The sequence below is a fragment of the Eubalaena glacialis genome, chromosome 17 (genome assembly GCF_028564815.1).
Source record: "Eubalaena glacialis isolate mEubGla1 chromosome 17, mEubGla1.1.hap2.+ XY, whole genome shotgun sequence".
Classification (NCBI taxonomy): domain Eukaryota; kingdom Metazoa; phylum Chordata; class Mammalia; order Artiodactyla; family Balaenidae; genus Eubalaena; species Eubalaena glacialis.
In genome coordinates, this window is record NC_083732.1 from 27,974,982 (window position 1) to 29,128,414 (window position 1,153,433).

Consider the following 1,153,433-nt stretch of genomic DNA (forward strand, 5'->3'; position numbering starts at 1 on the left):
CTTTATTCTAGCTCTAAAACCAGATAAAAATTTAGTCCAATTCCACCTCTAATACTAACAATGGAATGCTTGACAAATTACTTAAATCCTCTGACTTTATTTTCCTAATCTGTAAAATGAGTATAATAGACTCAATGTCATACAGCAGTAACAAGAACTAAATGAGAGGCTATGCTCAGTAAATACTAGTTGCCTTGGTCTAATTTTGTTTACTCTTGGTTTTAATATGGTGATGCAACTTAAAAGATAAAAATGGCAAACTGGAAATAAAATAAATGGAATATTTTGAGCACCTTACTGTCATTACATAAGTAATGGGAAAAGCCAGGGAGGATATTGACGTCTCGCTTTTTCTTCAGCAGAACTGCATTTAACATAAAGGGGAGTCATTTTATTGAATAATAAAAGCCTGGCAATCACTGTGATTGGCTGACGGCCATTACTGCAGTGTAATTCTAAACAGCTTGTTTTTCAAAGTTTTTCTTGAATAACTCTTTAAAACCTAGGCATTGCCCAAGCTAGTTGAAGGGTTCAAAACTCATTTTTAAAGTGGAGTTTCTCAATACTGCTGTAAAAAAAATGCATTAAACAGTATTTTCTTATTAAATGATTAGAATCAGATATTTTTTGACATGGGAGGAAAATTTTGGAAAATTTAGCAAACAAAGGGTTTTATGGTAGGGAAGAATTAATTAATGATTAAGAGAAGAAAAAGACCACATTTGAAGAGATCTTTTTTTTTTTTTTTTAAAGAAGCCCCATGTATTTTACAAGTGAAAAGCACAATATTTGATCTATACTATCCAGCTTAAAATCCTGTCATTTCTGAATGGAACTCAACAAGGCTTCCCAAATTACCAGATCCACTTTGATGCATTCATCTTTCTCAGTCAGTATTTCTAATCAGCAAATCTCACTTTAAAGTAAGTATAATAAGTGGGTATAGAGTTGGCAATTCACCAAAATAAATATTTAATAATATTTTAATGGTTATTTTAAATCTCTTTTATTTAAATTGAGATTAATACTTTATTTGGTCAATGAATGCTGAACCGGAATGCTTGAGAAATATCTTTGCTGTTGAAGCTCCCTATAGTGGATGTGTACTTAATTTTCAGAATTGTCCAGGCTAGATCATGTCTGGTGGAGGCATTTTATCTTAAATGTCAACATTGGAAACATTGAGATAAAGATCAGGGGCAGAAACCTGTGAACTGCAGAACTGTGTCAATTGCTCATTCTCAAACATAGCGATGCCAATTAATGCCACACAACCCAGATTCAAAGCAGCACAGGGAAACGGTCCTGATATTAGTATTGCACAAAAATGAAGAAAAATAGATGTGTTCAAGCTCCCAGAAAACTGATTCTTTAACAGGAAGCAATAGAAGAATCCCACTGCATCCAGCGATTGGCTGATGGAATCTTTGTTCAAGCGATAGGCATCCTAACCAGATGCTAGGTGGAGTAATCCCTCTCTCACCCTCACCTTCACAATCCACAGCTCAGCCACCTGGGCTCTCGCGGGCTGCGCCGCCGCCTCACTCCCGGTGCACGTCTCCCCCTCTCGACCGCCAAGTGCTCACTCTCTCCCAGGGAGCATTTACACAATGGACTCACTTGTTTCCCTGGCACCTCTCCTTTGACTTCCAGCCCCAGCCCACAACTTGGGGAAGAGTCTGGCAGGAGCCTCTTGCCGTGGATCAGGGACCTTACAGAGGAGCTTGGAAGCACGCGCGCCCACGCAGACAAAACAAACAATGCCTGGTCCAAGAATGAATAAATTAAAGACACCCCCGCCCCCGCCCATCGCTTTGCAACCTGAAGAAAGAAACCCCGGACCAGGTTGCCTAAATGAGAGATTTTGTTTTGTCTTTCAAACTGCAAACATTCCTGTCTGACGACGGCAAAAGAGATGCTGTGGGTTCTGTTGGCAATAAAGATTGACGGTGGCTTTGCCCGTGACAACGCCCCCCGCAGCGCGCTGAGGCAGGTTCCCTGAGAACCGCGAGGGGGAAGCGCAGATCTAGGGGGAGGGAATGGCAGAGGCCAAGGCAGTTTAGCAGGGATGAGAAATGGGAAATCAGGGGGGAAAAGAAGACTGAGTTCAGTTGGGCTTTAATAGTGAAACTTCGGGAGAGAAAGGGATGGGATCTCTCCCCAGGTAACTACTTTGAGATGAAAAATAGATGAATACACAAGCAACAACAAGTTTGAGGTGAGCAGCAAGTTGTTCACTTCCTCCCAGGCGTTTGATCAGCATCCCCCGAGCTGCCCCAGAACACGCGCTCCCCATCGGAGGCGGCGGCCGCGGCAGCAGCCGCAGCAGCAGCAGCAGCCACAGCAGCAGTACCAGCGGCAGCTGCGCGCCTCCAGCCCAGCCCCGCTCGGCTCCCCCTCTCGCCGGCGCCCTGCCTGTCTTGCGTGTGCGTGTGCGTGTGCTCAGCCTCAGCGTGAGGGGCACCTGCTCGTCCGGGCTCACAGCGGAGGCATCCTCGCCGGGAGCTGCAGCTGCTGCCGCCCCTGGTGCTGCCGCTCGCAGGCGCCGGGCTCCCCGCCGCCGCCGCCGCCGCCGCCTCGTCTGCTGGAGTTGGGCTCCGTGGGGCTTCCCCCCTCGCAGCCTCGGTCCTTCCTGGCTGCCTGCAAGTCAGCCTGGCTGCGAGTCACGTGTCAGTGCCTGAGGCAGAGACTGAGAGAAAAAAACGCGCTTCATTCCTTCTTCCACCGCCATACTGTATTTTATCCTAAATCTCATTTTTATTCCAACATTTTACTCCCTCTCGGTGAGTACCTTCTCAGTGGCATTCGTGTCCTATTCTTTTTTTTTTTTTTTGTCCCTTTTTTGTTTTTGTTTTTTGTTTTTTTTCTTTTTTTTTTTTCCACTTCTTTGATTACTGTTTATATTTGGGAAAGCTGGAGGAGCATGGTTTTGAGCCTTTTCCTGAATCCAAGTTTTTCTAGCATGCGATGGTTCTGTAGACAAGGCGCTGTGTCTGGGAGTCCGCGGCGACTGTGCCCGCTGGGAGCGACTCCCAAGTCCAGCAAGATATGCAACTGGTTTGAAGGAAAAAGCGATGTGAAGTATGGTGCCTATTTTTTTTTCCTTTGTAAAAATAAAAAGCATGTTTCTCTTTTTTTGGCATACTCTTTTTCTGATAAGATTTTTGTATAGGTGGGATTTTACGGCAGTGTTTACAAGTTTGTGGTTTTGCAATACTGGTACAAACCACTGAGCAAAGACATGAATTTTCTATTTTTGTGCCCTTTTTGGAAGCCGGGGAGAACAAATTCGTTTTTTTCCCTCCTGTTTTTGATACCCATTGATAACATGAAACTTTTCTTGCAGCTGGTTACTGGGATTATTTTTAAGCGAATACTTTTTTCCTCCTTTAAATTAACTATGACTTTTGCACATCTGACTTTTTTTAAAAACCGAGATAATTTTATGAAAGATATCCTGATATCTATATCTATATTATCCTTTCTTCCTCCCCCTCCCCTCCCCGTAAATCAATTTTCAAATGATGGCAGTGGAAGGTTTTTCTGGAAAAAAAAAAAAAAAATGAAGTGCGGTTTGGTTTCCTTGTCAACGGAGGATGAAGTGAACAGCTGAGCAGCTCGCAGAGAGCAGGTACTTGGTCCCCTTGGAGGCGTTTCCCGGGTTTGTAATGGCAACACTGGTCCTGGCAAAGAAATCTCTGTGTGTGTATGTGCGTGTGTGTGTTTTGTGTGTTTGTGCGCGTGTGTGGGCGCTCGCGGCTCCGGGCAGTGTCCGAGCCCGGGGTGGGGAAAGCCGTGCCGGGAGCTAGGGGAAGCCAAAGTCAGTCCCCGGCCTCGGGCTGGTTTTTAGATGTGCGCAAAATACCGTCCCTCCCTCGGCTGCGCCCAGGTCGTCTCCGCAGCGGGCGGCGTCTTGCGCCCCGGGCGTCGCCGGCCGGGGACGCGGCAGCCGGCGGGCCCTGTAAGTTCTCCGAGGGCCACTTGCAAAGCAGCAGGGGCGAGGGGCGAGGATGTGGCTCGGGCCGGCCGGGGCGGCCCCTACGTGCGCCCGGGAGACTGGGGGAGAGAAGCGGCAGGGGCGTCATCTTCCGAAGGGGCTGGCTTCTAGCCACGGGGCCCGGGAGCTCGAGACCTTTCCAGATCCCTGAGGCTGGCAGCAGCCCCCGCAAGCTCAACTCCCGCTCTTCCTGTTTGCATTGAGTAAACAACGCAGTAGGTCTTTCCCAGCCTGTTTTGCTGGTTCCGAAGGGTTTGTCTTTTTAGCGGTGCCGTCTTTGGATTTTTTCTTTCCCTGTTGTGTTGCTTTGGTTTTAAGTGCCTGGCGCCTTCCAGGGTGGGGGGGAGATAGTTACTTTCTGTGATGGTCAGTTGGGTTTAATGTTGAGGACGAAACTGTTAGTTTGCATGAATGAGACTACACCCATAAGGTTGAGTGTTAAAGGGACAATGTGTTTTCCCTCTTTTTAACCACTTCATGGTGGTTACAAAGGTTTTTTCCCCTGAGAACCGGCCACAGGACAGGACTAGGTGTTGGTGATGGTGGTAATAGATTTTGGTGTGTTGATAGCATTGCACAGAACTCAGTGCTGAATGTAGTCTATGGAGTTTATGATATTTTATGATTGTCCTGTTACGTTTCCAGTGTAATCTGGTACTACTTTTTGGAGATGTACCACAGTTGGTAATAAAAAGCCTTTTCTGTATTTAACACAGTGATAGAATCTCCTGGAAAACTTGATGGCCAAATTAATTCTGTGTTGTCTAGAGGCCATTATTTAAAAGATTTGATTCTGAAGCTTTGTATAATTTGGATTCTGTTAAAATAAATATAAGGCAAGTGAAATAACTTTTACTTCTCAGGTTAAGTTTTCTTCTAGGTTATAAAACTAGGCATAAAAACTAAATCCAATATACAAAAGGGCCCATAACAAACATGTTAATAACATACACTATGGATTTTCAAGCAAATATTTAAGTCTGCAAGCTCAGTTGGTGGAATGAAGTTTTATGCCTGTATTTCTTTACTCTTTGTGGTGAAAGAAGAGTGCAAGTGATCATTTATCTGCAGAAGATTAAAATTTATTGTAATATTTAGAAAGCTATATATTTCTAAATTCACAATGCACTCTCTCATTTCAGAGGTCTTTGGAAGTAGCAGTGTGAGTTACTTTTGTACCCAGGGTAGCTTTTCTCTGTTTAGAAATTCCTGTTGCATGTATACACCAGACTTGACATCCTGAAGGGCATAGTTCAAAGATTTGACACAAATATTATGTAACATAGCTGTAAATTTTGATTTTATTGCTGTGGTGAGCACTCAACTAAAATGCAGTCTTTCGTATGGTTTAAACAGCCAGCAAAAACATTTAAAAAGCCCCTTGCAACATTCTGTGTTTTTTAAATCATTTTTATCATAATAATGTATGTAAGTAGATATGCTCATTTATTTAAAAATGCAAGACAATGCATGTGTGTAATATTTCTTTGCAGGGTGTATGCACTGTAAGTCATTTAGTTCTTTTAGAAGAGAGAGACAGTGAGTGAGAAAGGAAAACTTGAGTAATAATACCAGAATTTTCGTTAAGAGGAGCATTTGCTTCCCTAAGATGGAGGTAGTTGTGTCTTAAGATTGGTGCAGAATGTAGACGGTACTGTGTGATGTTTCCAAATGAGATTAAAACCATAATGGGGTGGAAGAAGATGTTCATAGGATTTCAAGTGGGAATAGATATTTAGTTGTGCAAATATTCTGTAAATAAAGATCACGCTAAGAACCTTTAGTCATATTAGGTTTTCATTAAATATTGATTGTCCATTATATTACATACTTATGTTAAATTTCTATTACATTGAAATTTTGAAATTTCCTCCTCCATGAATTATATTGGGAATTCCACAACTCTTTAAAAAACTGGTCACCTGGTCTGTGAGTGTTTTGGTTTAAATCTTTGAATGTGGTATCCTAGAGTTAGCACCGCCTACTGGTTTCTCATGGAAAAATAATATTGTTCTTAAATTCAGTAAGCAACCTACCCTGATTCTGATGAACTTAATCATGCAAATTACTTTTTACTGCTTACTGAGAGGAAATAAAAAATGTTTCGCTGGGAGAGAGGGTTTGGGGTGAAGGTAGAGGATGAGAGAAAGAAGACATATAAGATTAAATTGGCTTCTGGACGACTAACTGACCTTAAGTTATTTTATTATCTGCATGCAACAAAGAAATAGTCACAGATTTTAAACAACCTGCTGAATTTGCTAGAACTTTTCTAGGGGATGCCAAAATTTGGACATCTTGAAAAATCCTGTATTACTGAATTAACTTTACATTTTCTGTCCCAGTCTTGAACATTGTAGAGAAAAAAAACCCTACCTGGAGTTCTGTCTTGAGTGTTTGGTCTGTCCAAGAATTTTTAAATGAAGAAATTTTAATCATGAAAAGTAAACATTTAATTATTTCTTATTTTTATCCTTACATGATTATAAGCAAGCAGGTAGCACACTGATTTTTTTCTTAGTGTGCATCAAGCAGCCACACTGTGGTGGTGTTAGATATAAGGGGGAAAAGTTTCAAACACATATTTATAAAGGCACTCTTAATTACAAAAGATATATTGCCTTTTTAAAAAAAGATAGTCGGTTTATTTTCTAATTTTTATGAAAGGCTAGTGGTTAAAAGAGCTACCAAATTTGTGCAAACCAATGATGCTATCAGAATGTGAAAATAATGGAATAGAAAAAGAGTGCACATACATTTGATATACAAAAAAATTATATTTTCCTAGTTAGAAAAATCGCATGCTATACGGATAATTGTTTCTTAACTAAAACAGTCATGTTTTTAAAAGCAGCTAGCAAGAAGTGTGTGGAAAAGCTCCTATATCTGTTACATTCTTGAAAGCATTTGACTAGAGTAAATGCTTTGCCTACTGTTTACAGATATTGTAAGCACTAATTATACAGTGCATCAAATCGAACAAAACTCTACACTGGAAGTAGAAGAGAAGTGAAGTGGGTATTTAAAATTGTTTGCGTGCTAAAAAGGAAATTGAAAATATTTTACTTACAATTTAATTAATTTATTCTCCTCTCTGACTTTTCAAAATTTTATTTTTAAATGATGATTAGCTGTGACTTTAAAAAATACAGCTATTTTCTTCACTTCTTTTATCACATTGCCATTAAGAAAATTCTATTTTGTGTATGAAAAACTGAGGTAATGTTGAAATGTATTCTTCAAGTTGTTTATGGAGCTCCGGAAAGAAATTAAAAACTAATTTAAAAAATTCCTTACTGGTCTGAAGTTGTTGTTATTATTTTCTAATTGTTTCATTATTATTATCATTTGCTGCTTCTAGTGACATGCATAAATACCTTTAAAATCCTATTTTCTTAATTCGGTATGACTTTTTAATACATTTCGGTAATTGACAGTGGCAACAAACTTTCACATTAGTGACAATGAGAGCAATTAGTTTTACTATATCATGATTTTGAGAACAATAATTATTAAATAAAATTTAAGTAATAGTTTGATTTCTGAATGTACCAAAAACTAGTTACATATTTAGCAAGTCTTACATAAATGTCTGTCATCACTCTTCTTTTTATTATTAAGTTTTGACATCTAGAATACATATATATAACCCAGCTATTGCCAACTTTTAGTAGTTTTGCTTTTTCCTGTAGCTTTTTTAGATTTTCAAGAAAATATTGGGGAATTTTTTTGTTGTTTTGTTAGACTCTTGTTAAATAGCAAACTCACATTGTGGAAAATTGATTTTGTGCTTTTCTAATTCTCCCATAAAATTAAAGGTTTTTAATTTATGTATGATGCAGTTGTTCTGGGACTGCATTCTGGAAAATATAGAGGTGTTGATTTCCTTTTTCTTTCCATTCCTAGGCATAGAGAGGGCAGTGGGAGAACTTCAGTTAGTGTTTAGGATAAATGTCTTCTGGACTGTCCTTGGAGACTCCGCAGCTGGGGTCAGGACTGCAAGATTTATTTCTTGGGCCGTGTATAAATCTAAATGGAGAGGAGAATTATAGCGGAGATCATGGGAACGTTATCCTGCTTTTCTGAAAGATGCAATGGAATGCCTCAATATGCACCTTCATACTAAAGAAAAACTAGAGATTTTACTTGCATCAATATGTTTCATAAAATTACATATGACTCATCCATCTATCTATATTTTTTTTTTCTTGCTTAGAATAATGTAGTTGAATATTTTGTTTAAACTTCAGCAGTGGAAATTAATTGCATTTGTACCTAATCCATGTATTTAGAGAAAATATTTATACACATTTTGGTAGCCATATGCTAAATTATAACAGGAGCAACATATTTTTGAGTCAGTTTGGAAACTGTTAACAGGCTGGAGTAGGGAAAGGCTACTTTTTCATTAAATCAAGAAGAGAGGGAAAGAAAAGTAGGACTACATTTATTCATGTGTCAGATGAATGCACTTCGATGTGTCCTTCCCCTCCATGAGTGATACCATCATTTTTATATTTTTGGGGAAACTGAAAGTTGGAGAGATATGTAATTTGCTCAAGGCTCCATAGGTAGTAGAGGGACAAATGATAGGAATGTCTGAATTGACACCATGTGTCTCTCCTTCTGTACAGGGATGCTCCATTTGTAGAGATGAAATGTTTGTTTCCTTTTACCTAGCATAAAACAACTGCTATATATGTATTCTTGGTACATTATTTAAAATGACTGTATTTTGGTAAGTTTTTACTACTGAATGCTGCGGCCAGAAATAACAGAAAATGGCACCATTTACACAGAGACTCTTTACTGGTGCTGAAAGGGCCTTCAAGTGACCATGCCATCACACAGCTCTCCAGGACTGTAGGATTTTCTGAACAGACCCAATACGTGGACATTTGTGAGAAGCCACTCATGCTCTGTGGTCAGGACAGAATAGATGGTTCTGTGTCTACGGTGGCTTTGACGAGGTTGTGGGAAAAGCACTGCACAAATATTTAGTACAAAATGCAGTCTCTACTCTTGAAGCTTTTGCAGTGTGACGTGGAAAGTTATTCTTTTGTAAAGGAAAACTGAACAGCCAATTCTTTCATAGCACAGTAAATCTATAAATATGGGTGTCTCTTCTGTCTACCAACATCTCACTATCAACATCATCTCCACCTCAGAATTTCACTGTTACACATATTTGTATGTGACATTTTTCAAGCTCATTTTATCTGTTTGTTAAAAACGTAAAACACATATAACTGCAAGATGCTATTTTAGGATGCTGTTTTTAATTGCCTCTTCAGATGTGTGAAAAAGGATTTTATTATTAAATAGTTTCCTTGGAACTTGAAAATCATATTTTTCAGTAAAGAATGGGAAACATAAACTATAGTAGAGGCAGTGTGAATGAACGTGATGCAATGGATTTCAAAGACGATGGTCAATCTACAAGTCCATAAAATCAGTGAATTTGGAGGCCAAGGTGGAGGGACTATCAAATGCTGCTTTTGAGTTTTGGAATCTGGATATCTTGAAAACCAGGAGTATAAAACAAAACAGGAGAAGATAAAAATATCTAGAAGAGGGCCTGGTTTGGTTGGGGGTGGGAGAATGGTTCAGTTTTGGACATATCACTAACATGAAGTTCTAATATTAACCTGGATAAAATGACCGATACGTAATTGAAATTCAGATCTAGAGCTGGAAAGCACACTGAAAACTAGAGAAAGATGTTACAAATTTCCTACATTAAAACTTTAGGAGGCAGACATTTGGGAAACACCTGCATTTTTCTGAGTGGATGTAAAGGGATCTGGTTAAGGGCAGAGAAAGAGAAAAAGGAGGATAGCCACTGAAGCTTAGGAGGAGCATGTGTGTGTGTGTGTGTGTGTGTGTGTGTAGAGAGAGAGGAGTGTTGTTCAGTAAGGCTGATGCTGTATAGGCTTGAAGGAAGGTGAGACCTGAGAAAAAGGTCCTTGAATCTGTGATTAAAATCTATTAATTTTAAGAAGAAATTAAATGAATGAGACATATTAGACTTAAATAAGTGAAAAAACATTCCGTGATTCTGGATATGGTGTGACAGCATCATAAAGAGATCATTTCTCAAGATTGTATGTGTCACATTCTTGTGTGTGTGTGTGTGTGTGTGTGTGTACATGCATTTGAGCATGTAACATGACTAAATAGGAAGACCAGGAAGAAGTTTTTCTGGGACTAGGTATATTGATTTTAAATTAAATATAGAAGAAATAAAAAAAAGGAAGAATAGCTAGGGTAACTCAGAAAAAGAAGGGCAAAGGGGGCTAAGCTATCAGATATTAAAATATACTGTACATATTTTAAAAAGAGATTTACTAGCTCTGTCTCCTTACTTCCAAGCAATGTTTCTTCAGCAGCAATGAGCACATCTAGTGCACAAATCATGGTTTCTAAGTACCATTTCCCACTCAAGGGGACCAAACTTTCTGGAGAATTTGCTGATTCTAAGTCCGGGCAGAAAAAGTATAAGATGAGCCTGGGATCTCTCATTGTGCCAGGAAGTGAGGAAATGACCCCAGACAAATAAGGTTGTATAAGCCTTATTTGTAAACTGTAACTGTAAATAGGGACTAGCTTGAAGGGCCTCCCAGTTGCCAAATTCAGATAAATTTGAATATCAGTGGTTGTTGGTTCCCAATGTCAGGTGAAATTAGAAACTGGCCCCTGTACAGGGAGGGCAAAGAGAGACTGTAGAAAGAGGCAGACTACTCCAACTTGGTAGGTGGCAGTTTTAATAATCAGGACAACTTATGTACAAGGCTTATCTTAGGCGGCTGCAAGGCAAATCGATTTCTGCATCCACCCACCAGGATCTTAAAAGTTTATTCAGATTTCCCCCACTCTCTGAAAGTGGAGCGTTGCCGTGAAACCTTTTGTAAGCTGAAATGGTGTAAAGAGAAGAAGCAATTACCCTAGGACACATCTTGCTAACAGATGCACAAAATAAATCAAGAGAAAGCACAGATGCTCACAAACGCAATTAAAGGTATGGGGGCTTGCTGCTGAGATGCTGAGTGTAATTCCTGGGGAGGGAACTTGGCGGTGCCACTCTCAGTGCTCTGGTGTGTGCTGCCTCTATGAGGCTCGATGCAAAATCATGAATGCTATTTTCGCTTCTTGATATTATTCGTAAAACGAAAATCCTCTTTGGATTTCTTTCAGTTAGTGAAAATGGGTACTAATGCAGGTCTTTAGTAAAAGTGAAGTGGGAGATCCCTGTATAGAAGCCTTGATGGGGTTCAGTCACGTATCCAGTCCAGATGTTCTCAACAACACATTGCTTTCTCAAGACTGAGTCCTGGAAGTGCCTAAATATACATTCCAAGTGTTAGTGGAAGAGGGTCTGGAGACCCCTCCTCCCGTGGGCCTCGGTTGTTGGTAAGGACACAGAGAAGAATTTGAGGTCTTAACTGTTGCAAGAGAGTTTATTGAAGATACGGAGAAAACAGAGAGAACACCTCAAGAGAGAGGTGAGCCAGGCCAAGGAAGGCAGTGGCCCTGGAGGGCTGGGGGTACAGAGTTTTTAAGGCAAGGTTGTTGATTGACAATCTTGATTCACAGCTGCAGGTTATATAACATGAGGCTCTGCTGCGCATGTCCTTCCCATAATTCAGTCTGTTATAATCAGATGTATGCATTCGTAGAATATTTATGAACATTTAGTGAAACTAATGGCCGCCAAAGTTTATCTATGGACATGATAGCGTGAGGTGTGCACATGGGCCAGAGTGTAGAAGGTCCCTCCGGTCGGCCAGCGGGGGATTTTTCCGGTCCCCTGACTGTTTTGGAGTACTGATGGGGGCATGTTTGGGGCCGGGTTGGCAGATTGTTTGGCAGGATTAGGCGGCTATTGGACGTTCAGCCGACCGCGCCGCCTCTTGTTGCTCAGGGCTAACTTCCTGCTGAACACAAGGACAGGGGAGGGGATAGGAAGCCTCTGATTGTTCGGGTCCTACTCTAGGGTCAACCAGTGGTCACATCCTCTCAGTGACCTCCTCCGACAAGAGTGACTGTAACAGACTGTAAAACATTGAATAAAGCCCATGAGTCCATCCTGATCCTCTAAATAAAAAAATATTAATAAAAGAAATCGATTCTGAAAATAATATAAATTGAAATAAATGGTTGGCCTGCTTATTACGAGGAACTCTTGTTTAGTTGATGAAGGACAGCTCTTCTTTACAAAATATGTAAGTAAGTGTAAGAAATGCTAGAATTAACTGTAATTCGCATTGAAATAAATGATTCAAGCAAGAATCATCAACAGGTGCTAAAACCATTAGTTACAAATATTTGGGGGAATAACGTGTTCTCCTTGTGCTCAAGGATTACTTCTTAATTGCATCTGGCATTTACCTTAAAAAGCTGAGTGATCAAACCCCGTGTCACTAATAGCCTGAGGCCATGAGCCTCTTGATGGATGCAGTATGAAGTCTTCAGTGCCATTTGTGAAATATTGTTGCCAGAATGTTTTAAGCTGAATCTAAAACCTATTTAGGCTTAACTTCTAATTTACAGAAAAATACAGGGAAAGTGGAAGCTGTTAAACTGAACCATGAGGAAATAATCATACAAATTCACAGGGTTTAGTATTTTTCATGAAGATACCAGACATGTGGCCTAGTCTCTTCAAAAGACATTATCACTATGGGGAGACTTTTCTAGATTAAAAGAGACTAAAGACAACCAAATGCAGTGTTTGGAGCTTTATTTGATCTTAGTTTTTTTAAAAAAGGCTATAAAAGATCACATTTTGGTAGAATTGGGAAAATTTGCACATGGGCTAGCTTATAAGTGATATTAGGAGATGCATGCTGAATTAGTTAGGGATAAATGCCATGATGTTTGCAACCTAATTTCATATAAGACATGGTAAAATGTGTGTGTGTAAATCAAATCATTTGTTAATAATTTTTGAATTCAGGGAATGATTATTCAGATTTTATTGTATTATTCTTTCAAATTATCTGTTTGTTTGAATATTTTCAGTAAAGTGTTGAAAAGTCTGTTACTTGTCATTGAGAAAAACTGTGCATATTAGGGTTAAATAGAAGCAGAAATCCAGTTGTCCATGTTTAAGGTCACATGGGCTCTTTGAAGATATGAAGACAAGAAGTAAGTTCAGTTAAGTGTTAATTGTAGAAATGAAATATTATTCAAGGGAGTAATATTATTGGAGGAGGGATGTATTTTTAAGCCATAATAAAGGAACTATGGATGTGTATTTACTTTTTTCAGGATGGAACCCCCTTAGCAAGAAGAGATAGAAGTATCGTGGGAGGAAAGTAATTTTCAGGAGCAAGTTTCAGAATGTTCTAAGAAGGTTGGTATGATCAGTAGTAGCACAAGAAAAGGCTGGTCACATCTTAGAAGAGGAAGGGAATTGTATCAGTTCATTAGTTAACTAAATTCATTATTTATTCAGCCCTGTACTGGAGGATGGGGACTCAGTGGTAAGTAAGACTAGTTAAGGACACTGCCTGCGGGGAGTTTGCCATCTAATGATTAGTTTTCTCAGGTAAACTCAAGGTGGTAGGTTGAGATTAACTAGCATAGGGATAGGAATTTAGCAGAGAATATGCAAGAGGTCTATACAAAGAGTCTACAGCCATAAGGAGGAAGTTGGTAAAATTAACCATTTGTTTTCACTAGTTGACACAATTGCATCACTCTCTCTAGCAACGCAACATGTAATTTGAATGGGTCAACAAACAATTGAGTTTTCCTTGATTAGGAGATTAGCAAGGCACGCATAACGTAAAACAAAGAGCTGGGCTTTCTAGATGTAGTAGGTATTTTATTGCAGACTGACCATAAATCTGGGCGGGGGAAGGAGGCAAGGGCAGCTACAGAAGTTGAATAGACTAAGAACAGAGAAGATTTGGGAGCCTGAAGGTCAAAATGAAAAGTAATAGTAGGTTCACTGTTTTTAATAGGATGAGAGAGGTGCAAGGATGGATGGTTTTGATCAGAGAAGAATATTTTATTTCCAGATTTTGAAAGTGGAGCACAGTCAAATGATGACACATTTCAGAGTATGGGAAGGCATGCAGCTAACTGAGGCAGTTGCTGCTGATGTCGAGAAGTTGAAAGTGTTGTGAGGAGAAGCTGAGTGTTGAAGGGGTCATTTTTAACACCTTTTAAAAATTCATAAGGGGATGACAGGGAAAAAAGTGAAAAGGAAAACTTTGAAACGTGCTAAAAGTGTCAATGACATTCTTGGAAGTGTATGATCAACTGATGCCATAAAGGAATTTTTTTTTTTCTTTTGTGACTGCTGGGATTTTAGTCCTTTCTTTTGGAACATTATGAGAGCTGTAGATATATAGTGTGTGTGTGTGTGTGTGTGTGTTTATCTTGTTTGTGTTTGATTAGAATTATTAGGTAATACAGAAATAAATTCTGCAATGATACTACAACCCAAAGCTGAGTGTTATAAGAACATAACTGATCAAAACCAAAAATATAGGATACTGCAGTTCAGTACTTTCTAAATAGAGCAGTAAATGACTCATACTTAAAAGAACATTATAGAGTATCTGCTATATATTTTGGAGTTCAGTTCAAACTCCTTTTTTAAATCAGACGTCCAGTTGGCAGGTAGATAGACAGCAGCTCTTGCTACTGCCAGTTCTGTTGCTGCAACTGCTACTGCTTCATTCCATTTATAGATCATCCCTCCTGGATCAGACTGATTGCTGAATGCTTAGTCATGTTGTGCCGCATCTTTGTAACACCCTGAAGGAATTTATTATTATCCTAGATAGTAATATCAGGAGGAAATTGAGGATCAAACAAGTGACTTGTCAAATGTCCCACTGCTGTCAAATGGCTGAGTAAAGACTTGAACCCAAGACATTTTGGCTCCACACCTTGAGTTATACCACCGTGCCTTGTTTAAAAGGTGGAGAAAAAGGGGTACTTTGATCTGTACATCAATAAGTCAGTGACATTTGTGTAACAAAATAGACACACTCACAACAGCTCCCTCTGTACAGAAGATTTAAAAACACACAATGCTTTCAGTTGGAACTGTGCTGCTATATATGTTCCAGTTCTTGTTTTCTCAGAGTCTTCCTTAGTGTTTCTGCTCTGGGCATAACTGGTGAGATTTTGAACACTTGTTCATTCATTCAGCCAATATTTGTTGGGAATCTACCAAATCTAAGTCACTGTGTTTTAGGAGATTTAAAAAAGTTTAAAAACAAGACCAGGCATTGGGCCTACCCTCATGAACTGACCATCTACTTGGGGAAGGAAATGGTACATGTGAAAAGTGGCAATGCATGAAGTTCTCAGAACTAAACAAAGTAGCAGTGATTACTTATGGTTATTTAGGTCATTAAGACACTTGAAAATTTTGGAATGCAATGCTTCTCCTTCTTCTCCAGTGACTTGGCAAGGTCCTCAGGTTGGGAGATTTGACAGTACTCTCTTGACATTGTTATCCAAAGTCAGGAACATATGGGAGCGTACAGGGGAAATGTGTAGCAGGAAAAGTGTTATAAAAGGGCCAAGGAAGAGGACAAAAGCAACAAAAAGATTTAGAGAGGGCTATCTGGAAAGAAAATTGGGAGATGACAGGAATGATAGATTTTTGAGGAGAAAAAGAGGCCAGCAGAAAATTAATATGTGTGTGACTTTGTATTCATGCACATTTTATGCCCTAAAATAGAGTCCAGTGTTTGGCAAAATGAATTTTGTTTTGGAATATCTTGAGATTATTTAATATTTCAAAAAAAATATTGGAAACTTAAATATTATAAAAACTATAAAATGAGTTCAGAAATATCTATGATTTTTGCTCTTCCAGATGGACAATATAGTTTTATTAATAATTTAGATTAGTGAACCAATAAAATATGAGAATATTTTGTTGCATTTAATTTCTGAACCCATACCATCATGTTTGCAGTCTTTTTATTTCAGAATCACTAGATCTTCCTTCCCTGTTCCAGACCTCTCTCCTGACATTGTTGCAGTTCTAGAAAGGAAAAATGAAGAAGAAAAAAGAAAGAGTAGAAGAGGGAGGAGAGGAGATAGAGGAAGAGGCCAGCTAACAGCAGTGGCAAGACATTCTCCAGATCAGCACTGTCCAGGGAAAGTAAAATGCAGGCCATGAAAGCAGGCCACCGTACGTAATTCTACATTTTTTAAAAGACATTAAGAAAGTAAAAATGTACCGATGAAACTAATTTTCATAATATATTTTATGTAACTCAGCTGATCAAAAATTACCATTTCAACATGTAGTCAATATACAATTATTTTTTAAGTAGTCTACCTTTCTTTGTACTAAGTTTTTGAAATCCAGTTTGTGTTTTACACTTACAGCACAGAACTAGCCAAGGTTAAAGTGTGGAAGGGCCACACGTGTGAGGGGCTACCCCATAGGATAACGCAGATGTAGAGACATCAGAAGATCTCAGGACTATGTCATGTATTTAAATTTTTTTTGGCATCTTGCTCCTTACCAGAGATTAGTCAAGATATATTTTAAAATACTATCTGATTGTCTCAATTTTAGTTTTCACATTTTATTAAGAATCTGAACTGAAGTTCATTCAGGTTCATTTTTGCTAAAAAGTGATCCCAAAATATGGTCCGTCGGCAAAGAATATTAATATTTATCCAGTAAGTATTTCTTGAAAAATTGCTTTTTCATTATTTTGTGTGTCATGAGGTATGACATCATGTAGGAGAATGGAGCTTTCAGTTTAGAAGGGGTAGATGGTGACAAATTCCATAAGGGTAAAAATAAAAATCAGGGTTAAAACGGTGTCTTATTTTATATTAAATGAGAGGATTAATTTCCATATGTAATTCCACTTACAAAATAGAACTCATAATACAGTGAATAAAGTCAAACCAGTTTTTGTTGACTCTATGTAGAATGACTCATTAATTGAAACACCTCAAGTTTATAGACTGTTAAGCAATTTGTGTAGTCTCCAAGATTTAAAGTGACTTAGTATTTTGGGTTAAAATCACCACGAACTTGGTGGGGAAATATGAGCATTGGATTTTGATTTATTGTCTCTCATTATTTGCTTGTTTCAGAGTGAAGCATATATCCATATTACAGGTCTTTCAAGGTGTGTCCTTGTGTGAGTGAGGGGGGATATGACTGTGTGAATGTGTGTGAGAGGGTGGGGAAGAGATTATTTGATGATTATTAACATCTTTACAAAATGGTATTAGGTATATAGTTGCCATATGGAATCAAATTAGGGGAGTAGTTCTCATTATTTTTTGCCTATTTATTGGATACCATGTCTCTTTATCTCTAACAGATGCCTGACATTATTAAATTTATATAAATTTTACTATGAGATAGGTTTCCTGTTTTTGATAATCATAAAAGGAATTGGAAATACTCAAAGCATGTTAATGCCAGATTTTGGGTTCTGAGTTTTTGATTGAATGTGCCATGGCTTTGATTCAGATATATAACTACAAAATTAATTAATTTCAAAATATTAATGAATCAGTGATACTATTTTTCCCTTTATGTCAAAAATACTATTGTGAAACTTAGTATCTTTACTTATCTAGTGATCATTATTGGTCTATCTGTGAGATCTTCAATTAGGAGAGTATTCCTTAGTTCCTTTTGCACTTTGGTAAAGGAGAAGCAGTTTAATATATCTGGCAGGTACTGAAATTCCATAATCTCAGGTTAAGTTTATAACATACCTAAGAGAAAAGATAGTTTTGGATTTGTTACAAGAAAATAAGCTGTTTGGCCTTATAAGTTCCTTTAATATTAGGAGCAAGAAGTTTGATATAGAATATTATTCATTCTCAAAATTGAAATTTTTAATTTTATACTCTACTACATGATTTCCCTCCAAATAACTAAATTGATGTGCGTGTTCTAAGTGCATATCTTTTAAAAATGAAATGAAAATTAAAAATGCTCAAAAAATCTTAAAGGGAAGCACTGTTATTATAATAGTGTCAATACTGAAATTTTAATCATGTACTAGGGAGAAGTTTAAAAATTACATTTCCCACTCTATATTATTTGGGATATATCCTTTCAGTTTTTGTTTAAATAACTAATGATATAATTTATAATATACACTTGTAATTATGTAATACAGTATATAATCTATGTAGTTTATACATAATAATCACATAATTGTTTATTATGTATAACACATAAAATTATTTATAGTCAAAACATTTCTCCACTTAGCAATATACTTTAAACACACTGTCATTAACTATTATTTGAGCATAAGTTTAATGGTTATATAGTATGTCATTGTAGTGATGTACTTTGCCATACTGCACTGTGAATATTTTAGTTGATTCTTTTTGCTTTTTCTTTTGATTGTTATTTTAAGTAATGTGTATTCCCATACTTCCATCTTTTTGTGTTTGTTTTATTCCAGTGTTGTAGCACTGTATACTTTTGATTTACATGAATTCATATACTTTTGGTTATATTTTTGGTGAAAGCACAAGCCTAGTACTTCATCCGGTGTTCATCCAAGGAATTTGTCTCCTTATCCACCTTTGGTAGAAAAACTGACTGGGTTAGACTTATTTATAGATGAGATAAAAAACATAAATTCATGTATGAGTAGTATATGATCTATCAAAGGTATTTTCAGGAGCAATTTTTACAAACCTTTCATGATAGTTTTAGAACCTAACCACCAGGAAATAGGCTATTTAATTGCATTTTGTAGAATTTTTTTTTTTTTTTTTGCATAGGCAAAGACATTTTGAACATTTAAAAAAATTGCCAAACATTTAAAATTTTAAGTTTAAAATTTTATACTGATTTCTTAATATTTTCAACACATATAGGTGTATGTATTAACTTTTGAATACTGTGGTGTCTTACTAAGCACAAATAATAACACTTTTTAAGTAGTATTCATAGGTGAAAAGTACTTGAAACATATTAACATAAAAACAGTATTACATGGGAAAGGTGTAGAGACATCAGTACTTTTTGCAGTTGTAAATTAACTATTTCCAACAACATAACAAAGGAATGTTAGTTATTTTCAAAAGGAAACAAATGGAAATGGGAAGGATGCTTATGGCATTTACCATTTATCACTCAGGTAAATTGGTTTTTTTACCTGCCATAAGGGGAGCGCTTGGTGCTGTGAATTTTTTCTAGAGGAGAGAAGCTATACGTGCATATCCTCCTTTTGAATCCTGCAGAGTTGCCAAGATGAGTCGAGTTTGCTGAAAAGAACCAGGACCATTTGGTGTCCTGCTTTTTTTGTCTGTTGTGTGACTCAATAGAATTCTGGAAAGTACAGGAAGAAAATGATCATTTTCCCAGCAGATTATCTTAAACTAATTTTAATGGACGTTTTCAAATGCTTTTCTTTCATTTACTTATGGGTTAACTAGGGTTTTTTTCTATCACATTGTTGATGGCAATAGTAAAAAATGGTGCTACTCAAAATATATTCTGTAGCCTGTTGGTTGCTAGCTGGAGACAGGAAATTGAAACTTCCTAGCAATTTTACTGAATAATTTTATGTCTCATTGTATGTCTTTTTGTTTTTCCTTATTTTTCTAGTCATTTATTTTTATTGTATTTTATAAAATACTGCTTTTTGATTGGTTGGAAATAAAAAAATGGTCATTCACCACAAATTGCTTGAGAAGCACTGGTATAAAACATAGCACATTGTACTTATGCATTTTTAGTCCTTTCTAGATTATATGCTTCTTAAAAATAGGACTATAATTCAGTCATTCACTAATTCACATTCATTCATTCATTCATAAACACTTATCAGTTGACCCAGTGTTAGTTACTAATACACAGAATATAATACTAATATAAATAAAACTTTGTCCTATTCTCCATGGCTTCAAAATCTCCAACTACTCTCTCTGTGAGAGTAGCTGCCCCAGTCTTTAGAGATTCAATAAACAATCCTAGAATTAACTGTATGATTTAAGTGAATATATATTTGTGTGTATATCCACTTACAATGTTTTTGGTTTTTTAAACTTATAGCATTATATGTGAATTGACTAACATTTCATAAGTAATCATTGCAGGCAAATCATTTTGAATTATTCTTATAATTTAATAATTTTGAATAAAACAGAAAAAATATCATGTAGAGACTGATTCTCAGGAATTCCCCCAAAAGATCTGAGAAAATATCAGAATCATCTATTGATAGACACATCCCAGCTCAGAAAAATAAAGGAAAGAGGAGCACAAAGATATTGTTTTTGTCTTCAGTTTAAAATATCTGGAAGAATATTGATAAATTAAAATCTGTAAATAATATTATGTGATTGTCTTAAAAAATGGAATAAGATATTTTTTTCTTATTTACAAAGATTATACTTTGAAGCAGTTGGTTCATGTTGAATGCATATAAACTTTCATTATAACTCTGTGTGTTATTACTGCCTACAGGTTCTACCTGTATATTTTTACGTATCCCTGATCAATATCAATTTTACCTAAATCAAGTTACTCTGCTCTGTCTTCATCTATTTGTTATTTACTTTTACAAAAATGTCATCTTTACAAAAATGTCATCTCACCGTACTATGTTCCCCAAAGTACCACTGTGACATTTTGCTTTTTTATAATGTTTGGTGAATTCTTAAATGTATCTTTTTTGTGCATGCCATATGTTCAACTACTGTCACAAATTTCTTCACAAAGAAAGATTATGTGGGTATTTCCAAAATCATTTCCAAAAATAATTTACTCTGAAAACATAATTTTAGTAAGCAAAAAGAGTATTCACTATTATTAGGTTTAAAAAATAATATATAATTGCTATTTAAATTCTTACTATGGACTAGGCAAAAAAAACATACCTAGGTCTCTGAGGTTCCTTATTTCTGTTCCTATTTTATAGATAATAGACTGGGGAATGGGAAATCAATGAGATTAAGTTACTTGCCTAAGGTGACAGGGCTAGTAAGTAGCAGAGCCAAAACTTCAGCCCAGGTCAGTCTGATGAGAGACTCTGAATTCTAACCCACTAGGTTACTGTCATCTCATAATATATGCTGTGTTACCTAGGATTTGATTATTTACAAATATGACCCTTTGTCTTAGTCTGTTTGGGTTGCTATAATTATACCATAGACCAGGTGACTTACAAAGAACAGAAACTTTTTCTCACAGTGCTACAGGCTGGGAAGTCCAAGATCAAGATACTGGCAGATTCAGTGTCTGATGAGTCTTTCTGGTTCATAGACGGCTGTTTTCATGTTTCATCCTCACTTGACTGAAGAGGGGAGGGAGGAGCTCTCTGGGGTCCCTTTTATATTGGCACTGATGTCATTTATAAGGTCTCCACCCTGTGACATAATCACTTTCCAAAGGCCTCGCATCTTAATACTCTCATATTGGGGGTTAGGGTTTAAACATACGAATTTTGAGGGGACATAAACATTCAGTCCATAACACTCTTTCATCTGATGTTGATTTTTTTTTTTTGGCTAGCAAAACATGTGTTGACCCCTTAGCATGTCTTCAAAGCCATTGATCTCAGATAATGTTCTCAATATACAGTTATTGAACAGTTGCTACCTTGGTTCAAGCCAGCTAAAGTAACAGCAGTTTATAAGTTTCACTCCCATCTCTCCCTTATAGCTCTTGTCTCTAGTGTCTCAGGGTAAGATAAACAGATCAGGATGAGGAAGGCCATATGGCTGGAAGTCAACTGCATGAAGCCCTTTCCTGTTCAGGAATTAAGGACTGATCTGTTTAAGTTTGAATTGGAGAGGATTCTAAAAATATTATAACCTGAAAATATTGCACAATCCCCCTCCAACACATATGCAGGGTGTTTGGAAGAGAAACCCCTGCCGCTCTTTTACCTGGATGCTTTATCTTTTCAATATACCTTGATTCCACTACAGCACATTATTTGAAGGAACAAGTAACCTAAATTCAATGTATCTTTGGTGGGGGATGTGGGGACTAGAAATAGCAGGGCTTTTCTAAAACACTAAGTTAGCAATAAAAAGAACAAAGAGAAATCCATAATTTCAAGGCATTTATCTTTGTGCATCTGCCTTAAAAAGTGTGGTCTGAGCAGGAGAAAAATAGCAAATTACAAGTTTTAATCAACAGCAAATAAATGATGAATATTATGTTAGTTTGCTAGGGCTGCCATAACAAAATACTGCAGACTGGGGGCTTAAACAGCAGAAATTTATTTTCTCACAATTCCAGAAGCTAGAAGTCCAAGATCAAGGCGTCAGCAGGTTTGGTTGTTTTGGGACCTCTGTCCTTGACTTGCAGCCTTCTTGCTGTGTCCTCACATGACTTTTCCTCTGTATGCTCACATCCTTGGTGTCTCGATCTCCAGTAATACTTGTTTAGGTCTGACCCATATGATCTCATACTACCTTAATTACCTCTCAAAGTCCCCATCTTTATATACAGTCACATGCCCAGGTACTGGGGGTTAGAACCTTAACATGCAAATTTTAGGGAGACATGATTCAGTCCTTAACAAGTTTCAAGTATTCTAAACACTGTGGGAAATACTAGGAAACTAGATCACAGTTCTGGATTTCAAGGAGTTTTCATCCATGACATTAGTGTGTGGGCGATCTGGAGGTAATTCCAGCCTTTCTCATGGTACCTAAAATTAGGAGACCTCATTTGAGTAGCTGGGAAAGTGTTCTTTACTCAGTCACTCAAAAACTACTCATTTTAAGGGGCACTTTTCTTATTAGAAAATGTAATTATTTCATCAAGACTACATGCGACACTGGAAGAACAGTTCAGTGGGAGCATATGATTAGGGTTGAATCAATGTTATAAACATTCAAATTAGAGGACAATATGAATTTAGGTTGTCAAGTGAGTAGTTGAAGTTATCATTTGATAGAATAACTGACTGGTGCATTAGGAATAGGGAGCACAAGTTTGGAATTGTCTCTGTGGAGGTGATATGTAATAGTTGAAATGCAAATGCATGAATCTGAGAATAAGGAATAGTAGGCAGGAAAGAGCTTCTTGTAGAGCATTTATGTCCAATGTTAGTGGGTGAAAGCAAGGCAAACCAGTGAGGAAGTTGGAAAGATTGTGTAATTCTGTGGAAGCTGAGGGAGAAATTATTAAGGAAAATAGGTCTATCAAAATAGAGTCTATCAAAGTAGAGTCCACAATTTACTGTTTAAAAAGGTTATTAATACATTTAATTTGTTAAAGTATTATTAGGATCGAAGATTTTAGCTGCAAAATCCTGTTAGCAACTGTCAAGTATAGATCAAATTCACCATTTTTCAGTCAACAATTTGAGTTTCCCTTATGTATGGTGGCAAACATATCCCATGACTCTAAGGAACACTGAAGTTGATTGGCTACACAAAGTTCTTTTCTGTAAAGTATTAAATTGTGAAATCAGTAATGAGAGTATTTGCATTAGAAAGTTGTCATTACTACAGGAACCAAAATCTTTTAAAGTTATTTTTTTTGTTGTTTTTACAAAATAGTAGTTTAAAAAAAGTCAGAATTTTCTATATTTATATCTAAGTAAATCAGAATATACTAACAAATTTAGAAAAGTTATCATGAGTTATTCTTTCCTCCTCAAAATGTGATTAGTACATCAACCTTTTCAGACTTAGCTCTCTGAGCTGAAAGAGCTTAACTGTGCCTGGTAAATTTTTTAACTAGTCAGTTCTTAGCACTGTTGTACTTGTGATTGTTCTTAATACCTTCAGGAGGAGCATGGGCTTTCCAGAAGGAGAGTTCTCAGCACCTCAGGAAGGGAGAACCTTGGAAGGGCCTTACAAGTGCAGGCACAAGGACCTGTGTGTAATTCCTGCCCTGGCCTTTGCGCTCAGTCGCACTTTCTTTGAGCCTCAGTTTCCTCATCTGTAGAAAGTAGCATTATATTCCTTTACCCTGTCTGATTATTGGGATGATGGACAAAAATGAGCACTTAAATAGTGTTATTCAAATATATTATTTATTTAAATGTGTAATTTCAAAAAAAAATAAGGAAGTTTTAAATCAGGGGTCACAAACAAGGCTGAAATTGCTCCTTTTTGACATAAAAGGGTTCTCGAACATGGTTACCTGAGAGTAACAGCCCTGTCTAAATATGAACTCTTTTGTTTCTAACATTTTGTATCTAGCAATCTGGGGAGAAAGAGATAAATAAGAAAGAAGGAGATGGAAGATAGTATTGGCTACATGAAGTCACCATCCGTTTGGGAGTTATGCAATGCTCTGCTTTAATATTTATTTATTTATGGCTGCGTCGGTGCGGGGTCTTTCGTTGCTGTGCACAGGTTCTTCGTTGGGGCGCGCAGGCTTCTCTCTAGTTGTGGAGCACGGGTTCCAGAGTCCGTGGACTCTCTAGTTGCAGCGCGCAGGCTTAGTTGCCCCACGGTATTTGGGATCTTAGTTCCCGCTGGACCACCAGGGAAGTCCCATGCTCTGCTTTAATTTTGAATTAGAGAAGCTTGTTGCATACACACACACACCAATAATAGTAATAAATAAAAACGTTAAAAAAGAGTTAACTAACAAATATTGCAAATATAGTCCCTCCCCTCAAAAAGCTCTTCATGTCAGGTATTACAAGGAGACTGTTTTTTCAGGAGGTATTGTCTTTTGGATATTTGCTGACATCCAACAGATTCACATGCAGTTTTCAAAACACCACTGCTTACTGAACAAAATACACCACTGGCTCTTTGTGAGTTTCCTTTCACTGGTCACTTTGTGGCCCCAGTTATAAACTCCATGGAAGCTTTTTGGTTTAAGTCTGGTGTATTGTGGAAAGCCCTTTTGAATCAGAGAGATCTGCACTCAGATACTGATTGGCTTTGCATCCTAATCTGTGAAAGCTTCCTTTTGTCATCTGGAAAATGGGGATGATAATATCTAACTCTAATGGCTGATGTGAGCATCACCTTTCATAAACTGAACCACCACATGGCAATGTTTTTTATAAATGATGGCTTCTGTCTTTTAACTCAGTGGCCTTATATCGAGTTTAGAAGCATCTGAGAGCAGAAAAAAATCCTCTGTGCTCTGACTACAGCTTTGAGACTCAGATTTCTGGGGATTTAGGGTGGAGCTTGGAATTGTGCATATTAAAATTTCCCTGGTTTTATTTTAAGGTGCTATTGGGATGGCAACCAGTGTTATAATCCCATCAGGTAAATAAAAAACATTACAAAGTAGATTTAGCATTCTGTTGTAGTGTTCCTTTACCTTTCCACCCCCACCTGTGTGTGTGTGTGTGTGCGCGCGTGCACGCTTGTGTGTGTGTGTATGCACGTGTATATGTTCCAATACAAGGACTATTTCTGAATAGGCAACTATCATTATTTGTACAATATGCTGCTTCTCTGTACTCTCATCTCATTTGCTTTTGGTTGACAACTTAGGTAGTGTGATTATGAATTAATGCAGCTACTTTTCTCCTATGGCAATACCTACACAAAGGCAGTTATTAAAGAGGAGTATGACAACATCATTGGAATAAGTGTATATCTGTGAAGCTGATAACTTTGGATTGACAATATAGACATCAGGGTAGATATTCTGATATGTTTTAAAAATGAATCTCACTTCTTTATAGTTTTATAGTTTCTTCTTTATAGTTTCTTCTCTAGTTTTATAGCCTCAGAACTGTACAAGCTTAGTCATAAATATACATATGTGTGTATATATATGTCTTCTTATTTTTCAAAAATTTAAAATTACTTTTACAGGGTCTCTATATTGATAGCTGATAAGCCGTTAAGTCTTGATAACATTTTGATAACTGATATTCAATACATTATAGATTTCTCACAATGGATAGTTTTTAGCAAACTTCTTATATTACTATACCATACTATAGGCCTCTATAGAGCTAGTGGCAGCATGAACTGCTTCTCTTTCTCAATTAATGCATCGTCCATAAGAAACATTATTCCATTAGCCTCCAAAAAAACTCAAGGCTACTATGATGTAAACAAAATATGTACAAGTACCAATTGAAGAATGCAAATAGAAATGATGTGTACATCATCTGTTCTTCTGAGTCATTCCCTCTACCAGAGCAGAAAATGGAGAAATGCTCATAATATAGTACTGTGTTTTGTTTTACTCATTGGCAGAATCCAAGTTGTAAGGTCACGGGCCACTGAAAGTTTATTTTGTAGTTGGCTCAACATTTTTTATTACATTTTATTTTCACAATCTTAGTTCTTTAAAATGAGACTCTGTACTGATCATGCTTATATGAGAGACACATATACATAGATTATTCACTTCACTCTGTTTCCATAAATTGCATCATCATCAGCAGCATCATAACCAACTTTACCTTCCTAAGGTGTGCTTGGCACTGATATACAACGACTAGTGTAATCTCCATGTTGTTCATGTAATTCTAGTGAGTGATAATAGAGTTGTGTATGATGTTAAATGTTGGTTTCTTCCGTAATGTATTTTATAATTTCATGATGAGAAGTAAAAATCAGCACTACTACCTGAATATAACCATGTGCCAGGTATTCTGTAGTCATTGTCTCTAGTATTGACACGATCCCTGAAAGGTAGGTGTTTTATTATCCCCATTTTATAGATGATGGAACTGAAAATTTAGGTCACTTGCCCCATGGCAGTCAGCAGGTAGCAGAGCAGAGATCGAAGCTGAATCCAGCTTCTGTACCCCGACAGCAAAGTAAATCTCGGAGACAGAGTTTTGGGTGAAGTACAGAAGAACAGCTTTATTGCTTTGCCAGGCAAAGTGGGCCACAGCGGGCTAACGCCCTCAGAACTGTGTGTCCCAACCTGGAGGAGCTAGTGAGGAGTTTTATAGTAATGGTTCAAAGAGGGTGTGATCAGCTCGTGGTCATTCTTCTGATTGGTTGGTGGTGAGGTAAGTGGGAGTCAGCATCATCAACCTTCTGGTTCCAACCGGTCTGGGGTCTACGTCCTCTTTAACTGTTAACTTCTCCCACCTGGTGGGGGTTTCAGTATCTGCAAAATAACTCAAAGATATTGTTGTATTTATCCTTTGATGGGTAACCAGGATCTTGCCCCAAGGCTGCACTATTGTTTCTCTTTACTGTTTGTTTCCTCCCTTGTCTTGCATCCCCTCCCTTCCCTACTTAACAATTGTTTGAACCTGCCGGTTGGAACTCAGGGAAGGTCTTGGAGGCTGAATGAAACCTATTTCCTTTAATCAAAGAGATGCGGGACACCGGAAGGCTTTTGTGTGCAGGAGCCCCACAGGGTCCTGCTCGGTATCAAGATTGGAAAACATGTCTGTGTGACTCTATACCTGACCTCTTTCTTGTAAACGATACTGTTTTATTATCATAACCTCCACTTCCGGTTTTCTGTTACCCAAAGATCATAAGAATTGGAGTTCGCAGAGCCCCTTAGTTATTCTCTAACAACTCGTCTTGATTCGAAATGTACAGCTACTAGCTTCCTAGTCACAGCTTGGACTGGGGCCTAAAATGGTCTATTGAGTGTTTGGTTGTATAAATGACTGCAGCAACTTGCCCAGCTTCTCCATCAAGCCACTGAATAGTAATGTAATTAGATCCAGCACTTAGATTTTGCTTCCTCCCATGATGTTTTTATCATTTGGTGATTAGATTACAATGTCAGTGATTAGCATGCATAGTTTCCCGACTCTAAGCAATAAGAAACTCTGTATTCTATGTTTCAAGTTGGCTGCTGGGTTAATCCACTAACTGCCTGTACCTTGATCCAAAATGATATACTGATGAATGGTGATGAATTCCATGAAATTCAGGAAACTGTTCTGTTGGCTGACATCAAGATGTGTTATGATTTGATATGGCTGTGTATAAATGTTTACACTCAATCAGAACCCAGGAAAATATATTTAGAATATAGAAGAGTGAATTCATGGAGCTGGAGAACCATTCGTAAGGAAATCTATGGAGACAGTATAATAATAATAATAATAATAATAATAATATTAACATTCTCAAAAACTTATTCACTACTTGTCTATTTGTCTATTTGCCAAGCAATATTCTAAGCACATTGCATGCATTAATATATTTAGTTATCACAAAAGCATTGAGGAAATCGAAGTATAGGGAAGGTAAGCCCAGGTCACAGTGGCAAAGCCAGGATTGCAACTCAGGCAGTTTTATTAAAGACAGATTCTGTCTTTGTTTTTTAACAGTTTTATGGAGATATCATTGACCTATAAAAATCGTGTATATTTAAGGTATATAACTTGATGTTTTGATATACATACACACTGTGAAATGATCACCACACTCAAGCTAATTAACATATCCATCACCCTAAGATTCTGTGTTCTTAACCATTGTGAATTCTGTCTTTCAGAAAACCTCATGTGGATGTAAATGTAGTTCTGAATAAAAAAATGCAGATTTACATGAGGATTTCTAGCACAGAGATGAATAATTCTGAATATAAATTTTGAGTAAAAATATTTTTTGTGAATTACATAGTGTTGTTTCCTGACAAAAAAATGGAAGTTTCATATATTTCACATTTTATTTTTTTAACATGAAAAATGCTATCATAGCCTTCTGTCTTGCTGTAATGACAATACCATCTTTTGTTTCTTTATGTTTTATTTTTTGAAACCCATTTCCAATGAATAAATTGATGTGATCCTCATAGCTCCTTTGTGTTTGGGGGCAGGTGGTGTTTTCTAAATCTATTAATAAAGAAATTAATCACAGAGCTGTGTAATGAGTAGCACAAAATCACCAGCAAAATGAATCTGAGGCTTAGAATGAGAACACACATTTGATCTCTGAAGAAGCAAAGGCTATTGCATCATCCAAATTTTGATGAAATAGCTTCAGGCTTCAAGAAACAATGTTTTAGTAGCTATATGTGGAGCTATAGGTGGAGTACAGGTAGCATAATTGAGGTAAAGGAGATGTGAGAACTATACAACTAGAAATGTTCCCTTTGAAAAACAAGACATGATTTCAGTATCTCACTAAAAATATACTCTGTGAATATATGAGTATGTACTTAAAAAAATCATTATTCTCTTAAACATGCTTTTTTTTCAATTGCCTTTTCATCTTTTGAAACAAACTATTTTTTGGCAATTTTTATCATGAAGAGTTTCATAAGAAGATTTAGGTATGTAACAGAAATGACATTTCAGTAGTAATTAAGTAATAAAAAGTTCTCCATTTACTTCAGTCTACCAAAGTAGATTTCTTTTAACCTCTAGACATTGTTCTCTATAACATGCTTCAAGAATCATCTGTGTTTCCTTTTCCTTACTTTCTGGGTTATTCTCAAAATACAGATATAATTGGTAACTGTCTTATTGTGTGAAAATAGATTTCTGCATATAATGAAAAGTTATATTTAAAATGACTATTATTTTGAAACAATGCATCAAATTTTACTTAAGCGATTCCCATTTTTCTTAAATTTATTTTATTTGGAATAAGTAGGTTATGTTTGCCTCAAAAGGAATTTATATATGTGTGTGTGTGTGTGTGTGTGTGTGTGTGTATTTCTGGTTCAAGATAAAAGTAATCACTTATAACACTGACACAAAATGCAAATTAAAAATCAGCTTTCATAAATCCATACTTGTAATTTTCAAAATAAATCCATGACATGATTTTCATGTTTCCCATTATTATACTTTAAGGAATATAATAATTGCATATTTGTATTTAGATTCTATTCTCAGAATATGTATCTGAATATTCACAATTAACATACATACACTATGGAGTTATGTGTACAACAGCTGTCGATGTATGTACCATGAATGTCCTCAGTATATCTTGTTAGTGTAAGAAGGATTTCTTTATAAATAAAAGTATGGCTCTTTCACTGATATTATTGGAAGTTGAATGAAAAAAATGTTCAACAGAGTTTAATAAAAAAATTTGTTATTGTTAAAATTTCCTTTTTTTCCCTAAATTATTAACACTACCTCAATTTTCTTTGTCTTTAGGTAATTTAATTTTCTATGGCTGTGGTCCATTATTATTATCAATTGTCACAATCTATACCTAATACTTTAGGCCTATCATGTACAGAATATGCTAAATTAGGCCATTTTTTAAAAATTAATTAAGTAATTTATTTTTGGCTGTGCTGGGTCTTTGTTGCTGCGCACAGGCTTTCTCTAGTTGTGGTGAGCAGGGGCTACTTTTCTTTGCAGTGCGCGGGCTTCTCATTGTGGTGGCTTCTCTTGTTGCGGAGCATGGGCTCTGGGTATGCAGGCTTCAGTAGTTGTGGCACGCGGGCTCAGTAGTTGTGGCTTGCGGGCTCTAGAGCACAGGCTCAGTAGTTGTGGTGCACGGGCTTGGTTGCTCTGTGGCATGTGAGATCTTCCCGGACCAGGTCTCGAACCCGTGCCTCCTGCATTGGCAGGCGGATTCTTAACCACTGAACCACCAGGGAAGCCCTAAATTAGACCATATTACAGTTGTTACCCTTGGGTGGAAAAGATAAGGCAAGGTAATCAGGCAGCATGTAAATCAGCTTTGAATAATGAAAATTGATAAATTGCACATAAGAAATTTGTATTATTTCATATACATAAAATGGAAGTAGAATTTTGGTATGTTTTTATGTTCAAACTTTCATGTTTTTTGGCTGCGTTGGGTCTTCGTTGCTCTGCGTGGGCTTTTCTCTCTAGTTGCGGCAAGCGGGGGCTACTCTTCGTTGTGGGCTTCTCATTGCGGTGGCTTCTCTTGTTGTGGAGCATGGCCTCTAGGTTTCAGTACTTGCAGCACCTGGGCTCGGTAGCTGTGGCTTGCAGGCTCTAGAGCACAGGCTCAGTAGGTGTGGTGCACGGGCTTAGTTGCTCTGCTGCATGTGGGATCCTCCCGGGCCAGGTATTGAACCTGTGTCCCCTGCACTGGCAGGTGGACTCCCAACCACTGTGCCACCAGTGAAGTCCCCAAACTTTATTTTTATTTGGGGCATTTATATAGATTGAGATGGAATGTGTATTTGTGCTTTATTAAATTTATATAAACTAAGTAGAGGAGATACTGTATTTGTATACATCTTCATATGCGTGAACGCGATCACATATTTACCAAAAAAAGGCTAGTGAACTGAATATTTCTAAAATATGCAATAAAATTTAATTTTTTCAGCATTCTGTTAACATTTTCAAATATTGTGAAAGAAGTAATTTAACATATTTACTATAATAGCTACAATAACATATAAGTGGTGTGTGTATATATATATATTTGAGAGAAGAATTATTTGAGGCAAGAATCATTTGAAACATTTTTATTGAATTGTATGTTAGCCCTCCTTCCAGGAAAAAAAATGTGGTGTGATTAACTCAGGGCTACTCAGAAGGTGGTCTGTGGGACCATAGTTACTTCACCAGTGTTTGTTTTGGGTCTGCCAGGAGACAGAAACTGAGAGTTAACATTTAAGAAGCTGTATAGCAAAATGACAGAGTAATTTTTACCTATTGAGTCCGATAAACATTTTGGCTTGTCTTTTTGTATGTAGGTTTTATTTCATTTTCCTAGTAATTAATTTTTATTTTATCAGTCCACAGCAGATTAAGGGTGGGGAGAAGGGAAGACTGGTCCTTCATTACAGGGTTTCAAAAGCACTGATTTATCTGATTCATGATTCCAGCAGTTCAAAGTACAACCAAAATAAGATTTAAAGTTTAATATTATTGGCATTACAGTAAAATCTGTACTACTTGAATAAATGGCATGTCCTTAATGATTTTTTTGACATAAAATGCAAAAACTGGCATTACCATTTGACTAATAAACAACTTTTCATCAAAATGGTCAGCAGTACTAAAATGTATCCTTTCTATTTATAAAGAGAATATTTATACCTTATTATTTATTGATTCTGTATAATGTAAGTGATCTTACATTAAAAATACTACTCATTTAAGGGGGATACTATATTAAGTACAGATACATTAAAATTTTAATTATTTATAAAAAAATTCTGGATCATATTTCTTAACTTATCTATTCTGCCACTTGCATCTTCATTTTTCTCTGTAACTTTTCCCTGCTACTTAGGTAGGTTTTCTCAGTCTTTTAGACAGTGGCCTATTTATCTTTAATCCATAAGCCAACCAATACTTTATTCTCTAGGTCTGAGGATGTTTGGGTGACTTTTGTGATTTCTGGTCATCCAACCCACACTACCTCACCCATCCCCAAGGTCGAAGAGAAGAACACGGACAAAGGATCTTTAAAGAACATTTTAAAAATGATTCATTTGAGTAACTAATGTATGCACGTGGCACACACACAAAAATAAATGGTATAGAAAGTTATAAACCGAAATTTAGGTCTCCCTTCTCATCACTGTACACACTTCCTGGAATAAACTGTACCAGCTACTTGTATGAGAAAATGTAAATATTCTCCCATATAAAGATATACTCACAAGAAATTCTTTATGAAGTCAGAATTTACAGTCTCAGTGAAACATTTGAAAGTAAATGATTGCATCTGTAGATAACACCACACGTTTGCACTTACTGTTCATAAGGCACATAACAAACATCCTCATTATGCTATGACCCCATGTGCAATTATCCCAGTGGTACACATGAAAGTGGGCCTTACATGTTGAGTAGTTTGCAGGGATGCCAGATCCTGAATTTGATCCTAGTTTGTTCTTAGAGACTACAGACATTTTGGCTATGATACAGTATATTCATTTCTGAAAAATCAAACAATTTGCTAAATTATGCAGTAAAATTTATAAGGCTTATGGGGAAAATGGACCTAGGCTTTTATCACTGTAAGTCTGTGTAACCATATCATGAAGAAAAATCACACTATTTTAATAGAAATCTCAGCAGTGTTAAAAAGAAATGTAAAATTCCTAATAAAAAAAGAAGTAACAGAACAGATGTAAGAATTAACCTTAAAAAATTGGGGAGGTGGCAGGTGGAAGGAGGCATAAGGAAGGAATAACACTGTGATGTTATCGAGATGAGTGAAATGCACAAAGATCAGGAAGAAGCATGCAATAAGTACTTTTAGGACTGAGTATCTGAGTCAAGAGGATAACGGAGGCATACTACATTAAGGAATTCTTGTTGCTTGCAGCTCTGCTAATGAACTTTGTGTTCACCTGCTTCTACTTGGTGGCATAGATCCTTAACTTTTTGGGCAATAGTAAGTATAAACCAGTGCTATTGTCAACTTGAATAATAAAACAGCTAGTTATCTCACCCAGCAGAGTGAGTTTATTCAGGAATAGCCAGAGGAATTGCAATTGAGGATATTCGAACTGTGGTGGACCATCGGCAAATCCAGAGAACAGAAAGGGGAGCTTGCTATAAGGGAAAAGGGGGTATTTGGGAGGGGCTCTGATACCGAAAGAGTCCATTGGAGGAAGTATGGAGGCTTCTCATTGGTTGGGTTACTACAGTCCCTGGTTCACTGGGCTGTCATTGGCAGATAAAAATTTGTTCTTCCTGCTGGTTAGTAAAGTAGGCAACACCTTCCTGTGGGATATGTAGGCCTACTGTCTTTTCCTGTTTGGAGTAATGGAAGGATGTATGATGGGTCTTGAGAGCTCCCACTTTAGGCCTATCCCAACTCTAATTTTAGCTGAGGTTTCTTTAATTAATTCCACACTATCCAGTAGAACTTTCTGTGATGAGGGAAGTGTTGTATATCTACACTGTTCAGTAGGCTACATATGGCTAATGAACAGTTAAGATGTCATTACTGGGATTGAGAAACTGAATTTTTAATTTAATTTTAACTTATGTACATTCAATTACTACAAGTGACTGGTGGCTACCAAATAGGACATTGCAGGTAAAACCAACTGATTTTCACATTGTACTAGTATCTTTCTTCTATTCATTAATCCATATGAGCTAATTCACTCTCCAGATAGAGATGGTACATCAGATCAGATGGGTCTCATAATCAGTATTCTATGTTCTTGTCCTGAAATAAAATTGGACCTAGCTTAGATATTTATGTTGCTAGTAGATTAATGTCTGTAATAATAACACAAAAGGTTGTGGTGGGTTAGAGTCCTTTATAAATAGAAGCCTGCTGGTCACCGAACACAGCTTAGCCTCTGAGTTTGTGCAAACTTTCTGTCATTAATATGTAAATCTTACCTTCAGTAGGTAATCTCTTTCAGAACTGTGATCCACTTAGTGTGTCCTTGTTTCTCTGTGAATAATTGTTCCAGACAAGCACATTTTGCATTTTAATTTGCTGCATGAGTTTAGTTTTTAAAATCTACCATGATATTTAAGGTCAGTGTTTTCTATTACAAAAAAGACTATTATAATTTCCAAAATAAAAGTGGTTTAGGAAATGCATGTTAAAACCAATTTTGAAAACATCTTAAGGTATTTAAAATACACTAAATATTAAATATATTTGAAATAAATTATTTTTTAAGTTGTACGTGTACAATATTAAATAAAAATAATTATCAAAAGAGGATGACAAATTATGCAATATTAAAGAACTGGAGGCTGACACTTAAGCCTAGATCAGCAATACACTGAGAAGGAAATAATTATGAGTTAAAGATGAGAATATATGTGTTTTAAACCCCTCATATATTTTGATCATATAGATGTTTTTTCAGGCTTGTACAACTTGGTCCATGTATAATAGAAATTCTCAGATCTACTTGAAAAGCAGAATGCTTGGAAATATTTTATAGTAGATCATCCTTGGAAATAGTTCTCTTACTATTTGATGTTTCATAAACATGCCTGTTTTGATATGCCCTGCATAATCAGGCTGTAAAATAATGGTTGAGGATAAAACTAGTGGGATATTTTATAAGCTGGTTCTCTTTACTGGTCCTGTAGGTTAAGCATTGTATTAACATGTTTTCTGGAAAAAATTAGACTCTTTAGGAGAGAGATTTTGGAACATTTTATTTCACCATTTATGAAAAGTATGGGCAAGCTGAAGCCATTTCTCATAAGTGGATAGTCTTGTCATCGACAATTTATTCAAGCCTCTTTCCAAGTTGATAGCAGTGATGATGATAGTGTTTAAGTCTTTGTGGAGAGTCAGTGAGACATGTAACCCTTTATAACTGGAGAGAAGCTAATCGGGCTAGTTATGCTATCCCAAGAGAAATATTGCCCAAGCAGTGTTTTGCAGAATGATATCATCCTGTATATCATCAACTCTAAGATGCCTGTGACGGTCAGAAGCATCATTATTGTATGCACTGATAAGGGAGAAAGTGCTGTCAACTAAACTATGCCATGCTCTCAATTGTATAATATGGCTTGCTTTCAGAGATGTTAAAAAGTGAAGAATATGCACCTAAAATGTTATAAAATAGGGCAATAATTTTATGACAAAGAATCCTCAGATGACTATTTCTGGTGCAATAGTTTTTTGAAATACTGTGGATTGACAGATTGACAGCAGGGTAGACCTTCATGCCCCACAGGTTAGAATTCCAAAGACATTTTACTCCCTGCAGAGAATGTGCCCAGTACAAATTTGATTTAGGTGCCCCTCCTCTTGGCTCCCACAGCACCTGTGCACAGCTCTGTGGAAGCTTATCCCAACAATCAATTTATTGCTCTTCTGTGTCTACCACATGATTTCTGATCATCCAGGGCATATGATAAACTTAATGCAAATTTGTTGCTTTGGGCCCAGTGCATGGGCCCAGTTCGTGTTAAATGACTCTTTCACGAATGAATAAATGGATGAACAATAAACACAAGGGGTGTTGATGATGTAGTAGCCACAATGCCAAATGAAAGTGTTCTTTTTAAACTCTTCCAACAGGCTTGCAGTATGATTTTCCCACATCTGAATCACAGTTCAGTGACATTTTCAAGTTATCCTGGAACCTGGAAAATTTAGTGCATACGCTTAGATCATGTGATGTCAAACTGAGGCCTGGAGTTAGTTACAGTGAATATAAGTTAAAAACTATAGGCAAGAAAAGCTGAGACTGTGTACTTTGTAGATTTTATTTTATTTTATTTTATTTTTTAATGTAATGATCAGCTTGCTATTTTTCACTCACACTTTGTATTAAATGTAACTTAAAATGAATAGGACACCTCTGTGTTTTTTTCTTAACAAAGTAGGGAAAGTAAGCATATTTTCCTCAAGGGAAGTGGATGACGGTGCATGATGAAGCATAGAGTATGTGAACAAAAGGAAATAAAAAGAAATTCTAATATTGAAAATTATTAAGTAATAGTAACTTTAACTGGGTATAACACAGATAGTAGGCTCTACAAGGTAAGGAAATAAGGACACTGGCACCAGAAGATTACTGCTATCTCCATCCTCCTAAAAAGTAATGATAATAGAAGACATGTAGACTGGCAAAGAGGAATCTTGAGATTGGTCAAACATTCTTCCTGTGACTGGATGATGTGAAACTAAAGAAAATGGGGTCCTTTATTTTTCTGGCTATGACAACAATAACGATTCGATTTTTTAGTTACATTGATATTCCTAACCTAGTCATCTAAATGCATGTTTGACTAGGGTACTCTGGAAAGTTTGGATACTCTCAGGTGCATATTTTGATATAGTCATCCAGGTTTTCCTAACAAGGTAGATAAGTGTGACTAGAAAATCTATTACTCATCTCTTTAAAATATTGTATTACTACTTTGAGATTAATGCTGCTACTATTATAAACAGTTAGGCCATCATAAGTATTTTAAGACTGCAGAAACCTGTTTGTTCCATGTTTCTATATTCAGTCATTCAATTTGTCATTTATATAAGTATAATACATTTTGGAATGATTTGGCTTGGTATAATATGTATGGTTTCACTGTGAGTCAAAAGACGGTATTTCTGTATATGGAGAAATATGGTACATTTTTGTCCCTGATAAATCGACAACTGGAAAGCAGATATTCTTGTAACATTAACTTTTGGGAAATGTTTATCCCAGAAATGATTGATAGAGAGCTCCCTGTTTCATAATAAGTTTCTGGAAGATTACGGTAAATGATAACAAAAAGAAGAAAAACAACCCACTTCCAAATGTCTTCCTGATTTTTACATAAGAGCATAATTTTTATGCACACATAATAGCTATTTGAAACAATTTCCATATTAGCCAATATTTTATTTCCCACAGGTGATGAAACTAGCCACTCATTTTGAGTTTCTTTTGCAGTGAGTTTCATGCAATTAAACCAAACAAGAAGAACAATTTCTGTAAACCAGTCTGGAAAAATTAAATAGAATTTGTACATAAGTGATTAGAAGTACATTATTAATATGATTTTTTTATTTCCTATACTTCATAAAATTTATCTCTAATGCATTTATTAATCTAAGCTGTACTGTCTTAGTAAACCCCAATAAACTCTAAATCATTTAAAATATTCTATTAAATATTTATATCATGATATTAGCTTGTATTGTGCTGAACCCTTTACACAGCCATCATCTTCAACACTTTCAGGTGAGGTGAAATATATTTCTCTTGTATTTCCTCCTAATGATATGGTTGACTGTAAAAGAACAATAATCACTATTGCCTAGGGGTAAATAGGCTTTGAGATTCATTAACCGTCTTAGTTTTGCCACAGCCATTAATCTGAGAAGGCATTTATTACTTTGCATATTACAATGAATAGCGAATATTCATTAATCAATTCCATTGGGAGGTTTTGGTACCACCATAAACAACATTTAAAAATAAATTAATCTTACAGGAAAATAGAGAGTAGAATATATACATAATATGCACAAAGAGAAACAGAACTGCAAGTAATTATTTTCACATTTGTAGAGGGACAAGTAGTTATAACTCAGGAATTCTTTACAGGAATGGAGGTAACAAGGAATAGCATTTGATGGAGAGGAGTCAGTATAGCATGGTGGGTAAGTGGGTGAACCAGGGAAAGCTTGGGTTTAGATATTTGCTGTATTGATTCCTAGCAGTGAGATCTTATGCAAGTTACTTTTTTTCTCTAAACCTGGGCTTCATCCACATATAATGGAATAATGACAGTGCTCAAAAGAGAGTATTTAAAGAATTAAACAAAGTACCGTAAACAAGTACCTTGTATTAAACAAAGTGTTATAAAATGTTCAAAGTAATGCTAAATAAATCTTACCTGTTTTTATTAGATATCACAAGTCCAAGTAATAGAAATGTGTTTTTCCCAATCCTATCATGACACAAAAGGAAATCTAAAATTAAAGCGAGAAAAACATAATATTTCTTACGTTTCAGTATCCATATACTTGATATACTTGGATGTAGGTTAACTGGAGTGCATCTGGAGGGGAAATGTCTATACTCTTCGGCTTCTGGTGCAGCCCATCTTCCTAGAGCTTGCCAATCTTCTTTTCTTTTTTTTTTTTTTTTTTAAACACAAAGCAGAAAATTGCTGTGTTTTATTCATGACCTTAAGTATTTTTTTTTATATAACTATGATTTAACTATCCATTTTTGTGTTTAGATATAGTATAACTATTTTAAATATTTTGAGGTAAATGGATACTGTGCCTGTGTATTAGGCAAGTAAAATAAGCATTGCTTAATCATCTGTGTAATGGGTACATTAATATCGGTCCCCTCAGGAGTTTTTTGAGGGACATTTGAGATTATTTATTTTCTGAAATAGTACATTGTAAAATATAAATGACACGCAGAAGTAAGTAATTATTATGCTTGTAATAAGTAAAAAATCTCTTTCAAGTATAAGTTGAAATTCATCCATGTAAATCAGTAAAAGTCCAGATTATTTATTGAACACCTACCATGTTCTGTCCTGTATGTTAATCTGTGCTGTATTAACACACTAACTTTATTTATTCCAACAGTGCATATTTAACAATGCTTGTGTATTAGCTAGTTTACAGAAACAAATATATACCCTGGATCCTGAATCAAAGTGCAGTGTGTTGAGTGCCATCATAGAAGTAAACACAGTGAGGCACGGAAGCCCAGTCATAGGTCTGTTTTATTGATCAGAAGATCCTGTGAGGGTTTCCTTAAGATGGTGATACTTAAATCTGTGTGGAGAATGTGTAAAAATTCCTCTATCTCACTTTGGGAAATGATGAAGGGAGAGCACAAGTTCACCTGTACCATGGAAGTTTACGTATAAAATTATTTTATGGGCTTGTAAAACCTCACTGGAAGGATACAGTAAATCACTTTGGCCAGTAGTAATCTGGTCCCTGATGCACAAAAGGTCCTTCAGGGTTCATATGCCTCTGATAACCAAGTAACTTCTGATGTAACCAACAGGGCTAAAGGGATGGGGGAAAGAATGCTATAAAAAGACCAAATCTTCGGTTGTGAGCTGAGGATGTGTGATTGGCCTTGATTCTTCTCTTTGCCTTGCCCCTCTTTTCTAATCCTGGGCAAGTCTTACAGGTTCTCTTACAAAATGGATCTTGAATTTTTCCACCTTTTTATCCTATCTCCCATTGCCCTAGGCCAAGTTACATCATTTCTGGCCTAGATTTACTGAAGTAGTCTCTTAACCGGACTTTCATGTTTATACTTTCTAATCCATTCTCTACATAGTAGTTAGAGGTGACTTTTCAAAAATGTAAATCAGATCATGGCATGAGTTGACTTACCCTTTCAGCAGCTTTTCATTACACTTAGAACAAAATCCAGCTTCCTTGCAATGACTTACAAAGCCCTGCCTGATTTGGTTCCTGCTTATCTCTCCAATCTTGTCTTATTCCTTCTTGCTGATTATGTTTCAGCCATAGAGTCTTTCTCAGTTCCTCAAGGAAGCATTAGTTCTGCCCAGATTCTTGGCCATTTCTCTGCATGGGAATTCTGCCCTTAGCTTTTTGCAGGACTGATGTCTTCTCATTTTTGAGGTCTCAGGTTTTATTGCACCTACTCAAAGATGGGCTCTTTGGCCTCAACTTTGTATGGCTTCTCCCACTCAGGTTTTCCTCTCTCACAGCACCCTGTATATGTCCTTTGTAGCGCAATCCAGATTGTGTGTGCTGTTTACTTGGCTGCTATCAATTGGCTTCTTTAGAATGAATACTCCATGAAGACAGACACCACGTCTCTCTTTTTCTCCATTGTATCTTTATCACCCAGCCCTGTGCCTGACACATGTGCAGATCCAATATGCTTTGGAAAGAATGAATGACTGAGAAATAATGAGAAGTAGGTTTTTTAGTGAGTTTAACAGGAGTAGAGGAGCCAATCACTATAGGTAGCAACGTATCAAAAACATAATAATGTATCGAGGGGTAAGCATGACTACCTGTTTATTTAGATCAAGGAGGTGCTGTATTTCTTCAGGTAAGATCTCATATATCTTCACAAATTTCATACGCTTATTCAGATTAAAACAATATTTTATTTAGATGTTTGTTGAGTACCTAAACTTATCATTCACACCTCATTTATCTGTATTATTTCAATGTATTCTTATTACTCATTAAAAATAAAGCAACTATTACTCAACCCATCAGTCAAACTACAAAGAATATAACTAAGAAACATAAAATCCCTCTCCTTAAAGTTTTAAATTTGGGAGAAATTATTGTTCAGAAGTCTGTTAAGAAAGTATGATAAACTATGCATGTTTGCAGGGATTTTTTGGAAAATAGATTACATTGCCTGTAGTAGGTTAGGTATTGTTTCATGAAACTTGATTCAGTTATGTGTTTGTACATATTTATGTTACCTGTCTTTTTTGGAACTCAAGAAAAAATGTATTTCTTGAAAATACTGTGATTAAAAAAACATTTGAAAGCTGCTATTCTAGGTGCTATCATTCTTAAAAACTTTTTGTATAATTCTTGCTAGCTCAGTCTTATGCAAAGTTGCATTGAGAGGGAATTCAATACTTATTTGTAGGTATAACTAGAAAATGACAATTCGATCAGTACTTACGAAACAAAATTTATGTAATCTTCTCCATGATTACAATTTATAATTTTATTTAAAAATTTTGTTTTTTGGTATTTTCATCTGAGTATCCTCTTGTAGTATCAGAGTCACACTCTGTGATAATATTTTCCCCAGTCAGCTATCCCTCCTGACTCCTCTATTACTGTTAAGGAATGATGTAAAATTGATAAGGATTAATTATGATTACAGTAGTTATGGGCCATTAGGCACCATGCATCAAGTCTTAGAAATTATTTTCAGTATTGTAATCGTGATTTAGAAAACAATTTTTCTTCTTTGACTTTTTAAATTATTACTGTAATATGTCACAATTGTGTATCTGTTTATCAAATATTAATCAAGGAACTACTTTGTGCCTGTCACTGCAAGTTAAAAGACAACTTCCTGGTCCACAGGGAACATGTATTTAAGCAGAGAATACAGACTTGTAAGTAGATAACATTATACAGTGAGAGAAATGCTTCAGTAGGCACAGTATAGAACTGTAAGGGAGTGAATGGAAGAGATGCTCCCTCATTCTTGAGTGTTCAGTGAAAATTTTTTGTCTTGTGAGTGTTATTTAATCTGAGACATGAAGAATGAATATGTTAGCCCCCAAAATGTGATTGCGGTAGTTAATGTTCTAGTCAGAGAAAATAGTGTAGTATGGGGAATGAAGGTGGAGGAGGGCCATGAAATGGAGTGACAAGAGTAAGACAAGTTAAAGAACTTAAACTCTATCCTGGGTGTAGGGGAAGTTTTCAAGTGTATGAGGAAGCATGTACAAAATTACCAGCAAAGAAGGATTTTGATAGCACTGCTGATCCAAGTACACTTGACCATTAGATGGCTGAGTTAACACTAGACTCTTTTTTCTTTTTTTTATAAATTTATTTATTTTTGGCTGCGTTGGGTCTTCATTGTTGTGCATGGGCTTTCTCTAGTTGCAGCGAGCGGGGGCTACTCTTTGTTGAGGTGCGCAGGCTTCTCATCGCGGTGGGTTCTCTTGTTGCGGAGCATGGGCCCTAGGCATGCGGGCTTCAGTAGTTGTGGCACACGGGCTTAGCTGCTCCGCGGCATGTGGGATCTTCCCTGACCAGGGCTCGAACCCGTGTCCCTTGCACTGGCAGGCAGATTCTTAACCACTGCGCCACCAGGGAAGTCCTAACACTAGACTCTTGAGAATAAGACTAACACTGGACACAAAGAGTATGAACTGACAAAATCCTGCAACTTTTGTGTAGAGTTGGAAATGGTAAGAACATCAGTATTTTGAAAGGAATCTTTAAAATTTTGAAACAGAGGAAGCACCTGTATTTGCGTATCATTCACTGTATTAAATGTGAATGACTCATCAAAGTTTTATTTTGTAGGTGCTTGTGAGCACACACACACACACACACACAATATATGTAAGAACTTATACGCCATTCATTTCCATGCTGTGATTTAAACATCCTCCCAGTCTCTTCTTTAAATAGCCCTTAATACTCAGGTCCCAGATCTTCAGTTTCATCTCATGCTTCATTCATTTATTCAATTTGTATACATACATACACGTGTACATTCAGATAATCATGCAATCATTCAGCCATATTTTGGACAGAATTTATAAAACAAGGCATACTTCCAGTTTCTTTGGTACACAAAATAATCTGAAATGTACTTTTCTGTCCTTGAAGAGGAAATAGGATGTGTTCAGAGTCATAATGGAAGTGTGTATGAATTGCTCTGTGTCTTCATCAGGAAAACAAGGATGGTCTCATAGAGGTAGTGGGATTGGAATTGAGCCTTGAAGAATGAGCCTGTTGAATGCACAGTAGAGGACCAGCAGTCCTCAATGCACAGAGGGGAAAAGCACGTTAAGTGGGTAATAACCCAGTTCCCCTTGTATTGCTTCAACTAGGAGGGAATATGGAACTATTTATTCCATAATATTAGCATCTCATTTGGGGTCTTACTGATCTCAGGTGGCCTCGGCCTGCAGCGGCTTGAAGCAGGATTTCTGTTCCTGGCCAGAGACTGAAGTCAGGCTGAGGCAGTGAGAGTGCTGAATCCTAGCCACTAGAGCACAAGAAACCAGTGACCAGTGACAAGACCCTGGCCTGTCAGCTGTGTAGAAATGAATTTCCACATAGAGACGGAAAGTACTGAAACAAGTAACGTGTTTATTGGGAGGAAAAGAGTACGCGTGGATAGACACAAGGGCAGACTCAGAGAGAGAGTCGCGCCCTTGTGGTAGTGGTAGTTTGAATCACTTTTATGGGTGTTGGGGAAACTAGTAAAGGAGTCTTGTTCAGGCTTCAGAGGCAGAAGCAGGCCTCTGCCCGACCTGTGACCCTGCCTGGACTGCACGCCTGCTTGCACACCTAACAATTGCTGCTAGCAAGTCAAGCGGCGCTTACGATAAGAAAGGGAGTGGGTCTTGGAATTTCTTGAGCCCTGGGCACCTGGCCAGTCCCCCAGGGTCTGGAAAATCTTGTGACTCACATGGTGAAACCAACAGCATGGTTAAAGTGCATCCAGAGCTGCATTTTTGCACGTAAACTGATGATGTCAGTTTGCAGCCTGGAATTATAAACGGAAGCCCCCAGAACTCCAATCTGAAGTCTCATCCATGGGGTGGACGCACCACCTGGGACTCTTCCCAACTGGGGCTCCAGATTGCTGTCACTTCGGACTTCCCAGCTGCTGTTTGGATCTGGAAGTAGGTGTCGGCCCAATTCGGTGATGTATACCCTGTTGTGTTTCTGTAATATTCTTATTCCTTTCATTCTAACAATTGTATATTAAAATTAAGTTAAATCACCTTTCATTAAAGAATTGATGAAAGCTGTTTATTTGTGTGAAACAAGTGGTTATTTTGCCAGCGAATCCAACGAACCTTAAAACCGAAAACGGGCTTTTGGCAATACAATGGGGCATTTCCTCCAGGTTTCCTTTGACCAATCATCTTGCTTTGCCTTGATCTGAGTCTGTATCTGGTATATCTCAGGGTCCTCCCATGTGTGCTTGCGCATCTCTTAGCCAAGATGGATTCACTATGAGGTGACGCCCCCTCCCTTTTTGACCTTCAAGGAGCCTTTCTGCATGTGTGTAGTCAGTCAGGAAGGTCTCCTTGACTTTGAGAATGAGGAATATGTGGTCTTTTATCTCAGATCTGGGCAGGGCTCAGCTCTTCTCTCGCTCCTGCTATTGTGGAGCATCTGTCCACAGGGGGCAAACTCTGGCTCTTCAGTCTGGAGCCCATCTATCTCCTGCCTCATTACTGAGACTCAGTCACTCCAAGAACAGGCCACGCTAACCCAAACACCTTTTTTCACTCCTATCATAATCATTTATGTAGATGCTCGTATCTCTCACTTCATGTTAAGATGACTCAGGTTTAAAATCTGAGTAACTGGAGAATAATTAGGGACTTCAGAGTCAGAAAAGAGAATGGATCTTTTAGAAGAAAGAGAAATTATAGATAGAATAAACACTGAGGTAGTTCCTGTCCAACTTTCTCATGCTATAGATGAAAATGTAAGTTATGTGACACCTGAGGTCAAGTACTCTTGCAGTGGCAGAACCGGAACTAGAACCCATGGTTCCTGACCTGCAATGACTTTCTTCCCATGTTAAGAGAATCTGATTTTATAATACAGGGTAATAAAACTGTTTGCAGAATTAAAATAGGAGAACTTGAGTGTGATATAAAAAAATGGACAACTACTAAAATAATTTACATATCCCTTTTATTGTATGCCATTCCTAATTAGTTTGAGAAGTAGATAGGACATAAATGACAAATCAAAGAAATAATGTATATTTGACTAAATAAAATTTAACCTAATAGAGTCCACAGATACAGGGTTCATTGTTAATCTCTATTAGTGCTAACAGACTACATAACGATATAGAAATTTCTTCAAATTTCTGTTTAAAAAATATTTGTAACAATTCATAAAATTTTCTATGGTAGCTGATTTAATTAAGGAAATTTGCATTTTGTTCAATAAGATAATTAAATTCATAAAATTTATGAGATAATTTATACATGGAGAGTTATTACAACCCCATAACATTATTAAATATTACAGAACAGTTTGTGAAAATGACACAAATCTGTTTACTTAATTTGGATGAGGAAAATAATAAACAATAACTTGCATAAACAGAACTTGTGTTTCTTTAAATTTAATTATATTTGTGAATTTCATAAATTTTCTTATGAATAATGTAACAAAAGCAAATTGTAGTATTTAAAAACTTATGTATTTACATAAGTTTAAATATAAATTAGTTGTATAGTAAATTATTCTCTAGTTATTCTCCTTAAGAGAGATTTTTACAAATCCTGTAGAAATGGAGCTTTTTTTTTCAATTTTCATACTAGTATGGTCATTACTATGGACACAACTTAACATTACTTATTACTATTCACTACAAATAGCTACCATTATTGTGCACATATCAATATTTTATGCCTAACACTGTACTAAGTCCTTTACACAGAATCTTATGACGAAAAGGAAATTACTCAGAGTCAAACAACCATTAAATAGCAGAGGTTATATGTAAGTCCAAGCCTCTCTGATTCCAAAGCCTTGCTCTTAACTTCCATGTTAAACTGCCTTTATTCAGTCCACATATATTTAGCGAGCCTCATATAGTAGCACTCTTTCGGAATCAATGGAATCTTACAGATGCTGTGGGAGAAAAGCACTTACTATGAGGTGACACCCCTCCCTTTTTAACCTTCAAGGGAATAATATGCCTTATTTGATGTCCTCACTACATTCTGATGTCTTTATGCTTTTCTCCCACAGCATGTGTAAGATTCCATTGCAATTGTTTTTTTTAAAATACCCTCTCTTCCTGGAGAAGCCTGGAAGAGCTTCTCATGTATCTTGGCATCCCTAGCATCTGAAAGGTTGACATTTCAGACAATCATAGAAAAGGCAGATACTCCAAAAGAGGCCTTGATAAAACGTAGTCATTTGGGAAAAAAAGTCTGGTCAGTTCTTCACTCCTTATTCCAATATGAATTCCAAATGCATGAGAGATTTAATTATAAACATTGAAACAATAAAAGTACTCAAAATTTGGGTGACTTGGAATGTAAAGGGGTTTTTAGTAAGTGATACCAAGGGCAAAGATTCTAAGAGAAAAGATAACATTTGGCTACATAAGACATAAAATTTTTCTACTATAGAAATAACATGTACAACTTGAAAGAAAAATGTGAAAATTGTTTTCAACATGTGAGATATGAGTGACCAATAAAATATGCAGATATATTCAGATTTTCTAATAATCTAGTAAATGCAAAATGATAATGAGATGTAATTTTAGCCTATCCATTTGAAAACTATTTTTTTAAGTTAACAATATTCAGTATTTTTCTGAGTGTTTGGAAATGGGCATTTGAATATACTCTTTGCGGGCATATAAAATGGTGTACTCCTTCTGGATTGTATTTTGCTAATATGTATGAAAATGTTTTAAAAATGTATATATTTAGTCATATAATATATACACATCAAGGAATGTACCTTAAAGAGATAGTCATACAAGTTAATAAAAATGATGTTCAGCAAAGGCATTTTATACAGTTGTCAATTTATGTGTAAGATTAGAACACTTGAAACAACTTTAATTCCTATCTGGAAGGAACTAGTTAAAAGCTACGTATTGTAAAAATATAGCCATCGAAAGTGGTAAAGTAGATTAATATTTGTGGATATGGAAAATCCCTTGACATTTTGTTGATATCTTTTGGCAATTAGGTTATGGGTAATTTCTTTCTTTCTCATATTTGGATTTTTATTTATGACATATTTTAATAGAGAACAATAAAGGCTTCCATTTTATAGGAAAAAACCTGATGGATTTGGTGGAGACATGTTTATTACTGTGGCAGGTCCTGGGTCTGGGTATGTCTACGACGCTGTCACAGACTAATTCCAAACCTAGCAGCTAAGGGGCTCAAAGTGCCTAACTCACTCCAGCTTTTGTCTTCTATAGTTTAGGAACTGAGTAGAGTTAGAATTAATATTTTAGTTTTGCAATTTTGAGGCAGAAAGGAAGGACTGGCACTGCTTCCATGTTGCCATTATGCCACCTCCATTCTTCCAGTCCCTCCATTTCAAACACTGAAATTTTCTGTGCTATTTCCCTCTCTTTGTTGTGGTCACCCTCACTGCGTACCAAGTCCCATTCATTCTCCCATCCATTCTTTTTTATTCCACTTGGACCGTCATCATATTCTGGGCTCTTCGGTGTGTTGAATTGGTCTTGTTTCTCTCTCTCCTTGTCTTTAGTCTATTCTAACACCACTGCTAAAATGGTGTTGGGAATGTCATTATACATCTCAGACTCTTTAAGTCACTTCTCATCACCTACTTGAGAGTGGCTTCCTTTCTTTGTGTGCTTTTGATGTTGACTGTGAAACTTTCAGTTAGGTAGCCATTGTGCCATTGATGTACACTTGGCTTTCCTGTCTCATTTGTCTAGAATATCCTGCTGCAATTTTGATTACCTTGCCTTTCTTTCCAATTTTTTTTTGGCAGCTCTTTTACTTATTTATTTTTTTGTACCTCTCTCTAGTACAAATTACAAACAGAAATACAAAGGAAAGCTAGGTAACTCCCCTAATTTTCAGTGCATTAGGGATTTTTGGAAAAATTCCACGGTTAAAGTGCTCATATCCTCTGAAGAGTCTAGTCATTGCTAATTAGTCCTTTTTGCTTGGCCATTTCTTAGCTTCGGCATTTCTTAGATTTGTCCATTTGTCTTTTGATTCATCTGAAAAAAAAAGATTCTTGCTTTTAAGAGCACTATCACATATAACTTTTATCCTTTTTTTTTTGTTCAGTGTGATAAAGTGACATGTTTCTGTCTCATATCTCCAACAGAAATCACCTGATTCCTAGGCTTTTATACCTGATGACCAAGATACAATATGGCATGGAGAGTAAATATTTGATGTGTAAAGATAAGAGAGAGAGATTGGTTTAACATATTTAACAGATATAAATATCACTTATAACTGATCCAGTTGGATGACTTTGGGCAAGTTATTTAACCTCCTTAAGCTTTCCTTTTCTTATCTGGAAAGAGCTGCCACTTTTGAGTGATCTGCCTTCATTGGAGTGTCTTTTCCTTTCTGTCAACTTTTTTAAAATTTGCAACATATTTTTTTTTCAGTTTGTAAATTTTTTCTTTGTGCCCTTGCCCATTCATCCCATTAAAACATTCATCCCCCCTTATTATTGATTTGTAAGATGTCTTTTTATTTATTTTTTCCAGCTTTATTGAGATATAATTGAAATATAACATTGGGTAAGTTTATGTTGCTTTGATACACTGACATATTGCAAAATGTTTACAACCATAGCATTGGCTAACACCTGTATCACATCACAATTATCATTTTTTTTTTTTTTGTGGTGAGAATGTTTACGATCTCTTTAAGCAACTTTCAATTACATAATACAGTATTATTAATTATAATCACTCTGCCATACATATAAGAACTTATTCATCTTATAACTGGAAGTTTGTATACTTTGACCAACATATCTCCCTTTATACTCACCTCCCCAACCCCCAACAGTTCCTGGTAACTACCATTCCAGCCTGTTTCTAAGAGTTTGGCTCTTTTAGATTCCACATATAAGTGACGTCATACCGTATTTGTCTTTCTCTGTCTGACTTGTTTCATTTGGCATAATGGCCTCAAGGGTTATCCATGTTGTCATAAATGCCAGGATGTTCTTCTTTATGGTGGCTATACTATTCCATTATATATATATATATATATATATATATATATATATATATATATATATATATATATATGCACACACCACATCTTATTTATCCATTCATCCATTTTGGCTGTTGTGAATAATGCTGCAATGAACATGGGAATGCAGATATCTCTTTGAGATTCTGTTTTTATTTCCTTTGGATATGTACCCGGAAATGGGACTCCTGGATCATATTTTTAATTTTTTTGAGGAACCTTCATACTGTTTTCCATAATGGCTGCCCCAATGTACATTCTCACCAACAGTGCAGAAGGGTTCCCTTTTGTTCAAATCATCTCCAATACTTCGCTCTTGTCTTTTTGATGATAGCCGTTCTGACAGGTGTGAGGTGATATCTCCTTGTGGTTTGGATTTGCATTTCCCTGATGAGTAGTGAGGGAGAGCACTTTTTTTATGTACTTGTTGGTTGTTTCTATGTTATCTTTGGAAAAACACCTATTTAGTTCTTCTGCTCATGTTTTTAATTAGATTTTATTTTTTCTGTTGTGTGAGTTCTTTATATATTTTGGATATTAATTCCTTATCAGATGCACGATTTGCAGATATTTTCTCCCATTCTGTAGGTTGCATTTTCATTCTGTTGATGGTTTAATAAAACTTGCAACATCTTAAAATCAATTTTCTGGGAGGATATTTGACCTAATTTTGTTAAAGTATTTACTGAATTTGAAACATTTTAGAAACATTAGAAGTGTTTTGTTTCGCTCTAAGTGGCCCTTTCCATTTGTCTATTTTGAACATTTTAGGAAAATTTCATTCATTGTTTGCATTCTTCTTCAATATTTGTTTTCATTTAATTATAACAGAAATTTTACTTTTGGTTAACTTTAATGCAATTTCATTTTCAGTTTAAGGCATTAAAATTTTTTTTTATTAATTAATTTTTATTGGAGTATAGTTGCTTTACAATGTTGTCTTAGCTTCTACTGCACAGCAAAATGAATCAGCCATACATACACATGTATCCCCTCCCTTTTGGATTTCCCTCTCATTTAGGGTACCACAGTGCATTAAGTAGAGTTCCCTGTGCAATACAGTTTGTTCCCATCTGTTGTCTATTTTACACATAGTATCAATAGTGTATATGTGTCAATCCCAATCTCCCAATTCCTCCCACCCTAAGACATTTTTTAATACAAAATATTCAGAAGAGTTTGAAATACAGGTGAAGAAGTCAGTTAGGCAAACTGGTTTAGGGGAATATTCTATTATCTGTCACCCCACTCCTACAGTATATAACTTTGGAATCCGCCCTTTTTACTTTGTATGCCAGGACTAAGGTTGAAAAATTATCCTTTTTCTTCCCTCCTCCCTCCCTACTCCCTGTCCTCATCCTTCCTCTGCCTTTTAAATCTGATTCGTTGAACTGTTTTTCTCTTCTCTAAAGCTAACAGATGTAATTAGAGCATCACAAAATAATAACTTTGATATTTATAGTTTTGGTGTTTATACTTTAATGTTACCATACTTTTAGTGTTATAAACGTATTCAATCATTATTCCTTCTAGAATGTTCTATTTTCCCAAGCATACTTACAATATATTTCACTATTATTTACTGAAGTCCCCTCAAAAGTCGGGAAGAGCTTCTTAGTTACCTAGTTCATGGATCTATCTATGGACTTAATTCACATAAGAGGTATCATTTTGTCCTTTTGATTCTCTTTTCATGATCCTTATTTTATGTACCTTCTAAGGGATTGACTAAACAAAGTTTTTATGACCTTAGCTGGTTTACAGGTATACCTCAGATTGACAGTTATGTCTCCTGAACAACAGTCATAGACAGCTCTAGTTCTGAATTTTGGACTGTCCTCTTGGGTTTGTATTGAACTATTTGTGTTACCATAATTTAAGGACCACTTGAAATTGTGATGGTGAGAAGATAACTTCAGAATGTTTTGCAAGATTTTGATACATTAGGCCTGTAAATCATAGAGTGAAAACTCCAAAACTACCATTACCTTTCTAGGCTTATTTAACTGCAGAGGTGTCTCCTGGCCCTGGCAGCCTGATAATTACTGAGTAACCTTTCCATCTCCATAAGGAAGTGAGCTGCATGACTACTGAAACAGAATTCTGGGAATGAAAGACAAAAGATATGTGAGAGAAAAGTAATATATTTATGTTAAATATATGAAATGTGAGAAAATAGGTTTTTGGAAATTCTTATAATTTTTCAAGTTAATTATCTACCTTGCCATACACCTGCTTTAGCTTGAGGTCATGGAAATGAATAAAAAGTGTCCTTGTTTTTGAGGAGCTTATTTACCCTCTGACCCCGTGTAAAACAGACAGGCTTAACAATAAGTAGTATTTACTGTTCTCATTTTAAAAAATTAATTTCATGAAAATTGATAAAGGAGTATTTCTGCATGGGAGGTTAGAGATCTTGCATTGGAGATCATTGTATAATTCTAAATCCACTTATTTATATTATTATGAATAAAAAGGCTAATGCTTTGAAATTAAACATTTGATTTAAAAGAAACTGAAAAAATGATGTAAATTATGGGAAGTTACATTTTATTTTATTTTTGTGGGGAAAACTCAGGATTTAATCTTTTAATGACTTTTATATATATCACACCACATTGTTAATTATAGTCATCATGATTTACATTAGATCACTAGTTCATTTTTTTAAAATTTTTATTGGAGTATAGTTGATTTACCATGTTGTGTTAGTTTCAGGTGTACAGCAAAGTGAATCAGCTATACATATACAAATATCCACTCTTTTTTAGCTTCTTTTCCTATATAGGCCATTATAGAGTATTGAGTAGAGCTCTCTGTGCTATACAGTAGTCCTTATTAGTTATCTATTTTATATATAGTAGTGTGTATATGTCAACCCCAATCTTCCAATTTATCCCTCTCCCCAGAAGTTACGTTTCAGATGTCAGAAATTTCTTTTTTTAATTTTTATTTATTTAAACATTTTTTTAAATTAATTTTTCTTGGAGTATAGTTGATTTACAATGTTGTTTTAGTTTCTGCTGTACAACAAAGTAAATCAGTTATACATATACATATATCCACTCTTTTTTAGATTCTATTCCCATATAGGTCATTACAGAGTACTGAATAGAGTTCCCTGTGCTCTACAGTAGGTTTTTATTAGTTATCTGTTTTATATATGGTAGTGTGTATATGTCAATCCCAATCTCCCAATTTATCCCTCCCCCCCTTCCCCCTTGGTAACCATAAGTTTGTTTTCTACATCTGTGACTCTATTTCTGTTTTGTTTTCTGTTTTTCTGAGAGGGCGTAGAGAAAAGGAAACCCTCCAACACTGTTGGTGGGAATGTAAATTGGTAAAGACACTATGGAGAATAGTATGGAGGTTCCTTAAGAAACTAAATAAAGAGCTACCATATGATCCAGCAATCCCACTCCTGGGCATATATCTGGAGAAAACCATAATTCAAAAAGATACATGCACCCTATTGTTCATTGCAGCACTATTTACAATAGCCAGGACATGGAAGTAACCTAAATGTCCATCGATAGATGAATGGATAAAGAAGATGTGGTACATATATGAAATGGAATATTACTCAGCCATAAAATAGAACAAAATAATGCCATTTGCAGCAACATGGATGGACCTAGAGATTGTCATACTGAGTGAAGTAAGTCAGAGAATGACAAATATCATAGTAATTTCTTTATTTAACAAATAAAGGGTCCATTAAATTCATTTATGAAGGCTAAACAATTTAAGCAAAACAGTTTAATCTTCTGACTTGTTTACCATTCCTTAGTTTCTTGTGGATTTTCTATGCCAGAAATAGAGCCTAGAAACTTTGTATAGATATCAGGTTCCCTCAATAATACATTTACTTATCCTCTTCGCCTGTGGTCAATGCATACATTTAGTTGTTTGGGAGCCATCTGGTGGGGAAGATCTCTGAAACACTTTACCTGCCTTAATTGTAGCTGATTAACAGTTGCCAGTTGTGTCTCCTGGAAAGGTAGTCAGGCAACTTCAGTTCTGAATTTTAGTCTGTCCTAAATTTGTATTAAACTAATTTTTGTTGGCATAATTTGAAGACAGCTGGAAGTTGGGATGGTCAGAAAGTAAGCTCAGACTGTCCAGCAAGATGTTGATATAAAAGATATATAAATCATAGAAGGAGAACTCCAGGAATGGAATCTCCAAATTTAACAGCTTACCTCAGCAACGGTGCTGGTATCTCAACACAGCAGCTGATAATTCATAGTGCTTTTAGTAAGTACTGTATTAGCAGTTCAAATCAGTTGAAGCTAGATTGATATGAAATGCTAAATATTATCTGATGAATTTCTCATATATAACCAACGTGATTCCAGTTATTTAAACCTGTTTATATGGCTGTGTTTCACTGTTTATCCAGATAGTTTAATTGTACTACATGCATCCAATATAATCGACCTGAGTAATACATTTTGCAATGTGTATACACACACATACACAATGTATACATGGCATATTTGGGAGGATGTGAACTGCAATGCATTTTTAGTCACATATTTATGAACAAGTTTTTGATTTTGCATCCGTCCAATAATATAAAGTTACTCAGGATGAAAAAGAAACAATGCAAACAAATTACTTATAGTACTCAAAGTTGATAGTAATCAAAGTTTATGCTAAGCATATGCAAGGAATTGAGTGAGAATGATTTTTTTTTCCTGTCAAATGAAGTTGCCAAGAGTTTCTGATTTGTCTTTGCTGAATTACTCTCCCTGTAGGTCATTTCTGGTTCGTTTGTTGCCATTCAGGGGTGAGTGTTTGGGTAGAGTTGGGGCTTGCTCATAATGGATACCTGTTCTACTGTACAGTGAATCTGGGCTAATTCAGGTGATCAACTTGCCACTTCAATGTAAGGCACAGGTCTGTGCTGAAAGGAAAAGAGTTCTAGGGAGGGCCCACTGGAGAACTTTTCCACAAAAGACTGCCCTGTGTATGCCAGGTACAGATGTTGCAAGGACCCTGCCTTCTGATCACTCAGTATACTTTTCCAAACAATATCTTCATACAGTAACCGCAGCGATGACATTTTTACCATATCAAAAAACTAAGACAGACATAATAAAAATGCAAAAGAAAAAGTTGGAAACAAAAGGAAAATGGTTCCAGGCTTAAGACAAGGGTAGAGAATAACAAAATAATGGGAGATGACATGTACTTTACCAAAAGTTTATTAAACTGAAGGAAAGAGTATGATATAATGTAATTTATTTAACTAGTTCCTAATTAGTAAATAAACCTGTGTGGTTCTTAAATGGTAAATCATCTAGATTCCTACAGGATAATGATGGCTCTCTAAATTTAGCCTCTCCAAACATCCTGCCAAAAAAAAAAAAAAAGAAAGAAATCAATGAGGAGAACAAGTAAGACTGCTTACAACCCATGCCTACAGAGTAACTAAGAAACGAAGAATACAGCAGACTTCAATGTACTTCTAAATGGGAAATAAATTATATGACATCCGCACATCCAGTTCCAAAGCCCATGCTGGAATGGAGAATCAGGTGGAGACTGAGTAGTAGACAGGTGAGTTCATGAGGATCTTGCCGGTGTAAACACAGATAGGATGATTCCCAAGAAGGAGGGAGAAGTACTGAGAAGAGGTCAGACACCTGGTGGATCACAACCCTGGCTACTGGGGAATATAAGGAAGGTGGCAGCAGCCTAGGAAGGTGTTGCCTAAGGGAGAGATGAAAAGAGGAGGAATCCTTAGGGGCTGAGAGGTGAAGGAAAGGAGAGAAGCAGTTGGTAGAAATCACGGGTATTAAGGGAAAGAGTATCATGCAGTCATATGATGCATCATCCTCTTTCTGCTTAATAGTTAATTAGAAAAACACTTTTAAATTAAATAGTTAATTAAAAACACAATATAATAAAATGTATTATATTTTAGTATAATGAAATATACTTATTATACCAAAGAAGAAGGTACTCTTGAACAATAACACTAAAAAAATTCAAATCCTTCACTCCCGGATAGAACCATTTTCTTGTTGATGCACAAAATCCCAAGATCATTTAAAATGAATAGAAAACATCAAGCAATGTCCAAAGTACATTACTGTAAGAAGAAAACAAAAAGTAAGAATTAATATTTTTATCAGATGATTATACACTCCAAATACCATCCACAGAGTAAAAGAAAATGTAGTATGAAATAAATATCATTAAACCAATATTTGCATATGTGAAAGAGCATTGCAAAATTGGAAATTCTAAGACTCAGAATATGAATGGGCAAAAAAACTGGAGGATATGAAACGAGTTGATAAAACCAGGAAATATAAGAAAAAGAAACATCATCTCCAAAAAAAAATTAACATTCCTTCTAAAAATAAAAGTATTTGGAAAATAGCTGTTAAAATATGAACTTGTAAGAAGACATTAATTTCAGTCATAAAATTAATCTAAAATTGCTTGTATAGCATTTAGCAAAATTAAAATATTTTGAAGTATGATCCACCCTTTCTCCTTCAAAAAACTATAATTATCTATTATCAAAAGTGGGGTTACATATTTTTCTCAGACAGTCTGACATTCATTAGTGAATGAAAATTGGGAAATATTTATAAAATATCTCTGTGGTGATTCCCAGAGGTTGATCGTATGCATACCACCGGAGAAACTATTTTGTTGCCGATATTTTCACTGCATCACATTTATCTATATCTATATCTATATCATCTATATCTATTTCTTTCTTCAATGGCTACCAGTTTCTTGAAGGCAGACTTTGTCCTTCCTCATTTCTGTTTCTCTTTCCAGAACTTTTCATGATGCTTTGTGCATCCTAGGTGCACAGTTAATGTTTGCTCTGTGAACTAGAGCACATGTCAGCCAGCTGTTGTTTACCTTATAGCAGAAAGACTCACATTTTTAGTAGAGGATAACTTTCCTTTTTATATTGTCTTGAAATTCATATAAGTCCAGTGAATCAGATCAGAGAGGTGTGTTGACTGAGCTTAGCTGGGAGGCAGTGGGGAAGATGGGAGAGTGGTAAAGCCTTGGAGGCTGCAGTGACAGGGTGTGAGGAGGAGAGAGGGGAACCTGAGAGCTTCTTCCTCGGGGCTTAGTGGGGGATAACGCATTCACAGTGGACAAAGGGTAACAGCAACCTGAAAGCAGAAGGCACAGTGGCAGCTGCTGCCTCTCAGTGTGTTAATTCTGGCTTTCTAATAAAAAATACAATGAATTCCACATGGTCTAGATTTATGACAATCTATACCATGCATCCTGTTTCCTGTTAGAAGTTGTGGGTCAGAATTAGAAGCTATACTGTGAACCATGGACTTTAACTCAGCTGTCAGAGATGAAGGCATCTTATATCAGACACCAGACTGCCCTGTAATACGTAGCAGCTTCCTCTCTTATACGTACTGGGGATCAACATATAAAAACAGCATGAATCTACCCAATCACATTGTTGGTTTTCCCCCCTGTTTTTGGTTTGACACTTCCAAAGTTAATAGGAAATGTCTTTTTAAAGATTAAGATGTTTTCATGATAGGGGGCTGAACAAATTCTCACCAATTGAACATTTATATGGCTGATCATTCATTCATGATCAACTCAAATAAAAATATTCTGATATTTTGATAACTGTAATTGATCCCTTTCATGCATTGAACCATTGGGGCATTTTCTAATTCCATCAGAACAGTAAATACGTCGTAAATTAGAATATGCTTATCTGCAGAAAACTTTTTAAAAATAGCTACATTGTGTTTATAATGTTCCTGGCACTGCTCGAAGCCTTGATGTGTGTCAGCTCATTGAGTCCTCATGGCAGTGTGACATAGTAATTATTATACCCATTTTACAGATGAGGAAAGTGAGGTGCAGTGAGGTTAATAGGAAAGTGAGGTACAGTGAGGGTAATAACTTACTCAAGATCACTCAGCTAGTAGCTGCCAAGATTCAAACTAAGGCACTCTGTCTCTGGTGTATGTGCCAAAATACTGAATCATATTTGGTGCTTTTTCCTCAAAATGGATTTTACAGTGAAAAAGTGATAGATGAAAAATAGAAAGCCAGTATTTTAATTCATTTTTGAAGAATCACTAGCAGAAATGACTATTTTCTAAAATTATTTACCAGTGTTTGTCAATATTATTGTAGGCCGTAAAAATTATATATATTTCCTAAACCAGAATTGAGACAAATGAATAACAAAAAAATTTCCCCTAGCCTGTGAATTTAGCTGATTTATAAAAGTATAAAATTAAATAACAATTATATTCTTGATTAGTTATCTTTATTTAGAAGTTAAACAATGTGAAAATTTGGAGTTTTCCAGAAAATTATTCTATCTAGAATTCTCTTCAGCTCTGATCTGGTGTGTTAGACTGTCTTCCAAAATTCTAATTAGTGTCAGTTGAGGTGTTGCTGATTTTGACCTCCTGACTTCCTGAGATCTAGAATATTGAAAGTCTTGGCCTCTTTCCTATAATCAATTCCAATCAACAGATATTTATTGAGTGCCTACTAAGTGCAACACCGTTACAAAGAAATAAATATCTTCAAAGAACATGCATTGTTGTAGGGAAATTTAATGCTTTAAGATGATAGAAGAAATGTCACAAATAATAGCATGACTCATTGCCACTTGAATAAAACAGACAGCAAGTGCTATTGTGTTTCTGAGAGAAGAGAGAGTGCTTTGAACTCTGCTTCACCCTCATGGTTAACTATGTTCTCAAGGCAAGACTGGTGTGCATTAGCCATTTGTGGGAACCTTGAGTCAGTAACTTTTAAACTCTTTCCAGCTAAGCTATAGACTTTTCAGCTTAACCCGAAACAATGGAAAGGGTAAACTAAAGAGGATAAAATTTGAGAACCAGTTATATCCTAGGAGCAGCATTGTGCGTTTTTTTTTTTTTTTTTTTTATAAGTTTTTTTTTTTTTAAACTTTTCTCATCTTACATTCAGTGCTCTAATTTCTATCTATTTATTTATTTATTATTTTTGGCTGTGTTGGGTCTTCGTTTCTGTGCGAGGGCTTTCTCTAGTTGCGGCGAGTGGGGGCCCCTCTTCATCGCGGTGCGCGGGCCTCTCACTGTCGCGGCCTCTCCTGTTGTGGAGCACAGGCTCCAGACGCGCAGGCTCAGTAGTTGTGGCTCACAGGCCCAGTTGCTCCGCGGCATGTGGGATCTTCCCAGACCAGGGCTCGAACCCGTGTACCCCGCATTGGCAGGCAGATTCTCAACCACTGCGCCACCAGGGAAGCCCCATTGTGCGTTTTAAAAATATGTATTTTTAAGTTAAAGCAATAGATGCACATAGCTTAAAAATATAATAGTAGTAATAGGCTTGTAAAGAAAAACCCCACCCTCTACCTCCCTGTATTAAAAGGGAAAAGCACTTTTAGTTCTCTTAAATATTTCTTTTAATATTTGCCTGCATATATTAAAATAATACAGGCATTGATTTTTCTATTACACATACCTTTTCTCTTAAACAAACATGCACATACACACACAATCATGCACATGTGCGTGAGCACACACACCGAGATACTTCCCCTCCTCATATTTCCCCACAACTTTTAGTAAGTTAAGGTGCATTGTCAGTATGATTGCTCTTATTTGTAATTTTTTCTTTCCTTTCATGGTCTGTTTCCTTCTGGTTTTATTTTTCTGCTTGTTTTCGTTGGTCTCCCATTTTTGTGTGTGTTGGGAGCATCCTCAAATGTCTCATGGTCCCTAGTTATGTTGATATGTAACAGTAAGGCACTAAAGCTCTGTGTGCTTGGGGTGGGGTTGGACAATTAAGTGGGGACATGGTGGGCAGGACAGCTGCTGGGTTTCCTAGAGAAGGACCAGTGATCTGGGCTGAACTGTCTATCGATGAGCTCTTCCAAGCATCAGTATCCACAGAATTTTTCTTTGAAGTTCATCAGATTTTCTAGAGTGGAATACTTTAGTTTTCTATCTGGTAGGTGTGTACCTCTCTATCCAAGTTCTGGAAGCTCAGTGGGAGAAAAGAGCTAAGGGTCCCATAGTTAAATATATAGACTCAATTACAGCTCCCCCTCACAAATTTGCTTCATGACTTAATTTGCCTTATTCTTCGCTTTGCTATGCTGAAGGTCCTCCCCTCCAGGGTCTCTCAGATTTTGTTTCTTAGGAGATACCCCCTTTGCCCGATTGTGTAGTCATGGTGTAGTAGCCTGAGGGTGTCCCTATCGGGGTTCATGAGTTGGGGACCTGCATTCTGATTTAGGGGTTCTGGAGGACATGAATTAATGCCCCTCTCTTTGCTAGTTCTCTTTAAAGTCAGACTGGCTTGGCTCTGCTAGCTCCAGTTGTCATTCTTCTAAGTGCTTTCCCTCAACTTAAATGGGTATGCCTCTCTTTCTTGTTCTTTTCTTTCTTCTTCTCACTTTGTCCATGTAGTTTAGTAAAATTTTGTTCTCTGTTACCATCTTACTAATTTAGGGGGAAGGACATGAGATGGCCATACATGTTCAATCTGCCACAATGAAATAGAAGCAACTATATTATTATTGCTGTTTTTAAAATAAACTTCCCAGTAAGCCTGTGAAGTTATCCCATTTAACATATAAAGACATCGAGATTCAACTAAGGTTAAATGAGGCTTGTTTCAAAAGCTTATACTTTTCCCACTGTTTCTCAGGAAGAATAAAGGATCACGACAAGAGAGGATTGCAAACTTTTTAACATTAAGGACAACTGTTTAATATTCCCTTTATATTCTATGCTTCAAATAATTTTATCGGCCAAGCAAACTGTATATATGAAGTTGTGCACCATTGCATTATTTTCCCTTTTTATGTTTATCCAAGTACACAGGCAGATTTTTCTGAACAGCGTTAAGTAGCCAGAGTTGTCCCACAGAGTAAAGGTCTTCTTTCTTCCAGTTTTCAGTATCATGGTTTTACTTTCCTTTAAGTCATCCTGAAGGCCATCAGGCTTCCTCTAACAGATTTTTTTTCAAAACCCTCCCATCTTCTCCCCACCATATAGGCCCAAGTCCGCTGAAACATTTTTAGATTTTTGTTAGGGCAACACCTCACTCCCAGGTCTTAGTTGTCCTTTCTGCTAACCCAGTTTCCACACAACATATTGGCTTAAAACACAAATGATCATTCATAATCTCTCACTTTTGTGGGTCATGAATGCAGACAGCACAGTAGCTGTGGCTAGTCTCTGCTAGAATCTGGGGATTGGCTGGAAGAATCAGAAGTTGGGAGCCAGAATCATCAGAAGTCTCCTACACTCACAACTAAAGATGGATGCTGGCCATTACTTGGAATCCGTGAAGAATTGTGAAGCGTCTGAGGTTGTTCTTAACGTGTTCTCAGCATCTCAGATGCTGGCAGAAGATACAAGACCCCCAGGTTAGAGGCAAAAGACTGTTACTCAGGGCACGGCAGGCAGCATGATTTTCAAGTTCACATTGTCACTCTTCTCCTTAAGACCCATGGAGGGCAGGCGGGAGGGGTGGAGTAACTTAGGTGGGTGCTGCACATGTAGTAGGTGTACATGACAGCTGAGGAGGCTTAGGAAACCTCAATCTTTTCAAGGGGTTGCAAGCAAACTTGCTCCAACTTTGTACTGAAAGGCAGCATGATCTTTATTCTCATACTTGCCGTCAAAGAATTTACCCTTGTTCCAGAGGGAGACACTCTGTCTAACTCACCAGGTTGTTTGGTATACAAACAATTTTGGAAAGAGAATCTGGAACAAAGGACAGTAAGTTTCTCTGCTAGTTAAGATATGCAGAAACAAAAGACCCATTGAGAAGATTGTCTCAGTGAAAGGAAGAAGAGAATGGATATTGAAAAATAATTAGCAACTTCTGACACACTGTTTATTAGAACAAACTGAGTTATCAACAAATAATTTTACCAAAGTGTAATAAGTATAAGGGAATTTAGACTTCTTATTTGGTGTTCTAAAAGCAATCTGGCAAATTCTGCTTGGGGGCTCTGATTCAGAGAAGGCTTCAGATAGAAAACACGCAAAGGAAGTAAATTAGATACTGAGGAAATCTTCTATTGTTGTCTTATTGTTATTATTGTCATTAGCTGTTTGAAAATATGCATATGACTTACCACATCTAATATGCTTCACTAGTTTTAGATGACATATTTTCATAAGAACATTTATTACAATTAAAGTAAATATTTAGCCTGGAGAAAGGCAGACTCAGGGGTATGGATGAAATACGAGATTGCCAGGTAAAGAAAGAGGGAACTGTCATAGAAGACATGATGGGAAAGACCGTAGCGCATTTAGAAACTGACAGAAGGCTGCCAATGTGGCTAGAGCAATGTTGATGTGGGGAAGTGGTCTGAGGTGAGGTTGGAGAACTGGACAGGGTCCAAAAGCTGAACTTGGCTTCTGCTTGGAGACCTGTTTGGTGGTGAGGAGGTATACATGAGGATAGACCTGCAGGAGGCTGTGACCATAGTCCGGGTGAGATGTGTTGGTGGCATGGACTAAAGAGCTGGCTTTGGAGGAAAGACATGGATGGATGCTTTTCAACATCACTGAGTAGAAGAATTCACCAATTCTAGAAAAAAAGACTTTATCATCCACCAGTATTATTTTCTAAGTGTCATCAGTTGTATATGGCCCTTTGAAAGCATGAAGGTTGACAACACAGACTCTGGAGTGAGACCAGCTGTGTCCAAGTCTTAGTTCTACCACTTCCTAACTACATGAACTTAGGCAATGTGGCCTTCAGATCCCTCAACTGTAAAATAAGTTGCTTAGAAATATATTTTTATAGCATTTGTGAGATTGTCAAAATGGTGATGATAATTTGTGGAAAGACAGCACAGGCCAAATATACAAACTTGTTTAACTTAAGGAAGTTTACAAGAACCTAACTGGGTGGCGGGGGTTGGGCAAAGCAGGAGGCTTTCCACCTTATCCCCGTTAGAGGAGCAAATGTCCCAGACCTTCAAGTACATCAGGGGTGTCCCAGCATTCCCCTGACCGGAAGGCCGCCCATGTGGCTGGTCTTTCTTGGTGTTTACCTTGCCATTCTTACGTGATGCCTTAGCCGCTTTTGGCTTGTTGCAATATTTATGAATTGCTCATTAGGTGCATGTAACTAATACTAACACTCCCAACATCTTACTGCATTTTCCTCAAGGTTAGAACACCTGTGTCTTTTAGCAAGTCAAAGATTTAGGTCTGTTTGAAGTTTATTCCTGCAACTTTGTGCAATCATTTAATGATGTAATTGTATAAAAAACTTGGCCCAAACCTAGAAGACTGTAGTACATGATAGAATGCAGGTGTTAGTTATTAGTGAATTGTTAAGTAAATCTGTAGTTTAGTTATTCTAAATTCTATTATAAAGTTCTTTTCTAAAAATACTTTCTTTTATTATTTTCCAAGAACCTGTAATAAAGTATCCCTTCAAGTGTAATAATCCAGACATGTCTAAACTAAGTGAACCAGCTCAACATCTGCTCACAGGTCTGCTGTTTAGGCAGGGATAACAGTAAAAAGAGTCTGCCAGAGTTTCAGTTATGCAAATATAGTAAACGGCGGGACCCAGACTATCCTGGCTTTGCGTTAATTTATAACTCTTAAAAAAACACCCAAATGGAAAAAATCCCTCTATGTATTATTATGTCAGGTGAATATATTTTATAAAAACTCTTCGTTAAGTGAAAAGTTTCAAAATATTAACAATTTTTATGCTTAATATTACTGAACTAATAACAGCCATATTACAGCCATATTAATAATAACAATAATAATCAACAATAAGGTTCGTGTGGCTTTATTCCTTCCTTAATTTGCTTAAGGGATTCCTTTATGTACCTAAGAGGAAAAAAATAGGATCACTAATTAATATGCTAGGTAGTAAAATATCTGACTGGATCAAGTTTGGTTGGGTACATCAGGCTGTCACAAGACATCTCTTCGGAATCTTCATAAAGAAATTTACCAGGTCTAGTCTTACAGCTTGAGGATGATTCAGGGGCTCATGGGAGTAATAAAAAGTAAAGATTAAGTCAGTAGTGGTCCTACTCAGCAACTGTATCAAACCTGGGACAAATAATCTGCTGATAGGCAAACAATGCCATGCCTTTCCCAGGGGATAACCCCTGATCCGTCCCTCTTAATACACTTAGGAGCTCTTGGTTGTCAGAACTCAGACATCATTAATGATTATTCTAATATTGTTTCCCCAAAATAGCAGCAGTAATTTGATCCCCTCCTCTCTTGCTGTGAATACAGTCTGCCTCTGAATAGTCCTTAGTCATCCTGTGTTCATCTCCAAAACTTTCTCTCCTGATTGTAGATTTACATTGTGAAGCTGCAGATGGGGAAAAAATTCTTCCTCTCCACCCTCTCTTGTTATCTCTTATGATGTTATTGGAGATTTTGAGTTGAGAATCAATAAAGAGAGGGGACAGGAAAAAGAGAGAGAAAGAAAGAAACATCACTTTGTATTCATGCCTCTCTTCTTATATATTTATTTATTTCATAGTCATGGAGGAACTATTTCTTGAACAAAAGTAGTTATTCATTGTGATAAAAAGGACAACATCATGAACGTCAGTGATCTGAGCAGACAATATTGAAACAGATGAATATAAAAATAGAAGGAGATACTTTTTAAAAAACTGGTATTACCAAATTGAGGTAAGAAATTAAGAGTACCTGGAATTTGACTAATTAAATTATAAAGTTACTATGTTCTTCCTTTGCCCCAGTAGAATTTACTATAGTTGCCCAGATACAGTTACTTGACACTTATTAGGATTTCTCTAAATTTTTCAATTAAACAGATGCAGTGGAAGAGATCACATAAACGGTTATTCCTCATCTATCTGAGATCCACATCAATGAAGAGTAACCACAGTACAACTGTCATTTAAAATTTTCTCTTTAAGATTCTCCAGCAACTTAAATTTTATCAATAAGCTATTAAAATTTATAACTTTACCGACACATTTCTGAGATAGTAACTGAAACTTTTAACTTGATTTTTACAATTCTTTTTTTTTTTTTTAATGCAAAGACTTGAGGAAGTGATAAAAGATGAATGTGGAATCCTATAGTCTTAAAATTGAAAAAGAGTTGAGGATTCACTTTGCATTTTATAGTAAACTAAGCTGAGTTCTAGAAAATCAAAGAATGTTGTGAGATTGTTTCAAGTCCAGGACCAAACTCAGGTTTCTTGATGTCTTAGAGAATGTCTTCTTCACTATACTATACTACATTTAGAGAAGATTCTAAGTCTTGAAAAAAATTCTCAGAGAGAAAATAGGAAAAATAATACCTGATTAATTTGTTATCATTTTCAGTGCAATGTTTTTTTTTCTTTATACACACATAAGTGAGCTACTAATAACACAATAACAGGAAAAATATAAAAAGCTAAATTTCATACATTAAGGAAAATGTTTGGAAAACAAGTCCAAAATTTATAAAAATATTGGTACAGAATTTCTGGTTTTAGTTTTATTTTAAATTAGTTTATCACAAAGTCCAATATCTTAGTTCATTAAATAGCTAAGATAATATAGAAAGGAAACTGAAAATCTACTTACATACATATACTTTTTAATTTTAGGGGAACAGGTTTTATAACAATCAACAATTGATACCATGACAGTCAAACAGCAGTTAACATCTTGTTCTGGATTTTTAAAAAATTTTCTCCTTGAAATCAAATCCACATAAGCATCTGAGCAGTTGGTTGGTAGAAAGCAGAACTTCAGGTGTGTCCTAGCTTCATGTTTCATACATAATCTACTTAATTTCTATTCAAATTTAGTGTGGTGATGTTGTGTTCCAGTTTTAAATGTCTTTTTTTTCTATTAGCCCATGAAATAATGGCCATTTTTGATATTGTTATGTACAAAACTTTGCTTAGTACATTATAAGAAATTGCAAGATAGAAATACGGAACTATGTGGATTTTGTTTAAAAAAATGGAAACAAATAGTATAAACATACTGCTTAATTGCTTGAAAAAATCATACACAAAATTTAATACTATAGTCGATACTGATTTTCCTTAGTATGAAAGGTGATTTTTTTTAAAACAGAGTCTGCCATGTACTTTCTTAGAGACTTTTACTACAGATTTCTTAGCAAGTTAAAGGCAAAATAGGGTGTAATGAATAGAAAATAGAGTGCCAAGTATCCCAATTTCTGTTTCCAACCTTAGTATATTAGAAAGCAACCATTCTAAAGTCATACTTTGGAACAGTATCTCCCTTGTCTACCTCTACTCAGGTATGTCAGATGATTTTTATACCTTCTTTGCAAAGCTAATTGCTCCTAATTCACCGATATTAAACATTTTCTTAAAATTCTAAAAAGTAATGTTGAAAGAGTGTTCCCTGTACGCAATATGACAGATAAAGAAGCTCTAAGTGATGTTTACAAGTCATTTTTACCTAGTGTGCCTTCTTTATTTCACCATATTCTTGTAAAAACGTAGATGAGGAAGATATTATTCTCTTTATAGAATTGTTGAAACTGAAGCAGGTAACATTTAAATGATGGGTTTGTCCTTATACACTGTTAGTGGGAATGTAAATCGGTGCAGCCACTATGGAAAACAGTATGGAGGTTCCTCAAAAAAATTAAAAATAGAAGTGCCATTTGATGCCTCCAGCAATCCCACTTCTGTGTATATATACAAGCAAAGCCAAATCATGATCTTGAAGAGATATATGCATCCCCATGTTCATTGCAGCATTATTCACAATAGCCAAGATATGGAAATAACACGTGTCTGTCTACAGATGAATGGATAAACAAAATGTGGTATATATATGCAATGAAATGTTATTCAGCCATGAAAAAGAAGGAAATCCTGACATTGGTAACAACATGGGTGGACCTTGAGGGCATTGTGCTAAGTGAAATTTTAAGCCAGACAGAGAAGGACAAATACAGTATGAGCTCATTTACATGTGGAATCTAAAAAAGAAGAACTCATAGAAACAGAGAGAGTAGACTGGTCATTGCCAAGTGCTGGGAGTGGGGGAAATGGGTAAATATTGGTCAAAGGGTACAAACTTCCAGTTATAAGATGAATAGATTCTAAGGATTTAATGTACAGTGGAGTGACTACAGTTAACAGCACTGTATGATATACTTGAAAAGTTGCTAATAGAGATCTTAATGTTCTTACCATACACACACACACACACACTCACACACACAGGAAGGTGAGGTGATTGACATGTTAATTAGCCTTACTGTGATAGTCATTACCCCATCTATGCATAAATACATGTATCAAATCATCACGTATACCTTAAACTTACACAGTGTTATATGTTAATTATATCTAAATAAAGCTGAGGAAAAATAAACATCAACCACAAAATGTGATGGGTTTGCATCATCAGGTTCTGGAAAGCAGACGTCAGACTAGGTCTCAGAAGCTCTGCTTGTCAGATCAAATAACCTGACTGTTTTTGTGAGGATATTGTATCAAGATACAGAAATTTAAGATGCTTGTATATTTATATTGAATTTTGGTAGCAATTTACTTTCATTGTCTAATAGTAAAAAAGTCTCCTGGTACAAATTATAACTCTTACAATAGAAAAATTATTTACTTGACACGACTTTTGAATTATAGTCATCTTATAGCAGTGCACTGTGGTTACTAAGAGCTGTGACTCCAAGACTCCCTGAGTTGCATCTAGGCTCTGCCATTTATTAGTTGTGTGACATGGGCCACGTTATTTTATCCCTCTATGTCTTAACTGCCTCTTCTGTAAAATGGGAATGATAAATGGGACCTTCAACCTGGAGATATTGGAATAACAAATGAATTAATACGTGCATTAGCACTCTGCACAGAACTTGGCATATTGTGTTATGTGACTTAGTCATTCATTTCTGGTAACATTCATCATATTTTATATTACATTTATTGGTATTTTGCATTTCTGTAGGCTGTAGAATCTCCCTGTTGTAGGAAGCTGCACCCAGATACAAGGAAGTTCATTTAATAAACATGAGGGCTAGAAATACTGGTATATAATATGTAGTCACTGCTTTCAAGGAGCTTACAGACTAGTGGGAAAGAGAAAAAACAAGCTGATAACTGCAGTTGGTGAAAATGTTATGGGAAAGGTCTACGAAAGGTCCTATGGAAGCAGAGTGTGGGAAGTGTAACAGATGAAGGAAGAATTCCTTACCACTGGAGCCAGGCAGGGCGTTTGGGCCATGTTTCATTCATTTGCTCACCCTGCCCTTCATTCATCCATTCCCCCATCTGTTCAATATTTAATGAGTTCCCACAGTGATTTAGGTCAGAGTATTAAATTGTGATTTAAAAAATAAATAAACTTCTCTCCTTTTTTGGAGTCTAGAATTTAGTTAGGGAGACTGATACTAAAAAACAGTCTTTAAAAAAAAAATTCCACTTTGACTGAAATTAATAATCATGTGTGTATATTTAATCTTACCCTTATATGACATTTTCTTTTAAATAGTTCTTTATGAAAGTACATACAGTTGATTTTTATTTTCAGTCTTCAAATCTTTGTCTTTTAATAAGGGCATTAATTCATTTACTGTTGCTAATAACAACTAAAGCTGTTAGACTCTAAAATTTACTGTTTTCTGATTTGTTTGTTTGTTTGTTTATGATTTGTCTCCTTTTGATGTGTGAAATTTATTTTCATTCCTGTTATTTTTTTTCTCTAATGATTTGGAGAGAAGATTTACCTTCTGTTACAGATTCACCTATTAGTTCCATTATACTTTAAAAACTTTTACTTTACTTAAACCTAAGTTAATGTCAATGGGGAAATTATATCAACTATTAGAGGACAGAATGAAGGAATTAGCACTCTTTACTGCTCCTATGCCCCCACTCACCTATTTCACAGGTTTTGTTGATATAATATTAGATAAAGTTAACTGTTATGTTTTTATCTTTAAGACACAGATATTCACAATTATATTTTGTAGTGTAAGACAAACATTGAGAGAAACCTTTAATACTCTGTTGACACTGTTAGTAAACCATGTCTTGCCTATTCTTCTTATCTATTTTATTTCTAGACAACTGGTGCTTATTTGGGGATATAAGTTTTAAGAGTGCCATGAATATCAGAAGACAAGTTCTTTTGCCTCAGACATGAATTCCAATATTAATTAGTTTAAAAATTCTCTGTAGACTACAGGTTAAAGTAAACTCACAAATGTATACAGGGTCCAAGCTGGAAGTTAAATCATGAAGTGTATCAGATATAAGATATTTAGATAAAGTCTATGGCAAAAGGGAGAGGTGCAGACCTATTTTGAAGGCATTCATATTCAATTTGTTTTTAAGTAGGGAAGGAAAAAATGACTATAAGCCACATCTGGCTCATGGATAGCTACTGTTTCTGTAGACACTGCTTGAGTGATTTTTACAATTTAGTGGTGAAGAGGAGAAGTCTGAGGCAAACATGACTCTTGATGTACATGACCTGTTTTTTGTTTTGTTTTAATCTGGACTTTTCTCCCTTATCCTTAGAAATAAAGAGAAAAAAAAAATCTTTGCAATAATAAAGCAATTTTTAAAAATTAAGTTGAAATATAATTGGTAATCCCTTTCAGTTTTCAAACAGGTTTTGAATTAAAGTATTTTATTTTTGAATGTTATTTCTTTGCCGTGTGTTCTGGTCTTTTCTTTAAAAATATCTGTGTCTCATTTTTCACTTCCTTCCATATGTCTTTATTTCCCTTACAGTGTTGGAAAGTCCTCTCAAGTTTGTCACTTATATTATAGATTTAGCTTTCTGCATAAGCCCCTGTTGTTCTGCTTCAAATTCTAATTTCAATTTTGCCATTTTACCTACACTTAATAAAACTTCTTTCCTAATCGTCTGTGCCTCTTATTTGATGTATACTTACCTCACAACCAGTATCACTGTCCTTAAAAACATGTGTGCATATCCCCATGTTACTTTATTTACCATTGAATGAAAAGAGGTGTTACCTTGCCTGGCATTTGCAAAGTAATTGACTGGGTGAGGTAGATTCTGAGTGTCCTGTCATTGAGACCCCTTGGGTGCTGTTACGGTGCCCTTGCATCTTAAATTAGAAAAGTTGTTCATGTATAAATGTCCTAGCCATACTTTTGTGTGTTTTTTATGGGTTTTTTGAATTAGGTAATCTCTCACCCACTTTCTGGCTAGGGTAAAATAGAACTTATTCTTAGTTCATTTAAAGCAATATTTCTTCCTCTGACATCACTGATACAGAAAAGCAGTTCTCTCACAGTTTTTCATGGTTCTGTCCCTTCCTACTGCCATCTCCCTATTCCAAGATGCAGCACACCATTGCCCAGCCCACGTTGAGTTTTGGGGAATTAATATCCCTAAATGGATGAAAATATTATTGTTAATTCCTTTGTAAGAAAGTGACCAAAGTATCCCTATTGGCACAGGACTTTACTGGTTTTAGCACTGCAAGTCACATGTCCCGAGGACTTTCATGGTTCTGGGTAAACTGTAATGGTTGGTAGCTTTATCTGCAACCGATGCCATCTTTTAATAAACATAAAATTCCAAACTTTCCAGAGGTTCTGCTACTTCCATTGGACCATGTTCCTTTTACCCCCATTGAAAATTATTTATCTTTTTAGTATCAACAGTAGTCAAGGTGATTTTATCTTCTGTTGTTTATATTTTGAAAGCAATACATTTCTTGTTTTAAAGATATAAGATTAATTCATAATATTGAATATACTTCTTCAAATTATGGGTATCTTTACAACTCAGGTAATTCTGAGGCTTGCCTAGCCTGACCTCAAATGATTCAGACAGCATAGTGCAAATGGAAGGAATGGAAAGGTGAAATTTGGTCCCTCTGATGGTTAATTTTTTGTCAGCTTGACTGGACTAAGAGATGCCCAGATACCTGGTAAACATTGTTTCTGGGTGTGTCTGTGAGAGTGTTTCCAGATTAGCATTTGAACTGGTAAAGCAGACGGCCCTCCCCAGTGTGGGTGGGTGTCCTTTAACCTGTTGAGGGCACAAATAGAACAAAAAGGCAGAGGAAGGGCCAATTCACTCTCAGTTTGAGCCAGACATGCATCTCCTTCTGCCCTGGGATATCAGTGCTTCCTGGTTCTTAGATCTTCAAACTCAAAATGGGACTTATACCATCAGCTCCACTGGTTCTCAGGCCTTTGGATTCAGACTGAATTATACCACTAGCTTTCTTGGGTCTCCAGCTTACAGGTGGCAGATTGTGGGATTTTTCAGCCTCCATAATTATGTGAGCCAATTCCTATAGTAACATTATATATATTGCTTTGGAGAACCCTGACTAACACAGTCCCCATAACTGGCTGATCTAGAAAAGTCTGTAGAATCTTCAGGCCCTGTGATCAGGGAAGTCAATTGCGTTGGTGGGAGGAATGGGTAATTTCTCCTTTAACTGTGTCTAGCCTAAGTATTCTTCCTGAGGACTCCAATTGCCTTTGGCTTTTGAAAACATATTCTGAGTTCCAGAATATCAGTACTATGGGAATTCTACAGTGCGTGTATGTTAAATGAAATGAAAAAGTAAAGGTATGTCAGTTTTGTATCACAAAATGATGCATGCTTACGCTGAAAATCATAATTATTTTAAAAACTTAATTCAAAAAGTAGTTAATGAATAGCTTTTATGTGTAAGGTAATGTACCAGAATGTATAGGACATACAGCTTTAGATGCAAACTCTGCCTTCCAGAATTTCCCTTATAGTACTAAAGAGTTGCCAAACCTAGATTACTAGACTGCAAAGCCTGAGACGTCATGTAAAAGAGATGTAAAAGTGCTGGAAAAGGACTATTTCTGGTTGGTGGAGATCATGGAAGGATTATTTGAGATAAGGTTAAAAGTATGTTAAACTTAGACAGCATTGGAAGAAGCATATGAAAAAATATGTTTTAGAAAAAAATATGTGGAGTATGTAAGTTCAGGGTGTATTTGAAAATTCAAAAGAAGCTGGGTATAACTGATGCTCCAGGTCACTGATGGAGGTTAGTACCAGTTATTTTGGAGAGTTCTGTTAGGACTGTTGTGTGGAAGGCTTTGAGGTCCAGACTTAAGAGTTTAACTTTTTTATAGAGAAAATTTTCCTTATTTGTGTTTCTATCCATAAAATGTTGCCTAACAGTAGACACTCAATAAAATATTTGTGTAAAATGAAGTCATAAAAATTGTAACTGCACATCCAAAATGACTCTGTATGTGCTTAAATTCACTCATGTAGAGTTTGTTTTTTTTTCTTTCTGGAAGTTTGTTTAAATTTTTCAAAACCAATTTTATGGAAATAGATGAATGAATGAGATTTGCATATAATATCACTGTAGACTAAATTAGAAGATTTTTTTCCCCATTAGTAAACAGGAACATAAGTAAGGATACCACTTAACAAAATTATTATCATTATGAGTAAGGTTTCAATTAAAAATATGTTGAAAGACATGGATTGAATATCATGAAATACCCAGGGTCATGGCAAAAGAAGCAATTTGCCACAATTAACAGGTCCACCAAAGGCCAGAGCTGCAAAGGGTATGTCTGAATACTGGTGAAGGGTGTAATTATCTCTGAGGTGGAGAAGGTTTCTATGCATTGGCTTGTTTGCCGACATCTGTCAGCTGTTGCAGGGTGCCACATCTCTGTTCTAGTTTTCAGCCTTAATACGATATCCTCAAATGTGTAAGCTGAGTGGAGTTACATAAAAAAGTATATGCTGGTTTTTTTTCTCTGAACATATGTTCTTCCACAAAGAAGAACATTTCCCATTTCTGAAAAGCGTTTTTTATTTGCCAGCAGAAACTTGTATTTTTACACATCAGTTTTCACTAAGTCAGGGCGTTTTCTTAAATCAAACAGCAGGCAAAAGTTTTCCTGTGGAATAAGTGGGAGTGACTTACATTAAAAGATATTCTCTGACATAAAACAACTTCTAAAGGCTGTGCTTGCTGTTCTGAGAACCTTTAGAGTAATCTTGGCCCTAATTGATGTCCCCATCTTGTCTACATCTTAAAAAAAAATGGAATCTTCATGCAGCCGTGGTAGAGAAAGTGAACTGGAATCAGGTAACAGAAAGTTATCAGAATCAGGGAAGTACTACTTCTTGACTATATAACTTTCAACAAGTGATTTAACCTCTCTTTGTGTGTCCCAGTTTACTTTTCTTATTCTAAGGGCTTTACATGAATGTCTTAATTCTCAGACAACTCTAGGGAGTAGATACCATAACAGGAAATTCAACTACAAGTAATTTATCAAAGCAGATAACATGTAAGCCTAGGAAATGAACCAGGCTTCTGTCCCCTGAGTCATAACCTTACCCATTTTCTTCTGTACCTATCAAATACTATCTACTTTATAAGAATCTTATGAGGTGTAAATGTCTGAACACAGCAGGTGTTTATTAAACGGTTTTTGATTCTGAATATAAACTTTTGAGAAGTAGAGATTTTAAAAAGTTAAATTAAATTAATTAATTAATTTTGGGTGTGCCGGGTCTTAGTTGCAGCAGGCGGGATTTTTAGTTGCGACATGTGGACTCTTAGTTGTGGCATGCATGCGGGAACTATTTCCCCGACCAGGGATCAAACCCCGGCCCCCAGCATTAGGAGCATGGAATCTTACCCACTGGACCACCGGGGAAGTCCCCTAAAAAGTTTAATTTTTTGACAAAAATTTTTATTCTTGATAAAATAAAGAAACTTACTGGGAAAAATATTTGTGAACAATGTGGTCAGTAAAGGTAATTGGAACACATTCAGGTGGTTGGTAGAGCCCCACTTTCAGCCTGAATTACTTTATGGAGCATTAGGTCACAGATTATTGAATCTTCGAATTATAGTGGAAAATTTATGCAGGATTTCATTGTTTTTGCCTACTTAAATTCCAATTACCAAAGGCTATGCCTGGAGTTGAAGGGTCATACTTAGAACAGTGACACTTGGAAGAAATGAAGACCCACTTAATTATTTAATGGGACTGCAAAATGCCAAGTACAGCCATAAAATGCTAAAATTCATAGCAGACAAATCTTTTGGTATTATAAATTTGCATCAGCATCATCATGGTGATACTAACATATGCCTTCTAATACCAGGTCAGAAATTATATCATGCTTGGTTTGTGGTCAATTGTTGGCTGACTGGGAGTGACTCCAGGGCAGTAGGCAATAGACTCACATCATACCAAAAGCATGTTTTCTCTGATTCTATAAGCCTTCCTAACTAGATAAGTACATTTTCTGAAATTGCATTGGCTTGATTTTCTCAGTAAATATTTTAAGTGGGATGAAATGTTGGTTAATTATATGGGTTTGTGAGTATTTTAAACTAATTTATATTTTAAGGACCAAGCTCTTTCGTGAAAAAAAAAATTAATGAGTCATGGTTTCAGATGAGACCATTAGGATAAAGCTGTCTTTAAGCAAGTTGGATAGTAACAGGGGAAAAGCAGGTTTAGAGGACACATGGGAATAACCAGACGTTTTGGAACACTGGGTTTAGAGTCCTTGTGGGGTATCTGTGTGAAAATTCTGGAAGATAACTAGACATACAGTACTGGAACTTAGAGGAGAAACAATGACTTTAGACATCAATTTGAGAATCATTAGCTTATTTGGTGCTGGAAGAATGGGAGCTGAGGTAGCCACACACACAGAGTGTGGTTTATCAGATTTTTAGTAAAGTGGAGGATCATGGCAGTGGGATTTGCTTATTACTCTCTTCTGCTATTTATTTTTTTAATCAGTTATTTAGATTAGCACATAGAAAGTGGGTGGGCTTTTCAGGATTTCAGATATGAACTGAATGGCATGAGTGCCTGCTGCATTGAGTCAGATTCAGCTATTTTCATTTAACTGGAATCAGTGTCTGAAAACAAAATGATAATTTAGAGGAATAAATATGAAATGTTACATTTAGGTTGAAATATTAAATACAGCTCTACAGACAGGATAGCAAAGCCAGGCTTTAAAAGGCTTAGTTTGAAGATGGACTAGATATTTTTTGTACACAAGTGATAGTTTCTTTGTACCTCTCCTCCCCTCCCTCCTTTTTTTTTTTAAATTTTAATTTATTTATTTAATTTATTTTTGGCTGCGTTGGGTCTTTGTTGCTGTGCGCCGGCTTTCTCTAGTTGCAGAGAGTGGCTAGCGGGGGCTACTCTTCGTTGTGGCGTGTGGGCTTCTCATTGTGGTGGCTTCTCTTTGTTGCGGAGCATGGGCTCTAGGCACCCGGGCTTCAGTAGTTGTGACACGTGGGCTCAGTAGTTGTGGCGCACGGGCTTAGTTGCTCCGCGGCATGTGGGATCTTCCCAGACCAGGCCTCGAACCCGTGTCCCCTGCATTGGCAGGCGGATTCTTAACCACTGTGCCACCAGAGAAGTCCCTCCCCTCCCTTCCTTTTCCTACCCAAACAAATTAATTGCTGTCTTGGATGGTATCAATAAAAGACATTCTCTATTTCAAAATTTGTGTCTAAAACTTGGTATATTGTTTCTTTTCCTTCTCTTCCTTATTCTTCTTCAGATCTGTAACACATTCAGAAGATGATGCCAGTTTGACTGGGTGATGAGTAGATCTATAAATTATGTACCAAGAAGTTAATGTAAATACTGTTTAAGAAATTTTTAGCCAGGTGATATTGGGAGCATATTAACTACCTGCAAATGACTGAATGGTTGTTACTATTTATGCTTTTTCACAAATTCATTTTTTTATATTTCCCCACTAACTATTCTCATAATTACCCTTCAAGACTCAATTCTAGAGACACCTTCTCTGTGATAACCTGCCTGATGGTCCCAGGTGGATGGATCATTCCCTCTTTTGTGTTCTGTGTCCCTGCCCCATCCTTTTTGTTTCAGCACTTACCACATTGAAGCACATTAATTTATTGACACATGTGCCTCTCTCCACTAGCCTGCAATGGATGTGAGAGCACAGACCTCATCTTAGTATTGTGTGTTATTCATATCTGTAGCCCAAGTCCTAGTTCAATTTTTGATAGTATGCTTTTGTACTGAATTGAACCGGTGGTAGAATAGAAATGTTCTTCTTTGCTCTGGAGGAAAGAAATAGGGTCAAAGGACAGAAGTGACAAGGACGCAGATTAGTTAAATTCATTACTAACAATTAAAGCTGTCTGAAAATGAAATGACCTGCCTTTACAATGTAGGTTAAGCACAAGGTGAATGATAATGCGTAAGAGATGTTGCTTAGCCTGACTTCTAAATTCCCTTCCAACTCCTATATCCCATGCCTTACATTTTTCTCATGTGTCAGTAGCTACCTTCTTGGGTAGCCTTCAAAAGTACTTTCATATATATTATCTCACTTATTTGAACAAATTTCCTGTGATGTATGTAGGGATAATCATTCTAATTGTTCAGTAAAATGAGGCATAAAGAAATTAAGGGACTTGAACAGGGATACTCCATCAGCATGAAATTTGAGACCAGAATATCCTCTTCCTCATGGTAGTTTAGCATTCTTTTATAGATAAAAATATCTGAAATGGTCTGATTTGGACATTTGGAGTACATGCTCATTTAGATATTCATTAAGAAATATGTTTTTTTCCTGTTTATGCTTTTATGCATGGTTAATTTTTTAAATGATCAAACCACTGCCTGTCTTTTTCATGCTACTTTTAATTATTGTATTTTTTTGGATTGTTCTGAATAGCAAGGACAACAGAAAAGCATATATATAAAACAGTGCCTAAGAGGAAACAGTGATAACATACCACATATTTCAAAAGTCTGGCTGCGTGAAAGTCTCACTATGTGAGCATACCCCCTGCATTCCATGTCAGGACCCCCAAGAGTGGAGCCCGGGCTATTGCAGGTGAGTGGCCAGATTTGACAGCGATATCTGGCTTCAGCACATTCCCTGGAAAGGCTAGAAATAGAGAGGAGTCATTCTGGATTGCATTAAACACCTATTATGAATTTTATTTTATTATGTTCTACCTGTGTTCCTACTCTGAGAGCTGTACAGGAAGGATTGCACTTAAAGTTAGATATTTCCTGCAGTAAGGTTAAGATCATATGAGGAAGTAAACCAATCATTTCAGTTACCTATCCCTGTGTAACAAACCACACTAGAATTTAGTGGCTTAGGGCTTCCCTGGTGGCACAGTGGTTAAGAATCCACCTGCCAATGCAGGGGACATGGGTTCGAACCCTAGTCCAGGAAGATCCCACATGCTGCAGAGCAACTAAGCTCGTGCGCCACAACTACTGAGCCTGCGCTCTAGAGCCCGCAATCCACAACTACTGAGCCCACGTGCCACGACTGCTGAAGCCTGGGTGCCTAGAGCCTGTGGTCTGCAAAGAGGGAAGCCACCGCAATGAGAAGCCCACACACTGCAGTGAAGAGTAGCCCCACTCGCTGCAACTAGAGGAAGCCCGCACACAACAACAAAGACCCAAAGCAGCCAAAAATAAATAAATAAACAAACAAATAAATAAATAAAATAAATTTATATATAAAAAAGAACTTAGTGGCTTAATACAATAATTCTTTTTTTCCTCATGATTCTGTGTATTGACTGTTCCTCTGCTGGTCTTAGATGCCATCAGTCACGAAGCTACATTCAGCTGGTGGTAGGACTGGGATTTCAGCCAGAGCCCCAGTTTAGTTCTCCTCCATGTGGCCTGCCCAGATGGCTAGCTTGGTATCTCATGGCGTGGTGGTCTGAGGGTTCTAAGAGAGAAGTGGAAACTGCCAGTCCTATTCAGGCCTGACTCTAAAGTCCAGGGATGTCACCTCACATTTATTATCAGCCACATTGTGTTGATTAGAGCAACTCACAAGGCCAGCTCAGATAAAAGGGCAGGAGAAACTGACTGCACCTCTTAATGGTAGGAACACCTCTTAATGAGTAAAAGGGGTAAGGCAGGTTCTTAGTGGCCATTGTTGGTGGCCATAGGTATATGTACCTTATTACATTGGCCAACCAGGGAAATAGTAACATGAAGAGAAGGAAGATGTGAGCTCTGGAATCACATTGCTCCTTTGTCAAGATCATAGAAATAATCACCTAAAAATTATATGAATGATGTTTCTCTCCATATTGCTTAAAAGCCCTAACAATCCTGCCTTTCTTAGAGTAAATCAATTTGCCATTAATTCTGTTGTTATGATTATGCTTTTCCTGTCTGTTTAGTTATTTTTTTTGTAATTTTGAGGTGAGATAAACACTTTCTGAAATATAGCAGATGATAATTTTGGGCTTGCAAATTTCTGTCATCCATATATTGATTATTTAACTGTTTGTGCTGCCTTAATTATGGTTAAATATGATTAGTACCACCAACTTTTGTGTGACTATAATAAATTGTTTCCAAAGATTCATTTATTACTATTGTTATTAGTATTATTATTAGGTATTACTTAGTTTTTGAATTTTACTCAGGTAGAATTGAATTAATTTTTAAATAATTTTAAAATCAAATTCTTTAATACGTATCTGATTTATGTTATCTCAGCAAAATCCTGTCACATTTGCTTTTATTTACCACTTATTGATCAATATATAATAAAAGTTCTCTCTATATACTATTTTGAGATCAGAAAATATGGCTCTACAATATTAGTCCAAAATGTTTGGGCATGTCTTCATTAATTCTATCTAAATTTATTCATTTTCTAGGCATTGGTGTTTGAAAATTTCATTTTCAACATATGTTTACTGCTTTATGACCCAGCATTAAATTAGCCATCTTAGTGATTTTAAGAGGTATAGACTGCTTTTTTTTAAGTTCATTGCATCAGTTCAGATTTTTGTAAGTTTAAAAATAAAATCCGTTTATGTTTATAAATGAATTGCCTGGGAATAGACTTAACATAATACAACACTTGACAGAGGAAATTTTGTCTCATCATTTACTCAACTCAAAGCTATATTTTTAAAAATAGTTTTTTCATCAGTAACATACATAGAATATTTTCATGGCAATAAAGTCAGCTCTTCTCTGTTGATAGAAATCTGCGTGATACCAGTGACTGTAGGAGTCATGGTTCCAGATCAGAAGTTTTGGGTAAGGTTTTCTGTTTGTAGATGTTATTAATTTCAGTGTTTCAAGCCTAATCTTCTGATTTAACATTTCATTCTGGCAACTGTGTTCTTTCACTACTGGAAAAATATAGTGTACTTTTTGATTGCAGCTTGTATATGCATAAGAATATTTGTTTTGATTCACACTGGAGACTCAAAATAACATTTCCAGTTTACTTATGAGCTAAGAGTATTTACAGATCTAAACCGAAAACAGACCATCTTTCAATGTGTTTATCAAAATGTTTATAGTTTCTTTTTCTGGTGGTATCAAATAATAAATATGGAACAAAGTCCGAGTCTGTTTCTTGAGCATTTCTGTAAACAAAAAGTAAACAAACTATGATCCATTGGCTTCTATAACACTTTTTATAGTGAAAGATACAGCATTTAAGTGTAATTTAGCAAATTGTCTGTCTTATCCCGTTCTGTAAAATAACTACCATGAGTTATTTTCTATAGATTTTGAATTGATAAAGAGAAAAAAAGTTTCTAAGTTTTTAGATGAATTGTGTAGAATGTTCTGGAACAATAGTTTTCCAACCTATTGGTGATCTATTAGTGGCTGATGAAATCAATTTTAGGTTAAATTTAGCATTTTTAAAAGAGTGGAATAGAATTGAGTAAGCTAGATTAGAATAGAAAATAGCAGAGTACATAGGCATGTAGTAAAGAGTAGATGTTTTATGTAAGCTTTGTTTGAGTTTTATACATTTTTATGTAGTTGGTCACAGTGTAAAATAGGCCTCTAGCTAAGAGTCATGGTCAAATCAATTTTAAAACTATATGCAACTTTATATAGTTCTTCAGTAACAAGTTTACACCTCACCATTGAACTAAGTTTGGTGTCTCCAACTGTATTTTGATGAAACACAGATTACTTTAAAGGTGAGCTGTTATTAGTCAGAAAAAGTGTGAAATTTTGGTCTTCCACATTTTAATTAAATATTGGTCTCCTGTATTAAATGCTTATTTTTAATAATAAAATGCGTGTGACTCAAATCTATTGATTTATCTCAAAGTTTTCCGTTTATTCTTCATAACTGTAGTATAGTTGTCAGTCATTCTTGAAGTATTTTGACAGGAAACTTTCTATTGATAGGATTAAATCTGTTTATTTACAGGACAGAAAGAGCTGTAATATTAAGGAATATATGGTTCTATTAATCTTATGTAATTATGACCTGACAAGATACTTTCAAAATGAGATGATGGGACTTCCTTGGTAGCGCAGTGGTTAAGAATCTGCCTGCCAATGCAGGGGACATGGGTTCGAGCCCTGGTCCAGGAAGATCCCACATACCACGGAGCAACTAAGCCTGTGTGCCACAACTACTGAGTCTGCGCTCTGGAACCTGCAAGCCACAACTACTGAGCCCATGTGCCGCAACTACTGAAGCCCACATGCCTAGAGCCCATGTTCCGCAACAAGAGAAGCCACTGCAATGAGAAGCCTGTGCACCACAGCGAAGAGTAGCCTCCACTCACCGCAACTAGAGCAAGCCCACGGGCAGCAAAGAAGACCCAACAGAGCCAAAAATAAAATATAAATAAATAAATAAATTTAAAAAAATGAGATGATGGATAGTAAATAACGCCAATTTCTTCCATTTTAAATACAATTTAAATCACTAGTTTATGCTTAAATGTCTGTAGTTGTTGATCAAAGATTAATATATTACTTGAGTATTGAAGACTGATATTTTTTATTTTTAGTACTTGGTCATTCATATATTTAATGTTTGTGCCTTGGCTTAGCATTCTGCTAAAGCACCAAATGTGTGAATCTTCCTTCATGAAGCTAGTGTTTTAGTTGAAGAGACAAAATAGGATCCTAAAATACATGAGCTCCTTGAAGTCAGTAATGATGTATAGTTATACTTATGGTGGCTACACCTTCAGGATTTCCTTTAACAAAACTTAGTAAGTATTGTTGAATGAATGGATGATTGAATGAATTAATTTAAATAATGTAGGAAAAACCGAGGTATTGCTCATGAATTTATGAGTTTAACATGCTCATGGAAAAGCATGAAATAATATGAGCTCAAGTTGCTTTGAAAAGGGTTTTAAAGGAGATTGGACTACAGCTGAACTTTAAAGGATAGAAAGGGATGGGTTCTAGATGGGCATGAACAAAACTACTATCATGAACTAGAAGTGTTTGTAAAGCCTGCTCTTTCCTACCTCTTTTCTCTTTCCAAAGGAAAACAGCTTTCTCCTTAGGCTTCCATATCTAGGTGGTTGTGGTATGCAGAATGATGACACCTAAAAGTTGTCTACATGCTTATCTTTCGAACCTATGAATGTTGTTACCCTATAGATAAAAGGACTTTGTAGATATGATTAAGGGTACGGCCCTTGGGATTGGGAAGTAATTCTGGGCTATCCAGAGAGAAGGAATGCATGAAGAGGAGTAGTTCTCTCTCCTTTCTGTTCCACAGTGTCTTAGGTTTGAGGACCTCAGTGGTATATTGTTCAGTTCAGGCAGCAAGGTTCAGGGAGCTGCTAATAACTCTGTGATTGGTTTTAATAGGCACCACCTTTTTCCTAGTTAACCAGTCTTGAAATGTGCCACTTACAGCCTTCTCCCCACTAATGTATTATTTTTTATCAAGATCATATATTACAGTTTTTGATTAGTTTTAGTTCTCAAATTCATTCCCTTTTCCCCTTTCTTTTTCCCACGTTCCTCATCCTGGCCTGATCATATCTTGACTTGCCAACTACATAAGCCTCCTTTCTCTCACCCTTTCCATCTAGGCTCACCTAAATATAGCCCCACAATAATCTTTTAAAACTCCTTTTGATCATGTTGCTGCCTGAGTCAAAACCTTTAAATGGTTCCCTGACATTTATAGGCTCCTCTGTAGTATAGCTTTCAAACTACTCGGCAGCCTAGTTTCAACTCCCATTTATCACGCCTCATATCCCATTATATTTCTACAGAAATCATCCTCACTAGCCAAGTTGGCTCACTCTGAATCCCCTAAATATACCTCTTGGTTTTTTGCCATTGCGATTTTTGCCCATTTCATTCCTCTCACCTTCAGTGTACTCCCTGGCACACTACCTTTTCAAACCCTAGTCCTCTTTTGTTTTGTGTCTTTCCAACTAGGAAATGCTTTTCCTCTGGAATAGATTGTGGTCCTATTCTTTTAATAACAAGGAAACTTCAGAGCTCCAAGAAGGAAACTTCAGAGCTCCAAGAAAACTAGACCAATGATATATTTCCTTTCTTTCCTATCAAATGCAGTCTCAGATGATAGTAGGGTTTTTCCAATATCACTTTTATCTTTAGTTCTGAAGGTGGGAATCTGCAAATATGAAACTGTCCTAGACTTCAAAGCTGGGTCTGGTAGATCAGGCTAGCCCTCTGGCAAGAGGTGTTTTTACCCTTTGTTTTTCATTACTTTCCCTAAGACAGAGATTGAGAGCCCCTGGTGAAATCAAATTACTAACTCAGTAGGTAAATGTCAATCCTTTCAATTGGTGTGAGAAACAAAGGGATACCTCTCTCTCATCAGTATTCAGGGACTTATACTGAGAAAGAGTATAAACACAGGGACTTAAGCAGCAGATGTGCTCATTATTCACTCTGAGAGCAGATCTGCAGGAATCTTACAGGAAAGGGCAGAGTGATCTTGCTTGGCAGCCTTGATAAAGGAAAATGATCATAATCTATTCTTTACATCTTTCACATAAGAAAGAAAGATTGGTTTGTGGTAATCTATGAGTTTTAGGACTCATTTGATTATTTTCCTGAGGATCCCTCAAAATACCCAGTTCTAATTCTAAGCCCTTTTAGCTATATTGCCTAAAATGTCCTAAATTCTGCACCCCTACAGTACCTAAAGCATACATTGATGATTAATCCCAGAGTGGCTGATGTCTCTTATGCACTGCCTTTCACTCTGTTTTTGTCACACCTCCATAGCCAAATTATCAGGTCCTAGAAGGAAGCCACTGCTCCTTATTTATTGTGCCTCCAAAGGTGCCCCCAGAGCTTTCATTCAAATATTACTTACTGAGTGTTTACTATGAGTCAAGCACTGTTATGGATACCCACGTCTTGACTATGTGACGTTCTTTTTCTCATCTCTAGAATGTCACTTAAAAATATCTGTTAGCAGGAAAGCAGACTCAGAAATCTGCATCCAAAAACACAATTTGCTTGTTCCTTGAATGTTCACTGATATTTTTGCACTGGATACAGAATACCTTATAATATACCTGATTGGACCAAAATAATTCAGAGTTTAGGCTCAATAACTGAGAGCTGTTTTTCACCAAGGTTTGCATAAACTCCGTCACTGCAATTGAAATCAGAGTAGAGAGAATTCCAGGAACTTTTGACTATACAAGATTCAGTATCAGGTGGTAGGCTACTCTGTTGCTGATTTTATTTTCCCAAAGGCTTGTTGCCAGGACTATCAATGATTACCAGTGTCAAACTTGCTCCATTTTTCAGGTCATTAAAAAATTGGATAATAAGCAGAATGGTTTCAAGTGAGGACTGGAGGGCAAACGTCTGTGAGGATCCCTGAGAATAACTTAAACAATGTGTGGTAGCTGTGAACAGTAGGGCTAATCCTAGATGACATGAAGCTATCAGAAGTAGCGTACATCTTTATTTAGCAAATGCTTCAGGAGATCAGGACTCTAAGAGACAGTCTGATATAGTGAGGGGTTCTTCAGATAGCTGCAGTCATGAACTGATGACAACATTTCATTTATTTTATAGAGGCTATTTAGACGGCCGTTAGTCTTCTGCCTTTTTCAGCCATACCCATTCACTTACAAGCCATAATCACCTCCCTGAGAGGCATCACTCTTAAGAGAAATCTGAAATCCAACACATACTGTAGAAATACATAATACAAAACTAAGCGCCAAAGAAATAATAGGAAATCTCAAGGTGGAAGAAGTGATGTGGAAACCCACAGGTGGAACAGTAAGCAAGGGTGATACTTTTTCCCAGGGGATATCAGTCCAATGCCTGGAGGAGGATAGGAGATGTAGCCTGGGCTCACATGAGGTAGGGAACTAAAACTTAGACTCCTTCAAAAAGCTGGGACCCCCTCCTCCCCCAGTGAAAGGAGGATTAAAAAACTCTGACCAAGGAAGTTCTGAAGGTCACTTCTTCAGGCTGTGAGTAGAAAAACGGGATTCTGTGGGAGAATTCAATCCCCAGCTTGGCCGTTCGTGAATGTGGAGTGTGATTTAACACCGTGCAGGATGCGGAGATCCCAAAGTGAAACACCTGAAACCTCCTGGGACCAGCAGAAGCAAACATGAAACCTCCCTACAGGGATGTTTCCACAGCCCACGGTAGCAGATTGTCACCAGAAGATAGAGAAAAGATAAATGTGAAAAAAATGACATTTTCAAACATAGAAAGAGTCTACCATCCAAAAGATTTTGGCTGAAGGAGCCACTAGATTGTACTCTGGTGCAAAGGAAATTGAACCCAGAAAGAATTTCTTACAACTCCAAGTAAAAAGACAAAGAACCCAATTTAAAAATGAGTAAAGGATCAGAATAGACATTTCTCCAAAGAAGATAGACAAATGGACAATAGTCATGTGAAAAGTTGTTCAACATCATTAGCCATTAGAGAAATGCAAGCCAAAATCACAGTGAAATACCACTTCATACCCACTAAGATGGCTATAATCAAAGACTGAAAACAGTAAGTGTTGGTGAAGATATGGAGAAAATAGATCCCTCATATCTATTTTGCAGGTGGGAATGTAAAATGATGCAACCATTTTGGAAGACTGTTTGGCAGTTCCTCAAAATGTTAAACATGCTGAGTTAACCATATGACCTGCATTTCCACCCCTAGGTATGTACATATAGGAATTGAAAACATATGTTCACACAAAAACGTGTACATGAATGTTCATAGCAGTATTATTCATAATAGCTAAAGATGGCACAACTCAACTCAAATATCCATCAGCTGATGAATGGATAAATAAAATGTGGTAAAGCTATACAATGGAATAGCATTTAAGATAAAAAAGGAGTAAAGTACTGATACATGCTGCAGCATGGATGAACCTTGAAATCATTATGCTAAGTGAAAGAAGCCAGTTACAAAACCACACATGGTATGATCCCACTTATGTGAAATGTCCAGAATAGGCAAATCCATAGAGAAAGTAGATAAGTGGTCTCTGGGGGCTGGGTGTAAAGGGGAAGGGAGACTGACTGCTAAAATATACGGTTTCTTTTTGCGGGTGGATGATGAAAATATCTTAAATTTAGACACAACTCTGTTATGTTGAGTTGCAAAAAAAGAAAAAAAAAAGCAATCTGCAACCCAGTGTATAATGTATAGGTTCAAAAACTAGTGTTTATCAGGGAATTATTGGGGGTAAACTAGGCCTAAAGTAAAATAAAATCCAGTAAAATAAAACTATGAATAAGGGAAACAGTAATAATAAATGCATTTTCTGTAGTTCACTATATTACTTTGTAGTTTATTTCCTTTCTATATTTGTTTCAGTAAACCATAGGTATATCCACTTTACAAATTAAGAAAAACTATAATTATTATAGTATAGCCACAATTTTCAGTGTTAATTGGGAGTGAAAATGTAGAACAGAGGCTATCATAGCACTATTCCTTTCTTCTAATATGGTTGTTTTGTTCAGTCCATTCCATCCAAGCAATTTCTATAACAAAGTATTGCTGGCTGTCATGTGCTGTAGCATTCTCCAGTAAGAGGGAAGACTGGATGGGCCCTTTGCCGTCTCACATCTTAATGAACCATTCCCTGCTTTCTTTGGCATCTAAGTTCTTCTAAGGCAAGGCAAGCATACTGTTTAACAGGGAGGTGGGGGGGGGTGGGCGATGAGGAAAGGCTTGCATGTTATACAGTAATCTGTTAGTATATACAGTCAAAGACATTTAAAAAAGTCATTCTAACACCCTCCCTACTGCATATAATAAATCCAGAAGATGAAAAAGTACTAAGTAATTAGCACTGAGTGTAAACGGTGGAATCGCAAAGCATTTACACATGAAATAAACTGCTGGTGTTGCTGCTTTTCAGGTGATCACTGTGAGTTTATAATTCATTCTTTCTCTAAAGGTTTTAGTGCTTTCAAGAGCAAGATCTCTTATTTTACACTGTAAGGATTACATAATTAATATGGGAAAAAATGACTCTACTGCATAGTCAGAGTAGAAGTGTATTGGTGAATACAGATAAATTAAAAACTAATTAATTTGAAATTTATGGACTTGTGGCCACTTATGCCATGACACATTGAATGCTTTGGTAAGCAACTGCATTATTCAACAGAATTCTTAGTGGGAGTGATTGACATATGTGGGGATGTAGGTCTCCTGTCATGAATACAGATGGAGCCAGAGGTAGCTTTTTTCCTTAGTCATTATTTAATGATTTTATCTTGTAAAATATATTATTTAATTGTTCCCTGAATTAAGACTACTTACTTGGCTTTCTGTTCTTTTAGTTTCAATTCCAATATCTAATTTAAGTTCTTTAGGAATTAGAAACCACATGTTCCTATGACAGGAAAATATAGTCCATTAAATTTAATTAACAGTTAAGACTAACAATGGCTGAGTAATATCAAAATGATTTCTATAATAGAGTATTTAATGTGTGCCAACAATTCTAATTATTATTTTGAGAAAGATCAACTCTGAGTGTTTGTGATTCAATGCTATTTTTACGGTCAATATCTTTTCCTATTTTTATAAACACTAATTGGCAGAAATGGGCGTTAATACTTGTCAAATTGTAGAAATAACTATCCAAATATATCATTGGAAAATTAAATAAAATTATAATATAAACATTAATTGAAGTACTTTTTTGATCATTGGCATTTTAAAATTATAGTACAAATGTTTATCTTGATTATTTCCCGAAGTTTTTATGGTAAGAATGCAAATAAACTAGTTTTTAACTATATAATTTTAATGTGAGAATGCCTCAATCATAGAAAACACAGCTCATTATTATTCATAATAATGCTGTTGTGGAAAGAAGACCACAGACTCAGATATTACCATGTATATGAGTCGCATTACTTGAAGGCAGGGTTGAGGACTCACCAGTAAAAGACTGAACCATGACAGCAGAATTCTTAACAAGTCAAAAGAGCAAAGCATCTTTTATATCTGCAGATACCAAGAACTCTTCTAAGATTTGACTTGTAACCAAGTACAGGAGAGTAGAGAACTGGGTACTCTCTGAGAAGGAAGAAGTGGCACATTAATGGTCAGTAGGAATGGTGATGTTGGAACTCATTATAAAATAACAGATTTCAAAGATGCTATATGGAAAGTTTGATGATTCATGAAAGACAAAAGCAAATATAGATTTGAATAGAGGTTATGATTTGAAAATTTGAAAGTAGAGATTAACATTTGAAAACATAAGTCTTCAAAATAATTGTTTAGAGAAGGAAAGGGAGGATGCTGACATTGAAGAAATGTAAAAGGATTTTGGTTGCTCGAGGGAGTGCAACACCAGGAGCCTTTTGGCTTGATTTTTCAACTGACTACTTGATAAAGTTTATATATCCCTGTGTGTGTGTATCATTTTCACATATCTTTCTATAAAAATTGTTATTCAGTGTACTTGCCTAAGGATGACACTGTAACACTACAATGTTTATATAGAATGTCACATTCCGTATCTTTTATTCTTAATTATTATTTAAAATGGAGAAGTAGAAGAAATTCCTTCCACGTTTCTTAAAGTTTTGAAAATAGCAAATTAAACATGTTTAAAATTTAAAAGTAATTTTTATTGGCTGAGTCTGACAACAAATCACAGTGAATAAATTAACTTAGAGGTAGATCTCATGGGATGCCAGTGTGAACACAATCATATGGAGCTGAATTTTCAAACTCTGCCATAAATTCACAATGTGATTGGGGATATCAGCTCTTCTTTTTTCATTACAGCTTTCCATACTCAATTTTTAAAACATTACATATTTTTTGTAACGTTATAAGAAATCCATTTTTGCTCTCGACCGCACATGATTAAAGTTAAATGCCTTTAATATTTTTTTTGGTATGCTTGTATTTGTGTTGAAACAGTTGTATCTTTCTATTCAAAATTTTTATATCAACTAGGTCACGGAGTACACACATACACACACACACACACACACACAAGTGAAGCTAGAAACAATCCAGAAATAACATAAAAAATCGGTAAGAATCCCATTCATGATAGCATCTAAAAGATATAAATGTAAAAACTTCTAAAAGAAAAAATAAGAGTGAATCCTTGTAATCTAGGGATTAGGCAAAGATTTTTTAGTGTGACAAGTATAAAAACCAAAAAATGATAAATTGAACTTGTATCAAAATTAATAATGTCTGCTCTTCAAAAGGCAACATGAGAAAATAAGAAGACAATCTAGTGAGTGGAAGAAAATATTTGCAAAACAGTTATCTTATCTGATAAAGGACTTGTATTCCAAAATACATGAAAAGAACTTTTTTTAAAAAGACTTATTTTTTAGAACAGTTTTAGGCTTACAATAAAATTGAGAGGAAGGTGCAGAGATTTCCCATATACTTCCTGGCCCACACTTGCATAGCCTCTTCCATTATCAACACCACTCACCAAAATGGTATATTTTTATTAAGGATGAACTTATATTAACACATCATAATCACCCAAAGTCCATAGTTTAATGTAGGGTTCACTCTTAGAGTTGTACATCCAGTGGGTTTGGACAAGTGTATAATGACATATATCCACCATTATAATATCACATAGATTATGTCGCTGCCCTACAAAACTTCTGTGCTCTGCCTGTTCATCTCCCCGTCCCTTGTCAAAAATGATATTTTAATTGTCTCCATAGTTTTGCTTTTTCCAGAATGTCATATAGTCAGAATCATACAGTATGTAAACTTTTCAGATTGGCTTCTTTCACTTAGTGATATGCATTTAAGGTTCCTCCATGTCTTTTCATGGCTTGAGAGCTCATTTCTTTTTAGGGCTGAATAATATTCCATTGTCTGGATGAACCACAGTTTATTCACCTCCTGAAGGACATATAAGTTGCTTCTGAGTTTTGACAATTATAAATAAAGCTACTATAGACATTCCTGTGCAGGGTTTTGTGAGGTCCCCTATGGGGGACCCCAACTTAAGACCAAGGACTGGATATGTTTGATGCTTCTGACACCCCAGGCCAGGCCCCTTTGCTGAGAAGACTCCTTGGATTATTTCCCAAGAAACCCCCACATACACCCCTTCACAAGCCACCCCTCCCAAGAGGCAGGTGGCCCTCAGCCCCCTCCCCTATATACTCCCCACCTGTGTTCTGTTTGACCAGCACAGAAATATTAAACGTCCTCTATTCAAAAAAAAATTTTTTTTCAACTTTTTTGGGTAAATGGCATACTATCCAGCAATAAATAGAATGGACTACCTATACATGTGAAAACACAAATGAATCTCAAAAATATTTTGGTAAGTGAAAGAAGCCAGCCACAAGAGACTACTTGTTGTATTACTTCACTTATATTGAAGTTCTAGGAAAGGCAAAGCTGTAGAGACAGAAAGCAGATCTGTGGCTGCCTGAGGCTGAGTGGGAGTGGGGATTGACTGTAAATGAGCACAAAGCAATTGGGGGGTGATTTAAATCATTTAAAATGTATTGTGGTGATCGTTGAACAACTGTATAAATGTGCTAAAACTGAATTGGAGAATTAAAATAAGTGAATTTTATGATGCTAAATTAACTCAGTGGTGCTGTTAAAAATTATTAGGCTACCCTCAAAATAAGATTTTAAGATTATTTTCTATTATTAGTAGAAAAAGTATATATATATTTAATTAAAAGAAAGACATTGAGGGTAAAAGCATCCATCTGGGGAGAAGACTAGGAGGCCACTACCTGTGAGATTTCAGAGTGGCTTTCATTAACTCAGTAAATTTACTGTGATGGAACATGTGGCTGAGAAACCTGATTTTATCAGCAAAATGAGAAATACCATTGTCACATGGGCCAGAATTCTAGTGTCCATATAACTAGTTTATTTACTACTGTAGACAGAACTTTACAGCAGTGAAATGAAATTTCATTTATAAATCATTATGAAAACACATTGGAATATTTTGGAGAATAGCAGAGGCAAGGATTTCAGCCTGTATGAATGGCTCATAAGCTACATCATAATCAGAAAATTGCTTGATAAACACAGAGTCAGAATTAGTGCAGTTAATTAGATCAAGTTGATATTCACTGGTATCAGGATACAATAGCATGTTCATTCTGTTTTGCAGCCTTTTCTTTGGCCAATCAGCCCCCTCAGATAGATGACATAAATACAAATATAGATACAGATATGGATATAGAGATATAGAAATAGTTATATACATTTGCTAGATTGATGCCTTTCAGTCTAGCAATTATTCAACTTACCTAGGTGGATTTGTATTTTTCAGCACTGAAAATGAATTTGTTGATCATAATGTTTTATAGTTTGAGGGCAAATTTATTGTTTTTTGTATTAGTTATCTATTACTACCTAGTCAAAGTTAGCACCTTAAAACATCACACATTTATTATCTCAGTCTCTGTAGATCAGGAATCCAGGATCTGGGTGCCTCTGACTCAGGGCCACATGCAAGGCTGCAGTCAAATCATCTCAAGGCCCTTCTGAGGAAGCATCCACTTCCAGGGTCAGTCATGTGTGGCCCTTGGCAGGCCTCAGGTCTTCTCTGGCTGTTGGCCACATACTTGGCACGTGGGCCCCTCTGAAGGGCAGCTCATGGTATGGCAACTGGCTTCCCTCAGAGCAAGTAAGCAGGAGAGCATCCAAGTAGAAGCCACAGTTGTTTTGTTACTAATCTCAAGTAAATCCTATCACCTCTGCCACATTGTATCCAATAGAAACAAACCATTAAATATCTACTCAAGGGGATAAGATTACACAAGAGACTAAAAACTAGGAGATGGGGATGTTGGGGGTCATTGTAGAGGGTGCTAACCACATTTTTGTTTGTAGATTTTAGGAGAAACCTCACTTTAGCTGCCAGCATTGTTCGAGATGTCATCAAGGATGAAAATATATTTCTTGCAAAGAAAGACTGAACTGGAGACCAAAAAAATCAGACAATATAATAATAAGAAAGGAGAGAGGAAATATATTTTATCTTGTGGGGGAATGAGAGATACAGGATTACTTAAATACAGTAAGCATCATGCTTCCATGTAAATTGCTAATATTTATTTTTTTATTTAGAAAACTAGGAACATGTAAGCATGGAAGAGACATCTTTTGTGTCTCCCTTGTCCACTGCTTCTGTATCCCTGTCTCCTTTCTCATTCTGAAACCTATACTTGCTTTTTGATTAGTTAATTGGCAAGAAACACATTTTTCCCCTATCAAGCTGTTCTGAGGTCTCCAAAATCCAGGGTCATAATCAAATTCCAAGAATGACATTTTGCTTAAATATAAATACGACATTTAAAAAAATCTTAATACTTAAATGTGATGATAGTGGTGGTGGTGGTGATGGTGCACCTGTGTGCTTTAGTTTAGTAAAGTGTTAATAAATGTTACAAATCTGAGTAAAAGCCCTTTCCTTTTTTCTCCATAATAATATGTTTTTAATGATATTTTATTAACTATTATTATTTTGCTGTGCTATCTGAGTATTATTGATATCTAATAATTGAGAGAGAAGATACACTAATGTTTTCTCGGTTAAATTCGGAGTCCTACCTGTATATCCTGTATTTTGTACTCTGCATAATCTGTACACAGTATCATGAGACTAAGTTTACTCACTCTTAGGTAATATTTAGCTAAGTAGCTCAGAAGAAAGAATAGGATTTTCATTTTCAAAGTAAAACTAAAAGCACAGCTTTTTGTATCTAAGATTTCTTTTCTGAACATTAAAGCAAATTGAAAACTTTTTGTTTTTAATCTCACCACCGACATTCGTAAAACTTGCTGACACCCATGACACACTATTCCTTTGGTCTTCATGTTTTTGTATAATTCAGAAATTTTATGTCTAGGTCATAGAAATCCAATTCATATGAGCCCAGGAAAAACTGAGATTTTATTGAAAGATTCCTATATTACTGAAGAGAGGGTTAAAAAAACAAAGCTGCATGAAAGTCCAGAACTCTGCCCAGACTCTGTCCCATCTCTTCTCATGGTAGGTTTTCACCATATGGCATATGAGAGAGACAGTCTTCAAAGGTCCATAGCTGAGATCTTGACCACCAGAGTGAAGAATCCCAGAGATATTCTCTGATAGCCCAGGCTTAGGTCACTCTGGGGTCAGACACCTGTGTCCAGGGGATCAAGATCCTGTAATTAACACTACTTGGGTCTGGTGTTTCTCTTGTACTGATCAGCTACAACCCAGCAGGTGGCGTGATACACAAACATTATGTAAGTTATAAATCCACTCCTTTTGGCCTTTAGGCCTTATATATTTTGTACATTTTCAGACATTTTTATAGAGTTCTGGTAAAAGTATTAAGAAACACTGTCTCCGTGCTCCATGCTTATACTGGAAAACAAGATAGAGTAAAAGAAGGAACAGTTTTCAAAGGAAGAGAAGAAAGCTAGGAAAGTTTTAAAAAATGGCATTGCCATCTCTCAACCTCTCATGTTTTTGAAAACTTAGCCTATTTGTTGAGTATGTTGTGCAAATATATTCAATCCCCTTCACCTTGCTAATATGCTATCTTATAACTGTATTGGGGAGGGACAGATATACATGAGTTGGATACCAGTATTAAATTTGGAGTTCTTATACAAGCAACTTAAATTTCCAAAATCAGTACCACTTTTTCTCAACTGAACATTCATTTCTTTCTTAAAGACATCCTCTGGAAAGGTAAAATAGTCCATCTGATCCATTTTTTAAATTTCTTAGGGAGTTCTTTATGGATGTCATGCCTGACATGAGTTAACTAGGAGTCAGTGGCCTCGAGACAATCTTTGTATTTTGGTTCTTTAAGGAAAAAATTAAGTTTACTTCTGCAAACTCATTTTTAAAAGTATGGTATCTGGGGACTTCCCTGGAAGTCCAGTGGTTGGTTAAGACTTCGCCTTCTAATGCAGGAGGTGTGGGTCCGATATCTGGTCGGGGAGCTAAGATCCCACATGCCTTGTGGCCAAAAAAACAAAATATAAAACAGAAGCAATATTGTAAACAATTCAATAAAGACTTTAAAAATGGTCCCCATCAAAAAAAAATCTTTAAAAAAATATGGTGTCATTCAACTCCAAGCTCACTAGCCTACACTCAATGGCATGTAAGAAATCATGTTGCATTTGCTCTTAAAACATAACAACTTAACTGTGACATTTATATATATATGACTTATATATGGAGCATAATCTTTGAAGTAAAAAGAACCCGTTGATAATAAGCTGCTTTGTTTTTTTGTTTCTTGGTTAACAATGTGTAATGTTTTGGAAAGAAGATGAGCTCTGGAGACCAACTTTGAATCCCAGCTCTGCCACTTATTAGCCAATGTGAATATGGACATGATTCTCACCGTCTTTGTGTCCCAAATTGTCCTATACTCAGTCAGTTGTACTTGAGAAGGTTAAATGCTATGGAGTGTGTCAGGTGTCTTTGTGGACCATAACATGGCTCAGAAAATGTGATTTCCTTTCCCTCTCTTAATAGGTACTTGCTTCCCCAACTCTTTATTTATCATTCTTCAGTTTACAAAGCTCTTTCTTGTAATTTGTGCTTTTTGAATCTTGACAACTTCTTTTTATGGGAAGAAAGCTATTATCTCCATTTTTCAGTTAAGCAACCTGAGAAACAAAGTTGAAAGTAGTAGACATTAAGCATACTTTTTGAAAGTTATTAAAAGGCATCTGATCCAGGCCTGCTGTAAGCTATCCTTTTATTTATTTATTTTACTTTTTTAAAAATAAATGTTTATTTCAAGTATGAAAAGTAATGTTTAAACATCATCCAAAAATTATGTTCAGTTTAACAAGTATAAAACAAGACTCCGACAAAAAGTTTACAATTCAGTATAAAATACTTAAGAATATACTTTGACATTCACAGTGAGGATTTCTGAAAAATAAGTTTTGCTAGTAAGTTTTAGAAACAAAAATACAGTCCCAGAGGAAATAAACAAGTCCTTAAGTAAGGAACAGGTCTCCCTTAGGATGGATAGTTAGCATTTCAAAACAAGATTTGTATAATAATTCATTTTAAAATAATGGTAAACCTGGTCCTGTGTCCTAATAAGCAGACAACAGTGGGATGGAAAGGAATTTAAGGATAAATCACAAAGGATGAGGAAGACATGAGTGTTAAGTTAGGTATGATATTTAAAGTTTAAATTGGGCTAAATTTAAACATGCTGTACATATCCTTCAGGGACAGGGAAGAGTAGTATAGGGATTAGAGAATAAAATAAAACGATTTAATACTTGTACCCCAGTGAAGTTTGGACTTTTCAATAAAGCAGTTACACTTACTACATTAGAATTTTATACTAAAACACATCTACCCTCACCAATCTGTCCTCACCATTTTTTTTCCCGTAAGAGATAAAGGCATTCCTGACATAACAGTGAAGAAAGCACACAGCTGTCATGAGAACAAAGTTTAATGTTCACGTCCATATCTTTTGTATTTCTATTACCTATTCTACTTACTTCTTCAGTACTTATGTAGCACTTACTATGTTTGGCACGTTCTTTCTAGTGCTGGGGTTTCTGCAGCCAACAAGATAGACAAGTTCTGTGCCTACGTTAGAAAGTTTATATTCAAATATGGAAAGAAATTTAGTAAAAAAAATACAATTTAGAAATAAGGCAATTTTAGGTAGAGGCAAGTGCTATGAAGAAAATGAAAATTAAGTGTATTAATTTCCTTTTGCTATTAGTGACTTAAAGCAAGACACATTTATTCTCTTACAGTTCTGGAGGTCAGAAGTCTGAAGTCAGGGTGTCGTTGTCGGCAGGACTGTGTTATTTCTGTAGTCCTCGGGAGAGTATCTGTTCTCCTTGCCTTCTTCTTCTAGAGGTTCCCTTCGTTCCCTTGCTCATAGCACCTTCTGGCATCACTCCTCCGTCTTGTTTCCATTCTGATATCTTCTACCACTGATTTTGAACCTCTTGCTTCCCTCTTTTAAATTTTTTTTTTTTTTTTTTTGAATTTTTGGCTGTGTTGGGTCTTTGTTGCCGCGTGCGGGCGCCCTTTAGTTGCAGCAAGCAGGGGCTACTCTTCGTTGCGGTGCGTGGGCTTCTCATTGCCGTGTCTTCTCTTGTTGCGGAGCATGGGCTCTAGGGTGCGTGGGCTTCAGTAGTTGCAGTGCTTGCGGGCTCTAGAACACAGGCTCAGTAGTTGTGGCGCACAGGCTTAGTTGCTCCGCGGCATGTGGGATCTTCCCGGACCAGGGCTCGAACCCGTGTCTGCTGCATTGGCAGGCGGATTCTTAACCACTGTGCCACCAGGGAAGTCCTCTTGCTTCCCTCTTAAGAGACCCTTGTGATTATTATATTTGGGGCCCACCTGGATAATCCAGGTTAATCTCCTATTTCACAATCCTAACTTAATCTCATTTGCAAAATCCTCTTTGCCATGTAAAATAACATATTCCAGGTTCATGGGACTGGATCATGGACCTCTTGGGTAGGGGTCTTTTTTCAGCCTATTGGGTGAAGTTAAATAAGAGAATGATCTAGAATGGACTGGGCACCTTCATATAGTGTAATCACAGGTGATTTGTCTGAGGGGTAACAGTTGAGCTGAGATAAAAATGCTGAAAGAATATGCATATAAAGCTTCTGTGTGGTAAAGTACTCTTAATGTGAAAAAATATGTTCCTTCCACTTAGCCACCATTTTCTCAGTAGAATCAAGAAAGATTAAAATATATATATAATATATATATATATATATATATATATATATATACACATATATATATAGCAGTTACCTCATCACCAGGAACCAGTGTTGAGAGTCCTGAGGAGTGGGAGATAGAGACAAATCTTGAGTCCTAATAGCTGTGCTGGTGAAGTCGTCAGTTATGTCAGTTTAAGAACTTGCACTTTGGTGGTTCTCTCTGAAAAGAATTATTAGCACATAGGAGAGGATAGAGTCTACTGATTCTTCGTAACTCCAACATTAAATTTGTGTCTCAATCATGAGTATACAGTAATACTCTTGCATTTGCCTTTCAAAGCTTTCAAAAGCAAAGTATTTGCATTAAATCTCAATGACTAATGATATCTCTGAAGTCACTAGATAAGAATTGCTCATAGGCAAAGAACAATATGCCCAACTTTCCACATACAAAATATTAATTTAGAGATATTTTAAAAAATCACTGAAAGGCGGGATGTAGTATATTCACTTTCTTTCCTGAAACACCAAAATATACAATGCCATACCAATTTTGTTTGTCATTTCCCAAGTTTACCTAATACAATATGTCCTAATCTAAGGATTTGGAAATTTTCAAAGGGAAGTACCATAAGAAACTCAGTAATATCTTTCATTTCTGGATTTAACACCATACACATTAAATAAAGGTCCATGAGATTCACAGATACTGACTTCAGCTTTGCACTGATCATGTTTCCTTGAGTATGTCATATCTCAGCTTTGAATTCATAGTACCCAGAATTGTACTTGTGCATACTAGATCATACTAGGTGATTCATACAATTTCTTGAGGGACAATTTGAATTGAGATTATATATATATATATATATATATATATATATATATTTTTTTTTAAGTAGGAGAGGAATGGTGTGTTCCCTCTCATAAGTGGTTAATCTACATGAAAACAAATCTCTTTTGGGAGGAGATAACATATTTGTTGTGATCCCATGGCATACAAACATGGAGAGTAGTCAGACTGCTTTCTTCACTTGAGTTTATTTTCCAGCTTTAAAGCTCTATGCTGCTGTGAGCCTGTGTTTTCACACTTCCCTGCCTGGAGTGAATGAGAATCTGCACCGATAGCTATGCAGCTCTTTCATTAACACCAAAAAGGGTGTTAACATGCTCATAAGGAGATGTTTCTTAGGCCTGAGTCCTGGCTTGCTTTCTTTTTATTTATGTATGTATTTATTTATTTATTTTATTTGGTTTTTTATTTATTTTTATTTTTTTAAATTTTTATTGGGGTATAGTTGATTTACAATATTGTGTTAGTTTCAGGTGCACAGCAAAGTGAATCAGTTATACATATACATATATCAACTCTTTTTTAGATTTTTTTCCCATATAGGCCATTACAGAGTACTGAGTAGAGTTCCCTGTGCTATACAGTAGGTCCTTATTAGTTATCTATTTTGTATATAGTAGTGTGCATATGTCAATCCCAATCTTCCAGTTTATCCCTACCCCACCTTTTACCCCATGGTAGCCATAAGTTTATTTTCTACATCTGTAACTCTATTTCTGTTTTGTCTTAAGTTAATTGCACCTTTTTTTTTTTTTTGAGTTTCACATATAAGCAATATCATGATATATGTCTTTCTGTGTCTGACTTACTTCATTCAGTATGACAATCTCTAGGTCCATCCATGTTGCTGCAAATGGCATTATTTCATTCTTTTTTAGGCTGAGTAATATTCCATTACATATATATACCACATCTTCTTTATCCATTTCTCTGCTGATGGACATTTAGGTTGCTTCTATGTCCTGGCTATTGTAAATAGTTCTGCAGTGAACATTGGGGTGCATGTATCTTTTCGAATTATGGCTTGCTTTCTAAGTGTTATTCTGGATTGAAGACCCAAATTGTGATGGGAGGTCTAAGTGGAGCAGTTTCTTAAAATCAGTCAGGACACTGGAATGTCCTAAATACCCCTGGAGAATTTCTAGATACATGAACAACACAAGGTTATTTAAATTTTTTTCCAGTATGGATTAATCATATCAATTTTGCTCTGTCTCTCTTAAATTTTGTCTTCTCTTGGAGAGAAAAGTGGGGTGGGATATTTCATATCTCCACACTTGAGTATATGTTTTTTCTCAAAAATGGCTAAAAAATGTAGGCTTTTACAGATGAATGAAAAAATTAAATGCTGTAAGCCAAATATAACTCTACCCAGAGTGTTCTCTCTTGAGTATGTACCACTATTTAACTTCAACCCCCTGGAATATGCTATATTCTTTTTTCCAGTATTACCTTCTTCAAAGTCTAGTATATGGATTATCAAAGAGTTTTTAGAAAGCTCGGCAGGAACTAGTTTGTCCTAAAGCTCTACCCTAAACTTTCTTTCTTTAATCTATCCACCTGAAAGTAATAAGAGAAATTTCATATATATATATAAAATACATATGACAATATTATGTATTATATATTATGCAATTATATATAATAATAATATACACTTATTTTTATATAATAATTTTACCCTGTCCTCCCACCATTTGAAAGCCTCCAGTGACTTCCCATTTTACATGAACAAAACCCGAATTCTGAATTCTATCATGATGTATCCCCTGCAAACCTTTTCCATTTTGTCTTAATTCCACTCTTTTCTCTGTACCCTGTGCTTCAGCCTTGGAGGTATCCTTTCACTTCTCTGAGCATGCCAAGTTCTTTGCTGTCTTACGATGTTTCTTCTCCTTGGAAATTTCTTCCCCCCATGCTTTATGTGTCTGTCCTCCTCTTGTCCTTCAGTCCTTGTCTTAGGAAGTACCTTCTTGGAGAGACCTTCCTCTCCTAGGAATTTTATCTAAGTTGCTCCCCTCTGTTATCCTTTATTACTACATGTACTATATAGCATATACACACTATATAGCACTGAAAAAATGTTAATTATAGGTCTTTGTATTTGTTAAGTTGATTATAGACCCTCTTTCTCAGTAGTTTTAAAGTTCCACAAAGTCAGGGACCCTATCACTTTGTTCTGTAGTATATACCCAGTGCTTAGTAGTATAGCTGGCACACATAGTAATTGCAAAAGCATATTTGAATGAAACAGTATTGATTTTTTTTCTCTCTTGTTACTCTATATTATCATCCTTTTCAAACTGTGAACTTTTTGGCCTGCTGGGAACAGAAAGGCAGCAGTGGGTGGAAGGTGGGAATGGCTCCTAACTCAAAGGTTCATCCTTCAACTGCACAAAGACTCAAGCATGGTTTGCAAGGTCCTGTTTATATATTTGTTTTGCCATTTTTATTTAGGCATTGGTATTGATCAAAGGACAATGCTGTTTTAGTGGCTGAGGAGCAGACATCTAAGCAAGAGATTTAAATAAAATATGTGAGGCCACCAAAATCAAGTGACTGTGTATATGTCACCCAGACTTTATGGGCTAGACCAAACACAGAATGGGAAATTACAGAATGCTTTTATTTTTTTAAGTTTTGAAAAGTGAGGAGAGCCAAGAAAACCATTTGAACTTGAAAAAATGGAGCAAAGCATTCAACTAAGTGAATTACGTGCTTCACTCCTGGTTGGCGTAGAAGTTAGATACCTCTCCTCCCTGTTTTTTAGTGGTATTTAATAAAATAATCTACATAGAAATGTGGTAAATTTCTAGTAATTAGAAGTGTATCCAAATATAACTAGCTTCTTAAGAAAGTTTGGAGAAGGGATTTGGAAAGAATTTGTGCAACCAATTAGGATGATGTGTAAATTTTGAGTTAAGAATGAAGAGTTAACCTGAGCCTGCTGTTGGGTATTTTCCTTGGACATTGCTGACCTGTTGTTTTTTCTTTTGACTTTAGTCAAGTTGTTGTAAGCAAAAATCATGTTTTGACATCCATGTTATGCTCCTACTTTGCTTGTCAGCAGCACTGCCTAGAAAAAAGTCATTCCATTTTTCCCACTCCCTCTTTGTTTGTGGGATTACAGTATGAGGACATGTTCCTGGAAAGGTAGCATTTATCTTGTGATGACCATCATGTAATTAAACAGAGGAAGAAATTCCAACATGATGTTACAACTGTTTAAAAGAACCTAAGTCATTGTATAATCACTGAATGAAACTTGGATCATTTTAGTGAACAATTATTGATAATATTCTTATGATTTGGGCCTCAGTTAGTTGGATTTGCTATTATTTGTAGCCAAAAGCATCCCTTTTAGACTTGTTGCTCTTATTATCACCAAGGCTTTCTGGGCTTACCTAAGACAAGGGGGAGGAGGGTAGCATATCTAAAGGATTAGAAATTTCCTCAGAGGTGGAAACTTGGAGCATATGTGATGTCACATAGTTCTCATGGTTAATGAAATGACTGAAACTCAGAAGTGAATACATATTCTAGTGGAGTAATAAAAGGTATTGTTGTATTTATTAAATGGAGCATTTAATAAATAAAATTTAAAAATTAAAAAGAAATTTAATTTTTTCTAGACCAGGTAAAAAATTAAAAAGAAATTTCAGCACAGCAAATTAAAGAAATCAATTAAAATAGGATATCATTTGTAAAACCCACTGTAATTTTGTTTCAAAGGCAAAGAAAAGATAGAACAACAAATAGATGGAAATAGTTGCCAAAGTAGGCTTTAGAGAATTGTTCCTGTATTATAATAAAATGTGGCTAAAAAAAATATCGCATTGAGAAGCAATCTTATTCAATGATAGGCATAAAGTCTTTCCTTCCCCAGATTACCAGGTGTGAAAATATCTTATTTAATAATACTATTTTCTTCCAATTTTCCATTATGTAAAAGGTTAGTTATTCTCAGAAAGTCAGGCAGTAATGCAGAAAATTGCTGTTTGAATGATTGTTTTTTAGCTTCTTAAGTCATCTGTGGTTCAGCGTTAGAGAAATGTATAATGTTTGGCTATATAAAATTCATTTTTATTCTCTTATAACAGTGACATTGGTGTTTTGTTAAACAAGCCAGTGCATTTCCAGTAAAATAATGAAATGTTTAGATTCTTAAGTATATATCACTCAGTAATATTTAAGGCCCAGTTATGTAGCTTTCGATTTTTTCTTGTTTAGATATTTTTACTATTTTATAACAGGATTGTTCAAGGAGAGCTCTGTAGAAGTATAAAGAGATGTTCAATGCAAAGGTTTCATAGACGATTAACAGTATTCAGCCTTACCACAGTCAGGCTGGGCATTTCCTAGAGATTTTTGGATTAAAGGAGCCTATGAAGTCATTAGATGAAAGAGGCATGGGTTAAAACTCATTTGGGAGAGACTCTTCATACCCAGTAATGGCAAAAGATGATTAGGGCCAAGTTCTTTCTTTCTAACTAGAGATTTTTTCCCATTGTTTTAAAATATCCACTTTGAATTATATTAATTGCAGTGAAAGATATAATAATTTGGAGACCTAAAATTAGTGTCACTTCTAATGCTAGGAGTATATTCAACACAAGGCCTGCTTGGGTGTCTGTATTTAAGCTGAAATATTCAAGTGAATTCCCTTCCTGGAAAAAAAAAAGTGAAGTACAAAGGAGTAGAGAGTTAAAGAGGGGACAGGGAAGGAGAAATGAGGGGAGAAAAATATAATTGTATATGATGTTGAAAAGCAAAAACTTAATAAATTCATTTGTTTTTTTCATTTCAGCACATTAATTTAGCCTTAATGAGATTTTGGATATTATTTGAATTCCAGATATTGCTCTGTCTTATACCTCTGAGGAGCTGGGAACTTTGATCAAACCTATCATGCCTATGAAACTACAGTAATACATTTCAAAGCTACAGTTAAAAAATATTCTTACATGAGTCCCAAGATTTAAAAAGTCATTTAAGTATATTTATTCCAGGGACTAGATAATATGTCTTGTGATTTAAGAGTTATCATTAATAATACATAGAGGGCTAATTGTTAGATGACAAAAATTGTTACTAATATCTACACTTCACCCCATGTTTTTAAGATGTGGGGACTAAACCTAAGGACAAGCCTACTAGTGGGATACAGGTAAATGAATAAACAAAAATAAATCATATAGTGTGATAGACAGTTACAAATGCTGTGGCGCCTGGAAGGGGGATCAGGTGTGCAGGGATGGCGAGGTTACCATTTGAAATAAGGTAGTGACTGAGAAGATGACATTTGATAAAGCCCTGAAGGAGGTGAGAGAAAGAGTTATATGGATATCTAAGGAAGAGGAACAGGGAACAGCAAGTGCAAAGGCCCTGGGGTGAGAGCATGTCTAACATGTTAGAGGAATGGCAGGGAGGTCCGTGTGACTGATGAGGTGTACGTGAGAGAGAACAGTCATAGGAAATGGGGTCAGACAGAATAATAGAGGTAATTGTATGCAATGTTGAGGACCTTCTTTTTACTGAGTGAGAGTAGAAGTTATTGGAGAGTTTTGAGTAGAAGAGTAACACAATTTTAAAAGGATACCTATGCATGCTGAGTTGATGGAAGCAGGGGGACCACTGAGGAGGCTATCGCAATAATAAAAGTGAGAAATGATGGTGGTTTAGACCACAGAGGTAGAATTGAGGTGGTGGCAAACGATTGGATATCAGATATACTCTGAAGGTTTAACTGGCAGGATTTGCTAATAATTGAATTTATGGTATGAGAGAAAGAGTGAAGTCAAGGATGAGGTAAGTATTTTTGATGTGCGTAACTGAAAAGGTGGATGCGCCATTAGATGACACAGCTTTGTCTTTTTCTCTGTCCATGGTTGATTATGTGCCAGCAGAAACAAAGTATGATGAGAGTTAGATGTATCCAAGTTTGACCTTCTGCTGTGTGAGTACAGTCAGGCAAGAGAGATGTTAAGGAGTTGGATGTATATACAGAAAGTTACCACTTTATGATGGTAACAATCATAAAGCCAAGCAATCTAATCTGGATAAATAAAAAGGTGAAGATGTGATGAGGGTAGGAGTGGATGAGACAGAGTAGAGATTACATCATGGAAAAGAAGATATCAAGAAATTATGAGGCCAGTTTATTGGGAAGATCATTGAAATCACCAACAAATTTGAGTTAGAGCTAGAGAGAGTGACAGAAACCAGGAGCTGATATCCTCCAGGAAGGAGGGAAATTAACAAGGTGGTTGGTAGATTAATAAAATGATGAAGGGTCATGGGTGGTATCTGATTTTGTGACAGTTAGGAGATTTTAGGAAAAATGGAGGGAAATGAACTGATAGTGGCAAAGAGGAAAAGCTATTGTTTCAAGGACTGTGGGAGAGAAAAACAGCCACCTTAATTTGAAGGGATGTAGGAGAAGCATTATCCTGGAGAGACAGACAGGATTTAATTAGAGTAAGAGGATGATCGGAATAGTCAGAGGATGTGTGTGGGTAAAGAATTTTGCTGATAATTGAACATGACTTCTGGAAGATCTAATGATTTCAGGATTGGAGAGTGGTGGGTGATGGTATCAATCAGGGGAATGTAGAAAGCTGTAAAAGATTTTTGTTAGGTTTGAAACATGACCTTGGATCCTGGGCTTCTTGTGATGACAGACATGCAGGCAATCCTCACTTGGCCCAGTTCTGTGATTACTGAGATCAAATCAAGTTACCATCAAATCTCAGTTACCATAGAACTGTGCAAAGCGAAGACGGCTGGTATTCTGAAATAAAAGGAATAAAGAAATTAATCCAGCTCCATTGGACATAGAAAGCCCACAGGCTGAGTCTCAGGTTGGAAGTCAGGCCAGTGTACATGTGGATACAGTGAAGTGATATTGAGGGATATATGCAGGGCACCAAGCCTATTGGTTACAGTGGTGATTCTGTAATATTTCTGCATATTAGAAACATCTGGGACTTTTAAAAAAAATCGCAACACCCAGGCCAGCCCCCCAGAATCAGTATTTTTTAATATTCCCCAAGCTGACTCCAATGGGCAGCCACGTTTGAGGACCATGGTGCTGCAGTATCTCTTAATCCTATGATATTCAAATCATTGGAGGCATCTGTCATGTCATCATTGCTGATTTTCTCTTCTTCAGTTGTCATCTGTGCAAACTCTGACAGAACCTCATTTTTCAATGGCTTAAATTGCTACATAAATAGTTGCAGAATGTTGCATTCATCAATTACATGGAATTCTGCATATATGGAAGATTTCTAATGTCACCTTGTGCTCCTTTTGCATTTTAGTTGTGCATTATTGTTCTATTGCATTTTAATGCCCTGTTTGAAACCATAATTAGCCAACAAAGATACTGACCCAAAGAATGGGAATAAATGCATGATAGTTTCATTTTACAACTTGCTTCCCTACTTAAAAATCTGTGTGTGAAAATTTGTAAAAGGAAAAGTTTTTCTCTGATGTATTTTATTTGCTTCACAATACTTATAATTTAAGCAATTAGTATCATTGAACATTTAATATTTTTCTTTTTGCTATCATAAATCACACATTACTATAGTAATGCATACCTTTTTATGCTTCCAAACCAAAAATTGCACTGGATAAGGTTAAACAGGAAAGGTAGACTTTATTTAAAGCTATCACAGTAGTGGAGAGAGACAAGAACTGAATTCAACTCTAAGAAATGAAGGGCAAGAGAACTTTTAAATGCTGGGGTGAGAGGAAGACCAGAGGCCATCTGTGCTTGCTAATTGATTTTACTCAAAGGAAAAGTAAATTTTCTCTTACCTTTGTGTCAGGAGATAGTTTTATTATTTGGAGCAAGGCACAGGCAGAAGGTAGGCTCTCACCTCTCTCAGAAATTGAGAGATAGGGGAGCTGTCTCCTCTGATAGTTACATTTCTAAAGGATGGCTCCCAGGTCCTTGAGAAAGACCTTCCTGGGTTGTAAAGCTAGCAAGAGGCTTTTAAAACAGATTTCTATCTCAAAGGGCAGAGAGAGAATTTATAATTCCAACTTTTCTAAAGTAAACACTCCAAGAAAAGGGAAATTAGGACCTAGAGTCAGAACAATGGCTGTCTAAAATTTAGTCAAGGCATTTTCATCAATGCACACCTCATATTAATTCTTAAGGAAGAGTTGTGAATTGCTAGGTGAGTGCAAGAATGCTTTTAAAACATTTGATTCATAGTGGAAAATTGCTGTCAGACTTTTTTTTTTAATTTGTATTGTCACTAGTAGGGTATAAGGGAATCCATTTTCCTATATGTGTGCCAACATGGATTTGGTAAAAGAGACTATTCTCAGTTTTTATTTTTTTTTGACCAATATGTTTTCTTAAAATTCACTTTATTGAAGTATAGTTGATTTACAATGTTGTGTTAGCTTCTGGTGTACAGCAAACTGATTCAGTTATACATATATATAATAGTTTGCATTTGTTAATCCCAAACTCCCAGTCCATCCCTCTCCCACCCCTCCTCCCCCTTGGCAACCACAAGTCTGTTCTCTATGCCAGTGAGTCTGTTTCTGTTTCGTAGATAAGTTCACTCGGGTCATATTCTAGATTCCACATGTAGGTGATGTCATATGGTATTTGTATTTTAACCAATTTGTAAGTGAAGAATGGAATATCATACATTTAATTACCACTGAGATTGAACTTTAAAAATATATGTATCGTCCATTTGCAATTCCTCTGTTGGCAATTGCCGTTTCATGAAGTTTTTTTTTTTCTTTTATAGTGTTTATGTTGCTTTCAAAAGAAAACTGCAGTGTTAACCCTGATTAACAGTTCATAAATGGGAGAAAAATCAGTAAAATGAACCAAGAGTTAACTACAAATCTAGGTATTTGTTCTTTCCCTGTAAATTTCAAACCTCAGTATTGACTGAATTCCTTAGTTTTTTATAAGAACAGCTGCAGTAAGAGAATATGTCGAGCTTGAGGGTTTTTTCTTCATTTTGGCTTCAGGCAGAAGGAATTGCTATGTCTTAGCTTTAGCGAAATATTAGACACTGACATTTCTGTTTCATAGAAGTCAATCACTGCTTGTTGGAGGGAGAAAAGGAGAGGATAAATATTTTACAAGAAACATTAAATGACAATCAAACAATCTTTCCTCTCTCTGGCTGCCCACCCTCTTCCCCAGAAACAGCTACCCTTCCCCTCACCTCAGCAAACCCGGATGTGTATCTTGAATGTTTCAGCTTGTTATATTAAATATTCTTGGTTGTAACACATCCACTGTCACCTCTTGTTTACATACTTTGGCCTTTTTAAGAGTCCCCATCTTTAAATGTCATTAAATTCTGAAAGCTTCAATTTTTCTCAGAAGGAGCCATAAATCATTGGAGAAAAGTAGCACATTGAAATGTAATTCTGCTTTTGATATCTTCCAGATCTCTTTTCTTTGTCTATTAATTTTATCCTCCTGTCACCTTTCAAATAATTAATGAATTGATTGCCTTTCGGACATAGACACTGTGTATTCGTCAGGCTTGAAATAGTGAAATGAAACCCTGCAAGCTCATTCTAGAGGAAACAGTCATACAAGCATATAATTTCAATGCTGTGTGTTTAACTGTAGGCTTCAACAAAGGTAGAAACTGTGAAATGAGGGAAGGAGAGGGAGGGTAACATAAGTTCACTAAATGTCTTCTAACTGCCAAGCACTGAGAAAGGTCCAGTCTTACTTAAATAAGGGACATGATTGACTGAACAATCTGTGAGGAACACTGTTTATACTTAGTTTTCTCAGAGTTTACCATGGATCTGACACATAGTAGACATTAAATAAATTTGGGAAATAAGGGACATTTAAACTGGTCTTAAAGGTTATGTGGAATAAATGAGCAAGCATTAAAAAAATTTAATATAGTATATACATTTTCATAAATATTATGAATATCAAAAATATCAGTTATTTCTGTCTCTAATAAATATGAATTATAAAAAATTGATTTAAAATCATTGCCTAAGAATTAAAGCTGACATTTTATTGACCTGTTAATAACATGACCTTATTGCTGATTGAGAATACTAGTTAAAAGTAGTAAAATATTATGCGATGTATATTAGCTACAAAAATGTACTTACTGTAAATATAATTGGCATCCAGTTTCAGGAGGGATTATCATTTGAATGGGGAGGGCTTGCCTTTATAAAAATGACAAATTTTATCTCAATTGATAATCAATAAAATGACATTATATTTTTGTAGAATCTCAGTGAAGCTGCATAATAATCAATTATACTTTCTCTAATGAGCTGTTGGTTAGATGAGGGAGGATATTATCTCAAGCTCCTTATGGTTCAATTCCAAGAAAGTAATTAAAATAAAGGTATAATTATATATATAATCTACATATATAGGGATTATATATATTCTATAATGCATATATTAAGAATATATATTAGCTGTATATATGGAATATATATGTGGAAAATATACATATGGAATATGTATATATGTGAAATGTATATGTGAACATATTTATGTTAAATGCATGTATATATACGCACATAATTTACAATTCTATCTACACTAGAACCCCAAGTTACAAAGTTACAAATGGATACTATTCTATTCTCCACATAGTATTGATTTGAAATTTGAGTCTCACTGATTTTTCTTGCTAACATGGGATTGTTAACTGAGAAAACTCAGTTTAAAAACCTGGCCTTGAACCCCAGGGAAATAGCTCCTCATTCAGCCCTCCCCTTCCACATCACATTTGTATGCTTTGAATATTTGTAATGCTATTAAATTCTTTTTTAAAATTACTTCTATGTTACATTTTTGCTTAATATGATAATGGGAAAAGTGGAAAGAGGACAAAGAACTACTTCTAGATTTGAAATGCAAACCAGATAATTCATTATAAATACCAACAAAGTCACCAATAAGGGAAATTTTTAAAGAAATAAGGAGATAGAGAGAGAAACAAAGAAAGAACCAGCCCTAATTGTGTCTCTATTAATTAACACTTATATGGCTATCGTTACAGAATTGTATGTCACCTAAATGTCAGTTGCCTGGGGGTTCCCAAATCCTCTGGCCTTTATTCTTCTTTTAATATGTAAGTGAAATTTAGCTAAGTTTCCATCCCAATTATTACAGAAAAGTCAGCAACTCCCCCACACTATCTGTAAGAATACTTGGGATCTACATTTCTCCCAGTCACCTCTTGGCCTGATTTCACATTTCCCCTGAATTCTCAGTCTTCTGACATCTTTGTACATTCCAGGTTAGGCATCTTTTTTCTTTGGTTCTTCAAATCAATCATGATCACAGAACTCTTGAATTTAGCACAATTTTTTAAAACCAATTTCGGTTGTACAGTATAGAAAACAGTAACAAATTGATGCTTAGAATATTATTAACAGTCTCATAGTTATCCCCACTCTCGTAACTTCTCACAGGCTGTCATTTTTCATCGGACATCGATGTCCTCATCTCCTCACTGTTTGTGATCTTGCTGAGATTCATGATCCCCACTCTTGGAGAATTGAAACCTTCTTCACTATTTTCCTTCTTCTTTGTTTCTCCACATTTTATTATGTATGAAATTTAGTTCTCTATTTTTCCTGTTGCAGAAAGCTCTGACTATCCGAAAAACAACCTGTAATGCTATTTTTCTGAGTAGTCATCTGTGCTGGAGAAAAATTACGTGTCTCTCTCCGAAGGCACATTGTATGTTTTCTTTCCTCCGCATATGAAATTGCAGGATATGTTTTCCTTCTCCACTCTCTATAAGAAAAAAATAATAAAGTCCTCTATAGTCTTCTTTTTAATTTATTTTAGTTCCTTTTGAGAAAATAGGTACTTAGAAAATGCCATTGGCATTTAAGAAGGATTTAAAGATAATAAATTGACAATTTAGCATTATCATAAGTGGTGCTGAAGGAAATAAAAGTGAATTGTGATTAGTTAACCAGGTATGGAACTAAAGAATGAAAAATGAGAAATGTAGAAGATAGTTTTTTAAGTGGCAGGATTTGATGGTGAATTTTGTATGTGAACTAGATTATGTTATTCAAGAATGCTTGCTTTTGTTATCCTGAATTTCATATGAGAATATCAGTAGTATCCAGAGCTAAAGTAACTTTTAAACTCTTGGATGGTCAGGGAATTTGCTAATTTTTCTTAAAAGCTTGGCTGAAGGGCTTCCCTGGTGGCGCAGTGGTTGAGAATCTGCCTGCCAATGCAGGGGACACGGGTTCGAGCCCTGGTCTGGGAAGATCCCACATGCCGGGAGCAACTGGGCCCGTGGGCCACAATTACTGAGCCTGCGCGTCTGGATCCTGTGCTCCTCAACAAGAGAGGCCACGATAGTGAGAGGCCCGTGCACCGCGATGAAGAGAGGCCCCTGCTTGCCACAACTGGAGAAAGCCCTCGCACAGAAACGAAGACCCAACACAGCCATAAATAATAAATAAATAAATTAAAAAAAAAAAAAAGCTTGGCTGAAAAATTAGTAGTTCTGAAGAATATGCTGCCAATTCATTCTTCTAAAAGCTTCTCTTGTAGTTTTGAAATTCTGTTGTCAAAAACCAGCTCCTGTGGAACGCAAAGAGGACCACTGGAATGGGAAAAATAGAGGCCATTAAGTTGGAGCTTGTTGTAACAGTGAAGTCAGCCACCATCACCTGTATTTGGCAGAGACTCAAAGGCAAATGGGAGTGGGAAAGCTCAGAGTAACAAAAAACCTGGGAATGTGTTTGTTTTTCTCTGATTGTAGGTTGTTAACATGGGAAGCTGGAGGTGGGCTGTCTAGAATGTGGGACATCTTTTGTGATTTGTTGGAGAGAATATTTGACCCTTTCTGGTTAGTCCTGAGTTTGAAATGGGGCCAAAAATCAGGGAAATCTGGCAGTCATTGACCCAAGTCCTGACCTTTCCGAGCTGCTTGCTAGAGAGGTTGTGGGTTGGAGTTCTTTTGTCACATATGGTCTGTCATTCCCCAGACATTACTAACCAGAACCTGCTGATAAGACAAGGCTGAGTTTATTGCTTGTCTAGGTCAGGGAGAATACTACCTCACAAAGCTTTGACAGTGCTTTGGTATGGGAGAGTTAAAGGCAGAATCTGTTGAGAATTTTGTTAAAAAATACACCAAGGTGTGGTTTTAGTTCTCAATGTGCAGGATGAGTGTGGGAGTAGATAACCCTTTTTCTCTCTTTTCAATTGGACCATCTTCTCTTTGCCTCCCTTAGATGCCATTGTCCTGTGTTGAAGGTTGCATAACAGATGAAATAGTTATGTTAATTTCATGTTCTGTTTCCACAAAGCAGTTTTTCAGAATTGTACCCTACATTCCAATGTAGAGTTGTATTCTCTGCAAATGCTGTCTGTTCCACCCAGGGGTCTCCCGTATGGGTCTAAGAATCCTTGTGTCATTTGGCGCTTGATCCTGTTTGGTCCTGCTGATGATAGAAGGGAGACTTTCTCTGAACAAAATCAGTTAATGAAGTTTGTGTGTCTGAAACATGGTAACATAAACTATACTTTCTTCTGCTGGTACCAGGAGGCTCAGAGCTGATTGGGAGAAGCTACTGAGGTGGGGAAGCAGTGTTAGCTCTTGGTAAGTAGTTGCAATGTAGGTATTGTCCTCAGGAGGGGGAAGTGTGTGACTCCAGAATGTCTATGATGTAGATTTTTTTGTGCAGTTGTGTTTGCATGACAAGCATGCCCCCCCTTTTCTTCTTTTTTTTCTTACTGTATTTGTCTTTCAAGTAACTTGAAGGTATATTATTCTTAAAACTATAACGTAGCATCTACTACTGGCTGAATGGAGGTTTCCTACAGAGGTACTAATTATTCAAGGCATGGAAATTTTCCTAATAATAAACTCAGATCAGAGAGTTCAAAGCCAAAATGTTCCCAAGCAACCAGAATATTATCTTAGTGAACAATGCTTTTAATCCCACACATATATCCCAGGATACATCTTTCCTGGGGCTGCTGCATTCATTTTATCCTGTTCACTGTATTCATCTTCCCCTTCCCTTGAAAAGGCCCCAGGCTCCTTATATTAATTATTCCATCCAGTTTCCAGAGCTCTGCATGCAAAAATGTGGCACACTGAGTCAAAAAAATGTCCTGTTTTACCCTTTCCTTAGGGAAGGAGACATTCAGCTCTTGCATTTATTTGACCAAGAGGTATACCACTCAAAAAAAGGTAGGAAAAATTAAATCTGCTCCAAGCTTACTTGGTTCTTCATAAATCTAAAGTAATTAGTAGTTTCTCTTGCTTAAAAAAAAATCAATCAGAGGAGGATAATGAGGGTCTGGGAGGGACACCCACACACTACTGCATAACTAAACGGATATGTAATGTTCATCAGCTGTTTGTTATCCTTTAATCTGTTGCTTAAAGAGACTTAGAAATGTTGGCATTGTTGCTTTTATGGAGTAGATATACATGTAATGAGAGGGCTAAATAGGCAACAGTTGAATTGGTCATGGAAGAAATTGGATGACTGTGGATTGATGTGTTGTAAGATTAGAATTAAGAGAGTACAGGTATTTCTTACTTTGTGTGGGAGTGTGAGACCATAAAAATTACTGTGCAAGCTGAAACTATGCAAAGTAATTTTGATAATGCATGTGGGAAGATATGATTGCTCTGTGACCTTTCCATTTTTGTCAGCACATCAAAAACTCTCTTACTTGAAAGTGTAAATGTATAAGGAAATAAAAAATTATAAAACTAATATTTATTTAGTACACTGTAATTTAAATTATAATGTTAGTTATAGTAAAAATTATAGTATTAAAATTAGAAACAATGAAAATTAAAATGTTTTATTTCTTTTAAATAACTTATTAATTATAGTTTGAATAGTACTTGTCTGCATCTTCTCATCATATAGCTTATGATACTGAGTGAACATCTTTTCTTTGCCCTGGCAAATTGTCATATTCCTTCCTAAGGGTGGACCAGAGTCCAATATTTTATCCATTGCACTTGCCATACCATAAAATATATCTGAAAGTTTCTTTAATGAAAGCTGGAGTATCCTGTAAGGAGCCTGAAATATCTTGTGTTACTGAAACAAACCTGGGTCCCCTGGCCCGCACAAAGTAAAGCTAATCTATTGATACTAGGTTGTGGTGAAGGAAAATGCAGTGTTTATTGTAGGTGCCAAACAAGGAATGTGGGCAGCTGATGTTCAAAAACCCCAAACTCCCAAGTGGGTTTCAGGGAAGCATTTTTAAAGGCAAATTGAGAGAGGGGAATTGCAGGGTATTTGATCAGCTGGTGAGCAATCCTCTGCTTGGTTGATGGTGAAGTAACAGGGTGGTATCACAGGGGTTAACATTATCAATCCTCAGGTCCAGTAGGCTTGGGGCCATGTGCTCATGGTCATCACGTAGTTAACTTTTTCTATTTGGTGGGGGTTTTAGCATCTGTAAAACAATTCAGGAAGTGTGCTTTAGGCACTGTTATCTAGATTCTTCAGAGAGGGACTAAAGATTCTGTGACAGTCATATGGTTGATTTAAAGTTTATTGTTATTAGTTCTCCTGGCCCAACTGCAATTTTTGTCACTACATGCTGACATCCTTTCTATCATTAATTTTTGAGCCAGGCTTTTGTGACTCAGGGGAGGCCTGGGAGACACCAGCTGGAGGCAGGCAGAGGACATGGTGGATGGGGGGGAGAGTCTGTCCTAGGAAGGTCCTAGAGGGTCCTGCTTGGTTACATAAGGTCAGTGGAAAGCCATTTAAGAGTTATATGTAGCAGAGAAATGCGATAGACAGCTTCACATTGTTATAAAGATATCTGTGCAGAATTTTAGAAAATGAAATGATGTTGGGGAGTGGGTTTAGAGGGGGTTTAATATGAATCAAATGATGGAGATAGGAGAGAAAGAAGAAGAATTAATTAATGCAACATGTAAGGCTTAAACAGTGGAGTGTGTGGATATGCTGTGCATTGAGGCAGGAAACTCAGCAGGTTTGTATAGCAAAATTATTATAGGGTCTGGAGGGCCCCCAGGGAATTAATATGCATGAATTGAGTTTTACATGAATGGAGTGGGTTTGGGAATTCCGGAAGTAGAATATTTTTTGTCCAGATTCTCCTGGGGAGCGTCAGGGATGATGGAGAGCCATGGTATCAGTTTCTTGCCTCCACTCTAGTGACCAGTTCGGAGGCTTAGGAAAAAAAGGAGGGCTGTAAATAAAAGTAAAATGTGTTTTTACATGAGGAACTGGATAACACAAGTATCAATACTTCAGTACAAAGGTGACAATGTGTGGCCAGAGTTTGGGTTAGCAACATTCTCACCATCCCTGTACAAAATAAAATCTGGCTCTGGCACAATGAGAAGTGAAGTCAGCCTGTTTGGCTGCTTAAGGGTGAACAGCTTTTGGAAAACAAGGGACAGCACCAGAGGAAAGGGACACTGTTCTATAAAGAGCACTGGTGAGAGACACACTGCTGAAGGGAGTCCTCCAAATTCCTTTGAGGCAATGAGCACTCACAAGGATGCTGGAGCAGTGTAATGGGAAATGACTGGTCAGGAATTTATATTGGACACCTGAGGCACTCCCAGAAATAATTTGGGAGACTTTGAGATGGAGCATCTTAAGTCCTACAGCTATGTAGGTGGGAGTCTATAACCAGAGAAATTGAATATTACTACTAATATGATTTCATTTTTACCAATATTCTGTTGAGGTTAGAGAACATTCAGGGTACATTTTTACTTATAATAATAAATTAAATTATTCTCTATATGTGTCTGTCTCTTCCACTAAACTGCAATCTGACTGATGGTCAATAGAGTGACATATTGGTGTTTCTGTCTTTGTAATAACACAGCACCTGGCACATATTAAGAACATAATGAATAAATGTTAGCTCAGTGACTGTATAAATGAATGAATTATAGAAACGGTATGTAGTTGTTATTCAAATTATCTTATTTAAGTTGGGTAAAATGTGTTGTCTATTATTTACTGTGTTTAAAAATAGACTGAGATAAAATTTAGTAATGAAGAGCCACATTATAAACAGTACAGAAACCATTTTTAGATAACATTTAATAGCTTTGCAAGTGTGTTTTAATGAACTTTAAGGTATAGCTTCCCCTATAATTGCTAACAACTCTGTTGTTGTAGGTTGAAGATTACACATGCTTATCAAAGGTCCTATTGACTTATACTTGTTCTGTTTATTGATTACTTAATTAGTTTTCCAAGATAGCTAATCAGGGCGAGATGTAGGTATTTAGGAGTCTTTCATTAAACCATGCTAAGACATTTAAAACAGAAATGTGTGACCTGAAACTAAAGCTTAGTAATTGCAAAACTCCTGAGGACCACGGGTATAATGTAATACTCAATCATAAGTAAAATAGTTACATATTTCTATTTTCTTTTTGGTCCACTGGATGGGAAAAGATATCACATGTACACTTCTGTGGTTATATGGATATTACAATTTCCATCTGAATCAAAGGTTAGCAGAAGTAAATGCACATTTCTATGGCCTATATATGAAACACATTTCTGTTCTGACACTTTCTCTTTTTATTAGAAATATATGATAAAACATAAAATTCATCATATCTTTTTCATGTTTTAAAGTTGTATTTTTAAATCTGTATCAATTTTGTATTTCTGGTCACCTGTTAACTAATATAATGTGATATTAGTGAAATCTTTTACCTAGCAATTCTTTAACTTCAGTTACTTCTTTTGAAAATGAGTTCTCTTTTTCTAATCAGTTCAAAACCACTAGCACTTTAAAATCATATTCTTCAATGTTCTATGTGAAATGAATTCCTACAAATATTTACACTATCTTTTAAAAAGGAGTGACTTCTAATTTTCTACTTTTCTCACAATCACACAAGTTTTTAAAGAAATGTTATAGGATTATTTTGCTTCTTCAACACAATTGTACATTTTGTTAGATGTTTTGGTGCCTTATTTTTCGTAATATTAAAGTTTATCACAGTGAATCAGAATAGATAGGATCGTGCAACAGTGAGAGCAGAATGTTAATGGTGTGTGATTAGCTTGAGGTCTGAACTATGTACCTTGAGATAAGAACATTGATTCTAGAGAATTCTAGATGTTGACATGACTTATGGTAAACTCATTAAACAGTTTCTGTTCTTGGAATTTTTGTGTACTAGTGATGAAGGCTTTTATTGTCAAGTTACATTTTTTTTAAATTAAAACTATTTTTCATATGACTTTTGGGGAACAAATGATACAGAGCTGATTTGTGAAAAGTGCTTGAACCTAACAGAGTGAGAAATTGAGGTGATAAAACTAGAAGATAGCTTTAGTTTTTCTGTTTTAAGCTTAAAGCCTAAGAGATATATGAACTATTGAGTAAAAACACTCACTCATTTATTCATTCTTTCATCCAAGCATATAACTAACATTTATTAAGCATATAATATTTGCTCATGTGAAAATTGAATCAAGAGAGCTTTTTGTTTCAGGGTAAATTGTTTTCGTTTAAAAGTTCTTCATATGGAGTAATAAAAGACTTGGGTATAACTCCAGCTGTCACTGATCCTTCCTTTAATAATGCATCTAGTCATTCAGCTGATGTTTATTCAGCAACATATGCTCATTCACATAAAATAAAAAAACAATATGTTCAGGAAGTGGGGGAGATTAAAAGCATAGTTATTTAGAAAATATGAATAAGCTTTAATTTAGTGGAATATATATGGGGCAATTAGAAAAAATCTGTATAGTTTTAATTGTGTGAAATGTGAGGAAAGGGAAGAGAAATTGCATGACAAAGGAGCAAATGAAAAGAATGTACATGTTTTTCAACTTCCTTGAATTGTATTTGTTTATTTTCTGTTATTTATAGATAATTTAGGAGTATAAATTGGATTCATAATGTGTCATTTGTCATATTAGCTTATTGAAAAGCTTATATTCCACCTTCTAGTCCCATTCTTACTATTCCTCCATTTATGGTAAGGAAACCACACTGGTTGGTAATTGAGTGTAATAAGGATCATTCATCCTAGGAGGTGACATAGCCTCCGTTACTGAATAGTTCAACACCAGTAGGAAGATTTGGATTGGAAAACCGAAGGTAAAGTAGAATATTAATGTGAAATGAAGGAAGGCATTCTACAATCTGTAGGGGAAGAAAACAAGAGAAGAACATGTAGCTCCAGTGTCTTAAGGCAAAGAGATTTTCGGAAACTAGTAACCTTTATCAATGGCAAAAATTATTCCAACAACATTCAAAATAAAAGTTAGATGTCTATGACTATGTCCAAATAAAATTTCTTAAGCAAATATTTTGGCTGTGATGAGTTTTTAGGACATTTTAGAAATGATAAATAAAAAGAAAAATATTGTTTCCAAAGCTAGATTTTGGGTGGGTCTGCGAGGTAAGTTGATGCTGGAACCTGTCTACCAGGCTAAGTGTTTTCAGACTATCATCCTAACAAGCTTTGGTCAAGCTTCAGGGTTGCAGTGGGTTCAGTGGTGCTCCTCCTTGATCTCTCATCAGGGCCAATGCACCTATCCTCAGTTGCCTCAAGTACCGGTGGTACCTCTCTTCAACTTTAGGAAACTGCCTGGGCCAAGGTTAAACCTCTTCTCAGGGGACAGCCTAAGGCCACTGACCAGCTGATGCAGGGCTGGGCCCCCTTGCCTCAGTTCAGCTGAAGGAACTACCACAGCTTGAAAATGAAGAGCATTGGAAGTGGACAGAGGATTTGAGGATTAATGGTCTTGGACCAAGATGAAGCACAAAGCTTTCCCGTAACTCTAGGAGACTTGTTCTACAAAAGCAGAATCCTTATCCTCATGGGAGTAAGTCGAATTACCAGAGGTCTGTATTCTGGTGTTTCAGATCAGGATCAAGAAAACTGGGGAGAGACACCGGCAGTTACCCTGAGGGAACTTTTCCCAGTCTTAGAGTGTACATCATAGGTCATGGAAAGAGTTAGACAATTTGAAAGCCTTCGAGGTCCTTCTATCTTGAGTGGATGGGAGAAGAGTGACAAGTTCTGTTACAGTATCTACGTGAGTATAGCCAACTTACCTAACTCCTGAAGCAGCCAACTGAAGCTTGAGGCCACCGGTGAATGGGGGACTCATGTTGGCAGCTGCCATGATGATTTGCATTCATTACAGAGGGAGGAACAGTAACCTTTCCGTTAATTAGGAAGAACATAGAAACCGCTTTTCTGGAATTTCTCTGTGCATTTGTAGAGTAAACTTGCCTTTCTTCCTTCCCTTTTGATTCAGCCGATTATGGGTATACTTCACCCTGGCCTATAATGTGATAAATCAGTCTCTAAATCCACCTGGACATGGGTCTTTGCCTTAAAACCTAGGAAAACACAAACAATGGGTCTTTGATCAGAAAAGTAAGAAGAAAGTAGAAAGTATATCATCTTTCTTTCTAAATTCCAGTTTATATGTTTTCACAGACAAATTTTTAAAAATGCATAGCCATATATATTTTTAAAGTAAATTTTTTCATTGATTAAAGTAACACTAATTAAAAATGACATTCAGAACAAACATTTCCTCTTTCTCCTGAAAATTACTCAAGGCCAGAAGGAGAATAGAAAACAAACTTCTAATTATATTTGTGGAGACAGTAAATTAGAAGGGCTGCCAAACCCGTGGAGAGAGAGAAGAGAATAAAGAAGAAAGAGGAGTGGAGATGCCCACAGTGCACATCTCAGAAAGCTAGTCAAATTCACTTTTCAAAGGTGCAGGGCACATTCTGAGACACAAGACCAGGTTCTCTATCTGAAGTAGTTAGAATGGGGTGCGTTGGCTTGAGTCAGGAACTTCCCAGAATATAATTGGTTTCCCACAAACAGAGCATGGTGATAAATGAAAAATATTCACCTAAGCTGTACTTTTAGGAAGACGTCTGTCTCCATAGCAGGGGAAATAAGGAAGTCCTTGACTTGTGAAAAGAAATAATAGTTGTGTACTTCCACTAGCTGTTAATAAATAAAGGCTTATTGAACCTCAACCCAAAATTCTATTTAAGAAAAAGAAAACCCCATTCATCTTTTTTTTTTAATATATACATATATATATTTAAATTTATTTATTTATTTTTGGCTGTGTTGGGTCTTCGTTTCTGTGCGAGGGCTTTCTCTAGTTGTGGAAAGCGGGGGCCACTCTTCATCGCGGTGCGCGGGCCTCTCACTATTGTGGCCTCTCTTGTTGCGGAGCACAGGCTCCAGACTCACAGGCTCAGTAGTTGTGGCTCACAGGCCCAGTTGCTCTGCAGCATGTGGGATCTTCCCAGACCAGGGCTCGAACCCGTGTCCCCTGCATTGGCAGGCAGAATCTCAACCACTGCACCACCAGGGAAGCCCCCCACTCATCTTAAGAAATAGCTATAATCCCTCCTAAACACAAATCATATGTAAATAGATCAGCAAGGAAAAATTCAGAGACTTAAAGGATGAGTAATCAAAAAGGAACCAACAAAATGTCTGTACAAAGATTCTGTAAAAAAAAAAAAAAAAGAAAAAAGGAAATGAACATAAAAGGCAGAAAACAAAAAATACTTACAAAAAATCTGTGGCCACATAGCAGAGAAAAATTTTAACCATCTTGCCCCAAATTTAAAAATCTTATGCATCTATGACCAAGTACCAAACATAGAGAAATAAGAGCTCATGGAATACATGGAAAGACAAGAAACTTATTATTATGTGTTAAGTCTTTGAAAAATCTAAAACAGTCTTCCCTCCGTCCCAGGTTTTTTCATGCCTTTGATTTGGTGCAGGCTGGCACTTTCTAGGTCTCTTTCTAAAGTGGTCAACAGAAGGTTTCAGACAATGGTCAAACGGTCCTTAAATGGTTTGTTGACTGCAGGTGTCCAATCATGCCACCTAGAATGAGGAAGAAAGCAGTGTACTTTTCAGATAGTTTGTACATGCCAGTGAAGCTGTAACAACCCCTACCCAAAAGCAACTGCAAGAGGCTGAAGAGTGTATTACTTCATGGATTTTAATAATCCATCCCAATTTCAGAGATGCTAAAATGTGGAAAAATGTGCATATTAAAATTAATGGAATATATTAAAATGAACTGTCAGAAACAAGGCAAATATTTGTGATATAATAAATAAATATGGGTTAAGTATAACTATTAAAGAAAAAGAACGTTATATTTGATCACGAATCAAAGCTCAATTTTGTCCTTTAAACAACAGATACTTCTATAATAAGGTGATTCTTAATGATTGATAATATAAGCATGATAATAAAAATATGGGCAATGATAAACAAAAAAATGCCAATAAACAGCTGTCAAAGATTGTGACTGTTAATTTGCAGAATGTTGAATTAAGGCCAACTGCTAATTTATACACAATTATAATGTTAAAGTATACATAATACAATGAAAGTATAGCAATTACAATTATTTTGTATACAAACAACCAAAAAAAGCAAAAACATCCAGAAAAGCAAAAACATCCAGAAAAGCAAAAACCATATGAGATAGAATTAAATAGAACAGAATCACATTATCAGCAAACATTAATTTCCTGTCTCAGTCAGTGATAAATTAAACAAAAGTAAGGGAGATTTAAATAATATAATTAGGTACACTAAATTAATCTTTCTATAATAGTATAACCTAAAAAGATCAAATATACATTCTTAGCATCAATGGAAAATTAACAGGAATTGATAACATCTTAGGTTGTAAAGACAGTTTCAATCAATTAGTCAAAGTAGAAGTAGTGCAGAAAGCATTCTGTAATAAAACACATCCCATACAGAGTGAAGTAAGTCAGAAAGAGAAAAACAAATGTCATATATTAATGCATATATGTGGAATCTGAAAAAATTGGTATAGATGATCTTATTTACAAAGGAGAAATAGAGACACAGACGTAGAGAACAAACATATGGATACCAAGGGGGAGGGTGGGTGGGATGAATTGGGAGATTGGGATTGACATATATACACTACTGACACTATGTATAAAATAGATAACTAATGAGAAACTACTGTATAGCACAGGGAACTCTACTCAGTGCTCTATGGTGACCTAAATGGGAAGGAAATCCAAAAAAGAGGGGACATATGTATGTGTATAGCTGATTCACTTTGCTGTACAGTAGAAACTAACACAACATTGTAAAGCAACTATACTCCAATAAAAATTTAAAAAAAGAAAACAAGAAATTAATAACAACATTAAAAAGTTAAAGAGTCTGACCACTGTGGTATTAAAAATAAGAAAAAATAGTTGATAAAAATCTTCTATTTGAAAAAGTAATCCTAAAATAAAACCTTGTAGAAATTCTAGAAAATTTATAAAATAGAAATGGTTAATATCTAAGTAGTTGGAATGGAGGCAGGAAGCTTAGAGATATAGTCACACACCTAAACATTTATATTAGGAAAAAACAAAAAAGAAATTAAATATCTTAAGCATCTAAGTTATGAAAACAATGGACTTAAGAAAAGTAGGAAACATTAATAGAGGTAAAATGGGAAAATAATGGATTGAAAAAATAAAAAGAACAAGAAAACTTCTTAAAAAGAGAAAGCTACGTTTTTTTTAAATTTTATTTATTTATTTATTTATTTATTTATTTATGGCTGTGTTGGGTCTTCGTTTCTGTGCGAGGGCTTTCTCTAGTTGCGGCGAGTGGGGGCCACTCTTCATCGCGGTGAGCCGGCCTCTCACTATCGCGGCCTCTCTTGTTGCAGAGCACAGGCTCCAGATGCGCAGGCTCAGCAATTGTGGCTCACGGACCTAGTCGCTCCGCGGCATGTGGGATCTTCCCAGACCAGGGCTCGAACCCGTGTCCCCTGCATTGGCAGGCAGATTCTCAACCACTGCGCCACCAGGGAAGCCCCAGAGCTACTTTTTGAAAGAGAAAAAATTGGCTAACCTAATTAAGAAAAATGGAAGAACGCACTATGACGAAAAATAAATAAATAACAAGAGGGAAATAATCTACACAAAGATGAAAATGTTAATACATACAAATATTACTACATAGTATATATATTTATTTATTTAAATATGTATATAATAATGTTTTCCAGGTATACAGTCATTATCTTTGCAAATAATGATCAGTAAACTGAAAAATACATCAAGAAAATAAACAGAAAAGCTAATATAAACAATAAAAGAATTTAGCAAGGAAAATAAATCACTTTTTCTATCCATAAACAACATAGTTTAAACATAGAATGATTTTTTAAAAACTCCTTTTTACTCTACTAGCAAAGCAAAAATGCTACAAATAACCTTGTAGAAATGTGCAAGACTTATATGAAGATTATTCTATGTGCTTGGAAGATTGAATCTACAAGAGAGGACTGATCATCTAAAAATCTCTGAAATTCCCAAAATCCCAGTAAAATACCTTGGGGATTTTGTTTTAGTAACTGAAGGCATTATATCTAAGTAATAAAACCAGAATAAATAGTTAAAAGGAAAAAATCAGAAAGTGAAGAGTAATGACAGGAAACTAACCTTACTAGATACTGAGATTTATTATAAAGCTGCGATCATTTGACAGATGTGATTCTGTATATAAACTTAGAGAGACTGCTAGAAAAATAAAGCAGAAACAAAATAAAAACAGAAATAGATAACATACATACAGAAATTTAATATAAAATAAAAGTGACATTCAAATTGGGTGGATTATATAATAAATGATGTTGGACAATCTTGTATCTACCTGGAAAAAAGTAAATTTGGGACCATGTGTACTACCTTAAACCCACAACATTCCAAATTGAGCAAAAAATAGATGTATAATTAAAAGAAAAAAAAGGAAATTATTGGGAAAAAATAATTACGAATACATATACATGTGTATATAACATATGTGTGTGTATACATACATATGTGTACAAGACTTTTGTAAATATGATACAAAACTCAAACCCAATTAAAAAATAATATGTAAGCGCTTTAAAAAAATTCTGCAGACGCATTACCATAAGCAAAATACAATGACAAAAGTGACAGACTGTGATATATATTTTCCTAAGACACATATAAAGAGCTAATATTAGTTCGTAAGAAAAAGTTGAAAAATTCAATAGAAAAATAGGCTAAAGATATGAGCTAACAGTTCACAAAAATAAATAGCTCTTAAACATATCGAATTCCTTCAAAATCACTCTCTGGTGTGTGGCTTTAGAGAGGCAGTTGCTCTCATGCATAGCTGGAAAGCAAATTGGCAGTTGCTATTGAAATTACCATGCATGTCTATGAATTTCCCTGTAGGTACATTCCCATGTGTATAAGAGGATATAGACTAAAATTTATTCACTTAATATTGTTTGTGATAACAAAACACTGGAAACAAAATTAATGTCCTTCAGTAAGAAAATAAATTACATTTTATCCACACAATCCATCTAAGAATTTTTCTATACCTATATTTCCATATGTATAAGAAAATAGTGATTAAATGATTTATAGTCTACACTATAGAATAATAGCCACCTTTAAAAAGTATTGAGGAAGCCTTTATGAACTGATGTGTGATCATCTCCCAGTCATATTAAATGATATGCCAACAGTGTGCTTACTAATTTTATATTATCCTTATAAAACTATTTGTATAAAAGAGAGGCAAAGATTATTTATACGTATTTGTTGAATATGCAAAAATATATACCTAAATTCATATAGAAGACACTGATACAATTTGCAACTTGTGGGAGGAGGACTTGCAGGTCTGAGGGAGAATTGCACGTTAGGAGACTTTCAATGACTGTCTTTTTTGCACCTCCTGAATTTTGAACCATATAATTTTGCCTTACCTTAGGCAAAATAATGAAGATTATTAATTTCAGAGGAATCTACACATTGATCAAAGTTGGTTGAATTAGCTGCCCAATTTCTTGTTAATCTAAGCCTAGTTAAATAGACTTTGTATACAATGAGGATTCTTGTAACCTTTTTATGGAATATAACCTGAGTCTAAGATAGTCACTAGCTGCATAGTTTATAGCCAATTCTGAATATTTAATCTGAATGAGAAATTGCCAAATTCTGCTATTCCACTGCCTGGCCAATTTTTTTTTTTTTTTTTTTTTCTGAATCAGGTACACAAGTATTAAAATTGTATATAATATTTCCTTGAATTTTTAAATTTAATGAAAATTATAGGTTGCTTTGATAATAGTTCATTAAAAATTGGAGTAAGATTTAGTTTTTAGCATAACTGATCATGTTTAGTAAAATTACTTGACTAGAAAGCAAAGAATCTAATACTTTGTAAAAATTATTATTTTATATTTGGGAATTGCACATGCATATGATTATGGTTGTATGTAAAATCTGTGTCTTTCACTTGGCTAACTTTTAAGACCCAGATAATCAGACATTTAGAAAGTTCTTTAAATTCATGTTTCTATCAAAATTTTACCAAAGTCAATCTTTGATTTCCTAGGAATTACTAGAACTTCTCTTGTTAATCAATTTACTTTTCAGCATCTCTGTCCTAAGTCTGTCTAAATGCCTGGTTTGCAATTTACATTTGCAATTTACAGAAATTCTGGCTAAGAAAGATATGGAAAATTACTGGTGGTGTTCCATTCTATGACCATATTTCATGTACTCTAAATCATTCATTATTTTTTTCTCAGAAAGTATTTGTGTAATATCATGCTCAAAATTGAGAAAGATGAGAAAGATAAATTAACTTCCATAAGTTTTTTCAAGTTATTATTAATACTTGTGTTAACATGTTTTATTAGTTGATATAGAAAATTAGGTAGAAAATTAGGAAAGGTGGTTTTTATCCATTACATGTGCATTCTGGTAAGTATGGTTTGAGTAAAAGCTAAATCTTAAGTTATTTATTATTTTGTCTAATATCCTTTCTACCGTTTGCTTAAACATTGTTAAATTTAATTGTAGTTGTTTCCCTGGTGGATCTCTTTATTTTTTATTTCAGCATAAAATATGTTACATTGTTCAAATGTTTATTCTCATTCTGTACCCATAAATTCAACGATTTAAACTCAGCATCTCTCAAGAATTTGAAACTTAAGAGACTACGCTTCTTTACATTTGGAATCTTTATCAGTCTCTATTCTGACCACATTAAAAATAAGCCCATTTGTTGTTTGTGGATTTTCTGATGATGCCCATTCTAACTGGTGTGAGGTGATACCTCACTGCAGTTTTGATTTGCATTTCTCTAATAATTAGTGATGTTGAGCAGTTTTTCATGCGTTTCTTGGCCATCTGTATGTCTTTGGAGAAATGTCTATTTAGGTCTTCTGCCCATTTTTGGATTGGGTTGTTTGTTTCTTTAATATTGAGCTGCATGAGCTGTTTATATATTTTGGAGATTAATCCTTTGTTGATTCGTTTGCAAATATTTTCTCCCATTCTGAGGGTTGTCTTTTCGTCTTGTTTATGGTTTCCTTTGTTGTGCAAAAGCTTTGAAGTTTCATTAGGTCCCATTTGTTTATTGTTGTTTTTATTTCCATTACTCTAGGAGGTGGATCACAAAAGATCTTGCTGTGATTTATGTCAAAGAGTGCCCTTCCTATGTTTTCCTCTAAGGGTTTTATAGTGTCTGGTCTTACATTTAGGTCTCTAATCCATTTTGAGTTTATTTTTGTATATGGTGTTAGGGAGTGTTCTAATTTCATTCTTTTACCTGCAGCTGTCCAGTTTTCCCATCACCACTTATTGAAAAGGCTGTCTTTTCTCCATTGTATTTCCTTGCCTCCTTTGTCATAGATTAGTTGACCATAGGTGTGTGGGTTTATCTCTGGGCTTTCTATCTTGTTCCTTTGATCCATGTTTCTATTTTTGTGCCAGTACCATATTGTCATGATTACTGTAGCTTTATAGTATAGTCTGAAGTCAGGGAGTCTGATTCCTCCAGCTCCGTTTTTTTCCCTCAAGACTGCTTTGGCTATTCAGGGTCCTTTGTGTCTCCATACAAATTTTAAGATTTTTTGTTCTAGTTATGTAAAAAATACCACTGGTAATTTGATAGGGATTGCATTGAATCTGTAGATTGCTTTGGGTAGTATAGTCATTTTCACAATATTGATTCTTCCAATCCAAGAACATGGTATATCTCTCCATCTGTTGGTATCATCTTTAATTTCTTTCATCAGTATCTTATAGTTTTCTGCATACAGTTCTTTTGTCTCCCTAGGTAGGTTTATTCCTAGGTATTTTATTCGTTTTGTTGCAATGGTAAATGGGAGTGTTTCCTTAATTTCTTTTTCAGATTTTTCATCATTAGTGTATAGGAATGCAAGAGATTTCTGTGCATTAATTTTGTATCCTGCAAATTTACCAAATTCATTGATTAGCTCTAGTCATTTTCTGGTGGCATCTTGAGGATTCTCTATGAATAGTATCATGTCATCTGCAAACAGTGACAGTTTTACTTCTTCTTTTCCCATTTGTATTCTTTTTATTTCTTTTTCGTCTCTGATTGCTGTGGCTAGGACTTCCAAAACTATGTTGAATAATAGTGGTGAGAGTGGACATCCTTGTCTTGTTCCTGATCTTAGAGGAAATGTTTTCAGTTTTTCACCATTGAGAATGATGTTTGTTGTGGGTTTGTCATATATGGGAATGTAACTTGATACAGCCACTATGGAGAACAGTATGGAGGTCCCTCAAAAAACTAAAAATAGAATTACCATATGACCCAGCAACCCCACTACTGGGTATACACCCAGAGAAAACCATAATTCAAAAAGACACATGCACCCCAATGTTCATTGCAGCACTATTTACAATAGCCAGGTCATGGAAGCAACCTAAATGCCCATCGACAGGCGAATGGATAAAGAAGATGTGGTACATGTATACAATGGAATATTACTCAACCATAAAAAGGAATGAAACTAGGTCATTTGTTGAGACATGGATGGATCTAGAGACTGTCATACAGAGTGAAGTAAGTCAGAAAGAGAAAAAAACAAATATCGTGTATTAACACATATATGTGGAACCTGGAAAAATGGTACAGATGAACTGGTTTGCAGAGCAGAAATTGAGACACAGATGTAGAGAACAAATGTATGGACACCAAGGGGGGAAAGCGGCGGGGGGTAGAGGGGGTGGTGTGATGAATTGGGCGATTGGGATTGACATGTATACACTGATGTGTATAAAATTGATGACTAATAAGAACCTGCTGTATAAAAAAATAAAATAAAATAAAATTCAAAAATTAAAAAAAAAATGTGATACAGACACTAAGTAAGCAAATGCTGTTGGAAAAATGGTGCCAATAGACTAGCTCCATGCAGGGTTGCTACAAACCTTCCATTTGTAAAGAAAAATACAGTATCTGTGAAGTGCAATTAAGTGAAACAATAATTAAAAAAAAAAAAGCCCAGATAGGGGGTTCCCTATTTCAGCAGAGGAAATAGCATACTAAACCCTTTTTGAAATACAACATAATTTGAAATTACTAGAGAGCTTCATTTTGTGTGTGTGTGTGTGATCATTTGCTGAGCACGACTTTAGTTATGATCTGATTAATTTTGAATAGCACATGTTAATTAAAATTTAATAACACTTCATTTAACTAGGTTAGTATTCTCAAAAGCACTCCAAAACTCGATTTTATGATTCATGGAAGCAAAAATACCCACTTCTTATGCAATATAATGATTCCAAGTTAAATGGAATATAATGAGAAGAGCAGGGATGAAGTACATGTAAATCAGTACCAAATATTATTTTGTGATACTTTAGCTACATGTAATCCTTGGCTCCTAAATTAACTCACCTTTCATAATATAAGATATAGTTATGAGATTGAAAACACTGTGTTTGATGCTTGGCGCAAAGCAAAGATGAATAAAACAGCCTCTGACCTCAAGGATATTAAATCTAGTAGAAGATTAAACAAAAGGAATTTTATGATTGCACATTAGAATATCTGAAGTAGATGCTTAGAGGCTCTGTAATTCAGCAGCTGAGCGTGGGTTTTTAGCGTCTTGCTGCCCTGTTATTCTGAGCTTGTAGTCTCTTTCCTCATCATGTCAAGATGGCTGCACTGATTCTGGGTTATGTGGCAAGGTCAAGTGGAAGAGGGGAGGAGGAAATAGATGTGTTTCTTTAGCAATGAGAAAGTATGTTCAGAAACTCTCAAGCAGATTTCCCATCACATCACATTGGACAGAATTGTGCCACACCCTGTTTCTAAACTAATAACCACCAAAGGGAATGGGTTTGCCCTGACTGGCTTACTGAAGCACACGGCCTTGTAAAGAGGGGTTTCAACTGAACACAGTCAGGCCTCTGGTAGCAAGGAGGAAAGGGAGAAGGGATAGATTTTATTTAGGTAACTGTTAATACCTGCTGTATTATTAAATTTTTTTGAGGAGCGAAGTGTCTTGATCAAAGCTGTGCTTTTTATCTTGGCAAGTGAAATGTAATTTGGCACAGTTGGAAAAGCACATCCTAGGTTTCATGGAAACTGGCTATTTTATGCTTCTCTTTTTCTTCTTTCCTTCCTTCTCTTTCTTTCTTCCTCTTCTTTATTATTTTAATTAATTATTTCACTTACTAAATATCTATCACCCTTACTTTTTTTCCTGTTAAATATCATTTCCCACCTTAGTCTTACAATTATTTCTTTTATAGACAACTAAAATAGCCATAAAACCTATCTTAATCCATTGTTGACCCCCTACAATTAGATTGGCTACATCATTTGTGAGGCCTAGTGCAAAATGAAGATGCAAGGCTCTTTTTTCAAAATGTATTAAAACTTTAATATGGCAACAGCAGAACATTAAACTAAGCACGTGACCCTGTGGCATCTGCACAGGCTACATTCCTGTGAACCTGGGCCCTATTTTACAGTTTGTCCTCCATCCTATCCCCAAAGAGATCTTTTCTATTGTTCTTAGGATGAGGACCTACATCCTTAATATGAGCTAAATGTTACCATCCTAATTCAACATCTGCATCTACAACACACTAGTCCCTGCTCTTAACTCTCTGGTCTCTAGCCATAGTAGTTTTCTTTCACTGCCCCTCTTATACCAAGCCACTGGACACTTGCATATGTTGTATTTTCTGTCTGCCCCTCCTGTCCTGTTTATCTTTCAAATCATATCATTCATCACATCCTCTTAAAACCTCCGCTGACTTTGTAATTGTGGCAAACTTTTATCATGTGGCACTGCTTTTTTGTAGCAATTGTAACATTTATAGATGTTACATTTATAAATAAATTTATTCTTGTTTTGCATACTTTTTTTTTAAAACTGTCTTCCTGGCCATTTGGTCAGGAAGATCAAATGTCTTTACCTGTTGTTTAAAATCTTACTGGCCAGCACAGTGTCAGGCATACAGAAAGAAGTGTCTCAATAAATACTCAGCAATTCAATGGCAGAATGGGGGTAATAAGGATAGAGTGGAGAATAGGACAGATATGGTTACTGTTACAATAATGGTTATAATATAGACAAACTGGTAGTGAGATTCTATGAAGCTAATGCATTCGTTTCATTATCCGTAAAATTTTTAAATATTTACAATATTAATATTAAAATATTAAATATTTAAAAATAATATTAAATATTTTTTAACATCTTTATTGGAGTATAATTGCTTTACAATGGTGTGTTAGTTTCTGCTTTATAACAAAGTGAATCAGTTATACATATACATATGTTCCCATATCTCTTCCCTCTTGCGTCTCCCTCCCTCCCACCCTCCTTATCCCACCCCTCTAGGTGGTCACAAAACACCGAGCTGATCTCCCTGTGCTATGCGGCTGCTTCCCACTAGCTATCTATTTTACATTTGGTAGTGTATATATGTCCATGCCACTCTCTCACCCTGTCACATCTTACCCCTCCCCCTCCCCATATCCTCAAGTCCATTCTCTAGTAAGTCTGTTTCTTTATTTCCGTCTTGCCACTAGGTTCTTCATGACCTTTTTTTTTCCCCCTTAGATTCCATATATATGTGTTAGCATACTGTATTTGTTTTTCTCTTTCTGACTTACTTCACTCTGTATGACAGACTCTAACTCCATCCACCTCACTAAAAATACCTCCATTTCGTTTCTTTTTAAGGCTGAGTAATATTCCATTGTATATATGTGCCACATCTTCTTTATCCATTCATCCGATGATGGACATTTAAGTTGCTTCCATGTCCTGGCTATTGTACATAGAGCTGCAATGAACATTTTGGTACATGATTCTTTTTGAATTATGGTTTTCTCAGGGTATATGCCCAGTAGTGGGATTGCTGGGTCGTATGGTAGTTCTATTTTTAGTTTTTTAAGAAACCTCCATACTGTTCTCCATAGTGGCTGTATCAATTTACATTCCCACCAACAGTGCAGGAGTGTTCCCTTTTCTCCACACCCTCTCCAGCATTTATTGTTTCTAGATTTTTTGATGATGGCCATTCTGACCGGTGTGAGATGATATCTCATTGTAGTTTTGATTTGCATTTCTCTAATGATTAATGTTGAGCATTCTTTCATGTGTCTGTTGGCAATCTGTATATCTTCTTTGGAGAAATGTCTATTTAGGTCTTGTGCCCATTTTTGGATTGGGTTGTTTGTTTTTTTGTTATTGAGCTGCATGAGCTGCTTGTAAATCTTGGAGATTAATCCTTTGTCAGTTGCTTCATTTGCAAATATTTTCTCCCATTCTGAGGGTTGTCTTTTGGTCTTGTTTATGGTTTCCTTTGCTGTGCAAAAGCTTTTAAGTTTCATTAGGTCCCGTTTAGTTGTCTTTTTATTTCCATTTCTCTAGGCATTGGGTCATAAAGGATCTTGCTGTGATTTATGTCATAGAGTGTTCTGCCTACGTTTTCCTCTAAGAGTTTGATAGTGTCTGGCCTTACATTTAAGTCTTTAATCCATTTTGAGTTTATTTTTGTGTATGGTGTCAGGGAGTGTTCTAATTTCATACTTTTACATGTACCTGTTCAGTATTCCCAACACCACTTATTGAAGAGGCTGTCTTTTCTCCACTGTATATGCTTGCCTCCTTTATCAAAGATAAGGTGACCATATGTGCATGGGTTTATCTCTGGGCTTTCTATCCTGTTCCATTGATCTATGTTTCTGTTTTTGTGCCAGTACCAAACTGTCTTGATTACTGTACCTTTGTAATATAGTCTGAAGTCAGGGAGCCTGATTCCTCCAGGCTCCATTTTTCGTTCTCAAGATTGCTTTGGCTATTCGGGGTCTTTTGTGTTTCAACACAAATTGTGAAATTTTTTGTTCTAGTTCTGTGAAAAATGCCAGTGGTAGTTTGATAGGGATTGCATTGAATCTGTAGATTGCTTTGGGTAGTAGAATCATTTTCACCATTTTGATTCTTCCAATCCAAGAACATGGTATATCTCTCTATCTATTTGTATCATCTTTAATTTCTTTCATCAGTGTCTTATAATTTTCTGTATACAGGTCTTTTGTCTCCTTAAGTAGGTTTATTCCTAGATATTTTATTCTTTTTGTTGCAATGGTAAACGGGAGTGTTTTCTTAATTTCACTTTCAGATTTTTCATCGTTAGTGTGTAGGAATGCAAGAGATTTCTGTGCATTAATTTTGTATCCTGCTACTTTACCAAATTCATTGAGTAGCTCTAGTAGTTTTCTGATAGCATTTTTAGGATTCTCTATGTATAGTATCATGTCATCTGCAAACAGTGACAGCTTTACTTCTTCTTTTCCAATTTGGATTCCTTTTATTTCTTTTTCTTCTCTGATTGCTGTGGCTAACACTTCCAAAACTATGTTGAATAATAGTGGTGAGAGTGGGCAACCTTGTCTTGTTCCTGATCTTAGTGGAAATGGTTTCAATTTTTCACCATTGAGGACAATGTTGGCTGTGGGTTTGTCATATATGGCCTTTATTATGTTGAGGAAAGTTCCCTCTATGCCTACTTTCTGCAGGGCTTTTATCATAAGTGGGTGTTAAATTTTGTCGAAAGCTTTCTCTGCATCTATTGAGATGATCATATGGTTTTTCTCCTTCAATTTGTTAATATGATGTATCACGTTGATTGATTTGCATATATTGAAGAATCCTTGCATTCCTGGAATAAACTCCACTTGATCATGGTGTATGATCCTTTTAATGTGCTGTTGGGTTCTGTTTGCTAGTATTTTGTTGAGGATTTTTGCATCTATGTTCATCAGTGATATTGGCCTGTAGTTTTCTTTCTTTGTGACATCTTTGTCTGGTTTTTGTATCAGGGTGATGGTGGCCTCGTAGAATGAGTTGGGGAGTGTTCCTCCCTCTGTTATATTTTGGAAGAATTTAAGAAAGATAGGTGTTAGCTCTTCTCTAAATGTTTGGTAGAATTCGCCTGTGAAGCCATCCGGTCCTGGGCTTTTGTTTGTTGGAAGATATTTAATCACAGTTTCAATTTCAGTGCTTGTGATTGGTCTGTTCATATTTTCTATTTCTTCCTGGTTCAGTCTCGGCAGGTTGTGCATTTCTAAGAATTTGTCCATTTTTTCCAGGTTGTCCATTTTGTTGGCATAGAGTTGCTTGTAGTAATCTCTCATGATCGTTTGTATTTCTGCAGTGTCAGTGGTTACTTCTCCTTTTTCATTTCTAATTCTCTTGATTTGAGTCTTCTCCCTTTTTCTCTTGATGAGTCTGGGTAATGGTTTATCAATTTTGTTTATCTTCTCAAAGATCCAGCTTTTAGTTTCATTGATCTTTGCTATTGTCGCCTTCATTTCTTTTTCATTTATTTCTGATCTGATCTTTATGATTTCTTTCCTTCTGCTAGCTTTGGGGTTTTTTTGTTCTTCTTTCTCTAATTGCTTTAGGTGCAAGGTTAGGTTGTTTATTCGAGATGTTTCCTGTTTCTTGAGGTAGGCTTGTATTGCTATAAACTTCCCTCTTAGAACTGCTTTTGCTACATCCCATAGGTTTTGGGTCATCGTGTCTCCATTGTCATTTGTTTCTAGGTATTTTTTGATTTCCCCTTTGATTTCTTCAGTGATCACTTCGTTATTAAGTAGTGTATTGTGTAGCCTCCATGTGTTTGTATTTTTTACAGATCTTTTCCTGTAATTGATATCTAGTCTCATAGCGTTGTGGTCGGAAAGGATACTTGATATGACTTCAAATTTCTTAAATTTACCAAGGCTTGATTTGTGACCCAAGATATGATCTATCCTGGAGAATGTTCCATGAGCACTTGAGAAAAATATGGATTCTGTTGTTTTTGGGTGGAATGTCCTATAAATATCAATTAAGTCCATCTTGTTTAATGTATCATTTAAAGCTTGTGTTTCCTTATTTATTTTCATTTTGGATGATCTGTTCATTGGTGAAAGTGGGGTGTTAAAGTCCCCTACTATGATTGTGTTACTGTCAATTTCCCCTTTTATGGCTGTTAGTATTTGCCTTATGTATTGAGGTGCTCCTGTATTGGGTGCATAAATATTTACAATTGTTATACCTTCTTCTTGGATCGATCCATTGATCATTATATAGTGTCCTTCTTTGTCTCTTGTAATAGTCTTTATTTTAAAGTCTATTTTGTCTGATATGAGAATTGCTACTCCAGCTTTCTTTTATCTCCATTTGCATGGAATATCTTTTTCCATCCCCTCACTTTCAGTCTGTATGTGTCCCTAGGTCTGAAGTGGGTCTCTTGTAGATAGCAAATATATGGGTCTTGTTTTTGTATCCATTCAGCCAGTCTGTGTCTTTTGATGGGAGCATTTAATCCATTTACATTTAAGGTAATTATCGATATGTATGTTCCTATTCCCATTTTCTTAAATGTTTTGGGTTTGTTATTGTAGGTGTTTTCCTTCTCTTGTGTTTCTTGCCTACAGAAGTTCCTTTAGCATTTGTTGTAAAGCTGGTTTGGTGGTGCTGAACTCTCTCAGCTTTTGCTTGTCTGTAAAGGTTTTAATTTCTCCATCAAATCTGAATGAGATCCTTGCTGGGTAGAGTAATCTTGGTTGTAGGTTTTTCTCCTTCATCACTTTAAGTATATCCTGCCACTCCCTTCTGGCTTGCAGAGTTTCTGCTGAAAGATCAGCTGTTAACATTATGGGAATTCCCTTGTGTGTTGTTGTTTTTCCCTTGCTGCTTTTAATATGTTTTCTTAATATTTAATTTTTGATAGTTTGATTAATATGTGTCTTGGCGTGTTTCTCCTTGGATTTTTCCTGTATGGGACTCTCTGTGCTTCCAGGACTTGATTAACTATTTCCTTTCCCATATTAGGGAAGTTTTCAACTATAATCTCTTCAAATATTTTCTCAGTCCCTTTCTTTTTCTCTTCTTCTTCTGGGACCCCTATGATTCGAATGTTGGTGCATTTAATGTTGTCCCAGAGGTCTCTGAGACTGTCCTCAGTTCTTTTCATTCTTTTTTCTTTTTTCTGCTCTGCAGTAGTTATTTCCACTATTTTATCTTCAAGGTCACTTATCCGTTCTTCTGCCTCAGTTATTCTGCTATTGATCCCGTCTAGAGTATTTTTAATTTCATTTATTGTGTTTTTCATCATTGCTTGGTTCCTCTTTAGTTCTTCTACGTCCTTGTTAAATGTTTCTTGCATTTTGTCTATTCTATTTCCAAGATTTTGGATCATCTTTACTATCATTATTCTGAATTCTTTTTCAGGTAGACTGCCTATGTCCTCTTCATGTGTTAGGTCTGGTGTGTTTTGATCCTGCTCCTTCACCTGCTGTGTGTTTTTTTGTCTTCTCATTTTGCTTATCTTACTGTGTTTGGGGTCTCCTTTTCACAGGCTGCAGGTTCGTAGTTCCCATTGTTTTTGGTATCTGTCCCCAGTGGCTAAGTTTGGGTCAGTGGGTTGTGTAGGCTTCCTGGTGGAGGGGACTAGTGCCTGTGTTCTGGTGGATGAGGCTGGATCTTGTCTTTCTGGTGGGCAGGTCCACGTCTGGTGGTGTGTTTTGGGGTGTCTGTGGTCTTATTATGATTTTAGGCAGCCTCTCTGCTAATGGATGGGGCTGTGTTCCTGTCTTACTAGTTGTTTGGCATAGGGTGTCCAGCACTGTAGCTTGCTGGTCGTTGAGTGAAGCTGGGTCTTGATGTTGAGATGGAGATCTCTGAGAAATTTTCGCCATTTGGTATTACGTGGAGCTGGGACGTCTCTTGTGGACCAGTGTCCTGAAGTTGGCTCTCCCACCTCAGAGGCACAGCCCTGATGCTTGGCTGGAGCACCAAGAGCCTTTCATCCATATGGCTCAGAATAAAAGGGAGAAAAAATACAAAGAAAGACAGAACGTGGATAAAATAAAATAAAATAAAATAAAGCTATTATAATAAAAAATAAGAAAAAAATATTTAAAAAAATTTTTTTTAATTTTTAAAAATAAATTTATTAATGTTTTATAGTAAAAAAATAAGAAAGAATTATTAGAAAAAAATTTGTTAAGAAAAAAGAATTTTGAATTTTTTAAGATAAAAAATAAAAAAATTAAGAAAAAATTTATTAAGAAAAATTTTTTTTAATTTTTTAAAATAAAAAATAAGAAAAAAATTAAGAAAATTTTTTTTTATTTTTTTAATAGAAAATTTAAAAAATTATTAAGAAAACAATTATTAAGAAAATTTTTTTTAATTTTTTAAAATAAAAAATAAGGAAAAAATTATTAAGAAAAAATTTATTAAGAAAAAATTTTTTTAAGTTAAAAAAAAAGAAAAAACGGATGGACCGAACCCTAGGACAAATGGTGAAAGCAAAGCTATACAGACAAAATCTCACCCAGAAGCATACACATATAAACTCACAAAAAAAGAAAAAGGGGAAAAATTAATATATCCTGCTCCCAAAGTCCACCTCCTGAATTTGGGATGATTCGTTGTCTTTTCAGGTATTCAACAGATGCAGGTACATCAAGTTGGTTTCTGAGGCTGCTGGGAGAAATTTCCCTTTCTCTTCTTTGTTCATACAGCTTCCGGGGTTCAGCTTTGGATTTGGACCAGCCTCTGCGTATAGGTCGCCTGAGGGAGTCTGCTCTTCGCTCTCACAGGACGGGGTTAAAGGAGCAGCTGCTTTGGGGGCTCTGGCACACTCAGGCCGGGGGGAGGGAAGGGTACGGATGCGGGGCGAGCCTGCGGCGGCAGAGGCCGGCGTGACGTTGCAGCAGCCTGAGGCGCGCCGTGCGTTCTCCCTGGGAAGTTGTCCCTGGCTCACGGGACCCTGGCAGTGGCGGGTTGCACAGGCTCCCGGGAGGGGCGGTGTGGATAGTGACCTGTGCTCGCACACAGGCTTCTTGGTGGCGGCAGCAGCAGCCTTAGCATCTCATGCCTGTCTCTGTGGTCCGCACTGATAGCCGCGGCTCGCACCCGTCTCTGGAGCTCGTTTAAGCGGCGCTCTGAATCCCCTCTCCTTGCACACCGCGAAACAAAGAGGCAAGAAAAAGTCTCTTGCCTGTTCGGCAGCTGCAGACTTTTCCCGGACTCCCTCCCGGCTAGCTGTGGTGCGCTAACCCCTTCAGGCTGTGTTCACGCTGCCAACCCCAGTCCTCTCCCTGCGATCCGACCAAAGCCCGAGCCTCAGCTCCCAGCCCCCCGCCCGCCCCAGCGGGTGAGCAGACAAGCCTCTCGGGCTGGTGAGTGCTGCTCGGCACTGATCCTCTGTGGGGGAATCTCTCCGCTTTGCCCTCCGCACCCCTGTGGCTGCGCTCTCCTCCGTGGCTCCGAAGCTTCCCCCCTCTGCCACCCGCAGTCTCCGCCCGCGTAGGGGCTTCCTAGTGTGTGGAAACCTTTCCTCCTTCACAGCTCCCTCCCACTGGTGCAGGTCCCATCCCTATTCTTTTGTCTCTGTTATTTCTTTTTTCTTTTGCCCTACCCAAGTACGTGGGGAGTTTCTTGCCTTTTGGGAGGTCTGACGTCTTCTGCCAGCGTTCAGTGGGTGTTCGGTAGGAGCAGTTCCACGTGTAGATGTATTTCTAATGTATCTGTGGGAAGGAAGGTGATCTCCGCGTCTTACTCTTCCGCCATCTTGCCCAGACCCTCCCAATAATATTAAATATTGATATTTTAATATTTTAAATTAAATCAATGAAAGATGATTTATCTTTTTCCTCCTTATATAATTCTTACAAGTTTTATTTGTGCAGAATGTGGGTTGGTTTTGATATGGGTAAGACTGGTTTGCTTAGGAATGACCATTAAGTGAATTGAAGTACTTAACACACTCTTTGCATTGATTCTCAACCAAGAGCATTTTCTTAAGTGAATTTGAGATATACACATGCTTCCCTATGTGGCTGAATTTCAGCCAATTATACAATTGCATCAGGAGGTGGAACACAGTGTTCAAGTGGACATCTTGAAGAAGGTTTGTCTCCCTTCTATTGTACATTCATAGAATCAATAGATTTGTTCTACTTACATTTAAAATAGAGAAGTTGTTGTATTTATTCATGATGCTAAGACTGTTTTAAGTCAGCTGGAAATAATTTCTCAATATTTCTTCACAGTACTCTGTCTTCATGGTGAATATAGATGGTAAAGTTTTTCTAGGAAAGGTTTGACCTCTCCAAGGGGTCAGATTTTGCCCTTGGTCTGAAGTAGTTTTAATACCCATAATAGAAAGAACTGCGTTTATGTTGTGAATAGCTGACCAAATGCATAACTTTCTCTCCTGAGGAGAGGGACCAAAATTCCTTCTCATTGTCTGTGATAGCAAGAGAGAGGGAGGGCTTCCTTAAGTGCTTCTTAAGGTTGCTGCAGACACCAAGTGACATGCTCAGAGTGCTTTGCTGGTTGTCTTTTTAACTTCCTATTCCTTTAATCACAGCTAGGAGACAGGTCCCTTAGGAAGTTTTGATATTTTCAAAGGTAAGTAAAACTTTTATTACTAACAGTTTCTGAGTCATTTGTGCATAGAAAAAACTTAGGAAAGATGAAGCTATATTTGAGGTGAAGAAGCACATTTTTTTCATCCTTTCATCACTTAAATATATTAGAATGTGTTCCTGTTAAACTTCCAAAGGAAATGTATCTTTTGAATGGTGTTAGTCATAAAAGAATTGTTTTTCAAAAGGTACACATTCTCTCAGGAATTTTGTGAAAGTGGAATTCAAACATGTAACCAGTTTTATTCTGTTTCTTGTTCTCCAAATTATTTAAAAATATATATGTAAGATTCCTGCAATATACTTAAAATACATGAATGGTGTCAGTTGTACATAAATCCTTAAGTAAAATGTTTTCATTTAAAAATGTAAGCTGGGTAAACACTTTCTCCATATTCAAATTCCAATATTTATAGTTGAAATTCTGAATTTCTGTAGTAGAATTGATTTTATAGGAAAGAAAACACATCTGTCAAAGTCAGAATAATGATATCAGATTCAGATTCACTACATTTGCTTAGGTTTTTCATGAAGGGCATAATACCAACAAATAATGTGTGTTATCTAATGTAGAGTGATATGAACTATAGGTAGGTACATGGTGGGCATTCTAAGCTTGAAAATTTCCCTATCTATTCAGGTTGCCAATCCCCTTTCCACTCCTCTCTCTCTCTCTCTATGTATGTATGTGTACCATATATACCTACACATGAATATACATATATGGCCTATCTGTATATGTATATATATGTGTGTGTATATATGTATATATACACACATACATGTATATATATACACACATACACACAGGCAAAACAAACAAACTTGTGTCCCACTCCCAGTTTATTTCACTGTAATAAAGTTGCATTCCACATGTAATTACAGTTGACCCTTGAACAATGCGGGGCTTAGGGGCATCAACCTTACCTCCTGCAGTAGAAAATCCTCCTATAATTTTATAGTCATCCCTCTGAATTGGCTGGATTCAACCAACTGTGGATTGTGTTGTACTGTAATACATATTTATTGAAAACAATTCAGGTATAAGTGGACCCATGCAGTTCAAACAGTTGTTGTTCAATGGTCAACTTTATATACGTATATGTCCTGTGTGTTGGCTGCATAACACAATTAAATACAAATACAAAACATACAGAACTTAATTTATATTTGCAGTTGGCTTTAAAGTTAAAATGAAATGGAATCGTTTATTCATTCATTCAGCAAATGGTTACTTAATACCTGCTATGTACGGGAACACAATAACCTTGTTTCTATGTGTAGGTATAAAGGCTTCTTTTCTCCCAGTGCCTTTCTGTGTACTCCATTTTTTTTGTTGTTGTTGTTTGTTTGACTCAAATGAACTAGAGTAGAAAATTAAAATATGATTTTAGATTCTTCATGGTTCCAGCTAAGATTGTTAGGAAGTTTTTATCTCTTTTGGCAATGCCTCTGTTAATTGCCTAACTTTTGAGTTTCTAGGAGTAAAAGAATTCCATGCCTTGGAATTTTCCATGAAAGTAATTCTTACTTAGACTTGATGACCTATCATGGCACCATTCTTCAACTTGTTTTCATTTTTTGAGATGTCTCAAAATATCTAATTTTCCTAATGAAAAGTCATTGGTTAAGGAAGACTATCGTTTGTATGGTGGTAAAAAGCTTTTTCTTGGTCTAATACTAGAAAGAAGAGGGAAAGAAAGTCGATTGTCAGGAAAGTAAAGAGGAAAGGAAGAGGTTTAAAAGCAGGACTTGTGATTTGAGCTTCAACATGTAATGATCTTGGAAGTCATCAATCCTGTCCTTACAACAAGAAAAAGTTGAACAAACTGAAGGTCAATGGCTTTTCTTGGCAGCATCAGATAAATGAGGTCTCGTGGCAAACTGCCATGCTGAAATTTGGAGAGAGGCTAATCCAGAGGCACATCCAAGATCTGGAGCAGAAGCCCTGGAGTAGTACACTGGTTAAGGAATCTTTAAATGATAATTTTCATGAATTGCTAGAGGCTATGGACTAGTGTGATTGTGAAAAATTCCGAGTAGTACAGTCTTAGGGAATACACCCATACTTTCATGGGTTTTACCTCCTGAGGAACTAAGATCCTCTCTTGGTTCTGGAAAAGAGAAAAGAAGAGTAATCATTGTGAAATATGTTCAGGATGTTCCCCATCACAAAGACCTGCTCTTCAGGGAAAAATATCTTAAGGGGGTAGGGGGGATTTCTGCCACTACAGTACCTCTCGTCTTCCTTTGTCACCTGGCAGTTGCGGGGGGAGCTAAGAATCCCTTATTTGTGTAGGTCACAACCTTGGAACATGGGGCCACTAAAAGACTGAGACTTAGTCATAAGATTACGGAACTCTCCCTCTTCTCTGTACGCTACCACCATGCTAATAGGGCTCCAGTATAGGTATAAGGAGGTTATAGCTGAAAGGGTTTCAAGATACAGACTTAGATCTAAAGGGATGGAGAAAAATATATCACGCTCAAAAGAAAGCTGACATGCCTATTTTAATTTCAGAGAAAGCAGATATCAGAACAAGGAAAATCATCAGGGGAAAAGAGAGTACAAAGAATTTCAGTAGCTTGTCAGTGACAGTCAAGATTCAAAACCAGAGACCCTACCTTAACCAAGACTTGATTTTGTTTATTCTATTAATATGGGGTTAAGGTTACCTTTTATGAAGCTGAACTGGGTCCCTCAAATCTAGAATGGCTTCATTCATCAGTGACCATGTATGAGGTGACCAGCTCCTGTTTTTCCCATGTCCTTTCCCTAATCAGTCTCCAGTCTCTCTGACACCAGCCAACCCTCTTGGATCACAGACCTTCCTCCCCCTTTGCTGTAAACCTTGTTTTCCTCTGCAGATCAATTTAGAATGCGGGGATGCTTTCATCAAGTACCCCACATCCATCACTTCATATGATTTAAATTAGTGAAAAGGCTATTATTATAATAAAGTTAGTGACTTTGTCTGCAAATAGAATTTGGGAGTATCAACTATTTTTGGGTTATGGGACCAGGATTGGGGTAGAAGCTAAATAGAGGAGATGCTTAGAATAAGGAAGCCGTCTTTTTTTCCTTCTAAATTGTGATATAATATTCCTCCAAGCAAAGATGGACTGCAGTACTTTGCATGATTCTTAAGGGCAAGGACTATAACTTATTCATCTCTGTTTCCTCCAACTTGGGATTTGTAAATAGAAGTTGTTTCAATAAATGTTAGATGAGTTACAATCCCTCATAATCATTTAAAATAGTAAAACATGCCTCAAGTTTTAGGAAAAGCTCATAAATATATGATAAATATATTGCATACAAAATTAAATCTATTTTCTACAAAGGTATGCAGTGTGGCATTCATATAACACATAAATAACTCGATTGTATCATAAATTTCGCCTAAATCTAACAAGCTAGCTATAAAAAGCATTTTCATTTTCTTGTTCCTTTAAATTTAGAATCATTTGATAGAAGGTTTTAGATGACCTAGGTTTCTGAAAAAGGCTGTCCTTGGAACTTTGAATAATGCTTTCCTTTTACCTCCATATATGTCCCTTAACAAACAAAAAGTCATTCCACTTCTTGGCCTAAGGCTGAGCTCTTTAAAAAGGAAGTCTATTTTCCTCTTTGCAATTCAATGCACAATGTTCAATTGGTAGACCAGTACGATAGTAGGTAAAGGCACTTGAAATGTAGTTCTAAATTAAATATCTTCAAATAAACAGAATGAGGAAAATCATGGACTGCCTACATGACCACACATTGTAAATTCCAGGGATTTACCATGAAAGGAAATTTCTCTTGTATTCTGATTTCCATCATTCATCATCAAACAAGTGTGTTGTCTGTTAAAATTTTAAACATGCCATCTTACAACAGATGACAGTGCTACAGCATGACTCAGTGCAGCAATTATTCTGGTAATCACAGGGTTGGAATACTAGAATGTGTTAAAAGAGATTGGAATGTCACTACAGCACTTATGTAATCATCTTTTAAAATATTTTGTGAGTCTCTTGTGTTATATGGTTGAATCATGTAATATAGTTAGTTAATAGCATATTTAAAACCACAGAACTGTGCTCCAGTGAATTTTGTGTGTGTTTGTGATAGTGTGTGGGTTGTGAGTGATGACACTTTATCTACTAAACATGTATTTTGATGAATTAAAGGGTCTCTATTTCACTAATTGGTTTAAGATTAGTATATTGGTGATTTGCACTATTCAACTAAGTCTACTGGTTATTTGACTATTGAATATCTTGGTTGTTTTACTGTTGAATCAATCAAGTTTTTTAATTGATACGTGGCTAATTTTCCTCTTTCCCCCCCTTCCTCCCTTTGTTCCCCCCTTCCTCCCTCCCTTCCTTCCTTCCTTCCTGCCTTCCTTCCTTCCTATGACTGTGGGTAACATTATTCATAGTTTGTACTTCAAACAAGATGAACTTTTACTGGTAGTATAGTTTAGAGTCATTTACTAGTTACCTTTCTTAACCATTGCGTGACTCAGTTTCCTCATTTAAAGTTAACCTCATCAAGTTCTTTTGAAGAGTACCTGAAACATATTAAAATTCTCAACATATTAAGAACCCATTCAGTGGAATTTCATTGCAAGGATTGTATTCCTTTTGGAATTTTTCAAGTCCCTCTTTATGTTTTTTTCATTATTACACTTTTCAGTAAACACTTTACTTAAAATTAAGTTTTGGTGAGTGGTGTGATGCTCTTGTTTTTACACTATTTAGTATTACTATTATAGAACTATTCATGCTTCTCTGCAGCCTGCTTTCTTCCTACTTCACAAATGCATGAATGTCAATTTCTGCACAATTTCTCACTTGGGGAAACTGGTTGTAGCCTTCTACCTCCTACCTGGGATTCTGAAGGTGTTAAATTCATAATTCTGTCACTGACGTGTGCTTCCCACATAACCCATAACACCATGGTTTCGTTAGGAAATGGTCCTAAATATATCATGCAGGCTCTTTCTGCTCTTTACCTCCTGCACTGTTACTTCCTCTGGTACTCTTAATTCTAGGAAGCCTGGATCAAACTGTATACATGCTTTATCCATGCCCAGATTTCCAATAACCTTTCCCATTGTAGCATAAGGATCGTTGTGCTGGTGGGAAAGGAGAGTTATTTCCCTTTATATTTCCTATATAATATATAAAACACCCACATTTCTGTGGAATATTCAGTGGAGGTCACCAAGTCCACTTTTATAGATTCACTGTTATGGGGACAGAACACCTCACCACTCACTCTCGAATACTACCTTCATTATTTCATTATCATCAAACTACATATATTTTTAATGACCAAGTGATTCTCTTACATTACATTCTTGATGTCCTAGTCAATTTCATTCACTGAATTTTAGATTTCCCCTTTCCTGGATAAATTCTTGTAATTATACTGTTCTCTGACAGCTTCTGCCATGACTACAAAATCACTCTTCATAACTGATGAAATATACTAAACTCATAGTTCCCTGATTGCCTCAGCTTTTCTGGCATGTGACATGCCTTCATTTCAGCCACCAGTGGAAAAGCCAAGGCTTGAAAAGTGTCATCATTCAGAAGTACTTCACCTTCAAGTTGAAAACTAACAAACTCTGAACTGACAATTGACAAATCTGAACCTGAATTTAACCCTCTTGTATATTCTTCTTCATTTATCCGCCTCTATTCCTAAGCTGGAGATGCATAATTTGTTTTAATGTTGCCCAGTTAGTATCTCAAGATGGCCTGCTTCTTGGCCTGCAAAAGTTGCACTTTGCTGACCGTTCTGTATGGATAGCAGGTAACTTTTGGTCTGTGTCTCTTGGGGAAAAATCCAAACAATAAAAACATTTGTGTCATTTGTTTATTTAAAAATAATAAGTAGTTAACACATTATAAACTACTAGGTTAATTTCATATTAACAATTTAATATACATATATGATTGCTTACATTATAGTGCCATATATGATTGTATAAATTACGGCACCCGGATTTCAAGGAAAACTCTGTTTATAACTCTAATCCTTACTATGTTGTTTAAGATACTCTCATGGTCCATTTTAAACTGTATCAGATTCCAACCTTTCTGATTACTTCTCTGCTAATGACCACTTACTGTCCTAATTGGACTGTTCATTCCTTTTCTAGGAGATAAAGTTAGAGTGTTTTCTCTTTGCACTTAGCTAATTGCTTAACTTTTCCCAATTGAAATAATTGCTACAACAGGTAGACGGTTGAAAATTTTAATTCTTTAGTTTATGCCTTAAACATTAAGCTATTTTTATTTTAAAATACAGTTATAATAGCAAGGAGTATTTTTTAAAAATATATACCCACCTAATAAATAAATATTTTCATATTCTGTAGCAATACATTTTAAGATCAGAATACTAACATTAAGTATATTAATTATAATTATATTAAGTTTTTAGTATAATTAACGTGACAATGTAATCATGTATGATAGACACTGCAATGAGAGTAATTTAAAAACATAATTTTTTTCTCACATAAAAATCTATGTCCTTTCCCTTTAAGGGCATGACCCAGAATTTGCGTACATTACTTCTATGCTGATCCCATTGGACAGAACTTTTTTGCCAGGGAGGCTTTAAATATAGTCATTTTCAAATATCATATGATATCACTTATATGGGAAATCTAATAAAAACAATGATACAAATGAACTTATTTACAAAACAGAAACAGACTCAGAGGACAAATTTATGGTTATGGGGGGGGGAAGGGTGGGAGAGAGGGATAGATTGGGAGTTTGGGATTGACATGTACACACTGCTATATTTAAAGTAAAATGCCTTTCCATGAAAAAAAAAATGTCATTTTTTTAAGGCAGCCATGAGTTTGGCTTAAAATACAAACTCTACTACTAAGGATGTTAATGGCTATTGGGAGGCAACCAGCAGTCTCTACCTCCTATATTAATGACTTCTCCGGTCTTATTTCAGAAACAACCTTTTTTGAGCTCTCACCATAAGCCAGATCCAGTTGATTTAAAAATGAATGGAATATAATCTTTACCCTGGAGATTATAAGTTAGTCCTTGTGATAAGCAGGGGTGGAGGATAGGAGTATGATGCAATGTATTTTCCAGGGGAAGAATGGGCTAAGACATTCTAGGTAGTGAAATGTATCAGAACACGTCACTTCAAAATATGCCACTTTGGTATATTGATTATTTTGATCTGAAGACACTTGAAAAACAGCAAATGCAGATAGAGGCTTTCTCTGAACTCTGCTTATCTGCCTAAAGACTTATCCTTCAAAAGGAACTCAGCTGTCAACAGTCTGGTCCCATCCCTGGGATTTTCATCAACCAATACTGACTTTTATCACAGGAGAGGAGACTGGAAGTCCACACCACAACCAGACACACTGTAACAAGCAGTGATACCTCCCATCTATTCTTCTAAGGGCTCATTCATTTTTCCTAAAAATCAACTGACTTCTAAGAGGACTGCATCCCCACTCCCCCTGTTAAGATGGTATTTAATCCTGAATTCTAAGCCACTTCAGGGAAACTCATTTTTTCTTGAGTACCCACCATGCATACATGAGGTATACATGTTAATAAACTTCTGTTTGTTTTTCCTCTTGTTAATGTCTTTTATTACAGGAGTCTGAGCCAAGAACTCAGAAGTATAGAGGGAAATTTACTTTTCTTCCTGCACAGTAGTGAGATAGGCTGTGAAAACAAGCTGTGTCATGAAATGGCACAATTTACTTTTCTTCCTACACAGTAGTGAGTTAGGCTGTGAAAACAAGCTGTGTCATGAAATGGCACAATGTAGAGAACAGGAATAAGTTCAGTATGGCCATATGTAGAGAGTTTGTAGAGGGAAAGTAGTAGATGAGCCCATGGAGGTATCTTGTGATGTGATGTGAAGGGCTCTGTGTGTTTGAATTTTATCATGTAGACCAAGGATCCACAAACTAGGGCCCGTGGGCCAAATCCAGTTTCCCAGTTTTTGTAAATAAAGTTTTATTGTAACACAGTCACACCCACTTGTGTACCTCAAGTATCTATGGCTGCTTTGCTGCTACAATAGGAGAGTTGAATAGTTGTGACAGATGCAGTAAGGCCCACACAGCCTAAAATATTTCCATCTGTCCCTTCACAGAAAAAGACTGTCAACCTTCCAGATGTAGACAAGGATTGCTCTTTGGAAGTTTTAAAACAGTAGAAATCTCTAGACCTAGAAATCTGTCAGTTTTCCGAGTGACTTCTTTCAAAACCAAGTTATCCCAAGTTTTCTTAAACTCAAAGCTTTTAAAGAGCTCTTCATGAAGTTGTCATATGGTATTAATCCACAATGAGCATCATTCATTAAGTCTACATTAATCTGATAGACATTATACTTCAAATAATTACTGCCTACTGCATTACCTTTGTCCTTTGTGAGCTTAAATTTCACCTGTCAACAGCAATCGCTTTGGAGTGTGATATTTGTATATACACACAAAAAAGTCTTGCCTTGGCAAATGTGTACTTGAAAGGTAATGCCTTAAGCCATGAACTTTTGCACTTTTGTTCACTTCATATATTATCATATTTTTATAAGGTTTTAAGGTTTAGTGTTTCCTTGTGTAATTTTTTCTGTTCTATTGTTGTAAATAAAAGTATTTTTTTACTAATGCAATATAAATCACTGTGACTTGTTATTAAATAAGCAGATTCTGTTAGAACTCCTTTATTCCTCATAATTTAATTTACCATCAATTTCTTGCATTGTAAATGACAACTGTGCTATCGAGCTACCTTTTGTTTTGCATAGTGAGGATGTAGAGCAATCTGATGCCTTTAGATGCAGCCATGAGTCTTTGTTTTTTCAGAGTCTCTGCCTTACTGGAAAGCAGATAAATCCCTTCAAGACATTTTAAAAGCACAATTTCATGTTTAAAGCATGTAAAACAAACTGGTAAATCAGAAAAAAACTGTATTATCATGAATATGTAAAGAACTTAAAGATCATAAATAGGGACTTCCCTGGTGTCACAGTGGTTAAGAATCTGCCTGTCAATGCAGGGGACACGGGTTCGATCCCAGGTCCAGGAAGATCTCACATGCCGCGGAGCAACTAAGCTCATATCTCAACAGAAGTTAGAAAAATGTGGACATTAAGTTCACAATGTCAATAGAAATGGCTAATAAATATGTGAAGAGATGCATAACCTCAGTGAAATAAAAGAAATGCCAATTAAAAACATAATGAAATACTAATATTTCTACTTATCTGATTATAAAGGTGAATGAAAAGTATTAGCTCTGGTAGCTTGGGTCCATAAAAACATAAACACTCTAATCTTCTGTTGACAAGAGTATGGTTTTCAGTCTTTCTGGGAGACAATTTGGCTATATATACTACATTTTAAGTGTTATGCTATTTACAGCATCATTCTGATAATTTTATAGGAATTTATGCTAAGGAAATAGTAGAACAAGGGCATAAAGATGCATTCATAAGACGGCTCATGTGATAGCATTGTTGGTCCTGAGAACTATTGATAGAAATAACCAAAGTTATTATCCACTGCGAGCTGGCGGAATACCATATGGTGCATTCATCAAATGGCTGTTATTCAGCTACTATGTTGTAAGTGATGAGTAAAAATAATAGTTTCTTTCTTTTCCAAATACTCTTCCCTTTGCCTCCTTCACAGCATACCTGTATTTGCCTCTAAGTATCTGGGTTTCACCTCTCTTTGAAAGCTCATCCTCCCTAAACTAGCAGTTAAATTTTGGATTTCACAAAGTTCTACCTAAGACTCATTTCCTTTCTCATACTGTCTCCCTCAGTCATATTTTTTCAAAGTGTCATTGGTGACCAAGTCATGAGTCATGAAATCAATACAGTGCATATTATTGGTTACAGTTGGGTAATAACCAACATTTTAAACACTTATTGCAAGGAAAATAGCATGTGCAAAGGTACAGACATGGTGGTATGTTTGAGGAATTTCAAGAATTTCTATAAAACTAAACCATTATGTTCATTTGGACAAGATTTAAAAGTTGAGCCTGGTGAGAAAGGCCATGGAGGGCTTTGTATGCTATGCAAAATGGACAGTATTTTATCTTGAAAATGATAAAGAGACACTGATATTTTAAGCTGGATTTTGTTGAGGAATTTAATATACTTACTCTCTCTATAAACAGAAAGAATAGTGAATATTTATTCCATTTACTGAAAATGTACATTGTATCATCCTAATGCTTAGGATGCTATCCCCACTCATCAGAACATCTCCGCAGAGACTGAGCTTGTATCAATAATATTTTAAGAACTATTCAAACAGCTAGTCACCATAATATTCATCATTGTAACTTCAGGGTTGTTTCATTTATAACAACTGTCTGTGATCTTTACTATTAAAGCAGTATCCCAGAGCATGTGTGTCTGAATCACAGAAAGAAGAGTGTTCATCTTATCCTATACAGTTACAGTATGTGTAACTCTGGAGCCACAGCATCAAATTCTTATAATCATCCTCATATCATTTGGATGTAGTAAAACCCAAATTTACCTTTTAAAAGAGCTGCTATTTTGGATAGGTTATAGACTCTGTGAACTTGGACTCCACAGGTTTCTTCAAGCCATCCTCAGAAATCCCCAGGAAGCTCGTTGTTGTTTTTTTTTTTTTTAATTAATTAATTAATTAATTAAATTTTTTTTGGCTGTGTTGGGTCTTTGTTGCTGCGTAGGGGCTTTCTCTAGTTGCAGCAAGCGGGGGCTACTCTTTGTTGTGGTACACGGGCTTCTCATTGCAGTGGCTTCTCTTGTTGTGGAGCACGGGCTCTAAGCACGTGGGCTTCAGTAGTTGTGGCAGGCGGGCTCAGTAGTTGTGGTGCACAGTCTTAGTTGCTCCGCGGCATGTAGGAATCTTCTCGGACCAGGGGTTGAACCTGTATCCCCTGCACTGGCGGGTGGATTCTTAACCACTGCGCCACCAGGGAAGTCCTGAAAGCTCATTCTTCATTATACATCTTGAAGTCAGTAACTATGCTCACAGTCAGAGTCTATGAGAAAGACTTTCTGAATAAGAAAAACTTACCTGAAAAGCCTATGCAAATTAATTTTTTCCCGAAATGTTTGTCACCGAAGTAAATTTAGCTATTACTAAGTTATGCAGAAATAAAGTCAATCAGGGACTTCCCTGGTGGTGCAGTGGATAAGAATCCGCCTGCCAATGCAGGGGACACGGGTTCGAGCCCTGGTCCAGGAAGATCCCACATGTCGCGGAGCAACTAAGCCCAGTGTGCCATAACTACTGAGCCTGCACTCTAGAGCCCGTGAGCCACAACTACTGAAGCCTGCGCGCCTAGAGCCTGTGCTCCGCAACAAGAGAAGTTGCTGCAGTGAGAAGCATGCGCACCACAACGAAGAGTAGCCCCTTCTCGCTGCAACTAGAGAAAACCCGCGCGCAGCAATGAAGACCCAATGAAGCCAAAAATAAATAATAAATTAATTAATTAAAAAAAGAAAGTCAGTTTATCATTGACTTATTTTCTCATATTAATGACAATGTTCAAATAATATTACACATGCCTTGACTTGTTAAGCATAATATTCTGTAATCAAACACATAGCTTCCATCTTTTCTGAATGATTCAGTCACAATTATAGTCTTTTTAAAATATTTATTTATTTGTATATTTATTTGGTTGTGTCAGGTCTTAGTTGCAGCAGGCAGGCTCCTTAGTTGTGGCTCGCCAGCTCCTTAATTGTGGCTCACTGGCTCTTTAGTTGCGGTTCGCTGGCTCCTTAGTTGTGGCATGTGAACTCTTAGTTGAGGCATGCATGTTTTAGTTCCCGGACCAGGGATCGAACCCTGGCCCCCTGCATTGGGAGCACAGAGTCTTAACTAGTGCACCACCAGAGAAGTCCCTACAATTATAGTCTTGCAAATCCTAACGATTCCTTAAATTTGTACAATACATTTTAGTAAACAGGTATAGTCTATATTATTTGAATCGTGAAATTACGTTTGCGTTATGAAGTTCTTAAAATAATCAACGCTATTTAACTGTACATTTAATAACCCCTTCTCCAACATTTGGGAGTTCTTGAATCTACTTTTTATAGGTTTTCTTACTTCCATGTCTTACTGGATTGTAACTTTCTCTTGGTGCCGTAGGCAATGTGGCTTTCTCAAATAATATCTTTCCTTATAAGGAAAAGACAATGACTTTTGAGTGTAAAACAGAAGGGCATTTTGTTAAAGTGTCAGTTTGAAGTGTCATCTCACTTATTATTATTATTATTATTTTTTGAGCCTTATGGGTCTGGTTACCTATCACATACTTTTCTTTTAGTACTTTCAGGGTCAGACTCTCAAGAAAATACAGAAGGCACCTGGGAAGCGGAAGGGTCCACAGCTTGAGGAAGGGAAATGAAAGCATTACACAAGGTTTGTTCCAGTGCCCATTATTTGTTGATAGTCTGATTCAAAGGGAAAGGAGAAGTCACTCAGGAGCATGAGAAATGCAAATAAAAGGATTATACAAGATTTGATCCCATTAAAAAAAAATCGAAGAAACAAAAAACAAGTAACCAAATAATCAATGAAGGAACAGGTTAATAAAGAGCCATCTTAACTATTCACATTTTATGCAGAACCTTGATAATAATATTCAGGTTTCTAAGGATTTTCCTCTTTTGAATGTCTCCGAGTTTATTACTTTAAACTCCAACCTATTATTGCTGGCTGCTAGGGTCTGTCTTCCTAGTGACTCTCAGAAGCTGAGAAGGACTCTAATGGAAGTATGCCTGTATAATGGCAGCAAAGATGCATCCCCAGAGGCCATTCTTTGGATTCAGAGAAGAGCCAGAGGGGAGGAGGGGTGACCTGGAAACTAACCTAAGATCCAGACGTGAACCCAGACAGTTAAATCTTATTGAAGGTCCCTGGGTGCTTTCCCTAAAAATATATCAGTGGTCCTTTTATTTCACACCACTTAGGCATAAGAGCAGACTGTACTCTACTACCTTCCTGAACTAAGGAACAAAATTTCCAGAAGGGGAGAGGAAGACAGAAATACTCTTAAATATTTTACAGAAGATTAATCATAGCTTCTTTAGACTCCATTTACCTATGGTTACTTATGTATTATTTTTTTGTTTTTGATTTCTTTCCCCTACCAGGAGAATGATCTGAAGGCTAACTCTAAATTATCACCGTTTTAAAAATTGTGGTAAGAACACAATATGAGATCTATCCTTTCAACAGAGTTTAAGTGAACAATACATTATTGTTGACTATAGGTATAACGTTTTACAGCAGATCTCTGAGCTTATTTACCTCACCTTACTGAAACTTTATGCCCAGCAGTTAATAACTCCCCATTTTCCCTTCCCTCTGAATTTATGCTTTTAAATAACCAATTCATGGCCTCACCTTTGTATGCTAACATTGGACACCTAAATGCATTGTTTTAGTTGTTTGATCAGTCTTTCATGAATATCAGTGAGATGACATATAAAAGTGCCCAGTAAAGAGCCAGAGGTGTCCTTTCATGTTAGCGGTCTTCTTATAAATGAAATACCCTGTGTGAGGCACAATGGAAACTATTAACATGAATTGAAAGCAGAGTCTATCCTTAGAAAGTTCTCAGTCTAATAGGGAAAATCATACTTACATCTTAATAGTAGCTAAAATAGAAAAATATTAAGAACCATTAGAAGAACCATGAAGTCTTCTAACTTTTGACTTTGAGATGACCACTCATTGTCTACCCCCATTTCCCTAATAGTAGTCCATGGAGATTTTCCTTATCTTCCTTATCTGGCTGAGTCAGCAATGATCTCCTCCTTAATACAGGTGGATTGGTCTAGAAAGCTTTCAGACTCCTTCATTTTCAGAAAAAGTTCTGCCATGTTCCAGTTTAGGTCAGATGAACTTGGCTTTCTAGAATTAAGTCAAATGGCTTATGTGGGAATTGGAGTTGTGATAGCTATCTTTGGAAAAGTCAGTGGTTGCATACTTTCTAATGCAGATAATCCCGTAGAGTATTCACCTCAATAGTAAATATTTTTTTTTTAGAATTTGACCAGAGAGGCTAGCTCTAAGGAGACCATGTTTTATACTTTTTTAAAAAATAGATTTTAGCACATTTAGCTCACCATAGTCAATATTTAAAGTCATTTACATATTTGATCATCAAAAACAATATTGGCAGGTAGAAAGTTGACTTCTTCGGCTTTATTTTTGTCTACCTCAACGGAACTACTAATGAGCTCCCTGGTATTCATATGGGGGAAACCTCATTTCCTGATTGCATTTGATTCCTATCAAGCTGAATATGCTTTCATTTTGACACCTACATTCTGCTTTTTAAATTCCATACTATTTGCATGGATATTTGGGTGTATATGGGCAATCTTTGACTTATTCTATCCACACTCTTGCAGAATTAATTATCTCTACGTTGACTTTGAGTACAATGGGGACATTAGGATTTTGAGGCAAGAGAATTATTTTTTAGGTCATTCTTCTAGAGTTAAAGGCATTAATCACAGAAAATTTCTTTTTAGATTTATATTTAAGTAATCTGACATGGATTAATGGTAACATGTGGGATAAATGTAGAAGAAACTTTTACAGTGTTTTCAACCAGGATGCCAGCATCATAGAATACATTTTAATGATCTCTTCTGTACTTTCTATAGTCCTTCCAGTGATACCATTGTCCAGGTAAAAGATGTATTTTTCACTATCATTTTAACTTGGTGGAACTGTCCTTTCACTATCATTTTAACTTAGTGTGACTGGAATGAGAGAGTTCAACTTTCTCTATCCAAGGAACTTAGTAAAAAAACAAACAAATCAAACTCACTTGTCTTGAAGAAGTTCCCCTCTGGCCTCTTTTCAATGAATTGTTAAAAACAAAACAAAAGCAAAATGTTTTATCTATGTCCAGAAAATGTAGACTTAAGCCCTCTAGTTTCTGATTTGTTAAATATATTGAGTCAGGAACAAATGGCATAAAATAAGTCTTGGCCAGGTTAGAAAAATCATGTCTAAAAAAAAAATCAGAAGTGGTTACATTCAGAAGTGGGGTCATATTAAAAGAAAAGTTTACCATAAACATGACATTGTCTTGATACATTGAGACATAATACATCATTTTGGGAAGGTAGAGGTGAACCCATAGTTTTGGTAATGAGGTTCTGCCATAATCACCTGAGGTATGTATTTAGTGAGTGGGGCTATGGATTCTCAGATTCTGGTTGACTAAGGAAAAATGTTTTCCTCTAGTTTACATTCCAAAGTCAACTGCCTTGAAGTCTGTAGACTACAAGCTGGCATCTGATTGCCCTTCCATATAGCACAGATGATGATGATGCTAAATAAAGCATCCTATGAAAATGTCCTGTCTCTAGAGCACTCCAAGTGCCACTCAATCATGTAAATTCCTGTCCTTCCCAGTGTTTAACTTTATTAACTTTTCTAGTGTGGTCCTCTTTGGTTAGATTCAGATTGATTTTTTTTCACTTTTAAAAAGGAGTCAACAGTTCTTGCCCTCAAAATTATAGACTGAGCTTAAGAACATAGAAAATATATTATTTCTTAAAAGAAGATAGGCTCAAAACATGCTTTTTCTATCTCTAATCAAATTTATTTCACTTGTTGAGAAAGCCAAAAAGAACAACATTATTTATGATGCATTCCAAATTTTACTTGGCTCTGTTTCTTTGGACCAGGAATATGTTATCAGCTAAGGAGTACGAAATCAGTATAGAACTCAGATTATTCATGTTTTCTTAGAGTGAACCTCTTAGTTTTACTGCAAAATCCAATACTACAAATATGTAAAGGTGACTTGTCCTTTTTAGCCTCATCCTCCCACCTTTGCCTTTGATGTTAAGCTTTTGGTCACATGGGCCTTGTTTCAAACTCTCATACTCATTTGTCTCTTTAATCATGCACTCTGCTTCATGGCCTTTGTATTTATTCTTCCCTTTTTCTGGATGTCCCAGGTGTTTGAATAGCTGCTTCTTCATGTTATTCAGAATTAGGCTCAAATATAATCTCCTTGCCATATATCCCCCTTCACCATGTTTTCTTTTTTCATAGCACTTGGCGCTGTCTAGAACTGTGCTGGCAGTGTGGTAACCACTAGCCACGTACAACTTTTTAAATTTAAATTTGTTAAAACCAAAGGAAATTAAAAGTTCAGTTTCTCAGTCATACTAGCCATATTTCAAGTGTTCAAGGGCCAGCTGTAGTTAGTGGCTATCTTATTCTATAGCACAGATCTAGAACTATTAGGTTCAATTATTCCTTTACTCTTTTATTATCTATTTCCTCTCTATGTACACTTCTGCCACCTCTCTTTTTGCCCCCTCTCAACTAGAATAGAAACCACTGGAAAACTGAGGTCTTGTTTATCTTCTTTACTGGTGTTTCTCCAAGCCAGGCACAATTGGTCAAGTCGTGGATTCTCCTTGAACATTTGCTCAATAAATAAATTAATGAATATTAAAGACTAGAATGAATGGCATTCAGATGTGCTATTTCAGAATAGTGGTCAACATTCGAAGGATGTTTCTCAATATGGAATTGATTTAAACATGAAAAAACTATACTGTATTCATCTAAGTGACAGTGTAAGACCATCCTGGGAAACCTTCTGTATTTTTTAGAGGTTGTTTGGTTATACTACTCTATTATTAGCGACTTCTCTACATGGATTACAGGAGAATTTTCCCTCAGTCTTCAGTTCTAGGAACAGCTGTACTTCTCCTCAGTAGCTATTTTTTTTTAATGTTTTGGACACTACAGTTGAATATTTTTCACTTATGATGACTGCTATATCCACTGGAGCTAGTATGGTTGTTCACGTCTAGAAAATGTGCAAAACTCCAAGGTCCATATATTTTGTCTATAGATACAACCCTGGCTTTATTTTCCTTCCCTTCTTTTTTTCTTTCAGTGAATTTCCTCACTTTTTTCTTCAATTATAGCATGGCATTAGAAAAATCCTTTTTGCAACAAATAAAGTATGAATAAATTTATAGGAAGGATAGATAGTAATATTTTATTTCATATCAGGGAAGAGCTTCATTATAACTTTCTATATACTTTAGAGACAGGATAGGATATTTTTAAAGTATATAAAGAACTAAGTGTTCTAATAGATACTTTTAGAGTAGTTGGGGAATTATTTAAAAATAAGACAAATCTGTAATTATTAGGGAATTTTCAAATTTCTTTAGATGACAAACTCTAAAGAAACAGGCCTTATTTCTTTTTCATGGTTTTAAACAGCTTCTGATGACAGTTTAAATAGAGCCATAACCATAGCTTCAGCTGATACTGAAAGCAGAAAGTGAGGGCCACCCATTCAGAGTCCATAACACGACTGAGCCGATGACATGCAGTGCTGTGGAGCAGAAATGATGCTCACTGAGAGCCTAGGAGAGCAAGGCCCTCCGCAGACACTAGTCTGAACACTACACCATTTACATTGAATTAAATGCAAGACTGAAATCTACACATATCCATGTAGATTTTATTTGTGGATAATTATACTGTGTGTGTGTGTGTGTGTGTGTGTGTGTGAGTAAGTGTATATACGGTTGTTTTAGTCTGCTTATTCTTGGGCTTTTCAAGGTAGAGTTAGTAGGTCATAGCAGTTGGCTGTGTCTGATGATCTTTGCAAAGGGTTAATTTGATTATTACATTTTTACGTGAAGCCTACATGACAGAATTACACACAGTGGAAAGCTAGACTATTACTGTTTTATTTTCACAAGTGTTTGAGTGCATATTTGATTCATTTCAATATTGTTAGAAAATTAATACAGCATTGGTTTTCTGATGATGTTTCCCATTTTAGTCACTATAGAAATGGAGCTAATCATGTCAGCTCATTCAAGGAATATAGCTTCAGGAATGAATGTGGTTTTTTTTCTTTATATTGAAATGGTAGTTTTCTAATAGAGATACTGAGCGTTGTGTATTCAAATATCTTTAAAGGAATACTTAATTCAGAATTGAGTGCAAAGAAGCTGTAGAAGATTATTCACCCATGTAGATACAATTATATCGTGGTAGATAATGGATTTGTGTTATTCTTAATGTCTATACATGGCTACAGCGAGACTAAAGTTGTTTTTATAACTTTTCAGTACATTGAACGAAAGAAAAGTATGGCAGTAGAAAGCATCTGATAAATTAAATGTGACATGTTTTTTATCCATATAAAATGGTTTCTGAGCAGCTGGTAATTGTGAATATTTCAGCAGTCATTTTTGATGTGGAATACTTCTTCCGTGTTCCACACTAATGAGTTGTGAGCTGTACTTCATCAAATTGACAGTTTCCTTACTTTTGTAAATAGGCATGCAATACACCTTGTAAAAGCTGGGAAAAGATACTCAACTCACCTTTTAAGCAAGTAGAGTTTTTTTCTTTTCTCTCTCTTTCTCTGTTTAACCATCAACTTTTTCTCTAAGGGAAGATAATATAAAAAGGAGCTCACATTCACTAGGTGCTTGATAATTTCCAGCATCATGCTGTGTGCCATAGCATATTCTATCCATTGGACAATTTTTACAGCTCAAATCAACTCAAAGGAAAAAGTGAAACTATGCATTAGCCAATGTAGTAAATGAGTGCACCAAGAAATTAGAGATAGCTTAAAGTGTTTTGATATGAAATATTTGTCTTTGTTGTTGTTTTTAATATACTTTCTTTTTAGAGAATAAAAGATACCTTACATTCCTCCAACTTTTATAAAACTTTATAGAATATTTTTACAACACTCATATTCTTAATAATTCTGTTAAATGGGAAGTTTATGCACTATCCCACTTTAGAGGTGAGGGAAGTTACATAGAGGTTAGTGTTAGTCACAGAGTGGGACCACAGTGCTGACACTTGTGCTTTAGTATATAGTACTGATTTCCTAAGTGATAGAAAGAAATGAATCTAACTATACTAGGAACATGGAAGCATGTAGAATAGGAATTATCCAAAAAGAACTAAAAATGTTAAGATCAATTAATCAGGAGGTATATTTTAATAAATCTAAAAGGCTGAAATTAGCTGTGGTGCTGTAATGAATAAAACATCTTGGAACTGATTGAGTGTTATTAGCAATATTAACCCAGCTAATTCTCTGGGGAAACATATAAGATTTCTACTAAAACAAGCACATTAATGTAAACTTTGAGTGGAGATGAAACTTACTGTGCAGCTGCTGCCAGACTTTCAAATCAGCCAGCCCTCTCTGATCTGTTTTATACTCCGGGATTCTGTACAATATTACCCTGAAAAAAGAAGTCCAATGCTAACTAACATATTGTCTCACTGTTAGTCATCTATATCTTCAGGTAAACTTCCAGTGATAATAATTTAGAATCTCACTAATAGAAATAATGATGATACTTAGTGCTCTTATAGAACATTACGGTTTTCCAAGGAATGTCATTTTGATGCTTCTGGAAATATGTCAAAATTAGTAACCTGAAATCACAAAATAAGCGCCTAGGCATTCTAAATAAAATATATTTTATGCAGGCATAGATGAGCTCACAAATAATTAAGAGATATCCTCAAAGACCATAAGAGCCAAAGAGTGCCACATACCAAAAGAGCACCAAAACTCAGACTGGGTCAGACATGAACTGAAGGTGGGGTTAACCCAGGGCTGAGGGGGGACCTGGGGTCGGTCTCGGTACCAAGGCTTGTGATTTCCCATTTGCCCATGTGAACAAAGTTGCAACTTGCTCTACTCCATACATGAGAACCACTGAAAGACGGTAACCTAGATGGACTAGAAAACAGATCCTCCGTCAGCACAGGGCAATGACAACGAAACATTCAGTTAGCTGAAATTTACTTTTGGCTCTTCCTAGTCCTGCTAGCAGGAAGACCTAATGCAAATCTGATGCTTCTCCGTGAAATCACGCCTTCACTTTATGAGACAGGTACCATGTCTCTGTTAAGCCTTGCCTTTTCTGGACTAAATATTACCATTTTGTCAAGTATATTTATGTGGCATGATCTTCATTTTTACATAATCATGTTAACCTTCCTCTTAACTTGGTTAAACATGCAGGTTAGCATGTAGAAATTCTGAGTTCAAATTCTAGCTCTTTGAATGCCGTTTCCTTGACTCTAAATTTGAGATAATTGTTGCTTGAGGTATAAATGAGGTTAGTAGATGTGCAGTTCCTTTACACCTGGCACATAGTTAGTGCTTAATATTTCCTTTTTTAAACTGCTGCTTGTTTTGTAAACTGCATCACTTTGTTGTACACCTGAAACTAATACAACGTTGTTAATCAACTATACTCCAATCTAAGATAAACAGTTAAAAAAACGCTGCTTGTCTATAATAAAAATCAGTTTTGCATTTATATACCTATAATCATGTTATGTCAGTGTGGACCAGTAGTAAGGAAAACCATTGTTTAGATGTGCTTCACTCATCCTGAAATCACTATTCAATTCACTATTCAGTAATAATAAATATCAATCATTTGGAAGTTGTAGAAGGTAGAGTGTTTGGAATCAGACAGCCTTGGGTTATTGAGCTCCACCTCTTAACACTACCTTCAGTGGGAACCTGGAAAATTCACTTAACATCTTTTTCCTCAGTTTTCCCATGTGTAGATTATAGTAGGCAATAAGAGGTCATAACTTACAGAATTGTAATGAGGATTTAATTAGGTTACATATGTAAAGTGATTAACACAGAGCATGGCACATGGTAAAGAGTAAATGCTATTATTATCATTATCATTATAGAGATAAGAAAAAGTATTTTAATCAAACTGCACTGACAAGTTAAATGCAATATAAACACATGCACACAGACACACACACACACACACACACACTTACACTAAAATTGATCTACTTTACTTTAGAGGAGAACCAAACTGTTACTCAGGAAACCGTTGCTTAGAAAAATTTTAAAAGAAAAAAACCCATTATAAAGTCAGTTAAATTCACAGTAGCAAAAATTGTTAACAATACCTTGACAGTAAGTGAAGGTACAGAACAGTTTAAAAATACATATCTATAAAACTCAAAAAGCATAGTCATCCCAAGTCATTTAGAATGAGAGCAACCAGGCCTACACACATTAATCGCTGTGAAGGCATCAGCACAGAGGTAACAGAGAAATATCTAATACATTTCACAGAAGATGAAAATTAAACCAAAAGCTTTGGTGTTTAAGGTGTGAGTTTCCATTATCTAAAGAAATCGGTGAAGTAGGTGTTTATTTCCAAATGGTGATGGATAAGTCAAGGGTTTCCATAATTGCCTACTGAATAAATAAACATTTGACCTAAGCTTCATATGCCCATTAATCCTTGATGTGCTACAGTGGGACCCAGCTAGCCAAGGTAATGCAGATTCATCTCATGTCACTTCTGCATGCCTGAGTAGTATTTTGTTTATTCAAGTTGTGCTTTGCTTTGGCTTCCTTTGTTATATCAGTATATTACAGAAAAAAGATATGATCTGGATGGGAAAGTCTGTTGAAGCTGGTGTTTTGTCCTAGCTGTAATCACTATATATAATGTATATCAGATAAGCAGAATCCCAGCAAGGCCTCCAGCTTTTTCTACTGTTCCGAATTTGAAACAAGAGTCACAATGAAGTATGCAAATCTCTCAAATGCAAAGAAAATCTAAAAAGTGATATAAAATGCTTAACCATTGATCATTTGGTAGACATCATAGAAGTAAAGAATTAAATCATTCTACATTCAAAGTGGATCAGAAATTGACAGCTGTGTGTACTGGCATTAAAGAATAATTTCTATCAAAAGGGTGTATTTTAAAGATTTAGTTCTGTAGGTTACCTCTTAATGAAAATTCATGGGAAAATCCTCTCACAGAAAGGTACAAAGAATATTTACTGTTGATAGCTTTATACTGTTAGCAAGTTATATTCACAGTGGTATGAAATATTAGTTCTGTCAGTTTCTTACAATTTATGGGACTTTTGCAGACCTTCAGCAATGCAGATAAACATTGCTCTGCTCACTCGGAATATCGGATACATCCTCCTTGCACTTTGAAAAGCAAGTAAAGTACATACATTTATCAATCCTAACACTGATCCCTTTCTACCTAGCTCAGCAAAGAATCATGTAAATAATACAAAATTGAAAAACTGGAAGGCCAAACAGAATAAGCAGTCTTATATTTTATAATTGAAAGGAAGAAATGAGTTAAGTAATTCTACTCTGATTTAAAGTAATTCTTTTTCTTTTCTTAATTCTCTCTCTCTAAAAAAGCTGCATACGAACAGGTGATTAACCACAATTGGATATGTTTTCACAATTAAAAATAAGACAGAAAAAACTTATATAAAAATTTATGATATGGCCCTGAGGTACGGCAGTTGGTTTACTGATCACGCTTAGAAAAATTCCCAATGTGTCTAATTTCACATTAAAACAACTAGTACTTCTTAAAATGTTTAGCTATCATTAATAATGTGATCTTGTGTAACAAGAATTTCATTTTTATAATAAAGGCATTTGCCACAGTGGGAGGGAAATTTGAAAAGGAACTTACTTCTTCTTTGGTTTATATTTCATGGCAATTGCAACCCATGATCTCACAGAGGAGCATATGATTAAGTGTAATACAAATTAACCTATTAAGAAATACTTGTAATTCTGACAGTTAATCAAGAAAAAATGTGTCTTATTACATAAAAGAAAACTATATTGTTTTTCAAAAGAAATACTCTGTTACCATACTTTTAAATTCTACAATTTTCTCTTTCTATCTTGTTTTAAAAAAGAGTATTGTATGTTAATTAGGATAACACACTTAAATACTTTCAGGGACCGGGCAGTGACCTAAGCGAATAAATGACTAAAGTGGGGAATGTGTAAGATTATGGCACCAACCAGATTGTAGTTTGACCAGAATAACACTTGCCTTGTTATATTTACTATTAAAATTATTTGGGAGGCAAAGAGTATATAGTCTTGGTGTGTACTGGGCTAGGTACAGCTACCAACTAGAGCTTTCTGTTTAATGTTACTTAAGAAAATGCTCCCAGAGCCTGTTAGATCAATGGTACTCATGTGCTTTGCATTAGGAAATATTAGCCTCTTCTCAAAAAGGCAGTTTGGAAAAACATCATCATAGAAGTTAAACAAAATTCTGTTGTATTTACTAAAAGGTCTCTTCCCGTTCAATCCATAACACTTTATATTTACCCCAATAGTATCTTTTGGATACATGGGTCTTTTCATGTCTTCTCTAAGTAATTAATGAATTTAATTGGTTGAAATATCACCTTTGAAGTAAAGTCTACTCTTTTTCAATATGGCCAATACTATCTTTTAAAACACTCTCCAGTCTGTCCTCTCCAACCCCACTTGTTTCAGCCCTGTTCTTCTTTCTGCTTCCATATTCTAGAATATGGAAGCACATTCCTTCACTTATCCAGTAATGGAAATTGAGCACTGACAATAAGCCAGGCTCTGTGCTAGATGCCGGTGTTAAATATCAGTGAACCAGAAAGACCCCATCCTACTCTTGGGGATCTTCACAGAGGCTAATGGGGACATTACCTAGTAACTATAACTCCAAGGCATGCTATGGGACAGCTCAGGTACCATGCACTGGGTGGCAGTTTTCCAGATTGCCTGTTACTACTTTATACCTCTACCTGTTCTTCCCCTCTATGAAGCCTTCTTTCAACCCTCCAACTTGCATTAATTTCTCCTTTTTTGGGACCATCATTGTACCTTCTATGAATTTCTATTATTTCACTTATCCATAATTACTCTGAATGCAGTGGTTTGCCTGCTTGGATGCTTCCACCCTGAACTGAAATTCATTAAGCACAAGTGCTTGATTTTATCTTCCTCTGTGGTACTTATTCAGTGAGTAATAATAATAAATAAAATATTGCAATAATAATAAGGAATAAAATACTGCAATACCAGTAATAATGAGGAAAAAATACTGCATTGCTTAATTTTTTAAGTTATATAAATTAGTATTTAAGCAAGTTGACATCCAATATCTGACTAGATTTGCCAAATTCAGATGACTGTAAACCTCAGGTGCTTCTATTACTGGTGTTAATGACTGACTGACAAGCTAACTTTTCTTTAAACATAATTTTATTTCTACATGTTGATTTTTGTATTATAAATGGTTACTGTTTATCATGAGAGTGTATTTATATTTATAGTAGAGAGTTAATAAATATGTATTGCATGAATGAATGAATAATTATTCTAATTGTAGGGGAAATTGATAAATGAAAGTTTCTAATGTTTCTTTCAGGCCTGGAATTTTTATGCCAAAATATTGATTTTATTGGAGACTTGAAAATTAATATAGTCCAAAGCTCAAAAGTAAACATGTCGGAGTACATGAGTATACACAAATAGAAATTCTGATAATACAGAGTTGATATTTATGAAATATTTATAATAAGCATGTTTACTACTCTAGTATTTTTTAGCCCCTCCATCTTGTTATTATTAAGAACTCTAAGCTCTTGACCTCTTTGCTTTGCTGTCCTTCCCATTTCTTTTCCATTTTTGCATCTTTCTTGTGCAGATTCTGTTCTTGGCCCTTCGGTGCCACCCCGTCCATATCAAATCTCTGGTATCTCTAACCCTTACTGTGTTAAGGTCTCTCCTTCATCCCTTAACCACTGATGACCTTGTTTTCTATCTGTTACTGCTTCATCTGTGATTCCAGGCTTCAGAGGAGCCTGCCCAATCTATCCTCTCTAAGGTGAATACCCTGTCCCTTGTTGATTAGTTAGAATCTCTTCCTATTCAGTTTTTTTTTTTAACATCTTTATTGGAGTGTAATTGCTTTACAATGGTGTGTTAGTTTCTGCTGTATAACAAATTGAATCAGCTATACATATACATATATCCCCATATCTCCTCCCTCTCACGTCTTCCTCCCATCCTCCTTATCCCACCCCTCTAGGTGGTCACAAAGCACCGAGCTGATCTCCCTGTGCTATGTGGCTGCTTCCCACTAGCTATCTATTTTACATTTGGTAGTGTATATATGTCCATGCCACTCTCTCACTCCATCCCAGCTTACCCTTCCCCCTCCCCGTGTCCTCAAGTCCATTCTCTATGTGTGCGTCTTTATTCCTGTCCTGCCCCTAGGTTCTTCAGAACCATTTTTTTTTTTTTTTGTAGATTCCACATATATGTGTTAGCATACGGTATTTATTTTTCTCTTTCTGACTTACTTCACTCGGTATGACAGTCTCTAGGTCCATCCACCTCACCACAAATAACTCAATTTCGTTTATTTTTATGGCTGAGTAATATTCCATTGTATATATGTGCCACATCTTTATCTATTTATCTGTCCTATTTAGTTTTAATCTAACCCATCCTTCATATTTTCTCTAAAACTACTTTTTACCTATAGGTTGATCTTGGTTCTAATCCAGGCAAGGGCATAGGCTCCTATTGTCTATTTTCTGAGCAGAAAAAATAAAGTATGCATAAACTGCATCTGAATATTTTAGTCTTCTAATCATTTGTGTTGCTTAGCTTTGATTGGAATTGGCAACTCTAGCTTCTCTGCAGAGCGTTAGTGTCTGCAACTTTGCCTCTTAGGCTCTGTTGACAAAATCACTTTTTTAAAAAAATTTTATTGGAGTATAGTTCTTTACAATGTTGTGTTAGTTTCTACTGTACAACAAAATGAATCAACTATACATATACATGTATCCCCTCTTTTTTGGATTTCCTTCCCATTTAGGTCACCACAGAGCATTGAGTAGAGTTCCCTGTGCTATCCAGTAGTTTTTAATTAGTTATCTATTTTATACATAGTATCAATAGTGTATATATGTCAATCCCAATCTCCCAATTCATCCCATCCCCTTTGAGTAAAGATCTTACAATTTGGTATCTTTGTGCCAGGCCATCTTGTGAAATGCTGTGACTTTTCCTGAGATCAGGTTTGTTGTTTGAAGCTATGACTGAGCTTGAAATTGTCTTGCATGCATTTTTTCCTGCATCCTCTGTTTACCATTGCTTCATTTCAGTTCACCTTGCAAGAACTCATTGAATGTCCCACTGACATCCATTCCTCTCAGGCTGTTTTGCAGCTAGATTGCCATGAACATCACTTTATAAAGCTGGTTATTTTACCCAGTCAGTTGTCCATTTAATGTACAGAAGTGTCTGGATAGAACTGAGCAAATCATTGCACAATGCCAGACAATTAAACCACCAGGAACTGTTACTGCTTTATCGACCTTGAACATTTTTTCTGGAGTTCAGAATAACAAGAAAACTATGTTCCAGCAGCTTCTCAAAAGCGTTCAATTTATATGTTTAATCCAATCCTACAAATATTTATTGAGAGCCAACTTTCTTACAGGTTCCAGGTCTATGATAGAAGGTTTGTGGCGTGTGTGTATGTGTGTGTGTTTATGTGTGTGTGTGTATGTAAATTAACATGAGAGAAGTGGAGAGTTCTGACATTCGTGGTCCACTCACCTATGGTTAAAGTAGCCCTCACCTGCAGGCTGAGTTCGGCCCTGTTCTTCAGGCAACCCTTACACAGACTGGACAGGGAAGAGCAGCCGAACACCACTGGTTTAGATTTGCTGCTCTACACCTTGAGATCATTGTCTCTGAGATTAGTGTCTTGGCACCCCCAGGTCCAGGAAGCAACCATTCAGACACCATATTTGCTGACTTCTCCTGGGTTTGCCTTCTTACCTAAGTTTTGTCATATTTTCAGACCACACCTAGAACCAGGGCCTAAAACCCATTTTATTTGGTTAAGATCCCAGGTACCCAATTTAGCATTTACACCTGCCTCTATCTGGGGCTATGTCCACAGATTAGGTGATTCACCCAGAATACTCAGCTATTGTCCCTTTCTCGTCTGTATAACAACAACCTATACTGACAACTGTGCTAAGCACTTTACATAGATTATATCCAATTCTTACAATAATATTATGTATTACAGTTTAAAAAATTGAAAAAGTAGAAGAGCTGAGATCCAAACCCACATCAGTCTCTGACTTAATTTGGGGTACCATAAGCCCCCTAGAACTTCTGTTGCTGCATCCTTTGGAGCAGATTGGACACCTTTCCTCAGCAGGTCAATCATGTGTAGTTATCTGAGCTTTAGATTCTTGAGTCTGCCTTCATATTTTTTCTCCCCACCGCTCAATCTTGCATCCAATCAGTATCAGTCATTGCTCTTAACTGCAATCAATGGATACAGACTTTAAATAGCAAAGGTATTAATTATAAGGTATTTGGTAGCTCAGAGAATTGGTGGGCATCCTGGAGAACCAGGCTTGAGGCTAAGTCTTCAGGAGATAAGCTTACAAGCATGTCACAAGAGCATTAGCCCCGTAGCTACTTGTGCAGTAAGATGGAGGAATGCCTACCATCCCAATAAGGTTAAGTCTGGGCCAGGAATTGACCTTGCATCATTTGGGTCATTATTGTCCCTGATGCTGTTACCAGGAATAGTCATAGGCCACTGCAAAACCCCCAAACCTCCAACAGAATTAGGAGCTTCTTCCTCACATTATTCCCATCCAAATGCAAGTGTCTCAATTTCTGCAATTGATTTCTAGAACCTCAATCACACATCTCCATCTCAATTTAAGGGAATTTGGGAATATCAATTTGACCTTTTTTTTTTTTTTTTAAGGTTTTCAAAATAACATTTATTTCTTAAAAGTTAACATGTGCATAATAGGAAACCAAAGAACACAAGGAGCAAAAAACAAAGTCATCCATCATCACAAGCAGTTTACCATTTGATGTGTCCTTCTAGGTCTCGTTTGTGTATTTAAACACAACTAAGCATCCATTTTTATGTAATTAAGATCATACAGTTATGTATCATGCTTTTCACACATCATGAATATTTACCACTTCAAAGTCCCAAAGCTATGAGTATTTTGATAACCAAAAATACACTACACCAACTCAATCTGGAAGGAAAAAAAATGTAATCCTTTCTTGGCGACAAAAACTTCAGAAAAGACAAAAATGGCAACAGGCCTCTAGATAAAGATATTGGCAGAGTTATGCTTAAAATACTACATTCCCTTAACGTTCAATTAAAAATGAGACATAAAGCAACACAGTACCCAAAGTATAATGCTTTTAAGAGGATTCATTATCTGATCTAAACTATTAAAGTATTAGCAAGGAGGTATGTTTCCACTGAATTACTTAACAATGTATTCCTATAGTACAGCTAAGAGATGCACACACATCAATGGTTATCATCAAAATATAAAAAGGAACATATCCACATACTTCCCTCCCTTTTATACTTCCTTCTGCCCCTCTGCTGCCAACCTAATGAACAAGTCCTGGTGTACATTTCTCACATGGTTTAACAATTCCATGTCCAAGATGCTACTTTTTTATCAATGGTAACAAAGATATTTACAAATTGGTTAATTCACTAGCTCTACTTTTTATCATACATTGTCACCTCAGGACTCCTAAAAAGCCTAGATGTTGCAAAATAATGAATGAACCTTGTCCATAATAAGCATTGGTACTTTACAAAAATGCACATTTAGACCTATGGTTATAACCTAAAACTGTCTTCTAGATATGGAGATATTAGCCAAGAGCCCTTCCCTTCACCCTTCCTCTTACCCCTCCTCCAGCATATCAGCGACTAAGTACAGAACTATATCTAGCTCCAAGAGGTGGATTAACATAGATGCTCCCAGAAGACACAGCCCTTCCTAAAAACCAACAAAAGGGCATTTATTAAGGGGTTATTTTACTACCTCTACTTTTAATATACTTTGGGCATTAGGACTTGCTTATTCTTTAATACACAGCAAGTAACTAAAACATACAAATAGAACAATGGTTAGACAATCTGAACTTGTCTAAAGACTCATGGGCACAGATCCCTTCTCTGTACTTCCTTCCCTGTCCGCTCCCTGCCTCCCCATCACCCAGTGAATAGTCAGCTTACTCTCCAAGACTCAAGTTTAACAATTTCCACTCCCCCAATACAACCATTCTTATGAATTAACAGAAAAAAAATACTTAAAACGTGTTACTTTTAACTCTCTACTTTCAACATATGTTGTGCACTTTTACACATCTAGAAAGATTAGATGTTTCAAATACAGATTTAAGTTTGTCCACTATACATACATGTAGTAGCACTGAAGAAACTGCACACAAAGGCTATAGTCACAAAGTGTCTCCTAAACAGGAACACTCTGGCCTAGAATCTTCCCCTTCTCATCTCTATCAACCCAGCGGACAAGAATAATAAGCATCTGTAATGCTTAGAGGGGATTTTAACAATTTTACTTCCTCCAGTTGTTTTCAGAAGTCTTTCCTATGAATTTTAACACAAAGTGTACACAATATATTTATCGGCTATTTTTGTCATACACTGGCAACCTCTTTAACATCTAGGAAGACTAGATGTTGTAAATTTGGACCTCTGTCCTTTATGTACACTATGTACACAGCCAAGTAAAACAAAACGCAGAGACATACCGGACAATGGTTAGTCTTGGTATAAAGCCCTTTACACTTTCTTCTTTCTCCCTGAACCAGCACAAATAAAATAATGTGTACTGCTCAGAGAGGTGGTTTGATCATTTTGATCACTCCATTTCTAAAAGACAGTATTTCATATGGATTTTAACGAAAGGATATATCTACAAAACATGTTACTTCACTACCTCTACTTTTAACATACTTTGTGCACTTCTAAACATCTAGAAAGACTAGATGTTTCAAATAAGGACTTAAGTTTGTCCACTATATACACAGTAGTGTTGAATAAACTACACACATGTAACAATGGTTAGATCTGAAAGTGTCTTCTACATAGGAACATTCTAATCTAGAACACTTCATTTCTCCCAGTACCTCCTTTCGGCCATCCATCCAACATTGGGCAAGTACAGGCACAGGTGTCATTTAGATGTGATTTACAATTTCACTTCCAAAGATCCTTTTCAGAAGACAGCCTTTCAATGAATTTTAACACAAAGTGTACAAAATGTGTTAGTTTACTAACTCTACTTTTGTCATACATTGGCAACCTCTTTAATATCTAGAAACTAGATATTATAAAATTGGGACCCATTGGTCCAGTATATACAAAATATATATAGTAAAGTTAAACAAAATGCATGTAACATATAGAGCAATGGATAAGTTGCAATGTTCTAGTAACTGCTAACAAAACATCTTTTGCAATCTTCCCTCCCACCTCCTTAAACCCAATGAACAAGCACAGAGTATACTGTTCAAAGAGGAGGTTTAACAATTCCATTTCCAAAGACAGTATTTCCCATCAGTTTCTAAAAGCTATTTACAAGAAGCATTATTCTACTAAAACTACTTTTAAATACATCAAGCACTTCTAAACATCTAGAAAGAATAGATATTTCATATAAGAACTTACTTGTCCACTATGTACACAGCACTGTTAAATAAAATTGCACACATGTAACAACGGTTATAATCTGAGGTATCTTCTAAATATGACCATTTTGGCCCGAACCATTTCCTCCCTCACTTCCTTCTCTCCGCCACCAATCCAGTGGACAAGTACATGCATGTGTAATGCTTAGAGGTGGCTGAACAAATTCATATCCAAAAGTCATTTACAGAAGACAAGCTTTCCTATGAATTTCAATAAAGTGGACAAAATGTGCTAATTTTACTAACTACTTTGTCATACACTGGCAACCCCTTTAACATCTAGAGACTAGATGTTGCAAAATTAGGACTCAATTTGTCCATTATATACACTATATACACAGCAAAACAAAATGAACATACAAAAAATGGTTTTGTATGAAAACGTCCAGGTATGAACACACTAGCATATTACCTTTTGCAATTCTTTCCCTCCCTGCTCCAAACCACTGAACAAGTATAGACAATAGTATACTGTTCAGAGAGGTGGTTTAACATTTAACATTCCCAAAGACAGTGCTTCCTATGAATTTTAGCAAGAAGATATTTACAAAGTGATATTTTACTACCTCTACATTTAACATACGTTGGGCACTTCTAAACATCTAGATGGACTAGATGTTTCAAATAAGGACTTAATTTGTCCACTATATACAGAGCAGTATTGAACGAACTGCACACATGTAACAGTTATAATCTGAAAGTGTCTTCAAAATACCAGCATTCTAGCCATTCTAAGACCAACCCCCTTCTCTCTCTCCCCCCCCCCCCACCAACCCAGAGGGCTATAATGCTCAAATTTTCAGAAGACAATATTTCCTAGAAATTTTAACACAAAATGTACAAAATGTATTATTTACTAACTATTTTTGTCATACACTGGCAACCTCTTTAACATCTAGAAAGACTAGGTGTTGTAAATTAGGACTCACTTGTCCATTATATACACTATATACACAGCAAAGTGAAACAAAATGCAGGAACATAAAAAAAGACAATGGTTAATCTTGCCTCACTATAAACACACTGGCACAGAGCTCTTTGCACTTCCTTCTCCTCCCCCCGACCTTGAACCAGTGCACAAACAAACGCAGTGCATACTGCGTACTGTTCAAAAAGGTGGTTTGGCCACCCCTCCCCCGCAAAACAACATTTCATACGAATTTTAACAAAAATATATTTACAAAATGTCTTTTTACTACCTCTACTTTGAACATATATCAGGCACTTCAGAACATCTAGAAAGACTAGATATTTCAAAAAAGTACTTATTGTCAACTACATATACAGTAGTAAGGAATAAAATGCACACACAAAACAATGGTTCTAATATGCAAATGTCTTCTAACTGTGACCAGTCTGGCATAGAACCTTCTTTTCTTCCTCCTCAAAGTCTTCCATTCCATGTCCTCTAACCCACTGGGCAAACGTGGACCTCTGCGGCTCCTGATGTCGCCTCTAGAGGTGGTCAAACAACTCCATTTCGAAAAGTCATTTCCAGAAGACATTTCTTTTCTATGGTTTTTTTAAAGAAACAAATGGGCATTTACAAGACATGTGACTTTAACTCTATCATACGTCGGCAACCTCTTCACATCTAGAAGGCCTATGTGTAGCGAAAAGTTTTCTTTCGAAAGGTTGGGGGGAAAGTTGAGAGCAGCTTTTTCATATTATATACACAGGCCTTCTATAAACGGCCAGTAAATCTTCCCAAAGGGTGGCGGGCACTTCCTATTGGCCGCATGTGGTACGTTATTCTACCATTTCTATCTTCCGACATCGAGGTCTTGGTAGAACGACGACCAACCGCCCGATGACCCGCTAACGTTCCACCTGTCGTCGACCGGGGCTCCGCTCACCTTCCGGGCCATTCAGGCCTTTGTCCGTCGTTGTCCGGACGAGGTGAGGTCTCCTCCAACTGGAACAGAGAGGTCACCTCAGGTCCCGGATCCGCGCGGGCTCCAAGGCCTAAGGGTGGCTGAGCTGGCGTCCACGCAGGCCCCCCCCTTCCCGGGCCCTCGAGGCTCTAACGGCCCTCCGCGGCGTTCCAGTGGCCGCCATTCTTCTCGCCCTGCCACGCCCGACGCCCAAAAGCGCCACGTCCTCGGTGGCCTGCCGGAGGCTTCGCCTAACCCCTGCAGCGTGGGGTCAAGAGACCCGGCGGTGGGCGGGATCTGGGCTCCGAGGGGCCGCCGCCATAAGGTCGCGGAGATGGGGGTGGGGGAGAAGTTCGTTGCTGCTTCCAGGCTCGGGCCCTGCCAGTGGGCGGCTCCGGCGAGGGCTCTGGGGCTCGGCAAGACACAGCTTGAGCCTGTCCCGGGGGCCCCCCAGTTCACCTGCTGACCGGAGGCCGGAGGCCTGGAGGGCCCCCGGCTAGAAGGCCGCGATCCGCTTCTCACCGCGCTCTCTGCCGGAACTCCAATTTGACCTTTGAATGAGAATGGAGAAACTCACATTTTGAAAATTTGTTCAAGCACCAAAGGGCTTTTCAAAAGACAGTGTGCAGCCCTGTGTATGGCCAATGCCCACCACAGTTGGCTAGCCCTATAACTTAATTACCCCTGTATACTCTCCATTGCCAAATACCTCCTTCAGTCGACCAATTCACAGGCCCCAAATGCCAACTGTAATAACATTTGCTGTACAGAAGTAGAACTATGAAAAAGCAGTTGGAATTGAGTGCTATTTGCAAAGATTTTTCTAAAATGAAGAAATTGTTTCCTAGCATTTGCCCATGATTTCAAGTTTTACATTTATTTTCTTGGGTTTATAATATTCTTCTGAAATCTATATTGTCCCTGGTTTACCCAGTACTACACTGGTCTGCCTGGGGTCCCCAAGATGAAATAAGTAAGTCAGTAAGCAAGCAAGCAAGCAAATAAATAAGTAAAAACAAGTCATGGGTACATTGCTCCAGGATCAGGGCGCTATAGTACACTTCACAAAGGGACATTAATCAGAGTGCTGCACCATTTACAATGACAAGTGGCCCCTCCTCATTATCACTGCGACAATACTGCCAAATAACAAAACACAAATAAAACTCTCTAGAGGAAAATGGCTACAAATAATTAGGGGCAAGGAGTTTTGTGGTGACTGAAATGCTATAATTAGAAGGGAGGATTGGAGCACTATTTGACGGAGAGGGATCGATAGAAGAGTTATTTTCTCTGCTCACAAGAGCTTTTCCAGCTATCTTTGTTCAGTGGTAAAATGGAGTTATTTTGGAGTAGAAAATGACCCTGGGCTTTTAAGGACCTGGGACCGCCTTGGGATGGGGAGGGGGCCTGATGGGGCTGGGAGGTTGTGTTATAGCATGGATTTTTGCAATCATGTTGTTAATAGCAAAACAAGTTATCAAAAACAATAGTGATAAATAATTTATTCCCTTCTGTTTGTTCTGGGTTACTCTTCCTTTGAACATTAGATATCATACAATATTACTTTAAGTGAAATGCTTGTTTATGATACCCAATTAAAATCAGTTCAATACTGAATAATAATTTACTGTCACTTTGGATCTGATTACCTAGATATTTTGTTTAGAATGTTCTAAACTGATCAATAACTAAGAGGAAACTTAAACTCTGAATTCATTTTCCCATATTCCTTTTCTGAAAGTGATCACGATATTGCGTACTTATATTCACATGGTTTATTCCTCAGGCTATTTCTTACTATGGTTTCTTTTGAATGTGTATTTTGTATTTGGGTATCCATTTCAAAAGGTGGTTAACTCTATTATTTGTACTTAGCATTACAGAATCCCATGAACAGAGGGGCTTTTCCACCTCTCAGGGATGACTTGAATTTCTTTCTACTGCTTTGCTGGCCAGTGGGTAATTGACTTGCATCTACAATATCCTTAGAAAGTGGCCACCTTGCTGTTCTTGAATATAGCCCATCTTTGGACTGTGCTCTCTGATGAACTGTCCTGTTATTAATCTGAAATTTTTCTCTTGGCAGTGTCTTCTCATTTGTCCTAGTTAGTTCTCTTAAGATTAGTAATTTTTGTTTCTGTTTTTGCTGTTTATCTGTGGCATAATATGGGTGCTCCACAACTTTATTGGAGGGTATATAAAGTGCTTGTTATGCAGTAGATCTTGAAATGCACATTGTGCTTATATATTTGTAATAATAAATCTTTTGGCATTTTAACACATTGGTTATATTTTCAATTTACTTAAGAAAAAAAAAAGAATTTAAGTTTATAGAGACTGAATGGGATGGGAGTGAGAGTTGCAAAGTGACATAGAGAAGTTAATTTCACAGCATACAATAATTGTTAATTTTTCCATGGAGATATATACCTGTAAGCCTGACTTTTACCCTGCCGTGGAGAGGGAGCTGCAGAGACTTTAAGCAAGCTGATTAAGAATGCTCCTGATTTAAGAAAGTTTTATCCACCAATATCTCTTTAATTTAATTCTTGCTTTGTTAGTGGAGATATTGGAAAGTTTTCTTTTTCTTTTAATTTGCTATTCCAGTGCTAGTAATACAAATCCCCCTGTACTAAGTCCAGAGGAGAAGATCCCCCTTGTTTTTGCTTTTACCTGGTTCTTTCTCTGGTTATACTCTTCAGTAATTCAGAACCTTTGAAAAACTGAGACCCCTTCAACAAGTTGCTGGGTTTTTAAATTTTATTATATCCCCCTCATTTATATAAAGTGAACCAGAATTAATGAGGAATAATAAATGAAAAAGTAAAGCTAATCAATAGGAGATACAGAAATTATAAATACCGAGAAGAAATAAATCTTTAAAAATCACAATAGACAGAGTTCAAATAAAATTAAGATATTTGAAAGGCCAGTTGATATGTTTTTGTGATACCTGTGGGTAGGTACCGCTTTGATTCCCATTTTATAAAAGAGGAAACTGAGGATCAGACAGTTTAAATACTTTCCCCACAGCCGCAGGACTAGCAGGTGATTGAGACTAGACAATTGGATTAAATATGGAAATAGGCTGCGTTTAAAAACTGCTAGTGAAATGGATAGGGAACTAATACCCATTGAATGTAAACTATATGACAAGTAATCTGCTGTCATTTGATGCTCAATTATTTCTCATTACAACGATATGGATTAGATTTTATCATCTCCATTCTGAAGACAATGAAACACAAGCTTGGAGGGGTTAAGCTGTTTTCCTACACTGCCCATTTGGGCAGCTAGAATTTGACCATTGAGCTCTGACTGCAAAACCTATGACTTTTCTACTCTACAAAAGAATTGCAAACTCGTTTAAAGCCAGAAAATAACTTTATTTGAATATAAATACCAAATTCTGAGCCTTCATAGAGCTGTTGTTTTTACTGTCATCACTACTCCAATGAGTCATTTAACATACTGTCTTGATTATATGTGTACATGTTCCATCTAGATTTTATGCTCCTATGGGACAGGACTTGTGTTTTCATAATTTTTGTATCTCACACAGACACATACTGCAGCAGTATTCCCAATGCACCCCTTCTTTTACATTTTTTTCAATCATAAACATATAAACTTACAGTTTCATGAAATCTATCCCTCCACTTAAATAGATTCCAGCTGTGGCAATGTTTATAATTTCCCTGTAGCTTGAACTTTCATCAAATTTCTACTTTTAGAAATGCAAATTTGTGATTAATCAGTGAATCACTCAGAAAGTAAGATTCACTCTTTGGTCATAGGGCATACAGAGGTTTGTTATAAGGTATGAGACTGAACATTGAATGAATTTCTAACTTATGAAAAACATTTCAACCACCTAAAAAGAGATTTGTGAGAATTTGTTACAGGACTGGGAGTTGTTCTCTGAGTGGTGTTAACAGTGCTGAGTAAACTTTTTAATACAGTCTTCTAAAATGAAATATAAATATTTTCATTCATATTTGATAGTGCCATAAAATATCTTTGTTCCTCTTTGAAACCTATTATATTACAAAATAATTACTTTATGTAAGAGGTTTTCAGTTTTCAAACACAGATATATTTGTTATTAAATATTCTAGGATAGTTTTTGAGAGTCTGAAGTTATTGCCAATTACTAACCATGGAAAACTGCTTTTTGTGTAGGTCTTTGTTTGCATGCCTGAGGCAATTACCATTAAAACATTTTTTCATATGGCCCCTTTTTATCAGGATTTTGTTCAAGCTTTATTGAGGTATAATTGGCAAAATTGTGTGATATTTAAAGTGTACAATGGGATAATTTGATATATGTCTACATTGTGAAAGGATTTCCCCCCCATTGAGTTAATTAAGATATCCGTCACCTCACGTTTTTTTCCTTTTATTTGGTGAGAATATTCAAGTTCTACTATCTTAGCAAATTTCATTTATACAATACAGTGTTACCAACTATAGTCATCATGTTATATTGATACATTAGATCCTCAGATCTTATTCATCTTATAAGTGAAAGTTTGTACCCTTTTGCCACTGTCTCCTATTTCCTCCACCTCCATCCTCTGGCAACCACTTTTCTACAGTTTCTTAATGTTTCTATGAGTTCAGCATTTCTTTAATATTCCAAATGTAAGTGATACCACACAGTGTTTTTCTTTTTCATTTTGGCTTATTTTTTCACTTAGCATAATGCCTTTTAGATTCATCCATATTGTTGCAAATGACAGGATTTCCTTCTTTTTTAAGGCTGAATATCTATGTGTCTATATCTATATCTATTTACTTGCCTACCTACCTACCTACCTACCTACCTGTATCTTATATTTTCTTTATCTATTCATCTGTCAAGTGACACTTAGGTTGTTTCCATGCCTTGGATATTGTGAATAATGCTGCTGTGAACATGGGAGTATGTATATCTCTTCCAGGTAATGATTTCATTTCCTTTAGATATATACCAAGAAATGAGATTGTTGGATCATATGGCAGTGTTATTTTTCATTTCTTAAGGAACCTCCATACTGTTTTCTATAGTGACTGTATGCGTTTATGTTCCCACCAGCAATATACAAGGTTTTCCCTTTCTCCACGTTCTCGCTAGCATTTATCTTGTCTTTTTGATAATAGATGTCCTAACAGATGTGAGGTGCTATCTCATTGTGGTTTTGATTTGTAATTCCTTTATGATTAGTGATGTTGAGCACCTTGTCATGTGCCTGTTGGTCACTTGTTTGTCTTCTTTAGAAAAATGTCTATTTAGATCCTATTGGGTCTAACCAAATTGGGTTATTTGTTTTTTTTTGTTTGTTTGTTTTTTATTACTGAGATTTATGAGTTCCTTGTAAATTTTGGATATTAACCACTTAATGGATATGTGATTTACAAATATTTCCTCCCATCCCACTAGTTGTCTTTTCATTTGTCAAAGGTTTCTTTTGCTACGTAGAAGCTTTTTAGTTTGATGTAGTCCCACTTGTTTATTTTTGTTTTTTGTTGCTTTTGCTTCTGGTATCAAATCCAAAAAATCATTGCCAAGACCAGTGTCAAGGAGCTTACCCTCTATGTTTTCTTTTAGGAGTTTTATTATTTCAGGTCTTACGTTCAAGTCTTTAAACCACTTTAAGTTGATTTTTGTGTATGGTATAAGATGATGCCCATTTCCACTCTTTTTCATCCAACTATCTAGTTTTCCCATCATCATTTATTGAAGAGACAGTCCTTCCCCGTTGTGTATTCTTGGCTCCTTTGTCATAAATTAATTGACCATATATGTATGAGTTTAGTTCTGGGCTCTATATTCTGTTCCATTGATCTATGTTTGTTTTTATGCCAGTACCACAGTGTTTTGATTACTGTGGCATTGTAATATAGTTTGAAATCAGCAAGTTTGATGCCTCCAACTTTGTTATTTTTTCTCAAGATTACTTTGGCTTTCAGGATTTGTTGTTGTTGGTGGTGGTGGTTCCATACAAATTTTAGGATTGCTTTTCCTATTTCTGTGAAAATGATGTTGGAATTTGATGAAGATTGCCTTGAATCTGTAGATTGCTTTGGGTTATATGAACATTTTAACAGTATTAATTCCTCCCATCCATGAACATGGGATATCTTTCCATTTATTTGTGTCATCTTCTATTTAGTTCATTAATGTCTTATAGTTTTCAGGGTACAGATCCTTCTCCTCCTTGGTTAAATTTATTCCTAAGTGTTTTATTTATTTTGATGCTATTGTAAGTGGGATTATTTTCTTAATTTCTCTTTCTGATAGTTACTTGTTGGTGTATAGGAGCACAACTGATTTTTGTTGATTTTGTATCCTGCAAATTGACTTAAATCACTTGTTAGTTCTAACAGTTTTTTGATGGAGTCTTTAGTGTTTTCTGTATTTAAGATCATGTCATGTGCAAGCAGTGACCCAGTACTGGAAGTCCTAGTTGGACAAGAAAAAGAAACAAAAGGCATCAATTGGAAGTAAAGGAGAGTAAAAGTGGCAAGAGCAGGTATCATTGTCTTGTTCCTGATTTTAGAAGAAAAGTTTTCAGCTTCTCATCATTGAGTATGATGTTAACTGTGGCCTTGTCATACATGGCCTTTGTTATGTTGAAGTATGTTCCCTCTATAATCACTTTGTTGAAAGTGTTTATCATGAATTGGTGTTGAATTTTGTAAAATGCTTTTTTTTACATCTATTGAGATGACTGTATGATTTTTTGCCTTCATTTTGTTAATGTGGTGTATCACATTAATTGATTTGTGGATGTTGAACTTTCTTTGCATCCCTGGAATACATCCCACTTAATCATGGTGTATGATCCTTCTAATATATTGTTGCATTTGGTTTGACAATATTTCATTGAGGAATTTGTGTCTATGTTCATCAGGGATATTGGCCAAACTTTTATTTTCCTTGTAGTGTCCCTATCTAGCCTTGGTATCAGGATAATTTTGGTCTCATAAAATGAATTTGGAAGTGTTCCTTTCTCTTCTGATTTTTGGAAGAGGTTGAGAAGGATTGGTATTAATTCTTTAAATGTTTGGGAGAATTCACCAGTGAAACCATCTAATTATGGATTTTTTGTTGTTGGGAGATTTTTGATTACAGATTCAATGTCTTTATTAGTAATTGATCTATTTATATTTTCTATTTCTTGTTGATTCAGCCTTGTGAGGTTGTATGCTTCAAGGAATGTATCCATTTCTTCTAGGTTTTCAGTTTATTGGCAGATACTTGTTGGTTGTTCAGTTTTTTGGCAGATACTTGTTCACAGTAGTCTCTTATGATTCTTTGTATTTGTGTGGTATCAGTTGTAATGCCTCCTCTTTCATTTATAGTTTTATTTCTTTGCATTCTCCCTGTTTTTTTTTTTTTTTTTTTTTTTCTTGGTAGGTTTAGCTAAAGGTCTGTTGTTTACCTTAAAAAAAAAAAAAAAACTCTTAGTTTCATTAATCTTTTCTCTTGCCATTTTGGTCTCTATTTCATTTATTTCTGCTCTGATCTTTGTTATTTCACATGGCCCTTTAAAAGACACTTCCTTGTGGTTACATGAATAAATTATTAGAAGCTGTGTTAAGGATTATAATTTTATATATATAGTAATGACTTTTCTTTTGACCCAGCTTGGTGAAAGCCATGCTGACTGAAGACAGTTTGTTAGAGTTTTCAAGTTTTTAGAAGGCAATTTACTCAATGTATTTGACAAGCCTTGTAATCCTACATTCCTGCCCTAAGGCATGATCTCCCTTAAAATAAAATATAAAACAAACTCTGGACAGTTCTACTTAGAAGTTTTACTCAATGTTTTTAGTGCACAGTAGGGTCGGGATTATACACCATACTTCATGAAGCAAACTTCCTAAGAAATCGTTTTCTTCCTTCTCTTTCTCACAGGGTCAGATTCACCCAGACAGCTCTCCACAGCTCACTTCTCAGTTTCTTTTTCAGAATTCCAGCTCTAGCTCCAGGCCTTTCTCATTCCAGTTTGACTCTCTTCTCCCTCTTAACTTTACATTTTCTATGGCATGTAATTCATTCTTGTATAAATCGGTTTAGCCTCTCAAAAGGTCTTCTAATTTTTCTCTACATTGAATTCCTAAATCAGCACAAGAGTTTTTGGAGCCAAGCAGAGCAATGGAAGAGTCCTTCTTAGAAGGTGCAGATAGCAGAAAGCTTGTGTCTATTTATACTTTGGTATTTTTGTCCTATCACAGTGAGAATTTAAGATTTCAGTTTACTTCTGGGTAATAGTCCTTTGGGAAAGCCACACCAATAGGGCCTCACAAGTTGGCTTTACTTGGATTAATTTACCACCTTCCAAGGAAGACCCCTCAGCTTTGTAATGAATCTGATTTTTATGATCATCCAAGAGCACTTCTGTCTCACACTAATCACAATCATATGAGATCCATGTGTAAAATCAGAATGATTAATTTATATTGGCAAATGCAATTTTTAAGAGGACAGGTCTCTGTTTGACATGCCTAGTTCATTCCTCCCTGAGGACGACCTAGGGAGAGAGCCAAATTTTATCCTAGGAAAATTGTTTGTTATATCTAGAATCAGATCAGGGAGATTAAATAGTTCATTCTTCCATTCATTCTACCAGTATCATTTGATCACTTAGTCTAGGACAAGGGCTCTGCAGGGAAGCAGGACTACAATGATAAGTATGTCATATCAACTGCCCTCATGTTGCTTAGTGTTCATGAGAGTGAGTAACACCTGGATGACTGAATATATGGTTAGAAAAGGCTTTTCCAAGGAAGTGATGTTTTAAGCTGACTTCACCTGAAAGTGACTATGAGTTAACAATGAAAAGAGAGTTTGTGTGTGGAGTGGTGGGGTGGTGGAGACAGTGGGAAGAAAGGTTTTTCAGGCAAGGGGAATAGCCTGGCTAATGTGTAGATTGTGGGACTGATGTTATGTACCTAGTTAAGGCTTTGGGAATTTGTTCTGCAGCAAGAGGAGACTTCTTTTCCTGAGAGGACTAATACGATTAAATTTGTATGTTAAAAAGTTAAGTCTGTTATGGGTAGAGAATATGGTAGGGGGTGAGGGAGACCCAGTGAGGCCAATTAGAAGGCTATAGCAGAAAATGCAGTTAGAATGTGATGGTCATTTGGCTTAAGATGTTGAAAGGGGAAAATGAAAATGTAAATGACTTCCACATATTTATGAGGTCAGATCCATAGTATTTAAGACTGATTAAATGTGGGAGATGGACAGTGATAAAAGTGACTCTAAGGTTATTGGCATTAACAGCTGGGTAAATGGTGGCATAGAACAATGGGGAATAACCAGGTTTGAAGGTAAGGTATTATTCAATAAATTCAGTTGTGTACCAGGTGCAACTGATTTAGGCTGTGTAAAATCCAAATAACAGTCATTTAAACCATGTAAACCCCTCTACCCTGATATATCAAGAAGACTGAGAGAGTAGTTCCAAGGTGATCCATTGGTTCAGTGGCATTTGCCCCTTTGTTCCAAGTTTGTTGCTTCATTGTTACAATGCAATTGTGTTCTCATTGAAGGCACGAGGATGGAAGGGTAAAGACTTGACAAGATCTCCTCGTATTCTTTCCCCTTTTAGAATAAGCAGTAAGCAAATGTTTTCCTCTAAGACCACCAGAGGACTTATTTATAGTTTTCCCTGTCCTTGGCCTCCCCTTGCTGCAAAGAATGATGAGTGCTTGGTAAAAGAGAAAGGGATCATCGCAGTTGGCTTAGAACAGTGGTTCTCAACCCTGTTAGACACCAAAACCCCTTTTAGTAATCTGAAGTGAAATTCATAGACAATATAATTTACCTATATACCTCATACGAAAAATATATTTAATGATCTATTTGTCATAAAATAGAAAAATGAAACGATATGTAAATATTTAGGCAAGGTTCAAAATGAGATAATTGGATGTTTGCAACTGTATATATAGTGCAGTGGGGTACATCATGTTTGCAGCAATATGTAGAATCACCACAACATAGCAGTGGTGATCAGACTGACACATATGTGCTGTATTGGTGTCACAAACAGCATGAGTGGTGTTGCTATCAACCTTTTCTAAAATGTTGAACAAGTCTTGGTAACACAGTGAATAAAACAAACTATAACAACATGCTAGTTCCAATCCTGGAGGCACATTGAAGAGCGTTCTACGATATGCACTTTTGTCCCTCATATTGCAGGGACACATACCCGGGACCCCACCAACCTATGCCAGTACTGTCTCTGATCATTGTGACAAGCAAATTTCCAGGAAAAATAAAGTGTGATTGACACACTGTAGATCAGAGAAGAAATGTAAGAGCAGCTGAAGGCGAAGAAAGATTGATTTCCCTGATTTTGAGTGGCATCTCATAAATTCCCACGTACTGTCTACAACTATTACAGACATTTACCATAAAGTTAAATTAAAACTTACCCTGCACTAATTCTCGTTATGTGTCTAGCCCTAAGGACTCTGATTAATTCTGTCCAGCATAACACTAATTGAAGGTCAAGGTTTCCTTGCGAAATCTTGCTCAGTACCTTGGGCACTGGGGAAATGTATCTAGTGAAAACAACTTTTAATCCATGTTCTCAGGACTTTCAGTGAAATACCTAACTTATATTTTTGGATCTCTAGAAAAAAATTTTCATCATTTTAGGATGTTTTCTTTAAAATTATTGGCTTGTGTAGTTTATCATCCTATACTGAACTAGCTAGACTTCAACTTTTTCTTTCTTATTATTTACTATAGTCTAATTTGCCAAACATTTTTGCTGATGGCTATTTGCCCGTTAGAAATCAAAAGTTAAAAGCAGTCAATCTTGAAAATGATTAACTGAGAAACAAAAAGAAATTTAATTAGTATGATAAAGTTTCAAATGCTTGGCTTTTTTTCTTCTGCTACATGAAGGAAATAACCATTTTTCTTTGAAATCTGGTCCTCCATCTGCATGGACAGCCTAATAAGAAAATAATTTTGAAATAAAAAATAATTTTGAAAAACACATTAGTATTTCTAGAGCCATTAAAATTATATTTTGCATTTAAGTTAAATTAGAATTATTTCACCAAACAATTTCAAGTAGCAAATAGAAAGAGATGTCGAGGAATGAATTTAAATATGAATATTTTATTGTTTTTCATTTGGGATATTTTAGTGAAGTTGTTGGTCTTAAAATTTCTCAATCCCATTTAAAATATTTAGTTTAGGTAAGAAATAGTCATTTTATTAATTTATCAACCCAAAATGAAATATTTGGGGAATAGAACTTTACAGCGGAATTTGGAGAATACCCCAGAATCACAGCGTTTAGGCAGGAAGACAAAATTGTGTGTGTGTTTGAGGGTGCATGTGTGTTCTGTAAAATAATAAAGACTGTTACCTCTATGAATATGTGAAATTTTGTAGCTTATTGCTATGAGGTTTGAGATCAGGAAACTATAAAGCAGGACAGATCAGCAAAAGATTAGAGAAGAGATTAGTGAATGATAGATTAGCAAATGATGGGCATGGTTTTTAGCAGGGCCTTGAAGGAAATGATGAATATGTGACAGAATACTGATATGACATTGAGGGCTAAGAAAATATGGAGAAAATAAAGCCATCTTGAACTGGTCATGGAGGAAGAATGGCTTGGCTGCACTGATAAAGCTGTGTTAATGAGGAATTGAAAAATGCTTAGAAATATTAATGTTGAGAGAATGAGGAGGTGGTTGATTTAATGTCATAGATTCAGATGACAAAATGTCAAAATCTTCCAGAATTGCTTTAGGTAAGAGGGTGGTGTTACACGAGCAATATGTGAAATAGATTTATGGTATCTTATTGGATAAGGGCAAGGTTAGAGGGATCCAGAACGGTTATAAAATTGTTGAAGTAGTTCAATTATGAGGTGAACAAGGACTAGGTGATTAAACTGCTGGAAAAAAAAAATACAGATGCTAGAAATAGAACCTGGTAATGAAAAAATGAAAAGGTATGTTTGTGTGTGTATCTATCTATATATCTATCTATAGGTAGATAGATATATGCATATATATATATATATATATATATATATACACACATATGCTATCTAACCAATTTAATCAATTTTATTAAATATGAATGAAAGGAAATATTATTTTTCCTTATTATTTCACAGTATAAAACTGTAATTTTATTTCCTAGGGAATGGAGGTGGGGGTGAGAGACTGAATTATAAGGTAACAATCCTTAAATTATTTTGAGACAGGGTTTGAAAGTGCAAACAAACCCAGACAAAAATTTCCAAAATTTAATGCTATTATCTTGTAGGTTTCTACTGAATCAGCATAAACCACATTTGTTAAATTAACCACATATCCTTGTGAAGTGAATAGAATGAAGGATTGAATTAGCTGCTGGATTAGTAATGAATCACTTGTAGATTCAAAGATAAATTTATTGTAGTAAAGTAAGAAAACATTTATTCTGCTTACAATATACTTATTTTATATATGAGTTTAATATTTAAATATTTAATGTTCTTAACTATCTTCAGGAATCGTTTCTTTTATTTTAGTTTAAAATAGAAGCATTTTTAATGATAGCTAGTATTCCTACCTGTACATTTTCATATTTTGTCTAATCACTTTGAAAATACTAATTTCATAAAATAACTATATAATAAAATAAAGAACAGACTTTCCCAGTTTGTATATACAAAACGGATGCTTTTAGAATCTGACTTTTAGAACTCCTGCAGTAACAGGATATGCTCTGAGATGAAAAAACATAAACTCACTTTTCTAAAATTTAATAATTTCTAAATAAAATTTCTAATATACAATTTTATAGTTGTATTTACTCGACATGCCTTGTGCAATCCAGTAGTCATTAGCTACATATGGCTTATTAACCTTAAATTAATGAAAATGAAATACAATTAAAAATAATGTGTTCATCTCTTGCTGTGGAGCACAGGAGTGTTATTTGAATACTCTCTGATCTTTTTAGGGTTTACTTGTTTCAGTTAATGCTAGAGTTTGGAAACCCCATACTCCTGTAAACTATTAAGAAATATTTTCTGAGACCCTCCCAGGTAAGCACTTGTGCTAGATGATAAACGTGAACATTTTGTATTAATCCAATAATTGTTGTGAAGTTTGTAAGACATTGTATTAACATAAAAACTACTTACTTGTAAAAGACATTGAAATATTCAGGAACTTTCTAGTGAAAGAGACACTGAAATGTTCAAGAAAGTTAATGAGTTATTCATTCCAGTGAAGATTAAAGGCCAATAAATAAGACAATACAGAAAGCATCCATTTTTTTAAATTTAAGTACAGTTGATTTACAATATTGTGTTAGTTTCAGGTATACAGCAAAGTGATTCATATATATATATATTTTTAAGAAAGCATCCATTCCTAATCTTGACTACAAATAGGACAAGAGGAAGCAGAGGGCACAAAGATACTATAGAATAAGAGATTTTAGTTAGATATAAGGAAATGTTTCCTGGTGTGGAAAGTAATTGCACATTGGAAGGATTTATTGAGTGAGGTTATGGGATTTCTGGAAATCTTTAAAAATAGAATACATTTCGATCTCTCTAGAGAGGTATGTGATATGCCAGCAGGCATTGAGTGTGAGGATGAATTAGATTCATTGCCATGGTTTTTTCACAGCAACAGTTCTATGAATCTGTAGAGGACAATGACATTGGATAATTCTCACTGTGCTCTGCAGGGAGTCAGGTCTCCAGATTGCTTGTCCTAACAGTGAATCAGGGCCAAAATATTATCCTACATTCAACAACTTCTCAAAAACAGGAAATTAAAAAACCTGAAAACTACAAAATGCTAGGTTTTGTCATTTTAAGAAGCAGTGTTTCTTGAAGTGGATTAGCGTTTCCTTTCCTATGCATGCTTTAGAAGCTGTGCATAGTTCTAATTATGTCAGACTGTATATTCAAATTGTAATTTTGAGGTTTAAAAATTAGAAAAGTATGTAACGAAGTATAATTGCCACTATTTTAAAATAGTTCAATTAAATACTGCTACAATATTTGTGTTGTGCTTGAAAATATGTACAGTTTTTTCAATGGTAATACCTTTTCCTGTCCTTAAATATATCTATAGAGCGCCTTGATTTTAACATTACCTTTTTTCCAACATTATCTTTTACAAACATTAATAAGAGTTGTTGCTTTTAGAAACTCTAAAGGAAATAATAGCTGGAAAACCCTCTGTAGCTTAAAGTCAGTCATTAAAACTCACAATAGGGTAAGTAATTAGAACTACCTACTCTTAACTTGTAAATAAGCATAATTCGTTCCAAAGAGGAAATATCGAAACTTGGTTCATGTCTACTGTAATGCATTACTCAGATGCTACTGAGCATTTCACATTAAGAACTTATTTCAACAACTACAACAAAGACCAAATCTTAACTGCTGACATGGCTGTTCTGCAGTGAATGGGCTAATGTTGTATTTACTGTGATTTCAGAATACATATGAAATAACGATTTGTGCCTTTAATCTGAGTGACATGATAAGCCCCACTCCTCACTTTGTGTGAAAATATTCCATCAGACTTACACAGGTTTGATGTTCCAGCTACCTGGATTGGGTTCTAGCACTCCAATATTCAAGCCTGTGGCTGTGCTGGAAATGAGGCAGTGGGCACCCAGGTCAGAGCCACAGAGAACCAGGAAGTTGGGAAGTGGCCTGAGTACACCTACTAGGGAGGCATTGGAAGAAACTGGACAGTTAGGAAACTGGGACAGGAGGGCTAGGCTTGCTGCCATAGTTGATGGCATGGCTGCTTCAGAGCTGCAGTGAATCTCGTCACATATCCTGTACATCAAAGAAGAAATCCAAAGCCACAGCTCACCCGAAAAGCCAATGACTAATTTTTTTTATCCATTGATGTCATTCTTAGCTGGTTTTAAAATGGAAAGCAGAAGCAGGTCAGGCTGAGTCATACTCACAAGGCAGAATTTGAGAGAAGCAGGAATCAAAGGCTGGACCAGATGGCATTTTAAATCTGCAGAAAACTGTGTTTGAGAATAGCTGACCAAATAAACAATGAAAAATAAGAACTGACCCTGGAAGGAGAACATGCTCCTGCGAGATGGGTGGGTGAGGAAGTCAAGATAAAATTGTCTGTGTGAGGCTTCTCCAGAGAGAAGGTTCTTTTGATAGGCAGCCTGATGTAGCAGAACAAGCCCCTGCTTTGGGGTGAGACAAACACAAGTTTATTTTCATACACTGGCTGTGTGATTCTGAGCAAGATACTTACTTAATCTGTTTCTTCATCTGTAAAATTCCAATAATAATTCTAATCTTCCAGGTTATTCTATTTAAAATCGTACAAGTATTGTGCCTGATAATGTAGTAGAGAATCAGTGAACATTATTATGTTGAAGTTTCAGTGGATGGAAAATGCCTTTAGCATTCATTCATTCACTGCATCATTCCTTCCTTCATTCATTCAGTAAGTAATTCTTGAATAGACACAAAATGCCAGAGAGTGCTGGAGGCAGAGGATACAATCAGGAGATAGTTACACTCTCCTTAGAATATAGATCACTGGTAGCAAAGTATCAGCATAGTGCTTGCTACAGAGGGGAAGGCACCAAGATTTAAGTAAAGTACAGAGAGGAATTGCATGAGTTGGGTATTTGTTCTTATTGAGATCATAATGGTTTCAGACATCTCAACATTTCATGTGTCCCTAATTATTCTCTCTAGAGGGATTTCTTCCTCTCTGGGTAATAGCACTTTAGCCAGTCTCACAGGAATTGAGGCACTACTAAAGGCTTTCATATATATATATGAAATGTGTGTGTATATACATATATATAATATAAATTATATTAGAGTTTGAGTAAGAAAGCAGAACCACCATGAGTGGTTTAGACTAAGGGATTTTTTTTTTTATTGGGATTAAACATTTCACAATGGTAAGAAACACTGGGAAAATAAAGATCTGAAAAGGGGTGATTGAGGGATCCAAACAAAACTAATTAATGGTGAAGAAGTTCTGTGGAATGTCTGTGGAAAGCTGCTACCTATGCATGTGATGACAAGCATGACGTCCTTGTAAGTCAACTGGGCAGCTGGACGTAAAGCAGAGATAAAGCAAGGACAAGCTGGGAGCCATGAGGACACTCTGGAACCCACAAGGACAAACCAGAAGCCACGTCCATCTGTCACTACACCTAAACTCAGTGTTGTTGGCTATTTGCTGAAGAAACTGAGGGCCTTCATCAGGGACCTGCACATGCACCTCACTCAGGACACCAAGGAACTGGAAGAGGACGGGGAGAAGGGTGAGTTTGAATGAACTGCCAGTTTGGCTGCTTTCCTGTGCAGTATTGTGCCATCAAATTAGCCACAAAGTGAGTGAGATGCAGCGGCTCGTGGGGCCCTGCACAGACCTCTTGAGGATAATGAGTGATGCTTTATCGCCACCTTCCAAACATCGTGTGTATTCCTGTATGGCCAACCTAACCCAATACCACAAAGGAAAGGGAATTCTGGGAGATTCAGTTTTCAGCCTTTCTAGGTTGGCACAGTGCAAAACCACCCCTGAGAGAAGGAAGCCTTTTGGTATCATTATCCTTATAGACAAACTCCCTGCAGTGTGATTCCATTTAACCCTGTCTGCATCTGTGATTCTCAAAAAGAGGTGGAGGAGGAGTTGAGAAGGGTAGAGCTAGGTGAATAAGGGGAGGCATCCAAGAATCACTTCAGGAGCATTTTCTAACTGCTCACCTCTGCTTCTGTTTCTTCACCTCCCAACAACCGGAGATTTTAATTACGTATTTTGATTTAGAGCAAGAGAACTTACTCTGCTACTGCTGAAAAAATCACAGCACAGCAATTACCGATACTGGTGGAAATGTGCCCCTTCCATTGGATATGTCTGTGTGGAATATAGATGAGGACCGCTGTTTTGTATTCTATAGTAGTATTTGTTTGTTTTTACTGCTGAATTCTCTGCTCCTTAAAGGCAAGAGGAGAGTCTTTCTTCTGTCTTTCACACTCTGTTCCAATTTATGTTTAGTCTTGTTATGCAGTAACTCTCAACTCTTAAACTCAGGTGCCCTCAAGGGCCAAATACACAACACAAATGTGAGAGCAAAGAGGATGGTGGGGGCTGAGTGCTAGAAGCAGAGTACCAGTACCTAACCTAAAGCTATTCACATGGGATGGGGCAAGTGGGAGGCAGGGGAGGGAGAGAGAGGAGTGAGAGTGATTGATAGGGGAAGAGACCAAATAAAATGCATATACCATTACCACCTGCCCCACTCCCTGGGGACATCTACACACCACCTGCCATCACTTCTGAGAAAATGGTGGAGGTTGCCATTTTAATATATAAAGTTTACTTTTATTACTAGGATCCTAAGTTTCACCCAATGTGACTTACATTAAGGAATCAAGTATTATGGATTATACTGTGACCAGCAAATGATGTTCATAAGCAATACAGATCTCTAACAGCTTTGACAATAACCCTCTAATGGAAACTAAAATAAAAATATTTTAATATTTCAATGAAGTAGCATATGACTTACTTAAAAAGCCCTTTATTGCAACATATTGACAGCTGGAGGAAAATAAGAAGTGTATTAATATATAACATTGGCTTATTTTTTCCCCCAATTAGTAAAATATTAGGAGTTTAATAACATTAAAACTGTGAATGTGATTTTGTATTAAACAAAATGTCATTTGCTGTTATAATTAAATTAAGTTATTAAAAGAGTAAATGATCCTGAATTTACAAAAATAAATAATATTTATGTTAGTAAAAAGTCTGTATGTTGTGATAAATCTTAAGTTTCATAAATGCTAACTTATAAAACATGGCTTTGCATTTTAAAAATTTTACAAACAATACTTATTAGGAAAGTACATTCTACACCAGTTCTTCAGCTCATAATTTTTTCTAGTTGTTCAGTTTAAGCTTTTAAAATGTTGCTAAAATGTTACATCGGAAAATTAATTGACACATTTTAAGGTAAATTAACATATAATTTAGAAAAGTCTACCATATGTGGGATTAAGAAAGTTAGAGAAAATCTTATTTTCAGCTCCAATTTTCAATTTTTTTTTAACTTTCTATGCAATGCATGTACCCCCCCCCCCCCCCATGCATTTCAGGGCACAAACCTCCACTGGCAGTGAGAGGCACTATTAAACTTTCATAGGTAATAAACCAGAGATGACAACTGGGAAATGCTTGGTGCGTTTGGAACTGTTCGCTGATGAACAAATAACTGAATGAGTAAGTAAATAAATGAACGATTTCTATGCTTTGATTATTAACTACTCTTCCTTTTAATGGTAAACTATCCTCCAGTCAGTTGTTAAAATACATAGCTGTTTGGGAGTTTTGAGATATACCTGTCTGATACATTTTATACTTTACATAATGTTCCACCTGTCCTTTCTTACATATTGAAGGCACAAATATGTCTCTCATATATTCATCCACTACTTTTCTCATTTACATCTAGACACTACTTGTTTTTCTTTTCCAGAGTTTATTAATTACTTATAAATCACTCTTCATCTGTAGGATGAAACAGATTTACAGTGTTGCAAAACTAATGTTGTCCACAAAAGTCAATGCCTTGACTACACTCTATAAACTATTTATGTAAAAAATTGATGTTAGTCATTATAACCCAATTTATATCATAAATAAAGGGATAAAAATTGAACAGTTAAAAAGAAATTATTGGCAGCGGAAGGTACCACTGATAGGGCCTAGAAAATTAAAGTAAATTTATTTTATGAAAGCAGTGAGATACATATGATGGAAAAAGAATAAAGCTTTACAGGTCGGTGAGCCTGTGTGCTAACTCAATACTGACATTATATTAATCAGAGTTTTTGGTTGTAAACAACAGAGAGCAAATATGGGTTTTAACCATGAAAGGAATTTTTTTTGGAAGGAAGTGGTTAGCTCATAGAGTTAAATGGAATGCTGGAAACCACAGATTTAGAAATGGTTGGGAACCTAAGACAGCTACTTGGCAAAATCATGCCATTGGAATAGTGGCTAGGATCATTCTGTTGCTGATACTGGACCCCACACTGACCACACTGACACTATTGACACTGACACCACACGTGGGTGCTGCACTGTGGCTGTGGTTATAGTTGGTTTTTAACTGCCCTTAATTCTTTGGGTCACTTGCTTTAGATTCACAGTCCCAGATGATGTCTTCCTGAGTCACATGTTGATGCTCTGAGGCCTGGAACCAGAGAGAGAAAGCAAGTAACTGGAATGTTCTGGTTCTGCTGTGGGAGGGAAGACCCTACCTCTAACTAAAAGATAATAGGAAGACAGAGTCTCCAAAACTGGAAGCATGAATTGTATGTATGTTAAAGTGAAATTTGTATGTATCAAAATGACTAATAAGCACTAAAACCATTAAAAAGCTGTGTGATCTAAGAGGGCACATGATTCAACTTCTCTGGATATAATTTTCTTTTTTTTTTAATTAATCAGTTAATTTATTTGGCTGCATTGGGTCTTAGTTGTGGCCTGCGGGATCTTTCATTGTGGCGTGCGGGCTTCTCTAGTTGCGGCGCTCTTGCTTGTCTCTAGTTGTGGCGCACAGGCTCCAGAGTGCACAGTCTCAGTAGTTGCGGTGCATGGGCTTAGTTGCCCCGTGGCACGTGGGATCTTAATTCCCTGACCAGGGATCGAACCCGCATCCCCTGCATTGGAAGGTGGATTCTTAACCACTGGTCCACCAGGGAAGTCCTTGGATATAATTTTCAAACCTGCAAAATAAAGACGGGATATCCATAATGTCTACCTTAAAGCAGCATAGGTTTTAAGTTCACTTAGAAAGATAATGCAAGCACACTGTGCAAACAACAACAACAATCAGTGAGAATCTGGACCACTGGGGGTGAAATGATAAGAGTACTGGTAAAGAAAATGTTTACACTATTTGATAACTAGTGATATCAGAGATGAGTAACTTGGGGGCTAGTCAGCTCTTTACCTGCATGATGTATACAATTCACCACTTCCATGAACACCATAATGACAGCTAGATGTTATTATTTTTAAGGCAAATTTTCACAATAGTGGTGAAAAGGACAAGAGATTTGGGGAGGAGCAGGAAATAGAGTCTGTGACAAAATATAGCAATCTTTCAGGTTATTTACAACAGAAAGTGGGGTAAACTACATTGTGGAGTTTGGGGAAAAACACTACAGAAATTCTCTTGAAAACAAAGCCAGCTACATAGTGATTGGAGAGAAATGTACCTCATATAATATACCTTTATATATTTCATAATTTTTCATATCTTTCAATATAGTTTACATCTGTAAGAAAAAAAGTTACTACTTTTCAGATACCTTAACAAATCCAAAGGTTGGAATCATCATAGAAGTACTCAAGTATTTTTCAGAATATTTTTATTTTAGCAAATTTTGCCTTGAGACATAACAGGCTCTCCCATACTTCTTTTGATAATAAATAACACTTTTATAGCACCTTTTATCTAAGACCACTTCAGTATCACTATAATTTTTCCCTATCCTTTTGCTCATAATTTAGTTAAGGTATCTAAGCAAATATGTAATATTGAAAGGGCTTAAACCTCAGTGGACTAGAATTTTAAAAAAGCTGTGTTTCATTGATTAAAATAAAAAAAAAAAAAGATTGTAGAACCGCACTATCACCAACTCTTTGTGCTTAGGAAGTCACTTTTTCTCTCCCCTTTTCAAAGTTCTCATATGACAATGAGGGAGTGTCCTAAATGATTTCTAAGATTACTTTCATCTCTGAATCTATGTGATTCCATCATACCACTGCTTACTTCAGCAAGTTACAAATTCGCACTGTGTGCATAAGTAGTATTGAGTTGATGTTTCTTGACATATTTAACTTTCCTGTTAAGAATTTGTAGCTGAAAATGGAAAGTTAAATGTGTAAGAAACACAAATGTCCATGTATCTATTTGGATATGTGCTCTCTCACTCTCTCTCTCAAAAAGAATTATAGATATAGGTAGATAGATCTCTGTGTCTATTACATGTGGGTTCTTAAATTATGATAACATAATTTATTCTATGGATATTTATATTTGTACTATTATAATTCCTGATGTAAGTTTCTTATCTAAAAACCTTAGAGGCATGTTTTGGAATTTATAATCTGAAAAGTAATATAATGCATATACCATGTTTTATATAACACCCCCAGAAGGATTTGGACAGCAACCCATACTCAAATATTCTACAAATATTTCTACATTCAAATATTTCTATGTTGAAATGTACTTACTATTCACAAATAAACATTGCAGTTGAATTTTTACCATGTGCATGTATTATACTTAAATAAAATCAAAATACTATTTAAAAAAAGAAAAGCAGAATATTGTGTTCAGAAAATAAAACCTTGATGTTTAAAAAAAGAAAAAAACAAATTTCAACAGCTTCATGTCAAGTTCATGCCTAGTTTGCCAAATTAGTTCAGATCAGGTCAAGTTTTGCCATCAAATGAATTAGAAAACAAAACCTTTAGTTTTAAGAGATTTTTGGATTTTATTTATGTGCATAATGGATTTTGAACATGTTTATGAATGCTTTGTCTGACCAGAAAGGCCCTCTTTTTAGAAACAGTTTTTGGGTTTGCTTCTGTTCCAACTAGATGTTCTGCATTGAAGCTTAATGGCATCTACAGACCACATCCTTTGCTGGACACAGTTGCTTAGCCCACCTGGGGACATTTACCTCCAGCTATGACAATCATATTTTTCCTTGGGACTTTTAAATTACAGCAAAAAGACATGAGTGCATCTGTCACTTTCTCTCTGGTGGCAGAGGTTTGAGAACCATCAGGAGCCATGTTTCTTGGCTTGTGGGAAAAGTTTGGCTGCGCAGAGAGAAAATGAAGGGAGCCTATACGGAGATACAAGGGTGAGAATTGGAGAGTGTCATGTCAACCTTGCAGTCTCTGATTCTTGTTCCTGAAGCATCCCATTTGCAACCCTCCCCTTTCCAACAGTTTTGTAGTTCCCATGGCTTTAACAAACCAGTGTACGTTCATTTACCTTTAGTAGTTTGAGCTGGGTTTTAATTATTTTCATCTGAAAGACCCCTAACCAAGAATGGAAATATCTTTGTTGAGCTGCAGATGTTCATTTTGATATTTGAGCCTTTCCATTTGTCTTGAGTCCTGCAGGGTAACCCAGGTGCCCATTAATACCTCCATCTCTAAAGGGCAAGCCTGTTTAATCAGAGGCAATGCTGTGGCAGCAACTTAACCCAGAAATCTCCTTTGCTTAACACAACAGAAGTTTGTTTCATGTTTACTGCACCTCTAAGTCCGTTTGCAGAGAACTCTGCCTCACGTGGTCACCCATGGGCCAGGCTGACAGAGGTTCCACCATCTTTTACTTGCACCATCTGGGGAAGATGGCCTCCTGGTCACTGTGAAGAGGAGGAGAGGACTGAGGGATCAAGCACATGCTCTGAAATGCTTGTGTCAGGAGTGACACACACCACTTCTGTGCACAGCCTTTTGTCCAGAAAGAGTCAGTGACTCTACTGATGCACAGGAGGGCTCCTGGTACTGAGAAATGGAGAGCGGAGCGCACGGGTTATTCCATGAACCGCAGCCACACTGTCATCTTGGAATCCAATAAAATCTAGACTTAAGTTTAAGGGGTATCAAACTTAGTTGTGATGGACAAAATTTTTTTCTTGGAAAATAATTAATCGATGGAGGCCAAAGGAAAAGAGATTGTCTGAGAGCAGCCTCTGTAGGGGACTGTGTGCCAACTTTTTGTCAGTAAGGGCTTCTGATTGGAGTTCTGGGTTCTGCATGTTGTTTCTCTTCTCTGACTGTGAAGACACCTTTCTGTCCAGTTCAGTCATTTCCTACAGATCTTCTGATCAAGATTTAAGTGATAGATGAAGGGAACTGGGGAAGGTCAGCGGGAGAGTAGGTTATAGAAACATTTCCAGGAGAATTTGTTTCTCCTTTAATCACTAGTTTTACTTTCACTCAAGCACGTTAATTTAGATGTTCTTAAATCAGGAGTATATTTATTTTGAACATTTTAGCACTGCAAATCAGCTAGCTGAGTTTCATATTCTAAAAGAACAAGGTAAACAAATGACACTAGTGAATAGAAAGCATTAATCTCTCACATGCTTTAGTTTAAATAGTTATAGGAAAGTGCTCTCCTATTAAAATACATTAGCCTATAGCAAACCATTAAAAAATTCGAATGAATCCTTTTCTTCCCAAAGAAAACTATTTAAGCATTCAATCAGTTAATATAATGGATTAAAATAGAACATGATTTTGGTGGCACAATTTCAAAACAGAAGGAATTAGAGACATTCAGATACTGAACATTCAACACAAGCTATGATTTCAGCAGGGAGTCTTATTTGGCCTTTCTTCATTCTAATTCCATCAATTTCAAATTTCATTAACAGCAATGGGACACAAAAAATTCCAACTGTGATGCTTTACAAAACTCTGCAAGTTTTGAATAATATTGGTCTTTGTCATCATTTTATTTCCAAGTGTATGTGTTTATATTCTTTTGCTGAGGAATGACTCAGTATTTCTCCCAGTGGGCATTGAAGAATTAAGTTTTAAAAGACAATGAGTATTCAGTTTCACTGTGTATAGCTGAAATAATCTGATTTAACTTGGTTATGTGTAAAAATTTGGGTAAGACTAAGAGAATTACCTAATTACCTTTTGAGAAGACTAAGATGAATTACCTAACCTTCTGAATCATCTGCTGAAATAGTTAGATTTTCAAGAATAAGAAGTTATTATTTTCATGTAAATTAAAGGTGTTTTCAGAGTAGTTAGAACTAACACAGGAAGTTATACACACACACCCCCGCCCACCACACCCATCCATACATACATAAAACGATGTTTTGTGTTTCAGTGTATACTGTCCATGAATTGTGTAAATGGCAAGCCGTATGATTTGTTCAGTAAAATTAGTATTTTAGAGTGGTAAGGGACAGAAGTAGGAACGAAGGAAACCAGTGAAAGTTCCCAGCTTCAAAACAGTAGGTGTGCTACAAGTGATTAGCAGTGTAGACTCTTCAGTACTGCTAGATGGTGGTGGTTAGCTCCATGTATTAGGACTTGAATAATTACACAAACTACAGTTGAGTAAGTGGTCAGAAATATTTTCAACACTGTGAAGGAGCAAACTGGCAGAAGCCTGGCAGCAGGATGAGGGCAGTACCTTTTATTCACTTCGTGGGAATTAGGAGGTTAGGGTTGCTCTGTGGTCAGTAGGTTATCAGATTATCGGAGTTTATAAAACAAAGTCTCAGATTATCAGAGGTTGTGGAAATGCCTTGTTTCAGAGAAAGGAGAGAAAAAGAGTCTTACTAATAAGATTATTATTATTATTTCTGGGTAAAAAATCCTCAAAGAGTCCTACTACTGAAAAATTAAATTATTAGGCAAACACACCCTGGTCTGTGATGTTGAGAATAGAGATTGAATAGAATAGAGTGCTACTCCCTTTCCTCATAATCCATTTCTCTCATGCCTCCTCACAGAAACCCACTGATTTTGCATTATGTTTAACTTCTTAAAAGTCTCCCAGAATCTCTATTTCTACTGTCTTCTATTCCCCTGTTAAAGGAAACCTCTTCAATTCCCATTTATTCAGTTTATTACATGCCAGGAGCTGGGCTAAACACATTAATGTATTTAATATTATCTGGTTAAAAAAATTTGTGATAACAGGCATTGACACTATTTTTTTCTTCACCATGAAACATATCTGTGGGCAATATCCTAGGACGGAGATGTTTAGAGATTTTTAGTGGAAATATTTAGTGACATTTAATACCCCTCACTCTTTCTTTTCAGCAAACAAAAAACAACAAAACTGTTCAAAACTTATTACTTCCTTATTATATTTCTGTATTACATTTTTTGTGATTATAACTGCAACTGTCATAATCATAAAAGAGAGCAATGTAAGACCTCTGGAGCTCAAATTCAGGAAAAATGGAAAACAAATGTATAGTAATCATTCATATGTATATATGGGCAGCTTTTGACATCTTATTTAAGTGAACTTACTGGACACTAAAATCCAAAGTCCTTAGGAGGCTACATTCTGAAACACTGACTCATAACATTAAAAAATTCTTAGACTTTCTGGGATGATGACTTCCCCATGAGAAGATGCCTCTTGCAAAGGATCTCCTTCATCCCTCTACAAGATAGAAGAGTAAACACAAGAAGAAGTGCCTGGTGCAGAGCCCCAAATCCTACTTCATGAATGTGAAATGCCCAGGATGCTATAAAATCATGACTGTCTTTAGCCATGCACGAACAGCAGTTTTGTGTGTTGGCTGCTCTACTGTCCTCTGCCAGCCTGCAAGAGGAAAAGCAAGGCTTACAGGAGGATGCAGCATTACAAGACAGAAGCAGCATTAAAAGTACCCTGAATCAAGATGAATGGGAAACCATCCCATAAACACACTTTGAATACAAAAACATCATTAAAGATGAGAAAAACTTTAGATTCTTCAGCAATTTGGAGAACTGTTCATAAAGGTAAACCCTTTGAAGATGTCTGCCTTAATGTACAACGTTCTTGAAAAAAAAGTAAAGTTGGTAAATTTTAATTCTGATGAACTCAGGAAGCACAGTGAGAATTCAGTGTTGTGAAAGGTGATAATGACACTGCATGCAGCCAGCTTATAAGACACTTAACAGCTCTGATTAGCAGTAGAATAGCCTGGCCAGAGCATTAAGTCTTCTACATGAATTTTAAAAACATAAAAACCAAAAAGAAAATAAAAACCAAAAAGTATTTAAAGTGCTTGGCAGCAACTGAAGTAATTTATATGTAAACCATGCTAGAGATTTTCAAGATATAGAGGAAGAGAGATAACAGTGGAGACATGGTACCTCCTGGTTGCTAATGGATGACGTCCAGTATCCACAACAACAAAAACCGTCCCTGGGCACATTTTTGTGAACATTTCTTACTGTTATCTACCACTAGGGAAAAAGGAAGACCAGGTATTTGCCTTCTGAGAACTCTGGCAGATGAATGGCGGACATTGGGCTACACTCAGTCAATCATAAGCATCCTCCTGGTGTGTATTTAGTCTGGATATATCATTAAAAAAAAAGGATAGTTTAAAATCTGTTCTGCAAGTGGCAGCAGCAACAGCACCCTCTTGGCTCCTTGGATCCAATAGGTTAGTGAGCGTGGGAGCCAAGGAGCCAAGAGCAGTTTAAAAACACAGTCTTTGTGAGGTCATCGTGAGTGCGGTTCTAACCACCAGGCTTCCTTTGATTTCTGAACATTTTCAAGCCCAAATCACCCTCATGCCCATTGATTCTCTGAGCCACCCATCATCTATCCATTAAGGTTATTTTTGGCTCAGGATATACAGGGTCATTTTCTATTTTTTTCATCCAGAATCTTGACTGCAGCCCACGTACAATAGCCAGAAACCACAGTGGAAACAAATTGTCCAAGCTTCCACTGTGAGCCAGATCTGAACCATATGATTCTTTATCATTGTGAGATTCTTAAAGTTTATACCATAAATTTACTGTTTGCAGTCTGGAAGAGAGCACATAGTGATATTTAACAAATACCTCTTGTATGAAAGAGTGAAGTAGGCATTTTACGCATAATTCAGTGGAAGTTTGAGCCTCACAGATTCAAAGACCTAAAGCTATTTTATAGAATACACTAAAGCCGGTAACAGGAAGCTATAGAGAGAATTACTTGATCACATTTTTGTGAAAATTGAGCATAGGCAGGGGTGTTAAAGGTGCAATGGTGGTATGCAAATATATGACACATGCTTTACTAAAAACTCAATTCTAATGATTGTTTTTTAACATCTTTATTGGAGTATAATTGTTTTACATTGTTGTGTTAGTTGCTGCTGTATAACAAAGTGAATCAGCTATACGTATACATATATCCCCATATCCCCTCCCTCTTGCATCTCCCTCCCACCCTCCTTATCCCACCCCTCTAGGTGGTCACGAAGCACCGAGCTGATCTCCCTGTGCTATGCGGCTGCTTCCCACTAGCTATCTATTTTACATTTGGTAGTGTACATATGTCAATGCCACTCTTTGTAATAAACATTAAAGAACATTCAACTTAATTTGCTGAAGTAGATATAAATAATTTATAAAGATAATATCATTCAACAAAAGACTGAACATGTGTAAGAGTGAAATGTGAAGTCTTTGGCCAAAACATATCCACTACCTTGTAATGGTCAATGTACCAGAATCCTGGCTGATTAAGCAATGTGACTGCCATCCATCAAGGCTTCAAAAAGACTAGTGATTTTCATTTTCTAATCTTGCAACCTGGTGGACTAAAACAAGCTGTCAGTGTACACCCTTTGAAGAGAAAATAATAAAATGTGAGAATGGTGAGTGCATATTTTTCCATGATTTATTTAAAGAATTTAATAAAGCAATAAGATTATTAACTGAATGACGCTGCCTACGTGGTGCTTTTAAAATAATGTTTAATACAGTAGTCTCTTTTTAGAACACATTACTTTGAGAATTTCTTGCTTGGAGAGATAAACTGTGTGTTCTTAATTATCCTGAAACAAGTATAGTTAAAAATAGATGTTCACATAATAGTTTTACCTCCAAGGGAATGATATTTCATGTCTTTGTAGACATCTAAGAAGATATAATATATGTACATTTAAAATTCAATTGCATAGACACCAGCATCCTTCTAAGAACAATAGATGAGTTTGGGAGACTGGAGAATTGGCCTTCATAAAATCTCACTATGGTTGTGGCTGAGTTATTTATTTATAAAATGGGCAAAATGCATTAATCATAAATGATAGCTTTTTAGAATACAGAGCAGAGTCTAGAATTTTGATTATCGTGTGTTTCCCACAAGATCTAACTGATATGCCATGTTGAGATGGTAACTTCTGTCCTTGAGACAGTTCATTTGCCTCTTTTCACTGCTCTCTAGAAGAAAATAAAGCTCCTTACCCAGCTTTGAGTTTGCTGTAATATGACATGTGATAATTTGGCATCATAGTTTATTGCTTCAGGTAAACTCATAGCATGAAAATAGGAAACTATTTATTGAGTGCTCACCACATACGAGATCAGATGTACTAGTTCTGGATTTCTATTGTTTGCCCCTATACATTGAACAGCTGGTGGTCTGTGAACTTGCATTTCAAATTCAGTTTTGCCCTTGGAAGCTGCCTGTTCTCTCAGTACCTATTCTGCTATCAATTGTTGCCTGTTTTCTCAGACTTAGCTCCATGTTCTGTGGATATGTCCCAAATCACTTTCTCATTTAGATCAGGCTTCAGTCTGGAATATGGAAATTTACATTTGAACAGTACATTATAAAAGAAACAAAATTCTAATTGCCTCCCTGGGAAATCTCACTGAAGGAGGCATTGGGAAGATACTTAACAATTTTTGTAATCCTCTGATGGATTAGTTAATGATGATTTAATTGTAATAATTATCGATAATAACAGTGGTGAGAGAGGTGATCAAATTAGGACTAGATTAAAGTGTTTTTCACTGGTTTAAAAACAGTGCTTTATGTCACTTTGACTGATTGTACAACTTTCATTCACATACAGGGAGGTCAATAGTTGTTAGTGCATACATTCAAGTGCTTGTCAATAAAAGAGTAATACCTCCTAGCATTCATACTACTCTGACAGTGTGTTTATAAATATTCCTGATATCAGCTTTAGTAATGAATACAACTTGAAATAAATTTAATGACAATATAAATACTTCACAGGTGCCAGCTTATTAATTAAAAGATTTTCATCTACAGTGTACTCTCCTTCAAGATATATGAAAATATGCCTTTAATTTGCTGTAATACTGGTTGATTAATGCTAGAAGGTTTACATTGAGAATTGTCATGAATGACCTGATTTCACAGCATGTTTAGTGAGTTGTGTTTTATCCATTACTCCATCATATGATATGAAATTTTAGTGCTGGTAGTCTCTATGTTTCTTGAAAGATTAGATGATTTATTTTCTTTTTTTAATAGGAAGACGTTTATGTATGTATGTATGTATGTATTTGTTTATTTATTTTTGTTTTTGGGGGTTTTTTTTGGCCACACCTTGCAGCATGGGGGATCTTAGTTCCCTGACCAGGAACTAAGTCCCCTTCATTAGGAGTGCAGTCTTAACCACTGGACTGCCAGGGAAGTCCCAGATAATTTATTACTGTAGAAATAATATGCACTTAGGTTAGAATTCTGGCTTTGCTTCATTTGATGTTGTGAAGGTTACTTAATTCCTCTAAAGCTTTTGTTTATTTATCAGCAAAATGGGACGAATGATGTCTATTTCATAGACTTCCTCCCTCTTCACATCCAATCTGTTTTGAGCCCTGTAACTTCTTTCTGTAAAATATACTTAAGAAGCATAATATTTCTGAGATATAAACCAATGTATTTTCTTCCTTGGTAATCTCTAGTCCGTTGTTACCCATAGGTTTACATCAAGAACCACCCCTGGTGGACCTTCACTGGAGAGTTATTTTCATGCTATGGTGAAGATAATCTTTACACCTGAGTTCACAGGACCGTGAGGCTTCCTACCACTAAGAATGAGGACCAGATGATGTAAGATAAATTTAGATCACATGGGAAGAAAAATAGGAAAGCTTGTTCCTTTTGCTGCTTTAGAGTGCAAGTAAAGAGAAGCAAGCAGCCAAGTTACATGTATTTCCTGTTTAAAATCCTAGAAGTGGAGAGGGAAAGGCAGCAGGTGCTTGCGTCTCCCATCATAAACTTGGGAGAAGACTGCAGCTGCCTGGGGTAGACCAGCGTCAATGGTGGGGACCCAAGCAAAGTAGGAAAGTGGTATCACAAAATGCTTAAGAGAAGAGAGGGTCAAAAGTAGCCACCCCAGATTTGCCTGGCAGGATGAAGATGTTTCTACCTGCTTTGCGGTATATGGCATGATATATGCATTCATCAACAGTGTACTTGTATCAAGTTGCCCATGACTTTGCATGAGGTGTCCCCCTACAGAAGCTGAGGGCTGGTCAGCTTTGGAAGGAGCTGTTGGAGGACGTGGTTGATCTTAGAAGGTCCACCAATGCCACCAAGTGAAGGTTAGGCCAAATCAGCAAAAACAAACAAACAAACAAACAAAAATGCCCCCCCCCCCCGATTCTAACAGTCATATCAGGAACAGAGAAGCCAGGAAAACTCCCAGCGATCAGGTGGTACAGGGTAATCACCAAAAAGAAAGAGAAAACCCAATGTACAGCCGTGAGCATGCCCCCTCTACTCTCAATGAGAGTGTTTAAGCATCCTTCTTCACTAAAGTCACATTCTCCTATAATATCTTACATAATTTTAAAGCTTTACTATTTATTCCTAAGTCTTTAATCCACAATGATTTGTTATATATGTGTACCCATAGGAGGTGTAGTCAGGATCTAACTTTACCATTTTCCATAGAGATAACTTCTTGTTAAGGAGCCATTTATTAAAAAGGTGTTTCTCTCAACATTGAGTTGTAATACCACCACTTTCAAAGAGTATTTCTCTCTCTAAATATCTATTTATCTATCTTATCATCTATCTATCTATCTATCTATGGATTACAATCTATTCCAGTGTTCTATTTGTCCATCCCTATATAACTCAATACACCATGTTTATTTATTTATTGCCACAGTTTTAAAATTAATCTTGGTATCTCGTAGGGAATGAGCCTTAACTTTGTTCTTTTCTTCAAAATTGAAAAATGTTGCTTCTTGGCAGTTTTTTTTATAAATTTTAGGGTCAGTTTCTCTAATTCTGTGAGAAACTTTGCTAAGATTTTGATTGAAATTGATGTAAATTTATAGTTAAATTCAGAGACAAAGGGCATATTTGCAATGAGTGTCCTCCATCCAACAACAAACAATCTCATGCTGTTTTTTTTCTGGTCTGCTAAAGTCTCTCAGCAATATTTTGTGAATGTCCAAAGGACAACTCACACCTCTTTTGTTGGACATTTCTGGGTACCTTATTATTTTGTTGCTATTGTAAAAGGGTGTTTCATCTCCCCACTTATTCTTTCAAATCAGTTATTTCTGGTATAAAGGCATGTTATTGATTTTGTAGACTGCTTTAACACCCAGCATCTTTGCAGCAGTTTCCTTAGTCCTCAAACTTTACAAATACAGTTTTATCTTTTCCTTACCAGTTTTAAAATTAATAGAAGTTTATACAGATGGTTCTTTATTATATTCCTAATTTTATGTGAATATTTTAAAATGCTTCCATTAAGTATTGTGTTTACTTTTCATTTTTGATAGCTATTCTTTATCAAGTTAAGAGGTTTAACTTTTTTTCTAAGCATATTTTTATTTAATAGACTTTTTTTTTCAGTGTTTTTTTCCTTTTATTGAGATTGGTACATGGTTTTCCTTTTTCAACCTATTAAATTAAATGTTACTTTAGTAGATATTCTTGTGTTGAATCATACTCTGGTGACAATATTACTTTATCCTCTTTTTACATTCTCATTTCAACAATTACCAATGTATTTGTTGGTATGATTAGTTTTTTTTTACTTTGTTTCAGGTCCCCCCATTTCTCTGTCATTGTTGATATGATTTTTCTCTGTAATTGTTAGTATGATTTTTTACTTTGTTTCAGGTCCCCCCATTTCTCAGTGTTTGACCTTGTCCTCAACCCCTTCCCCACTTGGAAATTTACATGTGCATCTCTTCCTTCTCTCAACACTCCTTCTTATCTTAAAGTAAAAGGTGTCCTTAACACTCACTCTTCCCCATTCTCTCTGTTTCACCATCTTTCCATCTTCTTCAATTACTTATCCTATTTCATTTCTGATGTACAGCTTCTTCTTTTCTACTACTTCCATATTCTCTGCTTCCAAATGTGCTTATGCTCCTGTTCCCTGCAATTCCTTCGATCTGCATTTACACCCGAGGTGGTCCACCCTTTTCTTTATTTGACATCAGATTTTTTTGTTTGTTTGTTTGTTTGTTTTGCCCCAGTGTGTGGCTTGTGGGATCTTAGTTCCCTCATCAGAGATCGAACCTGGGCCCTCGGCAGTGAAAGCGCAGAGTCCCAACTGCTGGACTGCCGGGGAATTCCCTGACATCAGATACACTGGAGGGATAGAAAAGGTTTGGTGCTCAGGACCTCAGCTCCCCCACCCCGCACTGTTCTCAAACTGCACTAAGTTTATCTGTGACCTAATTACTAAGTCAATTAACCTGTTTTCATCCTTCATTCAATTGAATCTTCATGATGCGTATAACATGGCCTGCTGTCTTCTTGATATAGTTGTCTTCATTAGTTTCTGTGACACTGTTTTTCTTTGATTTTCTTTCTATATACCTGATCATTACTGCTGTAGCTTTTTTTCTTGCTGTCTCCCCTCTAAATATTAATCAATTTGTACATAGGAAAAAAACTAAAAGCATCTCTTGAAACATTAAAAGTCTGTTGATTACATAAGTTTCACTGATGATTGGAAATTCTGTCTAATGTGGTTTTTGAATGCCTCTAAATTATAAATAAATTATACGATCAAATTAATATAATCAAAAATTAATTTTTTTGCATTAGAGGTATTTTCTCTCTTTTGTCTCTGTAATGATTGGTCATATCATACATGAGAATGTCAAAAAGTGAACATCTGCTGGTTAAAATACTTACATTTGGGATGGGAATTAAATATATGTTCTTTTTCAACATTAAACCAGCTCTAGGATAAAAAATTACTGCAGTCAATTTTTTTTTTAATCAAAATATGACTAATATATCTCTTTTGAAATAGTTATTTTTAAGGTTGTCTTTAATTTTTTCCCATGGTTTAACATTGCTAATTAAGTCTACAAAAATCTGTACATAATACATACTGATGCATAAAGAAAATGCATCAGCTTACCAGATTGTTCTATGATGGCTTAGATTATCAAACATTTGCAAGTTAAATTCAATATTACTGTAAAAATTTAAAGAATTGGTGGAGATTAACATAATTTATCTGTTCTGTTAATGAATAACCAAAGTTTTAAAGTTCTTCAAGCTATTTTATATGCTTATTAGGATAGTTTTAATTATTCATTTTTATTTAAAAATTGAATGATGTTAAGCATACAGTGTTTGATGAATATAAAAATATATGCTATTGAATTATAAATCATTTTCCCTCTAGCTTCCAACTTGAAATGCCAAACATTTCACTGATCTTCATATTTCACATAATGTAGAACCATTTATGGTCCCTGTCCTGCCATATGGAAAATAGCAATACTCGTCAACCATTTAAGCTTCATAAAGCCAAAAGGTGTTATTTCATTTGTGAGCTTCTTTTGTAATAAATACTGATCAACTCTCCTCTCTTATTTTTCTTTGTGACTTTACATGATGTTAGGCAGTTAGCACTCACCATGGAGGGTGTTTATTGGGTTTCTCCATGGCAGGAGACCACAAGCTCAGTGAAGGTGGCAGCAGGTATTTCTTATTTGCCATTATATTCTCAGCACTTAACATAATGCATAGTTAGCATGAATGAATGCATTTATTTTCAAACTTTTGTTTCTATGCTTTTGAATATAGTTATTAATTAAAAATGAGCCAACCCTATGACTTTATCACTGCTTGGTCCCTAGGGCATCAGAAGAATATTAAAACATGTTGCCTCCTGTCAAAGGCCTTCAGCATAACTGGAGATACAGATTAATGAATATGGATCAGTATAAGACATTATATAATTAAGATCCTACTTGAATTTCAGAAAGTATAAATCATGTACGTATTCATTAATGAGGGCCTTCTACAGAGAACCAGATCATGGAAGTGATAGCAGAATGAAGCATAGAGAAGAAATCTGTCCAAGAAACAGGGGAACTTTGGTTTCTGCATGAATGGAGCAAGACATTGAAGGCTTGAGGAAGGAAAAATCATAAAGCATTGGAGGGGCAAGAGGACTCAGGTCTCATTAAAAAAAGAAAAGAGAGTGTTTGGAAATCGGGTAGTATTTGTATATTGATAATAAAGGATTCTGAAAGGCAGGTAAAGTACTTTTTACCTTAGAGAGAAAAAAATATAGGGATCTAATGAATATTTGTGAGGAAAAGAATAAGCTGATGGTATATTGCAGTACCTAAGGTAAAATCATAAATCAGATAAACTGAAGTACAGTGTGAAATTCAGTGAGTGAAGACCTGGGATTTAGGTAGAGACAGCAGGAATTAAAAGAAGAAAAAGATGGGGTGATTGACTTCAGATAGGTAAATGAAAAAGAGGTGAACCAAGCTGCCTAATTTGGGTAAAGACATGAACTGGGCTTCTGTAGCTAGAGATAGGAAAATTGAGAGATGAAGGTGAAATTTTGACACGTGAAATTTGAGATGGTAGCCAGATAGTTACATGGAAATGTCCCCCAAAATAAGGAAACTACTTAAACTATATTATACAAAATAATTTCCCAGGCCCACCTACCTGCATACATATTCACACTATTTTATTCTCTTTAATTTTGTCTGTTTCTTCTAGAACATTTCCATCTTATAAATTTTATTTAGTTTTCACTATCATTTTAAAAATTTATTTTATAAATGGGTAAGTGCTTTCAGTAGGCTAGTGCAGTTATCAAGATGAGTGAAATGTTGTACAATCATTCTAAATACAAAATTACTTATTTGAGAAAGATATAAAGTTTCCCTTCCTTTAAAATGGAGATGATAATTCTTGCCCTACCTAGCTCACAGGGTTGTTGTAAAGATCAGCAGAGATGATGGGTATGAAAGCACTTTGAAAACTAAAATCCTTTACAAATGCAAGCTCTCATCATTATGATTATACAGTGCCCTCTATATGAACCTGAAACAATTTTCAATTTTCATCTATCATGTCACTCTTCTAATTCCTGTAGAGTATGTCCCACAGATTTTTATCATAGGACTCTATTTTAATCAATGACAAATGCATTTTCATGAAAGCATAATATTGTTTCTATAATAGATATTCTTTGAACTCTGGATGAAGACTAATACACATTTCAAGGACCAATATACTTCTGAGAGTTTCTTCCGATCTCTTTCATTTTATAACTTCATCTTTTCCCACTCTGTGAGTTTTAATTCTAGGATAAGCACTACCCATGGGCTCTACCCGCTTGTACCAGTCTGTCCTAGGAATCAAACCAGACACTGAAGGTCTTGTAAGAACATGGCACCATCAGCCTCATCATTTAGAGCAGCTTGGAACTGGGGCTTGGTAACAACCAGACCCAAAAGCTGTGGTGTCAAAGAAAATTCTAATTTTTCTTAACTCTCCTCCAACCCTTCATCAAATTAGTACTGAGACAATGCTTATAGTGTTTGTTTTGGCCATTGACATAATGATGACAGCAAGAGTGGCATAATCCCTTGGGTAAACACAGGTTTTATGATTACCATCTCTTTCTGCCCCCCAAATCCAGGAAAGTAAAGCAAATAGTTCAAATTCTCTAGATGTAGAGTATATATTAGAGCATTTTACATGCATATGAGTAATCAAATCCTCCATTTACATATGTTAAAATTGCCATTTTTGGAAAAAATTGAGTAAATTTGATTGTTACAATGCTGGGCTAATTTTATGTTCCAAGCCTCTTAAAAGATAAAAAAAAAACATTGCTGATTGAAATACTAAATGCAAGAAGTTAAATTTAATCAACTTCTAAGAGGCATATAAATGGATTTTTGGATAAGCCAAATTTCAGATATGTACTGTTATTTTTAAAGAAATCCTTAAAAACCATCTAATCATGTGAGAAAAGTTACAATAAAAATGAACCTTCGGTATTATTCTTACTTCATCTAAAGATCATTTTAGAATGAAAAGGACTGGGACTGATTCCCCATCCATCTACTCTCAGTCCTCAGTTCTGAAGGGCTTCTTCCTAGGTCCTGGGAGGAATAGTCCCATTGTTCTGGATCATTGCATAACTTGTATTTTTATTCCTTGACACCTCTTCCCTAGAATCTTTTACATGCCCTCTTCTCAAGGCTGACTCTCTTTGTATCAGAACCTGATGCAACTGGTCCTAGGTTTATGAAGCCCCTTGGCCTCTGCACTGTGGCTTTCCCAGCTGCACCTAGGAAAGGTGCCAGAGGTGTCAGGGCCAGCCTTTGGTGGTGTTAGATCAATCTCAGACATCCCACACACTGCACTTGGTAAGCTGGTCTGTGGCTGGCCCTGAGCTTGACCATTCACCCTTCTGATCTAAGTCTGTTAGCCAGTTTCACCACGCTTCTAGGAGGCTGTAGTGAGGAGCTGATTCTAGGAAAAGATGCCATATTCTTCCCACTATATCGTTCTGCTGCCTCATAAGATGCCCTCATTATATTTCACCCTGATAACTTTAACTGTCTCTCCCTCTCTCTCTCTTTTCGTGGCACTTGTACAAAGAAATGCAAACATCCACTTAGGGAAGAGGGCATCCTGTCAGAGTTGGGTCTTTTTTGATACTTGGATTAGGTCACCAAGTCACTGCAGATTTATGGAAGAAAGAGAAGCACTGCACTTGAGAATTTGCTCTAATTGCCACAAGCTCCAAACCTGTAATTACTATTGCCACTCTGGGAACTTCAAGTGAAGCCTCCATAGTTAGCTTTTGCCCTTAGCTGTCCTGACTTTCCTGCCATATTTTTCTATGTTTGCCTTTGTTAGACTGTATAGTAGAAGCAGAAATTTAAAGAATCCAGCTGAATGTTTTTAGACTAGTACAAATAATGAGTTTTTAAAAATTTGTTTGATGCCTAACATGTATCAACATGCAGAGGAGAAATTTAATTACTGGTAATATAATTAACTGTTCATTTTAAGAAAAATTGGGGAGAGTTGACTGGTATTTTCAGTGTTTGAGCTCATAATATAAGACTTATGTAGCACTTTGTAATTCAGCATTTCAGTATGGTCCCATGAAGTAGGTGTTATCTTTACTCCATTTAAAGACAAGTACATTAACGGGCTTTACAGATGAGGGATACTAAGAGGTCAGAGAACTCACAGATTGGCCTGATTCAGCAACTAGGGGCTCTCAGATTGCAATACCATACTTCTGGGTTCTGTGTAGAGATCCCTACATGGCAGTGATCACTACCTTACTTAAATTCATCCCTTAGTTCCACACTATCTTCAGGGTAAACGACCAAGGAGGGTTACATGTATTTCATTATGTCACTCCATCCTGCAGCTCTGTTCTCCTCTTGCTACGCCCCTTCCTGTACCTCTTGTAGAGCCCATCATTTGGAAATTTTGTCCCTCTTTTTAACCTGGATAACTGACTCCTATTTTGGGAACCAGATCCTTTGGTAAAGCCTAAGTGTGGTCTGAGTTGGCCTCTGATGCCACCTTGTACAATCTCTATTTGAGCCATTAGCACCATCAATGTACTACTCTGCTTCCCTTAGATTTAGCTTCTCAGGGTAACGACTGCCTCTTTCACTTTTGTTTCTGCTTTCTTTTCATCTATAAAATAAATATAACAATAGCTACCTTGTAGATTTATTGGGAGGATTAGAGGTAATGTATGTAAGTAAAGTAACTAACAGTGCCAGACACATGGTAATAAAACTAACAGTAACTCATATTTATTAAACTCATTTTCTGTGTGTCAGGTACTATGGAAGGCATTTAACGTGTATTATCTATAATCCTTATGTAATGATTTTATTCAATTGTCTGAACTCAAAGCCGATATAAGCAGAAAGCACTTTTACTTTTTGTCTTCAACCGTGTTATCACATCTTTGACCCTGTGATTTGATACAGGTAAGGTGGAGGCCATAATTTTGCAGACCGTCGATTATAAACACAATTTAATTTCAACAACTGAAATTTATTTTCAGTTATTAAAATTTTCAATCTGTCCTAAATTCAGATAAAATTCAAAATGTCTTCCATCCCCTCAGTTCAGGCCTGCCACTAGCTCTAGCCCTGCATTTTAGAATAATTGTGAATTGACTGGGGTTTTTCTAGTCTCTCTCAGTAATAGATATCTCGGTTATTGGCAGGAGCTGTCTGCTTTGTGGGGTATACTGGTAGGCTCTTTAGAACCCTGCTATCTCCCCCATACCACCACAATTTTGGACCTCAGCTCTCTGACAATGGACATTTGCATTTTACCTATCACTCAGCTCCAGCACACGGTAACCAATCCAATAACCTCCTTCTCTTACTTGGGCAGGAAATACTTTTTTGTAGGATCCTATAAGGATAGCAAAATACTTTCTATGGGATGCACTGAGCTTATAGGAGATGCAGGCATTCTTGTCCTGACAAGTAATGGAATGTAGGTCTGCTTGTCTGCTGTCTTCCAGCCAGCATTCTGCTTTCTGAATTCTCTAGGAGGGAAAGGGTCAGTCACTTCGATGCTCAAATGCTTCCCCAAACTCCAGGGGCCACAAGCCAGCTGTTCCAAAATCTTCTCATCACAGTGGTCATGCAGAAATTTGCCTGCACACTTCTGCTCAGAAAGCCTGTGGTCAGAATTGAGATACTGGTCTGATCTGCCCCACCCACTACTTTTAGATCCCTTGGAGCTGGCCCCCTAGGATAAGTGTGTGGAGTGTGTGTGCAGGGCAGGAGATAAGCTGAAACCGCTCCTTTGGATAACATATCATTGCCTTGACAACTTTCTCTCACGATGCACTCCAAATTCTGCATTTGATGATCCAGATGAAGGGCTAGGTTTGTAGCCAGTTTTGCTGCCTGTTAGGAAACCCTAGGAGAGGTGCCTAGCACCTACTCTTTACAGTCCTTTCTCTTATCGTTCTCAATTGAGGATTTAGCTGAAATGTTTGAAGTAACAGGAAAAACCCTGCTTCACATCTTGTCATATATAAAGCACTCACTTACATCTGAAGAAACTGTCTCTAGGAGTTACGTTATTTTTCCTATGGCCACTAAACTTATTTAGTGACAGTCAAAACTCAATTTGCATCTAGGTTAGTGTGATCCCAAACAGACGGTTCTGTTCACTGTACTGTTTACCTCTGAATGCGATCGTTCAATTGTAAGTGGTTACCAAAGGGCATCTACAAGTTGAGACAGACATTAGTGGCACTCTTTGGGATTTATTTAGATACTTACCACGTAAAATGGAGCTTTGATGCTGTAGGCATATCAAGGCTTTTCCAACTTAATTGACTCCTGCATTTGTGCTGGTAACTATTAGTCATTTTCCCCCAGTAAGTGAAGAAACATTTGATATAGCAAATGTGGCACCCTGCTCATTGTGAGAATTGAGTAAATATTACTCCTAATACTGTAGAGTTTTGTGACTGCTTTCATTATGCAGGTCTCACTGTTGTTTATCCATCCATCACTTACATTCAAGGAAATGTCTTTAGCATTTTTATTAGATGACTGCATGTCTCTTTACTTGCAACTTGGAGAAAGACCAGGCATTCAAAAGCAGCCTGATTGTGTCAGTGTTGAAAATTTAATCAGCAAGAACAAATTTCACAGAGCCAAGTTGCAGCAAAATCCAGAGCATTCTAACTCTAAATGTAAAATCCTTTCCTGCTTTACTATAGCCTCAACCTTCTTTTAGCTGTTAAATAAAAAAATGCTTATAAATGGCCACTGCAGAATAGCTTAATACAGTACAACAGGTGTTCTCGTTTTTCTCTCAATGTTCAGAGGGAAAAATTCTGGATAAATTCTGGGGATCTTTGAGGAATTTTAGAAACTGTCCTCTTGGTCAGATCAATTTATTAAAGATCAGTTAGTAAAAATTCCATTGGAAATATTTAGTCTTTTTCTTATAGATAATATTATTTATTTGTAAAGAGAATCTATTGAAGAGATTTACATATAAAATTATGAATGAAAAACAGAAATATTAAATTCAGCTACAGCTGACTTATATGGTCTGGTATCTTTACACCTAGTGCATTTGAAATATACATCAAGCTTTTAAAAACATCTCTGTGTATGATATGCTAGAAAATGTAAAACTATAATGAGAGAAAGTTGATCAGTAAATAGTTGCCTGAAGGAGTCAGGAAAGAGGCTTGATTGCAAAGGCGCACATTAGTTGGAAATGCTTTGTATCTTGGTTGTGGTGGTAGTTACATGAATATTTCTAGCTTCGAAAATTTATCAAATGGCATACTTATAATGGGTGAATCTTTTGCATCTACATTTTATTTCAATAAACCTGGAGGAGTGGAGGAGAAAAAAAATCTTTGTTATTGAGTTTAGGCTATTTTACTTGTAATATCTTTTATTCTGATAAAGTGGATAGGACCATGGTGAAGAGTTTATTTTAATTATGTTTTACATGAAATAATAATAGAATCTCAAGTTTCAAATTATCTTAAAGATCAATTAGTTTAATCCTTTCTTCTTTCATTAGCTTTCCACTTAGTTGGTATCCATGGCTGCTTTCTGTGTTTTAGGAACTGTGTTAGTTGCTGGATACATGAAATCTAATAAGGTATAGTTCCTGCCTCAGGAACATGTATTAGTTATCTACTGCTGTGTAACAGATTAACTCCCAATATTTAGTGGCTTTAAACAATACACATTTATCATCTCACAGTTTCTGTGAATCAGAAATCTAGACCCTGCTTACCTGAGAGAGATTTCTATTTCAGGCTGGCTGACTTACAAGGCTGCAGTCAAGATGCCAGCCAGGCCTGGGACCTCTCATCTGAAAGCTCAGCTGGTAAAGGATTTGCTTTTAAACTCACTAATGTATATGTTGGCAGAGTTCAGTACATTGAGTGCCGTTGCACCCAGGGCCTCAGTTCCTTGCTGGCTGCTGACTGGAAGCTGCTCTCAGTTACTTGGCTAGTGACTTAGTCCAATATGACCCCTTCATTAAAGAGCACAGACAGAGAAGGCAATAGAGAGAATCAGCTAAGAAAATGAAGTCACAATTTTTATAACCCAATCACAGAATGACATCTCCTCAACACTGCTATATAATCTTGGTTAAAAACAAATACTCAAGAGAAAGGCATTAACAAAGGTATCAATACCAGGAAGCAGGGATCTTTGGAAGGCATCTTAAAAGCTGCTTACCACAGGAAGCCTACTTGATTCAGCTAACTACCCAGGCTTAATCCCTGAAGAAGCCATCTGACAAGTGCTTTAATTCTTTTCATATTAAGAATAGTGCGTAAGAGTGGGGGCTGTAAAATCAGACACTTTTTGTTTAACTTCTAGTTCTACCACTTACTAGCCATATGTCTGGGAATTTATTAGACTCTTTAAGCATCAGTTCCCTAATACCTGACAAAATTGCCTTGAAAATTAAACACAATAATGTATGTAAAGCTTTGAGCATGGTACTCGGCAAATAGTAAGCGTTCAATGAATATTAATTATTTTTTATTTTTATCTGTGTACAAATCTTATTCCTGACTTGAAATCTAGCTCTCTGAAACTTCTTCCTTTTGGACTAAGTTGAAAAACTTGGGACTTACTAATCAAGTCAGATTCAGTATCAAATGCTAGCCCTGCCTTTAATTTACATCAGAAGACAGTATCTGTGTTGCCTCCATTTTTTTCCCCTCCCCTGCACATTCCAGGCCTCTCTGTTTCTACAAATGATCCTGGTATAGCATGATTTCAAACCTGCAAGTCACTCTCTTCTTAACATTCCTGTTAGATTATAGTCGATCTGTAAGTTGTTACACAAAACTGAAAAAAAATTTCAGGTATATTATTTATTTATTCACTTATTTAATTTTTGGCTGTGTTGGCTCTTCGTTGTTGAGCGCAAGCTTTCTCTAGTTGTGGCGAGTGGGGGCTACTCTTCGTTGCAGTGCGCAGGCTTCTCATTGCGGTGGCTTCTTTTGTTGCAGAGCACGGGCTCTAGGCGCGCAGCCTTCAGTAGCTGTGGTGCACGGGCTTAGTTGCTTCGTGGCATGTGGGATCTTCCTGGACCAGGGCTCGAACCCGTGTCCCCTGCATTGGTTGTTTCTTTATTCCCGTCTTGCCACTAGGTTCTTTTTTTTTTTTTTTTTTTTTTTTTTGCCACTAGGTTCTTAACGACCCTTTTTTTTCCCCCATAGATTCCATATATATGTGTTAGCATACTGTATTTGTTTTTCTCTCTCTAACTTACTTCACTCTGTATGACAGACTCTAACTCCATCCACGTCACTACAAATAACTCCATTTTGTTTCCTTTAATGGCTGAGTAATATTCCATTGTATATATGTGCCACATCTTCTTTATCCATTCATCCGATGATGGACACTTAGGTTGCTTCCATGTCCTGGCTATTGTAAATAGACTCGCAATGAACATTTTGGTACATGACTCTTTTTGAATTATGGTTTTCTCAGGGTATATGCCCAGTAGTGGGATTGCTGGGTCATATGGTAGTTCTATTTTTAGTTTTTTAAGGAACCTCCATACGGTTCTCTATAGTGGCTGTATCAATTTACATTCCCACCAACAGTGCAAGAGTCTTCCCTTTTCTCCACACCCTTTCCAGCATTTATTGTTTCTACATTATTTGATGATGGCCATTCTGACCGGTGTGAGATGATATCTCATTGTAGTTTTGATTTGCATTTCTCTAATGATTAATGATGTTGAGCATTCTTTCATGTGTTTGTTGGCAATCTGTATATCTTCTTTGCAGAAATGTCTATTTAGGTCTTCTGCCCATTTTTGGATGGGGTTGTTTGTTTTTTTGATATTGAGCTGCATGAGCTGCTTGTAAATTTTGGAGATTAATCCTTTGTCAGTTGCTTCATTTGCAAATATTTTCTCCCATTCTAAGGGTTATCTTTTCATCTTGTTTATGGTTTTCGTTGCTGTGCAAAAGCTTTTAAGTTTCATTAGGTCCCATTTGTTTATTTTTGTTTTTATTTCCATTTCTCTAGGAGGTGGGTGACAAAGGATCTTGCTGTGATTTATGTCATAGAGTGTTCTGCCTATGTTTTCCTCTAAGAGTTTGATAGTGTCTGGCCTTACATTTAGGTCTTTAATCAATTTTGAGTTTATTTTTGTGTATGGTGTTAGGGAGTGTTCTACTTTCATGCTTTTACATTTCCCAGCACCACTTATTGAAGAGGCTGTCTTTTCTCCATTGTATATTCCTGCCTCCTTTACCAAAGATAAGGTGACCATAGGTGCGTGGGTTTATCTCTGGGCTTTCTATCCTGTTCCATTGATCTATATTTCTGTTTTTGTGCCAGTACCATACTGTATTGATTACTGTAGCTTGGTAATATCGTATGAAGTCAGGGAGCCTGATTCCTCCAGCTCTGTTTTTCTTCCTCAAGATTGCTTTGACTATTCAGGGTCTCTTGTGTTTCCATACAAATTGTGAACTTTTTTGTTCTAGTTCTCTGAAAAATGCCCATGGTAGTTGGATAGGGATTGCATTGAATCTGTAGATTGCTTTGGGTAGTAGAGTCATTTTCACAATGTTGATTCTTCCAATCCAAGAACATGCTATATCTCTCCATCTATTTGTATCATCTTTAATTTCTTTCATCAGTGTCTTATAATTTTCTGCATACAGGTATTTTGTCTCCTTAGGTATGTTTATTCCTAGGTATTTTATTCTCTTTGTTGCAATGTTAAATGGGAGTGTTTTCTTAATTTCACTTTCAGATTTTTCATCATTAGTGTATAGAAATGCAAGAGATTTCTGTGCATTGATTTTATATCCTGCCACTTTACCAAATTCATTGATTAGCTCTAGTACTTTTCTGGTAGCATCTTTAGGATTCTCTATGTATAGTATCATGTCATCTGCAAACAGTGACAGCTTTACTTCTTCTTTTCCAATTTGGATTCCTTTTATTTCTTTTTCTTCTCTGATTGCTGTGGCTAACACTTCCAAAACTATGTTGAATAGTAGTGGTGAGAGTGGACAACCTTGTCTTGTTCCTGATCTTAGTGGAAATGGTTTCAGTTTTTCACCATTGAGGACGATGTTGGCTGTGGGTTTGTCATATATGGCCTTTATTATGTTGAGGAAATTTCCCTCTATGCCTACTTTCTGCAGGGCTTTTATCATAAATGGGTGTTGAATTTTGTCAAAAACTTTTTCTGCATCTATTGAGATGATCATATGGTTTTTCTCCTTCAATTTGTTAATATGGTGTATCACATTGATTGATTTGCATATACTGAAGAATCTTTGTATTCCTGGAATAAACCCCACTTGATCATGGTGTATGATCCTTTTAATGTGCTGTTGGATTCTGTTTGCTAGTATTTTGTTGAGGATTTTTGCATCTATCTTCATCAATGATATTGGTCTGTAGTTTTCTTTTTTTGTGACATCTTTGTCTGGTTTTGGTATCAGGGTGATGGTGGCCTCGTAGAATGAGTTTGGGAGTGTTCCTCCTTCTGCTTTATTTTGGCAGAATTTGAGAAGGATAAGTGTTAGCTCTTCTCTAAATGTTTGATAGAATTCGCCTGTGAAGCCATCTGGTCCTGGGCTTTTGTTTATTGGAAGATTTTTAATCACAGTTTCAATTTCAGTGCTTGTGATTGGTCTGTTCATATTTTCTATTTCTTTCTGGTTCAGTCTTGGAAGGTTGTGCATTTCTAAGAATTTGTCTATGTCTTCCAGGTTGTCTATTCTATTGGCATATAGTTGCGTGTAGTAATCTCTCATGATCCTTTGTATTTCTGCAGTGTCAGTTGTTACTTCTTTTTCATTTCTAATTCAATTGATTTGAGTCTTCTCCCTTTTTTTCTTGATGAGTCTGGCTAATGGTTTATCAATTTTGTTTATCTTCTCAAAGAACCAGCTTTTAGTTTTATTGATTTTTGCTATCATTTCCTTCTTTTCTTTTTCATTTATTTCTGATCTGATCTTTATGATTTCTTTCCTTCTGTAACTTTGGGGATTTTTGTTCTTCTTTTCCTAATTGCTTTAGGTGTAAGGTTAGGTTGTTTATTTGAGATGTTTCCTGTTTCTTAAGGTAGGATTGTATTGCTATAAACTTCCCTCTTAGCACTGCTTTTGCTGCATCCCATAGGTTTTGGGTTGTCATGTTTTCATTGTCATTTGTTTCTAGGTATTTTTTGATTTCCCTTTGATTTATTCAGTGATCTCTTGGTTATTAAGTAGTGTATTGTTTAGCCTCCACGTGTTTGTATTTTTTACAGATTTTTTCCTGTAATTGATATCTAGTCTTATAGCAGTGTGGTTGGAAAAGATATTTGATATGATTTCAATTTTCTTAAATTTACCAAGGTTTGATTTGTGACCCAAGATATGATCTATCCTGGAGAATGTTCCCTGAGCACTTGAGAAGAAGGTATATTCTTTTGTTTTTTGGAGGGAATGTCCTATAAAAATCAATTAAGTGCATCTTGTTTAATGTATCATTTAAAGCTTGTGTTTTCTTATTTATTTTCATTTTGGAAGATCTGTCCATTGGTGAAAGTGGGGTGCTAAATTCCCTTACTATGATTGTGTTACTGTCGATTTCCCATTTTACTTCTGTTAGTATTTGCCTTATGTACAGAGGTGCTCCTATGTTGGGTGCAGAAATATTTACAATTGTTATATCTTCTTCTTGGGTTGATCCCTTGATCATTATGAAGTGTCCTTCTTTGTCTCTTGTAATAGTCTTTGTTTTAAAGTCTATTTTGTCTGATATGAGAATTGCTACTCCAGCTTTCTTTTGATTTCCATTTGCATGGAATATCTTTTTCCATCCCCTCACTTTCAGTCTGTATGTGTCCCTAGGTCTGAAGTGGGTCTCTTGTAGACAGCATATATACGGGTCTTGTTTTTGTATCCATTCAGCCAGTCTATGTCTTTTGTTTGGAGCATTTAATCCATTTACATTTAAGGTCATTATCGATATGTATGTTCCTATTACCATTTTCTTAATTGTTTTGGGTTTGTTTTTGTAGGTCTTTTCCTTCTCTTGTGTTTCCTGACTAGAGAAGTTCCTTTAGCATTTGTTGTAAAGCTGGTTTGGTGGTGCTGAATTCTCTTAGCTTTTGCTTGTCTATAAAGTTTCTAATTTCTCCATCAAATCTGAATAAGATCCTTGCTAGGTAGTGTAATCTTGGTTGTAGGTTTTTCCCTTTCATCACTTTAAATGTGTCCTGCCACTCCCTTCTGGCTTGCAGAGTTTCTGCTGAAAAATCAGCTGTTAACCTTATGGGGATTCCCTTGTACGTTATTTGTTGTTTTTTCCCTTGCTGCTTTTAATATTTGTTCTTTGTATTTAATTTTTGAGAATTTGATTAATATGTGTCTTGGTGTGTTTCTCCTTGGATTTATCCTGTATGGGACTCTCTGTGCTTCCTGGACTTTATTAACTATTTCCTTTCCCATATTAGGGAAGTTTTCAACTATAATATCTTCGAATATTTTCTCAGTCCCTTTCTTTTTCTCTTCTTCTTCTGGGACCCCTATAATTCGAATGTTGGTGCATTTAATATTGTCTCAGAGGTCTCTGAGACTGTCCTCAATTCATTTCATTCTTTTTTCTTTATTCTGCTGTGCAGTAGTTATTTCCACTATTTTATATTCCAGGTCACTTATCCGTTCTTCTGCCTCAGTTATTCTGCTATTGATCCCTAATATAGAATTTTTATTTTCATTTATTGTGTTGTTCATGATTGTTTGCTTGTTCTTTAGTTTTTCTAGGTCCTTGTTAAACGTTTCTTGTATTTTCTCCATTCTATTTCCAAGATTTTGAATCATCTTTACTAACATTATTCTGAATTCTTTTTCAGGTAGACTGCCTATTTCTTCTTCATTTGTTAGGTCTGGTCGGTTTTTACCTTGCTCCTTCATCTGCTGTGTGTTTCTTTGTCTTCTCATTTTGCTTAACTTACTGTGTTTGGGGTCTCTTTTTCACAGGCTGCAGGTTCATAGTTCCCATTGTTTTTCGTGTCTGCCCCCTGTGGCTAAGGTTGGTTCAGTGGGTTGTGTAGGCTTCCTGGTGGAGGGGACTAGTGTCTGTGGTCTGGTGGATGAGGCTGGATCTTGTCTTTCTGGTGGGCAGGTCCACGTCTGGTGGTGTGTTTTAAGGTGTCTGTAACCTTATTATGATTTTAGGCAGCCTCTGTGCTAATGGGTTGGGTTGTGTTCCTGTCTTGCTAGTTGTTTGGCATAGGGTGTCCAGCACTGGAGCTTGCTGGTCGTTGAGTGGAGCTGGGTGTTGGTGTTGAGATGGAAATATCTGCGAGGTTTTTGCCATTTGATATTACGTGGAGCTGGGAGGTCTCTGGTGGACCAATGTCCTGAACTTGTTTCTCCCACCTTGGAGGCACTGCCCTGACGCCTGGCTGGAGCACCAAGAGCCTGTCATCCACACGGCTCAGAATAAAAGGGTGAAAAAAAGAAAGAAAGAAAGAAATAGATAAAATAAAATAAATTAAATAAAAAGTTATTAAAATAGAAAACAAAATATAATTATTAAAAAATTTTGTAAGTATTTAAAAGAAAAGAAAGAGAAAGAAAGAACCACCAAACCAAAAACCAAATCCACCAAGGATAACAAATGCTGAAAACTATACTAAAAAACAAACAAACAAACAAAAAACCGGGCAGACAGAACCGTAGGACAAATGGTAAAAGCAAAGCTATACAGACAAAATCACACACAGAAGCATACGCATACACACTCACAAAAAGAGAAAAAGAGAAAAAAATATATATATCGTTGCTCCCAAAGTCCACCTCCTGAATTTTGGATGATTCGTTGTCTATTCAGGTATTCCACAGATGCAGGGTACATCAAATTGACTGTGGAGATTTAATCCGCTGCTCCTGAGGCTGCTGGGAGAGATTTCCCTTTCTCTTCTTTGTTCTCACAGCTCCTGGGATTCAGCTTTGGATTTGGCCGTGCCTCTGCATGTAGGTCGCCTCAGGGCGTCTGTTCTTCGCTCACACAGGACGGGGTTAAAGGAGTAGCTGCTTCGGGGGCTCTGACTCACTCAGGCCAGGGGGGAGGGAGGGGTACAGAGTACGGGGGGAGCCTGCGGCAGCAGAGGTCAGCATGACATTGCAGCAGCCTGAGGCGCGCCGTGCATTCTCCCGGGGAAGTTGTCCCTGGATCACCGGACCCTGGCAGTGGCGGGCTGCACAGGCTCCCGGGAGGACAGGTGTGGAGAGTGACCTGTGCTTGCACACAGGCTTCTTGGTGGCGGCAGCAGCAGCCTTAGCATCCCATGCCCGTCTCTGGGGTCCGCGCTGATAACCGCGGCTGGAACCCGTCTCTGGAGCTCCTTTAAGCGGCGCTGTTAATCTCCTGTCCTCATGCACCAGGAAACAAAGAGGCAAGAAAAAGTCTCTTGCCTCTTTGGCAGCTCCAGACTTTTTCCCGGACTCCCTCACGGCTAGCTGTGGCGCACTAGCCCCCTTCAGGCTATGTTCATGCAGCCAACACCAGTCCTCTCCCTGGGATCCGACTGAAGCCGAAACCTGAGCCTCAGCTCCCAGCCCCCGCCCGCCCCGGCGGGGGAGCAGATAAGCCTCTGGGGCTGGTGAGTGCTGGCCGGCACCGATCCTCTGTGCGGGAATCTCTCCGCTTTGCCCTCCACACCCCTGTTCCTGCGCTCTCCTCTGTGGCTCCAAAGCTTACCCTCTCCGCCACCCGCAGTCTCCTCCTGCCAAGGGGCTTCCTAGTGTGTGGAAACCTTTCCTCCTTCACTGCTCCCTCCCACTGGTGCAGGTCCCGTCCCTATTCTTTTGTCTCTGTTTTTTCATTTCTCTTTTGCCCTAGCCAGGTATATGGGGAGTTTCTTGCCTTTTGGGAAGTCTGAGGTCTTCTGCCAGCGTTCAGTAGGTGTTCTGTAGGAGTTGTTCCACATGTAGGTGTATTTCTGATGTATTTGTGGGGAGGAAGGTGATCTCTGGTCTTACTCTTCCGCCATCTTGAAGCTCCCCTCAAGTAATTAGATTTTGACTAGTACAATGATATCCATGAATATTCTTCTTGAAAATGATAGTAGTTTACAAATGATCTAATGGTGGCTATAATATTATTTAACCCCTTACTTTAATAGAGATTCATGAAAATAGGCATGAAACAAACTGAAAGTGAAGTGCAGCTATGCAATTTGATACCTCATGGTTCTTCTTTTATATATTTCATTTATCATGAGTAGATGATTTAGCAATAATATAATCAGGATACTTAGAGTAAAAAATCCTATTTCTGTCATTGCGCAATATTAATACAAGCCTAAAAGCAATTCCTGAGGTTGAATTGTAATTTATTCCCTTATACATAGAAAGTGGCATTTCTTCTTTTAAATAAAATATGTCACCTATTAAAATAATCATTTAACAGCTTGATCAGATTTTTTTCTTAGGGTTATAAATATACAATGTTTATCAATATGCTATGATGAAATCTTAACTGAATATAAATGTGATGTTATAAATGTGTTTGACTATGGATTTTCATGACTCAGTAAAATATACTTTCTTGGTAATCCACAATTTTGTGCAAAGGATTTCCAAAAAAAGATAAAAGTAGCTTTAAATATTTTTTTCCTAAGTGAACAATTCTTACAAGTTCACATATAAATAGAAAGTGCTATTTTAAAAAAGTCAGGCATAGTGTTTTCTATTTTTTCTCCTTAGAAAGTATAATGAATCTAAGATCATCTTTATTTTGGCTCATAGATTAAACACGAAATATATTTTTAACAGAAAGTTCAACATTGTTTAGTTTTGCTTGTTAAAGTAATACATGTTCCTGGCAAAACATTTGGAGACACCCAAGATATAAAGAAGAAAATAAAAAATCATCATAACCCATAGAAACCACTGTCCACATTTAATGCATATTCTTTTAGACATTTATCATAAGCCCACTTTTTATTGGGATATTCATATTTTATTTAATGGTTTTTAAAATGTCTTTGATTTATGTAAACATATTCATGCACGTAGTAGAGATTTAAGCTTTATGTATTCTTTGTTTCTATCTTTGTTGTCATGTTCTATTTCCATTGCATGTTCTTTTCCACTACAAAGACATTCTATTTCCACTGCACCTACTGCCCCAACACCCAATTCCCACTTCCCTATTTCCAATAAAAATAGAATAAAATATTTTAAAATATAATTTTCTATGTATTTTATTAATGAATTATGCAGTGAGGTTATTGTCAGTAACTTGGAATTTTGGGTTGAAAATATTTGAGGATTTCTTGTGATCAGAAATTTATGTTTATTTTCTTTTGTAAGAAGAAGTGCCAATACAATTAGTTTCAAAAATCTTCGATGTTATCTGTAAATGAAGTAATTTACCATCAGCATTTGCATTTTCCTTCAAATTACAATAGAAATTCAAATCAATGACATTATTTTTCTATGGAATAACATTTAACACATGATAAATATTCATATCATCACTGATATTTTTTAAAAACATCAACAAAATTTGATGTGCACATGGGATCCTGAGGTAGTGGAGAATATTTGTATGCGGATTAATTATTTTATTTAAATGAGTTCTCTTTCCTTTTCGAGACTGATAGTGAAATAAAAACCATGTCTTTGGTAAAATTTTCTAGAATGAGAAATATGAAGGGTGAAATATTTAGAAATTTAACATACCTGTGAGGAAGCTACTTCATATATCTTTTCCCAGGGATATAAGTTTAAGTAAACTAATTTTAATTTATAGATCATTTGTTAAAGTGTTCTTGCTTTTAGATAAGGGTGTAATTCTTGATATGATCATATATTAATTTGGAAGTTGATTTATTAAACAATTTTAAAGGAAATGTATTTTTTAAAAGTCTTAACTATATTCATTTTATTTAACTTTTTGTTTTGTTGCACATAGGTTAATTATTTATCAATTAAAATATTGCTCTTGTGCTTTGATAGTAATTTTTGCAAAAAAGTATAAAACTGTTCACAAATTCAGCACATTGTTAGAAATGTGTTTGAACTTGTCATGTGCATCTAGAGTAAGTCCTAGATCAGGAAGCTTTTAAATTAACTTGAAATAAGAATAATATTTATGGATCATTTTTATTTGAAAATGTTTCTATTGTAAGGTTGACTTATTAAGGACTTCTTTAAAAAGTACTAACATGTATTTGGAATAAGGCTTGTCTAAAAAAGCATTTATATAGTTCTCACAAGTTGATTGAACATCAGGTTTGCATTTAATATTTCAAACAGCAATGTTACTTTGCTTTAAAACGTGGAAAGATAAAAGTAGAGTTTTGTCTTTTAACATATAGCCATCTGAAATAGCTTCATTCACTCACTCATTCATTTTAATAATCATTAACAAAACCACTTACTTGTGTTTTAAGTTCTAGGCATCTAAGCACTTGCAGACCAGAAGGGGAAATGACAGACACATTAAAAAAAAAAAAAAAAAAAAGAAATAAAAAGAATTAATGAAAATTGCTTTGACATAGATATTTAAATCTTATCTATATTTGAAATGTTCAGTTATTCTTAATTAACAGAGAGTAGCAACTCAGAAATTTATATATTTAAAAGTTTGTCAGTAATCTTTATAAAGGTTTGTGAAATATGGTTTTAGAAAATATTACTTTGAAAAAAAAAGTCACATTACAATTATTGAGATTTTCTTTTGGTTTTGTTTATAATCAATACACATGGGGCCTAATATCTAATGTGTAAATACATTTCCATTAAACAATTAACTTAGTACAACCTTGCTGTAGACAGAATAATGGCCCCCCAAAGATGTCCACTTCCTAATCCCCAACACCTGTGAATAGCTTACCTTACATGGCAAAGAGACTTTGCTGATGAGATTAAATTAAGGATATTGAGATAGAAGGATAATCCTGGATTATCTATTTGGGGCTTGATGTAATCATAGGGTCTTTATAAGAGGGAAGCAAAAAGATCAAGGGCAGAAGAAGATGGGATGATGAAATAGAGGTTGGAGTGATATGCTTTGAAAACAGAGGAAGGGGCTCCAGCCAAGGAATGTGGGCAGCCTTCAGGGCAGGAAAAGGCAAGCAAATGAATTCTTGGGAGCTTCCAGAAGGAATGCAGCACCGCGTATATCTTAATTTTACCCCCATAAGTCTCATTTTGGACTTCCGACCTCCAGAACTGTAGAGAATAAATTTGCATTGTTTAAGTCACTAAGCTTGTGGTAATTTGTTACAGCAGCAATGGGAAACAAATACAAATTTACACAGTAATAACACTGTCAAAAGGCCTCTATTTTGGCAATTTAATTAGAATCCTAAATTCATTCACCAGAGAAATCACGGCAGAGACGCTTATCTAGTAGAGCAGAATATGAAACCTTTTTATTACTTCCAGGGAAACATAGGTAGGTAGCTGCTAACTCTACCCATCACGCTAACTAAGTCTTCACAGGAAACAAAGCAGCACAAAAGCAGGTGCTGGTGGAACCTAGGGTAGAGCCATTGCATTTATTGATTGTCATAGTTTCTTTTTAACTGAGTCTCCAGATACTATTGGAATTTTAGGGAACAGCATAAGAATAAAACATTTGAATGTGAATAATTTAGATGCCTCCTCAACTGTTACACATTCAAAAAAGAACCTTTCCTGGTAAATAATCTGAGTGGTGCTGTTTGTATATCGATCGCAGACAAGCAGAGCGCTGAACCCTGTACTGGTCCTCCTGTTTTCTGGGATTATTCAGTGTCAGAGAGACCGATACTCTTTTATACAAGGTGAGGGGAAAAACTGTAATAGCTTCTGTGCCATTATTTTTGAAATTCTAGAGTTCATTAAAACTCTCTCTGGCTTTCTTCACTGCCATCTTTCTCCCTTCTTATGACTTATTCAAGGTAGATTTCAGTTGAGGTAAATAGTTTGATTTGAAGGTTTTTGTATCTGGATTTAGATGCAACAAGAAGTGTTAAATGCTCAGAATTTTAAGTGTACAGAATGGCACAGACTCAGCTATTAAGATGGAAGACATTTGCCATTAACGTTCTGGGGCTGCTGTTGAGATTTCAGCTTGGTACCGTTTGTCATTCTGAAGTAGGTAGGCATTATGATGCCTGCAGTATAAATCAGACTTTACAGAGTGCTTGGTCCCCAAGCACTTTGAACATTCTAATCCACCTCTCAGTTAACAGAACGTTTTTTGATTTTTACAAGGTAAAGTTTCCCTTTTTTATTTAACCTTGCCAATGCATTATTAATCTCTATTAGTTTTCAGGTATTCTATACCAAACAACAAAACACTTTTAGCCTACGTGTTTTCTTGTGGATAAAATGAGGTTATAAGTTTTGACTTTTTCTTTGAACAAATAATGTGAAAGCTAAGAGGACCTAGGAGACATTTCATTTTTATAAAACTCAAGGTAAGCCTGAGTTTTCCTTTCATAGTAATCATCTCCTCCTTGGATTCTGTGTCTTAATTTTAATTTTTTAAACACTTAGCTCATAGAGTTACATACCTGAAAAAGTGATGTATGAAACACATGGGCTGAAAACTACATTTGCTTTGGAACTAATGGGCAGAATTGTTTCGGTGCAATGTAACACATTTAAAAACCAATCCAAGGAAATCTTATTATAGTTCTGTCATTTACTAAAGTTCACTTCCCTAATGTCAGTTTCCATTAAAGCAGTCTACATAAAATTATGTTTGTGAAATTATGCCCAGGTGGTACTGCTTTTAGGCAAAGCATTTTACTCATGTTCTCTGCTCTCACATGATGTCATTAGCAGCAGGGGTTTCATTTCCTAAAGAATAATGAGAACTAGCATTTATTAATTACTATATGCTAGAGCATATGATAAGTACTTTACATGCCTTATCCAAGTTAATGCTTACACTGACTGTATGATATAGTTTTGGCTAGTATCCCACCTTATAGCTAGAAAGTTGCTTGCAGAGCAATAGTCTTGAATCAACCTCTCTGACATCAAAGTCTATGCTCTTAAATACTCTGCCAGTAATTGCAAATTCAAACATGTATAAGAACATAGATTTATGAAGTTGCCCAGTATAATGTAATATGGGATGATGGAGACTGTAGCAAATTGATTACAATTTAAATGCATTTACATTTAAACTACACACTGGGCAACCAATGCATATTTGTGGATTGTATTCAGCTTTTGGCCTCTGTTTTAAGCTCTACACAAAGCCATGTTGCTTTCAAAAGCATCTACTTATATGCATAATTATTCCTTTATTAATTTCAGTTTTATTCAAGTTTTATCAGGGAATGTAAAAATTCCTGTGAATAGAGTATGAACAGAACTATGTTGTCCAATTACCCTTTCATGCCAAAGACCTGTGCTTATGCCTAGTCATGTGGCCTATCTGGTCTCAGGACAGAAGAGGGAGCTTCTTACCTGAGACTGGGGCAGATACTGAAATCAGAGGGATGTTCAGATTCAAAAGCCAAGGCAAAAGTTGAGTTCTGAGGAGGGCACATATATTGAAGGGACTAGAAGAACATATTAAGATCTAGCCTATAGCATTAATTGTCTTATGGCCACAGATATGAGACTGATAGCAGCTAGTAAAGGCAGCTGAGGTAATACTTCTAAACAAGCCCTGTAGGTGATTTACCCAGCCATGGTGTAGGGCAGACATGGGTCATTTTTTGAGGGATGAGGGGTGAACTGTTTGTAAATTTTGCACATAAAGATTTAAAGATAGACAAAGTGTTTAAATTATCTAAGAAAAAGCTGTAAAAAAACTCTCTAGGTAACATTAGTTTCTTTAGGTGTGGAAATCCACTTCAGGGATTTTCATTGCCCAGTTTTCAACTAACAAAGAAAGGTAGGAAAACATTTGCTATTTGTTTGATTATTTAAGGAGGAAATATATTTTTCTGACTTAACACAGTCTTTCTGGATAAATGTAATTGAATTGTCCCCTCTCAAATATCTCTAATAACTCCTCATTTTAGTTATAGCAGACATCCTTAATTTGGTAAGTTATTTTAGTTCTCTGGTCTTTAATTTCCATGAAGCTGGGTATATGACTTATAAGCTTTTTTCACTGGATATGCTAATAAAATATGAAACTTGAAAATCACTGAGACTGTGCTTGATCAGATCCCTGTCAGCTCTAAAATTCAACAGGTCAATAGTCAGTTATGACAAGACCCTTTGTTACTTGGTAACCCTTTCTACTATAATGCACTTAATGCACTTTTTCCCCTATTCTATTTCACTCTTTTAAAAAATAAATTTCATTTAATTCTTGACTCTGTGGTTGGTTGTGGGAACGACTTACTTACCATTAGGGGGCACTTGAAAACATATGAGGGAATTTTCTGTTTTCTCCATAACTAAAGGAATAGAGGGGACCTATTTAGTAGCCAGAAGTCAGGGATGCTGTTAAACATCCTACAATAGGTGGGAAAATACTCTCATGTAAAAGGTCATTATCACTTTTATGAGAAATATTGTAATGGGTCATGTCCTTGAAGTTTCAAGATCACTGCAGTAGAACTGCAGTTCCTTTTCTGATTAAGACTTCTTTGGTTTGCTCATGCTCTCTCTGCCTCTGAGCACTTCTCTTGGTTACACTGTCCAAAACCTGTTTGTTTTTTTAAGACTCAGCTCAGATCTCATCTTTTTTATGAAGTCACTTGTAAACCTCTCAATTTATGCTCAGAGATCTTTCTACTTTTTGATGGCCCTTGCGTAATCTCTCTCTTGAACGCAAGTTTGAATAACCTCCAAAGGCATAGGCAACTTGAAAAAAATGTCACTCCCTTACCCACTTCTGCTTTCCACATCAGGTTTAGCAAGGAGCCTTATAAATGGTCAAGAGATCTGGCTTTTGTTTTGTTTTGTTTTATTTATATTGATGCTCCTATAGAGAATTAGACAATAAATAATGAAATGATAATGACATTTTCACCAACAAAAACATCACTGTGTTAAACATGTTACCTAAGATGAAGAGCTTGAGAGCTCACCTTACGTTGTTCATTTGTATTAATTTATTGCAGGAATTAAATTAAATGAAATCTTTTTTTTTAATACCCTTTGCTGTTGGTTGTGTCTTGAATACATGACTTAAATTTCAATATATAGACTACATAATAGTAATAAAGTTTTTTTTTCCAGAAATAAAGGTAGCTTTCACAGCTTCTCTTAAAAAAATAAAAAAAGTATATAATCTACTAACTACCAGTTGACTAAAACAGGATCAAGTGCATTGGCCCAATGAACTCAACAAAGGAATCAACACTATCCTTCAGCCTGATGATCTTGACTTTAACAAGCAAGACATGCTGTTTCCTGCCACATGTTGATAGTGAAAGTAGCTACTGTTAACATCGTTTCCAGGACTTATGTCTGGAAACTACGTGCTCTTTCAGATTTTCAACTCATTTCAAAAAGATTAACATATCCTTTGAGTTTGTAGTTTGAAAGACGACTCTGACATTAAAGTTTTAATAAGAGAATAGAGTTGTTTCTTTGAATATACTAATTTATTTTTGAAGGATATTATTCAAACCATAAATAATGATGAGACTCTTCATTCTAAATTTTTAGTTTGATAATCTACATGTGTTCTTATTACTTCTTTATTGAGATAAAATTGGCATATAAAACATTATGTTAGTTTCAGGCATATATCCTAATGTTTTGATATTTGTGTATATTGGGAGATGACCGACACAGTAAGTCTAATTAACATCCATCACCATACATAGTTACCAAATTTTTTTCTTGTGATGAGAATTTTTAGACCTGCTCCCTTAGCATCTTTCAAATATAAAATATGGTATTATTAATTATAGTCATAATACTGTACATTACATACTTCATGAGTTATTTATTTTATACAAGGAAGTTTGTACTTTTTAACCCCTTTCACCTATTTTGCTCACCCCAGGCAACCACCAATCTGTTCTCTGTATCCATGAGCTTGGTTTTTGGTTTTTGTTTTTGTTTGTTTTTTTGTTTTGTTTTTGTTTTTTTAGATACCACATATAAGTGAGATCATACAGTATTTGTCTTTCTCTGTCTGACTTATTTCACTTAGGATAACGCCCTTAAGGTCCATCTATGTTGTATCAAATGGCAAGATTTCCTTCTTTTTTATAACTACATAAATTTCCCTTGTGTGTGTACATATGCATGTGTGTATGTGTGTGTGTGTGTGTGGGTGGGTGTGTGTACTGCATTTTATTTATCCATTTATCCATAGATGGACACTTAGGTTGCTTCCATATCTTAGCTATTGTAAATAGTGCTGCAATGAACATAGGAGTGCATATATATTTTAGAATTAATGTTTTTGTTTTCTTCAAATAAATACTCAGAAGTTGAATTGCTGGATCATATAGTAGTTCTGTCTTTAATTTTTTGAGGAACCTCCATACTGTTTTCCATAGTGGCTGCACCAATTTACACTCCTCCCAACAGCGAACGAGGGTTTCTTTTTCTTCACATCCTCACTAACACTTATTATTTCTAGTCTTTTTCATAATAGCCATTCTAACAGGTTTGAGGTGACATCTCATTGTGGTTTTGATTTGCATCTCCCTGATGATTAGTTGTACATGTTTTCATTCTTAATTAATAATGGCCATAAACTAGAAAAACAGTGCAAATGAATTATAGACTTTTTCTTGATATGAAGGAAGCAAGATGATTCTGTTCCATTTAGGACCTAAAAGAAAAGAAAAAAAGAGAAAAAAAGTTCAGTTAACTATACCATCACCTCTTTTATTCCAAATTTGGGTCACAGTGTTTTAAGTAAGAGACTGTTGTATATATGTTTACCTTTCTTAAGGCATTTTCATGGCATTGATTTTTTCACATTTTTAAGTGGCTACACAAATAGTTGAATAGCTGAATTAACACTTCTGGAATTCTGAGTGTATTAGTAAGTGTTATGTATTTATGTACATCTAGGTGCTTATTATTCCTTTTTTTCAGTTAGAGTGTGCATTTCCAGGATTTAGGGAATCTAGTTATATTTCTTCTTGAGACCCTAGGTTGTACACTCACTTTGAAAATCAGTTTGGCAATATGAAGTCACGTGGGGGTAGTGATGAAGGTGGGTCGGTGGTGAAAATAAATGGGGAAAAACCTCCCTTACCTTCTGCTTATTTTACTAAATAACATTTGAGAATATAATATTAGGTAAATATATTCAAATATATTCTGGATTAGGAAGTGCTGGATAAGTGGAAAGTAAGAGGTGGCACTTCTGGCCATTTTATTTTTATTTTTTTAAACATCTTTATTGAAGTATAATTGCTTTACAATGGTGTGTTACTTTCTGCTTTATAACAAAGTGAATCAGTTATACATATACATATGTTCCCATATCTCTTCCCTCTTGCATCTCCCTCCCTCCCACCCTCCCTATCCCACCCATCTAGGCGGTCACAAAGCACCAAGCTGATCTCCCTGTGCTATGCGGCTGCTTCCCACTAGCTATCTACTTTACATTTGGTAGTGTATATATGTCCATGACACTCTCTCACCCTGTCACATCTCACCCCTCCCCCTCCCCATATCCTCAAGTCCATTCTCTAATAGGTCTGTGTCTTTATTCCTGTCTTGCCACTAGGTTCTTCATGACCTTTTTTTTTTTTTCCTTAGATTCCATATATATGTGTTAGCATACTGTATTTGTTTTTCTCTTTCTGACTTACTTCACTCTGTATGACAGACTCTAACTCCATCCACCTCATTACAAATACCTCCATTGCATTTCTTTTTATGGCTGAGTAATATTCCATTGTATATATGTGCCACATCTTCTTTATCCATTCATCCGATGATGGACACCTAGGTTGCTTCCATGTCCTGGCTATTGTAAACAGAGCTGCAATAAATATTTTGGTACATGACTCTTTCTGAATTATGGTTTTCTCAGGGTATATGCCCAGTAGTGGGATTGCTGGGTCGTATGGTAGTTCTATTTTTAGTTTTTTAAGGAAACTCCATACTGTTCTCCATAGTGGCTGTATCAATTTACATTCCCACCAACAGTGCAAGAGTGTTCCCTTTTCTCCACACCCTCTCCAGCATTTATTGTTTCTAGATTTTTTGATGATGGCCATTCTGACTGGTGTGAGATGATATCTCATTGTAGTTTTGATTTGCATTTCTCTAATGATTAATGATGTTGAGCATTCTTTCATGTGTTTGTTGGCAATCTGTATATCTTCTTTGGAGAAATGTCTATTTAGGTCTTCTGCCCATTTTTGGATTGGGTTGTTTGTTTTTTTGTTATTGAGCTGCATGAGCTGCTTGTAAATCTTGGAGATTAATCCTTTGTCAGTTGCTTCATTTGCAAATATTTTCTCCCATTCTGAGGGTTGTCTTTTGGTCTTGTTTATGGTTTCCTTTGCTGTGCAAAAGCTTTTAAGTTTCATTAGGTCCCATTTGTTTATTTTTGTTTTTATTTCCATTTCTCTAGGAGCTGGGTCAAAAAGGATCTTGCTGTGATTTATGTCATAGAGTGTTCTGCCTATGTTTTCCTCTAAGAGTTTGATAGTGTCTGGCCTTACACTTAGGTCTTTAATCCATTTTGAGTTTATTTTTGTGTATGGTGTCAGGGAGTGTTCTAATTTCATACTTTTACATGTACCTGTCCAATTTTCCCAGCACCCCTTATTGAAGAGGCTGTCTATTCTCCACTGTATATGCTTGCCTCCTTTATCAAAGATAAGGTGACCATATGTTCGTGGGCTCATCTCTGGGCTTTCTATCCTGTTCCATTGATCTATATTTCTGTTTTTGTGCCAGTACCAAACTGTCTTGATTACTATAGCTTTGTAATGTAGTCTGAAGTCAGGGAGCCTGATTCCTCCAGCTCCATTTTTCATTCTCAAGATTGCTTTGGCTATTAGGGGTCTTTTGTGTTTCCATACAAATTGTGAAATTTTTTGTTCTACTTCTGTGAAAAATGCCAGTGGTAGTTTGATAGGGATTGCATTGAATCTGTAGATTGCTTTGGGTAGCAGAGTCATTTTCACAATGTTGATTCTTCCAATCCAAGAACATGGTATATCTCTCCATCTATTTGTATCATCTTTCATCAGTGTCCTATAATTTTCTGCATACAGGTCTTTTGTCTCCTTAGGTAGGTTTATTCCTAGATATTTTATTCTTTTTGTTGCAATGGTAAATGGGAGTGTTTTCTTAATTTCACTTTCAGATTTTTCATCATTAGTATATAGGAATGCAAGAGATTTCTGTGCATTAATTTTGTATCCTGCTACTTTCCCAAATTCTTTGAGTAGCTCTAGTAGTTTTCTGGTAGCATCTTTAGGATTCTCTATGTATAGTATCATGTCATCTGCAAACAGTGACAGCTTTACTTCTTCTTTTCCCATTTGGATTCCTTTTATTTCTTTTTCTTCTCTGATTGCTGTGGCTAACACTTCCAAAACTATGTTGAATAATAGTGGTGAGAGTGGGCAACCTTGTCTTGTTCCTGATCTTAGTGGAAATGGTTTCAGTTTTTCACCATTGAGGACGATGTTGGCTGTGGGTTTGTCATATATGGCCTTTATTATGTTGAGGAAAGTTCCCTCTATGCCTACTTTCTGCAGGGCTTTTATCATAAATGGGTGTTGAATTTTGTCGAAAGCTTTCTCTGCATATATTGGGATGATTATATCGTTTTTCTCCTTCAATTTGTTAATATGATGTATCACGTTGATTGATTTGCGTATATTGAAGAATCCTTGCATTCCTGGAATAAACCCCACTTGATCATGGTGTATAATCTTTTTAACGTGCTGTTGGATTCTGTTTGCTAGTATTTTGTTGAGGATTTTTGCATCTATGTTCATCAGTGATATTGGCCTGTAGTTTTCTTTCTTTGTGACATCTTTGTCTGGTTTTGGTATCAGGGTGATGGTGGCCTCATAAAATGAGTTGGGGAGTGTTCCTCCCTCTGCAATATTTTGGAAGAGTTTGAGAAGGATAGGTGTTAGCTCTTCTCTAAATGTTTGATAGAATTCGCCTGTGAAGCCATCTGGTCCTGGGTTTTTGCATGTTGGAAGATTTTAATCACAGTTTCAATTTCAGTGCTTGTGATTGGTCTGTTCATATTTTCTATTTCTTCCTGGTTCAGTCTCGGCAGGTTCTGCATTTCTAAGAATCTGTCCATTTCTTCCAGGTTGTCCATTTTATTGGCATAGAGTTGCTTGTAGTAATCTCTCATGATCGTTTGTATTTCTGCAGTGTCAGTGGTTACTTCTCCTTTTTCATTTCTAATTCTATTGATTTGAGTCTTCTCCCTTTTTCTCTTGATGAGTCTGGCTAATGGTTTATCAATTTTGTTTATCTTCTCAAAGAACCAGCTTTTAGTTTCATTGATTTTTGCTATTGTTTCCTTCATTTCTTTTTCATTTATTTCTGATCTGATCTTTATGATTTCTTTCCTTCTGCTAGCTTTGGGGTTTTTTTGTTCTTCTTTCTCTAATTGCTTTAGTTGCAAGGTTAGGTTGTTTATTCGAGCTGTTTCCTGTTTCTTGAGGTAGGCTTGTTTTGCTATAAACTTCCCTCTTAGAACTGCTTTTTTTGCATCCCATAGGTTTTGGGTCATCGTGTCTCCATTGTCATTTGTTTCTAGGTATTTTTTGATTTCCCCTTTGATTTCTTCAGTGATCACTTCGTTATTAAGTAGTGTATTGTGTAGCCTCCATGTGTTTGTATTTTTTACAGATCTTTTCCTGTAATTGATATCTAGTCTCATAGCGTTGTGGTCGGAAAAGATACTTGATACGATTTCGATTTTTTTAAATTTATCAAGGCTTGATTTGTGACACAAGATATGATCTATCCTGGAGAATGTTCCATGAGCACTTGAGAAAAATGTGTATTCTGTTGTTTTTGGGTGGAATGTCCTATAAATATCAATTAAGTCCATCTTGTTTAATGTATCATTTAAAGCTTGTGTTTCCTTATTTATTTTCATTTTGGATGATCTGTCCATTGGTGAAAGTGGGGTGTTAAAGTCCCCTACTATGATTGTGTTACTGTCGATTTCCCCTTTCATGGCTGTTAGTATTTGCCTTATGTATTGAGGTGCTCCTATGTTGGGTGCATAAATATTTACAATTGTTATACCTTCCTCTTGGATCGATCCCTTGATCATTATATAGTGTCCTTCTTTGTCTCTTGTAATAGTCTTTATTTTAAAGTCTATTTTGTCTGATATGAGAATTGTTACTCCAGCTTTCTTTTGATTTCCATTTGCATGGAATATCTTTTTCCATCCCCTCACTTTCAGTCTGTATGTGTCTCTAGGTCTGAAGTGGGTCTCTTGTAGACAGCATATATATGGGTCTTGTTTTTGTATCCATTCAGCCAGTCTGTGTCTTTTGGTGGGAGCATTTAATCCATTTACATTTAAGGTAATTATCGATATGTATGTTCCTATTCCCATTTTCTTAAATGTTTTGGGTTTGTTATTGTAGGTGTTTTCCTTCTCTTGTGTTTCTTGCCTAGAGGAGTTCCTTTAGCATTTGTTGTAAAGCTGGTTTGGTGGTGCTGAACTCTCTCAGCTTTTGCTTGTGTGTAAAGGTTTTAATTTCTCCATCAAATCTGAATGAGATCCTTGCTGGGTAGAGTAATCTTGGTTGTAGGTTTTTCTCCTTCATCACTTTAAGTATATCCTGCCACTCCTTTCTGGCTTGCAGAGTTTCTGCTGAAAGATCAGCTGTTAACCTTATGGGGATGCCCTTGTGTGTTATTTGTTGTTTTTCCCTTGCTGCTTTTAATATGTTTTCTTTATATTTAATTTTTGATAGTTTGATTAATATGTGTCTTGTCGTGTTTCTCCTTGGATTTATCCTGTATGGGACTCTCTGTGCTTCCAGGACTTGATTAACTATTTCCTTTCCCATATTAGGGAAGTTTTCAACTATAATCTCTTCAAATATTTTCTCAGTCCCTTTCTTTTTCTCTTCTTCTTCTGGGACCCCTATAATTCGAATGTTGGTGCGTTTAATGTTGTCCCAGAGGTCTCTGAGACTGTCCTCAGTTCTTTTCATTCTTTTTTCTTTATTCTGCTCTGCAGTAGTTATTTCCACCATTTCATCTTCCAGGTCACTTATCCATTCTTCTGCCTCAGTTATTCTGCTATTGATCCCATCTAGAGTATTTTTAATTTCATTTATTGTGCTTTTCATCGTTGCTTGGTTCCCCTTTAGTTCTTCTATGTCCTTGTTAAATGCTTCTTGCATTTTGTCTACTCTATTTCCACGATTTTGGATCATCCTTACTATCATTATTCTGAATTCTTTTTCAGGTAGACTACCTATTTCCTCTTCATGTCTGGTGTGTTTTGACCCTGCTCCTTCATCTGCTGTGTGTTTTTCTGTCTTCTCATTTTGCTTATCTTACTGTGTTTGGGGTCTCCTTTTCACAGGCTGCAGGTTCGTAGTTCCCGTTGTTTTTGGTATCTGTCCCCAGTGGCTAAGGTTGGGTCAGTGGGTTGTGTAGGTTTCCTGGTGGAGGGAACTAGTGCCTGTGTTCTGGTGGATGAGGCTGGATCTTGTCTTTCTGGTGGGCATGTCCACGTCTGGTGGTGTGTTTTGGGGTGTCTGTGGCCTTATTATGATTTTAGGCAGCCTCTCTGTTAATGGATGGGGCTGTGTTCCTGTCTTGCTAGTTGTTTGGCATAGGGTGTCAAGCAATGTAGTTTGCTGGTCGTTGAGTGAAGCTGTGTCTTGATGCTGAGATGGAGATCTCTGAGAGATTTCTGCCGTTTGGTATTACGTGGAGCTGGGAGGTCTCTTGTGGACCAGTGTCCTGAAGTTGGCTCTCCCACCTCAGAGGCACAGCCCTGATGCCTGGCTGGAGCACCAAGAGCCTTTCATCCACACGGCCTAGAATAAAAGGGAGAAAAAAATAGAAAGAAAGAAAGAGGATAAAATAAAATAAAATAAAGCTATTATAATAAAAAATAAGAAAAAAATTATTAAGAATTTATTAAGAAAAAAAATTTTTTTACTTTTTAAAAATAGATTTATTAATTTTTTATAATAAAAAGTAAGAAAAAAATTATTAAGAAAAAATTTATTAAGAAAAAATTTTAATATTTTAAAATAAAAAATATGAAAATACTTATTAAAAATTTTTTTAAAATTTTTTAAAAATAGAAAATAAGGAAAAAATTATTAAGAAAACATTTATTAGGGGAAAAAAAATTAAAAAAAAAAAACACGGACGGACCTAACCCTAGGACTAACGGTGAGAGCAAAGCTATACAGACAAAATCTCACCCAGAAGCATACACATATACACTCACAAAAAAAAGGAAAAGGGGAAAAATTAATATATCCTGCTCCCAAAGTCCACCTCCTAAATTTGGGATGATTCGTTGTCTATTCAGGTATTCAACAGATGCAGGCACATTAAGTTGTTTGTGGAGCTTTAATCCGCTGCTTCTGAGGCTGCTGGGAGACATTTCCCTTTCTCTTCTTTGTTCGTACAGCTCCTGGGGTTCAGCTTTGGATTTGGACCCGCCTCTGCATGTAGGTCGCCTGAGGGCGTCTGTTCCCCGCCCAGACTGAACGGGGTTAAAGGAGCAGCTGATTCGGGGGCTCTGGCTCAGTCAGGCCGGGGGGAGGGAGCGGTACGGAGGAGGCGGGGCGAGCCTGCGGCGGCAGAAGCCGGCGTGACGTTGCAGCAGCCTGAGGCGCGCTGTGCGCTCTCCTGGGGAAGTTGTCCCTGGATCACGGGAGCTTGGCCGTGGCGGGCTGCACTGGCTCCCAGGAGGGGCGGTGTGGAGAGTGACCTGTGCTCACACACAGGCTTTTTGGTGGCAGCAGCAGCAGCCTTAGCGTCTCATGCCCGTCTCTGGGGTCCGCGCTGATAGGCGCGGCTCGTCCCCGCCTCTGGGGTCCGCGCTGATAGCCGCGGCTTGCGCCCGTCTCTGGAGCTCGTTTAGGTGGCGCTCTGAATCCCCTCTCCTTGCGCGCCGCAAAACAAAGAGGCAAGAAAAAGTCTCTTGCCTCTTCTGCAGCTGCAGTCTTCTTCCCGGACTCCCTCCTGGCTAGCACCGAAGCCCGAGCCTCAGCTCCCAGCCCCCACCCGCCCCAGCGGCTGAGCAGACAAGCCTCTCGGGCTGGTGAGTGCTGCTCGGCGCCGAGCCTCTGTGTGGGAATCTCTCCGCTTTGCCCTCCGCACCCCTGTGGCTGCGCTCTCCTCCGTGGCTCCGAAGCTTCCCCCCTCTGCCACCCGCAGTCTCTGCCCACGAAGGGGCTTCCTAGTGTGTGGAAACCTTTCCTCCTTCACAGCTCCCTCCCACTGGTGCAGGTCTCGTCCCTATTCTTTTGTCTCTGTTTCTTTTTTCTTTTGCCCTACCCAAGTACGTGGGGATTTTCTTGCCTTTTGGGAGGTCTGACGTCTTCTGCCAGCGTTCAGTGGGTGTTCTGTAGGAGCAGTTCCACGTGTAGATGTATTTCTACTGTATCTGTGGGAAGGAAGGTGATCTCCGCATCTAGGCCATTTTCTTTTGATATAATATTGCCATTTAAAATAAATCTTTTGCACAAACATGTGCATATTACCTCTTACCCAGGAACGCCAAAACTGAACACTTAAGTTTATATAATCAGGAAAACATTTCAACTACCATGGGCCTAAGAGTCTAAGACATGTTGAAATAAATAAAATACCAGTGCTCTCTAAAAGCATTAAAGAACCTCATGCATTCAGTATTTGCTGGAATTTGTCCTTTGTGGCATGGAAAGGAGATTATGGGTGATTATACCATCAAAGCTTCTAGTTCTCAAATATAATCTTCAAAGGAGTGCTGGTGCAGACACAGAATAATTTTAACAGACTTTGAAACATCTGGAAGCAGGGAAGAAAACTTACATAGTAACAGGAATTTTGTGAGTATTTTTTGCTTTCCTCTGTCTCTCTCTAGGAGATATACACATGATGCTTCAATGTTTGAATAGAAAATAGAGAATTGTCCTCTTACACAACAATATTGGTAACATTTTTTTCTTAAATAATATTAAGATACATTTCAAACTTTATTTTATTCTCTATTTCAAATCCTGTAGGCTTCTGCCAACACATCCTTTTTTTTTAAACGGCTTTCTCGGGATATAATCACGTATCATTCAATTCACTTATTTAAAATGTACAATTCAGTGTTTTGTTAAGTATTTCACAGAGTTGTACATTTATCACTACAGTCAAATTTAGGACATTTTCATTACCCCAAAAAGAAACCCTGCACTCCTTAGTCTTCATCCCCAAACCATCCCCACCCTCCTATACTTTTTTGCCCCAGGCAACCACAGATCTATAATCTGTCTTTATAGAGTTGCCTTTTCTGGACTTTTCATGCAAATGGAATCATACAATATGTTGTCCTTTGTGACTGGCTTCTTTCACTTAGCATAAAATTTTTAAAGTTCATCCATGTTGTAGCCTGTATCAGTCCACTGTATGCTTTTATCACATTTTGTTTATCCATTCATCTGCTGATGACCATCTGGGTTACTTCCATTTCTCGGTTATTGTGAATAATGCTGCTGTGAATATGAGTGTTCAAATGTCTATTTGAGACCCTGTTTTCAATTCTTTTGGATATATACACAGAATTGGGATTTCCGGTCATATGGTAATTCTATTTTTAATTTTTGAGGACCACCACACTGCTTTCTAAAGCAGTTGTACCATTTTCAAATCCCACCAACAGTGCACAAGGGTTCCCTTTGATCATTTTTAAATTAGATTATTTATCTGTTTATTATTAAGTTGTGATATATTAAAAATATATTTCCAACACATTCCTAAATAAAACCACTACATGGATTAATATAGTATTTAGCTGTTGTTATAGCTAAGGGTATAAGCTCTAGTTCTAGAATCAGAGTACAAACTCTGGCCTTGGATGAGCTATGTCACCTCTCTATCCCCCCTTTTCCTGTTCTGTGAAATGGGGATAATAATAGCACATAATCACAGGTTTGATTTGAGGGTGAAATCAGGCACTTAATGGCACACAAAACAATGACAAATGATAAGTATTAATACTTGCTAGTTATTACAATTATAATAATGTTATTCTTTCAGACATGAGCATCAGATTGTTTTTACAACTTGATCTCTGTGGTGTATTTATACATCTTTGTGTACATTTTCAGTGAGTGGTAAATCCTTTAGTGGTTTCTGTTCTTGTTGTTGTGCATAGCTGGTGGTGGGAAGACGCACCCCTGCACAGCTTGCTGCCTTCCTCATCATGGCTAATAGTTCCAGAGTTTCAAAAGAATACAAAAGACAAGAACAGAGTTTTGTTTTTGTTTTTTTTTTTTTTTTGAATTTTGATTATGGTAAATTTCAAGCATGCAAAATTAGAGATAATGATTGAAGTAACCCTATATACCTATCACCCAGATTCAACAATGATCAACAGTGGCAAACAGTGTTAGAATAAATAATTTGCAGACATAATGAAAATATCCTGACTCAAGACTGAACAGGTTTAGTTTCCCATCTATTTTTTATGTACCTCTTGTTATAATAAAATTCCCTGTATCTCTATTGCAAAGAAATGTGTTTGCTGATATTGTTCTGTCTTTGGACAGAAGGTGGGAGAAAACAAACCTTCTGAATGCAGAGTCAATTTTTACTGGAAAATGAAAGTTTAAATGATAAGTTTTTTAAGTTGTTTCACTTTGAAAAGCTGATTCTCTTAATAAAACATGTTGATAGATCTTTCATCATCATAATAACAATAATAATATTACCTATAAATATTGATCACATACTATGAACCAGGCTCAACATCATCTCAATTCTCACAGCAACTCTATTAAAGACTACTATAATTATTATTATATAGATGAAGAAATTGAGGCTTATTCCTAGTTATAAATTGTCCAAGGCAAGTGACAAGACTAGAATATAAATAGAGGGCTGTCTCCAGAGATTACTTCTAAGCACTATAACGTATCTCAAAACATTTTACGATCTTCTAGCCTAATAATCTAGGAGTAGGAAGGCTATGAAATATTACTTTATTTAAAAATAAAGTTTTTTATGTATTTATCAATTTAATTATACCTGCAATGATATAAATCTAAAAACTATATATATATATAGGCTGGGCCAGCTGCTGCAGTAATAGATCCAAATATATGTAATGGCACAAAGTGATAGAAAGTTCTTTCTTTGTTCATTCTGTTAGCATGAGGTAGGTGAACAAGGGTCCATGGCAACCCTACTCCATTCAGTTACTTAGAACCCAGGCAGGTTGAGGATCTTGCATCTAACACCTGGCTTTTTGAAAGGAAAGAGTTTTCAATAGGTTTGTAATGCATGATCTGCCTCACTTGGGGGATCCCCCCCTAAAGAAAGAAAGGTGAACAAGTCAAATCTTTTGTAAGCAAGCTGATTAATGACAGGCCTCCTGTAAATCACTACACTGGTGATATTTACCATTGGGAGAGGTTTTTTTATTTTTATATTTTCATCTATTGGAATATTTCTGGTCCGACTAGGATTGCATGCAAATCTATGAATTTATGAAGCATAAATCCCTGAAAATGTCATATAAAGTACATAAAAATAAAGTATCAGATGGAAATGTTTCATGAAGAAAATCTCTTTTGTATCAGAGATTAATGTATTTATCTCTTAGACATTCATGTTAAATCTGGGCAAGAATGAGTCCTAAAGTGGTGCTAAACTTTGCTCCGCTTTGCCTTGCTTTCTGGTATTGTGGAAATTATTACTAAAGCTTGATATTGGATAAGATCTGTGTTTTTTGTGAGTCTGACTTGACAGTCCAAGGCTCACAGTGTTGACCTGGTGAGTGTAGGAGGGATTCTCCATTGCAGCTAGTGTAATAGGCAAAAAGCCCACAGGAGCACTTAAGACAGAATTTTATGGGACTGACTTGGAGACGGTGCACGATACTTCTTCCACATTTCATGTCTGGAACTCAGCCACACCTAACTGCAAGAGAACCCTGGGAAATATAATCTAGCTACAGACCCAGAAAGAAGAGGAGAATATGGATTTTAGTGAGTGCTATCAGTTTTTTAAAACTGATTCCAAAAAATGACTAAAATATTTTGTACATTTTTATTCAGAATAATAATAAAGGTGTAGCTCATATTGATCAATTGCTTACTGTGTACTAGGCTGATCACCTCATTTAATCTTCACGATAGCTCTATGAGTTAGATGACCAATATTGTCTCCTTATAGAGGTGGATTTTGAGTCTTAGGTTATATATCTTACCTAAGGGCACAAAGATAGGACGTGGCAGGACCAAGATATGGATGTGCTTCTGACTACCACGGTGCTTTTCAAAGCACTTGTAGCCATCTAAGAATAAGAATATCATATAGGTAGGGTTGCTAGATAAAATATTGGACACTCATGCTGTATTGGGGACATGTTTGTACTAAAAACGTATTTAGTGTTTATCTGGAATTTAAATCTAACTGGATGTCTTATATTTTCATTTGCTAATTCTAGCAACTCTACATACAGGATTATAATTTAAGAGAAATAGAGAAACTGTTGATCTTGCATTACACTTTCTTATTAATGTTTAGAATAACATTACCATTGAATACTTAGCACTGTGGTGTAATTAACTATACACATCCTCACATGGGGAAAGTAGTGGGATAAATCTGTCTTGATTATATTATGGGGGAAAAATGTGTGCTTAACTTCCCTGAAGGAGATGACTAGGGTTAGAAGCCAGGTGCACTCATCACTAGATCATCCATAATGTTGCATAAACTAACTTTAATATGAAATATCTTAATATTTAACATTAAATGTATATCAGGGCATATTTTTATATTGTTATTGAGTTCCCTTTACTCATGTGTGATATGCATTATTTTATTCATTATATATTAAAAATTATTTGAATATTACACTAGGTACTCTAGGATATGTAAGTGAAAATTAACATTATCTCTGATTCTTTACAATGTGAATAATTTATTATCCAAACTGGACACTATTGAGAAGTAAAGGGATGCCCTTAATAATTATTCCAGGACAACAGGTGAAAATTGGACAGTCCTGAGAAACTGGGACAAATAGTCACTTTGTTGTGCCAGCTTTTTTTAAGATTTGGGATCATAGAATCTTAGAGGAGGAAAACGATCACAGACTTCATTTACTGTAATGTTATATTAGAGTGAGAAATCTGAGGGCCAGAGAAAAAAACAATATTTTCTATAGATTAATGATTCTCATTCAAGTAGATGACATTTTTAAATGAGTGATTAATATGACAATTTTGCCATCATTCACTGCACTTGTATATGGGACATAGGATCATTATATTCTAAAACAATATTAACATCAGCTAAGACTCTAGAGGCCAGAATTAAATCTTGCACATTAATAACAGATATCTGTATTAATTCCTTTAGAACACAAATTCACTTCTTCTAAACCTATTATGTATTATGTGAAGTTTATTTTATATAAATATATTTTCATCTTATCGTCCAGACTATATTTTTTATATCCTAATGACTCTATGTTGTAGAACAAATGGCATGTCTCTCTTTGACAGACCATAGAGCTGAACCAAGAAATGGCCAAGCCGCAGAAGCTCCATTAATATGGTCTCTGGTAAACGTAAGGGCAGAACACATCTTTGGTGTTTCTAGAGATAGCTAAATGTTATTTTCACTTGAAATTACTGTATTATTCTTTGAGTGTCTACCATATGCCAAACACAAGTTATTAATTGGTAAACAAAAAAATACTCTTTGAAAATTTACCCCCCGATTAACATATACTTAAGCTTTCTCCTTTGTCTACAATAATGTAAAGGGAAAGACAGTATTAAGTGATGTTAAGAATCTGCACCCTAGAACAAGACTACCTGGTTTCGATTTCTGACCCTGTTAACCTACTACAGTGATATTATGTTAACTTTTTGAGCACTTTATAGATTAAGCAAAAAAAAATTGATTTAATAAGAGCCATTGCCTATGTTTGATTAAAGTGTGTTTGTTTTATCATTGTCCTCTTCTTAATGCTTAAAGAAAATATTACCCAAGTATTTAAGTTGGAATTTTAAAGTGTATATTAGAACAGAGCAGGAGAATACAGTTATTTTCTGCTTGAATTCCCAGCTTATGATATACATACAAAATGAGAAAGGAAATAAACTCTAGGATGAATCTTATTTCAGTAAGTTATAGCTTTTTTACTGAAAGTGGGAGATTTTTTTTTGAAAACAACACCCAGGATCAATAAATGCTCTTATTCTAGGTTTAGAAACTAAGATAATATTTTTTTTCAAAAATTTCTTGAAAATGAAATAAACGCCATATGGATGGGAATTTGGCAATAACCAGAACAGATTTTTTTTTAAAAAAAATGAATCTTGTTTTCAGAATGAGCAAGTCAAATATTTTTTGCTTGACTTTTTCCCATGCTCCTGTCATTGAGGATACTTACTCCAGCATCTGTGCTTTCCATTGCCATTCCTGAACTGCAGAACATTATTAGAAAAAAATAGAAGAGCTTGCTGATGGGGTCCACTACCTACGAAGCTTCAGATTAACTCTCAGCTGGTATTTCGCAGTCTCTTTTCTTTCTTTCTTTCTTTCCTTTTTTCATTTTCAACAACTTAATTTTGTTGTCCTTTCAGTGGCTTTTCCAATATTTCACTATTCCCATCAGTTTCACCACACTCTTTCTATTCCCTCTCCGTCTAAACCGGGTGATCTCAAGCTCCTTAACTTAAATGGGGATCGTTGAACTCTCTTCACTTTTTTCCTGGTTTTGTTCGTTAGAACAAGCAGTTCAGTTCAACAGTTTCCACCGTCTGTCTGCAAGTTACTGTGCCAAGCACAGTCCTCACCATTATGAGGATTAAATGAGATGATCCATGTAAAGCACTTAGCATAATGCCAGACACATAATAATGATAACTATTATTTCTCTTTTACCCTATTAAATAGTGGGCAAAGATTCAGCCACGGATTATTTGTTTAAAAACTTTTCCTTCAGTTGAAATACTTGCCTTTGAAAACAAAGTATTTTTCCAACTGTTGGAAATTGCCATATGTCATCTAATATCCAAAAATAACTGCATAAAATAGTGGTTAGGAGCAAGGGGGCAAGAGCCAGACTCCCTGGGCTCAAATCCCCCCTTTGTCACAAACTATGGGATGAATATCCAGATACTTAAATTTGCCTGTTTCCTCATTGGTTAAGATGGGTTATAAGAGAGTCTATAGCCAGTGTAATAAAGAGGAGGAAGAACATTAATATATGTAAAGTGCTTATAAGTATCTGCACATGCTAAACACTCAAAAATGTTAGCTATGACTAGTTTCATGGTATTCAACATTCATTATTTCCGCAAATATATTGAATCTTTAATCACTATGATTGATTTTAGAACACAAGGCAATTAAAAATATATTCCTTCTAAGGAGGAACAAATATTAACAAAATAAATACAAAAATACAAATAAAACTACGAACTATATTAAGAGCTAGGAAGGAAAACATCCAGTGGACTGAGGGAATCTGATTGACTGGAAAATGGAGCAAGTGTGAGATCCTAAGGATGAGTAGGTGTTCTATTTGAATTTTATTTCATTTTATTTTGTTTTGATAGAGGTAATGTTTTATTTTCTGAATATAATAAAATCCAAAGCATTATCTATGTTGTTTACCTGAATGTTCACTTAGAGTCTTCTCACATGGATCCTACATTGTCCTTTATTAAGGAAAGCAGGACATTTTTGGTCTAGAGAGATTTTACTGTGGGTTTTGTTTATATCACAAGTGAATTGCAGATCCCAAAGGCTTTTACATTGTAAGATGATATTAGTAGTTGGGATACTAAGGTCCCAGTTTTACTCTTTTAATAACCTTCTAATTATAGATTTCTTTTCCTTTAAGTTCAGCCTTTATATTAATGATAAAAGTAATCTGTAATCTCTCTGAAATAACTTTTAGGCTAAAAGCAATTAAGTAGATATCTTCTTGGCTCCTTAGAGAGAAAATAGACTAGATATGCAGGAAAAACTTTGTCATTAAAGGCCCAGGTAACTGCAGTCCTCTAATAGTACAAGGAATTGGACTCAAGTAGTGGCATATATTATAAGGTAAAAACATTTTGATCCAAAATTCCAAGTTGCGTTCATAATTGGTGAACTTACCAAGAGGTTATGAAAGCAAAACCCCACAGACTTTGGAGGATTAGGTGGCAAGTTCACTAAAAGGAAAGGCAGGAAGAGGAATCAAAAAGAAAGAATGAAACAGAGAAGAAGCAAAAGGGTTAACAAAGGTCTTGCTAAAGAAATATTTACTATAATTCCTTTCTCACTGCTATTTTATAATACTAATTATATGTATTACTAATTATATAAATAATAAATAAGTAATTATGTACTGAAATTTTTCTAGTTCTTCAAAATCCATTATCAAAATTAGAAGTCTCCAACAAAACTGTCATGTTAAGACCAAGAGCAAGTCCTGGGAATTTAAAAACATTTAGGTATTTTAAATATTTTCAGGTACTTTCAATATTTTTTAAGTTATCCATTTCTCGGTTATTGTTATACCTTGTGTAACATTTTCATTAATTTAAAGATTATAAATGAATATTATGTTTATTTATTTAGAAATATTACAGTCTTTGGGGGGAAAGTAGGTATTATTCTAACTGGACACTATATGTTTGCAGAAGAAGGAAAAAAATTCCCTCTTCTTATCAGACACACCTATATTGATACCCAAATAATATATGTTTAGAAATGTTTTTGGATGAGCAGCTTAATTTATTGGACATTCCAACATCTTTCACTGTAAGTTTTGCATATGAAAAAGGAGAATTTGTCTCACTTTGTCTCATTTTTTCATGATTCTCTGGAATGTATTCCTTGTAGAAAGCCTTATATTTAAAGTTGTCAAACACAGCTGATCTTCAATTAGAACATGCATAAAAGTGCAAATTGTTGTAATGTCTATCTTATGTTTTACTCAAAATGAAGGAGAAATGCATAAGGTTTTATATGAATTGAATAGATAGTCTTCATTTTACGAATGATTTGCATATAGAATGAGTGTTATTATAGGGAGTTACTAATGTAATCAAGAAGATCAGTTTCTTGTTCTCTGTTTTAAGTCATGATCCAAATCTTTCATCAAGTATGTAGCTTAGAGTTTCCTGATTGGAATGTATTATTATTTCTAATCTTATTTTTCTTTGTATGTCTTATATGTCAGTGGGGTTTTCTACCTATTGAAAATCTCATTTTGGTATGCTAGATTTTTTATTATATTTAATGTAGTCTCAAATCCTTTTAAGTAAAGAAATCTTAATATGAATTTATAAAAGAATGTAATTAAACATAGCTTCTGGTGTGTTAAAAATATGGTTTCACCATGTTCCTCCCTTTTGGTCCCCTATGAGATTTATTTTCTCATAATCTCATAATAACATTTTACCACTTTGTAAATTGTCTTGAAAATTATATTCAACTCTGTTGATATAAATTCTACATCAGTGGTTATTCTTTGTAGTAAAGAAACATTAACACTATTTTTGCTGTTTTTATTCACTTTTGGTCTATTCCTGATTGTCTTCCTTCTATTTTATTCGTAATACATTAATGTGAATTTCCCAGGAGAAAGTTTGCTGAAAATAGCCTATATGACTGTGGCTTAGAAAGTCTACTTATGTCTGTGTTTCAAATGGCTAAATGTCCTTGGTTTCTATAATGGCAGGAGAAGGGAAGCAAATGAAGAGGTAGACCAAATGTAACAAACTGATGCAAAACATAGTTAGATCTTGTATCAGTCTATTATTCCTATGTTTTTGTACTTTTCACTATGATTTTATAGCATCCAAGGTAAATGATTTTGAGTATAGTTGATGTACAGACTTTTTAATATTCAACTACCAACATTTACATTATCATTAAAAATGTAATAAAGTTCAGGTGCCATTTTATCACTACAAGTGAAGTGTCTGAATATCTGAAAAGAAGTAACTTTTGTTTCTTTGTTTGTTTGAATTTTTTATGGCTTGCTGGTGTTTATACTTTATTTTCCCTCAAAATAATAAAAAATGTTGTTCTGGGAGAGACCTTAGAGGTCCATACTGAAACTCAATTATGTGGCCTAGGAAATCTGGAATAAGAGAGGTGATTGTAGTGCTTCTGTGTTCTGGTTTCCATCCCAGTACTATACTGGTTCTCATCTCTGGATGTATATGGTAATCATCTGGAGCTCTTTAAACAAGATTAGACCTATACCCTAGAAACACTGAAATCCAAAATTCAGAGTGGGTCCTAGGCATTCCTAATTTTTAAATCTATAGGTGATTGTGATGGACTGTAAGACTGAAAACATTTATTTAATGCATTTAATTTTCCAGAAAGAATATAGGACTCAAGTGGTTTCTTACTAGCAGAACTGAAATTAGAATTAGGCTACTTGATACTACCTTCACTATAAAATACTGTATCTGTTTTTAAAGAATGGATGTATTCTATTTGAAGACACATTTTCAGTTTAACCACAAACTTGGTAAACAGTTTCCTTGCCTGGATCCACCAGCCCGCTCTGCAATTCTAACTGAATTGTTAAACTCCTCTGTGTCCTAGAGGCATTGTGTCCTTATGTGCAGACCATATCTAGAAATGAAAAACTGATATTCTTGTATAGTTAACAAAAATAAATTACTGAGTTGTCATGGCAATATTACTTAATCATTTAATTATGTGTATCTTTGTGTGTGAATATAGAATTTTTATGTGTAATTTTTATAGGAAATGCACTGATCCTCTGTTACCAACACACTTCTTTCTCAGTCATTCATTTATTCATTCACTCACGAAGTATTAAACCTTTAACACATCTGTTACTCTCGGATACCAACGTCAGTCATCAGACTTTTTCAATGTCAACAAAACTACATGATTAAGGGTCATTTAAAGATGAATTAAAGGTTATAGATATCTTTGTATCATACAAATGTACTGCTTATTTGGCACTTTGAGATTTCTTACATAGTAATCACCCTTTGGCAATGAAAGAGATTCTGTTCTTCATATATCCACTAACTTTTTATTCACTCAATATTTATTGAGCATTCATTATGTACCAAATACAACATAGGAGCTGGGAATACAAGATGAGCAGAATTATACCTCATTCTGGTCCTCTTATGTATACATAAGAGCTACTGGTTAAGACAGACATTAAATATAACAAATAAATGTAGAATTCAACCTGTGATAAGTGCAGTAGCCCAAGGAGCTAAGCTAGTCTGTGGTAGGAGTCGGGCTGGATGAAGGATCAAAGGAAGGTAAGGCTTCCCTGGGATGGTGGCACTTAAGTAATCTTCAGATGATAAGGAGGAATTAAACAGGCAAAGAGGGTGGAAACTGGCTCTCGTATGAAGAGAGAAGAGTAAATTCAAAGATTTGGTACTTTCAAGGATATGGAAGAAATAAATGGAAAGTGGGATTTTTACAGGTATTAATTTGAACCATTTTTTGTAGGTTTTATCACAAAATCACTCTTACTTTTGTTTAGGCAACATATTGAATTGGTGAGTTCAGTTTTGCAGAAGGTCATCAAAAACTAGGGTGACTGTTTTCCTTATTTGCCTTATTGTAACAGTACTAGGGTGCACTTTTCCAAACTTAATTACTAATAGTGACCTTTTACTCTCAAATGTGTTATAGCTCGGATGATACATTTTATGATCAGTCTATCTAAAATGAAAGCCAAAATTGTTTCTTTCTTTAAATAAATTTATTTATATATTTGTTTTTATTTTTGGTTGTGTTGGGTCTTCGTTGCTGTGCGCGGCTTTCTCTAGCTACAGCGAGCGGGAGCTACTCTTTTTTGCGGTGCGCCAGCTTCTCATTGTGGTGGCTTCTTTTGTTGTGGAGCACGGGCTTTAAGTGCACAGGCTTCAGTAGTTGTGGCTCGCTGGCTCTAGGGCGCAGGCTCAGTAGTTGTGGCGCGTGGTGCACAGGCTTAGTTGCTCCCTAGCATGTGGGATCTTCCCCAGACAGGGATTGAACCCGTGTTCCCTGCATTGGCAGGTGGATTCTTAACCACTGCGCCACCAGGGAAGCCCCCAATATTGTTTATTCTTGGACCAAGTTACAGAAAAATGAATTCTTGTGAATGCATACCCTAGGAAAACACTGCTTTCTTAGATGTTTTATATAATTTCTTGCTATAGAGCAATAAGCCACCAACCAACCAGTGTTTAATCTTTTTCCTTCCCTTTCTTCCTTTTCTTCTTTCAAAGAAATATTTGAATATTTATAGAATGTCTACACTGTGCCTGGCCAAATGCTAGGCAATGAGTACATAACAGTGAAAGAGGAAGAGGAAACAAAATGAATTTGAGGAGGCTTTTGAGACAGCATAGGAACAGCTGTAATATGTGCACCAATTAGGAAAGGAAAAAGAATATTTTTAGAAACATTCCTGGAGAGTAGTGTCCATTTCTTGGTGTTCCAAAAATATGAACTGAAAAATTCTATTCTTCCAGATTCTTTATGCCCAAAGCTCCAAGAACCATTTTGACAAGGTAGGGTAGAAATTAGAAAGTCCAAATTAGAATACACAGTATTCAGTAGAAGGAAGAAGAATGCTGGGAACAAACTCTTGTAAAGCCTGGACTATTTTCTTTTGATAGTGACACTACTTTTCTTTTGGGTTGCAACAAAATTCAAGGAGTAGAAATAGTATCACAAAATCAGAAGCATTTTGTGTCCTTTTTCTTCTGTGGCATGCTTTCCTAGGTGAATTGAGTTTGTCATGGTCCTCATTGCTGGGACCATAGCCATCTTTCTTTCTTACTCTCACTGCATGGTATGAGATTGCTACCTTCAGATACCAAGTTGGGAAGGGGGAATGGGTTCCCTCTATGCTAGATTCCCCACACATGTATCATGATATCTCAGGGGAAAGGAAATGGACAAGACAATAGGCCCAGCCCAGAAACACACTTCATGTTGATATGTATCTTGCTCAACTCTCCAATTCTCTCTTTTCACCATGAACTCCATTCTGCTTTAGCAAACTCACTCTTTGTCATCACTTCTGGTTTTGCTTCCATTGTTCTGCCTGGAACTCACTGTCTCTCCAGCCTTTTCAACTCCTTTATCCAGTTCTGCACCTGTAGCACCATCCTTCCTACCTTCCTTAATCTAATAGACTTACTTGTCTAGTCCTATACAGAGATGCCTATCAAAATTTATAATTCAAATTATGATCTTAACTTTTACATGTTCTTCAACAGCTTCTTGTCTGATTTTGCAAAACAGCAATTCAAAACTTTTCCCTCCAGCTAATTATCAGACTCGATGTCCTATCCTGACTCCAGTGGAAACTTAATCAGCCCAACGGTGGGATCCAATTGCAGGATCAGTTGTTAGGAAGCAAGATTTGTGTGTGTGTGTTGGTGGGGGAGGGAGGGTGCTTGGAGAGTAACATCAGCAATTGACAACTTGAGGTGAGAGGTAAATCTGGGTTTGGTTGCTACCATTGCAGCATGTGTGCAGTCTCACTTGGGGCAATGAAACTGGGAAATAAAGCCTATCTATCTATCTATCTATCTATCTATCTATCTATCTATCTATCTATCTATCTATCTTTCAAAGTATAAAGAAATTCAGGATAACAGTACATCTTTTTACTTATCTTTGGCTGAAAATCTCTCCAAATATCTTCCTGAACTGAGATCCAGGGCCATTTTACTAATTTTGAAGGCCCATTTACTAAGATAAAAAACAAAGAGGAATTTCACCTTGGTTATTCACAATGGAAAAGAGCAACTGTGTATGTGGGAGAAGGCTGAGTGTTAAAAGCATGTTGACAGGATGGTATGTACCACTGTTTGCCTCAACAGTTAGAATAGGCTGTCAACCAGAAGTCCAGACTTTGCCTCAGCCCTCCAGTCCTTTTTCCTCACTGTCTCCAGAGTTTGTTTTGTATAAAGAAGCTGATAGTGTGGTGTTCTTATTGTATTTTATTTAGGAGTGGCTCTCAAATTTAGACTTCCATAGAAGCACCTGGGGAACTGGGTGAAATGATGATTTCTGGACTGCATCCTACAGATTTAGATTCTGAGCTTGCCCAGTAGTCTATGTTTTAATTAAACATTCTGTGTTTCTCTATTGTTACTGCTCCAAAAATCACATTTTGAGAAAACATTGACCTACATAATGATGTCCAAACAAATTTACATGAAACAAAAGACCTTTCGAAGTTCATTCTTTATTATCATTTTCTGCTCTCTGCCCTTAAATATTTTGTGCTTATGTATTACTTGTCTTCTCATGTTCTCTCTCCACTCTGTATGTACGTATACATATGTGTATATATACATATATGTACATACGTAGAAAATCGTTCAATATACTTCACACATATTGAAATTATTTTAAAAATGAAGATTTCTGTAGAACATATAAACTCTTAAATTATTATTTATACTTTCCTTTAAAAAACATATTATTATTTCTCAAAGCTAATATTAGACTAAAAAGACATTCAGGTGGCCAGATGGTCATTGATCATAAGAGCTTTTGATTCCACATTCGTAAAATTTCCATCACTTCTAAGGAGTCCCGCATGTATTTTGGCTTCACTCTAACATGGGCTGTGAAAAATTGGTTTCAGTTCAGATTTAGAGTTTAAATGATTTACTTCCTTTTGTCTTATTTAGAATACAGCTATTCAGAAATGGCTCATGGTTAAACAAAATATTAAACACAGAGCTCTTGTTCTAAATGGATTTAGTCAGCCTTAATCCAATTAAAGATTTCTCTCTTTCTTTGACCCTTTGTCAATGTCTTTGCTTATTGCTTCCAGAAATTAAGTTAGAAATTTTGCTGTAATATCTCTATCAATTTCGATCCTTTTTTTATTTGCTCACAATACATGCTCACATGTGCACAGACATGCATAGAAACACACACAATGTATTCATGAGATGAATTCAGAAAGATAAAATATATAAGTGGGAAGTGACCTGCTATCATTACCATAGGACCTTCCACTTTAAATCTCCTAACTTATCTAAAAAACTAGAAGTTAAATATGAAGGAAATTAAGTGTTGGTTATGTCTACTAAAACGTTACAATTTATAATTCATAAACCACTTTTAAGATAGAACAAACACTATTTTAAGGGAGAAATTGCCTATTGATCAATTTTTCTTCTCATATATTTTCTTGTATTTATTTTCACATGAAAGATTTATGGGGGTTTCTTTTCTGTTCGTTGTAACAAAATTTATGGCCACTTTTTCTTATCCAAAGAAATCCAAGAAAAGCGAAACAAAACCAAAACCCCTTTTGATAAGAAACGCAGAGTGCCTGAGTGAGAGGTGTAAGGAAGGGGCAAGAAGAATCATATTCTATGGTTTAATGCTCTGGGCTTACAAAAGCGTGGTGTTGGAATGGTAATTGGATTTCTGAGCATTGCTTTTGAGAATAGACTGCTTAAATCACTGAAAAGGAAATCATTGCAGAAAAAAAGCAGTGAAGAATTGCACAGACTGTTTGAGTACTTACAAAATGAGAATAACATAAGGAACAATGAAGAACTGGTTTAGTGCTGTTGAGATTTGACATCTTTAAAAACCTGATATTGTAGCTGTAGTTTTGATCTTTATTCCATTGTTGAATAAAGTTCCAATGTATTTTGGACCAATATCTTAAATGAGAAATGAAATAAATGAGACCATTTAAATGTTTTTAAAGAAAAAAACAACATTTTTCCTCCAAAGCCTACCTTCTACTTCTGCATGAAAAATAGATGTGGACAAGTATACATCTCTATTTTTAGTTTGTTTCACATGTTTACCTCTGAGACAGTTTAATTGCTTTTCTTAAAATGTTAGGAGATTCCTAGGTCCCTGAACTTTCATGTTAATAGAGTGGCTGGCACAGAGGAAGCATTTCCCATTTATTTTGATGTGTGTCGGGGGTGGGGTGGGGCTTAGATGATGGAGGTGGAGGAAAATCTAGGTATCAGCCTCTTAAAATCTCCAATTAAATTTCCCATCAGCAATTTTAAGTAAAACATGGCATTTACTAGTCAAATCGAGTTTAAGACATGTCCCCTAGCCCCCTTTTCAACAATACTCACTATCCTTGTATGGATAGCATGGACATGGGCAAAACCCTTACCTTCAGGTAACTTAAATGTATGGCTTCCACCCCACATTTTAGCATTTTGCTGCAAAAGAAGCAGGAGGAAACGACAAAAGGCAAAGCACAGATTTCTACAGAGAGTCTGTTGTGCCATTTTTCATGGAGATTGTACAGTGCAGATTTTCACTTCTCCTTGTTAGATTTGCCACAGTAGGGACATTTGTTGAGTGCACACTCTGTGCTAGACGGTCTGCTAGTTACCTCAGTTCTATATTTAATGTGCTCTTCCCAACAACCTTTTCCTTCTTTTACAGTGAGAGAATGGAAAACCCAGATAGTGACGAAACTTTCTCAGGGATGCCATAGCTTAGATTTCAATCCACTTTTACCTGCCTCAAAAGCCCTTCTTTCCCTCTATCATGCTGTCATATATCTTAAGCATTAGGTATATCTGAAAACAGTTTTGTCTTTGGGGAACATTCACTGCTTTCTGGAGATCCTTTTTATTTCTATACTCTGTTGTGAAGTTCAAGTGCAGATGTACTCTTCTTTTTTGTTCAAAGTGAGGAAAGAAAGTCACTGACAAAGTGCTAATGCGCAGAGACTAGAAAAACGTTCTTATTCTCCACCTGAGACTCAGCTTTATAGAGACAGTAAGAACCACTGTGAGAAAACCAGTGAGCGTCAGTGGCTTCCTCTAGTGTAAAATTTGAAATTATTTCATGAAAGGATTTTCAGGGAGGAAATTTTAGAAATTAGGAGTTTCATGTTTTATCTGTGGACGATCAGTTCAGATCAGGGTTTAAGTGCATAAATAACCAGCATTAGAGAGTTACCCATTTGCAACAAACATTCAAATACACTTTCCTCTTTTTCCTAAGTAGTATGTTTGTGCTTTTTTATTTATCAAAAAATATTCTCAGGGTGTAAAATCAAGATAACTTTGTAAAAATTATGTAAAATTATCTAATTATGTAAAAAGCTATTTTATAAAATCATACGGCGTAAGACACAGATGTACTTTTTAAAATAAAATTATGAATAACAGTTTTGAATTTTTTAATATTGTAAGCATTATTTATTATAAAATTTCCTTACTGGATAGAGTCAGACTATGTAAATAAAACATATATAAATTACTTACTTTCAAAGCAGATTATAGTGATCAAGGAAATGTTCCTCTAGCATGTTTCTTTTAATTTATTTACTTTATTTATTTTTTATTTTTGGCTGCTTTGCGTCTTCGTTGCTGCACGCGACCTTTCTCTAGTTGCGGTGATCAGGGGCCACTCTTCATTGCGGTGCATGGGCTTCTCATTGTGGTGGCTTCTCTTGCTGTGGAACACAGGGTCTAGAGCGCAGGCTCAGTAGTTGTGGCGCATGGGCATAGTTGCTCCGCGGCATGTGGGATCTTCCTGGACCAGGGCTCGAACCCGTGTCCCCTGCATTGGCCCGCGGATTCCGAACATCTGCGCCACCAGGAAAGCCCTAGAATTTTTCTTTTATAACTGGGGTTAGTTTCATGTGTTTCTCACTGTGCCCTGAGATGGGACAGTGCCTGCCACAGCATCAAAGTAGCATGTAACTGGGTTTCATGATGTCACATTTACTTTCTGCGTGATATGAGGCTTGCCAGTTAACCTCCCTGAGCATGAGCTTCTCTTCTGTAAAGTAGGGCATTAATGTCTGTCTCATAACAATTGCAGGGGGAATTAACCTACCAATGTAGTAGTACAGTGATGGTAGCTGGCATACTAAGTACTTAGCACTGTGTCCACAATCTCCTCATCTTTACAGGTGTTAGTATATTTACCCTCAGAACAACCTTGTAAAGTATCTGTACAGTCCACCTCTCTTTACATATGAGGACACGGACGGGCGCAAGGGGAGTTTACACAGCAGAGTAGTGTCAGAACCAGCGTTGGAAGCCAGATGCTTTGACTCCATAAATCAAAGTACTGTGTACTTGATCAATTTAGTATGCTGACTCCCACCACCTACAACACACTAAATTTCTCTTAAAAATATCCCTATCTATCTATCTATCTATCTATCTAGTTATGTGTTGAGTTGTGTCCCCCAAAATGATATGTTACAATCCTAACCGCCAGTACCTCAGAATGTGACCTTGCTTGGGAAATGGGTCATTGCAGATGTAATTGGTTTAGATGAGGTCTTACTGGAGTAGAGTGGGCCCCTAATGCAACATGACTTGTGTCCTTATAAGAAGATGATGTGAACACACAAAGGAAAATGCCATGTGAAGATGGAGGCAGAGACAGAGGCATGCAGCTCCAAACAAAGGAACAGCAAGGATTGTGGGCCACCCCCAGAAGCCAGAAAGAGGCAAAAGAAGACTACCCAGAGTGTCAGAGGGAAGATGGCTCTGCTGACATATTGATTTTGGACCTCCAGTCTCCAGAACTGTGAGACAATAAATTTCTGTTGTGTTAAGCCACCTAGATTGTTAGTTTGTGGTCTTCCTTATAGGACTTCTAGGAAACTAATATATAATAGTTACGTAATATTTATATAATATTATATATGTGATTGTAAGCAATGTGTCAGGTATAATAATCACTCCATAAATGTTTATTACTATCTTTTTATAGGTTAGTGGTATGGGAATCTGTGCTATGGCAATCTTACAAGAAAAACCTCTTCCTATATATCATTTTCTAAAGTTAAAAATCTATAAAACCTTGGGATTCTTGTATACTCCATCAGGAGACAGATATATATCTCTGTGGACACAGGTGTTTCTTTTCCCTTCAGCCTAGTAGCAAATATACCCAGAACTTGCACTTATAATTTATGGCACCCAGATGGGCCTCTATATGGCTGTGCTGTATTTATTTTTATTCCATATATGTTATTTTTTTTTCTGTATTTAGATTGTAAATTCTTAGAGAGGAGGGATTATATTTTGTACTTTTGTAAAATACATAACACCTAAAACAGAATGATGTTTATACATGGGGTATTTTTTTTTTTTTTTTCAAATTTTGGACCATGACAAGAACTATTCTTTGAATCAGTGATGTTCACATTGGATGTTTGTAAGTGGGAACCACCATTGTTCAGCTCAATGGTATCTTTTGTTCTCAAGGAGAACATTGCACGAAGGTATATTAGTGTGCTAAGGCTGCCATAACAAAGTAACACAGACTGTGTTGCTTAAAACTGCAGAAATTTATTTCCTTACAGTTGAGGAGGGTACTCTGAGATCAACATGTTGGCAGGGTTGGTTTCTTCTGAGGTCTCTCTCCTTGGCTTATAGATTGGCCATCTTCTCCTGTGTTTCCACGTGCTCGTCCTCTGTACATGTCTGTGTCCTAATTTTGTCTTCTTACTACTAGGGACACCACCTTAATGACCTCATTTTAACTTAATTACCTCTTTTAAGACCTGATATCCAAATACAGTCACACTTTGAAGTCCTGGGGGTTAAGATTTTAACATATGAATTTTGGAGGGACACAATCAGCCCAAAACAGAAGGCATGAAATAGCTTGTGTCTGTATGGATTTTTAGCTGAGGACCTACCTAGCTTTCGAAAGCCCTAAGAAATATTTGAAAGTACAATTGATATGGGTAGCTGTTTCTTTAAAAGCAGATTTAGTACCATTTCAACAAAAGTCAATGTATATTAGTAATAGAATTGCTTCTCAAACTGGTAATTTTTTTTTTTTTAGGTAAGAAAAATATGTATATTTAAGTTGAGAGATTTGACATTTGAGATTTCATTTTTGTTGATATTTATTTTGTTGAAATACCTGATCAAACTGGCAATATATGTTTTGATTTCACTGTAGTATTGGGTTGGCCAAAAAGTTCGTTCAGTTTTAAGTAAAAATAAAAGACACATTTTCATATTCACCAAGAATTTTATTGAACAATGTATTCACTAACAGAACGAACTTTTTGGCCAGCCTAATACGTTTCTATTATTTCAAGTAATAATATCTCTAAAAAGAATGAATGGGAAGGATAAACTAATATTCTGAAGATACTAATACGACTATTCTAAAAAATATGACATGACCTCTTCTGTTGCCCTCATTGGATTTTAGATGAACTAAAAATGCATTAGTCTCGGGACTTCCCTGGTGATGCAGTAGTTAAGAATCCACCTGCCAATGCAGGGGACACGGGTTCAAGCCCTGGTCCGGGAGGATCTCACATGCTGTGGAGCAGCTAAGCCTGTGTGCCATAACTACTGAGCCTGCACTCTAGAGCCCACAAGCCACAACTACAGAGCCTGCGTGCCGCAACTACTGAAGCCCGCGTGCCTAGAGCCCATGCTCCACAACAAAGAGAATCCACCACAATGAGAAGCCCGCACACCGCAACGAAGAGTAGCCCCTGCTCACTGCAACTAAAGCCTGCCCGCAGCAATGAAGACCCAATGCAGCCAAAAATAAAAATAATTAAATGAAATAGAATTAAGAAAAATGCATTAGTCTCTTAAAGGATGCACTGTCTCAGTTTGAGAAACTTAGAAGTGTAAGAAAAACAGCTAATGTGGAAAAGAAGAAAGCCTTTACATTCTTTGATGTGTAGGATTATGTGATTCTAGGAATCTGTGATTATTTCTCTCTGTACCAGAGCTTAGTAGCCTACACGGATATTAGAATTCATAGCTTTATGTAACTCAAATTTATTTCTGTATGTGAGAAAGGATATGATTCTCTTTCCTAAAAAACATCTAGTGTAGACATGACATTATCACTCTGTTATTGGTGGAGATGTTGCAAATCTTGGATGAAAATTTCTTCTCAAAGTGGAGATTTATGGTGCTGAGTATATTGACTCACATCAGGCATTACCTGCAAAGAAGAATATTAAGTAATAATTTGTAGTTCTCAGAATATTTACAGAAGATAAGAGAAAATCCCTTACTAAGAGGGGACTTTTAAATTGACTCCAGATACATTACACACATACTAAATACATAATATACATAATATAACGAAATTAGACATGTGCTATAATTGCTTTATACCACCTGCAATATAACAAGATTGGGTCATGTGAGGTGCTTTCCTTAGATTTTGTCATTTTTAATCTCAACATGTCATAGACCCTATAATTTCCTTGTTCTCTAGGAATCAGATATTCAGAGCAATCACTACCATACTCACCACAGAGACTGAGGCCAGCCTGTCTTCCATGAAGCCTGGTAGCCCCTACTTACTTCTAGAACTGGCCTTTTCTTTCACTCCTCAAACTAGGCATCACACTGTGTTTTAAGGTCAGGAGCTAGTCTTCCCTACTCTTTCTTAGCACAGTATCCCCCAGACTCACTCCCTTAGAGCTGTCCTTCTAATGGAGATGCAGGATTGGATAGAGGATGCTTCCTTCTCTGGAAGCATTGCTGTGCTGGATTAATAATCTCCTTCCAGCAGCCATAGGAGTCATTTTTATTCCAGCTTTCTCCCTTTTCTCTAATGTGTTCTCCCTACTGTCCTTGTAGAGACACCCCTGTTTTATATGACATATGGTACTTGTCTAGAGGTTGCCAACTCAATTAAATGTTAATTTCAAGCCTAGGTATACATAATACAAGCAGTGGCAGAGTTTCTCATGTGTACTTTGATGTAAGCATTGTTTTAGTTTGTTTTCTTGTATCATTTTATTTTGAGGGGCTCTTGTTCCTATAAGCTACTTACATCATCCGTACTTCTGTTTTCAGGATTTTTCTTTCTGCATCATGGAGACTAGATTAATTGTGATTGATATTTTGTTCTTTATACATATGTGATTTTATTCTGATCATAGTTTTCATTTGATTTACATTCTTAATTTTAATAATTAAAACACAGATGACTATACAAGTATTTTCTTCAGCCAAAATTAATAACGTGTCAGATTCTTATGGTTACAGTAAGGACAAATGTTTTTGAAAATGTGTTAATACTTAATTGCAATTAAAAAAAATCAGCAGGGATTTCCCTGGTGGCCCAGTGGTTAAGAATTCCCTTGCCAATTCAGGGGACATGGGTTCGATCCCTGGTCCGGGAAGATCCCACATGCCGCGGAGCAACTAAGGCCGTGCGCCACAGCCACTGAGCCTGCGCTCTAGAGCCTGTGAGCCACAACTACCAAAGCCCGCGCGCCTAAAGCCCGTGCTCCGCAGCGAAGAGAAGCCACTGCGATGAGAAGTCCGCGCACCGCAACGAAGAGTAGCCCCCGCTTGCCGCAACTAGAGAAAGCCCGCGCAGAGCAACGAAGACCCAACGCAGCCAAAAATCATAAATAAATAAATTTATAAAAAAAAACATTTCAGATGTCATAAAAGAGATCACTTTTACCATTAACAAATACATACCTTTTTCAGTCCTTGAAGAATGTATGCGTTCCAAGTCCTGAAAATAAATATCACTAGTGTTTTGGTCAATAAATTCTCCAAATGATTTTTAACTCATTATAATTAATGCAGAAGGTAGGAATTTACTACGAAATTTTATGAGCGAGAAAAAGCTTAGAGCATTCTTAACCACTGTGGCACCAGGGAAGTCCCTGACATCTAAAATTTTGACATGGCCCTAACTCTGAGAGAAAAAAGAATAGAAAAGTGATTAAAAAAATTAAGAGCATGAGTTCAAATTCTGTTTTTTTTTTTTAAATCAGTGTCTTCTGAGAAGAAAGGATAAAAATAGTTTCTACTTCACATAAGATTATTTTGGAGGGATTGAATAAGATAATGGTACATGGCAAGCACGCAGGAATGCAGCTACTCTTAAAATTAATCTGCTGTATTCTCCTGTCCCTGGTGAAGACAAAGCAGTTTTCTGTCCCTATAGTTTTACCTTTGCAAGAATGTCATATGAACGTAAATATACTGTATGTAGTCTTTTTAAAGTCTTGCTTCTTTTTTCACTTAGCATTTGACATTCATCTACTTTGTTCCACGTATCAATAATCAGTTCCTTTTTATGCTGAGTAGTATTCCATTGTGTGGATATGTCACAGTTTGTTTATCCATCGCCGATTGAGGTTTTTGCATTCTCACCAGAAATAAAGGAGAGTTTTAATTGTTTGATATTTTTGCCATCATTTAGTGTTATCAGGATTTCGTCTAATAGTTATGTAGTGGTGATGTATTTATTTAAATAAGAAAAGTACATTTTCATCAAGCATATGAAAGTATAAAACAGTCTACAAACTAACTGGTGATTACAAATTTGTACATTTTCTTCTAAGAGAATTTCTCATTTCCTCCTTTACTTCAGACTTTTCAGGAGGAGAAGCTCTGTTGAATTTCACTTTTTTCTATGAGTTTTATAAGGCACTGTGAGATCTCTGAAAATTCAAAATTTTGTAAGAAATGGTCCCTGTCTTCAGACTGCTCATAATTTATTGGAGTTTGGAGCCCTGAATAGAAGCCTAGCACTATTTAGGAGAGAGACCACAGTTCAGCCCAGCAGATAAATGTGTGAATTTTGTTGATCGGCCAGTATGGATTTGGAAAGTGGTTGTGCTGTTTATGACCATAGGGCATAAGAGAGTTTTGAATGATCAGATTTGGACATTTAAAATTACCTTCATTTTTGAGCTAACTATAATAATACTTAATCTTTTTCAGTTTGCTTTTGAACCTTTAAATGTGGACGGTAGTGTATTCAAAATAACGGAGCAGGTAGAATGGTGAGCTGCAAGAGATAGAAGAACCGAGGAAAGAGAAAAAGGGAGGTAGAAAAAGGGAGGTGTTCTGAGTAAAACCTTATGTCTGTGCCATCTTAAATCAGCAAATTCTTTCATATTATGATTTACTTAAGTATCAGTAATATTAATAAAAATTTTAGTCGTTGTTCTGACCTCAAAAACTAAGGTCTTTCTGTCATTTTAAAACCTTCCAGGTCAGCTCCCCACCTCATGCCCATCACAATTCATATTCCATGATAAGCATCAGGGTTTTTTGGGGACAAATGGGCTTTCACTTGTAGCTGTAGTCCTTCAACTGTTGACTCTGTGCTTAGAATTGCACTGCAGTCATTTGTGTGGGTTCTTGATTAAAGCATAAACAGAAACTTCCAATTGGCTTTGAAAATTCTTCTCTGGGTCAAAGTATACTCAAATGTTTTACTCACAGATACAGGTATACGTTCCTCTGACCACCATTTAAGAATGAACTGAACATAAGCATTAAGTAGAAATACGAAAAAAAAAAAACGCTTTGTAAACAAATGTTATTTTAAACAAAAAGGAATATCACTGAACATTTGAATATTAGACAACAGCAAAAAAGGCAAAAAGAGAGAAAAGCAAGAAAAGCTATGGAAATGCATTTGAGATGTTTGTTACCCACTTATGTGGTTTTACTTTACAAACTCTTCTGAAATTTAAATTTTCTTGGCACACACATTTTTGTATAAATATGAGAAAAGACTATAAATATACATCATTGTGATGACACAGCTAAATTTAAGTGGTAACAAAATATATTATGTATGCTCCATTTTTAAATTAGGATCAGTCTATTTTAGCACTTGCAATTTGATTCTAATTAAATGCTTCAAATGTAAATGCTGCATATAGAATCTATTTTCCTCAGTATCAAAACCTGTATAGGGCTTTTATTATTTGTTCATTCCCTTAGTCCTCAGACAATGACCATTTTTGCTTACCTTCTACATATCAAGAACTACAAAAAGCTTTGAGGCACAAAACTGAATAATATCTCCTTCCTAACCCCAAGGTGCTTAACTCAAATGTGGGATAAAGTTTCCATAGGAACCCCTATGGAAGGAGAAGACATACGTTGACTCAGTAATGTCTGGGCTGCAATCAAGGATGAATAGAAAGACTTTCCTATCACAGAAGACAGTATTTAAGGAGAGGAGGAAGTGTTGAGCTGCATGTTTGGATGCAGGCTTGGGGAAGCAGATGTTCTATGCGGGTTTTAGTATTGTAAGGGTCAAGACAAGGAATAACAGAAAACAACTAGGGTTTGGTCATGAAAGAACTTACATATCACGCTACAGATATATCTGTTTATCTGCCACTTACTGAGAGGGAGTCAGCATACTATATTGGTCAAGTAGTGGATAATACTCTGGTTTGTGGAGTCAAAAAGCCTGGCTTCCAACACCGGTTCTGACACTCCTATGCTGTGTACCTCCTCATCTGTGAATGGAGGTGGACATAAACACATATCTTACAAGGGCTAATTATATAAATGCCCGTGAAGATGAGAAGATCATAGCCACATTGTTAAATACTTAGTATGCCAAGTACCATTATTACATTACTACATTGGTTGGTTAACTCTCCCCACAATTTTTATGAGATGGATGTTAATGACCTACTTTACAGAAGAGAAATTCATGCTCAGGGAGGTTAACTGACAAGCCTAACATCACATAGGTAGTGAATGGCACCACCTAACAAAGCACCATTGGAGGTTTTTCCTGCAATTAGAAAATAACTTCAGGGAGTTTTGCCTCTATGACTCTATGAATTGGGGAATCATTGACACTAGTTAGGTAAAAAGTCCAAAATGAAGACAAGGAGAATAACTAGTGTGTCCTGGATATTTTTATTTTCAGTTAATGTTTGGGAACTCAACTCTCACAGCCTGAAGCTTCTGTCTTATCCACCCGTGAGCAGTAGAGCTGGTTGGTTGCCTTGTGGTGAGATTGTGGACTGGGAATCTTATCCCACAGGAAGAGCTTGGACTATATGAGTTTCATGCATGTTCACTCAGTCTCTTCCTGTAAAACCCTTAGTTCCCACTGGTACAGAGTGGGTACTTGGGGCATGCCATGTGATCACAATCTCAGTGCCTCTGGGAACCAGGCAGACACTGAGGAAAGCAGCAGGTTTAATTCCATAATGGTTTCTTAAGTTAATTCTTTGGATGCAGAACATCTTTCTTTGAATTTTTCTTGAAGTGCACAGCCCCTTTGTTTAGCTTTAATTTTCCCATTTTTGATATTGACTTGGATAGAAAAAGTACTTCACTATCCTCTTAATTCTATCCTAATAAATAAAATAACACAAATTTGACAATGAATAGTGACCTCCAATGTTAGTGAAGTTATAAAGTATGGTGTGGATGCTGATGAATTGGGGAAAACATGCCACACCTAAGCAAACGTACCTTGTAGTTCTGCCTCACTGCTGATGGATGAGGCCCCAGTATTTTCATTTTTTTCTGTTTTTCAGTGGAAGCTAGAGTAGCGGAATCTTATGTTTTATCTTATTTTTATTTTTGTGGATACGTAATTAAAATAAAACATACAAAACAATACACTGTGTGGGCCAACAGTATGAGAGCCAGCCAAAACAGGCACTTTGTGTAACCTCCCAGTCAGCTGCCTCTTTCTGGGTAAGGAGAATATCAGGAGACTGCTCAGCAGAAAACAGAAATGGTTAGATCTGCATGCTAGATAGATCATTCTAGCAGACCCATTTGTCTACTGTGTCATTATCCTAGAGGTTGTAGTGAAACCATGAAAGAAGATAAAATTTCCAGAGAAATGGAAAAAGTGGAACAAAGAGTCCTGGTTGAACCCTAGGCATAACCAATAATGAGAGAGGCATATAGAAGAAACAGAAGGAATAATCAGAGAGGAGAAATAAGTTTATAAGAAGGACACATCATATGCTTCAGAAGGATCCAGTGAAATAAAGACAAAGTCCTTTGAATTTACTGGGAGATTAATAGGAGGAATTTTGGTAGATGAAAAATGGTAGTGGCCAGTGTATGCTACTCTTTTGAGAAGTTTAGATTAGGAAGGAAAGAATAGGTGTTGAAAGTCAGTAGAAGGGGAATTAGCTATTGGGAAAAAGTTTATTTTTATGAAAAAGACTTAAAAATATTTATTATCAGGGAAATTTCTATAATGCTTACCCAAAAGGTGGAAAGAAACTATTTTTTATTAACAATTACTAAATGCCAGTTCCAAATGTGTTTAGGTTATCTCATCAATTCTCATAACTCTGCCAAAAGCTTGCTGAACATCCTTCTTTTATAGATGTGGGAAATTTAGTTTCATAGAAGTTACATATCTTTCAGGAAGTTACGTGACTCTATAATCAATATTTGTCCTTCTGTTTGTTATCCACCCAATAGCTGTTCTAGAAAGATTTAAGATTATTTAGAAGAATAGTTAGTACATAATCATGAACCAGGAGAAAACGAGTCTGTACTTTTTTCTTTATAACACACTATCAGAGCGATATATTTTGAGTTTTAAATTTTTATATTAAAACTGTATTACATGTTTCATTTGCTTCTTGCATATCAGGAAGAACATATCATGTTCTAGTTTTGTTTGGGAAATAAAACATTAAAAAATGTTTTCTCTCATCTCTTCATGAAATGAAGGGGAGAGGTCTGCTGATATTTAATATTAATTTATATTTTGTTATCAATAATAAATTATGCTATAAAATTTAGAGCTTCATATTTAGTCAGGATCAAATTACCTTCATTTTATTTATTTGCAATGTGTTTGAATTAATTGAAAAAACATGGGCTCCCTCTTGTGACAAAATCAATGATTTTAAATGCATTTCTGTGCCAAACTAAATCACTCATCTATGCCCTTTTGTTGTCAAATAATATTATATATAAAATTATTTAATCATTTATAGTATTATTTTCTTTGATAATTAATTCTTTCAGTTTTTTTAAAAAGAGACCAATATTTGATTCTAATTTGTATTAAAAATGTGTATATATTTTAAAATATTAAATTTTATAGTTATGTTGAAAATACCAAGGAGAAGAGGAAAGAACAGATTTGTATTCTCTTCTTTTGCATTTTATATGTATTACTATACGTTTCTGAAAACTCTTTGGAGAAATTAGTCCTTGTAGTATTTTAACTGACTGGCACTCCAAGCTATGCATACATTTTTTTTATATTCTGAATGTTCCCCATGTTTGATAGATGTGCTTGTGTTTCTCAAAATGTGTGGTATTTCTCTCTGTTTTGCTCTGCAATCTATCTATGTGTATTGTTTCTACATTCCCCAAGGAAGCAGCACTCACACTGAACTATTAGGAATGCCCACAATGAGAAAGTCTAACAAGAAAAAATAAAATTTTCAGCTATTTTTTAAAGGAAAGGTTATATGCTATGTTTGCATGTGTGTGCATGAAAGAGTGTAGTGGGGGAAAAAAAATCACTTAATAGTTAAGTTCAGGGACCCAGCTCTGAAAGGGTCTTTTAAGGTCATCTCAGTACCAGGCTATGAAATACAAGAACTGGATTTAATCTTGGCCCTGTTATGGACTACCTACATATCCTTGGGCAAGTCATTTTCCTTCTTGGAATGTCTATTTTCTCACCTGTATAATAAGGTAATTAACCCACATAAGTGCTTTTCAACTTATTTTCTGTGTAAACACATCTGTGGGAAATAACATATTTCTATGACTCACTTGAGTATTAATTATTGAGACAATGTCTGTGGGGTGATAGAATAGGGACTTTGGCAGCCTGTGAATGAAGATATCAGGAGTGAGGGCTGTAAAACACAGCCCAAGGCAAACATATGTTCTGGAGCTGACAGGGGTGCCATGTAAGGGCCATTCCCCACTGGTTAACTGTAAACAAGCTAGATTCACAGTTATATATTTTATATTCTATAAGGCTAAACCATTTTGGCATTGCCATATTGGTAGGTAGTATGAGAACCAGGACTGGGATTTTACTCTCCTACCCGTGTTATTCTTGTTTTATTTCTGTAATTGATAAATGGTCCAGCATTTTGCTGGAGTCATAAACTATAGGTTGTATATTGCCCACCAATTTCAAAAACTTAAATGCAGGGCATGAGCTTTCTTTCCACTCCAAGTGCTGTCAGTCTGCTATGTTTTTGCACAGCCTACTTCAGTCATTTATGTTACTCCTGAGACTCCAGGAGGCCATTGAGTTTGTGGCCTGAAATGACATATCAGGAATTGCTGTCCATTACCTGCATCACTAGTGTTACATTTTGCCCAGAGAACTTCTATGTCACTAGCATCTCCTCAGGTTGAACGACAAGCTTCTCTAGGGATCAGCCACCAGGTTCTTCACCTGCTCAGGAATGCACCCCACTTCTGAATCATCTTGTCTGGATCCCTACACTCTTCTTAGTGTCATATTCCTGGGCTTCCCTCCTTTTGGAGTGACACCTGTGTGGACTACTTGCCTTGTCTTTGAGTTTCCTTTGATTCCTGGGCTCCATTTCTCAGATCATATGCTGGTCCACAGTCCGTGGCCCATAGACCAATCTTTCCTTTTACTCTGTACCTTGTCCAAGTGCTGATTCATCTGAGATCAGTCAAGTTAAAATGAGCCACAGCAATGGCTAGTGGGATATTTAACACTGTCATTTGTCCACTGCTAGTTTAGGCTAAAAACATTTATTGGATGAGTATAATGTAGTAATTAGATTCCTTTTGCATTAAGAAATTTGGTACAAGATGAAACCCTTTGTGGGAAGCTCAGGACAGAGAACTGTTTCTGATCCTTCAGAGAGATATGAAAAAATAAGATGGACATGGGTATCTTGGTGTGGACAGCCAGAGCTACAAATGCATGTGTGTTTTTGTTTATTCAAGGAAATCTATTGTTTGCCTTCTAATACTGTTTTAAGATTCCACTGAGAAAGACAGACATGAAGGAAGGGAATACATTGTAATGCACATTATATTGTGGGTGGTGGTAGAACATACAAAATTTTGTATATAAGCAACCACAGGAGCCCTTATTGCGCATGGTAGCTTTCATGCTGAGAGAAAGATTTTTGTATGGCTTAATATATAAATGAGATTATATATAAGTAACCAGAGTCAATGTCATTTTTTGTTGCAGTTATTAAAATAGATAAATTACTAGGAAGGGGCTCCATAGGTGAGAGGAGGAACCTTCCATTTAGTAGCAACTACTCTCCAGCCCAACCACCCTATGATACATACAAACCTAGTTTTTTTATCTTAAACCTTATATGGCTTGTGTTCCTGTGCATGTGTGTGAGAGTGTGTGTGTGTGTGTGTGGGGCGGAGGAACGGGGTAGGCAGAGAGTTTAGAGGTTTTTTGGTTTGGTTGTTGATATGTTTAAATTGATGAACAATTTCCATTTGATGACTTGTTATAAATAATGTTAATTCTGAAAAGTTTTTTTTTTTTGGTCTCAATTCAGTTTCTGGCTCCCTACATAGTGCACAAATAATTTATGAAGAGAGATGATGTACAATTTTCGTACAGGATTATTCACACTCTAGAATTTGTGCTACCATAACAAAGCACTGGTAGAGACTGTTTCTTTTTTTCTGCTGTAGGGAAATATCAGTAACTTCGGAGTATCACCTCTGTGACTCTGAATTGGGGAATCATTGACCCTAGGTAGGTAAAGAGCCCAAAATGAAGATAAAGAGAGCAGCTATCATGCCTTTCCTGAATCCTGGGGATTTGTACTTTTAGTTAATGCTTGGAACTCACCTCTCATAGCCAGAATATTCTGTCTAATCCATCAGTGAGCAGTAGAGCTGATGGGTGACTTGTGGTCCAAACAGGGATTGGGAATCTCATCACAGAAGAAAGTCTTAGGATATACAAGCTTCACGCATGTCTACTCACTCTCCACGTTTAAAACTCTTAGTGCCATGCTTGGTGCAGAGTGGATGCTGGGGTCATGAGAGTTCCTTTCTCTTTCTCTCTGCTTTGCATTCTTCCAAAAGAAATTCAGAATATGAACTGCTATAATAGGCTCTGTTTATCCTCACATGTAATGATAATATGCAAATATCCAGCAAACATGAGATCCAGTCCCTTCCAGATAATGGAACCAAAATAGTAAAGGTTTGTGAACTATCTGATTTTCTTCCTGATTTCACTGTTTCTATGCTAATTGCAGAATGATCCCCTCTCAGGAGATTAAAAAAAATAAATCCTTAAAGAACAGAATTTTGCCTCTCCTAAAATATGTCTATATTTATATTGATCTTTCTTTTTGTCTTTTTAAATTGCTGTTTTCATTCAGGACAGAGCAGGACTGCAGAAGGTGCATCCTCATCCCAAATGCAAAAGTGGCGGGCTTTGAAGCACTTAGCACCTTCACAGCAAGGAGAGAAGGGATATTATGTTCCTTGATGGATTCGGGAGAGAAAAAATGTCTTATGATCCTGTTTGAGTGCTGCTTGCAAAGCTCTTTCCCATTACTAAAAACCCTTTCCTTTATAGCTGTATTCTCTCTTCCACCATAAATGTCCCCACACGTTCTTTGGCTAAACCTAGTGGCTGAGTAAGGGATTTGCTTCTTTTAACTTTCAGTGCCTCCGTGCAGTGCTTCCTAACCCTGACTCCCCAAGAGAGTTTCTGAATCATAACTCAGAAGATTAGTCTTTTGAAGCTAAGGTTCAGAAGCAAGGCATTTTCATATCATGGGTGTTTAATAAATCTCAACTGAATAAAACAATGGACTTAATTAAATTTTTATTTTTTCTCAAAACTATACTCTCTCCCCTAATTGATTTGCATTATTAATTTTATTCTTCTATCCAATCTTTCTAATTTGCTCCTAATATGAGGAGGCAGTAAGGGGAAGGGGTGAATGGTAGTGTGTTGATACATCCATTTGCTCACGTAACTGCCTCATTATTGCTTTTACCACATTCTAGTGCAAAAATTTAAGTACCTGTCTCCCTAGAGTAGACTTTGTGATCCTTGATGGAGGGACCATATCTTCCTCATTTTCATGTCCCAGGACACAAGCTCATGTCTGAACTTGTAGAAGGTGTTCAGTAAAAAAAATGAATGAATGGATGAGTTATAGCACTGTTCAGATTTTTGTTTAAAAGATGTGTGAAAAGTTCTAGAAGTATTTTAATTTAAGCTTACATTAAAACTTTAGCTATTACTCCAAAAATATGGTTTAAAATGATACCACCTAAGTGACTGGGTCAGAATTCAGTAAAACTAATAAAGAAAATATATAATTTGGTTCTGATGCAGTTTACATAAACATTAAGGAATGATTACTAAGAAGATGACTGCTTTTAAAGGGCCTGGGAGAACTGGGAAACTTTTGACAGGGGAAATCAGAAATGTGCAGTCCAGTGAAGAATTGAAGTACTGGGAGTAATAATATGGGCTGATGCACTCAATGTAGCAGTAATGCTCTCTGAGAAGGATAGGAAATAATTCAGTTCCTCCAGCCTGCATGGAAGCTAAATACAGTATGACAAGAAATAGTAGCAGTGCTCATTATGTCTGATTGCTAATTACCCCTTTGAATGATTCAGTTATGCCTGCTACTAGATAATTAGTTTAGTAATTTATGGCTGCAGCACAAACTAGTATTTTAATTTTCGAAGCACAGTTTTCACAATACCTACAGTTCAGATAATATCTTTCCTTTTTATTCAATTCTAAATTGCTTTTTTGAAGGCCTATAAAAGAGCAAAAATCCTTGAATTTTTTCCACATTATTTCATGCAAAAGTTAGGCACTTTCTGGAATTTTATTTAACTTTAAACTGCAGGAAAATAACATCTTATTAAGTCCTGTTTCATTGTGCTTAATTTTTATAATTTTGTGAGCAAAAGGGGTGAAATTTTTAGAAGATTCTATCAAGTGACTCAATTTAACAAGCTGCCAAATGTCATGTTCCAGAAAGACATTGAACTTTTGATAATTCACCTTCCTATTTTATAAATTTCTACTTCAGACGTGGGTTCTGTTTATGCCTGGATATTGTTTCTCAACACCTAGGAGTAGCCAGTGGAGGACAGCTGTTCCCCACTCCTATCCAAGTTTGGTGTGGTACACAAACAGGTAAAGAAGTAGATTGTAGGAGGGTTCTAATATTATCCTCTATTCCTATGTGAGTAATGTGATTAATTCTAGCCAAAGAAAGTAGAATTGAGTCACCATGGGTACATATTGGTCTTGGATCATCTACTTCTTGAATCCACCTGCAGTCCGCCAATACTGCAGCTACCTTGATGGGTTTTGTAGTGGGGTAATGGTCATTGTCTTAAAATATTTTGTCACCGTTCATAAACACTTATTTTTAGTTCAACATTCCCATCAACTTTTAGGTTGTTTCCCAAATTCAGATAGTGTTAAGAAACTAAATCTGACGAAGTTCCCTGGTGGTCTAGTGGTGAGGAATCGGTGGAGATCCTGCAAGCCATGTGAGGTGGCCAAAAAAGAAAAAAAAACTAAATCTGAGAGAGAGAAAGAGAGAGTGAGAAGTTGATACTATGGTATGCTAAAAAAATTCTGATGATTCCAATATAATTTCAGGTCTTTGGCCCAAAGGCAACATTGATCAATTAAATTCACATGACAATTTCAAATTAATTATATATTTATTTTCTTTATTTGTGTAAATAGTGGACACATTTGCCTAACTGTTGAGTAATATTATGAACTAGGATCTGACTTAAAATATGCCTTATTTAGATTTTGGATTATGAGGGCTTGAATTCTGAGTAGCTGTTAGAAAAAATGTGACTTAAAATCAATGTAATTAAGACTAGATAATTTTCACAATGAGAGGGAGCAACATAATGCTTAGAATAACAAATTTTTTAAATCTCATAAGCATTTGGTTTTGCCATCCCTAATATATTAAAATGAGTGCTTTGAATATTAGTTGACAATACCACAGACACCTTTGCCTTATGGCCCAGAGTTTTTATCTAGCATCTCAAAATTAAGAATATTTGGCATTATTTGCAGCTCCCCTTTGCTTTCTACTTGGTATTTTTTGTTTTTTGTTTTTTGCTGTAATACGATTCAAAATGCCCATGGTTTGTACTTGCTATATTGTTCTTGTACCTGATATTTACCAGTGAGGGATCAATGTTCTAAAGGGCAGCCCTGACTGTGTTATTTCAGTGAACATCAGGCTGGTGTTTATTACAGACTGAATCTATGCCCTTTATTGCCAACAGTCTTACTTGAAATATGTGTTCCTTGACCCATTTAATAAATGGTTCCCCACAGATAGGGCAGTGTGCAACTCTTCCTTTTTTTTCTAGATGCTTTTAAAAAAAAATTTCTTACACATAAGGCAGTCTGTCTAACCATCAAAGCATCATATTGACTTTTCCAACTTTGTTCAGGGTGACAGTTGGCTGGTTGTTGATGCTTCTTTTTCTCCTAAGTTGCTAACTAGAGAGCTAACAGAATTGTGTGCTGCCAGAGTCTGAGGCCAGTCAGCTATCTTCAGATGTGTAGTTCATTCCTCTTTACTTATTTCAATTCTAATTGTTGATAACCTAAAATAGAATGCAGCTGTTATAAAGTGTATAAATGTATCAGTAATAAGTTAGACACAAAATTTACATGTAGATAGATTTTTGCCAATATTATAAAGCCCAATAACATATTACCTTTTAGTCTATATTATGAAATTATTTTGGTTCTCCTCCCACTAGTAAAAAAACTGGAGAAAACATTGCTTATCAAAATTGATATGGTATGTTATTAAATGAATTAATTGTTTATAGAACTCTTTAGAAGGAAAATACTATAAATCTTGTGTTGTAAGTCTCAGCCAGCTCAAATTTTTTTCAAGAGTTAAAGAAATGTTGTCATGGCTTTCAGAATTGCATTGTTCACAGAACATTATTGTAGTTGGTGTTGAACTTTTCATGTATTTTTCTACACTTCTTTCTTGACCTTTAATTTTCTAAACATAAAATGTAATAGATTATTAGATAAAAATATCTAAAAGAAAGGGAAAATGTTCTTTGCATTTCTGTATATGTATATTACCTATAGTTAAGATATTTTTGGACATTTTTCCTCAGAGGAAAAGTTAGCCTATTTCCTGATCTTATAAATTTGATTTACAGTGATCACATTTATCTTATTTGAGTACACTGCTTAAATAGTGTCAGTACAGTATCTCCTACTGTGTCTCATCAGTGCTTTTAAAGAATTAATTAGACTGACATAGAATTTGATAGTTCTAAGTGTTAAGAATTTTAGTCATAATTCTTTGATATATTATATTATATTGCATCATATAACTTTGTATAAATATGTAATTTTTTATACTCACACCCTCACATATACATGTGTGGATGTATGTGTGTACATATACATACAATATACAATTGGAGTTCTTGGCTGTTTACAAGTTCAACATCCAGAGGTGCTTAACAATCTCTAGAGACTCTTGTATTCAGACATGATATCTCTGAAAACAAGGGAATGAGGGAAGAGTGATTATGGACATCATGATTGGTGAAGAAGTAACATTTTAGCATACAAGTTATTTATTTGTTTTGTTAAGCTTATTGAGCTATATGCCAAGAATATAAATAGGAATATAAATAGGAGCAAGCCAGACTCCATGCCCACAAAGAGTTTAAAATCTAACAAGAGAGATGAATGAACACACATAATTTATAAACAGTCAAAACAAGAGACTGCAATCAGAGAAATAGACTCAAAGTGCTCATTTGACCCAGAGAAAGGAAAGGACAATTAATTTAGTCTTGAACAATTGTCTCAGACTGATGCTGATATTGTCCTCATTCAGGGTCATAGTATTAATGACATGAGCATTTCTTATTCAGAAATGAATTAAATGTGCCTGATAGTTTCAACATTATCTCAAAAAAGTTTCACTGGTTTTAAAAAAAAAAGGTATACTTTGGGAGCATATAGATATGAGCAGAGAAAAAGAGCATTTTAGATCCTTAAGTGGAAATGAAACTTTGACTGCCTTTCTGTTTGCAAAATTTTGTACCATTTTATGTTTGTATGTATGTATGTATGTATGTATGTATGTTGTTTGCCAAACCCAGGTGTAGGCTAACTCAGTCTCAAACATAAAAGGCTAGCAGAAGTTATGATTCTGGCATAAAAGCATGCTTAAGATTAGATATAATAGAGGACTTCATGCACTTCCAGAATTCCAGTGTCAGAAATAGCACAACTCTGGTCTCAAGGCAGACTGGATGCTTCCACAAAGAACAAAATGAGTATACTGTAATGTGAGGGTCCTGCAGGTGAGTACCAGTGAGAAGGAGGTAGGGCCTCTTCCAGGTAAGGCAGACATTATGGACAGAATACCTATCCAGACCAGAGTCATTCTAGAGATGCAAGATGGGGGCAGTGGTAGCCAGCATCACGTAGATGGACAATTAGACATCTACAAGTTCTGTGTTTGTTTGGGGCAGTGGGGCAAACCTTTTTTTGAAAATCTGATGTGAGCTTTTGAACTCTTCCTGGAAAATTGCACACATACATACAAACTGCTGTTATATAATTTCAAGGACTTCATAGACTAACTGAAACCTTTACCAAGTTAAGGACCAGTGATTAAATAGAGGCAGGGATAATGGAAGGAGGGTGTTTTCCTTCAGCTGATAAAGAGCCTTACATCTCAGATCAGCCTGACTGGTGTTCAAGATCGCATCCTTATCCTGGACACTGTAGTTAAAACCATGAGCTGGAGGTCTGGGGGCTGGAGGTCATTCGGCTGATCTAGCCACGTGCACTGGCGGAATCTTTGTTGTCAACTCTTTGTGCTCTCTCTCATTTGGTGTATTCTTCCTCATCTAGTTTAAGAACTAATTCATACATTTAATCCTTCAAGAAGCTGTTGTTTAACATTCATTGCTCAGTACCTTTTTTTAAATCTCATAATTATCTGCCATAATAAAGTCACAGCTTTTTGGGAGAACAGACGGTGTCATTCATTTCTGAATCTCTGTTCCCAGCACAGTGCCAGGCACGTAAGAGGAACTCAGGAAATCTTTATTTTATGAATGAATAAAAGCCAACTACTATATTGTGTACAGCAGGTTTTGCTCTGTGCTAGAAACTAGGATACTCTTCAGAACTTCAGAAAGACTAAATCAATGCATAAAAGATTCACGTAATCTGCAACAAGTTATTTTATATGGATTGAATTGGGATAAATATACGCAGTATAATATAAAATACACTGCCATGCAAAAGGGAACAAAAATGAGCCAAGCATAGCACAGAATTTGGGAACAATGACTGGGGAACAATTTTGAAGTAGAGACCTATTATGTGAGCAAATCTCTGGCTGTTAATCGGTCTCCACTGATTGTTCAGCTAATGTCACTTCAAAACAGCCTGTGCTTTCTTCATGTTAACTCTTTTTTTCATATTGAAATTCCTCAAGGCTTCAGGACTGGATAAGGGATACCTTGAGTCTGGTATAAAAGATAAGGCATTCACTGTGGAATACAAAACAGAAAAGTGGGATTATTTTCTTCCAACAGGGAAAAAAAAAAAAGTTTATTATGAGAAAAGAAGAGGCTTTTTAATTAGAGTAGGGAAAACAAGTTCAAATACAATAAACCTGTGATTTAGCCGTCTTCCAAAAGTACTGGCTTTTGCTCAAATAAGTACCCCAAATTACTCAGATGTTTGTATTTGTAGAGAAAATATAGTATTTTATAGGACTCTGGACCATTTTCTTTGTTTTAAAGAATTATGTCATTCAGGACTTAAATATCAAAAAACAGATTTAACCTAAACCTGATGGAACACAAAATCAATCACAAAAACTATGATAATCAAATATCAAGAGCTTCTTTATATTTACTTATTTTCATAAACATTAGGAAATTATTTCAGTTATTCAATCTCTTGCTTTTAGGAACTCTAAGTTAACTGGACTGAAATCATTGTTAAGTCAGTTTCCATATAAATTTTCACATCTGTTTTATCATTGTACTTGAGATCTTAGAAATATATTTGTTCCCCAAACAAGTTACATAAGACCTTACCCATGGTCATTTTGTCTAGTCTGATTTCCTAAATCTTTCTAGTAGCATCTCAGTTCCAGCCTGTCTTCATCCTTGTTATTTTCTCTACCTAGAACCCTAACTCCAACCTCAGTTTTATCTGATAACTCTCTAGGCCTTATTTATCCTTTAAAACTCAGCTCAACCTTTTCAGTGTATTTCAGCTGACTCATTTTGTTCTTTGAGCAAAATGTACACAACTCTAAAATACCCTTGTCTCTGCCCCACTTTGGCTTTTTGAGACAGAAACTGTGCGAAGGGTTACTCTCTAGTGCCCAGCACAGATGTTGGACCATGGCAAGTTCTCAAACATTTTCCAGTACATTAATGGATGACCTTTCAAGCTCCAATCTTACAGCTATTCTAAGCACTTTACATGTATTAACTCATTTAATACAACATCCATCTGAACTTGGTATCCCTCTTATACCAAAGAAAAAGGCAGAGGGTACTAAGGTTTAGAGAGGTTACTTTACTTTCCCCAGGTCAGGCAACTAGTAAGTGGCGCAGTACTTACTATAATATGATAATCGCGATACTGACCCTAGACATCTGCTGCAGAGCACACACACACTCTTCCTGGATTGTGCTCTGTTCCCTGACCTATCTTTGAAAGTACTGGATGATTGACCTTGTTCCGAAGAGAACAATGAATGATTTATTGCTCATATGCATGCTCAAAGTACTTATTAACCTCTGTCTAGTCATTAATTCAATAAATATTTATTGCATCCCTACTATGAGGCAGGCACTGGGAATATACAAATGAATAAATATACAATGACTACAGGTGACTGAGACTCATAAGGGCAAAATGTATTATTAACATTCTGTATTTTGTTAATGTGTCATAGGAACTTTCAGTCTACATTACTTCATTTTAGAGTAAGAACAATGACATTAGTCAGAGAAGTTTTAAAACTTTTATTCTCTACCATGTAGACATTTGACTCTGACAAAGATATTAAAGTACATTTTGTAATGAATTATCATAATTGCTCTCCATAGATGCTCAATTTTAGGAGTTGCTTTTGCATCCATTCATTTCTCTGCAATGCGTAGAGTTTATGAAACTATCAGAAAATAAAAGACTAATCTAAAATTAAGAATCTCTATTTTATTTTTGTACTGACAATGAAAAGCTTATCTAAAAAATTTTATTTTATTCCCTGTTCATAGCCAAGCCCAACTTTAACACTTCTAGAATCTTAGTTTACTTTCCAGTTGTCATTCTGAAGAATAAATGGAATATAGGGTTTGGATATTTGCTTTTCATGAATAAAAAGCAGTAAAAGCTGTTTCCCCCCATCCCTAAATTATGTAGCAATAACTCATAGAGCAGATAAGGGATATTGCAAGATATCATTTTCACAAGCACTTTTCTAAACCTGGCAATGGATAATATAAAAATTTGAGTATACTTTAAAAATTTTAAATGCTTTTTGCTGGCAGGAGTGGCTTTCATTTTTGTTTTTATTGATAGTGTTTTCCTTTATTGATTTAACCGTAGTCTAGTAGACCATTTAACTCTTTACCAAATGTCTTGAGGCATTCTAACTACATATAGCATGTTGTTTTGCAGTATTACAGAAAAGGGACATACTAACATTTCCATATTTAGAAACACTTCTTGAAAGGAATAGAATCATTTTATAATTGTGCTGTTGTATGACATCATTGTAGATTTAGAAGACTTTGTGACTTGTGTGTATTTAATGCATTCTGTTATATTCTTTGCCTTGTCTATTTCATTACCCTAGTTATGGGAATCAATCAGCTATTGCTTATTCCTAGTGTCTTTTTATCTCAACATTAATCCTGTTCTTTTATTTTTGTATTGATAACATAGTTTTATGCTAAAGTGCAATTATAATTCTTCAATAATTTACTAATTATGAAATCTGTTAAGAACAAAATATTTTTAAAGTAAATCCTCTAAATGAGAGCATTGAGTGTATCAGGATACTCTTTTAAAATATTGATGGAAATAATTATTAATGATGACCAAATGATTATATTTTGAAATTATGGGTGATAACTAGCAAGGAAAGATTTAATGTTTTGTTCAAATTTTTACTGGTGCAAATATGATTGATGGGTATATTTGTGCTGTTCCTCAGAAATTACTTAACTCTTTCAAGCTTCTGAGATATCTGTCTATTTATGGATCTCACCTTCTTGATGGGACGAGTAATATCATTAAGTTAGGTAAGGTTTGCATAACGGTGCCCGGATTTAGGAAACAATAAATAGTAGCAAAAGTAATTCTAGTTTAATTTGTCTTTTTAAAATACATATATATCATGGATCATGGTTGAATTACAATGCTTGTTTACCTAAATTTGTACTCTTTTTAAGCCTAAAATGTTTAAGCCTAAAAGCATATGTTTGCATATGCTTTTCTCCTCTCCATTGATCTTGAACGAATGAACTTGAATTACTCACCCTTCTGAAATGAATTTTAGGTCAGAAAAAGTTAGATTTCCTTTCCTTGGTGTATCTACAGCTCTTTTTGCTTTCTTATATTATTTCCAATTACCACCTTATAGTGAACTCGTTTAGGTAACAGTGTGTCTTCTGAATTATACGATGACATCCCCGAGATATCAAACTCTATCTTATTTATGCTTTTAGCCCCAGTGCCAAGAATACTGTCTGGCACAGAGTAGATCCTTAGTAAGTGTTTTTTAAACTGCTGAATAGTTTATAGTGTAAAAGACCTTAGGCATCTGCTCAACAATTAATTTTTACACCCAAATAAATCAATGTCTTGTTTAACTACAACTTAATTCTTTAATTTGTCAGGAAATACCATTGAAATTGTATGAAATAATCAACTTCAACTGTACTTTTCTCTAATAGTTCCTTGCATGTGACAGTTGATTCTTTGCTATTTAGATGATATGACAAATATGATTAGTGTGTAGTCTTGCATCTTCATATACTGGTTCAGTGTACATAGTTGTAGAAATTTCCATATAGGTAAAACCATGAGGTCACAAAAGTACAATTCTGTATTTCCAAACATGACTCAAAATTAAATCTTTCCACCACTCATTTTAAAAGATGTTGTTAAGGTTTAATACCGTATCTAAAATTGTTGTTATGTTTAATGTTAGTTATATCAAGTCTTGAGTCTTGGGACAGAAAGTCATTTTTTTTCCAGATTTTGTTTCATATGACACTATTATATGCTTTCTCCCCTAGTATAGAGCTACTCCATTATCTTTCCTCTTTTCTTAATTAAAAAAGTACATTGAAGCATTTGAGAAAAAAAAATTCAAACTTATAAAATATATTTCACAATCATATAAAAAGAAAAGGTACGTCAAGGTTGGAAACTACTAGTATTTATAATGCTACCTTAAGTTTATAACTGATAAGAAGAATGATGTAACACATAAAAAGAATTTAGGTTAGCTTGAAAAAAATTTCAAAAAATATTTTATTATATTTATTATGGCCTTAAAATATAAAATCAGAAAATATGTGTTGATAAATGGATATTTATAAAAATATCATAAGTGAATAATTTTTATTTGATCACTCTCCACCCCAAATGAAGTATATACTTATTTTTTCCTTAAAATGAAGTGAGAAAGCACAAGAATGAAGAATTCTCATGGGAGCAAAATCATAATGATCAATTAATTTGATTTTATTTTCAAATCAAAACATCTGGTATTAGAAACTCATGAGACATAGTAGTGAAACATAAAAAAAAAAAAAAACATAATAAGTTAAATAACAAGTCCATGCCAATTTATTTATAAATATTTTTATAACATATTTATTTAGCTTCTATTCTGTATGTAAATCTAATGGAATCAATGTCTACCTAACAGTGATTGTATATGATGTGATAAATGCTATGGTTAAAGTCTACAAAAGTGTTCATGAGACCACCTAGAAATGACATCTGACCAAGATGAGAGGTCTAGAAAATTCTTCTAGAAAATGTTGTATTTGGGTTGAGTCTTGAAAAAGTAGGAGGCATAATTAGGTGAATAGTAAGTAAAATGAAATGCATTTCTAACAGGTAAGAGATTAGGGCAAACATGGCAGATCAGGGAATTGTGCGGGAGTATAATCTGTACATGGAAGTGAAGAGACATAGAAATGAGAGGACAGCAAGGGTTCAAATCCTTAAGTACAGTGTAGGTCATGTTAAGGAGTTTATCCTAAAGGCATTGGGGAATTACTGAAAGGTTAAGCAGAAGTGCCAATGTCAGTCTTAACATCCTTTTCACTGGAGGCAAAGATATTGGTAGTTAAAGGGGAGAGGGAGCTGGGAGAGAAGGCAGAGAATTTCTCCTTTGATAGCTTCTATTTTCTCTATAAGTGATTTGCTGAAATCGTCCCCTGTGGGTGAGGAAGAGGAGAGTGGAGTAGTGTGTTTATGGAACATGATGAAGACTTATAGTAGCATCTGTGGGGAAATGGGGCAGAGAACTGACCGGGGAAGTTATGAGAAGTGATTGCTGTACACTGTCAAACTTCCTTTTCAGTTTGTCATGGTACTGGTTCACGTCCTTTTTCTCCTTGCTTGGAAGTCTATAAGAAAGGCCAGAAAACATTGCAGCTAAGTCCCTAAAGCACAGACATCTCAGTTTAGGTTGATGTGAAATTTAGGCTTTATCAAATATAGGAAACAGGAACAGAGTTAAGCGTGTTGGAAAGCAGCCAAAGTGATGAGCTGTGGAATCTTGACTAGATACAGAAGGGGGTGAAGACAAGTTGGAGCAGACAGATTATATATTGAAGCCTAGTAGTCTAGAATATGTGGAGAAGACATGAGGGTATGAGAATCTTGAAAGGATAGAAGGAGATGTTGAAAGTGTAGAATACTGGAGTTTACAGTTTTAAAGGTGGAGGCATTTTGGGAAAGTTCAAGAGATTCACCTAAAAGACTTTTAGAAACAATGATGTAGGGACTTCCCTGGTGGTCCAGTGTTCAAGACTCCGTACTCCCAATGAAGGGGGCCCGGGTTCTTTCCCTGGTCAGGGAACTAGATCCCGCATGCCACAACTAAGACCCAGTGCATCCAAATAAATAAATATTTTAAAAAGTATCAAAAAAAGAAACAATGATGTAGTTTTATAAGAGAGTGAAGTGAAAATGTAATTACAAAATCAATTGTCTTAAAGAATCTTATTATTTTTACTCCTATGATTATTCACCAGGAAATAATTTAGGGTGGCACAAATATTGTTAACAACTTAGGATGTTCATCAGAGCCTTGTAAATAATAGCAAATGATTGCAAAAACTTAGAAGTACAGTAACAGAGGAGGGTTTAAACGAGTTATGATAAATCAAAATATTTATGGAAGAATAAATTGGTAGAACCTTTATGGAAGCAATTTGGTCTTGTCCATCAATTTTAAATGCAAATGTCATTCAATCAGGAATTCCAATTCTACAAATTTACCCTACAAATATATTTATACACATGCAAAATGAACAAGGTAGTTTGTAGCTGCATAGTTTGTAAGAGTAAAATGCCCATCAGTAGAGAACTGCCTGGCACATTATGGTACATCCATTAAATGGGATATTATGAAGCTATAAAAACTTAATGTGAAAACTCTTTACTGATGTGAAATGTTCTCTAAGATACATTGTTATTTTGAAAAGTAAAACAACAGCGTTCAGAACAGAGCGTGTGGTATAATGCCATCTTATATTAAAAGGGGGAAGTTCATGCACATATTTAGTATATACGTACAAATTATTTTCAGATAAATTTATGAGAAAATAATAGCATTAGTCATTGGTGAGAAGAGAATTTGGAAGGTTAGGAGGACAGAAATGGAGAAAGAACTTTCATAACCATTTTATTGTACATCTTTTCATTCTTCATGAATTTTGAATCATAAGACTGTATAACTACTTGGAAATTTTAAAAACTCATACTATTGATAAAACAAATCTAAATATAAAAGTTATTGTAAAATTTTATTTTAGTGACTTGGAAAAATGTTCAAAATAATGAGTCTGGGGACAAGGGAGAGAAAATTCAAAAGATAAGGGTATATAATGCAGGCACTGTAAGATGATAAGAACGTACACCCCAAAATATCTGTGGATATAACAGGTGATAGGATTGCATTGCAAGCAATTTTTATTCTCTTCTTTTTGTTAAAGAACATTGTGAATATATCTCAGTGAATATGCATTATTTATATTTGGGTAAGTTGAAAAGTATTTTTAAAAAATACTTTTCAATAATTCCTAAAACTTCATTCTTTCTAACGTGGAAACCATGTTTTGGATAGTTTGCAAGAAAATTTAATGGAGATAAATGTGGATTCTTCTATAGTATCTTGCATTTGAATAAAAGACCAGTCTTGTGACAGATGTCCCTACCAAGAACTTTTATCTGTTATCATAAATAAATTATATTCACTTATATAAATTAAGAGAATATTGCAAGAATTTGTCTCCAAGAAAAATTTAATGAAGAATAATATAGATTGTTAGAAGGCACACATAACTCACAACTAAAATGAATGGCCATTTTGTTTTACATCTTCAGCATAACTGACAATAAAGAAGTAACTTATGTTAACATTCAGATGAGCATATCTTATAAGTACAATCTCTGCAAAATTTTGGTTTCAGGCAGAAGCTAGAAATTCTAGTGACCTAATGTCACTGAGATTTTCGACTATGTTATCTTATAGGTGTTTTATAGTTTTGCATTTTATGTTTAGGTCTATAATCCATTCTGAGTAATTTTTGTGAAAAACATAAGGTCTGTGTCTAGATTCATTTTCTTTTTATGTGGATGCTCAGTTGTTCCAACATCATTTGTTGAAAAGCTTTCATTAAAAATATTTTTTTTCTATTTTATCTATTGACTTTCTATTTCCACTCCCAAATTGCAGGTATTCAAACTCATTTCTACTCTGTACTGCAAGTTTTCTCCCCAGAATACTATGCTTTTAGAAGAAATCTTCCATGTTTTCCCCAACCCCTTGTCTAAAGGAGAAATCTCTTTCATAGCCTTCCTGCAGCTTATCATCAAATCCTTATTAAATGGCAGGTGACGACTTCATAAAGCAACTCATACCTTGGTTGAATAACCCAGTTATAATTCATTCATTCATTCAAAATATATTGCACACTCACTATATGTCAGATATTGGACTAAGAAGTTACACTGAGCCTAAAATTAGAAGATCTTGGTGCAATTCTCTTGAGCAATATACAAACATCAATTTCCTCTTCTATTGACTTTGTTAGATGTTAGAGTACCTCTCACTCCTTCTTTCCTCTTAACACTTTTCTGTTCTTTCAAACATTCCTAATGTGACATTGATGCACCTTAATCAGAATGAATTATTAAGTAAGCCTTAAATCATTGGTGTTTTTGCTGCCAAAATGGCATAATACACCATTATATTAAATTCATTATGAAGTTAACATTTGCCTGGTGGTCATATTCAATATTGTTTCTTAAATATGGAAAATGTCACTATGAGATGCCTTGAGTGAATGTAGGAGTAGGGGACTGATTTTAATTGAACTGAACATTATGCTAAAGTATCCAAAGTACTATAATAAGAAAAATGTTGGATATGGCATTGGAAGACCCAAATTTAGCTTGTATCTGATACATATTAGCTGTTGTCCACAAGTAAGTTATTTAACTTCTTTGAGCATCAAGTCCTCCTCTGTGAAATAATGAAGATAGCAATACTTGCCCCATCTATCTTCTAGTGAGTTTTGGAAAATTAATATGGAAACATATATGAAAATAATTTCTAAGTAAGGTTCACTGAGGAATAATTTACATACAGTAAAAATCATCCTTTTTAGTGCACAGTTCTATCAGTTTTAACAGATCATAGAGTTATGTACATACCACTGCAATCATGGTATAGAATGATTCTACCACCCATCATATTCCCACCAGCCTCTCTGTAGTCCACCCTTAGTAACCACTAATATACTATGTGTCTTTATAGTTTTGCCTTTTCCAGAATGTTATATAAATGGAATCATACTGGATGTGGCTTCCTTCACTTTTCATAATATTCTTTGATACTTATCCATGCTATTATATTTATCAGTAGTTTGTTCCTTTTTGTTGATATATGAAGAAAAGGTAGTTTTATATAATTGTATTGAAATCCAATTAATATATTTTGAGAAAAAAATAAAAAAATATTTCTTTTATAAAATTATTATGAAATTACTTGATTGAATAAAGATACGTAATACACCTATTACCATAAAATATAGACAATGGCATTTTAATAGTTCTCTTAAGCCCTGTACCATCATTTTGGAAATATTTATCTATTTCTTTCAGATGAAAACTGAATTCCCAAGGGCATAGTTTTCAGAAACTATAACTTTGTAATGTTTGTAGTCATATAGTTAGAGATGAAATTAAAAACAGGAGGTGGCTTTCTTGAAACATGGGATTGAAAGGCCAAGGTATGATTGATTGTGTAGGATTTTTTTTTTCCTGTTGCTAAAAAATGTCTTTTTGAGCTGAACAAGAGAGGTATAAAATTAAAGTAATTGCACACTTCAGATTTTAGTAGCAACATGAAATCTTGCTGGCAGTTTGCTGTTTTACAGACATTGTGGCCTGCTGGCCTGTTGCGAGGTACATCACATGTGAATGCTGTTATTATTCCCAATGATTTTCTGAATTATCTTGTGGAGTAGCTCTTATGATATAGCAGCAGTGTGCCGGCTGAAAGCCAGCTTGTGTTCCAGAGCCTGCTTCTTTAAATCTGAAAGTTATTCCATTTCCTTTTTTTTTGTTTGTTCCTAATTCACTGGTCATTGTGTATAATGATATGTTAGAGGGATGATTACACAAACGAATTGCAATCAAACTTGGCTTGTTAGTACATAAAGCCTTAGTTGTTAATCGCAGTTATTTAAGCAGGAGCTCACTCTCCCTGAAATGCAGATGACACGTTACTATCATTTAGAGTTCCTCAAATCAGACCCTGTTGATGTATCAGAAGGACCATTTTTGTGTCGTGTTCACCATGTCACTTTTGTGTAACATTGGACATTGCCTCTTGGCTTTAACATTGTTTGGTGAAACTGGAATCAATACACAGACATGGTGTCAGAAGTATGATTTCTCCTAAAAATTGTGATGATTTTCTAATTGTTTTTTACATAGAAAATCAAATTACACCACACCTGGTGGGGAATATATTGAACTATTGTATTTCAAAGTTACTGCTGTAAACAGAAATATGGATTTTTAAAATAACGTTTTTGATTTGAGGCTTTTTAAAATAAGACAGAAAACAACAAGGATTAGAAGTTTCCCAGTTTCCCAAATGTCACATTACCATAAATTAGGACATATAGGATTATTTTACAGCCAACATTCTACAAAAATAAACAAATAAGCATTTTGTAGAGCAAACCTCACTTGAAAGATGCAGCATAGACCATGTATCCTCACTGTGACCTTGGGTAAATCTCTTAACCTTGTGAGCATCAGTTCTGCGTCTATAAAATGGGGATACTAACCTTTCTCACAGGATTTTATGAGGAAAAAATGAATTATATTGATAAAGTTCTTGGGACATTTACTTGGCCCACAAAAAACACTATGGAGTGTTTGTTATTTAAAAGAAATAAATCTGGTAATCTTGGCAGTATATTGAATTACAATACTTTGGACAATGACTTACACATAGAGAAATTAGGGGCTCAGTGTTTGTCTACTACATGACAAACTTCTCAGTAAAAACACTTTTATGACTTTATTCATGATTGGTACTTTAATCTTTATCCTTTTATACAAAATATTCTAAAAATTTACCCTGGATTAGCTAATTTCTCATCTGCTGCTAATCTGGTAGCCATGCATTGATGTACAACTTGGTAAAAATATCTTTTGTCAATTCATTCTTTCATTTGACCGTTCATTTATTCATCATTTATTTATTCATTCAGAATCTACTGTGTCCTTGGCTATACATATCTGTATAAGGTGTTCTGCCTCTCCTTTCAAGGGAGATAAATATATGAATTTTTATAATACATGGGGATGAAATGTTACTGAACTCAAGTTTGTGTGTCCGATGCACAACAAAGAAACCAAAATGTCAGGGTTTGGAGCAGAGAAAGGTTTATTGCAGGGCCATGCAAGGAGATGGGTGGCTCGTTCCCCCCAAACCCCAAACTCCTTGAAGGGTTTCAGCAAAGCACTTTTAAAGGCAAGGTGAGGGAGGGGCATGGTTAGTTGTTGCAAACTTCTTGGTGTCAGAATCCTTTTTTTTTGGTAACTGTCCATGTAGGTCAGGTCACTATGCTCCTGTAAACCTCCAACAAGACAAATGTTATTCTCTGTTCTGCAAATTTTAATCTCTATATGAATGGACTCTTAAATGTCCGAGCCCTGAGAATAGGCTATCCTGTATATTTCAGGCTATAAGTAACATTCTTTTACAAAAAGTGCAGAGCCAGCATGACTAAGCACAGGAAAAGGAATAGATCTAATATGGAGTCAGATTTGTTCTTCCCTATTACAAAAAATTGTTTGGTGGCAGAAGAAAGATGAAGATAAAAGTCCCAAGGGAGTTCAGAAGAGAGGAGCTATTAATTCTCTCTGAGAGATTGGGAAAGGCTTTAAATTGAGCTGAAGAAATAGTCAGTTTGGGACATGCAAAGAGAGAATTCCAGGCAAAGAGAACTATAGAACCAGGGGGTCAAGCAAAGTATCTTTGTGTTGGGGACCTAGTCCATTTAACTGGAACACATCAAGTACATAAAGAGGGGCTGGGGGAATAAGATTGGAAATATAGTTGGACCAGATCATAGAGGGCTTTGAATGCAAATGAGGACTTTGTGCTTTTTTCAATGGGCAGAGAGTGTTCAGTCATACCTGGAAAAGAGTAGATGAGTTCACATCTTTTAATGAAATCAAGCTGGATATTACTTAGATCTCGAATGAGGATGAAAAATATTTTCTGACTTAATTAGTTTTACTTTTCTGAAATCTCTCCCTCATTATAACAGCTTCAAAATTATTATTTTCTTCCAAAAACTGTTCTATGTGGATCACCTACTAGCTTACTCCCTTATAAGGATTTATTTTAATGGAATTGTCTTTGAAACTCTGCCACAAAACTCTTTTTATGGCAGCTGTGAGACCAAAATCCTTGACTTTGGTGGCTCACAACTTTAGAATACTGTCAGCAAAAAAAAAAAAAAAGGAACAAATTAGGAAGCTTTAAATGAATTTCTTGTAGTAGTCCTTTACATTCCTGTACAAATCTGCGGGGAGAAGGGGTGCTTCCTTTAGAATGATCCATATACTAATAGTATGGTTTATTTTTGCCCCACTTTAGTCTTTTCAACTGACTTATTCAGATTTTTTTAAGAATTAAACTCTCATATGTAATATAATATTTGTGCTACAAATTCTTAAGAAGTCTCTAATTTAAATTATACACTTAAAAACAAAGGAATGCCAAAGAAAAGTTTTACATTGAGCAGATAATCCAGTTAGGTAAATAATGTTAGAATACACTTGACTCTGCTTAGATGGGATATGTTAGGCTCTTATTATCATCATTATCATCTTTAAAATGTTTAATAATCTTTAAAATACTTTTACCAAGAGATAAATGAAAAATTAAAAGTGAGCTTATGCAATTAACATTTAGTATAAAATACTCAAATTTACTTATTACTTTTACTAATAGATCTCCTTTTTTAAATTATTTTTCAAACTTTGGATGTTTTAAAGAATGAAATCTTCCTCTTTATTTGATCTTTTTGCTTTTAAAAAATAATCCTCATATGATAAAATATTTTTAATACAATATACAACATCCTATATATCTCACGCTTTTGTATGTGTTCATTTTGTGTACATTTCATAATTTAACAATGTACTTTGAGTTTCCATTAGTTACTAGAAATCATTTTAAGTTGGGAAAATCTTAACATTTCAACCTGTTAGATGAAGGCAGTATTAATTCAAGAAATGAAATTTCCATACATTTATAGGTGCCAAGCTGTATTACTTATGTTACATTTATTACCCTGGTCTGGCATATGAAACCTGCATAATATGCAAATAAATTCCTTCTATATAAAGTATTCTGTGTTATTGGTATTGTTATTATAAATACTATAATATTATCACTGGTATGCATAATAAGATTAATTTTTAAAAATCTCTGCCTCAAAGAATAAAATGGAATTTGGTTTATCAATATGAAATTCTTGTTTATATTAAAGTGCCTTCTAATTCAGGGAATTAATATTTCTGATGCATTAAGTAGCCTAACTATGAGATTCTTGTCATTATGAGGTATAGGATGAAATAAAAGTTGGGTTTATTTGCTGTTTCAATAACTGATTTATTGTCAGCTTCACCACTATTGGCACCAGCTTTGCTACAAAATTTAAAATGGGAAAGAAACAGAGACAATAGTGAAATGAAGTGTTGACTGAAGATTATTTCAAAGCAGAAAGGTTAAATTAGCTGAATACAAAATTTTAATGGCACATAATTTCCACTTCAACAGTTTCATGCTTGTGCCTGTAAAAGGTCTTATTGTTATTTGCCCAAAATTTTGGAAATCTTTGGAGTTGTTTTGAGTTTAAAAAAAATCTTTTTAGTAAAAGTAGTAAGAAACTGTTATGGAAAAGTAAATTTCTAATTATTTTTCCCTACTAGAAATGTGTGTTAATTAATTATAAACTATTGTTATAACCAGGAAATGGGATAAGTGCAACTTTATGAGCGAATTGCATGGAGCTATAATAAATTTTCTAGCTCTTTAAAGCATGTACATGTGGAATAAGTTCCTCCAATGGAGTTTCAGCTCTGTAGGTTATTACTTAGGAAATATATTTGCAATTATATTATGTAATAATCTCTCAGACTTTATCTTGACTTTGTACTGAAGGTGAAAAGTCCAGCTCCATTGCATTGTAAACAGCCATCCCTGCAAATGTATTTCCTGCAAGTGCTTTGGCTGAGGAAACTTCGATTTTTAGAAATATCTTAGACTAAGTTTTGTGTGGTGAGTGTACTCTGTACTCTGCTCTCTATTTCTTCGAAATAAAGAAACAGGGCTTCCCTGGTGGCACAGTGGTTAAGAATCCGCCTGCCAATGCAGGGGACACGGGTTCGAGTTCTGATCCAGGAAGATCCCACATGCCGCGGAGCAACTAAGCCCGTGCCCCACAACTACTGAGCCCGCGTGCCACAACTGCTGAAGCCTGCATGCCTAGAGCCCGTGCTTCACAACAAGAGAAGCCACCACAACGATAAGCCCGCACACCTCAACAAAGAGTAGCCCCCCGCAACTAGAGAAAGCTCGCACGCAACAACGAAGACCCAACGCAGTCAAAAATAAAATAAATTTATTTTTAAAAAAAGAGACAGAAAAATCACGGATATAAAGGCAACTGCTTTTTAAAGATATTTTAAAATGTATAAAACAAGTTTGGACAGATTGGAAAAGTCTCTACTATAAAATTTCCAAGGGCTTAGTGAAGGGCCAGAAAGATAGAAAAATGTGTTTAGATGTATACTAAAGAGAGGAGACTATAGTTTCTTTTATGAGGATTGTGAATTGTGATAAATTGTTAGCTGGTACGTTAGACAATAATGTTAAAAGAAGTTTCTAGTAGAGAAGATGTTTTTGGTACCTAGTGGCTAAAGAAATTATTGGAGGTATGGTCTCTAGGATTTTTTTTTTTTAACCTACTGCTGTTGCTACTGTCTCCTCACTTTGGAGTGGATCAAGTCTGTTGTATTAATGAACACTTTCAAGAAAACATATTAGGTTGGCGTATTTTGGTTGAATGCATGATACATAAAAGTATTAAGTATTTAGTCAAAGGAAGGACAGTAGAGAAGATTTTTCAATTTGGCTTTAAGGTTAGTAAATGATACGAGGTGAAATATGAATCAGTTTAAGAGGTCGGAAGGATTATACTAATAACAGACATTCATGCAATAAATATTTGAGTTATTACTACCTTGTGTCAGGGATAAAATGGTGACTGAAAATGGATACAGCTCCTGACTTTCTGTATCTTACAGTCTGAGATAGAGGTGGTTGTAGGGTCCATATGGAAAATCACCATTAAGAAGAGGAACGTGTCTGTGGTGGAGCTTTTTGACTAGTTGGGGAGGTCAGATGCTATACTCATTAAAATGTGAGATGAATGCAATCCTATTTCATATATCCAATTGATTATTTATATCAAAGGAAAGTTAGCATGGAATCACCTCTGTATAAAACTTTTATATTCCAAAAACAACCTAATAAATATCAAAACATGTCTCAAGCTTCTACTTATATACCCAATGCCTTGACTCTGTGGAAAATCTGCCTTGCTTTCTAAAAAGATCAAAATCAAGAAAGTTGAAGTATCCTTAATCTTTTTTTCAAATCTCATCAAAATGCTATTCCTTCAACTCTTATCATTATTCCCTTGAGGTTAACAGAGGTTTACTTGCTGATAATCTCTAAAGATTTGTCCTATTCCTCTTGACACCTGAAGGTTCTTGACTCACACTTACTATGTCTTCCAACCCATATCCATCAGAATAGTATCTTTATTCCTTCATTGCCACATTTCTCAAATACATTTACTCTATTTATAAAGATATCCATGGAACCAGAGCAAACACATTTCTCGTGCTCTCCCAGGCTTGTGATGTCTTACTAATTGGGGGAAAATGTTGGAGCTATAAAATGATGCAGAAAATGCAGAAGGGGTGCAACCTTAGAAAGAAGTTTTAATTCAGTTTTGAACATTTTCATTTTGAAGAGGCCCTGTAGGTAACTGCAGTAACTACACCTGGAGCTCAGTTGTAAATACACCTGTAGCAAAACAGATTTTGTAGCATTAGATTTTTATGTGGTAATTAAGGCACAGTTTTGGAAGGTGAGGTGATTCAGTGATATAATATAGCGCAAAAAGAACACAAGGAAGACCTCTGTGCTCCTCACACAGGGTAAAAACATTGTGATAGAAGATTTGGGATCATAATATACCATTTTCTTTGCTTCTGTTTGATTCACTTATCCTTTTGTAAAGTATTGATACAAATCTTACCCATACTTTATTTTCTAGATTAAATCTCAGATCTTTCTGTTCTTATTATCCCCACAATGGCTGTATTGGTCATTTTGACCTAGCTCACAGAAGGCTTTGTACTTCTTTACATCTTTCATGCATCTACATCTAATTTTTGTTAGGCAGATTGTAAGTGTTGGGTGTTAAGGTTTCTCCTTTAGAATCCAAACCTGTGTCTTTCTCACCACGAGCATTCTCTCTATTTGTCGAAATTCATTGACTCCTGGTTCCTTTTCATAATCACTTTATGCAAAGGTAAAAATACTAAACAGTTTTTGAAAGTTGCATTTCAGACAAAAGAATTGGATTACAGCTTCACAGAAAGTGATTTTTAGCATTTCATCTTGATTCTCAGAGCAGAGACAATAATATTTCTAGCATTATTTCTCAGAAAATGACTACCAGTGATATCTTTAACTCCCTTCAGGATTCAGAGGAAGATATGATACCTGTCAAATAGGCTTAAACAATAATTGCATGAGACCTAACAAGTAAAGTGTAAGAGTATCAGAATAGAAACTCCTTTTATTCCAGCGGTGAGGAATAGTTTTCATTGATTTTTGTAATGTCTCCAACTAAATACTTGTTGAATAAATGAAACAGTTTTTTTTAATATTTCACAGCTCAAATAACATTTTATTTTATTTTTTTTTTTACTTTAAAACTCCCTATTTCTTTCAAGCATGAATTCTCAGTCCGAAATTATCAGTAAAAGTCTTTGTGATAAAAAATATGTATTAATGTGGATTACTAATAGTTTTAAAACCCAAGAGTTTTATGTATGTTGATACAGGTGTCACTTATCTGTGATTTATTTATTATTTGTTTATTTATTTATTCCTTAACGAAGTCCATTCCTACCTCTGTTCAGAATATTACTGATTTATCACTACTAAGGCCATAAATGCATCCTGGTTAAAGAGGTGAAAAGATTGCCCCCTATGGTGAGAATTTATCACCAAATGGAGGAAAGACAAAAAGATAAATAAATAAATAAATAAATAAATAAATAAATAAAAAGCAGTATAACGTGTTCTGAAGATGGGAAGTGAGAAAAGGAAATCTGACCTAATGTCTAAATAAAAATAACTACAACGTCCAGATTTCTATGATAATCACTTTTTGCACAAGGAAAAATACTGAGCAGTCTATCAATATTGTCTATATGTCAAAATCATCTATTTTGGCCTTACAAATTACAGATGCCTGGCCCTACCCTAAATAAATTGAATCAGAATATCTGGGGATGGAAACTTTCTCTGTAATTTAAAAAGCTCTAGATATTATTTTAATGACCTCTCCAAATAAGATAATCATACATCTTGTTTGCCCAGGAGAGTCTTGGCTTCCATGTACTAATTTGCCAGCAGTCATTCTCTCTATCTCTTTCTCTCTCACTGTTTCTGCCCAGAAGTGTCTTCTTCACATAGTTTCTTCAGGCTGTGTCATCACCACCTCCCTTTTATCCACTCAGATGCTACGGACAGGGCTCTGCATGTCTCCTGTGCTTTCCCCTTAATCTCACACACTTTTGTAAACAATTCCTTTATTAAAGTCTCCAAAATACCCGAAATTAAATGTGCTTTCTTTTCCTGAAGATCATGGCTGTTCATCATCATTATACACAAATACTACATGACAATTGGATGCTTAAAATAAAGCTCCTGTTTTGAATGCAGAAATCGATCTTTCCTGCTTCCTTCCATAAACATTGTAATCGAAGATGGGCAGCATAGAATAAACACAAAGGAACATTTGGGCCAACCATTTTATTAACCACAAAAAATGGCACAAGATTTTTCCCCCAAATTACTGGAACCTGTGTTTAAGATTCAAATAGTGCCTGATGTTCCAAAACTAAGGATCAATTTCACCTTGGAAAGCAATGAATAGTTATTTGCAAATTATTTTAATTCATATCTTTAAAATAGTCAATCAGTTAACAGTTTGGAGGGCTTTATTCTTGAAACTCTAGTATATTGTTGGTATAATTAATGATTATTCTTATAGGAGAGGAAAATTGTAGTGTAGCAGGAAGTGCACTTTACAGATTACTTCGCTACTACTTATGCTGTTGCCTCTTCCTCCCGAGTCTGGTTTCTAGATATTAAAAACAACATGAATTGTAATTCTCAAGTATCCTCTTTCTTAATGTTGAAGTATAGTTGCTGTACGATATAAGTTACAGGTGTACAATATTGTGATTCACAATTTTAAAATGTTATACTCCAATTATAGTTATTATAAAGTACTGGCTATATTCATTCCCCATGTTGTGCAATATATCCTTGTAACTTATTTTATACCTAATACTTTGTACCTCTTACTTCCCTACCCCTATATTGCCCCTCCCCCCTTCCCTTTCCCCACTAGTAACTGCTCGTTTGTTCTCTATATCTGTGAGTCTGCTTCTTTTTTGTTATATTCACTAGTTTGTTGTATTTTTAGATTCCACATATAAGTGATATCACACAGTATTTTTTTCTCTGTCTGACTTATTTCGCTTAGCATAATACCCTCCGAGTCCATCCGTGTTACTACAAAATATTCTCTTAATTAAAATCCAGCTGTTTTCCATTTGAGCCAGTCTTCCCAGTGTAGATTACTTAGTCTGCTGAGAATTTGGAAACATTAACCACTTCAGATAATCAGAACATCTTTTAATGTCCAGCAGTTGTTGTAAACTGCTTTAACTGAAGTTGGAAATTACATCCTGAGATTTGGTATTCCAAGCCAATTTGGGCAAATGGATTCTGATCCACAGTAGTATCATAGACTAATCTTACTGAAAAGAGAGAGAGAGGTAATACTGGGACATGGTTTTGTTTCCAAAGGAATTGATATCAGTTAATTCCCAGATATTTACTGAGAGCTTAGGCTGTGTCCTGCTTGAAATCGTTAACAATTGTTTTTTTTTTTAATTTAATCCGCTAACACCTGTAAACCAGTAGACAAGTGGGGCCCTTGCTCTTATTGTTGTCAAATAAATAGGCTTTGGTTATTAATTAATGATGTTTAAAGCTGAATATAAGCAAAATATTATTCTGAACTCTTCAAGAGATATTCATCTAATATATATTCCAAATTTGGAACATTATGAAGAATAACTGGAAAATATAAAATAGAAAGGTGCACTTTGATTGTATTTCATGACTATGACTCATCATCATTATCAAAAGAAAACTAAAATGGGTTAATGATCTTGAGTTTGAGTGTACATTGGTGCTTGTAATGATCTTGCCTCAGTGAGGGAAAAAATGCTTACTTTAAGAGCTGTCTACAGGATTCCCTTAGGAAGACAACTGTCTTTCTTTAGCAAGGCACCTTAATGAATGCCTTTGGCTTTCTAATTAAGGACTTCTGTGCACATCCTAAATTGGATAGAGTAAGAAAAACAGATAGCTTAAAAGCTTGGTGGGAGAAACTACTCTTCAGAAAGGTATACAGAGAATTTTGGAGGAGGTAGGCAAGTAAGTCAAAGAGGATATGGGGAGAAGAAAGTCAAAAAATGTAGTGATAGGGTAGGGTTCAAAATAGAGTGTTGTAGTTCCTATTGGGCTGAAAAGAGAAGCCATTTTCTAGAGTTCCTGGTAGAAGGTAGAAGGACCAGTAATAGTGGAGAAATGACTTTTATATCCCTGCAGATTGCTGATTCTGAGCAATAAAGCACAGCTATGAATGTGTGCCAAAAGTAGATTTAATAATCTCGGTTGTAATTAGTTTCCGCTGCAACTGAGGGATGGTCTTCTAAAGTAAAGAGCTAGAAAAATAAAAGTACTCCATGAAAAAGGTTTAAAATAAATTAAATATTTTAATATTCCCTTAATGTTTTATATTAATATAATGCTTAGTATCATCTGAATTTACAGAGCACTGAGTATATTAACTACCCAATACATGCTTTGTTATCGTAGACAATTATTATTATTATTTAACATCTTTATTGGAGTGTAATTGCTTTACAATGGTGTGTTAGTTTCTGCTGTATAACAAAGTAAATAAGCTATACATATACATATATCCCCACATCCCCTCCCTCTTGCGTCTCCCTCCCACTCTCCCTATCCCACCCCTCTAGATGGACACAAAGCACTGATCTGATCTCCCTGTGCTATGCAGCTGCTTCCCACTAGCTATTTTACATTTGGTAGTGTACATATGTCCATGCCACTCTCTCACTTTGTTCCAGCTTACCCTTCCCCTTCCCCATGTCCTCAAGTCCATTCTCTATGTCTGCCTCTTTATTCCTGTCCTGCCCCTAGGTTCTTCAGAACCATTTTCTTTTTTAGATTCCATATATATGTGTTAACATACAGTATTTGTTTTTCTTTCTCTGACTTACTTCACTCTGTATGACAGTCTCTAGGTCCATCCATCTTACTACAAATAACTCAATCTCGTTTCTTTTTATGGCTGAGTAATATTCCATTTTATATATGTGCCACATCTTCTTTATCCATTCATCTGTTGATGGACACTTAGGTTGCTTTCATGATTGACAATTATTATAAAGAGCAGAAACGGGGTTCAGTGTGCCAGCAGAAGAATGTGTAGAAGTCTTGGCCAGGGCAGGATACAAACAACAGCTAGAATTTGAGAACAGTCTATTTTTAAGAGATTATTTGTACCATAAACATTCATCACCTCAAAGTTTCCTCCTACCCTCCTTATTTATTATTCTTATCTCCAAACTTATTAAGTTATATACATTAAATATGTACGGCTTTTTTGTCTATCTCAATGAAGTTGTTTAAAAAAGATTTATGGTTATTATAAATTGTATTTTTCTAAATCTCATTTTCCAACTGTTCACTAGATTATATAGAAATAAAATTACTTTTTTGTATGTTGACCTTGCATCCTACAGTGTTACAAAATTGAGGTATTGATCTTCTACATTTTTTTGTAACATTCATAAGGATATTTTCCATAAACAATGATGTTGTTTAAGAATAATGACCATTATACTTCTTCCTTTCCAATTTTTATGCCTCTTATTTCTTTTTCTTAGAGTATTGCACTGGCTAGATATTCCAGTGTTGAAATAAAATGGTAATATGAGACATCTTTTCCTGGTTCATTCCCTTAGGGGAACAAAGATTGATATTTCATGATTATGTATGATATTAACTGTAGAACTTTCGTAGATGCCCTTTTTCAGGCTGAGCAAGTTCCCTCCTCGTCCTATCTTGAATTTTATCAAAAAGTTATTTTCATTAGTGCTCACAGAAAACCTGTTTATAATAGGCAAACCTGGAAACAATCCAAATATTCATCTACAAGAGAATGAGTGAAATACTTGAATAGATTTTTAAAATATTCATACTCAGCAATAAGAAGGAAAGGAACTACAAACACACAGACCCACATGGACAAATCTTACAGACATTATGCAAAACATAAGAAGCTAGACAGGAAATAGCTCATATTGCATTCCATGTATGATAACATAGAAAAGTAAAACTAATTTATGGATTTAGAAGTTAAAAAGATGATTGCCTGAGGCTGGATAGTGTGGTTTGACTAGAAATTGACGAGATACTGGTGAACTATTTTGTTTTGATTTGTTTTTAGTTTAAATAAATTAAATAATAAAAAACTAAAGTCAGTGACCTCCAAAAAATTAAATTTAAATTAAAAAAATTTTTTTTAATAAATAAGAGCATACCTGAGCAGAACTTTTTTTTTTTCTTCCATTTTTCTGAGATATAATTGACATACATTTAAGTTAAGGTGTACAGCATACTGATTTGACATACAGATATCATGAAATGATTATTACGATCAGTTTAGTGAATATCCATCATTTCATATAAATACAAAATTAAAGAAAAAGAAAAAAAAATGTTTTCTTGTAATAAGAACTCTTAGGATTTACTCTCCCAACAAGTTTTATATATAACATACAGCAGTGTTAATTATATTTATCATGTTGTATATTACATCCCTAGTACTTGTTTATCTTATAACTGAAATTTTGTATCTTTTGACCATCTATATCCAATTGCCCCCTTGCCCACACTCCTCCTATGGTAACAGCAAATCTGATCTTTTTTTCTATAAGTTTACTTGTTTGTTTGTTTGTTTGTTTCTGAAGTATAACTGACAGACACAACTGTGTTAGTTCCTGTTACACAACATAGTGGTTCTATATCTCTATATATTTTGAAATGATAGAAATATGTTACTTAGGTATTGACTATATTCCTCACACTTTTCATACTTGTGACTCATTTATGTTGCCACTGGAAGTTTGTACCTCTTAATCTCCCTCACCTATTTTTTTCCTGTCTGACCCCTCTTCTCTCTGGCAACCACCTACATGTTCTGTGCATCTAACTCTGTTTTAGGTTCCACATATAAGTGGAATCATACAGTATCTCTCCTTCTGTATCTGACTTATTTCCCTTAGCATAATACCCTCTGGGTCCACCTGAGTTGTTGCAAATAACAAGATTTCCTTCTTTTTCATGGCTAATATTCCATTTATATATATATATATATATATATATATATATATATATATATATATATACACACACACACACACACGCACATACATACATACTATATATATATATATATATATACACATACAATATTCCATTATGTGTATATATATATATATGTGTGTGTGTATATATATACACACATCACATCTTCTTTATCCATTCACCTATTGATAGGCACTTAAATTTCTTCCATATCTTGTCTATTGTAAATAAATGATGCTGCAAGGGATATAGGGATGCATTAATCTTTTCTAATTAATGTCTTTGTCTTCCTCAGTTAATCACCCAGTAGTGGAATTGATTGATCAGTTTCTATTTATAATTTTTTTGATGAATCTCCTCTCGTTTTTTCATAATCTCTGAACCAAATTACATTCTCACCAAGAGCCGATGAGGGTTAATTTTTCTCCACATCTTCACCAGCACTTGTTATTTGTTTTTCTTTTTGATAATAGCCATTCTGGTAGGTGTGAGGTGATATCTCATTGTGGTTTTGATTTGCATTTCCCTGATGATTAGTGATGCTGAGCATCTTTTCATGTGCCTGTTAGCCATCTATATATTTTCTTTGGAAAAATGTCTATTCAGAGCTGCTATTTTTAAATCAGGTTGTTTCTTTTCTTCATACTGAGTTGTATGAGTTCTTTGTATATTTTGGATATTAACCCCTTATTGGGTATATTGTTTGCAAAAATCCTCTCTCGTTCAGTAGATGTTCATTTTGTTTTTTTGATAGTTTCCTTTCCTGAGCAAAAGCTTTTTAGTTTGATGTAGTCTCATAATTTTTGGTTAAGTTTCCCTTGCCTGAGGACACAGTTCCCCCCAAAATATTACTAAGTCTTATGTCAAACAGTGTACTGACTATGTTTTCTTCTAGAAGTTTTATGATTGTAGACCTTACATTTAAGTCTTTTATCCATTTTGAATTTATTTTTGTTCATGGAATGAAAAAGTATGCCAGTTTGATTCTTTTGCATGTAGCTGTCCTGTTTGCCCAACACCACTTATTGAAGAGGCTATATTTTACCCATTGTATATTCTTGCCCCCTTTGTCTTAGATTAATTGCCCATGTAAGTATGGGTTTATTTCTGGGCTCTATATTCTGTTTCATTGATCTATATATCTGTTTTTGTGACAGTACCCTACTGCTTTGATTACTGTAGCTTTGTAGTATGGATTGAAATCAGGAAGTGTGATGTTTTGTTCTTCTTTCTCAAGATTGTTTGGGGTATTTGGGAACTTTTGTGTGTTCATACAAACTTTAGAATTATTTGTTCTAGTTCTGTGAAAAATGCCATTGGTATTTTGATATGGATTTCATTGAATCTGTAAAATGCCTTGGGTAGTATGGTCATTTTATGTATATTAAATCTCCAATCAAAGAGCAGGTGTAACTTTCCATCTGTTTGTTTAATCTTCAATTTCTTTCATCAGTGTCTTATAGTTTTCCTAGTAAGGGTCTTTTACTTCCATAGATTTATTCCTATGCATTTAATTCTTTTTGATGCAGTTTGTAAATGGGATTGTTTTCCTAATTTCCCTTTCTAATAGTTGGTTGTTAGTGTAGAGAAATGCAATAGATTTCTGTACATAAATTTTGTATCCTGCAACTTCACCGAATTTATTTATGAATTCTATTAGTTTTTTGATGGTGTCTTTAGAATTTTCTGTTTAGTATCATGTCATCTGCAAAGAGTGACAGTTTTACTTCTTCCTTTCCAAGTTGTCTTCTTCAACTATATATTAAAAGGACGATTCATCATGATCAAGTAGGATTTATTCCAGGATGCATGGATGGTTCAATAACCACAAAAAATCATACAAGCAAAAGAAATAAAAAGAATAAATCTATGCATCCCATAGATTTTGCATCGCTGTGTTTTTATTTTTATTTGTCTCCAGGTATTTTTTTTTATTTTATCAGTAATCCATTGATAGTGTAGTAGCACATTGTTTAGCTTCCATGTGATTCTTGTGTGTGTGTTTTTTTTTGCAGCTTTTTTTGTTTGCTTGTTTATTGTAGTTGATTTCTAGACTCATAACATTGTGGTTGGAAAATAAGCTTGATATGATTTCAAACTTCTTAAATTTACTGGGACTTTTTTGTAGCCTAGCGTGTGATCTATTCTGGAGAATGTTCTGTGTGCACTTGAAAAGAATGTATATTCTGCTACTTTTGGGTGGAATGTTTTCCCTATCTATCTATCTACCTATCTATCTATCTATCTATCTGGTCCATTTGGTCTAATTTGTTGGTTAACTCTTTGTTAAAAACTTTTAACTTCTCAACTCTATTCATCCAATTTATCTGGAGTTCTTTGAACATCTTTATGATCATTACCTTGAACTCTTTATCAGGTAGACTGTTCATCTATACTTCACTTAGTTCTTCTTTTGTGATTTTATCATGTTCCATTGTTTGGAACATATTACTTTGTTGCCTCATTTTCTCTAATTTGCTGTTTTTACTTCTGTGTACTTGGTAGGTTGGTTTTGTTGCCGAACTTTGGGGAAGTGGCCTTTTGTAGGAAATGTCTTATGTGTCTCAGCAGTGCACTCCCCTCTGGTCACCAGAACTCTATGCTCCAGGGGTGCTCCATATGTGGGCTGCATGGGTCCTTCTATTTTGGCAAGCTAATGACTGTGAGCAGTCTGTTAGGAATGGCTGGCCCCTGGCCCAGTTCATTGCCAGGCCCTGTCTTGTATGAAGGCTGCTCGTGGCTGGTAGGCAAGGTCAGGTCACAAGGCAACTTTCTGCAGAGTGTTTGGTGGGGGGGTGGGGCACCTAGCCCACTGGTTGGTGGAGCTGGGATCTGGGGTGGGTGACTATGGGTCTGTGGGGCTATGGGACCTAGATCTATTGTTGGCCTGCTGGTAGGTGGGGCCAGTTCCTGACATTATTGCTGGAGGCAGGATCTGAGGTGTCCTAAAGCTGATGTTGGCCTGTTGGCAAGTGGGATTGGATCCTAGGGAAGCTGGATGAGGGGTTCAAGTTGTCTTAAAGCTGGTGTTGGCCTGCTGATGGTCAGAGACAGGGCACAGGAGTCCCAGGACTAGTTCCAGCTCAGTGTTATGCAGAATCTGGTCCCAGGGACTCTGGGTGAAGGACACTGGGGGTCCTAGAACTGGTGTTTGCCTGTTGGTGGGTGACATTGGTTTCTGACATAGTTTTTGTGGGATCCAGAGTGTCCCAAAGTAGGTGTTAGCTTGTTCTTGGGCAGGACCTGAGCCCATGGGTTCCTGGGGCTGGTGCCATCCTGCTGGTGGGTGAAGCTGGGTCTTGACATGGAAGACTGATGAACTATGGTGATCCTGGGGCTGGTGTCTGCCTGTTGGTGGGTGGGACCAGGGCCAAGGTGGGTGAGGATGGTCCTGGGGCTATTGCCAGTCCACTTGTAGACACAGCCTGGTCCTGGGGTTTCTGACTCCAGGGGTCTGGGAGTCTTGGGGGCTACTAGTTGGCACACTGGTGTGCAAGGCTGAGTCCTAAGACCTCTGGTAGATAGGGTCAGTTTCTAGGGCGGCTGTGTGGTCAGAGGGTCTTTTGGCAGCTGGCTTGCTGGTGCATTGGGCTGTGTCCCCTCCTGGCTAGTTGCTTGGCCTGATGTGACCCAGTGCTGGCTGTTGGGCATGGCTAGGTCCCAGGGTTAATAAGCTAGAAGGAGGATTCCAAAATGGTGCTTAACAACACCAGTGACCTCATGGTAAACAAGCTCGCAAAATCTGCTAATGCCAGTGTCTATGTCCCCAGGGTGAGCTCCAGTTGTTTCCCGCCTCTAGAAAAGGTTTTCAAAGATCAGTGTGTGGATCCTACCCAGGATCCTTTTAAATTACTGCTTCTACCCTGGTTCCCAGAGCATGTGAGATTTTGTGTGCGCCCTTTAAGAGTAGAGCCTATTTCCCAAAGCCTTCTGGCTTTCCCTTAAGTAAGTCCTGCTGACCTTCAAAGCCAAAAGTTCTGGGGGCTCATTTTCCCAGGCTAGGACCCCCAGGCTTGGGTGCTCAGACTCCTCACTCCTAGGGGAGAACCTCTGCAAGTTGCCCCTCCTGGGGTATGAGTCTTAACTATACTGCATCTCTGCCCCTCTTACCCATCTCATTTTGGTTCCTTCTTTCTATCTTTGGTTGTAGAAGATCTTTTCTACTAGTCTTCCAGTCTTTCTTATCAGTAGTTGCTCTGTAAATAGTTGTAATTTTGGTATGCCCTAGGGAGGTGAGCTCAGGATCTTTCTACTCTGCCATCTTGGCGTCTCCTTCCTAGCTTGATTGACCCAAATTTCCAGTGGTTCTCAAGTTAGGTCCTAACTGTCAGAGTTAGTATATTCTTAAAATTTCAGGTTCTAATTGTAAGTATGCTAAAATTTTTTAAAGAAGAATTTTAAGAACCTGAATTTGGCATTACTTTTTTAGTTCAATTTATTAATGTTTAAAATTTAAACTAATACAATTATATATCCTTAGGTAATTTCTAGTTTACATTTTTAAAATGTATAGTAATTCCTCAGCATTAGCCACCATGGTGAAGTTTGAATCTAGGACTTAAAATCTTTGCTTCAAGTATGTTTTCAACAAAATGGATCCATTAAATAAATTTGTTCCTTTGATTCAAAATGGCAATGACTGCTTTGTTATTCCCTATTCAGAGTAGACAAACATGTAATACTGGCTGGAAATATACACTTATCACAACAAAAGTAAGAGACCAGAATCTAGTTTTTCTTGGTTGTTTTAAGACACACCCTGGAAGAAGCACACACTTCTCTACTAAAAACCCAGATATTGGTTACAATCCAGCCCCTTGGTGGTTTCCATTTAAAAAAGAAAAGAACAAGAGAATATCATGGAGTGATAGAAATGTGCTATCGTTTGCTTGGGCAGTATTGTGTAAATGTGTACTGTTGTTAGCCTTCATAAAGTTGAATATTGTATTTAAGTGCTCATTTTTAATGTATATGAATAACACCTAAATTTAAAAAGGAACTGTGTTCTAATATTGTCTAGAAATATATTCAAAACTAGATAAGGAAAATTGATAAGTTTTTTCAATAGTGTGTTTTATTCAATTAATATATGCTTATGCTTTACAGTAGTACTTAACAAAACCAGAAAATTAAAAAAGAATAAATCGATTGGTAGAAACACATTATTGAGAACAGAAGAACAATATCTTATTTTTTCCTTTTTTAATTTTCCAAATATGGATAAAGATAGTATCCCATATTAGATAGCATTTTTGAAAAAATATCCTGTATAACAAAGTTATTTCCATTTTTAATCCTATGGTCTGTAATAAAAGTACTTTGCAGGTCTGGTGAGAATGAATATTTAGCACACTAATTTTATTTTGTTTTTGACTTTTCTGTGTGCTCTTTTATGCTCAAAGAATAATTTTGTGTTTTTCTATTAAATGATTGAACTATTTATCTGTATTCTTCTGCAAAAATTTAGCCAGTCTTAAATTCCATTCAACATTTAGCAACCTCAAAAATCTCCATCAGTCTGTAATTGCCTACACTCAAGTTGCTGAAAATGCTCATGAAAAAAGACCAACAGAACATAGACATGCACTACAAAGATCTGTGTGTGTCAGGGTATATGTTTTTTAACAGTGGTTCCCAGTAGCACTTGCTTTTATTTTAACAATTGCTATAGGGAGCTGTGCATATGTTTCATTTCCTGCTCTTATAGATATAAGATGATCTCCACTAATGCACCCATCATTAAAAGAATTACATTATAACCAAATAATTTGGTGTGTGATGGCATAAAGTGTAATGGTATTTGCACTTTCATGAGAAATAATGACACCCTTGTAGGTCACTGATTCACTATTGATAAATGAAAGTCCTAAACAGACAAACAGTGAAAATAGCACTTTTGATTTTATCCCTAGATTGGTAAGGCACTGTATATAATAACTATATTTGATATTATTTTTCTTATTGTGTCTCAATTAACCTCCTTATGGAAAAGATATACTTTTGAGATTATTTGCTGTACAGTATACTTTTAAAGGATCTTGACAATACACAAAGCAGAGAATTAGAATAAAATCTACATGAAATACAGTATTCATGGAGATTTAGCATTTAAAATAAAGATAAAATTATTTACTCCAATTTCTAATTGCAGATTTCAGTTTTATGTCTAAATGTGATGTTATTTTCCTCTAATTCACATACCTATATAACATGATACGGTGCTTTGCTAATACTTTAAAAAGGCGGCACTTAAAATTTTTCCTCTGGAGATTGGCATCTTATTTGCAAATACTAGCATTGGTACATCACTTTTTCCTATTCGTCTTCTCATTGAAATGGAGGGTATTAGTTGCTGCTATAACGTAGCAACTGTGAAGTCACTGAGGACCTCGGAGTGTTTGGGGTCAATCAGGTCACAATGTTGTGACTAATTAATAACTTTCTTAGGATGCTAATACTCTGAAAATTTTAACACCTTAGTAGTCCTCTGCTCTCTGTTTAATAATAACACAATGATTATAAATCACTTAAATAATATGCCTTTGTCCTTAAGCTTAATTCCACCTATGAGCAGCCAAGCAAGCACATCGTCAATTCAAGGGTGGTAAATGTAATAATTGATGAAAGGATGAGATGATTAACTGGGAGGGCAGTTATCATCAAGAAAGAACAGTGAGACAGAATTATCATATTTTTGCAAAGCTGTTAAGAGAAAAAACAGAATGGATTGGAACTGAAAGCCAGTTTTGAAAGAAAAAAAAAAAAAGCCTGCCATTTTTTTATGCAATGTCATTTTCTAAGAGAGAATATAGTTTTACTGTAAAATATTTCACATCTTCTTGCACTTATCCACTTTACATATTTTCTGTTCCTGTTATAATGTTCAGATCTCCTTTTAGATAGACATTACTGAATTACATCAATTCAGAGATGTAAGTAACTTTTCCATTTTAATATTTCTGAAATTAAGTTGCATTTTTAAACTGATATATGTTTAATGCAGCTTTCCTTTCTGGAAAAATGTTTATTAAGTCTACAGGTTTTCTTGACATAGATAGCACCTTAGAAGTCAAGAAAAAAGGGTCATTCAATAAACTCATTCATTTAACAAATATTGAGCACCTGCACTTCCAGGAATAAGGCTAGATACTGAGAAAACTGCAGCAAGGACAGACGAGATTTCAATTTTCTCAGAGTTTTAGAAGGTAAAATAAATATATAAACAATTAGATAGAATACAATCTAGTAAATTACCACTGCAGTGTAATGCAGATATATTTAAAATGCCATAGGATAACCAAAGAGGGAGTTAATAATTCTGGACATGCTATTCAGAGGAGAAAGAACTCATCAAGTGGTAGGATACCAAGCAGGGGAAGGAACATAAGCAAAGGCAGGGAGGTGTGAAATGTCAGGGTGTGTGCAAGGAATGTTGAGTAGTCTAGAAGAACTGTAGTATAGGGCAGTTTCTCTCAAACATGAATAACGAACAGAGCACTTTAAAAGGAAAGAAATATCTTGCCAATCTGTAGTGCTGACTCAAGTTATTTTTATTATGTTATTTTAAATATGTAATATTTATTTCATTCTACAACAATAAAAGTCCAAAAATGTATTTATTCATTAAATATGAACGAAATCGTAAAACCAATTAAAATATAATTATCAACATTAATTTAAAGTGATATGTGAGTTTTATTTTGGAGCACGATGAGCTTCAACTAAGCAATGAACTAGTTTTTTAACTAGTTTTTTTCACTGATCTGTGAATTAGATATAGACCAATCAATTTAAGTATATCACAAAATATACTTATTATACTTATGACTAACAATGGTTAGTTTTATTGAGTGCATATTATATGCCAAACACTGTACTAACTTTTTTTCAGGCAATATCTTATTCTTGCAAAGACTTTTTCAAGTGGCTTCACGTACACCATATAGATGTGTGCTCCCTCTCTGGTTACCCCTCTCAGACATCTTTGCTGATTTATCCTCTTCTTCTAAACTTCTAATGTTGGAGTGCTTAAGGATTCCATCTTTGGTTCTATGTACTCTGTTCTTTGGTAATCTCATTTAGTGCTATGGATTTCATATCCCTCTATATCCTAGCAACAATCACATTTCTATATCCAACCCAGACTCCTTGCCCATACTACAAACTCATATATTAAACTACCTACTTGACATCACCACTTGGGTGGCAAATAGACATTTCATACTCAACACATCCAAATTTGAATTCCTGATCTTCTCACCAAACCTGTTCCTTTTACAGCCATCATCATCTCAGTTGATGACAATTCTATTCTTACAATTATTCAGCACAAAAAACCTTGGAGGTGGGCTTCCCTGGTGGCGCAGTGGTTGAGAATCTGCCTGCCAATGCAGGGGACACGGGTTCGAGCCCTGGTCCAGGAAGATCCCACATGCCGCGGAGCAACTAGGCCCGTGAGCCACAACTACTGAGCCTGCGTGTCTGGAGCCTGTGCTCTGCAACAAGAGAGGCCGCGATAGTGAGACGCCCGCGCACCGCGATGAAGAGTGGCCCCCGCTTGCCGCAACTAGAGAAAGCCCTTGCACAGAAACGAAGACCCAACACAGCCAAAAATAAATTAATAAATTAATTTTTAAAAAAAATGAAGGACTGTATAAAAAAAAAAAAAAACCTTGGAGGTCTTCTTATGTTTTTTCTCTCATCTCATGTTCAAAGTTCTCCAGGAAACTAAATGGGTTTAACTTTCAAAATATATCCAGAATGAAGCCTGCTCTCACAGGCTTCACTGTTACCACTATTATCTATTATGTCATCCGTATTTTTGAAATAGCTCCTAATCAGTCTCCTTTCTTCTATGCTTAACTCTCCTATAATCCATTGTAATGTGTTCTTTTTCTTAAATTAATTTTTACTGGAGTATAGTTGCTTTACAATGTTGTGTTAGCTTCTACTGCACAGCAAAATGAATCAGACATACGTATACATATATTCCTTCTCTTTTGGATTTCCCTCCCATTGAGGACACCACAGAGCATTAAGTAGAGTTCCCTGTGCTCGACAGTATGTTCCCATCAGTTGTCTATTTTATACATAGTATCAATAGTGTATATGTGTCAATCCCAATCTGCCAATTGCTCCCAGCCCACTCCTTTCCCCCTTGGTATCCAAACATTTGTTCTCTCCATCTGTGTCTCTATTTCTGCTGGGCAAATAAGGTCATCTATACCAGGGATCCCCAATCCCCTGGTATAACAGCTGTGCTGTTAGGAACCGGCTGGCACAGCAGGAGCTGAGCTGCGGGCAAGCTTCATCTGCCACTCCCCATCACTCCCCATCGCTCGCAGTACTGCCTGAACCATCCCCACCCCAGTCCGTGGAAAACTTGTCTTCCATGAAAACGGTCTCTGGTGCCAAAAAGGTTGGGGACCACTGAAGTATACCATTTTTCTAGATTCCACATATATGAATTACTATATAGTATTTGTTTTTCTCTTTCTGACTTACTTCACTCTGTATGACACTCTCTAGGTCCATCCACGTCTCTTCAGATGACCCAATTTCGTTCCTTTTTGTTTTGTTTCGTTCTAGTGTGGTTATTTTACCATGTAAGTTATATTATGTCACTCTTTTAATTAAAAAAAAGACTTTTTTTTCTTTTTTTAAATTTAAATTTTATTTTATTTTGGAGCATAGTTTATTAACAATGTTATTGAGCAGAGTTCCCTGTGTTATACAGTAGGTCTTGTTGGTTATCTATTTTAAATATAGTAGTGTATACATGTAAATCCCAATCCCTCCCCCCAACCCTTCCCTCCTGGTAACCATAAGTTCTTTCTCTAAGTCTATGAGTCTGTTTCTGTTTTATAAATAAGTTCATTTGTATCAATTTTTTTTAGATTCCCCATATAAGCAATACCATATCATATTTGTCTTTCTCTGTCTGACTTACTTTATTTAGTATAATAATCTCCAGGTCCATCGACAGATGAATGGATAAAGAAGATGTGGTACATATATACAATGGAATATTAATCAGCCATTAAAAAGAATAAAATAACGCCTTTTGCAGCAATGTGGATGGACCTGGAAATTATTATTTTTTCTAAAAGTCAAAATTCTGACAATGGCTTCTAGGGCCCATGTAATCTGCCCCTTAACTCTCCATGTTATGGAGTGTGGCAGCAGTGTGCCTACTATACTTGACACTCGTTGGGGACTCTTGCTTAAGACTCCCTTCCTCTATACAATAAAATATATTTAGTAATAATCATGAAATGAAACAAGTAATCATAATAGCCAGAAAAGGATTCCAAGCAGTGAAATTTTTCTTTTATTGAACTTGTATATATATACCAATAAACATAAATAAATAAAGAATTAAAAAATAAAACAAGTGTCCAGTAATGGTGCTTAATACTTACAAATTATATTAATACATTTTTGGAAAAAAAGGAAAAACATACCTATGTTTTAGTTGATTGGAAAAATAAATACTAACATTTTGTTTTCCAGCTTTAACTTCTGCAAATTTTCAAAGACTTTGTCCAAATTAATCTTCTTTGTATATTCAGGTTCAATAGACAGTATAAATAGATTTGTTGATCTATCTATGCTCATATCTGGGAAACAAGAGATATACACAAACATAGAAAAATATTCTTAATATAAGACTAAATTAGAAAGGGATGCATAAAAATTCCACTTCACAATAAACTCCAGAAAATTTATAAATACATAAAAACAACGAGTAATTACATCAAATGACGGAGGTAAAGTAACTCACATTCAGTTTCCTCCTGTGGCTAATCACAGTATCATTCTTGTTTATATCTAGCCTACTGTTTAAGTGCAGGGATAGGGATATGTAGTAGCACAGGGTTTGGAGACTGAACTGTGCCTAAAGTGGGTTCAAATGATCCAAAACGTCACAAAAACTTCACTCTTAAAATACTCATGGATGTCTCAGAGACTGACTGTATAACAAAGTTGTCAGAATTAATGTCCATGTAGAATGTCTTTTTATTTATTTTTAAGGATAAATAATAAAAACAGGACAATTTGAAACTTACAAATAAAGCATTAAAATTCAAAAATAACCAAAGCAATTGTTTAGAATTTAGACCAATCAACAATTAATTTTCCTGGAAAGGATTTTTCACTGACACTGGTTAGAATCACCTGCACCCTGGTATACTGCTCCCACTGCCCCACCCTTTGTAGGTTACTGGATTATGGGATAATAATAAGAAAACTAAGATAAATATACTTTAAAAGAATTCTTTGGATACATTTGCAGAAGTCAAGTTCTGCTTCACTTTGGCTGAATCTTTGATATACAATAAGTACACTCTGGAACTGGTGGTTGGTTAATAGAAAAAGACTTTTAATGTGTGAAATTATTACCAGGTTTTTAATATAGAGCAGGGGTCAATAAACTATTGCCCAGAGGTCAAATCTAGTCTACCACCAGATTTTGTAAATAAAGTTTTATTGGAATATAGCCATGCTCATTCATTTACATATTGTCTATGGTGTTTTAAGCTACAATGGCAGAATTGAGTAGTTGAAATAGATATCAAATGGCCTGCAAAGCCTAAAATTTATACTCTCTGCCCCTTTATAAGAAGTCTGCAAATACCTTTTCTATTACATTTGTGTACAAATTGGGTGTTAAAGTTTACTTTATAATGAATTTATTTATTGAACTCTGTTAATGAGAAACAGAAAAGCAAATAAAATTGATCTAGTTTGGCAAAGATGTATTCAGTGAGGATTTACTATCAGAGAAAAATGTTATTGAGGCAAATGTTTGTACCAAGACTGTGAATTCAACAGAAGAAAGATGTTTGTTTCCATTGAGTGAGATTATGAAACATTAGCTCTGTGTTTGCATTAATATTGGAACCAAAATAGCATTATAGAGAAAGAATGATTGAAGTGTTAGCATCCGTGCAAGGTAGAATAACAGGAAATAATTTATCATGAGATAATTTATAACTTCACTTTATAGAGACACTTATTTTCATGGTGCACATACTTTATATCTGGAAAAGATTGTAACAAATGTGATTTTTTTTCCCCTTCAGCTTAAGTTGAATGGCCTGCTTCACAAGTTTGGTTGTACAAATATGATTGAATACAGTACTTGTCCAATTAATTGCATGAGTTATCACTTACAAGGTTTAGCAAAGAGCTTAATATTAACTTTTAGAGGCCTCGTCAATCCAGAATTGCAATGGGTTTGGAGGTTTCTTAGTCTAAAAAGTAGTTTGGACCCCAATACCCAGAGATTCCCATTTTCAAACGTCCCTGGTTTTTATTGTTGCCCCTGTTTCATTGCTATAAATTGCTCCTGAATATAAAATTTCTGTCTTCTCTGGGCCCTGGGCTGAACCTCTGTGTCTTGCTCATTTTCTTCCCAGGAGGCTCCTTGGACTCTTTTAATTGATCTATTTCCTCCTTTACCTTCATTTCTTATTATCAAAAGACATTGGCTGGGACAGTGTTAGTCAGACCATTGGAGGTGAAATTATCCCCTGCTCCCTGTTCTCTGAAGGATGATTACTCGCCATGCATTTGCATAGCTGAGAGGCCAGTTAGTAGAATACTATAGAGAAGATCATTTCCAGGGTAATACTGGGCCCACCTTGGAAATAAATGGACTATATATAGCTTTCTGTTTCTAAAATAATGTTTAACATCTGCCTTACAGTGTTGCCTGGAAAAATTCCTGGAGCCAAGCAGCTTTTAGTTATTGGTGTTTTAATGCTTCCTCTAGACACTGAAGGCTGGAACTGTCAAGTAAGAACACGAGTCAATGAGAATTGACAAATCTGTTGAGACATTTGACTGTAGGAGGAAGGAGAAACGGAAGGCAGGGTCTAGAAAAGAATTTGAGAAGAGAACACATATTTATTATGTGAAGGAAATGGATGTCTCCAAGAATACGTTTCAGGAAGAAAAAAATTTGAGTACAATTTAAGCTTAGGGTAAATTAGAGATGGAAAATTTCAATTTTAAGAATGGCAATTGGTGGTAGAAGATTTCTGTGAAGGAAGCAAGGATTTCTAGAGTACAGGTAGAAGAATCCTGGAGGGATCATTCAAAATTATTTAAATTTATATTTGTATATATTTCAAATATTCATTCATATTTTTAGAGATCCTTCATATAGAGAAAGGATTCCATTTATTTTGTGGTATTTTGCAAACAGATATGAAGACCTCTGGGAGGAGTTATGAGGAGTCAAAACTTGGAAGAACTCTTTTTCCCAAAATAAGAATAGATTTATTGTTTCCCCTGATTATATAAGTAATGCATGCTAATAATTTTTAAAAATGAAGACAAGTATAGGTAAGAAAACCAAAAAAATCTGAAGTCCCATTACAAAAAGTCTTTTTGCTAACTATTTTTCATACTACTTTCTCTATAAATACCCCTACATATACAGTTGAGGTAAATGGGATTATATGATACATGGTATTTTCATCAGGGGTAATTTTTAAAAATAGCGCTAAAAATATGGCTCTCTTTTCTTTTTCCCCTTTTTCTTATACTCTCTAACCTTACCTGTCTCCAACTCAGATAACCATAATTAATGATATTGTGTATTAATCTATATCTTAGAATCCTTTATAGTATTTTCTCTGTCATATTTCTAGTTTCCTAGGATATAAGTGAGGAAATCTTATACTATCTGACTATTTCCCTGTAAGTTATTATTATTACTATTGTTTTTTGTCTAGAGGTCATAAAATTTTCTCTGACACTTTACCTGGATATACCTATGTGTACTTAAAAAAAAATCCTGTTTGGAACTAGCCTTTTTGTGATGCAGAATTAAATCTTTCCTTAAACTAGGGAAATTCTGTATTATTATCTTTTGAATTTCTGCCCCTTCTATATGAGTTAATGTGTTTCCTTCTAGTATGACTTGTGTTTGCATTTTCTGTCTCCTGGTTTTGTCATAACCTCCGCATTACTATATTTCCCTGATTATTTTTATCTTTTTACATGTTTTCTCTATGCTTCGAAATACATTTTGCTTTTCAGGAGTGAATGACATTTTGTCTTTTAGTTCCTGAAGTCCTTAAGTCCTTAAGCTGGATTTCTCATTAGGGGGCTCTTTTTTCTTTCCTTCTTTTTCTCCTTTTGTCCTTTCTTTCTTCCATGAAAAGACAGGGAGGAAGATTAAATGCATGATACTAAGTTAAAGAAGCCAATCTGAGAAGGCTACATACTGTATGATCCCAACCATATGATATTCTGGAATGGCAAAATTATAGAGATGGTTTGTCCTTCCTTCTTTCTTTCCTCTTTTTCTCCCTTCCTTCCTCCCTTCTTCCTTTCCTTCATTTCCCTATTTGGGAAAATTGCTGTCTTTCTCCTCTAGCAGTGTTACTTTTCTGGGAGCCACCTATTCTAGTACTGTTTTTCCCCCTTTCCCTAGTTCTGAGGTCTGAGGTGCTTTGTTATTCTGTTTTATCTTCTCGTGTCTTTGGTGATGCTTGGAGCAGGTCAAGCTAGTGGGAAGTCTCAAGAGGAAACAAACCAGCAGATGGAGGAGCAGCAGTGTCTTCTGCTGGCTGGTTTTGTACCAGTTCTTAAACTCTCTGTCCTCCATTGAGCAGCCTCTAAGCTCCCAGGTCTTTATGGTCTCAAGACTTCAGCAAATCTCAGCTGAGGGATAGGACAGAAGTCAACCTACTTGGGCAGCTTTTAAAGCAGTTCTTACTAAGCTAGGGATACTCAGTAGGTGTTCCTTTCAAGGGTGGGCTGCAAGGTATGGCCATGCAGGGCATTCATAGCTCCACTTCAGGGGCTATCATGCCCATAGATTATCATAACAATGGCATCTGTAATGCTGCATCTCTGTCCTGTGGACCAGGGAGAGTTGAATCTTCACCTTACCACCATGCTGCTACCATCCTCAGTGTTCTTGTGTGATCCACAGGACAAGAAATTCACTCTCCCTGTGCATGGCAGAGTGCAAATCCTCCACACACGGACAGAGCCAGCCCATCTGTTAGTGTTGTACTAAGTCTCACAGGAGAGTTTGTTAGACACAATGTGTGGGTTGGGGGTGGGGGCTCTGGAAAGTGGCCCTACATTTTTTCAGCATTTTTTTATGCTTTAACAAGAATTAAAGATGAAAGCTCCAGGACAAAACTTTCTACTATCTAGGGATTTTTTTTTAAAAATGAAGTTGGATGTCTTATAAAATAAGTAGTTAACCTATGATCAAAACTAGTCTTACAGACTTTTTAATGACAATTTTTAGAGAGGTTTTAGATTCATAGTAGAATTGAGAGGAAGGTAGAGAAATTTTCCATATACCCTCTGCCCCCAAACATGCATAACCTTCTCCAATATCAATGTCCTCCACCAGAGTGGCGCACTTGTTACAATTGATGAACCTATATTTTTGCATTAGAATTACCCAAATCCACAACTTGGTTCACTCTTGATGTTTTACATTCTATGGGTTTGGAAAAATGAGTAATGACATTCATCTCTCATTTTAGTATCATAGAGAGTATTTTTGCTACCCTATAAATCCTCTGTGCTCAGCCTATTCACCACCCTCCCATCCCCTAACAACCACTGATCTTTTTATTGTCTCTATAATTTTGCCTTTTCCAGATTGTCATATAGTTGGATATATCAATGCCTTTTTAGATTGGCTTATTTCACTTAATAACATGCATTTATGGTTTCTCCATGTCTTTTCATAACTTGTAAGCTCATTTCTTTTTAGTATTGAGTAATATTTCATTATCTGGATGTACCAGAGTTTATTACCTACTAAAGGACGTCTTGGTTCCTTCCACGTTTGGCAGTGATGAGTGAAGCTGCTAAATATCCGTGTGAAGATTTTTGTGTTGCTGCGCGCAGGCTTTCTCTAGTTGCAGCGAGCGGGGGCTACTCTTCGTTGCAGTGCACGGGCCTCTCATTGAGGTGGCTTCTCTTGTTGCAGAGCACGGGATCTAGGTGCACAGGCTCAGTAGTTGTGGCAAACGGGCTCAGTTGCTCCGCGGCATGTGGTATCTTCCCAGACTAGGGCTTGAACCTGTGTCCCCTGCATTGGCAGGCAGATTCCCAACCACTGTGCCACCAGGGAAGCCAAAGCAGAGATTTTAAAAGAGATTTGCTTACAAAATATTTTTGCAAATATTTAGATACTGTATTATATCTCTGCTCCAAAAGCTAACAAATACTTCAGTAAATCCTCCTTGCTCTCTAAATTACATTCAAACTCCTTTGCTTAGCATTCAAAATCTCCACAATCTGACCTTAACTTGTCTTTTCAGCAGATCTCCAAACTGCTTCTTTATATGTATGTAGTACACTCATCAAATTGAATATTCTATGAAGCTGTTCATGTTTTTTTAATCTGTTGAAAACTTTTCTCTTTAACTAACCATTCAAATGCCTCAAGCTTCATTAAGTGTACTGGATACCATAGAAGATTGTGTTTTTCCCTACTATGATTACCCATAATACAAATGGGTACACATTATACAAATGAATGAATACATCTTTAATAAGGCATTACACATAACAGTTTCTTGTGTTATAGTTATATTTGTATTTATGGTTGTATTTGCCCTTTAATAGATTATAAACTCTGAGAGGGGTCCCATTATTATATATTTTCCACACCAGAGGACCTATTTAGAACAGACACAACATACATTCATCTTTGATATACACATTAAGGACTAAGATCTTCACTTTAGCTCTTCCTTGGGGAACAAATTTCTATTAAAAAAAAGTGACCTGCAAATAAGCAAATGGTGCATACTTTATATGCCTTTAGATGTGCCTAAAGCGGTACATGGATTCTCCCTCTTTCCAGGATAACTGGAACAGTGTCAGAGAGATGTAAAATATTTTGAGACATCAATTTAAAAGTGTCATTTTGAGTTTGTGATGGCTTATTTAAAGCTCTGTTTATTTAAATTTTTTTATTTTCTGTTTTTAGTACACATTATTCTTTGATGTTTTAAAAATATCCATCAATAGATGATATTTTAAAGAAACATAACTTGATATAAAAGCATGCAGTTTCATAGTTTTACATATTTACCTGGCATATGGAAGCTTTTAGGAACAGGTAACTAATTTATTTATATAAGGTGTATGGTATTTGGAAATTGTTTTGACTATCTTATTGATCTTTCATTTCCACTTATCTTCATTCTGAAAACTTTAGGTACTCACTTTTCTTACTTTTTACAACCTTAAAATTAAACAGTTTTATGTTTTCTCTTCTATCTGTGACTTTTGGCTCTTTTTCACAGTATGAATAGAAGTAAATGTATAAGGCATCTCTTCAGAAGGAGCAGGAATGAGGAAACCATTGAATTACCAGTTACTGGTTACTATTTACTATTTTGAAGTGGAAAGATAATAGATTTTTTGAGGATAGACAGACTGATTCAACACTCTCTAGCTGTATGCTTTTGAATAATTATGAAGTTCTCTGAGTTTCCATCTGCTTATTTATAAAATATTTAATATAGCTTGGTGACGTTTAAGTATAATAAGTGGAAGCACTGTGCCTGACACATGTAGGTACATATTTATTGAATACCATCTACTAGAAAAGTTGCTCTTTATGGTGCAATAAAGGATTTCAGTTAGTGAGACTATTAATAGCAGCAGAAATAAAAACTATATTGAATTTATTATTCTTTTTATTTTGTTATTTTAGGTTTAGTCATGGTGTTATGGGCCATTTAGACCCCAGTCTCTTTTCCATGTGAACAAGCAAGGTAGTGAAAGGACTGGTTATACACAGAATATCAAAGATAGTCACGGTCCAAAGTTTGCAAGCTAGTTAGTATATCACCAAGTGTTCAGTTTTGGATTAGATGAGTATGTTTGGAATGCTGTAGATTCCCTCAAGGGGAAGTTTGACAGGGTTGACATGATATTGTTCTTTCCAGTGTTGTTTAGATGTTTCCTTCTGTGGTAACAATCAACTCTTAACCATGCCTTTAGTAACTAAGCAAATTAAACTACTGAGTATATACTCAAATCATTTTGAGACATAACTATCATTCTCAGAATGAACCCTTTTAGTGAAGCAAACTTTAGCTTATCTATATCCATGAAAAAATATGCAATTATATTCTTATATATAAATAATCTGGGAATATATATCTAAATATATCTACATATGTATCTAAGTGCATGTGTGTGTGTGTGTGTGTGTGTGTGTGTATATTTCCAGCCCTGATTTTTAACTTTCCAAGAACATGTCAAACCACAGTCAATCAGATTCAAAGTAATGTAATTGCAGTTTTATCTTCAACCTTCTCCCATGTTTTAGTGTTTATTATAAGTAATCAGTATGATGTTAGGGCAGTTTTGATATTTTTTCCATGGTATTATGGCCCCCAAATCCAAAAAAAAAAGAAAGAAAAAAAACAGAAATCTTCCTCTCATTCTTACTGGAATTCCCAATGAGGCTAAACACATGAAGAATAACTGATAAGAACGAAAATGTACCTTAATAGCTGCTGGAGCACTTAACATTCTAATTCAAACTCTGGAAAAACTGGGTCATGACACCACTTAGGCTCATGATCTAGTAAGGGGCCTCTTACTACCCATTAAAACCTACATCCAGATCTTGGGATCCTACTACCATCTGGTAGTAGATAGAGAACCAGTAAGTACTGCAACATGGTATAGAAACGTGTCTCTGTGATCACCACTCAAATGTCTACATGGAGACAGAACAAGAGAGAGGAACCTATAGGGCCTCTTGTAAGGCCTGAATCAATCTACTGACTCAGGTCTACAAAACAGAGAGCAAAGTATGGGTTTATACCTTTCATAACATGGTGACTACATCTGCTAGTAACTGTAGTTTATTAGATGACTCAAAATCAATTCACCTATTTAACGGCTGCTTCCTGATTTGCACATATGTGTAGAATGGAAAGAATGAGCTTTGGGTAAAAAAGTTAACTTTCTACCCTTTCATAATATACTCAACTCTTAAGATTCTATATATAGGGATAGCATTGTGTAGATTATTAACAATATTTTCTTTCATCTATATCATAAGAAGAAAGAAGAAATGAATTTCAGAAAAAGAAATGATTTTTAAGTTTGCTTTTATTTTTGAGTAGTAAAGAAATCATCCCATTCCTATTTGCTAGAAGCCAACATAACTCTGTTGTAATTATTAATCACTGAGAGCCACATGCTTATCATGTGTCCTGTAGAAGCTAGTATAATACCCAGGTTTAAAAATTAGAAATTCATAACAGAATTTTATGCTCCAAATGAATAAGCTCTCTTGAGTTTGCATGTTGTAGACTGAGTATCATCACCCTAGGATATTATTTCCATTATATGATTAGCTCTTCAAAATTCTAACTACTTTATTGAACAGTATCAAATCCTTCTTTTTATATTCAATGTCATTTTCTGTGATTGAATTGAATAATAACCATTATTCATAATTCCATTAATTACTTATTTTTACTAAAAAGCCTCATTGCAACGACTAATGGATCCCTTTTAGGGCTTGTTAACATGACACCTCGAATAAAGCACTCAATGTCTGGTAGCAAGATGTACTTCTAACCTTCCTAGTGTTGAAGGTGCCCATTAATAGTACTTTTAACCTCTAGTGAGGGAAGTAGGAGATGCTGGAATTGATATGTATTTAAGTTTAATCATCAAAGCTTCCGTAGAACTCTATATATTTTGTTCTTATTCACATCTAAATGAAACTGCCTTTTTGTAATATATTCCTTTAGGAGGAACAAGGTAATGCTTACATACTTTTCAACATGCTAAGTTGAAATGTTATATTTCCTAAGACGATAGTAAAGACTTTCTATAATTCCATAAGAACAAGTCCAAATAATATCCAGCATTAAAATTATATTCATAGCATTTTTTTTCCTTTCACCTAGCGATGATTGATGAACTCCTGTTTATTCAGGGTATAAAAGATTTTTTGCTGATAGTTTTCTCTTTCTATGCTGCCTTAATGCATGTTTCATTAGGCAAACTTTATTAAGTATTTACTATGGGAACAGCCTTGTGAGTAAAAGGAAGAAATACAATATTGAGAATATGCAACCAGCTTTCTTCAGTAGCTTACATTGTGGTAGAGGAGCTTATAATGAATTCTTTAAATTGCTTTTTCAAGCTGAAGTTCTTCCTTGTTATCAATAAAATACCAGTTTGGGGAAAATAGGAGTAAATATTAAATTAGTGAATTGTGAGGTTTCTTGGCAAAACTTAAAGAAACAAATGATCACCACAATCAAGCATTAGCTTGACATATCCATCACCTCACAGAGTTAACATTCGCTACCACCAATATCCCACCCTCATAAGGATGCTTACCTAACCCCTTAGCAAATTTCAAGTATACACACTGTGTTGTTAACTATGGCACCACCTGTTCTTTGGATCTCTAGAGCTTACTCATCTTGCAGAGATGAAACTTTGTACTATTTGACTAACATCTCCCCATTTCCCCCTCCCTCCAGCGCTGACAACCACCCTTCTACTCTCTGCTTTTGTAAGTTTGACTATTTAAGATTCCATACATAAGTAAGATCATTTCACAATATATGCATATATTAAAACATCAAGTTGCACACGTTAAATATATACAATTTTTATTTGTCCATTTTACAAGCTGAAAAAAAAAGACTCAAAATGAGAGACATTGAAAATCATTAATAAGATCTGACAATTATTTTTTAAATTTTTAGTAAAATATAGTTGATTTAGAATGTTGTGTTTCAGGTGTAAAGTGATTCAGATATATATATATATATATATAATTTTTTTACGTTCTCTTCTATTATAGGTTATTACAAGATATTGAGTAGAGTTCCCTGTGCTATACAGTAAGTCCTTGTTGGTTACCTATTTTACGTATAGCACTGTGTATCTGTTAATCCCAAACTCCTAATTTATCTCTCTCTTCCCTCCCATTGGGTAACCATAAGTTTGTTTTCTGTCAGAGTTTATTTGTTTTGTAAATAAGTTTATTTGTATCCTTTTTTTTAGATTCCACATATAAGCGATATACTATATTTGTCTTTCTTTGTCTGACTTACGTCACTTAGTATGATAATCTCTAAGTCCATCCATGTTGCTGCAAATGGTATTATTTCATTCTTTTTTATGGTTGAGTAATATCCCACTGGGTATATATATATATATATATATATACCACATCTTCTTTATCCATTCATCTGTCAATGGGCAATCATTTTTATTTAAAGTTTGTTTACCCATATTACCACCTTTTAACCAGTTAAGCAGTGGCATTTTTTAAGCATTGAACACAGACAGTGGAGAACTGTTGTGTCTTATGCTCCTACAGTGTGATTTAGGGAACTCCCAGACAAGGCAAAGCCAATCAAGAAAAAATCATGGTGCTTCCTCACATTTCTAGGGAAAAGGTCTAACCTTGCACTTAATTGAGGGATCATTAAACTCATTGACATGTCTTGAGCAAAAACCTATTCTCTTTTTTGAGAGTTTATAGATAAGATGATTTGTAAATAATTTATTTTCTTCTACAACCAGGATAATCTGAAGTATAATTTAACATCATGTATGTAGTACTAACTATAAAACTGAAATACGATGATTTAAAAAAACCTAATTTTCAAAATGTTGAAAATGGTTGCTTTTCTGTGTCTTTTAGAGCTGCAGTGTTTATTTTGCAACCTTGTTCTGGCCTTTTACTTCATGACATCTGGTACACTTTACTGATAATCAAGGCTGAATAACTTATAACATCTACAATCAGAATGCAATCAAATCTGATGAAAAAACATTACACGGGCTTATTTCATTCCTATATATATATAGTTTTTTTTTAATGAACTATTTTTAAGTGCTGCTATTTAACATCTTATCCTGTAGCTCTAGAACTAGAAAAGTTCTTTTTGTTACTGATGTCCTGTCATGAATGGGAGTGTTCAAAATTAATGTGGTATTAATGATGGTAATTAAAATCCAGGTCTTTATGTTTTATTCTGCTTGTCCTTGTCTCCATTCTAATACTGATTTTGGGGTTAATACAGGTATTTGTAGGAAAACTGCATTCTGAGGAGTCACTTCTAAATACTTGGCAACCAAAATGTTACTAAATGAAAATTAATCGCTTTTCATAAAAAAAGGACATTTTACAACACTGTGCAATCATATTAAAATAATGACTGGCCTTACTAACGGAAATTAAATGTGATCTGGGTGTTCTGGCAGCATAGCCTGGGAGCTAGGTTTGCATGTAAAAGTGCAATTTCTATACCTGTTGAGCAGGTTTTTATTCTCAAAATAATTAGTTCTGTCAAATAATTAATGTTGTTGACAGGACTAAGTTGAGAATATGCAACCTCCCTAACATATAATTATTTGGAATGACAAAATGATATTAAACAATAATCTTCAATTCTGGCTGTCAAACTTGATCAGATCGTTTCTTTTAATACTGAGGTTCATGTTAATAACCTTGAATGTAACATATAAGTCATCATCTGTAGTGCCGTTTACATATGGAATATCCATTGTACTCGTCGAATTTACTGTGTGTGTGTGTAGGAAATGTTACTGTTTTTACAAAACACTGCAGTTCACAAGGAGATAAGTTCTAAGCCAACATTCCAATTTTATATACTATTTTCTAAAACTCCTTAAAATGATGCAGTTATATAAATTGTTGTGTTTCTTTTGCTCTTCAAAATCAGATAACATTTAAAAAATACATACTGTTACCCTTCAAGTGTCATTTACAAATCCAATTTAACTTTCTTCATAGACTTTTTAGAATGTTAGAAGTAATGAATCATGTCTTATATACACATTCACACACAATTGATTTACCAACGTAATTCTTTATAAAACTGTGAAACTTTGTGATATTCCAATTAAAGTCATCAAAATACTTCCTATTTAATATTATTCTGTTAAGTCCATGGTCAATGCAATAAGACATAAACATAATAATATATTTCAGAATGATGATTTCCCACAGACAAAATGAAAACCAATTATATAAACTGAAAAAAAATTATAATAAACATGTGTTCAAGAAAGTTAGATTATATTAATCTATTGATCTATGTCTATTTTTAAGTCTGCATTTCTGTCTTTCTCTCTCAGTCTCATAAAATCAAGATCTTTGGGGATGGATTCTAGCTGTCCTCTTTTTAGAAACTCTTTATGTGGTTCTTTTGTACCTCCAGGACTGGGACCTATTGATCTGTAATTCAAAAAATTAGAACTTTACTCAAGGATTTTAAAAGAAGCCTTAAGTAAATTAAAATATACCAGCCATGTTTCTAGGAGGCAAGATTGACTATTGTAAAGATATAGATTTGTTCAAATTAATTTATAGTTTGTATAGCAATCCAATCAAATACCAATTTCTTAAACAATTTGGGAAGTGACAAATTATTCCAAAGTTCTTATCTAAAAGTAGATAGTTACATTTCTATATACCATTTAAAAGAAACGTAGTAAGAGTAGCACTTTATATATTCATACAATACACATGTGTACATACAACAATTAGCATAATCCTCATGTGTATAAGAAATGTATTGCAACCATTGGCTAACCAAATTATTGTTCAGTGAATGGTGTCGGAATAATTGGCTGTTCTTAGGGGGGAAAATCAGATGAAGATACAGAAAAATCAGGTACATCCCTTGATCAAGTTATTTTTATTCTAGGAATCCATAACAAAGTTAAAAATTAAAGTGCACAAAGATGTAGACTTAATTACGATTAGTAATAAGGAAAAATAAGCAACTCTAAAAGTCCAGTAATTATTAAATTCCCATGACAGAAAAGTATAAAAATAGAATACCAAAATTTTATTTTTAAAAAACTGAAATAAGAAATAAATTGGAAAGAAATATGACAGAATTAATTATATACTTTGGGGGGTTATTTTTATTCTTGTGTGTTTTTAGTTTTCTTGGTTCCCATGTGCTTTTAAACAAACATGAACTTATCATGAGTTAAAAAAATTTATATCGAATACTATATATGGGAGTTTTCACTAAAACTTTTAAATTTCACTGAATATCATAAAATTACCTAAAAAATGGCTGAAAATTTTGCTGTATGGGAAGACTTAACATTAAAATGCCCTTTCTAAAAATTTAATCTGTATATTTAATTCAGATTCCATCAAAGACCCATTTTTTAAAAATTTAATTGGTTGGTACCTCCAGTGCCATGCTGAATAGAAGTAGTCATGGAGAACATACTTGGATTTTTCCCGATCATTGAGGGAAAAACTTCAAGCTCTCACCTTTAAAAATGATGTCTAGGACTTCCTTGGTGTCACAGTGGTTAAGAATCCGCTTTTCTATTTTGTGTATCTTCTTTATATTTGTTAGCATATTGTGGTATAGAACTTCATAATTACTATTTAAATGGTAGCAGTGACAAAGTTAACATTGATTAAATTGACCATGACATTAGAATGATACTATTCTCTGCAACTCCTGATTTGTTTCTATGCGTCATTGTTTTTTTTCCCTTTATGACCAACTCTGTTCCAACTAGATCACCATGCTGTCAGTAATATTTTAAGTGTTTACTATGTACCCAGGCATTATAATAATTGCCTTCATCTCCTTTCTGGGTTTCTGAGAAAAGTGACATCATTATCCTAAATTTACAAATAGGGTAAACAAAGGTGAAGGAAGTTACATATCTTTCTCAAAGACATGCAACTGCTGGGAAATTGTGTTGCCATTTGAACCAAGGTCATCTGATTCCAGATTCTATGATTTTAGTATTCTGTTATTGCCTCCAGGTCTGTAATTTAATTCATAGAAAATTGGATTTTTCTAAGTTTTATCTTTGTCATTAATTATTACAAACTTTATAATTCAAATTATCATTTTCTAAAACACTGGTAATCAAAATATTTTATGAAATATTAGGTTATTAGATTTTTTCAGATTTGGAAATATATTTATTTATGCTAAATGAAACAATGATTTTTCTTATGACAAGGAAGTTAAGTAGTTTTTCTAAATCCCATTAGGATTAAAAATGGTTTTGAAATTTTAGTCAAATAATACATTAGGTCGCAGTAGACTAACTTCCAATTACTTTGCATTTTGTCCAAAAATATGGTTTAAATTATTCAGCAGATAAAAAAAATAAATCTACATTCATAAGATACACATACTATTTGTGACCTTTAAATAGCTTAGTTGAGCTGGAATACAAGTAAAAATTTACCTGGTTGAAATATCATTTTTAGATTGAATCCTTTCAGCCTAAATCAATCTGTTCTTTAAACTTTCATGATACCTGATATTTTGCTCTCTTCTGAAGGTAACAAAGGCAATATAAGTTTCCACATCTGAAACCTGTCATAAGGCAGAGCTCAGTTTAACCAAAAACTGTATAGACTTATGTAATCAGAAAAAAGCTGTCATCTAGTTGGTATTTATCTAGAAACCACTATACTTTGACAAAAGTGTCTAGAACATACGATAGAACTGTTTTTTCTTTTTTCCCATCTACATGGTAAATTAATGATAGTGGAGTTTGTATTGTCCTCCACTATTTCTACTCTGCACTTTCCCTGCCCCATCTCCTTTTCTTAAAGAAAAACAAAAATGTTCTAGAATTACTAGGATACTATCTCCAAAGCCTGTTTATCCATCAGATCTAGAAACATAATTGTTTGAGTTAGAGATTCTGTTTTGATTGATTCTTATTAACCTCAGGTGCACAGAATTAAATGAATAATTCTTGGTTAACAAGACATAGGCATTATTGGTCCATATGTGACCCATTTTATATTAATTAATTATTTAATTATCAGATACTGAAATCTAATTATGAATTCTTCAAATGTGTCATTCTTAGTAAAGCAATATGCAGAGATTGTGGCTGGGTGGGATAAACTAAGAGTTTTCCAGTCTGAAATGCAGGCTGTGGCATCTGGTTAGTATTTTGCAATTAGGAGGAAATAAAAAGGTCCACCTAAGTACAAAGTATATTAATTTGCCATCAAGGATGGATTGTCAAGTCTCATTAAGCACATAGGGTTTTTGTTTGCTCCTTTGCTGCTCTGTGACACGGGAGATAAGCCCGAGTGACTTTACAGCTAACAAAGGTTTATTTTTCCCTCCAATGGCAGGGCACATGTTTGGCACAGAGGTCTTACCCTGTATTCACAGAGGTGAGCTCTAGCCAATGACTTTGGACATTGGCATAGACAATTACAAGCCATTTGCTTGGGTTTATATTTCACACAGTAATTATTAGGTCCTGATAACAGTATATTTCACAATTAGCTAAAAGGGAATTTTAAGTTTTTGCTCTGGAAGGCCTTGTATACAAAGCTAACCCTTTCTGAAGGCGGGAAATCAAGGACATATTTCACTAGTTGATACTTGGCAGTAGATTAATGACTGACATTTCCAAGACTGTGTTGAAGAATGTAAATAAATACTTAACTTGATGCATTAGAGTCAATGTGCTCTTGTCTCTATCATTGTAAAGGGAAATGATTTAGAGAAAAAATTAAAGGAAGGCATGTTAGGCACATGGAAAAGGTCTTACAGTACTTCAGAAACACTATTTTTTTTAAAGATTATTATCCCTCAGAATAGAATTCTCGTACAATGTAATGTTCAGGTTTGTACACCTTGAAAAGAAAGTAAGATCCTCTAATTTGTGAACAAGGTAAACACTTTTCCAAGTATTACTTTAGACCGTCACTAAAGTTACAATGAATGAGTTAATCCAGTGGTTTATACTAAAATGCATCACAAACAGAAAGAGTGTTGTATAATATAAATGCTGCTAAATTAGGTGTTAACTGATCCCCAGTACTCAGCTCTGTAGCTGTATGATCAATATCACTGGATATTTGAGCCTTAGTTGGTTTCTGTGTAAACAGCACCAGTGATACAAGTCCCATCTACTTCACAAGGTTATAAAAATCAATGAGATAATAGTAATTAAGCATTTCGTGAGCTTCAAATTACTATATAAATATAAACATAGGCTAAATAAAAATCTCAAAAGGAACGGTAGTGTGACAGATATGCTGATCATTAACATTTATTAAGCGAGTACTATTTGCTAAGTACTGCACAAATTATCTGTAATATTTTTTTAAAACTGAATTTTTCAAAGTTTGCCTTGTGATTGAGTTTTATCTTATAAAATGTATAACCCATTTTACTCAGATGAAATCAAAAATGCGAAGAAGTTAAGCATTTTGCCTTAGATCAGGGGTCCCCAACCCCCAGACCACGGACCGGTACCAGTCTGTGGCCTGTTAGGAACCAAACTTCACAGCAGAAGGTGAGCGGCGGGGGAGCAAGCAAAAATTCATCTGTATTTACAGCCACTCCTAGTCGCTCTCATTACCACCTGAGCTCCGCCTCCTGTCAGATCAGCAGGGCATTAGATTCTCATAGGAGCGTGAACCCTACTGTGAACTGTGCATGCAAGGGATCTAGGTTGCGCTCTCTTTACGGGAATCTAATGTTGGATGATCTTAGGTGGAGTTGAAGCGGTGATGCTAGCTAGCACTGGGGAGTGGCTCCAAGTACAGATTATCATTAGCAGAGAGGTTTGACTGCACAGAGACCATAATAAACCAATGTGCTTGAATCATCCCAAAACCATCCCCACCCCCGTCCTTGGAAAAATTGTCTCCACAAAACCCTGGTGCCAAAAAGGTTGGGGACCACTGCCTTAGATTATGATTCTTAAACTACCGCTACTTCTATTGTACCAGGCTGATGATGCATTGTAAAAATTCTAATAATAAAGGAGTTCAAACAAATCTTTTAAACTCAGACATATTTTATAAAATTTAAGAGTTAATTATAAGAAGGATAAATATACATAAACATGTTAGATGAACATGAATGTGACTATAGTTTGTAAATAAATAAATAAATTTTGGATTCCCAAAATATTGTTCTACTTACACATTTGCTTGCCAAAATACCTTTAGAAAAAATATATACATAGCGTGTTGATTTTATGTATATATATTACATTATAAAAGGTATCTGGTTGGAGAAAGAAACATTTCTAAAAACAACACAATGCATTATATGCTACAGTTTAAAGAATTGGGGGGTTATCTGCCTGGATGGACACATCTAGGGTTGATGTGTCCACTATGGTTCACTAGGGTTGATGCTAGTACTTCAGTAGGGTTCTTCAAAGGAGAGGATCTTCTCAGAATGAGAAGGAATTGCATGTTTTTGAGTTGCTCTGCTTCTTTGTCAAATCCTCCAATATTGAAATTTTGAAATGAGTTGTGGTACTGAATGAGGTATAATAGCATGATGGACTGGAATAAGGCCCACTTTGGTCTGAATCCGAACTCCACTATTTTGTAGTTGTGTCACTTCAGACAAGTTATCCTTTGTGTGCATCATTTGTTTGATCTGTGGAATGTGAGTAACACTGCTTACTTGCTGTTTGGTTTTTTTTTTTTTAATTTAGTGACAACTTATGAACTATCTAGGACAGTCTCTGACAAATGTTGGAGCCCACTGAAGGGCAGCTGTTAATAATCCAAGACATAACTGACAGGATGAAGTGTAGCTAAAACCTTGATAGTTCTCCTGGTTTTGTTTGTTTGTTTTGTTTTTCCCCTTGGTTGCTCTTTCTTTTCTTTTCCTCTTCTTAATTTTCAGACAATGAAAAGCTATTATTCTGGGTTTTCGTTGTTTGTTGTTGGTGGTGGTGGTTTTTTGTTGGTTTGTCTCATTTCCTTGCTTAGAGGTTATAACTTACGACTTACACGCCCAACTTAGATTGTGCCTCTTCTCTGTATACTGTCTGTGTGTACAATAGCGAAACATATGTAAGCCCGGATATTGTTGAAGTATTACTTTTTTAACTGTATTAACAGGTAATAAGGATTAGTTGTCCATTGACTGTCAGTCCTTACATTAATGCCTTAGTGAAGAAACTTACCAACCAGAAGACAGTATTTAAGAAATGATGGGTGTCCCTGGGGGTTGTGGCTGCTGATTCTCACTGAGGTTTGTACTCCACAGTGCACAAACTCATGATCTTGAGCCATTTCTTGAACATCCTTCTTTGAGGTTTGATATCAGGAAATGTAATACTTTGTTACATTTAGATAAAGTTTCAATGGTTTAGTTTTTTAAAATGATGCATATATTCTAAATTAACTTTCTTGTTGACAAAAACTATAATAGATATACATCAATTACCTCATAAAATATAAAATATGGAAGGAAATTAATATTAATGAAAATGTATCTAATATACACTCCTTCTCTGAAGATAAGAAACACCAATGTGTGACACCCACCTAGGTGTCCTGACTTACTTTACCTTTACAAAGTAAGGAAGTACGATGCTGCTTCTAAAAATAATAGCATACTTGGGAATTTACTATCACTGAAGAGTCATAAGAGCTAATAATGTGGTAAGATCTTCTTAATGTCAGATTTTGTTTGATCTCCAAGGGTTTTTAAAGTTTAACAATGGACATCAGTTTTATCTTACTCTAAGAATAGACATTATGAGCCTTCACCCAAATTCTAAGCAGTCTTTGTGTTGTGTGTGGATTGCACACAACGTGGGCTACCCCAGAAAAGACACAGGGTTTCACAGATGCTAGCATTATTACAGATGAGGAAGTCCTCTGGAGAGCCCTCGGAGTTCTAGCAGGTGGTCCTCTAGAAGTGGCTGTTATATGTAAAGTGTTTTATGGAAACTCAGAGATAATCAGATAACACTACAGATAATGCTTACTGAATATGCAATAGGTAAGAATGTATCAGCACTCTTTTAAAAATCATTTTGGCTTCTGGACTCTCAAGACTATAAAACCTACTTATATATTACAATATCTATGTTTTTCTGTATAAATCTTTGAAAAGTTGAGGACCTTACTGACTGTGTTTATGACCCTAAGTGACATTCAAGTTTATTTTACCAAATAAACTACACAGCTATCAACTAAACAATAGCTACAAAAGGATAGCTATTATTTCTAAATATACTTTAGTAAAATACAGGCTTTTTTTTAATACAATGGAGGGAACCACTCCCCATCCAATTTTCTTAATAGCTCTTCTTTCCTGTTTGAATCTATTGTGTATTGTGGGTATTAAAATGTTTTCATAGCGAGGAATGTGTTTTTACACCATTTTAAAATAATGAGATCCATTTCCAGTATGGAATTGCATGTCCCTTAATTCAGTACTGAGTACATATTCCTTTCAATGCTGTTCACAAAAATTGTGAAGATGTTTAAAAGCATACCATTAACAATAGTAGTCAAAAATATTTCTTACATATCTCTGATTCTCAAAATTGTGCTTTTTTCCTCCAGAAATATGATAATCCCTGACAGACTGTGTATTTCAATCTATTTAGTTTACATATGTATTTAATTTACATAGACTCTTCTATTTGATTTAGATGGTTTGCTCATGCCAAGAAGGACAGTAATCATTCTTTGCATGTATAGGATATGTATATATGGAATAAATTTTCAGTTGAAAATTATATATATGGAATATACAGTATGTGTGTGTGTATATATACACACACACACACACACACACACACATATACATGGAAAACTTTCAGTTGACACAACTGGGAAAAAAACATAGTTCTTGTCCATGAGATACGACAGAGCCTTTTACAAATGTTAACCTGTCAGAAGGATTTTTCTCCTCCAATGGAATGTCTTACTGCTTCTGTCAGGAATTTTGACTCTCAACACAATTCATCATACAATCATTGAAGGCAGTGAATTTACCAATGAATATTGTCTTATAAAATTATCTCAAAATTTAAAAATAATAATCTAATTGCTATTTATCTCGTTGGGGAGTTGGAGTGGTAGTGTTGATGTAGAAGTATATATTTAATTCAAACTAACAACATCAATAAGAACTAAAAAGAATTTTAGACATGTTTTCAATCATTCATTCATTTAAAAAAATTTTCATTTACAAATTTAAATGAACTCAGTGAGAGTTAAGCATCTGTGGTATTCAAAACCCTGAGCTAAATTATATCACAGAGTTAAAATGTACATTATATATATGTGTATCTATATATGTATATACACATATAATGGATAATATATTTCATTCCTGCGTTTAACTTAGTAAGAAAATAAGAGACGTGTGAAAGGATAGATATAGGCCATACGTAGTTCACTTTGATCTTACACATTTTCCCCTAAGTTGTCTATAAGGTCATATGTACAACCATTTTAAGCCTATTTGCAAAATTTTATATAATTCATTGACCAGAGAATTAAATATCTTAATTGAAACCATAACCTGAAGAAGGTATTTTGTCGCTTACATTTAGACCTGCATGAATTCTTCTAGGATTATAGTTTGAAATATTTTAAATAATAATATGTTCTGAGAAAAATTTATATATGAAGTTTTTTTGAAACCCTTCAGTGACAACTCTATTGAACCAAACTTTCATGTCAACCCAAGGTTAAGAGTCTCTTTAATGTCAAGAAAAGTTAGAATACCTTAACTGCAGGACAAAGACTGTATAAAGCAGGAGACTCTACACCATTCTCCACTTCTCAGGTATAAGCCTCCCTGGGTGCCCAGTCCCCAGGAGAATATCTCACTGCAGATTGTTTCCCTATCCAGGGTGGAGTTCCCTTTAGCTGCGATCCAGGTTTCATATGTGTGAGAGACACAGAGCTGTTCTGCCTGCAGCTTGTCATGTTGGCTTAGTACAGACATTTGTAAATTATAAACCATTTCTATCAGTGTGCATGTGTGTGCAACTTACCATATGAATATTAATTTCTATCTGTTTCATCACCTTGGAAGCTAATAGAAGCCCAATACAGCATATTTCTGAATACCTACAGCAGTCTGCATACGATTGGCCAATCTCTGAAATCTGACTTTCCCAGAATTTTACCCCCACAGACTATCTCATTATTTCTAGCAGAAATTATAGCATTATTTGTAGCAGCATCTCAAATTTATAGAAGAAATTTCTAATATAAATGTTCAAAAAGAGCCCTGACCAACACTATTACCTGAGTACATGAAATGTACACTCCAGATGAAGTTTAGATCCATATAATTCTTGTGGTCCCTCTATAGGCTATTGCAGACTTTGCTTGCAAAATCAAGGACTCAAAGAGAAGATGCATAAAACATGAAGGTTATTTCTGAAATTATATGTACAGACCAAAACACTAGAACTTCTATAGCATCAGGTCTTTATGTATGTGCCAATGATACTCAAGGGCTAGGTCATATTGCCAAAGGCAAGATACCTGTAGAATCACAACTGCTCATGAATACACAGCCTCAACCAAGGCTGTGATATGTCACTTGTTAATTAAAACCTCTCCAGTATGTTGATTCACAAGAACCCCTTTTGAGAACAACGTGCTGACTTTAAAGTTGCAATGATCTCAGATATAATATTATTTGAATCTGTGTCACTCTGTGTCTTTAGAGTGCCCTGTAAAAGCACTTTGGGAAACACCTGGTGTAAAGCACTAGAAATCAGAGTCCAAATCCAGCCTCAGAGAAGTTATCAGGTTAGCAGAACATTGCCTGAGAATCTGGAAGCAGTCAAAGGGGAGATGTAAATTATCCTTGGATCAACTCTATGTATCTGAAAATGGATAAATGTAATTTTCACTGAAGAAAAATAATCTAGGGAATGACTTTCTAACCTATCCATGTATTCTGAATAATAACTCAGCTAACATCTTTTAATGAATTCCTATGTGCCAAATACTGTATTTAGTGCTTTACTGCATCTCATTTAAGTCTCTTTTAAGAGTCGTATCAGTAGTTGCTATTGTTATTCCTAAATTTCGGATAAGAAATGAGTATCAGAGGTTAAATAACTGCTCAAAGTTACTCACCTAAAAGGAGGCAGAGCTGAGACTGGAATCGTTGTGTGTGTAACTCTAGTGACAGCATTCTTTAAAAGGTAGGTTTCCTTCTCAAGTCTGACAAGTTATACTACTTATGCTAATATTAAAATCTACTCTATGTGTGTTACCAATTCCAAGCTTGTACTGCTTGCTGCATGACAGGTCAATAAATCGAGAGACAAGTTGTTGGGGAGTAATAGCGACTTTATTCAGAAAGCCAGCAGACTGAGAAGATGGTGGACTAGTGTCCCAAAGAACCATCTTACCCGGGTTTGGATGTTAGTTTCTTTTATAGTACAAAGATTGGGGAGGTGAGGAGGTAAAGTAATAAAGGCGATAGTTGCTGCAAATATTTCCTGGTTTCAGCCAGGCTTAAAGGATGTTAATTTCTTCTTTCCTGCAGCCTTTCATAGGTGGGTCTGGTCGGAATGTTTTTTGTGAACTGAACGAATGTATTTTAGCTTAAAGTCCAGGCATGGAAGGCAGGGTTCCCAGAGATGGGCCAGTATATATGCTTTAAGTTATAGGTAACAGCAATTTAGTGATTAACTTGTAGCAAAAGCAATAGAATACAAAGGTTAAAGTAAAAGAAACAGATCTAATATGGAGTCGTATTTGTTCTTCCTTATTGCATGTGGAGACTGCAAACATCTAGAGAATTAAGACACTTAAGTGGCATAGTTATCTCTTACCTAGAGTCAACCCTCTTCTTACCTATTATTTCAGGAGTAAGGTCTTAACAAATGTTAACTTTTACTAAGCTTATGAGTGGGTGATCATTAATAATAATCCTATAGCTTTCATTCAGAAAAGGGAATCCATAATTTTTAATTTCTACATCACCTGGGATTTTCTCATGTTTTGTGGAGATTCTGCCTTAGATAGCTAAGGGGAGGGGAGAATTGGGAAGTCTTGATTGTCATCATAGAAAATTATATCAACAAGGCTGGGATTTATTCCACCAAGGAGAAATTATGTTCTGAATTAGTTTTTTGCAATATGTGGGTTGCTAGATGCTATCATGAATAACACTGCATCTGCCTTCATAGCTGTTGAGTTTAAGGAATTTGTAAACAAGAATTTTATCTGATCTAGACATACAGTAGGCATTTTCACTGTATCATTTTTATTGCTACTTAATACAACCCCAAACATTAAAGTTTGTGAAGGGAAATTCACTGTTGCACTTATTGTAGGGAGTTCATTTATATTTTAGGAGAGTACAGAAATTTCAGGGAATTGGTTGTGTGGTTTAAGACCTTTCACTCTAGGGCCAGTCTTCCAAAGCCACATCGATAATGATTGAAAATTGTTCATCTCTGCGGGCAGTTTAGTAGCCTACATGAAATCACTTAGTGGTCTGAATTTAACTCCTGAGGGAACAGTCGTGATTGACAGTTTGAACAAAGAGGACAAGAGTAGAATGGACCTGTTAAGTAGGAGTGAGTGAATTTCTCCTATGGGCATGACAATGTTTACCTCCTGCAATTTAGCTTTAAGTGACCTAAGAGTTTTAAAATGGAGAAGGATGCTTTGTTCAGTGGAGACATACAGGGGATAGAGCAGAGTTTTATTTTAGTGAATACACAAGAATAATCCTCTTACTACTTCTCCATTGCTGGCCTCATATTGTACATCAATTAGAAATGAATATTATGAGGCTTTTACTTTTAATCTCCATATTTTCTTTATTATACTTGATTAAGTGAACTACACCATACCATTTACTATTTTGTGAGTCACAGAAGAAGACAAATACAAAATTGTATGTTTTCTATTCTTTTATATTATTTCAGGGAAAATCTAGTTGGAGTTAGTAAATAGATGGATCTTATAAATTCTGAGAAAAAAATTATCAGAATAATCTCTGGGCATTCTCAAGATACTGTGTTACCTACCTCTCATTCTTAATATAATTTTAATATAAATCACAGACTAAGTCTTAGAAGTTGGTGGTTATTCCTGCTTCAGCATAATGTGAATAGTTTTGGTGGTGAAGAGGCTTCTCATTATAGAACCCTTGGGCACTATAGTGACGGGTGTCTTCTTTAAGTAACTTGGAACTCTTCTCTGGAAATACTCAAGATCCCAGAGGAAATTAGGGGAAAAGGTAGAACCCTCTCCTTACTACTGTATGTGAATGAACATTTTAATAAGCACTTAAACCAACAGCAGGTATATAATAAGTGCCCTGTGCTTGGTAAATATAAAGTAAGTGTTGTAGAACTGCTTTTGAGATAGTTTTAATAATTTATAGACCATGTTTTAAAATTCAAAATCTCCTAAATGGAACCTGTTTAGCAATGTTTATAACATGCATTAAAAAAGAAGACGGGTTATGTGACAAATAATGAAATGACACTGAATACTTGTTCCATACTTTATTTTGACTGCATGGTCCCAGCCCACAGAGGGATCTTTTCAAATAGGTCTTTGTCTCTACTTGGATGTGGTTGACTAGTCACAAACCAAGGTACTGGTGCCTCATGGTCCATGGCTCTCTGCCAACTAATGGTTCAAATAGCAGTCAGTGTCATAGGGCTGTATCTGTCCTTGTTGTATGATCCCTGATAATATAGATGTAGCACCGATCACAACATCTCCAGTGGTTCAGAGGGAGCTTGTTTCTTCATTGTTCCACTTCTCAAGACCCTTATATCACAAGTGGGTACTAACCCTGATTGACCCATTTCCCCCAGTCAAGTAGAAAGAGTCTAATTATTATTGATTTGACCTCCCTATATAACTCAAAACAATCTTCTGCCTAGGTCATGTTGACCAGTAGAAAGTTATCCTGGAAGCATAATTACAGTCATTATCTTGGACAATTTGTGTGACTAAAGGCTCTATTTCGCATAGAATGTCATATGCAGTAAATTTCCTAGAATTATATCAATTTGTTCATATTCTAGAGAATATAAGTATACCTAAGGACTTATAAGTGCATACTTTTGAGTTATACCATCATATAGTTTTATCTCTTTGAATCTTTTGGTTTTAATTTAAAGATGTTAGTTAATTTTTCTTATTTGTAAAAATTTCACTGGAATCTTTCACACTGAATGTAGTTATTGGATAAATAGACAATGTTTACATGATCCCTGATAGAATAGATACAACATCAGTCACAACATTTCTAGTGGCTCCGAGGAAGCTTGTTCCAATTGCTGAAAACTCCAAACACAAGTGGGTTCTTAACCTTGGGTGATGTGAGCTTTTATGGACTAAATTATGTCCCCTCAAAATTCATACACTGAAGCCTTAACCTCCAGTGTGATGTTATTTGGAAGAAGGGCCTTTGGGAAGTAATTAGGATTAGATGAGGTTGTGAGGGTAGGGCTCCCATGGTGGGATCAGTGTCTTATAAGAAGAGGAAGAGAGGCCAGAGTGCTCTCTCCACCATGTGAGGACACAGTGAGAAGGTGATGTCTGAAAGCCAGGAAGAGAGATGTTACCAGGAGATGAATCGGTTGGCACCTTGATCTTGGACTCCCAGCCTTCAGAACTGTGAGAAACAAATGTCTGCTGTTTCAGCCACCCAACCTATGGTAATTTGTTACAGCAGTCCAGATGACTAATGCATGAGCAAAGAAAGGAGTTACACTGATATATTCCCTAATTTACTCTTGATGCTTGGCCCTGCCCAGCCATGTTCTATCATATTGGCCATGATTTCCACATGGATATGTCTGATGCCTCACAAACCTAGGTGATGGTCTCTTAAAGACTGTAACCCTCTGTCCAGTAATGAATGGTTGGATCTGCAGCAACTCATTAAATGTTTCCCAATAGGTGGTTTAACACTTATTATTACTCTGTTTACAAAATTTACTAATTTTCATTTTCCAAAATAATTCTAACTCAGTTTAACACAAAAGTTGATTAATATCCCAAATTCTTAACTAAGTTTGAAATGTTGCCTTACCAATATTCATTGCTTTCCAATTTTATAGTTACAGTAACCAATAAAAAATCATTAACTTTTTATAACTATAATTATTACATTATCTATACTTAACATATTTATTTTTTTGCTCGCCAGTCAACTACTTGATATCAATCTCTAGATGAAAAATACTTATTTCTCTGTAGCTAATGATTCTTTTCAAATCTACTCACTGCTATGAAGATATTTTAGCTAACATAGTTTGCTTTACAAAATTAATGCCATTCTTATTTATTTAGTAATTTTTTCAATTGCTTACACAATTTTATTAAATTTTTATGTTCTGCCTTGAGTTATTGAATGAATTTGCCTCATTTTTTAAACGTTTCTACATCATACTGTCATTTTAAAACGTTTCTTACAAAAATATCTCATATTAATCAATTTCTATGAAATTTATCATATCACCTTTATTATTAGTGAGTCCTTATTAAAAGAAAACTATTTTATATTTTTAAATTTTTTACACATAGATTTGTAGTTAAAAAGGAAAATGAAAAATGGGTTTCTAGTTTCTTATATGGTGCTACTGCCACAATATTATACTCGGTTTCTGAGGCACATAGTTTTAAAAAGGTATAAAAAATAATTTCATGTGAATATAAATAATATGTTTTCAAAAACTGTGTAACTAGGAAATTTCACTTTTTTTTCTGAATATCATCATAATTGTAGCAACTCAATTGTAATACTAAGATAGAAGGGCTATCTATCTTATCAAATGTTTTAATATGTAGTGTTTTTAATTTCTATATTATCAACCATTAAATTTTTAATAAACATTGAACACATGCTATTCACCAATATCTTAAAATATAATATGTGGATTTAATAAAGTGTGCATTTAACAAATGAAATCAGAATAACTTTTACTACATTTTTAAATAATAATGACTTTGATGATATGCCTGGAAGCTCCAAACATTAATTCATTTTCCCTGAGTACAAGGGAATTATGCTGTTTCTATTATTTGCCTGCCTAGCTAAGCTCTTAAACAAACTTCACTTACTTACTTCATTGCAGAGATCAGATTATCTTTCTCTTATTTAACGTATGATCTGCCCATTCCTCCTTTTCAACGTATTGAGTCAGAAAATACTTTGAATACTTAGGGAAGAGCTGGCAGGCATCAAAACTACTTTGAGTATCCTAAAACAGCCACTGCTGGTGGGAGAGGAGAGGTGCTCAACCTTTCTGGAAAGTAGCTGAGTACTGATAATTAAATAACTAAAAAATATTTTTTCCATCTTATATTACCCGGAATTTGTCAAAGTATTCATCTGAGATTTTTTTGTGATCTAAAAAAATTGGAAACAAACTTAATATTCATTAAGAGAATGAAGATTATGGTACAGCTTTATTACTATGTAAATATTTGTTATATCCAGTAAGATTATTTAACAACTTGATAACATGGGTATTGCAGTAATAAGTAATGGCACTTGGATGTAAATTATGATGATTTTATTTTTTTTCTAATTTACAATTTTTTTCTAAGTACTGGAAAGAAATGATAAAGAAAATACATCAAAATTGTAACAATGAGTATTTTTTCAGGTTGCGGTTATATATTTTCCTTCATTGCACACATTCCCTAAAAGTCTTTACTTTTGAAAAACTACATTTGACTTATTTCAGGGAGTAATTTGAGGCTTAAGAATTTAATCTTAATTGTAATTGTGATATTTGTTTTTATGAATGGTAGAGGTATCACCAAATATGCTTGGTGATTGCCCCATGGCAAAAAAAAAAAAAAAAAAAAAAAAAAAAAACCAAAAGATTTTTCACAAAATAGTGTTTATGATGCTTAAGATCTGTTGAAGAATTGTCACTGCCCTGATGGATATGTTATATCTTTCTGAATTGGGGATGGTTTTCTCAAGAATAAATTCAGACTTTTCTTTTGGTTTATTTTGTCCAGAAGAGTTGCTTAAATACATTAGTTTATTTCAGTACAGTTTTTTTTTCTTTTTTCTAATTATAAGTCAAAGCAATTTTATACCAACTCGTTTAATGAAAAAATTATTCAAGTATGTGTATATGAGTTAAAGTATTTAAAAAACAACTATCTTGTTGTTAATGCTGAGAAATTAACTGTATGCCCAGTGAATTCTTAAAAATATCCTTTAATGATTAATTCATATATCATCTGCTTCAAAAAGTTTTCTTTGGTCTTCTTCTCAACTGGATATGATCTCTTTTTTTTCTGAAATTACAACTTTAGCTTGTATATCTTGCAGCATTTGCCAGGTTTTACCTTATTTTATAGGATTTTTTTGAGTACTAGCTTTAGATTTCAGCATGTGATGAATTTTAGGGTATGAGTTGGTTTTTTAAATTCATTTTTGGATCCCTTTAATCTCTTTCCAGGTTCTTGAATACAGTATGTGTTAATATTGTTGTTTGACTTTTTTGAATCCTGGGTATTTCTCATTGTTATTCTTATTTTGTTGTTTGTTTCTTTTTATGGCTGAGTAATATTCCATTGTATATATGTGCCACATCTTCTTTATCCATTCATATGTTGATGGACACTTTGGTTGCTTCCATATCCTGGCTATTGTAAGTAGAGCTGCAATGAATATTTTGGTACATATCTCTTTTTGAATTATGGTTTTCTCAGGGTATATGCCCAGTAGTGGGATTGCTGGGTCGTATGGTAGTTCTAGTTTTAGTTTTTTAAGGAAACTCTATACTGTTTTCCATAGCGGCTGTATCAATTTACATTCCCACCAACAGTGTAAGAGGGTTCCCTTTTCTCCACATCCTCTCCAGCATTTATTGTTTGTAGATTTTTTGATGATGGCCATTCTGACCGGTGTGAGATGATATCTCATTGCAATTTTCATTTGCATTTCTCTAATGATTAATGATGTTGAGAATTCTTTCATGTGTTTGATGGCAATCTGTATATTTTCTTTGGAGAAATGTCTGTTTAGGTCTTCTGCCTATTTTTGGATTGGGTTGTTTGTTTTTTTGATACTGAGCTGCATGTGTTGCTTGTATGTTTTGGAGATTAATCCTTTGTCAGTTGCTTCATTTGCAAATATTTTCTCCCATTCTGAGGGCTGTCTTTTTGTCTTGTTTATGGTTTCCTTTGCTGTGCAAAAGCTTTTAACTTTCATTAGGTCCCATTTGATTATTTTTGTTTTTATTTCCATTTCTCTAGGAGGTGGGTCAAAAAGGATCTTGCTGTGATTTATGCCATAGAGTGTTCTGCCTATGTTTTCGTCTAAGAGTTTGATAGTGTTTGGCCTTACATTTAGGTCTTTCACCCATTTTGAGTTTATTTTTGTGTATGGTGTTAGGTAGTGTTCTAATTTCATTCTGTTACATGTAGCTGTCCAGTTTTCCCAACACCACTTATTGAAGAGGCTGTCTTTTCTCCACTGTATATGCTTGCCTCCTTTATCAAAGATAAGGTGACCATATGTGCATGGGTTTATCTCTGGGCTTTTTATCCTGTTCCATTGATCTATATGTCTGTTTTTGTGCCAGTACCATACTGTCTTGATTACTGTAGCTTTGTAATATAGGCTGAAGTCAGGGAGCCTGATACCTCCAGCTCCGTTTTTCTTTCTCAAGATTGCTTTGGCTATTCGGGGTCTTTTGTGTTTCCATACAAATTGTAAAATTTTTGTTCTAGTTCTGTGAAAAATACCAGTGGTAGTTTGATAGGGATTGTATTGAATCTGTAGATTGCTTTGGGTAGTAAAGTCATTTTCACAAGGTTGATTCTTCCAATCCAAGAACATGCTATATCTCTCCATCTATTTGTATCATCTTTAATTTCTTTCATCAGTGTCTTATAATTTTCTGCATACAGGTCTTTTGTCTCCTTAGGTAGGTTTATTCCTAGATATTTTATTCTTTTTTTGCAATGCTAAATGGGAGTGTTTTCTTAATTCCACTTTCAGATTTTTCATCATTAGTGTATAGGAATGCTAGAGATTTCTGTGCATATATTTTGTATCTTGTTACTTTACCAAATTCATTGATTAGCTCTAGTAGTTTTCTGGTAGCATCTTTAGGATTCTCTATGGATAGTGTCATGTCATCTTCAAACAGTGACAGCTTTACTTCTTCTTTTCCAATTTGGATTCCTTTTATTTCTTTTTCTTCTCTGATTCCTGTGGCTACAACTTCCAAAACTATGTTGAATAGTAGTGGTGAGAGTGGGCACCCTTGTCTTTTTCCTGATGTTAGTGGAAATGGTTTCAGTTTTTCACCATTGAGGATGATGTTGGCTGTGGGTTTGTCATATATGGCCTTTATTATGTTGAGGAAAGTTCCCTCTATGCCTACTTTCTGCAGGGCTTTTATCATAAATGGGTGTTGAATTTTGTCAAAAGCTTTTTCTGCATCTATTGAGATGATCATATGGTTTTTCTCCTTCAATTTGTTAACATGGTGTATCACATTGATTGATTTGCGTATACTGAAGAATCTTTGTATTCCTGGAATAAACCCCACTTGATCATGGTGTATGATCCTTTTAATGTGCTGTTGGATTCTGTTTGCTAGTATTTTGTTGAGGATTTCTGCATCTATGTTCATCAGTGATATTGGCCTGTAGTTTTCTTTCATTGTGATGTCTTTGTCTGGTTTTGGTATGAGGGTGATGGTGGCCTCATAGAATGAGTTTGAGAGTGTTCCTCCCTCTGCTATATTTTGAAAGAGTTTGAGAAGGATAGGTGTTAGCTCTTCTCTAAATGTTTGGTAGAATTTGCCTGTGAAGCCATCTGGTCTTGGGCATTTGTTTGTTTGAAGATTTTTAATCACAGTTTCAATTTCAATGCTTGTGATTGGTCTGTTCATATTTTCTATTTCTTCCTGGTTCAGTCTGGGAAGGTTGTGCATTTCTAAGAATTGGTCCATTTCTTCCAGGTTGTACATTTTATTGGCATATAGTTGCTTGTAGTAATCTCTCATGATCCTTTGTATTTCTGAAGTGCCAGTTGTTACTTCTCCTTTTTAATTTCTAACTCTATTGATTTGAGTCTTCTCCATTGTTTTCTTGATGAGTCTGGCTAATGGTTTATCAATTTTGTTTATCTTCTCAAAGAACCAGCTTTTCATTTTATTGATCTTTGCTATCATTTCCTTCATTTCTTTTTCATTTATTTCTGATCTGATCTTTATGATTTCTTTCCTTCTGCTAGCTTTGGGGTTTTTTTGTTCTTCTTTCTCTAATTGCTTTAGGTGTAAGTTTTGGTTGTTTATTTGAGATGTGTCTTGTTTCTTAAGGTAGGTTTGTATTGCTATAAACTTCCCTCGTAGAACTGCTTTTGCTGTATCCCATAGGTTTTGGGTCGTCGTGTTTTGATTGTCATTTGTTTCCAGGTATTTTTTTATTTCCTCTTTGATTTATTCAGTGATCTCTTTGTTATTAAGTAGTGTATTGTTTAGCCTCCATGTGTTTGTATTTTTTACAAAATTTTTCCTGTAACTGATATCTAGTCTCATAGCATTGTGGTCGGAAAAGATACTTGATACAATTTCAATTTTCTTGAACTTACCAAGGCTTGATTTGTGACCCAAGATATGATCTATCCTGGAGAATGTTCCATGAGCACTTGAGAAAAATGTGTATTCTCTTGTTTATGGATGGAATGTACTATAAATATCAATTAAGTCCATCTTTTTTAATGTATCATTTAAAGCTTGTGTTTCCTTATTTATTTTCACTTTGGATGATCTGTCCATTGGTGAAAGTGGGGTGTTAAAGTCCCCTACTATGATTGTGTTACTGTCAATTTCCCCTTTTATGGCTGTTAGTATTTGCCTTATGAATTGAGGTGTTCCTATGTTGGGTGCATAAATATTTACAATTGTTATATCTTCTTCTTGGATCGATCTCTTGATCATTATGTAGTGTCCTTCTTTGTCTGTTGTAATACTCTTTGTTTTAAAGTCTATTTTGTCTGATATGAGAATTGCTACTCCAGCGTTCTTTTGATCTCCATTTGCATGGAATACCTTTTTCCATCCCCTCACTTTCAGTGTGTATGTGCCCCTTGGTCTGAAGTGGGTCTCTTTTAGACAGCATATATATGGGTCTTATTTTTTTATCCATTCAGCCATTCTATGTCTTTTGGTTGGAGCATTTAATCCATTTACATTTAAGGTAATTACCAATATGTATGTCCCTATTACCATTTTCTTAATTGTTTTGGGTTTGTTATTGTAGGTCTTTTCCTTCTCTTGTGTTTCCTGCCTAGAGAAGTTCCTTTAGCATTTGTTGTAAAGCTGGTTTGATGGTGCTGAATTCTCTTAGCTTTTGCTTGTCTGTAAAGCTTTGAATTTCTCCATCAAATCTGAATGACATCCTTGCTGGGTAGAGTAATCTTGGTTGTAGGTTTTTCTCCTTCATCACTTTAAATATGTCCTGCCACTCCCTTCTGGCTTGCAGAGTTTCTGCTGAAAGATCAGCTGTTAACTGTATGGGGATTCCCTTGTATGTTATTTGTTGTTTTTCCCTTGCTGTTTTTAATATATTTTCTTTGTATTTAATTTTTGATAGTTTGATTAATATGTGTCTTGGCATGTTTCTGCTTGGATTTATCCTGTATGGGACTCTCTGTGCTTCCTGGACTTTATTAACTATTTCCTTTCCCATATTAGGGAAGTTTTCAACTACAAACCCTTCAAATATTGTCTCAGTCCCTTTCTTTTCCTCTTCTTCTTCTGGGAACACTATAATTCGAATGTTGGTGCATTTAATGTTGTCCCAGAGGTCTCTGAGAGTGTCCTCAATTCTTTTCATTCTTTTTTCTTTATTCTGGTCTGCAGTATTTATTTCTACTATTTTATCTTCCAGGTCACTTATCCGTTCTTCTACCTCAGTTATTCTGCTATTGATCCCTTCTAGAGAATTTTAAATTTCATTTATTCTGTTGTTCATCACTGTTTGTTTGCTCTTTAGTTCTTCTAGGTCCTTGTTAAACGTTTCTTATATTTTCTCTATTCTATTTCCAAGATTTTGGATCATCTTTACTATCATTATTCTGAATTCTTTTTCAGGTAGACTGCCTATTTCATCTTCATTTGTTAGGTGTGGTGGGTTTTTGCCTTGCTCCTTCATATGCTGTGTGTTTTTCTGACTCCTCAGTTTGCTTAACTTACTGTGTTTGGGGTCTCCTTTTCACAGGCTACAGGTTCATAGTTCCCATTGTTTTTGGTCTCTGTCCCCAGTGGCTAAGGTTGGTTCAGTGGGTTGTGTAGGCTTCCTGGTGGAGGGGACTAGTGCCTGTGCTCTGGTGGATGAGGCTGGATCTTGTCTTTCTGGTGGGCAGGTCCCGTCTGGTGGTGTGTTTTGGGGTTTCTGTGGTCTTATTATGATTTTAGGCAGCCTCTCTGTTAATGGATGGGGTTGTGTTCCTGTCTTGCTAGTTGTTTGGCATAGGATGTCCAGCACTGTAGCTTGCTGGTTGTTGAGTGAAGCTGGGTCTTGGTGTTGAGATGGAGATCTCTGGGAGATTTTCACCATTTGATATTACATGGAGCTCGGAGCTCTTTTGTGGGCCAGTGTCCTGAACTTGGCTCTCCCACATCAGAGGCACAGCCCTGATGCCTGGCTGGAGGACGATGAGCCTTTCATCCACACGGCTCAGAATAAAAGGAAGAAAAAATAGAAAGAAAGAAAATAAAATAAAGTAAAATAAAGTAAAATAAAATAAAGTTATTAAAATTAAAAATTAAAAAATAATTGTTAAGAAAAAAAAATTTTAAGTAAAAAAAACCAAAAAAAAACCGGACAGACTGAACCCTAGGACAAATGGTAAAAGCAAAGCTATACAGACAAAATCACATATAGAAGCATACGCATACACACTCACAAAAAGAGAAAAAGGGAAAAAGTATATATATCTTTGCTCCCAAAGTCCACCTTCTCAATTTGGGATGATTTGTTGTCTATTCAGTTATTCCACAGGTGCAGGGTACATCAAGTTGATTGTGGAGATTTACTCCGCTGCTCCTGAGGCTGCTGGGAGAAATTTCCCTTTCTCTTCTTTGTTCACACAGCTCCCGGGGTTCAGCTTTGGATTTGGACCCGCCTCTGCGTGTAGGTCGCCTGAGGGCGTCTGTTCTTTGCTCAGACAGGACGGGGTTAAAGGAGCAGCTGATTCGGGGGCTCTGGCTCACTCAGGCTGGGGGGAGGAAGAGGTACGGATTCGGGGTGAGCCTGTGGCTGCAGAGGCCTTCTTGACGTTGCAGCAGCCTGAGGCGCGCCGTGCGTTCTCCCGGGGAAGTTGTCCCTGGATCACGGGACCCTGGCAGTGGCAGGCTGCACAGGCTCCCGGGAGGACAGGTGTGGAGAGTGACCTGTGCTTGCACACAGGCTTCTTGGTGGCGGCAGCAGCAGCCTTAGCATCCCATGCCCGTCTCTGGGGTCCGTGCTGATAGCTACGGCTCGCGCCAACTCGCGCCCATCTCTGGAGTTCCTTTAAGCGGCGCTGTTAATCTCCTGTCCTCGCGCACCAGGAAACAAAGAGGCAAGAAAAAGTCTCTTGCCTCTTCGGCTGCTCCAGACTTTTTCCCAGACTCCCTCCTGGTTAGCCATGGCACACTAGCCCCCTTCAGGCTGTGTTCACACCGCCAACCCCAGTCCTCTCCCTGCAATCCGCCGAAGCCAGAGCCTCAGCTCCCAGCCCCCGCCCATCCCGGCGGGTGAGCAGACAAGCCTCTCTGGCTGGTGAGTGCTGGTCGGCACCGATCCTCTGTGCGGGAATCTCTCTGCTTTGCCCTCCGCACCCCTGTGGCTGCGCTCTCCTACATGGCTCTGAAGCTTCCTCCCTCCGCCACCCACAATCTCCGCCCACGAAGGGCTTCCTAATGTGTAGAAACCTTTCCTCCTTCACAGCTCCCTCCCACTGGTGCAGGTCCCGTCCCTATTCTTTGTCTCTCTTTTTTCTTTTTTCTTTTGCCCTACCCAGGTATGTGGGGAGTTTCGTGCCTTTTGGGAGGTCTGAGGTCTTCTGCCAGCGTTCAGTGGGTGTTCTGTGGGAGCTGTTCCACATGTAGGTGTATTCCTGATGTATTTGTGGAGAGGAAGGTGATCTCCGCATCTTATGCTTCCACCATCTTGAAGCTCCTCCTCTACGCAGTAGAGTTTTTTTTTTTGTTTTATTTATTTATTTTTGGCTGTGTTGGGTCTTCGTTTCTGTGCGAGGGTTTTCTCTAGTTGCGGCAAGCGGGGGCCACTCTTCATCGCGGTGCGCGGGCCTCTCACTGTCGCGGCCTCTCCCGTTGCGGAGCACAGGCTCCAGACGCGCAGGCTCAGCAGTTGTGGCACATGGGCTCAGTTGCTCAGCGGCACGTGGGATCTTCCCAGACCAGGGCTCGAACCCGTGATTACCCCTTGCAGAAAGGGCAGGAGCAAACTCAAACTGCTTGGGTCTCTGCTGCATTTTAAGTCTTTACACTTCTTTTTTTTTCCTTTCCCTTTGTGCTTATTCTTTCACTCTCTCGTAGGATGCTGCACTTGGAAGCCTTTCACCCAGCACTTCAGATGGAGCTCCTAGTGAGAAAAAATCAATTTTTCATTTTAGATATTACAGTTTTCATCTTTAGATGTTCCACTTGATTCTTTTTTGTATCTTTAATTTCTCTCCTGATTATGGGTCATATTTTTTGATCTTGGGATCTCTAGGAGGTTTTAACTGGATTCTAAAGATTTTGTATTTTATATTGTTGAGTGTCTGAGTTCTACTTTTCATAAAGAAGTATTATGCTTTGCTCTTATAGACAGTTAAGTTGTTTTTTGGTTTAGTTTGATCATCCTGAGAGTTGTTTTTAAGTTTTGTTAGGGTGGTCCTTGAGTACTTTTTACTCTGGGGATTATTTATGCCCATTACTAAGGCCTGGTCCTTCTGATGTCTAAATTTAATGATTGAGGGATCCAATTTGGACTTTCTACTGTTGCTGGTAGGAATTGAATGATACATAGCCTTTTGTGGGTCTGGGAAGCATTCAGCTCACAGCTTTCCAATACCTTTTTAACCAGCCTCATAGAAGTTCATCCATTGCATGCATATCTTAGGAATCAGCATAGATTCAAGGGACCCCTAAGATGATTTCTGGAATTACTTCTCTGTATTGCTCTCTTCTCTCTAGAAATCTGCCTCACAAATTCCTGACTCTTTAGACGCCTTAAACTCTGATCTATCACATAAATTCAGTAAGGTCGCTGTCTCTGCTTTCAGTGATACACACACACATGCACACGTGCACGTGTGCACACACACACACACACACACACACACACACACACCAACTCTATGACATGAAATATGCTTCCCAGACAGAAAGCTGGGACAATCCTAGACCTTACTTTGTTTTTTTTTTTTTGGCTCAGCTGTCATAGATCCACACTGCCTGTGGCTTAACGTCAGAAAAACATTTGTTCCATGTATATCAGCCTGATTTTCTAGTTGTTTGAGTCAGAGAGGTAATTTAACCCTTGTTATTCCATCATGCCAGAAAGTGGAAGTCTTTCTTCAACTGATGAAGAGTCATGTAACAGAGAAGCACAAGCTAAATATTACATTATGAGTTAACACTTAATTTTTCAGGGAATATTGATAGTGTACAACACAGTGACAAAACTCTTTCATTATTAAAACCTGATAGAAACTGGCAAGTCAGTCTTTATGTGAGCAGTTAGATACACAGAGATTTTAAGGTGATCAAAAGTCATTAAGTAGAATTACACAAATGATAGTTTGGACTTACAGTTATGAGAGTCATCTACATAGAGTAAAAGGATGGAGTCACAGAAAGCATGTTGACACTTACAGTAAGAATTCAGACTGCAGTTGTGTCCTCATTTTAAATTTGACTCAGGGTCACTGTCAAAGAAAGACCACTGGGCTCTGTAAACCATGTTTATGACCTCTTCTAACAATTCTTGTGTTTCCATTTTAACCAATTTATTCCTGCCCAGGAAAGAAAATGTCAACCATAAGAATCATTCATTCTTAAAAGTAACTTTATGATATTTCTAAAAATATCTATCACATAAGAGCAAAAAGAAAATAATATTATTTCTATGGATTGCATTACTGATGTTGGACTAGAGTTGTAAGAAAGGTAGCCCTTAATACATTCTGGAGCCAAAAAGGGATATTTAGTTTATTTTTCCTCCTCAGTGTGGTTAAATACACTAGATTATATGAGGAAGCTAAATGTTTGTTTAAAATACATATGTACACCTTAATTTTTCTTATTTGAATTGATTCTCAGAGCATTAGCTTAAGGTATGCAATAGCTCAAATTGCAAAATTAAAAAAAAAAGAATCAACTTTCGTTTCCTTCAACCCTAACCTTGAATAATTCTTAAAGGAAGCCCTTAAATGTAGCTAAGCCAAAACAAACAAGGCAGCAATATAATCCCTGTTTTTAATGATGCCATACTCAATTTTTATGTGAATAACTGTTTATGAAGTCAACCTTCATTATAAGGAGATATGTATAATGTTGTGTCCAATATTTAGTAAAATTTTAATAATCCAAGAAGTAATCATTAACAGCCTAATTTGAAACATTTTTGTGTTATGTGGTTGCTCTTGATTTTAGAAGTAGCTGCTTTAAATGAATAGTGTGTAAATTTTCAAGTATATCTAATTTACATGTCTTTAAAATTTCCACCTCTTTAGTGCTCAATTTAGAAATGTCATTTTAAATTGTTTTTAAAAACAATATACACTTATTAATTATTTATATAGCTATAAGATTTTAAGAGATTATTTGTATAAAATATAATGTCACTGATAAAATGTATCAATTAGCTAGTGTTCAACAATTATCATCAATATTAGAGATTGTATCCTTGTTGAAATTTTAGTTTCACCATACTAGTTTCTTTAAATTGGTAGGCACTTTAGAAGATGATGTCTGGCAAAAGAAAAAAAAAAAAGATTGTGCTTAATAAATATTGTTGAATGAATGAATGAATTTTTAAAGGCTTAAAAAATAAACCTGTAAGTGCTGGAGTACTTAGAAATAAAAGCTTCATTGAGTTTAATTAAGCACAATTAAATACTCTGCCAAACTCACAAAACAGTTTTTAGAAATACTAGCAGTCTTTAGGCAACATAGGAGCCATTAGTTAAATGAATTAAAACTGCGGTTGAGAATGGAAATTTCAATACAGATGCCCAGTCTAATCTGCTGATCATTGATGAAAACTAGCTACACATGCTGTTTTTTCTTTCTTTTTTTTTTTAAACTGATATTTGGTATTGGTTATAGAGAATGTACAGAATTAATTCTGGTTAAATCCTTTATTTCAAAATATGTTTTTCTTACGTTAAATTTTCCAAAAAAATTTTTAATTTTTAATTCCTTTTTTTCTCTTCCACAGCATTTAACGAAATGAATTGTTAGTTTCTGATAGAAGGGTTTTGATAATGAAATAGCTAACATATCTACGTATTATAGAAAATGTAGAAATAAAAATGCATGTTCTCCACCATAAATGGAGGTTACAGTACTATATTCCACCATCAGACCTTAGCCATTCTGGATTTTCTTTTTCACTGATAGATTAAGGTGGCTTATTTCTCATACTTGCTTCTGAAATATTGATAGACTTAAAAATAAAAACTACAAAACATTTAATCACTGTGCAGGCCTGAATTTTAGATAAATTAATCAGGAATTTATTTATAACTGTATGCTAAATAATTATAATTATTTTTCTACTTCATTTTGCAATGCAATATTCACCTTTTATTAATATATTACTAAATTTTCTTCTCAAGAAAATCAGTAGTACTTGGGGATTTGAGTTTACCTGGTACACTATTGAAAAATTGTTAAAAGCCAATGGTATCCATTCAATCTAATTATTTTCCTTTTGATTTTTGTTTGTTTGTTTGTTTAAGGATTAAAACAAGGTGAGCCAACCATGACTGGCAAAACACAGACCAGCAATGTCACCAATAAGAATGACCCCAAGTCCATCAACTCACGTGTTTTCATTGGCAATCTAAATACAGCCATTGTCAAGAAAGTTGACATTGAAGCCATTTTCTCAAAGTATGGAAAAATAGTTGGCTGCTCAGTTCACAAAGGTTATGCATTTGTACAGTACATGAGTGAGCGGCACGCAAGAGCTGCAGTGGCTGGAGAAAACGCCAGGATCATCGCAGGCCAACCGCTTGGTAAGTCCCACTCCGGTACGGGTTTCACATTAGTGTTCTAGTCTCTGAGCATATCTGGACAAGCACTACTATAATATTTATCTCTTAACCGATTATAGTACTTATATATTTATAATTTATATTATTTTCTTGTTCTCATATTGGTTTACTTATAAGTGCCTTATTTTCTCTACAAATTTATAAGCGTGAGATCGTCTGCTTTGTAATACTTGTTACCTCCACCAGTCTTAACAGGTCCAGGCAAATAAAAGATATGCATCATGTTTAACTTTATTTGACTTGCAATGATGTCTTATCTTCTAGGAAACACTTTGTGGAGCAAAAAATAAAATAAAATAATTACTTTTTATACTTATAGCACTTGCTCTGAGGGGCTAATGTATTTTCCTCATTTACTGTTTTTATTTTGGGGGGAGAAGGGATAGAAAATAGCAAAGGGAAGTAAATCTTAATAACTGGAAAAGGAATATAAACTATTCTTTCTTATCTAGGCAGGAATCTTGTATGTCAGGCCTGTTCAGTCATGTGCAATAATCAGATTTATGTCTGATATCCAGGGAATAATATAGTTTTTTTTTTCAAAGAAATGAGAATATAGTCTGAAGTAAAAGGAAAATTCTTAGGAGAAAATACTTTGTAGTAAGTATGCAGATAAAAATAAAAATTAGACAGTTTTTTTCTACATAAGGAAAAAGTATAATTAAGACATCAGTGATTCCCTAATTTATATCTTTTGTGAGGTTCAGATTCTTATATTAAACTGATTATACCAGGTCTTCTTTTGGATATCCACATTGCAACTTCCTTCACCTGCATACTTCTCCATCACAATAAATGGAACCTTCATTTATCCAGTTTTTCAAACAAAATCCTAGGTATCAACCTTGATTCTTCTCTTCCCCCCACACTCCAAATGTAATCCATCATCAATATATCCCAAACCCAATCAACTTTTAAATCTATACCAATAGCCGTCTTATACAGGCCACCGTTATCTCAGGTGAACTACTGAAATAACCCCCTAACTGGTCTGTTTCTTTCCACTCCTGCCAGTGTCCCTTTAAAAACATAAATGAGATTATGCCATTAATTTGCTCTTAAGTCTGTAATGCCTTTCATTGCACCCAGAATAAAGTTTATATTCTATACCATGGCGATGATGCACCACATTACATCTTCAACTCCATCTCCTTCTCTCTGCCTTCTTGTACCACTTCAGTGTTGCTGGCCATCTTGATATGCCTCAAACATTCCAAGATTGTTCCTACCTCAGAGGCTTTGGACTTGCTATTCCCTATGCTCAGAAGACAGGTCCTTGCTAATCATTCTTTCCCTGCTTTACTGTATGCTGTGCTCAAATTTTACTCTCCCAGAGAGGCTTTTCTGACCAACTTATCTAAAATAAAATAGTCTTCTACCCTCTTGCCTGCACTGTCTATTCTATTATTGTACTTTATATTTTTTTCATAGCCCTCATCAGTATCTGGAATTACATATTTTTATAAAAATTTTTTTGGCCACACCGCGTGGCTTGCAGGATCTCAGTTCCCCAACCAAGGATTGAACCCGGGCCATAGTGAGGAAAGGCCAGAATCCTAACCACTAGGTCACCAGAGAACTCCCTGGAATTACATATTTTAATTTATGATGTTACTTCTATCATGTCCACAGACATAATAAAGATGAAGGAGCATATAAAAGAAAAAAGATATAAAAGCATAAACAAATCAAGTTAGAAGAGTGTTAAGAATATTGTATTACCAAGTTATATAATGTAATTACAAAAAATTGGGGGGAAGGTATGGAATTCAATAAAGTGAGAGTGAAGTCTGAGGTAATAGTCTTGAGGAAAAAAAAGATGTTTTACATAAGTGCTTGCAATAAAACCACAAATAATCATTACCATATAAGAATATAGTTTTATTTATATTTCTCCAATTCACTTTTCTGTATTTTAAAGAAAAAGTAATGCCATCCAAAAGACATTGGTAAGTTTTACATATGTCTTTTTTTTTTCAACATCCCCATTCTACTTGTTTACCTTGATATTGGAATCTTCTGACCAATTTTGCTTTAACTTCTGAGTTGAAATCTCTACTTAGGGCCACATCTGAGCCAAAATCAGAGAAATAGCCATTTATTGTCTCTATCCTGATTGTTATGAGATTGGTACATACTAGTAGAGATGCATTTAACTATTAATTTTTAAAAATTAATGACCAATGTAAAGTCCAGTTCATGTGTTAATGAACTATAGCTAATTTTCCAGAGTCCCTTTTCCTATATCAGGGAGGGGGAAATTTCCCCCTCTACCCCTCTTGAGTACTTGTGGGTGGACTAGTAATAAAATTGACAAAACATAGATTAACAGGAGAAAAGCGAACAAATTGTAATTTGTGCACATGGAGGTCTCGTAGAAATGGGGCCTGAGAAGTAGCCAGAGCAGGCAGCTTTTATACTTTTGAGACAAAGAAACAATAAAATTTTTTTTAAACATCTTTACTGGAGTAAAATTGCTTTACATTGTTGTGTTAGTTTCTGCTGTATAACAAAGTGAATCAGCTATATGTATACTTATATCCCCATATCCCCTCCCTCTTGCATCTCCCTCCCACCCTCCCTATCCCACCCCTGTAGATGGACACAAAGCACCGAGCTGATCTCCCTGTGCTGTGCAGCTGCTTCCCACTAGCTATTTTACATTTGGTAGTGTATATATGTCAGTGCCACTCTCTCACTTCATCCCAGCTTCCCCTTCCCCTTCCCCATGTCCTCAAGTCCATTCTCTACATCTGCATGTTTATTCCTGTCCTACCCCTAGGTTCTTCAGAACCATTTTTTTTTTTTTTTTTTTTTTTTTAGATTCCATATGTATCTGTGAGCATACGGTATTTGTTTTTCTCTTTCTGATTTACTTCACTCTGTATGACAGACTCTAGGTCCATCCACCTCACTACAAATAACTCAATTTCATTTCTTTTTATAGCTGAATAATATTCCACTGTATATATGTGCCACATCTTTTTATCCATTCAAAAGAAACAATAAATTTGAGAGGAATTGACAGGATGAAGAAACTTAGGTTTGGGAACTTAATTAGTAAGGAGTTTAAGCAAAGTGTGGGCTTGAGTAGCACATTAGTAAAGAAGTAAGGTTTATTTATAGAGGTTTCTCTGCCCAAATTCCCTATCTCTGGCAATAAGGGTGTCCTTCTACCTCCTGTTGTAGGGAGGGCACCTTTCACATGAGAGAGATTTATTTCCTGACTTTAGAGAGACAGAGAGGAGGGTTAGTTTCCCTCTTGCATTCAGCTCTTTCTTAAGTAACTTTAATTCAAAATAATCAATATGTCAATGAGGCATATTTTGGGGCAGCCTACCCTGGGCCTTAACACCTGTTAGGGTGCTCACTTATTCACCATCCTTTTGAGAAGAATGCAATGGGGAAGGAGCAATACCCACACTAAAAATTTAGTGCCTTACTTAGAAAAACCCAAGGAAAAAAATGATGACACCAAATCACTATGCTTTGAGAGCCACAGAATTAAATTGTGCTTCTAATAAGATACCATTTTTCATTCCCAGTCATTCTGGGATCCTCTCTCAGTTGTGTCCTCCAGTTAATCTCTGGAACACTTATTTAATCAGCCATAATCACCCTTTCTGCCTGAATCCAAGTCAAAGACTTTATTCTTTTAGTTGAAATCTAGTCTCTCACTCCTTGTGTCTAAGTTGAATGCCTTTTCATACAAAGCAAGTGCTTTATAACTTAATAACTTTGCTTTTCAGGGCAAATGTTTCAACATACCTTTTCTTTCTTTTCTTTTTTTTTTTAACATCTTTATTGGAGTATAATTGCTTTACAATGGTGTGTTAGTTTCTGCTTTATAACAAAGTGAATCAGTTATACATATACATATGTTCCCATATCTCTTCCCTCTTGCATCTCCCTCCCTCCCACCCTCCCTATCCCACCCCTCTAGGTGGTCACAAAGCATGAAGCTGATCTCCCTGTGCTATGCGGCTGCTTCCCACTAGCTATCTATTTTACATTTGGTAGTGTATATATGTCTATGCCATTCTCTCACCCTGTCACATCTTACCCCTCCCCGTCCCCATATCCTCAAGTCCATTCTCTAGTAGGTCTGTGTCTTTATTCCCGTCTTGCCACTAGGTTCTTCATGACCTTTATTTTCCCTTAGATTCCATATATATGTGTTAGCATACTGTATTTGTTTTTCTCTTTCTGACTTACTTCACTCTGTATGACAGACTCTAACTCCATCCACCTCACGACAAATACCTCCATTTCATTTCTTTTTATGGCTGAGTAATATTCCATTGTATATATGTGCCACATCTTCTTTATCCATTCATCCAATGATGGACACTTAGGTTGCTTCCATGTCCTGGCTATTGTAAATAGAGCTGCAATGAACATTTTGGTACATGACTCTTTTTGAATTATGGTTTTCTCAGGGTATATGCCCAGTAGTGGGATTGCTGGGTCATATGGTAGTTCTATTTTTAGTTTTTTAAGGAACCTCCATACTGTTCTCCATAGTGGCTGTATCAATTTACATTCCCACCAACAGTGCAAGAGTGTTCCCTTTTCTCCACACCCTCTCCAGCATTTATTGTTTCTAGATTTTTTGATGATGGCCATTCTGACCAGTGTGAGATGATATCTCATTGTAGTTTTGATTTGCATTTCTCTAATGATTAATGATGTTGAGCATTCTTTCATGTGTCTGTTGGCAATCTATATCTTCTTTGGAGAAATGTCTATTTAGGTCTTCTGCCCATTTTTGGATTGGGTTGCTTGTTTTTTTGTTATTGAGCTGCATGGGCTGCTTGTAAATCTTGGAGATTAATCCTTTGTCAGTTGCTTCATTTGCAAATATTTTCTCCCATTCTGAGGGTTGTCTTTTGGTCTTGTTTATGGTTTCCTTTGCTGTGCAAAAGCTTTTAAGTTTCATTAGGTCCCATTTGTTTATTTGTGTTTTTATTTTTATTTCTCTAGGAGCTGGGTCAAAAAGGATCTTGCTGTGATTTATGTCATAGAGTGTTCTGCCTATGTTTTCCTCTAAGAGTTTGATAGTGTCTGGCCTTACACTTAGGTCTTTAATCCATTTTGAGTTTATTTTTGTGTATGGTGTCAGGGAGTGTCCTAATTTCATACTTTTACATGTACCTGTCCAATTTTCCCAGCACCACTTATTGAAGAGGCTGTCTTTTCTCCACTGTATATACTTGCCTCCTTTATCAAAGATAAGGTGACCATATGTGCATGGGTTTATCTCTGGGCTTTCTATCCTGTTCCATTGATCTATGTTTCTGTTTTTGTGCCAGTACCAAACTGTCTTGATTACTGTAGCTTTGTAATATAGTCTGAAGTCAGGGAGCCTGATTCCTCCAGCTCCATTTTTCGTTCTCAAGATTGCTTTGGCTATTCGGACTCACCTTTTCTTAAACCATATTGCTAGAGACTCAGGAATATCTTGTCTTCCAGATGTTCCTTATAGGAAGCTGGTTCCTGAAGAAAACACTTAGTTTCCCGGGAGGTATATTCATTTCTGGCTTTAAGTATTTTGCTTTTGGTGACAAGGGAAACTTAGGTTTGGGTAAAATCACTTGCTTCTTGAAATTTTTGACTCTCAAATAAACATTTTATGATTTGCAACTCCCACTAAACCCTACAAGCCCTTGATTTGAAGTGGATTGATTATGGATCAAATAATAGACCACTGACATGTGAAATAGATATTACTTCATGTACCACAACCTATTTAAGCATTGTTCTTTCTCTTTAGAGTGGGAAGAAAATTAATATTAAGCCATGCATTGGGCTAGTACTTTACCTATATTATCTTATTTGATCTCAATGCATATTCAAGTAACTTCTTCTAAATAGAAACAATCTTCATATCACAATGTATTTAAAATTTTCATGTACAATTTAGAAATTAGAGTTAAACATCAATAGTTCCAGAAAAAATTAAGCATCCTAATGTGAGTTCTTATGGTACTATGGAATTATAGATTTATCCTTAAACTAAGAATCGGTTATGCATGGAATGAAACCTAGCATTTATTAAATGGAAAATATTAATAACCATTTTGTGTCTACAAGTAAGGGGAAACACTGAAATGTTTTAAGTTGGGGAGTAATATGTTGAAATTTTTTATTGAAAGAATAATCCATTAGCAGTTTGATGGATGGATTAGTGTGATATAAAACTAGAAACAAGGAAATGTGTTGGGAGCCTACTGAAAGAGTCCAGGTATCTAATTATGGAAATGAAGAAGGAAAAATTAGGAAAATGAGGTAGGATCAATAGGACTTAATAACTAGTTGGCACACTGGGTGAGGCAGAGAGAGAGAAGAATCAAGAATGATTCCCATATTTCTGGGTTGAGTTCTCTGTTGGATTGACTTGCAGATCACTAGGATGATGGAGAATGATTTCCAAAGGGAAAAAGATTTTTGTGTAAGACAATGAGTTCAGGATTGAATAGATGTATTAAGATTTATGTACATGCCTCAAGATATCCAGGTACCTGTATCTAGTAGAATCTTGAATATGTAGGTCCAAACTAAGAGGAGAGATTTGGACTAAGAGTAAAAAATGTGTGAGTCATCAACACAGATAGTGTTAAAACTATGGAGATGGATAAGCTCACTCTGGGAAAGTATATAGAGTGAGAAGAATATTGGCTGAAGATAGATCTGTGGAGAAATCTTTGGGTCCAAATAACTAGAAGAGGCTTTCTGATAAGCCTTCTGGAAATCTAAATCTGAACTACTTTATGCACAGCTCTTTGATCTCCCAATTCTAAGTTGTAGTTACCATGTCCTTCCTAAACTTCCTGTATTGGATGACTACTTTCTTAGTTATTGATTCTTGTATCAGTTCCTTTAAGCTACTAATGATTTCCAAACTTCCAAGGCCATATGTGCAAGTGTTCTTTTTGATTCTAATATTTAAAAAGCTCATTTAGGAGAGCTTAATCATAGGACCTTTAAAGCCTAAATTTCTTTCCATATCAGTGTCTTCTATACCCAAAGCCATCTGCCCAGCTGAGTAGCAGAGAAAACTTTATCCACTTTGCCAAATTTCCGTGTCTGCCTTTAATAAAACCATTGGCATAAATATCTTCACACCAATTGCAAGTCAACCATTGCAGACCCAGTCAAGATGATTTTACTCACTTGACTACATTAGTATACCTGAACATTTAAGAACAAGAACTCCATATACCTGTATTATAAAATAGTCTGTATCTTTCTGGAGAAAACATCTTAACCATGAAATTATCATCAAATTCTGATTTGAAGTTTTAAGTAAGTATATATTTTACATTCTTTTCAAATTCACATAAAATGAGAAATTATTTTAAAAATTGCTGGATTCTACCTAAAAATTATAGTGCATAGAGAAACTAAGGGAGATCAGAAATGAGAGCTCAAAATTTTGGAACTCTAATCTGGATTTTGAAAATAGGTCACAGTCTAATGTTTTGATTAACTTTTCTCCCTTGGATTTTTTATTTACACTATATTGACAAAGATTCCTAAATTTTATACCATAACACATGAAAAGGCACCTTGAAATAGTTCCATGGTCTGTCCATTTTACCAACATGATAATGAACACAAAGAATGTTTTATTGAATACATGGATTTTTCCTGAGGTTACTTCCCTTAAAGGCATATAGCATATAAACTAATAATTAAGGTGATATTTTTCCCTTGGGGTAAGACTCCTATATATTTATTACTCCAGAGCAATTAAACAAAAACAAAAAAAAGTACTTATTTCCCCAAACTGCAATGAATGTCCGCAGTTCTTTTTTTTAATCTACGATCAAGGCATGTCCCAAACTTGATTGTGAGTTTGACATATTTATTTTGGGTGCCCTGTCCCCTTTTCTGTACTATTCTTTAAAGTTTATGCCTTTTGTTTTTCAGTTCAAAGTTCACTCATTCAAACTTGTGTGGCATGTGACCTCATGCCAGCTGTGACCCCAGTCTGTGACACGTGTTTCAAAATCATTCTCTCTTCGTTTCCCGAGTGATATCTCCTCTTCTTATTCCCAGGTCAAGGTTGGCACTCTGAGGAAATTTACCCTTTGTCATGTGTTTTGAGATACGATAACTGAACACATTAAAGGATTTTAAATAAATAAACTGGGTGAAGACATAGATTTTTGGTATTGCTGCCCTTCCGGGTATCCATCACAACATACACTGTGGGTATTATAAAGAAAAGGAAACTTGGTCACAACTTAATTTTGTTGTATTATACGTTTTCTGTTCTTCAGCGCATCTTTTGCACCACAGTAGAAAAGGGGATATCCCTTTTTTAACCCTGGCTTCCTGCCTTTGATATGGAATGAAGGATTGCTAAACTGTGGAAAAGAACAATTGATTGCATTTTCATCCACAGTACTTGGGGATTCTTAAAAAATCAAAATCTAACTGTGAAATTATTCTGAAAAATTTTTGTAAAAAACACAATTTCTATAATGTAAAGTTCACTATAAAAATGTATTTCAATTTGGTTATTTAAAATAATTTAAATTTAAAAATTTAAAAGAGAATCCTCTTCTTAATAATTCATTGAAATTGGATTCTAAATTTTGTTAATATTAGAAATATTTATTATATTTTTAATACAAATTTAGCCATTGGAAATGTTTTTTCTCAAACACATTATGTGAAAGGTGAAATAAACATCTTAAATGTTTAATACTGACAATTTTTATATGAGAGGTCACATATAAAGTGTTCTTTTGTACCAAAATACCATGCAGAGGTTGGAGACTAAGTCTCGATCAGTGCCAATTTCTACTGATTACACTTGGTTTGATTACACACAGGCTATAAATAGACATTTGTAAGGTCTTTATTTTTAGATTCTTTCACTCTTAGGTTGGTTGCAAAAGCACAATTTATGAACTTAGGAAGTCAGTTATTAATAATAGGAAGAATCCAACACTAAAAATTCATTTATCTGTAGAAATCATTTTTTCTCTAAAGCCTGTATACAGGTTCCTTTTGTTGAGGACCAAAGTCTAGCTTAAAAAAAGAATACATAAAATAGAGAATTAAATTAATTTTATTACATTATAAAGGTCTTATAAATGCTTAAGGAATTCAAAGAAAGAACATGAATAGGGATTGCTAACTTTAAAGTAAATCTGGTGAATATTCTTAATTCTGATCATGAGGGAAGTAATGGAAAATGCATTGATAAGAAGGAATATATTGGAGAGCAATCCTGGGTGTGGACAAAGAAGAAGAAAACAAACAAATGCTGGTAACGATCTATCAAGCGTGTCCTAGGAGTAATGGATTTCAAAAGTGTTTTTATTCTCAGCTACCATTTTGCATCCAGAGTGATCTTTTCAAAATACAAATTTAACCATATCACCCTTTGATAAAAACTATGCATGATTTTTCATTGTTCTCAAAAAAGAGAGTGAAACCCTTGCTGTGGCCTACAACTTTCTATGTGATTTTTTTTTTCTGCTCATTTGCAGACTTACAGCATCATCCTCTGAGCCTTTCTTGGTGCTCCATCTAAATTGACTTATATCAGTTCTTTGAACAAGTCATCTTTCCCTCATCAGGACCTTTGCACAGGCTGTGTGAGTGTGTGGAATATCCTTGCCAAGCTTCCCACCATCTCACCTCACTTCCCCACTTCTTAACTCCCTTCAGTTGACTGTTCATCCTTCAGATCTCAGGTCAAATGTCATTACTTTAAGGAAACCTACTTTGATACCTCAAACCTACTGGTATCCCTTTCTAGCACATACCTTCCCTTCAATTATATTTTTATATTTACTGTTTTGTGATAGGTATCTTTTCCTTCTCCCCATAGGCTAAGTTCCTGGAGAACAATGACTATATATGTTTATATTAATCTTCTTGGCACCTTGAAGTGTGCTGACACTTCCATGGCAAATGCTCAGTAAGTATGTGCTGGGTGAATGGTTGGATGTTTAGAGGAATGGATGGATTTCACTAAAGGGCCTTTTATCCCCATTTCAAAGTGTAACACAAGAAGATGAAGAGAGAAAGAAAAAAGGAGAAGGAGGAGGAAGAGAAGGAGGAGAAAGAAGAAGAAGAGGTGGTTGCAAGTTCCCCGGGAAGCAAGTAATTCCAATGGGGTTGCTGTAAAGGGAAGTTAGTGTGGTCTCCTTGCAAGGGGATTCAGTCTCTCAAAAGTCAGAAACCTGAGAAGTAGTTATTCAATAGGCCTGATTTCTCTAATGATTAGTAATGATGAGCATCCCTTCATGTGTTTGTTGGCAATCTGTATATCTTCTTTGGAGAAATGTCTGTTTAGGTCTTCTGCCTATTATTGTTTTTTTGATATTGAGCTGCATGAGCTGCTTCTATATTTTGGAGATTAATCCTTTGTCAGTTGCTTCATTTGTAAATATTTTCTCCCATTTTGAGGGGTGTCTTTTTGTCTTGTTTATGGTTTCCTTTGCTGTGCAAAAGCTTTTAAGTTTCATTAGGTCCCATTTGTTTATTTTTGTTTTTATTTCCATTTCTCTAGGAGGTGGGTCAAAAGGATCTTGCTGTGATTTATGTTATAGAGTGTTGTGCCTATGTTTTCCTCTAAGTGTTTTATCGTGTCTGGCCTTACATTTTGGTCTTTAATCCATTTTGAGTTTATTTTTGTGTATGGTGTTAGGGAGTGTTCTAATTTCATTCTTTTACATGTAGCTGTCTAGTTTTCCCAGCACCACTTATTGAAGAGGCTGTCTTTTCTCCATTGTATATTCTTGCCTCCTTTATCAAAGATAAGATGACCATATGTGTGTGGGTTTATCTCTGGGCTTTCTATCCTGTTCCATTGATCTATATTTCTCTTTTTGTGCCAGTACCATACTGTCTTGATGTGGTATCACCTCACACTGGTCAGAATGGCCATCATCAAAAAATCTACAAACAATAAATGCTGGAGAGGGTGTGGAGAAAATGGAACCCTCTTGCACTGTTGGTGGGAATGTAAATTGATACAGCCACTATGGAGAACAGTATGGAGGTTCCTTAAAAAACTAAAAATAGAACTACCATACGACCCAGCAATCCCACTACTGGGCATATACACTGAGAAAACCATAATTCAAAAAGAGTCATATACCACAATGTTCATTGCAGCTCTATTTACAATAGCCAGGACATGGAAGCAACCTAAGTGTCCATCAACAGATGAATGGATGAAGAAGATGTGGCACATATATACAATGGAATATTACTCAGCCATAAAAAGAAACGAAATTGAGTTATTTGTAATGAGGTGGATGGACCTAGAGTCTATCATACAGAGTGAAGTAAGTCAGAAAGGGAAAAACAAATACCGTATGCTAACACATATATATGGAATCTAAAAAAAAAAAAGATTGACTCTGATGAACCTAGGGGCAGGACAGGAATAAAGATGCAGACGTAGAGAATGGACTTGAGGACACAGGAGGACAAGGGAAGGGTAAGCTGGGACAAAGTGAGAGAGTGGCATGGACTTAAATATACTGCCAAATTTAAAATAGATAACTAGTGGGAAGCAGCTGCATAGCACAGGGAGATCAGCTCGGTGCTTTGTGACCACCTACGGGGTGGGATAGGGAGGGTGGGAGGGAGAGGAAAGAGGGAGGAGATATGGGGATATATGTATACATATAGCTGATTCACTTTGTTATACAGCAGAGACTAACACAACATTGTAAAGCAATTATACTCCAATAAAGATATTAAAAAAAATAGGCCTGATTTAATTTTTCTAAATATAATCCTGTCTTTAATAAGCATCAAATGTTAACATATACATATTTTATTCAAAGGTTATAGTAAATGATATATGGGTTTAAAGAAAGGTTTTATTCATTGAATACTTCCTTTACATTCCTTAAAATGGCACCCTTTCATAGTTTCCTCTTATTAATGGCTAGATATTTGCACAGTACTTCATCATTGTCTAAGCTTTTCAAGCACAGATTATCTTTTTTGATGCCTATGCTGCTGGGTAAGAACTGAAGCTCTGAGAAATAAACTTGCCTTATAGCAGACAGATGCTTGTGCAGGATATCAAGCTCATGTAATCTCATCTTAATTATTTTCAATATTTATTCTCACCAGCAATTTTTTTTCATATCAGTATATTAGTAACGTGACTGTACATCTTATCATCCAAACCAGGATACTTCTGAGAGTGAGAAGGGATGCTATTAATGATTATTCTGTGATGTCAGGCTTAAACCAGACAACTTGAATGAATGGTCTTTATTATCTATTGCATTTTTACTTAAAGTAGAATTGTCAACTTACTTGATCTTTCTCATAAGACAACTATTGTATAATATTTAACTTAAAGTATACCAGCCTCAGTATCAGATAAACCCTGACATTTCAATAGTTAACATAATAGAAATTTATTTCTTTCTCACATAAAATACAATCAGTGTCCTAGGGAGGAGATGGGTAAGGATGGAAGCTCTGCCCCTCTTTCATCCAGGGACCAGGCTGTGGGATGTTCTGACATCTTTCAGTGAGTGGCTACTATAGGGGAGGTGAACATTTCCTTTCTTCTCTTCAAGGTTCTTTGGCTGATATAATTATTAAATTAACATAAGACAGATTAACAGGAGAAAAATTTAATTTGTACATACAGGACCTTATAGAAATATAAAGCTAAAAAATGTGACCAAAGCAAGCAGCTTTTATATCTTATAGACAATGAAACAATAAATTTGTAAAGAATTGACAAGACAAAGGGGTTTGTCCTTGGGGTAGTAAATTAGTAAAGAAGTAACAAAGTTTGTTTATACAGGCTTCTAGGCCTCAAATTCCCTATTTCTGGTGATAAGGATGTCTCTTTAACTCCTGGAACAGGAAGGGTACCTTTCCCATAGGAGATTTATTTCTTGCTTTCAGGGGGACAAAAGAGGGTTAGTGTGCCCTTCCTGCATTGGCTGTTTCTCAAGTATTAATAACTGTAATTCAAAAGAATCAATATGCCAAAGTGGCATATTTTGGGGTGGCCTCTCCTGAGCCCCAACGCTACCGTGGAACCCAGAAAGAAGTCAAACCAGCAGACTGGTGAAAAAAGAGGGAGGATTGTGCTCTGGAAGTTTTGCATTTCAAGCCTGGAAGTAGTCCTCATCCTAATGCTTACGTTTCATTGACCACACCTAGATGCAAATGGGACTAGGCAGCCATTCCCACCCATAACCAGTATATCTTTTGTGGGCAGATGATTCTTTGCCACAGTGGTAAAGTAACTTGAAGAAGTTATTCACTCAGAATCCATTTCCTAACCTGTAAAATGGAAATAGTAGTGTTTAGTTCAGTGTACAATGCAGAACTCACATGTTTGTGAAGTGCTTAGAACATTGCTTTTATATGGTCCAAACCTTGTGATAAAAATTTACACACGGTGATTTTAGCCTCTGAAATCATTCTAGTGCTATGAGAAATCCTCTGTATTTTTTTTTTTTTTTTTGGCTGCACAATTCTGAGCAGATTTTGAATAGATGGTATAGGCAGTCCATAATAGTAGAGTCAGTGATTGCTGAGAATAAGAAATTAATTCAGGTGATTACAAGTGTGATGGGAGATAACTCTAGAAGAGGAGAGATTTCAAATTAGTGTTATAAGGATGGGCGGATATGGAAAGGTCATTCTAGGTGGATGAAGCATTATACTTGGAGTCCTAATTCAGGCAGAAGTGAATAAAGCCCTGTGGATGAAGAATGGTCTCATAGAGAAGAGTGGAGAGAGATAAGATTGACACCAGGCTGTGCAGGGTCTTGCATGATATACTGATGAATCTAAGTGAGTAGAAATACTTATGAGATTGTATTCAGTCTAATGAAATTGGCTTCAAAAGAATACCTTATATTTGTTAACTATCATTTAAGTTGCTGTTATGCTTTAGTTATATAATATATTATTTAATATGCACATTGATTTCCTTGTAATGTTGAAATATTCATTCACTTCTTCACTCATGTGTAAAAGAATTATTAATGTTCTATTCCAGCCAGGACATCAAGTAGGGTGAGGTCCACTGGAAATGAAAATTACACTCAGATTTAGTGCAATTGTTACAAGCTATTTACTGAATATTTTATTTTTTATTCTTTGTTCTCCTAATTTAATTATCTGTCATTAAGTAACATGGTGCCTGTATTTTGCAATTTCTGGTGGACTGTATATAGCACTTCCTCTCTTTAGAGCAGTGTTTCCTAACCTTGGCAGTATTTAAATTTTAGGTGTTTGTTTTGAGGGCTTGTTCTATGCATTGTGGGATGTTTAGCAGCAACCCTGACTTCTACCTACTAGACACCAGTGACACCCACTCCTAGTAGTGACAACTGAAAATGTGTCCAGATATTACCAAAAGTCCTCTGAGGGGTAAAACCACCACTGGTTAAGAAGCACTACTTTAGAGTAATCATAACAAAACAAGCTCCATTAATTTAGAAATCTTACAATAGTTTTAAACAAGATAAACTATATGAAAACAATGCCTTGCATTATTTTGACAGTAACTCATAATTTATAATATGGATAGATCTTTTCCAGTTGTCCAGAAAACAAAACTCGGTATGTGCATTTCAGAGCAATTATTATAATGTGTTTATGGTCATAGCTTACCACTTGTATCACCAGTTGTTTTTTAATCCTTAAAAACACAAACACCAGAAACAAATTAAACATCTATACAGTTGACATGTTTATACATTTACCTATTTAAACAGTTTTTAAAGTTCTTTTTCTCTACACATCTTTAATATAATTCCTTTAAGAGATGTGATTTTTTTTCATTAAATCCTTCCATTCAAACATTTCAGATCACCACTAGAAATTATGAAGAACAAGAATTATAAAAATGTTCAGTGAAAAATACTGAGTTCTGAGACTACTCAGATGCTTTAGTGATGTTCAAATATATTTTATTCAACGGTACCAGTAAAAGCTTGTTAAAACAAAGAAATTAAGAATTGCAGCATCCCTAGTTGATGTTTTCTCTAGCAAATACATTAGTTCTCCCATTGTGTCTGTCCTACTCCATTTTGGTAAGAGTTATTCTCCTGCATATGCCTTCATGTACAAGTTAGATGCAATGTCTGAACATCCAGTAAGGACAGACTGACAGAGAGCCTGGGCTGAAATGATGAGTACGGTTGATCATTTCGGACATTGTAGTCTATTGCAGAACCCCTTGCGAAGTGCAGAACCCCTTGAGAAGTATACAACCCTTGTAGGGGCTTCTAAGTCATGAAAATCTTGTAGAAAACTTCCAAAGAATGCTGCCAGTAATAGAGAACATTTTTAGCAAGGCATCATTATATAAAATGATTACAATTTGTATTGATAAAAAAAAAAAAGTAGCTTTTGCCTGCCTCAGTGTCTAAAGAACATATTATCATCATACTTTCTCAACTTGATAGTTTGACAAAGTTTTCAATTCCCAGGATATGACTCATAAGCTAATCCTTCAGTTAATTTAAACGTTAGCTGCAGTGAGAATATGAAAATTGAATTAGTAAATCTTTGATTTTTTTTTCCTTTGGAACTATTTGCCATTCCAGCTTTTTTGTCCACTAAAGAAATGTCCAACACATCCCTATAGTTGAAACAACCAATTTTCCAGCAAATTTTATATTATCCAGATATACAAAGTGGTTACCAGTTGCAAAATGTTATATTTAGATGGCCATTATATTTGTTTTCAAATATCTATTCAAAAGGCTGTGAAAGCTCTTGAACGGTACACATGAGTGAAGGCATAAAGAATTACTTATTGGATGGTATTCAGTATAAGTCATTTTTATTTCATCTTTTCTGTAGTTGAGAGAAATATGTTACCATTCAAAAATAGTAGATTTTAGTAAGAACATTTTCAGCTATATGTTATTTTCACTCATCAAACTTCTCAAAGAAGTTCAAGATTCACTTCGTTACATTTAAAAAAATAACTTTTCAACATCCTTCATGGATGCTAAATAATTAATTTCATTAACCCCATTTTACAAATAAGGAAATCTTATACTGTACTAAATGTTATAGAGAGCATGTTTTCATGAAAACAAAAGCCTTGAAACTTCCTTTTAATATTTTTCAAAATTACTGTAGATTATTCTTCATTCTACTGTCCAAACTATACATATTTGGTAATTGCTTGAGAAGTCTTTGTCCTCTTCTTCCTCCTTCCATCTTCATCCTCGTAATCCACTGTTCTCAGATAATAAGTATTGAAAACAACACTCTGGACTGCAGAGCACAAAACACTTTTCAGGTTTTCAGTAATTAAACAGGGCTACTTTATGTGCTCTAAACAAATGCTAATTAGCAAAATTCCAAGATATGGTGAATTAAAGAACTAATGTTCGTCAGCCAGGGAGATACATGCCCCCATATATGATAGAAAGCCTGAGGTATTTTCTTTCTGTCTCTAAAATTGTTTATTTGACTCAATCACTGAACCTAAATTAGTGAAAGCAGTCATAGATACTGTTTATGAGCAATTTTTCACTAAGACTATCACTGGAAACTCCTGAGCAACAGTGAGAAGGACCTTATTAGCTCTAACTTGTTCTAACTTCTTCCCTAGAACAAAGCTGGACACAATGATAGATAAAATACAATGTCTCAAGTTATCCTTTAGTCTTGTTAGTAAAATGTCTGAAAATCACAGGTGAATTAACTTCAAAATGCCTTACTGATAAGAACATTTATTCTTTCAACAGTATTTGTATAATTGTGTTAGATGCTTGACAACACATATTAAGCTCTGGAAGGGAGTAGAAACACAATGCCACACCAAAATAAAATAAAATTAAAATAACATCGAGTAAATTATAATGTAAAATAATACAATAAAATAGAGGACTGCCCTTAGGAAATATTTTAATCATGTAGTAAAATATGTATACATAAAATAATATGCAACTGAAGACAGCAAATATAAAATAAAGCATGAAATAATGTAGATCAAGTACCACAAAAGGAAAAGTATTGTAAGTTTATTGGGGCAATTGTGGAGTGACATACACTGGTATTAAATCACATGCAATAGAAGGTGGAAAATGTAAGATAAAACATATTGTCATGCCAACATTAAGTGTTACAGGAATTTTTTTAAAGGGACGAAGTATTGTAAGACTGGAGAAGATCTTTTGGGAAATGTAGATTTGAATTTAAATAGCTCAGAAACAGTAGGTGGCAAAAATTAGAATATTAATCCTTGAAAAAAATTATAGATACTGCAGTTCTGAACTTAAATGAATTGAAACCAAAACAGAAATTGAAATTATACCTTGGAGTGTTTGTGAAATATGGTGGTTAAGAGTACAGGCTCTGGACTCAGGCTTCCTATGTTAGAATCCTAGCTTTCCACATACCAGTTGGGTAATTTGCGGCAAGTTACTAAAGATCTTGGTGTTGTTCCCTTGGTGTTGTCTGTAAAATAGAGATAATCATAAGAGAACCCACCTTACTGAGTTGTTTTGAAGATTAAATGCTTCAATATATGCAAAATGCTTAAAACACCACCTGGGACATATAAAGTGCTATAAAAAGCAAAGGAAAGTAAAAGGCTAGGCATCTTATTAAGTCCTATTGTTTAATGGTTCTCAAAACCTTCTAAAACTTAATTCAGAAAACTGGAGTCCTGATCTTTGATTTTGAGCTTCCTGGAGGTGTTGAGCCTATTCAAGAATGTATCCTGTCTGGGCTCTGGTTTCCTCATATGTGAGCAGAGCATGGGCTGTAAGTCCCCAAGAAGTCCTCATGTCCCTTATGGTTTGTGCACTTTTTGTCCTGTTGAATAACTGCTTACTCATTTGTCATGGATACATCCTCCAGGTTTCCTTCTAAGGGGATTTTTGAATTTTATTATTTACATTTATATTTTAATACAGCTGGAGTTGAAATTTTTTATGTTACCTGTTAGTGAACAAATTCACTTATCCTCATATGAATATCCAATTAATTCCATTTTTGAAAGATCTATTCTTTCCTCACTGCCCTGAAATGTCACTTTTGGACATAGAACAAATATGTAAATATTTATATATAATATAGAATATATTTTGTATGTAATTAGACATAGAATTTTATTTAGTATCAATTTGTGTATATAGTTAAATTTGTGCTATGGCTATTATACTGTAAATGATACTGATACTACTGTAAATGGCATCATTTTGGACATTTTGTTTCCTAATTGTTCATTACTGGCATATTTATTGATATACTCACATATCTTCTGAATTCACTTATTACCTTGTGGTCATAAAAGATACTTAATATGATTTTAGTCTTGTCAAATTTATTGAGACTTATTTTGTAGCCTAGCATGTGATCTTTCTTGGAGAATGTTCCATGTGAATTTGAACAGAATATTTATTCTGCTCTTTTTGGATAGAATGTTCTATATATATATATTAAGTTCGTTTGATCTAATGTTTTGTTTAAGGCCAATGTTTCCATATTGATTTTCTATCTGGATGATCTATCAATTGATGTAATCAGGGTGTTAAAATCCCCTACTACTATTGTAATTCTTTTAATTTCTCCTTTATGTTTGTTAATATTGGCTTTATGTATTAGGTACTCTCATGTTGGGTGCATATATATTTGCAAGTGTTGTGTTTTCTTTTTTTTTTAATTGCTGAATCATATGATAATTCTATTTTTAGTTTTTTAAGGAACTTCCATACTATTCTCCATAGTGGCTGTATCAATTTACATTCCCACCAACAGTGAAAGAGGGTTCCCTTTTCTCCACACCCTCTCCAGCATTTGTTGTTTGGATTTTCTGATGATGCCCATTCTAACTGGTGTGAGGTGATACCTCATTGTAGTTTTCATTTGCATTTCTCTATTAATTGGTGATGTTGAGCAGCTTTTCATGTGCTTCTTGGCCATCTTTATGTTTTCTTTGGAGAAATGTCTATTTAGGTCTTCTGCCCATTTTTGGATTAGGTTGTTTGTTTTTTTAATATTGAGCTGCATGAGCTGTTTATATATTTTGGAGATTAATCCTTTGTCCATTGGTTCATTTGCAAATATTTTCCCCCATTCTGAGGGCTGTCTTTTCATCTTGTTTATGGTTTCCTTTGCTGTGCAAAAGCTTTGAAGTTTCATTAGGTCCCATTTGTTTATTTTTATTTTTATTTCCATTACTCTAGGAGGTGGATCAAAAAAGATCTTGCTGTGATTTATGTCAAAAAGTGTTCTGCCTATGTTTTACTCTAAGAGCTTGATAGTGTCTGGTCTTATATTTAGGTCTCTAATCCATTTTGAGTTTATTTTTGTGTATGGTGTTAGGGAGTGTTCTAATTTCATTCTTTTCCATGTAGCTGTCCAGTTTTCTCAGCACCACTTATTAAAAACACTGTCTTTTCTCCATTGTATATCTTTGCCTCCTTTGTCATAGATTAGTTGACCATAGGTATGTGTGTTTATCTCTGGGCTTTCTATCTTGTTCCCTTGATCTATGTTTCTGTTTTTGTGCCAGTACCATATTGTCTTGATTACTGTAGCTTTGTAGTATAGTCTGATTTGCCCAGCTCCGTTTTTTTCCCTCAAGACTGCTTTGGCTATTTGGGGTCTTTTGTGTCTCCATACAAATTTTAAGATTTTTTGTTTTAGTTCCGTAAAAAATGCCATTGGTAATTTGATAGGGATTGCTTTGAATCTGTAGATTGCTTTGGGTAGTATAGCCATTGTCACAATATTGATTCTAACAATCCAAGAACATGGTATATCTCCCCATCTGTTGGTATCATCTTTAATTTTTTTCATCAGTGTCTTATAGTTTTCTGCATATAGGTCTTTTGTCTCCCTAGGTAGGTTTATTCCTAGGTATTTTATTCTTTTTCTTGCAATGGTAAATGGGAGTGTTTCCTTAATTTCTCTTTCAGATTTTTCATCATTAGTGTATAGGAATGCAAGAGATTTCTGTGCATTAATTTTGTATCCTGCAACTTTACCAAATTCATTGATTAGCTCTGGTGGCTTTGATTAGTTTTCTGGTGGCATTTTTGGATTCTCTATGTATAGTATCATGTCATCTGCAAAGAGTGACAGTTTTACTTCTTCTTTTCCAATTTGTATTCCTTTTATTTCTTTTTCTTCTCTGATTGACGTGGCTAGGACTTCCAAAACTATGTTGAATAATAGTGATGAGAGTGGACATCCTTGTCCTGTTCCTGATCTTGCAGGAAATGGTTTCAGTTTTTCACCACTGAGAATGATGTTTGCTGTGTGTTTGTCGTATATGGCCTTTATTATGTTGAGGTAGGTTCCCTCTATGCCCATTTTCTGGAGAGTTTTTATTATAAGTGGGTGTTGAATTTTGTCAAAAGCTTTTTCTGCATCTATTGAGATGATCATATGGTTTTTATTCTTCAATTTCTTAATATGGTTTATCACATTGATTGATTTACATATAGTGAAGAATCCTTGCATCCATGGGATAAATCCCACTTGACCATGGTGTATGATCCTTCTAATGTGTTGTTGGATTCTGTTTGCTAGTATCTTGTTGAGGATTTTTGTATCTATATTCATCAGTGATATTGGTCTTTAATTTTCTTTTTTTGTAGTACCTTTGTCTGGTTTTGGTATCAGGGTGATGGTAGCCTCATAGAATGAGTTTGGGAGTGTTCCTTCCTCTGCAATTTTTTGGAAGAGTTTGAGAAGAATGGGTGTTAACTCTTCTCTAAATGTTTGATAGAATTCACCTGTGAAGCCATCTGCTCCTGGACTTTTGTTGGTTGGTAGAGTTTTAATAACAGTTTCAATTTCATTACTTGTGATTAGTCTGTTCATATTTTCTATTTCTTCCTGGTTCAGTCTTGGAAGGTTATACCTTTCTAAGAATTTGTCCATTTCTTCCAGGTTGTCCATTTTATTGGCATAAAGTTGTTTCTTGTAGTCTTTTAAGATGCTTTGTATTTCTGTGGTGTCTGTTTTAACTTCTCCTTTTTCATTTCTAATTTTGATTTGAGTCCTCTCCCTCTTTTCTTGATGAGTCTGGCTAATGGATTATCATTTATTGTTTATCTTCTCAAAGAACCAGCTTTTAGTTTTATTGATCTTTGCTATTGTTTTCTTTGTTTCTATTTCATTTATTTCTGCTCTGATCTTTGTGATTTCTTTCCTTCTGCTAACTTTGGATTTTATTTTTTCTTCTTTCAGTAGTTCCTTTAGGTGTAAGGTTAGATTGTTTATTTGAGATTGTTCTTGTCTCTTGAAGTAGGCTTGTATAGCTATAAACTTCCCTCTTAGAACTGCTTTTGCTATGTCCCATAGGTTTTGGATTATCGTGTTTTCATTGTCATTTGTCTCCAGGTGTTTTTTGATTTCCTCTTTGATTTCTTCAGTGATCTCTCGGTTATTTAATAAAGTATTGTTTAACCTCCACGTGTTTGTGTTTTTTATGTTTTTTTCCCTGTAATTCATTTCTAATCTCATAGCTTAGTGGTCAGAAAAGATGCTTGATATGATTTCAATTTTCTTAAATTTACTGTGGCTTGATTTGTGACCCAAGATGTGATCTATCCTAGAGAATATTCCGTGCACACTTGAGAAGAAAGCGTAATCTGCTCTTTTTGGATGGAATGTCCTATAAATATCAATTAAATCTATCTGGTCTGTTGTGTCATTTAAAGCTTCTGTTCCCTTATTTATTTTCATTTTGGATGATCTGTCCATTGGTGAAAGTGAGGTGTTAAAGTCCCCCACTATTATTGTGTTACTGTCGATTTCCTCTTTTATAGTTGTTAGCAGTTGCCTTATGTATTGAGGTGCTCCTATGTTGGGTGCATATATATTTATAATTGTTATATCTTCTTCTTGGATTGATCCCTTGATCATTATGTAGTGTCCTTCCTTGTCTCTTGTAACATTCTTTATTTTAAAGTCTATTTTATCTGATATGAGTATTGCTACTCCAGCTTTCTTTTGATTTCCATTTGCATGGAATATCTTTTTCCATCCCCTCACTTTCAGTCTGTATGTGTCTCTCGGTCTGAAGTGGGTCTCTTGCAGACAGCATATAGATGGGTCTTGTTTTTGTATCTATTCAGCAAGCCTGTGTCTTTTGTTTGAAGCATTTAGTCCCTTCACGTTAAGGTAATTATTGATTTGTGTGTTCCTATGACCATTTTCTTAATTGGTTTGGGTTTGTTTTTGTAGGTCTTTTCTTCTCTTGTGTTTCCCACTTAGAGAAGTTCCTTTAACAATTTTTTGTAGCACTGGTTTGGTTGTGCTGATTTCTCTTAGCTTTTGCTTGTCTGCAAAGCTTTTGATTTCTCCATCAAATCTGAATGAGATCCTTGCCAGCTAGAGTAATCTTGGTTTAGGTTCTTCCCTTTCATCACTTTAAGTATATCATGCCACTCCCTTCTGGCTTGTAGAGTTTCTGCTGAGAAATCAGCTGTTAACCTTATGGGAGTTCCCTTGTATGTTATTTGTCATTTTTCCCTTGCTTCATTCAATAATTTTTCTTTGTCTTTAATTTTTGCCAATTTGATTACTATGTGTCTTGGTGTGTTTCTCCTTGGGTTTATCCTGTATGGGACTCTCTGCACTTCCTGGACTTAGGTAGCTATTTCCTTTCCCATGTTAGGGAAGTTTTTGACTATAATCTCTTCAAATATTTTCTCTGGTCCTTTCTCTCTTCTCCTTCTGGGACCCCTATAATGCGAATGTTGTTGTTTTGAATGTTGTCCCAGAGGTCTCTTAGGCTGTCTTCATTTCTTTTCATTCTTTTTTCTTTAGTCTGTTCTGCAGCAGTGAATTCCACCATTCTGTCTTCCAGGTCACTTATCCGTTCTTCTGCCTCAGTTATTCTGCTATTGATTCCTTCTAGTGTAGTTTTCATTTCAGTTATTGTATTGTTCATCTCTGTTTGTTTGTTCTTTAATTCTTCTAGTCTTTGTTAAACATTTCTTGCATCTTCTCTATCTTTGCCTCCATTCTTTTTCCGAAGTCCTGTATCATCTTCACTATCATTATTCTGAATTCTTTTTCTGGAAGGTTGCCTATCTCCACTTCATTTAGTTGTTTTTCTGGGGTTTTATTTTGTTCCTTCATCTGGTACATAGCCCTCTGCCTTTTCATTTTGTCTATCTTTCTGTGAATGTGGTTTTTGTTCCACATGCTGCAGGATTGTAGTTCTTCTTGCTTCTGCTGTCTGCCCTCTGGTGGATGAGGCTACCTCGTTTTGTGTTTTCTTATTGGATTGATCCCTTAATCATTATGTAATGTTCTTCTTTATCTCTTGTTACAGTCTTTGTTTTAAAGTCTAATTTGTCTGATACAAGTATTGCTACTTCAGCTTTCTTTTTGTTTCCATTTGCATGGAATATCTTTTTCCATCACTTCGCTTTCAGTCTGTGAGTGTCTTTAGAGCTCAACTGAGTCACTTGTATACAGCTTATACATGGGCCTTGCTTTTTTGTATTCAAGCAGCCACCCTATGTCTTTTGATTTGAGCCTCTTTTCTAGTTACATTTAAAGTAACTTTTGGTAGGTATATACTTATTGCCGTTTTGTTAATTGTTCTGTTGTTTTTGTAGTTCTTCTCTGTTCCTTTCTTCTTCTTTTGCTCACTTCCTGTATGATTTAATAACTATCTTTAGTGTTATGTTTGGATTTCTTTCTCTGTATTTTTTGTGTATCTATTATATGTTTTTAGTCATTGTTACTTTGAGGTTCATATATAATGATTTACATATGCAGCTGTCTATTTTAACTTGATGATCTCTTAAGGTTAAATGCATATAAAAGCCCTAAATTTTTACATTTCCCCCAATGTTTTATATTTTACGTCTTTTTATTTTGTGTATCCCTTAACTATTCATTTTAGATGTAGACAATTTTACTACTTTTGTCTTTTAACCTTATTACTAGCTTTATATGTTGTAGACCCACTAACTTCATTATATCTTTGCCTTTACCAGTGAGATTTTTTTCTTTCATCCATTTTTATTTCTAGTTGTGGCCTTTTCTTTTCTGCTTAAAGGAGTAACTTTAATATTCCTTGTAAGGCCAGTTTAGAGGTGACAAACTCTTTTAGCTTTTGCTTGTCTGTAAAGTTCTCTATCTCTCCTTCAGTTCTTTTTTTTTTCCTCCTTCAATTCTGAATAATAATTTTGCCATGTAGATTATTCTTGTTTTGTTTTGTTTTATTTCTTTTAGCACTTTTAATATATCATATAACTCCCTTCTTGCCTGTGAAGTTTCTGCTTAAAAGTCTGCTGATATCCTTATGGGAGTTCTGTTGTATATAACTAGTTGCTTTTCTCTTGCTGCTTTTAAGATTCTCTGTCTTTACTTTTAGCCATTTTAATTATAATGTGTCTTGGTGTGAACCTCTTGTGCTGCATCTTGTTTGGGACTCTCTGTCCTTCCTGGACCTGTATTTCTGTTTCCTTCCTCAGGTTAGGGAAGTTTTCAGCTATTATTTCTTCATATAAATTCTATGCCCCTTTCCCTCTCGCTTCTTCTTTTGGTACCCCTGTAATATGAATGTTAGTATGCTTGATGTTGTCCCAGAGGTTCCTTAAACTATCTTCACTTTCTTTAATTCTTCTCCCCCACCCCCACCTCCAGCCTGGGCTTGTGTGGTTTCCACTAGTCTGTCTTCCAGATCACTGGTCTATTCTTCTGTATCATCTAATCCACCATTGGTTCCCTCTAGTATATTTTTCATTTCAGTTACTGTATTCTTTAGCTCTAATCGGTTCTTTGTTATATTTTCTTAACTTCCTATTAATGTTCTCACTGTGTCCATCCATTCTTCTTCTAGTTCTTTGAGCATATTTACGATCATTACTTTGAACTTTTTTTCAGGAGGTTGCTTATCTCTTTTATATAGTTGTTTTTCTGAGTATTTTTCTTGTTCTTTTATTTATAATATACACCTTTGTCTTCTTATTTTGCCTAATTCTTTCTATATATTAGGTATGCCCATTATATTGCCCCATCTTGGAGAAGTGGCCTTATGTAGGAGATGTCTTATTGGGCCCAGCAGCATGCTTTGCTTTGACCACCAGACCCAGATGCTCCAGGGGTGTCCCCTGCATGGGGTGCATGCTGCCTTCTGTTGTGATGTAGTCAACTGTTGCTGGAATGCTGGTAGGAAAGTGAGGTATTTGGCCCAGTTGGCTTTGAAGCTCTGCCTTATATGGTATTTGTGGGCATACTGGTGGGTGGGTCAGGCCTCTTGGGACCTCAGCATGGCTGACTAAGAAGCCCAGCTGCATGCAACTGTTGTAGGCCCACTGGTGTAGGTGTGGTACCCCTGTGCGACAGACTGCAAAGCCTGGTGTTGTGTGAATGCTGCAGGCACTGGTTGGCAGGGCAGTCCCCCAGAGCTAATAGGCTAGAGAGAGAATTCCAAAATGTCTCCTGCCACACTGGTGTCAGGACTGTACAACAAGATAGCGAAAATGGCTGGCACCAGAGCCTTTGCTCCTGAAGAGAATACTAACTTCTTCCTGTCTCTCTGGGAGGTTTTCTAAGATCAGTAAATGGATCTGACCCAGGTTTTTTTTTAAACTAAGTGCATCTGTGCTGGGACTCTGAGCATGTGAACTTTTGTGCATGCCTCTCAAGAGTGGAGTTTGCAGCATTTATTGTTTTTAGATTTTTTTGATGATGGCCATTCTGACTGGTGTGAGTGATACCAAAGGGAACCTTCCTACACTATTGATGGGAATGTAAATTGATACAGCCACTATGGAGAACAGTATGGAGGTTCCTTATAAAACTAAAAATAGAACTACAGTATGACCAAGCAATCCCACTCCTGGGCATATACCTGGAGAAAACCATAATTTGAAAAGATACATGCACCCTAATGTTCATTGCAGCACTATTTACAATAGTCAGGACATAGAAGCAGCCTAAATGTCCTTCGACAGACGAATGGATAAAGAAGATGTGGTACATATATAAAATGGAATATTACTCAGCCATAAAAAAGAACAAAATAATGCCATTTGCGGATGGACCTAGAGATTGTCATAATGAGTGAAGTAAGTCGGACACAGAAAGAGAAATACATATGATATTGCTTATATGTGAATCTAAAAAAATAGGGTTCAAATGAACTTATTTACAAAACAGAAGTAGAGTTACGGATGTAGAAAACAAACTTATGGTTAACATGGGATAGTGGAGGGATAAATTGGGAGATTGGGATTGACATATGCACACTACTATTTATAAAATAGATAACTAATAAGAACCTGCTGTATAGCACAGGGAACTCTACTCAGTACTCTGTAATGACCTATATGGGAACAGAATCTAAACAAACAAACAAAAAATGTGGATATATGTATATGTATAACTGATTCACTTTGCTGTACACCTGAAGCTAACACAATATTGTAAATCAACTCTACTCCAGTAAAAATTAAAAAAAATAAATAAATAAAGAGTGGAGGTAGATTCCTACAGCTCTCTGGTTGTCCTAAATGTAAGCCTTGATGGTTTTCAATGCTTGATGTTTTGGGAGCTTGTCTTCCCAGTGCAGGACCCCCAGCTGGGGAGCTGAATATGAGGCTCAAACCCCTTGCATCTCATGGAGGACCTTCTATGTTGTGATGTGCTTCCTGCTTATTGGTTGCTGTGCCAGGGATGTGGGTCCTAATTATACTACATCAAAACTTCTGTTAGCTGTCTCACTGTGGCTCCTCCTTTATATTTTTAGTTGTGCAAAATCGTTTCTGCTAGTCTTCAGGTTATTCTCAGTAATAGTTGCTGTGTAAGTAGTTGTAATTTTGTGGTACCCATGAAACGAGGTGAACTCAGGAACTTCCTACTCCACCATCTTGATCCCAACTTCTCAGTAGTTTTATTTCTTATCTCCCAATGTTTATTTCTTTCCTTGCATTATTATATTGGCTATTATCTCCAGAAAAAATATGCAAGGGTAGTAGTTGTAGCAAATGTTTTTCTTATTACATGAGAAAGCTGTCAATATTTTGCAATTATCATTTACCATAGAATTTTATTTTTGTAGAAATTCCTTATCAAATTAAGAAAGTTCTCCTTATATTTCTATTTAGCTATTTGTTTTCATTAAATTGTATTCAATGTTTTCCTATATAGCAATAAATACTTGATTTTTCTCCTTTATTCTGTTGATATGAAGAGCTACAATTGATATTTGGATGTTGAATCAATTTCACACTCATGGAATCAATGTAACATTATAATAAAATAGTATCTTTCTTTTTAAACCTTTATGTTCATGATAGAGATTTAGAGATTGGCCTGCATTTTTTTTTTTTTTTTCCTGTTATGTCCTTACTAGTTTTGCTGTTGAGGAGATTCTGTCTTCATAAAATGAACTAAGATGTGCTCCTTTTATTCCTGTTCTCTGGAAGAGTTTGTACATGATTGGTATTATTTCTTTATATATATTTGGAGAGTTTACCAATTATGTGTTTTGGGGTGGGAATATTTTGTGGAAGCATTTTTAATGCAGATTAAATTACTTTAATAGGCATAGGACTATTCAGATTTTTAAAATTTTTCTTTTGCCAGTTTTGGAGAGAGACTTTTTTCCAAGGGATGTGCTAATTTGATATACATTTTCAAATGTATTGGCATAAATCTCTTCATGGTATTCTCATATTTTATAGTCATTAGGATCTTCAAGTGATGTCTTTCTATTTTCTAATCCTAATATTGGTAAGTTTTTCCTTAACTTTCTTTTTTAAATCACTTTAATCATTCATTCCAATAACCAAATTATGGCTTACTGTATGTTCTCTATTGCACATTTGTTTTTGTTTCGTTATTCTATAATCCTATTATTTGTTTTCTTCCATTCTGTTTGGTTTAGTTTGCTACTCTTTTTATATTTCATGAATGAAGACCTAGATAATTCACTTTCAGCTTCTCATGTTTTTAAAAAATGCATTTCGTCTTATAATTCTCTCTGAGCAGAGCTTTAGCTTTATCCCACAAGTCCTAATACATCATAATTTCAGAATCAATAGTTGATAAATATTTTGTAATTCACATTGAGATTTCTTCTTTGATCTACTGGATTATTTAGAAAGTTTTTTATTGAATTTATAATTTTTAAAATTGTTTTTAGCTCAATTTCACTGTAACCAGAGAATAAATTAGAATTCAAGGAGACCTTTTTCATAGCTCTGCGTATCATCAGTTTTCATAAGTGTTCTTTCATAAGTGTTCACATGTATTCTGCTGTTGTTCTGTGCAGCCTTCTTTATGTGTCAAAAAAGCAAAAATCACTAGCTGAATCTCTCTGATTTGCTGTATCATTATTGATTTTTGTCTTTTTCTATCAATTATTAAGAGAGATGAATTATGATTATTGATTCATGTGTTTATCTTTTGAGTTATTTTAATTCTTGCTTTATATATTTGAAGCAATAATATTTGGTAAATAAAACTTGAAATTATTATATCTTTCTAATGGATTCATCCTTTTATTGTATGATGTATCTCTAGCTTTAGCAATTATTTTTGTCTTAAAGAAAAAATGTCTAATCTCAATACAGCTGAACTCACTTCTTTTGATTAATGTTTGCATGGTATATCATTTTTCATCTATTTTAATTTCAGTGATTCTGTCTTAATATTTAATGTATGCTTGTAAGCAAAATATAATCTGTTCAAAAATAGTCTTGAAGCCTTGTCTTTTAATTGTAATAATCTATTCACATTTAATTACTGATATATTTGAATTTATATCTACAAGTCTGCTATTTATTTGTTTGGTCATGTGTTTCATGTTAAATTTTTTCTTTTCCTTTTAGATTAATTTTTCTTTTATTATTTTATATTTTCAATTATATTAGTATGTAAATTATATACACGTCTATATAATTACCCTAGAGATTGCAACAGATATGCTGTATTTATTTATTTATTTATTTATTTATTTTAAACATCTTTATTGAAGTATAATTGCTTTACAATGGTGTGCTAGCTTCTGCTTTACAACAAAGTGAATCAGTTACACATATACATATGTTGCCATATCTCTTCCCTCTTGCATCTCCCTCCCTCCCACCCTCCCTATCCCACCCCTCTAGGTGGTCACAAAGCACCAAGCTGATCTCCCTGTGCTATGCGGCTGCTTCCCACTAGTTATCTATTTTACATATGGTAGTGTATATATGTCCATGACACTCTCTCACCCTGTCACATCTCACCCCTCCCCCTCCCCATATCCTCAAGTCCATTCTCTAGTAGGTCTGTGTCTTTATTCCCATCTTGCCACTAGGTTCTTCATGACCTCTTTTTTTTTTTTTCCCTTAGATTCCATATATATGTGTTAGCATACTGTATTTGTTTTTCTCTTTCTGACTTACTTCACTCTGTATGACAGACTCTAACTCCATCCACCTTATTACAAACACCTCCATTTCATTTCTTTTTATGGCTGAGTAATATTCCATTGTATATATGTGCCACATCTTCTTTATCCATTCATCCGATGATGGACACCTAGGTTGCTTCCATGTCCTGGCTATTGTAAACAGAGCTGCAATGAATATTTTGGTACATGACTCTTTCTGAATTATGGTTTTCTCAGGGTATATGCCCAGTAGTGGGATTGCTGGGTCATATGGTAGTTCTATTTTTAGTTTTTTAAGGAACCTCCATACTGTTCTCCATAGTGGCTGTATCAATTTACATTCCCACCAACAGTGCAAGAGTGTTCCCTTTTCTCCACACCCTCTCCAGCATTTATTGTTTCTAGATTTTTTGATGATGGCCATTCTGACCGGTGTGAGATGATACCTCATTGTAGTTTTGATTTGCATTTCTCTGATGATTAATGATGTTGAGCATTCTTTCATGTGTCTGTTGGCAATCTGTATCTCTTCTTTGGAGAAATGTCTATTTAGGTCTTCTGCCCATTTTTGGATTGGGTTGTTTGTTTTTTTGTTATTGAGCTGCATGAGCTGCTTGTAAATCTTGGAGATTAATCCTTTGTCCGTTGCTTCATTTGCAAATATTTTCTCCCATTCTGAGGGTTGTCTTTTGGTCTTGTTTATGGTTTCCTTTGCTGTGCAAAAGCTTTTAAGTTTCATTAGGTCCCATTTGTTTATTTGTGTTTTTATTTCCATTTCTCTAGGACCTGGGTCAAAAAGGATCTTGCTGTGACTTATGTCATACAGTGTTCTGCCTATGTTTTCCTCTAAGAGTTTGATAGTGTCTGGCCTTACACTTAGGTCTTTAATCCATTTTGAGCTTATTTTTGTGTATGGTGTTAGGGAGTGTTCTAATTTCATACTTTTACATGTACCTGTCCAATTTTCCCAGCACCACTTATTGAAGAGGCTGTCTTTTCTCCACTGTATATGCTTGCCTCCTTTATCAAAGATAAGGTGACCATATGTGCGTGGGCTTATCTCTGGGCTTTTATCCTGTTCCATTGATCTATATTTCTGTTTTTGCGCCAGTACCAAACTGTCTTGATTACTGTAGCTTTGTAATATAGTCTGAAGTCAGGGAGTCTGATTCCTCCAGCTCCATTTTTCGTTCTCAAGATTGCTTTGGCTATTCGGGGTCTTTTGTGTTTCCATACAAATTGTGAAATTTTTTGTTCTAGTTCTGTGAAAAATGCCTGTGGTAGTTTGATAGGGATTGCATTGAATCTGTAGATTGCTTTGGGTAGCAGAGTCATTTTCACAATGTTTATTCTTCCAATCCAAGAACATGGTATATTTCTCCATCTATTTGTATCATCTTTAATTTCTTTCATCAGTGTCCTATAATTTTCTGCATACAGGTCTTTTGTCTCCTTAGGTAGGTTTATTCCTAGGTATTTTATTCTTTTTGTTGCAATGGTAAACGGGAGTGTTTTCTTAATTTCACTTTCAGATTTTTCATCATTAGTATACAGGAATGCAAGAGATTTCTGTGCATTAATTTTGTATCCTGCTACTTTACCAAATTCATTGATTAGCTCTAGTAGTTTTCTGGTAGCATCTTTTGGATTCTCTATGTATAGTATCATGTCATCTGCAAACAGTGACAGCTTTACTTCTTCTTTTCCGATTTGGATTCCTTTTATTTCTTTTTCGTCTCTGATTGCTGTGGCTAACACTTCCAAAACTATGTTGAATAATAGTGGTGAGAGTGGGCAACCTTGTCTTGTTCCTGATCTTAGTGGAAATGGTTTCAGTTTTTCACCATTGAGGACAATGTTGGCTGTGGGTTTGTCATATACGGCCTTTATTATGTTGAGGAAAGTTCCCTCTATGCCTACTTTCTGCAGGACTTTTATCATAAATGGGTGTTGAATTTTGTCGAAAGCTTTCTCTGCATCTATTGAGATGATCATATGGTTTTTCTCCTTCAATTTGTTAATATGATGTATCACGTTGATTGATTTGCGTATATTGAAGAATCCTTGCATTCCTGGAATAAACCCCACTTGATCATGGTGTATGATCCTTTTAATGTGCTGTTGGATTCTGTTTGCTAGTATTTTGTTGAGGATTTTTGCATCTATGTTCATCAGTGATATTGGCCTGTAGTTTTCTTTCTTTGTGACATCTTTGCCTGGTTTTGGTATCAGGGTGATGGTGGCCTCGTAGAATGAGTTGGGGAGTGTTCCTCCCTCTGCAATATTTTGGAAGAGTTTGAGAAGGATAGGTGTTAGCTCTTCTCTAAATGTTTGATAGAATTCGCCTGTGAAGCCATCTGGTCCTGGGCTTTTGTGTGTTGGAAGATTTTTAATCACAGTTTCAATTTCAGTGCTTGTGATTGGTCTGTTCATATTTTCTATTTCTTCCTGGTTCAGTCTCGGCAGGTTGTGCATTTCTAAGAATCTGTCCATTTCTTCCAGGTTGTCCATTTTATTAGCATAGAGTTGCTTGTAGTAATCTCTTATGATCGTTTGTATTTCTGCAGTGTCAGTGGTTACTTCTCCTTTTTCATTTCTAATTCTATTAATTTGAGTCTTCTCCTTTTTTCTCTTGATGAGTCTGGCTAATGGTTTATCAATTTGGTTTATCTTCTCAAAGAACCAGCTTTTAGTTTCATTGATTTTTGCTATTGTTTCCTTCATTTCTTTTTCATTTATTTCTGATCTGATCTTTATGATTTCTTTCCTTCTGCTAGCTTTGGGGTTTTTTTGTTCTTCTTTCTCTAATTGCTTTAGGTGCAAGGTTAGGTTGTTTATTCGAGCTGTTTCCTGTTTCTTGATGTAGGCTTGTATTGCTATAAACTTCCCTCTTAGAACTGCTTTTGCTGCATCCCATAGGTTTTGGATCGTCGTGTCTCCATTGTCATTTGTTTCTAGGTATTTTTTGATTTCCCCTTTGATTTCTTCAGTGATCACTTCGTTATTAAGTAGTGTATTGTGTAGCCTCCATGTGTTTGTATTTTTTACAGATCTTTTCCTGTAATTGATATCTAGTCTCATAGCGTTGTGGTCGGAAAAGATACTTGATACGATTTCAATTTTTTTAAATTTACCAAGGCTTGATTTGTGACCCAAGATATGATCTATCCTGGAGAATGTTCCATGAGCACTTGAGAAAAATGTGTATTCTGTTGTTTTTGGGTGGAATGTCCTATAAATATCAATTAAGTCCATCTTGTTTAATGTATCATTTAAAGCTTGTGTTTCCTTATTTATTTTCATTTTGGATGATCTGTCCATTGGTGAAAGTGGGGTGTTAAAGTCCCCTACTATGATTGTGTTACTGTCGATTTCCCCTTTTATGGCTGTTAGTATTTGCCTTATGTATTGAGGTGCTCCTATGTTGGGTGCATAAATATTTACAATTGTTATACCTTCCTCTTGGATCGATCCCTTGATCATTATATAGTGTCCTTCTTTGTCTCTTGTAATTGTCTTTATTTTAAAGTCTATTTTGTCTGATATGAGAATTGCTACTCCAGCTTTCTTTTGATTTCCATTTGCATGGAATATCTTTTTCCATCCCCTCACTTTCAGTCTGTATGTGTCTCTAGGTCTGAAGTGGGTCTCTTGTAGACAGCATATATATGGGTCTTGTTTTTGTATCCATTCAGCCAGTCTGTGTCTTTTGGTGGGAGCATTTAATCCATTTACATTTAAGGTAATTATCGATATGTATGTTCCTATTCCCATTTTCTTAAATGTTTTGGGTTTGTTATTGTAGGTGTTTTCCTTCTCTTGTGTTTCTTGCCTAGAGAAGTTCCTTTAGCATTTGTTGTAAAGCTGGTTTGGTGGTGCTGAACTCTCTCAGCTTTTGCTTGTGTGTAAAGGTTTTAATTTCTCCATCAAATCTGAATGAGATCCTTGCTGGGTAGAGTAATCTTGGTTGTAGGTTTTTCTCCTTCATCACTTTAAGTATATCCTGCCACTCCCTTCTGGCTTGCAGCGTTTCTGCTGAAAGATCAGCTGTTAACCTTATGGGGATGCCCTTGTGTGTTATCTGTTGTTTTTCCCTTGCTGCTTTTAATATGTTTTCTTTATATTTAATTTTTGATAGTTTGATTAATATGTGTCTTGGTGTGTTTCTCCTTGGATTTATCCTGTATGGGACTCTCTGTGCTTCCAGGACTTGATTAACTATTTCCTTTCCCATATTAGGGAAGTTTTCAACTATAATCTCTTCAAATATTTTCTCAGTCCCTTTCTTTTTCTCTTCTTCTTCTGGGACCCCTATAATTCGAATGTTGGTGCGTTTAATGTTGTCCCAGAGGTCTCTGAGACTGTCCTCAGTTCTTTTCATTCTTTTTTCTTTATTCTGGTCTGCAGTAGTTATTTCCACCATTTTATCTTCCAGGTCACTTATCCGTTCTTCTGCCTCAGTTATTCTGCTATTGATCCCATCTAGAGTATTTTTAATTTCATTTATTGTGCTTGTCATCGTTTCTTGGTTCCTCTTTAGTTCTTCTACGTCCTTGTTAAATGTTTCTTGCATTTTGTCTATTCTATTTCCAAGATTTTGGATCATCCTTACTATCATTATTCTGAATTCTTTTTCAGGTAGACTACCTATTTCCTCTTCATTTGTTAGGTCTGGTGTGTTTTGACCCTGCTCCTTCATCTGCTGTGTGTTTTTCTGTCTTCTCATTTTGCTTATCTTACTGTGTTTGGGGTCTCCTTTTCACAGGCTGCAGGTTTGTAGTTCCCGTTGTTTTTGGTATCTGTCCCCAGTGGCTAAGGTTGGTTCAGTGGGTTGTGTAGGTTTCCTGGTGGAGGGAACTAGTGCCTGTGTTCTGGTGGATGAGGCTGGATGTTGTCTTTCTGGTGGGTTCGTCCACGTCTGGTGGTGTGTTTTGGGGTGTCTGTGGCCTTATTATGATTTTAGGCAGCCTCTCTGTTAATGGATGGGCCTGTGTTCCTCTCTTGCTAGTTGTTTGGCATAGGGTGTCCAGCACTGTAGCTTGCTGGTCGTTGAGTGAAGCTGGGTCTTGATGTTGAGATGGAGATCTGTGAGAGATTTTTGCCGTTTGGTATTACTTGGAGCTGGGAGGTCTCTTGTGGACCAGTGTCCTGAAGTTGGCTCTCCCACCTCAGAGGCACAGCCCTGATGCCTGGCTGGAGCACCAAGAGCCTTTCATCCACACAGCTCAGAATAAAAGGGAGAAAAAATGGAAAGAAAGAAAAAAAGAGGATAAAATAAAATAAAATAAAGCAATTATAATAAAAAATAAGAGAAAAAATTATTAAGAGTAAATTTATTAAGAAAAAAATTTTTTTTAATTTTTAAAAATAGATTTATTAATTTTTTATACTAAAATTAAGAAAAAAATTATTTAGAAAAAATTTATTAAGAAAAAAATTTTTTTAATTTTTTAAAATAAAAAATATGAAAAAACTTATTAAAAATTTTTTTAAAAATAGAAAATAAGGAAAAAATTATTAAGAAAACATTTATTAGGGAAAAGAAAAAAAAAATTTTTAAGCCAAAAAAAAAAAAAAAAAAAAAAAAACGGACGGACCTAACCCTAGGACTAACGGTGAGAGCAAAGCTATACAGACAAAATCTCACCCAGAAGCATACACATCTACACTCACAAAAAAAAGGAAAAGGGGAAAAGTTAATATATCCTGCTCCCAAAGTCCATCTCCTAAATTTGGGATGATTCGTTGTCTATTCATGTATTCAACAGATGCAGGCACATCAAGTTGTTTGTGGAGCTTTAATCCGCTGCTTCTGAGGCTGCTGGGAGAGATTTCCCTTTCTCTTCTTTGTTCGTACAGCTCCCGGGGTTCAGCTTTGGATTTGGACCCGCCTCTGCATGTAGGTCCCCTGAGGGCGTCTGTTCCCCTCCCAGACAGAACGGGGTTAAAGGAGCAGCTGATTCGGGGGCTCCGGCTCAGTCAGGCCGGGGGGAGGGAGCGGTACAGAGGAGGCGGGGCGAGCCTGCGGCGGCAGAAGCCGGCGTGACGTTGCAGCAGCCTGAGGCGCGCCGTGCGCTCTCCCGGGGAAGTTGTCCCCGGATTACGGGAGCCTGGCCGTGGCGGGCTGCACAGGCTCCCGGGAGGGGCGGTGTGGAGAATGACCTGTGCTCGCCCACAGGCTGTTTGGTGGCGGCAGCAGCAGCCTTAGCGTCTCATGCCCGTCTCTGGGGTCCGCGCTGATAGCCGCGGCTCGCGCCCGTCTCTGGAGTTCGTTTAAGTGGCGCTCTGAATCCCCTCTCCTTGCACGCCGCGAAACAAAGAGGCAAGAAAAAGTCTCCTGCCTCTTCGGCAGCTGCAGACTTTTTCTCGTGCACCCTCCCGGCTAGTTGTGGTGCGCTAGACCCTTCAGGCTGTGTTCACGCAGCCAACCCCAGTCCTCTCCCTGGGATCCGACCGAAGCCCGCGCCTCAGCTCCCAGCCCCCGCCCGCCCCGGCGGGTGAGCAGACAAGCCTCTCGGGCTGGTGAGTGCTGCTCGGCGCCGAGCCTCTGTGCGGGAATCTCTCCGTTTTTCCCTCTGCGTCCCTGTTGCTGTGGGATCCGCGCTGATAGCCGCGGCTTGCGCCCGTCTCTGGAGCTCGTTTAGGCGGCGCTCTGAATCCCCTCTCCTTGCGCGCCGCGAAACAAAGAGGCAAGAAAAATTCTCTTGCCTCTTTGGCAGCTGCAGTCTTTTTCCCGGACTCCCTCCCGGCTAGCACAGAAGCCCGAGCCCCAGCTCCCAGGCCCCGCCCGCCCCGGCGGCTGAGCAGACAAGCCTCTCGGGCTGGTGAGTGCTGGTCGGCACCGCTCCTCTGTGCGGGAATCTCCGCTTTGCCCTCCGCACCAATGTGGCTGCGCTCTCCTCCGTGGCTCCGAAGCTTCCCCCCTCTGCTACCCGCAGTCTCTGCCCACGAAGGGGCTTCCTAGTGTGTGGAAACCTTTCCTCCTTCACAGCTCCCTCCCACTGGTGCAGGTCCCGTCCCTATTCTTTTGTCTCTGTTATTTCTTTTTTCTTTTGCCCTACCCAAGTACGTGGGGATTTTCTTGCCTTTTGGGAGGTCTGACGTCTTCTGCCAGCGTTCAGTGGGTGTTCTGTAGGAGCAGTTCCACGTGTAGATGTATTTCTACTGTATCTGTGGGGAGGAAGGTGATCTCCGCGTCTTACTCTTCCGCCATCTTGCCCCTCCCTCTGTATTTATTAATTTAATGTAATGTAATTTATTTATTACCTCCCAAATCATCCTAGGTTCATAGAATACTTTAAGTTCATTCTTCTTCTTCTCACCTTTTGTGTTATAATTGTCATGAACTTAAATTTTGCATATATTTTGCTTTATTTCTTAACTTTTTATTTTGGTGATTTTCAAGTATATTTTGAGTCAAGAGACCAGTTTAATGAACTAGATGTACACATGACCCTATCTTAAAATTATCAGTACACAACCATATTATTTTTTCTATACCTCAACCATTTCCTTCCTAGTCTCTAGATTGTTTTGAATCAAATCCCAGTCATCATTTAATCTGCAATTATACATATATATGTTTATATATAATATATATAATGATTTTTAAAGAAAACAAAAGCATGATCTCACCAAATAAAATTGCTACAATTCCTTAATATCAATCTAGTAATAATTTCTTGTTTTTATAACTTCCTGTCTTATACATTTTTATTAAATTATTTAATTGGAATCCAAATAAGATACAAAGATTAAGATTCACTGATATGTCCCCTTCAGTCTCTTAATTTATACATTCTCCTAATATATTGCTGTTGGAGGAGGTCATAGAGAAGATGTGACCACCACTTGCCACGTGAACTGGACCCAGGCAAATGGAGGCTCCTTACTCCCCACTGCCCACCCCCATTCTTGGAATGTGCATTCTGCTTGCGTTTCCCATTCCCAGAAACTGCCACAAGGATATAGCCTTGAGACAATATGTGGTGTTGAGACTATCTGGATGGTATATGTGACTGAATCCAATTGAAGCCTGTATATAAACTTAGCAGATGAGTGTGGAAAATTAGTCCTCTAAGGGCCACTTGAGACAAGCCTTGTAATTTCCCTAGCTTATTAAACTTGCCACCTACCAACCTGGAGGGGTCTGCTGCTTTCTTCAGTCTCCGTGGCCTCCTTGTATAGGCGTCAATTTCAGATTACAACCTGGAAGCTCCCAAAGAGGTTATGAACCAACAATTTCCCCAGCTCCCTTTGCACTTTATCTGAAAGAACTGGAACATCTGTCCTATAAAGTTTCACAAATTCTGCAATTTGGTGATTGCATTCCTGTGGTACCATTAAACATGCTTCTCTCTTGGTTGTATTTCCTGAAATTTTTAAATTATATCTAAAGGCTTGGTCAAATTCAGGTGGAAAATTTTAAAGATTTCTTCATAGGAAATTATGTGCACTTGTATCAAAAGATACATGTGTTTTTTCCTTTTCTGTTGTGATGTTAATAGCTACTGAATATAGTACTCTATTTCTATCATTTTTATTTGCTTATTAGCTGGAATTATTCTAAAAAGAAAAATTCTTTCATCATGTATTTGGTTACCCTCAGTTACTGTTTTTTAGGGGAAAAAAAGGATAACTTCTTTCCCTTTATACTATTATTCAGTATAGTAAAGTGATTGCTTAGCATCCTCTAAAGATTAAAGTGAATTTTAAGAAATTGTTAATAATTTTATGAGTTCAAGAATTAAACATATTTGTTATGTTTTAGTCCCTAAGGAATATTTGGTATGTTTTGCAGTTGTGATCTCAATTAATGATCAAATTATCCTTTTTCTTGTGATACCATATTCACATTGTTTCCTGGCTCATTTTGATATAACTCTAGTGTTTTTGATAGCTTCCTTTATTTTTGATATGACAAAATGTTCCAAGACGATAATTTCCTGCTTCATACTGGGAATCAGTCAGTTCTCCAAAGAGCTTTGAGCTTTGATACCATTTAATGGAAAATGTTATTTAGATCCAACATTCTTCTGGGTGTTAAGGAGGCTCATTGCTACTGAACTGTTTCTTGGTTCTCAGTTGCTCCAGCAGTCAGAGCTAGGCTACACACACACCCGCACACCCATACACCCACACACACACACATTAAAGATAAAGAAATCATTTCTGTTTATATATGTATACTTCCTATTAAAAATAAGGACTACAGGAATTTTAGTTAACCTCATCAATCTTATATCTATATCTCCTTTCAGCATTACCAGAAATCTTACTTCTCAACATCATTTTATAATTACTCATTTGATTTTTCCATAGCATACATTTAAATGTCTCACAAAATAAGTATCATCAGCACCAATATCATTATGATTTCTGAAACAGTTTAATATTTTCTTGTTTTTGGTGTGTTTTTTCATAAAGAATATTCTACTAGGTAATAACGACAAAACTATAAACTTTTAAAGTCCCTTGAGGTAGTTCCTTTCTGTGAGATTATATTATTAAGTATATACCCAATTAAAATGCTGGATTATTAGGGATTGCTTTTCTTTTTTGTTTTAACTTTATTGAGGTATAATTGATGTAAAAGATTTACACATATTTAATGCATACATCTTGCTGAGTTTGGACATACACATACATTCATGATAGCAACTCCACAATCAAGATGCTAAACATCCATCACCTCCACAAATTTTCTGTTCTTTTGTGTATTATTTTTGTGTGTGGTAAGAAAACTTAACATGAGATCTATCCTCTTAACATATTTTGAGGTGCACAATACCATATTGCTAACTATTGGTACTATTTTGTATAGCATATCTCTAGAACATTTTCCACACACCAGCTCCTGGAAACCACCGTTCTATTCTTTGCTTCTATGAGTCTGAGATACCTCATATAAGTGGAATCATGCAGTGTTTGACCTTCTGTGACTGGCTATTTCACTTAGAATAATAGCTTCAAGGTTCATCTACATCAAACTAAGAAGTTTCTATAGAAGAATAGAAGCAATCAACAGAGGTGAAAAGGCAATCTATGAAATTGGAGAAAATATTTGCAAACCATTTATCTAATAAGGGGTTAATATCCAAAACATATAAGAATCTCCTACAACTCATTAGCAAAAAATTAAAAAAATAAAAATAACCTAATTAAAATGGATTTGAATATACATTTCTCCAAAGAAAATAAACAAATGACCCCCAAGTATATGAAAAAGTATTCAACATCACTAATCATCAAGTAAATTCAGATAAAAACCACAATGAGATGTCACTTCACACCTGTTAAGATCGCTATTATCAAAAAAAAAAGAAAAGATAACAAATGTTGGAGAGCATGTGGAAACATTAGCCACCTTGTATATACTATTGTTGGAAATGTGAAAGGGTGCTGTAGATAAAAAGTATGGAGATTCCTCATAAAATTAAAAACAGAACTACCATTCAGTCCAGAATTCCCACTCCTGGATATTTATCTAAAATAATTTACATCAGGATTTCAAAGAGATATCTGCACTCCCATGTTCACTGCAGTGTTATTTACAATAGTCAAGATAACCCAGTGTCCATCAAAAGACAAATGGATAAAGAAATGTGTTATATACATACAATGGAATATTATTCAGTCTTGAAAAAGAAGGAAATTTTCCATTTGCTTTTCTTAAACTTATTTTGGTTTACACCTATGTGCAATACTTACATGATTCCAAAATCAAAGTGAAAATAAGATATATTCAAAGACAGGTTAGCTGTTATCCCTAGCTCCTCTAAAGTATGCTCTCACCCCTATTTATAATTTTTAAAATTAGCTGTCTTTGGTTGGTCTGTCTATCTCTTTACTTGTCTATTATCTAAGATCTAATCTATTTATCTATACACCCTCCATTTTAGATAAATAATGACATACTAAAAATACTTTATCCATATTTCCTTTTTTTTGTGTAGTCTCATTTGGTAACAATTCCATATCTCTGAGATATTTTCATTCTTCTTTACAGCTGCATAGTACTCTTTTGTGTAGATGTTCCATGTACCGTACCTTTTCCACCACACCTCTGAGATGGGTTTTTGAGTTTTCTCAATATTTTTCTATTACAAATAATGCTGCTATAAATAGCTTTTTGAAATGTTTTTTCATATTTTACTCAAGATTCTCTGGAATGGATTTCAAGAAGTGAGAGTGCTGGGTCAAATAGTAATAACATCTTACATTTTGCCAGATATTTCCAAATATATCATTTGTAGGTGTTATTCGATTTTACATTCTGTCTAGCAATGTATGGCCGTGCCTTTTCCCCACAAACTCCCTAAAAATGTATGTTGAAAGAATTCTGAATGTTTTTCCCACCTGATGTATGATACATGGAATCTTATATAGCTTGAGTTTGCATTTCCCTAATTATGAGTGATGTGAGTTAATATTTTTCATGTATGTTAGTTTTCCTCTGCTTGTGGAAATTTTAAAAATAATTATTTAATTAAACTCATTAACCTTTGCACTGTTGCTCTTGAATCATATTTATATTTATTTATTTTCCTTTTATTTTTGGCTGTGTTGCATCTTAGTTGCGGCACATGGGATCTTTCTTGAGGCATGCGAGAACTCTTCATTGCAGCACTCGGGTTTCTCTCTATCTGCGGCACTCAGGCTTCTCTCTAGTTGTGGCATGTGGGTTTTCTCTCTCTAGTTGTGGTGCGCAGGCTCCAGGGTGCATGGGGTCTGTAGTTTGCAGCATGTGGGCTCTCCGTCGAGGCATGCAAGCTCAATAGTTGTGGCAGACGGGCTTAGTTGCCGCTTGGCATGTGGGATCTTAGTTCCCCAACCAGGGATCGAACCCGCATCCCCTGCATTGGAAGGCAGATTCTTTACCACTGGACCACCAAGGAAGTCCCTTGAATCATATTTATAAAAATGTTTTTCTATTCCTAGGTTCTATAAGAACTCAACCATTTTTTAAATTCTGTTCCTCATGAATTTTTTTAATATTCATTGCTCTGATTCATTTGGAATTTATCCTGATATGTGAATATGGAATTTTCTAATTTTACTATATCCCATATGGCTATCTCATTATAACATCATCACTTATTTTAAAATCCATCTTTTCCTTTATGATTTTGAATCCTGCCTTTATGGTATACTAAATTTCCATAAGCAATTTGTTCTGTTTTTGAATTTTCTTCCCTGTTCCATTTGTATGTCTCACTTAAAACCGATCAATACTAAACTATTTTCATTAAAGAAGGGTATGTCTTGACATTTGGTAGGGTATATCCCTCCACAATGCTTTCCTTTTTTCAAAAATGTCCTGCATCTACTACCAGTTTACTCTTTCAAATCATTTTTTTATTCAAATTTTCTAGATACAGAAAAAATATTGTTTTTATTGGGTTTGCTTTAAATTTATAAATTAACATGGAAGATTGACATCTTTGTGATAGAGACTGTAACCAAGAACATGGTATGTATTTCTATTTGCCCAGATCTACTTTAGTATCTTTCAGCAATGTTTTATGGTTTATTTCATATGTTATCCATATATATTTCTTTTTCAATTTCCACTTTAGTATATTACTTTAATTTTGTTAGTGTAAATGGAGTCTTTTCTTACATTGTATCTTATAACTCATTTTTTATATATAGAAACTATTTTTGGTAGTACACTAATGATCTACTAAGATCATTAACTACTTAAACTGTCTATTAAGTGGTCATATTGATATTTTCTGGTTGTACTAGGATATATTCATATCTGCAAATAAACATATTTTATGGCTCCTTTTATAATTATCACTGCTTTTTCTTGTCAAATTATATTGAGCTCTAAATGAAACAAATATTAGTGGAAGTAGTGGGTGTTTTTCTGTTGCTCCTGATTTTGTAGGAAAGTATCCTGTGTTCCCACATTAGGTTTTTGGTTTTGGGGGACCGAGGTTATGTTTCTGTGTGTGTGTGTGTGTGTGTGTGTGTGTGTGTGTGTGTCTGTGTGTGTGTGTGAGAGAGAGAGAGAGAGAGGAATTTTAATGTAAATTTGTACTGAATTTTATCAAACATCATTTTAGCATCTATTGAGATCATATGACTTTTATCACAGCTCCATTAATGTGATATATTCATAGAAATTGATGAATGTCTTAAATATTGAACCATCCTTGCATTACTAGAATAAACCCCACTTGATCACAATATGTTTTTTATTGTGTTGCTGGATTCTGCTGGATAAATTTTAGAATTTAGTATTTTACCTAGATTTTTATGAGTGAATTTGATTGGTTGTTTACTTTTTTTGAGAAATCTTAGTCAGAATTTGACAATAATATTATACTGCATTCATTATATGAGTTAGTTTGGGAGTAGTCCTTTTTCTATGCTTGGTGTAGGCTAAGTAGGTTTGAGATTATCTGATTCCTTAAAGATTTGGCAGGATTCTCCTAGATAATCTGTGCTTAGGTGCTTGGGGGTGTTTGGAACACTTAAATTACTTTGTTTATATCTTCAATAATAATTGTGATATCTTACCTCTCCCCAACCATTTAATTTTTATTATGATAGTGGTCTATTTTGTTGAACTTTTCAAAGGAAAGCTCTTGAATTTATTATTTTTAGTTATTAGTTCTATTTTTACCTTCAATATTTTTACTATTTTTTCTTTTCCCGATTTTTGAGTGTGTCCTACTTTTTATTTTTAATTTTGATTTTAAAATTATATAGATTTTTATTGCTATTTGTAGCATTTGATATCTTATGCTCTTATTCTCTTTTTAATTCTGTAATTTTATTTTTATCTACCCTTTGATCCAAGTTACTTAATAATTTTTTTTCTCTTTTATCTTTAGGAATACCGTTTTTTGTTATTAGTTTTGTTTTTTAATTAATTAATTAATTTATTTATTTTTGGCTGTGTTGGGTCTTCATTTCTGTGCGAGGGCTTTCTCCAGTTGCAGCGAGCGGGGGCCACTCTTCATCACGGTGCATGGGCCTCTCACTGTCGCGGCCTCTCCCGTTGCAGAGCACAGGCTCCAGACGCGCAGGCTCAGTAGTTGTGGCTCAAAGGCTTAGTTGCTCCGTGCCATGTGGGATCTTCCCAGACCAGGGCTCAAACCCATGTCCCCTGCATTGGCAAGCAGACTCTTAACCACTGCACCACCAGGGAAGCCCCTGTTATTAGTTTTTTGTCTTACTGAAGTTTTCTTTGTAGCCTAATTTGTGGCCACATTTTAGTGAACATTGATATTTTCCATGTTAACTTCAAGAAGTGAAGTCTCCAGTATTATTTTTTTTAATTTAATAAAGTGCAATAATATCTATCTTACTGATCGTGTTGTTTAGGTTTTCTATACTCTTACTATATTTTAAATGCTCACCATTAGTACTTATCTATGTCTCCAGTGGTTTTCCTTGTCTTAAGCTTGACTTAAGCAGATTCCTCAGAAAGGCTTATGGGAATAATATTCCCTGAGTTTTTGCATTTTTCCTCAAAGCTGTGGACTTATTGTTGAAATTCAGTTTGAATTGATATGAAATCCACCTCTTATTTTGCTTTCCTGGATTCTTTCTTTTTTTTAACTGAAGTATAGTTGATTTACAATAGTTTCAGGTGTATAGCAAAGCAATTTGTGTGTGTGTGTGTCTGTGTGTGTCTGTATGTGTGTGTGTATATATATGTATATATATATTCTTTTTTTGATTATAGGTTATTACAAGATATTGAATATACTTGTTTTTTATCTGTTTTTTATATGGTTGTGTGTATCTGTTGCTTTCCTTGATTTTTAATTACATTTCTGCATGGTCTTCTGCTATAAAGATTAGCTGTAGCATTCTGATGACTAACTGACTTTCTTTCCATTATAAGTGACTCAGTGCTTTTGACCGAATGTCAAAAGGATTTTTAAACTATGTTTTAAAAGACACTATCTGTTGGTGTTGGCTGCTTGGGGTCAGTTTTCTCAGGTATGCAATGTTTTCTTTTATTATATATTTTCAAGTCATCTTTTCTTTCAGGAAAGTATTATTTAATTATAATTTATAATTGTTAATTTACATTGTTTGAAGTTTCTTTGCTATCTTCTATGTCTATCACTTTTTCTCAAATTCTTTTTATTATTTTTCTTCATTTATTTTTGATTTTTAAAATTTACCTCCTTTCCATCTCCTACTTCTCCTAAGACGTTATCTGATGTGTTTACTTGTTCATGTGTTCCTCATAGCTTAGATTTTCTTTAATAAATTATTTTTTCTATTAATTCCAAAGTTTCCTGAGTTCTGTTGCATATTTACAGATATCTTTTCCACTCACCTAATTTCACAGAGTTTCTTATTTTGATCTGTGTAGTTATTTCATAAACTTCTATAATTTCCTTAAAATAGTTAACTAATTTAGAAATTGTAAGGTATAATTTTGTTGTGTTTGTGGCCATGTATTTCTGGTATGCTTTTATTGCCTATATGAATGTTTTCATCTTCCTTATTATATTTTATTTTCTCTTAAAACCTATTTTGGGACTTGTGTGGCATCTATTTTTGTTTCTCATTCTAGAATTAAATTTATTATCTAATGTTTTTAGAAGAGAGACAGTAGGGCAAAAAAGGTTTTCTCGTTCACAACTTTAAAATTCTTATATTGTTTTCACAAATGATTTTAAAACATGTCATCTTACAATCTGAGATCTCTTTCCTGTGCTCACTTTTCAGTTTAAGCTGAACGATTCTTTTCTTTCCTTTACTTTTCTTTCTTTTGCCCTTATTGTTCTGTTCTGTTAAATTTAGATTTCTTTCCCTGCAATTTTTTTGTGGGATTTTGCTTGGAATAGCATTGCTGGTTGTTAGTTAAGAGCTTAAAAGGTCAAAGCTTCTCTGGAACAAAAATGGTTTCCTGAAAATTCAGACCCCTCTTTCCAACAAATTGGATAATAACAGCCATCTTAAGGTTTCAGCTGCTATTTCCATATGGGTCTATTACATTTGCAGGGAGTCACTGCTTGTAATGCTGACCAGTTATTGTTACTCCTCTTCATCCCACACAGATGCAATCATGCTGTATAGGTATTTTAGCAGGTGATGATTTTGTTCCATGTACTTACTCACCCTCAGAAGTCCATGGGCATATTTTGTCAGGAGCTCAGCTGAGCTGGAGAGAGCTGAGCTGCCAGATATCAGAATAGCTGATTAAAACAAGAAGCCAAAATGAAAGTAATGGTCAAGCTTTTCCTCACTTATCTTGATGGTATAAGCAAGAGCTTAAACTGAGGAAAGGGCCAACTCCTCCCTGTTCCATTTTTCCCCAAGGGCTGGCATACTGGTTGAGGGTCAGGTGAATTAGCAGAGATGTGGGAGTCATCGTCGTCTTCTCATTGCTTAAGGGGCCATGAAGAAAAGGTTCCTGCCTTTTTATGAACCTGAGGTTAAGGGAAGAGCAAAGGGGAAGGGTTCAGTGTTGAAAAGTATTGAGTATTGAGTCAGAGTGTAGAAGAGTATCTTCAAGGTTTCCTGCCTCCCCCAGCTAGTAGGTTTTGGCAGAGACTCTGAGGAAGATATCTTGGAAAGGCACCACACAAAGAAAGTTTTGAAGAGAGATGCCTGGGATAGGAATGCAGATACTCAGAAGAGCATGGCTGGCCAGGGGACCCTGAGTCCTTGACTGCAAGTCTACAACGCCATTCAGAGACTGCAGTACATTGTCTGTGCACCATATCTGGTGTAGGGGGACAGCTTTCCCCCATGAGGCCCTTCAGGTAAAGCCTTTGTAATTACATATGGTCAGACCTGAAAAATCCATAGGATTTCTGGCTGGGAGATGAACTCCTCAATCTCCTTACTGATATTTGTTGCATATGTTGTATTTGGATTTGTACTTTCACCATCTGAGTTGCTCTCTCTGTTAGAATCAATGCTGCCACCACCACCTACCCATAATATTCACTACATGTATTTTAAGCAGTGTGAGATTATATGTTTATTGTTCTGTACAGCCAATAACCATTAATATTTACCAAATATTTACCCTTCCTGCTACTCCTCATTCCTTCCCTTTTTTTTCTTGTTTCTCTCTAAAGAATCCTTTTAGCATTTCATTAATATCAGTCTGATTGTAAAACTTTCTCTCAATTTTTATTTATCTGGCAGTCACTCTCTCTCCCCCTACCTTCTTGTCTGGTTTCACTTTTGAAGGTTCTTTTCACCAGTTATAAAAACTAGGTTGGCAGTTATTTTGTTTCAGCTCTTTAAAGATTCCAGAGAAGTACTAGGGGATATAATATAGATATTTTCTAATAATTGAACAGTCTTGCTAACACAGCAATTAAAGTTTAATCAAAATACGTGAACAAAATTATTTACTTTATGTTTCCTCCATGATATTGAAAATATTAATAGGTTCTAGATTTCAGAGAGTATTATAGCATTCCTTGCTTAACCACTTAATCACTAAAAGTGAGCTGAAAAACCTGCCTATGTAGATTTAGTTAATATAATGTTTATCCAGTTCTAAAAAATATACTTTTTTATTATACAGCTTTCTACCTTACTTTGCAAAAGTAAAAGGGGGTTTATATTATAACAGAAATATTGTAGCCCTTTAGAAACTCATAAGACAGTCTCATTATTTCAGAATATAAAAGTTATAAACAGAACTTCTACAAATGCTATTATTCTGAAAGTTTTCTCCAACAATGAAAATAAAGATTTACAATAAAAAATAAAGACTCCAAATTTCTTAGTGAGTTTTAACCTTTTTTGTTTACTAGCTATAAAATATCATAAGAAACCTATAAACAAATTATTTTTCAAGGTAAGAAAATAATTACACCATTGCAGTTGAATCTTAGTTCTATAACTATCATTCATGGTAGAAATATAACCTAATATTTAAAAGAAAAACAAGGAAAATGAGGTACAATAAGAATTTTCAAAGCTACAGACATTTAGATGCAAACCAAGGAGACATTAGCAAGAGAATATGTCAATTTTTCCTAGTTTTAAAGTTAAATTTACTATATTTATTATAACTTCCTGTTTTATTTATTTTCTTACTGAAATTTAGATCTCTTCTAAATAAACTCTAGAGAAGAATGCAAATGGCACATGAAATTAACCTTTTTGAAATAATTATAACAGAAACATCCAAAGTTATATTTTTGACAATATAACTTTTTGTTTCAGTTAACAAGCTTTTACAAAAAAAAAAAAAAAAAAAGATTTGTGGATGAGCATAGTTGTTGCTGGTTTGAAAAATGGGAATAATGTAAGACACAATTTGGACCTCAGGATCATTTAAATCCAAATCTACCTATAGTTCATAGGATTAATAGATTATTTTATACATACTTGCTAGGTGAACATGGTATAAAAAAGAGAGGAAGTTGAAATGGGATTAATTAGGTAAAGTTTTTCTTCCCTAAAAAGTGACTTTTGAGTTAAAAAGTTGTCATTAATGAGTTGGTAGAGTTATACGTAAGCACATTGCAGTTAAGAGGAATAGTTTAAGCGAGAAAGAGCTATAAGGAAAGAATATTCTTAGGTGGATGATACATACAGGTACCTAATGGCAGTGATTGATTACACTGGAGAGCAAGGAAAGGTAATTACAAAAAAATAGTGGGGATATGTTGGGGACAGAGGTCCACATCTAAGTTGTTCAGGGTTGTATGCCCTTGTCCTAGGCTAGTGAGTGGTGCTGAATAAATATTTGTTGGAATAAATCCATGTCATTTCTTCCATGGTTGGACCAAAATAGTAACTGTAAATGAAAAGGATTCATTAAATCATTCATTTATCCTCAACTCTGCTTTGAATGCCTACCGCAAAGGGAATAAAACATTGCCCTGGTTCTACAGATCTTCACATTTTTCTGGAGGCTATAGGGTGACAGGAATATACATAATTACAGTACATTTTGGTAAGTTCAAAAGGAGAGTGATGAATAAAGTAGGAGTAACTCTGTCAGAAACTTTTAGGAGAGGAAGTTTTATGACTTGGTTATTGGATATCGAAAATGGAAAAAAACAAGTTGAGAGAAAATGAGTTTGAAAATCACTCCAAAGTTGAGCTGAACTGGGAGCAATGTGGTTTCAGAAAAGTTTTGGGAAAAAAACCAAAATGGCTATACTTCCAATTAAATTTAGAATATATTTTTTTGTTTTATCTGCCATGTGAACTACAGTGAGATGTGTGTTCATTTGGGAAATGGAAATTCAACAAGGTAGCTGTGTCAAGGTGGGGTCATTGTTGGTGAATCTGTCTCCCAATATGGCCTCATCCATACACACATCTTGTTCTTATAAGGTAAAGCAAATCAGCCCAGTTTTACAGATGACAAGGGTCCCACTTACAAGCTAAAGCAAACAATCCTGTTCAGATATCTATGGCTCCTTTCTTGATGTTACTTGATTTTATAATCTTGCTATTATTCAAACCTGGTACTCTGATTTTGGATCTTTGTTTTGACTTTGGCTTCCTAATTAGACCCACTTTTTTCTTCATATTCCAACTGCTGACATTTTTTATAGCTTCATGTAGTGGAGTGGTCATATTAATTCTATCCAATTTACCAGCCTCATGTTTAAAGTATTTCCATCAACTCATTATATATAAGAAGTAACTTTTGAAATAAGAAAGTTATTACATTTAAAGAGTCTTCAATGTAAGACAGAGTGATAACAGAGATGTGGCTATTCAATTAAGTAGTTTAAGATGCTGGGGTGGGACTCAAAAGGCATGAGAGAGAAAGTCCACACCCAGACACACACACACAGACACATACATAAATGAGCTCAATGAGGAAGAAAGAAAACTTATGCTATTATTCAAAAAAATTAAATGTCAAGACGTACAAATTTTAAACAATTTCAAATTCACATACAATAAAATCAATCAAATCTTATGTAATTTGCTAAGGAAAAAACACTACTCCTTGTTGCCAAGCATGGAGGAGAGGCCAATGACATATTCTGGGTCTGAGCAAGTTGTTTCTTGCAGATCTCACCTATGAACCTTACATCACCCCTCAAGCGAGGCATGTTTTCAGGACTGAGCTATGTACCTCAAACTGTTTCAAGGCAAAAATAGTAACACTGAACATTAGAAATGTTCCTATAAGAGTGTCTAATAAACTATTTAGTAACCTCTAAAAAGAACTAGAGTAATCTTTTCTTGAGGTATTTAGAACACCATGAAAATTAGTAGCTTCTGGGCCTCTGTGCCCGGAAAAAAATATGAATAAGAATTTAATGAAAATCAGGTCATAAACCCAAGTAAAATCAAGCTATAGGTGACAGTGGACCTTTAAGAAAATTAATGTTCTTGGCTTTTGCTGCCCATTTCCTTTTTAATATGTATATCTATGTTAGCAGATATTTATATACTATTAGCCTACTGATATGAAGTGGTGTATGTGGAAAAAGTAACTGTTGTACAAACATTTGCTGTGAGGTGAATCATCTTTCCACACACATAACTATTTTTAAATATTTAGAATACTAAATTAACCTCTAAAAAAGCCTTTAAGACAGAGTTAGTGTGACATAATCACATTCTTAATATAGTTTTATATTCTCATATTCTTTTAATTATCTTACAGAATTGAAACTTAATCGGTTTCTTTTAGAAACTTGGTTATCGTGATGTAATAGTAGTTTTATAATAACAAAATTCCTTGCAAAATTAAGCTATCACAGCTGAAAGACATTTATTCATGTTTGTGTAGGCAACAATGTTTTATCATTAGCTGAAATTATCTCAGTATTTTTCACTTTAAGTTAATTAGACTATCACATTTAAGAAACTGAAAATGTAACAGACATAATTTTTTGCAATTTCTGGGAATTCATTGTGTTTTGCTTTGCAGTCAGGATGAGTTCAGTTAAATGTGAGTGTGTATCTTTTGAAGAGAAAATATCAAAATGACTATTACTTGTCTAGTGTTTCTATTATACATAAATATAAATATTAAAAATCCAGTTAACAGGTTTCTCTGTCTTTGCAAGGGATATTTACAAATAAACACAGTTGAAAGAAGCAAAAATATAAAACTTACCAAATTGTATTCCAATCACTGTTGGTGGCACTCAACAAATGCCAAAGAGATTCTAGACACATAGTTCCAGTAATACTTACACCACTCTGACCTATCGTTTTCTCCAGCAACTGTTAGTTATTGGGAGTCTTGTTCTCTGCCTCAGAAAAATCCTTTTACCAAGAACAAATTCCATTTCCTTATCACAAACCAAATCTCAATCATTTTCACCCTCATTTCACTACCTCCTTTGCAATGTCCTCGTATACAACAGCATCTCATCCCCTAAGTTAAATAATCCTAGATAAATCCAAGTGAATAAAAGGCAAATGTCTAAAGCATTTTTTAGGCCCAACATACAATTTTTTATAAATTATTTCTTCCAAAAAATAAAGAATATGGCGAAGTATCAACCTTTATAATGTGAGTCATATATTTTTGGTCTATTTAAGGGATTTTTCAGGGATAATTTTGAGTCATTATTATTTTTTGTCTTTATGTGCTGTCTCTGGTTCCTAACTTTGTGTAACATGTTTACTCCCCTGTAATTATTTGTTTAACACTTCCTTCCTCATCTAAACAGTAATTTCCATGACTGTAGGGGCAAATCTCTTTTATACACAAGCGCATTCTTAATGGCTGAGAAATAGCCCGTTGACATACATGGTCATTCACTGGGCTTTTGATGGGCCCTGTTGAACCTCATTAGGCTGTTGCATGCCACAGACTCACTGGAGGAAATCACTCCCTTCTGTTTCCCTAAGTGGTATAACTCCATCCTAAGAACCATTTTCCTAACAAATGAACACTTGAATGAACAAAAGTAATGCTAAGGTTTTGGTTAGAAATTTTCATTTAATATGTTCCAACGTTTCTTTTAGGATTTTTTTTTTTGGAAATAGATTTAGCTTCTGAGAAGTGGCCTCTTCTGGAAACTACCCCATGCTCAACATGTAGATCATCTCTTAAGTATGTGAGGATCATTGTAGCCCATATAACATTTTCTTCATTTAGAAATACATAACAATCAAGCTACTGGCTAACAGTTTAGTGTGAAATAAATATAATAACATGTAGTTACTCACACTAGAAAGAACAGGGGGAGTGTATAAAATTTTCACTGTTTTGGATAACTTGCTTTCGTGAAAAGTCATGAACATTAGAAAGAATGTCAGAATGTAAAATGACCTGCTCACTTGAGCTTACTTCTACACAATGTTTTATTATGAAATTTTTCTACTCCCTTCCCAGATTAATTGCTTTCACATCATATACGTTTGCAGGAACAATGTGACAAATGATAAAAACAAAATAAGGTCATTTTATTTGATTAAGGACAAGAGTGATTCATGCAAAATAGTATTGAAAATGACTATTTAAATTGCACATTGCTTGAACTTTTCAGAATTAAAGTGGTATGAGGTGTAGAGATGATGGATGAGGGAGAGATGGAAAGCATATTAATGTACAAAATTCTAAGAGGATATTCAAGATTTTTACATTAAGTACCTCATTTAATACTTAGAATAAAGCTGTGAGACCTATATTATTAATTTTTTTTTCAGTTGAGAAAACTGAGACAGAGAGAGTTTGCTACAGATCAAACAGCTAGTGAGTGTCAAAGTTTGAGTCTCATCATGGCTGCCTGACTCCAAAGACTGAGCTCCTGGCCACCATGAGGGATTTGTAAAAGATGAGAAAATCAGCTATATTGTTTAATCACATCCCTAACACATTATTTACAGTGGTAATTTTTGTAACATTGGGCTCAGTTTTTGACTTCTTCCACACTCTTGCAACGAGTCCTTATAGGCCGAGTTTTTCTCTACCCAGTTGTCAGCGTTGCTCATGACACTCGTTTTGACTAACAGAACATGAGAGGACATGAAATATGCTACTTCTAAGAAGCAGCTTTAAATGTGCTCATATTGTTTAATTTTGCCACTTCTGTTTATGACCATTGTTAATGTAACAACATGTCTCAGGCAGGGCTGCTCCTTCAGCCTGAGTCTCTGAGAAGACAATACTGCAGATCTGAACACTGACCACACTGACCACAGCCCAATACAAAGGCATAACCACTATAATTTGAATGGGAAATAAGTATTAAAGCCACTGATATTTTGGACTTAGTTGATCCTCAGCCTAACTTAGAGAAATCTGAATAATTCATTTAGCAAGCATCTAGGAAATAGTCTTAGATCTAAATTGATAATTGGTAGCAATTTACAATAGAAAACCTAACTTGTTACAGTTCTTTTTTAGTATGTATGGAAAGCAGAAAGTTGTTCTAGAAAAATAAATTCATCCTATATAGATAGCATTGGTTAATTAAATTTAATTCTGTCAACATAGACAGAATACTATTTTTCAGCATAGTTTGGTTTACCTGATACCAAGAAAGGGCTTCTATGAAAATATATATCCTTACTATGGTAGGTGATAGAAATTCATTCATTTTGTATAAGCAGTGCTTTCTCTACCTAGGTAGTTTTTATAAATAATCCTGGGAGTGGAAACTCATTATGAAAGCAATGCTTTACTGTGCATGTGTTCATCAAAGTAATTTTCTCCATGATTGGACAGGTCTGGCATGGGCAAAGAGCAATCGGTAGTTACTGGATGGAAAGGAAAGGATAGAAGTCTAAAAGTAGAGGGAAAAGAGGCACAGGCTGAGGAATGAAAGGACTATTGTGACTTCCTTTATATCACTGTGATCCCTTTATAAAACAAGCTGGAATAAACATTCTCTTTAAACATTTTGATATATGCATTATGGTATGTGAATGAGAATGATACACCATAATCTGAATTGTATGAATGACCATCTTTTAAATGTGTATATTGCACAATTTCAGTGCTAGAAATTTACAAAAGTTTGTATTTACAATAGAGTTGGCCCCGAATATCACAGCTATAATTTCCTGGGCTAATGGGAAAAGAACAAATGCTGATGTAATAGGCCGTTGATTCATTTGAGTGAAGATAAAAGTTACAAGACTTCAAGTCACACTGCCCGAAGGAAGATTTTGCAATAGTTTAACAAGAAAAGCCATAAAATGTTGTCATTAGGGGCATAGCCCTGGGGTTTAACACAATGCAGAAGTGTAAAGAATCTGCACCACACAGCTAAGTTATGTGTTCATTCTGTAAGCTGCTATTTAGTTTATGATACAACTTTATCTATCACATTAAATTTATGTTGATAATTTGAATTTATTGATATTGTGGTTTTGTTTTCCATTTATGTCAGTTTAATTTTATATGTATAGGTTATGTGTTAATTCTATACCTAATTTATATATAAATAGTTTATACCTAGTTTCATGTTTATATACATTTTAAGTAGTATAAAAATATAATCTAACTCAACACTGAGGTTTGCAAGAATTTTGCTTTTTCTTTATAGAGTTCTACTCATTAAAGAAATCCTATTCTCAAAGTATGCATATATATATTAATTTGTATATTAACTTATATATGTAATATATATATATAATGTATCTCCATCCTTAAACTTACAAAGAGAGCAAACTCTGAAGTTTCCAGTTGAGATTCTCAAGTGATTTTACTTATAAAATTTTCCTACTCTAAGCAGGGCATGGGTTAGAAAATCTGTGTTGGATAAATGAATATTTAGAGAGAATGAGACTGGAAATCCTGAGTTCATAGTCTACCCTACTTCAAGGAAGTTTGGGAAGCAGTTGTGACAAAGCCTACTCTTGACAGAGCCCTATTTTAATTTTATGTGAATTATGATATCTATATTTGCAGCTAACCTAATGAGATATGAAAGAGTATTTTTTGTTTAAATCCAGTAATCTCTACTGATGAAATTTAGAATCCTTTAAAGGCAATCATTGTTTGATGTAACAACAGCAGTAAAAGGCTTTGTTCACAGACACTAGCATCTTTATGCCAGGTTTTGAGAATATTGACTTGCATTCAAGGTGCTTACACTGCTGAAGAAAGAATTATGTGTCCTAAGTTCCCATCCATCATTAACTGATGACTTCCTTGGCTTGTCATGCATCCAGCTGTTGCACCCTTCAACCCAGATTGGCTTTTCAGATGTTCTCCTACACAACTAGGTACCCATTAGATGCCCTGTAGTTCTCTGAACTATAACCCAACACCCTGGAGAACTCCGTGCATGAAAGTTCCTTGAAACATCCTCCTCTTCCTGGAATAGTGTAGGTTGTTCATTGGAATATCTGAGTATCTTGTGAGTAAAGCCACCCAGTTTATTGTTGTGATCATTTTAAACTGTTCTTCAAAATAATATTAGACCCATAAATTTCATGCAGAGAAATTTCTTCCTTGAAACTGATCCAGCCAATGCACCTGTGTTGCTGGCCAAATTCCCTGTGATTCCTAGTGATAAAAACTTTTTCCATTGAAAAAAATTCATCAAACCCTTCTTCTCTTCTTTTCAACTGACGTTTATGATTCATTTGAGGCTGTAGTTTACTTGTGAAAAGACATGACTCTGCAAAACTGATCATTAAGAGGTGAGAAGTCACTATTTGTGAACTGTCATTTATAGACTTTTAGTTGTAGAAGATTGGAGCATTTCTTGTATTATATTTAAGAATACTTTTTAAAAATTTGTTTTGAAATGATAGTTGCTATTTCTGTTAGCGGAACTCACTTCTGTACTATTTCTGTTAGCTGAAATCACTTCTCTGGGTTCATTTCCCAGTTTTGCAATTATCAGTTTTCTTTTTTTTTTCTTTCTGCGTTTATGTTGACCTATATTACTAAAATTTGAATTTGAAATTTCTGGTCGCTGGAGATGAAAGTTCTCCTACAGAGATAATTAGGCAGTATGGATGTAGTTTTTCAAATGTGCTATAAATTTCAGTGAGGATTGTCCTCTATAATTGGTTTTAGTACTTTCTAATTTTGTCCTTGGCACCATGCTTTGAGTTCAGTGGCACCTGAAACACATCATTCTCTTTCCTCTGAAGAATGTCACTAGCCTTTGCCCTATGCAACTACAACTGTCCTAAGACTGTGAAAGAACACAATGGCAACCAACAATAACATTAAGCTATAAATAATACCGTAATAGCACATTAAACATTAATCACATTTTCATGTAATTATCATATTTTTTCTGAAAAATAATTGAATGTTTGTTAACTGAAGCTCAAAATAGTACTTTCCATTCATTCATATGGTTCTTTCTCTAATATTTTTGTTTCAGTTACTGAGTGATATTTGCTATTTATTTGGGAAAAAAGTGATAAAATGTTTTTTTATCCTTATATTAGTAGTTTGATTAATGAAGTGTTTTTGTAGCAAGTTTATAAGTATTTAATATAAGACTTATTTTGTAATCATAAAAATGCACGGTGTGAAGACATACAGAAATAATTGTGCTTATGGATGTAAGAGTGGAATTTTCTTAGAAGCAAACAAGAATTTTGTTTAACCTCCTCTGGAACCACAAAATACATCTAAGGACACTCTCAAGAAACAGAAATGAGACTCCTTTTGTTCTTTAGTTGTTTTTGTTTTTGTTTTTTTTAATTTTGAAGCCATTAACACAGCCTTTGCTATAACCCATTTGGCAGTTTGAAAAATATTTATCTTTGATGGAATTAAATTTATATTTCATGCTGATACATTTTTCATGTAAAAGATCATGATTCTAGCTTATTATATTGGACTATTATTTTGAATAATCATGGGAGCATTGGAAGTGGTATAATAGAATGGGAAAAATTAGTATATGATTACTAAATAAGTAGTAACAAGGCAAAGATCTGGCTGATAAAAAATACTGTTAATGACAGTGAGAACTTATTTCAGAATATAAGGGGCTCAGGTGGAGAAAAGGTGGACATCTCAGGATGTGACCAATCTGTGGTCAAGTTTTCAAAGTAGATAAAATCAGGTCAAAACAGAGAACTAACACAGGTCAGCTATGAAGGGACCAGAGATGGGAGGAAAAGTAGGCTGCTCAGCGATAGTGAGGATTAGGTAATAAGTTCCAAGGGAACTGTGGAGGCATATTGAGAGCATGCCAAATCCCAATCACGTCAAATCAATGTATCCTATTTTTTTTTAAGTTTTTTAAGTTCCCAGAAATAGATACTAGGCTAACCTAAGCAAAAACAGAATTGATTGAAAGGCTGTGTGAGAGCTTACAGCATCCAGGAGAAGATTAGAGAAACAGACATGGAAAACAATAAATCCCAAGTAACTTTAGGGTCTAAAAAGTATGACTGCTTCCTAGACTCATGGGGGCACGTTTTCAGTTTTCATTATTATGCATGATTCAGATTATAAGGAGAGAGTCCACATGCTAAGCTCAGGTTACCCGAGCTACCTCTTGGCTAGAGAAAGGCAACACAACTTGATTAAGGCTCTCTCTGGGCTACAAACAATAGAAGAGGAGACAATTTCTCAGAAGAAGAAATTACCCAAAGAAGGTGAAATGGATACTAAACAACAGAAATTAATAATAATAATAGCAACAAAAGGTAGAAATTCTCTAATGCCATAAGTAATTCTACAGATACGTAACAACTTCTGAAGGACCAACACAACAACAGTGGAGACACCACAGCATAAGATATAATGATATTTTTATTAAAGAATCCATCATGATCACTATTTCAGTTTCATAATTGTGATTACTAGTTGTAGCAATGCTTTTCCTCCCTGAAGAGACCATGAAAAACTCTCATCAAAGATATCAAAGTTAAAGCATGTCAGTTAATCTAATTTTTAAATTGGAACTAAGTATATATGAATACATAAAGAATATCTAAAGAATAATATCTAGGTAATGGCTCTGGAAGAGGAAAGAAAACAAAATTGACGAACATGCAAATTGTACTTCATTCTGTGTTTCTCTTTGCAAAACTGATGATTAAAAGAATTACCTTGGTTTAGGTCATCCACGTACTTTGAAGTATGATTGAAGCCTGTATCTATGAACCGTTTTCAATGCAGCCTTTCAGATTTTCCCCAACAGTCATTCTCTGATTTCAGAATGTAGGGTGGTTTGGTTTACTGTCATTTCATCCACAGCCATGCCAAGCTTCAAGCTGTAGTTCAGTTTAACGTCCAAGTGTTTGCTCATCTGCTCTGCTTATATTAGTGACTAAATGTCCAAACTCAATAGCCAAACACTCTTGGATTTAAATCCTGACCATGCTACTTGCTAGTTGTGTGACTTTGTGAAATATATGCCTCTGTTTCCATATATCTGCAAAATGGTGAATCTAAAAAATACCTGCCATGCACATCTAAAACAGTTAACAAGGTACTGGTGCATAATAAACATTCAAAAGATATTAGCTGTTCCTATGTCATTGTTCAATTCACTTGGCTTCCCTTCTTAGAGAGTCATTCTGGAAGAGTTCCATTTGAGTGACCATTGTTTTGGTTTTGATCAATTGGGCAATTATAGAAAACTGATGTATTTTGTTATTTAATGTTCAATAGAAGCCCTCTAGAAGATTGGTTACAGTCATTTCCTTAGTTTTGTTTATATTTTGACCTAATAGTCCTACTTTTTAATTGTCTCCTATTGTTTGATTATCAAGAATCATATTATACAGTATAAAAGAACAACATTCCCCATAATTCCTAAAGTATGTTGGCTTTGCATATAGTTTTCCTGGCACAGGTTTATATGTATTCTTGCTATCCTTTAGAGCTAGGAATGACTCAAGTGTTTACAATACAGACTGTAAGCTCAACAATGGCATATACTAAGTATTCTTTAACTTACATATTAGGGCCCAACCACAAATGGGCTTGACCCTCAATGACAAAGGCTAGGGAAAGCAATAAAAAATTGCATCCTGGCACAATAGTCCATAATCACACCAACTCAGAAAATCTACCGAAGGAATGAGCTGCACCATCTCCTAGCAGCGGAGTTCAACAATGCAGCAGTGAAGAAAGTCAGAAGAACGGAGGCCATTCTGACATACTTGGTTTATGCCTTCACAGCCTCGCCTACAGAGGCATCTCAGGCACATATCAGGATGCTCTGCAGCTCCCAAGTCCTCTGCAGCACCTTCTGTTTACCCTCTAAGCCCTTCCCCTAGGACTCTTGTCAGATCCTCCACATTTGCTCAATTTCTTCCACCAGAGGAGAGCTTACCAGCTAGAATGTAAACCCATCCTTGATTGATATTATTTTACTGGCATAGGGTTTTGCTCATTACAATACGATTTGCCTATGGAGAGTGAACTGTAAGCCATCCATCATGGTTAAAGCCAGCACAGTCCTTTCTGTCTCCTTGTGGTTAACTTCTGCCATGACATTGTTGCCCTCTATTTTTAATGGTATCAAAAATCTAGAACAAAACTTATCCATGTCTTCATATACGATTGGGACCAACGCATATACTAAAGATTCACCACTTTAACACAAATACATTTATATCGATATAATCTACAAATCATTTCAAAGCAAGGAAAATTATGAGATTATTTCTTCTTTTTTGAATTTTATTTTATTTTTTTATACAGCAGGTTCTTATTAATTATCTATTTTATACATATTAGTGTATAAATGTCAATCCCAATCTCTCAATTCATCACACCACCACCACCTCCTCCCACCCCGTGCTTTCCCCCCTTGGTGTCCATACATTTTTTCTACATCTTTGTCTCTATTTCTGCCTTGCAAAACTGTTCATCTGTACCATTTTTCCAGATTCCACATATGTGTGTTAATATATGGTATTTGTTTTTCTCTTTCTGACTTACTTCACTCTGTATGACAGTGTCTAGGTCCATCCACATCTCTACAAATGACCCAATTTCATTCCTTTATATGGCTGAGTAATATTCCATTTTATATATGTACCACATCTTCGTTATCCATTCATCTATCAATGGACATTTAGGTTGCTTCCATGACCTGGCTATTGTAAATAGTGTTGCAATGAACATTGGGGTGCTTGTGTCTTTTTGAACTATGGTTTTCTCTGGGTATATGCCCAGTAGTGGGATTGTTGGGGCATATGGTAATTCTATTTTTAGGTTTTTAAGGAACCTCCATACTGTTCTTCATAGTGGCTGTATCAATTTAATTCCCACAAACAGTGCAAGAGGGTTCCCTCTTCACCACCCCCTCTCCAGCATTTATTGTTTGTAGATTTCCTCATGATGCCCATTCTAACTGGTGTGAGTTGACACCTCATTGTAGTTTTGATTTGCATTTCTCTAATAGTTAGTGATGTTGAGCAGCTTTTCATGTGCCTCTTGGCCATCTGTATGTCTTCATTGGAGAAATGTCTATTTAGGTCTTCTGCCCATTTTTTGATTGGTTTGTTTGTTTTTTTAATATTGAACTGCATGAATTGTTTATATATTTTGGAGATTAATCCTTTGTCTGTTGATTCGTTTGCAAATATTTTCTCCGATTCTGAGGGTTTTCTTTTCCTCTTGTTTATAGTTTCCTTTGCTATGCAAAACTTTTTACTTTCATTAGGTCCCATTTGTTTATTTTTGTTTTTATTTCCATTACTCTAGGAGGTGACTCAAAAAAGTCATGTTGTGATTTATGCTGAAGAGTGTTCTTCCTGTGTTTTCCTCTAAGAATTTTACAGTGTCCGGTCTTACATTTAGGTCTTTAACCCATTTCGAGTTTATTTTTGTGTATGGTGTTAGCGAGTGTTCTAATTTCATTCTTTTACATGTAGCTGTCCAGTTTTCCCAACACCACTTATTGAAGAGACTGTCTTTTCTCCATTGTATATCCTTGCCTCCTTTGTCATAGATTAGTTGACCATAGGTACGTGGGTTTATCTCTGGGCTTTCTCTCCTGTTCCATTGATCTATATTTCTGTTTTTGTACCAGTACCATATTGTCTTGTTTACTGTAGCTTTGTAGTACACTCTGAAGTCAGGGAGTCTGATTCCTCCAGCTCCGTTTTGTTCCCTCATGATTGCTTTGGCTGTTCGGGGTCTTTTGTGTCTCCATACAAATTTTAAGATTTTTTTCCTCTAGTTCTGTAAAAAATGCCATTGGTCATTTGATAGGGATTGCACTGAATCTGTAGACTGCTTTGGATAGTATAGTCTTTTTCAGAATATTGATTCTTCCAATCTAAGAACATGATATATCTCTCCATCTGTTTGTGTCATCTTTGATTTCTTTCATCATTGTCTTATAGATTTCTGAGTACAGTTCTGTTGCCTCCTTAGGTAGGTTTATTCCTAGGTATTTTATTCTTTTTGTTGCAAGGGAGAATGAGATTTTTTCCTTAATTTCTCTTTCTGCTTTTTCATTGTTAGTGTATAGGAATGCAAGAGATTTCTGTGCATTAATTTTTGTATCCTGCAACTTTACCAAATTCATTGATTAGGTCTAGGCGTATTCTGGCAGCATCTTTAGGATTATCTATGTATAGTATCATATCATCTGCAAACAGAGACAGTTACTTCTTCTTTTCCAATTTGGATTCATTTTATTTCTTTTTCTTCTCTGATTGACATAGTGAGGACTTCCAAAAGTCTGTTGAATAATAGTGGCAAGAGTGGACATCCTTGTCTTATTCCTGATCTTAGAGGAAATGCTTTCAGTTTTTCACCATTAAGAATGATGGTTGCTGTGGGTTTGTCGTATATGGCCTTTATAATGTTGAGTTAGGTTCCCTCTATGCCCACATTCTGGAGAGTTTTTATCATAAATGGGTGTTGAATTTTGTCAAAAGTTTTTCTGCATCTATTGAGATGTTCTTATGGTTTTTATTCTTCAATTTGTTAATATGGTGTACCACATTGATTGATTTGCGTGTATTGAAGAATCCTTGCATCCCTGGGATAAATCCCACTTGATCATGGTGTATGATACTTTTAATGTGTTGTTGGATTCCGTTTGCTAGTATTTTGTTGAGGAGTTTTGCATCTATATTCATCAGTAATATTGGTCTGTAATTTTCTGTTTTTGTAGTATGTTTGTCTGGTTTTGGTATCAGGGTGATGGTGGTCTCATAGAATGAGTTTGGGAGTGTTCCTTCCTCTGAAATTTTTGGAAGAGTTTGAGGAGGATGGGTGTTAGCTGTTCTCTAAATGTTTGATAGAATTCACCGGTGAAGCTATCTGGTCCTGGACTTTTGTTTGTTGGAAGATTTTTAATCTTAGTTTCTATTTCATTACTTGTGATTGGTCTGTTCGTATTTTCTATGTCTTCCTGGTTCAGTCTTGGAAGGTTATACCTTTCTAAGAATTTGTCCATTTTTTCTAGGTTGTCCATTTTATTGGCATAGAGTTGCTTGTAGTACTCTCTTGTGATGCTTTGTATTTCTGCGGTGTCTGTTGTAACTTCTCCTTTTTCGTTTCTAATTTTATTGATTTGAGTTTGCTTCCTCTTTTTCTTGATGAGTCTGGCTAAAGGTTTATCAATTTTGTTTATCTTCTCAAAGAACCAGCTTTTAGTTTTATTGATCTTTGCTATTGTTTTCTTTGTTTCTATTTCATTCATTCTTGCTCTGATCTTTATGATTTCTTTCCTTCTACTAACTTTGGGTTTTGTTTGTTCTTCTTTCTCTAGTTCCTTCAGGTGTAAGGTTAGATTGTTTATTTATTTATTTGAGATTTATTTATTTATTATTTGAGATTTTTCTTGTTTCTTGAGGTAAGATTGTATTGCTATAAACTTCCCTCTTAGAAATGCTTTCGCTGCATTCCATAGGTTTTGGACGATCGTGTTTTTGTTGTCATTTGTCTCTAGGTATTTTTTGATTTCCTCTTTGATTTCTTCAGTGATCTCTTGGTTATTTAATAAAGTATTGTTTAGCCTCCATGTGTTTGTGTTTTTTACCTTTCTTTCCCTGTACTTTATTTCTAATCTCATAGTGTTGTGGTCAGAAAAAATGCTTGATATGATTTCAATTTTCTTAAATTTACTGAGGCTTGAGTTGTGACTCAAGATGTGATCTATCCTGCAGAATGTTCTGTGTACACTTGAGAAGAAAGTGTAATCTGCTGTTTTTGGATAGAATGTCCTATAAATATCAATTAAATCTACCTGGTCTATTGTGTCATTTAAAGCTTGCGTTTCCTTATTAATTTTCTGTCTGGATCATCTGTCCATTGGTGTAAGTGAGGTGTTAAAGTCCCCCACTATTATTGTGTTACTGTCAGTTTCCTCTTTTATAGCTGTTAGCATTTGCCTTATGTATTGAGGTGCTCCTATGTTGGGTGCATATAGATTTATAATTGTTATATCTTCTTCTGGGATTGATCCCTTTATCATTATGTAGTGTCCTTCATTGTCTCTTGCAACATTCTTTATTTTTAAGTCTATTTTATCTGATATGAGTATTGCTACTCCAGATTTCTTTTGATTTCCATTTGCATAGAATATCTTTTTCCATCCCTCTACTTTCAGTCTATGTGTGTCCCTGGGTCTGAAGTGAGTCTCTGTAGACAGCATATATATGGGTCTTGTTTTTGTATCCATTCAGCCAGTCTGTGTCTTTTGGTGGGAGCATTTAATCCATTCACATTTAGGTAATTATTGATATGTATGTTTCTATTACCATTTTCTTAATAGTTTTAGGTTTGTTTTTGTAGGTTCTTTTCTTCTCTTGTGTTTCCCACTTAGAGAAGTTCCTTTAGCGTTTGTTGTAGAGCTGGTTTAGTGATGCTGAATTCTTTTAGCTTTTGCTTGTCTGTAAAGCTTTTAATTTCTCCCTTAAATCTGATTGAGATCCTTGCTGGGTAGAGTAATCTTGGTTGTAGGTTGCTCCCTTTCATCACTTTAAATATATCGTACCACTCTCTTCCGGCTTGTAGAATTTCTGCTGAGAAATCAGCTGTTTACCTTCTGGGAGCTCCCTTGTACATTATTTGTCTTTTTTCCCTTCTTGCTTTTAATAATTTTTCTTTGTCTTTAATTTTTGTCAGTTTGATTACTATGTGTGTTGGCGTGTTTCTCCTTGGGTTTATCCTGCGTGGGACTCTCTGTGTTTCCTGGACGTGGGTGGCTATGTCCGTCCCCTTGTTAGGGGGATTGTCAACTCTAATCTATTCTAATATTTTCTCAGGTCCTTTCTCTCTCTCTCCTCCTTCTGGCACCCCTATAATGCAAATGTTGTGTTTAATGCTGTCCCCGAGGTCTCTTAGGCTGTCTTCATTTCTTTTCCTTCTTCTTCCTTTATTCTGTTCTGTGGCAGTGAATTCCACCATTCTGTCTGCCAGGTGACTTATACATTCTTCTGCCTCAGTTATTCTGCTATTGATTACTTCCAGTGTATTTTTCATTTCAGTTATTGTAGTTTTCATCTCTATTTGTTTGTCCTTTAATCCTTTTCGTATTTTCTTCTTTAATTCTTCTAGGTCTTTGTTAAACATTTCTTTCATCTTCTCAATCTTTGCCTCCATTCTTTTTCCAAGTTCCTAGATCATCTTTACTATCATTATTCTGAAGTCTTTTTCTGGAAGATTGCCTATCTTCACTTAATTTAATTGTTTTTCTGGGGTTTTATCTTGTTCCTTCATCTGGTACATAGTCCTCTGCATTTTAATTTTGTCTATCTTTCTGTGAATGTGTTTTTTGTTCCACAGGCAGCAGGATTTTAGTTCTTCTTTCTTCTGCTCTCTGCCCTCTGGTGAATAAGGCTATCTAAGAGGCCTGTGCAAGCTTCCTGATGGGAGGGACTGGTGGTGGGTAGAGCTGGGTGTTGCTTGGTGAGCAGAGCTCAGTAAAACTTTAATGCACTTTTCTGCTGATGGATGGGGCTGAGTTCCCTCCCTGTTGGTTGTTTGGCCTGAGGCAGTCCAACACTGGAGCCTACAGGCTCTTTTATGGGGCTAATGGTGGACTCTGTGAGGGCTCACACCAAGGAGTACTTCCCAGGACTTCTGCTGCCAGTTTCCTTGTCCCCACTGTGAGCCACAGCCACCCCCCACCTCTGCAGGAGACCCTCCAACACTAGCAAGTAGGTCTGGTTAAGTCTCCTATGGCGTCACTGCTCTTTCCCCCTGGGTTCTGATGCACACACTACTTTGTGTGTGCCCTCCAAGAGTGGAGTCTCTTTTTCCCCCAGTCCTATCGAAGTCCTGCAGTCAAATCCCACTAGCCTTCAAAGTCTGATTCTCTGGGAATTCCTCTTCTCATTGCCTGACCTCCAGGTTGGGAAGCCTGACGTGGGGCTCAGAACCTTTACTCCAATGGGTGGACTTCTGTGGTATAATTGTTCTCCAGTTTGTGAGTCACCCACCCAGCGGTTATGGGGTTTGATTTTTTTGTGATTGCACCACTCCTACCATCTCACTGCAGCTTCTCTTTTGTCTTTGAATGTGGGATATCTTTTCTGGTGAGTTCCAGTGTCTTCCTGTCGATGACTGTTCAGCAGTTAGTTGTGATTCTGGTGCTCTCGAGATTATTTCTTTACATTCTCTTTAACCAAATTCAGTTTATATGCAGATTGTATAGTCTAATGATGTCCCTTAACTTGGTAAAGTACATTTCCGAATCTCTCTAATCAGTGATGACATTTAAGGATAACTAGCAATGCCTGCCTTGTTTACTGTTAAATCACAATCACTTTGCAGGGTGCTTGGCACATGATAGATTTTCAATATATGTTTGTTGGATGAATGAATCAAACAACTATTTGTTCTAGAATATGAGGATGCCTACAGGCTTTGGTATACAGAAATATTTAGACATAGATATTGATTACTTTATCAGCTAATTATTTAATTTTATAGCACTTCTTTTTTTAAAATAAATTTATTTATTTATTTATTTACTTTTGCCTGTGTTGGGTCTTCATTGCTGTGCACGGGCTTCTCATTACAGTGGCTTCTCTTGTTGCAGAGCACGGCTCTAGGTGTATGGGCTTCAGTAGTTGTGGCACACAGGCTCAGTAATTGTGGCTCATGGGCTCTAGAGTGCAGGCTCAGTAGTTGTGGCACATTGGCTTAGTTGCTCCACAGCATGTGGGGTCTTCCTTGACCAGGCCTCTAACCCTTATTCCCTACACTGGCAGGCAAATTCTTAACCACTGTGCCACCAGGGAAGTCCTTTTTAGTGCTTCTTATTTAAACAAACAAGCAAATATGTAAATAAACATTTGAGGCATCTATGCAAATTGTCTTACTTGAAGTGTCCACAGCATCATTACTCTACTATGTCTACTTATTGTTTTGTATTAGGCCATGCCCCAAACAATCAGAGCAGATTGTGCAAATTAGTTAAATGTCAGGACCTAAAACTGGAGTGGAGAATGGAGTCAAAGAAGCCAAGAATAATATCAAAATGTTATGAAAACAGTGAATTCCAGCCAGTTGTAATTAGCAGCTCCAGCAAGTGGGCAAATGATTGTAACAAGAAATTCATGGGGAAACGTTTTCAAAAATGAAACAAATGGACTTTTGGCTTTAGCATTGAGCATCATTCATCAACGAGCCAGACTTGTGACCCTGGGGCTTCTCTACTCCACATGGAGGGCACAAGCAGGCAGGTCACTTAAAGAGTTGGAGAAGGAAGTTTAGGAATATAGAAATATGAATAGACTTTCTTGCTACTTTTCTCTTTACAAATCATTACTAACTACATTAACTACTCTCTTGTTATACAAAGTATGTTCTGCAGATGAGAAACATCTACCTCACCTGGGACACACATGAGCCCAAATGGAGACCTACTGACTCAGAACTTGTATTTTATTAAAATCTCTAGATAATTTTTGTGCACATTAAAGTTAAGGAAGCATCATGTTAATCTCCTGAGGTTCTCAGAGACTGATCAGAGACCATGCAGAGAGGTCCTGAGCACAGGACTTAATCACCATAGGTACAGTATAGGAGCCTGTGGTTTTACGGCATAGAGTCCTTGGGATATGATGGTTAGAATACCTGGAACTAGCTTTGTCTACAGTGAAGTGCAGCTTTTGGAAATGAATTGCAGTAACTAGTACATGGGCAATCCTAGGAGTACTTACCTGATGATTCCTTTGTAACAGATGAGCAGCATTGGTGGTATAGTGGTGAGTATAGCTGCCTTCCTTTGTAACAGATGAACTACACAGTACTGGCCTTGACAGCAAGGAAACCTGGCAGCAGAGAAACTTTATGACGTCTTCAGTGGAGGACAGGTGGCTTGCCAGCTGGTGTATAACAAGCCCACAGAACAGAAAGTGCAGGTTGTTTCTACATAAGATTCTATAGAATCTTGTTCTGATTCTCATAAGAAAATAAGCTCATGAGAAAAAACCAAAACAAACAAACAAACAACAACAACAAAATGTCCCTGAGTGTACTGAGAAATTAAACAGAAGATCAAAGAAAGTAATCACCATGGACATCTGCTAGGGAGGAAGCACAAATTGAAGGAGGCAGACTGTTAGTTTCACCAAACAAAAATAATAACAAAAGCAACCAAAGGAATCTACTGCATAAAAATTTACACTGGAATGACAGAAACATTCAAATTTAGAAATTCAATAAATTAATTAAAGAAGAGGATTGTTACTGCTGAGAATTTGATTATTAGCCTAGAACATCTAGAATAAGAAATATTTAAAAACACAAAGCCAAAATGCAAAGAAATGAAACCATGAAGGAAAAGGTTGAAATGAGACAAAGCATTTCAAGGCAGTGCTTTATAGGAGATACAAAGAAAAAGTTAGAGATGGAGGAAAATCAATAAGTAAAACATACTAGAGAAACATTTCCCTGAGTATGCATGTTGAAAGGGCTACAGGAAAGCTTGAATAAAAAAGAAATTACTTGGACATATCTTTCTAAAATTCTCAAAATCCATGCCTAAAAAGAAAAAAAAATTCAAGCTTTCATGCAAAAATAAAAATAACTTAAAAAAAGAATAGTCTGTCATCAGACTTCTCATTTGCAACACGAAGCTAGAAGACAATAGAATAACATCTACAAACTACTACTGAAGGAAGACGTTTACCAGTGAAGAAATATATACTTAGCCAAAACACCATTCATCTGTCAAGAAAAAAAAAAAAAAAACTTTCAAGAAGACAAGGACTCAGAGACTATATCCATATTGTGTACCTTATTGTCAAAAATACTTTTAAAATTACTTTGTTAAAAGTACTCTTAATGAATCAGAACAGAGACCTAAAGAAGGGAGTAGAAAATGTGTTAAGGAAACAGTAATAAGCAGTGAAACTTGCACACTCCGTTTGTGTACATGTGTGAATATGTGTGCATGAATCTATGTGAATAATATTGGAATGACTGGGAATTTGTAATAAAATGGCTAAATAAAGATTTTCGTAATAGAGGAAATGTACTTAAAGAAAAACCTAGTAGTTGCTTGGAATTAAGTTTTTATACAATCTCAGTAGAGCCAAGGTGGTAGAGGAGGACAGAGTCAGTAGAGGGAAGGCATTCTACTGTGGGAAAGGTGGTGGGAAGCAGTGCAGAGTGAAGGCAATTTAAAGTCTCATCAACCCGGAAGAGAAGAGAAGGAGGAGGTGGCAGTTTTGCTTAGTAGGTGAGGGAAGATGGATATAGCTTATATTTTATTTTCATAAAATAGAGAAATATGCGTTTGATTATGATCGTGGAAGTAGACAGCAAACCTCTCCTGGAATGGAAAAGGAAACAGGGTATGAGATAGTTATCAGTCATCAGACTAGCCCCTCTGATACAGCCAACAGGTAAAAATTCAGTTATCCTGAGGAGGAATGCAGTAGAATATAGAAAGATTTAATGCTAAGAGTCAGAGCATTATTAGAGCTACTTAAATTTCTTCTAAGTTAACAGTGGTGGCTAATGTTTAACATCAATGTTACTGTCAATGCCATTTAATATTTAAAATCTAATAATCACTTTATATCTTCAGAATTGTAAAACTGTGAACTCATGATGGACACTGTTTTTATAGTATTTTTCCAGCAATGTCTGGTAATTTGAACTTTCTTATTGTTTGGATTCTGGAGTAGGAGCAAATATTTTCATCAGTCATCATTAATGTGAAAAAAAGTCAAAAATAGCCTTTTTTAGAAGTGAAAGTTGCCAGATGACTTATCTGCAAGAGATAATTTTTCATATTTATAGTTGGAATCTTTGAACACATATCTGAAAGTTCACTTTGAATATATCTGAAATGATCCCAAACTTTTCATGCACTTGTTCAAATTTTCAAATGGTTACCTGTTATTCTATGTGATTGTTAATCTTCCAAAGGTAAATCTTTTGAAGTTTAACTTGGCTAGTCAAGAGATTATATTTAACTCAAGTAAAATCTAATAAATATGTTTCAGGAAATAAAGAGTGAGCATGCCAATATGATATAACTCTATATGATCACAATTTCTTTATCTAAGCCTCAATTTCGTCATCTGTAAAATGAGAATAATGTTTTAACTGTGAACAGTCCTGGGCAATCTGAGTCAATCTGCATCCTCACTTCCGAGTCCCTTTGCCGCCTCCAGCTGCCCCACTTCTCCACGTCCCCAGAGGCCAGGATAGGCAATTTCTTCAGTAGGATTGTGTCAGGGTCACGTCATGTGTTAAATCCTGGCTCTAGCCCAGTCCAGGATATGTATATCTTCAAAAAGAGGAACAAGAGGAGATGACTCTGTTGGAGAAAACCTAAGAATGATGAATGCATCCATTTATCCACAAACTTACCTCAAATCACACAACGACAGCGCTGGGGCTGAGGACAAGGATGGGGTATGGTTGATAAAAAAAATGAAAATCTTATCCTTATTCCACAGTTACCATAATTATCACAGTAATTTCATTTTGCAAACCCACACAATTACTAACAAACTCAAGTCCCTAAAAATATAAAATACAGTTCTAATCTCATTGAAACTGATATTAGATATGGAAAATGGTTATATATAATATAATTTTGCGTTCTTTGATTTCATATCTTTTAAATAGTTGTTAAGCATATGGTTAGGTGTTCTCTTTCTATATGTAGTGTGACTCTCTTGGAATAATTTTCTGCAGAGATGTAATTTTGGGTACCAAGGGAACCTCAGGGAAAACTCTGTGCTTTATCTTAGAAACACCAGTAGTTTGGGACAGATTTAGAGCCTTTACTGTAAACAAAAGCTGAGCGATTAAATTGGGGAACTTTTTAAAATTTTATTTATTTATTTTTTGCTAATTCCCAGCAGTCAATATGTTACAGTGAACTTAGATCTTTTCTTTGTTGTTTTTATGTGCAGGAAATTGCTTCACTAGAAATAAACCTTCTTTTCCTTAAATTGTGGTTAAAGATAATGTCTTAAAGGGATGTCTCTTTGTTAACTTTTAAAGTTTATGATACTATGAATCTGTTGCTTATTTTAATAACAAGATTCTATATATATTTGGTAGGTATACTTTATTATAGATTTTACCAAATGTTACATTTAATTGTTGTTGTTTTTTTTTTTTATCTTTACACTTGAGGACCATAATTTTAACAGTTTAAAAATTTCAGTATTAATTCAGAAGTTCCTAGATTTTTACATTTATGTGAAAGCATATTTGATAATTTCCCTGGAAGAAATGAGGATATGTCTATACAAAAAAATGTATTTACATAAACTACACTCAGATGACTGGGTATTATCTTACAGTTTTCTTACCTCTCTCACATGTAATTCTTCTAACCATGTTTGTTCTGTCCATTCCAGCCTTAAGATCAATATAACTGATGAAAAAAATTGGTCCAAAAATATGTGTTAAATAGCCCTGCCTTCTCTATCATCTCTCCTTTTAGTAGGTGCTCATATGTACTTGGAATAATGAATCTTAGGAAGCAAGAGGACACTAGATATCCCTAGCCCAATCTCATACTCAGTGTAGAAATGCCTCTGTATAATATCTGTTACAAATGATAATTTGGCTTCTCTTGAATGCTTTCAAGAATTATTACTATTATTGCAAAATATATTCTTGGATTAAACCTAAATCTGTATTTTTCTAATGTTTACCGTTGTCCCAAGCTCTCCATCTGCATCTTTAGAGAAGCTTAACACTTTATCCATATAATATCCATTCAGATATTTAAAGACTGCCATCATTGTCCTATGAAAGTCTTATATTTTCTCTGTGCTAAACAGCCCAAATCCCTTCAATATTCTTCCAATGAATGGTTTCTAGACCTTTTGTTTTCCTGCTTGTCCTTGCCTGGTTTCTACTGAAATTGTTGGTAACTTTTGTGAACAGTGGGGATTTTAAATATATAAAGACTTTTTCAATTATTGCCTGAACACTGGAAAGGAAGGTTTTCCTGGGTCTGAATCTCTTAAGCTATACTTTACCATATTTATGTTAATGTTACCCAATTTTTTTTTAATTAATTAATTTATTTATTTATTTATTTTTGGCTGTGTTGGGTCTTCGTTTCTGTGCGAGGGCTTTCTCCAGTTGCGGCGAGCGTGGGCCACTCTTCTTTGCGGTGCGCGGGCCTCTCACTGTCGCGGCCTCTCCCGTTGCGGAGCACAGGCTCCAGACGCGCAGGCTCAGTAGTTGTGGCTCACGGGCTTTGTTGCTCCGTTGCATGTGGGATCTTCCCAGACCAGGGCTCGAACCCGTGTCCCCTGCATTGGCAGGCAGATTCTTAACCACTGCGCCACTAGGGAAGCCCCAATGTTACCCAAATTTAATGGATGAGTTAGCAATGCTTTATTTTACATTGTAATGATTTTTCAGTCAAAAAATATTAAAATCTTGTTCATATAAAATACTATTTAGGCAAGTTCCCTTTCATACTGTGTTCATGCAATTTATTTATCTGAATGTAAACCAAGGCATTATATTTACCACTGCTAACATTCATTTTGTTAATTTTGTTTCATAATTTCCCTTCAGGAAATTGTTTTAAATTTTTTATTTTATTTTCTAATATAATAGCAACCACTCCCAGACTTGTGTTACCTATCTTCTGGTGACTAATGAATGGGACAGTATAAAATTATATCCTAGAAAACCTCTCTTCAGAACTATATAAGTGACACATGTAGATGATGATAAATAAGATAATTATCTAATACTATTTGAATGCAGAATTTCAAAGACATAAAGCTACCAAAGTATATGGGTTTTTTTTTTGAATTTTTGAATTTTATTTTATTTATTTTTTATACAGCAGGTTCTTATTAGTTATCCATTTTATACACATCAGTGTATACATGTCAATCCCAATCTCCCAATTCATCCCACCCCCCCCACCCCCCCACCACTTCCCCCCTTGGTGTCTATATGTTTGTTCTCTGCATCTGTGTCTCTATTTCTGCCCTGCATATCGGTTCATCTGTACCATTTTTCTAGGTTCCACATATATGTGTTAATATACAATATTTGTTTTTCTATTTCTGGCTTACTTCACTCTGTATGACAGTCTCTAGATCTATCCACGTCTCTACAAATGACCCAATTTCATTCTTTTTTATGGTTGAGTAATATTCCATTGAATGTATATACCACATCTTCTTTATCCATTCATCTGTCGACGGGCATTTAGGTTGCTTCCATGACCTGGCTATTGTAAATGGTACTGCAATGAACATTGAGGTGCATGTGTCTTTCTGAATTATGGTTTTCTCTGAGTATATGCCCAGTAGCTGGATTGCTGGGTCATATGGTAATTCTATTTTTAGTTTAAACTATATGTTTATATAACCATATTTCTGTAATATTGCCTATTTGGCTAGCACAGGAAAATTTATGAAATATCTTGCCAAAATCAAGATTTTCAATTTCTATAGCTTTTAATTTATGTACTATTTCTAGTATTCAATGAGAAAATACTTATTTGAGTATCATTTAGTTTTACTAAACTCAAGCTAGTTTCTAAAGTGTGTAAATAACTACCTGAGAATCAGAGAGCTTCCATAGTAGCCCTAAACAAAGCTCTTTTTTCTGGTAGCTGCAGGGTTGATATAGCTGAAAATGAAACACAAAATGTAATTGTGTGTGTTGTTATATTACAATTCCAGTTTAATTCACGGTCTCAGTAAATGTCTCATATGAATCAATTAGAGCATTAACTGATAGAGAATGGGACCCTAAATCTTGGAAAGGGTACTTCTGTTGTTCAACATAGATGAAATTGACAATCTTGGGCCCCAGAGCACTTTGAGACTCCCATTCCAGTGGAAATAACTTTCCCTCCAGTATCTGAGAACGTTAGCTTTCTTTCTCTTGAAAACCCTGTGATAACCTCATTTGGGATGAACATCTGGAAAAGGATGCCAATTCGCAAGACCTACTACTTCCCCTTGCTACTATACTCATAATTAGGATAAAATGTCAGCATATTCCAAGAGCAACAGTTATATATTATTACCTAGGAGAAAACAGCTTACACATCAAAAGAATTGCAAGTCTTTGCAAATATATGTCAACAGAAATCTGAGGAATGAATGGGAATGGATTCTAAGGATGTTAGACCAAAGGAGAATGGAATAAAAACTGAAATCTGGCTGAGTTCATTGATATGGGTGGAGCTGCTGGAGATTCTGTTTTTATGAATTAGCTGTGCAGCTGGAGATGGCTCTGAAAGATTACTTGGTTCATCGACTGAACGTTGTTGGACCCCATGGTAGTAGCCTACAGTTAATGAGGTTGACACCCTACTGCTCCTCTAGCATGATGTGGAACAGGGAATCCAAGGACTTAGGGAGTTAGAAATGTTGGACTGGATTTATCATGTATAACTATGTTCCATGAGAAGGCCCAGAAAACATTGCCCTCAGTAAGACACTGAGAAAACACTTTAGTGAGGGAACACCTGCATTCTTGAAAAGCTTTGTGGTTACACTCTTTCATGGCCAGGTAGGGCAGAATTTTTTGCGGTAGGCACTATTGACATTTTGGATGGAATTATTCTTTGTGTGAGGGACTGTCCTGGGCATTGCAGGATGTTTAAGAGTATTCCTGGTCTTAACCCTCTAGATGCCAGAATTACCCTCCCCTGAGTCATGACCATCAAAAATATCTCCAGATATTGCCAACGTGCCCTGAGGGAAACAAAATTAATCCTGGTTGAGAACCACTTTTCTACGGAATGAAGCCCATATTAGTTGCCTATTGCTATTGTAACAAATTACCAGAAATTTTAGTAGTTTAAAACAACAAAGATTTATTCTCCTACACTTCTGGAAGTCAGAAGTCTGAAATAAGTCTTACAGGGCTAAAACAAGGTGTCCGCAGTGCCTCTTCCTTCTGGAGACTCCAGCAGAAAATCTGTATTTGTCTCTTTCAGCTTCTAGAAACAGCTCATGGCCCCGTTTCAATATTCAAAGCCAGTGTAGGATATCTTTCCTCTGACTGCCTGCCTGTCTCTCTCTCTCTTAAAAGGACCCTTGCAATTATATTGAACTCAGTCAGATAATCAAGAACAATGTCTCCATCTCAAGATCCTTAACTTAACCACATCTGCAAAGTCCATTTTACCATGTAATGTAATATATTCACAGGTTTCTGATATTAGGATGTGGGCATCTTTACAAAGAGGAAGGAAGGGCATTGTTCAGCCTAACACACTATCATTAAATGGGTTCCCTGATTTCAATGGGGATTATAGGATCCCAGAGTAGCAAAAGTCAATGCCAATATTTAATTGCCAAAGACAGATAGGAACATGTGTTCCAAAGGTAGCAGGGTCATATAGGTAATCAGAATGCCTTGGCCCTATAGATATCTTTGGAGGTAAGCAATCATGCTTTCTCTAGGAACAAAATATGTGGGCAGACTACTAGAGTATCACTTGATCTATGTAACTGGAAATGTTCTAGGTCTGGTGGCCATAGACCTGATCTGAGTCTCCACAATGAGGAGCCATGGCCCCTCACTCCATTTCCAGATCTATGTCAATTCACAGGTCCAGAGTCTCTTGATTTAGGGGGCGGCCAAGTCCTCTTGAAGAAGTACCCTGCACCGCTGGTAAAACTACACACCTTAAATCTCCCTCTAATTCTTCCCCAAATGGATGTGGACCATTTACCATGTTTGAATGTGCAATGTCAACCCATTTAAAAAGTGAGCCATCAGGCTGCTAGTTTTGAGTAGGGATCAGAAAATGAGAAGGCTCTGCACCAAGTTCAGGCTGCAGTGTAAGCTTTCTTACCACACAGGCCTCATGATCTAGCAGATCCAATAATGATACTTCAAGTGTCCTTGGCAAAGAGAATTTCTATATAGAGCCTCTAGCAAGTAGACCTCTAGGTTTTGGACCATATATATGTCTTCCTCTGCAGATAATTACCCTCCTTTAGAGAAACAGCTTCTGGTTTGCTGTGGGGCCTTGGTAGAGACAGAATATCTACCATGGGACACCAGATGGCCATGCGGCCTGAGCGCCCCAATGTGAGTGTTGTCTGACCCACTTAGCCAGAGGGCTGAGATCAGCTATACAAATGGTATAAAAAAGATCAAATTTGAGCAAGAATCCAGAAAGTTCTGGGAGGTAAATTAATTTGCATGAATAAGTATCTTCGGCTCCTTTGACATGAATCATATAGTGATTATAAGTAACCAGGTATTTTAAAGACTATCTGAAGCACAACTCTTTCTAAGGACAAATTAACTACTGAATTTTCCTAAAGCTCCTATTGGGTGTGCCATTATTTCTGGTTTGATGCAGTGAGGGGGATTTAGAGTCAGATTTTTGGGGGTTCAAATTTTAAGTTTGCTATTTACTCACACTGTGAATCTTGGACAATGTACATAACTTTTCTGAGCTGCCTCAATTTCTTCATCTATACAATGGAATAAGCCCAGTTAACATGGGCTTATTGTGGTGATCATTTTGCAATATATACAAATATTGAATCATTAAGTTGTACACCTGAAATGAATTTAATGATATTTCAATTATATCGCAATAAAAAAGTAAACAAAAAAAATTATACAGTAGATAGAACAGCACAAAGTTGTTAGTTTCCTTCATTTCTTCATCCCATGTCTCCCCCCAGTAACTAAAGATGAAAAGGATTAATTGGCTTGTTCCTTAGTACATTGAACACAAAACCAATTCATTTGAATTAGGTCAGGCAGAAGTTCAGTCATTTGGCTAGTAGTATCCATCCATAATGGAAGTATTATGGTGTGTGTTTTTTCATAGGGGTCATTAGACTGTAGGCCATTTGAATGTCTTTAGAAGAAAGAATGATGATCTTGAATTGCATAGAACATTTTGTGCTTTCTCATGCTATACCATTTACCCTTTGCCTTTTTAAGAGAAAGTCCTGCAACAAGAGAATTTAAAAACTATATCCTGGTGATATTGTGCTATATTGGAATAAAAATTACAAATACCCAAATAAATTCATGAGTTTTCATGAAAAAATTTGTGGGGCAGGGTTGGGGACTATGAAAAAAAAAATAATCAAAACAGTGGGGATATGTTCCTGAATTAGAAACAATTATATACCGAATGACTGAAGGTTTTAGAGAGCTATGACAAAACAAAGGATTTCTTTTTCCTTCTTTACATATGCTACAGCCACTTATTTTTCTGTTTGATTCATATTACACTTATTATATAACTGCGGGCACTTTTACTTTTGTTAGCTATTTTATTTTATTTTTATTTTATTCATGTACTACAAATGCATATTGACCTTCTGAATGTCTGTTCAGAAATAATATAACTAAATGAGACATCACACCCATGATTTTTTCAGATGGTTGCAGACATTATGGTTCAATTATCTAAGTTAATGAACGAATAGGGTCAGACAGCTAATCCTGAGAGTACATAATCCAAACTTTACTGGGTAATGTAGTATTTTTAAAAAGCTGAAATGAGGCAGGCAGCATACAGTTTTTCTAAAACCAGCTATTATTTTGGGGTAAGTTATTTAAATTATTGAAGTGCATTAGGCCTCAGTTTGTCAGGTTACACTGTTTTGTAGAACCAGTGTACTCTTGAGTCTGTGATTATATTAGGTTTTTCAGACTGACTGTGTTCATATATTTGAATATAATTTTCCTCATTAACAGTTTCTTTTTATACCTATCCTATATCATGGAACAACTTCTTCCTATTCATCATTTTCATTGAATGTGGACAGAATCACATCTTAGAGTTATTCAAATTATACCTAAGGAATGACTACATAATTACTTGTCCTCATTTTTCCTCATGACTTCCAGAGGACTAAGAGGGCTATTAATGGTTTAGATTCAAAGGCCTTCTGAGGTCTTTCTGGAATACAGAGTGTATAAGGAAAAAAAACCCAACATAGGCCACAAAGATCCCTCAAAAGACCTGCAGTAGTAAAGTGTGTTATTGTCTGCACAAAGAAGTGTAAATTGATGTTTTCTTTAAGTGTAATAATTGAAAGTGTATTGCAATCTAGAGGTTAGTGGTTCTCAAAATTTGGATTGTTTCAAATATGTTAAATTCTTAAAGGTCTGAATCCTGCCCCAGATTTATTGGGGTGGGGTAAAGGAAGTTGGGGAAGGGTAGACAGCTTTGTTTTTAATAGGATTCTAATGCATCAAAATTTACCCATTGCCATAACCAGTACTTACAGCCTGAATATTGGCACATCCTCTTACTGAACTAGAGTGATCATATAATCAATTCTGTAAACAGGGATTCATTTGAAAGAGGGCTCTCTTTAATAACTATGTCAGTACAAAAGATAGGACTTCTGGGGCAAACTAGAACCAATACTTAAAACTTTTTAAAGAGAATTGAGAAAATTTTTTCCTCTTGTGTAAAAAGGAAGTAACATCTTTTCGAATCAGTTTACATGCTGTTTCACACTGTAATATTTTCCTTAAACCTCCCCCTTTTAAAACTCATATTATTTGTCTACATGATACAAAGATAAATTGTTTTGAGGATAATAAAGGTTTCTGAAAACAGAATATGAATAGCAAGTCACAACCTGGCTTGTCTTTCCTTCCTTCCATTAAATCAACAATTTAACATATTATGGGAACAGATGTGGAAATTTCTTTTTTAGTAAATAAGGCTTTACAGGGAGATTTAAAAAGATTGATTATATGCATTTTCTCCTGCTCAGTTTACAATCAAATGAATGAAACTCAGTTCATACACATGAGCAAAAATAGATCATAAGCAGAAGGAAACCAACATTAAACACATACTGTATAAAGAAGGCATCTAAGGAAAAATCAGTATTGAATGGATTTACTTGTGAGAAGGGATGTTTTAGCAAACACTTAAAGAGAATGAGATGGGTTTTGGATTAAATAAGAGGGGAAGGATGGTTCAAAAAGAAACACAGTAAAAATGATTGTAATCAGACTCACAGGTGGGATCTAAGGTTTGCTAATTGTGATGGTTAAATTTTGAGTCTAGTCATATGATCAAACACTAGTTTAGATGTTGCTGTGAAGATGTGTGTAGATGTGATTAACATTTACACTTAGCTGCCTTTTATGTAAAGGATATTAACCTTGATAATACAGATGGGCCTCATCCAGTCATTTGAAGGCTTTAAGAGCATAAATTGAGCTTTCCCAGAGAAGAAGGAATTCTGCTTGAAGATTATAACATACAGATCCTTCCTGAATCTTCAGCTTGACCTACAAATTGTGGACTCAAGACTCAAACGTCAACTTTTGTCTGAGTTTGCAGCCTGATGTACTACCCTGTTGATTTCGGATGTGCCAGCTCCCACAATTGTGTGAGCCAGTTCCTTAAAATTACACACACACACACACACACACACACACATATACATCTACATAACATAAGTAGAAAATTTTGCAATGACATATAAGGAAACGATTTAGTCTTAAAACATGTGCATTTTAATTGGAGTGTTTAACCAATTTATATTTAATGTAATTATTAACATGGTTACATTAAAATCTACCATCTTGTTAATCTGTTTCATTCATCCCACCTTCTCTTTGTTCTTTTCCTCTTTTCCTATCTTCTTTTAGATTACTTGATTTATTTTTAGAATCCCATCTTATCTCTTACTATTGGATTATTAGCTATACCTCTTTTCCTTTTACTTTTCAGAGGTTGGTCTAGAGTTTACAATTTGCAAGTTTATATTATCACAGTCCACCTTCAAATCCTGTTATAATATAACTTCATATATAAAATAACATTACAACAGTATACTTCTATAAACTTCTATGGTCCTTTTCTGACCATTTTTTCACATTATATTTTATATATATTGCTAACACCTAATGCATTGTTATTATTTTTGCTTTTAACTCTCAATTATCTTTTTTTTTTCTCATTACCATTTTTTATTTAGGTTAATTTTTATTTTTATTTTTTTATTTTATTTTTTTTTAATTTTTATTAAACATCTTTATTGAAGTATAATTGCTTTACAACGGTGTGTTAGTTTCTGCTTTATAACAAAGTGAATCAGTTATACATATACATATGTTCCCATATCTCTTCCCTCTTGCATCTCCCTCCCTCCCACCCTCCCTATCCCACCCCTCTAGGTGGTCACAAAGCATGAAGCTGATCTCCCTGTGCTATGCGGCTGCTTCCCACTAGCTATCTATTTTACATTTGGTAGTGTATATATGTCCATGACACTCTCTCACCCTGTCACATCTCACCCCTCCCCGTCCCCATATCCTCAAGTCCATTCTCTAGTAGGTCTGTGTCTTTATTCCCGTCTTGCCACTAGGTTCTACATGACCTTTTTTTTTTTTTTTTCCTTAGATTCCATACATATGTGTAGGCATACTGTATTTGTTTTTCTCTTTCTGACTTACTTCACTCTGTATGACAGACTCTAACTCCATCCACCTCATTACAAATACCTCCATTTCATTTCTTTTTATGGCTGAGTAATATTCCATTGTATATATGTGCCACATCTTTTTATCCATTCATGCGATGATGGACACCTAGGTTGCTTCCATGTCCTGGCTATTGTAAACAGAGCTGCAATAAATATTTTGGTACATGACTCTTTCTGAATTATGGTTTTCTCAGGGTATATGCCCAGTAGTGGGATTGCTGGGTCATATGGTAGTATTATTTTTAGTTTTTTAAGGAAACTCCATACTGTTCTCCATAGTGGCTGTATCAATTTACATTCCCACCAACAGTGCAAGAGGGTCCCCTTTTCTCCACACCCTCTCCAGCATTTATTGTTTCTAAATTTTTTGATGATGGCCATTCTGACCGGTGTGAGATGATACCTCATTGTAGTTTTGATTTGCATTTCTCTAATGATTAATGATGTTGAGCATTCTTTCATGTGTCTGTTGGCAATCTGTATATCATCTGTGGAGAAATGTATATTTAGGTCTTCTGCCCATTTTTGGATTGGGTTGTTTGTTTTTTTGTTACTGAGCTGCATGAGCTGCTTGTAAATCTTGGAGATTAATTCTTTGTCAGTTGCTTCATTTGCAAATATTTTCTCCCATTCTGAGGGCTGTCTTTTGGTCTTGTTTATGGTTTCCTTTGCTGTGCAAAAGCTTTTAAGTTTCATTAGGTCCCATTTGTTTATTTGTGTTTTTATTTCCATTTCTCTAGGAGGTGGGTGACAAAGGATCTTGCTGTGATTTATGTCATAGAGTGTTCTGCCTATGTTTTCCTCTAAGAGTTTGATAGTGTCTGGCCTTACACTTAGGTCTTTAATCCATTTTGAGTTTATTTTTGTGTATGGTGTCAGGGAGTGTTCTAATTTCATACTTTTACATGTACCTGTCCAATTTTCCCAGCACCACTTATTGAAGAGGCTGTCTTTTCTCCACTGTATATGCTTGCCTCCTTTATCAAAGATAAGGTGACCATATGTGCGTGGGCTTATCTCTGGGCTTTTATCCTGTTCCATTGATCTATATTTCTGTTTTTGCGCCAGTACCAAACTGTCTTGATTACTGTAGCTTTGTAATATAGTCTGAAGTCAGGGAGTCTGATTCCTCCAGCTCCATTTTTCGTTCTCAAGATTGCTTTGGCTATTCGGGGTCTTTTGTGTTTCCATACAAATTGTGAAATTTTTTGTTCTAGTTCTGTGAAAAATGCCAGTGGTAGTTTGATAAGGATTGCATTGAATCTATAGATTGCTTTGGGTAGCAGAGTCATTTTCACAATGTTGATTCTTCCAATCCAAGAACATGGTATATCTCTCCATCTATTTGAATCATCTTTAATTTCTTTTATCAGTGTCCTATAATTTTCTGCATACAGGTCTTTTGTCTCCTTAGGTAGGTTTATTCCTAGATATTTTATTCTTTTTGTTGCAATGGTAAATGGGAGTGTTTTCTTAATTTCACTTTCAGATTTTTCATCATTAGTATATAGGAATGCAAGAGATTTCTGTGCATTAATTTTGTATCCTGCTACTTTCCCAAATTCATTGATTAGCTCTAGTAGTTTTCTGGTAACATCTTTAGGATTCTCTATGTATAGTATCATGTCATCTGCAAACAGTGACAGCTTTACTTCTTCTTTTCCGATTTGGATTCCTTTTATTTCTTTTTCTTCTCTGATTGCTGTGGCTAACACTTCCAAAACTATGTTGAATAATAGTGGTGAGAGTGGGCAACCTTGTCTTGTTCCTGATCTTAGTGGAAATGGTTTCAGTTTTTCACCATTGAGGACGATGTTGGCTGTGGGTTTGTCATATATGGACTTTATTATGTTGAGGAAAGTTCCCTCTATGCCTACATTCTGCAGGACTTTTATCATAAATGGGTGTTGAATTTTGTCGAAAGCTTTCTCTGCATCTATTGAGATGATCATATGGTTTTTCTCCTTCAATTTGTTAATACGGTGTATCATGTTGATTGATTTGCATATATTGAAGAATCCTTGCATTCCTGGAATAAACTCCACTTGATCATGGTGTATAATCCTTTTAATGTGCTGTTGGATTCTGTTTGCTAGTATTTTGTTGAGGATTTTTGCATCTATGTTCATCAGTGATATTGGCCTGTAGTTTTCTTTCTTTGTGACATCTTTGTTTGGTTTTGGTATCAGGGTGATGGTGGCCTCGTAGAATGAGTTGGGGAGTGTTCCTCCCTCTGCAATATTTTGGAAGAGTTTGAGAAGCATAGGTGTTAGCTCTTCTCTAAATGTTTGATAGAATTTGCCTGTGAAGCCATCTGGTCCTGGGCTTTTGTGTGTTGGAAGATTTTTAATCACAGTTTCAATTTCAGTGCTTGTGATTGGTCTGTTCATATTTTCTATTTCTTCCTGGTTCAGTCTCGGCAGGTTGTGCATTTCTAAGAATCTGTCCATTTCTTCCAGGTTGTCCATTTTATTGGCATAGAGTTGCTTGTAGTAATCTCTCATGATCGTTTGTATTTCTGCAGTGTCAGTGGTTACTTCTCCTTTTTCATTTCTAATTCTATTGATTTGAGTCTTCTCCCTTTTTCTCTTGATGAGTCTGGCTAATGGTTTATCAATTTTGTTTGTCTTCTCAAAGAACCAGCTTTTAGTTTCATTGATTTTTGCTATTGTTTCCTTCATTTCTTTTTCATTTATTTCTGATCTGATCTTTATGATTTCTTTCCTTCTGCTAGCTTTGGGGTTTTTTTGTTCTTCTTTCTCTAATTGCTTTAGGTGCAAGGTTAGGTTGTTTATTCGAGCTGTTTCCTGTTTCTTGATGTAGGCTTGTATTGCTATAAACTTTCCTCTTAGAACTGCTTTTGCTGCGTCCCATAGGTTTTGGGTCGTCGTGTCTCCATTGTCATTTGTTTCTAGGTATTTTTTGATTTCCCCTTTGATTTCTTCAGTGATCACTTCGTTATTAAGTAGTGTATTGTGAAGCCTCCATGTGTTTGTATTTTTTACAGATCTTTTCCTGTAATTGATATCTAGTCTCATAGCATTGTGGTCGGAAAAGATACTTGATAATATTTCAATTTTCTTAAATTTACCAAGGCTTGATGTGTGACCCAAGATATGATCTATCCTGGAGAATGTTCCATGAGCACTTGAGAAAAATGTGTAATCTGTTGTTTTTGGGTGGAATGTCGTATAAATATCAATTAAGTCCATCTTGTTTAATGTATCATTTAAAGCTTGTGTTTCCTTATTTGTTTTCATTTTCGATGATCTGTCCATTGGTGAAAGTGGGGTGTTAAAGTCCCCTACTATGATTGTGTTACTGTCGATTTCCCCTTTTATGGCTGTTAGTATTTGCCTTATGTATTGAGGTGCTCCTATGTTGGGTGCATAAATATTTACAATTGTTATACCTTCCTCTTGGATCGATCCCTTAATCATTATATAGTGTCCTTCTTTGTCTCTTGTAATAGTCTTTATTTTAAAGTCTATTTTGTCTGATATGAGAATTGCTACTCCAGCTTTCTTTTGATTTCCATTTGCATGGAATATATTTTTCCATCCCCTCACTTTCAGTCTGTATATGTCTCTAGGTCTGAAGTGGGTCTCTTGTAGACAGCATATATATGGGTCTTGTTTTTGTATCCATTCAGCCAGTCTGTGTCTTTTGGTGGGAGCATTTAATCCATTTACATTTAAGGTAATTATCGATATGTATGTTCCTATTCTCATTTTCTTAAATGTTTTGTGTTTGTTATTGTAGGTGTTTTCCTTCTCTTGTGTTTCTTGCCTAGAGAAGCTCCTTTAGCATTTGTTGTAAAGCTGGTTTGGTGGTGCTGAACTCTCTCAGCTTTTGCTTGTGTGTAAAGGTTTTAATTTCTCCATCAAATCTGAATGAGATCCTTGCTGGGTAGAGTAACCTTGGTTGTAGGTTTTTCTCCTTCATCACTTTAAGTATATCCTGCCACTCCCTTCTGGCTTGCAGAGTTTCTGCTGAAAGATCAGCTGTTAACCTTATGGGGATTCCCTTGTGTGTTATTTGTTGTTTTTCCCTTGCTGCTTTTAATATGTTTTCTTTATATTTAATTTTTGATAGTTTGTTTAATATGTGTCTTGGTGTGTTTCTCCTTGGATTTATCCTGTATGGGACTCTCTGTGCTTCCAGGACTTGATTAACTATTTCCTTTCCCATATTAGGGAAGTTTTCAACTATAATCTCTTCAAATATTTTCTCAGTCCCTTTCTTTTTCTCTTCTTCTTCTGGGACCCCTATGATTCAAATGTTGGTGCATTTAATGTTGTCCCAGAGGTCTCTGAGACTGTCCTCAGTTCTTTTCTGTCTTTTTTCTTTATTCTGCTCTGCAGTAGTTATTTCCACTATTTTATCTTCCAGGTCACTTACCCGTTCTTCTGCCTCAATTATTCTGCTATTGATCCCATCTAGAGTAATTTTAATTTCATTTATTGTGTTTTTCATCGTTGCTTGGTTCCTCTTTAGTTCTTCTATGTCCTTGTTAAATGTTTCTTGCATTTTGTCTATTCTATTTCCAAGATTTTGGATCATCTTTACTATCATTATTCTGAATTCTTTTTCAGGTAGACTGCCTACTTCCTCTTCATTTGTTAGGTCTGGTGTGTTTTGACCCTGCTCCTTCACCTGCTGTGTGTTTTTTTGTCTTCTCATTTTGCTTATCTTACTGTGTTTGGGGTCTCCTTTTCACAGGCTGCAGGTTCGTAGTTCCCGTTGTTTTTGGTATCTGTCCCCAGTGGCTAAGGTTGGTTCAGTGGGTTGTGTAGGCTTCCTGGTGGAGGGGACTAGTGCCTGTGTTTTGGTGGATGAGGTTGGATCTTTTGTTTCTGGTGGGCACGTCCACGTCTGGTGGTGTGTTTTGGGGTGTCTGTGGCCTTATTATGATTTTAGGCAGCCTCTCTGTTAATGGATGGGGCTGTGTTCCTGTCTTGCTAGTTGTTTGGCATAGGGTGTCCAGCACTGTAGCTTGCTGGTCGTTGAGTGAAGCTGGGTCTTGATGTTGAGATGGAGATCTCTGAGAGATTTTCGCCATTTGGTATTACGTGGAGCTGGGAGGTCTCTTGTGGACCAGTGTCCTGAAGCTGGCTCTCCCACCTCAGAGGCACAGCCCTGATGCCTGGCTGGAGCACCAAGAGCCTTTCATACACACAGCTCAGAATAAAAGGGAGAAAAAATAGAAAGAAAGAAAGAAAGAGGATAAAATAAAATAAAATAAAGCTATTATAATAAAAAATAAGAAAAAAATTATTAAGAATAAATTTATTAAGAAAAGAATTTTTTTAATTTTTTAAAATAAAAAATATGAAAAAACTTATTAAAAAATTTTTTTTAATTTTTAAAAATAGAAAATAAGGAAAAAATTATTAAGAAAACATTTATTAGGGGAAAAAAATTTTTTTAAGTTAAAAAAAAACCAAAAAAACAAAAAAACAAAAAAAAAAACCGGCAGACCTAACCCCAGGACTAACGGTGAGAGCAAAGCTATACAGACAAAATCTCACCCAGAAGCATACACATATACACTCACTAAAAAAGGAAAAGGGGAAAAATTAATATATCCTGCTCCCAAAGTCCACCTCCTAAATTTGGGATGATTCGTAGTCTATTCAGGTATTCAACAGATGCAGGCACATCAAGTTGTTTGTGGAGCTTTAATCCGCTGCTTCTGAGGCTGCTGGGAGAGATTTCCCTTTCTCTTCTTTGTTCGTACAGCTCCTGGGGTTCAGCTTTGGATTTGGACCCGTCTCTGCATGTAGGTCGCCTGAGGGCGTCTTTTGGGAGGTCTGACGTCTTCTGCCAGCGTTCAGTGGGTGTTCTGTAGGAGCAGTTCCACGTGTAGATGTATTTCTACTGTATTCACGTGGTTGTAGGTAAGAGGCCTCAGTTCCTTGTCACATGGATCTCTCCTTAGGGCTGCTTGAGTGTCCTCATGACATGGCAGCTGGCTTACCCCAGGATGAGTGTTCCGGCCCGCCGTCCCCACGACTGTCGCGGCTTCGGCCGCCGGGACCCCTCCAGAGCCGGCAGCCTCAGTGAGGCCGCCCTCCCCTCGGGCTCCGGGGCAGTTCCGTGACGGTGGAGGGAAGAGACCCCGAGCCGGGAGTTCTAGCTCTGCGGAAACGCGGGCTCCGTTCCTCAATTATCTTTTAAAGAAACTAAAAAATGGGGAAATATTTTATGTTTATCCATACTTACCATTTCCAGTGTTCTTTTTCCTTTAATGTAGACCCAGTTTTCCTTCTGGGGTCCTTTTCCTTTATCTGAAAAACATCATGCAGATCTACTGGCAACAAACTCTGTTAGCTTCTGATGGGCTGAATTCTTGGCCTTCAGTCTTGAAGGAAAATTTCTCTGGATATAGAATTTTAACTTGACAGTTTTTTCTGTCTATTCTTTCAAAATATCATTCCATTGATTTCTGATTTAGATAATTTCTGATAAGAAGACTGGTAATCTTTGCTGCTAAGCACAAAATATGTCTTTTTTTCCTCTGCTTTTACAATTTTCTTTTTCACTGGTTTTCAACAATTTGATTAAGATGTACTTGGATATGGTTGTCTTTTGGTTTACCCAGCTTAGAGTTTTGACAGGTCTTGTAACTGAATGTTTATTGGTTTTATTAAATTTGGAGTATTTTTCAAATATAGTTTCTGCTTTCCCTTCCTTCTTGAACTCCAATTCATGTACTTTAAGCATCTTAATATTTTTAAACATGTCACTGAATTACTATTTTTTTTCATTTATTTTTCTCTGTGCTTCAGTTTGGATATTTGATATTGATATGTCTTCACTGATCTTTTTAGAATAAGTGTCAAATCAGCTATTAATCCCATCTATTTAGTTCTTCACTTTGGATACTGTGTTTTTAATTCATAGAAGTTCAATTTGGCTCTTTTATATACCTTTCATTTTCTCTTCATTGTATTCATGTTTTCCTTTAATCTTGAGCCTATTTATAACATCTCTTTCAAAGTCCATGCTGAAAAAAAAAACAATCTGATTTAAAAAAGGCCGAAGACCTTAACAGATACTTCAGCAAAGAAGATACACAGATGGCAAATAAGGATATGAAAAGATGCTCCATATCATAAACCATCATCAGGAAAATTCAAATTAAAATAGCTGTTAGATACTGTTACACACCTATTAGAATGTCAGAAAGTCTCAGGCAAACCCTTATGCAGATTTCTGAATCTCTTTCTCCATTTTCTCATAGCTCCATTTTCTTTAGGCCTTTGCCCTAGATATTCCAGCTGCTTCAGTTTTACCAAACGTATATCTCTGCCTCTTCAACTCAGAAAGCCTACTGTTTCTACTTATCTGCACCCTCTTTCCACCTTTCCAGCACAGTGATCTGGAAACAGCCTCCTGGCAGAAAGCTGGGATGGTTATCATAGGACTCACTTCATACGTTTCCTTTTTCTCTGTTTTCTCAGTCCAGTGCTGTCTGCTGTTCAGTATCTGAGCATGTTTGTTTCATATATATTTTTCATGCTTTTAGTTGTTTATGGCAATAGGGCAAGATGATTTTAGTAATTCTGTCATGGTTGAAAGTGGGCATAAATAATGCTTTACTTTGCATTTTTAATCCAGCAATAAAGCTAAATATTTGGGTATGTCTCCATTCTTCTGTCATCAGACTAAAACTTGATTAAGAATTCTTATCATATTTTTTCTTTCGTGTCCATAATGGGGCAATATTTGTTTATGTGACATATAAGGTAAAAGTCCCTGGAATGCAGAAAATTCTGGCTAGTTTTCACCAAGTGTTGCAATAATCACAATAAGGTTTTGTTTTCATTTTACTTCCGTGATGATGTAGAAATCTTCAACCTCAGATTTGTAAAATAAAATGGAAAAACATTGACTATGATTTACAGTAATATTACATTTTTATTCTGCAGTAGAAATTAAAAGTCTTTTCTATTTATTTCAGTGCTACTGAATCTCCCATTTACTCTCCCATTAAAATCTCATGTATGTCTGTTGCTGGTCTATAAGTCAGAACTAAATATGTGTGTTTATTGTTTGCTTATAATCAAATATAAACACAAAATATTGTATTTAAAATATATACCTTTATATAAAATAAAGTTCATTTTTAGAAAAGTAAATTAACTAAAGATAGTTTGAAAGACTTGCTTCCTTCCACAGAATCCTAGAAGGGGAGCAATTGTTTTGTGTTAGTTTAGTTTAAGAACAATTTTTTTCCATGAAACCACTTGTTTTACATTTTTAGGCATTAGTGCTGGTCAATAATTGTCTAGTGCGGCATGGAAAGTGTTCTCCCTCACAAGATTGAGAAGGACAGCTCAGTCAATAAAGGATCATTCTTGTGGGGCGTATCTTGCTGACACAGCAAAAGCTCATTCTTTTTTTTTTTTAAACACCTTTATTAGAGTATAATTGCTTTACAATGGTGTGTCCGTTTCTGCTTTATAACAAAGTGAATCAGTTATACATATACATATGTCCCCATATCTCTTCCCTCTTGCATCTCCCTCCCCCCCACCTTCCCTATCCCACCCCTCTAGGTGGTCACAAAGCACAGAGCTGATCTCCCTGTGCTATACGGCTGCTTCCCACTAGCTATCTATTTTACATTTGGTAGTGTATATATGTCCATGTCACTCTCTCACTTTATCCCAGCTTAACCTTCCCCCTCCCTGTATCCTCAAGTCCATTCTCTAGTAGGTCTGCATCTTTATTCCTGTCTTACCCCTAAGTTCTTCTGACCATTTTCTTTTTTTTTCTTTTTTCTTTTTTTTTAGATTCCATATATATGTGTTAGCATACAGTATTTGTTTTTCTCTTTCTGACTTACTTCACTCTGTATGACAGTCTCTAAGTCCATCCACCTCACTACAAATAACTCAGTTTCATTCTTTTTTATGGCTGAGTAATATTCCATTGTATATATGTGCCACATCTTCTTTATCCATTCATCTGTAGATGGACACTTCGGTTGTTTCCATGTCCTGGCTATTGTAAACAGAGCTGCAATGAACATTTTGGTACATGATTCTTTTTGAGTTATGGTTTACTCAGGGTATATGCCCAGTAGTGGGATTGCTGGGTCGTATGGTAGTTCTATTTTTAGTTCTTTAATGAACCACCATACTGTTCTCCATGGTGGCTATATCAATTTACATTCCAGCCAACATTGAAAGAAGGCTCCCTTTTCTCCACACTCTCTCCAGCTTTTATTGTTTGTAGATATTTTGATGATGGCCATTCTGACTGGTGTGAGATGATATCTCATTGTAGTCTTGATTTGCATTTCTCTAATGATTAATGATGTTGAGCATTCTTTCATGTGTTTGTTGGCAATCTGTATATGTTCTTTGGAGAAATGTCTATTTAGATCTTCTGCCCATTTTTGGATTGGGTTGTTTGTTTTTTTGATATTGAGCTGCATGAGTTGCTTGTATGTTTTGGAGATTAATCTTTTGCCAGTTGCTTCATTTGCAAATATTTTCTCCCATTCTGAGTGTTGTCTTTTCATCTTGTTTATGGTTTCCTTTGCTGTGCAAAAGCTTTTAAGTTTCATCAGGTCCCATTTGTTTATTTTTGTTTTATTTCCATTTCTCTAGGAGGTGGATCAAAAAGGATCTTGCTGTGATTTATGTCATAGAGTTTTCTGCCTATGTTTTCCTCTAAGAGTTTGATGGTGTCTGGACTTACATTTAGGTCTTTAATCCATTCGGAGTTTATTTCTGTGTATGGTGTTAGGGAGTGTTCTAATTTCATTCTTTTACATGTAGCGGTCCAGTTTTCCCAGCACCACTTATTGAAGAGGCTGCCTTTTCTCCACTGTATAATCTTACCTCCTTTATAAAAGATAAGGTGGCCATATGTGCGTGTATTTATCTCTGTGCTTTCTATCCTGTTCCATTGATCTATATTTCTGTTTTTGTGCCAGTACCATACTGTCTTGATCACTGTAGCTTTGTATTATAGTCTGAAGTCAGGGAGCCTGATTCCTCCAGCTCCATTTTTCGTTCTCAAGATTTCTTTAGCTCTTTGGGGTCTTTTGTGTTTCCATACAAATTGTGAAATTTTTTGTTCTAGTTCTGTGAAAAATGCCAGTGGTAGTTTGATAGGGATTACATTGAATCTGTAGATTGCTTTGGGTAGTAGAGTCATTTTCACAAGGTTGATTCTTCCAATCCAAGAACATGGTATATCTCTCCATCTATTTGTATCATCTTTAATTTCTTTCATCAGTGTCTTATAATTTTCTGCATACAGGTCTGTTGTCTACTTAGGTGGGTTTATTCCTAGATACTTTATTCTTTTTGTTGCAATGGTAAATGGGAGTGTTTTATTAATTTCACTTTCAGATTTTTCATCATTAGTGTATAGGAATGCAAGAGATTTCTGTGCATTTATTTTGTAGCCTGCTACTTTACCAAATTCATTGATTAGCTCTAGTAGCTTTCTGGTAACATCTTTAGGATTCTCTATGTATAGTATCATGTCATCTGCAAACAGTGACAGCTTTACTTCTTCTTTTCCGATTTGGATTCCTTTTATTTCTTTTTCTTCTCTGATTGCTGTGGCTAACACTTCCAAAACTATGTTGAATAACAGTGGTGAGAGTGGGCAACCTTGTCTTGTTCCTGATCTTAGTGGAAATGGTTTCAGTTTTTCACCATTGAGGACGATGTTGGCTGTGGGTTTGTCATATATGGCCTTTATTATGTTGAGGAAAGTTCCCTCTATGCCTACATTCTGCAGGACTTTTATCATAAATGGGTGTTGAATTTTGTCGAAAGCTTTCTCCTCATCTATTGAGATGATCATATAGTTTTTCTCCTTCAATTTGTTAATATGGTGTATCACATTGATTGATTTGCATATATTGAAGAATCCTTGCATTCATGGGATAAACCCCACTTGATCATAATGTATGATCCTTTTAATGTGCTGTTGGATTCTGTTTGCTAGTATTTTGTTGAGGATTTTTGCATCTATATTCATCAGTGATGTTGGTCTTTAGTTTTCTTTCTCTGTGGCATCTTTGGTTTTGGTATCAGGGTGATGGTAGCCTCGTAGAATGAGTTTGGGTGTGTTCTTCCCTCTGCTATATTTTGGAAGAGTTTGAGAAGGATAGGTGTTAGCTCTTCTCTAAATGTTTGATAGAATTTGCCTGTGAAGCCATCTGGTCCTGGGCTTTTGTTTGTTGGAAGACTTTTAATCACAGTTTCAATTTCAGTGTTTGTGATTGGTCTGTTCATATTTTCTATTTCTTCCTGGTTCAGTCTCGGAAGGTTGTGCATTTCTAAGAATTTGTCCATTTCTTCCAGGTTGTCCATTTTATTGGCATATAGTTGCTTGTAGTAATGTCTCATGATCCTTTGTATTTCTGCAGTGTCAGTTGTTACTTCTCCTTTTGCATTTCTAATTCTATTGATTTGAGTCTTCTCCCTTTTTTTCTTGATAACTCTGGCTAATGGTTTATTAATTTTGTTTATCTTCTCAAAGAACCAGCTTTTAGTTTTATTGATCTTTGCTGTCGTTTCCTTCATTTCTTTTTCATTTATTTCTGATCTGATCTTTATGATTTCTTTCGTTCTGCTAACTTTGGGGTTTTTTTGTTCTTCTTTCTCTAATTGCTTTAGGTGTAAGGTTACGTTGTTTATTTGAGATGTTTCTTGTTTCTTAAGGTAGGCTTGTATAGCTATGAACTTCCCTCTTAGAACTGCTTTTGATGCATCCCATAGGTTTTGGTTCATTGTGTTTTCATTGTCATTTGTTTCTAGGTATTTTTTTGATTTCTTCAGTGATCTCTTCATTATTAAGTAGTGTGTTGTTTAGCCTCCATGTGTTTGTATTTCTTACAGATTTTTTCCTGTAATTCCTATCTAGTCTCATAGCATTGTGGTCGGAAAAGATACTTGATAATATTTCAATTTTCTTAAATTTACCAAGGCTTGATGTTTGACCCAAGATATGATCTATCTTGGAGAATGTTCCATGAGCACTTGAGAAGAATGTGTAATCTGTTGTTTTTGGATGGAATGTCGTATAAATTTCAATTAATTCCATCTTGTTTAATGTGTCATTTAAAGCTTGTGTTTCCTTATTTATTTTCATTTTGGATGATCTGTCCATTGGTGAAAGTGGGGTGTTAAAGTCCCCTTCTATGATTGTGTTACTGTTGATTTCCCCTTTTATGGCTGTTAGTATTTGCCTTATGTATTGAGATACTCCTATGTTCAGTGCAGAAATATTTACAATTGTTATATCTTTTTCTTGGATTGATCCCTTGATCATTATGTAGTGTCCTTCTTTGTCTGTTGTAATAGTCTTTGTTTTAAAGTCTATTTTGTCTGATATGAGAATTCCTACTCCAGCTTTTTTTTGATTTCCATTTGCATGGAATATCTTTTTCCATCACCTCACTTTCAGTCTGTATGTGTCCCTAGGTCTGAAGTGGGTCTCTTGTAGACAGCATATATACAGGTCTTGTTTTTATATCCATTCAGCCAGTCTATGTCTTTTGGTTGGAGCATTTAATCCATTTACATTTAAGGTAATTATCGATATGTATGTTCCTATTACCATTTTCTTAGTTGTTTTGGATTTATTATTGTAGGTCTTTTCCTTCTCTTGTGTTTCCTGCCTAGATAAGTTCCTTTAGCATTTGTTGTAAAGCTGGTTTGGTGGTGCTGAATTCTCTTAGCTTTTGCTTGTCTGTGAAGCTTTTAATTTCTCTGTGAAATCTGAATGAGATCCTGGCTGTGTAGAGTAATCTTGGCTGTAGGTTTTTTTTCTCTTTCTTCACTTTAAATATGTCCTGCCACTCCCTTCTGGCTTGCAGAGTTTCTTTGAAAAATCAGCTGTCAACCTTATGGGGATTCCCTTATGTGTTACATGTTGTTTTTCCCTTGCTGCTTTTAATATTTGTTCTTTGTATTTAATTTTTGATAGTTTGATTAATATGTGTCTTGGCATGTTTCTCCTTGGATTTATCCTGTATTGGTCTCTCTGTGCTTCCTGGACTTGATTAACTATTTCCTTTCCCATATTAGGGAAGTTTTCAACTATAATATCTTCAAATATTTTCTCAGTCCCTTTCTTCTTCTCTTCTTCCTCTGGGACCCCTATAATTCAAATGTTGGTGCATTTAATGTTGCCCCGGAGGTCTCTGAGACTATCCTCAATTCTTTTCATTCTTTTTTCTTTATTCTGCTCTGCAGTAGTTATTTACACAATTTTCTCTTCCAGGTCACTTCTCCGTTCTTCTCCCTCAATTATTGTGCTATTGATCCCTCTAGAGAATTTTTAATTTCATTTATTGTGTTGTTCATCTCTGTTTGTTTGCTCTTTACTTCTACTAGGTCCTTGTTAAACGTTTCTTGTATTTTCTCCATTCTATTTCCAAGATTCTGGATCATCTTTACTAATATTATTCCGAATTCTTTTTCAGGTAGACTGCCAATTTCCTCTTCATTTGTTAAGTGTGGTGGGTTTTTGCCTTGCTCCTTTATCTGCTGTGTGTTTCTGTCTTCTCATTTTGCTTAATTTACTGTGTTTGGGGTCTCCTTTTCACAGACTGCAGGCTTGTAGTTTCTGTTGTTTTTGGTGTCTGTCCCCGGCGGCTAAGGTTGGTTTAGTAGGTTGTGTAGGCTTCCTGCTGCAGGGGACTAGTGCCTGTGTTCTGGTGGATGAGGCTGGATCTTGTCTTCCCGGTGGACAGCTCCACGTCTTGTGGTGTGTTTTGGGGTGTCTGTGGCCTTATTATGATTTTAGGCAGCTCCTGTGCTAATACATGGGGTTGTGTTCCTGTCTTGCTAATTGTTTGGCATAGGGTATCCTGCACTGTAGCTTGCTCATCATTGAGTGGAGCTGGGTCTTGGCATTGAGCTCATGTTCTCTGGGAGATTTTCGCCATTTGATATTACATGGTGCTCGGAGGTCTCTTGTGGACCAGTGTCTTGAACTTGGCTCTCCCACTTCAGTGGCACAGCCCTGACCCCTGGCTGGAGCACCAAAAGCCTGTCCTCCACACAGCTCAGAATAAAAGGAAGAAAAGAAAGAAAGAAAAAAAGAAGAAGATAAAATAAAATAAAATAAAATAAAGTTATTAAAATAAAAACTAAAAAATAATTATTTTAAAAAAATTTTTTTTAAGTAATAAAAAAAAAAATGGACAGACAGAACCCTAGGACAAATGGTAAAAGCAAAGGTATACAGACAAAATCACACACAGAAGCATACACATACACACTCACAAAAAGAGAAAAAGGGGAAAAATATATATATATATTGTTTCTCCCAAAGTCCACCTCCTAAATTTGGGATGATTCGTTTTCTATTCAGGTATTCCACAGATGCAGGGTACATCAAGTTGACTGTGGAGATTTCATCTGCTGCTCCTGAGGGTGCTGGGAGAGATTTCCCTTTCTCTTCTTTGTTTGCACAGCTCCCGGGGTTCAGCTTTGGATTTGGACCCGCCTCTACGTGTGGGTCGCCTGAGGGCGTCTGTTCTTTGCTCAGACAGGACGGGGTTAAAGGAGCAGCTGATTCGAGGGCTCTGGCTCACTCAGGCTGGGGGGGAGGGACGGGTACGGATGCAGGGTGAGCCTGTGGCGGCAGAGGCCGGCGTGACGTTGCACCAGCCTGAGGTGCTCGTGTGTTCTCCCGGGGAAGTTGTTCCTGGATCACGGGACCCTGGCAGTGGCGGGCTGCACAGGCTCCCGGGAGGGCAGGTGTGGATAGTGACCTGTGCTTGCTCACAGGCTTCTTGGTGGCTGCAGCAGCAGCCTTAGCGTCCCATGCCCGTCTCTGGGGTCCGCACTGATAGCCGCGGCTTGCGCCCATCTCTGGAGCTCCTTTAAGAGGCGCTCTTAATCCCCTCTCCTCGCACACCAGGAAACAAAGAGGCAAGAAAAAGCCTCTTGCCTCTTCGGCAGCTCCAGAATTTTTCTGGACTCCCTCCCGGCTAGCTGTGGTGCGCTAACCCCTTCAGGCTGTGTTCACTCAGCCAACCCCAGTCCTCTCCCTGGGATCCGACTGAAGCCCGAGCCTCAGCTCCCAGCCCCTGCCCGTCCCAGCGGGTGAGCAGACAAGCCTCTCGGGCTGGTGAGTGCTGGTCGGCACTGATCCTCTGTGCGGGAATCTCCGAGCTTTGCCCTCTGCACCCCTGTGGCTGCACTCTCCTCCGTGGCTCTGAAGCTTCCCCCCCTCCACCACCCGCAGTCTCCGCCCGCGAAGGGGCTTCCTAGTGTGTGGAAACCTTTCCTCCTTCACAGCTGCCTCCCACTGGTGCAGGTCCCGTCCCTATTCTTTGTCTCTGTTTTTTCTTTTTTCTTTTGCCCTACCCAGGTACGTGGGGAGTTTCTTGCCTTTTGAGCGGTCTGAGGTCTTCTGCTAGCGTTCAGTAGGTGTTCTGTAGGAGTTGTTCCACATGTAAATGTATTTCTGATGTATTTGTGGGGAGGAAGGTGATACCTGCGTCTTACTCTTCCGCCATCTTGAAGTTCCTCCAAAAGCTCATTCTTAAAGCACAGGTCCATCAATGAGTACCTGTGTGCCATAATGAATAGAGACTTGCACATTCGCTCCATTTTATTAATCAGGTCAAGGTAATGGGAGAGAATCCTCTCATTGCATATCCAAGAGTCTATATTTGAAAATTAAAAGAAGTGATGTCAACCACCTAAATCTGATTACTTTTGAGACAGCAAGTGATTAAAGACAGCCCAGGCTTTGATTATCCTACAGTCTTTAGAAATGGGAATACTGGATATGAAACAGTTGATTATTCTATCACATCCTTCCTTAATTGCAAAACAAAAAAAAAACCTTATAATAGTTTATCCAATAGTTATTATCTACCATAAGGCACAATCAGTGTATATTTTCTTCAATCACTTACTTGTTAGGTTGAAAAAAAAGACTCATTAAATCTCTATATTTTAGACTTTCATTTATTTACACGGTGAGATTTTTATGTTAGTTTCTTCTTTACCCTAGAAATATAAATAAAACAAGCAGTGAACTTAAGTATTAAGGAATACAAGTATAGAAAAGGCTTTTTAAAACATGTGTTTTGATTACTATAAATAAAATTGTTTAACAGTTAGATATTTATATTTAATTTCAGATTGCATGAGAACACATGGCTGGAATTTAGAAAAATTGTGCCAACTTTTATTTTGCCTATGATGGTAGATAAATCTGTAGCTGAATTGATTGGCAGATGCATTGGTTTTTTTGCAACCAAAAGTGAATGACTTCAGGCAATACATTTGCTCTTCCGGTTGACACAGTTGCCGTCACTCCCTGTAGCAGTATAGCTTGAGGTTAAGACTGCAGTCTCCAGAGGTAGAAAGCTTGAAATTGAATCCCACATTTGCTTATGGCATGATCTTGGCCACATTACTCCAGGTCTTAGTTTACATATCTGAGAAATGAAGAGAATCACAGTACCTTATAGCACTTTTGTAAAAGTTAAATAAATGTATATAAATATTTCTTGAAACCATATGTGGCATATAATAAGCCAGCAACAATTGTGAAAGCACTAGTAGCAGTAATAATAATATCTGGTCTTTCCACAAATATTTTACCTGCTTGGCTCCAGAAGACATTTAAATTTGTAACAGAAGCTCTAAACGTTAGTTTACACTGTTCCAGAACAGAATGACATGGTTATTGGCAGAACTCCTGGCCTATCTGCTTTCCAGTCTACAGAATCTATTACTATTTTTGTAGTTCCACCACCTTGACTGTCTTCCTGTTCACTGAACTTTTGACTGTACATAGAAGCTGACAGGTGTTTTCCCAGAGGTGACACCAACTGCTTCACACAGCTGTTATCTGACAGTTTTCAGGTCCTTCTGAGGAGAGCACATGACAGAAAGGCCATCAGACAAGCAGGCCAACAGTTACATTTGGCATAATTACATGCTTCTTCGAGGAAGGAAACAGTCAATCTCACAGTTTTTAGTCAGGCTGACACTATCCACCTATTTTGCAAGGTACTTTCACAAAGTTCAAATAGTTGATTGACTGAAGCTGAGGAGGAAAGGCTAAATGTCAGGCTTTTAAGATGGAACTGGTGGCAGCTCTCTAGCAGCCTGGCAGGTAGAGTGAAAGTCTAGAATTAAGAGTGACAGAGGAATGGCCAGTGGTGAAGAGAAGACTGTGTTTTAGCTGGAAAAGAAGAGTCAGCCCGTGGTTAGAGTATGTATGGGTTTTGATTAGGGGTAGAAAAGCTAGAATGTATACTGATTTATGTTTGCACAATTATTTCAACATTCAAAAGAGAAACGTCCATGATTTTACTAAGATAAAGCTTTAAATCTCTTTACTTTTGAGATGTTAATATAAATTCCTCCTTTTCCAAATGATCCCAAGATATTGAGATTCTGCTTAAAGATCATTTTATATATTTATTACATTTTTATCATGCTGGTCTCTGCTTTAAGAGGTGTGAAAATCTAGGAAAATAATAAATATATTACATTGATAAGATGGCAGAGGGTAGATAAAATAAATTCAAAGTTAATGAGAAAATAAAATATGTGAAAAGTTTTGATTCATGGTATTTCAGTGTAAAAATAAAGTAAATATTTTAAATAGTACAACAAAATAGTAAATAAAGCATCTTTAATAAAACTCAGCATCTAATGTGACACCACTTGCTTTACTCTGTTTGTTTCCAACACTAACTCTTTTTTCCCCCTTATTGTGAAATGAGAGGCAATTAAATTCATGTATTAGTGACCTGGATTATAGAAGTCATTGCATAAATTAAAAGCAGTCTTCTTGCTCTTCAGAATTGGAGCAAATTGTGAGAAGATGAGAATTATTAATTAGATTCTGTCCTATTTTTTTCATTAGTTAAGTATCTAATAAGTTTTCAAGAAAGAATTATGGTTATCCAGTTCTGTCCAATAGACATACCATGTGAAACACAGTTAAATTTAAAATTTTATACAAATCAAAAAAAGAAACAGGGGAAATTAATTTGTAATATATTTTATTTAACCTACTATTTAAAATATTGTTTCAACATATAATCAATGTAGAAACTATTGTAATAATGTCTAAAATATTAAGTGGTTAACCAATATAAAATTATTAATGATATTTTTACATCATTTTTCATACTAAGTTTTCAAACCCTGGTGTGTATTTTACACTTACAACACTTCTCAATTTGATCAATAGCCACATGTGGCCAGTGGCTATCTACCACAACCAACCACACTATTTAGATACTTTACCTTCATTTCATTCATTCACTTATTCATTCATTCATTATGTGCTCGAAATCCATAAGTGAGATGGTAATTGATGTCAGACGTATTTTATTTTCTAAATTACATACTAAACTGTATTTTCAAGTTCTTTTTGGTAATATTTTGTTTTCAGCTAAAGAATATCCACTGTTAGAGGTTTTTCTCAGGCTTATCTTATCATTACAAATACTCTTAAAATTATTAAAAACATTGTTCCAGTTGCTATTGCTGCATAACAAGCTACCCCACATTTTATCAGGATAAGACAACCATTTTATCATGCTCACAGATTCTGTGGTCAGTATTTAAAAGGGCAGAGCAGGAGTGGCATGTCTATGATACCCAAGTTCCGGAGCCTTGAATGTGATTCAGGAAGTCTGAAGAATGTCGCAATGTCTGGGAGCTGGAATCATCTGGAATCTTTGTTCACTCCCTTATCTGGTGGCTCATCTGGGAGAACTGGGAGACAAGAACTGCCAACCACAGCACCTCCATCTGGGGTGTCCCTGTGGTCTGGTCTCCCGCTGTGGCCTGGCCTCCTTACAGCATGGAGCATCAGGGTGGTTGGGCTTTTCCCGCGGGGCTCAGGGCTCCATGTGTAAGTGATTCAACAAATAAGACCCAAGTTGCATTGGCTTAAAATTCCCACAGTGTCATTTCCACTCCTTTCTATTGGTTATGTGCTAGTCATTAAAGTTCAGTCCAAATTCAAAAAGAGGTGACTCACCTCTCCATTTGAGTGTCAAAGAATTTGAGAACATATTTTACAATCATCACATAATTTTGCTTTCTGAAAACTTTGCTCCCCTATGTCCACAGTTATGTGTGCTCTATGAACTTTCCTCAGTCTTTATCTATTGTAACTCCAGATAATCACTGTATTCAGAGATTCATCAGAGATCTCATTTCTGCATGCCCAGAGTCTGACATAATGCCACCTTACTGCACACATAATTTATGGACTTGTGAGGATTACATTAACTTATAACATGGTAAGTATTCTGCAGAGGCTTGGTACACTTTATATACTCCATAACTGTTAGCTTTAAGTGTCCTAGAGAGCTATTACCATAATGATAATCTTTAAGTTCCAGTTCTACTGCCTTAGACATGTTTTACCTTCATTAAGTTATTTCAATTCTCTAAGTCTCTGTTTCTCCTTTGTAAAAGGAAGATAATAATAGTCAATTTTATAGGATATTAGGAATAATCCATATAAATGATTATTATAGTGTCTGGTACATAGTAAGCAAAATATTTTATGAAAGTTTGTCCAGAAGTTTTAATTCCAACAAATTTCTCTATAGACTATTCCGTGGAGGAAGGACTTTTAATCAACAATGCAGAGGAAGAGGTAGTTACTTATTCTAATCAGTAGAGAGGGACAAACCTGGGGCAGTTTAATGATGATATATTTTATTACATAATATCATTTGTGTTCTTGAAATAGTCTAAGACTAATCAAATCAAATTTCCAGATTGATATTAAAAATGACTGAGCATTGAAAACATTTATAATTAATTAAATAAAATTAAGATAATTAGGTGTCTTCTTACATGTCTGATTCTTACCCTAGTGTAGAAGGTTAAGAAAAAAAAGAGTTCCACACAATGTTTCATTGTGATATTCCTTTCTATATATTTTAGTACATCCAATACTTCCTAAGTGGCTAAGAATTGCTCTTCATATATGTTCAACCATAATTACATACTCCAGTCAAGACTATCAGAGTTTAAAACTCTGGTTAATTTTACCAATAAACATTGAAGACTTTTTGAACTGCAATGATAACTACTGTTATAGAAAATGTAACTTGGATTTTTTGTTCAAATTTTACTTTTATTTCCTGAACAGTAAAAAGACATAAATGCATAAAGAATCACACTTTCTTGGAAATAGTATATCAGACTGGTGAGTTAGCTTCAGCTCTTACCCACTTCACAATGTAGCTGAAAAAAAGTTCCAGGCATCCCACTTAGCTTGTTAAAAGATCTGTCATTTTTCCACATGACCCATTTGATTGGTATTGCTACAAATATGTAATATTTTCTTGAACATTGCTGTTATCCTCCTATTTATATTTCACTTATGATGGTAAGAAAACTATTTTAAAATGTAGATGAAGCTGTTTAGTAAAAACATCACTGAGAGGAGAGTTAGGAGAGCTGGGTTGCAGTCCTGCTCAACTGCTAACAAAGTAACTGATTTTTGAGCATGCCCCTAACCCCTCCAGGCAGGTTTGGTATATAATGGTTGGTATGGTCTAGAAACTATAAGGGCCTTTACCTACAAATGTTCATTGATTTCATAAACTATGCATAGATTTGTGTCCCATTGTAATGATCAATATTAAATATACAATTTTTATAGACTAAAAGCTGTATATAGTTTGGGATGTTATGAAACACTAATTTAAATTTCCTTTATTCCTAAGTAATCAATGGCATTCTTAACAATGACATCCTTCCTGACTCCCATGTATCTGCATACTAAACGACAATGAGCTGCCTTAGTGACAGAAATCAATGACAGTTATTTGGTCTTTGATATCCTTGTTCCCTGTGTTTTATTTTTCTGGTAAAAACTGACCCAATATTTTCTTGATCTTCTGATAAACAACAGTGCTCTTTCCATGAAATGAAATAGCCTTATAGACTTTTCAATCTTTAGTTCACATGTGAACTTACTGAAATCAGCTTGTGGCTAGCTAGGGTAAGAATGCTTCCAGATTGTTGAGTTGGCAGGTTTTCTAAATTAATTGTTGAATTCCAGGATATGAGTAATAAAGTTAATTGATGAAAGCTATGTCTGTATATGGTAAACTTTCTTCCTATCTACTTTCAGACCATACAATGATCTTTAGATTGTTTTATATTTCTGGAAGAGTGAAGGAAACATCCCTGCATAATTATAAAGCTTCGTCCAAAAAAAAAAACCCAACGTCTTTGATGACATAGTATATGCCAAGCTTTGCTTGGTAGCTAAAATATCTTACATCATTAAATCCTTGCAACAAGGATGTAAGTTGTTATTGAAAAGTCAAGAAAACAGAGGCTTAGAAATAGTGAAATTATTAGCCACATTTATTCAGCTGGTAAAGTTTAGAGCCTGCATATAACCCATGATCACAAAGTTTAGGATACCCACACATTTGATGATATTTTTAATTGGAAAAAAATCAGATGATATCAGAACATATTATATGCAGAATATATACAGAATACTTATGGAAACAAATACGCCACATTCACATAACTTCTTATCTTTCTTAAATACCTTTAAAGACTTACTCTTTAATAAATACCTTTAGAGATAATATAGATTAAACTTAATAAGGATTTAATCATTTTGATTATTTTTTCTTATTCTCTTAAAAAAGTTATTAATATTTAAGTGTATTTTCTTTCAAGTTTCTTTTTCCATGCAGTAATATTATTTTGTAATCGCCTGAGATATGCAGAAGCAAAAGAAATTCGACTGATATTGTGTTAAAGAGCTGAGATTGTGAGTTGAGAAAAAAATAAAGTAACTATCACACAGAGGTAATGGATCCACTAAAACACATCTCTTTTCCATCTCCTAATATCTTCTTAGGATGATGAAGAAAATGCTAGACAGATGATTTTTCACTTCCACTAAAAGCTTTTTGTAAATGGCATTTCCTAGAGTGACTGTTCTCTATCATGTTACTCAGCATCTAGGGAAATGCAACCCTTTTTTCTGCCTCACTGGTTGTTCAATGAGTAATATATTCAGGGTCCTTCCTTGACTTGAGACATTTAAGTCAACCTTCACCCAGAATGTGTGCTTGAGTCTTTGTGGTTGTTATGGGTATTTTTGTTAATGGTGTTGAATTGTATTAAGCAATTTAGAATCTCTCACTTTCCTCTTAAGCATCAGGTATTGATGTATGTGCCATGATGTCACTCATTCTTTCCCTGAATGCATTAACCTTCATTCTCTGTGTTTGTGTCTGGTCTGCCTGTCTAATTTGGAATTAAAGCTGTCTGGGAAAAGCCTAATTTGGTGCTGTGTACATTCTAAAGTCACTGCATGAGCTCAGTAAACGTTTATTAATGAATATAATTGTCAACATTGTTAGTGGATATTATTGATTCATAGTAGTGATAATAATATGTATTGATTATTACTGGAAGGAGGTAACTAGACCTAACTTTTCTTAATGAGGGAAATACAGTTGCGTGTGTATACATATACATCTATATGTATTTTTTTGTGTATACACACACATACACAATTATATATATATGTGTGTGTGTATGTATATTTAACAATGATTGTTTTTCACATCCACATTTTAACAGAAAATGTTTCTTGGATGACAGTTTTATGCTTCATTTAAATATACTTTAATCTAAAATGACAAAGGAAATAGGAAGCATACATCTAAATGTTTGCATTGGCATTTTAATTAATTCAGAAAATACCTTTTATTTATACATTAACATATTTGTCAAATGTGCAAAATACTCTGCTACATATTGGAGACAAAGGAGAAACAAGAAATGGTCCCTGTTTTCAAGCTGCCCATCATGTAAGGTACATATGAGTAAGCAGACACTTGCAGTCCTGGGTGCTGAATGCTGAGACAGGGTCAGGTGTGCAAAGCTTATCTAAGATTCCCTTAGGAAATTTGCTTTTTAGGATTCCTTCTTGATTCCAGGAGAGGGCCTTATTGAGCACTACCATGTACTAGCCCAAGTTAAGCTTCAAAAGAACCAAAGGAGGTATTTGATTTCCATTTCCACGTGAGAAAACTTCAACTTAGCGTTATTTGTGATTGACTTGTCCAAGGTCACAGAGCAGAGATTTGAATTCAGGCTTGCCATACCCGAGTCCAAAACTCTTTCTACTTAATGACTCCCTAAATCAAGCCCTCAGATCCAAGCACTTAGAATATTAGGAAGCCATCTTTCATTTAATCTATTAATGGATGTATAATAAACCTATGATTTGACTTATTAAGAGTTATTATCCATAGAAGAATAGTAACTAATATTTATTTATTTATTTTTAAACATCTTTATTGAAGTATAATTGCTTTACAATGGTGTGTTAGTTTCTGCTTTATAACGAAGTGAATCAGCTATATATATACATATATCCCCATATCTCCTCCCTCTTGCGTCTCCCTCCCACCCTCCCTATCCCACCCCTCTAGGTGGTCACAAAGCACCGAGCTGATCTCCCTGTGCTATGCGGCTGCTTCCCACTGTAACTAATATTTAAATGCTTAGTCTCAAGCTAATATTGTAAAATTAAGCTGGAAAATAATACTAGTAATATTTTCTTTTAAAAAAACTACATTGCAGGTTTCTATATGCTCCTAGGGCTAAAGGTAAATCTAATATTCTTCTTAATATTTAAAAATATGTCTTATGACCTGATATACTCTGAACTTACTGGAGATGCATATTCTTTTCTTTTGCTTTGACTCGGTAATGTAAGAGTACCATATAAGGTATTTTGTGATGCCAACGTCACTGTACAAAAATTGTATGACTCATTTTCGTTCACTTTGTCTGAGTTAAAAAGCAACATTCGTGTCCAGGCCTGAAAAATGGATGGCTACAGCATGTATTATTAAATACAGTAGTCAGTGAAGTCAGCATAAGCTTCAAGTAGCAAGCAGTACTCACCCTTGAGGAGCAAAAAGTACAGATATAGCCCAGTCAAATGCAAATTTGTTTTCTTGATGTTGCCATTTATCTATTCATAGAACATAAGGTTATGGAATAAACATAAATTAAAAGTGGACATTTTCTTCACTCATTATGATGGGAACATTGAGATACAGTATTTTTGGCTAAATGTTATAGTATCAAATTATATTTTCTATTAATTTTTAAGTTTACTTGAGGTTACAAGTTCCTTGAGATGGAATCGCAAGACACTAAGTCCTAGAGAATCATTTACTTCTTAAGGCATTGATAATTGACTTTAACCTACAGTCCATTCCCACTTCAGAGCAATCACATTGAATTTCAGAAGGCTGTATGTTAGTTTTTAAATTTTATTTTTAAGTCCACAAATTGTGTTCCAGAGACACTTATTCCATAAGATATAATAGTATTGACAGTTTATGTAGAAAAAGTGTTGTGTTGTGTAAACAAAATTAAATAAGTATGTTTTTTCTGTAACACTTTTTAGAACTTTTCATCTGCCAGAAAAGAGTTACAGAATGCAGGGTTTCCAAACTTATTTGACTAAGAAATTTTTTTATCATTAGAAACTAAAATTACGGATTTTCCAGGCAAAATACCACAATAGTTATAATATGCTGTTTTCATTAGCTGAAATTTTAAATTATATATATATAAAACTTACATAATATATAAAACTTATATAATTTATATATCTATATAAAACTTAAGGACTTTCTAGATGTCTCAAGTTATTGCTGAAACTCCAAAACTGAGAACAGCAGCTGATGCTGGTCCACAACCTACTTAGAATGGCTAAACACATTCATAATAAGTGAGTAAAAACAGATGTGCTCAGCAGTTTTTAAGTCTCCTTCAACCCATATAAGAGAATGCCAGAAATTCAACAGGATGATGGCATAAAGCCATGGAGATAGAGTTGTCAGCCTCACTAGACACTAAAACGTCATTTCATATGCCCACTTCTATTCTGAGCCTGTACCACCCCTACACACACACACACACACACAGGAGTGCGGGGGACTGCTACTACCTCTCTAAGCCAAGGGAACCACTTCACAGCTTTGTGGTTTTCTGGAATGTCCAGGGTGGCATTGTTCTCCTCAGTTGGTGAAATGCTGAGCTGAAGAAACGGGTGGAACTCACATGTGCATTTGTGGGATGTTTAGCAAGATGATTCTTGAGAGAGCTTGATTTAGGTCACTAAATTAAGGAATGTACGTGAATATAGAGACTAGTACCTGATTCTCATGCCTAAGCTTTTTCAAGCTGTGGACAGTTACGGTTTAAAAAAAAAAAAAAAAAACGGGCAGAATGAGGAAAGAGGTTTCTGTTTCTTCATGTCCAGAGTATGTTGAATGTATGGGTTTAAAGTGGACTAAGTGGCTCAATCAATCATCAAGATGGCTTTTGCACAGCAGCCACCTGAGAAGGCAGAAAGAAGCTGTAAGGTGTGCCGCTGGGAATGGCTGCCGGAGGTGGGAGGAGCGTTAGAGCCACCTGACCCGCTTTAGGGAACTATGCAGAACTCTGCGTAGGGAGTATGGTATAGAGCAGTGTCTCGAGGATGTCTTTGAGGAAATCACATATGTGCCTCACAATAAAGCCAGTATTTGTAGATGGGCCATAGTGGAGAGCATGATGGTCAACCAGTATTAGCCAGATAAGAACTACTAAGGAACTAAGACTTTTGCATGTCTGCCTGAAATTCCTCCTCACTTGCACTGACCCTGGAAAATACAGGAGATAGAGGTGGCAGGAGAGCTGATGACTAAGTCACACTCCCTTCCCCACTGGGAGATCCAGAACCACAGTTCAGACCAAAATGAAGGGAAAAGAAGAGTATTTAACTAGTTGTAAATGTGAATTTTAGATTTATTTAGGACTGGAGTTATTAATAAATAGGAGTTGTTTTGTTTTTGTTCTTTCCCCCATCCCCTGATACAGGACTTGTTCTAATCAATGATAGTGACTGTAAAGCTATAACATCTCACGGAGATGTATTCTAGGGATCTGAAAAGGATTCCCCAAAGAACATATTGAACACATGGTCTTGAGAAAAATAAAGCTTCTTTTTTTAAATTTATTTTTATTTATTATTTATTTATTTATTTTGGCCATGCTGGGTCTTCGTTGCAGCGTGCAGTCTTCTCTAGTTGTGGTGCGTGGGCTCAAGAGATGTGGTGCACAGGCTTAGTTGTGGTATGTGGGATCTCAGTTCCCCAACCTGGGATCAAACCCAGGCCCCCTATATTGGAAGCACAAAGTCTTAACTGCTGGACCACCAGGGAAATCCCAAGCTTTTTTTCTTAATTGTATCCTATTAGATTCTGCCCCTCCGATATGCCAGTTACAGGCATTATGCTTAATTTTCTTGAAATTAATTTTATGTTGAATTATCAAGTATTCATTATTAAAATAATACAAATTTACTAACTTCAGATGAGGTTAATGATGCCACAATCTTGGAAGTAGCATATATTTCATATACAGGTGCATAATTTATATATAATAGCTTATGAAATATTAATGAACATAATTGTGGAAATACATATTTTAGAACATCAGATTATGTATCAGGAAAATACTTTTAAACAGCTAATATTGTATTTTGTTATCCTAATTCATAGCTTAAAGCCCAATTATTAATCATATTCAGCTGATCATATCTAGCACTGTCAGAACAAGAGGTCTAATGGCAACTTAAATTAACATCTGTGTCACATTTTAGGAGAAGAGCAATAAGAATGCCAAAAGGGGAAAAGAAGCATATGAGTATGAAATAAACTCAGACATTCTGTTTTGTAAAATTATTTAAAAAGGTATATATAATATTTCTATATCATGTAGCTTGTAGCAGAGACATAAGTCATCATATTACCTGTACCTCGAACATGATGAATTGATTGTGTTCCAATGAGAGGACCTAATTACTTAGAGAAATGAAGAGGACATATGAGAGGTCTTTAGCCCCAATGGCCATATATTATCATTAATAACACTGAACTCTGTGTGGTTTAATTCCTCTGTTCTGTACAGTTTGGAGCACAGAATCTTCCTAATTCATTTCTTTAGAGAGCGATCAGATAATTAATCATTCTCCTAAAAATAGCAAGGGAAAATATCACATGAAATTCAAGCAATAATGAACAGAAGTTTTGCACATCAATTTTTTTTTCGGTCCTTGTTAAACCTCCATAAGTAACAAACATTAAGTTTATGCATAATCATTGGTTCAGAATATAGTTGTTAAACTCATTCAGTAATTTCTGTAGCATATGTGATCATCAAATTATGTTGTCACCTTGCTACAGATATAAAACAGAATCAAGACTCAAAATTATTTCAACAGTCTGGAATTCAAGGTTGAAATCAATAAGATGAAATTTAACAGGAGAAATGAAAACTTGTGTGTTTGGGCATTAACGGTCATTTGTGCAAATATAGCATATGGAAACATATGTTGATAAATGGACTGATGAATAAGAACCCAGTTAAGAGTGAGAGCATTGCACAACAGTTGAAGGACACTCTTGTGGAAGGAGGATTAGAGCTGTAGGCAGGTGAAACTATGGAATTTATCTTTAGACGGTTTTAAATTCAAGAAATAACATGTTAGCTACCAGAACTATCAAATATGAAAATGACTACTTTGCAAGATAGTGAATGCTTTCTCCCTAGTGTCCTTGGATAATTCCAAGCAATGACTATATAACTATGACAGGAAGGCTGATTATATAAAAACATTTCTGCAATCAAATCGGGAAGAAATGATTATGTCACTAAGGTCCCTTCTGATTTTGAGATTCCTGGATTGTATTTTTTTTCACTTATGTAACCCATCAGCTCTCTCCTTGGCATTTATATTCTATCTTGCTAATCACAGCTGTTTATGTACATGTCTAGTTTCTTGCTAGATTCTTTTCTTATACAGTGAATTCCATAAGATTAGTAACTGCATTTTATTTATAGTCTTACCTCCTATAGGAGGTCTAGAAGCCTAGAACATAAAAGCACACCATAAATATTTGGGAATATTATAAAATTAATATGTAATAGTACTTTCTTAAACATATAACATTTTCATGAGAGAGGGCTCTCAAGAACTGTGAGAAGTCTGAGGTTTTACCCAGCTTGCATGTTAAGAGGTTAACCCTACCTCAGTTTTATGTATGCTGACTGAACACTCAAGATTCTTGGGTCAGAGAATGTTAACAGAGGACCCAGGATGCCTGGGTTAGAGACACAGGATTTATTACTCACAATACAGTGAAGACTATGAGCATTAGCATAAGTGAGTCAGTTCCCCTTACCACCAGGTATGGGCGGCGCGCGGTAATACATATGGGCCAAGATGGTGCATGCATGTAGCCAATGGGTTGCATTACAGAAGACAAACCTGAACTTGGAACCCCAAATCTTTTATAATGGAGAGTAACCATGTTTTTCCTCTGCTCCAGAGGGAGAAAATATATCTTCCTAGGCTGTTTGTTATACGAATATCTTTGGATGAAAAAATAGTTCAAAGAAAGTTTAGTTGGTGCCTCTCACAAGACATGCAAAAACACAAGAGACCCATAAAGAATTGTCTCCCACTCATAAAATGCTTCTGCATTGTGAACAAAGGGTGCAGAGTTTGAGCCACACTTTGATATAGCACTGTGTGAAAATGATGGGGAAAAAGAAAGAACATGGAACATGAAATTCATAAATACATTGTATTAGAAGTGACCTCAAGACTATGAATTACCTTTAGATAAATAATTTGTACAGGGTGCAAATAGCAGTGGCTAGCTATGGCCTCTCATGATATTGGTGACTTTTTTATTGTTAGAACACCTCTGATTCTATCTTCACAATAGTTTGTTTCTTCTTTGTTGTTCAGATGTTACTTTTATACCTTTGTTAATCTGTACTTTAGTTCTTATTTTACTGGCCACACATGTGAGCAGCTAACCTGTCATTTTGAAGGGATGATGTTCCTAACCAGGATGGGAAACTTAAAAAAAATGACCTATAAAACACAACTTCCAAAAAGCCAGGTCCTCTATAAACATTTCTGTAACTTGGTTGGTTTTCATACCTTAGAGACCACCAATTCTATTTAAAGGCATAGGAAGATGATAGTAGATATTATCATGAAAATATGCAGGGACAAGATCCTTTTTTAATTTAAAAGTTTCAGAGAGAGCAAGTTCCTTTTCAAAAATAACAGTATTCACTCTATTCAGAAATAACCAAGGCCTTCATTCTCTTTGCTTTCTTTTTTTTTTCCTCTGTAGATAGGCAAGGTTTGTAAATTATACAGATCTGTCTATTTAGGATACACAGAATGTATGGTTTAAATTTCTTTAAATTCTGTGGAACTTTTTGCTATAAATAGTTACTAATTTTAATTTCATGGAATGTGTTCTCATCATTAACATCAGGTTCTATTTTTGAAGTACTTAATTGAATGTGGGCCTTTGAATACTGTTGAACAATGATAATTAATGCATACAAAATCAAGTGGATGATTATAATGATATATTATCCCACAATAGTAACTGAAACAGAGGAAATATCCCATAACTTATATTTGAACTGAGCAGACTGGGTTTATGAGGACAAAGAATAAAAATCATAATTTTCATCAAATGTTTCAATAATTATGAAAAGAACTTAATATCATTTTCATTATTAAATTTTTCATTTCTGCCTTCATCACTCTCTGATTTTCATACAAGGATAAGGATATCATCCACTAATAGGTTAGCATTGTCTCATCTAATACATACATTTTTAGCCTGCGGGCTCTCTGAGAACCACTGAGACATGCTTCTTGGAGATCCAAACAAGTACATTTTAAAATGTACTGTAAGTAGATGAGGTGTAAAAGCACATGTGTAATGTTGATGCTCTTAATGTAGTTTTGGAATCTACCAATGCAGTATATTCATCCAAGAATTCTTTTACTTTAACATAAGAATAATGCAATGACTATCTTATTCGTTTCAGAAGAAAAGATGGTGTCTCTAAAGGCTACACTGAGGTTCCAGAGACCCTTATCCTTTCAATGTGACAAGGTGGTTCTGAGCACAGGCAGAAAAGAGAGATGGATGGAATCCTAACTCTACCCCTAACTCTTTGTGCAACATACAACACGTTCCTTAATCACACCAACTTAATCCTCAGTTTCCTCTTGTTTAATGGTGACAATTCCTACCAGATTAGGGTCATGCATATCACATGAGACAATATATACAAAGGACTAAGGATAATCCTTTGCACATATTCAACTATATGATTTCAGCTTCTCTGGGTCTTAATTTCTTTAACTCTAAAAATAAGATTAGACTCTATGATCTCTAAGGCATTTCCAGCTCTAAATTTATTGGAATTTTACCTGGGGTTCCTCATTTACTATTGCCTATGGTTCTCCTTACTTTTGTTATCTTTCTAGGGTAAAGTTTTTTGTTTGTTTGTTTCTTGTTTTTTATCCACTGAGTATGTAGGATCTAGAGACTAGAGTACAAATGTATGATCATAAATGTATTCGACACCATCATGACAGATATCTAATAGTCAGACAGGACAAGTGAGGATTTTTGATACATGTTCTTGCTACTCTCCCGGCTCTAGTTCACCTTTGATAACCAAATCACTGATGAGGACCAGAGAGAGAGGCAGAGAGACAGAGAGAGAGGGGAAAAGGAACTGAGGGAGGAAGGGGGGGGGAGGATGAGCATCCCATAGATGCCACAAACTGAGTGCTACCTAGATGTTGATTAAAAAGAACAAGGGATAGGGTATGACAGAAATCATAAGCATTCTACAGAATTAGAGTTCTGAATTTGGAGGCTGTTTTCACTGAGAACGGCTCTTGACATGCAGAAATGAGCCCTATATTTGTAAAGGCCAATTGACCAAATGTTGTTACACAGTAAGCTCAATTGTCTCTTAAATTCTAGATATTATCTGATACTACATTAGATACTTAAAGTAGTTTAGAAGCTTTTTCAGCATGAAAAATAGCAGTAAGCGGTGTCTCTAATATCTTTAATGAGAATTAGCAGATAGGTAATTTAGAATGTATATGGGAGGCATATGACTCAATAATTACCTACTTTCACTAATAAATTACGCATTTTCTTTGAAGTTGTAATTGTAGATGTTTTAGTTTTTAGAGGAGGCAATCATACACATACATATAAATAATTAATTAAAGACCTCATGGCCACTGTCCTATGCAGACGTCTAGATAGGTTTTCCCTTGCCCACGAATGTGCTTACAGATTTAGGACTTGTATTAGATCATTGTTGGTATATCTGATATAGCCCTCTTGTTTCCCTGGATTGTAAATAGCTAAAGGACTATGTCTTAGTCATTGATATAACATTAAGACACAGAAAACGCTACCATCTGTGTCACTGAGGAAATATGTGTTGAAACAATGTGAAGTTGAACACAATTTTTCTCTTTTGGTCTAAAAATTTCACAGACATAGAAAACAAACGTATGGTTATCAAAGGGGAGGAGGGGGGAGAGGGATAAATTAGGATTTGGGGATTAAAATTTACACACTATTATATATAAAATAGACAACCAACAAGGACCTACTGTATAGCACAGAGAACTATACTCAATATCTTATAATAACCTATAATAGAAGAGGGTGTAAAAAAAGAATATATATATTTTTATATATGCATATGTATAAACGAGTCACTTTACTACACACCTGGAACTAACACAACACTGTAAATCAACTATATTTCAATTTAAAAAAAAGTAAAAATAATTCAAAAGTCATTCTAATATACCTTAAAGGAATAGCTTAGTGTCTCAAGATATTTCTGTAAATCTTATATATTTTTTCCCATAGAAATGCTGGTTTGGCTTTTCCAAAGGGTCTTCAGTGGTCTTCCAAGTTGAAATGTATGGGGTTCATTTGAACAGCATCAGGGCTTTTCTCCTTGGCTACACTCAGAATTCTGAGAGTATCTTTTATCTCATCAGTTGAGTGTTATATGAGAAATAAGCTAGCCCACCTCTCTACTTCTATGATGTGGGGAATACACTTCGTCCTTCAAGAACCTTACAGAATGTTCCTTCCTCTATGAGGTTCTCCTGAAATCCCCTAGACATGTTTAGTTGAAATGTCCTCTATAAGCTAGCAATGCATTGTAAACACTCTTACTATAACAGTCATCGCTTTGTATTGTAGTGTGTTATCTTTGTCTTTATCTCCTTTGTTAAACTGTGAATTACCTCATTAAGCCAACAACCAACATCTCTTGGTTATGTCATCATGAGGGTGCCCTCCTTGAGTCCCATACATTGAGCATATTATTTCAAATACATGGCATGAACAGAATACAAGTTCTCTCATGCTCACTTTCATCCAGCCCAAATGAGAATGAACTGAACAGAATACTTTAAAAAGTATCTACAAAATGTTACTTTCAAGGAACCAGCTCCTGTGTTAACATTCCCTATATTATTCTCAAGGGAAAGAAATATTTTTGCTCTTCTCAGCATTAACTGATTGTTACCACTATGAGGTTGTAGAATATATCACCTTCTGAAAATACTTATCCTTTAACATGACACATAAATAAAATTTACCTCTTCATTTTAGATGATTTTTATACTAAGGACAGAGAAAACATACACTGAACTAACATTTGTTATTTTGTTACATTGTTACTTTCAAAATGTTGACATAAGTTGCAGTTATACAATAAAAAGACTTTTTCCTGTGATATATTTAGTACCATAGTTTAAAAAACTGTGATCCTATAAATCTCAGTGTTCCTGAGGTGAATAGGGTCTCTTGAAAGAAAGTGGAGGTCACAGTGGATTTACTTTATATGTCAGACGTGTCACCTTTGGGCACTGTATTAGTTTCTTAGGGCTGCAGTAACAAAGTACCAAACTGGGTGGCTTCAAACAAAAGAAATTTATTTTCCCACAGTTTTGGAGGTTAGAAGTCTGAAATTGAGGTATCAACATTGTTGGTTCCTTCTGAGCTTCTGGTGACGACCAGCAATCCTTGGCATTCCTGGGCGTGTAGATGCATCCTCCAGCCACTGTCTCTTTATCATTGGCATTCTCCTTGTGTGTCTCTGCCTCTTCTTCTTATAATTTCATCAGTTTTTTTAGATTAGGGCTCACCCTAATGACCTCATTTTAAACTGATTACATCTGCAAAGACCCTCTTTCCAAAAATGGTCACATTCACAAGTACTGGGGGTTAGGACTTCAACATACCTATTCATATCAAACACATATGTGTTCATTATATCAAACACACACTATTCATTCAAAATATATGTATTCAATTCAGCATCTGACAGGCACAGTTGAGTCAGGGTTTGTAATTCCAGCACTAGAAAAACAAAGACAGACACTGTTTGAAATTCTCAACTTCACCTATGCTAACAAGCACTATTGGGTGTTTTGGGGTCTTATGTCTGTGTGCATTAGTATATCAGTTCTATACCAGGAAAACAATTGGGCATAGCACACATTATAAACACAAAAAACTGTTTTAAATGAATTAATAGGTTTTAATAGGAAGATCATTGAACATGTGATCTAGACACTTGATTTTACAGTACAAGAGGCTGTTGACAGTATGAATGTTGAAACCTAGGCTAGTCTCTTAATCTCTTTTATGAATTTTCAAAGTTTAATTTGTGAAGAAAGAAGTCCAGGAAGATGCCTATAATACATATTGACACATTGATTTTTCTTCACAGGTAAAATTTTAAAATTGCCTAAGAATAAGAAAATCTCCACTTGAACCAAGTCATCCCCAGATAAACAGATGGGAGTTTTCTACAGGAAATCCACTGCTAAACACCCAAGGAAAGAATGGTTTCTGCTCATTAGATTTGGGGATTTTCCCTTTAATTCTTATTAAAGATCTTTCTGCATAATTCCATAGCTTCATAGCACACACTTAAGACAGTGTAGATCGTGGAATTGCAAACATCTTCATGTAAAATCTTCTGGTAGCATCTTCTGAATTCATATAATAGAGACAAACTTGTATTATGTTATGTAGTAACAAGGGTGATTCTTGTAATGGAAAATGTGGAAATGGGGCAGATAGGTATCTGTGACACACAGCCAAAGTTCAAGGGAATAGGAAAAGATATATCACTATAATCTATGGACCCTGAAAAGTTATTAATAAACTGATAGAATTCATTTTTTTTGAAAACAGCTTTTTGAGATATAATTCACATATAGTGTACCACTTTAAAATATACAATTCAATGATTTTTAGTATATTCACAGGATTGTACAACTATTACCATAATCAATTTTAGAACATTATCATCACCCAAAAAAGAGACCCCATGCCCTTTGACAGCACCCCCTCCCCATTTTCCATCCACCCCCAGTTCTAGCCAATGACTAAACTACTTTCAGTCTCTATGTATCTACCTATTCTGGACATTTCATATAAATGAAATCATACAAAAATGTGGTCTTTTGTGACTGGATGCTTTCCCTTAACATATTTTCAAGGTTCATCCATGATGTAGCATGTGGATATACCACATTTTATTTATCCATTTATCAGTTGATATAAATTTGGATTTTTCTACTCTTTGACTATTATGAATAATGTTGCTATGAGCATTGTGTACATGTTTTTGTGTGTACATTGGTTTTCTTTTCTCTTGGGTACACACTTAGGAATGGAATTGCTGAGTCATATGGTAGCTTTATGTTAAACCTTTGGAGGAAATGCAAGACTGTTTTCCAAAGTGTCACCATTTTACATTCCCACCAGCATTGTATAAGTGTTTCAATTTCTCCACTCCTCTGCCAACACTAGTGTCTGCCTGTGATTATAGCCATCCCTGTGGATGTGAAGTGGTATCTCATTATTATTTTAATTTGCATTTTCCTGATAGCTAGCTAATGATGTTGAACATCTTTTAATGCACTTAGCGGCCATTTGCATATCTTCTTTGGAGAAATGCTTAGGTTTATCAGATACATGATTTGCAAGAATTTCCCCCTATTCTGTGGGGTTTTGTTTTCACTTTCTTGACTGTGTCCTTCAAAGTACAAAGTTTTTTTTAATTTTGATGAAGTCCAATTTATATATTTTTTCTTTGGTTGCTTGTACTTTAGGTGTCATATCTAAGAAAACATTGACTAATCCAAGATCATGAAGGTTTACATCTATGTTTTCTTCTAAGAGTTTTATAATTTTAGCTCTTACATTTAGGCTTTTGCTCCATTTGAGTTAATTTTTGTATATGGTATGAGATAAGGGTTCAAATTCTTTTTTTTTTCTGCTTCTGTAGTTCTTACTTTACCTATAACCTGAATCAAACTCTCCCCTGTATATCTGATCTTCTCTACCTCATGAATTCTGCTCACTCATAACTTCTGATTACTCATAGTTTCTGCAACTCAAGCTTTCAGCTGTTTCACATTGTCTATGCTCTAACTTAAAGACTCTTGGCTTCTTTTCTATCAACTGATAAACTTTCTCCATGTATCTCCAATCTCCAGTTGAGTGTCCTGAAAAAGAAAATCTGGCTGACACTAGACTCCAGGATCTTAACTTGGACCGAGCTTTGGAAAAGCTCCCTAGCAGCTTATCACCTGGCTTTTATCCAGTATATGCACACACTTTTTAGCATCTACCCTTAAATAGGGGACTATATGAAACAGAATGTGGACACTTAGTATATTAAATAATATGTAGCCATATGTCTTCAAACAGAGAAGAAGTGATGGACATGTTAGAAGGTAAGCTTTAGGTACACAGGCATTTTTGGTTTTATGTATCCAGTGTAAATCTCTGTACATACAGACTGTTTGTAATTTCATGGATTGTATTTTTTTGTCTCCAAGCTGGTTCATTTAAAGCAAAGGCCAGAATAGCTTACACATTTTTCGTCTTAGGCCTAGGGGAATATTGCATATATTTCTTTGGTTTGAGATATAGCTTTTCCTTGGCAAAGTGAACATCTTTCTTCATAGCTGCCTAAGTTCAGGTCTAGTCTCTCTACCTTTTCCTAGATTGAACACACCCATAGAGGCACCAGTCTTTCTTAGACCCTCCCCATCTGCTTGTGTAAATTTATCTTCCATGTGACTATACCTCATGACCCACTATTCTTTTCCTCACTGTCTCATTCATGGTAGCATTTGTGCCCATTTTAATGGTCTTGTACCTTTCTACATCAGTTTCCACCATGTTTTCTTACAGATCTCAACATTTTCTACTTAGCTTCATTTACATTCATATCTCCACCCTAATCTTCATTCAGTTCCTATATCTGGCTTCTAATTTCCCAGCCCGATTTCAGTATCATCTATCAATCAACCCCAATACCTAAAAAACATTAACATCTCTGAAATATTTATTCTTATTTAATAACTTAACTTTTCTGTTAGAGATGGAAAGAGTCATAGTACAATCTACAATGAATTAGACAAAATAGGATACTTTGAGCAATATAAAAATGTTGCCTAGCATTTAGTGATATACTAAAAAATCTTCTGAATTATTAAATTAATCACCAAAAGACAAAAAAGTTCCTCCTTTTCTGGTCCTAAGTGGAAACGTTTTAAGTGTTTATTTTATTATCAAATTATATTCTACATATATATGTAAAAATGAGTGTAATTTGTTACAAACAAAATCAATATTCAGAATATTTATATTGTTATCAATAGCATTGGGGTAACAAATAATTGACGCATTATACTTTAACTTAAAAAACTGTGCAAACAACCATCAACCTGTCTCTTTTAATAGAGAATACATTTTATTATTATAGCACAAATAATTATTTCTCCTATCTCCACAATCATTACTTCAGTTAAAACCAATATGCTTTTGGCTAACATAGGAGAGGAGACATTTTCATGTTGACAGCCTTGAGGTGTGTGTTTTTTTTTTTTTAACCTAAATGATTCCAACCTATTGATCCTGATCCTCAATCCAAATTTTCAAATAAAACTGATTCATTTCATTAGTGGAATATTTAAAACAGAGAAGTCTATCAAGTTGGGGTTTCAGCTTGAATGAACCATCTCCATTTAGAAAATTGATAGTCCAGTCACACTTTTATTAACCTTGAATTTTTAGAGCATGGTTGCTTTTAAAGAGAGAGAGAGAGCAAGCGAAAAATTATCTCTAGTAACATTTTACATCATTGACAAGTTAGAGTCAGATATAAAATGGACATTAGAGGTAACGTTGTTTATAATAACCTCTCCCCACACAAGTTAAATGAATAATGCATATATTTAAATATGTAAGCTAGATAATGTGTAGAGCAGTAAGCAGGAAGTACTGTTGAATAGCTGCTAGGACACAATGCACACTAGTAATTCTAAAAAAGAAAAAAAAAACTCCAGTAAAAATAATAATTCCCCAGTGATAACTTTTATGCACCAAATTATGATAATAAGTTAATAAATTACTGAATCATATTTATGAACTGTTGAAAATGCCTCTTGACTCATTAAGAGAAAGGCATTGTTGGGATATGATTTGGTGCCCAGAATTAACTGGACACAAGGTGACTCAATCTAAGCAGTTCACAAAGTATTAGAATACTTACTGGAAAACTGATTTAGAAGGAGATCATTTGATGGAGTAGCTAGAATGCAGGTTTGGAGTCTAATACTACTAGATTCGAATCCTGGCAGCAGTGCTTGAAGTTATGAGTGTTTGGGTAAGTTTCTTAATTTTCCTTAGCCCTTTAAAGTTTGGATAACATGTACTTTCATAGATTTGAATGTTAGACAAAGTATTTGTAGTTGTGATTCCTAAAAAGGAGCCGCTCTAATAATGGTAGCAATAAAATATGAAACATAACTGCCAAGGGCCATAGAAAATCCCATCTTCTGGCAACAGCATTTTTCCCTCTGTAGAAAATCACAGGGAGTGTAATTAAAATCAGAAAAGTGTTTTTGGTGTCCAAGAAATCAGAGCAAGAAGGATTTGTACTATGAGCCTGATGTTTAAGACATGCATCTCCAAAATAGAAAAAATAAAATATCATGAAAACTGAGCAGGCATGATCTTCAGTGAGGTTAACCCTTCCAGGGAACAGGGTTAGAGAAACTCAGACACCTGCTTCCCAAACCTCCCATTCTTTCCATCTGGTTACCACATTTCAAGTGACCTACATGTTCCTTAGAGGGAATGTGAGAATTTGGGCCAGCACCATCAGTTTTCCAGGGTTAGAAGAAACAATCTTACTCAGCAAAGAACACCTTCTTTCCTCATATATTTTTGTTAAGCTATGCCTCTTGGCAATTTATGTAATGTCATTCTTAGGTTCCGCATGGGATTAGTTCCAGGACCCCCACAAATACCAAAATCCATGGATACTCAAGTTCCTTATATAAAATGGCATAGTATTTGCATACAACCTATGCACATCCTCCAGTATACTTTAAATAATCTATAGATTACTTATAATACTTAATACAGTAAATGCTATAAAATAGTTCCCAGCATGCAGCAAATTCAAGTTTCGCTTTTTGTAACTCTCTGAATTTTTTTTTTCAAATATTTTCTATCTGGATATTTTCTATATTAGTTTAATCTGAAGATGTAGACCCTGTGGGATGACTGTAACATTAAATTCATTGGCCTTAACTGCTTGATTGTCATTCTTCCTGTAGCAGACAGTCTGGTGGGAACAAGTTATGATGAAGCCAACCCAACCCAAATACAGAAACAAAAGTGAGTTCACTTTTTTCAAGTCTCCAGTTTCTGTCCAAGCTGCTTTTTGATACCTACAGACAAATTCTTCCTGGTCCCAACTCCCCTGAATAATTCTTAATTACCCAGTTGAGGGTATAGAGGAGAAAGGAATCCCTGGGTTTGCAAGCATTTTTTTTCTTTCATTGGTATTCTTTGATTTGCTGTTGCCTTAGCTTCCTTCCTCCAACTCTTCAGCGGGGACCAGAGTGCTCAGCAGGGCTCTGCTGGGAAGTTGGGAGGGTTCAGTAGCTGATACAGTGTAGACACACATCAATGTGTGAGACCTTTTGCAATGTTCAAGTTACTTTTGTTCTCCAGCAACAGAAATCCCAATTGGGAGTTTAAAAAATTAGTTGGTTACCATTCATGTATTTTTCTTTATTTCCAATTAAAACACTGTGTTCAGATAAGAACATTTTGTAAGTTTTTAGTTATCGATGTTCAGATGATAGTGTATAACTGACCATAAAAATCACTTACAGTTATTTTATTTTATTTTTTTTATAGTTTTCATGCATTGATCTCCAGGCAAGTCAGTAAAGAAGACTTGCACCTTATTTTAATAAAAGTGATCACTTTATTTATTTATTTATTTATCTATTATTTATTTATTTATCTTTATTAATTAATTAATTTATTTATCTATTTAGTCATCAATTTTATACACATCAGTGTATACATGTCAATCCCAATCCCCCAATTCATCACACCACCACCCCACCCACCGCCGCTTTCCCCCCTTGGTCACCATAAGTTTTTTCTCTACATCTGTGTCTCAATTTCTGCCCTGCAAACGAGTTCATCTGTACCATTTTTCTAGGTTCCACATATATGCATTAATATATGATATTTGTTTTTCTCTTTCGGACTTACTTCACTCTGTATGACAGTAACTAGGTCCATCCACGTCTCTACAAATGACCCAGTTTGATTCCTTTTTATGGCTGAGTAATATTCCATTGTATATATGTACCATATCTTCTTCATCCACTCGTCTGTCAATGGGCATTTAGGTTGCTTCCATGGCCTGGCTATTGTAAATAGTGCTGCAATGAACATTGGGGTGCATATGTCTTTTTGAATTATGGTTTTCTCGGGTATATGTCCAGTAGTGGGATTGCTGGGTCACATGGTAATTCTATTTTTAGTTTTTTAAGGAACCTCCATACTTTTGTCCATAGTGATTGCATCAATTTACATTCCCACCAACAGTGCAAGAGGGTTCCCTTTTCTCCACACCCTCTCCAGCATTTGTTGTTTGTAGATTTTCTGATGATGCCCATTCTAACTGGTGTGAGGTGATACCTCATTGTAGTTTTGATTTGCATTTCTCTAATAATTAGTGATGTTGAGCAGCTTTTCATGTGCTTCTTGGCCATCTTTATGTCTTCTTTGGAGAAATGTCTATTTAGGTCTTCTGCCCATTTTTTGATTGGGTTGTTTGTTTTTTTAATATTGAGCTGCATGAGCTGTTTATATATTTTAGAGATTAATCCTTTGTCCGTTGACTCATTTGCAAATACTTTCTCCCATTCTGAGGCTTGTCTTTTCGTCTTGTTTATGGTTTCCTTTGCTGTGCAAAAGCTTTGAAGTTTCGTTAGGTCCCATTTGTTTATTTTTATTTTTATTTCCATTACTCTAGGAGGTGGATCAAAAAATATCTTGCTGTGATTTTTGTCAAAGAGTGTTCTTCCTATGTTTTCCTCTAAGAGTTTTATAGTGTCTGGTCTTACATTTAGGTCTCTAATCCATTTTGAGTTTATTTTTGTGTATGGTGTTAGGGAGTGTTCTAATTTCATTCTTTACATGTAGCTGTCCAGTTTTCCCAGCACCACTTATTGAAGAGACTCTCTTTTCTCCATTGTATATCCTTGCCCCCTTTGTCATAGATTAGTTGACCATAAGTGTGTGGGTTTACCTCTGTGATTTGTATCTTGTTGCACTGATCTATATTTCTGTTTTTGTGCCAGTACCATATTGTCTTGATTACTATAGCTTTGTAGTATAGTCTTAAGTCAGGGAGTCTGATTCCTCCAGCTCCGTTTTTTTCCCTCAAGACTGCTTTGGCTATTCGGGGTCTTTTGTGTCTCCGTACAAATTTTAAGTTTTTTTTTTCTAGTTCTGTGAAAAATGCCATTGGTAATTTGATAGGCATTGCATTCAATATGTAGATTGCTTTGGTTAGTATAGTAATTTTCACAATATTGATTCTTCCAATCCAAGAACATGGTATATCTCTCCATCTGTTGGCATCATGTTTAATTTCTTTCATCAGTGTCTTATACTTTTCTGCATACAGGTCTTTTGTCTCCTTAGGTAGGTTTATTCCTAGGTATTTTATCTTTTTCTTGCAATGGTAAATGGGAGTGTTTCCTTAATTTCTCTTTCAGATTTTTCATCATTAGTGTACAGGAATGCAAGAGATTTCTGTGCATTAATTTTGTATCCTGCAACTTTACCAAATTCATTGATTAGCTCTATTAGTTTTCTGGTGGCATCTTTAGGATTCTCTATGTATAGTATCATGTCATCTGCAAACAGTGACAGTTTTACTTCTTCTTTTCCAATTTGTATTCCTTTTATTTCTTTTTCTTCTCTGATTGCTGTGGCTAAGACTTCCAGAACTATGTTGAATAGTAGTTGTGAGAGTGGACATCCTTGTCTTGTTCCTGATCTTAGAGGAAATGCTTTCAGTTTTTCACCATTGAGAATGATTTTTGCTGTGGGTTTGCCATATATGGCCATTATTATGTTGAGGTAGGTTCCCTCTATGCCCACTTTCTGGAGAGTTTTTATCATAAATTGGTGTTGAATTTTGTCAAAAGCTTTTTCTGCATCTATTGAGATGATCGTATGGGTTTTCTTCTTCAATTTGTTAATATGGTGTATCACATTGATTGATTTGCATATATTGAAGAATCCTTGCATCTCTGGGATAAATCCCACTTTATCATGGTGTATGATTCTTTTAATGTGCTGTTGGATTCTGTTTGCTACTATTTTGTTGAGGATTTTTACATCTATATTTATCAGTGATATTGGTCTGTAATTTTCTTTTTTTGTAGTCTTTGTCTGGTTTTGGTATCAGGGTGATGGTGGCCTAATAGAATGAGTTTGGGAGTGTTCCTTCCTCCACAGTTTTTTGGAAGAGCTTGAGAAGGATGGGTGTTGGCTCTTCTCTAAATGTTTGATAGAATTCACCTGTGAAGCCATGTGGTCCTGGACTTCTGTTTGTTGGAAGATTTTTTTTTTTTTAGTCATTTTATTTTTATTTATTTATTTATTTATTTATGGCTGTTTTGGTTCTTCGTTTCTGTGTGAGGGCTTTCTCTAGTTGTGGCAAGCGGGGACCACTCTTCATCGCGGTGCACGGGCCTCTCACTATCGTGGCCTCTCTTGTTGCGGAGCACAGGATCCAGACGCGCAAGTTCAGTAATTGTGGCTCATGGGCCCAGTTGCACCACGGCATGTGGGATCTTCCCAGACCAGGGCTCGAACCCATGTCCCCTGCATTGGCAGGCAAATTCTCAACCACTGTGCCACCAGGGAAGCCCTGTTAGAAGATTTTTAATCACAGTTTCAATTTCATTACTTGTGATTGGTCTGTTCATATTTTCTATTTCTTCCTGGTTCAGTCTTGGAAGGTTATACCTTTCTAGGAATTTGTCCATTTCTTCCAGATTGTCCAGTTTATTAGCATAGAGTTGCTTGTAGTAGTCTCTTAGGATTCTTTGTATTTCTGTGCTGTCTGTTGTAACTTCTCCTTTTTCATTTCTAATTTTCTTGATTTGAGTCCTCTCCTTCTTTTTCTTGATGAGTCTGGCTAATGGTTTTTGAATTTTGTTTATCTCTTCAAAGAAACAGCTTTTAGTTTTATTGATCTTTGCTATTGTTTTCTTTGTTTCTATTTCATTTATTTCTGCTCTGATCTTTATGATTTCTTTCCTTTTGCTAACTTTGGGTTTTGTTTGTTCTTCTTTCTCTAGTTCCTTTATTTGTAAGGTTAGATTATTTATTTGAGATTTTTCTTGTTTCTTGAGGTAGGCTGGTATTGCTATAAACTTCTCTCTTAGAACTACTTTTGCTGCATCCCATAGGTTTTGGATCACCGTGTTTTCATTGACATTTGTCTCTAGGTATTTTTTTATTTCCACTTTGATTTCTTCAGTGATCTTTTGGTTTTTTAGTAACATATTGTTTAGCCTCCATGTGTTTGTGTTTTTTACGTTTTTTTCCCTGTAATTGATTTCTACTCTCATAGCGTTGTGTTCAGAAAAGATGGTTGATGTGATTTCAGTTTTCTTAAATTTACTGAGGATTGATTTGTGACCCAAGATGTGATCTATCCTGGAGAATGTTCCATGTGCACTTGAGAAGAAACTGTAATCTGCTCTTTTTGGATGGAATGTCCTATAAATATCAATTAAATCTGTCTGGTCTATTGTGTCATCTAAAGCTTGTGTTTCCTTATTAATTTTCTGTTTAGATGATCTGTCCATTGGTGTAACTGAGGTGTTAAAGTCCCCCCCTATTATTGTGTCACTGCCAATTTCCTCTTTTACAGCTGTTAACAGTTGCCTTATGTATTGAATGGCTCCTATGTTGGGTGTGTATATATTTATAATTGTTATATCATCTTCTTGGACTGATCCCTTGATCATTATGTAGTGCCCTTCCTTGTCTCTTGTAACATTCTTTATTTTTAAGTCTATTTTATCTTATATGATTATTGCTACTCCAGCCTTCTTTTGATTTCCATTTGCATGGAATATCTTTTTTCATCCCCTCACTTTAAGTCTGTATGTGTCCCTTGGTCTGAAGTGGGTCTCTCGTAGACAGCATATATATGGGTCTTGTTTTTGTATCCATTCAACGAGCCTGTGTCTTTTGGTTGGAACATTTAATCCCTTCACGTTTAATGTAATTATTGATATGTATGTTCCTATGACCATTTTCTTAATTGTTTTGGGTTTGTTTTTGTAGGTCCTTTTATTCTCTTGTGTTTCCCACTTAGAGAAGTTCCTTTAGCATTTGTTGTAGAGCTGGCTTGGTGGTGCTGAATTCTCTTAGCTTTTGCTTGTCTGTAAAGCTTTTGATTTCTCCATCGAATCTGAATGAAATCCTTGCCAGTTAGACTAATCTTAGTTGTAGGTTCTTTCCTTTCATCACTTTAAGTATATCATGCCACTTCCTTCTGGCTTGTAGAATTTCTGCTGAGAAATCAGCTGTTAACCTTATGGGAGTTCCCTTTTATGTTATTTGTTGTTTTTCCCTTGTTGCTTTCAATAATTATTCTTGTCTTTAACTTTTGCCAATTTGATTACTGTGTGTCTCGGTGTGTTTCTCCTTGTGTTTAGCCTGTATGGGACTCTCTGTGCTTCCTGGACTTGGGTGACTATTTCTTTTCCCATGTTAGGGAAGTTTTTGACTCTAATCTCTTCAAATATTTTTTTGGGTCCTTTCTCTCTCTCTTCTCCTTCTGGGACCCCTATAATGCAAATATTGTTGCATTTAATGTTGTCCCAGAGGTCTCTTAGGCTGTCTTCATTTCTTTTCATTATTTTTTCTTTATTCTGTTCCACAGCAGTGAAATCCACCATTCTGTCTTCCAGGTTACTCATCCATTCTTCTACCTCAGTTATTCTGTTATTGATTCCTTCTAGTGATTTTTCATTTCAGTTATTATTTTGTTCATGTCTGTTTGTTTGTTCTTTAATTCTTCTAGTCTTTGTTAAACATTTCTTGCATTTTCTTGATCTTTGCCTCTATTCTTTTTATGAGGTCCTGGATCATCTTCACTATCATTATTCTGAATTATTTTTCTGGAATGTTGCCTATCTCCACTTCATTTAGGTGGCTTTCTGGGGTTTTATCTTGTTCCTTCATCTGGTACATAGTCCTCTGCCTTTTCGTCTTGTCTATCTTTCTGTGAATATGGTTTTTGTTCCACAGGCTGCAGGATTGTAGTTCTTCTTGCTTCTGCTGTCTGCCCTCTGGTGGATGAAGCTATCTAAGAGGCTTGTGCAAGTTTCCTGATCACAGTTTTTTTTATAAATCTATTTTCCAATTACCAAACTATTCCATCACAGGTGTAATTTTGTTTCATGACAGGACAAGTATGTTTTCTAACACTAACCTTCTCTATGTGCCAAGAACTTGCTTAAAGTTTCTACTAAGGCAGCCTCAGTGATCCTACTGAAAATCCAGTGATTTGTGTCTAGCAACTAGAGGAACTCATACCAATCAATGGAGCAGAAAAGGAGAGATTGATAGGGTCTCCCTGTTACTTAAAGAAGCAGGGTGCAAGCTTAAGGTAATATAAAATAAATAACAGAAAAAAACAAAACAAAACAACAAAAAAATAGGAGGTTCAATAAACTGAGTATAAGCTACAATAGGAAAATGAACCATTTTAAAAACTAGCTTCTCTGAAATAAGAAAATTTCAAATAACGCAAGGTATCCAGGGCAGTGAAATATGTTCATAAATATAAAAGCAGAAAGAACAGGCAAAAGTCTTTCTAAAGTAATGAAACATAGCTTTAGTTAGTCCAGTAGAATAAGCCCTTGGTCACCATGGCATTTAAATTTCTCAGAATTCTCTGAATCTATCATTGTTTGCCCTAAACTGAACCCTGTTCCCTTAACTTCTCTATCATATTTGGTGATACCGCCATCCACCTAGTTATTCACTCCAGAAACCTGTACGTATTTTGTGATTTCTCCCTTAGGTTAATCTCTTAATTACCTAATTCTGCTGATTTATTGCCCAAATATTCCAGATTTTTTCCCCTTCCTTTCAATCTCTACTACCAATATCCTTGTTCAGGCTCACATAATTCTTATACTCCAATATCCTTGTTCAGGCTCACATAATTCTTATACTGAGTGAATGAAATAGCCTCTTAATAGGTCCCTATGACTTCAGTCTTGTCTCATTCCAGCCCATGAGCCATAGATTTGGCCATAGTCATACATCTAAACAAGGATGAGCAAACTACAGCTTGTGAGCCAAATCTGACCTGCTGTCTACTTTTGTACAAACTGCAAACAAAAAATGATTTTTATGGTTTAAATGGTTTTGAAAAAAATCAAAGAAAAGTAATATTTTGTGACACATGAAAATTATATGAAGTTCAAATTTCAGTATCCATAAATAAAGTTTTATTGGAACGCGGCCATACTTTAACTTATTTTCTCTGGGTGTTTTTGCACTTTAACAGTAGACTTGAGTAGTTGCAATAGGGACCATAGGCTCCATGAAGTCTGAAATATTTACTATCATCTGGCCCTTTGCAGACAACGTTTGCCCAGCCCTGCTCTAAAGCATAAAGATGACCCCATCATTCCTCTGCTCAAAGTCTTTTGCTGATGCTTCATCACCTACAAGATAAACCAGTCTCCTGAGCATGACATACAGACCTCTGTTATCTGGGCCCTATGTCTGTTCAGCCTCAGACTCTTTGTATTACCTTCTGCTATGTGGTAGTACCTTGCCTGGGTTCCTATGTGTTTCTCCCTAGAATGCCTCCCTCCTCCGTTTTGTCAAGCTAAATGTTTCTCCTCCCTTTAGGAGTATGGAGGCCATCTCCTCCAGGGATTTCCCTAGACCTCCCCCTGCAATGATGTGTCCTCCCTGACTTCTCTTGTCCCACTTATGACATATTTTATGGACATTGATTTATGCATGTGTCTAAATAGCAAGCTCTGGATTTTAAGCCTGTTAGCTGGAAAAGAGTCTTATTTACTGTTCTACCCCCGGTGAATATCACAGTGTCTTTCACTTAATATTGCCTCAAGTAGTGTTTGTTGAATAATTTAAAAAACCTGACATATGAGTTAATTAAAAATAGCTTAGGTTTAAAAGAAGACTTTGTATATAATTATAAAAAATATCATTCTATAACAAAAATGTAAAATAAAATTATTTCCAAACATTTAATTTTTATAAATCATTAGAAAAAAAATATGTGATTTTCAGTTTGGGAATATTGCAGAAAGAAGTGTATAAACTTAAGTTAGTTTTTTACATGGAAAAATAAATTTCTATCATAGGGCTGGATAACACATTTAATAAATACTTAAACAACTAAGCTTGCCATTATCCCTTATTAACATGTATCACTGACCAGTAAAAATTTCATAAATGTATTATGATTATAAACGGAGAAAATTAAAACCTCATGTAGCTGAAATATTTTATATGCATTCTCTAGGCTAGAAGAAAAGATTTAGTATGGTGACATTAAATTTCTAGATGATACTTTGTATATATTTTGTGAGTCAACAAACTATATAACAAAATAAGCTGCTTCCTCCCACAGGAGCTAATAAAATAACCACAGTAAATATATCACTATTTAAATATTAGTGAAATGTTATTTTAAAAAATTTAAGATAGTCTATATCTATTGAACTTACTATGATTAAAATTTACTCTTGATTATTGAGATATAAAAAGGAATTACTTCCTTTGATATCTCTAAGGAAGAAAATCTAGTGTTTTAAGTGTTTTACCATTCATTTCTTTTATCACTTCCCTCCAAAAAAAGCATGTGGAATGATTCAATTGTATGTATTGGGTTGGCCAAAAAGTTCTTTCGGGTCTTTCCATAACATCGTATGGAAAAACCCAAACGAACTCTTTGGCCATCCCATAAATGTAAGTGTGTGTGTTTCAGACAAGGGAAGCTTTGCTTCCTATATGAAAAAAAAAAAGGTACTCTTGCTTCAAACTAATTGTTCCTAAGAAGGACACTCTGCTTTTTTTGTTATAGAGTGATGTGAGAAATCGGTCCAGGGTTTAAGAGGGTATATACATATATTCTTTCTTTTGTGATCAACCTATTCATTCTCTTGGCCTGATCTAATTTGACAATAGTATCATTTTCTGTTTTGAATATAATTTTTACATTGCCACTCTTTGCCAAATTGATGGGTAATATCCTAAGCACATACAATGGTGGGTTTTCAATCATTATTTGACTTATTCATTCCTGAAACTTTTAATTTAAAAACCTGCTGTTATTTTTTGCCTTAATATTGGTTTTATTATTTGCTTTTTTTCCCTGAAAGCAAAATAGCTGGTGTAATCTTTAATTACACTCTGTCCCCTAAGTGGGACTCATCCTTATTTCACCAAATGTAATTCATTTTTTTAAAGTTTTTATTTTGTATTGGAGTATAGTTGATTAACAATGTTATGTTAGTTTCAGGTGTACAACAAAGTGATTCAGTTATGCATATACACGTATCTATTCTTTTTCAAATTATTTTCCCATTTAGGTTGTTACATAATGTTGAGCAGAGTTCCCTGTGCTATACAGTAGGTCTTTGTTGGTTATCCATTTTAAATATAGCAGTGTGTACATGTCAATCCCAAACTCCCTACCTAATCCTTTTTTTTAACCATGTAATATAATAACACCAATCCAGCAGATGAGCTGAGGCATTTGGTTCTTTTTTGTACCGACAAATCATGGACTGATTGTAAGCTATTTTCCTACATTGTTGGTTTACGTTAGACTCCTTCTCTCAGCTTGATTTATTTAACCTTGTGACCATCCACTCTGTTATTTGCCTGCTGAGCGCACACTCTCACTTTTACACACTGCCTAGAAAGGTCTGCTCTTTAAGAAGTTAATAGATAAAGAGAGGTTGGTATTTGAGGCAAAATGTATTCCTAGGAGGATGTTCATCGCTGACATTTGCTTTCTTTGCAGATCTCCCAGTCTGAATTTGCAGGCCTTGGGGCTCCATGCACAGCCCATCTGGTGAAGCAGCTCTATGCTAAGATGATTTGGATATGACTGAAGGGAATGAGGAGGGAATTTGAAAAAAAATTACTTTTATGAAGATTTGTTTTTCTTTTAATGCAAAGCCCCATTGTTGGAATGAACATGATTCTGCCACCCTGAACAAACTGACAACACGATATTAGAAATAAACATCAAAGAGAGCCTGCTGAAATGTCCATTTATATTGGGAAAGGCATCAGATTTAATGTTTCATGTATTTCTACTTAACAGTTTGCATCATTGTGCTGTTAGTTACCATCAGGAATTAATTAGATTCAACAAGAGGTTTAGGAAATATTTACTGAGCTCCTATAATGCATAAAGCAAGGTTATAGAAAATCTTAGATGTGTGAAGGTATCTAAGATATGGTTCCTTCCTTCAAGAAGGTTCCAAAATGGCAAAGCTAAGATGTAGTCAGAGAATGCTATAAATACATTTGATATATATAAATAGGATACTATTACTATTGATAACACATATCTTAATATTATATATTATTACTTCACTAAAGTATGTTATAAATTATTTAATTTAATAATTTAATCTTATAACAAGTAATCCCCATTTTACAGGGGTGGAAACTGGGGCCACAGAGAAGTTGTGGTCTCATGTCCCATAGGAAGTCAGGAGTGGAGCGTGTCTGTCTTATTTCTTAACCTATGATATTTACCACTAAGTAACGATGCCTAGAGAAAGCAAAGACAGAGAAGAGGAAACCAAAAATGTGTTCAATGCTGTGGTAGATGAATACCTCTATTGGAGATGATATAAAAACGAAATACTCATTTTTACCAGCCTTCCTGAAGTAATGACATTGGGACAGCTTCTGCCCAAAAGTCTACTGATGAGATTTTAAGCAAGTCAGATGAGGCTGACTCTGCTTGGCTTCACCCTACTCTATCTTCCTGCCTTAAACACAGATGCAATGGCCAAAGCTGTTGCCACCATCTTGTAACATAAGAAAAAATGCAAGAGAATTCTACAGACCTGGCTCAGAGGAGTTTATGACCATCCCTAGCAGCTGTCCTCTACACTTATTGTATATTGAGAAAAATAATGCTCTGCTGGTTTAAGTCAGTGTAAAGCAGGTTTTCTGATATTTGAAGCTGAACAGTAACTTAAATAACAAAATCCACCTTTAACCTAAGCTAGTGATGATGTGATGATATTAGCATCTTCCTCCTTTTGGACATTTTTGCTTTCATTGATTTTCATGGCTCTATTTATTCTTGGTTTTGGGATAACTGTCTGGTTAGCCATACTACATTTCTTCTGTAGAATCTTTCACTTCCTGTCTCAATGCTATTCCCATTATTCCCCAAGGTCACATTTTTTTTTCTTTTTTCCAGTTTATTAAGATATAAATGACATATAACATTGTTTAAGTTTAAGGTGTAAAATTTTATACATTTATATATTGCAAAATGATTACATGACCTCACATAATTATCATTTCTTTTTTGTGGTGAGAACATTTAAGATTGACTGTCTTAGCAACTTGCAAGTATATAATACAGTATTGTTAACTATATTTATCACACTATCCATTAGATCTCAAGAACTTATTCATCTCGTAAGTGAAACTTTGTACCCTTTGACCAACATGGCCCCATTTCCCTCAGCCCCTGGCAACAACAACCAGTCTACTCTCTGTTTCTATGAGTTTTGCTTTTTAAGAACCTATATATAAGTGATATCATATAGTATTTGTCTTTCTCTGTCTGACTTATTTCATGTAGCATAACGTCCTTGAGATCCATCCCTGCCATTACAAATTGAGGAGTCCCTTATTTTTCATGGGTGAATAATATTCCACTGTGTGTGTGTGTGTGTGTGTGTGTGTGTGTGTATGCCACATTTTCTTTATCCATTTAACCATTGGTGGACACTGAGGTTGTTTTCCATATCTTGACTATTGTGTCTGATGCTGCAATAAACATGGAATAGCAAATATCTCTTCAAGGTAGTGATTTCATTTCTTTTGGATATATAACCAGAAGTGGGATTGCTGGATCATATGTTACTTCTTTTTTTTAATATTCAGGGGAACCTCCATGCTTTTTCCATAATGGTTGTACCAGCTTACATTCCCACCAACAGTACACAAATGTTCCTTTTGCCACATTCTCACCAACACTTGCTGTCTCTTGTTTTTTTGATAATAAGCATTCTGACAGGTGTGAGGTGATATCTCATTGTGGTTTTCATTTGCATTTCTCTGATGATTAAACGATGAGCATCTTTTCATGTACTTGTTGGCCTTTTCTATGTCTTCTTTGGAAAAAAAATGATTGTGTTTTTGCTATTGAGTTATGTGAGTTCTTTATATATTTTGAATATAAATCCCTTATTAGGTATATGATTTGCAGATATCTTCTCCCATTCTGTAGGTTGCTTTTTCATTTTGTTGATTTTTTTGTTGTTATGCAGAAGCGTTTTAGTTTGACGCAGTCCCACTTATGAAATTTTGCTTTGGTTGTTTTGTTCTTGTGCTTTTGATGTCATAACCAAAAAAATCATTCCCAAGACCAATGTTAAGGTGTTTTTTCCCTATGTTTTCTTCTAAGAGTTTTATAGTTTCAAGTCTAATGTTTAAGACTTTAATACATTTTGAGTTAATTTTATGAGTGGTGTAAGAAAGGGGTCCAAATTTATTCTTCTGCATATGATTATCCAGTGTTCTGAACACCATTTATTAAAGGGATTTCCAAATTCTCCCACATGTTTGGGAATTTCTCTAAATAAACATTCTGCCTACATCTACCACTGTTCTCCTTCTGGAAACTCCAATAATTTGCAAACTGGTTCTTTAGAAGGTATCCCATAGATCACATAAGCTTTCTTTAAACTTTTTCATTCTTTTCTTTTTTCTCCTGTCTATAACTTCAAAGGGCCATGTCTTCTAATTCACAGATTTTTTTTCTTCTGATTGATCTTTTCATATGTTGATGCTCTCTATTTCTTTTTTTATTTCATTCATTGAATTCTTCAGCTCCACAATTTCTGTTTGATTCCTTTTTTATAATTCCTATCTCTTTGTTAATATTCTCATTTTGTTCATGTATTGTTTTTCTAATCTCATTAAATTGCCTTTTAGTGTTGTCTTGTATTTCACTGTGTTTCCTTAAAACAAATATTTTGAATTCTTTATGAAGTGCATCATAAGTCTCCATGTCTTTTTTCTTTAACAAATTTACTGGAGTATAATTGCTAAACAATGTTGTGTTAGTTTCTGCTGTATAATAAAGTGAATCAGCTATATGTATACATACCTCCCCATATGCACTCCCACTTAAGCCTCCCTCCAACCCTCCATATCCCACCCCTCTAGGTAGTCACAAAGCACTGAGCTGACCTCCCTGTGCTACGCAGCTGCTTCCCAATGGCTAGCTGTTTTACATTTGGTAGTGTATATATGTCATATGATACTCTCTTACTTCGTCCCCTCTTAAACTTCCCCCTCCCTGTGTCCTCAAGTCCATCCTCTACATCTGTGCCTTTATTCCTGTCCTGCCTCTAGCTTCTTCAGAACCTTTATTTTTTTTAATTCCATGCATATGTGTTAGCATACGGTATTTGTTTTTCTCTTTCTGACTTACTTAACTCTGTATGACAGACTCTAGGTCCATCCACCTCACTACAAATAATTCAATTTCATTCCTTTTTAAGGCTGAGTAATATTCCATTGTAAATATCTGCCACATCTTCTTTATCCATTCATCTGTCGATGGACACTTAGGTTGCTTCCATGTCCTGGCTATTATAAATAGTGCTGCAATGAATATTATAGTACACATTTCTTTTTAAATTATGGTTTTCTCAGGGTATAGGACCAGTAGTGGTATTGCTGGGTCATATGGTAGGTTTTTTATAGTTTTTTTACGGAACCTCCATACGGTTCTCCATAGTGGCTGTATTAATTCACATTCCTACCAACAGTGCAAGAGGGTTCCCTTTTCTCCACACCCTCTCCAGCATTTATTGTTTGTAGATTTTTTTGATGATGGCCATTCTGACCAGTGTGAGGAGATAACTCATTATGGTTTTGATTTGCACTTCTCTAATGATTAGAGATGTTGAGCATCATTTCATGTGTTTGTTGGTAATCTGTATACCTTCTTTGGAGAAATGTCTATTGAGGTATTCTGGCCATTTTTGGATTGGGTTTTTTTTTTTTTTTTGATATTGAGCTGCATGAGCTGTTTATATATTTTGGAGATTAATCCTTTGTCTGTTGTCTCATTTGCAAATATTTTATCTCTTTCTGAGGATTGTCTTTTTGTCTTGTTTTTGGTTTCTTTTGCTGTGCAAAAGCTTTTAAGTTTAAGTCCCATTTGTTTATTTTTGCTTTTATTTCTGTTACTCTAGTGATGGGTCAAAAAAGATCTTGCTGTGGTTTATGTCAGAGTGTTCTTCCTATGTTTTCCTCTAAGAGTTTTATAGTGTCTGGCCTTATATTTAGGTCTTTAATCCATTTTGAGTTTATTTTTGTGTATGGTGTTAGGGAGTGTTCTAATTTCATTTTTTCACATGTAGCTGTCCAATTTTCCCAGCACCACTTATTGAAGAGGCTGTCTTTATCCATTGTATATTTTTGCCTCCTTTATCAAAGATAAGGTGACCATATGTGCATGGGTTTATCTCTGGGGTTTCTATCCTGTTCCATTGATCTATATTTCTGTTTTTGTGCCAGTACCATACTGTCTTGATTATTGCAGCTTTGTAGTATAGTCTGAAGTACAGGAGCCTGATTCCTCCAGCTCCGTTTTTCTTTCTCAAGATTGCTTTGGCTATTCAGGGTCTTTTGTGTTTCCATACAAATTGTGAAACGTTTTGTTCTAGTTCTGTAAAAAATGCCATTGGTAGTTTGATAGGGATTTCATTGAATCTGTACATTGCTTTGGTAGTATACTCTTTTTCACAATGTTGATTCTTCCAATCCAAGAACATGGTATATCTCTCCATCTGCTTGTATCACCTTTAATTTCTTTCATCAGTGTCTTATCGTTTTCTGTGTACAAGTCTTTTACCACCTTAGGTAGGTTTATTTCTGGGTATTTTATTCTTTGTGTTTCAGTGGTACATGGGAGTGTTTCCTTAATTTCTCTTTCAGATTTTCATTGTTAGTGTATAGGAATGCAAGCGATGTCTGTGCATTAATTTTGTAGCCTGCTACTTTACCAAATTCATTGATTAGCTCTAGTCATTTTCTGGTAGCATCTTTAGGATTCTCTATGTATAGTATCATGCCATCTGCAAACAGTGACAGTTTTATTCTTCTTTTCCAATTTAGATTCCTTTTATTTCTTTTTCTTCTCTGATTGCCATAGCTAAAACTTCCAAAACTAGGTTGAATAATAGTGGTGAGAGTGGGTGACCTTGTCTTGTCCCTGATATTAGAGGAAATGGTTTCAGTTTTCACCACTGAGAATGAAGTTAGCTGTGGGTTTGTCATATATGGCCTTTATTATGTTGAAGTAGGTTCCCTCTATGCCCACTTTCTGGAGAGTTTACTGTAGATGGGTGTTGAATTTTGTCAACAGCTTTTTCTGCATCTATTGAGATGATCATATGGTTTTTAGCCTTCGATTTGTTAATATGGTGTATCACATTGATTGATTCACATACATAGAAGAATCCTTGCATCCCTGAAATAAATCCCACTTGATCATGGTGTATGATCCTTTTAATGCACTGTTGGATTCTATTTGCTAGTATTTTGTTGAGGATTTTTGCATCTATGTTCATCAGTGATATTGGCTTTTAGTTTTCTTTTTTTGTGACATCTTTGTATGGTTTTGGTATCAGGGTGATGGTGGCCTCATAGAATGAGTTTGAGAGTGTTCCTCCCTCTGCTATATTTTGGAAGAGTTTGAGAAGGATAGGTGTTAGCTCTTCTCTAAATGTTTGAGGGAATTCACCTGTGAAGCCATCTTGTCCAGGGCTTTTGTTTGTTGGAATATTTTTAATCACAGTCTCAATTTCAGTGCTTGTGATTGGTCTGTTCATATTTTCTATTTCTTCCTGGTTCAGTCTCAGAAGGTTGTGCTTTTCTAAGAACTTGTCCATTTCTTCCATGTTGTCCATTTCATTGGCATATAGTTACTTGTAGTAATCTCTCATGATCCTTTGTATTTCTGCAATGTCAGTTGTTACTTCTCCTTTTTCATTTCTAATTCTGTTGATTTGATTCTTCTCCCTTTTTCTCTTGATGAGTCTGGCAAGTGGTTTATCAATTTTGTTTATTTTCTCAAAGACCCAGCTTTTAGTTTTATTGATCTTTGCTATTGTTTCCTTCATTTCTTTGTCATTTATTTCTGATCTGATCATTATGATTTCTATCCTTCTGCTAACTTTGGGGGGTTTTTTGTTATTCTTTCTCTAATTGCTTTAGGTGTAAGTTTAGAGTGTTTATTTGAGATGTTTCTTGTTTCCTGAGGTAGGACTGTACTGCTATAAACTTCCCTCTTATAACTGCTTTTACTGCATCCCATAGGTTTTGGGTAGTCATGTTTTCATTGTCATTTGTTTCTGGGTATTTTTTGATTTCACCTTTGATTTCTTCAGTGATCTCTTGGGTATTTAGTAAAGTATTGTTTAGTCTCCATGTGTTTGAATTTTTTTACAGTTTTTTTCCCTGTAATTGATAACTAGTCTCATAGCTTTGTGGTTGGAAAAGATACGATTTCAATTTTCTTAATATGATTTCAATTTTCTTAAATTTACCAAGGCTTGATTTGTGACCCAAGATATGATCTATCCTGGAGAATGTTCCATGAGCACTTGATAAAAATGTGTATTCTCTTATTTTTGGATGGAATGTCCTATAAATATCAGTTAAGTCCATCTTGTCTAATATGCCATTTAAAGCTTGTGTGTCCTTATTTATTTTCATTTTGGTTGATCTGTCCATTGGTGAAGGTGGGGTGTTAAAGTCCCCTACTATGATTGTGTTACTGTTGATTTCCCCTTTTATGGTTGTTAGCATTTGCCTTAGGTATTGAGGTGCTCCTATGTTGGGTGCATAAACATTTAGAATTGTTATATCTTCTTGTATTGATCCCCTGATCATTATGTAGTGTCCTTCTTTGTCTCTTGTAATAGACTTTAAGTCTATTTTGTCTGATATGAGAATTGCTACTCCAACTTTCTTTTGATTTCATTTGCATGGAATATCTTTTTCCATCCCCTCACTTTCAGTCTGTATGTGTCCCTAGGTCTGAAGTGGGTCTCTTGTAGACAGCATATATATGGGTCTTGTTTTTGTATCCATTCAGCCAGTCTGTGTCTTTTCTTTGGAGCATTTAATCCATTTACATTTAAGGTAATTATCAATATGTATGCCCCTATTACCATTTTCTTAACTGTTTTGGGTTTGTTTTGTAGGTCTTTTCTTTCTCTTGTGTTCTGCCTAGAGAAGTTCCTTTAACATTTGTTTTAAAACTGGTTCAGTGGTGCTGAATTTCTTAATCTCTGCTTGTCTTTAAAGGTTTTAGTTTCTCCATCGAATCTGAATGAGATCCTTGCTGATTAGAGTAATCTTGCTTGTATGTTTTTCCATTTCATCACTTTAAATATTTCCTGCCACTCCCTCTGGCTTGCAGAGTTTCTGCTGAAAGATCATCTATTAACCTTATATGTTGTATGTTATTTGTGGCTTTTCCCTTGCTGCTTTTAATATTCTTTTCTTTGTATTTAACTTCTAATAGTTTGATTAATATGTGTCTTGGCATGTTTCTCCTTGGATTTATCGTGTATGGGATTATCTGTGCTTCCTGCACCTCACTGATTATTTCCTTTCCCATGTTAGGGGAGTTTTCAACTATAATCTCTTCAAATATTTTCTCAGTCCCTTTCTATTTCTCTTCTTCTTCTGGGACCCCTGTAATTCGAATGTTGGGGTGTTTAATGTTGTCCCAGAGGTGTCTGTGACTGTCCTCAATTCTCTTCATTCTTTTTTCTTTATTCTGCTCTGTGGCATTTATTTCCACTATTTTCTCTTCCAAGTCACGTCTCCGTTCTTCTCCCTTAGTTATTCTGCTATTGATTCCTTCTAGAGAATTTTTAATTTCATTTATTGTGTTGTTCTTCATTGTTTGTTTGCTTTTTAATTCTTCTTGGTCCTTGTTAAACATTTCTTGTATTTTCTCCATTCTATTTCCAAGATTTTGGATCTTCTTTACTATCATTATTCTGAATTCTTTTTCAGGTAGACTGCCTAGTTCCTCTTCATTTGTTTGGTCTGCTGGGTTTTTACCTTGCTCCTTCATCTGCTGCATATTTCTCAGTCTTCTCATTTTGTTTAACTTACTGTGTTTGGGGTCTCCTTTTCACAGGCTGCAGGTTTGTAGTTCCCATTGTTTTTGGTGTCTGCCCACAGTGGGTGAGGTTGTTTCAGTGGCTTGTGTAGGCTTCGTGGTGGTGGGGACTGGTGCCTGGGTTTTGGTGAGTGGGGCTGGATCTTGTGTTTCTGGTGGGCAGGGCCACATCTGGTGGTGTGTTTTGGGGTGTCTGTGAACTTACTATGATTTTATGCATCCTCTCTGCTAATGGATGGGGTTCTGTTCCTGTCTTGCTAGTTGTTTGGCATGAGGCATCCAGCACTGGAGTTGCTGGTCATTGGGTGGAGCTGGGTCTTAGTGTTGAGACAGAGATCTCTGGGAGAGCTCTCGCCAATTGATATTACCTGGGGCTGGGAGGTCTCTGGTGGTCCAGTGTCCTGAACTTTGTTTTCTCACCTTGGAGGCTTAGGCCTGACAGCTAGCTGGAGCACAAAGACCCTGTCAGCCACACAGCACTCTTGTTTCCAACAGACCCTGCAAGCAGAGATCCAGGAGACTGACTGATGTGGTAGGAATTCTCATCTTCTGCTGGCTTCTGTCAGGTGTCTCAACATCTCTTACTGCAACAATTTTGTGGCAAGCAGTGTCCAGGCATTAAAGTTGCATCCCATTCTTATCCCAGCTGTTTGGTAGGAAGATTTGCCCTCTACCCTTCTAGGTTCTTCTAGGCTGGTCCTTCAATAGACAAAATAGGTAATCGGCAAGAACTTACTGTATGGCACATAGAACTTGACTCAACACACTGTAATAACCAGAAAAGAATATATAAGACTGGTAGAATCTCATGTCCACATCTCCTTGTGGTGGGGTTCCCCCCTTCCACCTCTTTACTTAGATTCTCCCCACATGGGGAAGACAGCACCCTCAAAAGCTGCTTTGCATGGCTAGGAATTTGCCCCGGGGATCTCCATGTATTCAGGATGGGTTACTGAAAGATTATAGTGATTTTTTTGCTGGTGTCATGTTTTCTGGATTTTTTCTTGTTCTTTGAAATTTTTCACTGCTGTCTTTGCATATGAGGTCTTTACCACCAGCCTGTTGTAGAAAAATGCCTTCCCACAGCCCTCTGACTGGGCTTCTGAGGCTTTTTTTGACCATCTATGGATACACCTGCTCTAGGCCTCTTGCTCCCTCTTGTGGCAGAATTCTTAAGCTTGTGTGTCTTTTCTCGATCCTTCAATGCACCAGGCTGGGTGATGACAGCCTTCCTTTTGTTTTTCTGAAAGGTTTTGTTTTTCTAAAGCTCAAGTTTGTGTTCTCTCTCTGGTTCACAGATTTGAGCCGGCTTTTTGTGTGTGCTCACTAGCCACCTGCCAAAGCTCTCTCTTGCCACCACTGTGGGAAGTGTGCACAGGGAGCTAGCCACAGGGTTGGGGGTTGTGTGGGTGAGATGCAAGGAGCACTGGGGGTGCCCATGGGCCGGCTGTGGGGCTCTGCAGGCTAGGTATTCCCAGTGGCACATGGGCGGGCTTCTTGACGGAGTCTGTGACACAGTTAGTTGGCTCCACATCCCTTTAATGCCCTCTGAGAGTCCTATCTGCCACTCTCCCAGCCTCTCCCTGCCCCCAGTCATGCAGCTCATGATTCAGTATTCTGGATGAGGTGGGAGAGAAATGAGCCTCTTTGGCAGCATCTCACACAGCTGAGGAAGCTGGGTGCTTGCTCACATGCTCTCACTTTCCACCTTGGGAGAAATCAAACCTGAGATTATCTCTCTTGGCCTTAAGCTGTGCCACCTGAGCGGGGTCAGGGGTAGGGGGCAGTGTGATGTGGATAAAGTCAAGCTATTCTCCTTACCCTATTCAATGCATCTAAACTCCTTGTTGTGGGTCCCGTGGTGTGCTGGAATTTCTCTGGGAATCGGGGCTTCTACAAAGCCTCTCTTGGCCATGAGTGATTGTCTAAGACATTGAGCCTCCCAGACTGCAGCCAGGAGTGGCTGGAACCCATTCATAGGCCACTGCAGGGTCCACAGCCAACACCGAGGATTATAAGGCTAGTGTCTGAGACATGGGTTGGCAAGACTCATCCTGTGTCTGCTGGCATTTGTTACTGTATCTCACAGCTCCCACATGGGCACTTTTGAATGTGGATGGATGCCAAAATATCGTTGTTGAGGTGGGGACCAAAACAAGAGATGTTTGACTCAGTCAGGATGCTGATGTCACTGCCATTTCCATTCTTCTCTTCTAATTTTCTCACTGCCTGCACTCGCCCTAAGTGAGCTCATCCAACCTTTGCTGTCAAATAGCCATGTATTGTTGCCATAAAAGTACCCTAATCGTGACATCATAGTCATTTGACTCCCCAGTCTGTATCCTAGACCTTTCCCCTGAGCTCCAGACCAAAATATACCCAACAATCACTTTAAGTTCAGAACACTCAATACCTGCTTCTCATCTTTACATACAAATTTTGTTTTCTTATCTACTCAGTCACCTAAGTCAGAAATCTAAGAAGTCCTTTTAGACTGCTCTGCATTCTCCCTTTATTTCTAGTCATACACCAAATTCTGTCCATTTGTGATAACACATGAATCTATTTATTCCATCCTTAGAGCCGCTCACTTAGCCTACCCTTTTGCAACATTTTCTCACCTGAATTACTGCAGCAGGGCCTTGATGGATCTCCCTAATTCAAGCCTGCCCTGATTCCAAGTGATTCCCCTACATTTTCACCAGAGTGATTTTCTATACTAAAAATGCATTGGTTCCATTTGTCCACTGAGATCCTTCCAGGATTTTCCAGCACTTTTAGGATTTAGTGCAAACTTACAGCATGGCGTTTCCTGACCTCTGTGTAGTTATCTAATCCATTTTCTAGCTCTCCTACCCCTTGTGCTCATGTCCATTTATCCACTAAAGAAATAGTTACTGAGCACATATGTGTGAGAACCAGGCTAACTGCTGGGGTTACAGACTTTTCCTGACCTTCATTGTGCTTAAAATGGAGTAAGGGAGACAGACAATTTAAAAAGTCATCAAAATGAGATCAACTTGTGATGAGTAAAATAACATAGATTTCTTTCACTGAGAACAATGATGGGGGAGAGTAGTTTGTATTGTATGATCCGACAAGGTCTCGCTGAAAAGACAGTCTTGAAGTCGAGACTTAAAGGATGAGAAGGACTCAACCACATGAAGTGTTGAGGGTAAGGATATCCTAAGCATAAGGATCAGAAATTATAAATGTCTCAAAGAGGTAGAGTCTGGAACGTTCTAGAAATTGTCAGAAGGCCTGTGAGGGAGACTAAGTAGTGGGAGAGATGTTAACATGAACTACTTGTAATTCCCCCCAAAAAGTGACACACTCTCTATTGCCTCTTCTTTATGTGTGCTTATAATAATAATAATAATTATTATTATTATTACTTTTACTATAATTATAACTGGTCTTTTTTTCAAATTCCTTTGGGGAACAGGACTTAGGTACCCCTTCCTAACTGCTCATCCAATACTGTGAATAACTCTGATAGTAATGATCACATTCCAGTGTAATTACATGCTTGTTTCTCCCCTTAGACTAAATTATTTATAGGCTTATGCTGGGATTTATTCATGTTTAAATCAACAGTATCTAGCAGAGAACCTAGTATTGATATGTAATTAGAACCTGATAAATGTTTATCGGATAAATGGATGCATGAGTAAAGAATTGTGCCATTGTACTACTGCTACTGTGTGATAGCTGAGAAAATATGAAAACAATCTGGGAGAAAAGGGGAGGGGAAGAAAGGACTCTGACGTAGGTATGTAATTTCACCAGATTTCACAGTTCAAGGCGAGGAGAGGACTATCATTCTATTCACTCTAGGGCAAAAGAAAACAGAGGTGAGAGAGTTCAAGTAACTCACCCAAATTGGCACCTGAGTAAGTGAAAGAGCTAGGATGCGACCCCTAACCTGGCTGGCCGAAAAGTAAGCGCTGCCCTTACTTTGAAAACTAGACTTAAATAATAAGTAACACTTTCTCTGACATACATGGACATTTGCACTATAGGCTACAGACATGTCCTTGTGGTTATGATTTGATTAAATCTAATATCTGTGTAACTCACTGTCAGTCACTTCATTCAAGTCTCTGCTAAAATATCACTTCTTGAAAAATGCTTACGCAAAGTCGACGTTAAGAAAAATCTCACCGTCCTTGTTCTAGACCTTCTTTCTCAGTTTTTTTCTTTCTTTCTTATTTTTTAAATAACACTTGTCCCTACCTGGAATTTTCTACTCATTTGCCTACATTTTATGAGAGGAGAACTTTTATGGAGCCAATGACTTGAGTGAGAAAGCTAATACATATTTTTTCCTTCTTCACAAAGTTTTCTCTGAGCAATGAGAAATATAAGATGGATATTTTTTTCCTCGTAAAATCAGTGCCCTTCCCCTAACAGCATGTCTTTAGACTAATCTGTTTGAACCTTTAATGATAAATAATGAATTTCCATGTCCTACTCACTCAAAATATTTTATTTTGAGTTGCTTGTACGCTGTGAAAGTTGGGAAAATATTCTAAATAACATGGGGCTTATTGTCTGTCAATACAGGATCTCCATTTTGGTTGCCTTTTTGTTGATCTCAACCACTTTTTTCTTAAACCTTTGCTGCCTACATAAAGGGCAGATGTTAACACATGCAATAAGGTGGATCTGAGTGCCCTCCACGCAAATGTGAGATTGATGAGAAATACACTGAAGGCTGTCTGTACTCCGAGTGCCAAAAATATAGTCCTGTGTTCTTTCTTGTGCCTGCAGGGTGTAACATGTTTCTTGCAAGAATTCCTACATACTCCTAACTCAAATTTCTGCAAACGGTTTAGAATATTTCTACAAATATGTTGAAAATACAGAGATCTGACACACACTCTTTAAGAGGTTATTGTTTCTGAAATTGTAGCACATTGTAATAGGGTTGTTTTCCATCTATTCTTATTCCTTAACCTTAACCTCATATCAGTTTGCAATCCATCGATGTGTCACATTCAGGATTTGCTACCAAGAGAAACTTAACTGTCAGGTTTTCTTTTCGCTTTTAGAGGATGAAGCATGCTCTGTAGTTTTTACTTGTTATGTGTGATAGATGAAGGAAAACAGCGAACGCAACAAATGTATAAAGGCAGGAAGGTAGATCTTTGAAAAGCCCTTTGGTGCCACCTTGTGGTAAAAATTTGGTATTTTTGAAACTATTTTGGGACATTGGGTTCTCAGTCTACTTGCATACACATTATCTTCCTAAAATCCAGCTGCCCCATTATCCTTGAAAAGGTGATTTTTTATTATAAAGTAAATCAACGAACTGTCTGAAATTGATTTGGAGAACATTTAACTTTTCAGCCAAAGTGCTTTCTTTCTATTTTTTTCTTTAAATGTGAAATAGGGGGAAAGTCTTAACTTACAAACGTCATTTAAGGAATTCCAAAAAAAAGAACATTATCTTTGAACAATATCTCTCATTTGGGTTTCCATCTTAGTACACAACCTCAGGCAGGTGTATATTTGTGTTCTAATCAAAAGAGCATCATCCCTCTGACTCTTTTTATTTCCAACGTTAATATGGCTTACTAGGACCCAGACACTATTGTAAGCAATCCACAAAAACTAACATTTAATCTTCTTGACAACGTTTTGCAGTAATTACCGTCACCACAACCATCATCATCATCATCTGCAGTTTCCATTCCTGCACCGGCTTCCGTAGCAGAGCCCCTTCTTCACTGCTCATGGCCATGGTAAACCTACTGCTCATTGCTATCAGCCTCTAACTTCTGCAGAGTCTCTCACTTACGAGTGTTCCCAGTCTACAGGCTCTGCACTGGATCCATTACTAGTCCTAGACTGTACTGTGCTGGGGACAAGCCCTGTAGATGCTCAGGTCCACTGGCAGTCATTCTTTCTCCCTACGCTGTTGGCCCAACCAGTGTGAACTCCTGCCACAATAACCTAGCGCACCACTTCCTCACTGGGGAAGAGCACAACCCTGCATTCTGACCTTCTTTAAGTGATTGAACTATGATGCCTGTGGCTAATTGATAGCAGTCTTTCTATTGAAATGCCCCCTCTAGCAGGTCAAACCTACCGGAGCCAAGCGGAGTTCGTTTGTCTGCAGGTACAAGCCTGTAGAAGCCAGCCTCACACTGGAGTTTGTTCCACTAGCTCCTGACCCCCTCCCAGCTGCTCCTCAGCATGTTATTAAGATCACAGTACGTTTTCCACCCAAAACGGCCGAGCTCGTCTGCGTTGCTCTTTGCTGCCTGATATCCCCACTTCCCTGTGTGCTTCCCTATTCCCATGAAGCTCCTCCACCCTCATACACACATCAAGCATCTTCCCTTTTTTAAAAACACTGCTGACATCCTTCATCTTTCAAGAAGTTTCCTCTAGTAAATTGACCTGAGGGGGAGAGCTTGCCAGTTTCTTCAATCATCAAATAGAATATATCATTGTCAGCAAACTATTTGTCCTTCAATTATTTGAGCAGGAACATGTCATTAAGCACTAGTGACCTTGATCTTGAGAATAACCCCTAAATTTAGGTTGCATTTGCGTCTGAAATCTTGGGATCGAGAAAGACTGAGGACATATTTTATGTTGTTTTAATTAAAAACACGAGAATATAGCCTTAGAGCCTGGTATCATTCTGTGTATACAGAAAATAACATGAAGTCCTGAATAATTTCCTTGAATATTATTTACTTTAATTCTCCCTTGAAGGTATCAGTATATTTTAAGTGTTTCTATAAAGAAGTGGAGGGTCTTTCTACTGCATGCACATAATTCAAATATGGCTGGTGTAAGCTTCCAAATGTTTATCCAACCTGATGTTGATGTTCTAGGGACCCTTATACATGGCCCTGAGGTCTTGCACAGTTAATAGATGTTGTCTTGTGATAATAGATATTTTTCTTACAAGAAGAATATAAAAAAGTCTAGTCATTAAAGAGTGAAGAGTGATATACTATAAATATGTATGTTTAAGGTGAGTATATGGGGGAAAACATCTCAGTGTGGTATAGTGGAAATATATGGAGTCACAGCATTGGGTCCTAATTCTGCTCCTGTATTAATGACTTATCAGCATTTCATTTCAGTGAAAACTTTTTATGTAAATTGAGAAAATAATGCTCTTCTACTGGAAGTGGTGTGTTTGTGTGTGTGTGTGTGAGTACGGTGTGATTAAAAATGATAAACCTAAATTGTTCCATGTGTGACTGCTATATTCTAGTTTTTGCCTGATCTTTTTAAAAATGTTTTCACTCAACTTAATAAAACTAAAACAGCATTTCTCTCTCTCTCTTTTTTCTCCTTCCTATGTCTCTCCCAATTTTTCTTCTTTCTTCTTCTCTCTTGCTTCTCTTTTCTTACTTCTCCTTTTTCCTGAAAAAGCAATAGAATGTGAAAAAGAAGCAATATGTATTAGATTTTTACAAGTCAACTGCTTAATTTCCTTTGACTCTCTCTGGCCAGAGTATAGATAGAATTTGTAGTAATTCAATACTAAATTCAGGAACATTTGTAAAAGTAATTTTAGTTGGAGAGTAATTAAATATGAATTCAGGCCCTGAAACTTATTTTAAATTTCAGAAATACATCTCATGTTCCAGGTTAGAGAAAATTAACAAAATATTAATTTAGCAAATGATGATCCAGTAGTGGAGAAAGGACATGGGCCAGATCAGCAGGCCTGGGCGTGGTGCTGGGTAAATCATTGGCTGGGCAGGTAGCTGCCTGACCATTTCTCTCATGTTTCTGAAATACATAAAACAGGGATATCAGCTTTTTGCTCTGCCTATCTGATACAGTTATTGTGAGAATAAAATGAGACAAACACAGATCTTTAGAAACTATGAAGTGCTGTAACAATATGATTATTTACGGAAGTGTGAAGGGTACAATTTAGAATATGTTTTTTTCTCAATATATTATAATCATTTTCTCAATATATATAATTATTTTCTTTCTTTTTTCCCTAACACATGTAACTTTGAGACCTTCATGTGATGCTATTTTATAATTAACACAGAAATTTATCTGTGGCTCCAGCAGTCCCTGCTCCTAAAATTTCATTTACCAGAGATTATGAAAATATGCCTGTTTTCAGGTTTGTTTTTTTTTTTAACAAAACCTATTTTACATCAAAGAGAAACAGCCCTCCTAAGACTGTTTAACTCCTGATTTAGTTTAAGTACATACCTAGTTAATGACTATTTGACTAAGTAATCACCTCGTAAAAACCATAAAAGAAATTTATGCTGCAAGATTGAAACATTGGTGATAGACCAGTTTTAAGGAAATATAATTTTATATGCATATATACACATAGACATAAATATAAGGATGAAAAAAAGTATTTATTACATAATTTCCAAATCAAAATTGAAGAATATTAAATTGGCAGACAGTTAAATATGGCATTAAGACTCCAAAATTTGAAAGCCAAAAACAGCCAGAATAAGAAACTCCAAATTGTTCTGAAATGATCTAGCAGAACTTTTTAAGAGACACAACGTTGTACAGATCTTCCACGACTTACAGTGGGGCACCATCCTGACAAAACCATCATTCATTGAAAACATCATAAATCGGAAATGCATTTAATACACCTAACCTACCAAACATCATAGCTTAGTCTAGCCTACTTGAAATATGCTCAGAACACTTACATTAGCCATCTAACACAAAGCCTATTTTATAATAAAGTGTTGAATATCTCATACAATTTGTTGAATACTGTGCTTGAAGTGAAGAACAGAACAGTTGTATGGGTCCAGAATGGTTGTAAGTGTAGCAGATGTTTAACTTCGTGATCACATGGCTGACTGGGAGCTGCAGCTCGATGCTACTGCCCAGTATCATGAGAGGGTATTGGACCACGTTATCACTAGCCTGAAGAAAGATCAAAATTCAAAATTCAAAGTACAGTTCCTACTGAATTTGTATTGCTTTCACACCATCTTAAAGTAAAAAATTATAAGTCAAACTATCATAAGTCAGGGACCATCTGTATAAAAGTTTGCTGGTGTATAATGTTGGGGCACTTACTAGATACAGAAGGAGTGTTTTGCTAGTGGGAAGCAGCCGCATAACACAGGGAGATCAGCTCGGTGCTTTGTGACCACCTAGAGGGGTGGGATAGGGAGGGTGGGAGGGAGACGCAAGAGGGAGGAGATATGGGGATATATGTATATGTATAGCTGATTCAATTTGTTATACAGCAGAACCTAACACACAATTTTAAAGCAATTATACTCTAATAAAGATGTTAAAAAATAAAAAAATTAAAATAAAGAGTAGCCCCCTCTCTCCGCAACTAGAGAAAGCCCGTGTGCAGCAACGAAGGCCCAACACAACCAAAATAAATAAATGTTTAAAAAAATAAATTAAAAAATAAAATATATACTAAATTAAGAAAAAAAAGGAGTGTTTTGGGGATATCATATTAAGACCTATAGTTTGAGACCTTTTTCCCTAGTGTGGTTGTGGATGAAGCCAATCATACACACACACTTGACCAATTAATATTCACTCACCATGTGAAGAAACATTCTGATTTACAAAGCCTATTTCAGTAAGCATGTTTTCCATTTAAAATTTGAAATCAGGTCAGATATCCAACAATTTTCTCAAGTGTGTTCCAACATGCCTAAGCCCATAGGTAGACAGAACCCTTGATCATTGTGCAAACTCTGCTCTCATCCATTGTGAAACTGCAGAAAGCAGGGTCGTTCAGTCAAATTGGGCAACTGTTTTGCTCAAACTGGACCCTGATCTTTAAAAGCCCCACTCTGTCCTCCACCTCTGTTTTTCTCCTCACCTGGTGAGGAATCTGTAGGTCCAAGGGTATGTGTGCATCCGAATTCGCATCCTTCTTCTCAACAGTGTTTCTCAAACTCTCTTGGATGAAGAACACATTTTTGTCCCCCACTCTGTTGAGGATCAATATTTTGATAAAAAAAAAATAAAAATAAATTCCTAGAAAGATAAATTTTATTTTAAAAGATATATAAATTCTAAGCCTCTAGGGTTTTTTTTTTTAATTTTTAGTTTCAACAGACATAAAATTACTCTATCAAGTTGCTGTAATGTTCTTTACAAAGAACTCTCAATTTTTGTAGATATTGCCTTGAGTTCCAGTAACTAAGAGTTTATAGACAGCAGGCTGTCTGTGAACACACATTGAGTAGCATTGCTCTAAACCGCAGTCTCGATACTTAAGACCCCCAAATTCCCTATCCAAAGGCCCTATACCACCTCCAAGGGCCTGGAGCCTCCCTTCCAGGTTTTTTCTCCCAAAGGTGGTAAGGAACCCCTAGGCCTGAGCGTGGCCCAGGGACAACTGTTGGCTTGGTGGAGGTTGTAGGATTGTGGCTGGAGCTTGAGCGCATGGGCCTAGGTGTCCTCAAGTGAGGACATGAGCCCCCGATGCAGGACCAGTTCTGGGATGAGAAGAGAGGGGCCCAGGCCCTCAGCAGTGCCTTCCTTTACTCTTTTGCCCTCCTTCCTGAAAATGTTGGATTTGGACTGGGGTAGCATTGCTGTTTTGTCAGTGCTTCTGTGCCTCTGAAGGTCTTACTGCTGCCCAGCCCTTGTGTCCCTTGAGTCCAATCTCCTTGGCACTGCTGGTCCAATCCTGCAGTTCCTGCCTGACTCCTGTGTGGCTCTTCTGCTGACCTTCCTTTTCCATGCAGTTGTTTCATATTCCCATCTTGTTATTCTTGTTCCTTTTTTTTTTTGTGAATGAATTTATAAACAATTAGCAGGTTCTTAAAGGGAAATAAAGTGTGCATATGCTAAATTCATAGATTCCCAAGATATATTTTTTTAGGAATGTCACTGATTTTTGAATTCTGCCTGCTTTAACAACACCTCTTTGCCAAGCTGCCTCTGAAAAGTCTATTGAGGACGCTGGTCCTGGCCCCAGCTCTGCCAGGATTCCATGGTTCAGTTTAATTCAGCAGAAATGTGGTGCACACCTGCTAGGGGTCAGGCACTGCACTGGGTGCTGGGAGAATCAGGCTGCAGAAACCCAAGCCCATCCACTCAAGGAGTGCACAGTCTCATCGGCCTTCTTTAAGCAGACATAGAATCAGAAGTCCAGAGCTTAGGCAGTTACCCCAAATCTCCCAGCCAGTGCATGGGCCAGTGGAGGAGCCTCACAGCAGGCCTTTGGTTCAGAGTCCAGTGACCTTTCTGCTTATCATTCTTCCTCAAATGTCTGAGAACCAAGCTAGCAGAAATTTCTGAATTATGTCAGTCTTTGCTGCATACTGTATACATCCAGATGATTTGTGTAAGCAGGAGTTTCTACTAGGTCTGTTAAGTCCCTTCCAATTTGTAGGAGGCATGGAATAGTGGAAGGAGTCGGGGGCTGGAAGTCAAATAACTCAGATCTAAACTGAGCATCTTAATTTAGTTTCTCCTTGATCAACTTCAACCCTGAACCTCAGTTCCTATCCATGAATGGGAATCTTGTCTACTTCATAGGGTTCCTATGAAAATTAAAGATAATGATATACATTTAAGTACCTATCCCCAGTGCTGTGTTATATTATGAACTCAGTAAATGAGAATTCCTTTCCCTTTCTAGTACATTTTTTTGAAATCCAAACACTTGGGCCTATTAGATGTAATTGTACATGTTAAAAATACTAAGTAGAAGGTGCAAATTCATTATAACTGTGCCTGGTTCAATACTGGATTTTTTATCAATATACTATTTTGGGGGAATAGATTTAGATTCATAGAAAAAAACTGAGCAGATACTGAAGAGGACATATAAATCCCAGCCCCCCCCCCCACACACACAGTTTCTCCTATTACTAACATCCGATATGTTTGCTCCAATTAATGAACCAATATTGACACATAATTATTAACCAAAGGTCATAGCTTTTTCATATTTCCTTAGTTTTCACCTGATGTCTTTTTCTCTGTTCCAGGATCTCATCCAAGATACCAGGTTCCATTTAATTGTCAAGTCTCCTTAGGATTCTCTTGGCTATGACATTTTCTTAGACTTTCCTTGTTTCTAATGACCTTGATAGTTTTGAGAAATACTGGTCGGGTATATTGTAAAATGCCCTACAGTTGGATTTTGTGTGATGCTTTTGTCATGATTAGACAGGGATTATAGATTTTTGGAAGGAAAACCACAGAGGTATAGTGTCATTTTCATCACATCATATTACGGGTACATACTCTCAACATATTTACAACAGCTGACACTGACCTTGATCACCTGGCTGTAGTAGTGTTTGTTAGGTTTCTCCACTGTCAGTTTCCTTCCTTTGCTCCCCTTTCTGTACGGTGCTCTTTGGAAAGAAGTCATTTCGTTCAACCCACACTTAAGGAGTGGAGAATTATGCCTCCCCTCCCTTAGGATGGAGTATTACATATTTATTTGGAATTCTTCTCATGTATTTATAAATTTACTCAACTATTTATATCAGTATGGAGCCATGGATGTATGTATACACACACACACATATATATTTGGAGTTATAATCCAATATGGCTTCATTTTCTTTGTTGCTTACATTGTTCCAGCTTTGGCCATCGGGAGTTCTTTCAGTTCGGCCCTGTGCTCTTTGATATAGCCCCATCAGTGTGTGTGTGTGTGTGTGTGTGTGTGTGTGTGTGTATGTTGTAGCACTTCCTTACTCTCTGATGCTTCAAGATGTTTCAGGCACATATTGTCTATTTCCTGTCCCACTCCCAGAATCAGCCATTTCTCCAGGGAGCTCATGTTTTTATTCAGTGGAGAATGACATTAGAGACTAAGATCACGACACTAGGTATCTTGTTACTCCTGGTGTGCCATTTCTTTCAGGCATTTGGATCTTAATGACCACATTCATGGTGTTATTTTATCATGGTTTATCCTATCTTGCAAAAATCTGAAAGTAGTATTCTATGAAGAAGCTACTGAGTGCCTTTTGTAAATATTTCATTCACATAGGGTTTTCAAGTAAGTGACTCGTGGTTTGATGTGTAGAAAGTGTCATTAACTTCCTATAAGTTATTATATACATGAGAGAGGTAAGGTAATTTTTTTTTTAAATTGGGGTATAGTTGTTTTACAATGTTGTGTTAGTTTCTACTGTACAGCAAAGTGAAGTAGAGTTCCCTGTGCTATACAGCAGGTTCTCATTAGTTATCTATTTTATACATATTAGTGTATATATGTCAATCCCAATCACCCAATTCATCCCACCACCCCCCTTCCCCCCTTGGTGTCCATATGTTTGTTCTCTACATCTGTGTCTCTATTTCTTCCTTGCAAACCAATTCATCTGTACCATTTTTCTAGATTCTGCATATATGTGTTAATATACAATATTTGTTTTTCTCTTTCTGACTTACTTCAGTCTCTATGACAGTCTCTAGGTCCATCTACGTCTCTATAAAAGACCCAATTTCGTTCCTTTTTATGGCTGAGTAATATTCCATTGTATATATGTACCACATCTTTAGCCATTCGTCTGTCAATGGACATTTAGGTTGCTTCCATGACCTGGCTATTGTAAATAGTGCTGCAATGAACACTGGGGTGCATGCGTCTTTTTGAATTATGGTTTTCTCAGGGTATATGCCCAGTAGTGGGATTGCTGGGTCATATGGTAATTCTATTTTTAGTTTTTTAAGGAACTTCCATACTGTTCTCCATAGTGGCTGTATCAATTTACATCCCACCAACAGTGCAAGAGGGTTCCCTTTTCTCCACACCCTCTCCAGCGTTTATTGTTTGTAGATTTTCTGATGATGCCCATTCTAACCGGTATGAGGTGATACCTCATGGTAGTTTTGATTTGCATTTCTCTAATAATTAGTGATGTTAAGCATCTTTTCATGTGCCTCTTGGCCATCTGTATATCTTCTTTGGAGAAATGTCTATTTTGGTCTTCTGCCCATTTTTTGATTAGGGTGTTTGTTTTTTGATATTGAGCTGCATGAGCTGTTTGTATATTTTGGAGATTAATCTATTTTTTAAAAATTAGCAGTGATATACACATATTTTCCATTTGCCAACACTTTTTCTTCCAAGGGTGACAACATCCCAGTTTTCCTGGGACTCAGGGAATTCCCAGAATGCGGTACTTTGATTTTTAAAACTGGGAAAGTCCTAGCAAGCATTGGCTAAATGTCCACCCTAACCAGAGCTCTTATAGCCATTGCAATTAGGTGTTAGGCATAGAGAGACTCAGGCAGAGATACATAGTTATGTGTATTTATATGTGTGTATGTGACACACACAGAAACACATATGAAATTTGGGATTTTATCTGAATATTTTTATCACGTATTCCCTTGCTTACTGCCTGACTCACAGTAGGCACTCAATAAATATTTGTAAGTTAAATGAATGATTCATTATATGAATCCATAACATGTTTGATTAATGCAATAATTATGTGGCCAAACCTCTTGTTAAATATTTGCATATTACATTTCTGTTTTTAGAACTATTTTCCATCTACTTTCTCTTTATCATAGTTCATTCATCCATATATTCTCTATACTGTAGGTATGTTGTGATGTTGAGAATAGTTTAGAAATTTTACTATTACAGCCACATCTGTAGTGGGTGTACATCCCCAAGAAGACAAAGCATTATCTTCCTGATGGACAAAATATAGGGTTTCTTTTTGTGAGCTTGAATTTTTTTCCTATGTTTTTGATAATTTGTCTCTCTTTGCTGTTTTTTATGAATTCATTATTCCTTTTTTGTAAACTTTTATTTGTATATTTGTCTTACTAATAAGAGTTCTTTCATAGTAATGCTACTAGCCTGTTTTCTAATATAGACTGAACTTTTTCTCTCAGATTGTGGTTTGTCTGCTTGCCATGTAGAAGATTTCAATTTGGGGGATTTTTGTTTGTTTCTAGTGGTCAAATATATTTATTATTTCTTATGGTTTCTGACTCTTGTGTCATTGTGACCTGAAAAAATGTTATTTATTACAAAAACAGCATCAAAAGTGGTTCATATGGCTGTCTGTGTGCAACCCAAATCATAAGTACCTGGCCATATCAGTTACCAGAATGGCAGATGTCACAAAAGCACAGCAGAAAAACATACTCCCTGTGACAAAATCTTGCATTTGTAGGCTTTGTTAGCAGTCCATACGCTGCTTATCTCTGAGCCAGAACAAGACCACTAATGCATTTTATAAAGCCAATAAACAGCCACTACCTGCTTTGGGAAGTAACTATGAGAAAGAAAATAGATCCAGCCTATTACTGTACTCCAGAAGGGAAAAGATAAAATAAAAATTAATAAGCTTCAATATTCCTTTTTTGAGAGAATATGATTCTTTTATTTGAGGCATCACATTTTCTTTCCTTTTTATTAGAACAGTGTAAAAAACTTTCGGAAGATGTACATCTCTGTATTACTTGGGGGTACTGCTTTGTGTGGTTTGGTGTAAAAGGGAAAACTGCAAAAATCATTTAAATGTACTCTCAGTAAACAAGGGATAAAAAGAGTAAGACAACTTTTGTTCAATATACTTGGAACAGCATAGCTAATGTAAGTTTAAAATGCACGCTTATGAATCCATAGTGACACAGTGACAAAGAAAAAGATTGTCACTGCATGTAAATTGCTTGTATTTTCCAGTAAATATAATTTAGTTATGGTAGTAAAATATACAGTGCAGAATGGATTATGTTCAATCTTTCTTTTGGAGGTGGTTGCACAGTGTGTTTACTTGTGATCCAAGTTCAGGGAGTGCAGAAGCTCTTGAGAAGATTAGGGGCAAAAAAAAAAAAAAAAAAAAAGAAAGAAAAGAAAAGATTAGAGTCTTATGAATTACTGTGGGTAAAGAACTTAAATGGTGGGAAATATAAAATATATAAGTAAACACAGAATTTCAATATAAAAGATTTAAAATGGAAAGAGTTATGCTTGTCTTATAGAATTACTGTCAGAAACCCTAAAGCCTTTATTTTCATAACACCTAAAAATGAATCCTTTAAACACAATAAATTTTAGCACAGTAAACTCTTAGTTGGAAACAGTAGAAACATAAAAGGTATGTTTACATCCTTAAATTTACATCTCTGAAATTTTTTGCTGTGTATTGATCCTTTGAAGAAATAATTGTTTCTAAATGTAATTACAAAATTTTGGCAGAAAGCTCATGTGATATTTTCCTGTCTTTTAATATTATAATAATCGTGATAACAATAGTTAGAATCTACTGAATACTTGCCAATTGCAAGACACTGACTCTTAAGTATCTTATATATAGTAACTAATTGAACCCTCATAGCAGTCATATGAAGGAGATTCTATTATTAACCATATTTTAGATGAGGAAATTTATTTATCTATTTATTTATTTATTGGTTTGTCTTCTTTTTTCTTTTTTTAAACCTTTATTGGAGTATAATTACTTTACAATGTTGTGTCAGTTTCTGCTGTATAACAAAGTGAATCAGCTATATGTATACAAATATCCCCATATCCTCTCCCTCTTGTGTCTCCCTCCTGCCCTCCCTATCCCACCCCTATAGGTGGACACACAGCACCGAGCTGATCTCCCTATGCTATGTGGCTGCTTCCCACTAGCTATCTATTTTACATTTGGTAGTGTATATATGTCAGTGCTACTCTCTCACTTCGTCCCAGCTTACCCTTCCGCCTCCCTGTGTCCTCAAGTCCATTTTCTACATCTGCACATTTATTCCTGTCCTGCCCCTAGCTTCTTCAGAACCTTTTTTTTTTTTTTAGATTCCATATGTATGTGTTAGCATACAGCATTTGTTTTTCTCTTTCTGATTAAATCACTCTGTATAACAGACTCTAGGTCCATCCACCTCACTACAGCAACTCAATTTTGTTTCTTTTTATGGTTGAGTAATATTCCATTGTATATATGTGCCACAGCTTCTTTATCCATTCATCTGTCTATGGACACTTAGGTTGCTTCCCTGTCCTGAATATTGTAAATAGTGCTGCAATGAAAATTGTGGTACATGACTCTTTTTGGGTTATAGTTTTCTCAGGGTATATGCCCAGCAGTGGTATTGCTGGGTCATATGGTAGTTCTATTTTTAGGTTTTTAAGGAACATCCAAACTGTTCTCCATAGTGGCTGTATCAATTTACATTCCCACCAACAGTGTAAGAGGGTTCCCTTTTCTCCACATACTCTCCAGCATTTACTGTTTGTAGATTTTTTGATGATGGCCATTCTTACTGGTGTGAGGTGGTACCTCACTGTAGATTTGACTTGCATTTCTCTATTAATTAGTGATGTTGAGCATCCTTTCATGTGTTTATTGGCAATCTGTATAACTTCTTTGGAGAAATGTCTGTTTAAGTCTTCTGCCCATTGTTGACTGGGTCTCTGTTTTTTTGATATTGAGCTGCATGAGCTGCTTGTATATTTTGGAGATTAATCCTTTGTCAGTTGCTTCATTTGTAAATATTTTCTCCCATTCTGAGGGTTGTCTTTTCATCTTCTTTATGGTTTCCTTTGCTGTGCTGAAGCTTTTAAGTTTCATAAGTCCCATTTGTTTGTTTTTGTTTTTATTTCCATTTCTCTAGGAGGTGGGTCAAAAAGGATCTTGCTGTGATTTATGTCGTAGAGTGTTGTGCCTATGTTTTCCTCTGAGAGTTTTATAGTGTCTGGCCTTAAATTTAGGTCTTTAATCCATTTTGAGTTTATTTTTGTGTATGGTGTTAGGAATTGTTCTATTTTCATTCTTTTACATGTAGCTGTCCAGTTTTCCCAGCACCAATTATTGAAGAGACTGTCTTTTCTCCATTGTATATTCTTGCCCCATTTATCAAGGATAATGTGACCGTATGTGGCATGCATTGGTTTATCTCTGGGCTTTCTATCTTGTTCCACTGATCTATATTTCTGTTTTTGTGCCAGTACCATACTGTTTTGATTACTGTAGCTTTGTAGTAATATCTGAAGTCAGGGAGCCTGATTCCTCCAGCTCAGTTTTTCTTTCTCAGGATTGCTTTGGTTATTCAGGGTCTTTTGTGTTTCCATACAAATTGTGAAATTTTTTGTTCTAGTTCTGTAAAAAATGCCATTGGTAGTTTGATAGGGATTGCATTGAATCTGTGCATTGCTTTGGTAATACTACATTTTCACAATGTTGATTCTGCCAATCCAAGAACATGGTATATCTCTCCATCTGTTTGTATCGTCTTTAATTTCTTTCATCAGTGTCTTACAGTTTTCTGAGTACAAGTCTTTTACCACCTTAGGTAAGTTTATTCCTAGGTATATTATTCTTTTTGTTACAGTGGTAAATGGGAGTGTTTCCATAATTTCTCTTTCTGATTTTTCATCATTAGTGTATAAGAATGCAAGAGATTTCTGTGCATTAATTTTGTATCCTGCTATTTTACCAAATTCATCAATTAGCTCTAGTAGTTTTCTAGTAGCATCTTTAGGATTCTCTATATATAGTATCATGTCATTTGCAAACAGTGACAGTTTTACTTCTTCTTTTCTGATTTGTATTCCTTTTATTTCTTTTTCTTCTCTGATTGCTGTGGCTAAAACTTCCAACACTATGTTGAACAATAGTGGTGAGAGTGGGCAACCATGTCTTGTTCCTATTCTTAAAGGAAATGGTTTCAGTTTTTCACAATTCAGAACGATGTTGGCTGTGGGTTTGTCATATATGGCCTTTATTATGTTGAGGTACGTTCACTCTATGCCTACTTTCTGGAGAATTTTTATCCTAAATGGGTGATGAATTTTCTCAAAAGTTTTTTCTGCATCTATTAAGATTATCATATGGTTTTTATCCTTCAATTTGTTAATATGGTGTATATATTGATTGATTAGCGTACATTGAAGAATCCTTGCATTCCTGCGATAAACCCCAATGATCATGGTGTATAACCCTTTTAATTTGCTGTTGGATTCTGTTTGCTACTATTTTATTGAGTATTTTTGCATCTATGTTCATCAGTGATATTGGCTTGTAGTTGTCTTTTTTATGACACCTTTGTCTGGTTTTGGTATCAGGGTGATGGTGACTTCATAGAATGAGTTTGGGAGTATTCCTCCCTCTGCTATATATTGGAAGAGAAGGACAAGTGTTAGCTCTTATCTAAATGTTTGATAGAATTTGCCTGTGAAGCCATCTGGTCCTGGGCTTTTGTTTTTTGGAAGATTTTTAATCACAGTTTCAATTTCAGTGCTTGTGATTGGAAGTTTATACTTTCTGTTTCTTCCTGGTTCAGTCTCAGAAGGTTGTGCTTTTGTAAATATTTGTCCATTTCTTCCAGGTTGTCCTTAGCATAGTGTTGCTTGTAGTAATCTCTCATGATCATTTGTATTTCTGCAATGTCAGTTGTTACTTCTCCATTTTTATTTCTAATTCTGTTGATTTGAGTCTTGTCCCTTTTTTTCTTGATGAGTCTGGCTAGTGGTTTATCAATTTTGTTGATCTTCTCAAAGAACCAGCTTTTAGTTTTATTGATGGTTGCTCTTGTTTCCTTCCTTTCTTTTTCATTTATTTCTGATCTTATCGTTATGATTTCTTTCCTTCTGCTAGCTTTGGGGTTGTTTTCTTCTTGTTTCTCTAACTGCTTTAGGTGTAAGGTTAGGTTGTTTAGTTGAGATGTTTCTTGTTTCTTGAGGTAGGATTGGATTGCTATAAACTTCCCTTTTAGAACTGCTTCTGCTGCATCCCATAGGTTTTGGATCTTCGTGTTTTCATTGTCATTTGTTTCTGGGTATTCTCTTATTTCCCCTTTGATTTATTCACTAATCTCTTGTTTATTTAGTAGTGTATTGTTTAGCTTCCATGTGTTTTTATTTTTTACAGGTTTTTTTCCTCTAATTGATATCTAGTCTCATAGGAAAAGATACTTGATAGGATTTCAATTTTCTTAAATAGTCCAAGGCTTGATTGTGATCCAAGATATGATCTATCTTGGAGAATGTTCCATGAGCACTTGAGAAGAAAGTGTATTCTGTTGTTTTTGGATAGAATGCCCTATAAATATCAGTTAAGTCCATCTTATTTAATGTGTCATTTAAAGCTTGTGTTTCGTTACTAATTTTCATTTTGGATGATCTATCCATTGGTGAAAGTGGGGTGTTAAAATCCCCCACTATTTTTGTATTACTGTCGATTTCCTCTTTTATGGCTGTTAGCATTTGCCTTATGGATTGAGGTGCTCCTATGTTGGGCACATAAATATTTACAATTTTTATATCTTCTTCTTGGATTGATCCCTTGATCATTATATAGTGTCCTTATTTGTCCCTTGTAATAATCTCTATTTTAGAGTCTATTTTATATGATATGAGAATTGCTACTCCAGCTTTCTTTTGATTTCCATTTGCATGGAATATCTTTTTCCATCCCCTCACTTTCAGTCTGTATGCATCCTTGTGTCTGAAGTGGGTCTCTTGTAGACAGCATATATACAGGTCTTGTTTTTGTATCCATTCAGCCAGTCTATGTCTTTTGGTTGGAGCATTTAATCCATTTACATTTAAGGTAATTATCAATATGTATGCCCCTATTACCATTTTCTTAACTGTTTTGGGTTTGTTTTGTTTTTGTAGGTCTTTTTCTTCTCTTGTGTTTCCTGCCTAGAGAAGTCCCTTTAGCATTTGTTGTAAAGCTGGTTTGGTGGTGCTGAATTCTCTTAACTTTTGGTTCTCTGTAAAGGTTTTAACTTCTCCGTTGAATCTGAATGAGGTCCTTGCTGGGTAGAGTAATCTTGGTTGTAGGATTTTCCCTTTCATCACTTTAAATATGTCCTTCCACTCTCTTCTGGCTTGCAGAGTTTCTGCTGAAAGATCAGCGGTTAACCTTATGGGGATTCCCTTGTATTTTACTTGTTGCTTTCCCCTTGCTGCTTTTAGTATATTTTCTTTGCATTTAATTTTTGATAGTTTGCTTAATATGTGTCTTGGTGTGTTTCTCTTTGGATTTATCCTGTATGGGACTCTCTGCTCTTCCTGGACTTGATTGACTATTCCCTCTCCCATGTTAGGGAAGTTTTCTACTGTAATCTCTTCAAATATTTTCTCAGACCCTTTCTTTTTCTCTTCTTCTTCTGGGAACCCTATAATTCACATGTTGGTGTGTTTAAAGTTGCCCCAGAGGTCTCTGAGACTGTCCTCAATTCTTTTCATTCTTTTTCTTTTTTCTGCTCTGCGGTAGTTATTTCCACTATTTTTATCTTCCAGATCTGTTCTTGTGCCTCAGTTATTCTGCTATTGGTTCCTTCTAGAGAATTTTTAATTTCATTTATTTTGTTGTTCTTCATTGTTTGTTTGCTCTTTAGTTCTTCTAGGTCCTTGTTAAGCATTTCTTGTGTTTTCTCCCTTCTATTTCCAAGACTTGGGATCATCTTTACTATCATTATTCTGAATTATTTTTCTGGTAAACTGCCTATTTCCTCTCCATTTGTTTGTTCTGGTGGGTTTTCACCTTGCTCCTTCATCTGATGCATATTTCTCTGTCTTCTCATTTTGCTTAACTTACTGTGTTTGGGGTCTCCTTTTCTCAGGCTGCAGATTCATAGTTCCTGTTGTTTTTGGTGTCTGCCCCCTGTTGGCAGGGTTGGTTCAGTGTTTTGTGTAGGCTTCCTGGTGGAGGGGACTGGTGTCTCTTTTCTGGTGGGTGGGGCTGTATCTTGTCTTTCTCATGGGCAGGACCACATCCAGTAGTGTGTTTTGAGGTGTCTGTGAACTTAGTGTGACTTTGTCAGCCTCTCTGCTAATGGGTCAGGTTGTGTTCCTGTCTTGTCAGTTGTTTGGCATGGGGTGTCCAGCACTGGAGCTTGCTGATCGTTGAGTGGAGCTGGCTCTTAGTGTTGAGACGGAGATCTCTGGGAGAGCTCTCGCCAATTAATATTATGTGGGGCTGGGTTGTCTCTGGTGGTCCAATGTCCTGAACTCAGCTCTCCTACCTCAGAGGCTCAGGCTGGAGCACCAAGACCCTGTCAGCCAAACGGCTCAGAAGAAAAGGGAGAAAAAAAGAATGAAAAAATATAATGAATTAAAAAATAAAGAATAAAATAAAATTATTAAAATAAAAAATTATTAAAATATAAAAATTTTTAAAGTAATAAAAATAAAAGAAATAAAAGAAGAGAGCAACCAAACCAACAAACAAATCCACCAATGATAACAAGCACTAAAAACTATACTAAGATAAACATAAACATCAGAAACAAGTCAGTCACAGACAGCAAACCCCAAGTCTACAATTGCTCCCAAAGTTCACCACCTCAATTTTGGAATGATTATTTGTCTATTCAGGTATTCCACAGGTGCAGGGTACATCAAGTTGATTGTGGGGATTTAATCCACTGCCCCTGAGGCTGCACAGAAAAATTTCACTTTCTCTTCTTTGTTTGCACAGGTCCTGGGGTTCAGCTTTGGTTTTGTCTCACCTCTGTGTGTAGGTCACCCTCAGGCATCTGTTCTCTGCCCAGACATTTTGGGGTTAAAGCAGCGACTGATTAGGGGGCTCTTGCTCACTCATCCCAGGGAGAGGGAGGGGTACAGTAGTTATAACTGGAATGTGGTGCAAGCCTGCAGTGGCAAAGTCTGGCGTGACGTTGCAACAGCCTGAGGCACACTGTGTGTTCTACCAGGGAACTTGTCCGTGGATCATGGGACCCTGTCAATGGCATGCAGCACAGGCTTCCAGGGTGGTGTGGATAGTGACCTGTGCTTGCACACAGGATTCGTGGTGGCTGCAGCAACAATGTTAACATTTCATGCCCGTCTCTGCAGTCTGAGCTGATAGCTGCGGCATGCACCCAACTCTGGAGCTCCTTCAGGCAGTGCTCTGCCCTCTGTGGGCAGACAGGGAAGGAATCCTCTCTCTTCGTGCACCCCGAGACAATGGTCTCTTGCCTCTTAGGCAGGTCCAGACATTTTCCCAGACTCCTTCCCAGCTAGCTGTGGCACACTAGCCCCTTTCAGGCTGTTCACACAGCCAACCCCAGTCCTCTCCCTGGGATCTGACCTCTGAAGCCCGAGCCACAGCTCCCAGCCCCCACCCACCCCAGCAGGTGAGCAGACAAGCGTCTCAGGTTGATGGTTGCTGATTGACACCAGTCCTCTGTGTGGGAATCTCTCTGCTTTGCCCTCTGCACCCCTGTTGCTGTGCTCTCCTCTGTGGCTCCGAAGCTTCCCACCTGCCCACCCCCTGTCTCTGCCAGTGAAGGGGCTTCTTAGTGTGCAGAAACTTTTCCTCCTTCACAGCTCCCTCCCAGAGTTGCAGGTCCCATCCCTATTCTTTTGTCTCTGTTTTTTCGTTTTTCTTTTGCCCTACCCAGGTACGTGGGGAGTTTCTTGCCTTTTGGGAAGTCTGGGGTCTTTTGCCAGCATTCAGTAGGTGTTCTGTAGGAGTTGTTTCATATGTAGATGTACTTTTGATGTATTTATGGGGAGGAAGGTGATCTCCATGTCTTACTCCTCTGCCATCTTGAAGGTCCCCCCAGATGAGGAAATTTAGACACAGAAAGGTTAGATGTCTGAGGTCACACAGTAATTGGAGTGAGTAGAAAGCAGTCCAGTATAGATTATTGGTAATTTGTCCCAATAAACTAAACTGCAGCTATATTTTCAAAAAGCTGGGAAAAGAATAAAAAAGAAAGAAATATAACCAAGCCACTGACTGGGGAAATTTAAAGAAAGTTATAAAATATACTTTTGTCAAATTTCACTGGACTGAGCACTTAAATCCTGTGCATATATAGATAATAAAATAAATTCAAAATTAAACAAAAACTTTAAGGAAGAAAAATTAATTAAAAAATAAAGTTATAAAAGTGTCTTCCTAGCTTGTCAGTTATTGTTATTTCTAAATCATTGAAACTGGCAATTTAATGACTAGAGATGCTTCCTAGAGAAATTGTTCCTTAACTATGTTATATAAAAGAATTGCTGGATGTGAAAATACTATTAAAATTAGGTTTCCAGTGCTGCACCCCTTGAGATTCTGAGTGAGTTGGCCTGAGCTGGGGACAGTTGTCTGCACTCTCACAAGGGTTTGTTGCAGGCTGGACTGGGCACGTGTGGCTTCCAGGTGCTTGCTAGCAGAGAGAACGAATGTCTGGTTGAGAAACACAGGGAAAGTGCTTACGCTATCTCTCCAAATGAAAGATGGATCTATCTTACTAAAAATGGCAAGAAGAAACTCATGTGTAGATAAGACTAGCATTAGGTAAACAATATCCATTAAAATAAAGTGGCCATGCATTTGAGAGCAAGTTAGGCAAGGCTTTAAGCCATGAATAACTTTGCCAGGAATTGCAGAAGCAGCAAAGCAGAAGTAGTGAGGCCATAATGTAATAATAATGGTAATAATAAGCTAACATTGACCAACTCTTCCCATGTGCATGTCACTGTGCTAAGTGTTATGCTGTACTATTTAATTTAGCAACTGTTATTTTCTCCATCTTGCAAGTGAAGATTCTGAGACTTAGAGAAGTTACGTGATCTCCCCAAACCCCCAAAGTAGTGGGCAAAACAAAGATGCAGAGCCAGTTCCAGTCTGCCTCTGAGCTCATAATCCACATTAGTGCTTGTCAAAGCTAGTGTGCATATCTGCCACCTTGGAATCTTGTTACAGTGCAGTTTCTGATTCAAAAGTTCTGAGTAGAGCCTAAGAGGTCGCATTTCTAAAAACCTCTCGGGTGATGCCAATGCTTCTGGTCAGAGCTGACTACATAATTGGTAGGGTCCAATGCAGAACGAAAATGTGGGTCCCCTGGTTAATCATTTCTGAACTGCAGAGCATTAAGTCAAGTTCAGGTGCTTCTTAGCAGGACCCTGTGCTGCTGTCCAGGTCGCAGGCCCATGGAACCATCCCTGCATACCATGAAGACTGTGGAAATCACCATGCACTAAAGTCTGTCTTGTCCACATAGAACTAGTGCTTTTTGTAAGTGCTGGGCAGTAGTGGGATATTAGTAAATATCTCTGATAATAAATTTTCCTTTAAGTTTAACTGTACATTATAAAAAACTGATTTCCATGCTTCTCCTCACATGAGAATTTCTCAAGTTCATGCACCTACTGTGCATGGCACATAGAAGTCAATTGATCTAATTTAGATTCTTCTTTCTTTTGAGAGCTTCAGAAGTTTTCTAACTTTTCTGAGCACCATTTTCTTCATTTTAACGTATTCATACTATTCATTCTTAACCACTTACAGAATTCTATGGATTCTGTACAATAATGTTCAGGAAAGAGAGGCTTTTGAAAAATTACATAGCCTTACACAATTAAAGGATTAATATTATTAGATTTTGCAGTCTCTCAAATATTTTCCTAATTTACACTGAATCATTTCTTAAAGTCAGAATTCTCTCTGCAGCTTTTACTCATAATAATTTGCTTCATAATGCTTGAGAAATTCCGTATAGAAACTTTGCCATTCCACTTCAATGGCTACAGAATTTGAGGCTTACAAGCCACCTTCTTTCCTTGGGCTACATAGTATAGTATTTTGATGCAAGGCATCTTCCCTTTCAAGTTACAGCTCTTCAATTTATAAGCTCTAGCAAGCTAATTAAGTTATTAAGCCTTGGTGTCCTCATCTGTGAAATGAAACCCATTAATAGTACCTATCACATAGAATTGATATAAACATTATTGTTTGTTAAGATTAATTTTCAAATATCAATAAATATAAAGCACTATTGCTGTGCCTGGCGCACAGTAAGGACTAAGTAAGTCTTCATTGTTGCTGTTGTTATTAATATTAGTATTAGTATTATGCTCAGTGCTGGTTTCAATGTTGGTGTCAGAACTGATCTTACAAGAACAGAAGAAAAATTATTCTCTCTACTCTGAGATTCTGTGCTGAAATTATAAGAATATGATCAGTTTACGTCTTCCCCATCTCTCCAAGTAGACTCTGGCCCTAGCTCTTCGAACTTGCTCAAGAATAGGTTGCTTAACTTACCTGTGGAATAGCTTACAGATTCTTAGATGTTTAAGGCTGGAAGGGACCTTGGATGTCACTGGATTCAACTCCTTGTTTCTGCAGAGGGCCGTACAAACAGTGTGCTTGCTAATAAAAGAGCTGGGACCACAGTCAAATTTTTCTTCCCTTCTTTCTTTTTTTCACTTTCTTCTTTTGAAAACATGCACATATTTTGGATGATAAGGAGGATCAGTGTATATGTTGCACATGGCATTTCCTGACCTCAGGAAAACATCACCCTGGTACCTGCCCTTGAGGAATGATAGCATAACTAACTGTAAAATCAAGCTATATAGGCAGAAGCCACTTATTGTATTTCCTTGTGTGCTATCATATTTTCAGTCATTTTTACAATGCCTAATGGCTAATAGGTATTTCGAAAATACTTAATAAGCAATCATAAGCACATTTCCTTTTAATTAGAACCATCTCATAAAGTTCCACTTTTAGATACTTTGTAATATTTTATGGAAATTTTTCTAAAATGGATTATCACTTTTTTGCTGTACTCTTTTTTATTAAACTGAGTTTAGTTTGCCTAATTTAACTAACAGAGAACTGTTATGGAATCTTTCTCTCCTATTAGATCTTGATTCCCAACTGTATCAGCTTTAAACAGCTACCCCTCCTTTTTCTGCTATCATGTTAAAAATTATGAAAAAGAAAAAGGGTAAACCAGACAGTGTCTTAGTGCTTAGTTTGGGCTTTTGCACATAATAGGATAATATAATAGTTATATTAATAGAACTGTGGAGGGAACAATTCAAGGCAAAAGTAGTAGTGAGTGAAAATTAGAGCTATGCTGCTATAAAAATGGGAAGGAAGATGTGTTTGATGACCCAAAGCAGAGAGAGCAGTGGATGGTAGTAACCTAGAGAGAAACAAGGGAAAAGCTTGTCCCAAGCTGTATTTCAGCATGAAGGGCTTGTTCAAAGTTTACTCTAGGAAGAATATAGAAGGGTTTACTTTATTGATAATGTCAAATAAATCCCAAGAGCAATTTTCTTCCAGCTCAGAATTCAGTCTCAGACATGAACATTCATTTTTTATTGGGCCAGACTATGTTGCAGGCATGGAAAAATTTTAGAATCTATTTGGGGCCATTAAACTCTGAGCAGGTTTTTACAGAGTTGCCTGAAATTTCCTAGAAAAATGGCAACCATAAATGTAGAAGAATTCCCTCAGGGCTAGTGTGGCCAAGGGGTCAGGTCATGTGCTCAACAGAGTCTCATGGGCATTAGTATAACTTTTTTAGAGAAGTCCCTTTAAAGGTCATAAAACAAATTCCTGTCTAATTTCCTTACTGTCTAATGAGAAGGATTCAAGCACCTATGTGGTGTATAAACCCTGCCAACATAAAGTCCTGTGGATCATGAAAAGCTCACATAGTATATAATGGGAAATAAAGGAACAAAAATACTTTTTAGTTTGAAAAATAGACATATCCGTGTTTCAACGTATAAGATTTGGAGTACATATCCCAAGGTGGTACCTGTATGGAAAGAAAAAAAAAAACTATTACAAGATTGATTTATTAGTGAAAGATCTGTAGTCTTGTAAAAAGTAAGAATTAGATAGACCCTATACCTTTATTAGATAAAATTTTAAGTGGATATCTCTTGAAGGCATTTTACACATCACATGCTCAAAAATTCAAGATATGTATGGCTAACTAAAAGTTAAATATGATTATAATATGTACAGTTCTCACAAAACAAATGATAATAATGATGATAAGCCTAATAGAAACTTAAATGTCACCTTAAATGAAGAACTAGCTCTTAGTTTTATTTCACCTTTAAATATTAGGTCAGTTCCATTCCTTGGTTATGACATGCTGTTGGATTTGTTCTTTTATTTTACTGCTTAAACCTTCAATAGGAACAGGTTTTCTATTAGGTAAGGAATTAGTGAGTCAAGTTACAATATTAGTCTAAAAGCATGAAACATTATTTTGATCTAGTTCACCACATGAAATAATTATTATTACCCATATTCTGTTTTAAAAAAGCATTCCTTGTTATGAATAGGAAATATAGTGGTTAGGATAGATGTGTTTGTGAAATTAATAAATCTCCTAATTAGTATCTTGAAAAACACTTTACCCCTTAAGTCTTACTTTTTCCAGTGGTAAGTCACCAACAGCAGCAGAATTCAATTTATATTCTCTTAATACTGAGATTATCACTGACCTTGATAAAAGTTCTCTTGGAGAAGTATGGGGAGGAAATTTTCAATTGGGTACATTTAGGAGAAAGTGCACTGTGGGAACATGTAATTGAGGATTACAAACAGTGTTTTGAGAGGCTTTTTGTCATTCACTAAGTTAGAGGATACTTGAGGGCAGAAAATAAGGTAATGTGAGCATATTGACATCGAGCTGCACGTGGGGATTCCAGGCTGTGCCAGCAGGCAGTTGCCTTCATGTGCCTGCACTGTGTTAATTCTGCCTGGCTTTACCCTCTAAATGATTTGTCAGTAAAATTCTGAATATCTAAATAAAGAACATAGAAAATCGACTCCCATTCTCTACTGTTGTTGTATTATTAGTTTTTGACCACACGATGGAGACCTTTCTTCACTTTTATTCATACTGATTTTTCTTTTAAGAAAATCCATCCAGGTAAATACTAGATGTAATAAAAGACATTTAAACTACCAGAATATTCCTCTGAAAAAACTGAAGCTCCACTTGACAAGGAAAATTAATTCAATGAGTATTCACAACCAGCCAGAGATTATTTCAGACGTAACTTGAGATTGCTGAAAAATATTAGTTAATTAAGGAATATCGATTTTAATGATTCTTAGAAGAGACACTGAAAAAACATAAATATATAACTGCTTGAGAAAAGAATGCTATTTCTTAGTGATTGATTTAATACAAACTGTCAGTCTGAATCAAGTTTTAAATTTATTAAAAATAGTTAAGTGATTGTACACAACATATTATCAAATTACATTCCATTGTATGCATATTTCTGCCAAATTTAATATATATTACCAAAGGTTATCGGTCTTTGACCTTTGATTAATAACGTTTTAGAATAGAGTAATAATGAGTAATAATAAGGTTTATTATTAATAATAAGTAATAAAAAGGTTGGAGAACCTTACAGTTTGCTGTGTGTTCACAGGCTTTATTTCATGTGATGCTGAAGGACCAATCAAATCCCTATTCCAGAGAAAATTTAAAGGCCTGACAGATTTGGACAAAGTAAAATTGGTACCATTACCTCCCTCCATCTTACATATTTATTCTACCCTTGGCATAGCCTTCTTCTTGAATGTATCTTTAATTAGATATCCTAAGTAGTTGCAGTGTTTTTAAATTAAATTGCAGCCATAGAAGGACTTGGTTCTTGTCATTTCTGGGCTGGACTGAACGAGCTAAAAAAAGTTGTAAAATATTAAAACTTAGCATTCCTCTCCCCAGTTCAGAATACCATTTTTCTTATTAGGCGGCACAATTCTTTTGGAATGATTCCCTTTTAAACCGTGATACTTTTCCATTTCTCTGTTCAGCATCTGGGTCCCTGAAATTCCTGTCCAAGGGTGACATCTTTGTGTTAAAGCATTGTTTGGAGGAAGCCTAAGTGGTAGTACATTCATTCTTTTTTTTTTAACTTTTTTTTTTTATTTTTTATTTTTGGCTGTGTTGGGTCTTTGTTGCTGTGTGCAGGCTTTTCTCTAGTTGCAGTGAACGGGGGCTACTCTTCCTTGTGGTGCGTGGGCTTCTCATTGCAGTGGCTTCTCTTGTTGCGGAGCAGGGGATCTAGGTGCACGGGCTTCAGTAGTTGTAGCACACGGGCTCAGTAGTTGTGGCTCGCGGGCTCTAGAGCGCAGGCTCAGTAGTTGTGGCACACTGGCTTAGTTGCTCCACGGCATGTGGGATCTTCCCGGACAAGGGCTCGAACCTGTGTCCTCTGCATTGGAAGGCAGATTCTTAGCCACTGCACCATGAGGGAAGCCCAATGCATTCATTCTTAACCTAATTTTCAGCTAAAGTCCTTCCCACTGCTCTCCAGAAAAAAGTCTTACTGAGCTCACCGACAGTAGCTAGGTTTATAAGTCAATGGATAATTTCTAGTATTGATATTTATCTCTTAGGGTCTCTCACTGATACACACAACATATCTTTCTTCCTGCAACAGCATTCTTCTAGGTTTCATCCTACATTTCTAGCCAGTCTTTCTCAGTTTCTTTTTCCCTATTTTCTTCACTTATGAATCTATATTCTGACAAATTCCAGATTTATTTCTCTAGCTCAGACCTCTTCTCTAAGTTCATACCTTGTATCTAACATTGAATTCTTGATGTTTTCCACTTTCCCATTGTAACAAATGGTACAATCATCCATTCTCTCACTTGTTTAAGCCAGAAACCTGATGCCCATCCCTGATTCCCCTTTCTCCTTTAAAACCCCCAATTCCAATACAGTCTTTACAAAATTTTTTTTCAAATTATGTACCCCCTCCCAAATTAAATTCTTTCTATCTCTATTGCCATCAGCTGATCCAGGCCATGATTTCCCACTCAGTCTACTGTATTAGCCTTCTAATTGGTGTGATATCTTTCTCTCTTGCCCCTCTTTCAATCCATTTTATGGAACCTCAATCAAAGTAATCTTATAAGAATATAAATAAACATGATGTTACTCATTGTGTAAAACCCTTCAGTGATTTATTATTGAATATAGAATATAATTCTTACTGTTAACCTACTTGATATGGTTGGACTGGTACTTACCTCTCCTCCTGTACCTAGAGTCACTTTCCCCTCTTCTCATTATTCTACAGCCACCAGCCTTTATGCAGCTTCTAAGCTCATTGGGTATTTCCTTCAGGCACAAGATGCATTAGGATGCATTTCTCATGTCTTTTCTCATCTTTCAGACTACAAATTAATAATGCCTCTTGAGAAAACCTTCCAGACTACCCTGTCCCATTATGATCTCCACTAAAAACTGTGTATTTTCTTTATGGTACTTCCTTATTTCTATACATTTGTTTGTCTTCATCCCTTGTTATAATATAAGCATCTTTGAAGACAGACCAACTTGTTTTTGCTCACTACAAAAACAAAATTTTTAAAAATAAAAAAGTAAATCCTAAATAGTAGGTGGTTTGTTAATATTCACTAAAAGAGTTAATGAATCTATTTTTATATCAGCCCACATGGCAGTTAAATTCTGAAGAAATCACCATGAAAAGTGACAAGCAGGATCATGAAATTTTATTGATGAATGTGTTGGGATAGAATGCTTATGGGGAGGATCATTGAGGTAGAGTGTTTCAAAAAAAAAAAAAAAACACAAGTGAAAATAGGGGTAGATAGGGAGACCTAACAGAAAAGATAGAAGCATTTTGCAAGAGAATTCACAATCTCAGATTGAAATATCAATGAAGGGAAATGACATGAGAACTTTCAGCATTAATATTTTGGTAAAAATAGGGAGAAAAACAAAAATATTAATGCTGAAAGATCCCATCTCAATGTTCCAATAGGTAAGAGAAATAGGAAAGATAATTTTCACAAACAGACCACATAACTGGCATTTGTATATACTATAATTAAAATTATAGACATTTCAGCTATCTGGATTCCTGAATGGATGAGCAAAAAGCAGAGCATTTGATCATGTCTACGACCTTGACTCAGAATTACAATACACTGAAGGTGACCACAGAAAGAATCTAGCCTGTTATTGAAATTGAATCTTCCCAACCCCTTCCCTGGATTTCTCTGTAACACATGTCACCTTCTAATACACTATGCAATTAATTGATTTTTTTAACTATTGTCTGTCTTGCTTGATTAGTGCATATGCACTTTGAAGGCAGGAATTTTTGTCTGTTTTGTTTACCTCTATATCTCCTGCACCTAGATAGTAGGTAAGTGCTCAATAAACTTTTATTCAATGGATAGAAATAAAAGTGAACTACATTATTTTACCTTCCATGTTGGAAAATATTTAAGGGAAAATAATTGAGAGATTTGGGAAAATTACCTCAAAATGTGCATATTCTTAGGCTTAGAAACTACTTATGGGCATCCATCCTAGGAAAATAAGTGAGTATGCAAATATATTTATACAAAGATGTGCATTGCAACTTTTTTATAATAATAATAATCAATGAGACCTAATACTCCATAATAATAGCAGATTCATTAAACAAATTCTGGATCATCCATGAATGCAAACCTAAGCAAACAATAAAAATAATGTCATTAGTTTATAAAAATGTTTTGCATGTATTTCTCAGAGAAAACTAAGCTCAAATGACAGAGCAGTGTGTATAATACATATAATATTATACAATATTATAGTACATAATGTGAGCATATATTTGTGTGTTTGTGCATGTGTGTGTGTATGCACACAGAACTTCATGGACTAAAGCTTGAAGGGCTATCTACAATTTTGAAAGTTTTTATCAAGTGGAATTATATGTGATAATTTCCTCTTTGTATGTCTTTTCTAATTGTTCTACAATGGATATGAATTTGGGAGTGAATAAAATAATAGGTTGTATACTTTTTAAAAAGAACCTTTAACCCAGAAATTTTATAAATGATTATGCTGAAGTCCAGGAAGGTTAAATGTCCTGTTAAAAGTCATACAGCATCTTAGCTTTCCTTTGTAAGAGCATTATCTCTGAGAACCTGGAAGAAGGAATAAGGACTCCAAGCATAATTCTAATTGCCAAAAGAGAATATCATTTAAGTGAAGGAAAATTTAGGAGAATCAGACAATGCCATTTAGAATTTGTTCCAGCTAAGACTAGCACAGAAAATTACAATAAAGAAAGAAAGTAAGAAAGGAAGGAAGGAAGGAAGAAAAGAAGGAAGGGAGGGAGGGAGGATCTAAATTGAAAATAATTCAGAATGGGTAGAAGATTCTGGAAACTGAAAATCTGACATCACAAAGGTTCTACTGATTAGGAACATGGGAGTCATCCTAAACACAGCTTGGCTACCCAGTGTGCTCTGCAATGAATTCTTTTTTTTTAATTTATTTTATATTGGAGCATAGTTGATTAACAATGTTGTGTTAGTTTCAGGTGTACAGCAAAATGATTCAGTTATACATACACATGCATCTCTTCTTTTTCAGGTTCTTTTCCATTTAAGTTATTACAAAATATTGAGCAGAGTTCCATGTGCTATACAGTATGTCTTGTTGGCTATCTATTTTAAATATAGCAGCATGTGTATATCAGTCCCAAACTCCCAATCTCTCCCTTCACCCACCCTTCCCCTCTGGTAATCATAAATTCTGGAGATTATCATACTAATTGAAGGAAGTCAGACAGAGAAAGACAAATGATATCACATGCAAAATCTAAAAAGGTGATACAAATGAACTTAATTACAAAACAGAAACAGACCCACATACTTAGAGATCAAACTTATGCAATGAATTCTTATTATAAATGGGACTGGACTTATGTGAAAGGAGGTTTGTAACACAGGTCAGATATATGCATATTGCCAGGGAGGCCAATGAGCTTTCAAAATTTTTATAACAGCCATTCTTACAGGTGTGAGGTGATAACTCATTGTAGTTTTGGTTTACACTTCCCTGATAATTAGTGATGTTGAGCATCTTTTCTTGTGCCTGTTGGCCATCTGTAAGCTTTCTTTGGAAAAATACCTGTCAGAACAGATACTGTCAAAAAGACAAGAACTAACAAGTGTTGGCAAGGAAGTGCAGAAAAGGGAACAATTGTACACTGATGGTGGGAATGTAAACTGGTGCAGCCACTATGGAAAACAGTATGGAGGTTCCTCAAAAAATTAAAAATAAAACCACAATTTAATCCAGCAATTTAACTCTTGGATATTAGCCTGAAGGAAACTAAAACATTAATTCAAAAATTGCAGAGAAAGGAACACTCCCAAGTTCGTTCTATGAAGCCACCATCATCTTGATACCAAAACCAGACAAAGATATCACAAAAAAATAATATTACAGACCAACATCACTGATGAACATAGATGCAAAACTCCTCAACAAAATACTAGCAAACACAATCCAACAACACATTAAAAGTATCATACACCATGATCAAGTGGGATTTATCCCAGGGATGCAAGGATTCTTCAAGATATGCAAATCAATCGATGTGATACACCATATTAACAAATTAAAGAATAAAAACCATATGATCATCTCAATAGAGGCAGAAAAAGTTTTGGACAAAATTCAACACTGATTTATGATAAATACTCTCCAGAAAATTGGCATAGAGGGAACATACCTCAACATAATATAGGCCATGTAGGACAAACCCACAGCAAACATCATTCTCAATGGTGAAAAACTGAAAGCATTTCCTCTAAGTAATAAGACAGGATGTCCACTCTCTCCACTATTATTCTATATAGTTTTGGAAATCCTAGCCATGGCAATCAGAGGAGAAAAAGGAATAAACGGAGTCCAAATTGGAAAAGAAGAAGTAAAACTGTCACTGTTTGCAGATGACATGATACTATACATAGAGAATCCTAAAGATGCCAACAGGACACTACTAGAGCTAATCAATGAATTTGGTAAAATGGCAGGATTCAAAATTAATGCACAAAAATTTCTTGAATTCCTATACACTAACAACAAAATATCAGAAAGAAAAATTATGAAGCACTCCCGTTTACCGTTGCAACAAAAAGAATAAAATACCTAGGAATAAACCTACCTAAGGAGGTAAGAGACCTGTACTCAGACAATTATAAGACACTGATGAAAGAAATAAAAAATGACACAAACAGATGGAGAGATATAACATGTTCTTGGATTGAAAGAATCAATATTGTCAAAATTACTGTACTAGCCAAAGCAATCTACAGATTCAATGCAATCTCTATCAAATTACCAATGGCCTTTGTCACAGAATTAGAACAAAAAATTTTACAATTTGTATGGAAACACAAAGGATCCTGAATAGGCAAAGCAATCTTGGGAAAGAAAAATGGAACTGGAGGAATCAGGCTCCCTGACTTTAGACTGTACTACAAAGCTACAGTAATCAAGACAGTGTGGTACTGGTACAAAAACAGAAATATAGATCAATGGAACAGGATAGAAAGCCAAGAGATAGACCCACACATCTATTGTCACTTAATCTATGACAAAGGAGGTAAAAATATACAATGGAGAAAAAACAGTCTCTTCAATATGTGGTGCTGGGAAAACTGGACAGGCAGCTATATGTAAAAGAATGAAATTAGAATGCTCCCTAACACCATACACAAAAACAAACTCAAAATGGATTAATGACCTAAATATAAGACCGAACACTATAAAACTCTTAGAGGAAAAAATAGGAAGAACACACTTTGACATAAATCACAGCAAGATCTTTTTTGACCCACTCCTAGGGTAATGAAAAGAAAAAACAAAAATAAACAAATGGGACCTAATTAAACTTGAAAGCTTTTGCACAGCAAAGAAAACCATAAATAAGGTGAAAAGACAACACTCAGCATGGGAGAAAATATTTACAAATGAAGCAACTGGCAAGGGATTAATCTCCAAAATACACAAGCAGCTCATACAGCTCAATATCAAAAAAACAAACAACCCAATCCAAAAATGGGTGGAAGACCTAAATAGACATTTTTCCAAAGAAGATATACAGATGGCCAAGAGGCACATGAAAAGATTCTCAACATCACTAATTATTAGAGAAATGCAGATCAAAACTACAATGAGATGCCAACTCATACTGGTCAGAATGGCCATCATTAAAAAGTCTACAAAAAACAAATGCTGGAGAGGGTGAGGAGAAAAGGGAACCCTCTTGCACTGTTGGTGGGAATGTAAATTGATACAGCCACTATGGAGAACAGTATGGAGGTTCCTTAAAAAACTAAAAATAGAACTACCATATGACCCAGCAATCCCACTACTGGGCATATACCCTGAGAAAACCATAATTCAAAAAGACACATGCACCCCAATGTTCATAGCAGCATTATTTACAATAGCCAGGACATGGAAGCAACCTAAATGTCCATCGACAGATGAATGAAAAAAGATGTGGCACATATATACAATGGAATATTACTCTGCCATAAAAAAGAATGAAATTTGGTCATTTGTAGAGACGTGGATGGGCCTAGAGTCTGTCATACAGAGTGAAGGAATAAAGATGCAGACATAGAGAATGGACTTGAGGGCATGGGGAGAGGGAAGGTTAAGCTGGAACAAAGTGAGAGAGTAGCATTGACATATATACACTACCAAATATAAAATAGCTAGCTATTGGGAAGCAGTTGCATAGCACAGGGAGATCAGCTCGGTGCTTTGTGACCACCTAGAGGGGTGGGATATGGAGGGTGGGAGGGAGATGCAAGAGGGAGGGGATATGGGGATATAAGTATATATATAGCTGATTCACTTTGTTATACAGCAGAAACTAATACAACATTGTAAAGCAATAATACTCCAATAAAGGTGTTTAAAAAAAAAAAGAATGGCAAGCCGGGCCTTTTAGTGGGAGAGCAACCAACTCCACCTATGTCAATAGACTCTGACGGGTTCCAGTTGAGTAGAAATAAAGTAAACATCACCAAGGATAAGCATGCCTTCAAGAAACAGTCCTTTGTAGCTATTAAATAATTCAGCATCAGCTAAGATGAATGCACTCATCATTAACAAACAGCTGTAGAAACCAAAAGAGGCCACAAACTTTAACAGTGAACCACAGGTCTTACAAAGGAACTGGTGATCATAGCAGTGCATCCAAGTTGGAAACACTCTAAAATGTTTGTAAGCTATCTTTACCAAAATAAGGATTCTGTAACTACTTAGGATTTTTCCGTTAGTGGATAAAACTTTACTGAATATTATTTTATAGATAATTAAAAGACGTATTCCATATATTGAAGAAATCCAGCTAGTCAAGACCCATTTTGATTGAAACATCAATTGAATTAATAATAGATTAACTCAGCTATGCATTCAACACGAACAACATGAAAATAGCAGTTCTAAGGCATAATAATTCCAAAATATCTTGTCTAATTTGAGATTGTATTCCTTGTTGAACTTGGAGTTGGTATTATGACATAAAATGGAAGAGGATTATCATATGTCTGGATTCCTGGAAGTGTTTAGCAGTATTTAGAGGGTATTAGCTTTAGATTAACAGTGGTCAAACTAAAATTGCAGTAGATCAATTTAATTGATAGCTGAATCGACAGTTGAGCTCACCATCTAGGAATAAACTTGTGATTCGGTTTTTGGAGTCATCAACATATAAATTATAGTTGAAACCATAGAATTAGATACAAACATCACCAGATAGAGTGAATAGAGTGTGAAGGCAGGGAATCTTCTAGGATTAAAGTTTAAACAATAGGGAAAGTTCAATAAAAAACAGAAGGAATGGTCAAAGAGGTAGGAGGGAAACCATTGTGCAGTGTGTCACAGAGAGAGAACACCTAGAAGTTGGGGGAGGTCAACATGTTAAACTGACAACCACTCCAATTTTCATGAACTCATTCTATTGATGCGCAAATGGTGGAAAAGTGGTAAACCACTATGCTCCTCTAGGTTGGTTCCACTGCATTTATTGAGTTGAAGCCTTTCACCCTGTAAGTCACACTCCCAATTCTGTTTGTGACTCTGGAAAGTCCACATCTATATATTCATCATGTGGTTAGGGATAACCTTCTGTTTGCCAGATTATGGTGGTATAAGGATATTACAAAGATAGTCATGATTCCTGATTGCTGCCATTATGAAGTGTACATCCTATTTACTAAGGATGGTGTTTGTTGAACATTTACATTAGGTTAATTAATATGTTAAGTACTCTCTAGTTGTCTTCTCATTTGATTCTCACAACAATTCTACAAGGAGGTATGTTATATTATAATCCAAACTTAATGAAGACAAAATCAAAAAGTGAAAGAATTTTTTAAAAATTTATTTACCTTATTTTTGGCTGTGTTGGGTCTTCTTTGCTGCGCACAGGCTTTTCTCTAGTTGCGGTGAGCGGGGTCTACTCTTCGTTGCAGTGAGCGGGCTTCTCATTGCGGTGGTCTCTCCTGTTGTGGAGCACAGGCTCCAGGCACGTGGGCTTCAGCAGTTGTTGCATGCGGGCTCAGTAGTTGTGGCTTACGGGCTCCAGAACACAGGCTCAGCAGTTGTGGTGCACAGGCTCAGTTGCTCTGTGTCATGTAGGATCTTCCTGGACCAGGGCTCAAACCCATGTCCCCTGCATTGGCAGGTGGATTGTCAACCACTGTGCCAGCAGGGAAGCCCCAAAAAAATGAAAGAATTTTTAATTGCTATGCTATGTTGGGAGAAGATAAAATAAGTCCAATTATCTTCTAGTTTACATCCCTTCCAATTTTTATAACAACTGTCGGGCTCTCTAAGTACTATCTTTTGCAGAAGAGCTACTCCTTTTATGACAAAATTTTCAGGCCTTTTGTTTTCCTGGATACATTTATCAGGATATTCTAAATGTGCACAATGACCTCTTCTAAACCATTTTTGGATATAGTCTTTCAAACACAGTGGAATAATCACCTCTTTTATTGTGGAAACTCCAAATCTCCTGACATTACTTTACAGTCAGCTTTTCAGCAATTATATACAGTGTTGAGGGATTTAAACAAAAGTCATAAAAACCTGTCTTTCTTTTCATATAAAGTGAAATTATGTCACCTTGTCCTTGGATACAAATAATTTGGGGGTCATTGTTTCTTTAGATCTAAGAGATAAGATGGCACTGAAAGTACAGATCTGGGAGGAACATTATTCCGCATAAGGCTCTTAATATGACACCTGGAATACGCATATTCAATAAATTTTAGACCTGTTACTATCCGTTTTCTGTTCTAGAGATGAGGAAATTGAATAATTCAGCTTTCTCACTCTCAACAATTAACTTTATGCCCTATAACCCAATCTCTGGATTTATGGCATCTTTGGTATTCCCACTCTTAGCATAATAAAGACTACCTTTGGCTTATGAACCTCTGCCTATTCCTGGCTTAAGATGCTGAGACACCATTTTTTCAGTCCTTCCACCCTAATTCACTCTGTTTATTTGATCTCTTTCTATAATGTGAAGTGTACTTTTCCAACAAAATCCATTTGAGAGTCTAGTAACACTACACACCTTCTTTAGAGCCTCTGATTTTTTCTTACTTATTAGGATTATCTGATTGTATTACCAGAATTTAATTTTACACACATTCAGAAAAAGCCACCTTCCTTTTTAACATCACTCTTTAAAGTTATTCTTCTTATATTTGCTCTAAAATTTCTACAATTCACTCTCCTAAAATTTGGAATTATGATCCTTATCAGTGATTCCTTTCTAAATGATACAAATTCAAAATTGGAAACAAATGTTTCTCTCTGTAGTTTGTTAAGCTGAAGCAACTTCCTTTATTATCAGGGAAGAACCCTTCTTGTGACACTTGTAAGTAGGACAAGTTAAGAGATATACACATTTCATTTATAAGAGTAAAGGTATCCAGAAGAAACCTCAAAGATGTCTCCCCTTGTGACATCTTGATTCTGTCAGTTGGATGACCTGCAGTAGGACAGACAGATCACCATATCCTGTGTCTAGCTGGCCAGCCAATGGAATACATTCCCACAAGAATAACACTTCACTTTTTTCCCTTTCATTGACACCCAAATGTTTCTCTCCTTTTTTCCACCCACTGATTCTTTTACTAGTGTTTATCTTGTTGACAAACAGGGCTATTCCACACTTATTTTTTAGACTGTTTTCTTTTTCACAAAGAAAATCCTTCCATGGCCATAAAAAATCTATCACACACAGTGACATGGATTTTTTTAGAATGTGAGGAGAAGAAAAAATATATAACAGTATTAAAGTACATCTTCAAATCTATTCAAAGTTAAGGTAATGTCTTGTGTTCCTTGCAGAAAAAAACACCTTCACAGCTTATTTCTCTCCATTTCACCCAAACGGAAGGGCTCTTTATCTGACTTTCTAACTACTGTGCTGTTGCTTGTCTTTATCTATGTGAAGCTTGAGTTTGTTGTCATATCTGAAAATTAAAAAGAATATAGTCAAACTACTTTACTTTTCAGAAAATATACGTAGAGCTATGTATACATAGAGCTCTATATACATAGAGCTATATTTAATTATGGTATTAAAGTTTTCTATACTTCATGTTCCAAAATTCTGTGAGTTTATGATTCTAAATGCCTGTGAGACTCACAAATTATTATTTCATTTGATATTATTATAGTTATGGCTAATTCACATTGCAAAGATTTCTAAATGTACACCTAAACACCCTAAAATGTTTTTCAATATTTATTTTTCCATAGACTTAAACACAATGAAAATGGGGAAATGGAAGAAAACAGAGGCTAAAAGAGAACCATATGTCTTAATATTGGCCACTCATATATTTTATGGTTGCTTACCACTTGTGTTTTCTTGCATGTTAATTCATTCAGTGAATTTATGGTGGGTGGAAATTGAAGGCAGGTATTGAAGTATGATGTGTACCATGGTAATTAAAATTCTATTGAGTAAAAATGTGTTTATTCCTTCCTTAAATTTTACTACTACTCAGTTGAACAATGTTTCTGTCAATGAAGAAGGGATGGGATAGAGAAAGCTGGAGCACCACTTGCAGACATTTCATCTAAATAGCAACAATTAGATAAGATTCCATCAATTCAGTTTTTGTCTCCTCTAGGATAGTTTGGGTCTGTCAAAACAATATTGCCAGGTATTTAAGGACACAAGGAGTTAGATTTGAAAATATTACGATTGTTATTGTTATTACTAAATGCATCCAGGGGTCAGGTGGGTCTTTGATAAAAGATTTTTATGCATTTTCTCTTGTTTTCTTATCACAGGTAAGAAAAACAGATTAAATTTATTTATTCATTCACTTAAGCAATTATTTATCGAGCTTTTTTTCTGACCCCAGAGAATTCTTTTTATTACCTCCAAACAGGGAAGGTGAGCTAGTGATGTCTCCTTCTGGCGATGGCCATGTTTCTGCACATACCCTCCCTCCCAGCCACCTCGGCCCTGAGCTCAGCCAGCCCGGAGGGTCCCTCCTGGACAACGGGGTGGGGGTGGTGGGGGCAGCAGGAAGGGAAACAGCTGTGGGCTCCGGGCCCCTATAAGGCATCCCCGGCCTCCCCCTTCCCGCCCACTGTGAACCACCAACAGCCAAGGGCCAGAAAAGGTCAGGAGACAGGAGGGGAAAACTGGGGAGTAATCTCTAAAAACAACCCACCCTGAAATTCTAGAAATTTGGTATACACCAATTAAAAAAACAGCTGAAATGTTTCCTGTCATTGGCTGACATTCTAATAATAAATTCACTCACTTACTATTAGACATAATAAATGAAGTAAAATATATATTAGAAGTGGATACATTCTTTAGAATAAAGAAAGAGTAGAGCAGTGTAAGGAAGATCTGGATTGCTGGAGTGATAGCAGGGGAGTTTTGGATTATAAAGTGTCATTCTTTCCTCAGTTAAAGTTTTTGGCTTAAATTCTACTTTATTTGACATCAGGATTATAATCTCTGCATTCTTAGGTTTCATCTTGTCCAGTAAACTTTGCCTGTTTTGTTGGTTTTTAACCTTTGAATCACTGTATTTCAGGTTTATCTCTTGTATATAGCATAGCATTTGATTTTGTTTTATGAGCCAAATTGAAAATCTATTTTTTCATTAAATGAGTATACCCTAATGACATTTATTAAATGACTAATATGTTGGGTCTCAGTTCTGTCCTAGTATCTTATGTTGTATTACCATGTGTATTATGTTATCTTATTTTTACAGTGTTTTTCCTCTGTTTTTTGTATGTCCTCTTTGTTTTTGATATTGTCTGTTTCTTTTCATTTTTCTACTATATTTTGGTACTTATAAAGTTTTCTATTTTTGTTCTGGTAGTTACCTTTGTTTTAATACTTTTACCATGATCTTAATTCTTATCTTTTAGTCTCTCTTTTAAATGTTTATATCTCTTCTGTCAGTTTTTAATTAGACTCCTACTTAATACAGATGCAGTAGTCAATGAACTAATCTTACTTCTTCTCTCCTCATTTTTTCTTTAAGTTTCATTATTTTATTTGTCAGAACATATTGTATTTACATACTCTTCTTCTATACTTCTTAATTCTATAATTAAAAATGTGAAATACTCACCATCAATCCTTTTGCCAGAGTTTCTCCAGTCAGCTTTCAACTAGAAGTTTCATCCTCTAATAGATTCCTTTAGAAAGGCACATGTGTTCTTTGAATTTTTGCACATTCAAAACTGAGTTTCTACCATATGACGTTATTTATAAGTGGAATCTAAAATATGACACAAATGAACTTATCTGTGAAACAGAAACAGACTCACAGGCATAGAGAACAGACGTGTTTGCCATGGAGTTGGGGGGAGGGATGGATTGGGAGTTGCGGTTAACAGATGCAAACTAGTATATACAGAATGGATAAATAACAATGTCCTACTGTATAGCACAGGGGACTATATTCAATATCCTGTACTAAATCATAATGGAAGACAATATAAAAAAGAATGTATATATAATGTACAACTGAATCACTTTGCTGTACAGCAGAAATTAACACAATATTGTAAATCAAGTATATTCCAATAAAAAATAAATAAATAAATAAATTTGTAAAAAGGAAAAAAAAAAAACCCTGATTTTCTATTACTTTGACACTTGAAGAACTCAGCTGGTGTCAGGATTTCTTTTATTTCTTGAAAATGCTGGTTCACATTGCCTTGCTTTATATTTCATTTTTGAGAAGTCTGGTTGCCTGTCTACTTCTCATGACTTTGGTCTTCATCATCTTTGGAGGCCTTGAGGATGTTTTAATTTTCTCTAAAGTCTAAAAGTTTTACTTAGATATATTTTGGAGTTGCTTGTTCCAGTTCAATTTTTTCTGATATCCATTTGGCCCTTTCAATATGCAGATTCAAGTCGTATTTTATGGAGAGTTTTCTTGGATTATAGTTGTAAATATTAGTTCTGTTACATTGTTTTAATTTGCTTAGTCAAGGACTCCAGATATACAAATGCTGGACATCCTTTGCTCATCTTCCATGTCCATCACTTTCAATCTGACCCATTCTGTTTTCCTTTTTTATGTCATTGTCATTCTTCTGGTGGCTTTTTTCTTTCATCAAGGCCCTTTTCATTCGAATCTGTTCTCACTTGGTTATCTTGTACCTTAGTCTTCATTTGCAATATTTAATTTTTTCTTCTGTTTCTTTCCTGGGTTCAATTAATTCTCATTTTATTTCTTTCTCTTTTATCTATTTATGCACTGAATGTTTAATTTCCAATTCAAAGTATTTTAAAGGTATTTCTTAATGCTTGTTTGAGGATATTGAATTCAGTTTGGCATATTGTATTATAGTTCTCATCAGCTTTTTGGTTGGTTTGTTGAGAAAATTTTCATAAGCTGAAATTCTTTAATTAACTTTTCTTGATTTTTTCATGATAGTTTTGTATGGATGTAGTCTGCTCTTTTCTGTTCCTCTATGCTTCATAGTTCGAGAGTGTCCACTTGTTTTAGTTCTGCCCTAATCTGTGCAACTTCTTTTATAAATGGCGTTTTGAGAGCAGTGTGGCGTGTGGAGAGATTGGTATGATTTTCCTTTTTGTGTCTTTGGTTTCTTTAGCTTTCCCCTCTTGTTTCATCCTTGTCCTTCACGGCCATATGTCCGAGTTGTACCTCCTCATCTTCATCTGACTCCTCCCCTCTCCCCGGAAGCAAAGACTCCTAGCAGTTGCCACTTCCAATGCCACTCACTATCCCCTAACACAGTGCTATGAACCACCAAGTCCTGACCTGTGCTCAGTATTTCGGCATTTAGTATTGAACTTTCTCTCTTTAGTTATGATTTCATTTGTGTTTTATCTAAGGCATCTTCATTCATCTATTCTTTTCAACTGAGTCTCCTAAGCCTCCTTTCTCTCTCCCTCTTGACACCCACAGGCTTACAGGGCGGGCATTGGAACTGCTATTGGAATTTTTTTCCTACTATTTACAGGTGATCTGAAGATTACTACATTTTCTGTTTCCTACTGTTGCTAAAGGTGTAGATCAGCTGTGGTTTTACCCGTGGATCATCTCTTATTGTTGGTTTTGTAGGTTTTGAGGGGAGGGTGAGTAAGGAGAATCAAACTCAGGCAGCCACCATTGGCTTCTAAACTAATCGATCTTCAAGATCTTAAATAAAGTCAACAGAGGAGATTTTTTTTTTAAATTATTTATTTATTTATTTATTTTTGGCTGTGTTGGGTCTTCATTTCTGTGCGAGGGCTTTCTCTAGTTGCAGCAAGCGGGGGCCACTCTTCATCGCAGTGCGCAGGCCTCTCACTATCGCGGCCTCTCTTGTTGCGGAGCACAGGCTCCAGACTCGCAGGCTCAGTAGTTGTGGCTCACGGGCCTAGTTGCTCCGCGGCATGTGGGATCTTCCCAGACCAGGGCTAGAATCCATGTCCCCTGCATTAGCAGGCAGATTCTCAACCACTGCGCCACGAAGGAAGCCCAACAGAGGAGATTTTAATGAGAAAGTTACATCAAACAAAGACCTGTAGGAGATTACGAAGTTACCCATGGGGATTTGGGGGCAGAAATATTCAGGCAGAGGAAACAGAGAAGGTCTAAGGTGTAAACACGTCTGACACGTTTGAGGAAATAAATGAGGGGGCTGGAGTAGCCTGTGGATGTGGATGTAGGTGGTGTGGGGAAAAGAGCAGTGTGAGAGGTCAGAGAAGTGAGGGGATGGGGAGCATTGTAAAGGCTGAGTTAACTTGTCTGAGGATTACAGTTGGTGGAGGTGATATTCAGGTCTAAATCTGTCTCCAGCTGTGTTCTTTGCACAATATAATGTTAAAGTTCATAAAAAGTTTTATGAAATTCATCCAAATTAAAACTATAACCCAGAATCTCCAATTTTGGATTAGTAAAATAATCTTGCAGTGTGGAAATATGGACCCAATTTATCTCTTGTGTTCGCCCTTCCCTTGAGCCTGTTATACATTTCCACTGACATCCCAGTACACATTTCTAGGGAAGAATTGAACCATTTTAACATGCAATTCAAAACAAATAGACAATCCTTTACTTTATACCTTTTAAATCTCTAAAAAATATATAGTAAATATAACTACCGAAACAATAAACCAAAGATTTATTAGAAGCAAAAGTGAAACAGTGAAAAAACTACAACTCCTAATAATAAAACTTATAATACTGACATTATGTAGTGCTTATTATGTGCTAGGAACCATTATAATTGCTTTCTATATGTTAAATCATTAATTCCTCAACAACCCTAACAACTAAGTATCCTCTCAATTCTACTTTAAAGGTGAAGAAATTGAGACACAGTTAAACATCTTCCCTGAGGCTGCTTATGAAATTTAGCTGATCTTGTTTATAGAATCATCTCTCTGCACAAGTTTAGATATATTATCTCCACAAAAACTTATTGGACTGTTAGAGGGAGATTAAGTTCTTTCTTCTAGCTGCCTTTTCACATCTGATTATTTCCCTCTTGCTTGCATTCCCTGATAATTGACACTAGGTTGGGATCTACTTTCTCATATGACTCCACTTCCTTAGCAAATTGATGTGTTCTTCCCTTTTATCCACAAATAAATAAATTCCATAGCATTCTTACTGTAAACACACTGGGGGTAAGTGTGTGTATTTCTTTAAAATAACCTAGTGGATGGGACTTCCCTGGTGGTCCAGTGGTTAAGACTCCATGTTTCCAATGCAGAGGTCATGGGTTGGATCCTGGTTGGGGAACTAAAATCCCACAGGCTGTGCAGCATGGCAAAAAAAAAAAAAAAAAAAAGGAGTGAACATTAAAAAATAAATAAATAACCTAGTGGAGATTATAAGACCTCTCTTCTGTGTTTTAAATTTCTTTCTAATATCTTTGTGTCTAGTTAGTCACTGAGTTTATTGAAAAAGATAGACAAGTTTGATCTCTCTTTTGTGTTGTCTTGCAATTCATTAAATACATGCTTTCTCATCAGGAGCACCTGGGAGCATCTGAAAAAGTTGAGGAAGGAACCTTTTAAATTAGTCTACTCCATTTAAGCTCTCACCATTAAACATTATATATTCAAGTAACTGAGTCACTTCTAAGGGCCAGGAAACAAACTCAAATAAATGAATGAATGCATTAGGTTACAAGGATGAGTAAAATTATAAGCTGATCATTAAAGCACAGGACAATGTATACTGTAAATAGACAGAGAAGAGCACAGAGGAGACCAACATTCTTTAAGTCAAACAAGATAAACCAGTGTGTCCTAATCCTCCCTCTCCCCATATTCTATTAGTGGAATGTTGATCTGTGGATCCTTTTCCTTGCATCCTGCAAGAAGGCTTTGTAGGGAACTGTCAAACATACAAGTATTTGCACAGTGACTCATACACATATATACTGCAGGCACAAATGAGAGAAAGAACATTTCCTGTATGTGTGCCTAGTACATACAACACACTCAGCAGAAATGTATTATATACTGGAGAAACGAGTGGTCACTTTAGATGCATCCTTTTTCTGGTTAATTCAGGAGACTTGAAAAGTAAATCTCTTGAATGACTTAAGTTAACATGAAACATTGGGGACATTTTTGTTGTGCACAGGATGAAAGTATCATAGCTTGTGACAGTAGAAAGAGCATGTGAAGAATCATGGATTCAAATCCTAGCTTTGCCATTGACTAGACATTCATTAATTTTCCCATTCATTTATTAACAAATGTTTACTGTGCATCTAATCTGTGCCAGGCACTGTTTTGGTGTTGAGATGGCAGTCATGAACAAAAACAGGTAAAATTCCTAGTATCATGCAGCTTACATTCCCATGGAGGGATACAGACAAGAAGCAAGATACATAAGTGAAATATGTGGTATAGTGATAAAAGGGGACAAGAAATGTGAGAGGTGTGGTGTTCAAAATTTCAGGCACACTAGCTAGTGAAGTACTTACTGAAAAAAGTGCTATTTGAATTAAATACCTGAAAGATATGAAGGGCTTAGTGCAAGATGTTTAATCTCTCTGTACTTAGTTTCCTCATCTGTAATCTGGGGAAGGATTAAATTGAATGGTCTACGTCAAAGTAACTAGCTAAGTAATGGCACCTAATTGATGCTTTTTACATAGTTGTCCTTTTGACACCCAGGTTCAAAGGCAGCACCACAGAGGATTGTCAGAGGTTCTCCAGCAGAGTTGAAATGCTTTAAAAGAAAAAAGACATACAACAGAGCCAGTTAATCATGGTAAAGATTATTTTGGCCTCTGATTATACATTTCGGCATGAATATCACCTGTGGAGGTAGACCCCAGCAGACAAATTAAGGCAAGTTTTCATTCATGATTAGAAGGCTACATCGGATTCCAAGGGTGCAGCATAAATTTACCGATATATCTGACGGCGTTAACTACTGTTAGTGTTGATGGCTCCAGCTACTGATCATCAACGAAAAATGAGAAAGAAGAGATTATGTTTTATTCATTCAGTACTAATTTGCATGTATCTTGATGCAGAAGTAAAGCGATGCAATCAATAGATGGTGCCAGAGAGTTGGTTCTCATTGCAAGGTCAAAATTAGTGTGTGCAAGGATTCTGACATTTTCTCAGACCATGTTAAACAGTCTCATATTTGATGAATTGTTAACATAAGAAAAATCTAAAACTTTATGTTAGATTCACATTATTGTACATCATAATTAAACATCTTCAACAATTTAGTAAAAATATTGCATACATTATTTGAACATATAGCCAATGTACTGAATTGAATTATGAATACATATGTGTGTGTGTATACACACACATTTTTTTAAAATTAATTAATTAATTTATTTATTTTTGGCTGCGTTGGGTCTTCATTGCAGTGCGCGGGCTTTCTCTAGTTGCGGCGAGCGGGGGCTACTCTTCGTTGTGGTGCGCGGGCTTCTCATTGCAGTGGCTTCTCTTGTGGAACACGGGCTCTAGGTGCGTGGGCTTCAGTAGTTGTGGCACGTGGGTTCAATAGTTAAGGCGCATGGGCTTAGTTGCTCCGCGGCATGTGGGATCTTCCCAGACCAGGGTTCGAACCCATGTCCCCTGCATTCACAGGCAGATTCTTAACCACTGTGCCACCAGGGAAGTCCCATACACACATTTTAATAATATTGGAACACCTTAACACAAATTATGCAGGGAATACATGGTGGTGCTAGCTACCTATTTGAGGAGGTTTTCCCAGCAAATCATTCCTCATTGGAGTGTCTTCTTCAGGATGGAAGGCACCATGTCTTATTCACCCATCAGCCTTTTGATCAAAATGACATTTCATAGTTTCATTCATTCAGGAAGTATTGTTTGAATTAAAATATCATACAGTGATACTGTTTTCAAGACCTCCCGCCGTTTGTATTATTTTAATAAAACAGTTTAGTAATTAATAATATTCAATCTTTTATATGCATACTGATTACACATGTTTTATCCAAAACTTTGTTACAACATGGAGTATATGAATTTTTTAAGAAATTTATTTTATTTGTTTATTTTGGCTGCTTTGGGTCTTCGTTGCTGTGCGTGGGCTTTCTCTAGTTACGATGAGTGGGGGCTGCTCTTTGTTGCGGTGTGTGGGCTTCTCATTGCAGTGGCTTCTCCTGTTGTGGAGCACAGCCTCTAGGAACACGGGCTTCAGTAGTTGTGGACACGGGCTTAGTTGCTCCACAGCATGTGGGATCTTCCCAGACCAGGGCTCGAACCCGTGTCCCCTGCATTGGCAGGTGGATTCTTAAACAGTGTGCCACCAGGGAAGCCCCAGGAGTATATGAATTTTTAAAACCATTAAATTCACTTAGAATAGTGCCAGGCAACATGGAGAACATAATATAAATGTTATTAATATTATTAATATATTATCATTGATATAGTTCATGGTTGTAGTACTATTAAATAATATGCATAGAACCACAATATTAGATTGCTTATTTCAAAGCACAAGGAATGATAAAAATATGTATTACATTAAGACAAATAGGAAAATTTAATGAATCACAGAGATGTACTTCAAACTCCAGGTTTTGGCAGAGTTAAGTTTACATATAGAAGCAAATGTTTTCTGTGTAATAAATATAGTGTTTGAAGTTATTTCATCTGAAAACGTTTGAGGTGTCGAAAATAAGCAGCAGAATCTGTAATTTTGTCATTTAAAATATACTACAGACTATGTAAATTGACAAAAGTTAACTATTGAAAATTATAACAATTTCATAAAACTTTACATATTATATGAAAAATTGTTTAAAATAGAAATAGACATTTTAGTAGAGGTGAGGAAATAAAGACAATTATTGAAGTAGATTTGGGGAGCAAAGTAGATAATGTATTAAGCCAACTGTAGTTGAGATGGAGCAGAACGTCAAATTCTGTGCATAAAGCCTGGGAAAGAAAAGCCGGTTAATTGGATTAAGGTAATTTAAAAGAGTAGAGAAAGGTCTGAATATCTTGAATTTCAGAAAATGAGACTATTTCAATGTCTTTGTATAGAAAGCATCTTAGAATCTTTTGCTAGTACACTCAGATTTGTGTTTGACATGAAAATTGATCATGTTATTAAATCTCAAGAGACTAGATTGTCCCATAAGGATTCCAGTATGAGGCAATTTGGTGTCAAATGTGTTTCTACAAGTAGATATGACATTGGACTATAATTTTAAGAGGAGGTGAAAATTTTAAATCTCTTCTACCAAAGAAACTTTTGTTAGCAAAACTTACAATTTTGAATAAATCAATATGATACCTAAAAACTTAAAAATTATTTCTCTATTATGAGGTTCATTGTTCTAATAACAAGACTATGGATACTATGTTTCATGATTCCATTACTTCCATTTTATTATGATTTTAGTTAAAGAAATAGGATTGCACTATTATTCATGCCAGAATATACTCATAACCACTGCTGCTTACTTTGTTACTCACTGAGTAACTATAGTTCTACCCTACGATGGCCTTAGAGCAACTTAACCCAGGAAAGCTTTATAATAATCCCCTTTCAATAACTTCTACAATAATTGAACATAAGTCTTTAAAACTTTCCCATTTTTTGCTGAGATCTAACTCCTTAAAATTGCTCTGTCCTGGACATGTATGTGTTTTCATCTGAATAAACTCTCCTAAGCAATGAAGTTAGGTTTCACAACTCCATATTATGGGTCTAAAACAGCCTGGATAAGCTTCCTTAACAGATAAGGCTGTTTTTCAATTCTAGACCTGCTTAACCCCAAAATTCTTGTTCAGTCTATCTCTGGGGCCCATATGGTCTGGTGTCTGGGACAGTTCTGATTTATGCCCTTCTAGTTTAGCATTTGTCCTCCACCAAAGTGCCCTACTTTAGATGATAAATTATATGGTCACTCTAGATCACACTAAGAAACAAGGATTATTTAATCAGGATTCAGATACTGCATCAATTCACTGGAAAGCTAGAAATGTGGTTTCTACTTAAGAGCTTCAAAAAAAATTAAAAAGAGAATCTGAACATTTAGTCAAGTTAGTGTCTACAAGACATTTGCATAAATATCATTGTGTACAACAGTTAGTCTAACACTAAAAACAAACATGGTATGAAACTTGGGGGTGGCTATCAGAGATAAATATTAGAAATTTTTGCATGCTGCAAACATGATTACTTTAGAAAGAATTTGTCCCTGAGTAAAATATTAATAAAGGATACTCTTCAAGTGTTTTTAATTCCCTGCCACTATTTTTTTTTAACTGACATACAACAAAATAGGTTATTTTTTCAGCCAAGGAAGTTCTAAGAATATTATCATCAAAATAATTATCTATACATAAATATAGACCAGCTGAGCATGAGGCCAAAGTCCTTAAATGGCCTATGGAGGCTTTGCAATTGCTGTTCCCTGTACTTTGGAATACTTTTCTTTCTGAGATCCCCATCACTTGCTTCCACTCCTTCAGGTCTTTGCTCAAATGTCATCTTCAAATGGAGCCCTTTTTAGTTGAATTAAAGCAGTAGTCCCCCATTCTCCACACACCTTATTTTTTTCCCTGCTTTACTCTTCTCAACAGAACTTGTGCTTTCTAACATACTGTGTAGTTTACATTTTTCTTATTCTTTATCTGCCCTTCTAAAATGTAAGCCTATTGAGAGTAGGGTTTTTATTTTGCTTTGTTTTGTTTTTTAGGTTTATTTCTTTCACTGGTATTCTTGTGATGTATAACACAATGTCCGGCATATTGTAGGTCTTCAATAAATATTTGTTGACAAAAAGAATGAAGAAATAGATTCTGAATATGCTGAATTTCAGCTTTGAGATGATGCTTTGACACTCTTGTTGGAAGTATGTTTCAGAGATTAGCATGGTGACCCACTGGAACAGCAGCCTTTTTTGATTACTCTTAGATATTAGCCATCTCTGAGAACCAGCAATGGTTAGCACCTTATGTGCATACATAGTACAAAAGCTCACAATAATGCTACAAGATGGATATGAAATTAAATAATATGACTCTTTCCTATAGTTATCAAAGGATAGAGGGTTCAGTTTATGACCAGTCAGTTGTTGTTTGTTTGTTTGTTTGTTTTGTTTACCCTGTTGCAATGGGACATATTTGCAATGTGACTGAGCACAAAGTGTAAGACTGATGTTCACTCCTGGATTGTGGATCCAGCCTCATTTCCTTTTATATACACCATGTTTGTTTGAAGATCTGCTTCCCAGGGGCCCAAGACAGCTTTCTTTCTGATATTATTGAGGTTCTCATTTGATAGGCAAATATTAATCAGTGATTCTATGGGCAGACTTGAAAAACAGTTGTTCCCTTGAAATAGCTTTTTCCGTTCATAGTAACATGACCAGTCTCATTTAGATTAACCCATGAAAATGGGACAATAAGTGAAAATGTTATCACTGACTGATTACTGACAATGTGCTAGGCATACCCAGTCATCGTTCAAAATTAACAAGATGAAACATACCTTTTAACTAAATTTTTATTGGAGTATAGTTGATTTACAATGTTGTGTTAGTTTCTGCTGTACAGCAAAGTGAGTGAGTTATACATGTACATATATCCACTCTTTTATAGACTCTATTCCCATATAGGTCATTACAGAGTATTGAGTAGAGTTTCCTGTGTTATACAGTAGGTTTTTATTAGTTATCTATTTTATATATAATAGTGTATATATGTCAATCCCAATCTCCCAATTTAGCTCCCCGCCCTCCTTCCCCCTTGGTAACCATAAGTTTGTTTTCTACGTTTATGACTCTATTTCTGTTTTGTAAATAGGTTCATTTGTACCATTTTTTTTTAGATTCCAAATATAAATGATATCATATATTTGTCTTTCTCTGTCTTACTTAGTTCACTCAGCATTACAGTCTGTATGTTCATCCATGTCACTGCAAATGGCGTTATTTTGTTCTTTTTTATGACTGAGTAATATTCCATTGTATCATATCTTCTTTTATCCATTCCTCCATCAGTGGACATTTAGGTTGCTACCATGTGTTGGCTATTGTAAATAGTGCTGCAATGAACATTGGGATGCATGTATCCTTTCAAATTATGGTTTTCTCCTGATATACACCCAGACTGGGATTCCTGGATCATATGGTAGTTCTATTTTTAGTTTATTAAGGAATCCCATACTGTTCTCCATAGTGGCTATACCAGTTTACATTCCCATCAAAGTGTAAATGCTCTCCAGCATTTATTGTTTGTAGATTTTTTGATGAGGGCCATTCAAACCAGTATGGGGTGATGCGCGGTTACAGTTTTGATTTGCATTTCTTTAATAATTAGTGATGTTGAGCATTTTTTCATGTGTTTGTTGGCCATCTGTATGTCTTTTTTGGAGAAATGTCTGTTTAGATCTTCCATCCATTTTTTGATTGGGTTGTTTGTTCTTTTGCTATTGAGCTGCATGAGTTGTTTGCATATTTTGGATATTTTTTTTTAAAACACCTTTATTGGAGTATAATTGCTTTACAATGGTGTGTTAGTTTCTGCTTTATAACAAAGTGAATCAGTTATACATATACATATGTTCCCATATCTCTACCCTCTTGTGTCTCCCTCGCTCCAACCCTCCCTATCCCACCCCTCTAGGTGGTCACAAAGCACTGAGCTGATCTCCCTGTGCTATATGGCTGCTTCCCACTAGCTATCTATTTTATGTTTGTTAGTGTATATATGTACAAGGCACTCTCTCACTTTGTCACAGCTTACCCTTCCCCCTCCCCATATCCTCAAGTCCATTCTCTAGTAAGTCTGTGTCTTTATTCCCATCTTGCCCCTAGGTTCTTCAGGTTCTTCATGACCTTTTTTTTTTTTTTCCTATAATCCATATATATGTGTTAACATACGGTATTTCTTTTTCTCTTTCTGACTTACTTCACTCTGTATGACAAACACTAGGTCCATCCACCTCACTACAAATAACTCAATTTTGTTTCTTTTTAAGGTTGAGTAATATTCCATTGTATATATGTGCCACATCTTCTTTATCCATTCATCTGTTGATGGACACTTAGGTTGCTTCCATGTCCTAGCTATTGTAAATAGAGCTGCTATGAACATTTTGGTACATGACTCTTTTTGAACTATGGTTTTCTCAGGGTATATACCCAGTAGTGGGGTTGCTGGGTCGTATGATAGTTCTATTTTTAGTTTTTTAAGGAACCTCCATACTGTTCTCCATATTAGCTGTATCAATTTACATTCCCACCAACAGTGCAAGAGGGTTCCCTTTTCTCCACACCCTCTCCAGAATTTATTGTTTGTAGATTTTTTGATGATGGCCATGCTGACCGGTGTGAGTTGATATCTCATTGTAGTTTTGATTAGCATTTTTCTAATGATTAATGATGTGGAGCATTCTTTCATGTGTCTGTTGGCAATCTGTATATCTTCTTTGGAGAAATGTCTATTTAGGTCTTCGGCCCATTTTTGGATTGGTTCCTTTGTTTTTTTGATATTGAGCTGCATGAGCTACTTGTAAATTTTGGAGCTTAATCCTTTCTCAGTTGCTTCATTTGTATATATTTTCTCCCATTCTGAGAGTTGTCTTTTGGTCTTCTTTATGGTTTCCTTTGCTGTGCAAAAGCTTTTAAGTTTCCTTAGGTCACTTGTTTATTTTTGTTTTTATTTCCATTTCTCTAGGAGGTGGGTCAAAAAGGATCTTGCTGTGATTTATGTCATAGAGTGTTCTGCCTATGCTTTCCTCTAAGAGTTTGATAGTGTCTGGGCTTACATTTAGGTCTTTACCCATTTTGAGTTTATTTTTGTGTATGATGTTAAGGAGTGTTCTAATTTAATACTTATACATGTACCTGTCCAGTTTTCCCAGCACCACTAATTGAAGAGGCTTCTTTTTTCCACTGTATATTCTTGCCTCCTTTATCAAAGATAAGGTGACCATATGTGCGTGGGTTTACCTCTGGGCTTTCTATCCTGTTCCATTGATCTATATTTCTGTTTTGTGCCAGTACCATACTGTCTTGATAACTGTAACTTTGTAGTATAGTCTGAAGTCAGGGAGCCTGATTCCTCCAGCTCCGTTTTTCTTTCTCAAGATTGCTTTGGCTATACAGGGTCTTTTGTGTTTCCATACAAATTCTGAAATTTTTTATTCTAGTGCTGTGAAAAATGCCAGTGGTAGTTGGGTAGGGATTGCATTGAATCTGTAGATTGCTTTGGGTAGTAGAGTCATTTTCACAATGTTAATTCTTCCAATCCAAGAACATGGTATATCTCTCCATCTATTTGTATCATCTTTAATTTCTTTCATCAGTGTCTTATAATTTTCTGCATACAGGTCTTTTGTCTCCTTAGGTAGGTTTATTCCTAGATATTTTATTCTTTTTGTTGCAATGGTAAATGGGAATGTTTTATTAATTTCACTTGCAGATTTTTCATCATTAGTGTATAGGAATGCTGGAGAGTTCTGTGTATTCATTTTGTGTCCTGTTACTTTACTAAATTCATTCATTAGCTCTAGTAGTTTTCTGGTAGCATCTTTAGGATTCTCTATGTATAGTATCATGTCATCTGCAAAAAGTGACAGCTTTACTTCTTCTTTTCCTATTTGGATTCCTTTTATTTCTTTTTCTTCTCTGATTGCTGTGGCTAACACTTCCAAAACTATGTTGAATAATAGTGGTGAGAGTGGGCAAACTTGTCTTTTTCCTGATCTTAGTGGAAATGGTTTCAGTTTTTCACCATTGAGGACGATGTTGGCTGTGGGTTTGTCATATATGTCCTTTATTATGCTGAGGAAAGTTCCCTCTATCCCTACTTTCTGGACGGTTTTTTATCATAAATGGGTGTTGAATTTTGTCAAAAGCTTTCTCTGCATCTATTGAGATGATCATATGGTTTTTCTCCTTCAATTTGTTAATATGGTGTATCAAGTTGACTGATTTGCGTATATTGAAGAAGCCTTACATTCCTGGAATAAACCCCACTTGAGCATGGTGTACGATCCTTTTAATGTGCTGTTGGATTCTGTTTGCTAGTATTTTGTTAAGGATTTTTGCATCTATGTTCATCAATGATATTGGCCTGTAGTTTTCTTTCTTTGTGATATCTTTTTCTGGTTTTGGTATCAGGGTGATGGTGGCCTCGTAGAATGAGTTTGGAAGTGTTCCTCCCTCTGCTATATTTTGGACGATTTTGAGAAGGATAGGTGTTAGCTCTTCTCTAAATGTTTGATAGAATTCGCCTGTGAAGCCATCTGGTCCTGGGCTTCTGTTTGTTGGAAGATTTTTAATCACATTTTCTATTTCAGTGCCTGTGATTGGTCTGTTCATATTTTCTATTTCTTCCTGCTTCAGTCTCGGATGGTTGTGCATTTCTAAGAATTTGTCCAGTTCTTCCAGGTTGTTCATTTTATTGGCATAGAGTTTCTTGTAGTAATCTCTCATGATCCTTTGTATTTCTGCAGTGTCAGTTGTTACTTCTCCTTTTTCATTTCTAATTCTATTGATTTGAGTCTTCTCCCTTTTTTTCTTGATGAGTCTGGCTAATGGTTTATCAATTTTGTTTATCTTCTCAAAGAACCAGCTTTTAGTTTTATTGATCTTTGCTTTTGTTTCCTTCATTTCTTTTTCATTTATCTCTGATCTGATCTTTATGATTTCTTTCCTTCTGCTAACTTTGGGGGATTTTGTTATTGTTTCTGTAATTGCTTTAGGTGTAAGGATAGGTTGTTTATTTGAGATGTTTCTTGTTTCTTAAGGTAAGATTTTATTGCTATAAACTTATGTCTTAGAACTGCTTTTGCTACATCCCATAGGTTTTGGGTCGTAGTGTTTTCATTGTCATTTGTTTCTAGGTAGTTTTTGATTTCCTCTTTGATTTCTTCAGTGATCTCTTGGTTATTAAGCAGTGTCTTGTTTAGCCTCCCTGTGCTTGTATTTTTTACAGATTTTTTCCTGTAATTGATACCTAGTCTCATAGCATTGTGGTCGGATAAGATACTTGATATGATTTTAATTTTTTAAATTTACCAAGGCTTGATTTATGACCCAAGATATGATCTATCTGGGAGAATATTCCATGAGCACTTGAGAAGAATGTGTATTCTGTTGTTTTTGGATGGACTATCCTATATATCTCAATTAAGTCCATCTTTTTTTAATGTATCATTTAAAGCTTATGTTTCTTTATTTATTTTCATTTTGGATGATCTGTCCATTGGTGAGGGTGGGGTGTCAAAAGTCCCCTACTATGACTGTGTTACTATCGATTTCCCCTTTTATGGCTGTTAGTATTTGCCTTATGTATTGTGGTGTTCCTATGTTGGGTGCATAAATATTTACAATTGTTATACCTTCCTCTAGGATCGATTCCTTGATCATTATATAGTGTTCTTCTTTGTCTCTTGTAATAGTCTTTGTTTTAAAGTCTATTTTGTCTGATATGAGAATTGCTGCTCCAGCTTTCTTTTGATTTTCATTTGCATGGAATATCTTTCTCAATCCCCTCACTTTCAGTCTATATGTGTCCCTAGGTCTGAAGTGAGTCTCTTGTAGATAGCTTATATATGGGTCTTGTTTTTGTATCCATTTAGCCAGTCTATATCTTTTGGTTGGAGCATTTAATCCATTTACATTTAAGGTAATTATCGATATGTACGTTCCTATTCCCATTTTCTTAATTGTTTTGGGTTTGTTATTGTAGGTCTTTTCCTTCTCTTGTGTTTCCTGCCTAGAGAAGTTCCTGTAACATTTGTTGTAAAGCAGGTTTGGTGGTGTTGAATTCTCTTAGCTTTTGCTAGTCTGTAAAGGCTTTAATTTCTCCATCAAATCTGAATGAGATCTTTGCTGGGTAGGTTAATCTTGTTTATAGGTTTTTCTCCTTCATCACTTTAAATCTGTCCTGCCACTCCCTTCTGGCTTACAGAGTTTCTGTTAAAAGATAAGCTGTTAACCTTATGGGGATTCCCTTGTGTGTTATTTGTTGTTTTTCCCTTGCTGCTTTTAATATTTTTTCTTTGCATTTAATTTTTGATAGTTTGATTAATATGTGTCTTGGCATGTTTCTCTTTGGATTTATCGTGTATGGGACTCCCTGTGCTTCCAGGACTTTATTAACTATTTCCTTTCCCATATTAGGGAAGTTTTCAACTATAATCTCTTCAAATATTTTTTCATCCCTTTCTTTTTCTCTTCTTCTTCTGGGACCCTTATAGTTCGAATGTTGGTGCATTTAATGTTGTCCCAGAGGTCTCTGAGACTGTCCTCAGTTTTTTTCATTCTTTTTTCTTTATTCTGCTCTGCAGTAGTTATTTCCACTATTTTATCTTCCAGGTCACTTATCCATTCTTCTGCCTCAGTTATTCTGCTATTGATTCCTTCTAGAGTATTTTTAATTTCATTTATTGTGTTGTTCATCATTGTTTTTTTGCTCTTTAGTTCCTGTAGGTCCTTGTTAAACGTTTGTTGTATATTCTCTATTCTATTTCCAAGATTTGGATCATCTTTACTCTCATTATTCTGAGTTCTTTTTCAGGTAGACTGCCTATTTCCTCTTCATTTGTTAGGTTTTGTGGGTTTTTACCTTGCTCCTTCATCTGCTGTTTGTTTTTCTGTATTCTCATTTTGCTTAATTTACTGTGTTTGGGGTCTCCTTTTTGCAGGCTGCAGGTTCGTAGTTCCTGATGTTTTTGATGTCTGTTCCCAGTGGCTAAGGTTGGTTCAGTGGGCTGTGTAGGCTTCCTGGTGGAAGGGACTAGTGCCTGTGCTCTGGTGGATGAGGCTGGATCTTGTCTTCTGGTGGGCAGGTGCACCTCTGGTGGTGTGTCTTGGGGTGTCTGTGGCCTTTTAATGATTTTAGGCAGCCTTTCTGCAGATAGATGGCATTGTGTTCCTGGTTTGCTAATTGTTTGGCGCAGGGTGTCCAACACTGTAGCTTGCTGGTCGTTGAGTGAAGCTGGGTCTTGGCTTTGAGATGGAGATCTCTGAGAGATTTTCACCATTTGATATTATGTGGAGCTGTGAGGTCTCTTGTGGACCAGTGTCCTGAAGTTGCCTCTCCCACCTCAGAGGCACAGCCATGACGCCTGACTAGAGCACCAAGAGCCTTTCATCCACACGGCTCAGAATAAAAGTAAGAAAAAATAGAAATAAAGAAAGAAGATAAGATAAAACAAAATAAAATAAAGTAAAATAAAATAAAGTTATTAAAATAAAGATAAAAAATAATTATTAAGAAAAATATTTTAAAAAGTAAAAAAAAACGGACACACAGAACCCTAGGACAAATGGTAAAAGCAAAGCTATACAGACCAAATCACACACAGAAGCATACACATACACACTCACAAAAAGAGAAAAAGGAAAAAATATATATATATATCTTTTCTCCCAACGTCCACCTCCTCAATTTGGGATGATTCGTTGTCTATTCAGGTATTCCACAGATACAGGGTACATCGAGTTGATTGTGGAGATTTAATCCGCTGCCCCTCAGGCTGCTGGGAGAAATTTTCCTTTCTCTTCTTTGTTCGCACAGCTCCCAGGGTTCAGCTTTGGATTTGGACCCGCCTCTGCATGTAGGTTGCCTGAGGGTGTTTGTTCTTCGCTCAGACAGGACGGGGTTAAAGGACCAGCTGATTTGGGGGCTCTGGCTCACTCAGGCCAGGGGGAGGGAGGGGTATGTATGCGGGGTGAGCCTGCAGCAGCAGAGGCTGGGGTGACGTTGCACCAGCCTGAGGCGCGCCTTGTGTTCTCCCGGAGAAGTTGTCCCTGGATCACGGGACCCTGGCAGTGGTGGGCTGCACAGGCTCCCAGGAGGGGAAGTGTGGAGAGTGACCTGTGCTCGCACAGAGACTTCTTGATGGTGGCAGCAGCAGCCTTAGCATCCCATGCCCTTTTCTCGGGTACACGCTGATAGCCGCGGCTCGCGCCCATCTCTGGAGCTCCTTTAAGCGGTGTTCTTTATCCCCTCTCCTTGCACACCGTGAAACAAAGAGACAAGAAAAAGTCTCTTGACTCTTCTGCAGGTCCAGACTTTTTCCCGGACTCCCTCCCCGCTAGCTGTGTTGCACTAGACCCTTCAGGCTGTGTTCACACAGCCAACCCCAGTCTTCTACCTGGGATTCGACCAAAGCCCGAGCCTCAGCTCCCAGCTCCCACCTGTCCTGGTGGATGAGCAGACAAGCCTCTCGAGTTGGTGAGTGCTGGTTTGCACCGTTCCTCTGTGCGGGAATCTCTCCGCTTTGCCCTCCACACCCCTGTTGCTGTGTTCTCCTCCGTGGCTCTGAAGCTCCCCCCCTCAGCCACCCGCAGTCTCCACCCGCCATGGGGCTTCCTAGTGTGTGGAAACCTTTCCTCCTTCACAGCTCCCTCCCAGTGGTGCAGGTCCCGTCCCTATTCTTTTGTCTGTGTTTTTTTCTTTTTTCTTTTGCCCTACCCAGGTACATGGGGAAGTTTCTTGCCTTTTGGGAGGTCTGAGGTCTTCTGCCAGCATTCAGTAGGTGTTCTATAGGAGCTGTTCCATGTGTAGATGTATTTCTGATGTATTTGTGGAGAGGATGGTGATCTCCGCGTCTTACTCTTCTTCCATCTTGAAGCTCCTCCCCTATTTTGGAGATTAATACCTTGTCGTTTCCTTCATTTGCACATATTTTCTCCCATTCTGTGGGGGGTCTTTTCATTTTGTTTATGGCTTCCTCTGCTGTGCAAAAGCTTTTAAGTTTCATTAAGTCCCATTTGTTTATTTTTTGTTTTCATTTTCATTACTCTCAGAGGTGGATCAAAAAAGATCTTGCTGCAATTTATGTCAGAGAGTGTTCTGCTTATGATTTCCTCTAAGAATTTTATAGTATTTAGTCTTACATTTATGTCTATAATCCATTTTTGTGTTTGGTGTTAGAAAGTGTTCTAATTTTCTTCTTTTACATATAGCTGTCCAGTTTCCGCAGCACCACTTATTGAAGAGAGTGTCTTTTCTCCATTGTATATTCTTGCCTCCTTTGTCATAGATTAGATGACCATATGTGCGTGGGTTTATCTCTGGGCCTTCTACCCTGTTCTATTGATCTAAATTTCAGTTTTTGTGCCAGTACCATACTCTTTTGATGACTGTAGCTCTGTAGTATATTCTGAAGTTAGGTAGCCTGATTCCTCAAGCTCCGTTTCTTTTTTTTTCTTTTCTCAAAATTGCCTTGGCTCTTCAGGGTCTTTGTGTCTCCATACAAATTATAGAAATTTTGGTTCTAATTCCATGAAAAATGCTATTAGTAATTTGATAGGAATTGCATTGAATCTGTAAATTACTTTGGGTAGTATAGTCATTTTGGCAATATTGATTCTTCCAATTCAAGAACATGTTATATCTCTCCATCAATTTACATCATCTTTGATTTCTTTCATCAGTATCTTATAGTTTTCTGAGTACAGGTCTTTTGCCTCCATAAGTAGGTTTATTCCTAGGTATTTTATGTTTTTTGATGTGATGGTAAATTGGACTGTTTCCTTAATTTCTCTTTCAGATATTTTGTTGTTGGTGTATAGGAATGCAAGAGACTTTTGTGTATTAATTTTGTATCCTGCAACTTTACCAAATTCATTGATGAGCTCTAATAGTTTTCTGGTAGCATCTGTAGGATTTCCTATGTAGTGTATCATGTCATCTGCAAAGAGTGACAGCTTTACTTCTTTTTCAATTTGGATTCCTTTATTTTTTTTCTTTCTTCTCTGATTGCTGTGTTTAGGACTCCAAAACTATGTTGAATAATAGTGGTGAGAGTGGACATCCTTGTCTTGTTTCTGATCTTAGAGGAAATGCTTTCAGTTTTTAACCATTGAGAATGATGTTTTCTGTGGTTTTGTCATATATGGCCATTATTATGTTGAGGTAATTTTCCTCTATGCCCATTTTCTGGAGAATGTTTTATCATAAATTGGTGTTGAATTTTGTCCAAAACTTTTTCTCCATCTATTGAGATGATCATATGGTTTTTATTCTTCACTTTGTTGATGTGGTGTATCACATTGATTGATTTATGTATGTTGAAGAATCCTTGCATCCCTGGGATAAATCTCACTTGATCATGGTGTATGATCCTTTTAATGTGTTGTTAGATTTGGTTTGCTAGTATTTTGTTGTGGATTTTTGCATCTATGTTTATCAGTGATGTTGGCCAGTAATTTTCTTTTTTTGTGATACCTTTGTCTGATTTTGGTATCAGGTGGTGGTGGCCTCTTAGGATGAGCTTGGGAGTGTTCCTTTCTCTGTAATTTTTTGGAATAGTTTCAGAAGGATAGGTGTTAACTCTTCTCTAAATGTTTGATAGAATTCACCTGTGAAGCCTTCTGGTCCTGGACTTTTGTTTGTTGGAAGTTTTTAAATCACAGTTTCAATTCCAGTATTTCTGATTGATCTGTTCATATTTTCTATATCTTCCTGTTCAGTCTTGGAAAGTTGTACCTTTCTAAGGATTTGTCCATTTCTTCTAGATTGTTCATTTTTTCAGCATATAATTGCTTTTAGTAGTCTCTTATGATCCTTTGTATTTCTGTGGTGTCAGTTGTAACTTCTTTTTCACTTCTAATTTTATTGATTTGAGTCCTCTCCCTTCTTTTCTTGATGAGTCTGGCTGAAGGTTTATCAATTTTGTTAATCTTCTTAAAGAACCAGCTTTTAATTTCATTTGTCTTTGTTATTGTTTTCTTCATCTCTATTTTATTTATTTCTGCACTGATCTTTATGATTTCTTTCCTTCTACTAACTTTAACCTTTGTTTGTTCTTCTTTCTCTAGTTGCTTTAGGTGTAAGGTTAAGTTGTTCATTTGAGATTTTTCTTTTTTCCTGAGGTAAGATTGTATTGCTATAAACTTCCGTTTCAGAACTGCTTTTGCTGTGTCCTATAGGTTTGGGATAGTCGTGTTTTGATTGTCATTTGTTTCTAGGTATTTTTGATTTCCTCTTTGATTTCTTCAGTGATCCATTGGTTGTGCATTAACATATTGTTTACTATCCATGTGTTTGTGTTTTTTACAGTTTTTTTTTTTCCTGTAGTTGATTTCTAATCTCATAGCATTGTGTTTGGAAAAGATGCTTGATATGATTTCAATGTTCTTAAATTTACCAAGGCTTGATTTGTGGCCCAAGATGTGATCTATCCTGGAGAATATTCCATTTGCACTTGGAAAGAAAGTGTATTCTGATGCTTTCAGATGGAATGTCCTATAAATATCAATTAAATCTATCTGGTCTAATGTGTCATTCAAGGCTTGTGTTTCCTTATTAATTTTCTGTCTGGATGATCTGTCCATTGGTGTAAGTGAGGTGTTAAAATCCCCCACTATTATAGTGTTGCTGTCAATTTACCCTTTTATGGTTGTTAGCATTTGCCTTATATATTGAGGTGCTCCTGTGTTGGGTGCATATATATTTATAATTTTTATATCTTCTTCCTGGATTGATCCCTTGATCATTATGTAGTGTCCTTTCTTGTCTCTTGTAACAGTCTTTATTTTAAAGTCTATTTTGTCTGATATGAGTATTGCTACTCCGGCTTTCTTTTGATTTCCATTTTCATGGAATATATTTTTCCATGCCCTTCACTTTCAGTCTGTATGTGACTCTAGGTCTGAAGTGGGTCTCTTGTAGACAGCATATATACGGGTCTTATTTTTGTATGCATTCAGCCAATCTGTTTCTTTTGGTTGTAGCATTTAATCCATTTACATTTAAGGTATTTATCAATATGTATGTTCTTATTGCCATTTTCTTAATTGTTTTGGGTTTGTTTTTGTAGGGTTTTTTTTCTTCCCCTAGTCTTTTGTTCTCTTCTCTTATGGTTTGATGACCATCTTATTGTTTTGTTTGGGTTGCTTTTTCTTTTTTATATGTTTATCTATTGTAGTTTTCGGGTTTGCTGTTCTCATGAAGTTTTGGTTTAGCAGTTTATATATGTACAAGGTTGTTTTAAGTTGCTGTTCTCTTTCCTGCCTAGATAAGTTCCTTTAGCATTTGTTGTAAAGCTGGTTTGGTGGCGCTGAATTCCCTTAGCTTTTGTTTGTCTGTAAAGCTTTTGATTTCTCCATCAAATCTGAATGAGAGCATTGCTGGGTACAGTATTCTTTGTTGTAGGTTTTTCCCTTTCATCACTTGAAATATTGATATATCATGTGACTCCCTTCTGTCCTGCAGAGTGTCTGCTGAAAAATCAGTTGATAACCTTATGGAGATTCCCTTGTATGTTATCTGTTGCTTTTCCCTTGTTGCTTTTAATAGTTTTTTCTTTGTCTTTAATTTTTGTCAGTTTGATTAATATGTGTCTCAGGGTGTTCCTCCTTGGGTTCATCCTGCATGGGATTCTCTGCACTTCCTGTACTTGAGTGAGTGTTTCCTTTCTCATGTTAGGGAAGTTTTTGGCTTTAATTCCTCAAATATTTTCTCAAGCCCTTTCCTTTCTCTTCTCCTCTGGAACCCCTATAATACAAATGTTGCATTTAATATTATCCCAGAGGTCAAGATGAAATATTAATATTCTGATATTGTAGTTAGAAAACCAGAGTTATAAATACTAGCTTCACAACACTTGGTAACAAGTAAGCATTCAAAAAGTGTTAGTGCCTTTATTTCCCTCACCACCCTAGAGCTCCCTTGTATTTGAAAAATGAATGTAAATATATAAACTTATCCAAAATTGAGTATGGATTTCCTATAAATTAGAGAAATTGCAAAAAATTATAAAAGCATTATCTATGTATTTTTAAATGTCATTTAAATGCATATAAAATGAGTAAAACTCTTTATGTCTTAAAATGCATTAGGTTTAAGGAACCATATGTGATAGATCAATTGAGTATTCTTCCATTCAATATCTAAAGTAGCTTGGAAGGTTTTCCCTTTCATTTTGCTTGACTTTGATTATAATTTTATAGCTGAAGTCATTCTCAAACACATAAGACAATGGAAAAATATTTTACATGGCAAAAAATAGCTCACTTTAAGCTGCTGATTCAGATTTTACATAATGCTAAAAATTGTTTCAGAGACCACATTATGAGAGTGAAAGGAATTTCAGCTGCTGACACTGTAAAGATTGCTTTCACTGTATTTTTATAAAGCATACTGAAAATCTATATGCTTCAACAGACCTAGCATATAGTGACAAATCCAGAAATTGATGTGCTGTTTCAATGGTAATTTCTCTTTTGAATTGTATAATTGATGTTGGATTTTCCTCAGTCTCTTGTACCCTCAAAAACTGTCTAGAGCAGTGTCTGGTACATAGCTGTTGCTTATTAAATGTTTGTCCATTTGTCAAAAAAAGTTGTATTTTATTGAAAAACAAAAGAATATGCTTTCACAGTAAAAATTTCCAACAGCTCAAAAGAACTGCAGTCAAAAAGGAGCCTCCCTCTTTTCCTAGAATCCCAGTCCTATTGCCAGATGAAACTCATCCAAGTTTCCTGGAAGACATCAAGTTGGCAGAGAGCTTTCATGCAGATATGTTTTCCTTCACGATACTACATTAATAAAATGGTTTAAAAGAGTGTACATTACTAAGTTTTAAAAGACCAGAAGGGTTTTCATCTGCAAATGAACACCTTCAACAATTTCAAGGAGACAAATTTGAATGGAAGAAAGTTGAATGAGGAAATAGAACAGAGAAAGAGGATGCCTTTCCAAAAAATGGGGGAACAAACCAAGAAAGAAGAAAGGAAATTCAGGAAACTGTGGATCCAATTCCAAACAAAGCTGTGCAACAGGACTAAAGAGTGGTCAGTCTTGGTTGAACTTGGCCCCACCAAGTGGAGGAGCAACTGGAGGAGGAGGATTCTAAGAGAATATCTCAGAAAGAAAGGGAGTCCTTCATTTAACATAGAGTGCTATTTTCTTTATTAAGTATATACCTATTTTTAAAGTATGCATAGCATTTCTCTGTGAAAGCACATATTTCTTTTTCACTCTTTCCCCTTCTCACACTTGGTTATTATGAAAATGTATACACAGGAAATTGTGGATAAGCTGTATGGTTTCAGAAACAGCAGGAAGTATGCCAAAGACAGAGTCATCAGTGCTAATGATCACATAGGAAGAGGTTCCGACAGTTTGTTACAAGATGATGAATTAGGCAACAGCCCAGGAGGAGAACTAACCACCCAGAGCTGATGTCCTGTCTGCTGGGAGATGAAGCTTTTCTGTTTGACCCTAATAGCTATTAAAAGACACAAATAAGGAAAAATGAAGTAGTGTTATGAACTGGAGGTTTGTTTCTCCTCAAAATTTATATGCTGAATCCTAACCACAATGAGTATTAGAAAGTGGGGCCTTTGGGAGATAATTAGATCATGAGGGCTCTATACTGATGAATGAGATTCATGCTCTTAAAAAAGGGACCCCTGGGACCTCTTTCACCCTCTTTCCACCATGTGAGGATACAATAAGAAGTCAGAAATCTGCAAACGAGAAGAGAGTTCTCACCAGAATACAACCATGTTGGCAAGCTGATCTCAGACTTCCAGCCTCCAGATCTGTAAGAAATATTGATAAATTTCTGTTGTTTATAAGGCACCCAGTGTATGGTATTTATATATATATATATATATATATATATATATGGCAGCTCAAACTCACTAAGACAAATAGAACACTGAAGATGATGGAAATTCTCTGTCTAGGCTTCTTCAGACAGAGTAGTGAAAAGGGGAGACTTTGGGAGACGAGTTGGAGAAAAAAAAGAGAGATAGAGAAGACTGCATCTTGGCTTTGTATTAAGCCAGATTCTCCTTCTGGCCTTATGTCTCAGTTAGCAGCTGGATATGGGTTCCCTCAAGAGATAAAGGCGCTCCGGTAGAAAAAGAGTGAAGAGAGGTCTTGCTAGATGGACTCTGACTTGCTCCCAGGGAGGAAGTTTACTACAAATGGAAGGACAGAGAAAAGACACCTAGTGATTTTTTCTTCAGTATTAGTGGTTTTAGGCTCTATCAGCATTCTGTTTATTGACTTATCTCCAGGTTACTGGCCAAGGTACTAGTCAGACTAGAACAGCATTGTTGCAAGTTGGGTTCTCCAGGAAGCAGACTCTGCAGATTGAAATTAGTACGAGGGACTACAATAGGGATCAACACCTTTATGAAAAGGTGAGAGGAAACAGGATTGGGAGGATGGAGAAGTGGAGCTGTGATACAGATTCAGTAGCCTCAGCCCTTCCCAGGGAAGCTCTGAAGTTGATACTGTCTGTCTGAGTTGTTCTCCATTGGACCCAAAATGTCTCTCCATTGGATCCATTGGACCCAAAAGGGAAGAGCGTTTATCCCACTGCTTGGATAAGTCATCTAATGAGAGTCACCCCTGAAGCGTGCTTCCTTGGTCAATGCAGCTCTCTGCATACGAGGCAATCTGACAAGGGCTGTGACCTGAGGAAAGGCAGCTTGCTGAGGCAGGTGATCTCTTAAAGGAGATTTAAGTGGTGTCACAGTATGCTTGAGACATCAGAAGAGCTTGACTATGACAGAGGCAGCAATGGAAAGGAAAAAAAAAAAGAAGGCCTATAAAATCTATGACAGTGGGCTAAGAGGAGGTGGATGGTCAAGGTAAATTTTGTCAGGAAGGAAATATAATAACCATTTGGCTTTATATAGGTGTAATAATATCAACATTATTTATTCTTTTTGCCTTTTATATTCAACTGCTGAAATTCAGAAGATGAATGGTTATAAAACAAAATGCAATTGTTCTTCACATTAATAATCAAAACATAAAATTATAGATAACTGATGTTTGGGAGGAGAAAGTGGAGACAGAGTAGGGTTACAAGATAAAGTGGGAAAGCAAATACCATCTCTATTAATGGCACAAGAAATGGAGGTTTAAGTAAATTATTCAATTTTACATGGTTACCAAAGAGAAATGAAAACAGCGACATGACTATATTGAAAAGAAGAGCGAATGAAAAGTAATGATGGTGTAAATGACCTATCTTATAATATGAGAGCAGGAAATCAAATGATATGGTAAAAACTAGATAAATCAAGAGAAACCATAGAATCATATTATTTAAAGAAATGTAAGGAGCTACATGGAGGACTTTTTTTTAAAGCTGTTAAGAAGTAGTTGACCTTAAGGATCAATACCAAAAGTAGCAAGGAGTGAGGCAGAAATGACTACTTTTACTTATAAGTTTTCACACTATTTGTATTCCTAAGCATTTATATATGCAAAATATTTTTAAATTTTAAAAGCTTCTTGTTATATGTTTCTAGAAATTTTCTATGGCCATAAAAGTATACTTTTGAAATACATACAGTCAGTCTTGTTGTTTTGCACCTTAAGCTGTTGAATCCATATCCATTCCCACAAATGGTTGATAAAAGTGCCTGTTTCATCTTCTGCCCTGTGTTAAAAATGTGTATTATAAAAATTTTTACCTTTATTAGTATGGTGATAAAATAAATATTCTTAGTGATTTATGTGCATTTCTTTATGAATGAAATTAGCTCATATTCGTATATTCATAAGTTTTTCCTGTGATGTGAATGCATATTCATATTTCCTTGATATATGTTTGAGTTATTAGTTATTTTCTTATATACATTTGTATATATATTATATATATATCTCCATATAAACACCAGCACCAACTAGTTTATATATCACAGCTTTATAATGTGTTTATATGTTTTAACATCTGATGGGGCTTTTCCCATTTAATATTCGTATTTCTATCCCCCTATACACATTCACCTCAAATCCTATCTGTTCTTACATGTTTATTCTTTCTCTAGATCACCTTTCAAGTGTCCGAAAATAATGTTTGAAGTTTTATTGTTTGTTTGCTTTTGGAGGGGAAGAGTCTTATGTTGGACTTAGAAATGAATATGGGAGAATTGCCATCTTTGCAATGTTGAGTTTGCCTATCCAAGAATAAAGTATTTGGGCCTTTTATTCATTTGGGGTTATAGTATAGAATTTTTGCATCAATAGTCATAAGCAGGATTGGCCCCTAGGTTTTAGTTTTTTGTTTTGTGGTTATATCTTTATCAGATTTCATTTCAACGATATGTTGAATATTTTAAAAAAGCTTAGAGTTTTAAAGTTTTGTCTAATCTTCATAAGTTCTGGATCAGTTTAAATAATAGTAGAAACATTTATTCCACAGAAGTTTGGTTGGTAGTACCTTTGAAATCATATAAGCATGACATTTTACAACTTTCTCAATTCCCTCTACTACAGTTGAGCTGTTTGTGTTTAATATTCCTTTTAAAGAAAATTGTCCTAAATTTTCAAATTTATGAACATAGAGTTGAAAATTGAGAATTATTTTAATTTTCTCTTTATTTCTCCTATTAATATTTCTAACTTTATGATTTCTCCTTTTGTTTCTTAACTAGTTTATTAAGTAGTTTATCTATTTTAACATTTCTTTTAAAGAACCACATGCTGGATTTATATATTAATTAGACTGTATTTGTACCTTCTAAATGTCATTAATTTCTGTCTTTATTAGTTTTTCCCATCTGTTTAATTAGATTTATTTCACTTATTTTATTTTTAGTTTTTTTAGTTCACAATTCATTTAATTTATATTTTCTTATTTTGATGTGTACTTAAGACTATAAATTTTCCTGTAGTGACAACTTTGACCTACATCATAGATTCTGTTTTTTTATTGTTTTTTAATCATTATATTTTAGACATTCTATATTTTTGTTTTTGCTTTTCCTTAGATTCCAGGTTTTTATTTGAAGATGTTTTTGAGGGGAATCTTATTTTTTATTTGATGTTGTCATCAGAAAACAAGGTATATATTAATTGTAAATTGTGGAATTCACTAAAGTTATAATTGGAGCCTACTATAGAGCAAATTTTGAATATATATCCAGAAGAATTTGAAAATATAGTATATATTCTATATTCAGAGTGTAGAGTTTAGTACATTCGTATACATCTAAAATGCCTTACCATATGAATTATATTTTATACATGTAACCCAGCCTATAAAGTCTTACCATTTTGGGCTTACTTGATGAGCCATAGATTAAAAAATATAAATAGAAGTCACCCACTTTTCTGATTAGTCTACTTTATTCTTCAAGTGTTTCTCTTCTATTTTTGATTTATTTGTTGGGTGACAAATCTTTTTGTGAATTATATATGTAGTCTTGTCTTGTTTATTGATTTGGCCTTCGAATCAAACATGACTTTTACTATTATAAAAATTTCCCTATTCTTCTTGTTTAAATGTACCAGATTTAATTTCTAGACTCTCTGAGTTATTTTGTTATAGGCATGGCTTTCTTTTATAGCAATAATTTTTTTGACATATTTATCTTTTATTACGTATATTTTTTGAGAAAACAAAAAAGGGAACTTCACCTAATTATATGCTCATTTACTCCTTGATTTTGCTCCTTTTCTTCCCAGATAAACTCGCCTTGCCAGCATAGAAGGCGAGTTGTGCAAAATGCTTTTTTCTCTTTCCTTTGAGCTGAAGCAGCTCTATTTAGTAATATTAAAGTTTCTGTTTTGTTCTCTCCTCATGGACCCACACTAGTGATAGTTATCCAAGTTTGAAAGTTGCTTTCCTCATGACCTTACAAGACCTCCAAGTTCAGTTCTCAAAGAAAATTTAAAAAGCCCAGAAGTTTGCAAACTCAGAAACCCATGATTCAATATGTGACTTCTTCTCCAGCTCCCTTAACATCGCTCAATTTCTTCTCCTCTTAAATATACTCACGCCTCTCAATCCTTAAAATATTTCAAAGGCTTCTCATTGCTTTCAGGATAATGCCCAAACTCCTTCACACAGCTTATCATGCCTTTCCTGATAGGAATGTGCTTTCATTTCTTACCTTGCCTCTGAAAACTTCTTGTATTCTATGCTACAGTCACACTAATATACATTTTAGCTCCATGATTAACTCATGAATCTTATTTGGATCTATATTTGAACAGTATATAAAGAAAAATATTTTTGAGAAATATGACTACTAACTGGATTTTTGATATTAAGAAATTATTCTTAAGGTTTGTAGATGTGATGACAGTATTATGGTTTTGTTTAAATAAAGAAATCCTATCCTTTAGTTATGCTGAGATACTTAATGGAAAAGATGATATGTCTGGATTTGGTTCAGAATAATCTGGAATGGGACAATAGATAAAACAAATTTGTTTTGAGTTGATGATTGTTTAAGTTGGATGATGTGTGCATGGTATTCATTACACTAATCTCTTGACTTCTGTATATGTTTGAAACTTTCCATAATAAGAAATAAAGAAAATGACAGGTCTTGACTAATCCATCTGATTTAAGGTATTTTTCAGATCTTTTTTTTACTATCAAATAGGAACTATCTGGCAACAAGGAATGAAAGCAATACTGGGCCAGTTTTTGCTTACTTTTGTATTTTCTGGAATACAGACGTGTTTGGTTTTGGCACATTGAGAACCGGCAACCACTTTGATGGCACGTGCATTGATAGACTTCTGGATCTGTATGTGCTTTCTTAGTAAAACAAAGATAACAGAACTTTTATTCTGCCAACCATGGTTGACTCTGCTCTTGCATTAGGAACTAGCTTTATCACATATATCGAACCACCATAACATACTTTGCATTGTTATGAAAAACTCATTTTTCTTTCTGTTGACTTCATGGCCTGTGCCATTTACTTCTGAGGAGCACCAAAGTGAAGATGTTCTCTTGACAAAACGCTTTCATATTCATTCACATGAACAAAGTATGCATATGAAATGACTGTGCATATGTACACATACACACACAGATATATAGTTAACACTATAAACCAGGCTCTGGACTAGATTCTGATGATATAACAATGAACCCTGTACTTACAGGAGGTTAGAGTTTGGGAGGCTGGGTGGGATAGAAAGACATTAAATCAAGTACAGAACAGTTCTTCATCCTGGCCCCACATTTGTATCTCCTCAAGAAGCTTAAAAAAATTATGTACCTGGGTTCCATCCAAAATCAAATGAATCAGAATTTCTGGAGATGGGACCAACTATAAGTATTTTTAAAATTTCCCCAGGTGATACTAACATGTAGCAAGTATTCAGGACACTGATAAATGGCAAGTTTTGCAAGCCTTCTCCTGTGGTCAGATGAAAAGCTTTTCTTTGTCACCTTGCCTTCCATTGCTTCCTCTACTCCCAGAGCTGGTAAGATGAAAAAAGGAGTTGTAAAGATAAGAGAAATGGCAGTTCGATGGTGCTTGGAATTTATTCACTTATTTATTCTGCAAACATTTATTGAGCACATGTTATGTGCCATGTGCTGGACATTCTGGTAGTTGCTGAGTAATACAAAATTAATAATACATTGTTCCTGCTCTGTCTATTGGGAGAGACAGGTAAATAATCTGATCACGACCCCTAACACTAAGTGCTGAGTTGTGAAGATTAATTTTAGATAGCCAGGTAAAATTGAGGAAGTGGAGTGGCTTTATTCAAACAGAGGAAAGAATTCTCCCTTTCTCTTTTCTCTTTTTCCACTAAACTCATTTGTGGAAGAAAAATGGGTAACTTGTCCTATGATATTTTTATTTTAATCTTCTAATTTTAAACTATTTATTTCCACTGCCCCTGTACTTCCTGTAAACTTCAAGTTACATCTAAAGACTTGATCAGCTTCTGGTTCAAGTTTTGGCAGGAACACTTCATAGATAGTTTTGAGTACTTCCATCAAGAGACCAAAGCTATCTGTTTGTCCCTCTTTTTGGATTTTAGTGACCATTTATGATCATTGCCTAAATCTGGTATTCCATCAAGGACTCCAAAATGGTGATTTTCTATTATTCTTTCTTAATTTATTTGCTGTAATATTTCTGTGAAAAGAAGTTTCCTCTGATCAGCTCTTTTAGTTATGCTGCAGTACAGTGCATGTAGGAAAATCAAGATAAATGCTTGATTCTTTATCAGTTTTCAAAATAATGAATTGGTTAATATCATTTAAAGGTGACTGATGAAGCATTTATCTTACTATCATTATGAACTCATGGTTTTAAATACTTCATGTTTTCAATCCATTACAGCTATTCTCTTTTTTTTTTTTTTTTCCCCTCAAATCTTTCCAACTTTAGTCAGTGAGAACCACTTCAGGTTGGCTCCAAAGAAATTGAAGACATGACCAGAGTCATCTCTGATAGCTTCTCTGTTTCTGGTATGATAAAATGTAACCAACTTATCTTGTACCGTTCCTGACCCACACCCGGAATGAGCCAGTCTTTTTAAGTACGTCAGTAGGAAATGGTGTATGGGGACCCATTTTGCAGTCTTTTGCTTGTATTCATATAAAATGGAGAAGATGGCTGTGCTTTTCTGGGAATGAATGAGAGGAATGGGCGCTTCCACATAGCTATGGAGTATATGGTGCTCTGTGAGGAAATGGTGCCTTAGAGAAAAGGATTTTCCCCTAAGCTTTCTCATTAAAATTTTAGGCAAATATCTGTAGACTATGTCACCTTTCTCCCATGGTGTATATCCTTGGATGGTGAAGAAAAGCCATGTGATACTAGCAGGCAATTATTTTATAAAGTACTACCACTACTTGTCATGGTATGTTGTATCTGTCAAGGTATTGATATAATGATGATCAGAAAATGTTTATTGAATAGTCACTGTGTTAGGTATAGGGGATTCAAACGTGACTAAGACTTTACTTCACCTTGTCCTTCAGCTCATTTAAATAGTGCTAAATGCTACTGTGGGAGCTCAGAGAAAGAAGTGAAACATTCTGCCAAGTGAAAGAGAGAGCATTGGAGGAGGAGGAAGAAGTTTTTGAGTAAAGGTCTGGACAGGAGTAAAACTTTGGCGTGGAGGGGCTGGGGATGGAGAAGTGGATGTAAGATATTATTTAAAACAACTAGAACAGCAGTAGTAAGACCTAGGAATTTCAAAAGGATGGCTGATCCATGTGGTTGCTGTATAAAGTGCCTCATTGGAAGTCTGAATATGATGCTGAGAAGACACGTGGGTCAGTTTGTTAAGGCAGGGAGACCACTTACAAAGATATTATCTAAACTTAGGTAATTATAGTGAGAAATAAATGGAGAAGCAGATTGCTGAGATACTGTAGAGATAAAGCAGCCATCTTGGTGAGTGACTGTGAGGGAGGATTTAAAGATTTACAGATGACAAAGTAATTTTGCTTATGATGACTGATATTACTTTGTTGATAATGGACTTAGACCATTCCAGGGTAGTTAAAACTCAAAAAGTGACCCAGTAAGATAAAAATATTAAAGAACTTACAAAATCAAGCACCATAAAGAAATCAAGTAGACAAGCATCAGAGAGATTTACTAATAAATGAGTTGTTTAGCAGAATTGAGGTTAATTGACTTACTCAACACCTCATTCATCTATTCATTTATTCATTTATATGAATGAATTATCACATTCATTTATTGACATTCTTTCTGCCCAGGATCATCTTCTCAGCATAGTATTCAAACATCCACCCAGGTACTTCATACTGCAAACACACAGATCAACTACACTTTCAACTTTGAAATCACTGTAATGTTCATGGTACCTTGCTATGTGCAAGAAACAGAAAAATAAAACTTGGTCCTGCCCTTGGAGCTGTTACAATATAGTGGTAAATTACAGCTAGCAGGTGATAGAAAGTTGGGATAAGAAACCAGAACTCCCAATCTAGTGTTGGTTTTGTCACAACACCTCTCACTCTTTGACTCCATATTTTATACCAAAGATAACATGGTATTTGCCCACTTTTGCTACATGTTGACATTATAATTGATCGTGAATAGTCTCTGTGCTTGGGAGTTACCACTTCAGAACACTCATGTGAGTGTGTTTATGATTCTGAGCATATTTATGATCAACTCTGTCCAAAGCAAATGTTAAGGATTCAAAATCCCTCTTCAGTACAGTATGACTGTTCACCTCTTACAGGTCAGGCCTTAAGTAAAAGGCGTGCTTCTATCACTAGTGGAGTAGATGTATCTAACTTTTACCCTGGTTCTATGTATTAGATTAGTAAATGACAAATTCTTTAAAAATTAAGTGTTTATTAAATAAGCTTAAATTCATTCATTTCCATCAAACACTAACTTTAAATATTTTACTTCTTAATGCATCTCTGTAAATACAGCAGTTCACAAATTAAGTCTGCATTTAAACGGATTCTTAGTCCTTTCACTCTTTTTTTTGTATTCATCTCCCTTAATTTAGTCTCAAAATGCCCCCAGATGGTTGAAGCTGACTCTTGCTTATTTGACATCAAAATTCTTGAGAGCTTGTTCCTCCGCAGCAGGGTTTAATTTTTTAACTTTAAGATATCTTCTCTAACTATGTCCCACTGACAAAAAAGAGAAACCCATCTTCTTTCATCTTTTGCACTGATTTCCGACTGTTGTTGGGATCCTATTTATAAACTTTCTGCTCAGGATCAGTTCTAACTTTTTTCCCCTGAGAAGACACCTAAAGGACTTCAAAGATCTTCTGTTTTGCTTTTATACTTTTCCTATATAAGGAATTATTCATAACTCTTTCTGCCAGGCATTCAACTCATTTTGAACACAATGCTTATAAACCAATTAACAGTTTCTCACTGTACTGTCCCTTTAGAAGGGGCTTCAGGAAGGAAACATCAGGTATCTCATCTTTCTTAAAGAGATGATTGCACAAAAATGTGAGAATTTTGATAAAGTATTCTCACCAAGAAGTTCTGGTTTCTAGAAATGTGCTCATCTAATTGTGTTGGACAAATTTGCAAGGACTTTGCTTTACCAACTTGACTGTGGTTTAAAAAAAAAGAGTTAATGAATTTTTAGAATTTGAAGAGATGGTAGAGGTTTGACAGCTCCAATCTCTCATTTTTCAGATGATTGCACTGAGACCCGCAGAATGGTGGGCACTGCTAGATTCTGCAGGCTTCAGGAGGGCTGGGTTAGGCCTGGACTTCCTGCTCCCTGCTTGCTGCTCTCTCTATTCATTACATTCTTCATCATCAGTCCAAATGTCACTTCCTCTCCAGGTTCTCTCTGGCCTCTTCCTATTTCTTCAAGCCCAATTGTATAGTCAGGACGATTACACAGGACTTTATAAGTACTAAAAAGGTAGTTCTTAACTTTTCAAGACTGAATAATCCTGGTGGACAGGACAATTTATCTCTTATCCCTAGCATTTATTTTTTTCGCATGTACTGTGCCCTCAATAAAAATTCATTAAATTAAAAAAAACTCCTGCCAGCCTGTTAGGCTGGCCTGTTCTTGCTTACTAAGTAATGCAAGGAATCCAATCTTACAGAATATTTTAGAATAATTTCTTCAAAGGAAACACAGTTTGACTTAAATTGGGTCCTTAGATTTAGTCTTACTTATTTTTACCTAAAATTTGATTATAAGAGGGCATATGCCAATGTTGTTGGTGAAAAAAAGAAAAGGAAGACAAAACTCAGTGTCATCAACTTTTAAATAACAGAGTTCTTAAAACATAAACATGCTTAGTTAAATAATTAAAATGAAGGATTTTAAAGCATAAAACCCATAAACAACAAGATATTTGTACTGCCAGTTCCAAACTGTTTGAGAACTATGTTATTCTGAAAGTTTAACAAATAAATATAGCAATTGAAAATTAACCTGAATTTTTCCATGAACCTTCTTAGATATGCTTATTAAATGTTTTTAAATTTTTAATTATAATGTACCTTTGGATAATTTAAGTGGTTTCAGATATCAGTTTGAGGAATTTCTTTCTTAAAAAATGTATTTAAATATAATCAATTTACCAGTTCAATTGTTTTTCCACCAATGTTTTAAACTAATTTATCTTAAGTAAAGTGTTACAAAATACCCCTTAAATACCGGATATAGGGGAACTAAAGGTAATTGCCTGATTCCCCAAATAATATTTTAAAATTGACTTTAAAAGTACAAAAATTACCACCCAAAACCTAGGGAATATTTTCAAAACTAAATTACTAATTAAAATTTTAGAAGTTGATATTTAATTGAGGGAAAAACTATTTGATGGTATTCATGCCTCAAATACAAATATTCTCAAATTCAAACACATCTTTTCTTCTAAAAGGCCATCTTTGACTTCTTTGTCAAATCCCTTAATATTTCATGACTATGTACACTTATAAAAAATCTGTCTTTTCTAGCCCTCCATTTTCCATAGATACTACACTGTATGTCTTTTCATCATAATTTATAGACACTGGATGATCTTTTCTTTATGAAATGGTAGTGATGGGAGATACTGTTTTTTAATGTCCTTACTTGAAAGAATATTTTCCCCCTTGGAGATTTTCTGACTCATGAAATCCCGAAGTAAAGGAATCACTGATTTAGAAATATGGATGTTAAATTTGGATTTCTTGTACAATGATTATATTAAAGGTGCAGTTTATTCCTTTCTTCAAAAAATCTGTGCAATTTTGGCAGAAATAGGTCTTAGTTTGTGGTTTGCATGTAAATGTACAAAGCTTGATCACAGACATAACACTTTTACTTATGGATTTTTTAGGAAGATACTGCAATCAAAACCATGTCCTAATGTTCACAGTGTGCTTCCAAATCCCATGTTCCTAATAGCATTTAGTCAGGTCAGCAAACAGATCTTACAGTGAGCCCATGAGATATCTGAATCTGTCTCCATGGATTCAGTGTGTTATGCTTAAGAGCAGATGACCATTTAAGATCCCCACCCAATCCTAGCACAGCGTTATGGATTCCACTCAGCTAATTATGCCATAGTTATGCCCAACCAAATGATTATTGAGGACCTTCTGTGCTCAACATTTATGGGAAACAGAAGAAAGAATGAAGATATTGTAATCCTCTCAAAATGTTTTCAGTTGCTTAGAGTTGATTACATACACGTGGATAAGTTTGATGTACTATTGCACTTTGGAGGAATAAATGAGGAATTAAAGGAAAGAAGAAGCAGAAAAGTTTCATCAAGGTGGGGCCATTTGAGTTAAACCTTAAAGGCTTAACTTGTTTTTTTCCAGCTGTCAATGTCCTGGATGAAATAAAATTTGATCTTGGTTTGCCCTTGTTAAATAAGATAATAAATAGTTAAAATTGTTGCATCAGTAAAATGCATTATAAATAACATGGTTCGGCTATTTTCAGACAGTACTAAATACAGATTGGAGATGATATAAACAGTTAAAACATGGTCAAGGTTATTCTTATAACCTTAAAAAGAAATAAAGGAAAGTATGTTAAATGGGAATAAGAATAGATTACCTATTAAAAATGATATGTTATTATATCAAGAATAATTAATTTGTCTATTTCTTAATAATCATAATAAAATGTGTTTTTCAGAGACTTTCTGAATCAGAAAAGTGTACCTACAACATATTCTATCTAACAATTTAAACTGGTGATAAACCTGGAAATAAAAAAGAATAAAGATTGCTTCTGAATGGAAAATGATTAAAACCAGCAGTATTTATTGATATTTTGTGCAATAAAAGAAAATAAAAGATGCAATTACTTCAGCTACTTTCTCAGTTAAAGCAGTTTTTAAGGAAAACTTCTTAGAGCAATGGCTAAACTGGCTCCCACATGAGATGACTTTTTTATGACATTTTCAATGTACCTTCAGTTCATGTACTCCTAGTCTAAATTATTAGCCTGAATTACTTTTCTTTTACCCACTTCAGATAGCATTTTCTTTAAAGAAATAAACACATATAGCACAAGTGGAAAATAAAACCACTTTCTATTTTGCTATTTATAGGAGATTGAACTTCTTTGGATTGCTGGATCTATAGATTTTTCAGAATGTGTGTTTCAGAGTGAGGTCAAGTGGTATACTTTTCTCTCAAATTACCAGCCAACTGAAAAAAAAAATCATTAGTTCAAAATTTCGAATTCCACCTATATTGTAAGTTATACAAGAGCACCTTGCTTTTCTCACTTTTTTTGTCATTGTCTATATGAGAATGGACAACAACTGATTACTAGGGCTGAATTGTCAGGTTCATGGATTACCTGCTATACAAAGAACCTCCTCTGCCCAGCAAGATGTGTAACATTTTTTAATACAACCAACAACAGGTGTGTGATAAAGAATTTAAAAGGAGGCCGCAAAAGGTCAGAAAAATTATTTGACTCTACTTCAACATGAAGTTCTTTCTTGAGTCTCTTTCTTATTTTCACATTTCCTGAAGAAAGCTAATGTTGACTTAGCATTAGTGCATAAAATAAATAATGGTAACAGCTGCCATTTATTGAATACATGATACTCTGCCGAGTCTCTGTGCTAGACACATCTGTTTGTTCAGTCTGTAAATATTTATGGAGTACCCAGTATATATCTGGTAGTACAGAAGGAATTAGAAAAAGGAAAGTGACCACTGCCCTCAAGGAACTTATAATAAAAAAAAATATTGAAAGAGATGTGTTTAAAGCAATGATAAAGATACGTTATGGGAATTTTGAAAAAAACAGATTAGCCTTTGGTAAAGTTTTTGTTTTCTGGAGGAGTTGAGGATTGAGATGAATATTAAAGGATAATTAGAAGACTTTCACATAAAGATCAAACCAAATGACATTCTAAACAGAGAAGTTGTGTGAACAAAAGTACTGATGGGAAAACTATAAGTGTTTAGGGAGCTATTGAGATTTTGACATTGAGGAGGTTGGGACTGGCAAACGTTAAGGCTCGGCGGAAGTTATGTAGACTTAAAATCATGAAAGAACTGGTGTGATATGTTAAGATATTTAAACTTTATCCTATAACTTTGAGAAACCGATCAAGAGTTTCAAAAATTCTGCATCGCTTATATACATATGTTACATACCTGTCAAAGTAGAGTTTATATTTATGCGGATGTGTTACCTGGGGCTGCAGAAACAAATTACCATAGACTGGGCGGCTTAAACAATAGAAATTTATTTTTTCACATTTTTGGAAGCTGGTTAAGTCCAAGATCAAGTTGCTGGTAAGGTAAGTTCCATTCTGAGGCCTCTGCCCTTGGCTTTTATGTAACCACTATGTCGCTGTGTGCTCACACGACCTCTTCTTTGTGCTTGAACATGGTGAAATAGAGAAAGAGAGAGAGAGAGAGAGAGAGAGAGCAAGCTTTATGGTATCTCTTATAAAGACACTAATCCCATCATGAGGACTCTACTTCATGACCTCATCTAACTGTAATTACCTCCTAAAGTCCCCATCTACAAATAATATCACATTGGGGGTTAAGATTTCAACAGAGGAATTTAGGGAGGACACAAACATTCAGTTTATAACAGGAGAGAAAAAGGCTGTTGTAATAATAAAGGGGCAGGATAATGAGCCTTGAGGTAGAGGCAATAAGCTGGAAAGAAAGAATCAGAGCAGTTATGAGGTGAAATCAATGGGTTTTGGTGATTGATTGATTGGAGCTGTGGGACAAAAAGCAATCCACTTTTTTCCATCTCCACTGTCACCAATCAACCCCAAGCCACCAGGTGAGGCTACTGCACTAGGCTTTACCCTGGTTTCCTCCCTGCACATCGCCCAACTCCCACCCATTTTCTACACTGCAGCCCCTCACCCCACCACCCTCCTAGGCACTCTTCAGCCACAGTGACTCTGACCAGCTTCCTTCAAGTCCCTGATTCTTTCCCACTTCAGGGGATTTGCACATTCTGGTGGAAGAAATAGATAAGTATACAAATAAATGCAACTCAGTATGCTAAGTACTGCTGGATCACAGAATAGGAAGCCACTAATGGAGGTACAGCCAATTCTGCTATAACACAATACACGCTTTTCTAAAAATCACCACACTATTCAAAACTGTGAAATTAAAAACAAAAAAACAAAACAAAACAAAAAAAACAGGACTAATGAGAAAGTTGGGGTTTGGAGCACAACAATAAAACATTTCATTAGTGACATATTTTTTAAATTCTTAAGAACCTAATACAAATGTAGCACTTTTTATATATATTAATAGTTAACAAGTACATAAATAATACAATATATAGGGTATTTTTACCTTAAAATCTGAAGTTTGTGTTTGCCATTGGAAAAGTTGCAGTTGTGCATTATTGTGAGGTACAGAAGGGATGGAGAGCTGAAATCAGAGGGAAGGTTGTAGCATATGTGGCTCATAACACGTGCAGTGAACTGAGGTAGCGTGGCTAAGGTGTGTATGGGTGAATTTTGTGTATTTCTACTCAGCTTAAGTTCAACTGATGCCATTTTTTGCATTCATTCCCTGTTTTTCATTGGGGAAATCACACATAAGCAACCTCAAATTATTCCCTTATATCAATTGTTCTGGAAGAAATTCAAAACAAGCATTATAGCAGAACTGAGTGTAATTGTGCCTGGAGCAGATGGGAAAATCACCCTAAAGGCGGTGACAGGAGAACTGAGTCTTGAAACATGAAAAAGTGTGTACCATCAGAAAAGAGGGAAGGGAACTAGGCAAAAAGAACAGCATGCATACAGGGCACCTGGTGTGAAAAAGATCGTCATCTTTTTGGCAAATTTCCCAATGTGTGATTTTCCTATATTAATCCATTATACATATTTTTTTTTATTTTTTGAAAATTCTTTTCCTCATAGTAACTGTTCTAATTTGCCTCCTTTTCCAACACTTGATTTATTATTGCTTATAATTTTGGGGAAGGTGATTTACCTTCATTTGATATCTAAAATCTTCATTTTATATGTGCTTTTATTTTTGTGTAATTCACCAGATAACATGACAAACATCATATGCATTTCAATTGCCTTCATTTTAATGGCTGAATTGGATTTGCCTTGATGTTAAATATTACAAATAGTCCTTCTAGATCCCAAATTAAGGAAACATCATTTTCATACTTGAAATGACTAAAATTGCAACTTTATGAGTTCTAATCCAGGGATAATCATGTTTTCATTTTATCTGTACTCTGAAATATTACAAACTCGAAGGCTAAAATTAAAGTTATTTAGGATTTTTACTTCAGCCAGAGAATATTGCTTCTAGGGGTTTAATTTAAATTAGTCTATTACGAGTTAATAAAACAGAAGATGCGTTTTGTGTAATATGGTTTTTCGTCTATGATTCAATTTCATTTCAATTCATACATCATAACTTCCAGTGCTCCCTCCTGTGCTGAGTATCATGGATATGTTTTCACACTTCTGAAGGAAGTACACTGAATGGGAAGAAATACTATAGTGAAAAACAACAATACTATTTAATTCACTCAAATGATTGTGTTAATTGATTTCCTGATAGACATGGGCCTTGTTTTTCCACATGGACGATCAAACTTATTTTAGAGCCTAATCATTTGAGGACACTGCAATCTAAGTTTCTCCATAGCTTACTACTTCATATTGGAAAATACCTTTATTAGTTGGAACAGTCACTTGAGAAACAGAGTATCATACAGCAAAATCATTGAACCTATTCAAACTGTGTAGTATGTTGTCTCTTTCAGGGTGCTATGCATTGTTCTACAGAAAAGTTCTAAATACTTCTTTTATTTTCCACAAAAATTCTTTAGTACTTTTGCATTCTAAGTATTCATTAACTCTCCCACCACATTTTGAAGACACTTGTTTTACTGAAGTCTCTGAGATAGTTACTGTAGTGACTCTTATTATCTAAGGACTGTTATGTAGATCCTTTGATTCTTTTATATCCCTATTCCCCCTCCTGAACTTTTGCTCATTTCGTGTTGCTCACTTTGCTTATTTTGGTACTTTATGGTTAGGAAAAGTATGGGAAAGATAATAAATTTATGTCAGTTAATTCTACCACTCATTATTGTGATAAATCAAAGAAAAAGAATTAAAATGGATTAACAAGAACTTTAAGTATTTAATTTTTTCAGCTTTTCTCTCCAAATGCCACTGATTAACTGGGCTACTTCTCTATTCTTCATTGGTTTTTTTTTTTCTCTTTTTCTTTAACTTTGGAATGAATATTTGTAATATAAAACAAGTCTAGATAAAGCGTCCCTTTATGATTTAAATAACATGCTATGTTCATCTGTGTAAAATTTATTTGGTTGAGAACTTGGAATCCTATCATCTAAGAATGTTAGGCGACAAAATGACAATGTACAAATACAGTCAAAGATGTGTCCAATGATAATATGCAAATATAGTAAATTAGAAATTACTAATGTAGAGGTCCGCCCAGCATTTCCTGTGGGTTTAGCAGTGCTTCAGAGTTAGCAAGGTGGATTATTTTGTACATTTACCATCATATCTGGACTCTCTGACTTGACAAACTGAGAACAGGGAAGGCACAGCTAATTGGCCAGCCACAAAGAACTGAGGAGGCCGACCTACACATCAACTGTCTGTGATGATTTTCAAGAATTTAGTGTCAGAGAAATTTGCCTCCAAAAGGAATTTGTGAGAAGGAAGAAGAACTACAATCATGCAGCCTGTGGAGCAAAAACCACATTCACAGAAAGATAGGCAAAATGAAAGGCAGAAGACTATGTACCAGATGAAGGAACAAGATAAAACGCCAGAAAAACAACTAAATGAAGTGGAGAAAGGCAACCTTCCAGAAAAAGAATTCAGAATAATGATAGTGATCCAGGACCTCAGATAAACAATGGAGACAGAGGTTGAGAAGATCTAAAAATGTTTAACGAAGACCTAGGAGAATCAAACAACAAACACCTATAAGATTTAAAGAACAAACAAATATTAACAATACAATAACTGAAATGAAAAATACACTAGAAGAAATTGATAGCAGAATAACTGAGACAGAAAAATGATAAGTGACCTGGAAGACAGAATGGTGGAAATCACTGCTGTGGAACAGAATAAAGAAAAAAGAATGAAAAGAAATGAAGACAGCCTAAGAGACCTCTGGGACAACATTAAAAACACCAACATTTGCATTATCGGGTCCCAGAAGGAGGAGAGAGAGAGAAAGGACCCAAGAAAATATTTGAATAGATTATACTGAAATACTTCCCTAACATGGGAGAGGAAATAGTCACCCAAGTCCAGGAAGCGCAGAGAGTCCCAGGCAGGATAAAACTAAGGAGAAATATGCCAACACACATAGTAATCGAACGGACAAAAATTAAAGACAAAGAAAAATTATTAAAAGCAAAAAGGGAAAAACAACAATAACATACAAGGGAACTCCCATAAGGTCAACAGATGATTTCTCAGCAGAAACTCTACAAGCCAGAAGGGAGTGGCATGATATATTACTGTGATGAAAGGAAAGAACCTACAACAAAGATTAGTCGACCCGGCAAGGATCTCATTCAGATTTGACAGAGAAATCAAAATCTTTACAGACAAGCAAAACCTAAGAGAATTCAGCACCACGAAACCAGACCTACAACAAATGCGAAAGGAACTTCTCTAAGTGCGAAACACAAGAGAAGAAAAGGACCTACAAAAACAAACCCAAAAAATTAAGCAAATGGTAATAGGAACATACATATCAATAATTACCTTAAATGTGAATGGATTAAATGCTCCAACCAAAAGACATAGACTGGCTGAAGGGATACAAAAACAAGACCCATATATATGCTGTCTACAGAGGCTCACTTCAGACCTAGGGACACATAAAGACTGAAAGTGGAGGGTTGGAAAAAGATATTCCATGCATATGGAAATCAAAAGAAAGCTGGAGTAGCAATACTCATATCAGATAAAATAGATTTTAAAATAAAGAATGCTACAAGAGACAAGGAAGGACACTACATAATGATCAAGGGATCAATCCAAGAAGAAGACATAACAATTATAAATCTATATGCACCCGAAATAGGAGCACCTCAATACATAAGTCAAATGCTAACAGCTATAAAAGAGGAAATCAACAGTAACACAGTATTATAGGGAGATTTTAACACCCTACTTACACCAATGGACAGATCATCCAAAATGAAAATAAATAAGGAAACACAAGCTTTAAATGACACAATAGACCAAATAGATTTAGTTGATATTTATAGGACATTCCATCCCAAAACAGCAGATTACACTTTCTTCTCAAGTGTGCACGGAATATTCTCCAGGATAGATCACACCTTGGGTCACAAATCAAGCCTCAGTAAATTTAAGAAAATTGAAATCACATCAACCATCTTTTCTGACCACAACACTATGAGATTAGAAATCAATTACAGGGAAAAAAACGTAAAAAACACAAACACATGGAGCCTAAACAATAGGTTACTAAATAACCAAGAGATCACTGAAGAAATCAAAAAATACCTAGAGACAAATGTCAATGAAAACACGACGATCCAAAAGCAATGGGATGCAGCAAAAGCAGTTCTAAGAGGGAAGTTTATAGCAATAAAATCCTACTTCAAGAAACAAGAAAAATCTCAAATAAACAATCTAACCTTACCTAAAGAAACTAGGAAAAGAAGAACAAACAAAACCCAAAGTTAGCCGTAGGAAAGAAATCATAAAGATCAGAGCAGCAATAAATGAAAAAGAAACAAAGAAAACAATAGCAAAGATCAATAAAACTAAAGCCTGTTCTTTAAGAAGATAAACAAGATTGATAAACCTTTAGCCAGACTCATCAAGAAAAAGAGGGAGAGGACTCAAATCAATAAAATTAGAAATGAAAAAGGAGAAGTTACAACAGACACCACAGAAATACAAAGCATCCTAAGAGACAACTACAATCAACTCTATGTCAATAAAATGGACCACCTGGAAGAAATGGATAAATTCTCAGAAGGTATAACCTTCTAAGATTGAACCAGGAAGAAATAGAAAATATGAACACAGCAATCACAAATAATGAAATTGAAACTGTGATTAAAAATCTTCCAACAAATGAAAGTCCAGGACCAGATGGCTTCACAGATGAATTCTATCAAATATTTAGGGAAGAGCTAACAACCATCCTTCTCGAACAATTCCAAAAAATTGAAGAAGGAGGATTACTCCCAAAATTTTTCTATGAGACCAACATCACCCTGATACCAAAACCAGAAAAAGATACTACAAAAAAAGGAAATTACAGACCAATATCACTGATGAATATAGACGCAAAAATCCTCAACAAAATACTAGCAAACAGAATCCAACAACACAGTAAAAAGATAATAGACCAAGTGGGATTTATCCCAGGGATGCATAGATTCTTCAATATATACAAATGAAACAATGTGATACACCATATTAACAAATTGAAGAATAAAAACCATATGATCATCTCAATAGATGCAGAAAAAGTTTTGGACAAAATTCAACACCCATTTATGATAAAAATTCTCAGGAAAGTTGGCACAGAAGCAACCTAATTCAACATAATAAAGGCAATATACGACAAACCCTCAGCAAACATCATTCTCAATGGTGAAAACCTGAAAGAATTTCCTCTAAGATCAAGAACAAGACAAGGATGTCCACTCTCACTGCTATTATTCAACAGAGCTTTGGAAGTCTTAGCCATGGCAATCAGAGAAGAAAAAGAAATAAATGGAATACAAATTGGAAGAGAAGAAGTAAAACTGTCACTGTTTGCAGATGACATGATACTATACATAGAGAATCCTACAGATGCCACCAGAAAACTACTAGAGCTAATCAATAATTTGGTAAAGTTGCAGTATACAAAATTAATGCACAGAAATCTCTTGCATTCCTATACATAACAACGAAACATCAGAAAGAGAAATTAAGGATACAATCCCATTCACCGTTGCAAGAAAAAGAATAAAATACCTAGGAATAAACCAACCTAAGGAGGTAAAAGACCTGTATTCAGAAAACTATAAGAGACTGATGAAAGAAATCAAAGATGACACAAATAGATGGAGAGATATACCATGTTCTTGGATTGGAAGAATCAATATGTGAAAAAGACTATAATACCCAAAGCAATCTACAGATTCAATGCAATCCCTATCAAATTACCAATGGTATTTTTTACAGAACTAGAACAAAAAATCTTAAAATTTGTATGGAGACACAAAAGACCCTGAATAGCCAAAGCAATCTTGAGGGAAAAAAATTGGATCTGGAGGAATCAGACTCCTTGACTTCAGACTAGACTACAAAGCTACAGTAATCAAGACAATATCATACTGGACAAAAACAGAAATATAGATCATTGGAACAGGAGAGAAAGCCCAGAGATAAACCCACACACCTATGGTCAACTAATCTATGACAAAGGAAGCAAGGATATACATTGGTAAGAAAACAGTCCCTTCAGTAAGTGGTGCTGGGAAAGCTGGACAGCTACATGTAAAAGAATGAAATTAGAACACTCCCTAACACCATACACAAAAATAACCTCAAAATGGATTAAACACCTAAATGTAAGACTGGACACTATAAAACTCTTAGAGGAAAACATAGGAAGAACACTCTTTGACATAAATCACAGCAAGATCTTTTTTAACCCACCTCCTAGAGTAATGGAAATAAAAACAAAAATAAACAAATGGGACCTAATGAAACTTAAAAGCTTTTGTACAGCAAAGGAAACTATAAACAATACAAAAAGACAACTCTCAGAATGGGAGAAAATATTTGCAAACAAATCAATGGACAAAGGATTAAACTCCAAACTATGTAAACAACTCATGCAGCTCAATATTAAAAAAAACAAACAACCCAATCAAAAAATGGGCAGAAGACCTAAAAAGACATTTCTCCAAAGAAGACATACAGATGACCAAGAAGCACATGAAAAGATGTTCAACATCACTAATTATTAGAGAAATGCAAATCAAAACTACACCAGAAAATCTACAAACAACAAATGGTGGAGAGGGTGTGGAGAAAAGGGAACCCTCTTGCACTGTTGGTGGGAATATAAATTGATGCAGCCACTATGGAGAATAGTGTGGAGGTTCCTTAAAAAACTAAAAGTAGAACTATCATATGACCCAGCAATCCCACTGCTGGGCATATACCCAGAGAAAACCATAATTTGAAAAGACACATGTACCCCAATGTTCATAGCAACACTCTTTACAATAACCAGGACATGGAAGCAACCTAAATGCCCATCGACAGATGAGTGGATAAAGATGTGGCACATACATACAATGGAATATTACTCAGCCATAAAAGGGAACAAAATTTGATCATTTGTAGAGACGTGGATGGGCCTAGAATCTGTCTTACAGAGTGAAGTAAGTCAGATAAAGAAAAACAAATATTGTATATTAGCGCATATATGTGGAATCTAGAAAGTGGTACAGGTGAACCGGTTTGCAAGGCAGAAATAGAGACACAGATGTAGACAACAAATGTATGGACCCCAAAGGTGGGGGGGGAAGCGGGGGGAGATGGTGGTGGGATGAATTGGGAGATTGGGATTGACATATATACACTAATATGTATAAAATAGATTACTAATAAGAACCTGCTGCATAAAAAAATAAACAAAATAAAATTCAAATAAAAAAAGAAATTACTAATGTAAAAGATTAAGGAACACTTACAGCTTAAAAAATTGTCTTTCATTATCATATACAAATAATATAAAAGAGAGAATCAGTCTTTCACTTCTACAGTCAAATATTAAATAATTAAAACAGGAACGTGAAGAGAAGTGGATGATGAAGTCTAAAGAGCTGGATTGTGATCATCCAGTTTTTGGACATAGCATCTGTTATTTCATATATTTCTATAAATTTATCTGTGAAATTAAGTCAGACAAATGTGAATCTACAGGAAAAAAATGACATAACCACTTTAGAATAGTGTGATTGCCAAATTTTTTTCCTTGTAAAAGTGATTTCTGAGGTTAAAAGGAAAAGAAACCTAGACTCTGTAAGCATTTTACAGTTATAACATTTTTACAGGCAAGTTAAAGCACTGTTTGAAGAATTTCCACGTAGCTGGTATTTATTAAACCTAAAAGTTAAAATTAATTTCTTCAGTTTTATTGCAGTATGAACATTTTATATTGTTTGTCTGTTTGTCAGTATAATTTTGTAAAAGATCTAGAAATGATAAATGTGCTTGTGATGAACTGCTACTGAAGGAAAGTCAAAGGGACTTTGGTTTCTGTCATATATAAATTATGGCATTCTGGATTACAAGGAGGGTTATCTTTCTCTACACATCTCTCTTGAGATAGAATCTGGGACATTCTAGCCATCTGTGGCTAGTTGAAAGTATAGATTATGTTTTAGCTTTCTGAATCTCTTTGCTGGAGACAAATTAAATTGTGCATTTTATAAGAACAGTTTATTTTCATCATTAAGTTGTTGAAGTGAGAGTGAATTGAGAAGAGGTGCAATAAGATACAAAAATGAAGAGTAAAACCTCCAAGTTATTATCCGATTGTATCTCTAAGAAATTAATCACCATTGCATTTAAGAAAGATTAATGGTACACCTCTTAAGCTACAAGTACTGGCATTCTATTTCCCCCACATAGTCTAGTGTGGCAATGGTGAGGCCTATAACAGAAGGATGCTCCAGGTGCTATGTGAACCACAGAAGACAGTGGCTCTATCTCTCCTGGGAGAATGGCAAAGATGGGATATCCTCACAGAAACAAAGTACATGCAAAAGAAGTGATGCTAGACTCAGTAGAGTGGGAAAATATAGTCTGAATTTTCTCATATGCATAGATGCAAAAATCTAAACAAGAGCAAAATATTAGTAAATTGAATGCAGTAATCCATAGAAAAGATAACATATCATGATCACTTTGGATTTATTCTAGAAATACAAGTCTGGTGTAACATTTTCAAAACAATCAAAATATTTCAAAATAAATGAGAAAAAATCATATGCATCAGTAGATGCAGAAAAAGATTTGACCAAATTCAACATCTAATAGTGATTTTAAAAAACTCTTGGAAATAAAAGGGAATGTCTTTAATGGGGTAAGGAGTTTCTGAAAATAAAAATATATGCAAAAAAACAAAATCGTACTTGGTGGTAAATTATTGAAACTCTTTGCCCTGAAATCAGGAGTGACAAAAGAATGCCCACTCTAACCACTCATATTTAGCATCACACTGGACATCATAGCCATTACAGGAAGGAATAAAAACTGTCCTTATTTACAGATAACTTGATTGAGCTATAGAAAATATAAAACACTATAACTGTATACTGTTCTAATCAATTAGAATTAGTTTAGCAATTCCAGAAAGTCAAATATACAAAGTCAAAATTTTTCTCTATACCATCAAAGGCAACAAACATATAGAAAGTGAAATTTTAAAGGCACATTATTTAAAATTGTTTTTAAAACTTCCAATATTTCAGAATAAACCTAATTGAAGATGTGGAAAATCTCTACACTAAAACCTACAAAACCTGTTCATGAATTTGAATACCTACTATTAATATACAATTTGTGTCCAAATTAATCTATAGATTAAATGCAATCCTAATCAAAACCCCAATATTTTTTAAAATAAAAACGGACAATCTTATTTTAAAATTCAATATGGAAATAAGAAGGACTAAGAATATACAAACACTCTTGAAACAAACAAAAAATTGGTAGGTGTACACCACTAGATATCAAGGCTCATTATAAAGTTACAATAATTAAGAAAATGTGTGTGGTGCAAGGATAAATCAACAGACTGAAGGAACTGAATATGGAATCCAGAAATCGATTTATATATATGTGGTCAATTGGTTCATAACAAAAGTGACACTACAGTTCAGTAGGAAAATAATAGTCTGTTTAAATTATGTGCCATAAATTGGATCTCCATTAAAAAAAAAAAAAAAGAGCTCTAATCTTGACCCCTTACCTCACACCATACAGAAATAAGTTTCAATTATATTGGAGATCAAAAGGTGAAAATAATAAAACTTCTAGAAGTAATCATAAGAGCATATTTTCATTATCTTGGAGAACACAAAGCTTTCTTAAAGGTAACAGAAAATAATAACTACAGCAGGAAAATTTGAAAATTTGGATTTTATTAAAAGTAAGAACTCATGTTTGTTAACTGCATCATTTGGAGAGTGAAAAGAAAGTCACAGTGTAGAAGAAGGTATTTGAGAGATATATATTTTTACTACTGATGCATATGATTTTTTCTCATTTATTAAATATTATATCCGACCTTCATTTCTAGAATAAACCCAATATGATCATGATATGTTATCCTTTCTGTGGATCACCACATATAATTTGCTAATATTTTGCTCTGGTTTAGATTTTTGCATCCATGAACATGAGAAAACTCAGACTATATGTTCCCACTCCATTGATTTGAGCATCGCTTCTTTTTCATGTTCTATCTCCCTCTCTCTCTCTCCGTATATATATATGACAAAGGACTCCTATCCAGAATTTGTAAAGAATTCCTACAAATGAAAATAAAGGAAAAAAACACTGAAAATTCAACAGAGAAATGGAGATAAAGTTGAAATTACACTTTAGAAAAGAGGATATACAAATGAACAAAACACAATGGTTTTCAACTCATTAATCGCCAGAAAAATGCAAATTAAAACTGTGATCTCCCAGTACACAGCTACCAAACTGATTCAAATAAATATACTGACAAATGTTGCCAAGGATGTGGAACATCTAGAACTGCCATGCGTTGCTGATGGGAATGTAAATTGATATAAGCACTTTGGAAAACATTATAAATCTACAATAATTAAAGCAAGGTCTTGGGCATATCTATTACATCTGATCGTACATTACCTTGTGAACTAGTAATTCTACTCTGAAATATAAATATATACCCCTTAAAATCAAATATATATGTTTACCAAAAGACTTGTTCAAATATATTCATAATAGTGTTAATTCTAAAAGCCCCAAACTGAAACCACCCAAAAGTTCATCAACAGTAGAATGGACAAAAAAAATTGTAACATATTGATACAACCAAATACTACAATAGAGAAGAAAATGAACAGATTACATGGCACCCACCAACATGTTTAAATATCCCAAACATAATTTTGGGCACAAGAAGCCAAATACAAGTCTCTGCAGGGCATGATTTTATTTATATAAAGCTTAAAAACACATACAAATAACTATGGTGTTATTAGTTGGTATGGTGGTTAACTTTGGGAAGAGGTCACTGGGAAGAGACAGAACAGGGACAATTTCCTGATCTGGATGCTGATTACACAGTGTGTTCCCTTTGTAAAATGTACTAAACTCCACATGCATTCTCTGTTCACTTCTCTGTGTGTAGGTTATTTTTCAATATAAATTTTATTCACATGAATATTACATACAGAAGTATTAGTATGGGCATTTGGGAGAAGCAGACAGAAATATTTACACTTAATTATAAAAAAATCCCACTATAGTCTGTTATAGTGGTCAATATTGTAAATAAATAATTATGTTGGCATAAAAGAAGGAAAAGCAAAAACCCAAATGATGGTATTTGGGAAAGTTTCAAAACAGATGTTTTCTTTGAAATAACTAAGGTAGAAGGGAAGGCTTTTCAAAAAATAAGCATAGTGAAAATATTATCAATGGACAGTTAGGTTTATGGAACAACCTAAATCTAGGTGCTTTGCCCGTATTATGAAAGGTGGGTGAAGCTAAGAATATGAAAGAGGAAAAGTTAAGGCCTGATTATGGAAGATCATAAATGTCATGCCAAGAATTTTAGATGTTTTTCTCTAGTTATTTGAAAGCTACTTAAATGGGTATCAAAATCTGAGAGGATTAGAAAGAACATTCTGATAGCAATATGAAAACTGGATTGACCAGTCGAAAGATTGGAGCTAAGAGACCTCTACATTACTAGTGGAGAGATTTGAGCAGAAAAAGGTGGTGATAGTAGGAATGGAGAAAAGAAACCTACATAAGAGGGATATGTTGGTAAATTAGTAATAACAGGATTAGTTATGAGAGAAGGAGCCCTAGAATATGACTAGTCAAAAAAAGCTTGAGTATGATGTATCACTCACTCAATGTGGTAGACAGAATAATATTCTTCTTAAGATGTCCATGTCCTAATCCCCAGAACTTGTGAATATGTTAACTTACATGGCAAATAAGACTTGGCAGATGCCCTTAAATTAAAGATCTTGAGATGGGAAGAGATTATCTTGGATTATCTCGATTGGCCATGTAATCACAAGGGCCCTTATAAGACCCAGAGCAGGGTCAAAGTGAGAAAAATGAGATATGACAATGGACCAGCTATTGAAGTAATTCACTTTGAAGATAGAGGAAGAGAACATAAATCAAGAAATGCCAACAGCCTCTAGAAACTGGAAATGGCAAGGAAATGGATCCTCCAGATTCTACTCTGAAGCATCTAGATGGAATGCAACACTGCCTACAATTTAATTTTAGTTTTTTGATCTCCAGACTTAAGAGAACAAATTTTTGTTGTTTTAAGCCACTGTTATTATGATAATATGCTACAGCAGCAAAGTGAAACTAATAAAGATTTTGGTACCTAGAAGTGGGGTGTAGCTGTAACAAATACCTAAAAACCTGGAAGTGGCTTTAAAATTAGGTAATGTAATGGCTAGAGGCTGGAGGAATTTTGAGCATGATGAAAATTCTAGATTGCTTTTAACAAATTGTTGGTAGAGATATGGATGTTAAAGTTGCTGCTAGGCAGGACTCAAAAGGAAGTGAGTAGCATGATAGAGAAAATCTATATTGTCTTAGAAAACACTTAACTCGTAATAAGCAGAATGTTGGTAGAAATAAGGACATTAAATCTGAGTTGAGGAATGCTGGTGAGGATTCAAAATGAAATGAGGAGTATGTTATTGAAAACTAGAGGAAAGTGGATCCTTGTTATATAATGGTATAAAGCTTAGCTGAATTGTGTTCTACAGTTTTGTGGAAAGCAGATGAACTGTTATGTGTACATATAATATAATCATATGGTTAAGTGATGAACTTAGATATTTAGCTGAGGAAATTTCCAAGCAATAGGTTGAAGGTATGACCTGATTTCCTCTTGCTGTTTATAGTAAAATGCAAGAAGAAAGAGATAAGTTCAGGAAAGAACTGTTAAGCCAAAAGGGAGATTCCCAGACTATCCAGACTGCAAAAGACGTTAAAATAAATAATAATAAAATTCACAGTCAGGAAAGCATGCTCTGGAGATATTGCAAAGTGTGTGGCTGGACAACCTTTTGCTAATGCTTTGAAAGTATAAGGATAGACTGTGTGTTCAGTCACACAGAAAGCTCTTTGAAGAGATAATAAGCATGTGTCTCATGGATCCTCTCAGTTATCTCAGCAGAATCTAGAAATAGAAATCCGATTATCCACAAGAGAATTGTGGATGGTCTTCTTGTCCAATGGAGTCATGTCCCATGCCATACATGGTAGATTCACAAGGTTCTTGAGGAAGTTATACAAGTGGAAATGCTTGAACTGAAGGGACAAAGAAAGGACAAAATAAACAAAGCCTACTTGACTCCCAAAATTCTACAGAAAGAAAACAGTATGATAAAACTTCACTACTACAAACATGTACTACCGTCAAGAAAAAATAAGGATGTCTCTGAGGGTGGAGCTTCAGCCCCCTAGGATAGAACCAAGGGCCCAGAGGGCAAAACTATGGCCCTGGCGATAGGAACCAAGAACCACATAGGATTATTCCCAGGCCTGAAGCATAATGGAGTGGGATAGACATAACCCTTTGGGAGCTAGAGGCAGACTGTAGTGGAAAGAATAACAACTTTCCTAATATGTCCACATCCTAGTCCCCAGAACTTGTGTTTATGTTACTTTATATGATAAAAAGGATTTGGCAGATATGATTAAATTAAGGATCTTAAAATATTGATTGGGCTTATCTGGGTGGGCCAATGTAAACACAAGAATCCTTATAAGAGAAAAGGAGGAGAGTCAAAGTAAGAAGAAGGAGATACTGTGATGGAACCAGTGGTTGGCATGACACACTTTTAAGGTGGAAGAAGGGGCCATGAGCCAAGGAAGACAATCAACCTTTAGAAGTTGGAAAAAGCAAACAGATTCTCCTCTGAATTCTTCAGAAAGAACGTAACCCAGCTAACACCTTATTTTCAACTTCTGACTTCCCAAATTATGAGAAAAAAAATTGTGCTATTTTAAAGTCACTAAATTTGTGGTAATTTTTACAGAAAAAATAGAAAATCAATATACTAATTAATTTTATAAATAAATATTAGTGGAGCAAGTAGTATACCTCAGACATTGGGTGGGCTGCTAGGGACATAGTAGCAAATGAGCAGACATAGTAGATTACAGTTTTGTGGTTTTATGGTATGTTGTAATCTGGCCAAAAACAATGGAAGAGAAGCATGTTTTTTTGCACCATGTTGAATTTGATATGACTTTTGAAAATCTACATGAATATGTTTAGTAATAATACCTATTATTCTGGTCACTGTTCTGAACATTTTTTATATATCAACTCATTTAATTCTTATAATAATTATATTAATTATAAATAATAATGTGAGGATGCTATAGATTAGGAAACTTTTACAGATGAGGAAACTCTGGTATGTATATACAGAGCAACTTGCCCAAGATCACAAAGCTGGTGAGTGGCAGAACTGGTATTCAAATAAACCAAGCCAGTCTGGCTCAGAATCTTGAGTTTTAAAACATGTTTAGCAGATATAGAATTTGAATCTCTAGTTTTGCATAGTTGGATCAATAAATATAAATTTCATACTAGTAAGGAAAACAAGAAACAACAATGGCATATAAGCCAAGAAATAAGCTAATAATTAACATTGTCAGATATTGATTAATATCAAGTAGAATGAGGATTAACCAGAAATGCCTTGATTTGGTATTTGTTTTATAAATATTTTCTTATTACCGTTTTCTGAAGTCATGTTTATTCATCACTGTTTCTCAGTAATGTGTCAGGTCTTTGCACATAATTTTCAGCAGTTTATTTGTTTCATCTGTTTTAGCGTATTTGGGCAGCTGTCACTAAACCATTCATGTCATGGTCACTAACTCACATACATATATCTTGGTTTATGTTTCTATGATGTCCTCTAGGACAGATATTATTTCTTCTGCTTCCACTGAAATTTCCCAAGATATCTTGTCCAATGATCTGCATTGCATGAGCTCTTGTCAGATACTTATTGACTTATTACACAACTTTCTATCACCACTCACTGCCACTTTTGCAAAACTAAAAGCAGCATTTAGAGTGTCAGGGTTCTGGATACATTTATCCTCTTTGATATAGACACGTATTTTCACTGGTATTTTCATTAAAACATTCATTTTAAAAACCTTTATATTCACATAATATCTATTAGTAAATACAATTTCAAGATTAAGATCATGGCTATTTATCTTCCTCTACGCTCTATATCTAGTATACACTTAACCAATTTTTGTAGGAGGGAGTGATGAGGCATAGAATTCTATTAACTACTATTGTCTTAATTTGAGTAATGAACAATTGTTTGAAATATGATTGCAAATTGGAAACAAACTTAACATAATAACTTTTATCAACATTATTTGTTGAATAACAATTGTATACTATCATTCACTTCATATATCAGCATATGTATTTCTTATAAGCGTTCTACTCATCTCAGTAATTTTCTCACTAATACTTTATGATCACCTGTGACTGTTCTTTCACTCCTACCATGGCACTCATCCATATAGCCTCAGAGGAGAGTGGACCTAATTACTGTCAAGGACTGGTTTTTTATACATTCTCATAGGACAGACCACACATCTACTTTCAGAGGACAGACCACACATCTACTTTCAGAGCACCTATTTTTGAACCTATAGAATATATTCTTTCATATTATCATTCAAGTAATGTCTGTATTCCCCACTAAAATAAAAGCTGCATGAACAATCACATCTGTTTTTGCTCAGAGCTCCGAAGGGCACAGTTTGAGTGCACAAAGTATATGTATTAGGTGTATGAAAGAAAAAAGGTTAAATTAATTTAATGTTAATGAAGGATAATAGCTGGAGTCCTAAATTTTATAATAATAAAGAATCAGGTTAATCTGATCCGGGTGGGAACATGGGTAGTTATGCTATTGGAAACTTGTACCATCAACTCCCCCAGAAAATAGAAAAAGCAAAACACAGATTTTTTTCTCATTGAATCAAGATCAGATAGTTACAAGCTGAAATCCCCCTTCTTTCTCTGTTATACTCTTTCTTACAATCATTTCTCTAGGTAGTCTTAGAAGTTAGGAACCAAAGGTTTTTAAAATCGAATAATCACATTTTCATATGCTGTATTTGTGTTCATGTTTTGTGACCCACCCCTTAATGACTTATTTAAGTTTTATGCAATCCTGGCAGGATTTCTAAAGCTTTCCAACGCATAATTTAAAGATAACATGAGATTTAGTGTTCGCCTAACTGAAGGAGACAGTTTGGAAAATAAAAGTTGAGACTCTTTTTTTCCCCACCTATAGCTCCTGTTTCTATATTTAAAGCCATTTAAGAAAACATCTAAAAATAGTTTTTATGACAGTAAGAGAACTGTGAATTTCATTTACATATTTACTGTTCACATACTGCTGTGCTGGTAATGGCAGATGCAGACTTTATTCAAATAGTTGTCTTTGAACACATATGTGAGGTCAAAGACTATCCAGGTGGTTCCGAGCCCCTTAGCAGACACAAATACACACAAAATGAGGATTGGAGCTGGATTCCTGAATTACCGTTCGGTTATGTAATGCTAAATTACACCTGAAAATTCAATCTATTCAACTCAGCAGGCTGAAGTTGCTCATCAATGTGATAATTGTAACTAAATATGAACAGGAAAGGAATTAAGAGAACAGGACTGCTGTGTATACTACTTTGTAGACAGGCTGAAATGAATTCTATTAATATATACTTAAGATACTTTATGCACATTTTACATTGGAAATGATTAGACATTTTGGAGTAACAATTTTGATAGTGTCATTAGAAACCAAAATATGCTGAATATGATCCATAAATAGAAATTTATTTTTAGCTAGTATGTTTTAAAAGTCCGTAAAGATTCACACATCTAGTATTGGTCTTTGCCCATTTAAAATATTATAGTTTAAACAATAAAGAAAACATTGTAACATCTAGCCCAATATTTTAAAAATTTTGTGTGTATGTGTATGTGTAGTTAACTTTTTGACCTAATTTTATCTATTTTTAATTGAAAACTTTCCCTGGGCCATTCTAAATTACCTGATTCATTTCCATGAAGAACATACTCCAAGTCCACATTAGACCTTAGGTTAATACAAATATATCATATGCATTGATTAGGCTCCTATTCTACCATTACATAAATATCTTTAGAATCCTTGTATATGCATCTCTAGAATCCTTTATTTGGAGTACTAAGATGGGTGACTATCAGCATGCATTCTATATTGAAATTCTGTATATCAACTTTATTCTCCCATTGTCTTACACATTAAAATCAGGTATATTTTCCAAAATAATGGCAGTAACCCCAGCAATTCAAACTGAAGTAAAATCCTAGGTAGTGTTCTCTGTTCTCTACTGTTTTCTGAATTTGCTTTTATTTGACTTTTATTTGTCTGACATTTATTTGTTCAATATATAAGATAGTGGTACCATGGATTGGACATGGCTTTTTACAGTTCAAACTTGGATTCAAATTCCGGCTCTACTTCTTGCCAGCTTTATGAACTTGACACCTGAACTTCAGTTCCCTTATCTGTAAAATGAGATGATAACTCCTTCCTCACATAGCTGTTTTAAGATTAAATAAAGTAACAGAAGTATATTTTTTAAAATAAGAACAATAAGCCCAGCAATTCAAACTGAAGTAAAATCCTAAATAGTGTTTTGGCACAAAGTAAGCACTTAATAATCTTTTATATGATTCCATTCAATTTTTATAATTAGTGAACAGTTTTTAATTGAAGTATCTCATGTACTTACTTTGCTTACATTATGAAACTAATATTGGTGGACTCTAAGGGTAGTGATTGAAATTGTAATATTTGGCCCTAACCTTAATAATGTATATTCATTAAAGCAGAAAATGCAAGGCATCATACAGTAAAGTGATAAATCCCCTGGTTCAGCCTTTTTTGGCATCATGTTTCTATTCCTTGCCTAATACCAATAAGAATTTGAGGTAACTAACCCCCTACTTATACTCTACTATACATGTATACAATAAAGTATAGTTTTATATAGACAAAAGACAGCAAGAAGGAAAAACAATAGACTAGAAAGACAAGACCGGATGCTTGAATTCAGAGACTAAAGAGAAGAGAGTTGGACAAGTTTGATGGAAGGAGCTGACTGAGATAGAATCAGCCAGAAAAAAGAGAAAGGCAGTGTCCTAAGAAATCCACAGGTGGTGCAACAGGACTTTTAGCACTTTATTTCTCCATGGAGTATTGCTACATTTTGCCTTCCTCTGCTTCAGGTGCCACTTGGTTGGCACCACCATTGCCTGCATTTTCTCTGCTTTTTTAAGCATCTTCTTCAGCTACATTCTGGCCTCTAGAGTATGACATCCTCTAAGCACCCCCAGACACTGTTTTGCTAGGTAGCTTTACAATTCACAACTCTCTGGTTTTTAAGATAGGTAGGTGGGTATGTGGATAGAGAGATAGAAATAATAGATAGATGGATAGATACATAGATAGATAGATAGATACATAGATACATAGATAGATGATAGATACATAGATAGATAAGAGTGCATTTCCTATTTTGTAAATTTTGTTATAGTGAAATTCTATACATAATTTTCATAATTATGGAAACTCTTATGACTTTAAGGATGTTTTACTTTCTCTTCATTATGCCTTGTAAACTCATAAGTGTCTCTCCATCTCAGGACGCAGTGGAGATGGTGTTTCTGAGACAGAGTTGTGAACTACTGAACACGTTTTTCATAAATAAAACACCTCCAGGGAACATGGTACAGCAATTCCCTTACATCATGTTCACATCCAATAAACTATATTATTGTGTTCCTATGTCTGCAAGGTAATTCGTTAAGTTTTAGTACCTTTTATGTGGCTGTGATCTCAAAGAGACTGTGTTTCTTTAGGTCTAGGATTACTACATCTTTCGTGTATAATTTGTTAACACATTTATTAAAATATGTTGAAGTGAGGTAAACTATTTACACAGGTATAAATAACTCACTTCACATTCTAGGAAATTCAAGGTTGATTTAACTGTATATGTTTTAGTCTTCTTTTAAAAAACTTTTTTTTAGTAACCATTAGGTATTTGGACCTATCCAAAGGATATGATTAAAAAAGATAGTATTCAATCTATTCAACTTGAGACAATGCAAATTTATCCAAATATAAATGGGCAAATAAGACGATTAAGAAGATAAAACTAAGTCTGAATAATCAAATTTAGGCTAAAGGAAAGATGAAACTGAGATAAAATGGAATGGGAACCATACAAAAAAGAATAGCAAGCAAAAGTGAGAATGCTCAAAAACAATTACCACTAAGGAGATTTGGTGAAAATAAAGTCACATTAGAGTGAGTTATAAAGGAGAAATATGTTAACTGTATTTAATACTTGGCATTACATATTTCAAAAATTTAATGATTTCAAAGACTTATTTGATATTAGAGCATAGGGAATTGGAGAAAGTCCAAAGAAATGAATGAAGACAGTAATAAAATCCAATTATAGTTTACAAAAAATCTTAGAAAAGTCTTTTCCAGATACATAAAAAAATTTAATGAACCAAACCGAAGAACACAGAATTGACTTGTTTGTTTATTGCTTCACTTTCAACAGCAGTCAAGTATAAAGAAGCATCATTCAGGATTTCTTTTTCCTCATTTGAACCAATATTTTGAATGAAAACTTGAACTGAACATTAAGAAGTTTTGTTTCCTTTGATTTAAAAAGAATAATGGTGAATATATTAGTAATATGAGGTACTAGGTAAAATGATAAGATTTTTATATGATAGCCACTCAATATTTTAATTAATAACTATTTTTAGATTATCCACTAACAGGAGAGCACTTGACTTTGGACAAATAGACAAGGGTTCATTTTCAGAGACATTAGGCAAGAGAGCAAATCACTTAATATAGACATGTACAGAAGATGTAGATATACTTGCTTAAATTGTTGAAAAGATGGATCGGTGATTGTACTGGGGCTGAAAATTATTTGGATGTTATCCCTGAAAGATCCTGAGGAAAGAACTTCTGTCAAGAGTTTATAGGGACTGCACTAGCAAGGAGATGTTTCAATAAAGAGAGCAGAGTTCATGGAATCTAAAATAGTGCATAAATGAACTTATCCATGAAACAGAAACACACTCACAGACATAGAGAACAGACTTCTGGTTGCCAAGGAGGTGGTGGGGGAGGGATGGATTGGGAGTTTGGGATTAGCAGATGCAAACTATTATGTATAAAATGGATAAACAACAAGGTCCTACTGTACAGCACTGGGAACTATCTTCAGTATCCTGTAATAAACCATAATAGAAAATAATATGAAAAAGAATACATATATATGTGTTCATATGTATAGTTGAATCATTTTGCTGTACACCAGAAACTAACCCATCATTGTAAACCAACTATACTCCAATAAAGTAAATTAAAAAAAAAAAAAAGAAAGCAGAGTTCATATCTGAGAGGAGAAGGGACAGCGTTTCCATGGGGACAGCTGGCATGGTAGCGAAGGAAGGATAAAGAAGGTCCACATCTGTACCTCGTGCTGTTGAGTGAGAAGAATGACATAAGAGAAAGGTTAACTTTCTGTCCAAACTGGAGAAAAATTGACCGAAGGAGTGTAGAGATATCACTTATATCACTTAAGGCTATAATTTCAGAGCTAGTGTGTTCAGAGGAAAAAGCTGTGGGCTAACTCCTAGGGAATCTGGACTCAGGCTCCTGCTGGAAGTATGGGGGTCAAGGCCCTTGAGGTCATGCCCTGCAGTTCCCTTCAGTTTTCCATCCAACAAACTTGTAAGAGCTGTTTGTTGTGGAGTAGACATCTGTAAATGAGGAATTTTGGCAGCATAATTTTGTTACACAGAAAAAATAATTTTATTACATTGAAAAGTTTTAACATTTTATTATTCTAGTAATTTTCTGAAATATAGATATCATGCAGTTCAAGTTAAATACTTCTATATGGTCTACGTACTATGCCTTGATGAAATTCTTAGAAGTTTTATCCAAATCAACACATATTGTAATTTTTAAACCAGATAAGGATGTTAGAACTCTGGATGGGCTAATAATTTGATACTTTTAGTATTCTCTAAATGTTCTTTTGGTGTTTTATTTGGAGGAAAGGATGAGGGCTGGGCATGGGGAGGAGAAGCAGGGGAGGTGACTTGTCTGGGAAAGGGAAGTCACCACTGCTGCAGAGGTAAGCAGACCTCTCTTGTCCCAAGCAGTCTGCTGTGCTTCTGAACTTGACTGTCCCTGCCAGCAGCCAAAACTCTGCAGTTAATTGCATCCACCCCGCTTAGAAGTTAGTTTAACACCACTCGTTGTTATGGAAACATGTCCCTTGTGGGTCCTCATCCCCCGCTGCCTAAATAGCTGCCGAAAGTATCCCTTCGACCTTACATGGCATGTTATAGTGCACAGGCTCTGGAGAAAGGCCAGCCAGTTCAAAGCAGGGCACGACCTCTTGCTCTCTGTGAGACTTTAGTCAGAACACTTTGCTCTCAGCCTCATTTTACTGAAACATAAAATGAGGATGATGATAGTAATAACAATAATAATAATATGATAATAATAATAATAATAAATCCATCTTAGAACTGTTTTCAGTATCCAATGAGTAATGCATATAAAACTCTTAGAAGAGAGTCTGGCACCTAATCTGAACTCCCTAAATGAATGTTAGCTCTTATTAAACCACACGGTGTTCACTCCCTGTGACGAGTTTGGGCAAATGTCATTTTGTTGATTTCAGTACATTACTAGTGACATTATACTGACCCTTTTATTTAAGTCTTCTCCAGCAGCTGCCAAGTGCATTGCCCCCTAATTTGGTCCTAAAATCATTTTGGTCTAGTTCCCAATTAAATGTTGTCAACACAGCTATGTAAGTCATGCAGTGTCCCTGAATGTTACCTGTACTTGTCCTCATTTGGCTAAAGTTTACTTATTTCTAAATTGGAGGTAAAGATAGCTAAGTAACAGGATTGTTGTGAAGATTATGAAGATTAGTGATACAGTATATAACTAGCCCAGTGCTTGACACATAGCACAGAGTAGTTCTCTCTGTCTCTCTCTCATTCACACACATGCGCACACACACACACACACACACACACACAGAGGCTTGCTTCTTCCTCTTTTCCTTTCTCTCTTTCCCTCTTCCTTCCTTCCTCCCTTCCTTCCTTCCTTCCTTCCATTAAAGAAAATCATATCTTGCAGGAGTAGATATGGAGATATTTTATAAAGCAAGCGATGCTTCTTTTGACCTCTGACATTACAGGCATAAATCTGATTTTGAAGACAAAACACCTCTATTCAGTCTGTACTTTTTAAGACGGTTGGATAAAAAGAATGATACGCTGGCACCTGTCTTCTTTTCACTGACATTTTGTCCCTTATTATGTCTACATTCTTCCTCCTCATTCTTTTGGCTGAAAGTTGCCCAGGTTCTGCTTTTACTAAAGCCTCTCCTCTCCCTCAGCCACTGCCCCTGCCTCTCTCTCATCTTCCTACCTGTACTGCAACATGGTACTCATGAATTTGGCCTTAATTCATTAGGTCTATTTGAGGTCCCCAATTTTGATGGTTTAAAACAGGATTTAAGCCACTGACCCGAGATATAAGATTCAAGAGTGGATGCTCTCTATACCCTGAGGTGAGAAAAGTAATGTAGGAAGGAGTTGATGAGATAAAAACCCCTATATAGAGCCTAAGAAAGTCAGCTTTGGTACAAGGTGTGCCAAACATTGATTACTATGAGTCAGGATATTTGTTTTAACATGCATCTGTGTATGTGTGATGATGAATGAGGCTGGGTGAGAGGTTGTTGCATATGTGGATGAAATTAAATTGTTACATGGTCTTTGCAAAGAATGTTCAGATTGATGTTAATTACAGATAATGAAGAACTAACAATGTAAAAGAGAAAAACTACAAATTTGATTGTACCATGTAATATTGTTAAAATTAATAGCATTTGTGTCATTATGTAATTAGGCTATTTCTACCTAATAATCATTAATGACATGGTTATTCATATCAAAATTATATATAACACATATGTCAGACAAACTTTGTTTTTTAATTTGTTTGATTGTAATAGGTTTTATGTTTGTTGGTCTTATGGAATGAGTAATTTTTATAAAAGAGAACTTGCTTGTTCGTTGTGACTTTTTGTTCCAGTAAATTTTAAAATATATCTTCACATCTCTGAATATAAGCAATTTCATCTAAATCAGTGAACTCATTCAGACTCATCTTGGGGCCAAAAGAAAGGTGTGAAATGATAAGTATTTGCATTAAGTAAGAAAGTAATTTTAGTCAATAAGCATGAATTTTGTTATTGTACTAATTCATTGAAAAATAATCTGTGATCATATTGTTTTTATCATTTAAATTTGTTCATAAAAGTCATTTATTCAGCAAATATTTGCTGAGACCCTACTTTGTACCAGGCACTGATCTACTCTCTGGACATACATCTCTGAGGAAAATGAAGCCCTGTCCTCTGGAGGCTTATGTTCTAATAGGCAGAGACAGACAGGAGGAAAACAAACAAGTGAATACAGATTATGTTAGGTGATCACAATGTGCTATGGAGAAAAATTAAGCAAGTAAGGTTGTGGAACATAAGGTGTATTATACGTCATTCAGAAAAGGCCTAATTTCTTTTTGAAATATTTTCATCTCATTATTGTAGAAAACACAAGGAAAATCCTCCCAGTGTTTCATATTGTATGTAGATAAATACAGATACTGACTATGCCTTACAGTAAGAAATACCCATAGTGGTCTTTGACGGAGCATCTTATTAAACAGTGCAGTTTGTTAGTCCAAAGTCAAGGAAACTAAAGAAGAATACTGCCAAAAACTTGTTAAAATGCTGTTCTTGGTATCTGTGATCATGAACTGTAGTAATTACTTAAGTGTAAAGGTATTCATGACACTGAAATAATCCTTCTATTAAGAAGAGCTGTGGAAATGATATCTCCTCCTATTAGTAAGTAGCCTGAGTTTGCTAACACTAAAAAAGAATTTTGACAGTTGAAGACGTTTTCTGGTTTTGGCTGGAAGATGAAGGTTTATGCATAATCAAGTCATATCACATAGAAATTCTTCACTAGTGTATAAATCCTTCTGTATTTTAAGTAAAAACTGCATTTCAGACACCCTAATGAGCACATAAAGGAGATTTGAAAGCACATACTCTTGTGGAGGGTTTGAGAGAGGTAGTATTCCTGAGTTTCTGCTGCGTGCCAGGCATTGCTTTCAGAGCAGAGAGTACAAGACATACAAAGACAAAGCTTCTTCTGTGTCCAGTTGAGATGACAATGTTCAGATAAGGATATGCCCAAAATACTGTGAAAATAGAGGTCTGAGGACTAAAACGAGGTGAGGTGGCAGGGTGAAGGTGGGAGAAAGCTTCATGAAAGTCTTCCTTCTGGAGGGGGCAGAATGTGTAGCACAGAGTAGGTACTCACTAAACCTGAGACCCTGTTGTGTGTTCCTCTGTACTAGGTCTGGGGATATAATGTGAAAACATGCAATTCCTGCTTTTCCTGAGAAGCAGTCTGTTTAGAGAATTAGACAAACCTAGAAGTGATAATTGCTTTAATAATTGAAACTACGAAGTGCATTGGGAGCTCAAAGAAGGAAAGAATTCAGTAGTTTCAAAATAAAATACAAATCTAAACATTCTAGAGTGGCTAAAAGACATGAGAATCCAAAGGATAGTTTTTAATTTATGTAAATAAATAACAGGGGTTCTTATATTTCATATTTAGGTTTTCAGTTTTACTATTCTTGCTAAATATATGAATCTATTCTTAATTCAACATTATTTTGAGCACAGCACTTTAATAGTGGAGATTTTATTAGAAAACTTAACTGATATCAATTGGGGGCAGGTGAAGGAAATACAATTTGCTCTAGAAGATTTGCATTAGATAGAGTAGTTACAGGCTGTAACATCTCCCCTGTAATTTTATGAGAATGGTATTACCCTGGCTTTCACTGTGTGATTGCTGGTTACCTTCTGTCAGTGAGCAACAGTCTTACTGCAAAGCAGGAGCACAACCCTCTCTTTGTCTCCGTGGTCAAAGCAATTACTTCTTAGAAAGTCGGATTTTTTCAGAATGACCATGTACAGGAGCAAACGCAGACATCAGAGATGTAAGTAAATTCTGACCCAACTTTTTCATATGACTGTGGTGGGAGAAACATACTTGATTTCTTAAAAGACTAATCATGACTTCAGATATATCCTGGGAGTAGAAAAGATATTGTAGCTTTTTTCATCCTAACCTTTATCTCTGTTACATGCTTGAAAGATGTTGGGGGGAAAGGGGCTAATTCACTTGTTACTATGGAAACCTTTGGAAAGGTTTACAAAATCAACAGAGAAACAGATCAAATGCAATTTCAGTCTAGCTCAGCATCCTTCATACAGGCATGATAACTGGATAGTTCTCTCTCTCTCCCTCTCTCTCTCTCTCTCCCTTTTTTTTTTTTAACTTCTATTTATTCATCCAATTTCAATCATAACTCTCAGGGGAAATAAAACAGTTCTGAATGGAGAGGAGAGAGTTAATTGTGAATGACAAGCTGAATATTTAACAAGATATTCATTGCCAAACTTCTTGGAGCAGAGCATATTTGTAACATAATTCACTACAGGCATCATTTCAAAGGGTTAAAAGGAGTCATCTGTAGTCTAACCTGAAGGGACTGATTCTGACTGAAAAGGAGCAGCACAGTCACCCTGGCCTAAAGTCTAGAACAAAGATGATTATGGAACTGAAAGCCATTAGGATTTAGCTAAAAATCAAAGAGTCTTATAATAAAACTGTGTTTTATGGTAAAGCGATATGCCTGTCATGGAAAGCTTTCCAATCACATCTCTCTCCAGTAAGCCCAACTCTTTATCACTTTATCTTTTCCATTGCCTAAAGTAATTATTACCATATTTAGCCCAGTGTGTCCTGTCACTGACTCTATTTGCCATCTTAGACAGGTAACTACAACTTGTTCTATAGTAAAAGTCTGCACTTTTTCATTATTCCTATGATGTCTTTAGATGTTATCAAATATTTTAAAACATAGCAAGACTATCAGCAACAATTACTCCATCAAAAGGCCAAAATATGGTAGACATGTGATTTTTTTTTGAGAATGATCTCATTTTGGTCCATTTTTCATTGAAGACCTTAACACTAACATTTCTCTTGTTCAAAGAAGTTTTATGCATCACAGAAAGCTCTAAGGGACAGGACTGCCAGTTTGATTTTCTTTGCCTGATTGCCTTTTGATGCTATTTCTTTCTTGTGATTGAGAAACAACATATAATAATTGCTACTTTTTTCTTATAAAAATGATTGGTGCAAAATCTACAAATATATTGCTGATTAATTCCCTTATGATTTCCTCCCACAAGAATGAATCTAAATTATGCATGTACTTGAAAACCATCTTGCACTTTTACTCCTGTATCTTTTGTACACCTCCTCATTTTTTTCCATGGGAGTAATCATTGCCTTAATGCACATGACAAATAAAAGATTCTCAGAAAAATTTTACTGAGTCTCTTCCCCTAAAATGTGCTTGCTGAAGTCTGCGATTAAGCAGCAGGAAGAAATTGTGAATTACATGAGACAAGTCAGAAGATGTATAATTATACAGGATGAACACAGTAGGGTGTACTGAATGATTTAGTTTAAAAAAACTAATGTGTTACTTATGTTTAATTGTATCAGTTAGCTGTAATACATCGCATTAACTGTTTCTATATTCTAATCATATAAAATATTGGACAGCAAGAATATAATAAAGTTAAGGTATATAGAAAACTTAGCAATAAAAGCAAATAGAATCCTTAAATGAATTTCTTTCTTATACTAACAATATTTGCAAAAGCAGAATGTAAACAATTGTTTGCTATTTAATGGGTATATAAAAATATCTGAATTATCCATCACCAAAATACAGTGCATTTCCATTTTCAGTCATATCTTATATGTGTTTTTGATCACATAAAAAGCATAAACTAATGTAGAGGCAATTGTAATCCAATTAAAGCAATAATTGCACACTTAACAAATTTCAATGTGGGAAAGAAGGAAAATGTTCTTATGTTTTTTTTAAACTGGAAAAGTACATAAATAAACTTTCTAATGTTCTCATTCCCTAACAATTTAATGTAATGTCCTTTAGTAAAAATAATGCAACTTTCTTTTAGAGGCTCCAAAAGGAGGAATAGGAAAGGTGCATATGATTATGCCAGGGGTTTGAAAAGAAGCAGGAGAGCAAAGATGCCTGTAAAAGACAGGTATCTGTCTTTTTTTAAAGTGTAAATGGCACTAAGTCTTTGGAAATTCCTGGGAGACTTTGAAATCCATTCCTCACTCATGTCTAGATTAGTTATGTATAATTCCCTGTAGAGGAGGAGGAGAGAAAGGGAAAAGTCCCCTTTTCCTTGCTTTTGATGGAGCAATTGTTATCGAAAAGGAAACCGCTTCAGTGTTCATTCAGATAGCAGATCTTACCTATGCCTAACTGCATAAGGACTTTCAGTTAGATACAGAATTGGTCGAGTGGTAATAAAAAATGTTTCCATGTGTCAGATGTTGATTTCACCAGAGCCAAGCAGGTAGAAACCACTTTAAGGAACTCTAATATATGTAAGCCTATTTTTACAAAAATTAGGTTGGGGTGGAAATCATCACCAGTATAAATTTTTCTGTTAGCATTTAAATACTGAATTTTTATACATATTGAATCAATCTATTTTTTGAAGTGTGCAGCTTATGTTTAATTTTCAAAAATCCTTATTATGTATAAAACAAGGTACACCTGTAATCTCCTTTGCTGAAATTCCAGATGACCTTGAGAAAACAATTTTTGGTTTTTAAAAGAGAGGTGGAGATAAATTCTTAAAGATGAATATGTTTTTGAAATACAGACTTAAGAGAAAAACTAGAGTAGGATCCATGTGATATTAGATAGAGAATTTGAAAAATACTACAATCCTTGTACCACAGCAGAGAAAACTGTGTATATCTAATTTTAGGTGTGTAACGTTTTATCTTATTACTAACTAGGAACAGATATTCATTTTTGATTGCTAATGATATGTTTGGGTGATTTTATCCATCTTATTATGGAAATATGTGATGAGATCACTTCAGAAATCTGAATACTAGTCACAGTTCTCTGCTTGTAATCTCAGCCAAGGTCTGTTATCTCTGTGGGTTGCAATTGCTTCTTCTATAACTTCAGCAGACGGTGCAGAGAAGATGTTTTCTAAGGTGTCTTCCATCTCTAATCCTCAGTGCTTTCACAACATAGGCCTCATCAAGTAAGATTCCTACTCGAAGACGTGTGACAAGTTCTCATTGCCTAGACTGTGGCTCTGGGCTTATGTGCTTCAGATCCATGTGACCATGGATTTACTGTAAGAGCTCCTAGAATCCATATGAATATTAATCACTGCCTGTACAATGATGAAAAAATACGTATATCCCCCCATATGTATATCATGTACACATACCTATATACCCATATACTATTTTTTGGTTCTAATGAAAACTAATATATTTAAAAGGTCATAGTAAATTTTAATAACTTTTAATGCCATATGTTTTATATTTTATTTTTAACAACTATATCACACAGGGATCTCATTGTGTTTCAATGTTTAAAAAAAGTGTTCTCATATTCTCAAATATTGGGAATTGCTGAACTAGAAAATGAAATACAACCATGACCTTATAATACAGACATTTATATCATTGTCACTCACTGCATACTTCCTTCTTGATACTATGTTCTAGCATTTATTGGGCTACTTCATTATCTCCAACATTCATACTCTCTCATCTCCATGTCTTTGCCCATACATCTTCCTGTTGATGGGTGGCCTTCATTTGCATCTTCATGTATAGAAATCATCTCTGGTAGAGGTGTCACTCAAATGTCATCTCCTTAAAGGTTCCCCCAGTTTCCAAGTCAAACTTATCTTTTTGTTCTTTTTTTTTCAGATGGTAAATTGTAATTTTATTTACACTTTCTATATTCTGTCATATACATTGAAAATTATTTGTTTATTCCTCTAATCTAAGATTTTTTTTATGTGAGGTACCTTTTATTCTTTCTTGAAGCATTCTCAGAGCATAAAGAAATGCTTTGCCCATAACAATCCATCACTGTCTAATAATGTTTAATCATTAAATAAATATTTATTGATCACCTGTTATATTACCTTCAGACACTGCTCTAGTGCTATGGCTGTAGCAATGAACAAAACAAAATTCTATTGGAGAAGGGAAGATGACACACAAATAAATATATATTACTCCATGTGATGCTAAGTACTATGGAAAAAAATAGAGCAAAAAAAGGGAAAGGGACTTTTGGAAGGTGAGGTAGAAAATTGTTATTTTCTATAGGGTAGTCAGTCCGGAAAAGCCAAGGTGATTAAGGTGACAGTTGATCAGACACCCAAAGGAAATGAAGGAGCAAGCTCTGCTTCCTGGATAGTTCAGGCAGAAACAGCATGTGCAGAGTTCCTGGGGTACTTGGGATATGGAGGACCACAAAGGAGGCAATGTTGAATTAATGAAAAGATGTGAGATTGGTATTAACAGATACACACTACTATATATAAAATAGATAAACAACAAGGGCCTACTGTATAGCACAGGGAACTATATTCAGTACCTTGTAATAACCTATAATGGAAAATAATCTGAAAAAGAATAGATGTGTATATATGTATAACTGAATCACTTTGCTGTATACCTGAAACTAACACACCATTGTAAATCAACTATACTTTAATAAAAAAAAAAAAAAGAATTGGAAAGAAAAAGCATCAGGAGCATTGGATGGGTAGAGTAAAACATATTGGGTTGGCCAAAAAGTTCTTTCAGGTTTTTCCATAAGATGTTATGGAGAACCCGAACGAACTTTTTGGCCAAACCAATAGAATTAAGTGGAATGGTATATTTTACGTATAACTAAATTGAGATATAAAATGTATTTATTAACTTTTAAGAAGCACTATCCACAATTTTAAGTGACTCATGCAATATTTTTATTAAAATGACAATTGTAAGAATGTATAAAATTCATTACGCCTTATAGTAGGCAAGGCATTCAATCATTAACTGCAAGACAATCAAACAGCGGTCATCCAGAGGTCAGAAAGATATTATTCGAACAAGAATATTTTCTGATTTATCATCTTATAAATATCCTTATATTCTTGATATGTTAACACTCTCTCTCTCTTTAAAACTCTTGCGATGAGAAAAAAATAAATTTATAGTTTGATAGAATTGTTATAAGACTTCTTAAGGCATGGACAGAAAGACACAGACTGCTGTCCTCCCTGGAGTACACTATTAAATTCAATCCTTGATTTCTCTGTTATTGATGTTTATTGGGAATTCTGCTCTGACATCTGAAATTTCTCCAGTCATTTTTTCTCTCAAGTTCTTTATATGAATTCTATAACAGGTATGGATTGATAATTTGTTACTTCATACATTCCTCCATGGAATCATGTCTTCATGGATAGAATCAGGATGGTCTGATTGAGCATGCTTAACGGGACCATAGTTGTCAGTTTGGGAGCAGAGGTGTACAGGCTGACCGATAACACCATTGATACAAATTGACCTTATATGGAAATACATATTGGTCAGCCCGGCATCCTTAATCATTTACTTTGCTTTTACAGGCTCCAGCCTGCAACTGGTTCTGCCTGCGGGAATACTTATTCATTTCTCTCTCTCTCTCTCCTCAATGTGTTTTTCTACATAACAATGCTCCACAAAGGCAAAGGTCAGTTTTGTGAGCATTTGTACATTTTCCTTCAACCTGTCTACATTCAGAAAACAATGTGGCTATCATACATCATCTGCTCTCTTAGTTTCTCTTGTCTAAGAATCTGTGCTGTATTTGTATCTAGACCTGCATAAAAACCATGACATTTACTCTGCCAGTTGTTCAGGTAAATGTTCTCTACAAAATGGCATTTAACTCTCAAAGAATGTTACAGTTGGAAATTATGCTGTGGATTTGTATTTACTGAGCATAAAAGATACACGTGTGGCAACTAGGCTCTTAGCAAAAGAAGGTTGGTATTAAAGTAGATGTCAATACATCCTTTTAAGATATTGTCATGAATGCAGGGATTTTTACATGACTGTAAGAAAAGATGACCATTCAAAAGCATTGATGGATAGTGGGAAAGTATAGGAAGTAGTCTTTGATCTACTTAGAAACAACTTCTTAAAAAACATAATCTAGTGTAATTATGTCTTTTGGACAGTCTATGTATTTGGTTGAGCCATATTAAATTGTCATTTCTGTAAGTCAAAAATGGCAGTTTCACATCATTAAATGTAAATACCAGCTATGACAGAAGTTGGCCAAAAAAAGGTGGGGGGCAGGTAGCTAAAAAGTCATCACACAAGCAAAAGTTGACATTAAGTCAAGGACATTTATAGCTAAGCTAACGATGAGTATTTGATATACTAAAAGAATAGACTTAAGTAAAAAATGTATTCATTGTTGTTCCTTATAATATGTAAGGTTAAACTTTCCAAAAAGAAAGAAAGTGTATTCAGCCTTGTCAACATAGATTAATTAAGATGGCATTTTCTTGGCAAGTGACACATCCAACTGGGCTTCGAAGATTATTGAAACTTTAGAAATTGCCTATCTCCCATCAAATTTAAAATGTTTCTTATAAAAATTTGCTCTCGAATTTTACATGATTTTATCAGTAGACCTTTGCTTTCATCCAAATGGAAAATGGGACAGCTGTAAATGAATTAATAATAATACCAGAAATGATAAAAATAACATTTGACATTTATTGAATCCTTACCATATTCCAAGTACTGTTTTATGCATTTTGTTATCTCTAACTAATGTAATTTATGTAATAGAGCAATAATCTAACATGTAAAAGCAAAAATATAGTAATCCATAGCACTTCTGATTTTCATTGCACTTTCAAAATGTTATTAATAATTTTGATATCTAATCTCTAGGAAACTGAACACACAAAGTTAAATTAAAATACATTTTTTTAAAACTTTTTCCCAACTTTTACTGACCTTTCATAAGCCTTTAATTTGGTGACCAGGAGCCAGCTGGCCTAACAATGTGTGAACTTCACATGGCTTTCTTAATTAATATTCCTGCCAAATCTACCTTTTAATATCATCCTCAGAACTAGGGTGGACAGGAATGACGTCTTGACAGACCACACTATTTTAAAAAATATATTTTTGAAGTATAGTTGACTTTCAATGTTTCAGGTATGAACAAAGTAGTTGAGTTATGCATATATATACACACACAAACATATATATATACTTTTTCATATTCTTTTTCACTATAGGTTATGACAAGGTATTGAATGTAAAATTCCCTGTGCTATAATTAGTCCATGTTGTTTATTTATTTTTAATTTTATTTATTTATTTATTTATTTTATAAAGCAGGTTCTTATTAGTTTTCCATTTTATACATATTAGTGTATATATGTCAATCCCTATCTCCCAATTCATCCCACCACCACCACCACCCCTCCCCACCACCCTCTCACCACCTTGGTGTCCATACATTTGTTCTCTACATCTGTGTCTATTTCTGCCCTGCAAACAGGTTCATCTATACCATTTTTCTAGATTCAGCATATATGCGTTAACGTACGATACTTGTTTTTCTATTTCTGACTTACTTCACTCTGTATGACAGTATCTAGGTCCATCCACGTCTCTACAAATGACCCAATTACATTCCTTCTTATGGCTGAGTAATATTCCATTGTATATATGTACCACATCTTCTTTATCCATTCGTCTGTCGATGGGCACTTAGGTTGCTTCCATGACCTGGCTAATGTAAATAGTGCTGCTATGAACATTGGGGTGCATGTGTCTTTTTGAATTATGGTTTTCTCAGGGTATATGCCCAGTAGTGGGATTGCTGGGTCATATGGTAGTTCTATTTTTAGCTTTTTAAGGAACCTCCATACTGTTCTCCATAATGGCTGTAACAATTTACATTCCCACCAACAGTGCAAGAGGGTTCCCTTTACTCCACACCCTCTCCAGCATTTGTTGCTTGTAGATTTTCTGATGATGCCCATTCTAACTGGGGTGAAGTGATACTTCACTGTAGTTTTGATTTGCATTTCTCTAATAATTAGTGATGTTGAGCAGCTTTTCATGTGCCTCTTGGCCATCTTCATGTCTTCTTTGGATAAATGTCTATTTAGGTTTTCTGCCCTTTGTTTGGTAGGCTTGATTGTTTTTTTAATATTGTGCTGCATGAGTTGTTTATATATTTTGGAGTTTAATCCTTTGTCGGTTGATTCATTTGCAAATATTTTCTCCCATTCTGAGGGCTGTCATTTTGTCTTGTATACAGTTTCTTTTGCTGTACAAAAGTTTAGGTTTCATTAGGTCCCATTTGTTTATTTTTGTTTTTATATCCATTATGCTAGGAAGTGGGTCAAAAAAGATCTTGCTGTGATTTATGTCAAAGAGTGTCCTTCCTATGTTTTCCTCTAAGAGTTTTATAGTGTCCAGTCTTACATTTAGGTGTTTAATCCATTTTGAGGTTATTTTTGTGTATGGTGTTAGGGAGTGTTCTAATTTCATTCTTTTACATGTAGCTGTCAGTTTTCCCAGCACCATTTATTGAAGAGACTGTCTTTTCTCCATTGTATATCCTTGGCTCCTTTGTCATAGATTAGTTGACCATAGGTGTGTGGGTTTATCTCTGGGCTTTCTATCCTGTTCCATTGATCTATATTTCTGTTTTTGTGCCAATACCATATTGTCATGATTACTGTAGCTTTGTAGTATAGTCTGAAGTCAGCGAGTCTGAATCCTCCAGCTCTGTTTTTTTCCCTCAAGATTGCTTTGACAATTCAGAGTCTTTTGTGTCTCTACAGAAATTTTAAGATTTTTTGTTGCAGTTCGGTAAAAAATGCCATTAGTAATTTGATAGGGTTTGCACTGAATCTGTAGATTGCTTTGGGTAGTATAGTCTTTTTCACAATATTGATTCTTCCAATCCAAGAACATGGTATATCTCTCCATCTGTTTGTGCCATCATTGATTTCTTTCATCAGTGTCTTATAGTTTTCTGAATACAGGTCTTTTACCTCCTTAAGTAGGTTTATACCAAAGTATTTTATTCTTTTTGTTACAATGGTGAATGGGGTTGTTTCCTTAATTTCTCTTTCTGATTTTTCATTGTTAGTGTATAGGAATGCAAGAGATTTCTGTGCATTAATTTTGTATCCTGCAACTATACCAAATTATTGATTAGCTCTAGTAGTTTTCTGGTGACATCTTTAGGATTATCTATATATAGTATCATATCATCTGAAAACAGTGACAATTTAGTTTCTTCTTTTCCAATTGTATTCCTTTTATTTCTTTTTCTTCTCTGATTGCCATGACTAGGAATTCCAAAATTATGTTGAATAATAGTGATGAGAGTGGACGTCATTTTCTTGTTCCTGAAATTAGAGGAAATGCTTTCAGTTTTTCACCATTGAGAATGACGTTTGCTGAGGGTTTGTCATATATGGCCTTTATTATGTTGAGGTAGGTTGCTTCTGTGCCAACTTTCTGGAGAATTTTTACCATAAATGGGTGTTGAAATTTGTCCAAAGCTTTTTCTGCATCTATTGTGATGATCATATCGTTTTTATTCTTCAATTAGTTTATATGGTATATCACAGTGATTGATTTGCGTATATTGAAGAATCCTTGCATCCCTGGGATAAATCCCACTTGATCATGGTGTATGATCCTTATAATGTGTTGTCGGATTCTGTTTGTTAGTATTTTGTTGAGGATTTTTGCATCTATATTCATCAGTGATATTGGTCTGTAATTTTCTGTTTTTGTAGTGTCTTTGCCTGGTTTTTGTATCAGGGTGATGGTGGCCTCCTAGAATGAGTTTGGGAGTGTTCCTTCCTCTGCAATTTTTGGAAGAGTTTGAGAATCATGGGTGTTAGCTCTTCTCTAAATGTTTGATAGAATTCACCTGTGCAGCCATCTGGTCCTGGACTTTTGTTTGTTGGAAGATTTTTAATCACAATTTCAATTTCATTACTTGTGATTGTTCTGTTCATGTTTTCTGTTTCTTCCTGGATCAGTCTTGGAAGGTTATACCTTTCTAGGAATTTGTCCGTTTCATCCAGGTGGTCCATTTTATTAACATAGAGTTGCTTGTAGTACTCTTATGATGCTTTGTATTTCTGCGGTGTCTGTTGTAAGTTCTCCTTTTTCATTTCTAATTTTATTGATTTGTATCCTCTCCCTCTTATTCTTGATAACTCTGGCTAAAGGTTTATCAATCTTATTTACCTTCTCAAAGAACCAGCTTTTAGTTTTATTGATTTTTGCTATTGTTTTCTTTCTTACTATTGCATTTATTTCTGCTCTGAGATTTATGGTTTCTTTCCTTTTACTAACTTTGGGTTTTGTTTGTTCTTCTTTCGCTAGTCCCTTTAGGTGTAAGGTTAAATTATTTATTTGTGATTTTTCTTGTTTCTTGAGGTAGGATTGTATTGCTATAAACTTCCCTCTTAGACCTGCTTTTGCTACATCCCATAGGTTTTGGATCATCATTTTTTCATTGTAATTTGTCCCTAGGTATTTTTTGATTTCCTCTTTGATTTCTTCAGTGATCTCTTTGTTAATTAGTAACGTATTGTTTAGCCTCCATTGTTTGTGCTTTTTACATTTTTTTCTCTGTAATTTATTTCTAATCTCATAGTGTTGTTGTTGGAAAAGATGCTTGATATGATTTTCGTTTTCTTAAATTTACTGAGGCTTGATTTGTCACCCAAGATGTGATCTATCCTGGAGAGAGTTCCATGTGTACTTGAGAAGAAAGTGTAATCTGCTGTTTTTGGATGGAATGTCCTATAAATATCAATTAAACCTATCTGGTCTATTGTGTCATTTAAAACTTGTGTTTCCTTATTAATTTTCTGTCTGGATGATCTGTCCATTGGTGTAAGTGAGGTGTTAATGTCCCCCACTATTATTGTGTTACTGTTGATTTCCTCTTTTATACCCGTTAGCATTTGACTTATGTATTGAGGTGCTCCTATGTTGGGTGCATATATATTATAATTGTTATATCTTCTTCCTGGATTGATCCCTTGATCATTATGTAGTGTCCTTCCTTGTCTCTTGTAACATTCTTTATTTTAAAATCTATTTTATCTGATATGAGTATTGCTACTCCAGCTTTCTTTTGATTTCCATTTGCATGGAATATCATTTTCCATCCCCCACTTTCAGTCTGTATGTGTCCCTAGGTCTGAAGTGGGTCTCTTGCAGACAGCATATATATGGGTCTTGTTTTTGTATCCATTCAGCAAGCTTGTGTCTTTTGGTTGAAGCATTTAATCCATTTACATTTAAGGTAATTATCAATATGTATGTTCCTATTACCATTTTCTTAATTGTTATGGGTTTGTTTTTGTAAGTCCTTGTCTTCTCTTGTGTTTCCCACTTAGAGAAGTTCCTTTATCATTTGTTGTAAGGCTGGTTTCTTGGTGCTGAATTCTCTTAGCTTTTGCTTGTCTGTAAAGCTTTTGATTTCTCCCTTGAATCTGAATGAGATTCTTGCCAGGTCGAGTAATCTTGGTTGTAGGTTCTTCCATTTCATCACTTTAAATATATCGTGCCACTCTCTTCTGGCTTGTAGAGTTTCAGCTGAGAAATCAGCTGTTATCCTTATGGGAGTTCCCTTGTATGTTATTTGTTGCTTTTCCCTGTTGCTTTTAATAATTTTTCTTTGTCTTAATTCTTGCCAATTTGATTATTATGTGTCTTGGTGTGTTTCTCGTTGTGTTTATCTTGCCTGGGACTCTCTGCACTTCCTGGACTTGGGTGGCTATTTCCTTTCACATGTTAGGGAAGTTTTGACTCTTATCTCTTCAAATATTTTCTTGTGTCCTTTCTCTCTTTCTTCTCCTTCTTGGACCCCTATAATGTGAATGTTGGTGCGTTTAATGTTGTCCCAGAAGTCTCTTAGGCTGTCTTCATTTCTTTTCATTCTTTTTTTCTTTATTCTCTTCCGTGGCAGTAAATTCCACCATTCTGTCTTCCAGGTCACTTGTCTGTTCTTCTGCCTCAGTTATTCTGCTATTGATTCCTTCTAGTGTATTTTTCATTTCAGTTATTGTATTGTTCATCTGTGTTTGTTTGTTTTTGAATTTTTCTTGGTGTTTGTTCTTTAATTCTTCTAGGTCTTTTTGAAACATTTCTTGCATCTTCTTGATCTTTGCCTCCATTCTTTTTCTGAAGTCTTGAATGATCATCTTCACTATCATTATTCTGAATTCTTTTTTCTGGAAGGTTACCTATCTTTTCTTCATTTAGTTGTTTTCCTGGGGTTTTATCTTGTTCCTTCATCTGGTACATAGTCCTCTGCTTTTTCATTTTGTCTATCTTTCTGTGAATGAGGTTTTTGTTCCACAGGCTGCAGGATTATGGTTCTTCTTGCTTCTGCTGTCTGCCATCAGGTGGATGAGGCTATCTAAGAGGCTTGTGCAAGCCTCCTGATGGGAGGGACTGGTGGTCGGTAGAGCTGAGTGTTGCTCTGGTGGACAGGGCTCAGTAAAACTTTAATTCGTTTGTCTGCTGATGGGTGAGGCTGAGTTCCCTCCCTGTTGGTTGTTTGGCCTGAGGCAACCCAACACTGGAGCCTACAGGCTCTTTGGTGGGGCTAATGGCAGATTCCAGGAGGGCTCACACCAATGAATACTTCCCAGAACTTCTGCTGCCAGTGTCCTTGTCCCCATGGTGAGCCACAGCCACCCCCCACCTCTGCAGGAGACCCTCCAACACTAGCAGGTAAGGTCTGGTTAAGTCTCCTAAGGGGTCACTGCTCCTTCCCCCTGGGTTCTAATGTGCACACTACTTTGTGTGTGCCCTCAAAGAGTGGAGTCTCCGTTTTCCCCAGTCCTGTCAAAGTCCTGCCATCAAATCCCGCTAGCCTTCAAAGTCTGATTCGATGGGAATTCCTCCTCCTGTTGTCGGATCCCCAGGTTAAGAAGCCTGATGTGGTGCTCTGAACCTTCACTCCAGTGGGTGGACTTCTGTGGTATAAGTGTTCTCCAGTTTGTGAGTCATCCACCCAGTGGTTATGGGATGTGATTTTATTGTGATTGTGCCCCTCCTACCGTCTCACTGCGGCTTCTCCTTTGTCTTTGGATGCGGGGTATCATTTTTGGTGAGCTCCAGTGTCTTCCTCTCGATGATTTTTCAGCAGTTAGTTGTGATTCTGCTGCTCTTGCAAGAGGGAGTGAGCACACGTCCTTCTACTCTGCCATCTTGCACCAATCAAATACATATTGACTAGAGTGAAAGAATAAGCTTATATATCCCATGAGGAAACTAATAAATTAACTTTAAAAGGCAAAAGATATTGTTTGATCAATACCCCTATTCTTTGAATCATATAAAAACAGAAAAAAATATCCTGAGGAAAAGTTTTACATATATAAACATGCAGTGAAATGTTCACATATGAATACATTTACTTTGTGTGCTATTTTTTCTGCAAAAGGATTAAAAGTTTCCAGATCTTAGAAAAGCAAAATGCTTTGCAGTGATTTAGAAATTCTTTATGAGTCATTACATTCTTCTTGTTCTAGAACACCTAAATTGTTTGGCATAACCTTTTGATTCATTTTCCTTTTTTGTAATTATTGGTTTTCTTGGCATTATTTACTGAATTGCACTCTAATTCTGATTGTGGAATTTCTGACACCTTTAGTTATACAGGGCAACATTATATATGTGTTAATGTTGACTCAAGGTCTTAATGGTCTCCTATCATTGACATATATTATCTCTAGAGCTTCATTTTTATTTTAAAATAAAGATAAAATCCACATTTATTTCCTTAAGCTCCTTATAGAGACTGTGGCATATATTTTTGTAATGTTTCATGCCTTAGGCTGCTTATCATTGGAAAGTATTGTAAGTATATTTTATATTATATGATTCTTTTGATCCTCAGTGAACTTGAAAATGCCTTAGAGGAATGGCTGGATGTATTTCCTTAAATAAACACACATTGTTCTTCAAATTGCTAGTATCTGTCTTCTTAATAGGCTCCACAGGCAATGGGAATTTTGACTTTGAAGTCACCTCTGCTGGGTTCATGTAGATGTCTGACTGCTTTATACCTTTTTCCTTCCATAATTGAACAGTGTCTTTCAACTCAAGTTTGTTTTTAAATGTACAGCATATAATCATAACTTAACTTTTACCTCTACTTTCAGATTTTAATTTTTTTTGGTAATTTATGTTATATGATAATCAAATGTAACATAAAATACAATATCAAAAATATAGTATACCTGTAAATGTATACAGACTCCCTGGACTATTTAATTCTATCTAATTTATAGTGTCAGTAATTAATGAAAAGTTGGTTCACAATTAAATATAAATACACTTACACAAATTCAGAAAACAGTTACTTTTAATTGGAGTGAGAGGAAAAATTCATTTACTCTTTTACTTCAGCTTTGCTGAGTTAGCACGAGGAAAATGGTCACTTGAATTTTAAAAGTGGTCATAAAATTTTTCTGAATTTGTCCTCCCAGAACTATTTATATGAAAGTAGCCTTTTTTTAATGGTCATTTCTAACAAAGATGATACACTCAAGTGATTAATGGGTACAGAGTCTCCCAAAGAGACTGTAACATGGATACTCCATGAACGTATCTAGAATTTACTTGTTTATTCACAATTTAGACAGAAAAAATTTTCAGATTATTCACCATGCCAGTTCTCCAGAACCCAAGCTAGATTTTGAGAGAGGATGCTGTTTGAATGGACATGAAAATTTATGTGAAATTGAAAGAAAAACAAATAATTTAAAATTCTTTAAAAACCTTCTTTGTGACTTGAATATTTAAGGGAGCAGTTGATAAGCAAGCACAGGAACAAGATATAAGAAATTATGTCATGAACATGATAAATATGTTTGTTGCTGAGATTCTCTTTTGAGCCTATGGAAATGCTGCTTTGGAAGTTGGAACCATGCTAATTAAACCAGTTCTCTTATAATAATACAATAATCTATCAGGTTAAAGATGCTTACAAGTTGTTTTTGTCCTATGGAAACAGTTATCTAATGTACTTAGTTGGGGAAGCTACTAATCTTTAGTAATACTATTTCTCCTAGATTACTACTGGCAGTAATTAAATCAACAGTTGTAGTAATTTTCCATTTCACATCAGTATTAACTGAAAGCCTTCATATTATTTATCCACCTAAACTTTTTTATTTAGGTGTTACAGTGAACAGATTTTTCAATCATTGCATTTTCAAGCCCAGTTAAGTAAATCTTGTGTTGTTTATCTGTATGTTAAAGGATCAACTGGCCCAAAATTCTAAGTTGCCCTCGTTATTAAATTTTATCAATGTTAATTTAAGAATAGGTTGTAAGGTATAAGAAATATCTGTTGTAATACTTTTTCCCCAAAATTATGTTCTAAATATTGTAATCCAATGCAATCACATCAGTTGTAGCAATATAACTTTATTTTGGGACCAGAGTCATTAAACCTGGAAATGTATAAGGTATGCTGCAATGATGATTATATCACACTAATCTTTGTATTTTTTTAAAATTTTTATTGCAGTATAGTTGATTTACAATGTTGTGTTAGTTTCTGCTGTACAGCAAAGTGAATCAGTTATACATACACATATATCTGTTCTTTTTTAGATTCTTTTCCCATACAGGATCTTACAGGGTTTTGAGTAGAGTTCCCTGGGCTATACAGTAGGTCCTTATTAGTTATCTACTTTATATATAGTAGTGTGTATATGTCAATCCCAATCTCCCAGGTTATCCCTCCCCACACTTTCCCCCTGGTAACCATAAATTTGTTTTTTTTACATCTGTGACTCTATTTCTGTTGTGTAAATATGTTCATTTGTACCATTTTTTTCACTAAGATTCCAATCACTGGTATAGACTGATACTTAAAAATATGACTGTCAAACAATTATTTGTCCTTGGAGACTTTCTGATATAGTGGACATTTTTTACATTTTGCTATACGTTTTTGTGTGTTTAATAACAATATAACTTCATAGCACATACTTAGCATTGCCATATTTATGTGGCAATAAAGCTGGTTAGGATACTCTATGAAATTATGACTTTTGGTCATTATTGTTTTTATGATTATTATAAAGTGAAATGACTTAAGAAAAATTATAAACTTCTCCCCTATGTTTATTCATCATGACTAACATTTACAGAATTCTTTTGCTATAGAATAACATATATGTCTTAGATATTTTATTATCTTCCATCTAGAAAAGTAAAATAGCAGAGATCTCCAAATAGGTTATTATGAAATTGTTAAGATTTTGTTGTATTTATTGGACAGCAGTATATATCTACATTAATTGTTCTAATTTAAATAAACTTTAACTGCCAAATTTACTGAAAACCCAAGTAAGTCTAGAGGTTATTTCCTTTGACAAGCAAGCATCATCACTCTGTGTAATCAACTAACACTAGTTGATAACTCTGGTTTCTCCTTTCGGTTATCCTGGGTCAGTGTTTATATCAGTATTAACTGAAAGCCTTCATATTATTTATCCATCTACTTTGTTACTCAGGTGTTACAGTGAACCAATTTTTCAATCATTGCATTAAAATATATGTTAAGAAAGCATTGTCTAATTTTATGACTTTAAAAAACTTACAAGGTATTTCTTGATTATCTTACTATTAAGTAAGATAATCCTTCGTGTATGGATTCATTTCTTGCCATCCCATTTTGAATATTTCGGTTTAGTGTATGATGCTGAATTTTCTTTCTGTCCTCTGAGGAATTCTTTCCATCATTAGCTCCTTATGTAGCGTCTTCTGTTTAGAACACCCTACTCCCCTATCTTAGTTAATTCCTACTCATCCATCAGGAACCAGTTTAGGCAATCACCTCCTACAGATTAATTTCTCTAAGCTCTGTATGGCTAGCAGAGTTGATCTTTTTTTTTTTTTTTTTAAACATCTTTATTGAAGTATAATTGCTTTACAATGGTGTGTTAGCTTCTGCTTTATAACGAAGTGAATCAGTTATACATATACATATGTTCCCATATCTCTTCCCTCTTGCATCTCCCTCCCTCCCACCCTCCCTATCCCACCCCTCTAGGTGGTCACAAAGCACCGAGCTGATCTCCCTGTGCTATGCGGCTGCTTCCCACTAGCTATCTATTTTACATTTGGTAGTGTATATATGTCCATGACACTCTCTCACCCTGTCACATCTCACCCTTCCCCCTCCCCATATCCTCAAGTCCATTCTCTAGTAGGTCTGTGTCTTTATTCCCATCTTGCCACTAGGTTCTTCATGACCTTTTTTTTCCCCCTTACATTCCATATATATGTGTTAGCATACTGTATTTCTTTTTCTCTTTCTGACTTACTTCACTCTGTATGACAGACTCTAACTCCATCCACCTCATTACAAACACCTCCATTTCATTTCTTTTTATGGCTGAGTAATATTCCATTGTATATATGTGCCACATCTTCTTTATCCATTCATCTGATGATGGACACCTAGGTTGCTTCCATGTCCTGGCTATTGTAAACAGAGCTGCAATGAATATTTTGGTACATGACTCTTTCTGAATTATGGTTTTCTCAGGGTATGTGCCCAGTAGTGGGATTGCTGGGTCGTATGGTAGCTCTATTTTTAGTTTTTTAAGGAACCTCCATACTGTTCTCCATAGTGGCTGTATCAATTTACATTCCCACCAGCAGTGCAAGAGTGTTCCCTTTTCTCCACACCCTCTCCAGCATTTATTGTTTCTAGATTTTTTGATGATGGCCATTCTGACCGGCGTGAGATGATACCTCATTGTAGTTTTGATTTACATTTCTCTAATGATTAATGATGTTGAGCATTCTTTCATGTGTTTGTTGGCAATCTGTATATCTTCTTTGGAGAAATGTCTATTTAGGTCTTCTACCCATTTTTGGATTGGGTTGTTTGTTTTTTTGTTATTGAGCTGCATGAGCTGCTTGTAAATCTTGGAGATTAATCTTTTGTCAGTTGCTTCATTTGCAAATATTTTCTCCCATTCTGAGGGTTGTCTTTTGGTCTTGTTTATGGTTTCCTTTGCTGTGCAAAAGCTTTTAAGTTTCATTAGGTCCCATTTGTTTATTTGTGTTTTTATTTCCATTTCTCTAGGACCTGGGTCAAAAAGGATCTTGCTGTGATTTATGTCATAGAGTGTTCTGCCTATGTTTTCCTCTAAGAGTTTGATAGTGTCTGGCCTTACACTTAGGTCTTTAATCCATTTTGAGTTTATTTTTGTGTATGGTGTCAGGGAGTGTTCTAATTTCATACTTTTACATGTACCTGTCCAATTTTCCCAGCACCACTTATTGAAGAGGCTGTCTTTTCTCCACTGTATATGCTTGCCTCCTTTATCAAAGATAAGGTGACCATATGTGCGTGGGCTTATCTCTGGGCTTTCTATCCTGTTCCATTGATCTATATTTCTGTTTTTGTGCCAGAACCAAACTGTCTTGATTACTGTAGCTTTGTAATATAGTCTGAAGTCAGGGAGCCTGATTCCTCCAGCTCCATTTTTCATTCTCAAGATTGCTTTGGCTATTCGGGGTCTTTTGTGTTTCCATACAAATTGTGAAATTTTTTGTTCTAGTTCTGTGAAAAATGCCATTGGTAGTTTGATAGGGATTGCATTGAATCTGTAGATTGCTTTGGGTAGCAGAGTCATTTTCACAATGTTGATTCTTCCAATCCAAGAACATGGTATATCTCTCCATCTATTTGTATCATCTTTAATTTCTTTCATCAGTGTCCTATATTTTTCTGCATACAGGTCTTTTGTCTCCTTAGGTAGGTTTATTCCTAGATATTTTATTCTTTTTGTTGCAGTGGTAAACGGGAGTGTTTTCTTAATTTCACTTTCAGATTTTTCATCATTAGTATACAGGAATGCAAGAGATTTCTGTGCATTAATTTTGTATCCTGCTACTTTACCAAATTCATTGATTAGCTCTAGTAGTTTTCTGGTAGCATCTTTTGGATTCTCTATGTATAGTATCATGTCATCTGCAAACAGTGACAGCTTTACTTCTTCTTTTCCGATTTGGATTTCTTTTATTTCTTTTTCTTCTCTGATTACTGTGGCTAACACTTCCAAAACTATGTTGAATAATAGTGGTGAGAGTGGGCAACCTTGTCTTGTTCCTGATCTTAGTGGAAATGGTTTCAGTTTTTCACCATTGAGGACAATGTTGGCTGTGGGTTTGTCATATACGGCCTTTATTATGTTGAGGAAAGTTCCCTCTATGCCTACTTTCTGCAGGACTTTTATCATAAATGGGTGTTGAATTTTGTCGGAAGCTTTCTCTGCATCTATTGAGATGATCATATGGTTTTTCTCCTTCAATTTGTTAATATGATGTATCACGTTGATTGATTTGCGTATATTGAAGAATCCTTGCATTCCTGGAATAAACCCCACTTGATCATGGTGTATAATACTTCTAATGTGCTGTTGGATTCTGTTTGCTAGTATTTTGTTGAGGATTTTTGCATCTATGTTCATCAGTGATATTGGCCTGTAGTTTTCTTTCTTTGTGACATCTTTGTCTGGTTTTGGTATCAGGGTGATGGTGGCCTAGTAGAATGAGTTGGGGAGTGTTCCTCCCTCTGCAATATTTTGGAAGAGTTTGAGAAGGATAGCTGTTAGCTCTTCTCTAAATGTTTGATAGAATTCGCCTGTGAAGCCATCTGGTCCTGGGCTTTTGTGTGTTGGAAGATTTTTAATCACAGTTTCAATTTCAGTGCTTGTGATTGGTCTGTTCATATTTTCTATTTCTTCCTGGTTCATTCTTGGCAGGTTGTGCATTTCTAAGAATCTGTCCATTTCTTCCAGGTTGTCCATTTTATTGGCATAGAGTTGCTTGTAGTAATCTCTCATGATCGTTTGTATTTCTGCAGTGTCAGTGGTTACTTCTCCTTTTTCATTTCTAATTCTATTAATTTGAGTCTTCTCCCTTTTTCTCTTAATGAGTCTGGCTAATGGTTTATCAATTTTGTTTATCTTCTCAAAGAACCAGCTTTTAGTTTCATTGATTTTTGCTATTGTTTCCTTCATTTCTTTTTCATTTATTTCTGATCTGATCTTTATGATTTCTTTCCTTCTGCTAGCTTTGGGGTTTTTTTGTTCTTCTTTCTCTAATTGCTTTAGGTGCAAAGTTAGGTTGTTTATTTGAGCTGTTTCCTGTTTCTTGATGTAGGCTTGTATTGCTATAAACTTCCCTCTTAGAACTGCTTTTGCTGCATCCCATAGGTTTTGGATTGTCGTGTCTCCACTGTCATTTGTTTCTAGGTATTTTTTGATTTCCCCTTTGATTTCTTCAGTGATCACTTCATTATTAAGTAGTGTATTGTGTAGCCTCCATGTGTTTGTATTTTTTACAGATCTTTTCCTGTAATTGATATCTAGTCTCATAGCCTTGTGGTCGGAAAAGATACTTGACACGATTTCAATATTTTTAAATTTACCAAGGCTTGATTTGTGACCCAAGATATGATCTATCCTGGAGAATGTTCCATGAGCACTTGAGAAAAATGTGTATTCTGTTGTTTTTGGGTGGAATGTCCTATAAATATCAATTAAGTCCATCTTGTTTAATGTATCATTTAAAGCTTGTGTTTCCTTATTTATTTTCATTTTGGATGATCTGTCCATTGGTGAAAGTGGGGTGTTAAAGTCCCCTACTATGATTGTGTTGCTGTCGATTTCCCCTTTTATGGCTGTTAGTATTTGCCTTATGTATTGAGGTGCTCCTATGTTGGGTGTATAAATATTTACAATTGTTATACCTTCCTCTTGGATCGATCCGTTGATCATTATATAGTGTCCTTCTTTGTCTCTTGTAATAGTCTTTATTTTAAAGTCTATTTTGTCTGATATGAGAATTGCTACTCCAGCTTTCTTTTGATTTCCATTTGCATGGAATATCTTTTTCCATCCCCTCACTTTCAGTCTGTATGTGTCTCTAGGTCTGAAGTGGGTCTCTTGCAGACAGCATATATATGGGTCTTGTTTTTGTATCCATTCAGCCAGTCTGTGTCTTTTGGTGGGAGCATTTAATCCATTTACATTTAAGGTAATTATCGATATGTATGTTCCTATTCCCATTTTCTTAAATGTTTTGGGTTTGTTCTTGTAGGTGTTTTCCTTCTCTTGTGTTTCTTGCCTAGAGAAGTTCCTTTAGCATTTGTTGTAAAGCTGGTTTGGTGGTGCTGAACTCTCTCAGCTTTTGCTTGTCTGTAAAGGTTTTAATTTCTCCATCAAATCTGAATGAGATCCTTGCTGGGTAGAGTAATCTTGGTTGTAGGTTTTTCTCTTTCATCACTTTAAGTATATCCTGCCACTCGCTTCTGGCTTGCAGAGTTTCTGCTGAAAGATCAGCTGTTAACCTTATGGGGATGCCCTTGTGTGTTATTTGTTGTTTTTCCCTTGCTGCTTTTAATATGTTTTCTTTATATTTAATTTTTGATAGTTTGATTAATATGTGTCTTGGTGTGTTTCTCCTTGGATTTATCCTGTATGGGACTCTCTGTGCTTCCAAGACTTGATTAACTATTTCCTTTCCCATATTAGGGAAGTTTTCAACTATAATCTCTTCAAATATTTTCTCAGTCCCTTTCTTTTTCTCTTCTTCTTCTGGGACCCCTATAATTCGAATGTTGGTGCGTTTAATGTTGTCCCAGAGGTCTCTGAGACTGTCCTCAGTTCTTTTCATTCTTTTTTCTTTATTCTGCTCTGCAGTAGTTATTTCCACCATTTTATCTTCCAGGTCACTTATCCGTTCTGCTGCCTCAGTTAATCTGCTATTGATCCCATCTAGAGTATTTTTAATTTCATTTATTGTGCTTTTCATCGTTGCTTGGTTCCTCTTTAGTTCTTCTACGTCCTTGTTAAATGTTTCTTGCATTTTGTCTATTCTATTTCCAAGATTTTGGATCATCCTTACTATCATTATTCTGAATTCTTTTTCAGGTAGACTACCTATTTCCTCTTCATTTGTTAGGTCTGGTGTGTTTTGACCCTGCTCCTTCATCTGCTGTGTGTTTTTCTGTCTTCTCATTTTGCTTATCTTACTGTGTTTGGGGTCTCCTTTTCACAGGCTGCAGGTTCGTAGTTCCCGTTGTTTTTGGTATCTGTCCCCAGTGGCTAAGGTTGGTTCAGTGGGTTGTGTAGGTTTCCTAGTGGAGGGAACTAGTGCCTGTGTTCTGGTGGATGAGGCTGGATGTTGTCTTTCTGGTGGGCTCGTCCACGTCTGGTGGTGTGTTTTGGGGTGTCTGTGGCCTTATTATGATTTTAGGCAGCCTCTCTGTTAATGCATGGGGCTGTGTTCCTGTCTTGCTAGTTGTTTGGCATAGGTTGTCCAGCACTGTAGCTTGCTGGTCGTTGAGTGAAGCTGGGTCTTGATGGTGAGATGGAGATCTGTGAGAGATTTTCGCCGTTTGGTATTACGTGGAGCTGGGAGGTCTCTTGTGGACCAGTGTCCTGAAGTTGGCTCTCCCACCTCAGAGGCACAGCCCTGATGCCTGGCTGGAGCACCAAGAGCCTTTCATCCACACGGCTCCGAATAAAAGGGAGAAAAAATGGAAAGAAAGAAAGAAAGAGGATAAAATAAAATAAAATAAAGCAATTATAATAAAAAATAAGAAAAAAAATTATTAAGAATAAATTTATTAAGAAAAATTTTTTTTTAATTTTTAAAAATAGATTTATTAATTTTTTATGCTAAAAATAAGAAAAAAATTATTAAGAAAAAATTTATTAAGAAAAAATTTTTTTTTAATTTTTTAAAAATAAAAAATAAGGAAAAAATTATTAAGAAAACATTTATTAGGGAAAAAAATTTTTTTAAGTAAAAAAAAAAAAAAAAAAAAAAAACAGAAAAAAACGGACGGACCTAACCCTAGGACTAACGGTGAGAGCAAAGCTATACAGACAAAATCTCACCCAGAAGCATACACATATACACTCACAAAAAAAGGAAAAGGGGAAAAGTTAATATATCCTGCTCCCAAAGTCCACCTCCTAAATTTGGGATGATTCTTTGTCTATTCACGTATTCAACAGATGCAGGCACATCAAGTTGTTTGTGGAGCTTTAATCCGCTGCTTCTGAGGCTGCTGGGAGAGATTTCCCTTTCTCTTCTTTGTTTGTACAGCTCCCGGGGTTCAGCTTTGGATTTGGACCCGCCTCTACATGTAGGTCGCCTGAGGGCCTCTGATCCCCGCCCAGACAGAACGGGGTTAAAGGAGCAGCTGATTCGGGGGCTCTGGCTCAGTCAGGCCGGGGGGAGGGAGCGGTACGGAGGAGGCGGGGCGAGCCTGCGGCGGCAGAAGCCGGCGTGACGTTGCAGCAGCCTGAGGCGCACCGTGCGCTCTCCCAGGGAAGTTGTCCCCAGATTATGGGAGCCTGGCCGTGGGGGGCTGCACAGGCTCCCGGGAGGCGGTGTGGAGAATGACCTGTGCTCGCCCACAGGCTTTTTGGTGGCGGCAGCAGCAGCCTTAGCGTCTCATGCCCGTCTCTGGGGTCCGCGCTGATAGCCGCGGCTCGCGCCCGTCTCTGGAGTTCGTTTAAGTGGCGCTCTGAATCCCCTCTCCTTGCACGCCGTGAAACAAAGAGGCAAGAAAAAGTCTCTTGCCTCTTCGGCAGCTGCAAACTTTTTCTCGGGCACCCTCCCGGCTAGTTGTGGTGCGCTAGCCCCTTCAGGCTGTGTTCACGCAGCCAACCCCAGTCCTCTCCCTGGGATCCGACCGAAGCCCGCGCCTCAGCTCCCAGCCCCCGCCCGCCCCGGCGGGTGAGCAGACAAGCCTCTCGGGTTGGTGAGTGCTGCTCGGCGCCGAGCCTCTGTGCGGGAATCTCTCCGTTTTTCCCTCTGCGTCCCTGTTGCTGTGGGATCCGCGCTGATAGCCGTGGCTCGCGCCCGTCTCTGGAGCTCGTTTAGGCGGCGCTCTGAATCCCCTCTCCTTGCGCGCCGCGAAACAAAGAGGCCAGAAAAAGTCTCTTGCCTCTTCCGCAGCTGCAGTCTTTTTCCCGGACTCCCTCCCGGCTAGCACCGAAGCCTGAGCCTCAGCTCCCAGCCCCCGCCCACCCCGGCGGCTGAGCAGACAAGCCTCTCGGGCTGGTGAGTGCTGGTCGGCACCGATCCTCTGTGCGGGAATCTCTCCGCTTTGCCCTCCGCACCACTGTGGCTGCGCTCTCCTCCGTGGCTCTGAAGCTTCCCCCCTCTGCTACCCGCAGTCTCTGCCCACGAAGGGGCTTCCTAGTGTGTGGAAACCTTTCCTCCTTCACAGCTCCCTCCCACTGGTGCAGGTCCCGTCCCTATTCTTTTGTCTCTGTTATTTCTTTTTTCTTTTGCCCTACCCAAGTATGTGGGGATTTTCTTGCCTTTTGGGAGGTCTGACGTCTTCTGCCAGCGTTCAGTGGGTGTTCTGTAGGAGCAGTTCCACGTGTAGATGTATTTCTCATGTATCTGTGGGGAGGAAGGTGATCTCCGCGTCTTACTCTTCCGCCATCTTGCCTCCTATTCAGAGTTGATCTTTATATGTATTCCTTTGTGCCCTATGTGTGCTTCGTGTGTAAATTATAATGTATCTAGTCATTTGGCTATATCCCCTGAGGACAGAGACTAGATACCTTTCTTCACTGCTACATCCCCAGCATGGTCTGGCATTAGAAAGCCCTCAATCAATAGTTGTTGAAGGATTAAAGGAATAGATTTCTTTACTTATGCACCTCTTTCAGCAATTAGAAACTGCAGTTATCCCCCCCCACCTCCCGCCCAAATCACTATGATTCAGTCTATTGATGAAATATCTTTTCCTTTTTATATTCAAAAATATCCATGGATGATGTTCAATGTGCTATCCATTTCTGGTCTTAGTTTTTACAGTTATTTTTTTCTGTTAACAACTCTAATATACTTATTTCATAAGAGGTATTAAAAGGAATCTAAACCCACTTACATTATGTCTTGGGTAATTTAATCATGTTTACCCCAAATTTAAGGCATACTTTGGAAGTGACATGGAAAAATGGCTTTCTCCCAAGGACTTCTGTTGCACTAATCATTGAGCTAGTTTCTAGTTAATTTAAAGTTTCCAGATTTTTGTATCATTATGTTTTAAGAACTGAAGACTTAAGCTGGTAACACATTCAGCATTAAAACTTGTTTCTCTACCTTCTCAGTTTTTTTTCCCCTAGCCAGGGTTGGCTCTCTTTCTAGGTTTCATTATTTGTTAAATCAATTTTGCATCAGTTAGAGGAACAAATTGTTTGTTTCTCCACAGATTTGTAGCTATTAATCTCAGCAGTAACTCAGTGGTTGATTTTTTTCAGACCTCAACGTCACAGAGACATAGACTAGAAGGAGTATCTTGAATCAAGTCCAAGACCTACTGGCTGAGTCTGTGAAAGTTAAGACTTCATGTCATACATAATACATCTGTGTTACTACGTTGTGATGTAACTTTGAACTTTGGGATATATTTAGAATGGTCATATAAAGTAATTTAATTGCCTACTTTCTTATTCTTTTCTTTCAATGCCCTTTCCATTATTCTCACTACTCAGTAGTGATACCAACTAGAAATTCTTGAATTGTAACTAAAAGTGACCTCATTTCCAAAGCATTTAAAGTTATTGCAAGTAAAAGCTCTCTCAAGGGCTTTCAATGTTTCAAATATGTGTACAATCTGTGTCAATAATGAATACTTCACATTAAATGGACCTGAATAGTTAGAGCACAAACGTTTTTCTCAGCATTGGCAAATTTCTGACATAAAAGCTTAGAATGGAACAGTTGAAAAGAAGCTATTAGAATAATGAAGAGACTCTGAAAGGATCTCCATGCTACACATTTTTTCTTTTTTAAGTATAATTGAGATTTCCAAAAATTTTTACTGACAAGTCATTTTACCTTCTGGACTTGGTAACTGAAAAGAAAAAGATAAAATTGTTTAGAGGAGCAATAAGGAATTCAATAAAGAATTGAAAGCAAAATATTATGTGCTTGCTAAATTTATTTCAAGCATCTTACCTGAGTTAGAGCACTGAGCTAAAAGGTCCAAGGTCATAGATTTGAGCTTTCTGTGGCCTGGATGGTTTAACCTTCTTTCTGGATCAGGGACCAATGTGGTCACCCTGCCCAGCCGTCCTTCAAAGAAGGATCTACTTCCAAGATAACATTGATGAAAGAGGGAAGACAGACCAGACTAAGGCCAATACACAGCCATCAGAACTACAATGTCTCTAACTATATATATAGCTACTTTTACATATATAATATTTGTGCCATATTTCTTGTGACACCTTCATATACAAAATGCAGTACACCTATGTTTGAATAAACAATTATTTGTTTTAATTTTACCTTATGAAGGCAGTAAAATTCAATCACTTTAACTTTCTTTTTGATCAAGTGTCAAGTTTGTACATGTGGAATTTCACAGAATATAAATATCTACAATTTCAGAAAAGGCTTTCTTCACAGAGGGATGTGAAGTTAGTTTCAATTAGTATTTTTCATTATAGCTTTTTCATTTTAGCAGGCAAAGGTTAAATTTTAGGTAATTTAAAGGACACTAAACTAATAAAGTATGCTATTATCTTTTCCTTCAAGGCATCAGAATGAGTGTGACTAAATTTCTCTAAGGAACTTTACTTTGCTTACCATGAAAGGATCTAAGAATATAAGATTTGTTCATTGAGGAAGACTTAAGATGGGTTCAGGTCCTGCTTTGAGTAAAATTAGTAGGAAAATTTCCAATTTTATCTAGTTAGAATGACAGTATAGCATGGTATCTTTTTAATAACCACATATTTTATACCTCCATTAACAGTGCAAACCACAAACTACTGATTTACTTCCAGTCTGAACCTAAAGTTATCATGTTCATCATACTCAATCACAGTGTCCCATAGACTTGGATATGGTTGGACAGAATTGTCAGGACTTTCATTTGATTCTGTGCTCCGTTATTTATAAATGTTACAATGACAAAGAAACAAGCAGAAAAGACTGCAGAGTTATCTCAGCTAATGTCTGCATTTCATAGAGGAGGAAAGGATTTGTTTTATTACCCATCAGCAATGGTGACCAATAAATGTGCTTGCCCACCTTCCTTCCTTGGGAGATTAGGGATTTATTCAGCACTAGTTATTTCATTAAAAAATAATATTGTTAGGCAGTAAAGTTAATGTGTAATAGAAATACTTATGATAATATTTTCTTATATTTAAATAATTAACATCAATTTTCAAGTAGTTCTTTTTATTATTACAATATTCTATCTTCTTATTTATAGCCACCTTTACTAAACTCACCATTTGCTACATAACTGTTTCCTATATGCTTTCCCATCATTCTTTATTATCTCTGTTGAAATGCTTACCATGCTGCAAATTCTATTTATTTCTTCTCATAGCTCTCTCTAGTAAACTATGACTAGACTATATTTATTTTTAATCTTTGTATCTTGCACCTTACCTGGCTCTGTACCCTGCTCATGGTAGGAGCTCAGTGATTATTTGATGAATGAATAAATGACTGAATTCACTAATATGGTTGAGACTTTGGCTTTAGTTTTTATATTCTATTTGTATTATATTTTTAACTTACACTGCTTACATTCAGTAACATAGATAATTGAACACATATATTTACGTTCTAATGAAATTGTCCCTGAGGGAGCCATAAAATTCTTGGCAGTTTTTTAAAATGTGCATGGCTACAAAGGTTTAAACCTCAACTCCTCTTCATGGTTGGCAATCTAATAACTATTCCAAATTCATAATTTGAAAACTTTACATTGTTTATCTTTTAGTAAAAATATAAAAGACAGGTTTCATATCTGAATTAGAGATCTTTCATCATCATTTTTTCACCCCTTTAGAGTGTTAGGTACCTTTGTTAAAGATATTCAGTTAGACATCAATTTATCTTTGCTGTAAGAACAATGTTCAAGGCTCTTGACCTACTGCTCCAATTCCTGGCAAACTTAAAAAGTACCATCTTTGACATTCATTTAGAATCCATCTTTTCTATCTCTTCTGACCCAGAGACACAGGCTTTGATCGAGGACTTCTAAAGCAACTTGTTTTGGCCTCTACACTGTTACTTGCCAAATCATTATAAAACCAATTTTTAAAAATCCTCTATATTTTTATCAATGTAATTACCAAAATGCTCAGTTATTCCTCTGGATCTTATTTCATCATTTCCCCCCACACTATGCACATTACACTATTTAAGATTTTATAGGCAAGCCCCTCATTTCCCTGAAATTTGTGCTTGGAAGTTCACCAGATAACTATCAAATCAATAGTCCATAATTAAACTTTCAGCAGAAGTACTCTGTATATTTCACAATACCTAATTAATCTTCCCCAATGGAACATGTCAATGTTATTTTCATAATGGGAATAGTATTATGAGCTCTAGGAATATTCTATTTTTGCAATCACCTATTAATTTTGAAACATAGCTTCATTCATTCTTTTCCTTGATGTGCAATCAATCCGCTGTTTATCATGGTCTGAATTTAATGGCAGGTAAGGTTGTTTTATATACTTCAATTGTATGTATTTAATGAATATTCTATAAATTTCCCACTGCTTAAGATTTGCCTAAACCAGTATTATTTTTTAATCATCTGAGCACTAATGTTATTCAAATACATTGTATTAAAAATGTTACTTTCATCTTTTGGGAAGTGGCTTAAGCACAGTTTGTTTTTTTTTTTTTTTTTTTTTCTTTCTAGATATAACATAATTGCCAAGGTCATTAAATAATATATGAAGATACATTGTCATGACAAAAAACCAACCAAGAATGGATATAGGCCACACTGGTTTCTTTCCTCATTACTGTAGAAATTTGTTTTGTGATAATGGTAGTTAATTATTTTAAACAATGAATCTGATCAATCTAGTCAGTTTACCAAGGAAAAAAGATAGTATTAAAGAAGGACTTTGGTAACATTAGAATGGACTACTAAAATAAATTAATTAGTTTGATGCATGCTTTAATCAAAAAGTGTTGTGTCCTTTAGTAGAAAATACATCTGTTGTCACAGCCAAAAATAAATAAATTAATTAATAAAAAAATGATATTTCATTAAAAAACTTAATTTTCAGTTCCTTTAATAACAATAATTTTTACACTCACCATGTTCTAGTTGAGTGTTAACATTATGTAATATATGTCTGTGAGTTCTTCAATTTAGAAATATGAGTTACCATGAGAGATAATAAAACTACCAGAACCCAGATAAGTGAATCTCATAATGAATGGTACAGATTTCTGTATACCCTGCTCATAAACATTAGAAATGATGAAAATCTTAATCTAGTTGTAAACAACCTGCATAAATACATTTTATGTTTTTTTTTTTTTTTTCCTGGATGCATACTGGAGTAACGAACACATTTAAACATTGAGCAATCTAGTTTGAAATCATCAGTTTCCTTTAAATTTGAAATGAAGATTATGAAAATAATTACTCTTTACAAGCAAGTAGGTTTGTATTTTCATTGGCTATAAAACAATAAACTATTACCATTTCACAAAATTTTAATAGAACAAAAGCATTTCTTTACTATAAAAGTAAATTCAGATATTTTAAATGGACTTAAAGCAACTTGAATATATAAAATCAAGAAATCCTTAAATAACTATCATTTTGAATAACTGCATAATAGACAAACCTGTTCAGTGGTAGCATAATTCATCCAGATTACATTTATATAACTTTCTTTCTGGGGGTGTAGTCCTATGTACTGTCTTTTTTACTATAATGGATGAAAAATTAGGGAAAGTCCAAAAGAAATGTTTTAGTTACCACCTAGCAGTTTACTTGGTTTATGTGCACTATAACTAAAGGATAATCATTAACCTAATATGACTTAAACTCTATTTAGACTTTTAAAAGAGAGAAAACAGCACTATGCCATCTTTAACAACAATATTTATAAAACATAAATTGCCTTAAATTCATGTTGGAAACAAAATATTATATATCATATAAAATACCCATAAAATATGTATGGATATTTTGTGATAAAAGCATTAAATTCATTTATACATTTAGCAAACATTTAATGATAAATAAACTATACTAGGGGCTGTAAATATACATACGGTGGTCTACATCCTAAAGAAGTTTACACAAATACAACACAAGCTGTGCACAAAATTCCCTTGTCATCTTGAGAAAAATGAGATTATTCCTGCCATGGCATTTAAAATTTGAAGGACACGTAGACTATTGGTGATTAGAAGTAGGGAGGAAGGTATATAATGAAAGAGAAATGGAGACTTGGAAGAGACCAGGTGGTTTAGAGAATAAAGAAGGGTTAAGTTTATTCCCAAGTTAGAACTCCTCTTGAATAGCTCTGCTGGAAACGGGGTTATGTAAATATGAATAGACATCAGATTGGAAGATCTTCAGCGGTTTACTTTAGAAGTATGACATTCATTCTATGATGATAATAACATCAACTATTGAATGACTCCTGAGATGTATGAGGCATGATTCTAAGCATCTGAATATATTATCTCAGCGATCTTCATAACAAGGCCTATACGTAGTTATTGTCTCCATTTTACAGAAGAGGATGCCAAGCCTTAGAGACATGCAATAGTTCCCCCTAAATTGGTGAATGCATGAGCCAAAAAACAAACAAAATGAAACAACCCTTTCTGACTCCAAAGATCTAAATAAATCCTCACTGTATTTCCATTTTACATACCATCAATGAGAAGCTACAAAAAGTTCTGAGCAGGACAATGAGACATGATAAAAATAGTAGCTTAGGAACACTAATCTGACAGGGGTGTGTCATATGATTTGGAGATGGCAAGACCAGAAGCAATGACACAGTTCATCTTAGTAGAGGAATAACATAATAAAGTCCAATAGTTGGTGGTGGTATGGGAATCAAAATAAAGGGACTAATACAAAGAGAGAACGAAAAAATTATTTTGAGATTAATGAATGAGTATGTTAATGAGTAAAAAGAAGTGGGAAGAGGAGAAAGAGAAGGATGCTGATGATGGTGGGTGGGTGGAGGAGGAAGAGAAGAAAATGGAAATGGTATAGGAGGAGAAGATACAGAAGAAATATGGATAGAGAAGAAGAAAAAATGAAAAGGAGGAACAGGAGCATTTATTTGCTGAAAAATCCCATTTGACAAAAAGTAAACTAAGCAAATAGGCCACATAGAATATTTATTTACTTTTTATGACGACCTTATATGTCAGATATTATTATCTCTAATTTTACAAGGGGAAATGAAGACTTGGAAAAGCTCATTTGCCTAGGGCCATAGAGCCTATAAGTTGTGAAGCTGAGATCTGCACCCACAGGTGGGAGGTGATCACTTGACCTTCCAGTAACTCTGTGTGGTGAGCAGGGTGGGATTGTTAACCCTCTTTCAAGGATAAAGCTCAGGTAAGGACTTTACCTGAGACCATGGAGTAGGATTTTCTGCTTTAAAAATCTCCCTCTATTTTGGAGTACAGAGAAGCAGCATACATAATGATTATGCAAGCACTTTATCTGGTAATCATCTTTGAAGCCTCTTTCTCCTTCATCCTCCATCTTTAATCCATCACCAAACATCACTGATTGTATCTCTTAAACTGTTCTGTAATCCATCCACTTCACTCCACCTTCACGCCTACCTAGATATTGCAAGCATTAAATATCTTGTATCTGGGCTACTGCAATAACCTTCTAAATGGTGTCGCCTACATCTGTTATTTCCATGCGGCAGTTTGTTTTTTATACTCTAGCCAGAGTGATGTCATAAAAACCCAAATCTAGTTTTCACATTTAGCTCCCCAAAATAAAAATAAAATAGTGATACAAAACACCTTTAATGGCTTTCTATTACCCTTAGAAAAAGACCAAAGTCCTTGAACCACCTCTGTACCTTCAGCCTATATTCCACGTAGCTCTCCCACCTCAGCCACACTGTCGTCATTTTCCATCTTTCAACAAGCTGGGACTCCATTCATGGTGTTCTCTTTCATAAAACACTCTTAAATCCTCACTCCCATTCCCCACACTTTCTTGGTTTAACACACATTCCTTGTCCTTGAGACCTCAGGTCAAATGTAAGTTCCTCAGGAATCTTCCTTTATCCCCCAAATAGAAGTTTCCCTTTTCTACAGGTTCTCAAGCTTTCTATGCTTTTCTATGTAACCCTCACCTCTGTTGGTAAATATATATTCACAAATGTGTTCTTTGTTTAATATCTGTTCCTTGCATTTGTCTAGAAGCACCAGGAGAAAAAAATCACATATTGTGCTCATTGTTTTATACCTAGAACCTGCACCAAGATAGAGTAGGTGTTAAGTAAATATTTGTTAAATTGAACCATGAATGATTAATAGCCCTGTCTGTGTTTATACACTAGCCCCTCCATTTACTAAATGCATGGCCTTGGGTAATTTTCTTAAACTCCACAAGCTTTTCTTTCCCCATCAGAAGAAAAGGGATAGTCACAATCCAATGAGTAAGATTATTCACACAAAACTCTTAACATATATAAAGTACTAAAAAAAACCTATTATTATACTATCAAAATATCAGACATCAGAGATCCCAAAGAACAAAACTAACATTTATAGAAGGGGAAATGTCTTTTTGTAGAAATTAAATAAAAATAAAATACTTTTTAATTTTTTGGCAGTGCCTAAAAAGGATGTATTTATAACTTACTTGAAAAAACTATTTAAAATTTTTTTTTAATTTATTGAAGTACAGTTGATATACAATGTTGTGTTAATTTCTTCTGTATAGCAAAGTGACAGTTATATATACATATATATATATATGTATGTATATATATGCATATATATTCCTTTTCATGTCCTTTTCCATTATGGTTTGTTACAGGATATTAAATATAGTTCCCTGTGCTACACAGTAGGACCTTGTTTTTTTTTTTTTTTTTTTTTTTTTTAAAGTGGGATGTGGACGGTGAGAGGTAGAGAGGAAGAAGAAAGGCTTCCCTGACCGGGAATCGAAGGACCTTGTTTTTTATCTGTCCTATATATGTTTGCCTCTGCTAGTCCCAGACTCCCAATCAATCCCTCCCCCACCCCTCTCCCCCTTGGTAACCACAAGTCTGATCTCTATGTCTGTGGGTCTGCTTGACAAGACTATTTATATAATCATGATTTTAAATGCTTATTTTGAAAATTAATATGCTTTTATCCTAATCCTTTTGGGGCCCAGAGTCAGTTATTAGTTTTGGGGAAAGTCAGAATGACCAATAAAAATAGAAACTGTGACCCACCATACTATTATCTTTTTGGTATGCTAATACTTACTGCCATAAGGTAAATGGAGATTATGAAGAATGTTTAAATGAGCAACTAGCTTACACTTTAGGAAGCAGGTATAGGGTAATAAACCTAGTGTTATATTCAGTCTGTCATCTGTCATTCATATGTCATTTGTTTCAGACCCCTAGGGTATACTGTCTCATTCACTTATACTATACAAAAATTTCCTAATATTACCAAATTAAAAAATTAAACTAACCTAAAACTGTAGGATCCTTTTCATTCACTCCATGGTTTTATTCCTGATCTATCTATCATTGTGGGTTTATTAACACAATGCTTTATATGAGGACACATAATGAAAAAAGTATATAATGTTAGCCTTAGTACTGGAAACAGAATGATGAAGTTAGTCTTAAAGATGGAGAAAGCAGGAAAATAATACAGTGGCATTTATAAGAGAAAAACTCAATTTTAGTCTAAGATTTATAGAAAACAAATGTATGGTTACCAAAGAGAAGGGGAGGAGGGATAAATTAGGAGGATAGGATTAACATATACACTCTTCTATATATAAAATAGGTAACCAACAAGGACCTACTCTATAGCACAGAGAACTATACTGAATAATTTGTAATAACCTATAAGGGAAAAGAATCTGAAAAGAATACATACACACACACACATGTAACCGAATCACTGTGCTGTACACCTGAAACTAACACAACATTGTAAATCAACATACTTCAATGAATGAATAAATAAATAAATAAATAAATAAATAAAGCGCTCATTTTGGAATAAAGTGGGCCAAAGTTAGAACACTTCCAAGCCCCACCAGCCTGTTTGCTCACCCAAATATCAGGAATGGTAGCAGGATTTACATCATATGGATGTTTTATTAAATAGGAAAGTATCTTCAAAACCCTTAGCCTTGTGCACGGACCACAACGAGCACTTGATGAATGGTAGTCAGCACTGAAACATCTGACCTGTCACAATCAGCCAAGTCCAGAGATGGGAAGATTTGCTGCACAAAATGTGTCACCTACCTCTGGATTAAATGTTCAAAGGAGGCTAACGAAAATATTAAAAAGGCAGAACAACGCTTGCTATTGCTGCAAAATAAATGTGAGTTCTGACCTACATACAAAGTAGTCTTTTTGTTTGAAAATATACACAGTCATTTTATTTGGGGATACTGCTGCAAATAAGTCTTGCTCTTTGTGTATGAACTGCATGATTTATGCACACAGATTGCAATATACAAATTCTGCACAGTCTATTTGACTCAACAAGTGGGCAGATTTATCTCTGCTTATGTTTGAATAACTTTTGTTGTTAATTCAATTTTCTATTCCTGTTGTGCATATCACAACTTAATTTAAATCTCTGACAAACCAATTTACTAATTGAAATCATTTCTAGAGCAAAACAAATAAAAGCCTTTACTCATCTTTTAAAAATATTATAAATGGCTAAAACAATGAATTTTGCTATAGTATCTGTGTTTATTATTTTTACCTTAAGAGAATATGCCAAAGGTAAATTTTTCTTTCATTTTTAAGGTATAACCTTGTAAAAATCTTTCATTTGCTATTTCTTTATTGTTAAAATTGCATAATATAACAGAGTTTTATTTTGGGTATTGTGGATGGAAAGATCAAGCTGTAAAAGCAAAGGGGTTTATATATATATTTTTTTCTTTTTAAAAATTTATTTTATTGAAGTATAGCTGATTTACAGTGTGTTAATTTCTGCTGTACAGCGAAGTGATTCAATTATACATGTATATACATTCTTTTTTATATTCTTTTAGATTATGGTTTATCACTATGACAATGAATAATTGAATATAGTTCACTCTGCTATACAATAGGACCTTGTTGTTTACATCTTCTAGCCCCAAACTCCCAATCCATCCCTCCCCTCATGACCCCCTTGGCAACCACAAGTCTGTTCTCTATGTCTGTGAGTCTGTTTCTGTTACATAGATAAGTTCATTTGTCTCATATTTTAGATTCCACATATAAGTGATATCATATAGTATTTTTCTTTCCCTTTCTGACTTACTTCACTTAGTATGATAATCTCTAATTGCATCCATGTTGCTTCAAATGGCATTATTTCATTCTTTTTTATGGCTGAGTAGTATTCCATTAATACACCAAAAATGCATCTATTGTTTCTGGTATTCTGTTCTTGTCACTCACTAAAGACGTGGATTACTCTTATAAGAATGGTCTGATCTAAGTCCCTGTATCTTGGCAGTTCTAACTGAAAATAGCACTATCTACAAAATAGGGGGAAAATGACATGTGAAATATTCACTAAAGTGAATGTTGAAGGTACAGATAAACGTGTAAAACTACAGATAGTATGGGAAGTATCACAGTAAAATAATTATAAGTCACACCAAGGTACCCAGGGGTAAAAATGGAAGTAACCAACATTAAATACATTTATTTCAATTAAACACATGGGTTTGGAGAAGACAAATGTAAATATGATGTTGTAAATTATGACATATGACACAATATAGTATAAAAATATTACATAATATAGATCTATAAGATCTATAATATCAGGAATTTCAATGATATTTTTGCTGGCCACAGATAGGCAGGAGCAAATTTGTGCTTGCCGTATTGATAGACTGTCTATTACCACCTTAGATACTTCACAGTACTAAAGGGAATAATACCCCCAAGAAGTAGCCTGGATATCAGCAGCCTAGATAATGAATTTCTGTCACTTATCCCTGCAGTGCTGTCCCAAGTTCTTCATGCTATATCCCCAGGACCTAGAACAATGTCTGCTACATGAGTCATGCAATAAAAATTAATGAAGGACAGAAAGTGAAAAATGCTATCCAACTCACAATACAGTTTCTTGAGTTAAAAAACAATGCCAAAAACCACGAACAACCCAATTGAAAAATGCGCAGAAGACCTTATAGACATTTCTGCAAAGAAGACATACAGATGGCCAGTAGCACATGAAAATATGCTCAACATCACTAATTATTAGAGAAATGTGAGTCAAAACTACAATGAGGTACCACCTCACACTGGTCAGAAAGCCATCATTAAAAAGTCTACAAATAACAAATGCTAGAGAAGGTGAGGAGAAAAGGCAACCCTCCTACACTGTTGGTGGAAATGTAAATTGGTGCAGCCACTATGGAAAACAGTATGGAGGTTCCTCAAAAAAACTAAAAATATAGTTGCTGTATGATCCAACAATCCTACTCCTGGGCATATATCCAGACACAACTATAATTCGAAAAGATACATGCATCCCAATCTTCATTGCATCTCTATTTACAATAGCCAAGACATGGAAACAACCTAAATGTCCATGGACAGATGAATGGATAAAGAAGATGTGGTACATATATACAATGGAATATTACTCAGCCATAAAAAATAACAAAATAATGCCATTTGCAGCAACATGGATGCAACTAAAGATTATCATACTAAGTGAAGTAAGTCAGAAAGAAAAAGACAAATATCATATGATATCACTTATATGTGGAATGTGAAATATGAGACAAATGAACCTATCTACAAAACAGAAACAGACTCACAGACATAGAGAACAGACTTGTGGTTGCCAAGGGGGAGGGGAAGAGGTAGAGGGAGGGATTGGGAATTTGGGGTTGGTAGATGCAAGCTATTACATTTAGAACATATAAACAACAAGGTCCTACTGTATAGCACAGGGAACTATATCCAATCTCCTGGGATAAACCATAATGGAAAAGATTATTGAGTGTATATATGTGTAAAACTGAGTCACTTTGTTGTACAGCAGAGACTGACAAAACATTGTAAAATAACTATACTTCAATTTAAAAAAGTAATAAAACAATGCAATTTATAGACAAAGAATTTAAAAATTTTCCTCTCAGTATATTCTGCAAACTCTATCATGCATGGCTCCTGAAACTGAAGAGAACCAAGTTTAACTATGTATCAGTCACCTTTTAGTCCAGCAGTAGAGTTTCCCATGTGCCAACTGCCAACTGAGCCTCTTCCCACCTGCGTGGACTCAGTGTAAATGACTGAATCTCTAACCTAGTTGTACGTGAATGTTCCATTTTCTTTTTTAGGCTGGTATGCTAGCTTGAAACCCATTCCACTTGACTGGAACACTGATAATCTACACTTTTTATTGGGACCATCAAACATGAGGTTCTCTTCAGCCATGAATTAAGCTTCTGGTTGAACTTGAATCAACCTTCCTAAAAGGAGGATGCTACCATCAAACTATGAGTAAAAAGCATGCTCCTTTCCTTAAGATCCAAACACTTAGAAAGAAAATACAGGTTCACAGACATCATTCAGGATGTCTTCTCAAACACTGCAGTCTTTATTTCTGACCATGTTCTTTGGAGGCCAGCATTTCAGTCAGTCCCCAAATGCTACAAAGTCAAACACATGCAATTATGACACATTTTTTCCTAAAATATTCTTCCCAAACTGCAAAACTCAAACACTAACTATAGCCAGACTTTCCTAGCAATGTGAGAGACATAGGAGGCAGATTCGAGCATAGTTAATTATATTTCATAGGGAACAAATAATTACAATATTGAGCAAACTATTTTAATTTAATGTTTTTTCTCAGTGCAATAAATATACTCATATACTGGGAAAAGTTAATGTTTCCAAAGATACCTGAGTTCTATATCAGCACAAAAACTTGTATTAAGCATCTCTATAAACAGCCCTGAGCTAGGTGTTTGAGACAACAGTCAAACTACTGTATCTTTTATGATAAAAAGATAACATAAAATCTCATCTTCTCTTCCAAAAATAATTTGAGGAATCACTAAAAACAAGTAAAGGACAGTTTAGGATACATGTCGTTGAAACTTTAGTAATATTTCTGTGTTATAGAAATTGAGGGATTGAAAAAGTTTCATGAAACAAATGAAATATGAATTACACATGCAGAGTATGTAAGAATAGCTTAGGCACTTGAAATATCAGATATGTGAAGTCCCATCATATTCATATTGTCTACCCTATGATGTTATTAGGTAAGCACTTTCATTTCCAAACAACATGATTAGAGGTCCATTCTCAGGTGATACACAGTTGAATTTGATTGTTGATTCTGAATTGTGTGTTCTCTAAGAAAATATTCAACCATTTCTTATCATGTTTTGAGTATCCAGAGTTGCTTGCTATGCTCTAGCTAAAGCTCTTTTACCTAATATTTAGTACAATTATCCCTCCACCAACCCCTAATATGAAAACATTTTTAAAAGAAATAGTTCATGTTTTTTTTCCCTTAAATTCTATTTAGCTCTTATACAAATTTTGAAAGACAAGAGAGATCCTAATATTAGTACCAAAATAATGCTACATTAATGGAGTTCTTTCTTGCCAGGTTCTGTACTAGGCAATTCATATTTTACAGATGAGAAAACTATGGCATAAAGAGGTTAAGTATCTCAAGGAGGTAATAGTGAGAAAACCAAGACATGAAATTTCTGTCTGGTTCCAAACACCATGGTTAAATCACCACATTTTTAGGCAAAAATACTTTTAAAACTCAGAATTACTGAAAAATTATTAGTTGCTATTATTAGCAGTTATATTTAACTTTTGTTGCAATAAACTTAAAGGTAAAAAATGCTTAATTTCATTTTAATTCATAAAGTATGTTAACAGATATAAGTATTATATTGACATTATATTGACCTTTATACAACATTGCTCAATATTAGCCTATGTACCATTAACAGTCCAACTTTTAAGGGAGATATTTTATGACCTTTTCCCCCTTTCCATCTGAATAATCTACATCTAGCAGATTTCCCTATAGAACTAAAGATTATTTCAGACTTTAATGTACATAGACTAGTGCCACTGGAAGGCACACATATCTAGTAAAGAAGATGACCGTATGAAATGTGTATGTATAATTCCAGGATAATTAGACTAATTTTCAGATGAAGTTTATGCAAATCAATCCATGTTTTCATTAAAAAATACATTGGTTACTTACTCTATGTCAGACATTGTGCTAGGTGTTGACATGTGATCAAATTAGGTATGATTCCTTCCCTTGATGAACTTCCAGCCAAATATTCAGATAAATAAATCAATGATTTTACTAAATGCTGTGATAAAGGGAAGCACAGATTGCCATGGGAGCCAGAGGAGCACCATTCAAATCAGATAGTGTAATTAGGGAAGGCTGGAGAAGGCGCTACTTGAGTTGAGTTTTGAAGAGTAGGAATTCAAAAGAAGAGGTGAACATTCCTGGTGTAGAAAACAAAGGAAGAGCATCAAGAAGTACAAAGTTCTTAAGAGATGTGATTAAGACAAGGCTAGAGCCAGGCTATGATTCATTCACATGCCAAACTAAAGATTTAAGTGCTCTCCTGTAATCTATGAGAAGTCATTGCAGGACTGTTAGCAGCAAATGGGGCTAGATCTTATAGACACTCTTAAAACTTGGATCTTATAGACACTCTTAAAACTTGGATTTGCATCATTGTCAGCAAAACTCTTACAGATATTTTTCATACCCTTTGTTATTTTGTATTTTTTAAACTTCTCCCTAAATGGCAAAATCATTTGGGAAAATATGAACAAATATCACCTTTGCAGCTACATCTTGTACACAGTACAGATATATATTGTTATTAATGTGAGCATCATAAGACAATAAAATATTACTCTGTAGTAACTGAACATACTTTAGTATACTATGAACCACAACTCTGAATGTCTTGACATTTGTACGCATAAGGTTTTCGAAATGACTGTAATGCTATAATAAATGTAGTGAAGTTTAATGGAGTGGTCTAACACAAACTGCCCAAACCTATTAATAAGTTTTAAAACTTTGCAATTTTTGAGAGACTTAAAATTATTTTCTTAACTGATGGAGCTTAATTGTAAAATTAAACATTTATTACTAAACTAACCATTCAGTGTGAAGCTGATTAAGAAGTAAATAGCTTATTAAATAGGAACCATTTTGTTAATACATGAATACATACCTTTTTTTAAAGATGACATTTTAATTGCCAGCAAAAACATAAAATTAAATAATGGAAATTTTAAAATTAATTAATGTGTCCATTTTTAAGATACAGTTTTTACTCTGAATGTTTAAATTTGTATGTTGCTTCTTCCATAGTTCTCACTGAGAATTAAGCTCATTGGGATGATTAAATTTGGCTAAAAATATTCAGGTCTAATGCTGTGGTTTTCTTTTGTAAGTTCATAAACAATTCTCAAATGTTTTTGTTGGTTCATAAACAAATGCTTCATATTGTATTATCACTGGAAAGAGTACTGTCTCAGATATTAACCAGTTGAATTAAAGAGCTTACAGTTTAGTACAAAAGAAACTAAGAAAAATTAAGATCAGATAGAAACATGTAAAATAAAATAATGTAAATTAACTATCAGTTCACAACCTCAGGACCCTCCTGGTATAATCTTAAACCAACTCCCCACCCCTCTCCATACAAGGAGGGCAAGGAGAGCAGAGAAAAAGGCAGACTGCTCCAGTGTGGCAGGTGGCAGGTTTTTTGTTGTGCTTTTTTTTTTTTAATTGAAATACAGTTGATTTACAATGTTGTGTTAGTTTCAGGTGTACAGAAAAGTGATTCAGTTATATATACAAATATATCTTTTTCAGATTCTTTTCCCTTATAGGTTATTACAGAATATTCGGTATAGTTCCCTGTGCTATACAGTAGGTCCTTGTTGGTTATCTATTTTACATACGGTAGTGTGTATATGTTAATTCCAAACTCCTAATTTATTCCTCCTCCCCTTTCCCTTTTGGGAACGATAAGTTTGTTTTCTATGTCTGTGGGTCTGTTTCTGTTTTATATATAAGTTCATTTGTAAATTTTTTTTTTAGATTCCACATATAAGAGATATCATATGATTGTCTTTCTCTGTCTGGCTTACTTCACTTAGTATGATAATCTAGGTCCATCCATGTTGCCGCAAATGGCATTATTTCATTCTTTTTATGGCTGAGTAATATTCCATTTTATACACACACACACACACACACACACACACACACACACACCACATCTTCTTTATCCATTCATCTGTTGATGGACATTTAGGTTGCTTCCATGTCTTGGCTATTATAAATAGTGCTGCAATGAACATTGGGGTGCATGTATCTTTTTGAATTATGGTTTTCTCTGGTTATATGCCCAGGAGTGGGATTGGCAGGTGGCAGCTTTAATAAGCACGGGAACTTACTTAAGAGACATGTCTTGGGTGGCCACAAGACAAGTAGATTTCTGCACCTGCTAACCAGAATCTTAAAAGTTTATATAGAAACCTTAACTGGGTTTGATTTCAGGTGGCCTCGGCCTGCAGTGGCTTGAAGCATGGTTTCAGTTCCCGGCCAGTGATTGATGTTGGGTCGCAGTGGTGAGAACATCGAATCCTAGCCACTAGACCAGTGGTCAGTGACAAGGCCCTGGCCCTATGGCTTTGCAGAAAAAGAATTCCCACAAATATGGAAAGTAGTGGAACAAGTAAAGTATTTATTAGGAGGAAAAAAAGAGTAAGTACGTGTGGATAGACACACAGGTGCGCTCAGAGAGAGAGTCGTGCCCTCATGGCAGTTTAAATCACTTTTATGGGACATTTCTTCCGGGTTTCCTTTGGCCAATCATTTTGCTTTGCCTGGTTCAAAGTCTGTATTTGGTATAGCTCAGGATTTTCCCGTGTGTGTGTGCATCTCTTAGCCAAGATGGATTCTACCGAAGAGGCCTATGGGTAGTGAGCATTAGCTGGCCTCACTCTCCTTTTGACCTCCAAGGAGCCTTTCTGCGCATGTGTAGTCAGGGAGGTCTCCTGACTTCAAGAATGAGAAATATGTGGTCTCTTATCTTCTGTACAGGCAGGGCCCAGCCTCCTCTCTCAATTGTCCTGTTATTCCTGTCTTGGAGTATCGGTCCACAGGGAATGAACTCAAACTGTTTGCCCTGAGGGCCCATCTGTCTCCTGCCTCAGGTTCAGTCACCTGTACTTGTCCAGATTGCCTCATCATCACATCATCTCAAGGCTGTGTCCTTGGGACAGCTTTTAGGAATGGGGAAGGCAAGGGGGATGTACATTCCAAGGACAGGGTAGGGGAAAGGAAGCCTCCAATTATCAGGGTCCAGCTCACTGGTCAAACTGGCAGTCACATCTTCTTGATGATCTCCCCTACCATTAACAACTAGATAAAAGCCAAGGAAATGAAGAGTATAGACACAAAGAAATATGAGTTACAGAGAAATTTTCAAAGAGAAGTATTATGTTCTATGTCTTGAAAAAAAAAAAGGAAATTATTGAGCAGGAAAGAGTGAAAATGTTTTTCAGGTAGAAGAAATCAATTGAGCAAAATCATGAAGGAAACAATTAGCAATACATTTAGAGGATGGATTAAAGTGGTTCACTTGAAGGAAGCAGATGAATCATTTTTAATAACAGTGAAAGATCACTTTGGAAAAATGCAGCTGATAACTATTAGTTGAGTATGATTTAATGGGAATCTTTAAAGTTAAACCTCAATATAAAAGAGTCAGAATTAACTGGATGCCTTAATAAAAAAGAGTGAAATGATATAAAAAAGAACTGAAATAAACATATGTAAGATGAACAGAACAAGAAATCCAAGTATTAACCTAAGCATGTGTGTTTTGATGGGTTTGTTTGAGAGGGGTGGCTAGAGCAATAGAAAAGAATCATATCATGAGGACTTAGTTCCATGGTAAATGTGGAGAATAAAGAGAGCTAAAGAATAAGTCTAAGTATCGTGGTCTAGTGGTGTGAAAAAATTGGAGGAAGACAGTAGTGCTTGTGCTTAGAAAAGAGCAGTTGGAAAAGGTTTCTTTAGGAAAGGAAGATAGCCAGCTTAGGTTTTTTGTTATACGTTAGGTATGTATCACGTCCCTCTGGAAACAGAAGACTTCAAAAATGAAGTGAAAGATTTTGAAAGATCTAGAGTCATTCATGGGAAGATAGTTTTGAAACATGGAGAGTTAGTTTCTCTCTGTAGGATGAAGTGCTGAGAAAAAAGGACAAAAGACTAAGTCCTAAGGGTTATTGTTAAAAGTCAGGAGAAGAAAGGAGGAACAAAGTTCTCTCTCTCTCACTGGTTGCAGAGTAAAAGCAACCAGTGAGAGAGAAGAAGTTATACAACAGAGTATAATTTCTTCTAAAAAGAAAGTCTGTAGTTCAAAGGAAATTTTTAAAGGTTTCATTGAGATGCTCAAAACGCATTAATACATTTTGGAACTTGCATTAAAACTTCAGGGGTTTAAAAAATGAATCACAAAAATTGAATTGTATAGGGCATAAGGTTGATGGCTCTGCACAAATGGCTAAGTTTCTGAGTTATTCTGGAGAAAGCTTTTCGTAATTGAAAGTTATCCTAGCAGTCTTAGCTGGAGGGTTCAGTGATGACAAGCACCTGGAAATGCAAAGATAATAAGAGGATTATTTTCCTAACATAACCAAAGTGCCAGATGGCACCTATTTGGGTTAATATTATAATGGTACATTAATATGTTATGTCTTCTGAGGCCTGAAGAGTCTTGCAAGAAAAATAAAGGAAGGAAGATGAGAGGGAAGAAAGGAAGGAAGGAGGGTGCTCTTTTTTTAATTAGGAGGCCACCAGAAAAGGAGTTATGGTTTATCAAGCCGTAGTCCCCCAAATGGACTTGGAGGAATGGTTATTCTAAAGGGATCTGACTCCCTACCTATATATGTACCGCTTCAGTATCATACCCTAGATGAGACTCAGAAAAAACCTGGGAGAGAAAAGACACCAAGTCTCACACAGAAGGTGGAAAAGATGATGATGACAACACTGTTAGCCCTAAGGGCACTGCTTGTTGTAGTCTCCTCCAGGTTCACTATCCATTAGTCCATCCCCACTGTCTGCTCCTGAACAGTGATGTTATCCAGAATGTCTTTGTAATTTACAGAAGAAAATGCCACCTTGAAGGAAAGAATTTGTGCCATGGCATACATACATACATACCTGCATACACTGCATACAACCCCTCCCTTGAGAACCTTGCTGTCAGAAGGAAATACTTAGTTTAAAGAGATTTAATTTTCACAGTCTTCTGTACTGCATATTCTTTAAGTTGCTAGCTGACTAAAAATGTGGACCAATATTATCCAAGGTTTGGAAATTACACTGGCCATTTATTTCCAAGACCATATATATTTTTTTTTATTTAGGTTCTCCCTTGAGCCTGAGGTGGGATGGGGTATGGGGTGGAGAGCTGAAGATGAGAAAAGACAAAGAAGAGATGAAAAGGTATAAATGAGAAGTTGATAGTCGCATAAGGATTAATTTTGTAAAGAGCTCAAATGTCCTTGATAACCTTATCTATTATGAGTTTAGATAGAAATACACTGGCAAGACTCTAGACAGGCATTGAGCTATAGCCTTGTGAATTTAATGGATAAATATCCAGTATAACATCAAATACCTTCCTGGACAATTGGTGAGCATTTTTATATATAACAGGAAAAGTTTCTGCCAACAAAAGGAGTCCGTGTTCAGATAATACAGTACTTTAAAAAAATTTGAGATATTTCAAACTATCATGAAATTTTATTTTTTCTGAAGAAATTTCCTCAGCAAACAGTATACAATTACAAGCATGGAATAAATGATCAATAAATGAAAACAAAATTATAAATATTAGTCGAGTCCAGGAAGTTAATTGGAACAAAAATATTTGTTAAAAAAAGATTAATCCTAAGAAGTTAACTATATGCAAAAGAAGAAAGAGGGATACATCCACATAATTTTTACCTCCTGTTTCAAGTTTTATCAGCTCTCTGCCTTACGTGTCATAATAGTGACTCCAGGGAGTAAGAAAGATCTAGAGAAAATTGGGAGAGGTAGACCTCAACTCCTACAGGTCAATGATTTTGATGTGCACCAAGCATTTAAAGCAAGGAAAGGCAGGTATAATGGAACATCCCCAAAGGGAAAATAATATGTTTCCTAGGGTAGTACATTACACATTGGTCCTGGTGAAGTGTGACAGAGAATCAGGCTGTCCTTCAGCAGTCAGATTAGGTTATCCATCAGGCTGACTTCTACACATGTAGTTTAAACCAAGAAAGAATTGTCCTAAATTCTGTGTGCTCCTAAGGGGAAGAATAATTGAAAACAGAAGTTAATGGTACTTATTGACCAAGTGAGATCACTGAATAACATTAAGCTTGACATTATTCAATTTATCTCTTTTCTGGTGCCTGATAGAATTATTTCTCTTCTGCTCTTTCCTGGCAATCCCAAGAAAATAAATTACAGTCACATTATCTACTAGTTTTAAAAATGTATTCAATTATTTTTGTAGTGCTTTTGATAACTGTTAACACTTGCTAACTTCAAACAAATTGACTGCAGGATTAATGTAATCATTTCTATAGAAAGCATTTCAAAGCTTTAAAATGACAGCATTTTAAAATAAGATAGTGATTCCCTGACATGGGGTAAAGCTAAATGCAGAAGTTTTCTACTCTGTGTTATTTCCTCTGCTTCAGAGGTCACTTTGCATTTGAATCTACTCCTCACTCCTTCATTTGAAACAGTTTGGCCACAGTGAGTATCAGAAAATAAAAGATACTGCCACAGGAAATGTCACCTAGCATTCTGGTTGATTGTCTTCCCCTCACCAAGCTAAAAGTACCTCTTGTGGAAACACTGTCAATTTGTGCTCAATATTTGAAGACAGATTGGTCTAAGAAAATGGTTTCAACATTTCAGTCACCAATTTTATTCATAGCTGGAGAGTTACTTTTAAAACTAAGTGTTTTTAAAACTGAAACTATTTAGTCTAAAGAAGAAAAGCCTGAGGAGTAAGTGAATATTTTCAAGCTTATGTCAACTAAGAACATCTGGCCACACTTTATCCTAAGTGCTGCAACAAAAAAGGCCAAGACATAGACTGTCTAGAAATAAATAGTACTTTTTTGCTCAACATCAAAAGAAAATTGAGAGAGGAAGTTTATTCAGTCTTAAAAGGAAATAAATTTTGACACATGCTACTACACAGATGAAACTTGAAGACATTACGCTAAGTGAAACAAACCAGACAAATATTGTACAATTCTACTTATATAAGGTACCTAGAGTTGTCAATCTCGTAGTAAGAGAAAACAGAATGGTGGCTGTCAGGGGTTGGGGCTACGGGGGAGTGGGAGTTATTTTTTAATGGTGATGGAGTCTCATTTTGGGAAGATGAAAAAGTTCTAGAGATGGATTGTGGTGATGGTTGCATATCAGTGTTAATGTACTGAATTCCACTGAACTGTGCATCTAAAAATGGTTAAAATGGTCAATTTTGTTACATATATTTTATCACAACTTAAAAAATAAAAGGAAATAAGGAAGAGAGAGACATTGGGGAATTATGAGAGGGATGGAATAAGAGCAGACATTTCATTAGTTACTGCTCCCTCTGCATGATCCATAATTTGAAACTCATAGCTCCCTGAAACACCCCTGACCCCACAGATCCTGCCCCACTCCGCCGGAGAGGTGCAGGGTGGCATTCGGAGCCCCACTGTGTGAAGCCCAGACACAAACCTGGTGTTGCTCAGTTTGCCTAAAAATGCTGCTGGACTGAGCCAGACATTCTCTTGCCATTGCCTCTCTCTCTTTAGGTCCCAACTAAGCACAGCAGGAAGCCACACTCTTTAAAGAGACAAAGAAATGTGAACCTACCCCAGCAAGTTCAGAGCACCAACTGCTTGACCTTTGTGGGGAAGAAATTAGATTCCATTGAATTGTGCAGTCCCATTTAAAACACACCTCAGGGGACTTCCCTGGCAGTCCTGTGGTTAGAACACACTTCCACTGCAGGGGGCGCAGTTTCGATACCTGGTTGGGGAACTAAAATCCCACATGCCACGCAGTGCAACCAAAAAATAAATTTAAAAAGTGAAAAAATAAAATAAATAAAACAAAATACACTTCAGCATGTGTGTCAATCAAGTATTATTTGTGAACCTCACTTTGAAAATCGCCAATCTAAATTACTCACAAAAAGTCAAGGTCATTCAAGGTTTCTTAAAGGAGGATCACTAATAGAAGGCCCAGAATTGCCTTCTGTTTTGCTGGTACTGAAATTAGAGTGAATCATTTTATTTAGAGAAGCAGAGATCTGGGATTGGTATCTGAATGGTGCTTCGGATTTAGACCTTTTCATCTGCACTAAGGATGATAAACACTGATGATATTAAACCTTGAATTGTAGGCGGTTGTTTGAAACTGTGAATCTGTTCCAAAGTAATTAATATACTAAAGCATATTTCAGCATAACAGGAATTATCTTTTTGTGTATGTATAAGTTCATCTAGGAGAAACAGTAGGTGAACATAAAACATTCACCCAGTTGAACCTAGCCAAAGAGGAACGCATAACCCCCACTCCAAACACACACACCCCTTAAACATCTACCAGCTAAATGCACCAATCACCATAGTCCATCCATACCTGGTGCTACAACTTTCCTTACAATTTCAGATCACCCCCTTCCACCACTTCGCATTGACTCACAAACTACAACTCTTCCACAAGCGTCTTTTTTCAAGATAAAGTGCCATATTTATGCAATGTTTATGTGTTTCTTAATGGTTTAGCATGTGTAAAACTATGCTACTGTTTTTATTAAGATCGTTTTTTTTAATATAAATTTATTTATTTTATTTATTTATTTTTGACTGCATTGAGTCTTCGTTGCTGTGCATGGGCTTCTCTAGTTGTGGTGAGTGGGGGTTACTCTTCATTGCGGTGTGCAGCCTTCTCATTGCAGTGGCTTCTCTTGTTGCAGAGCACGGGCTCTAGGCGCATGGGCTTTAGTAGTTGTGGCTCGTGTGCTCTAGAGTTCAGGCTCAGTAGTTGTGGCTCACAGGTTTAGTTGCTCCGCAGCATGCGGGATCTTCCCGGACCAGGGCTCAAACCCGTGTCCCCTGCATTGGCAGGCAGATTCTTAACCACTGTGCCACCAGGGAAGCCCCTCCTTTTTCTAATGTATCACTGATGAAGTGTTTGAGTGCTGTGCAACAACCCACATTTTCCCATAAACTCTGTGGTTTTTATTGTGTAATTTGGTGTAGTATAGTGTTTTTAGGGACACAAGTTATAATAGAAGTGACTCTCTTGGGTAAGTTGAGATCGCAAGGTTTACTCTCCACTGTTCAGTAATGCAAAGAAAATATGTCTTCTTTATTTTTCTGCAACTATCCAAGTTTCTTCATGAGGCTCCCACTTGCTAGGTAGCGTATAGAATTTTTACTCTCATGAGGTATCTCTTATTTATGCAAGGAATGCCAGTCTGGAGCCTCTCCTTCCAGAATCCCACACAGAAACTAGTTAAAAACCCTGTAATTTTGTCTTTTCATTCAACCCAGTCATTGGATTTTTGATGTATATATCTCATTGCCTACCTCCTACTTCTATTCCTGGCTCCTTCTTCCTATACCCTTTGGGGTTAAAAGTGCATGATTTCCATTTCTATAGTTTTTGGCTTGGACTTCTCTTACATATTATGCCTCTTCCAGAGGGAAGTAGCCTCATGGTTCAGACAGATTAGTTGAAGCAGTAGCTTCTCCAGGCTATGGAAGAACCTAAGATTGGGTCTACAGGGTGTCTCTTGATATTTGCTAAGAAAGAGTAAAGGAATGGAGGAATTTCTTTTATCTCTCAACAAAGCCTGGCTTTCAAGTTTGTTTTCTAGCTTCAGAATCAAAAATTCCCACTCTGGATATCAACATTTAAATTTTTTTTCTCTTTGCATTCTCTGATAACAATTTGAATCCAAGTCAGTAGACACCTCCCATAGGAGGGGGAAATCAACCAAAAGAAAATGTGAAATAACAATAATACTACTAATAAATTTTTTCAACACATACTAGTTCTATCACAAATATATAATATATCACAAATATATATTATTCTATTTGGTTGACATAGGCATAGTATTTTATGTCAGAAAGAAAAAAACACAAATGTTTAAAACATATAAAACTCTGAAACTTTAGTGATGCATTGAGTACATTGAGGAAAATCTTACTTTTTAAAATTCTCAGATTCAAATCAGACAATTTGGCTAAGAGTAACTTCCTACTCCAGAAAGGGCACAGCAGTTTCTTCATACTCAAGCATAGTATATGATGAAAAGAAAATCAAGGGATTAGTCATGGCCATAAAAAGGAGTCCTGTGACCTTTTAATTTTATTGAGCTATACCACCAAACACAAACTCTTGGAAGGCATTCTTTCTCATACCTTAGAAAGAGAAAAGTAAGTAGAAAAATAAATTCTATTTATTCCCTGATAAGAAATTGCATTAAAATGGCCTAGTGCTCCCCAAGATAGCTCAATAAGAAACTAGCTCCATGTATAAAATCGAAGGAATATAGAGAAATCTGTCAATATACCTAATCTCACACTCAACAACAATACGGTTCTTCAAAATAATTAGTAAGATTGACTTAAAAACCAAATTTAAGGTACTTAATGTCTAATGTTAGTTTTGTATATAGATATTTAAGTAAGTTAATTTTTATTTAAATTAACTTTCAATTTATCGTTACACATTTAAGTCTTATTTTTCTTAAGATTTAGGTTCATTCATCTTACATACTTTTAAATCCAATTTATACATTTGGTAATTGTATTAAAATAATAATAATGGCTTGTTCTTAATACGTTCTTTGATTAATGTTCAAATTAATTCTTTTTTAAGAAATTGAATTTCTCTGTAAAAAGTTAATCCTATTTACAAATAATTATAATGTCTTAAACATTTATGACATTAAATAGATAACTTTAGTACATCTGGTCCTCCCAATATTTTACATGCCTACAAGGGAAGACATAAATATAGCATGCATATTTTTTCTAAGTAGATCCTATAAATATTATTAAGCTATAACTATCATTTCAAATACCTTACATAACAAAGTTTAAGATTACATTAAATATTTTAAAAGTGAACAGAAAAATAATAATAATGACTTGATATAATTTGTCATTTCTCTACTTATTTTTTCATCTTTTCAGGGTTTAAAGATACTTAGGTAAGGAGACTAGAGTTTCCATTGTAGTCAGACAAAATCCAAGGTCATGATATACATATTTATCTCTTAGTCACATATTTGAGCCCAAAGGAAAACATTGGACCCTCTGTTCTCTCAGGTTCTAACCAAGGTACAGGTAAACACCTTAAAAATTTTCTTAGAGTTAATTTCCATATGCTTGTTCAAAAATAAAAGACAAGTCCACATATTACAGCTGAGAATTTGTTTTACAACTTAGTGAATCACTTGTTCTCCTTTTCCATTTTATCATGATCTGTTTAAACTGTTTTTAGCTCATTGGGTGGGGAAGTATAATTCTGTAACCCCACTAAGGTTGCAGGTAACTTCCAGCACTACTTGAATAAATTCATCTAATCTTCTCACTACCTGAGAGGATTCTGCATTTTGTTCATATTTTTTTCCTCTAACTCTTGGCTGTAATTCAACAGAGAGTTTATTAGCACAAGCATATCTTTGCAGGTAGAAATTGTAGGTCTGGAGGTGAATGCTATGCAATCGTCAAATAAAATGTGCAGCTTTCAGTCATCATAGTATGAGCTTGAAGAGTATGTGGATAATACGGATGGAAGATGAGTAAAATAGGAGAGAAGCAGCTCAGATGAAAAATGAGAAGATCTAGTTCTAACCCGGCTCTCATATTTAATCTTTGGAAAATCTCTAAGGAAAAGATGATCTATTATAATCCTGCCCCATGTTCCTATATCCAAAATTCTCTGAGTTACTTACCAAACAAAGGAAGTGGTATATTGTCTGGAAAGTTTTTGAAACCAGTAGCTACTATAGCAAAAAATATAGCTTACAGTAAAGCATCTCTTTCTCGTGTTAACATTCTACATGAATGGATCACTTCAAATATTGATACATTGACTTTGCATCCTGACTTCAAGCTATACAATATTTAGTTCTTTGATCAGAATCTGGAATCTGCTGGCTGGTTGAATGCAAATGTTTAATATTTGTTTAATAATATAGAAATATGTAACCATAATCAAAAATTCCCAAATACTATTATTAAGACATTACTATTCAACCTATTGATTATATTTTGATGTAGGTTTTGATCCAGTACAAAGTATCAATGTGCAGGCATTTTCCCCCATTTTTTCTTACATCTTTTATGTCCTTTGTCTCCTTTCTACTTTCCTTGGTAATCTTCAGTCACCCTAACATCTGCTCTCTGTAATTAACTTGATCATTTTTGTTTTTGATACTTTCTTTAAAGAGAATTCTCTGTAATGGCAGCAGCATTGCTCTGAGAATTGAACAGCTCAATAAGTTAACCTCCCCATTGTCTAATAACTAGTTAAGTGAGGCCGTGAAGTTAAAAGTAAATTATATGCCAAATGTTCAAAGAAATGTAGATTAAAATCTAGATATAAGAACCCTTCTGTAACAGATAATGGGAGTTGTAAAAAAATAAATGTTATTATTACCTTTTTACATTGTTTCTTACCCTATTGTTTATAGCCTTTTCATTTTCATCCACGTCATTTTAATAGTGTCTTAACTGATCTCACTGTCTGATGCATTTGCTTGTAACACTTTCCTACAGACTTGTGGTCATATCACTCTGCCTTAAGCACAATTTCGAATTATCCTTCTTTTGAGCCCTGTATTCATTTATTTTAAAAACCATTTTTGAGCACTTACAATGTGTTGAGAAACTGTTATGCACTGTCTCTTAGGGGAAGTCACCAATAAATATCATATTCTGTATACTATGAAAGAGGTAAACCTGGACAGTACAGAAAAAGGAACGTTACTAAGGAGTCAGGAAAAATTGCCCTCAAGAAGTGATAGCTAAACTGAATTTTAAACCAGTTAGGCAAAAATTCACAGGGCATAAGTTGGTAAGAGAAAGGACACAGCATCTTTGGGCATCTACAATATAGTACATAAAACCTTTTTATCCAACATAATCAAGTCTAGTTGTTGGTAAAATAGTTAAAAGAATCATTTAAGAAATGATATATTAATACTATATTAACTAGATAGATATTAGGCAACTATAACAAAATGCAGTGCTTTTAACAAGATAGACATTACTTTCACACATTGAAGTCTGAACACAAGCTCTCTGTGACTGATATGGTAGCTTGTGATGGGACATGGGCACTTGCTGTCTTGTTATGATTTTATTCCTGCAGTGTTGCCCTTCTGCTCTTGGTTGAAGATGGTCAACCAACAGTTCCAGCCAGCTGCTCCACTTGCTCTCATGCCCCATCTTTCTTCCCAGCACTCACTTTGTTCATATGTGGACAAGAGGAGACAAGAGACCCTAGACATCATCTTCTTACTTACCTGACCTTGGAAACGTGTTAGTCCTTTTGTGGCCACATCATTTTGCTTTTAGCGCATTTTATGTGATCATGATAAATATGAGTGATGGCCTGAACAGGCTCCTTTGACAAGGAGTTTGGTCTCTGGTGAGATCAGGTCTTTGGTCTGACACCCAGTTGGTGGCATCATTCCAAAGTGTTCTGACGTGTGCACCTTTTTGTCCCCATGTTGAGGTAATTTCAGGCAAGCCTATGGCTGCAAATCCCAACTACCCTCTATGGATAACTCATACTTGTTGTCTGTGGCCCAAACAGAATCTGGATTTGAATTATGAAATCAAAGAGGTGATTCTTGCCCCCCTCTAATTGACCATTCTACCTTACTTTCTCCCAAGTTCCCTTTCTCCTTTGCAGGTAGCACAAGGAAGATCAGACAGGCTGAGTGATTAAGTAGACATCCAATGACAAAGCTATCAGTAGTCTTTTCATGTTAAAATCATTACATTTTCTGAGTGATTTTCTTGAAATCTCTGCTCTTGGCTTCAGAGATGATGTACTAAAGTTGGATACCACTCTATCTTTTCTCAATGTGAAGAGGAAAGGAGACAATAGTTCATAAGTACTGCACACTCCCACAAGACAACTCTCCCCATTCCAACACCTCCTCTATTATTGAATGAAGGACAGAGAGATAAGGAGGAAAGAGGAGTGATAGATGGCACCACCCAATAGTCATGTGGAGGTGGATGATAATAATAATAAGAAGAAGAAGAATTAAAATAATAATAACCACCACAACAGCTAACCATTGAGTGCATTATACGCCAAGCTCTCTCTAAGTGTTTTACGTATACTCATTCACTTAATTACTCCCCAAAGCACTATGAGGTAGTACAATTTTTTTTGATGGATCAGGTGAGGTAATTTTCCCATTTCCTGTCTAGTGAGTATTGGAGTTAGAATTTGATCCCAGGCAGTCTTTCTCCTGAGCCTGGTGCTATGACCAGCTATGAATATATTGATGCTTAAGCACCATGGGACATTGAGGCTCAACTGTTGAGATAACAGGGAGAGTGAAGATGTACAATTTGAAGGAGCTGTTGAAACACGGCAAAATGGCATATGTATGCTATAAAGCTAGCAGAAAGTGGTGGATCAGAATAAAATGCTGGTGTGGCCAAAGAAGCAGTCCTATCTCCTACAGACAGGTGCTATGTCCCCCAAACCAAGTAACAGTCTTTTTGCAGGGACATTAAAAATCAATTTTGACCCCCTATCAGTCATTTCTGTCACAGCTGCACACATGAATAACATGTTGTCAACAGAAGCACCTTCTTAAGGCATCAAGGACACTGAGGTACAGCAGGTACTTTAAATCTCAATAGTCCCCTTCTTTTATATTTACTGTATCAGTGTGTCCACATGTCTAACAAATGCTGTAACCATGAATAAACTGGACTTCATTTCAGTCTTGCAATGTCAAATTGAAATGTTTAAATGTTTTCTAAATAGAACCAGCAAATTGTTGTTTTTACTGAATTAGATTTTTCAACATGGTTGAATTTGCATGTATGAGTGTTGTGTTTGTATAAAACTGCCTCTTTAAGAAACAGGAAATTATCTGTCTATCTTATGTTGTTTTATATTATTGAACTGCACATATTTTACATATTCATACAAATGTAATAATAAAATTATACGGCCCCAGTAGAAATCCAAGAAGATTCTAGTTATATAATATTGTGACTAAATTTGTAATCCACTTAATTTAGTCATTCTTTACTGCAAATGTTCTGTGACTTGACAGCTGTTATAAAAAAGGTAAAACACGGCATATTGTAAAAAAGAAATCAACCTCTTACTGAGTGGCCTTGACACTTGAGAATGCCATTAAGCTAAAAGTATTGAAATCAGAGTTTTAAACCATGTGAGCTGTGATTAAGCTGAGCATTTCCAAAAAGGTTTACAGAAAGTTGTTATAATTTATTGCCATGAACAAATAAAGGCAACCCACATTTTTTTGAATATTTGATATTAGTAATATGCCCATAAAGTATAAAGGACATACATTACCTAAACCAATATTCCATGGATTTTATTACCCATATGGTACCCACAAACCCCCCCAAAAAAACAGTAGGAATACTGAAATATGAAGTGATAAAATGTTTCAGACATGTCCTCAGATGCCTAAATTCTAAGTAAACAAGAAAAGAAACAAAGTAAAGCAAATAAGAGAGGTAAATAAGAAATAGAGCAATACAAATTTATTTATAGGCAGCCCTTAGAAGGAAAGAAAAAGATTACATGATCAGCACACAAAACTATCTGAATAACTTCCCTAAGATCATGGATAGTACATAACAGCCTCTCAGTGATGGTTTCCTATTCTTTCCTACAAATAGCAGTTTAAACATGCTAATACATTCTAATGACAGTTACATCCTAGTCACAAACCACACCTACAATTGAAAAATGTTTGCTTTGCCAGCATTGAGTTGTCACATTTCTAAGAAAAATATTGATGGCTTAATGTCATTTTATTTATGTACATATTTTAGGAACCCACAGGTAACACATGACTCTCTTCCCAACAATTCCACTATTAACATAATAATGTATATAGCATCATCTGCTGATACTGGAGCCCCAATCTGAGGAGGAATGTAGTTGTGCATAATTAATTATATTCATATTTTAATATTCATATTGCTGATGACATTTTCTTGTCATGATTTATTATCTAAGCTTTATATGCAGGGCAAAGACATAATAAAAGATACATTTTAAAAAGCTGTTCTATTTTTTCATTAGCAGAACTAATTGATTTGTAGATGAGCATATTTTCCTTTACTCAATGGGAGCATATTTTGATTACGCTGTGAATAAAATCACGATTACTCCTCCCTTTTAAAAATATACAAAAATTATTATTCTTCCCTAGCAATTTCTTACTTAATTTAGGAACAAAAAATGTGAACTCAACCATTCTTATTTGAAATTTCCTGTGGTACTGTATCTTGTTCCCCTCTTAAATTTAACAGTGATAACATATATGTTGATTCACTAACAAGAAAAGTTTAAATTAAGGAGAGAAAGTGTTTCTGAGAAATAGAATTCCATATCTTCTATGTAAAGATATGAAGTTAATTTGTTGTTGCTGAATATGAGTAGAATTTAGAAATATTTTTGATAATATGAATATTTGACTATATGCTATAAATTAAACTCAGATCAGAAGTAATGTCAAATATTACTGTAGCAGTAGACGACATTACAAAATAAAAGTATATAATCTCTATCCACTAGAAATTTCCTTAGGACTTAGTTTCAAAAGGTAAAACTAGTACTGATTTCACAGAGAAAATAATAATGGATACTGATTTATACAGAAGGACAATTTTCCCTACTGCAACATTTAATTATGGAAATTCTTTCAACCTCATGGAAACAAAATCCTCAGTGTGCAGTTTGTGTATCTCCTTTAGAGTTGTACATAGAGATGATAAATATATGAGTCAATATTTAAACTGGACTTGGAGAATTATATTTTAACAATGCAGGGGCAATGGATTTGATTAAATAACACTTCCATTTAAAAGAAGTTATGATGTCTGGCCTTACATTTAGGTCTGTAATCCATTTGGGGTTTATTTTTGCATATGGTGTTCGGGAGTGTTCTAATTTCACTCTTTTACATTTAGCTGTCCAGTTTTCCCAGCACCAGTTATTGAAGAGACTGTTTTTTCTCCATTGTATATTCTTGCCTCCTTTCTCATAGATTAGGTGACCATAGGTGTGAGGGTTTATCTCTGGGTTTTCTATCCTGTTCCATTGATCTGTATTTCTGTTTCTGTGCCAGCACCATACTGTTTTGATTACCGTAGATTTGTACTATAGTCTGAGGTCAGGGAACCTGATTCCTCCAGCTCCGTTTTTCTTTCCAAGTTTGCTTTGGCTATTTGGGGCCTTTTGTGTTTCCATACAAATTGTGAAATTTTTTGTTCTAGTTCTGTGAAAAATGCCATTGGTAGTTTGATAGGGATTGTGTTGAATCTGTATACTGCTTTAGGTAGTATAGTCATTTTCACAATGTTGATTCTTCCAATCGAAGAACATGGTATATCTCTCCATCTGTTTGTTTCATCTTTAATTTCTTTCATCAGAGTCTTATAGTTTTCTGTATACAGGTCTTATGTCTCTTAGGTAGGTTTATTCCTAGGTATTTTATTCTTTCTGTTGCAGTGGTAAATGGGAGAGTTTCCTTAATTTCTCTTCTAGGTTTTTCATCATTAGTATATAGGAATGCAAGAGATTTCTGTGCATTAATTTTGTATCCGGCTACTTTACCAAATTCATTGATTAGCTCTAGTAGTTTTCTGGTAGCATCTTTAGGATTTTCTATGTATAGTATCATCGCATCTGCAAACAGTGACAGCTTTACTTCGTCTTTTCCAATTTGGATTCCTTTTATTTCTTTTTCTTCTCTGATTGTTGTGGCTAAAACTTCCAAAATATGTTGAATAATAAAGGTGAGAAATGTAAGGCCAGACCCTATAAAACTCTTAGAAGAAAACATAGGCAGAACATTCTAGGACATAAATCACAGCAAGATCCTTTTTGACCCACTGCCTAGAGATAGAGAAATAAAAACAAAAATAAACAAATGAGACCTAATGAAACTTAAAAACTCTTGCACAGCAAAGGAAACCATATACAAGACGAAAACACAACACTTAGAATGGGAGAAAATATTTGCAAACGAAGCAACTGGCAAAGGATTAATCTCCAAAATTTACAAGCAGCACATGGAGCTCAATATCAAAAAAAAAACCAAACAACCCAATCCAAAAATGGGCAGAAGACCTAAATAGACATTTCTCCAAAGAAGATATACAGATTGCCAACAAACACATGAAAGGATGCTCAACATCACTAATCATTAGAGAAATGCAAATCAAAACTACAATGAGGTATCACCTCACACCAGTCAGAATGGCCATCATCAAAAAGTCTACAAACAGTAAATGCTGGAGAGGGTGTGGGGAAAAGGAAACCCTCTTTCACTGTTGGTGGGAATGTAAATTGATACAGCCACTAAGGAGAACAGCATGGAGGTTCCTTAAAAATCTAAACATTGAACTACCATATGACCCAGCAATCCCACTACTGGGCATATACCCTGAGAAAACCATAATTCAAAAAGAGTCATGTACCAAAATATTCATTGCAGCACTATTTACAATAGCAAGGACTTGGAAGCAACCTAAGTATCCATCGACAGGTGAATGGATAAAGAAGATGTGACACATATATAAAATGGAATATTACTCTGCCATAAAAAGAAACGAAATTGAGTTATTTGTAGTGAGGTGGATGGACCTAGAGTCTGTCATACAGAGTGAAGTAAGTCAGAAAGAGAAAAACAAATATCGTATGCTAAAACATATATATGGAATCTTAAAAAAAAAAAAAAAGAACCTAGAGGCAGGACAGGAATAAAGACGCAGATGTAGAGAGTGGACTTGAGGACATGGGAAGGGGGAAGGGTAAGCTGGGACAAAGTGAGAGAGTGGCAGGGACATATATGCACTACAAAATGTAAAATAGATAGCTAGTGGGAAGTAGTCGAATAGCACAGGGATATCAGCTCGGTGCTTTGTGACCACCTAGAGGGGTGGGATAGGGAGGGTGGGTGGGAGACGCAAGAGGGAAGGGATATGGGGATATATGTATACGTATAGCTGATTCACTTTGTTATACAGCAGAAACTAACACACCATTGTAAAGCAATTATACTCCAATAAAGATGTTTAAAAAAAAGTTATGAATACTGAATTTGTGGTCTGTATGTTAGTAAAATTAAAAAACAGGATGGGGAGAGAACTTGGCTACTTTTCACATGGTAATTATAATGTGGCTAGTACATATATTTCCTTAGATGAGACAAATTACACTCATAATTGGAAAAAAAGGAATGCTCTATTTCAATAAACATTCAATTGGAAATTCAACTTGAGTATCATGAAGCTAATGACTATTTTCTTTAGTTAATGGATATATATATACATATATATGTATATATTTTTAGGTTGGAAATTGTTATCCTTCATAAATTACAGGCTGGAGAATATTTCTAGACAGCAAAGTAGAAAATCCACTAATTAATTTCAGTTTATGACATGCTTTGTTCCATTATGTATAGACTTCAATGGAAAAGCAAAATTCAAGGGAAGAAAGAATAGAGGAAAAAATTAGAGGTTAATTGCCTTAGTTGATCTCACCATTGTTTTGACAACTCTGATCCATTAAAATATGTGCAAAAAGGATTACTGTATTCTCAAAAAATGATGTGTTGAGAAATTTTATTCTATGTATTGAGGTTTTAATTCCATTTATAATTTGAATAAAAGTTGATTAAATTATATTTATAGAAATGTCAATTATTGTATGTGTACATTGTTGAAATACAACTACTGCATGGATCAGATTGGTTCAAGTTGGTGGAGTAGAAGGACGTGCTCTCACTCCCTCTTGTGAGAACAGCAGAATCACAACTGCTGAACAGTCATCGACAGCAAGACACTGGAACTCTCCAAAAAAGATACCCCACATCCAAATACAAAGGAGAAGCCACAATGAGACAGTAGGGGGTCGCAATCACAATAAAATCAAATCCCATAACTGCTGGGTGGGTTACTCACAAACTGGAGAACACTTATAGCACAGAAGTCCACCCATTGAAGTGAAGGTTCTGAGCCCCATGTCAGGCTTCCAAACCTGGGGTTCCGGCAATGAGAGGAGGAATTCTTAGAGAATCAGACATTGAAGGCTAGTGGGATTTGAATACAGGACTTTGATGGGACTGAGGGTAACAGAGACTCCACTATTGGAGGGCACACACAAAGTAGTGTGTGCATTGGGACACAGAGAAAGGAACAGTGACCCCAGAGGAGACTGAACCAGAACTACCTGCTAGTGTTGGAGGGTCTCCTGCAGAGTTGTGGGGGTGCTCTGTCTCACTGTGATACAAGGACACTGGCAGCAGACGTACTGAGAACTAATCCTTGACTGAGCCCTCCCAGAGTCTGCCATTAGCACCACCAAAGAGCCCAGGTAAGCTCCAGTGTTGGGTCACCTCAGGCCAAACAAACAGGGAGAGGAACCAGCCCAATCCATCAGCAGACAAGCAGATTAAAGTTTTACTGAGCTGTCCACCAGAGCAACAGCCAGGTCTACACACCACCAGTCCCTCATGAAAACCCATCAGGGTTTCCCATCAAGAAACTTGAACAAGCCTCTTAGATAGCCTCATCCACCAGAGGGCAGACAGCAGAAGCAAGAAGATCTACAATCCTGCAGCCTGTGGAACAAAAACCACATTCACAGAAAGGTAGACAAGAAGAAAAGGCAGAGGGCTATGTACCAGATGAAGGAACAAGATAAAACCCCAGAAAAACAACTAAATGAAGTGGAAATAGGCAACCTTCCAGAAAAAGAATTCAGAATAATGATAGTGAAGATGATACAGGACCTCAGAAAAAGAATGGAAGCAAAGATCGAGAAGATGCAAGAAATGTTTAACAAAGACCTAGAAAAATTAAAGAACAAACAAACAGAGATGAACAATACAATAACTGAAATGAAAACTACACTAGAAGGAATCAATAGCAGAATAACTGAGGCAGAAGAAAGGATAAGTGACCTGGAAGACAGAATGGTGGAATTCACTGCTGTGGAACAGAATAAAGAAATAAGAATTAAAAGAAATGAAGACAGCCTAAGAGACTTCTGGGACAACTGTAAAGGCAACAACATTCGCATTATAGGGGTCCCAGAAGGAGAAGAGAGACAGAAAGGACCCAAGAAAATATTTGAAGAGATTATAGTTGAAAACGTTCCTAACATGGGAAAGGAAATAGCCACCCAAGTCCAGGAAGCGCAGAGAGTCCCAATCAGAATAAACCCAAGGAGAAACATGCAGAGACACATAGTAATCAAAATTGGCAAAAATTAAAGACAAAAATTATTGAAAGCAACAAGGGAAAAATGACAAATAATATACAACGGAACTCCCATAAGGTTATCAGCTGATTTCTCAGCAGAAACTCTACAAGCCAGAAGGGAGTGACGTATATACTTAAAGTCATGAAAGGGAAAAACCTACAATGAAGATTATTATACCCAGCAAGGATCTCATTCAGATTCGATGGAGAAATCAAAAGATTTACAGACAAGCAAAAGCTGAGAGAATTCAGCACCACCAAACCAGCTCTACAACAAATGCTAAAGGAACTTCTCTAAGTGGGAAACACAAGAGAAGAAAAGGACCTACAAACACAAACCCAAACCTATTAAGAAAATGGTCATAGGAACATACATATCAGTAATTACATTAAGCGTGAAGGGATTAAATGCTCCAACCAAAAGACACAGGCTCGCTGAATGGATACAAAAACAAGACCCATGTATATGCTGTCTACAAGAGACCCACTTCAGACCCAGGGACACAAACAGACTTAAAGTGAGGGAATGAAAAAAGATATTCCATGCAAATGGAAATTAAAAGAAAGCTGGAGTAGCAATAATCATATAAGATAAAATAGACTTTAAAATAAAGAATGTTACAAGAGACAAGGAAGGACACTACATAATGATCAAGGGATCTAACCAAGAAGAAGATATAACAATTATAAATATATATGCACCCAACATAGGATCCATTCAATACATAAGGCAACTGCTAACAGCTATAAAAGAGGAAATTGACAGTAGCACAATAATAGTGGGGGACTTTAACCCCTCACTTACACCAATGGACAGATCATCCAAACAGAAAATTAATAAGGAAACACAAGCTTTAAATGACACAATAGACCAGATAGATTTAATTGATATTTATAGGACATTCCATCCAAAAACAGCAGATTACACTTTCTTCACAAGTGTGCATGGAACATTCTCCAGGATAGATCACATCTTGGGTCACAAATCAATCCTCAGTAAATTTAAGAAAACTGAAATCACATCAACCATCTTTTCTGGCCACAACGCTATGAGAATAGAAATCAATTACAGGGAAAAAAACGTAAAAAACACAAACACATGGAGGCTAAACAATACGTTACTAAATAACCAAGAGATCACTGAAGAAATCAAAGAGGAAATCAAAAAATACCTAGAGACAAATGTCAATGAAAACACGATGATACAAAACCTATTGAATACAGCAAAATCAGTTCTAAGAGGGAAATTTATAGCTATACAAGTCTACCTTAAGAAACAAGAAAAATTTCAAATAAACAATCTAACCTTACAAATAAAGGAACTAGAGAGAGAAGAACAAACAAAACCAAAGTTAGCAAAAGGAAAGAAATCATAAAGATCAGAGCGGAAATAAATGAAATAGAAACAAAGAAAACAACAGCAAAGAAAGATCAATAAAACTAAAAGCTGGTTCTTTGAGAAGATAAACAAAATTGATAAACCATTAGCCAGACTCATCAAGAAAAAGAGAGAGAGGACTCAAATCAATAAAATTAGAAGTGAAAAAGGAGAAGTTACAATAGACACCGCAGAAATACAAAGCATCCTAAGACACTATCAGAAGCAACTCTATGCCAATAAAATGGACAACCTGGAAGAAATGGACAAATTCTTAGAAAGGTATAAACTTCCAAGACTGAACCAAGAAGAAATGGAAAATATGAACAGACCAATCACAAGTAATGAAATTGAAACTGTGATTAAAAATCTTCTAACAAACAAAAGTCCAGGACCAGATGGTTTCATGGGTGAAATCTATCAAACATATAGAGAAGAGCCAAAACCCATCCTTCTCAAACTCTTCCAAAAAATTGCAGAGGAAGGTGTGCTCCCAAACTCATTCTTTGAGGCCACCATCACCCTGATACCAAAACCAGACAAAGATACTACAAAAAAAGAAAATTACAGACCAATATCACTGATGAATATAGATGCAAAAATTCTCAACAAAATACTAGCAGACAAAATCCAACAACACATGAAGGGGATCATACGCCATGATCACGTGGGATTTATCCCAGGGATGCAAGGATTCTTCAATATATGCAAATCAATCAACGTGATACATCATATGACAAATTGAAGAAGAAAAACCATATGATCATGTCAATAGATTCAGAAAAAGCTTTTGACAAAATTCAACAGCCGTTTATGATAAAAACTCTCCAGCAAGTGGGCATAGAGGGAACCTACCTCAACATAATAAAGGCCATATATGACAAACCCACAGCAAACACTATTCTCGATTGTGAAAAACTGAAAACATTTCCTCTAAGATAGGGAACAAGAGAAGGATGTCCACTCTCACCACTATTATTCAACATAGTTTTGGAAGTCCTAACCACGACAATCAGAGAAGAAAAAGAAATAAAAGGAATACAAATTGGTAAAGAAGCAGTAAAACTCTCTCTGTTTGCAGATGACATGATACTATATATAAATAATCCTAAAGATTCCACCAGAAAACTACTAGAGGTAATCAATGAATTTGGTAAAGTAGAAGGATAGAAAATCAATACACAGAAATCTCTTGCATTCCTATACACTAATGATGAAAAATCTGAAAGAGAAATTAAGGAAGCACTCCCATTTACCATTGCAACAAAAATAATAAAATACCTAGGGATAAACCTACCTAGGAAGACAAAAGACCTGTATGAAGAAAACTATAAGACACTGATGAAAGAAATTAAAGATGATACCAACAGATGGAGAGATATACCATGTTCTTGGATTGGAAGAATCAACATTGTGAAAATGACTATACTACCCAATGCAATCCTCAGATTTAATACAATCCCTATCAAATTACCAATGGCATTTTTTACAGAACTAGAACAAAAAATCTTAAAATTTGTATGGAGACGCAAAAGACCCTGAATAGCCAAAGCAGTCTTGAAGGAAAAAAAAAAAACGGAGCTGGAGGAATCAGACTCTCTGACATCAGACTATACTACAAAGCTACAGTAATTAAGACAATATGGTACTGCCACAAAAACAGAAATATATATAAATGGAACAGGATAGAAAGCCCAGAGATAAACCCACGCACCAATGATCAACTAATCTATGACAAAGGAGGCAAGGATATACAATGGAGAAAAGACAGTCTCTTCAATAAGTTGTGCTGGGAAAACTGGACAGCTACATGTAAAAGAATGAAATTAGAACACTCCCTAACACCATACACAAAAATAAACTCCAAATGGATTAGAGACCTAAATGTAAGCCCAGACACTATTAAACTCTTAGAGGAAAACATAGGAAGAACACTCTTTGACATAAATCACAGCAATATCTTTTTTTGATCCACCTCCTAGAGTAATGGAAATAAAAACAAAAATAAACTAATGGGACCTAATGAAACTTAAAATCTTTTGCACAGCAAAGGAAACCATAAACAAGACAAAAAGACAGCCCTCAAAATGGGAGAAAATATTTGCAAATGAATCAACAGACAAAGGATTAATCTCCAAAATATATAAACAGCTCATGCAGCTCAATATTTAAAAAACAAACAGCCCAATCCAAAAATGGGCAGACAACCTAAATAGACATTTCCCCAAAGAAGACATACAGATGGCCAAGAAGCACATGAAAAGCTGCTCAACATCACTATTTAATAGAGAATGCAAATCAAAACTTCAATGAGGTATCACCTCACACCAGTTTGAATGGGCATCATCAGAAAAACTACAAACAACAAATGCTGGAGAGGGTGTAGAGAAAAAGGAACCCTCTTGCACTGTTGGTGGGAATGTAAATTGATACAGCCACTATCAAGGACAGTATGGAGGTTCCTTAAAAACCTAAAAATAAAATTACCATATGACCCAGCAATCCCACTCCTGGACATTTACCCAGAGAAAACCATAATTCAAAAAGACACATATACCCCAATGTTCATAGCAGCACTATTTACAATAACCAGGTCATGGAAGCAACCTAAATGCCCATCGACAGACGAATGGATAAAAAAGAAGTGATACATATATACAATGGAATATTACTCAGCCATAGAAAGGAATGAAATTGGGTCATTTGTAGAGACCTGGATGAATCTAGAGACTGTCATACAGAGTGAAGTAAGTCAGAAAGTGAAAAACAAATATCACATATTAACGCGTATATGTGGGATCTAGAAAAATGGTACAGGTGAAGCTGTTGGCAGGGCAGAAATTGAGACACAGATGTAGAGAACAAACTTATGGACACCAAGGGGGGAAAGCGGCAGGGGTTGGTGGTGGTGGGATGAATTGGGAGATTGGGATTGACATGTATACACTGATGTGTGTAAAATGGATGACTAATAAGAACCTGCTGTATAAAAAAAAGTAAAATAAAATTCAAAAATTCAAAAAATAATCAAGGTCCAACTGTATATCACAGGGAACTATATTCAATATCCTATGATAAGCCATAATGGAAAAGAATATGATAAAGAATATATATGTGTATAACTCAGTCACTTTGCTGTACAGTAGAAATTAAACACAACATTGTAAATCAACTATACTTCAATAAAATTTTTAAAAAATGACCTCCTGGTGCTACACAAGCACCACAATCTCAAAGTCATAAAAAGGGGCTTAACTTTCTAACCAGGCCTCTGCCCAAAACTCCAATTTTTAAAAATAATATTGATATACTAATGAGCAATAACTAAAATCTTTTCAGAACACTTTCCCCAAATCCTGAAAGCATTAAGCTTCTATATTTTGTCTTTTTTTTTTTTAAGTATTTGTTTATTTATTTATTTATGGCTGTGTTGGGTCTTTGTTTCTGTGCGAGGGCTTTCTCCAGTTGCGGCAAGTGGGGGCCACTCTTCATCGTGGTGCGCGGGCCTCCTACTATCGCGGTCTCTCCCTTTGCGGAGCACAGGCTCCAGACGTGCAGGCTCAGTAATTGTGGCCCACGGGCCCAGCCGCTCCGCGGCACGTGGGATCTTCCCAGACCAGGGCTCGAACCCATGTCGCCTGCATTGGCAGGCAGACTCCCAACCACTGTGCCACCAGGGAAGCCCTATATTTTGTCTTAAATAACTTTTATTCTTAGGACATATGTAAATACACAGGCAAGGGTGATCTGTGGAATCCAGGAGAAGCAGGAAAAAAAAAAAAATATATATATATATATATAATGAACATATCCATCAATTCCAACAATTTCCTCGTTCTTCCTTGTAGTTCCTCTTTTCTACTTCTGCATCATGTTATTCCATCCTCAGGCTACTACTGATCTGGTTTCTATCACTAGAGATTAGTTTGAATTTTCTAAAATTTTAAACAAATAAAATCAGGGAATGAGGAGATACTATTTTGGGAGGAGGTGGAGGTCTGTCTTTTTGTACTGAATGATAATTTTGATATTTATTCATCTTGTTATAAGTATAAGTAGATCATTAACTTTTATTCTTGGTCATATTTTATTGTATGAATATACCACAGTTTGTTAGTCCTTTCCACTGTTGGTGGACTTCTGTTTGTTTCAAGTATTTGACTAATACAAAATAAAGCTACTGTGAACATTTGCGTATAAAAAAACCAAAAATACAAAGAAAACTACTGCATGTTCTTGTCATAACTTTCCAATGAAATATGCACATTCACATCAGTTTATTTGTAGAAAAGGAGGAGTACCCACCTAAGTAACATTTTTTTTTTTCTTCTCTACCTGTTTTCTCTTTTGGTAGGTAAATAAGAACATTAGAGTAATTGTATCAGTTATCTATCACTACATAACAAGTTATCTCAAAGCCTCATAACCTAAAATAACAAACATTGACTATTTCACCATTTCTGTGCATTGGGAATATGAGAGCAGCTTACCTGGGTGGTTCTGGTTTAAAGTTTCTCACAAGGCTACCATGAAGGTGTCAACTAGGGCTACAGCCATCTAAAGGTTTGACTGGGGGAAGACAGTCTTTCAAGTTCATCCAAATGGTTGCTGCTAGGGCTTGGTTCTGCACCATGTGGCCTCTCCACAAGGAGACTGAAGACATGGTAGCCATCTATCTCAGAATGAAGAAGAAATCCAAGAGAGAGTGAGAGTGTACCCAAGATGGGAGACACAGTCTTTGTATAACCTAATCTAAGAAGTGATATCCTAGTTTTTGCTATATTCTATTCATTAGAATTGAGTCACACATTCTATTCATTAGATGTAAGTTCAGCCCACACTCACACAGAGGTGAAATAACTTCTTCTTGAAGGAAAGAGTATTATATTACTTTTCTATTGCTGCTATAACAAATTATAGGCATACTTCTTTTTAGTGCACTTTATTGCACTTTGCAGATACTGCATTTTTTACAAATTGAAGGTTTGTGGCAACCCTACATTGAGCAAATCTATCAGTGTCACTTTTCCAACAGCATTTGCTCACTTTGTGTCTCTGTGTCACATTTTGGGATTCTCGCAATATTTCAAACCTTTTCATCATTATTATATTTGTTATGGTTATCTGTGATCAGTGATCTTTGATGTCAGTATTGTAATTGTTTTGGGGCACCAGGAACTGTGCCCATATAAGATGATAAATTTAATCAGTAAATGTTGTGTGTGTTGTAACTGCTTTACCCAAGAGCTCTTTACCCATCTCTCTCCTTCTCAGGCCTCCCTATTGCCTGAGACATAACAATATTGAAATTAGGCCAGTTAATAACCCTACAATGGCCTCTAAGTGTTCAAGTGAAAGAGAGAGTCACATGTCTTTCACTTTAAATCAAAAGCTAGAAATTATTAAGCTTAGTGAGGAAGGCATGTTGAAAGCTGAGATAGGCTGAAATCTAGGCCTCTTACACTAAACAGTTAGCCAAATTGTGAATGCAAAGGGAAAGTTCTTGAAGGAAATTAAAAGTGCTACTCCAGTGAACACACAAATGATAAGAAAGCAAAATAGCATTATTGCTGATATGGAGAAAGTCGTAGTTGTCTGGATAGACGGTCAATCAGCCACACTATTTCCTTAAGTCAAAGCATAGTCTAGAGCTAGGCCTTAACTTTCTTCAGTTTTATGAAGGTTGAGAGAGGTGAGGAAGCTGCAGAAAAAAAAAAGTTTGAAGCTAGCAGAGGTTGGTTCATGAAGTTTAAGGAAAGAAGCCATCTCCATAACATAAAAGTACAAGGTGAAGCAGCAAGTGCTGATGTAGAGGTTGCAGCAAGTTATCCAGAAGATCCAGCTAAGATACTTAATGAAGGTGGCTACAGAAAACAACAGATTTTCAGTATAGATAAAACAGCCTTCTATTGGAAGAAGATGCCTTTTAGGACTTTTATAGCAGGAGAAGAGACGTCAGTGTCTGGCTTCAAAGCTTCAAAGTATAGGCTGAATCTCTTACTAGGGGCTAGAGTAGCTGGTGACTTTAAGTTGAAGCCGATGCTCATGTACTATTCCAAAAATCTGGGGCCCTTAAGAATTATGCTAAATGTACTCTTCCTGTGCTCTGTAAATGAAACAACAAAGCCTGGATGACATCACATATGTTTACAACATGATTTACTGAATATTTTAAGCCCACTATTGAGACTTACTGCTCAGGAAAAAAAAAAAAAAAGATTCCTTTGAAAATATTACTGCTCATTGACAATGCACCCAGTCACCCAAGAGTTCTGATGTCTGATGGAGGTGTACAGTGAGATTAATGTTTTCATGCCTGCTAACACAACATCCATTCTGTAGCCCATGGATCAAGGAGTAATTTCAACTTTCAAGTCTTATTATTTAAGAAATATATTTTGTAAGGTTATAGCTGCCATAGATAGTGCTTCCTCTGGTGGATCTGGGCAAAATAAATTGAAAACCTTCTGGAAAAGATTCTGGATGCCATTAAGAACATTGCTGATTCATGGGAAGAGGTAAAAATAACAACACTAACAGGAGTTGATTCCAAATTTCAAGTATGATTTGGAGGGCTTCAAGGCTTAATTGGAGGAAGTAACTGTAGATGTGGTAGAAATAGCAAGAGAACTAGAATTAGAAGTAGATCCTGAAGATGTGTCTGAATTGCTGTAATCTCATGATAAAGCTTTAATGGATGAAGAATTGCTTCTTATGGATGAGCAAAGAAAGTGGTTTCTTGAAATGGAATCTGCTCCTGGTAAAGATGTTGTGAAGACTGTTGAAATGACAATAAATGATTTAGAATATTACTTAAACTTGATGAAGCAGCAACTAGTTTTGAGAGGACTGACTCCAATTTTGAAAGCAGTTCTACAATAGGTAAAATGCTAGCAAACAGCATTGCATGTTACAGGAAGAGTCAATCAATGCAGCAAACTTCACTGTCATCTTATTTTCAGAAATTCCGACAGCCACCCCACATTTCAGCAACCACCACCCTGGTCAGTCAGCAGCCATCAATATCAAGCCAAGTAAAAAGATTACTACTCACTGAAGGCTCAAATGATGGCTAACATTTTTTACCAATAAAGTATCTTTAATTAAGGAATGTACATTTTTTAGCCATAATGCTATTATACACTTAATAAACTATAGTATAGTGTAAACATAAATTTTATATACACTTGGAAACCAAAAAATTCATGTGACTCACTTTATTGTGATAATCTGCTTTATTGTGGTAGTCTGGAACTGAACCCACATTATCTCCAAAGCATGCCTGTACAATAAACTTAGAGAATTAAAACAATACAAATTTATTGTCTTGGAGTTCTGTAGGTCGGAAATCCAGCACAGGTCTCACTGGGCAAATGTAAAGGTGTCAGCTGGGTGGTATTCCTTTCTGGAGACTTGTGGGGAAAATCTGTCTCCTTGTCTTTTCTAGCTTCTTAAGGCTTCCCACATCCCTTTGCTCAAGGTCCCATTCTTCCATCTCCAAAGCCAACAATAGTGGGTTGAGTCCTTCTCACCCCGTATCACTCTGACCTTCCTTTCTTCCTACTTCGTCCATATTTAAGGATCATTGTGATTACACTGGGCCCACCCAGATAATATAGGATAATCTTTCTATTTTAAAGTCATCTTAATTCCCCTTTGCTATGTAATGTAACACATTCACAGGTTCTGGGACTTAGGACAGGCATGCCTTCAGGGGACTATTATTCAGCTTACTACATATTTGAAAGAATTTGTGGACACGTTTTTTAAGCTACTACAGTAATCAATCACTATCAGATAATGTCCCTAGAATCTGTCTCCTCCCCAAATACATGCAATCAGTATCCTCTCCCTTAAAAATATTCATCAGAAGCTAGTAAGCACTAACCCATGTAGTCTGCCTGCACTAGTCATTCAATATCCAATGGAGATAAACTTCCCTACCTTTCTTTTTCTCAAGTGTTTGTTGTAGCCAAGAGCAATAGGATAAAATTTCTACACTTAAAGCAGGAACAGGTAATTGGGTATAGTTTGAGGAATGTACCTCTGGATTCAGAAAGAATCTAGTTTAAATGTGGGTTCTGCCAGAATACTAGCTGTGTAGCCTTATGCAAGTTATTTGTCTCTCTTGCCTAAGGTTTAACTACCTGTAAAATGGTGAAAACAATATTGAATATTGCATAGATATTGTGCAGGTTAGTTTATAATTCAGAAATTTATTAGTTATTTAGTCTTCTCCATTGTCCAAAATCTAGTATATTTTTATAAAATGGCTACTATTAACCCCACTACATATCTGTGATATTAAATTTTTCTAGTTCCCATAAGTCACTAATAAATAATATTTCTTTAAAGCCATATTCTAGACTTTCCACCAATTATTTGTAATTCTGAGCCCCTGAGACAAGTACAATACCTAACTCACACATCAAGAATTCCTTTTGAGGAAAAAATTGAAATTAGGAACTATCATACAATCCAGCAATTCCACTTCTGGGTAGTTATCCAAAAGAAATAAAAATGCTAACTCGAAAAGATATCTGTACCCCTATTTCATTGCAGCATTTTTATAGTTGCCAATATGTGAAACAACCTTAGTGTCCATCAGTGGATGAATGGATAAAGAAAATGGGGTGTATATATATATATATATATATATATATACACACACATACAATGGAAGATTATTCATATATATATATACATACAATGGAAGATTATTCATATATATATATATACATACAATGGAAGATTATTCATATATATATATACATACAATGGAAGATTATTCATATATATATATACATACAATGGAAGATTATTCATATATATATATACATACAATGGAAGATTATTCAACCATAAAAAGAAGGAAATTCTGCCATTTGTGACAACACAGATGGATTTTGAGGGCATTATGCTCAGTGAAATATGTCAGACAGAGAAAGATAAGTAGCATATGATATGTGGAAACTAAAAAAGCAAATAAATGAAAACAAAAACAAAAACAAAACCAAGCTCATAGATACAGATAACAGATTGCTGGTTGTCAGAGGTGAGGGGAGTGAAGGGTATGTGAAGTAGACGATGGTGGTCAAAAGGTACAAACTTCCAATTATAAAATAAATAATTCATGGGGATGTAATGCACAGCATGGTGTCTATAGTTAATAATACTGTATTGTATACTTGAAAGTTGCTAAGAGAGAAGATCTTAAAAGTTTTCATCATAAGAAAAAGCAATTTGTAAGTATTTGTGGTGCTAGACATTAATTAAACTTATCATGATGATCCTGTTGCAATATATGCATATATCAAATCATTATACTGTACACTTGAAACTAATATATTGTTATATGTGAGTTATATATCAATTAAAAATAATTTTAATTCATTCTATTTTTAAGGTAAAATTGGTATATAACACTATATAAGTTTCAGGTATACAACATTGTGATTAGACATGTGTGTTCATTATAGAGTGATCATCACCCAAAGTCCAGTTACCAACCATCTTCATACACTGGACTCCTTTCAACCATTCTGCTTACCCCCTGGTCCACTTCTCCCTCCAGTAACCACTAATCTGTCCTCTGTGTCTATGAGTTTGTTTTTCGTATTTTTTTTTATTCAATTTTTTTCAGACTCCATATATGAGTGAAATCATATGGTTTTAGTCTTTCATCTTCTTATTTATTTCACTTAATGTGATACCATCAATGTCCACCCATGTTGTCAAAAATGGCAAGATTTTATTCTTTCTTATGGCTAAGAAGTATTGCATTGTGTATATACACCACATCTTCTTTATCTGTTCATACATCAATGGACACTTAGGCTGTTTTCATATCTTGGCTATTATAAATAAAGCTGCTATGAATATTGGAGTGCATATATCTTTTCAAATTAGAGTTTTTGTATTCTTCAGATAAATACCCAGAAGTGGAATAGCTGGATCATGTGGTGGTTCTATTCTTAACTTCTGGAGGAATCTCCATACAGTTTTCCATAGTGGCTGCACTGATTTACATTTCCACCAACATTGTCCTACAGTTCACCTTTCTCCACATCCTCTCCAACACTTGCTATTTCCTGGCTTTTGAAGATAGCCATTCTAACAGGTGTGAGATGGTGTCTCCTTGTGGTTTTGATTTGCATTTCCCTAGTAATTAGTAACGTTGGACATCTTTTCATGTGTCTGTTGACCATCTATACGTGTTCTTTTGAAAAACATCTATTCAGACCCTCTGCCCATTTTTAAATCTGTTAAGTTGTATGAGTTCTTTATATATTTTGGATATTAACCTCTTGTCAGATATGTGATTAGCAAATATCTTCTCCCATTCAGTAGGTTGCCTTTTCATTTTGTTGATGGTTTCCCTTACTGTTCAGAAGCTTTTCATGTGATGTAGACCCATTTGTTTATTTTTGCTTTTCTTACCCTTGCCTTTGGAATCTGATCCACAAAAAAGTTGCTAACATTGATGTCATGGGGGTTACCCCATATGTTTTCTTCTAGGACTTTTATGGTTTCAGGTCTCACATTCAAGTCTTTAATTCATTTACAGTTGATATTTTTGTGTGTTGTAAGATAGTGGCCCAGTTTTATTCTTTTACATGTGGCTGTCCAGTTTTCCCAACACCACTTTTTTGAAGAGTCTGTCCTTTCTCCATTGCATGCATGTTCTTGATCCTTTGCCCTAAGTTGTTTGTTTGTATCTTGTGGGTTTGTTTCTTGGATCTCAATTCTGATCTATTGACCTATGTGTCTGTTTTTATGACAATACCTTACTGTTTTGATTACTATAGATTTGTAGTGTAGTTTGAAATCAGGAAGCATGATACCTCCAGATTTTTTCTTCTTTCTCAAGATTGTTTTGGCTATTCAGGGTCTATTGTGGTTCTATACATGCTTTAGAATCATTTGTTCTAGTTCTGTGAAAAATGCCATTGAAATTTTGAAAAGGATTGCACTGAATCTGTAGATTGCTTTGAGTTGTATGGACATTTTAACAATATTAATTCTTCCTATCCATGAGCACAGAATATCTTTCCATTTATTTGTGCCTTCTTCAGTTTTTTTCATCAGTGTCTTATAGTTTTCAGAGTATAGGTCTTTCACCTTCTTGGTTAATTTAATTCCTAGCTATTTTATTCTTTCTGATGCAATTGTAAATGGTACTGTTTTCTCAATTTCACTTTCTGATAGTTTGTTACTAGTATATAGAAATGCCACTGATTTTTGTAGATTGATTTTGTATTCTACAACTTTACTGAATTCATTTATTCATTCTAACAGGTTTTTTTTTTTTTTTTTGGTGGAGTCTTTAGGGTTCTAGCAGTTTTTTGATGGAGTCTTTAGGGTTTTCTATATAAAGCATCATGTTATCTGCAGGTAGTGATAGTTTTCCTTCTTTTTGATTTGGATGCCTTTCATTTATTTTTCTTGCATAAATGCTGTGGCTAGGACTTCCAATAAAATGTTGAATAAATGTAGCAAGTGTGGGCATCCCTGTCTTGTTCCTGATCTTAGAGGAGAAGTTTTCAGCTTTTCACCATTGAGTATGTTAGCTGTGGGTTTATTATATATAGTCTCCATTATATGGGGATACATTCCCTTTATACCCACTTTGTTGAGACTTTTTTTTATCATGAATGGGTGTTGAACGCTTTTCCTGCATCTATTAAGATGATCATAAGAGTTTTATCTTTTGTCTTGTTAATATGGTGTATCACATTGACTAATTTGGGGATGTTGAACTATCTTTGTATCCCTGGAATAAATCCCACTTGATTATGGTTTATGACCCTTTTAATGTGTTATTGAATTCAGTTTGCTAATATTTTGTTGAAGATTTTTGCATCTGTGTTCATTAAAGACATTTTTATTGTGGTGCCCTTGTCCAGTTTTGGCATCAGGGTAATGCTGGCTTAATAAAATGAGTTTGGAAGTATACCCCTCTCTTCAGTCTTTTGGAAGAGTTTGAAAAGAATAGGTATTAAATTTTTTCAATTTTTGGTAGAATTCATCAATGAAACCATCTGGTTCACTCTAATCTTTATTATTTCCTTCTTTCTACAGACTTTAGGCTTTGTTCTTTTTTTTTCCTAGTTTCTTTAGGTATGAAGTTAGATTGTTTATTTCAGATTTTTCTTGTTTCTTGAGGTAGGCTTTAATTGCAATGAGCTTCCTTCTTAGAACCACTTATGCTGAATGTCATAGATTTTGGATATTGTATGTTTTCATTTGTCTCTATGTATTTTTTTAAATTTCTTCTTTGATTTCTTTGATAACTCATTGATTGTGCAGTAGCAAGTTGTTTAATCTCCACATATTTGCACATTTTCCAGTTTTCTTTTTATAGTTGATTTGTAGTTTTACATACTATTGTAGTTGGAGAAGATGCTTGATAGAATTTGAATCTTCTTAAATTTATTGAGACTTTTTTTGTGGCCTAACATGTGATGTATCCTGGAGAATGTTCCATGTTCACTTGAGGAGAATGTATACTCTGCTGCTTTGGGATAGAATGTTCTGATTATACCTATTAAGTCAATATGTTTTAATGTGTCATCCAAGGTCTGTGTTTCCTTATTATTTTCTGTCTGGTTGATTTATCCATTGTTGTAAGTGGGATGTTAAAGACCCCTGCTATTATTGTATTGCTGTCAATTTCTCCCTTTATGTCCATCAATATTTGCTTTGTATATTTGAGTGCTCCTGTGGTGAGTGCATATATATTTATATATTTATAAATGTTATATTTTATTTGCTGGATTACTCCATCATCATTAATGTAATACTTTTCTTGTCCTTTATTACTGTGTTTGTTTTAAAGTCTATTTGTCTAATATGAGTATAGCTACACCAGCCTTCTTTTTGTTTCCATTTAAGTGGAATAGCTTTCTCCATCCCTGCATGTTCAGTCTGTATGTCCTTACTTCTGAAGTGAGTTTCTTGTCAGCAGCATATAGATGGTTCTTGCTTTTTTCTTTTTCTTTTTTTATCAGACATTCTATATCTTTTTATTGGAGAGTTTAGTCCATTTACATTTAAAATAATTACTGACATTTTGTTTATGTTTGCTGTCTGTTTTTATAGTTCCTCCTGTTTCTTTCTTCTCTCTCTCTTCTCTTGTGGTTTGATGGCTTTCTTCATTGTTCTGTTTAGATTCCTTTCTCATTTTCTTTTGTGTATTTACTCTGAGCTTTTGCTTTGTATACATATAACATCCTATGTATATAACAGTCTGTTTTAAATTGATAGCAATTTAAATTTAAGCATATTCCAGAAGTTTACATTTTCACTCCCCCCTCATGTTTTATATTTTTGATGTCTCATTTTACGTCTTTTTATTTTATGCACTGTTAGCTAATTATTGTAGTTTTAGTTAATTTTACTATTTTTGTCTTTTAACCTTCATACCTACTTTATCATTGATTGATACACCATCTTTACTATAATCTCCAGTGAGATTTTTTTCTTTTGTATGTTTTCTTGTTATTAATTATGTTATTTCTTTTCAGCCCAAAGAAGTCCCTTTAACATTTCTGGTAGGGCCAGTTTAGTGGGGATGTATTGGTTGACCAAAAAGTTATTTTGGGTTTTTCCATAAGGTGTTGTCAAAAAATCCAAATGAACTCTTTGACCAACCCAATACTTCTTCAGTTTTTTATGATCTGGGGAACACTCTTGATCTTTTCTTCGATTCTGAATGATAGCCTTGCCAGGTAGAGAATTCTTGGAAGTTTTTTCCTTTCATAATATTGAATATGTCATGCCACTCTCTTCTGACCTGCAAAGTTTCTGTTGAAAAATCTAATAGCCTTACCTTGTATGTAAGAAGTTGTTTTTCTCTTGCTGCTTTCAAGATCTTCTCTTTATATTTAATTTTTCCCATTTTAAGTGTAATGCATCTTGGTGTGGATCTCTTTGGGTTCATTCTATTTGGATATTTTTGAGCTTCCTGCACCTGAGTATCTGTATCCTTCCTCAGATTAGGGAAGTTTTCAGTCATTGTTTCTTCAAATAAGATTGCTGACCCTTTCTCTCCCTCTTCTCCTTCTGGGACCCCTATAATGAGAATGTTATTCCACTTGATGTTGTCCCAAAATCCCTTAAAGAATTTTAACTTTTTTAAATTCTTTTTTTTCTTTTTGCTTCTCTGTCTGAGTGATTTCCATTGCTTTGTCTTCAAGCACAATGACACATTCTTCTGCTTCATCGAGACTGCTGTTGAATCCCTCTAGTGTACTTTTAAGTTTAGCTATCATATGCTTCAGTTCTGTAACTTCTGTTTGGAACTTTCTTAAATTTTCTATCTCTTTGTTGAAAATCTCACCATGCTTTTCATTCTTTATTTGAATTCTGTGAGCATCTTTATGACCATTACTTTAAAGTCTTTAATCAGGTCAATTGCTTATCTCCATTTTATTAATATCTTTTTCTGAAATTTTGTCTTGTTTTTTTGTTCAAAATATATTCCTCTGTCTCCTCATTTTGCCTGATTCTCTGTGTTTGTTTCTGTGTATAAGATGAAACTGCTGTCTCTCCCAGTCTTGAAGGAACAGTCACTGGAAGACTGGGGGTGTGTTTTGGTCTGTCTGTGCAGTGCCTTGGTAATGGTCACCTGCCAAGACCTGTCTCTGTGATTGTTTCAGTCTCTTGGGGCTCAGAAATGCCAGGAATTCAAGGGCATCCTTTGTGTGGGGTGTGCACACCTTCTGGATCTGGTGGCACAGGGGCTGCAGCAAAACAGTTCTGGGCCTGGGTGAGCCCACCCCCTAGGTCTGGTGAGGCAGGGGCTACTGTGAATGGGAACCAGTCTGGGGCAAGCCTGTCCACCAGGTCTGGTGGGAAAAACAATTTCTTTTGAGGAATCACATGTTTTCCTGGCTTCCCATTTTATGGGCAATTTCTAGCCATAATAATTATTCTGAAGGCTTTTTAATAACAATAATTATTTTATTAATAACTTTTAGTAGACCATAAGCTAATTTGCTTATGTGCATTTAGATGTTTATTTTAAAATTAAAACCCTTATTTTTGACTACTAAATGATAACTGTTAAACTGATGACATTATATGTGAATGGTATTTTAAATTTAGTTTAAAAATTCAACATTGAAAATAAAATTATGTGAGTTTTGTCATAATAATATGAATAGAACTTTGGGTGGAACACAGCATGGTGGTAAAAATAATGTTCTTAGTAAATTAGGATACATATGGAGCAGAAATGTACCTGGAGTTGATTATGTTATATACATAATTCATAATTGCATCAATCAAGCTGTGATATTCTACTAATTTATACAAACTGAGCTGTAAGTATCACATTTTATAAATATTTTTTAGGTTTACACAGTCAGAAAACAACACTAAAAAATTTTGTTGATGAATTTTATTTTGAACTAAAAAGACAACATAAGTATGTTATCACATAATCTCTCTTTGCTACCTATCATCAATTGAATTTTAGAAATGTTTGAGCTTTTGAAGACCTACTTTGCAAATCCTCTAAATTTTGCTTACATTTTATTCAAAATTAGCTGGAAATCTCTAATAAAAGTGTTCAACAAAGTTCAAATTTTGAAGTTTTTAAAGATTTTCAATTATTAAAAGCAAATCTCACAAATGAAAAGAAAAATTCTTACAGAAGCAAAGACTAGAATAAATAAATTAAACAATGTAAGTTATAAAAGTATACAAGATTTAATTTTGATTTTTCTATGATAATGCTTTGAAATAACTCAACTGTAGGGAAAAGCCTTTTGATGGAGCTTCTATTTATAATTAAATAATTGTATTTTGTACCAGAATGACGTGAAATTGAGGATCCCTGTGGTTGTATGGCATCTACATTTGCTGAGACAGTCAAAAGGATGTTAAGACATTTTGGACAAGTTTTATCTTATAAAAATATGTCAAGAAAAGTACTCTGTTGAATAGAAGTAAAAAGACAGTACCTATGAAAATATTTGGGCTAATATATTTACACATATCAATGTAAATATAAATTGAGAATATTTTCCACTTATAATTATCTCTGATCTTATTTTCCTCAGCACCTATAAAAGTATATTCTCAATTAAAATATTATATTTGCAAAGCAGAATCATTTGAAAGTGTCAATAATTTCAAAACTATTAAAGGTAAAATGCAATTTTGAAGATCTGAGAAATTCTATGAAAATTTTTAAATAGAATAATTGAAAAATAAATTTTACAGAAAAATGTAAGTGATGAAATATAAGAAAGGCTAAGCCAAATAAAATGATCAAAGCAACATGGGAAATTACTCAGTTATGTTATTTTTATTTCAGATAATAAACCTAAATTTGTGTTAGTTTTGCTTTATTCTAAACATATTTATTAAAAGAATTTTTAAAAATCATTTTTGATTGCCAGTCGTTTTTTAAACCAGTGATATAATAAGCCAACTTGTTGATCAATTAAATTTTCATAATCTTACAATTTTAATAATTTTATTTCCCTATTCACACTCAAAAATGACCAATTTAGATACTAAATTGTATGGTCACTCTAACTATAACCTTTCATGACTACTTTTTACCTTCAACAGCCATGTTGAGTCCTAGAATTTCAGATAATACATTCACTAATTCATTGTGTTAAGTCATTCATGCATTTGACAAACACTTATTAAGCCCCATCTATTAGCCAAATATTCTAAGTTCTTTGAATATATTTGTGAACAAAACAGACAAAGATCCCTGACTCATGGAGCCAACATTTTAGCATGGAGGTGGGGGGTGGTTCATCTAGCAACAAACAATAGACATAATAAGTAAATAAATTGTATCACATATTTGCAGGTGATAAATACGTTGGAAAACAAAAATGAAAGCAGGGTAATGGGGATTCTGAATGTGAGAAGTGTAGGGAAATGAAATGTCACCACATTAAACAGGTGAGAAAGGTGACATTTAAGCAAAGATTTGAAGGGATTGGGGGAGTTCACCATGGGATTATCTACGGGGAGAGGAAGCTGGGATAGAGGAAGCAGCTAAAGCAAAGGGCAGGGATGTATCTGACCTGCTTGAAAAACAACAAGGAGACCAGTATAGCTGGAGAAGAGAATCCTGGGAAGTGTAATGGAATATGAGGTGTGGAGAGCAAGAGAGGGAATGAGGCTGGATAGAGAGAGAGTAAGATACCGGTGGAATTTTTTTTTGAAATATCACTTTTTATTTGTTTTCTTTTTATTGTTCTCTTTGCAAAAGTATAAACACCATGAAGAGGGTACTTTTTTCTCTTGTCAGCATCTATGTAAACTAGGCTTACCACAGTGCTTTATCCTATAAATGAGTGAGCTCCCATTTTTGGTGTCTAGAAAAGTATTGTTTATGAGTTACTCCTAGAACTACATGATTTAAAAAATGCTCAAACTTGACTAACTTATAACAATTTTTAGCGAAACTGATGGAAGTACAGGCATCAGAGGATATTTTAAGTTAAATTGCCTTCAAAAACAAATCATGACAATACAACAAATTAAAAATATATTTTTGATACATATGGCAAAAAAGATCTATGCTTCAATGTGAACTTTCTGAAAACTGAAGAAAATGATATCAATATACATAGAAGAAAACCATCGTATAATGGCTCAGTAAATGTACCTAAGTTCCAATAACGAAAATGGAAATATTCTTGGTGGGGGAAGAAATTTGAAGGCAGGATGTATGTTTAAATACCTGTGAACTGAGAATATATAAAAGGACTGAAGCAAAGGAAATATTTTATCAATGACTTTTAAGCCAGTGACAGAAATAATGATTGAGAACTAGACTTAGAGTTAGAAAAGAGAGTCCTTTCCAAGCTGTGCTATCAAATGGTCGTATGGTCTGGGTAAACCACTCTACCCTTCATGCCTAAACTTTTTTATAATAAAAGGACATGCTTGCTTCTTTAAAAAAAAAATCTATAATTTATTGTGCTGGTGTGGCTGTTTTGTTTTGGTTGTTTACTCTCATGAGGAGTGACACAGTCATTTTAGTATTATGAAAATTTGCTCAGCTTCTGATCAGAAGCTCTGAATTCCAACTTCACTTCTGCTACTATATGACCCTTAAAAGTCTTTTAATCCTTTCCAAAGTTTCCTTTCATTTAGAATTGTATTCACTATCTGTTCTCACACTTAAGGTCAGTGATGTATAGGCAACAATCTGAATCAGAAGCACACAGAGTTGGTAAGGATGCCATAATGTCACCAAATATCTTTTTACAAAACCTTCCTGCTGGTGGTAGAACATTTGAAGAAATAAGTAAATAATGCAGAACACTGATGTTTATACTATAATATGATCCATAAAATTATTTTTGCAGTTTCATTGTCTGATGAGGGCAACACATCACAAAGCATTTAGTAAAAGGCATCTGATATGAGGAATTTCAGTTCTGCAAAAGGGTATGTATTTTCCAAGAATCTCCTTGGGATGATACTGATTTCCTTCCAGGTGGAATAATTTTATCCTCTAAATATTTTTTCTTAATAATATCAAGATTTTTTTTATCTGATTAAATCTCATGTGTTCTTTCCGTTATCTTAGCTTGGCTTTGTTATTCAATATCAGATAAACCATATCTTTCTTGTTTTTGATGAAGGATCTTAGATTCTTTGTATTAGCTTGATTTCTTGCTCTGTCTTTCATATTTGCATTCTCAATCAAAGAGTTCTTTAAAATTTTGTTTTCTCATGGAATTTTAACAGTAAGATTTAATTTAATGGATTTCTATTTTATACATGCTCATGGAGACTTTATGAAAGATTCATCTTTTTATTTTAATAAATGAAATTATGAAATATTTTTGTGGATTGCCAATAAATTATATGTCTTGCCAAAAGCAATAGATTTATTTTTAATTGAAAAGTCAAACTTTATCTATAGAACAAGATGTTTGGAGTGAGAATTCCTGAGCTCAGAGTCTTGGCACCACTACTTATTAGCTAAGTTACTTTGTGCAAAATCTCATACTTTCTCAACTTCAATTTGTATAAGTGGGAATTGACAATAGGATCCATGGCCCAAGATTATTGTGATGATTATTTTTTAATGTGTGTGAAAATGTGATCAACTGTTAAATGATATACAAATACTAGCAACCACTATCATCATTAAAGATGAGGTTAAAGTAGCATTATTACATTCTAAGCCTTTAGATAAGCATTTTTCAAGTTTCTTCCCTAAAGGCACTGTTCTTATGCTCAGAATTCTTATTACGCTCTTTTCAAAACAGTTAAAAAATAAAGTTCTTAAAAGATAATTGAAGGAAGGGATTTAAGCTAAATTTATTATATAGCCACGTGTCTCAAACTTCAATGTGCATAGCAATCACCCGGGTGTCTTGTTAAAATGCAGATTCTGATTCATCAGATCTGGGATGAAACCTGGATTCTGCATTTCTAACAGCTTCCTACATGATACAGATGCTGCTGTCTGCCAACCAAACTTTGAGTATCAGAGTTGTATACTACTCTCCACATAAAATGCTTTTAACTACCTAATATTAGCTTTGGCATTTCATCATATTTATGAATTATAAAATGCATACCACTGTAGCGTTGGTGTTTTAAACACTGAATACAAAGCCACCATGAAAAAGATCTGAGAAAACAAGTTCATATATACACATATGGAAAGAGAGACATTAGAAAAGGAAGAAAACAAAAAGAAGCAATACTCAAATCTTGGGGTCTTCTTTACTTCACTGATTGAGATCTGAGCTCCTAAAGAAATTGATAATCTAGACTCTCTCTTCATTGAATTTTACTTTCCTTACAGAATATTTTTTCCCCAAGTATGAAACTAAATAAACTCTTGGGATGCAAAGAAATTAATAGTGTTAAGTCTATGCATTTATAATGAACATATGGCTAAGATTATTTTTCACTAGGTATTTTTATATTAATTATCATAACAGTTGTCTCCACTATTGATGTCAATAGATCATTAGATGTATTTATAAAATTGTTAATCGAGGTTCTGAATATATTCATGATGCTGCTGGAACATTTATCCAAATTTTGTATTTTATTCATTTGGTTTTAGAGGTTTTATCTCTTAATAAAACATGTTGTTCTTCATTTTTACCTTTGTGGAGATTTGTAGAGATGGTCGTGGAATATAAAAATGCATTCTTCAAAAAATTTATCCAAGATTATATGAGATAAAATGATAGAAAAAAATCATCAAAGTTGAAAGTTTTAAGAATTAAGTAAATTCCAGTTTGATGATTGTTACCATTTGGTTTTTGCTTTACACCTGTTTGAAAATATGTTTGTGTTCTCTGCTAAATTACTTTAAACTGACATTTATTAAACATGCACCAAAGCCACAAAGTTTCATGGCTACTTATGCTTCAAGGCAAATCAAAGGTATTTTGACAATTAGCTAATGGAAGTTTCAATGGGAGCAACAAAGTTAAACAAAAAAAAAGAACAGAAACAAGATGAGGTTTTTGCAGAGTTTGCTGATAGATGTGGGTTTATGAAACTGCTAACACTATAACTGGTGTTTTGGGAGAAAACCACTTCATTTACCAACAATGGACACTTAAGGGCATTCTCAGCAATAGAAGACAGGGCAGCATGTTCACGAAGTACAAAGTCTACATCTTTATTGTGCCATTCACCACATTTACTATGGTTAGCTGCAGGTTTACCTTTCTCTGCGATATCCTGGGAACAGGAACAGCATTTATATCTATTTACCCAATACTTAGCACAGTACCTGGCACATTCTGTATGTTCAGTAATTATTTGATCAATGAAAGTGAATGATTTGTATCATCTCTATTTTCTTCGTAATATAACCATTATGTAATAGACATAAATAAAAATGGGCATTCAAGTATACATGTCCAATTTTTTTACTTCAGTTTCTATTGGGAAAAAAATCAGTTTGGATCTAAATAAGTCACATACAATGATCAGACTTACCAGTTAATTAATAATAAGTTCAAGTTTCCATTTTTATTTGTCCTTGCAGACCAAGCCTGAGAGCATTACAGTATTTTCTGGTAACAAATGGGAATCTGGCCAACCAGTGATCTTTGCATTAGCATTCTAATAACCAGAGGCCAGTCTGCCATAGTGCTGTGTCAGAACTAATTTATGAAACTACATCCAAAGGCTCATTAAAATGGTCACAATTCAGTGACTGCCCAGTGAAATTAGACTACAGTTTCATTCCCATAACAGAGAATATTTTAACATACTATTAAGGACATATTTCAAGTGTTAAAACTAGCTTTGATTCTGTGAAGGAAAAACAACAAGATTAGAAAGCCATTTACTTTTGTGCAAAATTGGTTCCACTCTCAGATTTAGGCTTAAAATGCTTCAAATGGTCATATTTTAGAACATATACTTGCCTCTCCAAGTCTGGTGCATTTTTCTCTTAGAGTAAAAGCACTTCTGGGCAGCTCTATCAAACCACAGGGTTGTGAACCTACATGGCCAAGAAATCTCAAGCAGCTCAGTTGAAAGTCAAATGTGTTTCCCCCACTGCTGCCAGACAAATCTCCCTACAGCATTTCTTTAATCATACATCTTCCCGCATGATGCCAAAACTCCTGGGGACTCAGAATATATTACTTTACAGGCTGCTTTCCACAGCCAAACCAGATTTAAGTGGCATAAAAAATGTGGCATCCAAAGTCTGGTTAAAAGCAATGAGATAGTAGGGAAAGTTCTAGAACATGAGTCTGGTACAGCTCCAGTCCAACTCTCAATCATCTCTTTCAGGGCAGGGGCAGGGTATCTCCTCTCCTACTAGTTCAGTGTCTGGCACATGGGCTGTGCTCAGTAATAAAGACTGCTGTAGTGAAATGAGCTGATGATATTATTATGAAAGCCATTTAATTTCTCAGTATCACAAACATCTATATACATGACATGGGAATAATGATCCCTGTTCTACTTATTTCACAGGATTTTTCTGAGGATCTAAACTAATAATAACTGCAAAAGCACTTTTTAGTGGTATGGTGCTTATACTAGGATAATGTATGGTTTTATGCATTCACTTGTCAAGCATAACAGACTATTTTCTTTATTTCCTGAATTTTTATTCAATGGAACAGTAATGAATCCCTAAATCATCCAAATGTGAAAGATAAAAGACTGAATAACTTTTCCTGGCAGTCTATATGCCATAGCTGAATTATTTAAACTTTTATTTAAACCTGGGGAAGGAAACAAAACAAAAAAATCCCAAGAATAAAGATATTATTTTTAATTAATTTCTTTAGAAAAATATTTCTTTTCCTTTTTTTTCTCCATCTAAAAAATAACACTGGTAATGTGGACGCCTTATTATACTGTAAGTTAGATGTCACTGCAATATCAAGGTGAAATTTCTCTAGAAATAACAGATGCCAGCAGGGATCACTAGTGGTAAAGCTAAGTAGCAAGTATTTGTTTATTGTAGCAGTATAAATGATGTGTAATTTAAAACATTAAATTAACTTTTCAAAAGAGGATATTCCAAATTGAATACATGGCAAAGAAATAAATGTGAAATATTTTTCTAAACATTTCAGGGTTATCTCATAAACCAGTGTTCTGGGGGCACTCTCTTTTGCTGGATGTTAACAGGTGTGCTATCCAAAAAATACTCGCTTTCTCTCTCTTTCATATATATATATATATATGAAAGCATTTGAGTTAAACATAACTGAATGTTTCTGTTTCCAGAATCTTTTCTTTTAATATGCATTACAAATACCTGAGAAAGGGATACATTATTGCATTTTTACCAAATTTATTTTACCGTGACTTATTTATTTGGCAACATTCTTATTAACACCTTCTAAAACATTGTTTAGATAAATACCACTTTAGGAAATGTTCTGACAAAGTGTGTTTGGCTGGACACACTACAACCCATGCAAGGACACACCTTCTGGCTTGTATGAATTTAGTTAACCGATGGATCCCTTGATCACCTACTGTATAAACAGCCCTGTGCAGGATGCTAACTAAAGGGCATAAGATGTTGAGTGAAGTTATGACTGCCTTTTAGAAGTCCAGAGTCAAAGGGAACAAACAGTCAGTAGTCAGTGCTGTGGGAACGATGTTGTGAAGTAAAATGGGAGTGCAAAGAGGGAGAGTCATGTCTGTTTGGGTGTAGAATTGGAGGTATCTTCCCAAGAGTCAAAAGCACAAAATAATTTAATGCTTTTACTATCATCTTTAGTAGTATCCTAACAAGAATTGGTCAAATAAATACATTTGCATGTGTTGGGTATCCTTTGCAAGTGTGATGCTTTGGAACAGTACCTGTCTCCACTTGCCTCATCTCATTTACCTCAAATCAGAATAGGTTCAGCTCATTGACTTTTTTTCAGTTCTGTGACTTTATAGTTATTTTTATCATGGTATTGACTTCACTTATTTAGTTTAAAAATAAAGAAGAAAAGAAAATTGATTAAATGTTAGAGCATTTAATATACTTTAAGTAATTTACTGTGAAAAGATAGTTAGTAGCCCAACAGGATATTTTTCAATTATTTGAATCTGAAATTTAATATTAGAAGGATAATTTGAGTACATTTTAATTTTTTCCTCATACTTTTTCATGCTCACTTGAAATATTGAAACTTCAAAATAGATACAGGGTCTGTCCTATAAGCCTCATGGTTGGTTCTTACAGAGGCTCATAATATCATATGAGAAAATGCAAATACCTCATCTCCCTCCATGTGGAGGTCTGCTGTCTCCAGTCATCTCCTAGTCATGGGTAAAGCTTTAAGTCCCTTCTGCTGTATTCCTATGCCTGGACAGAGTTGGGGGAGTTCCTCTACACAGGGGTGATGTCTAGTGAACCTGTTACCAACCAGGGTTCTTGACCTCTTTAATCAATAGAATTTGATCAGAGGCCAGACAAGAAATTCAGGCAAAGCTTTATTGGGCCTCCTGCTGCAGCAGGGGAGGAGAAAGAACAAACAGGTTCCCTTGTTTGCTCGCTTGCCTGGGGTAGGGGTGGGTTGGGGAGGGGGTGGGGCGGGGTGAGCTGGTTACTTATATGGGGTGAAGGTAGGGGTGTGTCCAGGGTTCAGGCCACAGGGGTGGCTTAGGGGGTTTGCCCACTCCTTTCTTTATGTCGTGTTCAAGGGCACGTGCAGTACCCTGCTTTTGCTCCTGACGCCCTGCTTTTGCTTCTGGCTCTACAGAAGTGGCAGTTGGCCTTTTTGGTCTTTTTGGTCTCTTTGTGTCTTGTTGTCCAGAGTTTGCCCCAATTGCACTTGCGCACAGTTATTTTTAGTCTCTTATAGTTTCTTTGTATTTTGTTGTTTGAGGAGACGTTTGTCCAGGTGCAAATATTGCAGCACTGCAGCAAAGTGTCCCAGCTCCCAGCCTGTCTCATACCCAAACAGAAACTCTTCAAGAGACTTCTTTCTAATGGTGCTCATCTAGTTTTACCAACCCCCTCTATGAGAATATGATTCTAATACTCAAATAATAGAGTCCACCAGCTTGGTATATAGGTACATCTATAGGTATTTCTGCATAACAAGTAGGAATTTAACTAAGATTTTTTTGGCCCATCTCAAAAGAATTTGCTAAGAATGATTAAGCTTACATCCTTTCTTGAGGATAGTATAAGATTTCTAAATATTAGTATTTAGTATGAATCTGTATGCAAACTCAGGAATTTAAGAAATAACACTTTATTTTTTGTATCTCAACATTTTACTCCAAAGTCCCTATCTTGTGAGAGTGACAGAAAATTCAACCTTGGTCATTCTTCCTCTTGTCTTGCCTGTGGGTGACTTGCACAGTGCCAGGACAATGAGGGAAGAAAGTCTCAGGAGGTCTCTCTGTAGCTGACCAAAAAGTTCAATGTTAAGAGTTGCTCACCAAAACCTCACCAACTCATGATATTGTCAGACTTTGTAAATTGTTGTAAATCCAATGGGTATCAGTTGTACATCATAGTGTTTTCATTTGCACTTACCATTACTACTGAGATTGAGAATCTTTTCATGTGTTTATTCAGCATTCATATTTTGCCTTCTGTAAAGTGCCTTTACTAGTTTTTGCCCAATTTCCTATTTGGTGGTTTGTCTCTGTTTCCTATTATATGAATGAATATATATTCCAAAAACAAATCCTTTGTCAAGGATTCCTTCATCCAATTTGTGCCCTTTCTTTTCATTTTTTTTATGTGACTTTGGATGGGCAGAAATTCTTAATTTTAATGTAATAGAATTTATCATTCTTATATTCTAAGGTTAGTGCTTTTTATGTCTTGTTTAAGATTATCCTTCCATACTCTGATCTCATAAATATATTCTACTATATTTCCTCCTAAAAGTTTTATATTTTTGCCTCTCACATTTAGGTTTTTAATCTAATAAGTAATTTATTTTTCTGTGTGATGTAAGTTAGAGGTCCAATTTCATATGTGTCGTTGCAGTCTAGCTTTTACCCATTGATCTGCTGTGCCAGCTTTATCATAATTCAAGTATCCATATATGTGTATGTCAGTTGGGGGATTCTGTACTCAGTTCCATTGGTTCATTTTCTTTGTACCAAAACTGTAGTCTTAATTACTACAGCTTAAAAATAAATCTTGATAAGGCAAGTTTGCCAATATTTTTTTCTCATGTATATCATGGCTATTTTGATGTTTTGCTCTATCATATAAATTTTAGAATCAACTTGTTAAACTCCACACAGACACAAAAAGAGTATTTGGGGATTTTATTGAAAGTACACAGAATCAATAAATCAACTTGGGGAGAAATGAAATATTTATTATATCAAGTATTCCAATTTCTCTTTGTATGTAAGGTAACTGTAAAATCTCCATAAACAGTTTTATAATTTTCTCCATAAACATCTTTCAAATTTTATAATGTATTTATCCCTAGGTACTTTACTTTTATGCTATATAAATGGCATCTTTTTAAATTATATATTTAAATACATATTGCTATGTAGAGATATGCAATTAAATTTTGTATATTGGCTTTAACTCCAACAAACTTACTAAACTCTCTTATTAATTGTAGTAATTTGTGGATGCTTTGGAGTTTTTATGTGGACCCACATAGTATCAGCAATTACGACAGTTTCATTTCTTCTTTCCCATTTCTGATGTTGTTTTCCTGTCTTACTTCACTGACTACAATATCCAGTACAATGTTATATAGAGTTGGTGATAGTGAATGCCTTTTTTTTTTTAAACATCTTTATTGGAGTATAATTGCTTTACAATGGTGTGTTAGTTTCTGCTGTATAACAAAGTGAATCAGCTATATGTGTACATATATCCCCATATCTCCTCCCTCTTGTGTCTCCCTCCCACCCTCCCTATCCCACCCCTCTAGGTGGACATAAAACACCTGGCTGATCTCCCTGTGCTATGTGGCTTTTAAATTCCTTGATCTTAAAGGAAATGTACCCGGTGTCTCACTATTAAGTATGCCATTTACTATGGATTTTATATAGATACTTTTTAGGAGGTGAAAGAAGTTTCCTTCTCTTCTTAGTTAAGGATTTTCCCACATATGGATGTTGAACTAGATGAGCATGTGTTTCCTATCCTTTAGTGTGGGCACTGTCTCCTGTCCCCTCTGATCCACAAGGAAATGAAAACTAAAGCTCAAGTTCTGGCTTCTACAAATGTCTTCAAAGACCAAGCCAGGTTCAGTGTTCCATTTCCATCTGACTTGCTATGTCCACTCAGATGTAGGCTTCCATGAATGCCTTACTTTCCTGTTAGCCCAATGTGTTTTTAAAAAGAGATGTATTATGCCATTTTCAGCAACATGGCTGGACTTAGTGACTGTCATACTGAGTAAAGTAAGTCAGACAAAGACAAATATATGATATTGCTTATATGCAGAATCTAAAAAATATGATACAAATGAACCTATTTACAAAACATAAATAGAGTAACAGACATAGAAAACAAACTTATGGTTACCAAGGGGGAACGGGGCGGGGGAGATAAATTGGCAGATTGGGATTGACATATACACACTACTATTTATAAAAGATGACTAACAAGAACCTACTGTATAGCACAGGGAACTCTACTCAATACTCTATAATGACCTGTATGGGAATAGAATCCAAAAAGAGTGGATACGTATATATGTATAATTGATTCACTTTACTGTATAGCAGAAACTAACATAACATTGTTAATCAACTATACACCAATAAAAATTAAATTAAAAAGAGATGACATTGTATTTCATCTAGACATTTTGGTTGTTTTTACTGATGGGTGGCTCATCCATCCCCAAACAGCATATTTAGTCCCCTGTACAAGAAATAGAACTTTGCCTTTCTTTTCTGTCAGAATAATGTCTCTCACTTCTTTCAAAGTTTTCTAGAAGTTCACCTCCTTTAGATTTTCTTTTTTATCATCCTCTTAAAATTTTAACCTTATTAAATCAAATTGTTTATGTCATTTCCCAAACCTTTACCATCCAACCTCATAACAGTTTTACACATTTTTTTTTAAGATTAAGATTGGTCAATTATTTGCAACTACTCTTTTGTCATGTACTTAAGCATCTTCTTGTCTCATCTTAGAGGCTTTATTATAGTTTTAGTTCATGAAGACAAGAGATGTGTTCTTTATTCCTTCTGATCACCCCAGAGCTCTGTAACTGCACATTCCAGTTGCTGAGTGCATTTTGTTTTTTCCTCAGTAAACCTGGTATGCTTTACAGTTCCACTCTTCTAACACTCGGAGAAGATATCACCAAAGAAAATATAACAATTCCTCTTAGGAACAAAGCTTTATTCCGCAAAAATGTCTATACAAACTGAGATGTTCCTGGCAAAACTCCAAATCAGTAGGATATCTCATTCTCTTTCTCTGTCTCTCACTCTTTCTATTTTTAATAAGAATTCCTGACTCCCCACCTTGTTCAACATTTTTTTTTCGTAGTACTTTTCACCTTCAGATATGTTATATAGCTTTCTTATTTGTTATGATTGTGTTTTAATAACTATCTCTCAAGCCCCCTCCCCGTAGAAGATAAGTCCCACGAGGGCATGGATCTAACCTGTTTGGTGAATGATGTATCTCAAACAGTGCCTGACCTAGAGAAGGTGCTCAATAAATACTTGTGAATGAATGAATGGCATATAACATTTGCATAGACAAATGACAAAAATAAAAATACAACTTCATGATTTACTTTTCTCAAAAGGTTTAATATTTTCTTAATCAGTGCTATTTTATTTTATGCTTTCAGATATCAACATGGCAGGAGAACCCAAACCATACAGACCAAAACCTGGAAATAAGAGGCCCCTTTCTGCACTTTATAGGTAAGTAAGCAAACACTATTTTATGATATGTAGTAGTGAAAAATTCTTGCAACTTTAAAAGGCAATATAACCTATAAGGAATCAAATGTTTTGAAGAGCACTTCTAACTGGCATAAAGTACAACAAAATGCTGGTGGCCAACATATAAATATATCAAGCAGCATTGGCAGCGATCTTGCCTAACCTTTTCATCTTTGCTTAAACAACCCTTCTACAAGATAGTCCTCTAATAAAATCTAATAAAAATCTCTCATGACTCTACCTAACAAGTGGTGCAAAGGTTAATATTTGTTAACTACTGCATGCCATGTACTACATATATTTTACATATGTTATTTAATTTAATTTAATTTTCACAGCAATCCTGCAATGTAGATATTGCTACTCTCATCTTATAGATCAAGAACCTGATATGCAGTTTCTTAGAGATCTTTCCTAGGTCACACCACTGGTAAATGATGGTGCCAATACTCAAACTCATGCTTTCTGATGCCATGCCCTGAATTCTTTCGAACAGATCATTCAGCCTCTTTGTTACAAAGGACATGTTCATTTCACCTCCATTTCACCAAAAAACAAATGCAATCCTTCTCTTTTCTAGAGAGGCATTAACAATTCCTCTAAACTTTCCTCATATATTTGGATATGAGTCAACCTAACACTCTGGTCTTTCTCCTCTACATGCCCCAGTTTATCAGTTTGTATGCCTATAATCTCAATTCCAGGTAGACGGAGTAGACTATACTTAGAATGTTTATTGTTCTATATATACTTCTATTAGGTTACGGAAAATTCAGTTGATTTGGAGAAGACCTCAAGATTAAACTCATGGAAATTTTGGTTCCTTTAAAAATGGCCACTTAAAAAAAAACCAGTGCTCTGCCGCTAAGCCATATGTCCCACTTCATGTAGTTTTGCCATTGGTTTTTGTAATCTAAGTGCTGACTTTGCATCTCTCTCTGTTAAATTCCCTTTTGTTAGACTTAGCCAATTGTTCCAGGCTATTGAGATCTCCTATCATCCAATTTATTTGGTCTTGTCCCAGATACATAATCTTCATTCTGTCCGTGTTCACATCCAAAAAGCTAATGTAAGTGCTGAGCAAGGTCCCTTTTTTCCTGATGTCATTTGGATAAAGGAGAATTGAGTTATACATATCAAAATTGATGATATTCTGATATAGTATAGCAAGAAGAGTGCTCAAAAGATAGTTTGGAGCTGTTTCCTTGTCTTTGTTCTCAGAAAATTAGAAAATCTCCTTTTCAGCCACTCACAGCTTCATTTCTCGGTCTATAAAATGAAAGGGTCAGAACTAGATGAGTTCTAAGGTCCTTTTCAAGCCTAATGTCCCAGGATTCTCTAATGTATGACCATCAGCGATCTTAAAAAATACATTGGAAATATATCTTAATTGTTGTTTTCACTTTGGCTGTGTACATTTATTTAATTTTAATAAATATTTTTATATAAAAAGGGAAAGCTACAGAACTTAACAATTGTTGATAATTGGTCATAAGGCAGTATTGATGTTAAAGGTTAGAGATGAAGTCGTCAACAAAAGGCAAATGATGCTTTCTGTACCTTGTTTGAGGTAAAAGACAATGTTTAAAAAACTGAGAAATACAAATAATTTTTGATCAGATTGATTTAAAAATGTATGCATAGAGCTGCAGCACATGCAGAATGTTTGAAAAGTCATAATTTCAATTATTACCAGAAGAAGCTGTCAGTGGCTTTTATTCTCATCAAAGAGCTACCACTGTCTGTGCGATGATGTTAATTTTTTATTTTCCCTGTTCTTGGAGTGTTTTGATTTACTTACAAGAATAGAAACTTATGACAAGAAACAAATGTCTTTTTAACTGTTATTTCTCTATTACTAAGTTCTGCTGACTTGTGAATTCAGAAGAATTAGAAGCAGAAGTTTATTTAAATCTGATATATTGTATACAAATCACATTAGTGGGGAAATATTTATTTATCCTATTTTCATCTGTTTACACAAAAGAAGGCTGGGATGTTATGAAATTGCAAAACGATAACAGAGGGAACAAAAGAGAGTGAATGTGCAGCCTAGAAAGCCCTTTCATACACATGCCCTCATTCTTACATAAGCTTAATAATAATAATACGTTACTTTTATGTAGACAAAATGTGTTTTCATAGTCATTATTCATCTGTTCACCACAGAACTCCACAAAGTTGGTATTATGTGCCTTGCTTTATAGATGAGAAAACTAAGTTTCCAAGACAATAAAAGATTTGCCCAAAGAAAGGTAACAAGATTAGGAACTGAACACTGGTTTTCAGCTTTCAACTCTAAAGATCTTGCCACTTGATCACAACTCCCCATATTTACTGCTACCATCTAAACAATGCAGATTCTAAAAAGCAGAAATCCTGCCCACCAAAACCAATAATCAATTATGTTTCTGTCCAGGATTATCATGCCAGCGGGTGGCAAAAGAAAGCCTGCACACTGTACATAGTATAAGAACAAGAGTTACCACCAATCTGTGTGATCATAGGGCACAGGTTTTGAGCTTCAAGTTCTTTATCTAACATAATAGTTGTATAATTTTTCTTGATACTGTAAAATGGAATAATTGAGATGAAAGCACTTAGCTGATTGTGGGGAATATAGTAGCAGCTTGAAAAAGTGGTTTCTGCTTTCCTATTTTTTACATCTTTGGGTCTGTTTCCTTATCTGTAAAATGAAAGAGCTGGAACAATTTCATTTGTTCATTCATTCATTCTTTCATACAAGACATATTCATTGTGAGTCTACTATGGTCTAAACACTAAGGTGGCTCTTCTTCTAGACAAATGGCATAGAAAATGCCAAGGCTGAAGGGCAAGGAGAGAGCATAATAAAATAAAAGTAAACTATTTTTATGGTTATAGGTAACTTCTGATCTACCTTGTGCCCTAAACTACTATGTCTCTATATCTATTTACTCTATTAGGGATGTCAGTGATCTGCTATCAGACTTTCTTCTTCACTTATGTCTATTTTACCTGCATGATCAACCACAGAGTAGTATTTACATAGAATATTCACTGAAGCATTGCTTTGATTTGTTACTTCTTTTAACAGGATTTTCAGTTTAGCCAAACAACCTTCTCTAAGATTTTGTCATGTGCTAAGTTAACATGGTACACATAGAAGACACAAATTTTAAAAAACTGAGTAAAGCTTCAATATATTAATATCTTATACATGAGTTAGATATACATATAAATAAGGAACATAAATGAAGTATGCATACATTTCTACAAGGAAATAAATGAGAGAGTTATAGATTCTGCCTGGTGGACAGGGAGTGAAAAGTCTGGATGCCTCTAGAGCCAACTTCTGAACAAGCAGGCATTCACTCTGCAGACAAAGGGGAAGAAGGGCATGCCAGCCAGAGAACATTTGCAGGGACACAGACACAGAGATGAAGATGAGCATCTCATGGTGAGAGCTAGGATAGACCACTTGGACCACCATGTTATGGTGGCTCAGGCTGTCAGCATCCTTATCTGGCTGCTTATCAGACTAAGGACATTTGGGTTTTATTCTGCAGGCAACAAGGAGCCATTTGAATATGATGAGTGACTGGAAATGGGATGTGAGTGAGAGTCACAGATATGTCCAAGGTTTCTAGGGGAATGATCACATGATTCTGCCGAAGAAATAGGAAAGGCATGATGAGCAGCAGCAGGGTCAGGTTTGGGGTTGGCGGAAGGAAGTAAAAAGAAATTATTGCAGTCTTGCACATGAATCCATAGAGACAGACAATTCATTAAAATAGCACTTATAATAAAAATGTCTCCTATTAGAGTCTATTTGTAAATGACACATAATTAATCATTTGTGAACATTCCATAAATATTGGACCTAGTCCTAATGGTGAATAGCAAATCCATTCTCTAGAAAGAATATTGTAACTTTTCACAAATTGCTGCTTCAAATGTGCTATGTACATTACACAGTGTCTATGGTGCTGGGAAATAAAGTGAGTTTCCCAGCATGCCAAGTTCCAATTAATGCTAAACAATTGTTAAATAAGAATAACTGTATGATGGTTTTGCTTCTGCTTGCAAAGGAGACAGACCTTTCCTCTCTGATGTGAATAAAGCTGACAACCAGAGCACACAGATATTATTTATCAGAGCTGAACAGCACAGGTTTTAACACCAAGAAGAAGCCCTCTGGGTCACAGGGAGCACAGCTCAGTGAGACACATAAAACATCAAGTTTCATCCCACTCATTTCATGGCTATTACTAGATATTATTCCCAAACATGGTTTTATTGCTGTACACAGTTGTTTTTCATAGCAACCTTCTCACCTCACAGAGATGACCATGGGAATAAGGATTGCCAATGCAAGTACCTTTAAGACTCCTTAAGATTGTCACAGGGTAACCTACAGTATTACCATTTTAAGATCACCACAATTAGAGGTGATAGCCATGAATGCGGGTTACATTATAGGAATGTCAATGATCAAAAAACTTTCAGAGTGTGAGCCGAGTAAGGTGACTCTACAGCAAAATATCTCTGGTAATTTGTTTACCACTTGACCTACATGAGTTCTGTTTTCATCCTTCATGGTAACTCTGGCACATCATGGGAAAGGGGGACCCTCAGGTGACCCACAGTGTCTCATAGAACCTTGACAATAGAAATGAAAGCAATAGAAGCTAATTTCAGCTAATGCTAAATACCAAACATCATTATGGAGGAAAACTGGCCGGGACATCTCCACTGCATTAACTTGCTCTGTTTGCTGAGTAAGTTTACCAATTAGCTATTGATTATTATTATTTTATTTACGTCTTCTTTTATAATGTCAAGGATAATACACCCTCACTTTGAGAAGTTTAATCCTTCCAGTGCCAGTGCCTCCCTTTGCACTGGTAAAGTCATCCATTTTACCTGCCTAGTCAGGTGAGCTCACTCAGGAAGCCATCTAGGGATGGGCTCTGTGGTTTTTAAATGGACTGTGAGGAGGACAGGGAAATGTATTCCTACCCCCTGCACTAATGCATCCTGTCCTGAAATGTATACAAGCCCAGCACTGACAGGCCTACAAGGTTCAACTTAAAATTCAGTTGTTGCTGGGTCTGTGTAGCAATTGCGATCTCTTTTTTGCTCCTGATCCAGTCTTTCCTGGGCAATGAACTTACTATCATGAAAAGTGTAGTTGCCAATATCCACAAGAGAAAATACACACAAAACAGTGTTTACTTCTAAAACTCAAAGCTGAACATCCATGTATCTGGGTAACTGAGGGTGTCTTCTCTTTAATTCACACTTCCCAAGCAAACATAAAATGCTGCTGAAGCAGAAAATGTTCCAAACATTCACTTTGTGGATGCTTCAATATTGTGCATATGCTTGATGAAGAGAGGGTTAAGTGGCCTGGATCCTAAAAATGGCAAAGCTTCACCAGTGGTTCGAATTGGATCTCTTATTCCTTAGCTTTTCCAGCTGCATAAAGGAAGAAGAAAAGTTTCCTGAAAGATGATGTGTGTTTTAGGAGCCTGGAACTGTTACAGATGTTTTCCACGTTTTAGTTATTTTCATTATTATGATGATTCAAAGAAAAGGTCTATAATAAAGTATTCTAAGAAGTTACTTAAAATGAGCTGTGAGCTATGATAATGTTGCTAAAATTTGCACAGTTAACTAAACAGGTTAATGTTTCTTATAACTGCCTAAAGAGGAGACTTAAAAAAAAAAAAAAGATTACACTTACTTATAGTATATACCTCGTATTTCAATACTAAGTGAATGTAATTTATAAACCTTTTAATATGAAATGTGTAAAAGAAATGCTGACACAATACCCATTAAAATAGTTCTGCTGCAGGCAATTCTCTGCTAGGTTAAAGGATGACCTATATGCAGTCTTCTGTTATGTTTTTAATGCATAAATATCCATGAATATTTTCTTGCATATAGAAAGAATATGGTACTGGTATAAGGAGACTGGATGGTACAGTCCTTGATGCAGAGAATTCATCTTTAAGGCTTTTTGAAACATTACAGTTCTATTTGTTTGATTTGAGGCAATTTATGATAAATCAAAGGAAGCAAAATGATACAACAAATTTTAAGAAGAGGTAAGAGCCAAGAACGAGATATGAGTTAGGAGTGGGGTGGGTGGGTAGGATCAGACAAATTATACTTAGAAAATGTATGTAATAATAAGGTATTAAAATTGGGCATCAAACTTATCCATGAGATTCCTAGCAGTCAGTGCAAAAAGAGGGTACATGATAATTTACATAATCATCTATTAAAAGAGAGTACTCCAATCTGTGATGAGAAACTATTTTTTTCCCTAATTCTCTCTTCTGAGAGAATTATTAATCGCATATGAAATCATCTAAACAGCGTAGTAGATACCACCCTCAGTAGCAGTTATACAATACACACACACATGCACACACACACACACAATATTTTTAAACTAATGGGAGTTTTATTATGAAGTCTCTCAGCAAAAGCCAAGGATAAACTGCAGTAGAACAAGCCACACAGTTTTTCTTTCTGCTTCTCCCAAAGCAATTTACCATCCTGGGACAAACTGCATGAAACTCAGAAAGATGTCCCAAGATGGCTAGATCTGTAGAGCAGCCTCGGCTCAAATCACCCACATAGCTGCATGCTGGGAGGAGAGGGCTGAGCCCTTGATTTTCTTGTCTACCCAGCCCCAGAGACTGGAAGAAAAAAGACCATGCTTAGATGTTTATGACCTTTCACACAGGGGTCTCTTGACCTGTTACTTAATATTCTTCCTCTGTAATTGGGAGAAATGGAAAAGGAATGATAAACCTAGCATGGGAGAGAAAGCACTGAAATTTCACCTCATCCTCACAGTTGGCAGGTGTAGATTAAGATACACAACTCTTTTCTTCTAGCTGGTAGTTTTACTGTACTTTAGAAGCTCCTGCCTGCCATGAAATAGTTGCTTTCTTTCATTTGTGAAAACGGGGTTTTCTGTTGAATCAAAGCCTCCTCATCAAGAGGACTCAGGTGTTATTGTCTTTGTGTTATATATTCCCTGTGTCTCACTCTGTTTTTCATGCTTTCATGATGGGGTATTAGAGTTAGGGCACTGACAGTAACACTGCTGGTCCCCACCAGAGCATAGGAGGATGGTGAGAATCTCTCATGGCTGGGTCACTGGGGAAGTGCTCCCTGCCTGAGAGGAAGGTGCTTTCTGGATTTTACCTTCCAAAAGACATCTTGCTTGGTCACAAGATGGAGTGTCTTCACTATCAGTGCTGATTTCATATGTTTTCATTCTTTTATTTTTTTGATCATTACAGTAACCTGTTATTTTAGGATAGCCCTTGGTAGAGAATTTAAGGCCCTGAGCTTCTAATCTAAGTTGTTTGTGTTTATTTTTGAAGAGTTAGTTTATTCCTCTTTTGCCCAAAAGGGCTCATATCATTTACATCTTCTCAATCTATACATAAATTAAAAATTCCAGGATATGTTGCCCATTCCACAAGATTACATGGAAGGGAGCATGAAAAGAAATTTAAATGTGTCTAAAGTCCTATTTTTTAAACAAATCAAATTAAAGCCTAAAAATTTTTTACTGTGGGAGTGGTACCCTCTCTTTACACTGTTTTTAATATAATTAAAACCAAAATCTTCTCCAAACCCAGAAATCCTCTGCACAAAGTTAGTAGAGAAAGAAAACACTTATTATTGAATAAGCATTAATCTAGAATGCCATACACATCACAGGTAATCCACTAAGAGATTGCAAAAACAGAAAGAAATCTCACTCTTTTATATCCTGAAACAGCTATAACCCATTTCATACATGTTCTCAGGATATACCATAACTATTTCTCAAGTAAGAGGCCTGACAGCACCATTCATCATGCATAGTTCATTGTAAATTCACCAGGTAATTAGGGTGACCATCTGTGTTAACCAATTGGTAGTTGGATTTATCCAGAGGAAAATTAACCTTCTCATATCTTTGTGACAGGTAGTAGTTTCACACCTTGGAACACCTAAATTAGACTCCTACCTTTCCAAAGAAATGGGGAGATAGGTGTGCTATCTCCCTTGATACTTAAATTTCAAAGAGATGGCTCCTGGGTCCTAGAGAATAGACACGCCTAGGTCATAAAGCCCTATCTAATCTTCAAAATAATTTATATACATTTCAAAGAAAGAAGAAAGTCCTTACAATGACAAGTTTTCTAAAGTAAATGCTCAAAAGGAGGGGGGGGGAAATCTCTTCCTTTATTTTCAAGAGGAAGTATTAAGTTTTAAGTTCTTAGGTTTTTGTCTCAATTTTTTAAAGTACAATTGAGAGTGATAATTAAGGACTGGCTTGTGTTAGACTGATGGAAAGCTCCTTTTATTACACTCCTGCCCCAGAGGTTAACCTTTGTACTGCCCCACTGACTGCTCCTCTGAAGCACCAGGGCTTCTGTAACATTCCCATCACACATAGGAGGATGCTTTATGACCAGTCTGACTGCTTATTTTCTAACAACTGGGAAAAAAGTAAGAAGAAAAGTGCCATGATGTAGAGAAATGTCTGAGCCCATACAAAATGAGGAGAGGAGAGGATAAAATGAATATGTATAATATAGATGGATGTGATTGGATTAGTGAGAAATTAAATAGCTCTTTTTCCTCTATCATATTGTCTCACCTTTACAATGTCATTGTTTTTTTAAACCACATATGGCTATTTTATAAAATTAACTAATTTTACCATCTTTATAAAAAAGTATCTTATAAAAAAATACTTTATAATAAAGTATTTTCCCCTGGTCAATTAAAGTTTGAAAATATCACAAATTGTAAGGTAATAGAAAATACTGAGTTATAGAAAGATTTATTCTGAAGTTTTAATTATAAGCAGGTTCTGCACAATAAAAAAGTGAAGTTTATAAGTTTGTTATAAACTTTGGTTGGCTTTAAATATATTAATTAGAAAATAGTCCACAATTTTCTTGTAAAAATTACATAAAACTTTTGATGTCTTTGCAAGAATAATTCTTCTGACTGAGTTAAGTACTAAAAAACAAATGCTTCCTTTTTTGATATCTAGACAGATGAGGGCAAAAAAGGCAACATAGTCTCACCAGATTATCAGTCAGCTGTGTATGATAAATTCTTTGAACAAAAATTCATCTTTTTGGAAATTAATTGACTCTATTAAACTTTCAAAATTCCTTTCTAGTGGAATGATGACATTATTGATAATTCATCCTATTGGTATTGTTAAATATCAGAATAGAGCACTGGGGGATATCCTTCCAAATTGAAGTATTGAAATGTATTTCATGTATGTTTATTCTGTGCTGGACTCAAAGGACAAGGAGCTTGTTCTGAGTTAAGAACATTACATTGCAAATGAAACTGAGTTGCTGTATAGTTTGCACTTTAGTATTTGTTTGAAATATCTTCTCTCCAGCAAAATCTCCACTTATGTTTCAGAATTACTCAGTCTGAAAAGATATTAGTGGTCATGAGAAGGTGCACTGAATTGGAAGTTTGGAAACCTGCAACCACGTCCTGTGTCTGCTACTACCTGCCCATGCCACCTATGTAATTATAAGCAATTAACCTCTTTTAAGCCCAGTTTTCTCATAATAACATGAAGGAATCGTTAAATCATTTCTTAATTTATTCCCATTTCTAACATTCTGGGATCTTGCTATTTACTTTCTAATCCAGAGAGTAAAGTAAGGCATAGGTGCTTCATTATCAAGTTTATGTCTTTATTCCTTCAAACGCTATCCAGTATCTTAAAATATTCATATCTTTTGACTAAGTAATTCGATTTCTGGAAGTATGTCTAAGTAAATAATCCCAAATATTTAAAAATGTAAAAAGAAATGAAATTATTCCTAGATGTTCTTTGCAGTTTTATTTATAATATTGAGTAATCTGATTCGACCAAAATATTATGCAGTAATGGATATGACACATCCAGTAGATGGAATGTTCACAAGGTATTCAAGTTACAAGAGAAAAGATTTAAGATATGAGTAGAAAAATAAAGCAAAATTATATACACAGCATATATAATAGCATCTAATTACATAAACAGTATGTATTATAGAAACAGAAAAACAAAACTACGTACAAATGAAACAAATATATGCAGAGAAAAAAATAGAGGTCAATATATTAGCTGTAATTGTCTTTGGACAGTGAGGGTATCGATAATATTTTTATTGCAACTTTAGTACCTAATGAAAATTTTCTTTAATGAGAATTTTCTAACCAAAAAGAGAGAGAGACAGATTTTAAAAGCAGATTTTACCAGTGGTAGATGATAAACACAAAAGCACTCATGCAGGCAAGAATGAGGAATTTTGTGTTCAGTGTTGTGCAAAACCAGTTAAACAGATACAGCCCTTCATCTTTAGAACTAGACTCTTAGTCATCATGGTTATTAAAATGTTAATTTTCTAAAAGGGTAACTTCATTAACATTTGTCTTACAGTTCAGCTCAGGCCAACAGCTCTACATGGAGAGGTGGTCCCTGCCAGGGCTAACTGCAGGATTAGGAGTGCACAGTGCAGAGAGGAGTGGAAGGAGCAGGGTGCAAGGGGGAGAGCAGCTGAAGTCATCTGATCTTCAAGAACAAAAAAGTCAAAATTTATGAGCCCTTAAAGTGGTGCAATAAAATAACTAATCATGAATGCATGGGGATGGCAGTTCTTCTGACTACAGATTAGTGAGCCAGTAGTAAGACAATGGTGCTTGCCTGACAATAACTGTCCCCTTGTACTTAAAGCTGTATTTCAGCCACTTTGCTGCTGCTGCTGCTGCTGCTTTAAAAGGGCATAGTGTAGTGAGCTACAAATAGTAACAGAATAGTTTTGAATAAAGCGCAGGTTATAGCCTCAGTGTGCAGTGTGTAGTATATGACAGAAAGAGAAGGCAGAGGTTTTGTGTTCCTGACTCTTAACAGAGAGAATCTATCACTGCAGGACAGCTAGTCATAAAGAGTCTGGGTACAGTAAATGTATCAGGATGTACTTTTAAGAAAATGATACACCAACAAATAGCTAAGTTTAAAAAGGAAGCAGAGGATGACCCACAAAATACAGATAATCATGTGTGAAATAGAATTTTGAGTTGGATTGCCTAGCAACTGTTACAGGCACCTTAAGTGCTATTCTTACTAAAACTATCCGCAACATCAGGGTGAAGACATTATTATGATATTGTGACAATTCTAGAAGAACTTAAGTAGAACTGTAACTTCTAATTGCTTGATTTGCTGAAGACTTTGTTTTTCTCATTTTTTTTACTCTTTATTATGTACACTCAATATAGCACATCCCATGTTTAGAGGGTTGAGAAAAGAAATATTATACGATTAATATTTGAAAATACAAACTAAATTGAGTGTAAAAATGTTGAAATATGTGGCATGAAAAAAACCCATAAAGATACTGTGAAAGAAATAAGTAATACCAGACATCCATTTTAACTGAAAAATCAAACATATATTTTTGTAATATAATGCTGAAGAAATAAAAAGCAAGAAAAAAAAGCTTTGTGTATAGATGAGAATAATGTGGTCAGGCAGTTATCAGACAGATATTGTATACTCAGTCTGGCCAGAGAGAGTTGTCATCCAGTGGCCAAGTTATGAGTATTGGGCATAGACCCAGATCCAGAACAAAGCTCCAGTCCTGGGATATTGACTGAAAAAGTCTGGGAAGGCAACTGCACAACCCAGTCAGCTGGTCTCCATGATGGATCTTGAGATAGCACCACTAGAATTTATTAGGAGCCAAGAGAGAAACCAAATATTAGCCACAACTCAAAATGATAGAGACAGAGAGAGAGAGAGAGAGAGAGTCAGAGAGAGATGAAAGACAAAATAAGAATTTCAGATGGGGTCAGCCCTAAGAGTATATGGTAGAATGATGGAGACTTGGAGAAGAATTTCTGATCCCAGCAATTTTGAATGGACCACAAAATCTCAAGCCTCGAAGAATGACTTATCTCTAAGCCTCTATAAAAAGAGCTGGTTCAGGGATTGACCAAATTCAGCCTATATTAGAGACACTTAGTGGGTTTAATGGAGGAGAAGAAAACACAGATTCACTGATACAATCATTCATCAAGTAATTAACAAAACACCTACTAGAGTTTGTTCTGGGAACTGAGAATGTATCAGCTAACCAAATGTGTAAGAATCCCTGACCTGGTCTTCAAGTGTGAGGTAAGTGATAATAAACAAAAATAAACAATGAAATTAACCATAAGTTAGAAGGTAGGTGTTAAAGAAAATGTAAAGCAAGGAAAGAGGTATAAAGGAGTGGGAAGGGGATAAGTGTTGCAATTTGCAATAGGGTGGTCCATGAAGACCTAGCTGAGAAGGTAACATTTGAGCAAAGATTTGAAGGAAGTGATAAGCAGGTAAGGTTTTACCTGGGAGAAAAGTGTCCTGTGCAGAGCAACTAGCAGCACGAAGGCCCTAAAGCAAAAACATACCCATGTGGTTAAGAAAAAGCAAGGAGGCCAATTTTCCCCAAGCAAATGGTAGAGATTTAATGGGGGGCACCAAGTCATGTAAACCCTTGTAGACCATTGCAGTTCTTTGGCTTTTACTCTGAGTGAAAAGGAGGGTCTTTGGAAGGTTTTAAGCAAAGGAGTACCATGACAGGACTTAAATTTTAAAGGGTCACTTTAGCTTTATGTTGAGAACAGGTTATAGAAGAACGAGGGAGGAACATGGGAAAACAGGCAGGAGATTTTGGTGACTCAGATGAAGTGGTAGCATCTGAGATGAAAACACTGGTTATGTTATGGATATATTTTGAAAGCAGAGCCAACAGACTTACTGACAGATTGAATGTGGACTGTAAGAGAAAGTACAGAGTCAAGGATATTATTTTCCACTGTTATGTAAAATGTACTGGCTTAAAAAATGTATTATTTGTCATATCCAGCAATCTGAACTGGGTTTAGTTGAGTGGTTCTGTTCTGTGTGGGGTCCAAGATGGCTGCTGCACTTACATATCTGGTACATCAGCTGGAGCTGGCTAGAACAGATGTGGTGGCCGAGCATCTTTCTCCACATGGTTTTGCCCTGCAGTAAGCTTAGACTTTATCACAGCACAGTGGGCTCAGATTAGTCAGAATTTCACATAGTGACTTAGTTCAAGAAGGAAGAAGATGCTGCCTATCCTTGTAAAATCTGGGTTGGAAATTGTACAATGTCACATCTGTCACATATTCTATTCATCAAAGCAAGTCACAAGGCCAGTCCATATGTAAGATGAGGAGCATAGACTTCACCTCTTGATGGGTGGAGAGAAGGAACTGATGATGGCCAGACTGTCTATCATGGATGTCTCCAAGGATTTTAGACTAAGCATCTGGACACATGAAGTTGCAGTTAAGTGAGCCAAGGAATACTCACAGCAGAGGTTACAGTAGACCAAGGTAAGTGGTAGAGATTAGAAGTGTAGCTTTTGGACATACTAAAGTTGAGATATCTATTAGGCATCCAAGTGAAGATGTCAAGTAGAGAGATGAATACCCAATCGGGAGTTCAATGGGAGGTCTGGACTGGGTGTCCACATCTGTGAGTCATCAGTATGTAGATGGTACTCAAAGCCATGAGACTGGATGAGAGCAAACACCAAAGGAATAATTAAAGATCGAAAAGAGAAGAATTCCAAGAAGTGGGCTCTGGAACACACTAATATTTGAAGTCAGGAACTAGCAAAGGAGACTCAAAAGAAACAACTAGTGAGATAGTTACACTAAGTGGTATGAAACCCAGAGGAGAAAATATTTTTGGGAAGAAAAAATCAACTGGGTCAGCCCTTCAAATGTCATGTTAAACTAATAATTCACCCGTGGACTCAGCATTATGGAAACCATTGCACTCTTTAACAAAACTGTATCCATCAGGTTTAGGGTCATGGCTAGATCCTGCACAGTTAACTCAAGGAGCAGCCCAGGAGAGTCTGGGACCTGGAATTATAAAACCATGTTCTTGTAAGACAGCCATAACTGTAGAGTTAGAGGGACACTATCATGAATCCCTGCCCTAAAACACAGCCTAGCCAGTCGGTGGAACTTTCAACACAATCCAGGAGGACGTAATGTTGAGTAGCCCAGGCAGACAATTTGCATCACACAATTTTGTCAGCATGTGACCGTGGAGGTCATTAAATTCTGACATTAAGAGCCAGAATTTTTTCTAAACCAGAAGGATGGAGAGCTGTGTCTGAGAGGGCCCGAGGTTACCAAGACAGGAACTCAGGCAGGAGATTATCTGCCAGACAAGTTTGTCACTGGGAAGAGCAGAAACACAGTTAAGCAACACATGCAAACATGAGTTATTGTTTCCAAGCCTGTATCAGACATTAGCTACAACTTAAGCTAAATGAACTTCAAGTGTTTGACTAAGACAGGGCAGAGGAGAGAGGTGAGGTTGCACCTGGGACCAAAGCGGGTGTGAGAATGTGGGGCACAGGTGAGAAGTGTGGACTGGAGGGAGGCGGGGTGGTGGGCAGGGGAGGCAGGTGAGGACAAAAGTCGACTGCTCATCTCAAGCTACTGGGGCAGCCCCACAAATACATGTGTTATGTCATTTAGCACCATTCACACTCTGAACAACTTATTGTGACTGGCAATCAAAAGACCGTCCAGAAATATATTGGCTCTGATAGTTTCATTTAAAATGGAGGAAAAAAGATAAATGACATTAGAATTCTGCAAAGAGCAGAGCTGAGGATTGAGATGGGAAGCTGGATAACTCTGTGACTGATTACCGGCCTCCCTCGACTGTGCTCTTGGCAGATGCACAGTTTCTCTGTAAGATTTAACAGCTATTAGCAAGTAACTAAAGAAGACAAGTGAAAGAGACAGCTGAGCAGCCACTTGCTAGTTTTTCTTAAATTTACGTCCCTTCACTACATAGGGTTGGAACTGAGATGAGCAAATCTTCCAACGTGAAAATAATTGTGTTTGAAAGTATCTCTTTTCAGAAAATCATTTTTCTTATTTTAATAGAAACATCCAGAGTTGTGTGCATTCCCCTGCAATGTGAGGTATGATGAGGTTGACTGTGGAATCATAACAGAGCAGGGCTGAGACACTCTACTGTGCCTTGGCCAAAAAGCTACCATCCCTACCCCTAGCTCCACTCCCAGTTGGAGAAAGAGTTTCAAGGCTCCCAGTGGAATCTGCCAATGGTTTATGATCTTTCTTACCAGGAGATTCCTCTTTATTCTTCACCTTCATTCCTCTCGCCATGGATCAAGCCTCCCGGTAAAGTTATGAAAGAACATTACGACTGTCCAAGGGAGATGAGCCCTGCAGCCTCAATTTCCAAGGGGGCAAAAGTCATAACTGTGAGTGTCAAAACTGCCACTGAGATTCTTCGTTGATACCACAGCCATCCATTAACTTGTTCCTGGAGTCAGCAGCGCAGATGGTGGTAACCGCAAATAGAATGTACCAAGGGGCCTGATGAGAGCCCTAAGCAGAGATTTCGATTGGGCATGAAAGTCCTTGAAAAAGGTATCACAGGAAATAAAGGGAAAAGCTTTTTTTTTTTACTCCAGAGAAATGGAATCCATTGTACCAAATTCCACCACAGGAGCTGGCTCTCTACAGCTTTGAGGTGAATTTTACGTCCTCTAATGACCAAAAAATAACATATAGGAAAATGGTAAAGATACACTATCATATGAAGAACTGAAAGTCTTAATCAGACTGCCTGATTTATCATCCTGCTCTATGACTTTCTAGGTTAATAGATCTTGGGGAAATTACTCGATCCCTCTCCGACTCTGTTTCCTATGTATAAAATATATGATAATGGTACCAACTTCACAGGGAAGTTATGAGGATTAAATGTATTAAAATGCTTAAATAGTGTGTCAGATTCAGAATATTGGCTATTATTACATATGTGACATTAGGTATACATTATTATTTGTTCACATTGGTATATGTCTAGAAATCTAGGTTTCACTGCAGACTTTATACCTCTTTATTCCTTTTGTAAGTTTGAGCAAATTTCTGTGCCTTCTATTAGCACAAAGTTGGTAAATACATATTTGGACACCATTCTTCTCCTTTCTCTTTTTATTTCTATCGCAGACATAGGTTAATTACAGCACTGTTACACCCTGAGACCTAAATATGTTTTAGAATTCTTGTCAACATGTTGTTCCCAGCAGCCACCATCAATTAGTCCACATTGACATGAAAATTAAAGCTTATTTGACCTCTCAGATTTAGGGCATACAAGCTTTTAAGGAAACGATAGTTCCCATTCTTAGTCACCCCAGAGTATCCCATTGCAGTCTCATCCCGGAGCTCTGCTTTGCCACAAATTTCTCAGTGTGGTCGACAGGACACAGCAAAAGGCTACACATGGGATAATCCTTGAGCAACTACTCTAACATTACACCATTGTAGGTAGCCACCCCTGGAAAAACACCATGGTTGGCACGAGAACGCTCTGAGTGTTGCTTATGATCAGTAGACAACAGCGTCTTGAACTCTTGTTCTACAAAAGACACTGACTGATGATGTGAACTCAGACTTTGGGCAGATGGAGATGAGGAGGTTGGTGCCTGCGCAGCCCAGTGCTCCTTCCCAAGCCGGGCACCAAGAAGGTTGTCCTTCCTAACAAGCCTCTTGTATTGCTCCCCACAGCAAGGGCTCCTAGGCATCCGGGCCCTGGTCAGTCGGCACAGAAGACTGGGCTACCTTTGCTTTTATTTTTTCTTGTTAGGTGAGAAGAGAAGAGCCAAAAGAATAAGTACCATAGACAGATTCCGACGTTCACTGAATGTCAAAGAACTCACCTATGAATATCCGGTTCCTGTTACATAAAGAAAACTCTTATGTGTTTGTTTTGTTTTGTTTTGTTTTTTTTTTTTTTACCTTTTGGTGATAAATGAATTTTTAAGAATACTGAAAGAATTGTTTTATTTTTTAATGTTCAGTAAAGGACAGCATCTAAGAATCACCTTACAAGTACTTATCTTTGATCAAAATCATAATTTTTTGCTCATATTTAACCACTTACTTTGAAAAAAAAAAAAGCCTGTTTAAATTAGAGGACCTTGGAATGATGAAAATGTCATGTGGATGTGTTTAGATTACAAGTGGCTAATGATGAAATTTAGGCTAAATTTTAAATATCAGAATAAGATTCCTATAATCCTTAAGAAGGTTATTAAGCTATTTGTAAAATAGCATATCAAGTTCCTCCATAAATAAAGAGCAATTGGTTAGCAAGTGTTAACTCACAATGACCTGGACCACACCCTGCCCTGTGTGGGGCCAGATAGACCAGAGGCCCAGCCAGTGTGTAGCATTTATTGTTCTTTCCCATTTCTTAGAGGATAGAGCAGAGGTTAAGAGTATAGACTTTGGAGTCAGGTCTGTGATTGAATTCGGACTCCATAATTTTGCTGTATGACTTTGAGCAAATTACTTCATCTTTCTGAACTTATTTTCTCATCTGCTATTGTCAAAATTACATGTATACAGGGCCTGGCATAGTTTCTAGCACATAGTAAGCTCTGCCTATGGTGATCATCATTAGAGTCTCCCAGGGTTCCTGGAGAGAGTGATGGGACAGATAGGAGTCAGCCATACTGTTCTTTACATAAAATGCCTGCAATCATATTTGTATTTAAAATATTATTTGAAATGCAAATGAAGATCAATTCTTTTTGAGAAAAAAAAAGTATGTAATGATAAAAGGTTTTCCATCCCTTTAATGGGTTAATTCGTTCATTCATGAGTTGACAAACTATATTTCAAACATCACTAGATTTCAAACTAGACTCTGATGTATATCTAAGAATGTAATCCTCCTCCATTTCTCCTCCTTTCTAGCTTAGGTTAAGCACAAATGAGCTACTTCCAGAGAGAAATCTTTTCTTTTTTTATTTACTCCTATCCCACAGAACGGATTAAAGGCTGGTGACAGATCCAGGCACAGATTTGCTCACTCAGCCCATACTGGTGGACATCAGCTATGTGCTGGGTGCCATGCCAGTTACAGATTAGTACCAATGGCTAAACAGTTCTCCTGCCCCTTTCTGAACTTTGAATCTACGCCTGGAAGCCTGTTAGTGACCCCAGATATTCTCTCTAAAACCATTTTGTTCCCATTCTACACACTCTTTCTGGGGCCCTCATTCTCTCCTATGATGTCACATACTAACTATGGGTTGATGACATGACTCCTAAACCTGTATTTCCCCAGATGTCCTCCCTGGGTTCCAGGCCTACATTTCCACCTCTGCCTCCAGCATATCTTCCCCAACATATCCCAACATGACTCATTAATATATAACTGTTACAACAACTTATTCCCCAACCTGGACTCCCTGTATCTGATGTATTTAGTTATTTATCTAATTCTCTCCACACCCCTAAGAGTTAGGTCTATCATTACCTCCATTTTGTAGATGAGGTCATTGAGGCACAAAGAAAAGTGGCTTACTTTTCCAAGGCTGTGCAGCCAGAAGGTGGTAGTGTCAGGACCAGAACCTGGCAGTCTGATTCTGGAAGCCGCATTCTCAGCCCTTTGGTACACCCATCCTAAATGTAGGTCACATGGGGGTTACCATTGCTAAAGAGAATAGATCAGATGGTAGTGTTGTTGCTCCATAATTTTAACTACAAAATCCTATAAATATAGTAGGGGATCATAGTTATAAGTCACTTTGGATTCATAAAAAACACTAGTTTTGCAAAAACAAGGTACTTGAAGTCATTTCTGCAAAAACCCAGTATATGCCAAGGCACAGGGATGTGAGGAAGCAAGATGTCGCTTGACGGTGAGCAGTTGGCTCAGCTTGGTTGGAGCATAGAATCTGTAGGCTGAAGTGGTAGCAGACAAAAGGCTGGTAAGGTACCCTAGAACCAGATTTTGAACGAACTTTTAGTTATATTAAAGGGTTTATTCTGTAGGCAAATAATGGAAGTAGGGGTGGGGGAGCAAGGCAGGGAAAGCTCATCTGACAAAATCATTACCAAGAGCCTCTTATGAAGTAGACATGGTTCTAAGTATTTGAAATACAGTGAGTTCTTACCCTCAAGGAGTATACAGTCTTAATGGGGAGCCTGGAAAATATGCTTGTAATTTTTAATACATCATGATTGAGTGTTACAGGGGCCTATTATGGGAACAGTTATGAAGCACTCCTAACCAACCTATGGTGCCTTATAAGGGAATATTTCCTAGAAGCACTCAGATATTTGTAATGAAGGGAATTACATGATCCCATTTGTATTGTAGAAAGATAGTTCTGCTAGTAGATATGGCTATTCCAAAGGAATACTGAAGAAGGAAGGTCACAGAGGAGATTATTCTAATAACCCACATAAAAGTTGATGACCACTTGAACTGTCATAATAATAGAGAGGGAAGAACAGAATGAAGAGGACTTTTGGCAATAGAAACAACAGAACTAGTGGAATCTACTGAAAGTGAGTGTTGCTAGAAAGGAGTTAATGAGAAAGATTCTAATCTTTCTAGTTTGATTATCTGGATGGCTGATTATGCCATTCAGTTAGGGATAAAGAAGAGCAGAATGAAAGAAGAAGATGATTAATTTCATTTGGGGCATGTTAAGTTAAAGGCACCTACAATTAGAGTTGTATGGTGAGTGGATATAGCCATGTATAAACAAATTATGTGATGCTGCAGACTTAAGTTTGTGAATATCCATCATTTGAAGACATTTGAAATCAAACACAATTTCTCAGTAGAACACAGAATGTATAAAGAGAGGAAATGCCATAAGTCACATGCAAACAAAATAAAACAAACAAAAGAAATAAACAGTTGTGAGGCAGCATACCATGCAAGACATGACCGCAAGAACTTTGGAGCCAGATTGCCTAAATTCAGATCCTACTTCAACCACTCTTCAGCTGTGTGACCTTGTGCAAGATAGTTAGCATCTTTGGGTATCAGTTTCCTACTCTGCAAAATGAGATCTACCTCAGAGGTATCATGATGTTTAAATAAGTCAATGTTTATAAAGCATTTTGAGTAATGTCTGGCCCTTAGTAAATTTGGGTTAGTGTTTTGTTCTTGTTAAATGCAAAGTATAATAAATCCTTTAGCTGCAAATATTGATCATCATTTCTTATTTTATTTTATTTGTCTACTGTGTCTTATTTTTCTAAAGGCTGTGAATAGTTTACCTTATTCTACTCTTAATTCTAGCGGGTCCTGAATGAAGAATTATTAAATTCACTACTTATTTCATGTTAAAAGAAAATCCCAAGAAAGATAAAATCAATCCTTTTCTTCGCAGAACAATTACCTTATTAAAAAACTCAGAAAAGTTCTCTCTGGGCATATCACAATGTAATCACCTGTTTCTAAGGATCAAATTGATAAACAATTTTCTCCAAAAGGATGTTTCTTCTAGTAGTTTTCTTCTTTTACATTTTTTTCATTTTTCAGAATGAAAATTACAAAAATGAGCTTTTCGTAGATTCAAGCAGTTTCAGCCCTTAGAGTTAACTACCTATCTTTGGCATAGTCATGACCATCAAGGTCCCCTCTGTGGGGACCAAGATTTCCTGCTCCATGTCACCACTGAAAATTCTTGTCTTCATGACTTACAGTGACTAATGCACAATAACCTTGCCTTTCTGCTCAGCTCATAGAGCATCAGCAGACATCTCCCTCCTGGGCCCATTGGAAAGCTTAACAAAGAACTGTCAGGAGCTTCTTATCCAAGCAGATAGGCAAGTTTAACATTCTTACCAATCTTAATAAACCCTAAGTTAGCTTTTTAACAAGAACTATTGTCTTGAGACTATAGCATAGTGATGGAGATAATAAGTAATAGAAGTTTAGAGACAAGATTGTCCCTATAAGATGAAGGTGTCAGGAATGGCTTTTTAAGTTAGAAAACTCAAAAGATAAATAGAGTTTGATAGCGAAAAGAAGGAATAAAACAATATTCCAGTATAGAAACAAAATTTAACGACACCAAAGCAAAGCTAAACCAGATTTGTTTGGGCTATATATAGACAAATTTCCTGGAATAAAGTAGTTAGTAATAGAAGTGATAAAGAATAACGTGGAAAGTTGGTGTGAGGCATGTTTGTGAAGAGCTTTCAAATGACAAGCGGAAAAGTTTGGGCATCATTGTGTAGTTATTGAAATCATCAAGAAAGGTGGTGACATGAAAACAGCACTTAGGGGAATTAATCTGTCAGTAGGGTCAGAGACTGAATTGGTGGTGTAGAGAAGGAATTCAAATTATTCTGAACTTTGAAGTCTGGGAGAATATCTTGATAGGTAGCAAAATAAAGAGTGCCACTTTTGAGAAATCGTTTCCAATTCCTTCCCACAATATAATCATATTTCAAGTGATGGCACACTTTTTTTCTGTAAAGATCATATAGTAAATATTTTAAGATTGTGGACGTTCAGTCCCTGTTACAATGACTCAACTTACTACTGTAGCACAAAAACAGTCTTAAACAATATATAAATGAATGAGCATGACTGTGTCCCAATGAAATTTATTTATGGACACTGAAATTTGAATTGCATATAATGTTCATGACTCACAAAATATTATTCTTCTTTTGATATTTTCCAAACATTAAAAAATGTAAAAAACACTCTTAGCTTACAGGTTGTGTAAAATCAGGTGGTGAGCAGGATTTGGCCTATAGACTGGAGTTTGCAAACCCCTGGTTTATAGAACATCAGTCAGAACTCTATCCAACATCATTTTGAAAACTTTGGATTCTCTTCTGAGATCTTATATTGAGCACTTGAAAGGAGATGGTTGAAATGGTGAGTCAAGTGGTAAAAGTTGAAGGAGACAACTAAGTAGACAGTAAGACTAACCATATAAATCACTGGGGTCAGTGGGGCAACATATGTACCTATATGCTCCAATCCAACAGCTACTTACTTCAGAAGAAAAGGGAAAATCAATCAATAAATATTACTTCAAACACATTCTGAACTCAGCATTCTAGTAATTGCACAGGGAAAGGCAAGTGGTGGGTCTTGCCTCTATTCATGTTGATTATGATGCACGTAAGGAGAGCAGCACAAATGCAGTTTCTAAACAAGTAGTGTGGGTGGCAGCATGGAAGGAAGCTTAGTGTGAGTCCAGTGTATCAAGTTGGAGCAACTCTGAACAAAGAATTTACATTCGGAGAGACCAGCTAGGCTGGGATAGGTGATGAGAACTAGCCTGGAAACCGAGTGAAGAGAGAGATAAGAGGAACATAAAGGAAAAATTGACCAGACATTGCTAATTAAGATGTGCAGAATGAAAGGGGAGTCATACATTAAATGTTTTAAAATTTGTTTACTATATTATTCAATGCCACTAAGAAGCATGCAGCAGTGAGACGCAAGGGGGCCAGTGTAGGCTGTGGGAAATGGAGAACTAGGTGACTGGAGGCTAACACCTTACACAAGCAAATCACACACGTGCACTAAAGTCTGACTGATGTTAGGCTGAATTATTGGCAAACACGGGGAGAAGGTATTCTATTCATGCCCTCATGTTAGCTATTTCTCAAGTGTTATTAGATGGAAAAATAAGGGAGAAGTGATATCATCATCATGTTGATGTTCCAAATAAGTTAACCGTCTTCTGCATCACGTTATATAGAATCCCCCTCATTTCTTCAAGGTAATTTCTTTCCACAATTTGGCACTAGTCGTGTCTTATAAAACAAGCATATCCAAATATATTTCACTATTTATCTTCAGTATTTTTCTCTTAGATCTGTTTACCTATCCATATCATAAATGTATGGGAAAAACAAGACCACAATATGGCCAATAATTTACATGGAGGCGGGAATAATATTGGAATTCAGGAGAGGAAAAGGCTACATAAATATATGCCTCCAACTCTTAACACCAACTATTGGTTTTCTCTGCTTTTTCCTTATATGCTGCTGTTTAGAGGGTTTGCTAGGGTGGCTGCTCCCTAAAAGAGTCTCTCCCTGCTATAATTGTTCACCCAAAGCAGAAAGACATTAGGCAGAGAACCATAGCAGCTCAGCCTGTAAGTGGACCAAGGCATATTTCTAATAAGCCATTTTTTATTTTTTGAATTTTAATTTGTTCATTTTTTTAACCAGCAGGTTATCAGTCAGCCATTTTATACACATCAGTGTATACATGTCAATCCCAATCTCCCAATTCAACACACCATCACCCCACCCCCCGCAGCTTTCCACCCTTGGTGTCCTTACTTTTGTTCTCTACATCTGTGTCTAAATTTCTGCCCTGCAAACCACTTCATCTATACCATTTTTCTAGGTTCCACATATATGTGTTAATATGCGATATTTGTTTTTCTCTTTCTGACTTACTTCACTCTGTATGACAGTCTCTAGATTCATCCATGTTTCCACAAATGACCGAATTTTGTTCCTTTTTTATGGCTGAGTAATATTCCATTGTATATATGTACCACATCTTCTTTTTTTTTTTTTTAACATCTTTATTGGAGTATAATTGCTTTACAATGGTGTGTTAGTTTCTGCTTTATAACAAAGTGAATCAGTTATACATATACATATGTCCGCATATCTCTTCCCTCTTGCATCTCCCTCCCTCCCACTCTCCTTATTCCACCCCTCTAGGTGGTCACAAAGCACCGAGCTGATCTCCCTGTGCTATGTGGCTGCTTCCCACTAGCTATCTATTTTACTTTCGGTAGTTTATATATGTCCATGCCACTCTCTCACTTTGTCCCAGCTTACCCTTCCCCCTCCCCATATCCTCAAGTCCATTCTCTAGTAGGTCTGCATCTTTATTCCCGTCTTGCCCCTAGGTTCTTTTGATCATCTTTTTCTTTTTTTCTTTTTTAGATTCCATATATATGTATTAGCATACAGTATTTGTTTTTCTCTTTCTAACTTACTTCACTCTGTATGACAGTCTCTAGGTCCATCCACCTCACTACAAATAACTCAGTTTCATTCCTTTTTATGGATGAGTAATATTCCATTGTATATATGTACCACTTCTTCTTTATCCATTTGTCTGTCGATGGGCATATAGGTTGGTTCCATGACCTGGCTATTGTAAACAGTGCTGCAATGAATATTGGAGTGCATGTGTCTTTTTGAATTATGGTTTTCTCTGGGTAAATGCCCAGAAGTTGGATTGCTGGGTCATATGGTAATTCTATTTTTAGTTTTTTAAGGAACCTCCATACTGTTCTCCATAGTGGCTGTATCAATTTACATTCACACCAACAGTGCAAGAGAGTTCCCTTTTCTCCATACCCTCTCCAGAATTTGTTGTTTATAGATATTCTGATATGCCCATTCTAACTGGTATGAGGTGATACCTCATTGTAGTTTTGTTTTGCATTTCTCTAATAATTAGTGATATTGAGCAGTTTTTCATGTGCTTCTTGGCCATCTGTATGTCTTCTTTGGGGAAATGTCTATTTAGGTCTTCTGCCCATTTTTGGATTGGGTTGTTTGTTTTTTTAATATTGAGCTGCATGAGCTGTTTATATATTTTGGAGATTAATACTTTGTTGATTCGTTTGCAAATATTTTCTCCCATTTTGAGGGCTGTCTTTTTGTCTTGTTTGTAGTTTCCTTTGTTTGCAAAAGCTTTTAAGTTTCATTAGGTCCCATTTGTTTATTTTTGTTTTTATATCCATTTCTCTAGGAGGTGGTCAAAAAGGATCTTGCTGTGAATTATGTCATAGAGTATTCTGCCCATTTTGAGTTTACTTTTGTGCATGGTGTTAGGGAGTGTTCTAATTTCATTCTTTTACATGTAGCTGTCCAGTTTTCCCAGCACCACTTATTGAAGAGACTGTCTTTTCTCCATGGTATATCCTTGCCTCCTTTGTCATACATTAGTTGACCATAGGTGTGTGGGTTTATCTCTGGGCTTTCTATCCTGTTCCGTTGAACTATATTTCTGTTTTTGTGCCAGTACCATATTGACTTGATTACTGTAGCTTTGTAGTATAGTCTGAAGTCAGGGAGTCTCATTCCTCCAACTCCATCTTTTTCACTCAAGCCTGTTTTGGCTATTCGAGGTCTTTTGTGTCTCCATACAACTTTTAAGATTTTTTGTTCTAATTTTGTAAAAAATTGGTAATTTGATAGGGATTGCATTGAATCTGTAGATTGCATTGGGTAGTATAGTCATTTTCACAATATTGATTCTTCCAATCCAAGAGCATGTTGTATCTCTCCATCTGTTGGTTTCATCTTTAATTTCTTTCAACAGTGTCGTATACTTTTCTGCCTATAGGCCTTTTGTCTCCCTATGTAGGTTTATTCCTATGTATTTTATTCTTTTTGTTGCAATGGTAAATGGGAGTGTTTCCTTAATTTCTCTTTCAGATTTTTCATCATTAGTGTATAGGAATGCAAGATATTTCAGTGCATTAATTTTGTATCTTGCAACTTTACCAAATTCATTGATTAGCTCTAGTAGTTTTCTGGTGGCATCTTTAGGATTCTCTATGTATAGTATCATGTCATCTGCAAACAATGACAGTTTTACTTCTTCTTTTCCCTTTTGGATTCCTTTTATTTCTTTTTCTTCTCTGATTGCCATGGCTAGGACTTCCAAAACTATGTTAAATAATAGTGGTGAGAGTGGCCATCCTTGTCTTGTTCCTGATCTTAGTGGAAATGCTTTCAGTTTTTCACCATTGAGAATGATGTTTGCCGTGGGTTTGTCATATATGGTCTTTATTATGTTGAGGTAGGTTCCCTCTATGCCCACTTTCTGGAGAGTTTTTATCATAAATGGGTGTTGAAATTTGTCTAAAGATTTTTCTGCATCTATTGAGGTTATCATATGGTTTTTATCCTTCAATTTGTTAATATGGTGTATCACATTGATTAATTTGCATATATTGAAGAATCCTTGCATCCTCGGGATAAATCCCACTTGATCATGGTGTATGATCCTTTTAACGTGTTGTTGGATTCAGTTTGTTAGTATTTTGTTGAGGATTTTTGCATCTATATTCATCAGTGATATTAGTCTGTACTTTTCTTTTTTTGTAGTATCTTTGTCTGGCTTTCGTATCAGGGTGATTGTGGCCTCATAGAATGAGTTTGGGAGTGTTCCTTCCTCTGCAATTTTTTGGAAGAGTTTGAGAAGGATGGGTGTTAGCTCTTCTCTAAATGTTTGATAGAATTCGCCTGTGAAACCATCTGGTCCTGGACTTTTGTTTGTTGGATGATTTTTAATCACAGTCTCAATTTCAGTGCTTGCGATTGGTCTGTTCATATTTTCTATTTCTTCCTGGTTCAGTCTAGGAAGGTTATACCTTTCTAAGAATTTATGAATTTCTTCCAAGTTGTTTATTTCTTCCAAGTTGTCCAAACCTGGCATAGGGTTTCTTATAGTAGTCTCTCAGGATGCTTTGTATTTCTGTGGTGTCTGTTGTAAATTCTCCTTTCTCATTTTTAACTTTATTGATTTGAGTCCTCTCCATCTTTTTCTTGATGAGTCTGGCTAATGGTTTATCAATATTGTTCATGTTCTCAAAGAACAAGCTTTTAGTTTTATTGATCTTTGCTATTGTTTTCTTTGTTTCTATTTCATTTATTTCTGCTCTGATCTTTATGATTTCTTTCATTCTGCTAACTGTGGGTTTTGTTTCTTCTTTCTCTAGTTCCTTTAGGTGTAAGGTTAGTTTGTTTATTTGAGATTTTTCTTGTTTCTTGAGGTAGGATTGTATTGCTATAAACTTCCCTCTTAGAACTGCTTTTGCTGCATCCCATAGGTTTTCGATCATCGTGTTTTCATTGTCATTTGTCTCTAGGTATTTTTTTTATTTCCTCTTTGATTTCTTCAGTGATCTCTTGGTTATTTAGTAACGTATTGTTTAGCCTCCATGTGTTTGTGTTTTTTACGTTTTTTTCCCTGTAATTGATTTCTAGTCCCATAGTGTTGTGGTAAGAAAAGATGCTTGATATGATTTCAATTTTCTTAAATTTACTGAGGCTTGATTTGTGACCCAAGATGTGATCTATCCTGGAGAATGATCCATGCGCACTTGAGAAGAAAGTGTAATCTACTGTTTTTGGATGGAATGTCCTATAAATATCAATTAAATCTATCTGGTCTATTGTGTCATTTAAAGCTTGTGTTTCCTTATTAATTTTCTGTTTGGCTGATCTGCCCATTGGTTTAAGTTAGGTGTTAAAGTCTTCCACTCTTATTGTGTTACTGTCTATTTCCTCTTTTATAGCTGTTAGCAGTTGCCTTATGTATTGAGGTGCTTCTAGGTTGAGTGCATATATATTTATATTTGTTATATCTTCTTCTTGGATTGATCCCTTGATCATTATGTAGTGTCCTTCCTTGTCTCTTGTAACATTCTTTCTTTTAAAATCTATTTTATCTGATATGAGTATTGCTACTCCAGCTTTCCTTCGATTTTCATTTGCATGGAATTTCTTTTTCCATCCCTCACTTTCAGTCTGAATGTGTCCCTAGGTTTGAAGTGGATCTCTTGTAGACAGCATACGAAAAACAGTCTTGTTTTTGTATCCATTCAGCAAGCTTGTGTGTTTTGGTTGAAGCATTTAATCCATTCACATTTAAGGTAATTATCGATATGTATGTTCCTATTACCATTTTCTTAGTTGTTATGGGTTTGTTTTTGTAGGTTCTTTTCTTCTCTTGTGTTTCCCTCTTAGAGAAGTTCCTTTAGCATTTGTTGTAGAGCTGGTTTGGTGGTGCTGAATTCTCTTAGCTTTTGCTTGTCTGTAAAGCTTTTGATTTCTCCATTGAATCTGAATGAGATCCTTGCTGGGTTGATTAATCTTGGTTGTAGGTTCTTCCCTTTCATCACTTTAAGTATATCATGCCACTCCCTTCTGGCTTGTAGAGTTTTTGCTGAGTAATCAGCTGTTATCCTTATGGGAGTTCCCTTATATGTTATTTTTTTATTTTTCCCTAGCTGCTTTCAATAATTTTTCTTTGTCTTTGGTTTTGCCAATTTGATTACTTTGTGTCTCGGCATGTTTCTCTTTGGGTTTATTCTGTATGGGACTCTCTGCGCTTCCTGGACTTGAGTGGCTATTTCCTTTCCCATGTTAGGGAAGTTTTTGACTATAATCTCTTCAAATATTTTCTCGGGTGCTTTCTTTCTCTCTTCTCCTTCTGGGACCCCTATAACACGAATGTTGGTGTGTTTAATGTTGTCCCAGAGGTCTCTTAGGCTGTCTTCATTTTCTTTTCATTCTTTTTCTTTGTTGTGTTCCACAGCAGTGAATTCCACCATTCTGTCTTCCAGGTCACTTATCCATTCTTCTGCCTCAGTTATTCTGCTATTAATTCCTTCTAGTGTAATTTTCATTTCAGTTATTGTGTTGTTAATATCTGTTTGTTTGTTCTTTAATTCTTCTAGATCTTTGTTAAACATTTCTTGCATATTCTCAATCTTTGCCTCCATTCTTTTTCTGAGGTCCTGTATCATCTTCACTATCATTATTCTGAATTCTTTTTCTGGACGGTTGCCTATCTCCACTTCATTTAGTTGTTTTTCTGGGGTTTTATCTTGTTCCTTCATCTGCTACATAGCCCTCTGCTTTTTCATCTTGTCTATCTTTCTGTGAATGTGTTTTTTGTTCCACAGGCTGCAGTATTGTAGTTCTTCTTGCTTCTGCTGTCTGCCCTCTGGTGGATGAGGCTATCCTAAGCCATTTTTTATATACACTGAATGAAATAAGACAAAAAAGGGGTTATTGTCTTCATTGTTTAGACTCATATAAAAGTAAAGTCTTTAGACTTAATTCTAAGGTAGTCTCATTAGTTTTCCATGTCAAAGCATAATCAGCTGGTGCTCAGTACATGTTTTTTGCCAAATTAAATTTCTTGCCATTTTCCTACAACTATTTATATATTAATACAATAGTTTAAAACATGAATGCTTCTTAAAAATTTTAAACACTAAGGTTTAGATTAAAATGTCCTTAGCATTTGCCTACATTTAACCCTTAATCATAACTTTAAAAACGTACACCTACCAACTGGTCTCCTTAATTATTAATTAGGAAATGTTTAGAAGTAGATAATTTTCTGATTTATTTACCTTTTGCAAAGATATAGTTAATTTATGAAATCAGAAAATTAGCTGGAAGCAATCCTAGCCTATTTTTTAGTTGAGAAAGTAAGACCCAAAAGGTTTTTAATGATTTTCTCAAGATGTCACAACTAGCCAGAGGCTTCAGGATTACAATTTTCCTTTAATATGTTAGGAGGTACAAAGAATACCTGGTTCTTTGGAGACACAGAGGAGGCAGGAGAACCCTAATCTGTGACCTAGCTTCCCCTGCCCTAAGTTGTGTTGCTGCCAATAAATGACCACGAATGGTATGCTGCTTCTCTCTTCATTACAAAATATTTACTGTAAACAAATTATTTAGTCAATATTTAACCAAATATATTATAAATTGTTTCAATACTACAACTATAAATAGATGTATTAAAAATTCTACAAATTGCTGTAAAAAAGAAAATAAGTAAATATAGAGAGTTCAAATCAGAATTAGACTAGCAATATTATTATCTTAATTAAATGCTATGTTTCCATTCCATGTCTCTCTCATTTTATTTAGCCTCTGCATTAATCCAGGCAGAAATTGAATTAGTCCAGATTAGGTCTTGATATATTATTTGTAGTTTTTTACTAGAGCCAAATTGTGCATTTTCATCCAAACAGGTATAATAATTCTGTCAGATTCATATAAAAGCAATTTTAAGTGTACAGCAAATTGTTATATTAAAATAAATTTTTCATATCTTTTTTCATAGACTTGAGTCAAAGGAGCCTTTCCTATCTGTTGGGTGAGTATATGTTTAAATTTTTGAAATCTCAATTCTCTAATTGATTTTTAATTCAAATTAACAAGGTCTTCCGAGACAGTACTTTCAGTCCTTTTAAGCCCATATTCAAAGTCATAACCTACCATTGATTCATCATTTCCTTAGTAATAGGGCTATCTACCTTTAAAAGACAACTAAAATGCTCTCTGGGCTGTTTTCTGATCTCAGAAATTTAACTAATGAATGTATATGAAATCCTTTATCCTATGTAAATCTAAAAAGGTACACAGTGATTATCTCATCACGTAAAAGTGTGCTCTGATTGGTTTTAAAAATTCCTCTGAACCACAGCTTCAGTATTCCTAGTCTGTCTATTCATTTTTGTACTGTTTCCTTTAAATTTACTCTATTCAGTATCTCTTCCCCCTTTTTCTCTAAATCTGTATCCAAAATCTTTTTTCTTTTTCCCCTTTCTCTCATTTCCCTTTTATTTCTCCGCTGCTCACACTTACTGCTTCTCTGAACACAAAGCTGAAAAACCCTGAAGCAGATTAAGTAAGACTAATGCTTGCCCTCTCTGATAGTATTGTTTGGAGTTGCAGTACATGTTCTAATAATAATATACTGTTGACAAGAATATGCATGTACTATTTTTAGCCATTTAGCTAATTAAGACTCAGCAAAGATGTTTTTACTGATCTATTACATAGTCCTTTGACTAACATATTAAAATGTTTTATTAAGGGATTCTGCCTCATTATGGTTGATGTTATAAAGTATCAAAAAGCATTGGAAGATGTGACATATAGTTTAGAAGAAATCATGCTGTATTTGATAAGAAAAAAACACACACACACACATAGGCAGTCATGACCAGAAACATAGGATGAGGTTAGATTTTTAAATGATGACATCAGTTTTCTTCTATTACTTTGCTTGCAGCCGATGAATATTTCTGTCACTCATTGAACAACATGGTTCCCTCTGCCCTTCTACTCCTCATAAAAGATTTTCAGAAGACCATTTGAATCACAGGAATCAAAATAATTGTTAGGGGTTCTGGGAGAGAAAAACAGTAAATGCATTTATTGGAGGACTTCATGAAAAATGAAAGGTCAAGTTGATCTGGCTCAAAAAAATCATTAGCACATGCTTCTTTCGTTGATCATCAGATCCTATTTTTAAAAACTTTTAAGCCTGAAGTAATCTTTTGTTTTGAATGCATATGTGTCCTGTCCTCAAGTCCGGAGGCTGGAATAGCTTCTCATTATGCCTCAGTGCAGTTGTTCTGCAGCATTTCCTGTTCTGTCGACTACTTTGAGGTGGAATCCAGTTTTTATTGCAAACCTCTGTTTTATGAGGGCAGATGCTCAGTAGTCTTTGTTTTAAACTTATCAGGAGTTTAGAACTCAGTATTAGAGCACTGAGAAAAAGTTTCTTCAAAAGAATGATCTATCACTCAACAAATACTACTCAAAATGGGAAAACTGGCGTGGCAGTAAGAAGATATTGATTTCCTTAGATTTGTCTTAAAATAAGTGGAGGAAACAAGCAACCCAAATAGTTCTGCTGACTGGATACTTTAATTTATAGCTAAATGTCTCCATTCTCCTGTAAGAAAATGATTTTGAATAAGATTGTCCAAAAGTATGTATGAATCTCTATCCTGACCCTGTTCAGTAAGAGGAAAGGGTGATAATGAACATAATGGACACATATGAGCCTACTAGGCAACAGGTAATCTACTATAAGAACCATGATTCAAATTTGTGTCTTTAATTTCGTCACTTGCCAAAGGGAATAAATATGCATGATGTACTGTCTGTGGTATCAGTTGACATGTGAGTATTTAAGGTCGAGTTTTTCTAGAACCCTGCATATCTTCTTACATTAATTTTAATTCTATGTTCAATAAAATTACGTTAATGAATAAATCAATACTAAATATTGCATACTTCAGTCCATTGCCTGACAGTGTCTGAAAGCACTTATTAATACATATGTACTTCTAGAAGTTGCTTTCACCATCAGAGACTCTGACACTTACAAGCTAGTTTTATTAATTTAGTCAGTTACTTAAACTCCCAAACCTCAGGTCCCTAATCTGTGAAATGGAGATCAAAAAAGAAAATTTATATCAAGGATTTAGCACCGTTCTTGGCACATAGTAATTGTTCATAAATGTCAGCTATTATTACAGTTATGGAAGGTATATTCATATATAATGTTCTAAAAACTCAATCACAGAGGTCTGAAATAGTTTAGAGAATAAAACTCCACTTCTGTAGGCTGTGCTTTGAGTTGCATGGGGAAAATAAAAGAAGTTTTTATAATGGGGAAAAAAAATGACAATTGTGAATGGAATATACATGAGTAGCAATATTTGGGTTCATATTTTAATGATGAATACTAACAATTGTCATTTAAAATTTTAATTGGACCTGAAGAAACAAGAAACATCTCAAAAAAACAACCTAACCTTACACCTAAAGCAATGACAGAAAGAAGAACAAAAAAACCCCAAAGTTAGCAGAAAGAAAGAAATCAAAAGATCAGATCAGAAATAAATGAAAAAGAAATGAAGGAAACGATAGCAAAGATCAATAAAACGAAAAGCTGGTTCTTTGAGAAGATAAACAAAATTGATAAACCATTAGCCAGACTTATAAAGAAATAAACGAAGAAAACTCAAATCAATATAATTAGAAATGAAAAAGGAGAAGTAACAACTGACACTGCAGAAATACAAACGATCATGAGCGATTACTACAAGCAACTATATGCCAATAAAATGGACAACCTGGAATAAATGAACAAATTCTTAGAAATGCACAACCTTCCCAGACTGAACCAGGAAGAAATAGAAAATATGAACAGACCAATCACAAGCACTGAAATTGAAACTGTGATTAAAAATCTTCCAAACAAAAGCCCAGGACCAGATGGCTTCACAGGCGAATTCTATCAAACATTTAGAGAAGAGCTAACACCTATCCTTCTCAAACTCTTCCAAAATATAGTAGAGGGAGGAACACTCCCAAACTCATTCAACGAGGCCACCATCACTCTGATACCAAAACCAGACAAAGATGTCACAAAGAAAGAAAACTACAGGTCAATATCACTGATGAACATAGATGCAAAAATCCTCAACAAAATACTAGCAAACAGAATCCAACAGCACATTAAAAGGATCATACACTATGATCAAGTGGGGTTTATCCCAGGAATGAAAGGATTCTTCAATATATACAAATGAATCAATGTGATACACCATATTAACAAATTGAAGGAGAAAAACCATATGATCATCTCAATAGATGCAGAGAAAGCTTTCAACAAAATTCAACACCCATTTGTGATAAAAACCCACCAGAAAGTAGGCATAGAGGGAGCTTTCCTCAACATAATAAAGACCATATATGACAAACCCACAGCCAACATCATCCTCAATGGTGAAAAACTGAAACCATTTCCACTACGATCAGGAATAAGACAAGGTTGCTCACTCTCACCACTATTATTCAACGTAGTTTTGGAAGTTTTAGCCACAGCAATCAGAGAAGGAAAAGAAATAAAAGGAATCCAAATTGGAAAAGAGGAAATAAAACTGTCACTGTTTGCAGATGACATGATACTATACATAGAGAATCCTAAAGATGCTACCAGAAAACTACTAGAGCTAATCAATGAATTTGGTAAAGTAGCAGGATAAAAAATTAATGCACAGAAATCTCTTGCATTCCTATACACTAATGATGAAAAATCTGGAAGTGAAATTAAGAAAACACTCCCATTTACCATTGCAACAAAAAGAATAAAATATCTAGGAATAAACCTACCTAAGGGGACAGAAGACCTGTATGAAGAAAATTATGACACTGATGAAAGAAATTAAAGATGATACAAATAGATGGAGAGATATACCATGTTCTTGGATTGGAAGAATCAACATTGTGAAAATGACTCTACTACACCAAGCAATCTACAGATTCAATGCAATCCCTATCAAACTACCAATGGCATTTTTCACAGAACTAGAAGAAAAAATTTCACAATTTGTATGGAAGCACAGAAGACCCCGAATAGCCAAAGCAATCTTGAGAAAGAAAAACGGAGGTGGAGAAATCAGGTTCCCTGACTTCAGACTATACTACAAAGCTTCAGTAATCAAGACAGTATGGGACTGGCACAAAAACAGAAATATAGATCAATGGAACAGGATAGAAAGCCCAGAGATAAACCCACACACCTATGGTCACTTTATCTTTGTTAAAGGAAGCAAGAATATACAGTGGAGAAAAGACAGCTTCTTCAATAAGTGGTGCTGGGAAAACTGGACAGCTACATGTAAAAGAATGAAATTAGAACACTCCCTAACACCATACACAAAAATAAACTCAAAATGGATTAAAGACCTAAATGTAAGGCCAGATACTATCAAACTCTTAGAGGAAAACATAGGCAGAACACTCTATGACATAAATCATAGCAAGATCCTTTTTGGCTCACCTCCTAGAGAAATGGAAATAAAAACAAAAATAAACAAATGGGACCTAATGAAATTTAAAAGCTTTTGCACAGCAAAGGAAACCATAAACAAGACAAAAAGACAACCCTCAGATGGGAGAAAATATTTGCAAATGAAGCAGCTGACAAAGGATTAATCTCCAAAACATACAAGCAACTCATGCAGCTCACTATCAAAAAAACAAACAACCCAATCCAAAAATGGGCAGAAGACCTAAATAGACATTTCTCCAAAGAACATATACAGATTGCCAACAAACACATGAAACAATGCTCAACATCATTAATCATTAGAGAAATGTAAATCAAAACTACAGTGAGATATCATCTCACACCGGTCAGAATGGCTATCATCAAAAACTCTACGAACAACAAATACTGGAGAGGGTGTGGAGAAAAGGGAACCCTCTTGCACTGTTGGTGGGAATGTAAATTGATACAGACACTATGGAGAACAGTATGGACATTCCTTAAATACTGAATATAGAATTACCATACGACCCAGCAATCCCACTACTGGGCATATACCCTGAGAAAACTATAATTCGAAAAGAGTCATGTACCAAAATGTTCATTGCAGCTCTATTTACAATAGCCAGGACATGGAATCAACCTACGTGTCCATCAACAGATGAATGGATAAAGAAGATGTGGCACATATATACAATGGAATATTACTCAGCCATTAAAAAGAATGAAACTGAGTTATTTGTAGTGAGGTGGCTGGACCTAGAGACTGTCATACGGAGTGAAGTAAGTCAGAAAGAGAAAAACAAATACCGTGTGCAAACACATATATATGGAATCTAAAAAAAGAAAATAAATGATCAGAAGAATCTAAGGGCAAGACTGGAATAAAGATGCAGACCTATTAGAGAATGGACTTGAGGATACGGGGAAGGGGAAGGGTAAGCTGGGACAAAGTGATAGAGTGACATGGACATATATACACTACCAAATGTAAAATAGATAGCTAGTGGGAAGCAGCTGCATAGCCCAGGGAGATCAGCTCGGTGTTTTGTGACCACCTAGAGGGGTGGGATAGGGAGGGTGGGAGGGAGGGAGATGCAAGAGGAAAGAGATATGGGGACATATGTATATGTATAACTGATTCACTTTGTTATAAAGCAGAAACTAACACACCATTGTAAAGCAATTATACTCTAATAAAGATGTTAAAAAAATAAAATAAAATAAAATTTTAATGCGAAGAAATATTGATAAAATTTTAATGTGCATCTTTTCTTAATGTAAATTAGGGAGCAAAATTCTTCCTTTGATAAATGTGCTACAGTAATTATGAAATAAAATGTTTAAGTGTCACAAACATAAATTCAAATTAAATATGCCAACAGAAAAATTTGTCAGAGAAAGTTATAACACAAGGAAGTATTTGCTTATTGAAAAAGGTTAGGGAACTGTGAAACGAAATTAAGTTAAATTTCAGATCTTAGACCTTCAACTATGTGGTGATATAAGAAGAACTTTCTTTCCTATGCGCCAGTAAATTATTAGTAAAATAATGTAATTAAGAAAAATTAAAAACTAGCCTTTATCCTGGAGTGAGGCATTAAGGCTCATCCCAGAGTCTGAATCTGTTAATTCAGGTAGGTCAATAGATGCAGTGTTTTCCAAGGCTATCTAGGCAATTCTGATACCAACCAGTGCTGGAACCATTGTCTACATCATGTATGCAGCCTCCCTCATCCTTTCCTTACAAGCATACACAGGTTGTTCTTGCAGACATTTATGGTCTCTGGAATCTCTTCAGAAAATCTTTGAAATACAACTTCCCATGGTCTCTCTCTGTTTTGGATATATATGGCGGAAGTGGACACATTGATCGAGAACTGTCTTGGAGTTCATCCATCAGAGACCAGGATAGATGTAAACAGACGAAAAGGTGTGCCATGGAGGTCACCATGGTGCCTAGGGAACACACTGCCTGTGTTCATTCTAATGTTTTCCTAGACCTAAGGTTGGGATTATATTTTTAAATACTATAGCTTAGTATTTAATAAATATTCTATTACATGAAAATAAAATGTTTTATATTAAAATTATTATAAATATATTTAATATAAATAAATTTTATGTAACATATGTATTACATATGTAAATTCATTAAAATATATCATAAAATACATTTTATTATAAATGTAATAAATTTAAATAATAGATTTAAAAATTCAAGTTCTTTCCTATCTAACTCACTTAAAAGTAAAAAAAAAAAAATCAATCGACTCTGTTTTTTAGAAAGGAGCTTAGGCTTGAGTGCTAAATGATTACTAGATGTTTGATATTCTACTCATCCTCAAAACATTACATTTTAGATCAATTTAGAAAACTTTCTGGCAAATGTTTTCTTGTATGAGGCATCAGACAGATTCTGATTTTGGAAATAAGCTGGAAGAGAACAGACATCAATTTGCATTCAGAAAAGTGAGTAAGAACCAAGCGATAGTCTCAATTAAGAGTCTAAGATATAAATCTTAGTTTGAAACCAGTCTTGCCATGAAAAATCTTTTTACAGCTTTTTAACGAAAAAAAGAGATGAGGGGAAAGGAAGCTCCTGTTCATTTGACATTGAGATTCACAGTGTAAAAGAACATGTCAAGACAATGCATGAATTCCCTTCAAGAGCAAGTGGCTGTCAACACTTTGCAGACACTGAGCCACTTAAAAGTATATTCAAGGCACTAATAAAATTTTCCATGTGAATTATTTCCTCTTACCTCTTTAGCATGAAGTTAACCTTTTTCAAAGACTTTTACTATGAATGAGCTGTATTTTGGAATTGAAACTTTGAAGCATACCAATGATTTTACAGTTGAATTTTTGTATGATTAGCTTTATTATGAGGATGATTATTTACTGCATGGGTAAATATTTTTTCAGATTTTTTCATTGTATTAGAATAATTTAAATAACTCAGAAGAATTTGAAATTTTTATTGGAATAGCTCAGAATATATTGTTTCTCAGGCTTGGCTGAGAGACATTAAAAAACACATCAAGGATAAAAATATCAAAATTATTATATTTATCTCAGTTAAAACACTGGCTGTATGAGTGAGCTAATCATGGTCCAGCCAATGGAGTTCCTGCATCCCCTGAGAGGTACCTGACCTATTCTACTAAGTGCAACCAAGAGGGGGCTAACACTGCAAGGGCAGCAAAGCTCACCCTACAACTAAAAGTATTCTTAAGTAATTGCTAACATATATATATATATATATATATATATATATATATATATATATATATATGCACCACACTGCATGGCATGTGAAACTTCCCCAACCAGGGATTGAACCCATGCCCCCTGCAGTGGAAGAATGGAGTCTTAACCACTGGACCACCAGGGAAGTCCCATGCTAACAGCTTTATTTTGTTAAATAATTTTCCTTGGAGAATATTTCCCCCTTTTCTTTCCAGTCTTGGAACTGAATTTGGAGCTTCAGTGTACTTCTGCTATTGTTATAAAGACATTATTAAACCTCGACATTCTTATTAGGTCAAAGATTTGTACTAGTTTACTTTTATCCAGGTTTTGTTTGAGACTCTGTATTTACTGATAGATGCTGTACATTGTTATACCATTAGCTACCTATTTTAGGAAACTAAGTTCTGCAATTTGGTTTTCTTGGTTTGAATCCCATTCTGTCTTTTCCTAGCTAGGTGCCTTGGACAATTTCTTTAACTCCTCTCTGCCTTCATATTCTCCCCTGAGGTAATAACTAACTCTTAGGGCTGTTGTGAATAAGATAATATTGCAAAGTGCTTAGAACAGTATCTAACACATAGTAAACAGGGATAGATATCAATTGTTATCAACATTCTGTGCAACATCTAAGTTATATTATAAATCTTTCCTAAAGGAGTGAGTTCCTCTGAATTACAGAAATTCCAACTAATTAAATCCAAAGGTCTGAATATTCTAGAAAAGTGGTAATGGATTAAATTCTTGGAAAGGAAGTTCAGAAGAGTGAAATCAAGCACAGTAGTGAAGAAATACTTTACTTGGGAGATCTTTGAGGAAGATAGACAAGAAAGAAATAAAAGCACAAAGACAGGAAGACAGTTTTGGAATGTGCTCAGATTTATATAAAATAACAAGTACAATATTTAAAATTTTAATAATAGGAGCATGAAAATAGGAAAGCAATGCCAATTTAGAGATAGTTGCAAAAGAGCATCAAAAAGTAAAAAGAGAGTTATATGACTGCTGTAAAATGATTGGTTTTTACCAATCATTTAGGAATTAAAAGATGGTCTTAATCTAGGATTTGAGAAGTTGAAGAAATTGGCCAGATTGTTAGGAAAATTTTCAAGACAAAAAGTAGGACTTGAGTTTATCTTCAAGGTGAAGTAAGAATTCAATAGAGAGGTTTTAAGAGTAGCATTTCTGGAAGAAAGAATTGGAAGAAAAAATTGGCAGCAGGAAGAAGAGACTGCACCAAGCACGTCAGACATCCCAGTCTAACAAACTTGAAGGTTCATGAAAAGACAGGGGAGAGATTAAGATTGGTGAGTTAAAGTAGTGGCTATATCCTGAGAAATTATAATAATGCAAGGAACTTCCTTTACATTCTAAGGATTCAATAGAGTCATTGGATGGTTGTATGTGTATTTGTTTGTCTGTTTTGCTTTTAACTGAAGAATGTTCTCCAAAGTGAGGTCATAGTAGAGTCACTTAGAAAGCTGTTGCAATAATTTAGGCATGACTTGAAAAGATTCAGAACTTGAGCAGAATGAAATCACCTCCCACATGTTAGAATGGCTGTCATCCAAAAGACAAAAGATAACAAGTGTTGGTGTGGATGTGGAAAAAAGGGAACCCTTGTACACTGTTGGTGGGAATGTAAACTGGTGCAGCTAATATGGATAATGGTATGGAAGTTCCTCAAAAAATTAAAAATAGAACTACTTATATGATCCAGCAAGCCCACTTCTGGGTATATATACAAAGGAAATATTTTTAAATCAGTATCTGGAAGAGGTACCTGCACTCCCATGGTCATTGCAGCATTATTCACAATAGCTAAGATATGGAAACAACCTAAATGTACACTGACAGATGAATGGATATAGAAAATGTGATAATGTAATATATGTATGTATAAACACACACACACACTCTGGAATATTATTCAACCTTTAAAAAGAAGGAAATCCTGCCATTTGTGACATCATGGATGAACCTGTAGGACATTATGCTCAGTGAAATAAGCCAGACACAGAAAGACAATACTGCATGATCTCACTTATATGTGGAAGCTGAAATAGCCAAACTCAGAAACAGAGACTAGAATGGTAGTTGCCAGGGAGGTGGGGGAAATGGGGAGACAAATTTTCAGTTGTGCAGGATGATTAAGTTCTGGGGAACTTATAGTTACAGCATGGTAACTATAGTTAATAATACTGTATTGTGTACCTGAAATTTGCTAAAAAGGTAGATCTTAAGTGTTCTCACCACAAAAAAAGTAACTATGCGGTGTGATGGATATGTTAATTAGCTTGACTGTGATAATCCATTGCATAATGTATATGTATATCAAAACATCACGTTGTGTACCTTAAATGTATACAATTTTCATTTGTCAAAAAAATATCTAAAAAAAGAATGGAAAAGAAATGCCTGATGAAATATTATTTTCTTTAATTGTATCAGAATCAGTGTGATTGAATGATGTCTTCGAGGATTCTCAACTGAATTTGGTGGATAGTGGTGACAGAATGACAAGCAAAAATCCAGGTGTAGTGTTGAAACTAAGGGAAGTTTAGCAAGAAACTGTCCATAAGCTTTAAATATGTCCATCAGACATCATGGAATCACTAATGGCCAATTCAATGCCTATCTTTTGATAGTGTGGTTCCAATTTTCTCTAGGTCTCCAGGGAAAAAGGGATAAAGGGATAAAGCCAATTTTCTTCTTCTAAAAATCTATTTTTAAAATTTTTTTAGACTCAGGGCTACCACAAAATTAATGATTCCTTTAGCAACTGCACATGTTTCATTTTTTTCCAAGGTCCTCCAGGCTACTTCTCTGGAGAGTACACAAAATTTCCACAGTGCTATTTTTGTAATCTAAAGCAGTTGTGCTTTCAGGCCTGATGCTACAACTGTAATTTTAATTTATCATCCTGCCACTCAGTAAAATGCTGTAAAAACATTTGAACATTTAAACCCATCATTTATTTCTGCACTTGTCAATGACAGTCTTCTGTACTTGTCAAAATCATTTAAACTGCGCTACAATAGCATATACAATATCACAAATAAATTGGGTAATCAATCGTGTTTGTATATATTTTGACACTGGTGTCTTGAACACATGGGTTCCAGGACATAGTTTTAAGAAGCAAGAATTCATTACACTTCAATAATAAAATACAGTAGAGTCATCAAAGAGTCTTCCTCAATTCTTACAATTTAAAAATGTCTTAGGAAACAGAGGGGCTGATTGTGACTGAAACATCTTTTGTTTCTTTAGTGAAATGTTCTCCTCAGGGAAAAGGAAGTAATTTCAGATTATAGCAGGGAGGAATATAGTGTTACCTGGAGGGAAGAAAATACATAGGATCATCAAGTATATTTATTTAAGTTCTGCTTATAAAGAAAGCAGTGGTGCAGGACTTTATAGCTGATGATATTTCAAAAGAGTGTTATCAGCACTTCCACTACTATCTAATTCGTTCGTATAATAAAATGTCACATTAAGCCAAATGTCACAGTTCATATCAATTTTACTTTGAGAATTGGTAACATTATATATCATAGGCAGCCTCCCCCCCAAAGTTTGGATGAGATCTTTGATCATAATAAATTAAAGCATTTAAAATTAATCTATCATTTGATATAAATATATGTAGAAATAAAAAGCACCTGTTCAGTCATTAAATCCATTCAACCCAATAACAAATTTGATCTCATACAGGTTATATGTCTGTATAAGACAAAATGTTGTTAAAATTGTAGCTTAAATAATATTGACTAAATAATCTAACTGTACCATTTAAACTCTTAGCTATTAAAATTTTCACCATTTAATTATTTTTAAAAGGCAAGTCTAATGAGATTTAAAATATGTGGAGGATTTAAAATCACTTCATTATTACACAATTCTAACTTAGCCAAAGTAATTTATAGACATCAAATACCTATGCATAAGAAAATAAATAACTAAACGGCATACATAAAATCCCACCATGTGAAGAACTAATCTTGATATTATGGAATCAAATCTAAAGCAATAAAGGCTTTGACAGGTATGATAACTTATACAAATACCACTGTTTCCTTATTGTCACCAGCACTGTTGTTGATGAACAAGTTTCTAAAGTGTCAAGCCATATTGGAAAGGGTATGCATATAATCTGATTGATGAAAAATATATTTATTGAATGTATATATGAATAAAATAGAAATGGTGGCTCAGATAATTTAGATACCATATGTAGAAATACTGCATGAAGAGAGTGCTATTGATTCAATTTGAAATGAAATCTTAGTCTCCTGTACTTTTAAAATCTGTCCTGAAAACAATCGCTCACTGGAAATAAGTATGAAAAATAAATAAAGTGCTTTGCTTTCATTAATCTGAAATCAACCCAACTCAAAGGAAAGAAAATTAGTTAAGCTTATTTGAAGAGAATAAATTCTTGCTCTTATTTTAACTCCATGAAATGTACCTAAAGCTGGCTTTCCAACTGAATCATACTTGATTATCTAAATAATTTCCTGGAAGCAAGCACTCTTCTTAGAGGGTTCAAGTTATTAATTAGCCTTTATTTTTTGTTGCTCACTGAATCATTACTGATTCTCACATAGATAAAATAGATACTATAACTCTTTTAAAACTGGAAAACTGAGACATAGAGAGGTGATGTAATCTCCATAAAGACACATAGCACATTAGTAACCATTTTGGAATGGAGTCCAGCCTAGGCCTTTTGCTTAAACAGCTGCCAATTTCATGCATACTAACATTTTATGTTCTCTTCTGAGTTTCATATTCATTTGAATCATCATGAATGCCTAAATAATAGCTTTAATTATTCAGGAAAATAATTATGTACATAAAAAGTTATTTATTGCTTTTAGAGTCATTGTGAATCCCATATTTGCATTATAAAAGTGCTGGCAAAAGTTTCGAAGCCTCACTTTTCAATTAAATTCTGTTCATCCAGCCAAGAATGACTGATCTATATTTCATCAACCTCAAAATGTGACCTTTTCAACACTTTTAATGACATTTTCAAAATACAGAATATTTTTTGATTCAAAAGATTTCCTACTTAATGCTGCAGAACAAATCAGTTATCACAGCATAATCAACAGTGGCCAAATATTAGCAAATGCAAGGCATCACTTGTGCTTTAAGAGCTTATCAGCAAAAAAAATACATTGAGCTGCTACATTTCTGCATGGTAACTAAGGTTTATATTAAAATGAAAAGCCAACCCCCAAATGTTTTATGTTTTTAGAAACCTTACTATTTCTTCTGTGAACTTTTTACTAGATCACACTCAAAACTCAACATTTAGAACCTGCAGGCCATGTTCAACTTCAAAATGATATAATGGTGCCTGTGGTTTGACTCAATGGTAAGCTACCCTTGACTATAGCTTCCCCTTAGCTTCAATAAAAAGCATATGAAAGATGGAGCACCTGATGAGACATTTCTCTCAGATGTTGGCTAAATTATCATATCATGCAGGAGGTATTTCAATGAAGTATATATTATAGCCCAGCTGGATACTAAAAATCTTGAAAACTGTTTTAAAAAGTGAGGCTTTCTAAAGAATTTATTTTTAAAATGTGTTCCTTAATCATGGGCCCTTGATTATCCACATTAATCTCAGTAGGCCCATGGCAGGCTAAATACTCCAAGTTCCCTTATAAGACCACCAAGTCACAGATTAAGGCACTGCCTGATAAATCAAAGCACTCAGTCCTAATTTTCTTCAGTCATCAGGTTTTCATCTGAAGCTCTTGAGAAAGAATTTGATAGCATCTCTGCCTTTTGCACAATGAACAGCTGTTCAATTCCAATAAGTGCATCAATTCATTATTTGAAGGGCACTGTAAGTGTGTGTGTGCAAAATATTATGTGAGAACAACATCAGCTGCTGTTCTAAACTAACCTACTACACAAGAATAGTTTCCTATTGCGTGATTGAATACTGAGCTTTCCTTCCATATTACAAAGATCACACACCAAATTATCATTGCTGGAGAATTTAGTAAAGTATTTAGACATTTATTTTTGACAATGACAGATGGAGGGTGATGCTAAATTATTTAGACTTAAATAACTAATATGTTGAAAATATTCTGCAATTCACAATATTTTTGAGAACACTGTTAATGGCTTAATATTTAAACTTTCAAAGTACAAGTTAAAAACAAGAAGTGAATGTTATGATGCCATTTCATTCTAATCAAGACTTCATTTCCAGGATCTTTATCCTTAGTTCTTAATATCAATTCAGTTGTATTTAGGTGAAATTTACACAGTGCAAAATTCTGTTCAAGTAATCTTGCTAGGTGCAAAGCAAATTATAAAGGTGGATTAGACCAGTGTTTCTCAGGGACTCAGTAAAACATTGCCAATCCATGAATTGTTTTTTACCAGTTTATGACTAATTAAAGTACAAAAAAGACAAATAAGCATTTAGAAACCTTTATTACATTTTGATACTGCTGTGACATCTAAGTGTATGATATTGTATTTTATGAAATTATTAGTCTGTGATGGCTTGGTAATTTTAAAATTAAAAACCTGGTCTCTCACTACAATAAGCTGAGAAGCTTTGGTTAAAACTAAGTCTTTGCTTCAAGGACATTATCATCTAATGAAGAGGATAAAAACAAATGAGTTGGTATCTATAATACAAGACATTGCTTGGTAACTCTAACCTAAAGAAGATAAAATAAAAATAGGCAAATATCTGTAATGTAAGCCATTACTTGATTATCCTTGAAAGACAGGTGGTTATAAACAAAAAGTCGTCAGACTGTTGATGTGGGACCCAGTCAGGCAGGTTTGGTTTCTGTTTTGGAGATAGCTAGTAGTATCATTTGGCTACACCAAAGGGTATCTTAGAAGAGACACTGAATTTTTAACTGAGAAATTAAACAATGACCACATCAGAAAGACTGTAAATCCCTGACTGTGTTTCAATCTTTCATCAACTCCTCCCTCCCTTCCCTCTCCTGCCTCCTCTCTCTTCTCTTCTTTGCCTTCATTCTTCCTCTCTCTCCTCCCATTCCCCCATGTTTTCTACTCCTACCCCTTTGCTTTATCTCCCTCTCCCTTTTCCTTTCTGCCTATTCTTTCATATTCCTCATTTTTAAAAATATATGCCCCCAAAAGGAGCTTATGTCTTCTTGTTTAGTCCTCAACTATCCCCTTTGCTTTGCAATAGATTTCACCATTAGAAGGAACGATGGTATACGTGAAATGTTTGCTGGGTGCCAGAAATCACATTAACTGCTAACACTCCAACCGATGCTCTAGTTTCACAATTGAGAAAAAAATTCTGCCACTATCTTAATGGCCTATGGAAAAATTAGGGTAAACCCAAAATACCATAATTTTGCAACATTAGACTAGGATAAGACTTCTTTTTATTTAAGACTTAGCGGTTTATCCTCTCTGAGGAAACTGACTATCCCAGAAGACCTGGATATACTGACATTTTACAATCTCAATAAACTCCTAAGACCCTGCCCAATCACACTCCAATGAGACCAACAGTCAGCAAGATGTGCACATGTACACACACACACACACACACACACACAGAGCTACTTGTCAGGTTTTTGGTGCCTTGCTCTGAATTATGGCCAACCAGCAAAGGACCACCAGATATTTGAAAAAATACTCTAACATGAAAGAAAGACACCCCAGAGAAAATCAGAACTCTACAGAAATAGAGGAAATAGAGAGAGTGTAAAAGTAAATTAAACAAACCAACAAAAAACTCCAAAAAGGTGTAACTACTATCCCTAGATATAGGAAAATATGTCATGTTTATGTGCAAAGGAATAGTTAAAAAGGAATATATGGAGAACAAGAAAATTTTCTTAGAAATTAAATTAAGGGACTTCCCTGGTGACACAGTTGTTAAGAATCTACCTGCCAATGCAGGGGACACAGGTTCATGCCCTGGTCCAGGAAGATCCCACATGCAGTGGAGGAACTAAGCCTGTGTGCCACAACTCCTGAGCATGCACACCACAGCTACTGAGTCCACATGCCACAACTACTGATCCTGTGTGCTGCAACTACTAAAGCCTATGCGCCTAGAGCCTGTGCTCCACAGAAAGAGAAGCCACCGCAATGAGAAGCCCATGCACCGCAATGAAGAGTAGCCCCTGCTAGCCACAACTAGAGAAAGCCCGTACAGCAACAAAGACCCAACACAGCCAAAAATAAATAAAATTTTTAAAAAAGGAATTAAACTAAAAACATTATAAGAGAAATGAAGAATTCAATAAAAGTTTGGAATATGAACTTAAAAGACCAAAAAGACAAAGCGATGAAAAACAGTAAAGGCTCTAAAATAATTAGAGAGTTACTCCAGGAGTTCAATATCTAGTAAAAGTTGTTTCACAAAGAGAAAACAGAGGACATTGTCAAATAAGTAATGCAATAAATGTCCTAAAACTGAAAGATATGTGTTTTCAAATAGAAAGACACTAAGCACAATGAATGAAAGATGACTCAAACTACGGCAGATTAATTACTATAGATAAGAAGACCTTAAACCTTCAAACAGAGGAATAAGAGACACAAAGATTCTGAATCAGAATGACATCAAATTTCTCAACATTAGGAAAACTTACAGACAATGCAATAATGCTTTTTAAATTCTGAGAGAAAAATATATTCAACCTGAAGATCCAGACTGTCAATCCCACCACACACACCATCAATCAAGCATGAAGACTGGAAAAGATACAGTGGACTCTTGTTATTTGTGGTAGTTATCTTCCATAAATTCACTTCAACCACTGCATTAGCAAACACACAGTCATTGCTCCCAGTGGAAGTGTAGGATTAAGTTCCTGTGAGCCTCTGATCACATTTTTGTTAACCAGTCAATACATAACCTTGCTTTATGTGTGTTTCTCTTTAAAGACAGCTTATTTCCTGTATGCTGCTGGTTCATTAGCATTGAACTTATAGCCAACAGCACCATACTTCTTGCTTGAAGGAAGCTTATCTAACACAGGCATTTTCTTCCTAAGGCACACCACAGACTTCTTGTGCTTAGGAACACTAGACAGCACTTCAGCACTTTGTTTGAGGGCTATTTCAAATAGCAAAATCACCAACAAAACACAAAAGTACAAAAAAAGTAGCACTAAACAGACCATGAAAAATAACACTTGTTTACAGTGTGAGAGGTAAAACAAGAAGGCAGGGTATCGTCTTATTCAATCTCAACTGGAATGCTGCCTCAGCGACTGAAATATTTTGCTGCTCTGTGCATGTTTCTGAATGACCATGAAAGCATTGCAATATTGAATTGGGAGTTACAAATAAACTTTGCAAATTCACAAATACAGAATCCATGAATAATGAGAATCAACTGTATTTTTTAGAAATCTAAGGATTAACAAACCTTTTCTAAGAAATCTCCTGAACCTTGTTTCACCAAAATCATTGAATTTAAAAAAAAAAAAAAAAAAAGAGGGTCTAACACAAAAGAGAAGCAAGTCTCCTGGTGGCTGGTGAAGAGGAGTCCCAGGATGGTAACTCTGTAGCAGACTTAGAGAGGACCAGTCTGGGGAATGGAGAACTCCAGGAAGAATGAAAAAATAAGGCCACTATAAATACCAAGTCAACAACAGTTTTTAAGAAGGAAATGTAATTATTGCACAGTATATTACCCAACTGTAAACAATATTTACTTGGTCATAACAGTGAAAACACTGAATATTGACTTAATCAAAGCAGAAGAGAATTAATGAGAAAGAAACCATGGAAGCTTGGAAAAAACATTGGAAAAACTTCTTCAGTACAAGCAAACAGAGCAGTATTCTGAGGCTCAAAAAGAACTCATTTATTTGAATAAAATTTAATTCTATTCAGAATGAATAGGTGGTCAAAAGGTACAAACTTCCAGTTATAAGGTAAATAAATGCTAGGGATGTAATTACAGTATGGTGATTATAGTTAATACTGTATTATATGTTTTGAAAGTTGCTAAAAGAGGAGATCTTAAAAGTTCTTATCACGAGAAAAAATGTAATTATGTGTGGTGATGGATGTTAACTCAAATTATTCTGGTAATCATTTTACAATATATACATATATCAAATCATTATGTGTACATCTGAAACTAATACAATGTTATGTCAATTTTACTCAATTTTTAAAAAAAGATTTATTTCTAGAAACAAGAATATTATAGAAAATGTCTGTTAATTTAGCTCAGTAATGCTCAGAATGAAAGTATCTTTGAGAATCGTTAGTAGATTATGATAAGATATTAATCTAGAAAATTTCAGTATCAACAAAACTCCTGATTAAGTGCAATGCTTCATTTGAAGCAATAAATGGCAGATTTGATACTACAGGGGAAAAAATCCAATAAGTGGTATATACCCAGAGAAAAATTTGATAAATATTCCCTGAGTAAAATAGAGGAAAGGGAAGTGGAAAAATGAGAACAAAGAAAAAAATGGATGAAAGACCATTGGGTTTTATCTGTAACAATATGTGTTCCCAAAGAGAACGTGAAAGAGTCAGTAATGAAAGGTAAAATATAATTCATTGATTTTAATGAGATTTTTAATATTTGAAATGTAAAGAAACATATAGGTATCCATACCAAAAGAAAAATCTAAGAGAAAAATTAAAAATTTAGGAGAAAAAATAATGTTGGACTCAGTTTTCTTGGTGATGTGAAGACAATGATGGACGTAGTTTTGAGAGAAAGGATTGTAACACAACAATTCTGTGTTCAGCTATGTCATTTTTCATTTATGAAGGTAATAGAAAGATGTCAACAGAAAATATATTATACCATGTACCAAACGCAGACAGAATTCTATAAATGTAGCTGCTAGTCTGATTTTGTCCACCCTGTGTTACTGACCGGGTTCTTGTCTTCCTTAAGCAACAGAAATTGATAAGAGGCCAGACAAGAAATTCAGGCAAGGCTTTAATGGGGCTCCTGCTGCAGTAGCAGGGAGTGAGAGCAAGTAACATGTTCCCTTGCTTGCTCCCTGGGTGGGAGGGTGAGCTGGTTCCTTATATGGAGTGAGGGTAGGGGTGTGTCCAGGGGTTGGGCTGGAGGGGTGGCTTAGGGGGTTTGCCCATCCCTTTGGTGGTGTTGTGTGCAGGGGACATGCCCAGTATTCTGCGTTTACTCCTGACCCCCTGCTTTTGCTCCTGGCTCTTCAGAAGTAGCAGTTGGGTTTTTGGTCTTTTTGTATCTTGTTGTCCATAATTTGCCCCAACTGCACATGCATGCGGTTATTTGCAGTCCCTTATAGTTTCTTTGTATTTTATTGCTTTAAGAGGCATTTGGCCAGGTGCAAACATTGTAGCACTGCAGCAAAGGGTCCCAGGTCCCAGCCTGTCTCACCTGGACACCAACATCATAAAGATCAACTTAATTATAACAATTATTTAGTCACATTCTTTAACTGGGAAATTCATGAAGCAGGCTAAATGATTGCTTGAGAATGATTGTGGGAAAAATTTGACATTTCTAAAGTTCATCTAGAGATGAGAATATAAAAGAAAATTTTGAAGGGTGGTAATTATGAGGGAGACTATGTCTTCTACAAACATGAAATTTAGGGATAAGAATTGCCTTATTATCAGTGGGGATAAAATAAAAACCACAATAAACCATGTTTATACAAGAAAGTGATAACTGACAAAGAGTGCAAACCAAGTCAATGAGGAGGGGACGAATGATTCAATATGCTCCTTTTTCTTCTATAAAATTTATAGGAAATACTCATCTTAAGTAATAGGTGTTTAGTGCAATATGAGTTTGTAATAAAAAGAACATAGAGGTTATCTCTTAATAGTTAGGTATTTTGTGAAAATGGGCAATTTAAAAAACCAAGTAAATGTGCATAATGGAATAAAAAGTTTAGTGTATAAAGATTTGCTAAAACTTTCAGGATATTTTTGAAAAAAATAGTGGTAAAAGCTAACATCCCAATTCTAATTTAAATAGTTTTACTATTTTACATTAATTCCTTCTTGTTTCAGATACATATCTATTGTATTTAAGTAGTTTTCTTCTTACTATTTTACTTATGATATATTATAAGGAATGCCTCATAAATTTTACCTAATGCCTGTCTATCATCTACTAATAAAAATCATATTTTTCCTCCTTTAATTTCTTTTTGTGCCAGATTGTTTATGGATTTCCAGGCTTCAAACTAGTTTACATTGACTTACCATGTTGCTCTTTTATCTAATGAGATTAAGGCTGAATTCCTTTCTTTTTCATATTTTTGTCTTTAACAATGAAACCTCTAAAACTGTAATTTTTTTTTTTGTCAGGTTCTTACTGTGACCCATAGGTTTTGGAAGAAGCATTCTTTTTATTTCTTTCTAGATAATATAAAAGTTCAATTTTTATTTCTTCTTTAATTCTGCACCAATTTGATTGAAGAGAGTCAGGGAATCTAGAACTGGTGCCTAAAGGAAAGGGAGTCAGATTCAGGTCATCACCTTCCTGAAATCTGTATGTGAATAGCTAAATGTTACATTTTAACAATGTAATTTAATTTTAATAAAATCATGAAATTTCAGCTTGGAAGATATCCCAGAAATACATAATGCATTAATTCTCTTCTCTATAAAATCCCTAACAAATGGCTTTTTGGGCTCTTTTTGAGACATATGTGTTTGTTACACTGTGTTATGCTAGATCATATAATGTTTCACCACAGTATTTTCCTTTTAATGGTTCTGTTTTCTTTCCCAAACTACTAGAAGCTCAAGATATTTGGAACTCATTATTCTATTTCTTTGTTATACTTAGCAGTAACATTCTTCCTTGTAATTACTACTCTTCAATAATTGTCCTCCCTTCTGGAGCCACAGTGAATAAATTCAGTACCTCTTCCACTAGACAGCCTTTCAAATGTTTGAATAATTAGCTTCCTTCCTTCCCAAAGGCTTTTTTCTCTAGACCAAACATTCTTATTTAGTTCAACCATTTTTATACCGGGGCATTGTTTTGAAACTTATTGCCATCCTAATTTCTTTCATCTGCATGTGTTCCAGTTGGTTGAAATCCTTCTGAAACTTCACTGAAATACACTGAACTAAATATTTACAGGGATTTCTCAAAAGTGAAAGTGCAATGGAATTGTTACCTCCTTTTTTAATAGAAACTACAGTTCATTTAATGCTTTCTAATATTCCATTAGCTTTATGGTAGTGGTATCGTTCTCCTGGCTTATACTGAACTTGCAGTTGAAGAAAGTATGTAAATATTTCTTACAACAATATCTGGTAAGCCATAGACAAGGTGATTTATGCTCTGGACTTTAATTGGTCGTATTGATACCTTGCTTCGGTCATTTATGAAACCAGGATAATATTAATACTAACTCTAAGGATTTTTAAGACAATTAAATGATTTGATATATATAAAGCACTTAGAACAGTGACCAATGAATGCTAAACTTTCAGTAAATGTTAACGTTATCATTGGTGATATTATTATTACTCTTATCCCATTTGACATCACTCTCAAATATTTTTATAAGTTAGTTTCTACAGTGGGGAACATATGCAGTTGATATATTTACCCTTGAAGTAAAACGGTTTAGAAAAATCATTATAATCCAATAAGTTAAATAATAGTAATAATAAAAATATCAACTGTACAAGTTATGAAAAAAGATTCACTTACAAATAGACAACCTCTAACCTTTCACTATGTATCACATGTGGGCATTCTTTATTTTTAATTTTATTGGCGATTAGTTGATTCACAATGCTGTGTTAGTTTCAGGTGTACAGCAAAGTGATTCAATTATACATATACATATATTCTTATGTTTTCTGATTTTTTACCCATATAGGTTATTACAGAATATTGAGTAGAGTTCCCTGTGCTTACAGTAGGTCCTTGTTAGTTATCTATTTTATATACAGTAGTGTGTGTATGTTAATCCCAAACTCCTAATTTATCCCTCCCCCACCACGTTTCCTCTTTGGTAATCATAGGTTTGTTTTCAAAATCTGTGAGTCTGTTTCTGTTTTGTAAATAAGTTCATTTGTATCATTTTTTAATTGGATTCCACATATAAGTGCTATCATATGGCATTTGTCTTTCTCTGTCTGACTTACTTCACTTAGTATGGTAATCTCTAGGTCCATCCATGTTGCTGCAAACGGCATTATTTCATTCTTTTTTATGGCTGAATAATATTCCATTATATATATTTACCACATCTTCTTTATCCATTCCTCTGTCAATGGACATTTAGATTGCTTCCATGCCCTGGATATTATAAGTAGTGTTGCAGTGAACATTGGGGTACATGTATCTTTTCAAATTATGGTTCTCTCTGGATATATGCCCAGGAGTGGGATTGCTGGATCACATGGTAGTTCTATTTTTATTTTTTAAGAAACCTCCATAATGTTCTCTATAGTGGTTGTACCAATTTACATTCCTACCAACAAAGTAGGAGGGTTCCCTTTTACCCACACCCTCTTCAGCATTTATTGTTTGTAGACTTTTTGATGATGGCCATTCTGAGCAGTGTGAGGTGATACCTCATTATAGTTTTGATTTGCATTTCTATAATAATTAGCGATGTTGAGCATCTTTTCATGTGCTTTTTGGCCATCTGTATGTCTTCTTTGGAGAAATGTCTATTTAGATCTTCTGCCCATTTTTTGATTGGGTTGTTTGTTTTTTTGATTGGGTTGTTTGTTATTTTGATACAGAGCTGCATGAGCTGTTTGTACATTTTGGAACTTAATCCCTTGTCGGTTGCTCCATTTGCAAATATTTTCTCCCATTCTGAGGGCTGTCTTTTCATTTTGTTTATGGTTTCCTGTGCTGTGAAAAACTTTTCAGTTTAATTAGGTCCCAGTTTTTTTGTTTTGTTTTTATTTTCATTGTTCTAGGAGGTAGATCAAAAAAGATCTTGCTGCAATTTATGTCAAGGAGTGTTCTGCTTATGTTTTCCTTTAGGAGTTTTATAGTGTCTAGCCTTACATTTGGGTCTTTGATCCATTTAGAGTTTATTTTTGTGTATGGTGTTAGAGAATGTTCCAATTTCATTCTTTTATGTGTAGATGTCCATTTTTCCCAGCACTACTTATGAAAGGAGTGTCTTTTTTCCATTATATATTCTTGCCTCATTTGTCTTAGATGACCATAGGTGCATGGGTTTATCTCTGGACTTTCTATCCTGTTCCATTGATCTATATTGCTGTTTTCGTGACAGTACCATACTGTTTTGATGACTGTAGCTTTGTAGTACAGTCTGAAGTCAGGGAGGCTGATTCTTCCAGTTCCATTTTTCTTTCTCAGGATTGCTTTGGCTATTCAGGGTCTTTTGTGTTTTCATACAAATTTTAATTTTTTTGTTCTAGTTTTGTGGAAAATGCCATCGGTAATTTGATAGGGATTACATAGACTCTGTAGATTGCCTTAGGTAATATAGTCATTTTGACATTATTGATACTTCAAATCCAAGAACATGGTATATCTTTCCATCTGTTTGTGATCTTCAATTTCTTTCATCAGTGTCTTATAGTTTTCTGAATAAAGGTCTTTTGCCTCCTTAGGTAGGTTTATTTCTAGGTATTTTATTCTCTTTTGATGCAGTGGTGAATAGGATTGTTTCCTTAATTCTGTTTTCTGATTTTTCATTGTTAGTGTATAGGAATGCAAGCAATTTCTGTGTATTCATTTTCTATCCTGCAACTTTACCAAATTCATTGGTGAGCTCTAGCAGTTTTCTAGTAACATCTTTAGGATTGTCTATGTAGAGTATCACGTCATCTGCAAACAGTGACAATGTTATTTCTTCTTTTCCAATTTGGTTTCTTTTTATTTCTTTGTCTTCTCTGATAGCATGGCTAGTACTTCCAAAACTATGTTGAGTAACAGTGGTGAGGGTGGACATCCTTGTCTTGTTCCTGATCTTAGAGGAGGCCTTCAGTTTTTCACCATTGAGAATGATGTTTGCTGTGGGTTTGTCATATATGGCCCCTATTATCTAGAGGTTGATTACCTCTATGCCCACTTTTTGAAGAGTTTTTATCATAAATGGATGTTGATTTTTTTCAAAAGCTTTTTCTGCATCTATTGAGATGATCATATGGTTTTTATTCTTCAGTTTGTTAATGTGGTGTATCACATTGATTGATTTGCATATATTGAAGAATCCTTGCACCCCGAGGATAAATCTCACTTGATCATCCCACATGATCCTTTTAATGTGTTGTTGGATTCAGTTTGCTAGTATTTTGTTGAGGATTTCTGCTTCTCTGTTCATCAGTGATATTGCCCTGTAATATTCCTTTTTTGTAGTATCTTTGTCTGGTTTTGTTATCAGGGTGGTGTTGACCTCATAGAATGAGCTTAGGATAGTTCCTTCCTCTGCAATTTTTTGAAAGAGTTTCAGAAGGATAGGTGTTAACTCTTCTCTAAATGTTTGACAGAATTCACCTGTGAAACTGTCTGGTCCTGGACTTTGTTGGAAGTTTTTTAATCACCGTTTCAATTTCAGTACCTGTGATTGGTCTGTTCATATTTTCTATTTTTCCTGGTTCAGACTTGGAAGGTTGTACCATTCTAAGAATTTGTCCATTTCTTCTAGGTTGTCTATTTTATTGGCATATAGTTGTTGGTAGTAGTCCCTTATGATCCTTTGTATTTCTGCAGTGTCAGTTGTAACTTCTCCTTTTTCATTTTTAATTTTATTGATTTGAGCCCTCTCCCTTTTTTTCTTGATAAGTCTGGCTAAAAGTTTATCAATTGCATGTGGTCATTCTTAAACATGTAGAATCCACGAATGCCTAAACTGGATTGTCTTGGTTAAGGTCCAACCAGGAGACAAGAGACAGAAACCACACCAGTAATTTTAACAGGGAAAATGTAATATGAATAATTATAAACTAGGAAAATATGGTTGCCTACTTAAAAAAGGTAAAAGAGACTTCAAAAGGATATGAGAATAGAAAATGTAGGAAACAACTACTATCACTATGGCTGAAGGAGAGTATCCAAAGAAGGAACAAACTAGAAGAGCCTCTTTCTCCTTGGCTGAGATTCACATCTCATTTGGAGAGGGGCTGGCTGCAGCCCACTGGATGTCACAAGAGTTTGTTGGGGTGTTGGTGGACTGGGGATAATGAGTAGGCATCCTCCTGCTGGAGTGCCAGTGAGCTTCAGTGGGTGTCCTGTATGGTGCTGACAGCTGCGCCAGAGAAGCAAGGAGAAAAACACATGGGAACCAGGAAAAAGAAGCCCCTTTCTCTTAAATGACTTTCAGTTTTCCTCCAAGCACTCTCTACTGACAAACCCTAACATGGTGCCAGCTGCCAAAGGAACAATGTTTACAAGATCCAGCTCACAAAGCAAGAGTAAAAAGAAGGTGGATTTAGAGTAAGAGGCAATAAATTGATATTTATTGGCAGAAAGCTCTAACCCAACATGATCTAACCCGATTATTATTGTGTACATGTTCTAATATTAATCTTCAGGTGTTTAAAAATTCTAATATAGACATTTTGTTTCCTTACAAAAAATAATAACAATAAATACTGTAGTGAAAAGTTCCACAGAAGTCTGATATTCAATTCAAAAAATATCTACTGGGTGACTACAAACACCCTGTTTTTCCAGAGCTCACAATCTAGTCAGATAGACTCATGAATTGTCAATAACAATATAAATATGTTCAGATGGAAGTATGAATAAGAAGCTCTAAGAATGAAACCTGTGCATTTGTGAATAAATTCAGCTAAAACAAAAAGATGTGTAATATGCTACAGGATATTGACATGAGTCTTCCTAGAATATTCTGAAAACTTCAGGGTCAAAAAATTCAGACAAATTAGAGTAAGTTCAAAGAAGGAAGACAGGAATGATGAATGGAACAGAGAGATTGGTTTGTGAAAGGAAAGGCTAAAAGAAATAAATCTATATAGATTAGTGATGTGACAGGAAAAGCAGAGAGCTGACAAGCATGAGTCAGATGTAAATACAAAAAACTATAATCAAGGAATAGCACAGTAAGTGGAATTTAGTCTAACTCCACAAACTTTTAATTGGGCAAGATGTAGGGCTTGAGTTATGCCCTAAGAATGGATTCATATTCAACAGAAAGAAGATACACGTGTTGACAGAGGGAGAGCTTGAGCTAAGCCCCATAACAGGAAATTTCTGTTGAGCAACCAGTTGGGTTAATGCAGAAGACTGTGTAGAGATACAAGAATATCTGTGTCTGAGAGAAAGGAGCTGTTCTGTGCCACCCCAGAGAATAGGTGCTGGGAAAGGCTGAGTGATTAAAAGAGTAATTGAAGGAATTTTTAAAGAATGTCAGAAGAAGGAGCAGCATGTGGAGAGTGCTGAATGTCAAAGAGTCTGAACATTACCTCGGAGAACATGGGGAGTCATTGGAGGGTTTGTTGTTGTTCTTATTTGTTTATTTTTTATATTCTGTAAAAAGAATTGTGTAAACACAATTTTGGAATTATATGTGTGAATATCCTTCCTAGGGAACACAACATAGAGAAGAGTAACAAGCATACCCCATTCAAGGTGACACTTCCAAAATCAGAATCCCTGTGTTAGCCAGAAGAGAGAAAAATATTTCTCTTTTTTTTCCCTCCTCTTTTTTGTTCCCAGAATTCAGTCTTCATACATGCTTCAATTAAATAAATCATCCTTTAAATGTGTGAGACAGTAAGCTTGACTCACAACAACTAACAGACCAGAACTCTTAAATGTACTGGGTGGATTGTTTTAATCTTTGAACTTCTTAGTCACTCCGTCTTTCTAAGCTGTTAGGTCCTGGTTCACAGTTAGCCAGGAATTTTATGAATGTGCCATAATCCTTGGGTTCCTCCCCCATTCCAAAATCCTTGGTAGTCAATTGAGTATTTTGTCAATGCTATTAAAACTTAATAGCTTATTCCATTGTTTTTGCATTTTGAATCCATGTGTGTATGTGTATCCACTACACACACTCACACACACACACACACACACACACTATCCAAAGTAAATATACAGATTTATTTGTATTCCCCAAAATGAAAATGGACAATTTTTTTGTCCATATACAGCTTAGCAAAGTTAGTAAAGTTCATAAATCTGTTCAACTGTATATACTCTTGGAAACCCACATCAAATTTTATGACAAGTTAGAAGTAGAATCCTGTAGGTATCTCTGAGGAAAATTTGATTCACTGGGAACCTCAACTGTAGAGGAGTATGCTCTGGAAATTCAGTTATCTTACATTATAATTTCTGCATTCACAACTTCCATAGGTATTCTGAAGAATAGCTGTGCTAAAGAGAGAGAATAAACTTCATAAAGCAGTGTTCTCCATACTTGTCGCACACTTTTCTACCACTAAATCTTGACCATCTAGAAGGACTACTTTTGAACATTCACTTATCAAATCCCTACAACCTTTTTCAAAGACTAAAATGTCATCTCTTTCAAGAAACCTTGTTTGATTCCTTGTCCCAACTACACCCTATTTCTTCTGCCTATAAGCTCTCATAGTAGTTTATATTTGTATTTTGACATTTATCAAATTGGCTTTGACTTATGTTCATATGTGTATTTGTCTAGTCCCTTAAACTAGATTGTACTTGCCTAATCCCTTAAACCTTGAGGTTAGAAGCCACATTCTACTGATATGATATTATTATTCACAACTTCCAGTATTTTCCTTACAATAAGTATTCAATAATTGATTATTCAATTTAATTTAGGGATCAAGATATAGTAATTGAGAAGGCTCCAATCATTATTGGTAGGATGTCTGTTAAGAAACCATTAAAATGCTCCCTCCTTGAGCTAGGAAATTTATTAATATTCTTCAGATTATATTTTAATGATGTTCTGTGATAAAAAACTTAAAAGAAATACTTCTGTGTATTAGTTTACTCAAATAAAGCTGGTTTTATGAATTCAAAAGGGATTATATAAAATGGACCATATATACTGCAAAACCCAATGAGTTGTGATTTCTTCTTCTTATTTAAAAAGTTTAAATGAAATCCCAGGAAAGTTACTAGGTCTCATTTAATCTCCAGTAATGAAAAACAGTGTGATGTACCTGGGTAGGGCAAAACAAAAAAGAAAAAACAGAGACAAAAGAATAGGGACAGGACCGACACCACAGGGAGGGAGCTGTGAAGGAGGAAAAGTTTCCACACACTAGGAAGCCCCTTCACTGGTGGAGACGGGAGGGTGGGCAGGGCAGGGGAAGCTTCGGAGCCACAGAGTAGAGTGCAGCAACAGGGGTGCAGAGGGCGAAGCAGAGAGATTCCAGCACAGAGGATTGGTGCCGACCAGCACTCACCAGCCTGAGAGGCTTGTCTGCTCACCTGCCAGAGCAGGTGTGGGCTGGGAGCTGAGGCTCTGGCTTTGGAGGTCAGATTCCAGGGAGAGGACTGGGTTGGCTATGTGAACACAGCCTGAAGGGGGCTAGTGCACAACAGCTAACCAGGAAGGAGTCCAGGAAAAAGTCTGAAACTGCCTAAGAGGCAAGAGACCATTGTATCAGGGTGCACGAGGAGAGGAGATTCAGAGCACCGCCTAAATGAGCTTCAGAGATGGGCACGAGCTGTGGCTACCACTGCGGACACCAGAGGTGGGCATGAAATGCTAACACTGCTGCTGCAGCCACAAAGAATCCCATGTGCAAGCACAGGTCACAATCCACACTTCCCCCACAACAGGAGCCTGTGCAGCACGCCACTGCCAGTGTCCCGTGATCCAGTGACAACTTCCTGGGGAGAACACATGGCGCGTCCCAGGTTGTTGCAATGTCATGCTGGCCTCTTCTGCCGCAGGCTCGCCCTGCATTCTGTACCCCTCCCTCCCCCGGCCTGAATGAGCTAGAGCCCCCTAATCAGCCGCTCCTTTAACCCCCTCCTGTCTGGGTTAAGAACAGACTCTAGAGGGCGACCTACATGCAGAGGTGGGGCCAAATCCAAAGCTGAAACCCGGGAACTGCACAAACAAAGAAGAGAAAGGGAAATTTATCCCAGCAGCCTCAGGAGCAGTGGATTAAATCTCCACAGTCAACTTGATGTACCCTACATCTGTGGAATACATGAATAGACAATGAATCATCCCAAAATTGAGGCAGTGGACTTTGGGAGCAACTATAGACCGGGGGTTTGCTGTATGTGACTGACTAGTTTCTGATTTTTATTTTTATCTTAGTTTAGTATTTAGCACTTGTTATCATTGGTGGATTTCTTTATAGGTTTGGTTGCTCTCTTCTCTTTCTTTTAATTACTTTTTAAATTTTCTTATATTAATAATGTTAATTTTTTTTATTTTGATAACTTTACTTTCTTTGCCTTCTTCCTTTCTTTCTTTCTTTCTTTCTTTCATTCATTCATTCTTTCTTTCTTTCTTTTTTTTCTCCCTTTTCTTCTGAGCCATGTGGCTGACAGCATCTTGGTGCTCTGGCCAGGTGTCAGGCTTGAGCCTCTGAGGTGGAAGAGCTGAGTTCAGGACATTAGACCACCAGAGACCTCCCGGCCCCACATAATATCAATCAACAAGAGCTCTCCCAGAGATCTCTGTCTCAAGGCTACGACCCAGCTTCACTCAAAAGGGAATCCCCATAAGGTTAACACCTGATCTTTCAGCAGAAACTCTGCAAGCCAGAAGGGAGTGTCAGGACGTATTTAAAGTGATGAAGGGGTAAAAACTACAACCTAGATTACTTTACCCAGCAAGGATCTCATTCAGATTTAAAGGAGAAATTAAAACCTTTACAGACAAGCAAAAGCTAAGAGAATTCAGCACCACCAAACCAGCTTTACAACAAATGCTAGGGAACTTCTCTAGGCAGGAAACACAAGAGACAGAAAAGAACTACAATAGTAAACACAAAACAAGAAAGTGATAACAGGAACATACATATTGATAATTACCTTAAACATAAATGGATTAAATGCTCCAACCAAAAGACATAGACAGGCTGAATGGATACAAAAACAAGACCCATATATATGCTGTCTACAGGAGACCCACTTCAGACATAAGGAAACATACAGACTGAAAGTGAGGGGATAGAAAAAGATATTCCATGCAAATGGAAATCAAAAGAAAGCTGCAGTAGCAATTATCATAACAGACAAAATAGACTTTAAAATAAAGACAAGAGAAACCGAAGGACACTGCATAATGATCAAGGCATCAATCCAAGAAGAAGATATAACAATTGTAAATATTTTTGTACCCAACATAGGAGCACCTCAATACATTAGGAAAATGCTAACAGCCATAAGGGGAGAAATCAACAGTAACACAATAATAGTAGGGGACTTTAAAACCCCATTTTCATCAATGGATATATCATCTGAAATGAAAATAAATAAGGAAACACAAGCTTTAAATGATGCATTAAAAAATGTACTTAATTGATATTTATGGGACATTCCATCCAAAAACAACAGAATACACTTTCTTCTCAAGTGCTCATGGAACATTCTCCAGGATAGATCATATCTTGGGTCAAAATGAAGCCTTGGTAAATATAAGAAAGTTGAAATCATATCAAGTATCTTTTCTGACAACAACGCTATGAGAATACATATCAATTACAGGAAAAAAAACTGTAAAAAACATAGAAACACATGGAGGCTAAACAACACACTACTAAAAAACCAAGAGATCACTGAAGAAATCAGAGGAAATCAAAAAATACCTAGAAACAAATGACAATGAAAACACAACAACCCAAAACTATGGGACGTAGCAAAAGCAGTTCTAAGAGAGACGTTTATAGCAATACAATCCTACCTCAATTAACTGGAAAAATCTCAAATAAACAACCTAATCTTACACATAAGGAAATTAGAGAAAGAAAAACAAACCCCGAAGTCAGTAGAAGGAAAGAAATCATAAAGATCAGATCAGAAATAAATGAAAAGGAAATGAAGGAAGCGATAGCAAAGATCAATAAAAGTAAAAGCTGGTTCTTTGAGAAGATAAAAAAAATTGATAAAGCATTAGCCAGACTCCTAAAAAAAAAAAAAGGAAGAAGACTCAAATCAACAGAATTAGAAATGAAAAAGGAGAAGTAATAACTGACACTGCAGAAATACTAAGGATCATCAGAGATTACTACAAGCAACTATATGCCAATAAAATAGACAACCTGGAAGAAATGGACAAATTCTTAGAAAAGCACAACCTTCTGAGACTGAACCAGGAAGGAATAGAAAATATAAACAGACCAGTCACAAGCACTGAAATGGAAACTGTGATTAAAAAGCTTCCAAGAACCCAAAACCCAGGGCCAGATGGATTCACAGGTGTATTCCATCAAACATTTAGAGAAAAGGTAACACCTATCCTTCTCAAACTCTTCCAAAATATAGCACCCCCATATTTTGGAACACTCCCAAACTCATACTATGAGGCCATCATCACCCTGCTATCAAAACCAGACAAAGATGTCACACAAAAAAGAAGACTACAGGCCAATATCACTGATGAATATAGATGCAAAAATCCTCAACAAAACACTAACAAACAGAATCCAACAGCACATTAAAAGGATCATACAACATGATCAAGTGGGGTTTATCCCAGGAATGCAAGGATTCTTCAATATATGCAAATCAATCAATGTGATACACCATATTAACAAATTGAAGAAGAAAAACCATATGATCATCTCAATAGATGCAGAGAAAGCTTTCGACAAAATTCAACACCAATTTATGATAAAAACCATCCAAAAGAAGGCAGAGAAGGAACTTACCTCAACATAATAAAGGCCATACATGACAAACCACAGCCAACATCATTTTCAATGTTGAAAAAATGAAACCATTTCCACTAAGGTCAGGAACAAGACAAGGTTGCCCACTCTCACCACTATTATTCAACATAGTTTTCAAAGTTTTAGCCACAGCAATCAGAAAAGAAAAAGAAATAAAAGGAATCCAAATTGGAAAAGAAGAAGTAAAACTGTCACTGTTCGCAGATGACAAGATACTATACATAGAGAATCCTAAAGATGTTACCAGAAAACTACTAGAGCTAATCAATGAATTTGGTAAAGTAGCAGGATACAAAATTAATGCATAGAAATCTCTTGCATTCCTATACACTAATGATGAAAAATCTGAAAAAGAAATTAAAGAAACACTCCCATTTACCATTGCAACAAAAAGAAAAAAATACCTAGGAATAAACCTACCTAGGGAGATAAAAGACCTACCTAGGGAGATAAAAGATGTACCTAGGGAGATAAAAGACCTGTATGCAGAAAACTCTAAGACACTGATGAAGGAAATTAAAGATGATACCAACAGATGGAGAGATATACCATGTTCTTGGATTGGAACAATCAACATTGTGAAAATGAGTAAACTACCCAAAGCAATCAACAGATTCAATGTAATCCTTATCAAACTACCAATGGCATTTTTCACAGAACTAGAACAAAAAAATTCACAATTTGTGGAAACAGAAAAGACCCCGAATAGCCAAAGCAATCTTGAGAAAGAAAAATGGAGCTGGAGGAATCAGACTCCCTGACTTCAGACTACACTACAAAGCTACAGTAATCAAGACAGTATGGGACTGGCACAGAAACAGAAATATAGATCAATTGAATCAGATAGAAAACCCAGAGATAAACCCATGCACATATGGCCACCTTATTTTTGTCAAAGGAGGCAAGAGTATACAATGGAGAAAAGACAGCCTCTTCAATAAGTGGTTCTGGGAAAACTGGACAGCTACATGGAAAATAATGAAATTAGAACACTCCCTAACACCATACACAAAAATAAGCTCAAAATGGATTGAAGACCTAAATGTAAGGCCAGACACTATAAAACTCTTAGAGGAAAACATAGGCAGAACACTCTATGACATAAATCACAGCAAGATCCTTTTTGACCCACCTCCTAGAGAAATGGAAATAAAAACAAAAATAAACAAATGGGACCTAATGAAACTTAAAAGCTTTTGCACAGCAAAGGAAACCATAAACAAGATGAAAAGACAACTCTCAGACTGGGAGAATATATTTGCCGATGAAGCAACTGACAAAGGATTAGACTCCAAAATATACAAGCAGCTTATGCAGCTCAATATCAAAAAAACAAACAACCCAATCCAAAAATGGGCAGAAGAGCTAAAGAGACATTTCTTCAAAGAAGATATACATATTGCCAACAAACACATGAAAGGATGTTTAGCATCACTAATCGTTAGAGAAATGCACATGAAAACTAAAATGAGGTATCACCTCACACCAGTAAGAATGGCCATCATCGAAAAATCTACAAGCAATAAATGCTGGAGAAAGTGTGGAGAAAAGGGAACCCTCTTGCACTGTTAGTGGGAATGTAAATTGATAAAGCCACTGTGGACAACAGTTTGGATGTTCCTTAAAAACTAAAAATAGAACTACCATACGACCCAGCAATCCTACTACTGGGCATATACTCTGAGAAAACCATAATTCAAAAAGAGTCATGTACCACAATGTTCTTTGCAGCACTATTCACAATAGCCAGGACATAGAAGCAACTTATGTGTCCATCAACAGATGAATGGATAAATAAGATGTGGCACATATATACAATGGAATATTACTCACCCATAAGAAGAAATGAAATTGAGTTATTTGTAGTGAGGTGGATGGACCTAGAGTCTGTCATACAGAGTAAAGTAAGTCAGAAAGAGAAAAACAAATACCGTATGCTAACACATATATATGGAATCTACAAAAAAAAAATGGTTCTGAAGAACCTAGGGGCAGGACAGGAGTAAAGACACAGATGTAGAGAATGGACTTGAGGACAGAGGGAGGGGGAGGGGTAAGCTGGGACGAAGTGAGAGGGTGGCATGGACATATATACACTACCAAATGTAAAATAGATAGCTAGTGGGAAGCAGCTGCATAGCACAGGGAGACCAGCTCGGTGGGATGGGGTAGGGGGGTGGAGGGAGACGCAAGAGGGAGGGGATATGGGGATATATGGATACGTATAGCTGATTCACTTTGTTATACAGCAGAAACTAACACAACAATGTAAAGCAATTATACTCCAATAAAGATGTTAAAAAAAAAAAAAAGAGTGTGAGTGTGCAGCTCTAAACAATCACTTTACCACTTCCTATTTCCCATTAACGTTTGAGGGAATCTGAGCAAATAGAATGTAGATACATTGTAAAGTAGAATAAAAGTTGTAAATGTGTTCAAGATTTAAAATTTCAAATATAAACTCTTTGTTTGTGTTAAATATTCAAATCTGCTGTTTCAGTTTTCTAAAAAGTCAATTACTTGCCCTTTGCCACTGACCATGCCCCCAAATGACAAAAACGACATTTATGGGAATTAGCTTCCTCCTGGACAATGCCTTAAACATCTAATTTATTATCATTTTTATTTCAATGGCCTAAGAACAAGATTGTCACAGAAAACTACCACAGTGAAAGTTGCAAAGGTTCCTCCTTTAAAAGCAAAAATATATTAACTCATGAGCATAACAACACCACTCTTGGCTTATAGCGGGGAATGGGGATCTTTTTTAATGTGAGAGACAAGTTTTTCCTACCAATACAATTCTAGGATACATAAATAACTTGTAATGCTGAATATGACTCCTGGAAATGCCATTTTTTGACATCTAATTTCAAATAGAGATTGACACAGAAAGAAAAAAGAAGGGATTTTTATGAGAGAGAGAGAATCTGCAGGAGGAAAAAAAAAAGACAACAACAACAAAAAAAAAGAATTGAGGGTGGGAGGGATACTGAGGAAAGCACAGCAGGCATGAATCAGACTTGCCCCGTCGTGATTCATCTCCTTGAATCTCTTCCTCTTCCTTGGAAATCCAGCTTGATTTTACAGCTTATGACCTGAGCCAACTACAGCCATGGCATTTCTGCTAAAATCCAAACCATTAAGACAAAAGCAGCCTTGCCAAGATTATACAGATTTTGTTTGTGCATTTTATTTCATTTTTAACTTGACAAGTAAAATTGAGTTTATGATGGCAGAAGGTGAGACTTGGAGATCAAACAATTTAGGATGCTTAGCTATAACTTGTTCTTGTAAATATGCCTTAGCAGTCAGGATTGAACAAAAAATAAGCAGACTGGACAAGATAAGTTAAGCATAGACTGAGAAAAATAAAAATAAAATTTTTTTCTCATGCACTTTTCAATTTCCAGAAGGCTGGTAAATTATTGAAGTATTTCTTAAAGGTATAAGACATGAGTAGAATCATCACTGTCATCCACATTAATAATAGTTCATATTTTCTTCTTGCTATTAAACTCCACTGTCTGAAGTTATAATGTATTTTAAAAGAGTTTCAGAAAAATGGTAAAACACTTTAGCCACTATTCTCTCTCTATTTGGTCACATCTGAAAATACTGAGAATTAGCACTGTGTGGAAATTACTGTCCTATCAAGCAATAGCTATTTAATGCATCTAAAATGTCTATCACCATGTCTGATGCTTGGGTTAATATCAAATTAATGTATTAGAATCAGTAACTTCTCAACATTATTTAATTATTGTCATTATTATGACTGTTATTATTTAATTTCAAAGATAGTTCCCAGGTCCTTAAGAAAGACAAGGCAAGAGGCTGGGAGAATATTTACATGTCAAAGTGGCAGAGAATTTATCAATACAATTACAAGTTTTCTGAATAAATGCTCTAAGAAAAGAGAGGTCAGAGGACTATATTCAGGAAGAAATCTATCTATAGTTTAAGCAAGCTGGGCAGGATATTAAGGCCATCTTGATCACCACTAGACTGTGAGATTCCTGAGCAAAAACAAAACTATTTCGCTTCTAAATGCAAGTGCCTCTTACAGTTCCTGACACATAGGTCCTAACTCAAGTTTTGGCAAATGAGCATATGAATGACTATGCTGTACTAGAATACTTATCTGTGTTATTTAGGATATTTAATGTATCTAGACCTCAGTGTCCTGTAAAATTGGGATAACACTCTACATCTTATAGACTATTGTTAAGGTTAAATCAGATTATGTATGGAAAAGCACCAAGAATAGTGTTTCAATAACTAGAATGTTTCCTTCTCTAGGCATCATGTTTCATAAACAAAGTCTCAACAAAATTCTTAAAATGATATATTGTTTTGATTATCTTTTTTTTTCTTTGCTTTGGCTGTTGGGAACTTCATTTGTGTTATCCAAACATGAATATTATTATACATACATTTGTATTCAACAAACATATTCTTTTTCCCCCCAGCTTTATTGAGGTATAATTGACATATTGTGCAAGCTTAAGGTATACAAGATGTTAATTTGACACACTTATATATTGCAAAATGATTACCACCATAGAGTTAGTTAACATGTCCATCATACCACAAAATGATCGTTTCTTAAGTATCTGTCATCAAATGAATGGATAAAGAAGATGTGGTATGTATATTCAATGAAATATTATTCAGCCATGAGAAAGAAGGAAATCTTGCCATTTGTGAAAACATGATAGACCTTGAGGGCATTATGCTAAGTGAAGTAAGTCAGAGAAAGACAAATCCTGCATGGTATCACTTATATGTGGAATCTGAAAAAGCTAAACCCATAGAAACAGTAAAATGGTAGTTGGCTGGGGCTGGAGTTGAAAGAAATGGGGCTGGTCAAAGCGTACGAACTTTCAGTTGTAAGATAAATAAGCTGTGGAGATCTACCAACATGTTCTTAAAAATAATCAGCCATAAGGTACAACAATGATGACTCATGACAAATGTGTATGAAAGTAGCATAACCTTTAACTTGAGACTTCCAAACAAAAGTTTGGATAAGGTGTCATCATATCCCTTATCTGCAGAAGAAACCAAATCACAATGAAAATTATATGTACTGCTATTTCAGGAAAGTTTTGAGGTGAAATTTATACCTTGGATTTGGTGCTAGCCAGTAGGTTTTCTTTAAAATCCCTCAACTTAACATCATAGTTGAGTCTAACACCAGCAATATCAACTAAAGCATTAAACATTATGACTTAAACAATCTGTGACTGTGGGACAAAAATGGTTACTTTTGCTCTTACTGTTTCAGCAGTGGTCTCATTGTCTTCCTTTGTTTGCAGGGGTAGATATACAGCAGCACTGCTCTGGCTAGACAATGCTCGGTCTTCCATTAGACACTCACATGGAATAGGTCTCCACTTTGCATTTCAGAACTTGAGTTCACACTCATTGTGTTCCATTAGACTGGTTGGAGGCGAAACAAACCCTCTCTGATGGGCTATGTATGCTATAGCAGGTTTTCTCCACCCTGCCATATGTAACGACTGTCAGGACAAATACGTACATTTATCCGGAAAACCAGGAATAACAAGCCCTTCTCAATATGTTCTTTCAATTTTCCTGACATAAGAATAGTTATAAAGTAAAGGACCATTAAGTTGACCATCTGGGGAATATAAAATGACTTACCTGTTGTACAGTGGTTAAACATAGAATTACCATATGACCCAGCAATACTCCTTTTAGGCATATACCCAAAGGGGATCAAAGTAGGAACTCTAACAAATGCTTGTGCACCAATGTTCATAGTAGCACTATTCACAACAGCCAAGAGGTGGAAACAACCCAGATGTCTATCAATGGATGAATAGGTAAATAAAAAGTAGTATATATATACAATAAAGTATTACTTAGTCATAAAAAAATGGAATTCTGATATGTTACAACATAGATAAACCTTGAAAAAATTATGCTAAGTAAGGTAAGCCAAACCAAAAAGGACAAATATTGTATGATTCCACGTATATGAGGTACCTAGAATAGGGAAATTCATAGCAACAGGAAGTAGAATAGCAGTCACTGGGGCTTGGTGGGTGGGGGCAGGGGAAGGAGGGAATGGACAAGTATTGTTTAATGGGTACAGAGTTTCAGTTTGGTATGATAAAAAATTTTGGAAATGGTTAATGGTGATGTTTGCACAACATTGTGAATGTACTTAATGCCACTGAATTTTGGCATTAAAAATTGACTACAGAAAGCTTAGAAAGGTAAATTTTATGTTATATATATATATATTACAACAATAAAATAAATGAATAAACATTTAAAATGATTACTCCCCTGCAGTAGAGATACTCCATTCATAGCGAGATTAAATTTCTTCCAAGCTGGGGAGGGTTGCATGGTGTCATAAAACATAGCTCCAGATGTGGATTCAGTAGTCTTTCTCTGAAGCTTCAGCTCTGTCTCTTACTAGTGATAAAAATTTGAGCTAGCCCCTTAGGTCCCTTGCACATTAGTTTTTTCCAGTTACATTATCCAACAGAGTTGTTGTGAGGACTTAAAATTAAAAGGAAATAATTCATATAAAGTGCTTTGTAAACAACAATTGTACAAGTGGATGGGGGAAATTTTTATTTCACATTCCTTTAAGGAGCTTGGTAATAATCTTATCACTAAAATGTACTTATTAATTCCTATTTAAATGCCCTAAATTATTGTTATTGTTGGTAAGACTCAAAGTGGTTTTTTTTAAAAATTTTTCTCTATATAAATTATTGAATCATAAGTTTTTAGAATAAAAAGGAAATGCTGGATTTCTGAGGAAACTACATTTCTATTTACTTTTCTAACAATGAATGGGTCATAAACATTTTCATTTATATTATTTCTATACCATTTATTTATTGTTCATTTAACCTCAGTATACATACCTTAGGAAAAAAGGATAGCTATATTATATCTTGTCTGGGGAAAAAAAAAATGGTCCTACAAGTAGTACAAGTATTAAAAAACTAATTTTGCTTTCTGCTCTCATCTTCCATTCAAAACCACTCAACCCATTATCAGTCTTTACACTGTCAAACATATAATGAGTTTGATACAGCATTATATCCAATTAGACATTATCTTGTAAAGCCCTTTGGATACATAATTACATTGAAAAATAAATATTTAAAAGTAACAAATGTATTGCTATTACATTATAAATTAATACCAAAATTGCTGTTGTCAACAACTAATTTTTTGTTTCCCTCCTTAGTGGTTATGTCTTTGACTATGATTACTACAGAGATGATTTCTACAATAGGTATGTAAATTTCTCATCCTTCTTTCCCTTTGATTTAAATTATATTTTAAGTGTTCCGTACATTTCATTCACAGGTATTATTGATTAATACATTTAAATAATACTTTATAGTAAAAAAAAAGTCCCAATAAAATATAAGATAGCCAGATTTTTCTATTTTGATTGTACTTACTGAAATATAGTAGATCTCAGACTTTCAGAATTCAGAGGTGCTTAAGCCTAATATTTGGTTTCTAATGTTTGGATGATATTCTAAAGATTTAATTAACCCATATTATTTTCCAGATCTGTAGTTGACTTGGAATCCTTCAAGACTGAGAGATTTATAAATTCAGAAAATGAGTACAACCTTCTAAAATAGATCTGTTTTCATACAACACATAGATTCAGTAAAAATTAAGGACAATTCTTGCTTTGCATAGCAGTGTGTGACCATAAAAGAAAACCATGCAGAGTGATGTTAATAATCAATGGGGGGAAATGGGATTTTTCCATGACCTTTAACAATTTTTTGTCAAAACATTAAAAACTCTCTTATGTTATAAATATACATATTTACACATGTATACATATATGTAAATTCCCTATTCATACGTATAGGAAAATACTGTGAAACTAATAGCTATTTAGTACACTAATTTAAAATTTTAACACTGTAATGTAAAAATACTGAGAATTAGTGTGCTTCATTTCTTTGTAAAAAAAGACTTATTGAAAGTAATTTGAACAACACTTGCCTTCTTCTTTTATTATGATATGGAGAAAGCACCTCTTTTATCCCTTGGTGAATTGTCATACTCCTAAGACTGGATCAGCTTTGACATTTTATTAATGTTGTGAACTACCTCTGAGACTTCCCTCAGTGTGTGGTTCTTTTGCCAAGTGTCACTTCCTCTGGGGCATCTTTGTCCCTTTCCAGCACATCACCACCACTTTCCTCATTTATGTCAATATGTTTTAATTTCAACTCACAATTGCATATTTTAATATAACATCTTTAATTTCCAATATTTTCCTTTTAGATGTAATTTTATGTAAAGGAATGTATTTATCTCTGGCTTAAACCACTATTTTGCTTCATCTGTGGGCATTGTGCTTAAGGAAGTCAATTTATGATATCTTGTGGGAATTTTTTTTTTTTCAGATGAACTGTATATCAAATAGCTTTGTGGATTTTGAAGGAACTTTTTTGGCATTCAGGGCCATTTTTAGGCTATGTAAACCAATCCTTAGTGTTTTCTGGGCAGCATACTACTTAAAATTCATATAAACATATGGGATGTAATATATATATTTGGGATAAAAAAAAAATGTTTCATTTTACTAAGTTCCTCTGCCTCCATCTCTAGAGTCTCTTGAATAGAAGAGTGTTCACATCCCTATAGTCAGCTATTTCTCCTCTTATTCCATTTACATTTAATTTTAATTTTATTTCCAGTGTTACTTTTCAATTCTTTGTTGCACCAATCCCTTCTTTTGATTATCCATTTTAATAAAATGCCACATGGATTTATCACCAGCAGACAAGGAAACAATACAACTACACATTTGCTATCCATGTGTGAACTAACAGATGCACAGGGACAAATCACCGACAGACTTTGAAAGAGGTGATGTGATTGGCCACTGATCATCATGTGCATCTGTCATTTACTTAGTGATTTGTGGACTGAAAAACTAGCAGCAAAGCTTGGATTTTACGGAATTACTCACAGTTAATATATGTGGTAACTGAAATTTGTTTTGTGCTGTTGGGGGACTGGTGTCATTTAATTAAGCATTGGTAATTGAGATATTAGAGATATGCTAAACAAGGACTGACTGTGTGTAGATAGATCATTGGACCACACACACACACACAAAATGAGGTAAATATTGTTTAAACCTTTAATTGTAAATAAATTCATTCAAACAAACAAACAAAAATCCCAAGACATAAAAATGCAAACTTAGAAAAACAGAATAGACATTTTAAATAGGGAAGAAACTTCATAATCCCTTGTAAGGGTCTTGTTCTCTCTGCTCCAGCCACGAGGGTCCTTTTTCAGTTCCACAAGAACACGATGTTCCTTCCTGCCTGGGGGCCTTCTTCTGATTGTTCCTTCTCCTCATACCTCACTCCACCATCTAGTTAACTTGACTTCATCCTTCAGATCTCAGCATGAACACCTCTCTCAGACTAAATGAGGTTCCTCTGTTCCCCTCTCAGCACCCATTACTATTCCTTCACAGCACTGTTCCTGGTTTTTATTGCTATATTTCTCTCTGCAACAACAGTATTTCGTTTATGTCCTTCCTTCCTCCAAAAGGGCAGGGAAGATGCTCAGTTTTGCTTATTGTATCCTCAGGCACTATCATCAAGTCTCACACATAGTGGATACTCAATTTTTGTGATTAATTCATCTCCTTAGGTTTAGAGACATTTTATTTTCTCCAAGGTCACATAGTTAATTAGTGGAAGAACTACAATCATAAACTAGGTCTCCATTTATACTCAACAACCAACTGTGTGGATACGCAAAACAGAAGAGGAGCAATATCAGTTTATGGTTTTACATAACAGGAAATAGCCTTATCTGCATGGAAATTAGATCCACAACCATACCTTTATCACCACTATGTTCAAACTACTGAGTTAAGCAAATGATTTCTCTAGTCAACCCTTTATGACCAAACATGAATTTTTAAGGATGGTTTTCTCAAATAACTTTTATAATTTCTATCAAATATAATATTTTATTTTAAATATTAAATAGCTTATAATAACTTGTCCTAACAATGTGAAGATCTGGCAGCATTAAAATAATCCCAGTTACTACGAAAGAAAGATAACATTTAGATATTCTTTATTTAAAAATTTTAGTTTTTGACAATTGTAAAAACATTTTCTGATATGCTTTTATGTTTCAGGATGCAGAACACTGTCTTCATTGCTATGAATAAAGTTTTCAATTAATATACATTGTCTTTTAGTCTGTTAATATGAAAATGTTTTTGCATTGTAGTCTCTTAAGTATTTTCTATCATGTGATTTCCTTCCACATTGAAAGAAAAAAAATTTCTACCTAAAATGGAGTAGATGGTAGGAGACCCAAGTTCTGGTAATTAACCTGTAACTTTGGGCAACTAGGCAGGTTTTCAGTTTTCACATTTTTAAAATGAAGCCAAAATTTGCATTTGCATTTTATCAATAAAAAGCATTAGATAGATATAGACAGATGACAGATAGATAGATAGATAGATAGGCAGATTTTACATGCAAAAGAGCAAGAGCCTTAATCAGCAAATAATTACAGAGCCTGAAGCTTTCAGATGACACTCCACTACACAAAAAAGCTAACTCTGAACAACTTCCAAAATCATTTATTTGTCTTATATAAAATCTGTTTGGTTTATAAGTGTGCAAAGATCAATATGGGTGTATTGCTAACAGACTCTCTGAGCAGTCTGTGCCCTCATTAGTTTATTTTTCATTTTTTCACTTGGCTAAGAAAGACAGAAGCATCTGCCACTAGTAGAGGTAGTCAGGAGTTCCCTGTGAACATAGATCCCCAGGAAAGGAAAACAGAGTGGAGAGGCTGGAGAAGAGAAATAGCTTACCAAGTCAGTGCTAACAGTTTTATCCACACTAATTCCTCCTTAGTTACTCTCTGCTTGTAGTTATGGTTAATTTTTTTTTCTCTTTTTACTAGTGGTGCAAACTTGGGCAACTTATTTAATACCACAAAAACTATTGTCTCATCTATGAAGTGAGCATGAAATTAACACCTACCCCATAAGATTGTTCTGAGGATTAAATGAAGTAGCATATTTTTATGACCTGCATTATGCCTGGTATGTTTTTTGTGCTTAATTCATGTTAGCTACTAGTAACCATTAACAGTAACCATTAACAGTGATGGAGAATATGTTTCTTATACTGTTATTCATGTAGCAGTGTCCCTATAACTGAGCAATACACTGGTTGCTCAGTTGTCCTTCCATAATAGTCCATTGTGACACCTCTGGAATGTTCTGTTTGCATTGTTTTCCCTCCTCTTACCCCCCAGAACATTCTAGTTGGAGCTGAACACTCTTATCTGCAGAGAGAGACCATTCAGTTATTTCCATTAACTCCATGTTGCTTGGTTTTCTGTCAGGAAAACGGAAATCATATAGTTATGTTGAACAAGGAGAATTGTTTGTAAAAACTTTCTAACTATGTATTAAGGAACTGAAAAGGCAAAAACAAATAAACAACAACAATAAAACCCACAATGGTATGATGGAGTTAGCAAACTACAGGAAGCAGCTACCACCTCTAGGGTTGGGGAAACAGAGAAAAAGATGGGATTATCAAATATCACTGTAGAAAAGGGGATTTGCACAACTCACAATGTGAGTAGGAGGTTCTGCTTAGCTGCTTCTGCTGTATCTGAGCCCAGAGGGGGAACCCGTGGGGCTGGAACCCAGACCTCTAAGGAGGCAGTACCAACTGGTGTCAGGATCTCTGAGGAAGTGTGAAGACTGTTCTGCAAATGTTACAAAATTACTCAAACTGGATTCAGTTGCTACTACTGGAATGAATTTTTGCTGCCAGGGTAAAGAAACAAGGCTAGAGTAACGCTGACAAGAACAGGGACCCAAAACAAAAACAGAAAGCAAAACAGGAAGGGTCAAGTCCTCTCTTCCTCTTCCAGTCTCCTTCTCAGGTCCTTAATTGGCTGAGCCTAGCAAGGAGCCAGCTGACCCCCACAGAAATGTGGTTTGCAGACTCCCAACCCCAGATGTGACTAAATGTCTCACATAAGCTGAGAGACAATATCTTAAAAACTGACATTGATTTACATCCTATTGTTAGACTACTTCTGCCAGGTTTGGGAATTCTAATGTAATTGGGGATTTTCAACCCTTAAACTCTTTCAGCTTAGAAAACTTCTCTACACAAAGTTCCATCTTAATGTGATTGTTTTGGTACATTTATCCAGCAGTAACTTTTCCAAAAACTAATTTAGTGTCTATCCGTGCTTTCAGGGATCATGAAGAGTATCACTAAATAATAGAATTGAGTGGTTATTCTAAACTTTCATTTTTTATATTACACAAAGAATTGCCCAATAATTTACAGTATTCAGTGGCATTGTCTTTTAAAAGGTCAAGTGTGACTCTACATGAAGAACATCACATGTTATTAAAACGAAACATAAATATATATACTCTTCCAAGTAAAGTTTAAGGAGAAGTATACCTAAAATTATATTGAACACCCCCAAGGAATGTTTTCAATTTCTGAGATATTAGCAGTTTTAATCCAACCTTTTTTCAATAGTATCAGGAAAGGCACTGAGCCATTTATAACCTCCAGTAATGAGTAAACGTGTATTGACAGAGAAAAAGAAATGCCAGAGCTGCTTTACCATATAAAAAACATATATATATATCAGTGATTCAAAATCTGTATTGTTCAGCTCTGGATCCACTTTGACCTTGTGTAAATTAACATAAGAGAAGCTACCAGAGTTGAAGTTAATGAAAAAAGCTCTGTCAAGTTGCACTTGTCTCAGATCATTGATTATAGAGCACAGTATATATTCATGAATACTGGAAAAACGTATTAGCAAGAAGCAACGTCTCTTTCATTGTGCAAATTTAAATTACCATCTGGTAGAATGGGATTCCACCTAAAACATTTGGAAACCATAGCATGGCCCAGTTGACAAAGGGTGTGATTTGGAGTTAGAAGCAAGTTTCAGGCCTCAGTGTGCGTGTGTTGACTGGTTAAACTTGGGGGGAGTCATCTCATCCCTTTTTCACAGGTTTCCTTCATGGGCAAAATGACTTAGCAATACACACATTACAGAATTATAAGAATTAAATAGGAGAATAATTTTATTGATTTATAACCTCACCATTGCTATTTAATTGCATTCACTTTTTAATTACCCAAAGCTGTATACAAGATATAGAAGATAGCAAAATTGTACAAAATATAAAGATTAAGTTAAGATCAAAATATTGCCAAAAAAAGATCATTGACAATTTCAGTAAGCCCGTTAAAAGCATGTTCAAGAAGCATTTGGACAAGATTGGGGATGGAGCCCGATGTGGGGTGGGCTGTTGGCAGGGGTGGCTTCACTGAAAATCTTGGAAAAGTTTAGTGAGAAAAAACAGAAACGAGAATTACTCATTGACTGGTCTCAAGTGAAGTGTGCCTTTAAAAAGTATTTTCGGATTCAGTTGTAACCAAAAGTTTATTTGAAGTCAAGGTAGAAATTATAAATAGAATTCTGAGTAGTTCAAACAGTATAGAAAACAGATATACTAATAGGCTAGAATCATTCATGTGGATTTCAAATATATCCTTTCTTAAAAATGAATAGCACCTTAATTTGGTTTTATAGACTATGTTTATCAGAATTTAAGCATGCTGAAGACAGAAGGGTGCAAGGTTGAATCAAGACAGAGCTGGAAATCTTCTCTGGTCCTAGAGTTAATGATCTTCATTTATCTGCTAAAAGACCCCAGTGAGAACACGGCCCTGAATTTGTTGTCAGATTTTGGCTCTGGGCAGGTCTGTTATTTAACCCTAAGTCCAGACTACATTGTTTGGTTAGCATTTAACCACATAGGGACTGTAAGTTTGGGTTCATAAATAAGGAAAATGAAAAACTCTTTTTTATGAGGGAAATTTAGAAGAAAACAGGTAATTACTGCTTCTTAAATTATTATTTATCTAAATGAAATTTTAGTGTTCAGTGTAATATGCAAATATTACATTTTCAAATTTTTTTCATGAATTTTAAAATCACATTGGTTGACAGTGAAAAATAAGCATCAAGTCAAAAGTCCATCAATCAAGTAATGATTTATTAGACTGTGGTGTATCTACTGGAGAAAATGCACCACAGCAATTAAAATAAACATTAGGAAGACCATTTAGCAAACTTGAGAAACGTTTTTAATATAAACCAAAGAGAATTAGCCAGGATACATGACTGTACATGTATTATGTTTTCAATTATGTGAAAAATATTGATGCTTGTGGAAAAAAAAATTAGAGAATGACAGTAGTTGTTTTAGGGTGAGAGATTGGAAGTTGTTTTTTTTCCATGTATTTTTTTCTGAAAATACATGTAAATGTTGCTTTATTATTGTTGAAGTTTAATAATAATAAACTTTTAGTAAAAACAAGAATTCAAAATTATATTCATTTTATATGTCAATATGCCATTAAATTGTCTTTGTCCAAAAAGCAACTTATTAAAATAACTAATATCCTTATTCTTACTAGAGACAAGGTATGTCTATTTTTATCAAGTAAATCAATATTAAAATTGTTTACCAGTTTTTAGCTTTTGCTTGATAATGAAATTATACATGAAATAATGATAATGATATTATTAAAGAAAAAAAATTCCAAACAAGAAATGGGGACATGAAAAGTAGAAATGTTTATTCAATAAAATAGACCCTCAAACTTCCTCAATTGGTTGCTTTTATTAAAATCTGACTACATTTATGTTATTTACTGATTGAAAGTAGGTCTTTTAAAGTTTTTATTTTAAAATAGACCTTAGGGAAGGGAGAATTATGTGTTTGACTTCATCATAAATCATTATCTATTTGACCTGTAAACATTATGGGAAAAACAGTATTCTAACAATATTAGGGAAAATGAAGGACCATTACAGAAAAGGAAAGGGAGCATAATTCTGGGAGTGAAGAACAAAAAACCAAGAGGAAGGAAGAAATTTTAAGCTTTTAACTGACCTTGGAGATTTGGATTACATTTAATTCTATTGTATGGCAATTTTTGTTGGACTATTTTCTTTGATTTGCTATAGACAGGATTCTGATGAGAAAGCCAATGCTTGTGTCTCCTTCACAGGCTGCCTTTCACCTACCTCCTTCTGCATTTAGAAGAGCCCCTACATCTCATCTTGCAATCCCAGAAAACTGACCCCTTCCCATCCTTATCTTGTTATGTTTTTATGCTTTAAGACAATACCCAGTCTTCCTTCTTTTTATTTCTGGTAAACTCAACTTTGCCCAGTGAAAATTAACAAACACCCCAACTCCATTAAAATCTAAAATTATGTTCTCACATGAAATGCCCATTTAGCTTTGTTTGTATATTACAATATCACTTTTTAAAAATTAAGTTCTAATGCCGCATATCTTCACAACACAGTGACAGAATGAATTGGTAAAACCTGATTCCATGGTGATAAAGGAGTCATGTTTCTTTGAAGCAACACATCAAAATATTCAGAGAACAGGGGCTACTTCCTATAGGAATTTACAACAAAGAACACAACACACACTGAGCATTTTACTAAAATGTACATCCTATACTAAAAGTATGTCACAAGTACAGTGAACAAATGCAGCTCTCTTTTCTCCACAGGAAAGCAGGGCTGGCCAACACTGGAAGCTTTGTAATCCCTGTTTGGGGGGAAGCAATAGAAATATTGATAAATGTTGCAGTTAAAATATTATTGAATTGCTTTGTAATTGAAGTAGCAGTGAATATGGTGACTTTACTTGGCCTGCATTTCCAGTATAGTATTCTTACATCATTATATATTTTAGTTGTGCTTTAGAAATTTTCTTAACCCAGTGTATAGATTAGTTTATTTAATGAACCTGCTAAATTGCATTTTCAAGTCCTGGGGAAATTGTTCCTCCAAAAGCGCTTGCCGTTCATCTCAAGCAGCAACTTCTACCCTGGGAGAGATCAGTCAATTGTCATATTTCTTTTCGCTCAATAGCTTTGGGTGTTGTAGCTCATGAAAAGTGCCTTAGTATCTTTGTTCACTGACTTAAGTTGCTCTGTGATTTCAACTTATAAATAAGTAATGTAGACTTTGTTTTGTGATTGAAATGAGGGGCAGGCTTAGTTGACCCTTTTGATTTTCCAGCCCTTAGTGGTATGAATGAGATTCACAACCCTTTTCAGCCTCATCCTGTCTATATCTTTTGAAGTAAACTATAATGTGTTGACATCCATGACCTGCTCTTTGCTGGCAGTTCTTTGGCTCTAATGGACTTTGCTTATGCGCAGAGGATGACACCTCTCTTGAATTCTGTCTCATTTCATTTATTTTCCTTTCCAGACATCTCTTGGTATTTCCCTAGCATGTTTCCAAATCATTTTTGGACAGTTTAGCTCTCTAATGACATTCCTAGTACTAAGTTCTGCTTTAAAGGTGTTTTATATACAACTATTCTTCTCCATAGTGTCATAGTTTTCAATGTTTATGAATGAATATTTGGAAACCAGCCTATCTTGTTATTATATTTCATATACTATTTTCCAAAAAGAGGTGATCACATTTCCATCTGTATGTGTAAATGAGATGTAATTTTATGAAATAACCTATTATAGAAGGTTTTAGATATTTTAAAATTTAAAACTGTTCTAGTTTTCTCATTTCTGTCTTTCACATTATTTTTATTGACTGTTTTAAAGCAGTTATGAGAATGTAATCCATATAATGGTGTCACAGTAAACTACATAATAATCATCATTCTAAGTCAATAACACTATTTTCTTTATAGTGGACAAAGTAATAATACCTCTGGTTCACTGGCAAATAGAATATATATATCATATTTTTTTCTCTGACCCTTTTATGCTACTCAAATGTGCTAAGTCACACAAAAATTTGTTATGTGTATGCAGTATAAATAATATGAAACTTTGAATCTATTAATTATATATTTATATAAATGAGTAAATATTCTTATACTTTTGATTCCTTTCATTGTTTAATGGAAATGCCTTGGTTGTAGTGAATACAATTTTTCACTTTTTAGCAGAAGCTTCAAAGAATTTTACTGGTATTCTTTTTTGTTAGAGAATTTTTTAGTAGCTAACTACAAATATCTCTAGTCTCAATTTGCATGTCTATCAAATGGTCAGAATAGTAAAAAGTTATCCTGATAAATATTTCCCACCAGTTCTTTAGTCAACAAAGGTTTGTCCTCATGCTATCGGCATTTCATTCAAACTCAGCCTCCTTTTTTTCTGTAGTCAGCTGAGCCTTTCATTACTTAAGGAAGTCCTTACAGAGAGGTAAGGAACAATATTGATTTGTCTCTTATAGCTGCCTTCTTTAAACTAGATATACTCCTAAATTTTTTTCCTTCTGAGCTGTTTTCTGATCATACAGTAATTTTCTTTTCTTTGTCCCTGATTCTGCGTGGTCTATTCCTCCTTTCACACTTATGTGCTAATAAGTATCTGATGTGTTAAAGGAAGATTTCTGTTCCTAAAATGGATAAATCTGTTAAATCAAGCAAAGAAACGTACTTGGGAATGAAGGTCGACATAATTTCAACATATTGAAAAGCTCCTTGTTCTTTCATACCTTAAAAATGAGTTCATATTAAGGGTCAGATTCTAATGCCCAGAAAGCATAGACTATATTAGCATCCTGTTTCTTTAGTGAAAAATGAATATTCTTGAGGACAACAATGATAACAAAAACATTTACTGACATTTTTTACAAGGCCATTCTCTTAATCGTCTCACACATTTGATAGAACACTTAGGCATAAACCAATTCTCAGCCACGTTTGTATTTTGTGAAGGTTATTTGATTACCATGGGCGTGTGCCTCCACCTCCCCGCGCAGTAATTCCACTGAAGCGACCCAGAGTGGCTGTAACAACAACTCGCAGGGGGAAAGGAGTCTTTTCCATGAAAGGGGGATCAAGATCTACTGTCAGTGGATCTTCTTCATCAGGCTCTAAATGTAAGTATCTTCTTTATTTTATTTCTCTTTAAAGAAGGGTGGGGATACTTATCACTGTATGAATGTCTATACTCAATAAATTAATCAATGATTATGGAGCATTTGCTGTGTACAATGTATGAGAAGAATGTAAAATGGATAAGAAATGGTCTCTGCTTTCCACTACACTACACTGCAGTAGAAAACTGTTTTATTAGAGCAAATAACATGCTCTTGGCCCACCTAGCTTGTGACATATTGAAGTCTTGAAATATAACATGTTGCTTTTAATGAAGAAAAAAAGTCACTTCAAAATAGAGTGCATATAGTATCTTTTCAGGGAAACAGTATGCAAATTCAATGCATGTTTCGAATATTTGAGCACTGGGATAATTAAGATAGGCATAGTAGACAGATTAAAAGGGTAACTTTCCGTACTATTCTAAATCATGAGAATTATGTGTCTGAAAACATGTAATGTCATAAAAAAATAATATTTATATAATTTCACATTAATTAGTAAAAAGTAGAGCTACAAACTTCCCAACTAAACACATTGCTAAATTTTTATATGGACAGATTCAGAAAACTCTAATTTATTAGTAGAATATTATTCCTAAGGAAAGGATAGCAAAATTTCTTGCATTTCTTGAGATTACATACTACAGAGAAGAGACAGACAAGAGCAAGCAAAGTAAAATTTGAGGTGTTACACAGTAGATCATCACTATGTCAAAGAATAAAGTAGAATAAAGTTGGGAGCACTGTATTTCATGGGATGGTATATGACTGCCTCTCTGACGAGGTGGCATTTCAGCAGAGACCTCATGGAAGTAAGGGAGTGAGAGGGTGGGCTTGAAGCTATCAAGGGTAGAGTGTCTGGGTAGAGTGAATGGTCAGTGCAGAGATCTTACATTGGAACAAGAAACCAGTGCAGCAGAGGGAGAAAGAGGAAATTAGGCAGGAAATAAGGTAGAGGGAGGGCGAGTTCCAGGGAAGCTTGTCAGGCCATTGTAGGGATTTTATAGTTACTCTGCATCTCAATCTTTCAAGACAAATGAGGCAAATACCGTTATTCCAATATCACTGATGAGTAAGCACAGAGAAGTTCACATAGTAAATGGTAGGGCCAACACTAGAACCCATGTTTTTTCATTTTCATCCCTATATACTATCTACTCTAGAACATTGCCTTTTGTCTTAGTGCCATCAGAAATACTAAGAGAGAACGCTCTTGAAATACTTTGTTTTTACATGAGAATGTGCAAGAAGTAGTTACCGGAAGCACTAATGTTTCCGGTAACTAAGTTTTGTGCACTCAGAATTTGACTTAGCTAATATAACCTAAATAGCAAATTACATAGATTTACAGTTCCCTATGTACTGACTTATCCATTTATCTAATTATTCTATCAATAAAAATGTGAATTCCCTTTTTGAGTCTTAGTAATGAAAGAAAATGAGTTTCTGCAACAATCTCTAAACAACCTTATATGCTCTCTGAGTATTGTCAAAAGCAACAAGTTTCTTGAATTTGGTTCTTGCTGCGGAAAATTGAACATTGAATTGCCTGCTAGGTTTATAGAAGACTTTTTACCCTAGTAGTGTTAACTTAATTTCAAATAGAAATATCTTAAGCATCTGTGGATTCTTTGCCCTGTAGTCACTTTTAAAACAATGTTTACCAATGGGAACATTATTGATATTTTGGCCATGGCAGTTCTACATTGTGTAAGAGTATTCCGAGCTTTGCAGAACATTTAGCATCCCTGATCTCCAAACCTGAAAGGCCAACAGCACTCCTCATTCTTTGTAACAACCATGCATACTCTAAATCTTCCTTAAGGAGATGGTACCACCCTGATTTAGAACCAATGGATGGTGGCCATTCTTGGGCAAGAGCAGTTTTGTACAACTCAGCCACTTGATTGCCATAAAACACAGTGATGCAGAGAAGAGTGGTATTTTACAACGGTTATTTTGATGTAAATATCTTAATATTCAAATGCTTAAGCTGCATTTGGCCTTTTTATTTTTGATTTCTAGTTTTCTTGGGTCATGGAGAGAGAATGGGAATTATAAAATCTTTTTTAAGGATCTTATTAAGAATTTCTCTTGGTTTCATAATAATGAGATTTTGTAAGTGGAAAATAAGATATATTTCCTGCTTTTAGTATAATACTATGTGTTTGTTTTACCTTGTTGGTTGTATCATCCAATCCTCCGTAGAATTTGTTCTTTTGTGGCAAATTGATATGTCAAATTCTGAAAGTGATTGTTTAAAAATCCTCTGCCAGATAGTGACTTTATAAAGTTCTTCTTTTCTTCAGGTTTTATTTTATATACCACATTGCTTGGATGGTTTTTATATGATGTTTTATAATAATAAGAGGAGAAAAATAGTAGCTAACTTTTGTTGGTGTTTGTTCTATGATAACTATTGTTTTAAACATATATTTTTATATATTAGTACATATAAATTCATTTAAATATATTAATTTTACATATATTAATTCATTTGTTTCTCATAACTGCCTATAAGTGAAGTATTATCATCATTCCCATTTTATAGGTGTAGAAAATGAGGCATAGAAAAGTTAAGGAATATCCCTAAAGTCACAGAGCTATTTAATAACAGAGCCAGGAACTACAGCCTGTTTCTAGAGCATCTGTGTCTAGAGTATAGGCTCTTTAGTCTGTGCCCTTTTCAATACTGCCTCTCTATAACTTCTTGGAGAATCGTAACTTTTACATTTATATAATATCTCATTTACTATCTTTAGCCTAGAATTTTACTCTGTTCGATACTTTGCTTGATCCTCTACTGATAAGGCTCTCTTTTGGTTTGCATTTCCCTAATATATCCATTTATTCTCCACCTTTCTTTGTCATTAGTTTCCTGGGGCAGGTGTAATAAATTATCACCAACTGAATCATTTAACAACAGATATTTGGAGGCTGAATGTCTGAAATCAAGGTGTCAGCAGAGCTGTGCTCTGTCTCTGGAAGTTCTAGGGGACAGTTTGTTCCATGCCTTTCTCTCAGCTTCTGGTATGCTGGCAATCTGTGGCATTTCTTGGTTTACTGACACACCACTCCAATCTCTGCTTCCATGATCACATGGTCTTCTCCCATGTCTTTGTGTCTGTGTCTCTTTTCCTTCTTTTATGAAGACACTAGTTATACTGGATTAAGACTCACACTAATGACCTCATTGTGATTACATCTGCAAAGATGTATTTCCAACTAAGGTCACATTTACAGGCACTGGAGATGAGGACTTCAACATATCTTTTATGTTGAATATTTTAACCCATAACACTGTCACTTTATTTTTGCATATTTCCTAAAACAACATATATCTGGATCTTGTTTTTGAAAGCAATATGAAAGTCTTTGTTTTTTGCAGGGAAATTTAATACTTTTACATTTATTTTATTAACTAATCTATTGGATTATATTTCTTCCATCCTAATTCCAAGTATTTAACTTATTGTTTCCTCTTTTCTTCCTTTCCTTATGCTTGCTTAATGAGTTTTCTTTTAATTCCTATCTATTTCCTCTCAACTGCCTTAATTTGTATATTCTACTAGTATATTCTACTAGGCCTCTCTAGTAGAATAGTATATTCTACTAGGCCTCTCTATTTCATTAGTGGCTATAATATACTAAACATTTATAGATAAAACCTATTTGTATATTCTACTAGTATATTCTACTAGGCCTCTCTAGTAGAACTAGTATATTCTACTAGGCCTCTCTATTTCATTAGTGGCTATAATATATTAAACACTTATAGATAAAACCTATTTCATCTATTTCTCTCTTAAAATCAAACAATAGCTATGCTAACTCCCATCCAACAAGAACTTCACTTTTTTTACCTTTTTAAAAAAATTTTTATTGGAGTATAGTTGCTTTAAAATGTTGTTTCTACTGTACAGCAAAGTGAATCAGCTATACGTGTATATATATCCCCTCTTTTTTGGATTTCCTTCCGATTTAGGTCACCAGAGAGCACTGAGTAGAGTTCCCTGTGCTATACAGTAGGTCTCATTAGTTATCTATTTTATACATAGTATCAATAATGTATATATGTCAATCTGAATCTCCCAATTCATCCCCCCATTCCCTCTTGGTATCTGTACGTTTGTTCTCTACGTGTGTCTCTGTATCTGCTTTGTAAATAAGATTGTCTATACCAATTTTTTCATATTCCATATATATGCATTAATATACAACATTTGTTTTTCTCTTTCTGACTCACTTCACTCTGTATGACAGTCTTTAGGTCCATCCACATCTCTACAATATCGTTCCTTTTTATGGCTGAGTAATATTCCATTGTACATATGTACCACATCTTTATCCATTCCTCTGTTTATGGACATTTAGGTTGCCTCCATGTCCTGGCTATTGTAAATAGTGCTGCTATGGACATTGGGGTGCATGCGTCTTTTTGAATTATGGTTTTCTCAGGGTATATGCCAGGTAGTGGGATTGCTGGGTCACATGGTAGTTCTAATTTTAGTTTTTTAAGGAACCTCCATACTGTTCTCCATAGTGGCTATATCAATTTACATTCCCACCAACAGTGCAAGAGGGTTCCCTTTTCTCTACATCCTCTCCAGCATTCAGTGTAGGTAGATTTTGTGATCATGGCCATTCTGACTGGTGTGAGGTGATATCTCATTGTAGTTTTGATTTGCATTTCTCTAATAATTAGTGATGTTGAGCATCTTTTCATGTGTTTGTTGGCCATCTGTATGTCTTCTTTGGAGAAATGTCTATTTAGGTCTTTGGCCCATTTTTTGATTGGGTTGTTTGTTTTTTTGATATTGAGCTGCATGAGTTGCTTATATATTTTGGAGATTAATACTTTGTTAGTTGCTTTATTTGCCAATATTTTCTCCCATTCTGAGAGTTGTCTTTTTGTCTTGTTTATGGTTTCCTTTGTTGTGCAAAGGCTTTTAAGTTTAATTATGTCCCATTTGTTTTTTTGGTTTTATTCCCATTACTCTAGGTGGTGGGTCAAAAAAGATCTTCCTGTGATTTATGTCAAAGACTGTTCTGCCCATGTTTTCCTCTAAGAGTTTTATAGAGTCTGGCCTTACAGTTAGGTCTTTAAATTATTTTGAGTTTATTTTTGTGTATGGTGTTAGGGAGTGTTCTAATTTCATTTCATTCTTTTACATGTAGCTGTCCAGTTTTCCAGGCACCACTTATTTAAGAGGCTGTCTTTGCTCCATTGTATATTCTGGTCTCCTTTGCCAGGACATGAACTTTAGAAAGCTTCTATTTAATCACTCCCAAACCACCTTACCTTCTCCTCCACCACCCTTCTCTGCCATAGAAGCTCAAGTTTTATACATAAACATTAGACTTTTAGTTTCCAGCTTCTGTTAAATATTTATGTATTTTATATCTTTTCTTTCTCATATACTCTGTACTTAGTGCTTCTTTGACCACTCCAAGTGTCTGTTATCATTACTACCCATTAGGACTTAATTTAAAATTTTGTAAGATTTTTTTAGTTATATCCATTCTCTTTTAATTCTTAATTTCTAGGTTGCTTCTAAAATAATTACTTTGGGTAAACTGATAACATAATTTCTGAATCTATGCATGCCTAGAGAAGTCTTTATTTTTCCCCACATATGCATATTTTGACTTGGTCTAAATTATTTAATTATATTTCTTTTTCTCTTAATATCCTATGTACAATATCCCAACATCTTAACCACTTCTAGTATTCCACTTAAATACTGATGTTTGTATCATTCTCTATCCTTTGTTAGTATTTTCTTTCTCTCAGCTCTGAAATCTCAGCAAGATGTATCTAGAAGTATATCTTTTATCAATTTTCCTTTGGACTTTATGAACCTTTTGAAAATGAAGGTTCTAATCTTTTTTGGAGGGGAGAGGGATCTTCTTGGAGGTGGCATAATGTGTAGTATCTGGGACAGAGCACTCAACATGGCAGGGCACTGCCAGCATTCTTTGTATTTCCCTTAGTGGAGATACAGAGGCATTGCTTTTAGTAATATTTGTTAAATTCTAAATATATATTAAACAATTCCCCATATTAATGTTATATTTCACAATTAGAGTATAAAGAAATAATTGGTTAAAATAAACATACGTGTGGTTCTTATATTAAGTGAAACCAACCAAAGCACATAAATATAATGTGTGAATTTAATCGAGATGAAGTATATTTAACTTATTGAACAGAGAGCAGAAATGTGAAAAATATTTAGAAATGGAGAACAAAGAAAAACAGGGTTGACTATTAGGTTTAACTAGCAGGCCTTTTTTTTTTTTTTTTAATTAGTTTTTCTTATTTATTTATTTATCTATTTATATTGAGACACAATTGACATATAACATTGTGTAAGTTTAAGGTGTACAATGTGTTGATCTGATACATTTATACATTGCAATATGACTACCATCAGAGTTCTAGCTAACACCTCTATCATGTCACATAATTATCATTTCTTCTTTTTTTTTTAACATCTTTTTTTGAGTATAATTGCTTTACAATTGTGTATCAGTTTCTGCCTTATAACAAAGTGAATCAGTTATACATACACATATGTTCGCATATCTCTTCCCTCCTGCATCTCCCTCTCTCCCACCCTCCCTATCCCACCCCTCTAGGTGATCACAAAGCACTGAGGTGATCTCCCTGTGCTATGCGGCTGCTTCCCACTAGCTATCTATTTTACATTTGGTAGTGTATATATGTACATGGCACTCTCTCACTTTGTCCCAGCTTACCCTTCCCCCTCCCCATATCCTCAAGTCCATTCTCTAGTAGGTCTGCATCTTTATTCCCATCTTGCCCCAAGGCTCTTCTGTAGCTTTGTAATATAGTCTGAAGTCAGGGAGCCTGATTCCTCCAGCTCGGTTTTTCTTTCTCAAGATTGCTTTGGTTATTCGGGGTCTTTTGTGTTTCCATACAAATTGTGAAATTTTTTGTTCTAGTTCTTTGAAAAATGCCAGTGGTAGTTTGATAGAGATTGCATTGAATCTGAAGATTGCTTTGGGTAGCAGAGTCATTTTCACAATGTTGATTCTTCCAATCCAAGAACATGGTATATCTCTCCATCTATTTGTATCATCATTAATTTCTTTCATCAGTGTCTTATAATTTTCTGCATACAAGTCTTTTGTCTCCTTAGGTAGGTTTATTCCTAGATATTTTATTCTTTTTGTTAATGGTAAACGGGAGTGTTTTCTTAATTTCACTTTCAGATTTTTCATCATTCGTGTATAGGAATGCAAGAGATTTCTGTGCAATAATTTTGTATCCTGCTACTTTACCAAATTCATTGATTAGCTCTAGTAGTTTTCTGGTAGCATCTTTAGGATTCTCTATGTATAACATCATGTCATCCGCAAACAGTGACAGCTTTACTTCTTCTTTTCCGATTTGGATTGCTTTTATTTCTTTTTCTTCTCTGATTGCTGTGGCTAACACTTCCAAAACTATGTTGAATAATAGTGGTGAGAGTGGGCAACCTTGTCTTGTTCCTGATCTTAGTGGAAATGGTTTCAGTTTTTCACCATTGAGGACAATGTTGGCTGTGGGTTTGTCATATATGGCCTTTATTATGTTGAGGAAAGTTCCCTCTATACCTACTTTCTGCAGGGCTTTTATCATAAATGGGTGTTGAATTTTGTCGAAAGCTTTCTCTGCATCTATTGAGATGATCATATGGTTTTTCTCCTTCAATTTGTTAATATGATGTATCACGTTGATTGATTTGCGTATATTGAAGAATCCTTGCATTCCTGGGATAAACCCCACGTGAGCATGTTGTATGATCCTTTTAATGTACTGTTGGATTCTGTTTGCTAGGATTTTGTTGAGGATTTTTGCATCTATGTTCATCTGTGATATTGGCCTGTAGTTTTCTTTCTTTGTGACATCTTTGTCTGGTTTTGGTATGAGGGTGATGGTGGCCTCATAGAATGAGTTTGAGAGTGTTCCTCCCTCTATTATATTTTGGAAGAGTTTGAGAAGGATAGGTGTTAGCTCTTCTCTAAATGTTTGATAGAATTCGCCTGTGAAGCCATCTGGTCCTGGGCTTTTGTTTGTTGTAAGATTTTTAATCACAGTTTCAATTTCAGTGCTTGTGATTGGTCTGTTCATATTTTCTATTTATTCCTGGTTCAGTCTCGGCAGTTGTGCATTTCTAAGAATGTGTCCATTTCTTCCAGGTTGTCCATTTTATTGGCATAGAGTTGCTTGTAGTAATCTCTCATGATCGTTTGTATTTCTGCAGTGTCAGTTGTTACTTCTCCTTTTTCATTTCTAATTCTATTGATTTGAGTCTTCTCCCTTTTTCTCTTGATGAGTCAGGCTAATGGTTTATCAATTTTGTTTATCTTCTCAAAGAAGCAGCTTTTAGTTTTATTGATCTTTGCCGTCATTTCCTTCATTTCGTTTTCATTTATTTCTGATCTGATCTTTTTGATTTCTCTCCTTCTGCTAACTTTGGGTTTTTTTTTGTTCTTCGTTCTCTAATTGCTTTAGGTGTAAGGTTAGGTTGTTTATTTGAGATGTTTCTTGTTTCTTAAGATAAGCTTGTATAGCTATAACCTTCCCTCTTAGAACTGCTTTTGCTGCATCCCATAGTTTTTGGGTAGTTGTGTTTTCATTGTCATTTGTTTCTAGGTATTTTTTGATTTCCCCTTTGATTTCTTCAGTGATCTCTTGGTTATTAAGTAGTGTATTGTTTAGCCTCCGTGTGTTTGTATTTCTTACAGATTTTTTTGTGTAATTTATATCTACTCTCATAGTGTTGTGATCAGAAAAGATATTTGGTATGATTTCAATTTTCTTAAATTTACCAAGGCTTGATTTGTGACCCAAGATATGATCTATCCTGGAGAATATTCCACGATCACTTGAGAAGAAAGTGTATTCTGTTGTTTTTGGATGGAATGTCCTATAAATATCAATTAAGTCCATCTTGTTTAATGTATCATTTAAAGCTTGTGTTTCCTTATTTATTTTCATTTTGGATGATCTGTCCATTGGTGAAAGTGGGGTGTTAAAGTCCCTTACTATGATTGTGTTACTGTCGATTTCCCCTTTTATGGCTGTTAGAATTTGCCTTATGTATTGAGGTGCTCCTATGTTGCATGCATAAATATTTACAATTGTTATATCTTCTTCTGGATTGATCCCTGATCATTATATAGTGTCCTTCTTTGTCTCATGTAATAGTCTTTGTTTTAAAGTCTATTTTGTCTGATATGAGAATTGCTACTCCAGCTTTCTTCTGATTTCCATTTGCATGGAATATCTTTTTCCATCCCCTCGCTGTCAGTCTGTATGTGTCCCTAGGTCTGAAGTGGGTCTCTTGTAGACAGCATATATACAGGTCTTGTTTTTGTATCCATTCAGCCAGTCTATGTCTTTTGGTTGGAGCACTTAATCCATTTACATTTAAGGTAATTATCGATATGTGCATTCCTATTACTATTTTCTTAATTGTTTTGGGTTTATTATTGTAGGTATTTTCCTTCTCTTGTGTTTCCTGCCTAGAGAAGTTCCTTTAGCATCCGTTGTAAAGCTAGTTTGGTGGTGCTGAATTCTCTTAGCTTTTGCTTGTCTGTAAAGCTTTCAATTTCTCTGTCAAATCTGAATGAGATCCTTGCTGGGTAGAGTAATCTTGGTTGTAGGTTTTTCTCTTCATCAGTTTAAATATGTCCTCCCAGTCCCTTCTGGCTTGCAGAGTTTCTGCTGAAAGATCAGCTGTTAACCTTACAGGTATACCCTTATGTGTTACTTGCTGTTTTTCCCTTACTCCTTTTAATATTTGTTCTTTCTATTTAATTTTTGATAGTTTGATTAATATGTGTCTTGGCGTGTTTCTCCTTGGATTTGTCCTGTATGGGACTCTCTGTGCTTCCTGGACTTGATTAACTATTTCCTTTCCCATATTAGGGAAGTTTTCAACTATAATCTCTTCAAATATTTTCTCAGTCCCTTTCTTTTTCTCTTCTTCTTCTGGGACCCCTATGATTCAAATGTTGGCACATTTAATGTTTTCCCAGAGGTCTCTGAGACTGTCATCCATTCTTTTAATTCTATTTTCTTTATTCTGCTTTTTCAGTAGTTATTTCCACTATTTTATCTTCCAGGTCACTTATCCATTCTTCTGCCTCAGTTATTCTGCTATTGATCCCTTTTAGAGAATTTTAAATTTCATTTACTGTGTTCTTCATCACTGTTTGTTTGCTCTTTATTTCTTCTAGGTCCTTGTTAAATGTCCCTTGTATTTTCTCCATTCTATTTCCAAGATTTTGGGTATCTTTACTATCATTATTCTGAATTATTTTTCAGGTAGACTGACTATTTCCTCTTCAAATGTTAGGCCCGGTGTGTTTTTACCTTGCTCTGTCATCTGCTGTGTGTTTCTCTGTCTTCTCATTTTGCTTAACTTATTGTGGTTGGGGGTCTCCTTTTCGCAGGCTGCTCATTCATAGTTTCTGTTGCTTTTGGTGTCTGTCCCCAGTGGCTAAGCTTGGTTCAGTGGGTTGTGTAGACTTCCTGGTGGAGGGGACTAGTGCCTGTGTTCTGGTGGATGAGGCTGGATCTTGTCTTTCTAGTGGGCAGATCCATGTCTGGTGGTGTATTTTGGGGTGTCTGTGGCCTTATTATGATTTTAGGCAGCCTCTGTGTTAATGGATGAGTTGGGTTCCTGTCTTGCTTGTTGTTTGGCATAGGGTGTCCTGCACTGTGGCTTGCTGGTTGTTGAGTGGAGCTGGGTGTTGGCATTGAGGTGGAGATCTCTGGGAGATTTTTGCCATTTGATATTATGTGGAACTGGGAGGTCTCTTGTGGACCAGTGTCCTGAACTTGGCTCACCCACCTCAGTGGCACAGCCCTGACGCCTGGCTGGAGCTCCAAGAGCCTGTCCTCCACACGGCTCAGAATAAAAAGGAGAAAAAAAAGAAAGAAAGAAGAAGATAAAATAAAATAAAGTTATTAAAATAAAAAATATAAAATAATTATTAAGAAAAAAAATTTTAAGTAATTAAAAAAAAATAGACAGAGAGAACCCTAGGACAAATGGTAAAAGCAAAGCTATACAGACAATATCACACACAAAAGCATACACATACACACTCACAAAAAGAGAAAAAGGGGAAAAAGTATATATATCATTGCTCCCAAAGTCCACCTTCTCAGTTTGGGATGATTCATTGTCTCTTCAGGTATTCCACAGATGCAGGTACATTAAGTTGATTGTGGAGATTTAATCCGCTGCTCCTGAGGCTGCTCGGAGAAATTTCCCTTTCTCTTCTTTGTTCGCACAGCTCCCAGGGTTCAGCTTTGGATTTGGACCCGCCTCTGCGTGTAGGTCGCCTGAGGGCGTCTGTTCTTCGCTCACACAGGACGGGGTTAAAGGAGCAGCTGCCTTGGGGGCTCTGGCTCACTCAGGCCAGGGGGGTGGGTACGGATGCGGGGCGAGCCTGAAGCAGCAGAGGCTGGTGTGACGTTGCAGCATCCTGAGGCGTGCCGTGCGTTCTCCCGGGGAAGTTGTCCCTGGATCGCGGGACCCTGGCAGTGGCAGGCTGCACAGGCTCCCGGGAGGGGAGGTGACCTGTGCTTGCACACAGGCTTCTCAGTGGCTGCAGCAGCATTCTTAGCATCTCATGCCTGTCTCTGGGGTCTGTGCTGATAGCCGAATGTCGCACCCGTCTCTGGAACTCCTTTAAGCCACGTTCTTAATCCCCTCTCCTCACGCACCAGGAAACAAAGAGGCAAGAAAAAGTCTCTTGTCTCTTCGGCAGCTGCAGACTTTTTCCCCCGGACTCCCTCCTGGCTAGCTGTGGTGCGCTAATCCCTTCAGGCTGTGTTCACCCAGCCAACCCCAGTCCTCTCCCTGCAATCCGACCGAAGCCCGAGCCTCAGCTCCCAGCCCCCCGTCCGCCCCGGCGGGTGAGCAGACAAGCCTCTCAGGCTGGTGAGTGCCAGTCGGCACCGATCTTCTGTGCAGGAATCTCTCCACTTTGCCCTCTGCACCCCCGTGGCTGCGCTCTGCTCCCTGGCTCTGAAGCTTCCCCCCTCCACCACCCGCAGTCTGCACGCGCGAAGGGGTTTCCTAGTGTGTGGAAACCTTTCCTCCTTCACAGATCCCTCCCACTGGTGCAGGTTCCGTTCCTATTCTTTGTCTCTCTTTTTTCTTTTTTCTTTTGCCCTACCCAGGTACGTGGGGAGTTTCTTGCCTTTTGGGAGGTCTGAGGTCTTCTTCCAGCGTTCAGTAGGTGTTCTGTAGGAGTTGTTCCACATGTAGATGTATTTCTTATGTATTTGTGGGGAGGAATGTGATCTCCTGTCTTACTCTTCCGCCATCTTGAAGCTCCTCCGGCCTTTTTTAAAAGAGATCTTTGTCGTGAGGGACAAGCGTAAGATATAAACATAAACTTAACATCAGTATCAATTCTTCACAGACTCAGGGAGAGATTGCCTGCCCGATACTCAGTGAAATATAAAAAGATCAATCCATAAAATTAAATGAAAGACCGAAAGCTTTCCCAAAATGATTCATTCAGCTTCAAAAACAGAGTAATCAGAATTACTCAGAAGCAAACTATTTCCATTAAGATTGTGGTCTGGAACTTGGACAAACTAGCGTTTGAGTCAAGTAGTGCTGTGGAATGATGGCTGGAATTTACACTCTGTAAAACTACATTTTCTCATCTTCCAAATGGACATGAAGATACTCAGCTCATATCTGAGTTTATGGATAAAATGTTAGTAAATCCATAGAAGTAAAGTAATTTCAGACCTACTACAGAAAATAGAAAATATGAAATCTGCTATAGAACTAGTAGATAAAAAATGATAGGGACAGATACCAAGACTCGAGACAGAAGGCATTAGAGCAGGTCTGGGAGAGCTCACTATAAGTGAGTCTGACTGACTAAGAGAGCTGGGGTCATCAGAGATAAGGATACTGCTATATCTTCTGTGACTTCATTAATCACTATAAATTGAATGTCTTTGGGCTAAGGTACAATTTTTTTGCACTTCGATTTTTTTTCAGGAGCCTCCATACTATTTTCCATAGTGGCTGCACCAATTTAATTCCCACTAGCAGTGCACGACGGTTGCCTTTTCTCCACATGCTCCTCAACATTTATCTCTTGTCTTTTTGAATAACCATCCTAACAGATATAAAGTGATATTTCACTGTGGTTTTGATTTGCATTTCCCTGATGATTAATGATGTTGAGCATCTTTTCATCTACCTGTTGGCCATCTGTATGTCTTTTTTGGAAATATGTCTGTTCAGATCCTCTGCCCACTTTTTAATCAGATTTTTTTTTGCTATTGAGTTGTATGAGTTCTTTGTATATTTTGCATATCGGCCCCTTATCAGATACGATTTACAATTATTTTCTCCCATTTAGCCTTTTCATTTTGTTGATGGTTTCCTTTGCTGTACAGAAGCTTTTAAATTTGATGTAGTCCCATTTGTTTATTTTTTGTTGCTGTTGCTTTTGCTTTTGGTGTCATATTCAAAAAATCGTTGCTAAGACCTATGTCAAGGAGGTTACTGCCTACATTTTCTTCTAGGAGCTTTATGGTTTTAAGTCTTGATTACATTACATTAATCTTTAATCTTTATGGTTTTAACTCTTGATTACATTACATTACATTCAAGTCTTTAATCCATTTAGAGTTAATTTTTGTGTGTGGTATAAGATTGTGGTCCAGTTTCATTCTTTTGCATGTGGTTGTCCAATTTTCCCAACACCATTTTTTGAAGAGACTGTTCTTTCCCCATTGTACATTCTTTGCTCTTTTGTCATAAATTAATTGACCATATATGCATGGGTTTATTTCTGGGCTGTCTATTCTATTCATTGATCTACATGTCTGTTGTCATGCCAATACTATTTTGTTTTGATTATTATAGCTTTGGAATATAGTTTGAAATCAGGGAGCATGATGTCTTCAGCCTTGTTCTTCTTTCTTAAAATTGATTTATTCAGGGCCAATTTGTGGTTCCATACAAATGTTAGGATTGCTTGTTCTATTTGTTATTCTACAAACAATCTAGTCTTTCTTAAGTGTAATCAATGGAAAATTTTTCCATGTCTCTTTTCCTTTTGACATATTTGGACTCCAACTTCTGTTCCCTTTGTTTTTTACCATTCTTTTTTTTTTTTTTTTTTTTTTCTATTTTTCCTCTTTATTGTGAGATAGTTTCTTTCAACTTTTGCTCTCCCAAATTTGCTTTTTAGCAATTTTACTACTAACACATTTTTATTCAGAAATCAAGTTTTTATTTCTAGAAATCCTTGTTTGAAATTGCTTCTGTTTAAGTGTTAAGGCCATGGCATTTTTATTAACATTTTCTAACATTGGTTTTACATCCTCAGTATCCACCTAGTCCAGTTATTTGCCTCATCTCCCTCCTACAAAAAATTACTCTGTAAATCACTTTCTTTCTTGGAGAATTCCTCAACATCTGTGCACCTCAAGCTATTTTTGTCTCTCAGTAAGTGAGGGACTAAAAGCCAATGTGATTTCTTACCAAATTGACTAGTAGCTATCTTGGACCTCTCTTTTGACATGTAAGAACTTTCTTGTTCTCAGGTATAAACTGAGATAGATGTCCACCCAACAGTGCATCTCCCCTCAGGGAATGCCTCTGGTGTCAACGGGACTCTCAAACTTTCCAAGGACTATACATTGCAAGGTGCTAGGTATAGTCCCTTTCATCACTCTACTGAATCCCTCTTCTCTTCCCCCACCTACCCAGGGAACAATAACATTCCAGCCTTCTGGCAGAGGCAAACAGCCCATTTTTGAATCTCTGTATACTTAGCTTCTTTCCTTGCCACTGTATGTTCAAATACTCCAATTCCATGCCTCCACCTTCTTTCAGAGGACATGGGTCTTAGGTATATATGGATGATCTTCCAGTTTCCATGTCAGCCATAATTTATCTTACTTTATAATTTAAGTTAATATTGTTTTGGGGGTTGAGGCACCAAAACATAGACTGTATTCATGTTTCTATCCCTCAGAAATCCCCAAATACTGAAAAATCTAATGACTTTTTTCTTACATTGGAATAAATCAGTAATGAAAGGATGTTTATAAAAACCAAATTGCCAAAGTCAGCTACTTGCAGACATAATGAAAACTACCCTTTTGTAAGGACCATCTAGTAAAATAATTATTTGAAATACATTATGGATGTATTAATTCTCAAATTATGTTAATTTAAATAAAATTATTAGCACAGAAAGGCAACAGACTGATCAATTCTGTGTATGCTTCATATAGTTCTATATATTTAAAGGCTCAATTCACAAAAATTAACTTTAGTGTTATTTTAGTGAAATATAAATCTAAACAAGATTTGTATATAATTCACTGGCAAGCATAACTAGAATCACAATTGCACATTCTCTCTAAAAGCATATTGGCAGACAATATTTTTTATACACACACACATATAAGTATGTGTGTATATAAGTATTCATTATTTGATAGTACTTCTGTAATTAACCTGGTATGTAAGAATAACAATAATTTTCAAATTCAAATCACACATAAAAAATTTGAGTGAAGTGTGAAATATACTGTGTTAATATTGGCTTAAGTGAATGAATATTTACTGAGGTATACAGTTTGGTCTTTTATTAATAGTTGTTTCCCAGTACTTAATGACTTGGCAAGTTTAGGGGAGGAAATTAATGTTATAGCTTGGACAGTTTGTCTTGCTTATTTCAGAGTTTTTAATAGTACTAAATTCAACTGAGGAGAAAAACCATATAAAGAAAAAATATATTAATGCTATAATTTACCAAAGTTGAATACCGATAAGTGTTTAAAATGAATTTCTCTTTTAAAAAAAAATTAGATTACCACTAGGTATTTCTGTCCCTTTTCAAATCAACTTGAACTAATACTATAATCAACTTGTCCTGTCCCACATTATGGAATCATAAGATAAAGATGTGATAGTGCTAATAAACACTTTACAAAAGAGAGAAGACATGAACACCTATGATCTTTAGCTGAGTTTTTAGTTGAAAAACCAGTGTCTTCTGAAAAAAATACAATATTAAATCACTTTCTTTAAATAATTAATTTAAATTCTAATGTCTATCAAGAGAAATCCTAGTAAGTTCTGAGGCCTTTGGGGTCCTGTCAATGCACTTTCAGTGACAGGACAGGTGACAGACAAATGTAAAATCCCTGAAGCACCTAACAGACAAATAAAGGCAGTTCAATTAAATTTAAGAAGTAGTAGTTGTGGGACTTCCCTGGCAATTCAGGGGTTTAGACTTCGCCTTCCAATGCAGGGAGTGCAGGTTTGATCCCTGGTCAAGGAGCTAAGATCCCACATGCCTCGTGGCAAAAAAAAAAAAAAAAAAATCAAAGAAGCAATATTGTATCAAATTCAATAAAGACTTCAAAAGAAAAAAAAAAAAAGAAGTAGTAGTTGAGAACATATCTTAACACTAAGGAAGTGTTGTGTTGGTTTTTTCACCCCAAATGCACATAATTGCTTTACAAGGTTGTGTTACTTTCTGCTGTATAACAAAGTGAATCAGCTATACGTATACATATATTCCCATATACCCTCCCTCTTGCATCACCATCCCACCCTCCCTATCCTACCCCTCTAGGTGGACACAAAGCACCGAGCTGATCTCCCTGTGCCATGCGGCTGCTTCCCACTAGCTATCTATGTTATCTATGGTAGTGTATATATGTACATGCCACTCTCTCACTTTGTCCCAGATTACCCTTCCCCTTCCCCGTGTCCTTAAGTCCATTTTCTACGTCTATATCTTTATTCCTGTCCTGCCCCTAAGTTCTTCAGAAACTTCTTTTTTCTTTTTTTTTTTAGATTCCATATATATGTGTTAGCATACAGTATTTGTTTTTCTCGTTCTGACTTACTTCACTCTGTATGACAGACTCTATGTCCATCCACCTCACTTACAAATAACTCAATTTCATTGCCTTTTATGGCAGAGTAATATTCCATTGTATATATGTGCGACATCTTCCTTAGCCATTCATCTGTTGATGGACACTTAGGTTGCTTCCATGTCCTGGCTATTGTAAATAGTGCTGCAATAAATATTGTGCTACATGTCTCCTTTTGAATTATGGTTTTCTCAGGGTATAGGCCAGTAGTGGGATTGCTGGGTCATATGGTAGTTCTATTATTAGTTTTCTAAGGAACCTCCATACTGTTCTCCATAGTGGCTGTATCAATTTACATTCCCACCAACAGTGCAAGAGGGTTCCCTTTTCTCCACACCCTCTCCAGCATTTACTGTTTGTCAATTTTTTGATGATGGACATTCTGACTGGTGTGAGGTGATACCTCATTGTAGTTTCGATTGGCATTTCTCTGACGATTAGTGATGTTGAGCATCCTTTCAAGTGTTTGTTGACAATCTGTATACCTTCTTTGGAGAAATGTCTATTTAGGTGGTCTGCCCATTTTTGGATTGGGTTTTCTGTGTTTTTGATACTGAGCTGCATGAGATGCTTGTATATTTTGGAGATTAATCCTTTGCCAGTTGCTTCATTTGCAAGTATTTTCTCCTATTTGAGGGTTGTCTTTTTGTCTTGTTTATGGTTTCCTTTGTTGTGCAAAAGTTTTTAAGTTTCATTAGGTCCCATTTGTTTATGTTTGTTTTTATTTCCATTTCTCTAGGAGGTGGGTCAAAAAGAACCTTGCTGTGAATTATGTCATAGAGTATTCTGCTTATGTATTCCTCTAAGAGTTTTATAATGTCTGGCCAACATTTAGGTCTTCAATCCATTTTGAGCTTATTTTTGTGTATGGTGTTAAGAAGTGTTCTAATTTCATTCTTTCACATGTGGCTGTCCAATTTTCCCAGCACCACTTATTGAAGAGGCTGTCTTTTCTCCATTGTATATTCTTGCCCCCTTTATCAAAGATATGGTGACCCTGTATACGTGAGTTTATCTCTGGGCTTTCTATCCTGTTCCATTGGTCTATATTTCTGTTTTTGTGCCAGTAATATACTGTCTTTTTTTTTTTTAACACCTTTATTGGAGTATAATTGCTTTACAATGGTGTGTTAGTTTCTGCTGTATAACAAAGTGAGCCAGCTATACATATACATATATTGACATTTCTCCTCCTTATTTTGTCTCTCTCCCACCCTCCCTATCCCACACCTCTAGGTGTACACAAAGCACTGAGCTAATCTCCTAGTGCCATGCGGCTGCTTCCCACTAGCTATCTATGTTACATTTGGGAGTGTATATATGTCCATGCCGCTCTCTCACTTCGTCCAAGCTTACCCTTCCCCCTCCCCGTGTCCTGAAGTCTATTCTCTCCGTCTGCATATTTATTGCTGTCCTGCCCCTAGCTTCTGCAAAACCATTGTTTTTAATTCCATATATATATATGTGTGCATATATAATGTATGCACAGTATTGGTTTTCCTCTTTCTGACTTACTTCAGTCTGCATGACAGTCTCTAGGTCCATCCACCTCACTACTAATAACTCAGTTTCATTTCCTTTTATGGTTGAATAATATTCCATATATATATGTGCTACATTTTTATCCATTCATCTGTCTATGGACACTTAGGTTGCTACTATGACCTGGCTACTGTAAATAGTGCTGCAATAAACATTGTGCTACATGTCTCTTTTTGAATGATGGTTTTCTCAGGTTATATGTCCAGTCGTGGGATAGCTGAGTCATATGGTAGTTCTATTTTTGTTTTTTAAGGAACCTCCATACTGTTCTCCATAGTGGCTGTATCATTTTACATTCCCACCAACAATGCAAGAGGGTTCCCTTTTCTCCACACCCTCTCGAGCATTTATTGTTTGTAGATTTTTTGATGATGCCCATTCTTACCAGAGTGAGGTGATACCTCATTGTAGTTTACATCTGCATTTCTCTGACGATTAGTGATGTTGAGCATCTTTTCATGTGTCTGTATGCAATCTTTATATCTTCTTTGGAGAAATGTCTATTTAGGTCTTCTGCCCATTTCTGATATGGGTTGTTTGTTTTTTTGATACTGAGCTGCAAGAGCTGCTTGTATATTTTGGAGATTAATCCTTTGTCAGTAGCTTTGTTTGCAAATATGTTCTCCCATTCAGATGGGTGTCTTTTTTGTCTTGTTTATGGTTTCCTTTGATGTGCAAAACCTTTTAAGTTTCATTCGGTCCCATTTGTTTATCATTGTTTTTATTTCCATTTCTCTAGGAAGTGGGTCAAAAAGGATCTTGCTGTGAATTATGTCATAGAGTGTTCTGCCCATGCTTTCCTCTATGAGTTTTAGAGTGTCTGGCCTTACATTTAGGTCTTTAATCCATTTTGAGTTTATTTTTGTGTATGGTGTTAGGGAGTATTCTAATTTCATTATTTTACATGTAGCTGTCCAGTTTTCCCAGCACCACTTATTGAAGAGGCTATCTTTTCTCCATTGTATATTCTTGCCTCCTATATCAAAGGTACAGTGACCGTATGTGCATGGGTTTATCTCTGGGCTTTCTATCCTGTTCCATTGATCTATATTTCTGTTTTTGTGCAAGTACTATACTGTCTTGATTACTGTAGCTTTGTAGTATAGTCTGAAGTCAGGGAGCCTGGTTCCTCCAGCTCTGTTTTTCTTTCAAAGATAGCTTTGGCTATACGGGGTCCTTTGTGCTTCCAAACAAATTGTGAAATTTTTTTGTTCTACTTCTGTGAAAAATGCCATTGGTAGTTTGATAGGGATTGCATTGAATCTGTAGATTGCTTTGGGTAGTATAGTCATTTTCGCAATGTTGAATCTTCCAATCCAGGAACATGGTAAATCTCTCCATCTGTTTGTATCATCTTTAATTTCTTTCATCAGTGTCTTACAGTTTTCTGCGTACAGGTCTTTTGTCTCCTTAGGTAGGTTTATTCCTAGGTATTTTATTCTTTTTGTTGCAATGGTAAATGGGAGTGTTTCTTTAATTTCTCTTTCAGATTTTTCATCATTACTGTATAGGAATGCAAGGGATTTCTGTGCATTAATTTTATATTCAGCTACTTTGCCAAATTCATTGATTAGCTCCAGTAATTTTGTGGTAGCATCTTTAGGATTCTCTACATATAGTATCATGTCATCTGCAAACAGTGACAGTTTTACTTCTTCTTTTCCAATTTTAATTCCTTTTATATTTTTTCTTCTCTGATTGCTGTGGCTAAAACTTCCAATACTATGTTGAATAATAGTGCTGAGAGTGGGCAACCTTGTCTTGTTCCTGATCTTAGTGGAAATGGTTTCAGTGTTTCACCGTTGAGAATGATGCTGGCTGTGGGTTTGTCATATATGACCTTTATTATGTTGAGGTAAGTTCCCTCTATGCGTACTTTCTGGAGGGCTTTTATCAAAAATCGCTGTTGAATTTTGTCTAAAGCTTTTTCTGCATCTATTGAGATGATCATATGATTTTTATCCTTCAATTTGTTAATGCAGTGTGTCACAATGATTGATTTGTGTATCCTTGATTGTTAATGCGGTGTATCACAATGATTGATTTGTGTATGCATTCCTGGGATAAACCACACTTGATCATGGTGTATGATCCCTTTAATGTGCTGTTGGATTCTGTTTGCTAGTATTTTGTTGAGGATTTTTGCATCTATGTTCATCAGTGATATTGGCCTGTAGTTTTCTTTTCTTGTTACATATTTGTCTGGTTTTGCTATCAGGGTGATCGTGGCCTCATAGAATGAGTTTGGGAGTGTTCCTCCCTCTGCTATAATTTGGAAGAGTTTGAGAAAGATAGATGTTAGCTCTTCTCTAAATGTTTGATAGAATTCGCCTGTGAAGCCATCTGGTCCTGGGCTATTATTTGTTGGAAGATTTTTAATCACAGTTTCAATTTCAGTGCTTGTGATTGGTCTGTTTATATTTTCTATTTCTTTCTGGTTCAGTGTAAGAAGGTTGTGCTTTTCTAAAAATTTGTCCATTTCTTCCAGGTTGTCCATTTTATTGGCATACAGTTGCTTGTAGTAATCTCTCATGATCCTTTGTATTTCTGTAGTGTCAGTTGTGACTTCTCCTTTTTCATTTCTAATTCTATTGATTTGAGTCTTCTCCCTTTTTCTCTTGATGAGTCTGGCTAATGGTTTATCAATATTTTTTAACCTCTCAAAGAACCAGCTTTTAATTTTATTGATCTTTGCTATTGTTTCCTTCATTTCTTTTTCATTTATTTCTGAACTGATCTTTGTGACTTCTTTACTTCTGCTATCTTCAGGGTTTTTTGTTTTTCTTTCTCTAATTTCATGAGGTGTAAGGTTAGGTTGTTTATTTGAGATTTTTCTTGTTAATTGAGGTAGGGTTGTATTGCTATAAACTTCCCTCTTAGAACTGCCTTTGCTGTATCCCAGAGGTTTTCGGTAGTCATGTTTCATTGTCATTTGTTTCTAGGTATTTTTTTATTTCCTCTTTGATTTCTTCTGTGATGTCTTGGTTAATTAGTAGTGTATTGTTTAGCCTCCATGTGTTTGTATTTCTTACAGTTTTTTTCCTGTATTTGATATCTAGTCTCATACCATTGTTGTTGGAAAAGATACTTGATATGATTTCAATAATCTTAAAATTACCAAGGCTTGATTTGTGACCCAAGATATGCTCTATCCTGGAGAATGTTCCATGAGCTGTTGAGAATAAAGTGTTTTCTGTTGTTTTTGGATGGAATGCCCTATAAATATCAATTAAGTCCATCTTGTTTAATGTGTCATTTAAAGCTTGTGTTTCCTTATTTATTTTCATTTTGGATGATCTGTCCATTGGTGAAAGTGGGGTGTTAAAATCCCCTACTATGATGTGTTACTGTCGATTTTCCCTTTTATGGCTGTTAGCATTTGCCTTATGTATTGAGGGGCTCCTATGTTGGGTGCATAAGTATTTACAATTGTTATATCTTCTTCTTGGATTGATCCCTTCATTATTATGTAGGGTCCTTCTTTGCGTCTTGTAATAGTCTTTATTTTAAAGTCTATTTTGTCTGATATGAGAATTGCTACTCCAGGTTTCTTTTGATTTCCATTTGCATGGAATATTTTTTCCATCCCCTCACTTTCAATCTGTATGTGTCCCTAGGCCTGCAGTGGGTCTCCTGTAGACAACATATATATGAGTCTTATTTTTGTATCCATTCAGTCAGTCTATGTCTTTTGGTTGGAGCATTTAATCCATTTACATTTAAAGTAATTATCGATATGTATGTCCCTATTACCATTTTCTTAATTGTTTTGGGCTAGTTTCTGTAGGTCTTTTCCTTCTCTTGTGTTTCCTGCCTAGAGAAGTTCCTTTAGCATTTGTTGTAAAGCTGGTTTTGTGATGCTGAATTCTCTTAGCTTTTGCTTGTTTGTAAAGGTTTTAATTTCTCTGTCAAATCTGAATGAGATGCTGGCTGGATAGAGTAATCTTGGTTGTAGATTTTTCCCTTTCATCACTTTAAATATGTCCTGCCACTCCACTGTGGCTTGTAGAGTTTCTGCTGAAAGATCAGCTGTTAACTTTATGGGGTTTCCCTTGTATGTTATTCATTGTGTTTCCCTTGCTGCTTTTAATATTTTTTCTTTGTATTTAATTTTTGATAATTTTATTAATATATGTCTTGGCATTTTTCTCCTTGGATTCATCCTGTATGGGACTCTCTGCACTTCCTGGGCTTGATTGACTCTTTCCTTTCCCACATTAAGGAAGTTTTCAACTATAAACTCTTCAAATATTTTCTTAGACCCTTTCTTTTTCTCTTCTTCTTCTGGAACACCTATCATTTGAATGTTAGCATGTTTAATATTGTCCCAGAGGTCTGAGACTGTCCTCAATTCTTTTCATTCTTTTTTCTTTAGTCTGCTCTGCAGTAGTTATTTCCCCTATTTTATCTTCCAGGTCGCTTAACCATTCTTCTGCCTCATTTATTCTGCTATTGATTCCTTCTAGAGAATTTTTAATTTCATTTATTGTGTTGTTCATCATTGTTTGTTTGCTCTTTAGTTCTTCTAGGTCCTTGTTAAACGTTTCTTTTATTTTCTCATTTATTGTGTTGTTCATCATTGTTTCATTTATTGTGTTGTTCATCATTGTTTGTTTGCTCTTTAGTTCTTCTAGGTCCTTGTTAAGCCTTTCTTTTATTTTCTCCATTCTTTTTCCAAGATTTTTGATCATCTTTACTATCATTACTTTGAGTTCTTTTTCAGGTAGACTGCCTATTTCCTCTTCATATGTTTGGTCTGCTGGGTTTTTACCTTGCTCCTTCATCTGCTGCATATTTCTCTTTCTTCTCATTTTGCTTAACTTACTGTGTTTGGGGTCTCCTTTTTGCAGGCTATAGGTTCATAGTTCCTGTTGTTTTTGGTGTCTTCCCCCAGTGGGTAATGTTGATTCAGGGGCTTGTGTAGGCTTCCTGGTAGAGGGGACTGGTGCCTGTATTCTGGTGAATGGGGCTGGATCTTGTCTTTCTGGTGGGCAAGGCGATGTCCGGTGGTGTGTTTTGGAGTGTGTGTGAACTTAGTATGATTTTAGGCAGCCTCTCTGCTAATGGGTGGGGTTGTGTTCCTGTCTTGCTAGTTGTTTGGCATGGGCTGTCCAGCACTGGAGCTTTCTGGCCATTGAGTGGAGCTGGGTCTTAGCATTGAGATGGACATCTCTGGGAGAACTCTTGTCAGTTGATATTACATGGGGCTGTGAGGTCTCTCGTGGTCCAATGTCCTGAATTCGGCTATCCCACCTCAGAGGCTCAGCCCTGACACCAGGCCAGAGCACAAAGACCCTGTCAGCCACCTGACTCAGAAGAAGAGGGAGAGAAAAAGAAAGAAAATATAAATAAATAAATAAATATTTAAAATAAAATAAAATAATTAAAATAAAAATATTATTAAAGTAAAAAAATTTTTTAAATGTAATAAAAAAATAAAAGAGCAACCAAACCAATAAACAAATCCACCAATGATATCAAGCGCTAAAACTATTCTAAGACAAACATAAAAATCTGAAACATCAGTCGCATACAACAAACCCCAAGTCTACACTTGCTCCCAAAGTCCACCACCTCAATTTTGGGATGATTCATTGTCTATTCAAGTATTCCACAGATGCCGGGTACATCAAGTTTATTGTGGGGATTTAACCAACTGTTCCTGAGGCTGCTCGGAGAAATTTCCCTTTTTCTTCTTTGTTTACACAGCTCCTGGTGTTCAGCTTTGGTTTTGGCCCGACCTCTGCATGTAGGTCGCCTGAGGGCCTCTGTTCCCCACCCAGACAGGAGGCGGTTAAAATAGGGGCTGATTCAGGGGCTCTGGCTCACTCAGGCTGGGGGGAGGGAGGGGTACAGAATGCGGGGCCAGCCTGCAGTGGCAGAGGCCAGCATGATGTTGCAACAGCCTGAGGCACGCCTTATGTTCTCCTGGGGAAGTTGTCCCTGGATCACGGGACCCTGGTAGTGGCGTGTTACACAGGCTGCCGGTTGGGGGGAGGTGTGGATAGTGACCTGTGCTTGCACACAGGATTCTTGGTGGCTGCAGCAGCTGCGTTAGCGTTTCATGCCCGTCTCTGGTGTCCGTGGTGATAGCCGCGGCTCGTGCCTGTCTCTGGAGCTCGTTTAGGCGGTGATCTGAACCTCCTCTCCTTGCTCACCCCAAAACAATGGTCTTTTGTCTCTTAAGTAGTTCCAGACTCTTTCCTGGACTCCCTTCCGTTTAGCTGTGGTGCTAACCTCTTCAGGCTGTTTTCACGCAGCCAACCCTAGTCCTCTCCCTGGGATCCGACCTCTGAAGCCCGAGCAGACAAGCCTTTCAGGCTGGTGAGTGCTGGTCGGCACAGATCCTCTGTATGGGAATCTCTCTGCTTTGCTCTCTGCACCCCTGTTGCTGCGCTCTCCTCTGTGGCTCTGAAGCTTCCCCACCGCCACCTCCAGTCTCCGCCAGTGAAGGGGCTTCCTAGTGTGTGGAAACTTTTCCTCCTTCACAGCTCCCTCCCAGAAGAGCAGGTCCCATCCCTATTCTTTTGTCTGTTTTTTTTTTTTCTTTTGTCCTAACCAGGTACGTGGGGAGTTACTTGTCTTTTGGGAAGTCTGAGGTCTTCTGCCAGCGTTCAGTAGTTGTTCTGGAGGAGTTGTTCCACATGTAGATGTATTTCTGATGTATTTGTGGGGAGAAAGTTGATCTCCATGTCTTACTACTCCACCATCTTGAAGCACCCCTCCCCATGATTTTAATATAGAGATGAAGCATCAATCAGAGAAACAATGTTAATATCCAGCCAAATATCATTAAACATCCCATTTCATCTGTTATTTTGGCTTAATTACATATTCTGCTTTTAGATTTTTGGCCAGAGGGGTTAGAGAAGGCTCAATAGAGAATATTGAATTGAGTGTAGAAGGATACGTGGATTTGAAAAGAGAATAAGAGAGTCTCCTACTTTTCTGGGTGGAGAAGAGCAGAGACTTTGCTTTCAGATTGCCTGGTATGGAATTCGTGTTCCACAACATACTAGCACTGTGGTCTTGAGGAAATCCTGTAATCCCTATATGCCTCTATTTTCTATCTGTAAAATGGAAATAATAATACTGTATATCAAATAGTTTTTCATGGGAATTAAATTACTTATGCATAGCTTAGGCAAGTCTTGTCAAATAGTCAATGTCAGTGAAGTTTATTATTACTATTAGTTGTAGGAGTGGTACAGCAGAGAATAGCAGTTAAGAGTATGGGATATGAAACTGCTATAACTGGAATCCAGTAGTGGCTCTGCCATTTATTAGCTGTGTATTTTGGGACAAGATACATTGTTTGTTGTGCCTTAGTTTCCTTATCTATAAAATGGGAATGATAATCTTACCATCTTCTCCATAAAGTTTTTGTGGGGATTAAATGAGTTAATACATGTAAAGCTCTTAGAACAGTGTTATGAAAGTTATGAAAGTCTCCTGTTATGAAAGTCTTAATAATAAGATATAATAATAATAATAACAGTTATTATTTTTATCTGAAGCAAAAATTTATCACTAATAATGTCAGTTAAGAAACTGAGAATATTATGATTAAGCAAAATGAAAGATAAAGATGGATAACAGGACAGTGAAAAGCTGTGGAGAATATTGAAGGGTTAGAATTTCATCCAGGGCTGAGGGAGAAGACTCTCAGCAAAGTGCTACCTGATCAAAATGATAGTTTAAGAAATTTAAATGGTGGTTGTATTCATGTGCTAAGTCTGCCATAACAAAGTACCACAGTCTGGATGGCTTAAAGAACAGAAATCTATTTCCTCACCGTTCTAGAAGTTAGAAGTTGGAGATCAAGGTGTGGGTCATATTGGTTCCTTCAGAGGGCCTTGAGGGAAGGGTCTGTGTCAGCCCCCTCTCCTTGGCTTGTAGATGGTCATCTTCTCCCTGAGTCTTCACATCACCTGCCCTCTGTGTTTATGTTTCCAAATTTCCTCTTCTTATAAGGACACTAGTCATATTGGATTAGGGCTTACTGGATCTACTGACCTCCTTTTAACTTGATTACCTCTTTAACTGCCCTATGTCTAAATACAGTGACAGTTTGGAAGCTAGTGGGGCTAGAACCTTCATATATAAAATTTGAGGGAGGTACAGAATTCAGCCCATAGCAAAAAGTTATGTGCATATAAAGCCTAAACAAAATGTGGAGATCTTGGCATATCCTTCAGCTCTTTTCATTTTAATAACCAAGTTCTTGGATATTTTTTAGTTAAGTAATTAGCTGAGAATGAGATTCAGGCCCATTTAGCTCATCCTGGTAAACACACTGAAGTTCTCAGAAACACATGGCTTCAGTGTCTGGATGTTGATGAGCACTTTGTATAAAAAGAGTAATAAGTTCCTGCTAAAATCACAACCTAATATTTAGATACACAGCAGCCTAACCAAAACAATTACAATGTGTTTATAATAAATAAATACATTTGTGAGCATCTGTGCTTGGCTTGTTCATTCGGGTTTAATGCGGCTCGTTAACATAACAAGATTTAAAAATACAGACAGAAAAGAAGACAAATAAAAGGTTCAACAGAATCTTTATATCAACATAGCTTTTGAACATTTGAGATGGTTTTCTCAGTTTTACTGTAGAGCTTATGCTTTTCTTTGTACTCCACTAACAGTTCCAGAAAAGTGCTAATCATTCCACTGTGAGATTATAAAAGTTTGTGAGCATTAGGTCCAATCAATAAACCTTAACATTTCTTACTTCTGCTTCTTCCTCTTCTGCTCTTTTCCTAGGTCTGGTCCTAATAAGTAGTCCTTGACTACTCTAATAGTCTCTTAAAACTAGTTTTCTTGACTCTGTGCTCTCCCTTAATCTCGTTAATTACATGCCCAACTGCAGGATTATTCTAAACCAAATGCTTTGTCAATTCCTCACTCAGGATTCAAAATTACTACCATTTACTAAGTAAGAATCCAAACTCTTCAGTGTAGTCATCCAGGTATATCTGATCTGGTACTTCCATTCCTAGTTTTCCCCTTACTCTTCTTCTAGCTTAATGGAACACTTATTTAAATGTTTCGAAACTCATGTTCATGTACATCCATCTGAAAGCCCTTTCCTTTATCTCAAGAAATGTGTTATCAACGCATTATCTTCTTACATACAAATAAGAGTTATTAATGATTTTACCTTTCTTTCAAGGTCTGGCTCAAGTTAATGTCATTCTTATGAAACAAGTTTGAACCCTTCTCTGTTACAAAGGTATTGTCTGTCCTCTAAAGCCAAACCAATTGTTCATCTTCTTATTAGGAGACTTCAGCCCTTCTGCTTAATTTTATAGCTATTTTCATGGACATCTAATCTCTCCATTTTAGATTACAAATGTATCCTTCAAGTCACTTTTGCATTGCACAAAGTATATTCTTAATTATTTATGGAATGTGTGTCACCAATATTATTTTGGCTTTTTGCATTTTCCTTTTTGTTTTTTATACATTTCACAGTTGACTGTGAACTACTTCTTTAGAAATGCTACTTAGTTATAGAATATCTTGAGTTAGTGAAACAAGGGGACAAATTCTGACCTACACTCCAGGGTCTAAAAGAAGCCAGGATGTTGATGCACATTTCCAAGCTCTTTAAGATTTGCTCCTTCCTTTACTTAGAAGATCTTGTTTCCTTGCTGAAATCCAAAGTATCCTTCCAGTCTTAGTTCAACTCCCCATTTGTTCATGAATATTTTTATGATCAATGATCTAACCATATGGAAATTAATTTTGCTTCTGTTTTTACTCACATAGTTAACATAATTTCAATTACTGCCAAACTGATGTTCCATAGATGAAATAGATGTGACCCTTAAGAAACAAATATTCCATAGACAAAATAGACAGGATCTTTCATTTTCAAGATCTTACAGTCTGGTAGGGAAGACCAAAAAGTACCTTCAACATCAAACAATAGGCACATTTAACTTATTCCTCCATGATTTTACATATTTTATGTTCTTATGTATTATAATAAGTTGTTTACCTATTTTTTTTGGCTCCACTAATTGTAAACTCCATGAGAACAAGGAGGCAGGCTTGGGGCAAAAAAACATCAATCAAACAAACAAGCATAAACCACAGCTTTGGAATCAGACAGCCCACTCTAAACTTGATTCTGTTGCCTCTTTGCTAGGCTACCTTAAACACATTACTTAACTTCTCTAACATTCACTCTTCTAATCCATAGAACAAATTTAATAATATATACTTTGTATGTTTATCTTAAGGGTTAAATGATATGCTATATGTGCAGCTGCTAGTGAAATGTTAGATGCATGGATGAATACAGTAGGTGTTTAATGAATAGTTATTGAATAAAATAATACATTCATTCCCCATTTCATTTTCACTTTCTAAAAATATACATAAATAATTGGTAAAAATGTACATAGGCATAGGTACTATGAATGCATACACATGCACATATATGTAATTGCTTTTTCTAGAAAATTCCATCCATAGGGGTGGTAACTGCCGAATTATATTTACATATATAAATTGAGAATTACTTCAATTGCTTCACTTTTTTAGCAAAATTCTTTAAAGTCTGACTTTTGTTTTTTTAATTAATTGATATTGGAGTATAGTTGCTTTACAATGTTGTGTTAGTTTCTACTGTACAGCAAAATGAATCAGCTATACATATACATATATCCCCTCTTTTTTGGATTTCCTTTCCATTTAGGTCACCATAGTGCATTAAGTAGAGTTCCCTGTGCTATACAATATGTTCTCATTAGTTGTCTATTTTATACATAGTATCAATAGTGTGTATGTGTCAATCCCAATCTCCCAGTTCCTCCCAACCCCCTCCAAAGTCTGACTTCTGAAAAATATTTACTAGGCTGGCAAATTAGCTTCTTCTGCATATTAGTTTATAGTCGGAAGACCTAAGCTTGAACCTGAACTCCACCTGTTCTGATTACTACATTACACAGAATCATAAATTATAGGGCTTTGAGAATGTCATGTAAATTGTCAGATTCTCAGGTTTCTTATTGATGAAATAGTGTATATAAAAGTGATTGATAAATATAAGTTCTATGCAAATTATATTTTTTGATATTTATATAATTTATCAAAGGCAGGGGGGAAATTAAAAGAGTAACATAAATTAACGTGAATTATTGTTAAAGGTCACATGATTACAAACATTTTAAAATTTTCTTAATAGTTCATAGGAAACACAGTGTTGGTGAGGGAGGGTATATAATTATTTAGACCAGGGCTTCCAAGGCTTTGTATTTGTTTGATCATATAATTCTTTGGTGTGGTGTTGGGGGCTAACCTGTACACTGTAGGACATTTAGCAGACCAGATGCCCACTAGATGTCAGTAGCACCACCCTCTCCAAGTCGTGGCAATCAAAAATGTATCCAGACATTGTAAAATATCCCCTGCAGGGCAATATTACCCTTTGTTAAGAACCACTGATCTAGACAGTTAGCTTAAGAGTCTTCATTTGTCCCTGGATAGACTTACCCCACAGATGATTAAAATAAATTGAAATATTTTTCACCACATAAATCAGAGAAGCACACATTTTTTGATATAGGCAAATGGTGTCATTCTGTGTGCCTAATTTCCTTTTTGGATTGTATCTCATGTGACAACAAAAGGCACAGACATAATTTTGTTGACTGTATCAAAACACAGTAACATTTATCACCAAATCAATGAACTATTTAGACAGAGCAGGTCTGAAATGATTTAAGGTGGCTTCTTTTTTTTTTTTTTTTCTAACTAAAAATTACAGTGATAGTTTAAGAAAAATATTTGATTATCTGTATGATATAACCTGGCTCCTAGTTTCTCTAGAGTCTAAAAACAAGATAAAGGAATCTATCCTAGGAACTTTGTTAGTTGTTTTTCAATTTATCATTTTGCTGATCTTGAAGAATAATTCTAAATTGAAGTCTGGTAATCACCCATACAAAAATAAACTATTGTACTCAACCGGACAACCAAAGATTTTTATGACAGTATGGTTTCTTTTGTCTATAATTTTTTGCAATTTTTCTTTTGTTGAACTTATCTAGAGGAAAGAGTAAAAGACATTTTCTTTTGAAGGTAATATTATTAATGTCTTCTAAAACACCAATATGTGTGTATACTCAACTACGAGGGCAAACTTTTCCTCTATATTAACTTGAAATACCATCTCTCTAACTGGTTACTGCCAAATTTATTTTTGTACCTTTGATCACTCCCATAAACTCCAGGCTTATATACCCAACTGCCTACTTATCACTTGTATTTGGACACAAATAGGCATCTCACAATCAAGTCTAAACAGGCCCTCTGATCTTCCCCCTCAACCTGAACTTCTACAAGTCTTCCTTATCCCAGCAAATGGCAGGTCCACCCTTCCAGTTACTCAGACCCCAAATTCTGGAGTTCTCTTTGACTCCCCTCTTTCACCTATACTTTACTTCTAACCATCCACAGATTATTTCCCCTCCACCTTTAGAATATATGCAGAATTCATCTACTTCTCACAACCTGACTGCTAATACCTTGGTCTGATCCAATCTCCTGCCATCTCTCCCTTGAATTATAATCCACAGGCTTCTTAGTGATCTCACTGATTCCACCCTTGCCCTTCTGCAGTCTTTTCACAACACGAAGTCAGAATGATGCTAGTCAGGTAAATCAGTGACACCTACATGACTCAGAGTAAAAGCCACAGTGTTACTCTGGCTAAAAAGACTCTGTACAATATTCTCCATGTGTTTTTCCCCTTCTCAAGTCCCCGCCTTACCTCCTGACTGTTCATACTCTTCTCCCACTTGCTCTTTCCACTCCAGCCACGTTGGCCTCTTTGCTGTCCCTTACATACCCCAAGTACACGCTTGTCTCTGGTCTTTGCATTTATCGTTCCTCTGACTCATATTTCCCCCATCCCACCATCCCTAGACATTCCCATGACTTGCTTTCTCCCCTTACTGAAACTTTTCCCCCAATGTCACCTTATTAGTGGAGCTTTCCCTGACTACCCTGTATAAAATGACAAATCTCACTCCCTAGCCAGGCCTTCCCTAACTTCTTGTCTTCATTATTTTTTTTTCCCCATCTGGAGGTGTATATTTCACTGTAGCTTGAAACAGTGTAGTTTGTAGTTTAAGATAATATAATTATCAAATGATACATATTGTTACACTACTATTAACTAGACTTAGCTATATCAGTGTTTTTTTCATTATGTTAAATGTATACTTGTAAAGAAAATTGCTGCAAACCTCTTTCTCTCTCTCCCAGATATAGATATAGATATAGATATAGATATAGATATAGATATAGATATAGATATAGATATAGATATAGAGATGTTTGTTTATTGTCTTCTTCCACACCTAGATGGGAGTTCCACAATTTCAAGGACTTTCATCCCTCTTGTTAACTAATACATCCCCAGCTCCTGGCAAGGAGCCTGACAATAATGGGTCTCCATAAATATTGTTGAGTGAATATGTTAGACACTTGAGTTAAAAAATGAGAACAGTTTAAAAAAAAAAGAGAGTAGTTCCTGCTCTTGTCATGGAGAGAGACATTTAAAGAAATGATCATGCAAAGAATCATCTGAAAGAAGTATGGCTGGGAGGAGGATGAGATTGTTGAAGAAGATGATCGAAAGTTGAGGATGACTTTACAATGTAGGTAACATTTGAGCTGAATATTTAAGTATTAAATGGCATTTACGAGGTGAGGAAGATGAGAGGGTAAGACAGGCCAATGAAAACAATAGAAACAAAGGTATGTATGTCTGAAAACACAAGACATATTCAAGAGACACTGAACAGGTGTGACTACATAGAGACTAAGATAATTAGAAAAGCAAGAAGATGAGGCAAGAGATGGTAACTTGGAGCTGGCTGGGAAATAAAGCAATTTTCTCAAATTCTAAAATTCATAATTTTTAAATTGCAGTATTCATAATCTTCAGTAATTAGATTTCATTTTCCCAAGCTTCTAGCTTGTCTATATTAGGGGAAAATTGCATAACAGCAAGTTGATTTAAAGTATTCGTTATTATTTTAGCAAAAGAAATACTCCTGACTCGCACTAATACTCTACATAAATACAAATGATGGTGTTATATCCTCTGCCAGTGTATCTTAAAAAATGAAGATTATGGATTTAGAGTACTATTTGGAATTGGGAAAAGAGTTGTTACCACAGGCATGGGTTACTTTCGTATTCTTTCCTCATAGTGCTTCTGGAGAAAAGGCATATTTCCATGCTAATTTTCTTTTTGCACTTCCTCTTTGCTTATCTATCTCCCCATTAGACAGGCAACTCAAAAGTAGTGCCCAGCACATACACAAAGGTTTTAATAAAATTTGTTGGTCTGTTTGAAGTTGGCGTGCAGTGTAACCATATCTACATACACATACCTACAAATTTTCTGGTATTTGGTAATTCTTACTGTGTTTAATGCACTGAACTAAGTTCTGTTAAGAATGCAAGTTCTATTAAGGAAGGAAGGAAGGAGAGGGAGGGAAAGAGGGAGGGAGAGAAAGTGGAAAGAAGTAATTGGATGCCCTCTCTTCATTCAAAAAATTTGGTTGTAGAGAGCCTATGATGGGGTAAATCCATTAATATGTCTTGCTTCAGACAACCATCCAATATTCCTTCTTTTTAAAAAGTTGTATCATCAGAAATCTGAATAATTTACCCAGGAATCTGAATAATTTTTCGTGGATCTGGTATATGATGAGAAGACAAAAAGTTTTCATTAGGTACCAATTTGATATAGGATCTCTTCTTAAACCTGTTAATATCATTTTTTAATTAAGGAGGACAGACTTCACAGCCTAGGACTTCATGGTAAGCATCAGGAGCCTCATCAATCAATAAGAGGAGAAGGAGCTTATTAAAACACAGAAAAGCGTGACTCCTAAAATTCTTCAATGCCTAATTAGGTCTTCACTCTCAAGAAGTTTGCAAGTTAATATGAAAAGTAGATATATAAAGGAAAAATCAACTAGCAATATGTGTCTAGCAGTAAATGTGAGATGCTGTTAAATAGATTACAGATAAGAGATACACCCTCCAGTGGGTTAAATGAAGAAGAATTAATAGGGGAGGCAAGACTAAAACTAAGCTCCAAAAGGCAGGTAGACATATTTGGGGAGAGAAAGAGTCTTTGCTGGAATAGGCATGTAAATAATAATAATAATAACTTCTGTTTCTACCGTGTATTTTGCCTGGTGATATTCTAATCATGGTGCTAAAGTGCTTTATGTTCATTATCTCATTAAATTCTTATAACAAGCCTTTAGGGTAAAGGATGGAAGTTAAAGATAAGGAACCTGAATCTTAGTGATTACAAGTGACTCTCCAATGGACATAGATGCAAACTAGAGTCTATCTGGTTCCATATACTATCAGATTAAGCATTAAGCTGTTCTGTTCAAGTGAAGAGTTTGCTTTAATAAGAAATGGAATATACACCTGAAATTACACTTTGGAGCAGACCCTAAATACCAGTTTAAAGAGTTGGTACATGTGTGCTTTTGGTCTTTTTCCTATAGAAATGGGGACATTCTGGAAGTTTTCAGTAAGGAGGACTTATGACTTTTATATATATTACTCTGAGTTCACTATGTAAGAGGCCGGGTGAACTAAAAGCAGAAGCCTGATTGAGAGTGCAGTGGAAATGGATAGGAAAAGAAAGATGTAAAAAGAAAAGAAAAGAAAATGGACAGGGATGTTTTACACCTAAGACTCTCCTTAACTCTGAACTGACTTTAATTTTCAAAAAAATATCAGAAATCCAAGTTGCAAAGATTTTTAAAATTCTAAGTTTGGAAATCTATAGTTGTAAAATATACATCTATTTTGATAGAGTAAGTAAAAACAGACAGGAGCTCAATCCATGGTGCAGTGGAAAAATTGTTAACAGGAGCCTCCCAAAAGTAGAAAAAGTCAGAAAAGATTGGAAAGAGAAGTATATCAGACACAGAGGTGGCTCATCCCAGCAATATCATCTGGAAACCAGACACAACAGCACAAAACCATATTCCATCTATAGATAATGAATACAACTGAAGGAGGGAGCAACAGGGCTACAACCAACTAGTCCAGGTGAGCAGGCAGCCTTCTCCCAAGGAGAGCACTGAATGCAGTAAGGAAACAACTTGCACAATTGCTCAAGAAGCAAGACTATTTCTAAGCCTTGTTTTGCAGGACCATGATGAGTATTTGCTGCTAGCCATTCCAAGATTGGAGCTGGGCAGTTTGCACAGGGCTGGAGATTGATTCAACATTCCCTGGGAGGGACCAGGAGAGAGCAGATAGGATGTCTGGTTTACATCCTTAGCTGTATCTAAGCTTGAATCGCATTAACTAAGTAGCCCCAAATTTTATAATGATATCGCTCTGATCTTAAAAGACATTTCTACAGTGTTAGACATGAGTCTCAATATAGTTTCTACTAAATAGGGTATTAGTGATTTGTTTAGTTATGTTTTTTAAGGAGATAATTAGACAACCTCATTTCTGGGCTGAGGAGTGACTTCATTTACTAAAAAATACATCCTATTTGTTTCCAGCCACAGTCCCACTTCTCCTGCACTGAAATCTAATGTTTTAAGATAAAATATTTTCTATTAAATTTGATAGGTTTAAGTAAAACTACATGACATGCTTCCATCAAAGGAAATGAAAATCATTCTTCAAAGCTGAATCAATTTACAATTGTGACAGATGATGTTTCAAATTTAGCTGTGATTCAACAATGGCACTTTGATGTCTTAGAAATAATTGCCATAGGAGCAATTTTCTATTTTAAACTGTGTTCCACTTTCAGTCTGGTTCTTCATAATAAGAACTCTCTACAGGATCGCTTATTCTTGTAGTTTTTATTTTGCAAACTATTTTGTATCATAAAAAAAAAATCTGCTTGTTATGAAAAATTTCTGATTTTATAATAGAAAATGTTTTTTCATGTTTATATTGGAAAAAAATCTATTCTTCCTTTGAGCAATTAGTGTATATTGATACATAATTTATCATATAGATTATATCATATGTCTTAGTTGACAACTAGCTCTATTTCAAGCAAACATATATTGCCTTTAGATTTGTAACTACTTATAAAAAATTTCTGAAGACTAAAGAATCAATCAAACTAAACACTCAATTTCTTCAGGAATATCCAAGCCAAGTTTATTATAAACTTGAAAGAAAAAGTGACAGAAAAGAATAATAGACTGAAATCAAGATCTTTACCCCAGATATTGAAGCATAGCTCTCTGCTGAGGCATGGATACCCAAAAACTCACCTAATGAAAGCTCATAGACAGGTTTAGCTCTTCTAGATTTATAGCTTTAAAAATCTTTGATCTCATTATTGAGGGTTCATGACAAAGTTTCCAGTGATTCTCAAAGAAATGGGAAAATAAGAACAGTGCAGTGAATTTTTCATAAACATAAACATACTTCATTGAAAGGATTGTCCTTAAAATAGGAAACTGACCTTTTCTTATCATTGATAGTAGGATGTTTGTTGTGTTTAACATCCTTATTTGCCAAATTAAAAGTAGTCAATCTGGTGTTAGTCCCATTTTTAGATAGTCCCATTAAACACTCAAAACCTGGAAAAGGAACCACAACTGTAGAAAATATCAGTGGGGACTTCAGTCAATTTCCTTTCCTTCCAGTCCCAGGGCTTAAAAAGAGACACACACAACCCATTGCTGCAGTTTTTAATAAAGAAAGTGGCAAAAGTACAGCAAGTTGGAGAGAGTTCTCTAGCATTTAAGACACTTCTTTAGAGGACAAATGTTATGTCTTGGTTTCAATCAATCACTAAGGAACTGGATTAAAAATATCACTGAAATATACATTACACCATAGTCCTCAAAGCAGTATCATAGTTCTCAAAGCATACCTGTCATGATTTAATCATTCCTCAATCTGAATCCATCTTACAGTACAGATTTACTCTACCATTTGCACTGAATTTAGTATCTTTAGATAGTGTATAAAACATTTCTAGATTCCTCTATCCCATTGCACACTTTCAGTGAAAAGATTTAGTATCAAATGTTCACATCGCTGAGAATCACTGCTTGTAATTGGCAAAGTCATCCAGTATTGCAAGATCCCTGGAAGCAATGAGAAACAGATAAGATTGGAAAGTATCCTATGTGATGTGACACAGTCCTGAGAAAACATGGGGTGTCTGTGAGTTGTGCTCTAAGTGGGTCGTGGTGCAATTGACGTTCTGTTGCATTCTTTCCCTTTTCCCCTTTCCAGTGAAATCAGATGAATTACAGACAATCAAGAAAGAATTAACCCAGATCAAAACTAAAATTGACTCCTTGCTTGGGCGCCTGGAGAAGATTGAGAAGCAGCAGAAGGCGGAGGCAGGTAAGTGAAAAAGATCTGTGGCCACAGACATGTCAGAATTAAACCATGGAAACAGTGTCAATCACGGAGACAGCGCAGGCCCAGGGGGATACTGGCTGAGTTTAATCGAGTTTAGTACAGTTACATGAATACAGTCTTTAAGCTTAGACTTGCAATGATGGAATCTGATTTTTAACTTTTTAGAGAAGGTGAGCCAATTTGCCTAAAATTCATATTTTTAAAAAGAAGAGCAAAAAGGAAAAGTATTTTGATGCTAATAATAAGTAACAGTTGGATCATAATTAAAAGTTTACATCTCAATATCAAGTAACCTTCAAGAAAATTAAATCAATTAATGAAATGTTCTATTGGGCTAAAATTATATTCATATTTCATTAAATTAACTGCAGCAAAATTTAACAGATTTCAAAAACCATGATTATAAAGTCCCACTCTTGCATTGCTGCAACTCTGCAAAACTTCAGAACCCGTTTTCAGGATCTCAGTATCAACGGTATGCCTGGCCACCCAAGGCCACATCACTTGACTTAATTCTTTAACTGAATGTCCTCTCTCCTTTGAATTATCTGCCCTGACCCTCGTTCCATGCTAATAAAATTCTAATACCCTTTTATATGGCAACAGACAGTTTTAAAATCATACCCTATGAGAACTGGCGTAAACTTAGAGATGAGCTAGTGCATAATTTGCAAATTGCATTCTGCAGGGTCTTTGATGCCTCAGAGGCTCCTTGGAGATGAGATGAGTGCTGGAAGGACACCCAGGAGGCAGATGAACTCATGCCTCCTCCAAACACAGCCTTGGCTGCAAACAGTGTAGCTCTACCTGTATCTGTTTTATATGTTGAGATTCAACATAAGACTTCATTTGCTAAAAGGGCTTCACTTTTTCAAAAATAAACAATACAGTTTTGAAAACCATTGATCAAATCCAGCCTCTGCATTTTGCAGATGAGAAAACGAAGGTTCAAGGTGGTAAACTGACTTTTCCATAGCCACATAAATAGTTTGTGATAGACCTAGGTCTCAAACCCAGGTCTTGTGAGTGAAAGCACTGCCCCTTCCAATGTTATAGGAACATTGGAACAATCTCAGGTTCCACCCAGGGGTTGGTCCCAGGATTTCCCTGAAGTGAGGCTACCTGGGTAACAACTAACTGATGAGAACCACTTGGGATCTAGGGCCACTGAGTTACAACAAATAGGAACCTGCCTGTTTGTTGACTGTATCACTGGGGAGATGACTAGAGCTTACCTTCTGGTAATGAGGCATGCAGGGTTCAAGACTGAAAAGAAGCCAGCAGTGAGGTAGTGTTACAGCATAATGGGTGAAAGAAATATACTGTGGTTCAAATCCTCACAACTTCTTAGCCTCAGTTTTCTCATTTATAAAATGAGGACAGTAATGGCTACCTGGCAACGTGAGAAATGAGTAAAGTAGCGCATGTAAGTTATATAGTACAGTAACTAACACAGAGTAAAGGCTCAATAATTGGTGCTATTTGGTCTTGTTAGTAACATAAACATATATAGGAAACAAATATTTCCTACTATTATCATGCAGCCTATTTCTAAAACAATAAGCCATATACCTAGCACATGGTAGATTCTCACTAACTTTTGGTAAGTTAATGTGGATTAGAAATGGTAGATAAATAATAGATAAAATAGGCTCATTTTTATTAAAAATTTCTGTTATATTTTCTATTGAGAAAAAATATCCTGCCTACACTTCTTAATAGAGAAATTTAGATTTTAGAAAGTTTTTTATATGCTGTCTATGGCACTAATCTAAAGTGTTGCTGGAATTGAAATACGCTGTGATGTTGCTTAAATCAATATTTCCCTTTGAGGAACTTCTGTGAAATTCATTATTATGTAAAACAACCCTTACGGCAAAGGACTTTGATAACCAATTTGCACTTCAGTTTAAAGGATTATGGAGAACTCATTTAAATATAAATCACCTCAACGAGAAAAATGTGATCCTTATTCCATCATATTATAATTTCCAGTTTCCTGCAATGAATAATACCTTCCACATATCTTCTTAGAAGATCATCTATAAACGTGACACTAAAATTCAAAGCTTGCATTTTATTTTCATGAAAGGCTGTCACCTTATTTTTGTACATGTTTAAACTTTCCCAGTCATGAGACAGTTATTTTTAAAATGATAGACTTAGGCCTTTGATATTTATGTCTTTCTTACTTGAACATGTCAGGAAGAAAATGGAATTATTTAATTTGTAATTTCAGTTTCATAGTAATTGTCTCCTGAACAGTATTCATATTTATGGAGATAAGATGATCATTTTCTATATTTTCTTTATTAAAAGAAAGCAGGGCTGTATGGAGTCAATACTACATTATGGAAAGTTGAGAGAAATACATTAAAATTCTTTTTAAGTGCTCAATACTTCCTTATTAACTTTAAGGAGACACCCATTTTAATGTTTATTTGGTTGCAAGCCAATTATATGGTAGTTAACATTTATTCTTCACTATTGCTCTTTTATACATCTCTCATTCCTAGTTTACTCTTAGTCATTTGATGATGAAAGTTTCCAGCATAGAATAGTGGCAGGAAGGAGATGGAGCGTTACAAACAAGATAAAGCCACACAGCATGGAGCTTGTCCTGAGTTCAAGTTTCATAGGATCACTTTTTTCTTTTTCGTTTGAAGTGAATTCCTAAGCTATCAGGAATAATTGTAACGAGGTATAATGACATCATTTTGGATTCTCTGTACCTTAAATTACTGCTAATAGATGTTTGCATGGTATCCTATCTCTTCCTTTGATGTTGTAAACTTCCTCAGAACAAGGTCATGTTTTCTCTAACTTTTCTGACTTTTCCAACACCATGTACTATGCACTGGACGCGATTTAGCAGGTCATTTAACTTTTCTAGGTCTCAAGTCCCTCAAATGTAAACTAGAGGAAGGGACTATGGCCTCAAGCATATATTCCAGCTTTTAAATTATGATTAGTATGAAGGGACTATGGTCTCAAACATATATTCCAGCTTCTAAATTATGATTAGTATGAAGGGACTATGGCCTCAAACATATATTCCAGCTTTTAAATTATGATTAGTATGAATCCACCCTGCATATGTTATTTTTTCCTATTTGAATAATTCAAATAACATTACTTTGGGATATGGTGACTATAGATTATTGAAAACAACAAATAACACATATCAATTTAGCCTACAATTCCTAGATAATTCTTTTAAAAGAGAATCATAAATTGCCATATATGAAGACCACAATTTATATGTGGTTTACACAGTGATGTAAAATGACCATAAAGGTTGAAAGGAGTGAGAAGGAAAACTAAAGACTGAGTATCGTACAATGAACAATGACATCTTTTAAAAAATCAAATTTCAGGCAAAGACTCTCTAATATGAAAAGGCAATTAGACATTCTTTAATTCAACTTTATTCTCAGTGATATGCTTCCTATATGACCAGCCAAACTCACTTGGACAATTCCAATGAGAATAGCCAACCTACCCTATCCATTAGACCTAACCACTAGAGAGGTCACACATCAGTCCCATCAGGATAAATTCATCCTGCCCATATGTTTGGTAAAAGATACAGAATTTTTTTAATAAATTAATGTCCAAGAATTAGAATATTACAGATAAATGTCAAGATATATAACTTCTTTTGAAAAATTGGAATCTTTCAATACTGCTGCCATATTATACATGGCATGCACTTTTCAGTTTGCTAATACCTTTATCCAGCCAATTTACACATTTATGTTACTTGCTTGGTGCTTGATCATATTTGTGTCTCAGACTCCTATGGTAAGTTCTCCTTATACGGAGCCAAAATGGACTTTGCTTTCACTTGGTTCAGTTACTCTTTTTATGTCCCCTGAAACCAAGCTTAATATCTAATCCCTTGTGGATGTAACAGCCAACTAAATATATAAAAGAGCTGTAGTATTCTCACCCTTCCAAAGCTTTTGAATAGAGTCAATATAATTGGCCCGTAGATGCTCAACTTAGCTGCATTCAAATCTTGGTCAAAGCATCTTTGACGCCTTCTTTTCTCTAGATAAATATCAGTAATTTCTTCAGCTGCTTCTCATGTCATTTAGTTTTGCATCTTGAACCATTGTCATCTCTCTTCTCTAGTCACTGTATAGTTTGTCAACTACAGAGTGTGGTACTCAGAATGGAAGACGTTGCTCCAGATATGATCTGACTGCTGCCACATATAACGTGGCTACTAGTTCTGTCCTGAACACCTAACTGCTATCTTACACTTTGGATTAGATTGGTGATGTGTCTGGTTACAGATGTTGGACTGAACACATGAATTGAGCTCTGCTCCCTCCTGAATCTGCATTAAAATAATGACAGTTTTAAAAAATGAAAATCCCTAGGCATAAAAAAAAATGAGAACAAAATTTTAGAAGCTAAACAGCAGATGGAGAAGTGTACCTGACTTATCACATTCTAGAAATAAGTCCAGTTTTAACCACAGAACTCCCCAAAGGCTCAGAATCAAAGCCATTATATTCCTCTGGAAAAGCGGGTATAAATGGCTGAAAGTCTGTTAAAGAAACAGATTCCTGTGTTACCATTCCCAACTGTCCCTGGCCCACTAGAAGCCTTGAGAAGTTTCCTCTAGAAAAGCTAAAACAGCATATCTCAGGGCTAATAGACAACAAACAAATTTGAGAGCAGTTAAAAATGGGGAGAAAAGCAGAAGTTTACACAATTACTACAGAAATTCCAAACATTCTCCTCCCCTTTAGCTGCCAGACTACTGGCAGGACACTAGGAGAGGTTTTAGTTGGGAATATGAGCAGCTGAAGAGAAAAGATTTAAAGATGTTGGCATGGATGCCACCCAAAGAAATAGTCAACAAGATCACCCTGCAGAAACGATATCCCCATTATGCTTACAAAGCTTCCCATCCATATTTTAATATCCCAGTCTTAATACAAACAGACAAGGTTCACCAGATGGCAGAAAACATTTAATGTAAAAAGCAAATACAAAAAAAAGAAGAGAAAAATAATTAAAAATAGAAGGAAACAGATTGTGCAGGAAGAATAAAACTTCAAAATAAAAAAAAAAAATAACAAACCACTGATTAATACCCTCAGAGAGAAAGAGAAGGTATTGCATTCATGAAATAAGAACACAAGACTAAAACTCAGTATTTAAAGGGCAGATAAAAGAGCTTTTAGAAATTAACATACAATAGCACAAATAAACAGGATTGAAAGACAAAATTGGGGAAACTCGCCCAGACAATACAGAAGAAAATTCAGGTGGAAAATCGGAAGGGAAGGATATGAAAGTTACTGGATGACTATCTGAAAAACAGGGTTTCAGAAAGAAAGAGAAGGAGCATCCAAAAACAATTTTTTCGGGGGAAGAAATAACCAAAACTGAAGAACATAGTTAACCAGATTGAAAGGATCCCCTGAGTACCTGAAACAGGGCATGAAAACAGATGTGCTTCAAAGCATAAAACTGTGATATTTCATAGCATAGGGGCAAAGAGAAGATCCTACAAGCTTCCAGACAGACAGAGAGGAAAAGAGAGAGAACAGTTTTTATATAAGGAAACAAATCAGAATGCCAATGGGCCTTTCAGCAGCCACACTAAAAGCTAGAAGGCAATGAAAACATCCTCTTGCAACCTACAATTCTATACCTAATTCCCAAACTATTAAAAAGTGAGGGTAGATTGAAGATATTTTCAGATGTACAAGACTTAAAAAACTTACCTCCAATTCACCCTTTCTCTGACAATTACTGAAGATATACTTCACCAAAACAAGGAGTGAAACCAAGAAACAGAATAACATGACTTTCCCAAAGCAGGTAATCCAAAGGCAAAGGGAATCCTCAGGATAATGATAAAGAAGATTCTAGCATATGAGCTGTGAAAGAGACCTGGAAAGTAATGAGTACAGATCAGACCTGTTCAAAAGTTCTGGGAGAGACTTTTTCAAGAAGATGAAATGGATTCAGCGGCTAATAGTTGGGGAAGTGAATTGGTTGAGATGAGATTTACACATCTGGTTGAGGGACAAGTAAGTTTGTTTAAGCATATAGAAAGGAGTACATGTACTTAGTACAAGTACCAAGTTTAAAACAAACAAACAACCTAAGGCAATTTTTAATTCCAAAGAAAGTCAAATATTGTTTGGAAAAGAACAAATTATTCATTATATACTAACAACTTAGCTGCCCAATGCATTTACATTTTTAAATTTATGTCAAAACTGAAAATTGATCTAATACAATTTACAATATAACTCTTGAGGGAGATGGGACGTAAGTGGGGATGGGAAGTAAGCTGAATCCTCAGCTTTCCAAGGGTGATGTTAATAGATAGTGTATAAAACTAATCAAGAAGTAGCAATATAAACATGCTATTTAGAAATATGAGGGCACATATTTAAAAGAATCAGCTAAGTGAGTATAAATCTCTTAAAGAGCTGGAAATGGTAAGCAAATGGGAAGAGAAGACTACTGTTTTCATTAACAAGTCTTGTAGAAATATTTAACTACAAAAATTAAATGTTTTAAAGAAGCTCAATTTATGGGGGAAAAAAGAGATTGAGTTGCCTCTAACAAATGGATCAAAACTTTTCCAACTGCTTCCTAGAGAGCTCCAGTGGCCATCCCTCAGGTGTCACTGGACACTTGTTAAAAATGGCAAGGAAGACTTCATTCAAGACTATTGTAATAGGGGTCAAAATTATTGCAATAGGGGATGGAAATTGAACTCAGCTCTACCAAAACAAAAGGTAGGAGGGTTTTTAAATGCAAGAGTGAGCTGACTGAAAAGTATTAGAGGATGTTAGTAGGGAGGTTGATCAATATGGTGAGGCCATCCATGTTTGCTGATTGACTCTATGAAAGTTAGGCTCCTACTGGCCCACAGAGACTGGGAGCCAGGAGTCCTATCTTTTTCTGATGATTACATTTCAAAGGGAGAGCCTCCAGGTATTGAAAAGACATGCCTGGGTTATAAAAGATGTACAACTCAAAGGGGCATAGAAAGAATTTACAAGTGCAAGGTTTCTAAAGTAAATGCTGTAAGAAAAAGGAGGTCAGGGCCCATAATCAGAATGGAGTCTGTCAAAAGTGCAATCAAGCTGAGGGGAACATTAAGGCTTTCTTAATAACAACTCAATCATAGTCTTTAAAAATTAAACTCTTTCTCTTCTAAATATACTCTTCTCTCTGCACCCTGCCTCTGTCACATCACCATTACATAAATCCTGTCAATCACATTGCCAACCTCGATATCATCTTCTATTCCTACTATAGCCAGTATTGCAAAATCTGGCTTTTGGCATCTTTTTACTCCATCCCTTCTATTTTCTCAATGGTACTGCTGATACCCAAGCCCGCTCACTTGCTCTCTTGCAGTCACCTTTTTTTTTTTAAGAACTTTTAGCTGTTATCTACACTTCTAGTTCCTCCCTAACTCATCTTCCTTGGGGCAAATAGATTTACACTACTAAAACATCCAAGGCCCCAGACTTGGGAATCAAACAGAACTAGGTTCACATCCTACTAGAGACCTAGTCCCAGAACTTACTACCTGCATAAAATTTGGAAAGGTCATTATAAAATGTATAAAATGGGTAAAATAATATCTATTCCTTAAAATTATTGTGAGATTTAAATAAACACAATATCTCAGTAATTTTTTAAAGTGATTTATATTGAATCTATGGTCACCTCAACTATCGAGAATACTTCTTGTGAACAACTTTGAGGTCATTTTCACCAGGAATGTACTTATGAAACTGGTATTTTAATCTAAAAGCATTCCTCCTGCACACCTTTCCTAATGCTCATTTATGTCACCAGTGACACCGGCCATAATAAGTGCATCTTTCTAAATGGCATTTACTGGAATCATTGAGTTAAATTCATATTATACACAGGTATTGTAGAATTTTTAAAAAATACAGTTTATACTGCAATGTGAAAACAATAGTTTGAGGCTACTAGCTGGCTCTGATGAATAATGTGACTGTTTTTATATCAACATTCTTTCCAACCATCTGCTAAGTACAATACAGCTAGCAATTAGCTAGCAATTAAGCCAGCATGTCAAAAAACTTAATTGCCAACTCAACCAATTTTCAAAGTTATATTAATGATAATAGCTCTACAGCAAACTGAATTTAATAAAAATGCTTTGAACATAAATCCCAACAATTCTAACTTGCCTTCTAAATCATATATACATGTTGAAATAGAAATGAGAGGTACAGAAAAAAAATATTTGAATATGAGGATTAAACTTTTATATCAAATTCTTTCCTTTCAGGGCTTTTTAAAGCCTGAGGCATTTTCCCTTAAACAGAAGTATTTACCTGTCACTTGCACTTCGTTTCCTTTGATAGCCATTGTTTAGTTTGAACATGTGCTTCTAACTAAGCAGATTTCTTCATTCTTGAATTTAAAATTGTCTGGTTCTTCCCTCCTACATGTTGATGGGAATGTAAGTTGGTGCAGCCACTGTGGAAAACAGTATGGAAGTTCTTCAGAAAACTAAAAATAGAATTAGCATATTACCCAGCAATCCCACTCCTGGGCATACATCAGACAAAACTATAATTCAAAAAGATATATGCACCCCTATGTTCATAGCAGCACTATTTGCAATAGCCAAGACATGGAAACAACATAAATGTCCATCAACAGATGAATGGATAAAGAAGATGTGGTACATATATACAATGGAATACTACTCAGCCATTAAAAGGAATGAAATAATGCCATTTGCAGCAACATGGGTGCAACTAGAGATTCTCATACTAAGTGAAGTAAGTCAGAAAGAGAAAGATAAATACCATATGATATCATTTATACATGGAATCTAAAATATGACACAAATGAACCTATCTAGGAAATGGAAACAGAATCATGGACATAGAGAACAGACTGGTGGTTGCCAAGGGAGTGGGGGTTGGGGGAGGGATGGAGTGGGAGGCTGGAGTTACCAGATGTAGGCTGTTATATATAGGATGGATAAACCACAAGGTCCTACTGTATAACACAGAGAACTATGCTCAATAACCTATGATAAACCATAACGGAAAAGAATAGTTACAAATAGAATGTGTATATAATTGAATATTTTTGCTGCACAGAAGTAATTAACACAACATTGTAAACCAACTATACTTCAGTAAAAATAATTTTTAATTAAAAAAAATTAAAACCTCAAAAAAAAATTGTCTGGTTCCTGAAGAGATTCAAAACACTCCTCTGGTATGTCATATTAGGCTTTTTTTCTAGAGATATATTAGAAAGCAGCCCAGGCTATGGAGTCAGAAAACCTTAGGTGGTAATTTCAACTCTTGTATATAGTAACTGTGGGCACCTTACTGAATATATGTATGCCTCAATTTCTCCTTCTGGAAAAATGATAAATAAGCCTGCCCTTCAGGATATTTCAAGGCCTAAAGGTAATGAATGTCCCATAGTCAGCACTTTGTAAGCACTTACTAACTTGAAGCCAAAATAAACTTTTTTCTGTTGAAATTCATAATTTATATAATATTAGAGATATCTTTTAGGCACAAGCTGCTAACTTTTTGGTTCCTGATATATTCTTTTAAAAATCTAAAACTAACTCACTTTTCTCACAAAAGAAATGTTGTGGTTGTCCCTCACTCTGACTTAAAAAGTCAACAAAGACTCAAAAAAATGCCAGTGTTCAAAGGCAGCCCTCCTCCCGCAAGCACTTGAAGACTTCATAGTTTATTTTTCTCCTGGAGACTTGTCAGTTATAAACATGAACAATTTTCCTCTCAGAAATTCTCATACCCCACGATTGATTTTGCCTTAGTGGTGTGGGGCTCTTGTGTAGAATGTTTCAAGGAGGTTTCTTTTAGGTTCTTTGAATTTGTATTTTTGGTACCATGGTGCCAAATTCAAAAATCACTGTGACTCTATGAAAAGGATTTGATACCCAGACATTTATTTTCGCTTTTTAGTTCCACAAAAATTCATGAATATATTCAACAAATATTTAATTTACATGTAAGCCTCTGAGCCACCAGGGATACAAAAACGTATAAAAAGGTGTCTGCCCCAAAGAAGCTTCAGTAGTAGAGACATAAATGCATGCACACGTGTGCGTGCACACACGCACACACACACAATAAAAAGTAAAAGTGAGAAGTAGAAAAAGAATTATGCAGATAAGGAGACTGTTATGAAGTTAAGAATAAACTAAAAAACGAACAACTACTAATAAACTACTCATTTCTAATAGAAGTAGAATTAGATAATTATTCATAAAAATAGAACAAGTTGCTTTGTTTCTTTCTATTTCAACAAGATAATAACTGGATCAAAACTGCTTGGTAAACTGTGAACCAACAATTTTATAAACAAAATATGCTTTCATGTGTGATTTTTTTCATGAACCCTATAACTGCTTAGTGATTATAACATTTCCCATTGAAATAATGACAAAAATCTATGGTGGCCACATTACTAAAGCACAGACTGATTGTATTTCTGTTAAACTCCTATGAATCAATTGCCATTATAATTAAGCTTTTTTTCTCAACCCAGATAATGTCTTCCATGCATCTAGCTTTCAAATTAATGAATGGATGAATGAGAATGTTATAGGATGTTTTTGCAATGAACTATATTAATACACAGCTGCCTTTGAAATAGGTCATCAGAGGAATTACAGGTATGTTGTATATTAATACACAAAACAGAGTAACTTAAAACACTATGTCTGCCTAAACAGAAATTAAGGGACCAGGTCAAAGCCAAAATTGTCTTTGTAATATATGATTCTTAATGATCAGTAGTGATGAATTATTTTGATATGGACAACTTATCTATAGCAATCAAGTAATCAATATAGATTCAACTCAAGAACTATTTTGAACCTCTTAAGAGAACATGTTTGTGTGCCCTTTATAGTTTAAAAAACGCATTCCTCTCTTTTTCCTCATTTGAGCATACTGTAGCCTTCTGAAAGATGTCATCTTTATGCTCATTTTTTAGAAAAGAAAATTACGGTTAATAGAACTAGTAATTAACAAAAGTGTGGATCTCAAATCCTATATTCTCTCTAATACCTTATCTCTTCTCTGTATAAGGCATTCAATGAGGGGTACATAGAACATCAAAATATTTCTTGATAACTGACTAGTATTGCACTTTTCACTTTATAAAAGATTGATATCTTTATTATCCCCTTAGAGTGTGATAATGACCTTTTGAGGCAATAGCTCAAGTTTCAAGAAAGCTTAAACACTAATGAGAAAAGGAGAAGACAACAACAGAACTATCTGATCCACGTTTTGGTTGATCAAAGGAGGAGGGATTGTATTCAACTAAGAAGATCAGGAAAGTCAACTTGGATTCCAAAGATAACTGAAGCAAATTGTTACACAAAGCCAAATGAGGACTACACAACTCCGAGATCTGGTCCTACATATATTCTCTGAAAATCCATTACACTTTTAGGACCAGAGATTTTCTAGAGGAAAAAAAAAAGAAACAATATAACTTTCAACATCAAAAAGTGACGGTTCTTAGAGAACATATATTTCTGAAGTCATTAGAGAAGAAATAGATATGTCAGACCAAATGAATTTCCAATATAATATGAATTTTAACCAGAAGCCCGTTTGTGTGTTATAACAAAAGAATAAACACAATGACTTAAAATTGAGAAAGTTTGACTTTAGGAAAAGTTGTAATATTAGGGACTTTTTAAATAGAATAATAATTATCCAATCCCAGACCTTCATTCATTTTTTTTTCTTAAAATACCAACACCAGGACTTGAGAGTTAGGGCATTTGAACCACCAACGTAGTGACCCAGAGTGGCTAGAAGTGAGGGGGTCAGGTGATAAGTACAAAAACCTCTTTTAGGAGAAAGAGTGGAAGATCAAACTAGAGTAGCCAAATCCATGTGTCTTCCAGGATCAGTGATACAGAGGCAACAGGGTGGAGCATAAGGCATGATTAATATCAGAGGATTCCAAACTTTTCAGTGCTCTCACTAGTCTGCCCATCACAGCTTTTTTTTAAATTAAAATATAGTTGATTTACAATATTGTGTTAGTTTCAGGTGTACAGCAAAGAACAGAAAAAAAGTGGTCTGGAACTGAACCCTGAACCCGCAATATCTCCTTGGAGTTATGCCTGTATTTATATAAGTAACTATTATTACAATTTTAAACAATTTATAGGAGAGGATATCTGCTTACTTATACATAATGTTTATCCATTTATTGATTTACATATTAGTTATGTTTGAAAAGATTTGTGCTGAGTCAAAATGTATATAACAATGCTTATTTTCCTTTTAAAGCACATTACGAAAAAGACCAAGAATGAATACCGCAAAATATTTTGGCTCTATAAACTATCCTTATTGCTGTAAAATATAAATAAATAAACTCAAAGTGCAACATCTTTTAAAACTCGAATAATGGGATAATCATCTGATAAAATAATAATAATCAAAATGAGTGTGAAAAGCACATAGCTTTTGACATAGTCATGTACACATGGGAATAAGAGAAGGAGGTACATAAGATAATCTCATTTATTCAATACCCAGTGCTTCTTGGTATTTTCACAAGAGAAGAAAACCAACCACTAGGGGAAATAATTATTATGTTGTCAGCATAATTCCCATTTGGGCAAATTTCTGTGAACGAAATGCACACACCCTGGCATTAGAGGGAATTCTGTTAATGTAGAATGTAGCTTCATTTTTTGAGCACTTACTATTTGCAAATCACTAAACTAAACACTTTGATTTACTACTCTAGGCCCTGAAAGTTAAAATCTATCTATCCTAATTGTGTGGATGAGAAAACTGAGGCACAAGGAGGGTTTATCATTTCAGCATCGCAAAGCTTGTAAATGATGAAGCTCGACATTGAACGCGGGCTCTCTTACACCAGAATTTTATTTTTAACCCTTGTGGTTAACCACATCTACCAACAGAATTTAGAGTAAAATATCAAAGGATTGTTCACATGGACATGTTGTTGACAGCCAACATATCAGCTTTGGTACTTTTTTCCTCAGTGAGTTTTTGTCTTCTTCACTTAGGTTTGAACTTGTCAGTGAGAGCTTTCTTCATCTTCCTTCCTTGAGTGAACAAATTCTATGTTTTAGCTGATTTTCTTTTTTTTTTTTTTTTTTGCTGTATTTTCTCCTTAGAGAGAACATCCTTATCAGAAAGGACTATATATCACCAGAAAGATCAATCTGTTTATGTAAATCTTTGTTTCTTTATATACAAGTACCATCTGCATTCCCCAATTTTTTGCTAATTCTGTTAAAAAATAATATGCTTACATGTAAATACACAGAGATATGAACATAATTTACATGACTGAATAAATTCAACCTTAACGTAATATTACTTTATCTTCCTCACACACTTAATATTATAGAGTTTACCCATTCATAGGCTGTTTTTTCATGGTTTATCCAAATGGCTCATGAGCAACCCAAAGTAGTAGTCATTTGCTTTTTCCCCCCCCACCAGAAGCTCAGAAGAAGCAATTGGAAGAGAGTATAGAGCTGATCCAAGATGAATGTGTGTCAGAGAATGCAGACCACTCTACAGAGGAGCCTGCTGAAGGAGGGCCAGATGCCGATGGAGAAGAGATGACTGATGGGATAGAGGAGGACTTCGATGAAGATGGGGGTCATGAGCTGGTAGGAACTAAACATTTGGTGTCCACACCCCTTTGGTAATAGTACCAGCATGTCAGCGACTCATTCATTCTAAAATATAGATTAATTATTGGGGGCTTATTTCTTTCTTACATGCATATATTTAAGGCAACCTCAGACAGTGCTTTGCACATAATAAGTGCTCAATATATTTTTGCTAATTTAAAATATGAGGGAATAAATGAATGAACAGGAATATTATATAGGAGATTAGGTATATTTACAGCCTCATATGAAAGATTCTTTTTCTCAAATACTTCATCATGAAAGGAATCTTGTGTTTGTGCAGCTACACATGAACTGTGCATGGGTATAATATCCTGGTAACAAAACAACAATTTATTGGATGATACATGGCTCCCCTCTTATTTAGTAGTGTCACTCACTGATGATAATTATATTAGTTATATGGCCAACAGCCCTTTATACACTCTGCTAAGATGATCCTTTGGTGTATAACCAGTTTATCATCTTCAGTGCCTGTGCTGCTTGATAACCAGTTTTTATGAGTTGCGGATTTGACCGAGACTTGATTCTTTACATGTTTTGTTTTCCCAATGTTGTAATCATTATACTGCTCATTTCCAGATGTTCTTTCCTGTATAAACACACCAGGGACTTGGTAAATATATGCTGATGAGAATGCTACTCCTCATATTTTATCAGTCATGAAATTAAATATACTATCTTAAAGGGACTGACTAATAAGAATAAGGCAAATGTGTGTGTATGTGTGTGTGTGTTGCCAGCTCTCAAGTATCTATGGACTAATTGTATTAAACTTGACTTATCCTAGGTAATATCAGATTCCAATTTGTTTTAATACCTACTGTTATTTAACTGATTTTGTTGTGGTTGTTGTTTTGGCATGGTAACTACCCTATCCCTAGTTTCATTTATGGAATTCTATATTGATTTTTAACATTCCAGTTCTGTTTAAATTGCATGGTACCTTTATTTAAACTTTTCAGATATGAGCCTTTAACAACCACCCTTATTTTTACAAAAGTCTGCCTCAGTTTGAAGGACTTGAGTACATATTTTTAGAACTGTTTTGCTTTCTAGAGTCTGTTGAGCAGGGACTAGAATGAAAGACTAACAAGTTTCTCAACTTCTCCTTAGGCAGGACTTTAATCCAACAGCATAAGTTCCTCAAGCCATTCTAATCAGACTTTTGTTGTCACCATCTCGTTGTGACTGCTTTTGTTGAGGTCTCTGGAGGCCTCCATGTTGCCATTACCTATGGTTGCCTCTCCGTTCCTATTTTAATTAACCTGTCAGCAGAATTTGGCTGAAAACTGGTTAGGAGAATTTCTCAGAATACTAGTTGTTCATTCTCATTCACCCGTGCTAGAAACTTTCCCTCCATATTCCCACTAAATAATGGAATAGCCCAGGGCTTTGTCATGGGCCACCTTCTCTTTCTACACACTTTCACAAGGTAACTTCATCAAACACCAGAGCTTTGAGTATTATTTATAGGCCAAAGATTCCTAAATCTATATTTCTACTTTTCATCTCTTCCTGGAATTCTAGACTCAAGTAGATGCCTCTCTCTTCAAAGATGTTCAATAAAAAATTGAAACTTAACATGCCAGAAACAGTCTTGATTTTTTTCCAGCCATCTTATTACTTTCCAGCCTTCCTCTTCCTGGTAAACAGCATCATTATCCACACAGTTGTTAAAAACCAAAAAGACGACGATTACCTTTGATTCGCTCCACCTTCCCCCATTCATTCTACCTCCAAATCATAGCCCAAAGCTAGTTACATCTCCACTATAGCTAAACTGATTTTTTTGCTTCAGCCCATGCAATCCATTCTCCACACAAGCAGGATAAAAATCTTTTTAAACTGTATACCAGGTAATGCTACTCCCTTGCATAAAACCCTACAGTGCTTTTATCACACTTAGAATCAAAATCCCTAAGTGCGTGAATTTAAATTGAAATTGGATGGAAGGTGCCAGGAGAGAGAGAACTTGCTGAGGAGAAAGAAAGTCCCCAGTGCTGACGAGAAAGGAATTTAGGACACAGGTGTATGTATAGGCTGGCCTTCGACATGAAGAGGGACACTCTTTCATTGCAACAAACCGTAGTAAGTCTGAAGATTTGGTGGCAGGTGCTTGAGGGAATTCAAGCACGAACTGTAAGTCAGAGGGTGATAATCTCTGGAGAGTGAGGAGAGATGGGCATTGTCACAGATTTAAGGAGAAAGGAGAAGATTTGAAGAAGCGAGTATGGAAAACATAGAAGATCACTAATTTGGAAAACATATAAAGATTGATGGTTAGTGTCCATAGCCAGTTGAGGCTAGAGACCAAGAATTAAAGAGTAGTAGTTTGCAAGCTTTAAGGTGCATCAGAATAACTTGGAGTTTGTTAATTCCCATTCCAGATGGCTAAAACACATATTGCTGTGTCCCATTCCAAGAGTTTCTGATTCCGTATGCTGAGTGTGTCTGGGAATTCACATTTCTAATGGGTTCCCAAGTCATGCTGATGCTGCCAGTCTGGGGTTCTCTTTGAGAACCACTGTTGAGCAGGGAAGGAGGGGAACATAGGAGGGGGCTGAGAAGGAGAAAACAGAGGCACAAAGGGAATAGAAGTCCCTATACCGTTAAGGACCAGAGGAAAGGAAAGGAAATGAATAAAAGAAAAGCAATGGTTGTACTCAGAGACTGAGATATTTCAGAGGAGTGACAGTTAGGTGATGAGAAAATCCATGGGAGGGGGTGATGGAAGTGGAATCAGAAGAAAAGTCACTGCATATGAAGAATTCAATGAACTGAGAGGCTCAGATGCAAGATGGCTCATCTACATGTGCATGAAATCACTCCAAATATCAGATAGAAGTACAAGAGTAAGACAGCTGTCATGAAAGAGATAGAAAGGCCCATTTTAGTCCCAGATCTGTCACTAACCAATCTAATTGATTCACCTTAAACATAACTTCTCTGAGTCTCAACTTTCTTATCTGCAAAATAGTAAGGTTAGGTCAGAAATTTCTAAAATCCATTTTGTTTGATCTTTCCTCTGAGTGAGTCTGTGTTCCAGGAACACCATGTCTGAAAGAGCAAGGGTTGAGCATGCAGCCAAGGGAACAAAGCCAAACCATGGTGTTTGGTTTATGTTCTAAACACACAGAAAGTAACTGATTAGAACTATTGCTGCCTGGAGGTTCTCAGGTTTTCTCCCTCAACTCCTGCATTATAATTGGGGGTTTAGCTAATGAGAGGTAAGGATACTATCTCTAGTATCTCATTTCATTTCTAAAACTTGGAAAACAATGAGTGAGGGTGAGTGTAGCCCTCAGTCCCTGCAGTCTAAATGGAGACTGGGGAGTCCCCCCCAGTGATTGGCCAAGAGAAAATTCCCTGTTCTGTTGTCTACTATTTTCTCTTTTCCAGACCACATGAACCAAATCAACCTTGGTTCCTGAAAAGGAAAGTAAAAACACAAATCTTTTCTTTTTGAAGAGTGGGTATGATTACAGATTCAGCAAGGATACAGTATAATTAGGTCTTTAGCACATACAGTAGGAACCAAAAAGAAGAACTGGCATCCACGTGCTCAGTCAGCTGCTCAAAGAAAATCTGAAATGAATGGGAAACAAGACTTGTATCTGAAGCAAAGGAGATCCAGCAAAATGTGATAGTGGGACAGCCATAAGTGGTGGCACCCCTTGTGGAGCATGTGGGAAGCTGCTCCATACATTGCCTAGATCTAAATATCCAGTTAGTGAAATCAATTTCCATTAAGCAATCCATTCAACTGATGTTCAGGTGCCTACTGTGTGTGAATCAGGTGCTACAAAAATTGTACAGATAACTAAAACTATTGCTTTATGTGTAAAATGAAATGTTTAAGTAAATGGTTCTTTTTCTCAAGTAGCTTAGTGCCTTAGAGAAGACTGATTTCCTCATGTAAAAAATAATATACTTGTACTTCATAATTTATAAGAAGTGAGCCAGGGCTAAAAATCTGTGATTCTATAATAATCTATGCCTATGTATTTCATTAGTGCCTATAAATTAAGACTTGAATATATTTAAAATTGAACTCTATATTGACACATTATACATACACTATCAAACTGTTACCATACTCGTTTCCGAATAAATCCATTAGCAAATATTTATTGATTGACCACTAATCAGATTTTTGCTATGGGAATAAAGAAGGAAATCATATTTTTTCCATCAAGAAGGCTATCAAGAACTCGAATTGGTTCAAGATGGCAGAGTAGAAGAACGTGCTCTCACTCCCTCTTGTGAGAACACCAGAATCACAACTAACTGCTGAACAATCATTGACAGGAAGACACTGCAACTCAACAAAAAAGATACCCCACATCCAAAGGCAAAGGACAAGCCACAATGAGATGGTAGGAGGGGCGCAATCACAATAAAATCAAATCCCATAACTGCTGGGTGGGTGATTCACAAACTGGAGAACACTTGTACCACAGAAGTCCACCCACTGGAGTGAAGGTTCTGAGCCCCATGTCAGGTTTCTGAACATGGGTGTCTGGCAACAGGAGGAGGAATTCCTAGAGAATCAGACTTTGAAGGTTAATGGGATTTGATTACAGGACTTCAACAGGACTGAGGGAAACAGAGACTCCACTCGTGGAGGGCACACACAAAGTAGTATGTGATTGGGACCCAGGGGACAGAGCAGTGACCCCATAGGAAACTGAAGCAGACCTACTTGCTAGGGTTGGTGGGTCTCCTGCAGAGCTGGGGGGTGACTCTGTCTCACCGTGAGGACAAGGACACTGGCAGCAGAAGTTCTGGGAAGTACCCTTGGGGTGAGCCCGCGCAGAGCCCACCATTAGCTGCATCAAAGAGCCCGGGTAGGCTCCGGTGTTGGAATGCCTCAGGCCAAACAACCCAGAGGGAGGAAACCCAGCCCCACCCATCAGCAGACAAGAGGATTAAACTTTTACTGAGCTTTGCCCAACAGAGCAACAGCCAGCTGTACCCACCACCAATCCCTCCCATCAGGAAACTTGCACAAGCTCTTAGCTTCATCCACCAGAGGGCAAACAGCAGAAACAAGATGAACTACAATCCTGCAGTCTGTGAAACAAAAACCACATTCACAGAAAGATAGACAAGATGAAAAGGCAGAGGGCTATGTACCAGATGAAAGAACAAGATAAAACCTCAGAAAAACAACTAAATGAAGTGAGATAGGCAAACTTCCAGAAAAAGAGTTCAGAATATTGGTAGTGAAGATGATCCAGGACCTCGGAAAAAGAATAGAGGAAAAGATTGAGAAGATGCAAGAAATGTTTAACAAAGATCCAGAAAAATTAAAGAACAAACAAACAGAGATGAACAATACAATAACTGAAATGAAAAATACACTAAAAGGAATCAATAGCAGAATAACTGTGGCAGAAGAATGGATAAGTGACCTGGAAGACAAAATGGTGGAATTCACTGCTGTGGAACACAATAAAGAAAAAATAATGAAAAGAAATGAAGACAGCCTAAGAGACCTCTGGAACAACATTAAACACAACAACATTCACATTATAGGGGTCCCAGAAAAAGAAGAGAGAGAGAAAGGATCAGAGAAAATATTTGAAGAGATTACAGTCGAAAACTTCCTTAACATGGGAAAAGAAATAGCCAACCAAGTCCAGGAAGTGCAGAGTCTCATACAGGAAAAACCCAAGGAGAAGCATGCTGAGACACATAGTAATCAAACTGGCAAAAATTAAAGACAAAGAAAAATTATTGAAACCAACAATGGAAAAATGACAAATAAAATACAAGGGAACTCCCATAAGATTAACAGCTGACTTTTCAGCAGAAACTCTACAAGGCAGAAGGGAGTGACATGATATACTTAAAGTGATGAAAGGGAGGAACCTATAACCAAGATTACTCTACCCAGCAAGGATATCATTCAGATTCGATGGAGAAATCAAAAACTTTACAGACAAGCAAAAGCTAAGAGAATTCAGCACCACCAAACCAGCTTTACAACAAATGCTAAAGGAACTTCTCTAAGTGGGAAACACAAGAGGAGAAAAGGACCTACAAAAAGAAACACAAAACAATTAAGAAAATGGTCATAGGAACATACATATCGATAATTACCTTAAAAGTGAATGGATTATATGCCCCAACCAAAAGACACAGGCTTGCTGAATGGATACAAAAACAAGACCCATATATATGCTGTCTGCAATAGACCCGCTTCTGACCTAGGGACACATACAGACTGAAAGTGAGGGGATGGAAAAAGATGGAAATCAACAGAAAGCTGGAGTAGCAATACTCATATCAGATAAAATAGACTTTAAAATAAAGAATGTTACATGAGACAAGGAAGGACACTACATAATGATCAATGGATCAATCCAAGAAGAACATAAAACAATTATAAATATATATGCACCCAACATAGGAGCACCTCAATACATAAGGCAACTGCTAACAGCTATAAAAGAGGAAATCGACAGTAACACAATAATAGTGGGGGACTTTAACACCTCACTTACACTGATGGATAGATCATCCAAACAGAAAATTAATAAGGAAACACAAGCTTTAAATGACACAATAGACCAGATAGATTTAATTGATATTTATAGGACATTCCATCCAAAAACAGCAGATTACACTTTCTTCTCAAGTGCACATGGATCATTCTCCAAGATAGATCACATCTTGGGTCACAAATCAAGCATCAGTAAATTTAAGAAAATTAAAATCATATCAAGCATCTTTTCTGACCACAACACTCTGAGATTAGAGATCAATTACAGGGAAAAAAACGTAAAAAACACAAACACATGGAGGTTAAACACTACGTTACTAAATAACCAAGAGATCCCTGAAGAAATCAAAGAGGAAATAAAAAATACCTAGAGACAAATGACAAAAAAAACACAACAATCAAAAACCTATAGGATGCAGCAAAAGCAGTTTTAAGAGGGAAGTTTATAGCTATACAATCCTACCTCAAGAAACAAGAAAAATCTCAAATAAACAATTTAACCTTACACCTATAGGAACTAGAGAAAGAAGAACAAACAAAACCCAAAGTTAGCAGAAGGAAAGAAATCATAAAGATCAGAGCAGAGTTAAATGAAATAGAAACAAAGAAAACAAGAGCAAAGATCAATAGAACTAAAAGCTGGTTCTTTGAGAAGATAAACAAAATTGATAAACCATTAGCCAGACTCATCAAGAAAAAGAGGGAGAGGACTCAAATCAATAAAATTAGAAATGAGAAAGGAGAAGTTACAACAGACACCACAGAAATACAAAGCATCCTAAGAGACTATTACAAGCAACTCTATGCCAATAAAATGGACAACTTGGAAGAAATGGACAAATTCTCAGAAAGGTATACACTTCCAAGACTGAACCAGGAAGAATTAGAAACTATGAACAGACCACTCACAAGTAATGAAAGTGAAACTATGATTAAAAATCTTCCAACAAACAAAAGCCTAGGATGAGATGGCTTCACAGGTGAATTCTATCAAACATTTAGAGAACAGCTAACACCCATCCTTCTCAAATTCTTCCAAAAAATTTCAAAGGAAGGAACACTCGCAAACTCATCCTATGAAGTCACCATCACCCTGATACTAAAACCAGACAAAGATACTACAAAAAAAGAAAATTACAGACCAATATCACTGATGAATATAGATGCAAAAATCCTCAACAAAATACTAGCAATCAGAAACCAACAACACATTAAAAGGATCATACATTATGATCAAAGGTGATTTATCCCAGGGATGCAAGGATTCTTCAATATATGCAAATCAATCAATGTGATACACCATATTAACAAATTGAAGGATAAAAACCTTATGATAACCTCAGTAGATGCAGAAAAAACTTTTGACACAATTCAACACCCATTTATGATAAATACCCTCCAGAAAGTGGGCATAGAGGGAACTTACCTCAACATAATAAAGGCCATATATGACAAACCCACAGCAAACATCATTCTCAATGGTGAAAAACTGAAAACATTTCCTCTAAGATCAGGAAAACAAGGATGTCCACTCTCACAGCTATTATTCAACATAGTTTTGGAATTCCAGCTGCAGCAATCAGAGAAGGAAAAGAAATAAAAAGAATACAAATTGGAAAAGAAGAAGTAAAACTGTCACTGTTTGCAGATGACATGATACTATACATACAGAATCCTAAAGATGCCACCAGAAAAGTACTAGAGCTAATCAATGAATTTGGTAAAGTAGCAGGATACAAAATTAATGCACAGAAATCTCTTGCATTTCTATACACTAATGATGAAAAATCTGAAAGAGAAATTAAGGAAACACTGCCATTTACCATTGCAACCAAAAGAATAAAATACCTCAGAATAAACCTACCTAGGGAGACAAAAGAACTGTATGCAGAAAACTATAAGACACTGATGAAAGAAATTAAAGATGATACCAACAGGTGGAGAGATATACTATGTCCTTGGATTGGAAGAATCAATATTGTGAAAATGACTGTACTACCCAAAGCAATCTACAGATTCAATGCAATACCTTTCAAATTACCAATGGCACTTTTTACAGAACTAGAACAAAAAATCTTAAAGTTTGTATGGAGACAAAAAAGACCCTGAATAGCCAAAGCAATCTTGAGGGAAAAAAAAGTGGAGCTGGAGGAATCAGACTCCCTGACTTCAGACTATACTACAAAGCTACACTAATCAGGACAATATGGTACTGGCAGAAAAACAGAAATATAGATCAGTGGAACAAGATAAAAAGCCCAGAGATAAACCCATGCACCTATGGTCAACTAATCTATGACATAAGAGGCAAGGATATACAATGGAGAAAAGGCAGTCTCTTCAATAAGTGGTGCTGGGAAAAATGGACAACTACATGTAAAAGAATGAAATTAGAGCACTCCATAACACCATACACAAAAATAAACTCAAAATGGATTAGAGACGTAAATGTAAGACCAGACACTATAAAACTATTAGAGGAAAACATAGGACAAACACTCTTTGACATAAATCACAGCAAGAGATTTTTTACCTCCTAAGGTAATGGAAATAAAAACAAAAATAAACAAATGGGACCTAATGAAACTTAAAAAGCTTTTGCAAAGCAAAGGAAACTACAAACAAGATGAAAGACAACCCTCAGAATGAGAGAAAATATTTGCAAATGATTCAAGAGACAAAGGATTAATCTCCAAAATATATGAATAGCTCATGCAGCTCAATATTAAAAAAACAAACAACCCAATCCAAAAATGAGCAGCAGACTTAAATAGACATTTCTCCAAAGAAGACATACAGATGGCCAAGAAGCACATGAAAAGCTGCTCAACATCACTAATTATTAGAGAAATGCAAATCAAAAGTACAATGAGGTGTCACCTCACACCAGTTAGAATGGGCATCATCAGAATATCTAAAAACAACAAATGCTGATGAGGGTGTGGAGAAAAGGGAACCCTCTTCCACTGTTGGTGGGAATGTAAATTGATACAGCCACTATGGAGAACAGTATAGAGGTTCCTTAAAAAACTAAAAATAAAATTACCATATGACCCAGCAATCCCACTCCTGGACATTTACCCAGAGAAAACCATAATTCAAAAAGACACATGTACCCCAATGTTCATAGCAGCACTATTTACAATAACCAGGTCATGGAAGCAACCTAAATGCCCATCGACGGACGAATGGATAAAGAAGTTGTGGTACATATATACACTGGAATATTACACAGCCATAAAAAGGAACGAAATTGGGTCATTTTTAGAGACGTGGATGGATCTAGAGATTGTCATACAGAGTGAAGTAAGTCAGAAAGAGAAAAACAAATATCATATATTAACGCATATATGTGGAACCTAGAAAAATGGTACAGATGAACCAGTTTGCAGGGCAGAAATTGAGACACAGATGTAGAGAACAAACTTATGGACACCAAGGGGGGAAAGCGGCAGAGGTTGGTGGTGGTGGGATGAATTGGGAGATTGGGATTGACATGTATACACTAATGTGTATAAAATGGATGATTAATAAGAACCTGCTGTATAAACATAATTAAATAATTAATTATTTTAAAAAGTAAATAAAAAGGAAAAAGAGCAAAAAAAATAAAATAAAATAAAAAAAGAAGGCTATCAATTACCTGAGGATAAAAGCAACAGACAAAACATACAAAGCCCTGTATTATGATAAGACCAATATAAAAGATGTAGTTTACAAGTGGGGAATCACATAAAGTATATTTAATATCCAAAATACATTAGACATTTCATATTAGGTAGGTGGTGGGTGGGTGGGTCAATGGATCGATAGACAGATAGGCAGATAGGTAAATAGATTTTTTGATAAAACTACTAAAAACTTCACAAGACATTTACCTTTCAAGCTCTTTTACTTTTTCCATATCCACCAAAATTGTAATCCCCTTTTATATAAAATAACGTAATCTACAAAGAAGTAGTCTGTGCCAAAATGGAAATTCTATAGAAAAGTGAGTGCTTAGTGCTCTGCTAATTCAAAAGGGTGAATGAACTCTCCCCAGGTGTATGGGGAAAGATGAATGAGAAAGGTGACTCTGTACACCTGAGGACATCATGAGCTGTCAGCTACGTTCAGGAGCCTTTGAGAGGCTAGTCAGTGGTTTCCAAAGCAAAGTTTTTGGTCCACTCACATCCAAAGACCTAAGGTGCTTGCTAAAAATGCTGATATTGATTATCTGGGGAAGAGTTCAGGAATTTCTAGTTTTACCAGGCTGAGGTTTGAAACTATAGAGCTACATCAATTCCCAAAGGAAACTATAGACAGACCAAGCATTTAAATTCATTAGAGAATTTGAGCTGTTTTGAATTCTACTTGTAATTACTTTTGCTGACTACATGCAATCAAATCAGGCAAATCTAGTAAGAATCCACAGTGGAATTACCTAGCTGGATTGTGTAATACTTAGGCATGCAAGCTGAGTACTGCATTGTAATACATCTTTCAGTGTTTAACAAAACATTCAACGAAGCAGTGAGTCACCTGGGCTTAACAAACTCTTGAATTGCTATGCACATTGGGGAAGGTCTGAACCACAAATCCAATGCTATAGTTGAAGAGAACTCAAAGCAGGCTTTCTGATACACCACTGAAAATCTGGAATGTGTAAAGCATTCTGATCAATATTCTTGGCTTTCATGAACTAGACTGAAAATGTTTCCTTCTTTTTGAAGCTTTTTGTTTCTTTCCTAATGAAATCCTTCACCTGGATGTTCCCCCATATCAACTGTGCTTTGATCTCTTTTTAATATCACCATATGGACTAAACTAGCTAGAGGACAAAAAAGAACTTGGGAGACACATTCCCAACGGTAGTGCCAACTGAATTGGTTAGAGGTATATATCACAAGGGAGCAAGAAAGTGTTTACTTAACCTGTTTGATTTGGGTCTGTATTCAAAACCTTCATCTTGAACTCTGTCAATCCATCATACACTATCTTCCCTATCCTACTGACAACAGATATTAAGGACATAAAGAAAGCCTCCATTCATAATTTAAATTGAGTTAGGGATAGGATGAACAATCATGGTGCATGTGTCCTGCAAGTGACCTGGCCTGGGTGACATGCTTTTGAGGCAAAATGGCCAAGGCCATGACAGCTAAGTGGCCAGCTCTTCTCAACAGAAATAGGATATGGCTAAGACTTTGATCTGAGGCCAAGGGTGTGATAGGCTGACATAGCTGCTCTGGCTTCCCACCTTGGAATCCAGCCTCTTTGGGAGCTCTGATCCTTCTATAATAAATGTTCGTCAGAGTGAATTTCAGACTATTTCTTTTGGCATCTCCCTTGATTTCAATCATTTTTATTTTTGCTAAAGAACTCTGGTTAGCTCATTAGGGTGAACTTTATTTTCCTCAGGAGGCTAAATGGCTTAGTTGTTAAAAACATGAACTCTGTCTGCAGTCAGTTAAATTTGAATTTCTGATGGAAGCAGTTCAAATCTCCATGACTTTGTGCATGCTAGTTATCTATGTCTTTCATCAGTAAAAAGGGATTGATAATAATATATGCCTGACCTGGGATTGTTGAGAAAAGTAAATGAGGTAATATCTAAAAAGCACATGCCTAGCACAAAGTAGACATTCAGTTAAAATTTGCTAAGTGTTTGTGGTTTGTTCTTTAAATTCATTCGTTTAATTTTGCTAACCCTAATGCTTCCATGCCTATGCAGGTATAAATTAGGTCATAGTTAAATTAAAAATTAAAGTCTAACAGCGTCATATGAACTCTTGCATAGTTGCAGTACCTGGCCACCCTCTGTCTCTCCCAGTTGTTTCTGAGGGGTCCAGGAAGTGTCTCAGCTGTGTGCATGATCATGTCTGATTATGTGCTCCAGCTGCCTGCCCACCATCTGCTCTCCCCTTGAGGATACAGTTTTGCCACAGCCTTTGCTGCTGCCTTTTGTGACAGAACATTGCTCTCCGCCAGTAGGGCTGCCTCTTCTGCACCTAAAGATGCAACATCCACAAGGTTCACTTGGAACAGGTTCCTTTCATGTCTCAATGTGAAGCCACACCAGGTTCCACACTAAAACTGGAAGAATGATTCCCCTCTCTCTAGCTCTAAGTTGTTAGAAGTTTTCACCCAGAGCTTGCAGCCTGAACCCACAAAATCCTTGAAGCCCAACAGCTCAAGAAAAGCAGGCTCTTGAGCTGTTGCCTGATATTTGCAATCCCTCCCTGTTTCCACCCTTGTCCCTCTCACATTGCTCTCCAAGCGGCAGCCAATTTGGTCCTGTTAAAATTTAAGCCAGGTCATTCCATTTTAAATTCACCAATAGCTGCCCACCTCACTCAAAGTAGAAACATATGTCCTTACAGTGATCTCCAAAGGCCTGTGTTATCTGGTTCCTGTCCCCTCTCTGATGTGGCTCTGAGTTCTCTCCCACTCAGCCCACGACAGCTACACTGGCCTCCAGACACACACCATTCAGCTCCTGCCTCAGAATCTTGACATTGGATGCAGCCCGGAATGTGGAGATCAGGAAAGTGGAGTCCAAATCATAAAGGGTCTTCATGTTGTGCTAGATGTTTGAAATTTATCCCATAAATTTCAAGTAAGTAAATCAGGAATTGCCTGTACATAACAGAGGATTAGGATACAGTGTAACCTAGTGGTCTGATGCAAATTTTTCTGGAGTGAGATAGAAGTAGAGTTTCCAGATCTGGCAAATAAAAACACAAGACACCAGTTAAATTTGATTTTCAGATAAAAAATGAATAAATTTCTAATATAATCATCTCCCCAATATTCCATGGGACATACTTGTAACAAAAAACATATATATTTATCATTTATCTGAAGTTCAAATTAGCTGAACATCCTGTCATTTACCTGGCAACACTCCATAGAAATAGTTTTGACTACTGGCCTTCAACACATTATTTAACTTCTTTCAGCCTCTGTATTGTTAACCATGAAATTGGAATAATAACACCCCCTCACAGGGCTCTAGTAAGAATTAAATGAGATAATTCATGAACTGCACTTAACAAAGACTCTAACACAATTTAAGAAGCAAATTGCAACTATTGTTATCATTATTGATATTATCATTACCATCTCATTTTGCAAGTGAAGCTTTCAATAAAACATTTCAAAATTTCTAGCAGCATAATCTTTCATATGGAACTTTGTCTTGAAAGTCTCTAGAGAGCCACGTTTGTTTAAAAGCACTTCTTATTTGACAAGAAAGCCTTCAGGAAACAAATGTAATATTCTGAGAAGAATCATACTTTGCTTTCATCTTGTTAAATTTTTCTTTGATTTTATACTTGCTGGCTTATTCAATTCAAAAGGATTCTTTTTCAAGTCCTTTTATGACTTTTTAAAAAAAGATAATGCTAACAGTAGCCTGCGGTGATATATGGCTTTTATTTTAGTTTTTGCTATAGATTTCCTCTGCAGCACAAGTGATCTGGCTCCCAGTGTTTTGTTTTGGTTTTTTTTAACATCTTTATTAGAGTATAATTGCTTTACAATGGTGTGTTAGTTTCTGTTGTATAACAAACTGAATCAGCTATACCTAAACATATATCCCCATATCTCCTCCCACTTGCGTCTCCCTCTTACCCTCCCTAACCCACCCCTCTAGGTGGTCACAAAGCACCAAGCTGATCTCCCTGTGCTATGCGGCTGCTTCCCACTAGCTTTCTATTTTACACTTGGTAGTATATATTAGTCCCTGCCACTCTCTCACTTCGTCCCAGCTTATCTTTCACCCTCCCCGTGTCCTCAAGTCCAATCTCTACATCTCCTTCTTTATTCCTGTCCTGCCCCTAGGTTCTTCATAATCTTTTTTTTTTTTTTTACATTCCATATATATGTGTTAGCATACGGTATTTGTTTTTCTCTTTCTGACTTACTTCACTCTGTATGACAGACACTAGGTCCATCCAACTCACTACAAATAACTCAATTTCATTTCCTTTTATGGCTGAGTAACATTCCATTGTATATATATGCCACACCTTCTTTATCCATTCAACTGTCGATGGACACTTAGGTTGCTTCCATTTCCTGGCTATTGTAAATAGAGTTAAAATGAACATTTTGGTACATGACTCTTTGATTTATGGTTTTCTCAGGGTATATGACCAGAAGTGGGATTGCTGGGTCGTATGGTAGTTCTATTCTTAGTCTTTTAAGAAACCTCCATACTGTTCTTCATAGTGGCTGTATCAATATACATTCCCACCAACAGTGCAGGAGGGTTCCCTTTTCTCCACACCCTCTCCAGCATTTATTGTTTCTAGATTTTTTGATGATGGCTATTCTGACTGGTGTGAAGTAATACCTCATTATAGTTTTGATTTGCATTTCTCTAATAATTAGTGATGTTGAGCTTTCTTTCATGTGTTTGTTGGCTATCTGTATATCTTCTTTGGAGAAATGGCTCTTTAGTTCTTCTGCCCAATTTTGGATTGGGTTGTTCGTTTTTTTGATATTGAGCTGCATGAGCTGCTTGTATATTTTGGAGATTAATCCTTTGTCAGTTGCTTCATTTGCAAATATTTTCTCCCATTCTGAGGGTTGTCTTTTGATCTTGTTTATGGTTTCCTTTGCTGTTCAAAAGCTTTTAAGTTTCATTAGGTTCCATTTGTTTATTTTTGTTCTTATTTCCATTCCTCTAGGAGGTGGGTCAAAAAAGATCTTGCTGTGACTTATGTCATAGAGTGTTCTGCCTATGTTTTCCTCTAAGAGTTTGATGGTGTCTGGCCTTACATTTAGGTCTTTAATCCATTCTGAGTTTATTTCTATGTATGGTGTTAGGGAGCATTCTAATTTCATTCTTTTACATGTAGTTGTCCAGTTATCTCAGCACCACTTATTGAAGAGGCTGTCTTTTCTCCATTTTATATTCTTGCCTTCTTTCTCAAAAATAAGGTGACCTTATGTGCTTGGCTTTATCTCTGGGCTTTCTATCCTGTTCCATTGATGTATATTTCTGTTTTTGCACTAGTACCACACTGTTTTGATTACTGTAGCTTTGTAGTATAGTCTGAAGTCAGGGAGCCTGATTCTTCCAGCTCTGTTTCTCTTTCTCAAGATTGCTTTGGCTATTTGGGGTCTTTTGTGTTTCCATACAAATTGTGAAATGTTTTGTTCTAGTTCTGTGAAAAATGCCATTGGTAGTTTCATAGGGATTGCATGGAATCTGTAGATTGCTTTGGGTAGTAGAGTCATTTTCACAACGTTGATTCTTCCAATCCAAGAACATGGTATATCTCTCCATCTGTTTGTGTCATTTTTAGTTTCTTTCATCAGTCAGTGTCTTATAGTTTTCTGCATACAGGTCTTTTGTCTCCTTAGGTACGTTTATTCCTAGGTATTTTATTCCTTTTGTTGCAATGTTAAATGGCAGTGTTTCCTTAAATTCTCTTTCAGATTTTTCATCATTAGTGTACAGAAATGCAAGAGATTTCTGTGCATTAATTTTTTATCCTGCTACTTTACCAAATTCATTGATTAGCTGTAGTAGTTTTCTGGTAGCATCTTTAGGATTCTCTATGTAGAGTATCATGTCATCTGCAAAACAGTGACAGCTTTACTTCTTCTTTTCCAATTTGGATTCCTTTTATTTCTTTTTCTTTTCTGATTGCTCTGGCTAAAACTTCCAAAACTATGTTGAAAGTAATGGTGAGAGTGGGCAAGCTTGTCTTCTTCTTGATATTAGTGGAAATGGTTTCAGTTTTTCACCATTGAGAATGATGTTGGCTGTGGGTTTGTCATATATGGCCTTTATTATATTAAGGTAAGTTCCTTCTATGCCTACTTTCTGGAGGGTTTTTATCATAACTCGGAGTTGAATTTTGTCAAAAATTTTTTCTGAATCTATTGAGATGATCACATGGTTTTTCTCCTTCAATTTGTTAATATGGTATAGCACGCTGATTGATTTGCGTATATTGAAGAATCCTTGCATTCCTGGGATAAACCCCACTTGATCATGGTGTATGATCCTTTTAATGTGCTGCTGGATTCTGTTTGCTATTTTGTTGAGGATTTTTGCATCTATGTTCAGCAGTGCTATTGGCCTGTAGTTTTCTTTCTTTGTGACATCTTTGTCTGGTTTTGGTATCAGGGTGATGGTGGCCTCGTAGAGTGAGTTTGAGAGTATTCCTCCCTCTGCTATATTTTGGAAGTGTTTGAGAAGGATAGGTGTTAACTCTTCTCTAAATGTTTGATAGAATTCGCCTGTGAAGCCATCTGGTCCTGGGCTTTTGTTTGTTGGATGATTTTTAATCACAGTCTCAATTTCAGTGCTTGTGATTAATTTTTTATATATTCTATTTCTTCCTGGTTCAGTCCAGGAAAGTTGTGCTTTTCTAAGAATGTGTCCATTTATCCAGGTTGTCCATTTTATTTGCATCTAGTTGCTTGTAGTAATCTCTCATGATTCTCTGTATTTCTGCAGTGTCAGTTGTTTTTTTCCTTTTTCATTTCTAATGTTATTGATTTGAGTCTTCTCCCTTATTTTCTTGATTAGTCTGGCTAATGGTTTATCATTTTTGTTTATCTTCTCAAAGAACCAGCTTTTAGTTTTATTGATCTTTGCTATTGTTTCTTTCATTTATTTCTGATCTGATCTTTATGATTTCTTCCCCTCTGCTAACTTTGGGGGTTTTCTGTTCTTCTTTCTCTAATTGCTTTAGGTGTAAAGTTAGGTTGTTTATTTCAGGTTTTTCTTGTTTCTTGAGGTAGGACTGTATTGCTATAAACTTCCCTCTTAGAACTGCTTTTGCTGCATCCATGGGTTTTGAGTCATCATGTTTTCATTTGTTTCTAGGAATTTTTTTATTTCATCTTGGACTTCTTCAGTGATCTCTGGGTTATTAATAGTGGATTGTTTAGCCTCTGTGTATTTGTATATTTTACAGATTTTTTCCTGTAGTTGATATGTAGTCTCATAGTGTTGTGGTCGGAAAATATACTTGTTATGATTTCAATTTTTTTTATATTTACCAAGGCTTCAGTTTGATGCAAGATATGATCTATCCTGGAGAATGTTCCATGAGCACTAGAGAAGAAAGTGTGTTCTGTTGTTTTTGGATGGAATGTCCTATAAATATCAATTAAGTCCATCTTGTTTAATGTGTCATTTAAAGTTTGTGTTTCCTAATTTATTTTCATTTTGGATGATCAGCCCATTGGTGAAAGTGGGGTGTTAAATTCCCCTACTATGATTGTGTTACTGTCTATTTCCTCTTTTATGGCTGTTAGTATTTGCCTTATGTATTGAGGTGCTCCTATGTTGGGTAGATAAATACTTACAATTGTTATATCTTCCTCTTGGATTGATCCCTTGATCATTATGTAGTGTCCTTCTTTGTCTCTTGTAATAGTCTTTATTTTAAAGTCTATTTTATCTGATATGAGAATTGCTACTCCAGCTTTCTTTTGATTTCCATTTGCATGGAATATCTTTTTCCATCACCTACTTTCAGTCTGTATGTGTCCCTAGGTCTGAAGCGGGTCTATTGTAGACAACATATATATGGGTCTTCTTTTTGTATCCATTCAGCCAGTCTATGTCTTTTGGTTGGAACATTTAATCTATTTACATTTAAGGTAATTATACATATGTATGTTCTTATTACCATTTTCTTAATTGTTTTGTGTTTGTTATTATAGGTCTTTTCCTTCTCTTGTGTTTCCTGCCTAGAGAATTTCCTTTAGCATTTGTTGTAAAGCTGGTTTGGTGGTGCTGAATTCTCTTAACATTTGCTTGTCTGTAAAGTTTTAATTTCTCTGTCAAATTTGAATGAGATCCTAGCTGGGTAGAGTAATCTTGGTTTAGGTTTTTGCCCTTCATCATTTTAAATATGTCCTGCCACTCCTTTCTGGCTTGCAGAGTTTCTGCTGAAAGATCAGCTGTTAACCTTATGGGAGTTCCCTTGTGTGTTATTTGTTGTTTTTCCCTTGCTGCTTTAATATTTTTTCTTTGTATTTAATTTTTGATAGTTTGATTAATATGTGTCATAGCCTGTTTCTCCTTGGATTTATCCTCTATGGGACTCTCTGTGCTTCCTGTACTTGACTAACTATTTCCTTTCCCATATTAGGGAAGTTTTCAACTATAATCTCTTCCAATATTTTCTCAGTCCCTTTCTTTTTCTCTTCTTCTTCTGGGACCCCTATAATGCCAATGTTGGTGCATTTAATGTTGTCCCAAAAGTCTCTGAGACTGTCCTCAATTCGTTTCATTCTTTTTTCTTTATTCTTCTGTGCAGTAGTTATTTCCACTATTTTATCTTCCTGGTCACTTATCCGTTCTTCTGCCTCAGTTATTCTGCTATTGATTCCTTCTAGAGATTTTTCAATTTCATTTATTGTTCTGTTCATCATTGTTTGTTTGTTCTTTAGTTCTTCTAGATCCTTCTAAACATTTCTTTTTTTTCTACAATCTATTTCCAAGATTTTTGATCATCTTTACTATCATTACTCTGAATTATTTTTCAGGTAGACTGCCTGTTTCCTCTTCATTTGTTTGGTCTGGTGGGTTTTTACCTTGCTCCTTCATCTGCTGTGTGTTTCTGTCTTCTCATTTTGCTTAACTTACTGTGTTTGGAGTTTCCGTTTCGCAGGCTGCAGGTTCATAGTTCCTGTTGTTTTTGGTGTCTGCCCCCAGTGGCTAAGGTTGGTTCAGTAGGTTGTGTATGCTTCCTGGTGGAGGGGACTAGTGCCTGTGTTCTGGAGAATGACACTGGATCTTGTCTTTCTGGTTGGCAGAACCACGTCTGGTGGTGTGTTTTGGGGTGTCTGTGGCTTTATTATTATTTTAGGCAGCCTCTCTGCTAATGGGAAGGGTTGTGTTCCTGTCTTGCTAGTTGTTTGGCATAGGGTGTCCTGCACTGTAGGTTGCTCATCGTTGAGTGGAGCTGGGTGTTAGCACTTAGATGGAGATCTCTGAGAGAGCTTTTTCTGTTTGATATTACGTGGGGCTGTAAGGTCTCTGGTGTGCCAATCTGAATTCGGCTCTCCCACCTCAGAGGCAAAGGCCTGACACCCAACCGGAGCACAAGGTCCCTGTCAGCCACATGGCTCAGAAGAAAAGGGAGAAAGAAAAGAAAGAAAGAAAGAAAGAAAGAAAGAAAGAAAGAAAGAAAGAAAGAAAGAAAGAAAGAAAGAAAGAAAGAAAGAAAGAAAGAAAGAAAGAAAGAAAGAAAGAAAGAAAGAAAGAAAGAGAAGAAAGAGAAAGAAAGAAAGAAAAGAAAAGAAAGTTATTAAACTAAAAAATAATTATTAAAAATTAAAAAAAATTTAAGTAATGAGAAAAAGAAAAAAAAAAAGAGGAGAGAAACCAAACTAAAAAACAAATCCAGGGCTTCCCTGGTGGTGCAGTGGTTAAGAATCTGCCTGCCAATGGAGGGGACACAGGTTCAAGCCCTGGTCTGGGAAGATCCCACATGCTGAGGAGCAACTAAGCCCGTGAGCCACAACTACTGAGCCTGCGCGTCTGGAGCCTGTGCTCTGCAATGGGAGAGGCCGCGACAGTGAGAGGCCCGCACACCATGATGAAGAGTGGCCCCCGCTCGCCACAGCTGGAGAAAGCCCTCGCACAGAAACGAAGACCCAACACAGCCAAAAATAAATAAATAAATAAATAATTTTATAAAAAAAAAAACAAAACAAAAAAAACAAATCCACCAATGATAACAAGCGCTATAAACTATATTTAAAAAAAAACAAAACACAAAACAAACAAACAGACAGAACCGTAGGACACATGGTAAAAGCAAATGTATACTGACAAAATCACACACAGAAGCATACACATACACACTCGCAAAAAGAGAAAAAGAAAAAAATATATATATCATTGCTCCCAAGTCCACCACCTCACTTTTGGGATGATTTGTTGTCTATTCACGTATTCCACAGATGCAGCATACATCAAGTTAATTGTGGGGATTTAATCCACTGCTCCTGAGGCTGCTGGGAGAGATTTCCCTTTCTCTTCTTTGTTCACACAGCTCCTGGGGTTCAGCTTTGTATTTGGCCCCCTCCCTGCGTATAGGTCCCTTGAGGCCGTCCGTTCTTCCCTCAGGCAGGACGGGGTTAAAGCAGAACCTGATTAGGGGGCTCTGGCTCACTCAGGCCTGGGGAAGGGAGGGGTACGGAATGCGGGGCTAGCCTGCGGTGGCAGATGCCAGCATGACGTTGCAACAGCCTGCGGAGCACTGTGTGTTCTCCTGGGCAAGTTGTCCCTGGATCACAGGACCCTGGCAGTGGTGGACTGCACAGGCTCCCAGGACGGGAGGTGTGGATAGTTACCTGGGCTTGCACACAGGTTTCTTGGTGGCGACAGCAGCGGCCTTAATGTTTCATGCTCGTCTCTGGTGTCCACGCTGATAGCCACAGCTCACACCTGTCTCTGGAGCTCGTTTAGGTGGTGCTCTGAATCCCCTCTCCTCACACACCCCAAAACAATGGTCTCTTGCCTCTTAGGCAGGTCCAGACTTTTTCCTGGCCTCCCTCCCGGCTAGCTGTGGCACACTAGCCCCCTTCAGGCTGTGTTCACGCAACCAACTCCAGTCTTCTCCCTTCACTGACCTCTGAAGCTGGAGGTCAGCTCCCAGCCCCCTCCCACCCCAGCGGGTGAGCAGACAAGTCTCTTGGGCTGGTGAGTGCTGGTCGGCACTGATCCTCTGTGCAGGAATCTCTCCACCTTGCCCTCTGCACCCCTGTTGCTGCACTCTTCTCCATGGCTCTGAAGCTTCCCCCCTGCCAGCCCCCACACCCCCACCCCATCTCCTCCAGTGAAGGGGCTTCCTATTGTGTGGAAACCTTTCCTCCTTCACAGCTCCCTCACGGTGGTGGGTCCTGTCCTTATTCTTTTGTCTCTGTTTTTCCTTTTTTCTTTTGCCCTACCCAGGTATGTGGGGAGTTTCTTGCCATTTGGGAAGTCTGAGGTCTTCTGCCAGCATTCAGTAGGTGTTCTGTAGGAGTTGTTCCACATGTACATGTATTTCTGATGTATTTGTGGGGAGGAAGGCGATCTCCACATCTCACTCTGCCATCTTGAAGTTCTCCCTCCTGGCTACCAGTTTAATCACAGATGGTCAATTGTGGTTTTGAAGAATCTGAGAATGTGACAAGACTTAATATATCACATTTTCTATGGTCACCCAGCTATTCATTAAAAGAACCAAGAAATTTTTTAATAAAATCATGGAAACTCAGTAATGTGTCATGCATTTTTAGTTGCTAAAGATTCAAAGAACAAGGCAGTGGCTTCTAATTCTCTGGAGCTCTCACTGGGTAGGAGAGGGACCTGCTGCAGCCAGAACAAATAAACAGATATTAACAAAACAGTGTGATAAGTGCAAGTATCACATTCATCACGACATATGGGAAGTGAAATGACAGAGCAAATGAATCTGAACAGACTTCACAAAGGTTCTGACATCGGGGTTTGGTTCTTAATGAAAAAGCCTGTGTAAGGAAAACAAAGGCTTAGATCGCATTACCAACAGAAAATGGAAAATACCAAGAGGAAAGGCTTGAAAGACTGTTGAGAAGTTGGTTGATTCGTTTGGCTAAAACAGTGGTTCTCAGTGGGTGGTCCCAGGACCCGCAGCATTATATGATGTGGAAACTTGTTAGAAAGGCAAATTTTCAGTAAAGCAATTTCTCAGGGTCTAACTCAGACTCACTGAATCAGAAACTCTGGGAGTGAATCTCAGCAATCTGTGTATTAACAAGCCCTCCAGGTGATTCTGATACCTACAGTTTGAAAATCACTGGACTATAGCAACAGGGTTTTCAAATCTGGGTGCGCATAGAATCACCAAGGGTGCTCTTTTATAAATCTCAAGGACAGGGGCCTCAAGCTTTAACAATTAAATCAGATCAAACTTGGGGGTGGGGCCCAAGCAAAAGTCCAAAGATGTCTTAGTGTGTGGTCAGGCTTGAGAACACTTGAGATAGAGCACATCATACATGAAAGAGGAAGGGCGAATAAGTACTTCATCAAAGAAGAAATACGCACATAAAAATTCACTTGAAACCATTAGTATTCAGGAAAACAAAAATTAAAACAACAATAAAATTACACTGAACACTGCCCCCACCCACCCCCAGAATAGCCAAAATTGACTGATAGGGTCAAATGTTGGCAAAGATGTGGAGTGCTGAAACTCTCAAACGTGGTTGGTAGGCAAATAAATTGCAACAACCATTGAGAATGTCTGGTAATTTCTTATAAAACTAGACATAAAGAATCAGCAATTCAATTCCTAAGCATTCAAGAGAAATGAAAATATGTGTCCAGGAAGTACTTGTATAAGAAAGTTTTAGCAGTTCTACTTATAGTATCCCAAAACTAGAAACAATCCATCAATTGGAAAATGGATATATAAAGTGGGGTCTATTCATAAAACGGATACTAGTCAGTAATAAAAGGAAACAAACTATTGATACATGTAACAATGTGGACAAATTTTAGAAACATTATGCTGAATGAAAGAGGCCTTGTACAAAAGAGTACAATATTGTGTGATTGCATTTAAATAAACAGAAGTTTCCTGAAGGGTCAGAGTTAGGGGCAGGGAGTGATTTTCCTGGAATGTCATTCTCTTCCTTGTCCTCGTGAACATCCATTTTTATTTCAATATTCAGCTCTATCTAATACCACACCCTATAGAAACATTCCTGATATTCCTAGAGTTAAGTGTGTCCTCTATAACCTACACAGACCTTTATTAGGACGCTCACTTCATTGCTGCTACAACTTTTTTTAAAGGTCTATCTGCACTAGCCTAAAAAACCCTTGCAGGCTGTATGGTCTCTTTTGGTTTTGGATTCCTCATGCATAGCCCAGTCTCCAGCCTCCAGTAGGCCATATGGGGATGGGTTAGATAGGTGGAATAGAGGGATGCTGGATTACTTGACAATATTTGACACATTATATCATGTCTCTGTGTACATTCTGTTCCTCCTTTGAATATCCTTCCCCACTCTTTATTTCATCTGACTGGTCAACACATGCCGTTTCTTCAAGACCAATGTCACATGTCATGAATAATCCCTGAACAAGGCCCCCAACCTGTCCTGGACACAATTGGATTTGCTTCTTTCTCAGACCACACTGTACGAGTCTCATTATACTTAACGTGGTATATTGTAATTAGTGATTTCCCTTCTTTCTGGCTCACTGATTTGTGACTTTCTCAGGACTCATTTTATTTGGTATTTTTCCTTAGTGTGGGGCTTAGCACATGTTAATGCTAATGCATATTGGTTAAAGAAAGAGAGAAAAATATCCTCAGATTACCTCAAACTAGGAGCACTTTTATCATTTTAAGTACACTTTATTGTGTATTGCAATCAGATTCTATTCTAAATATTACTTGTGTATGCATGCCCTCTGTGATTTAGAGCATTATCATATAAAGCAGAGGAGCAAACAGTTTTCATTATAACTTATTCACTGGGTCATTCAGGCAGCAGCCTGCATCTTAAAGGCACTGAGGAGGAACAGCAGAAGGAGGCTTAAAACCAGCACATCAAAGTCAACACAGCAGTATTGATTCTGCTGTGTTGGTTTTCAGTGATTTTGTATTATTACCTCCCATGAGGGATAAAAATGCAAATTTTAAGTAACCTGAATTTAGTTAGCAAAGCCAGAACACTGAGCTATAAAACAAACCAGAAAATAAGCCTCCCCATCTGCAATTTTTAAACCCCAAAAGTACAAAAAAGGTGAAAATCACAAGTTCAAGAAAATAAACCTCAGAGAATTCAAAACTAAAGTATGCCCCAATAAGTACACTAGATGTTATGATTCCAACTACAACAGGAGGTCAATATGGTCTTTAGAAAATGGGCTTTAGAGCTAAGGGATTTTTAGATGTTAAAAGTATCGTGGTGGTGGGCTTGCCTGGTGGCGCAGTGGTTGAGAATCTGCCTGCTAATGCAGGGGACATGGGTTCGAGCCCTGGTCTGGGAAGATCCCACATGCCGTGGAGCAACTAGGCCCGTGAGCCACAACTACTGAGCCTGCACGTCTGGAGCCTGTGCTCCACAACAAGAGAGGCCACGATAGTGAGAGGCCCGCGCACCGCGATGAAGAGTGGCCCCCGCTTGCTGCAACTAGAGAAAGCCCTCACACAGAAACGAAGACCCAACACAGCCAAAAATAAATAAATAAAAATTAATTAAAAAAAAAAAAGTATTGTGGTGGACAAGCAATTTCCAAACTGCCTCTACTAATGCTAAGAGGTAGAATAATAAATCTGGAGTATAGACTCAAACAAAATTAAATATTTTCACAATCCCAGAGTTTCTATACAGAGAGAAACAAAAGAGGAAGAGAATAGAAGGGTTCTGAAGTCATTTAGAAATGAGAGGTAGTCGAGAAATGTCTTAAGTGTGTAAAAAGAGAGGAAAAAACTGCTTTTCTAGTAATGCTATAATGTGCTAGGAAAATAGAGCAATCTGAAGTATTAATGCTGTCAGATTTCAAAAGGCTAGTTATGAAAGTTGTTGGAGAAACAAAAGAGTCCTGCAACAAAAAGACCCTAGGCTACCAACATAGAACAGAAAGTACAATTTTTTGAGGAAACATTCACACATTTACGTGCATGTAAGCTAGCACCAAAGTGACCGCTATGTTAATGTCAAAGAAAAATTGTACTGCATGGAGTTAAACAGTAAAGGAAGACTTTTTTCAAGGATGTGGCAGTAGGGGTCAAGAGTATTACAATGGAGGAGAAAGCTTGAACTCAACTCTATTGAAACAAAAGGGAGCAAAGTTTTTAAGTATTGGGATGAGCTGGTGGAAAAGTACTAGAAGACATTAGAGAGGAGGTTGGTCAAGGTGATTAAGCCACCTGTGTTTGCTAATTGTCACTGGGAGATAGGGGGCCCTTATCTTCCCTGATGATTACATTTCAAAGGGACGGCTTCCAGGTCCTTGAGAAAGAAATACCTAAATTGTGAAACTGGAAAGAGGCTAGGAGAAGATTTATACCTCAAAGGGGCAGAGAAAGAATTTACAAATACAAGTTCTCTAAAGTAAATGCTCTAAGAAAATGGAGGTCATGGACCTGTAGTCAGTAAGAAACCTGTCTAAAGTTTAGTCAAACTGAGGGGAACTTAAGGCTGTCTTGTTCATCAGGACAAAATCTCACACATTTCATACAACAATTATCTCCCCAAGAGACAAAAAGTTGAACCTCATGACAGTCTCCTGTACAGCTTCTAAGAGATCTCAGAGCTAATTCCAGAGCTACCCCTTTACATATGTCAAATTAAAAACAAATATGGACTTTACTAAGTTAGGGTTAGGGTTAAGGTTAGGAGATGCTTTATTTGAAAGAATTATTGCGAGGGAAGATGGAACTATTGCAGTAGAGAACCTTGACCATAAAATCTGCAAGCATCTCAAGAGTTAGGCTAAAAGGGTTTTTCTTTTTATAGAGAGGAGTAAACAAGACTAGAACAAACTGGATGTTGGGAAATGGGGTGAATAGTAGACTGGGTAATGTTTTATCCTGGGGGCAACCTATTTTCCAGAAGGGATCTTTCTAGAGGTGCTTTATATTGGCTCAGTCTGATTGTGGGCCAAAGTTCAGAGTCTTGGAAGGAGAGAAGTTTATCCAAAGTTTGGTTAACAAGAATTTTATTCTCATTGATCAACAGGGATAAAACAGCTTAGCTAATCATTTATGGGTCCAAGAAGAGGAATTTGGCTGGTCTGTGTCATAGGTAAACAAGGAGGCATCAGTGACCTTATCTGAGTCATTGTGGAAGGATGTTTCTTTGCAGTAAGCCTTTCCTAAAACACAAAGGGTGGAATAGGGGGTGGGGGGGTCTTAACTTTCACTGTTTTTTAGGATCACAGGGCTCAAGTAAAATTCAACATTATCATGTATCTAGAGGTTGTTTGGCCCTTGATTTTGGAGATATCTCTACACTGTAAACATTAAAGGGTGGGATTAATCCCTGATGAGACTTATTTCTATGTCAGAAGTTAGAAGAAGGACCCAGATTCACTAGACCTCCAAACAAACACTCTAAGAAAAGAGGTAAGGGGAATTTGGTCTCTTTGTCCTTTTTAAATAGAGAAAAACATTTTCATTTACCCTGACAAAGTGCAGATATAAGTTAAACAATTCAGTTCAAAGAAGGGTTATTGGGGGTTTAGATTTAGTTGAACAAGATTTTAATAGCTGTAGGACCTTAGGCAAATCATTGACTCTCTGTGGCTCACTCTCACATATTTTAAAGGAAGTTTTTGCAAGTTATTGAGAGGAATAAATAATATCATGTTTATAAAAATTCCTGCTATGAGTATATATGTATGCAAACAATCTCTCCGCTCAAGTACCAAAATTTCCAGTTGTAGGAAATTTTAATAACTTGAAAAAATGTAAATGATTTGATTACAGTGTTTGTACATGTTCCCTTGTAACTTTATCTTAAAATTTCAGCATATTTTATTAAAATCTTATGTCATACATCAAGACATTCTTTTGAGATCATCTCTGTTGAACTGAGGAATAGTGGTTTGTAAACTAACATAGAACCACTTGAAATCTCCAAAAAAAGTCTCAGTGATTTCAAATTTGGAGAAAGTTATTTTCATTTCTATGAGGATAGATAATAAAAAGTGGTCAAGAAATAGGAAGGTACATAATTATCCTATTTAAGAAGAAGGATTTGTCTATCATGTATGTAGCCATACATAATCACACTCGACAAATTCCAGATTTTTATGTTTTAGTCTTTGGATCTGACTCCATCCCCACCACCTACCACCTAATCCTCACCATTGGAACCTTGGTCTCCTCACATTGATCTGAATGCAGAGACTCCCATCCAAATGATGAAGCACACACACACACACACACACACACACACACACACACACACACAAGGATTTCTATATATGGAATAGAAGTGTCATATTCTGGCTGCCTAGGAGGTAACTATTATTCCATTAAGAATGAGTAAGATTTTAAATACCCATGTTGGTAACATAGGGTTCTTAAAATGGCCCACACATGTGGTTTGGTCCGAATGCCTATCTTTATGGGACAAAACCCATACTATAGTTCTCACATTGTCTAGCCAAACATTAAGTCAATAAATTCTTCTAAGATTCGAAGAGGCAAAAAAAAAAATCTTTCTCTTCCTGTAAATTATTCCCAAATCCCAAAGGGCAAAAACTGTTGGAAAGAGGATCCAAAGTGACACTGAATTTTATGCAACAGAAACAGTTTAGCCTAGATATGTGTTTTTCCATTCATGCCATTTTAATTCAAGCAGCCAGCAAATACCTATTAGATCATTATTATGCACAGGCACCATTTTAGGCACTGGTAAAAGGCAGTGACTACGAAAGAAAAAGCCTCCTTTGTGGGGTAGAGGGTGCTTCATTCTTCAGTGGAAGCTTACATTCTACTTAAAGACTTACATTCTAAAACATATTCTTCAATCTAAATCTATTCCATAAAATCAATACAATTACTAGAATATTAAATTCATGGTTACTTGATTGTTCATTGTTAAGCACTCCTTCATCATTATTTAAATTTGAACTTTCAAAATAAAAGGTCTATTTGGAATTCACTGAAGAAAATAAATATGATAGATACTTTAAATAGAGGGTCTGTTAAGGGTGGATAGAAATATAAATACAAGGTGAATTTTGTTAACCACCAGTAATTGACCAGTGCTATCTAATTTCTACCTATAAGGAAAACAGTATTGAAAAATAAGTGATATATTTTTTTAACATCTTTATTGGAGTATAGTTGCTTTACAATGGTGTGTTAGTTTCTGCTTTATAACAAAGTGAATCAGTTATACATATACATATGTTCCCATATCTCTTCGCTCTTGCATCTCCCTCCCTCCCACCCTCCCTATCCCAACTCTCTAGGTGGTCACAAAGCACAGAGTTGATCTCCCTGTGCTATGCGGTTGCTTCCCACTAGCTATCTATTTTCTGTTTGGTAGTGTATATATGTCTATGCTACTCTCTCACTTTGTCACATCTTACCCTTCCCCCTCCCCATATCCTCAAGTCCATTCTCTAGTAGGTCTGTGTCTTTATTCCTGTCTTGCCACTAGGTTCTTCATGACCTTTTGGTTTTTTTTTTTTTTTCCTTAGATTCCATATATATGTGTTAGCATACTGTATTTGTTTTTCTCTTTCTGACTTACTTCACTCTGTATGACAGACTCTAACTCCATCCACCTCACTACAAATAACTCAATTTCGTTTCTTTTTATGGCTGAGTAATATTCCATTGTATATATGTGCCACATCTTCTTTATCCATTCATCTGATGATGGACACTTAGGTTGCTTCAATGTCCTGGCTATTGTAAATAGAGCTGCAATGAACATTTAGGTACATGACTCTTTTTGAATTATGGTTTACTCAGGGCATAGGCCAGTAGTGGGATTGCTGGGCAGTATGGTAGTTCTATTTTCAGGTTTTTAAGGAACCTCCATAATGTTCTCCATAGTGGCTGTATCAATTTACATTCCCACCAACAGTGAAAGAGGGTTCCCTTTCCTCCACACCCTCTCCAGAATTTATTGTTTCTAGATTTTTTGATAATGGCCATTCTTACTGGTGTGAGATGATATCTCATTGTAGTTTTGATTTGCATTTCTCTAATGATTAATGATGTTGAGCATTCTTTCATGTGTTTGTTTGCAAGGTGTATATCTTCTTTGGAGAAATGTCTATTTAGGTCTTCTGCCCAATTTTGGATTGGGTTGTTTGTTTTTTTATTATTGAGCTGCATGAGCTGCTTGTAAATTTTGGAGATTAATCCTTTGTCAGTTGCTTCATTTGCAAATATTTTCTCCCATTCTGAGCGTTGTCCTTTGGTCTTGTTTATGGTTTCCTTTGCTGTGCAAAAGCTCTTAAGTTTCATTAGGTCCCATTTGTTTATTTTTGTTTTTATTTCCATTTCTCTAGGAGCTGGGTCAAAAAGGATCTTGCTGTGATTTATGTCATAGAGTGTTCTGCCTATGTTTTCCTCTAAGAGTTTGATAGTGTCTGGCCTTATATTTAGGTCTTTAATCAATTTTGAATTTATTTTTGTGTATGGTGTTAGGGAGTGTTCTAATTTCATACTTTTACATGTAGCTGTCCAGTTTTCCCAGCACCACTTATTGAAGAGGCTGTCTTTTCTCCATTTTATATTCTTGCCTCCTTTATCAAAGATAAGGTGACCATATGTGCATAGGTTTATCTCTTGGCTTTCTATCTTGTTCCATTGATCTTTATTTCTGTTTTTGTGCCAGTACCATACTGTCTTGATTATTGTAGCTTTGTAGCATAGTCTGAAGTCAGGGAGCCTGATTCCTCCAGCTCCTTCTTTTGTTCTCAAGATTGCTTTGGCTATTCGGGGTCTTTTGTGTTTCCATACAAGTTGTGAAATTTTTTGTTCTATTTCTGTGAAAAATGCCAGTGGTACTTTGATAGAGATTGCAATGAATCTGTAGATTGCTTTGGGTAGTAGAGTCATTTTCACAATGTTGATTCTTCCAATCCAAGAACATGGTATATCTCTCCATCTGTTTGTGTCATTTTTAGTTTCTTTCATGAGTCAGTGTCTTATAGTTTTCTGCATACAGGTCTTTTGTCTCCTTAGGTAAGTTTATTCCTAGATATTTTATTCTTTTTGTTGCAATGGTAAATGGGAGTTTTTGTCTTAATTTCACTTTCAGATTTTTCATCATTAGTGTATAGGAATGCAAGAGATTTCTGTGCATTAATTTTGTATCCTGCTACTTTACCAAATTCATTGATTAGCTCTAGTAGTTTTCTGGTAGCATCTTTAGGATTCTCTATGTATAGTATCATGTCATCTGCAAACAGTGACAGCTTTACTTCTTCTTTTCCAATTTGGATTCCTTTTATTTCTTTTTCTTTTCTGATTGCTCTGGCTAAAACTCCCAAAACTATGTTGAAAGTAATGGTGAGAATGGGCAAGCTTGTCTTCTTCTTGATATTAGTGGAAATGGTTTCAGTTTTTCACCATTGAGAACGATGTTGGCTGTGGGTTTGTCATATATGGCCTTTATTATATTAAGGTAAGTTCCTTCTATGCCTACTTTCTGGAGGGTTTTTATCATAACTCGGAGTTGAATTTTGTCAAAAATTTTTTCTGAATCTATTGAGATGATCACATGGTTTTTCTCCTTCAATTTGTTAATATGGTGTAGCACGCTGAATGATTTGCATATATTGAAGAATCCTTGCATTCCTGGGATAAACCCCACTTGATCATGGTGTATGATCCTTTTAATGTGCTGCTGGATTCTGTTTGCTATTTTGTTGAGGATTTTTGCATCTATGTTCAGCAGTGCTATTGGCCTGTAGTTTTCTTTCTTTGTGACATCTTTGTCTGGTTTTGGTATCAGGGTGATGGTGGCCTCGTAGAGTGAGTTTGAGAGTATTCCTCCCTCTGCTATATTTTGGAAGTGTTTGAGAAGGATAGGTGTTAACTCTTCTCTAAATGTTTGATAGAATTCGCCTGTGAAACCATCTGGTCCTGGGCTTTTGTTTGTTGGATGATTTTTAATCACAGTCTCAATTTCAGTGCTTGTGATTAATTTTTTATATATTCTATTTCTTCCTGGTTCAGTCTAGGAAAGTTGTGCTTTTCTAAGAATGTGTCCATTTATCCAGGTTGTCCATTTTATTTGCATCTAGTTGCTTGTAGTAATCTCTCATGATTCTCTGTATTTCTGCAGTGTCAGTTGTTTTTTTTTTCCTTTTTCATTTCTAATGCTATTGATTTGACTCTTCTCCCTTATTTTCTTGATTAGTCTGGCTAATGGTTTATCATTTTTGTTTATCTTCTCAAAGAACCAGCTTTTAGTTTTATTGATCTTTGCTATTGTTTCTTTCATTTCTTTTTCATTTATTTCTGATCTGATCTTTATGAATTCTTTCCTTCTGCTAACTTTGTGTTTTTTTGTTCTTCTTTCTCTAATTGCTTTAGGTGCAAAGTTAGGTTTTTTTATTTGAGATCTTTCCTGTTTCTTAATGTAGGATTGTATTGCTATAAACTTCCCTCTTAGAACTGCTTTTGCTGCATCCCATAGGTTTTGGGTCGTCATGTCTCCATTGTCATTTGTTTCTAGGTATTTTTTGATTTCCCCTTTGATTTCTTCAGTGATCACTTCGTTATTAAGTAGTGTATTGTTTAGCCTCCATGTGTCTGTATTTTTTACAGATCTTTTCCTGTAATTGTTATCTAGTCTCATAGCGTTGTTGTCGGAAAACATACTTGATACGATTTCAATTTTCTTAAATTTACCAAGGCTTGATTTGTGACACAATATATGATCTATCCTGGAGAATGTCCAATGAGCACTTGAGAAAAATGTGTATTCTGTTGTTTTTGTGTGGAATGACCTATAAATATCAATTAAGTCCATCTTGTTTAATGTATCATTTAAAGCTTGTGTTTCTTTATTTATTTTCATTTTGGATGATCTGTCCATTGGTCAAAGTGAAGTGTTAAAGTCCCCTACTATGATTGTATTACTGTCGATTTCCCCTTTTATCGCTGTTATTATTTGCCTTATGTATTGAGGTGCTTCTATGCTGGGTGCCTAAATATTTACAATTATTATGTCTTCTTCTTGAATAGATCCCTTGATCATTATATAGTGTCCTTCTTTGTCTCTTGTAATAGTCTTTATTTTAAAGTGTATTTTGTCTGATACGAGAATTGCTACTCCAGCTTTCTTTTGATTTTCATTTGCATGGAATATCTTTTTCCATCCCCTCACTTTCAATCTGTATGTGTCCCTAGGTCTGAAGTGGGTCTCTTGTAGACAGCATATATATGGGTCTTGTTTTTGTATCCATTCAGCCAGTCTGTGTCTTTTGGTGGGAGCATTTAATCCTTTTACATTTAAGGTAATTATCGATATGTATGTTCCTATTGCCATTTTCTTAAATGTTTTGGGTTTGTTATTCTAGTGTTTTCCTTCTCTTGTGTTTCTTGCCTAGAGAAGCTCCTTTAGCATTTGTTGTAAAGCTGGTTTGGTGGTGCTGAACTCTCTCAGCTTTTGCTTGTCTGTAAAGGTTTTAATTTCTCCATCAAATCTGAATGAGATCCTTGCTGGGTAGAATAATCTTGGTTGTAGGTTTTTCTCCTTCATCACTTTAAATATGTCCTGCCACTCCCTTCTGGCTTGCAGAGTTTCTGCTGAAAGATCAGCTGTGAACCTTATGTGGATTCCCTTGTGTGTTATTTGTTGTTTTCCCCTTGCTGCTTTTTATATGTTTTCTTTATATTTAATTTTTGATAGTTTGATTAATATGTGTCTTGGCGTATTTCTCCTTGGATTTTCCTGTATGGGACTCTCTGTGCTTCCAGGACTTGAATAACTATTTCCTTTCCCATATTAGGGAAGTTTTCAACTATAATCTCTTCAAATATTTTCTCAGTCCCTTTCTTTTTCTCTTCTTCTTCTGGGACCCCTATAATTCGAATGTTGGTGCATTTAATGTTGTCCCAGAGGTGTCTGAGACTGTCCTCAGTTCTTTTCATTCTTTTTTCTTTATTCTGCTCTGCAGTAGTTATTTCCACTATTTTATCTTCCAGGTCACTTACCCGTTCTTCTGCCTCAGTTATTCTGCTATTGATCCCTTCTAGAGTATTTTTAATTTCATTTATTGTGTTGTTCATCGTTGCTTGGTTCCTCTTTAGTTCTTCTACGTCCTTGTTAAATGTTTCTTGCATTTTGTCTATTCTATTTCCAAGATTTTGGATCATCTTTACTATCATTATTCTGAATTCTTTTTCAGTTAGACTGCTTATTTCCTCTTCATTTGTTAGGTCTGGTGTGTTTTTACCTTGCTCCTTCATCTGCTGTGTGTTTTTCTGTCTTCTCATTTTGCTTATATTATTGTGTTTGGGGTCTCCTTTTCGCAGGCTGCATGTTCGTAGTTCCTGTTGTTTTTGGTGTCTGTCCCCAGTGGCTAAGGTTGGTTCAGTGGGTTGTGTAGGCTTCCTGGTGGAGGGGACTAGTGCCTGTGTTCTGATGAATGAGGCTGGATCTTGTCTTTCTGGTGGACAGGTCCACGTCTGTTGGTGTGTTTTGGGGTGTCTGTGGCCTTACTATGATTTTAGGCAGCCTCTCTGCTAATGGATGGGGCTGTGTTCCTGTCTTGCTAGTTGTTTGGCATAGGGTGTCCAGCACTGTAGCTTGCTGGTCATTGAGTGAAACTGTGTCTTGATGTTGAGATGGAGATCTCTGGGAGATTTTTTCTGTTTGGTATTACGTGGAGCTGGGAGGACTCTTGTGGACCAGTGTCCTGAAGTTGGCTCTCCCACCTCAGAGGCACAGCCCTGATGCCTGGCTGGAGCACCAAGAGTCTTTCATCCACATGGCTCAGAATAAAAGGGAGAAAAAATAGAAAGAAAGAAAGAAAGAGGATAAGATAAAATAAAATAAAGATAAAATAAAATAAAGTTATTAAAATAAAAAATAATTATTAAGGAAAAAAAATTTTTTTAAGTACAAAAAAAAACAACAACAAAAACGGACGGACAGAACCCTAGACGAATGGTGAAAGCCAAGCTATACAGACAAAATCTCACACAGAAGCAAAGAGATACACACTCACAAAAAAGAGGAAAGGGGGAAAAAATAATATATCTTGCTCCCAAAGTCCACCTCCTCAATTTGGGATGATTCATTGTCTATTCAGGTATTCCACAGATGCAGGGTACATCAAGTTGATTGTGGAGCTTTAATCTGCTGCTTCTGAAGCTACTGGGAGAAATGTCCCTTTCTCTTCTTTGTTCGCACAGCTTCCGGGGTTCAGCTTTGGATTTGGACCCGCCTCTGCGTGTAGGTCACCTGAGGGCGTCTGTTCTTCACTCACACAGGACGGGGTTAAAGGAGCAGCTGCCTTGGGGGCTCTGGATCACTCAGGCCGGGGAAGGGGGTGGTACGGATGCGTGGCGAGCCTGCAGCGGCAGCGGCTGGCGTGACGTTGCACCAGCCTGAGGCGCACAGTGCGTTCTCCCGGGGACGTTGTCCCTGGATCACGGGACCCTGGCAGTGGCGGGCTACACATTCTCCCGGGACGGGCGGTGTGGATAGTGACCTGTGGTTGCACACAGGCTTCTTAGTGGTGGCAGCAGGAGCCTTAGCGTCTCATGCCCGTCTCTGGGGTCAGCGCTGATAGCCGTGGCTTGCGCCGGTCTCTGAAGCTCGTTTAGGTGGCGCTCTGAATCCCCTCTCCTCGCGCATCAGGAAACAAAGAGGCAAGAAAAAGTCTCTTGCCTGTTCGGCAGCTCCAGACCTTTTCCCGGACTCCCTCCCGGCTAGCTGTGGTGCACTAACCCCTTCAGGCTGTGTTCGCGCCGCCAACCCCAGTCCTCTCCCTGCCATCCGACCGAAGCCCGAGCCTCAGCTCCCACCCCCCGCCTGTGCCGGCAGTGAGCAGACAAGCCTCTCGGGCTGGTGAGTGCTATAAGTGATGTTTAAAACTACTAAAATTTGCAAATTAAAATTTTTTTTAAATTTATATACAATTTTTTAAAGTTACTTTCCATTTACAGTTATTATAAAATATTGGCTATATTTCTCATGTTGTACAATACATCCTTGAGAATATCTTATGCCCAATTGTTTGTGTCTCTCTCCCATCCTTTTATCGCCCTCCCCGCAACTGGTACATACAGTATTTGTCTTTCTCTGTCTGACTTAATTCACTTAGCATGACACCATCCAAATCCATCCATGTTGCTGCAGATGGCAAAATTTTGTTCTTTATTATGGCTGAGTAGTATTCCTATATATATGTGTGTGTTTGTATATATATATATGTCACATCTTCTTTATCCATTCATCTGTTGATGGGCACTTCGACTGCTTCCATATCATGGCAATTGTAAATAATGCTTCTATGAACATTGGGGTGCATGTATCTTTTTGAATTAGTGTTTTGTTTTGTTTTTTTTTTTCCAGATATACAACCAGGAGGGAATAGCTGGGTCATATGGTAGTTCTATTTTTAGTTTTTTTGAGAAACCTCCATACTGTTTTCTATAGTGACTGTGCCAATTTACATTTCCACCAACACTGTACAAGGGTTTCCTTTTATCCACATCCTCACCAAAATTTATTATTTATGTTCTTTTTGATGATAGCCATTCTGACAGGTGTGAAGTGATATCTCATTGTGGTTTTGATTTGCATTTCCCTGATGATTAGTGATGTTGAACATCTTTTTGTGTGCCTGTTGGCCATCTGCATTTCCTCTTTAGAAAAATGTTCAGTTCTTCTGACCATTTTTTAATTGGGTTATTTGGTTTTTGATGTTGAGTTGTATGAGCTGTTTATATATGTTGAATATTAATCCTTTATTGGTCATATCATTTGCAAATATTTTCTCCCATTCAGTAGATTGTCTTTTTGTTTTGTCAATGGTTTTCTTTGCTGTACAAAAGATTTTATGTTTAATTAGGTTCCATTTGTTTATTTTTGCTTTTATTTCCTTTATTTTAGGAGACAGATCAAAAAACATATTGCTGCAATTTATGTCAAAGAGAATTGTGCCTATGTTTTCCTCTAGGAGTTTTATAGTATCCAGTCTTACATTTAGGTCTTTAATTCATTTTGAGTTTATTTTTGTATATGGTGTCAGAGAATGTTCTAATTTCATTCTGTTACATGTAACTGTCCAGTTTTCTCAGCACCATTTATTGAAGGGACTGTCTTTTCTCCATTGTATATTCTTGCCTCCCTTGTCATAGATTAATTGACTGTAAGTGCATGGGTTTATTTCCAGGCTCTCTATTCTGTTCCATTGATCTAGGTGTCTGTTTTTGTGCCAGTGCCATACTGTTTTGATTACTGTAGCTTTATAGTATAGTCTGAAATCAAGGAACCTGATTCCTTCAGCTCTGTTCTTTCTCAAGATTATTTTGGCTATTTGGAGTCCTTTGTATATTCATATGAATTTTAAAATTATTTGTTCTAGTTCTGTGAAAAATTCCAGTGGTATTTTGATAAGAATTGCATTTAATCTGTAGATTGCCTTGAGGAGTATGGTCATTTTAACAATATTAATTCTTCCAATCCAAGAACCCAATATATCTTTCCATCTGTTTGTGTTGTATTAAATTTCTTTCATCAATATTTTAAACCTACCTAAGGAGGCAAAAGACCTTTACTCTAAAAACTATAAGACACTGATGAAAAAAATTACACAGTATATTTAAGAAATAAAAATAATTTGAGGAAATGACATAAAGCATAAGAGAACCAAAAGAAACAATTTCATTTCTATAAGAAAATAATTCCAAAATATGTAAACACATGTGCTTATGAATATGCTCAGCAAAACTTATTATATATTTGTTAAAATGTTTCCATTTTTCTGTCAGCCACTCATGAGAAATAAATAATTCACTGATTGCCTAGTAGGTGTAGATTTGCTTCATTTGACTTTTAAAGGATCATTTTAACTAGAATTACCTCCAGTTTAGGGGAAACATAAAGACTATAAATTGCATTTTTGTAAAGGGGAATTTTTTTAAAAGGCACTGTAACCATGGATATATCATTTAGAGTCATAACATTTTAACCAGACTTTGTCTATATTCACTTCATGGTTTCTAAGACTGCCTATGTGCACCATGGCATATCTACATGTATTCCATTAAATTCTCTGATGCTTTTTCACTGTTTACTGTTTTTAAATGGACAATTGTGTGCCAGTGAAGATTCCAGACACTGAAGTTCATGTGAGCGTGTTCACTGCATTTGTTTAACAACCAGGTGAAAATAAGTGTCTTAAGCTTTACCTACCTAACTTTATATACAAAGAATGAACATAGAAGTAATACATTTCATCCTACTAAATAATGAATGTTGGATCCCTGACACAATACTAATACATTCCTTGAATTTTCTGGCACTAATATTAAATGAATATTAAAATAAAAAAATAATCATCACTTTATGCTTCCAAATCTGTATGTTAGTAATACTTCCTATAGTCTATAAAAGCGGTCCCCAATCTTTCTGGCACTAGGGACCGGTTTCGTGGAAGACAGTTTTTCCACAGACCGGGGCAGGGGGGTTGGTTTAGGGATGATTCAAGTGCATTACATTTATTGTGCACTTTATTTCTATTATTATTACATTATAATATATAATGAATTAATTATACAACTCACCATAATGCAGAATCAGTGGGAACCCTGAGCTTGTTTTCACTTGCCACTCACTGATAGGGTTTTGATATGAGTCTGCAAACAATTGATTTATTATGGTCTCTGTGTAGTCAAACCTCACTGCTAAGGATAATCTGTATTTGCAGCCACTCCCCAGTGCTAGCATCACTGCCTCAGCTCCAATTCAGATCATCAGGCATTAGATTCTCATAAGGAGTGCGCAACCTAGATCCCTCGCACGCACAGTTCAGAGCAGGATTTGCATTCCTATGAGAATCTAATGCCACCGCTGATCTGACAGGAGGCAGAACTCAGGCAGTACTGTGAGCAATGGGGAGTGGCTGTAAATACAGATGAAGATTTGTTGTCTCACTCGCTGCTCACCTCCTGCTGTGTGGCTCGGTTCTTAACACACCACGGAATGGTACCGGTCCATGGCCCAGGGGTTGGGGAAACAAGCTCTTTATTTTTCTTAATTATCAGATTTTTATTACTTAAAAAAAAAAAACCATGCAAGTATAATGCAAAGTGAAAATCAAGGGCATATGACATATCATTCTATTTTTTTTTTAAGGGCGTTAACTCCTTTTTATTTTTTGAATTATATTTTATTTATTTTTTTATACAGCAGGTTTTTATTAGTCACCCATTTTATACACATCAGTGTATACATGTTAATCTCAATCTCCCAGTTCATCACATTGCCACTGCCCCCCCGCCACTTTCCCCCTTTGGTGTCCATACGTTTGTTCTCTGCCTCTGTGTCTCATTTTCTGCCCTGCAAACCTGGTACATCTGTACCATTTTTCTACATTCCACAGATATGCGTTAATATACAATATTTGTTTTTCTCTTTCTGACTTACTTCACTCTGTATGACAGTCTCTAGATCCATCCACGTCTCTACAAATGACCCAATTTCATTCCTTTTTATGGCTGAGTAATATTCCATTGTATATATGTACTACATCTTCTTTATCCATTCATCTGTTGATTGGCATTTAGGTTGCTTCCATGTGCTGGCTATTGTAAATAATGCTGCAATGAACATTAAGGTGCATGTGTCTTTTTGAAATATGGTTTTCCCTGGGTATATGCCCAGTAATGGGATTGCTGGGTCATATGGTAATTCTATTTTCAGGTTTTTAAGGAACCTCCATAATGTTCTCCATAGTGGCTGTATCAGTTTACATTCCCACCAACAGTGCAAGAGGGTTCCCTTTTCTCCACATCCTCTCCAGCATTTGTTGTTTGTAGATTTTCTGATGATGCCCATTCTAACTGGTGTGAGGTGATACCTCATTGCAGTTTTGATTTGCATTTCTCTAATAATTATTGATGTTGAGCAGCTTTTCATATGCTTCTTGGTCATCTGTATGTTTTCATTGGAGAAATGTCTATTTAGGTCTTCTGCCCATTTTTGGATTGGGTTGTTGGTTTTTTTTGATATTGAGCTGCATGAGCTGTTTATATATTTTGGAGATTAATCCTTTGTCTGTTGAATCATTTACTAATATTTTCTCCTATTCTGAGGGTTGTCTTTTCTTCTTGTTTGTAGTTTCCTTTGCTGTGGAAAAACTTTTAAGATTCATTAGGTCCCATTTGTTTATTTTTGTTTTTATTTCCATTACTCTAGGAGGTGGATCAAAGAAGATCTTGTTGTGATTTATGTCAAAGAGTATTCTTCCTATATTTTCCTCTAGGAGTTTTATAGCGTCTGGTCTTATATTTAGGTCTCTAATCCATTTTGAGTTTATTTTTGTGTATGGTGTTAGGGAGTGTTCTAATTTCATTCTTTTACATGTAGCTGTCCAGTTTTCCCAGCACCACTTATTGAAGAGACTGTCCTTTCTCCATTGTATATCTTTGACACCTTTGTCATAGATTAGTTGACCATACATGCGTGGGTTTATCTCTGGGCTTTCTACCCTGTTCCATTGATCTATATTTCAGTCTTTGGGTCAGTACCCTATAGTTTCAATTACTGTAGCTTTGTAGTATAGCCTGAAGTCTGGGAGCCTGATTCCTCCAGCTCCATTTTTTTCCCTCAAGACCACTTTGGCTATTCGGGGTCTTTTGTGTCTCCACACAAATTTTAACATTTTTTGTTCAGGTTCTGTAAAAAATGCCATTGGTAATTTGATGGGGATTGCATTGAATCTGTAGATTGTTTTGGGTAGTATAGTCATTTTCACAATGTTGATTCTTCCAGTCCAAGGACATGATAAATCTCTCCATTTGTTTGTATCATTTTTAATTTCTTTCATCAGTGTCATATAGTTTTCTGCATACAGGTCTTTTGTCTCCCAAGGTAGGTTTATTCCTAGGTATTTTATTCTTTTTGTTGCAATGGTAAATGGCAGTGCTTCCTTAATTTCTCTTTCAGGTTTTTCATCATTAGTGTACAGGAATGCAAGAGATTTCTGTGCATTAATTTTGTATCCTGCAACTTTACCATACTCATTGATTAGCTGTAGTAGTTTTCTGGAGGCATCTTTAGGATTCTCTATGTATAGTATCATGTCATCTGCAAAGAGTGACAGCTTTAATTCTTCTTTTCCAATTTGGATTCCTTTTATTTATTTTTCTTCTCTGATTGCCATGGCTAGGACTTCCAAAACCTTGTTGAATAATAGTGGTGAGAGTGGACATTCTTGTCTTTTTCCTGATCTTACTGGAAATTCTTTCTGTTTTTCACCATTGAGAATGATGTTTGCTGTGGGCTTGTCTTATATGGCCTTTATTATGTTGAGGTAGGTTCCCTCTATGCCCACTTTCTGAAGAGTTTTTATCATAAATTGGTGTCGAATTTTGTCAAAATCTTTTTCTAAATCTATTGAGATGATCATATGTTTTTTTTTCTTCAGTTTGTTAATATGGTGTATCACATTGATTGATTTGTGTATATTGAAGAATCCTTGCATTCCTGATATAAATCCAACTTTTTCATGTTGTATGATCCATTTAATGTGTTGTTGGACTCTGTTCACTAATATTTTGTTGAGGATTGTTCCATCTATATTCATCAGTGATTTTGGTCTGTAATTTTCTTTTTTTGTAGTATCTTTGTTTGGTTTTGGTATCAGGGTGATGGTGGCCTCATAGAAAGAGTTTGGGAGTGTTCCTTCCTCTGCAATTTTTTGAAGAGTTTGGGAAGGATGGGTGTTAATTCTTCTCTGAATGTTTGATAGAATTCACCTGTGAAGCCATCTGGTCCTGGACTTTTGTTTGTTGGAAGATTTTTAATCACAGTTTCATTTCATTACTTGTGATTGGTCTGTTCATATTTTCTCTTTCTTCCTGGTTCAGTCTTGGAAGGTTATACCTTATTAAGAATTTGTCTATTTCTTCCAGGTTGTCCATTTTATAGGCATAGAGTTGCTTGTAGTAGTCTCTTAGGATGCTTTGTTTTTCTGCAGTGTCTGTTGTAACTTCTCCTTTTTCATTTCTAATTTTATTTATTTGAGTCCTCTCCCTCTTTTTCTTGATGAGTCTGGCTAATGGTTTATCAATTTTGTTCATGTTCTCAAAGAACCAGCTTTTAGTTTTATTGATCTTTGCTATTGTTTTCTTTGTTTCTATTTCATTTATTTCTCCTCTGATCTTTATTTCTTTCCTTCTACTAACTTCGGGTTTTGTTTGTTCTTCTTCCTCTAGTTCTTTTAGGTGTAAGGTTAGTTTCTTTGAGACGTTTGTTGTTTCTTGAGGTAGGATTGTATTGCTATAAACTTCCCACTTAGAAGTGCTTTTGGTGCATCCCATAGGTTTCGGATCATTGCGTTTTCATTGTCATTTGTCTCTAGGTATTTTTTGATTTCCTATGAGATTTCTTCAGTGATCTCTTGGTTATTTAGTAACGTAGTGTTTAACCTCCATGTGTTTGTGTTTTTTACGTTTTTTTCCCTGTAATTGATTTCTAATCTCTTAGTGTTGTGGTCAGAAGAAATGCTTGATATGATTTCAATTTTGTTAAATTTACTGAGGCTTGATTTGTGACCCAAGATGTGATCTATCTTGGAGAATGATCCATGTGCACTTGAGAAGAAAGTGTAATCTGCTGTTTTTGGATGGAATGTCCTATAAATATCAATTAAATCTATCTGGTCTATTGTGTCATTTAAAGCTTGTGTTTCCTTATTAATTTTCTGTTTTGATGATCTCTCCATCAGTGTAAGTGAGGTGTTAAAGTCCCCCACTAGTACTGTGTTCCTGTCAATTTCCCCTTTTGTAGTTGTTAGCAGTTGCCTTATGTATTGAGGTGCTCCTATGTTGGGTGAATATATATTTATAATTGTTATATCTTCTTCTTGGATTGATCCCTTGATCATTATGTAGAGTCCTACCTTGTCTCTTGTAACAATCTTTATTTTAAAGTCTATTTTACCTGATATGAGTATTGCTACTCCAGCTTTCTATTGATTTCCATCTTTTTCCATCCCCTCACTTTCAGTCTGTATGTGTCCCTAGGTCTGAAGTGGGTCTCTTGTAGACAGCATATATATAGGTCTTGTTTTTGTATCCATTCAGTGAGCCTGTGTCTTTGGGTTGGAGCATTTAATCCACTCACGTTTCAGGTAATTATCAATATGTATATTCCTATTACCATTTTCTTAATTGTTTTGGGTTTTTCCTTTTCTGCTCTTGTGTTTACCACTTAGAGAAGTTCCTTTAGCATTTGTTGTAGAGCTGATTTGTTGGTGTTGAATTCTCTTAGCTTTTGCTTTTCTGTAAAGGTTTTTATTTCTCCATTGAATCTGAATGAGATCCTTGCCTGGTAGAATAATCTTGGTTGTAGGTTCCTCCCTTTTGTCACATTAAATATGTCATGCCACTCCCTTCTGGCTTGTAGAGTTTCTGCTGAGAAATCAGCTGATAACCTTATGGGAGTTCCTTTGTATGTTGTTGTTTTTCCCTTGCTGCTTTCTGTAATTTTTCTTTGTCTTTAATTTTTGCCAATTTGATTACTATGTGTCTCGGCATCTCTCTCCTTGGTTTTTTGCTGTATGGGACTCGCTGCACTTCCTGGACTTGGGTGGCTATTTCTTTTCCCATGTTACGGAAGTTTTTGACTATAATCTCTTCAAATATTTTCTTGGGTCCTTTCTCATCTCTTCTCCTTCTGGAACCCCTATAATGCGAATCTTTTTGCATTTAGTGTTGTCCCGGAGGTCTCTTAGACTGTCTTCATTTCTTTTCATTACTTTTTCTTTATTCTGTTCCACAACAGTGAATTCCACCATTTTGTCTTCAGGTCACTTATCCGTTCTTCTGCCTCAGTTATTCTGCTACTGATTCCTTCTAGTGTATTTTTCATTTCAGTTATTGTATTGTTCATCTCTGTTTGTTTGTTCTTTAATTCTTCTAGGTGTTTGTTAAACATTACTTGAATCTTCTCGATCTTTGCCTCCATTTTTTTCCCGAGGTCCTTGATCATCTTCACTATCATTTTTCTGAATTCTTTTTCTGGAAGGTTGCCTATCTCCACTTCATTTAGTTGTTTTTCTGGGGTTTTATCTTGTTCCTTCATCTGGTACATAGCCCTCTGCCTTTTCATCTTGTCTATCTTTCTGTGAATGTGGTTTTTGTTTCACAGGCTGCAGGATTGTAGTTCTTCTTGCTTCTGCTGTCTGCCCTGTGGTGGATGAGGCTATCTAAGAGGCTTGTGCAGGTTTCCTGATGGGAGGGACTGGTGGTGGGCAGAGCTCATTAAAAGGTTAATCTGCTTGTCTGCTGATGCGTGGAGCTGGGTTCTCTCCCTGTTGGTTGTTTGGCCTGAGGTGACCTAACACTGGAGCTTACCAGGGCTCTTTGGTGGGGCTAATGCCAGATTCTGGGATGGTTCACGCCGAGGAGTACTTCCTAGAATTTCTGTTGCCTGTGTCCTTGTCCTCACGGTGAGACACAGCCACTCCCTGCCTCTGCAGGAGACCCTGCAACATTAGCAGGTAGGTCTGGTTCAGTCTTCTACGGGGTCACTGCTCCTTTCCCTGGGTCCCGATGTGCACACTACTTTGTGTGTGCCCTCAAAGAGTGGAGTCTCTGTTTCCTCCTGTCCTGTCCAAGTCCTCTAATCAAATCCCACTAGGCTTCAAAGTCTCATTCTCTAGGAATTCCTCCTCCCATTGCAGGACCTACAGGTTGGGAATCCTTATGTAGGGGCTCAGAACCTTCAGTCCAGTGGGTGGACTTCTGTGGTATAAGTTTTCTCCAGTTTGTGAGTCACCCACCCGGCAGTCATGGGATTTGATTTTACTGTGATTACTCCCCTCCTACAATTTCATTGTGGCTTCTCCTTTGTCTTTGAAAGTGAGGAATCTTTTTTGGTGAATTCCAGTGTTTTCTTGTCAAAGATTGTTGGGGACCCCTGTTCCATAATATCAAATCTATAAAATACTGGAAACTTTAGTTATCATTTCTTTATTCTAAATCTAAAATGTTATTCACAAGTAATATTCTATCTGGAAATATCTAAAGCTATTTCTTAATAATATCTCACAATTCATTCATCTGAAGTGTTAAAGTATATTCAAATTACACATGATGATTTTCAAACATTTATTTATTGGATAGATTAATAAACATTTCCAGAAAGAGTTAGTTAATTATACATAATGACCTCCCTTTGTCTTATCCAGAGGTGATTGAAATTATTGGCCTAAGAATTTTATCCACCAAATGACTAGCATTTTTTTCAAGTTTTGAATTTTTTTTAACATCTTTATTGGAGTATAATTGCTTTACAATGGTGTGTTAGTTTCTGCTTTATAACAAAGTGAATCAATTATACATATACATATATCCCCATATCTCTTCCCTTTTGCATCTCCCTCCCTCCCACCCTCCCTATCCCACCCCTCTAGGTGGTCACAAAGCACGAAGCTGATCTCCCTGTGCTATGTGGCTGCTTCCCACTAGCTATCTATTTTACATTTGGTAGTGTATATATGTCCATGCCACTCTCTCACTTTGTTGCAGCTTACCTTCCCCCTCCCCGTATCCTCAAGTCAATTTTCTAGAAGGTCTGCGTCTTTATTCCCATCTTGCCCTTAGGTTCTTCATGACCATTTTTTGTTTGTGTTTTAGATTCCATATATATGTGTTAGCATACGGAATTTGTTTTTCTCTTTCTGACTTACTTCACTCTGTATAACAGACTCTAGTCCCATCCACCTCACTACAAATAACTCAAATTCGTTTCTTTTTATGGCTGAGTAATATTCCATTGTATATATGTGCCACATCTTCTTTATCCATTCATCTGTTGATGAACACTTAGGTTGCGTCCATGTCCTGGCTATTGTAAATAGAGCTGAAATGAACATTTAGGTACATGACTCTTTTTGATTTATGGTTTTCTCTGTGTATATGCCCAGTAGTGGGATTGCTGGGTCGTATGGTAGTTCTCTTTTTAGTTTTTTAAGGAAATTCCATACTTTTCTCCATAGTGGCTTTATCAATTTACATTCCCACCAACAGTGCAAGAGGGTTTCCTTTTCTCCACACCCTCTCCAGCATTTATTGTTTGTAGATTTTTTGATGATGGCCATTCTGACCGATGTGAGATGATATCTCATTGTAGTTTTGATTTGCATTTTTCTAATGATTAATGATGTTGAGCATTCTTTCATGTGTTTGTTGGCAATCTGTATATCTTCTTTGGAGAAATGTCTGTTTAGGTCTTCTGCCCATTTTTGGATTGGGTTGTTTGTTTTTTTGATATTGAGTTGCATAAGCTGCCTGTAAATTTTGGAGATTAATCATTTGTCAGTAACTTCATTTGCAAATATTTTCTCCCATTTTAAGTGTTGTCTTTTCGTCTTTCTGGTTTCCTTTGCTGTTCAAAAGATTTTAAGTTTCATTAGGTCCCATTTGTTTATTTTGTTTTTATTTCCATTTCTCTAGGAGGTGGGTCAAAAAGGATCTTGCTGTGATTTATGTCATAGAGTGTTCTGCCTATGTTTTCCTCTAAGGATTTTATAGTGTCTGGCCTTACATTTTGGTCTTTAATCCATTTTGAGTTTATTTTTGTGTATGGTGTTAAGGAGTGTTCTAATATCATTCCTTTACATGTAGCTGTCCAGTTTTCCCAGCACCACTTATTGAAGAGGCTGTCTTTTCTCCACTGTATATTCTTGCTTCCTTTACCAAAGATAAGGTTACCATAAGTGGGTGGGTTCATCTCTGGGCTTTCTATCCTCTTCCATTGATCTATATTTCTGTTTTTGTGCCACTACCATACTGTTTTGATTACTGTAGATTTGTAGTATAGTCTGAAGTCACGGAGCCTGATTCCTCCAGCTCCGTTTTTCTTTCTCACGGTTGCTTTGGCTATTTGGGGTCTTTTGTGTTTCCATACAAATTGTGAAATTTTTTGTTCTAGTAGTGTGAAAAATTCCAGTGGTAGTTTGATAGGGATTGAATTGAATCTGTAGATTGCTTTGAGTAGTATGGTCATTTTCACAATATTGATTCTTCAAATCCAAGAACATGGTATATCTTTCCATCTGTTTTTGTATCATCTTTAATTTCTTTCATCAGTATCTTATAGATTTCTGCAAACAGTTCTTTTTTCTACTTAGGTAGGTATATTCCTAGATATTTTATTCTTTTTGTTGCAATGGTAAATGGGAGTGTTTTCTTAATTTCACTTTCCGATTTTTCATCATTAGTGTAAAGGAATGCAAGAGATTTCTGTGCACTAATTTTGTATCCTGCTACTTTACCAAATTCATTGATTAGCTCTAGTAGTTTTCTGGTAGTATCTTTAGGATTGTCTATGTATAGTATCATGTCATCTGCAAACAGTGACAGCTTTACTTCTTCTTTTCCAATTTGGATTCCTTTCATTTCTTTTTCTTCTCTGATTGCTGTAGCTAAAACTTCCAAAACTATGTTGAATAATAGTGGTGAGAGTGGGCAACCTTGTCTTGTTCCTGATCTTAATGGAAAAGTTTTCAGTTTGTCACCATTCAGGACAATGTTGGCTGTGGGTTTGTCATATACGGCCTTTATTATGTTGAGGTAAGTTCGTTCTATGCCTACTTTATGGGTGGTTTTTATCATAAATCGGTGTTGAATTTTGTCGAAAGCTTTCTCTGCATCTATTGAGATGATCATATGGTTTTTCTCCTTCAATTTGTTAATAATGTGTATCATATTGATTGATTTGCATATATTGTAGAATCCTTGCCTTCCTGGGATAAACCCCACTTGATCATGGTGAATTATCCTTTTAATGTGCTGTTGGACTCTGTTTGATAGTATTTTGTTGAGGATTTTTGCATCTATGTTCATCAGTGATATTGTCCTGTAGTTTCCTTTCTTTGTGACATCTTTGTCTGGTTTTGGTATCAGGGTGATGGTGGCCTCGTAGAATGAGTTGGGGAGTGTTCTTCTCTCTGCTATATTTTGGAAGAGTTTGAGAAGGATATGTGTTAGCTCGTCTCTAAATGTTTGATAGAATTCCTCTCTGAAGCCATCTGGCCCTGGGCTTTTGTTTGTTGGAAGAGTTTTAATCACAGTTTCAATTTCAGTGTTTTTGATTAGTCTGTTCATATTTGCTATTTCTTCCTGGTTCAGTCTCAGAAGGTTGTACATTTCTAAGAATTTGTCCATTTCTTCCAGGTTGTCCACTTTATTGGCGTAAAGTTGCTTGTAGTAATCTCTCATTATTCTTAGTGTTTCTGGAGTGTCAGTGGTTACTTCTCCTTTTTCATTTCTAATTCTGTTGATTTGAGACTTCTCCCTGTTTTTGTTGATGAGTCTGGCTAATGGTTTATCAATTTTGTTTATCTTATCAAAGAGTCAGTCAGCTTACAGTTTTATTGATCTTTGCTATTGTTTCCTTCATTTCTTTTTCATTTATTTTTGATCTAATCTTTATGATTTCTTTCCGTCAGCTAACTTTGGGTTTTTTTTTTGTTGTTGTTCTTCTTTCTCTAATTGTTTTAGGTGTAAGGTTAGGTTTTTTATTTGAGATGTTTCTTGTTTCTTAAGGTAGTATTGTATTGCTATAAACTTCCCTCTTAAAACTGCTTTTGCTGCCTCCCATAGGTTTTGGGTCATCATGTATTCTTTGTTATTTGCTTCTAGGTATTTTTGATTTCCTGTTTGATTTCTTCAGTGATCTCTTGGTTATTAGTTGTATATTGTTAGCCTCCATGTGTTTGTATTTTTTACAGATTTTTTCCTGTAATTGATATCTACTCTCATAGTGTTGTGGTCAGAAAAGATACTTGATATGATTTCGATTTTCTTACATTTACCAAGGGTTGATTTGTGACCCAAGATATGATGTATGCTGGAGAATGTTCCATGAGCACTTGAGAAGAAAGTTTATTCTGTTGTTTTTGGATTGAATGTCCTATAAATATCAATTAAGTCCATCTTGTTTAATTTATCATTTAAAACTTGTGTTTCCTTATTTATTTTCATTTTGGGTGATCTATACATTGATAAAAGTGGGGTGTTAAAGTCCCCTAATATAATTGTGTTACTGTGTTAGCCCCTTATGGCTGTTAGTGCTTGCCTTATGTATTGAGGTACTCCTATGTTGGGTGCCTAAATATTTACAATTCTTATATCTTCTTCTTGGATTGATCCCTTGATCATTATGTATTGTCCTTCTTTGTCTCTTGTAATACTCTTGTTTTAAAGTCTATTTTGTCTGACATGAGACTTGCTACTCCAGCTTTCTTTTGATTTCCATTTGCATGGAATATCTTTTTCCATTCCCTCACTTTCAGTCTCTAAGTGTCCCTAGGTCTGAAATGGGTCGCTTGTAGACAGCATATATACAGGTCTTGTTTTTGTATCCATTCAGCCAGTCTATGTCTTTTGGTTGGAGCATTTAATCCATTTACATTTAAGGTAATTATCAATATGTATGTTCCTATTACCATTTTCTTACTTTTTTTTGGTTTGTTATTGTAGGTCTTTTCCTCCTCTTGTGTTTCCTGCCTAGAGAAGTTCCTTTAGCACTTGTTGTAAAGCTGGTTTTGTGGTGCTGAATTCTCTTAGGTTTTGCTTGTCTGTAAAGTTTTTAATTTCTCCATAAAATCTGAATGAGATCCTTGCTGGGTAGAGTAATCTTTGTTGTAGGTTGTTCCCTTCATCACTTTATATATGTCCTGCCCCTCTCTTCTGGCTTGCAGAGTTTCTGCTGAAAGATAAGCTGTTAACCTTATGGGGATTCCCTTGTGTGTTATTTGTTGTTTTTCTCTTGCTGCTTTAATATTTTTTCTTTGTATTTAATTTTTGATAGTTTGATTAATATGTGTCTTAGCCTGTTTCTCCTTGGATTTATCCTGTATGGGACTCTCTGTGTTTCCTGGACTTGATTAACTATTTCCTTTCCCATATTAGGGAAGTTTTCAACGATAATCTCTTCAAATATTTTCTCAGTCCCTTTCTTTTTCTCTTCTTCTTCTGGGACCCCTATTATTCGAATATTGGTGTGTTTAATATTTTCCCAGAGATCTCTGAGAATGTCCTCAATTCTTTTCATTCTTTTTTTAAATTCTGCTTTGCAGTAGTTATTTCCAGTATTTTATCTTCCAGGTCAGTTATCCGTTTTCTGCCTCAGTTATTCTGCTATTGATCCCCTCTAGAGAATTTTTAATTTCATTTATTGTGTTGTTCATCACTGCTTGTTTGGTCTTTAGTTCTTCTAGGTCCTTGTTAAACAATTCTTGTATTTTCTCCATTGTATTTCTAAGATTTTGGATATCTTTACTATCATTATTCTGAATTCTTTTTCAGGTAGACTGCCTGTTTCCTCTTCAATTATTATGTCTGGTGGGTTTTTACCTTGCTCCTTCATCTGCTGTGTGTTTCTCTGTCTTCTCATTTTGCCTAACTTACTGTGTTTGGGGTCTGCTTTTCACAGGCTGCAGATTTGTAGTTCCCATTGTTTTTGCTGTCTGCCCCCAGTGGTTAAGGTTTTTCAGTGGGTTGTGTAGGCTTCCTGGTGCAGGGGACTAGTGCCTGTGTTCTGGTGGATGAGGCTGGATCTTGTCTTTCGGGTGAGCAGGACCACGTCTTGTGGTGTGTTTTGGGGTGTCTGTGGCCTCATTATGATTTTAGGCAGCCTTTCTGCTCATGGGTGGGGTTGTGTTCCTGTCTTTCTAGTTGTTTGGCATAAGGTGTCCAGCACTGTAGCTTGCTGGTTGTTGAGTGGGTCTTGGCATTGAGGTAGAGATCTCTGGGAGATTTTTGCTATTTGATATTATGTGGAGCTGGGAGGTCTCTTGTGGACCAATGTCCTGAACTTGGCTCTCCCACCTCAGAGGTACAGCCCTGACTCCTGGCTGGAGCACCAAGAGCCTGTCATCCACACCACTCAGAATAAAAAGGAGAAGAAAAAAGAAAGAAGAAGATAAAATAAAATAAAATAAAATATTATTAAAGTAATAATTAGTTATTAAAAATTTTTTTAAAGTAATAAAAAAAAGAAAGAAAGAAGAGAGCAACCAAACCAAAAAACAAATCCACCAATTATAGTAAGCACTAAAAACTATACTAAAAACGAAGAAAAACAAAAAAATACAGGCAGAACCATAGGACAAATGGTAAAAGCAAAGCTATACCGACAAAATCACACAGAGAAGCATACACATACACACTCACAAAAAGTGAAAAAGAAAAAAATATATATATCGTTGCTCCCCAAATCCACCTCCTCAATTTGGTATGATTCCTTGTCTATTCAGGTATTCCACTGATGCAGGGTACATCAAGTTGATTGTGGAGATTTAATCTGCTGCTACTGAGGCTGCTGGGAGAAATTTCCCTTTCTCTTCTTTGTTCGCACAGCTCCTAGGGTTCAGCTTTGGATTTGGCCCTGCCTCTGTGTTTAGGTCGCCTGAGGGCATCTGTTCTTCTTTCAGACAGGATGGGGTTAAAGGAGCAGCTGCTTCGGGGGCTCTGGCTCACTCAGACTGGGGGGAGGGAGGGGTACGGAGTGCGGGGTAAGCCTGCAGCATCGGAGGCCAGAGTGACGTTGCACCAGCCTGAGGTGTATCATGTGTTCTCCCGGGGAAGTTTTCCCTGTATCACTGGACCCTGGCAGTGGCGGGCTGCACAGGTTCCTGGGAGGTGAGGTGTGGAGAGTGACCTGTGCTTGCACACAGGCTTCTTTGTGGCTGCAGCAGCAGCTTTAGCGTCTCATGCCTGTCTCTGGGGGCCGCGCTGATAGCCGCGGCCCGCCTGTCTCTGGAGCTCCTTTAAGCGGCGCTCTTAATCCCCTCTCCTCGCGCACCAGGAAACAAAGAGGCAAGAAAAAGTCTCTTGTCCCTTCGGCAGCTCCAGACTTTTTCCCGGACTCCCTCCTGTCTAGCTGTGGCGCACTAGCCCCCTTCAGGCTGTGTTCACGCAGCCAACCCTAGTCCTCTTCCTGGGATCTGACCTCCGAAGCCTGAGCCCCAGCTCCCAGCCCCCAGCAGACAAGCCTCTTGGGCTAGTGAATTTCTCTGTGTGGGAATCTCTCCGCTTTGCCCTCCACACCCCTGTTGCTGTGCTCTCCTCCATGGCTCTGAAGCTCCTCCGCTCCGCCACCCGCCGTCTCTGCCCATGAAGGGGCTTCCTAGTGTGTGGAAACCTTTCCTCCTTCACAGGTCCCTCCCAGTGGTGTAGGTTCCATCCCTATTCTTTTGTCTCTGTTTTTTCTTTTTTCTTTTGCCCTACCCAGGTACGTGGGGAGTTTCTTGCCTTTTGGGAAGTCTGAGGTCTTCTTCCAGCATTCAGTAGGTGTTCTGTAAGAGTTGTTCCACATGTACATGTATTTCTGATGTATTTGTGGGGAGGAAGGTGATCTCCACATCTTACTCTTCCACCATCTTGAATCTCCTCTCTTGAATTTTTTTAATGTTCCAAATATAATTGACCCATTACCAAGTGTTAAATACATAGGACTTTACTGATTTTGTACTGCTAGTTTTTAAAACATTGAGTGTGATGTACTTCAAAAACCTCAGAATAAATATTTTAAAAGTAGTTAAGGAAAAATAGGGCTTGTTTCAATTTTATTCATAGTTCAACAGATAGGATCACAGTGGAAAAGAAATTAATTGTCTTAACAGTGCCAACCTTTTATAATCCTTGTCCTGTATTCTGGAACTTAATCCCTGAATCTTTTTTCCTGCAATGGTAAGAAGTTTTTATCCAGGCAGCATTTGAATTGCAAAGGGGCATCTTCAGTTCACACCCTCCCACCCCCCATCCCCCATCCCACACCCCACCACCCACTCCCACACTGTGTGTCTTCATCACCAAAGCAGTAGGTGGCTATGTCTGGCTGTTCCCCATGCATAAAACTCTCACAGGTGCAAACCAGCCCACACTATCAGTCCTATTCTACCTCAGAATCTTCCCTCACAAACCTTCACTGTCTCTAGGATGGCTCTGAATATAGAAAAATCACAAGCTCCAGGTTAGCCTGGGATAAAATGAAAGTTCAGACCTTTGAAGTCTGAAAAGAATTCTAATCAACTGGAACCTGATAAGTATTCTGGATACCTCATGCATTTTTGATATTTTCTATCTTGCCACATTTTTAGGAATACATTTTAATAATGTTCAGTAACATTTCCTAAAAGCAAACTTTGCTAGCCTGTGGTCTACTGGAAGTAACATCTATAGCTGTCATTTCAAACTGTGTGAATTGGACAAGGTGTGAAATCTTTGGGGCTTAGTTGTCTCAAAAATGTAGAAAAATAGCTTATCTTTAAAAAGGCAGAAAGCTGAAAAAGTGTGATATAATATATCATACACATACACACATACACACACACACACACACACAGATTTTTATTTCATTCCAAGTCAAAAAATAAAAGGAGGAAAAGGAAACAATACTTCTTCCATTTTCACTTTCTTCCAGGAATAATAATGAGTTTTTTATATACATCATTTCATCTATTGCCTAAAATAACTCTGGGGAGTAGGTATTTTATAAGTAACTAGTTTTAAAGACGTTAAGTAACTTCCCAAAGGTCATCATGATAATAAAGGCAGAATCAAGATTCAACCACGGTCTTTAAGAGTCCAGTGACCTTAGATATTTCACGGATTACTGTTCACAGATTTTATTGATTTTAATCTGTGCTGTACTCTTATGATTTTTGCCATATCTATAAACCATTGGTAGTATTTTAACTTAATTTTTTAAATTAAATTGTCTTATCTTTTTTAATTTAAAATAAATGTATCTTTAAAACTAAACTTTAGTCCATTCCAGTAAATGTAAAACCATGTTATCCTTTTTCATAAGTAAGAAATATATTTTAAATATATGTAATGAAAAGACAAAACTTTTTTTTTTAATTTAGCTTGGTTTTTTTCATATGTTGAAAAATCTTGTGCTCCTTCTTCTCTCTCTCTCTCTCTCTCTCTCTCATTAAAAAATATCCTAGACTATAATAGAGAAATGTCAGAACAAGCATGAGCAGAAATTTTCTCTTTAATGCAATCAGAACTGGAAGAACACTGAGAGGGACAATTGATGATTCAACGTTTTTCATGCATCTTCCCACCTAACAATGTCTTGGGCACCTTCAGCAGTTTGTTTACCACTCTGCGAACGTGGAGCTCAGTTGTGCTGCCCTGCACTTCACGCTTGATGGGATGATGACTGAATGACATTCTGATTGGCCATCACCCTCCTGCAGTCATCTGCCTTGCACAGTTTTCTACTTGAAATTGGCAGAAATTTTGTATGCAAATGACTTGTTAGCTCACATTAGAAAAGTATGTCAAATTTTATAGAATTTGATATGTCTTTTTAATCATGTGCATAGCTTCTCCATTAAAATACCTTGAGTGCACCTCATTCTTCTGGATTTTATCTGTGTGCTAAAAATAAACAATTTTTGCTCCTGTAAAAAATATTCAATATCATCTCTTTAAAAAAATTTTTCTTAACCTTTACTACAAGAAAAACGTTAATATGAATCAAAAGAGTTTGAAATATCATAGTATGTATATGAAAAGTAATAACTGTGAAACCAGTTATTCTCAAATTTTACCCAGAATTTTAAATGGTTTTAAAATTTAAGATACATTTCATTTTCTAATCTTTGGGGCCACATTTGATCTCCATAAATACTGATGCTACAAGCAAAGGACATTTTTCTTTGAACCATCTCTGTAAACATAAATCGAGTAACTATATCTGGAAGTAAATTAGGTTGAAAAAATTCACCCATATAATTGATTTTTTCCCTATGTGAGGTATGGTATTTTCTTATGGTATATTTTCTTGTGGTAAAATTGTTTATTCCTTTTCGTAGTTCAAACGGGTTCAGCCAATGAAATGATTACACTAAAATATTCAATAACTGTTAGCTATTATTATTGCTTTATAGGTATGTAAGCATTGACAGTGTTATAAGAAGAAAAAAATGAGATAGAAGTCCAGTTACAAAATAACATTGTCCATCATCCCCTAAAATAAAATTTATTTAAAGTGTAGTAAGGCTATGTGCAGGTAAACAAGTAAATATTTGTAATTCTTCTTTGTGACTCAGAAGCCAGTCTCCTGTGCTCTTTTACTTGCCTATATTGTTAGCAGCAAAATAGAGAATCTGCAAAATCGTGTCGTAAGTGCCTTCCCTATCAGCTTCCCAGCACTCATCTACCAAAACTCCATTAGACAAAATGTAGCTCCTGAGGCCCGAACAAACCAACAAAATCCTTGGGGACATTCTGTCTAAAACTTCACCTGCACCATTATTTCCCCAGCACCTCCCACCAAGGACGCACATTTTTTAGAGGAAGGTTTTTGTGGAGAGCATGTCATTGCCTACATTCAGACATGGGGCATCTATTCTGTGATGGTTATTTCAAATCAAGTATTTATTTTAATTTGGCCTCCAAGTAAGGGCAACTTAATGCGATTCTGGACTGGATTATTTTTACCACTTCCAATTAGACCCTGGGCAGGTGACTTTCTTTACTTGTGCCTCAGACTTCTCTTCATTAAGATGAGTATTTGTAAAATGCTTCAGAACTCATTTATCATTTCAGATGTACATTGCAAATGTAGGAGATATTATATTTATGGTCCAAGTAATACCACATAGTGCTTATGCAGCAAAAAACTCCAGGGGTAGGTGATAACAGCAGAAAGCCAGGCAGACACAGTGCCCTTTCTCTTTAGCACACAACACAGTTTAGTGATCAATCATGAGCCTTCTGTGGATTTGCAAAGTCAAATCCGATGGTACAGCATTCTGTTCAGGTCCATAAAATGTTACTTTCTAGAGGAATCTAATTATAAAGGAAAAATCTTTTCAAATAAAAGTTTGTTTTCTGATTTGGGGAAAGATTTGTTCACAGAAATTTTCTAGGAAAGAACTCAGCTTATGTTAAATTATTTCATCAATTTATTGAATTAAAATTCTCCCAGCTCTTATTTATCTTTATCCATATCAGAAAGACCATATAACTGATACTATTTCTAAATTCTACATTTTCTTATAATATAAAAAGGAAAACAGAGGTAAGTGAGCTGGTATCCTAAGCTTATTCCAAAAAGTAACTAGCAGTGGATATGACGAAGTCCAATTCCCAATTCCTTCTACATGTTACAATTCTGGGATTTTTTTTTACAATCATAATAATCCAAGGCACTATGACTCTGAAATCTCTCTGAGTCATTCAGGATTTTATTACATCCAGCATAATTTGAGTGCTAAGAGTATTTTGATAATATTCCAAAGCTTAAGATTTTTAAATTAACTGTATTTCTCAAATATACTGATAAAAACAAGGTTTTATTAATACAATAATAGCATAATTATTTCTTTCACTTCACTATTTCACTTGCTCTCTCAGATTAATTTTGCTCAACTTTGAAATTGAAGCTATTTTATTTTCTAATTCTTTGACAGGTGTATACAGTAAATTTAATTAAATTAAATGAGAATTGTTAAATAACCATGAAAATCTTCCGCCAGCTATTCTGAATAGTCATGAATTAACTATACAATTTCCAGTGGCTTTTAAAATTCAGCCTCTAAACCAATCAATTCTAAATCACATTTTCAGTTATATATAAAGTAATTTTTAAAATATTTCTTCTTGTGGTGCCAAAACTAATTACCCAAAGAACTGTAGAAAGCAGTAAAATGTGTAAAATTTCAAAGTTCATAATAATCTCGGCATTAATCAGCATTTGGCTTCTAGCACTGGAATTAATTTAAGCAATTTGGAATATTATCTTGAAATTATCATTATCTTTACCAGCCCTGGGAGTAGCTAATGGTTGTTAGACACTGTATAATTAGCATGAGAAATCAGAAATCGATGTATGATCAAATACAAGTTATGTGCCAAATAAAATTACTGTAATTTATCAATTCAGCTACTCAAATATGATTGTCAGTGAGCCCAAAACACTCAAAGCACAATTATAATTAACTTCAGAAAGTATCAGGGAACAGTCTGGGAAAAATTAAAAGAAATGTTTTAATACTTTGTATAACAGAACATTCAAGCTCTGGTAAATCATATAATTTAGCAATTATTTTTCAGTAGTAAATTAATTAAATTTTTACACAGACTTTTTAAATAATAAAACTTGTAACCCACATTAGATAATTTTACTCTGAAGTTAAATGTTCTTTTTTCTTAATCAAATGTATTTTTACAACATAAAATGTCTCCTTTAGACAGAGGCCTAAGTTCCCTAGTGGCCTAGTGGTTAGGATTCGGTGCTCTCCTTTAGACAGATACCTAAAGCAAGTTTTTAATTTAAATGATTTTGAATTAATTCAAGACAGAACTTAAAAAAAAAAATCTAGAGAAAGGCAGGTGGGAGGTTATATGCAAATCCTAGTACTTTCCCAGTAATTCCATCTCTTTTGTCCCACTCAGCATAGGAGCACCAGTGTATTTTCACATCCCAGTTGAGATCACCTATGCTAAAATTAATGATGTGCCCAGTCTGCCTGCTTACTGTCCTTACAACTGGGCAGAATAGAATAATAGAGAAAGCACTGGTCTTAAATAAAGCAGCCTGGGTTTGATTTAGTCAAGACAATCACTATCTGATCCAAGGATTTGTGACTGATATGAGGATGATTCTTGCCCAACAACCTACCTCAATGGTTTCTCATAAAAATCAAATGGGAATATATATATAAAGTATTTTATAAACTTTCACACAATATACAAATAAAAGTTACTATTGATGCTTGTGGCCCATACCCACAGTGTTAACCCAGTCCCAGATTCTAAGAATAGTCCAAACCCAATCTCTACTTGGGCAAATTAAGGGAGTCTTAGCTAAGTAATTCAGATGCTTCAGACTGTAAGACATTCTTGTTGTCTCTCTTACTGTAAACTTATTAGTTTCTCTAGGTTTATTCTAACAACTGGATCCTTCCTTATTCCTGGGAACAAATGGGGTCCCAAAATATAAATGAATAAGTGAATCAAAACAAGAAAATCTTATTCTTCAGATTCCTGCTCTAATGTTCTGTCTAATACCAGTTCACCTCCCCCTGGAGTTGGTCTCTGCCTTCCTCTCTCTTACTATCTTTGGAGAAATGACCTGAATCCATGTCCCATAGACGGGAATCTCCTGGTACTTCTATACCTCTCAAATTCTGTCTGACTGTCTGATTTGTTACCACACTCTAGGTTTTGTCTCAATATATTGTTCAGCCAATTAGCAGATTTAGACTCAACGAAGCAAATTCTCTTCTAACCACTATTATCTACAAATGGAGCAAGATTCCTTGTGAGGTAAAGAGTTCTGTATCCCCCTAAGCTAGTCAAGGCAAAGCTATGTACCCACCAGCAATGGAAAGCCCTGCTGCTTTGGTTGAGAGGTTAGACAATATCATTCTATAATCCTAGGTAACCTGCTTAACTCTTCTGTTACTCTGATTTGCTAATGCTTCTGGAATGACAATAGAGAGGACAATGTACACCTTCTGACATTGTTGTTCTTTACCACACTAAACAAATTGTTCCTATGATGAATCCAAAAGAGAAGATACTATTCCCCTCTTATTTGAATATTATTTGTGATTTCAGTTAAATGAAATGTGCTATAGAAACACAAATGATCTGTGTGTTTAGATGTAAAGACTATTACTGCACTAATGTATTTGTTAGAGATAGTAGTAATTAGATACAAAAATGATGTAATTAACTCTGAAAATAATTTTTTTAATCACATATAGTAAGCCATGTCCCAAACCAAATATCCATAAAGAATATGGCATTTCTAATTGTAATTTTACATTACCAAGCTATTTTCAGTTCAATATAGAAAACTCTTTATATTGTATCTATACCATCAATGTCATAAACTAAAACGTGAATGTCAGAAGTTTAGCAGTCACTTTATAATATTTGTAGGAACACAATTTATTTGAATTTGGTAAATAAAGTTAAATTAACATTAATTTTGTTTTCTTTTTCCTTTTACTTTTATGGTGGTTTTATAATATTGTTTTGTATTTTCCTTCATTTTATGAGAGGACATCAAACATCTGAACATTACTTATGTAGTAAATCCAATGATGCTATAGAAAATGACTGATTTTCCCAGTCTTTACATCTTTCCATTTGGTTATGGAATAACAAAGCCTAATGATTTGGATATTTGTGATCCAATATAGTATAAATAGCTAGGGTTTTGTCTCTTGGTCATGAGAGACAGATGGAGAATAAGATAAAGACATGGGAATAATGGGCAGAATAATGGGTGTGGATTATAAAACTGAACTGTTAGGAATCAGAGGGAAAAATAAGTAAGGAGAGAGAAAATGGGATGGAGATAGGAAAGAAGCAGTAAGAGTGACCAGGTAGCACGTCCAGAAGACAGTTGGCCAGTGGAGTCATAACTTGCCAAAAATCACTATAGTTAATGTGCACTACAGATTGGGTCATAAGTTGCACCCAACTTAAATAAGTTTGATGGTATTTAGGACAACTGAGGCCAGAGAACTCCCACCAAAATAACTATACAAGCTAGTAAATTAAACATCCCTAGTTCCACGGATTCTGATAAAAGACAGGAGACTCCTGAAAAAAAAGACTCTGCTACTCACCGCAAGAGAATACAAGTATCAGGATAGCTGCACTGGTTTCTTTGACCCAAGACCCACGTCAGAGATGGAAGGCCAGGTAGAGTTTGCATGCACCGCAGGAGAGAGACCTTGAGTTTAGGAGATCCAATTTCCTAACAAGCAGTAATCAAACCTGTTCTTTGTCCAGAGGGAAACAAGATTTATTGCAGAACTATGTGATACGTTCCTGAGTACAGTCCTCAGTTCTCAGGATTGCCAGCCAAATAAATAATCCTGAGAAGTGGGCTTTGAGAAAGAATAGTTAGTTTTGTGATGTTAGCACACTCAGCAAGACATGTAGGAATGTGAGCGGCCCACAAGGAATGCCTCTCAACAGTGAAACAAAGTGGTTCTCAAAGAGCAGGATGCCCAGATTAGCATCACTCACAGCCTTAAAAGAAATGCAATTTCTTGGGCCTCATTTCAGACCTAGTTGTCTTAGACCATTCAGGCTACTATAACAATAGACCACAGACTGGGTGGCTTATCAACAACAAACATTTATTTTTCACGGTTCTGGAGGCTGGGAAGTCCAAGATCACAGCATCGACAGGTTTGGTGTCTGGTGAGAGCCCACTTCTTAGTTCATAGACTGATGTCTTTTCACCGTGTCCACACATTGCAGAAAGGGTGATGAAGCTCTGGGAGGAAAAGCTTCCTCTTTTCTAAGGACACTAATCCAATTTTTGAGGATTCTATCTCATGATCAAATAATTTCCCCAAAGCCCTACCTCCTAATATGATCACATTGGGCATTAGAATTTCAACATACAAATTTGGAGAAGACACAACATTCAGCCCACAACACTAGAAAAACAAATTCAGCAATCTGGTTTAACAAATCCACTCAGTAATTCTGAGACCCACTAAAGTTTGAGAACCAACAGTGTAATGAAAAGAATTCTTGATAGCAGTCAGGATCCCAGAACTAGTCAAGGCTTCGACCAACTACCTGAACATGTTACTCAGCTTGTCTGTGCCTTAGTATCTTCACCTATAGCAGGAAGAGATAATTTTTTTTCTTAACTGGGGTATAGTTGTTTTACAATGTTGTGTTAGTTCCTACTGTACAGTGGAGTTCCCTGTGCTATAAAGCAGGTTCTCATTAGTTATCTATTTTATACATATTAGTGTATATATGTCAATCCCAATCTCCCAATTCATCCCACCCCCCTTTCCCCCTTGGTGTCCATATGTTTGTTCTCTACAACTGTGTCTCTATTGCTGCCTTGTAAACTGGTTCATCTGTACCATTTTTCTAGATTCCACATATATGCGTTAATATATGACATTTGTTTTTCTCTTTGTGACTTACTTCACTCTGTATGACAGTCTCTAGGTCCATCCACATCTCTACAAATGACCCGATTCCTTTCCGTTTTATGGCTAACATTCCATTGTATATATGTACCACATCTTCTTTGTCCATTCGTCTGTCAATGGGAACTTAGGTTGCTTCCATGACCTGGTTATTGTAAATAGTGCTGCAATGAACATTGGGGTGCATGTGTCTTTTTGAATTATTCCTTATTGCTCATATTTGTTGAAGTCCTCTATTCCTTGTCATGTAGCTTTATCAATATTGCCTGACCTTGAAATGCACATGGCAAGCATTGGTAAAACCAGGAGAGATCAGCTGGCAAAGCAGCTCCACAAGGTCTCATTACCATCCTCCACAGTCCATAGCCTGGGGCTAGCCGCCCAGGCTCCCAGAACTTCTTTGACAGCAGGCTGGGACAGGAACAGTACCTCAGACAAATGTTAACCAATCTGGAATAGGCTGGCCAATCAACCCAGAAGATCCGTTTATGCATTTATAGGGAGACTAACTGAAAGAGAGGCTAGCCCAATGTTCTCTGGCCTGAGCATTCTCTTCCAGTAAAGCAAGCTGCTCAGAATTGTAATCAGAAGTTCTACTTGGAAAACATGGATTTAGAACAGAGTGTTGATCAAATGTTCTTAGTCTGCCTGATGTGTCCGTGTCTGTAATAGGAATATACCTGTCATTACGGGCCAAGTACATTTCCAGGGTCTGGCCACCTTCTCCTGTGGACAGCCCCTGAATGGCACAGCCAAACTGCCCTCTGAAACTTTCCTGTTTTTCTGTGCTTGCAGTGCCAAACAAGTCTCTCTCAGATCAACACATTTTTTTCCTTTGGCTGATTTAATAATCTTCAGTTATGTTCTAATCAAGTCTCAAAGACCCTAAAATCTTCAGCCTGTCTTAAGTGACATTGCATATTCTCTGCCCTGATCACTTCAGTTTTGATCTTCAAGTTATAGTCTCAGAAGACAATTTGATCATCTTATTTCCAAATTTCTGGCTGGTTACTACACTTTTGTTTTCTCCTCTGTTTTCCGCACCCTCCTTCCCTAAATGGTCATCACCCTAGTAAAACTGCACTCCTTCTCAGGTGGGACTCGAACCAGCCAAAACTCAGACTGGGACTTGAACCCATGATCCCTGATTTAGGAGGGGACTCAAACCCACTGTCTTTTCATTGAAACTGCTCATCTGGTGTCAGGATTTACTGAAGCTCAGGTTATTTTGTGTCAGTGCAGAAAGAATTCAGTGAGAAGCAAAGTCGCAGGCAAAGAGTGAGTTTATTAACATAGGATGCTTGTGAGAAATACAAGTGGGCAGGTGGTAGAGGCTCTGCCTCAAGGACTGAGAGGACTTTATTTTCATAAACAAAAGTGGGGAGGGGGAGAAGATCACCTTCTTCCACATTCTTAGGCAGACATCTATGCTTCCATCATTAGTTCCTCCTTTGACCCTATGTGGTTTAACTGGGACTATCGTGGCACTATTTAAATCATATGTATATTATTAGCAAAAGGATGGTAACATATACTATTAATAAAATATGGTAATTCATCTCAGGTTTCGGTATCATGTCCCCTTTCACCTATATTTCTGTCTTGACTACATGCAGAAGTGCTACTCTTCAAGAACTATTAACTGTCTGACATCATGTAACAAGATTAAGACTCCATATCTATTGTCTTGTGTTTTAACTATCAGGGTTTGTGGCTTGAGTGTGTCCAGTGCTTGGATGTACCTGGTCTTCCTTCAAGGTAGTATAGATTGTTGCTAGGTTACTGGATTCTTTCCTTGAGTGGTCATTAGCTTATAACAGTCTCCCAAACTCCCTTAAAATTCCCTTTCTATCTTGAATCCCCTAGTGGGATTTCTAAACTGACTATTTAGTTATCCTACTCTACCCCTATCACCAGGATTGGAGACTATCAGCCTCCAAGAATCACATAGTAGAGCAGCTGCCTTCATTTGTACCATTCCAGTGAGTTACTGCCCTCTTGGTTTTCATTCCATTATGGATTTTCTGATGTGATTCTTTCGTCTTACAGTATAATGCAATTTTGGCCCCAAGAGATTATTAATAGAAGGTAAGTTTTAATTTATAATGAACAGTCGCTCCTGGGAATCTACTTATGTTATTTAGAAATTTGAATTGAATTGAATTGGATCTCATTTGTAATAAGGGATTTGTAAAAACCAAATATATTCACATTGTCTATAAAAAGTGAATGGCTGAATAATTACTCAATAAACATAATTAGTGGTGACAACAAATATAGATTATTCTCGTTCATGAGACTTGCTTTTCCATAAAATGTTATATAGCTTGCATTACCCACATATTTTCATTTACTTTTTTTGCTCTGTAGATGCTATTTAGAAATATAGATTACTATATTTATTTATTAGTTATAAGTCTCAAATAGAAAAAAGATAACCAGAAGCATTTTTGACATGAAAGAAAGAATATTTCTTTAAAAGTATTATGCTTTTTTTTGGTAAAACTCTAAATAAGGTGTATTTATTCAATATATTTCTGTACTTATTTTATTTCAAATATATTACTGCATGAGGTTTAAAATTAAATGTGCTTTCCCTGTAGATTAATACTATCCTTTTCATCTTTGTCAAATAGAAGTAAATTGTTTGGTTCAATATAAACTAAGCCCATTTGAATGGCTCTTCTTTGTTGTTTTTCAGAAATAGGAGAGATTGAGAGTTGAAAAAGAATTCATCATCAGGAGAATTTATTTTAAAAGCATCCAAGCTCCTATACAGCCAGCAGATAAATTACCCACTAGTCAAGAGAAGGAAAGCACAATTAATTTCACATTATACTAAACCAATCAGCTCCTTAAGCGGCTGTCTTTTTTGAGAAAAAGCAGCAAGAATGTCATAGTTGTTCCTTCCTCCCATGCCTTTAGAAGCAAACAGCTAGTCTTTTCTCAGACTACAAATTCTATGGAAAGCAGGGTGAATATATATATATATATATATATTTTTAAATAAATTTATTTATGTATTTTTGGCTGCGTGGGTCTTCGTTGCTGTGCGTGGGCTTTCTTTAGTTGCGACAAGCGGGGGCTACTCTTCGATGCGGTGCACGTACTTCTCATTGAGGTGGCTTCTCTTGTTCTGGAGCACGGGCTCTAGGCACGTGGGCTTCAGTAGCTGTGGCACGTAGGCTCAGTAGTTGTGGCACACGGGCTTAGTGCTCCGCTGCATGTTGGATCTTCCCAGACCAGGGATTGAACCTGTATCCCTTGCATTGGCAGGTGGATTCTTAACCACTGTGCCACCAGGGAAGTCCCAGGGTGAATATATTTTGTTGTTTTTAGATAAGGAGAATTATATTCATGACTTGTATCCATATTTTACAGTGCAAAGTTAATGAAGCTTTTGTCTTGTACTAGTGACAGGCAAATGCTTTGAAGTTTTATGACAAGGAAGTAAGACTTCAATAAATTATTTCCAAACCTACCTTTCTTCTTTCCAGGATAATTATTTTTATGTAATCATTTACCATCAAGGAATAAAGGAAGGGTTGAGGAGAAATCATGCTGTGGTAATGGAATATGCACAAAAAATCTGCAGGCTGCAGAAGGCTTAACAAAATGGATTGTTGCTAAACAACTGTTCATTACGTTTTTTGAGACCAGCAGGATGGTGTAAGAATATACTAAATTAATGTCATCTGCCATCACTTAACCTGAAGAAACACAATGATTAGTAAACTTTACATACACAGCTGCTGCAGCATTTTAAGCATCTTCCATATGTAATAAGAAAGTGATCAATGGAGGCCTTGGAGGAAAGAGTGCAATGCGAGCATATAAAGAGCCTCGGTTCCTTCCTGCACACAGGTGTTATCCATCAAAACCCCCAAACCACAATGCCTTGTGTCTGCATGTCAGTATCATTCTATAGGTTAAGTTTAATTCTCTTTATTAAGGTATTCATTTCGCATTGATAAGGGATGATTTTTGGTATGCGCATACAGGAAATGTACAAAATCTCCTTTACGCCATGCAAAAAGTAGCACACTGACTTTGAACCGTTAAGTTCAAGACTTTGTGCTTTAAAGATTAATTTACTCTTCCCACGTACATGCACACAGCCTGGAACTACATAAAGAACACAAATAATAACGTTTTCATTTTAAAAAATACATATATGTTTGATCAGTAAGGATATAATATAGATTGCATGAGGAAGAAGAGAGGAAGAAGAAAAAGAAAGAGGGACTGAGGGAGAGAAGCAAAAAGTGAAAGAGAGAGAAAGAATATCAAAATATCAAAATGTACTTAGGCCTCACCCATGAAATTTTCTTTCCTGGGGATATAAGTTTTTGAATGCTTTGACTGGAGAAAAGACTATTAAGGGTATATATTTTGTTATTTTTAGTTGTTTGATTTATGAAAGCTTTTAATCAAAATTGTTAGGCATTTATTAGTAGGATTATATTTATAAGTAGAGCAAGTTTTACAAAAGTACTTCTAAGAGTCCTTTGAAAAATGATTGTCCCTGATTAGTTAATTCAATGTTGTAAATGACATTTGTAAATTTTTACATATTATATATCATGTTTTTAAGTACTTCATTTGTCTGGTTTAACAAATAAAATCTTTCTGAGAATGAGATAATTCTTAAAATCTAGTAAGTTAAATGTATCAATATGATGGCCTAAAGTTTTCTTAGACTTTCTAATATCACACATGAACATAAGATGTGGATGTAAGATTTCAGATCACAAAACTGCAATCTTATTTCTCAATTTTTAGTTGCATATTCTAAGCTGAAATCATAAGACTGTCACATTAATAGAGTAAATTATCTGAAATAACATGTGTTTACAGTACCAAATGTTCACAGATTTCTTAACACAAAAATATTATTACTATGATTTCTGTTCTTGTAAACATTTTATGTTCAACTCTAAATCTTCCTAGAATTAAAAGATATGTACTCACTAAGGAAGATGACATCCAGTTAACTAAAATTATTGAGGCGTACATCTATTCTTGAGTGTGAAAGTTGCACACCCATGAAGGAAGAGAAAATACCATCCAGGTTCACTGAGTCCCTTTCAACTGTGATCTTGGTAGGACATGTGACGTGAAGCTGCAGACATCCAGAGCAACTCTCACCACCTCAACTGCCATACCAGTCTTTTTTATAAGCTCTATATCACAGGCCTCAAAACTTTAATAAAGGGTCAAGTTACCTAATTCTCTGGCTACTCATAGGAGTCAGCAACTATTGGAAAGGGTAGCCTGTACCTATGGTCTGTCAGCCCTCACTCAGCCACATAAGAATGGGCCTTGGGTCTGGAATACTTTCTTACTGAGAAATAAAGAGCCCACGCAGTCAGTCTTACAGCCTTGTATGGAAACACTTTCCCTGTTTTCAGCTAAATAAGTGTTCCTTTGTCCTGCTTAAATGTGTACGTCAGTGGTCCTCAGACACACCTCCATCTTCTAGTATTTCAAACTCCATGAGAGTGGGTTCCAGGTCCTTCTACAGTAGCAACAGGGGTAGTCATAGACCAATTGCCCTCCATCTGCTGCCAGGGAGACTCGCTATCTATAGGGACCAGCACACACTATTAGAGCTGTAAAGTGTCATTCCATCCAACGCTTGACTGTGTTAGGTTTTCCTTGACAACTTTGATACCAAAATACAAAGACAAAAATGTTTGTAGTTCTCCCCTGGGATTGATAACCAGGAACACTGCAAGGTATTCTGCTCCCCCAATATTGATAACTGGTGCACTATGTTCTTCTCAGCAGCAACTCCCATCCAAATTGATTTGCTTGTCTTTGGTTCATAAGACATACACATAGGTTTCCCATCTAACCGCAAAAGACCTTTGAAGTTGACGGATAATAGGTGTAATTATATTTTTTACCTAAATAGAAAGACCTTGAACTTAATAGGATTCTAGGATAAATAAATGCCTTTTTCCACTAATCTAAATAAACTTGCATTATTTTATCTTCATATTCATATTCAATTTCTCAATTCAGTTCTTCAACCAATGGAATTTTGACTCTTATATGGTGTTTTCTGGCTCATGGTTGCACCATGAGTCTTCCACTGTCCTTCCTGTTTCTAGCTTTCTTCTTTTGCAACCAAGGTTGTGTAACTCAGATCAGAGCCCTGTACTGGCTTTTTCTCTTATCCCGGGTACGTAAGGCTTAGGAGTGCACTGTTCAAAGCCTTTTCCAGGGGAAAAACATCCTATTTTTCCTAATATCCATATCCTATGTTCACTCTTTAGGGGCAGCAAAGATTCATGAGCAGCCCAAATCTCTTTCCCTAGCCTAGAACTTCAAGTGGTTCTCTTCTGACCTGGACAAGAACTCAGGTTGAAAAATAATTGTTGATCTCAGTCAGTAAATTAGCTGGATTTTAAAAAATCTATCACGCTATAAATATAAACAATTTTAGTGTTGTGTACAACAAAGGATCTGAGAACTTAAGGTTCACAAAAGTATTTGTCCTAAAGACTTAAGACTTGTTTTATCCTTCTCCTAATTAAGCCTTAATTTCCAACTTATTTATTTATGCATGCTGTCAGCAATGAAACATAAATCTCTATATTTTAAAATACTTTTTTCTTTTCTCAGTTTCTACAGATAAAGTGATTTGAAGTAATGAATGATGCCATGAAAGCAGAAAAGAAACTGTGACAACACCCAGAAATGTGAAAGGAGGCTTCTTACTGCATAACAGTATCTTTGGTTCAATTTATAAAAACCCAAATAAAATGGACAGTATTGTTCAATTTTAGAAATTCCATTTCTTCTATGTTCTAAGCTGTATAATTGTCAGGTTTTTATGGTTTAGATTGTAAATGTGTTTTTTCCCTTTGCTAATTATGTTTTTTTTTTTTAAGTCTTAAAATGTGGAGGACATTTATGAATGGTAAGGGAGACACTGTATACAAATGTATATTTGTAAAAGCTATTTTTATGATTAGCATGTTTTACTGTTGGTCATATATAAAAGTCAGGTGATATTGCAATTATACACTTAACACTTATTTCCAACAATGTCATGTAAGAAAAGATGCATTGTATGCTAGTTTTTATAATTTATTTTTAAGTTATAGTTTAAAGTACTTCAGATCATAAGGATAAAATACTTGAAAAGTTTTATTTCTGCCCTCAATAAGCACCATTTTTATTAATAAATACTGCAAATATTTCAGATGTAATTCAATAGCTAAAGGACTGTTGGTTTGACCTGTGATTAAATTGAGCATTCTCTGCTTGACTGAACTGAAATGACCCAATTATTACCCAATATTTCAGTCTGGGTAGGAGATCCCATGGACAGGTTTTAATGCCAATACAGGTGAGAACTAGATTGGCAGGGATGATTGCTTTGTCTTTGGATCCAAAAGTTCAAATTAGTACATACATCACTTCAGTTCATCTCCTATTACTAGGAACTCTCCATTCCCTGGTATTGCAAGTGTTTTCCAGATGCCCTTAGCCATTGTCTTGTGCTGTGGAAATGGAAGAAACCATCTTCACAGACTGTAGGAGAATTCAGCATATAATTTCTTAATAAATACTGTTTCTTTTAAAACAAAGTTGGTGTGTATATTTCTTTTGGGGTGCACTTACTTTTAATACTTGGTTTGAATTTTTGAGTAACTTGTAATGCCACAAAATCAATGCAACAATGAAAGTAGCATAACTTTATTAATATGCATATTATATGTTCTTTATGCCTTCACTTTTCATGGAATGACTTGTATTCTGGAACATATTAATTTGTCATGTAATTGAAAGTCAGATGGCCCTCAATCCATGAAAGAAGGCACACTATGGTTTATATTTCTAGAAGGCATATTTTTTTACTCCAAATATAGAATTTTAAGAAAATATTTCAGGATAGAAAACAAAACTACCTGAACATAGGTATTTATGCTCTGCCCAGCTAAAACTCTGCACTAAATGACTGCCAGCTCCTCATTAAAGAACAGAGAGAAAACATTTAGCATCACCAAGAGCACTTTGTGGATTTAAAGCCACCTTTTTTCAAAGAAATTGAGGGTCTAAAATCAGCTTTGTATGTTTTCTCTTATTTTTCTAGTTTAATTCCTTTAAGGTGATTTATCTTCTTTCTCTATGACTTTCAAATATAAGCTAATGAAATTTTATACAATTTCATATAACAAGGAATATCAAAAAAAAGTTCTGAAGAAAAAAAAAGAATTAGAACTCTGTTATTAAAGAAAAGAAATATATCGCATTTGCCTATTTAAAGTCTTTAACAATTTTCCCATTAGAACCTAGGGGTCTGGATCAGGAATGTGCTTCCTTTTTAAGGGAATGTGAAAAACACAATGTAGTATACTGGTTTTGGCCATAATGGGTATTGGAGAATTTGTAACTGCTGTGATTGAATTCTGAAGCTGCAAAGAACCTGTATGTGGTTCTACAAGGGAATAAAATCAACAGAGTGATTTCTTGGTTTGCTGCCAATAGAGGCCTGGGATAAACTGATACTCCAGAAAGGAAGTGTTGTGGGTACTGTGTATTAAGAACATACGCATGTGGATATTTTTCCAAACTTGCCATTTGTCCTCATAGTAGTCAATAAACAGTGTAGCATTTATAACCTGGCACTATTATAAATTAAGAGAATTATACTTTCTCAGGTATTCATTAACTATTCTCAAAATAAAATGAATAATTCAGATGTCCAAAATAATTCTTTGTTATTGGAGTTTGATTTCCTCCACACAGGCCTTGAAATATGAAACCATGGGTCTTTCTCTTTATTCATTACCCATTCCTGGCTTAAGAATTTCTTTTGATGACAAGGATGGAATAAAATATATACCAGATCAACAAAATATAGATTATTGGGGATTATAATCCCTGAAGGTTTAGTTTAATAAATGAAAAGGATGATTTTTAAGAGATGAGGAGGGGAGTGTATACTTCTTCTAACTCCAAATAGCATCAGTCTCATAAAGGAAAGAAAAGGAGCATTTGTTGCTGCATTCAATTCAAAAAAAATATGGGACAATAGGCCCACTGCTTGGGAAGTTAAGTAAACTGGGCGCTGGTGACAGTGGGAAGGGGAAAATACCAATTTTGCATCCATCTTCTTCAATAAAAGAATAGTTTTCAAAGCAGAAATACACACACACACACAAATGATAGAAATGAAACAAGATAAGAGGAAACTATTTTAAATAGATTAAAGTTCAGAGAACAGGAATTACGAATGCAAATGCCTGCAGAGGCCTGATAAGAAATATAAATGCACTAATCAGGCCTGAAGTAATTTAGCAGACATTCAATGCAACTATGCTGATGAGGAGATGCAGCTGGCTACCTAATTAAGAAATGCAGACCTGGATTGGCAAGGTTTCCTGATTTTTCAAGAGAAGGTAGGCATCCAGAGTTTTAAATGAGATATCTTATTGTTTTGTTTTAATATGAATATGAAGGTGAATGAAACCATATCTGTGATTTATATCCAGGATTTAATAGTTGTAAAACTTAAAGAAAAAGCTTAAAATAATGAGAAACAACAAATTCAGTGTTATCTCTGGTGAGCAAAGAAGGGAGAATAGAATAAGAGTATTCAATAGCAGCTGTAATATTTAATTTATTAGGAAAATATTTGAATCAAATGTTTTAAATCAAATACATATCCAACTAAGTATAGGTTACACTGGTTATTTTATCTTCTCTACATTTTTTGTAGGCTAAAAATACTTCAGAATGATAAAAGTATGTGATTTATTTCACAATGTTTGTGCATAGGCAGATAGAGATGTGCATATTGAAGATACAGAGATGTGGGTGGTATAAATAGCATATAAAGATGTAGAAGTTTGGATCTTTGAATCTGTCAGAAGTCTGTAAGTTTGTGATCTACCTTTTCTAGAGATGTTCAGATTCCTAGAAAAGAATATAACTTAGAAAAAGAGAGATGCCCTATTCTAATGTTCTAAGCCATTTTTGCAAAGGAGGGATTTACAAGTGTATTTCCTATTTGTTAATAAAAAGTCTTTCTATCAGCCCTTGAGATACATAGAACCACTTTAGGAATTTAAATATGGTTCATGCAAGAATTTGGGGTGCCTGAGCATGCAAAATAGCCCTCATGTTTATGTGTTGCATCTGTAATATAAGGACTATGCCTTCTCTATCTTTATATCCTGTACAAATGGTACCTTGTACATAACAGGTTATTTCTCCATAAATATTTGGGGAATTAAACGAAACACGGTGTGTTCTGGGTTTTCACCTTAAAATTAAAAAAAATGTTTTAAGGTATAATTTGTTAAGCTGCTACTATGTTCTCAGCACTGTACTAATAACTTTATACGCACTATCACTAATGCACACAGGAAAACTGCAGGATAGGTATAGTTAGCTCCAGTTTCCAAGTAAAGAAGGCAGATCATTTATTCAGTCAGTTCTTTACTGAGTACGAAATCTATGCTAAGCACTATTCCTGGCAATAGGAGTCCAGCTGTAAATAATGAAAACTGAAAATCCTGTCCTTGAAAAGCTTATACAGTTCATGGGGGGGGGGGATGACACACAATAGGCCAATTAACAAACAAATGTATAGTATTGCAGATGATAATGATGATAAACATCGAGTAGAAAACAAATCCAGGAAGGAAAGAAGAACTGGTGAGGTTTTACAGGGGTGTTTAAATAGGCTGATCAGGAAGTCTCCTTGGTAAGGTGGCATTTGGGCAAAGATGTGGAGTAGGTGAGGGGGTGAGACTTGAGGCGATTTATGGGAAAAACGTCCTAAGCAGGAGGGACAGGAAGTAAATCCCCTGAAGCAGGAATGTACTTGGTGTGTTCAGGAAAGGTGAGGAAGGCAGTGTAGCTGGATTGGAATAAATGAGGGAAAGAAAAGTAAAAGTAGATGAGGCCAAAGAAAAGCCAAGATTTCACATCATAGAGATAAGAAGTGATTGAGTTCATTTGTTTTATGCTACATTAGATGGGAAAACAGAGAAAGGTTTTGAGCACAGGAATTATATGATCCAACTTAAAGGTTAAAAGAATCATTTGGGCTCCTAAGTCCGGAATAGAATACAGAGAAGAAAAGAATCCAGAAATCCCTGCATTCTAGGTTGATAAACAGCTCTGTGAGCTTGGCCTGTAGCTAAACTGGTCTGATCAGAACAGAGAAGCCTGTTCATTTATTCATCAAATCTGTGTTGAGCCCTTACTCTATTCCATATATGTACTTGACAGTGGGCATGCGGTGGTAAAACAGACACAGTCCCTTTGCTCAGGGTACCTAGTCTAGTGAATAATATTGAAAAATAGCTGAATAAAGGTAGAATAAAAATGTTCAAAAACAATATTGCAAATCAAAAAGAACACTTATGGCAAAGTCATGTTCCTTACAGCTCTGATGGAAGTAGATTGAGAAGCATTTTTTAAATTACCTTTGTTCAACCAGCTGAAACAGAGAAGCATAGGTGCCTCAAAGTATAAAGGGCAAAGCTTGGATTCACCACAACTCTTTACCCTGATCCCACAGACATTGAAGGAAAAAAAGCTATTCCCCAAGTACAAGGGAATTCTCTTCCAAGTCAGTCACAGTAGTGACACACATCTGCATACTCATCAGCTCCTTCCTTTCTACAGCCAAGGAGACACTTCAATACTCAGCACACAAAGTGACAGACAGTTGGACAGAATAAAAATGATGACCCATCAGCCAGCCCTTCTCTTGACCAAGATCCTGGTTTTGTTCAGGTATCAGCCTGAGATGGCTGTGTCCCCCCTCTTAGCCTCAGGGCCTCAGTTTTGAATTTTGGTATTCTAAGCCAAATGATTCTCTACAGCTGTCTACACAATAACTGGGGGCTTTTAAAAATACAGCTAATCATATGCCACCTTCAGATACTTGTATTTAATTGGTTTATTGATTTTTCTAAATTGCCCAGGTGATTTATGTGCAGTCAGGGTTGAGAGCCACTGACCTAAGCCAATTATAGAATTTATTCCTCTTACAAGTGGTTATTTAGGAAGGAACATGTAATGCAATTCTTTCCAGCAAGATATGAGAGGATACCTGCTGGGGCTCCCCTCAGAAGGTATGCCTGCTCCTCAGGAGACAGAATTGAGGTTTAGGTTCTTTCCTGTCTACGGACCAAGCTGTGTGATGATGTGAGGGCTGGAATTCCTACAGCCATCTTCCAGTGATGAGGAAAGTAGCCAACAAATTGAAGACAACAGAGAAAATAGTTGGAAAATACCCGGCAGCTTATAATGTCTTTAAGCCACTAAATGAATAAGCTCTGGAGCCACTCTGCCACTAGACTTCTTATTATGTGAGTTAATAAATACGCTTCTTATTTCAAATAACTTAGAATTGTATTTCCTGCTAAACATAGTTGAAAAAATATCCCAAATAATTTTTGTAATTACCTAAAAAAAAAAAAAAAGCTAATTAGAAGTAATATGCGTTGGAGGGGATAGTTTTTTGGTTTTTTAAAAAATAATATTCGTCAACAAAGAGCTTCAGACTCTTTTTCAAATGTTCTGTTCTGGCAAAGAGCAAAACAGTTAAAGCAGGAGAAATACATCCATTAATCCCAGCACAACCAAACTAGAAAACGTCTTTCTGCGTACTGCAAATTGCACCAGAAACTGTGGCAATTAACTTCCATAGAAGCCTGAATCTTGGATGAGGAAGCAACCAGCATGCAAGTGGTGAGAGCCAATCAAGATATCCCACCTCCCCTTCTGACTGCAAATAGGAGACATAACTCTCTATGTTTATAGATAAGTGTATGAGCAAAGGGAGAAATCAACATGGAATATATCAAAAACAAATTGCATTATAAGGAAGAAGGAATATTTCAGCCAACATTAAGAAAATGATCAGATCTCTAAACTATATCTTTTTCATAAAAAAAGGAGAATATTTTTTAAATAGTTGTTCTGTGTTTTAAAAGGAAAGGTATAATATAATGAAAACATAATAAAATTTGACCACAGAGACATTTTTTAAAGAGCTGATAGAAAGACAGTAATTTTTTAATGAAAAAAAGAAAAGAAAATAAGAATCCCAAAAACAAAATAACCAAAAGCAAACATTTTGTTTCAAAAAACCAAATAATTGTTTTGGAGGGCAAATTTAAGAGACTTCAACAGAATATAGAGTAAAAGTAAAGAAGTGAACATGTAAAAAAGATGACATTAAACATAGAGGGCAGAGAAAGAAGATCCAACGTAAGCATCACAGGTGATGCTCAGAAGAAAAGAGAACGAATGAAAATGTTGTGACAATCAGACACAATTGAAGAAAATTTACAAAGTTCAAAAAGGCTTACCATATTATCAGAATATCAATTTTAAAAGAAAATCCACCATTACTTACAGAAAAACATAAAATCTAAAAATAAGCAAATAACAAAACCTAGAAAGTTCTCAATCGGTCTTTCCAAAATAGGGAAAACTGAAGTTCTGAAAAGAAAACTTTTATGTTCAAAGTGCTACACCTACAAACCTGCATTTAATATGTTAGGGCACCAGTGAAATATTTCATATCTATAGACTCAGAACATATACCATTCACATTGAATTCCTTAAAAAATGACTGAAAAATTTACTGGCAAGCATTATACTATATGATTTCAAAAAACTAAAGACAAAAATGCAAGACACATTTATCATACAAATACCTAATGGTAATCACTCAATTCAATAAATCATAGAGAACTGCATATACATAATTGTTATGATGATATTTATAAAATGGAATATAAAAACAGCAAACAAAAACATTCTTAAAAACATGATTTATATGTAAATATAATTGCTGCTAAACAACAGCCTGCTTTTATAATTCCAGATTGAGTTAAAACAGTTCCTTAGGAGAGGACAAGAGAAGGACATATGTTAATGCCTCATCTTATATAGCTTCATTCATTTAACAAATGATTGAGCATTGAGAGTGTCAGACTCTCTTCTAGGTTCTTAGGATACATCAGTCAACAAAAGGGATGAACCCCTCACCTTGACAAAGTTTAAAATTGAGTGTGTCAAGTCTATATTTTATATAAAGGTAACCACTAACAGAATTAGAAACAGAGTACATACCTTACAAATTCTCAAAGATGACAAAATCAAGCATGACATGGTCTGTACCCCCAAAAGAGAAAGAAGAAGAAAGAAGGAAGGAAAGAAAGAAAGAAAGAAAGAAAGAAAGAAAGAAAGAAAGAAAGAAAGAAAGAAAGAAAGAAAGAAAGAAAGAAAGAAAGAAAGAAAGAAAGAAGAAAAGAAAGAAGGAAAGAAAGAAAGAAAGAGGGAAAGAAAGAAGGGAAGGAAGGAAGGGAGGGAGGGAGGGAGAGAGGGAGGGAGGGAAAGAAAGAAAGAAAGAAGGAAGGAAGGAAGGAAGAGGGGAGAGAAAGAGGGAGGGAGGGAGGGTGGAGGAAAAAAAGGAAATCAGGCATCAGACAGTCAGGCAAGCAATTGAGTGTGAAGCAAAGTATTATTTTTAATGCCTAAATATAGAATGAGAATATACCATTTAAAATAATAAATGAAATATGTTAATCACCCCATTGAGTGGCAAAAACAACCAATATTGGGTTAGTAGTATCTGTGATGTGCTGCTTAGAAGAGTCATAAGAAAAATAATACTAAAAAGTTAAAAATGAAGAAATAAATCTTCAAAAAAGCTTGAAGTTCAGAGGTTTTACAAATGTTACCTGTTAAATATTCAAAGGATAGTTCATTTCCTTGCCATGAAATCCATTTCAAGATGCATAAAAAGACCTAGTCTGCCCAATTCATTTTATGAAAGTACTATGACCCTCACATAAAAACATGACAAAAAAGTAACACCCAAAATTCAAATACAGATAACTCACTAATATAGAAGTAAAAACCTGAAATAAATCAAAATACAAGCAAAAATTCAACAAAATATAAAAGATCCCCTATGACCAACTAGGATTTCTTGACAAAAATGCACATACACTCTTCACACACAGGTACATGCTTGTGCATGAGCACCCATGAAAACACGCACACACACCTACATGCATCTTAAAACAGCATTACGCTTCATACTATAACAGATGTCACAGTTGAATGTACATTAAAGCAAGAATACCCTCTACTTAAATTAATATTTCTGACTTATTCTAGATGAGGAAACTAGTGCAGTAAGGCAAGAAACAGAAATTTATAGTTTGACAATTAGAAAGAAGAGAATATTTTTTGATTGGGTTAGGATGTGATTATCAAACGTCAAGCACCAAGAAAATAAGAAGAAACACTATTAGGCTTAATTATGAGTTAAAATTTTTAATATTTAATAAAAGTAAAAACTTATATAACTTTGTATTATACAAATAATAACTGTGGGAAATGTAGTGAATAATATTCCTTTTTATAATGTTATAATACCTAGTTAAAATACTTAGGAATAAACCCAATAAGAAATGCACAAAACTACATAGTACACACCACAAAATTTTATTCATAGAATAAAAGATATGACTATATGAATAGATATAAGATGCTCCTAGGTGGTAGGTTTAAAGTTATAAATAAACCAATCCTTGGTACGTTAATTCAATATAAAATTTTCCCTAAGCCTCAAAGATCTTGTCCACTCCTTTGGCTTTTCATGCCATTTGATATGCTGATGAGTCTCAGAATTATACTTATCATCCTGACCTCTCGTTTTCTATAGCCAACTTCTCATTGGACAGTTTCACTTAGATGTTTCACAAGCATCTCAAACTTAACTCTTGATTTTCCACCTAAAATGGATCTTATTTCTAGAGAACCCATCTCTATAAATGGCACTTTTATCTATTCATTACTAAACCAGAAACCTTGGAGTCATCTTAGCCTTGTTCTCTCTCACCTCCTGTCTCCAATCTACCACTACATTTTGTTGCTTCTACCCCCAGATATACCCGGGGTCCCTTTACTTTTCTCAATTCTATATAATATTCCAGAAATCACCCCCCCCAAATTATCTCCTTGTTTCTACACTACCTATAGCTCCAATCTAAAAGTTACCTTTTAAAAATGTCAGTGTAAGTTGCTACACCTTTATTTCAAAGCTTAAATAGTATCTCAAAGTCATTAATGTAAACCCAAAGCCCTTGGCATTCCCCATGAGGCTCCAAAGGGCCAACCCCTCCTGGCCTTTCTTACCTCTTCTGTTTCTTCAACAAACTGGGATCTTTTACACTTGAGGCCTTTGCCTTTGCTAGTTCCATGTATAGAATGCTTGCCTTCCATCTCCTTGTAAAGCCAGCATGCACTTGTTCACCAGTTACCAGCTAAGGGTTTATACCATTCTGAGGTAGTCTGAAGGATGGGTAGATCTTTCAGGATGGTAGTCCCATCCTTTGCCCTAAATCCATTATTCTTTATCAAAACACCTTGATTGTTCTGTGGTATTTCCTCATTTGTAAATTACATACTTGTTTATATTTTTACTGCCTGTCTTCCTGACTAAATTATCGATCTTGAGAAGAATGGCTTTTTGTCTGTTTTATCTAAAATCCAGTATCTAGATCAGTGCCTTGCAATAACAGAAAACCAATGATAATATCAATGAAATTTGTGTTTTAATGGAAATCTTGTTTATTTTTAATTCCCTCTGGACCAATAAATAAAATAAATAACAAAAAAATTAGTAATAAAAGAATTCTGACGGAAAGCAGTAAAGGAAGGAGAAGGAAAAGAAAGAAAAAAATGGCAGCAGGTCTTTCTTTTCCTTTGTTTTTTCTTTGATTTCTTAACAGTCTAGTTTAATTGTTATTGTAATGTGTTGCCAAGTTCTCCTTCCTTTATTGCTTTCCTTCAGAAGGAGAATAGAGAGATTAGAGAGTCAAAAATACATTTAATGAAATTATGGGTGTAAACTAGATCTCCCTGGAAAGACCCCCTTATATGTAAGAACTTAATATTTAATAAAAGTATTTCTTATATCAATAAAAATGGTACAATAATTAATAAATATATCTGGGGCAATTATTTAAGCACTTAAAATATATAAAATTTAATACCAATCCTTACATTACTTATCACAATAAATTAAAGATTTACATTTAGAGTTAATATTTTAAAAAACACTTTAAAATTTCAAAAACACTGTCCCTTCTCTGGATACAGAAGAACTTTCTATGCATAAAAACAGTAGGAGCTCAGCAAGGAAAAGATTTTGTTACCAAAAATATGGAATGTTTGTAAGTCAACATTATCAAACAAATGAACTACAAGAAGTTTTGAACATTTAAGATTAATATCTATTTTAGGAAAATATCAAAATTATAAGAAACTTCAAGCACATCACTAGATATCTGGGCAAATGGCATAAACAGACAGTTTGGAAAACCTGACAATCAGTCTTTCCTTGAACACCAGCTAGCCGGTGACAGGGATATCATCTGAGCGCTGACTCCTTCTGGAAGTGGATATGGTCTTGCTAGTGATGTGTTTGGCACAGGAACTGGGATCACTTAATTGTCTACATAACCTTATAGGAGACTTGTTAGGATTATTCTTTAGCAGTGGTGATAAAATACTGAGTATAACAGAAACTGGTGAAGTGATAATTCTGCTTCTTTCTCACCTTTGGAAAAGTCATCAGCCCCACAGGGGATGAGGATAATAAGAAAAATTGTATGAATATACATTACATCTGCCTCTGCTCTGTGTAGCCATCCCTTTTCTGATAAATTCTGCAACTTTTTCCAGACTGGGACTTTATAGCAATATGTTTGTGCCATTTCTTCTGACTAATCCATACACAATTGAAACTCTTCAATGATTAAATAACAATAAATATAAGATTACAAATTAGAGTAACACTGAGATTCTGTTTAACAACTATAAAAATAGCAAATATTACAGCATAGTGTAATATTCAGTGTGGTTAGGGGACAGTGGGGGTCAAACTCTTAAATTCTTATATTTAAGCACTCCCATAAAATACTAGTGGGACTATTAATTGGTAAACTTTCTCAAAATGGATTTGACAGTATATCTCAGTATGTTTCAAGAATATTAGCAAACTGTGTAACCATTATAATTATGTGGAATTTCTAATGACATGGTGGAAAGTTTAGAATTAAAAAAGGGTAAAAATAAAGAGGGAGATCAAGATGGCAGAGTAGGATGACACTGAGTTTACCTCCCTCCACAAACACATCAAAAATACATCTTCATGTGGAACAAATCTAACTGAAAACAACCTGGAAACTTGCAGAAAGGCTCTTCTACAACCAAGACTGTATAGATCCATATGGAGTTGAGTAAGAAAGGAGGAGAAGCAATCAGGTCCAACCCACACACTTAGCAGGGGACACAGAACAGGAAGGATATCAAGGACTCAGGGGTCCTCCCTGGGGAGTGAGGGGTTTGTACCACATACTGGGCACCCCATTCCTGGCATCAGGAAGATAAGTCCCCTTAGCTAGTTTGAAGACAAGCAGGACTTACCCGAGGGCTGTAAGAAATGGAAATTCTGCTCATGAAGAGTGCGTACACATGCTTCCTTACTCCTGGGAATAGTACAGAGGAACCAGATTGAAAAGTGTCTGGGGATCCTGCCAGTTTTCCTGTGACCACACAAGATGCACCCAAGTCCACACAGGGCACCTGCTTCAGCCCTTCTTGCTCCAGCACTGTTCTCCACTAGGGAGAGGTGCTGTTGCCATAGAGAGTGCACAAATTAGAGGTAACAGAGCCAGCTTGGACCTGACCCTCAGGGCTTCTGGTCCAGTACTATGGGCCCCACCCCCACCCCCAATAAGACATTGACGGCCATTGAATATAGAAGAAGTCTCAACTCACACCTGGCTCTGGCTTGAGCCCCTCCATCTCCAGCCCCACCTCCACCAAGGTGGTAGCTGCCAGCACAACCCAGGGGAAGAAGAAACACATGCTTACTTTAGATCCACCTCTCCCATCAAAGCCACAAAACACATGCATACTTCATAAGTATGGAAAATGGAAAATCCTTCAAGATCAGGATAGGTAACTCTTTCACCTAATTTCATAGAGACAGATAAAATTAAACAAAATGAGAAGACAGAAATGTGTTTCAAGGAAAGAAGAAGAAAAAACCCTGAAAAAAAAAACCCTAATGAAACAAATAATTTAACTGATAAAGAGTTCAAAGCAATAGTAATAAGAAAGCTAATGAACTTGGGAACAGAATAGATGAACATAGTGAAAATTTTAACAAGGAACTAGAAAATATAAAAAGAACCAGTCAGCTGAAGATAAAATAACTGAAATGAAAAATACACTAGAAAGAATTAAGAGCAAACTAAGTGACACAGAAGAACACATAAGCAATCCAATAGAACAATGGAAATTACCCAATCAGAACATCAAAAAGAAAAATAATTTTTTTAAAAATGAGAACAGTTTAAAGGACAACTGGTACAACATCAAGTGTACCAGCATTCATATTATAGGTGTCCCAGAAGGAGAAGAGAGAGATATTAGGGAGTCAAAAATACATTTAATGAAATCATGGGTGTAAACTTCCCAAACATGAAGAAGGAAACAGATATCCAGGTACAGGAAGAACAGAGGGTCCTAAACAAAATGAACCTAAACAGACCAACTACAAGTCCTATCATAATTAAAATGGCAAAGGTGAAACACAAAGAAAGAATTCAAAAGGTAGCAAAAGAAAAATAAGGAGTCATATACAAGGGAACCCCATAGGCTAATGCTAATTTTTCTGCAGAAACTTTGCAAGCCAGAAGGGAGTAGCATGATATATTCAAACTGCTGAAAGGGGAAAAACCTGCAATCTAGGATACTGTACCCAACAATATTATCATTTAGAATTAAAGGAGAGATTAAAAAAAAAAAACTTCTTAGGCAAGCAAAAACTAAAAGAGTTCATCAATACTAAAGCTACCCTAAAAGAAATGTTAAAGGGTCCTCTGTAAGTGGAAAAGAAAAGGCTATATTGAGAAATAAGTATCTATAGGAAAGGAAAAACCCACTAGTAAAGGCAAATATATAGTAAAGGCTGTGGATCAACCACTTAAATAAGCTACTGCAAAGATTAAAAGACAGAAATTGTAAAATCAACTATAACTAAAATAAACAGTTAAAGGATAGACATGAAAATGTAAAATATGATATCAAAAACACAAAACATGGGGGAGGAGAGTAAAATATAGATCTTTTAGAATGTGTTTGAACTAAATTGACTTCAACATTTTTTAAATTGAAGTATAGTTGATGTATAACATTGTATAAATTACAGGTGTACAATATAGTGATTCACAATTTTTAAAGGTTATATTCCATTTATAGTTATTATAAAATATTTGCTATATTCCCCATGTTGTACAATGTATCCTTGTAGCTTATTTTATACCTAATATTTTGTACCTCTGACTACAACTTTAAAACAAATATAGTCATACGTCAACATATTTGCACCTCATGGTAACCACAAATCATAAACATACAATAGATACTAATAAACAGGAGAGAAAGGAACATGATACTAAGTAATACTAAATAAAATAAAGCATAATACTAAGGAAAATTGTCAGACCACAAGAGACTAAAGAATAAGAAAAGAACAGAGAACTACAAAAACGACCAGAAAACAAGTAACAAAATCAAATGAACTACATACCTATCAATAATCACTTTAAATGTCAATGGAGGGAATTACTTGGTAGTCCAGTGGTTAGGACTCCATGCTTTCACTGCCAAGGGCATGGGTTTGATCCCTGTTTGGGGAACTAAGAGCTTGCAAGTTGTGTGGTGTGGCCAAAAATTTTAAAATAAAATAAATAAATGTCAATGGGAAAAAATGCCTTGATCAAAAGACATAAGGTGGCTGATTGGATAAAAAACAAGACCGTTCTATATGCTGCCTACAAGAGTCTCACTTCAGAGCTGAAGACACATACAGACTGAACATGAGGAAATGGAAAAAGATATTCAATGCAAACGGAAACATAAAGAAAGCTGGGGTAGCAATATTCATTAGACAAAGTGACTTTAAATGAAAGTCTAAAATAAAACACAAGGAAGGAAATATTATAACGATAAGTGATCAATATAAGAAGAGGAAATATTATTTGTTAACATATATGCACCTAATATAGAAGCACCTAAATATATTAAGCAAATATTAACAGACATAAATGGAGAAACTGACAAAAATACAATAATAGTAGGGGACTATAACACCCCACATACATCAATAGATCATCCAGACAGAAAATCAATAAGGAAACACTGACCTTAAAGGATACATTGGACCAGTTGGACTTAACAGATATCTACAGGACATTCCATCCAAAAACAGCAAAACACACATTCTTTTCAAGAGCACATGGAACATTCTCCAGGATAGATCACATGCTAGGCCACAAAACAAGTCTCTTAAGAGGATAGAAATTATATCAAACATTTTTACCTACCACAACGTTATGAAACTAGAAATCAATTATAGGAAGAAAAATAAGAAAAACACAAGTACACGGAGAATAAACAACACACTACTAAAAAAAATCAGTGTATCAATGAAGAAATCAAAGAGGAAGTCAGAAAATACCTCAAGAAATATATAAATAGAGCCACAACTTTCCAAAATCTATGGTACTCAGCAAAAGCAGTTCTACGAGGGAAGTTTATAGCTATACAAACCTACTTTAAGAAACAAGAAAATTCTCAAATAAACAATCTAACCTACCATCTAAAGGAATTAGAAAAAGAAGAACAAACAAAGCCCAGCAGAAAGAAGTAAATAATAAATATCAAATAAATATCAAAATGTCCAAAATTATTAGCCTGTCTCAGGTACATAACCAGGTTATATACCTCCTAGAAGGTCTAGTCTGTAGGTAAAACTAGCCCTGTGAAAGATATTCTTTGCTTGCCTATTTTGGACATTAATGAAATGCCAGATAACCTGAAATCTGTCAAAATATGTGCTCTAAATATGATCCTGTCCACAACTCTGTCCCATATCCCAATAATCAATGTTTAGTTCCTTTTCAAGTTGAGACTGAAAGCCTTTGGAGAAAAGCCATCCATGGATTTCACATTCTTCTGACTTCTTGCTGCATAACATTACTACTATTTGAGGCAGACTAATTTTTAAAGTTTAGAAAGGATAGCCCCATTTAGGGCCACTCATTCCTCTGAACTTCACTTCTCTCTGATTACCTCCAAACAAACAAACGAAAAGAACATCTAAGATTAGCTTTGCTGTCAGTTTTCTGTTCCAGTGAAAGAAGCTTTGATGTAAACATCCTCTCTGGAGTCATAATTTCCCTATATGCATTGTGTTCTGTTTATGTTATTTTTACATATCTTAAAAATTCTAGTTTTATCCTTACACTTGGGAGAAAGTATTATTAACTTTTTAATGATTTTGTTTGTTAGGCTCTACAGCCGAAAGCACCTTTTCTTTATAGATGAATAGAAAAAAAGTCTATGTAGAAGACTGGTTTTCTCTTTAGCCTTCCTGAATTATTTTTCTAATGCATTAAATTCCTTCTTGATAACTGTAGGATTCAAAGCAAGTCAAATGAGATTAGTTCATTGTTGTTTACTATAAAAATCTTTATCTTCTAAAAAGTGTCAAAACTATTATCAGAAACTCCCAGAAACCAAAAGTATTTTTACTGACCTTTTTTCATTTTGATACTTTCTCTTTTACTTTGCTCTGCTAACTGGCAATGCATTGTAAGTTACTCACCCTGGCATTTAAAAAGGCCTTTTATCATTTCAGTACATTTTCAATTTATTAATCTGCAAACTTCTCCTTTAAATAGAATATATATTCTTGTCATCTAAATCTCTCTAATACACAGATGTAATCACATCACTTTCCTTGTTTAAAAAACAAAATTATATTACTATTTAAAACTTGGATGGCTTGGCGTTACCTAAATACTCAATCCAGCATTTAAGATCCAGAATAATCTGAAATCAGTTTACACATCTGGACTTCTCTTTTCCTACTTTCCTGTAGGCAAAATGTTGTTAGCAAAAACAAACACACTTTAGTCTCTCATTTCAGTAAAATTAAACAAATATAGTTGACTCTTGAGCTACACAGGGGTTAGGGGTGCCAACCCTTCAAGCAGTCAAAAATCTGCATATAACTTACAGTCAGCCAGATACCCAGTTCTTCCATAGATCAAACCGATCACAGATCCTGTAGTACTGTAGTATTTACTATTGAAAAAATTTCACGTATAACTGGACCTGCATATTTCAAGTCCGTGTTGTTCAAGGGTCAATTGTATTTAAAATTTTTGTATAATATCCATTATAATTTATATACTATTCTGGCTAGAAAATCTCTACATTCAGGGAGCTGCCAGTGCACTTATCCCCCCTCTCTCAAATTTATATTTAATAAAACTATGTATGTACATATGCATTTATATACACTCCATTCATTAGTATTTAAGGTGAGCACTATTTATAATTGTTTATTCATTTGCTCTCATTCAATACACGTTTATCGAGTACATCCTGCAGACACAAAACATAGTAAGACAAAATTCTATGTTTTTAAGAATTCACAATCTAAGGAGGTTGACAGAAACATAAACTAAGGTGTAAAATACTGGGTGATCCTTTTGTGCTTATCCGTAATGGTGGCAGCGGCGGGCCACTCTGAGGGATGAGGTAACCACACAAGCCAGACATGAATCACCAAAGGGAACACTGCACACAGCCTGGCTCCCAAGGATCAATAATCATACCCCGGTTGGGTTGTGTGTGGACTCACAGATTTCTAGCAAGTACAAGAATGCTGTTTCAACCCTCTTATTAGGACTCCATTCTCTTTCTCTTCCCCTATATTTAGTTTAAGCACAACCTATATAAGTGGTTTCACTTTTTTTTGTCTTTTATTGGGAAATTTACATACATTTTAATTTATTTTATTTTATTTACAGCTTTATTGGAGTATAATTGCTTTACATTGTTGTGTTAGTTTCTCCTGTACAACAAAGTGAATCAGCTATATGTATATATATATCCCCATATCCCCGCTCTCTTAAGCCTCACTCCCATCCTCACTATCCTATCCCTCTAGATGGTCACAAAGCATCGAGTTAATCTCCCTGTGCTATGCAGCAGCTTCCCACTAGCTATCTATTTTACATTTGGTAGTGTATATATGTCAATGCTACTCTCTCACTTCACCCCACCTTACCCTTCCCCCACACCCCATGTCCTCAAGTCCATTCTCTACGTCTGCATCTTTATTCCTGTTCTGCCCCTAGGTTCGTCAGAAACATTTTATTTTCTTTTTAGATTCCATATATATGTGTTAGCATACAGTATTTGTTTTTCTCTTTCTGACTTACTTCGCTCTGTATGACAATCTAGGTCCATCCACCTTACTACAAATAACTCAATTTTGTTTCTTTTTATGGCTGAGTAACATTCCATTGTATATATGTGCCACATCTTCTTTATCCATTTCTTTATCCATTCATCTGTCAGAGGACATTTAGGTTGATTCCATGTACTGGCTATGTAAATGGTGCTGCAATGAACATTGTGGTACATGTATCTTTTTGAATTATGGTTTTCACAGGTATAGGCCCAGCAGTGGGATTGCTGGGTCATATGGTAGTTCTATTTTTGTTTTTTAAGGAACCTCCATACTGTTCTCCATAGTGGCTGGATCAATTTACATTCCCACCAACTGTGCAGGAGGATGCCCTTTTTCCACACCCTCTCCAGCATTTACTGTTTGTAGATTTTTTTGATGATGGCCATTCTGACGGGTGTGAGGTGATACCTCGTTGTGGTTTTCATTTGCATTTCTCTAATGATTAGTGAAGTTGAGCATCTTTTCATGTGTTTGTTGGCAATCTGTATGCCTTCTTTGCAGAAATGTCTATTTACGTCTTACGCCCATTTTTGGATTCAGTTGTTTGTTTTTTTGATATTGAGCTGCATGAGCTGCTTGTATATTTTGGAGATTAATCCTTTGTCAGTTGCTTTGTTTGCAAATATTTTCTCTTATACTGAGGGTTGTCTTTTTGTCTTTTTTATGGTTTCCTTTGCTGTGCAAAAGCTTTTAAGTTTTATTAGGTCCCATTTATTTATTTTTGTTTTTATTTCCGTTACTCTAGGAGGTGGGTCAAAAAGGATCTTGCTGTGATTTATGTCATAGGGTGTTCTGCCTATGTTTTCCTCTAAGAGTTTTATAATGTCTGGTCTTACATTTAGGTCTTTAATCCATTTTGAGTTTATTTTTGTGTATCGTGTTAGACAGTGTTCTAATTTCGTTTTTTTACACGTAGCTGCCCAGGTACATGTACCACTTATTGAAAAGGCTGTCTTCTCTCCATTGTATATTCGTGCATCCTTTGTCAAGGATAAGGTGACCATAGGACTCTGGGTTTATCTCTGGGCTTTCTATCCTATTCCATTGATCTATATTTCTGTTTTTGTGCCAGTACCATATTGTCTTGACTACTGTAGCTTTGTAGTATAGTCTGAAGTCAGGGAGCCTGATTCTTCCACCTCCATTTTCTTTCTCAAGATTGCTTTGGCTATTTGGGGACTTTGTTTTTTCCATACAAATTGTAAAATTTTTTGTTCTAGTTTTGTGAAAAATGCCATTGGTAGTTTGATAAGGATTTCATTGAATCTGTAGATTGCTTTGGGTAGTATAGTCATTTTGACAATATTGATTCTTGCAATCCAAGAACATGGTATATCTCTCACATGTTTGTATCTTCTTTGATTTCTTTCATCAGCATCTTACGGTTTTCTGCATACAGGTCTTTTACCTACTTAGGTAGGTTTATTCCCAGGTATTTTATTCTTTTTGTTGCAATGGTATTTGGGAGTGTTTCCTTAATTTCTCTTTCTGATTTTTATTGTTAGTGTATAGGTATGCAAGAGACTTCTGTGCATTAATTTTGTATCCTGCTACTCTACCAAATTCATTGATTAGCTCTAGTAATTTTCTGGTGACATCATTAGGATTTTCTATGTATAGTTTCATGTCATCTGCAAACAGTGACAGTTTTTTTCTTCTTCTTTTCCAATTTGGATTCCTTTTATTTCCTTTTCTTCTCTGATTGCTGTGGCTAAAACTTCCAAAACTATGTTGAATAATAGTAGTGAGAGTGGGCACCCTTGTCTTTTTTCCTGATCTTAGAGGAAATGCTTTTAATTTTTCACGATGATATTTGCTGTGGGTTTGTCATATATGGCCTTTATTATGTTGAAGTAGATTCTCTCTATGACCACTTTCTGGAGAGCTTTTATTATAAATGTGTGTTGAAATTTGTCAAAAGCTTTTTCTTTATCTGTTGAGATTATCATATGGTTTTTATTCTTCAATTTGTTAATATGGCATATCACATTGACTGATTTGAATATATTGAGGATCCTTGCATTCCTGAGATAAACCCCACTTGAGCATGGTGTATGATCCTTTTAATGTGCTGTTGGATTCTGTTTGATAGTATTTTGTTGAGGATTTTTACATCTATGTTCATCAGTGATATTGGCCTGTAATTTTCTTTTTTTGGTAACATCTTGGTATGGTTTTGGTAACAGGGTGATGATGGCCTCGTAGAATGAGTTTGGGAGTGTTCCGCCCTCTGCTATATTTTGGAAGAGTTTGAGAAGTATAAGTGTTAGCTCTTCTCTAAATGTTTGATAGAATTCACCTGTGAAGCCATCTGGTCCTGGGCTTTTGTTTGTTGGAAGATTTTTAATCACAGTTTCAATTTCAGTGCTTGTGATTGGTCTGTTCATATTTTCTATTTCTTCCTGGGTCAGTCTTGGAAGGTTGTACTTTTCTGAGAATTTGTCCATTTCTTCCAGGTTGTCCCTTTTACTGGCATAGAGTTGCTTGTAGTAGTCTCTCATGATGCTTTGTATTTCTGCAGTGTCAGTTGATACTTCTCCTTTTTCCTTTCTAATTCTTTTGATTTGAGTCTTCCCCCTTTTTTCCCTGATGAGTCTGGTTAATGGTTTGTCAATTTTGTTTATCTTCTCAAAGAGTCAGCTTTTAGTTCTATTGATCTTTGCTATTGTTTCCTTCATTTCTTTTTCATTTATTTCTGATCTGATCTTTATGATTTCTTTCCTTCTGCTAACTTTGGGGTTTTTTGTTCTGCTTTCTCTAATTGCTTTAGGTGTAAGGTTTGGTTGTTTATTTGAGATTTTTCTTGTTTCTTGAGGTCGGATTGTAATGCTATAAGCTTCCCTCTTATAACTGCTTTTGTTGCATTCCATAGATTTGGGGTCATCGTGTTTTCACTGTCATTTGTCTCTAGGTATTTTTTGATTTCCTCTTTGATTTCTTCAGTGATCTCTTTCTTGTTTAGTAGAGTATTCTTTAGCCTCCTTGTGCTTGTATTTTTTACAGTTGTTTTCCTTGTAACTGATATCTAGTCTCAGAGTGTTGTGGTTGGAAAAGATGCTTGATATGATTGCAATTTTCTTAAATTTACCAAAGCCTGATTTGTGATCCAAGATGTGATCTATCCTGGAGAATGTTCCGTGTGAACTTGAGCAGAAAGCGTATTGTGTTGTTTTTGGGTGGAATGTCCTATAAATATCAATTACGTTCTTCTGGTCTAATGTGTCATTTAAAGTTTGTTTCCTTATTTATTTTCTTTTTGGATGATCTGTCCATTGGTGTAAGTGGGGTGTTATAGTCCCCTACTATTATTGTTTTACTGTCGATTTCTGCATTTTTGGCTGTTAACATTTGCCTTATGTATTGAGGTGCCCCTAGGTTGGGTGCATACATATTTACAATTGTTATATCTTCTTCTTGGATTGATCCCTTGATCATTATGTAGTGTCCTCCTTGTCTCTTGTAATGGTCTTTAGTTAAAGTCTATTTTGTCTGATATGAGTATTGTTACTCCAGCTTTCTTTTGATTTCCATTTGCATGGAATATCTTTTTCCATCCCCTCACTTTCAGTCTGTGTGTGTCACTAGGTCTGAAGTGGGTCTCTTGTAGACAACATATATATGGGTCTTATGTTTGTATCCATTCAGCCAGTCTGTGTCCTTTGGTTGGAGCATTTAATCCATTTACATTTAAGGTAATTAATGATATGTACGTTTCTATTACCATTTTCTTAATTGTTTTGGGCTTGTTTTTGTAGGTCTTTTCCATCTCTTTTGTTTCCTTCTTAGGGAAGTTCCTTTAGCATTTGTTGTAAAGCTGGTTTGGTGGTGCTGAATTCTCTTAGCTTTTGCTTGTCTGTAAACCTTTTGATTTCTCTGTCGAATCTGAGTGAGATCCTTGCTAGGTAGAGTAATCTTGGTTGTAGGTTTTTCCCTTTTATCACTTTAAATATATCCTGCTACTCCTTTCTGGCTTACAGAGTTTCTGCTGAAAAGTCAGCTGTTAACCTTATATTGATTCCCTTGTATGTTATTGTTGCTTTTGCCTTGCTGCTTTTAATAATTTTTTCCTTGTGTTTAATTTTTGTTAATTTCATTAATATGTGTCTCAGTGTGTTTCTCCTTGCATTTATCCTGTATGGGTAAACATGATACCCATAAACCTTGTGTTTATCTCTGCACTTCCTGGACTTGATTGACTATTTCTTTTCCCATGTTTTCAACTATAATCTCTTCAAGTATTTTCTCAGACCCTTTCTTTTTCTCTTCCTCTTCTGGGACCCCTATAATTCAAATGTTGGTGCATTTAATATTTTCCCAGAGGTCTCTGAGACTGTCCTCAATTCTTTTCATTCTTTTTTCTTTATTCTACTATGTGGCAGTTATTTCCACCCTTCCATCTTCCAGCTCACTTATCTATTCTTCTGCCTCAGTTATTCTGCTATTGATTGCTTCTAGAGTATTTTTAATTTCAGTTATTATGTTGTTCATTACTGTTTGTTTGCTCTTTAGTTCTTCTAGGTTCCTGTTAGACGTTTCTTGTATTTTCTCAATTGTATTTCCGAGATTTTGCATCATCTTTACCATCATTATTATGAATTGTTTTTTCAAGTTCTTTGCCTCTTTCCTATTCATTTATTTGGTCTTGTGAGTTTTTATCCTGCTCCTTTGTCTGCAAGATATTTATCTGTCTTCTCATTTTGTCTAATTTACAGTATTTGCGGTCTCCTTTCCCTAAGCCGCTGGGTCAGAGTTCCTCTTGCTTCTGTTCTCTGTCCCTGGTGGTGATGTTGATCCATTGCTTGCATAAGCTTCCTGATGGGAGGTACTGGTGCCTCCGTTCTGGTGGGTGGAGCTGAGTCTTTTCTCTCTGATGAACAGGGCCTTGTCAGGTGGTATGTTTGGGGGTGTCTGTGAGCTTAGTATAACTTTAGGTACTTTTACTGTGTGCTGATAGGTGGGTTTGCATTCTTTTCTTGTTTGTTGTTTGTTTTGAGGCCTCTAGCAACTGAGAACTGCAGGCAGTTGGGTGGAGCTGAGTCTTGGATTCAGATAGAGGCCTCCATGAGAGTTCTCAGCAATTAATCTTCCCTGTGGCCTGGAATTCTCCAGTGGTCCAGCATCCTGGACTCAGTGCTCCCACAGAGCTTCAGGTCCAACTTCTGGTCAGGGAAAAAAGCCCCCGAATGTCACTCATCCCAGTAATAAAGTGGATTAAAAAAAAAAAAAAGACTAACAAAACCCCAGGCAAATGGTAAAAACAAAATCAAACAAACAAAAACAGAAATAAGTAAACACACAGAAAAGAAACAAAAACAGAACCAAATAAAACAAAAAGAGAACCAAACAAAACAAAAACCAAGAGAACAACCAGAAAAACAGAAGAATCCAAAAACGAAATCAAACAGTTAGAATCAAAACTAACAAAACACAAAACCTAAAAACAAACCCAAAGCATTGTGCCAATTGAAGAATAAAGCAAAGAAACAGAACTGATAAAAATTATTTTTTTTAAAAAAGAGGGGGTGGGAAATGTAGAACAACAAAAAAACAAAGTAGAAATGGAAATATGAAAATTAATTAATTAAAGTAAAAGAAGAAGAAAAAATAAAGGAAAATAAAAAACAACAAAAAACCAAAGTAAGAATAGAAATATATTTTTTAAAATATGTTATAAAACACAAAGATCCCAAAAGACTAAATAAAAAATAAAAAAATCCTAAAACAACAACAAACAAAAAAAACCAGAACCAACAACAGAATGAATCAAAACATAATAAAAACAATAATAATTATGTTTCCCTGGGGTCTCAGCTATAAATGTCCTTGCACATGCCGTGAGCCACAGCCCACCTTTGCCTCCCCAAGAGACCCTCCTCTGCCTCTGGGCTGGTCCCTGGACCTGCTATGGGTCCTTTGGGGACCACTGAGACTCTGACCTAGCCCAATTCCTGCATGTGCTTGCTCTCAAATTTCACAGCTACCAGAGCTAGACTGTTTTCATTTGTGGGAATGCTCATTGTCTACTCAGATATTCCATAGACACAGGGTCTACCTAGCTGATCACAGGGATTTAATCTGCAGCTTGTGCAGCTGATGGAAAGATTTTCGATCCTCTTCCTTAGTCACACTGTCCCTGGGGTTCAGCTCTGGTTTTACCCTCACCTTTGCCTGTGGTCCACCCACAGGAGCCTGCTCCTGGGGCTGCCCTAGAGCACTTGGGTCTGCCCCAGTGAGGACAGGGCACAGAGGTGGTATGACTGCTTAGATAGTGGGAGCCCCGGGGGTGCCAAATGCCATGGGCACAAGAGATATGGCCCTAGTGAGGACCTTTTCTTGTGCCTGGTATAAGGCACATGAGGGCCAGCCCTGGCTGGGCTTTTTCTGGTGCCTGGCAACAGGTGTGCAAGGGCCAGCTCTGAGAGGGCTTTTTCTATTGCTTGGTGGCCAACACCCAAGAGTCAGCCCTGAAAGGGCTTCTTTTATTGTCCATCGGCAGGTGGAGCATGTGGGGAGAGAGAGGCTACAATAGAGGCTCCTCCCCCTGTTTGTGACTCAGCAGTAGTGCCCTGCTTCCACGGCAGTCCAGTCTTCTTCCATAGGCTTCCCTGTTGCAGATTTCCTCCCTCCCATCCTCTCAGTCCATCTCCCAACATCCAACAGCAGTTCTTGCCCCTGGCCTGTTCTCCAATCCCCATGCTCCAGCTCCAAGCCCCGTTGCACACCTGTGAACACACGTCCCAGTCTGGGGCACATAGGGCCTCAGTAGGGACCATCTGTGTAGTTCTCACTCTGTCCTGTCTGCCACAGATCAGCCACTTCACCCTCTTCTGATAGCCTCAAAAGCTTCCCTTCTGTCCCAATCAATTTCCCTGTCAGAAAGGGGGTTTCCCTGTCAGAGAGGGGTTTTCCCCAAATTCAGGAATCTCTCCTCTGCTTCTGCTCCCCCACCCTGGGGTGCAGGTCCCATCCCACTTCCTCTCCTCCTCCTTCTCCCTTCTTTTTTCAGTCCTACCCAGTTATGCAGGGATCTTTATAGTCCTTGACAGTGTCCAAGGTCTTCTGCTACTGTTCAGCTGGTGTTCTGTGAGAACTGTTGCATCTATAGATGTATTCCTGATGCATCCATGGAGAAAAATGAACTTCACGTCCTCCTACTCCTCCGCCATCTTAACTCCTCCTCATGGTTTCACTTTAGGTGCTGATGAAGGTTGTCTTTCAGGCCCGATTTAAGCCATGCATAGAGACTCAGACCTAATAAATAAAACATGGATTATCAAAAATCTATCAATATCACTACTGTAATTATGAAAAATATTTCTGTCACTGAATTTTGTCAAACTCACATTTTATTGTCTTATTAATGTCACTAGTAAAGCTCATTTATCATATATACAATGAACTAGATTAGATACTCATTTCATTATAAAGTCAACAAATTGACTCCTTACAAAAGTTTGTGTGGCTGTGAAATATTAAATTTTCTTTCCCAAGTGACAAGCAAATTGTCATTTTTCTTTTTTATATGTAATTTAAATAGAGCATTTATTGAACACATGTTGCATGTAGATCCTGGTCTAATGGAGGAATACAGCAAAATAACTCAAAGCAGAATTCAAGCTATAGCCTCAAGCAAAAATAAAATAAATTAGAACCACTTTTTCCAATTTGACTTCTAGAAAAAAGGCTTCCCTTTCTATGCCTGAAAAGTAGAAGAGCCAAGGATATAAATGTTTGATAACCTGAAATAAATGTCAGGAAAGAAATCCAGCTGCTACATTAAAGCTAAAGAGTAGCCAAAAAAGATATGAAACTGTCTGAATCCTTACTCCTGAAAACCCCAAATTTATTACAGAAGACCTCACCTTGGAAGGCCTTAGAATGTCTGCTAAATAATGCTCAATTCATTTTGGTTACCTCCCAAGATTCTTTTTTTTTTTAAATATCTATTTATTTATTTATTTGGCTGCTTCGGGTCTTCATTGGGGCACATGGGGTCTTTGTTGTGGCCCTCATTGCAGCACATGGACTCTTCATTGCAGCACACAGGCTTCTCTCTAGTTATGGCATGGGGGTTTTCTCTTTCTAGTTGTGGTGTGCAGGTTTTCTCTTCTCTAGTTGTGGCACAGGTTCCAGAGCACGTGAGCTCTGTAGTTTGTGGCACACGGCTCTCTAGTTGAGGTGTGTGGGCTTAGTTGCCCAGTAGCATATGGGATCTTAGTTCCGCGACCATGGACTGAACCCACATCCCCTGCATTGGAAGGTGGATTCTTTACCACTTGACCACCAGGGAAGTCCCCCAGGATTCTTGAAGGATAGTTTTAGCAAGTGTTAGAGAACACTGAGGTAAAATGCCTTGTAACTCCTTGGAAAGTTCCATGTTGTGGCAGGTGAATCAAATATAGGTGGTCTATGAGTCTCTAACTGAGGAGTGGGTCTACCTGTGAAGCAAAATGATATGTGGAGTGCTTATTTTGATGGATTAATAACAGGAGTCATCACACAAAATGTTCTGTTTTCCTTCATTGCAACAGCCTCGGTACAAGCTACCAACATTGGATCAGCATATGTTTGAGGAGTAGTGACTGGGCTACAACTACTTTCTTTTGTTTATTAGTTCCAAGAAGCAGGTTCTCTAGTCCTTATATACCAACACAAGTTTGATGAGCAGTGTGAAACCAGAAAACTCAAAGATTTGAAAAGGTATGTGTTCTCACAGAACCTGTACTAGTAGAGATATGAAGTCTGGAGAGGAAGGTAAATGCAATAGGAATTCTGAGGAAGTATGAGAGTAAAGCAGGCTGCTTTTTTTCCTTTCCCACCAAACTCTCACCCTTTCCTGGGACAGTCCCCAGTGAGCTCTTCTTAAAAGTTTAGAAGTTTAGTAATATCTGTGATCAGGAGAAAGTTTTTCCATTTTTCAAGCTTTTAAAAACATCTTCTTAATGAGACTGATGTCAGCATAGCACTTTTCCAATTCTGAGAAAGCTGTAGATGTTAGCTGAGGGCATGAGTCAAGTTATAGCCAAAGACAAGCTCACTAAGCAAAAAGAAGTTTTCCTTTTGTGTCTGAAGTTTCATAGCCTCTTCCATGTTAGAAAGCTGCACAGATGCTGATCTAGAAGCCACCAGATACAGCCAGCATCAAATATAGCCAGCATCAAATATTGCCCATGTCAAGAGTATAGAAGGTATGGACACTTGAAGCCACACAGAGATAGCAAAAAGCAAGTCCAGAGGCATGGGTATACCTTCTCCATTCCATGTCCCACCTTAACTTACCTAAAGTTTGTCTATATATGTTCTGCCTGGCTTGTAAGCAACTCAGAGAAAGAGAATGGGAGAGGAATCCCGGCTGACATGTGTAAAATCAACTGACATAAATAATAATATCTAAATATAGCAGAAGAACATTTGGATTGAACTAAGTACCTAAGAGTTTAAAATTAATTTTCTGCTGCTTATGAATAAGTAAGGCAAGGACAACAAAAATATGTTCAGTTATGAAATAAAATCCTACTTTTTCACCTTTGAGATGTATGTGGTATTTTAAAACTACAAATGCTATTATAGTAATATCTAATTTGTCCTCTTTTTATAAAAGATTTTAAATAAAGTAATACAAGAAGATTCACCTAATCCAGTCTCTGAAATATGAAGTACCTAGAAGGGTTATTTTAAGCCAGATTTCTTAAAACTATAAAATGATTTGGTAAGAAAGTGAAAAATTAAATGGAATGAAAATTATTCTTCCATGAAATTTAGCTATTTTGAACGTAATTTTGGTAACAACTTTAAAATACTTTGTAGCAGTTCTAATATTAATTTCCCAATATCTCTATGCTAAATTATTGGCTAAAATAACATGTATTCAAATATTCATTCATTCTATTCATTAATTCGTTCAATGTATTATTATGAAGCCCTAAGAATATCAGGCACTGGGACTATAGAGACATAATCTTTGCCTGCAGGAATCCTATGATCTCATAAGGAGATAGATATGTACACGCATAATTATACAGTGTGATAAATGTAATGATACAATAATGAATAAGGTATAATGGTAGTGCAAGCTCAGTTTGGCTTGAGACAGTTAGAGAAGACAAGCCAGGCAGAAAAGGAGCCAATGGCAAACAACAGGAAAACATATGGAGGTCTGCAACAATGGCATTTCCAGGGACCTATACAAGAATAGGATAATTTGCATTTCGTCTCTGTGGTACTTCTCTGCTGGTCTCCAGGGAAACCTGGAGCCATGAGACTGACCCTTTGTCAAGAAAGAAATAGTCATAGTCATATCTAGTGATTAAAATATGCGGTTTAAAGTCTAAAAATCCTTGAGGCACTTTTTATTAGCTTGTCTACATTGTTCATTGAAAATCAATAGACTTCTGCTTCCAGCCAAGATGGAGTTACAGGGATTGGAACTAAAAACCTGACAAAATATATGAGACAACAGCTTTTGAGACATAGTTAAATGAAGAACACTGATCCTGAGATATAGGAAATAAATAGAGTGAGTCCTACAATTGCCCCAGTTTACTGTCTGGAGATAAGTTTCTAGGTGATGGCAGAGAAGAACAGCACAGGCAAAACCCTAAGTTAGTGTACATGAGTTGAAGATGTAGTACTGGGTAGTGTACAGAAGAGCCAAGAGCTGTAAAGAGAGAGACCTCCAGAAATCATGAGAGTTTCTTCCTCGAGTACTGAATTGAGTGCTGATCAGCACTTGCATATGAGGAAACTATCTGAATTTGAGGAATAACCACCCTCAAAAGAGAGTAGTGTCTGGAAATCTCATAGCACTGAAAACAGTGTCAGTACCCAATAGTCAGAGTGGGAAACTTCATAATTCACTGGATATCCATTACAGTAGTAAAAACGATCTTGCTTCAGTAGTGAAAAATTATCCCTAAACTAAATGTTGCTCTGGTACCACCTATTAAATCTAAAAAGAAGACCCAAGGATCAAATTGTTTTCTGGCATTGAATCAAAAATCATCAGGCATGTAAAATACAGGAGACATGACCCATAATGAGGAGAAAAATGAATCAAATAAAACTGAACCAAAAATGATACAGATGATAGAATTAATGGACAAGGATATCATAACAGTTATTATATTGAATTCCTTATGTTTGAGAAGCTAGAAGAAATTTGAATGTGCTAAGTAGAGACATGGAAGATATCTTTAAATACCCAAATCAAACTTCTAAAAATGAAAAAAATACATTATCTGAGATTTAAAAAAAAAATACACTGGATGGAATTAACAACAGATTAGGCATGGCAGAAGAAAAGATTACTGAATCTGAGTACACATCAGTGGAAAATATCCAAGATTTTCATATGTTATAAAAAGATATACTAATAGTTTGCACATGGTTTAATCAGTCATGCAGTCTGGCTTTAGCAAAGTGACCAGTGGCTTGTAAAAGACCCCACAGTGAATTTGTGCTTTGACTCCCATAAGACCAAGGTATTTTGCACTCTCTTGGTGGTTCACAATCTGAAGATAAAGCACATTCTGCACAAAAAAAAAGATCTCTTTGAGCTGTACCTGGAAGTTTCACACCTCTCTGATATTTATATATGTTATCTTTCTCCTGCTATGCCATATCCTTTATCTTTATTAAAGTCTTGGATGACTATACCCTGTGTAGTTTTGTGTTCAATTATATAACACATGGAATTGAAGGAAAATACACAGTTTTTTGAGGAAGGGGAAGTAGATTGTGATAATAGAAACATGATAATATAAGGTGGGATGAAAGAAGGTTATAAACAGATTGGATTTCTGTTTCTTGTCTGGGAATAGAATGAAATTTAAGACAGGCAACATAGTGAGGTAGATAAGAATATGGATCCTAGGGTCAGAACTCCTTTGGCCATTGCCTAATTGTGTGACTTTTGTGTTTGAGCTTCCTGTATCTCAGTTTCTTCATCAGTGTCTGGCAAATCTGGCAGATAGCAAACACTATCTGAATGCTTGCAATTAATTTGCTTTCATTTCTATCCATAGACTCACTGAAATCTATTCCTGTTTTATTAATTTTACTAATTAATATTACCCTTAAGATTGGGATTAGATATTTATTCCAAAAAACCAAAAACAAAGCAAGAAAATAACAAGGAAGACTGTATGTCATAGTGAATAAAGTATCTTTTACCTCCAAATCCTTTATTCTCATACAGTTATATTCTTACCAATAAATATCAATTTTTAAAAAACAATTTTTGTCAACAGGCCTATGTAGAATTGATATATGTCTCAATAAATTAAATGGTTATTTTTATCTTAAATAATATAAAAGCAAATGTATTTAGAGTAGAGTAATAGAAATATTCTGGAATGAATAAACAAAGAAAATTGAAAAATTCAATGGGGAGAATGATGCCATACAAGGGTAAAATAAATCTCTTCTTTTAAATCACTAAATAGACTCAGAATCATCTGCTGTATCTTGGATGACTGCAAAAGGAAAGAAAAGAGACAGAATAATTTATACCACTATATTAGCCTAGAGGTTTTGAATATTAATAAGTCATTGCTACCTGTTTCACTAGCTCAAGTGCTTATTTATGTACATTAAGTTGTTAATAAACCCACAGTGAATTTAGTGTTATTTCTTAATTTAAACTGTAAGGAGGTCAAAAGACTTCGCATTTTAAAATATTCTGTCTTCGAAGCACACTTTGAAAGTGAAAAATTCTAATTATAGTTAATAAAAACTTAATTTATTAAGGAGCTTATTTCAAAGGAAAGGTAGAGTGAGGTATCTTTGTCAAGAACTGTGAAAGACTTCAAGTTTTATGCTAATAAGTTATCCTGTTATTACTTTATTGATACTGAGAAAGCCACAAGACTCCTGGGTCAGGAGACAAAAGACTTTATTACTTATGTCACAACACACATTGTGAGGGTCATGTCTACATTTGTCAGTTCCCTTTGCCCCAAGTTCTGGTGACAAGTAGAGGCCCAGATGGATGCTGCATATACACCTGGCTTTTGTCACACCTGAGGAACCCTAAGCTTAGGGAACTCAAATCTTTTATAGGGGCTGCAAGGAAACCTGCTCTTTGTATTGGAGGGAGCCATCTTGATCATACTGGCCAGTAAGAAAATTCACCTTTTGCTCTGGAAAGACACACTATATCTATCTTCCAAGGCTGTTCACGCTAAAAACATTCTTGGAAAGATAGTCCAGAACACAGGCTGTCAGTGCCTCTGCTTGCAAGACATTTATAAACAAAAGATACCCATGGAGAATTGTCTCCTAACAGTCCTTTAGGGTATTTTAATACCTAATTCTTTACCTTCTATTTTGTCCAATTAATTAAGTATATTGGCTGGATATCAAATGAAGGTGACATAAATTCAAAGTGGGAAACAAAGGCAGAACCTGACCCACCACACTGTTCTATCACCATAATATTCCTTCCTCCCTTCCTCTATACACCACTTCTGGTAAGTTCTTTAGTCACAGTTGGCCATTCCCTGAGAGACATATTGTTAAAACTCTTGATGCTTCAATCTTCCATCAACTGCAGCTGTGTTCAGGGCAGTGGCAAAAGTTGGTAAAGGCCAGGGAGGTAATGGTGGCATCCATGGAGGAGAAGATAAGCAGGAACTGCAGGTGTCACTAAGGCTATGGCAGCCAGGTCGATGAAAACAGCTGAAGAAATAGTGACTGAACAAGATGATGGACAAAATTACCAGCCTTCATGAACCTCCCAAATGATAAATAAGGTAATCATTAAAAATACACTGTGATGTCAGCCCTATTTTGGCTCTGGAAGCACAAGAGTGAGCTGCCTAATGGAGCTGATAGTTTAAAGGACAAGAAAAAAAATCTTAAGAAAGAAAAACAAAGCTGGAGATATCATATGCCCTGATTTCAAACTATACTACAAAGCTACAGTAATCAAAACTGTATGGTACCAGCACAAAAACAGACACATAGATCAATGGAACAGAATAGAGACCCCAGAAATAAACTCAGACTTATGTGGTCAATTAGTTTATGACAAAGGAGTCAACTGTATACAGTAGGGAAAATAAATGGTGTTGGGAAACCATTCAATAAATGGTGTTGGGAAAATTGGACAGGTATATGCAAAAGAATGAAACCAGACCGCTTTCTCACACCATATACAAAGATAAACTCAAAATGGATGAAAGACGTAAATGTCAGACCTGAACCCATAAAACTCCCAGAAGAAAACAGAGGCATCATGCTCTTTGATATAGGTCTTACCAATATATATTTTTTATCTATCTCCTCAGACAAGGGCATCAAAAGAAAAAATAAACAAATAAGATTACATCAAGCTAAAAGGTTTCTGCACAGCAAAGGAAACCATCAACAATATGAAAAGGAAACCTACTGAATGGGAGAAAGTGTTTGCAAATAATACATCCAATAAGGAGTTAATATCCAAAATATATAAATAATCACACAACTCAATATGAAAAAACAATTTGATTAAAAAATGGGCAGAGGACATAAACAGACATTTTTCCAGGGAAGACATACAGATGACCAACAGACACATGAAAGATTCTAAACATTACCAATCACCAGGGAAATGCAAATAAGAACTACAGTGAAGTATCCCTCACACTTGTCAGGATGACTATTATCAAAAAGGCAACAAATAACAAGTATTTATAAGGATGTGGAGAAAAGGGAACTCTCTTGCACTGTTGATGAGAATGTAAATTGGTGCCACCAATGTAGAAAACATTATGGAGTTTCCTCAAAAAATGAAAAATAGAACTACCATAGATTCAGCAAACCACCCCTGGGTATTTACCCAAAGAAAAAAATACTAATTAGAAAAGATATATGTACCCCTATGTTCATTGCAGCATTATTTACAATAGCCAACATATGGAAACAACCTAAGTACTTATCAATAGATCAATGGATAAAGAAGATGTAATATACGTATATTGTTTTGGTTTTATATACATGTATAGATATATGTACATAAAACTGAAACAAAACAGAGACTGACCCATTGATACAGAAAACAAACCAGAGGTCACCAGAAGGGAGGGAGTTGGGGGATGGGTAAAGTAGCTGAAGGGGATTAAGAAGTACAAACTTCCATTATAAAATAAATAAACCATAGAGATGTAATGTACAGCATAGTGAGTATAGTCAATAATATTGTAATAAAATTATATGGTGCATAATCTAGAAAAAATATTGAATCACTATGTTGTACATCTGAAACTAACATAATATTGTATGTCAACTATACTTATAAAAAATAATAAATAAATAAATATATAATTAAAATGCACAGTGTGTCATATATTGTGCCCTGTCTGGTGGTGACTTTCATCTGTACTATGATGATGAAAACTCATCTTTCTGCAGAAGAGTATGTGCTTTACAATGAATCACTGGATATTCTCTAAACAGAGAATATGGAGGAGACACATTGGACTCTTTACAAACCAGCATAACCACTGGAGATGAACCCTTGAGGACATGAAGTCTAATCTCCTATTTGACACAAGATGCCCTCTAAAACACCTGTCAAATGGTTGTTTGGTTTTGTTTGAACAGTTTCAATACCAGAAAGAGCACTATTACAATTCCCTAAAAAACATTTTATATACCTTTATTTTAGACATTTGTGCTCATCTTTCTGTAGGACAGATTCCTAGAAGTGGAACTACTGAAGAAAGGGACATTTCACAGGTTGATAGCTACTAATAAGTTGTTCATATGCATACACAAAAAAACACATGCTGTACTGATTTACATGATCAGCATGGCAGTCACAGGAAGACAGATAACAACTCAATCTCAGAAACGATACTCTAGTAGCTCAACTTATTTCTCACAGATCAGTTTACTTTGGTTTATATAAAAATTTAAGAAGGAGATTAAGAGAACCTCTGGTTACAACTCTGACATGTAAAGAGCTTGATAGCCATCAAGCTAAGAAAACAGCTTTACAATAAGAAAACAGCTAAACAAACGGAAAATTGACAACTTTTCTTAGGCTCAACAGAGAATTCAGGTCACACAGCCAACCACCACCTCAAAATCTGGTGAGAGAGACAGACACTGAGAATCATAGCCAAGAACAGTTTACCTGGAGCAGAAGCCTCTGGAGCCACAAACTAGTAGGAAATCTTGTTTGGTAATTTTTTTTTTTTTCTTCTCTGATTCTTATTATTTATTTTCTTCTGCTTACTGTGTTTTTTTTTAAATTTATTTTGTTGGAGTATAGTTGTTTTACAATGTTGTACGAGCTTCAGGTGTACAGCAAAGTAAATCCATTATACATATACTTATACATATATCCACTCTTTTTAAGATTCTTTTCCCATACAGGCCATTACAGAGTACTGAGTAGAGTACCCTGTGCTATACACTAGGTCCTTATCTATTTTATATATAGTAGTTTGTGCATCTGAACCCCAATCTCCCAATTTATCCCTCCCCCCTTGCCCCCTGGTAACTGAAAGTTTTTCTACATCTGTGACTCTATTTCTGTTTTGTAAATAAGTTATTTTGTACCCTTTTTTAAGATTCCACATATAAGCGATATCATATGATATTTATCTTTCTCTGTCTGACTTACTTCACTCAGTATAACAATCTCTAGGTCCATCCATGTTGCTGCAAATGGCATTATTTTGTTCTTTTTTGTGGCTTAGTAATATTCCATTGTATATGTGTACCACATCTTCTTTATCCATTCCTCTGTTCATGGACATCTAGGTTGCTTCCATATCCTGGCTATTGTAAATAGTGATGCAATGAACATTGGCGTGCATGTATCTTGGGATGCATGATTTTCTCAGGGTATATGCCCAGTAGTGGGATTGCTGGGTCATATGGTAGTTCTATTTTTAGTTTTTTAAGGAACCTCCATACTGTTCTCCATAGTGTCTGTACCAATGTACATTCCCACCAACAGTGTAAGAAGGTTCCCTTTTCTCCACACCCTCTCCAGCATTTATTGTTTGTACACTTTTTGATGATGGCCATTCTGACTGGTGTGAAGTGTTACCTCATTGAAGTTTTGATTTGCATTTCTATAATAATTAGTGATGTTGAGCATCTTTTCACATGCTTTTCAGCCATCTGTATGTCTTCTTTGAGAAACGTCTATTTAGATCTTCTGCCCATTTTTTGATTGGGTTGTTTATTTTTTTGATATAGAGCTGCATGAGCTGTTTGTATATTTTGGAGATTAATCCCTTGTTAGTTGCTTTGTTTGCAAATATTTTCCCCATTCTGAGTGCTGTCTTTTCATTTTGTTTATGGTTTCCTTTACTATGCAAACGTTTTTAAATTTAATTAGGTCCCATTTGTTTATTTTTGTTTTTATTTTCATTACTCTCGGAGGTGGTTGGAAGATCTTGCTGTGATTTATGTCAAAGAGTGTTCTGCCTATTCTTTCCTCTCATAATTTTATAGTGCCCAGCCTAACATTCAGGTCTTTAATCCATTTTGAGTTTATTTTTGTGCATGGTGTTAGGAAGTGTTCTAATTTCATTCTTTTACATGTTGCTGTTTGGTTTTCCTAGCACCATTTATTGAAAAGGCTGTATTTTCTCCATTGTATATTCTTGCCTCCTTTGTCATAGATCAGGTGACCATAGATGTCTGGGCTTATCTCTGGACTTTCTATCCTATTATGTTGACCTATATTTCTGTTTTTTGTGCCAGTACCATACTTTTTTGATTACAGTAGCTTTGTAGCATGGTCTGAAGTCAGGGAGCCTGATTCCTCCAACTCCGTTTTTCTTTCTCAAGATTGCTTTGGCTATTCGGGGTCTTTTGTGTTTTCATACAAATTGTAAATTTTTTTTGTTCTAGTTCTGTGGAAAATACCATTGATAATTTGATAGGATTGCATTAAATCTGTAGATTGCTTTGGGTAATATAGTCATTTTCACAGTGTTGATTCTTCCAATCCAAGTACATGTTTTATCTCTCCATATGTTTGTGTCATCTTTGATTTCTTTCATCAGTATCTTATAGTCTTCTGAGTAAAGGTCTTTTGTCTCCTTAGGTAGCTTTATTCCTGGGTATTTTATTGTTTCTGATACACTGGTGAATGGGATCGTTTCTTTAATTTCTCTTTCTGATTTTCCATTGTTAGTGTATAGGAATGCAAGAATTTTTATGTATTAATTTTCTATCCTGAAACTTTACCAAATTCATTGATGAGCTCTAGTAGTTTCCTGGTGGCATCTTTAGGATTTTCTATGTATAGTATCATGTCATCTGCAAAGAGTGACAGTTTTACATCTTCTTTTCCAATTTGAATTCCTTTTATTTCTTTTTGTTCTCTGAATGCTGCAGCTAAGACTTCCAAAATTATGTTGAATAAAAGTGGGGTGAGTGGACATCCTTGTCTTTTTCCTGATCTTAGAGGAAATGCTTTCAGTATTTCACTGTTCAAAATGATGTTTGCTGTGAGTTTGTCATGTATGGCCTCTATTATATTGAGGTAGATTCCCTCTATACCCACTTTCTGGACAGTCTTTATCATAAATTGGTGTTGAATATTGTCAAAAGCTTTTTCTGCATCTATTGAGAGAATCATATGGTTTTTATTCTTCAATTTGTTGATGTGGTGTATCACATTGATTGATTTGTGTATATTGAAGAATCCTTGCATCCCTGGGGTAAACCCCATTTGACTATGGTGTATGATCTTTTTAATGTGTTGTTGGTTTTTGTTTGCTAGTATTTATTGAGGATTTTTGCATCTATGTCCATCAGTGATATTGGCCTGTAATTTCTTTTGTGTGTGATATCTTTGTTTGCTTTTGGTATCACGGTGATGGTGACCTCTTAGAATGAGCTTTGGAGTGTTCCTTCCTCTGAAATTTTTTGGAAGAGATTCAGAAGGGTAGGTGTTTACTCTTCTCTAAATGTTGGATAGAATTCCTTTTTGAAGCCTTTTGTTTGTTAGAAGATTTTAAATCACAGGTTGAATTTCTATACTTGTATATGGTCTGTTCATATTTTCTATTTCTTATTGGTTCAGTCTTAGAAGGTTGTACTTTTTTAATAATTTGTCCATTTCTTCTAAGTTATGCAGTTTATTGGTGTATAGTTGCTTGTAATAGTCTCTCATGATCCTTTGTATTTCTGTGGTGTCCGTTGTAACCTCTCCTTTTTCATTTCTAATTTTATTGATTTGAGTCCTCTCCCTTTTTTCTTGATGAGTTTGGCTAAAGGTTTATCAATTTTGTTTATCTTCTCAAGAACCAGCTTTTAGTTTCATTGATCTTTGCTATTGTTTCTTCATCTCTATTTCATTTATTTCTGCTCTGATATTTATGATTTCTTTCCTTCTCCTAACTTCGGGTTTTGTTTGTTCTTCTTTCTCTAGTTGCTTTAGGTGTATGGTTAGGTTGTTTATTTGACATTTGTCTTGTTTCTTGAGGTGAAATTGAATTGCTATAAACTTCCCTCTTAGAACTGCTTTTGCTTTGTCCCATAGGTCTTGGATCATTTGGTTTCATTGTCATTTGTCTCTAGGTTTTTTTGATTTCCTCTTTGATTTCTTCAGTGATCCATTGATTATTTATTAACCTATTGTTTAGCCTCCATGTGTTTGTGTTCTTTCAGGTTTTTTTCCCTGTAATTGATTTCTAATATGATAGCATTGTTGTCAGAAAAGATCCTTGATATGTTTTCAATTTTCTTAAATTTACTGAGGATTGATTTGTGACCAAAGATGTGATCTATCCTGGAGAATGTTCCGTGTGCACTTGAGAAGAAAGTGTATTATGCTGCTTTCAGATGGAGCATCTTATAAATATCAGTTAAGTCTATCTGGTCTAATGTGTCATTTAAGGCTTGTGTTTCTTTATTAATTTTCTGTCTGGATGATCTGTTGCTTGGTGTAAGTGGGGTGTTAAAGTCCTCCATTATTATTGTGTTATTGTCAATTTCACTTTTTATAGCTGTTAGCATTTGCCTTATATATTGTGTTGCTCCTATGTTGGGTACATATGTATTTACAATTGTTATATCTACTTCTTGGATTGATCCCTTGATCATTATGTAGTGTCCTTCCTTGTCTCTTGTAGCAGTCTTCATTTTAAAGTCTATTTTGTCTGATATAAGTATTGCTACTCCAGCTTTCTTTTGATTTACATTTGCATGGAATGCCTTTTTCAATCCCCTAACTTTCAGTCTGTGTCTGTCCCTAGGTCTGAAATGGGTCTCTTGTAGACAGCATGTATATGGGTCTTGTTTTTGTATCCATTCAGCCAGTCTATGTCTTTTGGTTAGACTATGTCTTTTGGTTGTTTTGACTAATTGCTGGAAGTGAAATGTAGAGTAGTATGAGAGTGATCTCAGTCTTAAGGCGTCCCCACTCTTTCATGGGTTTTACCTCCAGGAACCCCACCAAGGTTTCAAGGTGAAAATCTAAGAAAAGTCCCCTTGGGTTTTGGGCAGAGAGAGAGAAAATTAACCATTTTGAAATATGCCCAAAGTAGTCTCCATAACAAAAACCTGTTCTCCAAAGCAAATGACTTTACCAGACACTTATCTACCTAGAAGAGAGCAATTATCCAATTTAGCTCCCTCTAGACTTTGTCTTAGAGGAGGAAAAAAATGGCTAAGTACATGCTTGAGGTGAGTCCTGAGACTCAGCCTCTCAAAAGACTGACATTTCCCGGGAGAGCGCACGGCGCGCCTCAGGCTGCTGCAACGTCATGCCGGCTTCTGCCACCGCAGGCTCGCCCCGCCTCCTCCGTACCGCTCCCTCCCCCCGGCCTGACTGAGCCAGAGCCCCCGAATCAGCTGCTCCTTTAACCCCGTTCTGTCTGGGCGGGGAACAGACGCCCTCAGGCGACCTACATGCAGAGGCGGGTCCAAATCCAAAGCTGAAGCACGGGAGCTGTACGAACAAAGAAGAGAAAGGGAAATCTCTCCCAGCAGCCTCAGAAGCAGCGGATTAAAGCTCCACAAACAACTTGATGTGCCTGCATCTGTTGAATACCTGAATAGACAACGAATCATCCCAAATTTAGAAGATGGACTTTGGGAGCAGGATATATTAACTTTTCCCCTTTTCCTTTTTTTTGTGAGTGTAGATGTGTATGCTTCTGGGTGAGATTTTGTCTGTATAGCTTTGCTCTCACCGTTAGTCCTAGGGTTAGGTCCGTCCGTTTTTTTTTTTTTTTTTTTTTTTTTGGCTTAAAAATTTTTTTTTCCCTAATAAATGTTTTCTTAATAATTTTTCCTTATTTTCTATTTTTAAAAAAAAATTTTAATAAGTTTTTTCATATTTTTTATTTTAAAAAATTAAAAAAATTTTTTTCTTAATAAATTTTTTCTAAATAATTTTTTTCTTATTTTTAGTATAAAAAATTAATAAATCTATTTTTAAAAATTAAAAAAAAATTTTTTTCTTAATAAATTTACTCTTAATAATTTTTTTTCTTATTTTTTATTATAATTGCTTTATTTTATTTTATTTTATCCTCTTTTTTTCTTTCTTTCCATTTTTTCTCCCTTTAATTCTGAGCCGTGTGGATGAAAGGCTCTTGGTGCTCCAGCCAGGCATCAGGGCTGTGCCTCTGAGGTGGGAGAGCCAACTTCAGAACACTGGTCCACAAGAGACCTCCCAGCTCCACGTAATACCAAACGGCGAAAATCTCTCACAGATCTCCATGTCAACATCAAGACCCAGCTTCACTCAACGACCAGCAAGCTACAGTGCTGGACACCCTATGCCAAACAACTAGCAAGAGAGGAACACAGCCCCATCCATTAACAGAGAGGCTGCCTAAAATCATAATAAGGCCACAGACACCCCAAAACACACCACCAGACGTGGACGAACCCACCAGAAAGACAACATCCAGCCTCATCCACCAGAACACAGGCACTAGTTCCCTCCACCAGGAAACCTACACAACCCACTGAACCAACCTTAGCCACTGGGGACAGATACCAAAAACAACGGGAACTACGAACCTGCAGCCTGTGAAAAGGAGACCCCAAACACAGTAAGATAAGCAAAATGAGAAGACAGAAAAACACACAGCAGATGAAGGAGCAGGGTCAAAACACACCAGACCTAACAAATGAAGAGGAAATAGGTAGTCTACCTGAACAAGAATTCAGAATAATGATAGTAAGGATGATCCAAAGTCTTGGAAATAGAATAGACAAAATGCAAGAAACATTTAACAAGGACGTAGAAGAACTAAAGAGGAACCAAGCAACGATGACAAGCACAATAAATGAAATTAAAAATACTCTAGATGGGATCAATAGCAGAATAACTGAGGCAGAAGAACGGATAAGTGACCTGGAAGATAAAATGGTGGAAATAACTACTGCAGACCAGAATAAAGAAAAAAGAATGAAAAGAACTGAGGACAGTCTCAGAGACCTCTGGGACAACATTAAACACACCAACATTCGAATTATAGGGGTCCCAGAAGAAGAAGAGAAAAAGAAAGGGACTGAGAAAATATTTGAAGAGATTATAGTTGAAAACTTCCCTAATATGGGAAAGGAAATAGTTAATCAAGTCCTGGAAGCACAGAGAGTCCCATACAGGATAAATCCAAGGAGAAACACACCAAGACACATATTAATCAAACTATCAAAAATTAAATATAAAGAAAACATATTAAAAGCAGCAAGGGAAAAACAACAGATAACACACAAGGGCATCCCCATAAGGTTAACAGCTGATCTTTCAGCAGAAACGCTGCAAGCCAGAAGGGAGTGGCAGGATATACTTAAAGTGATGAAGGAGAAAAACCTACAACCAAGATTACTCTACCCAGCAAGGATCTCATTCAGATTTGATGGAGAAATTAAAACCTTTACAGACAAGCAAAAGCTGAGAGAGTTCAGCACCACCAAACCAGCTTTACAACAAATGCTAAAGGAACTTCTCTAGGCAAGAAACACAAGAGAAGGAAAACACCTACAATAACAAACCCAAAACATTTAAGAAAATGGGAATAGGAACATACATATCGATAATTACCGTAAATGTAAATGGATTAAATGCTCCCACCAAAAGACACAGACTGGCTGAATGGATACAAAAACAAGACCCATATATATGCTGTCTACAAGAGACCCACTTCAGACCTAGAGACACATACAGACTGAAAGTGAGGGGATGGAAAAAGATATTCCATGCAAATGGAAATCAAAAGAAAGCTGGAGTAGCAATTCTCATATCAGACAAAATAGACTTTAAAATAAAGACAATTACAAGAGACAAAGACGGACACTATATAATGATCAAGGGATCGATCCAAGAGGAAGGTATAACAATTGTAAATATTTATGCACCCAACATAGGAGCACCTCAATACATAAGGCAAATACTAACAGCCATAAAAGGGGAAATCGACAGCAACACAATCATAGTAGGGGACTTTAACACCCCACTTTCACCAATGGACAGATCATCCAAAATGAAAATAAATAAGGAAACACAAGCTTTAAATGATACATTAAACAAGATGGACTTAATTGATATTTATAGGACATTCCACCCAAAAACAACAGAATACACATTTTTCTCAAGTGCTCATGGAACATTCTCCAGGATAGATCATATCTTGGGTCACAAATCAAGCCTTGGTAAATTTAAAAAAATTGAAATCATATCAAGTATCTTTTCCGACCACAACGCTATGAGACTAGATATCAATTACAGGAAAAGATCTGTAAAAAATACAAACACATGGAGGCTACACAATACACTACTTAATAACGAAGTGATCACTGAAGAAATCAAAGGGGAAATCAAAAAATACCTAGAAACAAATGACAATGGAGACACGACGATCTATGGGATGCAGCAAAAGCAGTTCTAAGAGGGAAGTTTATAGCAATACAAGCCTACATCAAGAAACAGGAAACATCTCGAATAAACAACCTAACCTTGCACCTAAAGCAATTAGAGAAAGAAGAACAAAAAAACCCCAAAGCTAGCAGAAGGAAAGAAATCATAAAGATCAGATCAGAAATAAATGAAAAAGAAATGAAGGAAACAATAGCAAAAATCAATGAAACTAAAAGCTGGTTCTTTGAGAAGATAAACAAAATTGATAAACCATTAGCCAGACTCATCAAGAGAAAAAAGGAGAAGACTCAAATTAATAGAATTAGAAATGAAAAAGGAGAAGTAACCACTGACACTGCAGAAATACAAACGATCATAAGAGATTACTACAAGCAACTCTATGCTAATAAAATGGACAACCTGGAAGAAATGGACAGATTCTTAGAAATGCACAACCTGCCGAGACTGAACCAGGAAGAAATAGAAAATATGAACAGACCAATCACAAGCACTGAAATTGAAACTGTGATTAAAAATCTTCCAACACACAAAAGCCCAGGACCAGATGGCTTCACAGGCGAATTCTATCAAACATTTAGAGAAGAGCTAACACCTATCCTTCTCAAACTCTTCCAAAATATTGCAGAGGGAGGAACACTCCCCAACTCATTCTACGAGGCCACCATCACCCTGATACCAAAACCAGGCAAAGATGTCATAAAGAAAGAAAACTACAGGCCAATATCACTGATGAACATAGATGCAAAAATCCTCAACAAAATACTAGCAAACAGAATCCAACAGCACATTAAAAGGATCATACACCATGATCAAGTGGGGTTTATTCCAGGAATGCAAGGATTCTTCAATATACGCAAATCAATCAACGTGATACATCATATTAACAAATTGAAGGAGAAAAACCATATGATCATCTCAATAGATGCAGAGAAAGCTTTCGACAAAATTCAACACCCATTTATGATAAAAGTCCTGCAAAAAGTAGGCATAGAGGGAACTTTCCTCAACATAATAAAGGCCGTATATGACATACCCACACCCAACATTGTCCTCAATGGTGAAAAACTGAAACCATTTCCACTAAGATCAGGAACAAGACAAGGTTGCCCACTCTCACCACTATTATTCAACATAGTTTTGGAAGTGTTAGCCACAGCAATCAGAGATGAAAAAGAAATAAAAGGAATCCAAATCAGAAAAGAAGAAGTAAAGCTGTCACTGTTTGCAGATGACATGATACTATACATAGAGAATCCAAAAGATGCTACCAGAAAACTACTAGAGCTAATCAATGAATTTGGTAAAGTAGCAGGATACAAAATTAATGCACAGAAATCTCTTGCATTCCTGTATACTAATGATGAAAAATCTGAAAGTGAAATTAAGAAAACACTCCCGTTTACCATTGCAACAAAAAGAATAAAATACCTAGGAATAAACCTACCTAAGGAGACAAAAGACCTGTATGCAGAAAATTATAGGACACTGATGAAAGAAATTAAAGATGATACAAATAGATGGAGAGATATACCATGTTCTTGGATTGGAAGAATAAACATTGTGAAAATGACTCTGCTACCCAAAGCAATCTACAGATTCAATGCAATCCCTATCAAACTACCACTGGCATTTTTCACAGAACTAGAACAAAAAATTTCACAATTTGTATGGAAACACAAAAGACCCCGAATAGCCAAAGCAATCTTGAGAACGAAAAATGGAGCTGGAGGAATCAGGCTCCCTGACTTCAGACTATATTACAAAGCTACAGTAATCAAGACAGTTTGGTACTGGCACAAAAACAGAAATATAGATCAATGGAACAGGATAGAAAGCCCAGAGATAAGCCCACGCACATATGGTCACCTTATCTTTGATAAAGGAGGCAAGCATATACAGTGGAGAAAAGACAGCCTCTTCAATAAGTGGTGCTGGGAAAATTGGACAGGTACATGTAAAAGTATGAAATTAGAACACTCCCTAACACCATACACAAAAATAAACTCAAAATGGATTAAAGACCTAAGTGTAAGGCCAGACACTATCAAACTCTTAGAGGAAAACATAGGCAGAACACTGTATGACATAAGTCACAGCAAGATCCTTTTTGACCCAGGTCCTAGAGAAATGGAAATAAAAACACAAATAAACAAATGGGACCTAATGAAACTTAAAAGCTTTTGCACAGCAAAGGAAACCATAAACAAGACCAAAAGACAACCCTCAGAATGGGAGAAAATATTTGCAAATGAAGCAACGGACAAAGGATTAATCTCCAAGATTTACAAGCAGCTCATGCAGCTCAATAACAAAAAAAGGAACAACCCAATCCAAAAATGGGCAGAAGACCTAAATAGACATTTCTCCAAAGAAGAGATACAGATTGCCAACAGACACATGAAAGAATGCTCAACATCATTAATCATTAGAGAAATGCAAATCAAAACTACAATGAGGTATCATCTCACACCAGTCAGAATGGCCATCATCAAAAAATCTAGAAACAATAAATGCTGGAGAGGGTGTGGAGAAAAGGGAACCCTCTTGCACTGTTGGTGGGAATGTAAATTGATCCAGCCACTATGGAGAACAGTATGGAGGTTCCTTAAAAAACTAAAAATAGAACTACCATATGACCCAGCAATCCCACTACTGGGCATATACCCTGAGAAAACCATAATTCAGAAAGAGTCATGTACCAAAATATTCATTGCAGCTCTGTTTACAATAGCCAGGACATGGAAGCAACCTAGGTGTCCATCATCGGATGAATGGATAAAGAAGATGTGGCACATATATACAATGGAATATTACTCAGCCATAAAAAGAAATGAAATGGAGGTGTTTGTAATGAGGTGGATGGAGTTAGAGTCTGTCATACAGAGTGAAGTAAGTCAGAAAGAGAAAAACAAATACAGTATGCTAACACATATATATGGAATCTAAGGGGAAAAAAAAAAAAAAAAAAGAGGTCATGAAGAACCTAGTGGCAAGATGGGAATAAAGACACAGACCTACTAGAGAATGGACTTGAGGATATGGGGAGGGGGAGGGGTGAGATGTGACAGGGTGAGAGAGTGTCATGGACATATATACACTACCAAATGTAAAATAGATAACTAGTGGGAAGCAGCCGCATAGCACAGGGAGATCAGCTCGGTGCTTTGTGACCACCTAGAGGGGTGGGATAGGGAGGGTGGGAGGGAGGGAGATGCAAGAGGGAAGAGATATGGCAACATATGTATATGTGTAACTGATTCACTTTGTTGTAAAGCAGAAGCTAGCACACCATTGTAAAGCAATTATACTTCAATAAAGATGTTTAAAAAAAAAAAAAAAAAGACTGACATTTAATCATAAGATCATAAAACACTTCTCCACCCACACATCTTACCACCATAACAACAGAGCTCCAGTATAATAGCAGTGGATTAACTGAACAAGTTGCAAGATGCAAGAATTTATTAAATAATAAGTTCTTAGGAAAAGACAAAAGGGAAGTGAAAAAAGAGGACATTGTTGAAGCTTCTGACACATCCAGCTACAGTAAACATTAAACACAGCCCAGCTCCTAGCTAGATTAATGCAAAACCTCACACAAAGGCTTATTTTCTGCCCAATACATTGTGTGGTTACAAAACAAAAAACAAAAAAACTGCAAGCCATGCTAAAGACAAGCGAAACACAATCTGAACAGAAAACAAGTTTCCAAGTCAGACTCAGGTATGACACAGATTTTGGAATTATCAGGTACAGAATTTAAAATAACTTTGATTAATATGTTAAAACCTGTAATGGAACAAAATGGACAACTTGCAAGAACAGATGAATAATGTAGGCAAAGAAATGAAAACTCTAAGAAAGAATCAAAAGGAAGTGCTATAAATTGAGACTACCATAACAGAAATAAAGAATGACTTTAATGGGCTCATCAGTAGACTAGATATGGCTGAGAAAGGAATCAGTGAGCTTGAAGGTAAATCAATAGAAATCTCCCATGAAATAGAAGGGAAAAAAAGAAAAAAGAATGGAAAAAGACAGAATATCTAAGAACTGTGGGACAATTACAAAATATGTAACATACACATGACAGAAATACCAGAAAGAAAAGTGGGGAAAGAATCTGAAGAAATTCTTGAAAATAATAATGGCAGACGATTTTTCAAAGTTAGTGACAAGCACCAAACCACAGATCCAGGAATCTCAGAGACTACCAAGAAGGAAACATACCAAAAAATCTACACCTAGCTATATCATATTCAAAATACAGATAACTGAAAAACAGGGGTGGGGGTGAGAGAGAGAGAGAGAGGAGTTTCAAAAGAGCTAGAGAAAAATAATACCTTACCTATAGAGGGAAAAGGTAAGAGTTATATAAATTTCTTATCAGAAACCATGCAAGTGAGAAGATTTTTAGTGAAATATTTTAGTTGGTGGGAAAAAAAACCCCACAACCTACAATGCTATACCCAGTGAACTTATCTTTCAAAAGTGAAGGAGAAATAGACTTTCTTAGACAACAGAAATAGAGAGAATTTGTTACCAGTACACCTGACAAGCAAGAAATGTAAAAAGTAGTTCTTCAGTTTTTAATCACTCTTTTATGCTGCCTCTTTTGTAATATATGCAGAAAAATCATTTGATAAGGTTAAGCATTTAGTTTAAACATACTAGAACACTAAGACTAGAAGAAAATTATTTTTTTACATAAAAAAGCTATGTTTATTAGAAATTTTCATATGTTAGATACCTTTTGTTTTAATGTAAGGAGTAAGAAAGAATACTCCCTACCACTCCTCCTGTCCAACATTTATTCACTCATAGATACTTGTTTGTCATCCACTATATTCCACTCTCCTAGGCACCAGGGATGCAGTTGGAAAGAAAACAGACCAAAAATTTTTTTTTAATAAATAGAAAGAAAGAAAGAAAATAATAAATGTCAGAAATTAATCTACATAAAGAAAGAAAGAGTATTAGAGAAGGAATAAAGATAGAATATTTCTATCTTTTTCATAAGTAATAGGGGTAACAATATATTGGGTGAATAAAGCATATGGATAAGTAAAATGAATGACAACAATGATAAAAGTGATGGGAGCGGAGATTTGGGGTTACTATGTTATATGGTATATGCACTATTCATGAATAGCATAGTGTTATTTGAAAACTGACTTAGATTAGTTGTAAATATATATTGAAAATGTTATGGCAATCACCACAGAAATGTCTTAAAGTAGCATAATTGATTATGCTAAGAGAGACTATAAAATAGAATAATACACAATGATTAATTAAAACCAGAGAAGGCAGAAAAAAAGAGGTGAAAATTTTAAAAAGAAATAAATAGCAAATGCAATGAATATAAAACAGTTAAAAACATGGTAGATATTAATCAAACTATAACAACAATCAGTTTAAATGTGAATAGTCTAAATATACCAGTGGAAAACATAGATGTTTAGAGTAGATAACTAAGCAAGACCCAATTATATGTTATCTACAAGAAACTCACTTTAAATATAGACATGGGTTAAAAGTTATAAGAGGAAGAGAGACTTATCATGCTAAAACTTAAGAAAGCAAGATTATTTATATTAATTTCAGGTAAAGTAGATTTCAGAGCAATGAAAATTATCAGAGATAAAGAAGGGTGTTTCATAATGATTAAAAGTTCAATTCTCCCAGAAGAATCTTTAAATCTTTAAACAATCCTTAAAATGCATGCACTTGATGACAAAATATCAAAATACTTGAGGCAAAAGCTGAAAGAACTCCAGTGAGAAGTAGACAAATCCAATATTATAATTGGATACTGAAATAGACAAATCCAGTATTATAGTTGGAGACTTCAACACCCCTCTTTCAGTAATTAATAAAGATCCAGCAGGCAGAAAATCAGTAAGGATATAGTTGAACTGGATAGCACCATTATTCAATTGGATATTGACATTTATAGAATACTTCATCTCACAACAGCATTATATACATTCTTCTAGAGCACATATGGAACTAAAATAGAGCATATTCTGGGTCATAAAACACACCTTAACAAATTCAAAAGAATAGAAATCATATGTTTTCAGAACAATGGAATTAAACTAGAAATCAACAACAGAAAGCTTCAAATTCCCAAAATATTTTGAGAAAAATAATGCTTCTAAATTTAAAAAATGGGTCAAAGAAGAAGTCTCAAAAAAGTTTAAAAATATTAGGACTAAATAAAAATAAAAATACATTTTATAAAAACTGGTGGGTTGTGTGAAATCAGTGCTTAGAGTGAAATTTGTAACATCAAATACATGTATTAGGAAATAAGAAAAACCTAAAACAAATAATCTAAGCTTCCATCTTAGGTAACTAGAGAAATAGGAAACAAAAGAAAAGAAGTAGTAAAAATTAAAACAGAAATCAATGAAATTGAAAATAAGAAATCAACAGAGGAAGTCAATGAAATCAAAAGCTAGTTTAGTTTTCTAAAAGATCAATAAAATTGATAAACCACTACCCAGGATAAACAAGAAAGTAAGAGAGAATACAAAAATTACTAATATCAACAATGAATGGGGAATTTCCTGGGGAACTAAGATCCCACAAGCCATGTGGCACGGCAAAAAAAGAAAAAGAAAAAACAGAAAACAAACAATGAATAAACAGTCATCACTGTTTATCTCATGGAGAGTTAAGGATAAAAAAATGAAAATATGAACAATTCAATCCCCCAAATTTGATACCTTAGTTGAAATGGATCAATTCCTTAAAAGATATCAATTACCAAAATCCACACAAAGAGAAATATATTATTTTAATAGGCCTATAACTACTAAAGAAGTTGAATTAATAATAAATAAACTTCCAAAAAAAAAACAGACTCAAATGTTTTCACTGGTTGAATATTACCAAACTTTGAGGAAGAAGTAAGGTAATTCTCTACATTCTCTTCCAGAAAATTGGAAACACTTCCTAACTTATTCTATAAAGCCAGCATTATACTAAATACCAAAATTAGATAAAGTCATTTAAAGAAAGGAAAACTATAGCTCAGTATCTCTTATGAACATAGATGCAAAAATTCTCAAAAAAAATTAGCAAATTGAATCCAACAATGTATGAAAGAAATCATGTACCATGACTAAGAGGGATTTATTCCAGGTATGCAAGGTTGGTTCAAGATTTGAAAATCAATTTATATAAAACTCCACATCAACAAGCTAAAGAAGAAAAACTCTATGATCATATCAATAAATGCAGAAGAAGGATTTGACAAAATCTAATACCCAAACATGATTTTTAAAAAATAACAGCAAACTAGGAATAGAGGGAAATTTCCTCAATTTGATAAAGAACAGCTACACAAAACCTAAAGTTAACATCACACTTAATGGTGAGAAACTAAATGTTTTCTCCATAAAGTTAGGGTAAAAATCAAGAATGTCACTTCTTACACTCCTATGCAACATCATGCTGAACTCCTAGCTTATGTAATAAGACAAGAAGATAAAATTAAAGGTAGGCATATTAGCAAGGAATAAATAAAATTATTTGTGCATAGATGTCATAATTGTCTATGTGGAAAATCCTAAAAATTTGATGAAACGAACTTGAACTAATAAGCAATTATAGCAAGGTTACAAGATATAAAGTTAATATACAGAAGTCAATTGTTTTCCTCATACCAATAATGAACAATTGGAATTTGAAATTACAAACACAATACTATATACATAACATGAAAAAATAAAATATTTAGGTATAAATTTAACAAAATTTGTACAGGATCTACATACGGAAAACTACAATGAAAGAAATCAAGTTTTTTAATAATTAAATAAATAAAATACAATCTAAATAAATGGAGAGATATTTCATATTCATGCATTGGCAGACTCAATATTAGTAAGATGTCAATTCTTCCCAATTTAATCTATAGATTCAACACAGTCTCAATTAATATTCCAGGACATACTTGGTGAATATTGACAAACCTATTTTAAAATTTATATGGAAACACAATAAACAACGACAACCAAAAAAAAAAAACAAAAACAAAAACAAAAAACCAATAATAGTCAACACAACACTGAAAAAGAACAAAGTTGGAGGATAGACATTATCCAACTTCAGAACTTACCGTAAAACTACAGTGATAAAGACAGCGTGGTATTTGTGGAAGAATAGACAAATAGATCAGTGGAACAAAATGGAAAGCCCAGAAATAGAATCACACAAATATAGTCAAGTGATCTTTGACAAAGATACAAAGGTAATTCAATGAAGCAAAGGTAGTCTTTACGACAAATTGTGCTGGAACAATTGAACATCACTTTGCAAAAAAAAAAAAAAAAAAAAAAAACACCTAGGCAAAATGGATCATAGAAATAAATACAAAAAGAAAACCTTAAGTGTGAAATCAAAGACACTAATGTCTAACGTCTCTCTGAAAATCATCCTCATGGTACATGTTGGAGGAACACAAACTAGGAAGCTCTTCAATGTAGCAAATACCCCGGTATGACTCAACTGGCTCTGAGCCCTTCCAAACGCAATGTAGTTTCCAGAGAAGTCTCTGAAAGCACCAACTACATCTATGATCACTTTTAGCTGCTATCCTAAAGCATCCTGGCCACTATCCAGAGTCTCTGCAGAGACTTATTAATGGACTCTATTGTCCTCTGCCACCAACACAGGACCCTCCATCATTCCCCAAGATGTAACCCTCCACTAGTGATCTCCTCACATAAATTATAATTTTCCAATAGGTAAAGACAACTTCCTTAGTGTTGGAAAGGTAATGACTGCAGGTAAGATGATTCATTACTTCAGGCATAACTGTACTTTCCCTTGGTTGTGTCTGGAAAGCTTCACAAACTTTAAAGGAAATAACATTGTTAGTTCTAACATGCCCCTTTCTCTGGTGTACCATCATGTCCTATATGCTTTTCACAGTCTCTGACAGTTTGGGAGAGCATGATGAGGTTAGTTAGTGGGAAGATTGGGCAGCTCTTGGTCACCATTCAGGGACAACTCATTATTTTTCCTCTTTTGCTGACCTGGATAAAGCCTCTCAAACTTTGGTACATAGATGATGCATATTCTCTGTAGTACAGCTGTCACTGGATTTGTCCCATGGAGGAATATGGTCTGTTGACATGAAATGAATAGACTGCCAGATAGTTCTCCAGGAAAGATGGGTTTATTCAGGGGGAGGAGTCAAGATGGTGGAATAGGAGGACATGGAATTCGTCTCGCCTCACAAGTACACCAAGAATACATCTACAAATGGGACAGTTCTCACAGAGCACCTGCTGAACATTAGCAGAAGACTTTGGACACCTAAAAGGACAAGAGAAATCCACTCACAACTGGGTAGGACAAAAGTAAGAAAAAAAGGAAAGAGGAATCAAAAAAGGGACCAGCAACCCTGGCAGGAAGCTGAAGGTAAGGGGAGGTCCCCACACTCAGAAAAACTCCCTCACAGTGGGGAAATCAGCTGGGACAGAAAGGGACCATTAGGGGATCAATGGAGAATGCAGTGGATGGTCTGTGGAAGGCAGGACAAAGTAAGAACTGTGCACGTTGTCTGCGCCACAACTCTGCACACCCCAGCCTGAGTCGTCAGTCTCCTGTTGCAGTGGGGGAGTGGGTGCTGGAAAATGGGGTTTGGAGCACAGACCCAGGGAGGGGACAGCAGTTGGCTGTGAAAAGCCAGCCTGAAGGGACAGGAGTAAGGAGATCCACAACTGGGAAAGTTTGCAGATAAAACCCTGGACACCATAGAAACAAAGCATCATTGCTGAGTGGCACGCAAGGGGCAGGGCCGCCATTGCAACCCCTTTCCCCACCTGCCAGCTTCTTCAGCCTCTGTGGACACTGGGAGGGGCACCCATCTGAGCAGGCTCACCTGCCCCTAAAGCCAAGGCCTCCTCCACCCACGTAGACTCCAGGATCCTGAGTGCTGCCTGCCCATCCCAAAGCCTCCTTGGGAACCAGCCCTGGGCACACCTGCCTGACATGGGAATCCACCAATGCTGGCAGGGACTGAGTGCTTAAGCATGGGGTTAAGGGAGCAGATCCAGGGAGAGAATCACTGTTGGCTGCACAGATTCAGCAGAGGGGAAACGAGTGAAGGGATCCATGGCTGGGAATGCCCCTGGAGGAAGTGTGGTCTGCCTGGGAAATGAAACGCCATTGTTGAGTGGTGTGCAAGGGTCAGAGCCGCCACTGCCCCCACACACCAGTTCCTGTTTCTGTGGGCACTGGGAGGGACTCCTACTAGAGCGAAGGTGCTCCAGTCTTTTGCAACTCTCTGCCAGTCCCCACCACTGCAGGAAATTCACGCATACTGCAATTGTGTCTGCTGTACCCCTCCCGGCCTGAGGGAATAAGTGTGCCCCAATCAGCTGCTGCTTTCACTCACTCTCACCTGCGTGGGGAACAGAAGCCTCAGGGTGGCACACACAAAGAAGTGGAGCCCAAACCAAAGCTGAATCCCAGGGCAGTGCGACTAAGGAAGAGGAACAGAAATCTCTTCGTGCACCTGCACAAGCCATGGATTAAATTCCCACAATTGGCTTGGTAAATCCTGCATCTGTGAAATATTTGAATAGACAATGAGTGTTCCCACAACTGATACCGGTCTAGCTTTAGCAGTGGTGGACTTTGGGAGCAAGTACACATGGGACTTGGGCCAGGTCAGAGTCTGAGCTGGCCTCACAGTGCCCACGGCAGGTTGAGAGACCTACCTAGAGGCACTGGAGATCTTCCTGGGAAGGTAGGTATTGGCTGTGGTTCACTGTGGAAGCAAGGACATTGACACAGGAGGGCCCAGGGAAATATTCTTATTACTATTATTCCTATTTTTGTTTGCTTCATTTTGTTCAGATGTTGGTGTTGTTGTTTTTATTATTTTTTAATTATTAATATATCTTTTTAATTTTTCTATTTTTACTTTACTTTTTTATAGTTTTGTGTTTTTCTCTTGTTTCTGTTCTTTTTTAATGTAATTTTTTTCTGTTTTTGATTGTTTTTATGTGTTTATATTTTCTTTGCTTTGCTGTTTGCTTTTTGTTATTGTTTTATTTTTCATTTTTTGTTTTTGTTAGTTTCACCTTTATTGATTATTCTCATTTTTTAGTTCTTTTGTTTGTTCTTCTGGGGGTTTTTTGGTTTTTTTCTTTTTATTTTCTGTCTGCTTCTTTTTTTCTGTTAGTTTGGTTTTATTGTTACATTTTTCTAGGATTTGGTATGTTTGTTTCTTTCTTCTTTTGTGTGTGTGTGTGTATGTTGTGTCATTGTTGTTACTCTTTGTTTTTGTTTTGCTATTTGCCTTGGGTTTTGTCTGTTTGTTTTCTTTTCCCTTTTGTTTTCTTTTTTTTGTTTGTTTCTTTTTTCTCTGGCCACACTATGCAGCTTGTGGGCTCTTGGTTCCCTGGCGAGGGGTTGAGCCTGGGCGTCTGGGGTGTGAGCACTGATTCCAGATGCTGGACCACCAGAGAATTCCCAGGCCCAGGTAATATTAATCAGCATGCACTCTACTAGAGGTATCCATATCGACACCAAGACCCAGCTCAACCAAGCTGCCTGCAGGCACCAGTGTTGGATACCTCATGTCAAACAACCAGCAAGACAGGAACACAGCCCCACCCATCAGCAGACAGGCTGCCTAAAGTCGCACTAAGTTCACAGACACCCCAAAACACACCACCTGGCACAGCTCTGCCTATCAAAGTGAAAAGATTCAGCTCTACCCACCAGAGCACAGACATTACTCCCTCCCACCAGGAAGCCTACACAAGCCCCTGGACCAACCTCACCCACCAGGGGGCAGACAACAGAAGTAAGAGGAACTACGACCCTGCAGCCTGAAGAAAGGAGTCCATAAACACAGTAAGTTAGACAAAATGAGACAACAGAGAAATACGTTGCAGACGAAGGAGCAAGGTAAAAAACCTACAAGACCAAATAAATGAAGAGGAAATAAGCAATCTAACTGAAAAAGAATTCAGAGTAATGATAGTAAATATGATCAAAAATCTTGGAAATAGAATGGAGGCACGGACTGAGAGAATACAAGAAATGTTTAACGAGGACCTAGAAGAACTAAAGAACAAACAATCAGTGATGAACAACACAATAACTGAAATGAAAAATACACTAGAAGGAATCAAAAGCAGAATAACTGAGACAGAAGAACAGATAAGTGAGCTGGAAGATAAAATGGTGGAAATAACTGCCATGGAGCAAAATAAAGAAAAAAAGAAGGAAAAGAAATGAGGACAGTCTCAGAGACCTCTGGAACAGCAATAAACGCACCAACATTTGAATTATAGGGGTTCCAGAAGAAGAAGAGAAAGGGAATGTGTCTGAGAAAATATTTGAAGAGATTATAGTTGAAAACTTCCCTAACATGGGGAAGGAAATAATCAAGTCCAGAAAGTGCAGAGAGGAGAAACATGCCAAAACACATATTAATCAAACTATCAAGAATTAAATACAAAGAAAAAATATTAAAAGCAGCAAGGGAAAAGCAACAAATAAAATATAAAGGAATCCCCATAATGTTAACAGCTGATTTTTCAGCAGATTTTCTGCAGACCACAAGAGAGTGGCAGGACATATTTAAAGTGATAAAAGAGAAAAACCTACAACCAAAATAACTCTATGCAGCAAGGATCTCATTCAGATTCGAAAGTGAAATCAAAAGTTTAACAGACAAGCAAAAGGTAAGAGAATTCCGCACCACCAAATCAGCTTTATAACACATGCTAAAGGAAACTTCTTTAAGAGGGAAACACAACAAAAGAAAAAGACCTACAAAAACAAACCCAAAACAATTAAGAAAATGGTAATAGGAACATACATATCAATAATTACCTTAACATGAATGGATTAAATGCTCCAAACAAAAGACACAGGCTCACTGAATGGATACAAAAACAAGACCCATATATATGCTGTCTACAAGAGACCCACTTCAGACTAGGGACACATACACACTGAAAGTGAGCGTATTGAAAAAGGTATTCCATGCAAATGTAAATCAAAAGAAAGCTGGAGTACCAATACTCATATCAGACAAAATAGACTTTAAAATGAAGACTGTTACAAGAGACAAGGAAGGACACTACATAATGATGAGAGATCAATCCAAGAAGAAGATATAACAATTGTAAATATTTATGGACCCAATGTAGGAGCACCTCAATACATAAGACAATAGTAAAAGCCATAAAAGGGGATATTGACAGTAACACAGTAATAGTGGGGGATCTTAACACTCCATTTACACCAATGGACAGATCATCCAGGAAGAAAATTAATAAGGAAACACAAACCTTAAATGACACATTAGATCAGACAGACATAATTGATATTTATAGGATATTCCATCTGAAAGCAGCAGAATACATATTCTTCTCAATTGCACATGGAATATTCTCCAGGGTAGATGACATCTTGGGTCACAAATCAAGCTTCAGTAATATTAAGCATATCAAGCATCTTTTCTGACCACAATGCTATGAGATTAGAAATCAATTACAGAAAAATAAAACTGTAAAAAACACAAACACATGGAAGCTAAACAATATGCTACTAAATAACCAAGAGATCACTGAAGAAGTCAAAGAGGAAATTTAAAAATACCTAGAAACAAATGACAATGAAGACATGAAGACCCAAAACCTATGGGATGCAGCAGGCCGTTCTAAGAGAAAAATTTATGGCATACAATCCTACCTCAAGAAACAAGAAAAATCTCAAATAAACAAACTAACCTTACACCTAAAGCAACTAGAGAAAGAAGAACAAACAAAACCCAAAATCAGTAGAAGGAAAGAAGTCATAAATATCAGAGCAGAAATAATGAAATAGAGATGAAGAAAACAATAACAAAGATCAATGAAACTAAAAACAAGTTCTTTGAGAAGATAAACAAGATTGATAAGCCCTTATCCAGAATCATTGAGAAAAAATGGCAGACTACTCAAATCAATAATATGAGAAATAAAAAAGGTGAAGTTACAACAAACACTGCAGAAATACAAAGGATCATAAAAGACTACTACAAGCAACTATATGTCAATAAACTGGACAGCCTGGAAGAAATGGACAAATTCTCAGAGAAGTACAACCTTCCAAGACTGAAACAGGAAGAAACAGAAAATATGAACAGATCAATCACAACTAATGAGATTGAAAGTGTGATTAAAAAAATCTTCATACAAACAGAAGTCCAGGACCAGATGGCTTCCCAGGTGAATTCTATCAAACATTTAGAGAAGAGCTAACACTCATCCCTCTCAAACTCTTCCAAAAAATTGCAGAGGGAGGAATGCCCCCAAACTCTTTCTACGAAACCACTGTCACCTTGATACCAAAACCAGACAAACATATTACAAAAAAAGAAAATTACAGGGAAATATCACTGATGAATATAGATGCAAAAATCCTCAATAAAATACTAGCAAACAGAATCCAACAACACATTAAAAGTATCATACGCCATGATCAAGTGGGATTTATTCCAGGGATACAAGGATTCTTCAATATACACAAATCAAGCAATGTGATATACCATATTAATTAGTTAAAGACTAAAAACCATATCATCTCAATAGATGCATAAAAAGCTTTTGACAAAATTCAACAGCTATTTATGATAAAAACTGCCCAGAAAGTGGCCATAGTGGGAACTTCCCTCAACATAATAAAGGCCATATATGACAAACTCACAGCAAACATTATTCTCAATGGTGAAAAACTAAAAGCATTTCCTCCAAGATCAGGAACAAGACAATGGTGTCCATTCTCTCCACTATTATTCAGCATAATTTGGAAGTTGTAGCCATGGCAATCAGAGAAGAAAAAGAAATGAAAGAATACAAACTGGAAAAGAAGAAGTAAAACTGTCACTGTTTGCAGATGACATGATACTATACATAGAAAATCCTAAATATGCCACCAGAAAACTACTAGAACTAATCAATGAACTTGGTAAGATTGCAGGATAGAAAATTAATACACAGAAATGTCTTGCATTCCTATACACTAACAATGTAAGATCAGAAAGAAAAAGTAAGGAAAAATCTCATGTAACATTGCATCAAAAACAATAAAATAGCTAGGAATGCACCTACCTGAGGAGACAAAAGACCTGTACTCAGAAAACTGTAAGACACTGGTGAAAGAAATAAAAGAAAACACAAACAGATGGAGAGACATACTATGTTCTTGGATTGGAAGAATCAATATTGTGAAAATGACTATACTACCCAAAGCAATCTACAGATTCAATGCAATCCTTATCAAATTACCAATGGCATTTTTCACAGAACTAGAACAAAAAGTTTTACAATTTGTATAGAAATACAAAAGACTTCCAATAGCCAAAGCAATCGAGAAAGAAAAATGAAGTTGGAGGAATGTAAGGCTGGACACTATAAAACTCTTACAGGAAAACATAGGGAGAACACTCTTTGACATAAATCGTAGCAATATCTTTTTGATCTGCCTCCTAGAGTAATGAGAATAAAAACAAAAATAAGCGAATGGGACCTAATTAAACTTAAAAGCTTTTGCACAGCAAAGGAAACCAGAAACAAGATGAAAAGACAAACCTCAGAATGGGAGAAAATATTTGCAAAAGAAGTAACTGACAAATGATTAATCTCCAAAATATATGAACAGCTCATGCAGCTCAATATCACAAAAAAAAAATAAATAAATAAAACACCCAATCAAAAACAGTTCGAGGACCTAAACAAACATTTCTCCAAAGAAGACATAGAGATGGCCAACAAACACATGAAAAGATGCTTAACATCACTAATTATTAGAGAAATGCAAATCAAAACTAAAATGAGATATCACTTCACCCACACCAGTCAGAAAGGCCAACATGAAAAAGTCTACAAATAAATGCTGGAGAGAGTGTGGAGAAAAGGGAAGCCTCTTGCACTGTTGGTGGGAATGTAAATTGATAAAGCCACTATGGAGTACAGTATGGATGTTCCTTAAATAATTAAAAATAGAGCTACCATATGACCCAGCAATCCCACTCCTGGACATATACCCAGAGAAAACCATAATTCAAAAAGACACATGCACACCAATGTTCATTGCAACACTATTTACAACAGCCAGGACATGGAAGAAAACTAAATGCCCATTGGCAGATGAATGGATAAAGAAGATGTGGTGCATATATACAATGGAATATTACTCAGACATAAAAGGGAATGAAATTGGGTCATTTGTAGAAACGTGGATGGACCTAGAGACTGTCATGCAGAGTGAAGTAAGTCAGAAAGAGAAAAACAAATATCATATATTAATGCATATATGTGGAATCTAGAAAAATGGTATAGATGATCATATTTGCAATGCAGAAATAGAGACCTAGAGATCAAATGTATGGATACCAAGGGTGTAAGTGGGGGAATGGGAAGAATTGGGAAATTGGGATTGACATATATAAGCTATTGATATGATGTATAAAATAGATTACTAATAAGAACCTACTGTATAGCACAGAGAACTCTGCTCAGTGCTCTGTGGTGACCTAAATGGGAAGGAAATCCAAAAAGAGAAGATATATGTATACATATAGCTGATTCATTTTGCTGTACAGTAGAAACTAACACAACATTGTAAAGCAACTATATTCCAATAAAAATTAATTTTAAGAAAATAATTTTTTCAAAAAGATGGGTTTATTCAGGATCAACAGAGAATTGCAATTCAAGGTCTACAACAATTGGGAGCCACATACAAGTTCCCGCACAGAAAGGTGGGGAGAACACTTTTGCAGAGAGGAAAAGGAAGTTGAGAGAGTTGTAGTAAACAAAAAGACCATGGTTTTTCATTGGCTGAGTCGTTGCCAAGAAAGAAATAAGTCTTTCTTCTTCCTGTTGGCCTCTGCTATTGTCACAGAGCGTGAAAGCTCCCCCTTCTGCTCTCCTGACTCTATTGAATTGAGGTTTCTGTTCATTAATTTTTTTTAATTTCTCCCTTTCCTCAAGACCTTTCTCTTTATCTTATTGATCAAGAGTCAGTTTTTCTGGTTTCAGTGACTTTTTGTCCCTCAACACCAGGAAGGACCTTTCCTGGGTGTAGTGTCTCATGTCAGAGGGAAAGTGCACATGTCGGAAATCTACTGAGGTTACATTTGAGTAACAAGGAGAGGTAAGAGGGAGAACTCTCTGGCACTTTTTATCTAAAGTCCATATGTTATTAAGATCAAAGATCAATGTCTAACTAGAGATCATCTGAAGTGCTATGTCACCATCAAAGATCTGATGACTGGCCCAGATATTTTGGGAAAGCCATGTCATCAGATGTCATCTGCTTTAATTCTGGATACTGTTTGCTTTCAGGTCACCAGATGATGTGCAGGTCCATTTAGGGTTCAGTACTTTCTTTAGGAGTGTCATCTGAATACAAGTAACTACTCCTTGTAGTTTGGTGGCACAAGGGTTGGTTAGAAGCACCTGATCGGGGCCTCTCCAGCAAGACTGAAGAGACTTCTGGAGGTGCCTTTTCCAATAGACAAAATCTCCAAATTGCAAGGTGCGATGCTTAGGGTCTTTATTTCCCAAGGGTGCACTGTGAAAAGATTATTCTGCCAAAGCATGTTACTTATAATAGAAGCAATAAGGCCTCTGCAGTATTGGAGTATCTCTCAACTTATCAGTTGTGGGGCAAAAAAGTAGAAGACAAGTGCATTTGACATCCTGTGACTATCTCAAAGGGTGAGAGTTTATGAGTTCCAAAAGAGATGGATCTGAGATTTGGAAGGACCAATAGCAATGTTTTTGGAGAGGTATTTGAAGGGCCTCTACAAATTTTGCCAATTGAGTCTTAATAATGCCTTCAGTGCATTTGACTAAACTAGAGGATTGAGGGTGTTAAGCACAGTGAAAATATTATAAAACCAACCAAACAGTTCACAATTGTCAAAGTACCTGACTGATAAAATGGGTTCCTTGATCACTATGAAGTTCAAGAAGAGTTGCCCAGGTAGGGATAATCGTTTCCAAAAAGACTTTAGCTACAGACAAAGCAGTAGTCTGTCTGCAAGGGAAGGCTTCAATCCAGTGTGAAAACATTTGCCATACCTCAAATAATCCATTAGGCAGTTAAAAATGTCTGGGTGCAGTATGGACAGTCTTTCCAAGGTTATCATGAAACAAGTGGGACATGTAAGTTAGGCAATTTTGGGGGCTTTGTTAATGTTTCCCCATCAATATTGATTCATGAATGCAATCATTTTTTCAGTAGACCAATGGTTTAATGCATGTAAAATGGTGAGGATTGGGAATTTTAGAGTCTCTGGTAGGACTAGGTTGTCATTTGGTATAAACCAGAGCTTTCACTTTTTTATCAAGCCAACAATTGTTGAATTTCCAATTTTGTTTTTCCTTTTATGAGACCAATTTTTGGGCTCCTCTGGCCAGTTTTTCTAAGTTATCATTTGGGGAAATATTCCTTTTGACAATACAGTGGTTTGGCTGCTCTTGGTCCCTTTAAGGGTAGCATTCCTTGTGGAAATATCAGCGAGGTGATTTCCTTTAGCTTCTAGAGAATCAAGTTTAAAATGGCCCAGAATCTTAATAATAGCTAAAACAGCAGGTAATATTATGACACCCAATAATTCCTGAACATAAGGATCATTTAAAATTTTACTTCCACTGGAAGTGTGGAAGCCACGTTGCTTCCACAACTTTCTAAAATCATGAGCTACTCTGAAAGCATATTTACTAAAAGTATAAATATTGGCAGTTTTATCCTTGGCTAAAGTACAAGCCTGTTAAAGAGCATATAATTCAGCCTGTTGGGCTGAAGTAGCCATAGGTAAAGATGCCTTAGCAATGTCAAAAGGAGTTGCAATAGCTTACCCAGCACAATATTTGCCATTGTCACCTTTTAAGTAAAAGCCATTGGTGAACCATGAGAAGTCAGCATTACCCAGAAGAATTTCCTTTAGATCATCACAAGAAGTCAGGACTTGATCTTTCAGTGTTGTGCAAGAGCAAGGGATTTCATCAGTGACAGAGGGAGAAGAGTAGTAGAATTAAGGTTATTACAACATAAAAGAGATAAGTGAGAAGCTGTTAACAAAAGAACTTCATAGAAAGTGAAGCAACTGGCTGAGAAATGTTGAATGTAATGAGAATTCAGGAGAACTTCTACTGCATGAGGTACAAAAATTGTTAAAGGGGATCCCACAACAATTTTCTTGGTAGTCTTAACCGAAAAGGCCGTGAACATGATGTTTCTAAGGCAAGGGGGGTATCCCTGTGTGACAGGTCCAGTTGCTGGCTATAATACTCTATGGGTTGATGGTGGGCACTATGTTTTTGAGTGAGCACCCCAAGGGCATTCCCTTCCTTTTCATATACAAAAAGGAAAAAGAGAATCTCAAAATTGGAATGCCCAAGGGCATATGAGCTCATCAAACTGTCCCTTAAGATCTTTTTTTTTTTAAACATCTTTATTGAAGTATAATTGCTTTACAATGGTGTGTTAGTTTCTGCTTTATAACAAAATGAATCAGTTATACATATACATATGTTCCCATATCTCTTCCCTCTTGCATCTCCCTCCCTCCCACCCTCCCCATCCCACCCCTCTAGGTGGTCACAAAGCACGAAGCTGATCTCCCTGTGCTCTGCGGCTACTTCCCACTAGCTATCTATTGTACATCTGGTAGCGTATATGTGTCCATGACACTCTCTCACCCTGTCACATCTCACCCTTCCCCCTCCCCATATCCTCAAGTCCATTCTCTAGTATGTCTGTGTCTTTATTCCCGTCTTGCCACTAGGTTCTTCATGGCATTTTTTTTTCCCCTTAGATTCCATATATATGTGTTAGCATACTGTATTTGTTTTTCTCTTTCTGACTTACTTCACTCTGTATGACAGACTCTAACTCCATCCACCTCACTACAAATACCTCCATTTCATTTCTTTTTATGGCTGAGTAATATTCCATTGTATATATGTGCCACATCTTCTTTATCCATTCATCTGATGATGGACACTTAGGTTGCTTCCAGGTCCTGGCTATTGTAAATAGAGATGCAATGAACATTTTGGTATATGACTCTTTTTGAACTATGGTTTTCTCAGTGTATATGCCCAGTAGTGGGATTGCTGGGTCGTATGGTAGTTCTATTTGTAGTTTTTTAAGGAACCTCCATACTGTTCTCCATAGTGGCTGTATCAATTTACATTCCCACCAACAATGCAAGAGGGTTCCCTTTTCTCCACACCCTCTCCAGCATTTATTGTTTCTAGATTTTTTGATGATGGCCAATCTGACCGGTGTGAGATGATATCTCATTGTAGTTTTGATTTGCATTTCTCTAATGATTAATGATGTTGAGCATTCTTTCATGTGTCTGTTGGCAATCTGTATATCTTCTTTGGAGAAATGTCTATTTAGGTCTTCTGCCCATTTTTGGATTGAGTTGTTCCTTTTTTTGTTATTGAGCTGCATGAGCTGCTTGTAAATCTTGGAGATTAATCCTTTGTCAGTTGCTTCATTTGCAAATATTTTCTCCCATTCTGAGGGTTGTCTTTTGGTCTTGTTTATGGTTTCCTTTGCTGTGCAAAAGCTTTTAAGTTTCATTAGGTCCCATTTGTTATTTGTGTTTTTATTTCCATTTCTCTAGGAGCTGGGTCAAAAAGAATCTTGCTGTGATTTATGTCATAGAGTGTTCTGCCTATGTTTTCCTCTAAGAGTTTGATAGTGTCTGGCCTTACACTTAGGTCTTTAATCCATTTTGAGTTTATTTTTGTGTATGGTGTCAGGGAGTGTTCTAATTTCATACTTTTACATGTATCTGTCCAATTTTCCCAGCACCACTTATTGAAGAGGTTGTCTTTTCTCCACTGTATATGCTTGCCTCCTTTATCAAAGATAAGGTGACCGTATGTGCGTGGGTTTATCTCTGGGCTTTCTATCCTGTTCCATTGATCTATATTTCTGTTTTTGTGCCAGTACCAAACTGTCTTGATTACTGTAGCTTTGTAGTATAGTCTGAAGTCAGGGAGCCTGATTCCTCCAGCTCCATTTTATGTTCTCAAGATTGCTTTGGCTATTCGGGGTCTTTTGTGTTTCCATACAAATTGTGAAATTTTTTGTTCTAGTTCTGTGAAAAATGCCAATGGTAGTTTGATAGGGATTGCATTGAATCTGTAGATTGCTTTGGGTAGTAGAGTCGTTTTCACAATGTTGATTCTTCCAATCCAAGAACATGGTATATCTCTCCATCTATTTTTATCATCTTTAATTTCTTTCATCAGTGTCTTATAATTTTCTGCATACAGGTCTTTTGTCTCCTTAGGTAGGTTTATTCCTAGATATTTTATTCTTTTTGTTGCAATGGTAAACGGGAGTGTTTTCTTAATTTCACTTTCAGATTTTTCATCATTAGTGTATAGAAATGCAAGAGATTTCTGTGCATTAATTTTGTATCCTGCTACTTTATCAAATTCATTGATTAGCTCTAGTACTTTTCTGGTAGCATCTTTAGGATTCTCTATGTATAGTATCATGTCATCTGCAAACAGTGACAGCTTTACTTCTTCTTTTCCGATTTGGATTCCTTTTATTTCTTTTTCTTCTCTGATTGCTGTGGCTAACACTTCCAAAACTATGTTGAATAATAACGGTGAGAGTGGGCAACCTTGTCTTGTTCCTGATCTTAGTGGAAATGGTTTCAGTTTTTCACCATTGAGGACAATATTGGCTGTGGGTTTGTCATATATGGCCTTTATTATGTTGAGGAAAGTTCCCTCTATGCCTACTTTCTGCAGGGCTTTTATCATAAATGGGTGTTGAATTTTGTCAAAAGCTTTCTCTGCATCGATTGAGATGATCATATGGTTTTTCTCTTTCAATTTGTTAATATGGTGTATCACGTTGATTGATTTGCGTATATTGAAGAATCCTTGCATTCCTGGGATAAACCCCACTTGATCATGGTGTATGATTCTTTTAATGTGCTGTTGGATTCTGTTTGCTAGTATTTCGTTGAGGATTTTTGCATCTATGTTCATCAGTGATATTGGCCTGTAGTTTTTTTTCTTTGTGACATCTTTGTCTGGTTTTGGTATCAGGGTGATGGTGGCCTCGTAGAATGAGTTTGGGAGTGTTCCTCCCTCTGCAATATTTTGGAAGAGTTTGAGAAGGATAGGTGTTAGCTCTTCTCTAAATGTTTGATAGAATTCGCCTGTGAAGCCATCTGGTCCTGGGCTTTTGTGTGTTGGAAGATTTTTAATCACAGTTTCAATTTCAGTGCTTGTGATTGGTCTGTTCATATTTTCTATTTCTTCCTGGTTCAGTCTCGGCAGGTTGTGCTTTTCTAAAAATCTGTCCGTTTCTTCCAGGTTGTCCATTTTATTGGCATAGAGTTGCTTGTAGTAATCTCTCATGATCGTTTGTATTTCTGCAGTGTCAGTGGTTACTTCTCCTTTTTCATTTCTAATTCTATTGATTTGAGTCTTCTCCCTTTTTCTCTTGATGAGTCTGGCTAATGGTTTATCAATTTTGTTTATCTTCTCAAAGAACCAGCTTTTAGTTTCATTGATTTTTGCTATTGTTTCCTTCATTTCTTTTTCATTTATTTCTGACCTGATCTTTATGATTTCTTTCCTTCTGCTAGCTTTGGGGGTTTTTTGTTCTTCTTTCTCTAATTGTTTCAGGTGCAAGGTTAGGGTGTTCCTTCGAGATGTTTCCTGTTTCTTGATGTAGGCTTGTATTGCTATAAACTTCCCTCTTAGAACTGCTTTTGCTGCATCCCATAGGTTTTGGATCGTCGTGTCTCCATTGTCATTTGTTTCTAGGTATTTTTTGATTTCCCCTTTGATTTCTTCAGTGATCACTTCGTTATTAAGTAGTGTATTGTGTAGCCTCCATGTGTTTGTATTTTTTACAGATCTTTTCCTGTAATTGATATCTAGTCTCATAGCGTTGTGGTCGGAAAAGATACTTGATACGATTTCAATTTTCCTAAATTTACCAAGGCTTGATTTGTGACCCAAGATATGATCTATCCTGGAGAATGTTCCATGAGCACTTGAGAAAAATGTGTATTCTGTTGTTTTTGGGTGGAATGTCCTATAAATATCAATTAAGTCCATCTTGTTTAATGTATCATTTAAAGCTTGTGTTTCCTTATTTATTTTCATTTTGGATGATCTGTCCATTGGTGAAAGTGGGGTGTTAAAGTCCCCTACTATGATTGTGTTACTGTCGATTTCCCCTTTTATGGCTGTTAGTATTTGCCTTATGTATTGAGGTGCTCCTATGTTGGGTGCATAAATATTTACAATTGTTATACCTTCCTCTTGGATCGATCCCTTGATCATTATATAGTGTCCTTCTTTGTCTCTTGTAATAGTCTTTATTTTAAAGTCTATTCTGTCTGATATGAGAATTACTACTCCAGCTTTCTTTTGATTTCCATTTGCATGGAATATCTTTTTCCATCCCCTCACTTTCAGTCTGTATGTGTCTCTAGGTCTGAAGTGGGTCTCTTGTAGACAGCATGTATATGGGTCTTGTTTTTGTATCCATTCAGCCAGTCTGTGTCTTTTGGTGGGAGCATTTAATCCTTTTACATTTAAGGTAATTATCGATAGGTATGTTCCTATTCCCATTTTCTTAAATGTTTTGGGTTTGTTATTGTAGGTGTTTTCCTTCTCTTGTGTTTCTTGCCTAGAGAAGTTCCTTTAGCATTTGTTGTAAAGCTGGTTTGGTGGTGCTGAACTCTCTCAGCTTTTGCTTGTCTGTAAAGGTTTTAATTTCTCCATCAAATCTGAATGAGATCCTTGCTGGGTAGATTAATCTTGGTTGTAGGTTTTTTTCCTTCATCACTTTAAGTATATCCTGTCACTCCCTTCTGGCTTGCAGAGTTTCTGCTGAAAGATCAGCTGTTAACCTTATGGGGATTCCCTTGTGTGTTATTTGTTGTTTTTCCCTTGCTGCTTTTAATATGTTTTCTTTATATTTAATTTTTGATAGTTTGATTAATATGTGTCTTGGTGTGTTTCTCCTTGGATTTCTCCTGTATGGGACTCTCTGTGCTTCCAGGACTTGATTAACTATTTCCTTTCCCATATTAGGGAAGTTTTCAACTATAATCTCTTCAAATATTTTCTCAGTCCCTTTCTTTTTCTCTTCTTCTTCTGGGACCCCTATAATTCGAATGTTGGTGCATTTAATGTTGTCCCAGAGGTCTCCGAGACTCTCCTCAGTTCTTTTCATTCTTTTTTCTTTATCCTGCTCTGCAGTAGTTATTTCCACTATTTTATCTTCCAGGTCACTTATCCGTTCTTCTGCCTTAGTTATTCTGCTATTGATCCCATCTAGATTATTTTTAATTTCATTTATTGTGCTTTTCATCGTTGCTTGGTTCCTCTTTAGTTCTTCTACGTCCTTGTTAAATGTTTCTTGCATTTTGTCTATTCTATTTCCAAGATTTTAGATCATCTTTACTATCATTATTCTGAATTCTTTTTCAGGTAGACTACCTATTTCCTCTTCATTTGTTAGGTCTGGTGTGTTTTGACCCTGCTCCTTCATCTGCTGTGTGTTTTTCTGTCGTCTCATTTTGCTTATCTTACTGTGTTTGGGGTCTCCTTTTCACAGGCTGCAGGTTCGTAGTTCCCGTTGTTTTTGGTATCTGTCTCCAGTGGCTAAGGTTGGTTCAGTGGGTTGTCTAGGCTTCCTGGTGGAGGGAACTAGTGCCTGTGTTCTGGTGGATGAGGCTGGATCTTGTCTTTCTGGTGGGCACGTCCACGTCTGGTGGTGTATTTTGGGGTGTCTGTGGCCTTATTATGATTTCAGGCAGCCTCTTTGCTAATGGATGGGGTTGTGTTCCTGTTTTGCTAGTTGTTTGGCATAGGGTGTCCAGCACTGTAGCTTGCTGCTCGTTCAGTGAAACTGGGTCTTGATGTTGAGATGGAGATCTCTGAGAGATTTTCGCCGTTTGGTATTACGTGGAGCTGGGAGGTCTCTTGTGGACCAGTGTCCTGAAGTTGGCTCACCCACCTCAGAGGCACAGCCCTGATGCCTGGCTGGAGCACCAAGAGCCTTTCATCCACACGGCTCAGAGTAAAAGGGAGAAAAAATAGAAAGAAAGAAAGAAAGAAAGAAAGAGGATAAAATATAGTGAAGTAAAATAAAGCTATTATAAAGCAAAGCTATACAGACAAAATCTCACCCAGAAGCATATACATATACACTCAAAAAAAAAAGGAAAAGGGGAAAAATTAATATATCCTGCTCCCAAAGTCCACCTCCTGAATTTGGGATGATTCGTTGTCTATTCAGGTATTCCACAGATGCAGGCACATCAAGTTGTTTGTGAAGTTTTAATCCGCTGCTTCTGAGGCTGCTGGGAGAGATTTCCCTTTCTCTTCTTTGTTCACACAGCTCCCGGGGTTCAGCTTTGGATTTGGAGCCACCTCTGCTTGTAGGTCGCCTGAGGGCATCTGTTCCCCGCCCAGACAGAACGGGGTTAAAGGAGCAGCTGCTTCGGGGGCTCTGGCTCACTCAGGCGGGGGGAGGGAGGGATATGGATGCGGGGCGAGCCTGCGGCAGCAGAAGCCGGCGTGACGTTGCACCAGCCCGAGGCGCGCCGTGCGTTCTCCTGGGGAAGTTGTCCCCTGATCACGGGAGCCTGACCGTGGCGGGCTGCACCGGTTCCCGGGAGGGGCGGTGTGGAGAGTGACCTGTGCTCACACACAGGCTTTTTGGTGGCGGCAGCAGCAGCCTTAGCGTTTCATGCCCGTCTCTGGGGTCCGTGCTGATAACGGCGGCTCGCCCCCGTCTCTGGAGCTCATTTAGGCGGCGCTCTGAATCCCCTCTCCTTGCGCGCCGCGAAACAAAGAGGCAAGAAAAAGTCTCTTGCCTCTTCGGCAGCTGCAGACTTTTTCCCGGACTCCCTCCCGGCTAGCTGTGGTGCGCTAGCCCCTTCAGGCTGTGTTCACGCAGCCAACCCCAGTCCTCTCCCTGCGATCCGACCGAAGCCTGAGCCTCAGCTCCCAGCCCCCGCCCACCCTGGCGGGTAAGCAGACAAGCCTCTCGGGCTGGTGAGTGCTGCTCGGCGCCGAGCCTCTGTGCGGGAGTCTCTCCGCTTTGCCCTCCGCACCCCTGTGGCTGCGCTCTCCTCCGTGGCTCTGAACCTTCCCCCCTCTGCCACCCGCAGTCTCTGCCCACGAAGGGGCTTCCTAGTGCATGGAAACCTTTCCTCCTTCACGGCTCCCTCCCACAGGTGCAGGTCCCGTCCCTATTCTTTTGTCTCTGTTATTTCTGTTTTCTTTTGCCCTACCCAAGTACGTGGGGAGTTTCTTGCCTTTTGGGAGGTCTGACGTTTTCTGCCAACGTTCAGTGGGTGTTCTCTAGGAGGAGTTCCACGTGTAGATGTATTTCTAGTATATCTGTGGGAAGGAAGGTGATCTCCGCGTCTTACTCTTCCGCCATCTTCCTACCGGAGATCCCTTAACATCTTAAAAGTTGTCTGGTTCAAATTAAGCCAGGATTTTTATTGCTGAGTAAAACATATAGAGGTTTGGCAAAAGAGAGAAATTTTGAAGGCAGTTTTGGCAATAAACAACCAGCCCAAGAAAACCTCGCAGTTAGAGCTTAGTTTGGGGAAACTGGGACACCATGAAGTCTATCTGGATCTAAGTGTGGCCCTTCTTTTGATAACAAATACCTTAAATATCAAACCAGAGTTCAGGCAAACTGCAATTTTTCCTTGATGATTTTATGTTCCTTTAAGGATAAAATCTAGCATGTAGATATTGTCTTTCTGTGTGGAGGCATGAGAAGGAAAGCAAAGAAGGAAATCACCCACCTACTTAAACACAGTAGAATCTCTAGGGGACTTTATAACATCCAGATCAGCATTAAAGATTTGTGAGAAATAGAACGACTTTCAGTAAACCCCTGAAGCATTACTGTATAGGTGAATTGGTTTTTCCAAGTGAAGGCAAAGAGGTATTGGCTAGCTTCATCAACTGGAATACTGAAGAATGCACTGCATAAATCAATTACAATAAAGAATCTACTTCTGGTAGGAATGGATGTTAGTAATGTATGGGGCTAGGAACAACACAGTATCGAGGGACAACATGTTATTTATTTCTCAGAGGTCCTAGACAAACCTCCACACTCAGCCTTTAGGTTTTCTCATTGGTAAAATGGGAGTGTTACAGGGGCTAGTACAAGGGAACAATGAGGCCTTGAGCCTTGTAATATATTTTTTATGTGTTTTATGCCTTAGGCTTCTTTACTTATAGGGTATCGGTTAATTCTGGGAAGGGGTTTTGAGGGATCTACTTAAATCTTGATGGAAGGTGCACTGTGAATTTTACCAACATCAACTTCCTTTGCCCATAAGGAAGGTGGTAGTTAATTCAATGGGGGTAAATAATCAATGTTTCTAGAATCAGCCCTAGTACCAACAGAGAACAAACAAAAGATGTCAATGGATCATTTAATTCACCTGGTTGGTTACTTTTATGACTACTGTCAAATTCTAGAATTGTTCCCCCTTGTGAGAAAAAAATTTCAGCATGATACTTTTCTGAGAAGTATCTTGGCCTAAAAATGGGTGGGGCAGAAGAACTAAGGGGAAAAGGGTGTATATCTCTCAAAGGGCCTAAACAAAAAGGTAGTGATTGCCCAAGCCTGATAGTATAAGTTAGCTGTATGATCTTCCAGTTTTAATTCTAAAGACCTTTAAGGGTTTACCCAATTAGTGGTTTTCATCCAGTGCTAGGCCTGGCCTTACCAACAAGCATATAAACTAGCTGATATAAGTCAGAGAAACCAGTTGATAAATTTGAATGACTATATTAAACTGTTCAGCAAATTTGTGAGAATATTTGATAACTTTGAAAAACTCTTTGACTATGGCTCACAGTTAAGCTTACTCAGGGTGTAAAACAAATTAAGGGTTTAGCTTCTGGATCCTCAGAAGGCTCCACTTTAAAGGAGACATGTTCTGATAAGTTCAGTGGAAAAGGGAGTGGGGAGAGTTTCAGTGAAAAAGGCAAGTTCAGTGAGAGAATTAGTTTGGGGAAGCTGAGTGTATGGAAGGGATGTCAGCACCATAAAGAGGAAGAAGAAAGAAGGATCTGAAGCACAAAGAGCCAAGGGAGAAGAGCTTGAGGCTTCAGGAGCCATTTTATCTTTCTTTAATCTTCTATTTATCTCAGTTAAACTTAAAATCGTATTTTGCAGAGAGGCAAATTTAGACTCCTGATAACATTGGGAGGACTCAAAATACCAAACAAAATAAGCATTCCACTGAGTTCTGGAAGTTTTTGAGTTACTGTAGTCTAATTTTCAATTTTAAGAAAATTAAGTTTGGGGATTTCAAAAGTTCCCCATAATGGCCGTCGATATTCTAAATTGCCTTTGGTCAGGACAGTTAGTTCAGTTAGAAATACACAAAGGAACGTTCTCAGTTGTTAAACATAAAACCAGCTGGAGGCATCCTCAAAATACCTAGATAACTGAGATTCCATTTCTCAGAGGTCTTTTCCTAGAGTAAAAGATCAATTTTTAAACAGCTCATACAGCTCAATGCAAAACACTTGCAACCCTAAATACCAGCCAATTCTTAAAAAGCAGCTTGGTTCCAGAGGAGCCAGGCCAAAGGCTTTTTCAGTTGTTTTCCAGAGAATAGCCTCTTTCAAAGGAATAGGCTAAAGGCTGAAAGACCAGCACAGTTTCAATGAAACAGCCTGGTTCCCAAAGGAATGGGCTGAAAGTGTTTTCACCCAGCTTCAGTTGGAACAGTTTGATCTCAAAATCAGATCAAAGTACCAAATTAGTGCTTGCATACAGAACAAGGCCTTAGCCAGAAAGACGAAAATTTTAAAAAGATCTCAAACAAAACCTGGAGAGCTTCACCAATAAGTGACTATGAATGATGTTTTCCTTAGCAATTAAAGAAATATGAAAAAAGAAAAATTGGAGAGCTTCAAATGCAAAGGGGGCATGAGCTCAGATCCAAGAGAAAGACCTACCTCCAAACTCCAGGGTCAGTGAGAAAAGCAGTAAGCAACAATGGGTTCAATTGCGGGTACCACCAGTCCCAGTCCCAGAGTCCTTGGGGGTCTTCTCTGGTCCCTATATGGGCTACAAAAATACTGACTTGAATAAATAGACTCCCAGAGATTTTTTTAGCAAATTGTATCACGTACAAGTTCCTGCATGGCAAGGGAAGAAGAATGCTTTTATAGAGAGGAAAAGGAATTTGGGAGGGCTATAATAAACAAAGAGTCCATGGCTTTTCATTGGCTGAGTCCAGCTTAGTGTGGGCACATTTTTAAAAAAAGAAGTTTGTGCCAAAGTGCCATGGTATTTCAATGTTTTATTAAAAATTAATATAATGTTCAAAAATTCAGAATAAATATGATTTAAACACATAGAAGACATGCAAAGCTGTTTGGTCTCATTTATTTATTTATTCATTCATTCATTCATTTATTCATTTATACTTACAAGATATAATTAAACCCTAATCATTTCCAGATTAAAAGCCAAGTGCCCATCATTTTCAGCTGTATAAGTCATTTTCTTATGTGTGTTTCTGCCTGAGAAAGGTAAAATCTATTTTATAGTTTCAACCGAGCTGATGAGTTTATTGACATTTCTGACAGGTAAAATACATGTTACCTTTTTCTTTTTTGTATTTGTTTCACTTAAACGTAGCAAATAATTTGTTTAAGAGACCTACTTTTAAAACTTAAACCTCCCAGTTATTTTGACTAGGCAAGTGTAGAAAATATTTAACAAATCATTAATTATTTTATAATCATTCTACCAAATAGTATATTATAAGAAGTCATAAACTAGAATTAATACAATGTTATCAAATTCTTCTGAGAATGCTATTTTTTTGAGAATGGGCAACCACCCAATACATTATTAAGTTTATAATCTAAACACAGAGACACTGCAGAGTTCATATCCTTGATTTAATGACAGAAAATGTATTCCCTCAAATAATATTAAACTCTAAACTGCAATAGCTAATTTTCCAAATTCAGGTCCCATAACAAACTTGCTGTATTTACACTGTGAATATAAAATAATGAAATGGATTTTTTTATGAAGCACATCAGAATGTGTGCATCCAAATATGTGTCACCACTCAAAATAGTCATCTTGAGACATTTTCAATTTATTGAAAGAATGTTACTATTTCCTCCAAACATTTATTATGGTAGTAATAGAGATAATTCTCTGGGTTTTTGAGAAAGACTTCAGAGAGAAGTCTTAGCATGTATGCACGGTCTCAAAGGATAAATAGATGTTTTCTCATGCACACAAATGACACATACAAAATAGAATTACAGAGAGAAAGATTGGTCCTCTACAATTTCAGTGGTTTGGCGAGACCGTGTGAGAGTAGGGGTGAAAAGCTGAGGGAGATGGGCTCAAGAAGTAAGCAAAGGCAAGGTCACTGAAGTCCTTGTATATCATGCAAAGAAATTTGGAACTAACCCTACACATAAGATGGTAGCACATGGAATTTGTCCTTAAAACAGATATTCTGGTCATAATATGGAAGACAGATTAAAGAAGTTTGAGGCTGTAGGAAAGATCAGTTAAAAAACAAGTGAGAGCTAAATTTAAATTACTACTGTAAGAATGAGGCTTGATTTGAGAACTATTTAGAAGGTAGAACTGATGAGAGTAAGTGACATGTTACACAAAGACTCTGATGGAGATGGAATATAGGATGACTCTGAGGTTCCTGGCTTTGTGTGACTGGGTGGATAGTGGTACTATCAGCTAGATAAAGGAAAACAAAAAACAGGTCATATGTAAGAGAAATGTATCCAAATTTGAACATGTTGAGCTCTATGTATACGTGAAATTTTCCAGCAGAGTCTGATTTCAAGAGACTGATCCAGCCTTGTTATATGAATATATGAGTAATGAGGATATATGTGGTAAAGAAAACCATGAAACAGACGAATTCACCTCCAAATCATAATAGATAAACAGAAAGGAGAACCAAGATGGCATTGAAAGAGAATGATAGTATTGCAAAGCAGACAAAGAAGTAAATAGTCAATGAGTAGGAGGAGACTTAGCAGTATTATGTCTTAAAAGCCAAAGGATAATGTCTCAAGAAAAAGGAAGTGATAAGTAGTAACAATTATTAAGCAATGTGTTATGTGCTTCCTTCTATGTTATGTTATTTGATTCTCAAAATATGCCTCTAAAGCAAGTGTTTCCCATGTTACAGGTGAATGAAGTAGGTTCTGCTCCCTAAGGTTAACAGTTAAGTTGTGGAATTAAGATTTGGACTAAAGTCTGCCTGTCTCAAGGACACATAAATGCTGCCAATAGCATTATAACAACAGAAAGAGGGAGATGTACATTTTATGTAATATTAGAGAATAATCAGCGGAGTTACCAGAAGTAAATCCAGTAAACACTGATTTCACCTTGAAAATCTTCATTTATGGGTTTTAGTGAAAGGAGATATCAGGGAAGGGAAATTTTCCCCCAAAGTTACAGGGACTTGATCTTGTTGATGAAAACCAATGGAAAAGAAGAAGTCATCAGACTATACTACAAAGCTACAGTCATCAAAACAGTATGATACTGGCACAAAAGCAGAAATAAAGATCAATGGAACAGGATAGAAAGCCCAGAAATAAACCCATGTACCTGGTCAATTAATCTATGACAAAGGAGGCAACAATATACAATGGAGAAAAACAGCCTTTCAATAAATGGTTCTGGGAAAACTGGACAGCTACATGTAAAAGAATGAAATTAGATCATTCTCTAACACCAAACACAAAAATAAACTCAAAATGGATCAAAGACCTAAATGTAAGGCTGACACTATAAAATTCCTAGAGGAAAACATAGAGAGAACACTCTCTGACATAAATCGCAACAAGATCTTTTCTGATCCACCTCTGAGAGTAATGAAAATAAAAACAAAAATAAACAAATGGGACCTAATTAAACTTAAAAGCTTCTGCACAGCAAAGGAAATCATAAACAAAACAAAAAGACAACCTACAAAATGGGAGAAAATATTTGCAAACAAAGTGACCAACAAGGGATTAATCTCCAAAATACACAAACAGCTCATGCAGCTCTATTTCAAGAAAAAAAGCCAAACAACCCAATCCAAAAATGGCTGGAAGATCTAAATAGATGTTTCTACAAAGAACACATACAGGTGGCCAAAAAGCACATGAAAAGATGCTCGACATCACTAATTATCAGAGAAATGCAAATCAAAACTAAAATGAGGTATCACCTCACATCAGTCAGAATGGCCATCATCAAAAAGTGTACAAAAAATAAATGCTGGAGAGGGTGTGGAGAAAAGGGGACCCTCCTGCACTGTTGGTGGGAATGTAAATTGGTACAGCCACTATGGAGAACAGTATGGAGGTTCCTTAAAAAACTAAAAATAGAGCTATCATATAATCCAGCAATCCAATTGGAATATACCCAGAGAAAACCATGCACCCCAAGATACATGCAACCCAGTGTTCATTGCAGCACTATTTAAAATAGCCAGGATATGGAAGCAACCTAGATGTCCATCAACAGAGGAATGGATAAAGAAGATGTGGTACATATATACAAAGGAGTACTACTCAGCCATAAAAAAGAATGAAATAATGCCATTTGCAGCAACATGGATGGACCTAGAGATTATCATAATAAGTGAAGTAAGTTAGACAGAGAAAGACAAATATCATACGATAGCATTCATATGTGGAATCTAATTTTAAAGAAAATGAAACAAATGAATTTATTTACAAAACAGGTATAGACTTACAGATATTGAAAACAAACATGTTTACCAAAGGGGACAGGTAGGGGGGAGGGATTAAATCGGGAGCTTGGGATTAACATACACACACTACTATATATAAGATAGGTAACCAGCAAGGACTTACTGTATAGCACAGGGAACTCTACTCAATATTCTGTGATAACCTATATGAGAAAAGAATCTGAAAAAGAATGAGTATATGTATATGTATAACTGAAATTACATTGCTGAATACCTGAAACTAACATAACATTGTAAATCAACTATACTCCAATAAAATAAAATTTTTAAAAAAAGAAAGGGAGAAGTTAAAGTTGCAGAATAAAGATCATTAAAGAAGCAAGATTTTTAGAGATGGGATGAATTGAGGTTTTGGACATAACGTCAAAGATTAGCTTTGAAACTGTACCTGTGATTTCTAGATTTAAGGGATGTCTTTAGAGCTATAATTCCAAACGTGTTCTTTTCTAAGTGGATTAGAGATACCCCCATAAAAAATAGGGAAGGGCTCATGGATAAATCATTCAGGGAATTGCTAGGTAAAATAAAGTTTCTTTACTAAAGAACTTTACAGAGACAACACGCTAACATGCATCATGAATATCCATAATAACAAAAAATGGATTATGCAGTATTCCCCAAGTTTATGTAATCCTAGCAATTCTTTATTTCCCTTATGGCATCCACTGGGCTATAGTAGACAGTTTGAGAAATGTTACATTAGAGAATACGCTTCCTAATTTTGTGATGGTGATCTCATTATCCGCTATAACAAAGCTCCAAAGAAAAACTTCTTCCTGCACCAATTTCCAAAAAATGCCTTTCTTCCATGGGTTGAAACAATCTCAATATAAAATATTTAGTCAATGTTGGGATTAATTAAGTTCCCGTGAGAAGCAGACACCAAGACAAGATTAGACATGCAAGAGATGCATCAAGGGAAATGCCTGTGTGGAAAAGGGGGCGAGCAGAGGAGGAGGGCAGTCATAAGACTAAGATTCAGGTTTGAACCTTGTGATGGAAGGAGAAAGAAGGAGACATTGGCATGAAGGGTCTCAAACTACAGATCTAAGAAAGTTTTGGCCAGGCCAATGAGGAGTCCCTCAGGAAGAACCTGCCTTAGTATTGCTGCCAGTTCAGTTGCTGGGGGGACAGTGGTCTGTGAGAAGGGTGGCCTTCATGCACATGTAGTGGTGGAGTCATAGATAGTTTGAGTGGTGCATTTTCATGGATACCACAGTCTACCATGCTCTGCACAGCTCTTGCATGATTCCCATGGATCTCTCTTCCTGAGAGGAAAAGTTTGAAATGGTATTTAGTGGGACAAACTACAGCCATCATCTCTGTAGCTGATCTCAGAGCCACAGTGGGTACTGATCCCCTTTCCTTTTATTCTAAATTTTCTTCATCCACAGTTGTCACTTTAGTAGGTCTTCTTGTCTTTCCTGATGATGTGACCCAAACCTACATTCCTGAGAAGTCTGAATCCTTGGTAAATATACCATTCTCAGTCTAGGGTTGCTGCATGTGTTTGTTCATGGTTGTGATGGGACAAGAGCGTGCCAGGAAGAATCCACATGAATCACCTAGTTTCCAAGTGTATTCCTCTCTATGTAAAAGCAACCTACCTCTTCCATACTAATTAGGGTCAATCACCCCTTACAGAATGGGGACTCCTCTTCTAGTCTTCTGGTCCCAGGACACCAAAAGTTTAAAGTGCCCTGACAGCAGCCATAACTTGATGTTCATTAGAGCCTTTGCTATGTTTCCTGGCAAGAGTGTGCCCCCCTAGGGAAACAGGACCTTGAACCCTACAGAGTGAAGATTTATGGGGATAGGAAGCATAAATTCCCCAGTTACATTGGGAGTGATTGTAAGTGGGGCACTCATTTCCTAGACCCATGCATCTTTCCCACTGGGGATAGAGCACCCTATAAAGATCTCTGATTTTATGCATATATTACATCCTGAAGGATGACATCCCAACCTAACAGAGTGTTTCCTTTGAGCTAGCACTTTAGCTTTGCCTTTTGAAGTCCATAACAGCATTCTGAGGCCAGCTGCCTCTGAATGGTGTGCTCTAATACAAACAAAGAATCTCATGGTCATGGGTATGCCCTCTTGTATCCTTTACTGTGAAGTAAGTCCTCTAGTTAGGTGCTATGCTGTGTGGGATTCCATGCCTGTGGACCAAACATTTCATAAGCCCCCAGACAGCGGTGCTGGCTGAGGCTCTGCAGGCAGGAAAGGCAAATTGACTCGGAATTGGATAGACGGGATCCAATGTAGTCAACTTGCTACCAAGTAACTGGTTGGTCTCCTCAAAGAATAGTGCCATTTGGGGATGGAGGGGAAGCTCTGCTTCGTTCTGTCTCTGACAGGTTGGACATCTAGAGGCAGTAATTCCTAGATCACCCTTTGTAAATGGGGATCCATGCTTTTGGGTGCAGGTAGAGCCTCCATTGATGTCACAATGGCATGTGAGTTTGGGGATGGAATCAGAATAAAGTAAAATTTCTCTTCAGGAAAAAGTCATCAAATCATTTAAATTGTACTTCTGTCAGAGACTATCCTTATTTAATCCTGAACAAATGAGTAAATATAAATTATAAATATCACTGAATTTTCTCATTATAATTCTAACTTCTTAGTCTTATACCTGTTTTGTAAACAGTTCACAATGTACAGCTTTCATAATTTATGTGTTAAAATTATGCAACAATCATGTATCCGAGGTTTGCTGTGGCAATCCAGATTTCAAGTAATAGTAATTCTGTTCTTTTCATAAAAACAACTCATGTAATGTAAAACTCAAATTGTATCACTATCTCTTCAATATTTAAAACACTTTTCATTCATACTGAAAGACATGTAAATAGTAGAATGTAGCATCCTGGTTTCACATGTCCTCTCAGCCAATCTTGGCCTTTGAGTCAGAGAGCATCAAATGAGCTAAAGGTAACACAATGAATTGTTGCAATCATTTTAGAAAGTAATGTGGCAGCACCTATTAAAGTTAAATACACACACACGCACACACACAAACACACAACATTGACCCATCAATCCTACTCCACATAAAAATAAAACTATTAGTATATAAGGAAATATGTCAAAGAACATTTGCTGTAGTACTGTACATAATGGTGAGTAATAACAAGAAACCTGGAAACAACTTGAATACAATCTCAGAGAATTAGTTAAGAGAATTATAGTATATCCACATCCTGGAATGGCAGCTATGGAAATAATTATTTAAATGAATTTTCACAGGTTTTGGTGAGACAAAAAAATAATGACAAAAAATCCAACATATATACATGTGTATATATATATATATATTTGATTTATGATTGTGGAGAAAAATACATGGAAATAAATACTATGTTATTAACATCAGTTAGTTTGAAGGAGATGCATTGTGGATGGAGGGCACATGAAGGAAAGGGTGAGGGAGAATGGGGGAAAATACTGTCCTAAAAAACAAATAGCACATATATTACAAAGCTATAGTAACCAAAACAGTATGGTACTGGCATAAAACCAGAAACATAAATCAACGTAACAGAATAGAGAGCCCAGATATAAGCCCATGCATCAGTTAATTTTCAACAAAGGAACCAAGAATATACATTGAGAAAAGGATAGTATCTTCAATAAATGGTATTGAGAATACTGGACATTCACATGCAAAAGAATGAAACTAGACTCCTACCTCACATGGTCTGAAAAAAAATCAGCTCAAAATGAATTAAATACTTGAACATAAGACTTGAAACCACAAAATTCCTAGAAGAAAACATAGGGGAAAATATTCTTTTTTTTAATAAATTTATTTATTTATTTTTGGCTGCATTGGGTCTTCATTGTTGCGTGCAGGCTTTCTCTAGTTGCGGAGGGTGGGGGCTACTCTTCATTGTGGTACACAGGCTTCTCATTGTGGTGGCTTCCCTTGTTGTGGAGCACAGGCTCTAGGCACACAGGCTTCAGTAGTTGGAGCACTTGGGCTCAGTAGTTGTGGCTCGTGGGCTCCAGAGCACAGGCTCAGTAGTTGTGGTGCACGGGCTTAGTTGCTCCGCAGCATGTGGGATCTTCCCGGACCAAGGCTCAAACCCTTGTCCTGCCTGCATTGGCAAGTGGATTCTTAACCACTGCACCACCAGGGAAGTCCGAAAATATTCTTGATATTGGTGGTGACAATGACTTGGATGACTCCATAAAGCACAGGCAACAAAAACTAAAATAAACAAGAGTATATCAATCTAAAATGTTTCTACTCAACAAAGAAAATCATCAAAGAGACGAAAAGGCAACCTAGGGAATGAGAGAAAAATTTGCAAACCACATATCGAATAAGAGGCTAAGCCAAAAAATACAAGGAACTCATACAACACAAAAGCAAAAAACAAACCAGTTAAAAATGCGCAAAGGACATGAATAGACATTTTTCTGAAACAGACATACAAATGACTGACAGGTATATGAAAATGTGCTCAATATCACTAATCATCAGGGAAATACAAATCAAAACCACAATGAGATATCACCTCACACCTGTTAGAATGGCTATGATCAAAAAGGCAAGAGATTAAAAAATACTGTCAAGGATGTGGAGAAAAGGGAACCCTTGTACAGTTAGTGGGAATGTAAACTGGTACACCCGTAGTAGAAAACAGTATGGAGTTTCATCAAGATATTAAAAATAGAACTACCATATGATCCTGCAATCCCACTTCTGGGCTTCCAAAGGAAACAAAACCATTATCTCAAAGATATATCTGTACTCCCATATTCATTACAGCATTGTTTACATTAGCCAAGATAATGGAAGCACCTAAGTGTCCATCAATGGCTGAATAGATAAAGAAGTTGTGGTATGTACATATACAAAGGAATATTATTCAGCCTTAAAAAAAGAAAAAAGTCGTATCATTTGTGACAGCATGGATGAAACCTGAGAACATTATGCTAAGTAAAGTAAGCCAGATAGAGAAAGACAAATAGTTCATGGTATCACTTATACATGGTACAATTAACAATAATAATAACTCAAACTCATAGAAACGAAGAGTAGAGAAGTGACTGTCAGGGACTGAAGGTGGGGAAAATAGAGAGATACTGGTAAAAGGGTACAAACTTTCAGTTATAAGATGAATAAGTTGTGAGAATCTAATGTGTAACATGTTGACTATAGTTGATAACACTGTACTGCATAATTGAAAGTTGTGAGGTAATGAATGTGTTAATTAACTTAATGGGGAGAATCTTTTCACACTGTATACATATGTCAACTCATCACATTGTATACTTTATCTTACAATTTTATTTGTCAATTATGTTTCAATAAAGCTGAAGAAAATCATATGGTATGTGTAATATAATCAGCTTTTAAATTATTAAAGCATAATAAGAAACTTAAATTAAATAAAATACCTACAATAAAGTAGTGAATTATTTCTGGTACACTATATTTCCAAAGAAGTTTGGCAATTCATTTCTGATCCTTTGAACATTTGCTTTTTCACACTGATCAAGACTGCTATAGGAAAGAGAGGAGGAAGGAACGGGCAGGAGCTAACATGGAGAGATGCAGGGTAAGTGATAATCTCACCTAGAGCAGCTACTGAGGCTCCCCTCAAGAAAAGGGTCTCCTTAGACAAAATTAACTGCAGCTCAGCTTCATCTTCATTACATATAGGGAAACTATATAATTTATAGTTCTAACTAGGACATTTTTGGACGTGAAAGGGGAAGCTATTTATAATTGCTCTGGGACAGCAGATGTATTCTAGGATTGCCTCAGTTAAATCAGGATAAGGTGACCACCCTAATTACTCATCACCCTATTAAGAACTATGCTAGAAACTGGGGATGGGGAGGATGAAGACATTGAGAACTACAAAAGCAACAAATACAAGTTGCTCCCAAGGAACTGCAATCTGAAGAATGCAAAAAATTAAGTAATTCTAAAACAGTTCTAGATGTGAAAATAAAGAAATTTAAGAGAGGAGCACAAACGCTGCAGTGATGATAGTCAGGTAGAGTTAATTGGGAAAGCCTAGGAGAAATTAATATATTAAATTGTTCACCAAATAAGCATCACCACACTGGAAAATGATTTTCCTCAAGAAGGGTAGGACAAGCCTTTCTAGTTTTTGCTTTGCTGCAATTGATGCTACCTCAATTTCAAACTTCACGTCAGTAAGATAAGCATAAAGTACAGTTCAAACTTAGGCCTCCAACTGCCCAACTACATATCTTACTAAGCAGCACACAAATAATGAGGGGCAGTGAGTGAACCCACTTCTAACTTCAGACTAGACAATGAACTAGGTTGTTATAATTGCAATTACAATGAAAACTTCATGTTGTAAATAGAATAACCTACAATATTTTCCTTTTTGATCTTGCATCTTCACTCTTTGGTCAGCACATGAAATTTTTACTTTCAATTTTCAGATAAGAAGGTCAAAACCTATTCTATGAAAGGTCTACATCAGTGCTTTTAAAACTTTGATATGCATACAAATCATTTAGGGATTGTGTTAAAATGCATGTTTTATATGACATATCTGAGGAAAGGTTTAAGTTCTGAATTTCTAACAAGTTCACAGGTAAGGCTGATGCTGCTCCTCTGTGGACCACACTTTGAAAAGCAAGGGTCTATATTGTTCTTCTAACATTCCTAACTGCATAACGCACTTTCTGGCATTATAACCCAAATCCGACGAAATACAGACTAATCAGAAACTCCTCCAATTATGATTTCACCAACCACCTGAGGAGTTTTATAACAGATAGATGATGTTTCAGTAAGTGTGGGAGATACTCAGGGATATGTTTGTCTAAACAGATCCTCAGGTGGTTCTAATGGCCAGCCAGGTTTGGGAACCACTGTCCTAAAATACAGTTTAAACAAATATAACACCAGAATATTCACATAAAACCTAAATTGCAAATCAATTTGTCTCTATTTACTGGAGAATAAAAATGTTCAGTCTTCTACACCATCAGTTATCTTTATGAGCTTTGAATTCCCATAAAAGAATTAAATGAAGTCCTTAGACATTTGATGTGGAGGAAATAATATTATTTCCCAAGTAGAACATGAACAAAGTACCTGGGTATATATTTGCTTTAAATTGACTTGAGTCCATAGCAGGAGCTGTTGTAATATTCTCTGAAATGGATGGATGATGAAGTTTCCAATCCAATTATTTTCATTTCAATCCAAGGCTTTAGAAGAATCAAGAATGCCAAGTATAAAGTGTATTAGCATCTGCCATTCTAAGCTAAGTGAGAAAATGAATTTGCAGGTATCTTTTTCCAACCAATGCTTTTTAATCACCTTCTAGGTTTCCTTTGACAGGTGGATGTATTCCAGGACTTCAGAAGAACTTTGTGGTTTAAGTCAATTTTATAATGCTAAAATGGCTAATAAGCCAAATTAGCTTATATAGAATTGATTCACTGACTGTAATATTAATATCATATTATTTTAAATAACACCTACCAATTTTTGAATGCCTAAAATATGCTATACTCTAGGCTACAAATATTGTGCTTACATAAATTAACAAATAGAGAACTAAGAGCAATAATGCAAAATGGTTAATATTAGAACCATTTTATAAATAAGGGAAATGGGGTTTGAAGAAGTTGAGCATCATGGCCTCTGTCAAATACGAAACCTTATTTTAATCCATACTTACCTGCATCTTATGCAGATAATATAAATTCCACTATGACTTTCAAAATCTGTGAATTGATAAAGCAGAAGTGGAGGCCATTTTGACTTCATAAAATTAAAGAACTGTCAAAACATCAATGATCCCAATTTTCAAGAAACCAAGAAAGTCATTTTCTATGCTCCAAACAAATGAGGATACAGATCTTTTAAGTTAGGAAGGCTAGTGTTTTCTCTTCACTTCAACTTTCTATATAAGATAGATCTGAAATTACAGCCTTTCATATAAATAGACTTCCAAATAAAAAAAACATTCATAACCACTACTCACTGTGTTACTAGGAAGAAAAGTCCCACCAGATCAGAGCAGTTTGGGGAGCCCAGCAGGAAATGCACAAAATTGTATAGGAGAGTCTTTTCAGAACTGGTATGTAGGACCAATCAGGATGAATATCCCAAAGAAGAGAGCTCTACACTGAAAAAGAAACTTCTGAAGGTATGTCTGAAGCCTGGTGAATCAGCACTGCCGAAGGAAATTATAATGAAGTGTTCCAGAAAGTACATCTTGGGGAGAGACAGGGACACACCTTGGAAAGCAGAAGCAGTGTTGTTTAGAGGTAGCACCTGCTAGTAAATGAAAGAGAAGGAAGGAAGCAGTTGATAGTATGATCCCATTGAAACAGGTAGATTCTAAAAATCAGAGGAATCCTGACCACAAAAAAAAAAGTATCCTCTACTAAATAAAGTGCTCTTCACATAGCAACAGAAAGGATCCTTGAAAAGAGAAAAATGATACAGAAATAAAGATAAAAATAACCAGAGAGAAAATGATATAAATAAAAGTCATGCAAATAAAATTGTTGCATTAGCTTTCTAGGATGGCTATACCAAAAACTGCAAACTGGGTGCCTCAAAACAACAGAAATTTATTGTCTCTCGCTTCTGAAGACTAGAAGTCCAAAATAAAGAGGTCTTCAGGGCTATGCTTCTTCTGAACTCTTTAGGGGAATCCTTCCTTGCTTCTTCCTAGCTTCTGGTGGTTTGCAAGCAATCTTTGGTTTTCCTTAGCTTGTACCTGCATGACTCCAATCTTTATTTTCATTGACACATGACATTCTCCCGGTATGTCTCTGTCTTCACATTGCTGTCTTCTTATAAAAGCACCAGTCATATTTGATTAGGTACACACCATACTCTAGCAAGACCTCACCTTAACTTAAATATTTACATCTGCTATGACCTTATTTCCATATAAAGTCATATTCTGTGGTGCTGGGGGTTAGGACTTGAGTGTATCATTTTTGGTGGGGAGGGCACAATTCAACTTAAAAATCAAATATATGTATAAGTGTATTTTCCCTGAAGAAGAAATCTAAAAATATTAAATACAACACATATTTAAAATCATAATGCAAAATTCAAGAAATTTCCTAGAAATAAAAATGCTGTATACACTCTGCAAGTAGATACTGTATACCTGCTAAAATAACAACAATGCTAACACTGAAGCACATGCTGATAAAATTATTAGACTTAAATATAAAGAGAAAAATTATTTGGGTCTCTAAGCAAAAAATAAATAAAATTAAAAAGCTACTTATAAAAGAAGGAAAATCAGATTGTCAATCTTGGGCACATAAACACAAACACATTGAACTCCAGGACACAGTCAAGCAATATCTACAAGGTACTCAAGGCAAAGAGGCAAATTTTCATCTAGCCTAGAGGACCTTCAATACCAAAACAATTTGGAAAAATGCAGAACTGAGGAAATATTGTACCCACGTGTTCTTCTTGAAGAATTTGCTAGAGGAAATCTTCACTCAACCAAGAAATAATTGGAGAAACTTCATAAAAAGAACTGATGTTGAGCAGTGGATTTATTAAACTAGAGATCTAAGACTAAAACAAAATTGGGGATTGGTGGTTTCAAAATATATCCACAAGTTCTTTGATATCCCTGCCTTTAAGATGCCTAATTACCTTCCTATTGGGTAAGGGCTGGGCTTAGTGAATCCCTACAAATGAAAAAAAAAACAAAAAGCAGAAGTGATTGTATGTGACTTTGGAGACTAGGTCATAAAAAAAACAAAAAAAACATGACTTCCTCTTTCTCTCTCTTCTCACTCACTCTGGGAATACCACTGCCATGTCATGAGGATACTCAGACAGCCCTGTGGAAAGGCCAGTGTGATAAGGAACAAAACCTATTGTCAAAAGCCAGTAAGGAGCTAAGGCATCTTGGCAACCACCATGTGAGTGAGCCATCTTTGAAGCAGAAATTCCAGCTCTGTCAGGCCTTCAGATGACTTCAGCCTTAGCCAACATGTTGAGTGTATCTTCAAGAGAGATCTCAAGCAAGAATCATTGAGTTAATCCACTCCAGGACTTTAAAAACTGCATGAGATAACAAATTTTTATTGTTTGAAGTTACTAATTTTGGGGTAATTTGTTACCTAACATTGGATAGCAAATACAGATTTTCATGGCTATAAGTGGGGTGCTGTCATAGTAAATGAATAAAAATATTGGTGTGGCTCTGGAACCTGGCAGTGGGAAAATCTGGAAGGACTTTGATGAGATTGTTAGTGAAAGGCTAAAGTGCCTTGAGCTGACTGTGAGTAGAAGTCTATACTTTGAAGAGGCTTCCCATGAGAGCTTAAAGGGAATTGAGAAAGATGTGATTGGAAATTGAAGGAAGGGAAATCCTTGTTATATAATGACAGAAAGTTTAGCATTACTGTGATTTGTATGTATGTAGAAATTAGAAAATGTACCTGTTTAATTAGGTGATCTAGCAAAGGTTTAACCATAATGTTAAAACTGTTATTTGGTTTATTCTTGAAGTTTATAATAAAGTGGAAGGGAATAGAGATGAGGAAAAAAAGAACTGTTAAATCAAAAGGATCCAGGACTTGCTGGTTTGAAGATTATCAGCTTTACCAGACCGCAAATGATGCTAATATTAAGAAATGGCTTCCAATTAAAGATGAGACCCAGGGCACTGCCAAGAAAACTTGGTCTAAGGATGAAGCAAAGATCATGGCTTCAATCTTTATTAAAATTGTCCCTTTAAGACTGTTAAGAGCTCTAAGGTGTTTCCTATGGGTACCATTCAGTCAGAAAAAAAGGCACTCAAAAGAACAATGTCGTATGCTTCACCGAGACATGTCTCCCAACAATAGTATTTCTAAGAAGCTTAAGAGCTTTATTTCTCTGCTATCTCAGAAGAAGCTTAAAATAGGTAAAGGGCTTATCCTGAAGAGATCTGTGGGGATGACCTTTATCTAATGGAGTGAATCCTCACTAAGATTCACAGGAAACCCACAGCGTTTTTAATAGAATTGTGTTTTCAGAAACACTTCCAGCTTGGAATAAAAAGGACAGAAATAATACTTAATGAAAGTGGTCTTTATACCTATGAAATTTTGACATTAAGATAACTGAGAAACTATGCAACTGTAAATATGAGTTACCATTTTTGGAAAAGAAGAATGATTCAAAGAGTGGAATCAACAGCTCAGAGAGTTCAGCCAAGAGTAGTAGACAGGAGTAGAACTGAGTCCTAATCAAGGAATTTCCAAAGTTTGCCCAGCTGAATTTTCAGAATTGCTATAGATGAGTGACTCCTTGCATCTCCAATCCCTTTCCTCTTTTTAAGAGAAATTTCTGAGAGGTTATGTTAATGCCTGTCCTACCAGCATATGATTGGTATATAAAGTGGAACATAACTTGTCTCTTAGGCACAGGGTTTCAGATTTAGAGAAACTGAATTTAAGGAGCTTAACTAAAAGAACTACACCCAAGAACCCTCAGGTGCACCTGGATCTGATTTCAATAACAAAATTTTGAACTTCAAGGTGATGTTATAATGGTACAAAACTTTTAAGGGTCCTGGGAGAAAAAATAAGTGTATTTTGCAGTTGAGAAGAATATTTTGTGGCCAGGGTATTAAAGGTGTTTTCTTTTTAAATATGTGTACAAATTTTTTGATATTGCCCCTTTCAAGAGGTATTGTGTAATTCCCCTCACCTCGGTGTGGTCTGGACACAGTGACCTTTCTCTAACAGCAACAACAAAAAAGCAGAATTAATGGTATGTGATTCCAGGGACTAGATCATAAAAAGCACTGCAGCTACCTCTTGCTCTGTCTTGGAGCACTCACTCTGGGGAACTCAGCTGCTATGTCATAAGGACACTGAAGCAGCCCTGAAGAAAAACCCATAATGATGAAAAATTGAAACACACTGCTAATCTCCAGCAAGGAAATAAGGCATCCTGCCAATAGCAATGTGAATGAACCACCTTAGATATTTATCCTCCAGCTCCAGTTTAGTTGTCAGATGACCACTATGCCAGCCAACAGCTTAACTGCAACCTCATGAGAGACCCTAAGTTTGAACCACCCAACAAAACCGTTCATGGACTACTGACCCTCCGAAACTATGTGAGATAAAAAATATTTTTGTTTTAAAATAACTTTTGAGGGTAATCTGTTATACAGAAAAATTATTTTAAAAAGCATAAATAACATATGGGATTCATAAATGCTATATGGTCTAACAATGTAAAAGTAACAAAATAACCCAAAAAATGAGGAAATGGGGTGGAGAGAGGGAAAGAAGAAACAGTTTATTGATTAGCTCTAGAGTAGGCATCAAAAAGTATAAGCTGATAAATCAAGTAATAAAATCTGAAAAGATAAACACTTAGAAAGCTAATAACATTGGCTCAAACTGAATGAGAGGAGACTGAGGTTCTAATCAAATGAAACATCAATTACTAAAATTGAAAATTAACTACAACAAACAAAAACCCAACCGCATATTGAATTGAAAACATTACCATCCAGTGGGCAGAGTCATTGCAGATGATTTTATAATCTATCACTTTTTATGTTCTTAGTGGGATATATTAAAAAGAAAAACAAAGAAGAACTAAAGAAATGAAGAGGCAAAAAATATTCAGCTAAACTCTTTTTACAGACAACACTTCTAAAATATAATCACACAGAAATATTGCTGATAATGAGATTAGAAAGATATGTAAAAGAAATACTAAGCAAAGTAAAGCTAGATAGATATATTAATATTATGGAAAATTGTTTTTAAGAAAAAACAATATTGGAAATAAGGTCATTACATATGCTCAAAGAAACAATGCACCAAAAAATATAATAATTCAGAATAACCTATCACAAAATCAAAATATTTTTAAGTGACAGAATTATAAGGAGAACTTAGAAAATCTATAATAAAAAATGAGAGATTTAAGCAAACCTATTCTACAAACAAGTAACTGATAAATCATGTAGACAAAAAATTAATGAAGATTAATAATACAATTTACAAAACTGACAAATATATATATAAGACTACACCAAAAAATCTGGATACATTCATGCTTTGGAAGCAATCATGAAACATTTATAAATCTGACAAAGGCTTAGGTCACAAAACAAATCTCAACAGTTCTAAAAGCTACTTTCTCATAACACAATATAGTACGACTAAAAAGCAATGACAAAACTGGGTCCCAAAGCTCACACATTACAAAAATAATAAAACACATGTGAATTATTTATGGGTTAAAAAATCATGATGAATATTATCAAATCATTAGAACTACTTGTAAAATGCAGCTAAATTAATACTTAGAGGATGATTTATAGTCCTGAATGCATATATTAAAATGTAACAAATATTAAGAATTATGATCCACACGAGCAATTCAAGAACTCAGAAAAAGAGCAAAAGACTAAACCCAAATAAAAGGAAAGAAGTATCAAAAACAGCATAAATTAATGAAATAGAAAACAAATAAATAATAGAGAGTAGTATCAAATACAAAAGATATTTCTTAAAAATATTAATAAAATAGGCAAATCTCTATGGTTGATCAATCCAAAAAAAAGGAGATGGATAAATTAGCAATATTAGAAATTATACATTTATTGCTTAGGTAGTGCTAACAGCTAATCAACATCAAAATATCAGTGACAACAAAATATAAGTTTATTTCTTACTCATCTAACAGCTGAGTGCCAACACTGTGGTTAATATGAAGTTCTCCTCTACTCAATGATTTAGGGAACCAGCCTTATTACATCTGGGAGTTCTCACAACCTCCATGGCTTAAGAGACTTCTTCATCTATACTAAACTTTTTCTATAAAAGGCTTTTCAGCCTATATATATAGCATCTACTGCACATTCTTTTTTTTTTTAATTCTTGAAAATATAAAAAACATCCTTTATTCATAAACTACAAAAATGTGCCAAGGACCAGATTTGGCCCATACACCATAGCTTGACTACTTCTTATCTACATAATAGAAGAGAAGAGAAAAATTGAAAAAAAGACATAGATCCTTTCAATCCACTTGACCCATAACTGACATCGTTTCTGCTCAAATTCTACCAACAAGAACTAGTCCCAAGACCTAGTTGCATACAAGGGGAGCTGGTAAATTCCCGTCCAGTGAAAATTCCACACTATGGAAAAGAGCAAAAATTTTGGTGGAAAGTTAACCATCTCTGGAACAGGAATGAAAGAGAATTTAATTTTTAAAAAAATACAAATCACACAAAACTTATCATGACCATGCAGGGTATTTCTCAGTATTGCAAGAAAAGTCTAAAATATAATTCACACTTAAAAATATTAAAGCAGAAAAATCCTATGAATATCTTATTTTATGTAGAAAAATATCTGAAAGAAAAATTTATTCACAATAAAGACTCTTAGTAAGAGTCAAAGTGAACTTTACCTTGACAAAGAATAATTATTAAAAACCTACAACAAACATCTGTCTTCACGTCTAGTTAATATTACACAGAGGTTTTAGCTTTTGCATGTACAGTATTCAATTCAAGCCAATGCAATAAAACAAGATAAGAAAATAAAAATTGCTGAAAATGATTTAAAGACATGTATATGAGAATTTCTTGTAATCCATAGAGCTAAAAAAAGAAAGAAAAGAAAAGCTCCTATGAAGCAAAAACTAAAAGATTGACCATTTATATAAGAAAGGGTAAAGTATAAGCATGTCATTCATAAAAAGACACACAGAATGGCCAATAAATATAATTTTTAAATTAGGAAATACAAATTAAACAATGAGGAATTGCCACTTCTAACTTATCATACTGAAAAAAAAAATATTTCAAGTTTAACAGTATCAAATTCTCCTGATTTTAGAAGTGAATAGTAACTACTTGTGGTTGAAGTGTAAATTAGCAAACTTCTATGGGAAGCAGTTAATTTATATCTAACAAAGTTTCAGATTAGCATACATTAGAACTCAGTGATTCTGGCCCTTCACATTAAATTCTTAGAAAATGTCATGGTTCAGGGTGCCAAATGGGCCTTCTACTATTTCAAGAGTGAAAGTTAATTCATATCATACATGTAATCCTTAGGAGACACCTTAAATGTAAAGCTAATCTTTTAAGATAGTTTAAAAAATAATAATAAATGCACAAAGGTGCATTACATTTGAAACAGAAACCACTTGACAAGTCTTAATTTCTCATTAACATGTAAACCAAGCCATATAATGTATCATCTGCCAAATGCAGAATCTGTTGACAGTCAAGCCAGGACATTTCAAACTTGAAAGTATAGGCTTTCCCTCTTTTAAAGAAATAACGGCATATTGAGGAAAAGGCACTAAGGATGCTCTGATTTCCAGCAATCATAGTAGTAGGTATCTTTAAAGAGCAAAGTGTTTAGCTGAACCTGTTTGTAAATATTTTGTTTAAGTATCCAGGGTATGATTTTCTTCCTTCAAATTGCTTTTACCAATTGGATCTTGTCATTATAAAATACTACTCTTATAGAAAAAGAAAAAAATATTAAGGGAAAAAAAGTTACATGAATACCTTCTACATCGACTCTGCCCCTAAATGTGAAATAATTTATGAGGGAAAATGCATCTTAAAGTACATGGCCTCCCATAACAGTGACCTAAGGACAACTATTTAATATTTATTCATTGGAATAAAACAGGAGTACAAGAAAATAGAGTAGAACCAAATTTCTCACCAATTTGGTCAGAAAAATGTTATGAAGTCCAATTTCTTTTGTCTAGATATAAACCAAAGGTTCATGACCAGAAAAAAAACAGACTTTTTTTCTCCTGTAAATATGAGCAATTCACTACAGTTAATGATCTAATTATAATATAATGTCTCCTTTTAGAGAGAAGATATTTCAATTATTTATGTCCTTTTCTGCATGGCTAACACCATAATATAAAGAGTATATTAAATTTATCAGGATATTATACAGTCACTTTCATAGATGAAAGAACGACTATAGTCCCCTAGGTAGGAGAAATAAAATAACCTAGAATGAAATAACCCATATGTATATTAAAATAGAATTTGCAAAAATGAAGCCTGCCAGATATTAGAAGGAATGATCTCATTATAAAATCCTCAGGTTCTCATTTCTTGGAAAAGGCCTAATTATAACTTTATCTTTTTAGTGGCCAATTACTGTATCCAGCATATTTTCTGAAATAAATGCTTTGCTATTTTTATGACTTACCTATCTGTATTTCCAATTCCAAGAATAGAAATCTACAATATAGTCAATTTCATAAGTAAGAAGTCTGGAATAAATGACACTGTTCTATAAAAATACAATAAAAAAACCTTTAAATTTAGATGAAATGTAAAATAGAAATCCTTTATTAGCATAAATAACATACTTAGATGATAACCTTGCTATCTCTCCAATTTATCAAATTAGGTCATTAGAGCTTTCCAGTTGACAAGAAGAAACTCTGTCTGTGCCATACAAAGTAAATTGGCCAGCTTTTCTAAATGAGTCAGTTCCTTGTATTAAAAGGAAAGGGTAGCTGATTTGCATTCCCAAAATATACAGGTTTTTAAAAAATCTTATTATTCTATAAAGGATAAATTTTCCTATACAAAATAATGTTCTTACTTTGCACTTTTGTTCATAAACTAGACATTCACAATGTAAGCAGTACTCTCAGAGTGGATATGTGTATGATGATGGAGGGGCTGGTGAAATGGAGCATGGATGGGAAATGTAGCAGCATCCCCACAACATACCCTCCTCTAATATGTGCCCTGAGAAACACCACCAGAAATATCATTGTCTCCTAAAGTGACCATTGTTCTAATACCTTACCCCTGAAATCATTTGGAAGATACCAAAAAAAGTGGTATACAACCTCATTAGAACATGCTTGATATTTAAGTATCACTCAAAGGATGATGGGCAATCATGGCTGAAAAGTTAGACATAGCTCCAGCTTTCTGACAAGTGATATGAATGGATCCCCTTCCTCTAAAGCACTGACTTAGGAAAAATAATCAGCTAACATAAACTGTTGGCTTTCATATTGATCAAATGAATGAAGTCCTGGTAAACTAGCCTGGAAAAAAAAGTCAGGCAAGCATTAGGGGAAAAACGACTTTTAAAAATTCCAAGTGCCTCTGGTCTTTATCAAGATGCTGAAAGTGTCCTGCTCAGTCTAATTTTTAAATTTTAGCTCCCGAAATCACTTATTCTCTCAACTTTTGTGTTTACTCAAAAAACAAGGAGAACTATTTAAGTAGTCTGAAGCTGAAATTGATATTCAAATCTCCCTTGGATTATAGTTTAGGGTTTCTCAACAGCAGTAATGTTGATATTTTGGGCCAGAATATTCTTTGTTGTATAGGGCTACCCTGTGCATTATAGGATATTTAACAACATCCTTGGCCTCTACCCACTACATAACAATGGCAATCTCCCCACACACCTCAGCAATTTTGACAACTAAGAATTCTCCAGAGATTGACAAATGTCCTTTGGGCTAAAAATAGCTCCTCCCATTGAGGACCCCTGGATTAATTTGGGGTTTTTTTTCTTTTACTTTTCTCATGGAGATGAAGAAGAAATAAAGCTATATAACCATTCAAATAGAGGAGGGGATTAAGATGGCAAAATAGGAAAACCATGAGCTCACCTCTTCACATGGACACACCAAAACTACAACAACATAAAGAATAACTCTCTGAGAACAACCTAAAGGTTAGCAGAGTAGCTCTTCTACGTTAAGGATATAAAGGAAAAAACACATCAAGATGGGTAGGAGGAGCAGAAATGCAATCTAGTCAGGACCCACAGCCCTGATGAATGACAAAAAGGGGAAGGGGATATCATAAACTCAAAGGTCTTCCATAAGAAATGAGGCATTTGAGCCCCACATTGGACACCCCAGCCCTGGTGACCAGGAATGGGAAAACAAACCCCCTTAATGGGGCTTACAACCAGGAGTGCCAGAGGGCTGTAGGAAACCAAGGCTCCACTCATAAAGGGCTCACAAACTTACTTGCTCCAAGTCTCAGCACAGAGGCAGCAGATTGAAAAGGGACTGGTGCTTTAGTCATCCTGCCAATACCACTCTAGCACACACCCAAGTCCATGTCAAGCTCTGGGTCCAGTGCCTGCCCCTGTCATACTAATGTGGCAGCCTTCATCATGCCCCAGGAGAAGCCCTGGCTTGCACCTGGCCCTGGGTCCACACACCTCCACTAAAGTGGCAGCTCCTGGCATGCCTCAGGAAAAGCCTTTGCTCATGACCACTTTGGCTCTGAAGTGGAGCCATTTTGGCTTCCCACCAAATCCACCTGGCACACACAGTCTGCATAGGGATGCTCCAACACAAAAACATGCTTTCAGGACAAGGACAGGTAACCATTTTACTAATTCATAGAGACCAACACAGAAAATCAAACAAAATGAGAAAGCAGAGGAATATGTTCCAAATGAAAAAGCAAGATAAAATCCCAGGAAAAAAAAGTCCTAATTAAATTAAGATAAGTAATTTACCAGATGAAGAGCACAAGGCAATGGTCATAACAATGCTCACCAAACTCAGGAAAAGAATAGAGGAAAACAGTGAGAACTTCAGTAAAGAATTAGAAAATATAAAAAAGAACAACCTAGAGCTGATGAATACAATAACTAAAATGAAAATACACTACAGGGAATCAAAAGCAGATTGGGTGATAAAGAAGAATGCATAAGTGACCTGAAAAGCAGAATAGTGGAAATAACTCAAACAAAATAGTAAAAAGAAAAAAGAATTTTAAAAAACAAAGATACTTTAAGGGACATCTGAAACAACATCAAGTGTAATAATATTAGCATTATAGGGGTCCCAGAAAGAGAAGATAAAAGAGCAGAAAATGTATTTGATGAAATAATGACTGAAAACTTCCCCAACCTGGGGAAGGAAATAGATATCCAAATCCAGGAAGCAAGGGGAGCCCCAAATAAGATGAACCCAAAGTGAGCCACATCAAGACATATCATAATGAAATAAACAAAAGTTAAAAATAAAGAGAGAATGTTAAAGGAAGCAAGATAAAAGCAAAGAGTCACATACAAGGGAACTCCCATAAAGCTAGCACCTGATTTTTTAGCAGAAACTTTGCATGCCAGAATGGAGTGGAATGGTATAGTTAAAGTGTTGACAGGAAAAAACCCTAAAATCAAGGATACTTTAGACAGCAAGGTTATTATTCAGAAAAAGGAGAGATGAAGATTTTCCCAGATAAGCAAAAAATAAAAGAGTTTATTAGCAATAAACTAGCTTTGCAAGAAAAGTTATAGTGCAATATTTAAGTGAAAAAGAAAAAGCCATAACAAGAATAAGAAAATATATGGAGGAGGGGCAAGATGGCGGAAGAGTAAGACGCGGAGATCACCTTCCTTCCCACAGATACATTAGAAATACATCTACACGTGGAACTGCTCCTACAGAACACCCACTGAACGCTGGCAGAAGACGTCAGACCTCCCAAAAGGCAAGAAAATCCCCACGTACTTGGGTAGGGCAAAAGAAAAAAGAAATAACAGAGACAAAAGAATAGGGACGGGACCTGCACCTGTGGGAGGGAGCTGTGAAGGAGGAAAGGTTTCCACACACTAGGAAGCCCCTTCGCGGGCAGAGACTGCGTGTGGCAGAGGGGGGAAGCTTCGGAGCCACGGAGGAGAGCGCAGCCACAGTGGTGCGGAGGGCAAAGCGGAGAGATTCCCGCACAGAGGAGCGGTGCCGACCAGCACTCACCAGCCCGAGAGGCTTGTCTGCTCAGCCGCAGGGGCGGGCAGGGGCTGGGAGCTGAGGCTCGGGCTTCGGTGCTGGCGAGAGGGAGTCCAGGAAAAGGACTGCAGCTGCCGAAGAGGCAAGAGACTTTTTCTTGCCTCTTTGTTTCGCGGCGCGCAAGGAGAGGGGATTCAGAGCGCCGCCTAAACGAGCTCCAGAGACGGGCGCAAGCCGCGGCTATCAGCGCGGATCCCACAGCAATAGGGACGCAGAGGGAAAAACGGAGAGATTCCCGCACAGAGGCTCGGCGCCGAGCAGCACTCACCAGCCCGAGAGGCTTGTCTGCTCACCCGCCGGGGCAGGCGGGGGCTGGGAGCTGAGGCTCGGGCCTCGGTCGGATCCCAGGGAGAGGACTGGGGTTGGCTGCGTGAACACAGCCTGAAGGGGCTAGCGCACCAGAACTAGCCGGGAGGGAGCCCGAGAAAAAGTCTGCAGCTGCCGAAGGGGCAAGAGACTTTTTCTTGCCTCTTTGTTTCGCGGCGTGCAAGGAGAGGGGATTCAGAGCGCCACTTAAACGAACTCCGGAGACGGGCGTGAGCCGCGGCTATCAGCACGGACCCCAGAGACGGGCATGAGACGCTAAGGCTGCTGCTGCCGCCACCAAAAAGCCTGTGGGCGAGCGCAGGCCATTCTCCACACTGCCCCTCCCAGGAGCCTGTGCAGCCCGCCACGGCCAGGCTCCCGTGATCCGGGGACAACTTCCCCGGGAGAGCGCACGGCGCGCCTCAGGCTGCTGCAACATCACGCCGGCCTCTGCCGCCGCAGGCTCGCCCCGCCTCCTCCGTACCGCTCCCTCCCCCCGGCCTGACTGAGCCAGAGCCCCCGAATCAGCTGCTCCTTTAACCCCGTTCTGTCTGGGCGGGGAACAGACGCCCTCAGGCGACCTACATGCAGAGGCGGGTCCAAATCCAAAGCTGAAGCACGGGAGCTGTGCGAACAAAGAAAAGAAAGGGAAATCTCTCCCAGCAGCCTCAGAAGCAGCGGATTAAAGCTCCACAAACAACTTGATGTGCCTGCATCTGTTGAATACCTGAATAGACAACGAATTATCCCAAATTTAGGAGGTGGACTTTGGGAGTAGGATATATTAACTTTTCCCCTTTTCCTTTTTTTGTGAGTGTATATGTGTATGCTTCTGGGTGAGATTTTGTCTGTATAGCTTTGCTCTCACCGTTAGTCCTAGGGTTAGGTCCGTCCGTTTTTTTTTTTTTTTTTTTTACTTAAAAAAATTTTTTTTCCCTAATAAATGTTTTCTTAATAATTTTTTCCTTATTTTCTATTTTTAAAAAATTGAAAAAAATTTTTTTAATAAGTTGTTTCATATTTTTTATTTTAAAAAAAATTAAAAATTTTTTTTTCTTAATAAATTTTTTCTTATTTTTAGTATAAAAAATTAATAAATCTATTTTTAAAAATTAAAAAAATTTTTTTTTCTTAATAAATTTATTCTTAGTAATTTTTTTCTTATTTTTTTATTATAATTGCTTTATTTTATTTTCTTTTATCCTTTTTCTTTCTTTCTTTACATTTTTTCTCCCTTTTATTCTGAGCCGTGTGGATGAAAGGCTCTTGGTGCTCCAGCCAGGCATCAGGGCTGTGCCTCTGAGGTGGGAGAGCCAACTTCAGGACACTGGTCCACAAGAGACCTCCCAGCTCCACGTAATACCAAACGGCAAAAATCTCTCAGAGATCTCCATCTCAACATCAAGACCCAGCTTCACTCAACGACCAGCAAGCTACAGTGCTGGACACCCTATGCCAAACAACTAGCAAGACAGGAACACAGACCCATCCATTAACAGAGAGACTGCCTAAAATCATAATAAGGCCACAGTCACCCCAAAACACACCACCAGACGTGGACGAGCCGACCAGAAAGACAAGATCCAGCCTCATCCACCAGAACACAGGCACTAGTTCCCTCCACCAGGAAACCTACACAACCCACTGAACCAACCTTAGCCACTGGGGACAGATACCAAAAACAACGGGAACCACGAACCTGCAGCCTGTGAAAAGGACACCCCAAACACAGTAAGATAAGCAAAATGAGAAGACAGAAAAACACACAGCAGATGAAGGAGCAGGGTCAAAACACACCAGACCTAACAAATGAAGAGGAAATAGGTAGTCTACCTGAAAAAGAATTCAGAATAATGATAGTAAGGATGATCCAAAATCTTGGAAATAGAATAGACAAAATGCAAGAAACATTGAACAAGGACGTAGAAGAACTAAAGAGGAACCAAGCAACGATGAAAAGCACAATAAATGAAATTAAAAATACTCTAGATGGGATCAATAGCAGAATAACTGAGGCAGAAGAACGGATAAGTGACCTGGAAGATAAAATGGTGGAAATAACTACTGCAGACCAGAATAAAGAAAAAAGAATGAAAAGAACTGAGGACAGTCTCAGAGACCTCTGGGACAACATTAAACGCACCAACATTCGAATTATAGGGGTCCCAGAAGAAGAAGAGAAAAAGAAAGGGACTGAGAAAATATTTGAAGAGATTATAGTTGAAAACTTCCCTAATATGGGAAAGGAAATAGTTAATCAAGTCCTGGAAGCACAGAGAGTCCCATACAGGAGAAATCCAAGGAGAAACACACCAAGACACATATTAATCAAACTATCAAAAATTAAATATAAAGAAAACATATTAAAAGCAGCAAGGGAAAAACAACAAATAACACACAAGGGCATCCCCATAAGGTTAACAGCTGATCTTTCAGCAGAAACTCTGCAAGCCAGAAGAGAGTGGCAGGATATACTTAAAGTGATGAAGGAGAAAAACCTACAACCAAGATTACTCTACCCAGCAAGGATCTCATTCAGATTTGATGGAGAAATTAAAACCTTTACAGACAAGCAAAAGCTGAGAGAGTTTAGCACCACCAAACCAGCTTTACAACAAATGCTAAAGGAACTTCTCTAGGCAAGAAACACAAGAGAAGGAAAACACCTACAATAACAAACCCAAAACATTTAAGAAAATGGGAATAGGAACATACATATCGGTAATTACCTTAAATGTAAATGGATTAAATGCTCCCACCAAAAGACACAGACTGGCTGAATGGATACAAAAACAAGACCCATATATATGCTGTCTACAAGAGACCCACTTCAGACCGAGAGACACATACAGACTGAAAGTGAGGGGATGGAAAAAGATATTCCATGCAAATGGAAATCAAAAGAAAGCTGGAGTAGCAATTCTCATATCAGACAAAATAGACTTTAAAATAAAGACTATTACAAGAGACAAAGAAGGACACTATATAATGATCAAGGGATCGATCCAAGAGGAAGGTATAACAATTGTAAATATTTATGCACCCAACATAGGAGCACCTCAATACATAAGGCAAATACTAACAGCCATAAAAGGGGAAATCGACAGTAACACAATCATAGTAGGGGACTTTAACACCCCACTTTCACCAATGGACAGATCATCCAAAATGAAAATTAATAAGGAAACACAAGCTTTAAATGATACATTAAACAAGATGGACTTAATTGATATTTATAGGACATTCCACCCAAAAACAACAGAATACACATTTTTCTCAAGTGCTCATGGAACATTCTCCAGGATAGATCATATCTTGGGTCACAAATCAAGCCTTGGTAAATTTAGGAAAATTGAAATCGTATCAAGTATCTTTTCCGACCACAACGCTATGAGACTAGATATCAATTACAGGAAAAGATCTGTAAAAAATACAAACACATGGAGGCTACACAATACACTACTTAATAACGAAGTGATCACTGAAGAAATCAAAGGGGAAATCAAAAAATACCTAGAAACAAATGACAATGGAGACACGACGATCCAAAACCTATGGGATGCAGCAAAAGCAGTTCTAAGAGGGAAGTTTATAGCAATACAAGCCTACATCAAGAAACAGGAAACATCTCGAATAAACAACCTAACCTTGCACCTAAAGCAATTAGAGAAAGAAGAACAAAAAAACCCCAAAGCTAGCAGAAGGAAAGAAATCATAAAGATCAGATCAGAAATAAATGAAAAAGAAATGAAGGAAACAATAGCAAAAATCAATGAAACTAAAAGCTGGTTCTTTGAGAAGGTAAACAAAATTGATAAACCATTAGCCAGACTCATCAAGAGAAAAAGGGAGAAGACTCAAATTAATAGAATTAGAAATGAAAAAGGAGAAGTAACCACTGACACTGCAGAAATACAAACGATCATGAGAGATTACTACAAGCAACTCTATGCCAATAAAATGGACAACCTGGAAGAAACGGACAGATTCTTAGAAATGCACAACCTGCCAAGACTGAACCAGGAAGAAATAGAAAATATGAACAGACCAATCACAAGCACTGAAATTGAAACTGTGATTAAAAATCTTCCAACACACAAAAGCCCAGGACCAGATGGCTTCACAGGCGAATTCTATCAAACATTTAGAGAAGAGCTAACACCTATCCTTCTCAAACTCTTCCAAAATATTGCAGAGGGAGGAACACTCCCCAACTCATTCTACGAGGCCACCATCACCCTGATACCAAAACCAGACAAGGATGTCACAAAGAAAGAAAACTACAGGCCAATATCACTGATGAACATAGATGCAAAAATCCTCAACAAAATACTAGCAAACAGAATCCAACAGCACATTAAAAGAATCATACACCATGATCAAGTGGGGTTTATTCCAGGAATGCAAGGATTCTTCAATATACGCAAATCAATCAACATGATACATCATATTAACAAATTGAAGGAGAAAAACCATATGATCATCTCAATAGATGCAGAGAAAGCTTTCGACAAAATTCAACACCCATTTATGATAAAAGTCCTGCAGAAAGTAGGCATAGAGGGAACTTTCCTCAACATAATAAAGGCTGTATATGACAAACCCACAGCCAACATTGTCCTCAATGGTGAAAAACTGAAACCATTTCCACTAAGATCAGGAACAAGACAAGGTTGCCCACTCTCACCACTATTATTCAACATAGTTTTGGAAGTGTTAGCCACAGCAATCAGAGAAGAAAAAGAAATAAAAGGAATCCAAATTGGAAAAGAAGAAGTAAAGCTGTCACTGTTCGCAGATGACATGATACTATACATAGAGAATCCAAAAGATGCTACCAGAAAACTACTAGAGCTAATCAATGAATTTGGTAAAGTAGCAGGATACAAAATTAATGCACAGAAATCTCTTGCATTCCTGTATACTAATGATGAAAAATCTGAAAGTGAAATTAAGAAAACACTCCCGTTTACCATTGCAACAAAAAGAATAAAATATCTAGGAATAAGCCTACCTAAGGAGACAAAAGACTTGTATGCAGAAAATTATAGGACACTGATGAAAGAAATTAAAGATGATACAAATAGATGGAGAGATATACCATGTTCTTGGATTGGAAGAATCAACATTGTGAAAATGACTCTGCTACCCAAAGCAATCTACAGATTCAATGCAATCCCTATCAAACTACCACTGGCATTTTTCACAGAACTAGAACAAAAAATTTCACAATTTGTATGGAAACACAAAAGACCCCGAATAGCCAAAGCAATCTTGAGAACGAAAAATGGAGCCGGAGGAATCAGGCTCCCTGACTTCAGACTATATTACAAAGCTACAGTAATCAAGACAGTTTGGTACTGGCACAAAAACAGAAATATAGATCAATGGAACAGGATAGAAAGCCCAGAGATAAGCCCACGCACATATGGTCACCTTATCTTTGATAAAGGAGGCAAGCATATACAGTGGAGAAAAGACAGCCTCTTCAATAAGTGGTGCTGGGAAAATTGGACAGCTACATGTAAATGTATGAAATTAGAACACTCCCTGACACCATACACAAAAATAAACTCAAAATAGATTAAAGACCTAAGTGTAAAGCCAGACACTATCAAACTCTTAGAGGAAAACATAGGCAGAACACTCTATGACATAAATCACAGCAAGATCCTTTTTGACCCAGGTCCTAGAGAAATGGAAATAAAAACACAAATAAACAAATGGGACCTAATGAAACTTAAAAGCTTTTGCACAGCAAAGGAAACCATAAACAAGACCAAAAGACAACCCTCAGAATGGGAGAAAATATTTGCAAATGAAGCAACTGACAAAGGATTAATCTCCAAGATTTACAAGCAGCTCATGCAGCTCAATAACAAAAAAAGGAACAACCCAATCCAAAAATGGGCAGAAGACCTAAATAGACATTTCTCCAAAGAAGATATACAGATTGCCAACAGACACATGAAAGAATGCTCAACATCATTAATCATTAGAGAAATGCAAATCAAAACTACAATGAGGTATCATCTCACACCAGTCAGAATGGCCATCATCAAAAAATCTAGAAACAATAAATGCTGGAGAGGGTGTGGAGAAAAGGGAACACTCTTGCACTGTTGGTGGGAATGTAAATTGATACAGCCACTATGGAGAACAGTATGGAGGTTCCTTAAAAAACTAAAAATAGAACTACCATACGACCCAGCAATCCCACTACTGGGCATATACCCTGAGAAAACCATAATTCAGAAAGAGTCATGTACCAAAATATTCATTGCAGCTCTGTTTACAATAGCCAGGACATGGAAGCAACCTAGGTGTCCATCATCAGATGAATGGATAAAAAAGATGTGGCACATATATACAATGGAATATTACTCAGCCATAAAAAGAAATGAAATGGAGGTATTTGTAATGAGGTGGATGGAGTTAGAGTCTGTCATACAGAGTGAAGTAAGTCAGAAAGAGAAAAAGAAATACAGTATGCTAACACATATATATGGAATCTAAGGAAAAAAAAAATTTTAAAAAAAAGGTCATGAAGAACCTAGTGGCAAGATGGGAATAAAGACACAGACCTACTAGAGAATGGACTTGAGGATATGGGGAGGGGGAGGGGTGAGATGTGACAGGGTGAGAGAGTGTCATGGACATATATACACTACCAAATGTGAAATAGATAGCTAGTGGGAAGCAGCCGCATAGCACAGGGAGATCAGCTCGGTGCTTTGTGACCACCTAGAGGGGTGGGATAGGGAGGGTGGGAGGGAGGGAGATGCAAGAGGGATGAGATATGGGAACATATGTATATGTATAACTGATTCACTTTGTTATAAAGCAGAAGCTAACACACCATTGTAAAGCAATTATACTTCAATAAAGATGTTTAAAAAAAAAAGAAAATATATGAAAAAAATAAAAACTCACTGATAAAGGGAAATACATAGTAAAGGCAGTGAATCAACCACTTAAAAAGCTAGTAGGAAGGTTAAAAGACAAAGGTCATAAAATCAACTATAACTATAATAAGCAGTAAAGGAATAAAGAAAAAGATGTAAAATGTGACATCAAAAACATAAAACATGGCAAGGGAATAAAAATTGTAGAGCTTTTAGAAGGTGTTCAAATTTAAATGACTACCAGTTTAAAAAATACACACACACTTTGATATATATGACCTTCAGAGTAACCACAGACTAAAATCTACAATAGAGACATACACACAAAAAAAGCAAAAACTGGCAAAGAAACCACAAGAAAAACAATACTCACAACAGACAAAATAGGTTTTAAAACAAAGAATATAATAAAAGACAAAGAAGGGTATTACGTAATGGTAAAGAGGTTGATCCAAGAAAGAATATAACATTTGTAAATATATATGCACCTAACATAGGAACTAAATATATCAAGAAAATATTAACAAGCAAAAGGGGAGAGATTGAGAGTAATACAATAATAGTAGGAAACTTTAATGTCCTACTTACATCAATGGATAGATCATCCACAGAAAATCAATAAGGATACATTGGCCTTAAATGACTCTGAAGTGACCAGATAAACTTAATAGATATCTATTGACCAGATAGACTTAAATGACCAGATAGACTTAATAGATATCTAAAGGAACTTTCTATCAAAAAATAGTAGAAAACACAATTTTTGTTCAATTGAACATTAAGCTTTCTCCATTGTAGATCATATTATAGGCAAGAAAAAAAGTCTTAATAAATTTAAGATGATTGAAATCATATCAAGCATTTTTCTGACCACAACTGTATGAAACTAGACTCAATTACAAAAAGAAAACTGCAAAAATCCCAAACACATAGAGACTAAACAACATGCTACTAAAAAACTAATGGGTCAATAAAGAAATCAAAGAGGATATTAAAAAGAAAAACCTTGAGACAAATGTAAATAGAAACACAACTTCACAAAATCTATGGGATGCAGCAATGCAATTCTAAAAAGGAAGTTTATACTGATACAGAACTACCTCAAGAAACAAGAAAAATAACCTAATGTACCACTTAAAAGAATTATATAAGTAAGAATAAACAAAGCCCAAAGTCAGCCAGAGAAAGAAATAATAAAAATCAGAGAGGAAATAAATAAAATAGAGATTAAAGAAAAAAAAGACAAAAACAGAAAAGATCAATAAAACCGAGCTGGTTTTTTGAAAAGATAAAAAAATTCATAAACCTTTAGCCAAGCTCACAAGGAAGAAAAAAGAAAGGACCCAAATAAACATTATAAAAAATGAAAGAGGGAAAATAACAACCAATACCAAAGAAATACAAAAAAATCATAAGAGAATACTATGAACCGTTATATGCCAACAAATTGGACAACCTAGTTGAATTGGACAAATTTCTAGAAACATACAGCCTGACAAGACTGAGTCAAGAAGAAACAGACAATTTGAACACACCAATCACTAGAAGTAAAATAGAATCTGCAATTTTAAAAAAATAAAATAAATAAAATAAAAAAACTCCCTGCAAACAACAGTCCAAGATTGAATCACTTCACTGTGGAATTCTGCCAAACATACAAAGAAGAATTTATACCTACAGTCCCCAAACAATCCCAAAAAATTGAAGAGGAGGGAACACTTCCAATTTCCTTCTATGATGCCTGCATTGCCCTGATTACAAAACCAGGCAAAGACACTACAAAAATAAAAGAAAATTACAAGTCAATATCTTTGATGAACATAGATGCAAAAATCCTGAACAATATGCTAGCAAACTGAATCCAATAATGCATAGAAAAGATCATATACCATGATCGAGTTGGATTTATTCTAGGGACACAAGGATGCTTCAACATATGCAAATCTATCAATGTGATACACCACAACAACAAAAGAAAAGACAAACCACATGATCATCTTAATAGAAGCAAAAAAGAAGCATTTGACAAAATTCAACATCCATTCATGTTACAAACTCTCATCAAAGTGGGTACAGAGGAAAAATATCTCAACAAAGTAAAGGTCATTTATGACAAACCCACAGTCAACATAAAACTCAATGGTGAAAAGTTGAAAGCCTCTAAATAAATTCAGGAATAAGACAAGAATGCCCACTCTCACTGCTTTTATTTAAGATAATATTGGAGGTGGGTAGAGTCAGGATAGCTGACTAGGAGGATGTGGAGTTTACATCTCTGCACAACTAGGGAATCTACCAGGCACTGGTGGGGAACCACAGACACCTAAGGGGATGGGAGGAATTCCTGAGCGACTGGGTAGGATGTGGGGGGAGGGAGGGGGAGGAGAAGTGGATGCGGGACTGGACCAGCACCCCTAAGGGGTGGTTGGGGGAGGGGAAGGCTTTCCACACCCAGAGAGTGTGGAAATCAACAGGGAAGGAGGAGACACTTGAGAGAGCATAGGATTGGAAGGGAACACAGCCAGCATTTCCCCTACCCACTTGGGTCCCAGGGAGTCTGCTGAGATCTCGGGCTTAATCCTCTGCCCACCAAGGCTCCCTCTGACCTTACTGAGACTAAGCCCTGCCACCGCACCCCCACCCTGGGCCTTACCTCTACATGCCACACTCCAAGGCCCCACTCTGGCTGTGCTGCCTTTCCCGGCCATGTGGGTCCTAAGCCAAGGCCCCACCTAAGCTCCACCCCCCACAACCAAGGACTTTTCCAGCCTTTTTTTTTTTTTTTAACATTGTGGTTCTGTTTTACCTTGTTGTTTTTGATTCATTTATATTTTCATTTTCCCTAATAAACTTTAAATTTTTCTAATATTATTTTTTTCTTTACACTTTGTTATTGTTCTGTTCCTTTTGGCTTGTTCTCCTCCCCCACTTTTTATTTTTCTGTTGTGATTCTGTTTTACTTTGTTGTATTTGTTGCACTTATATTTTTATTTTTCCTAAGATATGTTTTATTTTTCTAATTTTATTTTTTTTTATTTTTTGTTATTGTACTGCTCTTTTTCTTTTCTTTTCTTTTGCTTCATCACATGGCTTTCAGGACCTTGGTTCCCAGGCCAGGGGTCAGGCCTGAGCTCCACTTGTGGGAGCACCAAGTCCAAACTGCTGGACTAACAGAGAACCTCAGATTCCAGGGAATATTAATCAGAGTGAGGTCTCTGGGAGGTCCTCATCTTGACACCAAGACCCGGCCTACACAACTTCCCATAAACTCCAGTGCTGGACGCCTCAAGCCAAACAACCAGTAAGACAGAAATACCAGTAAGACAGCCGCACCCATCAAAAAAAATGAGAAGAAAAAAATATGTTACAGACGAAGGAACAAGATAAAAACCTACAAGACCAAATAGATAAAGAGGAAATAGGCAATCTACCTGAAAAAGAATTCAGAGTAATGATAGTAAGGATGATCCAAAATCTCAGAAATAGAATGGAGGTGTGGATTGAGAAAAAACAAGGAATGTTTAACAAGGACCTAGAAGAACTAAAGAACAAATAAAGAGTGATGAACAACACAATAACTGAAATTAAAAATACACTAAAAGAAATCAGTAGTAGAATAACTGAGGCAGAAGAGCAAATAAGTAAGCTGGAAGATAGAACAGTGGAAATAACTGCTCAGGAGCAGAATAAAGAAAAGAGAATGAAAAGGAATGAGGACAGTCTCAGAGCCCACTGGGACAACATTAAACACACCAACATTTGAAATATTGGGGTCCCAGAAGAAGAAGAGAAAGAGAAAGGGTCTGAGAAAATATTTGAAGAGATTATAGTCAAAAACTTCACTATCATGGGAAAGGAAATAGCCACCCAAGTGCAGGAAGTGCAGAGACTCCCATACAGGATAAACCCTAGAAGAAACAAGGCATCCAAGACACATTAGTCAAACTAACAAAAATTAAATACAAAGAAAAAATATTAAAAGCAGGAAGGGAAATGTAACAAATAACATACAAGGAAATCTCCCTAAGGTTATCAGCTGATCTTTCAGCAAAGACTCTGCAGGGCAGAAGGGAGTGGCAAGATATATTTAAAGTGATGAAAGGGAAAAACCTACAACCAAGATTACTCTACCCAGCAAGGACCTCATTCAGATTTGATGGAGAAAACAAAACTTTACAGACAAGCGAAAGCTAAGAGAATTCAGCACCACCAAACCAGCTTTACAATAAATTCTAAAGGAACTTTTCTAGATGGGAAACACAGAGAAGGAAAATGACCTACAAAAACAAACCCAAATCAATTAAGAAAATGGTAATAGGAACATACATATTGATATTCACCTTGAATGTAAATGGATTAAGTTCTCCAGCCAAAAGACACAGAGTGGCTGAATGGATACAAGAACAAGACCCATACATATGCTGTCTACAAGAGACCCACTTCAGATGTAGGGACACATACAGACGGAAAGTGAGGGGATGGAAAAAGATATTACATGCAAATGGAAATCATAAGAAAGCTGGAATAACAATACTCATATCAGATAAAATAGATTTTAAAATAAAGGCTGTTATAAGAGATAAAGGACTTCCCTGGTGGAACAGTGGTTAAGAATCCACCTCCCAATGCAGGGACAAAGCTTTGAGCCCTGGTCAGGGATGATCCCACATGCCACGGAACAACTAAGCCCATGCACCACAACCACTGAGCCTGCGCTCTAGAGCCTGCAAGCCACAACTACTGAGCCCATGTGCCACAACTACTGAAGCCCATGTGCGTAGAGCCCGTGCTTCACAGCAAGAGAAACCACCACAATGAGAAGCCTGCACACCACAATAAAGAGTAGTCCCTGCTCACCACAACTAGAGAGAAAGACCGTGCGCAGCAAAGAATACCCAACACGGCCAGAAAGAAAGAAAGGGAGAAACAAAGAAAGAAAGAGAGAAAGAAAGAAATTTTTTAAAAAGAGAGAAAAGGGAGGACACTACATAATGATCAAGAGATCAATCCAGAAGAAAACATAACAATTACAAATATTTAAACACCCAACATGGGAGCACCTCAATATATAAGGCAAATACTAGCAGCCATAAAAGGGGAAATTGACAGTAACACAATAATAGTGGGGACTATAACACCCCACTTACACCAATGGACTGATCATCCAAAAAGAAAATAAATAAGGAAACACAAACTTTAAATGACATATAAAACCAGATGGACTTAATTGATATTTATAGGACATTCCATCCAAAAACATCACAATACAATTTTTTCTCAAGTGCACACAGAACATTCTCCAGGATAGATCACATCTTGGGTCACAAATCAAGCCTCAGTAAATTTAAGAATATTGAAATCATATCAAGCATCTCTTCCAACCACAACACTATGAGATTAGAAAACAATTACAGGAAAAAAGAACTGTAAAAAACACAAACATATGGAGGTTAAACAATATGTTACTAAATAACCAAGAGATCACTAAAGAAATCAAAGAGGAAATCAAAAAATACCTACAGACAAATGACAATGAAAACACAATAATCTAAAACCTGTGGGATGCAGCAAAAGCAGTTCTAAGAGGGAAGTTTAGAGTGACACAATCTCACCTCAAGAAACAAGAAAAATTTCAAATAAATAATCGAAACTTACACCTAAAGCAAATAGAAAAAGAAGAACAAAGAAAACCCAAGTTAGTAAGAGGAAAAAAATCATAAAGATCAGAGCATAAATAAATGAAATAGAAATGAAGAAAACAATAGCAAAGATCAATAAAACTAAAAATTGGTTATTTGAGAAAATAAACAAAATTGATAAACCATTAGCCAGACTCATTGAGAAAAAAAGGGGAGAGGACTCAAATCAATAAAACTAGAAATGAAAAAGGAGAAATTACAACTGACACTGCAGAAATACAAAAGATCATAAGAGACTACTAAGAGCAACTATATGCCAATAATTGGGCAACCTGGAAGAAATGGAAAAATTCTCAGAAGGTACAACTTTCCAAGACTGAACTAGGAATTAGAAAATATAAACAGATGAATGACAAGTAATGAAATTGAAACTGTAATTAAAAATCTTCTAACAAACAAAAGTCCAGGACCCGACGTCTTCACAGGTGAATTCTATTAAACATTTAGAGAAGAGCTAACACCTATCCTTCTCAAACTCTTCCAAAAAATTACAAAAGAAGGAACACTCCCAAACTCGTTCTATGAGGCCACCCTGATACCAAAACCAGACAAAGATATCACACAAAAAAAGAAAATTAAAGGCCAATATCACTGATGAACCTAGACACAAATATCCTCAACAAAATACTAGCAAACAGAATCCAACAATATATTAAAAGGGTCATACACCATGATCAAGTGGGATTTATCTCAGGGATGCAAGAATTCTTCAATATACACAAATCAATCAATGTGATGCACCATATTAACAAATTAACGAATAGAAACCATATGATCATCTCAATAGATGCAGAAAAAGATTTTGACAAAACACTTATGATAAAAACTCTCCAGAAAATGAGCATAGAATGTTCCTACATCAACATAGTAAAGGCCATATACTACAAACCCACAGCAAACATCATTCTCAATGGTGAAAAGCTGAAAGATTTATTCCAAGATCAGGAACAAGACAAAGATGTCCACTCTTGCAATTCTTATTCAACATAGTTTTGGAAATCCTAGTTATGGCATTCAGAGATGAAAAAGAAATAAATGGAAGCCAAATTGGAAAAGAAGAACTAAAACTGTCACTCTCTGCAGATGACATGATACTATACTTAGAAAATCCTAAAGATGCCAACAGAAAACTACTAGAACTAATCAATGAATTTGGTAAGGTTGCAGGATGCAAAATTAATACACAGAAATCTCTTGCATTCCTATACCCTAACAATGAAATATCAGAAAGAGAAATTAAGGAAACAGTCCCATTTACCATGGTATCAAAAAAATAAAATACCTAGGAATAAATCTACCTAAGGAGGCCAAAACCTGTACTCAGAAAAGAGTAAGATACTAATGAAAGAAATCAAAGGTGATGCAAACAGATGAAGAGATATACCATGCTCCTGGATTGGATTGAAGAATCAATATTGTGAAAATGACTATACTTCCCAAAGCAACCTACAGATTCAATGCAATCCCTTTCAATTTATCAATGGCATTTTCCACAGAATTAGAACAAAAATTTTACAATTTGTATGGAAACACAAAAGATCCTGAATAGCCAAAGCAATCCTGAGAACAAAAACGGAGCTGGAGGAATCAGTCTCACCAACTTCAGACTACACTACAAAGCTACAGGAATCAGGACAGTATGGTGCTGGCACAAAAACAGAAATATAGATCAATGGTACAGGATAGAAAACCCAGAGATAAACCCACGCACCTATGGTCACCTAATCTATGACAAAGGAGACAAGAATATACAATGGAGAAAAGACAGACTCTTAAATAAATGGTGCTGGGAAAACTGTACAACTACATGTAAAAAATGAAATTAGAACACTACCTAATACCATACAGAAAAATAAACTCCAAATGGATTAAAGACCTAAATGTAAGACTGGACACTATAAAACTCTTAGAGGAAAACATAGGAAAAACACACTTTGACATTAATCACAGCAAGATCTTTTATGTCTCACCTCCTAGAGCAATGAGAATAAAAACAAAAATAAACAAATGGGATTTAATTAAACTTAAAAGCTTTTGCAGAGCAAAGGAAACCATAAACAAGATGAAAAGACAGCCCACAGAATAGGAGAAAATATTAGCAAACAAAGCAATGGACAAAGGATTAATCTCCAAAATACACAAACAGCTCATACAGCTCAATATCAAAAAAATAAATAAATAAACCAATCAAAAAATGGGTGGAAGACCTAATTAGACATTTCACCAAAGAAGACATACAGATGGCCAAGAGGTACATGAAAAGATGCTCAACATCACTAATTATTAGAGAAATGCAAATCAAAATTAAAATGAGGTATCACCTCACACCCATCAGAATGGCCATCATCAAAAAATCTACAGACAATAAATGCTAGAGAGGGTGCTGAGAATAGACAACCCTCTTGCACTGTTGATGGGAATGTAAATTGATACAGCCACTGTGGAGAACAGTATCGAGGTTCCTTAAAAAACTAAAAATAGAACTACCATATGACCCAGCAAACTCACTAATGTGCACACTCCCTGAGAAAACCATAATTCAAAAAGACACATGTACCCCAATGTTCATAGCAGCACAATGTACAATAACCAGGACATGGAAACAACCTAAATATCCATCGACAGATGAATAGATAAAGAAAATGTGATATATATATATATATATATATATATGTGAATATTACGGAGCCATAAAAAGAAATGAAATGGGTCATTTGTAGAGATGTGGATGGACCTAGAGTCTGTCATACATAGTGAAGTAAGTCAGAAAGAGAAAAACAAATATCATATATTAATGCATATATGTAGAATCTAGAAAAATGGTAGAGCTGAACGTATTTGCAGGGCAGGAATAGAAAAGCAGTTGTAGAGAATGGACTTGTGAACATGGGGTGGAAGGGTAAGGTGGGGTGAATTGGGAGATTAGGTTTGACATAAATACACTACCATGTGTAAAATAGATAGCTAATGGGAACCTGCCGTATAGCACAGGGAGCTCAGCTCAGTGCTCTGTGATGACTAGGTCAGTGGGATGGTGGGGAGGGGGAGGTCCAAGAGGAAGGAGATATATGTATACATATAGCTGATTCATTTCATTGTACAGTAGAAACTAACAAAGCATTGTAAAGCAACTATACTCCAAAAAAAACAAAACAAAAAAAAGATAGTATTGTAAGTCCTAGCCACAACAATGAGACAAGAAAAAGAAACAAAATGTACCCAAGTTGAAAAGGAAGACTTAAAACTGTCACTATTTGCACATGACATGATACTCTACATACAGAATCCTAAAGTCTCCACTCCAAAACTATTAGAACAAATAAATGAATTCACCAAGGAGGCAGGATACAAGATTAATGTACAGAAATCTATTGCATTTCTATACATTAATAATGAATCATAAAGAGAAAGTAAAAACAAAATTCCTATTGATATCACATCAAAGAAAACCAATAAAATTTCTAGGAATAAATTTAACTAAGGAGGTGAAAGATCTATATGCTGAAAACAAAAAAACATTGATGAAGAAAATTAAAGATAATTCAAAGAAAGGGAAAGATCTCCTGTGCTTTTGGATTGGAAGAACTAATATTATTAAAATGGCCATACTACCTGAAGCAATCTTCAGATTTAATGCATGCCCCATTAAAACGTCCAGGACATTTTTCACAGAACTGAAACAAATAATCCTAAAACTTATATGGAACAACAAAATTCCAAAGCAATCCTGAGGAAAAAGAACAAAGCTGGAAGTATAACCCTCCCAGACTTCAGAAGACACTACAAGGCTACAATAATCAAAACAGTATGGTATTGACACCAAAAAAAAAAAAAAAAAGAGTAGAGAGCCCAGAAATAAACCCATGGGCATACAGCATTAATCTATGACAAAGGAAACAAAAATATACAATGGAGAAAAGACTGTCTCTTCAACAAATAGTGCTGGGAAAAGTGGACAGCCACATATAAAACAATGAAATTAGAACACTCCCTCACACCATATACAAAAATAAACTCAAAATGGGTTAGGACCTAAATGTAAGACATGAAACCATAAAACACGTAGAAGAGGACATAGGAAAAACACTTTGACAAATTGTAGCAATATTTTCTTGGGTTGTCTCCCAAGGCAAAAGAAATAAAAGCAAAAATAAACAAATGAGACCTAATTAAATTTAAAAGCTTTTGCACAGCAGGGGAAACCAACAACAACAACAACAACAACAAAAGACAACCTCCAGAATGGGAGAAAATATTTGGAAGTGATGCAACAAGCAAGGGGTTAATATCCAAAACATATAAGCAGCTCATACAACTCAATATCCAAAAAAACAAAGAATCCAATCAAAAATGGACTTAAATAGACATTTTTCCAAGGAAGACATACAGATGGCCAACAGGCACACGAAAGGATGCTCAAAGATGCTAATTATTAGAGAAATGCAAATCAAAACCATAATGAGTTATCAACTCTCTCCTGTCAGAATGGCTATCATCAAAAAGTCTAAAAATAACAAATGTTACAGAGGATGTGGACAAAGGGGAATATTTGTACACTTTTGGTGGGAATGTAAATTGATGCAGCCACTATAAAAAATAGTATGTAGGTTCCTTATAAAACTAAAACTGGAATTACTATGTGATCCAGCAATTTCACTCCTGGGTATATACACAGAAAAAATGAAGAATCTAATTTGAAAAGACACATGTACCTCAATGTTCATAGCAGCACTATTTACAATAGCCAAGACATGGAAGCAACCCAAGTTCCCATAGACATATGTTTGGATTAAGAAGATGTTATGTATATATGTGTGTATATATACATATATATACATACACACACACAATGGAATAGTATGCAGTCAAGAAAAGAATGAAATACTGCCATTTACAACAGTGTGGATAGACTTAGAGAATATTATGCTTAGTGAAATAAGTCAGACAGAGAAAGGCAAATACTATATCACTTATATGTGGAATCAAAAAGATAATACAAATGAACTATATACAAAACAGCAACAGACTCACAGATATAGAAAATAAACTTGTGGTTACCAAAGGGGAGAGGGGAGGGGGGAAGGACCATTAGAGGTATGGGATTAACAAACTATTACATATAAAGTAGATAAGCAAAAAGGATTTACTGTAGAGCAAAGGGAAATATACCTATTACCTTGTAATAACCTATACTGCAATATAATCTGCAAAAATACTGAATCACTATGCTGTATACGTAAAACTAACATAATATTGTGAATCAACTATACTTCAATAACAAAAATAATAATAATAAGAGGGAAGTTCATATCATTACAGGCCTACCTCAAAACAAGAAAAGTCTCAGATAAACAACAAAAAGAATTAGAAAAAAGAAGAACAAATAAAACCCAAAGTTAGTAGAAGGAAAGAAATAACACAGATCAAAGCAAAATTATATGAATGATCCTAAAAAATAGAAAACATCAATGAAACTAAGAGCTGGTATTTTGAAAAGATAAACAAAATTGATAAACCTTTCATCAAGATAAAAAAAAAAGGAGGCCCAAGTAAATAAAATTACAAATGAATGCAGAAATGTTACAAACAATATTAAAGAAATACAAACAATATAAGAGAATACTAGAAATGATTATATGTCAAAAATTGGACAACCTAGAAGAAATGAATGAATTCATAGAACCATATATGCTTCCAAGGCTGAATCAGAAAAAAGTAGAAAATCTGAATGTTTGATTATTAGTAAAATGCAATTGAGTCAGTAATCAATAAACTCCCAACAAACAGAAAGTCTAGACGGATTCACAGAGGAATTCTACCAAACATTTAAAGAAAAGAGAGCTAACACCTATCCTTCTCTAACTATTCTCAAAAAATTGAAGGGGAGGGAACAATCCCAAATTTATTCTACAAGGCCAGCATTACCCTGACACCAGAACCAGAGAAAGACCTACAAAAAAAGAGTATTACAGGCCAATACCACTGATGAACATAGATGTAAAAATCCTCAACAAAATATTAGCAAACCAAATACAATACATTAAAAAAATCCTACATCATGATCAACTGAACTTTAACCCAGGGATTCAATGAAGGTTTGATATCTGCAAACCAATCAGTGTGATACACCACAATTAATAAAACAAAGAATAAGAATTACAGGATCATCTCAATAGATGCACAAAAAAATTTGATAAAGTTCAACATCCAATCATGATTTAAAAAACATAAACTTTCAAGAAAGTGGGTATAGAAAGAACATACCTCATCATTATAACAAACTCACAGCTAACATCATACTCAATGGCAAAAAGCTGAAAATTTTTCCTCTAAGGCAAGAACAAGACAAGAATGCCCATTCTCTACTTTTATTCAACATAGTGTTGAAGTCCTGCCCACAGCAATCCGACAAGAAAAAGAAATAAAAGGCACCCAAATTGAAATGGGAGAAGTAAATCTGTCACTATTTGCAGATGACATGTTACTCTATATATAGAAAACCAAAAGTCTCTGTCAAAAAGCTATTAGAACTAATAAATAAATTCAAAATATTGAAGGATACAAAATTAATATATAGAAATCTGTTGCATTTCTATACACTAATAATGAACTATCATGAAGAGAAATGAAGAAAAAAATTCCATTTAAAATCATATCCAAAAAAAAAAAAGGAATAAATTTAACCAAGGAAGAGAATGGCCTGTGACTGTAAGACATTGATGCATGATACAAAGAAATGGAAAAATATATCATGCTCGTTAAATGAAAGAATTAATAGTGTTAAAATATACATATTACACAAAGCAATCTGCAGATTAATGCAATTCCTATCAAAATACCCATGGCATTTTTTCACAGAACTAGAACAAATAATCCTAAAATTTGTATGGATTCACAAAACATGTGAAATAGCCAAAGAAATCTTGAGAAAGAACAAAACAGGAGGTATCACACTCCATGACTTCCAACTATAATACAATGCTACAGTAATCAAAATAGTATGGCACTGGTGAAAAAATAGATATATAAATCAATGGAATAGAATAAAGAGCCCAGAAATAAACCCACTCACTTATGGTCAATTAAACTACAAAAAAAAGGAGGCAAGAACATACAATAGGGAAAAGACAGTCTCTTCAATAAATGCTGTTGTGAAAACTGAACAGCTACATGTAATAGAATGAAACTACACCATTTTCTCATACCATATAAAAAAAAATAAACTCAAAATGGATTAAAGACTTAAATGTCATACCTAATATAATAAAATTCTTATGAGAAAACATGGATGGTACACTCTTTGACATTGATTTTAGTTATATGTCTTTGGATCTGTCTCCTCAGGCAAGGGAATCAAAAGCAAAAATAAACAAATAGGGCCAAATCAAACAAAGAAGCTTTTGCACAGCAAAGGATGTCATCAACAATATGAAAAGGCAAGCTACCGAATGAAAGAAGCTATTTTCAAATGACATATCTGATACAGGGTTAATATCAAAAATATATTCACAAACACCCTGATTAAAAATGGGAGAAAGTCCTGAATAGACATTTTTCCAAATAATACATACAGATGGCCAGCAGGTACATTAAAAGATGCTCAACATCACTAACCATTAGGGAAATGCAAATCAAATGAGATATCACCTCACAGCTGTCAGAATGGCTATTAACAAAAAGGCAAGAAATAACAATTGCTGGTAAGGATTTGGTGAAAAGGGAATCCTTGTGCACTGTTAGTGGGAATTTAAATTGATACAGCCACTATAAAAAATAGTATGGATGTCTCTCAAAAAATTAAACATAGAGCTATTATATGAGCCAGGAATTCCCCCTTTAAGTATTTATCAAAGAAAAAAAAAGGTAAATGCACCCCAATGTTCATAGGAGAATTATTTACAATGGCCAAGATATGGAAGCAACATAAGTGTCCATCAACAGTTGAATGGATAAAAAAAGGTATGGTATTTATATACAATGGAGTGTTACTCAGCCATAAAAAATAAAAATTTACCATTGTAATCACATGTTGTTTAAGCTTCCTAGGTTTTGGTACTTTGTTATGGCAGCCCTAGAAACTAATACACTCTTTATGATGTCTCCAGTGGAAATGGCCATTGTGAAGTAACTGCTGTGTTGGGCATAGCTGTCTTTTACCAGTGCATACTACATTCTGATGTCAGAGGGGAAAAACTATCTTTCTTTCTACCAGAATGGAATGGATGCATCCAAAGTTCCCCAAGGGACATTTGATGCTAGGTTATTTATTTAATGATATGTTGCTAAAGGTATAACAAAAGGCAAGTCAATACAAGAACTTATTTACAACTTCTACAGAGACCCAGACTTATCCTATATTCCTTACCAATCTTGATGTACTTCCCATGACTCAGAGCAGCTTACTGATTTCATCAACATCACTAGCAATACTCCATTTATCAGAGCAAAATGACTCTTCACTTCAGCAGAAAACTCATCTTTTGTACCTTACCCTGACCTTTTCCCAGAATGATTGAAAACTAAAATGTCTATACTTCTCAGAAGAAACTACACTCCTGTGAATCCCAAGTGTGTGGTCCATCTCCATGCTCTAACACAATAAACTTGTAAAAATGTGATAATACATTTTTCAAAGTCTTGGTTTAAAAAGTCTTGGAGTCCATGGGCTTCCCTGGTGACGCAGTGGTTAAGAATCTGCCTGCAAATGCAGGGGACACAGGTTCGAGCCCTGGTCTGGGAAGATCCCACATGCCGCAGAGCAACTAAGCCCGTGCGCCACAACTACTGAGCCTGTGCTCTAGATCCCGCGAGCCACAACTACCAAAGCCCACGCACCACAACTACTGAAACCCTCACGCCTAAAGCCCACATTCTGCAACAAGAGAAGCCACCACAATGAGAAGCCCACTCACCACAAAGAAGAGTAGCCCCCACTCTTCGCAACTAGAGAAAGCCCACGCAGTCACGAAGACCCAACACAGCCAAAAATGAATAAATTTAAAATATGTATATATAAAAACTCTTGGAGTCCAGTCTCACAAATTATCATCTGTTGATGATATAAAAATGATCAGGATATGATAAATTTTTAAATTATGTTATTAGTGAAGAATCACTGAGTCAAGATCCAGGACAGGACAGAAATTCAGAGAAGAGAGCTTGGAATATTTTACCCTTAGGCCAGTGGCCAATTCCAGAAAAAGTGACTGAATAACTAAGCAGTGTTCTTGACAGCTTCAAGGCTAGGGGTGAAAAGTTGGATTGTGGAGTCTTCATGTTTTGGAAAGGCTACACTGCTGGAATGAGGGTGCAGTGATAGTAATTGCCCTCACAAAGACATCTGGGTGCCAAAAGAAAAAAGAATTTTTTTCACAGCATTTACCTTTATTTGCACCACATTGTATCGTTTACAGAGTAAGGCAGTGCATTCAGAATCTTGTCTTATGCTTGTGTAGATATGTTCCCAACATTTGAATAAGCTTCTCCACATAAGTGGCAGGAAATGGCTTTTTTTTCTATTTAAAGATCCAAACCACCATCTTTCTTCTTTTTGGTGGTGAACACACTGTAGTGTATATAAGAATTGAAATATAATATTGTACACATGAATATCATATAATGTTATAAACCAATGTTACCTCAATAAATAAAATTTTTTTAAAAGAACATAGTTGAATTGTAGGACACCCAGCTGGTATCCAAAAATTTCCTATTGGTGATGTGTGGGGAAACCCCCGCCCCCCCCCCCAACACACACAGGAACTGAGGTTCAGAATACCCACACATATGGCAAGAGGGATTTTGCAGATGTGATTAAATTAAGGATCTTGAGGAAACTATCCTGGATTATCTGGATGGGCCCCCAATACAATTACAAATATCTTTATAAGAGTAATTTGATATAGAAGTAGTTGATGTAATGATGGAAGCAAAACACAGTAGTGATGCAAGGAAACAGTCATGGACCAAGAAATGCAGGTGGCCTCCAGAAGCCAGAAAAGGCTAGAAACAAATTTTCTTCTAGAGCCTCCAGAAAGAACCAGCTCAACAAATACCTTGACTTTAGTCCAGTGAGACTGATTTCAGGCTTCTGGCCTCCAGAATTGTAGAAGAATAAATTTATGTTTTTTTAAGCCACGCAGTTTGTGATAATTTGTTACAGTAGCCACAGGAAAGTAATATAGACCTTATCACTTTTAAAATTTTTGCAAACTTGATATAAAAACTTATCTGCTTTAATATTTTTTGCTATTATCAAAAATGATGGACATTTTTCTTATGATTTTGTTGCCATTAGTGTTTTCTTCTATGAATCATTTACTCATATCTTTTGCCTTTTTTGGTGTTAAATATTATTGGTTATATATAGTTTCTTATTTACTCTTCCTATTTCTTTCTCAATAAATTAAAGTATTTGACTCAATCTTTTGAGTGGTTGGGGTCCTATCACTCATGATAGGTGTCTCTAAATCTAACTGCTTGTTTAAATTTTTGAGAGACACCAGTCATAAATTATCCATTGCTGACCATTGCATTTCTGCAAAACCCACAGACTAATAATTCACCTTCTTTATATCAGCTGTGTCCTCATGTCTTAAAACTGGTAGACTCATTGCTGTGATAGATGGCCAGCATCCAGAAAAAACCTAGAAATTCATCACTGTCTTCTTTTTTAAAATGTATGTTCTCCTTCATGTCTTAGTCTTTAGGTCACTGCCTTTGCTTTCCAAATCTGACACTGGCTCCCAGATATGTCACAAATGCTGCTACCCAGAATGAGCTTTAATTACCTGATGGTTCATTTCTGTGGCTTTTAAAACAAGCATGCTGGAGCCCCATCCCAGACCTACACAATAATACATTGTAAATTTATCTAGCTCTGCAGTTACTTGTTATGTGTACTCCCAGTTATAATATGTTCATACTCCTTCTTCTGCCCACACTAGTCCAGTCCTTCTGTAACAGAGAAGAGCAAACCTGACTCCATATTGGATCTACTCCTTTAGCTCTAACCTTTATGCTCTATTTCCTGTGCTTAGTCATGCTGGTTCTGCACCTTTGTAAAATAATGTTCCCTATAGCATGAAGTACACATTTTAGCCCATTCTCAAGGCTCTGACTTTAAAAGTATAAGACTCTTCCACTCATATAGAGATAAAAAGTTGCAGAACAGAAAAAAACAATTGTCTTGTTAGAGATTTATAGGGACATAGTGACCAGACCTGCTGGACAGCTCCAAGAACAAAGGATTCCTGCACCAAGAGGTTTGCACCAACCACCCACATCCCCTCCCCATTTAGTATAAAAGAAACCTGAATTCTAACCCGGGTAAGATGGTTCTTTGGGACACTAGTCCACCATCTTCTCAATCTGCTGGCTTTCCAAATAAAGTTGTTATTCCTTGCCCTAACAATTTGTCTATAGATTTATTGGCCTGTCGTGCACAAAGCAGTAAGAGCTTTGGATTTGGTAACACTTCTGTCCCCAGTATTCTTCAGTAGCACAGGTGCTTATAGCTCATGTTCCTGCCAGGTAAATTCCCTTCATACACATGAAGAACTGAACATATTAGACAGTCATCAACACCCATACACTTTGTATATGAATATTTATACATCTGATATAAGTTTTTTTCTGGAATATAAAACTGTTCTGTGTTCCCACCTCTACCCTTACATGCACACAAATACTATTACCTCTACAGCTCATGTCCCACCACACTAAGAAGTCCCTGACCCTTCTAACTGCTTCTTACCAATACACATAACTTTGTTAGGTTAGGTTTTATGATAATATGATTTTACCTACTTCTTGAGATTGTTAGGAGGAAAAAATATGCTAATGGATATGGAACTGTGTATATTTAAAATATAATTATTTATCAAGTTAGTTGAAATTGAAGTGTATTTGCACTTGAATGTGATCTGGAAACATCTGTAGCTCTGAATGTAATTCTTTTCAATATTGGTGTATACCCCTATTTTCATTATTAATGAAATGAGATATTATATCAAAAGGAATTATATCAAACCTTCAATAATATCTAACTGATGTTAGGTGAAAACCTCTAAACTGAATTTTGCTTAAGAATCTATGTTTTACTCACTTTACTGAAAATCAATCTAGTTATCAAGGACGTAAAATATTCCAACCACAAATTAAAACATAAAATAGGCAGTTTAAAAGGTACTGTCCATAAATAATCAATAGAGAATACTCCTAGGCAGTTATTTTTATAGTTTCAGAGATATTCAAAGAAAATTTTACCTTCATCCAGCATTTCCAAAGGCCTGAAGTAAAGCTTTTATTACAAGGTAATTTAAAGATAATAACCTAAAAGTAAGCAATTGTCTCAAATAAATTGAAATTCTTTTACCTTAGTTTTCAATTAATTTTTGAGTACGTATAGAAAGTTATTGGAATATTAAAAAAATAAGATTAATGATATTCCCCTGTGTCTGGATGGCTGTGAAGTAAAATTACCAGGTTGTTAATAAAAGATAATAAGACCATTCCAATCCAATCAAGGTAGCAAAGTAAAAGGATGCTGAACACATCTCCCCCAACAAACACATCAAAAATACAACTACATGTGGAGAACTCTCACTGAAAAAGGTGAAAACTCCTCACTGAAAACCTGGAGGCTGGCAGAAGGGCTCTTCTACAACCAAGCCTGTAAAAAAGATCCATACAGACTCTGGTAGGAAGGGAGGAAAATCAACTTGGTCAGGACCTGCCCTCCTGGTAGGGAGGCACAGAAGTGGAAGAGGATATCAGAGGCTTAGGGATCCTCCCTGGGAAGGCAACCCAGCCCTGGGGTCCAACACCAAGAAGATGAGTCCCCTTAGCTGCTTTGCAAACCAGTGAGGCTTAGCAGAGGGCTATAATAAACTGAGACTCCACTCTAGGAGAGCATGCACACATGCCTGCTTACTCGCAGGAAAACTCAGACAACCTACAAAATGGAAGAACATATTTGCAAATGATATGACCCACAAGGGGTGAATATCCAAAATATATAAACAGCTCATACACCTCAATATCAAAAAAAAAAAAAACAAGCAACCCAATCAACAAATGTGTAGAAAACTTGAACAGACATTTTTCCAAAGAAGACATAAAAATGGCTAACAAGCACGTGAAAAGATGGTAAATGTCACTAATTGTTAGAAAAATGCATATTAAAACCACACCTATCAGAATCGCTATCCTCAAAAAACCTACAGATAACAAATGTTGGCAAGGAATGTTGAGAAAGGGAACACATGTATACTGTTCATGGGAATGTAAATTGGTGCAGCAGCTATGGAAAAAAGTCTGAAGGTTCCTCAAAGAACTAATAAAAAATAAGGATATATTGCATAGCACAGGGAAATATAACCATTATCTTGTAATTACTTTTAATGGAGTATAATCTGTAAAAATACTGAATCACTGTACTGTACACCAAAAACTAAAACAATATTGTAAATCAACTATACTTCAAAAAAATTCAAAATAAAAATTAAAAAATTTTTAAAACAAACTCATAGAAAAAACAAAACAAAACAAAGAATAAAAATCACATGATCATCTCAGTAGACACAAAAAAGCATTTGACAAAATTCAATATCCATTTCAAATAAAAACTTTCATCAAAGTTGGTATAGAGGGAACATATCTCAACATAAATAAGGTCATTTATGACAAACCCACAGCTAACATCATACTCAATGGTAAAAAGCTGAAAGGTTTTCTTCTAATGTCAGGAAAAAGATAAGGATGCCCACTCTTGCCAATTTTATTTAAGACAGTATTGAAGGTCCTAGCCACAGCAATCAGAAAAGGAAAAGAAATAAAAGGCATCCAAGTTGGAAAGGAAGAAGTAAAACTGTCACTATTTGCAGATGGCATGGTACTATACATACAAAAGTTTAAAATCTCCACCAAAAAACTATTAGAACTAATAAACAAATTCAGCAAAAATGCAGAATACATGATTAATATACAGAAATCTGTTGCTATGCTATACTAGTAATGGACTATCAGAAAGAGAAAGCAAGAAACAATTCCATTTAAAATCACACAAAAAAGAATAAAATGCCTAGGAATAAACTTAACCAAGGAGGTTAAAGACCTATACTCTGAAAACCATAAGACATTGATGAAGAAAATTGAAGATGATACATGTAAATGGAAAGATATCCCATGTTCACTAATTGGAACAATTTATATTGCTAAAATATCTATACTACCCAAAGAAATATACAGATTTAATACAATTCAAAATATCCATATTTTTCACAGAACTAGAACAAATAATCCTAAAATTTATATGAAATCACAAGAGACCTCAAATAGAAAAAAGTAATCCTGAGAAAAAAGAACAAAGTTGGAAGTACTGTGCTCCCTGACTTCAGACTATACTACAAAGTTACAGTAATCAAAACAGCATGGTACTGGCACAAAAACAGACACAGAGATCAATGGAACAGAATAGAGAGCCCAGAAATAAACCCAGATGCCTATGGTCAATTAATCTTCAACAAAAATATGCAATGGGGAAAGAACAGTCTCTTCATTAAGTGGTGTTGGGAATGCTAGACAAATAAGTCTAAAAGAATAATATTAGGCCATTTTCTCACACCACATACAAAAATAAATTCAAAATGGATTAAAGACTTAAAGCTAAAACCATAAACCATAAAACTCCTAGAAGAAAACACAGGCAGTACACTCTTTGACATAAGTCTTAGTAATAATTTTTTGCATCTGCCTCCTCAGGCAAGGGGAAAAAAAGCAAAAATAAACAAATGGGGCCTAACTAAACTTAAAAGCTTTTGCACAGCAAGTTAAACCATCAACAAAATGAAAGACAACCTACTGAATGAGACTTGCAAATGATAAGTCTGATAAGCGGTGAATATCCAAAATATATAAGCAGCTCATAAAACTCAATAAAAATAAAAAAGACAAACAATCTGATTTTAAAATGGGCAGAAGACCTGAATAGACATTTCTCTAAGGACATACAGATGGCCAACAGGCACATGAAAAGATGCTAACATCACTAATCGTCAGGGAAGTGCAAATCAAAACCACAATGTGATATCACCTCTCACTTGTCAGAATGGCTATTGTCAAGAAGGCAACAAAAAACAAATGTTGGTGAGGATGTGGAGAAAACGTAACTGTTGATGGGAATGGAAATTGGCACAGACACTATGGAAAACAGTAAAGTTCCTCAAAAACTGCCATATGATCCAGAAATTCCACTCCTGGGTGTATTTCTAAAGAAAACAAAAGCACCAAATAGAAAAGATATATGCACACCAATGTTCATAGAAGCATTATTTACAATAGCCAATATATGGAAGCAACCTGTGTCCATCAACAAATGAAGGATAAAGAAGATTTGGTGTATACATAATGGAATATTACTCAGCTATAAAAAGAATGAAATTTTGCCGTTTACAACTACATGGATGGATGTGGAGAGTACTATGCTTAGTGAAATGTCAGACAGAAAAAGGCAAAAACTGTGTTTTCATTTATATGTGGAGTCTAAAAAATAAAACAAACAAATGAATATAACAAAACAGACTCACAGATATACAGAACTAACTACTGGTTACATGTGGGGGGAGAGATACGGGAAGGGTCAAGATAGGTGTAGGGAATTAAGAGATACCAACTACTAGGTATAAAATAAATAAGATACAAGGATATAATGTACAGCACAGGGAATATAACCAATAGTTCATAATTACTTTAAATGGAGTATAATCTATAAAAATATTGAATCCCTCTATTGTACACCTGAAACTAATATTATATATCAACTCTACTTCAATTTTTTAAATAGGAAGAATAAAAGGATTGAGGCAAAAACAAAGACAAATAAAATATAAGAATAACAAAAAAGATACCAAACAGACAGAACACACATTGGTGGTTGCCAGGGGCTGGGAGGAGTGGGGAAATGGGAGCAACTGCTCAATGAATAAAGAATTACTTTGGGGGTAATTAAAATGTTTTAGAACTAGATAGAGGTGGTGGTTGCACAGCACTGTGAATGGGCTAAATGCCACTGAATGGTTCACTTTACAATGCTTAATTTTATGCTATGGGAATTTCACCTCAATTAGAAAATCAAGAATAAAAAGCAGGAGGAAGGAAGACGTTGGTGATATAGGTGAAAAAATATTGGCCATGATTTAATAATAGGTGTATGAGAGTTCATATACTATTTTGTCTGTTTTGTATGTGTTAGAAATTTTCCATAAAAATTAAATGAAAGCAAGAATAACAAAAAATTTTTAAGAGCAATGAACATTTCTGTGACAGAGACACAGTCAGTCACTTTAATTTTACTCCAGATATTCATTTGTCCAATTAAAAAATAAAGCATTCCATCTTTGCTTGCTGGGCTATGACTAAACCATGTGACTAAATGTGGGCCAATGAGATGTTAGCAAAAATGTGGGTATCTAAAAAAGGAAGGAGATAATCTCTCTCTTATTCTTGTTGTTTGCCTGGAATGTAGATATGATATCTGGATCTCTAGCAGCCCTCTTGGATTATGAGGTGAACTTGAAGATAAAAAAAATTCCAGAAATTTTCAAAAAGCAAAACTTGAATTTTGCACATGCCGGCAACTATTTACAAAGCATTTACATTTTATTAGGTATTATAAGTAATCTAGAGATGATTTAAAGTATATGGGAGGATACGTGTAGGTTATAGGCAATTTTATATGAGATGTTTTATATAAGGGACTTGAGTACCCTCAGATTTTGGTATCTGCAGGGGGTTCTGGAGCCAATCCCCCAAGGAAACTCAGGGATGAGTACTGAGGTACGGAGCAGAAATGTAGAAACCAGGATGCTTGAGACATAGTGGAAAATCTGTATCACTCCTGAACTATCAACTTCCAGGCTTATTTTATGAAAGAAAGAAATAAGGACTTCCCTGGATCTGGAGGTTAAAACTCCGCACTTCCAGTGCAGGGGCTGTGGGTGATCCCTGGTTGGGAAACTAAGATCCCACATGCCGCGCGGCCAAAAAAAAAAAGGAAGGAAGGAAAGAAACTCCTATCTTGTTTAAACCACTGTTATTTGTGGAATGTTTTTTCTGGTGTGTGTGTGTGTGTGTGTGTGTGTGTGTCTCAACCTAACCCTATATACCAGTTTTCAAACTTCTAAGTGGAAATTTCTCTTGCTAATAATTCATACGTCAACAATTCTATGTGATTTTAAGCAACATTATACGCTTCAAGCCCTTAGTCCCTATATTTTCTTCCCAATTCTCTAGTAGCCAATGTAAAGAAGAAACAGAAATTTATCAATTAAGGCTACAAAGAAAACTTCTCTAAACAACAAGGATCGTGTATATGTAGGGCAAATACATGGATTACATGACTGTAAACATAAGTCATGTGTTGTTGTTTTGTTCAGACTCTTGACAAAGATGCACACAAATCTGTGTGACAAACTATGGGAAATGAGAAAATCCTGTTTTCCCAGTATCAGACATGTGCTGAAATTATTCAGCATGGTGTTATTGGGTCTCCTGTCTACTTTTTAATTATGTGTCAATTAACGGAGAGCGAAGGCTACTAAAAAGTTTTCTTTCTCTTATGTCTTTCTTCTTCCTAAGAGAAAGAATTCCTGAGCCACTTTCTCTTACTTTTTCCAGCTTCAATACAGTATTTTATGGGAAGTCCACTGTACGTATAACCAATGGTCTTGGGGTGGGAGTGAGAAAGCGATATTTCAAAACACCTTTCAGGACCATATTTCTCAGACAATAAGCCCACTGACACTCTAAAATGTCAGCGTTAACAGATAAAAGCCCTCAACGTAATAGATGCTTTCTATAGGCCATTAAAATACAGTGTTGAGATCAAACAAAAAATATGCACATGTAACATTTTTCCTATATGGCTTTTTAAATCCTGGAACTAATTTTTTTTAATCAAAAGAAAAAATATTCTATTATCCTCTATTCTATTGTCCAAGACAATTCATTGGAAAGAATTGACCTAGAACACACCCTAAGATTTTTCTGGCAATAAAGGCTATTTAAGAAATGCTGTAATTTCAGAGTTTCTTCCAGTTGTCTATGTGATTAAAGGTAAAGGTCAGATGCAGTAGACCCTTTGGTACAGAACCACAGCTCACAAATTATTGACTGCAAACTCTGAGACACTTTCAGGGAATCAGTAAGGTCAAATTTTTTTTCATGAAACACTTAGACATTATTGATCTTTTTCACTGTATTCACATTTGCACACTGATGGTGCAAAAAACAATGGTGGTTAAAAATGCTGGTGCCTTTGTCCGAATCAAGGCAGTGGTACCAAGCTGTAGTAGCACTCCTTGTTTTCTTCACCTCCATATCCACACAATCTCAGTTAAAAAAGAAAAAAAGAGAGAGCCATTTTCACTTAAGAATGTCTTTGATGAAGCAGTAAAGAAACTAATTGTATTAAATATTGAAAATTTAAGGAAACTTGATCTGCCACAATGTAGCTCTCCAACAATTTTTCTGATGAGTTAGGTGGTGGTATTAACAAATGTAATTTTTAAAATATTGTACAATGAAAAGTATCACCATGTGGAAGATCTGCATAATTAAGGGAACCAATAATTTCCAAATGACAAAAAGATGTTACAAAATCATACATAATTTTAATGTAAGCACACAAATATCTTATTAATATGGTTTTAGATTCCACATTGCAATTAAGTTTTTTTTTGAATTTTATTTTATTTATTTTTTTAAAGAGCAGATTCTTATTTGTTATCCATTTTATAAATATTAATGTATATATGTGAATCCCAATCTCCCAATTCAACACACCACCACCACCACCCCCACCACTTTCTCCCCTTGGTGTCCATACATTTGTTCTCTACATCTGTGTCTCAATTTCTGCCCTGAAAACTGGTTCATCAATACCATTTTTCTAGGTTCCACATATATGTGTTAATAAACGATATTTGTTTTTCTCTTTCTGACCTACTTCACCCTGTATGACAGTCTCTAGATCCATCCACGTCTCTACAAATGATTCAACTTTATTGCTTTTTATGGCTGCATAATATTCCATTGTATATATATGTAACACATCTTCTTTATCCATTTATCTGTCGATAAGCATTTAGGTTGCTCCCATGTCCTGGCTATTGTAAATGGTACTGCAATGAATATTGGGGTGCATGTGTCTTTTTGAATTATGGTTTTCTCTGGGTACATGCCCAGTAGTGGGATTGCTGGATCATATGGTAGCTCTACTTTTAATTTTTTAAGGAACCTCCATACTGTTCTCCATAGTGGCTGTATCAAGTTACATTCCCACCAACAGTGCAAGAGGGTTCCCTTTTCTCCACACCCTCTCCAGCATTTGTTACTGTAGATTTTCTGATGATGCCCATTCGAACTGGTGTGAGGTGATACCTCATTGTAGTTTTGATTTTCATTTCTCTAATAATTAGTGATGTTGAGCAGCTTTTCATGTGCTTCTTGGCCATCTGTATGTCTTCTTTGGAGAAGTGTCTATTTAGGTCTTCTGCCCATTTTTGGATTGGGTTGTTCCTTTTTTAAATACTGAGCTGCATGAGCTGTTTATCTATTTTGGAGATTAATCCTTTGTCTATTGATTCATTTGCAAATGTTTTCTCCCATTCTGAGGGTTGCTTTTCATGTTGTTTGTAGTTTCCTTTGCTTTGAAAAAGCTTTTGAAGTTTCATTAGGTCCCATTTGTTTATTTTTATTTTTATTTCCATTACTCTAGGAGGTGTGTCAAAAAAATTATTGCTGTGATTTAAGTCAAAGAGTGTTCTTCCTATGTTTTCCTCTAAGAGTTTTATAGTGTCCAGTCTTACATTTAGGTCTCTAATCCATTTTGAGTTTATTTTTGTGTATGGTATTAAGGAGTGTTCTAATTTCATTCTTTTACATGTAGCTGTCCAGTTTTCCCAGCACCATTTATTGAAGAGACTGTCATTTCTCCATTGTATATCCTTGCATCCTTTGTCATAGATTAATTGACCATAGGTGTGTGGGTTTATCTCAGAGCTTTCTATCTTGTTCCATTGATCTATATTTCCGTTTTTGTGCAAGTACCATACTGTCTTGATTACTGTAGCTTTGTAATATAGTCTGAAATAGGGAGTCTGATTCCTCCAGCTCCTTTTTTTTCCCTCAAGACCGCTTTGGCTATTCGGGGTCTTTTGTGTCTCGATACAAATTTTAAGATTTTTTGTTCTATTTCTGTAAAAAATGCCATTGGTATTTTCATAGCGATTGCATTGAATCTGTAGATTGCTTTGGGTCGTAGCGTCATTTTCACAATATTGATTCTTCCAATCCATCAACATGGTATATCTCTCCATCTGTTGGTATCATCTTTACTTTCTTTCATCAGTGTCTTATAGTTTTCTACATACAGGTCTTTTGTCTCTCAAGTAGGTTTATTCCTCGGTATTTTATTCTTTTTGTTGCAGTGGTAAATGGGAGTGTTTCCTTAATTTCTCTTTCAGATTTTTCATCATTAGTGTATAGGAATGCAAGAGATTTCTGTGCATTAATTTTGTATCCTGCAACTTTACCAAATTCATTGATTAGCTCTAGTAGTTTTCTGGTGCATCTTTAGGATTCTCTATGTATAGTATCATGTCATCTGCAAACAGTGACAGTTTTACTTCTTTTCCAATTTGTATTCCTTTTATTTCTTTTTCCTTTCTGATTGCTGTGACTAGGACTTCCAAAACTATGTTGAATAATACTGGTGAGAGTGGACATCCTTGTCTTGTTACTGTCTTAGAGGAAATGCTTTCAGTTTTTCACCATTGAGCATGATGTTTGCTGTGGGTTTGTTGTAAGGCCTTTATTATGTCGAGGTAGGTCCCCTCTATGCCCACTTTCTGGAGAGTTTTTTCATACATGGATGTTGAATTCTGTCAAAAGCTTTTTCTGCGTCTATCGAGATGATCATAAGGTTTTTATTCTTCTGTTTGTTAATATGGTGTATCACATTGATTGATTTGCATATTTTGAAGAATTCTTGCATCTCTGCGATAAATCCCCGTTGATCATGGTGTATAGTCCTTTTAATGTGTTTTTTGATTCTGTTTGCTAGTATTTTGTTGAGGATTTTTGCATCTATATTCATCAGTGATATTGGTCTGTAATTTTCTTTTTTTGTAGTATCTTTGGTTTTGGTATCAGGGCGATGGTGGCCTCATAGAATGAGTTTGGGAGTGTTCTTTCCTCTGCAATTTTTTGGAAGAGTTTGAGAATGATGGGTGTTAGCTCTTCTCTAAATGTTTGATAGAATTAACCTTTAAAGCCATCTGATCCTGGACTTTTGTTTGTTGGAAAATTTTTAGTCACAGTTTCTGTTTCACTACTTGTGATTGTTCTGTTCATATTTTCTATTTCTTCCTGGTTCAGTCTTGGAAGGTTATACCTTTTGAAGAATTTGTCCATTTCTTCCAGGTTGTCCATTTTATTGGCATAGAGTTGCTTGTAGTAGTCTCTTAGGATGCTTTGTATTTCTGTGGTGTCTGTTGTAACTTCTCCTTTTTCATTTCTACTTTTATTGATTTGAGTCTTCTCCCTCTTTTTCTTGATGAGTCAGGCTAATGGTTTATCAATTTTGTTTATCTTCTCAAAGTACCAGCTTTTAGTTTTATTGATTTTTGCTATCATCTTCCTTGTTTCTATTTCATTTATTTCTGCTGTGATCTTTATGATATCTTTCCTTCTGCTACCTTTGAGTTTTGTTTGTTTTTCTTTTTCTAGTTCCTTTAGGTGTAAAGTTAGGTTGTTTATTTGAGATGTTTGTTGTTTCTTGTGGTAGGATTGTATTGCCATAAACTTCCCTCATAGAACTGCCTTTGTTCCATCCCATAGGTTTTGGATCATCGTGTTTTCATTGTCATTTGTCTCTAGGTATTTTTTGATTTCCTATGATATTTCTTCAGTGATCTCTTGGTTATTTAGTAACGTATTGTTTAGCCTCCATGTGTTTCTCTTTTTTACCTTTTTTTCCCTGTACTTTATTTCTAATCTCATAGTGTTGTGGTCGGAAAAGATGCTTGATATGATTTCAATTTTCTTAAATTTACTGAGGCTTGATTTGTGACCAAAGATGTGATCTATCATGGAGAATGTTCCGTGTGCACTAGAGAAGTAAGTGTAATCTGCTGTTTTTGGATGAAATGTCCTATAAATATCAATTAAATCTATCTGGCCTATTGTGTCATCTAAAGCTTGTGTTTCCTTATTAATTTTCTGTTTGGATGATCTCTCCATTGGTGTAAGTGAGATGTTAATGTCCCCCACTATTATTGTGTAACTGTTGATTTCCTCTTTTATAGCTGTTAGTAGTTGCCTTAGGTATTGAAGTGCACCTATGTTGGGTGCATATATATTTATAATTGTTATATCTTCTTGGATTGATCCCTTGATCATTATGTAGTGTCCTTTCTTGTCTCTTGTAATATTCTTTATTTTAAAGTCTACTTTATCTGATATGAGGATTGCTACTCCAGCTTTCTTTTGTTTTCCATTTGCATGGAATATCTTTTTCCACCCCCTCATTTTCATTCTGTATGTGTCCCTAGGTCTGAAGTGGGTCTCTTTTAGACAGCATATATATGGGTATTGTTTTTGTATCCATTCAGGGAGCCTGTGTCTTTTGGTTGGAGCATTTAATCCATTCACGTTTAAGGTAATTATCAATATTTCTGCTCCTATGACCATTTTATTAATTGTTTTGGGTTTGTTTTTCTAGGTCCTTTTCTTCTCTTGTGTTTCCCACTTAGAGAAGTTCCTTTAGCATTTGTTGTAGAGCTGGTTTGGTGGTGCTGAATTCTCTTAGCTTTTGCTTGTCTGTAAAGCTTTTGATTTCTCCATCGAATCTGAAAGAGATCCTTGCTGTGTAGAGTAATCTTGGTTGTAGGTCCTTCCCTTTCACCACTTTAAATATGTCATGCCACTCCCTTCTGGCTTGTAAAGTTTCTGCTGAGAAATCAGCTGTTAACCTTATGGGAGTTCTCTAGTATGTTATTTGTCATTTTTCCCTTGCTGCTTTCAATAATTTTTGTTTTCCTTTAATTTTTGCCAATTTGATTACTATGTGTCTCGGCATGTTCCTTCTTGGGTTAATCCTGTATGGGACTCTCTGCACTTCCTGGACTTGGGTGGCTATTTCCTTTCCCACGTTAGGGAAGTTTTTGACTATAATCTCTTCAAATATTCTCTCAGGTCCTTTCTCTCTCTCTTCTCTTCTGGGACCCCTATAATGAGAATGTTTTTGCATTTAATGTTGTCCCAGGGGTCTCTTATGTTGTCTTCATTTCTTTTCATTCTTTTTTCTTTATTTTGTTCCACAGCAGTGAATTCCACCATTCTGCCTTCCAGGTCACTTATCCATTCTTCTGCCTCAGTTATTCTGCTATTGATTCCTTCTAGTGTAGTTTTCATTTCAGTTATTGTACTGTTGATCTCTGTTTGTTTGTTCTTTAATTCATTTAGGTCTTCATTAAACATTTCTTGCGTCTTCTCGATGTTTGTCTCCATTCTTTTTCCGAGGTCCTGGATCATTCTATCATTATTCTGAATTCTTTTTCTGGAAGGTTGCCTATCTCCACTTCTTTTAGTTGTTTTTCTGGGGTTTTATCTTTTTCCTTCATCTGGTACATAGCTCTCTGCCTTTTCATCTTGTCTATCCTTCTGTGAATGTGGTTTTTGTTCCACAGGCTGCAGGATTGTAGTTCTTCTTGCTTCTGCTGTCTGCCCTCTGGTGGATGAGGCTATCTAAGAGGCTTGTGGAAGTTTCCTGATGCGAGGGACTGGTGGTGGGTAGAACTGGCTATTGCTCTGGTGGGCAGAGCTCAGTAAAACTTTAATCTGCTTGTCTGCTGCTGGGTGGGGCTGGGTTCCCTCCCTGTTGTTTGTTTGACCTGAGGTGACCCAACACTGGAGCCTAGCCGGGCTGTTTGGTGGGGCTAATGGCGGACTCTGGGAAGGCTCACGCCAAGGAGTACTTCCCAGAACCTCTGCCACCAGTGTCCTTGTCTTTACGGTGAGACACAGCCACCCCACGCCTCTGCAGGAGACCCTCCAACACTAGCAGGTAGGTCTTGTTCAGTTCTCTATGGGGTCACTGCTCCTTCCCCCTGGGTCCCGATGCACACAAGACTTTGTGTGTGCTGTCCAAGAGTAGAGTCTCTGTTTCCCCCAGTCCTGTTGAAATCCTGCAATCAAATCCCTCTAGTTTTCAAATCTGATTCTCTAGAAATTCCTCCTCCTGTTGCCAGACCCCCAGGTTGGGAATCCTGACGTTGGTCTCAGAACCTTCACCCAAGTGGGTGGACTTCTGTGGTATAAGTGTTCTCTAGTTTGTGAGTCACCCACCTAGCAGTTATGGGATTTGATTTTATTGTGATTGCACCCCTCCTACCATTTCACTGTGGCTTCTCCTTTGTCTTTGGATGTGGGGTGTCTTTTTTGGTCAGTTCCAGTGTCTTCCTGTCGATTATTTTTCAGCAGTTAGTTGTGATTCTGGTGCTCTCGTAAGAGGGAGTCACAGCTCTTGTTCTTGACTCAGAGTGCATTCAGCCTCCTCACTTAGCTGGTTTTAAAAGTGAGGGGTTCACAGGGAAGGATGATGGAAACAGCCTCTGTGTTCCTCTCATGTGAGTTTTCCTAGACATTGCAATTAAGTTTTAAGAACCTAAAACTTGTTGAATTTTCGTGTAATATCAAAAATATCCACAATTATCTGAAAAGGCTACAAAAAATATTTCTATTTTAATGCTTGTTTTGCAAATCTGAATTTATTCCAACAGTTATCACTAGATGAATGCAGAAAACTACACCCAGCTGTGGGTGCCTGTAGGAATACATAAAACACACTGGAGCACACATGTCACAAGGATATTGCGATGCACCCATGCACATCTGATGTTCCAATGTTCCATTAGATTTCACTTCACCCTCCCACTGCCACTACACAGAAACTCACAAGGTGCAACCCTTCCAACTGCCAAGGACACAGGGCCCCACCCTCCCCCCTCTTTAGTTTTCCACATTTCCTCTCAACTTATCTTGTACTTTTCCTCTATGTTTGTGTTCTCTTTTCTTTCTTCATCTCTCTTCTTTCATTTTTTTAAATCTCTCTTTTGTTCTCTTCCTCTCGCCCTTAGGGTGGTGGACCTGGGATCTAGGTAGGTGGTTCCATGACCCTACTAGGTGGTTCACCTAGTCCCATGAACAAACTTCAGGTCTTTGGCAAGGTAAAGTGCTGTATTATAGTATTTATTCATTTCTTAACTATTTAATGTGTAAAACTATGCTACCATTTTTATTAGATTCCTATTTGTTTTTAAATTAGATTCCCAACTAGTTCTTTGCATGTCACTGAGAAATTTTGAAGTGCTATATCCGTTCTTAACCTCATTTTCATATAACTTTATTTTCCTGTGCTTTTTAGGAATGTATGTGTGCCATTAATGCGAACTGACTGTACTCCTCCCTAAGTATTTTCTTCATAATCTTCTTTGAATACTACCTATACTTCACAAACTTCATCCAGATTTTCTTTGTATATTTTGACCAAAGCACTGTATGGCAACACCTTCAATGCAGAAGCAGAAATGAGAATCCACTGTCTTCTATTATGCCAGACGTTTAAATAATTTGAAAAATATGCAAGATCATTGTTCTCATGAAATTTTTTTTGGTTTTGGAAAACAGTTAATTTCCATAAAAAAGTTAACTGCATGGGTTTATTATTATTGTTTTAGGTGAATTTTTAAAAATTTCTTTATTGGAGTATAATTCCTTTACAATGGTGTGTTAGTTTCTGCTTTATAACAAAGTGAATCAGCTATACGTATACATATATCCCCGTATCTCCTCCTTCTTGCGTCTCCCTCCCACCCTCCCTATTCTACCCCTCTAGGTGGTCACAAAGCACCGTGCTGATCTCCCTGTGCTATGCAGCTGCTTCCCACTAACTATCTATTTTATATTTGGTAGTGTATATAAGTCCATGCCACTCTCTCACTTCTAGATTAATTATGAATATATAAATATTTTTAACATTTCTCTTAATCCCTGGTAGGATAAATATCAGGAGATATAACCCACATAAAGAAAAGCTCTTTAGGGCCCTCAGTATTTCAAGAGTATAACGAGGTCCTGAGACCAAAAAATAACGGAATTTTTAGTTTAGAAAAGCACGTATTTATAAGCCTCTCAATTCTGAAACACAATATCCAGGTTGAAACACAGTATCTAAATTGCTGTCTATGTAAAAACTATATGAAGATTTAGTTTTCCAACTGGTAAGAGAAAGGCAGGTTCCTGAACTCGGGGCATTATGGAAATAATCTCTTTGTTATTTTTGGGTAGAAGTAAACATGAAAGAGCTAGAGCAGCCTGGAGAATTTATAACAAAATATTCAGAAAAAATCTAGAGGAGATGGCAGAAAGAGTTGAGAGTTCAAGCTTATAGGTAACAATCAGGACATGCAATGGCCCAAATCCAACTCTTGAAAATCCCACCATTAACAGGAAGATTCTATATTTCCTGTGATAAAATGCAAAATAAGAATACAAATTAGTTTATTAGATATTCCAATAATATAGAGCCCAGAAAGCTGGAGAGTTAGGGATCACTCTGGTATTTATGTTTGTATCAGACATTTACCTTATGTCACTGACACCTCCTTCACACCTTCATTGTCCTATATCTGATGTGAGGTCAGCCCATTTCCCAGATGACACCAGGGGGTAAAAACTGGAGAAAAGCCAAAGGGCTTTGTGTTTGCTTGTATATCTAAATGCTAATCTACTTCACTGATAATCTTTTACCTTTCCTGGGTCTCAAAAAATAAAATAAAATAAGGCAGCAAGAGGAGCTCGTTCTGCCAATGGAATTATTCTTGATTTATTTCTTTGTCCCTTATCCTTTAGGAAATGCATCTTGCTGTAATTCCATCAAAAGTGACACTCTGATGTAGACCCTGATAAATAAATAGAAATCAAGGAAATAATTTATGCAGAGAACTTTGGTCAAGTTAAGTAATTTCCATTTTCTTTTTTTGGTAAAACTAAGTAGTGTAGGGAACAAATTATCAATTTCAATCCCATTAATTGATATTAAATAATATTATTTTAAAGATATTTTTAATTTATTAGAATTTTTACCATTAAATATTGACTATTTTAAAAGTACATTTAAATGTGTTTACACTAATGGACAATATTTTTTCTAAGAAAATAAATACTGATGATAGTTGACAACATCTGGAGGAACTTCTAGGGTAAAGTGAGTACCTTCTACCCTTGTTGCTTTTAGAAAGTGATGGGGGTAGAATGGGCAACATGATCCAAATCTGGGGACCCCTTCTTGTCTTTCTAGAATAATCTATCAACTCAGTTCTGCCCATCTAAGAAAGCATCATTGAAGCTATGTCGCAGGGGAACAACAATCTCAGGAATATGTAATTCAGCTTCCATGTGAGATTATACCTCTGAGGGATTTTTCCTTTTCCTTCCACATTACTCTAACTCTGTAAATTCCATTCTCAGGCAAAGCATGGGTAGTTCACATGCCACGAATATTTGATCTGTCAGATTTAGAAGAAAATGATCAACATTTTTGTAGCCTACTGTCAATCCTATTTCTTTTTTTTTTTTTTTGCTTTTTTTACTTTATTCCACATTTTATTTTAGAAAAATTAGATAGCAGTAGTCATTCCTTACTCCATTTTGCAGTAAAGAATTTATGATAATAATTATTAAGGTTTTTGCTCAATTTTTCCTATTGTTATACCATTAAGTAACATTCACTTATTTCTTTTTTACACTATTTTGAATATTGAGTTGGTAACCTGTCTTGCAAGGGAGTAAAGAGGCTTTGGAATAGTTCAGTATAATAGCAGTCTGTCACTTTGATTTCCTCTTGTACATGAGTTTTTAGACAACATAATTTTTTTTTTTAATAAATCACTCATTTCATAACTTAAAAAAAAAAAAAACAGTTATGGACACAGAGGCACAAAATTACCCCCTAGATAATACTAGGTAAACATAGAAAATTCAAAGAAGCAGAAATTTTAATAATCTTTTATGAAAAGTTATTGCTTGATCATTTTAGAATCTACTAATTATTACTGTTTCTGAGGGGAAAATATTAAGGTAATTTTTCCTCCTAGATTCAGAGACCAAGAAATTATAAAAATAATAATGCTAGGCATAATAAGAAAAGAGAAAATATCTAGATTCATAGTAGTAGTTGCGCCTCTGTAGTTGCTAAAACTAAATAATTTCTAGAACATAAAAGCAACTACAATTCTTGTCACTCCTTGATTTCCTTTATAGAAAGTGGACTCAGGTATGAATGAATCTCCATTGGGAAGAACATAGCTCTCCTTTTAGTAACCATTATCATGAAAATGAAGCTTAGAACATCTAAACAATAAACAAGACATATCTTTTACATGAGACATGAAGTTCTGAGCTATACTATCATTTTGGTATTAAACTAGAGGCAGATTCCAAACAGCAGCTCTTTATCATTTTGATAACTTCAAATGACAGGTAGATATAAGTAGGTATTGCTATTACTGTACCTAGGAAATCATGAGCATTGATGTGCAAGACTCCAGGGTAATGAGTTTTTCAAAGAGATGTCCCCAGTCTGGATAGCACTGCTATTATTAAGTAGCAAATTTCTCAAATACATTTTATAAAAGTTGATCACATTCCAGTATCTTTCTGAAGGTAGTCAGTAGTACCCCTTCTTTGTGCTTTAACCACAGGGTTTTTTTTTCCTCTCCTTTTTTCAGGGGCCTAATATGAGGAAAACTACTGTGTTGAACCTCAAAATTTTCAAATCCTTTGACTCAGGTCTGTGAAACTAAACCCCAGCTTACTAAAGTTGCGGGTGGGTGGTCCTGTCAACATTTCCGAAAGTCTAGGAATTGAGAACAGTCAGTATTATAATTCTCCTAAGTAGCTCAATAGACAACCTGTGTTACTACGCATTTGCTTTCTATAGTCCACAAGATAAACCCTTCCAAGTCAAGGGCAACAATCATAGCAGATGGTAAATGAACACTTGAGAAACCAACTTTGGGATTTCATTTATCTTTTCAACTAAGAAACAGGAATAGTGTATGAGAAGGCCAAGAAAGTTGGGGAATCATATCTCTATTTAGACTTTGAGGATGAATTTCTAAATAGGCCTAAGCGACTCCCCTGATATTTGGGAAGCTTGGAACAATATAATCTGTCTCTCATATTCTATACACCTTTATGTCCCTTACAATATGTATGGTGTACATGGTGGGAATCCACTATCTGTTCATTTAAAAATAGACTTAAACAAAGCAGAATGGACAACTTGGAACCCCTTTTTTCCTACTGGTGACATCGTGATGAAGATGGTGATAAACCAGAGTTCCTCTAATTAGCTCACAGTAATAACAACTCACTGCACCTTCTAGTTACAAAGTATTTTCATAATCCCGAGCTCAACTGCCTGTGAGGTCATTGCCATTATTATCATTTCCATTTTTAAAATAATGAAACTGAGACAAAACAAAGATTTTGAGAAACATCTTCCAAAGTCACAAAGGTAAGTAGGAAACATAATAGGAACTTAAAAATGAGTTTTCTGACTATACATCCAAGCTTCTGAGGAATCTAAATTCCTTAAAAATTCAAGGAGTATGTAAATAGAGAGTAGTGTCTTATTAATCCTGGTCAATGAATATACATTTCTTATTTGGAAACTGGCAAAGAATTATGACTCTTATTTACCACAATTGCTTTGAAGCATTCACAGAAATTTAAACTGTTAATAATTGAGCTTGGTAATTGAGCTTGGTAGGCTGAAGCACTTGGAAAATGTGTCACGAGTGAGACAAAGAGCAGGCTGAAAAGCTCATTAATCATTGCTTTCCTTTCACTGATTACAGAAAATAAGAAGCTCAGTGCTGCTAAAATAAGGCTACAGAATTTCTTTCACAACAACACATGGTCCCTGAATTTCCAGACAGAACATCTTTGAGTCATGATTGAAGTCAAATATGATTCTTTCAAAGCGTTTTCTTGTAAGTAATTTTATTAGTAAAACAATGGTAAACAATATGTTAACAAAGAGATTGTACTCTGATTTTCACAAGTGATGTTTCTATGTATGCATCATTTTGGCTTAGATGAAAGCAAACAAATAAAAAGATGTATCACTTCTATCTCCCCACACCAAAAATTATTTTAAATAACATCATTTAAAATACCAGTCAATGCTTCTTTCATAAATCCATACACAAAACCAAAAGAAAAGGAATAATATATTGAAACAATTTTTGCATTTGTGTTCATGTGGAGTGGTAAAAATTCTTATACTATAGGTATGATAATAGTGTAATAAGGTTATGTGACTGTCTTTTTAAAAATATCAGAACTTGTATTTCCAAATAAGTGTTAGACTTTCTCAAACTTTTTGGAAATAAAGTGGAATATAAATGCACAAATGAAAAGGGAATGATGTTGTCAGCTCACCATACATAATCCTATAACACTGCCATTGCTCAAGTTTCTTCTATTCCCCTTTTAGAATAACTTTCAAAGTCTGTGGCACCTCATTTAAATGAATGTAATGACAACGAACGCTCATCCTTTTGGCAGTCTTTTATTTTTGGAATAATATAAAAGTCATTTGTTTCCAATTCTGGTAAGTTTGGGGAGTCTATGGAGTTGTATTTAGAAGTCTATTTCTCACAATCAAAGAAATATTATCTTGAACAGTAACAAAAGAAAGACTTAAACAGAATGCCAGTCCAGGCCCGACAGGTATGGGTTTTCAAATTTCAAGGGTTTTTATTGTTGTTGTTGTTGTTTCTCTCTCTCTCTCTTTTTTTCGTCAGGAGAGAGTGGTGTAATGTAGAGGAGTGGGTGTATTTTCAGTATAATTTTTCCATGGTCTTCTGTCCAAAGAGCAAAAGCTATTCAAACATATGTCATATCTTGATTTCTATTGTCAGGAATGTAGGTTAAAACACAAGTATCATTCCCATTCACAATAACAAACTGAAAGAGAAGCACTAGGTGGATTTTCTAGGACCATTCAAGGAACTTCTCAATTAACATTTCCTAAATTCTTGCACCTAAAAACAATACCACAATTTTCTGGTGAATCTTCCTAAGACAAGACCTGTAATATTTTTGAGTAATTATAAAGAATGGGAGAGTCTAAGCTGAGAAAAAATAACTTCTCTGTTTAAAATTTAATTTCATTTGGAATTAAATCACCTATTCATTAAAATTGTAGTATTTAGATTATACTGGATATTAGGTCCATAATACAGTATACACACTGTCCATGTGAAATAGTCCTAATGAACATAGCCTTTTCTTTTTTTCTAAAAAGTAATATTACTTTCTATCTACATGGAAAGTTCTGGGGCCCAATATTAGATTCTTTGTTAATGTGAAGAATCTTTATCTCTTTAAAACAGTAGATTGTACCACTGACTCTCAACCCAGAGTACATATGCTCAACCTCCCTGTGATGGGTCATGATACAATAGCTCTAGAAAAGGTTCTTTTTATTCAACAGCATCAACCAATGGACCAGAAGTTTGAATAATTTGAGATATGATTATACAGAAAGTTGAGAAAAAGAAAAATTGCAATGACAAGTGATAAAAATGAATGAAATATATGAAAAAAACAAGATTTTAATATAATAATTTCTCTGCTTTTGATATACTTCCTCCTGCTGAACAAATTCTTCCTGCTTGATATTGCTCTAATTGAAATGCTTTGGTACACCTAGATTGAATTTTTAGTTCATCCAGGAGTCCTCGTGGAACACAGAGGGGGAAAACATCACCAAATTGTTATTCTGTGTCAACAAAATGATTACTCATTACTACAGATTCTGCAGGGGAAAAATTCAGACATACTTATTATTTGCCATTATGTCAAACCAGTGTTGTTTTGTGATAGTGCTTTCTTTAGCCACCACAACTAACAGTACTAACAACCACATTTTTTCACTATGTGGCAGGCTCATCCCCTGAGGAAGGGACCACTGTTATTCTCATTTTACAGGTAAAGAAACTGAGGTCCATAGTGGTTAAATTATATTATCAAAAAACAGAAATTTTCATAAGAAAAACAGTCTGTCAAGAACAAAAATGAGGGATTAGGAACCAAGATGGCAGAGAAGAAGGACTTGCTCTCACTACCTCTTGTGAGAACACCAGAATCACAACTAGCTGCTGGACAATCATTGACAGGAAGACACTGGAATTCACCATAAAAGGTACTCCACATCCAAAGACAAAGGAAAAGCCACAATGAGACGGTAGGAGGGGTGCAATCACAGTAAAATCAAATCCCATAACTGCTGGGTGGGTGACTCACAGACTGGAGAACACTTATCCCACAGAAGTCAAAAGACTGGAGTGAAAGTTCTGAGCCCCACATCAGGTTCCCAACCTGGGGGTCTGGCAATGGGAGGAGGAATTCTTAGAGAATGAGACTTTGAAGGCTAGTGGGATTTGATTGCAGGATTTCGACAGGACTGGGGAAACAGACACTCCACTCTTGGAGGACACACACAAAGTAGTGTGCACATTGGAACACAGGGGAAGGAGCAGTGACCCCAGAGGAGACTGAACCAGACCTACCTGCTAGTGTTGGAGCATCTCCTGAAGAGGTGGACAGTGACTGTGGCTCAGCATGGGGACAAGGACTGGCAGCAGAAGTTCTGGGAAGTACTCCTTGACATGAGCCCTCCCAGAGTCTGCCATTAGCTCCACCAATGAGCCAAGGTAGGCTCCATTGTTGAGTTGCCTCAGGCGAAACAACCAACAGGGAGGGAAACCAGCCCCACTCATCAGCAGTCAAGTGGATTAAAGTTTTACTGAGCTCTGCCCACCAGGGCAACAGTCAGCTCTACCCACCACCAGTCCCTCCCATCAGGAAACATGAATAAGCCTCTTAGATAGCCTCATCCACCAGAGGGCAGACAGCAGAAGCAAGAAGAACTACAATCCTGCAGCCTGTGGAACAAAAACCACATTCACAGAAGGATAGACAAGATGAAAAGGCAGAGAGCTATGTACCAGATGAAGGAAGAAGATAAAACCCCAGAAAAACAACTAAATGAAGTGGAGATAGGCAACCTTCCAGAAAAAGAATTCAGAATAATGATGGTGAAGATGATCCAGGACCTTGGAAAAAAATAAAGGCAAAGATCGAGAAGATGCAAGAAATGTTTAACAAAGACTAGAAAAATTAAAGAACAAACAAACAGAGTTGAACAATACAATAACTGAAATGAAAACTACACTAGAAGGAATCAATAGCAGAATAACTGAGGCAGAAGAACGGATAAGTGACCTGGAAGACAGAATGGTGGAATTCACTGCTGTGGAACAGAATAAAGAAAAAAGAATGAAAAGAATTGAGGACAGTCTCAGAGACCTCTGGGACAACATTAAACACAACAACATTCGCATTATAGGAGTCCCAGAAAGAGAAGAGAGAGAGAAAGGATGGGAGAAAATATTTGAAGAGATTATAGTCGAAAACTTCCCTAACATGGGAAAGGAAATGGCCACCCAAGTCTAGGAGGTGCAGAAATTCCATACAGGATAAACCCAAGGAGAAACACACCGAGACACATATTAATCAAATTGGCAAAAATTAAAGACAATGAAAAATTATTGAAAGCAGCAAGGGAAAAATGACAAATAATATACTAGGGAGCTCCCATAAGGTTAACAGCTGATTTCTCAGCAGAAACTTTACAAACCAGAAAGGAGTGGCATGATATACTTAAACTGATGAAAGGGAAGAACCTACAACCAAGATTACTCTACAGGGCAAGAATCTCATTCAGATTCAATGGAGAAATCAAAAGTTTTACAGCAAGCAGAAGCTAAGAGAATTCAGCACCACAAAACCAGCTCTACAACAAATGCTAAAGGAACTTCTCTAAGTGGGAAACAAAAGAGAAGAAAAGGACCTACAAAAACAAACCCCAAAAAATTAAGAAAATGGTTACAGGAACACACATATTGATAATTACCTTAAATGTAAATGGATTAAATGCTCCTACCAAAAGACCCAAGCTCGCTGAATGGATACAAAAACAAGACTCATCTATATGCTGTCTACAAGAGACCCACTTCAGACCTAGGGACACATACAGACTGAAAGTGAGGAGATGGAAAAAGATATTCCATGCAAATGGAAATCAAAAGAAAGCTGGAGTAGCAATACTCATATCAGATAAAATAGATTATAAAATAAAGAATGTTACAAGAGACAAGGAAGGACACTACATAATGATGAAGGGATCAATCCAAGAAGAAGATATAACAATTATAAATGTATATGCACCCAACAGAGGAGCACCTCAATACATAAGGCAACTTCTAACAGCTATAAAAGAGGAAATCGACAGTAACACAATAATAGTGGGGGACTTTAACACCTCACTTACACCAATGGACAGATCATCCAAAATGAAAATAAATGAGGAAACAGAAGCTTTAAATGACACAATAGGCCAGGTAAATTTAATTGATATATAGGACATTCCATCCAAAAACAGCAGATTACACTTTCTTCTCAAGTGCACACTGAGCATTCTCCAGGATAGATCACATCTTGGGTCACAAATCAAGCCTCAGTAAATTTAAGAAAACTGAAATCATATCAAGCATCTTTTCTGACCACAACGTTATGAGATTAGAAGTGAATTATAGGGAAAAAACGTAAAAAACACAAACACATGGAGGCTAAACAATACTTTACTAAATAACCAAGAGATCACTGAAGAAATCAAAAAATACCTAGAGACAAATTACAATGTAAACACGATGATCCTAAAACTATGGGATGCAGCAAAAGCAGTTCTAAAAGGGAAGTTTATAGCAATACAAGCCTACCTCAAGAAACAAGAAAAATCTCAAATAAACAATCTAACCATATACCTAAAGGAACAAGAGAAAGAAGAACAAACAAAACGCATGGTTATCAGAGGGAAAGAAATCATAATAATCAGAGCAGAAATAAATGAAATAGAAACAAAGAAAACAATAACAAAGATCAATAAATGTAAAAGCTAGTTCTTTGAGAAGATAAACAAAGTTGATAAACCATTAACCAGACTCATCAAGAAAAAGAGGGAGAGGACTCAAATCAATAAAATTAGAAGTGAAAAAGGAGAAGTTACAACAGGCACCGCAGAAATACAAAGTACCCTAAGAGACTACTGCAAGCAACTCTATGCCAATAACATGTAAAACCTGGAAGAAATGGACAAATTCTTAGAAAGGTAAAACCTCCCAAGACTGAACCAGGAAGAATAGAAAATATGAACAGACCAATCACAAGTAATGAAATTGAAACTGTGATTAAAAATCTGCCAAAAAACAGAAGTCCAGGACCAGATGGCTTCATAGGTGAATTCTAATCAAACATTTAGAGAAGAGCAAACGCCCATCCTTCTCAAACTCTTCCAAAAAATTGTGGAGGAAGGAACACTTCCAAACTCATTCTATGAGGCCACCATCACCCTGATACTAAAACCAGACAAAGATACTCCAAAAAAAGAAAATTACAGACCAGTATCACTGATGAATATAGATGCAAAAATCCTCAACAAAATACTAGCAAACAGAATCCAACAACACATTAAAAGGATCATACACCATGATCAAGTGGGATTTATCCCAGGGATGCAAGGATTCTTCAATATACGTAAATCAATCAATGTGATAAACCATATTAACAAACTGAAGAAGAAAAATCATATGATCATCTCAATAGATGCAGAAAAAGCTTTTGACAAAATTCAACACCCATTTATGAAAAAAACTCTCCAGAAAGTGGGCATAGAGGGGACCTGCCTCAACATAATAAAGGCCATATACAACAAAATTACAGCAAACATCATTCTCAATGGTGAAAAACTGAGATTTCCTCAGTTCCTCTAAGATCAGGAACAAGACAAGGATGTCCACTCTCACCACTAAGATCAGGAACAAGACAAGGATGTCCACTCTCACCACTAAGATCAGGAACAAGACAAGGTTGCCCACTCTCACCACTATTATTCAACATAGTTTTGGAAGTCCTAGCCACGGCAATCAGAGAAGAAAAAGAAATAAAAATAATACAAATTGGAAAAGAAGAAGTAAAACTGTCACTGTTTGCAGATGACATGATACTATACATAGAGAATCCTAAAGATGCTACCAGAAAACTTCTAGAGCTAAGCAATGAATTTGGTAAAGTAGCAGGATACAAAATTAATGCACAGAAATCTCTTGCATTCCTATACACTAATGATGAAAAATCTGAAAGAGAAATTAAGGAAACACTCCCATTTACCATTGCAATAAAAAGAGTAAAATACTTAGGAATAAACCTACGTAAGGAGCAAAAGACCTTTTCAGAAAACTATAAGACACTGATGAAAGAAATCAAAAGTGACACAAACAGATGGAGAGATATACAATGTTCTTTGATTGGAAGAATGAATGTTTTCAAAATGACTATAGTACCCAAAGCAATCTACAGATCCAATGCAATCCCTATCAAATTACCAATGGCATTTTTTACAGAACTAGAACAAAAAACCTTAAAATTTGTATGGAGACAGAGACGACTCCGAATAACAAAAGCAGTCTTGAGGGGAAAAAACGGAGCTGGAGGATTCAGACTCCCGGACTTCAGACTATACTACAAAGCTACAGTAATCATGACAATATGGTACTGGTGCAAAAACAGAAACATAGATCAATGGAACAAGATAGAAAGCCCAGAGATAAACCTATGCACCTACAGTCAACTAATCTATGACAAAGGAGGCAAGGATATACAGTGGAGAAAAGACAGTCTCTTCAATAAGTGGTGCTGGGAAAACTGGACAGCTACATGTAAAAGAATGAAATTAGAACGCTCCTTAACACCATACACAAAAATAAACTCAAAATGGATTAGAGGCCTAAATGTAAGACCAGACACTATAAAAGTCTTAGAGGAAAACATAGGAAGAACACTCTTTGACATAAATCATGGCAAGATCTTTTTGGTCCACCTCTTAGAGTAATGGAAATAAAAACAAAAATAAACAAATGAGACCTAATGAAACTTCAAAGCTTTTCACATCAAAGGAAACCATAAAAAAGACCAAAAGATAACCCTCAGAATGGGAGAAAATATTTGCAAATGAATCAACAGACAAAGGATTAATCTCCAAAATATATAAACAGCTCATGCATCTCAGTATTTAAAAAAGGAACAACCCAATCCAAAAATGGGCAGAAGACCTATATACACATTTCTCCAAAGAAGACATACAGATGGCCAAGAAACACATGAAAAGCTGCTCAACATCACTAATTATTAGAGAAATGAAAAGCAAAACTACAATGAGGTATCACCTCACACCAGTTAGAAGAGGCATCATCAGAAAATCTACAAACAACAAATGCTGGAGAGGGTGTGGAGAAAAGGGAACACTCTTGCACTGTTGGTGGGAATGTAAATTGATACAGCCACTATGGAGAACAGTATAGAGCTTCCTTAAAAAACTAAAAATAGAATTACCATATGACCCAGCAATCCCACTACTGGGCATATACCCAGAGAAAACCACAATTCAAAAAGACACATGCAGCCCAATGTTCATTGCAGCACTATTTACAATAGCCAGGTCATGGAAGCAACCTAAATGCCCATCGAAAGATGAATGGATAAAGAAGATGTGGTACATATATACAATGGAATATTACTCAGCCATGAAAAGGAACGAAATCGGGACATTTGTATAGACGTGGATGGATCTAGATACTGTCATACAGAGTGAAGTAAGTCAGAAAGAGAAAAATAAATATCGTATATTAACGCATATATGTGGAACCTAGAAAAATGGTACAGATGAACCAGTTTGCAGGGCAGAAATTGAGTCACAGATGTAGAGAACAAATGTATGGGCACCAAGGGGGGAAAGCGGCGGGTGTTGGGGTTGGTGGTGTGATGAATTGGGAGATTGGGTTTGACATGTATACACTGATGTGTATAAAATTGATGACTAATAAGGACCTGCTGTATAAAAAAAATAAATTAAATAAAATTTAAAATTAAAAAAAAATCTACATTTATCTTTAGTGGATGTGTGGTTATAAGTCCAGTGTGAAAAAAAAATACCTTGAAAATGATGAATTAAATTAAAAAATTATTTCATAAAAAAAGAACAAAAATGAACTATGTATGTACAAATAAAACTGAGATACTCAAGATAAACATTCCTCCAGATTAAGTGGGCTACAAGCCTTATGCTAATCTGAAATCTTGTCATAAACAAAAATAATATACTATTTCCAATCAAATAAACTTCAGCTTACACTGAGAGACTATATAATCATACATTGCACTGAATAAAAATTTGAATGTACAAATATGCATTAAGGAAGTATATTGTTTAGAGGTTAAAAAAGATGACTCAAATGGAATTTTAATGAGAATATTGGGGAAAGAATAATTTTTACTAGCAGGAATTGAATAAATATATTTGTTGAAATCGGTGAAGGGGTCACTGTCTGCCTTTTATTTAATTTACAACTCAAAAACAAATTCTTATGGGCCTTGATGATGCTCACTTGTTGGAAGAATTGTTAAATGGTTCTAAGTGATTTCATGTAACTCATTACTCTGTAACATTCAACAATTACTGAATTCTTAATATTAAGAATTATCTACCTATTATGGTTAGAGTTGGGTTATGTGATTAAAGCTGCATTAATCAAGAACTAAAAACTATTCCAAGTTATTGGCAATATTAAATGATAGGTTGTATTGTAAAATTACTGAAGAGTATTATGCTAAGTTTTATAGTTTTCTTAAAATGAATGTTTAGTTTTTCTTCAGAAATAGTAATATTGAGGTTATGTATAAATAATACATGTAATAAACAAAAAGCAATTAACAATTTTAAATGGTAGATTATTAACTGCGGCCTTTTTGACAAAGTTTTATCTTTCAATAAGAAAGAAGAAGACCACTCAAAGCTGAAATGTTTAGGAAAGGATTCCTAGCAGACAGGGAAGTGAGATGAATATACCGGGCAGTCATTAAATAAGCATTGGATAAAAGAGAGGAAGCCAGTCACAAAATCATAGCAGAAAAACACGAACTTAGTTTCTATATGTAGATGCAGCTTTAAAATATTGATGTTTTTATGACTAAACATTATCTGTAATCTAAAATTAGTTCAAAATTTTGCTTTCAAACTTCACTGATAGGGAGGAGCAATTGCGTTGCATTAGTAATTGAGTTTTACATTATACTTAGTCTGAGTAAAGCATGCTTATTATTTCTATTATATGATTTGTGGTTACTATGTCTTACACTAAAGTCTCCAATTCTTTTTTTTAATTAGATAATTTTAGAGCTTTGTGCAACAAAATTCAAATATGTATTGCTTTTTGAGGAGAAACAAGGGAAAAATTTTTAATATTCTTGTCATTTCTAGATTATTTATGAAACTAAACATATAATCTTTAATTAAGTAGGTATAATTAGTTTTTTATCTTGATTTGGTATGGAAAATATCTTTGAATACAGAAGATAATTTTGCAAAAACAGAGATGAGTGGGGAGAGAATGATTTGCAAAGTAAAATTTAGTATTTTTTTTTACCATTTAGAGAAAGTAGTTTCAAGTGAAACAGTTTCTTTTTCCCCCTTTAAAGCCATTAATCATAGGGAAAGAAGCATAGGAGCAGAACAAGTAAAGGTGTTATAGATTAATTTCTGTATCACAAGAAGCTACAGGGAAATTCAAAGTAAGTGTGATATCACAACATAAGGCCCTTTTACATGTGCTTTACTTTCAAAAATTTCTTTGGAAGCTTGGAAACTACATTGTCATTGATTAATTGAATTTCAGAATTAAAGGGGCTATGTTTTATAGATTTTCTTTTGTATATAATTTAAACCACAGTTCCATTCAGCACATCTTCACAAATACAAACAGCAAATAATTAAAAATCTGCTTCACTTTCTTCAAATCTCATTGTTGCCCTTGTTCTCTAAGCCAGTGTTTGACTTTTTCCAATTTCTATACATGCTCCTTAAGCAAAGGGCCAGTCAGTGTGACCCCAGCTGGTGCATGAACTAGAAGGGGCTTCTTATATCACCAGACAGAAAGCCTACAGGTGAAGGCACAGGTGCCATGGCAAGGAGAGCCAAGGTAGCACAGTGATAGAGAACGTACAGAATGAAATCAGGACTGGGAAGAAAGAAGCCTGCTGCCCAGGGGTGTTCCCAGTGCTAATTTGTTAGATTAATTTAACCGTGTAGCATATCAACAAAAGTAAAGCAAAGGTGCCTACTCATTCAATAAGGTGCTGTGTGTGTATCTTCTTAATATATACACACATATAACAGTATAAATATATATATCTTCTTGAGTTATATAATACATATACATATGTACATATATAACAGTGTGTATATATATGCAGATATATATATATATATATATATATTTACATATACAGTAGCCCTCCCTTATTTGCGGTTTCACTTTCCACAGTTTCAGTTACCTGTGATTAATGGTTGTCTGAAAACATTAAATGGAAAATTTCAGAAATAAGAAATTCATATGTTTTAAATTGCACACCATTATGAGTAGCATGCTGTAATCTCACACCATTCCACTTGGCCCAGCCCAGGATGTGAATCATCCCTTTGTCCAGTGTGTCCCATCCATTAGCCACTTGTAGCCATCTCAGTTTTATTAGATCTACTGTCACAGTAGCACAGTGTTTGTTTAATTTATAAATTAAACTTCATCATATGTATATATGTATAGGAAAAAACAGTATATGTAGGGTTCGGTACCATCTGCAGTTTCAGGCATCCACTTGGAATGTATCCTGTGTGGATAAGAGGGGACTATTGTAAATATATATATATATTTATTTATATATATATATATATAGTAAATATATATATATCATAAATAAATAAATATATATATATACTTTTTTATTATTCCTAAAGTAGAACATGAACTTGTTAAAACTACAGATTTTTTCTCCTTGGATAACTTTTTGAGATAAACTTAAGAACTATATTTGAGCACACCAATTTTTCCAACAAAAAACAATAATCAAAGAAAAATACTAATAGTAGAGTTTTTAAAAATAACTTTCCTATAGAATTATCTCCTATAGAAATAAAGAATTTTGTTAATGTTTGGGAGAACTTACCATGTGAAACCCATCTAGAATTCTAAACATTGAACGCATCACAGTAGCATGGCAGTAACCTAATCTATTGTTTTTTTTTCAAAAATGTAAAATATTTGTTTTCTGCTATTAGATACTTTGGATAGTAAAAAATGCAACATCTGAATTTTTTTCAAAATGGAGTGATGCATGCAAATATTTAGCAATATTTACCTAAAATATTTCTTTTTTCCCCACATTAAACTTTGTTTAAATGTTCTCAAAATTTTGAGAAATTAGCTCTCAATTAGAGATGCATTTGATGTGTATGTTTTAAAATATTCTAGAAAATAAAAACAAGGGAATAAATAAATGAAACAAGAATGGCAAAATGTTGATAATTACTGAATCTTGGTGATGAGTATATGGAGGTTTTATATGTGATTCTCTCTGATTTTGTGTGTTTGAAAATCTTCAAAGCAATTTTTAAAAATTTGCTACAGCTTTTTACTAAGTTGTTTCCATTTAGAAATACAGATTTCAGAAACTAACAACAACCACAAAACAGATGATACACAAACATTTTTCCTTCTAATTTGTACAATATACTGTTATCATCCATCTGTTTTATACCATTAAACTTGAATGGTCATTTGAGAGAAACATTTCTGAGGTCATTCTTCTGATTTAGATTGAATTGGCTGGAGATCTAGGGAGGTTGTCTCTTGTAGTCTCCTGCAGCCTTCCTGGCAGTGTCTTGAAGATACACACAACAATACAAACATATATTTACGTGATAATGTCTCAACATCAGGACCATTATCTGCTTTCAAGAATTTGAGTCCTTCTTCCAGCTTCTTACCAAGATGGCCATCTTCCCGTTAAGCCAAATAAACTTTTAAGCAATGTGAGGAATACAAAACCAAACATGAATACAGAGCTAGCTCTGCTCTGGCCTGGATGGTTCAGGATGATGACTTATTCAGTGAAGAAAGCTGTTGCTGTTGGTGGGCATTCTTGCTGTCACTAGCCACTTTGCAGACTCAGTCTCAGTGGTAAAGCTCATATTGTCTCCTGGTGAACTAACTATGCTTACCTGTCATGATGTTATTTAGCAGACTTCACTTCATTTGACCTTTTGACTGGACCAAAGGTAAGCACTATGCTTGATCTTAGAACACTAGTCTCCATAAAGCCCATGGGAATGACTTATTCCAAGTTTAAAGATATTCTGGAGGAATATATAGTAGATTTTGTAAGTTAAGTTGGTGATGTGATGTAATCTAAAACTCATCTCATGAGTGAAAGCATGTCAGAACTTACCTCCAGCATTTTGTCACAATTTGAAAAGAAAATTGACATGAATGTTACCTGTATGCATTGTAGTTAGCTTTTTAAAAGTAATTGCTGACTCTTGACAATTTCCTCATATCTTGTGAGGCTCTAGGGTGGCTGGGTAGAATATATTTGCTAACGGCAACTATCATTGTTTTAAAATGTGTAAACTAGAGTAATATTCCTTGAAGTACCAGCCATAAATGCAATAAAAATGAAGTATCTGTAATCAGATTTAATAATAATTCTCTATGTCCGAGGGCTCACATAGTGTTTGCAGGTCTCCAATTTCCACAAAGAGATGTTAATGGTGATACTATACTCACAGCCATTTTCCCAAGACTAAAGTAGGTACATGAGGAAGACCTTCTCCATCTCAGCAGCCTCCTTCTCAAATTTCTTGACAATTTACTTCTTGATTCTATTAATCTCTTTTTCCAGTTCCCAAATCCCTAATATGTCTATTTTAATATCCAGAGTTTTTATTAGTCCTCTGAATGTTTGCATAAAATCATCATATTCAGTCTTTGTCCATATTATTCACATAAAACATGGTGTATGGATCAAGGAAGACAACAATACTATTTCATTTTGCAGTTTACTAACAGTTCTTTAAGCACTGTCTTTGGTTTGGAGCCACAGACTTAAGGATGAACATTTTTTAAACGAAGGATATACTGTTAAAACCCATCAGAATGACAAAATAACCCAGAATCAAGTTATGTAAGAAAGAATTGAGGAAATCAGGGCCAGAAAAAAATGAAGATTTGGGCTGTCATTTGGATAAGGAAAGAAAAGGGAGTGATGGGATAGAAATTACAGATATAGGTTTAGACTCGATTGAAAGAAAGAAGTAGCAGGAGCTCTTAAAATGAAATGTGGTGCCCCAGGAGGCAGAGAATAATTCTATCAATCACTGGAGGTGTTTAAGGGAAAATGAGATGAGCATCTGTACGGAAAACTTTGAGCTATTTGTCTAGATAACTTCTAAGGTCTCCTCCAGTTGCAAAAGTCTCTGATTCTTTTATCAATTCTGAAATTAGTAAACAGAGCTCTCTCTTGCAAACAAAACTGGCCACGGGCTTCTTTTACAACAGCAGTGGGGAAAAAACAATGTTCTCCAAACTTTAATGTTATCCAAACATAAAAACATTCTTTTCGAATTATGGTTTTCTCCGGGTATACGCCTAGGAGTGGGATTGCTGGGTCATCTGGTACTTCTATTTTTAGTTTTTTTTAGGAACCTCCATACTGTTCCCCATAGTGGCTGTACCAATTTACATTCCCACCAAGAGTGCAAGAGGGTTCCCTTTTCTCCACACCCTCTCCAGCATTTATTTTTTGTAGAATTTTTGATGATGGCCATTCTGACCTGTGTGAGGTGATACCTCATTGTGGTTTTGATTTGCATTTCTCTAATGATTAGTGATGTTGAGGATGTTTTCAAGTGCTTTTTGGCTATGGGTATGTGTTCCTTGGACAAATGTCTATTTAAATATTCTGCACAGTTTTTGATTGGGTGGTATGTTTTTTTGATATTGAGCTACATAAGCTGTTTGTGTATTTTGGAGATTAATCCCTTGTCAGTTGCTTCATTTGCAAATATTTTCTCCCATTATGAGGGTTGTGTTTTCTTTTTGTTTATGATTTCCTTTGCTGTGCAAAAGCTTTTAGGTTTAATTAGGTCCCATTTGTTTATTTTTGTTTTTATTTTCATTACTCTAGGAGGTGGATCAAAACAGATCTTGCTGCAATTTATGTCAAAGAGTGTTCTGCCTATGTTTTCCTCTAAGAGTTTTATAGTGGCTGGCCAACATTTAGGTCTTTAATCCATTTTGAGTTTACTTTTGTGTGTGGTGTGAAAGAATGTTCTAATTTCATTCTTTTACATGTAGATGTCCAGTTCTCCCACCACCACTTATTGAAGAGGTTGTCTTTTCTCCATTGTATATTATTGCCTCCTTTGTCATAAATTAGGTGACCATAGGTGCATAGGTTATCTCTGGACTTTCTATCCTGTTCCATTTCTGGTTTTGTGTCAGTACCATACTGTCTTGGTGACTGTAGCTTTGTAGTGTAGTCCAAAGTCAGGGAGCCAGATTCCTCCAGCTCCATTTTTCTTACTCAAGATTGCTTTCAGGGCCTTTTGTGTTTCCATACAATCTGTAAAATTTTTTGTTCTAGTTCTGTGAAAAATGCCATTGGTAGTTTGATAGGGATTGCATTGGATCTGTAGATTGCTTTGGGTACTATAGTCATTTTGACAATATTCATTCTTCCAATCCAAGAACATGGTATATCTCTCCATCTGTTTGTGTCATCTTTGATTTCTTTCATCAGTGTCTTATAGTTTTCCGAGTAAGGTCTTTTGCCTCCTTAGGTAGGTTTATTCCTAAGTATTTTATTCTTTTTGTTGCAATGGTAAATGGCAGTATTTCCTTAATTTCTCTTTCTGATTTTTCATTGTTAGTGTATGGAATGCAAGAAATTTCTGTGTATTACTTTTGTATCCTGCAGCTTTTCCAATTCATTGATGAGCTCTAGTAGTTTTCTTGTAGCATCTTCAGGATTTTCTGTGTATAGAATCATGTCATCTGCAAACAATGACAGTTTTACTTCTTCTTTTCCAATTTGGATTCCTTTTATTTCTTTTTCTTCTCTGATTGCTGTGGCTAGAACTTCCAAAATGAGGAATGGATAAAGATGTGGAACATATATACAATGGAATATTACTCAGCCATAAAAAGAACAAAATGATGTCATTTTCAACAACACAGACAATTATCATATGATATCACATACGTGGAATCTAAAAAAAGTACCAATGAACTTATTTGCAAAACAGAAGTAGAGTCACAGATGTAGAAAACAAATGTATGTAGGGCATGGGGGGCATAAATTGGGAGATTGGGATTGACATATACACACTACTATATATAAAATAAATAACTAATAAACACCTACTATAGAGCACAGGGAACTCTACTCAGTACTCAGTAATGGACTATTCCGGAAAAGAGTCTAAAAAAGAGTGGATATATACATATGTATAACTGATTCACTTTGCCATACATCTGAAACTAACACAACATTGTAAATCAACTATACTCCAATAAAAATTTTAAGAAAAACAGTTATAAGTACCAAAAAATTGAAGAAAAAAAGTAAAAATAGATTAAAAGTTAAGAGAAATTTTAAAATAAATAAAAACTGTTTCTGTAACTCTTTAAATGTAGGTTTTGCTTAATTGTTCATTAAAATCTCAAAAACATTAATTCAAAGTAATGTTTTCACAGAACTAGAACAAAAAATTTCACAATTTGTATGGAAACACAAAAGACCCCGAATTGTCAAAGCAATCTTGAGAACGAAAAATGGAGCTGGAGGAATCAGGCTCCCTGACTTCAGACTATACTACAAAGCTACAGTAATCAAGTGAGTATGGTACTGGCACAAAAACAGAAATATAGATCAATGGAACAGGATAGAAAGCTCAGAGAGAAACCCACACACATATGGTCACCTTATCTTTGATAAAGGGGGCGAGAATATACGGTGGAGAAAAGACAGCCTCTTCAATAAGTGGTGCTGGGAAAACTGGACAGGTACATGTAAAAGTATGAAATTAGAACACTCCCTAACACCATACAGAAAAATAAACTGAAAATGGATTAAAGACCTAAATGTAACACCAGACACTATCAAACTCTTAGAGGAAAACATAGGCAAAACACTGTATGACATAAATCACAGCAAGATCCTTTTTGACCCACCTCCTAGAGAAATGGAAATAAAAACAAAAATAAATAAATGAGACCTAATGAAACTTAAAAGCTTTTGCACAGCAAAGGAAACCATAAAAAAGACCAAAAGACAACCCTCAGAATGGGAGAAAATATTTGCAAATAAAGCAACTGACAAAGGATTAACCTCCAAAATTTACAAGCAGCTCATGCAGCTCAATATCAAAAAAACAAACAACCCAATCCAAAAATGGGCAGAAGACCTAAACAGACATTTCTCCAAAGAAGATATACAGATTGCCAACAAACACATGAAAGAATGCTCAACATCATTAATCATTAGAGAAATGCAAATCAAAACTACAATGAGATATCATCTCACACCGGTCAGAATGGCCATCATCAAAAAATCTAGAAACAATAAATGCTGGAGAGGGTGTGGAGAAAAGGGAACACTCTTGCACTGTTGGTGAGAATGTAATTGATAAAGCCACTATCTAGAACAGTACGGAGGTTCCTTAAAAAACTAAAAATAAAACTACCATACGACCCAGCAATCCCACTCCTGGGCATATACCCTGAGAAAACCATAATTCAAAAAGAGTCATGTTCCAAAATATTCATTGCAGCTCTATTTACAATAGCCAGGACATGGAATTAACCAAGGTGTCCATCAACAGATGAATGGATAAAGAAGGTGTGGCACATATATACAATGGAACATTACTCAGCCATAAAAAGAAACGAAATTGAGTTATTTGTAGTGAGATGGATGGACCTAGAGTCTGTCATACAGAGTGACATCAGTCAGAAAGAGAAAAACAAATACCGTATGCTAACACATATATATGTAACTTAAAAAGAAAAAAAAAGGTCATGAAGAACCTAGGGGCAAAACGGGAATAAAGATGCAGACCTACTAGAGAATGGACTTGAGGATATGGGGAGGGGGAAGGGTAAGCTGCGACAAAGTGAGAGAGTGGCATGGACATATATACACTACCAAACGTAAAATAAATAGCTAGCGGGAAGAAGCCACATAGCACAGGGAGATCAGCTCGGTGCTTTGTGACCACCTAGAGGGGTGGAATAGGGAGGGTGGGAGGGAGGGAGATGCAAGAGGGAAGAGGTGTGGTAACATATGTATATGTATAACTGATTCACTTTGTTATAAAGCAGAAACTAGCACACCATTGTAAAGCAATTATACTCCCATAAAGATGTTGAAGAAAAAAAAAAACACAAAGTAATGCTTTGAATGCTGGGACTTCCCTGGTGGTCCAGTGGTAAAGAATCCACCTTCCAATGCAGGGGATGCAGGTTCAATCGCTGGACAGGGTACTAAGATCCCACATGCTGCGGGGCAACTACTGAGCCCGTGAGTCACAACTAGAGAGCCCACATGCTCTGGAGCCCACGCACCACAACTAGAGAGAGAAAACCTGCATGCCACAACTAGAGAGAAACCCCTTCCCCACAACTAGAGAGAAAGCTGTGTGCTGCAACAAAGATCCCCCGTGCTGCAACACGCTCAACGCAGCCAAAAATAAATAAATTAAATAAATAAATTAAATAAATAAATTAAATATTTTTAAAAAGTAAAGTAGTTGAATGCTTATTATTTTCACATATTAATGAACTCTTCAGTAAAATATGTTTCTAACACATCATATATAGCCCTAATGTATTTCACATGTATAAACTCCCATGTGTATATTTAATCCCAAGAATAGAAAGGGTTATTTTAGAATATGCCAGTGTTCCTTTAGGCTACTATTAACAGCTTTGATGGTTAAGAACACCATCTTTGACACTGAATAGAAATGGGTTCTTGTTCAGGTTGTGCCACTGACTTAGCTATGTGAACTTCTGCCCCCCAACCTTCCTAACTGAACCAGTTTCTTCACCTGTAAAACATAGGTAATATCACCATTTATCTTGTAAGTTAAATACAATAATGCACAAAAAGTACCTAAAATACTCTCGATGATAGCAATTATTCAATAAATATTTTTTGCTATTATTGCTGCTGCTGTCATTGTTAAAGTTTAACCCAAGAACATGAAGTAAGTTTTTACATTTTACAAATCTTCAAAAGTGTAATCTAGGAGTTCCTTGATATTCCAGTACTCACCTGCATAGCAGTTCTCAAAAATTAGAACATTTTCGTTTTTACTTCATTCTTATTTTCAATTCTATGACAAATATTTGGTCAATGTAATAAAGAAGCAAATTTTCAATGGGAAATTTTTCAAAATTGGTATCATAGATTTATGCTTGATATCATCCTAATAAACTTGAAGTAGCACATTATGCTTAGTCCCCAGGTGTGACCTGAAAGTTGCGCTTGACCTCATCATACACTGTTACACAGTAATTCGAAGTACTTATCAAAGTATAATTGATAATAATCAATTATACTTTGATAAATACTTATAACCATGAATATCAATTATATTAACAAATATTAATAAGGTTATGTTTTATTCAAAGAAAAATTATTTTATTAAGCTAAAATCATTTGCCCAAATTTTCTGCATAGGACTTTTGAACAGAAGTAAGATTAATCAGCTTCTTAAAAAAGTCTTCATAGCCACAGGCTTTCATGAATGAATACATGTTCAATGGTAGAATAGAAAAACAGTTCAAAACAGATATATTTTCTCTGATTTTAGCAGAAATTATTTCCAAAGAATTGTGAAAATTTTTAGGAATTAACAATTTGTCATCAAACACATTAAAATTCTCTATTGATATGATTCATCACATTTATATATATATATATAACATAAAATTTTACATGTTATATATGTACATATCTTCCATTACCATACCAATTTTTCCCGTAACCCAAAGGCAACCTATATTAATAGTTTATTATCTACTATTTCAACCCTCTCTTTTTCCCTCTGCCATCTTGGTACAGTGTATAAAGAATTTACTTCAGCTTGATTCACTTAATCTCTCGAAGGGCTCATTTTAAGAACATACATGTAGCAACTTTATCCCCCAAATTCAACATATTTTAAGAACTAAAGCTGCTTTCTAAAAAGGTAGGATAGAGGAAACAGAGAGGGTATGTTTCACTCCATTAAGTGATAATATCCAGTTCCTACAAATTAATTAATTAATTTGCCAATCTTCATAATATTATTTTAAATAGGTGGAGTATAAAGTCATGACTAGGGATTGCATTGAATCTGTAGATTACTTTGGATAGTATAGACATTTTACAATATTAATTCTTCCAATCCATGCACATCAGCAATATATGGAATCTAAAAAAATGAACTCACAGGAAAACAGAACAGAATGGTGGCTGCCAGAGGCAAGGGGTGTGGGATGAGCAAAATAGGTAAAGTGTGTCAAAAAGTACAAACTTCTAGTTATAAATAAGTTCTGGGCATGTAATGTACAGCATGGTGATAGTTAATAACAGTGTATTATATATTTGAAAGTTGCTAAGAAAGTAGATCTTAAAAATTCTTTTCACAAGAAAAAATAATTTGTAACTATATGAGTTGAGGAATGTTAACTAAACTTATTGTGGCAATCATTTTGCAATATATATGTATAAAAACGATTATGTTGTATATCTTAAATTAATACAATGTTATATCAACTATATCTCAATAAAACTGGAATAACATAACATCACGGCAAATATTCAGACATTGAAGTGAAAGCAATAAGGAGGAGAGGTAAGAAGAGGATAAGTATGAGTAAAAGCAGCAGAAGAAAATTTTTCCTAACCCCACTTAGTAAATCAAAAGGAAAATTCAGATGATAACCCAAGGCTAATGATTTCTGAATTCACATTTTATGTAATATCTTATTCACTCTTCTTGTAATATGAATATTTTTTACAGAAATAGCTTAAAATTTCTAAGCTTTTGATTGAAATCAAAAAAAGATCTAAATTTACTTAGTAAGTTTTATGCCATTAGTATTATTTTTCAATGTATTTTCCTGTTCAGTGAGTCGTGGACCAACATATAAGAAATATTCATGGAAGACAAAGTACTCAGGCCAAAAACACAGTGGATAAAAGCTCAAACAAAATCTTTGTAAAAACCTTAAAATTAATTTTGGTTCTTTCAGATTGTTCAGAGAGTGAGAAAGAGAGAAACTAAGGGAACACTCTCGTTACTTTCAAGCACAAATTTAAGTATTACAAAAATTCTTTTTAAATTATTCTTGCGAGTCTCAGGAATATAGACTTGTGTTCAATAAATCTGTGAAGAAATACAGGAGGCTTCATGGCCCTTGAGGTGACAGCAGAGCATAGAGGTTAAGAAACTGGACCAAATTCAAGCTCCACTACTTTCTAGCTTCATGAAATCGGGCAAGTCCTCAACATCTCTGATTCTTAGATTCTTTTCTATAAAATGAGGATAACGATAGTACTTGCCTCATGGGGTTGTGATAATGCATGATAATGCTTAACAGAGTGCCTGCCCATAGCAATTATTATTAGCTAATAAGGTTATCAAAATTAAGATCTCTTAAGCAAAATAGATGACCATTTTACTTGCTTATTCATGGATAAGCAACAAACAATTGCTGCTTCAAAAGAGCTTGACTCTAGGGATTCCAAAAAAAGCTCCATGATTTGACAGTCCATCAAGCAAAGCAGAGGGAAAGGAAACCTCTAGAGAAAAATTGCCTCTAGCACAAAAATGCCCAGCTCCAGCTCTGCATTTTATTAACACATTGGGAAAAATTTAATCTGGGAACATAGTTCTTAAAATGGGATTTTTCTCACATCTTTTCAACAGTACCTTTCAACACTCAAGTAAACATATCCATTTAGAACCTAGTCTACCACAAAAAGCAAATCAGGAGAGAAAATAGTTTTTCTGTGTTGTCGATCCAAGTCATCACACGAGAATACGTCAGTAATTCTCAAAAAGTGCCATGAATATAAAAATTACCATTTTAGAGACAGTTGTTTGAATAGTTTCATGCTGTTTGTCAGAATCAGAAATTAAGTGATTCTTCCAGAAAACTGGAGAATAAAATAGATGAGCTCCCTTCACATTTGATGATGTGGAATGGGGGAAGAGAAGTGCAGTTTGTTCATCAGGTGTATTGAAATTTTGAAACTTTGCAAAATACCTTATAAATAAATGTCTCAGAGGCATGAAGTGATTGTTATTAAAAAGTCATTCTATAGGCCAAGTATTTGACCTTTTAGTTCTATCTTTTGAATTCTATCAAAACTTTAGCCTTACAAGTTCTAGCCCACAGTAAATACATTTCATCAAATAAACAACAATCTTATATGCAAGAATTACAATTTGTATTGTAGTCATGGTAAAAAGCACACAAAACTAATTAACTCATTCAGAGCCATGCAGGCTTAACAGTGTAGGAGAAAGAGTTAGCCAAACTGGGCTTGAACACTGATGACACTTTCCATTACCTCTCAACTCTGACATCTTAATCTCTTTGAAATTCAATTTCTTCTTTGTCAAATGTGCATAACAATATCTACTTTCAAAGTTACTGTTAGAAATATGCAAGATGCACGTGAAGAGCCTGGCACTTCATAGGCTCTCCATAATCAGATGTAAAAAGAAATCCCACATTTTCAACAATAATTGGCTGCTTAGAATAAGCTTTGAAATTTATTGATTGTAGAGTGCCACAGGTGTCTTCCCAGTAACCTGGTAAAGGGAATATCCTGCCTCCAAACAGATGCAGATGAACATAACTGAATTTTTAATAGCATGGACCATCCCTGTCAGGAAACTGACTGCCCATGCAAGACTCCAGATCAGTTAGGATCCTGCAGATGCCCACTGGGTAGGTGGTACTGCGAATGAGAGCTGAAACCAAAAGGCAAGACGTAGAGTAGGCAATGTGTTAGGTCTTCAGAAAGGTCTCATGTCCACTGGTTCAGAAATAATATTAGAAAAAAATAGGCAAGGGCTTATTATGGGAGGATGGAGGAAGAGAAGTTGTTCCACCTTTATCTGAAGCAGTCCTGAAACCTTTTATTCTAAAGATCCTAGACAGATTCATGGAGATCCACATCATCTCTAGAACAGCCTTCTGTTAACCAATAAAGGTAATGCCACAAAATCTTTGTCTCTTCATCGGATGGAAGAATTCTTGCAGTACTGTTGCGGCTCCAACTGATTGTTTAGTTGCCTAAAAGTCCGAAAAGAGAACTTTGATCTTCTTTTCCAGCTACGGTTTATGTTTTTGTTATACTCTCTCTTACAGCTCAGGGTCGATGACCCAGTCATCCCTCTATCTAGAGGATATATATTACTCTTTTTTACTTTCTAAACATTCATTTCTCCATCCTACCATCTAGTAGCTACTTTCCTTTTCCTGCAGCTGGTTATAATTAATAAATTATAAATTAGACACATCTCAGCTGTTTTCTCTTAGCAACATGTTAGCAATGACTCTCTGTGGGAGTTTGGCAAAAAAGATTTCTTCAGAAATGTTTCCAACTAAAAATTTAGTAGTTACCAAGTAATAGAATCCAAATCTTCAAACTTGTCATTTGTGGATGAAAGCTGAAGCTGTGAGGATGTGTGTCTAGAGACCCCTCTCAGTTTAAAGAGCCAACACCCGGAACCAGTGTCTAGGTCTTCTGATTCTTGGTTAGTTTTTGCATTGCTTCTCCTCTTAAAAGTTCAGTATAATTTAACAAAACTCAGAACATTTTTAATAGAATTGCATAGAAATTTGGAGGAAAATCGATTCCATCAGATAGGCTTAAATGAGACAAACAAAGACAGCTAGACACAAGAATCATAAAAATCAGTGAAGAGTGGGAAGAGGATGGATGATTTGAGTCAATTCATTATATCATGAGCTGCATTCTTGATATAGTCCCTCAAGAGGACACTTATAAATGTCACCTAACATCTCCAATCATCAGACCACAAATCGCTATGTAATCAGGGGAAACTATGATCCCCACACCTACCTGCAAATACTAATTTCACAATAATGACGTTTACATAATGATTCAATGAGACAATGAAACCAAAAATGTCAGTAAAGAATGGGATTAGGCAGGTGCACAGTCCTCACAGTGATAGTTTTACTCTCCTCATGGCAAACTTGTTCACACACTGTCAAAGAATAGTCATCAGAGCTTTACTGAGCTGAGTTCTACACAGTGGGAGTTATGGGAGATAAAAGATTAACATTATGAGACATGGGGCTTACATACCTATTGGAGCTACAAAATTTAACATAGAATAAGAACTGCAAAAGAACTCTCTAAATTATAAAGTATGGGTTCAGCTATCAAGTACTCACATAATCTGATAATGGAAATGAAGTTATTCCATGTACAGATTTCTGTATTTTTGTTATTACTACTTCATATATATATGGGTGGGAGAGAGAGATTTTTACAAAATGCCTCATGCAGTTGTGGGGCTGGCAAGTCTAAAATTCATAGCAGGTGGGAAATTCAAGTAAGAGTTGATATTATAGTCTTAGGTTCAAATTCAGCTTAGGAGTTTTTGCTGTCTTTGATCTTAAGACCTTCAACTGATTGGATGAGGCTCACCACATTATGAAGGGTAATCTGCTTATTAAAGTCTACTTATTTAAATGTTAACTGTATCTAAAAAGCACATTCACTGCAACATCTAGACTGGTGTTTAAACAAATGACTGGACACCATAAGTTAGCCAAGTTGACACATATATTTTACCATTACAGTTGTAGACATTTTTATAATAATCAAGGAAATACATACTTGAAGGAAAATCACACTCATCACAGTGCTTTCCACAACATGTGGCATTGTAAAAATGTAGCCCTGGAATTCTTTGACATTCCCCCCCACTGAGAGGTTGCAGGGAAGCCTCTCTCTCTGTGTGTACCTTGAGCTTCTCACAGCATGATGGCTTCATTCAAAGAGGTCATGTCCCAAGAGGGAGCTTCTAAGAAGCATTTCAAACTGCATCCCAGGAGGAATCTATGTGACACTTATGACCTATGTTCAGAGGTCGTATGCTAGCACTTCTCCATATTCTATTGGTTGAAGCAGTCACAAACATTCCCTAATCCAGGAGAAGAGGACATAAACCCCATCCTTCTCTGAGAGGACCGTCAAAGAATTCAGACTCCTGTTTAAAAACTGCCACAATTATTTAACATTAACTGAACTGCTACTATGTCCCAGGCTCTGTGCTGGACTTTCATGTTTCATTTAAACCTCCAAACTTCTTGAAATGTGGTCATCACATATAAGTAAACTGAGGGCAAGATATATTAAAACACTTCCCAAATGCACACAGCTAGCACGTGGTGGAGCCAAGATTCCCACCTAAGGCATTCTGCCTCTAAATACCTATATATTTTGTATAACACCATCCTGCCTCCAATTCAAAAATAGAGATGGAGAAATTTTTTAAAAACTAAAATCAAATTTAATGATAATGTTTTAAACTGCCATTGGAAGTAGACATTTTTGTTTAGGTCCACCCAGTGTTAATTCATTCCTCTGATAATAAGCCAAGCTGCTACTAACTCATACAATGCCCTGAGGCAAACTAGAAAAAGTTTCTCATCTAAGCAGATGCAGCTCCAATGTATCATGCCTTGACAACTGGAGCCCCGGCTAGATATCAGTTCCTAGTCACCACCTCAGTGGTGACTAGTACCCTCCTGAAATGAAAAACTGTATATGAAAAACTATATACATTGACCTTGTCCCAAACCAACCTTGTTCCTCAGAGAGGTGAATGGAGCCCACTCCTCTCTTTGCTTCAGCTGGAACATGTCTCAGGTCTGCTTAATGAGACTCAATTCCAGAGTTTTTGTTGAAACGATTAGAAAAGGAAATTAATTTCTTTGCAGACTCTTCTAGCAGTAAAGATAGCATAAAGTAAGAGTGGTTGGGGGTCACTCTTTGCTTCAAAACCTGAAATAAAGCCACCAAGAGAAAAGCAGAATAAAGAGATAAAGAAGAGACTGGACCCCTGGTTCCAGCCTTGCCTGAAGCTAGATCTATCCCTGTTTCTTCAGATGCTTGAACTAATAACTCACCTCCTTTCTTTTTAATTTTAAAAACCAACTTGTGTTTAATTTATGACACCATCAAAAGTGTTCCAATTAATACATTTCCTTGGTCATGACTTCATTGTCCTTAACTGTAAAAAAACTAAATAAACTTGAAAATCCTTTCTATCTCTATCTTCCTATCAATCTCCCTGAGACACAATTTCCTCATCTTTACAACTAGAATGTAGGACTGAAGGATGTTCATTTTCCTTCCAAAGCTATGATTCTGTGATTTTTATATAGTTAAGGGGAGAAAATGTCTTAGTAAATTATTTCTATCTCAATAGCCTCAGAGAATGTGTCAAGTTGGGCACAGTTCTGTAGCACTGCCACCTGGTGACTATTTGCTTCATCTATACTTTTTTCTTTAAAATCAACAAATTCAAAGGAAATCAAGGTGGTGGAGTAGGAGGACACGGAGCTCACCTACTCCCATGAACACATCAAAAGTACATCTACATGTGGAGCAATTTTCACAGAAAGCAAACTGGAGACTAGAGGAAAGACACTTATACAACCAAGGCTGTAAAGAAAGATCCACAAGAAGCTGGGTAGGAATGGAAGAGACGCAGTCATATCAGAGCCACACTCCTGGGAAAGGACACAGGAAGCGTATATCATGGGCTCAGAGATCCTCCCTAGGAATTGAGTAGCTCAAACCACATTGGGTGCCCCAGCCCTGGTATCCAACACCCGGAAGATGAATCCCCTTGACTGGTTTGAAAACCAGTGAGACTAACAGCAGGACTGTAAGAAACACAGACTCCGCTCATGAAAAACATGCCCACTACTCCTTACTCCTAAAACAATGCAGAGGAAGCAGATTGAAACTGCCTAGGGCCCTGGCCAATTTCCTAGACCACCCCTGCACATGCCCCAGCCCATGCCAGGTGCCCATTCCAGCCCCTCTTCCTCTTCAGTGCAGCTTCCCATTAGGGCAAAGGCTGCCTTTGCCAAGGAGAGTGCACAGCTGTGGGGAATGAAGCCGACTTGGACCTGGGATGACATCTGAACTGTGTGAGGGCAGCCATTACTGGAGTTCATGGAGGTGGTAGATCAGGAGTGGTCTAGAACTCTGACTGGTATACCAGGAATGCCCCAATGTGTACCCCGATCCACACCTTGTGCCACCTCCAGCTCCCCTTGCTCCAGCACTGCACCCCTCGGGGGCAAAGATGCCAGTGCTGGGAGAAGGGAGAGCTCAAAATTAAAGAGAAGAGAACCAGCTCGGATCTGACCCTCAGGGTTTCTGCTCCAGCAACTTGGGAACTGACCCTGCCCCCATTAAGGTGGTGTTGCCACTGAGCAGAGAAGAAACCCTAGACACACCTGCCTCTGACTATAGCCCCTCCATCTCCAGCCTCATTGCCAACCAAGGTGTTAGCTACCACCACACCCTGGGGGAAGACATGACTCATGCTCATGTCAGATCCAGCTTTCCCACCAAAGCTACTGGGCACATGCAGAATGTATAAAGATGCTCACAAACAAGGACACCCCTTCAAGACTGGACTAGGTAACCATTTCACCAAATTTCACCTAATATCTCAAAGAAGGTTAAGCAAAAGAGAAGATATCAGAAATTGTTTCAAATGAAAGAGCAAGAAAAAAAATCCCTGAAAAAACAATTAATGAAACACTGATAAATAATATACTAGATAAAGTGTTCAAAGCAATAGTAATAAGAATACTAAGTGAAATAGGAAAAGAATAGGTTAACACAGTAAGAATGTTAACAAAGAACTAGAAACAGAACTGAAGAATATAATAACTGAAATGAAAAACACAGTACAAGGAATTAACAGCAGACTAGATGATACAGAAGAACACAAAAGTGATGTGGAAGAGGGAATAATGGAAGTCACTAAATCAGAGCATCAAAAAGAAAAACAAATTTAAAAATGAAAATAGTTTAAGGGACAACAGGGAGAAATTCAAGCATACTACATTAACATTAAAGGAGTCCTAGAAGGAGAAGAGAGAGAGAAAAGGATTGAAAATATATTTGATAAAATTATGACTGAAAACTTCCCCAAGCTGAAGAAGGAAACAGGTTTCCAGGTACAGGAAACACAGGGAGTCCCAAACAAGATGAACACAAAGAGACCCACACCAAGACATATCATAATTAAAATGACAAAAGTTAAATATAAAGAGAGAATTCTAAAGGCGGCAGGAGAAAAACAGAGTTGCATACAAGGGAGACCTCATAAGGCTATTGACTGATTTTCTTTTTGCAGAAACTTTGCAGGCCAGAAGAAAGTTGCATGATATTTTTAAAGTGCTTAAAGGGAAAACCCTAAAACCTAGGTCACTCTACTGAGCAGGATTAGTGTTCAGAATTGAAGGAGAGATAAAGAGCTTCTCAGACAAGCAAAAACTAAGAGTCCATTAATACTAAACCAACATTAAAAGAAGTGTTAAAGGGTCATCTTTAAGTGAAAAAGGAACAATAACAATAAATACATATATTTATATGTATTTAAACATATAAATACATTTATAGAAAAGGAAAAATCCCAATAGTAAAGGTAAATATATAGTAAAGGCTGTGGATCAGCCACCTAAAAGCTAGTGCAAAGATTAAAAGACAAAAACTGTAAAATCAACTATAACTGCAATAAAGTGTCAAAGGATACACATGAAGGTGTAAAATATGACATCACAAACACAAAACATGGGGGAGGGAAGTTAAAATACAGATCTTTTAGAACATGTTTGAACTTAAATGACTATCATTTTAAAAAAGTAGATATAGTTATGGGTCAATATATGTGAACCCCATGGTAACCATAAATCAAAAACTACAATTGATACACAAAAAGTAGAGAGAAATGAACCCAGCATAGCACTTCATCAAATCACAAGGGAAGAAATCATCAAACCACAAGGGAAGAAATTAAAAAATATGAAAAGAACAGAGAAGAACTACAAAAACAACCATAAAACAAGTAACAAAGTGGCAACAGTAACATACCTATCAATAATCATTTTAAATATCATTGGACTAAATGCTCCAATCAAAAGACATAGGGTGGCTGATTGAATAAAAAATAAGACCCATCAATATGCTGCTTACAAGAGACTCACTCAGAGCTAAAGACACACACAGACTGAAAATGAGAGGATGGAAAAAGATATTTCATGCAAATGGAAATGACAAGAAAGCTGAGTTAGCAACACTCATATCAGAAAAGAGTCTTTTAAAAAAGTCTATAATAAAAAATAAAGGAGGGCATTATATAGTGATAAAGGGATCAATACAAGAAGAGGATTTAAAATTTATTAATAAATATGCAACTAATATAGGAGCACCTAAATATATAAAGCAAATATTAACAGACATAAAGAAAGGAATTGACAATAACACAATAATAGTAGGGGACGTTAACACCCCACTTACATCAATGGAAACATCATCCAGATGGAAAACCAATAAGGAAACAGTGCTCTTAAACGACATGTTAGACTAGTTGGACTTGATAATTACAGTGCATTCCATTCAAAAACAGGAGAATACACATTCTTTTCAAGAGCACATGGAATTTTCTCCAGTATAGATCACGTGCTAGGCCACAAAACAAGTCTCAACAAATTTAAGAGCATAGAAATTATATCAAGCATGTTTTGTCTGACCACAGCAGCATGCAACTAGAAATCGTTTACAGGAAGAAAATGGGAAAAATACAAACACATGGAGACTAAACAACATGTCATTAAAAAAACAACGTGAACCAACAAGGACCTATTGTATAGCACAGGGAATTCAGCTTAATATTCTATAATAACCTAAATGGGAAAATAATTTGAAAAAGAATAGATATATGTATATGTATAACTGGTTCACCGGAAACTAACACAACATTGTAAATAAACCATACTCCAAAAAAAAAAATTTTTTTAAATAAGAAAAAAGGAGAGCCCAAATAAGCAAAGTAAGGAATGAAAGAGGAGAAATTATAACCAATATCACAGAGATACAAAAAAAATAAATCATAAGAGAATACTACAATGAACATTTTGGTACATGACTCTTTTTGAATTATGGTTTTCTCAGGGTATATGCCCAGTAGTGGGATTGCTGGGCAGTATGGTAGTTCTATTTTTAGTTTTTTAAGGAACCTCCATACTGTTCTCCATAGTGGCTGTATCAATTTACATTCCCACCAACAGTGCAAGAGGGTTCCCTTTTCTCCACACCCTCTCCAGCATTTATTGTTTGTAGATTTTTTGATGATGGCCATTCTGACCAGTGTGAGATGATATCTCATTGTAGTTTTGATTTGCATTTCTCTAATGATTAATGATGTTGCTCTATTTACAATAGGCAGGACATGGAAGCAACCAAAGTGTCCATCAACAGATGAATGGATAAAGAAGATGTGGCACATATATACAATGGAATATTACTCAGCCATAAAAAGGAATGAAACTGAGTTATTTGTAGTGAGGTGGATGGACCTAGAGACTGTCATACAGAGTGAGGTCAGAAAGAGGAAAACAAATACCGTATGCTAACACATATATATGGAATCTAAAAAACAAAAAAAGAAAGAAAGAAAATAATATGGTCAGAAGAATCTAGGGGCAAGATGGGAATAAAGATGCAGACCTACTAGAGAGTGGACTTGAGGATATGGGGAGGGGGAAGTGTAAGCTGGGACAAAGTGAGAGAGTGGCAGAGACATATATACACTACCAAACGTAAAATAGATAGCTAGTGGGAAGCAGCTGAATAGCACAGGGTGATCAGCTCAGTGCTTTGTGACGACTTAGATGGGTGGGATAGGGAGGGTGGGAAGGAGGGAGATGCAAGAGGGAAGAGATAAGGGGACTTATGTATACGTATAACTGATTCACTTTGTTATAAAGCAGAAACTAACACACCATTGTAAAGCAATTATACTCCAATAAAGATGTTTTAAAAAAAAGAATACTACAAACAGTTATATGCCAAAATATTGGACAATCTAAAAGAAATATATAAATTTCTAGAAACATACAATCTTCTAAGACTGAATCAGGAAGAAATAGATAATCTGAACAGATGAATCACTATTTGTGAAACTGAATTAGTAATGAAAAAACTTCTAGCAAACAAAATTTCAGAAACAGATGGCTTCACAGGGAAATTCTACCAAACATATAAAGAAGATTTAATACCTATTCCTTTCAAACTATTCCAAAAGATTGAAGAGGAGAGAACACTTCCAAACTACAAGGCCACAATTATCTGATACCAAAACCAGACAAAGACACTACAAAAAAAAAGAAAATTAAAGGCCAATATCTCTGATGAATATAGAAGCAAAAATACTTTTAAAAAGTTAAAAATACTCAAAAAATTAGCAAACTGAATTCAACAATACATAAAAAGAATCAAACACCATGATCAAGTGAGATTTATTCTAGGGATACAAAGATGGTTCAATACCTGCAAATTAATCAATGTGATACACCCCATTAACAAAAAGAAGGATTAAAATCCGTGATCATGTCAATAGAGGCAAAAAAAAAAAAGCATTTGACAAAATTTAGCATTCTTTCATGATAAAAACACTTAGTAAAGTTGGTATAAGAGGGCACATATCTCCACATAATAAACGCCATTTATGACAAACTCACAGTTAACATACTGAATAGTGAAAAGCTGACATTTTTTCATCTAAAGTCAGGAACATGACAAGGAAGCTCACTCACACCACTTCTGTTTAACATAGTATTAGAAGTCCTAGCCACAGCATCAGACAAGAAAAAAAAAAATAGAAAGGCATATAAATTGCAAGGGAAGAAGGAAAACTGTCACTATTTGCAGATGACATGATACTTTATATAGAAAACCCTAAAGTCTCCAAGAAAAAACTCTTAGAACTAATAAACAAATTCAGTAAAATTATAGGAAACAAGAATAATATACAGAAACCTGTTGTTTTTCATACACTGTAGTGACCTATCAGAAAGAGAAAGCAAGAAAACAATTCCATTTAAAATCACATGAAAAAAAATAAAATACCTAGGAATAAACTTAACCAAGGAGGTTAAACACCTATGCTCTGAAAACTATAAGACATTGATGAAGAAAATTGAAGATGGTACATGTAAATGGAAATATATCCTATGTTCATTGATTGGAATAATTAATATTGCTAAAATGTCTATACTACCCAAAGAAATCTACAGATTTAATGCAATTCCTATCAAAATACCCATGACATTTTTCATAGAACTAGAATAAATAATCCTAAAATTTATATGGAACCACAAAAGACCCTGAATAGCCAAAGCAATCTTGAGAAGGAAGAAAGCTGGAGGTACCATGCTCTCTGACTTCAGGCTATACTACAAAGCTACAGTAATCAAAGCAGTATGGTCCTGGAACAAAAACAGACACATAGATCAATGGAAGAGAATGAAGAACTCAGAAATAAACCCACACACTTATGGTCAATTATTCTATGGCAAAGGGTGCAAGACTATACAATGGAGAAAAGACAGTCTCCAGTAAGTGGTGCTGGGAAATTTTGACAGCTATATGTAATAGAATGAAATTAGAACATTTTCTCACACCATATAAAAAAATAAACTTAAAATGGATTAAAGACCTAAATGTAAGACCAGAAACCATAATACTCCTAGAAAAAAAATAGACGGAAGACTCTTTGACATAAATCGTAGCAATATTTTTTGGCACTGTCGCCTAAGGCAAAGGAAACAAAAGCAAAAATAAACAAATGGGACCTAATTAAACTTAAAAGCTTTTGCACAGCAAAGGAAATCACCAACAAAACGAAGACAATCTACTGAATGGGAAAAAATATTCACAAATTTTATGTCCAATAAGGGGTTAATATTCAAAATATATAAATAGCTCATACAGCTCAATATCAAAAAACCTAAACAACCTGGTTTAAAAAATGGGCAGAAGACCTGAATAGACATTTTTCCAAAGAATATATACAGATGATCAACAGGCACATGAAAAGATGCTCAAACTCTCTAATCATCAGGGAAATGCAAATCAAAACCACAATGAGATATCACCTCACACCTGTACAGAATGGCTATAGTCAAAAAAAAAAAAAAAAAAAACAGAAATAACAAATGTTGGCGAGGATACGGAGAAAAGGGAACCCTTGTACACTGTTGGAGGGAATGTAAATTGGTGTAGCCACTATGGAAAACAGTATGAAGGCTCCTCAGAAAACTAAAGATACAACTATTGTATGATCCAGCAATTTTACTCCTGGATATATATGCAAAGAAAATGAAACATTAATTGGAAAATATTCATGCACCCCAGTGTTCATTGCAGCATTATTTACTATAGTCAAGATATGGAAACAACCTAAGGGTCCATCAACAGATGAATAGATAAAAATGATGTGGTATATAAACAATGGAATATTACTCACCCATAAAAGAATAAAATTTTGCCATTTGAACAGCACGGATATCCTAGAGGGTATTATGCTTAGTGAAATAAGTCAGAGAGACAAATACTGTATGTTATCACTTGTATGTGGAATCTAAAAAATAAAACAAATGAATGAATATAACAAAACAGAAAGAAGGTCACAGATATAGAGAACAAACTAGTGGTTACCACTAGGGAGAGGACAGGTGGCAGAGGTAACAGGGGTAGGTGATTAAGAGGTACAAACTACTATGTATAAAATAAATAAGCTACAAGGATATATTTATTGCACAGCACAAGGAATATTATATTTTATAATACTTTTAAATATAATATAATCTATAAAACTATTGAATCACTATGCTGTCCACCTGAAAATAACATTGTAAATCAACTACACTTCAATTACAAATATTTTATTTCACATTACATAAGCTTCTGAAATAATGTTTCAGGCCTGGAACATATAAAATTAAAATAAATAAATACATTGTAACAAACATTGAGGATCAGCTGGGCATAAGTCACTGTAAAGAGCATATGGAAGTACCTTAAACAATCTCTGCCATCTCAGAATTTTAATTTCATGAAGACATTGTATGGCTTGTACCATGAAGATAACAAAATAAAGTAATAGAAGTAAGTGGGAAGACCACAGATAATGAAGGATTTAAAAGTATTAGTGGAAAAATTATCAACATGAATTTTAAAAGTCCAATGGGATAGTGTCATGCTAGATGGAGAGAACAGCATGGGCAAAGGGAAATGCACTGAGTTATCAAAGGAGATATTGAGGAATAGCTAGCTTTTCTCCAAGTGGTCTTCTAGTTTCACATCTACAGATGTGTTCAGGGGACTACTAGGAGTAAGGGTTTTAAAAAGTAGTTGTAGATCATATTTTAGAGGAACTTGAAAGTTAGTCTAAGCAAGCAGAGTGCAGAATGGATTGGTGGTGGAAGAGCAGAGATGGGAATACTATCTGGGGTGTGAGACAAATATGATGTCCTAAGGACCTAACCTAAAGTGGTGGTTGCAGGAGGAGTGGAATTTAAAAAAATATCAAGAGGGGAGGGGCAGCATAGCTGTAGGGGCTTAAGAGGTACAAACTATTAGGGATAAATAAGCTACAAGGATATATTGTACAACATGGGGAATACAACCAATATATTATAAGAACTATAAATGAAGTAAAACCTTTAAAATTTATGAACCACTATATTGTACATCTGTAACTTATATAATATTGTGCATCAACTATACCTCAATTAAAAAAAAAAAAAAACCCAGATACAAAAGATTCCATGAAGTTTGACAATTGATTAAATCCTTAAGCTGGAGAAATGCAATCTTGAGTTTTTAAGCACAGATATCCATAAAAACAAGTGTATAGTTTTAAAAAAAAAAAAAAAACAGGACTCAGGAAGAGGAATTTTCTTCTGTGAGGGGTAGGAGGGATGGTGGAAAAAATATCCTAAACTCAGGTTTAGTTCATGCTAAGGTTAGAGTTCAGAAGGATTTCTGGTTAAAGACATCCAAGGTATATCTAGGAATAAAAGTTTCAGTCTCAAAGTCTGGGTATAAAAATGCAGGATTTGGAACCACTTTTGAAATAATTGTTAAATTCATAAAAATAGATCAAGTGGACAACTAGTAGAATATATAGAGAAAAGATTAAGTGCAAAACACTGAAGAACACTAACTTTTAGACGATGGGAAGAGAAAAAGAAGTCAGTAGAGGAAACAGAAAAAAAGACTCAAAGACCTGAAAGGAGCATCAGGATGGGGCAGTGTAAAGAAGCTAAGGCAGAAAAGCATTTCAAGAAGAAAAATCAACAAGGAAAAATGCATCAGAGACTCCAAAGGAGTGAAAGGATAAAATTAACAAAGAACACTGGTTGAACCACTTGGGAGTTGTTACCTATCTTAAGAGAACAGTTTTGGTGAAATGCTGAAGACAGAAGCAAGAGAAGGGATAATGAAAGAGTTCAGTCAGAGTTCTTAACGTACTCTCAAGAAATCTGTTGTACAAGGGAAAGAGATAGAATGATAGCTTAAGAGGAAAAAGGTCAAGAGAAGTTGTGTGTTTATAGGAGAGAAGAGCCTTGGTGAAAGTGAAACATTTAAAATGACATAAAGGAGATATCGACTGACAAGGCAAGATTCCAAAGAAAAGGACCAATGTCGGGACACAGCTGTAGGCACCATATTTGGAAAGAAGGAAAAATAGTTTTTCCCCAAGTAGGAATAAATTATCAGTAGATTGGTGAAACAAAGATTAATTTTATGGCAGAGAGAAGATAAAGTCCCGTAAGCTGTCACTTAGGTTCTTGATAAAGAAGACAAGAGTACACAGGATGACCAAATTGTCCCAGTTTACTAAGAATTTTTCCGATTAACACTGAACGTCCCACTTCCGGGAAAACCCCTCAGTCCGGGGCAAACAAGGATGGTTGGTAACCATAATTGTGTATCAGTTGAGTGCTGCTGGTATCAGATGGGTGTGGGTTAGTATTTTGTTAAGATTAAGGAAGAAATTTTAGAATAATTTTATGGGGAAACTTGATAGGAGTTCATTAAAGACGGATAAATAGAAACCTGAGTAGCAGTGATGGGCTGTCTTATGTCTCATTAGAGGACAGGAATCTGTAATGTTATTCAGTAGGCCCTCATCTGCACAGGTTTGGGCTCAGCAGCAAAAGAACACAAACTGAGAAAGCAAAGGAATGCAGTGCAGTGCAGTTTAGGGAATTTGTTTAGGCTTATTGTAGGAAATGCTCATAAATTCTTATGACTGTTTTCAAATGTGAGGAAAATGTCATTTTTTTAATATATGAGCTGAAAGATTTTGAAGAATTTTTATCAGCTAATTTTCTGGCTCTGGTGATTTCTCACTTTTTCCTCCTCACCACCTTCCTTCCTCTGGTGTTGAGCACCAAAGGACACATTCACAGCACAGCATGACTCCTGGCCCTATATCTTCATGTCTTGATGTTCAGTGAACTAGTGCAGTAGATTGTAGCATTTCTGGAAGTCATTCAGAGATAGTTAGCAAAAGCTTAACTGTACACAGAAGTGACTGTGAACCACGTAATAAGTTTGTGGTTCAAGGAACAGCAAAGAAGCCAGTGCTGTTGGAAAAAATGAGAGAAGAGAAGAGGCAGAGAGATGACCAGGAGGATCCTGTAGACACTGCAAAGACCCTGACTCTTACTCTGAGTGAGCTGGGGAGCCATGAAGAGTTGTGAGCAGAAGACTGACATGAACTGACTCACAATTTTAAAGTATCACACTGTTGAGAATAAACTGTGGCTATGAGAACAAGAATTAGAGCTTATTTATCTCTGAGTTAAGGGTGGTGAGGGAATATTATTTTTAAAGCTGGCAACAGATTTCCTCATAAGGAGAATATGTTTGTTTAGAAAAATAAAGCCTTCAGGACAAAGGCCACAGTTGACTAAGACAAAGATACAGAGAACTGAATTGTTCTGCATAATAGACTTGGAGAAACATTGAGCTCTGAGGTATGTGTGAGAAGGGGATTAATGGATAGGGAGCATTTGGAGAGAGGAGGGCAGCCCAAGGCAAGAGGACCAGAGATTCAAGAACAAAGTCATCTTCCTATAGTGGGAAGAGGGACACTTAGGAAGGAAAATATGAAATATTCAATTTTGGATCATCCAAAACATGATCCCAGGAAATAGGAAATCCTTCAGAAAATAAAAAGTGTAACACACACAAATGCCTTCTGTGATTAGTATCTTGAGGAAATAAAGTATTTTGAGGACAGTGACCATTTGGGGTTGACATGAGTGAAGAGAAAATGTCGTGAATAGAGGACAAGATGTGAATATAGCCAATAACTCAAGAAGTATACGTAGAGGCAAGAGAGGATCATAGAAAAATTTTCCTGGGAGAGATGCTGGGTAGCTCATCATTGCAAGAAGGATTCAAAACATTACTATCTAAATAGTAAAGGAAGAATAACTCCAATGCTGAATGGATAGAGGCAGGTAATAACTAATATAACCACTGGGGTTACATTAGTATTCACAGTGTGCTGTGCATAATAATAAAAGGTGGGGGTGAATTAATCAATCAATGTCAAGGAATAAAATTCATTTATGAAATGAATTTTGAAATAGCTAACCATGATTTTTTGCTGGGTAGTACTAATATTATATCTATCTATCTATCTATCTATCTATCTATCTATCTATCTATCTATATATATATATGAGCTTTATAGTTCCATTACATTTTTTACTTCTCAAGTACCATTTATTTGAGCTTACTGTGTCCCAAATCCTATGCTAAGTGCTCTATAAGACCTCTATAACCTAGGTATCGTTACTACCCCACTTTAAATACCAGACCACCAAGTCTCAGATAAAGAAACTTGCTCAAGGATGTACAACCACTAGAGAGAGGAGGGTAGGGCAGAGCCAGAATTTGAACTCAGGCTGCAGATTCCAGAGTCCATACTCTTAATGACATCCTTGTATACTTCCATTTCACATGTCACACATCCATCATCATGTTTTAACTCACACACATGTCATTAATTCAAAACATGGAAGAACAGAATCTGTTTGGGAAAATGTCTGTAATAGATACTAAAGTGTACTATTTGAGGATATTCAAATCCTGTGGAAAAAATTAACAAGTGTTTATATTAGAGGAACTCTAAATATTGTACTGCAAAAGAGAAATGGACAAAGTGACCTATTCCATGGAAATAAAAACAAGAAAAGGAAAAAAGCATGTGGAATCATTACAGCTTTGAAGATGAACATTTTCTAAACTTCCTTTTGGAGCTCCATGTCTTTAATATAGCTGCTCTACCAGTCTGATCCAGGCACTGACGCTGTAGTTATGGTAGTCTGGAAACAAGGGAACTGGAGATTGTATAATTCATGGTACAAATAAGAGGAATTTTAACCAACATTTTTTGGCCAAGGTTTTTTCTTTTTCTTCTTATAGCTGCTTCCAAGATAAATTCAAATGGATGACTCAACCATCCTGGTCTTGTGGAAAACTCACAATCGCAATGTAACATGATTAGATAATAAGGGAAAGGACAAACTGTCAGGAAGAGATTAAGAAAGGAGAGCCCTGAGATGCTGATAAGACTTAAACCTATATTGGCATTTTTTTATTGTAACTGGAAAATGCCACCGCTTCTAAAGTAAGTTTGAAGAAGTAAGACTTTTTTTGCCCTTGAAATACTTTTTTTTGATGAAAAAAGATGAAATTTAAGTAGTACAAGTTTTATGATATAATTGACTCTATAAGGAAGGAATAAAAATGATTGGAAATTAATGACTGCCCAGTATCTTAGGTATTTCTGTGACTCTTGCTCACAGGGTTGGCAGCTTTCTTCCAAAAGCAGGACTGTTTAGGCATCCTTTTCTTTCATTGCAAGCTCATGCAATACGGCTACAATCACTGAGCACATGAGCCTATGAAACACTAAGGACACATTGAAAATTTATCTAACAAATATAGATTGGGCACCTACTCTGAGGTAAGCATTAAGACTTAGGGTCCAAAATTAACAAGACACAGTTCTTAACCTTGACTCACTCACAGTCTAGAGGAGAGTCAGACATTCAAGCAATCAGAACTGATACTTGGCTAGCGTGAACCAGATGACCTTTCTACCTGCTTACAACTCTGTTGCTCATATTATGTTAGTGCCTATGCTAAAGTGGTTATTAAATACTTTTAATATCACCCCTGCAAGCAACTACAATGTAGTGGGGTTATTGCCTCTATTAAAAGCACATATTTGATGCCAAAGAAACAGAGAAATTACATTCATCACATCTTAAATTGAAATGGAAATGATGAAGAGCTTCACATGCTCTGTAACACTCTCTCCAAATGTACCATCCCACAGCACTATTTATGAAGACTTTTAAGGTTGGGAAGGACCTTAGAAACTAGCTAGACCAACCTCTTCACTCTACAGAGAAGGAGATGGAATGACAAAATGCTTCAGTGACTTCCCACAATCACCCACCTAGTTAAGATCAGATATGGAAAGAGAAGGCAAGTTTTTCATTTCTAGTCCCCAAACACTCTGAACTGCTTTCCCACACTAGTCAATAACTGTGTGTTCTTAACTGATCCCTAGTTGTTTTATGCTCACTGCACTGCCTTCGATGCCTTCCACAGTTCTTACCTAATGGCTAATAACTTCTACACTGGAATGGCAGCAAAGACTAGAACAAAACACTTGGGCTTACAGGCATGACATCAGATCCCTGTTCTGCCACAGCAGGGGAGGCAGCGCACACAACTCTGGTCTCCCGGACACAGCAGATCCCACAATCTGTGGGCAACAGAGGCAGACTGTGACCCTGTCCCTCCAGCCACAGAGACACCCATGAATCCAGTCCCTGATGGCTGCAGCAGAGACACCTACAAAACCAACAACCTTACATGCAGCAGAGACAGCTTCAACCTCAGCTTATTCTCCCACCCTCTCCCTCCTCTCAGCCAAGGCAGTGGAGAGCATGACCCAGGCAACCTTGAATGCAGCATAGACTCCCACCATCCCAGTACCCCAGGAGGTGACACCAGTGAGAGCAAAGAAACAGGAAGTCACCAATGACCACAGAGGCACAAGCAGGGACAAGGACACCAGGCAGCACCACTGGCAGAGGCAGTGGAAAGTGAAAATGGCTGATTCCCATATATAGCCAGAAGTAACTCAGGTAAGAGAAACCAAAGCTTGTGTTATGTGATGCCATCTACTGAAAACAAAAGAAAGACTTCAATTACTAACCTGTTGAATTGTTAAAATCAAGTGAAAAAATTGTTTTACCTAAAGAAGAAAGGTATTTGCTACTTCAGATGCACTGACAGTGGAACAACTCATCAATCTCCATGAAAAAAACACCTTTTTTTCCCCTAGAAACCAAACTTAAAGTCATGGAATATTGTGGTATAACTGATAAAGGATTCAAAATAGCTGTCATGAAGAAATTCAGGAGCTACAAGAAAACTCAGAAAGGAAGCTCAATGAGCTCAGGAATAAAATTAATGAATAAAAGGAATACTTTACCAAAGACGTTAAAGCTCAAAAAAGGAACCAAACAGAAATTCTGGAGCTGAAGAACTCAATAATCAAGATAAATAATACATTAGAAAGAACTGGAAATAGAGCAGAATATATGGAAGAGAGAATTAGAAAAAGAGAAGATAGAAATCTAGAAATAATACAGGTAGCAGAGGAGAGAGAATTAAGAGCTTTAGAAAATAAAGAAATTCTACAAGAAATATTTGACTCAGTTAGGAAGGGCAACATAGGACAATGAGTATCCCAGAAGGAGAAGAGAAAGAGAAGGGAGCAGAGAGATTCTATAAAGAAATAATAGCTGAGAATTTCCCAAGCCTGGGGAAGGAACTGAATGTACAAGTCCGTGAAGCTAAAAGAACACAATTATCTCAACATAAAAAGATCTTCTGCAAGACACATTATATTAAAACTCTCAAAAGTCAATGAAAAAGGGCTTCCCTGGTGGCGCAGTGGTTGAGAGTCCGCCTGCTAGTGCAGGGGACGCGGGTTCGGGCCGTGGTCCAGGAGGATCCCACATGTGGCAGAGCAACTGAGCCCGTGTGCCATGGCTGCAGGGCCTGTGCTCTGGAACCCACGAGCCACAATGAAGAGTAGCCCCCACTCACCGCAACTAGAGAAAAGACTGCGTGCAGCAACTAAGACCCAATGCAGCCAAAAATAAATTTTAAAAAAAAAGTCATTGAAAAAAATTTAAAAGTAACCAGGAAAAATGTACAGTAACCCACAAAGGAACCTCCATTAGGCTAAAAGCAGAGTTCTCAGGAGACTCTACAGGCCAGGAGAGAGTGGAATGGCATTCTCAAAATATTGAGAGATAAAAACTGTCAGCCAAGAATACTGTACTCAGCAGAGTTATCATTCAGATATGAAGGGAAAATAAAGGCTTTCCCAGACAAAAGCTGAGGGAGTTCATACCACCCGATCTGCCTTACAAGAAATGTTGATAGGAGTTTTTCTACCTGAAACAAAAAGGCAACAGTGCACAAAGTTTTGAGTAGGGTGACAAATAGGCGAAATCATAAAATTGCAACTCTATATCAGAATTAGTTGTTAAGCAATTACAGCATAAATGTTGAAGGGGAAAAGGCAGTAACAATAACTATAGATATTTCAATTTAGTAATGAATTAATAATATCAAAAGGGATAATTTCAGACAACAAAAACATAAAAGGGGAAGAGGAAAATGTTGGAACCCATATAGCCAAGTGAAGATAAGATGCTTTCAGCAGAAAAAGTACTATTTTGTCTATGAGATGTTTGATACAAACTTCATGGTAAAAACAAAATATAAATCTAGAACAGACACAAAAATTTTAAAAAAGGAAACAGAAAAACTTCATAGAAAACTACCAAACTAAAATGGCAGACAGAAACAAGGGAAAAAAGAAACAATTGAGATATAGAGCAACCAGAAAACAAAACATAAAATGGCAATACTGAGTTCTCATTTGTCAATAATCACCCTAAGTGTAAATGGATTAAATTTATCAATCAAAAGACACAGAGTGGCTGGATGCATTAAAAAATAAGGACCAACTACATGCTGCCTACAAGAGACTCATCTCAGCTCTCAAGGTAAAAATAAGCTAAAAGTGAAGGGATGGAAAATAATACTCCAAGCAAATGGCACCCAAAGAAAGCTGGTATAACCATACTTATATCAGACAATATAGACAACAAGCAAAAAAGTTACAAGAGACAAAGATGAACAGTATTAATGATAAAAGGGACTGTTCATCAAAGACATAACAGCTATTAATATAAATGAACCCAACACTGGAGCACCAAAACGTATTAAGCAGTTATCAGCAGACTTAAAGGGAGAAATTGACAGCAACATTAGAATAATAGAAGACTTTAACATCTCACTTCCATCAGTGGATAAATCATCCAGATAGAAAGTCAACAGGATAACAGCAGGCTTAAAGGAAACATTATACAGATGGACTTAAGAAATTTATACTGAAAAATCAATCAAAATGCAGCAGAATAGACATTCTTCTCAAGCACACATGAAACATTCTCAAGGACAGACTGTGATGGGACACAAAAAAAGTCTCAGGAAGTTTAAGAAGATTGAAATTATATCAATCACATTTTCTGACCATGATGGTATGAAATTAGAAATCAACTACAAAAAGAAAGTTGGAAATATCACAGACATGTAAGACTAAACAACATGGTACTGAACAACTATTGGGTTAATGAAGAAATCAAAGGAGAAACCAAAAAATATCTGAAGACAAATATGAATGAAAATATGACATACCAAAACCTATGGGATGCAGCAAAAGTAGTACTAAAAGGGAAGTTAATAGCAAATACAACCTATAAGAAACAAGAAAAATCTCAAATAAACAATTTAACCTTATGCCTAAAGGAACTAGGAAAAGAAGAACAAATGAAGCCCAAAGTCAGTAGGAGGAAGGAAATAATAAACATCAGAGCAGAAATAACGGAAATAGAGACTAGAACAACAGTACAAAATATCAATGAAACTAAGAGCAGATCTTTGAAAAGGTAATCAAAACTGACAAACCCAAACTTTTAGCTAGACTCCCTAAGTATAAGAGAGATAAGGCTCAGATAAATACACAGAAACACAAAGGATTAAAAGAGAATACTATGAAAAGCTATATGCCCACAAATTGGACAACCTAGGAGGAAATGTATAAAACATAGAATCATACAACCTTCCAAGACTGAATCATGAAGAAATAGAAAGTCTAAATACACCAATCACTCATGAGGAGATTAAAACATCAATCAAAATCTCCCCCCCACCAAAAAAAAGAAGAGAGTAAGGGAGTGCTCAGACCGTCGACACTGAATATGTGACTGAAACCCAGTTAAAGCCTCTACATAAACTTTTAAGATTCTGGCGGGAAGGTGGAGAACAACTCATCTTAAAAGCTGCAGGAGACAAGTCTCTTCTGTTCACAGGTAAGGAACATGCAAGAATCAAGAGCAAATGTATTTCCACCCTTGTGGCTGACAGGGTTTTCATGCTCTGGCCTGGTGCCAGGCCTGAGCCTCTGAGGTGGGAGAGATAAGTTCAGGACATTGGACCACCAGAGACCCCTCAGCCCCACGTAATATCAATCGGCAAGAAGTCCCCCAGAGATCTCCGTCTCAATGCTAAGACCCAGCTCCACCCAACAGCCAGCAGACACCAGCACTGGACACTCCATGCCAAACAACTAGCAAGACAGGAACATAACCACACCCATTAGAAAGGAGGCTGCCAAAAATCATCCTAAATTCACAGACACCCAAGACACACTACTGGATGCGGCCCTGCCGAGCAGAAAGACAAGATTCAGCCCCACCCACCAGAACACAGGCACTAGTCCCCTCCACCAGGAAGCCTACACAAGCCACTGAACCAACCTCACCCACTGGGGACAGACACCAAAACCAATGGGAACTATGAATCTGCAGCTTGAAAAAAGGAGACCCCAAACACAGTAAGTTAAACAAAATGAGAAGACAGAGAAATATGCAGCAGATGAAGGAGCAAGGTAAAAACCCACCAGACCAAACAAATAAAGAGGAAATAGGCAGTCTGCCTAAAAAAGAATTCAGAGTAATCAGAGTAAAGATGATCCAAAATCTTGGAAATAGAATGGAGAAAATGCAAGAAACATTTAACAAGGAGCTAGAAGAACTAAAGAGCAAGCAAACCATGATGAACAACACAATAAATGAAATTTAAAATTCTCTAGAAGGGATCAATAGCAGAATAACTGAGGCAGAAGAATGGATAAGTGACCTGGAAGATAAAATAGGGGAAATAACTACTGCAGAGCAGAATAAAGAAAAAAGAATGAAAAGAATTGAGGACAGTCTCAGAGACGTCTGGGACAACATTAAACGTACCAACATTAGAATTACCGGGGTTGAAGAAGAAGAATAGAAAAAAAAAGGGGACTGAGAAAGCATATGAAGATATTATCATTGAAAACTTCCCTAACATGGGAAAGGAAATACTCAGTCAAGTCCAGGAAGCTCAGAGAGTCCCATAGAGGATAAATCCAAGGAGAACACACCAAGATACATATTAATCAAACTATTAAAAACTAAATACAAAGAAAAAATATAAAAAACAGCAAGGGACAAGCAAAAAATAACATAAAAATAACAACAAAAAACATAGGGAATCCCCAGAAGGTTAACAGCTGAACTTTCAGCAGAAATTCTGCAAGCCAGAAGGGAGTGGCAGGACATATTTAAAGTGATGAAAGGGGAAAACCTACAACGAAGATTACTCTAGCCAGCAAGTATCTCATTCAGATTCAATGGAGAAATTAAAACTTTTACACACAAGCAAAAATTAAGAGAATTCAGCACCACCAAACCAGCTTTACAACAAATGTTAAAGGAAATTCTCTAGGTAGGAAACACAAGGGAACGGAAAGACCTACAAAAACAAACCCAAAACAATTAAGAAACTGGTACTAGGAACATACATATCAATAATTACCTTAAATGTAAATAGATAAAATGCTCCAACCAAAAGACATAGACTGGCTAAATGGATACAAAAACAAGACCCATATATATATACTGTCTACAAGAGACCCACTTCAAACCTAGGGAAACGTAAGACTTAAAGTGAAGGGAGGGAAAAAGATATTTCATGCAAATGGAAATCAAAAGAAAGCTGGAGTAGCAATTCTCATATCAGATAAAATAGACTTTAAAATAAAGACTATGAAAAGAGACAAGGCAGGACACTATATAATGATCAAGGGATGAATCCAAGAAGAAGATATAACAATTGTAAATATATATGCACCCAAAATAGGAGCACCTCAATATGTAAGGCAAATGCTAACAGCCATAAAAGGGGAAATCAACTGTAACACAATCATAGTAGGGGACTTTAACACCCCACTTTCACCAATGGACAGTTCATCTGAAATGAAAATAAATAAGGAAACACAAGCTTTAAATGACATATTAAACTAGATGGACTTAATTGATATTTATAGGACATTCCATCCAAAAACAACACAATATACTTTCTTCTCAAGTGCTCATGGAACATTCTCCAGGATAGATCATATCTTGGGTCACAGATCAAGCGTTGGTAAATTTAAGAAAATTGAAATTGTATCAAGTATCTTTTCTGACCACAATGCTATGAGACTAGATATCAATTACAGGAAAATATCTGTAAAAAATACAAACATGTGGAGGTTAAACATTATACTACTAAATAACCGAGACATCACTGAAGAAATCAAAGAGGAAACCAAAAAATACCTAGAAACAAATGACAATGAAGACATGACGACCCAAACCCTATGGGATGCAGGAAAATAAGTTCTAAGAGGGAAGTTTATAGCAATACAATCCTACCTCAAGAAACAAGAAATTTCTCAAATAAACAACCTAACATTATACCTAAACCAATTAGAGAAAGAAGAACAAAAAAACACCAAAGTTAACAGAAGGAACGAAATCATAAAGATCACATCAGAAAAAAATCAAAAAGAAATGGAGGAAACAATAGCAAAGATCAATACAACTAAAAGCTGTTTCTTTGAGAAGATAAACAAAATTGATAAACCATTTGCCAGACTCATTAAGAAGAAAAGGGAGAAGACTCAAATCAACAGAATTAGAAATGAAAAAGGAGAAGTAACAACTGACACTGAAGAAATACTGAGGTTCATGAGAGATTACTACAAGCAACTCTATGCCAATAAAATGGACAATCTGGAAGAAATGGACAAATTCTTAAAAAGTGCAACCTTCTTAGACTGAACCAGGAAGAAATAGAAAATATAAACAGACCAATCACAAGTACTGTAATTGAAACTGTGATTAAAAATCTTCTAACAAACAAAAGCCCAGGACCAGATGGCTTCACAGGCAAATTCTATTTAACATTTAGAGAAGAACTAATACTTATCCTTCTCAAACTCTTCTAAAATATAGCAGAGGGAGGAACACTCCCAAACTCCTTCTAGGAAGCCACCAGCACCCTGATACCAAAAGCAGACAGAGAGGTCACAAAGAAAGAAAACTGCAGGCCAATATCACTGATGAACAAAGATGCAAACATCCTCAACAAAATACTAGCAAACAGAATCCAAAAGCACAGTAAAAGGATCATACACAGTGATCAAGTGTGGTTGCTCCCAGGAATGCAAGGATTCTTCAATATACGTAAATCAGTCAATGTGATACACCGTATTAAAAAACTGAAGAATAAAAACCATATGATCATCTCAATAGATGCAGAAAAAGTTTTCCACAAAAGTCAAAACCCATTTATGATAAAAACTCTCGAGAATGTAGGCATAGAGGGAACTTACCTCAACAAAGTAGATGTCATATATTACGAACCCACAGCCAACATCATTCTCAATGGAGAAAAACTGAAACCATTTCCTCTAAGATCAGGAACAAGACAAGGTTGCCCACTCTCACCACTATTATTCAACATAGTTTTGGAAGTTCAAGCCACAGCAATCAGAAGAGAAAGAAATGAAAGGAATCTAAATCAAAAAAGAAGAAGTAAAACTGTCACTGTTTGCTTCTGATGACATGATACTATACATAGAGAATCCTAAAGATGCTACCAGAAAACTACTAGAGCTAATCAATGAATTTGGTAAAGGAGCAGGATACAAAATTAATGCACAGAAATCTCTTGCATTCCTATACACTAATGAGGAAAAATCTGAAAGAAAAAACTCCTATTTACCATTGCAACAAAAAGAATAAAATACCTAGGAATAAACCTACCTAAGGAGACAAAAGACCTGTATGCAGAAAACTATAAGACACTGATGAAAGAAATTAAAGATGATACAGACAGATGGAGTGATATACCATGTTCTTGGATTGGAAGAATCAACATTGTGAAAATTACTATACTACCCAAAGCAATCTACAGATTCAATGCAATCTCTCTCAAGCTACCAATGGCATTTTTCACAGAACTAGAACAAAAAAATTCACAATTTGTATGGAAACACAAAAGACCCCGAATAGCCAAAGCAATTTTGAGAAAGAAAAATGGAGCTGGAGGAATCAGGCTCCCTGACTTCAGACTATACTACAGAGCTACAGTAATCAAGAGAGTACGGTACTGACACAAAAATAGAAATATAGATAAGTGGAACAGGATAGAAAGCCCAGAGATAAACTCACTCCCTTATGGTCACCTTATCTTTGATAAAGGAGGTAAGAACATACAATGGAGAAAAAACAGCTTCTTCAATAAGTGGTGCTAAGGGAACTGGACAGCTACCTGTAAAAGAATGAAATTAGAAACTCTCTAACACCTTATACAAAAATAAACTAAAAATGGATTAAAGAAATAAATGTAAAGCCAGAAACTATAAAACTCTTAGAGGAAAACATAGGCAGAACATTTTTGACCTAAATCACAGCAAGATCCTTTTTGACCCACCTCCTAGAGATATGGAAATAAAAAACCAAAATAAACAAATGGAACCTATTGAAACTTAAAAGTTTTTGCACAGTAAAGGAAACTATAAACAAGATGAAAAGACAATCCTCAGAATGGGAGACAATATTTGCAACAAAGCAACTGACAAAAGATTAATCTCCAAAATATACAAGCTACTCATGCAGCTCAATATCAAAAAAACAAAAACCCAATCCAAAAATGGGCAAAAGACCTAAATAGACATTTCTCCAAAGAAGATATACAGATTGCCAACAAACACATGAAAGGATGCTTAACATCACTAATCATTAGAGAAATGCAAATCAAAACTACAATGAGGTATCACCTCACACTGGTCAGAATGTCCATCATCGAAAAATCTACAAACAATAAATGCTGGAGAGGGTGTGGAGAAATGGGAACCCTCTTACACTGTTGGTGGGAAGGTAAATTGATAAAGCCACTATGGAGAACAGTATGGAAGTTCCTTAAAAAACTAAAAATATAACTACCATATGACCCAGCAATCCCACTACTGGGCATATACCCTCAGGGAAGCATAATTCAATAAACATCATGTGCCACAATGTTCAGTGCAGCATTATTTACAGTAGCCAGCACATGGAAGCAACCTAAGTGTCCATCGACACATGAATGGATAAAGAAGATATGGCACATATATACGATGGACAATTACTCAGTCATAAAAAGAAACAAAATTGAACTATTTGTAGTGAAGTGGATGGACATAGAATCTGTCATACAGAGTGAAGTAAGTCAGAAAGAGAAAAACAAATACTGTATGCTAACACATATATATGGAATCTAAAAAAAAAAAAAAAAGTTTTTGACAAACCTAGCGGCAGGACAGGAATAAAGACACAGACCTAGAGAATGGTCTTGAGGAAATGAAGAGGGGGAAGGGTAAGCTGGGACGAAGTAAGAGAGTAGTATTGACATATATACACTACCAAATGTAAAATAGATAGCTAGTGGGAAGCAGCTGCATTGCACAGGGAGATCAGCTAGGTGGTGTGTGACCACCTGGAGGGGTGGGAAAGGGAGGATGGGAAGGAGAGGCAAGAGGGCAGGGATATGGTGATATATGTATACATATAACTGATTCACTTTGTTATACAGCAGAAACTAAAACACAATTGTAAAGCAATTATACTCCAATAAAGATGTTAAAAAATAAAACAAACCCAAAAAACAAAAGTCCAGGACCAGTCTAACAAACATTCAAAGAATACTTAATACCTATCTTTCCCAAATTCTTCAAATAAAAAAAAATTGAAGAGGAGGGAACACTTTCTGACTCATTTCATGAGGCCAACATTAATCTGATACCAAAACCAGAGACGGACAACAGAAAAAATGAAAATTACAAGACAATATATCTGATGAACATAGATGCAAAAACCCTCAACAAAATATTAGCAAACCAAATACAATAATACATTAAAAGGATCATGCACCATGATTAAGTGGAATTTATTCAAGGGATGCAAGGATGGTTCAACATTCATAAATCAATCAATGTGATACACCACATTAACAAAACAAAGGATACAAATCATATGATCATCTCAATAGATGTAGAAAAAACATTCAACAAAATTCAACACGAATTTATGATAAAGACTCTCAATAAAATGGGTGTAGATGGAACCTACCTCAACATAATAAACAACATATGTAACAAACCCAAAGCTAACGTCTCACTCAATGTTGAAAAACTGAAAGCTATCCCCCTGAGATCAGGAACAAGACAAGAATGCCCACTTTTACCACGCTTATTCAACACAGTATTGGAAGTCCTAGCCAGAGCAATTAGGCAATGAAAAGAAATAAAATGCATTCCAATTGGAAACAGAGAAGTAAAAGTGTCATTTGCAGATGACATGATTTATATATATATAAAACCCTAAAGACTCCACCAAAAACTATTAGAAATAATAAATGAATACAGTAAAGTTGCAGGATACAAAATCAATATACAAAAAGCTGTTGCATTTCTATGTACTAATAATGAACTAGCTGCAAGAGAAATTAAGAAAATAATCCCATTTACAATCTCAACAAAAAGAAAAAAATACCTAGGAATAAATTTAACCAAGGGGGTGAAAGACCTGTACACTGAAAACTATAAGACATTGTTGAAAGAAACTGAAGATGACACAAAGATATGGAAAAATATTCTGAGCTCATGGATTGGAAGAGATAACATTGTTAAAATGTCCTTATTACCTAAAGCAATCTGCAGATTCAAAGCAATCCTTATCAAAATCCCAAGAACCATTTTCACAGAGATAAAAATTTTCCAAAATTTATATGGAACCACAAAAGATCCCAAATAGCCAAAGTAATTCTGAGGAAAAAGAACAAAGCTGAAGGTATCATACTCCCTGATTTCAAATTATACTGCAAAGCTATATTAATCAAGACAACATGGTATTGTTAGATAAACAGATGCACAGATCAATGGAATGAGATTGATATCCCTGAAACAAACCCACATATACATGGATAATTAACTTATGACAAAGTAGTAAAGAACTTACAATGGAGAAAAGATAATCTCTTCAATAAATGATGTTGGGGAAACTGGATAGCCACATGCAAAAAAAAAGAAAAGAAAAGAAAAGAAACTATACCACTATCTTACACCATACACAAAAAACAACTCAGAATAGGTTGAACACTTGAATGTAAGGTGTGAAACCATAAAACCTCTAGAAGAAAACACAGGCAATAGTCTCATTGACATCAGTCTTAGCAATATCTTTCTGAATCTGTCTCCTCAGGTAAGGGAAACAAAGGCAAAAATAAACATATGGCACTGCATCTAACGAAAAAGTTCCTGCACATCAAAGGAAACCATGGACAAAACAAAAAGTAGAAATGGTAGAAAATATTTGCATATCATATCCCATAAGGGGTTAATATCCAAAATACATAAAGAACTCATACAACTCAATGAAAAAAAACAAAAACCTGATTAAAAAATGGGCAGAAGTTCTGAATAGACATTTTTCCAAAGAAGACAAACAAATGGCTAACAGACACATCAAAAAATGTTCAACATCACTAATTATTAGGGAAATGAAAATCAAAATCATAATGAGATATCACCTCACAACCATTAGAATGGCTATTATCAAAAAGGCAAGAAATAACAAGTGCTGAAGAAGATGATATAAAAGGGAAGTCTTGTGCACTGTTGGTGGGAAGGTAAATTGGTGTAACCACTATGGAAAACAATATGAAGATTCCTCAAAAAATTAAAAATATAATTACCATGTGATCCAGCTATTCCACTTTTGGATATTTATCTGAAGAACACAAAAACACTAATTCAGATATGTATATGCACCTGATGTTCACTGAAGCATTATTTACAATAGCCAAGACATGGAAACAACCTAAGTGCCTATCAATGGATGAATGGATAAAGAAGGTGTGTTTATATATATATACATATATATACATACATATGTATAAAGATATACCACTCAAACATAAAAAATGATGAAATCTTGTCATTTGCAACAACATGGATGGACCTTGAGGGAATTATGCTAAGTGAAATAAGTCAGATGGGGAATGGCAAATGCCATATGACTTTGCTCATATGTGGAATATAAAAACAAACAAACAAAGAAACCAAAGTAAAAGAAACACATAGATACAGAGAATAGAGGAGCAGTTACCAGAGGGGAAAGTCTAAATGGGTAAAAGGGGATAACTCTATGGTGACAAGTGGAAACTAAACTTTTGATGGTAAGCCCAATGTAGTATATACAGAAGTCAAAATACAATGCTGTACACATGAAACTTATATAATGTTATAAACCAATTTTACCTTGAAAAAAATTTTTAAGGAAAGGAAAATAACAAGACTTGCACATTTGTGAGATTTAAAATAAACTATGCAGATAAAATTCCCTGAGACTCCTGGCCTTCAGATCCTCCCTACTATAGACTATTCCCAAAATGATCATTCTAATACAGATCCAATCAAGTTATTACTCTGCCTAAGAGAGAGAAAGCTAAACATCTACACAGAGTATACAAAGCTCTTTACAACCTTGACTCAACCTTCTTTGCAATCTCCAATCACTCCCCACAATATTCTATGTCCCAGGGACATCAAACTAACTCATATTCCCCAAATATTCCATGCTGTCTACATCTCAGTTTTGCATGTACGTTTCCACTCCCTGGCATGTCCTCCTCCCTCTAGACCCACCTCCTATTCATGGATTTGTTTACTCCCCGAATTCTTCTTTAAAGACCTTGCTTCAATGTTTGACATTTTTACAACTAGAATGTATCTACATACTACTTTTGTAATTAAAAGATGAAATATTCTATTCCAGAGAAAAAATTATGACCATATTTAAATATCAAGTTTTCTGTTATAATTTCCTGACACCCTTACTTATTTAATTGTGTTTCTGTGTAGTTTGTACCTTCCTCAATTATTAATATCATAATAGGTTTATGTGTCTGCCTCCACACTGGGTCACTGAAGTAAGCAACATGTCTTATATCTCCCTCATGACCAAGTTCGAAAACAAGGCCCTTAAAATGTGCACCAAATGTGCCCATGAAAGACTAAACAACATGGAATCACAGTTGCATCAGTTACTCTTGGGAAACCCGGATCAAAGCACATGTTAGAGCTTTTCTCTTCCAGAGCAGGAAACAGAGACAAATGTCAGAAGGCCCACTTTAGATTTCATACAGTACCTTAACAGTAATCTTCCTGTTCTGAAAACAGTCATGCACCTTGTTGTCCAATATAGTGGAGAAAATCACTAGACTAGCCTTGCCCCCCAGAAACTGTTTACTCAATTCTTAAAACTTGTAACACTCAATACGCTTTTAAAAGGCAAGCTCTAGCATGGTTGATTAATTTCAACTATACTCTCTGGGTACATGATACCTGTGGAAAGCAATATTAGAAGAACTGATGGCATTTGTTTTTCTCTTTCTAACTTAACTTCACTCTGTATGACAGACTCTAGGTCCCTCCACCTCACTACAAATAACTCAATTTTGTTTCTTTTTATGAACCTAGTGGCAGGGCAGGAATAAAGACTTAGACGTTGTCTTACAACAACATGATCTTTAAAGTATAACAGTGTCTCCAAAATTATTTTTTCATAAGATTTAATCAGGGGGTGCTTCTTAACATTCACATATCCAGGTCCTTCCCTGGAAATTCTCATTCAGTAAGTATGGAAAGGGACCTAGATATAATACTTTTTAATAAGCACCATATATGGTTTTTATGATCAGACAAGTTGGGAAGTGTTTAATTAAATCAAGGCTGAAAATAATACAATGGCTAAATATAATTTTGAGTATCCTTAAATTATTTAAACAATCTTTAATTAAACTTTTATTTAATCCATGAGGATTATCAAGTCTTTTTTTGACAAGAGTGTCTAAATTCATGACCATTTATCATCTCCTAGATTAAGTATTTTACTGGAGTATAAACATTAATTGCATCTGAAGCACCTCCCTTTTAACTTTCAAAGTTCCTTACATTATCTCTATATTTTCCTCATCTTACATTGTATAGTGTGATAACATCCTTTGAGGCATCAAAATTATAGCAAAGTGATCAACAAGCAATAAACTAAGATCAGTCACCAGGAATAGCAGAGAAAGGTGATCCACCAAAGCCTAAAATATTAATAGATGTGGTGGAGAAGCAAAGATGAGATCATAAGTCAGGGTACTATCTGAATCTGAAGAGTAAATCTAAGGTCAGATTTTGCATGAGTGCACAAACCACAAGAGAAGTTTAAGAAACAAATAATGGTAGATCCAGATAAATTTCTAGCACAGCGCTCTTCAAAGACAGACTCTTTAACCCCATAATAAGGGCTAAATCTCAGCCAGCACACACCAGTATATTGAAATATTTTTATACTACTTGATAAATGGTCACTATTCTAAGTCCCCCATCCCTCCTAACCAACCCCCCCAACCAGCAACCAAAGGGTTAATATCTGACACAGTAGAGGGCCCCCCTAAACTCTGCTCCAGCCCTACTGCCAGCAATTATTTTGATTGCTTTAAGCCTACATCCTACAGGTGGTTAAATATTGTGATTATTACTCCTGCTCACAGGATGCCTCCACTGATCTTTCAATGTACTCTTAAACACACACTTGAAACTACCAAAAAGAAATTTATTTTCTCCTAGAAAAAAATGAGTATTTGTCCTGTTATTCCAACATTTGAATCTTTATGTCTTATTAACCTGAAAATGGCAGCCATGTCCTTTATTTGCATTGTGACTTTAAAATGAGACAGTGTATTTGTTGTACACCTGAAACTAACACAATATTGTTAATCAACTATATTTCAATTTTTAAAAATGTTAAACATAAAGCAAGAAAATGAGATAGTGCATTAAATAGGTGCTTTATTTAGTTATTTTGCCAATTCTTAACTGAAAAATATTTTGCTATGTCTTTTCTACTACTCCTGTGTAGCTTCCTTCTAAATTCTTCTAAAAAGAGCCAGAAAATAAATTAGTAGACATCTATTTACCTCTAAGGGACTATGGTGAATGTTATTATATTTAAACATAGACCTAAACAAAGCAGTACAATTTAAACGAGAAAACTATTTTATCACACACTGGTACAATGTTTTTTTTTTTTCTTTCATGGTCTCATTATGTAACTCAATTCCAGTTTTCTTTTTTTTTTTTTTTTTTTTGAGGAAGGAATTGATTTAATTTTGTTTAATTCAGTCTTTTTTTTTTATTCGAACAGAAAGTCACAAAAATTATAATCATCCTCATCAGTTCACTCAGTCCCATGTAATTAATTTTTTTTCATCTTGATCTTTTGTTAGCACTTTTATGAACTCATCAGTTTTCCATTAGAGTTCTGAAAATGCTTATTCATTCAGTTCAGCAGTATAGTCAGTTACCAGAAACCTGTACTTGTCAGAGTCTTTTCCATGAATTCCTTAAAGATGAAACCCTTTTATAGGAACTTTTTTGCAAAACCATCAGAGTACACCCAGAACTGTCTGTAAATGACAAAAGACTTAAAAATGACCATGGTTAAAGATTTGATGAAAGTTCATAATAATGCAATTGACAAGGAAATTTAGTTATTTCTGAGATATGCATTTTAAAGTAATAACTAGAATTATGACTTATAACATTATACCAGAACATATAAGATTTTTAGAAATTTCATGTAATGTCTGAAACATATATATTAACATATTTCCATACAAATAACCCAAAGAAAGTTTAGTATTAGTTGTATTTTTTTGATTGTTTCTTTGTTTTTTTATACTGCAGGTTCTTATTAGTCATCAATTTTATACACATCAGTGTATACATGTCAATCCCAATTGCCCAATTCAGCACACCACCATCCCCAGCCCACTGTGGTTTTCCTGCCTTGGTGTCCATACATTTGTTCTCTACATCTGTGTCTCAACTTCTGCCCTGCAAACTGGTTCATCTGTACCATTTTTCTAGGTTCCACATATATGCGTTAATATACGATATTTGTTTTTCTCTTTCTGACTTACTCCACTCTGCATGACAGTCTCTAGATCCATCCACGTCTATACAAATGTCCCGATTTCGTTCCTTTTTATGGCTGAGTAATATTCCATTGTATATATGTACCACAACTTCTTTATCCATTTGTCTGTCGATGGGCATTTAGGTTGCTTCCATGACCTGACTATTGTAAATAGTGCTGCAATGAACATTGGGCTGCATGTGTCTTTTTGCATTATGGTTTTCTCTGGGTACATGCCCAGTAGTGGGATTGCTGGATCATATGGTAATTCTATTTTTAGTTTTTTAAGGAACCTCCATACTGTTCTCCATAATGGCTGTATCAATTTACATTCCCACCAACAGTGCAAGAGGGTTCCCTTTTCTCCCCACCTTCTCCAGCATTTGTTGTTTGTATATTTTCTGATGATGCCCATTCGAGCTGGTGTGAGGTGATACCTCATTGTAGTTTTGATTTGCATTTCTCTAATAATTAGTGATGTTGAGCAGCTTTTCATGTGCTTCTTGGCCATCTGTATGTCTTCTTAGGAGAAATGTCTATTTAGGTCTTCTGCCCATTTTTGGATTGGGTTGTTTGTTTCTTTAATATTGAGCTGCATGAGCTGTTTATATATTTTGGAGATTAATCCTTTGTCCATTGATTCATTTGAAAATATTTTCTCCCATTCTGAGGGTTGTCTTTTCGTCTTGTGTATGGTTTCCTTTGCTGTGCAAAAGCTTTGAAGTTTCATTAGGTTCCATTTGTTTATTTTTGTTTTTATTTCCATTACTCTAGGAGGCGGATCAAAAAGATCTTGCTGTGATTTATGTCAAAGAGTGTTCTTCCTATGTTTTCCTCTAAGACTTTTATAGTGTCCGGTCTTATATTTAGGTCTCAAATCCATTTTGAGTTTATTTTTGTGTATGGTGTTAGGGAGTGTTCTAATTTCATTCTTTTCTGTAGAGCGGTCCAGTTTTCCCAGCACCACTTATTGAAGAGACTGTCTTTTCTCCATTGTATATCTTTGCCTCCTTTGTCATAGATTAGTTGACCATAGGTGCGTGGGTTTATCTCTGGGCTTTCTATCTTGTTACATTGATCTATGTTTCTGTTGTTGTGCCAGTACCATATTGTCTTGATTACTGTAGGTTTGTAGTATAGTCTGAAGTCAAGGAGTCTGATTCCTCCAGCTCCGTTTTTTTCCCTCAAGACTGCTTTTGCTATTCGGGGTCTTTTTGTGTCTCCATACAAATTTTAAGATGATTTGTTCTAGTTCCGTAAAAAATGCCATTGGTAATTTGATAGGGATTGCATTGAATCTGTAGATTGCTTTGGGTAGTATAGTTATTTTCCCAATATTGATTCTTCCAATCCAAGAACATGGTATATCTCTCCATCTATTGGTATCATCTTTAATTTCTTTCATCAGTGTTTTATAGTTTTCTGCATACAGGTCTTTTGTCTCCTTAGGTAGGTTTATTCCTAGGTATTTTATTTTTTGGTTGCAATGGTAAATGGGAGTGTTTCCATAATTTCTCTTTCAGATTTTTCATCATTAGTGTATAGGAATGAAAAAGATTTCTGTGCATTAATTTTGTGTCCTGCAACTTTACCAAATTCATTGATTAGCTACAGTAGTTTTCTGGTGGCATTTTTTGGATTCTCTATGTATAGTATCATGTCATCTGCAAACAGTGACAGTTCTAATTCTTCTTTTCCAATTTGTATTCCTTTTATTTCTTTTTCTTCTGGATTGCCATGACTAGGAGTTCCAAAACTATGTTGAATAATAGTGGTGAGAGTGGACATCCTTGTCTCGATCCTAATCTTAGAGGAAATGCTTTCATTTTTTCACCATTGAGAATGATGTTTGCTGTGGGTTGGTCATACATGGCCTTTATTATGCTGACGTAGGTTCCTTCTATGCCCACTTTCTTTTTTTTTAATCATAACTGGGTGTTGAATTTTATTGAAAGCTTTCTCTGCATCTATTGAGATGATCATATGGTTTTTCTCCTTCAATTTCTTAATATGGTGTATCACGTTGATTGATTTGCATATATTGAAGAATCCTTGCATTCCTGGGATAAACCCCACTTGATCATGGTGTATGATCCTTTTAATGTGCTGTTGGATTCTGTTTGATAGTATTTTGTTGAGGATTTTTGCATCTATGTTCATCAGTGATATTGGCCTGTAGTTTTCTTTCTTTGTGACATCTTTGTCTGGTTTTGGTGTCAGGGTGATGGTGGCCTCGTAGAATGAGTTGGGTAGTGTTCCTCCCTCTGCAATATTTTGGAAGAGTTTGAGAAGAATAGGTGTTACCTCTTCTCTAAATGTTTGATAGAATTCGCCTATGAAACCATCTGGTCCTGGGCTTTTGTTTGTTGGAAGATTTGTAATCACAGTTTCAACTTCAGTGCTTGTGATTGGTCTGTTCATATTTTCTATTTCTTCCTGGTTCAGTCTCAGCAGGTTGTGCATTTCTAAGAATGTGTCCGTTTCTTCCAGGTTGTCCATTTTATTGGCATAGAGTTGCTTGTAGTAACCTCTCATGATCCTTTGTATTTCTGCGGTGCCAGTTGTTACTTCTCCTTTTTCATTTCTAATTCTATTGATTTGAGTCTTCTCCCTTTTCCTCTTGATGAGTCTGGCTAATGGTTTATCAATTTTTTTTATCTTCTCAAAGAACCAGCTTTTAGTTTTATTGATCTTTGCTATTGTTTCTTTCATTTCTTTTTCATTTATTTCTGATCTGATCTTTATGATTTCTTTCCTTCTGCTAGCTTTGGGGTTTTTTTGTTCTTCTTTCTCTAATTGCTTTAGGTGCAAGGTTACGGTGTTTATTCGAGATGTTTCCTGTTTCTTGAGGTAGGCTTGTATTGCTATAAACTTCCCTCTTAGAACTGCTTTTGCTGCATCCCATAGGTTTTGGGTCGTCATGTCTCCATTGTCATTTGTTTCTAGGTATTTTTTGATTTCCCCTTTGATTTCTTCAGTGATCACTTTGATATTAAGTAGTGTATTTTTTAGCCTCCATGTGTTTGTATTTTTTACAGATCTTATCCTGTAATTGATATCTAGTCTCATAGCGTTGTGGTCGGAAAAGATACTTAATAAGATTTCAATTTTTTAAAATTTACCAAGGTTTCATTTGTGACCCAAGATATCTATCCTGGAGAATATTCCATGAGCACTTGAGAAAAATGTGTATTCTGTTGTTTTTGGATGGAATGTCCTATAAATATCAATTAAGTACATTTTATTTAATGTATCATTTAAAGTTTGTGTTTCCTTATTTATTTTCATTTTGGATGATCTGTCTATTGGTGAAAGTGGGGTGTTGAAGTCCCCTACTATGATTGTATTACTGTCGATGTCCCCTTTTATGGCTGTTAGTATTTGCCTTATGTATTGAAGTGCTCCTATGTTGGGTGCATAAATATTTACAATTGTTATATCTTCTTCTTGGATCGAGCCCTTGATCATTATGTAGTGTCCTTCTTTGTCTCTTGTGATAGTCTTTATTTTAAATTCTATTTTGTCTGATATGAGAATTGCTACTCCAGCTTTCTTGTTATTTCCATTTGCATGGAATATCTTTTTCCATTCCCTCACTTTCAGTCTGTATGTGTCCCTAGGTCTGAAGTGGGTGTCTTGTAGACAGCATATATGCCGGTCTTGTTTTTGTATCCATTCAGCCAGTCTGTGTCTTTTGGTGGGAGTATGTAATCCATTTACATTTAAGGTAATTATCGATATGTATGTTCCTATTCCCATTTTCTTAAATGTTTTGGGTTTGTTCTTGTAGGTGTTTTCCTTCTCTTGTGTTTCTTGCCTAGAGAAGTTCCTTTAGCATTTGTTGTAAAGCTGGTTTGGTGGTGCTGAACTCTCTCAGCTTTTGCTTGTCTGTAAAGGTTTTAATTTCTCCATCAAATCTGAATGAGATCCTTGCTGGGTAGAGTAACCTTGGTTGTAGGTTTTTCTCCTTCATCACTTTAAGTATATCCTGTCCCTCCTTTCTGGCTTGCAGAGTTTCTGCTGAAAGATCAGCTGTTAACCTTATGGGGATTCCCTTGTGCGTTATTTGTTGTTTTTCCCTTGCTGCTTTTAATATGTTTTCTTTATATTTAATTTTTGATAGTTTGATTAATATGTGTCTTGGCGTGTTTCTCCTTGGATTTCTCCTGTATGGGACTCTCAGTGCTTCCAGGACTTGATTAACTATTTCCTTTCCCATATTAGGGAAATTTTCAACTATAATCTCTTCAAATATTTTCTCAGTCCCTTTCTTTTTCTCTTCTTTTTCTGGGACCCCTATAATTCGAATGTTGGTGCATTTAATGTTGTCCCAGGGGTCTCTGAGACTGTCCTCAGTTCTTTTCATTCTTTTTTCTTTATTCTGCTCTGCAGTAGTTATTTCCACTATTTTATCTTCCAGGTCACTTACCCGTTCTTCTGCCTCTGTTATTCTGCTATTGATACCTTCTAGAGAATTTTTAATATCATTTATTGTGTTTTTCATCGTTGCTTGGTTCCTCTTTAGTTCTGCTACATCCTTGTTAAATGTTTCTTGCATTTTGTCTATTCTATTTCCAAGATTTTGGATCATCTTTACTATCATTATTCTGAATTCTTTTTCAGATAGACTGCCTATTTCCTTTTCATTTGTTAGGTCTGGTGTGTTTTTACCTTGCTCCTTCATCTGCTGTGTGTTTTTCTGTCTTCTCATTTTGCTTAACTTACTGTGTTTGGGGTCTCCTTTTCACAGGCTGCAGGTTCGTAATTCCTGTTGTTTTTGGTATCTGTCCCCAGTGGCTAAGTTAGGCTCAGTGGGTTGTGTAGGCTTCCTGGTGGAGGGAACTAGTGCCTGTGTTCTGGTGGATGAGGCTGGATCTTGTCTTTCTGGTGGGCACGTCCATGTCTGGTGGTGTGTTTTGGGGTGTCTGTGGCCTTATTATGATTTTAGGCAGCCTCCCTGCTAATGGATGGGGCTGTGTTCCTGTCGTGCTATTTGTTTGGCATAGGGTGTCCAGCACTGTAGCTTGCTGGTCGTTGTGTGAAGCTGGGTCTTGGTGTTGAGATGGAGATCTCTGAGAGATTTTAGCCATTTGGTATTACATGGAGCTGGGAGGTCTCTTGTGGACCAGTGTCCTGAAGTTGGCTCTGCCACCTCAGAGGCACAGCCCTGATGCTTAGCTGGAGCACCAAGAGCCTTTCATCCACATGGCTCAGAAAAAAAGGGAGACAAAGTAGAAAGAGAGAGGATAAAATAAAATAAAATAAAGATAAAATTAAGTAAAGCTATTATAATAAAAAAAGAAAAAATTTATTGAGAAAACAATATTTTTAATTTTTTAAAATAATTTTTTTAATTTTTTAAAATAAAAAATAAGAAAAAATTATTAAGAAAAAAATTTATTAAGAGAAAAAGGCTTTTAGTTTTTTAAAATAAAAAATAAGAAAAAATTATTAAGAAAAAATTTTTTAAGAAAAAAAAATTTTTTAAGTAAAAAAAAAAAGGACGGATAGAACCCTAGGACAAATGGTGAAAGCAAAGCTATACAGACAAAATCTCACACAGAAGCATACACATATACACTCACAAAAAGAGGAAAAGGGGAAAAAAATAATATATCCTGCTCCCAAAGTCCACCTCCTCAATTTGGGATGATTCATTGTCTATTCAGGTATTCAACAGATGCAGGTACATCAAGTTGTTTGTGGAGCTTTAATCTGCTGCTTCTGACGCTGCTGGGAGAAATTTCCCTTTCTCTTCTTTGTTCGCACAGCTCCCAGGGTTCAGCTTTGGATTTGGACCCGCCTCTGTGTGTAGGTCGCCTGAGGGCGTCTGTTCTTCGCTCACACAGGACGGGGTTAAAGGAGCAGCTGCTTCGGGGGCTCTGGCTCACTCAGGCCGGGGGGAGGGAAGGGTACGGATGCGGGGCGAGCCTGCCGCAGCAGAGGCCAGCGTGACGTTGCAGCAGCCTGAGGCGCGCCGTGCTTTCTCCCGGGGAAGTTGTCCCTGGATCACAGGACCCTGGCAGTGCCGGGCTGCACAGGCTCCCAGGAGGGGCGGTGTGGATAGTGACCTGTGCTCGCACACAGGCTTCTTGGTGGCGGCAGCAGCAGCCTTAGCGTCTCATGTCCGTCTCTGTGTTCCGCGCTGATAGCCGCGGCTCGTGCCCGTCTCTGGAGCTCGTTTAGGCGGCGCTCTGAGTCCTCTCTCCTCACACACCATGAAACAAAGAGGCAAGAAAAAGTCTCTTGCCTGTTCGGCAGCTCTAGACCTTTTTCTTGACTCCCTCCCGGCTAGCTGTGGTGCGCTAACCCCTTCAGGCTGTTTTCACGCTGCCAACCCCAGTCCTCTCCCTGAGATCTGACCAAAGCCCGAGCCTCAGCTCCCAGCCCCTGCCTGCCCCAGCAGGGGAGCAGACAAGCCTCTCGGGCTGGTGAGTGCTGGTTGGCACTGATCCTCCATCCAGGAATCTCTCTGCTTTGCCCTCCGCACCCCTGTGTCTGCACTCTCCTCCGTGGCTCCGAAGCTTCCTTCAGTTTGGTTTTGTAGGTCCTTTTCTTCTCTTGTGTTTCCCTTAGAGAAGTTCCTTTAGCATTTGTTGTAGAGCTGGTTTGGTGGTGCTGAATTCTCTTAGCTTTTGCTTGTCTGTTAAGCTTTTGATTTCTCCATCAAATCTGAATGAGATCCTTGCCAGGTAGAGTAATCTTGGTTGTAGGTTCTTCCCTTTCATCACTTTAAGTATATCATGCCACTCCCTTCTGGCTTGTAGAGTTTCTGCTGAGAAATCAGCTGTTAACCTTATGGGAGTTCCCTTGTATGTTATTTGTCATTTTTCCCTTGCTGCTTTCAATAATTTTTCTTTGTCTTTAATTTTTGCCGATTTGATTAATATGTGTCTCGGCGTGTTTCTCCTTGGGTTTATCCTGTATGGGACTCGTTACGCTTCCTGGACTTGGGTGGCTATTTCCTTTCCCATGTTAGGGAAGTTTTCGACTATAATCTCTTCAAATATTTTCTCACGTCCTTTTTCTCTCTCTTCTCCTTCTGGGACCCCTATGATCCGAATGTTGTTGCAGTTAATCTTGTCCCAGAGGTCTCTTAGGCTGTCTTCATTTCTTTTCATTCTTTTTTCTTTATTCTGTTCTGCAGCAGTGAATTCCACCATTCTGTCTTCCAGGTCACTTATCCGTTCTTCTGCCTCAGTTATTCTGCTATTTTTTCCTTCTAGTGTAGTTTTCATTTCAGTTATTGTATTGTTCATCTCTGTTTGTTTGTTCTTTAATTCTTCTAGGTCTTTGTTAAACATTTCTTTCATCTTTTCAATCTTTGCCTCTATTCTTTTGCCAAGGTCCTGGATCATCTTCACTATCATTATTCTGAATTCTTTTTCTGGAAGGTTGCCTATCTCCACTTCATTTAGTTGTTTTTCTGGGGTTTTATCTTGTTCCTTCATCTGGTATATAGCCCTCTGCCTTTTCATCTTGTCTATCTTTCTGTGAATGTGGTTTTTGTTCCACAGGCTGCAGGATTGTAGTTCTTCTTGCTTTTGCTGTCTGCCCTCTCGTGGATGAGGCTATCTAACCAATTCCAGTTTTCTCTGGTAATTCTGTTTCTTATTGAAATGGCTGGGCTTTCTCATTAAAACAATTCACACAAATTCATTTATGCACCGGCCTATCTGTGTGGTGAATGGAATAAGTGAGTTGCTTAGACTAGATGTCTAGGGGCAAGATGTCTATTTCTTTCATTAGGACCTGGAAAAAGGCTTTCACAACCATTGTTCTCAGTGTCCTCCCATGAACATGCATATATGGGCAAAGTCAGAGTTTTTCCATCTTTGCAGCAGCATAAAACTCTTCACAGAAAATGTTGCACAAAAGCTCACCAGATAAGCAGTGTTTCTCCAGTTAAAGGGAAATTGGTGGGGTGGGGTGGAGGGGAGGAGGAAGTACTCAAGATTCCACAAAGCACAGTGTGAAATCCACCAAAAATATGATCACTAATATCCTTTCCAACTCTAAAACTTCAATGAGAATTCTATAATGTGTTCCTACTGCTTGGGTTGTTCAATTAGACCAAATGGAGGCTCAAATGATAAAGACTAAACTAGTACAAACATACAGTGGAGGACACTAGTCTGTTATCCATAATATAAAGGAAATGACAAAAAGTAGACAAAGTTATGCAGTTTTAACTCATTCTCAATCCCTTCATATCTCATTATGTAATCAAAACCAAATATCAATTGAAGATAAAGTAATATCAGAAAAAATAAAATAATCGTAAGTCACATTGACTATGAGCATTATAGCTGTGGTGATACATATATATCATATATATAATATCTGTACATTTCATATTTATACATTCATACATTTTCATACCTCCAATATATATTCATACATTTATACATATTCCACTTCCAAAGTTTCCTTTGGTTATTTCATTTGGGGGACTTCTATGTCCCTAACCAGATTCTAAGTTAGACCCCCCAAAACCACTGCTCCTATATAATGATTGCAATTGTTCTTTGATTACCATTATTAATCTAATGATTTGAAAAACTTAATAAAAGCTGGAAACTACAAAATTTAATCCATATTGCACAGGGCAACAGGCGTTATCTGTTAAAAAAGTAAATTTGATTACATAATTAGTGTTCAAAACACTCCATAGTTTCCCACCTCCCTTAGACTCAATATGAAATCCAAGACCTTTCATGATTTGGCCCCTGTGGACCTCACCAGCCTCATCTTGTCCCACTACCTACCTGCCACTTCTGTTCCTGAGGTGGCAGTTTGGCTTTCTCTCAGTTCCATGTTCTCTCCCATGTCGTTGGGAACTTATTTATGCCATCCCTCAGCCTGTAAAACAAGTCTTTTCAGCCAGCTGCTTTAGCAGTCTATTCATCTTGCAGACTTCAGCTTGGGCCTCACTTCTTCAGTGAAGCCTTCTTTGATCCAGTCTATGTTAGGTATCCTGATATGTATTCCAATAGCATCATATCTTTTCACAAAACTTTGCATATTTTAAACAGTTCAATTTGTCATTTGTAATTATTTGGTTCATTTCTGAATTCTTGTTTCCAGTAAATTCCATATGGAAAGGACCACGTCTATCTTGCTTATCTGCATAACCCCAGCACTTCCCATAGTACCTGGTATTTGACAGATATTCAATAAATATTTATTGACAACAAAGTGCACTTGGAAAATTCACAAATTTCTGAATTCATTCTTTAATGGCTCTTAGTGGTTTTTAACTGACTTTCTTATAACTAAAAAAATTTTTTTACTTTTTAATTTTCTTTTGTTATAAAAGATTTTATGATGTCTTCAAATTCTTGAACTAAATGGAATACTCTGAATATATATGTTTTTATAGAGCCATCTAGTGTCCATTTTGTTTAGTGAAGCTAAAAATAAAATAAGGCCAAAAAATAATAACAGTATGCTTAACAGTGAAGAATGCATAATCTCCACCTGGCAGTGGCAATTTAACACATCAATTGGCCACTTGAATAACTTTTTTTCCTTAACTTCCTCTGCCTTTCACCATGTAGACACTGTATTAGTCATTCTAGAATTCTGGTAACTAAAAATTTGATGAGAGATGTTTGGCTAATGTGGTATCTTGAACAAATGTGCTGCTACCTGCTCCCTCCTGAAACCTAAAACATTAGGAATTGAATAAAATATGCATAAACATATAAGGATAAAGAAAAGAAGATAGGAAACAGCAGATAAGAGATATAATGAAATTTTGGAACCTAGGAAAAAGAAGAATGGATGGTAATTGATGTCACCATTAAAGCTAAAAGCTACAGAAGACAGTGGTGGAACCTGCTAAGAAGATGAACCTCAGAGTATCTCAGAAATTAAAGATATAGGTACACCCTTCTCAAGAAGGTCCTATAGGATATATAGGATATATAGTTTATACTCCAGCAGAGTATAAACTAAGAAAAAAAAACATAACATGGTATCCAGGACACAGAATATCCAAAAAAGGAAAGAGGTAAAGGGAATATCCAGGATGGTCAAGTAGGGAACTCTCAGATCTCCAGCTACAAAGTAGCATAGAAAACAACCAATACAAATTAAAGCAGAAAGACGGGGTCTCTAAGAAATATCTAAAAAACAAAAAAACAAAACAATCTGCTGTTTGAATAAATGGACAGGATATTACAGTTCTTCCAGAATATTTGGGAATGAATTAGACATAGATATACGAAAAATTTTTGAAAGACAAAAAATATAAAAACAATAAATTGCCCAGCTGAGAATCATATTTAAAAAGTAATAATAATGTAAAATTTAAATATTGATTTAATCAATTGTGATATAACTACATTGAGAAGATGGGAAGAGAAAAACTAGTGGGGGTGGTGGATGCATATAAAATAACTAAATTTCTTTAGCTAAATATTTTAATATCTAAACTAAAAAATTTTAATTAAAAATCAATTACATCATTTAGAATATGGAGGCAAACTCAGAAAAAAACAGGAAGTAGTTTGAGATGATCAAGATGGCAGAATAGGAGGACCTTGAGGTCACATCACCTTATGAATTCATCAAAAATACATCTACATGTGGAGAAACTCTCACTAAAAGACAACTGAAGACTGGCAAAAAGACTTCTACAACCAAGGCTGTAAAGAAAAATCCACCTGGAGAAGCAATGAAGCCCAAACCCACGCCCCTACCAGGGAACACAGAAGAAGAAGGGAATATCACGGGCTTGAGGATCTTCCCCGGGGCGTGAGGAGTCAGCTGCATATTGGGCACCCCATCCCTGGAGTCTGACACCAGGAAGATGAGTCCCCTTAAGTGGTTTGAAAAGCAGTGGGACATAATAAAGGGATGTGGGAAACCAAGACTCCACCAGTGAAGAACACACACACAGCCTTGTTTCCTCCCAGGAATTGCACTGAGGAAGCAAATTGAAAACTGTCTGAGGCCCTGGCCGATTTTCTGAAACTGCCAGAGCACTTACCACAGCCCATACTGGCACCTACCCCAGCCCCTCTTGCTCCAGTGCTGCTCTCCACTAGAGAGAGGTGCCATTGCCAAGGAGAGTGTGCAAATCAGAGGGAACTGAACCAGCTTAGACCTGACCCTCAGGGTTTATGGTCCAGGACTCTGAGACCCATCCCCATCCCCAATAAAGCAATGATGGCCATTGAACAGAGAAGCCCTAACTCACACTTGGCTCTGGCTTGAGCCCCTCCATCTCCAGCCCCACCTACCAGCAAGGTGGGAGCTGCCAGCACACCTCAGGGAAAAAGAAACACATGCCCACTTTAGATCCAGCTTTCCCATCAAAACCACTGGGCACATACAGACTGCATAGGGATGCTCCCACACAAGGACAACCCTTCAAGACTGTTTCATCTAATCTCATAGAGACAGAGAAAGGTAAATAAAATGAAAAGACAGAAGAATACATTTCAAAAAAAGAACAAGAAGAAAACCCTGAAAAAAACCCTAAAGAGACAGAAATAAATAATTTACCAGATAAACAGTTCAAAACAATAGCGATAAGACTGCTAACAACTTGGGAAAGAGTAGATGAACACGGTGAGAATGTTAACAAGGAACTAGGATATATGAAAAAGAACCAGAGCTGAAAAATATAATAACTGAAATTTTAAAACACACTAGAAAGAATTAAAAACAGACTAGATGATACAGAAGAATGCATAAGCAATCTGGAAGATAAAATAATGGAAATCACCCAATCAGAACAGAAAAAAAAAAAAAATTTCATGAGAACAGTTTAAGACTTCTATGGTGCAATATCAAATGTACTAACATTTGCATGGTAGGAGTCCCAGAAGGAGAAGAGAGAGAGAAAAGGGTCAAAAATATATTTGATGAAATTATGACTGAAAACATCCCAGAGCTGAAGAAGGAAACAGATTTCCAGGTACAGGAATCAAAGAGAGTCCCAAACAAGACGAACTCATAGAGACCCACAAAAAGACACATCATAATTAAAATGTCAAAATTTAAAGAGAGAATTTTAAAGGCTGCAAAAGAAAACAAAGGGACCCCATAAGGCTATCAGCTGATTTTTCTGCAGAAACTTTGCAGTCCAGAAGGGAGTGGCATGATATATTTGAAGTGCTGAAAGGAAAAAACCTAAAACCTAGGATACTCTACCCACAAGGTTATCATTCAGAATTGAAGGAGAGATAAAGAGAGCTTCTCAGACAAGCAAAAGCTAAAAGAGCTCATCAATACTACAACAACATTACAAGAAGTGTTAAAGGATCCTCTTTAAGTGGAAAAGAAAAGGCTACAAAAAGAGGTAAGAATTTATAGAAAAGGAAAAATCCCACTAGTAAAGGCAAATATATAGTAAAGGATATGGGTCAACCACTAAAATAAGCTAGTACAAAGACTGAAAGACAGAAATTGTAATATCAACTATAACTACAATAAACAGTCAAGGGATAGACATGAAGATGTAAAATATAAAAACAAAAGTACAAAATGTGGGGGGACAGGGGAGTAAAAATGTAAATCCTTAGAATGTGTTTGAACTTAAATGACTACCAGTTTAAAACAAGTAGATATAGTTATAGGTCAAAATATATAAGCCCCATGGTAACTACATTACAAACCTATAATAGATACATAAAAACTAGAGAGAAAAGAACACAAGCATACCACTGAAGCAAATCATCAAACCACAAGGGAAGAAAGTAAAAGAAGAAGAAAAGAACAGAGAAGAACTACGAAAACAATGATAAAACAAGTAACAAAATGGCAATAAGTACAAACTATCAATAATCACTTTAAGTGTCAATGGAGTAAATGCTCCAAGCAAAAATCATAGGGTGGCTGATTAGATTAAAAATAAGACCCATCTATATGCTGCCTACAAGACTCACTTCAAAGCTAGACACACACAGATTGAAAGTGAGTGGATAGAAAAATATATACCATGCAAATGGAAACTAAAAGAAAGTTGGGGTAGCAATATCATATCAGACAAAGTAGACTTTAAAATGAAAACTACAACAAAAAAAACCAAAGAAGGGCATTACATAATGATGAAGGAATCAATACAAGAAGAGGCTATACTATATGGGAAAATAATCTAAAAAGAGTGGATATATATATATAACAGATTCACTTTGCTGTACACCTGAAACTAACACAACATTATAAATCAAGTATACCCCAATAAAAAAAAAGAAGTTATAGCATTTGTTAACATATATGTACCTAATATAGGAGCATCTAAATATATAAAGCAGATATAAAGAGATGTAAAGAAAGAAATTGACATAAAAGGAAATCATCAAACCACAAAAAGAAACACAAAAAGAAAAAGAAGGAACAAAGAAGAAACAAAGAATCAACTGGAAAACAAGGTTTGAAATGGCAATAAATACACATGTATCAATAATTACCTTAAATGTCAATGGACTGAATACTCCAATCAAAAGACATAGAGTGACAGACCAGAAAAAAAAACAAAAGCCTACAATATGCTGCCTACAAGAGACCCATCAAAGGGCAAAGGACGTAGATTGAAAGTGAGGGGATGGAAAAAGATATTTCATGCAAACGGAAATGACAAGAAAGCAGGAGTTGCAACACTCCTATCAGACAAAACAGACTTTAAAGCAAAGGCTATAAAGAATGATAAAAAAGGACACTATATAATAATAAAAGGATCAATATAAGAAGGGTATTTTACACTCATCAGTATATATGCACCTAATATAGGAGCACCCAAATACATAAAACAAATACGAACAGACATAAAGGGAGAAATCAATAGGTATACAATAATAGTAGGAGACTTTTACACCCCACTCACATCAGTGAACAGATTTTCCACACAGAGAATCAATAAGGCAACAGAGGGGCTTCCCTGGTGGCGCAGTGGTTGAGAGTCTGCCTGCCAATGCAGGGGACACAGGTTCGAGCCCTGGTCTGGGAAGATCCCACATGCCGTGGAGCAGCTAGGCCTGTGAGCCACAACTACTGAGCCTGTGCGTCTGGAGCCTGTGCTCCGCAACAAGAGAGGCCGCGATAGTGAGAGGCCTGCGCACCGCGATGAAGAGTGGCCCCCGCTCGCCGCAACTGGAGAAAGCCCTCGCACAGAAACGAAGACCCAACACAGCCATAAAAATAAATAATTAATTAATTAATTAATTAAAAAAAAAAATAAGGCAACAGAGGTCCTAAATTATACAATAGAACAATTAGGTTTAATTGATATTTTCAGGACACTACAACCAAAAAAACCAGAATATACATTCTTTTTAAGTTCACATGGAACATTCTCTAGGATTGACCACATCCTAGGGCATAAAACTAACCTCAACAAATTTAAGAGTCTATAAATTATTTCAAGCATCTTCTCTGACTACAGTGGCATGAAGCTAGAAATCAACCACAAGAAAAGAATGAGAAAAAAATGTTTACATGGAGACTAAATAACATGTTATTAAAAAACCAATGGGTCAATGAGAATAAAAAGGAAATTAAAAAATACTTTGAGACAAACGACAATGAAAACACAACCATACAAAATCTATGGGATGCAGCAAAAGCAGTACTTAGAGGGAAGTTCATAATGATACAGGCCTTCATCAAAAAGCAAGAAAAATCTCAAGTAAACAACCTAACCTACCACCTAAAAGAATTAGAAAAAGAAGAACAAACAAAACCTAAAGTCAGCAGAAGGAAGGAAATAATAAAGATCAGGGAGGAAATAAATAAAATAGAGATTAAAAAAATAATAGAAAAAGTCAACAAAACCAAGAGATGGTTCTTTGAAAGGGTAAATAAAATTGACAAAACTCTGACCAGGCTCACCAAGAAGAAAACAAGAGAGAACCCAAATAAACAAAATAAGAAATGAAAAAGGAGAAATTGCAACTGATACCACAGAAATAAAAAAAAAAAAAACATAGGGAATACTATGAACAATTAAATGCCAACAAATTTGACAATGTAGAAGAAATGGACAACTTTCTAGAAACATACAGCCAACCAAAATTGAATCAAGAAGAAATAGATAATTTGAACAGACTTCTAGATCACTGGAAGTGAAATAGAATTTGTAATTTAAAAAACTTCCTGCAAACAAAAGTACAGGACCATAGGGCTTCACAGGCAGATTCTACCAAACATACAAAGAAGAACTTATAGTGATTCTTCTCAAACTCTTCCAGAAGAATGAAGAGGAAGGAATACTCTCAAAGACATTCTATGAAGGCACCATCACCCTGATACCAAAACCAGACAAAGTAACCACCAAAAAAGAAAGTTACAGGCCAATATCTTTGATGAATATAGATGCAAAAATTCTCAACAAAATATTAGCAAACTGAATCCAACAACACATAAAAAAGATCATACACCAAGACCAAGTGGGATTCATCCAGGTTCACAAGGATGGTTCAACATATATATATATCAATCTATGTAATACACCACAAAAGAAAAGTCAAAAACCACATGATCCTCTCAATAGATACAGAAAAGAATTTGACAGTATTCAACAACCATTCATGATAAAAACTCTTACCAAAGTGGGAATAGAGGGAAAATATCTCAACATAATAAAAGCCATTTATTACAAACCTACAGCCAATATAATACTCAATGGTGAAAAGCTGAAAGCTTTCCCAGTAAAATCTAGAACAAGACAAGGATGCCCACTCTCACCACATCTCTTCAACATAGTATTAGAAGTCTTAGCCACAGCAATCAGACAAGAAAAAGAAATAAAAAATATCAAAATTGGAAGGGAAGAGGTAAAATTGTCACTATATGCAGACGACATGATACTATATATAGAAAGCCCTAAGGAATCCACACAAAAACTACTAATTCTAACAAATGAATTCAGCAAAGTAGCAGGATACAAGATTAACATTCAGAAATCGGTTGCATTCCCTTACACTAACAATGAAATATCAGAAAGGGAATGTAAAAAAAAAAAAAAAAAACCTTTTCAAATTGCACAAAATAAAATAAAATACCTAGGAATAAACCTGACCAAGAAAGTGAGAGACTTATAAGCTGAGAACTATAAAACACTAATAAAGGAAATAAAAGAGGATTCAAAGAAATGGAAAGATATTCCATGCTCTTGGATTGGAAGGGTTAATACTGTTAAAATAGCAGTACTACCAAAAGCAATCTACAGATTTAATGCAATCCCTACCAAATTATTCATGACATTTTTCACAGAACTAGAACAAATAATCCAAAACTTTATATGGAACTATAAAAGACCTGGAATTGCCAGAACAATCCTGAAAAACAACAACAAAAATGCAGGAGGCATAACTCTCCCAGACTTCAGACAATACTACAAAGCTACAGTAATCAAAACACTGTGGTACTGGTACAAAAACAGGCATATGGATCAATGGAACAGAATACAGACCCCAGAAATAAACCCAAACACATACAGTCAATTAATCTGCGAAAAGGAGGCAAGAATATAAAATGGGAAAAGGACTATCTCTTCAGCAAGTGGTGCTGGGAAAGTTGGACAGCTGCAAGTAAATCAATGAAGTTTTTAAAGTAATTTTTATTGGAGTATGGTTGCTTTACAAGGTTGTGTTAGCTTCCACTGCACAACAAAAGCAATCAGCCATACACATACAGATATACCCTCCCTTTTCGACTTCCCTCCCATTTAGGTTACCACAGTGCATTAAGTATCATTCCCTGTGCTATACAGTAGGTTCCAATCAGTTGTCTATTTTATACATAGTATCAAAAATGTATATGTGTCAATCCCAGTCTTCCAATTCCTCCCTCCCCACCACTTTTCCCTTTGGTATCCATACATTTGTTCTCTATGTCTATGTCTCTATTTCTGCTTTGCAAAAAAGATCATCTATACCATTTTTCTAGATTCCACATATACGAGTTATTATACAATATTTGCTTTTCTCTTTCTGACTTACTTCATGCTGTATGACACTCTCGAGATCCATCCACATCTCTACAATGACCCAATTTCGTTCCTTTTTATGGCTGAGTAATATTCCACTGGATATATGTACCACAACTTCTTTATCCATTCCTCTGTCAATGGACATTTAGGTTGCTTGCAAGCACTGGCTATTGTAAATAGTGCTGCTATGAACATTAGAGTGCACGTATTTTCTTGAATTAGGGTTTCCTCTAGGTATATGCCCAGTAATGGGATTGTTGGGTCATATGGTAATTCAATTTTTAGTTTCTTAAGAAACCTCCATACTGTTTCCCCTAGTGGCTCTAACAATTTACATTCCCTCCAACAGTGTATGACGGTTCCCTTTTCTCCACACCCTGTCCAGAATTTATTGTTTGTAGATTTTTTTTAACATCTTTATTGGAGTATCATTGCTTTACAATGGTGTGTTAGTTTCTGCTTTATAACAAAGTGAATCAGTTATAGATATACATATGTTCCCATCTCTCTTCCCTCTTGCATCTCCCTCCCTCCCACCGTCCCTATCCCACCCATCTAAGTGGTCACAAATCACCGAGCTGATCTCCCTGTGCTATGCAGCTGCTTCCCACTAGATATCTATTTTATGTTTGGTAGTGTATATATGTCCATGACACTCTCTCACTTTGTCACAGCTTCCCCTTCCCTTTCCCCATATCCTCAAGTCCATTCACTAGTAGGTTTGTGTCTTTATTCCTGTCTTGCCCCTAGGTTCTTCATGACCTTCTTTTTTCTTTCTTTCTTAGATTCCATATATATGTGTTATCATATGGTATTTGTTTTTCTCTTTCTGACTTACTTCACTCTGTATGACAGACCTAGGTCCATCCACCTCAGTACAAAAAACTCAACTTCTTTTCTTTTTATGGCTGAGTAATATTCCATTGCATATATGTGCCACATCTCTTTATCCGTTCATCTGTTGATGGACACTTAGGTTGCTTCATTGTCCTAGCTATTGCAAATAGAGCTGCAATGAGTATTTTGGTACATGACTCTTTTTGAATTATGGTTTTCTCAGGGTATATGCCCAGTAGTGGGATTTCTGGGTCGTATGGTAGTTCTATTTTTAGTTTTTTAAGGAACCTCCATACTGTTCTCTGTACTGGCTGTATCAATTTACATTCCCACCAACAGTGCAAGAGGGTTCCCTTTTCTCCACACCCTCTCCAGCATTTATTGTTGGTAGATTTTTTGATGACGGCCATTCGGACTAGTGTGAGATGATATCTCATTGTAGTTTGCATTTGCATTTCTCTAATGATTAATGATGTTGAGCACTCTTTCATGTGTTTGTTGGCAATCTGTATATCTTCTTAGGAGAAATGTCTATTTAGGTCTGCTGCCCATTCTTGGATTGCGTTGTTTGTTTTTTTGATATTAAGCTGAATGAGCTGCTTGTAAATTTTGGAGATTAATCTTCTGTCAGTTGCTTCATTTGCAAATATTTTCTTCCATTCTGAGGGTTGTCTTTTCGTCCTGTTCATGGTTTCCTCTGCTGTGCAAAAGCTTTTAAGTTTCATTAGCTGCCATTGGTTTATTTCTGTTTTTATTTCCATTTCTCTAGGAGGTGGATCAAAAAGAATCCTGCTGTGATTTATGTCATAGAGTGTTCTGCCTATGTTTTCCTCTCAGAGTTTGATAGTGTTTGGCCTTACATTTAGGTCTTTAATCCATTTTGAGTGTATTTTTGTGTATGGTGTTAGGGAGTGTTCTAATTTTATACTGTTGCATGTACCTGTCCAGTTTTCCCAGCACCACTTATTGAAGAGGCTGTCTTTTCTCCACTGTATCTTCTTGCCTCCTTTATCAAAGATAAGGTGAACATATGTGTGTGGGTTTATCTCTGGGCTTTCTATCCTGTTCCATTTATCTATATTTCTGTTTTTGTGCCAGTACCATACTGTCTTGATTACTGTAGCTTTGTAGTATAGTCTGAAGTCAGGGAGCCTGATACCTTCAGCTCCATTTTTCTTTCTCAAGATTGCTTTGGCTATTCGGGGTCTTTTGCATTTCCATACAAATTGTGAAATTTTTTGTTCTAGTTCTGTGAAAAATGCCAGTGGTAGTTTGATAGGGATTTTGTTGAATCTGTAGATTGCTTTGGGTAGTAGAGTCATTTTCACAATGTTGATTCCTCCAATCCAAGAATATGGTATATCTCGCTATCTATTTCTATCATCTTTAATTTCTTTCATCAGTGTCTAATAATTTTCTGCATACAGGTCTTTTGTCTCCTTAGGTAGGTTTATTCCTAAATATTTTATCATTTTGTTGCAGTGGTAAATGGGAGTGTTTTCTTAATTTCACTTTCAGATTTTTCATCATTAGTGTATAAGAATGCAAGAGATTTCTGTGCATTAATTTTGTATCCTTCTACTTTACCAAATTCATTGATTAGCTCTAGTAGTTTTCTGGTAACATCTTTAGGATTCTCTATGTATAGTATCATGTCATCTGCAAACAGTGACTGCTTTATTGCTTCTTTTCCAATTTGGATTCCTTCTATTTCTTTTTCTTCTCTGATTGCTGTGGCTAAAACTTCCAAAACTATGTTGAATAGTAGTGGTGAGAGTGGGCAACCTTGTCTTGTTCCTGTTCGTAGTGGAAATGGTTTCAGTTTTTCACGACTGAGGACAATGTTGGCTGTGGGTTTGTCATATATGGCCTTTATTATGTTGAGGAAAGTTCCCTCTATGCCTACTTTCTGCAGGGTTTTTATCATAAATGGGTGTTTAATTTTGTCAAAAGCTTTCTCTGCATCGATTGAGATGATCATATGAATTTTCTCCTTCCATTTGTTAATATGGTGTATCACATTGATTGATTTGCGTATATTGAAGAAGCCTTGCATTCCTGGGATAAACCCCACTTGATCATGGTGTATGATCCTTTTAATGTGCTGTTGGATTCTGTTTGATAGTATTTTGTTGAGGATTTTTGCATCTATGTTCATCAGTGATATTGGCCTGTAGTTTTCTTTCTTTGTGACATCTTTGTCTGGTTTTGGTATCAGGGTGATGGAGGCCTTGTAGAATGAGTTTGGGAGTGTTCCTCTCTCTGCAATATTTTGGAAGAGTTTGAGAAGGATAGGTGTTAGCTCTTCCCTAAATGTTTGATAGAATTCACCTGTGAAGCCATCTGGTCCTGGGCTTTTGTTTGTTGGAAGATTTGTAATCACAGTTTCAACTTCAGTGCTTGTGATTGGTATGTTCATATTTTCTATTTCTTCCTGGTTCAGTCTCAGAAGGTTGTGCATTTCTAAGAATGTGTCCGTTTCTTCCAGGTTGTCCATTTTATTGGCATAGAGTTGCTTGTAGTAATCTCTCATGATCCTTTGTATTTCTGCAGTGTCAGTGGTTACTTCTCCTTTTTCATTTCTAATTTTATTGGTTTGAGTCTTCTCCCTTTTTTTCTTGATGAGTCTGGCTAAATGGTTTATCAATTTTGTTTATTTTCTCAAAAAACCAGCTTTAAGTTGTATTAATCTTTGCTATTGTTTCCTTCATTTCTTTTTGATTTATTTCTGATCTGATCTTTATGATTTCTTTCCTTCTGCTAACTTTGGGGTTATTTTGTTCTTCTTTCTCTAATTGCTATAGGTGTAAGGTTAGGTTGTTTATTTGAGATGTTTCTTGTTTCTTAAGGTAGGATTGTATTGTTATAAACTTCCCTCTTAGAACTGCTTTTGCTGTATCCCAAAGGTTTCGGGTCGTCGTGTTTTCATTTTCATTTGTTTCTAGGTATTTTTTATTTCCCCTTTTATTTCTTCAGTGATCTCTTGGTTTTTAAGTAGTGTATTGTTTAGCCTCCATGTGTTTATATTTTTTACAGATTTTTTTTTACTGTAATTGATATCTAGTCTCATAGCATTGTGGTCAGAAAAGATACTTGATACAATTTCAATTTTCTTAAATTTACCAAGGCTTGGTTTGTGACCCAAGATATGATCTATCCTAGAGAATGTTCCATGAACACTTGAGAAGAATGTGTATTCTGTTGTTTTTGAATGGAATGTCCTATAAATATCAATTAAGTCCATCTTGTTTAATGTGTCATTTAAAGCTTGTGTTTCCTTATTTATTTTCATTTTGGATGATCTGTCCATTGGTGAGAGTGGGGTGGTAAAGCCCCCTATTACGATTGGGTTACTGTCGATTTCCCCTTTTATGGCTGTTAGTATTTGCCTTATGTATTGAGGTGCGCCTATGTTGGGTGCATAAATATTTACAATAGTAATATCTTCCTCTTGGATTGATCCCTTTATCATTATGTAGTGTCCTTCTTTGTCTCTTGTAATAGTCTTTATTTTAAAGTCTATTTTGTCTGATATGAGAATTGATACTCCAGCTTTCTTGTTATTTCCATTTGCATGGAATATCTTTTTCCATCCCTTCACTTTCAGTCTATATGTGTTCCTAGGTCTGAAGTGGGTCTTTTGTAGACAGCATATATACAGGTCTTGTTTTTGTATCCATTCAGCCAGTCTATGTCTTTTGGTGGGAGCATTTAATCCATTTACATTTCAGGTAATTATCGATATGTATGTTCCATTTGTTCCAGTATGTTCCATTCTATTACCATTGTCTTAATTGTTTTGTGTTTGTTATTGTAGGTCTTTTCCTTGTCTTGTGTTTCTTGCCTAGAGAAGTTCCTTACCATTTTTTGTAAAGCTGGTTTGGTGGTGCTGTATTCTCTTAGCTTTTGCTTGTCTGTAAAGGTTTTAATTTCTCCATCAACTCTGAATGAGTTCCTTGCTGGGTAGAGTAATCTTGGTTGTAGGTGTTTCTCCTTCATCACTTTAAATATGTCCTGCCACTCCCTTCTGGCTTGCAGAGTTTCTACAGAAAGATCAGCTGTTAACCTTATGGGGATTCCCTTGAGTGTTATTTGTTGTTTTTCCCTTGCTGCTTCTAATATTTTTTCTTTGTATTTAATTTTGATACTTTGATTAATATGTGTCTTAGCATGTTTTTCCTTGGATTTATCCTGTATGGGACTCTCTGTGCTTCCTGGACTTGATTAACTATTTCCTTTCTCACATTAGGGAAGTTTTCAACTATAATCTCTTCAAATATTTTCTCAGTCCCTTTCTTTTTCTCTTCTTCTTCTGGGACCCCTATAATTCAAATGTTGGTGTGTTTCATGTTGTCCCAGAGGTCTTTGAGACTGTCCTCAGCTCCTTTCATTCTTTTCTCTTTATTCTGCTCTGCAGTAGTTATTTCCACTATTTTATCTTCCAGGTCACTTATCCGTTTTTCTGCCTCAGTTATTTTGCTATTGATCCCTTCTAGAGAATTTTTAATTTCATTTATTGTGTTGTTCATCATTGTTTGTTTGCTCTTTAGTTCTTCTAGGTCCTTGTTATACGTTTCTTGTATTTTCTCTATTCTAGTTCCACGATTTTGGATCACCTTTACTATCATTATTCTGAATTCTTTTTCAGATAGACTGCCTATTTCCTCTTCATTTGTTAGGTCTGGTGGGTTTTTGCCTAGCTCTTTCATCTGCTGTGTGTTTTTCTGTCTTTTCATTTTGCTTAACTTACTGTGTTTGGGGTCTCCTTTTCACAGGCTGCAGGTTCGTAGTTCCTGTTGTTTTTGCTATCTGTCCCCAGTGGCTAAGGTTGGTTCATTCGGTTGTGTAGGCTTCCTGGTGGAGGGAACTAGTGCCTGTGTGCTGGTGGATGAGGCTGGATCTTGTCTTTCTGGTGGGAAAGTCCACATCTGGTTGTGTGTTTTGGGGTGTCTGTGGCCTTATTATGATTTTAGGCAGCCTCTCTGCTAATGGATGAGGCTGTGTTCCTGTCGTGCTATTTGTTTGGCATAGGGTGTCCAACACTGTAGCTTGCTGGTCATTGAGTGAAGCTGGGTCTTGACGTTGAGATGGAGATCTCTGGGAGATTTTCACCATTTGATATTATGTGGAGCTGGGAGGTCTCTTGTGGACCAGTGTCCTGAAGTTGGCTCTCCCGACTCAGAAGCACAGCCCTGAAGCCTGGCTGGAGCACCAAGAGCCCTTCATCCACACGGCTCAGAATAAAAGGGAGAAGAAATACAAAGAAAGAAGATAAAATAAAATAATATAAAGTAAAATAAAATTTTAAAAGTTATTAAAATAAAATATAACTAATAGGAAAAAAATTTTTCAAGTAAAAAAAAAAAAAAACGGACGGACAGAACCCTAAGACAAATGGTAAAAGCAAAGCTATACAGACAAAATCACACACAGAATCTTACACATACACACTCACAAAAAGAGAAAAAAGGAAATTTTATATATATATATATATATCTTTGCTCCCAAAGTCCACCTACTTAATTTGGGATGATTCATTGTCTATTCAGGTATTCCACAGATGCAGGGTACATCAAGTTGATTGTGGAGATTTCATCTGCTGCTCCTGAGGCTGCTGGGAGAGATTTCCCCTTCTCTTCTTTGTTCGCACAGCTCCCGGGGTTCAGCTTTGGACTTGGACCCACCTCTGCGTGTAGGTCGCCTGAGGGCGTCTGTTCTTCGCTCAGACAGGACGGGGTTAAAGGAGCAGCTGATTCGGGTTAAAGGAGCAGCTGATTCGGGGTTAAAGGGGCTCCGGCTCACTCAGGCCCGGGGGAGGCAGGGGTACAGACGCGGGGCAAGCCTGCGGCAGCAGAGGCCAGCATGACATTGCACCAGCCTGAGGCGTGTCGGGCGTTCTCCCGGGGACGTTGTCCCTGGATCACGGGACCCTGGCAGTGGTGGGCTGCACAGGATCCTGGGAGGGGAGGTGTGGATAATGACCTGTGCTTGCACACAGGCTTCTTGGTGGCTGTAGCAGCAGCCTTAGCTTCTTATGACCATCTCTGGGCTCTGCGCTTATAGCCGCGGCTCGCACCCATCTCTGGAGCTCCTTAAGCGGCGCTCTTAATCCCCTCTCCTCGTGCACCAGGAAACAAAGAGCCAAGAAAAGCTCTCTTGCCTCTTCAGCAGCTCCAGACTTTTTCCCGGACTACCTCCTGGCTATCTGTGGCACACTAGCCTGCTTCAGGCTGTGTTCACACAGCCAGCCCTATACTCTCCCTGGGATCTGACCTCCGAAGCCCGAGCCTCAGCTCCCAGACCCCACCTGTCCAGGTGGGTGAGCAGACAAGCCTCTCGGGCTGGTGAGTGCTGGTCGGCACCGTTCCTCTGTGCGGGAATCTCTCTGCTTTGCCCTCTGCACCCCTATTGCTGAGCTCTCCTCCGTGGCTCCGAAGCTCCCACCCTCCGCCACCCACAGTCTCCGCCTGCGAAGGGGCTTCCTAGTGTGTGGAAACCTTTCCTCCTTCACAGCTCCCTCCCACTGGTGCAGGTCCCATCCCTCTTCTTTCGTCTCTGTCTTTTTTTTCTTTTGTCCTACCCAGGTATGTGGGGAGTTTCTTGCCTTTTGGGAGGTCTGAGGTCTTCTGCCAGCGTTCAGTAGGTGTTCTATAGGAGCTGTTCCACATGTAAATGTATTTCTGATATATTTGTGGAGAGGAAGGTGATCTCCACGTCTTACTCTTCCACCATCTTGATGATCCATTTGTAGGTTTTTTGATGATGGCCATTCTGACTGGTGTGAGGTGATACCTCATAGCAGTTTTAATTTGTATTTCTCTAATAATTAGTGATACTGAGCATCTTTTCATGTGCTTCTTGGCCGTCTGTATGTCTTCTTTGGAGAAATGTCTGTTTAGGTCTTCCACACATTTTTTGATTGGGTTGTTTGTTTTTTGAATATTGACCTGTATGAGCTGCTTGTATATTTTGAAGATTAATACTTTGTCAGTTGCTTTGATTGCAAATATTTTATCCCATTCTAAGGGTTGTCTTTTTGTCTTGTTTATGGTTTCCTTTGCTGTGCAAAAGGCTTTAAGTTTCATTAGGTCCCATTTGTTTATTTTTGTTTTCATTTTCATTACTCTAGGAGGTGGGTCAAAAAGAGGTTGCTGTGATTTATGTCAAAGAGTGATCTCCCTATGTTTTCCTCTAAAAGTTTTATAGTGTCTGGCCTTATATTGAGGTCTTTAATCCATTTTGAGTTTATTTTTCTGTATGGTGTTAAGGCGTGTTCTAATTTCATTCTTTTACATGTAGCTGTCCAGTTTTCCCAGCACCACTTATTGAAGAGGCTGCCTTTTCTCCATTGTATATTCTTGCCTCCTTTATCAAAGATAAGGTGCCCATATGTGTGTGGGTTTATCTCTGGGCTTTCTACCCTGTTCCATTGATCTACATTTCTGTTTTTGTGCCAGTACCATAGTGTCTTGATTACTGTAGCTTTCTAGTATAATCTGAAGTCAGGGAGCCTGATCCCTTCCGCTCCGTTTTTCTTTCTCAAGATTGCTTTGGTTATTTGGGGTCTTTTGCATTTCCATACAAATTGTGAAATTTTTTGTTCTAGTTCTGTGAAAACTGCCAGTGGTAGTTTGATAGGGATTTCGTTGAATCTGTCGATTGCTTTGGGTAGTAGAGTCATTTTCACAACGTTGATTCCTCCAATCCAAGAATATGGTATATCTCGCTATCTATTTCTATCATCTTTAATTTCTTTCATCTGTGTCTAATAATTTTCTGCATACAGGTCTTTTGTCTCCTTAGGTAGGTTTATTCCCAGATATTTTATTCTTTTTGTTACAATGGTAAATGGGAGTGTTTTCTTAATTTCACTTTCAGATTTTTCATCATTAGTGTATAAGAATGCAAGAGATTTCTGTGCATTAATTTTGTATCCTTCTACTTTACCAAATTCATTGATTAGCTCTAGTAGTTTTCTGGTAACATCTTTAGGATTCTCTATGTATAGTATCATGTCATCTGCAAACAGTGACTGCTTTATTGCTTCTTTTCCAATTTGGATTCCTTCTATTTCTTTTTCTTCTCTGATTGCTGTGGCTAAAACTTCCAAAACTATGTTGAATAGTAGTGGTGAGAGTGGGCAACCTTGTCTTGTTCCTGTTCGTAGTGGAAATGGTTTCAGTTTTTCACGACTGAGGACGATGTTGGCTGTGGGTTTGTCATATATGGCCTTTATTATGTTGAGGAAAGTTCCGTCTATGCCTACTTTCTGCAGGGTTTTTATCATAAATGGGTGTTTAATTTTGTCAAAAGCTTTCTCTGCATTGATTGAGATGATCATATGAATTTTCTCCTTCCATTTGTTAATATGGTGTATCACATTAATTGATTTGCGTATGTTGAAGAATCCTTGCATTCCGGAGATAAACCCCACTTGATCATGGTGTATGATCCTTTAATGTGCTGTTGGATTCTGTTTGCTGGTATTTTGTTGAGGATTTTTGCATCTATGTTCATCAGTGATATTGGCCTGTAGTTTTCTTTCTTTGTGACATCTTTGTCTGGTTTTGGTATCAGGGTGATGGTGGCCTCGTAGAATGAATTTGGGAGTGTTCCTCTCTCTGCTATATTTTGGAAGAGTTTGAGAAGGATAGGTGTTAGCTCTTCTCTAAGTGTTTGATAGAATTCACCTGTGAAGCCATCTGGTCCTGGACTTTTGTTTGTTGGAAGATTTTAAATCACAGTTTCAATTTCAGTGCTTGTGATTGGTCTGTTCATATTTTCTATTTCTTCTTGGTTCAGTCTTGGAAAGTTGTAGTTTTCTAAGAATTTGTCCATTTCATCCTGGTTGCCCATTTTATTGGCCTATGGTTGCTTGTAGTACTGTCTTATGATCCTTTGTATTTTTATGGTGGCAGTTGTAACTTCTCCTTTTTCATTTCTAATTTTACTGATTTGAGTCCTCTCCTTTTTTTTCTTCTTGAGTTTAGCTACAGGTTTATCAATTTTGTTTAGCTTCTCAACGAACCAGCTTTTAGTTTTATTGATCTTTGCTATCATTGTCTTCGTTTCTATTTCAATTATATCTGCTCTGATCTTTATGATTTCTTTCTTTCTCCTAATAAATTAGTGAAGTTACAATGCACCCTCACACCATGCACAAAAGTAAACTCAAAACAGCTTAAGCAAAACATTCTCTGACATAAATTCTAGCACTGTTTTCTTAAGTCAGTCTCCCAAGACAATAGAAATAAAAACAAAGATAAACAAATGGGACCTAATCAAACTTAAAAGCTTTTGCATAGCAAAGGAATCCATTAAAAAAAGAAGACGAGAGACCTTCAAGATGGCAGAGGAGTAAGACGTGGATATCATCTTTCTCCCCCCAAATACATCAAGAATACTTCTACATGTGGAACAACTCTTACAGAACACCTACTGAAAGCTGGCAAGAGACCTCAGACTTCCCAAAAGGCAAGACAATCGCCAAGTAACTGAGTAGGGTAAACAAAAAAGAAAAAGACAAAGGAATTGAGACAGACCTGCCCTTCTCAGAGGGAGCTGTGAAAGTCGAAAAGTTTCCACACACTATGACGCCCACTCACTGGTGGGGACGTGGGGGCAGTTTCAGAGTCTTCAAGGAGAGGGAAGCAACAGGGGTGCAGAGAACAGAATGGAGAGATTCCGGCATGAAGGACCAGTGCTGAACAGCACTCACCAGCCTGTGAAACTTGTCTGCTTGCCCACTGGGGAAGGTGAGTGTTGAGCGCTGAAGCTCGGGCTTCAGAGGTCAGACCCCAGTGAGATGGCTGGAGTTGGCTCCATGAGGACAGCCTGGAGGGATCTAGTGTGACACAGTCAGGTGGGAGGGAGTCCAGGAAAAATCCTGGGCAACCAGAGAGGTGGGAGACCTTTGTTGCAGGGTTCAAGAGGAGAGGGGCAGCCCACCATAGGAACTTCCTGCTCCGTGGGCTCACAGATGGCAGGGAACCATCTATGCGAGTGTGAGCATGAGCTTTTATCTCAGTCGCCAGAGGCTGCTGCCACCAAGGGTCTTGTGTGCAAGTGCAGGTCAGTATCCACACCTTCCCAGGAGCTTGTGCAGCCCACCACTGCCAAGGGTTCTGTGATCCAGAACGAATTTCCCCAGGGGAACGCACGTTGCACCTCAGGCTCTTGCAACTTCAGGCTGGCCTCTGCCACCACAGGCACTCCCCGCACATCCCAATTGTAACTATCATATCCCTCCCTCTCTCTGGCCTGAGTGAGTAAGTTAGCCCTAATCAGCCACTGCTTTAACCCCCTCTTGCCTGGGGTGGGGGGGAACAAACACCTGAGGGTGGCTCATACACAGAAGCAGAGCCAAAACCAAAGCTAAAACCCAGGAACTGTGCAACCAAAGAAGACAAACGGAAATATCCCCATGCAGCCACAGGAGAAGTGGATTAAATCCCTGCAATCCACTGGGTAAACCCTGAATCTGTGGAATATCTGAATAGATAATGATTCTTCCCACAATTGAGACTCTGGACTTTGGGGGCAACTATGGACTTTGCGGAAGTACACGCAGGGGTAAAGCCAGATCAGAGCCTGAGCTGGCCCCACAGTGACCACAGCAGGTCCAGAGACCTACCAACAAGTATTGGACGACTTCCTGGGAAGGCAGGGATTAGCTGTGGCTCACTGTGGGGACAAATACACTGACAGCTAATGTCACAGGAAAATACTATTACTAATTTTTTTCTTTTTTTTCTTTTGTTCTGTTTTTCTTGTTTTATTATTTTTTTAATTTTAATTTTTCATTTACTTTTTCTTTTGTTTTTTATGTTTTTATTTTTAATATATTTTTATTTCATTTACAATTTTTTCCTATTTCTACTGTAATTTTTCATTATATTGTTATATCCTTGTTTTTGTTTTTTTCTTTTTTGTTTTGTTTTTATCTTATTTTTAAATACATTTTATATTTTTCTATTTTTTCTACTTTGTGTTTTGTATTTTTTCCTTTTGTTTTCATCTTTCTTTTCTATTTACATTTTTTACCGTTTTTGTGTGTTTCTTTTATGCTTTCTTTGCCTTTTTTAAGTTTGCTTTCTGCGTTTGATTTGTTTTTGGATTTAATTTTTTCTTAGTTTAGTTTTTAGTGTTTATTTTCATTTTGGGGTTTCTTTGTTGGTTTAATTGCCCTCTTTTTTTTAGTTTTCTCTCTTATTTTCTTTGTCTTCTTTTTCTTTTCTTTTCTTTTCTTTTCTTTTCTTTTAGTGAGTGTATGTGTGTATGTTTCTTTGTGTAATTTTGTCCGTTTAGGCTCCCCCACCAGGAACCCTACAAAAAACCAGTGGACCAACCTCAACCACTGGGGTCAGACACCAGAAGTAAGAGGAACTACGACTCTGCAGCTAGCAGAAAGGAGACCCCAAACACATTTTGTTTGTAAGTTTACAAACACATTTTGTTTGTAAGTTAAACAAAATGAGAAGACAGAGAAATATGTTGCAGATGAAGGAACAAGGTAAAAACCGACAAGACCAAATAAATGAAGAGGAAATAGGCAGTCTGCCTGAAAAAGAATTCAGAGTAATGATAGTAAAGATAATCCAAAATCTCAGAAATAGAATGGAGAAAATACAAGAAACGTTTAACAAGGACCTAGAAGAACTAAAGAGCAAACAGTGATGAACAACAAAATAACTGAAATTAAAAATACCCTAGAAGGAATCAATAGCAGAATAACTGAGTTAGAAGGACAGATAAGTGAGTTGGAAGATAGAATGGTGGAGTAGTAACTCCACAGAAGTAACTGCCACAGAGCAGTTTAAAGAAAAAAGAATGAAAAGTATTGAGGACAGTTTCAGGGACCTCTGGGGCAGCATTAAATGCACAAACATTTGAGTTATAAGGGTCCCAGAAGAAGAGAAAAAGAAAGTGTCTGAGAATATTTGAAGAGATTATAGTAGAAAACTTCCCCAACATGGGAAAGGAAATAGTCAGTGAAGTCCAGGAAGTGCAGAGAGTCCCATACAGGATAAATCCAAGGAGAAACATGCTGACACAAATATTAATCAAACTATCAAAAATTAAATACAAAGAAAAAATATTAAAAGCAGCAAGAGAAAAGCAGCAAATAATATACAAGGGAATCCCCATAAGGTTATCAGCTGAACTTTGAGCAGAAACTGTGCAAACCAGAAGGGAGTGTAAGGGTATATTTTAAATGATGAAAAGGAAAAAAACTACAACCAAGATTACTCTACCCAGCAAGGATCTCATTCAGATTTGATGGAGAAATCAAAAGCTTTACAGACAAGCAAAAGTAAGAGAATACAGCACCACCAAATCAGCTCTACAACAAATGCTAAAGGAACTTCTCTAAGTGGGAAACACAAGAAAAGAAAAGGACCTACAAAACCCAAAACAATTAAGAAAATGATAATAGAAACATACATATCAATAATTACCTTAAATGAGAATGGAATAAATGCTACAACCAAAAGACACAGATTGGCTGAATGGATACAGAAACAAGACCTGTACATATGCTGTCTACAAGAGACCCACTTCAGACCTAGGGACAAATACAGACTGAAAGTGAAGAGATGGAAAAAGTTAGTCCATGCAAATGGAAATCAGAAGAAAGCTCGAGTAGCAATACTCAAATAAGATAAAATATACTTTAGAATAAAGAATGTCACAAGAGACAAGGCAGGACACTACATAATGATCAAGGGATCCATCCAAGAAGAAAATATAACAATTATAAGTATATATGAGCCCAAAATAGGTGCACCTCAATACATAAGGCAAATGTTAACAGCTATAAAACAGGAAATCAATAGTAACACAATAATAGTGGGGGACCTTAACACTCCACTTACACCAATGGACAGATCTTCCAGACAGAATATTAATAAGGAAACACAAGCTTTAAATGACACAATAGGCTAGACAGATTTAATTGATATTTATAGGACATTCAATCCAAACAGCAGATTACACTTTCTTCTCAAGTGGTCACGGAACATTCTCCAGGAGAGATCATGTCTTGGATCAGCAATGAAGCCTCAGTAAATTTAGGAAAATTGAAATCATATCAGCGTCTTTCCTAACCACAACACTATGAGATTAGAAATCAATTACATGAAAAAACTGTAAAAAACACAAACACATGGAAGGTAAACAATATGATACTAATTAACCAAGAGATCACTGAAGAAATCAAAGAGGAAATCAAAAAATACCTAGAGACAAATGGCAACGAAAACACAATGACCCAAAACCTGTGGGATACAGCAAAAGCAGTTCTAAGAGGGAAATTTATAGCAATACGATCCTACCTCAAGAAACAAGAAAAATCTAAAATAAACAATCTAACCTTACACCTAAGGGCACTAGAGAAAGAAGAACAGAAAAGAAAAATAAAAACACCCAAATTAGTAGAAGGAAAGAAATCATAAAAATCAGAGCAGAAATAAATGAAATAGAAAAAAAGAAAATGATAGCAAAGATCAATAAATCTAAAAGCTGGTTCTTTGAGAAGATAAACAAAATTGGTTAACCTCTAGAGAGACTCATCAAGAAAAGAGGTAGAGGACTCAAATCAATAAAATTAGAAATGAAAAAGGAGAAGTTACGACAGTCCTCGCGGAGAGTTGCCGTGGTTTCCTGCTTCAACAGTGCTTGGACGGAACCCGGCGCTCGTCCCCCGCTCCGGCCGGCTGCTCAGAGCCAGCCCTCGCCACCACCTCACAGCGCCCTCCGACCGCCCCAAGGTCCCCGCCGCCGTTACAGCGCTGCGCAGCCACCGCCTCACCTCAGGCAGCCGCCATGACGACCGCGTCCCCCTCGCAGGTGCGCCAGAACTACCACCAGGACTCGGAGGCCGCCATCAATCGCCAGATCAACCTGGAGCTCTACGCCTCCTACGTCTACCTGTCCATGTTGTACTATTTTGACCGCGATGATGTGGCATTGAAGAACTTTGCCAAATACTTTCTTCACCAATCTCATGAGGAGAGGGAACATGCTGAGAAACTGATGAAGCTGCAGAACCAGCGGGGTGGCCGAATCTTCCTGCAGGATATCAAGAAACCAGACCGTGATGACTGGGAGAATGGGCTGAATGCAATGGAATGTGCGCTACACTTGGAAAAAAGTGTGAATCAGTCACTACTGGAACTGCACAAATTGGCCACTGAGAAAAATGACCCCCATTTGTGTGACTTCATTGAGACTCATTACCTGAATGAGCAGGTGAAATCCATTAAAGAATTGGGTGACCACGTAACCAACTTGCGCACGATGGGGGCCCCTGAATCTGGCATGGCACATTATCTCTTTGACAAGCACACCCTGGGAAATAGTGATAATGAAAGCTAAGCCTTAGGCTGGCTTCCCGTAGCCACAGGAGTGACTTCCCTGGTCACCAAGGCAGTGCATGCATGTTTGGGTTACCTTTACCTTTTCTGTAAGTTGTACCAAAACATCTACAAGTCCTTTCCTTAGTATCATTCCTTCAAATAAAGTAATTTGGTACCAAAAAAAAAAAAAAAAAAAAAAAAAAAAAGGAGAAGTTACAACTGACACCATAAAAATACAAAGGATCATAAGAGAGTACTACAAGCAACTACATGTGAATAAAATGGACAACCTGGATGAAATGGACAAATTCTTAGAAAGGTATAACCTTCCAAGACTGAACCAGGAAGAAATAGAAAATATGAACAGACCAATCAAAAGTAATGGAATTGAAACTGTGAGTTTAAATCTTCCAACAAACAGAAGTCCAGGACCAGATGGCTTCACAGGTGAATTCTATCAAACATTTGGAGAAGAGTTAACACCTATCCTTCTCAAACTCTTCCAAAAAATTGCAGAGGAAGAAACCTTTCCAAACTCATTCTAAGAGACCATCATCACCCTGATTCCAAAATCAGACAAAGATTACGAAAAAAGGAAATTACAGACCAATATCACTGACACATATAGATGCAAAAGTCCTCAACAAAGTACTAGCAAACAGAATCCAACAACACATTAAAAGAATCATACAACATGATGAAGTGGGATTTATTCCAGGGATGCAAGGATTCTTCAATATATGCAAATCAATAAATGTGATACACCATATTAACAAATTGAAGAATAGAAACCATCTGATAATTTCAATAGATGCAGAAAAAGATTTTGAGAAAATTCAACATGCATTTATGATAAAAACTTTCCAGAAATGGGCCTAGAGGAAACTACCTCAACATAATAAAGGCCATATATGACAAACCCACAGCAAACATCATTCTCTATGGTGAAAATCTAAAAGAATTTCCTCAAGATCTGGAACATGACAAGGATGTCCACTCTCACCACTACTATTCAACATAGTTTTGGAAGTCCTAGCCACGGCAGTCAGAGAAGAAAAAGAAATAAAAGAATACAAATTGTAAAAGAAGAAGTAAAATTGTCATGTTTACAGATGACATGATACTTTACGTAGAAAATCCTAAAGATGCCAGGAGAAAACTACTAGAGCTAATCAATGAATTTGGCAATGTTGCAGGATACAAAATTAATGCACAGAAATCTCTTGCATTCCCATACACTAACAATAAAAGATCAGAAAGAGAAATTAAGGAAACAATACCATTCACCACTGCAACCAAAAGAATATAATACCTAGGAATAAACCTACCTAAGAAGGGAAAAGACCTGTACTCAGAAAACTATAAGACACTGATGAAAGAAATCAATGATGACATAAACAGATGGAGAGATATACCATGTTCTTGGATTGGAAGACTCAATCTTTTGAAAATGACCATACTACCCAAAGCAATCTACAGATTCAGTGCCATCCTTATCAAGTTACCAATGGCATTTTTCACAGAAATAGAACAAAAATCTTAAAATTTGTATGGAGAGACAAAAGAGCCCAAATAGCCAAAGCAATCGTGAAAAAAAACAAAAAGCAGAGCTGGAGGAATCAGACTCCTTGACTTCAGATAATACTATAAAGCTACAGTAATCAAGACATTATGGTACTGGTACAATATCAGAAATATAGATCAATGGAACAGGACAGAAAACCCAGAGATAAACGCACACACCTATGGTCAACTAATATGACAAAGGAGGCAGGGATAGTCAGTGGAGAAAAGACAGTCTCTTCAATAAGTGGTGCTGGGCAACCTGGACAGCTACATGTAAAAGAATGAAATTAGAACACTTCTTAACACCATACACAAAAATAAGCTCAAAATGGATTAAAGACCTAAATGTAAAGCAGGACACTGTAAAACTCTTAGAGGAAAACATAGGAAGAACACTCTTTGACATAAATCACAGCAAGATCTTTTTTGACCCACCTCCTAAAGTAATGGAAATAAAAACAAAAATAAACACATGGAGCCTAATGAAACTTCAAAGCTTTTACACAGCAAAGAAACCATAAGCAAGATGAAAAGACAACCCTCAGAATGGGAGAAATATTTGCAAACTAAGCAATGGATAAAGGATTAATCTCCAAAATATATAAACAGTTCATGCAGCTCAATATCAAAAAAAACAAAAACCCAATTAAAAAGAAATGGGCAGAAGACCTAAATAGATATTCCTCCAAAGAAGATATAGAGATGGCCAACAGGCACATGAAAAGCTGCTCAACACCACTAATTGTTAGAGAAATGCAAATCAAAACTACAATGAGGTATCACCTCACACTGGTTAGAATGGCTATCATCAAAAAATCTACAAACAATAAATGCTGGAGAGGGTGTGGAGAAAAGGGAACCCTCTTGCACTTTTGGTGGGAATGTAAATTGATACAGTCACTATGGAGAACAGTAAGGAGGTTCCTCAAAAAACTAAAAATAGAATTACCGTATAACCCAGAAATCCCAATCCTGGGCATATACCCAGAGAAAACCGTAATTTAAAAAGACACATACATCCCAATGTTCATAGCAGCACTATTTACAATAGCCAGGTTACGGAAACAACCTAAACGTCCATTGACAGACAAATGGACATATGTTGTACATACATACAATGGAATATTGTTCAGCCATAAAAAGGAATGAAATTGGGTTATTTGTAGAGACGAGGATGGACCTAGAGACTGTCATACAGAGTGAAGTAAGTCAGAAATAGAAAAACAAATATCATATATCAATGCATATATGTGGAATCTAGAAAAATGTTACAGATGAACTGTTTTGCAAGGCAGAAATAGAGACACATATATATAGAAAAAACGTATGGACACCAAGTGGGGGAAGGGGACTTGGGATGAAATGGGAGATTGGAATTGACATATATACACTAATATGTATAAAATAGATAACTAATTAGAACCTGCTATATAACACAGGGAACTCCACTTCGCTGTACAGTAGGAACTAACACAACATTGTAAAACAACTATACCTCAATTTAAAAAAATTTTTAATTAAAAAGTAAATAAATAAATAACTTGAGGACAGGGTAAGTGGAGTGTTCATGTTTAAGAGGTATAGAATTTCAGTTTGGGAAGACGAAAAATGTTTAGAGGAGGATCATGGTGATGGTTGTATAACAACAATGTTAATATATTTAATACCACAGAACTGTACACTTAAAGTGATTGAAATGGTAAGCTTTGTGGTATGTACAATTTACCAAAATAAAAATAATAATAGCAATTAAATACCTCAACAAAAATTGAAAAGACAACCTATGGAATGGGAGAAAATATTTGCAAATGATGCAACAGACAAGGGCTTAATCTCCAAAATATTCAAATAGCTCTACAACTCAAAACAAACAATCCAATCCAAACATGGGCACATGACCTTAATAGACATTTCTCCAAAGAAGAGATACAGATGGCCAGTAAGCACATTAAAAGATGCTCAATGTCACTAATTATTAGAGAAATGGAAATCAAAACTACAATGAGGTACCACCTCCCACCAGTTACAATGGCCATCATTAAAAAGTCTACAAATAACAAATGCTGGATAGTGTGTGAGGAAAAGGGAACACACCTACACTGGTGGTGGGAATGTAAGTTGGTATGGCCATCATAGAAAACAGTATGGAGGTTCCTCAGAAAACTAAAATAGAATTACCATATGACCCTACAATTCCATTCCTGCAAATATATCCAGGCTAAACTATAACTCAAAAAGATCCATGTACCCCTATGTTCATAGAAGCACTATTCACAATAGCCAAAACATGGAAACAACCTAAACAAACAACAAAAAACAATCCATTGACAGATGAATGGATAAAGAAGATGTGGTACATATATACAGTGACATACTACTCAGCCATTAATAAAAGAATGAAATAATGCCATTTGCAGCAACATGGATGCAATTAGAGACTATCACACTAAGTGAATTAAGTCAGAAAGAGAAAGACAAATACCATATGATATTGCTCATATGTGAAATGTAAAATATGGAACAAATGAACCTATCTACAAAACAGAAACAGACTCATAGACATAGAGAACAGACTTGTGGTTGCCAAGGGGGAGGTGGGCAGAGAGAGGCATAGACTGGGAGTTTGGGGTTGGTAGGTGCAAACCATTACATTTAGAATGGATAAACAACAAGGTTCTACTGTGTAGCACAGGGTACTATAATCAGTATCCTGTGATAAACCATAATGGAAAAGAAAAAATAAATAAACTTGAATTTGTTTTTGAACTACAAAAAAAAAAAAGAAAGAAATTGACAATAATATAATAATAGTAGGGGACTTTAACACCCCACTTACATCAACAGAGAAATCATCCAGGCAGAAAATCAATAAGGAAACAGTACTCTTAAGTGAAATATTAAACCAGTTGGACTTAATAGATAATTACAGTACATTCCATCCAAAAAACTAGAATACACATTCTTTTCATGTGATGGAACGTTCTCCAACATAGATCACATGCTAGACCACAACACAAGTCTCATCAAGTTTAAGAGGTTAGAAATTATACCAAGCATTTTTTTCTGACCACAATGATGTGAAACTAGAAATCATTTACAGGAAGAAAAATGGAAAAACACAAGCACATGGAGACTAAACAACATGCTGCTAAAAAAGCAATTAGCTAATTATCAAAGTGGAAATCAGAAAATACTTTGAGACAAATGAAACAAAACTTTCCAAAATCTAGGGGACACAGCAAAAGAAGTTCTAGGAGGGAGGATTTTAGAGGTACAAGCCTACTTCAAGAAACAAGAAAAATCTCAAATAAACAGCCTAACATACCATCTAATAGAATTAGAAAAAGTACAAACAGAGCCCAAAGTCAGAAGAAGGAAGGAAGTAATAAAAACCAGGGAGGAAATAAAATAGAGACTAAAAAAGAATAGAAGAGATCAATGACAAAGACCAATTTAAAAAAAAAAAAAGTTTTAAAAATTGATAAGCCTTTAACCAGGCTCATTAATAAAAAAGAGAGAAGACCAAAATAAACAAAGTAAGAAATGAAGAGGAGAAATTACAACCAATATCACAGAGATACTAAAAATCATAAGAGAATACTACTTATAGCTATATGCCAACAAATTAGATGACCTAGAAGAAATGGATAAATTTCTAGAAACATACTATCTTCTAAGACTGAATCAGGAAGAAGACAATCTGAACAGACCAATCACTAGTTATGAAATTGAATTAGTAATCAAAAAACTCGCAGCAAACAAAGTCCAAGACTGGAAGGCTTCACAGGGGAATTCTACCAAATGTATGAGGAAGATTTAATACCGATCTTTCCCAAACTATTCTCAAAGAATTGAAAAGGAGGGAACACTCCCAAATTCATTATACAAGGCCACATTACCCTGATACTAAAACCAGACAAAGACACTACAAAGAAAAGAAAATTGCAGGTAAATATCTCTGATGAATAGAGATACAAAAAGATATGTTCCGTCTATATCAACTTTGATAAGAGTTTTAATCATGAATGGATGTTGAATTTTTTGTACCTGTTGAGTTGGTCATGTGATTTTTATGCTTTGTTTTGTTAATATGGTGTATCACATTGATTGATTTGCAGATACTGAAACATCTTTGCATCCCTGGAATAAATCCCACTTGATCATGGTGTATGATCTAAATATATTGCTGAATTCAGTTTGCTAATATTTTATTGAGTATTTCATGACATTAGTATTTTTTTATTGTCTCTTAATTTGAATTTCTCTGAAGTTTCTTTGTGGTTAAATTCAGTTCATGCATTTTGGCAAGAATAACAACTAGCTGCCCATTATTCCATTATTGGTTAGGTTAGCTTTGAAAACTTGGCTAAGATGGAATTCTTCCATTTTCTCCAATGTGGCTACTATTTTTTCCTTTGATATTAGTAGATAATTTCTAGGGAAAAACTTTTTAAATATTTTATCAAATTTTCACTCAAATTTTAACAGCCATTGAGCATTCTTGTGTGAATCAATTATTATGATGATAGCAGCAAAATGATTTTTTAACTTCATTATTTCTTCTGGTTTTACTAATTGACATTCTATTGTGCAGAGTTTTTAAATCTCTGGTGCAGTATTGCATCCTCACCATCAAACCTCTCTCTGAAATATGAAAGAAAACAAACAAAAAAAGTCATTATTTGGCCTGAAATCTGATTTTTATGGTATTTTCTCTTAAAATATAAAAAGTTCTTCCAATGTAAGGGTAAAGTCTACTAAGCATAATGTTGGTAAAGTATAAATCCAATATGTGTTTAATGTTAAACATTAAATACCAGCATGGTCTCTTTTTAACTCAGTTGTATTTCTTGTGCTCACTGATTAACATGACCTACAATTTTTAAAACACAATAATCACAGTATTTCTGAAAAACAGAAAAACCTGAGTAAAATTATATGTTCTGTAAGATGAGTGCTTGCTAAAGCCCAGAGGGACTTACAGCTGTGTAATTCCCACATTTTACAGATGAGGAAACAAAATCCCCAAGTGGACAAGTTATTTATACAAGATCACATCAATAATTAATTAATTAAAAAAAAATAAAAAAGGCCCAGAGCAGAGATCTCCTGTTTTTTATACGTTACATTATCTAAAAGGCATGTTAATTAAAAAAATAAAATTTTATAACACAAAATAGTTAAAAAACAAGCTTCCTTATTTCTCTTCAGATAGCTATGTTAAATCTTTTGAGAGTCAAATAGGAAAAATTATCATGACTAATGACTTTTTGAAAACTGTTAAAATTGCAAAAAGGAGAACACCAAGCTCCCAAAAGCAATGGGATTTTTTCCCAGGAAGCAGGGCTTTCAGAAAAATAGGTGTGGGGACTTTTCTGTCTCCCAAAGAGGTACTGAAATACTCCTCATTCAGCAAGAGAATCATCCCAGCTGTTCGGGCTGTGTGTTCAGTGGTGTCCATGCCATGTGCTCTTAGTCATGTAGAGACAAGAATAGGTTTCCTGGAAGTGGAGCACAGTACTTTGTTCTCTATCTTCTGATCCACCTACTGTCTCAGCAGCATGAGATGCCTGAAGAACTTTACTGCCAGCAGAGTTTATAACCCAGCCTTTCTATCCCTGGTATTCTAAAGTAGACCTCCTAAGAAAGAATTTTGTTTGATGATTTTGCAGTCTTGAGAAATTTTGATTTTTTGAGGTTTCAGGACATGGTTTCAGTGTATATTAGAATAACAGTTATCCACTTTATTTCCTTAACTGGAATTGTGCTTAGTTACAGGAAGAAAGAAGTTTGGAGCAGACTTGTGAATACTCTCAGTGATAACCTTCTGAAGACACTGATGAAGAAAATTGAAGAAGGCACAAGTAAATGGAAAGATATTCCACGTTCATGGCTTGGAAAAATTAATATTGTTAAAATGTCCATTCTACCCAAAGCAATCTACAGATTCAATGCAATCCCTATCAAAATTCCAATGGCATTTCACAGAAATAGAACAAACTCTTAAAATTTGCATGGAACCACAAAAGACCCCGAATAGCCAATCTTGAAAGCAATCTTGAGAAAGAAGAACAAAGCTGGAGTCATCATGCTTCCTGAGCAGTATCATATTGGCATAAAAACAGACACATAGATCAATGGAACAGAATAGAGAGTTCAGAAGTAAACCCACACATATATGGAGAATTAATTTATATATTAAGATATTATTCAGCCATAAAAAAACATGAAATCTTCCCATTTGCCATGACATGGATGGACCTTGAGGACATTATGCTAAGTGAAATAAGTCAGACAGAGAAAGACAAATACCATATGGTGTCATTTATATGTGGAATCTAAAAAATGAATAAACAAACTCATAAATACAGAGAACAGATTGGTGGTTGCCAGAGAATACATTGGTGGGGGCTGAGTGAAATAGATGAAGGTGGTCAAAAGGTACAAACTTCCACCTGTAAGTAAGTCATGGGGACAGACTGTAGTTAACAACAATGTATTGTATATTTGAAAGTTGCTAAGAGAATAGATCTCAAACGTTCTCATCACAAGAAAAATATTGGTAACTATGTGTGGTGATGGATGTGAACTAGACTTACTGTGGTGATCATTTCACAACAAAATTGCTGTACACCTGAAACTAATATAATGTTGTGTTTCAATTACATGTCAATTAAAAGAAGAAGAACAGAATGCTTTGGCACATTTTTTACTGGTTACTTTTCCCCTCCCCCTGCTGGAAGCATAAGGGCATTTTTCTCTGATACTCATTGTGGGGACCTGGTAAAGTTCTTGGAAGTAAAACTCACAAAAGTGTGATGGCCCTCCTATGCTGGGCCCCCGGAAGTTTTCTCTCTCAGACTTGTCCACATGAAACTTCTAGCAATTCGTCGACTGCATTTTAGGTTTTCCTACCCTAATACTGGTCCTTGCAGAGGTTTCTGCTGGTGAATTTCTGCTCTGGTAAGTTGTGATTCTCTGTATCCTCCCGTCTGTCTCTCATATTTTGGGCTCAACAGTTTTCCCGGTGACCTCACTTCTCTGACATATCTAAAAAGAGTTGTTAAGTTTTCAGTTTGTTCAGCTGTAAAGAGCTATTGTTAGGACAAACTGAAGACTTCTGTGCTCTTTAGATGCCACACTAGAAACCAGAGCTCTTGAGGTAATATTTTAATTACCTTCCTGAGCTCCTTCGTCTGGGTGTTAATTTATAGTCCAGAGTCTCTTTCTGCTCTATTGAACTGTTTAAATAGCTCAAGATCACCATCCTCTCCCTCCTGCTAGCAGCAATGTTTTACATAGATTTTCTGTACAAATCTATTCCCTGACAGGATAAGGGCACATAGGAAACTTCAGCCCAAGCTCACTGCTTCCCTTTTGCCCCAAAAGCTTCCAAGCCCTGAGACCAGAACATATATCATCCAGATCCTAATAAACTGGATAGTATGCTTCCTGGCTCTCCTAAGAGACCCACTCATATCCTTGGCCAGACTCCTCTACTCCCAATTTTTTAATCACCATATCTGGTTTTGGTATCAACAATACAGAGAAAATAGAAAAAGGGCCCACATTTCACTCCCACCCCCATCTCCAGCCATAGATGCTTCCACATGCAACTTTTATTATGAAAACAAGATGATTTAGAAAAAGGAGAAGGATAGGGTCTGTGTAACTCTAAAATTTGTTCTATTTCTACCATTACATGCTTTAGGAAGGAAATATATCGACAGACCAGACTAAGAATAAGGGCCTCAAAACACATGCCTTCCTAAAGTTCAGTATATATTCCTCATCTGACTATGAAATGACATTAACAACAGAATTTACTTTTGTGTCATCAACTGTGCCATCCTCTTTCTCACAGATGAGATATAGGTACTGGCACAAAGGTCATAGACATAGGCACTCCGTTAGAACAGTGTGCATTCTTTCTGCATGAACTGATCCCAAATGAGGATAAAAATTTCCTGACCATCTTCCCCACTCTCAAGCCATGGATTTTAAACAATGCCAAAAGAATTGAAGTTCCACTGTGTCTAGAATCTTTGTCTATTTTGTATACTGATATGTACAGAGCACCTAAAACAGTGTACAGTTTAGGCACTTCATAAATATTTGTAGAATGGCAGAGAAGACATTGGTTTAATATACCAAATCTTGGAGGCAGGGTTCCAGAGCTATAGCTCAAAGAAGCACTCTAATAATGTAAAAAGTCCATATTAATAAAAAGTCTGATTCCATTTTGATGTTTGACTGTTGACAGCTCTTAAGTCCCACTACTCCCCTTTCCTTTTCTGCCCCACATCTGGACAAGCTGATAAGAAAGGCTGCTGTTTCTTCCATTGGCACCAATAGGAACTTAAAATCACACGAGCGCCATCCCATTCAAATGGGAACTCTCACCTCAGCCCTACTTCCTCACCACCATAGAACACCAAGTTAGTAGCTCCTGTCTGCCCTCTCAAAACATTTTTGGACCTGCTTGGGATCCTACCCTGTCTCCTCAAGAGAGTCTCATTATGAGAATAATGAACCCTTCCATATCCTCTTAGTGCATGTATGTCATCATTAGTTTTGATATCTGAACCAAATTTTGGATGGCAGGGGTAGTGTGTCCATCCCATCTCAGTAGGGTGACTACATCTTTGAAGATTAGTTTTTTATCTTAAAAAAGCATGTTAATTTTATATTCTATTCCATAATATTTGCATGTTTAAAATAAATGCTTCAAAATAAATTTTGAATGCTTCAAAAATTTTCTCCAAAAAACGTACTTTGAGTGAAATTGACACCTCAGGAAGATGAATAACATTTAACCCATGGCTTCAACTATTCCCTGGCATACAGTTATTTGAGCAAAGAGTATTTCAGTTTGAGAGGCATAGATGCAGTCCTATTCCATTAATTTATAAATGACAGAAACTAATGCCAAGAAAACAAAAGAAATTTCTAAGGTCACGCAGTCAACCGGAACAAAGATCCTTTGACTCCAATATGTCAAATATTTCCAAAATCTAGTTTATTGTTTTTATTTTGATATATATCTAACATTCATCTAATGCAATCAGGGAGTTTGTATAAATTATTCAGAAGCACAGTCAAGCATAAACACCGATTACAAATTACTATTTTAGGAATTAAAAGTATCGAGACAAAGGGTGAGTTACAAGTAAACGGCTACAAAAAAGCAATCACCATCTTTTCATGTACCTGTTAGCCATTTGTATGACTTCATTGGGAAAATGTTTATTCAAGTTGTCTTCCCATTTTCAATTGGATTCTTTGATTTTTTGCTATTGAGTTGTATGAGTTCCTTATATATTTTGGATATTAACCCTTATTAGATAGATGGTTTGCAAATATTTTCTCCCATTCCATAAATTGCCTTCTCATTTTGCTGGGTGTTTCTCTTGCTGTGCAGAAACTTTTTAGTTTGATGTAGTCCCACTTGTTTATTTTTGCTTTTGTTGCTTGCACTTTTGGTTTGATAGCCAAAAAATCATTGGTAAGACCAATTCAAGGAGTTGTTTTCTGTTTTCTTTTAGTTTTACAATATCAGGTCTTATGTTTAAGTCTTTGATCCCTTTTCAAGTTAATTTTTGTGAGTGGTGTAAGATAGGGGTCTAATTTTGCATGTGAATATCCTATTTTTCCCAATACCTTTTATTGAAGAGAGTGTCCTTTCCCCATTGAGTATTCTTGGCTTCTTTGTCAAATACTAGCTGACTGTACATGCATGCATTTATTTCTGAGCTCTCAATTCTGTTCCATTGGTCTATGTGTCAGTTTTTATACTAGAAAAAGAAGTACAGACTATTCCCAAAGAGTTTTGCTTGTAACTGTAGTAATATGTCTAGAGATCTTCAGAATACTGTTCTCACAGCCAAGACTTGAATTAAAGTCTGATTATTGAGTTGCAATAACCTGTGCTGACAGGCCATTGTTATTGTGCCACTTGTGAGAGAGAGGAGAGTGAGGCTAATGACACACTCATGGCTGTGAGTCAGACTTGAGTGCTCCATCGGTCCTAATCCAGTCCCTGCACAAGGGGATGCATCGCTGAGATTGGATAAACACAGGACCCATGAAAAAGTCACCAAGAAAAAAACAAACCAACTCTTATGGTTTATACTGTTGTTTCTTGGCTTCTTGTGGATTATGGATTTATTTATTTGTAAGTAAAATCATAAATATATATAAAAACATATATGTAAAATACATTAAAATTAGTTAATTTAAGTGAATAGGTGGGTGAATTTGACAAATTAATTTCTTATTCCTTAATTTCCTCATCTATTGGTACTGTATCACAGGTGGTTGATTTGATTTAAAGAGTTAATGTAAGTGTTAAACACAGTTCCCAGCACATAGTAGGTGCCATGTAAATATTAGCTATTATTAGTATTACCATGTTGAAGCTCACAACCAGTATATAAAAAGTCTTGGTTTATATATGTCTTCTTCTCTAAACAGGAGTTCCTGGAGGATAAAGATCATTAATTCAACAGATTTACTGAGACATACTGTGTACCCCGAGCTGGACCAGATACCAGGGTAAAATGGTGAACAATATACAGACCTTGTCTTAGTCATTCCTGCACATGCACTGATTCACTCTGTACCAGGCAAAAAGCAGATGCTCAAAAGAGTGTTCCCTAAGTCAATAAGTAGCTGAAAATATAGAAAAAAATAAATAATGCTGAAAAGATGAATCATGCCCCTACTAGATAATTAACCAGGGAAATGTAAAACCCTAAATATGTGTACTAAGTGACCTGTTTGTCAAAAACTGAGTCTAATTTGCAACTAATTACAAAAATTTTTAAAGGACCTTAGAGAAGCTGAAGCACTCTGTATATAATGCAGATAGTGAAAATTAAAATAACCAAATTATGAAACTAACATTTATGGATCCCTAAGGTATGTCAGTTATACTACCAGGAGTTTTGTATTAGTATTTGCTTCATCAATAAATTACCTTATTTAATTCTATTAAAGAAAAAAATAAGGATTATCAGTCCCATTTTTCAAAATAACAAAATTGAAAGTCATTGAGTGACATAGATGTGCTAGTAAGTGACAGATGTGTGTGTGATTCAAACCAAGATCTGCTAACAAGTGGCAAGCATGTGATTCAAACCTTGTATTTTTTGTCATTCTTTACAAACTTCCTTATGGTACAAACTTTAAAAATTACTTGTTTAAGGATCAAAATTAATGAGGTTACATATCCATAGAGGAAACCTGACTTGGAATTTTTCATCTCATTCCCAATTAGCTGTGTCTAAAATGTTTAATTGTGCATAACTTTTTAAATGCTTAACACGTAAAACATAACTCTAATATTATCTCAGACACTTTAGTTCAATTTGCTCACAAGTTAATTTTTTTATTATGTTAAGGGCTGTGACAAAATCTATTTGAGTAAGAGAGGAAGAGGAAAGTAAAGCACTTAACTATAAGAAGATTGGCTGAAGCCTTTCACAAATATGAACAGAGTAAAAACTGTGAATTTATGTTAGCTTTTAAAATTAAGTTTCAGACTTAAGAAAATGAAGATGGGAGAAAGTACTCAGCTTCAACGGGTAATAAGGTATTTCCATGGAATGATTTTTTATTCAGTATCATAATGGGTGCAGGAATATTTGTTGCTCCTAAAGGGGTGTTAAAATACTCTTCACTCAATGTAGGAGTCTCCCTAAGTATTTGGGCTGCTTGCGCCATAGTGTCTACGATGGCTGCCCTTAGTCACGCAGAGCTGGGGACCACATTCCCTAGAAGTGGAGCACAGTATTATTTCCTCAAGAGATCTCTTGGACCCTTTATTGTTTTCTTCTATCTCTGGATTAATCTATTTAGTACCCCAGCAGGAACTGCTGCACGTGGCTTTTTACTAGCAGGGTATATAATGCAGCCTTTCTATCCTGGATGTTTTGTTCCTGAGATGCCAAAGAACAGTTTAGCATTGGCCATTTTATGGTGCTTGGGAATTCTGAATGATCGAGGAGTGAAGGAGGTGACTTGGTTTCAGACTGTCAGTACAGTTGTGAAAATGACAGTACTCTGCTTCATATCTCTAACTGGATCGTGTTATTTGTGAGAGGAAGAAAAGAGAACCTAGTCAGGTTTGAGAAAGCTTTCGATGCTGAAGTTTCAGATGCCTCACAGATTGCTGAAGCCTTCTTACAAGGATTATATGCATATTATGGCTGGGGAGTCCTTGTTCGAATAGCAGGTAAAGTCATTATTTTTAAATTATAAAAAACACCACCACGCTATAAACATACAACGGTTAATCAGCTTAATTCTAAGAAAGAAATACTACATTGTTTTAATATAATGTGTTTCTCTCTTGCTTTTATCAGGTGGGTGGGTGGAAATGCATTAAACTCTCTACAAATGTGTCTTTCCAGCTTTGGAAAGTGAAATATTTTCCAGGTGTTTACAAATTAAAACAAGTAAACACAGAACTGACACAGCGTAAGGACTCCAAGACAATTGCAGTTTTTTACTGAACAAATATTTTAATAGTCTACACTTCGTAGTTATAACAACCCTCATCAGAGAAAAATTTTAAATACAGAAGATATAAATTAAAATAAAGATTATGTGTAACCAATTATCTTGTATGTACACACATGTGGGGGTCACACTGCACATATACTCTTATAACTTTATTTTACCTAAAGCACATAGTGAGAATTCAAAATATTATTAAATATAAATGCTTTTAAATGAATACACAGTATTCTATCATATGTAATTTGACCATTTTTCAAACTTTTTCCCATTGTTGGATCCCAGAGTTGTTTCTAGTTTTTCATTTTAAAATTTTACACTCACTGTTCCAATCACATCCTTTTATGTAAATCTTTGTGGGTTTCTCATTGCTTTATTAGAAAAAATCTTGAAGTAAAATTACTAAGTGAAGCATACAAATATTTAGAAATGTCTTGAGGAATATTGCCAAATTGCCTTCCAGAAAGGCTTTACAAATATATCTATCAGTGTGAATTAAAGTGACTAGACTTGGCTTCATCAAACTTGTTCATTCTTTAGTCACCTAGAGTTGTGAAAATCAAATTTCAGTGTTATAACTCATTTTTTCTTCAATTTCTAATGGGAGGGAAGAGTTTTGCAAATGTTCATGACCATTTGTGTTTCTTCCTTGTAAGACAGGTAAATGGTTTTCCCAGTTTGTTGTTTGTTTTTTATTTTGTTCATAAGATTTTAAAAATTTCAGTCTTAAAGACTAGAATTTATTTATGTTTATTTAGTTATTTATATAATACCTATAAGTACCAAACTATCCATCTTTTAATTTTTCATTGTTTTCATACTTGAAAAGTCTTTCCCCATCTCAAGGTTTAGATAAATATGTATCTGTGATTCTTTCTCTAAATCTTTATGGTCTTATTTTGCATTTTACTTTTTAATACATATGAATTATTTTGAGGGAGCTGCATACTGTGAGTTAATAATATAATTTTGTATTTTCCAAGTAAACATATATGTCAATTTTGGTGTTGGCAATATACACTCAAGTTTAATTTAAGGTTTAACTAGTCTAGAACCTTAATCCAAGGAGTGAAAAGAGCAGGAGAGTCTACCCTAAAGTCCTAGAATATTGTGACCAGATTAACAGATGAGCTATTCCAGCCCTTCACTAACACGTACTTGTAGTTCTATTGAATACAATGATGGCCGTAAGGTAAGGGAAGATTTGCTCCAGTCCTCCTGGCCTAGAATCCAGGTTTTCTGTTATTTTCTTATCCAAAAAAGCTCATGTTGAGTATATCAGAGATACAACATTAAAACCCAGAATTTAGCAAAATTCTGTTGCTACTAGAATCAATAATTTGCCCAAGCTTGGTAAATAAGCATTCAACAAAAATGAACTCTTGCTGTGTGCAGTCATTTCTTTTACTTATTATGTGTTATATTGAAGCCACTTTCAAAGATTATATAATTAGCCATTTTTTATGTGTGGCACTTTTTTTTGCAGGAGAGCTGAAAAACCCTAGTGAGAATATCCCCAAATGCGTGGTTACTGCACTTACCCGTGTGGCACTGATCTACTTATTGGTTAACATTTCCCACCTAGCCGTCCTGATGCCAAAGGAAATCATGTCCTCAGGTATGGCTACACAGAACCAGAGGAAAGACACTCTGTTTCATTCTCCTGAATAAAGGGAGTTTCTAATGTACAGTGGATTTTTTGCATACTTTAAGAGAATTATGCTAAATTAGTTCATGTCTGGGTTATTTATTTATCTATTTATTTAAAGGTAAAAGTTCAAAAGGTCAAGCAATCTCTTTTGAGCATATAGTAAAGGGTGAAGTCTAGGAGCAAAAATATGGAAAACACCAAAAATTATAAAAGGAAAAAAAGCAGAACACAATGGAAAGAATAGAATAGAACAGAATAGAATGGGATAGAATAGAATAGAAAATATGAGAATACTTATCAAAATCCCTTGGGATGTACTTAATAAGGTGTATATGGGTGCTCTGGGATAGCATTTGCCTCCAGGAAATATAACTCATACTTTGTCTCTAGGCATATCCCCAAAATCTATACAGAGCTTGAGTACTTAACTTTTCTTATTACTGAAGTAGAAGTGAATCCTTCCACAATATATATATCTATATAGAGATATATAATTTCAGTTTACCATAAAAATGATTCAAATTTTCAGAATTTTTAAGAATTACTACTTTATAGTAAAGAAACTGATTTTTTGCTCTAAAATTAGACAAACTGAAAGAGCCTCAATTCTCAATTGAACTTAATATATCTAAACAAATATATTAATAAAGTATATATTTTTAAAACTTTACATTTCCAGTTATCATAAGGCCCTAAAGATAAAAGAAAATCAATAATAGGCTCTCATTAAAAAGAAAAAGAATGAAAAGAAAAATAAGGCCTATACTACATCCAAGCTTGAGGCTCCTCAGTTATCTCAACTCTAAAATGACACTATTTACAATAGCCAAGACATGGATGCAACAACCTAAGTGTTCATCAACAGATGAATGGATAAAGAAGATGTGGTAGATAGATAGATAGATAGATAGATAGATAGATAGATAGATAGATAGATAGATGATAGATAGATAGATAGATAGACACACTGGAATATTATTCAGCCATAAAATAGAAGGAAATATTGCCTTTTGTAGTAACATGGATGGACCTAGAGATTATCATACTGAGTGAAGTAAGTCAGACAAAGACAAATATTATATGATATCAGTTATATGTAGGATGTAAAACTCAATACAAATGAAGTTATTTTACAAAACAGAAACAGACTCACAGACATAGAAAACAAACTATGGTTACCAAAGGGGAAAGTGGGGGGAAGAATAAATTAGGAGAATGGTATTAACAGATACACATCACTATATATAAAAGAGATAAACAACAAGGATTTACTGTATAGCACAGAGAACTGTATTCAATATCTTATAATAACCTATAATGGAAAAGAATCTGGATATAAAACTGAAGTAACAAAAAGTAACACGATATTCTAAATCAACTATACATTAATTTTTTTAATATAAAAAATAAAATGAGATGAGTATATTATTTGGTCATATCACTCAGTAGTAGTAATAACAAATGTGAAAATATATGTGAAGGCACTCTGGAACACCTATTGCAAAATAATATTCTGCTTCAGATAGATCACAGATTAATTAAAACAGCCATATATTTGAAATAAAAAAACCTAATTGCAAAAATCACCTTTCAGATATTGCAGCTTTTTTCACTTGGTAAGGATTCAGTAACTCTTGGTTTCAATTCTCATGTGAGTAAAATAGGGAGAAAAGTTGTTGCCCTTTTTATTGCATAGCATAATTAGAGTAAGAAAAATCACTTTACAGAATCTACAAAATCAAGTTATGTGAATTATAGTGGTTAAAACACAAGGAAAAAATACTCTGTGGTGATCCTAAACATCCAAAGGAAAGTAATATTTTTCACTGAAATTAGCCCTTTGATGTTAGAAAATAAAACCTGCAACTTCCCAAATTTTATAGAGTAGAAAGATAGTAAATAGTTTCATTCACAAAAATTTTAGACAAGACATGTTTACATTAGTAGACACAGTTTGAGTCAGAGGGTGAAAACCCACAGAACTATCTTCTTAATGTAGTGAATTCAGTAGGACACATACAGATAAAGCCCATATCTTTGCCAGCCCGAGTTTGTGGTCCAGTTTGGGGTTATCATCAAACCAGTCAATTTTCAACAAGTATGCCCTTGAAATAAGAGTGTCAGAGAGGAGCTAGATAAACTCTTCACACATCCCTGGCTGACTGGGGAACTGCAGGGGAAGACCACGAGAGTCAGGCAGTAAGTAAAAGCCAAAGCAACTTGAAAACTGGCTGAACTTTGAATGTGCTTCCCAACACACACACAGATTGACTGTGAAAGTATGGAAGCCTTATGGATTTGAGATGTTTGAGCATAAATTCTGCTCAAATCATTAACTGACCACTAAGCTATGCAGCTAACAGTAGCAACCTCTAGGAATCCAAACATGAAAATTAAAATTAAAATTAAGAATTAAAATATGAGAAGACATAGTAGCTTCACACCATGAAGAAAACAGGGTTTATCAGTCTACCAGGCAAGTTACAAAAACAACAACAACTCAGGAAAATGTATGAAGAAATAATGGCTTGGGAATTCTGAAAACTGATGAAAAACATTAATAAATAGATCCAAGAAACTCAATGACCCCACAATAAATACAAAGAGGATCAAACCTATACCTATCAAAGCCAAATTGTGAGAGCCAAAGCAAAGCAAAAGAGAAAGCAGCAAGAGAAAAACTACTCATTGTATACAGGGGAGTGATAATACAATGAACAACTGACTTATTTTTTAAAATGGAGGCCAAATAGCAGTGGAATGACACACTTAAAGTGCTGAAAGGGAAGAAAAAAAAAAAACCTGTCAACCAAGAATATGATATCAAGTGAAAATATCCTTCATAAGTGAAGGCAAAATAAAGACATCACCAGAGAAACAAAAACTGAGAGAATTCATTGCTAGCAGACTTACTGAAGGAAATTCTTCAGGCTGAAGAAAGTAACTTGAATGAAAAGGAAGGAAGAAAGAGAACCAGAAACAGTAAGTACATGGGTAAATATAAAAGACTCTGTATGTGTGTATACACATTTTTCTTTGAATTTAAAAAAAAATACCTAAGATTATTTTAAGCAATAACTCTGAAACTTAAGTGTAGGGTTTATAAAATGTATAGATTTAATATATATGACAATAATAGCACAAAGAAAACAGAAGGAAATGAGCTATAGTGGAGCAAAGTCGCCATATTTTACTGAAATTAACTTGAAATTGATTTTGATGAATTTAAAGGTGCATGTTGTAATTACCAGACCAACCACTAAGAAAATAACTCAACAAATCAACAGAGGAATTAAACTATCACATTAAGAATATCTGTTTAGGAACTTCCCTGGTGGCATAGTCATTAAAAATCTGCCTGTTAATGCAGGGGACATGGGTTCGAGCCCTGGTCCGGGAAGATCCCACATGCCGTGGAGCAACTAAGCCCATGCACCACAACTACTGAGCCTGTGTTCTAGAGCCCACAAGCCCCAACTACTGAGCCCGTGTGCCACAACTACTGAAGCCCACACACCTAGAGCCCGTGCTCTGCAACAAGAGAAGCCACAACTATGAGAAGCCCGCACACTGCAATGAAGAGTAACCCCCGCTCACTGCAACTAGAGAAAGCCTGTGCACAGCAATGAAGACCCAATGCAGCCAAAAATAAATTAATTTAAAAAAAAGAATATCTGTTTAGGTAATTCCCTGGCAGGAATGGTTAGGACTCAGCACTTTCACTGCCAAGGCCTGAGTTTGATCCCTGGTTGGGGAACTAAGATCCCACAAGCCATACGGTGCAGAAAAAAAAAAAAGAATATCTGTTTAACACTAAAGGAGGAAGTAAAGGAAGAATAGAAGAACAAAAAGACATAAGACATAAAAAACAGATAGAAAAATGACAGATGTAAATACAACAATATCAATAATATTAAATGAGAATAAGTTAAACACTGCAATAAAAAGGCAGAGACTGTCACACTGGTTAAAATCATCAATCCAACTATATGCTGTCTAAATGAGACACACTTTAGATTCAAAATCACAATTAAGTATAAAGTAAAAGAATGGAAAAATTTATACATGTAAACATTAACTGTAAGAAAGCTAGGAATAGTAATATTAATAAGAAACAAAATAACTTTAAGACAAAAAGATTGCTAGAGACAAAGAAAAGCATTTCATAATGGTAAAAGGGTCAATGTATAAGGAAGATGTAATAATTATAAATGTATACATGCCTAATAACACAGCCCCAAAATACATGAAGCCATACTAATGTAATTGAAAGGAGAAATAGACAATTCAGCAACTATAGTTGCAGATGTCAGTATATCACTCAATAACTAGATAGAAAGTCAATAAGGATATAGAAGATCTGAGCAGCACTATCCAACAAACTGATCTCATTGACATTTATAGATGACTCCACCAAACAGAAGCAGAATATACATTTATTTCAAGCACTTATGGGACATTGTCTAGGATAGACCTAATTCTAGGATATAAAACAAGTCTCAAAAAATTTGAGAAGATTTCTATCATACAAAATATTTCCTGCAACAGCAGCAGAAACAAAATAGAAACCAACAACAGAATGTAATTTGGGAAATCCCACATATTTGGAAATTAAACAACACACTTCTAAAAAACCCATGGGTCAAGTAAGAAATCACAGGACTCTCAACAACTATGAAGATTTATCCCTGATTGAAAGCTTACAAGTTAGTCTGGCACAGTTTCAGGGAGGCTGGAAATGGAGACAAAGACAATTTATTTTTTCATAACAATAGCAGTACCTAGAATGTCATTTTTATGCTGGTTCCCGAAACTCAATTCCCACAAGACAGAGCAAAGAAGGCCAGGTGATACTTCCACATGACAGTAGAAGATCCCCAAACTTAGGGAATCCAAATCTTTTATAATATCTTTTATAAGTCTTTCTTCAGAAGGTAGGTTCCTGGAATGGCTCTAAAAGACAAAAGATCATTATTGTCCTTCCATCCCCATATTTTTCAGAGTCTAAATGTTCCCTCCTGGGCTCCCACAATTGCCACTGTAAGAGAACTTAGCAAAGCAGGTACTCAACCAAGCATTCATTATCCTTGTAATCTATGACCATGTCAATCCAACAAGAGAATCCAGGTGCATGAACCAAAATTAATTTTGAATCCTCTTGGCTTCCTTATGGTCAGCTGCTGTCCAGAGCTTATACCAACCAGGTGAGATTGGGGTTGCTGTGTGAGGAAAAGAAGAAGCATAAAATCCAGCAGTGATCAGGAAAGCCTCCTGAGTTTTCAAAATAGGTCTATATAACTTCCTATCCTATTCTCCCTGATCATCACCCAGGAAGCAGCCAAGAGTAGAGGATCACTCTCTAGGGATGGTTATATTCAGTGACCAAACTACCTGACCAAGGTGCATGGACTAGAAGAATGTGAGGGAGGAAGAGTCAGAAATATTTCCGTGTTAATTTTTGAGGAAGCCATCCAAACACTAAACGATATCAGATGTATTCAAAAGCCATATATGAAAGATACATTGAATATCTTTGTCTCCAGCACATTGATGTGTCTTTGTGTTGTACACAACTGTCAGATTTTTGAATGGCCAAACACATAACACAGATTAGTTTCAAGGGCCACAGTAGTGTGGCCAGAGTGGGCTAATCAAGTTGGAATGGCAACACTGTAACCTGAAAAAGTGCCAATAGCTATCAGTTGTCACTCCCAAGAGAGGGTCAAGGTACAATGTAGTCAATTTCCCAGGAGTGAGCAGGGACAATATGTTGTGCAAGTGGCCTCCCTCACTGTGAACAAATGGTCAAATCTTGGCAGAAGTCACAGTGTGACTGTCACAGTGTGACACAATTGGTGTTAGCCTCTGTAGCAAAATGTGGAGTCCTTTTTCTTATGTCCAATGTATGATGGTAAATGTATTGCCATGTCTAGAAAGATGAATTCAGACATCAATCATGGCAATCTGGAAAGTGCAGTATCATTCAACAGCTTTATTCCAATTATTCTCATCAGAGAAGGGGCTCAGTGGACAGAACTTCAGGCTATTCTCATAGCCCATGCCAATTCCCCCCTTGATGAACCTTGCTATATTTCTAATGACTTGAACTATCATCAATGGCCTGGGTGCTTGGTCTGTCACTTGGAAAACTACAGACTGACAGATAAAGACACCCCTCTCTGGGACCATAAACTATAGAAAGAAATAATGGCTGCTGATTGAATAATCTGATGTTTGGTCACCCATTACTGAGTAGAGTATCCTTGTCTATTTTCCATTCTGCATAGCTGGTGCAAAGGTTAACAGCTGTAGCAGCCTAGTGGGCACCATAAGGTTTCAGCTTAGCTAACCTATCAGTGGACCATGCCCAGACATTTACAGGAACCCTTGTGAACCAGCAACTCCACAACTCAATGTACCCCATTGAACCAGTAACTCCACTTCAGTCAGCAAACTGGGATGTAGCTTATACTTTTTCATGCAAAACCAAAATGCCACTGGGCCAGGCTAGCTATGTTCTTGAATATGCCATTTCCATTTGATAAGAGAGATTTGTTGGGCTCTTCATACCTTTTTAATAATTGAATACAATTTGATTCATCCCAAAATGAGAATATTAGGCTGGAAAGTCACAAGGCCTCCATGAGTCAGGTGTTCAGTTTTACAATATCCCAGTAGCAAGCTAATATTTTTTTCAAAAGGAGTTTACCTGGTGGTTGTGTCAAAGAGGAAACAAGTCAAAAACCTCAAGGGCCACCTCCAGCTATAAGGTGCCTCTCTTTGCCAGGAAATGCAATAGAAAAAAATCATCAGTCACAGAGACTTCTAGGTCAAAGGAGTAATTATGGTTGTGGATCCTGAAAGGTAGAAAGTGTGCCATAGCTTGTTGGACAGCTTTCAATACAGCCTGTTGATTTGTTCCTCCACTCAAAGGATACTGATCTGTGAATTAGCTGATACAGAAGACCAAGTAGAGTGCCCAAGTGAGATACATACAATCTACAACACACAAAGTATCCATAAGGTGCTGGGTTTCCTTTTAGTAGTAGGGGACCAGAGACAATTTTTTTCTTGACTACCAGAGAGACTGAGTGTTGTGAATTTACCTACATGTTCCCCAGAAACCTTACTTGGCAAACAGTACCATAAATATTGTTGGGATTCATCAGCCTGTTGGTAGAAGTGTAACAATACCAACTCAGGTCTGTTTAGACTGAGGCTTTTGACTTGCCCACCAACTGGACATGAACAATACAGTATAAACTGTGGATATTGGATGGCAGACAATACAGTATAAACTTTGGATATCTTGCAAAATCCTCAACACCAACTGGTGACAAATATCAGGGGAGTTTAGGAATCCCTTGGGGAATACTCTGAAAGTATGTTGAGCAAGTGAGATAGAAAAGAAATGTTGGTAATGTTTGAGACAGAATACCAACCGGCATCAATCTATTCAGTAATTTTTTCCATTACAGTCACAATGTCTGGAATAACCACAAATGGGGCTATAGGAGCAACAATTGAGCATTTGGTAATAATCCACTGTAAAGCTCCAGATCCCAGTAGCTTTTGTCACTGGGCATAGTTATATTGAGATATTGCATCTTTTACCACGCCCCACCCCCTGCTGCCTTTAAGTTTTCAATCAGGTCTGTGATCTTTCTCCTACTGAGATTCTATGTTGTTTTGTTGAACCACACAAGGAGGAAGAAGGAGAGGGTTTGGAAGGAACATACATGTTTAATACTCTCCACATGCATCTCTACCTGAACAGGAGAATTGCCTCTGGACTTTTTGATCATTTATAGTACAAGCATCTAAAATATCAATACCAAAAATATATTCAACAGTGGAAGCCATGAAAATACAGTACTTTGAATTTGCCCAAAGTGCTTTATTCACAAAGGAACTTCTGTGGGTAGGGGGCTTCACTTCTGCACTGTGAATTCTATCCAGATCCCCTTAGCTGAATCTAGCCCTCACTCCACATTCCTGGGTTTGTCGGTACTTGGGAACCCATATCTAAAAGCCTTCATAAAGTTTCCCAGTATATTTGGATGGGTATAGCCTTCAGGGCAGGGAGACCTCAGTCACACCCCTAATCATCTTTCTCCTCAAGACACCTGAGGTTGAGGGAGAGAAGGGAAGAGACCATGGAAAAAGAGAGAGTGGCTTTGTGCCACTAAGATACATTTTTTAATCTCGAATTAACAAAACTGCCTCCAGAAGACAGAGAATATCTGAATAGATCTATATTAAGAAAACAAATTGAATTAATAATTTAAAATCTTCCCACAAATCAAATCCCAGGTCCCAGTAGCTTCTCTGATGAATTGTATCAAACATTTAAGAAAGAAATAATGCCACTCCTAAACAAATTCTTTCAGAAAACAGAAGAGGGAACACTTCCCAATTTATTTTATGGAACCAGTATTTCTATGATACCAAAGCCAGAATAATTCTTTTCACAAAGAAAGAAAATTACATGCAAATGTTATATACAACATGTATTGTTCTATGAACTACAATGCAACAATTCTTAAAAACATTGGTAAATTGAATCCAGCAACATATAAAAAAGGATTATACACCATGAACAAGTGAGGTTTACAATTGGTTAGTTTAACATCCCAAAATCAATTAATGTTTTACTAATATGGTAACTGACAAAGATCACATTATAATATTGAGATTCATAAAAAGCATTTGACAATGGAACACTCTTTCGTGATTTTTAGAAAACTTTGGAAAAAAAATAGGGATAGAAGGGAACTTCCTCATTTAGATAAAGCGAAGTTTAAATCTACTACTACTAGTCCTTTGTCTTTGCTACAATTACAATTTAATGTTTGCTAAGTTAATTAATTTAAAATACTATACAGTATCAACATTTTGTCAGTTACATAATTAGTGGCTTCCCTTTTTTTTTTTTTTACAGATATTGTTGCTGTCACCTGGATGGGTGGAGTAATCCCTTCATGCAATGGGCCATTTCAACTGGTGTTTCTTCGTCAATACTTAGCTCCCTTAATTGTACTGTATTTTCAACGTCAAAGTTATGGTATATGGCAAGCCAGGAGGGTCAGCTACCTTTGATCCTCTCAACTCTGAATATCCACTCTTGTCCAGTTGTAGCTGTGATTCAGACGCTCACCTTTTTTTTTTTTTAAACCTCTTTATTAGAGTATAATTGCTTTACAATGGTGTGTGAGTTTCTGCTTTATAACAAAGTGAATCAGTTATACATAAACATATGTCCCCATATCTCTTCCCTCTTGCGTCTCCCTCCCTCCCACCCTCCCTATCCCACCCCTCTAGGTGGTCACAAAGCACCAAGCTGATCTCCCTGTGCTATGCGGCTGCTTCCCACCAGCTATTTTACGTTTGGTAGTGTATATATGTCCATGCCACTCTCTCACTTTGTCCCAGCTTACCCTTCCCCCTCCCCATATCCTACAGTCCATTCTCTAGTAGGTCTGTGTCTTTATTCCCATCTTGCCACTAGGTTATTCATGATCATTTTTTTTTTTAAGATTCCATATATATGTGTTAGCATACGGTATTTGTTTTTCTCTTTCTGACGTACTTCACACTGTATGACAGACTCTAGGTCCATCCACCTCACTACAAATAACTCAATTTCATTTCTTTTTATGGCTGAGTAATATTCCATTGTATATATGTGCCACATCTTCTTTATCCGTTCATCTGTTGATAGACACTAAGGTTGCTTCCATGTCCTGGCTATTGTAAATAGAGCTGCTATGAAAATTTTGGTACATGACTCTTTTTGAATTATGGTTTTCTCAGGGTATATGTCCAGTAGTGGGACTGCTAGCTCGTATGGTAGTTCTATTTTTAGTTTTTTAAGGAACCTCCATACTGTTCTCCATAGTGGCTGTATCAATTTACATTCCCACCAACAGTGCAAGAGTGTTCCCTTTTCTCTACACCCTCTCCAGCATTTATTGTTGGTAGATTTTTGATGATGGCCATCCTGACTGGTGTGAGATGATATCTCATTGGAGTTTTGATTTGTATTTCTCTAATGATTAATGATGTTGAGCATTCTTTCATGTGTTTGTTGGCAATCTGTATATCTTCTTTGGAGAAATGTCTATTTAGGTCTTCTGCCCATTTTTGGATTGCATTGTTTGTTTTTTTGATATTGAGCTGCAGGAGCTGCTTGTAAATTTTGGAGATTGATCCTTTGTCAGTTGCTTCATTTGCAAATATTCTCTTCCATTCTGAGGGTTGTCTTTTCGTCTTGCTTATGGTTTCCTTTGCTGTGCAAAAGCTTTTAAGTTTCATTAGGTCCCATTTGTTTATTTTTGTTTTATTTCCATTTCTCTAGGAGGTGGATCAAAAAGGATCTTGCTGTGATTTATGTCATAGAGTGTTCTGCCTATGTTTTCCTCTAAGAGTTTGATAGTGTCTGGCCTTACTTTTAGGTCTTTAATCCATTTTGAGTTTATTTTTGTGTGTAGTGTTAGGGAGTGTTCTAATTACATTCTTTTACATGTACCTGTCCAGTATTCCCAGCACCACTTATTGAAGAGGCTGTCTTCGCTCCATTGTATATTCTTGCCTCCTTTATCAAAAATAAGGTGACCATATGTGCGTGGGTTCATCTCTGGGCTTTCTATCCTGTTCCATTTATCTATATTTCTGTTTTTGTGCCAGTACCATACTGTCTTGATTAGTGTAGCTCTGTAATATAGTTTGAAGTCTGGGAGCCTGATTCCTCCAGCTCCGTTTTTCTTTCTCAAGATTGCTTTGGCTATTCGGGGTCTTTTGTGTTTCCATACAAATTGTGAAATTCTCTGTGCTAGTTCTGTGAAAAATCCCATTCATAGTTTGATAGGGATTGTATTGAATCTGTAGATTGCTTTGGGTAGAGTCATTTTCACAATGTTGATTCTTCCAGTCAAGAACATGGTATATCGCTCCAACTGTTGGTATCATCTTTAATTTCTTTCATCAGTGTCTTATAGCTTTCTGCATACAGGTCTTTTGTCTCCTTAGGTAGGTTTATTCCTAGATATTTTATTCTTTTTGTTGCAATGGTAAATGGGAGTTTTTGTCTTAATTTCACTTTCAGATTTTTCGTCATTAGTGTATAGGAATGCAAGAGATTTCTGTGCATTAATTTTGTACCCTGCTACTTTACCAAATTCATTGATTAGCTCTAGTAGTTTTCTGGTGGCATCTTTAGGGTTCTCTATGTATAGTATCATGTCATCTGCAAACAGTGACAGCTTTACTTCTTCTTTTCCAATTTGGATTCCTTTTATTTCTTTTGCTTCTCTGGTTGCTGTGGCTAACACTTCCAAAACTATGTTGAATAATAGTGGTGACAGTGGGCAACCTTGTCTTGTTCCTGATCTTAGTGGAAATGGTTTCAGTTTTTCACCATTGAGGACAATGTTGGCTGTGGGTTTGTCATATATGGCCTTTATTAAGTTGAGGAAAGTTCCCTCTATGCCTACTTTCTGGAGGGTTTTTATCATAAATTGGTGTTGAATTTAGTCAAAAGCTTTCTCTGCATCTATTGAGATGATCATATGGATTTTCTCCTTCAATTTGTTAATATGGTGTATCACATTGATTGATTTGCATATATTGAAGAATCCCTGCATACCTGGGATAAATCCTACTTGATCATGGTGTATGATCCTTTTAATGTGCTGTTGGATTCTGTTTGCTAGTATTTTGTTGAGGATTTTTGCATCTATGTTCATCAGTGATATTGGCCTGTAGTTTTCTTTCTTTGTGACATCTTTGTCTGGTGTTTGTATCAGGGTGATGGTGGCCTTCTAGAATGAGTTTGGGAGTGTTCCTCCCTGTGCTATATTTTGGAAGAGTTTGAGAAGGATAGGTGTTAGCCCTTCTCTAAATGTTGGATAGAATTCACCTGTGAAACCATCTGGTCCTGGGCTTTTGTTTGCTGGAAGATTTTTAATCACAGTTTCAATTTCAGTGCTTGTGATTGGTCAGTTCATATTTTCTATTTCTTCCTGGTTCAGTCCAGGAAGGTTGTGCATTTCTAAGAATGTGTCCATTTATTCCAGGTTGTCCATTTTATTGGCATATAGTTGCTTGTAGTAATCTCTCATGATCCTTTGTATTTCTGCAGTGTCAGTTGTTTTCATTTCTAATTATGTTGATTTGAGTTTTCTCCATTTTTTTCTTGATAAGTCTGGCTAATGGTTTATCAATTTTGTTTATCTTCTCAAAGAAACAGCTTTTAGTTTTATTGATCTTTCCTATCATTTCCTTCATTTCTTTTTCATTTATTTCTCATCTGATTTTTATGATTTCTTTCCTTCTGCTAACTTTGGGGTTTTTTTGTTCTTCTTTCTCTAATTGCTTTAAGTGTAAGGTTAGCTTATTTATTTGAGATGTTTCTTGTTTCTTAAGGTAGAATTATATTGCTATAAACTTCCCTCTTAGAACTGCTTTTGCTGCATCCCATAGGTTTTGGGTCGCTGTGTTTTCATTGTCATTTGTTTCTAGGTATTTTTTGATTTCCTCTTTGATTTCTTCAGTAATCTCTTGGTTATTAAGTTATGCATTATTTAGCCTCCATTTGTTTGTATTTTTTACAGACATTTTCCTGTAATTGATATCTACTCTCATAGCATTGTGGTCAGAAAAGATACTGGATACTATTTCAATTCTCTTAAATTTAGCAAGGCTTGATTTGTGATGCAAGATATGACCTATCCTAGAGAATGTTCTATGAGCACTTGAGAAGAATGTGTATTCTGTTGTTTTTGGATGGAATGTCCTATAAATATCAATTAAGTCCATCTTGTTTAATGTATCATTTATAGCTTGTGTTTCCTTATTTATTTTCATTTTGGATGAACTGTCCATTGGTGAAAGTGGGGTGTTAAAGTCCCCTACTATGATTGTGTTACTGTTGATTTCCCCTTTTATGGCTGTTAGTATTTACCTTATGTTTTGAGGTGCTCTTATGTTGGGTGCATAAATGTTTACAGTTGTTATACCTTCTTCTTGGATTGATCCCTTGATCATTATGTAGTGTCCTTCTTTGTCTCTTGTAATAGTCTTTGTTTTAAAGTCTATTTTGTCTGATATGAGAATTGCTACTCCAGCTTTCTTTTGATTTCCATTTGCATGCAATATTTTTTTCCATCTCCTCACTTTCAGTCTGTATGTGTCACTAGGTCTGAAGTGGGTCTCTTGTAGCCAGCATATATACAGGTCTTGTTTTTGTATCCATTCAACCAGTCTATGTCTTTTGGTGGGAGCACTTAATCCATTTACATTTAAGGTAATTATCCATATATATGTTCCTATTCCCATTTCTTAATTGTTTTGGGTTTGTTATTGTAGGTCTTTTCCTTCTCTTGTGCTTCCTGCCTAGAGAAGTTCCTTTAGCATTTGTTGTAAAGCTGGTTTGGTGGTGTTGAATTCTCTTAGCTTTTGCTTTTCTGTAAAGCTTTTGATTTCTACATCAAATCTGAATGAGGTCCTTGCTGGTAGAGTAATGTTGGTTGTAGTTTTTTCCCTTTTATCACTTTAAATATATCTTGCCTTTCCCTTCAGGCCTGCAGAGTTTTTGCTGAAAGGTCAGCTGATAACCTTAGGGGGATTTCCTTGTATGTTATTTGTTGCTTTTCCCTTGCTGCTTTTAATATATTTTCTTTGTATTTAATTTTTGTTAGTTTGATTAATGTGTCTTGGATGCCTTGTTTCTTCTAGGGTTTATCCTGTATGGGAGTCTCTGCACTTCCTGTGATTGGGCAACTATTTCTTTTCCCATGATACTGAAGTTTTTGACTATAATCTCTTCAAATATTTTCTCAGACCCTTTCTCTTTCTCCTCTTTTCTGGGACCCCAATATTTCAAATGTTGGTGTGTTTATTGTTGTCCCAGAGGGCTCTGAGACTGTCCTCAATTCTTTTCATTCTTTTTTCTTTATTCTGCTCTGCAGCAGTTATTTCCACTATTTTATCTTCCAGGTCACTTATTCGTTCTTCTACCTCAGTTATTCTGGTATTGATCCCTTCCAGAGAATTTTTAATTTCATTTATTGTGCTGTTCATCACTGTTTGTTCGCTCTTTAGTTCTTCTAGCTCTTTGTTAAACGTTTCTTGTATTTTCTCCATTCTATTTCCAAGATTTTGGATCATCTTTACTATCATTATTCTGAATTCTTTTTCAGGTAGACTGCCTATTTCTTCTTCATTTGTTAGGTCTGCTGGGTTTTTGCCTTGCTACTTCATCTGCTGTGTGTTTCTCTGTCTTCTCATTTTGCTTAAGTTACTGTGTTTGGGGTCTCCTTTTCACAGGCTGCAGGTTCGTAGTTCCTGTTGTTTTCGGTGTCTGTTCCCAGTGGCTAAGGTTGGTTCAGTGGGTTGTGTAGGTTTCCTGGTTGAGGGGACTAGTGCCTGTGTTCTGGTGGATGAGGCTGGAACTTGTCTTTCTGGTGGGCAGGTCCACGTCTGGTGGTGTGTTTTGGGGTGTCTGTGGCCTTATTATGATTTTAGGCTGCCTCTCTGCTAATGGATGGAGTTGTGTTCCTGTCTTGCTATTTGTTTGGCATAGGTTGTCCAGCACTGTAGCTTGCTGTTCATTGAGTGGAGCTGGGTCTTGACATTGAGATGGAGATCTCTGGGAGATTTTTGCCATTTGATATTACGTGCAGCTGGGAGGTCTCTTGTGGGCCAGTGTACTGATCTTGGCTCTCACACCTCAGAGGCACAGCCCTGAAGCCTGGCTGGAGCACCATGAACCTGTCATACAAGTGACTCAGAATAAAAGGGAGAAAAGAAAGAAAGAAAGAAAGAAAGAAAGAAAGAAAGAAAGAAAGAAAGAAAGAAAGAAAGAAAGAAAGAAAGAAAGAAAGAAAGAAAGAAAGAAGAAGATAAAATAAAATAAAAGTAAAATAAAATAAAATAAGGTTTAAAATAAAAAATAAAAAATAATTATTAAAAAAAAGAAAGAGAGAGCAACCAAACCAAAAAACAAATCCACCAATGATAAGTGCTAAAAACTATACTAAAAAAAAAGGACAGACAGAACCCTAGGACAAATGTTAAAAGCAAAGCTATACAGACAAAATCACACACAGAAGCATACACATACACACTCACAAAAAGAGAAAAAGGGAAAAAATATATATATAGTTGCTCCCAAAGTCCACCTCCTCAATTTGGGATGATTCATTGTCTATTCAGGTATTCCACAGATGCAGGGTACATCAAGTTGATTGTGGAGATTTAATACGCTGCTCTTGAGGCTGCTGGGAGAAATTTCCCTTTCTCTTCTTTGTTTGCACAGCTCCCAGAGTTCAGCTTTGGATTTGGACCCGACTCTGCGTGTAGGTTGCCTGAGGGCGTCTGTTCTTCGCTCAGACAGGATGCGGTTAAAGGAGCAGCTGATTCGGGGGCTCTGGCTCACTCAGGCGGGGGGGGAGGGAGGGGTACGGATGCGGGGTGAGCCTGCGGCGGCAGAGGTCATAGTGATGTTGCACCAGCCTGAGGTGCGCCGTGTGTTCAATCCGGGGAAGTTGTCCCTGGATCACGGGACCCTGGCCGTGGCGGGCTGCACAGGCTCCCGGGAGGGGAGGTGTGGATAGTGACCTGTGCTTGCACACAGGCTTCTTGGTGGCCGCAGCAGCAGCCTTAGCGTCTCATGCCCGTCTCTGGGGTCCGCGCTGATAGCCGTGGCTCGCGCCCGTCTCTGGAGCTCCTTTAAGCGGTGCTCTCAATCCCCTCTCCTCGCACACCATGAAACAAAGAGGCAAGAAAAAGTCTCTTGCCTCTTCGGCAGCTCCAGACATTTTCCCGGACTCCCTCCCGGCTAGCTGTGGCACACTAGACCCCTTCAGGCTGTATTCATGCCGTCAACCCCAGTCCTCTCCCTGCGATCCGACCGAAGCCCAAGCCTCAGCTCCCAGCCCCCGCCCGCCCCAGCGGGTGCGCAGACAAGCCTCTCCAGCTGGTGAGTGCTGCTCGGCGCCGATCCTCTGTGCGGGAATCTCTCCGCTTTGCCCTCCGCACCCCTGTGGCTGCGCTCTCCTCCGTGGCTCCGAAGCTTCCCCCCTCTGCCACCCACAGTCTCCACCCGCGAAGGGGCTTCCTAGTGTGTGGAAACCTTTCCTCCTTCACAGCTCCCCCCAACTGGTGCAGGTCCCATCCCTATTCTTTTGTCTGTTTTTTCTTTTTTCTTTTGCCCTACCCAGGTACGTGGGGAGTTTCTTGCCTTTTGGGAGGTCTGACGTCTTCTACCAGGATTCAGTAAGTGCTCTGTAGCAGTTGTTCCATATGTAGATGTATTTCTGATGTATTTTTGGGGAGGAAGGTGATCTCCACGTCTTACTCTTCTGCCATCTTGAAGCTCAGATGCTTATCTTTGCCTCCATTTTAATTATTCCCTCAGACTTAATCCCCATAAACTACGTGGGATTCACAGATTGGATTCAACTTGGGCTAATGATGATGGGCTTATTTAAACTGAGATTCCAGGAGCCCCACCTATCCAGACCTTATAAGGTAAATCAAACCTGAAAAAAGTTCCCTTCACCTTTCTAAAGAGCATTTTGTACTTTTACTTTTTTCTTACATCTGCATGTAAAATCTTTCGAGCCCATTTTAGGAACATTTGATCTAAAGAATAGGTTTTATAGTTATTGGTTCATAAGCTTCTTAGACCATTTTCAATTTGAAATCTCAAGAGAGAAAGCACAGGACTGGTCCTTGCTAGTAAAGGCAGAGGATCCTTAGGCTTTTTTATATTATAATACAACTAGTGAAATTTGAGTCCAAAGGGACCATGTGTGGGGTGTATAATGTTTGTACTAGATCTCAGGGGAAGAGATGGACCAATGTCCTTGGCCAATGATTATTTGAGTGTCCTCTTAATGGTACCACCTTAGATAACCCTGTAGGCTTGCCTAGGACTTTTCAGGCTTCTCAACTCAAATGTCTATAAGTGTATAAGTCTCCAGCTTTAATGGCCAATATAGAAGAGCTACACTCTAGATATTTGTGAAGGAGTATAATTGCAAACTCATTCATCTTTCAAAAGCTTACCTCAGAGGCAGAATATGTATGAAGGATTGATTGAGGGATAAGTATTCTGTCAATTCCTCAAACCACCAAAATCTCTCTCTATATTAACTATATCTGAAATGCTTCATAGCATTTGGAAGAATTTTTCCATAGCCTGTGGAAGAATTTTTTTCTTCTAATTGTTTACTACAGCCCATCCATCTATATTGTGGAGTTAACCAATGTTGTGTTTAACCAAACAACCTCTGGCAACTCATTCCTATACTTAATGAAAGGAGATTAAGTGATATATTTTTACGTTATGCAACTGTCTCTCTAAATGTAGACCATTGAAGAAAATTCTTTCTAATATTTGTATCAGAAATACTTGTGTTTCTAGGCAGATTATTTAGTTTTCTTTACAGACACTGACACTGACAATCAGCCTCTACTATACCGGCACCAAATTGAACCTCGGAGACAGAGTTTGGGTGAAGTAGAAAAGAACAGCTTTATTGCTTTGCCAGGCAAAGGGGACCACAGCGGGCTAATGCCCTCATAGCTGTGTGTGCCAACCTGGAGGGGTTTGTGAGAAGTCTTATAGTCAAGGGGTGGTGTTGCTGATAAGGATCAGGGTACCTGCAGGGCATGAATTCCTTCAATCCAGAGATCCTCTGGCATCAGGTGGTCTTGTGATTCTCAAGGTTATCGAACTGTGACCTCCTCTCTGGAATGAAGAATACTTCATCACGTAGTTAACATCTTCCATTTGGTGGGGGGTTTTAGTTCTGCAGAAGAGCTCAAAGATATTGTTATGTATATCCCTTGAGGGGGAACCAGGACCCTGCCCTAAGGTTGCACTATTGTTTCTTTTTTTATTATTATTTTTTACTGAACTATAGTTGAATTGCAATGTTGTCTTAATTACTGCTGTACAGCAAAGTGACTCAGTTATACATATATATACATTCTTTTTCATATTCTTTTCCATTATGGTTTATCACAAGATATTGAATATAGTTCCCTGTGCTATAAGGTAGGACCTTGTTGTTTATCCATTCTCTATATACCAGTTTGTATCTGCTAATCCAAAACTCCCACTACTACCCTCTCCCACTCCCTCCCCCTTGGCAACAACCAGTCTATTCTCTATGTCCCTGATTTTGTTTCTGTTTCCTAAATATGTTCATTTGTCTCATATTTTAGATTCCACATATAAGTGATATCATGGTATTTGTCTTTCTCTTTCTGACTTACTTAGTATGATAATCTCTAGCTGCATCTATGTTGCTGCAAATGTGGTATTATTTCATTCTTTTTTATGGCTGAGTAGTATTCCATTGTATATATGTACCACATCTTTAACCATTCATCTGTTGATGATCATTTAGGTTGCTTCCACGTCTTGGCTATTGTGAATATGAATAGTGCTGCTATGAACATAGGGGTGCATTTATCTTTGTGAATTATAGTTTTGTCTGGATATATGCCCAGGAGTGGGATTGCTGGATCATATGGTAACTCTATTTTTAGTTTTCTGAGGAACCTCTACAGTGTTTTCCACAGTGACCATGCCAACTTACATTCCCACCAACAGTGTAGGAGGGTTCCCTTTTCTTCACAGCCTCTCCAGCATTTGTTATTTGTAGACTTTTTAATGATGGCCATTCTGACTGGCATGAGGTGGTACCTCATTTTAATTTTGATTTTCATTTCTCTAATGATTAGTGATGTTAAGCATCTTTTCCACGTGCCTATTGGCCATCTGTATTTCTTCTTTGGAGAAATGTCTCTTTGGGCCTTCTTGCACTATTGTTTCTTGGCTGCCCCTCCCTTGTCTCTGCATCCCCTCCCTTTCCTGATTAGCAACTGTTTAAACCTGCCTTTTGGAACTCAGGGAAGGTCATGGGGGCTAAATGAAACCTATTTCCTACAAACAAGAACCAGGAGACAGAGAAAGGCTTTTGTGCCCAGGAGTCCCACGGGTTCTGCTTGGTTTCAATACTTAAGCTTTGTAAGATCATGCTTCCCTTTTCATGTAGGCTGCTAGAAAACTTAAAGCTGAATTAGTGGTTTGTCACTAACTTGTAAAATGGCTTATGGCATGCATATCTTGCTATATAGCTTTTATTATTCCTAGGCTTATAAGTTATTTTTAATGAGGTAGGTTCCAAACAGTCCTTGTTTTATCAATGAGCCGTATTCTAAAAGCAATCAAGGGGCCCCTTTTATGATGTATTAAGTTGGCCAAAAAGTTCGTTCGGATTTTTCCATAACATTTTATGGAAAAACCTGGACGAACTTTTTGTCCAACCTAATACCTTGTATAAGGTAAAAGGAGGTAGCAGAATACCCACAGGAATATCTCAGCAGTACACTAAGGTACAGGGGTGGACTAGAAAGTTAAAAAAGAAAACCAAGACAGTTTATAGCTAAGATTTTCAAACTATACTGTGAAAGAGAATAACTCTGGGATTTCTTGTATAAATTCAGATTCCTAGACATCACCCCTGAGGATTCTAATGTTTAGGGTGAGGAACAGAAATCGACATTTCAAAACTGAAAAAATGAAAGAAAATGATAATCTTACATCTGAGTCATTTAATGACTCAATAAATATGTACTAAGCAACTACTGTGTGGAAGACACTCCTCTAAACCCTTTAAAGCTATGTAGATAAATTGGCCATTAATTATGCCATCAGTAGTTTCATAGTCTAATAGGAAAGAGAAGAGAGTTACACAAAATATAGTAACAGGCAATAATCCAAAACATTTAATTAAGCATTTTATTGTTTGCAGGTACTATTCTTTAATTACATATAATAGTGTGTGTTTGTGTATTCTTTAATTGTCCAAATTAAGATATACAAATTTGAAAGGTATGCATTGTTAAGATCCATTTTAAGGGAAAAGTGAGAATCAGAGAAAGTGAATCTGAACCCTGTGGTCCTTTTACAATAAAAATATGCCCCAAATGAATTATATATATATGTTATATATTAGGTTGTATGTTAGGTTGAGGTACAGAAAATATTAATTTTGATATTGCCTGAAAATGGAAAAGTTAGAAAATTTTTATGGCGAAAAAATTCTTTAGGGTAACAGTCTGGAATGTTTCATGATGTTTTCATTCAAGAGCTCTGAATGGGCAAGTGGAACGGACTTATGAAAAAATCAAAGGGTCAGCAAATTGGTGAAATTATTAAGTAAAAGCCTTCAGTTCTGCTATTTCACACCCCAAGGAGATTCTCAGCAGATTATTTTCTCTTACATAAAAAGGAGGAAGACCTGGTAATATTTTTTTTATCAATAAAACCAACTTCCTCAGTAGTAAACAAATGTCTGTAGATAAAATGTTTTATGTTATTATTTGTAATAACCTCCAAGACCACTCTAATACAAATTTATGTTTGTTCTCAGGTACGTTTGCCATTTGTATTTGGAACCATGGCCATGTCTTTGTTCTTGGTTTTGACACCCATTATCAAGTCTCCTAAGATGTACCATATCTATGTTCTTTTTATCCTCAGCGGACTTTTGTTTTATTTGCCTTTTGTTCACTTTAATTTGGGTTCTACATGTTTCAACAAGATAACTTGCTTTTTACAGTTGTTATTAAAAGTTTCACCTGCTGATGACGTTGATGTATATATTTCAACAGAAGGAAATTTACAGAAAAATCCACCTACAACTGCAACCAAAAAAGAATAAATTATGCATATTTGACAAATGATTGATTTATTAAAAGCATCTTTCTCTTTCTTCTTTTTATGTATCAATTTCATATAATTTATTTTTCTGGCCTTTACACAAAATCATTTAATTATGTGTTATCATCAAGATTTTGATTAAAATTGTGTTCTATGACAGTCATGAGCTAAAGGATTACAAAGATAAAGTAAAATTATATTTGATCATACAAAATGAAATCGATGTCAAAAATGGGAAAATTTGCTTCCCAACAAATCTTTCCCTAAAGTGGACCTCTAGAGTGACAGTGCCTATGGACCGTGAACATCATGACATACACAGGCTGAATACTGTACTGTTGCCTTTCCACCCAGGCTGTCTGAGGCCCTCCAGAACCCAGTGATGTGGGCTGGAGACTTCCTTACTTTGTTTACGTCAGCTGGCTTTGAAGTGTTTCTCACCAGCCCAAGAAACGCAGGAAATTAGTTTAGCAGAGGGAAATAAACAGATGGACAGAGTCATTTATTTTTAGGGGAACTCTGTGCTGTTTGAATTAAAGTAATGAGCACTTTATGATACAGTGAAGCTCTTTTTGCATTTCATTTGAGTAATTCAAGATGTAAACAGAGCCCCATGGCAGATGAGCAGTATCAAACTTCCTCAGCTTTTGAATATTCTAATAAAGGATTGGGGAAGGGAACATCCTTCCTCTTACAGAAGTTAATAATAATAATAGTAATAATGATGGTGATGCTCTCAATAATAGCATCTTCTTATCAAGCATTATTATATACAAGCCCCATGTAAGACACTTCTGTATACGGTATCTTTAATCCTCATCATACCTCTGCATGTTCCTACTTAAAGATGACAAAACTGAGTCCCAGAAGCTGGGAAATTTGTTATGGTTTCAGAGCTGGTAAGTGGTGGAGCTGGGATCTGAACCCACTTCCCTGTTATTCTAAAACTCTTAACTCTTTCTGCTGCACCATAGACTGAGGAGGTTCTTCTGTCACCCATTCCTCCACTTCAGCATGTTTGCTTTGCTTTTATTTGAACTTAATTGGAAAGCATCTTTCTCTTTCAACCAGAATAATACTCCTTATATATATGTATGTACATGGTACATATGTAAAACACAACCAGCACAAGATACCTAATGCCCAGAACTTTCACACTTTAACTCTCCTTATCTGTAACTAAAGCCTTACTTCCCCAGTAATGCATGCTGATCTCAGTCTCCCAAGACTGAAGTAGATGTCCCTCTTTGTGCACTGATGTTTCTGAGCTTATTATATCATAGTCCACACTCTCTTTTAATTGTCTACCTACTTTTTTCCCTAAAGACAGTGAGCTCCTCTAAGGGAGGGATTGTTCCTTAGTCTTTTTTTTTTATTTCATTCATTTATTTAAATTTGTATACTCACCCCCTCAGACAGCGTGTGGATAAGAATAGACATCTTATAAAATAAATGTCTGAATGCACAGACAAATGAGTGAATAAGTGAATGGACTGTAGGTGTACATCCCTATAGGGGGCATCTCCTCTGATATTCTGCTTCAGCTTGGGATCTTGGCAACACCTCAGAAGTATTCCATTATTGATTTTAGCTCTACTTTTTTGCGTGACTGAGGCTGGAATGCCATATAGAGATAGTACCAAAGAAGAGTCTACACTAGTTCTTACCAAATATTTATTTTCTTTCACCCTTTGACTGACTTCTCTGAAACTGCTTTTGTCAATATGACCCTACCAGTGTCAACATAAATGTTCCCATTTGTATTTATCACGATGCTCACTGGTGACCTGACACCACTATTCTAAACATAATTGCAAACCACTTTTAGTGATAGCATTGAAATGATTAATACAAAATGAAAATTAAATCCTAGAGAAAGCAAATAGGTATCAGAGAACCTAGGTTGAGAAAAAAAAAATCATGGGCAATTAGGGATAAAATTGGATCTAGCATATATACTTGGACTAGCTTACTACAGGAATAATACATGGAGAGTCTTGTGATGACCAAGTGAATGATGAATAAATCAGAGCCCAACTCTTCTTTTCAAATTTTGTCTCAGTGAGGTTTTCGATAAAATGTGTCTGGCAAAGAAATTCACAAATAGCAGGTGTCTGAAGGGCATGTAGTCTATATTCTGTTTGAAAGTTGATTCAAATACTCTAGAATACAGGTCTCTGAGTTAAAAAGTTGATGTTTTATAATGATAACTAAGGAGTCTGGTCTGTAGAACACAGTTCAAAGGAAAACACCACATATGACACTTTTTGCACACTCTAAATAGTTTACAGGCACAAGGTTGGTAGACAACAGGTGGTCTTGCAGATTCTGGACAGCCCAGGAAGGTATGTTTGGCTATGCAGAGGACAAGTGGGCTGGTGCACCAAGGGTGCCACTCTAGGAGAGAGACCTGATGGCCTGCCACCTCACATTTCTACAGAGAGGTTGGAAAAGGGTAGAGATCATTCAACTGTGTAGAAAGGCTCTGAGCTTGGCAGTTAAGGTGTCAATCCAGCAGACATGAACAAATACAAATTAGTCCCAGGACTTCCCTGGTGGCGCAGTGGTTAAGAATCCACCTGCCGATGCAGGTGACACGGGTCCGAGCCCTGGTCTGGGAAGATCCCACATGCCATGGAGCAACTAAGCCTGTGCGCCACAACTACTGAGCCTGTGCTCTGGAGCCGACGAGCCACAACTACTGAGCTCACGCACCACTATTGAAGCCCACACGCCTGGAGCCCGTGCTCTGCAACAAGAGAAGCCACCGCAATGAGAAGTCCGCGTACCACAGCGAAGAGCAGCCCCCGCTCACCACAACTAGAGAAAGCCTGCACGCAGCAACAAAGACCCAATGCAGCCAAAAATAAAATATAAATAAATAAATAAATTTATTTAAAAAAAAAAATTCGTCCCAAATACAGCTAGTTTATTGCTCCTCACCCCCAGATCTCATTGCTTGTTAAAAAGAAAAAGATGTTTAGGGTTGATATGGAATTAAATGTTCAAAAAAAGGATTTTCCCTTTAAGTTTTCCTTTAAACTGCCTTTAAGGAGGCACTTCCCAGTTTTGTGAAATGTCTTTCTCTGATCAAAATCTTTCATCCCACCCACAAAGAGCCAGCCCATCTATTCCATGGAGTAGTATCCACAGTCATCTTCAATCATGGCAAGTGAAAGCCCCCAGCCAAAGGGTAGGTATGAAAACAATGCCAAAACAGTAATCATAACCTGAATCTCCCATTCATAGGTAACATTTGTAGTTCCACAGCACAAAAGAGGAATTCACTTACTGTGGCCTTTCTAGAATTTCTGGGTATCTATTTCTAGGGATAATAGTCACTAAGGATTCCATCCTCACTAACATTTGTTATTTCTTGTCTTTTTGATGATAGCCATTCTGATAGGTGTGAGGTGATACCTCATTGTGGTTTTGATTTTAAAACAAACCATTTTCGAGTGCAGGAGCCCAGCAGTAATGAACTGCTCTGGATGGTCCACATACTACAAGCAGCCTCATAATTCCCAGGTTTCCCTTGCATGAAAGACTTGCTGTTCCAGGGCTTCAGTTCTAAAACCACCATGTAACTGGCCAACCCTACTTGTCAAGTGTCCTGTCCTGGACTCTAAGGGGAATGTTTCTCAAACCCTCTGTATCACAGTTGGCCATTTTACCAGGAAAATTGGTCCACATTTATGCACCTCAAGGTGCACAAGTCAAAGCTACTAATAACACAAGCTACAGTGCAGGGTCAAAGGAGTTTACAGATACAGTGCTGTGGGTACACGAGGGTCCCCAGACTCTTAACATCCTATGAATAGATGTCCTTATACCAGACATGGTACCAGGATTCTAAACCAGAGAAGGGCCCTTGATACTCTGAATACGTATACATTTATAGAAGAAAAAGTGGGAGCAGGGACCAGACAAATAAGTCCAAAGCCTCTGAGGATTCTAGTATTCCCTTCACAATCATCCATATTGAAGCAAATACAAAATATGTTCAGCAGAAATTTAAAGTCAGTCCCTTTATCTCTACCTCCAACCAACAGTCAAGGCACAGACGAACAAAAGGAGTGAGTACTACTGCCACTTTTAGCATTCAATCACCTAAAATTATTATGCTATGTAACTATTATGCTAATTATTAACCAGAGACTCTCAAGATAAAAGCAGGCATCTAAAAAATCTATGTAAAACTTAGTAAGGACATTATAAACATGAACACTTAACAGGTTAATTTTTCTGATGTACTAAATAAAGATCAAGAGAAAAAATGTTCTATATACAGAAGAGATGATTCAAAAATTATCCATCTGGCTTTAGCTGAGATGTCTATGACCATTTGATCCATATTTCTAACATGTAGGGAGAAAATAAAGTAGCCTAACCGTTTGGACAGAATGGAAATCATTTTGCAAAAATTCATTTGTACACAAATAATTTTAAAATCTGAAAGAAAATCAGGTAAAATGATGTATATTAACTTTTCATCTTGCCACTTACAGGGAAAAGGTATTTAGCTACTATGGGAATGCAGTATATAGCAGTGGTTTAGAACATGAAATTTAGAATCAAAAGACCTAGGTTCAAATCTTGACTCTAACATGGCATGTGGATATTTGACAAGTTATTAAAGTTCTCTGAGCCTATTTACTCATCTCTAAAATGAGGATAGGGAACTCCCTGGTGGTCCAGTGGTTAGGACTCCGTGCTTCCACTGCAGGGGACACAGGTTCAATCCCTGGTTGGGGAACTAAGATCCCACAAGCCACAGGGTGTGGCCAAAAAAAATAAATAGATAAAATAAGGATAACCATAAATCAATTTGAGTACAGATTAAATGAAATAATTCCTGGAAACTTCTTAGCATAGAGAAGCATGAAATATTAATATATGCCTTAATTTCTTTTTGGAGAATCCACAGAATAAGGAAAAATGCACGGAGATTAGTACTATATTGATTCTGTAACTTCAAGTGGACACGAACACCAGAGTTGGACAAAACTAATTTACTTGGGCATAATACAGCATGGCTCATCATTTCCCTGGTCAGGTTCCAAGCCTAGTCAGCTTAAGTTAAAAGAGGCTTGACAGGGAGTCACTAACTGCTGAGAATGACAGCACTCTGCCCTGCCCAGTTCCTGAGGCATTAGAAATAAGAAGAGGAATGTATTCACTAGTATCTTCAATTCACCAGCTAGGAGGAACTAAACTAAATCCTCCTGTTGAGTCCAGAGGTACTTCCTGGACACCTACGGGACCTCTAATTTATACCTTCCCTTACCCACTACTACATTGCACTCACCAGATCCCATCCCCTTTGCACTGGCGTTATTGAGGTTGCTAGTGTAGCAATGCTAGGTATATTACTTATTTATTATTGTATAATAAATTACCCTCCAAATTTAGTGATTTAAAATTTAGTGATTAAAAGCAAACATTTATTATCTCATATTTTCTGTCAGCTAGAAATTTGAAAGAGCATTAGCTGGGTGAGTCTGAATCAGAGTATATCGTGATTTCAGTCAATATATGGGCCAGGAGGACTGCAATCATCTGAAGCTTGACTGAGGCTGAAAGATCCTCTTCCAAGATGGCTCACTCACATGCTTCTGATGAGAGGCTTCAGTTCCTCACCAGGTGGGTCTCCCCATAAATTCTCCTCATGACATGGCCAATGGCCTTCCCCAGAGCAAGTAATCTGAGAGAGAGAGAGAGAAAGAGAGAGAGAGAAAAATCGAGGTTGAGAGAAGGAGAGGGGAGGGGGAACAGAATTTCACTGCCTTTTGTAACATAATCTTATAATTGACATACCATCTCTTCTGTATTCTATTGTCACACAGACCAACAGTAGTGGTAGCACAGTATGGGAGGGAAATACACAAGAGCGTATGGATCATCTCAGAGGTTGGCTACCCCAAAGAGGACCTACCTGAGTTGCAGTACAAATACAACACCCATTATTACACAACTTTGTAAGGTAAAAACTAAAAGACCCTCCTTGATCAGTCTTCGGTCACTTGCCCCTTCACTCACTAGACTCCAGACACAATACCTATCTTTCAGCTCCTGAGTACATCAAGTTGCTTTTCACCTACGAGGCTTTGCATGTCTCTTCCTTCTTCCTGAAATTCTCCTCCCTCCCAATCTCTGCATCTTAAGTTCTCAGGTTAAATACTGCTTCCCCTGAGAGGTCTTTCATGATCAAATTATGTCATCAGTGATGTTAATACTAACAATGATAATTGTTAATATTTACTGCATGTTTACTATATGCCAGGTACCATTCCAAGAACTTTTTATGTTCTAACACATTTAATTCTCACAATAACCCAATGAATTAGGTACTTTTATTATCCACATTTTACAAATGAGCAAACAGACACAAAGAAGCAACTTTCTTAAGGCAAGAAAACTAGGAACTGGTGAAGGATTTGAGGAATAGTGTGACTGACGTGTCCTGAACAAGAAGAGAGGGGAATGAGAGGAGATTGGAAAGAATAGTCAGGAAATGATCTTGTAGAGCCTCATAGACCATATTATGTTGATATTTTATTCTAAGGGCAATAGTAAACCATTGGAGAGTTGTAAGCAGTACATATAATCTGATAAAGTAATACTTAAACATTTTTTAAATATAAAGAATAATAAACACTCAACCTAAGAAATTAAACACTACAAATATTGTTGAAGAGCCCTATGCAACTCTCCTTTCCTCACTTACCCTTAGAAGTAGCCCCTATCTTGGGACTTCCCTGGCGGTCCAGTGGTTAAGACTCCACAGTTCCACTGCAGGGGGCACAGGTTCGATCCCTGCTGGAGGAGCTAAGATCCCACATGCTGCGTGATGTGGCCAAAGAGAAAAAAAAAAGAAGTAGCCCCTATCTTGAATATCATTATATTTTTATCACATATGTATGTATCATAAATAATAGATGACATTCTTTTTTAATATTAACACTATATAGCCACATACTATGTATATTATGTATATATACAGTGCAACTTGCTCTTTTGTTCAATTTTGTGCTTTTAAATATATATACATTAACACTATTATCTCTAGTTCATTCATATTGACAGCTTTGTGATATTGCATTGCATAAATGTAATAAAATATATATTTTCATTCTCCCGTTTGACGGACATTTATATGGCTTTAAAATTTTTACAAAGAGAAACAATACTGCTGTGATCATTCTTGTATGTTTATCTCTCTAAAGTATGTCCTAGATATCAAAAGATTTTAAAACAGTAGAAAGGAAAAGAAAAAGGAAAAAACACCAAAACTGTCATTATCTACAGACTAAATGATTATCAATATATTAGAATTAATAAGAAAATAATTATTAAGCAAGTAATCTGAGTCTAAGGTCAATTATGAATTACACACCAGCATCAAGTAGTATGAAAACGTTCAAAAGATAGAATTTACAAGTGAAAATAAACACTATGTACTTAATTCTAAATTTAATCAAAAAATGAAAGAACATTAAATTTACTTTTAGTGTAGTCTATCTTTTTCTATGGAGAATGGGTTGGAAAAGACAGGAACTAAAGCAGAAAGATGAGTTCAGAGTTTTTCACCATTACCTAAAAGAAAAATGATAGTGACTAAGATCAAGTTATTTGTAGTAGAATCGGAGATACATGGTCAAATAAAGATATGATTTGGAAATAGAACCAAGAGGACTTGGTAATGGATTAGATGTGGGGGATGAAGGAAAGTATCAAAGAGATTTAAATATAGTTTTGATCAATTGAGTGGTAATGAAATCTACTGAGGCTTGAGACAAATTAGAATGGTAACAAGAGTTCCACCTTAACATATCAGTATTGAAGTTGCCTGTTATGTACAAGTAGATATAAGTAGAGGCTTCTCTTTCCAAGTGAGTGGACTAGCTTGTACCAAAACAACCCTCCCACTAAAAATAATTAAAAATGTATAAAATATTAATATGTCTATTTGAAAAAATAAGAAATATAGCAAAGCAGTAAGGGTTTAAGCAGTCAAAATCCTGAAGAAAAAAGAAAACTGGAGAAGTGAGCCTGACATTCAGCATCACTTCTCCCCTAGAAGCATTTGACAATATGTAACTGGTGAATCAGAAGATACATCAAAATAAAATACCTAGACAGAAACATGGAGAGAGAAGTAAAAGATGGAAATACAGAAAGCAGAGTAAACATGTATAATATGGGCACAAGTCTAATATACTTCTGGGATATAATTTCACATCCATCAGATCAGCAAAAACTTTAAGTCTGACAATACTAAATGTTGACAAAGCTGTGAAATTTGGAATCATCTAATAAAACAGCAGAACCCTGTGAACTAGCAATTCCTTTCCTATGAATATCCTAAACTCAAATATGGATTAAAGAAGAAATTGTAAAGAATGTTCATGCAGCATTGAATTTAATAGTGAAAAAAGGTCATCAAAAGGCAGATAGATACATTCGTAAATAGAAACTGTAAAGGCACCTTCATTCTTCCAGTTGCCAGGCCCACATACCTTGGTCAATCTTATTCCTTTCAATCTCTCATAACCCCACATCTAAATCATCAGCAAATTCTATAGGGTCTACTTTAAAAATATATCAAGAGTCCAATCACTTCAAACCTCCAATGCCAGCCTTCTTGTCCCTAAGCTTAAATACTTGCTAGTTCTATGTACTTGGAGTGGTCCATCCCCAGCTCCTTTCCTTTTTTTTTCTTTTTTCCCCAGCTCCTTTTCTTGTGTGCAGCTCTAATTCCAGAACTACAAGTAATACAATAAATAATCCAGACAGCCATCTACTGCATGCTTAGGAACATCCTTGGATCAGGAATCAGTAAATAGAAACCCCAGCAACCTCATTTATCTCCAATAGCAGTAAGTTCAATTCAGGGTAAAACTTTCCTCAAGAGTACCTGTGGTTGAGATATAATTCACATACCATACGACTCCCCCATTTAGAAACAGTTTTGGTATATTACAACTTTTTAAAACTTGTGGCAAAATACATATAACACAAAATTTGTCACTTTGACCATTTTTAAGCGTACAATTCAGTGGCATTAGTCATATTCACAATGTTGTGCAGCCATCACCGGGCATATTTGAATTTTTGAATAATTAACATGAGAAACATTTTAACTCTGGCCTTAAAAGAGTTCACAGAATCTTAGAACAATTCACAAGTTAATCATTTTCAAAATCAAGTTAACAGCAGTAATAAAATGCTTATGTAAGGACAATGGTTAAATCAAGAAAGCACGTTGCAGAAGAATCATGGGGGGAATGTATAAGAGTTAGCAATCCACATGAAATTTTAAAATTATTTTTCAGGATTAAAAAAAAAACAGGAAAAAGGCAAAAGCATGCAACTCCTGAGGGCAATAGGATTCTTCCGTGGAAACATTTTAATATTTAGTGCCACAATAGGGGCAGGAATCTTTGTGTCTCCTAAAGGGGTATTAAAATATTCCTCACTGAATGTAGCTGTCTCCCTGAGTATTTGGGCTGCTTGTGCTGTGCTGACTTTGATCTCCGCTCTCAGTCACGCAGAGCTGGGGACAACATTCCCTAGAAGTGGAGCACAGTATTATTTCCTCAAAAGATCTCTTGGATCCTCTGTTGCTTTCCTCAGTCTTTGGATCAAACTTTTTACTCATCCCTTAAGACTAGCTACTGAAACCTTGTTATTATCTACCTATACAATTCAGCCTTTCTATGCTGGGTGCCCAGCTCCAGAGCTACCAAAGAGGTGTCTAGCTTTGGCTATTCTGTGGTCTTTGGGACTTCTAAATACTCGAGGGGTGCAAACAGTGGCTTGGTTTCAAACTATCAGTACTGTGGCAAAGATGACTGTCCTCTGCTTCATTTCCCTCACTGGGATTGTGCTGTTAGGGATTGGGAAAAAAGAGAACGTGGCCAGGTTTGAGAACGCTTTCGACGCTGAACTTCCTAAAGTCTCACAGATTGCAGAAGCCTTCCTACAAGGATTGTTTGCATATTCTGGCACGTCAATCCTGAACAGCATAGCAGGTAAATCTTTTTCTGAAATATTTTTGTCGCAGGCATAAAGTTTTGTCTACAAGTCTATGGAGAAAGATATATCTGATTTGTTTATTTGTGAGGAATTGAATTAAATCTGTTCTGCATGCTCTACATGTATGTAGTTTAATCATCATTAAGACTTGGTAGATACTTATCTATATAATATACACAGAATTTAGTGTTTTTCAGGTCATTCACCTATCACAAACTTGGGAATTTTATAAAGTTTTCAAGAGAAAATTAAGACCACTCTCAGATTTTACCATACTTTATTCTAACAATTTTTCAAGACATTTTGAGTTAAATATCAATTATATAAGAAATATATTAACATAATCCATTTGCAAAAAAATAAAACTATCACAGATTTTATATATCCCCTACCACATTGGTAAAATGTCACATCTTAATTTTGATTCCACAATATGTCTTAGAGAAATTTCCATATTAGTTCTTAGTCATCTAACACATTCTTTTAACAGCTGCATAATATTCCTTAGAATGGCTTTACTGCACTTTCACATTGGTGGTATTTAAAATGTTTCCCATTTTTTACAATTTCAAGGACTGGTGTAATATCCATGCTTCCCTGCTTATATGCACTGTTGTTTCTGCAGGGCAATGCTGCCCCCTCTGATGTCATGGTACCAAAAGAATTTGGTAATAGTTGCATAGCTCTCTAGAGTAAACAAAAGAAATAAATAGAAAACAATTCACTATATTTCTTTTTCATTTTAAAACTATAGGAATATTAAATTTTAAGGAATATATTAAATATTGAAGTTATATAAAACTTCCAAACAAAATCTTTGCAAAAATTTTAATAAGAAACTGGAGTTTGTGCCTCTAAATATAACGTTGCTATAGATTTTATGTTTGAAATGTCCTTAATACTTTATCAAAACTTTTAATGATGACTTCTTCGAATTCTCAATTCTTGAATTATTGAATTTTTTTTTATGTTCCCCGGTCAATGAGACACTTTGCTCACTCATGTAGATTACTAAAAATTTAACAGTTGATATGGTTTTTAAGTACTTTAGTATTTTCCTTTTTTAATTGACAAATGTAACATTGAAATTTCTTGCAATAAAAGTAACAAATTTTTAAATATCTAGGCTTTTCAAATAAGACTTTAATTTACCTCGCACAAATTAATTATGCCAGCAGTCACCTTGCTGCTAGTTTGGCCATTAAAAGGCGCATGAGTCATAAGTGAAAATATTGGAGATATATGGAGGCAGAGTTTCGCAGGTCACTGCTTTTGGAACTGCATCCTCCAGGGGTCACCTAGTCAGTGCGCAGTGGTGGGTTCTGCAAAAATAAATACCCAGATGTTGGTGCACCCCTTGGCTAAAGTAAAGCATCGCACTAGAGCAAGCCCAGGTGTTCTTGATAGTGATCATTGCCTAAAGACACAGCACAATGCAGCTTTAGACCCAATTCTGTTTGAAGCACCCATCTCATTCTCCTCCTACTCCTTGGTTTGATTTGTTATCAAACAAGTTAAACCTTGAATTAAGGACAAGAATCCCATAACTGGAACTGATAGAGAAATGTAACTTCAGATCAATAGGGTTGTGTTTGAAATGTCTAGTGAAATTTTCTGGATCTGCAGACTGTTAGAGCAGAAGGTCGAATGCGATGAGTACAGTAACATGGCCAGAACTTGTGGCTAATTGAATGGGGCTGGCTATGAGAACCAGCACTTCATTAACTTACCAAATTTAGAGATCTGGCTTCTTCCGTCTCACAATAGGGTGATCCTGGCTAGAAAGAACTATCTCCCTCAAGTTTGGTTCTCCGAGTTCCTGAGCTGTCATATTCCTGACCAATTGTAAACAGAATAGATAGCTTGTGTCTAGATTCTTATGCCAGGGCCTCCCAAAGGGATAACACTGCATCCCAAGCACCACTATACATCCTTTATATTTACCTCTGAAATAAGGAATTATATTAGGTCTCAAAGCCATCAGTGCATCCATCTCAGTAGCAGGTCTGACAATATTCAAAGGAGTCTCTAGTGACATAGAGAACTGTTGGGACTCAAGTTCTATCCACTCAATTACAAAACGACAAAAGGCCACTGCTTCCATAACATGACTTGTGTGACTTTTGCAAGGAACAATCAGACAAGATACCATGGTATGCTGTTTAGAAAATCAGCATCACACGAAGCACGTTAATATTGTGAGCAGTTTAAAGAGAGCCTCAGATTTAATAATCTGCCTAGAATTCCCATTGTTAGTGAAGGGAATTTAGGAGGAGAAATAAAGATATACAGAATTGGCTGACCCTTAGAGGAAGTTGCATTAATAATGGCCCCACCCACTTAGATTTGCATCCACTCCTCTGCCAAAGCCCTGAAAGCAGACTTGAAAAGGGTAGTTCTCCAGCTCTATGCACAAGGTGGCCCAGAACAAGTGGTGACTTCTGGCTGGAGCAATACGCTGATTGGCTTCCTATTAGAGGAACTTTTCAGAGACAGAATATACATGAATACTTGGAAACCCTCCTGACACTTAGCATGTTGCAATATACAGTAGTCCCCCCTTATCCACAGGGGATATGTTCCAAGACACCCAATGGATGCCTGAAACCATGGATAAGACTGAACCCTATATATACGATGTTTTTTCCTATATATACGATGTTTTTTCCTATATTAAGGGATCAGGATGCTAGCATATACAGCGTGGATCCTAGAAAAAAGGATGATTCTCGTCCTGGGCAGGACAAGCAGGATGGCATGAGATTTCATCACAATACTCAGAACAGCATGCAATTTAAACTTTATGAATTGTTTACTTCTGGAATGTTCTATTTAATATTTTCAGACCACGGTTAACCGCAGGTAAATGAAACCACGGAAAGTGAAACTGCAGATGTGTCGGGGGGAGGGGTACTGTATCTCAGTTTCAGGGGGAAAAAAAGGACTTCTTGAGAACTGGTGAGCATGAAGCACCCATTCTCTCAAGTTGCTGCAAGATGGAAATCTATGACAGACTTCATTCACCCTCAAGAAATCCAGCTTAGTCCTCCAGAAACTAAAGTTGTGCACACATGGGAGAGAAAAAAAGGCTCATTAGACAAAACTTTCCCCTGCCTGTATGGGAGACCAAGCAGGAGAGTCTAAGCAGACAGGGCCCCCACCATAAGCTGCTCCTCTCCTATGGTTGGAGATCAGAGGCCCTGGTCTTAGTTTACACTGAAGACAAGAATACCGCAGGAGACACAAGCCACTGTTTTCCTAGACACACTTAAAATTTGGTAATACTCCCAGGTCCTAAGGATTTGACCAAAGTTGGGATCTGTTAGAGAGTATAAGGAATTTTCCACATTAAAAACAGCCAGGCTGAGCCAAGAGACAATATTCTCAAAGGACTCTTTATAAAGGATGTTGTTTTTTGAACAGTGGTGGGAAAAGAGTAGGATGAGGAAGAAAGCGTTAAGCTGGCACAGGTTAAATTTTTCTTATCTTTTACTCTTCGCTTCTTAAAGAAAAAAAAAAAATCCATGTTAGATGTTAATGTGAGTTTTATAACTTTCCAAAGTTGGAGTTAAAATTATTAGTCAATTTTCTTATGGTATAAATTAAAAATCATAAGTTTTCATAAACCATTAATTTTAACATAAATAATGATGTACATATATAAAACTAAAAATTTTACATAAAATTCACTTTTTCTTGTTTTTTAATAAGTGGTTGATTACTAAATTGAACATATTAAATGTCACTAAAGAATATAACCTCATTCACAATTTATAAACTGTTTTAATTGCATGTTAAAATGTATTTAATTTTTAAGCACTTTAAATGTCTGACTTGCAAAGCCTTTCTAATCACTTATGTCCTGTAACACTAAAATATTGTCTTAAATATGATGAATTTTAAGTTCTCTTGTACACTTAAATACTGTTTATAAACAATGTCTCCTACACTTGCAACTTAAAATCGCACATCTGAAAATTCATTTACATTTAAAATTTAAGTAGCAAGGCTGTTCTTTCAGGTTATCTAACATGCCAGATTCTCATAAAAATTAGACACTGGCACAAATTGTGTAACTTAGCAGAAAATAAATGGTATCAAAGGTTTTCATTTACCTGATCATTGTTGTATTTAAGTTGAAACATTCGCATCTTATATTGGACTTCCTAGAAGCAGAACCTGAGATTAGGATCCTTGTGCAAGCACTTTATTGAGGGCCTACTTCCAAGAGACAGCTGTGAGGAGTGAAGGAAGCAGGACAGGGTGGGGTGGGGTGTGGAGCTGAACAAACATGTGGTTTCAGCTGAAGTCTAGCCTCGGCCAGATCCTACAGAGCCACACTGTCCAAACTGGTAACCACCAGCCACATGTGGCTAGTGAGCATCTAAAATGTAGTTAGTCAAAGTGAGGTGCTCCATAGGTGTAAAATACACACCAGAAATCAAAATCTTGAATGAGCAAAACAATGTCCAATAGCTCATTAATAGTTTTTTATAAATGTTACATACTGCAATGATAACATTTTGCATATCTGGGGATAAATATATATTAATAATTCCATTTCACTGGTTTTTCTTTTATGTAGCTACTAGAAAATTTAAAATTACATAAATGGCTCACGGTATATTTTTATTAGACAGTACTGCTAGAATAAGAATAATACGAAATGTTCCCAACTAGAGGCATTAGGGATGGGCTTTTGTACCTTTTATCGGTTCATAAATGACTGTGGGCTGCCTCTGAGGGGAGAATGTAAACTTCTAGATTTTTCTAAGCAAGGCAGCTTCCTCCCCTCCCTGCCAAATCACCCAAGGACTAAGGGCAATTCTCAGGAGAAGGGTTCAGCTATGGGGAACTAGCAGCCATTATTCACAGAAGCTGGAGGAGAGGAGAACCTGCCGGTCAAGTTGTAAAGTCATTTACCCACACAGGGGATCAGGGTCACTATCTCAGGTGTTTGAAGCTGCTGGGTGGACCATCCCAGCTTACACAGTTACTTACACTTCCCAGATTCAAGATAAGACATGTGATCTGAGCACTTCATGCTTCAAGTCACATGTGCACAGGCTGGTTCTGTCACACCGTTGCTATAGTAACAGGGGACCCGAAGACCTCACAATTCAGCTGACACTGATTTTATATCAATATCGCCTGATTTCTTTCCAATCGGAATTTGGAAGGACAGACTGTCTCGCTTCTACATGGCTTACGACAAATTTCCTTCACTGCTTGAGTAGATTCAAACAATCTCTTGACTGCCTGATGGACTCTAAATTGTTTTCCTCTTATTATTTTATTCATAACCCATAAGATCCTGAATTCCATTCACACCTTTCTTACTTATGATGACCCAGTAGTCATTTTAATACAGTAAATTTGCCTAGGTAGGAAAAGGTTGCTTGGGAGAGTAAGGATGAGAAAGGAACTTCCTCAGAGGTCAATTTGCTTGAGGGAAAGAGATGATGAGAGAACTGTTACTTCTGAAAAAAGGAAGAAATTACTTATCTCAGATGGGATGAAGAGACATGTTATATACCAAACAGTCTTTTTTTTAAACGATTGTACATTTTTTATTTGTACAAATCTGTGGGCTGGCAATCTTTGTTGCCAACTGCAAAACCTGTTTCCCAAGGTCCAACAGCTAGTGAGGGTCACAGCCAAGTTAGAACCCCAGACCATTTAGGTCCAGGCCTAGGCTCTTAACCACTCCCCTGAACTTCCTTTTTAAGAAAAACAGTATGATGTTTAGGAATTTTGAGATAATATGTCAATTTTAGGAATTCACTGTTGATGCAATGTCTCCTCCCCTGAGGTAAGGCCCCTACAATTGACAGAAACTGACCGAAACATTGTTAGGTGCCTTGAGCTCATCCCTGCTTTTGGTTTAAAAACTTTATTATGTATTGGAGCTCAAAGATTTTCCCAACTGAGGACGCCTATCCAAGAGGGTGGGAGTAAGTGTCTAAAAGAACTCTGCACCTTCTGTCCAAGAAATCCATCACCTCGAGGCACCTTCTGTCCAAGAAATCCATCACCTCAAGGTCCAAGAGATCTAGCTACATGAAGGCTGGAGGGTGCAGTGGTTACTGTCTGGTGTCAGACCAAACTTGGTTAAAATCCTGCCCTCACCACGTATTTGCTGTGTGACCTTGGGCAAGTCTCTTAACCTCTTTGAGTCCCGGCAGTTTCCTCTGTATTTGAAATGTAGACAAAGCACAGTATGTCCTTGATGCTATCGTGGGTATTCAATACTACACTTTGGAAGCCTCTGTGACAGAGAAAGACATAGATGCACTCACAAAAGGCTGCCATGGCATGGGGGGGGGTCTGTTTTCCTTTTGCACCAACTGTTTCCTTTGCATAGAAGGCTACCCACTGAGATCTTCACATAGTTCCCTCCCTCACTTCCTTTAGGTCTTCCCTCAAATGTCATTTCTCGGCTAACTTATTTAATGCAAACTTCCTCCCCCCACTCTGCTCTCATCCCTGTTTCATTTCTTTCTCTTTTTTTATTGAGGTATAGTTGATTTACAACATTATATAAGTTTCAGGTGTACAACATAGTGATTCGCAGGTTTTAAAGGTTATAGTCTATTTATAGTTATCATAAAATATTGGCTATATACTATGCACTGTACAATATACCCTTGTAGCTTATCATTTTATACATAGTAGCTTGTATTAAATAGTCTTTTCCATCACTGTAAATCCATAATCATGAAATAGTTGGAATAATTGTATTTTTAGTATAAGATGGTGAGAAATCCAAGCTTTTAGGCAAAACTTGCAAAGGAGTAGAATCAGTCAAGCAGATGAGGAAACAACAGACACATGAATAGTACTTTCTCATCCTTTTCATTACAAAGAAGTCTTCAAAAGTCTCATAATAATATGATCTTTTCTGATGAGTTTATTTGTGTTTTTTAGGAGAGATAAAAAATCCTGGTGAAAATATTCCCAAATCTCTGATTACTGTCCTTCCCATGGTGGCTGTGATTTACTTACTGGCTAACGTATCCTACCTGGCAGTTTTGACTCCCAGGGAAATCATCTCTGCAGGTATGAATGTGTCTAGACAAAGAGGAAATAGTCACTACTACCTCCTCTGAATAAACAGGGACACCTATATACTGCTATTTTTTCGATACACCCATAAGAGTGTAAATGTGATGTGGTCCTGCTTTGGTTTTCACAAGAAAGTAAAAATAATCATCTAAACAATCTATAAAAAAAATGAGCACATGCTAAAGACTAAGGTCGAAGGGTAGAAGAATGTGAAGAAGCGAGAACTGAAAAGAGAATGAGGAGGAGGAAGAGGAGGAGGAGAGACATGGAGGAGAAAGAGGAAAGAGATGAGGAGAAACAGGAGCAAGCAAGGCAAGAAGGCAAAGAAGAAACACTTTGTTAGAAGATGTTCCACCCTTTAAGGTGCATCCAGATACCTGCCCTCAAAATAGTTGTTTGGAACAAGCAGTACCATCTTCATTATCTTCATTTTTCAGATGAGGAAACCGTAGCGAAGGAAGTTAAATAATGAACAGCACTGATAAGATTCAAAAATAGGTCTCAGTCATGCTCTTCTAATGATAAAAGATTACTTCTTGTTCAGGTTATTGCTAGTAATGGATTGTAAATGTGGACAGCAATTTGCGAGACCTGAACTTCAAAAATATATTCTTCCCAATTCCATCAAGCATGGTGCTCAAAGTTACACAGCTAGTAATTGAAAAAGACAGACTCAAATCCAGGTTGTTTGACTCCAAGACCTGTGTTCTCAACCACCATACTAAAATGCCTCAACACAAGCAAACCAAATCAAAGCATAACCACCACTAATAGGGCCTATTAGCAAAGCAAGCAATAGTATGAATACTTATTAATATATATCAGATGATGAATTTTATTAATACACATAATCATATAACATACACAGGACTAAATGGAGATACAACAAAAAGTTAATAGTAAATGGCGCCATCTGAATGATAATATTGCAAGATATCTTTTATTTCCTTTTTTATACTGTTCATATTTTCCACAATTAGCATGTTGTACTTATGATCAGAAAAAAATCATTTTAATACCAAATAATTATATTTCCACAGAATCAAGTGATGAATTTTTATGACACCACTGGGTCTTTTTAAAAAAATGTTAAATTATGTTCACTTTACTTTAAAAAGGCAGAATAGTATTTGAAATATATTAGAAAAATTCTACAAAATTTTAATTTTTAAAAAATAGTTACTCCTGAAAGAAGAGAAGTTTGGTTATCTAGAAAATTCGTTTACTGAGAACAACTAACTCTTCAAATATTCTGAATAGAGGTCAAATAATACATCAACAAAAACATAGACTCCAAAAATATTGTATATACAGATAGGCACAGGGGTCTATGAACACGTATAGGGTGTGTGGTTTTGGAGGGCCTGACTGTGTCACTCCAGTAACTAGAATTCCCCTGTAATGGATGTGTTTTCAAGGCCAGAGGTCACAAAGAGGATCAGTCTAGTGAGCCGCATCACTGAACTGGAGTTCTGCTCTATTATCTGCATTCAAAGCCTTTACAAAAATAAGAAGCTTTGAAGGTCATTTTTTAAAAAACCTATATTTTACATGGTTCCAAAAGTCAAAAGGTGTATTTATGCATCTTCTCTGAGACTAGTATAAAAATGCTATGTTGATTCTAAAAGAAAAAGAGAAATATCAATTTCTAAAAGTAAAAAGAAACACGTTACTTCCCACAATTTGGTCTCACAGGAATACAGTAACACACTAAAGGAGATTTTTTAAACTATTAAAATGAGGGGGAGAGCTATAATTTGCCTTTCACCCTACTTCCAAACCAGGCAGCAAGTTCTGTAAAGACCCACCTCACTAACATCTCTCTCTTTGGGTGTTCCCTCCTCTTTTTTCCCCCACTCAGTGCCCAGGCCCTTATTTTTCTCATTTCATTTACAGCAATAACCTCCTAATTTATACGCTCACCTCTAACTTCCTCCTTCCAATCCAGCCTCCACTCAGTCTCTAGAGATGACTCTATAAAACACAAATCTAATCCTGTCATCTCCCTGTTTAAATATTCCACCATCTTGTTTTCTTGCATCTCCTCCCAGTCTCACTCTCACAGCTGCTGCAACCACCACCCCATCAGCCCATCGCCACCTCCTTCAGACCAACTATCAACTCCTAACCTGACCATGGCAGGTTCTCCAAGATCTGATTCAAGCCTAACTTTCTATCCTCATCTCCTGCCTTCTCTTGCACACACACACACCCTCACCACACGTCAGACTTTCTAAACAATTTACTGTGTTTCCAGAATAAATACTATCTCTCTGCCTCCCTCACAATGCCATCTCACCACCCCCTGCCTGATTTAGATGCCTTTCTCATGCTTAATGTCCCACTTATAAGATTTATTCTAAGTTTAATACACTTTGAGCCCTGAAAAGTGCCTCCTAAATCCCATGCACAGGCTAGTCTTAGAAAGTTTGAAATACAGTGGCAAATCACACCTTCCAATGCATTCTACTGGCCAAAACAAGCCACAAGTCCAGACCATATTCAAGAATAAGTAAAGAGACTCCTTTTCTTGTAAGGATCTGCAAAATCATATTACAAAGGGTATGGTTACAGAGAAAGTGAAGAATTATTGCCATAATTTCAATCAAGCAAAGGGACTGACTTTTTTGAAATTTTTCTAAAATTTTCATAGATGCTGTTGCTGTCACCTGGACGGACAAAATAATCCCTTCCATGCAATGGGTCATTTCTTTTGGAATTTCAACTTCAATATTTAGCAGCATGTGTTGTACAGTGCTTTCGGCATCAAGGATGATCTACACAGCAAGCCAAGAAGGACAACTGCCTTTGATCTTCTCGATGCTCAATAACCACTCGTGTCCAACCATGGCTGTCAGCCAGATAATCATCTTAACTTCAGTTGTTATTATAACCTCAGATTTGATCAATTTAATAAAATATTCAGGATTAGCAATATGGTTTTTAAGAGGGTTACATATGATAGGTTTACTTAAACTAAGGTACCAGGAACCCAATCTACCTAGACCTTACAAGGTAAATCAAAATTAAAATGTTAATATTAAACTTCTATTCTCTTTCTAGGAATATAATTTCTTATTCTATATGGGATGCTTCTAACCAGTCATGAGTCAAATTTATGAAACATCTGAACCAGACCTCCATTTCCCAGCTTACTGATGTGTAATTGACTGTATGGGCTGCATTTGGTCTGATTTTTCTAGAGTAAAATGTCAAAACTGATTCTCCTCAAGGAAGACAGATGTTATCCTTTTTGTCATCTTTCAGGAGTTAGGCAATAACACTTCTGAGGGGAGGGCTTTTTGCCCAGCTCAAAAGCATCTCCTCAGTCCATGAACAAATGAGGGTGATGTGGCATACTCTTCTTGTGTATGGCCTTGATAGGGTCTTTATTTTATACGATAATATGTTAATCTAAGCCTCAGTTTAGGTGATTACAAAAATTTTGAACCTGAACTTAACTAGCAAGATAGAATCACTATCCTCTAGGTAATGTCAGCAGGGCTACTGTAGGTTCCTAGAGTGTCCTCGTGCAAAATATAACAAAGCACCCCTCCCTCTAGGCAGCCCCAGCCCCATGCCCAGGCACAGAGCCTGGTAAGCTAGATATCAGCCCCCTTTTTCCCCCTCAGATGGGTGTGCTTGTATGAGTGTGAACTTCCTAAGCAACCATATGCAAAAGACATAAAATCAGACTCTCATTTGAAAAGACCATTCTGACAATAGTGTAGAAAGTGAATTAGAAGGAGGGGTGAGCAGATTCAGGTCAAACAGCTGGCATAGATTTTCTTAGCTTTACCCCCATTTAACTCAGGAGAATCCTAGATCTCAGAGATTAAGTAAATTACCCTAGATAAAAGGATCAGGGCTGGGATTTAAACCACACATTCTGATTTCAGAGACCAAATTTTTGTTATATATATTGAAAAGATAGTGATGAAATTTTTTGTTCTATAAAGGAGCCACTGAGGAAATTTTCTCTGATCTTAGCATCAGGAATACTTGGGCCTCTTCTAAACAACTGGTTTGCTTATGCCTTTTGGTGGCCTGCTTTCAGAATCTATATGGGGCTTTGTGGCACGCATTTTGTGAGCCAAATTTATTGTTTATCCACGTTTCTTTATTTCCCTCATTTCTTTTTTAAATTTTCATTTATTTTGCCTTGGTATAAAATAAGCCATACCTTGCTATAATGTAAATCCTAAAAGTTTCCAGACAGTCTTTGTTTTATTCTTTAATCATGTTATAAATATAATCCAGTGGCCCATATAATTAAGATACTTCCTGGTTGTAGAGATTGTATGGAAAATAAAATGATAGTCCCATATTTCATGCCAATGACCATAAAGCCGCTTGAGTGTGCTTGTTAAAAATCTGAATTCCCAGTCTCACACCTGGAGGTTCTAATTTAGTAGGTCTTAGTTGGGCCTTAGGAATCTGTATATTTATCAATTATCTTGGGGATTCTTATGCAGAGAGGTCGATTGACCATATTTTAAGAAACATAAGCTTAGACAGTTTTGACTTTCTTCCCCCCCAAAAATTGGATCCCTCTTGGCCATGTCCCAAGTTGAAAAAAGTAAACAATAATATCTT

The 1,153,433-nt window shown here is 35.9% G+C and overlaps 3 protein-coding genes and 2 pseudogenes across 11 annotated transcripts in view; all 5 read left to right on the top strand.

Moving 5' to 3' along the window:
• Positions 1-3,608: 3,608 nt before the first annotated feature.
• RALYL (RALY RNA binding protein like) lies at positions 3,609-871,158 on the top strand. Of its 8 annotated transcripts, XM_061172227.1 has the most exons (10): positions 43,402-43,557; positions 147,646-147,740; positions 148,475-148,524; positions 341,846-342,124; positions 674,112-674,187; positions 704,006-704,038; positions 742,809-742,856; positions 753,432-753,595; positions 790,392-790,505; positions 804,065-804,321. In XM_061172227.1, exons 4-10 carry the CDS (start codon positions 341,869-341,871, stop codon positions 804,274-804,276), a joined length of 903 nt encoding a protein of 300 aa, XP_061028210.1. In that variant the 5' UTR covers positions 43,402-43,557; positions 147,646-147,740; positions 148,475-148,524; positions 341,846-341,868; the 3' UTR covers positions 804,277-804,321. The 8 variants fall into 8 exon arrangements, 6 of the variants coding, with proteins under 6 accessions (XP_061028211.1, XP_061028210.1, XP_061028212.1 ...); XM_061172229.1 differs by lacking the exons at positions 147,646-147,740; positions 148,475-148,524 and adding an exon at positions 871,032-871,158 and having other exon boundaries at positions 804,065-804,237; XM_061172228.1 differs by lacking the exons at positions 43,402-43,557; positions 147,646-147,740; positions 148,475-148,524 and adding an exon at positions 3,609-3,631.
• LOC133076979 (small ribosomal subunit protein eS27-like) lies at positions 192,858-193,112 on the top strand (annotated as a pseudogene).
• A 223,355-nt stretch (positions 871,159-1,094,513) lies between the features above and the next one.
• Positions 1,094,514-1,095,422, top strand: LOC133077022 (ferritin heavy chain-like; annotated as a pseudogene).
• A 13,031-nt stretch (positions 1,095,423-1,108,453) lies between these two features.
• LOC133077024 (solute carrier family 7 member 13-like) lies at positions 1,108,454-1,132,200 on the top strand. The gene is given in 9 exon segments (XM_061171722.1): positions 1,108,454-1,108,907; positions 1,108,910-1,109,059; positions 1,110,830-1,110,961; positions 1,119,936-1,119,971; positions 1,119,974-1,120,134; positions 1,120,472-1,120,475; positions 1,127,370-1,127,524; positions 1,131,445-1,131,524; positions 1,132,089-1,132,200. Coding segments are annotated over 9 exon segments (1,284 nt in total).
• Positions 1,132,201-1,141,010: 8,810 nt separating this feature from the next.
• LOC133076969 (solute carrier family 7 member 13-like) overlaps positions 1,141,011-1,153,433 on the top strand; it is a 14,908-nt gene continuing 2,485 nt past the window's right edge. The window contains exons 1-3 of one of the 2 annotated variants that reach the window (XM_061171682.1): positions 1,141,011-1,141,768; positions 1,148,700-1,148,831; positions 1,151,491-1,151,852. In XM_061171682.1, the coding sequence (XP_061027665.1) occupies positions 1,141,102-1,141,768; positions 1,148,700-1,148,831; positions 1,151,491-1,151,852 (1,161 nt within the window). In that variant the 5' untranslated portion in view covers positions 1,141,011-1,141,101. The remainder of the gene's footprint in view (positions 1,141,769-1,148,699; positions 1,148,832-1,151,490; positions 1,151,853-1,153,433) is intronic. The other variant, XM_061171683.1, reaches the window with a different exon arrangement.

What these genes read in the sequence shown, in the direction of transcription:
- RALYL (XM_061172228.1), top strand. Translation starts at nt 341,869, where the DNA reads ATGACTGGCAAAACACAGACCAGCAATGTCACCAATAAGAATGACCCC. An exon ending in AGAGATGATTTCTACAATAG is followed by an intron (nt 742,857 to 753,431) that starts GTATGTAAATTT and finishes TATTTTGTGAAG; the next exon opens with GTTATTTGATTACCATGGGC. An exon ending in TTCTTCATCAGGCTCTAAAT is followed by an intron (nt 753,596 to 790,391) that starts GTAAGTATCTTC and finishes TCCCCTTTCCAG; the next exon opens with TGAAATCAGATGAATTACAG.